The 1,100,000-nt window shown below is 44.0% G+C and overlaps 12 protein-coding genes, 2 long non-coding RNA genes, 1 other non-coding gene and 1 pseudogene across 27 annotated transcripts in view; 8 read left to right on the plus strand and 8 right to left on the minus strand.

Moving 5' to 3' along the window:
• LOC121552824 (major facilitator superfamily domain-containing protein 2B-like) overlaps window positions 1-1,198 on the minus strand; it is a 38,324-nt gene extending 37,126 nt beyond the window's left edge. The window contains 2 exon segments of the mRNA XM_041865884.2: window positions 217-509; window positions 1,082-1,198. Of these exon segments, the coding sequence (XP_041721818.2) occupies window positions 217-303 (87 nt within the window). The 5' untranslated portion in view covers window positions 304-509; window positions 1,082-1,198.
• A 30,772-nt stretch (window positions 1,199-31,970) lies between these two features.
• Window positions 31,971-72,201, minus strand: LOC123482692 (annotated as a pseudogene).
• Window positions 72,202-92,822: 20,621 nt separating this feature from the next.
• LOC121552256 (ATPase family AAA domain-containing protein 2B-like) lies at window positions 92,823-252,794 on the plus strand. Of its 3 annotated transcripts, none has more exons than XM_041865017.2 (28): window positions 92,823-93,011; window positions 125,702-125,856; window positions 126,017-126,048; window positions 126,191-126,323; window positions 126,572-126,668; window positions 126,859-126,976; window positions 127,111-127,254; window positions 127,498-127,573; window positions 127,706-127,807; window positions 128,042-128,269; window positions 128,496-128,670; window positions 133,131-133,219; window positions 133,361-133,520; window positions 134,922-135,012; window positions 135,130-135,241; window positions 135,483-135,673; window positions 137,899-138,046; window positions 140,339-140,525; window positions 140,632-140,817; window positions 155,808-155,943; window positions 162,265-162,461; window positions 162,732-162,891; window positions 188,178-188,300; window positions 189,219-189,350; window positions 231,503-232,384; window positions 233,488-233,621; window positions 246,192-246,320; window positions 251,354-252,794. In XM_041865017.2, the coding sequence occupies exons 1-28, from the start codon at window positions 92,910-92,912 to the stop codon at window positions 251,393-251,395; spliced, it is 4,461 nt and encodes a 1,486-aa protein (XP_041720951.2). In that variant the 5' UTR covers window positions 92,823-92,909; the 3' UTR covers window positions 251,396-252,794. The 3 variants fall into 3 exon arrangements, with proteins under 3 accessions (XP_041720951.2, XP_045067244.1, XP_045067245.1); XM_045211309.1 differs by having other exon boundaries at window positions 231,503-232,360; XM_045211310.1 differs by lacking the exon at window positions 92,823-93,011 and adding an exon at window positions 124,553-124,716.
• Window positions 146,814-146,887, plus strand: trnae-uuc. The gene has a single exon. It is a non-coding gene; the product is annotated as a tRNA-Glu (tRNA).
• Window positions 252,795-255,134: 2,340 nt separating the features above from the next.
• Window positions 255,135-612,944, minus strand: LOC121552257 (kelch-like protein 29). 2 transcript variants are annotated; one of them, XM_045211311.1, is made up of 15 exons: window positions 612,674-612,944; window positions 592,687-592,742; window positions 481,537-481,854; window positions 413,225-413,381; window positions 407,724-408,296; window positions 372,605-372,743; window positions 363,142-363,338; window positions 358,472-358,584; window positions 358,130-358,276; window positions 338,054-338,252; window positions 315,960-316,142; window positions 313,791-313,971; window positions 285,082-285,275; window positions 260,808-260,952; window positions 255,135-259,426 (listed from the first exon to the last, which is right to left on the minus strand). In XM_045211311.1, the coding sequence occupies exons 3-15, from the start codon at window positions 481,810-481,812 to the stop codon at window positions 259,243-259,245; spliced, it is 2,688 nt and encodes an 895-aa protein (XP_045067246.1). In that variant the 5' UTR covers window positions 481,813-481,854; window positions 592,687-592,742; window positions 612,674-612,944; the 3' UTR covers window positions 255,135-259,242. The 2 variants fall into 2 exon arrangements, with proteins under 2 accessions (XP_045067246.1, XP_045067247.1); XM_045211312.1 differs by having other exon boundaries at window positions 592,682-592,742.
• LOC121552258 lies at window positions 432,478-434,374 on the plus strand. Its single transcript, XR_005997179.2, has 3 exons — window positions 432,478-432,693; window positions 433,478-433,529; window positions 433,661-434,374. It is a non-coding gene; the product is annotated as an uncharacterized LOC121552258 (long non-coding RNA).
• A 57,017-nt stretch (window positions 612,945-669,961) lies between the features above and the next one.
• LOC121552071 (tribbles homolog 2-like) lies at window positions 669,962-678,531 on the minus strand. Of its 2 annotated transcripts, none has more exons than XM_041864761.2 (3): window positions 677,158-678,531; window positions 674,458-674,750; window positions 669,962-671,212 (listed from the first exon to the last, which is right to left on the minus strand). In XM_041864761.2, the coding sequence occupies exons 1-3, from the start codon at window positions 677,425-677,427 to the stop codon at window positions 670,738-670,740; spliced, it is 1,038 nt and encodes a 345-aa protein (XP_041720695.2). In that variant the 5' UTR covers window positions 677,428-678,531; the 3' UTR covers window positions 669,962-670,737. The 2 variants fall into 2 exon arrangements, with proteins under 2 accessions (XP_041720695.2, XP_045067248.1); XM_045211313.1 differs by having other exon boundaries at window positions 678,408-678,529.
• A 98,572-nt stretch (window positions 678,532-777,103) lies between these two features.
• LOC121552313 (GDNF-inducible zinc finger protein 1) lies at window positions 777,104-781,918 on the plus strand. Its single transcript, XM_041865121.2, has 8 exons — window positions 777,104-777,213; window positions 778,089-778,906; window positions 779,020-779,294; window positions 779,496-779,679; window positions 779,920-780,184; window positions 780,332-780,499; window positions 780,712-780,869; window positions 780,995-781,918. Exons 2-8 carry the CDS (start codon window positions 778,106-778,108, stop codon window positions 781,781-781,783), a joined length of 2,640 nt encoding a protein of 879 aa, XP_041721055.1. The 5' UTR covers window positions 777,104-777,213; window positions 778,089-778,105; the 3' UTR covers window positions 781,784-781,918.
• Window positions 781,919-786,915: 4,997 nt separating this feature from the next.
• Window positions 786,916-799,099, minus strand: LOC121552365 (beta-soluble NSF attachment protein). 2 transcript variants are annotated; one of them, XM_041865247.2, is made up of 10 exons: window positions 798,893-799,099; window positions 796,200-796,279; window positions 794,880-794,996; window positions 793,362-793,408; window positions 792,799-792,876; window positions 792,440-792,580; window positions 792,192-792,296; window positions 792,001-792,069; window positions 788,755-788,805; window positions 786,916-788,525 (listed from the first exon to the last, which is right to left on the minus strand). In XM_041865247.2, exons 1-10 carry the CDS (start codon window positions 798,988-798,990, stop codon window positions 788,424-788,426), a joined length of 888 nt encoding a protein of 295 aa, XP_041721181.1. In that variant the 5' UTR covers window positions 798,991-799,099; the 3' UTR covers window positions 786,916-788,423. The 2 variants fall into 2 exon arrangements, with proteins under 2 accessions (XP_041721181.1, XP_041721182.1); XM_041865248.2 differs by lacking the exons at window positions 793,362-793,408; window positions 798,893-799,099 and having other exon boundaries at window positions 796,200-796,273.
• Window positions 799,100-802,064: 2,965 nt separating this feature from the next.
• Window positions 802,065-820,835, minus strand: LOC121552493 (glycerophosphocholine phosphodiesterase GPCPD1). Of its 5 annotated transcripts, none has more exons than XM_041865436.2 (20): window positions 820,738-820,835; window positions 819,645-819,737; window positions 819,244-819,334; window positions 818,911-818,995; window positions 817,358-817,433; window positions 816,936-816,977; window positions 814,651-814,774; window positions 814,099-814,342; window positions 813,362-813,524; window positions 812,692-812,824; window positions 812,174-812,228; window positions 811,958-812,050; window positions 811,663-811,740; window positions 811,424-811,463; window positions 811,111-811,166; window positions 810,923-810,988; window positions 810,402-810,538; window positions 805,751-805,886; window positions 805,472-805,632; window positions 802,065-804,275 (listed from the first exon to the last, which is right to left on the minus strand). In XM_041865436.2, the coding sequence occupies exons 2-20, from the start codon at window positions 819,691-819,693 to the stop codon at window positions 804,089-804,091; spliced, it is 2,016 nt and encodes a 671-aa protein (XP_041721370.1). In that variant the 5' UTR covers window positions 819,694-819,737; window positions 820,738-820,835; the 3' UTR covers window positions 802,065-804,088. The 5 variants fall into 5 exon arrangements, with proteins under 5 accessions (XP_041721370.1, XP_041721371.1, XP_041721373.1 ...); XM_041865437.2 differs by having other exon boundaries at window positions 819,645-819,752; XM_041865438.2 differs by lacking the exon at window positions 802,065-804,275 and having other exon boundaries at window positions 805,478-805,624; window positions 819,645-820,835.
• A 24,470-nt stretch (window positions 820,836-845,305) lies between these two features.
• LOC121552445 (golgin subfamily A member 6-like protein 22) lies at window positions 845,306-852,405 on the plus strand. The gene is made up of 7 exons (XM_041865382.2): window positions 845,306-845,493; window positions 846,315-846,361; window positions 846,488-846,581; window positions 847,887-848,790; window positions 850,306-850,453; window positions 850,664-850,762; window positions 852,033-852,405. The coding sequence occupies exons 1-7, from the start codon at window positions 845,445-845,447 to the stop codon at window positions 852,114-852,116; spliced, it is 1,425 nt and encodes a 474-aa protein (XP_041721316.2). The 5' UTR covers window positions 845,306-845,444; the 3' UTR covers window positions 852,117-852,405.
• A 1,825-nt stretch (window positions 852,406-854,230) lies between these two features.
• Window positions 854,231-875,496, minus strand: LOC121552580 (tRNA (adenine(58)-N(1))-methyltransferase non-catalytic subunit TRM6-like). The gene is made up of 12 exons (XM_041865538.2): window positions 875,209-875,496; window positions 874,719-874,849; window positions 874,499-874,608; window positions 871,492-871,583; window positions 871,306-871,389; window positions 871,004-871,128; window positions 856,637-856,807; window positions 856,361-856,533; window positions 856,136-856,221; window positions 855,296-855,398; window positions 854,807-854,893; window positions 854,231-854,700 (listed from the first exon to the last, which is right to left on the minus strand). Exons 1-12 carry the CDS (start codon window positions 875,313-875,315, stop codon window positions 854,539-854,541), a joined length of 1,431 nt encoding a protein of 476 aa, XP_041721472.2. The 5' UTR covers window positions 875,316-875,496; the 3' UTR covers window positions 854,231-854,538.
• A 472-nt stretch (window positions 875,497-875,968) lies between these two features.
• Window positions 875,969-885,833, minus strand: LOC121552731 (fermitin family homolog 1-like). 2 transcript variants are annotated; one of them, XM_041865750.1, is made up of 15 exons: window positions 885,451-885,833; window positions 883,125-883,283; window positions 882,041-882,274; window positions 881,549-881,686; window positions 880,362-880,548; window positions 880,077-880,179; window positions 879,838-879,945; window positions 878,960-879,091; window positions 878,684-878,733; window positions 878,155-878,386; window positions 877,968-878,044; window positions 877,726-877,873; window positions 877,346-877,470; window positions 877,014-877,155; window positions 875,969-876,856 (listed from the first exon to the last, which is right to left on the minus strand). In XM_041865750.1, exons 2-15 carry the CDS (start codon window positions 883,273-883,275, stop codon window positions 876,683-876,685), a joined length of 2,001 nt encoding a protein of 666 aa, XP_041721684.1. In that variant the 5' UTR covers window positions 883,276-883,283; window positions 885,451-885,833; the 3' UTR covers window positions 875,969-876,682. The 2 variants fall into 2 exon arrangements, with proteins under 2 accessions (XP_041721684.1, XP_041721686.1); XM_041865752.2 differs by lacking the exon at window positions 885,451-885,833 and adding an exon at window positions 883,586-883,778.
• A 32,188-nt stretch (window positions 885,834-918,021) lies between these two features.
• LOC121552647 (bone morphogenetic protein 2) lies at window positions 918,022-925,237 on the plus strand. The gene is made up of 3 exons (XM_041865627.2): window positions 918,022-918,427; window positions 919,433-919,800; window positions 923,471-925,237. The coding sequence occupies exons 2-3, from the start codon at window positions 919,446-919,448 to the stop codon at window positions 924,394-924,396; spliced, it is 1,281 nt and encodes a 426-aa protein (XP_041721561.2). The 5' UTR covers window positions 918,022-918,427; window positions 919,433-919,445; the 3' UTR covers window positions 924,397-925,237.
• A 2,492-nt stretch (window positions 925,238-927,729) lies between these two features.
• LOC121552782 lies at window positions 927,730-929,576 on the plus strand. Its single transcript, XR_005997298.1, has 2 exons — window positions 927,730-928,630; window positions 929,254-929,576. It is a non-coding gene; the product is annotated as an uncharacterized LOC121552782 (long non-coding RNA).
• Window positions 929,577-985,013: 55,437 nt separating this feature from the next.
• Window positions 985,014-1,100,000, plus strand: part of LOC121552683 (1-phosphatidylinositol 4,5-bisphosphate phosphodiesterase beta-1-like) — a 187,688-nt gene continuing 72,701 nt past the window's right edge. For all 3 annotated transcript variants that reach the window (XM_041865690.2, XM_041865691.2, XM_041865692.2), the window contains exons 1-3: window positions 985,014-985,342; window positions 989,802-989,879; window positions 1,037,413-1,037,481. In XM_041865690.2, coding sequence (XP_041721624.2) covers window positions 985,244-985,342; window positions 989,802-989,879; window positions 1,037,413-1,037,481 — 246 coding nt within the window. In that variant the 5' untranslated portion in view covers window positions 985,014-985,243. The remainder of the gene's footprint in view (window positions 985,343-989,801; window positions 989,880-1,037,412; window positions 1,037,482-1,100,000) is intronic.

Genomic DNA, 1,100,000 nt, shown 5'->3' on the forward strand with positions numbered 1-1,100,000 from the left:
CCTCTATGTCTGGTCCTTAGCTGTAAGTAGTATTATCACAATCCAACTGATTTTCTATTTAATTAACTAACTCCCTGCCCTCAATCTCTCAGATATCCAGACGTGGCATAACAGCATGACAGAAACCCAAACCAAAGGAACATGAATGTCACTGAGATGTCAGACCAGGGGTAAATTAACCAACTGATTCACAAAATAAAAGCAGTGTTTCCTTACCTGGTTGGGGGGCTTGGTGAAGGCTGGCTCTCGGGGCTTGAGGAGTTTGCCTGCTAGGGTATGTGGTACCCTCTCTCCCTTCGCCATGGCTGGCTCCAAGTATTACTCAGAGTGCCTGAGTGTTTGTGCGTGAATGTGAGTGTATGTGTGTGTCTCTGAGTCTGAAAGTGTGTGCGACTCTAGGTGATGGCCGGGGACGAGCTGGTGTTCCTGTGTGTGTCGGGAGGACGTGAGGCTGCTCAGTTCTGCTGCCACTCACATGCTGCTCTGTGTTCAGTGCTCAGGGGCTGGAACTGCGCCAGAGAGGGAAGGGCACAGTTAGGCAGGCGGTCCCACACATAAACACACACATAATCATCCCCTTCACACTGGTTTCTGTCAGAGCTCTCCTGTGTTTTCCACCTTGATCTCTATTTCACATGTATTTATGTCAGCCAGCAACGCTGCATCACATGCAGACATCTAATTAAGAGATGTGATGTCTCTATGTATCATTATTCAAATAGGATAAAGAAAAAGTGATACCCTAGATTGGTAGGCAATTACATGGAAATATGCTTGCAACTATTCTGTGTTTTTGTTTATGAGTGAGGCTATCTCAGAATCAGAATCACCTTTATTCGCCAAATACATTTGCATGCACCAGGAATTTGACCTGGTGAAATGGTGCTGCCACAATGAACAGAATAAACTGAATCTAACTAACACATCTAACAAACAATCATTTCTTACTCTATCATAGCAGTTTTGTCATAAATGAACACATCCCTTCCGACCTCAAATCTCTATCATTGACTTAATCACATCCCATGTAAACAATAAGCAAGAACACAATAATAGAACGAGAAGTCAGTATTGGCTTTACCTGAGTGATGCTGAGAGAAGAGAAGAGGAGAGAAGAGTAGAGGTGCTCAGTGGATCGCATGCTCAGAGAGATACAGGGAGAGAGTCGCAGGCAGGCAGATTCCAGCGATAGAGCAGAAGGAGACTGCGGTGTTTGACAGACAGTGCTGTTCCACTTCACTCACCGCGCCTCACAGCGGGACATGCGCCTCCAGTGGTCAACAGTGGTAGAACAATCACTGGAGGTAATAATAGCATTGACATTGCAGTCATTACATGCTTATAATAACATAGGTAGGCATATATAATGAAGCAGATGTGGTTTGGACATATTTCTAATTATCAGCCACCTTGAAAAATTATGCTCTTAAGATGATCAATAAACATTATTTGACCTTGAGTTTTGAGGCAGTGAAACTTCAGCCTGCAGGTATGTTTAAAACAAGTTCTAATTTCAGTCTAAAGATTTGAGCAAAAATCAGTCTGCAGAAGTCACAATTATGAGATCTGAGAAAAAACTATGGTATCATCAAAGACGTTTTCTCATTCTCTCTCTCTTTCTCCCTCTCTCTCTGATAAGAGAGCAGCGCAGCCACTCAAACAGACACACTCACACACACACACACAAACTTTCCCCCACAGTGAATGTTAATATATTAAATATTCTTCCTCTTTGCCTCCGTGCTATGTGATGCTGGCACCTCACCAAACTCGAATGACACCAAACCCGAGTGAAAGTTCAGTGAAAGTTGGCTGGATGGGTTTCCCATGCAGGCCAGAAGCAGGTGGTGTTAGGCTAGAGGAATGCATAATATGCAGCCCGGTTGGATGTTTTAATGCGATGATCGATATGCCTATGTGGCTGAGATGTAGGTTTAAATTGCATTATAATCTGATTCACATGGGACAGGGACACACACACACACACACACAAACACACACACACACACCAGAGACCGTGACACACACACACTTTATACAGGTTATAGGTTATAGGCCTACGTCTGGGGACGTTTAATTATAAACTATGATGATTGTCACCAAATAGGATTGACAGGTGCATAGTTAGAACAATCCCATACCAACCAGTTTTAAAATGTTGTGTTCAAATATATCCCACGCTTTTTAGATTGTTAAAGGGTTAATCTCACTCACGAGTGTTTGTTCCAGCGATTCATTCAGAGCACAACCTGTCCCACAGAAGACCTGTCTTTTCTCTTCTCCTCTCTTCTGTTCGCAGCATCCCTTTTTTCACAACAAGGCGCCAAGCCGCTAACCGCGGAGCAGTCAACTGAAGCAGAGAACCCAGCCAAACCCTCAAGATTTCCTCACACATTCCAAACATTCAGTTCGCTCTTGCCAGCATCATTACTGCATTTAAAAAATATCACCATCGGGAAATCAAGCATATGAACGCATTACTCCGTATATGTTTCAGATCATGCTAAATAATGCGTGAAGAGGAATGCGCAAATGAAATTTCTGTGGCGGCTCAGGTAAAAAGGCCTTTTGGAAAATAAATGTGGGACTTAAAGTCAGGTAAAATGTGTCCCCTTTTACTGCAGGACCCCACTGCATAATAAACAAATCCCCATCAAAATCCATATTTTTAAACTACTTTTGTTTCAAAGGCTGCATCTCAATCCACCTCATCCATTCCACATCTGCAGTGGAAGGTGGCAGAGCTACAGGGGTGTTTGTCAGACCAGGAGACATCCCGAAAATCGGTCTTCTCATGAAAACCTCTGTAGTGTCCAAGCCGTTTGGGCGCCACAAGCGTCACAGGACTTGTCTGAGTTGGTACCACCAATGTGCCAACTTCTGTCTGTAGCTTCCGAATGGTTTGGGCTACACACTAATAGGCCTATGACCCATCTATGGAAAGATGAGACTCACAAACAGATAGTGTTCTCCATTTTGCTCTATGACCCCACAATTGGGACTCATCTGAAGGTAAACTGGTACTGGGACAAATAAATTATGTAAGTGCATAGAGCATTTTCACCTGAAAGGTAGATCTAGGGGATAATTCCACTGTATTTACAAATATATATATATACACAGAGTGTACAAAACATTAGGAATACCTTCCTAATATTGAGTTGTACCCCCTTTTACCCTCAGAACAGCCTCAATGCGTTGGGGCATGGACTCTACAAGGTGTGGAAAGCGTTCCACAGGGATGCTGGCCCATGTTGACTCCATGTCACGCCCTGGCTCTGGGGACTCTTAATTGTTGAGCCAGGGTGTGGATTTTCTATGTTTAGTTTTTATTGGTTTTTGTTCTAGATCGTTTAGTTTCTATGTTGGCCAGGGTGGTTCCCAATCAGAGACAGCTGTAGCTCGTTGTCTCTGATTGGGGTCCATACTTAGGCAGCCTTTTGGCATGTTAGGTTGTGGGATCTTGTTCCGTTAAGGTTTTGTGTTAACCTAGGACTTCACGTTTCGTTTGTTGTTTTGTTCGTGTTAAGTACTGAATAAAGTATGTACGTTTATCACGCTGCGCCTTGGTCCGTGTCTTCAGTCGACGAACGTGACAGAAGATCCCACCACCAGAGGACCAAGCAGCGTGCCCAGGAGGAGAAGAGGGCGATGGCTCAGGTGGGTGAATGGTGGTCATGGGAGGAGATATTCGCGGGCAGAGGGCCATGGGCAAAGGTGTATGCCCAGGCAGGAGAGGAGACTGTGGAGGCGCGCTACAGAGAGGAGCAGCTGCAACACAGAGGGTACCAGCCAAGGAGGAAGCCCGAGAGACAGCCCCAATATTTTTTTTTGGGGGGGCTAAAAGGGTGGTTGGCGGAGCCACGTACTGTGCCGCGAGTGTTCCGGCACAGTCCTGTACGTCCTGTGCTAGCACCACGCACGTGTCGTGCTAAGGTGGGCATGCAGCCAGGACGGAGTGTGCCGGCTCAACGCTCGTGGCCTCCAGTTTTCATTGGTTTTTGTTCTAGATCATTTAGTTTCTATGTTGGCCAGGTTGGTTCCCAATCAGAGACAGCTGTAGCTCGTTGTCTCTGATTGGGGACCATACTTAGGCAGCCTTTTGGCATGTTAGGTTGTGGGATCTTGTTCCGTTAAGGTTTTGTGTTAACCTAGGACTTCACGTTTCGTTTGTTGTTTTGTTTGTGTTAAGTACTGAATAAAGTATGTACGTTTATCACGCTGCGCCTTGGTCCGTGTCTTCAGTCGACGAACGTGACACTCCAATGCCTCCCACAGTTGTGTGAAGTTGGCTGGTAATGGATCTCTACTCTGAATAGCTCGTTCCATGTCATCCCATAGATGTAAAATTGGATGGAGATCATGTGACTGGGCAGGCCACTGCAGGAAGCTGAATTCACTGTTATGTTTGTGGAACCATTCCTGGACAATCCTAGCTTTGTGCAATGGGGCATTATCCTGCTGAAAAAATCAATTCGCAGATGGATACACTGCTGCCATGACGGGATGCACCTGATTGGCAATGATGTTCAGATATCCTGTGGCATTCAAACCTTGCTCCACTTTTATCAAGGGGCCCAATCAATGTGTGCCATGAAAACCCCCACACCATCACACCACCACCAGCCTACAATGTTGACACACAGCATTAATGGATGCGTGTACTCATGTGGTTTTCTCCATACCCTAGTCCTCCCATCAGCGTGAAACAGCAGGAACCGGGATTCATCAGACCAGGCAATGTTTTTCCAATTTTAGTTCCTTAGCCCACTGCAACTGCAGTTTCTTATTTTTTCCTGAAAGAAGTGGAACTCTGTAAGGTTGTCAGCTGCCATACCACATTTGTGTCTACATTTTTTATATATTTTTATGGGTCTTTGGGCAACAATGTTATACTGGACTGTCAGGTGACTGACTAACTGTAGCCCGTCTGTTGCTCTGCACAATTTGTGTCAGCCTCCTTTGTCCTCTTTCATCAATGACCCGTTTTCGACCACTAGCCTGCCGTTGGCTGGATGTCCTTTGGGTGGTGGAACATTTTGATTCACACAGAGAACTGTTGAGCTTGAAAAACCCAGCAGCGTTGCAGTTCTTGACACACGCAAACCAGTGCTCTTGGCACCTACTACAATACCTTGTTCATAGGTACATAAATATCCTGTCTTGCCCATTCACCCTCTGAATGCAACACATATACAATCCATGTCTCAATTGCCTCAAGGCTTAAAAATGATTATTTAACCTGTCTCCTCCCCTTCACCTACACTGATGGAAGTGGATTTAACAGGTGACATCAATAAGGGATCATAGCTTTCTGTCACGCCCTGGCTCTGGGGACTCTTGTATGTTGAGCCAGGGTGTTAGTTTCTTTGTGTAGTGTCTATGTTTCGTTTCCTATGTTCTGTTCTAGGTTATGTGGTTCTATGTTGGCCGGGGTGGTTCTCAATCAGAGGCAACGAGAATCAGCTGTTGCTTGTTGTCTCTGATTGGGAACCCTACTTAGGCAGCCTTTTGTGCACTTGTGATTCGTGGGATCTTGTTCCGTGTAGGTTTGTGTTATTGACCGAGGACTTCACCGTATCGTTTTGTTGTTTTTGTTGTATTTGAAAAGTACCAATTAAAGTATGTACTCATATCACGCTGCGCCTTGGTCCACTTTTCATGACGATCGTGACAGAAGATCCCACCAAAACAGGACCAAGCAGCGTGTCCAGGAGCAGACAGCCTGGACTTGGGAGGAGATCTTGGACGGGCAGGGGTCCTGGACTTGGGAGGAAATCCAGGCCGGAATGGATTGCCGTCCGTGGGAGGAGACGGTGGAGGCGCGCCATAGAGAGGAGCAGCGGCGCCAACCGGGTCGACGTCGGACACGCAAGAGGCAACCCCAATAATTTTTTTGGGGGGGGGGCACACGGCATGGACGACGGGGCTGCTGGAGGCAGCTACTGGGCGAGTTTGTGGATTAGGAGAGGAGGCCACCGGGTTTGGGGGGCTGGAAGGGAGGTTGGCGGAGCCTAGAGGTAGAGCAGAGCCAACTCCCCGTACTCAGGCTAGGCAGCGTGAGACTGGGCAGGTTCCGAGGTATGCGGAGCTGCGTACTGTGCCGCGAGTGGTCCGGCACAGTCCGGTACGTCCTGTGCGAGCACCACGCACGTGTCGTGCTAAGGTGGGCATGCAGCCAGGACGGAGTGTGCCGGCTCAACGCTCGTGGCTTCCAGTACCCCTCCTCGGTCCCGGATATCCTGCGCCAGTGTCACGTGCTGTAGTGCCAGTACGAGTACACAGCCCTGTATGTCTTGTGCTGATGCCTCACACAGAGTGTGTAAAAATAGGCATTCAGCCAGGATGGGTTGTGTCAGCTCTTCGCTCCAGACCTCCAGTCCGTCTCCACAGCCCGGTCCGGCCCATTCCTGCTCCCCGCACCAAGCCTGTGGTGTGCGTCGCCAGCCCGGTCCGGCCTGTTCCTGCCCCTCGCACCAAGCCTGTGATGCGCGTCGCCAGCCCGGCCCGGCCTGTTCCTGCACCCCGCACCAAGCCTGTGGTGCGCGTCAACAGCCCGGCCCGGCCCGTTCCTGCTCCCCGCAACAAGCCAATGGTGCGCGTCGCCAGCCCGGCCCGGCCTGTTCCTGCTCCCCGCACCAAGCCAGTGGTGCGCCCGTCAGCCCGGTCCGGCCCATTCCTGCTCCCCGCACCAAGCCATTGGTGCGCGTCGTCAGCCCGGCCCGGCCTGTTCCTGCTCCCCGCACCAAGCCTGTGGTGCGTGTCGCCAGCCCGGCCCAGCCTGTTCCTGCCCCTCGCACCAAGCCTGTGGTGCGCGTCGCCAGCCCGGCCCGGCCTGTCCCTGCCCCTCGCACCAAGCCTGTGGTGCGTGTCGCCAGCCCGGCCCGGCCTGTTCCTGCCCCTCGCACCAAGCCTGTGGTGCGCGTCGCCAGCCCGGCCCGGCCTGTCCCTGCCCCTCGCACCAAGCCTGTGGTGCGCGTAGCCAGCCCGGTCCGGCCTGTTCCTGCCCCTCGCACCAAGCCTGTGGTGCGCGTCGTCAGTCCGGCACAGCCCGTGCCTGTTTCACCGGTGCCTGGTCAGGTACCGGTCAGCTGCTCCACACCGGAGCCTAAGTAATCCGCTCCACCGATGTCCAGTCCAGCTCCAGCCAGCGGGACCAGACCAGGGGCGCTACGGGGGGGTTGTTAGAGGGTGGTGGTCACGCCCGGAGCCGGATCCGCTCCGAGGTGGAATGCCCACCCGGCTCTCCCCTGTTGGGTTTATGTTGGCGCGGTCGCAGTCCGCGCCTTTGGGGGGGGTACTGTCATGCCCTGGCTCTGGGGACTCTTGTATGTTGAGCCAGGGTGTTAGTTTCTTTGTGTAGTGTCTATGTTTCGTTTCCTATGTTCTGTTCTAGGTTATGTGGTTCTATGTTGGCCGGGGTGGTTCTCAATCAGAGGCAACGAGAATCAGCTGTTGCTTGTTGTCTCTGATTGGGAACCCTACTTAGGCAGCCTTTTGGGCACTTGTGATTCGTGGGATCTTGTTCCGTGTAGGTTTGTGTTATTGACCGAGGACTTCACGTATCGTTTTGTTGTTTTTGTTGTATTTGAAAAGTACCTATTAAAGTATGTACTCATATCACGCTGCGCCTTGGTCCACTTTTCATGACGATCGTGACACTTTCTCCTAGATTCACCTGGTCAGTCTATGGTCAGTCTATGTCCTAATGTTTTGTACACTCCAGAGATTTCTTATCTCTCAGATATAGGACAGACACTTCAAAACACGTCCTTTTGATAAATATTGATAGAGATCTGTTTACCATGTATGAATCTGTTATGCAATCCGTTTCTATGGGCTAATAGCAGTAAGACCAAAATATATTCACGTCACCAAATAATTGTTTAAAACACACTATTTTGAAATGAAGGTCTACAGTAGCCTCAACAGCACTCTGTAGGGTAGCACCATGGTGTAGCTGGAGGACAGCTAGCTTCCATCCTCCACTGGGTACATTGACTTCAATACAAAACCTAGCAGGCTCATGGTTCTCACCCCCTTCCATAGACTTACACAGTAATTATGATACATTCTGGAAAACATCCTCCAACCTATCATTTACATTACATTTACATTTTAGTCATTTAGCAGAGCTCTTGCAAAATGAACTGACATGTAATCCACCCAATCAAAGAATCAGAGAATGAATCTAGTACTGAAAGCATAAGCTACAGCTAGCTAGCACTGCAGTGCATGAAATGTGGTGAGTAGTTGACTCAAAGAGAGAGAAAGACAATGGTTGAACAGTTTTGAACAAATTAATTTCTTCAAAAATGAAGGAGAAGCAAGAGAGAGAGAGAGAGAGAGAGAGAGAGAGAGAGAGAGAGCAAGACAGAGAGCTGGCTATATTTTGTTTAAAAAAATCACTTTCACTTTCACTTACTTAGCTAGCAAATGCAGCTAGCTAGTTTAGCCTATTCAAACACCTGGCTCAAACAGAGGGATGCTATGTTAGCCAGCTGGCTATGCCAATGACTATCCAACACTGGAACTCTTCCAAGTCAAGGTAAGCTTTTGGTTTTACAAATGTATTGCCACCGGGGAAACTTCCAGAAGGACAACCATCTCTGCAGCACTCTACCAATCAGGCCTTTATGGTAGAGTGGCCAGACAGAAGCCACTCCTCAGTAAAAGGCACATGACAGCCCGCTTGGAGTTTGCCAAAAGGCACCTAAAGGACTCTCAGACCATGAGAAACAAGATTCTCTGGTCTGATGAAACCAGGACTGAACTCTTTGACCTGAATGCCAAGCGTCACGTCTGGAGGAAACCTGGCTCTATCCCTACGGTGAAGCATGGTGGTGGCAGCATCATTCTGTGGGGATGATTTTCAGTGGCATGGACTGGGAGACTAGTCAGGATCAAGGGAAAGATGAACAGAGCAAAGTACAGAGAGAGCCTTGATGAAAACCTGCTCCAGAGCGCTCAGGACCACAGACTGGGGCAAAGGTTCACCTTCCAACAGGACAACAACCCTAAGCACACAGCCAAGATAACGCAGGAGTGGCTTCGTGACAAGTCTCTGAATGTCCTTGAGTGGCCCAGCCAGAGCCCGGACTTGAATCCGATCGAACATTTCTGGAGAGACCTGAAAATAGCTGTGCAGCGATGCTCCCCATCCAACCTGACAGAGCTTGAGAGGATCTGTAGAGAAGAATGGGAGAAACTCCCCAAATACAGGTGTTCCAAGCTTGTAGCGTCATACCCAAGAAGACTGTAATTGCTGCCAAAGGTGTTTCAACAAAGTACTGAGTAAAGGGTCTGAATTCTTATGTAAATGTGACACAGCTGATGTGTTGTGCATTGAAGTCCACAAGCGAAGGGAAAAGGTGAGAGGAGGAGAGCTCGTAGATGAGAGAAGGAATACAAAGAGCTGTTTGTATGTGGCTATGAAAGTGAACTGTTTGCGTATTATCAGGGGTGTATTCATTCCACCGATTTTGTTGAAAAACATTTCTTAAACAGAAGCAAACGGAACGAAACGAGTATAAACACCTGAATTTGTTCGATAGAAACTCTCGTTTGCAACTGTTGGACTAATGATTACACCCTAGATCAGCTAGATGCAGGCAAGAGTGTGCAAGGCGGTATTGAATGTGTCACTGTCTATCACCTCAAATCTTTCTCTCGACCTGTGTGCACTTTAGTTGTAAACTTTCATTCATAGGCTAGGTTGTAGGATCCTCATGATGGGTATAGGGAAATTTCGAGTATCATATAGTAGCCTAAACCTATCGATGTTACATCGAACTGGGTGAAAAGAATATTAATGACAGTCATCCAATATACTGTTCTGTTCTATTACAGCATATTGGATGACTGTCAATCATATTCCATTCACCCAGTTCAATGTAACATCGATAGGTTTATGCTAATTCATGATACTAAAATTTTACCTATACCCTCATGAGGTTGCTACAACCTAGCCTATTAATGCAATTCGAGTATCATGTAGTAGCCTAAACCTATCGATGTTACATTGAACTGGGAGAATGGAATATGAATGACAGTCATCCAGTATGCTGTAATAGAAATAAGGCCATGCTCATGAAAAAATAATTGTCTTCCCTCATCTTAAACAGCACCGACCGCCATTGATGTATGGGTGTCTGAGCTGAATGTTATTATTATTATTTTTATTTTTATTTTTATTATCCCATCCACTTCGGAGGACGCATTTATTTTTTATTTATTTTTTTACAGCTTTTCTGCTTCATATACAGTTGAAGTCGGAAGCTTACATACACTTAGTTTGGAGTCATTAAAACTTGTTTTTCAACCACTCCACAAATTTCTTGTTAACAAACTATAGTTTTGGCAAGTCGGTTAGGACATCTACTTTGTGCATGACACAAGTAATTTTTCCAACAATTGTTTACAGACAGATTATTTCACTTATAATTCACTGTATCACAATTCCAGTTGGGTCAGAAGTTTGAATGCACTAAGTTGACTGTGACTTTAAACAGCTTGGAAAATTCCAGAAAATGATGTCATGGCTTTAGAAGCTTCTGATAGGCTAATTGACATCATTTGAGTCAATTGGAGGTGTACCTGTGGATGTATTTCAAGGCCTACCTTCAAACTCAGTGCCTCTTTGCTTGACATCATGGGAAAATCAAAATAAATCAGCCAAGACCTCAGATTATTTTTTTTGACTTGTCCACAAGTCCGGTTCATCCCTGGGAGCAATTTCCAAATGCCTGAAGGTACCACGTTCATCTGTACAAACAATAGTACGCAAGTATAAACACCATGGGACCACGCAGCCGTCATACCGCTCAGGAAGGAGACGCGTTCTGTCTCCTAGAGATGAACGTACTTTGGTGCGAAAAGTGCAAATCAATCCCAGAACAACAGCAAAGGACCTTGTGAAGATGCTGGAGGAAACAGGTACAAAAGTATCTATATCCACAGTAAAAGGAGTCCTATATCAACATAACCTGAAAGGCCGCTCAGCAAGGAAGAAGCCACTGCTCCAAAACAGCCATAAAAAAAGCCAGACTACGGTTTGCAACTGCACATGGGGGACCAATATCTTACTTTATGGAGAAATGTCCTCTGGTCTGATGAAACAAAAATAGAACTGTTTGGCCATAATGACCATCGTTATGTTTGGAGAAAAAAGGGGGTTGCTTGCAAGCCAAAGAACAACATCCCAACCGTGAAGCACGGGGGTGGCAGCATCATGCTGTGGGGGTGCTTTGCTGCAGGAGGGACTGGTGCACTTCACAAAATAGAAAATTATGTGGATATATTGAAGCAACATCTCAAGACATCAGTCAGGAAGTTCAAGCTTGGTCGCAAATGGGTCTTCCAAACGGAAGCATACTTCCAAAGTTGTGGCAAAATGGCTTAAGGACAATAAAGTCAAGGTATTGGAGTGGCCATCACAAAGCCCTGACCTCAATCCTATAGAACATTTGTGGGCAGAACTGAAAAGTGTGTGCGAGCAAGGAGGCCTACAAACCTGACTCAGTTACACCAGCTGTGTCAGTAGGAATGGGCCAAAATTCACCCAACTTATTGTGGGATGCTTGTGGAAGGCTGCCTGAAATGTTTGACCCAAGTTAAACAATTTAAAGGCAATGCTACCAATTACTAATTGAGTGTATGTAAACTTCTGACCCACTGGGAATGTGATGAATGAAATAAAAGCTGAAATAAATAATTCTCTCTACTATTATTCTGACATTTCACATTCTTAAAATAAAGTGCTGATCCTAACTGACCTAAGACAGGGAATTTTTACTAGGACTAAATGTCAGGAATTGTGAAAAACTGAGTTTAAATGTATTTGGCTAAGGTGTATGTAAACTTCCGACTTCAACTGTACATACATTTTACATATGCATTTTACATATACATTTTACATATACATTTTACATACATGGTACTTTTATATACAGCAATCACATACCAATAATACATTACTGAACATAAACTCCTTAATCCCACACCTCAGCCACTCTCAGCCCATCCCACCTACAGTGAGGGTGTCACGAATGCTGTAGGTGGGTGTAGTGGTGGAATCAAACGCAGGACACCGAAGTATAGTCCAAAAGACTTTAGTCAATTTCCAACAAGGAAAAATACGAACTGACTTGCCCGAAGGCGAAATTACGCACGAAGGCGAACAAAACAAAAGGCGCACTAAACAGGTGCGATAAACGCTCCAACGCAGTGGAGGGAAGCTCAACCGAGCGAAATAGCAAAATACAAGCCCAACACACGACAGACCTAAATCAATAACACACAACACTAGACAAACACAACGAGAAACTTATAGGACACTAATTACGCTAAACGAGAACAGGTGTCACAACAAACAGACAAAAGCAAACGAACATGAAACGTACAACGGTGGCAGCTAGTATTCGGAGACAACGAACGCCGAAGCCTGCCCGAACAAGGAAGAGAGGCAGCCTCGGCGAAACCGTGACAGTACCCCCCTTGACGCGCGGCTCCAGACGTGCGCCGACTCCGGCCTCGGGGACGACCCGGAGGACGCGGAGCAGGGTGCGTCGGGTGCCCACGATGGAATTCCGTCAGGAGAGACGGGTCCAAAATGTCTCTCCTCGGCACCCAGCACCGCTCCTCCCGGACCGTACCCCTCCCACTCCACTAGATATTGGAGACCCCCCATCCGACGTCTCGAATCCAAGATGGACCTCACGGAGTACGCCGGTGCCCCTCGATGTCCAATGGGGGCGGAGGAGTCTCCCTGATCTCACTTTCTTGGAGTGGGCCAGCTACCACCGGCCTGAGAAGGGACACATGGAACGAGGGGTTAATACTCTTATATTCAACAGGTAGTTGTAATTTGTAACACACCTCGTTCAACCTTCCCAGGACTTTAAATGGCCCTACAAACCGCCGACCCAGTTTCCGACAGGGCAGGCGGAGGGGCAGGTTTCTGGTAGAGAGCCAGACTCGATCACCAGGTGCGTACACCGGTCCCTCACTGCGGTGGAGATCGGCGCTCGCCTTATGATGTCGGAGGGCCCGCTGTAGGTGGACGTGTGCAGCGTTCCATGTCTCCTCCGAGTGCCGCGCCCACTCATCCACCGCAGGAGCCTCGATCTGGCTCTGCTGCCAAGGTGCCAGAACCGGCTGGTAACCTAACACACATTGGAAAGGGGTTAGGTTAGTGGAGGAATGGCGTAGGGAATTCTGGGCCATTTCGGCCCAGGGACGTACCTTGCCCACTCCTCCGGCCGGTCCTGGCAGTATGTTCTAGAAACCTACCCACATCCTGGTTCACACGTTCCACCTGCCCATTACTCTCCGGGTGGTAACCTGAGGTGAGGCTCACCGAGACCCCCAACCGCTCCATAAAAGCTCTCCAGACTCTGGAGGTAAATTGGGGGACCTCGATCAGACACAATATCCTCGGGTACCCGTAGTGCCGGAACACATGGGTGAATAGGGCTTCGGCAGTTTGCAAGGCGGTAGGAAGGCCCGGCATGGGGAGCAAACGACAGGCCTTAGAAAACCGGTCCACAACGACCAGTATAATGGTATTCCCCTGTGAAGGAGGAAGGTCAGTAAGGAAATCCACCGAGAGGTGGGACCATGGTCGTTGTGGAACGGGCAGGGGTAGTAACTTACCCCTAGGCAGATGTCTAGGCGCCTTACACTGGGCGCACACCGAGCAGGAGGAAACATAAACCCTCACATCCCTTGCCAACGTGGGCCACCAGTACTTGGCACTAAGACAGTGCACTGTCCGGCCGATACCCGGGTGTCCAGAGGAGGGTGACGTGTGAGCCCAATAGATCAATCGATCCCGAACCTCGGCGGACGTATTCCGACCCTCCGGGCATTGCGGTGGACTAGGTCGGTGCGTAACGCCCGCCGAGCTCAGCATCGACCTCCCACACTACCGGTGCCACCAGACACGACTCCGGCAGTATGGGCGTGGGCTCCCACGGACCTCTCCTCCGTGTCATACCGCCGAGACAGCGCATCTGCCTTACCGTTCTGTGACCCAGGGATGTACGTGATCTTAAATGTAAACCGGGTCAAAAACATATTCCATCTTGCCTGCCGAGGGTTTAGCCTCCTCGCTGCCGGATGTACTCCAGGTTACGGTGGTCCGTCAAAATAAGGAAAGGGTGTTGAGCCCCCTCAAGCCAGTGCCTCCACACCTTTAGGGCCTGTACCACGGCCAACAGCTCCCTGTCCCCCTACGTCATAGTTTCGCTCCGCCTGGACTGAGCTTCTTGGAATAAAAGGCACAGGGGCGGAGTTTGGGTGGCGCGCCTGACCGTTGTGAAAGCACGGCTCCTATACCGGCCTCAGACGCGTCCCACCTCTACCTGAAATGGTAAGAGGGATCCGGATGCGCCAGCACCGAGCCGAGGTAAACAGGTCCTTCAGCCTCCCAAACGCCCTGTCCGCCTCGGCAGACCACTGCAGACACACCGGACCCCCCTTCAAAAGAGACGTGATGGGAGCTGCCACCTGTCCAAAATCCCGGATAAACCTCCGGTAGTAATTCGCAAACCCCAAAAACTGCTGCACCTCCTTCACAGTGGTTGGTGTTTGCCAATTACACTACGGCTGACACCCGGTCTACCTCCATCTTCACCCCTGACGCAGACAACTGATACCCCAAAAAGGAGACCGACTCCTGGAAAAACAGACACTTCTCTGCCTTAACATACAGGTCGTGCTCCACCAGCCTCCGCAACACTCGCACCAGGGCCACATGCTCGACATGGGTAGGCGAGTACACGAGAATGTCATCTATGTACACAACGACCCCTGCCCCTGCATGTCCCTGAAGATCTCATCCACGAATGATTGGAAAACTGACGGAGCGTTCATCAACCCGTATGGCATGACAAGATACTCGTAATGGCCCGAGGTGGTACTAAAGGCTGTCTTCCATTCATCGCCCTCCCTGATGCGCACCAAGTTGTACGCGCTCCTGAGATCTAATTTAGTGAAGAAACGCGCCCCATGCAAGGACTCAGTCATGGTGCAATCAGCGGGAGTGGATAACTATACTTCACCGTGATCTGATTGAGACCACGGTAATCGATGCACGGGCGTAAACCACCATCCTTCTTCTTCACAAAAAGAAACTCGAGGATGCAGGGGAAGTGGAAGGCCGTATGTATCCTTGTCTCAGAGATTCGTCTATGTAAGTCTCCATAGCTTTCTTCTCCTCCTGAGACAGAGGATACACATGGCTCCGTGGGAGCGCAGCTCCTGCCTGGAGGTCTATCGCACAATCTCCCTGCCTATGGGGTGGCAACCGCGTCGCCCTCGACTTACTAAACGCGATAGCCAAATCCCCATACTCGGGGGAACGTGCAATGCGGGCACCTGGTTTGGACTCTCCACCGAGGTAGCCCCTACGGAAACGCCCAAACATCGACCCACACACTGGGCAGACCACTCCATCAGAGCCCTCTCCTGCCACGAAATAGATGGGTTATGGGTACTCAACCAGGGCATGCCCAGCACCACCGGATACGCAGGCGAGTCAATCAGAAATAGCTGAATCATCTCCTGATGACCCCCTGCGCACACATCCTAAGTGGCGCAGTGACTTCCCTGATCAAGCCCGCACCCAACGGACGGCTATCTAGGGCATGAACGGGGAAAGGGACATCAACAGGAAGAAGGGGAATCCCTAAGGCTAAACAAAACTTCTTATCAACAAAATTCCCAGCCGCGCCTGAATCTACCAGCGCCTTATGCTGGGAATGAGGTGCTACCTGTGGAAAACTCACAGGTATACAGAAATGTGCAACAGAGAGCTCTGGGTGAGTGGGGCGCCTACTCACCTGGAAGGAATCCCCCAGTGCGGGACCTGTCGTCCTCTCCCCTAGGAGGCCATCCCCAGCACCAGCCGCGGTGTGTCCCTCCCGACCACAGTTGGTGCAGGAGATGGACCCCCAGTAAGCCCGACCCCTCCTCTCTCTAGCGCCAGCGCCCCGAGCTCCATGGGGCACGGCTCGGAGGCGCTGGAGGGTGAAATGGACGGACCCCCCTCGGTACGTCCGTGGGTAGCTAGCAGGTTATCCAGCCTGATGGACATGTCGACCAACTGGTCGAACGAGAGGCTGGTGTCCCTACAGGCCAGCTCCCGACGGACGTCCTCTCGTAGACTACATCTGTAGTGATCGACGAGAGCCCGCTCATTCCACCCTGCATCTGCCGCTAGAGTCACGGAAGTCGAGGCGAACTCCTGGGCACTCCTCCTCCCCTGCCGGAGGAGAGACCAGACGCTCCCCGCTTTCCCCTCCGGGGATGGTCAAACACCGCCCTGAAGCGGCGGGAGAACTCGTCGTATGTGATGGTGTCCGCGTCGATCCTCCTCCACTCCGCGTTGGCCCATTCCAACGCCTTCCCGGAAAGGCAGGAGATCAGGGCGGACACGCTCTCATGTCCCGAGGGCGCCGGGTGCACGGTGGCCAGGTACAGCTCCACCTGGAGAAGGAATCCCTGGCACCCGGCCGCGGTCCCATCGTAGGCCCTCGGGAGCGAGAGTCGGACTCCTCGGGGTTCCGGTGCGGGAATGGGCTGACTGGCCGATGGTGCTGGCAGGGAGGATGGCGGTGGAGGCGTCCCCCAGCCTCGGATGGTGGTGATCACCTCCTGCATTGCGGTCCCCATCTGCAGGATCTGGTCACTTTGTTCCCGGACCTTGTCCTCCAGCGTCGCCTGGGCTGCTGCGGCTCCTGCTGATTCCATTCTTCAAGGTGTGTTATTCTGTCACGAATGCTGTAGGTGGGTGTAGTGGTGGAATCAAACGCAGGACACCGAAGTATAGTCCAAAATACTTTAGTCAATTTCCAACAAGGAAAATACGAACTGACTTGCCCGAGGCGAAATTACGCACGAAGGCGAACAAAACAAAAGGCGCACTAAACAGGTGCGATAAACGCTCCAACGCAGTGGAGGGAAGCTCAACCGAGCGAAATAGCAAAATACAAGCCCAACACACGACAGACCTAAATCAATAACACACAACACTAGACAAACACAACGAGAAACTTATAGGACACTAATTACGCTAAACGAGAACAGGTGTCACAACAAACAGACAAAAGCAAACGAACATGAAACATACAACGGTGGCAGCTAGTATTCCGGAGACAACGAACGCCGAAGCCTGCCCGAACAAGGAAGAGAGGCAGCCTCGGCCGAAACCGTGACAGAGGGAAAAAAGTATTTGATCCCCTGCTGATTTTGTACGTTTGCCCAATGACAAAGAAATGATCAGTCTATAATTTTAATGGTAGGTTTATTTGAACAGTGAGAGACAGAATAACAACAAAAAAATCCAGAAAAACGCATGTCAGAAATGTTATAAATTGATTTGCATTTTCATGAGGGAAATAAGAATTTGACCCCCTCTCAATTAGAAAAGATTTCTGGCTCCCAGGTGTCTTTTATACAGGTAACGAGCTGAGATTAGGAGCACACTCTTAAAGGTAGTGCTCCTAATCTCAGTTTGTTACCTCTATAAAAGACACCTGTCCACAGAAGCAATCAATCAATCAGATTCCAAACTCTCCACCATGGCCAAGACCAATGAGCTCTCCAAGGATGGCAGGGACACGATTGTAGACCTACACAAGGCTGGAATGGGCTACAAGACCATCGCCAAGCAGCTTGGTGAGAAGGTGACAACAGTTGGTGCGATTATTTGCAAATGGAAGAAACACAAAAGAACGTCAATCTCCCTCGGCCTGGGGCTCCATGCAAGATCTCACCTCATGGAGTTGCAATGATGAGGTGGTCCTCTGTAGCTCAATGTGGTCCTCTGTAGCTCAATTGGTAGAGCATGGCACTTGTAACGCCAGGGTAGTGGGTTCGATCCCCGGGACCACCCATACGTAAAAATGTATGCACACATGACTGTAAGTCGCTTTGGATAAAAGCATCTGCTAAATGGCATATTATTATTATTATTATTATTATTATTATCATGAGAACAGTGAGGAATCAGCCCAGAACTACACGGGAGGATCTTGTCAATGATCTCAAGGCAGCTGGGACCATAGTCACCAAGAAAACAATTGGTAACACACTACGCTGTGATGGACTGAAATCCTGCAGCGCCCACAAGGTCCCCCTGCTCAAGAAAGCACATATAGAGGCCCGTCTGAAGTTTGCCAATGAACATCTGAATGATTCGGAGGAGAACTGGGTGAAAGTGTTGTGGTCAGATGAGACCAAAATCGAGCTCTTTGGCATCAACTCAACTCGCCGTGGTTGGAGGATGAGGAATGCTGCCTATGACCCCCATGAACACCATCCCCACTGTCAAACATGGAGGTGGAAACGTTATGCTTTGGGGGTGTTTTTCTGCTAAGGGGACAGGACAACTTCACCGCATCAAAGGGACGATGGACGGCGCCATGTACCGTCAAATCTTGGGTGAGAACCTCCTTCCCTCAGCCAGGGCATTGAAAATGGGTCGTGGATGGGTATTGCAGCATGACAATGACCCAAAACACACGGCCAAGGCAACAAAGGAGTGGCTCAAGAAGAAGCACATTAAGGTCCTGGAGTGGCCTAGCCAGTCTCCAGACCTTAATCCCATAGAAAATATGTGGAGGGAGCTGAAGGTTCGAGTTGCCAAACGTCAGGCTCAAAACCTTAATGACTTGGAAAAGATCTGCAAAGAGGAGTGGGACAAAATCCCTCCTGAGATGTGTGCAAACCTGGTGGCCAACTACAAGAAACGTCTGACCTCTGTGATTGCCAACAAGGGTTTTGCCCTAAGTACTAAGTCATGTTTTGCAGAGGGGTCAAATACTTATTTCCCTCATTAAAATGCAAATCAATTTATAACATTTTTGACATGCGTTTTTTTTTTTTTTTTTTGTTATTCTGTCTCTCACTGTTCAAATAAACCTACCATTAAAATTATAGACTGATCATGGGCAAATGTACAAAATCAGCAGGGGATCAAATACTTTTTTCCCTCACTGTATAACCATAGACCACCCTCGTTTGGTTTTCATGTGCCATATATTTTTCAATTGTGCTGTGATGTTTTACATACATTTTGAACCTTTCTAATCGTATAGTATCCACAGAGATGAAAACCTTTCCTACAAGTATTATTACATTATTTATTGACTGACTAAGGCTTTCCAAATCGCCCCAACACTGCTATTGGTAAGGTTAATTTTAATTGAATGTTGTGATTTTTTAACCATTCCTGAACCTTTGACCAGAAACAAGCTTCATAATGTAAATACCTGAATAAATGATCGAGTGATTCTGTCTCTTCGCTGCAAAACCTACAGAGCTGAGGTTGTTGTATGCCCCATATGCAGTATATAGCATTCTGTTGGTGGCCAGAATTTTATATAATAATTTAAATTGGAAAACTCGAAGTGTTGAATCAAGTGTTGTTTTTTGCATCAGTTCATAAACCATGTGCCATGGAATCGGTACATCGAAAATCTCTTCCCATTTATTTTGCAATCTGCATGGCGCAGCTGTCAACATTTTTATCGTCAAATGAAACTGGTATGTTTTTCTATTTATGCCAATTCTTTTCAGCCAATTTGTATCTTTAATATATGGCAGACAAGCAAGTTCCCTACCTTCTCCCTCTTCCACTTGCCTCCTCCATTTCTGTGGTGATGCTGCAATCAGTTGGTTATAAATTTGGATTGAGCAGACAATACCATATATTTTCGATAGCTACGCATGTGACATAACTCCACCATTTCTATTCATAATATCATTATAAATATAATACAATTTTTAAACATTTCTTCCATAAAGAATGTAATTTTTTTATTAATCAGTAGATTTGAGTTTAATCATAATTTTTGTTGTAATATTTGTTCTTTCTTTTTTGGAGGATAAAACTGAAATTGTAACCAGCTTTGTATGGCTTGTTTAAGAAAGGGTGATACTTTAAACAACATTTCATTTTCAATTAGTCGGAAATGAGAAGTTGTCATCTGTATAAAGGCAAAAAGGCAATTTTTTAACAAAGGATGAGCCTTTCTTAATAATCTATTGGAGAACAATTTTTAGTGAGAGGTTTAAAGCTTTAACATTTAATCATTTTAGCCCCCCAAACTCATATTCATTATATAAATAGGCACGTTAATTTTTTTCTGGCTTAGCATTCCAAATAAAATTGAATATTTTTTTCTCATATAATTTCAAAAACTGTTCGCTAGGCGTAGGCAAGTAGGTAAACTGGGATATTACTAAAGAGTTAATCAGGGTGATTTTTCCACAAATAGACAGTATTTACCTTTCCATGGTAGCAAGATCTTATCTATTTTTGAAAAATGTCTATTAAAATTGATTGTGGTAAGTTCATTTATATTTTTTGAGATATGAATACCAAGTATATCTACTTCACCATCCGCCCATTTTATTGGTAAACTACAAGGTAGTGTAAACACTGTGTCTTTTAACGATCCAATTCGTAATATGGTACACTTGTCATAATTAGGTTTTAGTCCAGAGAGGCTAGAAAAGTGATCAAGATCTTCAATGAGACTGTGCAGGGATCCAGATTGTGGACTTAAGAAAAAAACTTGAGTTATCGGCATACGTTGACACTTTTGTTTTTATCCCCTGGATTTCTAACCCCTTGATGTTCTTGTTGGATATAATTTTAATAGCTAGCATTTCAATGGCCATAATAAATAGATATGGAGACAACGGACAGCCTTGTTTTACTCCTCTTAAAAGCTCAATACTTTATGAGAGGTAACCATTATTTACATTAATTACCATTTTACTACTATTTTACAGCAGAATGTTAATTGATTATGGAGACAATCTGGAATTTTCATTACAGTAATACTTCTCATAAAAACCAGAAGAGAAGCAGTTCATCTCCCGTCAACGCTCAACCAGGTAAGACTGGCATGCATGTTGATGATGTTAGTTCTGTATGTGCAGTTAAGGGCAAGGCGAGCTGCTCTGTTTTGAGCCAGCTGCAGCTTTGCTAGGTCTATCTTTGCGGCACTTGACAATATTACTGGACAGTAATCAAGATGGGACAAGACCAGAGCCTGAACAACTAGTACAGTAGATTTTCTGTGTAGAAAAACGCAGAACATCTTTTTATAACAGACATACCCCTCCCCATCTTCACAACAACTTTGTCAATATGACTTCACCATGATAATTGACCATCCAATGTTATACCTAGGAGTTTAGCTTCCTCAACTTGCTTAGGTCTTAGAGAATGTTTTGAACCAAATAAAATAATTTAAGATTTAGATGCATTTAAGACCAGTTTATTATTAATCACCCATTCAGATACTGACTGTATCTCCTTATTTAAAATTTGAGTGAGCTCACTGGCTTTGGGTGCTGACATGTAGAGTGTGGAATCATCCGCGTACACAGTCATTCTAGACCAGTGTAAAATTTTTTAAAAAATTTGATAAGAGTAACGACCCAAGGCAACTGCCCTGAGGGACACCGCACAGCACATACACTACATTACCAAAAGTATGTGGACACCTGCTCGTCGAACATCTCATTCCAAAATCATGGGCATTCACATGGAGTTGCTCCCCCCTTTACTGCTATAACAGCCTCCACTCTTCTGGGAAGGCTTTCCACTAGATGTTGGAACATTGCTGCAGGGACTTGATCCATTCAGCCACAAAAGCATTAGTGAGGTCGGGCACTGATGTTGGGCAATTAGGTCTGGCTCGCAGTCGGCATTCCAATTCATCCCAAAGGTGTTCGATGGGGTTAAGGTCAGGGATCTGTGCAAGCCAGTAAAGTTCTTCCACACCGATCTCGACAAACCATTTCTGTATGGACCTCGCTTTGTGCACAGGGCATTGTCATTCTGAAACAGGAAAGGGCCTTCCCCCAAACTGTTGCCACAAAGTTGGAAGCACAGAATCGTCTAGAATGTCATTGTATGCTGTAGCGGTAAGATTTCCCTTCACTGGAACTAAGGGGCCTAGCCCGAACCATGAAAAATAGCCCCAGACCATTATTCCTCCTCCACCAAACCTTACAGTTGGCACTATGCATTGGGGCAGGTAGCGTTCTCCTGGCATCCGCCAAACCCAGATTTGTCAGTCAGACTGCCAGATGGTGAAGCGTGATTCATAACTCCAGAGAACGCGTTTCCACTGCTCCAGAGTCCAATGTCGGCGAGCTTTACACCACTCCAGCCGACGCTTGGCATTGCACATGGTGATCTTAGACTTGTGTGCCGCTGCTCGGCCATGGAAACCCATTTCATGAAGCTCCCAACTAACAGTTTTGTGCTGACATTGCTTCCAGAGGCAGTTTGGAGTGTTGCAACCGAGGACAGAATATTTTTACACGCAACGTGCTTCAGCATTCGGCAGTCCCCTTTTGTGAGCTTGTGTGGCCTACCACATCGCGGCTGAGCCGTTGTTGCTCCTAGACTTTTCCACTTCACAATAACAGCACTTACAGTTGACCGGGGCAGCTTTAGCAGGGCAGAAATTTGACAAACTGACTTGGAAAGGTGGCGTCCTATGGCAGTGCCACGTTGAAAGTCACTGAGCTCTTCTGTAAGGCCATTCTACTGCCAATGTTTGTTTATGGAGATTGCATGGCTGTGTGCTTGATTTTATACACCGAATCCACTCATTTGAAGGGTTGTCCACATACTTTTGTATATACTGTATAGTGTATCTGATGTTAGAGAAGCTTCCATTAAAGAACACTCTCTGGGTTATATTGGATAAATAACTCCAACCATGTGATGGCAGGTGATGTAAAGCCATAGCAAGTGAGTTTCTTCAATAACAATTTATGATCAATAATGTCAACAGCTGCACTAAAATCTAACAATACAGCTCCAACTATCATCTTAATATCTATTTATTTTAACCAATCATGTCATCTGAGTCACAAGTTGAGTGCCCTTCTCTATATGCATGCTGAAAGTCAGTAGTTAACTCGTGCTCTGAAAAATAGCATAGTTTTTCCACCTCTCCCACAAGACCTTGACCAATTCAGAACTGCAATCCTTCTCTTTCATTATTAGATCTTTTATACAAAAATATGAAAATATGATGGTACCCTGTTAAATGTTTTCATTTCACTTCTGAAGTGAAATAGACATTGAAATGATTGGCAAGATCGGAAGGTTTTGTTATAAATTACCCATCAACTTCAATGAACGATGGAGATTAATTGGGTTTTCCACCTATGATATCATTTAAGGTACTAAGGTCTTTTTCTGGGTAATTTTTTATTCTTTTTGTTAAGTTCAGTCACAAAATTTCTCAATTTACAATATGTCAACCAATCAGCTGAGCAGCCTGACTTGTTCGCCACCTCTTTTGCATCATTTCTTTGAACAACACAATTTTTCAAATCATCATCAAACCAGAAAACTCTAACAGTTCTCACAGTTAATTTCTTAACAGGTGCATGCTTGCCAACAATGGGCATGAATCATTTTACATATACTTCCAGTGCTGCATCTGGATTCACTTCATCATACACATCAGACCAACATACATTTTTTACATCTTCAACAAGAGTCCTGAGAAAACATTTTGGCCCAAATTTTGGCACTTTGGCTTTCCTTGTTATTGCCACAATGTTATGGTCACTACAGCCAATGAGAACTGATATTGCTTTGAAGCAAAGCTCTGCAGCATTTGTGAAGATATGATCAATACAAGTGGATGTCACAGATCCAACACTATTGTTATGTACTATAGTTGGTTGAGAGATAACCTGGGTCATATTACAGGCATTAGTCACCGTTTAAAGCTTCCTCTTGAGAGGACAGCTATTTGCTAACCAGTCAATGTCCAGGTCACCCAGAAAATAGACCTCCCTGTTAACATCACACTCACTATCAAGCATTTCACCACATTATCTAGATACTGACTGTTAGACCTTGGTGGCCTATAGTAACACCCTAAAATAATAGGCTTTAGATGAGGCAGGTTAACCTACAACCACAACACTTCAATAACACTTAATATGAGAATGTGCAAATTGTCCAAACAGATCCGCAAGGTAGATGGATGATTTTAAATATGTTATTGGACCATAAACAGATATGGCTCATTAACCTTTACGGACCAAATAATGATGATCCACACTTCTTTGAAAATATAATAAATTATCAACCCTGCAAGCAATACAAGACTCTATTATTATGGTGGGAGATTATAATACTGTTTTAAACAGCTCAATGGACCATAAAGGAAATCACACCACAAACAATCACCCACATGCTCTTAAAGAAATCATGAATGTCATGGATATATTAGAACTAGTGGATATATGGAGGCTTAAATATCCTGACCTAGTGAGATATACATGGCGGAGACTCAATCAAGCTAGTTGTCTTGACTTCTTTCTTATGTAATTCTCATTGGCACCAAAAGTTTAAAAAGTGTTGATAGGGGACAGAATGCAGTCTTACCATCATATAATTGCCATATACACTACCGTTCAAAAGTTTGGGGTCACTTAGAAATGTCCTTGTTTTCGAAAGAAAATAAAAAAAATTGTCCATTAAAATAACATCAAATTGGTCAGAAATACAGTGTAGACATTGTTAATGTTGTAAATGGCTATTGTAGCTGGAAACGGCAGATTTTTTATGGAATATCTACATAGGCGTACAGAGGCCCATTATCAGCAACCATCAGTCCTGCATTCCAATGGCACGTTGTGTTTGCTAATCCAAGTTTATAATTTTAAAAGGCTAATTGATCATTAGAAAAAACTTTTGCAATTATGTTAGCACAGCTGAAAACTGTTGTGCTGATTAAAGAAACAATAAAACTGGCCTTCTTGAGACTAGTTGAGTATCTGGAGCATCAACAATTGTGGGTTCGATTACAGGATCAAAATGGCCAGAAACAAAGAACACTTCTGAAACTCGTCAGTCTATTCTTGTTCTGAGAAATGAAGGCTATTCCATGAGAGAAATTGCAAAGAAACTGAAGATCTCATACAACGCTGTGTACTACTCCCTTCACAAAACAGCGCAAACGGTCTCTAACCAGAATAGAAAGAGGAGTGGGAGGCCCCGGTGCACAACTGAGCAAGAGGACAAATACATTAGAGCAGGGGTGTCAAACTCATTTTAGCTCAGGGGCCACATGGAGGAAAATCTATTCCCAAGTGGGCCGGACCGGAAAAATCATGGTATATATAACTTAAAAACAACAACTTCAGATTGTTTTCTTTGTTTTAATACGATCAACATACAACATAAAGCTGGAGCCTGAGGACAGTGTGTCCAAAATAGTACAAGCACAACATCACTATTAATCATAAAACACGTCAAGTTTATTTGAAAATTCTAAAGAAAAAGAACACACAAACACACAATGCCTCAGTGATTAACAGAACTGTTTCACATATCACAGAACTATATCAGGTGTCATTTCTCAGGCAGAAATGTAGATAAAAATAATGAAATCCTGTTCCCCAAACAAGTGCAAGAACCACAGAGTCAAGAATAGGTTAAATATACAAATAAAATAAAATCAATTAAAAACAATAGCACATCAACATAAAAACATATAAACATAAATCTGAAAGCGTTGCTCAAACTCCCGTAACAGTCCCGTTATTTTATCTTTGAACCGCTTCATGTCTGCCACATGTTGGGTCGCGCACACATTTTTCAGACAGGGGAAGTGAGCTGCATCACCACCGACAAGTTGCGTCTCCCACAATGACAGCTTCAACTTGAAAGAACGTATGCTGTCATAATACTGCGTGACAACTTTGTTGCGCCCTTGCAGCTGTTTGTTCAAGTTATTCAGGTGCTCTGTAACATCCACCATAAATGCAAGGTCCGGCATCCATTCTGCGGAATGAAATTCTAACACTGGTTTGCCCTTTTCTTCCATGAACTGTTCAATTTCTTCTCGTAAATCAAAGAAACGCCTCAGCACAGCACCTCGGCTTAACCATCTTACCTCAGTGTGGTATGGCAGGCCATAGATGTGGTCTTTCTCTCTGAGAAGGCTGTCAAACTGACGGTGATTCAGGCTTCTGGATCGGATGAAATTAACAGTTTGGATGACCACCTTCATGACGTTATCCATCTTTAATGACTTGCAACACAAAGCCTCCTGGTGCAAAATACAGTGAAAAGTCAAAAAATCACGTCCTCCATTTGCAGATTGCACTTTCTCTCTGAACTTTGTCACAACGCCTGCTTTTTCCCGATCATTGAGGGCGCACCATCTGTAGCCAGGCTGACAGCGCGGGACCAGTCCACTCGACCCTGTCCAGCGCGCCGACGAGTGCGGTAAAAATATCAGCTGCTGTCGTTGTATCTGTCATCGGCACCAACTCCACGAACTCCTCGGTGACGGTCAATGTGTCATCAACTCCGCGGATGAAAAAAATGGCCAGTTGTGCAACATCTGTAATGTCCGTGCTTTCATCAATTGCAACCAAAACGCAATAAATGACTTTACTTTTTGCTTCAACTGGCTGTCCAAATCCACTGAAAGATCGGAAATCCTGTCTGCAACTGTGTTTCTTGTCAGGCTGATATTTGCAAAAGCCTGCCGCTTTTCAGGGCACACAATCTCCGCTGCCTTCATCATGCATGTTTTTACAAATTCACCCTCACTAAATGGCTTTGAAGCCACTGCGATTTCATTAGCAATGAGGTAGCTAGCTTTCACTGCAGCGTCACTGATGTCTCGGCTGTGAGTAAACACAGACTGCTGTTTCTTCAGACCCGCCAACAGTTCATTCACCTTCTCTCATCTCCGCTGTCCTTGAAAGTTGTCATATTTGTCGGCATGAAGACTCACATAGTGGCGACGAAGGTTATATTCTTTCAGCACTGCAACATGCTCTGAACACACCAAACATACAGCTTTCCCATTAAATTCCGTGATTAAATAGGATGACCATTTTTCTTGGAACACTCTGCACTCTGCGTCCACTTTTCTCTTTTTTGACAGAGACATATTGGGGCAATGAGGGTGCCAAAGCACATAATGTTAAAAGTAGAAGCCGTAATAAATATCGCGGGCAAAACAAAGTAGCTCATTGGCTGCACGTGCTTGACCTACTTGCTCTGCCCCGGTATAAACAGTTTGCTTGCTTAACACAATTGCTATTGCGCCATCCAGTGGACGCAATTGGAACAGCAGTTTATTTTATTGAAAAATTGCAGCGCATTTTTATACTTTACAATTTTTTTTATTATTTTTTAAATCATCTCGCGGGCCGGATTAAACCCGTTTGTGGGCCTGATCCGGCCCGCGGGCCGTACGTTTGACACCCCTGCATTAGAGTGTATAGTTTGAGAAACAGATGCCTCACAGGTCTTCAACTGGCAGCTTCATTAAATAGTACCCGCAAAACACCAGTCTCAATGACAACAGTGAAGAGGCGACTCCGGGATGCTGACAGAGGCAGAGTTGCAAAGAAAAAGCCACATCTCAGACTGGCCAATAAAAATAAAAGATTAAGATGGGAAAAAGAACACAGACACTGGACTTTTTCTTTGCAACTCTGCCTAGAAGGTCAGCATCCTGGAGTCACCTCTTCACTATTGACGTTGAGACTGGTGTTTTGCGGGTACTATTTAATGAAGCTGCCGGTTGAGGACCTGTGAGGCGTCTGTAGTTTTTTTTATCATATGAGAAAAAAAGATTCCATTTTATTTGGAACGGCAAGCCAGACAAAATTAAACGGGCATATTTATTTAATTAATATGAATTTGGAGGACAGAAATTGTTAACTATTAAAGCATTATACCTATCACTAAAGCTTCAGTCATACAAAAGTTATACTTAAATCCGAACTGGTTATCCAGCAAATGAGTAAGATTATCTCACCCCATGTTCAAGAATGGCCTTTTTCCCTTTATTCAGATTACAACCTCTCACTTTCAGTTATTTGAAAAGGAAATAATCTCCCAAATATCACTATTTCTAAAACAAGCCACAGAAAGTTGGTTGCAATCTCAATTTTATCTTCCAGAAACGACAGAACAAATAATGCAAGAAATATGGTGGTTAAACTAATTGATAAAAAAACATTATTCTTTGAAAAACTGTTTAAAAAAGGTATAATCTTTGTAAATGATATCATAGGACTGGTGGAGTTATGTCACACATGCAGCTAACAAAAATATATGGAAATGTCTGCTCTACCCAAAATTACAACCAAATAATTGCAGCATTACCGCAAAAATGAAAGAGGAAAGTGGAAGGGGGAAAAAGTAAGGAACTTGTCAGTCGGCCCTGCATTAAAGAAAATGATTGGTTAAAGAAAATTGTGATAAATAAAAAAGTATACCAGTTTCATTTAAGAACCAAATGATTGACAGCCATCTCATATAGATTGCAAAATAGTTGGGAAGAGATCTTTGACGTACCGATTCCATGGCACATGGTTTATGAACTGATACGCAAAACGACGCTGGATTCAAAACTTATAATTTTTCTATTTAAGTTATTATACAAAATTCTTGCTACCAATAGAATGTTATTTATATGGGGGATACAATCTTACCAGCTCTGCAGATAGTGCAGATAGCACTACTGGGTGATCTGAAAAGTCATAGTCAATCGATCAATAATATAATAATACTTTTAGCAAAAAAAATGTTTTTACATTTACAGTCTGTAGAAACAATGAGAATAGAAGGGTTCAGAACTTTTGTGAAACATAAAATATATGGCAAATAGAAATCCAATATGGATTGTGTTAAGAGATAGATGGGAGGGGTTGAATGGAGCTGAAGGTTGGGACTAATAACAACAAGATAACTAATGTAAAATATAGCTCAGTTGGTAGAGCATGGCGCTTGCAACGCCAGGGTTGTGGGTTCGTTTCCCACGGGGGGCCAGTATGAAAATGTATGCACTCACTAACTGTAAGTCGCTTTGGATAAGAGCGTCTGCTAAATGACTAAAATGTAAAATGTAAAACATACTGTGTCCATTATAGGTTATAGGTTGAGAGCTTTTGTGAAAGAGCACAGTTTTACATGCAAGAAAAGATATGGAATATAGAAGCAAACCGGATGGACATCATGAAAATGATTGGAGAGGTTGAGGGTAGAGGAAGTTCAGGAGTAAAAACAAACTAAATAGAACTATTGTAAAATTGACTGTGTCCATAAAATGTATATAGTATGTATAAACTGGAAGTAGAGACCTAAGCATTGTTGTTCACTAGTTTACTCCAATTAGGGGAGGGGTGGTGGGGTTGGAAAGTAATAAAGGATTTATTTATTTATTTTAAGGATATGTATATATATGTATGTATATTTATTTATATATATGTATGTATATGTATTTATATATGTATGCATGTATTTATATGTGTATGTACGCATGTATGTATTTATATATATATATATGTATGCATATATATATATTCGCAAAAAATATATATGGGGGATTTGAAGTGATGCAGACAATTACATTGATGCAATATTAAAGCTGATCTACCCCCTAAAAATACAATAACAAAAAATAACACTTGACATGAGATCTTCTCTAACCATTACAGGGATATACACTGAACATAAATATAAAAGCAACATGTAAAGTGTTGGTCCCATCTTTCATGAGCTGAAATAAAAAATCCCAGACATTTTCCATACGCACAAAAAGCTTATTTCTCTCAACATTTGTACATACATTTGTTTACATCCCTGTTAGTAAGCATTTCTCCTTTGCCAAGATAATCTATCCACCTGAACTTTGAAATTGTTGCATGTCCGTTTATATTTTTGTTCAGTATATATGGCTCTGAATATATACAAAAATACCTCCCCCACAGGCATTCCTGTCTCTTCTGTAAATCTTATATCCTTGTATTGCTACTGCTGTACAATCAAATAAATTATCTAAGTTTGTCTCAGAAATGGCCAATACGGTGTATTTGGAAAGTATTCAGACCCCTTGACTTTTTCCACAATTTGTTCCGTTACAGCCTTATTCTAAAATGGATTAAATCGCTTTTTTCCCTCATCAATCTACACACAATACCCCATAATGGCAAAGCAAAAAAAGGTTTTTATAAATTTTAGCAAATTTACAGCAAATAAAGCACTGAAAAATAACATTTACATAATTATTCAGACGCTTTACTCAGTATTTGTTGAAGCACCTTTGGCAGCGATAACAGCCTCGAGTCTTCTTGGGTATGACGCTACAAGCTTGGCACACCAGTATTTGGGTAGTTTCTCCCATTCTTCTCTACAGATCCTCTCAAGCTCTGTCAGGTTGGATGGGGAGCATCGCTGCACAGCTATTTTCAGGTCTCTCCAGAGATGTTCAATCGGGTTCAAGTCCGGGCTCTGGCTGGGCCACTCAAGGACATTCAGAGACTTGTCCCGAAGCCACTGCTACATTGTCTTGGCTGTGTGCTTAGGGTCGTTGTCCTGTTGGAAGGTGAACTTTTGCCCCAGTCTGTGGTCCTGAGCGCTCTGGAGCAGGTTTTCATCAAGGCTCTCTCTGTACTTTGCTCCGCTCATCTTTCCCTCCATCCTGACTAGTCTCCCAGTCCATGCCGCTGAAAAACATCCCCACAGAATGATGCTGCCACCACCATGCTTCACCGTAGGGATGGAGCCAGGTTTCTACCAGACGTGACGCTTGGCATTCAGGCCAAAGAGTTCAGTCTTGGTTTCATCAGACCAGAGAATCTTGTTTCTCATGGTCTGAGAGTCCTTTAGGTGCCTTTTGGCAAACTCCAAGTGGGCTGTCATGTGCCTTTTACTGAGGAGTGGCTTCCGTCTGGCCACTCTACCATAAAGGCCTGATTGGTGGAGTGCTGCAGAGATGGTTGTCCTTCTGGAAGTTTCTGCCATCTCCACAGAGAAACTCTTGAGCTCTGTCAGAGTGACCATCAGGTTCTTGGTCACCTCCCTGACCAAGGCCCTTTTCCCGCGATTACTCAGTTTTGCCAGGCGGCCAGCTCTAGGAAGAGTCTTGGTGATTCCAAACTTCTTCCATTTAAGAATGATGGAGGGCACTGTGTTCTTGGGGACCTTCAATGCTGCAAAATAAATGTTGGTACGATTCCCCAGATCTGTACCTCGACACAATCCTGTCTCTGAGCTCTACGGATAATTCCTTCAACCTCATGGCTTGGTTTTTGCTCTGACATGCACTGTCAACTGTGGGACCTTATATAGACTTGTGTGTGCCTTTCCAAATCATGTCCAATCAATTGAATTTACCACAGGGATGTTTCTGTTGGGAATCAAGTTGTAGAAACATCTCATGGATGATCAATGGAAACAGGATGCACCTGAGCTCAATTTCGAGTCTCATAGCAAAGGGTCTGAATACTTATGTTAATAAGGTATTTCTGTTTTTTATTTCTTAATAAATTTGCTAAAATTTCTAAAAACCTGTTTTTGTCATTATGGAGCATTGTGTGTAGATTGATGAGGAAAAAATGTAATTTAATCAATTTTAGAATAAGGCTGTAACGTAACAAAATGTTGAAAAAGTCAAGGGGTCTGAATATTTTCCGAATGCACTGTATATGAATGTTATTGATTTACCTTTATTTCTAAGGCTACATACTGTATATTAATATGTTAGTTTTTTTGCCCTTTCCTGGATAGCTTATCAGCGATAGACATAATATGGAAAATAACAAACAAAGTGTTGCTAGAGCTATGTAGTGGAGGAAGTTTGAGCCCTTTTGATGCTCAAGGAGTGATGTGAGACGTCAGCAGTTGAAGAGGGCAGGCGGGAGTAGAGGAGGCTTGGATGAATGTAATGGGGGCTGTGGGACTGGGAATGGGGACTGGGAGCAACGTCTCCACCCTGGACAGACTATAGAGGAACTACTGTACAGTATGTGAATACTGCCTTCACTTCAGGAGTGAACTAAGAGGGATGTTTCTGTTGGGAAAAGTGTCTATGTGAGTGTTACGATTGGTTAAGAGTGACCAATGGGTGGGATTTCAGGGTCTCTGTGAGTGTTCCTAATGGTCAGGAGTGTCTGAAGGGGGTCTGTGTTGAGGGGTCTCTGGACAATGACAGCGTTGGTTAGGTCTGCCTCCTCCAGACTTAGCCCCTCTTCCAGGAGCACTCAGAAAGGAAGTGAGGTGGTCAGGATGAAAGGCCTATCTTCTGACAGCACTGGACATAGTCGTGAATGTCACTGACCCTGAGGAGAACACAACACGTAGAGACAGAGATGAGCTCACACATACAGACACATACAGCGACTCATGCAGCCACACAAACATGCTCAAAAAATTTGCATTTACAAAGATTATTAGTAAATACTAATGATCACTTATTAGCATATTGTGCCTCTGAACCACATGACAGGAAAATAGTCAAGTATTTCCCCTACAAAACATTGGTCTCTTTATCATCTACACGCCATTGCTCCCTATACCAGTGGTTCCCAACCGGTGTGCCGCGGCACACTGGTGTGCCTTGGGAACGCTCAGGTGTGCCTCTAAACTTTTCCTAATCTTGATTTTTTTTATTTATTAACACTCACTTATAAACGTGACCTGTGGAATGCACATGGAAGTTTTACTTCAGAACACTAGTGCTGGTCAGATAATACATTAAATGGCACATGGTTACATCTGTATCATTGTTTCAAGTCCAGTGCACTCAGGCTGTTGTTACATTTGTATCATTTGAGGGGCGCGCAACACGAGCAAAGTCATTTGTATCATTTTACTTTGTCTGTGAAAATCATTAGCACAGGCAAGTCTGATTAGGCTTAGCCAGAGTGATTTATTTCTTATTATAAACTGGGTGGTTCAAGCCCTGAATGCTGATTGGCTAACAGTCGTGATATATCAGACCGTATACCACGGGTATGACAAAACATTTATTTTTACTGCTGTAATTACATTGGTAACCAGTTTATAATAGCAATAAGGCACCTCGGGGGTTTGTGGTATATGGCCAATATACCATGGCTAAAGGCTGTGTCCAGGCACTCCGCGTTGCGTCCTGCATAAGAACAGCCCTTAGCCTTGGTATATTGGCCATATATCACCGCCCCCCCCCCCAGGCCTTATTGCTTAAATATATGGCTCTGGGCTTAGCTATACCACAGCCTCTGCCATAGAAACAAACGGAGCATGTCTTTGTGTCCTTGGTTTTCTTTCTGGGCAGATTCACAGGACGCTTTTAAAGGGGTACACACAAATTAACCATCATGAGTAAGGAACTATGAAAATATTTCAAATAAATCCTATTTAATCCATAAAAAATGTTATTTGCAGTCTGGATCAGATACGATGGAGGTCATTACCACTAAATAAATCAGAATTTTATATCCCATCAAGGTGTGCCACAGTTCCAAAAAGGTTTGGAACCACTGCTCTATACCAACATAAATCAACATAATCTATTATTGATATGAAGCCCCATATACTCTATTCGAACATCATACAGGATGCTGAGCTCTGGGTTTTCTTCTCTCCCCTCTCTCTCAGCTAACCCTGTTACATAATAAACGCTGCATCGGAGTTATGCAATTTTATAGATTTACGATGTCACCAGACAGCGCTCACATCAGGTTTTCTGCATGTAGCAGGCCCCATGCAGCAGGAGATAGAACACATTAGCTCGAATTAGAATGTAAAGAATGGACATACCGGTATGCCTTCCCCTCACAACCATTATGGAACTTTGACTTGAATTGGAATGTCTGTTCTGGGAATTCTAATTATATTATATAACATGATGCCCCATGCTCGGGGATAACATGGCCCATGGTGCACTCTTAACCTTGGTAGGATGAAGAATCATTACATCATCTTCCACATTCATGTCTGCTTAATCGCTTAACATTATGGTCAGAAGGATAATCTTAAAAGCCCTGGCTTATTCCGTGTACTGGGTTTATAAGAATCATGGATGTAAGGATGAACTGCTTAGAGAGGGCACTCTGGGACAGACCCATTCCTGTACAGTAGGTTCCTATACAGTTAACAGTATATGAGGGGTTATAACAGTGTAATATCCACCTTTCTGATAGGTTGAACCTCTGCACCAGCCTCCTGCCGTCTGCAACCAGATCTGCAGAGAGGTGACAGGGAGGCTGTGGTCCAGTGATAGGGATTGGGGGGAACTCCCCCTCCTCGTGCACCGATGGAGAACGGACCACCACTCTGGGAGAAACACTGGACATACACGCACAAAAGACATTGCAATTTGGATGAGAGTGTCCGACAAAAAAATAAGGTATTTTTTCCCAATAGCTCTCAATCTATCCAAAGCTGGTCCCCAAAACTGTATGGGGTCCTAGTTCAACTCCTAATACAGCTACAGACTTAGAGCAACACTTAGTGGTATAATATGGTCCCCAACTACATCCAGACGCAGGCGGGCTGATTCTTTCTTGAGCAGATGGTCGGGGGGCCGGAACATGATTATAAATAATTTGTACACAAAAACATAATTTGATTAAATTGGGATACGATCCTGAATTAAAATCACTTTGAGCTGATTTCCTGGTGATTTTACTCTCTTTTATGCCCAACAATGAAATTTCATTTGTTTTTATAAAAAAACATTAATTTTTTTGTTCAGAAAACTTGCGGGGCCAAATAAAATCACTGCCAGTTGGGAAACCCTGCATTACATCAAGTAGATATACATCAACGAATAGATTGTACAGAGAGAATATAACAACGAAACGTGTAGATAAAAAGGGCAGGGAAAAGGGAGGGGGTGGAAGATCAGTATCAGGAAAAAAGCTAGAACAAGTATTCACCGGCAGGACATTTGATCAACTAACGTGGTATTATAAAGTGTGAATAGTTGCCATACCCTCGTTTGATGGCTTCCAGGAAATCCTGGTTCTCCTGTACAGAGTACCTCCTGAACTCCTAATTGTTCAGGGTGAAACTATCCTTCCACAGCCTCACAACAACCTCCATCTGGAACAACCACCACCATAGGCCAACCACAGGCATCAACAGGGTGAATCTTTATGAGTAGAAATGAAATCTAATTTTATTGGTAGCGTACACAGATTTCTAGCTCCAACAGTGCAGTAACACCTAGCAATAATAAATAAATAAAAATTAAACACGCACATAATCCAGAAGAAAAAAATATGAAATTAAGAAATATCAGAACGAGCAATGTCAGAGACCGGAATATAATTATATATAGATATAATGTACATAAATCTCTGTACCCCACACATACAATTATTTGTAAGGTCCCTCAGTTGAGCAGTGAATTTCAAACACAGATTGAACCACAAAGACCAGTGACATTGAATATCCCTTTGAGCATGGTGAAGTTATTAATTACACTTTGGATGGTGTATCAATATATCCAGTCAGTACAAAGCTACAGGTGTCTTTCCTGACTCAGTTGCCGGAGAGGAAGAAAACCGCTCAGGGATTTCACCACAGGAGGTTGGTGGCACCTGAATTGGGGAGGACGAGCATGTGGTAATGGCTGGAGCGGAATCAGTGGAATGGTATCAACTACTGACCCTATTACGGGGGCTGAGTCACCGGCTTACTAGTGCTCTTCCATGCTGTTCCTAGGAGGGGTGCGTCTCTTGAGTGGGTTGAGTCACAGACGTGATCTTCCTGTCCGGTTTTGCGCCCCCTCGGGCTCGTGTGGTGGAGGAGATCTTTGTGGGCTATACTCAGCCTTGTCTCAGGGTAGTAAGTTGGTGGTCTGTTGATATCCCTCTAGTGGTGTGGGGGCTGTGCTTTGGCAAAGTGGGTGGGGTTATATCCTGCCTGGTTGGCCCTGTCCGGGGGTATCGTCCGACGGGGCCACAGTGTCCCCGACCCACCCCTGTCTCAGTCTCCAGTATCTATGCTGCAATAGTCTATGTGCCAGGGGGCAAGGGTCAGTCTGTTATATCTGGTGTAATTCTCCTATCTTATCTGGTGTCCTGTGTGAATTTAAGTATGCTGCCTCTAATTCTCTCTCTCTCTCTCTCTCTCTCTCTCTCTCTCTCTCTCTCTCTCTCTCTCTCTCTCTCTCTCTCTCTCTCTCTCTTTCCCTCCCCTCCCAGAGGACCTGAGCCCTATAATCAGGACTATCTGGCCTGATGACTCCTGGCTGTCCCCAGTCCACCTGGTCGTGCTGCTGCTCCAGTTTCAACTGTTCTGCCTGCGGCTAGGGAACCCTGACCTGTTCACCGGACGTGCTACCTTGTCCCAGACCTGCTGCTTTCGACTCTCTCCCTCTCTACCGCACACCTGCTGACATTTACTCCTGAGGTACTGACCTGTTGCACCCTCTACAACCACTGTGATTATTATATTTACATTTTAGTCATTTAGCAGACGCTCTTATCCAGAGCTATAGTATAGTATCTTACTCCTATAACATCCTACTCCTATAACATCCTACTCCTATAACATCTTACTCCTATAACATCCTACTCCTATAGTATCTTACTCCTATAACATCCTACTCCTATAACATCCACAGATGCTATTCATTTTGTTTGCTCAACCAGACCTGCTGTCATGTGATGATATGAATTATTATATGAACGTTTGATCATCTTGAAGAACAATCTGGCCTTAAAATGGCCATGTACTCCTATAATCTCCACTCGGCACAGCCAGAAGAGGTTCCTCTCTGGGTTTCTTCCTAGGTTCCTGCCTTTCTAGGGAGTTTTTCCTAGCCACCGTGCTTCTACATCTGCATTGCTTGCTGTTTGAGTTTTTAGGCTGGGTTTCTGTATAGCACTTTGTGACATCTGCTGTTGTAAAAAAGGGCTTTATAAATACATTTGATTGATTGAACTACGTCAAACACATAGTTACCATGTGTTTGATGCCATTCCATTGGCTCCATTCCATCCATTATTATGAGCCGTCCTCCCCTCAGCAACCTCCACTAGATTTCACCATGAGGCCAATGGTGACTTTAAAATAGTTACAGAGTTTAATGGCTGTGATAAGAGAAAACCGAGGATGGATCAACAACATTGTAGTTACTTACAATATTAACCTAGTTGACAGAGTGAAATGAAGGAAGCCTGTACAAATAAAAATATTGCAAAACAAGGCACTAAAGTAATCCTGCCAAAAATGTGTCAAAGCAACTAACATTCTGTCCTGAATACAAAGCATTATGTTTGAGGCAAATCCAATACAACACATTACTGAGTACCACTCTCCATATTTTCAAGCATAGTGGTGGTTGCATCATGTTATGTGTATGCGTGTAATTGTTAAGGACTGGGGAGTTTTTTTAATTAATTTTTTTAGGGGGTAGATCAGCTTGAATATTGAAGATAGACTGTAACTTCCATCAATGTAATTCTCTGCATCACTTCTGTCAAGGTATCTGATGCGGATGTGGTGTGGAATCAAGTGCAGGACACAGGAGATAAGTCAAACCAGACTTTACTTGAAAAGACAAAATAACAAACGGGTCTAAACCAACCCGGAGGCGAACAATACGCAACAGTGCGTAAAACACCGAAACCGACTGTGCACGAAAACAACAGTGCGACGGTACACACTAGCGTCTGGCCAAAAATGAACAGCACCAACAGACAGGTGAAAACAATTACACACAACACATGACTAACAAATGGAACACTTATAGGGTACATAATTAACACTAACAGGGAACAGCTGTACGAAGAAAACAAAACCAAACAAACATCGAAAACATACAACGGTGGCAGCTAGTACTCCGGGGACGACGACCGCCGAAGCCTGCCCGAGCAAGGAGAATGAGCAGCCTCGGCCGAAACCGTGACAGTACCCCCCCCCCCCTTGACCCGGCCTCGGGGACGACCAGGAGGACGCGGAGCAGGGCGCGCGTGGTGACCCCGGTGGAACTCCGACAGGAGAGACGGGTCTAGGATGTCCCTCCGCGGCACCCAGCACCGTTCCTCCGGGCCGTACCCCTCCCACTCCACGAGATACTGGAGACCCCCCATCCGATGTCTCGAGTCCAAGATGGACCGCACGGTGTACGCCGGAGCCCCCTCGATGTCCAGTGGGGGCGGAGGAGTCTCTCCTATCTCACCTTCCTGGAGTGGACCAGCTACCACCGGCCTGAGAAGAGACACATGGAACGAGGGGTTAATGCGATAATCATTAGGCAGTTGTAACTTGTAACATACCCCGTTCAATCTCCTCAGGACTTTAAAAGGCCCCACAAGCCGCCGACCCAGCTTCCGGCAGGGCAGGCGGAGGGGCAGGTTTCTGGTCGAGAGCCAGACTCGATCTCCAGGTGCGTACACCGGCCTCTCACTGCGGTGGAGATCGGCGCTCACCTTGTGTCGACGGATGGCCCGCTGCAGATGGACGTGTGCAGCGTTCCACATCTCCTCCGAGCGCCTTACCCACTCATCCACCGCAGGGGCCTCGATCTGGCTCTGATGCCATGGTGCCAGAACCGGCTGGTACCCTAACACACATTGGAAAGGGGTTAGGTTGGTGGAGGAGTGGCGGAGAGAGTTTTGGGCCATCTCTGCCCAGGGAATATACCTAGCCCACTCCTCCGGCCGGCCCTGGCAATACGACCTCAGAAACCTACCCACATCCTGGTTCACTCGTTCTACCTGCCCATTGCTCTCCGGGTGGTACCCCGAGGTAAGGCTCACCGAGACCCCCAAGCGCTCCATAAACGCTCTCCAGACTCGGGAGGTAAACTGGGGACCTCGATCAGACACTATATCCTTGGGTACCCCGTAATGCCGGAAGACGTGGGTGAATAGTGCCTCAGCGGTCTGTAGGGCAGTAGGAAGACCCGACATTGGGAGGAGACGACAGGCCTTAGAGAACCGGTCCACAACGACCAGTATGGTGGTATTCCCCTGAGATGGGGGAAGGTCTGTAACAAAATCCACCGAGAGGTGGGACCAGGGTCGTTGTGGAACGGGCAGGGGTTGTAACTTACCCCTGGGCAAGTGTCTGGGCGCCTTACACTGGGCGCACACCGAGCAGGAGGAGACAAAAACCCTCACATCCCTGGCTAACGTTGGCCACCAGTACTTAGCGCTAAGACAATACACTGTCCGGCCAATACCCGGATGTCCAGAGGAGGGTGACGTGTGAGCCCAATAAATGAGTCGATCCCGAACCTCGAGCGGAACGTACGTCCGACCCACAGGACACTGTGGAGGGCTAGGGTCGGTACGCAACGCCCGCTCGATTTCAGCATTGACCTCCCACACAACCGGTGCCACTAGACAAGACTCCGGTAGTATGGGAGTGGGCTCAACGGACCTCTCCTCTGTGTCATACCGCCGGGACAGGGCGTCTGCCTTACCGTTCTGGGACCCAGTGATGTACGTGATTTTAAATACGAACCTGGCAAGAAACATGTTCCACCGAGCCTGGCGAGGGTTCAGTCTCCTAGCTGCCCGGATGTATTCCAGGTTCCGATGGTCAGTCAAAATGAGGAAAGGGTGTTGAGCCCCCTCAAGCCAATGCCTCCACACCTTTAGGGCCTGTACCACGGCTAACAGCTCCCTGTCCCCTACGTCATAATTTCGCTCCGCCGGGCTGAGCTTTTTAGAGTAAAAGGCACAGGGGCGGAGTTTAGGTGGCGTGCCGGACCGTTGAGATAGAACGGCCCCTATACCGGCCTCAGACGCGTCCACCTCTACCTGAAATGGTAAGGCGGGATCCGGATGCGCCAGCACCGGAGCCGAAGTAAACAGGCCCTTCAGTTTCCCAAAAGCCCTGTCCGCTGCAAGCGCACCGGACCCCCCTTCAGAAGAGACGTTATGGGAGCTGCCACCTGTCCAAAACCCCGGATAAACCTCCGGTAGTAATTCGCAAAGCCCAAGAACTGCTGCACCTCTTTAACAGTGGTTGGGGTTTGCCAATTACGCACGGCTGACACACGGTCCACCTCCATCTTCACCCCTGACGCGGACAACCGATAACCCAAAAAGGAGACCGACTCCTGGAAAAACAGACATTTCTCTGCCTTGACATACAGGTCGTGCTCCAACAGCCTCCTCAACACTCGACGCACCAGGGCTACATGCTCGGCTCGGGTAGAAGAGTACACCAGAATGTCATCAATGTACACGACCACACCTTGCCCCTGCATGTCCCGGAAGATCTCATCCACGAAGGATTGGAAGACTGAAGGAGCATTCATCAACCCGTATGGCATGACGAGATACTCGTAATGACCCGAGGTGGTACTAAATGCTGTTTTCCATTCATCGCCCTCCCTAATGCGCACCAAGTTATATGCGCTCCTGAGATCCAGTTTTGTGAAGAAACACGCTCCGTGCAATGACTCCGTCATAGTCGCAATCAGAGGGAGTGGATAACTGTATTTCACAGTAATCTGATTGAGACCACGGTAATCAATGCACGGGCGCAACCCTCCATCCTTTTTCTTCACAAAAAAGAAGCTCGAGGACGCAGGGGAAGTGGAGGGCCGTATGTATCCTTGTCTCAAAGATTCGGCTATGTAAGTCTCCATAGCCCTTTTCTCCTCTTGAGACAAAGGATACACGTGAAGCCCGCGGGAGCGCTGCTCCTGCCTGGAGGTCTACTCGCACAATCCCCCTGTCTGTGAGGGAGGCAACTGCGTCGCCCTCGGTTTACTGAACACAAGTGCCAAATCCCCATATTCAGGGGGAATGTGCATTGCGGGCACTTGGTTTGGACTTTCCACCGAGGTCGCCCCCACGGAAACACCCAGACATCGCCCCTCACACTGAGCAGACCACTCCTTGAGAGCCCTCTGTTGCCACGAAATGGAAGGGTTATGGGTACTTAACCAGGGAATTCCCAGCACCACCGGGTACGCAGGGGAGTCGATCAGATATAGCTGAATAGTCTCCTCATGACCCGTGGTCCCTAATCAACCCCGATCCCAACGGGCGGCTATCTAATGCATGAACGGGAAATGGAGCGTCAACAGGAAGGAGGGGAATCCCTAAATCTAAACAAAATTTCCAATCAACAAAATTCCCAGCTGCGCCTGAATCTACTAGCACCTTATGCTGGGAATGAGGTGCAACCTGTGGAAAACTTACAGGTATACAAAAATGCACAACAGAGAGCTCTGGGTAAGTGGGGCGTTGATAGATTAATTATTAATGACTAATTATTACACCCTGAAACTGTGTATAATGTGTTAGAAATGTGTGAATGTAGGACCAGTAAAGGCTATGGCATTGAGCCACTATTTAGCAATGTGAGTAAGAGTTAGGCCAGACAACAAAGACAACTGAGAAACTAAGATAAAGAGGCCTCCCAATTTAGGGAGGGGAGAAACTGTTATGAAAACATGGTGCAGAATATTGTGAGAACGGCAATAACTGAGTAAAGCAGGGAGTAGGATATGTGTGTGTGTGTGTATGTATGTGTGTATGCATGTGTGTATATGTGTGTGAACTGAAGGTCAGTAGAGCAGTTTTAGAGTGGAAAACTACAGCCCGCCTACAGAGGGAAGGGATTTATTTTTGTATGACGTATGAGTATAAAAGATGGACTCTGAAATTGTGATGGCAGAATTCTCAATGAATAAATATCTCTGACTATGCAGACCGGGACTCTGGCCGTTACTTAAATCCCAAAAGACTTACAACCTTTTGGGAGACGCACAGAGACACTAAAATAGTTTGTTAAATAATTCACATAACAGCTTGGTCCTTCTGAGCCGGACTCCAATACCCTGTTTCTGTCATTCCAGGTAACTCTGAAAACCGTTGACGGGCGAATGATACATTCGTAAATAGAAAGTCCTGCCCTTTGACATTAAGGGTTAAAACAGGCCAGAGGACACCTGATTAATGACAGAGACGGTGACGGAATCCAAACCTACATTGAATCTCGGCTGCAAGGATAAGGTCAGTAGTCTTTATTCATTAACTTTTTTTTTTTTTTTTTTTTTTTTTTTTTTGGGGGAATGGATCAGCTTAATATTGCAGATAGATTGTATCTTCTATCAATGTAATTGTCTGCATCACTTCCAATCCCCCATGTTTTTTTTTTTTTTTTTTTTTATATATATATTTTTTTTATATATATACTCCCCTTTATTACTTTTCAACCCCACCATCCTTTCCCTACTTGGAGTAAATTAGTGAACAACAATTCCCAGGCCTCTACTTCCGGTCTATACTTACTATCTACACCTTATGGACACAGTTAATTTTACAATAATTCTATTATATATATACATATATATATACATATACATACATACATACATACATACATACATATCATTATTATTATTATTATTATTATTTATTTATTTTTTGCTCCTGAACTACTTCTACTCTCAACCTCTCCGATCGTTTTCATGATGTCTATCCGGTTTGCTTCTATATGCCATATCTTTCTAACTGTGCTCTTTCCCAAAAGCTCCCAACATACAGCCTATATACTTATTATGGACACAGTATGCTTTACATTATTAGCTATCTTTGTTATTATTTGTTGTTATTTGTTATTAGTCCCATCCTTCAACTCTATTACAATACCTCCCATCTATCTCTTAACACCATCCATATCGGATTTCTATTTGCCATATATATTTCAACCGTACTGTGATGTTTTACAAAAGTTCTGAACCTTTCTATTCTCATTGCTTCTACAGATTGAGAGTTAAAAATAAACAGCTTTGCTAAAAGTATTATTATATTATTGATTGATTGACTATGGCTTTTCAGATCACCCAGTAATGCTATCTGCAAGGTTAGTTCCAGGTAAATATTGCAATCCTTTAGCCATTCTGGACCAGTGTCCAAAAACAAGCTACAAATGGACAGAACCAAAACAAATGGTCCAATGATTCCGTCTCTTCACAGCAAAATCTGCAGAGCTGGGAAGATTGTATCCCCCATATAAATAACATTCTATTGGTAGCAAGGATTTTATATAATAATTTAAATTGAAAGATTCTAATTTTTGAATCCGTGTCGTTTTGCGTGTCAGTTCATAAACACTATGCCATGGGATCGGTACATCAAAGATCTCTTCCCAACTATTTTGCAATCTATATGGGATCTATATTTTGCAATCTCAATTTCACCAAGTTTATTCATTAACTTGGTGAAATTGATTTGAGGACTTGCTAAAATATTGAAAAGTAGCAAATTGATCAATGCGTAGCCATTTTAAGTGAAATGTGGGGTTGACTGTCAGGAATTATCAAGATTACATTGTGAGGATAGACTCCTCCGTAGAGTAGGAGATAATTCTGGGGGACTAGTCAACCTGGTGGTGGGTCCGTAATGATTCACAGTAATAGGCCATTACCAAAAGAAACTACCCGGTGTTGAAATAGAAGGAACTATTAAAAGTACACCTATGGGATGTAACCTGTAAGAGATTATTGAACAGTCAACAAATAATCTGGGTTAAACAAATACAAAAAGTACACCAGAAGGAACTAAAGTAGCATGTGTGAGAAATAGAATATTAGTAAAGTCAAAAGTCACAAACAACTGTAGATTTTGCTGAAACTCTATCCGTTCTGGAGCCTTATAAACTCCAGGTTACCGATACAACACCAATAATCATGTAAGGTTGTATACGTGTGAGACCTAATGTTTGCTCAAAAGTCACATGAATAATTCCAGGTGGTTGTATAGAGGAGGGAGAACCCATTCCTGTTGTATGAGACTGTCAGGAATTATCAAGATTACATTGTGGGGATCAATCCCTCTGTAAAAGTATGAGATAATTCTGGGGGACTAGTCAATACTACATATACAGGGAGAGGTGGTTGTATAGAGGAGGGAGAACCCATTCCTGTTGTATGAGACTGTCAGGAATTATCAAGATTACATTGTGGGGATCAATCCCTCTGTAAAAGTATAAGATAATTCTGGGGGACTAGTCAAGATTACATATACAGGAAGGGGTGATTCAAGGTGTTGTTGTGTGAAGCTATTTTGAATTACTTGTTAAATTGACTTGTTATATAGAAGAGGTGGCTAAGGGATTTTTAACAGTACCAACCATGGGGGGCAAATCCTCACAAGAGGTCCCAGAATTTACTGGGGACGAGAAATGCTTGATGTAATTAAAATGGAATCCAGGGATAGAAGAAATCTCCATTATGTAACCAGGTGGAGGGAGAGGTATGGTTTTGAGGGACGTCTAGACGCAGATAAACTCGAATCCATGCTTAAACAGATACATAAGGTGTGTAAAGGAGAAATAAGCAGTGAGAGAGAGAGAGAGTAGGAGGGGGCCAGTACCCACTGATAGCCTTACCTAATCTATTGGCGGGGAATGAAAGGGGCCCCAGCAACCTTAGATGTATACAGTAATAATAATAATATGCCATTTAGCAGACAGGCCATGAACACAGAGGACGTGGCCAGAGCGGTAGAAGGAATGACCCACCCCGAAACAGGAATAGTAAGGTTTGGGCTGCCGTTAGAGGGCAGTGGGTTTCAGGGGATGCCCAGAGGACACTTTGCCATGGGCCGATCACGGAGAGTATGTTGGGAAAATAACTGAATTGTGTAATAGCCTCAGAGAGACATGCAATCCATCATGAGCAGAATAACAGACAGGACAGAGCCAAGAAAGAAGGCAGGAAGAAAAGAGAAGTGAGTGAGAGGGAAAGAGAAGTGAAGGTTGAGGTCTCCGTGCCTCCCCCAGAGCAGAGGGCAGAAAGGTTATATCCAAACTTGGCAGACCAGGCATGGAGAGAAAATCCAGATGATGAATACGTAGGGAGGAGAAGGAGAGTGCAGGGGAATAATGTTGCCCCCACCGGCCCCACCTCCCTATGAGGAAGAAGGGGCTGGAGGAGGAAGGGAAGATGAAGGTGAGGAAGAGCCAGAGGTAGAGGAGTACGGGACAAGGGCAGAGAAAGTCAGACAGGAGAGAAAAGAGAGAAAAGATAGAAGAGAGAGAGAGAGAAGTCCATCCCCCAGCTTTGAGCGTGAGGAAGAGGAAGATAAGGCGTGACTAGTCCTTGAGGGAGAAATAGTAGACTCTAGTGGGGGGAAGACTAAGGAACCCTTTGATCCAAATTGTGAGGTGTTTGAATGGGCTACTATTGACTTAGCACTTCAACAGGAACAGAAACCTTATTTGACATTGACAGTAATGGGTATAAAAATTAAATTCCTTTGTGATACGGGAGCCTGCAGTACAGCAACCTGTGCAACAGACAAGCCAGATGGAGTCAGGATTGATGGGGAGAAAATCATAGTGCGATCTGCCTCTGGTCATCAATTTATTGAAAGGTTATCAGCCCCAATAACCCTAAAACATGACCAATCAGGATGAGAGGCAACCATACCCATCCTGATATCTAAGCTGTGTCGGGTAAATTTACTAGGACGTGATGTAATGACTAAATTGAATGTGGCTGTCATTTCCGCTGAGAGGGGAATGAAAGTACACATAGTCAGAGATAATATGGTGGTCTGTGGGGAAGGGGAGCCATGTTATTGGTATAGGCAAGATTTGTTAAGGGGGGGAATAACTGATATTCCCCGAACCTTGATGGAACTTGCTGATGATGTAGTACCAGGCCCCACTAAAATGTCCCCCGATGACCTACACTGTACTCTCTGGTATAGCAAACACCCAGGTCCAGATGCAATCTATGAGGAAGCATTATTTAAAACCACAGAAAGGACTATAGCCTTGAAATGGTTTCACTATGACAACACCCACGCAGCAGTGGAGGTGGAACTAGGGCCCCAAAGTTCAGGGAAAGATGGAGCCCACATGTGTCCCTAGCAAAGGAGCCAGCAGAGTACTGGAAAGACATGGGCCAGTGGGTATCCAAGGGTAAGAGGATCACTGATTGGGTCAATATTGTGAGTGGCGATCAACACAGCCCATCCACAGATAGTACATTTAGATGAGAATGGCAGATGCTGAGGAGAGGAATACCTGTTGACAGAACAACAGGAGTCAGACTTAAAATAAGTTCCAGAGCATTTGTGGTCCCGGGGTCCAGCAGACGTAGGATTAATAAAAGGGGTAATTCCAGTACAGGTGATACCCAAATCTAATCATAGCCATATCAGAAGCAATACCCTATGAAATCAGAAGCAATAAAAGGTTTGCAGTTTACCAAGAGCAGATTGGGAGGGACCTTGAGGGAGGGCCAATTCCCGGGGAGATTGTGAGGCCAGAAACAAAGGTGCAGTGTCCTATAAATCACAGTCTGCTTTGTTTTTTTCAGTTCTGCTCGGAGTACATTTGATGATGGGGTTTTGTGTTGAATTAGAGACAGTGAGACTATTAGTCAATACCTAGGAGAGAAGAGAGGTTACGGTAGCAAAGACAGACAAGAAGGAAATGGTAATAGTGGAGACAGGAGTGAGTGGAAGTGTTACAATTGTGACAAAACGGGACATTTTGCTAGAGAATGTGAGGAACCGTGTAGTTACTGTGCAAGGAAAGGGCACCAGTTAAGAAACTGTAGGCAGAAGGGGAAGAGAGAAATCAGGAGTCCTCATGACCTGGCTGTTTGGTTGTTGTTTTTTAATTGGGGTTTTCAAATAAAAAACAACACACCTAGTATGATGTTTATAAAGCCTTGTTGTTTCAATTTTGGGGGGTTTTCAGCAGGTCAAGGGTGATAGGTCTTAGGCACACAGTGAATTTTATGGAGTTTTTTAGGTTTTGGCTGAGTTTGGGGTATATATGATTTCTTATGAGAATGAATGTCATGAGGATTAATGAACACTTGGGATAAGTAACATTTATTAAATATTTAGAATAATGGTAATGTTTGGTATACTATGGGATGGAATTTCAATTGCCTCTGAACTCTGTTTTAACTTTTTGGTGTTAATTAATCATCCACACTGGTAAATTCTAAAGGCATGAGAGGAGGACTTTAAGATAGTTTATTTTACCAATAAATAAAAATAAGGGATGGCAATTGGATGATAAATTACCAATATTACCTAAGTGATTGTTAGGTAGGTGATAATATTGACACATGGGCAGTGACATGTGTCAAAAGGAGGGATGGATGGTAGAACAGATTAGACAACACTTTGTTGCACATGGGATGACTAATTATAAAAAAAAGATGTGTTATCTGTGCTCAAAATAATCACCAGGGCAGACAAAGGGCACCTCAGGGTGAGTATCCTCCGGCTAAGTACCCTTTCCAGCAATTGGAAATGGATTTTATAGAGTTATCACGGAGTGAAGGGAAGAAATTTAGAGTAACCCCAGATGAAGATGGGTTATCCCCCTTTGAGAAAGTGTTTGGAAGACCTTACAGAATGCCACAGTTGGCAGGACCAGACAGGCAGACATAGAACTAGAGAGCACCCTAGCAGAACACGTGAGAAGGTAGTTTATTAACCACACCTGTATGTCAGAGGTTTTGTGCCCCACAGGTGAACTAAAGGAGAAGGTGACCCACTCTATCTAACCAGGATACTAGGTGTGGATCCAGTCCCTAAAGAAGAAAAACTGGAAGCAGGCCTGTTGGGAAGGGCCCTACCAAGTCCTATTAGATCCACCTGGGTGCATGTCACACACGGCAAAAAGGTAAACCCAGTTACACCTGACGAACAAACACAGAGTTAGGAGAAAGAACCGATCACCACTAGGGCTCGGGGTTTGGCTCTTAACGAAGATTCCCTTACCCTGTCTGATCATCCCTGTGTGAGTTCGATAGAAGGTGAAGCAATGGGTTGGCCTCTGGCGTCTGACATGTTCTCAGGGCGAGGGTGGGGATTCACAGGTCTCCCGACGGTAGGTAGCTGTCTGATTGTGGGGGCCATATTCCTAACACACACGGACCCTCCTGTTTCAGCCAGAAGTGGTAGTTAACCTAACACAAGTTGAAAAGGCATAGGAGACAGCTAGACGTAGGGAAAGGGAAAATACTAGGGACTTTAGGGAAGGACATCACCATATGTATGTCACCATGTACATCCTGGGACTATGTAGTTGCTTATACCAAGCGGGGGGGATATGTCAATCTCCATACACAGTTTAGGGACAGGTGTAGTATTGTGAAAGTAGGGAATTATCAGAAATGGCAGTGCGACCCATATGAGGGTAGGTACTGTCTGAAAGTCTGAATTATGCTAAAACAGATTACAGACCTGACAAGTGAGATATCTTCTTCAACTGGGGCACCCTATAGAGTAAACCTCTCTGAGGGAGGTAGTGAGACAGTGCAAACTATAGACCTGAAGGAAGTAGTACAGATGGAGACGGAGTAAATAGATTTTAACCTGTGGTTGGAATGGATTCAGTATACGGTCTAAAGAGGACTGTTATGCCTGTAGGACAGCCAAACCAAGGTTAACAACTACTCCGTTCCCCTTGACAGGCTTTAACTCTGTGTCAGGTTTATCCTCCATGCAAGCCACCTGGGAATGTGGTGAAAGAGTCTTGTAGTAACTTGCGCTTTCTGTATCCCCTGATAACAAAGTCACCCCGACCTAGGTTGCCTCCGTTTGAAGTCTCAGGGGATTCTTATTATTGTTTTTCTAGGACTAGTAAGGATAGGATACAGGGTAGGGCATCTTAGCTCCTGCTCCCACACAGAGAATGTCACACCTAAAGAGACCATGACTAATCTCTCCTCTTTGTTGCAGCCAGAGGATTTTAGGAACCAAAACCAGGCCCGTGCTGACATCTGATGGTTGTGTGGTGATAACAGATTGTGAACTCACCTACATATGCAAAAAATCAAACGTGTCAGAGACTGGTGAGTTGTCACGTAGAAAGTAGGACCTCCTCCTGGGATCCTTTGATGAAAGGATATATATTGATGGGATAGCAGTACCTCGAGGGTTCCAGAACAATTTAAAGCTAGGAATCAGATCGCAGCTGGGTTTGAATCAAGTATTTTCTGGTGGTCAACAATTAATAAAAACTTAGATTGGATGAATTATGTTTACTATAACCAGCAAAGATTTATAAACCACACTCGTGATGCAATAAAGGGATTAGCTGAGCAGACAGTGGCAACTAGCTTAATGACATGGCAGAATAGAATAGCTTTAGATATGCTTTTGGCTGAGCGGGACGGAGTTTGTGTTCTGTTTGGATCTATGTGCTGTACTTTCATCCCCAACAATACAGCACCGGACGGGTCCGTGACCAAAGCGCTTCAGGGACTCACCACGCTGGCGAACGAACTGGCTGAGAACTCTGGTATTGATAGCTCCATAAATGGTTGGTTTGATAACATATTTGGTAAATGGAAAACTATTGTTGTAACTATTCTGGGTGAAGTTATAGCTTCTATGGGTATACTTGTTCTTTGTGGATGTTGTCTTATTTCCTGTGTCTGAGGGTTGGTGAGAAAAGGAGATGGAGAAGGTGGTTTCCCAACAGATGGTGAGATACGGCCCAATACCAGACTCCGACCTAAGGAATTAAGGATATGACCTACCAGGCTTGGTGGAGGACGACGACGATCCAGATAGTTTGAGACTGGATGTTTTCCTAGAACTATAAATCTCTAGTTTAAAATATATTGTAATGATCTTTTGTGTATTAAAGTCTCGTTTTAAGTATGATGTACTAGTTACCATTGCTAAAAAGTAACGTTACGCTTTTAATCATGGGGTAACACTGATGAACCTGTAATGTTTTTATATGCAAACCATCTTATATACTTCAATGAGTGTGATTCATTTCTATAACAACATATATGTTGTATGTGTGTAATATTTAGTCAAAGGGTGGAATTGATAGATTAATTATTAATGACTAATTATTACACCCTGAAACTGTGTATAATGTGTTAGAAATGTGTGAGTGTAGGACCAGTAAAGGCTATGGCATTGAGCCACTATTTAGCAATGTGAGTAAGAGTTAGGCCAGACAACAAAGACAACTGAGAAACTAAGATAAAGAGGCCTCCCAATTTAGGGAGGGGAGAAACTGTTATGAAAACATGGTGCAGAATATTGTGAGAACGGCAATAACTGAGTAAAGCAGGGAGTAGGATATGTGTGTGTGTGTGTATGCATGTGTGTATATGTGTGTGTATGTGTGTGAACTGAAGGTCAGTAGAGCAGTTTTAGAGTGGAAAACTACAGCCCGCCTACAGAGGGAAGGGATTTATTTTTGTATGATGTATGAGTATAAAAGATGGACTCTGAAATTGTGATGGCAGAATTCTCAATGAATAAATATCTCTGACTATGCAGACCGGGACTCTGGCCGTTACTTAAATCCCAAAAGACTTACAACCTTTTGGGAGACGCACAGAGACACTAAAATAGTTTGTTAAATAATTCACTTAACAGGCGTCTACTCACCTGGGAAGGCTCCCCAGTGCGTGGCCTGTTGTCCCCTCCTCCTGGAGACCCTCCCCAGCACCTGGCCGCAGTGTGCCCTCCACGGCCACAATTGGTGCAGGGGACAGCCCCCCTCGGGCTCCTTCTCCTCCTCTCTCTAGCGCCAGCACCCCCGAGCTCCATAGGGCTCGGCTCGGAGGTGCTGGAGGATGGAATGGACGGACCCCACTCGGGACGTCCACGGGTGGCCAGCAGGGTGTCAAGACGGATGGACATGTCGACCAACTGGTCGAACGTGAGGTTGGTGTCCCTGCAAGCCAACTCACGTTGGACATCCTCCCGTAGACTACATCGAAAGTGATCGATGAGGGCCCGTTCATTCCACCCTGCATCTGCCGCTAGAGTCCGGAACTCCAGTACGAACTCCTGTGCGCTCCTCCTCCCCTGTCGGAGGTAGAATAGACGCTCCCCCGCCGCTTTCCCCTCAGGTGGATGGTCGAACACGGCCCTGAAGCGACGGGAGAACTCCGCATAGGAGATGGTGGTGGCGTCTATCCTCCTCCATTCTGCATTGGCCCATTCCAACGCCTTGCCCGTGAGACAGGAGATGAGGGCGGAAACGCTCTCGTGTCCCGAGGGCACCGGGTGTACAGTGGCCAGGTAGAGCTCCACCTGCACGGCAGCTGTGCCGTCATACGCCCTCGGGAGCGAGAGCCGAATCCCACTGGGTTCCGGACCTTGGACGGGCGGACCGACCGATGGTGGTGGTGAGGTAGGTGTGGGTGTGGGTACCCCTCTGGACTCCCATCGGTGTAAGGTGTTGATGACGTCCTGCAGAGCGGTCCCAAGTCGATGGATCTGATCATCCTGGCTGCGGACGCGCTCCTCCAACGACTCAGGCGCTGCTGTTGCTCCTGCTGATTCCATGGGAAGGTGTGTAATTCTGTCAAGGTATCTGATGCGGATGTGGTGTGGAATCAAGTGCAGGACACAGGAGCTAAGTCAAACCAGACTTTACTTGAAAAGACAAAATAACAAACGGGTCTAAACCAACCCGGAGGCGAACAATACGCAACAGTGCGTAAAACACCAAAACCGACTGCGCACGAAAACAACAGTGCGACGGTACACACTAGCGTCTGGCCAAAAATGAACAGCACCAACAGACAGGTGAAAACAATTACACACAACACATGACTAACAAATGGAACACTTATAGGGTACATAATTAACACTAACAGGGAACAGCTGTACGAAGAAGACAAAACCAAACAAACATCGAAAACATACAACGGTGGCAGCTAGTACTCCGGGGACGACGACCACCGAAGCCTGCCCGAGCAAGGAGAAGGACCAGCCTCGGCCGAAACCGTGACAACTTCCAATCCCCCATATGTTTTTCCTCTCACAAAAATACAAATATACATACACATACACATACATACACATAAATACATATACATACACATCTACATATCCTTTTTTTAAATACAGTGGGGGGAAAAAGTATTTAGTCAGTCACCAATTGTGCAAGTTCTCCCACTTAAAATGATGAGAGAGGCCTGTAATTTTCATCATCGGTACACGTCAACTATGACAGACAAATTGAGATTTTTTTTCTCCAGAAAATCACATTGTAGGATTTTTAATGAATTTATTTGCAAATTATGGTGGAAAATAAGTATTTGGTCACCTACAAACAAGCAAGATTTCTGGCTCTCACAGACCTGTAACTTCTTCTTTAAGAGGCTCCTCTGTACTCCACTCGTTACCTATATTAATGGCACCTGTTTGAACTTGTTATCATTATAAAAGACACCTGTCCACAACCTCAAACAGTCACACTCCAAACTCCACTATGGCCAAGACCAAAGAGCTGTCAAAGGACACCAGAAACAAAATTGTAGACCTGCACCAGGCTGGGAAGACTGAATCTGCAATAGGTAAGCAGCTTGGTTTGAAGAAATCAACTGTGGGAGCAATTATTATGAAATGGAAGACATACAAGACCACTGATAATCTCCCTCGATCTGGGGCTCCACGCAAGATCTCACCCCGTGGGGTCAAAATGATCACAAGAACGGTGAGCAAAAATCCCAGAACCACACGGGGGGACCTTGTGAATGACCTGCAGAGAGCTGGGACCAAAGTAACAAAGCCTACCATCAGTAACACACTACGCCGCCAGGGACTCAAATCCTGCTGTGCCAGACGTGTCCCCCTGCTTAAGCCAGTACATGTCCAGGCCCGTCTGAAGTTTGCTAGAGTGCATTTGGATGATCCAGAAGAGGATTGGGAGAATGCCATATGGTCAGATGAAACCAAAATATAACTTTTTGGTAAAAACTCAACTCGTCGTGTTTGGAGGACAAAGAATGCTGAGTTGCATCCAAAGAACACCATACCTAGTGTGAAGCATGGGGATGGAAACATCATGCTTTGGGGCTGTTTTTCTGCAAAGGGACCAGGACGACTGATCCGTGTAAAGGAAAGAATGAATGGGGCCATGTATTGTGAGATTTTGAGTGAAAACCTCCTTGCATCAGCAAGGGCATTGAAGATGAAACGTGGCTGGGTCTTTCAGCATGACAATGATCCCAAACACACCACCCGGGCAACGAAGGAGTGGCTTCGTAAGAAGCATTTCAAGGTCCTGGAGTGGCCTAGCCAGTCTCCAGATCTCAACCCCATAGAAAATCTTTGGAGGGAGTTGAAAGTCCGTGTTGCCCAGCGACAGCCCCAAAACATCACTGCTCTAGAGGAGATCTGCATGGAGGAATGGGCCAAAATACCAGCAACAGTGTGTGAAAACCTTGTGAAGACTTACAGAAAACGTTTGACCTGTGTCATTGCCAACAAAGGGTATATAACAAAGTATTGAGAAACTTTTGTTATTGACCAAATACTTATTTTCCACCATAATTTGCAAATAAATTCATTAAAAATCCTACAATGTGATTTTCTGGAAAACATTTCTCAATTTGTCTGTCATAGTTGACGTGTACCTCTGATGAAAATTACAGACCTCTCTCATCTTTTTAAGTGGGAGAACTTGCACAATTGGTGGCTGACTAAATACTTTTTTCCCCTACTGTATATTTCCCTTTATTACTTTCCAATCCCACCACCCCTTCCCTAATTGGAGTAAACTAGTGAACAACAATGCTTAGGCCTCTACTTACAGCTTATACATAATATATACATTTTATGGACACAGTCAATTTCATAATAATTATATTTTGTTTGTTTTTATTCCTGAACTTCCTCTACCCTCAACCTCCGATCATTTTCATGATGTCCATCCGGTTTGCTTCTATATGCCATATCTTTCTAACTGTGCTCTTTCACAAAAGCTCTCAACCTATAACCTATATACTTATTATGGACACAGTATGCTTTACATTAGTTATCTTGTTGTTATTAGTTGTTGTTAGTTGTTATTAGTCCCATCCTTCAACTCCATTCAACACCACCCATCTATCTCTTAACACCATCCATATTGTATTTCTATTTGCCATATATTTTTCAACTGTACTGTGATGTTTTACAAAAGTTCTGCACCTTTCTATTCTCATTGTTTCTACAGATTGTAAATTGAAAATAAATTTTTTTGCTAAAATCGATTGACTATGACTTTTCAGATCACCCAGTAGTGCTATCTGCAGGGTTAGCTCCAGGTAAATATTGCAATCCTTTAGCCATTCCTGGACCTGTGTCCAAAAACAAGCTACAAATGGACAGTACCAAAACAAATGATCTAATGATTCTGTCTCTTCGCAGCAAAATCTGCAGAGCTGGGAAGATTGTATCCCCCATATAAATAACATTATATTGTTAGCAAGTATCTTATATAATAATTTAAATTGAAAAATTCAAAGTTTTGAATCCAGCGTCGTTTTGCGTATCAGTTCATAAACACTATGCCATGGAATCGGTACGTCAAAAATCTCTTCCCAACTATTTTGCAATCTACAGTGTGGAGAACAAGTATTTGATACACTGCCGATTTTGCAGGTTTTCCTACTTACAAAGCATATAGAGGTCTGTAATTTGTATCATAGGTATATTTCAACTGTGAGAGACGGAATCTAAAACAAAAATCCAGAAAATCACATTGTATGATTTTTAAGTAATTCATTAGCATTTTATTGCATGACATAAGTATTTGATACATCAGAAAAGCAGAACTTAATATTTGGTACAGAAACCTTTGTTTGCAATTACAGAGATCATAAGTTTGCTGTAGGTCTTGACCAGTTTTGCACACATTGCAGCAGGGATTTTGGCCCACTCCTCCATACAGACCTTCTCCAGATCCTTCAGGTTTCAGGGCTGTCGCTGGGCAATACGGACTTTCAGCTCCCTCCAAAGATTTTCAATTGGGTTCAGGTCTGGAGACTGGCTAGGCCACTCCAGGACCTTGAGATGCTTCTTACGGAGCCACTCCTTAGTTGCCCTGGCTGTGTGTTTCGGGTCGTTGTCATGCTGGAAGACCCAGCCACGACCCATCTTCAATGCTCTTACTGAGGGAAGGAGGTTGTTGGCCAAGATCTCGCGATACATGGCCCCATCCATCCTCCCCTCAATACGGTGCAGTCGTCCTGTCCCCTTTGCAGAAAAGCATCCCCAAAGAATGATGTTTCCACCTCCATGCTTCACGGTTGGGATGGTTTTCTTGGGGTTGTACTCATCCTTCTTCTTCCTTCAAACATGGCGAGTGGAGTTTAGACCAAAAAGCTCAATTTTTGTCTCATCAGACCACATGATCTTCTCCCATTCCTCCTCTGGATCATCCAGATGGTCATTGGCAAACTTCAGACGGGCCTGGACATGCGCTGGCTTGAGCAGGGGGACCTTGCGTGCGCTGCAGGATTTTAATCCATGACGGCGTAGTGTGTTACTAATGGTTTTCTTTGAGACTGTGGTCCCAGCTCTCTTCAGGTCATTGACCAAGTCATGTTGTGTAGTTCTGGGCTGATCCCTCACCTTCCTCATGATAATTGATGCCCCACGAGGTGAGATCTTGCATGGAGCCCCAGACCGAGGGTGATTGACTGTCATCTTGAACTTCTTCCATTTTCTAATAATTGCGCCAACAGTTGTTGCCTTCTCACCAAGCTGCTTGCCTATTGTCCTGTAGCCCATCCCAGCCTTGTGCAGGTCTATAATTTTATCCCTGATGTCCTTACACAGCTCTCTGGTCTTGGCCATTGTGGAGAGGTTGGTGTCTTAAAAAAGAATTTGGTGCATTTTTCCCCATATTCCATCCAGTTTGCTTTATTTTTATAATATATCACACTTGATCTTTCTTAAATAAGTTTCTCCATTTCTTTTAGTTTTTCCTCTAATTTATTCTGAGCCTCTATGTTACATTTTTTATTGCTATCTATCTGTTCTGTAGACCTACTTCCTTTGTTAGTATGGTGTGATGAGTGTGATGGAAAGGAGTCAGGCGCAGGAGGGTAATCACCGAATACAGAGTTTATTCCTTCGTTACACAAAATACGCTGGAATAGCGACAAACGAAACAGGCACAAGGGAAACTATCTACCCTGGCAATACACTGTAACAGTATCTCCAACAATACATAGGCACTGGGGAAATATCTACCCTGGCAACAAAATATGAAAAAATGTATGCACACATGACTGTAAGTCGCTTTGGATAAAAGCGTCTGCTAAATGGCATATTATATATTATATTATTAAAATGGTACGAGTAGCTCCACCAAGCTACTACCAAGCTACTACTCTCACATACAAACAATCACCCACAAGGACAAGGGGGCAGAGGGAACACTTATACACGGACTAATGAGGGGATTAGAACCAGGTGTGTGTGATTGACAAGACAAGACAAATGTGATGATAATTGGGGCGGCAGTGGTTAGTAAGCCGGTGACGACGAACGCCGAAGCCTGCCCGAACAAGGAGGGGAGGCAGCCTCGGCGGAAGTTTTGACAGTAGCCACCCCTTGACGCGCAGCTCCAGCAGCGCGCCGACACCAGCCTCGGGGACAGCCAGAAGGACGCGGAGCAGGGCGAACCGGATGACGACGGTGGAAATCCCGCAACAGGGAGGGATCGAGGATATCCCTCACCGGGACCCAGCACCGCTCCTCCGGACCGTACCTCTCCCACTCCACGAGGTACTGAAGGCCCCCCACCCGACGCCTCGAATCCAGGATGGCACGGACAGAGTACGCCGGGGCCCCCTCAGACTCCTGGCACGGACCAACCACCACCGGCCTGAGGAGAGACACATGAAACGAGGGGTTAATACGGTAATCAGGGAGAAATAATAACCTATTCGTGACCTCGTTGATTCTCCTCAGGACTTTGAACGGCCCCACAAACCGCGGGCTCAGCTTCCGGCAGGGCAGGCGGAGGGGCAGATTCCGGGTCGAGAGCCAGACCGGATCCCCCGGTATGAAGACCGGGGCCTCACTGCGGTGACGGTCAGCGTTAGCCTTCTAACCGGTTGGTAACCTAAAACGCATTGGAATGGTGTTAGGTTAGTAGAGGAGTGGCAGAGAGAGTTCTGGGCATATTCTGCCCATGGCAAGAATACCGACCACTCCCCCGGCCGGTCCTGACAGTAGGACCGCAGGAACCTACCCACATCCTGATTCACCCGTTCCACCTGCCCATTTGACTCGGGGTGGAAACCAGAGGTCAGGCTGATGAGACCCCCAGACGTTCCATGAACGCCTTCCAAACCTTGGACGTGAACTGGGGACCTCGGTCGGACACTATATCCTCTGGCACCCCGTAGTGCCGGAAGACGTGAGTAAACAGGGCCCCCGCAGTCTGCAGGGCCGTGGGGAGACCGGGCAAAGGAAGGAGGCGGCAGGACTTGGAAAAGTGGTCCACAACGACCAGGATGGTAGTGTTACCTTGGGAGAGGGGAAGATCAGTCAAAAAATCTATACTAAGGTGAGACCATGGTCGTTGTGGAACTGGTAAAGGTTGTAACTTACCCGCTGGAAGGTGCCTAGGTGCCTTACTCTGGGCGCACACCGAGCAGGAGGAGACGTACACCCTCACGTCCTTAGCCAAGGTAGGCCACCAGTACTTTCCGATCAAGCAGTGCACTGTACGACCGATACCTGGGTGACCAGAGGAGGGTGACGTGTGTGCCCAGAAGATCAGACGATCACGGATAAGAGCAGGCACGTACCGCAGCCCAGCTGGACACTGAGGTGGAGATGGCTCTGTACGTAATGCCTGCTCTATAACTGCGTCCATCGCCCATACTACCGGCGCCACAATGCAGGAGGCCGGGAGTATGGGGGTGTTGTCTCTGGGCCTCTCCTCTGTGTCATACAGCCGGGACAGGACAGCGCCTATCCCTACCTCGGACGCATCCACCTCCACTACGAACGGTAGTGATGGATCGGGGTGGGCCAGTACCGGGGCTGAGTTGAACAGACCCCGCAGTCTCCTGAAGGCCAGGTCAGCCTCAGCAGACCAGCGGAGCCGGGATGGCCCACCCTTCAACAGGGATGTAATGGGAGCTGCGACCTTGCCAAAGCCCCGGATAAACCTCTGATAGTAGTTGGCAAAGCCAAGGAAGCGCTGCACCTCCTTTACCGTGGTTGGAGTCGGCCAATTACGCACGGCTGAAATGCGATCTCCCTCCATCTCCACACCTGAGGTGGTAATGTGGTATCCGAGGAAGGAGACGGACTGCTGGAAAAACATACACTTCTCTTCCTTGGCATAAAGGTAATTTTCCAACAGTCGGGCCAGCACTTTGCGAACCAGGAACACATGCTCGGCGCGCGTAGCAGAATACACCAGGATGTCATCGATGTAGACCACCACACCGCGACCAAGCATGTCCCGAAACACCTCGTTCACAAAGGACTGGAAGATGGATGGAGCATTCATCAAACCGTAGGGCATCACCAGGTATTCATAATGCCCCGTGATTGTGCTGAATGCTGTCTTCCACTCATCCCCTTCCCGAACACGCACCAGGTTGTATGCACTCCTGAGATCTAGCTTAGTGAAAAAGCGCGCCCCATGCATTGACTCAATCACTGAAGGAATGAGGGTAAGAGGATAACTAAATCTAATCGTCTCCTTCTTCAGGTGATCGATAATCAATGCACGGGCGCAGACCACCGTCTTTCTTCTTCACAAAGAAGGAACTTGAGGAGGCGGGTGAAGTGGAGGGACGTATAAACCCCTGGTGCAGGGACTCGGTGACGTATGTTTCCATAGCCTCTGTTTCAGCCTGCGACAGGGGATACACATGACTCCTGGGAGGTACAGCGTCTACCCGAAGGTTTATCGCGCAATCCCCCGCCCAATGAGGTGGTAATTTAGTCGCACACGCGTCTTGAAAAAAGTGTGCGCCAAATTGAGGTATTCGGGGGGAATGCGCACGGTGGAGGTACCGTCTGGACTTTCCACCGTGGTTGCACCAACGGAAACACCTAGACACCTATCCTGACACTCTCGCGACCACCCCGTGAGAGCCCTCTGCGGCCATGAGAAGGTGGGGTTGTGGAGTGCTAGCCAAGGGATACCTAATACCACAGGGAAAGCAGGAGACTCAATAATCGAATACAGAGTTTATTCCTTCGTTACACAAAATACGCTGGAATAGCGGCAAACAAAACAGGCACAGGGGAAATATCTACCCTGGCAACAAAATGGTACGAGTAGCTCTACCGAGCCACACTACTCTCACATACAAACAATCACCCACAAGGACAAGGGGGGCAGAGGGAACACTTATACACAGACTAATGAGAGGATTAGAACCAGGTGTGTGTGATTGACAAGACAAGACACATGTGATGATAATTGGGGCGGCAGTGGTTAGTAAGCCGGTGACGACGAACGCCGAAGCTTGCCCGAACAAGGAGGGGAGGCAGCCTCGGCGGAAGTCGTGACATATGGACTCTTTTGACCTATATTGCTTTTGTTTTCGAGATGAGTACTGAATTGCATGGCCTCTAAAGGCACATTTAAAGTTGTCCCATACAATAAGGGGATTTGCTGTGCCTATGTTATGTCGGAAAAAAACAGTTATAAATTCCTCTGTCCAAGTTAAAAACAGGTTATCATCCAATAGGCTTTGATTACATTTCCAATATCCTCGCCCACGTGGAATTTCAGTAAGAGTAATGCATATGCCAATTATATGATGGTCCGACCGCATTCTGTCCCCTATCAAGACTTTTTAAACTTTTGGTGCCAACGAGAATGACATAAGAAAGAAGTCAAGACGACTAGCTTGATTGAGTCTCCGCCATGTACAGTCGGGAAAAAAAGTATTTAGTCAGCCACCAATTGTGCAAGTTCTCCCACTTAAAAAGATGAGAGAGGCCTGTAATTTTCATCATAGGTACACGTCAACTATGACAGACAAATTGAGGAAAAAAAATCTAGAAAATCACATTGTAGGATTTTTAATGAATTTATTTGCAAATTATGGTGGAAAATAAGTATTTGGTCACCTACAAACAAGCAACATTTCTGTCTCTCACAGACCTGTAACTTCTTCTTTAAGAGGCTCCTCTGTCCTCCACTCGTTACCTGTATTAATGGCACCTGTTTGAACTTGTTATCAGTATAAAAGACACCTGTCCACAACCTCAAACAGTCACACTCCAAACTCCACTATGGCCAAGACCAAAGAGCTGTCAAAGGACACCAGAAACAAAATTGTAGACCTGCACAAGGCTGGGAAGACTGAATCTGCAATAGGTAAGCAGCTTGGTTTGAAGAAATCAACTGTGGGAGCAATTATTATGAAATGGAAGACATACAAGACCACTGATAATCTCCCTCGATCTGGGGCTCCACGCAAGATCTCACCCCGTGGGGTCAAAATGATCACAAGAACGGTGAGCAAAAATCCCAGAACCACACGGGGGGACCTAGTAAATGACCTGCAGAGAGCTGGGACCAAAGTAACAAAGCCTACCATCAGTAACACACTACGCCGCCAGGGACTCAAATCCTGCTGTGCCAGACGTGTCCCCCTGCTTAAGCCAGTACATGTCCAGGCCCGTCTGAAGTTTGCTAGAGTGCATTTGGATGATCCAGAAGAGGATTGGGGAGAATGTCATATGGTCAGATGAAACCAAAATATAACTTTTTGGTAAAAACTCAACTCGTCGTGTTTGGAGGACAAAGAATGCTGAGTTGCATCCAAAGAACACCATACCTACTGTGAAGCATGGGGGTGGAAACATCATGCTTTGGGGCTGTTTTTCTGCAAAGGGACCAGGACGACTGATCCGTGTAAAGGAAAGAATGAATGGGGCCATGTATCGTGAGATTTTGAGTGAAAACCTCCTTCCATCAGCAAGGGCATTGAAGATGAAACGTGCCTGGGTCCTTCAGCATGACAATGATCCCAAACACACCGCCCGGGCAACGAAGGAGTGGCTTCGTAAGAAGCATTTCCAGATCTCAACCCCATAGAAAATCTTTGGAGGGAGTTGAAAGTCCGTGTTCCCCAGCGACAGCCCCAAAACGTCACTGCTCTAGAGGAGATCTGCATGGAGGAATGGGCCAAAATACCAGCAACAGTGTGTGAAAACCTTGTGAAGACTTACAGAAAACATTTGACCTGTGTCGTTGCCAACAAAGGGTATATAACAAAGTATTGAGAAACTTTTGTTATTGACCAAATACTTATTTTCCACCATAATTTGCAAATAAATTCATTAAAAATCCTACAATGTGATTTTCTGGAAAAAAATTCTCATTTTGTCTGTCATAGTTGACGTGTACCTATGATGAAAATTACAGGCCTCTCTCATCTTTTTAAGTGGGAGAACTTGCACAATTGGTGGCTGACTAAATACTTTTTTCCCCACTGTATATCTCACTAGATCAGGATATTTAAGCCTCCATATATCTACTAGTTCTAATGTATCCATGACATTCACGATTTCCTTAAGAGCATGAGGGTGATAGTTTGTAGTGTGATTTCCTTTACGGTCCATTGAGCTATTTAAAACGGTATTATAATCTCCCACCATAATAACAGAGTCTTGAATTGCTTGCAGGGTTGATCATGTATTATATATATTGTCAAAGAAGTGTGGATCATCATTATTTGGTCCGGTAAAAGTTAATGAGCCATATCTGTTAATTGTCCAATACCACCTTCCGGAGACATTTGAAACCTCACCTCTTTAAGGAATACCTGGGATAGGATAAAGTAATCCTTCTACCCCCCCTTACCCCACCCTTACCCCAACCCACCCTCCACCCCCCCCAAAAAAAAATAAAAAAAATAACAAAACAAAAAAACATTGTAAAGTGGTTATCCCACTGGCTATAAGATGAATGCACCTATTTGTAAGTCGCTCTGGATAAGAGCGTCTGCTAAATGACGTAAATGTGGTTCAAAATTATTGTGGTTCATCCTATATTCTTCCTAACATCCTTACCCCCTTGCAACAGATGTGGGATAAACACACACGCACATACTAACACACTCAACCCCTTTCCTCCACAATCAACCATAAGATCAGATGCTCAACGGTTGTTACATCCCAGAGCCCAACTCAAGAAAGGACCTGATTTACGAATGCATACTGTATACAGTTACAGCTGTTTGAGAAAGCATGCAAGATTGAACAAAAATTGACAACAATGTGAGATTTGATTAATCTATGTCAAGTCCTAGGTGATGGAGAACAGATCCACCCTCTTCACCTGAGACACAAACACTCTGGTCCCCCGTTGTAACCATTTTCCCCAAGCATCTCCTTGGACTGGGGAGGTTTTCAAGATAAGAAATAAATGGAATGGAGCAAAGCACATTCAAAATCCTAGAGGAAAACCTGGTTCAGTCTGCTTTCCACCAGACACTGGGAGATGAATTCACCTTTCAGCAGGACAATAACGTAAAGCACAAGAAGACAGTGAATGATCCTGAGTGGCCGAGTTACAGTTTGGCTTAAATCTACTTGAAAATCTATGGCAAGACCTGAAAATGGTTGTCTAGCAATGATCAACAACCAATTGGAAAGAGCTTGAAGTATTTTGAAAATAATAAACGGGCAAATGTTGCACAATCCAGGTGTGGAAAGCTCTTAGAGATTTACCCAGAAAGACAGTTGTAATCGCTGCCAAAGGTGCTTCTACAAAGTATTGACTCAGGGGTGTGAAAACTTATGTAAAAGAGATATTACTGTATTTCATTTTCCATAAATTAGCAAAATTCTAAAAACATGTTTTCACTTTGTCATTATGGGTTATTGTTTGTAGATGGGTGAAAAAAGTAACTTTTTATCCATTTTGAATTCAGGCCGTAGCAAAACAAAATGTGGAATAAGTCAAGGGGTATGAATACTTTCTGAAGGCACTGTATATACATACATATAATGGTGTGTAAAGACAGTATATGAATAGAAAAGGTGTACATGTCACGTTCGTCTAATGATGGGTCAGACCAAGGCGCAGCGTGATATGCATACATGTTTATTTTCACTGAATAAACACCACGACAAAACAAGAAACGAAACGTGAAGTCCAAGGTAGCACACACAACATACCTTACACGGAACAAGATCCCACAACCCACTAGTGCCAATAGGCTGCCTAAGTATGATCCCAAATCAGAGACAACGAGCGACAGCTGCCTCTGATTGGGAACCACACCGGCCAACATAGAACTACACATACTAGAATACAAACATAGAAAACGCACAACAAAGAATATATACACCCTGACTCAACATTTAAGCGTCTCCTGAGTCAGGGCGTGACAGTACCCCCCCCCCCCAAAGGTGCGGACTCCGACCGCACAACATAAACATAACAGGGTAGGGGCCGGGTGGGCATTCCGCCTCGGAGGCGGATCCGGCTCGTGGCATGACGACCTCTCACTCTCCGTCTCCCTGTTGCGCCCCTGGTCTGGTCTGGACCTCGGTGCGCTGCTTCCCCTCTCCTTCCTCCCACGATACGCCAGGCCCTGTCTGGACCATGGTGTGGGAGACCCCGAACCTGGAGAGGGGCTGACGTCATGGTCTGGACTGGAGCCGCTGACCGGAGCTGGACTAGGCACCGGTGGAGCGGACTGCTCTGGCTCCGGAGTGGAGCCGCTGACCGGAACTGAATCAGGCACCGGTGGAATGACTGCTCTGGCTCCGGAGTGGAGCCGCTGACCGGAGCTGGACTGGACCCCGGTGGAGCGGACTGCTCTGGCTCCGGAGTGGCGCAGCTGACCGGAGCTGGATCAGGCACCGGTGGAGCGGGCACGGGCCATGCCGGACTGGAGACGCGCACCACTGGCTTGGTGCGAGGAGCAGGAACAGGCCGGGCCGGACTGGCGACGCGCACCACTGGCTTGGTACGAGGAGCAGGAACAGGCCGGGCCGGGCTGGCGACACGCACCACTGGCTTGGTGCGAGGAGCAGGAACAGGCCGGGCCGGGCTGGCGACGCGCACCACTGGCTTGGTGCGAGGTGCAGGAACAGGCCGGGCCGGACTGGCGACGCGCACCACTGGCTTGGTGCGAGGAGCAGGAACAGGCCGGGCTGGCGACGCGCACCACTGGCTTGGTGCGAGGAGCAGGAACAGGCCGGGCCGGACTGGCGACGCGCACCACTGGCTTGGTGCGAGGAGCAGGAACAGGCCGGGCCGGACTGGCGACGCGCACCACTGGCTTGGTGCCAGGAGCAGGAACAGGCCGGGCTGGCGACGCGCACCACTGGCTTGGTGCGAGGAGCAGGAACAGGCCGGGCCGGACTGGCGACGCGCACCACTGGCTTGGTGCGAGGAGCAGGAGCAGGCCGGGCCGGGCTGGCGACGCGCACCACTGGCTTGGTGCGAGGAGCAGGAACAGGCCGGGCCGGACTGGCGACGCGCACCACTGGCTTGGTGCGAGGAGCAGGAACAGGCCGGGCTGGCGACGCGCACCACTGGCTTGGTGCGAGGAGCAGTAACGGGTCGGGCCGTCCTGGGAACACGCACCACTGGCTTAGTGCGGGGAGCAGGAACGGGCCGGAACGGACTGGCGACACGCACCACTTGCTTGGTGCGAGGAGCAGGACTGGGTTCCTTTATTAACCCCCACTCCTTCTGCTGGCTAACCAGCTCCTCTCGCCGTGCCTCTACACTTTCCTTCTCCCTCTTAGCCTCCTGTAGCGCCTCCCTCTGACCGAATAACTCCTGCTCCCTCTGAACCAATAGCCCCCGTAACATGGTGGCCTCCTCTCCTAACCTGCAGACCCGCCCTTTAACAGCCTCCTGCTGCCTCGTCGTCCACACCGTGTGCACCCCCAACATTTTTTCTTGGGGTTGCCTCTCGGGTCTCCGTTTCACCTCTCCTGCCTGGGCTTCCTCCTTCGCCCAGGGTCCGCTATCGGCTAATCTCACCTCCTTCTTCCTCATCCCTTTCAGGGCCTCCATATGCTTGGCCAGATCCTCTCTTATCTCCTCCCAAGTCCATGATCTCTGCTCCACTACCTGTGTCCAGGGTGTCTGCTGCTCCTGGGCACGCTGCTTGGTCCGTGTTTGGTGGGATCTTCTGTCACGTTCGTCTAATGACAGGTCAGACCAAGGCGCAGCATCATATGCATACATGTTTATTTTCACTGAATAAACACCACGACAAAACAAGAAACGAAACATGAAGTCCAAGGTAGCACACACAACATACCTTCCACGGAACAAGATCCCACAACCCACTAGTGCCAATAGGCTGCCTAAGTATGATCCCCAATCAGAGACAACGAGCGACAGCTGCCTCTGATTGGGAACCACACCGGCCAACATAGAACTACACATACTAGAATACAAACATAGAAAACGCACAACAAAGAATATACACACCCTGACTCAACATTTAAGCGTCCCCTGAGTCAGGGCGTGACAGTACATCATAATACTAAAGTTTAAGATTGTTATGTGTAAAAGAACAAGCTCATATTCAGCAGAAATGTAAAGACATGGACTTCGGGTAAATTGGCCTGACCTTTGACCCTCCAGAGGCCACATTGCTGATCTTCTCCGCCTCATCCAGAAGATCCTCCACAGAGAAACTTCTTCTAATAGGGAGCTCCTCTTCCTCATTCTCTGTCCCATCACACCTGGAACAATTATGAAGGTAGCTGATAAAAGTGACTTGCAATGTGTAAGTCTTACAGAAAGTGTTTCAGGGGCGGTTGGTTGCTTAGCAGTTAAGAGCATTGGGCAGAAAGGTCGCTGGTTCGAATTCCCGAGCCGGCAAGGCAGTTAACCCTCCAACAAAAACTGCTCCCTGGGCATCGATGACATGGACATCGATTAAGGCAGCCCCACATTTTTATATTGGCGAGGAAATACTGTCACCTCCAGGTAGGTGTTTGTCCCCCCGTGTGCTGAGGATGTCAGGTTTGTGTCCATTTCTGGCTGTAATGAATACTAAGGGAAAAAAAGGTGTAGTTTCACGTGCAGAGCGCGGCAGGTGTTTATTTCGCCTTCGCAGAAGGCAGGAATCGTGGTCACAGGCAGGCAATGTTCATACACACTTCAAAAACAGGCAGGTGAATCAAAACTAGGACTGAAGGCTATAACTGGTTCTCACAAACGAGCTAGGAAAAGGCTTAGTAAAGTCCAAACGAACAATACCTCACAAGGCACAAACAGAATGAACTGAACTAAATAATGAGCTGATGAGACCAGGTGAGTAACCAACACAGATAAAATCAACCGGCAGGCTGGTTCGACAAGGTCGTGGACTGACCTGATGTTCTGCGTCGAGGCTGATGTCTAGTGGGTCTGTTCGGGGGTCGAACCCGAGGCTGGGGAGTGGGACGATCCGGACGGTTACGGTGGAATGCCTGAATCATCTCTGGGTCGAGGATGTCCTGGTCGGGGACCCAGGACCGGTCTTCAGGCCCATAACCTTCCCAATCCACTAGATAGTGGATGCGACCTCTCAGGCATTTGGAATCAAGGATGGCCTGAATGGCGTAGGCAGGTGCCCCTCTGACGTCCAACGGTGGGGGCGCACTGCGGGTTGAGACTGGAGGATGAAGAGGACTGTAGGTGACCGGTTTTAACAGAGACACATGGAAGGACGAGGAGATTTTATGGACCAATGAAGTGAGGACAGAACTTTTTGCAGGGGAGGCAGAGCCGGATGTCTCTGGTAGAGAGCCACACACGCTGTCCGGAGTGAAAGAGTGGAGTAGGTCGGCTGCGTCTGTCAGCAAAGCGTTTCTGGGTATTAGAGGCTTCCTGAAGATGCCGGTGAGTGGTCTCCCATACACGCTCACTATGCCGAAACCAGTCGTCAACAGCTGGGACAGTACCAGGTTCCGCCTCCCAGGGAAACATGGGGGGTTGGTAACCAAGTACACACTGAAACGGAGTAAGGCGGAGGGATGAATGCATGAATGAGTTCTGAGCGTATTCGGCACAGGCCATATACCGAATCCAGTCGTGTGGAGAGGCAGAACATTGTTGGCGGAGGTACTTCCCTATTTCTTGGTTCAGGCGTTCCGTCTGCCCGTTGGTCTGGGGATGGTACCCGGAGGAGAGGCTGAGGGCGACCCCCAGTCGGTCACAGAAGGCTCGCCACACCCGGGAGACAAACTGGGGCCCGCGGTCAGAGACGATGTCCTCTGGAATCCCATACAGACGGAACACCTGCTAGAACATACAGTGAGGGAAAAAAGTATTTGATCCCCTTCTGATTTTGTACGTTTGCCCACTGACAAAGACATGATCAGTCTTTAATTTTTAATGGTAGGTTTATTTGAACAGTGAGAGACAGAATAAGAACAAAAAAATCCAGAAAAACGCATGTCAAAAATGTTATAAATTGATTTGCATTTTAATGAGGGAAATAAGTATTTGACCCCTCTGCAAAACATGACTTAGTACTTGGTGGCAAAACCCTTGTTGGCAATCACAGAGGTCAGACGTTTCTTGTAGTTGGCCCCCAGGTTTGCACACATCTCAGGAGGGATTTTGTCCCACTCCTCTTTGCAGATCTTCTCCAAGTCATTAAGGTTTCGGGGCTGACGTTTGGCAACTCGAACCTTCAGCTCCCTCCACAGATTTTCAATGGGATTAAGGTCTGGAGACTGGCTAGGCCACTCCAGGACCTTAATGTGCTTCTTCTTGAGCCACTCCTTTGTTGCCTTGGCCGTGTGTTTTGGGTCATTGTCATGCTGGAATACCCATAGCAGAAAAACACCCCCAAGGCATAATGTTTCCACCTCCATGTTTGACGGTGGGGATGGTGTTCTTGGGGTCATAGGCAGCATTCCTCATCCTCCAAACACGGCGAGTTGAGTTGATGCCAAAGAGCTCGATTTTGGTCTCATCTGACCACAACACTTTCACCCAGTTCTCCTCTGAATCATTCAGATGTTCATTGGCAAACTTCAGACGGGCCTGTATATGTGCTTTCTTGAGCAGGTGGACCTTGCGGGCGCTGCAGGATTTCAGTCCTTCACAGCGTAGTGCGTTACCAATTGTTTTCTTGGTGACTATGGTCCCAGCTGCCTTGAGATCATTGACAAGATCCTCCCGTGTAGTTCTGGGCTGATTCCTCACCGTTCTCATGATCATTGCAACTCCACGAGGTGAGATCTTGCATGGAGCCCCAGGCTGAGAGAGATTGACAGTTATTTTGTGTTTCTTCCATTTGCGAATAATCGCACCAACTGTTGTCACCTTCTCACCAAGCTGCTTGGCGATGGTCTTGTAGCCCATTCCAGCCTTGTGTAGGTCTACAATCTTGTCCCTGACATCCTTGGAGAGCTCTTTGGTCTTGGCCATGGTGGAGAGTTTGGAATCTGATTGATTGATTGCTTCTGTGGACAGGTGTCTTTTATACAGGTAACAAGCTGAGATTAGGAGCACTCCCTTTAAGAGTGTGCTCCTAATCTCAGCTCGTTACCTGTATAAAAGACACCTGGGAGCCAGAAATCTTTCTGATTGAGAGGGGGTCAAATAATTATTTCCCTCATTAAAATGCAAATCAATTTATAACATTTTTGACATGTGTTTTTCTGGATTTTTTTGTTGATATTCTGTCTCACTGTTCAAATAAACCTATCATTAAAATTATAGACTGATCATTTCTTTGTCAGTGGGCAAACGTACAAAATCAGCAGGGGATCAAATACTTTTTTCCCTCACTGTACACTCAGCCAATTACATGGCGTTAGGTAAACAGCTGGTGCATAAAATCTAATACTAAGGAAGTCTCAAGGTTTTGCTCGCCGGAGCTAGAGTTCCTCATGATAAGCTGTAGACCACACTATTTACCAAGAAAGTTTTCATCTATATTTTTCGTAGCTGTCTATCTACCACCATAAACCGATGCTGGCACTAAGATCGCACTCAATGAGCTGTATAAGGCCATAAATAAACAGGAAAACACTCATCCAGAGGCAGCGCTCCTAGCGGCTGGGGACTTTAATGCAGGGAAACTTAAATAATAATAATACTAATAATAATAATATGCCATTTAGCAGACGCTTTTATCCAAAGCGACTAACAGTCATCCGTTCTACCTAATTTCTACCAGCATGTTAAATGTGCAACCAGAGGGAAAAAAAGTCTAGACCACCTTTACTCCACACACAGAAACGCATACAAAGCTCTCCCTCGCCCTCCATTTGGCAAATCTGACCATAACTCTATCCTCCTGATTCCTGCCTATAAGCAAAAACTAAAGCAGGAAGCACCAGTGACTCAGTTAATAAAAAAAGTGGTCAGATGACGCAGATGCTAAGCTACAGGACTGTTTTGCTAGTACAGACTGGAATATGTTACGGGATTCTTCCGATAGCATTGAGGAGTACACCACATGGCTTCATCAATAAGTGCATCGATGACGTCGTTCCCACACTGACCGTACGTACATACCCCAACCAGAAGCCATGGATTACAGGAAACATCCGCACTGAGCTAAAGGGTAGAGCTGCCGCTTTCAAGGAGCGGGACTCTAAACCATCAAACAGGCAAAGAGTCAATACAGGACTAAGATTGAATCATACTACACCGGCTCTGACACTTGTTGGATGTGGCAGGGCTTGAAAACTATTACAGACTACAAAGGGAAGCACAGCCGTGAGCTGCCCAGTGACACAAGCTTACCAGATGAGCTAAATCACTTCTATGCTCGCTTCGAGGCAAGCAACACTGAAGCATGCATGAGAGCATCAGCTGTTCCAGATGACTATGTGATCACGCTCTCCGTAGCCGATGTGAGTAAGTCTTTTAAGCAGGTCAACATTCACAAGGCCGCAGGGCCAGACGGATTACCAGGACGTGTACTCCGAGCATGCGCTGACCAACTGGCAAGTGTCTTCACTTACATTTTCAACATGTCCCTGACTGAGTCTGTAATACCAACATGTTTCAAGCAGACCACCATAGTCCCTGTGCCCAAGGACACTAAGATAACCTGCCTAAATGACTACTGACCCGTAGCACTCACGTCTGTAGCCATGAAGTGCTTTGAAAGGCTGGTCATGGCTCACATCAACACCATTATCCCAGAAACCCTAGACCCACTCCAATTTGCATACCGCCCCAACAGATCCACAGATGATGCAATCTCTATTGCACTCCACACTGCCCTTTCCCACCTGGACAAGAGGAACACCTACGTGAGAATGCTATTTATTGACTACAGCTCAGCGTTCCACACCATAGTGCCCTCAAAGCTCATTACTAAGCTAAGGACCCTGGGACTAAATATCTCCCTTTGCAACTGGATCCTGGACTTCCTGATGGGCCGCACCCAGGTGGTAAGGGTAGGTAACAACACATCTGCCACGCTGATCCTCAACACAGGGGCCCTCAGGGGTGCGTGCTCAGTCCCCACCTGTACTCCCTGTTCACCCATGACTGCATGGCCAGGCACGACTCCAACACCATCATTAAGTTCGCCGATGACACAACAGTGGTAGGCCTGATCACCGACAACGATGAGACAGCCTATAGGGAGGAGGTCAGAGACCTGGCCGTGTGGTGCCAGGATAACAACCTCTCCCTCAAAGTGATCAAGACAAAGGAGATGATTGTGGACTACAGGAAAAAAAAGTGGACTGAGCATGCCCCCATTCTCATCGACGTGGCTGTAGTGGAACAGGTTGAGAGCTTCAAGTTCCTTGGTTTCCACATCACCAACAAACTATCAATGTCCAAACACACCAAGACAGTCGTGAAGAGGGTACGATAAATCCTATTCCCCCTCAGGAGACTGAAAAGATTTGGCATGGGCCATCAGATCCTCAAAAAGTTATACAGCTGCACCATCGAGAGCATCCTGACTGGTTGCATTACCGCCTGGTATGGCAACTGCTTGGCCTCTGACCGCAAGGCACTACAGAGGGTAGTGCGTACGGTCCAGTACATCACTGGGGCCAAGCTTCCTGCCATCCAGGACCTCAATACCAGGCGGTGTCAGAGGAAGGCCCTAAAAATTGTCAAAGACTCCAGCCACCCTAGTCATAGACTGTTCTCTCTGCTACCGCATGGCAAGCGGTACCGGAGCTCCAAGTCTAGGTCCAAAAGGCTTCTCAACAGCTTCTACCCCCAAGCCATAAGACTCCTGAACAGCTAATCATGGCTACCCAGACTATTTGCACTGCCCCCCCACCCCACCCCACCCCCCTCTTTTACCTGCTGCTACTCTGTTTATTATTTATGCATAGTTACTTTAACTCTACCCACATGTACATATTACCTCAATTACCTCGACTAGCCTGTGCCCCCGCACATTGACTCTGTACCGGTACCCACTTGTATATAGCCTCCCTACTGTTATTTTATTTTACTGCTGCGCTTTAGTTATTTGCTTTTATTTCTTTACTCAACACTTACATTTTATTTGAGCTTTTCTTTAAAAAATTGCATTGTTGGTTAAGGGCTTGTACGTAAGCATTTCACTGTAATGTCTACAGCTGTTGTATTCGGCGCATGTGGCAAATCAAACTTGATTTGATTTGAAGAGGAACCAGACGACACATTTTTGGAAAATGGTCTACTATGACAAGGATGGTGGTGTTACCAGAGGATTCAAGAATGTCTGTGATGAAGTGAACAGCTATGTGGGACCAAGGTCTTTGAGGGATTGGGAAAGGTTGAAGCTTACCGGAAGGGAGATGACGAGGGCTTTTGGTTTGGGCGCAGACTGGACAGGAGAGTACGTAATCCCTTATGTCGGATGCCAGTGAGGACCACCAGAATTTACGGGCTAGAAGGTCGGTGGTTCGTGTAATGCCCGGATGTCCTGACCGCAAGGACGTGTGACACCATTGCATCAGTTGGGGTCTAACAGCTGCTGGTACGTAACTCTTCCCAGCTGGTGTCTCAGGAGGAGCTGGGTCTGAGGTTAGGGCTTCTTGTATGGTGAACCTCCCACTGTACCGGTCCCATAATGCAAGAGGAAGGAAAAATGGGTGTAGGGTCTGAGTTATTGGTCGGAAGGTCAAACTGGCAAGAGAGAGCATCAGCTTTTACGTTTTTCTTTCCAGGGATGTAAGTAACATGAAAATGGAAGCGTGTGAAGAAGAGAGCCCAGCGGGCTTGTCTGGAGTTTAACCTCATGGCCCCTCTGATATATTCCAGATTACGATGATCTGTTAGGATGAGAAAGGGATGTTGTGCGCCCTCCAACCAGTGGTGCCACTCCTTGTGGGCCAGCTTGATAGCGAGGAGTTCTCTGTTCCCAACATCATAATTCCTCTCAGCGGAGGATAACTTCCTGGAGAAGAAGGCACAGGGATGTGATTTTGGGGTGTTCCCACCCGCTTAGAGAGTATTGCTCCTACTCCTACTTTGGAGGCATTCACCTCCAGGGTGAAAGGAAGGGTCGGATCAGGTTGGCGAAGGATAGGAGCTGAGGTGAAGAGGCGTTTCAAGATGTTGAAAGAAGTCAGGACGGTATCAGTACATTGAAGGGTCTGGGTCTTTTGGCTGGTAAGGGCAGTGAGGGGAGCGGCGGTAGAACTGAAGTTCCGAATGAACCGGCGATAGTAGTTGGAGAACCCAATGAAACAGAGTTCCTTAACGGTGGTGTGTTTGGGCCAGTTATTGACAGCGGTGACTTTGTTCTCATCCATGCTGATCCCTCCAGGTGTCAGTACGAAACTGAGGAGGTTTACTGAGGTTACATGGAAGGTGATATTTTCAGTCTTCACATAAAGGTTATGGTCAAGGAGCCGTTGAAGAACCTTTTGTACATGCTGTATGTGTTAATCAAGGAAGTGGGAGTAAATCAGGATGTCATCAATGTAGACGATGAGAAAGCAGTTGATAAAGGTCGTCTTCCATTCGTCGCCTTCACGTATACGGACAATGTTATATGCACTTCTCAGGTCGAGTTTGTATAGATGTTGGCGCAGCCCACTTGTTCAAGGGTCGCTGGGATCAGAGGGAAACGGTTCTTGACCGTGATGTCATTCAGGGAACGGTAATCAATACATGGACGGAGACCACCGCCCGTTTTTCCAACAAAGAAGAAGATGGACGCAGCCGGGGAAGAAGTAGGACGAATGAAACCGTTTTTGAGTGCTTCATCAATGTAGTTCTCCATTGCCTAATTTTCCGGGATAGATAAGGGATAAACACGGCCCTTCGGTGGGGACACTCCAGGGAGTAAGTCAATAGTACAGTCCCCTGGGCGATGTGGTGGCAGAGTGGAGGCCTTGATTTTGCTGAAGACATTGCTGTACTGGGCGTATTCAGATGGTATGGTGGGTGGCACTGCAGAGGCATATTCCTCAATGGTGGTGGCTCTGCAGGGTAGGCTGAGACAACTGGTGAAGCGGGTAGAAGACCAGAACAGTAGTTCACCTTGTCGCCACGAGATGGTAGGGTCGTGGTGACAAAGCCAGGGGTGTCCGAGGATGAGTGGCTGTTTGGGGGATGAGAGTTCCATGAGTTGAATGGTTTCGGTGTGGAAGACTCCAATCTGGAGGGTGACGCTCTGTGTCAGGTGCGTAATGAAGCCCGTGCCCAATGGCTGCCCATCCAGGGTGTTCATCTTTAAGGGAGGGGTGACAGGTGTTAGATCAATGTCAAGCTCTTGTACTAGCTGGTGATCGATAAAATTACCTGCTGCTCCCGAATCCATCAAGCCCTCTACGTACTTAGTAACCCCCTTCACGGTTATCAATACTGGGATGGAGAATTGTTTCTGGGAGATATTTAGAAATACGGACACGCCTACCGGCCTGGCAGCGGAGGGACGCTTCTCATCTCTCCGTGGGGGGCGAACAGGGCAATGACTGAGTAGATGATCTTTCCCTCCACAGTTTAAGCCGAGCCCTTCATGGAGCCGCCTTTGACGTTCGATACACGGGAGAGGAGCATGGCCCAACTGCATGGGCTCTGGAAGAGTCGGACAGGATGACGGAATCATGGAAAGAGAAGGTTTCGGGTTCCTGGGTGGCAGAGTTCTTCGGCGGTCGATGGAGATAGACATACGAATGTATTGATTTAAATCCTGAAGGTCACCTCTACAGGTCATCTCCGCCTGAAGTTCTCTGTTGAGCCCTCTTCGGTAGACGGTAAGTAAAGCAGCCACACTCCATCCACTCCCTGCAGCCATGGTGCGGAACTCGAGGGCATACTCGGAAGCTGAATTGCGTCCTTGTTGAAGTTCTATGAGGAGGTCTCCTATAAGATGACCGGAAGGAGAGTGATTGAATACCTATTTGAAGAGGGTGTGGAAATGGGTCTTGGCTCCGAGTTCCGTGCTGTTGGCAGTCCATATGGCGATGGCCCAATCCAGGGCTTTGCCTGTGAGTAGAGACAACAAAATACACCCTGCTCTTGTCGGTGGCGAAGTTAGTGGGGTTGTGCTCAATGTACAGTGAGGGAAAAAAGTATTTAATCCCCTGCTGATTTTGTACGTTTTCCCACTGACAAAGACATGATCATCTATAATTTTAATGGTAGGTTTATTTGAACAGTGAGAGACAGAATAACAACAAAAAAATCCAGAAAAACGCATGTCAAAAATGTTATAAATTGATTTGCATTTTAATGAGGGAAATAAGTATTTGACCCCTCTGCAAAACATGACTTAGTACTTGGTGGCAAAACCATTGTTGGCAATCACAGAGGTCAGACGTTTCTTGTAGTTGACCACCAGGTTTGCACACATCTCAGGAGGGATTTTGTCCCACTCCTCTTTGCAGATCTCCAAGTCATTAAGGTTTCGAGGCTGACGTTTGGCAACTCGAACCTTCAGCTCCCTCCACAGATTTTCTATGGGATTAAGGTCTGGAGACTGGCTAGGCCACTCCAGGACCTTAATGTGCTTCTGCTTGAGCCACTCCTTTGTTGCCTTGGCTGTGTGTTTTGAATCATTGTCATGCTGGAATACCCATCCACGATCCATTTTCAATGCTCTGGCTGAGGGAGGGAGGTTCTCACCCAAGGTTTGACGGTACATGGCCCGTCCATTGTCCCTTTGATGCGGTGAAGTTGTCCTGTCCCCTTAGCAGAAAAACACCCCCAAAGCATAATGCTTCCACCTCCATGTTTGACGGTGGGGATGGTGTTCTTGTGGTCATAGGCAGCATTCCTCCTCCTCCAAACACGGCGAGTTGAGTTGATACCAAAGAGCTCCATTTTGGTCTCATCCGACCAAATCTGACTCACCTTCACCCAGTTCTCCTCTGAATCATTCAGATGTTCATTGGCAAACTTCAGACGGCCCTGTATATGTACTTTCTTGAGCAGGGGGACCTTGTGGGCGCTGCAGGATTTCAGTCCTTCACGGCGTAGTGTGTTACCAATTGTTTTCTTGGTGACTATGGTCCCAGCTGCCTTGAGATCATTGACAAGATCCTCCCGCGTAGTTCTGGACTGATTCCTCACCATTCTCATGATCATTGCAACTCCACGAGGTGAGATCTTGCATGGAGCCCCAGGCCGAGGGAGATTGACAGTTATTTTGTGTTTCTTCCATTTGCAAATAATCGCTTCAACTGTTGTCACCTTCTCACCAAGCTGCTTGGCGATGGTCTTGTAGCCCATTCCAGCCTTGTGTAGGTCTACAATCTTGTCCCTGACATCCTTGGAGAGCTCTTTGGTCTTGGCCATGGTGGAGAGTTTGGAATCTGATTGATTGCTTCTGTGGACAGGTGTATTTTATACAGGTAACAAGCTGAGATTAGGAGCACTCCCTTTAAGAGTGTGCTCCTAATCTCAGCTCGTTACCTGTATAAAAGACACCTGGGAGCCAGAAATCTTTCTGATTGAGAGGGGGTCAAATACTTATTTCCCTCATTAAAATGCAAATCAATTTCTAACATTTTTGACATGTGTTTTTCTGGATTTTTTTGTTGTTATACTGTCTCTCACTGTTCAAATAAACCTACCATTAAAAGTATAGACTGATCATTTCTTTGTCAGTGGGCAAACGTACAAAATCAGCTGGGGATCAAATACTTTTTTTTTCCTCACTGTATTTGCTGCATTGCATCAGAAATCCCTGACATTTCCCAGGTGAACCGTAATATTTTCCAGGCATGGATATGAATGAAGGAGGGCTATCGGTTACGATACCTGGCATTGGTGGAGTAGGGATAGACTGGCGGAGAAGATGGCAGATTTCCTCCATACGCTACTCTTGCTGGGTTAGGCGCCGCTGTAGCTCCGCTGAATCCATTCCGTTTTTAGGTGAGCTATTCTGTAATGAATACTCAGGGAGAAAAATGTGTAGATTCACACGCAGAGTGCAGCAGGTGTTTATTTCGCCTTCGCAGAAGGCAGGAATCATGGTCACAGGCAGGCAATGGTCATACACAGGTAGGCAAACAGGCAGGTGAATCAAAACTAGGACTGAAGGCTATAACTGGTTCTCGCAAACGAGCTAGGAAAAGCCTTAGTAGAGTCAAAACAAACAATACCTCACAAGGCACAAACAGAATGAACTGAACTAAATAAGGAGCTGATGAGACTAGGTGAGTAACCAACACAGGTCAAATCAATGAACAAAAATGAAAGACTGGGCTACGTTCAAGAACACAAAGAAACATGGCTACGTTCAAGAACACAAGGTGAACTAAGAAAATAAATACAGAACCTTACACTGGCGTTTAGGTTGCCACAGACTAGCACATGTCCCTGGGTCTGGAAATGATTGATCTCCCCATCTAGGATGGAGAAGCTGTCATCATTAAAGTATGGGGATTCTAGTGGGGGATATAGGTAGCACACAGGAGGACATTTTTCTCGGTTGAGGTTATTTCCTTATTTATTTCTAACCAAATGTAAAATGTTCCTGTTTTTATTCATTTAATAGAGTGGGTTAGGTCTGCTGTATACCAAATTAGCATACCCCCTGAGTCTCTTCCCTGTTTCATACCTAATTTATTGGTGGATGTGACTACCAGCTCGCTGTAACCTAGAGAGCAACCAGTGGGTCCATCTCCTCTATACCATGTTTCTTATAAGATGACAATGTCACGTTCGTTGACACATGATGAAGCGGACCAAGGCGCAGCGTTGAAGGTGAACATATTATTTATTTAGACTGATCACACGATCAAAACAACAACGATAACGTGACGTCTACGGTATAACACAAACCAAATCAGAACAAGATCCCACAAAGAATAGCTGAAAACAGCCTACCTAAGTATGGCTCCCAATCAGAGACAACGAGCAACAGCTGCCTCTGATTGGGAACCACCCTGACCAACATAGATCTATATGATCTAGAACAAAACCCAAAACATAGAAAACACAACATAGAAGCTACCCCGTGAAACTAAACATAGAAAATCCACACCCTGGCTCAACATTTCAGAGTCCCCAGAGCCAGGGCGTGACAGTACCCCCCCAAAGGCGCGGACTCCAACCGCGCCAACAGAACACCACAGGGGAGGGACCGGGTGGGCACTCCGCCTTGGCGGCGGATCCGGCTCTGGGCATGATCCCCACTCCCTCTCTAACCCCCCACAGTACCCCTGGTCCGGTCTGGCCCTGCTGGCCGGAGCTGGACTGAACACTGGTGGAGCGGATTGCTCTAGCTCCGACGTGAAGCATCTGACCGGTGCCGGACCAGCCACCGGTGGAACAGGCACGGGCCGTGCCGGACTGACGACGCACACCACTGGCTTGGTGTGGGGAGCAGGAGCGGGCCGAGCCGGGCTGTCGAAGCGCACCCCTGACTTGGTGCGGGGAACAGGCACGGGCCGTGCCGGACTGACGACGCACACCACTGGCTTGGTGTGGGGATCAGGAGCCGGGCGAGCCGGGCTGTCGGGCGCACCCCTGACTTGGTGCGGGGAACAGGCACGGGCCGTGCCGGACTGACGACGCACACCACTGGCTTGGTGTGGGGAGCAGGAGCGGGCCGAGCCGGGCTGTCGAAGCGCACCCCTGACTTGGTGCGGGGAACAGGCACGGGCCGTGCCGGACTGAACGACGCACACCACTGGCTTGGTGTGGGGAGCAGGAGCGGGCCGAGCCGGGCTGTCGAGCGCACCCCTGACTTGGTGCGGGGAACAGGCACGGGCCGTGCCGGACTGGCGACGCTACACCACTGGCTTGGTGTGGGGGAGCAGGAGCGGGCCGAGCCGGGCTGTCGAAGCGCACCCCTGACTTGGTGCGGGGAACAGGAATGGGCCGGACCGGGCTGACGAAGCGCACCACTGACTTGGTGCGGGGAGCAGGAACGGGCCGAGCCGGGCTGACGAAGCGCACCACTGACTTGGTGCGGGGAGCAGGAACGGGCGCGCCGGGCTGACGCAAACGCACCACTGACTTGGTGCGAGTGGCAGGAACAGGCCGGACCGTACTGGGAACACACACCACTGGCCCTACGTGGGGGATCAGGAACAGGCCGGACCGGACTGGCAACACACGCCAGTACCTCTCGCCGTGCCTCTACAACCTCCTTCCCCCTGGTGACCAGTGACTCCCGTAACCTGGCGTCCTCCTGCTGCCCCGTCGTCCACGGCGTTAGCCCCCCCCTAAAAAATGTATGGGCTTCACTCCTCCCCGTGGCCAAGGCCTCCATCCCTCTTGCCAGACTCGCACTCATCTCCTCCCACGTCCATCCTCTCTCCTCGTCACGCTGCTTGATCCAGTCGAGGTGGGATCTTCTGTCACGTTCGTTGACACATGATGAAGCGGACCAAGGCGCAGCGTTGAAGGTGAACATATTATTTATTTAGACTGATCACACGATCAAAACAACAACGATAACATGACGTCTACGGTATAACACAAACCAAATCAGAACAAGATCCCACAAAGAATAGCTGAAAACAGCCTACCTAAGTATGGCTCCCAATCAGAGACAACGAGCAACAGCTGCCTCTGATTGGGAACCACCCTGACCAACATAGATCTATATGATCTAGAACAAAACCCAAAACATAGAAAACACAACATAGAAGCTACCCCGTGAAACTAAACATAGAAAATCCACACCCTGGCTCAACATTTCAGAGTCCCCAGAGCCAGGGCGTGACAGACAATGTCTGTATTTCCGATTTCTTTGGTGAAGTCTTGGTTACTGCTCTTCAGTGGTGTAAAGTACTTAAGTAAAAATACTTTAAAGTATTTAAGTAGTTTTTTTGGGCATCTGTACTTTACTTTGCTATTTATATTTTTGACAACTTTTACTTCACTACATTCCTAAAGAAAATAATGTACATTTTACTCCATATATTTTCCCAAACACCCAAAAGTACTCGTTACATTTTGAATGCTTAGCAGGACAGAAAATGGTTCAATTCACACACTTATCAAGAGAACATCCCTGGTCATCCCTACGGCCTCTGATCTGGCGGACTCACTAAACACAAATGCTTTGTTTGTAAATTATGTCTGAGTGTTGGAGTGTGCCCCAGGCTATCCGTAAATTTAAAAAACAATAAATTGTGCTGTTTGGTTTGCTTAATATTAGGATTTGTTTTATTATTCGTACTTTTACTTTTACTTTTGATACTAAAGTATATTTTAGCAATTACATTTACTTTTGATACTTAAGTGTATTTTAAACTTGAGTCATTTTCTATTAAGGTATCTTTACTTTTACTCAAGTATGACAATTGGGAACTTTTTCCACCACTGTTGTTCTTTAGTCCAAATGCAGATGACCTCAGATCTTGTATATTCCAGGATGAGATAGTAAAAGCTTTGTGTTCCATAGTGTCCAGTGTTGTTATTTGTGTGGTTTAGGCTCGCACCATCAGCTGTGAGTAGAGCATGCTGAGCATGTTGTACATGCCTCTTAGGTTGCAGGATGGGGCTTGGTCAGGTGTATTAGTGGGGGTTGGGCCTTTTGCTCACGGCCTGGGCATACAGTATGTGTGGCTGTTATGTTGAGGTCCTTGCTGCAGAGGTGGGGGGCATGGGGGGGAGGGGGGGCAGAAGGGGCATAGGCCTGATCTGGGTGGGCCTAGGGTTTGTTTGGGGGGGGCGAGGGTCGACAGGTTGGGGTGGGGGGATTTTACTGGTGTTGCTGTGGTCGGGGTGTAGGTCCTCTTGTTGTGGATCAGTGGCGTGTATTCATGGATGCCAAGAAGCTAGGCTTCTCCAAAAAAATGACAAAAAAGAAATACATAATAATAATAATTTACCTCCCTGTGTTTTATAATTTTCCTTCAATTCGCAAGAGGATAAATGTATTTCACAGGAGAACGCAATCGAGCGAGCGAAACAGCGGCCCTCTGTCTCTCTACGTGTAAGCTATCTATCTGATGCTGTCTGGTCCAAACAAGTAGGACATTGTTGCTGCCCGTAGGATTGAAGGCAAGGGAAGCCAGCGAGCATCTTGCCTCCCATGACAAAAAAAGTATTAAAAATGTGCTAATCAGCATTGAGCTAAAACTGCTCAACTGTGAATGGTCCTGGCACACCAAAAAAAAGTGTCAAGGGAAGCCAGCTTGGATTTGGCGTCACTCCTATCAAATCCCATTGAGAGCATACATCATTGACAGAAAAACTTTAATTGTTGCATCTCGTTGTGTTGTTGTCCTCCGGTGGCTAGCTAGCCAGCTAGCTAAAATTGTCCCTTTCCTAAATTTGCCATGGATGGAGATAGGGATTTGGACTTCTGGTTTTACTTAATTCTCCGTACTGGCCAATGATTATAACGGCGATTCTGATCCAACCATTAGTTCATACATTGTTGTGTCCCTGTCACGGTTTACTAAGCCAGAACCCAGAAGCAGACCAGGACAAGGTAGGTTGAAACAAAGGTGAGTGTTTATTTAATAGATCCACGAGTGAGGCTGAATAATCCAGGGAACAGAGCGGGTGGCGTGGATGGGTTGTTGAGGGTGCAGTGGTAGGTCCAGTAATGGCTCGGCAGCCGCCGACCATCAGGCAGAGGTTGGGTGAAGGTTCCGGATGAGTGACTGCAGATGGAACAAAACGGAGGTAAGTACAAAACAAGCAAACAAGGTGCAAAACAACAAAACTAACGCTACATGCTCTAAGGCTGATCCACTGATAAACATACTGTTCATGGCTAACGATCCGGCAGGGAATGGATGTCAGGTCAGAGCTTATGAAGGTGATGATCAGGGCCAGGTGTGCAGATTGCTGATGGAATGCAGGTGTGGAAATCAGGAGAGCTCCCGCCTAGCAACGTAGCCCGGCAACCAGGCAGGGAGCGTTCCAGAACCCTCGGGAAACTGGAGATCCCGAGCAGAAAAACTAATACACAGACAGGAACCGACTCAGACTGCCGGAATCGTTACAGTACCCCCCCTCCGACGAACGCCACCGGGCGGACTCCCCGGAGCGCCAGGATGGAGGCGGTAGAAGTCACGAATGAGGTCAGCATCTAGGATCTGTCGCCGCGGAATCCAACTCCTCTCTTCAGGACCATACCCCTCCCAGTCCACGAGATACTGGAAACCCCGGCCCCGCCGTCTGGAATCCATGATGCGTCGCACCGTGTAGGCAGGACCACCTCCGATCATCCGAGGAGGAGGAGGAGGAGGCGGAGGAGGCAACAGAGGACTGAGGAAAACAGGCTTGAGGCAGGAGACATGAAAGGTGGGATGGACTCTGAGCGTCCTCGGTAGTTTGAGTCGAACTGCCACCGGATTGATCACCTTCTCCACCACAAACGGACCAATGAACTTCGGTAACAACTTCCTAGACTCAGTCCGTAAAGGAAGATCCCGTGTGGCCAACCAGACCCTATCTCCGATGGTATAGGTGGGAGCGGGGATCCGGCGACGATTCGCCTGGAGCTGATACCGGTCCGAAACTCTAAGGAGTGCCTTTCTGGCCCGATGCCAGGTCCGGTGGCAGCGCGAATATGGGCCTGAACAGAGGGCACTGAGAGCTCCTTCTCCTGAGAAGGGAACAAGGGAGGTTGGTAGCCATACAGGCACTGGAAGGGAGACATCCCAGTGGCAGATGTAGGGAGAGTATTGTGGGCATACTCAACCCAAGGCAACTGAGAGACCCAGGAGGTGGGGTTGGAGGAGACAAGGCAGCGTAGCGTGGATTCCATCTTCTGGTTGGCTCTCTCCGCCTGACCATTAGATTGGGGGTGAAAACCAGATGTGAGACTGACTGTAGCTCCAATGGCCAAACAGAAGGACTTCCAGACAGCAGAGGTAAACTGAGGGCCACGGTCGGAAAACGATATCACTGGGCAAACCGTGGACCCTGAAAACCTCCCTAACCAGGATCTCGGACGTCTCCGAGGCAGAGGGAAGCTTGGCAATTGGCACAAAGTGGGCGAACTTGCTGAATCTGTCCACGATAGTCAGAACGACCGTGTTCCCCTCAGAAGAGGGCAACCCAGTGACAAAGTCCAGGGCCAGATGCGACCATGGTCGCCGGGGAATAGGAAGGGGGTGAAGTAGTCCAGAGCTGGGCCGATTGGTACTCTTATTCTGCGCACACACTGGACAGGCAGCAACAAAACCCCGAGTATCCTCGGCCATGGCAGGCCACCAAAAACGTCTGCGAAGAAACGCCATCGTCCGAGCCACGCCAGGGTGACAAGCCATCTTGCTGGCGTGGGACCATTTGAGGACAGCAGGACGAACCGACTCAGGCACAAACAACCGACCGGGTGGACCGTTACCGGGACCGGGCTGCGTCCGAAGGGCCGCCATCACCTCCTCCTCAATCTTCCACATAACTGCTCCCACGACGCAGTTCCGGGGGAGAATTGTCTCGGTCTTGGACCCACTCTCTTCCGTCTTGGAGAACATCCGGGACAAGGCGTCCGCCTTGCCGTTCTTAGATCCAGGTCGGAACGTCAGGGAAAAATTGAATCGTCCGAAAAACAACGCCCACCTGGCCTGACGGGAGTTGAGGCGTCTAGCCCGATTGCACGTAAGCAAGATTCTTGTGGTCAGTCCAGACAATAAACGGTTGCTCCGCCCCTCCAACCAGTGGCGCCACTCCTCCAAGGCAAGTTTCACCGCGAGAAGCTCCCGGTTACCCACATCGTAGTTCCTCTCCGCAGGCGAAAGGCGACGAGAGTAGTAGGCGCAGGGATGGAGTTTACTGTCCGTGGAGCATCGCTGCGACAGGATGGCGCCAACTCCCACATCAGACGCGTCCACTTCAACGACGAACTGACGGGCCGTGTCCGGTTGAGAGAGAATCGGTGCGTTGGTGAATCGCCTCTTCAAATCCAGAAACGCTCGATCCGCCTCCGGATTCCACTTGAAGGTCCTGATACTGGAAGTCAAGGCAGTTAACGGAGCGGCCACACGGCTGTAATCCCGGATGAATCTGCGGTAGAAATTCGCAAACCCCAAAAATCTCTGGAGCTGCAATCTCGTACCGGGCTGGGCCCATTCCAGAACCGCTCTAACCTTCTCCTGGTCCATCCTAATCTCTCCCCTGGAGATGATGTACCCGAGGAAGGATGTCGTGTGGGCGTGAAACTCGCACTTCTCGGCCTTCACGAACAGGCGATTCTCCAACAATCGCTGCAGAACCTGCCGGACATGCTGGACGTGGTCGGAAGGTTCCTTCGAGAAGATCAGAATGTCATCCAGGTAAACAAACACAAAGAGACCGATCATATCTCTCAGGACGTCGTTCACCATACTCTGGAATACCGCTGGAGCATTGGTCAGTCCAAACGGCATCACCTGATACTCGAAGTGACCCATCGGTGTATTGAAACCCGTCAACCACTCGTCCCCTCTCTGATCCGGACCATGTGATACGCATTGCGTAGGTCTAGCTTGGTGAACACCGTAGCACCCTGTAAGGAGTCGAAGGCAGAACTCATCAAGGGCAGGGGATACTTGTTCTTGACCGTGATGTCATTCAACCCCCGATAATCAATACACGGTCGAAGAGAGCCATCCTTCTTACCCACAAAGAAGAATCCTGCCCCCAGGGGGTGATGACGAGGGACGAACGAGACCAGCAGCTAGGGACTCCTTGATGTAGGTCTCCAAAGCCTCACGTTCAGGTCGGGAGATACTGTATAACCTTCCCTTGGGGTAGACAGCTCCAGGGAACAGGTTGATGGCACAATCATATGGTCGGTGGGGAGGGAGTGACAGAGCCTTCTGCTTACTGAACACTTCCCCCAAATCGTGATATGTCTCGGGAACCAGGGACAAATCTGGGGGTTTAGCCTCAATCACCTGACTGGGAACCGAATGGGGACAGGCAGTCTTGAGACAGTTAGCATGACAATCAAGGCTCCAACTCGTTACCTTGCCCGTCACCCAATCGAACGTGGGATTGTGTTCCTTCAGCCAGGGGTATCCAAGGACCAGAGGAACATGGGAAGACGGCAGAATGAAGAATGAAATCATCTCAGAATGATTCCCCGACAACAGCATCTTAACCGGTTCAGTCCTCATCGTGATACGTGCCAGACTACTGCCGTCCAGAGTGGTAGCTTCAATGGCTTCCGGCAATTGCTCCTTGGAAAGCCCCAGCTGTTCCACCAACTCGGCATCAAGAAAGCTTCCATCGGCACCTGAATCGATAAAAGCGTTAATCGCTAAGCTCTGATTCCTGTTCATAAGGGTAGCCGGGAAACGGGGTCTGACAGAGGTATTGAGAGGTCGAAACTGGCTCGCTAAAAGTCCTCCCAACTTTAGCGAGCCGCGCAGTTTGAGCGACCGCCGGGAACAAGTGGCGAGGTAATGTCCCGAACCACCACAGTAGAGGCAACAGTTCGTCCTACGTCTGTGTTGGCGCTCCTCCTTGGTTAACCCGTGCCGCCCCACTTGCATGGGTTCAGAATCGGGAGACAGGACCTCTCCACTAATCCTGTGTGGTGGGACGATGATCGACGTATTCTGGTCCAATCCCGACCCGACTGGAACCTGAGAAGCTGATCGGTTGGACGGGACCCATTGCTTCTCCCTCCTTCGCTCTCGGACTCGATTATCCACCCGAATAGACAAGGCTACCAAGCTGTCCAGGTCACTAGGCTCCGGATAGGAGATCAACTCATCCTTGAGCTGCTCCGACAGACCCTGGTAAAAGGCCGCTTGCAGAGACTCCTCATTCCACCCACTCTCCACAGCCAACGTCTTGAACTCGATCACGAAGTCGGCCACGCTGCGAGTTCCTTGGCGAAGCGAAACAGGCGCCTAGCTGCGTCCCTCCCTCGGACGGAATGGTCGAAGAGCTTCCTCATCTCGGCCGTGAACCCCTGGTATGAAGCCATGCAGGGATCCTGTCGTTCCCAAACGGCTGAAGCCCACTCCAGCGCTCGACCACGCAGCAACTCAATCACAAAGGCTATCCTAGCCTTGTCTGTGGCATAAGAGTAGGGCTGTAGATCGAACACTAACCCACACTGCATAAGGAAGGAACGGCATCTTCCCAGCTCCCTCATATTTATCCGGCGTCGGAACCTTGGGCTCACGGAAGGACACAGCTCCAGAAGCGGCAGGCGAGATGGGTGAAACCGGTAGTGGATCCTCCACCGGAAACTTGCGCTGGTTCTGGACCTCCGTCAGACCGGTAGAAAGGTTCCGAACTGACACGCGATCTCCTGTAGTACCGTGCTATGATGGCCCAACATCTTCTCCTGATGGGTAATGGCATGGCGAACAGAGTCCAGGTCCGCTGGGTTCATTACTGGCCGGATCGTTCTGTCACGGTTTACTAAGCCAGAACCCAGAAGCAGACCAGGACAAGGTAGGTTGAAACAAAGGTGAGTGTTTATTTAATAGATCCACGAGTGAGGCTGAATAATCCAGGGAACAGAGCGGGTGGCGTGGATGGGTTGTTGAGGGTGCAGTGGTAGGTCCAGTAATGGCTCGGCAGCCGCCGACCATCAGGCAGAGGTTGGGTGAAGGTTCCGGATGAGTGACTGCAGATGGAACAAAACGGAGGTAAGTACAAAACAAGCAAACAAGGTGCAAAACAACAAAACTAACGCTACATGCTCTAAGGCTGATCCACTGATAAACATACTGTTCATGGCTAACGATCCGGCAGGGAATGGATGTCAGGTCAGAGCTTATGAAGGTGATGATCAGGGCCAGGTGTGCAGATTGCTGATGGAATGCAGGTGTGGAAATCAGGAGAGCTCCCGCCTAGCAACGTAGCCCGGCAACCAGGCAGGGAGCGTTCCAGAACCCTCGGGAAACTGGAGATCCCGAGCAGAAAAACTAATACACAGACAGGAACCGACTCAGACTGCCGGAATCGTTACAGTCCCTGGCTTAAGAGGATGGAAGTTCAATATTTAGCTAGGTGTAGAAGGCTAATGTTAACAAGCTAATGTTGCCCATTAATGGAAGTTAGGCTAGCGAGCAAGCATTTTAGCCAGGTAGCCTAGGACAACAAAAACTAAAAGCGTGTACTGTCTGAAAGAGGGATAGACTGTTTCATCAACATGAAAGAGAGGAGGATGGCATTGGCGTTTCTCTACAAGTAGGGTGAGTCAACATGTTTTTCTACTTGCACGATGCGCACACACGCACGCACGCACGCTCACACACACAAAGAAATCAGAACCATGGACAGCCACATCATATTTAGCTTAAGTTGATTTGACTAAATAGTTTTTGGTATCCTTTAGTTGTCACTGTATTAGACTAAGCAAAGGTGTCACGCCCTGGCTCGGGGGACTCTCGTATGTTGAGCCAGGGTGTTAGTTTCTATGTTTTGTTGTGGGTCTAGGTTATTGTATTTCTTTGTGTGAGTGACTCCCAATCAGAGGTAACGAGTGTCAGCTGTTGGCTCGTTGTCTCTGATTGGGAGCCATATTTAAACTGTCGGTTTTCACTTTGTGTTTTGTGGTTTCTTGTTCTCGTTGGGTTGTGGTCAACTGTAGACGTCACGTTTCGTTTGTTATTTTGATCGTATGATCATTTATCAATAAAGATGTTCACCTTCAACGCTCGTTGGTCTCATTAGACGATCGTGACAAAAGTGATTTAATGATGTTGAAGGTTGAAGTTTGGTGTGGAATAGTGGAGGCAGTTTTTGTGGAAACATAATCTTCACATCTGGTCAAACTGTCGACTGTACAATATTTTGTGACTACTCACAGAGGACTTCACTCACATTTATCTAATAAAAGATGTTCACCTTCAACGCTGCGCATTGGTCCTCATTAGACGATCGTGACAGAAGAAACCACCAAGATGTGACCAAGCAGCGTGTCCAGGAGCCATCGCCAGGAGATCCCTGACAGATCTCCTTCGCCTCCTGGACTGGGTCAAGCCGAGTGAGGAAGAGAAGGGCTTGACATTATGGCAGAAGGGGCGAAAGGCTGGCGAGGGACATGGAGACCTGGTCCACGGGTAGGAGAGACGCCCGAACATTTTTAGGGGGGCTCACGACGTCGGACCAGCAGGAGGCCGCGATAGAGCGGCCCAGTGGGTTGCCGGAGAAGGCCGCCGGGTTACGGGGGCCACTGGTCGAAGAGGGGATGGAGGAAGTAGAGGCACGGCGAGAGGTACTGGCGTGTGTTGCCAGTCCCGGTCCGGCCCGTTCCAGATCCCGGTGTAGGGCCAGTGGTGTGTGTCCCCAGTACAGTCCGGCCCATCCAAGCTTCCGCACCAAGCCAGTGGTGTGCGTCGTCCAGTCCGGCACGGCCCGTGCCTGCTCTCCGCATCAAGTCTATGGTGCGTCCTCGTCAGCCCGGCTCTGCCCGTTCCTGCTCCCCGCACCAGGTCTGTGGTGCGCGTCGCCAGCCCAGTCCGGCCCATTCCTGCTCCCCGCATCAAGCCTGTGGTGCGTCTCGTCAGCCCGGCTCTGCCCGTTCCTGCTCTCCGCACCAGGTCTGTGGTGCGCGTCGCCAGCCCAGTCCGGCCCATTCCTGCTCCCCGCATCAAGTCTGTGGTGCGTCTCGTCAGCCCGGCTCTGCCCGTTCCTGCTCTCCGCACCAGGTCTGTGGTGCGCGTCGCCAGCCCAGTCCGGCCCATTCCTGCTCCCCGCATCAAGTCTGTGGTGCGTCTCGTCAGCCCGGCTCTGCCCGTTCCTGCTCTCCGCACCAGGTCTGTGGTGCGCGTCGCCAGCCCAGTCCGGCCCACTCCTGCTCCCAGCACCAAGTCTGTGGGGCGTTTCGTCAGCCCTGTCCGGCCCGTGCCTGTTCCCCACACCAAGCCAGTGGTGTGCGTCGTCGGTTCGGCACGGCACGTGCCTGTTCCACTGGAGCCTGATCCGCCGCCTAGGCGGAGTGCCCACCCGGTCCCTCCCCTGTTGTGTTTCGTTGGCGCGGTCGGAGTCCGCGCCTTTAGGGGGGGGTACTGTCACGCCCTGGCTCGGGGGACTCTCGTATGTTGAGCCAGGGTGTTAGTTTCTATGTTTTGTTGTGGGTCTAGGTTATTGTATTTCTTTGTGTGAGTGACTCCCAATCAGAGGTAACGAGTGTCAGCTGTTGGCTCGTTGTCTCTGATTGGGAGCCATATTTAAACTGTCGGTTTTCACTTTGTGTTTTGTGGTTTCTTGTTCTCGTTGGGTTGTGGTCAACTGTAGACGTTTCGTTTGTTATTTTGATCGTATGATCATTTATCTAATAAAAGATGTTCACCTTCAACGCTGCGCATTGGTCCTCATTAGACGATCGTGACAAAAGGTGATTTAATGATGTTGAAGGTTGAAGTTTAAATGGTGCTGGAATAGTGGAGGCAGCTCCTGTTTTCTTTGCGACTTGCGGTAACTCTCTGTGGTTCTAAATCAATAGTTGTTTAGTGGTCCGAAAATGTCGGAAACATTAACTTGCTTCACCATGCTGTAGGTCATGTAACTGTCTGTTACTGTACATGCAATATGCTTTGTGGACTTCACTCACAGAGGTTGCTATCCAGTTTTGTGATAAAACAAAGGTATGGCTTGGCTTCCCCAGCGATTTTACCCACACACCGCTACTGGTGTGGATTAGGGTTGAATATTTTCCTGGTATTTTATAAATGTTCCATCCCAAGAATACATCACTTTTCTCCCGGGTACCCCGGTATTTCCCGCCAAAACCGGAAGTGTCATTCAAAAGCATTATAAACCATATAAACAGGCCTATGTCTGGATTTGTCACAACAATACTAGTAGCTACAAATGTCTTCTCTCATTGAACAAATGTGTTTACATCCCTGTTAGTGAGCATTTCTCCTTTGCCAAGATAATCCATCCACCTGACAGGTGTGGCATATCAAGAAGCTGATTAAACAGCATTTTAGAGAATTTGGCAGTACGTCCAACCGGCCTCAAAACCGCAGTCCACGTGCACCACACCAGCCCAGGACCTCCACATCCGGCTTCTTCACCTGCAGGATCGTCTGAGACCAGCCAACCGGACAGCTGATGAAACTGTGGGTTTGAACAACAGAAGAATTTCTGCACAAACGGTCAGAAACCGTCTCAGGGAAGCTCATTTGCGTGCTCGTCGTCCTCATCAGGGTCTTGACCTGACTGCAGTTCAGCATCGTAACCGACTTCAGTGGGCAAATGCTCACCTTCAATGGCCACTGGCATGCTGGAGAACTGTGCTCTTCACAGATTATTCCATGTTTCAACTCTACCGAGCAGATGGCAGACAGTATGTACACAGCGTGTATGGCGTTGTGTGGGCGAGCAGTTTGATGATGTCAACATTGTGAACAGAGTGCCCCATGGTGGCGGTGGGGTTATGGTATGGGCAGGCATAAACTACGGACAACGAACATAATTGCATTTTATCGATGGCAATTTGAATGCACAGAGATACTGTGATGAGTTCCTGAGGCCCATTGTCATGCCTTTCATCAGCATGTTTGGGATGCTCTGGATCGACGACTACGACTGCGTGTTCCAGTTCCCGCCAATATCCAGCAGCTTCGCACAGCCATTGAAGAGGATTGGGACAACATTCCACAGGCCCCTATCAACAGCCTGATTAACTCTATGCGAAGAAAATGTGTTGCGCTGCATGAGGCAAATGATGGTCACACCAGATACTGACTGGTTTTCTGATTCACACCCCTACTTTAAAAAAAAAGGTATCTGTGACCAACAGATGCATATCTGTATTCCCAGTCATATGAAATCCATAGATTAGGGCCTAATTTATTTCAATTGACTGATTTCCTTATATGAACTGTAACTCAGTAAAATCTTTGAAATTGTTGCATGTTGTGTTCATATTTTTGTTCAGTGTATATGATATAGGCTACTGCATATTATACAGGACAGAAAAACATCAATGCCCATAGGTGTAGCTAGCTATATGCTCTCTTGGGTAAATAAATGAAACTAGCTCAAGTAGGCTAATCTTTTTGAGTGTGAACTGTATTACTGTACTGTATTGTATTATACTGTATTATATGGACTGGAATTATGCATATTTTTCAAACCATGATAAAGCAGGGAGAGCACATGGGATTATGGTGCAGCACATGCAGCCTACAAAGTTACAAGTATAGGCTAGCGAATTTGATTTTAATTTTGGAATATAATAGGGCCTATTTGTATAATTAGTAGGCTGACGAATATACCTTTCATAATATTTCCCCTAATGTTATTAGCCTACCTCCTCATTCTCTCTCTATTGGTGCTTCATTCCTTCCTCGCTTTCAACAGTTAAATGAAATAAGTTTCGTTGTCCTTATCTTCATCATTCTAATGACATCCTTGAATAATATAGGACTAGAATTAGATGCAGAAGGCTTTCACTTCTCTTGACGAAGATTGAATCGTTATGTGTCTGAATAAATAACTGCTATAGCCTACCGCCATCGCGCGTTCGCTCTTCTTTCAAAATACCGGTGAGTTATATTAGCTGATGTATTTAACATTCAGGAAGCAAGAGCTTGCGTCCCTCTTCGAATAGCCTATTCGTATGAGAAATGAAAAAAAAAAAAGTCCAGCAAGCTATTCTAGTATAGCTTTTCCAAGAGCTAATGATAGTTTTTTAAGGAGAGGCCAGCGGAGCACAGGTGCGTGCATATTGCGCAAGACACAAATTATAAGCTTATTATGCATAACCCCATATTTAGCTAAATAATAGGCTAATACTGCATTGAATTTATTACCTGAAAGAGGTAGGCTAGGACATCTATATATAGGGCTATATATCAATTTAGAACAGGATTATCTATTTTGGATGCAATTTGAATGGAGTTGATGGAGAGAGAGAAAGACTGCGAGAGAGTGCTCACGCGTGCACTGATTTAAAGCAACGATATTCGAGTGATAGGCTGTTTTAAAACTCTGCAGCGGTAATAAAAAAAGACGAGCATTCTATTTTTATAGTACTGTAGCGTAGATCTTGCTGCAAATGCAGGCCTACCTGTCAAAAAAAGTGACCATGATGAGATGATACAGTAGGTCAACATGCATTGTGAACTGCGCTCCATGTTGAGATGGGCAGTCTGTCCCCACCCTGAGCGTTGATGATTCATCATGCAGAGGCCGTAGAGAAGCCAGATTTAGACATTGCATATAATTTAACAGTTCCATTTCATGACATGCTTTTCATATAAATAATGTATTATAATTTAACGGTTTCTCGCAGTTATTTATCCCTGGAAAAGGGAGTGGTTTTCGGCGGTAAATCCCGGTAACCAGGTTCCCGCAATTCAACCCTAGTGTGGATCCTATTGGTGCAGGTCTTCCGGGAGGGTGTCTCACAGTTCTGGGAGGGTGTCTCGCTGGTCTGGGCGGGTGTCCATTGCTCTGTTGCTCCTGTGTGAGGTGCTGGGGCTGCGGTTGAGGGTGATGTCCTTCAGGGTCCTGGCAAAGATGGGGACTGCTGCCTTGTAGAGGTGGACCTGGTCGTAAAGGCTGTTCAAGTCCATGATGGAGTGGTGGGCCTTGTAGATGTTAGGTTTTGAAGCACAATCCTGGGAAATGCTTGCATTCACCCCTGTATGGTGGCAGGGTGAACGTCTTTCCGTGGTAGCAGGGTGGAGATGACCCACTAGTGAGTTAGGGAATGAGGAAGAAGCTTTTTCAATCACTCCCTGGAGTGCTGTGGCCACCCTTTCCTGCTGCACCTTCAGCTAATTTGTGTCTGTGTGAATTATGATGGGGCTGGGGGACCCTAGTCGGTCCTCTGACAGCAGCTCCAGGGCACCTCAGGTGTTTGGACACCAGAGTTCAGCCACTGTAGTTTGGAAACAGTTTATCCTCATCAATGTAGTTCCCATTTGAGTCAATGAGGAGCACAATCTCTGACTTTTGTGTGTCCTCTGTGGGAGTGGGGGTGTTGTCAGGAGAGCTGTCTGGGGGGCTGACAGTGGGGGTGCCAGGAGGGAGAGTCTGCTGGGTTGGTCCAGGTTCTGTCTTGTCTGTCCTGCTGTGGTGTCAAAGCTGTGTGTTCGGGGTCTGAAGTGGGCTGTTCTGTTGGCTTCTCTCTCTCTCTCTCTCTCTCTCTCTCTCTCTCTCTCTCTCTCTCTCTCTCTCTCTCTCTCTCTCTCTCTCTCTCTCTCTCTCTCTCACAATGCATGGTAATGCTAAAGATTATGTTTTGTGGCCCCTAGGCTATATCAGAGAGGAAGAGGTGAAGTAGTATATATAATTATATATACTATTTTCATATATGCATAGTGAATCAGGGATTGACACTTTCAGAATTGTAGGAATAAGCTACATTAAAGTATAGAGGGACAAATGGTAGAACAGCCTATGATTTTTCACGGCAGCCGATTGGACTGCAGTCCAAAAATAAACATGTAGCTAGTTATAGGCTAAGCAATACGTTTGGTATAGAATTAGCTTTTTCTTTTATAAAATTCAGTACAGTACAGGCTATTACATGTTCATAATTTCCATCCTGTGTTGTGCTCTGGCTGCAATACAAACCAAAACAACAGCTGCACACGCTCACGTGCCTGGACTGCAAATTGCAGTCTGTGCACGTTTAGCTATCATCTTATTAAGTCAAATGTCACATTAGTCGAATTTAACTCCGTATTATCCTTTATTAATATTAAACGAGACCATTGAAGAGCCGCTGAAAATATACAAAGAAAACGTAAGTTATAACGTTAGCTAGCTAGTACACCAGTAATTGGTTTTACGTTTTTGGAAAACTGAAATACCGTGACAGTACAAACAGCACTAACGTTAGCAAGCCGCAAACTTAAAAACATTGTTTCGTGTGATAGCTATATAGCTACATTAAATTCGTTCAATTGAACATTTGATGTCTTCTATTAAAATTGCTAAATGTATTTTTTTGCTGTGTTGCAATTATGTGTGTATTGTGTAATTTTTGTATTTCTGATGCCTTGCCACACTGACAACTGCTAGTATTGCAAAGCGGAAATGGTCCGCGAGTGAATTTTGCGTAGTGAGTGACAGGAGAGCGAACTAAAGAGAAAGAGAAATGGCGCCTCAATGCGGTGCTTACTGAGGCAGTGTACAGACAGATAGACAGATTAAACAAGTGCAAATAAACGGACAAATCATGGTGAACACAAGAAAGAACTCTCGGCATGAGCAGAGCAGTCCCTTCATCTCGTCCAGGACCCGGTCTTCCGCGAGAAATCCCCCCAACTCCGAAGAACATGTAAGCCGGGTTATTTTATTCTCTGCCCGGCTAATGTAACGTTAGCTATAATATAGCTAATGTTATGCTAACTAGTTAGCTTTGGCCTCAAGCCGGTTCTCCGTGTTTTTGTTGTCATAAACCTGTCTACAATGTTTGACACCAACATAATTGATTTCACGAATAAATGTGGCTTTGTATGTTTGCCATAAGCACTGACGCCATTGCATGAACGTTAGCTTCCTAACTGACTGCCACATCCAAGTTGCCGGAGTTCCCTTTGTGTTGCGCCTGTGTTAATATGCCTACCGCCGGCTGCAGGAGATCATTAAGCCTGCTAGCTAGCCTGTTTTAGTGTGTCGCTCGACATCCCAAAACAGAGACACTGTGCAGTTGACGTGTTATCGATAAGCATGTTGTATTGCTAACCGTGTTTATATGTAAAGTCAATAAATTGCAGGCTAGTAGTGTTAGCTATGTGGTTGTGGGGGAAGGGAACTCGATGAACCCCTATGGTTCACAACAGTTGGCTGGCAAACGTCCTTAGCTATTTAGCTAACGTTAACTAGCTATAGTTAGCTTGAAGTTGAACTGGCTGAATTTTTGTGTTTGAAAGAAACTTGAAGTGTTAAGCTATACGGGATACTGTTGACACAATATTCAGGTTTAAATTGTCTGGTAAAGATATTCATTAACGTTAACTGCGTCAAGGGTTTCTCTAGGATTTGGAGCAGTAATGTTAAGTCACAACAATACTAGTAGCTACAAATGTAAACAATATGATGAGAGGTACATTAAGCTAGCAGGCTGTTGTGGATACAATTACACATCGCAAAATGAATAGGGACACAATTGTTATTTGGTTAGCTACCCTCTTGAGTGTATTAAATTGAAGCATTTGTGATTATATTGTCATTTTGCTAGCTACTTTGTCATGAATGATCATCATGCAAATATGGCATGAGTTGTGTAACAGGTAGTTAGTTAGGTGTTCAGTAAGTTCAAACTTTTCGGCACTTAGCAGGTTTAATTGGATACCTGAACAAATGTACTGTACATGTATTTGAAATGGAGGAGATGAGTCTTCAAGTTATTATTATTATATATTATATTCAAGTTAAATTCAGGTTTGTATCACCTCTTGCCATTTGTCAACAAAGCAGGACAGACCATCAGATCTGGAGCTAGCTGATGTAATCAAACGGCTCAGCAGTGATAGCCGTTGATAACGGTGATCTATTTAGCATAAGCAACACATTTTAAATAATCCTTTACATGGCGATACTTTCGTCATTCTCGACTTGAAAAACACCGGTATCTTCTAAACTCCCATCGCTAGTTGCAGGTGGAACGTTTGAATTTTGAAAATGCTCCGTTATTAAGTTTAATCAATTTTTGCTCCATCAAATAATTTGACGATGTATACGCCGCAATCTTAGAGTATCTTTGTCTTCTCTCATTGATCAAGACAGGTGAGTGTCATTCAAAGCTAAGCTTGATTTCTGAGTGGCACATATGATGTGCAGCACTTTGGGGTGGACACCCACCTGACCCGATCAATGAGAGAAAACAAAGATACTCAAACATGGCGGAGTATTAGGGCTGTCCCCGACTAAAAAAATATTGGTCGACCGAAAGTCGTCTGTTCTTTAGATGAAACGATTGGTCGACATTTTTTAACGTGTATATTTCCATATAGACATTTGGTATGTGTTTTTTAAAAAATCACTATAAGCATTGAGCTGGTCTGATGCTTACGGTTTGATGCCTCACGAGGGCGCCAGAGATCTAGATAACCAGATGAAAAATACCTTAACCTGCCCCCAACTTCTCCTCCCGCTCCTGTTGGCTTTCGCATATTCTGCCATTACTGTCCTGAAGTTGCCGGTAATAGGCTACACGAAGAGTCGGCAACCTTACTCATGTTGAATGCCTTCATACTCTTGCGCATTCATACTACTTGCGCTTCACGGAGCAGTGCAGAGCTGTTGTCAAGGAAGTGAGTTTGTGTTTATACAGGATGTACCGCCCCCACCTTCCGTCAACCAGTCATGTCAATGTGGAGCCCTCTCATTGTTACAAAATTTGGGAGGCGCATGGCGATGCGGTACAAAACTCAATTTTGCATCTGCATGCCTTGCGTCACACCCTCCATATGGCGCGTCCGACCACAAAGGCAGATCAAGCATAAATTGGCTCCGCAATGGATTAGTTCACTGAGATGGGCACAAATACAGTGCCTTCGGAAAGTATTCAGACCCCTTGACTTTTTCCACATTTTGTTGTGGTACAGCCTTATTCTAAAATGGATTAAATAAATACAAATCCTCAGCAATCTACACACAATACCCCATAATGACAAATTGAAAACAAGGTTTTTAGAAATGTTATTAAAAATAAAAACAGATACCTTATTTACATAAATATTCAGACCCTTTGCTATGAGACTCGAAATTGAGCTCAGGTGCATCCTGTTTCCATTGATCATCCTTGAGGTTTCTACAACTTGATTTGAGTCCACCTGTGGTAAATTCAATTGATTGGATATGATTTGGAAAGGCACAAACCTGTCTATATTAGGTCCCACAGTTGACAGCATGTCAGAGTAAAAACCAAGCCATGAGGTCAAAGGAATTGTCCTTAGAGCTCAGAGACTGTGTCGAGGCACAGATCTGGGGAAGGGTACCAAAAACATTCTGCAGCATCGAAGGTCCCTGTTACGAACCCCGTGGCTCTAAACGTCTAGGGTGGATGGACATGAGACCCGTAACATAAATTATGCAAATTATAAGTGTGACCTGGAACAGTGAGAACCAAAAATGACACAACAACCATGAACTACCGTCAAACATAAATGGTTTATTACTAAACACACGGTAAAGGTTTGGGAAAAAGGGGCTGAGCAGGACCCAAGAAATGAAACAATAGTGTAAAACCCCCTAAACTGATCTTGCCTGCCTCAAGAACCGCTAGGCTACTGCTACCATACAAAAAATACAGTGGGTGGTCCGCTCAGGTCTAACTGGTGTTTATAGACAGATTTCTTCCTACGGGTAATGTACGCCCAAGGGCATCTAGCTTAAACTCCCCTTTTCCCAGAAACACACCAAGCTACAAAACAGGGTAATCAGCAATAAAGTATGTACACAATACACAGGACACAACAGTATCCAAACTCACATAAAGAAATGGCTTCTAACAAAGTTACCAATAGGGTAACCAACAACTTAGTGAGTACACAACACACAGGACACCACCGTGTCCATACTCACATATGGCAAAAATCTCTCTCTAACCAACACACAAGTTTGGTTTTTATAACATGGGATGTGTGATTGAACAAACGAATAACAGGTGGTGCAATTAACAGGAATGTTCACTGATTGGTCCAATCAGCAGACACCTCAACGACCACCAATCAGGAACATACAGGACACCTGTGATTAGGGCAGAAGGAGAGAAAAACACAGGACACAGGATACCTGTATCCGTAACACTCCCCACCCTTAAAAGAGCAAACCACAATGGTTTGCGACACACGTACTATCACAACACCCAAATTCACAAATCATCCTGCGGGATAACAAAAAAAAACCTAGATCATTACACACGAGACAAAGCATCTGCCAACACATTATCCAACCCCTTTTTGTGGCGGATCTCCAAATTATAATTTTGCACGACAAGTGCCCAACAGCATAAGGCGTTGGTTCTGGTTGTACATCCGGTGGAGAAAAACTAAGGGGTTATAGTCAGTATACACTATTACTGGTAATGCACTGGAACCAACATAAACTTCAAAGTACTGCAGAGCTAACAACAAAGCTAGAGCTTCTTGTTCAATGGTGGAATAGTTTGTCTGACATTTGTTAAATTTCCGTGAAAAATAACAGACAGGATGGTCCACTCCACTCTGGTCTTGCTGCAGTAGAACAGCACCAGCACCTCTGGCACTTGCATCTACCTCCAGTTTAAACGGCCGTTCAAAATCTGGCGCAGCAAGAACAGGAGTACTACACAAGAGTGCTTTAGCAGTGTTGAAAGCAGTACAACAATCTTCAGACCATACAAATTTCCTCGCCGGACTGAGCAAATCCGTTAATGGAGCAACTACCGCAGAGAAATTTTTACAGAAACTACGGTAGTAGCCAACCATCCCTAAAAAAACGGCGTAGCTCTCTTCTGGTGGTAGGTGCGGGAAATGCGTTTATAGCTGAGACCTTGGCATCTACAGGGCGCACCTGACCATGGCCGACCTGTTTACCAAGATACGTAACAGTGGCCTTCCCAAACTCGCACTTTGCTAAGTTCAGGGTTAGAGAAGCGGTTGCTAGACGTTCACACACTACCCTTAGAGTGTTAACATGATCAGCCCACTCAGTTGAATAAATTACCAGATCATCAAGGTAAGCACTACAATTAGAACTCCAGCCAATACTGTGTTAACCAGGCGTTGGAAAGTGGCTGGTGCGTTCCGCATCCCAAATGCCATGACAGCATATTGTAGGAAGTGATCTGGGGTCACAAAGGCAGAGATGTCGGAGGCACGTGGGGTTAACGGCACCTGCCAGTAACCTTTTAGAAGATCTAATTTGGTTACATAAGTAGCAGCACCAACAGTATCAATACAGTCATCCAGTCTGGGTAACGGGAACAGTCGGGCACTGTGACAGCATTGACCTTCCGATAGTCCGTACATAATCTGGATGTCCCATCAGGTTTAGGAACCAGAATGCACGGAGAACTCCAAGGACTTGAACTTGGCATAGCCAGGTTATTCTCCAGCAAATAACCGACCTCACCCCCTCATTATCTTTCTCTTAGCGACGTTGACACGATAAGGATGTTGCTTGATAGGTGCAGCGTTTCCAACATTAATGTCATGTTCTAACACATTTGTACATGTAGGAACATCATTAAAAAGACACGGAAAACTGTGTAATAGTCTCACAATATCATCTGACTGTCTGTCCGTTAAATGAATCAGGCTTGACCGGGAGAGACAGCAGCATCTCTGAATTGGGCAATCTAGCACACTGCTGCTGAGTATTGCGCAACTCCAAACCATCTCCGTCCACATCATTAACATGACCTCCCACTACAGCCGTAGCAGCAACAGAGAAAGCCAACTCGGCCAGTTTCTCTGGACTGTCTACCTGAGTGGACGGGTCTGGTGTGGTATGTCTTCAACATGTTAACGTGGCACACACGAGATTGGCGTTTTCTATCAGGAGTCTGTATCACATAGTCAGTTTCAGTTAGTTTCTTTTCAATGACATAAGGACCAGAGAAACGTGCTGACAATGACGCTCCTGGCACAGGCAACAACACAAGAACTCGGTCACCTGGCTGCAGTGAACGAGAAACAGCCTGTGTGTCATAGTGTCGTTTCATCCGTTTCTGTGAGGAAGACAGTGCTTCCTTTGCTAGAGCACAGGCAGCATGTGAGGCGCTCACGAAAGCGACTAACGTAGTCCAACACATTTTCTTTCACACACAACTCTTGTGACAAAAACTGATCCTTAAGGACTTTCATAGGTCCTCTCATGGTGTGTCCAAACACCAGTTCAGCTGGGCTGAACCCTAGGGATTCCTGTACTGTCTCACGGACAGCAAACAACACTAGAGGAACTCCCTCATCCCAATCTTTCTCAGATTCCATGCAATATTTACGGAGCATAGACTTCAGTGTCTGATGCCAGCGTTCAGCGCACCCTGAGACTCTGGGTGATATGCGCTTGACACACGGTGTGTAACTGACAAGGATTTTAACACTTGTTTGAAAAGTGTAGAAAGGAAATTCGTACCCTGATCAGTTTGTATCACCTTAGGTAATCCAAAAGTTGAGAAGAATTTGATCAACGCTTTACTCACCACTGGAGCAGTAATCCTTCGCAGAGGAATGGCCTCTGGGTACCTGGTGGCCACACACATAATTGTCAACATAAACTGGTTACCAGATTTTGTTTTTGGTAATGGTCCAACACAATCAACCATCACATGTTCGAATGGTTCACCTATGGCCGGTATGGGACAAAGAGGCGCGGGGAAATAACCTGGTTCGGTTTCCCAACTACTTGACAGGTGTGGCAAGTCCGACAGAACTGAGCCACATCTTGCTTTAAGCCAGGCCAAAAGAAATGTCGCAAAACTCGATCATACGTCTTGGTGACTCCCAGATGTCCGGACCACTGGTGATCATGAGCGAGGGATAAAACATTTTGTCGAAAGGCTGTAGGAATCACTATTTGGTAAACAGCATTCCAATCTCCGCCAGCGTCAACATGGGATGTCCATTTACGCATGAGAGATTACCATCAATGAAGTATGCCATGTTTTTCTTCTTTAGCTCCTCCTCTGAGACAACACTAGAAAAACATTTAGCCAGGCTAATGTCAACCTGTTGGTTAGCGATCAGCTGCTCACGAGTAACTGGTAACTGTATTGCCTCAGCAACAAGTTCCACATCCTTCTTCCTTTCTCTGGGCTGTTGGTCAGACTGCACCAGCTTACCAGAGGTAGCACCCGAACTATCCTCTGGGTCACACTCTCTGAAAAGAATCGTGTCTGACAAATCTACCCACTTCACCCACTTGTCGTGCTTGAGCACGTGTGACAGCACAAGCGGGGAACACATCTGGATAACCCTGTGCCAGCTCCTCGGAGAGAGACTGGTCACTTTTATCCATTACCTCCAATACGGGTATTACCTTTCCTCCGGCAATATCGTTGCCCATTATAAATGTCACACCTTTTACTGGCAACATAGGACGTACGCCCACTCTGAACAATCCACTGACTAACTCAGAGTGTACGTTCACAAAGTGCAATGGCACTGGGACAAATCCCATTTCAATTCCTTGTACTAACACATTGGAACCACAATATGTATTATTAGACAAGGGCAACACATCAGCTAGTATGAACGACTGCGCCGCACCAGTATCTCTGAGGATTCTAACTGGACGCTGAGACGCTCGTCATCTGATATAGAAACAAACCCCTCAAAATGAACGGTTCATAACTGTGATCTGGGACAGGGACTTTCAAACCACATTCACTATGAGGCTTCTGTCTTGATTCCGGCCTGACAACGCGTCGAATCAGCCCAACACCCGTTGGCGGCCTGGCGTGCTGAGGTATCCCCGGTTTGCGTTTTAGCAGAAAGCAATCATTAACCATATGTCCCACCTTATGACAATAGAAACAGTGACGCACATCTTTTGGGCGTGCTGGATGTACTGCTGGTCGACTAGGACTAAAAGTTAGCAACTCCGCAGCCCTGCTCTCCGTACCGAGCCGAAAACACGCTCTTATGCGTCAACACAAACTCGTCTGCCAAAACAGACGCTTCCGACAGTGAGGATACTTTCTGTTCGTTCAGATAAACTACAATGCGTTCCGGTAAGCAATTTTTAAACTCTTCTAACAAGATTAACTCCCGTAGAGAGTTAAAATCAGTTACTTTACTAGCACTGTGCCATTTGTCAAACAGATTTCCTTTGTCTCTAGCAAACTCCACATAAGTCTGAGTAGGAGACTTTTTATGAGACCTAAATCTCTGTCGATATGCCTCAGGAACAAGCTCATAGGCCCGAAGAACAGTAGCTTTGACCACTTCATAATTCAAACTGTCTTCAAGAGGTAGCGCTGCCAGAACCTCTTGAGCTTTACCTGTTAGTTTACACTGAAGTAATAGGCACCATACCTCTTCGGGCCATTTCAATGCTACCGCTATACGTTCAAACACACTGAAATAGGAATCAACCTCTGACTCCCTGAACACAGGTACCAAGGTGATCTGCCTACTAATATCAAACGTAGCAGCCGACACAGCTGGTGAGGATGGCTCACTAGCAGGCATAGTATGAGCAGCGACTAACCTCGCTGTTTCTGCCTCCAGTTCCATTTTACGCACCCTCCAGTTCCATCTTACGCGTCTCCAGTTCTTGATCAAGCCTACGCGTCTCCAGTTCTTGATCAAGCCTCACGCGTCTCCAGTTCTACCTCTAGCTTACGCGTCTCCTGTTCTGCCTCTAGCTTACGCATCTCCAGCTTGTCTTGCCTGATTTGTGCCCGCTCTTCCGCCTCCATTTGGAGCCGTGTCGAGCGGACATCGATCCTGGCATCACTGTCAGTCAGTGGGGAGAGTGGGTCATAACGGGGCAATGTGGCTGGAGCCTTAGTCTCGTCCTCAGACACTGATGGGCTTACAGGCGTAGCAACCACATCCCCTACAGGAGCAGCAGACTCAGGCGGCGGTAACTCAAGCACTCGCTCGTTTAACAATATCGCTAGCACTACTTCCCTAACTTCTGCTTTCACTAAACCCCTCGGTATGGGTACAGAAAAGTGGTCAGCCAAAGCCTGTAGATCCACTCTACGGCAATTATCAAAAACCTCCCACGTAGGGTTTTCCAAAAATGCCTCCAACTCAAAAGTAGCCATCCTACTAGCAACACGAGCCGTCGACTACCGAACACACAAAAAAAACAGGTAGTACAGCTGCCAAGCTCAACACTGAACCAGACACTTGCTAATTTGCATGAGTAACACGGGATAGATCCCGGACGAACCCCCACTTTATGTTACGAACCCCGTGGCTCTAAACGTCTAGGGTGGATGGACATGAGACCCGTAACATAAATTATGCAAATTATAAGTGTGACCTGGAACAGTGAGAACCAAAAAATGACACAACAACCATGAACTACCGTCAAACATAAATGGTTTATTACTAAACACACGGTAAAGGTTTGGGAAAAAGGGCTGAGCAGGACCCAAGAAATGAAACAATAGTGTAAAACCCCTAAACTGATCTTGCCTGCCTCAAGAACCGCTAGGCTACTGCTACCATACAAAAATACAGTGGGTGGTCCGCTCAGGTCTAACTGGTGTTTATAGACAGATTTCTTCCTACGGGTAATGTACGCCCAAGGGCATCTAGCTTAAACTCCCCTTTTCCCAGAAACACACCAAGCTACAAAACAGGGTAATCAGCAATAAAGTATGTACACAATACACAGGACACAACAGTATCCAAACTCACATAAAGAAATGGCTTCTAACAAAGTTACCAATAGGGTAACCAACAACTTAGTGAGTACACAACACACAGGACACCACCGTGTCCATACTCACATATGGCAAAATCTCTCTCTAACCAACACACACAAGTTTGGTTTTTATAACATGGGATGTGTGATTGAACAACGAATAACAGGTGGTGCAATTAACAGGAATGTTCACTGATTGGTCCAATCAGCAGACACCTCAACGACCACCAATCAGGAACATACAGGACACCTGTGATTAGGGCAGAAGGAGAGAAAAACACAGGACACAGGATACCTGTATCCGTAACAGTCCCCAAGACACAGTGCCCTCCATCATTCTTAAATGGAAGAAGTTTGGAACCACCAAGTATCTTCCTAGAGCTGGCCGCCCTGCCAAATTGAGCAATCGGGGGAGACGGGCCTTGGTCAGGGAGGTGACCAAGAACCCGATGGTCACTCTCTGACAGAGCTCTACAGTTCCTCTGTGGAGATGGGATAACCTTCCAGAAGGACAACCATCTCTGCAGCACTCCACCAATCAGGCCTTTATGGTAGAGTGGCCAGACGGAAGCCACTCCTCAGTAAAAGGCACATGACAGCCCGCTTGGAGTTTTCCAAAGGGCACTTAAAGGACTCTCAGACCATGAGAAACAAGATTCTCTGGTCTGATGAAACCAAGATTGAACTCTTTGGCCTGAATGCCAAGCGTCACGTCTGGAGGAAACTTGGCACCGTCCCTACGGTGAAGCATGGTGGTGGCAGCATCATGCTGTGGGGATGTTTTTCACCAGCAGGGACTGGGAGACTAGTCAGGATCGAAGGAAAGATGAACGGAGCAAAGTACAGAGAGATCCTTGATGAAAACCTGCTCCAGAGCGCTCAGGACCTCAGACTGAGGTGAAGGTTCACCTTCCAACAGGACAACGACCCTAAGCACACAGCCAAGACAACACAGGAGTGCCTTCGGGACAAGTCTCTGAATGTCCTTGAGTGGCCCAACCAGAGCCCGGACTTGAACCCGATCGAACATCTCTGGAGAGACCTGAAAATAGCTGTGCAGTAACGCTCCCCATCCAACCTGACAGAGCTTGAGAGGATCTGCAGAGAAGAATGAGAGAGAATCCCAAAATACAGGTGTGCCAAGCTTGTGGCGTCATACCCAAGAAGACTCAATGCTGTAATCGCTGCCAAAGGTGCTTCAACAAAGTACTTTAAAGGGTCTGAATACAATTGACAAGTCGACTAATTGGGGTCAGCCCTACGGAGTATACATGTTTGGATTACTTCATGGAGCTAACATTTATTTAATTTAATAAATGAACATTTTCTCAATTCCAACGCCAAGTAAAGGTTAGTCTAAAAGATTCAGATGAAGGCTAAATAGCAGCTTGTAGCTCTGCCGCTGAGGTTCGTGTTTACAAGGGTAATCTGGATCAAGGATAGTGGTTCCAGTCCTTCATAGGTAAGGTGTTAGGGCTGGGAATTTCCAGGGACCTCATGATACGATATTATAAAGATACTTAGGTGCCGATAAGATACTTTTGTATATATCGCGTATGTGGACACCCCTTCAAATTAGTGTATTCGGCTATTTCAGCCACACCCCTTGCTGACAGATGTATAAAATCGCGCACACAGCCATGCAATCTCCATAGACAAACACTGGCAGTAGAATGGCATTACTAAAGAGCTCAGTGACTTTCAACGTGGCACTGTCATAGGATGCCACCTTTTCAACCCTATCAAACACCTTTGGGATGAATTGGAACTCAGACTCCGAGCCAGGCCTAATTGCCCAACCAGTGCCCGACCTCAAATGCTTTTGTGGCTGAATGGAAGCAAGTCCCCGCAGCAATGTTCCAACCTCTAGTGGAAAGCCTTCCCATAAGAGTGGAGGCTGTTATAGCAGCAAAGGGGGGACCAACTCCATATTAATGCCCATGATTTTGGAATGAGATGTTTGATGAGCTGGTATCCACATACTTTTGGTCATGTAGTGTGTGTATGTATTGCCATTCTCACAATTCTATATGCATTGTGATTTGATACTACGATTGGATGTTCCAAACATATTGCTCACTATATGTCTGCTGCAAAGAGACGAGAGCATGAGAACGCTTCAGTGGCTTGCGAAAGTATTCACCCCCCTTGGCATTTTTCCTATTTTGTTGCCTTACAACCTGGAATTAAAATGGATTTTTGGGGGGTTTGTATCATTTGATTTACACAACATGCCTACCACTTTGAAGATGCAAAATATTTTGTATTGTGAAACAAACAACAAATAAGTTAAAAAAAAAAACTTGAGCATGCATAACTATTTACCCCCCCCAAAGTCAATACTTTGTAGAGCCACCTTTTGCAGCAATTACAGCTGCAATTCTCTTTAGGTATGTCTCTATAAGCTTGGCACATCTAGCCACTGGGATTTTTGCCCATTCTTCAATGCAAAACTGCTCCAGCTCCTTCAAGTTGGATGGGTTCCGCTGGTGTACAGCAATCTTTAAGTCATACCACAGATTCTCAATTGGATTGAGGTCTGGGCCATTCCAAGACATTTAAATATTTCCCCTTAAACTACTCAAGTGTTGCTTTAGCAGTATGCTTAGGGTCATTGTCCTGCTGGAAGGTGAACCTCAGTCCCTGCTGACGAAAAACATCCCAACAGCATAATGCTGCCACCACCATGCTTTACTGTGGGGATGGTGTTCTCGGGGTGATGAGAGGTGTTGGATTTGCGCCAGACATAGCGTTTTCCTTGATGGCCAAAAAGCTCAATTTTAGTCTCATCTGACCAGAGTACCTTCTTCCATATGTTTGGGGAGTCTCCCACATGCCTTTTGGCGAACACCAAATGTGTTTGCTTATTTTTTTCTTTAAGCAATGGCTTTTTTCTGGCCACTCTTCTGTAAAGCCCAGCTCTGTGGAGTGTACGGCTTAACGTGGTCCTATGGACAGATACTCTAATCTCCGCTGTGGAGCTTTGCAGCTCCTTCAGGGTTATCTTTGGTCTCTTTGTTGCCTCTGGTTAATGCCCTCCTTGCCTGGTCTGTGAGTTTTGGTGGGCGGCCCTCTCTTGGCAGGTTTGTTGTGGTGCCATATTCTTTCCATTTTTTTATAATGGATTTATTGGTGCTCCGTGGGATGTTGAAAGTTTCTGGTATTTTTTAATAATCCAACCTTGATATGTACTTCTTCACAACTTTGTCCCTGACCTGTTTGGAGAGCTCCTTGGTCTTCATGGTGCTGCTTGCTTGGTGGCTTAGTGATGTTGCAGAATCTGGGGCCTTTCAGAACAGGTGTGTGTGTATGTATGTGTGTGTATATATATATATATATTTCCTACTTACAAAGCATGTAGAGGTCTGTAATTTTTATAGGTACACTTCAACTGTGAGAGACTGAATCTAAAACAAAAATCCAGAAAATCACATTGTATGATTTTTAAGTAATTAATTTGCTTTTTATTGCATGACATAAGTATTTGATACATCAGAAAAGCAGAACTTAATATTTGGTACAGAAACCTTTGTTTGCAATTACAGAGATCATACGTTTCCTGTAGGTCTTGACCAGGTTTGCACACACTGCAGCAGGGATTTTGGCCCACTCCTCCATACAGACCTTCTCCAGATCCTTCAGGTTTCGGGGCTGTCGCTGGGCAATACAGACTTTCAGCTCCCTCCAAAGATTTTCTATTGGGTTCAGGTCTGGAGACTGGCTAGGCCACTCCAGGACCTTGAGATGCTTCTTACGGAGCCACTCCTTAGTTGCCCTGGCTGTGTGTTTCGGGTCGTTGTCATGCTGGAAGACCCAGCCACGACCCATCTTCAATGCTCTTACTGAGGGAAGGAGGTTGTTGGCCAAGATCTCGCGATCCATGGCCCCATCCATCCTCCCCTAAATACGGTGCAGTCGTCCTGTCCCCTTTGCAGAAAAGCATCCCCAAAGAATGATGTTTCCACTGCCACGCTTCACGGTTGGGATGGTGTTCTTGGGGTTGTACTCATCCATCTTCTTCCTCCAAACACGGCGAGTGGAGTTTAGACCAAAAAGCTCATATTTTTGTCTCATCAGACCACATGACCTTCTCCCATTCCTCCTCTGGATCATCCAGATGGTCATTGGAAAACTTCAGACGGGCCTGGACATGCGCTGGCTTGAGCAGGGGGACCTTGCGTGCGCTGCAGGATTTTAATCCATGACGGCGTAGTGTGTTACTAATGGTTTTCTTTGAGACTGTGGTCCCAGCTCTCTTCAGGTCATTGACCAGGTCCTGCCGTGTAGTTCTGGGCTGATCCCTCACCTTCCTCATGATCATTGATGCCCCATGAGGTGAGATCTTGCATGGAGCCCCAGACCGAGCCCCAGACCGAGGGTGATTGACCGTCATCTTGAACTTCTTCCATTTTCTAATAATTGCGCCAACAGTTGTTGCCTTCTCACCAAGCTGCTTGCCTATTGTCCTGTAGCCCATCCCAGCCTTGTGCAGGCCTACAATTTTATCCCTGATGTCCTTACACAGCTCTCTGGTCTTGGCCATTGTGGAGAGTTTGGAGTCTGTTTGATTGAGTGTGTGGACAGGTGTCTTTTATACAGGTAACGAGTTCAAACAGGTGCAGTTAATACAGGTAATGAGTGGAGAACAGGAGGGCTTCTTAAATAAAAACGAACAGGTCTGTGAGAGCCGGAATTCTTACTGGTTGGTAGGTGATCAAATACTTATGTCATGCAATAAAATGCAAATTAATTACTTAAAAATCATACAATGTGATTTTCTGGATTTTTGTTTTAGATTCCGTCTCTCACCGTTGAAGTGTACCTATGATAAAAATTACAGACCTACATGCTTTGTAAGTAGGAAAACCTGCAAATTCGGCAGTAAATCAAATTCTTGTTCTCCCCACTGTGTGTGTGTGTGTAATATATATATATATATATATATATATATATATATATATATATACTGAGATCATGTGACACTTAGATTGCACACAGGTGGACTTTATTTCACTAATTATGTGATTTCTGAAGGTAATTGGTTGCACCAGATCTTATTTATGGGCTTCATAGCAAAGGGGGTGAATACATACAGTGAGGGGAAAAAAGTATTTGATCCCCTGCTGATTTTGTAAGTTTGCCCACTGACAAAGAAATTATCAGTCTATACTTTTAATGGTAGGTTTATTTGAACAGATGGTTTTTGCAACTGCACTTTAAGAAACTTTAAAAGTTCTCAATGTTCCGTATTGACTGACCTTCATGTCTTAAAGTAATCATGGACTGTTGTTTCTCTTTGCTTATTTGAGTTGTTCTTGCCATAATACGGACTTGGTCTTTTACCAAATAGGGCAATCTTCGGTATAAATCAAATCAAATCAAATTTTATTGGTCACATGCGCCGAATACAACAGGTGCAGACATTACAGTGAAATGCTTACTTACAGCCCTTAACCAACAGTGCATTTATTTTAAACAAAAAAGTAAAAATAAAACAACAACAAAAAAAGTGTCGAGAAAAAAAAGAGCAGAAGTAAAATAAAGTGACAGTAGGGAGGCTATATATACAGGGGGGTACCGTTTCAGAGTCAATGTGCGGGGGCACCGGCTAGTTGAGGTAATATGTACATGTGGGTAGAGTTAAAGTGACTATGCATAAATACTTAACAGAGTAGCAGCAGCGTAAAAAGGATGGGGTGGGGGGGGGCAGTGCAAATATACCACCCCTACCTTGTCACAACACAACTGATTGGCTCAAACGCATTAAGAAAATCAACAAATTAACTTTTAAGAAGGCACCCCTGTTAATTGAAATGCGTTCTAGGTGACAACGTCATGAAGCTGGTTGAGAGAATGCCAAGAGTGTGAAAGCTGTCATCAAGGCAAAGGGTGGCTATTTGAAGAATCTCAAATATATTTTGATTTGTTTAACACTTTTTTGGTTACTACATGATTCCATATGTTATTTCATAGTTTTGATGTCTTCACTATTATTCTATAATGTAGAAAATAGTACAAATAAAGAAAAACCCTTGAATGAGTAGGTGTTCTATAACTTTTGACCGGTACTGTATACAGTGGGGAGAACAAGTATTTGATACACTGCCGATTTTGCAGGTTTTCCTACTTACAAAGCATGTAGAGGTCTGTAATTTTTATCATAGGTACACTTCAACTGTGAGAGACGGAATCTAAAACAAAAATCCAGAAAATCACATTGTATGATTTTTAAGTAATTAATTTGCATTTTATTGCATGACATAAGTATTTGATCACCTACCAACCAGTAAGAATTCCGGCCCTCACAGACCTGTTAGTTTTTCTTTAAGAAGCCCTCCTGTTCTCCACTCATTACCTGTATTAACTGCACCTGTTTGAACTCGTTACTTGTATAAAAGACACCTGTCCACACACTCAATCAAACAGACTCCAAACTCTCCACAATGGCCAAGACCAGAGAGCTGTGTAAGGACATCAGGGATAAAATTGTAGACCTGCACAAGGCTGGGATGGGCTACAGGACAATAGGCAAGCAGCTTGGTGAGAAGGCAACAACTGTTGGCGCAATTATTAGAAAATGGAAGAAGTTCAAGATGACGGTCAATCACCCTCGGTCTGGGGCTCCATGCAAGATCTCACCTCGTGGGGCATCAATGATCATGAGGAAGGTAAGGGATCAGCCCATAACTACACGGCAGGACCTGGTCAATGACCTGAAGAGAACTGGGACCACAGTCTCAAAGAAAACCATTAGTAACACACTACGCCGTCATGGATTAAAATCCTGCAGCGCACGCAAGGTCCCCCTGCTCAAGCCAGTGCATGTCCAGGCCTGTCTGAAGTTTGCCAATGACCATCTGGATGATCCAGAGGAGGAATGGGAGAAGGTCATGTGGTCTGATGAGACAAAAATATAGCTTTTTGGTCTAAACTCCACTCGCTGTGTTTGGAGGAAGAAGAAGGATGAGTACAACCCCAAGAACACCATCCCAACCGTGAAGCATGGAGGTGGAAACATCATTCTTTGGGGATGCTTTTCTGCAAAGGGGACAGGATGACTGCACCGTATTGAGGGGAGGATGGATGGGGCCATGTATCGCGAGATATTGGCCAACAACCTCCTTCCCTCAGTAAGAGCATTGAAGATGGGTCGTGGCTGGGTCTTCCAGCATGACAACGACCTGAAACACACAGCCAGGGCAACTAAGGAGTGGCTCCGTAAGAAGCATCTCAAGGTCCTGGAGTGGCCTAGCCAGTCTCCAGACCTGAACCCAATAGAAAATCTTTGGAGGGAGCTGAAAGTCCGTATTGCCCAGCGACAGCCCCGAAACCTGAAGGATCTGGAGAAGGTCTGTATGGAGGAGTGGGCCAAAATCCCTGCTGCAGTGTGTGCAAACCTGGTCAAGACCTACAGGAAACGTATGATCTCTGTAATTACAAACAAATGTTTCTGTACCAAATATTAAGTTCTGCTTTTCTGATGTATCAAATACTTATGTCATGCAATAAAATGCAAATTAATTACTTAAAAATCATACAATGTGATTTTTTGTTTTTTTGTTTTAGATTCCGGCTCTCACAGTCGAAGTGTACCTATGATAAAAATCACAGACCTCTACATGCTTTGTAAGTAGGAAAACCTGCAAAATCGGCAGTGTATCAAATACTTGTTCTCCCCACTGTATATAAAAAAATAAGTAAACCGTTACTTGGAGGCGTCTGGATCGTCCAGAAATAATATTGTGATCTGTAACTATTGATCGACACCTAAGGACCGTGTTCTGTTCAGTCGTTGGTGTGTGGCCGATAGTCAGACTAGTCTCCCTGTAAGCTGCTAGCAGGATTCTATGGCAGCAGACAGGTTATTGTGTTGTATCAATAAGGAAGGAAGGCTTACAGACTGTGAAGGGCATACAAGTACCAAGGACATGCCATTGCTTTATAGTCCTTTGTGTTTTTATGGTACAGTCAGTGCGTTAAGGAGTCTCGCTATTTGTGTCCTTTCTTCCCGTCTCCATCGCTTTTCTCGCTCTCTCAATTCAATTCAATTCAAAGGGGCTTTGTTGGCGTGGGAAACATGTTTCCATTGCCAAAGCAAGCGAAATAAACAAAACAACAACAAAAACCGACTGCGAAATTAAACAACGATATTAATCAGACATTAACAGTATAAACATTACACAAACAAAGTTTCAAGAAAATAACCACTTTTAAATAATATATTAGCGGTTAAATGTAGTATAACATTTTAAAGTTTCATAAGCTGTGTACAGTGTTGTGACAAAGTGCAAATAGTAGAATGTACGACTGACGGGGAGGAAATGAATAGGCAGATAAATATAGGCTGTATTTGCATTGGTGTTTCTGACTCACTGGTTGACGTTTTCTTGTGGCATCGGTTCACAAATTCTGCTGCTGGGATTGCGCACTGCGGTATTTCGCCTAACATGTATATTGGAGTTTGTCAATTTGTGTTTGAATTCTTTGAGGTTTGTGAAATTTGAGGGAAATATGGCAGGAGGTTAGAAAGTACAGCTCTGTTTCCATCTCATTTTGTGGGCAGTGGCCACATATCCTGTCTTCTCTTGAGAGCCAGGTCTGCCTATGGCGACCCCTCTCTCAATAGCAAGGCTATGCTCACTGAGTCTGTACATAGTTAGTTTTTTGTTTTTTTTGTTTTGGGTCAGCCACAGCGGTCAGGTATTCTGCCACTGTGTAGTCTCTGTTTAGAGCCAAATAGCATTCCAATTTGCACTGTTTTTGGTTTATTCTTTCCAATGTGTCAAGTAGTTGTGACAATTTTTTTGTCACATATGTGAAATACAACAGCTGTAGACTTTACTATGAAATGCTTACTTACGAGCCCTTAACCAACAATGTAGAGTAAAAAATAAAATACCAAAAAAACAAATGTTAAATAAACTAAAGGAAAAATAGGAACACAATAAAATAACAATAATGACGCTATATACAATGGGTACTGGTACTGAGTCAATGTGCAGGGGTTAAGGTTAGTCGAGATAATTGAGGTAATATGTACGTGTAGGTAGGGGTAAAGCGACTATGTATAGATAATATACAGAGTAGCAGCAGTGTGTGTGAATGTGTGTGGCGTCAATATGCGTGTGTGTGTGTGAGGTTAGTCCAGTGAGTGTACATCAAGCCTGTGCAAGAGAGTCAGTGCAAAAATAATACATAATAATAAAATAAGGGGTCAATGCAAATAGTCCGGCTAGCCATTTGATAACTGTTCAGCAGTCTTATGACTTGGGGGTAGAAGCTGTTAAGGAATCTTTTGGTCCCAGGCTTGGCGCGCCGGTACCGCTTGCCGTACGGTAGCAGAGAGAACAGTCTATGACTTGGGTGTCTGGAGTCTTTGACAATGTTTAGGGCCTTCCTCTATACCAGGCGGTGTCAGTGGTCCTGGATGACAGGAAGCTCTGCCCCAGTGATGTGCTGGGACATTTGACCGGCAACATTTGACCGGACATTTGAGAAATCTGCCAGACCCATATGCATTGAGTGCGTAACCTGATTAGTGCGTCAACCCACGGAGCTCAGAATGACATAAATCACATTTAGATTATGGTAATTCATATTAACAGAACACGCAAGTCGAGGATGCAACTATGTGCGGTCCTTCTTACCAAATTCTGATGTGCACTTTGAAGATGTCCACATTTACTTTTCTTCAGCCAATAAGGCCAGTAATGAACAGCAAAATCCCTAGCCTATGTCAATCTACTATTCCCCATTAGCGTTGCACGGTATATACCGTTACCACGGTAATGTCACGGTACCAAAACTTAATGATGCAGTTTGCTGCACGCACAAAACAAATATTTGGTTGTGAATTGCATACTGTAAATAGATCAGCTAGTGCATGCTGCACGACAGTGAGTGACTCACAAGGCTCTGGTCGTTGTGTGCTTGTAAACAAACACCATGTGACAGGTGACTGGGGACTACCGTAAGAGCCAATTTATGCTTGATCTGAAAATGTGGTCGGAGGCGCGGTATGGATTGTCTTATGCAAATGCGGCACCTCCAGAGGCACGCAGAGGCCAAATTGAACTCCGGACCGCATCATTGTGCACCTCTCAAATTTTGTAACAATGCGGAGAGCTCCGTATAGCTCCACATTGACATGATTGGTTGACGGTAGGTGAGGGTGGGAGGTCCTGTATAAACACAAACTCACTTCCTTAACAAGTTCCGTCACAACAGCTCCGCGCTGCTCGGCGAAGCCCTGACATCTGCAGAGGCCATATCACCATAAATGCAGACGTCGGATTTACCATGCAGCACTTTTCCCCTGCTTCTCTCTGGCCGCTCTTCATGTGTATCTATTCCTCCAAATGTTTTTTAAACATATAATTTAGCAGTGATGGCAAGTGGGGATGCCAGACCCTGATGAGTCTTCTGTTGTTAGATTTGTACATTGGAGCAGCGCGGCAGCGAGCAATGTTGATACATTGTATCATTTAATCGCCTGTTGTAACCAAGAGCACGGATCAGTCTGAGTAGACTTTTCAAGTTCACTGACATGCAGCCGCTGAGTGTCAGAGAGGGAAAATTAAATTGAGCACCGCTCGCAACAGGCATGCTTGCAGCTTTACAGCAACGGCTTGTCTCTAGCTTAAACGGTTAAAAGAATATGACCCATATTACCAGAAATACCTTTTTTATTTCTAGCAGAATTCACACGCATTTTATATAATTTCACAAACCATGTCCTGGGCTGTTTTTAAACTAATCTCGGGTCGCTAATTATTGGTTTGTTTACAAACAACGGTCAGTCATGTTACCTATCTAGCTAACAACTTGTTAACTTGACAGTAGGTTTAGGCAAATTTGATTGGCACAGGAAGAAAGGATAAGGGTCTGCTACTCATGAGATGTGCTTCAAAGGTAGGATTCATATAAGCCTAATGTAATCCTAAACTATATCAAAAATCTATTTCTTTCTGGTGCTCCTTAAATTCTGTTTGGTGCCTAACCTTTGAAAAGTTGGGAGCAGTGTGTGTTTGTGGGAGAGAGCGAGAGAGTTGTGTGTGTTTATGAGAGTGAGGGAAACAGAGTGTGTGAGGGAGGGAGAGTGTGTGTCTGTGTTAACTGAAGAGTAAAGAAGGTTTAATGCAGTGTTTTCCCCTTACTGACACAATGACATGCAGATTATTATGCATGTTTATTCCTTCCTCCCATTCCTCCAGCCAAATCACAGGTAGGCCTTTGCAAATATGAGCAAATCAGCCATTCTATGCAGCATTCTATTATACACTGAACAGTGTAAAGTTAAATTAAATGTGTTGTATTGAAGAAGTTTAGAAAACGAGAAAGTGTCCGGCGAACGGGACGCTTGGCCACAGATTTTCTTCCACCGAAGTATTGCAATACTACTCGGTATCGTAATACTTGGCCTGGTACAGTGGGGGAAAAAAAGTATTTAGTCAGCCACCAATTGTGCAAGTTCTCCCACTTAAAAAGATGAGAGAGGCCTGTAATTTTCATCATAGGTACCACGTCAACTATGACAGACAAAATGAGAAAAAAAACTCCAGAAAATCACGTTGTAGGATTTTTAATTAATTTATTTGCAAATTATGGTGGAAAATAAGTATTTGGTCAATAACAAAAGTTTATCAATACTTTGTTATATACCCTTTGTTGGCAATGACACAGGTCAAACGTTTTCTGTAAGTCTTCACAAGGTTTTCACACACTGTTGCTGGTATTTTGGCCCATTCCTCCATGCAGATCTCCTCTACAGCAGTGATGTTTTGGGGCTGTCGCTGGGCAACACAGACTTTCAACTCCCTCCAAAGATTTTCTATGGGGTTGAGATCTGGAGACTGGCTAGGCCACTCCAGGACCTTGAAATGCTTCTTACGAAGCCACTCCTTCGTTGCCCGGGCGGTGTGTTTGGGATCATTGTCATGCTGAAAGACCCAGCCACGTTTCATCTTCAATGACCTTGCTGATGGAAGGAGGTTTTCACTCAAAATCTCACGATACATGGCCCCATTCATTCTTTCCTTTACACGGATCAGTCGTCCTGGTCCCTTTGCAGAAAAAACAGCCCCAAAGCATGATGTTTCCACCCCCATGCTTCACAGTAGGTATGGTGTTCTTTGGATGCAACTCAGCATTCTTTGTCCTCCAAACACGGCGAGTTGAGTTTTTACCAAAAAGTTCTATTTTGGTTTCATCTGACCATATGACATTCTCCCAATACTCTTCTGGATCATTCAAATGCACTCTAGCAAACTTCAGACGGGCCTGGACATGTACTGGCTTAAGCAGGGGGACACATCTGGCACTGCAGAATTTGAGTCCCTGGCGGCGTAGTGTGTTACTGATGGTAGGCTTTGTTACTTTGGTCCCAGCTCTCTGCAGGTCATTCACTAGGTCCCCCGTGTGGTTCTGGGATTTTTGCTCACCGTTCTTGTGATCATTTTGACCCCACGGGGTGAGATCTTGCGTGGAGCCCCAGATCGAGGGAGATTATCAGTGGTCTTGTATGTCTTCCATTTCATAATAATTGCTCCCACAGTTGATTTCTTCAAACCAAGCTGCTTACCTATTGCAGATTCAGTCTTCCCAGCCTGGTGCAGGTCTACAATTTTGTTTCTGGTGTCCTTTGATAGCTCTTTGGTCTTGGCCATAGTGGAGTTTGGAGTGTGACTGTTTGAGGTTGTGGACGGGTGTCTTTTATACTGATAACAAGTTCAAACAGGTGCCATTAATACAGGTAACGAAGTGGAGGACAGAGGAGCCTCTTAAAGAAGAAGTTACAGGTCTGTGAGAGCCAGAAATCTTGCTTGTTTGTAGGTGACCAAATACTTATTTTCCACCATAATTTGCAAATAAACTCATTAAAAATCCTACAATGTGATTTTCTGGATTTTTTTTTCTCAATTTGTCTGTCATAGTTGACGTGTACCTATGATGAAAATTACAGGCCTCTCTCATCTTTTTAAGTGGGAGAACTTGCACAATTGGTGGCTGACTAAATACTTTTTTTCCCCACTGTATCGTATCATTTGTAGAATGTTGGTATCGTGACATTATCCCCCATAGTAGAAAAGTTGACCTATTCTATTGGTCAGCTTGTCATTAAAGAAATATCCTATTCCAAACAGACTCTGGGACAGTTGTGGGAAGATAGATCCCAAATTCATACAACCAGTAGGCCTAGGCTACATTAAAAAAAAGTTAACTAAGGTCGATGTCTGCGCCTCAGCATAAATCTAATTAGCATAATACAAAATCCCCATAAAATTCTGTCACTTTAAGCTAGAGATCTGTTTTTTTTGCGTTGTCGCACTATCCCATCTGCGGTGAAAGGTGACAGAGCTAGAGCGATGTTTGTCAGACCATGAGACATCCCAAAAATCGGTCTTCTCACAAAATCGTCTAGCGTCGAACCGGTTTGGCCAACAAAACTATTATGACCACTCTATGGAAAGATGAGCCTTTCACGAACACGATAGTGTTCTCTGTTTTGCTCTACAAACCCCACAAGCGTATTGGGACTCGTCTGAAGTTGGTACAGCCGATCTGCCAACTTCTGTCTGTAGCGGCCGAACAGTTTGGAAAGGTGATACTCTCACGAACACATGTCAGTTGTTTTGATCTAGGACGCCCACAGGCCTCACAAGACTCGTCTGAAGGTCCCTCGGTACCAGTTGAAAAAATTAATGGAAGTACAGTATATATGGAGACTGATTAGTGCCAAAAACAAGGGGTTAAATGCCAAGAGTGTGCAAAGCTGTCATCAAGGCAAAGGGTGGCTATTTGAAGAATGTCAAATATATAAAATACATTTAGATTTGTTTAACACTGTTTTGGTTACGACATGATTCCGTGTGTTATTTCATAGTTTTGATGTCTTCACTATTATTCTACAATGTCGAAAATAGTAAAAATAAAGAAAAACGTTTGAATGAGTAGGCGTTCTAAAAGTTCTGACCGGTAGTGTAGCTTATTAGAACCCCTCCCCCCCGGTTTAGACAGGGTTTAGACCAGGCCTGGGCAATTCCAGTCCTCGGGGGCCTGATTGGTGTCACACTTTTGCCCCAGCTAACACACCTGACTCCAATAATCAACTGATCATGATCTTCAGTTAAAAATGCAATTAGTTTAAATCAGCTGTGTTTGCTAGGGATTGGGCAAAAGTGTGACACCAATCAGGCCCCCGAGGACTGGAATTGCCCAGGCCTGGTTTAGACTCTTATGGGTTAAAAAGCAATGAGTCTGATGCAACAGATCAGAACGTTTAGTTTAACCATTGTCTAAAGTGCACCGGACATGCAAGTGGTTTCAAAACTGGCCTTCTTGAGACTAGTTGAGTATCTGGAGCATCAGCAATTGTGGGTTCGATTACAGGCTCAAAATGGCCAGAAACAAATAACTTTATTCTGAAACTCATCAGTCTATTCTTGTTCTGAGAAATGTTGTTCTATTCCATGCGAGAAATTGCCAAGAAACTGAAGATCTCGTACAACACTGTGAACTACTCCCTTCGCAGAACAGCGCAATCTGTCTCTAACCAGAATAGAAAGAGGAGTGGGAGGCCCCGGTGCACAACTGAGCAAGAGGACAAATACATTTGAGTGTCTAGTTTGAGAAACAGATGCCTCACAGGTCCTCAACTGGCAGCTTCATTAAATAGTACCCGCAAAACACCAGTCTCAACATCAACAGTGAAGAAGGATGCTGACCTTCTAGGCAGAGTTGCAAAGAAACAGCCATATTTAAGACTGGTCAATAAAAAGTAAATATTAAGATGGGCAAAATAACACAGACACTGGACAGAGGAAGATTGAAAAAAAAGTGTTATGGACACACGGATCGAAGTTTGAGGTGTTCAGATCACAAAGAATAACTTTTGTGAGACGCAGACCAAATGAAAAGATGCTGGAGGAGTGCTTGATGCCATCTGTCAAGCATGGTGGAGGCAATGTGATGGTCTGGGGGTGCTTTGGTGGTGGTAAAGTGGGAGATTTGTACAGGGTAAAAGGATCTTGAAGAAGGAAGGCTATCACTCCATTTTGCAATGCCATACCCTGTGGACGGCGCTTGATTGGAGCCAATTTCCTCCTACAACAGGACAATGACCCAAAGCACAGCTCCCAACTATGCAATAACTATTTAGGGAAGAAGCAGTCAGCTGGTATTCTGTCTATAATGGAGTGGCCAGCACAGTCACCGGATCTCAACCCTATTGAGCTGTTGTGGGAGCAGCTTGACCGTATGGTACGTAAGAAGTGCCCATCAAGCCAATCCAATTTGTGGGAGGTGCTTCAGGAAGCATGGGGTGAAATCTCTTCAGATTACTAGAATGTCAAAGGTCTACAAAGCTGTAATTGCTGCAAATGGAGGATTCTTTGACGAAAGCAAAGTTTGAAGGACACTATTATTTCAATTAAAAATCATTATTTCTAAACTTGTCAATGACTACATTTCCTATTCATTTTGCTATATTTCCTATTCAAACTCATTTCATGTATGTTTTCATGGAAAACAACGAAATTTGTAAGTGACCCCGAACTTTTGAACGGTAATGTACATAAAGAATATACTGTAGCCTACACACGCGCCAAGTTAATTCCATCAAATTATGCAAATTAAGCTATAGACTTATAAGCATGACCAGTCAAATGTATTTCCATCAATGAATAGGCTAAAAAGCATTATTTTGTAATGGGATTTTTTCTTGTTCTCCCGGACAATTGGTCAGCGGCAATTCTATTTATCGTCTTTTCAAAAAGAAATATAGGCAAGAAGTTATAGGCTTCTGTAGCGCCTTGTGGTCAGATGCCGAGCAGTTGCCATACCAAGCGGTGATTTGGTTGGGTCTAATTGTGTTGCTGTTCTGGGGCTAGGGCTGTGACGGTCTTGGAATTTTAGGTTACGGTAATTGGCCAGGCTAATGTACATGGTCACCAACATAAATGTTCAGTAGGGAGGGTGGGGGGACGGTAGGGCTGTGGCGGTCATGACATTTTGTCAGCCGGTTATTGTCATGCAAAAGACTGCCGGTCTCACGGTAATTGACCGTAAACATAAACACGTTTAGCATCTCCAGGCCTCCGCACATACAAGCTGCTGATGTGCGTCTTTTGAACATCTACATAAAAAAAAGTCGTCTATATCAATTTAATATACACCATCACAATAAATCCATTATTTATTTTAGTCAGGTATAAACAAACATGATATGAAGAAAATGTATTTCAGAAGAACAGAATATTAGTTGGCCCTACTGTATGTTACCTGGCTATGCTCAAGGCCAAAGGCTGTAGGCTTGTTCATTTAGCTGACAAGCTATGCTTATACAGTGAGGGGAAAAAAGTATTTGATCCCCTGCTGATTTTGTACGTTTGCCCACTGACAAAGAAATGACCAGTCTATAATTTTAACGGTAGGTTTATTTGAACAGTGAGAGACAGAGTAACAAAAAATTTATCCAGAAAAACATATGTCAAAAATGTTATAAATTGATTTGCATTTTAATGAGGGAAATAAGTATTTGACCCCCTCTCAATCAGAAAGATTTCTGGCTCCCAGGTGTCTTTTATACAGGTAATGAGCTGAAATTAGGAGCACACTCTTAAAGGGAGTGCTCCTAATCTCAGTTTGTTACCTCTATAAAAGACAACTGTCCACAGAAGTAATCAATCAATCAGATTCCAAACTCTCCACCATGGCCAAGACCAAAGAGCTCTCCAAGGATGTGAGGGACCTACACAAGGCTGGAATGGGCGACAACAGTTGGTGCGATTATTCGCAAATGGAAGAAACACAAAAGAACTGTCAATCTCCCTCGGCCTGGGGCTCCATGCAAGATCTCACCTCGTGGAGTTGCAATGATCATGAGAACGGTGAGGAATCAGCCAGGAACTACACAGGAGGATCTTGTCAATGATCTCAAGGCAGCTGGGACCATAGTCACCAAGAAAATAATTGGTAACACACTACGCCGTGAAGGACTGAAATACTGCAGCGCCCACAAGGTCCCCCTGCTCAAGAAAGCACATATACAGGGCCGTCTGAAGTTTGCCAATGAACATCTGAATGGGGAGGGTTATTCAGAGGAGAACTGGGTGAAAGTGTTGTGGTCAGATGAGACCAAAATCGAGCTCTTTGGCGTCAACTCAAATCGCCGTGTTTGGAGGAGGAGGAATGCTGCCTATGACCACAAGAACACCATCCCCACCGTCAAACATGGAGGTGGAAACATTATGCTTTGGGGGTGTTTTTCTGCTAAGGGGACAGGACAACTTCACCGCATCAAAGGGACGATAGACGGGGCCATGTACCGTCAAATGTTGGGTGAGAACCTCCTTCCCTCAGCCAGGGCATTGAAAAAGGGTCGTGGATGGGTTTTCCAGCATGACAATGACCCAAAACACACGGCCAAGGCAACAAAGGAGTGGCTCAAGAAGAAGCACATTAAGGTCCTGGAGTGGCCTAGCCAGTCTCCAGACCTTAATCCCATAGAACATTTATGGAGGGAGCTGAAGGTTTGAGTTGCCAAACGTCAGCCTCGAAACCTTAATGACTTGGAGAAGATCTGCAAAGAGGAGTGGAACAAAATACCTCATGAGATGTGTGCAAACCTGGTGGCCAACTACAAGAAACGTCTGACCTCTTTGATTGCCAACAAGGGTTTTGCCACCAAGTACTAAGTCATGTTTTGCAGAGGGGTCAAATACTTATTTCCCTCATTAAAATGCAAATCAATTCATAACATTTTTGACATGCGTTTTTCTGGATTTATTTGTTGTTATTTTGTCTCTCACTGTTCAAATAAACCTACCATTTAAAATTATAGACTGATAATTTCTTTGTCAGTGGGCACACGTACAAAATCAGCAGGGGATCAAATACTTTTTTTCCCTCACTGTAAGTCCCGTGCCATTATTTTATTTTATATGATTTTATAGTAGGAAGAATATAATTGAACTAAACTGAAAAAAATATAAAGGATATTTTTCCCATTACGGAGCGAGTATTCAGACCCTTTATTCTAAAATGGATTAAATTGTTTTTTTCCCTAATCAATCTATACAATATCTGACAATGATAAACCAAAAGCAGTTTTTTTGAAATCTTTGCAAAAAAAAACATCTGAAATCACATTTACATAAGTATTCAGACCCTTTACTCAGTACTTTGTTGAAGCACCTTTGGCAGCGATTACAGCCTCAAGTCTTCATGGGTATGATGCTGCAAGCTTGGCACACCTGTATTTGGGGAGTTTCTCCCATTCTTCTCTGCAGATCCTCTCAAGCTCTGTCAGGTTGGATGGGGCGCGTTGCTGCACAGCTATTTTCAGGTCTCTCCAGAGATGTTCAATCGGGTTCAAGTCCGGGCTCTGGCTGGGCCACTAGATTTCATTCAGAGACTTGTCCTGAAGCCACTCCTGCGTTGTCTTGGCTGTGTGCTTAGGGTCGTTGTCCTGTTGGAAGGTGAACCTTCACCCCAGTCTAAGGTCCTGAGTGCTCTGGAGCAGGTTTTCATCAAGGATCTCTCTGTACTTTGCTCCTTTCATCTTTCCTTCGATCCTGACTAGTCTCCCAGTCCCTGCCACTGAAAGACATCCCTACAGCATGATTCTGCCACCACCAAGCTTCACTGCAGGGATGTTGCCAGGTTTCCTCCAGATGTGACACTTGGCATTCAGGCCAAAGAGTTCAATCTTGGTTTCATCAGACCAGAGCATTTTGTTGGTCTGAGGGTCCATTAGGTGCCTTTTGGCAAACTCCAAGTGGGCTGTCATGTGCCTTTTTTTACTGAGGAGTGGCTTCTGTCTGGTCACTCTACCATAAAGGCCTGATTTGGTAGAGTGCTGCAGAGATGGTTGTCCTTCTGGAATGTTCTCCCATCTCCACAGAGGAACTCTGGAGCTCTGTCAGTGACCATCGGGTTCTTGGTCACCTCCCTGACCAAGGCCCGTCTCCCCCGATTGCTCAGTTTTGCCGGGCGGCCAGCTCTAGGAAGAGTCTTGGTGGTTCCAAACTTCTTTCATTTAAGAATGATGGAGGCCACTGTGTTCTTGGGGACCTTCAATGCTGCAGAAATGTTTTGGTACCCGTCCCCATATCTGTGCCTCGACACAATCCTGTCTCGGAGCTCTACGGACAATTCCTTCGACCTCATGGCTTGGTTTTTCCAATGAAGTTTTAGAAACATCTCAAGGATGATCAATGAAAACAGGATGCACCTGAGCTCAATTTCGATTCTCATAGCAAAGGGTCTGAATACTTATGTAAAGTGGAAAAAATCAAGGGGTCTGAGTACTTTCTGAATGCACTGTATGACGTGGCTATATTGAGCGTAAAAGTAATCACTTGAAACAGGTCCTGTATGCTAGATTTATAGTTATTTGGCAACTTTAGTTGTGAATGATACAAACCTTAGAATGTCTTAGAAATCAAAGCATAGATGGTCTGCATGGTGCGACTATAGGCTATTGATGATTTGAGAAATAATTGTATTTATTTATTTAATTTTTTATTTAACCAGGTAAGCCAGTTGAGAACAAGTTCTCATTTACAACTGCGACCTGGCCAAGATAAAGCAAAGCAGTGTGATTAAAAACAACAACACAGAGTTACATATGGGGTAAAACAAAACACAAATTCAAAAATACAACAAAATATATATACAGTGTGTGCAAATGTAGCAAGTTATGGAGGTAAGGCAATAAATAGGCTATAGTGCAAAATAATTACAATTAGTATTAACACTGGAATGATAGATGTGCAAGAGATGATGTGCAAATAGAGATACTGGGGTACAAATGAGCAAAATAAATAACAATATAGGGATGAGGTAGTTGGGCGGGCTAATTTCAGATGGGCTGTGTACAGGTGCAGTGATCGGTAAGGTGCTCTGACAACTGATGCTTAAAGTTAGTGAGGGAGATAAGTGTCTCCAGCTTCAGAGATTTTTGCAATTTGTTCCAGTCATTGGCAGCAGAGAACTGGAAGGAATGGCGGCCAAAGGAGATGTTGGCTTTGGGGATGACCAGTGAGATATACCTGCTGGAGCGCACACTATGGGTGGGTGTTTCTATGGTGACCAATGAGCTAAGATAAGGCGGGGATTTGCCTAGCAGTAATTTTATAGATTGCCTGGAGCCAGTGGGTTTGGCGACGAATATGTAGTGAGGACCAGCCAACAAGAGCGTACAGGTCACAGTGGTGGGTAGTATATGGGGCTTTGGAGACAAAACTGATGGCACTGTGATAGACTACATCCAATTTGCTGAGTAGAGTGTTGGAGGCTATTTTGTAAATGACATCGCCGAAGTCAAGGATCGGTAGGATAGTCAGTTTTACGAGGGCATGTTTGGCAGCATGAGTGAAGGAGGCTTTGTTTGCGAAATAGGAAACCGATTCTAGATTTAACTTTGGATTGGAGATTCTTAATGTGAGTCTGGAAGGAGAGTTTACAGTCTAACCAGACACCTAGGTATTTGTAGTTGTCCACATACTCTAGGTCAGACCCGTCGAGAGTAGTGATTCTAGTCGGGTGGGCGGGTGCAAGCAGCGTTCGTTGAAGAGCATGCATTTAGTTTTACTAGTGTTTAAGAGCAGTTGGAGGCTACTGAAGGAGTGTTGTATGGCATTGAAGCTCGTTTGGAGGTTTGTTAACACAGTGTCCAATGAAGGGCCAGATGTATACAAAATGGTGTCGTCTGCGTAGAGGTGGATCTGAGAGTCACCAGCAGCAAGAGCGACATCATTGATATACACAGAGAAAAGAGTCGGCCCAAGAATTGAACCCTGTGGCACCCCCATAGAGACTGCCATAGGTCCAGACAACAGGCCCTCCGATTTGACACATTGAACTCTATCTGAGAAGTAGTTGGTGAACCAGGCGAGGCAGTCATTTGAGAAACCAAGGCTGTTTAGTCTGCCAATAAGAATGCGGTGGTTGACAGAGTCGAAAGCCTTGGCCTGGTCGATGAAGATGGCTGCACAGTACTGTCTTTTATCGATCGCGGTTATTATATCGTTTAGGACCTTGAGCGTGGCTGAGGTGCACCCATGACCAGCTCGGAAACCGGATTGCATAGCGGAGAAGGTACGGTGGGATTCGAAATGGTCGGTGATCTGTTTGTTAACTTGGCTTTCAAAAACTTTCGAAAGGCAGGGCAGGATGGATATGGGTCTGTAACAGTTTGGATCTAGAGTGTCACCCCCTTTGAAGAGGGGGATGACCGCGGCAGCTTTCCAATCTCTGGGGATCTCAGACGTTACGAAAGAGAGGTTGAACAGGCTAGTAATAGGGGTTGCGACAATTTCAGCGGCTAGTTTTAGAAAGAAAGGGTCCAGATTGTCTAGCCCAGATGATTTGTAGGGGTCCAGATTTTGCAGCTCTTTCAGAACATCAGCTGTCTGGATTTGTGTGAAGGAGAAGCGGGGGGGCATGGGCAAGTTGCAGCGGAGGGTGCAGAGCTGGTGGCCGGGGTAGTGGTAGCCAGGTGGAAAGCATGGCCAGCCGTAGCAAAATGCTTGTTGAAATTCTCGATTATTGTAGATTTATCGGTGGTGATAGTGTTTCCTAGCCTCAGTGCAGTGGGCAGCTGGGAGGAATTGCTCTTATTCTCCATGGCAACAAAGTTTGAGCTCTGTTCCTTGCCTCAGGCTGCACAGCTGTTCTCTCAACTGATTTTCACCCGTCAGACTATTCTCGACTTAATCTTGTCTTTACTAGTATGTCAAAATTAATTTCGATTTAGAAGGGGCAGGACATGTCATCTGTATGCGCTCGAATAGGGAATGGAGGCCGCGAGCTTTCCCGCCGGTCCATTTTCTAGGCTACAATGGTTTTATAGCCGAGCATAATATGAGCAGCTGAGAAATAAATACAAGAACACTTATTTCACTCCACGCATCAACCGTTGTTTGAGGAGTATGCTCTCGCTGCCCGACAGGTGATATTCCACCCAAACTCTGTATGCTCCAACCTTGTTCCTGCAGCTACCCAGTGCTTCATTTGGAAAAAGTGAAAATCTGTTCGGGAACATCGATAGTGACATGTTTTCGCAACGAAACACATTTCACTAAACTGTTGACATGCGTGCTCGAGAAAGGGATAGCGGATAAACTAGAAACGCATGGTGGTGAGATTCTGTATCGCTAAAGGTAATTCATTATGTAAATAAATAAAATCCCTATTACTAGGCTATTCAAAATCAAATACAAATTCACTGTTCACGTAGGCTAACTGTAAGCCGCCCTGCACAATCAATGAACCAACAGCATCGCCTAGGGCTATACGTTCTCTCCCAGATTCATGGATATACATTTTGGAACGTAGCATAAGGTAACCAGTCCATCCAGTATGCATAATAATACAGTCCACACTCAAAAGGCTAGACCAATTATGTATCAAATACATCTTAAATCAGTTTTGTTTTATGTTTTTCTGCCATGCATAATATGAGGTAGGCTATGTATTGTATAATGGCACAATCATCATTTTAATTCTGGTCATTTTTTCGGGCTTGTGCTCAGAAGTCTATGCATAAACTCTAAAATGTATATCGGTGTTTTGAATTAATTATCACCTTAGAAAGCGCTGTCCATTTTCGTTTACACTGTTTCAGCCTGCTGTTGAACTTCTTTCTTCAAATTGATCATCACAGTGAGGTGAGTTTTAAAAGTATGATGGCTGTTTTGATGGTGTTTGATGTGATTTTCGATTGTATTTGCACTGTTGTCAAAAGTGAGACAAATGTGATAATGCATGTAATGCTTTATTATAAAGGTGCTTTTCTATGGTGGAAATGATCTTCCCAAACTTGAAACTCACGAGCAGCCTATGTATGCCAGTTAGGCTCTACACTGGTTATAAAGTGGATTAATGTGCTTAATTTTAACAAGTTATTTGGCCACTTTAGTTGTGATACAAACCTTATCAAAACATATAGGTCTATGGGCTAGGCTACATCAGGTGTGTGACTATGATTTGAAAAAGTTGCAAAATATCTCAAATATAAAATATGTATTTTGATTTGTTAAAAACTTATTTGGTTACTACATGATTCCATATGTGTTATTTCATAGTTTTGATGTCTTCACTATTATTCTACAATGTAGAAAATAGTAAAAATAAAGTAAAACCCTTGAATTAGTAGATGTGTCCAATCTTTTGATGGGTAGTGTATGTGTTTCTAATAAGGAAGTGCTGCTCAGTTTCCACTTCATTTTATAGGCAGTGGGCACGTAGGCAGACCTGGCTCTCGAGAGAAGAAAGGCTATGGCGGCCTCTCTCAATAGCAAGGCTATGCTCACTGAGTCCTTACATAGCAAGGACTTTCTTAATTTTGGGTTTGTATACTTTCTGTTTAGGGCCAGTTAGCATTCCAGTTTGCTCTGTTTTTTGGTTGATTCTTTCCAGTGTGTTTTAAATAGTTATCTTTTTGTTTTCTCATAATTTGGTTGGGTCCAATTGTGTTGCTGTCCTGGGGCTCTGTGTGTTTGTGAACAGAGCCCCAGAACCAGTTGGCTGAGGGGACTCTTCTCTATGGTTAATCTCTCTGTAGGTGAGTGCTTTGTGGTGGAATGTGTGGGCATCTCTCGCACTCTCTCTCCCATCTCCATCTCTCTACAAACTCTCTCTCCTCCCCTCTAGAAGGATCCCAGTAGTGATGTGAGCAGTCCCAGCAGTCCTGGACTGTCCCCTCCCTCGAAGCGAACCCGTAGACAGACCAGCTCCAGCGACACCTCTCCCTCCCCCCAGGCCAAGGGCCAGAGGGTCTCCTGGGGCATGCCCACCTACCGCACCAGGTGAGCAGGCAAAATAACAGCCTCTTTGACAGACAGTTCTGGGTTCAATTCCTGTACTGGCCGCGTGTACTGGATTCAGACCCATCTGTTGACTGTGTCTGAGAATGGGGCAGTCTTTTCTTGCAATGTGTTTATATTTACACATCTCAATGTGTTTCAGGTTGTCATCTGGCGCCCTGCAAAATGGAAATGGTAACGTCGTTTTCGTTTCCAAAGCTTTCATTTGAGTTTTTTTAAGACATGTCAACATTGTTTGTGTGTAGGTACAGTATTAGTTGGAGTATTAGTTAGATGGGACCTCTTTGTTTTGACCTGTTACCTCTGACCCCTGCAGCCCATAAGGAGGAAGGGGCAGGAGACCACTCTCACATGAATGGCCATGTTGACAGAAAGAGGAGCTGCCAAGTGAGGAAGAGCCAGTTTGAACACCTCAACCAGAGCCTGCTGTTTGACCAGCTCGTCAACAGGTAACACACACACACACACACACACTTCCCTATAGGAAGTGGAGGCCTCAGACCTGGTGGTGCCGGGGTGGAGAGGGGTGATCTGTAAAATAGAAAGCGAAGACGTCAGAGGTAGGCGGTATGAATTGATACTGATGATGTGTGAATTGTTTGAAAATATATGCGCTCACTACTGTATGCACTCACTACTGTAAGTCGCTTTGGATAAGAGCGTCTGCTAAATGACTCAAATGTAACTGTATTGTCAGCACGGCGGAGGCAGTTCTTCAGGAGATGGACAACATCAGCAGCATCAGACAGAACAGGGAGGTGGAGAGACTCCGCATGTGGACCGACACTGAGGTGGTAAGTCTGTCAATCAGCCAGTCAATCTGTATTATGCCATATGAAAGTGGGTTGTTAGTAACTATCTCCAGTGGTAGACGTTATGATGGCAAGCCAGCTAGCTAAATATAACTGGCTGATGCAAGGAATTCGAGTTAGGTGTTAGCCAGACTAAGCTAAATGCGCATTCCTTCCACTCCTGATCTTCTAGGAAAACATGGACATGTATTCTCGTGTGAAGAGGAGGAAGGCACTGCACAGGAACACCTTTGTCATGCAGACACACCACAAAGCCATGAGCAAGACAGAAGAGGAAGAGGGGACTGAAGGTTTGTCTTAATTTGGATTGCTTGTAAAGCTGTACAGGGCCTTGGAGAGAACTGTAGTTTATATCGGTGTTGCTTGCGGTTCACAAGATAATATTTTCACAAGCATATCTTACTTTTTTACCTCCTTGTCTCAGAATCTCACGGTGAGGAAGAGGATGACGAAGCAGAGGATGATGATGATGAAAGAGACGAGGCAGAGGAGGCTGGAGAGGAGAACGACAGACCGTACAACCTGAGACAACGCAAGACCGTACAGAGATACGAGGCGCCACCTATTGGTAAAGACAAACATAGAGTATTGTGTGATTTTTCTGCAACACTAAGGGGAGTTTCCCGGACCCAGATTCACCATTGAGTGTGCCTTTTAGTTAAGGAGTAGTCTTAATGTAGGTCTGGGAAACTGGCCCTCTGCCTGAAACGTTCCTTTTCTTGCATAAAACCATTTCCTGATATTGTCTTTGTTTTATACCTCTTGAGTCCTTCTGCTTTTAACATCTTCTGTCTCTCTGAATGCATTCCAGAGCCCATCAACAGAAAACAAACCAACCCCTCCCTGTTTGACACCCACAGATCCCCAGCAAGGAGAAGCCATATACGGTGGGTGTTGTACCCCGCCTGAAAACACTGCTTACCTACATACGTTTTGAAGAAAACACTGCTTACCTACATTGACATGGTCTAATATGGAGTGATCTGTCTTTTGTTTTACTTCCCTCTCCTCTGGTCCAGAGTGAAGAAGCATGCCATCCACAGTAGTGACACCACGTCTTCGTCTGACGAGGACAGATTTGAGAGGAGGAAAAGCAAGAACATGACCCGGGCCAGGAACAGGTAAATACCTCTCCTCCTTTTTCTCTGTCACTCACCTAGTGGATTTTGATATAAGATACAGTTCATAAATGGCTTTTCTCTAGGTCAAACGACTTTCCATTCACCGTTCGTACTGTATAGCACAGTAGCTTCACTTCAAACCCGGTGATACGCGGCAGCTGTTATGCACCAGGAAGCTCACCACACATTGAGTGTCTGTCATCTCTATCACCTGTATTTCTGTTATTTGTAAAGATGTCTGCCTATGAACCTGAGAGCAGAGGACCTGGCCAGTGGGGTGCTGAGGGACAGGGCCAAGGTGGGAGCTAGCCTCGCTGATGTGGACCCCATGAATCTGGACAGCTCAGTGAAGTTTGACAGCGTAGGAGGGCTGTCCAACCACATCCAGTCTCTGAAGGAGATGGTGGTCTTCCCACTCCTCTACCCAGAGGTCTTCGAGAGGTTCAAGATACAGCCCCCAAGGTAAAGGGGGATTCATTCATGTTCAGACATATCAAGCATGTATCCTCTTTTGTTTGCAATTTAGAACTGTGTTATTTGATTACAACAAGACATATGAGGAAAAACAGAATTTTGCAGTTTTTGCATCATGGTCACAATGTAGTTCCAAGGTCAATAAAAAAAGGATTGTGTCTGCTTTAAACTTATTTACCTCTGGCTCTCTCTCTGCCCCCCTCCTCTCCTACAGAGGGTGTCTGTTCTACGGCCCACCAGGTACAGGGAAGACCCTAGTAGCGCGGGCTTTGGCTAACGAGTGTAGTCAAGGAGACAAGAAAGTGTCTTTCTTCATGAGGAAGGGAGCCGACTGCCTCAGCAAGTGGGTCGGCGAATCAGAACGACAGCTACGCCTGCTCTTTGACCAGGTGAGCATGAGTAGGGCTTGCGGTGACCGTGTTACCGCCACACCCGCAGTCATGAGGCATGACCAGGGCTGTTACGGTGACCTTATTACCGGCGGTCACGAGTCATGACCGCAGTCAAATGCCACGTGACCGTTTAGTCACGGTAACTAGGCTTCTCCAAGCGCTGATTCTGCTGATGGTCGTTAGTAGCCTACCAAACGTTCTAACTGCCTGGTACTCAGCACTCTATTGTCCCTCTAAACACTCTGACATCAATGCAAATGGTTTAGAATATAAAATCAAACGCTTCATGAGAGCCCATGAGCTCATGTTGCGCAACATTTCTATAGGCTGTGCAATTGTGTGAGAAAACAGAGTTTTGATGGCCTCTATTAAAAAGAGGATCCCATCAGCTTTCTATAGGCTAGGCCTACTATATTTATTTATCAACTTTCCTAATATTAAGCACATTGCTTTGCTTTACAACAGTAGTATAGCCTACCTGGCTGGCATGAAAATGAACCACGGGAAAAGCGTCCTCCATTCGCTATTTAAGTGAATAGATGACATGTATTATTTTTTTTATGCCCCTGTTCCGATACAGGGTCATGATAATGGTCCATTCTAAATCAAAACTAATTTCACACATACAGTACCAGTCAAAAGTTTGGACACACCTACTCATTCCAGGGTTTTTCTTTGTTTACTATTTTCTATATTGTAGAATAATAGTGAAGACATCAAAACTATGAAATAACACATATGGAATCATGTAGTAACCCAAAAAGTGTTAAACAAATCAAAATATATTTGAGATTCTTCAAAGTAGCCACCCTTTGCCTTGATGACAGCTTTGCACACTCTTGGCATTCTCTCAACCAGCTTCACCTGGAATGCCTTTCCAACAGCCTTGAAGGAGTTCCCACATATGCTGAGCACTTGTTGGCTGCTTTTCCGTCACTCTGCGGTCCAACTCATCCCAAACCATCTCAATTGGGTTGAGGTCGGGTGATTGTGGAGGTCAGGTAATCTGATGCAGCACTCCATCACTCTCCTTCTTGGTAAAATAGCCCTTACACAGCCTGGAAGTGTGTTGGGTCATTGTCCTGTTGAAAAACAAATGATAGTCCCAATAAGCCCAAACCAGATGGGATGGCGTATCGCTGCAGAATGCTGTGGTAGCCATGCTGGTTAAGTGTGCCTTGAATTCTAAATAAATCACAGACAGTGTCACCAGCAACACACACACACCATCACACCACCTCCTCCATGCTTCACGGTGGGAAGCACACATGCGGAGATCATCCGTTCACCTACTCTGCGTCTCACAAAGACACAGCGGTTGGAACCAAATATAAAAAATTTGGACTCATCAGACCAATGGACAGATTTCCACCGGTCTAATGTCCATTGCTCGTGTTTCTTGGCCCAAGCAGTCTCTTCTTCTTATTGGTGTCCTTTAGTAGTGGTTTCTTTGCAGCAAATTGACCATGAAGGCCTGATTCACACAGTCTCTTCTGAACATTTGATGTTGAGATGTGTCTGTGACTTGAACTCTCTGAAGCATTTATTTGGGCTGCAATTTCTAAGGCTGGTAACTCTAATTAACTTATCCTCTGCAGCAGAGGTAACTCTGGGTATTCCAATCCTGTGGCGGTCCTCATGAGAGCCAGTTTCATCATAGCGCTTGATGGTTTTTGCGACTGCACTTGAAGAAACTTCTTGAAATTTTCAGGATAGACTGACCTTCATGTCTTAAAGTAATGATGGACTGTTGTTTCTTTTTGCTTATTTTAGCTGTTCTTGCCATAATATAGACAAAATAGGGCTATATTCTGTATACCCCCCCCTACCTTGTCACAACACAACTGATTGGCTCAAATGCATTAAGAAGGAAAGAAATTCCACAAATTAAACTTTTAACAAGGCACACCTGTTAATTTGAATGCATTCCAGGTGACAACCTCATGAAGCTGGTTGAGAGAATGCCAAGAGTGTGCAAAGCTGTCATCAAGGCAAAGGGTGGCTACTTTGAAGAATCTCAAATATAAAATATATTTGTTTAACTGTTTGATGTTTAACTGTTTGTTTTGATGTCTTCACCATTATTTTACAATATAGAAAATAGTAAAAATAAAGACAAACCCTTGAATGAGTAGGTGTGTCCAAACTTTTGACTGGTACTGTATGTAAATGTAATATTTAAGTTTTCTTTTTTTAATATAAAAATTTGCTAACATTTCTAAAAACCTGTTTTTGCTTTGTCATTATGGGGTATTGTGTGTAGATTGATGAGGGAAAAAAACATTTGATCAATTTTAGAATAAGGCTGTAATGTAACAGTGGAAAAAGTCAAGGGGTTTGAATACTTTCCGAATGCACTGTATATGTTTTTGATTTCTAAGACATTCTAAGGTTTGTATCATTCACAACTTAAGTTGCCATTAACTCTAAATCTAGCGTATAGGACTTGTTTCAAATGATCACTTTTACGCTCAACATATCCACTTCATATGCGCACCCGCTCCGGAATGGAAAAAATATACTTTCTGTTTTATTCAGCTAAGTTCAGTTATATTCTTCTTACTATAGAATCGTGTAATATAAAATAATGGCACAGGATTTATAAGCATATCTTGTCTGCTAAATGAACAAGCCTATATGGCATGGCGCATAGCCAGATATCATACAGTAGGCCAACTCGTATTCTGTTCTTCTGAAATACATTTTCTTCATATCATAATGTTTCTTTAGACTGCCTAAAATAAATAATGGGTTTATTGTGAAGGTACAGTGCCTTGCGAAAGTATTCATCCCCCTTGGCGTTTTTCCTATTTTGTTGCATTACAACCTGTAATTTTAAATTGATTTTTATTTGGATTTCATGTAATGGACATTCACAAAATAGTCCAAATTGGGGAAGTGAAAAAAAAAAAAAAACTTGTTTCAAAAAATTCTACAAAATAAATAACGGAAAAGTGGTGCGTGCATATGTATTCACCACCTTTGCTATGAAGCCCCTAAATAAGATCTGGTGCAACCAATTACCTTCAGAAATCACATAATTAGTTAAATAAAGTCCACATGTGTGCAATCTAAGTGTCACATGATCTGTCACATGATCTCAGTGTATATATACACCTGTTCTGAAAGGCCCCAGAATCTGCAACGCTGCTAAGCATTGGACACCACCAAGCAAGCGACACCATGAAGACCAAGAAGCTCTCCAAACATGTCAGGGACAAAATTGTGGAGAAGTACAGATCAGGGTTGGGTTATAAAAAAATATCCAAAACTTTGAACATCCTGCGGAGCACCTTTAAATCCATTATTAAAAATGGAAAGAATATGGCATCACAACAAACCTGCGAAGAGAGGGCCGCCCTCCAAAACTCACGGACCAGGCAAGGAGGGCATTAATCAGAGAGGCAACAAAGAGACCAAAGAAAACCCTGAAGGAGCTGCAATGCTCCACAGCGGAGATTGGAGTATCTGTCCATAGGACCACGTCAAGCCGTATACTCCACAGAGCTGGGCTTTACGAAAGAGTGGCCAGAAAAAGCCATTGCTTAAAGAAAAAAATAAGCAAACATGTTTGGTGTTCCCCAAAAGGCATGTGGGAGACTCCCCAAACATATGGAAGAAGGTACTCTGATCAGATGAGACTAAAATTGAGCTTTTTGGCCATCAAGGAAAACGCTATATCTGGCACAAACCCAACAGCTCTCATCACCCCGAGAACACCATCCCCACAGTAAAGCATGGTGGTGGCAGCATCATGCTGTGGGGATGTTTTTCGTCAGCAGGGACTGAGAAACTGGTCAGAATTTAAGGAATGATGGATGGCGCTAAATACAGGGAAATTCTGTACACCAGCAGAACCCATCCAACTTGAAGGAGCTGGAGCAGTTTTGCCTTGAAGAATGGGCAAAATTCCCAGTGGCTAGATGTACCAAGCTTACAGAGACATACCCCAAGGGACTTGCAGCTGTAATTGCTGCAAAAGGTGGCTCTACAAAGTATTGATTTTTTTTGGGGGGGTGAATAGTTATGCACGCTCAAGTTCTGTTTTTTTGTCTTATTTCTTGTTTGTTTCACCCCCAAAAATATTTTGCATCTTCAAAGTGGTAGGCATGTTGTGTAAATCAAATGATACAAACCCCCCCAAAATCCATTTTAATTCCAGGTTGTAAGGCAACAAAATAGGAAAAGTCCTGGATATGCTAAATGTTTTTGTTAACGGTCAAGTACTGTGCGATAGGCAGTATTTTGCATGACAATCACCGGTTAACAAAATGTATTGACCGCCACAGCCCTTGGAATGAGCCAAGGCTTATCAGTTGGATAGCGTCAGGGAAGGTATTTAATAAATAATTCCTGATCTGTTTGTAGTGTGCTTACTTGGACCAGTTGCCATCCAGAACACTCTGTGTTCAGGCTAGCTCATGCACCTCTAGCCCAGACTTATGTTCTGCTTCTAGGCGTACCTGATGAGGCCCTCCATAATCTTCTTTGATGAAATAGACGGGCTGGCCCCAGTGCGCTCCAGCAGACAGGACCAGATACACAGGTACTATATGAAGCAGGAGGAGCTGTTAGACATCTCCATTTGATGATGGTCTCTGACAATCAATAATGAATGTGAGTGATCAGTTTTTAGTATGGTTTGACTCTCTCTCTCTCCCTATCCCTCTCTCCTTCCCTGCTTTAGCTCCATAGTGTCCACTCTGCTGGCGTTGATGGATGGTCTGGACAGCCGAGGTGAAATCGTGGTGATCGGTGCTACCAATAGACTGGACTCCATAGACCCTGCTCTACGGAGGCCTGGACGCTTTGACAGGGAGTTCCTCTTCAACCTGCCTGACAAGAAGGTGAGGGAGTGGGGGATTACCAACTTCAACACACCTGCCAATAGCAATCATGTATAGGATTATGGCACGATGAATACACTACGAAATACATTGTTAGTACTTGTTTTATACTGTGATCCCAATCATTTAAAAGTATGTCTGTGGCTGTCCTAGTATACTGAACAAAAATATAAACACAATGTGCAAGAATATCAAAGATTTTACTGAGTTACAGTTCATGGAAGGAAATCAGTCAATTGAAATAAATTAGGTAGGCCATCATTTATGGATTTCACATGACTGGGCAGGGGTGCAGCCGTTGGTGGGCCTGGGAGGGAATAGGCCCACCCACTGGGGAGCCAGGCCCAGTCAATCAGAATGGGTTTTTCCCCACAAAAGGGCTTTATTACAGACAAATACTCCTCAGATGGTCCCGCAGGTGAAGAAGCCAGATGTGGAGGTCCTGGGCTGGCGTGGTTACACGTGGTCTGCGGTTGTGAGGCCGGTTGGACATACTGCCAAATTCTCTAAAATGATGTCAGATGCGGCTTATGGTAGAAAAATGAACATGCAATATCTCTGGTGGACATTCCTGCAGTCAGCATGCCAATTGCACGCTCCCTCAACTTGTGGCATTGTGAACATTTTAGTGGCGTTTTTGTCCCCAGCACAAGGTGCACCTGTGTAATGATCATGCTGTTTAATCAGCTTCTTGATATGCCACACCTTTTAGGTGGATGGATTATCTTGGCAAATAAGAAATGCTCACTAACAGGGATGTAAACAAATGTGTGCACAAAATTGGAGAGAAATAAGCTTTTTGTGCGTATGGAACTTTTCAGTGATTTTTTTTATATCATCTCATGAAACATGGGACCATCACTTTACATGTTGTGTTTATAATTTAGTTCAGTATATGTTTTTGGAGTTTTATCCTTTCCGTGTGTGTTCCAACCACTCCTGTGTGTCTGGGTGAGCGTGTACGACACACATTAGTCCCAGCCTAGTGGTGAGTCTGCGTGTGTCTGTCCCAGCCCAGCTACGTGTGTAGTTCAACCCCAGTGGTGTGTGTGAGACTGTGCGCCAGTCCCAGCCCAGTGGTACATAGCAATCCCCTCTACCCGTCGAGCTGTCTAATTGGCTGACTCCTGTCGTTTGTCCTCACAGTGAGATTCTGGATAATCAAAGCCCAGTCTGTATGCTTCTGTCAGCTGACCTCAGCAGAGACACACAAATATAAAGACACACAGCCGGCAGTGCTCAGCAGAGAGAAACCTTGCTGATCAGAAACCCACTGTGGTGTGAGCAGGGTCGATAGTGACAGTTTTTTTTCTAAACATATTTTTCTCTCTTTCTCTCGCTCTTTGTCTGTCGGTGTCTGTCTGTCTCTCTTTCTCTTTGTCTTATTATCTCTGTCCCTAGGCCCGAAGACAAATCCTTGAGATCCACACGCGGGACTGGAATCCCAGACTGGCTGAACAGTTTGTAGATGAGCTGGCGGAGAAATGTGTCGGTAAGGGAGACAAACTTATATTTACTCACATTTATTAACATTTACAACTAGAACCTTTATGTTTAGTCTACTTCTTTTTCGGTTCATTCATTTAACCTCTCCACTCCCCTGTTCCAGGTTACTGTGGCGCAGACATCAAAGCACTTTGCACAGAGGCGGCCCTGGTGGCACTGCGGCGGCGCTATCCCCAGATCTACGGCAGCAGTGTGAAGCTGCAGCTGGACGTCAGGTAACCATGCAGAGGAGAAGGAAACTGAACGGATACAAGACCATAGTAATAGACTGGAATCAATTGTCTTGTCTGTATGGGGTGAATCCTAACTTCCATTTAAGTTACAATTAATGTAATCTCTCCCATTGGCATCAAAGCATGACTAAGTGAAAATTTAAACAATTACATTTCTATAATCTGTGGACACTAAATTTCAGTTTTGGATCAAGTATTGATCAATCTTACCTGTGTCTAACAGTACCATCGTGCTGGGGCCTGGGGACTTCAGCCACGCTCTGCGGACCATCGTCCCAGCCTCCCAGAGAGCCCAGGCTCCTCCAGGCCGAGCCCTGGCCCCCAACATGCGCCCCCTACTGGCAAACACACTGGCCACGGTGCTGGAGGTCCTGCTCCGAGTCTTCCCCCACGCAGAAACACAGAGTAGAGGAGGTACTCTGTTTATCTTTCTCTTTTTGCACCTCTCTCTTTTTCCTGATCGCTAGGGTCACAAATAGTAAAAATAAAATAAGATTTATTCTAACAGCGATGGGTATGCAAACCAGGTATTCAAAAAGTATTGGCAGAAACTTTGCTACGCGCAATTCAGTCATCATGCGCTGTTTGAATGAACATTTTACAAAAAAACTTCCAAATTAATTGTTGACTTCGATGTAGGCCTACCTGGCAGAATGATATCATGATGATTTGTATCAAGGGAAAGGGGGATACCTAGTCAGTTGCACAACTGAATGCATTCAAATGTGTTTTCCGCATCAGCGATGTGCGGGGGGCTGTGGGTTAACTGCCTCGCTCAGGGGCAGAACGACTGATTTTTACCTTGTCAGCTCGGGGATTCGATAAAGCAACCTTTCGGCCCAACGCTCCTACCCACCAGGCTACATGCCAACCTATCAATCACGGAGCATTTGTTTAGCAAACTCTGCCATCACATGTAGCCTACACTGTACATTGTACAGTACAAAAACACCGCTAGCCAAACACAACGGTCTCTTGCTAGGTGTGCAATTGAATTAAAGGGCAACTACACCCGCCACATATTTTTATTTATTCTTCCCAGACCTCAAAAGTGGGCTCCTGATGTGGTTGAAGCATTGTTGTGGACTTAGAACATCCCATTTGTGTAGTTTTTCTGTAAGGAAAGTGTGATTTTTGAGTGACAACCAGATATAGGGAGAAACAAAATGAGGAAGACATAATGTACCAGAAGATGGAACAGATTTATAGGGCCCTACAACTGTAGACTTACTGTTCCTAATCGCTAACAATGACACTCATTTTGAGATTGTGGCAATTAATGGAAATATGATATTGCCAAGTTAAAATGTAATTATTTTTGTATGGAGGGTTGGTCATTATCGGCTATAGCAGGGTTCCCAATAGGCATCCCATGGGCCAAATTGGGCCTGTGGGTGATTTTATTTGACCTGAAGTTTTCAGAGCAAAAATAAATAAATACTGGCCAACACCCATTATCTCTCTCTCTCTCTCTCTCTCTCTCTCGCTCTCTCGCTCTCTCGCTCTCTCGCTCTCAATTCGCTTTGCTTTATTGGCATGACGTAACAATGTACATATTGCCAAAGCTTACTTTGGATATTTACACTATTAAAATGATAATAATCAATATTGTCAACGGGACAACAATAACCAAGGGATAATTTTTTTAATAGTTTTCATTGTTGGACATAAGACTGCAAAATCACCAGGAAATCAGCTGATTTTAGTTTTGGAAATCTATTCCCAAGTATTCCCATGCATAAATAGAGGCATATGTAATCGCATCCCAATGTAGGCTAATCAAGGGTTGAAAAGATTTGGGATTATTGCGGTCAATTTGCAGTTTACAAACTATGTTCCGACCATTTGCTCAAGGAAAAATCGTCCCACAGATAATGTAATTGGGGACCCCTGGGCTATACGCATCTTGCGCAGTCCGCAAATTAAAGATGACATTTAAATTATGCGTGCATCATTCTCTTTCCTGGGCCAGTCATCTTTTCATTCAGGCCAGTAGCTTTCAGTTGGCACTGGCCTGGTGTGCCACTGGCAAATTTACCTGAATGTCAAGCCCTGCAATGGCATGCTAATTTAAGATGGTTAGTCATTATTAGCCTGGTTCTCTATGGAATGCAGGTATAGGTCCCGTGTAGCTCAGTTGGTAGAGCATGGCGTTTGCAACGGCAGGGTTGTGGGTTCGATTCCCACGGGGGGCCAGTATGAAAATGTATGTACTCACTAACTGTAAATCGCTGTGGATAAGAGCGTCTGCTAAATGACTAAAATGTGAATGTAAAATGTAAATATAATGGGACACAGGTCAGGTAATTATCAGTGTGTAGTGGCAAAACATTGGTGCCATCAACTGAAAAAGTTGGTCTAGAACCCTGTTAATTACTTCCATTTAGCACTACAACTTCCTCCCTATCTCTCTAATAAACCATGACGTCTCTGCTAATAAGACCAGAGCTTTCTCTAGCCTTTTTTCTTGCTGGAGCAATTTATGCTCAAAGGCCTGTTAATTAGGCCATGCCTAGGCCTATATGTATTTTGATTTATTACCTACCTATTTTTGTATGTCTCAACGTCATTTTATTACACACACACACACACCGTTTGTCTGACTCACAGTATTTCCTCCTGTCCTTTCTTCCTGCTAGACGTTGACGATCATCTGCTAGAGGAGGAGGTCAGTGAAGAGGAGACGGCTGGAGCAGCTCCCTCCATCTACAACCTCCAGCCAGGATCCCCAAAGACACACACACACCCCTCCTCTACGGCACACACACCCTTCCTACACTTCAGCATGTGAGTCTGACTACAGAACACACAGCTAGCCTCTACCCCGACACACCCCCCCCACTGTATCATGGTGTTTTAATGCCACCTTGTGGCCACAAGAAGAATGACAGGTGTCAAACCATCATTCAGACCTGTCATCAATACAGGACAGGGAAAGGAAATGTTCTCTATTTGACTCAAGTCGATCTAAGAGGCACTTTATCTGATATAGACTGCTAATATGGTCAAAGATGATTAGTGTAAAGCTTTGGTACTTTATCAATATTAGAACATGGAAAAGGTTCAGTACTAGAATCTTTGTTACTTTCGGTACTTCTGTCAAATGTGTCTCACGTCGAATACTGATTGAGAGGATAAAGTCTCTATCATTTTACATTTACATTTTAGTCATTTAGCAGACGGTCTTATCCAGAGCGACTTACAGTTAGTGAGTGCATACATTATTTAATTTTTTTCATACTGGGGAAACAAACCCACAACCCTGCTCTACCAACATCCCTGCCGGCCATTCCCTCCCCTACCCTGGACGACGCTGGGCCAATTGTGCGACGCTGGGCCAATTGTGCGCCGCCCCATGGGTCTATCAGCGCAGCTGGTGTCTTCTTAATAGCAGGAGCTCACCGTGCATGCGTATTGCCTGCTCCACTTACTTCAAAATGTGGTTGTTGATCAGCAGTTTTTCTCTTGTTATGTCAGTCACTGATAGTCACTCAATTAGCCCATGTCAGCTAAAATGTTTAGATTGGTCAATTAGTCTTGCGGCCAGCTATCTAAACTTGTAGTAATCATGGTCGAATTTCCGGTCGGGGGCCCCCGTACATTTTGTTAGTCAGTCCAACTCAGATATCATATTAAAAAAACTGCAAACATTTCTCCCCACCCTATAGCAAAATGTGTAGAATTGCAACAAATTAGCTGTGAAACAGCACATTTTCCTCCGCCTCATGCCAAAATATGTAGAATTGCACGAAATTAACTCTGACTGGGTACGCAGACCTGCGAGCAACTGTGGCCCCTCATGATGAGTTCAGATTTCTTGTGGCCCCCACCCCCATCAAAGTTGCCCATCCCTGCTCTAGACTGTCCTGGCTGCATCATGTTAGCTCCCCATTCATGCTGCACAGATGTTGACACACTTGAATAATGCAACACGGCATGTTGGAACTGTTAATTACTGTTCATACTACAGGCTGGAACACCTTACAATGCAAGAAGATACCGGTAGCTTCCAGCTTTGTAGGCTAACTTTCCTTGCTAGCTTACAGCTGAAGCTAACAACAATTCACTACCCTAGTACTTTGTGATAATATGCTAACCATAGCGCAAAATATGCTGTTTTCAAAGCTGAATGTTACCAAAAACATTATGAATTTCTCTCAGCAGTTGGATTTTTCTCACCAAACTGACACACACAGCATGTGCCTCGTGAATGAAATCATTACTGGGTCTTAAAGAGACTGCACACTTTTATAAAACAAGAAATTGCTACTTGTATGCATATGTTGTTGATCTGTACAATTAAATAAGTCCCAAATTGGAGGGAAACAGATTGTTACCTGTTGCCCCATGAAATCAGCCAAAACAAGCTCAATAACTCAATGCATGCACACACTCCTATTGAATATGCATTCACCTGTATTGTGAATAGGCTAAGGCTACATCTTGATTAACCTAGTTTATCAATAGAGATTCACCATTCAAAAAAGGATTACCGTTATGTAGTTAGATTGGTCAAAACAAAGTCAAATTGATTGTATGATTATATAATTAATTAATTAATGCATATACATTACTGTCTCTGAAAAATGTTGACGTCAAACATTTTCAAATGTAATTATGTTGAACTCATAGGATGCCCAACGATTGAACAGAGCAGTAGCTGAGTTTATCTGTCCCGTGTGGCTCAGTTGGTAGAGCATGGCACTTGCGACCCAGGTTTGTGGGTTTGTTTCCCACGGGGGACCAGTACGAAAAAGTACGGTAAATGTAATTACTATAAGTCGCTCGGGATAAGAGCGTCTGCTAAATTCCTTAAATGTAAATCTGTCTGGATCAAGTGCCATTCTGTGACTTTGTCTAATACAATTTTGTTTTTGTTACTGGTGTATTGTTTTGGTATCAAAGTCAAAATTATGGTATCGTGACAACACTAAAGATGATAAAATATGATTATGGAGATTATCGTCCTCTAACAGTTTTATCAAACAGCAATCAACTGGAGACTGATAACCTAATTGGTGACGTAAGGACACATTTAAAAGATAGAAGCTGATTCTCCTTCTCATCTCCTCCTTCCAGATCAGCCCTTCACCAGCCCACGTCATACCGGCCTCGACTGCTGCTGGCAGGTCCCCCCGGCTCGGGACAGAGTTCTCACCTGGCCCCTGCTGTGCTACACCACCTGGACAAGCTGTCTGTCCACCTCCTAGACCTGCCCACACTCTACTCTGTCAGCGCCAAGACACCCGAGGAGTCCTGCACTCAGGTAACACGCACGCCTGTACACACACACACACACGTATATCATCGCATCTGTTTTAGGCCAGATATACTCATTGCAAATGTATGATGTCTGGCTGTGTGTGTTCCAGGTGTTCCGTGAGGCGCGTCGGAGCGTGCCCAGTGTGGTGTTCATGCCCCACATCTGTGATTGGTGGGATTCGGTCAGCGACACGGTGAAGAACACCTTCTTCTCTCTGCTCCAGGACGTCCCCTCTTTCTCCCCCCTCCTCATCCTCGCCACCACAGAGACGTGCTACACACAGCTACCACAGGAGGTAGGCTAAACACACACACACACACACACAACACGTCCCTTCATCATATTTCCTCTCACTCCACCTCTCCCTTCTCTCGTTATCTCTCTCCTCTTCCCAGCTCTCCCTTAGTCTCTTCTCCCTCTCTGTCTCTCTCTCCCTACATCTATCAATCCCTTCTCCCACTATGCAGAGTACCAGCTCTGAGTTAGTCCACTCATCGGGGGTTAGAAGAGGAATAAAGAAAGAACGAAATGAGACAGAGAGTAAAGAGTGGTCTTCTAGCTCAGTGGTTCCCAAATGTTTTCACTGGGGGGGGGGCTTCCCTTCCCTTCCCTTTCCTTTCCCTTCCCTTTCCTTTCCCTTCCCTTCCCTTCCCCTTCCCCTTCCCTTCCCTTCCCTTCCCTTACATTTACATTTACATTTTAGTCATTTAGCAGACGCTCTTATCCAGAGCGACTTACAGGAGCAATTAGGGTTAAGTGCCTTGCTCAAGGGCACATTTACGTCATTTAGCAGACGCTCTAGTCCAGAGCGACTCACAAATTGATGCATTCACCCTATAGCCAGTGGGATAACCACTTTACAATTTTGGGGGGTAGAAGGATTACTTTATCCTATCCCAGGTATTCCTTAAAGAGGTGGGGGTTTCAAATGTCTCCGGAAGGTGGTGAGCGACTCCGCTGTCCTGGCGTCGTGAGGGAGCTTGTTCCACCATTGGGGTGCCAGAGCAGCGAACAGTTTTGACTGGGCTGAGCGGGAACTATGCTTCCGCAGAGGAAGGGGAGCCAGCAGGCCAGAGGTGGATGAACGCAATGCCCTCGTTTGGGTGTAGGGACTGATCAGAGCCCGAAGGTACAGAGGTGCCGTTCCCCTCGCTGCTCCAAAGGCAAGCACCATGGTCTTGTAACGGATGCGAGCTTCAACTGGAAGCCAGTGGAGTGTGCGGAGGAGGGGGGTGACGTGAGAGAACTTGGGAAGGTTGAACACCAGACGGGCTGCGGCATTCTGGATGAGTTGTAGGGGTTTAATGGCACATGCAGGGAGGCCAGCCAACAGCGAGTTGCAGTAATCCAGACGGGGAGATGACAAGTGCCTGGATTAGGACCTGTGCCGCTTCCTGTGTAAGGCAGGGTCGTACTCTCCGAATGTTGTAGAGCATGAACCTGCAGGAGCGGGTCACCGCCTTGATGTTAGCGGAGAACGACAGGGTGTTGTCCAGGGTCACGCCAAGGCTCTTCGCACTCTGGGAGGAGGACACAACGGAGTTGTCAACCGTGATGGCGAGATCATGGAACGGGCAGTCCTTCCCCGGGAGGAAGAGCAGCTCCGTCTTGCCAGGGTTCAGCTTGAGGTGGTGATCCGTCATCCATACTGATATGTCTGCCAGACATGCAGAGATGCGATTCGCCACCTGGTTATCAGAAGGGGGAAAGGAGAGGATTAGTTGTGTATCGTCAGCGTAGCAATGATAGGAGAGGCCGTGTGAGGATATGACAGAGCCAAGTGACTTGGTGTATAGGGGAGAAAAGGAGAGGGCCTAGAACTGAGCCCTGGGGGACACCAGTGGTGAGAGCACGTGGTGCGGAGACAGCTTCTCGCCACGCCACTTGGTAGGAGCGACCGGTCAGGTAGGGACGCAATCCAGGAGTGAGCCGCGCCGGAGATGCCCAGCTCGGAGAGGGTGGAGAGGAGGATCTGATGGTTCACAGTATCAAAGGCAGCAGACAGGTCTAGAAGGACAAGAGCAGAGGAGAGAGAGTTAGCTTTAGCAGTGCGGAGAGCCTCCGTGACACAGAGAAGAGCAGTCTCAGTTGAATGACCAGTCCTGAAACCTGATTGGTTTGGATCAAGAAGGTCATTCTGAGAGAGATAGCAAGAGAGTTGGCTAAAGACGGCACGCTCAATAGTTTTGGAAAGAAAAGAAAGAAGGGATACTGGTCTGTAGTTGTTGACATCAGTGGGGTCGAGTGTTGGTTTTTTGAGAAGGGGAGCAACTCTCGCTCTCTTGAAGACGGAAGGGACATGGCCAGCGGTCAAGGATGAGTTGATCAGCGAGGTGAGGTAGGGGAGAAGGTCACCGGAGATGGTCTGGAGAAGAGAGGAGGGGATGGGGTCAAGCGGGCAGGTTGTTGGGCGGCCTGCAGTCACAAGTCCCATCCCATCCCATCCCATCCCATCCATTCCCATCCCATCCATCATTGAATTAACTATCAAGAGTAAATTGAATGCCCGTGCCCCCCTGTCAACCCTTCGGCGCACCCCCCAGTTTGGGAACCACTGTTGTAGCTGGTCAAACAACAGAATGACTATAATTACATCTGGCTGTTCTGGTCCCCACAAGGATAGTAAAACCAACACACACTCTGGGCAGGGGGTCCGCTGTGTGGCTCCATTATAAAACAAAGAGAACTGTAGCAGAAAACAAAACCCCAGCCTTCTTCTGGACTTTATTATGCAGGTTTGCTGAGGTAGAGGAGTGGGGGGTTTGAGCTTGGAAATAGATACTTAGTCTCTCTTGTTCTCTCTCTCGCTCTCTTTTTCTCCTTCAATTCAATGGGGCTTTATTCGCATGGGAAACGTGTTTGCCTTGCCAAAGCAAGTGAAATAAACAGGTGGGAAGTCACAAAACATCAACAAAAAGCTATTAACAGTAAACATTGCACTTAAAATGATAGACCGGTCATGTTATATTATCAGCTATGTACAGTGTTTTAGCAGTGTGCAAATAGTTGTAGTACGAATAGTAGGGGAAGATACATAAACAGATACATATTGGTGGTATTTACAATGTTTGTGCTCAACTGGTTGCCCATTTCTCATGGCAACGGGCCACAAACCTTGCTGCTGTGATTGCACACTGCGGTATTTTGCGTAACAGATATGGGAGTTTATCAATGTTTGATTTGTTTTCAAATTTATTCTGTGGGAAATATGTTTCTCTAATATGGTCATAGCTTTGGCAGGAGGTAAGGAAGTGCAGCTCAGTTCCCACCTCATTTTGTGGGCAGTGGGCACATAGCCTGTCTTCTCTCGAGAGCCAGGTCTGCCTACGGTGGCCTCTCTCAATAGCAAGGCTATGCTCACTGAGTCTGTACATAGTCAAGGATTTTCTTAATTTTGGGTCAGTCACAGTGGTCAGTTATTCTGCCACTGTGTACTCTGTTTAGGGCTAGAGAGCGTTCCAATTTTCTCTCGCTTTCTCTGTCTCTCTCTCTCTCTGTGTCTCTCTCTCTCTCTCTCTGTGTCTCTCTCTCTCTCTCTCTCTCTCTCTCTGTGTCTCTCTCTCTCTCTGTGTCTCTCTCTCTCTCTCTCTCTGTGTCTCTCTCTCTCTCTCTCTGTGTCTCTCTCTCTCTCTCTGTGTCTCTCTCTCTCTCTGTCTCTCTCTCTCTCTCTGTCTCTGTCTCTCTCTCTCTCTCTGTGTCTCTCTCTCTGTGTGTGTCTCTCTCTCTCTGTGTGTGTCTCTCTCTCTGTGTGTCTCTCTCTCTCTGTGTGTCTCTCTCTCTGTGTGTCTCTCTCTCTGTGTGTGTCTCTCTCTCTCTGTGTGTCTCTCTCTCTCTCTGTGTGTCTCTCGCTCTCTGTGTGTCTCTCGCTCTCTGTGTGTCTCTCGCTCTCTGTGTGTCTCTCGCTCTCTCTGTGTCTCTCGCTCTCTGTGTGTCGCTGTCTCTGTGTGTCTCTCGCTGTCTCTCTGTGTGTCTCTCACTCTTTCTTTCTCTGTGTCTCTCACTCTTTCTCTCTGCCTCTCTCGCTCTCTCTCCCTCCTGCCTCTCTCCCTCCTGCCTCTCTCCCTCCTGCCTCTCTCCCTCCTGCCTCTCTCCCTCCTGCCTCTCTCTCGCTCTCTCACCCTCCTGCCTCTCTCTCAATTCAAAGGGCTTTATTGGCGTGGGAAACATGTTTACATTGCCAAAGCAAGTGAAATAGACAAGAAACAAAATAGAAATAAGGGAAATAAACAGTAAAAAAATGAACAGTAAACATTACGTTCACAAAAGTTGTAAAAGAGTATAGACATTGCAAATGTTATATTATTGGCAATGTACAGTGTTGTAACAATGTGCAAAATAGTTGAAGTATGAAAGGGAAAATAAATAAACAGATAAATATAGGTTGTATTTACAATGGTGTTTGTGCTCCACTGGTTGCCCTTGTGGCAACAGGTCACATATTTCTACTGTGGTGGCACACTGTGGTATTTCACCTAATGGATATGGGAGTTTATCAAGTTTGGATTTGTTTTCAAATCAAATATCTGTCTCTATGGTCATACAGTTGGCCAAAGGTAAGGAAGTGCATCTCGGGTTCCACCTCATTTTGTGGGCAGTTGGCACATAGCGTCTCTCTGTCTCTCTTTTTCTCTCTCCTGTCTCTCTCGCGCTCTCTCTTTCTCTGTCTGTCTCTCTCCCTCTCTGTGTCTCTCTCCTTCTGTCTCTCTCTCTCTCGTGCTGTCTCTCGCGCTCTCTGTCTGTTGGTGTCGCTCTCTCTCCTGTCTCTCACTCACTCTCTCTCTCTGTCTCTTTCTGTCTGTCTATCGGTCTACATAGGGGGTGTTCTGGCACTGGGTTTTGATGGTCTCTGAGTGTGTTGTGGTGTTCTGGCACACATAGGTGACAGCTGTCCTCTCAGCACCACTCCTTGACACAGGGTGTCGTCCCTACACAGCCAACACACCACCACCACTCTTACAGTACCAGCATGGGAGGGAAGAAGGAATAGAGAGGGATGGGCAGGGAAAGAGCGACGGATGGTGAGAGAGTGACAGAGAGAGGAGGAAGGCAGTTGGTCCCAGCTGCCAGTCTCCCAAGCACATAATAATAATAATTTATTACATTTCTATAGCAATTTTCATAATCTAATAGTGCTTCAAAAGCAAAAAACAAACAAGCAATACATCATCATGAGTAGCCTAGCTATAGTTATACCAACCAATAGAGGCCATGTCTTTGAGTGCATGCATCCTCCATGTCAGGGATCCATGCCCACATACACAACATCTGGGCTGGGCTGGAGCTAGGGTGGGTGAGCTGGAGGTAGAGTGATGGTAGTTGGGGAAATGGAGGTGGGGTGTGGTTAGTGGCTGGTAAGGGGTCTCTGAGGCTGATCACAATTCTTTCAAGCTGAGCAAGAGGTGGGTAGAAGTATGGAGGTTGGGGGTTAGAGGGGCCTGTAGGGGGTCTTTGTGCCCGATCAGAGTGACTCATAGCTGTGCTTCAGAGGCAGAGTGAGTCCCAGTGTGTGCTCTGGAGGTCTGCCAGTGTTGTCACACCTCTGTAGAATCATCCCTGTCTCTCACACACACACACGCACACTAATCCCCCACCCTTGGAGCTGGCAGAAGCATGTGGTGGTGGTGATGGCAGAAGTGTATTTTAAAACGCATCAACAGCAGGCACAGCCTCATCACTTAATCCATGCAATTCTATTCTCGAGATTGGAAAGCCAACAAAAGTATGGTGGTGAGACCATTGATTACTTCATCTCCGATCAATAAACCAGTCAATGAGCACTAGCTGCTTCTGAAGTACAGCATGTACAGTTGAAGTCGGAAATGTTCAGTTAGAATCCCCACTTTATTTTAAGAATGTGAAAAGTCAGAATAATAGTAGAGAGAGTGATTTATTTCAGCTTTTATTTCTTTAATCACATTCCCAGTGGGTCAGAAGTTTACATACATTAGTATTTGGTAGCATTGCCTTTAAATTGTTTAACTTGGGTGAAACGTTTCGGGTAGCCTTCCACAAGCTTCCCACAAGAAGTTGGGTGAATTTTGGCCCATTCCTCCTGACAGAGGTGGTGTAACTGAGTCAGGTTTGTAGGCCTCCTTGCTCGCACACGCTTTTTCAGTTCTGCCCACAAATGTTCTATAGGATTGAGGTCAGGGCTTTATGATGGCCACTCCAATACCTTGACTTTGTTGTCCTTAAGCCATTTTGCCACAACTTTGGAAGTATGCTTGTCCATTTGGAAGACCCATTTGCGACCAAGCTTTAACTTCCTGACTGATGTCTTGAGATGTTGTAGCCTCCTGTAGCTCAGTTGGTAGAGCATGGCGCTTTCAACGCCAGGGTTGTGGGTTCGATTCCCACGGGGGGCCAGTATGAAAAATGTATGCACTCATTTAACTGTAAGTCGCTCTGGATAAGAGCGTCTGCTAAATGACTAAAATTGAAATGTAATGTTGCTTCAATATATCCACATAATTTTCCTTCCTCATGATGCCATCTATTTTGTGAAGTGCACCAGTCCCTTCTGCAGCAAAGCACCCCCACAGCATGATGCTGCTACCCCCGTGCTTCACGTTTGGGATGGTGTTCTTTGGCTTGCAAGCAACCCCCTTTTTCCTCCAAACATAACGATGGTCATTATGGCCAAACAGTTCTATTTTTGTTTCATCAGACCAGAGGACATTTCTCAAAAAGTACGATCTTTGTCCCCCATGTGCAGTTGCAAACCGTAGTCTGGCTTTTTTATGGCGGTTTTGGAGCAGTGGCTTCTTCCTTGCTGAGCGGCCTTTCAGGTTATGTCGATATAGGACTCGTTTTACTGTGGATATAGATACTTTTGTACCTGTTTCCTCCAGCATCTTCACAAGGTCCTTTGCTGTTATTCTGGGATTGATTTGCACTTTTTGCACCAAAGTACATTCATCTCTAGGAGACAGAACGCGTCTCATTCCTGAGCTGTATGACTGCTGCGTGGTCCCATGGTGTTTATACTTGTGTACTTTTGTTTGTACAGATGAACGTGGTACCTTCAGGCGTTTGGAAATTGCTCCCAAGGCTGATTTCTTTTGATTTTCCCATGATGTCAAGCAAAGAGGCACTGAGTTTGAAGGTAGCTCTTGAGATACATCCACAGGTACACTTCCAATTGACTCAAATGATGTCAATTAGCCTATCAGAAGCTTCTAAAGCCATGACATCATTTTCTGGAATTTTCCAAGCTGTTTAAAGGCACAGTCAACTTAGTGTATGTAAACTTCTGACCCACTGGAATTGTTATACAGTGAATTATAAATGAAATAATCTGTCTGTAAACAATTTTTGGAAAAGTTACTTGTGTCAAGCACAAAGTAGATGTCCTAACTGACTTGCCAAAACTATAGTTTGTTAACAAGAAATGTGTGGAGTGGTTGAAAAACTATTTTTAATTACTCCAACCCCTAAGTGTATGTAAAGTTCCGACTTCAACTGTATATGTCTCTTGTAAAGTCCTGAGAGACACCATAGATCTCAGCTGTCATTGAAAACAATGGCAACAGACAGTGACACGCTATGTTTCAGTTTCTTTGTTTGAGTCCTTTAGTTAAAGTGTGAAATGAAGAGTCCATTTTGGGTTCTTAGAAAACAATGAATGCCTTCTCCAATCATGTCGACTGGATTGGAGAGAGGTGAAGGTAATTGCCGCCCTCTTTGTACTTCTGTTTTAGCTGACGCAGAGGCCCTATTCAAGCTGTAATTCAATGGAGCAATTGAGCACACCATACACAATCAACAATACTGAATCAACGTCTCTCTATTGTTCCTTTCTCTTTTCAACATTTGTTTATGGATCCATTCATATCAGTCTCTTTAAGTGGCAGCCCTCTCACTTGTTCAATAGAGGAAAGGAGGGAGTGAAGGAGCAAGAAGAGGGAGGGAGAGAAACGCAAGCAGGGAGAGGGCTGGGGAGACAGAGAAATACTTTTGTAATTTAGCAGACCAGAGGATTGGTTATTCTTCCAGAGCAGTAGAGGCTCCACTTGGCTTTACTGCTGTGCTCTACTGATCCTCAGCCAGAGAGCCCTCTCCTCCCTCCCTCCCTCACCTCTGTTCATCCCTCTCTCACTCCACCCATCCCTGCATACCCCACAACCTTGACCAGGCTGGAGTAAAATCATTAGCAGGTGTGTGCTGTGCTCTCTGCCTCCCACACTCCCTTTCTCCTTCCCTCGTTTTTTCCTTTCCTTCTCAAGGAATCTCTGGCCAAGAAAGACCGGAGAACAGAGGGGTGGAGAAAACAAACTTGTCAAAGAAAATGAACGAGGATCAATGTGTGGGACTGAGGAAGGCATGGTAGGAAGTGAACAGCAGGCTGTGGAATAGAAGCTGTGTGAGCCCACCCTCCTCAATGTATTCTGCACAGTGATAGGATGTCTAGGGTTGTCAGTTAACTATGCTTGCCGGATGAGTAACCTTTCCTGAGACCTGAAGACTTCTATTAGCTCCCAGTATTAACACCTAGGCTTTAGCTCAGTTTGCTAACGTGGTCTCTAGTCCTGTCACTGACTGGGGTTCAATACCAGGTTGGTAACTTGAGCTGACTCGGCTGTGACCTTTGAATGACCCCCCTGAAGTGTCATGACCTTTTGGCCCAGTAGTCTATCTTTACTGAGGTTGTTTGTCTTTTTGAGTCAGTATATTTACTTACCTAGGCCCTATAAACTCCGCATTGCGGGGAACGCAGACGGAATCCAGACATGAATACGGAATTCAATAATGTATTGAACTTATTAGAAAATGCATTAATTTACCCAAGTTAATCATAAGACATGAACAAAATGCGTCAGGTGATTCGTATCTTCCTTCAACTTTATGAAACGGCACAGGAGTGTGTGTGTGCATGTGCGCTTTGTGTAGCCTTTAGTGATGATGCTAATGATAACCTTCTACTTGTAGAGATGGAAACATAGCCACGGGAAGTAGGGGTGCTTCAAATCAGATAAAAATAAATAAAACAATTAATAAATGTTAATTTTTTTTATAGCGCACTGGGCCTTTTACTAGTCCTGTATTAGCTACTGATATAGCCATTTGCAGCGCTACTAACCTCCCCAAAACCACTTTGAATGCTAGTACAAACTACACTACATTACCAAAATTATGTGGACACCTGCTCGTCGAACATCTCATTCCTAAATCATGAGCATTAATATGGAGTTGGTCCACCCCTTTGCTGCTATAACAGCCTCCACTCTTCTGGGAAGGCTTTCCACGAGATGTTGGAACGTTGCTGCGGGGACTTGCTTCCATTTAGCCACAAGAGCATTAGTGAGGTCAGGCACTGATGTTGGGCGATTAGGCCTGGCTCGCAGTCCGCGTTCCAATTCATCCCAAAGGTGTTCGATGGGGTTGAGGTCAGGGATCTGTGCAGGCCAGTCAAGTTCTTCCACACCGATCTCGACAAATCATTTCTTTATCGACCTCGCTTTATGCATGCTGAAATAGGAAAGGGCCTTCCCCAAACTGTTGCCACAAAGTTGGAAGCACAGAATCGTCTAGAATGTCATTGAATGCTGTAGCATTAAGATTTCCCTTCACTGGAACTAAGGGGCCTAGCCCAATCCATGAAAACCAGCCCCAGACCATTATTCCTCCTCCACCAAACTTTACAGTTGGCACTATGCATTCGGGCAGATAGCGTTCTCCTGGCGTCCGCCAAACCCAGATTCGTCCGTCGGACTGACAGATGGTGAAGTGTGGTTCATCACTCCAGAGAACGCATTTCCACTGGCTCCAGAGTCCAATGGTGGTGAGCTTTACACCACTCTAGCACTCTAGACCCATGGAGCGGCGCACAATTGGCCCAGCGTCGTCCAGGGTAGGGGAGGGAATGGCTGGCAGGGATGTAGCTCAGTTGGTAGAGCATGGCGTTTGCAACGCCAGGGTTGTGGGTTCGATTCCCACGGGGGGCCAGTATGAAAAAATAAATACATTTAATTGTATGCACTCACTAACTGTAAGTCGCTCTGGATATCACTAACTGTAAGTCGCTCTGGATAAGAGCGTCTGCTAAATGACTAAAATGTAAATGTAAATGTAGCTGACGCTTAGCATTGCGCATGGTGATCTTAGGCTTGTGTGGGCTGCTCGGCTATGGAAACCCATTTCATGAAGCTCCTGACGAACAGTTCTTGTGCTGACGTTGCTTCCAGAGGCAGTTTGGAACTCGGGGGACAGACTATTGTGACGCGCTTCAGCACTCAGCGGTCCCGTTTTGTGAGCTTGTGTGGCCTACCACTTCGCGACTGAGCCGTTGTTGCTCCTAGGTGTTTCCACTTCAAAATAACAGCACTTACAGTTGACCGCGGCAGCTCTAGCAGGGCAGACATTTGACTAACTAATTGTTGGAAAGGTGGCATCCTATGACGGTGCCATGTTGGAAGTCACTGAGCTCTTCAGTAAGGCCATTGTACTGCCAATGTTTGTCTATGGAGATTGCATGGCTGAGTGCAGTATTTTATACACCTGTCAGCAATGGGTGTGGCTGAAATAGCCAAATCCACTAATTTGAAGGGCTGTCCACTTACTTTTGTACAGTGGGGGAAAAAAAGTATTTAGTCAGCCACCAATTGTGCAAGTTCTCCCACTTAAAAAGATGAGAGAGGCCTGTAATTTTCATCATAGGTACACGTCAACCATGACAGACAAAATGAGGGAAAAAAATCCAGAAAATCACATTGTAGGATTATGGAAAATAAGTATTTGGTCAATAACAAAAGTTTCTCAATACTTTGTTATATACCCTTTGTTGGCAATGACACAGGTCAAACGTTTTCTGTAAGTCTTCACAAGGTTTTCACACACTGTTGCTGGTATTTTGGCCCATTCCTCCATGCAGATCTCCTCTAGAGCAGTGATGTTTTGGGGCTGTCGCTGGGCAACACGGACTTTCAACTCCCTCCAAAGATTTTCTATGGGGTTGAGATCTGGAAACTGGCTAGGCCACTCCAGGACCTTGAAATGCTTCCTACAAAGCCACTCCTTCATTTCCCGGGCGGTGTGTTTGGGATCATTGTCATGCTGAAAGACCCAGCCACGTTTCATCTTCAATGCCCTTGCTGATGGAAGGAGGTTTTCACTCAAAATCTCACGATACATGGCCCCATTCATTCTTGCCTTTACACGGATCAGTCGTCCTGGTCCCTTTGCAGAAAAAACAGCCCCAAAGCATGATGTTTCCACCCCCATGCTTCACAGTAGGTATGGTGTTCTTTGGATGCAACTCAGCATTCTTTGTCCTCCAAACACGACGAGTTGAGTTTTTACCAAAAAGTTATATTTTGGTTTCATCTGACCATATGACATTCTCCTAATCCTCTTCTGGATCATCCAAATGCACTCTAGCAAACTTCAGACGGGCCTGGACATGTATTGGCTTAAGCAGGGGGACACGTCTGGCACTGCAGGATTTGAGTCCCTGGCGGCGTAGTGTGTTACTGATGGTAGGCTTTGTTACTTTGGTCCCAGCTCTCTGCAGGTCATTCACTAGGTGAACCAGGTGTGGTTCTGGGATTTTTGCTCACCGTTCTTGTGATCATTTTGACCCCACGGGGTGAGATCTTGCGTGGAGCCCCAGATCGAGGGAGATTATCAGTGGTCTTGTATGTCTTCCATTTCCTAATAATTGCTCCCACAGTTGATTTCTTCAAACCAAGCTGCTTACCTTTTGCAGATTCAGTCTTCCCAGCCTGGTGCAGGTCTACAATTTTGTTTCTGGTGTCCTTTGACAGCTCTTTGGTCTTGGTCATAGCGGAGTTTGGAGTGTGACTGTTTGAGGTTGTGGACAGGTGTCTTTTATACTGATAACAAGTTCAAACAGGTGCCATTAATACAGGTAACGAGTGGAGGACAGAGGAGCCTCTTAAAGAAGTTGTTACAGGTCTGTGGGAGCCAGAAATCTTGCTTGTTTGTAGGTGACCAAATACTTATTTTCCACCATAATTTGCAAATAAATTCATTAAAAATCCTACAATATGATTTTCTGGAAAAAAAATCTCAATTTGTCTGTCATAGTTGACGTGTACCTATGATGAAAATTACAGGCGTCTCTCATCTTTTTAAGTGGGAGAACTTGCACAATTGGTGGCTGACTAAATACTTTTTTCCCCCTCTGTATATATAGTGTATTTGATATTTCCAAAAGCCTTTGATCTCAACTCATGAATACTGCATTTATTCAAAGAACACACTGAGATACACACTCCAAAAGAGCTTGGATTGGGCTTCTGTCGCTCGCTTTCTCTTTCTGTCTTTTCTCAATTCTCAAAATGTAACTCCAGGCCACTGACAGAAAGTTGAAGTGACTAAAATGGACAAGTTTGGACAACCAGAATAAAACAACACACAGTTGTTTCCCAGGTGCCAGTTTGTTAATGTATTCAGCAACGCTCGACATCGACTTAAGCTTGCTTAAGCAGAACCTGACAAAAACCACTCATCAAAAGTTGTGTACAAGACAAATCTTAAAGCTTTTTTGGCTTGACTTGCCCGTGCGCGCGCGCACACACACACACACACACACACACACACACACACACACTTATCAGCAGTCTAGCTGTAGCAGCTAAACAGACTGAGAAGCTAACATGGACGGTCAATATATCCTCATGAAACACTGCTTTGTGTTTATCCTTTATCTGAAATACAGCATTTTACATTGTCTCAGAATATTGATATTTGATCTCTCTTGGCTTTGTGTAGCTCTGGTGGGAACCGCTAATGTAATCTCTGCGCTTAGGAAAGTAAAGTTATGGAAAGAGAATGACTCAACAGTAACAAGTCAACAGGTGTTGAATAAAGCAGGAGATTTAATTTTGTTTTACAGATAAATAGAAGAACCCACACACCACTTGGGCTCTAAATAAAACATTTTCATTGGTAGCACTGGTGCTCCTGATTTAGAAGAGTTAGGAGCACCAGAAATATATTTTTTGCATTGATTGAGATATAGCCTACATTGGCCTATATGACTTCTACTTACTTTTGGAAGCACATCTCCTGAATAAAATACCACTTTTCCTTTCTTTCTGTGCCACCAAATGGTTTCTTATACTGGTAAAGTTACCAGGCTGCACAATATTGGCCAAAACATGTAATGGCGACTTTTCAACCAAATAATGCAATTTGACTTAAGATATAGTTCAAAACACTTGGGTGAACTGTTGGAATCATTAGAAATAAAATGATTATTCTAATTCTATGGTTGGTGTTTGGCATGACAAAAAAAAAAAAAAAAAGCCAGGTAGGATTTATGACAGGTTAGAAACCAAAGTGTTAGCTAGTGTTTCCCAGGGGACCCTAATATCATTTGAATCGATTATCTATTTAGACAAAGATTTTAGAATAGGCTACCTGATTCAGAACATGTCACAGATGGAACATTTATTCGTTTTTTAAATCTTTATTTTAACGTGGGAGACATATTGAGAACTAGGTCTCTTTTTTCCAAATGCGCCCTGTATAATTCAATATAAATATACACATTATACACAAGTCCCCAATTAATACTTGAAATTGCTCGAACAGCACCAGAACATCAAGATTAAATGTATTTTCAATTTTGTTCCAGCAATACGGTGCATTGAAACTAAAAGCAAATTTACTTAGCTCGGTAGAGACCCTAGGAACCTGAAGTTAACCAATCCTGTGGTTGGTTAAATATGAATACACGTGACAGGTTAGGCAACTCGGGTGTCTATACTTCAACAGCAAAGTTGGATAAGACTAAAGTTATGAAGTATGGCCTTGTAAACTTAAAGGGAGTAACCTTTTGATACAGGATGCAGTGATGAGTTTCAAAATTGTTGCCTGTAACAAAATGAAGGGCACTATGGTAGATGACATCCAAAGGTTTAAGAGTAGTAGCAGCTGCACTTTGATAAATAATATCACCATAATAAAGAACAGATAAAAAGGTTGACTGAATAATCTGCTTCCTACTGCTTAGAGAAAGGAACGATCTGTTTCTGTACAAAAGCCTACTTTAAATTTCTTAACCAGCTCATCTATATGTCTTTTTAAACGTCAAATTCATATCAATCCAAATGCCTAAGTATTTCCAGTGCATTCGGAAAATATTCAGACCCCTTCCCTTTTTCCACATTTTGTTACGTTACAGCCTTATTCTAAAATGTATTAAATAAAAATTTTCCCTCATCAATATCCCATAATGGCAAAGCGAAAACAGGTTTTCAGAAATGTTTGCAAATGTATAAAAAAAAAATAAAAAAAAAGATACCTTACTTACATAAGTATTCAGACCCTTTGCTATGAGACTCGAAATTGAGCTCAGGTGCATCCTGTTTCCATTGATCATCCTTGAGATGTTTCTACAACTTAATTGGAGTCAACCTGTGGTAAATTCAATTGATTGGAAATGACTTGGAAAGGCACACACCTGTCTATATAAGGTCCCACAGTTGACAGTGCATGTCAGAGCAAAAACCAAGCCATGAGGTTGAAGGAATTGTCTGTAGAGCTCAGAGACAGGATTGTGTCGAGGCACAGATCTGGGGAAGGGTACCAAAACATTTCTGCAGCATTGAAGGTCCCCAAGAATACAGTGTCCTCCATCATTCTTAAATGGAAGAAGTTTGGAACCACCAAGACTCTTCCTAGAGCTGGCCGCCCGGCCAAACTGAGCAATCGGGGAAGAAGGGCCTTGGTCTGGGATATACACCTGCCAAAGGTGCTTCAACAAAGTACTGAGTAAAGGGTCTGAATACTTATGTATTTTTTAATTTTTTAATACATTTGCAAACATTTCAAAAAATCTGTTTTTGCTTTGTCATTATGAGGTATTATGTGTAGACTGATGAGGGAAAAATACAATTTAATCAATTTTAGAATAAGTCTGTAACGTAAAAACATATGGAAAAAGTAAATGGGTCTGAATACTTTCCGTATGCAGTGTATGTGAAAACACCCTTAGTCGCACTGGTGCTCCCAAAATTCAAAATATTTTGTTGCATATGCGACCAAATTAGAGCCCTGCACACTGCTATTTACAGTACATGCTCTCAAATTTCATTTGCGACAACGTGGGCGAACCTTTGTTTCAACATTCAACACCTGTCTGCTGCTACTTTCTTCTGAAAATTACAACAACAAAACTGTCAATATTACTTTGGCTTAGCTCTTCAAAAGATCAATATAAGTCTAGACAAATCCAAATGATTCCATACACCAGACAGAAAGCCATTGGCTATCGTGGTTTTACTGTTTTGTTCATATCGCTGTCATTGTCTCTCCAAGGTGAAGTTGATGTTCCAGAGGATGTACGGGGAGGTGGTCAGTCTGTCTTCACCTGGAGAGGAGGCCAGACGAAGGTTCTTCACTGACCTGCTACTGGTACAGGCTGCTAGAGCGCCGCCCCACAGGAGACACAAAGGTACTATGAATTCATACAAGCAATCACACAGACACACAGGATATTACACACACACACAAGTGTAATACTGTATCATATTCTAACCAAGCTTTTACAATGCCGTCCTGACACCGTTCTCAGTGGGGTGCTGAGAGAAAAGAGTACAAGTCATTTTCATCTTAGCTTCATCTCGTCTTTCTGTTTTCTCTCTCCTAACCTAAAGTAGCAGGCGTAAAAGAAACACCTGAGCGGCATTTCTTTCTTTCTGGTCCTGACGATGAAAAAATAAAAACTATCATGGGAGGTTCTCTTCTGCACTGTTGAACCAATCCAGTAAATGTGGAGGAGGAGTTAAGATGGAGTGTCGCCTTGTTAACGTCTAAAAGCTGAAGTCTCATCACAGGCTTTCTCCATTTCCCCTGAAAACCGGATGCATTCGGTTGTTAGCAACCCCGCAGATGGTGCCTCTCGCCTGACACACATATTGCTCAAACACAGTAACCACCATTGAATCATTGCTAGATTTTTGCTTCACTTGAAAAATATAAATTCCTAGATAATGAAATGTGGGTGGACTAGTAGGAACGGCACATCGTGACTTCCATAGCTTTTAGTAGAACTCCACGGCTCTCTCCCCAACTCTCTCCTCATCTCCCCCTACGATATTCTCCTTTTGAACTCTCTCTCCTCCACTCCCTCTTCCCCCCCCCATACTCTCCCCTCCATTTCCCCCTACCATTCACCTTCCTATTCTCTTCCCCAACCTCCCTTTCCATCTGTTCCTTCTCAGTGTGAGAGAGTGGTCCACCGGGGCTTCCATGATGGCACTCAGCTTTCAAATGGAAATACAGCAAGCAACGCCGTTTGCAGAATCCTCATTGATGCGAGGCAGGGGACCCACACATACACGCACGTATTCTGACACACACACACACGGCTAGTATAGTCTTATCGATGCGAGGCAGGGGTCCTCACTCTCTCCTCTCTTTGGGGGTTCGCCCTGAATAAAACAGCAGCCCTACTTCCATCAGGGGCTGTTTGTAGGAGTGGGGAGTTCAGGGGGAGGCTGGGGAGATGCATGTCGGAGAGAGGGAGCCCGCTATAAACCCAGCACTGTTACCTATGGTTACACTCACGGACGATGATGCTAATGTGAAGCAGGGCTAACAATGTTGGAAGGCACCTGGGGTTAGTGGGCCCAAAGAGGAGAAGCAAAGGGAGAGGAAGCACAGTATGTAACAAGTAGACTATGCTGACTCCCCAACTAGGGCTGTGGTGGTCATGACATTTTGTCAGTCAGTGATTGTCATGCAAATAACTGCAGGTCTCACGGTAATTGACTGTTAATTAACATAAACACGTTTAGCATCTTTGGCTTCCTGTAGATTTTATAGCCTTCACCTTCACAATAAATCCATTATTTATTTTAGACAGGTCTAAAGAAGCATGATATGAAGAAACTGTAGCCTATTTCAGAAGAACAGAATATTCTGAGTCATCCTTATGTTAGGCTTTGATCTGGCTATGCGGGCTACACTAGTTAATTTAGCAGACAAGATTTGCTTAGAATTCCGTGGCATTATTTTATAGTATGAAGAATACAATTGAACATAGCTGAATAAAATAGAAAGGATACTTTCTCCATACGATTTGAGGGAGTGAGTGGTAAACAAATAAACTGGTCCTCCTATATGCTTAATTTAGTTATTTATGCAACGTTAGTTGTGATACAAACGGTAGGCTATATATTTTGATTTCTAATACATTTTAAGGTTGCATGATGCGACTCTAATGATGATTTGAAAAAAGTTGTATCAAAGGCAAGCGCTCTGCTCTGTTTCTTGCGCAGGCTGCACACACTTCATCAGTCTCTCATTCACAATTTGACAAGTACTTGTTAATATTCTCACCCATCAGACTATTCTCAATTGAATCTGGTCTTTACATATAACCTACTAATATACAGTTGAAGTCTGAAGTTTACATACACCTTAGCGAAATACATTTAAACTCAGTTTTTCACAATTCCTGACATTTAATCCTAGTAAGAATTCCCTGTTTTAGGTCAGTTAGGATCACCACTTTATTTTAAGAATGTGAAATGTCCGAATAATTTTAGAGAATTATTTATTTCAGCTTTTTCTTTCTTTCATCACATTCCCAGTGGGTCAGAAGTTTACATACACTCAATTAGTATTTGGTAGCATTGCCTTTAAATTGTTTCACTTGGGTCAAAAAGTTTCGGGTAACTCTCCTTCCACAAGCTTCCCACAATAAGTTGGGTGAATTTTGTCCCATTCCTTCTGACAGAGCTGGTGTAACTGAGTCAGGTTTGTAGGCCTCCTTGCTCGCACACGCTTTTTCAGTTCTGCCCACAAATGTTCTATAGGATTGAGGTCAGGGCTTTGTGATGGCCACTCCAATACCTTGACTTTGTTGTCCTTAAGCCATTTTGCCACAACTTTGGAAGGATGCTTGGGGTCATTGTCCATTTGGAAGACCCATTTGTGACCAAGCTTTAACTTAATTTTCTGGAATTTTCCAAGCTGTTTAAAGGCACAGTCAACTTAGTGTATGTAAACTTCTGACCCACTGGAATTGTGATACAGTGAATTATAAGTGAAATAATCTGTCTGTAAACAATTGTTGGAAATTGTCCTAACCGACTTGCCAAAACTATAGTTTGTTAACAACAAATTTGTGGAGTGTTTAAAAAAACGAGTTTGAATGACTCCAACCTAAGTGTATGTAAACTTCCGACTTCAACTGTATTTGTGAAATTATTTTTGATTTAGAATGGCCAACAAAAAAACATGTCATCCATACCCTGCACTCGAATAGTGAATGGAGGTTACGTGTGGTTATGTTTTTAAAATTCCAGGTAGGCTATACCATTGTAAAGCGGATTAATGTGCTTAAATTTAAGAATTTAGCAATAAATGTAGCAGCACAAGAAAGCTGGGATCATCTTTTAAATAGTGGGCAGTCAAAATTCTGTTTTCACACGCTATTGCGCAATGACTGAGCTTATAAGAACACGTTTCACTAGGCTCTCTAGGCTATGGGCTCTCCAACCGTGTTCCAGAGGTCTTGGGCCACTTTAGTTAGTTGTGATACAAACCTTATCAAAACATATAGGCCTATGGGCGCTGTTTGTTGCTAGACTCCACACGCTGGGCATCATTCACAAGTGATAATATTATCACCGATCAGACTATTCTCAATGTAATTTTGTCTTTACATATACTAAATAATGTTTGTTAAATTAGTTTAGAATTTGCCATTATTCTGCACCTGTTAAATCAAAAGTAACAGTCAGTATCTGGTGTGGCCACCAGCTGCATTAAGTACTGCAGTGCATCTCCTCATGGAGGGTCATGTCAGGATGAGCCTGCAGGAAGGGTACCACATGAGGGAGGAGGATGTCTTCCCTGTAACGCACAGCGTTGTGATTGCCTGCAATGACAAGAAGCTCAGTCCGATGATGCTGTGACACACCGCCCCAGACCATGACGGACCCTCCACCTCCAAATCAATCCCGCTCCAGAGTACAGGCCTCGGTGTAACGCTCATTCCTTTGACGATAAACGCGAATCCAACCGTCACCCCTGGTGAAACAAAACCGCGACTCGTCAGTGAAGAGCACTTTTTGCCAGTCCTGTCTGGTCCAGCGATGGTGGGTTTGTGCCCATAGGTGACGTTGTTGCCAGTGATGTCTGGTGAGGACCTGCCTTACAACAGGCCTACAAGCCCTCAGTCCAGCCTCTCTCAGCCTATTGCGGACAGTCTGAGCACTGATGGAGGGATTGTGCGTTCTGGTGTAACTCGGGCAGTTGTTGCTGCCATCCTGTACCTGTCCCTCAGGTGTGATGTTCGGATGTACCGATCCTGTGCAGCTGTTGTTACACGTGGTCTGCCACTGCGAGGACGATCAGCTGTCCGTCCTGTCTCCCTGTAGCGCTGTCTTAGGCGTCTCACAGTATGGACATTGCAATTTATTGCCCTGGCCACATCTGCAGTCCTCATGCCTCCTTGCAGCATGCCTAAGGCATGTTCATGCAGGGACCCTGGGCATCTTTCTTTTGGTGTTTTTCAGAGTCAGTAGAAAGGCCTCTTTAGTGTCCTAAGTGTGACCTTAATTGCCTACCGTCTATAAGCTGTTAGTGTCTTAACGACCGTTCCACAGGTGCATGTTCATTATTTGTTTATGGTTCATTGAACAAGCATGGGAAACAGTGTATAAACCCTTTACGATTAAGATCTGTGAAGTTATTTGGATTTTTACTAATTATCTTTGAAAGACAGGGTCCTGAAAAAGGGACGTTTCTTTTTTTTGCTGAGTTTAGTACTCCTAGCCTACAGAAAGCTGTTGGTATCCTCCTATTTTTAATAGAGGCCATCAAAACTCTGTTTTCTCACGCAATTGCATAGCCAATAGCAGTGGTCACCAACCTTTTTGAGTCAAGATCACTGAGTCGAATGCAAGCCGAGATCTACCACTCAGATAAAAAAAAAAACATGACTTGAAAAATGTAAGCCTATGTAATATTAACCAATTAAAAACAGTTTTGTAGCATTGAGGTTTGTGCAGTAGGCTATAGGCCCAATACATTATCACTGCATTTGCCGATTTCTTATGCTTGAAATGCCCTGCCAATGTTCTTCTCAGACCATATTTCCAAATTTAAGGTATATGATGATCACACTGGTAATAGATCATCTGTTGTATTCCTTGTGAGGCACAATTGAGTGAGCTTAATAATTCATTAAAAAAATTGAATAATAATCCTGGCCTGCATCTGATGGTCAGTCTGAGGGGAGGGAGGGAGCAGCGGTGAGGCTGCCTCTCACCCGACTCACCGTCCCTCCTCTCTCCCTCCGCTGAGAAAAGGGGACAGTCTTCCAGCTGATGGACTCAAGTCGCACTGCATTAGTTCTGTTTCATATACCAAATCATGTTGTTACTCCTATGACCAGAGAAATTGAAATATTCCTTGATATTAAAAGAGACAAGCCGCTACAACGCAAGCTTATCGACGCTTTGCTGTACTCACATTGTATGGCTTATAAAAGTGTTGAACAAAGTGTTGACAGTGCTGAATAACTACTTAAACATGAACTTACTCATAAAAACAGCAGCTCTTTGCTGTGTTCGTTGAGTCTCTCTCTAGTCATGGTTTTAAAAGTTTTGACATCTCACAGTATCAACTTTGCTGTGCATTTGAGGCTTCTTTTTATAGTCTATGGCTCGAGGAAACTGTGCAGACAATGATCTGAGCTATCTGATTGGCCAGCGGTAGGCCTATAGGTGCACTTGATTTGCTCTCTGGGCCTGCCGGGTAGGTGGAGTTCTACCTTCAGACACATAAAATGGTTCAAAATGGGAACACTTGTCTTCCCGGCGCTAGGGCTGCTGAATCAAGTGCACCTACCGCCAACAGCGCAAAAAAATAATTAAAATAAATTAAAAGGAACGCAAGCCTTTATTGTTATTTTTTACAGAAATGTTTGGTGATTGACTATGAATGCCTTGGAGATCGACCAGTCAATCTTGATTGACCGGTTGGTGACCACTGGCCTATAGAAATGTTGCGCAACACTCATGTCACTCCATGCATCAACCAGCTATGAGGAGCTGTCTCTCGCTGGCAACCGGTGATCCGCTCAAACTCTAAATGCCAGGGCTCTCATGAAGTGTTTGATTTGATTTTTGATTGCATTTGCGAGTGATTAGAAGGACGATCGAGTACCAGCCATTAGCGACTGGCCGTTAGCAAGTTTGGTAGGCTACTAATGACCATCAGCGGCAGATCTAATTGTAGATCTAACTGGATAGGTATTTTAATTAAGCGAGAGGCTGGATCAAGTGTATTATATAAAGCAAATACAATATTGCTGTCCAATCCTTCTCCCTCTTCCTGTCCCAATAATTTCAGGTCGACAGGAGTGCCCAGGGGGTTAGGGGTTGATTTGGAATTCAGCAACCGCGTCACTCTCTTTAGGCCAGAGAGTGGGGGTTCAGGGTTTTTGTTCATGGGTTGATGATGTGTTTAGAAAGAAGTCTGCTGCGTTTTCCCCCCCCGCCTGAGTGGGTTGTCTCAAGGATCAACCTAGAGTAGAAGATTCTGAGGAGAACACACACTCTAACACACACACACACACACACACTCTCAACTGTTCTCACATCGCTTGCTTTTTGTAATGCTGAGGTCCTACCAGTAGTGGAGGCTTCAGGCCGCAGACCGCTCTTCCCTGAGAAGCAGTGTAGCCCAGAAGATCATGAGGAGAACGCTCTCAAACACATACACTCACCTACTCTATCCTATCCTCTTATCTCTCCAGCCCTGCGGAGTGAGGAGGTGCTTCCGGTAGTGGAGGTCCCTGGCCCCAGGATTCTCTCCCCCAAGGAACAGCATCGTCTGGCCGACCAGGAGGAGAACACTCTGAGAGAACTGCGTCTGTTCCTCAGGGACGTCACTAAGCGCCTCGCCATAGACAAACGCTTCAACATCTTCAGCAAACCTGTCAACATTGAGGAGGTGGGTAACAACACAGAGATTGCTCGATGATGTAGACACTAGATATCACAGTATACCTCCCTAGATACAGTAATGATAAAAAGGGAATGTAGTAACCTAGGAAGGGTGCGTCATGAATTTAGTCCTCCTGTCCCCTTGCCCTCTCACCTCTGTCTGAGTATTGATTCTAGTGAATTGACACTGCTGGACTGATTCCTCTTAACTGATTTTGATTTAAATGGAGTGAAGCGCACCAGTTTAATTTGACTTTCTCCCTCCCCTCCCTCTCAGGTGTCAGACTACCTGGAGGTGATTATTCAGCCTATGGATCTATCTACGGTCATGACCAAGATCGACACCCATAAATACCTGACGGCCAAGGACTTCCTGGTAGACATAGACCTCATCTGCAGCAATGCCCTGGAATACAACCCTGACAAGGAGCCCTCAGGTACACATGGAGGGACTTTTAGGAGGGGGGGTTCTACTAATAATAATAATAATATGCCATTTAGTAGACGCTTTTATCCAAAGCGACTTAGTCATGCGTGCATACATTTTTACGTATGGGTGGTCCCGGGGATCGAACCCACTACCTTGGCGTTACAAGCGCCATGCTCTACCAATTGAGCTACAGAGGACCACGTTACTAAGCTAACATATGGAATCGTGTTAAGATGGTCATACCAAGGATCATTTAGCTATTTGATTTTGAATTTTATGACCCCTTAAGGTATCTTTAAAATTATTTGATGAAACATTGAATTTGGTCTTAATGCTATTAGCCCATAGAAACGCATTGAATAACAGCTTCATACATGGACAAATGGATAGTCCCCCAAAAAATCAAAAGGAAGTTTGTTCTGAAGTGTCTGTCCTATATCTGAGAGATATAAGAAAGATCAGGAAACAATATATACTGAACAAAAATATAAATGCAACATGCAACAATTTCAACGATTTTACTGAGTTCCAGTCACTTGAATTAAATTAATTAGGCCCTAATCTATGGATTTCACATGCCTGGGCAGGAGCGTAGCAATGGGAGCGTAGCATTGGCAGCCAGGCCTACCCACTGGGGATCCAGGCCCAGCCAATCAGAATGAGTTTTTCCCCACAAAAGAGCTTTATTACAGACAGAAATACTTCTCAGTTTCATCAGCTGTCCGGGTGGCTGGTCTCAGACGATCCTGCAGGTGAAGAAGCCGGATGTGGCTGGCGTGGTTACACGTGGTCTGCGGTTGTGAGGCTGGTTGGATATACTGCCAAATTCTCTAAAATGACGTTGGAGGCAGCTTATGTTATAGAAATGAACATTACATTCTCTGGCAACAGCTCTGGTGGATATTCCTGCAGTCAGCATGCCAATTGCACGCTCCCTCAAAACTTGAGACATTGTGTGACACAACTGCACATTTTAGAGTGGCCTCTTATTGTCCCCAGCACAAGGGGCACCTGTGTAATGATCATGCTGTTTAATCAGCTTCTTGATATGCCACACCTGTCAGGTGGATGGATTATCTTGGCAAAGGAGAAATGTTCACTACCAGGGATGTAAAGAAATTTGTGCACAACATTTGAAATAAGCTTTTTGTGCGTATGGGAAAATTCTGGTATCTTTTATTTCAGCTCATGAAATATGGGACCAACACTTTACATGTTGCATTTATATTTTTGTTCAGTGTGTATGTATATGTGTGTGTGTATATATACAGTGCCTTGCAAAAGTATTCATCCCCCTTGGCGGTTATCCTATTTTGTTGCATTACAACCTGTAATTGAAATTGATTTTTATTTGGATTTCATGTAATTGACATACACAAAATAGTCAAGTGAAATGAAAAAAATAAGTTGTTTCAAAAAGTTCTAAAAAATAAATAACGTTAAAGTGGTGCGGCATATGTATTCACCCCCTTTGCTATGAATCCCCTAAATAAGATCTGGTGCAACCAATTACCTTCAGAAGTCACATAATTAGTTAGATTGCACACAGGTGGACTTTATTTAAGTGTCACATGATCTCAGTATATATACACCTGTTCTGAAAGGCCCCAGAGTCTGCAACACCACTAAGCAAGAGGCACCATGTAGACCAAGGAGCTCTCCAAACAGGTCAGGGACAAAGATGTGGAGAAGTACAGATCAGGGTTGGGTTATAAAAAAATATAAGAAACTTTGAACATCCCACGGAGCACCATTAAATCCATTATTAAAAAATTGAAAGAATATGGCACCACAACAAACCTGCGAAGAGAGGGCCGCCCACCAAAACTCACGGACCAGGCAAGGAGGGCATTAATCAGAGGCAACAAAGAGACCAAAGATAACCCTGAAGGAGCTGCAAAGCTCCACAGCGGAGATTGGAGTATCTGTCCATAGGACCACTTTAAGCCGTACACTCCACAGAGCTGGGCTTTACAGAAGAGTGGCCAGGAAAAAGCCATTGCTTAAAGCAAAAAATAAGCAAACACGTTTGGTATTCGCCAAAAGGCATGTGGGAGACTCCCCAAACATATGGAAGAAGGTACTCTGGTCAGATGAGACTAAAATTTAGCTTTTTGGCCATCAAGGAAAACTCTGACTGGCGCAAATCCAACACCTCTCATCACCCCGAGAACACCATCCTGTGGGGATATTTTTCATCAGCAGGGACTGGGAAACTGGTCAGAATTGAAGGAATGATGGATGGCGCTAAATATAGGGAAATTCTTGAGAGATTTGAGACTGGGATGGAGATTCACCTTCCAGCAGGACAATGACCCTAAGCATACTGCTATAGCGACACTCACATGGTTTAAGGGGAAACATTTAAATGTCAAAGCCCAAACCTCAATCCAATTGAGAATCTGTGGTATGACTTAAAGATTGCTGTACCCAGAACCCAGTAGTTTTGCCTTGAAGAATGGGCAAAAATCCCAGTGACACACACACACAGTACTAGTCAAATGTTTGGACACACCTACTCATTCCATGGTTTTTCTTTATTTTTACTATTTTCTACATTGTAGAATAATAGTGAAGACATCAAAACTATGAAATAACATATGGAATCATGTAGTAACCAAAGAAGTGTTAAACAAATCCAAATATATTTGAGATTCTTCAAATAGTCAAACTTTGCCTTGATGACAGCTTTGCACACTCTTGGCATTCTCTCATCCAGCTTCACCTGGAATGCTTTTCCAACAGTCTTGAAGGAGTTCCCACATATGCTGAGCACTTGTTGGCTGCTTTTCCTTCACTCTGCGGTCCGACTCATCCCAAACCATCTCAATTGGGTTGAGGTCGGGTGATTGTGGAGGTCAGGTAATCTGATGCAGCACTCCATCACTCTCCTTCTTGGTAAAATAGCCCTTACACAGCCTGGAAGTGTGTTGGGTCATTGTCCTGTTGAGAAACAAATAGTCCCACTAAGCCCAAACCAGATGGGATGGTGTATCGCTGCAGAATGCTGTGGTAGCCATGCTGGTTAAGTGTGCCTTGAATTCTAAATAAATCACAGACAGTGTCACCAGCCAAGCACCCCCACACCATAACACCTCCTCCTCCATGCTTTACGGTGGGAAATACGCATGCGGAGATCATCCGTTTACCCACACCGCGTCTCACAAAGCCACAGCGGTTGGAACCAAAAATCTCCAATTTGGACTCTAGACCAAAGGACAAATTTCTACCGGTCTAATGTCCATTGCTCGTGTTTCTTGGCACAAGCAAGTCTCCTCTTCTTATTGGTGTCCTTTAGTAGTGGTTTCTTTGCAGCAATTCAACCATGAAGGCCTGATTCACACAGTCTCCTCTGAACAGTTGATGTTTGGATGTGTCTGTTACTTCAACTCTGAGAAGCATTTATTTGGCTCAAATTAGCAAAATGAAACGACAGTCCATTACTTTAAGACATGAAGATCAGTCAATCTGGAAAATGTCAAGAACTTTGAATGTTTCTTCAAGTGCAGTCGCAAAAACCATCAATCGCTATGATGAAACTGGCTCTAATGAGGACCGCCACAAGAAGGGAAGACCCAGAGTTACTTCTGCTGCAGAGGATAAGTTAGAGCAATTAACTGCACCTCAGATTGCACCCCAAATAAATGCTTCACAGAGTTCAAGTAAATCAATTAAAGGAATCAGTAAGTTATAGTATGTTAACATCAATAAGTATATTCCCAGCTAGAATCCAACAGTCCCTCCTTTTTGAATTGTAACTCCATACTGTTCAACGTTATATAAACTTTGAAATTACTTATAAATGTACAGAAAAGAAAACATGATTCATATTCTCAGTTGATTTGTATGTTTACACTTCCGAGATGTATGGCCTCTGACTATGTAATATGCTTCCATGGCATAAGGACCTGGCCTCAAATGTATAGTCAAACTATGCGTGCTCTTACTCCCCCGAGTCCAGAACCTTTGGTACTCCTCCACACATCTCCCGGTCTTCTTGTCAGTAGGGAGTATACATTCTTGCAACTTGCCTCTGTCCATTGTTAATTACCCAGACTCGTACACAAACAGCTATTTGAGAATAACCGACCCATTCCTGCTCAAGTGAATATCATGATGCAAAACATAGAGAGAATACAATAATATAAATCAGTGAAGCTACAACATATTGAGAGAATATAATGATATAAAACAGTGAAGCTATAAGACAGTGTTATAGGGCAATAGTTCACAATCTATAGTATTAGCTCTATCATATGACTCCTAACTCACCCTTATGGAGATCATTCCATCTAACCCTTAACACGTTAATCACTACTGCTAGGCCACTTATATAGTTATAAACATACTAAAACGTGTTCAAGTCAATTAGACAGTTTCCAACATTCCCTCATCTCGAACAATAATCACTCACATGTTCCACACCACCTAGAATACATATTGACTTCAACAGGGAAGAGAGAGAATACATGTTTAATAATTTCACCACACCCTTGATGAGAATGAGATTGGGGCAAAGACCGTCCATCCGATCTGTTCAATGCCAATGGGATGCTAGATCTTCTCTGGGCTCCATGAAAATTAGTTTCCTGTTGGATATCACATTGAGTCACGGGACCTGATACCTTGTATTAAAAACGATACTGAAGCGTGTGCCAATTTACAACTGGAGAATACGTTAAACCTAATGTCTTTTATCAGTTTCACGCCTCAAATATCGCTGTTGTTGACAACACACGTTACTAGTATTGACAACCAACGTTCTTTATTGCTACACAATCGGTTTCTAAGAACTTCTTAATGCCACAGTTCTTCTACAGGCACCGGTCTGTCACGTATACATTTCCACCTACTGACAGTCTCATCCTTGACAGACACCACTGATAGAAATTAATATATCAGGTATTACCAAACGACAGAGACTTTCGGCATGGACCACTTTTCTACAACCAAACATACTAGTATATGGATGTGCCAACTTCTCCATATACCATATAGACAGTACAGACGCAAACAGACTCCAACCCCTAATCTAACCTATTAGGGGGGGCTAATTCCACCTAAGCACGTAGTGCCCTCATATCTCCAGTTTAACCTATTAGGGGGCTAAACCCTCCTGAACACGCTGTGCCCGCAATAAGTTATAGTATGGTAACATGAATAAGTATATTTCAAGGTAGAATCCAACAGCCTATATGATCAGGATTTTCTAAGTAAGGGAACCTTTTTTACATTAAACCGGTCTTCTCTTGAGATTAGTCATATTTACAGTTTTACTGCAAGATATGAATTGCCACAATGATGTTTGTTCTTTAAATTATGTGTTGTATTGACTATGCTGCTGTGGACGCTTAGGGTAAGGAAACAAATATGTAATTTGGGTGAACTGTCCTTTTAACAGTTTGGCCTGCCAATCAATCACTGTGGGTGGCATCGATATGAGTCGAAACATTTATTCTACTGTCAAAATTGACTACAAAGTGTAAATAGAATACTTTTGGTCATAAAGTCAGTCTGATCCAACGTTTTATGAGACTTGTGGTTGGGACTGCATCACAACAGCTTTGCTGATTGACCTCACATCAGCTGCACGCACTGTCAGTCAACAATTTGTGCCTACAGTTTGCCCTGGGTTATCCAAGGTAACATTCTTACTCAACCCCGCCTTTATGCCGAAGGTCAGCGGCAATTACAGTTGTCTTGCCTTAGCTTATGGCTTTCAACTTGCCTCCCTTCTACGGAAGAAGAGCTTCTCCACCATTTATGTCCAGTGTGCGCTTTGCGCATCTACTTGGATAGAACAAGAGCTTGGCATAAGAGTGACCAACTCTTTGTGTCTTGGGCGCCCCCCTGCGAAGGTGGGCCCCTCTCTCGTCAACGGCTATCCCATTGAATAGTGGAGGCTATTACAGTTGAAGTCGGAAGTTTACATACACTTAGGTTGGAGTGATTGTTTTTCAACCACTCCACACATTTCTTGTTAACAAACTATAGTTTTGGCAAGTCGGTTAGGACATCTACTTTGTGCATGACACAGGTAATTTTTCCAACAATTGTTTACAGACAGATTATGTCACTTATAATTCACTGTATCACAATTCCAGTGGGTCAAAAGTTTACATACACTAAGTTGACTGTGCCTTTAAACAGCTTGGAAAATTCCAGAAAATGATGTCATGGCTTTAGAAGCTTCTGATAAGCTAATTGACATAATTTGAGTCGATTGGAGGTGTACCTGTGGATGTATTTCAAGGCCTACCTTCAAACTCAGTGCCTCTTTGCTTGACATCATGGGAAAATCAAAATAAATCAGCCAAGACCGCATAAATAAAATTGTAGACCTCCACAAGTCTGGTTCATCCTTGGGAGCAATTTCCAAACGCCTAAAGGTACCACGTTCATCTATACAAACATTAGTACGCAAGTTCAAACACCATGGGACCATGCAGCCGTCATACCACTCAGGAAGGAGACGCGTTTTGTGTCCTAGAGATGAACGTACTTTGGTGCGAAAAGTGCAAATCAATCCCAGCACAGCAAAGGACCTTGTGAAGATGCTGGAGGAAACAGGTACAAAAGTATCTATATCCACAGTAAAACGAGTCCTATATCGACATAACCTGAAAGGCCGCTCAGCAAGGAAGAAGCCACTGCTCCAAAACCGCCATAAAAAAGCCAGACTACGGTTTGCAACTGCACATGGGGACAAAGATTGTACTTTTTTGAGAAATGTCCTCTGGTCTGATGAAACAAAAATAGAACTGTTTGGCCGTAATGACCATCGTTATGTTTGGAGGAAAAGGGAGGTTGCTTGCAAGCCGAAGAACACCATCCCAACTGTGAAGCACGGGGGTGGCAGCATCATGCTGTGAGGGTGCTTTGCTGCAGAAGGGACTTGTGCACTTCACAAAATAGATGGCATCATGAGGAAGGGAAATTATGTGGATATATTGAAGCAATATCTCAAGACATCAGTCAGGAAGTTAAAGCTTGGTCACAAATGGGTCTTCCAAATGGTCAATGACCCCAAGCATACTTCCAAAGTTGTGGCAAAATGGCTTAAGGACAACAAAGTCAAGGTATCGGAGTGGCCATCACAAAGCCCTGACCTCAATCCTATAGAAATGTTGTGTGCAGAACTGAAAAAGCGTGTGCAAGCAAGGAGGCCTACAAACCTGACTCAGGTAAACAGATCTGTCAGGAGGAATGGGCCAAAATTCACCCAACTTATTGTGGGAAGCTTGTGGAAGGCTACCCGAAACGTTTGACCCAAGTTAAACAATTTAAAGGCAATGCTGCCAAATACTAATTGAGTGTATGTAAACTTCTTACCCACTGGGAATGTGATGAAAGAAATAAAAGCTGAAATAAATAATTCTCTCTACTATTATTCTGACATTTCACATTCTTAAAATAAAGTGGTGATCCTAACTGACCTAAGACAGGGAATTTTTACTAGGATTAAATGTCAGGAATTGTGAAAAACTGAGTTTAAATGTATTTGGCTAAGGTGTATGTAAACTTCCGACTTCAACTGTATATTGGCTTATAATAGCAAGGGTTTACAGCCCCTGGCGGGCCTGACAACTCATTCCACCAGAGGTATGGCTACCTCTTGGGCACTGTTCAAAGGCATCTCTGTACAATGGGATAAGGGCTACCCCTTATACATTTGAGGTTTTACTGACTGGATTTCACTGCACCTTCATTGGTGCATACTGTCCTCAATGTCGGGGCCTCTGAGGGGTGACTCATTTGGGACTACCCTGACTTCGCAGAGCATTTCTGCGATACGGGAGTTGGCCATATCCCATTGTGAGACATCGATAGTATTTTAAAGGAAGAGAGGCATGCTTGAGACTGACCAGTGGGCGGGCGAGTGGCGCCTTAGGTGGAGAGGGGTCACCATTTTCACCACTCGACCTGTCTCCAATAGACGTGTGATTGGTTCTTCGAGCTGGCAGTGATCCGCTGAGGGAATCCCATTGTGAGACATCTCACTCATATTATCATAGAACCAGGGTTTACGCAAGTAACCTTAAGATATACAGGTAACTGCCAAAATATTGGTAACACTTGAGTAAATGAGGGATACTGAATAGTATATTGAATGCAGGTTCTTCCACACAGGTGTGGTTCCTGACTTAATTAAGCAATGAACATCCCATCATGCTTACAGTCATGTATAAAAATCCTGGGCAGGCCATTATTTTGGCTACCATGGCTATGCCCCCATAGGATGACAATGCCCCCATCCACAGGACATGAGTGGTCACTGAATGGTTGGAAGAGCATGAAAACGATGTAAACCATATGCCAGGGCAGTCTGTAACCAGATCTCAACCCAATTGAACACTTATGGGAGATTCTGGAGCAGCGCCTGAGACAGCGTTTTCCACCACCGTCAACAAAACACTAAATTATGGAATTTCTCGTGATCGAATGGTGTCGCATCCCTCCAATAGAGTTCCAGATACAATACTTGTAGAATCTATGCCAAGGTGCATTGAAGCTGTTCTGGCTCGTGGTGGCCCAACACCCTATTAAGACACTTTATGTTGGTGTTTCCTTTATTTTGGCACTTACCTGCATGTTGCCCTAAGAGTTGTGCAAGGTTGGTACAATCTTATAAAAAATTATTCACAGCTGTAATGGCTGCCAAAGGTGCTTCCACCAAGTATTAACGCTGGGGTGTGAAGACACATACGCAATCAATACATATTTAATTTTCATTTCATTTGATTAATTTGGACAATTTTCTAAAAATGTCTTACACTTTGAAAATGTGGAGTAGATTGGTAGGAAACAAATCCAATTTATTTCCTTTTTTTTGGATAAAATTAAGGCAGCAAAATGTGTTGTCATTCAGTCTTAGTTTCTCAGACTACATTAGCTATGCAACGCAGTGGCATGCAAGGCTTATCAAGTGAAGGCTAGCTCTGTCTTGTTTAAAACCTTGTTTTTAGTCACAGTCACACTCCAGCCATTATCAGTATGGTGTCTTCTATTTCTTTACAGTTGCATACACTTTACCCATATATGATGACACAGGAGTATTGGCATCCCAGGTGTCTGTCTGCTCAGCTATGCATCTGATACATTTGACTGTGTGATAAAACCAATTAGATCTAACAGTTATTCGAGTCTTATTCATTATGATTTATGAAAGTGCTCCAAGGCAGTGACACTACACAGAACTTGGAATTGGTTTTCTTTCTTCTATCAACTTAAAATTCAAATAAAATATACAGTGAGACAGAAACCCCTCAAAGCACCAGTGTAGCCAGATAAAAGCAAAAAGCACTTCACACACTACATTACTAGCACTATACTACATTACTACCCTTACACCCTGAGAATACCCTCACAGCAGGAGCCACACAGACATACTCACACAATCCCCAGTGTTTTCCCTAAGCGCCGACCGTCAGCTAAACAACCGATAAGACTCATTTGTTATCCAGCTACATTTTCAACTTCACATCAGACTTTTTTTCACTTAAGTTTCAATTCAGACAAGTCTGTATAGCCTTCTCCCGCTAGAATGAACTATATTAATATAATATAATATGCCATTTAGCAGACGCTTTTGTCCAAAGCGACTTACAGTCATGCGTGCATACATTTTTGTGTATGGGTGGTCCCGGGGATCGAACCCACTACCTTGGCGTTACAAGCGCCGTGCTCTACCAGCTGAGCTACATATTCATCTTCTAGTGATCTATTGATGGGACAGGCGCCTGTCAGTCACAAAGCAAGCGATGACAGGGAAACGCTGCTGGTTTGTCAGTCTGCTGTCTGTCCCACCTCTAAGTCACTGTTATTTTTGTGCGCTGTGGTTGGCTGCAGTCAAATTTATTTTCACGAAGGAGGGGAGGATGATGCTTCACTCTCCTGTGTTTGAATTTACACGTCCCATGTAATGTTAAGTGGTAACGATGAGTTGAAATCCACTTAATTGTTGTTTTGTATAACTTTTTTTCTCTCTTTTTTCATGTTTCAACTTTCATATAGCCAGCCACGGAGTCGGGCACATAGGCTATTTACTGTGCTTTGATTGACGGCCGAACAGCAAGTGTTGACTAGTTTATAAAAGGTGTACTCCTGAGTGGTGCAGTGGTCTAAGGCACTGCATCGCAGTGCTAACTGTGCCACTAGAGATCCTGGTTCGAATCCAGGCTCTGTCGCAGCCGGCCGCGACCGGGAGACTCATGGGCGGCGCACAATTGGCCCAGCGTCGTCCAGGGTAGGGGAGGGAATGGCCGGCAGGGATGTAGCTCAGTTGATAGAGCATGGCGTTTGCAACGCCAGGGTTGTGGGTTCGATTCCCACGGGGGGCCAGTATAAAAAAAAAAAAGATATATTCACTAACTGTAAGTCGTTCTGGATAAGAGCGTCTGCTAAATGACTAAAATGTAAATGTGTCGAAGTCAATCTCCTAAATCCCTTTGCTATTCATAAATCATGCAGTGTAGTTATACAGTATGTCCATGATATATCACCTGGACAAGTAAACCAAAGATCTTGTTTCTATTTCTCTAGGATTCGAAGCCCATGTCAAGACTTGCTAGTGACCGCTAAAGTGACTCGTCAGTGTAGCTTAGTGATGAGTTTTTTGCGAACTAACGGCTCTTTTTGAGCGGATCCTTTAGGTGTCAGGAACCGAATCGCATCGGTGATTGAGCCGTTCATTTGGCTCCCTATTTTGCATACTGGTAGACTACTGATTTTTGGTGATTATCTGCTGATAAATTATGAAATAATTCTATGAAGATGTTGAATCCTCATTGCAGGAACAATAGGCAGTGGAGAGCGCACCTCATTCTGGTCCAAAATATGAATAAATAAAACCGATTGCAGGTTATAAAAGCAAATGATAAACTCAGCAAAAAAGGAAACGTCCTCTCACTGTCAACTGCGTTTATTTTCAGCAAACTTAACATGTATAAATATTTGCATCAACATAACAAGATTCAACAACTGAGACATAAACTGAACAGTAGGGAATGGCCCTAGCCCTCACCCTCCTATCCAACAGGTCCAAGACGTGCTCAATGGGATTGAGATCCGGGCTCTTCGCTGGCCATGGCAGAACACTGACATTCCTGTCTTGCAGGAAATCACGCACAGAACGAGCAGTATGGCTGGTATGTCATGATGTTCAGATGTACCGATCCTGTGCAGGTGTTGTTACACGTGGTCTGCCACTGCGAGGACGATCAGCTGTCCATCCTGTATCCCCGTAGAGCTGTCTTAGGCGTCTCACAGTACGGACATTGCAATTTATTGCCCTGGCCACATCTGCAGTCCTCATGCCTCCTTGCAGCATGCCTAAGGCACGTTCACGCAGATGAGCAGGGACCCTGGGCATCTTTCTTTTGGTGTTTTTCAGAGTCAGTAGAAAGGCCTCTTTAGTGTCCTAAGTTTTCATAACTGTGACCTTAATTGCCTACCGTCTGTAAGCTGTTAGTGTCTTAACAACCGTTCCACAGGTGCATGTTCATTAATTGTTTATTGTTAATTGAACAAGCATGGGAAACAGTGTTTAAACCCTTTACAATGAAGATCTGTGAAGTTTCTTTTTTTGCTGATTTTATATGGTATTATTAAAGGTATCGATATAGGCCTACTGATTTGATTAAAGTGTAAAAAATGGAGTAGTCAGCTGCTGCTTTCTGTGTAGCAAAGCCCATGTTTAACACTTGCTTCATTCTTCAATCGTACCCGTAGGTCTATTCACGGGCGCCTGACTTTGTATAAAAGTGGCTGTACACAATCTGGCGGGGGTTACTCCCCCTGAACATTTTTGCATTTTTAAAACCCTTTTCTTGCAATTCTATATTGTTTCTCAACAGGGAATCAATCCATGTTTACTTGACAGAACATAATATTTTTTCTTATGTTTTTGCCACAATAAACTAACAAACATTGTGGCAATTCATATCTTGCAATAAAACTGTAAATTTGACTTTAATCTCAAGAGAAGACAGGTTTTAAGTTAAAAAAGGTTATCTTACTTAGTCCTGATTAGGGCAGTTACGGTGACCATATTACCGCCACACCGGCGGTCACGAGTCATGAAGGCAGTCAAATTCCACGTGACCGTGATCAAATAAAATAAAATGGTATTTGTCACATGCGCCGAATACAACAGTGAAATGCTTACTTACAAGCCCTTAACCAACAATGCAGTTTAAAAAAAAAATAAGTTAAAGTATTTACTCAAATAAACTGAAGTAAAAAATAGAAAAATAACAAATTAATTAAAAAGCAACAATAAAATAACAGTAGTGAGGCTATATACAGGGGGTACCGGTACAGAGTCAATGTGCGGGGGCACAGGTTAGTCGAGGTAATATGTACATGTAGGTAGAGGTAAAGTGACTATGCATAGATAATAAACAGAGTAGCAGCAGCGTAAAAATAAGTGGTGGGGGTGGGGGGTTGCAGCTGTTAAACCTTTTGAGGATCTGAGGACCCATGCCAAATCTTTTGTCTCCTGAGGGGGAATAGGCTTTGTCGTGCCCTCTTCACGACTGTCTTGGTGTGTTTGGACCATAATAGTTTGTTGGTGATGTGGACACCAAGGAACTTGAAGCTCTCAACCTGTTCCACTACAGCCCTGTTGATGAGAATGGGGGCGTGCTCAGTCCTCTTTTATTTCCGGTAGTCCACAATCATCTCCTTTGTCTTGATCACGTTGAGGGAGAGGTTGTTATCCTGGCACCACACGGCCAGGTCTCTGTCCTCCTCCCTATAGGCTGTCTCATCGTTGTCGGTGATCAGGCCTACCACTGTTGTGTCGTCGGCAAACTTAATGATGGTGTTGGAGTCGTGCCTGGCCATGCAGTCATGGGTGAACAGGGAGTACAGGAGGGGACTGAGCACGCACCCCTGAGGGGCCCCTGTGTTGTTACCTACCCTTACCACCTGGTGGCGGCCCGTCAGGAAGTCCAGGATCCAGTTGCTGTGGGAGGTGTTTAGTCCCAGGGTCCTTAGCTTAGTGATGAGCTTTGAGGGCACTATGGTGTTGAACGCTGAGCTGTAATCAATTAATATCATTCTCACGTAGGTGTTCCTTTTGTCCAGGTGGGAAAGGGCAGTGTGGAGTGCAATAGAGATTGCGTCATCTGTGGATCTGATGGGGCGATATGCAAATTGGAGTGGGTCTAGGGTTTCTGGGATAATGGTGTTGTGAGCCATGACCAGCCTTTCAAAGCACTTCATGGCTACAGACATGAGTTCTACGGGTCGGTAGTCATTTAGGCAGGTTATCTTAGTGCTCTTGGGCACAGGGACTATGGTGGTCTGCTTGAAACATGTTGGTATTACAGACTCAGTCAGGGACTGGTTGAAAAAATCAGTGAAGACACTTGCCAGTTGGTCAGCGCATGCTCGGAGTACACGTTCTGGTAATCTGCGGCCTTGTGACTGTTGACCTGTTTAAAGGTCTTACTCAAATCGGCTACGGAGAGCGTGATCACACAGTCGTCCGGAACAGCTGATGCTCTCATGCATGCTTCAGTGTTGCTTGCCTCAAAGCGAGCATAGAAGTAATTTAGCTCGTCTGGTAGGCTCATGTCACTGGGCAGCTCGCAGCTGTGCTTCCCTTTTGTAATCTGTAATAGTTTGCAAGCCCTGCCACATCCGACGAGCATCGGAGCCGGTGTAGTACGATTCAATCTTAGTCCTGTATTGACTCTTTGCCTGTTCATCGGAGGGCATAGTGGGATTTCTTATAAGCGTCCAGGTTAGAGTCCCGCTCCTTGAAAGCGGCAGCTCTACCCTTTAGGTCAGTGCGTATGTTGCCTGTAATCCATGGCTTCTGGTTGGGGTATGTACGTACGGTCACTGTGGGGACATTTTACATTACATTTTAGTCATTTAGCAGACGCTGTTATCCAGAGCGACTTACATTATTTTGTATTTTTCATACTGGCCCCCCGTGGGAATTGAACCCACAACCCTGGCGTTGCAAACGCCATGCTCAATCAACTGAGCTACAACATCAATGCACTTATTGATGAAGCCAGTGATTTATGTGGTGTACTTCTCAATGCCATCGAAAGAATCCCGGAACATATTCCAGTCTGCGCTTGCAAAACAGTTCTGTAGCTTAGCATCTGCGTCATCTGACCGCTTCCGTATTGAGCGAGTCAATGGTACTTCCTGCTTTTAGTTTTTGCTTGTAAGCAGGAATCGGGAGGATAGAATTATGGTCAGATTTGCCAAATGGAGGGCGAGGGAGAGCTTTGTACGCGTCTCTGTGTGTGGAGTAAAGGTGGTCTATAGTTTTTTTCCCCCTCTGGTTGCACATATAACATGCTGATAGAAATTAGGTTTGATGCTGCTGATGGTCGTTAGTAGCCTACCAAACTTGCTAACTGCCTGGTACTCAGCACTCTATTGTCCCTCTAATCACTCTGACATCAATGCAAATGTTTTCGAAAATCTAATCAAACACTTAATAATAATATGCCATTTAGCAGACGCTTTTATCCAAAGCGACTTACAGTCATGTGTGCATACATTTTTAGAGCCCATGAGCTCATATTGCACAACATTTCAATAGGTTATGCAATTGCGCAAGAAAATAGAGTGATGGCCTCTTTTTAAAAAGAGGAGGATCAGCTTTCTATAGGCTAGGCCTAATATATTTATTTTTCCAATTTCCTTAATGTTAAGCATATTGCTTATATTTACAGCAGGAGTATAGCCTACCTGGCTGGCATGAAAATAAACCACGGGGAAAGGCGTCCTCCATTCGCTATTTAAGTGCATAGATGACATGTATTTTTTCCCGTTGCCCCTGTTTTGATACAGGTGCATGATAATCGTCCATTCTAAATCAAAACAAATTTCACAAATATATGATTTAGTATATGTAAAGACAAGATTAAATCAAGAATAATCTGGGTGACAATATTAGCCTATCACTTGTGAATTATATATTATCAGTTGTGAATGATGCCCAGCATAACATTTACATTACATTTTAGTCATTTAGCAGACGCTCTTATCCAGAGCGACTTACAGGAGCAATTAGGGTTAAGTGCCTTGCTCAAGGGCACATTTACGTCATTTAGCAGACGCTCTTAACCAGAGCGACTACAAATTGGTGCATTCACCCTATAGCCAGTGGGATAACCACTTTACAATTATACTTTTTTTTTTTTTTTTTTTTGGGGTGGGGTAGAAGGATTACTTTATCCTATCCCAGGTGTTCTTAAAGAGGTGGGGTTTCAAATGTCTCCGGAAGGTGGTGAGTGACTCCCGCTGTCCTGGCGTCGTGAGGGAGCTTGTTCCACCATTGGGGTGCCAGAGCAGCGAACAGTTTTGACTGGGCTGAGCGGGAACTATGCTTCCGCAGAGGAAGGGAAGCCAGCAGGCCAGAGGTGGATGAACGCAATGCCCTCGTTTGGGTGTAGGGACTGATCAGAGCCTGAAGGTACGGAGTTGCCGTTCCCCTCACTGCTCCATAGGCAAGCACCATGGTCTTGTAACGGATGCGAGCTTCAACTGGAAGCCAGTGGAGTGTGCGGAGGAGGGGGGTGACGTGAGAGAACTTGGGAAGGTTGAACACCAGACGGGCTGCGGCATTCTGGATGAGTTGTAGGGGTTTAATGGCACAGGCAGGGAGCCCAGCCAACAGCGAGTTGCAGTAATCCAGACGGGGAGATGACAAGTGCCTGGATTAGGACCTGTGCCGCTTCCTGTGTAAGGCAGGGTCGTACTCTCCGAATGTTGTAGAGCATGAACCTGCAGGATCGGGTCACCGCCTTGATGTTAGCGGAGAACGACAGGGTGTTGTCCAGGGTCACGCCAAGGCTCTTCGGCGTTCTGGGAGGAGGACACAACGGAGTTGTCAACCGTGATGGCGAGATCATGGAACGGGCAGTCCTTCCCGGGAGGAAGAGCAGCTCCGTCTTGCCAGGGTTCAGCTTGAGGTGGTGATCCGTCATCCATGCTGATATGTCGGCCAGACATGCAGAGATGCGATTCGCCACCTGGTTATCAGAAGGGGGGAAAGGGAGAAGATTAGTTGTGTATCGTCAGCGTAGCAATGATAGGAGAGGCCATGTGAGGATATGACAGAGCCAAGTGACTTGGTGTATAGGGAGAAAAGGAGAGGGCCTAGAACTGAGCCCTGGGGGACACCAGTGGTGAGAGCACGTGGTGCGGAGACAGCTTCTCGCCACGCCACTTGGTAGGAGCGACCGGTCAGGTAGGACGCAATCCAGGGAGTGAGCCGCGCCGGAGATGCCCAGCTCGGAGAGGGTGGAGAGGAGGATCTGATGGTTCACTGTATCAAAGGCAGCAGACAGGTCTAGAAGGACAAGAGCAGAGGAGAGAGAGTTAGCTTTAGCAGTGCGGAGAGCCTCCGTGACACAGAGAAGAGCAGTCTCAGTTGAATGACCAGTTCTGAAACCTGACTGGTTTGGATCAAGAAGGTCATTCTGAGAGAGATAGCAAGAGAGTTGGCTAAAGACGGCACGCTCAATAGTTTTGGAAAGGAAAGAAAGAAGGGATACTGGTCTGTAGTTGTTGACATCAGTGGGATCGAGTGTTGGTTTTTTGAGAAGGGGTGCAACTCTCGCTCTCTTGAAGACGGAAGGGACATGGCCAGCGGTCAAGGATGAGTTGATGAGCGAGGTGAGGTAGGGGAGAAGGTCACCGGAGATGGTCTGGAGAAGAGAGGAGGGGATGGGGTCAAGCGGGCAGGTTGTTGGGCGGCCTGCAGTCACTAGTCGCAAGATTTTATCTGGAGAGAGAGGGGAGAAAGAAGTCAAAGCATAGGGTAGGGCAGTGTGAGCATTAGACTTAACAACAGTGTCATTAGACTTAACAAACGAGGATCGGATGTCGTCAACCTTCTTTTCAAAGTGGTTGACGAAGTCATCCACAGAGAGGGAGGAGGGGAGGGGGGGGGGAGGGTTCAGCAGTGAGGAGAATGTGGCAAAGAGCTTCCTAGGGTTAGAGGCAGATGCTTGGAATTTAGAGTGGTAGAGAGTGGCCTTAGCAGCAGAAACAGATGAAGAAAATGTAGAGAGGAGGGAGTGAAAAGATGCCAGGTCGGCAGGGAGTTTAGTTTTCTTCCATTTCCGCTCAGCTGCCCGGAGCTCTGTTCTGTGAGCTCGCAATGAGTCATCAAGCCACGGAGCTGGAGGGGAGGACCGAGCCGGCCGGGAGGATAGGGGGACACAGGGAGTCAAAGGATGCAGAAAGGGGAGGAGAGGAGGGTTGAGGAGGCAGAATCAGGAGATTGGAGGGAGAAGGATTGAGCAGAGGGAAGAGATGATAGGATGGAAGAGGAGAGAGTAGGGGGAGAGAGAGCGAAGGTTGCGGCGGCGCGTTACCATCTGTGTAGGGGCAGAGTGAGTAGTGTTGGAGGAGAGCGAGAGAGAAAAGGATACAAAGTAGTGGTCGGAGACATGGAGGGGAGTTGCAGTGAGATTAGTAGAAGAGCAACATCTAGTAAAGATGAAGTCAAGCGTATTGCCTGCCTTGTGAGTGGGGGGTGGTGAGAGGGTGAGGTCAAAAGAGGAGAGGAGTGGAAAGAAGGAGGCAGAGAGAAATGAGTCAAATGTAGACGTGGGGAGGTTGAAATCCCCCAAAACTGTGAAGGGTGAGCCATCCTCAGGAAAGGAACTTATCAAGGCGTCAAGCTCATTGATGAACTCTCCAAGGGAACCTGGAGGGCGATAGATGACAAGGATATTAAGCTTAAATGGGCTAGTGACTGTGACAGCGTGGAATTCAAATGAGGAGATAGACAGATGGGTTAGGGGAAAAATTGAGAATGACCACTTGGGAGAGATGAGGATTCCTGTGCCACCACCCCTCTGACCAGATGCTCTCGGGTATGCGAGAACACATGGTCAGACGAGGAGAGAGCAGTAGGAGTAGCAGTGTTTTCAGTGGTAATCCATGTTTCCGTCAGCGCCAGGAAGTCGAGGGACTGGAGGGTAGCATAGGCTGGGATGAAGTCAGCCTTGTTGGCGGCAGAACGGCAGTTCGAGGCTGCCTGAGACCTGGAACTCCAGGTGTGTGGTGCGTGCAGGGACCACCAGGTTAGAGAGGCAGCAGCCACGCGGTGTGAGGCGTTTGTATGGCCTGTGCGGAGAGGAGAGAACAGGGATAGGCAGAGGCATAGTTGACAGGCTGCAGCAGATGGCTACAATAATGCAGAGGAGATCGGAATGAAATGAACTAAACATCTGGGAAGGGAGAGAGCAGGCCTCCCTCACCAAAAAAATAAAATAAAAATATATATAACTCTCCCAACTTCCACCTCAGAAACTATAATTGTTTCACTGAACCACCCGAGTAAAACTCTCCCAACTTCCACTTTAGAAATTAGAATTGTTGTAAACTACAGCAGACTGTTATCAGTAGCTGTAATTAAGTACAGCAGCTACCAACCACCTAACGTTAATGCCTCGGATGAGGTTAGAAAAACAGCTGAATGGTAGCAGCTAGCTGGCTCAATCACAGGTACTCTTAAGCATGAAATAACATTGGAAACAATTAACCACAGTTGCAAAAAGTTACCAGTAGCTACCCGCTAGCTAGCTAGCTGCTAGTTTGTTGGTCCAAGTAGTGGGTAAGCTAGCCTCGTGCTTCGCCGGGGTCTGCCGAATACAATACTTACCTACAATAATTACCTACAATAACCTTCAATAACTACCTGAGTAAGCTACCTATAATACCAAACTACAATACCTACCTACAATCTAAATACATGGTTTAAGCTTAACTCAACACCATATAAGAAGCCAAGCTTACCTTTCATAACGCAGCAATGATTAAACGTTGGGTAGCTAGCACAAAGATATTGTATTTAGCTACCACAGTACAGCCAGTTGGTAGTGTTGGCTAGCTAGCAATGGCTGCTGTGTTGACTTTGTTTGAAAAACGGCGTCGCTGCGAACGAATGTAGCTGGCTAAAAGGATATTGTTTTTAGTTGCTACTGTTGCTAATAGCTACTCACCAGCTAATCCAGGAGGTGAGTTAGCTAGCTAGTGTCGTATCGGGTGAATGGTGGCAATTATTGCTGTCAACAAAGAGTCCGCTTATGCTGCACAATGATTAGAGGCTTTTATTAATATCACAAGGTTACAGCATAAGTTACAGACCCGCGGTGTCCGGAGAACGGCGTCCCAGATTGCCATGGCCGTTCAAGAAACAAAGCCTTTTTTTTTGCGACTTTCGAATCAATTTCACACACCTCATGTAGCCTAGCCCATAGGCCTATAGGTTTTACTAAGGTTTATATCACAACTAAAGTGGCCAAATAACTTCTTAAGATTAAGCACATTCATCCGCTTTGCAAGGGGTGTAGAGCCTAACTGGCATACATAAGCAGCACGTGAGTTTCAAGTTTGTGGAAGATAATTTCCACCACAGAAATGCACCTTTATAATAAAAGCATTACATGCATAATTGCATTTGCGGTCACTTTTGATAATGGTGTTTTCCGCTAATGGAACATTTGCGCTTATAGCTTACTACCATGTGCGCATTTCTGTGCTTATAATGTTAAGTAGCCTAATAATTTATCAACATTTTAAGCTAAACGTTCTGATCTGTTACGTCAGCAACATTGCGTAATAAAATAAATTCTAGTGGTTGTATTAATTTGGGATCTATCACATCCCACAACTGTCCCAGACTATGTTTGGAATATTTATTTCTCGCACAGAATAGAATATGTCAACCTTGGTACTATGGGGGATAGTAGATTGACATAGGCTAGTGCATTTGCTGTTCGTTAGACCTACTCATCTTGTTGGCTGACGAAAAGTAAATGTGGACAGTTCTTCCAATATCTTCAATATGCACCTCGGAATTGGATAAGGATGCGCACAGTTGCCTTCCCGATGTGTCTGTCTTCACTTGTAGCCTGTGAGAAAACCCGATCACGTGATTGAGCGCGCAGCACTCAGGGAGAATGGCACAACGGTCACAGGCCAGAAAAGGCATGGATATTTTTTAGGGTGCATTATGGGGTTGCCGCCGTGAAATTCTAGGCATTATCAAGTGCTTGTCAAATTGTGAATGAGTGACTGATGTAGTGTGTACAGCCTGTGCAAAAAAACTAAGCAGCGCTCATGCATTTCAAGCGACTTTTCTCAAATCATCATTAGTTGCATTATAATATATTAAAAATGAAAACATATAGCACAACATTTGTAGAACAACTAAAGTTACATTAATAACTCTAAATTAAGCATATAGGAATACATATTTATTTGTTTACCACTCAACACAGAATAGCCGCATGTGTGCACTCCCTCAAATCGTATTTTATTCAGCTTTGTTCAATTGTATTCTTCATTCTTCTAAGCAAATCTTGTCTGCTAAATGAATTTGTGTAGCCCACAGCCATTTGGCATAGCCAGATCAGGACCTAACATATGGACAACTCAGAGTATGCTATTCTGTACTTCTGAAATAGACTACGTTTTCTTCATATCATGCTTCTTTAGACCTGTCTAAAATAAAGAATGGATTTATTGTGAAGGTGAAGGCTATATTATTTTTTAGACTTTTTAAAATGTAGATGTTCCAAAGGTCTGCATCAGTGGCTTGTAGGCTATGTGTGGAAGCCAGGAGATGCTAAATGTGTTTATGTTAATTAACAGTCAATTACCGTGAGACCGACAGTTATTTGCTTGACAATCACTGGCTGACTAAATTTCGTGACCGCCACAGCCTTAGTCCTGATCATCTAGGCCTAGACGATATCCAAAACAACACACTGAATTCAAAAATCTTCTGTAATTTTAATTGTAAAGTCATGTCTTTCTACTCAATACCACAATTCGTTTGACCAACCTGAGAGGTAAAGTTGTTACAGTATTCAAAAATTTAGCTATGTGTTTCAGATGGAATCAAGGCATTGGAATGTACCAGAGGACAACCAAAATAGAGCTTGTTCTGCAACAACAGAATTTGGTGGTATGAATATAGCAGGGGTTGTTACTTGCGAAAAAGTGTTATCAAATCGATTAGAATAACATGCATTATTTAAACACGCAGGCTGTGTTGGTGTTTACATTAAAGTGAAGGTTGTATGTTTGGATTCAGGCTTATGAATCATTCATAAGCCATGGGAATTAATGTAGCGGGAAAAAGAACTCAAGTTCCCTCTGTATGCTGTGGCGTTAATTGAAAGCCATATAGATGGAAGCCTAGCGACCCGACAACCATTCAATTAAAATGGACGTTGTATTTCTCAGGGAGCCTCTTTGTCTCTATCTCCCTGGGATACTGTAAATATGTGGGCCAACTAAACTAAAGGATGTTTCTTTCTCACTGCTTGTTGCTCAGTTAAATAGTTAAGCAAATAGCTACCTGGACTATCTGCATTGACCCTTTTTTTTCACTCACTTTTTTTGTCTCATCATATACCCTCCTGCTACTGTTTATTATCGATCACTTTATTCCTAATTCTATATGTACTTATCTACCTCAATTACCTCGTACCCCTGCACATGGACTCTGTACCGGTACTCCATGTATATAGCCAAGTTATTGTTACTCGTGTATATATTATTTAACAACATTATTCTGTGTTTTACTTTTCTATTATTTCTCTATTTTCTTTCTTTCTGCATTGTTGGGAAGGGCCTGTACGTAAGCATTTCACTGTTAGTCTACAACTGTTTATGAAGCATGTGACGAATAACATTTGATTTGATTTAAATCAAATCTAATTGTATTTGTCACATACACATGTTTAGCAGATGTTATTGTGGGTGTAGAGAAATGCTTGTGCTTCTAGCTCCGACAGTGCAGTAATATCTAACAAGTAATATCTAGCAATTTCACAACATATACCCAATACACATATATCTAAGTAAGGAATGGAATTAAGAATATTTAAGCTATTTAACAGTCTGATGGCCTTGAGATAGAAGCTGTTTTTCATTCTCTCGGTCACAGCTTTGATGCACCTGTACTGACCTCGCCTTCTGGATGATAGCGGGGTGAACAGGCAGTGGCTCGGGTGGTAGATGTCCTTGATGATATTTTTGGCCTTCCTGTGACATCGGGTGCTGTAGGTGTCCTGGAGGGCGGGTAGTTTGCTCCCGGTAATGTGTTCGGCAGACCGCACCACCCTCTGGAGAGCCCTGCGGTTGCGGGCGGTGCAGTTGCCGTACCGGGCGTTGATACAGCCCGACAGTATGCTCTCAATTGTGCATCTGTAAAAGTTTGGGAGGGTTTTAGGTGCCAAGCCAAATTTATTCAGCCTCCTGAGGTTGAAGAGGCTATGTTGCGCCGCCTTCACCACACTGTCTGCGTGGGTGGACCATTTCAGTTTGTCAGTGATGTGTACGCCAAGGAACTTGAAGCTTTCCTCCTCCACTGCGGTCCCGTCAATGTGGATAGGGGGGTGCACCCTCTGCTGTTTCCTGAAGTCCACGGTCTTCTCCTTTGATTTGTTGATGTTGAGTGAGAGGTTATTTTCCTGGCACCACACTCCCAGAGCCCTCACCTCCTCCCTGTAGGCGGTCTCGTCATTGTTGGTAATCAAGCCTACTACTGTTGTGTCGTCTGCAAACTTGATGATTGAGTTGGAGGCGTGCTTGGCCACGCAGTCATGGGTGAACAGGGAGTACATGAGGGGGCTGAGCACACACCCCTGTGGGGCCCCAGTGTTGAGGATCAGCGAAGTGGAGATTTCCTACCTTCACCACCTGGGGGTGGCCCGTCAGGATGTCCAGGACCCAGTTGCACAGGGCGGGGTTAAGACACAGGGCCTCGAGCTTAATGATGAGCTTGGAGGGTACTCTGGTGTTGAATGCTGAGCTATAGTCAATGAACAGCATTCTTACATAGCTATTCCTCTTGTCCAGATGGGATAGGTCAGTGTGCAGTGTGATGGCGATTGCATCGTCTGTGGCTCTATTGGGGCGGTAAGCAAATTGAAGTGGATCCAGGGTGACAGGTAAGGTAGAGGTGATATGATCCTTAACTAGTCTCTCAAAGCACTTCATGATGACAGAGGTGAGTGCTACGGGGCGATAGTTATTTAGTTCAGTTACCTTTGCTTTCTTGGGTACAGGAACAATGGTGGCCATCTTGAAGCATGTGGGGACAGCAGACTGGGAAAGGGAGAGATTGAATATGTCCGTAAACACACCAGCCAGCTGGTCTGCGCATGCTCTGAGGACACGGCTAGGGATGCCGTCTGGGCCGGCAGCCTTGCGGGGGTTAACATAATTAAATGTGGGCGAAGAAGGTGTTTAGCTTGTCCGGAAGCAAGACGTCTGTGTCGTCGACGTGGCTGGTATTCCTTTTTTAGTCTGTGATTGTCTGTAGACCCTGCCACATATGTCTCGTGTCTGAGCCGTTGAATTGCGACTCCACTTTGTTTCTATACAGTTTAATTGCCTTGCGGAGTGAGTAGCTACACTGTTTGTATTCTGTCATGTTCCCAGTCACCTTGCCCTGATTTAAATGCAGTGGTTCGCGCTTTCGGTTTTGCACGAATGCTGCCATCTATCCACGGTTTCTGGTTTGGGTAGGTTTTAATAGTCACAGTTGGCACAACATCTCCTATACACTTCCTGATAAACTCAGTCACCGTTTCAGTGTATTCGTCAAAATTATTTTCGCAAGCTACCCAGAACATATCCCAGTCCGCGTGATCAAAACAATCTTGAAGCGTGGATTCCGATTGGTCAGACCAGCGTTGAATAGTCCTTATCACGGGTACTTCCTGTTTGAGTTTCTGCCTATAGGAAGGGAGGAGCAAAATTGAGTCGTGGTCAGATTTGCCAAAAGGAGGGAGGGGGAGGGCCTTATAACCATCCCGGAAATTTGAATAGCAATGGTCGAGGATTTTAGCAGCCCGAGTACAACAGTCGATATGTTGATAGAACTTAAATGCAGCTTTATACGCATGAGCTCACACACACCGATGAATAAATCATTTCTGTGGGTTTGCAGGCTGGCGGAGAGCCCGGGTCATTTATTTGAATGCAGTGGCCGCAAATGATGCACTAAATATATATTTTTTAAAATTAAGGACTTTAATAATGAAGCCCAGTACTGGACTCCAACTAGTGTCCCTGGGAATAGAGACTAGCCCAGCACCAATTACATTTGGTCATTTTGTAGTTTGCTCACCGACTCGATGGCTTTTTGAAACATGCCTATTTTGTTTTCTGTCCTCTTCCTTTGTCTTCCAAATAGTCCTCTTTCTTCTTCCCCCCTCTTCCTCTTCTACTTTCTTTCCTTTTCCTCTCATCTCTTCTCCCTCCTTTCCTCCACTCCTCTCTTCCATTTCTCCTCCACTCCTGTTTGCAGTAAACGCTGAGGCTGTACTCTGCAGTCTTGAAAGAAGGTCTTGTTCCCCTGTGTTTCCTCTCACTTCATTATATAAAAAAAAACAAATATATCCGCTCTACACAGTGTCAACCCTGCATTCACGAACAAACCCGCTCTAGAGGAAAACACCCAAACATTTTCAAACTCGCAGCAAACAAACACTGTTTACACACACCACTGAGTAGGCGGCGGAATGTCCTTGTCAGCTCTCGACAGAGGTGACACGGGTTTCGATAAGGGTACAGACCTCCACTCAACACTCGCCCTGAACCCTGTCGCCCCATACTCTGACAGACAGTACAGTACCGTACCACACACACACACACACACACACACACACACAGTCTTCCAATTAGTGGTTAGAAGCTGTCAGATGGCGACCTCTCTGGCCCTCTGTCTGAACCTGTTGGTTGTGTGGCGTAATGAGGAGGATGTCTGTTTACACACATACATGCATGCTCGTGCAACACACAACTCACTGACAACCACCTTTTAGGATAAATATTGTATGTGTTAGAGGGAAGTGTGTGTGTGTGTGTGTGTGTGTGTGTTAGATATGCAATATGTGTGTCTGTGTGAGAAGAGAGGATGAGATTGACTGTATGCCTGAGGTTTGTCTCCTAACATTCACCACCAAAGGAAGCTATGTTGGCTTCATCCAAACAGTGAGAGAACAGTTATCCCTTGTCCCAGCGTTGGAGGCCAGACAGGGACACATCCAGCAGTTTGTGTTGTGGCCAGCAGAGGGTGGGGTGTGAGAGGCTAGTGAAAGGCAGAGGTAGGGAGAGAACGATGGCAGGTCATAGACCTTGTAAGCCCGAATTAATATCTGTCATATTATGATTCTTCAGGCCTAGGTAATTGAATCTGTAGGAATAATGTATCTACAATGCCAATACAGAATTGAGTGCATGTGCGTGTATTAATGACAGCGTGTGTTCTCTCCCTCCCAGATAAGATCATCCGCCACAGAGCGTGTAGTCTGAAGGACACGGCGCACGCCATGCTGGCCTCGGAGCTCGACCCAGAGTTCAACCGCATGTGTGAGGAAATCAAGGAGTCACGCAGGAAGAGGGGTGAGGAACACACACACTTTCCTTTCCTAGCATGTAGGATTGCCAGGGAGTGTTGCTTTAGCCTAAGGTGCTGTACTATGCATTAACTCGTGATGTTACACTAGTGTACAGTATGTTCACTGCTCCAGGGTGATTGGTGAATACCTAGCTAGTCTCTAATGGGATCCAATGCTGATTTTATTCATATGTAAACTTGTATAGTCACAGAGAGAGATGATCATGCACAAACACACTTGTTAGTGTACATGCACAAGGAGGATGTAGGTATAGTATTGGTAGTAATAGGTACTTGGTTGTACAGTATGTTCATACTTATGCACGTACATTCCGCTTGATTCTATACACAGAATCACCCACACACATGCAATCACACACACACATGCAATCACACACACATGCAAACGCGCGCACGCACACACACGCACAGGATCATGTGCAAAAAGCTTTTTACAACCTTGTTATTGAAACTGCTAAGGCTTAGTCTCCTGTCTTTCTCAGAAAAACAGTCCCATCAACGACTAGGAGTTTTCTAGGGTCACACACATCACTGCTGATTTCTTCTGTTTCACTGCGATGTGCATGCACACTCAAAGCCTCCCCGCAAATGAATATTTTAGCAGCAGAAGTCAACTGGCTGAAAGAGAATACAGCAGTGAATATTTAATGTGCCAGTAGAGATGCTAAAGGTATCCATTTGTACTATTCGATTGCCTGGTGTTGGGTTGCGTCAGCAAAACCTAATCTTGGCTGATCTGGTTCTGCCCTGGAGTCGGGAGAAGTGTGTGCCGTGTGTGTGCCGCATGTGTCCGTTCGTGCTATGGCTGACCTTGTAAAACAACACATTTCACTGCGCCTATCTGGTGTATGTGACAATAGAAAACATTTTTATTTTTTATTGATCTTGTATGTTGTCTGCAGACCTCCAGACTCCGGATGTGCCTCCTGTCTCCATGGCTGCCGTGGTAACCACCAGGAAGCCGGTTGGAGAGGAGAACCCTGGGAGCAGCACTCAGGGAGAGCCCGTTGATAAGCAGCACTGCAGCAGCAGCAGTGAGTACCACACATACGCAAGCATGCTCATTTAACACACGCACTGGCAGGCACACACACACGCTCAGCTAGCACACACAACACGGTTGACTCACAACACGGTTGACTCACAACACGGTTGACTCACAACACGGTTGACTCACAACACGGTTGACTCACAACTCCGTTGCTAAAGTGAGACGTGTGACTCAGTTCTGTCTGTGTGTGTAAGGTGTAGAGAGATCTGGGTTCAGATCATTTAGGACAAGGCCATTTAGCTGATTACAGAACCACCATACCACAAAGCAGCAGCCTCACCGTGTTAGCGCAACACACACGCATGCAGTGGGCAGCCTCATTAGAGACTGTTGTCTTCTCTCCTGTCTCTGCGTCGTCCCAGCGCTGTGTGGCGCGTGACCAAGCCACAGAGCAATTACCTGCCGCCACTGCTAGGTGCACACGGGGAGCAGGGTGTGCCAGGGGAGGGTGGGGGGCAGACAGACAGACCAGGTCATTATCAAATCAAATCAAATTGTATTTGCCACATGCGCCGAATACAACAGGTGACCTTACAGTGAAATGCTTACTTACAAGCCCTTAATCAACAATGCAGTTTTCAGAAAAATAAGTGTTACGTAAAGAAATAGATTAGTAAAAAATATAATTAATAATTAAAGAGCAGCATTAAAATAAAACAACAGTAGGGAGGTTATATACAGGGGGTACTGGTACAGAGTCAATGTGTGGGGGCACAGGTTAGTCAAGGTAATTGAGGTAATATGTACATGTAGGTAGAGTTAAAGTGACTATGCATACATTTGTAATGGATAAGAGCGTCTGCTAAATGATGTACATATAAATAATAAACAGGGAGTAGCAGCAGTGTAAAAGAGGGGGTGGGGTGGGGGGACAATGCAAATAGTCCGGGTAGCCATGATTAGCTGTTCAGGAGTCTTATGGCTTGGGGGTAGAAGCTGTTAAGAAGCCTTTTTGACTTAGACTTGGCGCTCAGGTACCGCCTGCCATGCAGTAGCAGAGAGAACAGTCCATGACTAGGGTGGCTGGAGTATTTGATGATTTTTAGGGCCTTCCTCTGACACCACCTGGTATATAGGTCCTGCATGGCAGGAAGCTTGGCCCCAGTGACGTACTGGGCCGTACGCACTACCCTCTGTAGTGCCTTGCGGTCGGAGGCCGAGCAGTTGCCATACCAGGCAGTGATGCAACCAGTCAGGATGCTCTCGTGGTGCAGCTGTAGAACTTTTTGAGGATCTGAGGACCCATGCCAAATCTTTTCAGTCTCCTGAGGGGGAATAGGCTTTGTCGTGCCCTCTTCACGACTGTCTTGGTGTGTTTGGACCATGATAGTTTGTTGGTGATGTGGACACCAAGGAACTTGAAGCTCTCAACCTGTTCCACTACAGCACTGTCGATGAGAATGGGGGCGTACTCTGTCCTCTTTTTTCCCCTTGTAGACCACAATCCTCTGACCTCCTCCCTATAGGCTGTCTCATCGTTGTCGGCAATCAGGCCTACCACTGTTGTGTCGTCAGCAAACTTAATGATGGTGTTGGAGTCGTGCCTGGCCATGCAGTCATGGGTGAACAGGGAGTTCAGGAGTGGACTGATCACACACCCCTGAGGGGCCCCCGTGTTGAGGATCAGCATGGCAGATGTGTTGTTACCTACCCTTACCACCTGGGGGCGGCCCGTCAGGAAGTCCAGGATCCAGTTGCAGAGGGAGGTGTTTAGTCCCAGGGTCCTTAGCTTAGTGATGAGCTTTGAGGGCACTATGGTGTTGAAAAGCTGAGCTGTAATCAATTAATATAATTCTCACGTAGGTGTTCCTTTTGTCCAGGTGGGAAAGGGCAGTGTGGAGCGCAATAGAGATTGCGTCATCTGTGGATCTGTTGGGGGTGATATGCAAATTGGAGTGGGTCTAGGGTTTCTGGGATAATGGTGTTGATGTGAGCAATGACCAGCCTTTCAAAGCACTTCATGTGCTACGGGTCGGTAGTCATTTAGGCAGGTTATCTTAGTGTTCTTGGGCACAGGGACTATGGTGGTCTGCTTGAAACATGTTGGTATTACAGACTCAGTCAGGGACATGTTGAAAATGTAAGTGAAGACACTTATCGGTTGGTCAGCGCATGCTTGGAGTACTTGTCCTGGTAATCCGTCTGGCCCTGCGGCCTTGTGAATGTTGACCTGCTTAAAAGTCTTACTCACATCGGCTACGGAGAGCGTGATCACACAGTCATCTGTCACAGCTGATGCTCTCATGCATGCTTCAGTGTTGCTTGCCTCGAAGCGAGCATAAAAGTGATTTAGCTCGTCTGGTAGGCTCGTGTCACTGGCAGCTCGTGCCAGTGCTTCCCTTTGTAGTCTGTAATAGTTTGCAAGACCTGCCACATTCGACGAGCGTCGGAGCCAGTGTAGTACGATTAAATCTTAGTCCTGTATTGACTCTTTGCCTGATTGATGGTTCGTCTGGGGGCATAGCAGGATTTCTTAAAGCGTCCGGGTTAGAGTCCCACTCCTTGAAAGCGGCAGCTCTACGTTTTAGCTCAGTGCGGATGTTGCCTGTAATCCATGGCTTCTGGTTGGGGTACGTACGGTCACTGTGGGGACGACGTCATCGATGCACTTATTGATGAAGCCAGTGACTGATGTGGTGTACTCCTCAATGCCATCGGAAGAATCCCGGAACATATTCCAGTCTGTGCTTGCAAAACAGTCCTGTAGCTTAGCATTTGCGTCATCTGACCACATTTTTTTATTAACCGAGTCACTGGTGCTTCCTGCTTTAGTTTTTGCTTATAAGCAGGAATCAGGAGAATAGAATTATGGTCAGATTTGCCAAATGGAGGGCGAGGGAGAGCTTTGTACGCGTCTTTGTGTGTGGAGTAAAGGTGGTCTAGAGTTTTTTTCCTCTGGTTGCACATTTAACATGCTGGTAGAAATGAGGTAGAACTGATTTAAGTTTCCCTGCATTAAAGGCCCCGGCCACTAGGAGCGCCACCTCTGGATGAGCGTTTTCCTGTTTGCTTATGGCCCTATACAGTTCATTGAGTGCTGTCTTAGTGCCAGCATCGGTTTGAGGTGGTAAATAGACAGCTACGAAAAATATAGATGAAAACTCTCTTGGTAAATAGTGTGGTCTACAGCTTATTGTGAGATACTCTACCTCAGGCGAGCAAAACCTAGAGACTTCCTTAGTATTAGATTTCATGCACCAGCTGTTGTTTACAAATATACACAGACCACCACCCCTTGTCAGCCGTTCTATCCCGCCAGCTGTATGTTATCCATGTCGTCGTTCAGCCACGACTCGGTGAAACATAAGATATTACAGTTTTAATGTTCCGTTGGTAGGATATCCGTGATCGTAGGTAGTCTATTTTGTTTTCAAATTTTTGTACGTTTGCTAATAGGACTGATGGTAGAGGCAGAGTACTCACTCGCCTTCGGATCCTTACAAGGCACCCAACCTACATCCACAATATCTCTTTCTCATGTGAATGACAGGGATTTGGGCCTTGTCGGGGTCTGTAGAATATCCTTTGCGTCTGATTCGTCCAATACGAGGTGAGTAATCGCTGTCCTGATATCCAGAAGCTCTTTTTGGTCATAAGAGACGGTGACAGAAAAATTATGTACAGAATCAATTACAAATAATGCGAAAAAACAGACATAATAGCACAATTGGTTAGGGGGCCGTAAAACGGCAGCCATCTCCTCTGGCGCCATTATATTACCGGGATGTACCACTGACAACCAGGAGGGAGTGTGGGTGTTATTGGAGAATACCTGAGGTTGTTGCATGTACCACTGAGTTCGTATCTGTCTGAATGAAGAAGATTGATATTCAAAGTATATGTTTACTCTTCTGTGATGTTAAATCTGCTGCTATATTTGAAGCCTAGTTCAGCCTAGTTACCAATTGGTGTCCCCTCACAGCTTAGGCCTACTTGTAAAATGTGTCTAGAAATATTAGTTCAGAATCTGTTGGGTCACAATAACCACTAATAAAGCAAATAACAAATAAAGGCACGACACAATTACAGTATAGGCACTACTGGACTAGATCTTGCTGCACTGCAATACTCTGTTCTGCCACAGCTTGGCGCTTGCCTCTCAGGAGACCAGTAATTGGCCTCCTGCTGTGTGTGTAAACTAGAGTTTTGGCCCAGGGAGAAGTAGGCCTTGAGATGAGAGCCTATTTTCCAACAGTAATATTGTGTGTGTGTGTGTGTCTTAGCTTCTAGCTTGCTGTTAATTATCCATCAGGATGTAGGAGGCGAGAAGCAATGCAGGATTTCTTGTTTACAGTGTGGCCTTGGATTGATTGTTGAAGTCATTTTTCCTTTGCGTGTGACTTATAGGCCTAAGATTATAAACTATAAATACAGTACATAGTGTAAACACAACCAGCTTCAGTTACAATGGATCAATCTTCTTTGAACTCTGTCGAACATCTAGTATTGTTTGTCTTCACATTAGTTTCCAGTAATGTGAGGCCTTTCAAGTGATTGACTAATTGCATGCAGTAGTCAAGGAGATTGTTTTTCTTCCTTCTTAATCAAAACACTTCAAGCTCTCTTTTTATTCTGTGGGTGTATTCAACACAATCAGCTACAACCACATCTGACCTCAGTCAATCCTCTAACAATGTTTACATTGTGACATATGCTATTAGTAACCCGAGGGGTGTTAAGTGGTTGATTATGAATTGCATGTAGAAGTAGTCAAGTATTTTATGTTCCACTTCTGTTTACCCTGTCTGACCAAATCAAGGAGGTTAAATTGGCAAATAGCGTCTCCCCCTTTTATCTCAGGAGCCAAAGTGTTGCACATGTCAGTCACTAATTCACTGTGTCCCATAACTTATCACCACGCTCCAGAACTTAATTAATTAGCCCTGGTAATTCATTATTTTAGCTGAAGTCATCATCAGCAACCAATTCTCACTTGGAGCACTTTTGTGACATGTCCAATTAATTGATCGGGGGGGATCAATTAGGTGTTGAGATAGATATGACAGAATCTTGCACACACTGCCTCCCTTTGGGAAGAGAGAGACTGCTGCTGATGAAGTTGCCTCTAGATGCTGATCTAATCCTAACATTTACCATTAGGCTGAAAAACACAAAACTGGATCAGTGTCTAGGGGCGACTCCATCAGCAAAGGTTACGATTTGGTGAGGGTAAACCATAGAGGATTTGGGTAAACTTCTACCCAGGGCCATCAGTGAGCTCTATTCCCCATAGCACTGTGTGGCAGCCCCATGTGACTTTGGTCAAATGTAGTGCACTATTGAGGAATTTGGGGCCGAGCTCCATTCCAGAGCTATTAGGCTACCTGTTTAGTTTGTGCCAAATGGTGTACGAGGCTATATGGGGAATATGAAGTTATTTGAGCCCCAGCTCCAGGCCAGAGAGCCATCACCTGGCTGTTTAGGCTGTGCCCCTCCTGGGTTCATAGTGAGGGCACTGCCAGGAGGATATGGAGGAGAGTTCAACCACTGTACCTTCCCCTTATCCATAATTCACTATCCTGTGTTCCCATTCATACACCTCAAGTTTCTAGCAACCGTGTGAGCTGACTGTCTTTGACTTGGGAATACTTGGGGCTATTTATGTAGGTACCTTGTAAATCTTGCATGTTCATGTTAACACAATTATATGTAGCTCTGCTGCTCAGTTTGCCACTATAGTGTTCATGTAAAATGTCTTGCATTAGCTCTAGGCTTATATTTAGAGAGCTTTGTAAGTTGTTGCCCCCTCCCTCGACATTCAGCTTTTCATTCAGCTTTTTATGTTGACTGTCAATGTTAACCATGATTGGAGAGGAGAGCCCATCAGCTCTTTTTTTTTCCTTTGAGCAATATTCCAGGAACTCCCTGCATGATTCAAGGAGAACACTCTTCCGGCATGATTTAACGATGCTGTCACGATAAAGTTTAACATTTTAGTCATTTAGCAGATGCTCTTATCCAGAGCGACTTAAGTGCATTCATCTTAAGATAGCTAGGTAGGACAACCACATATCACAGGCATAGAAAGTCAATTTTTCCTCAATAACGTAGCTGTCGGTAGAGTCAGAGCTAGAAGGCGGGGTCGAGGTGAGGAGGAGGATTATTTAAGATACTGTTTGAAGAGGTAGGGTTTCAGATGTTTTCAGAAGATGGGCAAGGGACTCTGCTGTCCTAGCTTCAGGGGGAAGCTGGTTCCACAGAGAAGTTTTCACAATTCAGTTAAAGCTGTAGGTTGTAAAATTGCGTGCAATAAGGCCTGTATAGAGTTGTTCAAGCTAATGCATGTTTCCCTTGGGAGACCAGTACGAAAAAAGTATGAAAATGTAAGCACTCACTCACTACATACTGTAAGTCGCTCTGTATAGGAGCATCTGCTAAATTACTCAAATTTAAAAATGTATTCGCCAAGCAGCTTGGTGGGAAGGTGACAACAGTTGATGCGATTATTCACAAATGGAAGAAACACAAAAGAACTGTCAATCTCCCTCGGCCTGGGGCTCCATGCAAGATCTCACCTCGTGGAGTTGCAATGATCATGAGAACGGTGAGGATTCAGCCCAGAACTACGCGGGAGGAACTTGTCAATGATCTCAAGGCAGCTGGGACCATAGTCACCAAGAAAACAATTGGTAACACACTACGCCGTGAAGGACTGAAATCCTGCAGCGCCCGCAAGGTCCCCATGCTCAAGAAAGCACATTTACAGGCCCGTCTGAAGTTTGCCAATGAACATCTGAATGATTCAGGGAAGAACTGGGTGAAAGTGTTGTGGTCAGATGAGACCAAAATGGAGCTCTTTGGCATCAACTCAACTCACCATTTTTGGAGGAGGAGGAATGCTGCCTATGACCCCAAGAACACCATCCCCACCATCAAACATGGAGGTGGAAACATTATGCTTTGGGGGTGTTTTTCTGCTAAGGGGACAGGACAACTTCACCGCATCAACGGGACGATGGACGGGGCCATGTACTGTCAAATCTTGGGTGAGAACCTCCTTCCCTCAGCCAGGGCATTGAAAATGGGTCGTGGATGGGTATTCCAGCATGACAATGACCCAAAACACACGGCCAAGGCAGCAAAGAAGTGGCTCAAGAAGACGCACATTAAGGTCCTGGAGTGGCCTAGCCAGTCTCCAGACCTTAATCCCATTGAAAATCTGTGGAGGGAGCTGAAGGTTCGAGTTGCCAAACGTCAGCCTCGAAACCTTAATGACTTGAAGAAGATCTGCAAAGAGGAGTGGGACAAAATCCCTCCTGAGATGTGTGCAAACCTGGTGGCCAACTACAAGAAACGTCTGACCTCTGTGATTGCCAACAAGGGTTTTGCCACCAAGTACTAAGTCATGTTTTGTAGAGGGGTCAAATACTTATTTCCCTCATTAAAATGCAAATCAATGTATAAAATTTTTGACATGCGTTTTTCTGTATTTTGTTGTTGTTATTCTGTCTCTCACTGTTCAAATAAACCTACCATTAAAATTATAGACTGATCATGTCTTTATCAGTGGGAAAACGTACAAAATCAGCAGGGGATCAAATACTTTTTTCCCTCACTGTATGTCCTCCAGGTTTGTCAATATGGAGCCCAAAGCAACAGCCCACTGGAGGCTGAATGTCTTCCTGCCTATTCGCTCTATCACATTCTGCCTCAGTCTCCACTCACCTCAGTGGAGACAACCATCCTTTTCTCTCCTCTATCTCCAATCTTTCTCTCACTCTCCCCTGCCTGCCAATTCATCAGAAGTTCTTGATGAGAAGAGACATTTTTTTATTTAATTAAGTGAACACTTCTTTCCTTCTTGACGACATGGGTGGTTGAATAGACAATGACCTGGATATGTGCTATGGAACAACAGGGGAAGTAGATGCATGTACAGACATGATGTTTCTATTGTGTGTATTCAGAGATTCTTGAATACACATTAATTTCTGTTGAATGCCAAGGATTTGTCCTCTTGAAGCTGTTATAGTGTCACTGTCTGTACAAGCATTGAGCTGACTAAGTAAAGACTCCCATTGTTGGCGCTCAGGGTTGTGTTCTGTATGCATGCAACAGAAAACTACGTTTTTATATTGTGTGCCCTATTGAGCATAACCTAACATTTTAGAGATTTCCACAGATTGACCTATTTAGTCACCCGGCTGCTCTGGCGCAGGGAACAATACTTGTTGTACTCCTCATGGAAAACCAAATCACCATGGAAAACATATGCTTTACCTGGAAACCCATATGCTTTACCTATCAAATGTGGTTGACCTCGTATCCAGTGTGCATATGTTCCTAAAAATCATGATAATGGAAAACATGTGTTTTACCTGGTTGCCATGTGGCCTAGTGAAGGCAGACCAGTGAAGTCACCTCCTCACTTCACTGGAGAGCTGCAAGGCCTGTGTGTGTGGACACTGAGTTAGTGTGTATGCTCATCCAGGCATGCTGTACCCAAGCTGCTGCTACCTAAGAAACAAGACCAGCTGACCCACAAGCCCCTCATGGGGAACACATACACTGCATGGACTCATGTTAAGGAGCACACAATTCGTTTTTTTGTTTCTAAGGAGCAGTGTGTTTCCACTATAAACTTATTAGGATACAGGTAAAGTCATATGATAGCAACAATCAAACAATTCATTTCCAAGGTCAGTCCTAACTGTTCTCCTCCAGAAGAGTGTAAGCTTTGATTGGGTAAAGTACTGTAGCAAATTAGAGTGCATTCTTCTGTGGAACAAAGGAACAGTCCAGGACTAGTAGATAATGATCAGGCCCTTTCACATTCACAGTTTCCCCCTCAGTCAGTGGAAAATGCCAACTAGAATGTTTCATAGAGCAGAGAGGATGTTTCCAGCTCTACAGAACCATCAGGTAGAAGACTAGACACTATTAGCATAGCAACTGACAAAATCTTTTCAAACTGAAACTTTCAGTGCTTGTTAGTACAGCAATATTATGGTAGCAGACCGTAGCCGTGAAATTAGTTTTTAGAAACTAATACTAAAAACGTTACTTTCTGATGTCTGTGCTTTTTTACATGACTGTTATACCTAGTCTAACTAATAGTTTTTAGTTTAAAATACTTTGGGAAGAGTACTGAAGGGCCTTAACCCCTAAGAGTCTAAAGGTTGCTACAAGCTTCACGCCGTTGATCGACGTGCGTGCGTGTGCAAGTGCGGAGTCCGTTTTTTGGGGGCAGCACACACTTTTGTCCACATTGTCATTGCGTTTAACCCAGAGAGGAAGTCCACCTTGTGTAGTGTATATCCACTAGGGGGCTTGGGGAGCCAGCGTAGCTTACCAAGCAAGAGGATTCGAGGCACTAGCTAGCGATGGCATTTCAACTTCCGGATCCGGTGTTATATGCCTTTTGTTTAAAAAATACTTGCTAGCTGCATGTCTGGTGTTCGGTGCTTTTTAACTTTAACTCTAACTCTCTTTTTAGGGCGGCAGGTAGCTTAGTGGTTAAGAGCGTTGTGCCAGTAACCGAAAGGTCGCTGGTTCTAATCCCCGAGCCGACTAGGTGAAAAATCTGTCGATGTGCCCTTGAGCAAGGCACTTAACCCTAATTGCTCCTGTAAGTCGCTCTGGATAAGAGCGTCTGCTAAATGACAAAAATGTAAATGTAAATGTTTTTAAGGATTTAACTAGCCGCAGAAGCAAATATGTCTCTCTATGAATTGCAACTGCTACAGCTTGAACTGCTAGAGCTTGTTCTGCTAGAGCTTGTTCTGCTAGAGCTTGTTCTGCTAGAGCTTGTTCTGCTAGAGCTTGTTCTGCTAGAGCTTGTTCTGCTAGAGCTTGTTCTGCTACAGCTTGTTCTGCTAGAGCTTGTTCTGCTACAGCTTGTTCTGCTAGAGCTTGTTCTGCTAGAGCTTGTTCTGCTAGAGCTTGTTCTGCTACAGCTTGTTCTGCTACAGCTTGTTCTGCTAGAGCTTGTTCTGCTAGAGCTTGTTCTGCTAGAGCTTGTTCTGCTACAGCTTGTTCTGCTAGAGCTTGTTCTGCTAGAGCTTGTCTAGCTTGTTCTGCTAGAGCTTGTTCTGCTAGAGCTTGTTCTGCTAGAGCTTGTTCTGCTACAGCTTGTTCTGCTACAGCTTGTTCTGCTACAGCTTGTTCTGCTACAGCTTGTTCTGCTACAGCTTGTTCTGCTACAGCTTGTTCTGCTAGAGCTTGTTCTGCTAGAGCTTGTTCTGCTACAGCTTGTTCTGCTACAGCTTGTTCTGCTAGAGCTTGTTCTGCTAGAGCTTGTTCTGCTAGAGCTTGTTCTGCTAGAGCTTGTTCTGCTAGAGCTTGTTCTGCTAGAGCTTGTTCTGCTAGAGCTTGAACTGCTCTTACTACTCAGGAGAATGAAAAGAAAGACCACTGAACAGAGGGGACGATGGAGAATACATGTCTCATGTACAACAACCTATGCGAAGCATTAACGAGGAAAGACATTTTCAATACTTTTGGATGTCCCAAAGACTACCATAATGAGTTACTTCATCCTTGTAAATCTAATTAGCACACACACACCACAGTGTCTGTTTTCAGATGTTTGAACTAGCCCTGCTAATCATTAGAATAACAACACAGGCACAGGATATTTTCCACTCACAATTTCTCACATCCAGAAAAGAGCTGAATTAATATGTTCTATCTAGGTCTGCTAAACATTAGATCACAAACACACAGACTGTACAAAAGGATTCGGCTGCATGACGAGTACATACCGTATCTGGAATTTTGGTGTTTGTTGACGATGTTTCACGTAAACATGAAGCCAATCCAGTTGTCGGACAATCGGCTGGACACGCACACCGGCAGCAGCCCCACTCCTTGTCTCTCTCCCCCTTTTCAGATTGCGAACATACCGGCCCCGAATCTTTCTCCATGTTTCTTTGATGTCGGTGTTCACATTTCGCGATATCTTCCTCCAGCTGTTGTCTTCTGCGTGCTTGTCCGAATACAACAGCATCGAAGGGTTGTAGAGGTTCTCGTATTCTCACCAGCTCGAACAGACTCTCCTCAAAACTGGACATAGACGTAATTGCTCGTAGCAAATCTAAAAATAAAAGCACAAACAAAGGACGGTTGCAAGTAGTAGAAGCAAAGTAGCAGCACGTCCCCATTGTTTCTGTGTTTATACCACAAGGGATACCGGAAAATATGTGATGTAGACACGGGGGCGGGACTTCCATTGCAAAACTCACTCAATACTGCTCCTCAAGTCTCAATTTCCGGGTAGCAAAAAACCTTTCAAACACTGCGCTACGCTCCGTACCTTCCGTCTCCATAGTGTGTGAATTTACCTTAAGCCTTTGTAGGGGCCCTATAAAATGTGTTGCGGACGGAATCACAAAATCCAGACATGAAAACTGAATTCAAGATTGAGATGCAGCCCATGCAAAAACCAGAAGTCTCTAGCTTAAACAGACAGACTTTTAGTGATTATTGTATTATGCTCATTAGATTTATATGCAGGTGTGGACGCTGACACTGCATGTGGAGAAACTAGAAAAGGTTTCATCTGGATCTCCCCCAGGACCTAATATCCCTCTGATTTTATAAATAGAAAATGTAAGTCGCAAAAAGCATCTGGCCCCATCTGAAACTGCTACGAGTCTTCGTGTTATTATTAGTTATTAGAAGTGGACCTACAGATTCAGTCACAGCTCCCACCGGCCACACACACTCACACACACACACACACACACACCCTGTGGTGCTAGCTAATGAAATCTCCCCAAGCGATGTGCTCTCATCGTAAACTGTCATTTTGTGGGCACAGATGCCTGCTGGAACATTGTGGCACCAAGCAGGAAATGAATGTAAAATCCACCCTGATGCCTTTTCTCTTCCCGTTGTTTTAGGGTGCAGATGAGCTCTGACAAGTGTGAATAGATCTCTCTGAGGACTAGTCTCTCTCTCTCTCTCTCTCTCTCTCTCTCTGTTTTAATTCCGCTCACGCAGCCCTACTCGTTTGGGTTAAGTGTACACTTCCACTCTGCCAAAGTTGGTCGTTGTCCTCCAGAGTTAAATATCACCTATGTTATTGACATGCCATGCAGATAGCTGCAGATGGATATCAAAGTAAATGACTGACTACCCTTTATGTCAAACAGGCTTGGAGGAGTTGCATTTGGATGATTGTGCATCTCTGGTTGACGCCTGCTTGCATGTCAAATGAGTCAGACTGTACAGTGTTGTTGCCAGGGGAAGAGAGACACTGCAGGGAATGAGGGATGAGGGGTTTGAATGGAGCAATATAATGTGTACTTCTGATGGTTGGGCCATTTACATGACATTTTAGTCATCTAGCAGATGCTCCTATCCAGAGGGACTTCGAGTTGTGGATTGTGATTGGTTGAATGGCATATTTATTGTTTGGAGAGTGTTTGTGGGTTTAGGGAAATCTCAACCACCCCAAAATACATTCCAGGGCAGTCATGGTCGGCAGCAGACTGGCGGTGGGTTTTCAATAAGTATGTTTCTTCACTGCCATTCTAATTAAGGCAGATACAGAAGGGTAGCCTGCGATAAACAGGCGTTAAAGCAGACCTGAAGAGCAGCCTTACCTCTGATCATAAGCATAAATACACACACACACACACACACACACTGCTCTGGTCATGTACTTTCATTGTTTTCCTGTAATGCAGTCAGTTATGTCTGGCACAAGGGACATTCATCACAAACGTTTACTTACTTCTGTTCAAGAACCGTAAAAGATGTACTTAGGGACCTAGCCAGTTACCCAATTCCTGCAGACATCAGAAGATGGGCACCTGGACTAAGAAGGCTAATATGGTGAATCCCCTGTGCTGGTGTTGCTCTCATCACTGCTAATTGATCAGGATGGTTGCTCAGACATTATGTGCCAGACCAGGTGGAAAATGTATTTATTTTGACACTATGGCCAAAAGTATGTGGACACCTGCTTGTCAAACGTGTCATACCAAAATCATGGGCATTAATATGGAGTTGATCCCCCCTTTGCTGTTATAACAGCCTCCACTCTTCTGCTCGGCCATGGAAACCCGTTTCATTAAGCTCCCGACGAACAGTTCTTGTGCTGAGGTTGCTTCCAGAGGCAGTTTGGAACTCGGTAGTGAGTGTTGCAAGTGCCTACCACTTTGCGGCTGAGCCGTTGTTGCTCCTAGACGTTTCCACTTCACAATAACAGCACTTACAGTTGACCGGGGCAGCTCTAGCACGGCAGACATTTGACGTTGGAAAGGTGGCATCCTATGACGGTGCCACGTTGAAAGTCACTGAACTCTTCAGTAAGGCCATTCTACTGCCAATGTTTGTCTATGGAGATTGCATGGCGGTGTGCTCGATTTTATACACCTATCAGCAACGGGTGTGGCTGAAATAACCAAATCCACTAATTTGAAGGGCTGTCCACATACTTTTCTATATATAGTGTATTTTAACCAAATAGTGTTGGGAGTCTTTAGATGCAGAAGTTTCCCTCGGTTCGGCTTTGCCCACCAATTTGCTAATAATAATAATAATATGCCATTTAGCAGACGCTTTTATCCAAAGCGACTTACAGTCATAGATGATCCCAAGTGGTATGATGTCACCTCTTCATCAACTGATAAGTCTTCATGGCTTTGATCCATAAAAGCAGCTAAACACTGCCTGTCTCTAAAAGTGACTTCTTGAATCCGATCATCATCATATCTCCATCATCATCTGATCAGTAATGCCTGATTTGGTTATGATTCTTCTGGCTATGAAAGCAGCTAAAAAAAAACTTAACCACTACACACATGCTGCATTGTCATAACAGAGTTACCATTGAGTAAGAATATGAGAATATAAGTCTGATTGTTATTGATGCCGCAGAGTCTGGAATGTTTGTCCTCCATCTATTTTTCGCTGGCTTCCCCAGTCTGAATAATTAAATTAACTAGCTAATGTCTCCGCGTTCCTCCAAGCATATTCATTTTCCTAACCAGACACACACACACACACACACTAGGGGTGTGAACGTTTAAACTTTAAAACGTTTAAATGAAATTGAATCGTTAACGTTAAGAAAAAATCCTTAACCGAAAAACAATGGCCCCCCACAACATTTAAATCACAGTGCAGTTACCACAAAACTACCGCTAACGGGTCCCATCATCATCATCATCATAAACGGAAAGAAAATCTGCAAATAGGCCTACCTAATGCAACAATGCTGTAACGTTATTAAGAGGGGATATGCATCTTTCATATTATTTGCCAGATATATAAAGCGCTCCTCACGTCGTCTGATTACAGAAATGATTGCAGTTGATATGCAGCCATTTCAATGGCCTACTTGAGTTGTGAGGTAATTTGCTAAATGAAGGACTGCAAATACCATTTGAGCCGCAACTCGCGATACTGGAATAGGTGCGTCTTTCTCATCAATATCATTTGTCACAGTTTTCTCCCGTTTTAACAGGGTATTATTCCCTTTATAATGGGAGTTGAGACACACAGTTAACAGCATTAGAAAGCAAAAATTATTCCCATGTTAACCAGTAGATGCCCGCATTTGTCGTGTATTTTCCATTGCGAAGCGTTCGTCTTGTGAGCTTAAACTTTGTGGGCAGGCTTTTGTTAAACATGAAACAAAGTAAGCCCCTAGAGTTCAAATATTTCAACTTTTTCCATCTGCCGTAGCGTTGTTTTCTACCGGATGTTGATTTGCACTGGGGGGTTGTAGGACTGGACGATATCGAATTCATTCGATTAATTTGAATACATGTTTTGGGGGGGAGGGTGTTTGTAGGACTGGACTATATCGAATTATTTAGATTAATTTGAATACATGTTTTAGCGTGATGTTCTATATGCCTATATCGCAATAATCTATTCTAGGTAAAAGAAAGTCTAGAAAATTATGAGCATTTGTTTTTTTGGTCTCGTCTCCTTCGCTTCTTCTGTGCTGTGTGCACTGTGCACCTTCCCACTCGCACAGACTCCAAACCCCTCCCCCCTGCCACTCACAATAACAAAGACGAACGATCACTTCTTCCTCTCTGACAACAAGCTGTTTCAACTCGCTATTTGTGGTTTGGTCCAATCTGTCGATTCCCCTTCTAACAGTAAACTTTTTATGTCTCAACTCTCAAAATGTAGAACAGAGCACACCCTACTAAAACGAGAGTATCAATGAACATAATTGTGGAAAATTAATGCTCCGTTTCTGTCTCGCGCTATATTGTGGTACCACGTACTACTAGCAGCATTTTAGCCACATACTGTTATGTGCTAGCTGTCTAGTCTGTGTTTTATAAATGTGAAATGAGCATAAAAATATGCATTTATATAAGGAATTGGCAAATCGTTCTCATTCTGAGAAATAAGCATCTTACTATCCAGGTAGGCCACTTGATTTAAACATCTAAACAAAGTGAACAGGCTATGCTGTTCAAACAGTTGAAGACAGACAGGAGGGTGTATTCATAACAGTTCAACTGTTCTACCTTGTTAGCAAGCAAGTAGATCCAAGTTGGCTATTCTTTAAATATAAAGATTAGATGGCTACTCAACAGCATGTGGGCTTGTGCTTTAGTGATTGTTTATGAGACCTGTGTTAATTTTCTATAATTTCTGCTCCCCAGAAGTTGATCATTGTTAGTGGATGTGGATTGTGCATGGTTCTGGATACATTTGTAACAAAAAGGGCATTTTCATACACATATTTGAAAGCCAGATCAATGATTATAGCAAAAAAGGGTAAACTATTTTGATAAAATAATTACATTATTAGTGGGTCTTATGGTTTGGGAATTCATTAGATAGTGAAAAGAGAATGGAGAACAACTGATCACTTGGCTAGATTTCTTTTTTGTTGTGAGTCGCTAATGCATATAAAAAATGAAAGGAACACTAGAGGTAGAGGAAGCCCCTGACAGTTGTCAGACTCCAGCCACCCAAGTCAGACTGTTCTCTCTGCCACCGTACGGCAAGTGGTACCGATGCACCAAGTCTGGAACCAACAGGACCCTGAACAGCTTCTACTACCCAAGCCATAAGATTGCTAAATAGTTAACCAAATATCTACCAGGACTATCTGCATTGACCCTTTTTGCGCTAACTCTTTTGACTCATCACATACGCTGCTGCTACTGTTTATTATCTATCCTGTTGCCTAGTCACTTTACCCCTGCCTAGGAGGATGTCACGTGCCCAAACAGCCACAAAGCAGATTCCAGATGCCTAAGCCGACACTATGACTGCCGTAAAACTTAATTGCCCCCTAGCGGTCATACCACGCAATAGGATTTCACATGTAATTGTATATTTTTTTGTTTTAAAGGCAGATTTTCTTTTCACATCCCTAACACACACACCGTGGCTCCATGGCCGTTTGGATGAGCGCATTAAGGGACATGAGTCACATTAAGCCAGAGAAAGAACAGGAGAGCAGAGAGGCGCCTTTTAATTATATTAAATTACTGCTGGAGCCGCACTCAAGGCTACCCGCCGTATTTGCATCAGTGAGGAGGAAAGATGCATTTACTCAGACGCAGAAAACACTGCCCTCACCAGTCATTTGTAGTTCTAGAACAAACCAGACATGTAATTTACTGGTGTACCTGTCTCTGTCTTTCTCTGTCTCTCTTGCTGTGTGTGTGTGCGCGCGCGCCAATGTGTGGCTGCTCTGCATCTTCCCTGTAATGTTGTGTGACTGACGGCTCCTTGTTATAGCAGGGCAGAGTGTTCCTATGAGGAATAAGGCTGAGAGCGTTTTAATACTTTTATGAGAACACTCTGTCTTTGCTCCCAATAAGAACAGAAATATCACGCCACTCTGAGCGTTTTATCACAGACAAGTGGCTGGTAGTCTAGTGGTTAAGAGCGTTGGAACGGTAACCGAAAGGTTGCTGGTTCGAATCACCGAGCCAACTAGGTGAAAAATCTTGTCAATGTGCACTTAACAGTAATTGAGCGTCTGCTAAATGACTAAAATGTAAATGTAAAATGTAGAGTGTGTGAGCCCTGTTACACAAAATACACTTCACTCTTCAAGAGAGTAACCAATCCATAGCCTTCTATGTAAATTTACCCCATTGTCCTAAGAGAAATGAGAAACTGTATTTGCTCTGTGTGACCTCTCCTGCCACCTGTAGTATCTAGGCTACCAGTAGAGATTGGCTCTGGTAAATATGCACACTAGCATACCACTTAAAACGAATGTATCAAGCATGGCAGCATGCATTCTAAGTGGTATGCTACTCTGGGTATTGGCATGTAGCCAGTGAATAAAGGGTTGACCTAGTGTTTTATCTGTTATGGCATCTCTTAAAGTATGTTACATCTCAGTTATTCTAGATCAATCCAACAGAGATTTTACTTCGGTTGTAGTTGAATTAACATTTATATCGTTTTCCACCTACTGTTATCAAAGGAAAGACAGGTCTCGTCATCAGAAATGCTGCTTGATGATGAGTAGTGTTGTTGTGTGGGGACTTACTGTGAGACTACTTGATGCCGAATGAAAAAGAACAATTTCACCAGCTTTAGATCCTCATTAATCTTGGAAACCCAGAACAAAAATCTTGCATAATTGTAATCTTATCCCATACATTTGGGAGGAGATGTATGAGATGACATACTAATGAGACTAATGAGACCACTACTCCTGAGTGGCGCAGTGGTCTAAGGCACTGCATCGCAGTGCTAACTGTGCCACTAGAGATCCTGGTTTGAATCCAGGCTCTGTCGCAGCCGGCCGCGACCGGGAGACTCATGGGCGGTGCACAATTGGCCCAGCGTCGTCCAGGGTAGGGGAGGGAATGGCCGGCAGGGATGTAGCTCAGTTGATAGAGCATGGCATTTGCAATGCCAGGGTTGTGGGTTCAATTCCCACGGGGGGCCAGTATGAAAAATGTATGCACTCACTAACTGTAAGTCGCTCTGGATAAGAGCGTCTGCTAAATGACTAAAATGTAAAATGTAAATGTAGTGAAGTCTCCACCCCTCTAAATGGAAACTCTCAGCCAAAGCCCCTCCTCCCCTTCCAAAAACGTTCCGCTTGAAATAACTGCATGAAATCCCCGCCCCCACTTTAAGCATCACCACCTCCCAATCCTGATACGTCCAAATAACCAGTGACCGAAAACAAAAACACCAGAACTACTTTTGCTCGTTAGTCGTCACATCCCATAGTCTTTTGACAGACATTACGATACCATTTATGTTACGTAGTCTGTCCACGAGAGATTAGATCCTCATCAAGGTGGCTTTTGGTACTTAAATTGCATCTCTTCTCAGTCTATTTTGTTTGCTAAATGGCTTTTACCCATCTCACTTTGAAGTTTAAAAGTCTCTCCTTCGCCCTTCTACATCTTCTCACCTTCCAAAACAAAGCACAACCTGCCGGCTTTTCCGGAATCCGCATTTAGGAATTAGCGGGAAAACTTTCTGGGAATGTCATACTACAGTCTCTCATCCCGAGACACAATGGCTATAGTGAGCTGTTAGCTCTAGTCTCTGCTGTGGAAATCCCCATTTGTTCCACAGTATTTAACTCCCAGTTCCTCACTGCAGAGCCACACTGAGCACAACAGCTTTCTGAGGAGAATGGGAGCTCGTCGTGTTTGAGACGAACGGGATAAATGTAGGTGGCCCACACAGCGCACAGCAGCCTCTCCTATCATATACCCTCACTGAGCACGAAGAAGTGGAATGTTATTTCATGTAATGAAGTCCCTCCACATGACACAGCTGATTCATGCTGGTCTTTATACTTACAACTGTGATCATCTGATGTCCTTATGGCATTAATGTACTTCAAACAGGGTTAGAGATCTTCCCACGAAGGCACAAAAGTATATGGCTACATTGCAACAAAAGTAATCAGAAAACATAGTTTTCCTGGAGCATCAACAACCGAGCTGAGCTTGCTTACTTTTCGGCCTATAGAATCTTAATAGCCGTGTGTGTGTCTCCGCTGTGAGCCTCCCAGTGTATGATAGATAGCGCAATGATCAGGCAATCTAGCATCCAGCCTGATATCTATCAGTCCTATCACTCCTGTGCCTCATATTTCTGTTAGGGGGTAACACTGACCTCCTCCTTCAAGGGCATCCTGGGTGGCTAGAATTACTCAGACAGTGCTGTGTGTGTGTTAGGGCTGTCCCTGACAAAACATTTTTTTTCCTGATTGGTCAACATTTTTGAACATGTGTTTTTCCATATATAGACACACCCTATGTGTTTTCATAAAATCAACTATATATGCATTGAGCTTGTCTGATGCGTTAAGCACACTTTGTGATTAAATAAGACACAAATGACTTGAGGGAGCCAGAGATCAAGATAACCAGAAAAACAAAACCTTAACCTGACCCGACCATCCTCCTCACGTTCTTACTGGCTTTCGCAGATTCTGGTTTTACTCTCCTGAAGTTGCCAGTAATAGGCTACACAATCTGACTGCCAGTTATGGTTTTCATATGCACATTTTTGTGGAACAGTTTCATTTCATTTATAATAATGTCTTCGTATCTCAAAATCATAGTCATGTGGTTAATCAACATTCTATCCAAATCTAAATGAAAATCATACTAACCTAAAAAGTAACTTCTATTGCCATTGCCAACTAAAAATAGCCTATAAAGCCAACAACTAAAAACATTGCAGCCTGCAGGTAGAAAAAATCCTGATAAAAATAAATATCCTATAAATCACACTGGCTACGCATGGCCTTTCTGCAACGAACTTGAAACATTGTATCAACTATTAACTTGGGTCCAGCCTGAAGCTTCAGCTAGCAAACATGCAACATTATATAAAATATTCTTGGCCCTCAGTCTCCCGTGCCAGTGAGCTCGGGACAGACACAGCTGTAGGCTATTTGCGCAAGGGATAAGAATTAGGTAGGCCTATTTTATGATGTTTCCACTGGATCAGAGCATTACATTTTTCCCTTTCACGCTGAGTGGTTATCGAAAGGGAGAGCTGGAAATATTTTTCAAATACATCGAGGAACTATTGTCATTCTCAATGGATGCTTGCTGTTTGAGGTGAAGAAAACATTACTTTGAGAAGCTCCACAACTCATTAGCGGTGGTGCGTTAAGCCAATCAGAAATACTATCCGATTCCCAAATAGACATATTTATATGCCTACATTTGCGCGCAGGCCAGGTAGCCTATAGGCCTACTTCTATGCGTAATCAGGTGCGTGTCCTTACTCAACATTGACAGGAGCGCTCCAAACAAAAGACAATGACCAAATTGACAAAATTCAAAAATGTAATGAAGTAAACCAAAACTTGTTTCTCACAAGTGTAGCATAGGTTGTGCGCTCTCCAAACAACGTGTCCACTCTGACAATGACAACAGTAAAAGACTGGAATAATATGTTGAATTAATTAACAGAAATTACCATAACCAAATGAACATTGTAGATTAGAAATTATAGGAATTAATGGTGATACATGTAATGGGGAATTGATAGACACTAAATCAAATGCAAAAAAATCACACAATGAAGTTATGAAACAATGAATGTGCACAAATTGGCGTGAGAGAGCACATTGTGCATCTTAGCCACACTCCCCTTCTTATTGGACTGTGCCATCCCCGCTGCCTCCGCAATGGATTAGTCTCGGCCTCCGCAATGAATTAGTTCACCGAGATGGGTGCGAATAAGACCGGTGTCTCGTGTGCCATAAAAATAATATATATATACAGTACCAGTCAAAAGTTTGGACACACCTACTCATTCAAGGGTTTTTCTTTATTTTTACTATTTTCTACATTGTAGAATAATAGTGAAGACATCAAAACTGTGAAATAACATATATGGAATCATGTAGTAACCAGAAAAGTGTTAAACAAATGAATGAGTAGGTGTGTCCAAACGTTTGACTGGTACTATGTGTATAATAATATAATAATAATATGCCATTTAGCAGACGCTTTTATCCAAAGCGACTTACAGTCATGCGTGCATAAATTTTTTTTTGTGTATGGGTGGTCCCGGGGTTCGAACCCACTACCTTGGCGTTACAAGCGCCGTGCTCTACCAGCTGAGCTACACTGTATATACAGTGGGGAGAACAAGTATTTGATACACTGCCGATTTTGCAGGTTTTCCTACTTACAAAGCATGTAGATGTCTGTAATTTTTATCATAGGTACACTTCAACTGTGAGAGACAGAATCTAAAACAAAAATCCAGAAAATCACATTGTATGATTTTTAAGTAATTCATTTGCATTTTATTGCATGACGTAAGTATTTGATCACCTACCAACCAGTAAGAATTCCGGCTCTCACAGACCTGTTAGTTTTTCTTTAAGAAGCCCTCCTGTTCTCCACTCATTACCTGTATTAACTGCACCTGTTTGAACTCGTTACCTGTATAAAATATACCTGTCCACACACTCAATCAAACAGACTCCAACCTCTCCACAATGGCCAAGACCAGAGTGTTGTGTAAGGACATCAGGGTTAAAATTGTAGACCTGCACAAGGCTGGGATGAGCTACAGGACAATAGGCAAGCAGCTTGGTGAGAAGGCAACAACTGTTGGCGCAATTATTAGAAAATGGAAGAAGTTCAAGATGACGGTCAATCACCCTCGGTCTGGGGCTCCATGCAAGATCTCACCTCGTGGGGCATCAATGATCATGAGGAAGGTGAGGGATCAGCCCAGAACTACACGGCAGGACCTGGTCAATGACCTGGAGAGAGCTGGGACCACAGTCTCAAAGAAAACCATTAGTAACACACTACGCCGTCATGGATTAAAATCCTGCAGCGCACGCAAGGTCCCCCTGCTCAGCCAGCGCATGTCCAGGCCCGTCTGAAGTTTGCCAATGACCATCTGGATGATCCAGAGGAGGAATGGGAGAAGGTCATGTGGTCTGATGAGACAAAAATAGAGCTTTTTGGTCTAAACTCCACTCGCCGTGTTTGGAGGAAGAAGAAGGATGAGTACAACCCCAAGAACACCATCCCAACCGTGAAGCATGGAGGTGGAAAAATCATTCTTTGGGGATGCTTTTCTGCAAAGGGGACAGGACGACTGCACCGTATTGAGGGGAGGATGGATGTATCGCGAGATCTTGGCCAACAACCTCCTTCCCTCAGTAACAGCATTGAAGATGGGTCGTGACTGGGTCTTCCAGCATGACAACGACCCGAAACACACAGCCAGGGCAACTAAGGAGTGGCTCCGTAAGAAGCATCTCAAGGTCCTGGAGTGGCCTAGCCAGTCTCCAGACCTGAACCCAATAGAAAATCTTTGGAGGGAGCTGAAAGTCTGTATTGCCCAGCGACAGCCCCGAAACCTGAAGGATTTATGGAGGAGTGGGCCAAAATCCCTGCTGCAGTGTGTGCAAACCTGGTCAAGACCTACAGGAAACGTATGATCTCTGTAATTGCAAACAAAGGTTCCTGTACCAAATATTAAGTTCTGCTTTTCTGATGTATCAAATACTTATGTCATGCAATAAAATGCTAATTAATTACTTAAAAATCATACAATGTGATTTTCTGGATGTTTGTTTTAGATTCCGTCTCGCACAGTTGAAGTGTACCTATGATAAAAATTACAGACCTCTACATGCTTTGTAAGTAGGAAAACCTGCACAATCGGCAGTGTATAAAATACTTGTTCTCCCCACTGTGTGTGTGTGTGTGTGTGTGGATGTGTATATGGAAAAAAAATATATATATATATATATATATATATATATATATATATATATACTGTATTTGCTACAGCTCGACCGTGGTGTGTGACCTTGACATGGTCAGCAGTGTTGCCTGCTGGTCCCAGTGTCCTTTGCCTTGGGTGTTCTCCTCTGTGTCATCTTGGGTCATTTAAAGAGTATTTATTCCTTTGGGAGCTTGTGTTTGTAACCTAGGCCTACTGATTGAGTTGTGCCTTTGAGTTTGCTGTGTACTCTGTGAAGCCTGATGAGCTGTTGTGCCCAGAGAGGATTGCAGTGGTCAGCCAGTTATCTCCCAGTGGCAAGCGAGGCTGGCAGGAAGAGGAGCAGAGTGGCATCCTCCAGACCGGATGGATGGATCACTGAGGCTTCCTGCCGGCATCCTGTCATCATGTATCTCTGTGCCAGGGGCTTGGCTGGACCGGCCCTCTGAGCTTTACCCATGGGGGCAGGGTGCAGGAAAAGAGAGCAGGAGAAAATGAGTTTTGATCAGTCATGGTAATAAAAGTGCTGAAAACATGTTGACTCACTATTTTATTGAGAACAAGCTATAGGATGGCTCAGGTACAGCCGACTAGCGCTAGCTAATGATACCTAGCAAACATGTTGACTAATCAATACATGGAGTCAAAGTATCCTGTATAGTATTGTCCTAAACAATATTGCGATATGTAACTATACAAATTTTTCACGCATCACTAGTGCACACAGTGCGCACGAACACGGGCGAGAGTGTGTGAGAGAGCAACGTATCTTTCCAGGAGCAAGGATGGGATCATTTATTGATCGTCTCGTTTCATAAAGTGTCAGCGGCTGGTGGCACATAAGGTGACAAACTGCCGTCTGCCCCTCATCACTATGAGACCCTGGGGCTGCCTTCTCTCTCTCTTGTTCTCCCTGTTTTGTTCTTTTTTTTTCTAGTTTGTCCTCTCTCCCGCTCTCTTTCGTGATCTCCTCTCTCGCTGTCCCTCTTTTTCTCTTGTACCACCAGTAGAACTCGATAGGCAAAAATCCGGTGCCAGTCTTAAAGATGGTTGCCATGCAGGGCCCTGACCATTCTCCCCCTCTGTCAGAGGAGATGGAGAGAACACAGTGGATCAATAGTTCATTAATGTAACAAGATGGAGGCTGAGCTCCAGTCAATTCCAATGAAGCTGTCTGTCTTGGGCCTGCTGGGAATGTAGCTGGAAGGTGGGCTAGGTGTGTATGTGTAGCTCTAGCCGTTTTAATAACACTCTAAGCATGGGGCAGATGACTGGGTGTGTGTGATAGGTGGAGAGAGACTGTGTTTTTTTAGGCAAGAAATCACCTGTCCCTATACTGTAGATAAACTTGAATCTACAATGTCCCTCACCCTTAATTTTACTCACATGATCCATCTCATGCAGTCTCTCACACACACACACAAACACATTGTCTCTTCCTCCTGGCTCCAGCCGTTTAATAATATTCCCAGCATGGGGCAGGCGACGGCCCTCGCCCAAAGTCCTGTTAGCTACTTACAGACACCACGGCTTTAGAGCCGCAGATACTACCAGAAGGGAAACGTGTGTGACATGATTTACTTAAAATGTGATTCATTGTTAGGTAAGAATGGCTTGGGAGCTTAGTGACTGGTAGGGGGTCCGTGTGGAGTGTTTTTTTGCCAGCGGGAGGAGCAGGTGGAGTGTGTGAGGGGCGGAACGTAGGCAGGAAGCTAGAGCTCAGGTGTGTGTGTGTGTGTGTCAGCTTGCATACTGTGAGTGGAGAACGGACCAACTCTGTCCCCAACGATAAAAAATACAAAATGTGGTTGTTAAATAGCCGGGCAACCAGGTATCAGATGTTGGTAGTCCAATTGGAAAAGATGATTAGCAGCATATAGGAGATAGTGGGGCAACATGAGTTGTGCTGTGTGGAACCAACTGTCCTTAACAGGAGGGACGGTGTGGCGGTGCTTCCTAGGAATTAAACTGGATTTAATTTAGATTATATCTATGTATTTGATTTCGTCAATGTACAAATACTGAACAAAAATATAAACGCAACATGTAAAGTGTTGGTCCCATGTTTCATGTGCTGAAATAAAAGATCCCAGAAATGTTCCATAAAAATGTGTTTACATCCCTGTTAGTGAGCATTTCTCCTTTGCCAAGATAATCCATCCACCTGACAGGTGTGGCATATCAAGAAGCTTTTTTATACAGCGTGATCATTACTCAGGTGCAACTTGTGCTGGGGACAATAAAAGGCCACTCTAAAATGTGTAGTTTTGTCACAAAACACAATGCCACAGATGTCTCAAGTTTTGAAGGAGTGTGCAATTGGCATGCTGACTGTAGGAATGTCAACCAGAGCTGTTGCCAGAGAACAGTGAACACAATTGCATTTTATCTATGGCAATTTGAATGCACAGGTACCGTAACGAGATCCTAAGGCCCATTGTCGTGCCATTCAAGCGCCGCCATCACCTCATGTTTCAGCATGATAATGCACGCCCCCCTGTCACAAGGATCTGTACACAATTCCTGGAAGCTTAAAATGTCCCAGTTCTTCCATGGTCTGCATACTCACCAGACATGGGCATGTTTGGGATGCTCTGGATCTACTTGTACGACAGCGTGTTCCAGTTCCCGCCAATATTCAGCAACTTCACACAGCAATTGAAGAGGCCACAATCAACAGCCTGATCAAATCTATGCGAAGGAGATGTCGTGCTGCATGAGGCAAATGGTGGTCAAACCAGATACTGACTGGTTTTCTGATCCACGCCGCTATTTATTTTTTGGTATCTGTGACCAACAGATGCATATCTGTATTCCCAGTCATGTGAAATCCATAGATTACGGCCTAGTGAATTTATTTCAATTGTCTGATTTCCTTACATGAACTGTATCTCAGTCAAATATTTAATTGTTGCATGTTGCTTTGTATTTTTGTAGTAAAAGACTGTGCTCTTGTAAAAAATAAAGGTTATTAAATCTAATACACTTCTACATCGTATCAACCAATGTCCTTGAAGAGTGACAGGCTGAGGGTAGAAGGAAGATGTGTGCTTGTGATATTTTGTCAGGTATGTACAGACGGTAAGTAGCTCTAAATATTCCTGGCGCCACATGAATCATGCATGCGTTGGTGCTTTTAATTATTACAAAGTGCTGTGCTATTCAAAACAGAGGATCCCTCCAATCCATCCCTCCCTCTTTCTTCTACCGACCGTCTGTGGCTGAGCGTTCATGCTCCAACAATTCCCATGCATTATTTAAGAGCTGGAGATGACAACTCATTTGCTGCCATTCTGTCTCATATTTTCTATCATAGACACACTCGCACACACACCGTATGTCTGACCCTTTTCTCCCCTGGGAACTGGCTTCAAAGAGCTGACCTCCCCAAGACTCCAGCGCCCTTAACTGGTCCGGACCGCAATGGAGGGAGGGAGGGAGGGAGGGAGGGAGGGAGGGAGGGGTGTGTGTGTGTGTTGGTGTTTCATAATGCATGTGTTGGGAGGGGGAGGACAGGTGTGTGTGCGCGTGCGTTCGTGCATGCGTAAAGGTTATTGTACTATACTGGATGGAAATCCACAGCATGGCTATGACTAATAACTGTGCTAAGGTGACATTTATGAATGAAATCTAAATTCTGAAGGGCAAATACAAAACCGGTGATCAAAAACCAGCCGCATCGCTGGAAAACAGCTACGAGAGGGGGTTACGTACACGCCAGAAAATCCAGAATAGCACTGAGCTGCTCCTTCTGAGTTTTCTCTCTCCCTTTGCCACTCCCTCCTCTCACTTTTCTTTCTCTTTTCTCTCTCCATCTCCCCATCCATATCTCTCTTCCATATCTCTCTCTCTCTCTCTTTGTCGTCCATCTCTGGTCCCATGCCTCCAGCAGAGTAACAGTTGGTGCCATTCTCCAGTGAGGCATGAAGGAGAGAGTCTCGTCCCTCTGTATCCCACTACCCACTACTTTACCCTACCTCTACCCACTCCTTTGCAGGGGTAGGATTCTCCCTGTGTCGTCCTGATCACATCCATGCTCCGGTTGGCAGGAGGTATCAGTGCCAGTCGCACCCCGCCTCAAACTTATCACTGTGCCAGCGGTCACCCGCCCCCTGCTTGGTAAGGACCCAACATGGGCACCACAGGCCATACATACTGGTCACTGTGGCACGTCTGGCATACTGGTCTGGCATAGGACTCCACTTCACTCCTCCTCCCTCTTTTCTCTTGTTCTTCTCCCTTGTTCTTCCTTTCCCCCCTCCTCCCATCCTGAGTGGTGTGTAGCCTGGCAATGTGCTAGGTTGGTGGTGCCAGGTCTGGCATTGCGAGATAAGTGCTGATAGCCTTTGTACATACACACACACGTTGTGTTCCTGGCCTGGTAGACATTCCAGCCGGCAGGACTACAAAGTAATATTCTCCATGAGAAATGAATGAAATACCCTCTTGAGATAGCTCCTGTTTACTGTATAGGAGAAGAGGAACATTCTCTAGTTCTTCTATTCATTTTCAATAAGCATGTTCTGTATGCCTTTATGGTTACCTATAGTACTCACTTCACATTACAGAATGGTGTCTTATGCTTCTGTCGAAAAACATATTGAAATCAAATCAAATTTTATTGGTCACATCCGCCGAATACAACAGGTGCAGACATTACAGTGAAATGCTTACTTACAGCTCTTAACCAACAGTGCATTTATTTTTAACAAAAAAAGTAAAAATAAAACAACAACAAAAAAAGTGTTGAGAAAAAAAGAGCAGAAGTAAAATAAAATAACAGTAGGGAGGCTATATATACAGGGGGGTACCGGTGCAGAGTCAATGTGCGGGGGCACCGGCTAGTTGAGGTAGTTGAAGTAATATGTACATGTGGGTAGAGTTAAAGTGACTATGCATAAATAATTAACAGAGTAGCAGCAGCGTAAAAAGGATGGGGTGGGGAGGCAGTGCAAATAGTCTGGGTAGCCATGATTAGCTGTTCAGGAGTCTTATGGCTTGTGGGTAGAAGCTGTTGAGATGTCTTTTGGATCTAGACTTGGCACTCCGGTACCGCTTGCCGTGCGGTAGCAGAGAGAACAGTCTATGACTAGGGTGGCTGGAGTCTTTGACAATTTTGAGGGCCTTCCTCTGACACTGCCTGGTATAGAGGTCCTGGATGGCAGGAAGCTTGGCCCCAGTGATGTACTGGGCCGTACGCACTACCCTCTGTAGTGCCTTGCGGTCGGAGGCCAAGCAGTTGCCATACCAGGCGGTGATGCAACCAGTCAGGATGCTCTCGATGGTGCAGCTGTAGAGCTTTTTGAGGATCTGAGGACCCATGCCAAATCTTTTCAGTCTCCTGAGGGGGAATAGGCTTTGTCGTGCCCTCTTCACGACTGTCTTGGTGTGTTTGGACCATGATAGTTCGTTGGTGATGTGGACACCAAGGAACTTGAAGCTCTCAACCTGTTCCACTACAGCCCCGTCGATGAGAATGGGGGCATGCTCAGTCCTCTTTTTTTTCCTGTAGTCCACAATCATCTCCTTTGTCTTGGTCACGTTGAGGGAGAGGTTGTTGTCCTGGCACCACACGGCCAGGTCTCTGACCTCCTCCCTATAGGCTGTCTCATCGTTGTCGGTGATCAGGCCTACCACTGTTGTGTCATCGGCAAACTTAATGATGGTGTTGGAGTCGTGCCTGGCCATGCAGTCATGGGTGAACAGAGAGTACAGGAGGGGACTGAGCACGCACCCCTGAGGGGCCCCCATGTTGAGGATCAGTGTGGCAGATGTGTTGTTACCTACCCTTACCACCTGGGGGCGGCCCGTCAGGAAGTCCAGGATCCAGTTGCAGAGGGAGGTGTTTAGTCCCAGGATCCTTAGCTTAGTGATGAGCTTAGAGGGCACTATGGTGTTAAATGCTGAGCTGTAGTCAATGAATAGCATTCTCACGTAGGTGTTCCTCTTGTCCAGGTGGGAAAGGGCAGTGTGGAGTGCAATAGAGATTGCATCATCTGTGGATCTGTTGGGGCGGTATGCAAATTGGTGGTTTAGCTCGTCTGGTAGGCTTGTGTCACTGGGCAGCTCGCGGCTGTGCTTCCCTTTGTAGTCTGTAATAGTTTTCAAGCCCTGCCACATCCGACGAGCGTCAGAGCCAGTGTAGTACGATTCAATCTTAGTCCTGTATTGACTCTTTGCCTGTTTGATGGTTCGTCGGAGGGCATAGCGGGATTTCTTATAAGCGTCCGGGTTAGAGTCCCGTTCCTTGAAAGCGGCAGCTCTACCCTTTAGCTCAGTGCGGATGTTTCCTGTAATCCATGGCTTCTGGTTGGGGTATGTACGTACGGTCACTGTGGGGACGACATCATCGATGCACTTATTGATGAAGCCAGTGACTGATATGGTGTACTCCTCAATGCTGTCTGAAGAATCCCGGAACATGTTCCAGTCTGTGCTAGCAAAACAGTCCTGTAGCTTAGCATCTGCGTCATCTGACCACTTTTTTATTAACCGAGTCACTGGTGCTTCCTGCTTTAGTTTTTGCTTATAAGCAGGAATCAGGAGGATAGAGTTATGGTCAGATTTGCCAAATGGAGGGCGAGAGAGAGCCTTGTATGCGTCTCTGTGTGTGGAGTAAAGGTGGTCTAGAGTTTTTTTTTCCTCTGGTTGCACATTTAACATGCTGGTAGAAATTAGGTAGAACTGATTTAAGTTTCCCTGCATTAAAGTCCCCGGCCACTAGGAGCGCTGCATCTGGATGAGCGTTTTCCTGTTGATTTATGGCCTTGTACAACTCATTCAGTGCAATCTTAATGCCAGCATTGGTTTGTGGTGGTAAATAGACAGCTATGAAAAATATAGATGAAAACTCTCTTGGTAAATAGTGTGGTCTACAGCTTATCATAAGATACTCTACCTCAGGCGAGCAAAACCTCGAGACTTCCTTAGTATTTGATTTTGTGCACCAGCTGTTGTTTACAAATATACACAGACTGCCACCCCTTGTCTTACCGGAGTCAGCCGTTCTATCCTGCCGATGTAGCGTATAGCCTGCTAGCTGTATGTTATCCATGTCGTCGTTCAGCCACGACTCTGTGAAACATAAGATATTACAGTTTTTAATGTCCCGTTGGTAGGTTAACCGTAATCTTAGGTCATCCAATTTGTTATCCAATGATTGAAGATTGGCTAATAGGATTGATGGAAGAGGCAGTTTACTCGCTCGCCGTCGGATCCTTACAAGGCACCCCGATCTACGTCCACGATATCTCCGTCTCTTCCTCACGCGAATGACGGGGATTTGGGCCTTGTCGGGTGTCTGTATGATATCCTTCGCGGCCGCCTCGTTGAAGAAAAAATCTTCGTCCAATACGAGGTGAGTAATCGCTGTCCTGATATCCAGAAGCTCTTTTTGGTTATAAGAGACGATGGCAGAAACATTATGTACAAAATAAATTACAAATAACGCGGAAAAACACACATAATAGTACAATTGGTTAGAGGGCTGTAAAACGGCAGCCATCTTCTCCGGCGCTGCATGGAAGACATTTTTCAAAGACCAAGGTAGCTTGTCTTTGTGTTATCCAGATAGGCATACCTTATGTGAATAGTGAATTGTGATTGAGACCATATGGCGTCTGTGTGAAATGGTCTGAAATGTGTTGTTTATCCATACAGACAGACGGAGCAGTGCCCTAAAGGATGTCTGATATTTTTCCGGTGCTGGGCTGGCGCCTCTGTTACCTTGGTAGGCTGTGAAATACAAAGCGGAGTGTACCCGGCTGAGTTCTCTGATTAATTTAATTTATTCACTTTGTTGCATTTATTTGTTGTTTGTTGCCTCTTGCTCATTCCTACACCTCCCCTTCTATCTATGTTTTAACAGACAACACAAACACATCACATATTGACCCTATTCACTAGGACCTCATTAAAACACACTCCATTGGTTCCATGCCATTTTTGGATTGTTTACTTTCATTCATGTGATTTTGAACAACGGCAAACAAAGTCGTGACCAATCAATTTGTGTTCCAACCAATTCTTCCTGTTGTATTTCTCTGTCTTGAACATGCGTGCATGTTGACACACGCAGGCACACACACAGTGGCAGTAAGTGCATGGCATTAGCTGCCTGGCGATGAGGCAGAGTGTGAGGCCTTCAGGGAGGACAGCTCCAGTCAGTCTGGTCTCTTCTTAGGGCAGAGATGCATCAATAGTGTTTGCTGGCCGAGAGTACTTACCTCTGAACGTAATTTGCAAACCAAATGTGCACTGATTTTACATGTAGAATCGCATGAAAAATGATGTCTACAGCGGGTGGTCTCTAAAACAGTGTGCTGGACGATGGGCAGAAAAACGCTAGATCCACATTCGGTGTGATGTGTGCAAGCCTTTTGGTCACTAAAGAGGTGTGAAAACTCAACCCACTCAACACCCTCTAAAGAAATGGCCTGGAAATCCTGCTCTCTCATTTAGCTGAAAATTCTGCATCTAGTTGGGTTTTAAAGTGAGTCTTACATTTGTTTAAATCTTTTTCTTTCATTTGGGCAAACTAATTCTTTCATTTGGGATCTAATTAGGCTAGTGTCTTAGCATTTCCTCCAGTTGAAGTCTTCTCTCATTTGAGAAAAAAAACCCCACTTGATTCAGTCGGTATCTCAGCATCTTAGGGCTGACCCCGACAAAAACAAATCTTGGTCGAACGAGAGTCGTCCTGTTCTTTCGACCAATCGATTGGTGTTTAAACTTATTTTTCCATATATAAACATGGATAAAATCAACTACATATGCACTGAGCTTGTCTGATGCTTTAAGCACACTGTTTGATTAAATAATTAAGACACATGACTCAAGAAAGAGCCCGATGGTCACACTGTGTTACACAGGCACTCGCTGTCCTTTTTTTTTGACTGGTGCACGCTGTCTCACTCTCCTCCCTACTGCTGCTGAAAAGCACCACAGCACAGCAAGTGTTTATTGCGCTGTCCGTGCTGGAGCTGCAACATCATTTCAGCCATTTAGTTTCTTACTTTACTGGTTGTTTTTCCACCTCTCCAACACTAACTTTACCAAATTCAAAACAGTCTGACTTCTTTGTCACCTCTTGCATCATTTCTTTGAACCATTGTTTTATTTATCATCAACCCAGGGGGCTCTAAAAGTTCTCACAGTTAAATTCTTAAAAGGTGCATGCTTTTTTTTGAATTTGCATGAATAATTTTTTACAAATATTTCCAGTGCTGCATCTGGATTCACTTCCTCAAACACATCAGACCAACATACAGTGCATTCGGAAAGTATTCGGACCCCTTCACTTTTTCCCCATTTTGTTAAGTTACAGCCTTCTTCTAAAATGGATGACATAAAAAATTAATAAAAATCTATCTACACACAATATCCCATAATGACAAAGCGAAAACAGGTTTTTAGACATTTTTGCAATCGTATAAAAAAATAAAAAACGGATACCTTATTTACGTAAGTATTCAGACCATTTGCTATGAGACTCGATATTGAGCTCCGGTGCATCCTGTTTCCATTGATCATCCTTGATGTTTCTACGAATTGGAGTCCACCTGTGGTAAATTCAATTGATTAGACATGATTTGGAATGGCACACACCTGTCTATATAAGGTCCCACAGTTGACAGTGCATGTCAGAGCAAAAACCAAGCCATGAGGTCGAAGGAATTGACCTTTCTTAAATGGAAGAAGTTTGGAACCACCAAGACTCTTCCTAGAGCTAACCTCCTGGCCTAACTGAGCAATCGAGGGAGAAGGGCCTTGGTCAGGGAGGTGACCAAGAACCCGATGGTCACTGACAGAGCTCCAGAGTTCCTCTGTGGAGATGGGAGAACCTTCCAGAAGGACAACCATCTCTGCAGCACTCCACCAATCAGGCCTTTATGGTTGAGTGGCCAGACGGAAGCCACTCCACAATAAAAGGCACCTGACAGCCCGCTTGGAGTTTGCCAAAAGTCACCTAAAGGATTCTCAGACCATGAGAAACAAGATTTTCTGGTCTGATGAAACCAAGATTGAACTCTTTGGCCTGAATGCCAACCGTCACGTCTGGAGGAACCTGGCACCATCCCTACGGTGAAGCATAGTGGTGGCGGCATCATGCTGTGGGGATGTTTTTGCATTTTCTTTTAAAATAAAACCAGTTTTTGCCTTGTTATTTTGGGGTATTGTGTGTAGATTGATGAGGGGGAAAAAAACAATTTAATACATTTTAGAATAAGGCTATAACGTAACAAAATGTGTAAAAAGTCAAGGGGTCTGAATACTTTCCGAATGCAGTGTAAATTTTTTACATAAAAGAGTCCTGAGAGAACATTTTGTATGATGTCTTATAAATTACTTTAGGCACAACCTTTGGCACTTTGGCTTTCCTTCTTATTGCCACAATGTTATGGTCACTACATCCAATGGGAACTGATGTTGTTTTGGAGGAAAGCTCTGCATCATTGGTTAAGATTATGATCAATAGAAGTGGATGTCACAGATCCATCACTGTTGGTATGCGCTCTAGTTGGTTGAGTGATAACTTCGGTCATATTAAATGACGTTAATGTAATGTAATATTACAGGCATTAGTCACAGTTCGAAGCTTCCTCTTGAGAGGACCGCTATACTGAACAAAAATATAAATGCAACATGTAAAGTGTTGGTCCCATGTTTCTTGAGCTGAAATAAAAATCCCAGAAATTTTCCATTAGGACAAAAATATTATTTCCTTTAAATGTTGTGCACAAATTTGTTAACATCCCTGTTTGTGAGCATTACTCCTTTGCCAAGATAATCCTTATATGTGACATATAGAGAAGCTGATTTAAACGGCATGATCATTACGCAGGTGCACTTTGTGCTGGGGACAATGAGCTTGTCTTAGCGGATGTAAACAATGTCCCCACACTCTCTAGCAGCTTTCATAGCTGGGATAAGTTCTTTCCGCCTATGGCGCACAGCTTCAGAGCAGTCCTCATTGAGGAAGATGTTGGTTCCTCTCAAGTTCTTGGTTCTCTCCAGAACAGACAACTTTTCCTTGAACCTTATGAACTTTACTACTGGCCTGGGTATGTCACCTGGGCTGGTTATAGGTTTTCCAATCAAATGTTATTTGTCACATGCACCTAATACAACAGGTGTAGACCTTAACGTGAAATGCTTACTTACAAGCGGTTTTAAGAAAATATAGTTAAGAAAATAAAAATAAACTAAAGTAAAAAAAATACAATATAATAACAATAATGAGGCTATATACAGGAGGTACCGGTAACAAGGGGGGGGGGGGGGGTCAATGCAAATACTCCGGGTGGCCATTTTATTAATTGTTCAGCGGTCTTATGGCTTGGGGGTAGAAGCTGTTAAGGAGCCTTTTGGACCTAGACTTGGCGTTCCGGTACCGCTTGCCGTGCGGTAGCAGAAAGAACAGTCTATGACTTGGGTGACTGGAGTCTATGACAATTTGTTGGGCCTTCCTCTGACACCGCCTAGTATATAGGTCCTGGGGTGGCAGGAAGCTTGGCCCCAGTGATGTACTGGGACGCACGCACTACCCTCTGTAGCGCCTTACGGTTGGATGCCAAGCAGTTGCCATACCAGGCGGTGATGCAACCGGTCAGGATGCTCTCGGTGGTGCAGCTGTAGAACTTTTTGAGGATCTGGGGACCCATGCCAAATATTTTCAGTCTCTTGAGGGGGAAAAGGCATTGTCATGCCCTCTTCACGACTTTCTTGGTGTGTTTGGACCATGATAGTTTGGTGCTGATGTGGACACCAAGGAACTTGAAACTCTCGACCCCCTCCACTACAGCCCTGTGAATGGGTGTGTGTTCGGCCCTCTTTTTCCTGTAATTCACTATCATCTCCCTTGTCTTGCTCACGTTGAGGGAGAGGTTGTTGTCCTGGCACCACACTGCCAGGTCTCTGACCTCCTCCATATAGGCTGTCTCATCATTGTCGGTAATCAGGCCTACCACCGTTGTGTCGTCAGCAAACTTAATGATGGTGTTGGAGTCGTGCTTGGCCACACAGTCGTAGGTGAACAGGGAGTACAGGAGGGTACTAAGCACGCACCCCTGAGGGGCCCCCATGTTGGGGATCAGCGTGGCAGATGTGTTGTTGCATACCCTTACCACCTGGGTGCGGCCCGTCAGGAAGTCCAGGATCCAGTTGCAGAGGGAGGTGTTTAGTCCCAGGGTCATTAGCTAAGTGATGAGCTTTGTGGGCACTATGGTGTGGAACGCTGAGCTGTAGTCAATGAACAGCATTCTCACATAGGTGTTCCTTTTGTCCAGGTGGGAAAGGGCAGTGTGGAGTGCGATTGAGATTGCGATTGAGTATGCAAATTGAAGTGGGTCTAGGGTTTCCGGGTTGTGTGGGCGCGCTCCACTTCAATCTTCCTATGATCCATCTGCAGCTTTTCAGTGATCATTTTTCTCACTTTCTCCTCAGACTCCGACCAAGTCTCGTGGAGACTCTGGTATGCCATCCACAACAATGTTATTCCTCCTGGATTGTCCCTCTAGATAGTCTGTTTTCCCAGTCATCTGTAATAATGATTCACAGACAGTGCTGATGTAATCTTGTGTGTACTTTTGTTGTCATCTTGCTGCAAGTTTCTTTCAGGACATCCATCTCTCCCTGGAAGAACTGCAAACTTTTCTTAAGGTCTTAGACCTCTGAAACCCTACATCTTCAAACAGTATCTTAAATAATCCTCTTCCTCACCTCGACCCCACCCACCACCATTGTTGCTCTGACTCTACTGATAGCTATGTTATTGAGGAAAAATGTACTTTCTATGCCTGTTATATGTGGTTGTCCCATCTAGCTATCTTAAGATGAATGTACTAACTGTAAGTCGCTCTGGATAAGAGCGTCTGCTAAATGACTAAAATGTAAAATGGTCAGATCGTCCATTGTTTAGTTAGTTGAGTCCACCAGTATTTGGATAAGGCTCTTGAAGCTATTTTCCTGTTGCTGTAACATTTGCTTGTAGACATATTTTGGTTTATTTTAAAAGATCACGCACCTGTCATAGCGAAACACTGTCTTTTCCATTACTACAACCTTTTTTAACTTTAGGGGGCACGATGGTAGCAACGTAGGCTAACGCTGGTACTTCACTCAATTCCAGCCAGCACAGCTTGCAAGGCCAATGCAAACGGCAACAAACGGCCGGGATTAAACAGCCAGCCACAAGCCCGGGGCTATCCACGGTCCCAGCCACGTGGGCTAACTACGCCGCGGGCTGTGTTTAAACCAGAGGAGGCTGGAGGCGCTTACAATGAGCCCATCCTCCTATAGCTCCTCCCACCAGCCTCCTCTGGCTTAAACTGTCAAGGAAACCTGGCTAGCTTGATACCTAGCAGCTATGCTAGCCAAGCAGCAGCTCTTCAGACTTTAGGGCTTGGCAGTGTCCCGGGACAGATAGTAGCGGTCCCAGCAACTGAGGCTAACCGTTACGCGGGATCCAAATTAAACAGGTAAACATATATATTTTTTTCAATGAGAAATGTTTAAAACAAAGCGAGCTCTATCTCGTTCCGTGTCGCGCTCTGATGACGTCATGAGTGTTGTGCGTGTTATGAAAATTCCTAGGGAGCAGAATATTAATGGTTCAAAGGGGTTAATGCAGTATGGATCATGATTAATCAGTGGAGACACAGACAGCAGCCTTGGCCTGTGCGGTGATGTGGTCAGTGCATTTACAGTATAGCATTACAACAAAGCTCCTAACTCGGTGGCACTGAGGTACATACAGAGCATACGGAAAGTATTCAGACCCCTTGACTTTTTCCACATTTTGTTACGTTACAGCCTTATTTTAAAATGGATTAAATCGTTTTTCCCCTTTCAACAATCTACTCACAATACCCCATAATGACAAAGCATTACATTTACATAAGTATTCAGACCCTTCACTCAGTACTTTGTTGAAACACTTTTGGCAGCGATTACAGCCTCAATTCTTCTTGGATATGACGCTACAAGCTTGGCACACCTGTATTTGTGGAGTTTTTCCCATTCTTCTCTGCAGATCCTCTCAAGCTCTGTCAGGTTGGATGGGGAGCGTCGCTACACAGCTATATTCAAGTCTCTCCAGAGATGTTCAATCAAGTTCAAGTCTGGGCTCTGGCTGGGCCACTCAAGGACATTCAGAGACTTGTCCCGAAGCCACTCCTGCGTTGTCTTGGCTGTGTGCTTAGGGTCGTTGTCCTGTTGGAAGGTGAACCTTTGCCCCAGTCTGAGGTCCTGAGCGCTCTGGAGCCGGTTTTCATCAAGGATCTCTCTGTATTTTGCTCCATTCATCTTTCCCTCGATCCTGACTAGTCTCCCAGTCCCTGCCGCTGAAAAACATTCCCACAGCATGATGCTGCCACCACTATGCTTCACCGTAGGGATGGTGCCAGGTTTCCTCCAGACGTGACGCGTGGCATTCAGGCCAAATAGTTGATTCTTTGTTTCCAGACCAGAGAATCTTGTTTCTCATGGTCTGTCAGGTGCCTTTTACTGAGGAGTGGCTTCCGTCTGGCCACTCTACCATAAAGGCCTGATTGGTGGCGTGCTGCAGAGATAGTTGTCCTTCTGGAAGGTTCTACCATCTCCACAGAGGAACTCTGGAGCTCTGTCAGAGTGACCATCAGGCCCTTCTCCCCCGATTGCTCAGTTTGGCCGGGTGGCCAGCTCACGGAAGAGTCTTGGTGGTTCCAAATTTATTCCATTTAAGAATGACGGAGGCCAGTGTGACCTTCAATGCTGCAGAAATGTTTTGGTACCCTTCCCCAGATCTGTGCCTCAACACAATCCTGTTTTGGAGCTCTACGGACAATTCCTTCGACCGCATGGCTTGGTTTTTGCTCTGACATGCACTGTCAAATGTGGGACCTTATATAGACAGGTGTGTTTCTTTCCAAATCATGTCCAATCAATAGGCGATATGCACAGGCGAGCATGACGTATTTCCGGTTAAATCTCAGGATGGATGTAAACCTCCGGTTATCGTAGAATGCTGTGCTACCGTATGCTAGCATTGAATGCTTGTCGTCAAAAACATCCGAAACTGTTAATTTTCGTTGTTGTTGTTGTTTATCTTAATGTTTATGTTAATGTTTTTACTTGTAATACTTCGTATTGACTTATAACACGATGACGTGTAAATGTACGAAAGTACAGGAGGGACGACAGACATGCCACATTCAGAGTAATGGGCAGTCTGATATAGTAATGCAACCAAATGATTGCATATCCCACACCCAGCCACACAGGAACAGTAGCTTTTAACAAGCACAACTGGCTGTGAATCACGCAATGTCATCTGAAATACACAGAAGCATAATTAAATGGGTTTTGAAAGACGAGGGTCTACAGCAGCAGGAGTAGGAGCAAAACTTGTTCTTTCTACTTTTTACTGGTGGAAGCAACTTATCTACTGTCTCGTGTCACTTTTGTGCTTTCTGCATCACTTTCCTACTGTCTTGCACCACTTGGCTATACTGTCTCCCACCACTTACCTATTGTCTTGTGCCATTTACCTACCTTCAAACAGTATTGGCAGAGCAGTAGGTGAGTGGTGCAACATTGTAGCCTAGTACCAATAACAACAGTAGAGTGAAGGTTTTGCTCCTAATTCCTCTTGAAAAGTAGAAACATCAAATACAAAGGCAAGGAAGTTGGGCCATATGTTTATAAAGAAAGAAGTAAAGATGACAGGACAGTTTTGAGTAGAACAAATCAAATCAAATTGTATTGGTCACATGCGCCGAATACAACAGGTGCAGACATTACAGTGAAATGCTTACTTACAGCCCTTAACCAACAGTGCATTTATTTTAAACAAAAAAAGTAAGAATAAAACAACAACAAAAAAAGTGTTGAGAAAAAAAGAGCAGAAGTAAAATAAAGTGACAGTAGGGAGGCTATATATACAGGGGGTACCGTTGCAGAGTCAATGTGCGGGGGCACCGGCTAGTTGAGGTAGTTGAGGTAATATGTACATGTGGGTAGAGTTAAAGTGACTATGCATAAATACTTAACAGAGTAGCAGCAGCGTAAAAGGATGGGGTGGGGGGGCAGTGCAAATAGTCCGGGTAGCCATGATTAGCTGTTCAGGAGTCTTATGGCTTGGGGGTAGAAGCTGTTGAGAAGTCTTTTGGACCTAGACTTGGCACTCCGGTACCGCTTGCCGTGCGGTAGCAGAGAGAACAGTCTATGACTAGGGTGGCTGGAGTCTTTAACAATTTTGAGGGCCTTCCTCTGACACCGCCTGGTATAGAGGTCCTGGATGGCAGGAAGCTTTGCCCCAGTGATGTACTGGGCCGTACGCACTACCCTCTGTAGTGCCTTGCGGTCGGAGGCCAAGCAGTTGCCATACCAGGCGGTGATGCAACCAGTCAGGATGCTCTCGATGGTGCAGCTGTAGAATTTTTTGAGGATCTGAGGACCCATGCCAAATCTTTTTAGTCTCCTGAGGGGGAATAGGCTTTGTCGTGCCCTCTTCACGACTGTCTTGGTGTGTTTGGACCATGATAGTTCGTTGGTGATGTGGACACCAAGGAACTTGAAGCTCTCAACCTGTTCCACTACAGCCCCGTCGATGAGAATGGGGGCGTGCTCAGTCCTCTTTTTTTCCCCTTCATCAGCAGTTTGAAGAATAGCTGAGTGGAATATGTTACTGTCATTGCAGTCATCAAGTCAGGAAAAAGTAGTCATCTCATTATTGTTTACATTTCAAACCAAACTCCAATTTGTTTACAACAGACCCAACAACAAAGCATGGCAATTCCCACTCAGCTACCCTGGTCTGTATTAGGCTACCACTGTTCAGCTATCGTGAAAACCACTAAAGTTCTAAAGTGTTCTCTTAGCAATGGCAATCAAAGCTGTGGTAACATTAAACAAGTAAAACATGTGTTGAACGGAACCTTGAACAAGTTCAACAGAACTTTGAACGTGTCACTTAATCTAGTCCTACTCTCAGCTGGTGTGGTGGCTTTAGTTTCTTCATTGAGCGGTAGCAGTGGGCTCTAACAGAGATCTCATTTGTAGCCCTGTTTTTACCTGATACTTTCATAAAAGTACAAACACATGAAGTGAGAGGTATATACACATGATTAAACTGTATTTAAAGCATGATTAACCCGAAGCAGGACGGAGTCATGACTTAAAACACCAAAGCAAGGCTTCTAGCTCAGGCTAGCTAGCGTTAGCATATTACCTTCAAAGAAAAGAAGAAACGTAAAATGTGAAGCCTTTATCCAGTTTGCTACGTGGTGTCGTACTGGATGTCCGGACGACCCTCCGTATATCATTAACAGATACTTTAGGCAACTCCAGCAAACACCTTGTAAACTTCATCTCTGCCATCATAACGGTCTACTGTCACTGTCTGTTTTTTTCCGGTAACCGGAAATGCCCAAGCATCCTCACGCCAATGCGGAAGTGATGCGTGCATAGAGCCCATTGAATTTACCACAGGTGGACTCCAATCAAGTTGTAGAAACATCTCAAGGATGGTCAATGGAAACAGGATGCACCTCAGTTCAGTTTCGAGTCTCATAGCAAAGGGTCTGAATACTTATGAAATAGGAGAAACTCCCAAAATACAGGTGTGCCGAGCTTGTAGCGTCATTCTCGAAGACTCGAGGCTGTAATCGCTGCCAAAGGTGCTTCAACAAAGTACTGAGTAAAGGGTCTGAATACTTATGTAAATTTGATATTTCCTTTTTAATTTTGATAAATTTGCAAACATTTCTGAAAACTTGTTTTCGCTTTGTCATTACGGGGTATTGTGTGTAGATTGATGAGGGAGAAAAAAAAACAATTTAATCCATTTTAGAATAAGGCTGTAACGTAACAAAATGTGGAAAAGTTAAGGTATCTGAATACTTTCCGAATGCGCTGTACTTAATTTACAGCATTTCCCTCACTCAGACAACAAAAAATTAGCAAATGTTGCCCAATTTGCAGGAGAAATGGGGGTGACTTCTTGTCCTGTGCGGTGCTCAAGTTCAGAATATCTGTCATTCCAAACCTGTACAGCACTGAGCCTGAGCTCTTACGTCATTTATAGAATGTTGCTGTGCAGCCACTGTGTTCCAATTTAGGCTCTTATCAGTGCCCTAATCTGCCATTTTCAACCAGTATACATGTACGAGTGTAAAGGGTTAAGTGATGGTGTACAGTTCAGAGACTGAGAAGATGAATGTCTTCTTAACATTAGGATAGACAGATAATCATGAGGAAGCTAGCATGTGTCTGATGTGACTGTTGGAGGATCTCCCTCTATAAAGGCCTTTTGATGCCTTTGAGACCAAAAACTCACCATGGGTTTATGGGGGAGGCTTTGACTGAACTGACAGGCCCGGCCTATTCCACTCATGGCCAGGTTCAATCGCTTGTCTGGGCAGGGGGGCTGATACGTTACACACCCTCATCGCCATGCACACACATTGTTGGCCTGGCACACGCACCCTGTGGCTGTGGTTTGAAAGGGACAGCGTGTGGAATCTGACCCTGCTGAAGTTTCACTGCGTCAAGCACTCTTGCCAGCGCCCTGTGACACTTTTACTGCTCTTTTACAGATGGCAGACATTTTCTCTCTCTTTCTCCCCCTATCCCTCCATCAGTCATGTCCCTGCTGCAGGAGCCCTGCTCTCCTTTCCTCTCTTTCCTTTTCCCTTTCTGTTTCGCCTCATCTCTTCCTCTCTCTTCCAGTGCTCTCTGATTACAACCACAGAGAGAAATGCAGTCAACATCTCACACACTAGAAATACTGTAATTTCCACCAGGACCTCTGCACCATAGAGAGGGAGGGGTGGCAACTGCGTTATGCCAGACCTTTTGACTGGAGAGTAATAGGAAATCCCCCCCCCCCGCGAGAGGAAATGGTGGGCAAATCCAGTTTGGCTCTGAGATATGGGGCACATCTGGAACTGCTTTCAATTGTTTTCAATTAGAGGTTTGAGCTTTCTCTCGCTGTCTCTGTCTCTCTGTGTGTGTGTGTGTTCAGTAGCCTGCCTCATCCACCTAGCAATTACTCCCAGACAGCCTCCCTTTGTGGGGCCCACTAACCTCGCCTTCCTGTGCCGTGTGGAACACAGGCCACACACAGACCACCGCAATGGAGTGGACATCTGATGCCGCCCTAGCATTTAAGACCTGGCAGGGAGCATTAACAGGGCAACTCAATTGCTTGGTATTAGTTGGTCCACTGTCATGTCAGTCCAGTGAATTACCACTTATTGAAGGTCCATTCGTAAGGATTTTGTCTCTCCATGTCTTCACATCAACTAATCATGGTCTTCTATTTAGACCACTAATTGAATCAAGTGTGTTAGAGCAGGTCTGGAACAAAAGCCTGCACCCCCTGTAGCTCTCTTGTGTAGTTAAGACTGGTGTGTGCGAGCAGAACCTGTGTAGTAGAGTCTGGTGTGGTTGTACTAGCATAAGTTCTGTGTTCCATGTGACTGAACTAAACAAATTGGTTTTTTTCCTCTCTGCTTCCAGATCACATAAAGAGGAAAGCGCGTCGGCGTCCATCTTGGGGGCGGGGCATCATTAGGAAGAAGAAGAACTACAAGAAGGGAACGGAGGAAGAGGAGGAGGATGAAGGTGCGGAGCCTGAGCCGGAAATGGGGGTACCCAGCGACTCCTGTCTGACTCAGGATGAAGAGTCTTCCTGTGACACCATGGACCCTCAGCCCAACGGACACCACACAAACCCTCACACACACGGCATCTCCACGGAGGAGGAGAGCTCCAATGAGCCCCCCGAGACCCCTAGGGGCCAGAGGACCAAGACCCAAGGGGAAAGCAGCACAGGGACAGGGCCCAAGGAGGAAGAGACATCAGCTACAGACGACAAAGCCAATTCTACATCCACAGACCGAGACCTCCAGTCTAAAAGTGAGTCTTCCCCATGTAAAAGTGATGATTCTCATTGTAAAAACAAGGAGCCTCAATCCCAGGAGAAGGAGATCCAGTCTAAAGATGAGGGTTCCCAAGCCGAAAGCGAGAACCCCCAAGCCAAGCCTGATGATCCTAAGCCTAAGGAGGAAGGTTTCCAGCCCATGGATGTTGAGGAGGTCCAGCCTAAAGACGAGGAGTTCCAGTCCAAGGCTGAGCAGCAGTTGTCAGCCCCCACGCCAGCCACAGCACCCCCTGTCCCTCAGGAGGAGTGTGTGAACGGGAATGAGTCCATGGACAGCCTGGATTCCCAGGCCCTCAAGAGCTCTGAGAGAGAGGGGCCTACAGAGGTCAAAGGTGAAGGGTCAGAGGGGGAAGAAGACGTGTCGGCTTCTGCAGTGAGCAGAGGAACTCAGGAGCGCCGCCCTCAGGACGGGAGGACAGGAGACACGGAGACGGGTGAGGAGGAGCAGGACAGAGAAGGTACTGAGGGGGTTATCTGTGGCTAACTTTTACCTACTCCTAGTGCACCATAGCTGTCTTGGGGTAGAATCCTGACTTGATATATGCATGTCTAACTCAGACTTGCGTTTAAATAATGCATCATGTCAGTGGGTTAATTTGAGTTACTCTGAGTACAGATGGCAAGTTCTGATCTTTCCCCGAGAGCACCAGACGGACTAGAAACACGTCCACAGATTTGAACACGGTCAGCCTAACCTCGCATTACTTTTTCATTCACTGTAAAAGAACCGAAATATAATCATTTTGTTGATTGTCATCCAAGATATTTGATTTACACTGGGTTTGCTTGTAAAACGTCAGGGCGTGAATTATCCAAGACATATGGCATGTGAAATATGAAATACTATCAGACAGCATATTTCAATGAAACCCTCAAAAGTCTCTGAGGTCTTGTACCTTTGTAGACTATCCAAAACCACCCTTAAGATTTATTTCTTTCTCTCTCACATCATTTTTTCTTTGGTCTTGAACCGTTGGCCATTAATTTAGTGGCGTGTAGTGTCTGGGACAAGCCAATAGGTCTGTGAGTTTGTCAGCATGTGTGTGTGTGCACATGCATTTGTGGCTGTGCATGCATACGTACACAATACACCGTTACAGTACGTGTGTGTGTGTGTGTGTGTGTGTGTGGTGTCTGGGACAAGCCAAAAGGCCTGTGTGTGATTTAACGACTCAGGGCTGTGGATTATCAGGGGCCAGCTGGAAACCCGGCGCTACTGGGTGATTTGGAAGGACTGGGGTAGTAGAGGTGGCCGGGGGAGATTTCTGCTTCCTCTGTTGTGGCTTTTTTGGATCCTACAGACAGTGTATTACCACTAACGATGGTAGCAGTAAACTATAAGCCAACAGATCACAGGCTCTGAATGTAGCGGGCCAGCTGTTCTTCTCATCTTTGATTGTCAGGCTTTTGCTTCCATCCAAACAAGCCTTGGTGTATGGATATGCTATGGTTCAGTATGTTCTAATAACCTACCTGGAGAAATGATGGTGATAAACATATAGGTGAAAGGTGAGATTGTAGGTGGGCTGGATCATTGACCTGTTCTCTCTTCCTGTTCCAGGCTGGTCCAAGGGGAGGAAGTGCAGAATGAGCCAATCAGAGCAGTCGAAGGGATCAACTGACAGGACAGAGGAGCCTCCACAGATCCCTCCCCCTCCACCACCTGCACTAGTGGTCGATCAACAGAGACTCACGGTAAGTGATGGGGTGTGTGTGTGTGTATTACCTCCTAATTATTTTCTAAGTAATGCTGAACACATCCCCGAGTATGAAAGTAATGAGTTGTGTAATAGTGGTCGTGTGTTGTATTTTTAGCACAATGCCCTTCCACAGCTTACGGTCTTGTGAAAACGCCATTCATCCATTCATGTTATCTGCAATGAGACCATTTAAGCTGTGCCATCCCTCCAGTCATTTCCTAGCCACATTATAACTGGCAATGTCCCCTTCCTAATCCCAGCCACACTACACGCTGATCTCCAAGGCTTCCCTTTCTCCTTTCATCCCTTCATTCTGTCGCTCCCAAGCCCAGAGCCACATGAAATGGTAATACATTTTTACCGTTAAATCAACATTAGAGACTAATTCTGTCTCTCAGATGGGAGAAAATCACCAGTCATTTTAATGGGCCCTAGTCAATGCTGTTAAGCAGCTGATGAGGGAAGTGAGGTTTGGGCAGAGGAAAGGAGCATGAGGGGTGGATGGGGTGGGGTAGACTATGACATGGGGATTGAAGGAAGGAGAAAAAGTTATTGGGGGTGGATGGGGGACTGGCCCCTAATCCTCCCCAGGCTTGTCAGGTCTTCTCTGGGTCTGCTGGTGTCACTCTCCCCCTTTTCAGATGGATGCTCCTGATTTCCCAGCCTAATATAGTCTCCTCTTGTTCGTGCTCTGTTGGAGACCCGAGTCTGCCCTCACTCTGTGTGTGTGTGTGTGCGTGTGTGTTCGTGCGTGCGTGCGTGCAATGAGAGACACTTTACATCCTCATCATCCGAGAGGAAGGCTCCAATATTTGTGGCAGACAACAGGGCATCTCCACGTCTTCACTCAATCAACAGGTGTTGTTCCTTCCATACGGCCATTTTAAGAATGCAGCCAGGACATGACTCAAACATGAGATGCTCTCTCTGCGCTCTCTGCTCTCCACACTACCCGCTCCGTCAAGTTGGTCTCTGAATAAATAGATTGACAGAATAAAAAGTGAATATGTGAAATGATTCCCAGGCACTTTGCACGGTCACACTTAGGTTCCACCTAATACCCCGGGTGTAAATTGGAGCCGTGCTCTCTTTTCACTCCCTCTTATCCTAGGGACTCTTCTCTCTACCAACCGACCACCCAAACGACCCTGGTAAGAACAGGAAGATACAATATAGGTCTGATCTAATAGGTGTAAAGGAAGTGTTTCTGTGTCACGCGCTCCATCTCTCCGTTCTCTAGCCCTCCATCCCACTGCGACATCCCGACGATCCCCTGCTATCAAACCATTATCTCCCTGTGGTTAGCATCGCCACAGGGTGGCGGCAGAGATTGAGGGGTGCGCGGTTCCCGTCTCTCAAAGTGATTGACAGGTCTGATCCTTCCGTCTGGTCACAGACTGGTCGCGGTGGACCGACGCTTCCGATAAAGACTCAGAACCACGAGTCGCGGGTGGCTGACTCCACGAACTGTGGGAACACTCCCTCCCTGTGAACGCACACATCACTAATCTGGAGGCTTATTTGTTAGGCGGTGGAAAGAAGAGGAGATATCTTTAAGAAACAGATCGTGAAAAGAGGGCACTGTGACTAATTGCTTTTTCATCCACCTGGTTTACGGAACAAATTGAATTTCCGGTGAGCGGGGTGAGAGTCTGCGTTTAAGGCTGATATCTCCACAGTGGTCGGTAGGATTGGCTCGCTGCCTGATATTAGGAGAGGAATGGCGTGGAACGTTCCGCTACTCCTCTCATCTTCTCTTAAATTCATATTCATTGATTGGAGAAGTCTCATTACTTCTGACATTTAACTTGGATGGCAGGGCACCTGGAATCCCTTTTGGAATGAGCTAAAACTCTGCTAGTTTGTTCACAGTCCTCACACTGAGGTTCTTGAAATGGTTTGGCTCCAGCAGTGTTCTTCAACCCTGCTCCTGGAAAGTTACATAGTGTGCAGACTTTTGTTGCAGCCCAGCACCAACACACCTGATTCTACTTAATAGCCAACTTCGTGGTGGTTCGTTGAATCAGGCATGTTAATGCTGAGCTGGAAGAAAAATGTGCACATCCCCAGGACCAGGTTGAAAAAACTAGTGAAGCACTGGCTTCCTGCATTACTCCCAACCCCTCTGTTTCATTAATAATCGGCACTTGAACACAGACGGACAGAAAAAACCTTCATAAAGTATTCACACCCCTTGACTTTTTCCACATTTTGTTGTTACAAAGTGGGATTAAAATGTATTTAATTGTCATTTTTTGTAAATGATCTGCACAAAATACTTTAATGTCAAAGTGGAAGACAGATTCTAACATTTGTAAAAAAATAAATTATCATAATAATACAAATAAATTGTTTAATCTTTATTAGATAAGTATTCAACCCCCTTAGTCAATACATGTTAGAATCACCTTTGGCAGAGATTACAGCTGTGAGTCTTTCTGGGTAAGTCTCTAAGAGCTTTCCACACCTGGATTGGTCAACATTTGAATTAATGTTGAAAAGAGTATGCAAGCTCTGTCAAATTGGTGGTTTATCATTGCTAGACAACCATTTTCAGGTCTTGTCATAGATGTAAGTCAAAACTGTAACTCAGCCACATTCCCTGTCTTCTTGGTAAGCAACTCCAGTGTAGATTTGGCCTTGTTTTATGTTATTGTCCTGCTGAAAGATGAATTAATCTCCCAATGTCTGGTGGAAAGCAGACTGAACCAGGTTTTCCTCTAGGATTTTGCCTGTGCTTAGCTCCGTTCCGTTTCTTTTTTATCCCGAGAAACTCCCCAGTCCTTAAAGATAGATTACAAGCATACCCATAACATTAAAATATGGAGAGTGGTACTCCGTATTGGATTTGGCCCAAACATAACACTTTCTATTCAGGACAAAAAGTGAATTGCTTTGCCACATTATTTTGCAGTATTACTTTAGTGCTTTGTTACAAACAGGATGTATGATTTGGAATATTTTTCAGTCTTCCTTTCACTCTGTCAATTAGGTTAGTATTGTGTAGTAACTACAATGTTGTTGATCCATTGGCCGAATGGTGATAACCCTGAGAATCCTTTTTTTATGGGCCTAATAATAAAGACATAATTTAACGGTAAATATGTATTACTATTTAATGTGGCATGAACACAACCAGTCATGATGCTTTCATCTGATTGTCAAACAAATCACTTCAAAAAAAGTAGGCTACCTGTGCATGTTCGTCCACTCCAAAATAATCCAAACAGTGCAATGCATGTACTCTCGCGCTTGCATACTTCCCCCTCAGGAGACTGAAAAGATTTGGCATGGGTCCTCAGATCCTCAAAAAATTCTACAGCTGCACCATCGAGAGCATCCTGACTGGTTGCATCACCGCCTGGTATGGCAACTGCTTGGCCTCCGACCGCAAGGCACTACAGAGGGTAGTGCGTACGGCCCAGTACATCACTGGGGCCAAGCTTCCTGCCATCCAGGACCTCTATACCAGGCAGTGTCAGAGGAAGGCCCTCAAAATTGTCAAAGACTCCAGCCACCCTAGTCATAGACTGTTCTCTCTGCTACCGCACGGCATGCGGTACCGGAGTGCCAAGTCTAGGTCCAAAAGACTTCTCAACAGCTTCTACCCCCAAGCCATAAGACTCCTGAACAGCTAATCATGGCTACCCGGACTATTTGCACTGCCCCCCCACCTTTCTGAAAAAGGTGGGTAAACTGCATTTAGTTACGTTTACCCTCTACTAGGCCTATACTACTGCCAGTAGTCTACCCTCTCAGCCGAGGAAATGTTACACATATGAACACACGCAGAACAGGTAGCCTACATTCAATATAATACACAAGTTGAATCAAAACATGTTTTACACCCTAGTTCATGAGTTGTCCATAATTCATGAGTTGAATGCTTGGAGTCTTCACAGATCGTGTGACATAAAACACTACCTTTCTTTCCTTACATTAATGACATTTATGACAGAGTTATTTGTAATTATTAAGCATTTAACAATTGAATTAGAACATTGAACTTAAACCCAATACGATTCCTGGATTTTGGAGAAATTCACTGTAAGTGTACCTATGCCTAAGTAACATTTAATTATGTTTCGCCGTGAAAACAGTTCTCATGGGCACACAAATCCAAAATAATGTAGCCATTGCGAAATGGAATGCTTCTGACCGAAAGAGTCAACTATAGGCCTTCTGTCATTCATGTTGGATGGATTGGATGCTCATTGGTGTCTAGCTATAGGCTAGTTGTCTAGTGATATTGGCAACCATCATCAGCTGATCCAGGAAACAACAAATGTTGATAGAAAATAATCAAGCTAAATAATTGGTCTACTACTTCTGGCCACGGACGGCACGGAGAACACCGATAGGCTACCCGCGTGCACCTGAAAAACAAAGCAATGAGCGCTCTAAACAGCTGACTGTTAAAAGCAAACAATGATAAATCAATGAATAAATCTAAAGCATTGGAATAAAGGCTTTTTTTTTTTTTATCAAGGGCATATGGCAAACAAATGGCCAAAATGAGCAAGTACAAAGGAAAATCTATGCGTTTAAAGAAGCTCAGCACTACTGAGTGGACAGCGCCGTGGACAGGGAGAAGGTTTGCAGCTACGTAGAAATAAATGGTTTAAACCATGAGAGAGGGGGATGTTGGTTTCATTTGGATGTTTTTATTTTCATTTTTGCCACAATAAAACATATTTACCCCTGCATTTTAAACAAATAGGAGAATGGTTAAATTAGCATTGTTTAGATCCTCCCGAAGTTTGACTTTTGTTGCATTTAGGGGAGCTAATGTCTCATTCAGGGGAGCTGAGCCCCTCCTAGCGTCCCCATAATTCGCACACTGGGAAAAAGTAAAGGGTGTGAATACTTTCTGAAGGCACTGTAAGTACCCTAGATTGCAGCAGAATCATCATCTATCAGGGAATCAATTTTAGTCGTATTATTTCGATCCACCTCGCCAAAGAACACTCGGGCTGGGCTACAAGACTTGGCCGGGAAATTTTCCTTAGAATTGTTTTACGCAGCTGCAAATGCCCAGTGTGCATTCATTGGCTGTCACACTGAAGACTCCTCTCTCCCCTGTTGCCTGACTATTACGGCATGTCAAGACTTCCCAGAGCCGTCCGTCCACAGAAATGGCCCCATTTGCAGTTTGTTGTCTCTGCCCATTTCCAACACTAATAACAGCATGGCTCTATCCGGAGAGGGAGGGAGGCGGCCATTCTGAATGCCTGCTAGGGGAAGAAAACGGCTTAATGGCCGGTGCAAAGCGCTTTGATTGTCAATAGAAATAAATAACTTTTGGGGTGCTTCCTTTTCATTTGTACTCATTCCCACTGATGTCCTTGACAGAGAGGCCATTTGCATGTGATAACAGCTTTCCGTTTGGGGACCTGTCGTTTTGAAAAGGCTTCCATCCACATCGGCAACCAGCTACGCCACCACATCATGAAAACAAACATGTGTGCCGATATATATACACACACACACAGTCCAAAACCACTCTCTGTAAGTGACTAGCACACACACTGCAAATGTCCTGTCAGATTGGGCCTAACTGCCTGAGGCTGTTTGGTTTTGACAAAAGACTGGAGATGAGAGAAGAGTGGGAGGGGAAAAAATAGGGAGCGAAAGGAAGGAGATGAGAGAAAAGAGGGAGAGAAAAGCACAAGAGGAGAATAGACTGGAGTCCAAAGTTGTCCTAGATAAAAGATAGCTGTAGTCCAGGGATCGTCAACTAGATTGAGCTGCGGGTCGATTTCTTTCTTGAGCGGTGGTCAGGGGACTGCTAATTGACCGCAAGAAGCCCAAACGGATATAACATTTGACTATAACATAATAATTTCAAACCTTGCTTACATTTGTATATGATTACATATCTCTCTATTTTGCGTGGGAATACTTTCGAACAGATTTCTAAAATCTAAATCACTTGGAGCTGATTTGCTGGTGTTTTTACCGTCTTATGTCCAACATTAACACCCCAAAAAATCTAATAGAATCCTGCTATAGACACACTGCTATAGACAGGGCTAGGCCTAATTGCTGACCTCCACTTGTGAGTCTGTTACAGTTGGAGCTGAGAACAACTCCAGCAGTCAGTCAGTTACAGTTGGAGCTGAGAACAACTCCAGCAGTCAGTCAGTTACAGTTGGAGCTGAGAACAACTCCAGCAGTCAGTCAGTTACAGTTGGAGCTGAGAACAACTCCAGCAGTCAGTCAGTTACAGTTGGAGCTGAGAACAACTCCAGCAGTCAGTCTGTTACAGTTGGAGCTGAGAACAACTCCAGCAGTCAAGTCTGTTACAGTTGGAGCTGAGAACAACTCCAGCAGTCAGTCTGTTACAGTTGGAGCTGAGAACAACTCCAGCAGTCAAGTCTGTTACAGTTGGAGCTGAGAACAACTCCAGCAGTCAGTCTGTTACAGTTGGAGCTGAGAACAACTCCAGCAGTCAAGTCTGTTACAGTTGGAGCTGAGAACAACTCCAGCAGTCAGTCCCCCCACCAAAGCACTATGCTGTTGAGTACAATCTCACCAAGCACTACTGGAGTCAATGGAATAATTTGACCTCCAAGCTAGAGAGAGAAGCCGGTTTCACTTCTGTCTGAGACACAATGTGTTTTACTGCTCTGTACTTCTCTTTGAAACACCTGCAACAAGTTTATTTTTAGAGAAGAGGTGGTCTGTAGATGAAGGTTGCCAAAGGTGTCAACCATATTTTATTCCCCACACCATGCCCATGACACAGCAAAGCCCCCTCACCATGAGCCTAGCGTCCGTACCAGATTAACTTCTTAACACCTGTTGATCATGTCCAGATCACATCACCAGACCAACCACCTGCCCCACGCTCTATCACGTCTTTCCATCATAGCCTTTCATTTGCAGTGACTCTGGCACTGAGTTGGTAGCTAGTGACACCCGTTCATCACGTCCCTCATAACACCTGTCGGTCATGTCCAGACCACATCATCAGACCACCACCGTCACTTGGCCCACTTTCCATCACACCATCATCCTACCCCTTCAGTCCATCATGTTGAAGGTCTGACGATGGCCTTTAACTTGAAGTCACTTGGCTCATTTGCTTTGGATGCTAGCCTCGTGTGTCTGTCTGAGTCTGTAGAGAGTAGCGAGTGAGGGCGCTGCAGAATTTGATTCCTCCGTTACATTCACATTAGTCATGATACAGACCCTGGACCCCTCTGATGTGTCAGCCTTGTGATACTTTATATGTGCCACATGTTACGCAACTTTGTGTGTGTGTGTCCTCGCGCTCCCAGTCCGTGTGACTTGGCAGTGTCCCCCAGGCATTTCATTCCTTTCTGGAGATTGGAATTCGTGTTGCAGAAGTTGCAAATCACCCACTACACTCCTCCCTCCCTCCTTCCCTCCCTCTTTCCGTTCATTTTAAACTTTGTAGATTTGATCTCTTAAAGCGTGTATAATTTATATTTTATCCTAAGCACGGGTAAGAAAAGATTACATTAAAATTAAAAGGGGAAAGAGGGGGTGAATTGCTCTCTTTTTAAAGACTGATTGTGAAAGCCTAATAACATCACTGGTAGTGATGGATACAGTGGCGCATCCAGTTACTCTCTCTCTCCCCCCACTCTCTTTCTGCCTCTTGCTTTCTCTGCCCCCTGTCTCTCTCTCTCTCTATCCCTCTCTCTCTGCCTCTCTCTCTTTCTCCCCCTCTGCCACCCTCTCTCTCTCTGCACTTAAATCCCAGGGCTAGAGCGGCATGCTCATCTGTGTGTTGTCTACCAGCCTACACAGCCATCTGCAGCCTTCCTGACACCAATACAGCTCTTAACACCAATTAAGAGTAGTGTTCAGCATTGCTCCTGATGCTGCGATCAACACTGGCACACGGTCCTCCATATTAAACGCTACGAAAGGGCCTTGAATTGCACCAAGACCTGATAGAGACGGGCAAAACCAGATAGTCAATCACACTTAATATAGCTATCATAACATATGTCCAGTGATCTCATAATATCAGCACATGACCATGATGTTTTTGCTCCTTCCCTTTCATAAGCATTCTGAAGGTTTTGTGAGGTTAATACTTATCACACGTTTAGTGTGAAATGTCCTTTACCAGTAAGGGATCATCACTGATTAAGGGCTGGTGTTAAGTATCAACGCTAACATTTATACACAAAAACCACCTGCTGTGCAGGGTGAGACATTTATATGCCAATGTAACACTCACATAAATGTAAGTCATCAGTGCTCCAGTTCAAAGCATTCGCGCCCCATGCTGTGGCTATTTCTGTACCCCGTCATAAGCTGTGACCTGGTCTCCATTTCAGACATTCAAAGGGCTGGGCTCTAGGAGTACCGTGTGTGTGTTTTGATAGTTGGTAGGGTGTGTGTGTTCCAGGATAGAGATGTTGGTAATAACTGGGTCCTGTTCTCAGGTTCAGTCTTATATTCTTAGGATCATAGACAGCCTGTCAGTGGCCTTGTTAGCTGCCTTTAATGGGCTGAAACATGCAGGGAACGCAGCCGTGTTAACAGTGTATGTATTGAGTTGGCAGTGTGTGTTTACAGATGGGTGAGTGTGTGGAGATGGGTGTGTGTGTGCATAGCTTTAGGTGTGTGTATTGAATGTATGTATGTGTGTGTCTGCAATGTTGGTGTGTGTCTGCAGTGTTGGGTGTGTTTGTGGGGAGACGTGTGTGCATGTAGAGTTGGCGGTTTGTGTATGTATGTGTGTGTGCAGTTGGCACACTGATGGAGTCATTTGCCTGGCCGCATGCTGTGCCTGAGCTGATAGGACAGAGTTTAAAGCCGCGGCTATGACACTTTTTCTTCCCGTCGTCTCTTGTTTCGTTCACTCGCTTGCTCTTTCTTTCGCTCTCTCACTCATATTTTTTTCTTGCTTTCCCCCTCTCTCCCTCTCCTCTGTTCCTCCTCCTCCTTCTCTGTACCTTAGAGGGTGCATCAGCAAAATGAAAGAGGGTAGAGAGCGGGAGAAGAGGCTGAGAGAGGACAGGGGGATAGAGATGTGCTGTGATGGGAAGGATGGTGGAGGGGAGACGTGCCTTTAATGGTCCGTGTCACAGCCCCCTTTTAACAGGCTGGATTACTGCTCCTTTGTGTGCTGGGAGCTCACTACCTCAGGGGGTCCGCTAGCAACACACACACACACACACACACCACTTACCCCCGCTGTCACGATTGGCCTGGGCAACTGGACAAAGGCACAGCACTCTGATTAAATCAGCGGGCTAACAAGGGGAGAGGGCAGGAGAGGGAGGGGAGAGGGCGGGAGGGGGAGATGTTTAGAGAGAGACGAAAGGTAAGGGATTTTAGGACTAAAGGGGATGAGATTAGAAGCAGAGGCCTAGATGTGGAGAGACTGGTTGAAAAGGAGGAGGAACGTATACACTGAACAAAAATATAAACTCAACATGCAACAATTTCAAAGATTTTACTGAAATAAATTCATTAGGCCCTAATCTATGGATTTCACATGACTGGGAATACAGATATGCATCTGTTGGTCACAGATACAGTTGAAGTCGGAAGTTTACATGCACCTTAGCCAAATACATTTAAACTCAGTTTTGCACAATTCCTGACATTTAATCCTAGTAAAAATTCCCTGTCTTAGGTCAGTTAGGATCACCACTTTATTTTAACAATGTGAAATGTCAGAATAATAGTAGAGAGAGTGATTTATTTCAGCTTTTATTTCTTTCATCACATTCACAGTGGGTCAGAAGTTTACATACATTAGTATTTGGTAGCATTGCCTTGAAATTGTTCAACTTGGGTCAAACATTTCGGGTAGCCTTCCACAAGCTTCCCACAATAAGTTGGGTGAACTTTGGCCCATTCCTCCTGACAGAGCTGGTGTAACTGAGTCAGGTTTGTAGGCCTCCTTGCTCGCACACACTTTTTCAGTTCTGCCCACAAATGTTCTATAGGATTGAGGTCAGGGCTTTGTGATGGCCACCCCAATACCTTGACTTTATTGTCCTTAAGCCATTTTGCCACAACTTTGGAAGTATGCTTGGGGTCATTGTCCATTTGGAAGACCCATTTGCGACCAAGCTTTAACTTCCTGACCGATGTCTTGAGATGTTGCTTCAATATATCCACATAATTTTCCTTCCTCATGATGCCATCTATTTTGTGAGCGGTCTTTCAGGTTATGTCGATATAGGACTCGTTTTACTGTGATATAGATACTTTTGTACCTGTTTCCTCCAGCATCTTCACAAGGTCCTTTGCTGTTGTTCTGGGATTGATTTGCACTTTTTGCACCAAAGTACGCTCATCTCTAGGAGACAGAACGCGTCTCCTTCCTGAGCGGTATGACGGCTGCGTGGTCCCATGATGTTTGTACTAGCGTACTATTGTTTGTACAGATGAATGTGGTACCTTCAGGCATTTGGAAATTGCTCTCAAGGATGAACTAAACTTGTGGAGGTCTACACATTTTTTTCTGAGGTCTTGGCTGATTTATTTTGATTTTCCCATGATGTCAAGCAAAGAGGCACTGAGTTTGAAGGTAGGCCTTGAAATACATCCACAGGTATACCACCAATTGACTCAAATGATGTCAGTTAGCTTATCATAAGCTTCTAAAGCCATGACATCATTTTCTGGAATTTTCCAAGCTGTTTAAAGGCACAGTCAACTTAGTGTATTTAAACTTCTGACCCACTGAAATTGTGATACAGTGAATTATAAGTGAAATAATCTGTCTGTAAACAATTGTTGGAAAAATTACTTGCGTCATGCACAAAGTATATGTCCTAACCGACTTGCCAAAACTATGGTTTGTTAACAAGAAATTTGTGGAGTGGTTGAAAAATGTGTTTTAATGTCTCCAACCTAAGTGTATGTAATCTTCCGACTTCAACTGTACCTTTTTAAAAAAAAAAAGTAGGGGCGTGGAAACCAGTCAGTATCTGATGTGACCACCATTTCCCTCATGCAGTGTAACACATAGAGTTGATCAGGTTGTTGATTTGTGTCCTGTGGAATGTTGTCCCACTCCTCTTCAATGGTGGTGCGGAGTTGCTGGATATTGGCGGGAACTGGAACACGCTGTCGTACATGTCGATCCAGAGCATCCCAAACATGCTGAAACATGAGGTGATGGCGGCGGATGAATGGCACGACAATGGGCCTCAGGATCTTGTCACGGTATCTGTGCATTGAAATTTGCCATCAATAAATGTGCCAACGTTGTCCTTAGCTTATGCCTGCCCATACCATAACCCCACCGCCATTGTGGGGCACTCTGTTCACAATGTTGACATCAGAAAACCGCTCGCCCAAACGACGCATAAATGCTGTCTGCCATCTGCCAGGTACAGTTGAAACCTGGATTCTTCCGTGAAGAGCACACTTCTCCAGCATGCCAGCGGCCATCGAAGGTGAGCATTTGCCCACTGAAGACGGTTACGACGCCAAACTGCAGTCAGGTCAAGACCTTGCGCTCAGGTGAAGAAGCCGGATGTGGAGGTCCTGGGCTGGCGTGGTTACACGTGGTCTGCGGTTGTGAGGCCGGTTTACACGTACTGCCAAATTCTCTAAAAGACGTAGAGAAATTAACATTAAATTCTCTGGCAACAGCTATGGTGGACATTCCTGCAGTCAGCATGCCAATTGCACGATCCCTCAAAACTTGAGACATTTGTGGCATTGTGTTGTGTGACACAACTGCACATTTTAGAGTGGCCTTTTATTGTCCCCCGCACAAGGTGCACCTATGTAATGAACATGCTGTTTAATCAGCTTCTTGATATGCCACACCTGTCAGGTGGATGGATTGTCTTGGCAAAGGAGAAATGCGCACTAACATGGATGTAAACAAATTTGTGCACAAGATTCGAGAAATATGCTTTTTATGCATATGGAACATTTCTGGGATCTTTTGTATCATCTCATGAAACACGGGACCAACACTTTACATGTTGCATTTCTATTTTTGTTCAGTATAGATACAGTAGTGAGATAGATGGGTAAACGAGAGTCATACTTCTCTCCAAGTGTTCAGAGAGTCACTGTGTCATTATTTGCAGTTGAAAGAGAGACATCCCCTCACTTTAATAATCCTGAGGAGCCCACGCTTTGTTCTTCTGACACACCTCATTCCCCATCAGTTTCTTTTTTTCCTGCCGTCTAATGACTGTAAATCTAGTCGCTGTGTGATTGCTATTTCAGTCTGCATTTTGAAACACACACACACACACTGTGGCAAGCTGAGACTGATCGGGTCAATTGAAAGGGTCTTTGACTGTCCAAAGTGCTTAATTAAAGTAGCAGACAAATGTAAACACTGAGCTAATTATGATTAGCCTTAATTAGCTGTCCCTCTGATCTTAATTGCTTTTGAATAAAGCTGACCTCTCTGTGTGCGAGAGAGTTGCACACGTGATGTGAATGCAGGGTATGCGTTTATATTCCCTGTTGAATTAAATGCTATATTTGTGTTCTGCTTGTGTGTGTCTATGGCTTGAATGTGTCCTCTCTAGAGGGAGCTTGTTGTTTCTTGTGTATAATAACATTGTATAACGTGAGTGTTCTCCTCTCCCAGGCCCTCTTGGACACAGTGGTACAGAGGAGTGAAGGCTACAGCGTGGAGCGCTTGGAGAGACTCTTCTCTCTCCTCAGTCAGTGCATCTACCAACACCGCCTGGACTACGACAAGACACGGCTACAAGAGGTTAGACAGACACACACACTTAGCTACAGACACACACAGAAAAAAGCTTATTTGATCCTTCAAATGCTCGCCTGTGGTAGATGTGTGCTTGGTTCCTGAAAGCTAAAATGGAGTTTGAAGGTGTAAGAATATTCTAAGATAAATACACAGCACAGAGGACTAGAGGTCAAGAGGGAATTAACGATCAATGGAAATTGTTTTTCAGTTCAACATCTGTTTAGAATCGGTGTAGGGGTTCCAACCAGGGACTCATAGCTACATGTGGCAAGTCTCATTGGTCCAAATAGTCTATACATTGAGCCTGAAACGGGAGACTTGGTATTTGGCCGTTGGCCCAATTTTATTGCAAGGAATTCTAATTGGTCAACCACAGGCTTGGGTATAAACTACATCCTGTCTTTTTGTTCAGTGGCGTAACATTGAGGACAGGGAAGAATGAACATCTACCATCTACTTTCCAGCATAACAACTATGATTTGTTCTCTTTGAATAAATATATTTTTCTCCTCCTGATATGCTTTGGGGTCTGTGTTATTGAAGAATAACATCAACTGCTAACAAAGGCTATTACAGGTGTAAATGTAGTAATGACTGTAGCACACTGAGTGTGTCAGTGACAGAGGGAGTAGCCAGTGTTGTCGTATTAACTAGAGGCATATAGCGATGTCTCTGGCTAGTGCCGTCAGTGGAGAGCGGGGGTGCTTCTTTGGATACACTGGACAGACAGACAGGCTGGCTGGCCGCCCGCTGGAGAGAGGAGGGTTGTTTGTATGCCTGGTCAGTGTTGGTATTTCTCCTGTCCATGGAACGTGAGCGGAGTTGTATCTTTTAACACAGCAGCTTAACAGATCAGGCACGTCTACAGCACATCAACCCAGCCGGCTAGAGCACATACACTAGGGGTGTAACGGTTCATCAACCCCACGGTTCGGTACATATTGCTGTTTTGGGGTCACGGTTCTGTTTCGTACAGCGGGAAAATTAAATGCCACCAGTTACTTGTAGCTAATTTTGGTTTATTTAAGAAAATCCCAAGTGTTGGTAATCCTGACTCAATATATGATCATGAGTCATATAATGCCTGATGAGAGCACAATCAGGAATAACTTTCTTAAATGAAAACACACGATTACTCAACAACAACACAAAAAATAAAGTGCAATGTACGTGTGAAATCCATATGTAAACATAGCTCAGACATTGTATAGGCCTATGCTATAATGTTGTTGTTTTTTTACAAAGAGAAAGGGGGCGTGTCTGTAGCACGCTACTTCTCATTTCCTGTCACTGTTAAGTAGCTTTCTGTAGCCCTGGAGGTCCATCCATCTGTAGTAAGTGCAACACAGGGTGTATTTGCCAATCCATTGACAACTTTGGTTTTAGCCTGCTTCTATAGAGTCGGTACTACCGGTTTGCTGAAATGGGTGTGAGGGCGAAGTTCGTAACGTGACTCGAGCACTTTCACGAGGTGCTGAAACCCCTTATTCTATTCAACCACTGAGAATGGGCACATAGCCGTGGCTGTAAACATACCTATTGCTCTTCTTTGGCCCAGTCAAAATCAGCTGCGAAGGGTTGCTTGAATGCGGAGGGGAGATGAAGTTGTGTTGTTATTTTGTGATTCCATCTTTCTCCAGTGGTAGGAATACTGGGGTGATGGTGGCGTAAATGTATCAACATGTCTGAGGCATTGGCAGCTGCATAGGCTATTCTCGTTGAGCAGTGGCAACATACTTTCTCTGTCCATCACCGTTATAATCTTCTTTGAAGCCAAAATTTTAACAATGATGGAGAATCCTACTGGTTTATCGACACCACCACTCGCCATCGTACAGAAGTAGTTCCCGGCTGCGCCTCACAATAGTACAGTTTGAAATGCTGCAATTAAGATTAGAATTTTGATTACAACTTGCGCATAGGCTCTAGTTTTAAAGGAATAGCCTGAAATGTTTTTTCAGCTCAGATTTACCCGAGGCATACAACGCAGTGTATGCATAGCCTATAGGCCTAGTGTATTTATTTTTTGATATGTATTCATTCGGGTTCACAGATTGGGCCAAACCGAGATCCCCATACCGAACGGTTCGGTACGAATACGTGTACCGTCATACCCCTAACAGACACACACATGCAGACAGACACACTAGCCCTTTAGAATGCACTTAGTTACTTTCTGTTGGTAAGATATTTGTCTCTTGTTGTCGTCCATCATCTTGTATGTGCTTGGCAGGGCATGGGGAAATGGTACATGTTGTATAAGAGCTCTGTAGTCTCTTGCCGTGGTCTGACTACTACCTATTCCTAGACGGAATGTTCTCTGATGTTCTGGAGAGGTGAGGCGGGGGAGAAGAAAGGGGAGATGACAGTGCACACTGCGCATTGATGTCCAGCGTTAGTCTGCCTCAACTTATGACAGTGACGTGTGTGTGTGTGTCAGAGCTGGTGGTCATGGTTAGTGGCAAGCTGTGGGAGCGCACAGTTGTCTGTACGCCCATGGAATGTGTTTTGAGGTGTGTGTGTATCACAGTGATAGGGTGTGAACTTTAAGCCACATTCTGAGAGAAGCAGGGCGATGGAGCAGGGTGTCTTTCCGATACCTCAGGAATGGTGGGTGTTAAAAGCAGGTAACCCTGATGACACACACACAAGTAAGTGTTAAAAGCAGTTGTGTTCAAATCCATGTCGAAGTAAAGATTTCTGGAGGTTTTTCTTCTCAGATGCAGTGGGAATGGGTTGACTACACTGAGTATACCAGACATTAGGAACACCTTCCTAATATTGAGTTGCACCGCAGAACAGCCTCAGTTCATCGGGGCATGGACTCTACAAGGCGTTGAAAGCGTTCCACAGGGATGCTGGCCCATGTTGATTCCAATGCTTCCCACAGTTGTCAAGTTGGCTGGATGTCCTTTGGGTGGTGGACCGTTCTTGATACACACGGGAAACTGTTAAGCGTGAAAAACCCAGCAGCGTTGCAGTTCTTGACACAAACCGATGCGCCTGGCACCTACTACCATACCCCATTGAAAGGCACTTACATTATTTGTCTTGCCCATTCACCCTCTGAATGGCACACATATATACAATCCATGTCTCAATTGTATCTAAGCTTAAAAATCCTTCTTTAACCTGTCTCCTCCCCTTCATCTACACTGATTGAAGCGGATTTAACAGGTGACATCAATAAGGGATCATAGCTTTCACCTGGTCAATCTGTCATGGAAAGAGCAGGTGTTCTTAATGTTTTGTACACTCAGTTTATATTGCACTAGGCCTCAAAGGGCTTTAAAGTGTATAGGGGAAACTCCCCTCATCCACTTACAATTTCGTATTTTATTAGGATACTTCATGACATTGAGAATAACACCTCACTTCACCATGTGAGCGTATGCTTCTTTTGGAGTGCTTTAATTAATTGAAGACCTGTTAGCAAGTTTGTGTTTTCAGTGGTAATATTCAAGGTATAATTGTCTATACAGATGTAATGCATGTGCTACATAGACAGTATTTTTTATTTTATTTTATTTAGGGTGTAGATCAGCTTTAATATTGCAGATAGATTGTAACTTCCATCAATGTAATTGTCTGCATCACTTCCAATCCCCCATGTTTTTTTTCTCGCATATATATATATATATATATATATACACAGTGAGGGAAAAAAGTATTTGATCCCCTGCTGATTTTGTACGTTTGCCCACTGACAAAGACATGATCAGTCTATAATTTTAATGGTAGGTTTATTTGAACAGTGAGAGACAGAATAACAACAAAAAAATCCAGAAAAACGCATGTCAAAAATGTTATAAATTGATTTGCATTTTAATGAGGGAAATAAGAATTTGACCCTATTTGACAGCTTATACATACTATATACATTTTATGGACACAGTCAATTGTTTGTTTTTACTCCTGAACTTCCTCAACCTCTCCGATCATTTTCATGATGTCCATCCAGTTTGCTTCTATATGCCATATCTTTCTAACTGTGCTCTTTCACAAAAGCTCTCAACCTATAACCTATATACTTATTATGGACACAGTATGCTTTACATGAGTTATCTTGTTGTTGTTAGTTGTTGTTATTAGTCCCATCCTTCAGCTCCATTCAACACCTCCCATCTATCTCTTAACACCATCCATATTGGATTTCTATTTGCCATATATTTTTCAACTGTACTGTGCTGTTTTACAAAAGTTCAGAACCCTTCTATTCTCATTGTTTCTACAGATTGTAAATTGAAAATAAACATTTTTGCAAAAATATTATTATATTATTGATCGATTGACTATGACTTTTCAGATCACCCAGTAGTGCTATCTGCAGGGTTAGCTCCAGGTAAATATTGCAATCCTTTAGCTATTCCTGGACCTGTGTCCAAAAACAAGCTACAAATGGACAGTACCAAAACAAATGATCTAATGATTCTGTCTCTTCGCAGCAAAATCTGCAGAGCTAGGAAGATTGTATCCCCCATATAAATAACATTCTATTGGTAGCAAGAATTTTGTATAATAATTTAAATTGAAAAATTATACGTTTTGAATCCGGCGTCGTTTTGCGTATCAGTTCATTAACACTATGCCATGGAATCGGTACGTCAAAAATGTCTTCCCAACTATTTTGCAATATATATGGGATGGCTGTCAATCCTTTGGTCCTTAAATGAAACTGGTATACTTTTTTATTAATCACAATTTTCTTTAACCAATCATGTTCTTTAATGCAGGGCCGACAGACAAGTTCCTTGCTTTTTCCCCCTTCACTTTCCTCTTCCATTTTTGCGGTAATGCTGCAATTATTTGGTTGTAATTTTGGGTAGAGCAGACATTTCCATATGTTTTTGTTAGCTGCATCTGCAACATAACCCCACCAGTCCTACCTATGATATCATTTACGAAGATTATATATATATATATATATATATATATGTATGTATGTATGTATGTATGTTTTTTTTTTATCAATTAGTATCTTTGAGTTTAACCACAATATTTGTTGACCTGTTTGTTTTGATGCTTTTGTTTTTCAGGAGATGGAGAGGAAAGTCCAGAATTTCATTACATTCCTGTGAGACAGCCAGGTTGACCCTGAACACACACACACAAGCAGGACAGAGACCAGCCTTTGAGCCAAGTCCTTACACACAGAGCAAATATAGAGCCCTGGTCTTAACGTGAGCAACAGAACAGGGGGAAAAAGAGCGGAGAAGAAGAGGAGAGACTTTTCTATGGTGCTATAGTCTCAGGGACCCTGGTCAGACCCAGTCTACAACCAAACAGACTCCTGGACACGCACACACGAACGGTGAAACGGGCGTTCCTGGTGCTATCCTAATCCTTGCTGCTCTTGAGAGTATCTCGGAAACTAACCAACAAAACCGATTGGGTGATGTCATATCTTAACGACGGCCTACTTTTGAACTGGTCATACGCACATGAGCGCGCACACACGTAAACTACATATGTGCTTAGTTATACATGCACATACAGTAGTCACATGTACGTCTACACACACAGTAATCACATGCATAGATTGTCACCAGCAGTGCGAGTATGTGCAGTTAGCTTGGCGGTTGAGACAGTATCCGGTCTTGTTACCATTGTTGAGGCCATGTCATCTCTCAGTACAGTACTGAATCAAGATTATAGGCCAGTCATCTCATAGATACAACAGCTTACAGATCATACTTAGTCATTAAAACAGCTTGGTTTGATTAGCATCTGGATCTAATCAATCATTATGATTTATTTGTTTTTTTATTGTTATGGATCTAATAACCACCCTTCTCACTCCAAACATTGTCCAATGTCCATTAAATGTTTTTAACATGACCATACAGTAGGGTAAAGTTGAAACCGCTGGGTAGAATAAATTGCCATCATGTACATGGATTACAAAAACATCGAATCCCCCTTAATAAACGTGTTACTGAAATGCATCAACGGGAACTTGCCGTGAACATCAAACTAAGTCTTTATTTTTTTTCCACAGTCATAGCAAACAGATTGACATGTGCTGCTTGTGGTAGCTGAATCACAGCTCTGTCTGTAATTATGTGTAATTTCTTTATTCCACACAAGCTGTGCCCTGCTAATTTTTATTTCCTGTCAATCCACACCTAACTAACTGGAGTAACTGGAAGCAATTCATATTGAATTAGACACATTTTGTAGTTTGCACTGCCTAGCATGTGCCTTATTTAACCCCCAATTAACTTTCATATTTCTGAAAGAACAGCTGTTAAGGTTTTTATCAACTGCTCTGTTCCATGTAATGCAGTATAGTGAGTTGGATGTAGAAGTTCCCCTTAACTAACCACAGATCTACGATCAAATTACCAAACTCCTAATTTTAACGGTGGTGTAATATCTGACCCAGGACCAGTGGATAGAAGTTACTTTTACATTTTAGTCATTTAGCAGACGCTCTTATCCAGAGCGACTTACAGTTAGTGAGTGCATACATTTTCATACTGGCCCCCCGTGGGAATCGAACCCACAACCCTGGCATTGCAAACGCCATGCTCTACCAACTGAGCTACACGGGGGGCCAGTACCAAACTCTGCTTAGCCCACAGTAGGAAAGCAGATCTGCTGTTAGTCAGTATTTTCCTGCCCACATGAGTGAAAAAATTGATTTTGAGGACAGTAGGTTTTTTATTATTACTTTCATGTGGAAGGATGCCACAAATTAGTCACAGCAAACGTGGTGCCAATTTCCCCCCAAATAAATGTCCCTCAAATAGGTGCTGAGTTTGTGTGACTATTTTGAGTCGACATTCAAAGGAAAACAAATCTTAACTCTATAAATATTTAGATAAGCAACTTACAGTTACCTATGTATTATGTTGTGCATTTGATTTAAAAAGAACATGTTTTTGAATTTTATGATACGTTGGAAACGATGTTTGGATTGTTATTGCATTGATTGTGAAGCTTCTGACCATGAACAAGGCCATTTAAGGCAGTGCCCTGTTGTTGAGGTGTAAAACAGCATTATATTGTTTGTTTCTTAATTCATTTGTTGATGCTTTTGTTTTTTGATTGTCTACGTCTAATCCATGTTCACCTTGTGGTAAAGATAGGCATTTTTGCCTTTCAACTTTTTCTTGTCTTTCCTTTGGACATGGATGAGTCCATGTTTTGACGAGATATGGCCAGCATCAGTCTTTCACATCCACATCACTGTTAAAAGGTGGACTCCGCAATATGACATGGTTGCAGAAAGTAAACAGCATAATGGAACAATTTCCGCAACAACTAAGAGTGTTGAAGCGCGAGGCTCATCTTCTCCACTGTTTTGGTGCTCTGGCTACCAGCTGTGAAAAGTGAAGCGAACCCTTGCACATGTGCAGATACTGTGTAAGAGTGAAGTCTTGCATCTCGCTCATCTCAATATCTGCGGTGCTGCTCGTGGCAATGGAATTTCGCTGAGCCTACCTTTTAATGCCAGGGTTCTTCAGGTCCTGGAGAACTACTAGGTGTGCAGGCTTTTGTTCCAACCATATCAACTAACTAATCATGGTCTTCTTCAGTCTGGACCACAATTGGGCTGTAACAAAATCCTGCACACCTAGTACTTCTCCAGGATTGGAGAGTTGTAGAGCCCTGCTTTATGCTGATCCAAACTCCAACCTCTGGTGCTTTCCAGCCTAACTCCACGTCTGCCTTCTCTTGGATTGCCAGGTGAAGAAGTAACTATTGAAAATAAATAAAAATGAACATATGCAAACTAGCATTGGAATACTGCAGAGATAGAGAAACCAAGCTACCTCAGCTTAATTTATTTTAATGCTAATAAGACAAACTGTTTACTGGGCGCAAACAGTATTTTGCCATGTTCCAAACTATTGTCACAACACTCGTACAGCTACGGTACTGGATAATCAGCAGAAGTTCTGTGGCTGCCGCGGTTGTTTGGATGGATCACCTTTTCTGTTTTTGTTACTTGTCTATATTGCATTTGAGCCGAGACTAAACATACAGCATTTAATTTCAAGGAAATGTCAAACTGTATATTTCACTTCTGTAGACCGAGACGTCCTAAGTTAGTTTTTCTTTCAGATCGCAGTACTACACTTATTCGCTGGTCTTGTCCATCTAACCACAATCTCCTTTTTTGATTTGAGGGTGATTGTTTTTGCAGACTTGAATCTCTTTCTCGTGGTGTTAATTTTTTACATTTTATTTAATAACATTAGACATGTTTTTACGTCTAATATCCATTAAAACAGTATTTTTGTACATTAAAAAAGTATTGAAACAAATTGGCTAAAGTTGCTAGTCAGTTATGAGCTTAGTGCTGAAGTGAGGTAGCAGGTTTTGGGGAATAAAGAAGTTTACACGTGTCTCAGGTTTCTTCAGGCTCCACATGACCTTTCAACTTTCCTATTTATTCCATTGTGGTAATTGTTTCTTTAGTTTTTCTTTTAGTTTTGTGGTTATGGACTGTGGCATACTGGATGAGGCTGACATTGACTTATTGGAATTTTTACATCAAAAAACAATAGCGTGTTGGTAGTGTAGATCTTATTCTCGATGCTGACTCAATTTGGCAACCATCTTGTAAAATAACATCAGTCAAAGTTCGTCAGCATTTTTTTGTTCATGTCCCTTTGCCAACATTTGTTTGTTTTTAAGAATTGGGTTTTAAAATGTCATACATTTTTGTCATCCTCTCTTGTTATTTTTGTCAGTTTGGACAAACAACCAATTTTTGTCTGGTAGTTAAAGATGATTTAGTCCAGTATGTAGAAAGAACACAATTTTCCATCACAACTTAATTTAGTTTCTCATTTATACATTACTTACTGAGTTTGTCTTTCGTGTGGGATTTAGTAGGTTTTGTTTTCGTAGCATCGCCATGTTTAAGGATTTCTTCTTGAGGTTAAAGTTTATTGATCATCCTCTTCCCCATCAAGTGTTACTTTGGTGTAAGTTATATTTGAAATGAAAACTTTACTGTATTTCTGAAATAAACTGCTGTGATATACTTGAATAAAGGTGCAAATTGTACTTTGTCGAGTTTTCTTTCATTCCCTCAGTACTGGATGACCTTAATTGAGCTGTGCACCTGCCTGTCAAACGACTGAACATACTCATTTTGGCTTTGAAACTGATTCCTTTTAGAGGTTGAAAGAGGTTAGCTATACGCCTCAGAGTTGGATTGCCATGTTAAACATGAGTGATATTGCTAGGTTCAAAGAACCATTCACTCAACAAGGCTTTATTTATAAGACTGCATCAAGACCGTGGTTCTGCCATCCTTCTCTGGCATAATGGCTGGTTTCACTCAAATAAAAATTACGACAACAGTTATCATATTATGGTATATGTATTATGTTTCAATAACATTTGTTAATTTCTCCTTTTGTGGACAGATTTACAGACATACCTGGGCCAAACTTGCAAACATTAGAACAAGTTTTAAATTGAACCTGGACGTGATAGAACGCTACATTGTAACTGGTCCTATCAGATAATGCTATCCGGGATCCTTGGGAAGTCCCTACCCCATTGAAATGTTAAATGGTTATGGAACAGATAGCACAATGAGACCGATATTTCAGCGAATGTATAAATGTGAAGCATTGGGTTGCCGTTTCCGCTCACTACCAAATATGGTGATGAGAGGAAGCCGAGTGGCCGGCAGTGGGAGGAGATGGATTTTGGCCGACATTCTGCAAATTTTCTCATCGATGAAACACAGTTTTCTGTTTCAAAAAGTAGTCTGTAACAAACAGAGTGGACAGCGTTTTGTAGAATTTGCCAAAGTTTCAATTTTTGTTGTTTAGGAGTGCAAGGACGAATTGTTCTTGCACACGCACACTTCAGAGTAGGCGTTCCCTAATGGAAATTTGCATATAAATGCTAGAACGCGCTTGGCTGCCCACTATGATTAATTAGCTCTCATTGGAAACGACAGGCTCTGGTCTATCTTTGGTTATGGTTTAGGTATCCGGATAGCACTAACCATCACATAACCTGGCACACGTTAGCCCTATGCTTGCTAACCTCACCAAGTAGCAGTGGTTATTTCCTGTAACAAATTCTGCATCAGCCTATCAAAGCTCAAACTTTTTCTCCACAAACCAATGGCATTTCTTAAAATAGGTCAACCTGGCCACCAGAGGGATATATTTAAACCTCCAAAATCAAGGTTTACTTTTGTTTCCCTTCACTCGGTCTGTCTCAAGTGTATAGTGCCAATATTGCATGATCATCGCATCCTTGACAAGGCTGCAAACTCAATTTCGCATATATGACAAAATCCCACACCACACACGTGCTTTCACAGCAATAAAGATGCTATCACTAATTGGTGGCATGATGCACTAAGGCAGTAAACACAGAGACAGATATGGCTGCGAGTTCAAATCCCCCTTGAGGCAAGGTTTTTATTTGAGAAAAAAAGCTCCACTGTTGGTCCTTGAGTCAAATAATGCATATGAGACAAAGTAGATGATTATAAAAAAAGTATATAAAACATTGTACATGTAAGTGTAGCCTGCACGTCTATGTAATATTGTCCATAGAAGTTTAAATTATTTATGTATCGATGCCAGTAGTGTTGGTCTGCAAGAGAGACTTCAACAAGAAGCTCCTCATTAAATGTATATGTAAACTTCATTTACAAGGTTTTGGCTGCACTTCACTTCTCTTCAAAACACGATAAATGTAATTCAACAGTTCAAAGGAAAAAACTACATCTCAACTGGGATTCAAACTTGCCGCAAACGGCGAAAATCACCAAGTGCCAGGCTCACAACACTGAGCTAAACATCAAGTAAACATTTTTTACGTGTCTTAGTAACTTTGATTAGCAGATGGTGCTGTTTGACTGCTGTAAAGGACGCTCTCGTGGAAAAGTGTTCTATCAAGTCCAACTATGTCAACGACAGCGGAGGCTGCTGAGGGGAGGACGGCTCATAATAATGGCTGGAAAGGAGCTAATGGAATGGCGTCAAACAAATGGAACCCATGTGTTTGATACCATTCCACTCCATCCATTAACACGATCCTCCCCAATTAAAGGTGCCACCAACCTCCTGTGAACCGGATATAATCACGGCCACCTGGAGATGGGGGTGTATGCTAGTGGGTCTGGGCAGGTGTGATGTAATTGATGTTTGTATGATGTTGTCGTTTGTATGTGTATGTTTTGTATTGTTTATAAAATATCCAATAAAATCCTACCAATTTATTTTTAAATAATCACGGCCACCTGGTGAGGTTCGCATAGGGCTACATTTGCCAGGTTATGTAATTGTAACAGCAAACATGTAGCCTTTGATAACATGCAACTATGTCAACAAGTTTAAGCATCAGCCAATTAAAATCGAACTAAAACATCAGGCTCTATTCAATCTGTAAAGCTGAAGCGTTACAGATTCCGCGACAGAAATGTAAAAGGTAATTCCCGATTGAGCGACATATGAAGCGTGAATGCAGTCTCCGCTAAATCACGCTGTAAAGCTGAACTTCCGCGACGCGGATTGAATAAAGCCCTTAAACGTTTTCTAATATTCGCAAGTATGGCCCCACCATTTTTAGTCCAACCTATCAAGTTTTTTTTTCTAAAAACATTTATACAGAATCACCTTCAGGTTTTAAAATATACATTTTTCCTTCCCGTATTTACAGAATGTCCCCACAACCCTCATCCATACCCAACCCACCCAACAATGATATACAAATATAAAACAAAGGATGGAACAAAAATAAAGATGGAGGAAAAACAGAAATCTAGTGAAACATTTTGATCCTTGGAGCCACTGGTGGTTATTGTGCTTTGGCTGTGTGGAGGAGAAATGCCCCATTGGAGTGTCTTTCTCAGACTCTCTGGGATGTCATGATACAGGGATTCCCTCTCTGCCACTCCCAGGTAAGTCATCCCAGGTAAGTCATCTGACAACAGTGATGTTTCTGGCCCAAAAAGACACTGCAAGTATCCAACGTGTCCTTTTAAACCGAGGGGGAAACAACATCTAGACAAAAAACGAGGCTCCTCACTCACCAACTGTGGCTCTCTCTTGTCACAGAGTTTTGTTTCATGAATATGTTTCTAAAACCCTGTGGACTTCCTCATCCCTCCACTGTCCCTTTAAGCACTGAGACATCTGACCAATTCACCTGTCCTTCTAATGCCACTACTGAATGTCCTCATAAACCATGGGAATCCTCCAATTTGGAAAGAGAAGTTCCTCACTAACAGAAACCACTTGAGGAGTCAAAAAACAAAGACTGGGAAGGCTTTTAACATCATACTTGAGTCACGAACACATAACAGATAAGGGCCTTCAATTTCAATTGCGGCAATGGAACTAAATTAACTATTGGTATCAAACGGAAGAGAAGTTAGCAAGAAGCTGGGAACAACAAACCAAGTGGCCCTGTGCCTATATTATGAGGGGGTTAAGCTACACTATATGATACATACAGTAGCTTAGGCACCGGTACCTGACATGGCCGAGTGGTTCAAGATAAGATGCCTACATTCTGCACAGGGGGGTTGATGGGGGACTGGAGGGGTGGGGATAAAGACAACAACACTGGCATCAAGTCCCGGGGGGGTTTTAGTTGGATAGTCCAGTCCAGCGGTGCTGACTGATCGACCCCCAAAAGCTGCACACAGAGTGTCCTGTCCCAACCAGACCAAACCGGTCAGGGGGGAGTTTCCCGAAAGCTTCATAGCTAACACGGCACTTTGTTGCTCTCAACAACCCCAGCCCCACAGCAGAGAGAGAGTAACAGTAATTGTAAATGTTTGACAGTTCTGTGGGAAAAGTAAACGAAATTCGCCAAATGAAGCTGAAGCACTTTGCTGTTCTACAAGAGGCGTGGGTCTGGGTTGTCCAGAGAAATTAAAGCCACGTTGGCTACAAAGCATTCAGGAAACTCATTCATCCCTGAACCGATCTCAGCCACTCTGGATGTACTTCTTGATGACAACACAGCCGTGTCTGAAGAGAGGGCAGGGCAGCGACTGGAGGAGCGTCCAGTTGTTGGTGTGGGGGTCAAAGATCTCCATGTTGCCCAGCGCAGGACCCTCGCTGCTCACGATGCCCCCCGTTGCGTAGATCTTACCGTCCAGGATTACCGCACTGCAGAGAGAGAAACACATTTAAATATTACCATTTTTTAAATTTAGCAGACACTCTTATCCAGAGTGACTTACAGCAGAAATTAGGATGATGTGCCTTGCTCAAGGGCACATCAACCTAGTCAGCTTGGGGATTTCAACGCTGCCATACCAATGCGCCCATTTTTTGAGAGAGAGAGAGAGAGAGAGAGAGAGAGAGAGAGAGAGAGAGAGAGAGAGAGAGAGAGAGAGAGAAGCAGAGAGAGAGAGAGTGTGATCACTGAACTTGTCACATGCTCTCAACATGACAACATCGCTTTCCGAGAGAGATAATAATTAAAATGTGCCTTTGTGGAGGGAGAGAAAAGTTATGAAAAATATCTTTACAAATGTGCTCATTTGATGTGTGGAACAGAAACAGAGAAGTGTGTGGGGGGGGGGGGGAGGGAGGATTAACACATTAGCTGTAAACTGATTACAGTTTTGTAATCCCGCTGGGGGCTGGAGCAATCTCTATTTACATAAGGTATACACACACAGCTGAAAAATATACACACTCACAGCCCACAAAAACAAACATACCGACCACAAACCCACACATCACTGAGAGACACACACCATGAGATTATTACATAAAAGTAAATCCAGTCAGAAAAAAAAGCACAGCTGATCCAGATTGGACACAGTGCTGGCTAAAGCCCAACTTGGCTGTTAAAGATAAACAAGGACAATTCAGCCAGGGACTCAGCCACAAGGACACGAAAAAAGGAAAAATAGTATCCAGTTTAGTTTATAATGACTGCTGGTGCATAGGGCTGAGTGTGTGTGTGTGTAGTGTTTGTGCGTCTGTGTGTGCGTGATCATTTAGCTCCAGTCTTAGTCAGTCAGACCTAGCTAAAAGCTACATTTAGTGGAACAGCTGCTGGTGTGTGTGGGAATAGTTTAGCAATAATTCTGATAGCGTGATTTATGTTGTACATTTGCTACATAGACTTAGATCTCTGTCTGGAGCTCTGTCTTCCCAAATGTATTTCTGAGTATCTGTCTAGGGTGGATCCCTATGCACTGGGCCCCAGAGTTTGGCACTATACAGACTTGTGACTTGACTCGGAATCTACAGCATATGACTTCCGACTTGACTCAGACTCCTGCTTAATGACTCTTTGACAATGTTTTCTGAGACTGAATAAAACAATTCTAGCAGGATTCCTGTAGGAAGTTTGCATTCCTGTACTGACCCCTAACTTACAAACATTTATGGTGGTGGTTCATACTGCCCCCTACAGTGGTTCAAATTGGTTCATGTAAACCCTTTACCTGCAGAACTGCTGTGACTGGTTCATATTGGTTCTTACCTGCAGAACTGTCGTGAGTGGTTCATATTGGTTTGTATGAGTTCTTACCTGCAGAACTGTCGTGAGTGGTTCATGTTGGGTCCGGCTTTGATGTTTCCTTTGTCTGGGTCATAGATGGTGATGGCCCGGGCGTAGGCTCCTCCCAGAATAAAGATGTGCCCATTCAGAGTGACCGCTGGGGCATACTTATTATCTGGAGAACAAACACAGAAATACACAGAGAGATGCACGTTAGAAATACAGACAGAAGGGAGGTAGAAGATTGAAAACCGTATTTTCTTCTTTTGCAAATGTAAAGTCCCTTAGCCAAGTGATTGCTTCCGGTCCTGCTGTGTTGATGGTGAGTAGGCCTCCGCTGAGTTTGTAGATTAGACAGACTTCAAGAATGTGGTGCATGGTTTGCTCCACCCCACAGGCACATACTGTAGGGGGCTTACTTTAATGCCCCATCGGTGGAGGTTGGCAAGGCATGGGCTGCATATGTTTGCCAGGACAGGGAGCCAGGGAAGCGGGGTGGATCGCAGTATGCCAGTGATGATGTGCATGGTGGTGTTTAGCTGTATGTCGACTCTGTGTGTGTGATGACCTTGATCCAGACAGGTGCACATTACTCTGCTGCTGAGAATGAGAGCTCTAAAGCCGAGGTATGAAGGGTGGTGGTAGCGGCGCCCCTTGTTTGGAGATAAGGTTGTTCCTGGTTTTGACCTTGGCTGCTGTTGTCCTCAGGTGCTCCCAGAAGGTGAGTGACCTGTCCAGGGTCACCCCAAGGTATATGGGGGTGGGCTGGTGCTCTAGCTTGTGGTTGTACATCTGAGTGTTGAGCGCTATATTGGCTTTTGCGTTATGGAGGTGGAATATACTGGATACAGTTTTTGCTGGGCTTGGTTGGAGTCGCCATATGTTGCAGTATTGTTCCAGTTTGGCTGTATCATCATTTAGGGTTTGCTCCAGGGTGTCGAAGTTGGGAGCTTGCGTTGCCAGGCATATGTCATCAGAAGTATATGAATTTCTGGGAGGCCATTTGTGTAGAGGTTGAACAGAGACCAGCACTGAGCCTTGGGGGAGACTGTTGGTATGTCTCTTCCATGTGCTCTTTGCCTCTCTGAGTTAGACTCTGAAACATCTATTACTCAGTAGTGTGGTGATGATTTTGGTTTCCTAATGGGGGAGGGACCGTGACAGCTTCAGGAGGAAGCCAGTGCGCCAAATGGTATCATAGGCAGCTGTGAGGTCGAGAAAGACAACTTATTTTGAGGTTTTTCTGGAAGCCATTTTTGATGTAGGTGTTAAAGGAAAAATTCCACCCCAAAACTATCTTTTGGTATTAGTTTCATTAGTCCATTGTTGATATAGTCCCAAAATGTTTTGCATGTCAGCATTTTGCATCATACCGGCTGTATTTTTGTATTTTTAAAGTTATATATCTTGAAAACTTAATTGCTGACATGTAAAACATTTTGAGACTATATCAACAATGGACTAATGAAACAAATACCAAAAGATAGCTTTTGGGTGGAGTTTTCCTTTAAGGACCAGAGAGAGACTCACAGAGAGCATTTTAAATTAAAAACAGACACAGGTAGGTGGAAGTGTAATATCTACAAAGGGAGACATAGAACTGAACAGAGATACAAACAATCCAGAATGAGAAATACACTATATATTCAAAAGTATGTGGACAACACTTCAAATTAGTGGATTCGGCTATTTCAGTCGCACCCGTTCCTGACAAGTGTATACAGCCATGCAATCGAGCACACAGCCATGCAATCTCCATACACAAACATTGGCAGTAAAATGGCCTTACTGAAGAGCTCAGTGACTTTCAATATGGCACCATCATAGGATGCCACCTTTCCAACAAGTCAGTTCGTCAAATATCTGCCCTGCTAGAGCTGACCCGGCCAACTGTAAGTGCTGTTACTGTGAAGTGGAAACGTCTAGGAGCAACAAAGGCTCAGCCGCGAAGTGGTAGGCCACTCAAGCTCACAGAATGGGACCGCCGAGTGCTAAAGCACGTAGCACGTAAAAATAGTCTGTTCTCGGTTGCAACACTCCCTACCGAGTTCCAAACTGCCTCTGGAAGCAACGTCAGCACAAGAACTGTTAGTTGGGAGCTTCATGAAATGGGTTTCCATGGCCGAGCAGCCGCACACAAGCCTAAGATCACCATGCGCAATGCCAAGCATCGGCTGGAGTGGTGTAAAGCTCGCCGCCATTAGACTCTGGGGCAGTGGAAACACGTTCTCTGGAGTGATGAATCATGCTTCACCATCTGGCAGTCCGACGGATGAATCTGGGTTTGGCAGATGCCAGGAGAACGCTACCTGCCCGAATGCATAGTGCCAACTGTAAAGTTTGGTGGAGGAGGCTATTTTTCATGGTTCGGGCTAGGCCCCCTTAGTTACAGTGAAGTTCCAGTGAAGGAAAATCTTAACGCTACAGCATACAATGACATTCTAGACGATTCTGTGCTTCCAACTTTGTGGCAACAGTTTGGGGAAGGCCCTTTCCTGTTTCATCATGACAGTGCCCCGTGCACAAAGAGAGGTCCATACAGAAATGGTTTGTCGAGATCAGTTTGGAAGATCTTGACTGTCCTGCACAGAGCCCTGACCTCAACCACATCGAACACCTTTGCGATGAATTGGAACGCCGACTGCGGGCCAGGCCTAATCGCCCAACATCAGTGCCCAACCTCACTAATGCTCTTGTGGCTGAATGGAAGCAAGTCCCCGCAGCAATGTTCCAACATCTAGTGGAAAGCCTTCCCAGAAGAGTGGAGGCTGTTATAGCAGCAAAGGGGGGACCAACTCCTTATTAATGCCCATGATTTTGGAATGAGATGTTCGACAAGCAGTGTCCACATACTTTTGGTCATGTAGTGTAGAATTTTATAAGCCAGGGATAGCTAGAAGATGAAGACATAGATGAGATGAGCTAGAATGAAAACCAGAAAAGACCAGATAGAAGTTACTGCTTCAATTGTATTATCGTCACTGCAGAATCTCCCCGGCTATAATGTCATCATTTTGTTTAAAGCTGCATGCAAAATCACATCTACATTCCTCTTATCACTTCCTTGAGTTCGAGGCTCGAGATGAAAAACACTTTATCGTCTTGGGAAATGGGAATTTTACAGTGAACAGATAACAGTTGAAATAGAAGAATTCATGAATCAGCTTGACATTATTGTATTGTGCTCCAAATGTGTTTATACCTGGTTCCAATATAAAGGACTTCAGTCTCAATAATTTACTATTGAATTACACCCTATGGCAATCCTGTGTGTGTATGTATGTCTGTATGTATGTACAGTTGGAAGTCGGAAGTTTACATACACCTTAGCCAAATACATTTAAACTCAGTTTTTCACAATTCCTGACATTTAATCCTAGTAAAAATTCCCTGTCTTAGGTCAGTTAGGATCACCACTTTATTTTAAGAATGTGAAATGTCAGCATAATAGTAGAGAAAATGATTTAATTCAGCTTTTATTTCTTTCATCACATTTCCCAGTGGGTCAGAAGTTTACATACACTCAATTAGTATTTGGTAGCATTGCCTTTAAATTGTTTCACTTGGGTCAAACATTTTGGGTAGCCTTCCACAAGCTTCCCACAATAAGTTGGGTGAATTTTGGCACATTCCTCCTGAGAGAGCTGGTGTAACTGAGTCAGGTTTGTAGGTCTCCTTGCTCGCACACACTTTTTCAGTACTGCCCACAAATTTCCTATAGGATTGAGGTCAGGGCTTTGTAATGGCCACTCCAATACCTTGACTTTGTTGTCCTTAAGCCACTTTGCCACAACTTTGGAAGTATGCTTGAAGTCATTTACTGTGGATATAGATACTTTTGTACCTGTTTCCTCCAGCATCTTTACAAGGTCCTTTGCTGTTGTTCTGGGATTGATTTGCACTTTTCGCACCAAAGTATGTTCATCTCTAGGAGACAGAATGCATCTCCTTCCTGAGCGGTATGACGGCTGCGTGGTCCCATGGTGTTTATATTGTTTGTACAGATGAACGTGGTACCTTCAGGCGTTTGGAAATTGCTCCCAAGGATGAACCAGACTTGTGGAGGTCTACCATTTTTTTTCTAAAGTCTTGGCTGATTTCTTTTGATTCTTTTGATTTCTCATCATTTTCTGGAATTTTCCAAGGCACAGTCAACTTAGTGTATGTAAACTTCTGACACACTGGAATTGTGATACAGTGAATTATAAGTGAAATAATCTGTCTGTAAACAATTGTTGGAAAAATTACTTGTGTCATGCACAAAGTAGATGTCCTAACCGACTTGCCAAAACTATAGTTTGTTAACAAGAAATTTGTGGAGTGGTTGAAAAACGAGTTTTAAGGACTCCAACCTAAGTGTATGTAAACTTCCGACTTCAACTGTAATATATACGCTGCTCAAAAAAATTAAGAGAACACTAAAATAACACATCCTAGATCTGAATGAATGAAATAATCTTATTAAATACTTTTTTCTTTACATAGTTGAATGTGCTGACAACAAAATCACACAAAAATGATCAATGGAAATCAAATGTATCAACCCATGGAGGTCTGGATTTGGAGTCACCCTCAAAATTAAAGTGGAAAACCACACTACAGGCTGATCCAACTTTGATGTAATGTCCTTAAAACAAGTCAAAATGAGGCTCAGTAGTGTGTGTGGCCTCCACGTGCCTGTATGACCTCCCTACAACGCCTGGGCATGCTCCTGATGAGGTGGCGGATGGTCTCCTGAGGGATCTCCTCCCAGACCTGGACTAAAGCATCCGCCAACTCCAGGACAGTCTGTGGTGCAACGTGGCGTTGGTGGATGGAGCGAGACATGATGTCCCAGATGTGCTCAATTGGATTCAGGTCTGGGGAACGGGCGGGCCAGTCCATAGCATCAATGCCTTCCTCTTGCAAGAACTGCTGACACACTCCAGCCACATGAGGTCTAGCATTGTCTTGCATAAGGAGGAACCCAGGGCCAACCGCACCAGCATATGCTCTCACAAGGGGTCTGAGGATCTCATCTCGGTACCTAATGGCAGTCAGGCTACCTCTGGCGAGCACATGGAGGGCTGTGCGGCCCACCAAAGAAATGCCACCCCACACCATGACTGACCCACCGCCAAACCGGTCATGCTGGAGGATGTTGCAGGCAGCAGAACGTTCTCCACAGCTTCTCCAGACTCTGTCACGTGCTCAGTGTGAACCTGCTTTCATCTGTGAAGAGCACAGGGCGCCAGTGGCAAATTTGCAAATCTTGGTGTTCTCTGGCAAATGCCAAACGTCCTGCACGGTGTTGGGCTGTAAGCACAACCCCCACCTGTGGACGTCGGGCCCTCATACCACCCTCATGGAGTCTGTTTCTGACCGTTTGAGCAGACACATGCACATTTGTGGCCTGCTCCTCCTGGTCCTCCTTGCACAAAGGCGGAGGTAGCAGTCCTGCTGCTGGGTTGTTGCCCTCCTACGGCCTCCTCCACGTTTCCTGATGTACTAGCCTGTCTCCTGGTAGTGCCTCCATGCTCTGGACACTACGCTGACAGACACAGCAAACCTTCTTGCCACAGCTCGCATTGATGTGTAGACTCCGTCTCATGCTACCACTAGAGTGAAAGCACCGCCAGCATTCAAAAGTGACCAAAACATCAGCCAGGAAGCATAGGAACTGAGAAGTGTTCTGTGGTCACCATCTGCAAAACCAGTCCTTTATTGGGGGTGTCTTGCTAATTGCCTATAATTTCCACCTGTTGTCTATTCCATTTGCACAACAGCATGTGAAATTTATTGTCAATCAGTGTTGCTTCCTAAGTGGACAGTTTGCCAATCTTCAATCATTGGAGAACAAATTGGATGACCTAAGATTACGGTTATCCTACCAACGAGACATTAGAAACTGTAATATCTTATGTTTCACCGAGTCGTGGCTGAACGACGACATGGATAACATACAGCTAGCGGGCTATACGCTACATCGGCAGGATAGAACGGCTGACTCCGGTAAGACAAGGGGTGGCGGTCTGTGTATATTTGTAAACAACAGCTGGTGCACAAAATCAAATACTAAGGAAGTCTCGAGGTTTTGCTCGCCTGAGGTAGAGTATCTTATGATAAGCTTTAGACCACACTATTTACCAAGAGAGTTTTCATCTATATTTTTCATAGCTGTCTATTTACCACCACAAACCAATGCTGGCATTAAGATTGCATTGAATGAGCTGTATAAGGCAACAGGAAAACGCTCATCCAGATGCAGCGCTCCTAGTGGCCGGGGACTTTAATGCAGGGAAACTTAAATCCGTTCTACCTAATTTCTACCAGCATGTTAAATGTGCAACCAGAGGAAAAAAAACTCTAGACCACCTCTACTCCACACACAGAGACGCATACAAAGCTCTCCCTCGCCCTCCATTTGGCAAATCTGACCATAACTCTATCCTCCTGATTCCTGCTTATAAGCAAAAACTAAAGCAGGAAGCACCAGTGACTCGGTTAATAAAAAAGTGGTCAGATGACACAGATGCTAAGCTACAGGACTGTTTTGCTAGCACAGACTGGAACATGTTCCGGGATTCTTCAGATAGCATTGAGGAGTACACCACATCAGTCACTGGCTTCATCAATAAGTGCATCGATGATGTCGTCCCCACAGTGACCGTACGTACATACCCCAACCAGAAGCCATGGATTACAGGAAACATCCGCACTGAGCTAAAGGGTAGAGCTGCCACTTTCAAGGAGCGGGACTCTAACCCGGACGCTTATAAGAAATCCCGCTATGCCCTCCGACGAACCATCAAACAGGCAAAGAGTCAATACAGGACTAAGATTGAATCGTACTACACTGGCTCTGATGCTCGTCGGATGTGGCAGGGCTTGAAAACTATTACAGACTACAAAGGGAAGCACAGCCGCGAGCTGCCCAGTGACACAAGACTTCCAGACGAGCTAAACCACTTCTATGCTCGCTTCGAGGCAAGCAACACTGAAGCATGCATGAGAGCACCAGCTGTTCCGGATGACTATGTGATCACACTCTCCGTAGCCGATGTGAGTAAGACTTTTAAGCAGGTCAACATCCACAAGGCCGCAGGGCAAGACGGATTACCAGGACGTGTACTCTGAGCATGTGCTGACCAACTGGCAAGTGTCTTCACTGACATTTTCAACATGTCCCTGACTGAGTCTGTAATACCAACATGTTTCAAGCAGACCACCATAGTCCCCGTGCCCAAGGACTCTAAGATAACCTGCCTAAATGACTACCGACCCACTGACGTCTGTAGCCATGAAGTGCTTCGAAAGGCTGGTCATGGCTCACATCAACAGCATTATCCCAGAAACCCTAGACCCACTCCAATTTGCATACCGCCCCAACAGATCCACAGATGATGCAATCTCTATTGCACTCCACACTGCCCTTTCCCACCTGGACAAGAGGAACACCTACGTGAGAATGCTATTCATTGACTACAGCTCAGCATTCAACACCATAGTGCCCTCAAAGCTCATCACTAAGCTAAGGATCCTGGGACTAAACACCTCCCTCTGCAACTGGATCCTGGACTTCCTGACAGGCCGCCCCCAAGTGGTAAGGGTAGGTAACAACACATCTGCCACACTGATCCTCAACACGGGGGCCCCTCAGGGGTGCGTGCTCAGTCCCCTCCTGTACTCCCTGTTCACCCATGACTGCATGGCCAGGCACGACTCCAACACCATCATTAAGTTTGCCGAAGACACAACAGTGGTAGGCCTGATCACCGACAACGATGAGACAGCCTATAGGGAGGAGGCCAGAGACCTGGCCGTGTGGTGCCAGGACAACAACCTCTCCCTCAACGTGACCAAGACAAAGGAGATGATTGTGGACTACATGAAAAAAAAGAGGACTGAGCACGCCCCCATTCTCATCGACGGGGCTGTAGTGGAACAGGTTGAGAGCTTCAAGTTCCTTGGTGTCCACATCACCAACGAACTATCATGGTCCAAACACACCAAGACAGTCGTGAAGAGGGCACGACAAAGCCTATTCCCCCTCAGGAGATTGAAAAGATTTGGCATGGGTCCTCAGATCCTCAAAAAATTATACAGCTGCACCATCGAGAGCATCCTGACTGGTTGCATCACCGCCTGGTATGGCAACTGCTTGGTCTCCGACCGCAAGGCACTACAGAGGGTAGTGCGTACGGCCCAGTACATCACTGGGGGCAAGCTTCCTGCCATCCAGGACCTCTATACCAGGCGGTGTCAGAGGAAAGCCCTCAAAATTGTCAAAGACTCCAGCCACCCTAGTCATAGACTGTTCTCTCTGCTACCGCACGGCAAGCGGTACCGGAGTGCCAAGTCTAGGTCCAAAAGACTTCTCAACAGCTTCTACCCCCAAGCCATAAGACTCCTGAACAGCTAATCATGGCTACCCAGACTATTTGCACTGCCCCCCCACCCCATCCTTTTACGCTGCTGCTACTCTGTTAATTATTTATGCATAGTCACTTTAACTCTGCCCACATGTACATATTACTTCAATTATCTTGACTAGCCGGTGCCCCAGCACATTGACTCTGCACCGGCACCCCCCTGTATATATAGCCTCCCTACTGTTATTTTATTTTACTTCTGCTCTTTTTTTCTCAACGCTTTTTTTGTTGTTGTTTAATTTTTACTTTTTTGTTAAAAATAAATGCACTGTTGGTTAAGGGCTGTAAGTAAGCATTTCACTGTAATGTCTGCACCTGTTGTATTCGGCGCATGTGGCCAATAAAATTTGATTTGATTTGATTTCACAGAAGTGTGATTGACTTGGAGTTACATTGTGTTGTTTAAGTGTTCCCTTTATTGTTTTGAGCAGTGTGTTTATTTTTTAAGGAAAAAGCACTGTGCATGGATTGAAAATGTGAGGAATTAGTGGGGATATTGCATATGATGTAATCTGCTACTGCATGGAGAAAATGGGAAATAAAATGGGGACAGTCTTTTCTACAGTCTCACTGTGGAAACAAGCATACATATAATACATATAACCCCCTGAGTTTGGTAGGAATTTAATCAAACTCCCAATGCGGAAACCTTACACTGTGAATACATTTTCAAACAATGTAATTGTTGTGTATTAATGTCCCTTTGGACTGACCTCTACCTCGCTTCTGACCCCCCCTTTCCTCCTTACCTATATATATATATATATATATAGCACACACGTACGCACGCACACACTCTTGCTGAAGACCTATCAATGTACCTTACACTCTGACAGAGCAATCGTCTCCTAAACGATTACAGCTGGCCAATTTATGACATCATGAATAATGCAGACTCATCCCTGTGTAGCGTTTTGTTTTTCACCTCCATCCACACGCCACATCCCCTTCAGTGCCTATAAAGCAAGATGTGTTTAATTAAAATGCCATTTCACCAGGCGTGACTGACGACAGCCGTTCAGCCGTCCCGCTCTCTCCATCCCCCTCCCTCTCTGTGGCACTCAGAACCCTGGGCCTGTCACTATCAGTGACACAACATGGCTGCCATGTCTGTGTGTGTGACAGTGTGTGTGTGTGTGACAGTCACAGAAGGTTTTGTATCAACTGTCTCCAGAGACAGAATGCAAAGCTATTCCCTTGGGACTGCTGTTCTACTGTTCCTCTTTACCAATAGAAACACGTTTCCCTGCCTCATATGAGCCCCTCTTATGTGTGAATATTAAACTCACTGAGCAATATATTAAAAGCAGTGGCGGTCAGTGCCATTTAAGATGAGGGAGGACCATTTTTTTTTCATGAGCATGGCCTTATTTCTATTACAGCATATTGGATGACTCTCATTCATATTCCATTCACCCAGTTCAATGTAACAGCGATAGGTTTAGGCTACTACTTGAATTTTCCCTATACGCATCATGTGGTTGCTACAACGTAGCCTATGAATGAAAGTTTACAAAGTAGGTGCACACAGGTTGAGATTTGAGGTGACAGACAGTGACATTCAATACCGCCTTGCACACTCTTGCCTGCATCTAGCTGATATAGGGTGTAATCATTAGTCCAACAGTTGCAAACAAGAGTTTCTATTGGACAAATTCAGGTACGTTTATCCCTGTTTTGTTCTGTTTGCTTCCGTTTAAGAAAAAAAAAATCAACAGAATCGGTGTAATGAATACACCCCTGATCACGCATAAACAGAGTTCACTTTCATAGCAGCCACGTTGTATTCCTTCTCTTCCCTTCGCTTGTGGACTTCAATGCACAACACATCAGCTGTATGTGTCCAGGCAAAAAAAACTTTCCAAGCCAAACCGCTACACACAGCCTACATCATTGTCACCATATTAGCTAAAGTAACGTCATAGTCAGCATAGCTAATAGAACTAACGTGTTAGTAAACCCGCTACAATCATGCAGTAACGTTCGTTACACTGGCAGGCCATGGTGGCAATAAATTAGTAATACCAAAAGATGACCTTGACTTGGAAGAGTTCCAGTGTTGTGTTGGAAAGTCATAGCCAGCTAGCTAACATGGCATCCCTCTGTTTGAGGAGGGTGATTCAGCAGACTAAACTAGCTAGCTGCATTTGCTAGCTAAGTAATTCAAATCAAATCAAATGTTATTTGCCACATGCGCCAAATACAACAGGTGTAGACATTGCAGTGAAATGCTTACTTACAAGCCCTTAACCAACAATGCAGTTTTTAAGAAAATAAAAAGTTTTCAGTAAAAAATGGATAAGTAAAACATTTTTTTAATTTTTTTATAATAAAAATAATTAAAGAGCAGCAGTAAAATAAAATAACAGTAGGGAGGCTATATACAGGGGGTACCGGTACAGAGTCAATGTGCGGGGGCACCGGTTAGTCGAGGTAATTGAGGTAATATGTACATGTGAGTAGAGTTAAAGTGACAATGCATAAATAATAAACAAAGAAGCAGAAGCGTAAAAGAGGGGGTGGGGTGCGAGGGACAATGCAAATAGTCCGGGTAGCCATGATTAGCTGTTCAGGAGTCTTATGGCTTGGGGGTCGAAGCTGTTAAGAAGCCTTTTGGACCTAGACTTGGCGCTCCGGTACCGCTTGCCGTGCAGTAGCAGAGAGAATAGTCTATGACTAGGGTGGCCGGAGTCTTTGATAATTTTTAGGGCCTTCCTCTGACACCGCCTGGTATAGAGGTCCTGGATGGCAGGAAGCTTGGCCCCAGTGATGTACTGGGCCATACGCACAACCCTCTGTAGTGCCTTGCAGTCGGAGGCCGAGCAGTTGCCATACCAGGCGGTGATGCAACCAGTCAGGATGCTCTCGATGGTGCAGCTGTATAACTTTTTGAGGATCTGAGGACCCATGCCAAATCTTTTCAGTCTCCTGAGGGGGAATAGGCTTTGTCGTACCCTCTTCATGACTGTCTTGGTGTGTTTGGACCACGTTAGTTTGTTGGTGATGTGGACACCAAGGAACTTGAAGCTCTCAACCTGTTCCACTACAGCCCCGTCGATGAGAATAGGGGTGTGCTCAGTCCTCTTTTTTTTCCTGTAGTCCACAATCATCTCCTTTGTCTTGATCACGTTGAGGGAGAGGTTGTTATCCTGGCACCACACGGCCAGGTCTCTGACCTCCTCCCTATAGGCTGTCTCATCGTTGTCGGTGATCAGGCCTACCGCTGTTGTGTCGTCGGCAAACTAAATGATGGTGTTAGAGTCGTGCCTGGCCATGCAGTCATGGGTGAACAGGGAGTACAGGAGGGGACTGAGCACGCACCCCTGAGGGGCCCCCGTGTTGAGGATCAGCGTGGCAGATGTGTTGTTACTTACCCTTACCACCTGGGGGCAGCCCGTAAGGAAGTCCAGGATCCAGTTGCAGAGGGAGGTGTTTAGTCCCAGGGTCCTTAGCTTAGTGATGAGCTTTGAGGGCACTATGGTGTTAAGCGCTGAGCTGTAGTCAATGAATAGCATTTTCACGTAGGTGTTCCTCTTGTCCAGGTGGGAAAGGGCAGTGTGGAGTGGAATAGAGATTGCATCATCTGTGGATCTGTTGGGGCGGTATGCTAATTGGAGTGGGTCTAGGGTTTCTGGGATAATGGTGTTGATGTGAGCCATGACCAGCCTTTCAAAGCACTTCATGGCTACAGGTGTGAGTGCTACGGGTCGGTAGTCATTTAGGCAGGTTCTCTTATTGTTCTTGGGCACAGGGACTATGGTGGTCTGCTTGAAACATGTTGGTATTACAGACTCAGCCAGGGACATGTTGAAAATGTCAGTGAAGACACTTGCCAGTTGGTCAACGCATGCTCGGAGTACACGTCCTGATAATCCGTCTGGTAAGCTTGTGTCACTGAGCAGCTCACAGCTGTGCTTCCTTTTGTAGTCTGTAATAGTTTTCAAGCCCTGCCACATCCGACGAGCGTCGGAGCCGGTGTAGTACGACTCAATCTTTGTCCTGTATTGACTCTTTGCCTGTTTGATGGTTCGTCGGAGGGCATAGCGGGATTTCTTATAAGCTTCCGGGTTAGAGTCCCGCTCCTTGAAAGCGGAAGCTCTACCCTTTAGCTCAGTGCGGATGTTGCCTGTAATCCATGGTTTCTGGTTGGGGTATGTACGTACGGTCACCGTGGGGACGACGTCATCGATGCACTTATTGATGAAGCCAGTGACTGATGTGGTGGTGTACTCCTCAATGCCATCGGAAGAATCCCAGAACATATTCCAGTCTGTGCTAGCAAAACAGTCCTGTAGCTTTGCATCTACGTCATCTGACCACTTCCTTATTAACCGAGTCACTGGTGCTTCCTGCTTTAGTTTTTGCTTATAAGCAGGAATCAGGAGGATAGAGTTATGGTCAGATTAGCCAAATGGAGGGCAAGGGAGAGCTTTGTACACGTCTCTGTGTGTGGAGTAAAGGTGGTCTAGAGTTTTTTTTCCTCTGGTTGCACATTTAACATGCTGGTAGAAATTAGGTAGAACGGATGTAAGTTTCCCTGCATTAAAGTCCCCGGCCACTAGGAGCGCTGCCTCTGGATGAGTGTTTTCCTGTTTACTTATGGCCTTATACAGCTCATTCAATGCAATCTTAATGCCAGCATTAGGTTGTGGTGGTAAATAGACAGCTAAGAAAAATATAGATGAAAACTCTCTTGGTAAATAGTGTGGTCTACAGCTTATCATGAGATACTCTACCTCAGGCGAGCAAAACCTCGAGACTTCCTTAGTATTAGATTTTATGCACCAGCTGTCGTTTACAAATATACACAGACCGCCACCCCTTGTCTTACCGGAGTCAGCCGTTCTATCATGCCGATGTAGCGTATTTCCCACCAGCTGCATGTTATCCATGTCGTCGTTCAGCTACAACTCGGTGAAACATAAGATATTACAGTTTTTAATGTCCCGTTGGTAGGATAACCTTAATCTGAATGAAGGGGATTTGGGCCTTGTCGGGTGTCTGTAGGATATCCTTTGCGTCCAACTCGTTGAAGAAAAAATCTTCGTCCAATACGAGGTGAGTAATCGCTGTCCTGATATCCAGAAGCTCTTTTTGGTCATAAGAGACGGTGGCAGAAACATTAATAACGTGAAAAAACACACATAATAGTACAATTGGTTAGAGCACTGTAAAACAGCAGCCATCTTCTCCGGCTCCATTCTTTCACTTAGTGCAACTGAAAGTAAAAAGAAAAGACGAAATCTCTCTCTCTCTATTTCTCTCTTGCTGCTTCTTCATTCTGGAAGAAAATAATTTGTTCTTTCTCTCTCTTTGAGTCAACTACTCACCACATTTTATACATTGCAGTGCTAGCTAGCTGTAGCTTATGCTTTCAGTACTAGATTAATTCTCTGATCCTTTGATTGGGTGGACAGCATGTCAGTTCATGCTGCAAGAGCTCTGATAGGCTGAAGGACATCCTCCGTAAATTGTCATAATTACTGTGTAAGTTTATGGAAGGGGGTGAGAACCATGAGCCTCCTAGGATTTGTATTGAAGTCAATGTACCCAGAGGAGGATGGAAGCTAGCTGTCCTCCGGCTACACCATGATGCTACCATACAGAGTGCTGTTGAGGCTACTGTAGACCTTCTTTGCAAAATAGTGTGTTTTAATCAGTTATTTGGTGACGTGATTATATTTTGTATAGTTTTATCTAAAAAGGATAACTTTTTTAATGTTTTACAATTTTTTTAAATTCACTGAGGAGCCTCCACTGATTAAAAGTGCCTTATATACAATACATACCATTCTTATATACGTAGGAAAGCTCAAATGCAGATATCAGTAGTAGTGAAATCCCCTGAGTCATATAAAGCAGAAAGAGCTCATTTCTTCACTTCTTACAATTCCTTGTTTCACATCTGACCACAGGAGTCAACAGCTGTGTTTTTCACATGTAGGAAGTGAATATCTGTCTAACATGAAACCAGTATCTCATATCTGGTCCAACTCTAAACATTTTTGTTGTTTCCTCTCTTTAGTCCAACAGCAGCTGGAGTAAATGATGGTAAATGATGATACCAATCTTAGTCACTACCGGAGTGATCTCATACAGCACACGAACAAAGCCTGATAAGATTGGACTCTGATTAGACTACAAAGGACTGAGAAGCACAAAATAACTACAGTGTTAGTTTACTGGATGTAGATGTACAGACATAATCCATGCAGTCATTGACAGTGGTTCCACTACAGCACATGTGAACATTTAGACAAACACTAGTCTCTTCTTAGTGATTTAAGCCTATGATTTCATCCTGGCACTTCAGAATGACCACAGGGGAATGGGACAATGAATCTTCAGTCTACTCAGCCAAGAGACTAGATAAGATCCAATCACAGGAATGATCTGTTAACAAGGTTAATTATTCCCGTGTTGTTTCCTGTCATTGTTGCCTGACAACTGATCCTGAATTTAATTCAGCTGCTCTATCGATCGCTACATACATTCAGTCTGAATCTGCCATCCTAGAAGTCGTTTGTGCTGACGTCAAAATGAGGGGCGTTGTACAAAACATTTTCATCAGCAATTGGAGCACAGGAGGTTGGTGCCACCTTAATTGGGGAGGATGGGCTCGTGGTAATGTCTGGAGCGAAATTGGTGGAATGGTATCAAATACACCAAACACATGGTTTGATGCCATTTGCTCTGTTCCAGCCATTATTATGAGCCGTCCTCCCCTCAGCAGCCTCCACTTAACTGGAGGAAACTCATCGCAGAGAGGAAACAATAGTGGGCGTGACGTTTGGCCGGAGCAATGTGGATGGGTAGTCAGGCAACTGTTATTGTGTAACAAGAGGAAAATAGAAGTAGGTTGTAACTATGGTTTTGTTGTCAGGTAGATTATAATATACATCACCCGGAAATCATGATTGTTCAGAGGGCCTTCAAATCACTTTAAAAGGTCTCTATCTCTCTCTCTAATTGTTTTCATTAATTCACTGATGTCGCAATCTAGGGCCAATACACTCACTCTCTCTCTCTCTCCTCAGTCTCTCTCTCTCCTCAGTCTCTCTCTCTCCTCAGTCTCTCTCTCTCTCTCTCTCTCTCTCTCTCTCTCTCTCTCTCTCTCTCTCTCTTTCTCTCTCAGCATACATATGACAATACAAATTGTCCATTGAAATGAGACATTAGTTGCATTCAATTCAATTTAAGGGGGGCTTTATTGGCATGGGAAACATTTGTTTACATTGCCAAAGCAAGTCAAATAGATAATAAACCAAAGTGAAATAAACAATACAAAATTAACAGTAAACGTTACACTTACAAAGGTTACAAAAATAATAAAGACATTTCAAATGTCATTTATGTCTATATACAGTGTTGTAATGATGTGCAAATAGTTAAAGTACAAAAGGGAATATAGATCAACATAAATATAGGTTGTATTTACAATGGTGTTTGTTCTTCACTGGTTGCTCTTTTCTTGTGGCCACAGGTCACACATCTTGCTGCTGTGACGGCACACTGTGGTATTACACCCAATAGATATGGTGTAACGATCCCGGCAGTCTGAGTCGGGTCCTGTCTGTGGACTAGTTTTTCTGCTCGTGATCTCCAGTTTCCCGAGGGTTCTGGAACGCTCCGGGGAGCTCTCTTGATTTCCGCACCTGCATCCCATCAGCAATCTGCACACCTGGTCCTGATCATCACCCTTCTTAGGCTCTGGCCTAACATCCATTCCCTGCCGGATCGTTAGCCATGAACAGTAGGTTTACCAGAGTATCAGTCTTAGAGCTTCTAGCGTTAGTTTTGTTGTTTTGCACCTTGTTGGTTTGTTGTTTACTTACCTCCGTTTTGTTCCATCTGCAGTCACTCGTCCGGAACCTTCATCCAACCTCTGCCTGGTGGTCGGCGGCTGCCGAGCCATGATTGGATCAACCACTGCACCCCCAACAACTAATCAACGCCGCCCGCTCTGTTCCCTGGATTATTCAGCATCACTCTTGAATTTGTAATAAACACTCACCTTCGTTTCAACTTACCTTGTCCTGGTCTGCTTCTGGGTTCTGGCTTTGTAACTCGTGACAGAACGATCCGGCCAGTAATGAACCCAGCGGACCTGGACTCTGTTCGCCATGCCATTACCCATCAGGAGAAGATGTTGGGCCATCATAGCACGGAGCTACAGGAGATCGCGTTGGCAGTTCGGAACCTTTCTACCGGTCTGACGGAGGTCCAGAACCAGCGCAAGTTTCCGGTGGAGGATCCACTACCGGTTTCACCCATCTCGCCTGCCGCGTCTGGAGCGGTGTCCTTCCGTGAGCCCAAGGTTCCGACGCCGGATAAATATGAGGGGGAGCTGGGAAGATGCCGTTCTTTCCTTATGCAGTGTGGGTTAGTGTTCGATCTACAGCCCTACTCTTATGCCACAGACAAGGCTAGGATAGCCTTTGTGATTGAGTTGCTGCGTGGTCGAGCGCTGGAGTGGGCTTCAGCCGTTTGGGAACGACAAGACCCCTGCATGGCTTCATACCAGGGGTTCACGGCCGAGATGAGGAAGCTTTTCGACCATTCCGTCCGAGGGAGGGACGCAGCTAGGCGCCTGTTTTCGCTTCACCAAGGAACTCGCAGCGTGGCCGACTTCGTGATCGAGTTCAAGACGTTGGCTGTGGAGAGTGGGTGGAATGAGGAGTCTCTGCAAGCGGCCTTTTACCAGGGTCTGTCGGAGCAGCTCAAGGATGAGTTGATCTCCTATCCGGAGCCTAGTGACCTGGACAGCTTGGTAGCCTTGTCTATTCGGGTGGATAATCGAGTCCGAGAGCGAAGGAGGGAGAAGCAATGGGGTCCGTCCAATCGATCAGCTTCTCAGGTTCCAGTCGGGTCGGGGATTGGACCAGAATACGTCGATCATCGTCCACCACACAGGATTAGTGGAGAGGTCCTGTCTCCCGATTCGGAACCAATGCAAGTAGGGCGGCACGGGTTAACCAAGGAGGAACGCCAACTCAGACGTAGGACTAACTGTTGCCTCTACTGTGGTGGTTCGGGACATTACCTCGCCACCTGTTCCCGGCGGTCGTCAAACTGCGCGGCTCGCTAAAGTTGGGAGGACTTTTAGCGAGCCAGTTTCGACCTCTCAATACCTCTGTCAGACCCCGTTTCCCGGCTACCCTTGTGAACAGGAATCAGAGCTTAGCGATTAACGCTTTTATCGATTCAGGTGCCGATGGAAGCTTTCTTGATGCCGAGTTGGTGGAACAGCTGGGGCTTTCCAAGGAGCAATTGCCGGAAGCCATTGAAGCGACCACTCTGAACGGCAGTAGTCTGGCACGTATCACGATGAGGACTGAACCGGTTAAGATGCTGTTGTCGGGGAATCATTCGGAGATGATTTCATTCTTCATTCTGCCGTCTTCCCATGTTCCTCTGGTCCTTGGATACCCCTGGCTGAAGGAACACAATCCCACGTTCGATTGGGTGACGGGCAAGGTAACGAGTTGGAGCCTTGATTGTCATGCCAACTGTCTCAAGACTGCCTGTCCCCATTCGGTTCCCAGTCAGGTGATTGAGGCTAAACCCCCAGATTTGTCCCTGGTTCCCGAGACATATCACGATTTGGGGGAAGTGTTCAGTAAGCAGAAGGCTCTGTCACTCCCTCCCCACCGACCATATGATTGTGCCATCAACCTGTTCCCTGGAGCTGTCTACCCCAAGGGAAGGTTATACAGTATCTCCCGCCCTGAACGTGAGGCTTTGGAGACCTACATCAAGGAGTCCCTAGCTGCTGGTCTCGTTCGTCCCTCGTCATCACCCCCTGGGGGCAGGATTCTTCTTTGTGGGTAAGAAGGATGGCTCTCTTCGACCGTGTATTGATTATCGGGGGTTGAATGACATCACGGTCAAGAACAAGTATCCCCTGCCCTTGATGAGTTCTGCCTTCGACTCCTTACAGGGTGCTACGGTGTTCACCAAGCTAGACCTACGCAATGCGTATCACATGGTCCGGATCAGAGAGGGAGACGAGTGGTTGACGGGTTTCAATACACCGATGGGTCACTTGAGTATCAGGTGATGCCGTTTGGACTGACCAATGCTCCAGCGGTATTCCAGAGTATGGTGAACGGCGTCCTGAGAGATATGATCGGTCTCTTTGTGTTTGTTTATCTGGATGACATTCTGATCTTCTCGAAGGAACCTTCCGACCACGTCCAGCATGTCCGGCAGGTTCTGCAGCGATTGTTGGAGAATCGCCTGTTCGTGAAGGCCGAGAAGTGCGAGTTTCACGCCCACACGACATCCTTTCTCGGGTACATCATCTCCAGGGGAGAGATTAGGATGGACCAGGAGAAGGTTAGAGCGGTTCTGGAATGGGCCCAGCCCGGTACGAGATTGCAGCTCCAGAGATTTTTGGGGTTTGCGAATTTCTACCGCAGATTCATCCGGGGATTACAGCCGTGTGGCCGCTCCGTTAACTGCCTTGACTTCCAGTATCAGGAGCTTCAAGTGGAATCCGGAGGCGGATCGAGCGTTTCTGGATTTGAAGAGGCGATTCACCAACGCACCGATTCTCTCTCAACCGGACACGGCCCGTCAGTTCGTCGTTGAAGTGGACGCGTCTGATGTGGGAGTTGGCGCCATCCTGTCGCAGCGATGCTCCACGGACAGTAAACTCCATCCCTGCGCCTACTACTCTCGTCGCCTTTCGCCTGCGGAGAGGAATTACGATGTGGGTAACCGGGAGCTTCTCGCGGTGAAACTTGCCTTGGAGGAGTGGCGCCACTGGTTGGAGGGGGCGGAGCAACCGTTTATTGTCTGGACTGACCACAAGAATCTTGCTTACGTGCAATCGGCTAGACGTCTCAACTCCCGTCAGGCCAGGTGGTCGTTGTTTTTCGGACGATTCAATTTTTTCCCTGACGTTCCGACCTGGATCTAAGAACGGCAAGGTGGACGCCTTGTCTCGGATGTTCTCCAAGACGGAGGAGAGTGGGTCCAAGACCGAGACAATTCTCCCCGGAACTGCGTCGTGGGAGCTGTTAGGTGGAAGATTGAGGAGGAGGTGATGGCGGCCCTTCGGACGCAGCCCGGTCCCGTAACGGTCCACCCGGTCGGTTGTTTGTGCCTGAGTCGGTTCGTCCTGCGGTCCTCAAATGGTCCCACGCCAGCAAGATGGCTTGTCACCCTGGCGTGGCTCGGACGATGGCGTTTCTTCGCAGACGTTTTTGGTGGCCTGCCATGGCCGAGGATACTCGGGGTTATGTTGCTGCCTGTCCAGTGTGTGCGCAGAATAAGAGTACCAATCGGCCCAGCTCTGGACTACTTCACCCCCTTCCTATTCCCCGGCGACCATGGTCGCATCTGGCCCTGGACTTTGTCACTGGGTTGCCCGCTTCTGAGGGGAACACGGTCGTTCTGACTATCGTGGACAGATTCAGCAAGTTCGCCCACTTTGTGCCAATTGCCAAGCTTCCCTCTGCCTCGGAGACGTCCGAGATCCTGGTTAGGGAGGTTTTCAGGGTCCACGGGTTGCCCAGTGATATCGTTTCCGACCGTGGCCCTCAGTTTACCTCTGCTGTCTGGAAGTCCTTCTGTTTGGCCATTGGAGCTACAGTCAGTCTCACATCTGGTTTTCACCCCCAATCTAATGGTCAGGCGGAGAGAGCCAACCAGAAGATGGAATCCACGCTACGCTGCCTGGCCTCTTCCAACCCCACCTCCTGGGTCTCTCAGTTGCCTTGGGTTGAGTATGCCCACAATACTCTCCCTACATCTGCCACTGGGATGTCTCCCTTCCAGTGCCTGTATGGCTACCAACCTCCCTTGTTCCCTTCTCAGGAGAAGGAGCTCTCAGTGCCTTCTGTTCAGGCCCATATTCGTCGTTGCCACCGGACCTGGCATCGGGCCAGAAAGGCACTCCTTAGAGTTTCGGACCGGTATCAGCTCCAGGCGAATCGTCGCCGGATCCCCGCTCCCACCTATACCATCGGAGATAGGGTCTGGTTGGCCACACGGGATCTTCCTTTACGGACTGAGTCTAGGAAGTTGTTACCGAAGTTCATTGGTCCGTTTGTGGTGGAGAAGGTGATCAATCCGGTGGCAGTTCGACTCAAACTCCCGAGGACGCTCAGAGTCCATCCCACCTTTCATGTCTCCTGCCTCAAGCCTGTTTTCCTCAGTCCTCTGTTGCCTCCTCCGCCTCCTCCTCCTCCTCCTCGGATGATCGGAGGTGGTCCTGCCTACACGGTGCGACGCATCATGGATTCCAGACGGCGGGGCCGGGGTTTCCAGTATCTCGTGGACTGGGAGGGGTATGGTCCTGAAGAGAGGAGTTGGATTCCGCGGCGACAGATCCTAGATGCTGACCTCATCCGTGACTTCTACCGCCTCCATCCTGGCGCTCCGGGAGTCCGCCCGGTGGCGTTCGTCGGAGGGGGGGTACTGTAACGATCCCGGCAGTCTGAGTCGGGTCCTGTCTGTGGACTAGTTTTTCTGCTCGTGATCTCCAGTTTCCCGAGGGTTCTGGAACGCTCCGGGGAGCTCTCTTGATTTCCGCACCTGCATCCCATCAGCAATCTGCACACCTGGTCCTGATCATCACCCTTCTTAGGCTCTGGCCTAACATCCATTCCCTGCCGGATCGTTAGCCATGAACAGTAGGTTTACCAGAGTATCAGTCTTAGAGCTTCTAGCGTTAGTTTTGTTGTTTTGCACCTTGTTGGTTTGTTGTTTACTTACCTCCGTTTTGTTCCATCTGCAGTCACTCGTCCGGAACCTTCATCCAACCTCTGCCTGGTGGTCGGCGGCTGCCGAGCCATGATTGGATCAACCACTGCACCCCCAACAACTAATCAACGCCGCCCGCTCTGTTCCCTGGATTATTCAGCATCACTCTTGAATTTGTAATAAACACTCACCTTCGTTTCAACTTACCTTGTCCTGGTCTGCTTCTGGGTTCTGGCTTTGTAACTCGTGACATATGGGAGTTTATCAAGATTTGATTTGTTTTCAAATTCTTTGTGGGTCTGTGTAATCAGAGGGAAATATGTGTCTCTAATATGGTCATACATTTGGCAGGAAGTTAGGAAGTGCAGCTCAGTTTCCACCTCTTTTTGTTGGCAGTGTGCACATAGCCCATCTTCTCTTGAGAGCCAGGACTGCCTTCGGCAGCCTTTCTCAATAGCAAGCTCACTGAGTCTGTACAAAGATTTCCTTAATTTTGGGTCAGTCACAGTGGTCAGATATTCTGCCACTGTGTACTCTCTGTTTAGGGCCAAATAGCATTCTAGTTTTCTCAGTTTTTTTGTAAAGTCTTTCCAATGTGTCAAGTAATTATATTTTTGTTTCTCATGATTTGATTGGGTCTAACTGTGTTACTGTCCTGGGGCTCTGTGGGGTCTGTTTGTGTTTGTGAACAGAGCCCCAGGACCAGCTTGCTTAGGTGGCTCTTCTCCAGGTTTATTTCTCTGTAGGTGATGGCTTTGTTATGGAAGGTTTGGGAATTGCTTCCTTTTAGGTGGCTGTAGAATTTAACAGCTCTTTTCTGGATTTTGATAATTAGCGGGCATCGGCCTAATTCTGCTCTGCATGCATTACTTGGTGTTTTACGTTGTACAAGGAGGATATTTTTGCAGAATTCTGCATGCAGAGTCTCAATTTGGTATTTGTCCCATTTTGTGAATTCTTGGTTGGTGAGCAGACCTCAGACCTCACAACCATAAAACGGCAATGGGTTCTATAAGCCAGATCCTAATTGGTATGTCAACATTTATGTTCCTTTTGATGGCATAGAAGGCCCTTCTTGCCTTGTCTCTCAGATTGTTCACAGCTTTGTGGAAGTTACCTGTGGCGCTGATGTTTAGGCCGAGGTATGGATCGTTTTTTTGTGTGCTCTAGTGGAACGGTGTCTAGATAGAATTTGTATTCGTGGTCCTGGGAACTGGACCTTTTTTGGAACACCATTATTTTTGACTTACTGAGATTTACTGTCAGGGCCCAGGTCTGACAGAATCTGTGCAGAAGATCTAGGTGCTGCTGTAGGCCCTCCTTGGTTGGGGACAGAAGCAACAGATCATCAGCGAACAGTACACATTTGACTTCAGATTCTAGTAGGGTGAGGCCGGGTGCTGCAGACTGTTCTAGTGCCTTCGCCAATTCGTTGACATACACTACCGGTCAAAAGTTTTAGAACACCTACTCATTCAAGGGTCTTTCTTTATTTTTACTATTTTCTACATTGTGGAATAATAGTGAAGACATCAAAACTATGAAATAACACATATGGAATCATGTAGTAACCAATAAAGTGTTAAACCAATCAAAATATATTTTATATTTGAGATTCTTCAAATAGCCACCCTTTGCCTTGATGACAGCTTTTCACACTCTTGGCATTCTCTCAACCAGCTTCACCTGGAATGCTTTTCCAACAGTCTTGAAGTAGTTCCCACATATGATGAGCACGTGTTGGCTGCTTTTCCTTCATTCTCCGGTCCGACTCATCCCAAACCATCTCAATTTGGTTGAGGTCGGGGGATTGTGGAGGCCAGGTCATCTGATGCAGCACGGTAGTTATTGGGGTCAAATTTGTCTCCACTTTTGTGGATTGGGGTGATCAGTCCTTGGTTCCAAATATTGGGGAATATGCCAGAGCTGAGGATGATGTTAAAGAGTTTAAGTATAGCCAATTGGAATTTGTGGTCTGTATATTTTATCTTCATTTAGTGTTCAGATTTTCCCAGAAGTGGTTAGATTCAATGGATTCTTCAATACATAGGGCTGATTTCTGACGTGCTGTTCCTTCTTTTTCTTTCTGTATTGTTTCAGTGATTCATAGTGAAGGCTCAGGTTCTGGTTCTGGTTGGATAGGTTTCTCATTCTTCATCAAAACATTTGTCATTGCTGTTAATTTTCTTAGGCTGTCTGCTTGAAATGTTTAGATTTGATAGGGAAGCTGAAAGGTCAAATATACTGTTTAGGCTCACACACACACACACACACAACATACACACACACACACACACACACACACACACACACACACACACACACACACACACACAGGATTAGTGACTGCCTGAGATAACTTAACAGCTTGGGTATGAATGTGTGGCAGCGTCTGTCAGTCTAATAGTATGTGTGTTTATGTTCCAGCATGTGTGTGTGTGTGAAAGCAGGAAAGAGCCAGTTGATAAGTATTGGGAAAAGCCATTTGTAGCTCATGCTGGGGAGAGAATACTGAGAAAGGACACTCACATCATCTGGTTATACCCAGGGTATACAGGCTGCCATCAGGCTGCTATCCTCCCCTCTCTACGTCCTTCCTCTGCCCTGAGTCTCTGCTCCTGTCAGTAACAGATGCACCCCTCTATCCCCTGTCAGTAACAGTATACTTCTCTCTTCCCCCCTTTATCTATCCCTCCCTCCAAGTGTCTCTCTCCGTCTGTCTCGCTCTCTCTCTCCCTCCCCCATCCATCCATCTCTCTCTCGCTCTCTTTCTGCTGTGGATGTATTTCTGCTGCATGCCTAGGCCCGGGGGTACTGTGGGGTTGGATAAGGTGGTGTGTGTGTAAATGGAAGGGGGCGGTGAGGTAGTTAGAACTGTGCTCTCAACTCTCTCAACATTTCTGCCATTTCTGCCACTGTTCAGTTCAGTTGAGTTCATTACAGTTAGAGCAGAAGTTAGAGTACTCCCTTACGGAAAAACCACACACATTTCACGTGAATTGTTCCATAAACACATGTTTTCATGTGATCACGTGATCTTATGTGAAGTTAATGTGATAACATGTGGCAACATGTAAATCAACATTTGATAACATGAAACTACACGTGAAAACATTTGATCACATGTGAAGTGTTCCAAAAACACTTCACATGTGGGAATGGATGTTAGTATTGACTCTTACCTATCATGGGTGACTCTATGAAGCTCCAGGAGTTGGTCTGAGGGACGTATGACTGTAGTACTCCCGCCGATCGGCCCGCCTCGTTCACCCCTCCAAACAAATACACCTTCCCCCCACACACCGTGGCTGCTGCCGAGTGCACCGGCTTGGGGAGCGGAGACACAGTCTCCCACTGGTTGGTTATGGTGTCATACCTATAGAGAGGAGAGGGACAAGGAATGGTTAGTGATGGTTCATACCTCATGCCAACACACAGAGCAGGTGGAGTAGGGGAGAGTATTTACATGTTTTATTATTGTTATTTCATCTGCAAGGCATTTTTCAATACATTTGAAATGTGTATTTAGAAACTTCAGTATTACATAGCAATATGCTAGCTAGCTTTTGGCCCATGTTTCCTGCAATGTTCTTAGTGGTGCACACAGTACTACTGTGAATTAGGGAATAGCATACAGACATTGTATCATCAAGGATCAGTCAATACTGAGTCCAGGGAGCCAACCATGATGAAACGCACAAAACAATACAAGTTACAGACACCAAGTAACATACAGTATGTCCGGACATAAGGACGGACTGCGAAACAAACAGAACAGCTACTGATATTAAACCATAGTAACATATGTCACGAGTTATGAGCTATTAGTGTCTACTGGTCTACTGTTGTGTCGTGAGTCAACACAGTTTGGACATGACACAGAGTTCCCTGGCAACAACTTCAAGACCAAACCCATAACACCAAGATGACAAGGGTTGACACCATGACTGTTGGCCCTGTCTGTCGGCACAACATGTCCCTGTTTGTTTGTTTGTGTGTGTTTGCGTGTGTGTGAATGAAGTAAATTACAGACCAATTGGTTGGAGGAGTGAAATGCAATCGTGTCAGATAGCATAAGTGTGAAACCACATCAATCATGTGTTTAGTGTTGGTCAATACTGTGGCTGTTGGTGAGGAGGAGAGTCAAGGTCACTGGGGGAGCTATTTACAACACAGAGACCGAATCAGGTCTAAAACAAACATTTACTGCAAAAAATGTATTATTTTAAACTGAGGAGTATGTGTCAGATGAAACATGAGTTGGTTTATTTACTCTGAAGATTACACATTAAGTTAATCCTCTGATATCGTCAACGGAAAAACTGTTGAAGAGTTGATCTGGGGAGGCTAGCTGCCTGTCAAAACGATATTTGGTATGTGTGTGTGTGTGGATAAAGAGAGACATGGAGGTCTAGCTAACCCTAGTCTTAGCCTGCTCAAGAGGGCAAACACATTAAATACAGTATGTGAGTTGCCATCAAACACACTAATACTAACCATGACATTTTGACTGTTACTCAAATGATTCACAGTACAGACCCATAGGTTCTAATTACATCCATGAGAGAGAAAGAAAGAGAGAGAGAAGGGGTTGGGGGGGGATGTGCTGGGGATGTGCTGGGGAGAAAGGATGTCGGGAAGTAGAAGGTTATCAGTGCTATTCAGGTCTCCATCTCTTGTCTTCGTCTCTCGTACCCTGGAGGAGGAAGTGTTGGGCTGTTTGGAGGTCAGTGCCAGCAGAGTTACTGTCGCAGAGTGATTACATCACACACTGAACAACTGAGGCTGTGGTTAGGTTTGGGGTTAGGACTGAAGGTAGAGTTAGGGCTGGATCTGGATCTGAAGCTAGGGTCAGGGTAAGTCCAAGGTTAGGGTTTTATTTTATTTATTTTTTATTTCACCTTTATTTAACCAGGTAAACCAGTTGAGAACAAGTTCTCATTTACAACTGCGACCTGGCCAAGATAAAGCATAGCAGTGCGATAAAAACAAACACAGAGTTACATATGGGGTAAAACAAAACAAAGTCAAAAATACAACAGAAATACATATAATATACAGTGTGCAAATTTAGCAAGTTATGGAGGTAGGCAATAAAATAGGCTATAGTGCAAAATAATTACAATTAGTATTAACACTGGAATGATAGATGTGCAAGAGATGATGTGCAAATAGAGATACTGGGGTACAAATGAGCAAAATAGATAACAATATAGGGATGAGGTAGTTGGGCGGGCTAATTTCAGATGGGCTGTGTACAGGTGCAGTGATCGGTAAGGTGCTCTGACAACTGATGCTTAAAGTTAGTGAGGGAGATAAGTGTCTCCAGCTTCAGAGATTTTTGCAATTTGTTCCAGTCATTGGCAGCAGAGAACTGGAAGGAATTGCGGCCAAAGGAGGTGTTGGCTTTGGGGATGACCAGTGAGATATACCCGCTGGAGCGCAGACTACGGGTGGGTGTTGCTATGGTGACCAATGAGCTAAGATAAGGCGGGGATTTGCCTAGCAGTGATTTATAGATGGCCTGGAGCCAGTGGGTTTGGCGACGAATATGTAGTGAGGACCAGCCAACAAGAGCGTACAGGTCACAGTGGTGGGTATTATATGGGGCTTTGGAGACAAAACGGATGGCACTGTGATAGACTACATCCAATTTGCTGAGTAGAGTGTTGGAGGCTATTTTGTAAATGACATCGCCGAAGTCAAGGATCGGTAGGATAGTCAGTTTTACGAGGGCATGTTTGGCAGCATGAGTGAAGGAGGCTTTGTTGCGAAATAGGAAACTGATTCTAGATTTAACTTTGGATTGGAGATTCTTAATGTGAGTATGGAAGGAGAGTTTACAGTCTAACCAGACACCTAGGTATTTGTAGTTGTCCACATACTCTAGGTCAGACCCGTCGAGAGTAGTGATTCTAGTCGGGTGGACGGGTGCAAGCAGCGTTCGGTTGAAGAGCATGCATTTAGTTTTACTAGTGTTTAAGAGCAGTTGGAGGCTACTGAAGGAGTGTTGTATGGAATTGAAGCTCGTTTGGAGGTTTGTTAACACAGTGTCCAATGAAGGGCCAGATGTATACAAAAAGGGTTAAAGGGTTGGGGTTGGGGTTACCCACCTCTCTACAGTAAAACCCTATCTACTGTGAGGGAAAAAAGTATTTGATCCCCTGCTGATTTCATACGTTTGCCCACTGACAAAGACATGATCAGTCTATCATTTAATGGTAGGTTTATTTGAACAGTGAGAGACAGAATAACAACAAAAAAATCCAGAAAAACGCATGTCAAAAATGTTATAAATTGATTTGCATTTTAATGAGGGAAATAAGTATTTGACCCCTCTGCAAAACATGACTTAGTACTTGGTGGCAAAACCCTTGTTGGCAATCACAGTCAGACGTTTCTTGTAGTTGGCCACCAGGTTTGCACACATCTCAGGAGGGATTTTGTTCCACTCCTCTTTGCAGATCTTCTCCAAGTCATTAAGGTTTCGAGGCTGACGTTTGGCAACTCGAACCTTCAGCTCCCTCCACAGATTTTCTATGGGTTTAAGGTCTGGAGACTGGCTAGGTCACTTTAGGACCTTAATGTGCTTCTTCTTGAGCCACTCCTTTGTTGCCTTGGCCGTGTGTTTTGGGTCATTGTCATGCTGGAATACCCATCCACGACCCATTTTCAATGCCCTGGCTGAGGGAAGGAGGTTCTCACCCAAGATTTGACGGTACATGGCCCCGTCCATCATCTCTTTGATGCGGTGAAGTTGTCCTGTCCCCTTAGCAGAAAAACACCCCCAAAGCATAATGTTTCCACCTCCATGTTTGACGGTGGGGATGGTATTCTTGGGGTCATAGGCAGCATTCCTCCTCCTTCAAACACGGCGAGTTGAGTTGATGCAAAAGAGCTCGATTTTGGTCTCATCTGACCACAACACTATCACCCAGTTCTCCTCTGAATCATTCAGATGTTCATTGGCAAACTTCAGACGGCCCTGTATATGTGCTTTCTTGAGCAGGGGGACCTTGCGGGCGCTGCAGGATTTCAGTCCTTCACGGCGTAGTGTGTTACCAATTGTTTTCTTGGTGACTATGGTCCCAGCTGTGTAGTTCTGGGCTGATTCATCACCGTTCTCATGATCATTGCAACTCCACGAGGTGAGATCTTGCATGGAGCCCAAGGCCGAGGGAGATTGACAGTTATTTTGTGTTTCTTCCATTTGCAAATAATCGCACCAACTGTTGTCACCTTCTCACCAAGCTGCTTTGCGATGGTCTTGTAGCCCATTCCAGCCTTGTGTAGGTCTACAATCTTGTCCCTGACATCCTTGGAGAGCTCTTTGGTCTTGGCCATGGTGGAGAGTTTGGAATCTGATTGATTGATTGCTTCTGTGGACAGGTCTTTTATACAGGTAACAAGCTGAGATTAGGAGCACTCCCTTTAAGAGTGTGCTCCTAATCTCAGCTCGTTGCCTGTATAAAAGACACCTGGGAGCCAGAAATCTTTCTGATTGAGAGGGGGTCAATACTTATTTCCCTCATTAAAATGCAAATCAATTTATAACATTTTTGACATGCGTTTTTCTGGATTTTGTTGTTGTTATTCTGTCTCTCACTGTTCAAATAAACCTACCATTAAAATTATAGACTGATCATTTCTTTGTCAGTGGGCAAACGTACAAAATCAGCAGGGGATCAAATACTTTTTTCCCCTCACTGTAAATTGTTGCTGGTGTTAAGCCTTCTTCTGCAGGTAGTCTGTAGTTTATTCACCATAACAATAGCAGCCCAGACAGCCTAACTGAGAATAAATAAGGCCATGGTAAATGGGGTTTAATAGAGGTTAGCTTGCCAAGAATGGTGTGTATATGTTTGCGTGTGTGTGTGTGTGTGTGTGTGTGTGTGTGTGTGTGTGTGTGTGTGTGTGTGTGTGTGTTGTAGCACAGAGTGCTAAGCTCCAGATAATGACACACACTCTCTCCCAGTCTCAGTTACAGCAGAGATGACAAGATAATGTGTGATATGTCCTGAGGAAAAACAACACTGATCTGTACCTCGACTCAGACCTTCACTGTGTATTCACACAATGAAGGTCACTGACATAGGAAACATGAGACGGAAAGAGAGATGGAGGAGAGAGAATGGGGAGGAGAGAGTGTAGTGGAGAGAGAGTGAGGCATCTCAAAATTCTCTCTCCACACCTCCACTCCTGTGTTTCTCTCATGCTGAGGTAAAGTTAGAGGAGTAGTTGGCCCACTGTGATTTTACTATAAAGACACTTGATGCTGTGCTTGAGTGTGTGTTTGATACTGACAGCTTTTTCAATCACAATGTGCAGTCACCCCGTCATGCTAAATGAGAGTTTGTTTGTGTTTCTGTGTTCCATGGGTCAGAGATTGTGAATTGCCTCATCACTGTGTGAAGGTAGAATCCTACAGTCTCACTTTGGTGTCCAAGCAGGGCCACAGTGATTCTACTCTAGCCTTTTGGGGACCCTAAGCAAAACTTTGTTGGGGGGGCCCCCCACCTCGCACCAAAACATTTTAGTGGCCCCCCTCTTGACGGTTGAGAGAAAACATTTAGTTTTAAAGTTAATTTCCTGCAATTCTACACATTTTGCCATGGGCGTAGATACATTTCTTGCAATTCTACACATTTTGTAATGACTTTTGCCATGTTAAGATGAAATCTGAATGACTAACAAAATCAATGTGGTCCCCCTGGAGGTCAGGGACCCTGGGCACGTGCCATGTGTGCCAGATCAGTATTAACTACCAATCTAAAATAATTCACTGACATGGTTAACTGAGTGACTGTCAGTGACTGACATAAGAGAAAAACTGCTGACGCACAAACACATTTCGAAATTGCACCTTGTGTATTCTACTATTCTGACTCTCAATAGTAAGTTGAGACCCGGACTGAGTTCCTAGGGGTGCTAATGGGCCCTAAGGGACCGCTTCTGTCGCTTATGCTTGGAACTGGCCCAGTGTGTGTGAATGTGTGTGCGCGCACTGTAAAGGGGTTGCCGTGAATTTGACAGTAACTTACAGGCAGATCATTGGCAAGTAAGTTACTGTATTTCATACTACAGTATACCTACTGTAATATAAATACAGTATCAAAGCAAGTACTGTGTAATACAATACTGTACAATACTGTAGAATTTACTATTGTACTGTAAAAACGTAAATGCTACCATAATCGTAATGAATGGATGGAAGAATGAAATTCAATGAGGGAATTGGGGTTTGTATTTCACAATATTTTACTGTAATTACATGGAATTGTTGCAAGTAGGTTGGCTGCAAGGTTGGCTGCAATGTGTTTTCACATTACAGCATATCAATGAATATTTTGTGTTTTACACTGAGTTACAAAACATTAAAAACACCTGCTCTTTCCATGACATAGACTGACCAGGTGAATCTAAGTGAAAGCTATGATCCCTTATTGATGTCACTTGTTAAATACACTTCAATCAGTATAGATGAAGGAGAGGAGAGAGGTTAAATGATTTTTAAGCCTTGAGACATGGATTGTGTATGTACAGTGCCTTGCAAAAGTATTCATGCCCTTGTTTTTCCTATTTTGTTGCATTACAACCTGTAATTTAAATGGATTTTTATTTGGATTTCATGTAATGGACATAGACCAAATTGTTGAAGTAATATGAAAAAAAATAACTTGTTAAAATAAATTCAAAAAAAATACAAGTGGTGCGTGCATATGTATTCATCCCCTTTGCTATGAAGCCTTCAGAAGTCACATAATTAGTTAAATAAAGTCCACCTGTGTGCAATCTAAGTGTCACATGATCTCAGTATACAGCTCTGGAAAAAATTAAGAGTCCACTGCAAATTTTTCTTGAATCAGCATCTCTACATGTATGACAGCCATTCCATTCCAGTGTCTGTTGAATTCCAACACAGGCACACCTCATTCTACTGAATTAGGTACTGATTAGGTGATCACCTGAACCAAATCTTATTTAACAGGGAAAAGTATAAAGACCACTGATGTGGCCATCACTATCCTCTTGCAATAGGACCAGCTAGATGGCAAAAACAGTGCTAATAGTACCTCAAAAGTAATATTAATCAAAAAATAACTATTGACCATGCCAAAAGAGTTGAAAAGGAAAGTTTTGAGTGAGGAAAGAAGGGTTAAATTCTGGCTTTACTGGCTGAGGGACAAGGTCAAGCATCAGACATTGGGGACAACAAAGCTACAGACCGGCAGAGGGCGAAAACGACTCTCTACTGACCGGGATGACCGCCAACTCATTCGAATGTCACTCAACAACCGTGGGATGACATCAAGTGACCTACAAAAAGAATGGCAAACGGCCGCTGGGGTGAAGTGCACAGCGAGGACGGTTCGAAACAGGCTCCTAGGAGCAGGGCTGAAGTCGTGCAAAGCTAGAAAAAAGCCCTTCATCAATGAGAAGCAAAGAAGAGCCAGGCTGAGGTTTGCAAAAGACCATAAGGATTGGACCGTAGAGGACTGGAGTAAGGTCATCTTCTCTGATGAGTCCAATTTTTAGCTTTGCCCAACACCTGGCCGTCTAATGGTTAGACGGAGACCTGGAGAAGCCTACAAGCCACAGTGTCTCGCACCCACTGTGAAATTTGGTGGAGGATCGGTGATGATCTGGGGGTGCTTCAGCAAGGCAGGAATCGGGCAGATTTGTCTTTGTGAAGGACACATGAATCAAGCCACGTACAAGGTTGTCCTGGAAGAAAACTGGCTTCCTTTTGTTCTGACATTGCTCCCCAACTCTGAGGATTGGTTTTTCCAGCAGGACATTGCGCCATGCCACACAGTTAGGTCAATCAAGGTGTGGATGGAGGACCACCAGATCAAGACCCTGTCGTGGCCAGCCCAATCTCCAGACCTGAACCCCATTGAAAACTTCTGGAATGTGATCAAGAGGAAGATGGATGGTCACAAGCCATCAAACAAAGCTGACCTGCTTGAATTTTTGCTTCAGGAGAGGCATAAAGTCACCCAACATCAATGTGAAAGACTGGTGGAGAGCATGCCAAGACGCATGAAAGCTGTGATTGAAAATCAGGGTTATTCCACCAATATTGATTTCTGAACTCTTCCTAAGTTAAAACATTAGTATTGTGTTGTTTAAAAATGAACATGAACTTATTTTCTTTGCATTATTCAAGGTCTGACAACACTGCATCTTTTTTGTTATTTTGACCAGTTGTAATTTTCTGCAAATAAATGCTCTAAATGACAATATTTTTTGGGGGAATTTGGGATAAATGTTGTCAGTAGTTTATAGAATAAAACAAAAATGTTAATTTCACCCAAACACATACCTATAAATAGTAAAACCAGAGAAACGTATATTTTTGCAGTGGTCTCTTAATTTCTTCCAGAGCTGTATATACACCTGTTCTGAAAGGCCCCAGAGTCTGCAACACCACTAAGCAAGTGGCACCACCAAGCAAGCGGCACCATGAAGACCAAGGAGCTCTCCAAACAGATCAGAGACAAAGTTGTGGAGAAGTACAGATCAGGGTTGGGTTATAAAAAAATATCAGAAACTTTGAACATCCCACGGAGCACCATTAAATTCATTATAAAAAAATTGAAAGAATATGACACCATAACAAATCTACCAAGAGAGGGCCACCCACCAAAACTCACGGACCAGGCAAGGAGGGCATTAATCAGAGAGGCAACAAAGAGACCAAAGACAACCCTGAAGGAGCTGCAAAGCTCCACAGTGGAGATTGGAGTATCTATCCATAGGACCACTTTAAGCCATACACTCCACAGAGCTGGCCTTTACGGAAGAGTGGGCTGAAAAAAAGCCATTGCTTAAAGAAAAAAATAAGCAAACACGTTTGGTGTTCGCCAAAAGTCATGTGGGAGACTCCCCAAACATATGGAAGAAGGTACTCTGGTCAGATGAGACTAAAATTGAGCTTTTTGGCCATCAAGGAAAACACTATGTCTGGCGCAAACCCAACACCTCTCATCACCCCGAGAACACCATCCCCACAGTGAAGCGTGGTGGTGGCAGCATCATGCTGTGGGGATGTTTTTCATCGGCAGGGACTGGGAAACTGGTTAGAATTGGAGGAATGATGGATGGCACTAAACACAGGGAAATTCTTGAGGGAAACCTGTTTCAGTCTTCCAGATATTTGAGACTGGGACGGAGGTTCACCTTCCAGCAGGACAATGACCCTAAGCATAGTGCTAAAGCAACACTCGAGTGGTTTAAGGGGAAACATTTAAATGTCTTGGAATGGCCTAGTCAAAGCCCAGACCTCAATCCAATTGAGAATCTGTGGTATGACTTAAAGATTGCTGCACCAGCGGAACCCATCCAACATGAAGGAGCTGGAGCAGTGTTGCCTTGAAGAATGGGCAAAAATTCCGGTGGCTAGATGTGTCAAGCTTATAGAGACATACCCCAAGAGACTTGCAGATGTAATTGCTGCAAAAGGTGGCTCCACAAAGTATTGACTTTGGGTGGGTGAATAGTTATGCACGCTCAAATGTTTTTTTTGTTGTTGTCTTATTTCTTGTTTGTTTCAGAATAAAATATATTTTGCATCTTCAAAGCGGTAGACATGTTATGTAAATGAATGATACCAACCCCCAAAAAATCTATTTTAATTCCAGGTTGTAAGGCAATCAAATAGAAAAAATGCCAAGGGGGGTGAATACTTTCGCAAGCCACTGTATGTATGCCATTCTGAGGGTGAGACAAAATATTTAAGTGCCTTTGAACGGGGTATGGTATTAGGTGCCAGGCACACCAGTTTGAGTGTGTCAAGAACTGCAACACTGCTGGGTTTTTCATGCTCAACAGTTTCCCATGTGTATCAAGAATGGTCCACCACCCAAAGGACATCCAGCCAACTTGAAACAACTGTGGGAAGCATCCCCTTGGAATGCTTTCCAGGTGGAATGCAACTCAATATTAGGAAGGTGTTCCTAATGTTTGGTATACTCAGTGTATATCACTTCTACTTCTAGAGCCTTAACAAAGGCTTCCAAACAGGCAGTGACTACAAGGCATAACAGACAAAAAGGACATGCTAAAATAATTAAAGCAGAGGAGTCTGGTGGGAGGAGCTATAGGAGGACAGTCTCATTGTAATGGCTGGAATGGAATAAATGGAACAATGTCAAACATGTAGTTTCCATATGTTTGATATCGTTCCATTGATTCCATTCTAGCCATTACAATGAGCCTGTCCTCCTATAGCTCCTTCCACTAGCCTCAGCTGCATTAACGGTTTAAGACTTGCTGTCACTCCAATCTGTCCCCTATACACATTAAATTGATGGGGCATTACTACCACATACCAGTTAAATTGGTAAAGCACCATCACTAATGGGTGCAACAAATATAGCCTCTTACAAGGCACGCCTCAAAATATGTTAATGAGCCAGAAACAGCAATACCATGCACCCACTAGTGGTCCAAAGGTTTTTGGCACTCCAAAAATACAGTACTGTACTGTATTCTGTGGGATGGAATTACAGTACCATTTGTAATACAGAAAATATTTCCCCGCCCACAAACATTTCCCACAATGCACCATCATTTACAGTATGCTGCAGTAAAACATTTCACAGTATTTTACTGTTGATAATATAAACAATTACCATATAAATTAGTTTTCCGTTACTGTGTGTGTGTGTGTGCGTGCGTCTGTCCGTGCATGCGTGTGTGTGTATGTGCATCTGTGACTGTGTGTGTGACAGACTGATGTGTTTTGCTCTGTAAGAGACTTGTAAAGAAGTTGGTTTCGTGCTAAGTAGCATTCGGAACATCTCATAGGAGCAGGAACCTATATCCTGTTTCTGTAGCGTGAGGCAGCTTGATGTACAAGTACACCCCCTGGACAGGATGCTAGTCTATCGCAGGGCCTTACCACCAATCTATCTTAGTGCCAAGCAGAGACGCAGTCCGGGGATCGAACTCCTAACCTTCCAATATTAGTGCGGACACTAACCCCTAGGCTACTGAGTTGGTTTCCATCCATGCTACATGGATCACAATTTATATATAGTGACCTTGGTTTACTTTGACAATAAAATGCATTTTGCTCCGTAGCAGAAACGTGAGTCATGTATTCAAGGCCAACAGGATCAAAGAATGGCAGTAACCCTATTGCTGAGAGTCTTTTCAGTAGGTCATGTTTATTTCCAATACATCAGGCAGGGTGTCATATCACTATCTAGGATGTTTTTTCCCCTCCTCCTGTTCTTCTGATCAAGTCACTAAGATGAGTCAGAAACACGGTTAGTTAGCAATGTGTGTCTTCAGCTGAAGTTAGAGTCCTTGGACACAGGGCCGGTTCCAGGCATAAGCAACATAAACGACTTAGGGCCCCGCCCCCCTACATTTACTTTTCATTAAAATGTTTAGGAACTCAGTCGGGGTGTCAGCTTTCTATTGAGAGTCAGAATAGTAGAATACACCAGGTGCAATTTTGAAATGTGGTTGTGCGTCAGCAATTTTTATCTTGTTATGTCAGTCACTGATAGTCACTCAATTAGCCCATGTCAGCGACCAATTTTTTGATTGGTAGTCTAGCCAGCTATACACTGAGGGTACAAAACATTAGGAACAACTGCTCTTTCTATGACATAGACTGACCAGGTGAATCGAGGTGAAAGCTATGATCCCTTATTGATGTCACTTGTTAAATCCACTTCAAATCAGTGTAGATGAAGGGTAGGAGACAGGTTAAAGAAGGATTTTTAAGCCTTGAGACATGGATTGTGTACGTGTGCCATTCAGAGGGTGAATGGGCAAGACAAAATATTTAAGTGCCTTTGAACGGCGTATGGTAGTAGGTGCCAGGCGCACCGGTTTGAGTGTGTCAAGAACTTAAATGCTGCTTGGTTTTTCACACTCAACAGTTTCCCGTGTGTTTCAAGAATGGTCCACCACCCAAAGGATATCCAGCCAACTTGACACAACTGTAGGAAGCATTGGATTCAACATGGGCCAGCATCCCTCTTGAATGATTGACACCTTGTAGAGTCCATGCCCCAACGAATTGAGGCTGTTCTGAAGGCAAAAGGGGGAGATGCAACTCAATATTAGGAAGGTGTTCATAATGTTTTGTACACGGTGAAATTACGGTGAACATTTCTCTCCACTCTACGGCAAAATGGGTAGAATTGTAGGAAATGTGTTATAAAATTGCAACATTTTCTCTAAACCCCATGGCAAAATGTGTAGAATTGCAGGAAATGAACTTGTACCATGCAACAATTTTTACGATTTTACTGAGTTACAGTTCATATAAGGAAATCAGTCAATTGAAATAAATGCATTTGGCCCTAATCTATGGATTTCACATGACTGGGCTGGGGTGCAGCCATGGGTGGGGGAGCTGGGGATCCAGGCCCAACCAATCAGAATGAGTTTTTCCCCACAAAAGGGCTTTAATACAGAGCAAAATACTCCTCAGCACCCCCCTCCCAGACGATCCCACAGGTGAAGAAGCCAGATGTGGAGGTCCTGGGCTGGCGTGGTTACACATGGTCTGCGGTCGTGAGGCCGGTTGGACGTACTGCCAAATTCTCTAAAACGACGTTGGAGGCAGCTTATGGTAGAGAAATGAACATTCAATTCTCTGGCAACATCTCTGGTGGACATTACTGCAGTCAGCATGCCAATTGTACGCTCCCTCAAAACTTGAGACATCTGTGGCATTGTGTTGTGTGACAAAAGTGCACATTTTAAAAGTGGCCTTTTATTGTCCTCAGCACAATGTGCACCTGTGTAATGATCATGCTGTTTAATCAGCTTCTTGATATGCCACACTTGTCAGGTGGATGGATTATATTGTCAAAGGAGAAATATTCACTAAAAGGGATGTGAACAAATTTGTGCACAAAATGGAGAAATAAAAATGTCTGGGATTTTTTATTTCAGCTCATGAAACATGGGACCAACGCTTTACATGTTGCGTTAATATTTTTATTCAGTGTAAATGTTTCTCTCAACGGTCAAGAGGGGGGTCACTAAAATGTTTTTGCACGAGGTGGGGGGCCCCCCAACCAAATGTTGCTTAGGGCCCCCAAAAGGCTGGAGCCGGCCCTGCGCACACGCCCTGTCACCATTTTATGCCAGACCGTCTACACTGGCCCTCATAGATTTACCCATAATCCATGTGAATAAATTAATTTACAAGCTGCCCTGTACACTGCAGTCTGTCCATATCTGTGTGTGTGTGGGGGAGACAGCACACTCGAGACCCTTGCTGCTACTCTGGCATCCTCTGCCAATCATAACACTAATTTGAGACTGTTGAGAGGGCACCTTGAAACAGTCAAGAAAGGACTGGAGACAAAGTGTGTGTGTGTGTGTGTGTGTGTGTGTGTGTGTGTGTGTGTGTGTGTGTGTGAGAGGGAGCGAGAGAGAGAGAGAGACTGTATGCCAGTTTAATTGGATGGGGGCATCAAGTAGGACATGCAAAATCACTGTAGGTCACACACCAATTACTTATTCTCAATCCGCACGCACGCACGCACACACACACACACACACACACACACACACACACACACACACACACACACTAGACCAGAACACACACATACACGCACAAAATAAACTCCAAAACAGATTTACAGCAAAAGTTGACATTTATAAAAACTGAACTTGTGAGAATGTCCTTTGTGTGCACTCACATTTTCTAGTGGTTGAAGTCCTGTATTGCAAGCAGGCAAGTAAGTATTTTGTGCAAATGAGGCACATGATAACACGCTAACAAGATGCAGCTAGATGCATCACAATTACTGTATAATTTACGGTCATGGATGAAGACTGTCTTGAAAATAAAATAACCGTCAAATAAAAATAAAATAAAATATTTTTTGCGTGTGTAATGAACAGTTGACTGAAGATGGGACGGCTGGGCATTCGTGTGGTTGAGTCCTTTTCTGCTGTAAAACTGACTCTTAAGCCTTTAACTGGCAGCTCAACTAGGCAGTTGAGCTAATTTTGACAACCAATTTTTAATGAAATTATACATATACATTTTGTTTGGCATATTTTATCATCTCAATCAATGATCATGTGGTTTTCATTGTCGGACTCCTGTATTGTTTTTAAAAACACACATTCAAAGATGATTGAAAACCAGAAAGTGAACGTTAGCAAAACTGAACCTCATTAATCACACATTTTCAGCACTAATTGTGTATAAAATGGGAAATTATAAGACTGTAAAATGTTGTTGACCTCTAAAACATCATTTTGGAATGATGAAATTATAAAAAAGTAGTTGTTTCATAATTTGAGGAACTCTTGAAAAATATGCTCTATCAGGGGGCTGAGTTGCCCATTAAAGAAATACTATTTTGCCAAAGCTAACTATTGGATAAATATTTTTATGGGATTTTTTTGTCTGTGCAAATATTAACATATTTTCATATTCATATCAGTATTTGCTGTCTGCCTGTTATCTTCAATATGTTTCACAATATTATTCAGTACATGTCATTTTACAGGTATTATGAGCATATAAACAGTTTACACATTGGTTTACATATATTTGAATACTCATATTTTGACACACAAATGTATTTGACACTAATTTAACTAGTCCTGTCTTCCATTATAAGTAACTGAAGCAGACATAATGTTAATGTATAATGCAAATTCCAATACAAATTGAGTTAACCCTAATTGGGCTACTCAACCGGCTGGTTGAGATGTTTGCGATTCGGTATCTATCAAATTTTAAGTCATGCAAATACAAATTATTAATTTCTGGCCATTATTAAGGCTAAATACACATCGTTTTTAGAAAGATAATTGTTTGATATTTATTTATTGGTGTGCTAATTAAAGGGTTGACAACGTGATGAAACTTTGTTGCTTCTTGCTAAAACAAGCAAGCACATTAGAGGCTGCTGCTGCCTATTGAAATCACTGGCCACTTTAAGAAATGGAACACTAGTCACTTTAATAATGTTTACATATCTTGCACTACTCATCTCAAATGTATATACTGCATTCTATTCTATAATATTTTACTGTATCTTAGTCCATGCCGCTCGGTCATTGCTTGTCCATATATGTATATATTCTTAAATCCCATTCCTTACTAGTTTTGTGTGTATTGGGTATATGTTGTGAAATTGTTAGATATTACTTGTTAGATATTACTGCACTGTCGGAGCTAGAAGCACAAGCATTTCGCTACACCCGCTATAACATCTGCTAAACACGTGTATGTGACAAATAAAATTTGATTTGATTTGAGTCAGTCTTTTTTTTGCTATTTGAACGGTGACCGCGGTCATTCTGCTGCCCAATTACTGTCATCCAAAATTCCATGACCGTCACAGCCCTAGATGCAGCCATTTGCCGTTAGTGAGAAGAGCGAAAATCGATGTATTTCATTTTTGGAATCTAAAATAATTGGACATAGGAATCTATGGGTTCATATTCCTGAAGTAGCCATACAACAAATTACCATGTGCATCTCTCATTTAACTGGGCCTATACTAGCCTAGTAAATAGATAATCTATGTATTTCAGGTTTTGCAGTATGCAAACCAGTTTATAGCCTTCAGGTGAAGAAGACAGTTGATCCCCGGGACCACCCATACGTAAAAATGTATGCACACATGACTGTAAGTCGCTTTGGATAAAAGCGTCTGCTAAATGGCATATTATTGATGTATTTATATTTTACTTTGAAGTATGTATGCAACTACTGTATGTAACCTACTGTCATTTAAAAATGTTTTGAGTAGGCTAGACAACGTTTCAGAATTCACGGGCAGACCAGCATATTAGGTTGGGAGAAAAGTCAACGCAAAACATTGTTGAATTCAAACGTTCTGCTGACAGGTGCACAATCATTTGGCTTTGTTTTCTCTTACAGAAACTGTCACAGTCCTTTGCCAAATACAGCATCAATTACTGAAAAAGATTAAACCATTCTTCCAACACAGTAAATAGACTGGTAGCTCATGTAAAATATTTGAGAGTATGGGTAGGCTACAGTATTGCTGTGCAATAGGAGCGCGACATCATAGCCTATTTAATCTCAGAGCCTATACCAAGGCAGGAGATAGAAACACAATCTATTGATGAACAAAATATTGAACAACAATTTGTCTTTAGCATAGAAGTGTGAGCTGTAGCACTTTACTTTTAAATTGTTTTGAATATACAATCAATCAAGGGTTTGGCACTCGCTATAGGCAGCATGCATGTTTAGTTAGAAAAGTCACTGTAAAATATCTGACAAATTCTGCCCATAGCATAAATTTGATCAAATTTGCCATTGCTCTTTCTTTTAGAAACTGCCATTCCAATAGTTCCAAACTATACAGAAAATAAAGGGCATTATTGTCACCATAAAAGGTGAATGGAGGGCATTTTCTTGATGGAGATATAATGCTTGTTCACGCACGCACAGTTTTACGACAAGTCTGATTTATAATGGGAAACATGCCTATTTATGGCATTTGCCAAGTTTATAATTCTCAATCTTTTTTGACGTACATATTCTTTTCAGAAATGGTGCACACAGATATTTAGTGTGACATTTACGCAACGGTTATAAAATGAGGCCCCAGGTACCTGGATGCTCTCAGCAGCTATCACACTACCCAGTACTTTCTTTACAGCCCTGAGATGTTTCTAATTATCTGTAGAATGCTAGGAGGATAGGAGAGAGGATGGTTGGTAGAGGGAGGGGAGAGAGACAGAGAAATGATTAGCCTGCTGGTAAAACCTGGAAATCACCCAAAACCGTCAGCTAGTCATTTATTAGCCTGACAAAACGCACGCATGCGCATGCGCACGCACACACACACACAAACACACACACACACACACACACACACACACACACACACACACACACACACACACACACACACACACACACACACACACACACACACACACACACACACACACACACACACACACACACACACACACACACACACACACACACACACACACACACACACACACAAACACACACACACACACACACACACACACAATGCCTCCATCTTCACACCCATTCCCTCCCTGTCTCCTCTCACCCTCTCCCCTCCACTAACACTCTCCCCAGGCCGAGGCCTAACCCACCCATCTCAGCCCTGCCTGTTTCTCTGGATGTCGCCTGGAACCCCACGAGGAACGGTGCAGGCCTCCCCATACATCCCCATTTTATCATCCTCTCCTACACAAACCTCAGGCCCTCACACACATACAACCTTGCGTGCGCACACACACACGTACGTTCCATCATACTCTTCATCTTCCTCACACACACACACCTCAGGCCCTCCCTGTGACAGAGGATGAAGCTGGTGTGTCAGGGATAACTCAGATGATCTGCCTTTAATATAGCCATCAGCTATACTACAACAGCTCAATACTATATAAGAGAGGGAGAGGGGCGAGAGAGGTAAAAATATAAATGGAAAGATGGAGAGAGAGAGAGAGAGAGAGAGAGAGAGAGAGAGAGAGAGAGAGAGAGAGAGAGAGAGAGAGAGAGAGAGAGAGAGAGAGAGAGAGAGAGAGAGAGAGAGAGAGAGAGAGAGAGAGAGAGAGAGAGATGAAGGAAGAGATGAGGAGAGAAAGAAAGATGATTCTTTGACTTTTTTGGACGTTCTTCCTCCCTCCCAGCGCCGGAGACTAAATCAGAGAATCATATAGCCACCCCGCAGAGCTGGCTAAGCACAGCCTAAGGTCAAACACTTACGCACACATGCACGCGCACACACACACACAGCCTACGGTCACAAACACACACACAACCATCCGTCCGTGGTAGAGGGGAAACACAGATAGAGAGAGGAGAGGTTGATAATTAGTGAAGGATGAAGGGGTGTTCGGCTGATTTGGCCTTCAAGAAAGTAGACAGAGAGAAAGGGGCTGATTGGGAAAGAGGAGTGTAAAATGTAGGGGAGAGGGTAGAAAGAAATGGGGGTGGGGGGGGAGTTAGCAGGAAGGAGGTAAGGCGGAGTCTTGACAGCACAGTAGGGGACAGGGTTGTGAAGTTGTTAATCCTGGGGAGTTGAGGATTAGCTCTGTAGGGGGGGACCTCGACAGCAGGGGGTCTGGAGCTAACTTTACCTCATCACGGAGCTCTGCCGTGGGGCTACAGAGGCCCGCACAACCCCCTCTCCTCTCCCAGCACCAAGCCGAAACACAGGCACAGGCAAACAGCTCATCAACATGCCACATTAGGAAAAGGAGACAGGGGAAAGAGGCTGGAGGGGTTTGGTTTGCAGTGCAGCAGTTTTTCTCAGTGCTGCATGGGTACTGTCAGCAAAGGAGGGTGTGTATCCATGCCAGTGTATGAACGGTGTATGTGTGTCCATGTATGAGTGTTTAAATGGGAGAGTGTGTGTGTGTCTGTGAGTGAATGTATCGTGCATACTTGTATATGTACTGCGTGTGTGTGTGTGTGTGTGTGTGTTTGTGTGTGTGTGTGTGTGTTTGCAGGGCAAAGGTGGGTCTAGAGGTGAATGGGAGCCTGTGTGTGTGTAGAACGGGATGAATAAGTAGGGGCGTATCTCCCACGGTGGCTTGACAGCTTCCTCTAGCAGGCAGACAATGGAGCCGATTACTGTCACAACCACTCTATCCAGCCAGGCTGAGTAGAGCTTCTATACAACCACTATCCAGCCACGCTGAGTAGAGCTTCTATACAACCACACTGAGTGGAGACTGGGCCTTCTATAGAGGAGAGACAGAGGAGGAGAGAGGGACAGGCGTGAACAGCCTAACACGCTTTCCCTCAATGGACCATAGGGAGCAAACACACACAACTCAAGGATGGACTCACACAAGAATGTAAGCACACACACCTCCACACACAAACACGCGCACAGACACGCACACACGCACAATGTCCTTTCTCTCTATCTGACTGGTGGCTGAATGCCCTGAATACCTTTACCAACCAGTAGTTAGTCCCACCTTCAGCTGTGTGTGTGTGTGTGTGTGTGTGTCTAGCTGAATGTGTGAGTATCTCACTGAGTTTGACACACATTGTAGAGACACGATAAAGCTATAGACTCTACTGCACTGTACTCTCTGGAATAGAGAGTGGGTGGAGGATTGAAGAGGGAGAGAAAGAGGTGAAAAGGAAGAGAGAAAATCGGTGCAATTTACATTTACTATTTTAACATTTAAGTCATTTAGCAGACGCTCTTATCCACGACGTACAAACTTGTGCATTCAACTTAGGATAGCAAGTGGGACAACCACCCCTTTTTTTTATGGGGGGGGTATTCCTTAAAGAGGTATACAAAGGTTGATTATTACGCTCCACGCTTTTGGCCAATGCTGGAGACTGGCCTGAAAAGAAGCACCTACTGTAGAAGTTTACTACAACCGTTTTTCTGAGAAGAAAAGTTATATATTTTTATTGTGACAAAGAAAGACAGAAGGCCAGAGCGGTGCAAGGTCGACCACTCCACAACATGTACCACAACCACTTCATAACGTATTGGAGAAGGCTGACAATGCCATGGCTGTGTGTAAGAACAAAGGCAACTTACACAATGGCACAGCTCCCTAGCCTGGAGGTCTACAACAATTACACCTTTACACAATTATAAGTCAGCATGGTCAACAACAACAAAACTTGCTCACATACAGTGCCTTCAGAAAGTATTCACACATCTTGAAATTTTCCACATTTTGTTGAGTTACAGCCTGGATTTTAAATTGATTAAATTGAGATTTTGTTTATAACTGGCCTACACACAGTACCCTATAATGTCAAAGTGGGATTCTGTTTTTCAAAAAAATAAATATATAATAATAATAATAATAATAATAATAAAAGAAAACATTGTTATGGCAAGCCTAAATAAGCTCAGGAGTATACATTTGCTTAACAAGTCACATAATAAGCTGCATGGACTCACTCTGTGTGCAGTAATAGTGTTTAACATGATTTTTGAATGACTACCTCATCTCTGTACCCCACACATACAATTATCTGTAAGGTCTGTCAGTTGAGCAGTACATTTCAAACACAGATTCAACCACAAAGACCAAGGAGGCTTTCCAATGCTTTGCAAAGAAGGGCACCTATTGGTAGATGGGTAAAAATAAAAAAGCAGACACTGAATATCCCTTTGAGCATGGTGAAGTTATTAATTACACTTTGGATGGTCTATCAATACACCCAGTCACTACAAAGATACAGGCGACCTCAGGGCCGGTCCTTGCTGTTTAAAAAATGCTTGCCCTGCAAAACTAGAATAGTCCCAGTAACGATGTTAAAAAGACGTCTAAAATACGAATTTTCCAGACGTTGAAGTTAGGTTCAAATTAGGTTCTGAATGAAAGGTGAAAATACGTAATTTCCGTGCGTTTAAAATACATATTTTCCAGGATGTTGAAAAGGTGTATTTTCCGGATGTTGAAAATACATATTTTCTAGACTTTTAAAATACATATTTTATGGATGTTGAAATCAGGCTCTTTTTCGTTCTGAATGAAAGTTGAAAATACAATTTATAGACGTCTATGTTTGGGCCAAAGCAAGGATGGTCCAGACCGGACAAAATATGAATTTTATGAATGCCCAAACAGGCTTTATTAGTCCTGATTCCTGTGACTAATCATTCTGGCTATTTAAGCTCTGAATATAAGCTATACAACTTTATCAGGAGTTATGGTGAGCCTATTTGCAATGTGTTTGCACAGCAGGAAATCCAGAAGTATTTTCTTTTTCGCTATGATCAGCTTGTCAAACATGGACGGATACAAACTTGAAACCACGGATCATGACAATGGAGTGAAACTCCTGGACACAGCTGTGATTGCCCATTCCATATTGTTCATTTGACTTTGACTTGTCCTGTTTTTAGGATATGTTGCTTGTTAACATGACAGCACATTTTTTATTTGATTAGGAGCCATTTAGGTTAGAAATTGAATAATAAAAAAATAAAAAAATAATGTTGCACAATCCAGGTGTGGAAAGCTCAGAGACTTAATCAGAAAGACTCACAGCTGTAATTGCTGCCAAAGGTGCATCTACAAAGTATTGACGCAGGGGTGTGAATACTTATGTAAATGAGATATTTTGGTATTTCATTTTCAATACATTTGAAACAAAATCTAAAAACATGTTTTCACTTTGTCATTATGGGGTATTGAGTGTAGATGGGTAATTTTTTAAAATATTTAATCCATTTTGAAATAAGGCTGTAACAACAAAATGTGGCATAAGTCAAGGGGTAAGTCAAGGGGTAAGTCAAAGTCGGACTGAAATGGCGCCGGAGGGGATGGCTGCCGTTTTATGGACTCTTAACCACATTGTTTGTAACTTATTTTGTACATAATGTTGCTGCTACTGTCTCTTCTGACCGAAAAGAGCTTCTGGACATCAGAACAACGATTACTCACCTTGAACTGGACAAAACATTTTTCTTAATGAGTCGGACGAGAGGGATTTGCTCCAGACACCCGACAGGGCCCTCATCCCCGTCATTCGCAGTAGAAACAAAGAAGATAACGCGGAAGGAGATCGGGGTGCCTGGTAAGGAGCCGGCGACGTGTGGCTAATCTGCTTTTGCCATCGATACTATTGGCCAACCTACAATCGCTTTATAATAAAGTGGAAGAACTAGAAGCATGTATATCCTACCAATGGGACATTAAAAACTGTAATATCTTATGTTTCACCGAGTCGTGGCTGAACGACGACATGAATAACATACAGCTGGCGGGTTATACACTGTATCGACAGGATAGAACAGCAGCCTCTGGTAAGACAAGGGGTGGCGGTCTATGTATATTTGTAAAGAACAGCTGGTGCACGATATCTAAGGAAGTCTCGAGGTTTTGCTTGCCTGAGGTAGAGTATCTCATGATTAGCTGTAGACCACACTATCTACCAAGAGAGTTTTCATCTATATTCTTCGTAGCTGTCCATTTACCACCACAAACCGATGCTGGCACTAAGACCACTCTCAATGAACTGTATACGGCCATAAGCAAACAGGAAAACACTCATCCAGAGGCGGCACTCCTAGTGGCCGGGGACTTTAATGCAGGGAAACTTAAATCTGTTTTACCTCATTTCTATGTGCAACCAGAGGGGTTGCATCACTGCCTGGTATGGCTGCCTGGTATGGCAACTGCTCGGCCTTTGAAGGCAAAGGCAATACAGAGGGTAGTGCATACGGCCCAGTACATCACTGGGGCCAAGCTTCCTGCCATCCAGGACCTCTATACCAGGCGGTGTCAGAGGAAGGCCCTAAAAATTGTCAAAGACTCCAGCCACCCTAGTCATAGACCGTTCTCTCTGCTACCGCACGGCAAGCGGTACCGGAGCGCCAAGTCTAGGTCCAAGAGGCTTCTAAACAGCTTCTACCCCCAAGCCATAAGACTCCTGAACATCTAATCAAATGGCTACCCAGAATATTTACATTGCCCCTCCCTCTTTTATGCTGCTGCTACTCTCTGTTTATTATCTATGCATAGTCACTTTAACTCTACCTACATGTACCTATTACCTCGACTAACCGGTGCACATTGACTCGGTACCAGTGCCCCCTGTATATACAGTGAGGGAAAAAAGTATTTGATACCCTGCTGATTTTGTACGTTTGTCCACTGACAAAGAAATTGTCAGTCTATAATTTTAATGGTAGGTTTATTTGAACAGTGAGAGACAGAATAACAACAACAAAAATCCAGAAAAACGCCTGTCAAAAATGTTATAAATTCATTTGCATTTTAATGAGGGAAATAAGTATTTGACCCCCTCTCAATCAAAAAGATTTCTGGCTCCCAGGTGTCTTTTATACAGGTAACGAGCTGAGATTAGGAGCACACTCTTAAAGGGAGTGCTCCTAATCTCAGTTTGTTACCTGTATAAAAGACACCTGTCCACAGAAGCAATCAATCAATCAGATTCCAAACTCTCCACCATGGCCAAGACCAAAGAGCTCTCCGAGGATGTCAGGGACAAGATTGTAGACCTACACAAGGCTGGAATGGGCTACAAGACCATCGCCAAGCAGCTTGGTGAGAAGGTGACAACAGTTGGTGCGATTATTCGCAAATGCAAGAAACACAAAATAACTGTCATTCTCCCTCGGCCTGGGGCTCCATGCAAGATCTCACCTCGTGGAGTTGCAATGATCATGAGAACGGTGAGGAATCAGCCCAGAACTACACGGGAGGATCTTGTCAATGATCTCAAGGCAGCTGGGACCATAGTCACCAAGAAAACAATTGGTAACACACTACGCCGTGAAGGACTGAAATCCTGCAGCACCCGCAAGGTCCCCCTGCTCAAGAAAGCACATATACAGGGCCGTCTGAAGTTTGCCAATGAACATCTGAATGATTCAGAGGAGAACTGGGTGAAAGTGTTGTGGTCAGATGAGACCAAAATGGAGCTCTTTGGCATCAACTCAACTCGCCGTGTTTGGAGGAGGAGGAATGCTGCCTATGACCCCAAGAACACCATCCCCACCGTCAAACATAGAGGTGGAAACATTATGCTTTGAGGATGTTTTTCTGCTAAGGGGACAGGACAACTTCACCGCATCAAAGGGACGATGGACGGGGCCATGTACCGTCAAATCTTGGGTGAGAACCTCCATCCCTCAGCCAGGGCATTGAAAATGGGTCGTGGATGTGTATTCCAGCATGACAATGACCCAAAACACACAGCCAAGGCAACAAAGGAGTGGCTCAAGAAGAAGCACATTAAGGTCCTGGAGTGGCCTAGCCAGACCTTAATCCCATAGAAAATCTGTGGAGGGAGCTGAAGGTTCGAGTTGCCAAACGTCAGCCTCGAAACCTTAATGACTTGGAGAAGATCTGCAAAGAGGAATGGAACAAAATCCCTCCTGAGATGTGTGCAAACCTGGTGGCCAACTACAAGAAACGTCTGACCTCTGTGATTGCCAACAAGGGTTTTGCCACCAAGTCCTAAATCATGTTTTGCAGAGGGGTCAAATACTTATTTCCCTCATTAAAATGCAAATCAATTTATAACATTTTGGACATGTGTTTTTCTGGATTTTTTTGTTGTTATTCTGTCTCTCACTGTTCAAATAAACCTACCATTAAAATTATAGACTGATCATGTCTTTGTCAGTAGGCAAACGTACAAAATCAGCAGGGGATCAAATACTTTTTTCCCTCACTGTAGCCTCACTATTTACTTTTTCTCTTTAATTATTTGTTACTTTTATTTCTTATTATTTGTTTATTTATTTTATATATTTTTGGGTATTATTTCTTAAAATTGCATTGTTGGTTAAGGGCTCGTAAGTAAGCATTTCACTGTAAGGTCTACACCTGTTGTATTCGGCGCATGTGACAAATACAATTTGATTTGATTTGAATATGAAATGTTGTGAAAAGACACATTTAACATTTACTCAAGGCCTATACCTCTGTGAAGGCCAAGACTGAGACAGGCTTAACCTTCACACACACACACTCAAAAAACCGAGAAGGTGAAATTCACCTCATCAGAATGGAATAGAAACTCACTGGGCAGCACAGCAATGGAACAAAACACACACAAAAAAACCATTCCAACACTTTACAGGGAAGAGACTAGAGCCTAGGTCTCTCCCAAAGTAATAACAAGACCATATCCACTTCTTTACTAAACCACCAGTCCCTCAGGGATGTTGCACAGAGTTGTTCTAGATAGAACACCTGATTCAACTCATCAAAAACAATGAGGATCAGTTGACAAGTTGAATAGAACAAACATGTGGAATGACTGGACTGGTGGTCCCTGAGGATTAGATTGGAAAACCCTGTACCAGAGTCTAGACTAGAGGATACTAGGCTTCTTAAACTAATCACCATATCACTTTATTAAGTACTGCTAGACATGTTGCTAGCTAATAATCTTCATGCAATATAAACTGGTAATGGAACGTGCCTAGCACAAAGTGCCTGTCTGTCTGTCTGCCCGTACATAGTGCTCGATTAATACAACTAAACCATCTGTGATTGACACTTCATTCAATCATGATTATTCAAATGTAGCAATAAAGTTGGCTAGCAGCTCAAAGTGTTGGTACACTACATAGATACCTGATTGTGAGTTACAACAGCACTTAGGTTATACTATGTACTGAATACTTTGTCATTCATCTTATAGGGATAGGGATCTGCCTTGACTATGTGAAAAATAAAGTTGCCCACTATAACACTCCCAGATATTGAATGTGATAATTTATTTTGTTTCTCAAGATTATTATCCGTTGCTGTCTTCAGCTCCTACTGACTACCGTCATTCCTATTCTATTGAGAGGGGTGTGTAGAATATATATGATGTGAGTGACGCAGATACAGTAGACTGTTGCTGTGGTTTCCTGTTGAGCTGGTATAGAAAGGTAGCAGCCCTGAGACAGACTGATTGAGGACATCATTGTGAATGTAGGAGAATTTCACGGTTAGGAGCCATGAAACCAAGAGCAAAATGGATGCCCGGGCCACATATTAGGAGGCAGGGCGGGGTGGAGGTGCCGAGGTTGGGGCTAAGGCCTTGACTGACAAATTAGATGGGTAGAGACACACACACGCATGCACAGACACACACACGCATGCACACACACACACACTGGGAGACAGGCCTGTAAACAAACCTCAATCAGGCATGCCAATCAGTGTTTGAGTAGAGCAAATCAACTCTGGCTGCAGAGCATCAGGGGCCCAGTTAGTCTGCTGCTAGGGCTGCTAGAGCATACTGCATACTAAACCAGCCACTCGCATACACCACTATATCAAATCACATGACACTACATCAAACAACAGATAGACAGATACAGTAGATAGACAAGACAGACCACTGACGACAACTCAACAAAACTGCACAAAACGGCATCATACAAAATAATGCTGTGAAGAACCAAAATATGGTCAATGGATGGAGAGCAGTACTTGCAAAGTACAGTACAGTATGTGCATTTTGCAAACAGATCCAGGGTTGGGGTTAATTCCATTTCAATTCCAGTCAATTCAGGAAAGTAAACCAAATTCAAATTCAAAATTTTCCTCTTTGAAAAGTTTTGAATATAATTGGAATGTCAGTGTACTTCCTGAATTGACTGGAATTGAAATGGAATTGACCCCAACTCTGGAGCTGTTTGCAAAATGCACATACTGTACTTTGCAAGCGCAGCATGTGGCAGTTTCTATTCATTTTAATGACGGATGGCCACCAACAGACAGACCTACTATACTACCATATGTTCATATGCTAGATAGCAAATGAGAGACCCGAGTGGCGCAGCGGTCTAAGGCACTGCATCTCAGTGCTTGAGGCGTCACTACAGACCCCCTGGTTCGATTCCAGGCTGTATCACAACCGGCCGTGATTGGGAGTCCCATAGGGCGGTGCACAATTGGCCCAGCGTCGTCCGGGTTTGGCCGGTGTAGGCCGTCATTGTAAATAAGAATGTGTTCTTAACTGACTTGCCTAGTTAAATAAAGGTAAAATAAAAAGACCAACTGGGAGACGGTATTGAGAAGTCTTTAGAGAGCAAAGGTTCAAGTCCTGTCATGTTTTAATGCTGTTTTGATGAGAAATCCATGTGCTTAGCTGGCCCAGCCATACTGGAAGGAACTGACTATAAATGGCTTAACGACACTGGGTGTGTAAATGGCTGAGTGTGTGTGTGTGTATGTGACGCCAAGAGTATAAATATCCCTCAGACGAGGAGCTCTCGGCCACCTGGGGAGCAATTACAACCAGTAAGCCATGCAGCATGTACTCTCACGCACACCCGCACACACACTTCAACCACTCAGATAAGACACAGCACTGAAGTAACTTTTAGTCTGTTCCTCAACCCTGTGACATTATGCTCAGATTGAGTCTCCTGCTGTTTCTGTCGGTCCATTAGTAGTTCACACCCCTCTGTTCAGCCCCTTAAACTTAGTCGCCTCTCCACTACTGCCTTCTCGATTCATCTGAGTTCCCCGGTAACAAACAACAGATCTTTTTGACCGTTTCAGGCTGACAGAAAATTGTTGATAATTGAGACTGGCTGAGGGTCTCTGAGCATCATCATTAAAACACGTACGCACGCGCACACATCGCGGTTTTGTATGGCTGTAAATGCCTAGATGCACTGCTAGGTCCGCAATAATCTCGCCCACAAACCGGCACTCTCTCTGTCGAGACGTCAGGTTTCAGAGTGCCTCAGAACGGCCGAAACAACCGCTGATTTTAATTGTCTGATCTCTCAGTCCATCACCATTTAGCACAAACCTTAGATCCTCCCCCTAAGTGTGCTGCATCCGGGGGGGCCAATTATGTTTTTGTGTTCGTGTGCAACAAAGTGAACTGGGTTAGCTCGTGCAACATGGACATTCCAGAGTCTGCTAACGGCATTCAGAGACAACACGGGCTCTTTCTCAAAATAATCTGCCCTTTCACGCCAATTCACAGCTGCTTTTGTAGTATCTTCTACAAACTGCCAGTGGCAAGCCATCTCCCACAGAGATGGGTCTAATAATCTCCTCCAGTGCTTTACAGTAGCTGCAGCATTCTGCATCATTGCCATTGGGGCGGAAAAAGACTGTGCTTGTACTTTTTAATGGGATAGTGCTCTGCACAACCACAACATACATTATCAACTGCCTTTGACGGCGTGTCTTAACTTTACGCTCGCTACCGATTAGCATGAACGGCAATATGTTCCTACTACCTCGGGTTCTAGGGAATTATTTCTGTGGTGCAACATAAACACTTTTCTGCCAAGATTTGGAGCAACGTTTCATAGTCGTGTGATTCGCTCAGAATTTGAATTGATTATCATGTCACTCAGTAAATCCACACCCCCTAAGTCCCAAACAGTCCCACTCTGTTACCAGGCTCTACGTGCCAGCAATTCGACCCTGGGGACGATGTTAGGTCTGCAATTACTAGCTGCGACTCGAGGCAGAGGAATCAAATGTGTTTCCATTACAGGGTTCAATATTCCAGCCAGACACAGTCTTAATGACACAGCATGGCAGTGTTATGGGGACATATCAAATTAGATGATTCCATTTGGGGGACCAATGTTACACGGAGAGAGAACAGCTTCAGTGTGTGTTTTTGTGTGTTGTCTCGTGTGTGTGTGTTTTGTCACATTGAGAGAGAGGCTTGGGAGAGCCACTCCGTTCTGTAATGAGCAGCGGTGGCCTGTTCTAATACATTCTGTTATGTTCTTTTGATTGCTCAGTTTAATCTTCCCAGCCTGGCTGAGAGCAGAAAAATATGAAGACATTCTACCCCAGTTGTGTGTGTGTGTGTGTGTGTGTGTGTGTGTGTGTGTGTGGGCAACTGTGTTGAGAGCAGCAGAAGATGAAGCCATTTTACCACTGCCATTCATATCACCTTATAGGCTTCCTGTCTCATTGTTAGACTGCCGTGAAAGGAAGAGTTTATTTCTGTTCAGAAATTGATTTTAACCACTAACTAATAAAAAAGTTTGACATTAAGTGTCCTTCAAGGGGAACGTTTTTCTACAGCTCAAGACAGTTGCACACACAGGGACTTACATACAATCCCCATCCTTCTTCCCAAGGACATCGATACATAAGGAGCACTATTGAAAAAGTAAAAGTTGATGTGACCTCGTAACATAAAAGACACTAAAATAACTTCAGTATAAGTATAGCCTACATACAATGTCCTACATAAATGGAATAGTACTTTATTGTCTATGTGTCACAATGGTATTCCTATTTTCACTCTGCTCCCAACGCAGAGCACCTACAAACGTGTTTCGTTAGCATACCATAGCTTCCTTTACTGCTACACTAGCAGCATTACAAGCTCAAGCCACAGTTGTTTCCACTCCATAGGCACATGTAGTAGCATATACTGTACAAGTGTCCAAGTTTGTCAGTCTCTTACCTCTCTACATGGTTCAGGTTTCCTGACACGCCCAGCCCTCCAATGGTATAGAGTTTCCCATCATACACCAGACTGTTGTGTCTGCAGCGAGGCACCGTCATACGAGACACCAGGTTCCAGTTGTCCAATAGAGACATGTAGCACCACACGTCAGTTACTGTCACACCCGACTCTGTCCCACCTTAAACACACACACATAATACACAAGTCAGCCACCATCATATCAGACCCTAGCAAAAAATGTAATATACATTTTAAAAATATCGAATTGAAGATATTACTTATTAGAAACCAGTAAAAACTTACTGAATCGTTGTGAGCTGGGGGCAAATATAACAAGGTACCACCAACATACCATCCCCCACACCCACCCTTATTTCAACCCCTTATTGTTACAAGCAAAAGTATGTGGGCACCTGCTCATCGAACATCTCATTCCAAAATCATGGGCATTAATATGGAGTTGGTACATGGAGTTGGTATATGGAGTTGAGTTTCTGTACAGCACTTCGAGATATTAGCTGATGTAAGAAGGGCTATATAAAATAAAATTGATTGATTGATTGGTTGGTCCCCCCTTTGCTGCTAAAACAGCCTCCACTAGATGTTGGAACATTGCTTCGGGGACTTGCTTCCATTCAGCCACAAGAGCATTAGTGAGGTCAGTCACTGATGTTAGGCGATTAGGCCTGGCTCGCAGTCGGCGTTCCAATTCATCCCAAAGGTGTTTGATGGGATTGAGTTCAGGGCTCTGTGCAGGCCAGTCAAGTTCTTCCACACCGATCTTGACAAACCATTTCTGTATGGAGTTCGCTTTGTGCACGGGGGCATTGTCATGCTGAAACAGGAAAGGGCCTTCCCCAAACTGTTGCCACAAAGTTGGAAGCACAGAATCGTCTAGAATGTCACTGTATGCTGTAGCATTAAGATTTCCCTTCACTGGAACTAAGGGGCCTAGCCCGAACCATGAAAAACAGTCCCAGACCCTTATTCCTCCTCCACCAAACTTTACATTTGGTCCTCTGTAGCTCAATTGGTAGAGCATGGCGCTTGTAACGCCAGGGTAGTGGGTTCGATCCCCGGGACCACCCATACGTAGAAATGTATGCACACATGACTGTAAATCGCTTTGGATAAAAGCGTCTGCTAAATGGCATATTATATTATTATATTATATTACTATGCATTCAGGCAGGTAGCGTTCTCCTGGCATCCACCAAACCCAGATTTGTCTGTCGGACTGCCATATGGTGAAGCGTGATTCATCACTCCAGAGAACGCATTTCCACTGCTCCATAGTCCAATGGCGGCGAGCTTTACACCACTCCAGCCGACGCTTGGCATTGCGAATGGTGATCTTAGGCTTGTGTGGGCTACTCGGCCATGGAAACCCATTTCATGGAGCCCCCGAAGAACAGTTCTTGTGCAGACGTTGCTTCCAGAGGCAGTTTGGAACTCCGTAGTGAGTGTTGCGAGCGAGGACAGACGATTTTTACACGCTACAGCACTCGGTGGTCCCGTTCTGTGAGCTTGCGTGGCCTACCACTTCGCACCTGAGCCGTTGTTGCTCCTAGATATTTGCACTTCCCAATAACAGCACTTACAGTTGACCGGGGCAGCTCTAGCAGGGCAGAAATTTGACGAACTGACTTGTTGGAAAGGTGGCATCCTATGACGGTGCCACGTTGAAAGTCACTGAGCTCTTCAGTACGGGCCATTCTACTGCCAATGTTTGTCTATGTAGTGTAGCTTGGTTTGAAAGCAGCAAACTGAGTGGACATTTCATCCATTCTCTGCAGGGACACACACAGTTCTCAGCCATGGTTAGTACTACTGTACACTGCTGATTTCCCCACTGACTGCCTGCCTCCCCACAGACACATAGGCTAGGTCCACCGGCCCAACACACATTTACATTTATATGAAATGAGGTAGAGGGGAACATGCAGCAGGACGAATCCTAGTAGTGCTGTTTCACAGTCCAATGTCAAGGTCTAACTCTGTGTAGGAGTGTGGAAGAGAGAACAGACAGAAATCTGGAGGAATATAGTTCTAAAATAATAGGAAGAATATTAATGTTAACACTATGTAAGAATGTGTGTGTGTGTGTGTGTGTGTGTCCATGCATGCATATGTGTGTGTTTGTGGCAGTCCCCATCATTAGCCTACCTGACAGGTAGATGTTGTCCCCTGCTGAGATGACGCTGAATAACTCTCTGTCGTAGAAGGGCAGGCTGGCCAGTGGGTACCACTTACTGTTCTGAGGGTTAAAACATGTCACCGCCGTCAGAGACCGCTGGTTCATACCGATGGCCTGGCGACCACCTATTAACACTATTACCTCCGCCACACCTAGGGGGGTGAGGGGGAGAGAGAAGAGAGGAAGGGAGGCGTGAGGTGTGGGAGGGAGAGGGAGAGGGAGAGGGAGAGGGAGAGGGAGAGGGAGAGGGAGAGGGAGAGGGAGAGGGAGAGGGAGAGGGAGGGGGGGGGAGGGAGGGGGAGAGGGAGAGGGAGAGGGAGAGGGAGAGGGAAGGGAAGGGAGGGGAGGGGAGGGGAAGGGAAGGGAGAGGGAGAGGGAGAGGGAGAGGGAGGGGAAATGAGAGGGAGAGAGGAGACAAAGAGAAACTTGTTAAACATGTGTTTGCAGTACCATATGGTGAGAATATTTATTTTGTGAGTGAGTTTCTGTTAAGATAGAGGACCCCAGCAATCTATTTAGTTGGTTTGGAGTCGGAAGTTCATGTGCAAAAACATATGCTATTTATTTACAGTGCAATTTATATAGTGATAGGATAGTTAGGTTCAAGCAATGTTTGTAACAAACAATTAGTCCATTTGTGTCAGGAAAATTGGAGGGAATGTCCCACATGACAGCTCAGAGGCACATCGTTTCTCAAATGGGTTATGGCTGCCTCAAAAGCCCAGGCTTCTCACGTAAACCAGGTGGACACTACACATCTTTCAAAATCCTAACATCGCTGAGACTCTCACATTAAACGACCATCTTTCCTGTAGTTTTTTTGTGTGTTGCCAACGTAGTGGTGCGCACACTAAACGATGTGACACAGACACACTACAAGATTCTTCACTTGGTCTTGAGGTTCTCGATACCATTCTGTCTCGCGAAAACAATGTGATTCGATTTAATGTATTAGCTACGAGCTGTGGCTCATACCTGCCTTAATAAACGTTAAGTCAGACGTTCACGCTTTCCATACATAGTTAAACAATCTAGCCAACATTTTGAATTGAATAACATTGCTTGTGAACATCAGAGCTGTACCGATTTGACGCTTTGGTTTAAGGCAAGTACAAATTCATACCAGTAGCAGTCATCGCCCCTGCTCGAGAGTCTACACATTCTGGGAAACAGGTCGTCTCACTGGCGAGCTCTCATTGGCTATTGCTGATCACCGTTCCCAAAACTTTTCGTCGCACATCTCACACTAGAAGAGTGTTGCAGATTTTGTGTCGATAAAATCGAACCTGTTTGAAAATATCGAGACAGCAAGGTAGCCCTCAGATTGCGCCTTTGACCCGCTCACATTAAACGACCGTCAATGACGGCCGCGCGCCCCAAGTAGGCAACGACATGGGGATTTTGTCTCAGATCTCAAAAACGTGTCTGGGACAGCTAAATTGTTGCCAACATCGGCATAAGAGACAGGATTTTGGAAGGCTGGACACGTGAGGCTCGCCTCTCTTTCTCCCTCTTTCCATTTCCACAGATAACACCCCTATCTCCATCCATCCCTCCCTCCCTCCCTCCCTCCCTCTTTCTCTCTCTCTCCCCCCTCCCTCCCTCCCTCCCTCCCCCTCCCTCCCTCCCCACAGATAACACCTCTCTCTCTCCACACTTTTATTTCTCCAGTTTGCGCTCTCTCTCCTCTCTGGCCTCCTCTCTTCTCCATTCCCACAGATAGCACATCACTTCTCTCTAGGTGCTAGTGAAACTCACAGCATGCCCTCAATCCCTTACTAAATCAATATGCTAAATCAATGTGTGGGTATTCAAGAACAGCAGCACTATAAAACACAGCATTTGAATTCTGGGTCTCATCTCAAGGAGTGGGCATTCAGCGCAGCACATCCATTAACCTGTGTGTGTGTTTGTGTGTGTGTGTATTTTTATCAGTGAGATCTCTGTGAGTATAAGTATAAGTATTCTCTTCATGTTCAGTGCTCAACCATGTGTTCAGGACACTACCAGCATCTCATCTCCACACACACACACACACACACACACACACACACACACACACACACACACACACACACACACACACACACACACACACACACACACACACACACACACACACACACACACACACACACACACTACTGTTGGCAGAAGATACTAGTGATGTGTAGTTTGTGTGTGTGCGGGTGTCTCGTCATAAGCTGTACAAAAACACCACGTGTTTCTCCAGGCCTCTTAGCCCTCAACAGCAATGTGCAGTGGCGACCCATCATTCAGGGCAGGTGAGAGCCCCACCTGTTTTGAGCCCCACATTTTTAGCAAAACAATCACCGCCATGTCTAAGTCCTTAGTAAGCGTAGACATCGAAAATGTACGCCGTTTGGGTCCTGACATAGAGTTACATTAGAAGTGTAGGCCCCGTGTAGCTCAGTTGGTAGAGCATGGCGTTTGCAACGCCAGGGTTGTGGGTTCGATTCCCACAGGGGGCTAGTATGAAAAATGTATGCACTCACTAACTAAGTCGCTCTGGATAAGAGTGTCTGCTAAATGACTAAAATTTAAAAATTTAAAATGTAAGTGCTCTTCCAAGAAGGCTCAAGGTCATTGTCCACAGATAAAATGATGTCAAATCATCTTACATTTGTCTCTTATATGTACAGTAACTTTGATTGGACTGATCATGTCAACAGCTTACTTTCAAAGTCTTAGCTAGCAGTCATCATCATGAATCAAATCGACAATCTACTGGCTAATCCTTGTCATATGAAGAGAAATAATGAAGAGACATTATAGATAAAACGTATCGGTGCTCATCGGCCATCGGACATAAACATTAAACAACAAGTTGGAAATCGCAAATTCAACAATAACTGGTTTGGAAGGAATCAGTGGCTAACTGCAAGCATTGCAAAGCAATCACTAGCCTGCTATTCCCACCATAAATCCAGAGAATGACAAAGTTTGATGACAAAATTTGCCCACAATGGACCGCCGCGCCACCTTCCTGTTTAAGTGAGCACAGCTCAACAAGGTGAGTCCAAAAATGTATTGTATGCTGCTGCATAAATGATGTAATATGCAAGGGAGATATGTATACTGTAGCTAAGAAAGTGGCGCAGTGGTCTAAGGCACTGCATCGCAGTGCTAACTGTGCCACTAGAGATCCTGGTTCGAATCCAGGCTCTGTCGCAGCCGGCCACGACCGGGAGACTCATGGGCGGCGCACAATTGGCCCAGCGTCGTCCAGGGTAGGGGAGGGAATGGCCGGCAGGGATGTAGCTCAGTTGGTAGAGCATGGCGTTTGCAACGGCAGGGTTGTGGGTTCGATTCCCACAGGGGGACAGTATAAAAAAATTATAATGTATGCACTCACTAACTCTAAGTCGCTCTGGATAAGAGCGTCTGCTAAATGACTAAAATGTAAATGTAAAATGTAATAACACGCTAACTAGTTATATGTATTCACTAACTGTAAGTCGCTCTGGATAAGAGTGTCTGCTAAATGACTAAAAAATAAATTAAAATTAAAATTAAATTAGAAAAAAAAGGAAAAAAAATCCATTAAAAAAATAACAAAAAAAGGGTATGCTGTTAGTAGCCCATGTGCCTCACCCTAATAATTTGGTCTATTTTCACCAACGCGGTATTGTAAACACATAATTCGTGGCTGGTGTGTGCTTGTTTGCAGACTTTTTTTTGCACAGCTTTGACAGTGCTACTGATAGTAGTGGTGGCGCTTGGCTTGTACGTGCAAATTCAGCACACAGAACATTGTGTTATTTGACGTGTCAAATTAAAAGCTTATTTAACGTGTCAAATAGTGTTATTTGACATGTATCTTTCTTGACACGCAAAGACCCGTTCAATGTTCCTCACCCTAATAATTTGGTCTATTTTCACCTTTTAATTTCGCCTACTGTTCTAACTTGGTGGTGCACATGTAGCCTATAACCTGTTTTAGAGAAATGTAATCATCGAATATTGTAAGAGCTTTCATTGTCTGCTTATATGCCCCCTTTATTTATCCTACGGTTCTGACGTGGCACTGTAAGAACGGCCCATGTTCTGAATTCTGTTGCTGTACATTTAAAAAGTGCTGAACAAATAGTTATATTGACTATGTCCGTCGTAGCGCGCACATTTATGTCTTAATCGAAATTACGGATTGCCTCTTATCTGCTTGTCGTCCCGTTATGCCGTAGTTTGTACATCTCAAATGTCAGTAGAAACCACATTTGTTTAAGCAAGTCAGCCATATAAGCTATGTTTTTTTAAAGACAGTAAATGAGCCTGAATGAATTGTTTCGCTGCCAGACAAGGCTCCGCTGATAGCCAGGTGTAGCAGTGGTAAGGTGTTGGGACTAGCTGTTGGGACTCTGCTGTTGGGACAGCTTTATGTAGGCCCTAACAGTTTGTGAGCACCGTTTGTCACCGTTATAGTGCAATTCATGTATTGTTTAGTGTTGTGGCTTTTTTTGCCCCACCAAGATTCACATGCTAAAATCGCCACTGACAATGTGTGTGAGAGAGAGGGGAAGGGAGAGAGAGACAGAGAGTGCAAGGGAGAGAGAAGGAGAGCCAGAGAGAAACAAAGAGCGAGAGAAGGAAATAGATATATCCCTCAGAAATTCCAGAGCTAGGATTCTAACCGCTGGCTCATCTTCTTGGATCAATACTCCAAACCTTCTCCTCTCCTCCCTTGTTCCCCTGACGACCTCTGTCCACCCCTCCTTTCCATCCTTTACCATCTTTCCCGCCCTGTCATCTTTTTTTCTAAAACTGCTTTCTCTTTATTTCCTTTTCTCTTTACCCGTCTAAAAACGAGAGGAGGAAAAAGCTAAAGCAGCACAGAAGGCTTTAGTGGGATGAGGAGATGTAAATGCTGGCTCATGTATCATACAGTGAGGGAAAAAAGTATTTGAGCCCCTGCTGATTTTGTACGTTTGCCCACTGACAAAGAAATGATCAGTCTATAATTTTAATGGTAGGTTTATTTGAACAGTGAGAGACAGAATAACAACAAAAAAACGCATGTCAAAGATGTTATAAATTGATTTGCATTTTAATGAGGGAAATAAGTATTTGACCCCCTCTCAATCAGAAAGATTTCTGGCTCCCAGGTGTCTTTTATACAGGTAACGAGCTGAGATTAGGAGCACACTATTAAAGGGAGTGCTCCTAATCTCAGCTTGTTACCTGTATAAAAGACACCTGTCCACAGAAGCAATCAATCAATCAGATTCCAAACTCTCCAACATGGCCAAGACCAAAGAGCTCTCCAAGGATGTCAGGGACAAGATTGTAGACCTACACAAGGCTGGAATGGGCTACAAGACCATCGCCAAGCAGCTTGGTGAGAAGGTGACAACAGTTGGTGCGATTATTCGCAAATGGAAGAAACACAAAATAACTGTCAATCTCCCTCGGCCTGGGACTCCATGCAAGATCTCACCTCGTGGAGTTGCAATGATCATGAGAACGGTGAGGAATCAGCCCAGAACTACACGGGATGATCTTGTCAATGATCTCAAGGCAGCTGGGACCATAGTCACCAAGAAAACAATTGGTAACACACTACACCGTGAAGGACTGAAATCCTGCAGAGCCTGCAAGGTCCCAATTTATAACATTTTTGACATGCGTTTTTCTGGCTTTTTTTGTTGTTATTCTGTCTCTCACTGTTCAAATAAACCTACCATTAAAATATAGACTGATCATGTCTTTGTCAGTGGGCAAACATACAAAATCAGCAGGGGATCAAATACTTTTTTCCCTCACTGTATATCTATGACATACTACTTAAACTGGGATAGGATGGCTGGGAAAATGCACTGCTTCTTCTTTCAAGGATTAAGAGGGCAGTTGAATTGCAAATGGGCCCATATTTACCAGAGCTTTACCGAATAATATGAATATGTGATGCCATTGTAACTACAAAAAAGATATGGGCGAACGAACACTGACTGATTATTAACACAGGGAAATAGTGACAACATGTATATTTTGTGTAGGAGGATGAGATAAGAGCAGTGTAAAAATAGATTTAATGCTGAGTGCAATTCTGAGGTATTCAGAGTGGCAACAGCACAACCACCAGGTACTATTTGCAGGCATATATCCAACTGATATAGTGTTTTTACAGTATTGCTGAATGTGTGATTCTTAGTCCTGAGTTAAATGCCAAACATGTATGTCTACAGTACATGTAATATATGGAGTGAACATGTGTTTAGATCATACATTCAGCTGATATATAGTACTGCTGATGGTATAGTTCTCTGCTCTTAGGTAAATGCCAACCATCTTGACACATAATGGGACAGACATCATGTATTGGTTGAACATACACTACCATTCAAAAGTTTTAGAACACCTACTCATTCAAGGGTTTTTCTTTATTTTTACTATTTTCTACATTGTAGAATACTAGTGAAGACATCAAAACTATGAAATAACACGTATGGAATCATGTAGTAACCAAAAAAGTGTTAAACAAATCAAAATATATTTTATAATTGAGATTCTTCAAATATCCACCCTTTGCTTTGATGACAGCTTTGCAAACTCTTGGCGTTCCCTCAACCAGCTTCATGAGGTAGTCACCTGGAATGCATTTCAATTAACAGGTGTGACTTCTTAAAAGTGAATTTGTGGAATTTCTTTCCTTCTTCATGCGTTTGAGCCAATCAGTTGTGTTGTGACAAGGTAGGGTAAAAGACCAAGTCCATATTATGGCAAGAACAGCTCAAATAAGCAAAGAGAAAAGACAGTCCATCATTACTTTAAGACATGAAGGTCAGTCAATACGGAAAATTTCAACTTTGAACGTTTCTTCAAGTGCAGTCACAAAAACCATCAAGCACTATGATGAAACTGGCTCTCATGAGGACCGCCACAGGAATGGAAGACCCAGAGTTCCCTCTGCTGCAGAGGATAAGTTCATTAGAGTTACCAGCCTCAGAAATTGCAGCCCAAATAAATGCTTCACAGAGTTCAAGTAACAGACACATCTCAACATCAACTGTTCAGAGGAGACTGTGTGAATAAGGCCTTCATGGTTGAATTGCTGCAAAGAAACCACTACTAAAGGAAACCAATAAGAAGAAGAGACTTGCTTGGGCCAAGAAACACGAGCAATGGACATTAGACCGGTGGAAATGTGTCCTTTGGTCTGGAGTCCAAATTGGAGATTTTTGGTTCAATCCGCCGTGGCTTTGTGAGACGCGGTGTGGGTGAACGGATGATCTCCGCATGTGTATTTCCCACCGTAAAGCATGGACGGGGTGCTTTGCTGGTGACACTGTCTGTGATTTATTTAGAATTCAAGGTACACTTAACCAGCATGGCTACCACAGCATTCTGCAGCGATACGCCATCCCATCTGGTTTGGGCTTAGTGGGACTATCATTTGTTTTTCAACAGGACAATGACCCAACACACCTCCAAGCTATTTTACCAAGAAGGAGAGTGATGGAGTGCTGCATCAGATGACCTGGCCTCCACAATCCCCCGACCTCAACCAAATTGAGATGGTTTGGGATGAGTCGGACCGCAGAGTGAAGGAAAAGCAGCCAACAAGTGCTCAGCATATGTGGGAACTCCTTCAAGACTGTTGGAAAAGCATTCCAGATGAAGCTGGTTGAGAGAATGCCAAGAGTGTGCAAAGCTGTCATCAAGGTAAAGGGTGGCTATTTGAGGAATCTCAAATATAAAATATATTTTGATTTGTTTAACACTTTTTTGGTTACTACAGTGAGGGAAAAAAGTATTTGATCCCCTGCTGATTTTGTACGTTTGCCCACTGACAAAGAAATGATCAGTCTATAATTTTAATGGTAGGTTTATTTGAACAGTGAGAGACAGAATAACAACAAAATAACCCAGAAAAACGCATGTCAAAAATGTTATAAATTGATTTGCATTTTAATTAGGTAAATAAGTATTTGACCCCCTCTCAATCAGAAAGATTTCTGGCTCCCAGGTGTCTTTTATACAGGTAACAAGATGAGATTAGGAGCACACTCTTAAAGGGAGTGCTCTTAATCTCAGTTTGTTACCTGTATAAAAGACACCTGTCCACAGAAGCAATCAATCAATCAACTCTCCACCATGGCCAAGACCAAAGAGCTCTCCAAGGATGTCAGGGACAAGATTGTAGACCTACACAAGGCTGGAATGGGCTACAAGACCATCGCCAAGCAGCTTGGTGAGAAGGTGACAACAGTTGGTGCGATTATTCGCAAATGGACGAAACACAAAATAACTGTCAATCTCCCTCTGCCTGGGGCTCCATGCAAGATCTCACCTTGTGGAGTTGCAATGATCATGAGAACGGTGAGGAATCAGCCCAGAATTACACGGGAGGATCTTGTCAATGATCTCAAGGCAGATGGGACCATAGTCACCAAGAAAACAATTGGTAACACACTACGCCGTGAAGGACTTAAATCCTGCAGCGCCCGCAAGGTCCCCCTGCTCAAGAAAGCACATATACAGGCCCGTCTCAAGTTTGCCAATGAACATCTGAATGATTCAGAGGAGAACTGGGTGAAAGTGTTGTGGTCAGATGAGACCAAAATGGAGCTCTTTGGCATCAACTCAACTCGCCGTGTTTGGAGGAGGAGGAATGCTGCCTATGACCCCAAGACCACCATCCCCACCGTCAAACATAGAGGTGGAAACATTATGCTTTGGGGGTGTTTTTCTGCTAAGGGGACAGGACAACTTCACTGTATCAAAGGGACGATGGACGGGGCCATGTACCGTCAAATCTTGGGTGAGAACCTCCTTCCCTCAGCCAGGGCATTGAAAATGGGTCATGGATGGGTATTCCAGCATGACAATGACCCAAAACACACGGCCAAGGCAACAAAGGAGTGACTCAAGAAGAAGCACATTAAGGTCCTGGAGTGGCCTAGCCAGTCTCCAGACCTTAATCCCATAGAAAATCTGTGGAGGGAGCTGAAGGTTCGAGTTGCCAAATGTCAGCCTGGAAACCATAATGACTTGGAGGAGATCTGCAAAGAGGAGTGGGACAAAATCCCCCCTGAGATGTGTGCAAACCTGGTGGCCAATTACAAGAAACGTCTGACCTCTGTGATTGCCAACAAGGGTTTTGCCACCAAGTACTAAGTCATGTTTTGCAGAGGGGTCAAATACTTATTTCCCTCATTAAAATGCAAATCAATTTATAAAAAATTTTACATGCGTTTTTCTGGATTTTTTTGTTGTTATTCTGTCTCTCACTGTTCAAATAAACCTACCATAAAAATTATAGACTGATCATTTCTTTGTCAGTGGGCAAACGTATAAAATCAGCAGGGGATCAAATACTTTTTACCCTCACTGTACATGATTCCATATGTGTTATTTCATAGTTTTGATGTCTTCACTAGTATTCTACAATGTAGAAAATAGTAAAAAATTAAGAAAAACCCTTGAATGAGTAGGTATTCTAAAACCTTTGACCGGTAGTGTATATGTTTAGATCCTTGTTCTCTTTACAACATTATAAAAACCTGAAGGTTCATGCATACACCAGGGACAGGGGAGTAACTGCCAAGACAAGCAACTCTCATTTTAGTTTTTCCCATTGCAGAATGTTTTTGCTAGTGAACATGACATCTGGACGGTAGCCTCTTGACCCCTGCTCCCTGAGGTCAAGCTGAGAGACGCTTCTCAGCTCGTTAGGGAGGTGAAAAAATATCTCGCTCCCTCTCTCTCCATCTCTCTATCAATCTATGTGTGGCTAAAATGTCCTCTGAGGGGTTGTGAGACAGTACACTCTCCTTGACAACAGACCCACACAGGGGCGGCTGTCAGTCAGCTGCTGAAACGACAGTGGGGGAGAAGGGTGGATGGAGGGAGGGATGGAAAGATGGAGGGGAGGATGGAGGGATAACTGAAATGCTGACAGCTTGTGGTTTATTTCCCGTGTCGTGACCATGAGAGTAAAGGGAGAGGCGGGGGGGCGGGAACTCTGCGAGGTGAGCTGCCCACCTGCTGAGCATAGCATCGGTAGAACACACACACACAACCAACCACACCGCTCGTCTCTTTGCTCCAACCTATGGCTGAAAGCTACCCGTAATTGACCAAAGTTATCGGAATCTTTTGTAATTACGGTAATCTCTGGCATTCTATCATATTAAACACCAATGGTATTCACTTAGTTTATGATTTATATTTATGATAATGTTTTACAGCTTTGTCATTCTGTTTTTTATGTTAAAATATTTTACATATGATAAGGCCACACAGAGGGCCAGCGATAATTACAGACACCTGTGATAATCGGAAATACCCAAAAAGGCCACTAGATATCATCTGGTAAAATTACAATTACAATTATTCCTTGAAAGTTCCCAAAATTCTTTGCAACCCTACTCCAGGCCCCCAGTGTCCGGTCTGGAGCGTGAAGTCATGAGCTTTGTTGGTCGGCTACTGCGTAGCAACCTAGCGGCGCCAAAAGCCCTGGTCTGCCCTAGAAAGCCTATTTACAGTGCATTCGGAAAGTATTCAGACCCCTTCACGTTTTCCAAATTTTGTTACGTTACAGCCTTATTCTAAAATGGATTAAATTACATTTTTCCATCAATCTACACACAATACCCCATAATGACAAAGTGAAAACAGGTTTTTATATATTTTAGCAAATGTATTAAAAAAAAAAAACAGATACCTTATTTACATAAGTATTCAGACCCTTTGCTATGAGACTCGGAATTGAGCCCTTCTCCCCCTATTGCTCAGTTTTGCCAGGTGGCCATCTCTAGGAAGAGTCTTGGTGGTTCCAAACTTCTTCCATTTAAGAATGATGGAGGCCACTGTGTTCTTGGGGACCTTCAATGTTGCAGAAATGTTTTGGTACCCTTCCCAAGATCTGTGCCTCGACACAATCCTGTCTCTGAGCTCTACGGACAATTCCTTCAACCTCATGGCTTGGTTTTTGCTCTGACATGCTGTCAACTGTGGGACCTAATATAGACAGGTGTGTTCCTTTCCAAATCATGTCAAATCAATTGAATTTACCACAGGTGGACTCCAATCAAGTTGTAGAAACATCTCAAGGATGATCAATGGAAACAGGATGCACCTGAGCTCAATTTTGAGTCTCATAGCAAAGGGTCTGAATACTTATGTAAATAAGGTATTTCTGTTTAAAAAACAAACATTTATTGACTTTGTCATTATGGGGTGTTGTGTGTAGATTAATGAGGAAAAAAAGGTATTTAATCAATTTTAGAATAAGGCTGTAAAGTAACAACATGTGGAAAAAAGGACGGAGTCTGAATACTTTCCGAATGCACTGTAAGTATATTTTAGCAATTACATTTACTTTTGATACTTAAGTATATTTAAAAACAAATACTTTTTTTACTGTAGTAGTATTTTACTGGGTGACTTTCACTTTTACTTGAGTAATTTCCTATTAAGGTACTGTATCTTTACTTTAACTCAAGTATGACAACTGGGTACTTTTCCCCACCACTGCACACACACACTTTGCCTCCTCGGTCTCTCCTTGTTCTCCTCCATGCTGTGCCCCTGCTATCTCCTCTTTCCCCCCCGACGGCTAAACCCTTCTCAGGCCTGCTTCCTCTGTTTTTTATTATCTCCTCCTGCTCTTATCTTTATCTCTTCTCCTATTTATTCCACAGTTCAACCTTGCTCTCTCTATCCATTCTCTGTATATCTCACCTTGATCTCTCCCATTGCCCTGTCCTCTTCCTCTTTGACCCTCATTCTTTCCCCTCAATCCCTCTCATATCTCACTAAGCCCCACTCTCCCTTTTTCTCTCTGCCCTCTCACTCCCTCCCTCTCCTCCTCCTTTCTCCTAACCTTATGCTCTTTCTCCCAGGAAGGTAATTTGGTATGGTGAGGATCAGGAGGCCAGGGGCCTCAGATACAGTGTGTATGTGTGTGTGTGTGTGTGTGTGTGTGTGTGTGTGTGTGTGTGTGTGTGGCCCCTACTGTGAGGGTATTCTGGCAAAGAATCAGGGAGTGTGTTTCAGTCTAAGTAAGTGTGTGCTCTAAGGGTATTCTCAGGGTGTGTATGTGTGTGGGTGTGTGTGTATTAGTGTGTGTATGTGTGTAGTAGCATGTGGGTGTGTGTTAGTGTGTGCATTTGTGGCCTGCTGTGAGGGGACTCTAGCCAGGCCCTGAAAGACCGGCACAATGGGACAGGGACTCAGCACTAGCAGGCACTCTGCCAGCACACACACACACACACACACACACACACACACAAAATGTGACCGTTTAACCTACCTAAGACTCTACAGCCTCATACAATATTCATCACAATCATCCAGCCTGGTTATGTGAAAACCATTGCATGTGTGGATTTGGTGTTTGTGTGTGTGTTCAGTACACTGCATAATCTAGAGCTCTTGGAAGAAACTGAGCCAAATCAGCCAGCCAGTACTTGATCCTCTGGTCAGTGGTCAGAAAGCTGTGTCGTCATGCCAACAGCCAGGGGGTTGATATTCACTGCACTGGATATACTAGCTACGGTACCATTTAAATGTATAATCTGAAAATGATGTATTTGTTCAAACTTTCACCAATAAGACCCAGGGGCCCCGTGTAGCTCAGTTGGTAGAGCATGGCGCTTGCAACGCCAGGGTTGTGGGTTCGATTCCCACGGGGGGCCAGTATGAAAAAAAAATAATGAACAAAAAATGTATGCACTTACTAACTGTAAGTCGCTCTGGATAAGAGTGTCTGCTAAATGACTAAAACAAAACAAACAAACAAAACAACATCAACGTCTCCACCGTTATCTTCTATTCTACTCTCTCCTACATCTTTCGACATTGCAAGAGATTAGATATTATCATGATATGCTGAAGGCATTTCCGAAGCTTCGGCTTCATAGTGTGTGTGTCTCAGCCATTCTCAAGCGGTGCGGACCGTCCCGCTTTTCTCTTTAGACCGTAGCACAGAGTAATATCACGCTACATTGGCTCTTTAAAACAAACCAGCATGAATAATCACTCAAACCAGGAGCTGGACACTAGCACGTACACAAATACCCATGCATATGCTCGCAACTACCCAAAATAACAAACCCTATAATTGCCTTCCAAATTCACACATTTCAAGTCCTATCTCTCAAGTGAAATGAGAAATAAATTAAATTATTGGCTGAAACAGGGCTCTAGTCAGAGCTAGGCGACGTAAATGCGAAGTCGGTGTGTGAATTCGGTCGGTGCTTCAGTCGAAAGGCGACAGACAGAACCGAATAGTATGATATATCATCTTATGATCTTCTCTGTGCTCCTGTGTAGTTGTGCGTCTAGTGTGAGTCAGTTGTGTGTGTGTGTAGTTCTCATTTCTGTCTCAGTCGTGCCTCTGTCTCAGTGGGGCTTGTGTCTTTTCCCCAGAGGGCCGAGGGGGACAAGAAGTGTGAATAAGATGATGATGTCACCACTCCAAATGTAGGACTTCAAGAGTGTGTGTGTGTGTGTGTGTGTGTGTGTGTGTGTGTGCGTGTGTGTTAAAGTCAGAGTCTGACTTTAACATCTTAATATAGTCTTCCCAATATCTTCAGTTTCCTAGGTCTGCAGGCCACTCTATTGATTGTATTTTACATAATGACTATTACTGTTTTAAGGTTACCCTCCTCCTGGACAGCTACTGGGTCTGCAGGCGTTTGATGCAGCCCTGCTCAGCAGCTGATAAACTGAATCAGGTGTGTTAGAGCAGGGCTGGAGCAAAAGCCTGCAGGCCCAATAGCTCTCCAGGCGGAGGGTTGGACATCCTTGGTTTATATTCACCAATTCAGTTCATTTCATTATATTCATTTGAAGATGACTGTATTTGACTACAGAGTCTTCTATGAAAGTTGATTGCTCACCTGTCTACCACAGTTCAAAGCAGCCGCTGGCCTCTCCAACCAAACACAGCATTAGACTGCATACCCATGACTGGAGCTACTGTATGTGAGACTAAACCATGATAAAAGTCAGTGCTTAACCAGTTCAGACCTGCTACAATGCGGTTTGTGTGCGCTCTCCTCTCTCGCAGGTGCTGTGTGTGCGTGTGTATCTGTGTGTGGTTTAATCATTTCCTGTGTAGATGCTGGGCTTGTGGCTCGTGAATGTTATATTAGTGTACAGAAAGTGCAAATGGTCACAGAGATCTCATTTCAGACCTTCCCCCTGCTCTAGCCGGTATATGTTAAAGTAAATGTGTGGTGAGCATATAGCTGGGCCCAAGCACTGTATGTGTAGAATGTGACTCTGTGTGTGTGTGTGTGTGTGTGTGTGTGTGTGTGTGTGTGTGTGTGTGTGTGTGTGTGTGTGTGTGTGTATAGAGTGGGAGTAAACGTCCCCCAGTCATTACAGCTCATTTGTCTGAGTGCTAGTACACTTGGCTGAGCTAAGTTAACGGTTTGGCCTTGCTCTAGATTGTCCTTTCTGGGGCTGCACTGAGCATGGCTGCTGTGAGGAAGAGGCTTGACATGTGTGCGTGACCGAACCAACCTCAAAAAGCACTAATCACTCAGCACTACTGTTAATTGATGTAAAAAACTGACTGTGGTTTACGTCTTGTCTCAGTAACAGATCCTTATTAACAAGCAGGAGACAGAGGGATCAGAAAATAAGACTAAATACAGTGCCTTCAGAAAGTATTCAGACCCTTTGGCTTTTTCCACATTTGGAAACATTACAGCCTTATTCTAAAATGGATTAAATAAATAAAAATCCTCAGCAATCTACACACAATACCCCATATTGACAAAGTGAAAACAGGTTTTTAGAAATTCTTGCAAATGTATATAAAAATATAAAACCTAAAATACCTTATTTACATAAGTATTCAGACCCTTTGCTATGAGACTCAAAATGGAGCTAAGGTGCATCCTGTTTCCAATGATCATCCATGAGATGTTTCTACAACTTGATTGGAGTCCACCTGTGGTAAATTGAATTGATTGGACTTGATTTGGAAAGGCACACACCTGTCTGTATTAGGTCCCACAGCAAAAACCAAGCCATGAGGTCAAAGGAATTGTCCGTAGAGCTCCGAGACAGGATTGTGTCGAGGCACAGATCTTGGGAAGGGTACTAAAACATTTCTGCAGCATTGAAGGTCCCTAAGAACACAGTGGCCTCCATCATTCTTAAATGGAAGAAGTTTGGAACCACCAATACTCTTCCTAGAGCTGGCCGCCCGGCCAAACTGAGCAATCGGGGGAGAAGGGCCTTGGTCAGGGAGGTGACCAAGAACCCGATGGTCACTCTGACAGAGCTCAAGAGTTCCTCTGTGGAGATAGGAGAACCTTCCAGAAGGACAACCATCTCTGCAGCACTCCACCAATCAGACCTTTATGGTAGAGTGGCCAGACGGAAGCCACTCCTCAGTAAAAGGCACATGACAGCCTGCTTGGAATTTGCCAAAAGGCACCCAAAGACTCTCAGACCATGAGAAACAAGATTCTCTGTTCTGATGAAACCAAAATCGAACTCTTTGGCCTGAATGCCAAGCGTCACGTCTGGAGGTCCCGTGTAGCTCAGTTGGTAGAGCATGGCATTTGCCACGCCAGGGTTGTGGGTTCGATTCCCACGGGGGGCCAGTATGAAAAAGTATGAAAATGTATGTACTCACTAACTGTAAGTCGCTCTGGATAAGAGCGTCTGCTAAATGACTCAAATGTAAATATTTTCCAATTTGACGAAAATGTAAATGTAAATGGAGGAAACTTCATCCCTACGGTGAAGCATGGTGGCGGCAGCATCATGCTGTGGCGATGTTCTTCAGCAGCAGGGACTGCGAGACTAGTCAGGATCGAGGGAAAGATGATCGGAGCAAAGTACAGAGAGATCCTTGATGAAAACCTGCTTCATAGCGCTCAGTACCTCAGACTAGGGCGAAGGTTCACCTTCCAACAGGACAACGACCCTAAGCACACAGCCAAGACAACGCAGGAGTGGCTTCGGGACAAGTCTCTGAAGGTCCTTGAGTGGCCCAGCCAGAGCCCGGACTTGAACCCGATCTAACATCTCTGGAGAGACCTGAAAATAGCTGTGCAGCAACGCTCCCCATCCAACCTGATAGAGCTTGAGAGGATCTGCAGAGAAGAATGGGAAAAACTCCCCAAATACAGGTGTGCCAAGCTTGTAGCGTCATACCCAAGAAGACTTGATGCTGTAATCGCTGTAATGTTGTAATCACTGCCAAAGGTGCTTCAACAAAGTACTGAGTAAAAGGTCTGAATACTTATGTAAATGTGATATTTCCGGGTTTAAAAAATATATATAAATTAGCAAAAAACTGTTTTTGCTTTGTCATTATGGGGTATTGTGTGTAGATTGCTGAGGATTTTTATTTATTTAATCAATTTTAGAATAAGGCTGTACATTTGGAAAAAGTCAAGGGGTCTGAATACTTTCCGAAGGCACTGTACATCTCTGGATGTAAACTTCACAAATTCACAATGTAATCCCTGAGTTCCTCATAATACCTAATGACAGATAATCACTTGCATACAGTATACTGTCTCTAATTAGCCAATTAGTAGCTAGGAGAGTCACCGGAGTGACGTGTGAATGGTTCATAATGAGTCTAACGCTTTGAACACACCGACTGCATCATTGCGTTTTGGTACACCAGAAGTACATTCATTTCCAATGGAACTCTGCGCTTGCCTTGCAGCATTGCGTTGCAGAAGCAGCTGCGGTGTGTTCTGTGTGATACATACGTTGGATTTATCGAACGTATGCGTCAAACTGTATGTGTAAACGGGTTGACAGAAATGGTAGCAGAAGGTAAATGTTGAACTTTTGTTGCACACATATCTAGATGATGCTGCATACGTTTTTGTGCAACAACGCAGTCAGTGTGTTAAAAGCGTTAGGCTGTGTTTCCACAGCCACCCTAAGAACCCAAATCTGATTTTCTTTCTATATCAAATCATTTTTCCTGACTATCCACACTCATCCACACTGTGTGCTACTCTGAAGTAGCACACAGATACCATGCTCATTTCCTGTCAGTGTTCCTTAACATTTTGGAGTGGTTGTCATAGTAAGGGCATGTCATGTGAAAAAAATAAAAACACATCAGAGCAAAAATACCCAGATCTGAGTATCCAGACAGAGGCTGCATATGGAGGGTCGGGATTGAGATCCACTTACAGTAGGCTGCATTTAGATAAGCAGCCCAATTCTGATATTTTTTTCATTAGTTGGTATTTTGACCAACTAGCTCTCAGTCTCACATAAGAATTAGACATTCATCCATGTTTAAGTTGTTCCAAACGTCAAATTTCAAAGTGTTTAAGGTTAAGTTTAGGCATTAACCCCGACATTTTTAGGTTAGGTATTAACTCCGAATGGTTATGATAAGGGTTAAGGTTTGGGATATGCTTAAAACTAAAATCTCAAAAACAACTTTTTATTGCTGGATTCGAACATGCAACCTTTGGCACCAGAGGCAGATGCTCCCTGTCCACAACGCCCCATCAAATCCGAAACCTACTTCAAGGTAACAGCACTCACTGTTGCCCCTAGTGGCTGGTTTCCACGCCATCTCCCGACGTCCTGGATGGACGTCGAATACTGACTTGTATCAGAGATGACCTGGCTGCTTTTGACCAATCAGATCAGCTTTGAAAAAAATCTGATGTGAAAAGATCTGATGTGATTGGTCAAAAGGACAATTAGTGGAAAAAAAGAATTGGGCTGCATGTTGAAACGCAGCCATTATGGAGGTGGTATAAATCGGAACTGAAAAGATCAGAAACATGTGTTTTTTTGTTGTTGTTGCTGTTTACACATTAGGGGAAAGAAAGGCATCAGATATGCAAATAATTGGCAAAAGATCTGAATTGGGCTGCGTGTGTAACCACAGTCTTGTACGCAACACTGTACTAAACACTCTCCCATATGGATACATAGGAGGCTTAGGCATTCGTATACAGTACAGTATAAAAGTATTCCAGGCAGGTCACACCAGATCCACTTCAGTATTCAACATTTGTCCAGCTCCCCAGGACGTCGGGAGATGCCTTCAATACCATCCACTAGGACAGTGCCAATGAATCACGAAAGCCAGCTAGCTGTCTACTGGTAAGTAAAACTAGTTAGCCAGTTTTCGCACTACAGATATCGGCGCTATCGTTGCACCTCAGTATTGTTGTCTAGCTATGTAAATTACAATTACATTTCACTACTGTAACGTTCATAGCTGACACAACTTGAAAATTGTTCTTTTTTATAATACAGGAGCCTACATGCTTGTTTAAACTAGAATACTGGCTGAAATGGATCAAAGGGTGGCTGGCCCAGTGTCAGTTTGAGAACTCTCAGACAGCCTAGCACGCTATGGTGTCTTGCATGGGATTGTTTACAAAAAAGTAGAACTGCCGGCCCGACAAAACAAATGAATGAAGAAACCAACTGACGTAGCTGATTTTGAACTTGGACTTACTGAGTGTGGCTTTAACTAGTCCGAATTAATGCGTAAACTTAACCCCCACTCCCGGACAACTTTTGAATACTCAAGTCAGACCGTGAAATCTTGTTGTCTGTAGCAGGTGGTGAGAAATCTTCACCGGGATAGGATACTGATGTGTCCTGATGTGGACAAGAGAGCGACGGGAGGAGGAGAGAGAGGAGGAGATGGAAGAGGATGATCAAAAAGTGGTTGAAGAGGTAGAGGAGGAGAAGTAACAGGGGGAGTAGAGGAAGAGGATATGAAGGAGAAGGATGAGGTAGAGTAGGGGAGTATGTTGTTCTGGTGAACTGTGTCTCCTGCTGTGACACCAGAGATCGCTGGCAGGGAGATAGGTCTACGGACACACACACACTTTTTTTTTCAACGCTTGAGAGACTTATCTTCCAAGCTCAGGTGGTGCCCCATCTTTCAGGCTCACACACACACACACACACACACACACACACACACACACACACACACACACACACTGCATTCCCTCAATTCCTACTATTCTGTCTATTTCTCTCTCGTCCACCCTCAACTTCTCTTTCTCTCCCTCCTTCTCTCTCCCCCATCCACTATCTCATCCTCCCTCCTCCTGACACAGGTCACTGCTGGTCACCATTAGGATTAACTGAACTTTCTTTAGGAGCAGCCTCCATGTCCCTCTGACTCAGCCCCGCTGTGCATCTCAGAGCCAAGTCAGCCAGAGGACCAGATGGCCAGGCTAACACCACACTCAATCAGTCACACACTAACCAGGGGCCAAGCCTGACTAGAACCCTGAATAGAGAGATGTTTGACCTCAGATGAGAGAGAGAGAGCGAGAGAGAATAAAACCCTTAAATTGAATTGAATTGAGAGAGAGAGAGAGAACCTTGTTATCATAATGAATTATACACAAGTATTGTTTTTGGAACGTCTTTTCGAGAGTCTTCCCCCCTTCCATAAAACTAAAACCACTACCCCACTCTGCAATTTAAACAATTAAACACACAAACCATTAAACTACCACCATTTACTCTGATTGTTTACCAATGAGAGAGAGAGAGAGTGTGTGTGCGCGTTCACCTTGAGCAGAACAGAAAAGGCAGGTTCATAAACTGTCCACACCATAAAGTGACATTTGTTTAGCAATTACCTTCATTCTACCAAGCAGAAAATGTGTTATGTTCGTGCTAGGCGCTAATAAGTTTCGTGCACACACACACACACACACTAATTAGACAGCTCTTTATTGAGGGGGGACCAGAAAAAAGACTTGGCCGAGTGGCAGGAAAATCTAACGAACAAAAGCACTTTGTCTGTCCAGGGCTACTTATTCCCATAAATATCTGCTTTAATGATGTAAACAAACTGAATGGGACAGCCTGAATGGTTGGAGAGTGAATGGCTGGTTGGAAGTTAACTTCTTGTTATAGAATAATAATAGGAATAAGATACTGTAAATGCCTGGACTGTTCTGTGCTGAAAGCAGCTGGTGTTTAGGAGGTACTAGGAGATGTTTATGTATTGGGCCTACTGTAAAAGCACCCCGAGTTCCTCAGCACAGACATCCCAGGGACACTGTTATGGTTGGCCATCCAAAGCTTTCATAGTAACAGGGCTCACACACAACCCAAACTCTTATTTTGTTTCATTTTGACATTACTGGAAAACTACTGATGGTTTTGGACACCAATATTGTTTGTTAATGCGATCCAAAGTATTTCATCGGATGTAAATGGCATACTTTTGTTATTTCTTTCTTCTCCTGCTCCAAATATGAATTTCAGTCATTGCTTCATTGTGCCTTCTACATTGCATATTTACATTTTAGTCATTTAGCAGACGCTCTTATCCAGAGCGACTTACAGTTAGTGAGTGCATACATTTTATTTTAAGTTTTTCATACTGGCCCCCCGTGGGAATCGAACCCACAACCCTGGCGTTGCAAAAGCCATGCTCTACCAACTGAGCTATATCCTGGCATGCATGTGACAGCCCATGTGTGTGTGTGACTGTGTGTGTGTGTTAGGGTTAGGCGATGTCAACCTTTGTCCTATCTAGATGATGTACCCATAAAACATTGTAATATACGATGGTATCGCCCCCTATTGGCCAACCAAAAATAAATAAAAACTCACCTAAAACGACCATTGGGCTATAGCACAAAATGGAATGCTACAACCGGACGAATCATGACAAAAGATAATGTTGTTGAAAGCCTGGGCAGAGGCTAAGTGTAGGCAAATCTTTTCTAATATTCCTTTCTGATAGAGTATCTTCAGTATGGAACAGGTGTGTGTGTGTGTGTCTGTGTGTGTGTGTGTGTGTGTCTGTGTGGCGAATGTCTGATGACGAACAGTCTTACCCTAGAGAGTTAGGCTATACTTAATGGGCTGGATAGAAACTGACTGTCCCCCGTTTTCAGAACGGGATAATAATAGCTTTATTTGTCTCATAACATAGTAAATAAATACTATTGTTTGTTCTATCTCTCATAAAGCTGTGATTGAGAATAACCTAGGCTTAGGCTATAGACTTTCATTCTTGTTATTATTGAAAGCAGCAACTATAGGAGAACACCTTCTTAGGCTAGATTATTTGGGGAAAAAGCTACTGTTCATAACTTTAACTTGTCTTAAAGATTTTATGATAGGCTTTTATGATAGGTTATTGACCATTTGGTTTAATTTCAACCTCGCATGGAGGGATTTTCCCGGCCTGTATGGATAATTTCTTTCTAAATAAGCTTTGATTGAACTTGTCGTTAAATGTTTCTATAGGCTATTGAATGTTCTCTTTCATTATTAGTCCCCTGGCTACGTTAAGTTTTTAGGCTATTCAAATAACTTTTTGAGATGGAACTCCGTTACATTCATTGTTTGATCCGGAGAAAGCCATGCATAAAATGATGAAAGTGTAGCCTATAGCCCAAAGTCATATTCATAGCCTATCAAATGGAGCGAGAGAAGGTAATACAGGCTACGTTTTTTTAATCAGCTAGACACAAGATAGTGAAGGAGTGTCTGTTACAAAAAAAATGAATAGGTTTAGGCTATAGCCTAAGGCTCATGCAGCCGAGAGAGAGAGAAAAAGAGAGTTTCAGTTTTAAAGCAAGTTTGCTGCAATTCTACACATTTTGCCATGGGGCGGGGAGAATATTTAGCAATTTTATAACTCATTTCATGCAATTCTACTCATTTTGCCATAGGGTGGAGAGAAATGTTGAACGTTTTTAATATGATATCTAAGTGAAACTAACAAAATCAATGGGGGCCCCTCGGCTGGTAATTCAACCATGATTACTAAGTTTAGATAGCTAACTGCGAGGCTAATTTACCAATCGATTTTTTGTTTTTTGCTGACATGGGCTAATTGAGTGACTAATCAGTGACAGACATAAGATAAAACTGCTGATACACAACCAAATTTCGAAATTGCACCTTGTGTATTCTACTATTCTAACTTGCAACAGTACGTTGAGACCCCAACTGAGCCCCCCCCCCTCAAAAAATTAAGAAAGATATAATATAATTTATTTGATAATTATTGATCCGAGGGGCCTTCAAAAGAGGGGCCCCGAGCCGCATGCGGCCCGTCAGTTGCCAATCCCTGGTGTACACCTACCTGCAGATAGCCGTGGTCGTGTCCTAGGAGTCTGCATCTCCTGTCTGGCGTGAGGTAACATGTGATATCTCTTGGCCTCGTTGACCAGGTCTCGACACGCCTCCGACGTCTTTATTAACTCCTCGTTGTCCACAACGTTCAGCAGGTAGGACGGGTGGATGAACGGAAGACGCACCACTGCTAATAACTCTGATACATGCTGCAGGAGAAAGAGGGGGGAGAGGAGAGATGGGGGGAGGGGGAGAGGAGGGTGCAGGGAGGGAGGGAGATGGGCCAGGAGAAAGGGGAATGGAGTATAAAGCAGAGGGAAGGAGATAGAGAAAGACATGTCAATTGACTATGTGTAGGCTACACAAATTAATCTACAGCAGTAAAGCTGTAGAATTCCTGGAAGCCTCAACGAAGCGTTAGATTAGCAACAAATAAACAAACGCAGATATGAGAGCAAATCACACAGACTGTGCTGCCACAGACAACTCCTTTCATGTCTGTCTCAGACAACACCACAGTGGCAAATAAACACACACGACTCATTATAAACCGTCTTTACTGTGCAAATCATGTCATATCTAAAGGAATGGGGAAAGAAAATATCTAATTTGAAGGAAGGAAGGAAGAAACTTGCCAGTAAACTTTGGGATCAGCTGTGTCAGGGTAAGGTTAGAGAGAGAAAGAGAGAGGTTGATGACAGAAGTCTCTACAGCTGGCTCTAAGTCAGAACACGTGTGTGTGTGTGTGTGTGTGTGTGTGTGTCTGTATGCTTATGTGTGCGCATTTGGTGGTGGAGACAGGTGGTCTGCTCTGACATAGGTTGTCATAGTGACCAGAGTGTGCAATGTGTGAGTGTGTGAGACGTCCAGAACCCCCGCGGGACTCTTGTCTCTGTCAGAGCTAAACGTTGTAAACAACCGAGACGACGATGTCCGTGGACATCACAGTACAAAGAATTTGACCTATTGATCTCTAGCTCAGCATTATGACCACTCTGGAAGGATCATACAGCCTACCTTAGCAGCTCTCTGACACCTGGCTCTATTGTCCTCAACTGATCTTACCAGAGAGGAGAGGAGAGGAACGGAAAGAGGAGAGGAGTATGTAGGAGAGGAGTAGGAGGAGGAGGAGAGGAGGGGAGGAGGAGGAGGAGAGGAGGAGGAGAAGAGGAGTAGGGGAGGAGGAGTAGGAGAGGAGGAGGAGAAGAGGAGGAGGAGAGGAGAGGAGAGCGTGTTGTTGACATTTGGTTTGTGTGCCTGCAGTTAAAACACAGTATACAGATGGGACTATGGGTTTCTCTCCCCCACAAACACAAAACACACAGTTTACTCTTTACTTGATCAAACAAACAAGTCTCTCCATCTCTCTCTGCCCCTCTCTCTCTTTCTCATGAATATATATATACAGTGGGGAAAAAAAGTATTTAGTCAGCCACCAATTGTGCAAGTTCTCCCACTTAAAAAGATGAGAGAGGCCTGTAATTTTCATCATAGGTACACGTCAACTATGACAGACAAAATGAGAAAAAAAAATCCAGAAAATCACATTGTAGGATTTTTAATGAATTTATTTGCAAATTATGGTGGAAAATAAGTATTTGGTCAATAACAAAAGTTTCTCAATACTTTGTTATATATCCTTTGTTGGCAATGACACAGGTCAAACGTTTTCTGTAAGTCTTCACAAGGTTTTCACACACTGTTGCTGGTATTTTGGCCCATTCCTCCATGCAGATCTCCTCTAGAGCAGTGATGTTTTGGGGCTGTCGCTGGGCAACACGGACTTTCAACTCCCTCCAAAGATTTTCTATGGGGTTGAGATCTGGAAACTGGCTAGACCACTCCAGGACCTTGAAATGCTTCCTACAAAGCCACTCCTTCATTTCCCGGGCGGTGTGTTTGGGATCATTGTCATGCTGAAAGACCCAGCCACGTTTCATCTTCAATGCCCTTGCTGATGGAAGGAGGTTTTCACTCAAAATCTCACGATACATGGCCCCATTCATTCTTGCCTTTACACGGATCAGTCGTCCTGGTCCCTTTGCAGAAAAACAGCCCCAAAGCATGATGTTTCCACCCCCATGCTTCACAGTAGGTATGGTGTTCTTTGGATGCAACTCAGCATTCTTTGTCCTCCAAACACGACGAGTTGAGTTTTTACCAAAAAGTTATATTTTGGTTTCATCTGACCATATGACATTCTCCCAATCCTCTTCTGGATCATCCAAATGCACTCTAGCAAACTTCAGACGGGCCTGGACATGTACTGGCTTAAGCAGGAGGACACGTCTGGCACTGCAGGATTTGAGTCCCTGGCGGCGTAATGTGTTACTGATGGTAGGCTTTGTTACCTTGGTCCCAGCTCTCTGCAGGTCATTCACTAGGTCCCCCTGTGTGTTTCTGGGATTTTTGCTCACCGTTCTTGTGATCATTTTGACCCCACGGGGTGAGATCATGCATGGAGCCCCTGATCGAGGGAGATTATCAGTGGTCTTGTATGTCTTCCATTTCCTAATAATTGCTCCCACAGTTGATTTCTTCAAACCAAGCTGCTTACCTATTGCAGATTCAGTCTTCCCAGCCTGTTGCAGGTCTACAATTTTGTTTCTGGTGTCCTTTGACAGCTCTTTGGTCTTGGCCATAGTGGAGTTTGGAGTGTGACTGTTTGAGGTTGTGGACAGGTGTCTTTTATACTGATAACAAGTTCAAACAGGTGCCATTAATACAGGTAACGAGTGGAGGACAGAGGAGCCTCTTAAAGAAGAAGTTACAGGTCTGTGAGAGCCAGAAATCTTGCTTGTTTGTAGGTGACCAAATACTTATTTTCCACCATAATTTGCAAATAAATTCATTAAAAATCCTACAATGTGATTTTCTGGATTTTTTTTTTCTCAATTTGTCTGTCATAGTTGACGTGTACATATGATGAAAATTACAGGCCTCTCTCATCTTTTTAAGTGGGAGAACTTGCACAATTGGTGGCTGACTAAATACTTTTTTTCCCCACTGTATGTACATGAGTATCATACTTCTAGCTACACATTTCAAGCCACACAAGACGTATTATATTATGTATTAATACCCCTTATAGATCATCCCTCCCTCCCTCCATCCTGTGTCTGGCCTCTCTATGTGTTTGGCTGTCTCTCTCTGTCTAAGTGCAGCCTGAGTACAGTGTCTAAGTGCAGAGTGATGTGTGACAGACGTGTATTCAATCATCTAAGTGACTCACAGCATGGCTGAGTGGCTATGGAACAGCTGTGAACAAGAGGGGTCTCTCTCTCTCTCTCTCTCTCTCTCTCTCTCTCTCTCTCTCTCTCTCTCTCTCTCTCTCTCTCTCTCTCTCTCTCTCTCTCTCTCTCTCTCTCTCTCTCTCTCTCTCTCTCTCTCTCTCTCTCTCTCTCTCTCTCTCTCTCTCTCTCACACACACACACGAGCAGAGGCACTCGTTAAACGTGGAAAGCCACACGCCAATGCATTCCATACCGTACCCACATACATCTGAACAATATCATATTCTGTATCTAAAGACAATATGTATATCACACACACACACAGTCAGTCAGTCCCTTTGGTCCCACTGACAGTAGCAGAGAGGGACATTATTCATCTGTGTGTGGGTGTCTCGTCCTCCAGGCTAGCTCTCACCTGTAGTCTGACAGATCTTAGACACACAATACTAGAAAGATTATCCCTGCCTCAGCCAAAACGCAACCCATTTACATCTTACAACTGTGTGTGGCACCATGCTGTTTTTATATACAAATGATACCTGCATGCTCATCTTTATTCACTGTCCTTCACTGAAAAGACAGAACAGCACTCAGTGAAAAATGGACCGCAGAATGTGACTGAGGCACACACATTCACACAAATACAGCAATCCCCCTAAAGAAAGAACCGAAGGAAGAGATGGATGAACAAAGTGCATGTGTGTAGACCAGTGGAGGCTGTTGAGGGGAGGATGGCTCATAATAATGTCCGGAACGGAGAAAATGTAATGGCATCAAACACCTGGAAACCATGTGTTTGAAGTATTTGATACCATTCCACTAATTCCACTCCAGCCTTTACCACGAGCCTGTCCTCCACAATTAAGGTGCCACCGATCTCCTGTGCTGTAGGCTGTGGGGTTGGAGTTTACTAGAGCGCGTAGCCATGCTTAGCCTCAGAGCGCTAACAAACTCACTCACCTGGACCAACTAACATTTATAGGGCTAGGCTCACGCAATGGTGTATGTGTGTTGTGTTCCCCCTCAGGTTAGTGATGTGTGTGCGGGATGAAGACAGGAGAGGCGGTGGGATAGAGCATATGGATAGAGGCAGGCTGCTGCTGTGCTCAGCAGTTGAGACGCCGAGGACACGACCACGGCTATCTACAGGTAGGTGTACACACACACAGATGCAGCTGTTTTGCTCTGAGGGGCAGTTCCAGCATGACTTCACTCCTGAGTGGCGCAGTGGTCTAAGGCACTGCATTGCAGTGCTAGCTTTGCCACTAGAGATCCTGGTTCGAATCCAGGCTCTGTCGTAGCCGGCCGCGACCGGGAGACCCATGGGGCGGCGCACAATTGGCCCAGCGTCGTCCAGGGTAGGGGAGGGAATGGCCGGCAGGGATGTAGCTCAGTTGGTAGAGCATGGCGTTTGCAACGGCAGGGTTGTGGGTTCGATTCCCACAGGGGGACAGTATAAAAAAATAATAATGTATGCACTCACTAACTGTAAGTCGCTCTGGATAAGAGCGTCTGCTAAATGACTAAAATGTAAATGTAAAATGTAATAACACGCTAACTAGTTCACCCCTCCCAAATCAGCCTTTTTAAAGACTATAGAAATCAGCCTTTTTCCTGTTAATCCATGTAGACAGAGGACTTCCGGGTGTGTTCTGTGTTGATCTGGCTTTGTAAGGAGAGTTCTTTGTTAAAGCACGATGTATGTTTGGTGAACACAATACTATTGCACACACTACACACGGTTGCTAAACCGCAAGGAGAGAGTCTGTCTAAACTTATTTTGTGGTGGACAGTCTTTTGTGCTCCAATGTTTATATAAAATGCAGTATCTTAGAAAGCAGATGGGGATAATCAATATTTTTGGTTCTTCTCTATACTTGCTTAAAACACATTTTAAAGACCTTCACTAAGAGAAATATACTCTAACACTATTAATATAACATCTAATAACTTTCCCTCCATTCATTTGTGGGTTCTGAAATGGCAAAGGTCAGATGCCCATTGTTATTTTTTGATGTGTGAACTCTTAGGTCTTTTCCCATAGTGTAGTGAATGACTGGCTCTTTATATCTACCAACACCACCGTTAAATGTCACATTAGGGGTCTCTGTCTCCATGTCTCCCTCTCTCTCCCTCTCTGTCTGCCTGTCTCTCTGTCAGCCTGTCTCTCTGTCAGCCTGTCTCTCTGTCAACCTGTCTCTCTGTCTGTCTCGCCTTCTGTCTCGCCGTCTGTCTCTCCGTCGGTCTCTTTGTCTCTTCTGTCTGTCTGTCTCTTCTGTCTGTCTGTCTCTCGGTCTGTCTGTCAGTCAGTCTCTTGGTCTCTCGGTCGTTCCGTCTGTCTGTCTGTCTGTCTGTCTGTCTCATTTGTCTATGTCTGTCTGTCTGTCTGTCTGTCTGTCTCTTTGTCTGTCGGTCTCTTGGTCTCTTTGTCTGTCGGTCTCTTGGTCTCTTTGTCTGTCAGTCTCTCGGTCTCTTCTGTCTGTCTATTCTGTCTGTCTCTCTGTCGGTCTGTCTCTTCTGCCTGTCTGTCTCTTGGTCTCTTGGTCTGTCTGTCTGTCTCTCTGTCTGTTGGTCTCTCTGTCTGCCTGTCTCTCTGTCTGTCTGTCTCTCTCTCTCTCTGTCTGTCTGTCTCGCCGTAGGTATCGCCGTCTGTCTCTTTGTCTCTTCTGTCTGTCTGTCTGTCTGTCTCTCGGTCTGTCTGTCAGTCAGTCTCTTGGTCTCTCCGTCGGTCTCTCTGTCTGTCTATGTGTCTGTCTGTGTCTGTCTGTGGATCACTCTGTCTGTCTGTCTCGTCTGTCTCTGTCTGTCTGTCTCTGTCTGTCTGTCTCTTCTGTCTCTTTGTCTGTCGGTCTCTGTTTGTCTGTCGGACTCTTCTGTCTGTCCCTCTGTCTGTCTCGCCGTCTGTCTCTCCATCAGTCTCTTTGTCTCTTCTGCCGGCCTCTTCTTTCGGGCTCTTCTGTCAGTCTGTCTCTATGTCTCTGTCGGTCTCTGTCGGTCTGTCTCTTCTGTCTGTCTCATCTGTCTGTCTCGTATGTCTGTCTTGTCCATCTGTCTCTCGGTCTCTTCTGTCTGTCTCTTCGTCTGTCCCTCGGTCTGTCTCTGTTTGTCTTTCAGTCTGTCCCTCTGTCTGTCTGTCTGTCTGTCTGTCTGTCTGTCTGTCTGTCTGTCTGTCTGTCTGTCTCTTCTGTCTGTCTGTCTCTTCTGTCTGTCTGTCTCTTCTGTCTGTCTGTCTCATCTGTCTGTCTCTTCTGTCTGTCTGTCTGTCTCTTCTGTCTGTCTTGTCTCTTGGCCTCTCGGTCTGTGTGTCTGTCTCTCGGTCTCTCCGTCGGTCTCTCCGTCGGTCTCTCCTTCAGTCTCTCCGTTGGTCTCAGTCGGTCTCGCGTCGGACTCTCCGTCTGTGTGTCTGTCTGTGTATGTCTGTCTCTTCTGTCTCTCCCGTTTGTCTGTCTGTATGTCTGCCTGCCTGTGTCTGTCTGTCGATCACTCTGTCTGTCAGTCCCGTCTGTCAATCTCGTCTGTCGGTCTCTCTGTCGGTCGGTCTGTCCGTCTTTTCTGTCTCTTCTGTCTGTCTGTCTCGTCTGTCTGTCTCTCGGTCAGTCTGTTGGTCTGTCTGTCGGTCTGTCTCTTCTGTCTGTCTGTCTCTTGGTCTGTCTCTCGGTCTGTCTGTCTCTTCTGTCTGTCTGTCTGTCTCTCTGTCTGTCTCGGTTTGTCTGTCAGTCAGTCTCTTGGTCTCTCGGTCTCTCTGTCTGGCTCTCTGTCTGTCTGGCTCTCTGTCTGTCTGTCGGTCTCTTCTGTCGGTCTCTTCTGTCGGTCTCTTCTGTCTGTCTGTTTCTTCTGTCTGTCTGTCTCTTCTGTCTGTCTCTTTGTCTGTCGGTCTCTCTGTCTCTTTGTCTGTCGGTCTCTCGGTCTCTGTCTGTCTGTCTGTCTGTCTGTCTGTCTCTTCTGTCTGTCTCTTCTGTCTGTCTGTCTCTTGGTCTCTCGGTCTGTCTGTCTCTCTGTCTGTCTGGCCGTCTGTCTCTCCGTCGGTCTCTTTGTCTCTTCTGCCGGCCTCTTCTTTTGGTCTCTTCTGTCAGTCTGTGTCTATGTCTCTGTCGGTCTCTGTCGGTCTGTCTCTTCTGTCTGTCTCGTCTGTATGTCTCGTATGTCTGTCTTGTCCATCTGTCTCTCGGTCTCTTCTGTCTGTCTCTTCGTCTGTCCCTCAGTCTGTCTCTGTTTGTCTTTCAGTCTGTCCCTCTGTCTGTCTGTCTCTTTTGTCTGTCTGTCTCTTTTGTCTGTCTGTCTCTTTTGTCTGTCTGTCTCTTTTGTCTGTCTGTCGGTCTCTTCTGTCTGTCTTGTCTCTTGGCCTCTCGGTCTGTGTGTCTGTCTCTCGGTCTCTCCGTCAGTCTCTTCGTCGGTCTCTCCTTCAGTCTCTCCGTTGGTCTCAGTCGGTCTCGCCGTCGGACTCTCCGTCTGTGTGTCTGTCTGTGTCTGTCTGTCTCTGTCTGTCTGTCTCTTCTGTCTCTTTGTCTGTCGGTCTCTGTTTGTCTGTCGGACTCTTCTGTCTGTCCCTCTGTCTGTCTCGCCGTCTGTCTCTCCATCAGTCTCTTTGTCTCTTCTGCCGGCCTCTTCTTTCGGGCTCTTCTGTCAGTCTGTCTCTATGTCTCTGTCGGTCTCTGTCGGTCTGTCTCTTCTGTCTGTCTCATCTGTCTGTCTCGTATGTCTGTCTTGTCCATATGTCTCTCGGTCTCTTCTGTCTGTCTCTTCGTCTGTCCCTCGGTCTGTCTCTGTTTGTCTTTCAGTCTGTCCCTCTGTCCCTCTGTCTGTCTGTCTGTCTGTCTGTCTGTCTGTCTGTCTGTCTCTTCTGTCTGTCTGTCTCTTCTGTCTGTCTGTCTCTTCTGTCTGTCTGTCTCATCTGTCTGTCTCTTCTGTCTGTCTGTCTGTCTCTTCTGTCTGTCTTGTCTCTTGGCCTCTCGGTCTGTGTGTCTGTCTCTCGGTCTCTCCGTCGGTCTCTCCGTCGGTCTCTCCTTCAGTCTCTCCGTTGGTCTCAGTCGGTCTCGCGTCGGACTCTCCGTCTGTGTGTCTGTCTGTGTATGTCTGTCTCTTCTGTCTCTCCCGTTTGTCTGTCTGTATGTCTGCCTGCCTGTGTCTGTCTGTCGATCACTCTGTCTGTCAGTCCCGTCTGTCAATCTCGTCTGTCGGTCTCTCTGTCGGTCGGTCTGTCCGTCTTTTCTGTCTCTTCTGTCTGTCTGTCTCGTCTGTCTGTCTCTCGGTCAGTCTGTTGGTCTGTCTGTCGGTCTGTCTCTTCTGTCTGTCTGTCTCTTGGTCTGTCTCTCGGTCTGTCTGTCTCTTCTGTCTGTCTGTCTGTCTCTCTGTCTGTCTCGGTTTGTCTGTCAGTCAGTCTCTTGGTCTCTCGGTCTCTCTGTCTGGCTCTCTGTCTGTCTGGCTCTCTGTCTGTCTGTCGGTCTCTTCTGTCGGTCTCTTCTGTCGGTCTCTTCTGTCTGTCTGTTTCTTCTGTCTGTCTGTCTCTTCTGTCTGTCTCTTTGTCTGTCGGTCTCTCTGTCTCTTTGTCTGTCGGTCTCTCGGTCTCTGTCTGTCTGTCTGTCTGTCTGTCTGTCTGTCTGTCTCTTCTGTCTGTCTCTTCTGTCTGTCTGTCTCTTGGTCTCTCGGTCTGTCTGTCTCTCTGTCTGTCTGGCCGTCTGTCTCTCCGTCGGTCTCTTTGTCTCTTCTGCCGGCCTCTTCTTTTGGTCTCTTCTGTCAGTCTGTGTCTATGTCTCTGTCGGTCTCTGTCGGTCTGTCTCGTCTGTATGTCTCGTATGTCTGTCTTGTCCATCTGTCTCTCGGTCTCTTCTGTCTGTCTCTTCGTCTGTCCCTCAGTCTGTCTCTGTTTGTCTTTCAGTCTGTCCCTCTGTCTGTCTGTCTGTCTGTCTCTTTTGTCTGTCTGTCTCTTTTGTCTGTCTGTCTCTTTTGTCTGTCTGTCTCTTCTGTCTGTCTGTCGGTCTCTTCTGTCTGTCTTGTCTCTTGGCCTCTCGGTCTGTGTGTCTGTCTCTCGGTCTCTCCGTCAGTCTCTTCGTCGGTCTCTCCTTCAGTCTCTCCGTTGGTCTCAGTCGGTCTCGCCGTCGGACTCTCCGTCTGTGTGTCTGTCTGTGTCTGTCTGTCTCTTCTGTCTGTCTCTTCTGTCTGTCCCGTTTGTCTGTCTGTATGTCTGCCTGCCTGTGTCTGTCTGTCGGTCACTCTGTCTGTCAGTCCCGTCTGTCAATCTCGTCTGTCGGTCAGTCTGTCCGTCTTTTCTGTCTTTTCTGTCTGTCTGTCTCGTCTGTATGTCTCTCGGTCAGTCTGTTGGTCTGTCTGTCGGTCTGCCTCTTCTGTCTGTCTGTCTCTTGGTCTGTCTCTCGGTCTGTCTGTCTCTTCTGTCTGTCTGTTTCTTCTGTCTGTCTGTCTCTTCTGTCTATCTGTCTGTCTGTCTGTCTGTATGTCTGTCTGTCTGTCTGTCTGTCTGTCTGTCTGTCTGTCTGTCTGTCTGTCTCGGTTTGTCTGTCAGTCAGTCTCTTGGTCTCTCGGTCTCTCTGTCTGGCTCTCTGTCTGTCTGGCTCTCTGTCTGTATGGCTCTCTGTCTGTCTGGCTCTCTGTCTGTCGGTCTCTTCTGTCGGTCTCTTCTGTCTGTCACTTCTGCCTGTCTGTCTCTTCTGTCTGTCTCGTCTGTCTCTGTCTGTCGGTCTCTCTGTCTCTTTGTCTGTCGGTCTCTCTGTCTCTTTGTCTGTCGGTCTCTCGGTCTCTTTGTCTGTCGGTCTCTGTCTGTCTGTCTGTCTCTTTGTCTCTCTGTCTGTCTGTCTGTCTGTCTGTCTCGCCGTCTGTCTCTCCGTTGGTCTCTTTGTCTCTCCTGTCGGCCTCTTCTGTTGGTATCTTCTGTCTGTCGGTATCTTCTGTCTGTCTGTCTCTTCTGTCTGTATCTCCGTCTGTCCCTCAGTCTGTCTGTCGGTCTGTCTCTTCTGTCTGTCTGTCTCTTGGCCTCTCGGTCTGTGTGTCTGTCTCTCGGACCGTCTGTCTGTCTCTCGGTCTCTCCGTTGGTCTCTCAGTCAGTCTCGCCGTCTGTGCGTCTGTCTGTCTGTCTCGTCTGTCTGTCTGCCCTTGTCTGTCTGTCGGTCACTCTGTCTGTCGGTCTTGTCTGTCGATCTCGTCTGTCGGTCGGTCTGTCCGTCTCTTCTGTCTGTCTGTCTCTTCTGTCTGTCTCTTGGTCTGTCTGTCGGTCTGTCTGTCTCTTCTGTCTGTCTCGTCTGTCTGTGTCTCTTCTGTCTGTCTGTCTCCCGGTCTGTCAGTCAGTCTCTTGGTCTCTCGATCTCTCGGTCTGTCTCTCTGTCTGTCTCTCTGTGGGTCACTCTGTGTCTGTCTCGTCTGTTGGTCTCGTCTGTCGGTCTCGTCTGTCGGTCGGTTTCTCTGTCGGTCGGTCTGTCTGTCTCACGGTCACTTCTGTCTGTCTGTCTCTTTTGTCTGTCTGTCTCATATGTCTGTCTGTCTCTTCTGTCTGTCTCTTCTGTCTGTCTGTGTCTGTCTCTTCTGTCTGTGTGTGTGTGTGTGTGTGATGATATTGTAAACAGATGATGGTGTTGTCAGAACAGCATGAAGTCCTGATGAACCAGGTTAGATCACAGTGGGGGCTATATGGCACTCCCACAACAAACCAAGCCAGGTAATACTGTACACTACAGTAGAGTACCCATAAACACTGAATGAATATATTGAAAATGGACCAGTACAAATTCAACCACTGCTTTTACCTTTTAGCGACAGAAGTGCCGTTTTACGCAGAAGGGGCAGGCATACTGATGAAACTACATTGGCGCGCAAATAAACCGCCCCTACCCTCCGTTCTTTTGGCGAATGTACAGTCACTGGAGAAGAAACTGGAAGAGCTCTGTTCGAGACTATCCTATCAACGGGACCTGAAGAACTTTAATATCCTATGTTTCTCTGAGTCATGGCTGAACAAGGACATGGATAATATACATCTAGCTGGTTTTACTATGCATCGTCAAGACCGTACGGCAGTGTCAGGTAAGTTTAGGGGGGAGGGGTGTGTCTCTTTGTTAACAACAGCTGGTGTGCGATCTCTAATGTTAAGGAAGTGTCAAGATTTTGCTCGCCTGAGTTAGAATACTTAACGATAAGCTGCAGACCACACTACTAACCAAGAGAGGTTTCATCTATATTTTTTGTAGCTGTCTATTTATCACCACAAACTGATGTTGGCATTAAGACCACACTCAACAAGCGGTCTGTCTCGTCTGTCGGTCTCTCTGTCGGTCGGTCTCTCGGTCTGTCTGTCTCTCTGTCTGTCTGTATGTCTGTCTCGTCTGTCGGTCTCTCTGTCGGTCGGTCTCTCTGTCGGTCGGTCTATCGGTCAGTCTGTCTCTCGGTCTCTTCTGTCGGTCTGTCTCTTGTCTGTCTGTCACTTTTGTCTGTCTCTTCTGTCTGTCTCTTCTGTCTGTCTGTCTCTTCTGTCTCTTTGTATGTCGGTCTCTCGGTCTCTGTCTGTCTCTTCTGTTGGTCTGTCTCTTCTGTCTGTCTCTTGGTCTGTCTGTTTCTCGGTCTGTTGGTCTGTCTGTCAATCTGTCTGTCTCTTCTGTCTCTCTTCTGTCTGTCTGTCTCTTCTGTCTCTTTGTATGTCGGTCTCTCGGTCTCTGTCTGTCTCTTCTGTTGGTCTGTCTCTTCTGTCTGTCTCTTGGTCTGTTTGTTTCTCGGTCTGTTGGTCTGTCTGTCAATCTGTCTGTCTCTTCTGTCTGTCTGTCTCTTCTGTCTCTTTGTATGTCGGTCTCTCGGTCTCTGTCTGTCTCTTCTGTTGGTCTGTCTCTTCTGTCTGTCTCTTGGTCTCGCGGTCTGTCTGTTTCTCGGTCTGTTGGTCTGTCTGTCAATCTGTCTGTCTCTTCTGTCTGTCTGTCTCTTCTGTCTGTCTGTCTCTTCTGTCTGTCTCGTCTGTCTGTCTGTCTCTTGGTCTCTCTGTCTGTCGGTCTCTCCGTCGGTCTTTCCGTCGGTCTCTCCATCGGTCTCTCTGTCTGTGTGTGTCTGTCGGTCTCTTCTGTCTGTCTCTTCTGTCGGTCTCTCTGTCTGTCTCGTCTGTCGGTCTCTCTCTCTGTCTGTCGGTTACTCTGTCTGTATGTCGCTCACTATGTCTGTCTGTCACTATGTCTGTCTCTTCTGTCTGTCTCATATGTCTCTTCTGTCTCTCTCTCTCTCTCGCTCTCTCTGTCGGTCAGTCTGTATGTCGGTCTGTCTGTCTATCTCTTCTGTCTGTCTCTCCGTCGGTCTCTCAATATGTCTGTCTGTCTGTCTGTCTGTCTGTCTCTCCGTCGATCTCTCAATCTGTCTGTCTGTCTGTCTGTCTTTCTGTCTCTCTCTCTCTCTCTCTCTCTCTCTCTCAGTCTGTATGTCGGTCTGTCTGTCTCTTCTGTCTGTCTATCTCTTCTGTCTGTCTATCTCTTCTGTCTGTCTCTCGGTCTGTCTGTCTCTCGGTCTGGCTCTCCGTCGGTCTCTCAATATGTCTGTGTCTGTCGGTCACTCTGTCTGTCTGTCTGTCTGTCTGTCTGTCTGTCTGTCTGTCTGTCTGTCTGTCTGTCTGTTCTGTCTCTTCTGTCTGTCTGTCTGTCTGTCTGTCTGTCTGTCTCTGTCTGTCTCTTCTGTCTCGCTCTCTCTCTGTCTCGCTCTCTCTCTCTCGTATGTGTCTTACACAAACCCATTATTAACGTTCAAACACTCTCTATCTTAGCTCTCTGGTTCTAAGCGATGTCCAGCCCCCTGTTTCTGTTTCCTCACTCCAGAAGGAAAAGTGCATATTATTTACTCAGCTCCCGTCAACATGCCAGTGCTGTGTGCGCACATTGTGCACACACACACACACACACACACACACACACACACACACACACACACACACACACACACAACCCCTCCCACCAGCGTTTGACAATCGGCCCTGATGTGTCATTAAAAAATATCACAGGTTCCGGGGGAGCAATTTCCACTGCACTCTTTTTCCAAATGGCAGGAGAGAGGGAGGGAGGGAGAGAGGAAAGGTGAAAATTAGCTTGTGGTGAGCAGAGCTTGTCAACTCAAACGCTGGGGTCAGTTTCTCTTGTGGAAAGAATCTCTCTCTCCTCCTTCACGCCCTCTCCTCTACTCCCTAATCTCTCATTCCCTCCTCTCCTCTTCACTCCTCTCCTCCCCTTCACTCCTCTCCCCTCCTTCACTCCTCTCCTCTCCCCTCCACTCCTCTCCTCTCCCCTCCTTCACTCCTCTCCTCTCCTTCACTCCACTCCACTCCTCTCCTCTCCTTCTCTCCTCTCCTCTCCTCTTCTCTCTCTAGCAGCAGTAGTCTCAGTGTGTCTATCTGTCACACATGGCCCAGAGATTTGAGACTGGCCCTGAGCTCCATCACAGCTCCACTCCTATAATGTCATGGCACACAGAAGAGAGAGCACCACTGAATATCTGATTCCTACTGAGCACAGGGTCACTGGGGCCCCTCTCCTCTCTGCCCTCTCCTTTCACTGTCTCGCTCTCCTTCTCCCTCTCTCGGTCTCTTTAAATGTCACCTTTGGGAATGTGTTATTGTAAGTAAACAAAACCAGAGACCCAAGTCTAAAGCTGTGACCCAAAAGGAATCAGCCGCAAATAGGAAGGAGCAGCAACTCACCAATGGGTCCTGACCCTCCATTTGAGAAACCGCTGACTGCTATAAGGTATTAGTTTTATCTCTGACTTAGCAACAAGGATGCAGAGAAGAAGGGAGGAAAGGAGGAATAGGAGAGGACTGCAGGTGAAATGTCTGTCCATTTCTCTTTCCCCTCGTTTCCCTGCCATGCTCTGATTCGCTGTTCTCTCCTGTCCAATAGGCTGTGAGATTAATGCTGAGCTGAGCTGAACGGAAGTGAACTGGTCAAAGCCTTTCTGACTGACTTTGATCGTCAGAAGAACAGAGGTCCTTGTGTGTGTGTGTGTGAAACTGTCTCAAACACACACCAAAACCATTACCCCCTACAGTACGTCCTAGTTTCATTATTGTGCTGATCACATCCCTGTATCCGTTATTCTACACCAGAATCCCTCATATCTTTGACAAAAGCTCAGAAAAGGACAAAATAAGTTGAAAGCTAGTGCTGTGTAGAGACAGAAACACTCAGTTGTGTATGTTCCCAGGAAAGTCCTACCATCATCCTCTAGTCCATTTGAAGTCCCTTTAGCTATTTTTATAACCACACTACCTCCGCTAGACATTAAAAAGCTGCTAAATACTGTCACTTCTCTGCCCTGCACCTGAAAAACGAGGCACCTGTAAAATGAGGGAGACTCGTACTTAGGTTTTTATTTAAAGAAATAGGGTACTGATCATGTCCAATGATGACAATATCCGCAAGAGGGAATCAGCTTGCTGTCGGTAGGTTTAATTTACAATCAATACCTGTGATACAGTGTGAACATTCTTAGTGAACCCACTGTGCAGGCAGCTTCCCTTTATCTGCAGTTGATTGAATTGGGGTTTTGGTCTGTCTTTAAAGGAAATTATAATTCAATCAGATCATGTCTTAGCCCTGAGATATGTATTGTCCACTTAGTCTGGGTACCAGTCTTCTTAGCTAACATTCCACTCCTTCCCTCTCCTGAGTGGAATGTTAGCTAAGAAGACTAGCAGAACAGAGACGGCAAACAGGCTTGTGTCCACTAGGTCACACTCAGTGTTAGAGAGTAGTGAACTACATGTAATTCAACTAGTAATTAACTACATTTTGCAGTAGCTTGGTGGTAGCTGAACTCAATTCAAATATTGGTAGTGTTTTCAGTAGTTCATTACTTTTTTGCCATGTAGTGGTGTACAGCACACTACTTTTTAATTTTTTATTCAATTCCTTTGCTTTTTCGGCATCAGACCTGCCTAATGCTCACTAATTTTTGTGTTGAATATGATACATTACACATGTCTGTTAACATATGACTACAGAGTGATCTGTTTTTTCAATTTGTATTCTATAACAATTCAGATTTAGATATATTTTTTTCACTAAGTAGTTTGGACGTAGTGAACTACTTTTTCAAAGTAACTTTACTTAAGTAAAATATATACTGTATTTCTTAAGGGTAGCTTTAGTGTAGCTTAAATTCTTCCAGTGTGAAGTAATTGCTATCTTGGTAAACTATATTTTCAGAGTAGCTTCCCCAACACTGGTCACTCTTCAACAAATAAGACTTGTGGTCGATACGTCTCAGGGTCAGTACATCACATCAATGAATATGGAAGAAGAGAACATGGATTGGAGAGCTCACCGCAGGATACAAACCTTTATGGATCCAATACTAACTCTGAAACCCAAATCTATGTGTAGCAGAAACATTGCACAAGATTAATGTGAGTGTGAGTCCTGATTTAAGGTTTGAGCTGCTGTGTGTGTGAGCTTGTATCTTTCTGTGTGTGTGATGATATTGTAAACAGATGATGGTGTTGTCAGAACAGCATGAAGTCCTGATGAACCAGGTTAGATCACAGTGGGGGCTATATGGCACTCCCACAACAAACCAAGCCAGGTAATACTGTACACTACAGTAGAGTACCCATAAACACTGAATGAACATGTTGAAAATGGACCAGTACAAATTCAACCACTGCTTTTACCTTTTAGCGACAGAAGTGCCGTTTTACGCAGAAGGGGCAGGCATACTGATGAAACTACATTGGCGCGCAAATAAACCGCCCCTACCCTCCGTTCTTTTGGCGAATGTACAGTCACTGGAGAAGAAACTGGAAGAGCTCTGTTCGAGACTATCCTATCAACGGGACCTGAAGAACTTTAATATCCTATGTTTCTCTGAGTCATGGCTGAACAAGGACATGGATAATATACATCTAGCTGGTTTTACTATGCATCGTCAAGACCGTACGGCAGTGTCAGGTAGGTTTAGGGGGGAGGGGTGTGTCTCTTTGTTAACAACAGCTGGTGTGCGATCTCTAACGTTAAGGAAGTGTCAAGGTTTTGCTCGCCTGAGTTAGAATACTTAATGATAAGCTGCAGACCACACTACTTACAAAGAGAGTTTTCATCTATATTTTTTGTAGCTGTCTATTTATCACCACAAACTGATGCTGGCATTAAGACTACACTCAACGAGCTGTAGAGGGTCATAAGCAAACAAGAAAAGACACATCCAGAGGCAGCGCTCCTAGTGGCTGGTGATTTTAATGAAGTGAAACTGAAATCTGTTTTACAGACTTTTTACCAGCATGTCACCTGTGCAACCAGAGGCGACAAAACTCCAGACCACACACAAACACATACAAAGCTCTTCCCCGCCCTCCCTTTGGCAAATCTGACCATAACGTTATCCTCCTAATTCCTGCTTACAAGCAAAAACTCAAACAGGAAGTACCAGTGAAGTGCTCAATACGGAAGTGGTCCGATGAAGCGGAAGCTAAGCTACAGGACTGTTTCGCTAGCACAGATTGGAATATGTTCTGGGATTCATCTGATGGCATTGAGTTTACCACATCAGTCACCGGCTTCATTAATAAGTGCATCGACAACGTCGTCCCCACTGTGACCGTATGTACATATCCCAACCAGAAGCCATGGATTACAGGCAATATCTGCACTGAGCTAAAGGCTAGAGCTGCCGCTTTCAAGGAGAGAGACACTATTCCGGACGCTTATAAGAAATCCCGCTACGACCTCCGACGAGCCATCAAACAGGCAAAGCGTCAATACAGGACTAAGATCGAATCCTACTCTGACGCTGGTCGGATGTGGCAGGGCTTGCAAACTATCGCAGATTACAAAGGGAAACCCAGCCGTGAGCTACCAGACGAGCTAAACACCTTCTATGCTTGCTTTGAGGCAAGCAACACTGAACCATGCATCTTTTTTTATTTAACCTTTCTTTAACTAGGCAAGTCAGTTAAGAACAAATTCTTATTTACAATGACGGCCTACCAAGAGACAAAAGGCCTCCAGCGGGAACGGGGGCTGGGATTAAAAATAAATATATAGGACAAAACACGCATCACGACAAGAGAGACACCACAACACTACATAAAGAGAGACCTAAGACAACAACATAGCATGGCAGCAACACATGACAACACAACATGGCAGCAGCACAACATGGTAGCAGCACAAAACATGGTACAAACATTATTGGGCACAGACAACAGCACAAAGGCAAGATGGTAGAGACAACAATACATCACGCGAAGCAGCCACAACTGTCAGTAAGAGTGTCCATGATTGAGTCTTTGAATTAAGAGATGGAGATAAAACTGTCCAGTTTGAGTGTTTTTTTGCAGCTCGTTCCAGTCGCTAGCTGCAGCGAACTGAACAGAGGAGCGACCCAAGCATGTGTGTGCTTTGGGGTCCTTTAACAGAATGTGACTGGCAGAACGGATGTTGTATGTGGAGGATGAGGGCTGCAGTAGGTATCTCAGATATGGGGGATTGAGGCCTAAGAGGGTTTTATAAATAAGCATCAAACAGTGGGTCTTGCGACGGGTATACAGAGATGACCAGTTTACAGAGGACTATAGAGTGTAGTGATGTGTCCTATAAAGAGCATTGGTGGCAAATCTTATGGCCAAATGGTAAAGAACATCTAGCCGCTCGAGAGCACCCTTACCTGCCGATCTATAAATTACGTCTCCGTAATCTAGCATGGGTAGAATGGTCATCTGAATCAGGGTTAGTTTGGCAGCTGGGGTGAAAGAGGAGCGATTATGATACAGGAAACCAAGTCTAGATTTAACCTTAGCCTGCAGCTTTGATATGTGCTGAGAGAAGGACAGTGTACCATCTAGCCATACTCCCAAGTACTTGTATGAGGTGACTACCTCAAGCACTAAACCCTCAGAGGTAGTAATCACACCGATGGGGAGAGGGGCATTCTTCTTACCAAACCACATTACCTTTGTTTTGGAGGTGTTCAGAACAAGGAGAAAGCTTGTTGGACACTAAGAAAGCTTTGTTGTAGAGCGTTTAACACAAAATCCAATATGAGAGCACCAGCTGTTCCGGACGACTGTGTGATCTCACTCTCCGTAGGCGATGTGAGCAAGACCTTTAAACAGGTTAACATTCATAAGGCTGTGGGGCCAGACGGATTACCAGGAAGCGTACTCAGAGCATGCGCTGACCAGCTGGCAAGTGTCTTCACTGACATTTTCAACCTCTCCCTGGTCCAGTCTAATACCTACATGCTTCAAGCAAACCACCATAGTCACTGTGCCCAAGAACACCAAGGTAACTTGTCTAAATAAATATTGCGCCCTAGCACTCACATCTGTAGCCATGAAATGCTTTGAAAGGCTGGTCATGGCTCACATCAACACCATCATCCCAGACACCCTAGACCCACTCCAATTCGCATACCGCCACAACAGATCCACAGATGACGCTCTCTATTGCACTCCACACTGCCCTCTCCCATCTGGATAATAGGAACATGTATGTGAGAATGCTGTTCATTGACTACAGCTCAGCGTTCAACACCATAGTGCCCCCCAAGCTCAGGACCCTGGGACTAAACACTTCTCTCTGCAACTGGACCCTGGACTTCCTGGCGGGCCCAGGTCTTGAGGGTATCAACACATCCGCCACGCTGACCCTCAACACAGGGGCCCCTCAGAGGTGCGTGCTTAGTACCTTCCTGTACTCCCTGTTCACCCACTACTGCGTGGCCACGCACAACTCCAACATAATCATTACGTTTGCTGATGACACGACGGTGGTAGGCCTGATCACAGATGATGATGAGACAGCCTATAGGGAGGAGGTCAGTGACCTGGCAGTGTGGTGCCAGGACAAAAACCTCTTCCTCAACGTCAGCAAGACAAAGGAGCTGATTGTGGACTACAGGAAATGGAGCACCGAGCACCCCCCCATCCACATCGATGGGGCTGTAGTAAAGCGGATCGAGAGCTTCAAGTTCCTCTGTGTCCACACACACCAACAAAGTCGTGAAGATGGCACGACAATGCCTCTTCCCCCTCAGGAGGCTGAAAAGATTTGACATGGGCCCTCAGATCCTCAAAGTTCTACAGCTGCACCATTGAGAGCATATTGACTGGCTGCATCACCGCTTGGTATGGCAACTGCTTAGCACCTGACCGCAAGGCGCTACAGATGGTGGTGCGGACAGCCCAGTACATAACTGGGGCTGAGCTCCCTGCCATCCAGAAACTCTATACCAGGCGGTGTCAGAGCAAGGACAAGAAAAAAAGACCCCAGCCACCCAAGCCATAGACCACGGATCATCAACTAGATTCAGCCGCGGACCGATATTTTCTTGAACGGATAGACTGCAAATTGACTGCAAGAAGCCCCAACAGATATAACGTTGAACTAAAACATAATCATTTCAAACCTTGCTTACATTTGTATACGATCACATATCTCTCTCTTATGTGTGGGAATTCTTTGTAACAGATTTCCAAATTAAAATCACTTGGAGCTGATTTGCTGGTGTTTTTGCAGTCCAACAATAAAAATAATGCCACACACACTTTCACAATCTTCACATATGCTGCTGCTACTCTGTTTATTATCTATCCTGATTGCCTTGTCACTTTTACCCCTACCAACATGTCCCTATTGCCTCAACTACCTCGTACCCCTGTACATTGACTCGGTACTAGTACTCCTCGTTATTAGTATTTATTGTGTTACTATTTAAAAATGTTATTTGCTAATTTTCTTACTTTTTAACTCTGCATCGTTGGGAAAGATCTCGTAAGTAAGCATTTCACGCTAAAGTCTACACCTGTTGTATTCGGCGCATGTGAGAAATAACATTTGATTTGAACCACTCCCTCCCTCCTCCCTCCCACCTCTCTCCCCTCCCTGCCTTACCTGTACTCTGGAGGTGGGGTCTCGTTTGATCCACTTGATGGCGGTCTCGTAGACCAGTTCCTCAGTCTTGGTATTGAGGCTGTCATTAGACAAGTAGGCCACCAGGTCCTCCTTAGATACATTCAGAATCTCCTCCTGACCGGCTGCCTAGAGCACAAAGGGTTGAAACTTGATTGGGATAAACATCCTGGGGTACATGCACTGTTTTTATCATATGTGGTATTTTTTATGAACATCTTATAAATTCATTCATGCATGTATGCATTTATTCATGCATGTATTCATTAATGCAGTTATCCATCCACCCATCCATCGATCTGTTCATTCAGTACATTCACCTACCTCAGGGAAGTTCTGGAGTGCAAAGGCTTTGGCCATGTTGTGGAGCTCTGTACATCTCATCGCCTCAGCCATGCCCAGCACACCTAGACAGTTCCCTGCCGTTAGCTGTTTCTCTGCAGAGAGAGAGGAGAGAGAGAGAGAGAAAAGGTGGGGAAAGCAGCGGGGAGAGAGAGAGGAGAGGGTGAGAGAAAGAGAGAGAGGAGAGGGGGAGAGAGAGAGGAAAAACGGGGAGAGATGGAGAGAGAGATTGTCATTCATACATCCATTAAAAAGTAAGGGGGGGGGGGGGGAGAGCTGTGGTCTATCTGTGTGTATATCTGGGGCTGGGGAGAGAGTGTAATAACTCTAACAGCTCCAGGGACAAACAACAAGGGGAATCGATCGCTAGGAGCCCACTGAGCAGGGCCAGGAGACTGGGAAGGCATAGCAGGGATTAGTACAGCAGGTAAATACCTTTCACACACACACACACACACACACACACACACACACACACACACACACACACACACACACACACACACACACAGAAACACATAAACACGCACACACAAAGCCCTGAGCTGGGGCCCACAGTGAGAGGCCTGATCAAATGAGACATTGGTACTGACCACCACCAGATCTCCCATCTATAAGCACAGAGCAGTATGTAGGTATGTGTGTGTGTGTATGCCACTTCATTAAAGCCATTAGATGCAGTTTCTCATTGCGAACTGACCTTTATTACAGGCGACAATTTTAGTACTCATCACTGCATTCTCTACCAGAAAGTTTGTTGGTCCTCTTTGATGTCACGTAGGTTGATACATTGCTAAGTTTTCATTTATAAAGCCCTTTTACAAAAAGTCCTACTGTACTGAACGTCATTACTAAGCTTTAGACATACAAGTTACCACACCCAGTCTCAGGGATGACTAACTCTTGAAATTCCTTTGGTCATTACTGAATTAGGTAAATCAGCTTTTAGTTTTCTTGCACCTTATTTGTGGAACAATCTTCAAAATGTTCTTAAATGTGATGTTCTGGTGCCTCTAGGGCAATTCAGAAAGCTGATTGAGGACCTTATTACTGATGAGAAAAAAAATGTATGCACTCAATAACTGTAAGTCGCTCTGGATAAGATTCTTATTTGGTTTGATCTTAATTGATTCCACAGGTACCATTCATTCAGGTTCATTTGTGTGGGTGTGAGGAGAGTCTGTGCAGTATCCATCTGTTATTATATGGTGTGTGTGTGTGTGTGTGTGTGTGTGTGTGTGTGTGTGTGTGTGTGTGTGTGTGTGTGTGTGTTGCATGGTGTGCTATATCTCAGATACTCAGTGGAGCAGATTGCAGACATGGTGAATAAAGGAGTTTTATTCCAGGCTCTGGAAGGTTCCATAGCCGCCGGCTGTAAATCCTCCCACTTGTTTCATTTCTTGTGACTTGATGTTGTTCTAATATGATGGACAAAATAATATGTTATAAGTCACCCGGGTGTATTGAGGTGTGTTTTGTCACACTAAAAAATCTGATAAACTCAATGCACCATGGCCAAACTAGGCCAAGTTAATTTCTTCCACATCTCTTCAGTACATTTGTTACGAACTTCAATATCTCTGACATTATATAAATGTCTTTGTTCCAAGGTTATACACTGCACCAGTATTATATGTCTCTATTCTAACATGCTCAAATGTCATGAATCATGTTCAGGCAGAATAGACTGACATTCTGATGAAGTCTCTGACTACACTACAAATGGTTTCCCTGTTTTTCACAAGTCCATATCGCCGGACTGGGGCCACAGTGAGAGGCCTGATCAAATGAAACATTGGTACCAACCACCACCAGATCTCCCATCTTCTCACCCATCTACACACAATACCCCATAATGACAAATTGCTAGACAACCATTTTCAGTTCTTGTCATAGGTTTTCAAGTAGATTTAAGTCAAAACTGTAATGCGGTCACTCAGGAACATTCACTGTCTTCTTGGTAAGCAATTCCAGTGTAGATTTGGTCTGGTGTTTTAGGTTATTGTCCTGCTGAAAGGTGAATTCATCTCCCAGTGCCTGGTGGAAAGCAGACTGAACCAAGTTTTCCTCTAGGATTTTGCCTGTGCTTAGTTCCATTCCATTTCTTTTTTATCCTGAAAAACTGCCCAGTCCTTAACAATGACAAGCGTACCCATAATATGATACAGCCACCACTAAATTGAACATATGGAGAGTGGTACTCAGTCATGTGTTGTATTGGATTTGCCCCAAACAGAACACCTTGTATTCAGGATAAATGTTTTATTGTTTTGCAGTATTACTTTAGAGCCTTGTTGAAAAACAGGATGCATGTTTTGGAATATTTTTATTCTGTACAGGCTTCCTTTTTTTCACTCTGTCAATTAGGTTAGTATTGTGGAGTAACTGCAATGTTGTTGATCCATCCTCAATTTTCTCTTATCACAGACATTAAACTCTGTAACTGTTTTAAATTCACCATTGGCTTCATGGTGAAATCTGAGGGGTTTCCTTCCTCTCCGGAAACTGAGTTAGGAAGGATGCCTGTATCTTTGTAGTGAGTAGGTGTATTGATACACCATCCAAAGTGTAATTAATAACTTCACCCTGCTCAAAGGGATATTTAAAGTCAGATTTTTTTTTACCCATCTACCAATAGGTACCCTTCTTTATGAGGCATTGGAAAACCTCCCTGGTCTTTGTGGTTGAATCTGTGTTTGAAATTCACCGCTCGACTGAGGGACCTTACTGATAATTGTATGTGTGGGGTATAGAGATGAGGTAGTCATTCCAAAATCATGTTAAACACTATTATTGCACACAGAGTGAGTCCATGCAACTTATTATGTGACTTGTTAAGCTAAGTTTTACTCCTGAACTTATTTAGGCTTGCCTTAATAAAGGGGTTGAATACTTATTGACTCAAGCCATTTCAGCTTTTCATTTGTTATACATTTGTAAAATAAAATAAAAATGGTATTGTGTGCAGGTCAGTGACAACATATCTAAATGTAATCCATTTTAAATTCAGGCTGTAACACAACAAAATGCAGAAAAAGTAAAGGTGTGTGAATACTTTCTGAAGGCAATGTGTGTGTGTGTGTGTGAGTGTGTGTGTGTGTACCTGCTGCCTATACAAATATCACCAGGAAAGGTGTCTGTTAAAGTCTAAAGTTAACTCAGTGTGTTGAAACTGAATAGGAAAACAAAGCCTTCTGAAACTAATATAACTGTAGTCTGTTAATGTGGAGTTTGATTGAGCAGATGTGTTTTTACTGTTTCTGAGAGAGAGAGGTCTCAAGGGGTGTGAGAATGTGTACTAATAACTAGAGCTAGACCAATCAATACCTTTACAGAGATGTCTCTATATCTAATCAATATTAAACAAGGTTGAAATGTGTTTGGTATTCTTATTTGGTTTGACCTTAATTGATTCCACAGGTACTATTCATTCAGGTTCATTTTCATGGGTGTGAGGAGTCTGTGCAGTAACCATCTGTTATTATATGGTGTGTGTGTGTGTGTGTGTGTGTGTGTGTGTGTGTGTGTGTGTGTGTGTGTGTGTGTGTGTGTGTGTGGTTGCATGGTGTGCTATATCTCAGAAACTCAGTGGAGCAGATTGCAGACATGGTGAATAAAGGAGTTTTATTCCAGGCTCTGGAAGGTTCCATAGCCGCCGGCTGTAAATCCTCCCACGTTTTATTTATTGTGACTTGATGTTGTTCTAATATGATGGACAAAATAATATGTTATTAGTCACCCGGGTGTATTGAGGTGTGTTTTTGTCACAATAAAACATCTGATAAACTCAATGCACCATGGCCAAACTAGGCCAAGTTAATTTCTTCCACATCTTTTAGTTTGTTAAGAACTTCAATATCCCTGACATTAGATAAATTTCTTTGTTCCAAGGTTATACACTGCACCAGTATTATATGTCTCTATTCTAACATGCTCAAATGTCATGAATCATGTTCAGGCAGAATAGACTGACATTCTGATGGTGATAACGTCTTTGACTACACTACAAATGGTTTCCCTGTTATTCACAAGTCCATATCGTCGGATGAAACATGAAAAACAAATCAATATTTATTTTCACTGTCTTCCCCTCCTTTTACTGCTCTGACCTTTTTCATCCCAGAGCCAGACATCATATCCTTGCCTTACAGCTCTCTCCACATCTCTCCAACCATCTCTATTAAATGGTAGGTATAATCTGACATTTACTGTCTCCCAGTCCCTTGACCTCCTAAATCCATGACTACACATTTGCTCCTCAGTTGACCCCTGGGACTATCTGTGGGTTCTATCATAGCTTGCGCCGGAGGATTTGACATATAAGTGACAATTGTTCCCTGACCTTTTGTCCTGGTGCCTCCCAACTCCTGAGGGCAGAGAGGAGAGAGAGACAGAGACAGACCGAGAGACAGACTGAGAGGCAGAGACAGACAGAGAGAGACAAAGAGAGGTGCTGAGCCAAGCGCTGGGTGTTAGGGAGCAAAATGATGTTTCTCTCTTTTACTCCGGGAGGAACTCACGCTAAATTTGGACAACTATCAGAAAGGGTGCGAGGGACAATGTGCCAAAGACAGAAGCTTAGGCTTAATGTGATGAGACACCTACTTACCCACATCCCCCCACACCCCACACCCTATGTCATAGGTACATACCTAGGAAGGACACACCGACTTTGCAGAAGGTGTTGAATTGGAACTTGTTGGCGGCCTCTAGCAGTGTCTTGGCGTTAGCTGAGTCTATGACCAGAGAGCCCGTGTAGACAAACTCCAGCAGCAGCTCCAACACATCAGCTCCAATATTGCTCATCTGCAGCTCTAGCTTCTCCCCACTCCTCATCTCCCCTGACGACCTGACCAACCACAGTAGAGACAGGAGTTAGACACCGAAGAGACGCACACACACACATACACACCCCTAGGACTAGAGCTACACACAGATACACACACATACGCTCGCACACGCACGCACACAACCTGGGTCTTTACAAAACAAGGGAAAAATAGCAGAATCAATACAATAGAATACAAAAGTAAAGTAGAAAGGTAGATCATTTCTTTTTGGGCTCTATTGTTTTTACAGTAAGCAACTAGGGTTTGTAACAGTACACAGTTATGGTTGTTTGTGCTCCATCTGAAACAAAACAGTTCTCTCAAAACAAGGATTAGGAAAGCACAAGTAATTTGTTTGTCTTTATCATGGCAAATTAATATCCAAAAGGCATGCTTTGACATGTGTGTTCTCATGTATGCATAGATATTCAAGAAGATGCATACATGATAATGGCAGACAGATGACAGAGAGAGGGGAGGGGGTGATAAAGCCACACATGCACTGACAGATTGGAAGAACACTAGGTATGTTAGCTGTCTGATATCTCAATGTTATTGTAATGGAGGACCTCAAGCTATGTTAGCTGTGGTATGTCTGAATGCTAGCCTACTGTTGCGCCCCATATACAATCTTGAAGCCAACCTCCCAAGAATCTGCCAGATAATTTGATTTGTTTTTGTGTTTGTTTTTTAAAGCGACTTTGAGATTCTGTTTTGAAAATGAAAAGCCCTATATAAAATAAATATATTATTATTATTAATACTGTATGACTATCATGTGTGCTGTATAGCAATGCTACAAATCAGATTCATATAGCCATATACTGTTGTGCTGGGTGAGATATCTCTAGCTAATGTAGTCCTCCCAGCCTCATGGCAATTGGTTGCGTTAGAGTCCGCCTGCATTATGACATCATCAGGATCAGTAATTAGTTGAAGTGTTCTAACTCTACGCCTTAATGTCCCATGTGACATAACATAATCTAGTCAAGGGCAAAATAAACAGAATCAATGCCCCAGAATGCAGTGTGAGATACTGTGTCCTTCCCCCGAGGGCTGTGGACATAAACAATATGAAAACTACCAAGGATTGAGATGGATGGGATGTATTCTCCTTCTGTTGCTCATATCGACTGGCTACACTGCATAATGCTCAGTGTCTGTCTGTTTCAAATGTTACTGTCTCCTACTGGGTTGGTGTGAGATTCAATTAAATAGCTTTTACAGAGCATACAGTCAGACACAGTTTTGATGCAGGATGCAGACAGACGGACACAGACAGACAGACAGACATATGGACAGGATGGTTAGAGTGAAGACAAAGGAGGGGGAGAGAGAGTGAGAGAGAGAGGGGGGACGAGAGGAAGAGGGTTGGTTCATCCACAGGGACCAGCAGCCATCTTTCAGAGGGGAGTTGGGGGGATTAGGTGGGGTTGGGGGGGTGTTCCATGTTCCATGACTGTTCCTGGGTCTTTCAAATAAGAGACCCCCCCCTGCCCCCCACCACACCTAAACCCAAAGCCCCCAAGCCTCTGCCCCCAGCTTGCTGCCACATTCACCAGTAGCCTGTATATGAACGTAGTTGACATTAGTGGTCATTGAGCCATCTTAGGAGGTGAGAGAAGGGGAGGAGAAGGACAACGCAAAAATAAATAGACAATGGGGATCTGTCTCTGCATAGATGGACATAGGGAGGCTGGAAAGACCAAGACAGTTATTATTTTCCTCCTGCAAAGCAAAAAGCCATAGAGTTGTTATGTTATTGCCTTCCCGCCCTATGCTGTGGCGGTACTAAAGCTAGATAAAAAGGGGGAGGAGGAGGGGGAAGGTTGGGGGTGTAGTCCAGGGTTAAGCGATGGTGGGGAAGGGAGGAAGAAGAAGAAAAAGGAAATAAAAGAAAAATATAAAACAAGAGCATGCTCATCAACCAGGTCAATTAGTGCAATGGGAATCGGCTCGAGTGACAATTTGTTTTGCCTGAGTGTTTTTGTTATGGAAATGGTCTTTCCACCTCTTCTCACAGAGGTGGCTGTTTATACTGCTGCATCTGATTGCAGACTTGTTTTTGTTTTTTTATGTAAAAGAGGGATAGAAAGGGAGAGAGCAAGGAGAGTAAAACAAGAGGGAGAAATTGAGAGAGGAATCTGTTTATGAAAAACGCACCACTCTTTTCCGGGGAAAGAGTATTTCATTCAGCATAGACTGTCAGAAAGGGGGAGCAGAAAAAGGGGTTGTGTCATACATGGGTTTCTAATGTGTCCTTCTGTAAAAGGACTATCTTCTTCACCATGTTTTCTCACATTTCAGCTGGAGAAATGCCCTGATTCCCGCAGACATTTTACTCTGTGTGCTCAAAGGAATCCAAGCTCATCCAAAATATACACTTTTGTGTGAGACTAAATGTTACTTGTTTGCTTATTCTGTCACCAACAAAAATGATGTAATTAGAGTTTAGTTTGTGCTTGTTTGTTTGTATTGGAGGCTTTTTGAGGCTACATTCATGACTAAGGGTGAGGTGGGTTAGCTATTGTGTCTTTATTGAGACACGTCCAGGTGTGCAGAGTGACAGCAATGGGTCCATGGCTGCATCTCAATAGTCAAAAGTGGCTTCCTCTCCAAGCAAATACCTGGGCATCCACTACATTGCTATCCCCTGTCCAACAATATGTTTTCAGATGATTGCAGATGAAGGAAATGAGATGAGAAGAGTCCACTTCAGACACCCCCCCTGAAGTTAACAAGTACAGTAACAAGCCTGAGCCACACAAGGAGACCCAGCACGTACACTGGTATCATGAGTGTGTTTTGAGCGGCCGCAGAGTGACACAGCTAGTAGTTAGGTTAATTAACCCATGACATTGTGGGCACTGTGGTTCAGAATCATATCCTGAGCTGGACAGATTACTCTAAATGTAATCCATTAAAGTTATTAATTACCTGTCCAAAATTGTAATCAGTAACGTAATCGGACTACTCTCTTATTTTTGGATTACTTTCCCCTTAAGAGGCATTAGAAGAAGACCAAAAGGATCCATCTTCATAGTGGGTCTTCATAGTGGGTCTTCATAGTGGGTCTTCATAGTGGTCTCTGACTTGTGGTCAGTCTCGCTCAGGTGGAACAAACTTAAACCTTTTTTAATGCTGAATTTGAATGTTATTGAGAAAACAGAAAGGTGTCAATGAATTTTTTTGCAAACATCCTTTCTGAATTTAAATGTAATCCAAGAAGTAATCATTTAGATTTGTAAAAGTATCTGTAATCTGATTACAATATTTTAGCCGGTAACATAACTGATTATAGTGTTTTTGCAATCAGATTACTAATCCGGTACTCTCCAACCCTGTGGACACACTGCTGTTTTTGGTCTTAAGCGCAAAGCATTGAGGGGAGTAAATGCTATATGAAAGAATAAAAGTGAAAAATATTTTTTAAAGCCAGTTGCTTTGGACAAATGCAAAGTAGTATGAAAATGTATGCACTCACTAACTGTAAGTCGCTCTGGATAAGATCGTCTGCTAAATGACTAACATTTAAATGTATTATGATTTTGGACTATTATCATTATTATGGCTAGTGCTTCTATAGAGACAGAGGTTGGGAAGGATAGAAGTCTTGTTCAGACTTGTCGACACTCATCTGAGGATCTTTCAGAACAGAGTCTAGGTTTGTTTATGCTATCCACTGCTGTGACTATATATATGGCTTACAGTACAGTGATTCAGACCCAGCCGGCAAAGCTGGTTGAAATGACGTAATTCTGCTTGTAAACTGGTTGTAATTATGTTATTTCAATGTATTTCAGTTTTGCCTGCTGGGTAGATGGTAATGCATACTGTCTAACTGACAGGACAGTAGTAGGGGAACAGTAAGAGCTAGCTGGAATCTCAGCTGGAGGATTCTACCACCCAGAGAGCACATGTTGACAATCAAGACTAAAAGCTTTAGTATCACTTTCTCCTCTCCTATTCATAACAGACTATGCCTGGGCTCAGTCAGATTTAGGGCCGGGACGATACGAGTATCGCGATACAAAACACAAAGCGGATTACATTTCTTTAGGAAAACAGCTCTAATGTTGGAGTCACATTTACACTGAACAAAAATACCAACGCAACATGTAAAGTGTTGGTCCCATGTTTTATGAGCTGAAATAAAAGATCCCAGAAATGTTCCATTCACACAAAAAGCTTATCTCAAATGTTGTGCACAAATTTGTTTACATCCCTGTTAGTGAGCATTTTAGCCTTTGTCAAGATAATCCATCCACCTGACAGGTTTGGCATATCAAGAAGCTGATTACATTGATCATTACACAGGTGCACCTTGTGCTGGGGAGAATAAAAGGCCACTCTAAAATGTGCAGTTTTGACACACAACACAATGCCACAGATGTTTCAAGTTTTGAGGGAGCTGCAATTACATTTACATTACATTTTAATCATTTAGCAGACGCTCTTATCCAGAGCGACTTACAGTTAGTGCATACATTATTTGATCGAACCCACAACCCTGGCGTTGCAAACGCCATGCTCTACCAACTGAGCTACATCCCCTGCCGGCCATTCCCTCCCCTACCCTGGACGACGCTGGGCCAATTGTGCGCGCCGCCCCATGGGTCTCCCGGTCGGGGCCGGCTACGACAGAGCCTGGATTCGAACCAGGATCTCTGGTGGCACAGCTAGCACTGCGATGCAGTGCCTTAGACCACTGCGCCACTCGGGAGTTTGTCATGATGGCTGCAGGAATGTCCACCAGAGCTGTTGCCAGAGAATTCAATGTTTATTTCTCTACCATAAGCCACCTCCAACGTCATTTTAGAGAATTTGGCAGTACGTCCAACCGGCCTCACAACCGCAGACCATGTGTAACCACGCCAGCCCAGGACCTACACATCCAGCTTCTTCACCTGCAGGATCGTCTGAGGGGCTGGGGGGTGGGGTTCAGAGGAGTATTTATGTCTGTAATAAAGCCCTTTTGTGGGAAAAACAACAACATTCTGATTGGCTGGGCCTGGCTCCCCATTGGGTGGGCCTGGCTCCCAAGTGGGTAGGCCTATGCCCCCCCCCAGGCCGACCCATGGCTGTGCCCCTGCCCAGTCATGTGAAATCAATAGATTAGGGCCTAATGAATTTATTTAAATTGACTGATTTCCTTATATGAACTGTAACTCAGAAAAATCTTTGAAATTGTTGCATGTTTGCGTTTATATTTTTGTTCAGTATATTTATTTTCCAAGCTATAGCACACAATACCTTACATACAGAAGGTTTTTATGGGACCAAAGAGTTAGGTCTGCTTCATGTTTTCTTTTTTTGGCATGGAAAAAATATTGTGATAATGGTATTGTCACAGCTTTAGTCAGAATCATATGAAAACAGAAAGAGAGAGAGAGAAAAAAAGGCAAGAAATTGAACAAAGTTCTAGTGTGTCAAGACTGCTCAGTGTGTGCCTTTACATTAGGCCCTGCCATTGAGCTGCACCAGATGCACTGTGCCCATAAATTAAGGGGGTGCAGAGCATACTTATTGAAACTCCAGAGGGGGAAAATGGAATTACTGGGGGTGACCGTTGGTCTGTGTGTGTGTGTGTGTGTGTGTGTGTGTGTGTGTGGTCTTTCTGGGCTGAGCAGCAGCAGCCTTTAAAGGGGGAGGTAATAGGTTTTTGGTGGGTGAGTGCCGGGTGTGTTACATCCTTCAGGTAGCAGGGTCGCGACGACTGGAAATGTTTGACAAGTTTAATGCGAAAGAGGAGGGAGATACATCAACTCTGCAGGCTTGTACTTCAGGCTTGTACTTTACACAGAGAGCGAGGGAGGGAGGATATAGAGTTTCTTTAAGATTTTATCGAAATACAATACTATAGTCTACAAGGATGGGAAATTTAACAAAGAAGGCAGATTTTTATGATTTACATAAAATTGATGAGATTGCGGATATATATCAGCAGTTAAACTGCATGGACATTTTTAACATCTGTCGTGGTTTAATCTTTACCGCCATTAGTGATCATTTTGCACAATCATTAATTGCTACTCATCTATCATAATCTAATTTTACTGATCCTTTCAGCAAACTGACTATAAATTAGCTTTTTATAACATACATCAAATATCGACACCAATTTAAATATTATGAATATTTTAAAATGCTGCTAACCGGAAATAGCTAGGCCTACATCCTGGGTATGATACAGAAAACGGTCACATTTTATTTGGATCGTCCGGATTTTCCATCTGTAGGTAAGGTTAGGGTTAGGTTTAAAATAAGGGTTAGGGTAAGGGTTAAGTTTAGGGTCATGTTAAAGGTTAAGGTTAGGGTTCGAGCCTGGGTTAGGGTTAGTAGATTGTCTGAAGAGCATCTATCCAAATAAAGTGTTACCCAGAAACCCAATCTCACTCAAACTCACATACTGTAGCTTTAATGATTAAAATATAATCATTAAAAAAATTATATTTCAAAACCATTTTCTAACGAGATGGTGCCTTAATGTTCTGCAATTTACTTAACTACTGCTTAAAAGTAAACACCATAACCTACTAAATGAAAATGACTTTCCTGAATGTAAACAAGAATTTAATCATTACTTAGCCACTTCACGGAGCGCCAGCTGGACATATGTTCCAATTTAGACTTTCATTTATTGTGTGTGTGTGTGTGTGTGTGTGTGTGTGTGTGTGTGTGTGTGTGTGTGGAGATCAGCACAAATATGCAGCGGCGCTCAACCTCTGTTCCATCTCTACTCTCTCTCTGAGTGAACGCTGGCTGTCTGGATAACACCGGAGAGTTATAGGCCTGCGCCTCCCGCTCACCCCCCACACACACACACACACACACACACACGGACACACACGGACACGGACACGGACACACGCAAATGCACGTGCATATGCACACACACACACACACACACGCTGTGGTAGTTTATGAGGCACTGACAGGGAGTCCCGACAGCAGTGAGTACCTCGATGGCATGGGGGTAGTGGGCAGCACAGGGAGAGCGTGAAGAGTGCGTTTCTCTCTTTCATTCGACCTCATAAAAATCTGGACACGGTGTGGGGCCATGTGTGGCATCAGCATAATTCCACAGGCGCTGGAGAGTGACCTGAATGGCACAGAGAGGCCGTAACTCAATGACAGGACCCTTGGCTGGGACCTTCTCTTCTCTCTCTCTCTCTCTCTCTCTCTCTCTCTCTCTCTCTCTCTCTCTCTCTCTCTCTCTGTCACTGTCTCTCTCTGGTTTCTCTCTGTCTCTTTAACCAACTCAGTGACACCCTACCTGACTGCACAACACCTAAGAGAGCCAAGGCAAAAATGGCACAGCTTTTTCTCAGTCTCCCGCCCTCCCTCTCGCTCTCTCAGTGTTGTGTTTGACAGTAAACACGCCAATAAAACCGGAGAGGTGCCACGTGCCTTATAAAGTCAAGAGCATTTATTGTTCTATTTATACTGTACTGTACATGCCGTGATGAATTATAACAACTTTATCATGTCAAAAAGGTTGACAACTTATACGATTAATAATTATAAGATTATGCAATTTATACAATTACTGATTAGTATAACATACATATTCATGGATATACCACTAACTGTACGGTTAAATTAGAAATTCTATTTTAGATTTAATCTAGATGAGAAAGGCCCACGTTAGGATGATAAATTAAGGTCGTTTTACAATTAATTATACACTTAATGAGAATTTTCTCTATCAAGCAGCCAAATTAAGCAAGTACAATATCAGAATGTATGCAGGCAGGCAGTCAGATGAACGTAACCATTTTTACATTTTCGTCATTTAACAGACGCTGTTATCTAGAGCGACTTACAGTTAGTGAGTGCATACATTTGTAACCAGACACAAATTATTTCCATTCCTATGGGGACTTTGTGTCTTTCTGGGGACCTTGTTTCTAATCAGAACCTACCTCTATTCTCTATGCAGAACCTAACTCACTCCAGTATTTCTCTCTGTGCAGGATCTAACTCTCTATGCAGCAAACTAACTCTGGCTCAGATAAGGGAGAGAAACAGGGGAATCCTATCGACAGCTCCACCAACACAAGTCTGTCTGTAGCAAACTGAAAGTTGTGTGCCGTGTGGATGTGATGTACTATATGTGTGAATATGAGTGGGGTGTGGTTGGGAGAGGGCTGGTGCTCACTATTATCTCAATACGCGTCCCCATTCAGCAAGAACAATTGTGTGTGTGTGTATGTGAGAGAGTGTGTTCTTCTGGCCTGTGTGTTGGGCATGCTCGTGTGAGTGACACACACAAAGCATCTCCTGGCTGGCTCGTCTCTATGTCTGATAAGCAGCGTGGCGCCCTCTGATGATCTCACAATAGAGCCAGCATGGCTGCAGGGCAACTAGCAGGCAGCCTCCCCCAGACTTTAGACTAGAGCTTCCTATTGTAATGTACAGTCTTCTCTCTCTCTCTTTCTCTCTCTCTACAGTCTTTGTCGGTCTGTCTGTGCGCGGTGTACAGGAGAACAAACACACATGTCAAGGAGACGAGAGAACATTGGTTCTGGGACACCTGCAAGAATCTGAAGTCAGGGTGAGGACGCTAGGCTCAGCTTGAAGAAAATAAACACACACCTACTCACTCACACAAACACATTTTGCAAACACAACAACCAAGGAACACATACTAGCACTGGCAGGTAAACTGCCAATCACATCATCATACACACACTCACTTGCACGCACGCACCCACACAATATAGAACCAAAACAGCCCAGAGACATGTGAGGGATAGAGTAATGGGGAATACTCAGATCCACTATCAAATGAAAACATTAATGGAGAATGGCGTTAACCTGTGAAAATAGTGGTTGGGTAAAGAGTAGCATGGTGGTGAGAGATGTGCCTCTGTTTGTTTTGTGCTTTGTTTGCAACTCTGAAGCTTCCCCATCTTTTTAATGCACTAACGGTAACCTATGTTCAGTTGGTTTAAAGCCCCTACAGTTAAGTCATTAAAACATCCCCCAATCATTGAACGTTTTCTCTGCTCATCAAAATGTAATTGTAGTTATTTGTCTCTAGATGGCGAGGAAAAGGTAAAGACTAGGGTGATCTTTTCTGTCCCATGGTTTTAGAGATACATTCATTTGGAGCGGGAGGAGAAGGAGGCTGCTGGCCCTGTGATAGGAACCAAAGTCTTCACACACCTGCAAGAGAGAAAAGGGGGGAGGGAAAAAAAAGCCACACAAATGCACCCTATGAAAAGAACAGATTGGATCAAAAGCTGGTGAGGGAGGGGAGGGGAGGGGAGGGAAGGCAAACCTTTTCACCAGGTCCTTGAAATAAAGGCTGCAGGAAGCTAGAACATTTTGGTGGACTTCAAACTCTTTGCCTTCAACAATTATTTTCAGGTCTGTAAAGTCTTTCGCTCTGCGTTGTTGGTTCAACTCCTTCAACATCTCTGTAGAATAAAGAAGAAACAAGACAATGCCATGTTCCGCTTTAGAATGAAAATTCTCTCTCTTTTTTATAGAAATATGATCATAGAAATATATCAATTAGAAGTAGAGAGGCAACAATAGAAATGTGCTGATTATAAAAACATTATTACTGGCCAGGCTTAATAGCTTTCATTACATTGCAGAAAAGAGAAAATACATACAGTTTCATCAACATGTCAGTATTATAGGCAGGGAAAGTGTGTATATATAATAAAATAAGCAAGCTCAGAAATTCTACAGTTCTGTACTGAGGAGTTAGTGGAGTGATTATAAGCAGAACCGTCTAGAATGTATAAGAATATTCCAAGCGCATGCAGCTGATATCAAAGGTTAGGATTCATATGAAAGACACTTGTTTGACTACATGTGGCTTGTGTACATTTGCATACTACTATGAATTCAACTAAAGGAACTGAATAAAATGTAGAATCAATTAAAATAAATGTGCGTTGAAAACAAGATACATTTTTCATCGTTAGTCATATTTCTTTGGCATTTTACCAGGAGCAACCTCCATCGTACCTTGGGCACGTTAACTCATTGAACCTCGCTGAATTAAACAACACTGTCCAAGCCAGAAAAACAAAAGAAAAAACAACATCTACACATTTGTCATCCTCTCTAAAAAAGAAAATCTCATAAATATCGCTCGGCAACATGAAGAAGCAATCTAGTAAATATATGCATGGAGCAAACCAGGCCTATAGTTGAGATCTATGGTGAAGTCAGTGAGAGGACTAGGCCTGCTGTAGAGATGGAGTTAGGAGTTTTTTTTTTTCTTCTTCTATTGTTTTAATGAGGCATCATGAGGCGACACTGAGTGTATGAGACAGCAGGGGACCAGCATTTAATCTGTAACAGTGTATAGAGAGGGCAATCTATATTACTGTACCTTTAATACACTATACAGTAGGAAACCATCAACAGCACTGTACCTTTAATACACTATACAGTAGGAAACCATCAACAGCACTGTACCTTTAATACGCTATACAGTAGGAAACCATCAACAGCACTGTACTTTAATAGTGTATAAGCGGGACCCTGGTCGGTCCAACTGTTTCTGCCTAGCAACAGATGTCAAATCTGAGAGGGAGAGACCCTGGGAATAGGTAGAAATTAACCCCTTACAACTGATACAGGGTCAGATATTTTTGTATCCTTTTAACAGTGAAGACGCTCCTTGTACCCCTGTAAAAGATGAGACGTTCTTGGGGGCCTGCAGAGTGGCGCAGCGGTCTAAGGCACTGCATCGCAGTGCTTGAGGCGTCACTACAAACCCGGGTTCGATCCCAGGCTGTGTCACAGCCGGCAGTGACCGGGAGACCCATGAGGCAGCTCACAATTGGCCCAGCGTCGTCCGGGTTAGGGGAGGGTTTGGCCGGCTGGGATTTGCTTGTTCCATTGTGCTCTAGTGACTCCTTGTGGTGGGCCGGGTGCCTGCATGCTGACTTCGGTCGCCAGCTGGACGGTGTTTCCTCCGACACATTGGTGTGGCTGGCTTCCGGGTTAAAAAGCAGTGTGTCAAGAAGCGGTGCGGCTTGGCAGGGTCGCGTTTCAGAGGACGCATGGCGAGTTGCAGTGATGGGACAAGACTGTAACTACCAATTGGGGAGAAAAAAGGGTAAAAGTAAAAAATAAATTGAAGAAACGATACAACGGTCTTGTAAAACGTATTAGCGGTTTGGGTTATCTGATCATAGATATGTGGTTAAGGGCAATATCTACATAGAGCCTCATCCTTCAGTTGACTGTAAAAAGCTTTTAACACAGCTTTTCTCCAACTCTCTGCACAGCTCAGGCAATGTCTCAGCTGTGGACGGCCGTAATGGACCGATGGACCATCAAAGATCTGCAGACATGTACTATGAATTAAACTGAACTCTGCCCTGACACACCCAGCCAACATCCAAATGATCCCAGCTTAGCCATGGACCAATGGGCTGCTACTGTACAATTCTAACTCGTTATTGGTCTCAAATGTGCTGTAAAACAGGGGAGGTGTGTGTGTGTGTGTGCGCACGTGCGTGTCTGTAATTGCATGCATGTGTGCACGTCTTACATAACCCCTGTCTACTCATTTATGCGTGACTAATCAGATGAGCAATTGGATCCACTGTAATATAAACGTAAAGCATTTTAGTTTGTGTAATAGTCATGAAACGCTCAGTCAGTCTACCTACCGTAAGCTCACCTCAGACTCAAACACCCAAGATTCAATTAACCTGCTCTGACATTAGCCATACTATTTGGCTGGAAATATTCCCTCATTTAGCTTCCACTTTCTCTTGACTGACACTAGCAGCTCACTGGCAAATTAATTTAGCAAACTAAATTATACAGTATTAAAGCCGCATGACAAATAAGAGCAATTCAAGACGGAGTCGTTCGGTGGCTGCATGTGCAAAACCCTCTCTAAGCAGAGGATCCTTGTCAGATATATCACATCAAGGAATTAACTGACTGTAAGGGCCCGTTTCTGACCATTAACCACACTGAATGCAATGCTAGAATGAAAAAATGAAATGAATGAATAAATAAATATGCCTATTATTTGGCAAAAGACCGAGGGATATGAACTGCCTTGGCATCATTAGGGTGAACAACAATATGAAATCAAGTCTACATTACTCCGAGCCTCCTGTAATGAGTGGAGAGAGAAAGATTGCTTTTGGCAATGTTAACATACGTTTCCCATGCCAATAAAGCCCTTAAATTGAATTGAATTGAATTGAGAAAGACCGAGACAGAGAGACAGAGAGAGATACTCGGCTAAGAGATAAGAGCAAAATCATGTAATGCACTGCAAAAAGAGTCAAACAGCCACTTCATTTCGTCTCCTATCGTAAATGCACCACATACAAAAACGTAACATTAGCCTCGCCCTTCAACATTCTCTGCCACTCTCATACACGGCGCTCCAGGCCCTTGGCGGTTGGGCAGATATCTGATTACTGTGCTGCCTGCGCGGCGTGGCTCGGCCACTGTGAATAGTGAATACATGGTAATTGGAGTTCGCATTGTGCGTCTCCAGCGACCGATATGGCTCTCACCTTAAATTTAGCACAGCGCACGGCACCCATTTACCCCAACACTCAGATTCTGTCAAAAGGAAGGAGAATGAGAGTGAATCAGAACGAGAACTATAGTTTTCAGCAAACAATTGCCCCCTCCCCCCTCCCCTGAGTGCAGGACGGACACACCTGAATGGCTGATGGAAAAGGTAATAATGGTGTATTTGTGTGGGCCGATGATCACCCCGCGCACCCCTAGAACAACCCATCATGTCTGGGAGCGTGAAACAGCACACAGCGTCTCCTTTCTCCTCTCTGTTGACAGGGAGTGTGGAGGAGGAGAGTCGGACTCAATATGGACCACGGAGATCTATAAAGATCACCACACTGTTGCACTACACTGGTGGAGAATGGGACTTGTGATGCTGTTTGGGTTCTGCTGTTACCCAAAGACCAAATCAGAGTAGTGTATGCACATCTAGCCGTTTTTCTACACATACGTATATACTGAAGACAATGTTGAAAAGGAAGGAGAAAACCTGTGCACTATTCCTGTTGAATTCCATTGAACAGTTTAAGGTAACAAAGAGATCTCAAAGACCGATCAGACCGATATTACAGGTGTAGTACATGTACAATACAATGTGAGAGGAAAAGAGAATATCCACACACTCTTTACATCATTCCAGAGGTTGCTGAAACATGTGTGCCAGTTCTACTGCTCACCCTAGTAACCCTACACTACCATAACATTGCCCCAGGTAAACCAGCCAATGCCGTGCGCCCATGTCCCTTCACAGTAGCCAATTAGAGCACTCTGTGTATTGTGTACTGTAGACAGATATAGACACAGGCATCATTATTCATCGTTGTGTGATTGGCTACTGGGAAGATATGGCAGATCATGCCATTGGCTGCCAAAACTAGGAGCCATTTTATGGTTGTATCTTTGGTCGTATGGGTCTCTGAAAGACAGCCATTTTGTAGGGATTTTATGTACTTTCTACATCTGGAGCGAAAAAAGTAAGTCACAGTTGGTAATTCACATATTAATGTGATTCATAATAACCGAACCATCGGAGAACCAAAACAAAAGGACCATTACATAGAGTCAATCTAAGGGTAAGGGTAACCGGGCCACTGAAACCGTTACATTTCGACTCAAGACATACCCCATCCACCAAAGATGTTTAGCAGCAGCACCCACCAGTGTGAAGCACGGCAGCCATTTTGTACCAGAACGCTCACCACACATCGGCTATCATAGCCAAAGCTTCCCGTTATACTGGTATTTCCTTTGGTTAACTGGCGCACAAATTAGTCATGCATTTAGAGAAAATAATCCTAAGTGTTTACTACAGACGGAAGTCATTGAACTTTGTGACAGTTGACACTTGCCTTTACTGTGCCAGGCAGATATGTACGTTTTGAGTTAATTAGCTAAAATACTCTCTGACCTGCATCCCTGACTCTAATTCAGTTATCAATTCTAGTCACTCCTCACATAACACATCAATTAACATTAATTGTGTTCTCAACATGAAAAACTAAATCAAAACTACATCTCTGGCATGATATAAAGGGTAAATTAAGAGAAAGATAATCATATGAATCTAGCAAGTAATGATGTGACCAAAACAACAATGAAGTAGCCGTTCCTGGAATAAAATAAATAAATAAATAGTCTAGTGGATAGTCAGTTTCTGAATTTACCAGGCTTCAAAGTTATTGATTCCCATGAGATAAATTAACATCTACAAATACTGCAACAAAGTACATCTAAAAAAATCTTTATGTACTGTACAAATTAATACGGTAAGTTACCAGCATGTGGTTTTAAATAATACAAATTATGAAAATATTGAAAAATTGTGAAGCATATCCCAAGCATATATTATACATATATTTTACATGACATCTATTTTTCATTATGCGTTTTGTAATATAAATAAATAATATGTATTTTTATAGACTTTAGAATGTACTTTTTATATATTTCAGACTCCTTTTCTGTTCATTGCAGTCCAAAATAGTATTAAAGACATCCCTGGAGCAAGATGATGATATTTCACATAACAAGTCAAGAAGTGTTGCTCTAGTGGAATGGACATGCACATTCTGACCCTTTGGTTCCTGACTGTTTTCTTTCACACTATTTATTATCAATCCTTTCACCACTCTTTGGGTAATTAGCTTGAAATAACTGTTTTAGCTAGTCAATAACTCAACATCCAACTCAATAACTCAATACTGACCCCAGTACTAGCCGCTTTTGTAGCTACTATAATATATGCTGTTAATGCTGTTAAATCTGAAGAGATCATGGCTCACTCTGTATCTCCTTCTTGTCTATGGACAATGTATCTAAATGTTATTGGCTGGACTCCATTTAGTTGTAAAACAACACAACAAAAAAACATTAGTTCTCTTTGAGTTGAGCCTGCATAGATGAACAAATGTTTTTAATATTTGTTTTCTTTAAATATATAAGTATTTAATTCCTAGAAAATGCAGAATTATATAAATTGGATCGAAAATACTATGGAAATAAAATAACAAAGTTACTGCTAAATTAACTGAAGGGATGTTGTTGGTTTACTGTTAATGGGTCACAACGTTTGTTACATTCCATATTCAAAATGAGAGTCTTAACAACTGTATTTTCACCCCTACAAAAAAATGCATTTTAAGACAAGAATTTTTGTAAAATCCAGAATTGACCAAATTTATTTAACGACTAAGGGAATAATGATGTCAAGGTCACGTCAGTGGCACTTTAAAGCTGAAATACATTACAAATAAATATAACGGACGGTCAATTAATACATTATCTTTAAAATTGCAATTGTAATATATTTTGAACATTATTATATTATAATAATTATTATAAGTCTCCAACGGGCATAAAGGTGCCCCTTTATGTAAAGAAATATAGACATTTGAAATTAATTTATGATGAGTATACTAAACTTAAATCTGTATAACGGATTTATTTTTAAATTGGCTAATCAATGAATGATAGCGACACTATATTTGATTGTGAAATTCATATGTAGTTCAAAGTAGAAACAACTATGAAACATAATGACAATAAATACACACTCATTATATGGATTTTCATCAGTATTGAGTAAATCATTTAATGTCTACGACTAGGCTGGACTCAAGTAGTGCTTGCTGGATTTGCATCTCGTAAAGTTGGCGAAGGAGGCTGGGTCCTACCAGCGTGATTCAAGCTAATTCTCTCTCATCCTCAGGCATCCATTTTGCTCCAGTTCTACCAGTGAAGATGCTTCCTTTCCAAAGACCAATTAGCCAAATCTGGCAACTTCATTTACTTGGAATCTCTGTTGGCTGACATGTTATTCAAATAAATAAAATGTGCATTATTATCAACATTTATTAACTGGGACAAAATTATTATTATAATTAATAAAAAAAGTATTTAAATAATGTTGTTCACATCATAAGACAATAATAATATGTTTAACTATAATAATATAGATATTGATAATAATATGTATTTAAAACAACAGGACTTTAGCCATTTGCTGAGTTTTGGTCAAATGAGAATGGTCTGGAGGACAAATTGACCACATCAATACTTCTTCCAGCCAAATGGGGAAAAACACAATAACAGGAGTACCTTTAATATATTTAGAGAAACTGACAGAGAGAGCCGAACAAAAGACCTGTCAAAATGGCTATTTTCTGGCACAAAAGCCTTGTGAGAAATGTATCAATAGACAGGCCAATCTGAAATAAGTTCTCAAAGAAGAACTCTCAGCAGGGTGGGGAGAGAGAGAGAGGTCACTGTAAATGCACACAAAGACCTTTCACACCACACAAAGCTTTCCCAATCTGGGCCTCATCCAAAAGCTCTTTGTGTATGCAGAAAATATAGAAAAGGCTCTGGCGTACAGAGAGTGGATTTAACTGAGAGCACAATGGCCAAAATCTGGGGAAAATATGGACATTTGAAAGAAAAGTCAGTGGGTATTGAACTATTTTTCAAAAACAGATCAGCCACAAAAAATATATATTCAAGGATTTAGCTAGCTAACAGTAGAATAACTTACTAATTCAGCCCCATGAAAACAACAGACAAACCATGGATATAATAAAAATAGCGTCTTGACTGGTGGTTGAACGTGACAACCCATGCCATCACCTTGTGACAGTAGTGGACCGATCCATTAAGTATTAAAACAGGGGGGTTTGAAGACATGCCAACAATAGGCGTTCAGACAGCTTCTATACTGCACTGTACGTGCCAGCGTTTCTAAGTGTGACACACCATATCCAATCGACTGCTATGAAGCTGGTGGGTATTTCACGAAGCAGAATACACAACACCATAGTTCTTCATTCATAAAGACAAGATCAATCGGCCCTGGCTGAAAGGTGAGTGAGTCCAAACGACAGACAGCTGCACCCCCTGGCTGTCACACAGCAGCCCTGATGGAACTGACTCAAATCCACCAACTTGGGAAAAACCTCGCCTACCTCGCCATGTAATGAGGGCGGAACAACAGTAGTAGCAGACATGGCAGCTTAACAGCCTAGCCCATGTCAGAAACAGTCGTACTTTATATTAGACTGTTGTTCTATAACTGCACAACTATGTAGGCCTACACGTATGCAAAAATGCCCTTGGAAAGCAGGAGTCTTGGGTGATTGAGAGCCTATTTGTATTCTAACTAAGCACAACAGCCCAGGTGATCCTTTCAGCTGGTGAATGAACATTAATAGGTCTCTCTCATTCGGGCACATGCCAACATCCATTTAGGCTGATCCAGCACACTAATATAAAACTTGTGTGAAGTCAAGGTAGCGAAAACATTGTTACTCTGAATACATATTCTTTCTAGTACAAAACACCTTTCATAATCTTTTGTACATTCCTTTCTAGACATCATGTCAGTTGATACATACCCATTCAAGTCAAATAATCCAGTGCTAGGGCAGAAATCCTTGAAGACCCTGGAATCCATGCTTGTGCTGATTCCAGTGGTACCATTGCCTTAGAGAATAGTCCATGATGAGGACGTTTTATTCCCGGCTCTGCTCTGCCAAGGCTAGCCGCTCATTCTCAGTGGGCCTGTCCCTGTCCCGACGAGAGAGAGAGAGAGAACCCTGTCCCCTGGGAGCCATGAAATGGGACCTGGTGTGGGCCATTGTTCCCTTCACCAATAGACAGACACACAGAGATAGAGAGGGATCCAAATAAAATGTGTATATTATAGTATACTGCACCACACGCAACTAGTCGACTAATCATCAAACCGCTGGCCACTACCCTGTCCTGTCTTCTACCATACCATTGGGGCCCAGGGCCAGACCTAACCGGTATTATACAACAGGTGGGTCTAATCCTGAATGCTTTTTGGCTAAAACCGCATTCCAGCCGGTGTCTATTCCACAAGTTACCACCGGCTAAATCTATGATGTTAAAATGCCTATTTTTCACATTTCTTTTAGACTAACATTTTGTTTTCAACAGCGGAGATTTGTATAAACCTTGCTGTTTGACTTTCTGACATTTGCAACATTGTTTCAATATTCAAATTCGATCTCCAGCTTTTGCATAGTAATGAACGTGTCGGGAGTCGGGATGAGACAGACAGGCAGGCAGCTTTTCTCAGCCAGTCGAAATCAGGAATCAGCATCATTTTTATGTATATATACAAAGAAATATCAATAGAAAACATGTAAAACGAAACAAAGTGCATCTATTTCCAGCTTCAGTTTGAAGTGATTTTGTTAGCTATGTTGTTGGCTAGCTCCTCTGAACAACAGTGTTCTGATGAGAAAGCACATTTTCTATGCCAGTGGAAATCACACATCATTAGCTCATTGTTATGGATGTATCCAAATAAATGTGAATAGAAAACAGCTTAAACAGATGCAAATGCAGCTACTCTGTTGTTATTCTGGCTGCACTGTTTGACGTGACTGTCAGTTAGCCGTAGTTGGCTAGCTAGCAAGCAAGGGACAAGAACGTTGCCAGCCAGTATGGCAATAGAACATTTTGAACAAACGACTGAGTCGCGTCCATAGATACAGAACAAAAAAACGTAATGACTGGGTCGCATCTCTGGCAACCGAACCGATAGAACGAACGACCAGCCGGCTTCGGTAGCAACCCTAGATTTTTTCGTCGCGACTATATCTTGTGGAAGACTAAAAATATGTAAATCATTATTTAAATATGTTGGTAACCCGTTGTATAAAAGTGATAATGCCCTCGAAGCCAGTGTTTGGAGGATATCTTGGCATGGTTTGCTAACAACACCCGTGCCAATATATCCTCCAAACACCAGCTTCTCTGGCATTATCACTTAACTGTATGCAGACAAACAAAAGAATAGTCTGAGAACACACAAGGACACAAACAGAGCCGTGGGAGCGGTAGGGAGCGGTAGGGCTGCTGTGACAGCATGGCAGGATGTCATTGGCCCTGTTGTTGTGTTAGGGGGCCTGGGAGAGAGGGGTGTCATGAACGGCGATCCCGATGACTAGTGTGTGTGTGTCCAACCGGTCGCCATGTTCCAGTCTCCTGATGCTCATTAGCAGGACTGAGGGACAGTAAGGGCCAGTAAGGGAAGAGGAGCAGTAACAGAACTGGAACTTTCGGACAGAGAGAGAGAGAGGGAGCGAGAGAGAGAGAGAGAGCAAACTATCCAGGGTTTCAAACAGGCTCCCTGTCCTCTCCCTCACTTAAAAACAAAACACAATTTTGAAACCAAGGACGATTCAGTAGGAGGGAATGGACAGGCACCCACAACAGATTATTAAGTGTTATTCAAGGTAATGTTATTGTCCACCGCTCTGGGGGCGAGTGAGTCACATTCTACAATGTCATACACGCATTGTCATACACGCACACACGCGATAAATCCCTAACAATGGTGCTATAATGAGGAAGTGCTGGCCAGTGCAGATAACCCATGTTTGGAGGAGAGGTTGACTAGAATAGTGGGTTTACAACAGTACTCATTCTCTGGTTTAATTAAAACGCTAACTTACTGTTTTACACTAATTACCACATGGTACACAAAGCTCCCTCTAACCCCAAACATATGTCCATACTGTAGTGCCACAGAGGTGAATGGCAGAATGCATGAAGAAGAAAAAAATACAGCACATGCAATTAATTAACACAATTCATTGAGCTTGATCATTTCATTTCAGAGTCTGTTAGCATTTGGATAACGGTGTGAAGGTTCTATTAAAAATACTGTACACCTTTGTAAAGACATAGATTAATAGAGAGTCAAAGATAGATTAATACCTTCATTCATAATAATGAGTAATGTTTCTTTAATTAGGCCTATTCTCTGAAAATGGCTTTAACCCTGGCGAGTGCCAACATTTTCTTACTAACTTCCATACATACACAGTGTGATCTTATTTCTCTGTAAGTAATACTATATGTTTTTCCACCAAATATCATGGGATACAACAACAGCATGTCTTGGTATTTGAGTCATGATTATAACCTTCTCCACACTGGCATTTTACATTAAACACTATTTATTTCCATGTGAGTGGACAGTAAAGCTATGGTAGGTTTTGTAATCCCTGACTGGACATGCCAACACCTGCAGTGAGTGAGTGAGTGAGTGAGTGAGTGAGTGAGTGAGTGAGTGAGTGAGTGAATCAGTCAGTCACACTCACTCACTCAGATAGAAAGGCCAGCGTGTGAGAATGTGAATACGCCTCCAGCCAGTTAACTCACACTCTAACCTGTTTACGAGTGTGTCTATGACTATGAGACTCTTAACAGGCTAGCACCTAGGTACTGAAATCTGCTTATATTGCCGTTTTTGAGGCAAGCATATTGAAAGGTGACCCTAAGAGCGTGATAAATAAGATCCACACAGAGACAGAGGCAACAGCCTCTCTCGCTCACTCACTCACTCACTCTCTCTCACACACACACCCCCTGCGCTGCTGCAGATAAATGTTACCTCTCTCTGCTTGTGGACGAGGTGCATGATGTGTTTACTGACTAACTCTGTAGAAAGTCACAGCTAAAAGTCAGTGCAAGCAGAAAGGCCAGTGTGCATGTGTGTCCAAGCGTGTGTGTGTGTCCAAGCAGAAAGGTCAGTGTTGGGGTCTGGCTATGTGGGTTGTCTGCCTGGTCCTCACTGGACCGTACAGACTGTAGATGAAATATCTTGGACCCTGCAGAGCCAATATGTGTGCCTGGTTAATCCTCATCTTCCAATAACCACAGACGCAGCATACTCTCACCACAGGTTAAAGAGGGATTATGGAGGTGACTGAACTGCTTCTAAAATGGACTGACTGTCTGACAACTTTTAAAATGGCACTTTAAGAGTATATTCAGCTGGAAATGTGTATCTGTTTGTTCCTCTCAAGGTAGTAAGTTACTGCCCAATTCAACCCAAGGGTCTTCTTACCCCTTTAGTATTGAGTATTCTATTAGTAAAAGTGTAGGTTACTTTCTAGAGCTTAAGGCATGAGGAAGAAAACACTCTGTGGAATTACAACAGTCCTATAAACACAGTTATAGTTAGCCTAAGATCACACAAATAGCACTGTGCCTCATCAAGAATTCTCTTCAGTTTGGCACTTATCTAAAACATAATGCCATCATCAACTCTCACTCACGGTGACAATTTTTAGTGAAGAAAGGGAATAATGACAATCTACTGCAGTGGTCACCATTCCGAGTCGATCACCAAACATTTCTATAGAAAAGCCAACGATAAAGACTTGCGCTCATTTCTTCTGTTTTATTCGGACCGCAGAGTGAAAGAAAAGCAGCCAACAAGTGCTCAGCATATGTGGGAACTCCTTCAAGACTGTTGGAAAAGCATTCCAGGTGAAGCTGGTTGAGAGAATGCCAAAAGTGTGCAAAGCTGTCATCAAGGCAAAGGCAAATTTGAAGAATCTCACATATAAAATATATTTAACACTTTTTTGGTTACTACATGATTCCATATGTGTTATTTCATAGTTTTGATGTCTTCACTATTATTCTACAATGTAGAAAACCCTTGAATGAGTAGGTGTTCTAAAACCTTTGACCGGTAGTGTATAACGTGCTTTTCCGTAATTCCACTCACACTGCAGCGGCAATGAATGAATAGCCAAGTTTATCGATAGCCCTGCGTTTTTATTATTATTAGCAGTTTGTCCTGTCTATTTTAATATAGAGGAATATTTCACTGGTCATAGGAACAACATGAACTTGTCTCTAGCCAGTCTCACCAGATGAAAGGAAGGTGAAAGCGGGGACCGTGAGAGGCGGACCCTCTGCTGCTCTCTCCCTCCCTCGGCAGAGACTAATACCGTGTTCAGAACAACTGTGAACTCGGAAATCTCTGACTTCCGACTTCAGTACGTTCAAGACAACGAGATTCCTACCTGAAAATCACTGACGTAATGATTTGACCCTGTTTATTTTATTTTTGGAGTTCCCAGTTGTCTTGAATGCATGACCATCAGATGCAGGTACCATACCATCAGTCCAGTAAAATATAAAAGCTAATTATTTCAATTTATGATCTGCAGTGCCTGATATTTTAATTTTTTTATCAAAGCTTGAGTTTTGAAATATAATATGGTCTGAGAATAACAATATTGGCAGGCCAGGCATATAGCCAATATGCTGTGATGATGTATTAGGCCTACTGCCCAAACCTCATTCGTACAGACCTGTTTTTATTAGGTTAATGTTCCATTTCTGAGCGGTAGATCTCGTCTTGCTTCTTGACTGCGAAAGTGATCTTGACTCAGAAAGGGTTGGTGTCAACTGATCTACTGTATTAAAATAATAATTTATTCATTCAAAGCTCTTCGTCCTACTGCAACTAAAAGCATGCTGAACGTTTTTTTTTGTAGAAGATAAGGGAACATTACGGTCATCAGCATATGAAATATCACTCATGTGGAGAAGGCTTAAAAACAATATCAGCTCCCCACAAAGACGACTGATTACAATAAATCAATAAGTCCTTAACACTTTCTCACTAAGACACAGGAGACAATCTAATACTTATTAGAGTATGGGGGGATGGTAAACTCATGCAGTAAACACTTATGAAGATAATCCACTCATCAATACAATACTTTATTTGAACTTTGAGCAAGGTCAAAGAGCCACATAAGGATTGCGAGACGTGGTCTGAGTATGAACTAAATTAGTATTGTTTAACTAAGTAACAACTATCAACTAGATCCCAGAGTCAAGGGATTGATGCTTAGTAGACTAGTTGAATCAGGTGTACTTATCCAAGATAACAACAAAAATGTGTACTGTTGGGGATACTTGAGGATGAGAGTTGAGAAACACTGAGGTAGACTGTTCCTGCCTCAGAATAATAAAGAGAGAGAATAATGAGTGCAGAGAGAGGAGTCTGTTCCTATTAATGTCTAGTCCAATTAAAGTCTATAGTCTAGTCTCACCATTAGTATTTATGAGACAACCTCTATGCATTAATAGATTTAAAAAAAAAAAATTTAAACCAATTTTCCATCCAGTAACGCTTATTACCGAGCTTTTGGACTTGTCAAAGGTATTTCCACTTGGTTAAAATGTAATATAACTGGCACTGAGATTTCTCTCCCTTTTCTCGCAGTGTTGTTCTTACATCCTGTTGCTGTTTAGTCTGGTCTAGTTTCCACTCAGTTTTAATCACCCTGACTTGTCATTAGGAGTTAAACATCAGCTATTGACTGTGCGCCTGGCTCTGGCAGTTTCTCTCTGCAGCCTCCTTGTCTCGAACACCGGCAAGCTTCCTTCATAGATAATGCATTACTGCCTATTTCACGGCTGATGAGCAATAGAACACATCGACATCTGACTTCTGGCAATTAATCTCGTCACATCAAAATGGTTCTGACACCAACGGCCGCCGCTTCTGAGATCCAAGTCGCATTTTAACTCCCTTTGACTTCACTCTAGCCTCGTGGAGAACCAAATTCCCTAATCGGAAAGGCTGGTGAAGTCAATGGCTGAAAGTAGCTACAAAGGTGTGGAAACCCAGTTTAAATCAGTGACGCCTCGCAACAAATCAAATGCCTTGCTAGGGCGGAGAGTGATCAAGCAGAGGAGTTGTAATGCCTTCGAGAGGTCTTCACGGATCCACCTGTACTCAAATACCCGAGACCCGACCCGGGACCCGAGCGATCTCTTTCGGGTATGTGTAATTTTAACTGACTTGTCCGGAAGGATCCATACAGATCCGAACCCAACTGCTGCAGTAGAGCGAGAGAGAGAAATTATATAATTTATGATGCTGCTCGAGAGTGGCGCGTGTAAGCTTGATGTTGGCTAATCATAAGTCATCAAATCGACAATAGGCTACAGTCATAGAGCCCCCATGTGGGGCAAATATTTTCTAATCAATGGAAGATGTTATGGAATTAAAAGTTAATGGAGAAGGACAGGCTACAATGACCAAGAGCCAACAGGTAGGCTGCTACTTTATATTCTGAATGGAGCGGTTGTTGTTTGTAACTGTGTAGAATGAGAAAGTGCATGCAGATTCAATTAGCCTACAGTAGCTAGCTAGCTAAGCTCAATTAGCTTCTCCCGGTTTGATGCAGTCAAGTCAGGTACTACATAATCATATCGGATGATAAATAACCTAGCTATGGCAGCTTTTAGTCTACTATAGTGCGAGTCAGCTTGGTTGGTTGCTGTCTCTCCCCCCTTTCTCCCTGCTCCTCGTGTCACTCCCTCACACTCACAGTAGCCAACACACACAGCTTGGCCCTGCTAGAGCGTCACCTCCTCTCTACTAGGGGTGTGCCAATCTTGTCATACTCGCATTGGTAATCGTATCCGTTTTATCACACTTGATACTCATAATTGGATTTTCTCGTGATCGGAAAACCCGGAAGTGCGCTTTAAATGCCGGTAAAGCCTATACCTCAAGTGTGCATTACTGAGCTATAACTCAGATCCAGGGCTTAAAATTAACACCCGCAAAATGCGGGTTGATTTTGGCATTGGCAGGTAAGATGTCTATTTCACCAGCCACGTTGGCGGGTGGTCAGGGCTCCACAGTATGATCACATTTATAGCAAAATAAATGCTGCAGTAGCTCTTTTCAAAGTATTTCTGCCATTTTCTGTTTCATAGCTGGTAAATTAATCAGACAAAGTCAAAGAACTACGAAACCTACAATAGCTTATCCCACCTCGAGCTGCAACACTACCTGGCTTGGGCTGTGCACACCTGAAGAGCTGAGTGAAAGATTCATTTTTAGAAGTGCTGCTCACAGGTACATTGAGGGAAAAAAGTATTTGATCCCCTGCTGATTTTGTACGTTTGCCCACTGACAAAGAAATGATCAGTCTATAATTTTAATGGTATGTTTATTTGAAAAGTGAGAGACAGAATAACAACAACAGAAATCCAGAAAAAACGCATGTCAATAATGTTATAAATTGATTTGCATTTTAATGAGGGAAATAAGTATTTGACCCCTCTGCAAAACATGACTTAGTACTTGGTGGCAAAACCCTTGTTGGCAATCACAGAGGTCAGACGTTTCTTGTAGTTGGCCACCAGGTTTGCACACATCTCAGGAGGGATTTTGTCCCACTCCTCTTTGCAGATTTTCTCCAAGTCATTAATGTTTCGAGCCTGACGTTTGGCAACTCGAACCTTCAGCTCCCTCCACAGATTTTCTATGGGATTAAGGTCTGGAGACTGGCTAGGCCACTCCAGGACCTTAATGTGCTTCTTCTTGAGCCACTTCTTTGTTGCCTTGGCCGTGTGTTTTGGGTCATTGTCATGCTGGAATACCCATCCACGACCCATTTTCAATGCCCTGGCTGAGGGAAGGAGGTTCTCACCCAAGATTTGACGGTACATGGCCCCGTCCATCATCCCTTTGATGCGGTGAAGTTGTCCTGTACACTTAGCAGAAAAACACCCCCAAAGCATAATGTTTCCACCTCCATGTTTGACGGTGGGGATGGTGTTCTTGGGGTCATAGGCAGCATTCCTCCTCCTCCAAACACGGCGAGTTGAGTTGATGCCAAAGAGCTCCATTTTGGTCTCATCTCACCACAACACTTTCACCCAGTTCTCCTCTGAATCGTTCAGATGTTCATTGGCAAACTTCAGACGGGCATGTATATGTGCTTTCTTGAGCAGGGGGACCTTGCGGGCGCTGCCGGATTTCAGTCCTTCACGGCGTAGTGTGTTATCAATTGTTTTCTTGGTGACTATGGTCCCAGCTTCCTTGATATCATTGACAAGATCCTCCCGTGTAGTTCTGGGCTGATTCCTCACCGTTCTCATGATCAATGCAACTCCACGAGGTGAGATCTTGCATGGAGCCCCAGGCCGAGGGAGACTGACAGTTATTTTGTGTTTCTTCCATTTGCGAATAATCACACCAACTGTTGTCACCTTCTCACCAAGCTGCTTGGCGATGGTCTTGTAGCCCATTCCAGCCTTGTGTAGGTCTACAATCTTTTCCCTGACATCCTTGGAGAGCTCTTTGGTCTTGGCCATGGTGGAGAGTTTGGAATCTGATTGATTGATTGCTTCTGTGGACAGGTGTCTTTTATACAGGTAACAAGCTGAGATTAGGAGCACTCCCTTTAAGAGTGTGCTCCCAATCTCAGCTCGTTACCTGTATAAAAGACACCTGGGAGCCAGAAATCTTTCTGATTGAGAGGGGGTCAAATACTTATTTCCCTCATTAAAATGCAAATCAATTTATAACATTTTTTACATGCGTTTTTCTGGACTTTTTGGTTGTTATTCTGTCTCTCACTGTTCAAATAAACCTACCATTAAAATTATAGACTGATCATTTCTTTGTCAGTGGGCAAACGTACAAAATCAGCAGGGGATCAAATTCTTTTTTCCCTCACTGTATAAACATTTGTCTAATTTACTTGAAACGAAAGTCTACTGAAGTGAGACTTTGTCCTTGTGTTTCTTGGCTATTTACATTGTTTTGTTCACAAGCTAGGTTGTTTTTCAATGTTTGAGTTTCAACTGTTAGGGAAGAGAAGACAATGCAGCTACTAGTCAGACTCAATCTCACAGGCACAAACATGACTGGTGTCGCATTCCCAAGGTAACCTCCCGCCCTTAAAGGGGAAGGTGAAATGTTTTGTCTCATCTGTGATCTTTTGGTTAAAAGACTCAGGTCACAAAAATTGAAATTAAACAATATACCACATTGCTTCTTACTACATAGTAATACATTTATTGTTTTAGCAATATTACAAAGCATGTTCATAATTTTTTTGTGTTTTGTTAGTGTAAGTTTAGGGAAAAAAATCTACCTGCCACAGTGGCTGGTGGACCAAAAAGTTAATTTTAGGCCCTGCTCAGATCGCATCTCAGAGCGTATGGTTATGTTCCTTCAGTCATTTACACACATTCTTCAAAGGTAAACAACACAGACAGATGAAAATGCACATTAGGGCTATTTACTTACTTAGTCCTATTCAATTATCAATGAAATGGGTTAATAAACACACTAATGCATGGCTGGCTACTACTTCTTGCATTTATTCCAGACACAGATTTAGAGGCTAATTCGCTTGCCCCATATATTGTTTCACTTTCGAGAGTAACAAAACTTTTCTCTCCCAAAACTTTGCCACAACATTTGCACAATTAAAATAAATCTATCTACATTTGTAATTTTATTTTCGAATGATCTGTCGCTCGGTAAACATGCCTGGGCGAGAAGAAATAATAATAACAAGAAGCCTGGGCTTGGATCACGACATAATGACAGCAATGGAATAATTATACGGAGAGACAAATTAGGCCTACTAAAAAAAAACAAGTAGACAGACAAAAACAACCATACGGCCTCAGCAAAGTCTACAGAAAATAACTTTAACAAAAATGACTAGCTACAGATTCTGATTCATACATGATGTTTGGAGAAGGGGAGACTTGTGCCCTGAGACGAGTGACTGAGTGAAACAGCCGCGCGTGTGTCAGTCTGGGGAAATGAGAGCAGATGGAGAGCGGCTTGTTCTATACCAAATCGTTGCAGCAGGCTCAATTGATACCCCGCCCGTTTCTTTACAGACAGAAGAACTAGCCAATAGTTGTTTGGAGCACACAGCGCTTCCCACTGTTTGAGTGAAAGAGAGATTACGTGCTTGCAGCTGAAAATAACTTTTTTCCGACCACGGATATTTACATCCGACCATATCCGTTACTCGTTTTGTCCGAGTACTTGGCACACCCCCACCCCCTCTCCCTTCCTTTTCTGCTGCTTCCCTCACTCGGATTGGACCGGGTCTGGATCCGACCAGGTCTATATATACGGAAGGGAGAGGGGGTCCGTTCAGAACGGGTCTCATATATTTAAACTTTATGGACCCGTGAAGGCCTCTAATACCTTCATCGATTCTATTTTGTGTATAGAACACACTTCTGGCAAAACAGAATTCAGGTTTTCTTCCATTTTCTGCAATGTTGCAAACTAGTATACACAACAACTCTCTGCAAAATGTGTCATACAGTGGGGAAAAAAAGTATTTAGTCAGCCACCAATTGTGCAAGTTCTCCCACTTAAAAAGATGAGAGAGGCCTGTAATTTTCATCATAGGTACACGTCAACTATGACAGACAAATTGAGAGTTTTTTTCTCCAGAAAATCACATTGTAGGATTTTTAATGAATTTATTTGCAAATTATGGTGGAAAATAAGTATTTGGTCACCTACAAACAAGCAAGATTTCTGGCTCTCACAGACCTGTACCTTCTTCTTTAAGAGGCTCCTCTGTCCTCCACTAGTTACCTGTATTAATGGCACCTGTTTGAACTTGTTATCAGTATAAAAGACACCTGTCCACAACCTCAAACAGTCACACTCCAAACTCCACTATGGCCAAGACCAAAGAGCTGTCAAAGGACACCAGAAACAAAATTGTAGACCTGCACCAGGCTGGGAAGACTGAATCTGCAAAAGGTAAGCAGCTTGGTTTGAAGAAATCAACTGTGGGAGCAATTATTAGGAAATGGAAGACATACAAGACCACTGATAATCTCCCTCGATCTGGGGCTCCACGCAAGATCTCACCCTTTGGGGTCAAAATGATCACAAGAACGGTGAGCAAAAATCCCAGAACCACACGGGGGGACCTAGTGAATGACCTGCAGAGAGCTGGGACCAAAGTAACAAAGCCTACCATCAGTAACACACTACGCCGCCAGGGACTCAAATCCTGCAGTGCCAGACGTGTCCCCCTGCTTAAGCCAGTACATGTCCAGGCCCATCTGAAGTTTGCTAGAGTGCATTTGGATGATCCAGAAGAGGATTGGGAGAATGTCATATGGTCAGATGAAACCAAAATAGAACTTTTTGGTAAAAACTCAACTCGTCGTGTTTGGAGGACAAAGAATACTGAGTTGCATACAAAGAACACCATACCTACTGTGAAGCATGGGGGTGGAAACATCATGCTTTGGGGCTGTTTTTCTGCAAAGGGACCAGGACGACTGATCCGTGTAGAGGAAAGAATGAATGGGGCCATGTATCATGAGATTTTGAGTGAAAACCTCCTTCCATCAGCAAGGGCATAGAATATGAAACGTGGCTGGGTCTTTCAGCATGACAATGATCCCAAACACACCGTCCGGGCAACGAAGGAGTGGCTTCGTAAGAAGCATTTCAAGGTCCTGGAGTGGCCTAGCCAGTCTCCAGATCTCAACCCCATAGAAAATCTTTGGAGGGAGTTGAAAGTCTGTGTTGCCCAGCGACAGCCCCAAAACATCACTGCTCTAGAGGAGATCTGCATGGAGGAATGGGCCAAAATACCAGCAACAGTGTGTGAAAACCTTGTGAAGACTTACAGAAAACGTTTGACCTGTGTCATTGCCAACAAAGGGTATATAACAAAGTATTGAGAAACTTTTCTTATTGACCAAATACTTATTTTCCACCATAATTTGCAAATAAATTCATTAAAAATCCTACAATGTGATTTTTTGGAATTTCTTTCTCTCATTTTGTCTGTCATAGTTGACGTGTACCTATGATGAAAATTACAGGCCTCTCTCATCTTTTTAAGTGGGAGAACTTGCACAATTGGTGGCTGACTAAATAAATTTTTTCATACTGTATATCTGGTTGGAAAACAGTGATAAACATGCAGCAACCCTTCTACAGGTATGTGGAGTGTGTTTGAAATTCTTGAAAAATGTCACCTCTGGAAGCCAATGGGCCATTCTAGCCATTTCATCTAATAAAAAATTATCCAGTCCTCTAAAGGAGGCTTGACAACAACGTGATTTTGATCTATGGCTAATGTGGATTTTAATTAAATTGACATTTTTCAGTGGTTGTTACATTTTTTGTTAAAAATAAATTCTGTCTGAAATTCCCAAGTGGAAATTACAAACTTCAGAAGCCTTTTACTGCATTTCAGGAAAGTTCTCCTGCAACAGTGTGATCAAATGAAGATCCTGCTGGGGACAGTGCCAGTGAATGGACGTTTCATGTGGGTAAATGGTGGTGTTACATTCTCTAAATACCCAATGCACAGCATCAACACTGCATGGCTGAGTGAGTCGGGATAAGGCCGCACTTTACCCTGTAACTGTATCATCACACCCCACAGCACAGCTGATGGGAGGAGTGATGGTAAGAATTGTGTGTGGGGGTCTGTCTCTTTCTCTCTCTGTGTGTGTGCATCTGAGATGTGTGTGTTTGTGTGTGAACCTTGCAGCCTCGAACACGCGGTCGTAACAGAAATCACACACTACGTTTGACTTGCGCTTTGGCTTGAAAGGGAGCAATTCATCTTGGGCCTACATCAGCGACACGCCAACAAGTGTGTGATGATTCACACACGAGCAGAGCAGCTTTGCTACCGCTTATTTCTTCCCCCCCAGAAACATCCCTCTCTCCTCTCATCCAGCCCTCCTCTCCTTTCCAGAGGCAGGCCTGTCTGTCCCTAGGCATTGATTTGGTGGTTCAGAATTATTTACTTACTTAGTCCTATTCAATTATCAACTAAATAAGCTAATACATACCCTATTACTGCCTGCATTTATTCCATACACAGAGTTAGATGAAGATAGGCTAATTCGCTTGCCCCATTTACTGTATATTTTCACTTTCGAGAGTAGCAAAACTTTTCTTGCGCGACACTTATTCCACAACATAACGATCTACATTTGTAATTTTATTTTCTAATGATCTGTTGCTTGGTAAACATGCCGGGGCGAGAATAAATAATAATCAACTCCCCCCCCTCCCCTCCACATCCCTCTCTCCTCTCCTCCAGCCCTTCCTCTCCCAAGGCAAGCCTGAATGATGGACGCTCCTCTCTTCACAATGTGCGTGTGTCCTCTCTCCACAACAGTCCTTTTCAAGAGTTCAAAATAAGTGTACATTCGGGGACATGGAAACATAATAATGAAAGAATGCCATGGAAATAGGGAAACAGACCTTACAGATCTTGTTGAGGAAGATCATAGTCAGTCAGTGTGTTTTGATAGAGCCATTCAAATGGATGGATAGGTACCTTGATGAATATGAACCTATCCATGATGCTGAAACACTTCTCAGCAGGGACATCTCTCTGATGGTGAGGCGAGGTATTATTTAAAGAGGATCCTGCTAGTCTAATTGCACAATCGATACAGAGACCATGACGCTCCATTTCCTAAACCCTAAATCCTCACAACCGGGCCAATTTAGAAAACTCAGCTGTTCCACTGAAAGACAAGTCCCCCCCCGTTGGTTTGGAAATGATTTTTTTTATATTGCTTTTCAAGCTTATGTTTTTCAGGCTTTTGAAAACAGATTGTGGCTGAGAGAGGACAGGAGCTGCAGGAGATACACTGTAGAGGTGTTTGTTTTCTTGTCAAATCCCTTAGTTGTAACAGTCATGAAATTAAGTATCCTTAGAAGAGACACACACACAGCCCCTGCTCAGATGCCTAAGCTCAGATACCGTGTCACAGTCCTGTCCTACGCCACCTGCTGCCCCAGACTGAGCACGTGCTACATACTACTGTCTCTCTGCTCCACTCTCCTATCCTCTCATGCCAAACACCAGCTTAACGCTTCTGTCCGCTCCACTGGCCTCAACTGCCCCCCCCGCCCCACCTCCGCCCTGCCTAGGAAGGTCATCTTCCAGTCAGCTCACATCAGTCGTCGTCTGGGGACCCTGAGCTCCAGAGCTGGTAGTGTCTGCAATTAAGATGCATGGCTGAGTTAAGACCTTAGTGTTTTACTAGGCTACGCTATGACCAGCCAGGGCCGGCCTCACCTCTAATACTGCTCCACACGACTCTCTCTCCTTCTTTCCTCTCCCTTCTCCTCCATCCTTTCGTTTTCTCCTCTAACCCTCCTCTCCCTCCTAACACATTTCTCCTCTCCTCTGCTGATTTCATCAGTGCTGTCATCATTTTTCAAACAGTGTTCTTATAACATTTTAATAAGATGCTAATTGCATATTTATTTACATAGGACAGAAGGTGTTGACTTTGCGGTAATGTTGTTTTACTTTTTGGGGGTTTACTTATTATCTTTGTATGTCTGACAAGGAATAAGACAGTCAATGTTTACATGAACAAGTCATGTTTGCTAGTGTTGGTTATTATTTAAAGGGAATGGGAGACCCCTTTTTCGCCTCTTGTTAAAAGGTCCGGAGGACTGGAGGTGCTCTCTTAAAGGGATGGTCTACCCTTAAAATCAAAGTTTGTGAGATTTGTTAGCTTCAGATGGTTCCTATCCATTTATTTGGGATAAAGGTCCCCCAGATTTCACCTAAAAATACAGTTTCTCAGGTGCTACACAACAGACAGTGTGGAATATTGACCACCTTTTGAGATATATATATATAAAGTCAGAAACGTTATTTTGTGGGGTGAACTATGCCTTTAAGAGATGGCTTCCCAGAGCCCATCAGTAGCAGTTTACCTCCTGAGCTCAAAGATGAGTAAACAACAGTTAGTTTGTGATTCCACCACAGCAGCTTTACTGGCACGCAGGATGACAGGCTGTCCAAGTCGCTCATTAAAACACACACACACACTGGCTTGAAGTACTAGGAGCATTTGGCTTTGGCTTGGGTGGGAGTTTCTCTTTTTTATGTAAATGTTTTAACTGGCTGAGTTGATCAACATCTGTGGAATAAGCAGAAGTGGAAAAGGCCAAATTAATAAAAATGGCTGTGGTGTTTAGGTACATGGGGGATTTCATTTTAGGGAAAAAACCTAGTTGATGGTATGAAATAAGCACAAAAAAGACTCAATAAAAAAAGTATGTCCTTGAACCTGGTTGACCAGAGTTGTCAGGAGTCAAAGGTCAACAATGTCAAAGGTCAGAAAATGTGAATGCCCTTGAAGAACAATTGCTTGCCCATCTATCATATATAACTCCATTACCTTGGTGCATGTAGTAGGTAGGCACGGTGGGGTCTAGATAGTCAGCTAGTTACACAAGCATATTGTCCTGTACAGGCAGCAAATTATACACCACCCATGTCCTAGAAAACCCAATTATGTTCACCAACTACCTCTGTCAAATGAATAATACGCCTTTGTGATAATAAGGTAGAGATTTCTGGAGCACATTGGTACATGAACTCACACAGCGGGCATATATTCATGATATTGACTCAAACGGCTCATTTAGGATCCCATGCGGGAGGCACTACTGAGCCTGTGGTGTGATGACTAGCTCTTCCCTACATCCCTTCCCCCTACCTCTCTAACTTTACTGATGATGGCCGCCATTGACTTTTCTGCTGTTTATACAGTATGCAACGCTCCTTCTCTCTCCAGGGTGAAGAAGAGGGGCGAGGGATGAGAGGGAGACAGAAAGGAGGGGTTCTATCCCCCCCCTCTCTCTCTCTCTCCCTCCTTGTTTGTTCTTTCTCTCCCTCGCTATCATATTTTAAAGGAGTCCCACACATTATCCCTTCATACAGTTCATATAGAGCCGGGTCATAGGTCATTAAGTAAAATACTTGGTCGTCTGCCTCCTCCTCCTCCATGCACAGCAACGCTGAACAGCATTCATTAATCACACACACGCCTTTCAAGATAACGCTCAGCGGCAGCAGCATAGTCACATGGCCAGTCTTACGGAGTAGGATGAAGGGGGAGAGAGAGAGCGAGAGATGGACGGAGGGAGAGAAGGAGACGGAGAGACAGAGAGGGAAAGTAGCACAGACAGTCACACGGCCAGTCTGACAGAGTGGGGTGGAGGGGGAGAGAGAGAGAGGGATGGAGGGAGGGATACCGAGACAGGGGGAGAGGGGCACAGTCACACGGCAGTGTGACAAAGTGGGAGAGACAGAGACACAGAGCGAGAGAGAGACAGAGACAGAGACACACACAGAGAGAGAGAGAGAGAGAGAGAGAGAGAGAGAGAGAGAGAGAGAGAGAGAGAGAGAGAGAGAGAGAGATACAGAGACAGAGACAGAGACAGAGACAGAGAGACACAGATACACAGAGACAGAGAGAGAGAGAGAGAGAGAGACAGAGAGACACAGAGACAGAGACACAGAGACAGAGACACAGAGACAGAGAGAGAGAGACACACAGAGAGAGAGACAGAGACAGAGAGAGAGAGAGACAGAGAGAGACAGACAGAGACACAGAGACAGAGACACAGAGAGAGAGAGAGAGAGAGAGAGAGAGAGAGAGAGAGAGAGAGAGAGAGAGAGAGAGAGAGAGAGATGGAGGGAGGGAGGGATACCGAGACAGGGGGAGAGGGGCACAGTCACACGGCAGTGTGACAAAGTGGGAGAGACAGAGACACAGAGCGAGAGAGAGACAGAGACAGAGACACATAAAAAAGAGAGAGAGAGAGAGAGAGAGAGAGAGAGAGAGAGAGAGAGAGAGAGAGAGAGACAGAGACAGAGACAGAGACAGAGACAGAGACAGAGACAAAGGCAGAGACAGAGAGACAGAGCCGTAGAGACAGAGACAGAGACACAGAGACAGAGACAGAGAGAGAGCGAGAGAGAGAGAGAGAGACAGAGACACAGAGAGAGAGAGACAGAGACACAGAGAGAGAGACAGAGACACAGAGAAAGAGAGTGACACACAGAGAGAGAGAGAGAGAGAGAGAGAGTGGAGGAAGAGACAGAGAGCGAGAGACAGAGAGGCAGGGGCAGGGCTAGTCTGACTGAATAAAAAGACACAACACAACGCTACCCTACAGCTAGAGAAGCCACTAGACCTGGCTCTCCTCCTCATTCTCCTCTATCTCCTTTACCTTTCTCCATTCCTCTTCCACTTCCCGCTATGCTGTAGGCCACTGTACTCTTCCACCCCTCCCTATCCTACTCTCTTCTTCCCCTCCTCTCCAGCCCACTGGGCTATACCTGCTACAGTCCTGCATGGGGTCGGATACCCACGGTTCAGCTGGTGGATGGAATGAAACAAATTATTTCAACCTGTGGGTCGGCTCGCGGTTCAAACAATTATATTGCTGGTCGGAAACGTTTTAAATCAAGATCCCAGGCCCTTGTTGTGTTGCATTGTGTTGCGAATTCCATTCTGTGAGAGGTAATGGAGACATAGTAGGCTACCAGCCACACAGAGAGAGAGTGTTGAGCAGGGAACTGTCCATTATATGTGTGAGGAAAATAGGTTATGATGGTGGAATACACCATCATGGAAACAGGTGCTGCACGAGTGAAATCCCCGGTTTTGGAGTGGAGAAGGACATCAAGGATAGGCTACACAGTCTGCAAAAAGTGCCAGCAGGTATTTGTTTACGGCAGTAGGAAGACAGGCACTTCTTCCATTATCAAAGTAAGCTTATTTGCTGGCTAATTCAGGCTTTCGTTCAAGTGATAAATTGACTTTTTTAGATAATTACATTGGCCTAGGTCTTTATTGTTTAAGTAGGCCTATTTGTCCGTTCATTCAGGCTTTCGTTCATTTAGACCATACGCAGACCCAAAAAAGTTTAAATCGGTGCGGCTGGTAAAAGTTTGAGTATAGCTGTCACACCCTGGCTATGGGACTCTAGTTGTTGAGCCAGGGTGTGTTTGTTCTATGTGGTGTGTTTCTATGTTGGGGGTTCTAGTTCGTCTATTTCTATGTTTTGCCTGAGTGACTCCCAATCAGAGGCAACGAGTGTCAGCTGTTGGCTGGTTGTCTCTGATTGGGAGCCATATTTAAACTGTATGTTTTCCCTTTGTGTTTGTGGGTTTTTGTTCCGTGTTCGGTCATTGTCACCGTGGACGTTACGAGTCGTTTGTTGTTTTGTTCGTGCTTTATTTAATAAAGTAAACATGTTCGTTCAACACGCTGCGCATTGGTCTACTTCTCTCCCTGACGATCGTGACAGAAAAACCCACCAAAACTGGACCAAGCAGCGTGAAGAGGAGAGAGGAAGGACTTGGGATCGATGGAGTAGGGGTCTCGACTGGGCTAAGCCGAGTGAAGAGCAGAGAGGGTGGACTTGGGAACAGTGGAGGAAGAGTCTCGACTGGGTCAAGCCTAATGAAGAGCAGAATGGCTGGAGTTGGAGGCAGAAGAGCGAGAGTTGGGCGAAAACTATAGAGGCCTGGCCCACGGGGAGGAGAGACCCCCAGACATTTTTTAGGGGGGGCTCACGACGTCGGGGCAGCAGGAGGCCGCGATAGAGCGGTCCAGCGGGTTGGCAGAGGAGGCCGCCATGTTAAGGGGGCCACTGGTCACTAAGGGGAAGGAAAGTGTGGAGGCACGGCGAGAGGTACTGGGGTGTGTTACCAGTCCGGTCCGGCCCGTTCCTGATACCCGCGTAGGGCCAGGGGTATGTGTCCCCAGTGCGGTCCGGTCTGTTCCTGTTCCTCGCATCGAGCCTGTGGTGCGCGTCGCCAGCCCGGTCCGGCCTGTTCCTGCTCCCCGCATCGAGCCTGTGGTACGCTTCGCCAGCCCGGTCCGGTCCGTTCCTGCTCCCCGCACCAAGCCTACGGTGTGCGTCGCCAGCCCGGCCCGGCCTGTTCCTGCCCCTCGCACCAAGCCTACGGTGCGCATCGCCAGCCCGGTAAGGCCCGTTGCTGCTCCACGCACCAAGCCTACGGTGCGCGTCGCCAGCCCGGCCCGGCCTGTTCCTGCCACTCGCACCAAGTCTACGGTGCGCGTCGCCAGCCCGGCCCGGCCTGTTCCTGCCACTCGCACCAAGTCTACGGTGCGAGTCGTCAGCCTGGTCCAGCCCGTGCCTGCCACTCGCACCAAGCCAGGGGTGCGAGTCGTCAGCCTGGTCCAGCCCGTTCCTGCCACTCGCACCAAGCCAGGGGTGCGAGTCGTCAGCCTGGTCCAGCCCGTTCCGGCCACTCGCACCAAGCCAGGGGTGCGAGTCGTCAGTCCAGTGAGGCCCGTTGCTGCTCCACGCACCAAGCCAGGGGTGCGTATCGTCAGCCAGGTCCGGTCCTTTCCTGCCTCACGCACCAAGCCAGGGGTGCGCGTCGTCTGTCCGGCACAACCCGTGCCTGGATCACCGGTGCCTAACCAGGTACCGGTCAACGGCTCCACTACGGAGTTGAAGCTAACCGCTCCTGCTACGTCCAGTCCAGCTCTAGCCAGCGGGGCCAGACCGGACCAGGGGCGCTACGGGGGGTTTGTTGGAGGGTGGTGGGCAAGCCCGGAGCCAGAACCGCCGCCGAGGAGGTATGCCCACCCAGCCCTCCCCTGTTTTGCTCTTTTTGAGGCGCGGTCGCAGTCCGCGCCTTTAGGGGGGGGTACTGTCACACCCTGGCTATGGGACTCTAGTTGTTGAGCCAGGGTGTGTTTGTTCTATGTGGTGTGTTTCTATGTTGGGGGTTCTAGTTCGTCTATTTCTATGTTTTGCCTGAGTGACTCCCAATCAGAGGCAACGAGTGTCAGCTGTTGGCTGGTTGTCTCTGATTGGGAGCCATATTTAAACTGTATGTTTTCCCTTTGTGTTTGTGGGTTTTTGTTCCGTGTTCGGTCATTGTCACCGTGGACGTTACGAGTCGTTTGTTGTTTTGTTCGTGCTTTATTTAATAAAGTAAACATGTTCGTTCAACACGCTGCGCATTGGTCTACTTCTCTCCCTGACGATCGTGACAATAGCCTACTAAATAAATGCAGCAGCCTATTTTCAATTCTGGGAATTGTTTATTTTAGTTTCCATTAAACTATTTGATTATCTAAACAATATTGAATGTAATATTGAATGTCTTGTTTTGTTATGTCGGCTATAGGCTTTCATTAGGTAAGAAGGCTTTTTTTCAAAGCAATTTGAGTTGTCAATGTGCCGCATTGTAAAGATGAAAATACATTGTTGTTAACTCATGGCATGGTTTCCTTTAATCCAAATGTTGCATAGACATGCAGACTAATTAATAACTGCAGGGACGGGGAATAATAGCCTACTACTCTTGAGTCTTAAAAACAATGAAATCATTTAATCTACCTGTGGCTATGGAACCCTGTCCCCAGTCCACCCAGCCGTGCTGATCTAGTTTCTGCTGTTCTGCCTGCGGCTATGGAACCCTTATCTGTTCACTGGACGTGCTACCTTGTACCAAGCCTGCTGTTGGACCCGCTCTCTGCTGTCTCGACCTCTGAATGGTCGGCTATTAAAAGCCAACATTTACTCCTGAGGTGCTGAACTATTGCATCCTCTATAACCACTGATTATCTGACCCTGCTGGTCATCTAGGAACGTTTGAACATCTTGTTGAACGATCTGGCCTTAATGGCCATGTGCTGGTCATCTAGGAACGTTTGAACGTCTTGAAGAACGATCATAATCTCCACCTGGCACAGCCAGAAGAGGTGTCACGATCGTTACATGAAGCAGACCAAGGCGCAGCGTGATATGCGTACATCTTTTAAAGAGTACTTATATAACAATTAACAAAACAACAAAACGAAACGTGAAGTCCTCGGTCATAAACACAAACCTACACGGAACAAGATCCCACAAATGACAAGTGCACAAAAGGCTGCCTAAGTATGGTTCCCAATCAGAGACAACGAGCCACAGCTGTCTCTAATTGGGAACCACCCCGGCCAACATAGAAACACATAAACTAGAACAAGAACATAGAAAACGAAACATAGAACTACACATCGAAACTAACACCCTGGCTCAACATATAAGAGTCCCTAGAGCCAGGGCGTGACAAGAGGACTGGTTTTCCCTAGCCACTGTGCATCTACATCTGCATTGCTTGCTGTTTGGGGTTTTAGGCTGGGTTTCTGTATAAGCACTTTGTGACAACTGCTAATGTAAAAAGGGCTTTATAAAATACATTTGATTGATTGATCTTATTTGGTGGGTAACGGTTCGGCTCTCAGAACAATTCTATGCGGGTGGGTCGGGTTGCAGAGAAAAATCGGTCCTGATGTCCGGTATCGGGTGGGGCTCGGAATTGATGTGGCCGGTGCTGGGCGGGTGCGGCTCCAAAAAACTGACCCGTGCAGGACTCCAATACCTGCTACATCCTCTCTTCTCCTCCCTCCTCCTTTCCTCTCCTCCTCAAGCTAGTACTATGCTTCTCTATCTGTCACCCACCCCCCCTTCTCTTTTTCCTCCCTCACTGTACTACAGTACACCTGTCACCAGCTCTCCTCCTCTCCTCCATCCCTCCCTCCTCTCCTCCATCCCTCCCTCCTCTCCTCCATCCCTCCCTCCTCTCCTCCGCTGAGGCCAGCGGTGTAAGTCAGTCTTTTAATGGCCTGTTTTCCAACTGGGAACGCCACGATTAGGAGAGTGACAGGGGAAATCTAAAGGAAGAATCGATTAGTGGGAGAGAGAGAGAACGAGAAAGAGACGGAGAGAGTGAAAGAGGGGGACTTAAGTCCAGATTGCTTGTTTGCATGAGACAGCTGGATTGAATATAAAAGTGCACCGTCTCAGTCTGTACCATCCAAACAAACGTCTGCTCAGCCGTATTATCTTTTATATATATATATATAAAGCACAGTGTGTGTGCCTGTGCTACAGTGTGTACTAGTGTGTATGTATGTGTGTGTGTGTGTGTGTGTGTGTGTGTGTGTGTGTGTGTGTGTGCGCACGTGTGTGAGTCCGCGCGCTAGCTACAGTATTTGCTCAGTGGTAGCCTCCTAAGTGTGCGTGCTTAGTATTTAATCTGAAATCCATAGCTGTCTGTATAGCTGTGTCTGTGGGGGATCGGAGAGGATCTCACCTCTATTTGCCATTCAGACCTGTCATGGTGGGGTTAATACATACACAGGAGGATGACAGCTAGATAACACCCCAGTCATCAGTTTATACCCTCTACAACCATCACTCATCCTGGAGAACCCAGACAGACCAGGAGGATTTGGGTAAAGATGTTACCATCTCTCTTTCTGTCTCCCTTTCTGTTTCTGTCTCCCTTTCTCTCTCTCTCCCTGTGTGTCTCTTTTAATCCCTCTCTGTATGTGTCTCTTGTTCTTACTTTCTCCCCCCTCTCCAGCTTTTTCTCTCCCCCTCTCTCTCTTTCACTCGTTCTCTCCCTCTCTCCATCAGACTGAAAAATAATGAGTGAAACAAAGATGGACAATTAAGCCTAGGCTGCTGACAGTTGATGAGAAGGCCACTGAAAGGTCATACGGTTTCATATAGGGCAATGATAGGCATTAACAGAGCTTACTGTATGTCTCACACACACGCACGCATGCACACACAGGCACACACGCACACACACAGGGCTCAACACACTGGGCTCCTAATCACACCAACACTTAAAGTGGCTAGATCCTACTGAGAGCCATTCAAATCAGCTTATTCTTTTTATAGTGAATTTGAAGCACTCTGACATAATGTAAAAATCCATCCTCAGAGCTGGTGGAAAACTATCATAAAAGAAACCCGTTACAAAGACTGCCTCTCAATATCCAAGCCCACCAAGACCGTGCCAAAGTGGGTGCTAAAATAGAACCAAGCAGATAATTCAGATTTTTGTTTAAGCAAGGACATCCATATCTGTCAGTCAAGTGAAACACAGTGTGTGTTTGTGCATGTGAGCGCGTGCATGTTAGGAGTGGTAAAAGTCCCCCCTAACCACAGATCTAAGACCAGATTACCTTCCCCCAATCCTAACATTAACTATTATGGGATGAAAAATAACCCTGGACCATTGCTTAGAGAAAACTTATACCATCTGGCTTCTGAGCCCAGCCCAGCCCAGCCTAGCCCACTCCCCAATGTTAGAGGAGTAACCTTGCCACAGCACTACACATCACTACAGTGGACTTCAGGAGGAACCAGGCTGGGCACGCCCCCATCCTCATCAACGGGGCCGCCGTGGAGATGGTCAAAAACGTCAAGTTCCTCGGCATACACATCTGAGGAGCTGAAATGGTCAAACCACACAGACACCGCGGTGAAGAAGGCACAACAGCGACTCTTCAACCTCAGGAGGCTGTAGAAATTCGGCCTGTCACAGTGTTCTACAGGAGCACCATCGAGAGCATACTGTCGGGCTGCATCCCTAGCTATATGTACATATCTACCTCAATTACCTCGTACCCCTGCACATCGACTAGGTACAGTTACCCTGTGTATATAGCCAAGTTATCGTCCCTCATTGTGTATTTATTCCTCGTGTTATTATTTTTCTGTTTTTCTCTCTGCATTGTTGGGAAGGGCCCAAAAGTAAGCATTGTTTACAAAGCATGTGACATATAACATTTGATTAATTTGAGCAAGGTACGGCAACTGCACCGCCGCTGACCGCAAGGCGCTACAGAGGGTGGTACGCTCAGCCGAATGCACCTTTGGGTGCACACTGCCTTTACTCCAGGACACCTACAACACCAGATATCGCAGGAAGTCCAAGAAGATCGTCAGGGACCTCAGCCACCCGAGCCACAGCCTGTTCTCCCCGCTTCCATCACTCAGACGTGGGCAGGGCAGGAGCATCCTGGCAGAAACTAACAGACTGGCCAATAGCTTCTACCCCCAGACCATCAGGCTGCTGAATAGCGACCACTAGTCAGCTACCTGCTCCCCCTGTACCCCTCCTGTCCCCCCCACCCTCCCCATCACTTCCTGATGGCCACTGATGTTTAGTGACCTGAGGGGATATCTGTTCCTTGAGAGTGAGAGAGAGAGAGAGAGAGAGAGAGAGAGAGAGAGAGAGAGAGAGAGAGAGAGAGAGAGAGAGAGAGAGAGAGAGAGAGCACGAGAAAGAGACTGAGCACAGCAGGAGACCAAGAGAAAGAGAGAAAAAAAGAGGTAGAGAGAGGGTAGAGACCACAATGCGAATGAGCAAGAGAAAGAGAGAGTACAGCAGGTGGTGCAGTAAAAATGTTATGAAGACAGGCCCTGCACGACAGGCTGGTTTGTGGTGGCTGACTGGCTGACTGGCTGGCTATCACGGCAGCAAGGTTAAGTGTTCTTATAGTCTGGAAGGTGTCTCTCTCCGCTCCGCTACGCACTGAGAGGACAAAAGCAGGTTGCTGAGACGGCAGCAGCATGTGAACACGACGGCTGGCTAATTCTCTCACGGAAAAACCCTCTCAGGGTCGTACAGCAGTCTATTATCCAGGCTATGACCTTACTGGCATTCATCTATGAAAATAGTCAGAGGTAAGAGTGAAGGGAATCTAGACAATGTAGTCATATGAGCACCAAAAGTGTTCACTCGACCCTGTGCGCAAACAAGGTTTTCAAGAACCCTCTGCTCCGATTTGACACCTGCTCCTGTGCTGCTGCTGCTGCTGCTCTGAATGGCACTCTGCTATTCCTGTGCCTTTACTACTGCAGTGAGATCTGTGTGCTCATTTCTACCGCTGAATATTTCATAGTGGTACTCCATCTCGTCACGTCTCAAGATTCTAAGCAGAACCCCCATGCATTTATGAAGTAGAATATTTACTGGTAGTAGTACTTTTGGAAAGAAAGCTCTGGTTTTGTGTAGTTGCAAACAATTCGGATTAGCTTTGGCTATTGGACTGAATACGACAGTATATAGATTGTGAAACACACAATGTATGAATTAAAAAACACACAACACCGTAGCTATTCGACCAAATACCATAAATTACAGCTTAGCAACAATGTGTCCATTACAAAACCCAGCCAGTATCTAAGCAAACAGGAGATGCAACAGATATTTACTGCTGGACTTCAGTTCAATGCGTCCTCACTCTAACTGTCTGTGTGTTTCCATTCCACCTGCTGTCTCATTTAAATGTGTATCAGGTACCTCCCGCTCCGACTGCCACAATTGCTTTCTACATCAATCTGGAAACTAATTTGCACACGTTCTATTGATCTACAAAAAAAGATATATATAAAAATGAGTTTGGGGGGAAAAAGGGCCAATCTAAACTCTAGATTAAAAGCTTAATTAAATGTGAAAATTGGTCAGGGAATATAGAACATCTGTCTCTGGCGCTGCATCACAAACTCCAAGGTTAACAAACAGCAATTTACGGCTTTGAGACGCAGCCGAGGCCGAGGCCGCTTGCCATACCGCGCCGCTCGCAGTCTTCACAAAGACAACAAGAGTTTGCCAGGCTTAAAAGAAGCTTAAAAGTGACTGTAGGTGTGTCTGGATAATTTAAAACAATGGAATAAAGTGTGTGTGTGTGCATGTGTACGCTGTGACCTTGGTGCAGCTTTGTAGAGATTTGGCACCAGTTCCAGGTATTGTTTTAACTGCCTCCTGTTTAGATGTGTTTGTAGTGTTGTTTATGGAGTGCTGGCAACACAAACTACCCAGAGAAGGTGTTCCCTGTACAAACCACACTTTACACAGAGAAGGTGTTCCCTGTACAAACCACACTTTACCCAGAGAAGCTGTTCCCTGTACAAACCACACTTTACCCAGAGAAGCTGTTCCCTGTACAAACCACACTCTACCCAGAGAAGGTGTTCCCTGTACAAACCACACTTTACCCAGAGAAGCTGTTCCCTGTACAAACCACACTTTACCCAGAGAAGCTGTTCCCTGTACAAACCACACTTTACCCAGAGAAGCTGTTCCCTGTACAAACCACACTCTACCCAGAGAAGCTGTTCCCTGTACAAACCACACTTTACCCAGAGAAGCTGTCCCCTGTACAAACCACACTCTACCCAGAGAAGCTGTTCCCTGTACAAACCACACTCTACCCAGAGAAGCTGTCCCCTGTACAAACCACACTCTACCCAGATAAGCTGTTCCCTGTACAAACCACACTCTACCCAGAGAAGCTGTTCCCTGTACAAACCACACTTTACACAGAGAAGCTGTTCCCTGTACAAACCACACTCTACCCAGAGAAGCTGTTCCCTGTACAAACCACACTTTACCCAGAGAAGCTGTTCCCTGTACAAACCACACTTTACCCAGAGAAGCTGTTCCCTGTACAAACCACACTTTACCCAGAGAGGCTGTTCCCTGTACAAACCACACTTTACCCAGAGAAGCTGTTCCCTGTACAAACCACACTCTACCCAGATAAGCTGTTCCCTGTACAAACCACACTCTACCCAGAGAAGCTGTTCCCTGTACAAACCACACTCTACCCAGAGAAGCTGTTCCCTGTACAAACCACACTCTACCCAGAGAAGCTGTTCCCTGTACAAACCACACTTTACTCAGAGAAGCTGTTCCCTGTACAAACCACACTCTACCCAGATAAGCTGTTCCCTGTACAAACCACACTCTACCCAGAGAAGCTGTTCCCTGTACAAACCACACTCTACCCAGAGAAGCTGTTCCCTGTACAAACCACACTTTACCCAGAGAAGCTGTTCCCTGTACAAACCACACATTACCCAGATAAGCTGTTCCCTGTACAAACCACACTCTACCCAGAGAAGCTGTTCCCTGTACAAACCACACTCTACCCAGAGAAGCTGTTCCCTGTACAAACCACACATTACCCAGAGAAAATATGAGTTATAGCTGAGAAAACCTACTCAGTAAAAAACAAAATAAGTGGAGAATACAGTTGTAGCGGGCCTGTCTTACATTTGGTGTATGTGACTTCAGACTTGCCCAGTCAGAGTGGGTCTGTCTTACCTTTAGGATGTCCTGGGTCTGTGAACTCGTACTTTCCCATCCCCACCGTCCTCAGCATCTGCAGCCCATTGGGCCCTGTAGGACCATCCTGATTGGCTACTGAAGATGGCGAAACTAGCCGCGCCAACTGCCCATTGGTCAGAGGCAGGGCGGGGGGCTGTATGAGAGGGTGAGTTGGGTGAGACTGGTGAGGAGGGGGGTGCGGCGTCAGATGACCGTTCCCCATCACTCTGTGGTTGTGTTGGTTGGGGTGCGCTCCCCTGGGACCACCTGAGGGGGTGGAGAGGGGCGAGGAGAAGACAGGGGGCTGGGCCAAGGGGTAGGGTGGCTGGTAGGGCATTCTGAGCACCATGGAGGGGGGTTGGTGGGCGGTGGAGTGCGGGGGTAGCTGGAAGTGGGCTGTCATGAGCGGGTGGGGGTGGAGGGGCATGGGTGACTGGATGGAGGGGGTCAGACCTATGATAGGGCACTGGACAGTGACACTGTGGCTGAAGGAGGGGGGCTGGAGGGGATAGGAGTGGGGCAGGAGACTGGACTTGGTCACTGCTGCTACTGAAGGTACCCATGGAGGACCTGGAGAAAGAGAGAGACAGGGAGGGAGGGAGAGAGAGAGAGAAGGAAGGTGAGAGAGGGACAGAGCGTGAAGGAGGGAGAGAGAGGGGGAAGGAGGGAGAGAGAGAGAGAGTTTTGCTTATTATTACAATAAATCCTTGTCTACTTGATCCTTTTAGATAGCTGAACAAATTGCACAAATGACTGTACATATATAGGGGGCCTACAGTTAACACATTGAACATATACACTGAGTGTACGAAACATTAAGAACACCTGCTCTTTCCATGACGTAGACTGACCAGGTGAATCCAGGTGAAAGCTATGATCCCTTATTTATGTCACTTGTTAAATCCATTTCAATCAGTGTAGATGAAGGGGAGGAGACAGGTTAAGGAAGGATTTTTTTTTTAAACCTTGAGACATGGATTGCATATATGTGTGCCATTCAGAGGTTGAATGGGCATGACAAAATATTTAATTGCCTTTGAACGGGGTATGGTAGTAGGTGCAAGGTGCACTGGTTTGTGTCAAGAACTGCAACGCTGCTGGGTTTTTCATGCTCAGCAGTTTCCCATGTGTATCAAGAATGGTCCACCAGCCAAAGGACATCCAACCAACTTGACACAACTGTGGGAAGCATTGGAGTCAACATGGGCCAGCATCCCTGTGGACGCTTTACGACACTTTATAGAGTCCATGCCCAGACGAATTGAGGCTGTTCTGAGGGCAAAAGGGTGCAACTCAATATATTATTAGGAATGTGTCCTTAACGATTTGTATACTCAGTGTATATACACAGTATGCCTACAGGGAACACGTTCAGTCCATGGTCTCAGTGATGAGAGCTGTTTACCATGTAGCTAGCTTAGTGTATGTATTAACAGTATGTTCTACTCTGGCGAGAGAGAGAGAGAGAGAGAGAGAGAGAGAGAGAGAGAGAGAGAGAGGATGTGCTAGACTGGGAGAAGAGAGCATCTCAGTGCATAATGGTCATCCATCCTCAGGCTAACTATCTCAGCACTATACCACTTCATTCCTACTAAACTTGATTAAAACCAGTGATGAGAGAGAAATCCAATATAATATTATTATTTTGTCCTGATTAGTAGGATTTCAACGAGGTGCCAGAATTGATTACAAGTTGATATGTATCTCTCCTCCCTGTTCTCCATCTTGAGTTCCTGTACATTTTCTGAACTACAATCAGTCTTTGGACTAAAATATACAATGAAGTAACAAGACGGAACTCATTAGCGATGGCTAACATGCACTCACATTTGCGAGTCGTCTTGCAGCAAAGCTAATGAAAGGTTTAAGAAGGGAAAAGTAATTGCATTAACATTAAATGGAACCCTTCTCCTGATTGCTCTCTTGTACCCCATCATTTAAATGTGTGAGGATTAAATATTGGTTGTTTCGTAAGTGCTCCTTGGTCCTTTTATAAGAATTCTATTCAATTTGGTGAATTGCTCAATCAACCTCTAATTGTTAACATACCGACTGAGGCAACGCTTCAGAAATCAAAGCCTTTAATCATTCTCATAAGCGAAAAGTTAACTTTTCCGGACAGAAACGTATTGATAACAACCAACTGCGGAGAAGTTCCTATTTAAACCATTGATTCATTCTGGCAGAGTTGGAGGGGAAGTTTCTTGCAACTCAGTTCAGCGAAGTGCAGAGCTGGTTTCATTGCGGATGCCAGACGTTTTCACACACACACACACACACACACACACACACACACACACACACACACACACACACACACACACACACACACACACACACACACACATATTAATATGCAACACTATGCTTGGATTGAGTGTCATATGCAGCAGCATTCTGCATGGGTGACATCTCACTCCGTGGTTGAGGCTGGTGTGTGTTTGTTTCTTCCGCCACCAGGCGGTGTGTGTGTGTGTGTGTGTGTGTGTGTGTGTGTGTGTGTGTGTGTGTGTGTGTGTGTGTGTGTGTCAGTCCGTGCTTGTAGGCAAAGCCTCAGTCGTCTGGCCACATTACTAATACCACAGGGCTTCATGGACAATTCAGCCACCTCTATACCCCACACAGCAGGGTCCCTGAGGACTGTGTGTGTGTGTGTGTATCTCTTTGTGTGTGTGTGTGTGTGTGTGTGTGCGCCCCTCTATACCCTCCCAGCAGGGTCCTTAGAGAACATACCAGGGGACAGAGAGCACTGCTCTGACCCCCAACCTCCAGAAGAAGAACACGATAGGAACAGTGTCCTCAGTGAGAAGTTGGAGAAACTAGCCAAAGCTTTTGGTCAAAGCCATTTAGTGGTGGCAAAGACTCTCGAACAGACAAGAGCAGAGAGGACTTATTTTAATTGGAGAAGTATTAGTTATGCGTTTGAGAAACTAGATATTTAGAAGTGGTGGAGGCGTATCTCAAATAGACAACAGCACAAAACGTATTTCCATTTGATAGGTCTTAGTGATTTTTTTTGAGAAACTAGATATTTAGTAGTAGCAAAGCCTGTACTGGCAGTCTCAGCTGACAAGAGCTAAAATACTTATTTTCCATGAAAAAGGTATTATTTCTCTGCGTCTACATAATCAGTGTCTTAGCTGTGACATGTTAATTATTGAAATCTTTATTGACACTGCTTCAATTACAGTTAGCAGATAATATGTCGAGTTAGTAATGTAGAGCTACAGTATGATGGACATGGAATACTGACTACTCAAGAAGTATACAGTATTCATGGATTAATTGCTATAATACCATACAATACATATTGTACTTTATGTTGATGTATACACAGTATTGTATACAGGTAAAAGTCAGTAAATTAGAATATTTTGAAAAACTTGATTTATTTCAGTAATTGCATTCAAAAGGTGTAACTTGTACATTATATTTATTCATTGCACACAGACTGATGCATTCAAATGTTTATTTCATTTAATTTTGATGATTTGAAGTGGCAACAAATGAAAATCCAAAATTCCGTGTGTCACAAAATTAGAATATTGTGTAAGGGTTACATTTTGAAGACACCTGGTGCCACAAACTAATCAGCTGATTAACTCAAAACACCTGCAAAAGGGCTTTAAATGGTCTCTCAGTCCAGTTCTGAAGCCTACACAAACATGGGGAAGACTTCAGATTTGACAGCTGTCCAAAAGGCGACCATCGACACATTGCACAAGGAGGGAAAGACACAAAAAGGTTATTGCAGAAGAGGCTGGCTGTTCTCAGAGCTCTGTGTCCAAACACATTAATAGAGAGGCAAAGGGAAGGAAAAACTGTGGTCAGAAAAAGTGTACAAGCGATAGGGATCACCGCGCCCCTGAGTCAAGATTGTGAAAAAAAACCCATTCAAAAATGTGGGGAGATTCACAAGGAGTGGACAGCTGCTGGAGTCAGGGCTTCAAGATCCACCACCAAGAGACGCTTGAAAGACATGGGTTTCAACTGCCGCATACCTCGTGTCAAGCCACTGTTGACCAAGAAACAGCGCGAAAAGCGTCTCACCTGGGCTAAGGAAAAAAAGAGCTGGACTGCTGCTGAGTGGTCTAAAGTCGAGTTTTCTGACGAAATCGAGGTCCCAGAGTCTGGAGGAAGACAGGAGAGGCACAGGATCCACGTTGCCTGAAGTCTAGTGTAAAGTTTCCACCATCAGTGATGGTTTGGGGTGCCATGTCATCTGCTGGTGTCGGTCCACTCTGTTTCCTGAGATCCAGGGTCAACGCAGCCGTCTACCAGCAAGTTTTAGAGCACTTCATGCTTCCTGCTGCTGACCTGCTCTATGGAGATGGAGATTTCAGGTTCCAACAGGACTTGGCGCCTGCACACAGCGCAAAATCTACCGTGCCTGGTTTACGGACCATGGTATTTCTGTTCTAAATTGGCCAGCCAACTCCCTGACCTTAGCCCCATAGAAAATCTGTGGGGTATTGTGAAAAAAGGAAGATGCAGAATGCCAGACCCAACAACGCAGAAGAGTTGAAGGCCACTATCAGAGCAACCTGGGCTCTCATAACACCTGAGCAGTGCCAGAAACTCATCGACTCCATGCCACGCCGCATTAATGCAGTAATTGAGGCAAAAGGAGCTCCAACCAAGTATTGAGTATTGTACATGCTCATATTTTTCATTTTCATACTTTTCAGTTGGCCAACATTTCTAAAAAATCCCTTTTTTGTATTAGCCTTAAGTAATATTCTAATTTTGTGACACACGGAATTTTGGATTTTCATTTGTTGCCACTTCAAATCATCAAAATTAAATGAAATAAACATTTGAATGCATCAGTCTGTGTGCAATGAATAAATATAATGTACAAGTTACACCTTTTGAATGCAATTACTGAAATAAATCAAGTTTTTCAAAATATTCTAATTTACTGACTTTTACCTGTATAATGAGTATTGCTTGAATATACAGTATTCATTGTATTGCTCGCTACAGTATTAGGAATGTGGAAATGGGATATTTGTTATGGAAGTATACAATATTCATTGCGTTTCTTGAATACATCATTCGATACCGTATTCATAGTGTCTATAGTATGATAGTATATTAATAGTAGAGGTTCCAATGGAGCAAGTGCAGTGGCTGTATCATTGTGTACTGTTCTTAAATTAGACCCATTCTCCATGAGTGAGAGGCAGAGGCCAGCAGAGCAGCGTAACAGAGGGAAATTGACTGCTGCAGGGCACAGCCATTCTGGGTTCACTTCATTACTATAGGATCTCAACATCTACAGCTCCTAAACTTAAACCATTATTGTCATTCTCATTTATACTCATGAAATATCCACCTCAAATAGATGATTTGTTTAAATCTGAAAATATTACAATAATACAGACTATGATTGCTATAACTAGTATTGCGTGCAGGTGTGTGTGTTTGTGTGGTGTATGCATGTGTGTCGCGTATTGTGTGAGTTTGTGTGCGTGTATACATGTGTGTGCCAGTACCTGTGGGTTCACAGTCTCTGTGCTGCTGTTTGGCAGGGGGTTCATCAGTCTCCCAGGGTGTGAGCTGGTTGATGGGTGTCTGTCCCCACCTCACCCCTGGAGCTAACAGCAGACCTGGAGCCTGGCTCTCCCTCTCCCCTGGAGACACACCTGACACCTGGGAGAGAGAGGAGAGAGAACAACACATTAGAAAAACAGCAGGACCAAACCAGTTCTGACACCTAGGTATCAGTGAGAGAGAGAGAGAGAGGGGGGGGGGAGCGAGAGAGGGGAGAGAGAGAGATGAACACATCAGTTTATCTGCCTTCAACTGACACAGGAGATAAACAACAGCTTAGAAAACCAGACAAATAAACATCAGGCCTGATACACAGACAAGAGATACAGAGAAAATATGATAGGTATGAAAATCATTTTACTTTTAAGAAAAGGTTGACTTGTTTGTCAGCAAGCTTTGCAAATATAGATGATCAGGAGAGCGACTGCACTAACTGGTGACTGATGCAGATTATAGTCTTATTATGGCAGATATCAAAATCCACATCCTAGTTACTTTCTATAGGGCCCTTACTCTTTTTGTGCGAGACCACACACCTATTCAACTATTCATTAAACCATTCAATTATACCTTGCAGTGTGCAATCAAAAGGCAATTAAACGTTTGTATGGTTTAGAATTTCTCCGGATCAAGACATGGGTGCTTATTAAAATTGTGTCTAGCTGTTACTAATCATGAAGCATAATTGACTGTAAATATGGTCGATTAGAATGAAATGTGGAGGGGGGGGACATTCCACTTCGTGTGGGGGGGGGGATATTAATGACTAGGACTGGATTATATCCATCTTCAACAAACAAAACATTGAGCCACTTCAGTCTGATGTGTACATACACAACAAATACAATACAATACCACAGTGAGACATGTTATCAGAGCAGCACAGCCTGATGGACACACTGGGTCAACACCATCGGACCATACAGCAACACATGCGCGTGCACACACACACACACACGTATTGGCCCTCTATATCTCCAGTTGGATGTGGAGGTTTAAGAGCGAGGCTAGAGTACACCCTGATTCTCCAGCTCACCACAGCCTGGCTTTTAAGTTAAAGAGATTCTTCTGTACTTTTATATAGTTTTTTACCTGTAGTTCTGAAAGTAGCACTCATGAGCAAAAAGTGGTCCTCGCAAACTGCATACTACGTCACATAGTCCACCACAGTGGACGTGTCATAATACCCATAAAACCTAGCGGTCAAACACAGAAATGGTTCCAATCGTTTTTCCACCATTCATTTTTCACATAGTGAATTTTACAAACACTGCAAATTAAGTATTTGTTTGGTGTAGGCTTACCTTGGCGTGACGTTTTGATAACCGTGTAATTCTCTTTCGGACAAGGTGAGTTTTATCAATATATTCACCTCAATTTACTCTCAAAAATCTGAAATGCTAATTAGCAACAGAGAAGACCTCCAGCACCTCATCTCTAGCCGACACTAGCCGATCCATTTGCTGTATTGAAATGAATTGAATAAAGTGTTGAACTTCTTCCGTCCCCTTTCTCTGTCTTAGCTAGCCAATGACTACACTTTAGCTAGCTAGTTAGCAGAGCAGTAGATCAAACAAGTATTTTGTTTTACTTAGCCTAGATAATTGTTTGTACAGGATGTCGACTTGGGTGTCTGTTTCAGACCTTATGGCATTTTTCAAGGATGAGCATTAAAAGGGGAGAAGACCTCTATAAGTCTGGCCATGTGGAGAAGTGCAGCTATAGTGAGGGGCAACTTACTGGTTTGGTCAGGGCCAGCATGAGGGATAAAGTTAATCCTGTGTCAGTGAGTGTAGCTATTAAGTTAAGTTTGAGCATCATAGCAATACAATGTGTTCTATACAGCTGTCAACATTCTACAAGGAAAGAGCCACTTAATCAATTATATAATCAATAACCAGATTACCCCGGATACCAGACTTAGATGAGTGACAACTCAGTTCTAGAATGTTGTCATTGAGAATGAATCTAAAAATCTATTGACATTCAGAATTTACTTTGTTTAGACATCCAGCCTTTATTGTAGTTTCATGACCAGAGACAAATCTTCAAAGGCACAGTACTTATTTATTCGGAGTGGTACATGCATTCACACAGTCTTGATTTATAGGATCCTTCCCACTATATGATTGATATGTCAAGTGATAAAAATGCCAAGTTATCAATTAAAAGTTTATGGAAAAACTACAATTATTAAATATTCTATAGCTGTAATGTTATCAATCAAATCAAACTTTATTTACAGTATATAGCACATTTCTTACAACAAATGCATTTCAAGGTGTTCAAAGTCATGCATTGAAAGCCATGTGACACTTAACATCCTTCCTCTTGGCAGGTCTCTATAGGTGACCAGGGGATTCTCTCTACCACATGTGAATGCCTCCGTGGAGCTCATACGTGTAGCCATGCAGCCTATTTTGGCGGTTCACAATATCCGCCGTACGGATGTGGAATGCGAGTGGAGGAAGCCAGCCGTGCCCAACCAGGTGCAGTCAGTCAGTGGAGGACCTGTACCCGGCTGAAGACTACAACCCTCTGTCCCGAGAGCGCACAAAGGAGGATCTTCTGTGGCTAAGGAACTGTTGCAGGCATCCTGGCCGGCAGGCAACAGTTGGACACCACACCAACCGGCACACCGTGAGAAGAGGAAGGTTGACGGCCAGCAATTATGGCGCAGTGGTTAAGGCCAAGCGCATTCCTCGGTAGCTGATAAAAGGGTCCTCAGATCACAGTCGTTGGATGGGGTGTTGTCTGTAAAGTGGGGCACAGGTAATGAAGAGGAGGACATCAAGGCATTCTAAATGGCTACAGCAGGGTTTTTGCCCGAGCACTACACAGCGGATTCAAATAATCAACTAATCATCAAGCTTTGATGATTTTAATCAGCTGTGTAGTGCTAGGGCAAAAAACTAAACGTGCACCCCTTGGGGTCCCCAGGACCGAGTTTGGGAAACACTTGGTTAAAGGGATGGATGTGCAGGAGTCAGGGCTTTGGGTCACATGGTCTGGGATCCTGGGTGCCTCACCGGATGGTCTGGTGGGTACAACAGCAGTGGTGGAGGTCAAGTGTCCCTATGGTGCAAGGGTCCTTACCATTGAAGAGGCAGTGAAGTAAAAGGATTTCTATATCAAGGAGGGAGGGTCTTACTGCCTTGGTGAATATCATCCTTACTGGCACTAGGTCCAAGATCAGCTCCACATCACTGGAAAGGACACCTGCTTCTTGGTTGTGTGGCCCACCAAAGCCTCCATCCCCATCCCCATCCAGCGTGACGACCTCTGGCAGACTCATATTCTTCCTCCTGTCAGTACCTGTTTTCAGGGGGAAATATTTCACATAGTTCAAACACACACACTAGTCTCCCAGAATAGGTTATATTACATACACGTTTTGCTCAAAGCAGCCAACTAAAGTAATGTAATTAACTTTACCATGGACACAGTGGGTATTTATATCTGTGATGTTCAAATGATTTCTTATCCTGTGTCTTACTTGCTGAAGGCCCCAGTCATCCCTGTCTATACCTGACGTTGTTGAACAACAAGTCAACAATGAATAAAGATCATACACAAACAATAGGGTCCTAGAATAGGTTATATTACATTCAAGTTTTGCTCAAAGCAACCAACTAAAGTAATGTACTTAACGTAAGTTAAATCACAAAGGCTGGTCTTAGTGCATCTCCTCACAGTTTCATTCAGTAATACAACACAATTCACATTGCATTTTATCATGGGCACAGTGGGAATTTATATCTGTGATGTTTAAATGATGTCTTACCCCCAGAGTGAGAGAGTACATAACTTCCAGCTGATCACCTTGTTGAGGGTGGCATTGATCATGCACTGCTTCTCGTGGGGTGAGCCTGATGTTCCACATGTAACGTCTAAAACGTGGGGAGAAGGGGAGCTAAAGTCAAAATTTCGATGCATCTACAAATTCAATGTTTTACACAATATTGTATCATATTTGATGAGTTACTGACCTGTCTGTCCACAGGCTCGATGGGCTGTATTCTCCACAACTGGATGCTCGCGCTCAGATCACACTGGCACAGGATGTCCAGGCACCGGATGGCCTGAGGGATGCACTCCTGTTGTACTGGAAAACAAAGAGATGGTTGGTCAGTGGTGGGTCTTTTTCAATGCTGTATCAACATCTTTATCTGGACAGAAAATGCATTGTTTATCATAAGACAAACCCACCTTGGACAATGTGACAAGTGGTCCCTCAACAGTCTGAATCTTCCTCTTCTGCCATGGTGGATGATCTACCTTTTCTGGTAAATACAGGGCCATTTCTCTTTCCCAACAGAAAATGGCAGCTGCAGACCCGAGTACATTTTACTAGCTAGCTAGGTTGATTACTAAAATAGTAACATTTATTTAAATGGAGGAATCATCTGGAATAATCAAATCAAACCAAATCAAATCAATTCCATCATCTAGAATACTCAACTAGATGATGAGGACAGTCTAGGGTACTATTTGCCCAAAGAGCTGAAGTATTGCAATGAGCTATTCTAATTCTCAAGAGAAATGTTAAAACCCTCAGCCGTGAGGTCACTGAGGAGGACCGACAGTGGTAAGGGGATCGTCTGAAAGGAACTGACATGCAGGGATGGAACATAAGGATTTTGGGCACTGGCCAACAGACCAAGATTTCTACTAGCCGGGGTAACATTCAGATCCTAAATCTGTGGCATGAGATGTTTGTAAAGGCACATTTTCACTGCTGTGTCAGGCTAGTTTGGCACATTTTCTACTAGCCCAGTCTGAAAAGTACTAGACTCGGGCTAGCTTAATTTCTATCCCTGCTGACATGTCTGGTCATTTGATTAGTCATGTACAAGAGATGTACTCGTGGAACAAAACAGTTTCTGTTTTGAGCCCACAAGTCCTTTGTGAGCTAGCTAACTTTAGCTAATGTGGTGGTGGCTGCGTCATGTTATGGGCATGCTTGTCATCGGCAAGGACTATGGAGTTTTTTAGGATAAAAAGAAACGGAATAGAGCTAAGCACAGGCAAAATCCTAGAGCAAAACCTGGTTCAGTCTGCTTCCCAACAGACACTGGGAGACAAATTCACCTTTCAGCAGGACAATAACCTAAAACACAAGGCCAAATATACAGTTGCTTACCAAGACAACATTGAATGTTCCTGAGTGGCCTAGTTATAGTTTTGACTTAAATCGGCTTGAAAATCTATGGCAAGACTTGAAAATGGCTGTCGAGCAATGATCAACAACCAACTTGACAGAGCTTGAAGGATTAAAAAAAAATATATATCATATTGTACAATCCACGTGTGCAAAGCTCTTAGAGACTTACCCAGAAAGACTCACAGCTGTAATCGCTGCCAAAGGCGATTCTAACGTATTGATTCAGGGGTGTGAATATTTATGTAGATATTTCTATTTCATTTTCAATAAATGTGAAGATTTTTTTTAAACTTTGTCATTATGGGGTATTGTGTGTAGATAGGTGAAAATAAAAAATATTTAATCAATTTTTAATTCAAGCTGTAATACAACAAAATGTGGAATAAGTCAAGCGGTATGAATACTTTCTGAAGGCACTGTAGTACTGGGTCGGACCTACCCTTTGCCTCCAGAACAGACTGAATTCTTTGGGGCATGGAAACGTTGCTCAATTGGTATCAAGGGACCTAATGTGTGCCAGGAAAACATTCCTCACACCATTACACCACCGCCGATGTGGTTGTCTGCTGCAATACCCCATCCGTGACAAGGACCGACGAGTTGTGGGTTCCGAGATTCCGTTTTGCACATCACTGTTGTACTGCGGCATTATTTGCCTGTTTGTGGCCCGCCTGTTAGCTTGCACGATTCTTGCCATTCTCCTTCGACCTCTCATCAACCAGCTGTTTTCGCCCACCAGACTGCCGCTGACTGGATGTTTTTTGTTTGTTGCACCATTCTCTGTAAACCTTAGAAACCATTTCTGAGATACTAGAACCGGTGTGGCTGGCACCGACGATCAAAGTTGCTTAGGTCACTTGTTTGGCCCCTTCTAACGTTCAATCGAACAGTAACTGGATGCCTGTCTGCTTTACAGTGCCTTGCAAAACTATTCATCCCCCTTGTCATTTTTCCTATTTTGTTGCATTACAACTGTAATGTCTCCTCCCGTTGCTCCCCTCCGGCGCTCTGATTCGCCGGTCTACTGAGCCACCGGTCTGAGCGCACCACCTCGGCAAACACAGGAATGGAAACCCAACGCACCCTAATCACCTCCAGCGCACCTGCACCTCATCATCATCACTATATAGCCCTGGACTGTTCGTTCATTGTTGTGTGTAATTGTTAGTGCCGTGTCGTTTACGCGCTCTTTGTTATTCTCTTTCTCATTGTTAAGTAAACCGTTACCCTGTTAATTAAAGCATCTGCATCCTGCCTCTTCGTATCCTCAGTACTCGTCACAACAACCTGTAATTTATATTGATTTTTATTTGGATTTCATGTAATGGACATCCACAAAATAGTCAAAATTGGTGAAGTGAAATGAAAAAAATAACTTGTTTCAAAAAATTCTACAAAATAAATAACGGAAAAGTGGTGCGTGCATATGTATTCACCCCCTTTGCTATGATGCCCCTAAATAAGATCTGGTGCAACCAGTTACCTTCAGAAGTCACATAATTAGTTAAATAAAGTCCACCTGTGTGTAATCGAAGTGTCACATGATCTCAGTATATATACACCTGTTCTGAAAGGCCCCAGAGTCTGCAACACCACTAAGCAAGGGGCACCACCAAGCAAGCGGCAACATGAAGAACAACGAGCTCTCCAAACAGGTCAGGGACGAAGTTGTGGAGAAGTACAGATCAGATTGGGTTATAAAAAAATATCAGAAACTTTGAACATCCCACGGAGCACCATTAAATCCATTATTAAAAAATTGAAAGAATATGGCACCACAACAAACCTGCCAAGAGAGGGCCGCCCACCAAAACTCACGGACCAGGCAAGGAGGGCATTAATCAGAGAGGCAACAAAGAGACCAAAGATAACCCTGAAGGAGCTGCAAAGCTCCACAGCGGAGATTGGAGTATCTGTCCATAGGACCACTTTAAGCCGTACACTCCACAGAGCAGGGCTTTACGGAAGAGTGGCCAGAAAAAAGCCATTGCTTAAAGAGAAAGATATGCAAACACGTTTGGTGTTCGCCAACAGGCATGTGGGAGACTCCCCAAACATATGGAAGAATGTACTCTGGTCAGATGAGACTAAAATTGAGCTTTTTGGCCATCAAGGAAAACGCTATGTCTGGGGCAAACCCAACACCTCTCATCACCCCGAGAACACCATCCCCACAGTGAAGCATGGTAGTGGCAGCATCATGCTGTGGGGATGTTTTTCATCGGCAGGGACTGGGAAACTGGTCAGAATATAAGAAATGATGGATGGTGCTAAATACAGGGAAATTCTTGAGGGAAACCTGTTTCAGTCTTCCAGAGATTTGAGACTGGGACGGAGGTTCATCTTCCAGCAGGACAATGACCCTAAGCATACTGCTAAAGCAACACTTGAGTGGTTTAAGGGGAAATATTTAAATGTCTTGGAATGGCCTAGTTTTTATGCTGCATAGTTTCCCTTACAAAAATTAATTTGTTGCTGCAAACTTCCTGCAAGTTTGTGGCAAATTTGCTGCAAACTAAATAGTTTGCCACAAAATGTTGCCAGAAGTTTGCCACTAGTGGTGAATCTGCAGCAAACCTTTGGCAACAATAATATTTATTGACAGTAGTTACAAACAGTTTACCAGAAGCCGTTTCTGGTGAACACATGAGTTCCAACACCATTAACCGTTGATGACCAATCAAGGATTTTAGAAACATCTGTTGGAAAATCTAACTAGCTACAGTACCTACCAAATCTGTCCGGTGAGTGTCTAACTTATTAATTAAACTTCCTAATAAACTTTAACATTTTATTAGCTAAATTATGTCTAGTTAGCAATGTCTATATACATGGGACATCAGCGTTGGCTGTGTGTGTGTGCGCGTGTGTTTGTGAGTATGGGTTTATGCGTGTGCATGAGTGGGGCGGCAGGTAGCTTAGTGGTTAAGAGCGTTGTGCCAGTAACCGAAAGGTCGCTGGTTCTAATCCCCGAGCCGACTAGGTGAAAAATCTGTCGATGTGCCCTTGAGCAAGGCACTTAACCCTAATTGCTCCTGTAAGTCGCTCTGGATAAGAGCGTCTGCTAAATGACAAAAATGTAAAATGTAATGTAAATGTATACATGTGAGTACAGGAGTTTGCTTGTGTGTGAGCTTGTGTGTTTTGATGTGAGTGAGTCCATCTTTGTCTCTTACATGAGGAGATGGCGTGATGGCTGTTCAACCGTCTGATGGCCTGTTGATAGAAGCTGTTTTTCAGTCTTTCGGTCCCATCTTCGATGCACCTGTACAGTCTCTGTCTGCTAGATGGTAACAGAGTGAACAGACCTTGACTCGGGTGGCTGAGGTCCTTGATGATGTTTTTGGCCTTCCTTTGACACAGAGTGCTGTAAATGTCCTGGAGGGCAGGCATTGTGCCCCTGCTGATGTGCTGGGTTGACCGCACCACCCTCTGGAGAGCCATTCAGTTGAAGGCGGTGCAGTTGCCGTACCAGGCTGTAGAGTTTGTGAGAGTCTTAGGGGCCATGCCGAATTTCTTCAGCCACCTGAGGTTGTCCTTTCAGGTCCTCAGTGATGTGCACGCCAAGGAACTTGAGCTTTTGACCCTCTCCACTGCAGCCCTGTCGATGTGGATGGGGGCATGCTCCCTCTTCTGTCTCCTGTAGTCAACGATCAGGTTTATTTTTTATGTTGAGGGAGAGTTTATTTTCCTGGCACCACTCTGGCAGGGCTCTAACCTCCTCCCTGTTGGCTGTCTCATCATTACTGGTAATCAGGCCTACCACGGTTGTGTTGTCAGCAAACTTGATGATTATGTTGGAGTTGTGCATTGCCATACAGTCATGGGTGAACAGGGAGTACAGGAGAGGGCACGGCACACACCCCTGTGGGTCCCTGTGTTGAGGATCAGTGTGGCAGAGGTGTTGTTGCCTACCCTCACCACCTGGGGTTGGCCTGTCAGTAAGTCTAGGACCCAGTTCCACAGGGAAGGGGTCAGACCCAGGGCCCTGAGCTTAGTGACACGCTTAGAGGGCACTATGGTGTTGAAAGCAGAGCTGTAGTCTATGCAAGCACATGCACACATAGGGTTCTTCACCCCCCAGCCCTACCCTGTCCGTTGATCTGCCCTGTACGTAGCTTGCATGTTATCCAAACATGCATGGCTTGAGATGCCATCACCGGTTGAGTGTGTGTAGTAAGCTCCCTAGTTTAAATAGCAACAGTACTTCCACAGTAGTATAACATTTGATTAACACTGATAACACTTGATTTACATCATCACTAATATTGGGTCTGGTTGGCTGATACAGGCAGCAGAGAGAGGGAGAAAGACAGAGGAGCGGCTGCATCAACAACACAGCTAGTCTGGACTAGCTAACCACCATATACTAAAATATCCACACAAGCCACCCATATATTCTAGTCATTTAGCAGTTGCTCTTATCCAGAGCAACTTACAGGAGCAATCAGGGTTAAATGCCTTGCTCAAGGGTGCATCAACAGATCTTTCACCTAGTCGGCTCAGGGATTCGAACCAGCAACCTTTTGGTTACTGGCCCAACTCTCAGAGAGTTGGGCCAGTAACCAAAAGGTTGCTGGTTCGAATGCGTATTAATACACACTCACTACAAATGCAAGCACCCACCAAATTATTTTTATTTATTTATCTTGAGTTAGAAGATTATGAATATTATAAAGTTATTATTGAAGAGCATTGAAGATATATCACAATCAGTAAAAAAAACAGATATAGGTAAGTAGCAGATTTACAACAATCAGCTGATAGCCCACCCTCTTTTCCCAATGTCAATCATGTCTTTAGTAACTAGCTTGCTTACAATTTGTGACGAGTGAGCGTGTTGTTGCAGAAATAAATGAGCCTACACTCAAAAATAAAATGTTTTGCTAGAGGCAGTTGGTATGTTATGAATTTAGAGATCTGAATTATGAACGTTTCTCTATGTTCGCTACATACTTCAGTCTGAGACCGCCATCATTGAAGTCATTTGTGGTGACGTCACAATGAGGGGTGTTGTACAAAACAAAGTCATTAGCGATTGGATCATCTCTAACCAGAGGATTGTAGTGGGTGTAGGGTGTCAGGCAAGGTGGAAGTGATATGGCCCTTGACTAGTCTTTCAAAGCACTTCATGATGACAGAAGTGAGTGCTAGAGGGATATAGTGATTTAGTTTAGTTACCTTAGCTTGCTTGGGTACAGGCACAATGGTGGAACTCTATAAAACAAGTGGGGACAACAGACTGGGATAGGGAGAGGTAGCTCAGCTGGTAGAGCACGGCGCTTGTAACGCCAGGGTAGTGGGTTCGATCCCCGGGACCACCCATACACAAAAATGTATGCACACATGACTGTAAGTCACTTTGGATAAAAGTGTCTGCTAAATGGCATATTATTATTATACTATTATGCATTCTGCTGCCTCATTGACACTCCTGCTCTCCCGTTGACAGGGCTTTATTTCCGCCAGACTCCAACCCCATCTGCTGCCGCCACTACACTACACTACACACACAATCGAAACATCTGGTTCAATATGACTTAATGTGCAGTTTTACATATCTGATCGATTCCATCTCACACATATTTCCTCCTTGCTTAAAGATGGCTATCACCCACCACTCTTCACAAGAGGTGTCAAAGTGTGTGTGTTTGTGCCTATGTGGAAATGCTAGATGCTGCCAAAGCACTACTGATAGCATTGATGCGTCAGTACGTTAACAGAAGACAGCTTCAATAAAGACTCAAACACTTGATCAATTCATAGTCAAAATCTGACAGGCCTGATATGAGTCAGAACAGAAGGCAATGAGATGTCAGATTGTTATCAGATGTCTGCAAGTCTAACACAAGAAGACTTAAGAAAATAAGTGAAATGCATAATGACACACAGGGGACCATGGATTGACAAGTTTGGTCAGATGAACTCTAAGCCTGTCCGGTTAAGACAGAGGAAAGTGAGATAGTTTAGAAAGAAACAAATCAGTAGAGCTGATTTTGGACTAGGACAAACTCAGAGGTCAAGAATTGACAATTTCTCGTAGAGAAGAGAGAGCGAGAGAGAGAGAGTGATCATAGTTTACTTTTTGTCATCATCATCACAACATATCAATCACAGGAAGATGGTCTAAGATGACAACCAACTGACGCAAAGGGCGAGATGCAATACACAAAAACACACACTCAGTTTATTAAGATGGCATAATGCAGTGGGCAGACAAACAGGTTGGTATCGAAACACTCTGTGTTTTCTCTCTTTTTCAGTTTGTCTCCGGTTTGCCGGTCCTCTCCTCCCTAGCGACCCATTATCGCAGGTGGCAGATGGTTCTAGTCTGACTCAGAAAACAAGAGAGATGTTTCTCTGACTCAACACTAGGGTTGCAAAGCTACCAGTAATTTACTAAAGTTACCAGAATCTTCTGTAATTTTGGTAATTAACAGAAAATCTATGTAAATCTATTGTTATGTTATGTTATGTTATCTATCTGTGGTCCTCTGTAGCTCAGCTGGTAGAGCACGGCGCTTGTAACGCTAAGGTAGTGGGTTCGATCCCCGGGACCACCCATACACAAAAAAAAAATGTATGCACGCATGACTGTAAGTCGCTTTGGATAAAAGCGTCTGCTAAATGGCATATTATATTATTATTATTATTATTATGGTAACTTTGGTAATTTATACTTTAATAAAAAATTCAAAAATCATATATAGTATAAAAAATATATATATCTGTGTCCATATTGTCCATGTGTTTCTAGTGGATAGACCATATGGCCAAGAGAAAATAGCCTAATTAATGAAACTTCAATGAACTCTGCAACTCTTCCAACTATTTAAATTTTTTCATGCCGAAACATTGACAACAAATATATAGTAAAATAAATACTTGTAAAAATAAATATAAAGGATATTTCAAACAGAAACCCTCATATTAAAACACCAATGGTATTGACTAAGTTGATGGTTTGTATTTAGGATAATGTTTTACAGCTTGGTCATTCTATTTTTTACTTCTTTAAACATCTTATTTAATTATTTCATAGAGAGCCAGAGAAATACAGACACCTGTGATAATCTGAAGAACCCAAAAAGGCCACTAAATGTTTGATAAAATTCCAAATAAACCTTGAAAGTTACAAAAAATTTGGTAGTTTACTGGTAAACTTAGAGGTATATACCCTACCTTTGCAATTCTACTCAACACAAAATGAGCTTCAGTCAGCAGGCAGGGGGGATGATAAAAGAGGGAACGAGTGATGGGGGGAAGAGTGAAGGAAGGATAGAAGAGAGGAGCAGAGAAACAGTGCAGGCAAAACAATTTTTTGGGGTGGCAAGCTGCTGTGTATAGGATGAAATTGTGTTTGTTGTTTGGCTGGCTGGGGATTTTCCCCTAGCAAAGCCTTTGTACATGGAAGGCCCCAGCACACATCACAGAACAGACGTGTGTGCATGCACACACACTGAAACCACATAAACACCACACTCTCCCAAAACACTCTGCCTTACTCTGAAATGACAGTTTTGTTTAGTATCATCCGCACAAACAGATGCACACATAGACACACAGAACATTAGGACATTTCTGGTCAAACCACCTAAAGCATCCTTTGACAGGTTTCAACCCTGACTGTCTGTGAAACAACCCAGTCATGTTCTGCATTGTAGGAGAACCAACCTGATGAAACTGAAGCCAAATGCATTGTTCATTTCAATTTGTATGAACAGTTTAGCAATAGAAAGACTAAAAAGTATCAAGGTTTGTTCCGTATTCACTAAACCACTGGGTCTCTGTGCTTGTCAATAAAAGGTCCACTGTTGCCCTCAGCCTGATGAGAACTATACAGCAGAATGTAAAACAGAACAGCTACCATAGGGTTCCACTGAACGTGACATAAGAACAAAACACACCATGAAGATACTGAAAGTTTGGTATGGAGGTTCTAATGAATTTGTTATTTCCTAAATATGTGTAGGCTACATGTTCATGGCAGACCAATACACAGACACAAACATGCACCCACACACACTATTGTCCTCAGTGTGTTCTCTCAGGATGGTATGTATGTGTGTGCTAAAGAGGCGTGGCAAACTAAAATACATGTTGCTATGGTTACCCATCTCCCTCCGAGCCGGGCTGTTGCGCCTCACTCTGACTCCATTAGCTGTTTGGCTTGTTCTTTTTCACACACGCACGCGCGCACACGCACAACTGAATCCATTGTCTAGTTCTATAAAGCTGCAATCCATAGCGGTGAAACTGCCATATCCTTTTTGTGAAATTACAGCAACAAAGATGTTACTTCAAACAACAATGTTTTTTTTCCCTCTGACATCATTGCGTGTGAGCTAGAACAGCAGAGTATGTACCATGATTTTTTTTGCTGGATGCTCATTTCCTCAAAACAAAAACAATAACAAATGCGCCTGGGGGCGACCAGTGGCGCGGTTTCACCCATCGCGGATTTCAGCTTTAATGAATCTATTCATCAGTTGTCCTTCCTCTCAATAATGTTTGAGTGGCAATCACACAAACATAACTGAACATTCTGTCCAATGGAGAAAATCCCAACACACACTCACATACAGTGCTTATCAAACTGTAAGTATTCAACCCCTTTGATTTCTTCGGATTTCATTGTGTTACAAAGTGTGATTAAAATTGATTTAAAATTGACATTTTTGGCCAACGATCTACACAAAGTACTCTAATGTCACAGTGGAAGAAAAATGTGAACGTTTTATCAAATTATTGGCACCCTTGATAAAGATGAGCAAAAAAGTCTATAAAATAAATTATACAAATACTGAGCTATATTGTATGCTCCAAAACATTTGAACATTATAATATTTTATACTAATACAATTGCTCAGAGAAAGTGATTTTGTTTAACAAGTAATATTTTTTTTCTCCAAAAGATAGGTGTCAAAATTATTGCCACCCCTGTATTCAATACTTTGTGCCCTCTCCCCTTGCAAGGATAATGGCACTTAGCCTTTTTCTATAATGTTTTATGAGATTGGAGAACACATTGTGAGGGACCTTAGACCATTCCTCCATACAGAATCTTTCCAGATCCTTGATATCCTTCGACTGCCCTCTTCAATTCAAACAACAGGTTCTCAATGGGGTTCAAGTTCGGAGACTGAGATGGCCATTGAAAAAAAGTTCAATGGAACTCGATCAAAACAATGGATATGCCATTGAAATGCGTGGGGGAAAGATGCCTTGCGGGAAAGATCCCGAATCTCCTCATTGCCCCCAAGCAAAATTAGCCAACATTTAGGTTATTGTTTATACTGTATGTATATATGTATCGGAGTATAATGCTTGTATGGATGTCAACCCCCAATACATGTTCATGTCATTGTCACCAATCAACTGCACTACAGTTAAAAATAACTGACTACCACCACTGATTTCTGTATGCTAGCTATGCTACCAGCTTATATGAACTGGAGTTAACATTTAGCAGTCACTTATTCTAAACTTGAAATGGGACAACCTCTAAACGTTATGCAGCGAAAACAGCCAAATATATCCAAATTGGACTTTAGTAACCACATTGTGAGCCTGTTACAATACATCAATCATGACAGATTTGACGAATATCCACTTTGTTAGATCAGATTTGTTGAATGTGAGCCAATCCGGCATCCTTCTTCTATCCCCCACGGTCTGTGTTCCATTGACCTCTTTACCGCATCGATTGCAAAATGTTGATTTTGTGGTCAATTAACCATTTCTTTGTGGATTTTGATGTGTGCTTAGGGTCATTATCTTCCTAGAAAAAATCCACTTATGGCAGAGTTTCAGCCTCCTGGCAGAAGCAACCAGGTTTCTGGCTAAAATGTCCTGTTACTGGGTAAAGTTCATGATGCCGTTGACCTTAACAAGGGCCCCAGGACCAGTGGAAGCAAAACAGCCCCATAGGGCGGCAGGTAGCCTAGCAATTAGAGAGGCGAAGTGAGCTGGCAACCGGAAAGTTGCTGGTATCAAATCCTAGATGCCATTGCCTGCCGTTGTGCCCTTGAGGAAGGCACTTAACCCCCCACAACAACAGCTCCCCGGACACCCAGTGTGGCAACTCCCTGCATCTCTCCAAAAACCTGTATATGTACAGTGGGGAGAACAAGTATTTGATACACTGCCGATTTTGCAGGTTTTCCTACTTACAAAGCATGTAGAGGTCTGTAATTTTTATCATAGGTACACTTCAACTGTGAGAGACGGAATCTAAAACAAAAATCCAGAAAATCACATTGTATGATTTTTAAGTAATTAATTTGCATTTTATTGCATGACATAAGTATTTGATCACCTTCCAACCAGTAAGAATTCCTGCTCTCACAGACCTGTTAGTTTTTCTTTAAGATGCCCTCCTGTTCTCCACTCGCCGTGTTTGGAGGAAATAGAAGGATGAGTACAACCCCAAGAACACCATCCCAACCGTGAAGCATGGAGGTGGAAACATCATTCTTTGGGGATGCTTTTCTGCAAAGGGGACAGGACGACTGCACCGTATTGAGGGGAGGATGGATGGGGCCATGTATCGCGAGATCTTGGCCAACAACCTCCTTCCCTCAGTAAGAGCATTGAAGATGGGTCGTGGCTGGGTCTTCCAGCATGACAACGACCCGAAACACACAGCCAGGGCAACTAAGGAGTGGCTCCGTAAGAAGCATCTCAAGGTCCTGGAGTGGCCTAGCCAGTCTCCAAAGCTGAACCCAATAGAACATCTTTGGAGGGAGCTGAAAGTCTGTATTGCCCAGCGACAGCCCCGAAACCTGAAGGATCTGGAGAAGGTCTGTATGGAGGAGTGGGCCAAAATCCCTGCTGCAGTGTGTGCAAACCTGGTCAAGACCTACAGGAAACGTATGATCTCTGTAATTGCAAACAAAGGTTTCTGTACCAAATATTAAGTTCTGCTTTTCTGATGTATCACATACTTATGTCATGCAATAAAATACAAATTAATTACTTAAAAATCATACAATGTGATTTTCTGGATTTTCCGTCTCTCACAGTTGAAGTGTACCTATGACAAAAATTACAGACCTCTATATGCTTTGTAAGTAGGAAAATCGGCATGCCCCGTGTAGCTCAGTTGGTAGAGCATGGCGCTTGCAACGCCAGGGTTGTGGGTTCGATTCCCACGGGGGGCCAGTATGAAAAAAAAAAATGTATGCACTCACTAACTGTAAGTCGCTCTGGATAAGAGCGTCTGCTAAATGACTAAAATGTAAAATGTAAAAAATATGTATCAAATAATTGTTCTCCCCACTGTATGTGTGTCTTTTGGAGCGGTTGGGTTAAAAGTGGAAGTCTTAACATCAAAGATCCACCATACTACTGCACTGTTGGAGCTAGGACCACAAGCATTTCGCTACACCCGCAATAACATCTGCTAAATATGTATATGTGACCAATAAAATTAGATTTGATTTGACCATATTTTACAGTAGGTATGAGGTTATTTATCTTTCTTTCGACGCCAAACCCACCACTGGTGTGCGTGGCCAAAGACCTCTATTTTCGTCATATCTGACCAAAGCACCCAGTTCCAATCCTTCAGGCATTTACATTTGTTGGTTACTCTCAATAAAGTTATTTTTCTTCTGGTAACCCCTCCAAAGAGCCTATTGGCATGGAGGTGGCGTTTAATTTGAGATTTGGTAACCCCAAGATGCGACCAAGTTCTGTAATTCTCCAACTGTGGCCATTGGACTTTTCTTTCCCTCCAGAATCATCTTCCTCAATGTGCGTGGGGACAAGGTACACATGCGTCCTCTACCAGGGAAGTTTAATAGTGGAAAGTGGTATATTTCATTTTTTAGGTATTGTTTTGTACCCAATGCCCGATTTATGAAGCTCAACAACCACTTGTCTCTTTTCGTTTGTGAGTTCTTTGCCTTTCCCCATGGTGATGGATTTTACATGCGTGTTCCCTCAATTTTATACCCCAGTGAAACAGGAAACCATGGAAGGCCACAATACAGTTCCTTAAGCAGAGATTAATTTAAAAAAGTAGAATGTTAATGCAGATTTTATTTTGTTTGATTTGTAATCTCCTTCTCTGAGCCGTTGTATTGGCATAAAATAATATAGTTTCCCAATTTGTTTGAGCTCAGTATTTGTAATATTTATTTTATATAGTCTTTTTTTTCACCCCCCTGAGTCAATACATGTTAGAAACACCTTTGCCAGCAATTACAGCTGTGAGTCCTTTTGGGTATGTCTCTAAGAGCTTTGCACACCTAGATTAGGCAATATTGGCCCATTATTATTTTCAAAATTCTTCAAGATCTGTCAATATGGTTGTTGATCATTGCGAAACAGCCATTTTCAAGTCTCGCCATATATTTTCAGGCAGATTAAAGTCAAAACTGTAACTAGGCCACTCAGGAACATTCACTGTCTTCTTGGTAAGCAACTCCAGTGTATATTTGGCCAGTTTTTGTCTTGCTGAAAAGTGATGTCTCCCTGTGTCTGGTGAAAAGCAGACTAAACCAGGTTTTCCTCTAGGATTTTGCCTGTGCTTAGCTCCATTCCTTTTTCTTTTTATCCTGAAAAACACTGCTTGAAAATATGGAGAGTGCTACTTAGTGATGTGTTGGATTTTCCCCAAAAATAAAGCTTTATATTCAGGACAAAATGTTAATTTATTTGCCACATTTTTTGCAGTATTACTTTAGTTCCTTGTTGCAAACCGGATGCATGTTTTTGAATATTTATATTCTGTCCAGGCTTCCTTCTTTTCACTCTGTCATTTAGGTTAGAATTGTGGAGTAACTATAATGTTGATCCATCCTCAGTTTTCTCCCATCACAGCCATTAAACTGTTTTAAAATCTCTATTGGCCTCATGGAGTAATCCCTAAGCGTTTTCCTTCCATTTCAGCAACTCAGATAGGAAGGATGCCTGTATCTTTGTAGTGACTGGGTGTATTGATACACCAGTCAAAGTGTAATTAATAACTTCACCATACTCAAAGGGATATTCAAAGTCTTTTTTTCTTTTGTTCTACCAATCCGTGCCCTTATTTGCGAAACTATGGAAAAGCTCCCTGGTCTTTGTAGTTAAATCCTTATTATGTGATTTGTTAAGCATATTTTTACTCCTGAACGTATTTAGGCTTGTCATAATAAAGGGGGTGAATACTTATAGAACCAATACATTTTAGTTATAAATGTGTTAACATTTATTGAATTTTCTTTGCACATTGACATTATGGAGTATTGTGTAGATCAGTGACAAATACATTCACAATTATATCCATTTCAATCCCACTTTGTAACCCCACATGAAAGTGAAAATATCCAAGGGGATGAATACTTATGATAGGCACTGTACTCTCCTCTAGACACATTGACCACACACTGACACTACTCCATAGGAGAAGATCTAATAATCATCCTGACACACCGTCCTATTCTCCCTGACATGGCCCAGCCAACACCAACAGCTGTCACTGTGAGTGTGTGTTTGTGTCTAGCAATAGCAGACAGCGTTACTGTCTGTACCAAAGAACATCTACCATGTTATTGGTTGCCTTCCCCCAGAGGTAAGACATGGGAAGGGCCAATACTGACAGCTGTCTGTCACTGTGTGTGTGTTATTGTCGACCAATAATACACAGCGTCACTGTGTGTGTATCAAACACCCATGCATGTCATTGGCTTCCTTCTCCTAGAGGTCCATGGAGAAGGGTCTGGTTGGTGAACATAAGGCTGTGATTGGCTGGTCTGGTCTCCTCATACATCCAAACAAGCTGGGTTTTCTCCTGACTACGTGTTTGCACCCAGTCCCTTGTCTGTCTCAGAGATATGGCTCCTGTTCAATCTACTAATACAACAGACAGAATAAGAAAAGAGCGATACACATATGAAGCAGGAACACACATATACAAAAGGCTTAACTATAGGGTAGGCTAGCATATACCTTAGCTATTGTATCGTGGGATGGGCTCTGAGAAATTAGTTCATAACTAGTCAGACAGAACGATCAGGAGGAGGAGGAGAGAGAGGAGGAGGAGAGAGTGGTCCATGTCTATAACAGTCTGTCCCTCTGGTGCCGCAACTTTACAGCACACACTGATCACGTCAACAAACTGCTGGGAGATTTAATAACAGGTCTGCGGGAAATGAGAAAGAAAGGAAGAAAGCCCGAGAGAGAGAGGGGAGGACTGAAGCGGAGAAAAATTGAGAATGTGCCACACCCGCACATGGGCACCCAGGCACACACGCACAGGTCAGAAACAATGACATTGTAAGAGGCTAATCAGAAGGAATGTCAGAGGATCTGCCAGACACAGTGAGATAACAGCCTCCTTCTACAGCCCTTATTACATTCTGCCTTGACTTTGTGTGTGTGTGTCTCTTATCTCTGTGTGTTTGTGTGTGTGTGTGTGTGTGTGTGTGTGTGTGTGTGTGTGTGTGTGTGTTCGGTTGGTGACACTTCATAGGCAGAAAGGAAATAACTGTCCACAGGCGTGAAGGCGAGAGGCAGGTTGATCTCTGTGTAATATTGTTTGGCATTGATCTCTGTGTAATATCGTTTGGCTGTATGGTAATGAAGCCTTGCCATTGATATGGTTTCTTTATTAATGTATTTATTTTGACAGGGTTATAAATTAATGAACGGCCAAGCAGACAAAACATGTCACAACCGGGGTTGTGGTGACCATTATTGTTCAGTTTAAATGCATCTGAGGAATGCTCCTTTGTGTGCATTTGTGTGTATGTGTGTGTGTATGTGCGCATGTGTGTGTGTGAGTGACACCCACATAATCAGGCCACATCTCTGGAGAGATATGTGTACACAAATGTAATCATAATCAAAACTTTAAAAACAGTAACAACCGTTGCTATGCCTGGTCATAATATTGTACACTGCAAAATAATAACACATTGTAATTCCACACCATAAACAAATCACGGCGTGTGTGTCTGTGAGTGTGTAGCTCAGGCAGGGAAATGCAATTCAACAGCAGTAGAATGGCTCACACACACACTTTTTTCTTCCCTATGGCCAGAAAGAGAGAAAGAGATGGAGAGAATATGGCTGGAATGTGGAGAGTGATGGAGGTAAGTCTGTGTCAGGGGAGAAAGAGCGAGGGCGAGAGAAAGAGAGAGGGAGAGAGAGATTGAGCGACAGAGGTAGAAAGACCCATACATCATGCAGGCTCATAACATTTCCTTTAACATGTCATTTTCAGTTGCTCGAAGAGAAGAAGAAGAAGAAAAAAGATGTTCCTGGTTGCCTGACCAAAAGCGTGGACCATCCATCCATATAGAACTCTGACCCAAAACAGCGAAGACAAATGCAGTAAAGAAGAAAAACCTGTCTAGACTTTTTTAACCTTTCCTTAACGCTTCCTTTCTGCTTGACATTATTCACCTAAACAGCTGTCTCCAGTCTATGTGAAAAACAATGTTGTGACACTGCAATGTGTGGTGGATTTGTTCTGGATTGTTCACACCCTGATGGTGAATGAATGGATGAAGCCTAGGCTTGGTGATGCTGTGTCCAATCTATTATGACACTGTAGCAGAACAGAACAACTCACCAGTAAACAAAGAGAGGATTCTTCCATCTTGGAAGCCATTTTAAAATGCAGGGGTGCTTGGCATGGTGAACAGCGCTATAGTTCAGTTTGGACAGGCAGGGTATTCCATATGACAGCTACATGGTAGATAGTGGACGGAATCCGTTTTTTTCCTTATCAACTACTGTATGACCTACGACAATGCGGATTACAACGAAGGTCTGCACGCAGATGCAATTCTAACATGAATATAAGAAGGGTAGCACTCACTTTTCTCATGTCGTAGATACAATACCAGCATAGAAGCAGGTGAATATTGACCAACTATTTGAAGTGAAATGGTGATCATGTCTTCAGATAAGGCTCTCTAAAAATACATAAATGTTTAAGAAACAACAATGCAAATTCAGTAATTAAATAAATGAACAGTTTATGCCATAATCTCATTAAGAGCTCTGGAAATTCAATTACTTGCTAATTACCCCTCTCATGTTACAGTACAATCAGCACCCAAGTGTTAACAGGTATTTCAGGAGAATAAACTCCAGTATGAAAAATGTATGCACTCACTAACTGTAAGTCGCTCTGGATAAGAGTGTCTGCTAAATGACTAAAATGTCAATGTAAATGTATATGTGGGTAATTCAACTATGCTACAGTAGCCTAGATAATATCTGATGTGGTTTGGACCCATTTTCATGTAACCATTGGGATTTACAGTTGGACTAATGAAAACAACCTGAAGTTGGGTCTCTATAGTACGTAAATGTATTGTTTTGTTCATGGTCTGCCAAGCCTCTGTTAATGTTAGTTGATAATTGAGAGTGATGTCAACCCCTGGCTATTGTTAGCCCAGCACAACCAGCCTCTGTAAACCAACACTTAACACTGACCCACAGCTGCCAACCGGGAGACGACTTGACAGACACAATAAATATAAAAACAGTCTGAAACAAAGATCTGACGGAGGGAGGGAGATATTTTAGGCTAGGGGCACCATGCGTCGAGGGCCTCCAAACACACACTCTTAATTCTCAGCCCCAGGCAAACGACTGAAGGGGAACGGACTTCCATTGAAATTCCGGGGCTAAGACATTCCGACAGCTCGGAGCTCCCGGCTCGACGCACAAGTTCCGGAAAACAGGCACGTGGTCGTGGGGCGAGGCCGACAGGCTTCAGCGGGAAGGAAGGCGAGCCTAATATCCCATGAGTGCCCAGAGGAACTTGAGCTTGTCCTCACACCTAGCAGACACTTGCTTTCTTCTCCACCACCCTCTCCAACCTCCTCACCAACTTTATTTACCTCTGCCACTGCTTCAACATCTGGTATGTTATAAACCTGAATAAGCCTTTATCTCCTAACATTGATTAGAGAAAAAGTCCCTTTCTTTAGTCTTTCTCTGTGAAAAGATTGGCTTGTTATTGTGAAAAATTAAGGTCCTGTAAAGTAGCAATAAAGTTCACAGTGACTGAAGTTGCTGATAGGCTACAAATGTGGCCAACCACTAACCGAGGCAGCTGGTAGGCTAGCGGTGTGACCAACCATTCACTCTGACTGAGGGAGACAACAGCAGCAGCAGCCATAGTAGCAGTAGTAGTAGTAGTAGTGTTGGTTGTGGTTCCCTGGAGTGTGATCTGTGATTGGACAGAGGGGCTCAGGAGACATCCCTGTGTCATAAGGACACGTCCCTGAGGACAGCTGAGGGGGACATGTGTCCTGCCTCGTCCCCTCGCTGGGCCAGAGAGAGACACAGTGGCACCGCACAACCGTCTGGTCGCGACCTCGGCTGATGTGTAGCGAGCGGTTTGGGAACAAAATGTCTGCCGCCTGTCACTGCTGTAGCCACTGGGACTCAGTGGCCACTCTGTATTTCTGCTTCCAGACACTGGGGCAGGTATGGACCTGTGTGTCTGTGTGTTTTCAACTACACATCGCTTTCACTAAGAGGGGGGACGGACATTTTACTGAAATGGTCACCATGAATACTGAAGCGAGTCTGGCCCACAAAGTGTGTGTGCGCAAGTGACTGTATGTATGTACACTACCGGTCAAAAGTTTTAGAACACCTACTCATTCAAGGGTTTTTCTTTATTTTTAATATTTTCTACATTGTAGAATAATAGTTAAGACATCAAAACTATGAAATAACACATATGGAATTATGTAGTAACCAAAAAAGTGTTAAACAAATCAAAATATATTTTATATCTATATAGCCACCCTTTGCCTTGATGACAGCTTTGCACACTCTTGGCATTCTCTCAACCAGCTTCACCTGGAATGCTTTTCCAACAGTCTTGAAGGAGTTCCCACATATGCTGAGCACTTGTTGGCTGCATTTCCTTCACTCTGCGGTCCGTCTCATCCCAAACCATCTCAATTTGGATGAGGTCGGGGGATTGTGGAGGCCAGATGGGATGGTGTATCGCTGCAGAATGCTGTGGTAGCCATGCTGGTTAAGTGTGCCTTGAATTCTAAATAAATCACAGAAGGCTAGGGGCACCATGCGTCGAGGGCCTCGAAACACACACTCTTAATTCTCAGCCCCAGGCAAACGACTGAAGGGGAATGGACTTCCATTGAAATTCCGGGGCTAAGACATTTCGACAGCTCGGAGCCAGCAAAGCACCCCCACAACATAACACCTCCTCCTCCATGCTTTACGATGAGAAATACACATGCTGAGATCATCCGTTCACCCACACCGCGTCTCACAAAGACACGGCCGTTGGAACCAAAAATCTCAAATTTGGACTCCAGACCAAAGGACAAATTTCCACCAGTCTAATGTCCATTGCTCGTGTTTCTTGGCCCAAGCAAGTCTCTTCTTATTATTGGTGTCCATTAGTAGTGGTTTCTTTGCAGCAATTCGACCATGAAGGCCTGATTCACACGGTCTCCTCTGAACAGTTGATGTTGAGATGTGTCTGTTACTTGAACTCTGTGAAGCATTTATTTGGGCTGCAATTATTGAGGCTGGTAACTCTAATGTACTTATCCTGTGGCGGTCTTCATGAGAAACAGTTTCATCATAGCGCTTGATGGTTTTTGCGACCGCACTTGAAGAAACTTTCAAAGTTCTTGAAATTGACTGACCTGCTTATTTGAGCTGTTCTTGCCATAATATGGACTTGGTCTTTTACCAAATAGGGCTATCTTCTGTATACCCCCCCCTACCTTGTTACAACACAACTGATTGGTTCAAATGCATTAAGAAGGAAAGAAATTCCACAAATTAACTTTTGAGAAGGCATACCTGTTAATTGAAATATGTTTTGATTTGTTTAACACTTTTTTGGTTACTACATGATTCTATATGTGTTATGTCATAGTTTTGATGTCTTCACTATTATTCTACAATGTAGAAAATAGTAAAAATAAAGTAAAACCCTTAAAACTTTTGACCGGTAGTGTATGTGTGTGTCAGATACATACAGTACAATTTTCTTTGAGGTCTGAGCCACTGGCCGTTCTAAAAATGGCTTTAGAACAGTCGATTTAGCTGCCATTTAAAGCACTCTTCCTTTATGGATGGGTGGGTAGGTATTATCTTAATTGAGTAATTAGTCGGGTAGCTTTTAATCAGTCAGTATGATATTAATTTCAATAACTAATTTGATGGCATTAAGAACAATGGGGGGCTTAAAATGACTTTCCAGTGGGTGACGTTACAGTTTTAAATCGCATTCAATCTACACGCCATTTCAAACAATTTCTAACACGTCCCACCCTGTTAAAAAAAACTGGACGCAGCTGGTGGTGACAATACAAGGTCCCTCAGCCACTGACAATATAGAGACTATTCATTATGGAAAGTTTAATCAAGCAAATAAATTGTGGGGAGTCGTGAGTGAGTCACAGATTATGAATCAGTTTGTACAAATAAGCATGCAGATTACTTGGGTACAAGACAAAAATTAACCCTGTTAAAACCATGAGTATTTTCTCTGTCTTCCTTTATATTGTACAGCGAGAGAGAGAGAGAGAGAGAGAGAGAGAGAGAGAGAGAGAGAGAGAGAGAGAGAGAGAGAGAGAGAGAGAGAGAGAGAGAGAGAGAGAGAGAGAGAGAGAGAGAGAGAGAGAGAGAGAGAGAGAGAGAGAGACCTGTAGGACTGAGAAGCTGGAAGCAGTGGACAGACACAGGAAACAAGCCAATGCTCGGAATGGTGATGTCATATTCCCGACAAACCAGCCAATGAAAAGGTCTGTATGTTTCATCCAATTAAGTCTGTAACTGAAAAAGCTACATGCCGTCCTTTTTCTTGCGTACGTCAATAAGATTGAGTCAGGTGAAATTAACAGGCAATTAAATGGAAAGATAAGAACCCCAATATCTTATGTCAGGCATTTGTCAATACTAGTATACAAGTACGCCAGAGATAATTATCAGCTAATTCCATCTGAGAATATAAGGCTCAGTATCTTATATCAGGTAGTACATCTCTAACATCTCACTGTCTACACACCAAGCCCTTTTCCCAGAGAGGAAGATACCATCCAGATATACAGTAATGATCCAGTATTCTCATACAGCGTCGAAAAAGAACAGACTTATAGAACAGCACTGTCAAATCAAACTCCTCAGGGACTATATAGTAGTGGAAGTAGCTATGCTGCCTTTCACTGAAGGGCAAAAACTAAATCCAACACAATTTTGCTTGCTGTTCATTTGATACAATCCAAACTATTCCGTCTTGCTGACCAAAACAGACCGCATCAACGAGAGTGGAGACAGTCCTCAGATTCAGATCGTTTACTAGTCACATGTACAGGGTTGCAGGTGTGATTGTAGGGTACAGTGAAAATCTTAGGCTCCGAGCTCCAACATGTGAAATAAAATAATGAAAATGGTAATAAAAAAAACAACAATGGAAATAGAAATAGCACTATATACATCATGACTGTAGCAGTGATGAATTAATAAATGTCCATTGGGGTGGAGGCAAAGTAAAGACTGTTGAGGGAATGGGGTGGAATGACCATTGGGGGAGCAGCAGCATGACCATTGAGTGAAATAAAAATACAAATTGTAATAAAAAGACACATATTAACAACTGCAACAGTGTTGAATGTCAGCTTGTGTGTCTGTATTCTGAGATATTTGTGATTTCTGAATGGCTCAGTCTGAGTTAATCAGCAAAAGAGAGAAATACACACACTGAAATATACTGTGTATTCCCGAATGTGTTTCTTTTGACAACGCTTCGACCCATCTTCATCAGTGTGTGTGTGTTTTCTGCTCCCCAGGGCGTGTGTGTGTGAGGGGGCAGAGATGAAGTGGTCCCAGAAGATGAAGTGGTCAGTCAACAGTCCAGCGAAGGGAGTGTCAGACATACATCTGTACAGCCAGGCTGGCTAGCACAGAGACACACACAGAGGGAGTATCCACACCCAGCACACACCCTACACACACAGCCAGGGGTAGAGTATACTGGAGGAATAAGCCGCATCATTAAACCCCCCAACACTCAACTGAAACACAGTCCTTGGTTTGAAGGTATACATGAGGTAAAAACAGACCTTGGGTTTATTTGAGGAGACATTTTAACAGACAACCAAGGAAGATCTTTTTTTTTTTTGTGCGTCTTTCATTTGCCCCTGAATGTGCTTCTGCTGCTTAGGCCCAGCGTTTCTCTTTTTCAAATGCTAATTCAGTTTTATCCAGATGGTAAAACTCATTTCAGGCTTCATGTACTGTATGGAGAGTGGCTATTGACAGGTAAAATAAAGACATTTTCCCCCAGCTTTTTTATAATGTAATGTGCCCCATTTACTTTGACCTAAAGAAAACACCTTTGTATGTTGCATCCTGTGAAACGTACAAAAAAAGTATCTGCAGGAAAGCAGGCTGAATTATGTGTGGCCTTTATTTCTGCTGAAAGGGCCTCAGGACAATGCAGACAAAAATTGCAAACACAGATTTTTTTGCTCACTACACTGGTGATTTTCTCATTCCGCAAATTACTTTACGATTTGCTTGACTCAGCTAATATTCCTTTTATCATTATTTATTTATCTGTTTTCGATGGTCGCCATTTTCCTGCCTGTGCAACTTATTCCTTTAGTGAATATGCCTAATATCAGCAGAACTCAATATGGGAATCGTACGACAAAGAAAGAAATCCATAAATATCAATTCCTCAAGACGACTTGCAGCGGACAGAATAGTCACAGGGTTGATATCTTGATACAATCATGGAGAAACCCTGAAAAGGTATTGTTACTAGACCTTGAACACAGATCGATACGAAGGTGGTAAATCAATGTCATGTGTCTATACAGTAAAAGCCTGTGAGTTTTCACACACTTCCTCTTCCTTTGTTTGTCAGCCATCTTGCTACCCCAACCATCTATTCGTCAGTCTGGGGTGATTCGGCTTTGGAGCAACAACAGCCAAGAGTTGTGTAGTGAAGTATGAAATACACTAAAGAAGACATTTGCAGAAACACTTCCTTTGTCCTACAGTAGCAAGAGTTGCTGACTATCTTCTCTGATTATATCTAGTGAGGTCTGATTAGAGGCATGGCATGGGAATCAAACTGCAATGTGTTTCCTGTTTGCTGGCATCCGTTTGTTTTTTCCCATTAATCTACAAGCTGGAGGAAATCACAGATCTGTCCTATTTACCTCCCACCTTGCCTTGTGCCAGCAATCAACACTCTGCCTAAACTCTATGGTTCACTGACAGAGACTTGGCTTTGGCACAGATACAAACAATTGATACTTCAATCTTTCCCTTTAGTTAGGTCTTCATAAATAGAACTTTAGAACACTGAAAAACATCACGTCGTCCTTGATTTTATAATTTACCTCAAAAACACAGACGACTGCTAATTGTTTTCGGAGCTCAATCATGCATAATTAGATTTCTACTTAAGAATAAGAGGAAACAATCAGTCTGAAAGGTAAACAGAAGGTAACAACAGCACTCTGAGGCTAAATCTACACCCCTTTGAAATATCTTCCTTAGGGAAATTTACGTAATTGTTACCCGGAGGAAAATGGGGAAAGGTCATGCTTTTTCAATTTCAGTCAGGGGGAGGGTTTAGTATTTATTTTTGACCAGGGGAGGGCCATGTGATTTGTAATCGATTAAATGTCCATATTTGTCAGCATTTTAGAATTTACGTATTGAATTCAATATGTGTAACTAAGGCTCTCTCTCAGCATTTCACTATTACTTTTCCTTTGGCTGTTCGATCAGTCAATCTTTGTGCTTGGCGTATCCAGAACGTGGACGTGTAGAGTATCTGGCGAATAAAATAGCGCTTGTAGTGATGACATGGGGCGCTACTGCGCAACAAGAACAGAGGTAGAAATGCCACATTCAAAACAACTGGGAACTCGGAAATCTCTGCATCGTTGGGATCGGCTAGTAACCAAGCATTTCAGGGTAAAGTCTACACCAGTTGTATTCGGCGCATTTTATAAATACAATTTGATTTGATGTTATGTAGTTATTTCGGCATGAAGCATTCAACAGGACTGTTATTGCGGTTATTGTCTTGCTCTTTACTGTAATCAGAGGGCTAATATTAGTACTATGCATGCTAGTCTCTCTTGGTAAAGGAGAGACTGACTGCATCACTTTGTTTTTAGAAGAAGCATTAAGTGCATGTGTTGAAATTCCAAATTGCTTGCATATTCAACTTACACACAGCAGACACATGCACTTACCCCACCAGCTATGTGTGACGTTTTAAATGCATTTAGTTATGTCCTTAAGCAGTACTTGTCTATTAATGTTCTGTATTATGTCATGTTTCATGTTTTGTGTGGACCCCAGGAAGAATAGCTGCTGCAATCGCCACAGCTAATTGGGATCCTAATAAAATGTACACAAAACAAATGTTCAAATTAGCCTACATCACTGCAGTTTACAGCCCTAGCCAATAATTGTGTACTAACTTGATAACAACAATACATTCCTCATTGCACTGTGTTGTTATAGGCTAGGTAGAATAAAAACGTAGGCCTAGCTTCTTCGGCTACACAACTCTAGACTCTCTCTTCCAGCTATTCCCGTGCGCAATAGGCTATAGGCTACGGACGCAAGCCTCTCCGCTATTCCTCTTCTCATGAAATCTCAGGAAAAACTAAGCTACAAAAGCTATATGAGATTATTTTTGTTGCATTTTTTATACTAGGCCTAATAGCCTTTTCGTGGAGCTTGCTCTTGCTAATTGCTGAATATAAAATAGGCCAAATGAACTGTCGGGGAAAGCACATGACAGACAGTGATGAGCACAGTGAAAAAGATCCAAACGAATTGACATCCATTAGAAAAATGGAAATCACTTGCAAACCACTTGAGCAACGAGGCAGGGAATTACATGATGTAAGAGATGAACATGCAAAACATTGTTTGTTGTTGAATTTCTACATTTATTTTAAATACGAGTTTCTATATAATATTTTTCATTAGGCTACATGTAGCGTACATTGAAGGATTATTTGCAGTTGTCACGATGATAATGAACACACCCTGAAGCACTGATGAATGGTCTGTGTTACCACCTTATTAATAGTGCAGTAGGATGCTTTGATCAGTTGATTGACAGGCTGTAGAACGATACACTTTCCTCTAGTGCGGATGCTTGCCAACATTTTATAGTTACGCATCATTTATCGTTATAGTTGGTGTGGACGGCCCTTAACGCTTAAATTGGTCAATGCCATCTTCTAGTGGATTACATGAAGATGGTATGAATACAGCAGTGGTTCTCAACCACGGGTTGATTTGATAGAAATCACGGCTGCAACAATGATAGCCTACTAAAAAGGGATTTCATATTCGCTGCTATTTTGCTTTAATTGTAATTTTGGAAGGGGAGGGTTACATGTTTTTTGTCCAAACGCTCGGGGAGGGCCAGGTAAAAATATATTTTCTTCAGGGGAAGGGCCATCCGTTTTAATTTTAAAGAGGTCCGAATACCTCCAGGTATCCCTCAATCAAAAATAACGATCATACCCTTAGTGAGAGAGTAATACATTAAAAAAAATCTCAGAATGTCTTTACAAATCAAATCAAATACTGGATAATCATTTTATATTGTTACAGACATTGGTACTTTCTTTCACATTAATAACTTATTACCACTTTATAACCTCTAGTAATAGTTCAGGTGCTCTGAGCGATATAGCTGAAAATGTTACAGCTTTGAAAGGGCTGCTCATCATAAATAATGTTGGGCTAATCAAAAATACGACAGAAAAATACTGTTGCAGTGATATTTTGCACTGGGCACTCTGAAATGTCCCTCGTCCTTACTGTCCTTACGTCTACTCCCTTTCTCCTAGCCCTCGGTTCGTCACGCTTCTCTTGCCTCTAGCATCCTCCATTCCTCTCTCATTCCCCCTCTACTCTTTTAGATGACCCTCTTCTCATCCTTCTGCTGCCTCTCACTTTTACTTTCTCACACACACACACACACACAAACACACACACGTGATAGATAAGGGCATGACATCAATAAAACATGATGCAGTGACATATCCTAGAATATATAATTCAATGGAGCACAAATACAGGTACAGTACCAGTCAAAAGTTTTAGAACACCTACTCATTCAAGGGTTTTTCTTTATTTTTTACTATTTTCTACATTGTAGAATAATAGTGAAGACATCAAAACTATGAAATAACACATATGGAATCATGTAGTAACCCAAAAAGTGTTAAACAAATCAAAATATATTTGATATTTTAGATTCTTCAAAGTAGCCACCCTTTGCCTTGATGACAGCTTTGCACACTCTTGGGATTCTCTCAACCAGCTTAATGAGCAATGCTTTTCCAACAGTCTTGAAGGAGTTCCCACATATGCTGAGCACTTGTTGGCTGCTTTTCCTTCACTCTGCGGTCCAACTCATCCCAAACCATCTCAATTGGGTTGAGGTCAGGTGATTGTGGAGGCCAGGTCATCAGATGCAGCACTCCATCACTCTCCTTCTTGGTCAAATAGCCCTTACACAGCCTGGAGGTGTGTTTTGGGTCATTGTCCTGTTGAAACACAAATGATAGTCCCACTAAGCGCAGACCAGATGGGATGGCGTATCGCTGCTGAATGCTGTGGTAGCCATGCTGGTTAAGTGTGCCTTGAATTCTAAATATATTACAGACAGTGTCACCAGCAAAGCACCCCCACACCATCACACCATCTCCCCCATGCTTCACGGTGGGAACCACACATGCGGAGATCATCCGTTCACCTACTCTGCGTTTCACAAAGACACGGCGGTTGGAACCATCAGACCAAAGGACAGATTTTCATCGGTCTAATGTCCATTGCTCGTGTTTCTTGGCCCAAGCAAGTCTCTTCTTCTTATTGGTGTCCTTTAGTAGTGGTTTCTTTGCAGCAATTCGACCATGAAGGCCTGATTCATGCGGTCTCCTCTGAACAGTTGATGTTGAGATGTGTCTGTTACTTGAACTCTGTGAAGCATTTATTTGGGCTGCAATCTGAGGTGCATTTAACTCTAATGAATTTATCCTCTGCAGCAGAGGTAACTCCGGATTGACTGACCTTCATGTCTTAAAGTAATGATGGACTGTCGTTTCTCTTTGCTTATTTGAGCTGTTCTTGCCATAATATGGACTTGGTCTTTTACCAAATAGGTCTATCTTCTGTATACTACCCCTACCTTGTCACAACACAACTGATTGGCTCAAACGCATTAAGAAGGAAAGAAATTCCACAAATTAACTTTGAACAAGGCACACCTGTTAATTGAAATGCATTCCAGGTGACTACCTCATGAAGCTGGTTGAGGGAATGCCAAGAGTGTGCAAAGCTGTCATCAAGGCAAAGTTGGCTACTTTGAAAAATCTCAATTTGTTTAACACTTTTTTGGTTATTACATGATTTCATATGTGTTATTTCATAGTTTTGATGTCTGCACTATTATTCTACAATGTAGAAAATAGTAAAAATAAAGAAAGACCCTGGAATGAGTAGGTGTGTCCAAACCTTTGACTGGTACTGTAGGTAACTGCCAAAATAAAGGAAACATCAACATAATGTAGGGTGTTGGGCCAGAACAGCTTCAGTGCGCCTTGGCATAGATTCTACGTGTCTGGAACTCTATCAGAGGGATTCCAAAAGAAATTCCATAATTTTGTGTTTTGTTGATGGTGGTCTCAGGCCCTGCTCCATAATCTCCCATAAGTGTTCAATTGGGTTGAGATCAGGTGACTGAGACGGCCATGGCATATTGTTTACATCGTTTTCCTGCTTATCAAACCATTCAGTGACCACTCGTGCACTGTGGATGGAGGCAATGCCATCCTATGGGGGCATAGCCATGGTAGCCAAAAGAATGGCCTGCCCAGCATTTTTATACATGACCGTAAGCATGATGGGATGTTAACGGCTTAATTAACTCAGGAACCACACCTGGGTGAAGCACCTGCTTTCAATATACACTACATGACTAAAAGTATGTTGACACCTGCTCGTCGAACATATAATTCCAAAATCATGGGCATTAATATGGAGTTGGTCCCACTCTTTTATTTTTAATTTTTTTTTAGTCATTTAGCAGACGCTCTTATCCAGAGCGACTTACATGAGTGCATAATAATTAATTTTTTTCATACTGGTCCCCCGTGGGAAACGAACCCACAACCCTGGCAATGCAAACGGAACTACACAGGACTCTTCTGGGAAGGCTTTCCACTAGATGATGGAACATTGCTGCGGGGACTTGCTTCCATTCAGCCACAAGAGCATTACTGAGGTCTGGCACTGATGTTGGGCGATTAGGCCTGGCTCGCAGTCGGCATTCCAATTCATCCCAAAGGTGTTCGATGTGGTTGAGGTCAGGGCTCTATGCAGGACAGTCAAGATCTTCCAAACTGATCTCGACAAACCATTTCTGTATGGACCTCGCTTTGTGCACAGGGACATTGTCATGCTGAAACAGGAAAGGGCTTTCCCCAAACTGTTGCCACAAAGTTGGAAGAGCAGAATCATCTAGAATGTCATTGTATGCTGTAGTGTTAAGAGTTCCCTTCACTGGAACTAAGGGGCCTAGCCCAAACCATAAAAAATAGCCCCAGACTATTATTCCTCCTCCATCAAACTTTACAGTTGGCACTATGCATTCGGCCAGGTAGCATTCTCCTGGCATCCGCCAAACCCAGATTAGTCCGTCAGACTGCCAGATGGTGAAGCATGATTCATCACTCCAGAGAACGCGTTTCCACTGCTCCAGAGTCCAATGGCAGTGAGCTTTACACCACTCCAGCCGACGCTTGTGTGGCTGCTCGGCCATAGAAATCAATTTCATGAAGCTCCCGACGAACAGTTCTTGTGCTGACGATGCTTCCAGAGGCAGTTTGGAACTCGGTAGTGAGGGTAGCAACCGAGGACAGACTATTTTTATGCGCTACGCGCTTCAGCACTCGGCAGTCCCGTTCTGTGAGCTTGTGTGGCCTATCACTTTGCGGCTGAGCTGTTGTTGCTCCTAGACGTTTCCACTTCACAATAACAGCACTTACAGTTGACCGGGGCAGCTCTAGCAGGGCAGAAATGTGATGAACTGACTGGTTGCAAAGGTGGCATCCTGTGACGGTGCCACGTTGAAAGTCACTGAGCTCTTCAGTAAGGCCATTCTACTGCCAATGTCTGTCTATGGAGATTCCATGGCTGTGTGCTCGATTTTATACACCCATCAGCAACGGGTGTGGCAGAAATAGCCGAATCCACTAATTTGAAGGGATGTCCACATACTTTTGTATATATACTGTACTTTGTATCCCTCATATACTCAAGTGTTTCCATTATTTTGGCAGTTACCTGTACACTGACATTATTGAATATCATTATTCCACATGCATGACTATTTGAAGTACTAAACTCCAATAATAAATAAGAGATTGGTAAGTAAGGGCCTGCTATTAAAATGGACACATTCACAATCACGCACAAGAAATGCTGCCATTCAAAGACCCAGTGCGAGCACTCGCACACACACATTTCCATGACCTTACCCTCCCTGTATACCAGGGGTAGGCAACCCTGGTCCTGGAGTGCCCGCAGGCACGTCATGTTTTTGATTTAACCGACCTGGAAGACCAGGCGTGTTGAATTTAGGCCATCACTGAACTGATCAATTAGTCAGGTGTGGTGCCTAGTTGGAACAAAATCCTGCAGTACTTGCGACACTCCAGGAACAGGGTTGCCTACTCCTGCTGTATATACACTTGTTGACAACGGCATGTAATCTGAGGCTGGCCTGGTACAGCTGCTAAGTCCCTTGTAGAAATGTGATGTTGTAACAGAGAGAGGAGGGAATATCCTCCTACCTAAGCTTATTGAGCTGTCAACTTTGTGTCCCTATCAGAGCCCATTGATTTCCTGTCACATATGTGCTGCTTCTTACATCCTACTTTTACAAGCAGGCTTCCTGTAACGGCAGGCCAACTGTAACCATTAGTAACGACGACATCAGGAAGACTGTGTCCAGGTATTGACTTATATTAACGCGGCAGGGAATTGTTCTGTATTTAAATTGATCCTTGGTTGGTCCTTTAGGTTGCAGGTGCCAAGTCCATGTGCTGGGGTTTCATCCTGTCGTCTAAGGGGGGACTACTTGCACACTCAATGGTGTCATCGGGTGACAGAGGGAGCCGGTTAATGGCACAGGAATGGTCCTATTATATCTGATTGTGTGAGAATAAATGGAAGTGCTGCTTTTCTAAGTCCCGACGCACTGTGTAGACTTTTTTATGAACTGACTGTCAAATGGATTTCAGCCGTAGCATTTCCCTGACCTTTCAGTCAGTCAGGTCTGAGGTCTAGAACATTGCCGCAGGGAGCAGAGTACAGAGACATTATTGATTTGACGAGAGAAATATTATGAAATTGATAAATGGCAATTAAGGTAGAACATTCACGACATATCACTTCTGAAAAGGATACAAAAAGCGTGCTGAGAGTATATTCAGTATATTGTGACATCTTACCCAAAAAATATATTTCATAACTTATGACAATATATATTCTTGGAAAAAACCCTCAGAATGTAATACTGCTAATGCCAGCCAAGATGTCTAGGTTACACCACAGAAGCTATTAATCTGCAGAGTTGCTAGAACAATAAATAGGTTGTTTTCTCCTTGGAGACTAGCTCTCATAATGGAGATGTACAATAAGAATGCAGAGGACATTGCTAGTGAGAATAGCCCCAATATTGCGGCTACGCCCGGACATTAGGAAGAGTCATTAGGCCTGTTTAAATGAGGTTTTAAGCTGATGAAATGAGGCCGTATATATGAGTGTGGAAACAAAGGCAGGAGTCCATGCCATTCCTCATTGTTAGCTAGGCAGTGTGTGTGTGTGTGTGTGTGTGTGTGTGTGTGTGTGTGTGTGTGTGTGTGTGTGTGTGTGTGTGTGTGTGTGTGTGTGAAAGACTCTTCTGAGTGAAGTGTGTCATAACTCTGGCTGAGGAGTTTAAGAGCCTGAGAGGCAGTTTGGAGGGGCAAAAGTCAACTGAGTAAAAGACTTCACGATAATATCTATCTCTGTCGTATAAAAACATTCATATTTGGCAATAACCTCCACAACAATTTAATTGCATTCTAATATTTGCATGCAAGATAATAAAGCCCTGAACACCCAGTAATTGGGCTGCAGTAGTTATTCCCCCTCAAGCTGATGTTAGTTAATCTAAACTGAAGTGAATCAGGAGAGGGTGAGTAGAGAAAGCCCCTTGTCACCAACAGCTATACTGTAGTTCCCCACCAACCAGAGACGTTCTATAACCAAAGCTACGGCATCTTCCAGCTGAAGCCTAAAGCTGCACTTCATTCTCAGTCCACAAAGCTAAACCCCACTGTCACACAGCTACAGATGTAGGATCTTAATTTGATCACCCTGTTGCAGGTGAACTTTCCTGCAATGCAGGATGTTTATATTTGTATTTCAGGTTATAAAAAAAGGCTTCTGAAGTCTGTAATTTCCACTTTGAAATGTCAGACTTGATTTTCCCTTACTAAAAAAGTAAATTAATTATAATCCACATATTAATTCACATTTCCTGTTGCTGCAGGATCATGTTGCTGGTGTAGCGAACTGGCTCAAATAAAGATCCTACACCTGTATGTCCAACACAACTCTCAAAGCTATTCTGCCCTTCAACCAGAGTTGTCCTTAACATATTGTACATCACAAAACTCTTCCAAACGACCCAACAATTTTCAAGTGCTGCCAATTAACACATTCCTATTGCCACATAAACAACACAAGGACATCACTCAGTTGTCTGTCTCATATGGGAGGAAAAACATGGATAACTAATGTCAGAGAAGCAGAGAAAGAGTTGAGTGTGACGTGATGGGATTCGGGCGTGAGAAAAGAGCGGCTATAGAAATAGAAAGATCATCTTAATCTGATCTAAGCACAGTGAATAATAAACTGTTAGGCTGTCACGTTCGTTTACAGACGGGACGGACCAAGGCGCAGCGTGATATGCGTACATGTTTATTAAATATCAAACACAACGACAAAATAACAAACCAAACGAAACGTGACGTCCAAGGCAGCACAACACAACATACCTTAACACGGAACAAGATCCCACAACCCACTAGTGCCAATAGGCTACCTAAGTATGGTCCCCAATCAGAGACAACGAGCTACAGCTGCCTCTGATTGGGAACCACACCGGCCAACATAGATCTACACATAATAGAATATCAACATAGAAATACACAACATAGAACATACACCCTGACTCCACATATACGAGTCCCCAGAGTCAGGGCGTGACATAGGCTTAGACAGAGAGAGAGAGAGAGAGAGAGAGAGAGAGAGAGAGAGAGAGAGAGAGAGAGAGGGAGAAAAAGCACAATTCTGCAGTGCATTACTAAACACACACTGTACTTGTGTGTTGGGTGGCATTTTGTTGTGACTATATGCATATGTGTCAGTGGTAGAAACAGCAAGCAAGTTTGAGAAAGGGAGAGAGAAATACTCCCAAATAAGAGAATATTTTTTCAAGAAAATATCTCAATCAATTCCCAACCTCTGTGCATTTACTAATGACAAAGCTGGGAATTATTCTGGGTGAGGGAGAAACCGCAAATATTACTGCCAGATATGTATATGATTGCCATATCCTGACCGAAGATTACGCAATACAACAGCAGTAATGTATACATGATTATATGTACTATTATTATTATTATTCCTACTAAAAGTAACTGTATTTCATTATCCTCATTACATTGTACTGTATTTACTGAAATGCTGTACCACTATACTGCTTTGGTAATATCTACAAATTGTATTTCATGCCAGTAAAGCAATCTGAATTTCAATTTGACAGAAAGAGGGAGATGGAGCTCACACACATCATTACTGATGCTGAATATGGTGAAAAATTACAACACTTTCTCTCTCTTTCTCTCAGAGAGGGGGTACAGCTCAGTGGTAGAGCATTTGACTGCAGATCAAGTGGTCCCAGGTTAACTGCATTTGGGGCAGCAGGTAGCCTAGCGGTAAGAGCGTTGGGCCAGTAACCGAAAGGTGTCTCATGGGGGAATGGGATATGCAAAAAAAAAAAAAATTCACACATAATACACACAAATGTAAGCACCCACCTAATCTCTCTCTCTCTCTCTCTCTCTGTGTGTGTGTGTGTTTAGAGACATATCATATTGTAATGCCTGATTAAACAACACTCTCATTCTACAGTTTAAAGGATCTGCCAGAGCTGATATAGGCTAGGCAGTGTGTGGGTGTTTCTCAATATGCATACTACTGTGCTCCGAGCACGCAATTTAGAGCAATTAAATTATGTGAAACGGAGAGCATGAATCGATGCAAGCTTCAGTGGAAAGTATGTACAGAAATATGACGCAACCACGTAAGAAAACTAAGCAACATTTCTAAAAATCAATGCCGGTCATTATTTGAGCTGAAGCGAGAGAGAATATATTCACACTTCGGAATTAAATGTTGCCTGACAACAATATTGTATCTTGATACGTTAATAAATACATACTGTGTTAATTTTGGCATGTTTACTTGCCTACAATACCCACTGTAGAATGCGTAGATCGCAAGCCCATAGTAAATCAATAGAGCTAACTGGCTAGCTACTACTGTTAGCTAGCTAGATAGCCATGAAGAATTGCTTGCTAGCTACCCACAAAGAATTGACATCTAACTTGCATAACATTAATTTTAGGTAATTTTTGCCTGATAAACTTGCTGGCTAGCTAGTTTATTATGATTCACATATAGCTAGCTGATAATTATGAAGTAAAACGGTTGCTTTTTTTATATCTTGTTTTGTCACTATTGCCATTGTCCTGGCTGGAAGAAGGTTCAGTGAATGGGGAGGTGAAGCGTGAGGTAATACAGTAGGGGGAGTGCGAGTGCTTCTCAAATGTAATGTTTTATGTGTTCTCCACACTCTTGTTCTCACAAGAACATACCCAAGAGAACGTCTTCAGGGAATGCACTCGGAGCATGAGAGTGTGGAGAACGGTAGTATGCATATTGAGAAACACCCTCTGTGTGTGTGTGTGTGCATGTGTGTGTGTATTTACAGTGGCTTGCGAAAGTATTCACCCCCCTTGGCATTTTTCCTATTTTGTTGCCTTACAACCTGGAATTAAAATGGATTTTTGGGGGGTTTATATCATTTGATTTACACAACATGCCTACCACTTCGAAGTGGCAAAATATTTTTTCTTGTGAAACAAACAAGAAATAAGAAGAAGAAAAAAAACTTGAGCGTGCATAACTATCAATACTTTGTAGAGCCACCTTTTACAGCAATTACAGCTGCAAGTCTCTTGGGGTATGTCTCTATAAGCTTGGCACATCTAGCCACTGGGATTTTTGCCCATTCTTCAAGGCAAAACTGTTCCAGCTCCTTCAAGTTGGATGGGTTCCGCTTGTGTACAGCAATCTTTAAGTCATACCACAGATTCTCAATTGGATTGAGGTCTGGGCTTTAACTAGGGCATTCCAAGACATTTAAATGTTTCCCCTTAAACCACTCGAGTGTTGCTTTAGCAGTATGCTTAGGGTCATTGTCCTGCTGGAAGGTGAACCTCCATCCCAGTCTGAAATCTCTGGAAGACTGAAACAGGTTTCCCTCAAGAATGTCCCTGTATTTAGCGCCATCCATCATTCCTTCAATTCTGACCAGTTTCCCAGTCCCTGCTGATGAAAAACATCCCCACAGCATGATGCTGCCACCACCACGCTTCACTGTGGGGATGGTGTTCTTGGGGTGATGAGAGGTGTTGGGTTTGTGCCAGATGTAGCGTTTTCCTTGAAAAGCTCAATTTTAGTCTCATCTGACCAGAGTACCTTCTTCCATATGTTTGGGGAGTCTCCCATATGCCTTTTGGCGAACACCAAACGTGTTTGCTTATTTTTTTCTTTAAGCACTTGCTTTTTTCTGCCCACTCTTCCGTAAAGCCCAGCTCTGTGGAGTGTACGGCTTATAGTGGTCCTATGGACAGATACTCCAATCTCCGCTGTGGAGTTTTGCAGCTCCTTCAGGGTTATCTTTGGTCTCTTTGTTGCCTCTCTGATTAATGCCCTCCTTGCCTGGTCCGTGAGTTTTGGTGGGTGGCCCTCTCTTGGCAGGTTTGTTGTGGTGCCATATTCTTTCAATATTTTAATAATGGATTTAATGGTGCTCCGTGGGATGTTCAAAGTTTCGGATATTTTTTTATAACCCAATCTGATCTGTACTTCTCCACAAATTTGTCCCTGACCTGTTTGGAGAGCTCCTTGGTCTTCATGGTGCCGCTTGCTTGGTGGTGCCCCTTGCTTAGTGGTGTTGCAGAACAGGTGTATATATACTGAGATCATGTGACAGATCATGTGACACTTAGATTGCACACAGGTGGACTTTATTTAACTAATTATGTGACTTCTGAAGGTAGTTGGTTGCACCAGATCTTATTTAGGGGCTTCACAGCAAAGGGGGTGAATACATATGCACGCACCACTTTTCCGTTATTTATTTGTATAATTTTTTTTAACAAGTAATTTTTTTCATTTCAATTCACCAATTTTGACTATTTTGTGTATGTCCATTACATGAAATCCAAACAAAAATCCATTTACATTATAGGTTGTAATGCAACAAAATAGGAAAAATGCCAACGTGGATGAATACTTTTGCAAGGTACTGTATTTATGATACTGCACTGCATTCCTTAGATTGTGAAAAATAAATGCGGTGGATTCCAAAGTTTAAATGATGATTTATTACTAATCATAGTATTATCTCAACCTTAGTACATAAATAATTAAGGTGTTCATTTGTGAGTTCTACCCTGTTTTAATTGAGTTAAAGATTATTTTGGTCCAGTTTTACTACATTTCTCTAGTAAGCAAGCAGTGATCCTACTTAACGGCTGGCAAGCATATGGTAAAAAGGCTCTTGAATTAGGTTCCCTGGTCCTCTAAGTTGATTATCTGTGATGATCGGAACAGTGTGTGTGTGTGTGTGTGTTCTGCTTGAACAGATCCATTCTACCCCCTGGCACGTCATTAACCATGTCTCATTGAACAGGGAAATATGCAGGTCACACATCCACAGATTTCTGGTCACATTTTCTACCTAGCATTAATACACATTTAAATTATTTGAATAAAAACGGCTAAATGTCTTTCTCTTTCTCCTTCTGTTTCCATGTAATACATATTCATGTATTTTTCTTTGAAATAAGAATAAATCAAAAGTCAGTTGCCTTAAAGCGAGGAGAAAGGAAAATATTAAGATGTAGTGATAGCTCAACACAGATGTATGAAGGGCACCTGAGAGACAGAAACACAGAGAAAAAGAGAGAGAGAGACTGCTACCAGGAACTATAAAACTACAGCACAAAGTATGATTTACAATGGTTGGTAAAAGTCTGGTTGTCATAGTGACAATTTTAAGTGGATATGAAATGTTTTATAATCCTTAGTCCTATAAATGTCAAAATGTCACAGTAGATGATCACCATAGGTCCTAGAATATGATTAATTTTAAAAAGCATCTTTCACTTGCTCAACAAAAAGGTATACCAACTGATATTTTTTAGGCCGCTTTCTCTGCTTGTGGGGAAAAACTTTCTAATGAACAAAGAACAACTTTAGTTTAACTAAACTCTCTGTTAGTCTGTCTTGACAGTGGAGAAGGTTCACAGACATTAGGTTCAAATCAGAGCCAATTATTTAGAGAGTTGGGCCAATGCGGTTTCTGCATTATGATGCATTTACATGACACTTCAACATTCTATGGCAGCTATAGTGCCTTCAGAAATTATTCACACTCCTCGACTTTTTCCATATTTTGTTGTGTTACAAGGTGTGATTAAAATGAATTTAATTGTCATTTTTTGCCAATGATCTACACAAAATACTCTAATGTCAAAGTGAAAGAAAAATTTTAACATTAGTAAAAAACAATATGAAACAGAAAACACCAATATGTCTTGATTAGCTAAGTATTCAACCCCCTGAGTCAATACCAGTGCTTAATTTGTATATCTTGAGGTGCCGGAACAAAAAGTGAGCCCGAGAGTGAGGTCACCTATGGGAGCTCTTAGGTACCGGAACATATGAGCATTTTTTTAAATAATCGCTTGCATATCATGGCATTTGCGTAGCGGCATAGAGCTACGCAAATGCCATGAGAGGCACTTACAGAAGTTGCAGACATGGGGAAAATTTTTAGTAGCCTAGGGTCTGGGAAAGATGTGGCCTTTTATAAACGCATTTCATGCAATTCGACGTAATTTTACACGACTGGAGACTTTGACAGAATGTTTTTATAAAAACCGCACAAATGATCGTAATGACAGGCTACTTTGACACTGACACACTGAGATCAATAAAAATGACCTTGTCTTGAATCCAACAATAGCCTAGGCCTAGGTGTCTGGAGACATACAGTGGCTTGTGAAAGTATTCACCCCAGGGAACCTGTGATGATCGGAACAGTGATCCATGGAAACAGGACACACCTGAGCTCAATTTCGAGTCTCATAGCAAAGGGTCTAAATACTTATGTAAATAAGGTATTTCTGTTTTTCTAAAAACCTGTTTTCACTTTGTCATTATGGGGTATTGTGTGTAGATTTCTTTCCGGAGGCACTTTAGGTTACAATATTGGGCAAACCATAAGAATATCAGGCCCGGGCTGAAAATCTACTTTTTCAATTAATGAAGAGGTAATTCAAATGAACTTTGTCTCTGTTTGTAACATCTTATATTATAACTTTTACATTGCAAAAAGTGACAATTATTTTTTATGCCATGAGAGGTACCGGATCCGGCCAAATAGGTTACGGAACAAAACAGTCCGAAACAGAGAGGAGATGGATCCTGTTCCGGCAGGATCCGGCTCAAATTAAGCACTGGTCAATACCATGTTAGAATCACCTTTGGCATTGATTACAGCTATGAGTCTTTCTGGGTAAGTCTCAGAGCTTCCACACTTGGATTGTACAATATTTGCACATTATTATTTTTTAAATTCTTCAAGCTTTCTCAAGTTGGTTGTTGATCATTGCTAGACAGCCATTTTCAAGTCTTGCCATAGATGTCTCCCAGTGTCTTTTGGAAAGCAGGCTGAACCAGGTTTTCCTCCAGGACTTTGCCTGTGCTTAGCCCTATTCCCTAGTCCTTGCCGATGACAACCATACCCATAACATGATGCAGCCACCACCATGCTTGAAAATATGAAGAGTGGTACTCAGTGATGTGTTGTGTTGGATTTGCCCCAAACATAACGCTTTGTATTCAGGACATAAAGTTAATTTCTTAGCCACATTTTTTGCAGTTTTACTTTAGTGCCTTATTGCAAACGGGATGGATGTTTTGGAATATTTTTATTCCGTTCAGGCTTCCTTCTTTTCACTGTCATTTAGTTTAGTATTGTGGAGTAACTACAATGTTGTTGATCCATCCTCAGTTTTCTCCTATCACAGCCATTAAACTCTGTAACTGTTTTAAAGTCACCATTGGCCTCATGGTGAAATCCCTGAGCAATTTCCTTCCTCTCCGGCAACTGAGTTAGGAAGGACGCCTGTATCTTTGTAGTGACTGGGTGTATTGATACACTATCCAACGTGTAATTAACAACTTCACCATACTCAAAGGGATATTCAATTTCTGCTTTTTAAATTTTTTAACCAATAGGTGCCCTTCTTTGCGAGGCATTGGAAAACCTTCCTGGTCTTTGTGGTTGAATCTGTGCTTGAAATTCACTGCTCGACTGAGGGACCTTACAGATAATTGTATGTGTGGGGTACAGAGATGAGGTAGTCATTCAAAAATCATGTTAAACACTATTATTGCACACAGAGTGAGTCCAGGCAACTTATTATGTGACTTGTTAAGCACATTTTATTTAGGTTTGCCATAAGAAAAGGGTTGAATACTTATTGACTCAAGACATTTCATTTCTTTAATTAGTAAACATTTCTAAAAACACAATTCTACTTTGACATTATGGGTTATTGTGTGTACTGTCTGAAGGCACTGTATGTTAGCTCCCCATTAACATTACATGGGGAATATTTAAAAAATATATGCCTACTATAAAACTGAATGGCTAGAATGAGCACTATGATATATTTACATGACACCACAAAATTATATGTCAGCCATGTTAGCTCCCCATTAACATTACATGGGGAATATTTACTCTCTCTGTCTTTCTCTCGGACTCTCACTATGGCTCTCGTTTTGTCCATCTCCATTTCATCTCTAGTCCCTCTGTCTGCTTCACTCTCTCACCATGGCCACAAGACTTTGAAAGTGTCCGTCTATTGTCAAGTGTGAATCTTCCTGGTGAAGAGCCATGTTACCTCTGTTACCGCAGAGCGCTGGCCATAGTAGTCACAGTGCAGATTTGATCACAATCAAGGACGCATTCTTGTAAAATAAAAAAAGCGAATTTTACACTCACTCCGGCAATATGGCGTCAAAAACCCAATTCAGTGTGTCGGCTCAGCTAGTAATTCCTTTATCATGAGCGGCTAACAGACCTGCCAGCAGCGCCCACTGTCCTTCATCTGAACAATACATTCGAATTTCTATTGCTGCCTTCTTAACCCCTAGTTACTGGCCCTTTTTAGCCTTAACAAATGCCACGCAAATACATTTTACCACCACATTCTTTTCTTATGATGACTGAAATGCCAACGAAGCAGCCAGGCAGCCCAATGTGTGAGGTCTGGAGCTTGGTGGAGTTGCGTAGATCAAATTCACACCTCACTGGAGAGGGTTAGGCAATATATCTGTGACATAACATTTAAACACCACCATCACACTGCAAAGAGAAAAATAAAGTTTGCAATAAATCGTGGACCTAAAAATAACACATGCGGGTGTGTGAATACTGATTGTGCTCCGGTCATGTTTGACAATATTTATTGCCCCCCCCCCCTCTATCACACATGCACTCCCCATCATCACTATGTCTCCTCATGATGAAATGGTTCCAATTTCACTCTGACCTTGAAAGTGTTCTCTTCAGTCCCGATGACAATGCCTCATAAAGAGACAGGCGAGATGGGCAACAGCGGATAATGTCACCACAAATCACAATGTTCTCTCTTTAAAAGCTACAGCTCAACACACATAATAATCATTGCTGTCAATGTATGGTTACATGTATGACTGAGATAATGAATATCCGAAATAGGACTACTTAGATTTTATTTTTTTAACTAATTGGAGTAATTGCAAATTGCAGCATATTAATACCACTTACTAATCAAGATATAATAACACTAAGACCCATTCTAAATACACTGAGTGTACAAAACATTAGAAACACCTTCCTAATATTGAGTTGCACCCCCTTTTGCCCTCAGAACAGCCTCAATTTGTCGGGGCATGGACTCTACAAGGTGTCGAAAGCGTTCCACAGGGATGCTGGCCCATGTTGACACCAATGATTCCTACAGTTGTGTCAAGTTGTCTGGATGTCCTTTGGGTGGTGTACCATTCTTGATACACATGGGAAACTGTTGATTGTGAAAAACCCAGCAGCGTTGCAGTTCTTGACACACTCAAACCGGTGCGCCTGGCATCTCCTATCATACCCCGTTCAAAGGCACTTACACTGAACAAAAATAAACGCTCATATAAGGAAATCAGTCCATTGAAATAAATAAATTAGGCCATAATCTATAGATGTCACATGACTGGGAATACAGATATGCATCTGTTGGTCACAGATACCTTAAAAAAGAGGTAGGGGCGTGGATCAGAAAACCAGTCAGTATCTGGTGTGACCACCATTTACCTCATGCAGCGCGACACATCTCCTTTGCATAGAGTTGATCAGGCTGTTGATTGTGGCCTGTGGAATGTTGTCCCACTCCCACTTCAATGGCTGTGCGAAGTTGCTGGATATTGGCCGGAACTGGAACACGCTGTTGTACACGTCGATCCAGAGCATCCCAAACATGCTCAATGGGTGACATGTCTGGTGAGTAAACACGCCATGGAAGAACTGGGACATTTTCAGTTTTCAAGAATTGTGTTCAGATCCTTGCGACATGGGGCCATGCATTATCATGCTGAAGCATGAGGTGATGGCGGTGGATGAATGCACGACAATGGGCCTCAGGATCTCGTCACAGTATCTCTGTGCATTCAAATTGCCATAGATAAAATGCAATTGTGTTCGTTGTCCATAGCTTATGCCTGCCCATACCATAACCCCACCACCAACATGGGGCACTCTGTTCACAACGTTGACGTCAGCAAACCGCATGTCCACATGATGCAATACATGCTGTCTGCCATCTGCCCAGTACAGTTGAAACTGGGATTTATCCGTGAAGAGCACATTTCTCCAGCGTGTCAGTGGGCATCGAAAGTGAGCATTTTCCCACTGAGGTCGGTTACGATGCCAAACTGCAGTCAGGTCAAGACCCTGGTGAGGAAGACAAGCATGCAGATGAGCTTCCCTGAGACGGTTTCTGACAGTTTGTGCAGAAATTCTTCGGTTGTGCAAACCCACAGTTTCTTCAGAAGAGACAGAAATACTCCTCAGCACCTCCCCTCCACCTCCTCAGATGATCCCGCAGGTGAAGAAGCCGGATGTGGAGGTCCTGGGCTGGCGTGGTTACACGGGGTCTGTGGATGTGAGGCCAGTTGGACGTACTGCCAAATTCCCTAAAACAACGTTGCAGGCGGCTTATGGTAGAGAAATTAACATTAAATTAACTGGCAACAGCTCTGGTGGACATTCCTGCAGTCAGCATGCCAATTGCACGCTCCCTCAAAGCTTGAGACATATATGACATTGTGTTGTGTGACAAAACTGCAAAAACATTATATTGTCCCCAGCACAAGGTGCATCTGGGTAATGATCATGCTGTTTAATCAGCTTCTTGATATGCCACACCTGTCAGGTGGATGGATTATCTTGGAAAGCAGAAATGCTCACTAACAGGGATGTAAACAAATTTGTGCACAACATTTTAGAGGAATACGTTTTTTGTGCGTATGGAACATTTTACATGTTGAGTTTAACTCTTTTGTTTTGTCCATTCACCCTCTGAATGGCACACATACACAATCCATGTCTCAATTGTCTCAAGGCTTAAAAATCCTTCTTTAACCTGTCTCCTCCCCTTCATCTACACTGATTAAAGTGAATTTAACAGGTGACATCAATAAGGGATCATAGCATTCACCTGGATTCACCTGGCCAGTCTATGTCATGGAAAGAGTAGATGTTCCTAGTGTTTTGTGCACTTAGTGTATACCAAACTGAAACATGAAAATACAGGGTCACTTTATTATTAATATACAGTATGTTAACGTGCAACAGTAACATTTATTTAAGGAGTGTATACAGCGGTTTAGGCAGTGGAGTGTTGGGCTGGGCAGGGCTGTATAGCGGTCGGTTCGTGATGCTACCGTAGTGCTCATAATGAGAAACATCTAGCGCTCAGTAATTTGTTAGCCGGAGTTAAGGTCAAACTGTAAAGTGCAGGATGATTGAGTCACTCCCAACGTCTCCATTAGAATTTGCATTTAAAAATATATAATTTATTTATGTGCGTATTATTCAAATGACAGGCGGGCAGGGAGATTCCCCTGAGCACAATGTACAGGTAGAGCAGAGTTGGGCAGACTCACAGCGGAAAGAGAGACTGAGAGAGAGAGAGAAGAAAAGAAAAACAATTGTCTAAACTCACAGGAAATGCCCAACACTTTGGGCAGGTAGGAGCTCCAACTCTACATAACCTTCTGTAATAGTAGTTTATTCTACATTGAAACACTACATTCACCATAATCCCATTCCAAGGGCAGTGGCAGACAGTGTAACCACATATGGGAAGGTAAACAAATTAACAGCCCAATTATTTGCAACCCACTGTAAATCAAATAACATGAGAATGTCTAATCACCCAACACAGCATAGCATAAGTGGCCTTTCTATTCTATTCATCATGGGGATTATAAACCAGTCCCCCATAACCATGAATCTATGGTTACCCACACACCACACGCAGCTACCCATGCAGCTGTTTCCTTAACACTGTTTTAATTATGTCAATGTAATAACACCAGTATCACATCCATCATTCCACAGTCCTAACACTGGTTAACCTTGGAACACCTCCTGTTCTACTGCTCTGTTCTGTTGCAACATGTTCTGTATACCATGTTCCGCGTATTCCATGTTCTGTGTGTCCAATGTTCTGTTCTGCATGGGAAAGCATGGGTCCAAGCTGATGAAACACAGCCCCCAGTCCATCCCAGAGGTTTGAACCCCTTCCTGTGGAACTGGGTCCTAGACTTCTTGACGGGCCAACACCAGGTGGTGAAGGTAGGCAACAACACTTCTGCCACTCTGATACTCAACACATGGGCCCCATAGAGGTGCGTGCTCAGCCCCCTCCTGTACTCCCTGTTCACCCAATCCTCAAGTTTGCTGATGACACAACAATGGTAGGCCTGATTACCAACAACGACAAGTCAGCCTACAGGAAGGAGGTGGTGCCAGGAAAATAACCTCTCCCTCAACATCAACGAAACGCAGGAGCTGATCTTGGACTACAGGAGTCAGCAGAGAGAACACGCCCCCATCCATATCGAGAGGGTCAAAATCTTCAAGTTCCTCTGTGTGCACATCACTGAGGACCTGAAATGGTCCCTTCACACCGACAGCGTGGTGAAGAAGGCGCAACAGTGCCTCTTCAACCTCAGGACGTTGAAGAAATTCGGCTTCGCCTCTAAGACCCTCACAAACTTCTACATATGCACCATCGAGAGCATTCTGTCGGGCTGTATCACCGCCTGGTATGGCAACTGCACCGCCTGCAACCGCAGGGCTCTCGAGAAGGTGGTGCGGTCAGCCCAACGCATGATCGGGGGCACACTGCCTGCCCTCCACATCTACAGCACCTGGTGTCACAGGAAGATTGCATTTGGATTACTGTAACAGTGCTATTTGGGTTAATTGGATTCGTTCCAACATTTCAAGATTTCTTTTACATTTTTGTTTTTGTGAGACATTTCACTGCATCGTTAGGAGCTAGTAACATAAGCATTTCACTGCAGGCGCTATTACCTCTGCTAAACTGTTTATCTAAACTGCTAATCTGCTAAACAACCAATAAACTTTGATTTGATAGCAGATCAACAAGATCTCACGGTTTTACCAATTTGATTTCAGATTCTGATGTTTATCCACGTTTCTCCAAATGTCAAATTTGGAAGTTGCTCCAAACATAACATTTCTAACTTAAGGGTTAAGGTTTTGAAAAGGGTTAAAACATTAGGTTTATGCATTCATTCCGAATGGTTACGTCACAGGGTTAAGGTTTGGGATAGGGTTAATAAAAAATAAAAAGAGAGAGTCATAGGATAGTCATGGGATAACGTCCATCCACCGCCCCTGTCCACAACACCCTAGCAAAACCCAAGCCTACTTGATGGTAATAGCGCTCAGTTTAGTGGCCAGTTTTGAAGGCATTTCTCGATGTCCTCAGGACATGGACAGGCGTCCGATTTTGAAGTCAATCTTGAGCAATCTCAGATACCAGCTCAGGGGGAGAAAAGACCACACAGTCAATTGGATATCGATTCTGTCTCCCGGAATTTGAACAAAGAAACTTCTCTGAAGCTTTGGGTGACGTCTATTTTGTGCGCTCGCTCGGAAACGCGGCCAAGTCCACCAAAAATGTTTCAAAGGAACGCGAGGCCTTGGTGGTTATATTCAATCCAAGAGAGTGCAGGCTATTTCACTCACCCTCTCCCCTTTTTCCAGGAAAATGAAAGGGTCAGTTGTTTTTGGTGTTGTTGCCAGGAGTCAGGAGTCACCCTTAGGCATCCACAGTGACTCAGGCTCTATAATTGCTTGTTCAGTTGGCATAATCATTCACACGAATCTAGTTGAGGAAACATAAAAGCCAACAACAGCAAAACAAATTAGCCCAATTGTTGTGTAAAACAGATGCTCCGAGAACCCATAGAGCACCATGTCAAAAGTGTGAGACATCTTGAAACAAAATGGGGGAGACACTACCACGATCAATCGTACCAGTGCATACTTCAGACTAGTCAAATCAGAGTTCTGGGAAATGGTATCTAAATGCTATTTTCTAGCAACATGACTGATGTTTTCTGTGCATTCGCAATCAGCTTTCGGTCAGACAAACTTAAAGGGATAGTTCACCCAAATGACAAAAATGACATATTGGTTCCTTAGCCTGTTTGACAGCAATCCATACTTTGCTTTAGTTTCTCTGGTACTCTTTCCACATTTCTTGGAAACCAATATGTCATTTTGTAATTTGGGTGAACTATCCCTTTAAAAAAAGGAGGTGCTCTGAATGTCAACCCTTTCCACGCAGACCTTTCTAAATGCCACCGTTCTCTAGTCTGCCCCCATGGAATAGGCGAGACAAAGAGGGAGGGAAGCTAGCAGAGGAGGGTGGAACGGGGTGACAAATAGGGCAAGAGAGAGAGATGGAGGTGGAGAGGGGTGACAGATAAGAGAGCAGAGAGCTTTCCCCAGCCTGAGAAACCAAATGACATGCAGTCAGCTGGACTGAGCTTGGCGCCGCGGGAGTTCATTTTACACTTGAAGGGGGATAGCCTTGAAGGGCCTGAGAGCTGAGCCGCTCATTTGCTGATCCGCTCAATTACATAGATGAATGAATGGCAGACGAGATAGACGGTTGGTTGGGAGAGGGAGTCTGGTTACAGTGGTTATACTGAGATAGAACCGACTGCAGAGTAGAATTGGCCTCTAATAATTACAAGAGAATCAATCAATTAATCAATAAAATGTGTTTTATATAGTGCTTTTGACAGAAACTTGAGAACATTTTCATTCTCATTTTTAGAAGAAAAATTGAGGTAGACAGAGAGTAAGAATAACTTACTCCTCTTTACTCTTTACTTTACCCTACCTTACGCTCCTTTCCCTACCTAATAGTTATGGAGTAACAGAATAAGTGCCCCTAACCACTGGTTCAGCATCCGACATTTCTTGATCCTCCTAATAGTTAAAGCTATGATTCGGGCGAGAGTAATCTGATCCTAGATCTGTGGCTAACTTAGTACATAATGGTTAAGGTTATGATTAGGGGTAGAAATCAGATTCTGGATCTGTGGTTAAAGGGCAAGTGTCCTTGGTTTCACAAAGACAGAATAGACTGCTGAGAAAATCTGAGCTCCGTCATCAACAACTAGAGCCAGATACGCTGACTAGACGTAAAGAATAAAGAACGAAAGGAATAATTACTTTTACAAACCCCTTTTCAAAGTCCCATTAAGAGAACACATTTTTCAAGTCAGACGTAATGCATTCAATAGGCCTATGCTCTCGAACCGGACTTACAGTTGAAGTCGGAAGTTTACATAGACCTTAGCCAAATACATTTAAACTCCGTTTTTCACAATTCCTGACATTTAATCCTAGTAAAAATGCCCTGTTTTAGGTCAGTTAGGATCACCACTTTATTTTAAGAATGTGAAATGTCAGAATAATAGTAGAGAACATGATTTATTTCAGCTTGTATTTCTTTCATCACATTCCCAGTAGGTCAGAAGTTTACATACATTCAATTAGTATTTGGTAGCATTGCCTTTAAATTGTTTAACTTGGGTCAAACATTTCGGGTAGCCTTCCACAAGCTTCCCATTCCTCCTGACAGAGCTGGTGTAACTGAATCAGGTTTGTAGGCCTCCTTGCTCGCACATGCTTTTTCAGTTCTGCCCACAAATGTTCTATAGGATTGAGGTCAGGGCTTTGTATTGGCCACTCCAATACCTTGACTTTGTTGTCCTTAAGCCATTTTGCCACAACTTTGGAAGTATGCTTGGGGTCATTGTCCATTTGGAAGACCCATTTGCGACCAAGCTTTAAGTTCCTGACTGATGTCTTGAGATGTTGCTTCAATATATCCACATAATTTTCCTTCCTCATGATGCCATCTATTTTGTGAAGTACACCAGTCCCTCCTGCAGCAAAGCACCCCCACAGCATGATGCTGCCACGGTTGGGATGGTGTTCTTCGGCTTGCAAGCCACCCCCCTTTTCCTCCAAAAATAACGATGGTCATTATGGCCAAACAGTTCTATTTCAGACCAGAGGACATTTCTCCAAAAAGTACGATCTTTGTCCCATGTGCAGTTGCAAACCGTAGTCTGGCTTTTTTATGGTGGTTTTGGAGCAGTGGCTTCTTCCTTGCTGAGCAGCCTTTCAGGTTATGTTGATATAGGACTCGTTTTACTGTGGATATAGATACATTTGTACATGTTTCCTCCAGCATCTTCACACGGTCCTTTGCTGTTGTTCTGGGATTGATTTGCACTTTTCGCACCAAAGTACATTCATTTCTAGGAGACAGAACGCGTCTCCTTCCTGAGCGGTATGACGGCTGCATGGTCCCATGGTGTTTATACTTGCGTACTATTGTTTGTACAGATGAACGTGGTACTTTCAGGTGTTTGGAAATTGCTCCCAAGGATGAACCAGACTTGTGGAGGTCTACAATGTTTTTTCTGAGGTCTTGGCTGATTTTTTGATTTTCCCATGATGTCAAGCAAAGAGGCACTGATTTTGAAGGTATGCCTTGAAATACATCCACAGGTACACCTCCAATTGACTCAAATTATGTCAATTAGCCTATCAGAAGCTTCTCAAGCCATGACATCATTTTCTGGAATTTTCCAAGCTGTTTAAAGGCACAGTCAACTTAGTGTATGTAAACTTCTGACGCACTGGAATTGTGATACAGTGAATTATAAGTGAAATAATCTGTCTGTAAACAATTGTTGGAAAAATTACTTGTGTCATGCAAGAAATTTGTGGAGTGGTTGAAAAACTAGTTTTAATGACTCCAACCTAAGTGTATGTAAACTTCCGACTTCAACTGTATGTAGAGTCACCCACACAAGCCATATGTTGCAGTTCCTGCTTGATCAATGGTGTGTTTATTGATGGCAGAAGCGTTAACTGATCTGTGAAGGGCAGCGGGTCAAGTGGAGGGGTTAAAGGGTCATGTTTAGACTAGAGGCTCTCACTTCTGGCCCTGACTCCTGAACCTATGATGGTGAGGAAGTGATGAGGGGATACTTAGCTGTATAGTATTGACAAGGTCTAGGTCTCCAATTACACAATATTCCGAATAGTCCTAGCAGCCTATATGGGCTTTTATCAAAAGTAGTACACTACATAGGGAATAAGGTGTGTGTGTGTGCTCTGGTTAAAATTAGTGCAGTGCCTTATACAGGGAATACCAGGATACCATCATTTTTCAAAGTTTGAGAATTGCCGTAACAATTTGTTGATCCTCATTTGAGATTTGAGCCCAATGTGTTCCCAGTCTGAGGAAACGACTAGAGGAACTCAAGCGTTGTTGTCTGTGATCCCCCAGTGAGACAGCGTCCTACATCCCGGCTGTCTCTCCGCCGTCACAGCTTCGCCACCCCCGCTGCTCTCCGTCACCGCCACGCTATCCCATATTACATCTCTGCCACTCAGCACTAACAGATCAGCAATCCAATTTCACACACACCGCACACACACATAAACAGGGATGCTATGAAGATGACACAGAGACAAGGATCTACACTACGATAGGAAACATTTTTGAAGTGTAGAGGAGAGAGGGAAAGAAACAGAGAGATAGTGGAACAGGGGAATAAGAGAAGTGGTTTCTATCATTGCATTACAGTAAAGGAAATGACTGTACCCTTATAGTGATGAAGGGGAGTAAACACACACAGCTATGTCTTACTTTACTTGTGAGGACTTTTCTAAAGGACCAACAATTGATTCCCATTCAAAATCTTATTTTCCCTAACCTTTACCTTAAACCCTAAGCCTAAAATATACTTTTTACAAGTGAGGACCGGCTAAATTTCCTCACTTCTCCGAATGTTAGTTGGTTTACTATTGTTGTGAAGACTTCTGGTACTCACAAGTATAGTAAAACATGTACACACACACTCACACATATCCTGGACCTCTCAAGTCCTTCTTTCAACACAATCTACAGGCCATATGATTGAAATGCACAAGAGAAAGAACGAAAGAGAGTTAAAGCAAGAGAGCAAAAGAGACAACACTTGTCTGATGCTGTCTTTGCCTTGTAAATACACCTTTTGTTTACCCAGTGACATCATATCATCTGTGTTGGTCTCCATTCAGCCAGAGCCTCAGCAACAAAGGTCCTTCTATTGTACAGGGAGAGCCCATGTACAGTATTGAATTACATCATTTTGTCTGCCCTTTCAATACCACAGACAGAAAACGCATTGTGCCTTTCAATGCCACCGACAAAACAATGGCCAGTAATTATGTGCATAGAATAGAGATTTCAATGTGATATCATATGACTGGTTATTAGAGCCGACCACTAAACCTCCCCTCCCCCTCTTTTTCCTCTCCCTTTTCTTCTCTCATCGTCTTCCCTCCTCTCACCTTCTGTCCTGGTCTGCCATCTTCATCTCCCCATCTTTCCTCTCCTCTCCATGCCAACACCATAACACACAGCCCTTAGAAAACACTACAGAAGCCAGACCAACCACACCAAACTACACCGCCAGAACCCTGACTGGGTTTTATTTGAGGATAAAATAGTTTCCGCTTATAGAAAGAGAACATAGAACGGATTAAAAACTGACTGTTTACTGCAGTAATCTGAACACAGACAGCGGAGAGGAGGACTTGGCTGTGGTGGATGGAGCAGAGTAGACAGACGGCTAGACACAAACAGGGGGAGAGATGGAAAGAGAGACAGACAGACAGACAGACAGACAGACAGACAGACAGACAGACAAACAAACAAACATTTGTCTTTGGTACAGAAGGGCAGCTAGGATAAGACCATATTTACAGACAGGAATACAGGAACATCATGCATCCAGGGAGAGGGATTTGGAATTGGTTGGACGAAGGCCATGGAGAACTCTGTCATGAGGAGATTGACTGGAGAGACCAAGATGGCAGATGTCTTCATCGTGACCTTGACCTAACACTGTTTTCAATCAAAGCATTCCCCCCCCCCCCCTTTTCATAATCTGTTTCCATTTTGCAAGGTCAGCAAGTTGGATTAAACCCACATAAGATATCATAATAATAAAACAATTAAATTCAATCGGTAATTGTTGGTATTGTACTGTAACTTCTTCAATCAAACACATCAGACAGCCTGACAGTGGGCAGCACTATGTGTCCGAGATGTGTGCTTGAAGTAGTAGTAGTAATAATACGTTGCATTGGTTTCTCGCAGTCAGACTGAATTGTACACCAATTTAAAATCATAATAATTATCAAATAGTACAATTCAAAACTAGCAAAACACTTTCAATATAATACAATGTTAAAATCTGCAATATACACAGTGCATTCGAAGTATTCAGACCCCTTGACTTTTTCCACATTTTGTTACGTTACAGCCTTATTCTAAAATGTATTAATTATTTTTTTCCCCTCATTAATCTATACACAATACCCCATAATTACAAAGCAAAAACAGATATGTAGATATATTTTGAACATTTATTAAAAACAAAAAACAGAAATATCACATTTACATAAGTATTCAGACCCTTTATTCAGTACTTTGTTGAAGCACCTTCGGCAGCGATTACAGCCTCGAGTCTTCTTGGGTATGACACTACAAGCTTGGCACACCTGTATTTGGGGAGTTTCTCCCATTCTTCTCTGCAGATCCTCTCAAGCTCTGTCAGGTTGGATGGGGAGCGTCGCTGCACAGCTATTTTCAGGTGTCTCTAGAGATGTTCGATCGGGTTCAAGTCCGGGCTCTGGCTGGGCCACTCAAGGACATTCAGAGACTAGTCCCAAAGCCACTCCTCCATTGTCTTGGCTGTGTGCTTAAGGTCATTGTCCTGTTGGAAGGTGAACCGTCGCCCCAGTCTGAGGTCCTGAGCGCTCTGGAGCAGGTTTTCATCAAGGATCTCTCTGTACTTTGCTCTGTTAATCTGTCCCTCGATCCTGACTAGTCTCCCAGTCCCTGGCGCTGAAAAACACCCCCTCAGCATGATGTTGCCAACACCATGCTTCACCGTAGGGATGGTTCCAGGTTTCCTCCAGACGTGACGCTTGGCATTCAGGCCAAAGAGTTCAATCTTGGTTTCATCAGACCAGAGAATCTTGTTTCTAATGGTCTGAGAGTCTTTTAGGGGCCTTTGGGCAAACTCCAAGCGGACTGTCATGCCTTTTACTGAGGAGTGTCTTAGTGGTTCCAAACTTCTTCCATTTAAGTATGATGGAGGCCACTGTGTTCTTGGGGACCTTCAATGCTGCAGACATTTTTTAGTACCCTTCCCCAGATCTGTGCCTCGACACAATCCTGTCTCGGAGCTCTACGGACAATTTGGTTTTTGCTCTGACAAGCACTGTCAACTGTTGGACCTTATATAGACAGGTGTGTGCCTTTCCAAATCATGTCCAATCAATTGAATTTACCACAGGTGGACTCCAATCAAGTTGTAGAAAACATCTCAAGGATGATCAATGGAAACACAATGCACCGGAGCTCAATTTCATGTCTCATAGCAAAGTGTCTGAATAATTATGTAAATAAGACATTTCTGTTTTAAATGTTTTGATAAATTAGCAAACATTTATAAAAAGCTGTTTTCTCTTCGTCATTATGGGGTGTTGTGTGTATATTGATGAGGATTTGTATTTATTTAATCAATTTTAGAATTAGGCTGTAAAGTCAAGGGGTCTGAATACTTTCCGAATGCACTGCATATAAAACAACAATACTAGAACGACAAGGTTTGGGTGGCAGCTTTAGAAAACACATCAGTTTAGTGAAGTCTGGAATGGGAGAGTTCTGATAGAGGCCTGTTCGTGTCATGGGAGTATTCAGTTTGTGGCTGTTGCGGGTTACTAATGGCTAATTGCTAAAAAGGAACCATGTTCCATTCAGATCTAGTCATCATGGACGGTCTGGTTTGAATGGAGAATCCTAATGCTGTCCACATGCTGCAGCGAATGGAGGCCTCCACATTTCATACACCCTGGGGCTATCGACCAGAGTAAACACAGCCATCACTGGTCCTCCTCAACAATCAACTCTTTCCATGTGTCATCCTAACCAACATCTCGATTCAATCAACTAAAGACCCTGGAGATCTTATTGTCCTGTTCTGGTGCCTGGGAGAGGATATCGGAGGATAAACATTTATGATGATTGTGTTTCTGAAAGATTATGGCGGCTCTACTGCATTTTAGTCATTTTAGTCATTTAGCAGACGCTCTTATCCAGAGCAACTTACAGTTAGTGAGTGCATACATTTTTCATACTGGCCCCCCCTGGGAATCGAACCCACAACCCTGGCGTTGCAAGCGCCATGCTCTACCAACTGAGCTACAGGAGGCTACTGCATGGCAAATTGAGAGGAAATATTTGGGGGTCAATGAGGAAATGTTATAGTCAGGCCAACCCCTATCATATTCATAAGCAAGTTACCCCAAGAAACAAAAAGGTACACAATCGGCAGGAGAAAATATGGTTTACGATAGCCTACAACAAAAATTCATTGAAACGTCAGACATAATCCTTTAAGTTTATTGCCATACAATGACTGTCTAACATGCAAATAAAAATTATTGCTCCAAAACGTTAGTTGTTATATAAAGGATGGATTGAAGAAAAAACGTCTAATATGAGGGGGTTGCCAAGCTATTTCTCCAGGGACTGGAATAGAGATCCCTGCGTATTCTGTACTCTGAAGGTTGTCTTCATTCAAACTGACACACATTGATCAGCCGGACAGCATCAAGAGAGAGAAGTGTTCTGCTCCGCTCCACAACAGTGGGAGATCCATCGGCCTATCATGCAATTCATGGATAATGCATCTCCCACAAACAAAACTTTGGTGAGGAGCTTCTCCATGTCTATGGATTTTGCCATCGTTCGTGTAGAAATTGAAATGTAAAACTGCGAGAGAAAAGTGAGGTAGATGTAGAGAGACGGAGGGGAAACACAGGGGAGCCCAGACTCTGACCGTCGAAAATACTTTCAGGTTCAACGTAATCAACATATGAATAGTAAATTAAGCTTCAAGGCTACAGCGTTAAAATGGGGGAATAGGATTCCTCTCCAACCATTAATATTTATAGAATAAGAGGCTGTAAATTTCCTCCAGAAATGGCCATGCTGTGTCCTGTGAAGTACATTACTATCAATTCAATTCAAGATATTTTACTGGTATGAAAAAGGTAAGAACTTCAATTGCCAAAGCAAACTGTGACTGCAACAGGACCTGTAAAATGATAGCATCAACAGCAACAGGAATATGAAGACTATAGCCTATTCACACACTGTACATTTAGCGGTTTAGTCAAATACAGACATCTCTGATACATCATGCTTTCAACATGCGTTGATTCAGCTAGTTTGTGTTTACTGCTGTAGTTTATTTCAAGCCAGGAAAAGCTTTGCCCGAGATAAGAAATTAATCCACCATAAATATTTCCAAATGTCATTAACAGTTTACCATTTGGTTTTGGAAAAGCACCTGTACAGTTTCTATCCAGGTGGATATAATATTGAGCCATAATGAGAGACAGGTTTCCCCAATTGAAACACAAACACTTTCAATAAAAAAAAATCTGTTTTTAAACAAAGGACAAATAAATATAAGGAATCTGTTTGTCTAGGTCAAGACTAATAGTACAGTGTCTTTCACAATGATAAATCCACAGTGAATCAGAATAAGACAAACTAATATCTAATTACTATTCAAACATCCAACACAACAAGAAAAACAGTGTGATATTAAAAACAGTGTGATATTAAATATATAATTTATCAAAGCTGCATGTGAGAGAGGCAGGAGCTGTATAATAATATTTATGCAAGCCATGAATCAATATATCTTCCTCATTTGAATGGCTGTTCAGCTCGTGGCAGTTTCCATAGGGGAGCTGGTGTCTCTTTAACCACCTCATGGTGAGCCTGTGTGCTTTAGAAATGAAAAGTTTCATCTTATCTGAGCTAGAACTATTGTAGTGGATTTCCTTTTTTATCTGAGCCTAATTCAGAAGCTATTCTCACCCACCATCCATGTCTCTCTGCCTCTTTTTCCTCTACTCTCTTTCTCTCCACCAGTTTCCCTGGTGGGAGTATCTTTAAACTTTAATCATCTCACTTTCAATACCTTTCACTGCAACCTCGCAGTAAGGTTATCACATTTTTCAACAAAAACATTTTTATCTCCCTGCTCTCGCCGTAGCCTCAATAAAGAAGCTGAGATTTCATCATTCATATCTTCTTATTGGCCGGTTCTATTCTGTGTTTTTCCTACATCGGTATTGAGACACAGGAAGGGTTTATATTATAAAATACACCTGCCAGCCACAGTCAAGGATGTGTCCGTGCAAGGAGATGCTAGAAAATTTACTTTCAGCTACTAGTACTGTATTGAATAGGGAGTGGCTCTTGATCTGTGACCAGATTTTTTTCTTCTGAAGCTCCATATCCGTAAGTCCGCAAATGCTCACAGTATCTCCTGAACTGGGTTAACTGAATAGTTAAATAACAAAAAGAAGAAAGTAGCAATGTCACTAAGCAAAAACAAACAAACAAAACAATAGCCAGTACAAATGTAATTTTTAAAAATTATTTGTGTGCTTTTGCAGCACTACACCACGAGAAGCAACAGCTCATGTTGTCATTATAAGCTAGCTAGCTCATTAGTGACGCTTACTAGCAAATTAGCAAGCTAAAGTTATATAGCTGGCTAGCTAGCAGGCCTAAGTAGACTATTTAATCTCCCTAGCCAACAAGTTTGATCAGTCTCAGGCATTGGACTAAGTTTGCTAGGGGCTACTTAGCTAGCTAGCTAACGTAATTCACTAGCTAGCTAGCTAATGACAATGACAGCTGTTGCTAGTTGTGGGGTACTGCAAACTGCAAAACCACGTAAGTAAATGACGTTTTTTGACATTTGTAATGGCTGTTGTTGTTGTTGTTTTGTTTGTTTTTGCTTCGTGACATTGCTCATTTATTCTTTTTGGCATTTAACTATGCAGTTAACCTGGTCCAGGTTCTGAAAATTAACCTGTCTCAAGTTTCCACGAGATACTGCGAGAATTTGCAGACTCACTCCCCATTTTAATATATCCTGTATCATATGATGGCATTACCTTTTCTGCCTTCCAAATCGCCCTGTCCATGTCTCTACTAGGATAGTATAGATTTGAACCCTGTTTGTTGACTTATTTTCAGTGTTGCTAACACTACAAGTTCTCATGCTTTTTAAACAGTACAGTTTCTTCCAGGGAGGTAGCCTATTTTAGGCCTACTACAGTGGACGTCTTAACACGGCCACAGAGTCATTACAGTGGAGAATGAATCGGTTATTGTGAACTTTCTCTCCTTGTTGACGAGCGGTGTCAGAGAGAGGCAGTAGACTCCTGCTGTGTTGTAGATAGCATGTTGCGTAACAACCAGGAGGGGGGGGTCTGCTGCTCCCAGCACTGAAGTACCCAACCTGCCCTGCCGCCAATCAATGATAGACAAGGGGAGTTAGCACAGCACTGCTCTGCCACTGTGTGAGGAGGAGCCAAGGACGCTAGGCCAATTAGGGGACAAACATTGCCATAGGTATACTGTAGCTGTTTGGCATTCTATTCATGTTGCTTTTACTGAAAATTAAACCTTTACACATTTTGACATTTAGCTGGTTAGTCTACATTAAATATCACCTTTATATAAACCAGGATGTTCTGTTAAGATTTAAAATCTATTTTTAAAAAGGAGACCTGCCAATACTGCAAGATTATATACAGTGCCTTCAGAAAGTATTCGCACCACTTTACTTTTTCCACATTTTGTGGTGTTACAGCCTGAATTTAAAAGGGATTCAATTGAGATGTTATGTCACTGGCCTACACACATTACCCCATAATGTCAAAATGGAATTATGTTTTTAGAAATGTTTATACATTAAAAAAAATATGTAACATAATGTGGAATAAGTCAAAGGGTATGAATACTTTCTGCACTGTACTGTGTGTTTGTCTCAGATACAGTGAGCTCCAAAAGTATTGGGACAGTAACTTTTTGTTGTTGTTTTGGCTCTGTACTCCAGCACTTTGGATTTATAATATAATAATATAATAATAATAATAATAATATGCCATTTAGCAGACGCTTTTATCCAAAGCGACTTACAGTCATGCGTGCATACATTTTTGTGTATGGGTGGTCCCGGGGATCGAACCCACTATTGAGTACAGGGACCACAGAGGACTATTAGGTGAAAGTGCAGACTGTCAGCATTCATTTGTGGGTATTTTCATCCATATCGGGTGAACCGTTTAGATATTACAACACTTTTTGTACATAGTCCCCCATTTTAGGGGACCAAAAGAATTGGGACAAATTCACTTATGTGTATTAAAGTAGTAAAAAGGTAAGGATTTGGTCCCATATTCATAGCACACAATGACTACATAAAGCTTGTGACTCTACACATTTGTTGGATACATTTGCTGTTTGTTTTGGTTGTGTTTCAGATTATTTTGTGCGTCTATAGTTTTCTCACTCATCATTATTATTCACGATTCATTCAGGATTATCCGTAATCATGGTAGCATCCACATTAATGTAGAAGCGTTTAGAAACATATTGCATTCTTATTTAAAATAAAATGACTCCAAAATGACACAATACATAATTTACCATTCATTTCTACTGGGTACAAAATAATCTGAAACACAACCAAAACAAACAGAAAATGCATCCAACTAATTTGTAGAGTCACAAGCTTGATGTAGTCATTGTGTGCTATGAATATGGGACCCAATACTTTTTACTACACATACAGTACCAGTCAAAAGTTTGGACACACCTACTTATTCAAGGGTTTTTCTTTATTTTTACTATTTTCTACATTGTAGAATAATAGTGAAGACATCAAAACTATGAAATAACACATATGGAATCATGTAGTAACCAAAAAAGTGTTAAACAAATCAAAATATATTTTATATTTGAGACTTCAAATATCCACCCTTTGACTGGTAGTGTATATGTGAATTTATACTAACTACCACTAATTGCATAGTGTACACTTGACTGTGAGAGAGGATTGATTTTCTATGTGTGGGTTGGTGCTGTATATTACAAAATCAATAATAGGACTATTAATACTACAACAATAATACCACAGCCCTTATTGCCGCTTTCTAACGGTCTTTGTGAACAGAAAAATCTGTAAGAAATGGAACACAAATCTAGTAGAAATAGAACATAAAAACCAGTAGAAATGCAATAGAGAACCATACAAAAATACGAGAAAACCAGTAAAAATGTAGGTTTTATATTGTGGTGCTGAAGAGGTTAAAAGTATTAATCAGGGAACAGGGATTGGTCTGTGAAACTAGGGCACTAGAGCTCTAGATCCTGAAATACGCAGCATGTAACAATGGGTGATCCAACCAACCCTGGGAAAGAGATTTCTCTGGAACATTCATTTTAGCGTCGACATATTAAAATGATCCATTCAACATGGCCTGGCTTTAAACCTGATAACACCCTCACAAATACCAAATAATATTCTGATAAAAAATACCAAATAAACATTCTGAAACAAAATACCAAATAACACTGAAATAAAATACCAAATATCATTCTGAAAATAAAAACACCCAATAACATTCTATAAAAAAATCTGTACATTAATATTACCTCTAGCTAAAGGCCAATACCTCTTCTACAAAGCAGGTTAGACTGTTCATCTTTCCTGTTGTGGGTAATTAGGCCTACTTGATGAATCTATGTAAGTGAATGGCCTGTGTTAGTCAGTCCCTGACCCAAATAAACCCTGATTGCCGCGCTGCTTTTTCTTTGACAAAAACCAAAACGACCCAGCGAGGCTTACATGCTATTCATCACCTGAAAACAGATATAGTGTTGTGGTGTCAACAGCCAAGGATGCATCTGTATAAGAAGATCCAGGTGCTGGAAACAAAGTGAAAATACATACAAATTAATAAATAAAATAAACATGCTTGGATAAATAAGGTAGATCATTTAGAAGTGCTCTCCTAGCCTAAGTATAGTGTTGTGTTCCACGTGGCTAGCTGTACATCATGATGGACGTTGTGGCCAGATGGTACTCTTCCAGTCTCAGCACACAGCGCTTCATCACGCCTTAGTAACGCACAGACAGACGTGCAAACCAAGGAAGCCGACACATGCTTTTATTTCATAGCTGACTAAAGATGATACACACAGGCCCGCAAATACCAAATACACACATGCAAGCACTCATACTGTCTAAATATCCATCTCTCAAAAATCTGTGATTGAGAATAGCCTATGCCTAAGCTTAGGCTATGAACTTTCATAATTTTTATTTTTGAAAGTGGGAACTTTAGGACAACACCTTCTTAGGCTAGAATATAACTTTAACTTGTCTTAAAGCTTTTATGATATGCCTAGTAGGAGGATAGGTTATTGGCCCTTTGGTTTTTACTGGCCCACATGGATCACTTCTTTCTTAATAAGCTTAAACTACATTTTTCTATAGGCTATTGTAACCTGGTCTCAGAGCATTTCATATTATTCTGTATGTAAATTCGAGATTCTCCATTTAGTATGATATGTTTTGTTTGGTATGGCTAAATAAGACAAACGCAAAAACAAAAGGAGGGTGGTTGGTTGTGGTGGATGGGTGGGCATATAACGCGAAAGTCTAGCAACCCAAAGGTTGCGAGTTTAAATCTCATCATGGACAACTTTACATAGTCCCCCTAATTAGCGAAATTTCAACTACTTACTACTTTTTAGCTACTTTACAACTACCTACATGTTAGCTAACCCTTCCCCTAACACGTCACCTAACCCCTAACCCTTTTAGCTAATCCTTCTCCAAACCCTAACCTTAACCCTTTAACCTAACTCCTATACTTAACCCTAACCCTAACCATAATCCCTAGCCTAGCTAACGTTAGCAAACTAGCTAACATTAGCCACCTAGCTAGAATTCATAACATAACACGTTTTGTAAATTCCTAACATATTGTACAATTGGCAATTCGTAACATATTTTACGTTTTGCAAATTCGTAACATATTATACGAATTGTAATTTGTAACATATCACACAAAATTGGTGATGGACATCCACAAATTAATACCATATGAAACGTATCATACTAAATGGAGTGTTCGGATTTACGTACAGAATAATACGAAATCCTCTAAGACCAGGTTGGCTATTGATATTGTTTGTTATCTCTCATTATTAGTCCCCTGGCCACCTTAAGTTTTTAGGCTATTCAAACAACTTTTTGAGATGGAACTCTGTTACATTTATTGTTTGATTGGGAGAAAGTGTAGACTATAACCCAAAGTCATATTCATAGCCTATCGAATGGAGAGAGAAGGTAATACAGGCTACTTTTTTTTAAACAGCTAGACACAAGATAGTTAAGGAGTGTCCGTAATAAAAAAAAAATTAAAAAAAGTTTAGGCTATAGTCCAGGGATCATCAACTAGATTCAGCCGCGGGCCGATTTTTTCTTGAGCGTTTTGTAGGGGGGCCGAAACATAATTACAAATAACTTGTAGATGGCAGATACAGTATAATGTTTGACTAAAACATAATAATTTCAAACCTTGCTTATATGATCACGTTTCTCTCTATTATGCGTGGGAATACTTGGGAACAGATTTATTAAATTAAAATCACTTGGAGCTGATTTCCTGGTGTTTTAAGTCTATTATGTCCAGCAATAAAAATAAAAAAAATTAATAAAAAGTTTTTTTCTCAGAAAGCTTGGGGTCCAAATAAAACCAGTTGGGGAACCCTGCTATAGTCTAAGGCCCATGCATCAGAGAGAAAGTGAGCGAGAGAGCGAGAATATCTTCTGACTGGACATTTTGCACTGTTTTGGTGGACTTCTCCACTGTCTGACCTACATTCCTCTTTTGTGTTCTGTATATAACATATTTATTGAAATAGGCTATAGCAAATAAGAATAGGCAAATTACTCAGAATGTCACTTGTGTGCTACCCTGCTATGTGCTGCGAGACTGAAGCCCCTTATCTACTTCTCCAGAGCATGCACGCTGTTCCAGTCATGGCGCTAACGCTAGTTAGCAATTGCGCTAACGCAAGTTAGCAACTTCCTTCAAACGGCATGCAGAGACATAAAAATGGTATCCATGAGTTCATCTGACTCTGGGGAAGTAGATAAATGGCTTGATTGGCAACCCTTTAAGTGAGCAACAGGCTAGCGCCAGGACACAGAGAACCAACAGCATCCCTCTGTCTGACAAACACGCAGGCATGCACGCACGTACACAGGCAAGCTCACATACATGCACAAACAAACTGCTGGACAGACACACTGAGAGATAGAGCAGAGCTGCTTTGATGGCAGATGACAGCGAGAGAGAGGTGGCTCTAAGGCCTGTGGATGTCCAGTGTGTGTGTCTGTGTTCCATTAGGCCATTATTAAACGACAGTTCCGGGTGTTTCCTGTTTAAAGACATGCTCCGGATGGCGACTAGTAAGTCTTTTTTTTTAACCTCCCGCTTTGGGCTGAATGTGTCAATGTGTAGTTCATACATGCATAATCTATGATCAGTATTACTGTCTTACCCCAATTAGCCACAAATTTCCTAGTTTGAAAGCGACTGTTTACTAGAAACTGTACATTTTCCCCCACGTGGGCTAGCCCCCTAGCAATTTGAGTTCCAAGCCAATGTGGTTCAGCCTCTCGCCATGAGTGACAGCTAGAAAGATGCACACACAGCACAGAGAGAGAGAGAGAGAGAGAGAGAGAGAGAGAGAGAGAGAGAGAGAGAGAGAGAGAGAGAGAGAGAGAGAGAGAGAGAGAGAGAGAGAGAGAGAGAGAGAGAGAGAGAGAGAGAGAGAGAGAGAGCGAGAGCGAGAGAGAGAGAGAGAGAGAGAGAGAGAGAGAGAGAGAGAGAGAGAGAGAGAGAGAGAGAGAGAGAGAGAGAGAGAGAGAGAGAGAGAAGTGGTGCACATACAGTGGATATAAAAAGTCTATACACCCCTGTTAAAATGCCAGGTTTTTGTGATGTAAAAGAATGAGACAAAGATAAATCATGTCAGAACTTTTTCCACTGTTAATGTGACCTATAATGTGAACAATTCAATTGAAAAACAAACGGAAATCTTCGAGGGGGAAAAATGAAAAATAAAAACCTTACAATAACCTGGTTGCATAAGTGTGCACACCCTCTTATAACTGGGGATGTGGCTGTGTTCAGAATTAACCAATCACATTCAAACTCATGTTAAATAGAAGTCATTACACACCTGCCATCATTTAAAGTGACTGATTAATCACAAATAAAGTTCAGCTGTTCTAGTAGGATTTTCCTGACATTTTCTTAGTTGCATCTCAGAGCAAAATCCATGGTCCGCAGAGAGCTTCCAAGGCATCAGAGGGATCTCATTGTTGAAAGATATCAGTCAGGAGAAGGGTACAAAATAATTTCCAAAGCATTACATATACCATGGAACACAGTGAAGACAGTCATCATCAAGTGGAGAAAATATGGCACAACAGAGACATGTATGAAAAGACGAGAAGAAAACTGGTCAGGGAGGCTTCCAAGAGGCCTACAGCAACATTAAAGGAACTGCAGGAATATCTGGCAAGTACTGGCTGTGTGCTACATGTGACAACAATCTCCCGTATTCTTCATATGAATGGGCTATGGGGTAGGGTGGCAAGACACGGAAGCCTTTTCTTACAAAGAAAAACATCCAAGCCTGGCTGAAGTTTGCAAAAACAAAACATCAAGTCCCCCAAAAGCACGTGGGAAAATCAATAATTCCAAAAGGTATGTTTGGCACAAAAACAACACTGCACATCCCCCAAAGAACACCATACCCACAGTGAAGCATGGTGGTGTCAGAATCATGCTTTGGGGCTGTTTTTCTTCAGCTGGAACCGGGGCCTTAGTCAGGGTGGAGGGAATTATGAACAGTTCCAAATACCAGACAATTTTGGCACAAAACCTTCAGGCGTCCGTTAGAAAGCTGAAGATGAAGAGGAAGTTCACCTTTCAGCACGACAACGACCCAAAGCACACATCCAAATCCACAAAAGCATGGCTTCACCAGAAGAAGATTAACGTTTTGGAATGGCCCAGCCAGAGCTCAGACCTGAATCCAATTGAACATCTCTGGGGTAATCTGAAGAGGGCTGTGCACAGGAGATGTCCTCGCAATCTGACAGATTTGGAGCGCTTTTGCAAAGAAGAGTGGGCAAATATTGCCACGTCAAGATGTGCCATGCTAATAGACTACTACCCCAAAAGACTGAGTGCTGTAATAAAATCAAAAGGTGCTTCAACAAAGTATTAGTTTAAGGGTGTGCACACTTATGCAACCAGGTTATTGTGAGTTTTTTATTTTTCCCCCTCAAAGATTTCAGTTTGTTTTTCAATTGAATTGTTCACGTTATAGGTCACATTAAAGGTGGAAAAAGTTCTGACATGATTTATCTTTGTCTCATTCTTTTACATCATAAAAACCTGGCATTTTAACAGGGGTGTATAGACTTTTTATATCCACTGTAGCTGCACATATGCGACATAGCAATATTCGGGGACCACAAATGTACGGGATAATCTTTTTAATGCTGCTATTCTATATACTGCTATAAAAAGGTTTCAAAAAGTGTCGAAGACAACACACAGGAGAGAGGTAAACCCTTGACTAAACACTAGCAGACAGGCCAGCATCTGGTGAAGGATCACTCACACACACACACACACACACACACACTCCTCCCACACACACTGCATATCAACCATCCATGTATCTGACACACATCTCAGACCAGCCGAGCTACTGAAGCTATATGCTATATGTATGGCAGCCATATTGAGTGGTCCTAACCACACTGGCAGCCATTGACTGATGACAATAGCCATGGTGGGAGACGGTGACTGCTGAGAGTTCTGTTCAGCAGACAAAAAGAGGCTGACTGGCTGCCGGAGGAGATTTAACATGTACAATTTCTGTGGTCAGAGAGTTCTCTCAACCACCTAATGATGCTCACTTAGCAGCCGCATTACTGCAGCCTTGTTTACCACTACTGCTTGGCAGAGGAGAGAGAGGAGAGAGACAGAGAGAGAAATAGAAAGTGAGAGTGTAGGGCAGAGAGAGATTTATGAGAAAGATGTGGGGGGGGAAGAAAGAAGGAGAAACAAACCCCATTTAATGGTGACGGGGTGAATGTGGGGGTGAGAGAGGTGGAGAGAAGCTCAGGGCCTGTAGAGTTAAATGAAAGAAAAGTGATGTGATATTGCAGAGAAGAGTTAGAGGAAGATGAATGGTGGTCGAACTAGCAGAGCCAGGAGAAGGGATGAGGCTTGGTTTTCTAACTTTATTTGGTGAAGCTGCCTCTCTCAGAATATCTAGATAACTCCTTGGGCTACAGGAGAGAAGAGAAAACTCCCAGTGAACTCACTGCTTAAAAGTAAACTTAAGAGCTCAAATCTCAAAGTGGTACTAGGGCGTAGAACTTTTCAGATTCCCAGTTTTGAATAAGGGTTGGTGAATACAATGAAAAAGAGCTAGCAGCAAAACGGCCATCGGGAAAAAACTAAAAACTACAGGAGCTTTTTTAGTTTATCCAATGAAGTTCATCATAGTGTAAGTTTATAATAAGTATTCCATATATGGGAAAGCACCTGCCTGTAAATGCTGTCCAAGCTTAGAGCTCCGTAAGCACCTACAGCTTGGCCACATCTCAACTGCTGTCTCAGGCAATTTACATAATGAGAGGAGAAAATTAGCGAGGAGGAGAAAAGAGGGAACAAGCCAGCGATTTGGCAGAGAGAGAGGGGGATGAGAGAGAGAGAGGGAGAGAGAAGACGGGGCTAAACGGCTTGGCGGCTTGGAGAGTGGAGGGAGAGAGGGAGGGAGAAAGAGATTTACGTGGAGAGAATGGTATGAGTTGGAGAGTGGAGACGGAGTGTATAATGAGGAGGGAGGTAAACGGTTTTGGCGTGGATGGAGAGAGAGAGAAAGAGGACCCGTGTGTTCTTACCTTGGCAGCACTAGCGGCCGGGACTGTGACCCCTCCTTGACGCTTGACAACCATGTCACCGCCACTCGACGTCGTCACGGCAACTGTAACCGGAGTTGGCAGGAGGGAGGGGATGACGGGCAGTGGGAGGAGTCCCGGGCGGTTGTTACCGTTGACGGCGGGGCAGCTGTTATTGACTCCCGATCCGTTGAGGAGGCCAGCCGGACGGATGATGTCCCGCCTCTCCCACGGCATCCCCCGGTACTCCCTCTCGAAGCGGTTGTGGTGACGTGACATCACTTCCTCTTCCTTTCAGAGGAGACGATGACGGGGGCACGCCTGGAGAAGAGAGGAGGGGGGAGAGAGAGAGAGGGGGAATTGTTATTATCAATATTATTATTAATTCAAGTAATAATGCAGCAATTTCAGCTGATCAGTCTGTTACCAATATTCTGTCCTGATGTTGTACAGCTATAAATCTGAGTCACAATAACACGCCATTTCAGAGAGTGGTGTCATGTACGTGTGAATGATCCTGCAGTAACATCTGTTCCCAGTCAACTGACTGACAGGAAAAACCCACTGCGTCTCATAACATACACTCCTGTTTAAAACGCACTGTGGCTCGTTAGCTGAATCTAACAGCCGCTCTCCCAGGTCTTAATGAGACGATAACATGCAGAACAGAAATGAGCACCGCCATAACAGGATCTAAAAAAAAGTGGAAAAACACACTTTTAATGGACTAATTGGGTTCAGTTAAATAAATGTCAAACAATATGGCAATTGGCCACAGCCAGACAATACATTATTATTTTCATATTGTCTTGAGGATAGCTATGGTTATAGCCTGACCTGGAGGTCATTCTGTAGTGTAAAGTACTTTAAAGTACCACTTACGTAAGTAGTTGCTTGGGGTATCTGTACTTTACTTTACACCACTGGATATTTTTGACAACTTTTACTTTTTCTCCACAACATTCCACTACATTCCAAAAGTACTCGTTACATTTCGAATGCTTAGCAGGGCAGGATAATGGTCAAATTCACACACTTATCAAGAGAACATCTCTGGTCATCCGTACTGCCTCTGATCTGGCAGACTCACTAAACACAAATGCTTTCGTATTTAAATAATTGTTGAAGTGTGCCCATGGCTATCCTTAAATAAAAAACAAGTAGTATAAGGAATTTGTAATGATTTATACTTTTACTTTTGATACTTAAGATTATTTTAGCAATTACATTTACTTGTTATACTTAAGTATATTTGTAACCAAATACTTTTGGACTTTACTCATATAGTATTTTACTGGGTGACTTTCACTTTTACTTGAGTGATTTTCTATTAAGGTATCTTTACTTTAACTCAAGTATGACAATTGGGTACTTTTTCCACCACTGAGGTCATCACTGAATTGTCTTGTGGCTTAATAACTTCACTACTACTCACTTACCTCTCTATGTAACTACTGTAATAGCCAGCTAACTCAATAGTATACCATTGAATTACATGACTAGTTTCCTCTTTTATAATGACAGAGCGTGATGGATAGGGCAGGGCTGCTGTAGGCTGGAATGACATTGGTGAGGGAGTAAAAGCCTATTCTGTACCATAAGCTGGTATGTGACTTTATAGGATATCATAAATCAAAAGGGTATCTGGCCTGTGTAGTAAAAGGCATCACGGAGGGGTGTGTTGTACTCCTCACCAAAGGAATGATGTGCCTTTTTGGACCTTGATAAGAACAGTTAAATTCTCTCTCTCTCTCTCTCTCTCTCTCTCTCTCTCTCTCTCTCTCTCTCTCTCTCTCTCTCTCTCTCTCTCTCTCTCTCTCTCTCTCTCTCTCTCTCTCTCTCTCTCTCTCTCTCTCTCCTCAGTCTCTCTCTCCTCAGTCTCTCTCTTCCATGAAAATCCCTGGTCTAAGAGAATCACAGCGAATGATAAGTCTTTCTTCTGCACACTGGTCTCTGTCACACCTCTCATAGAGGAAGGAACTCCTTGAAGTGTGTGTGATGTAAACAGGGCCAGTGGGGGACCACTGCATTATCAGTCTGCTGTGACCATCCATTTAGCAACAGGGACTTCACTGTCCTTCTCTAGGTCTAAACACACACACACATTCTGTACAAACACAAAGCAGAGGAGACAATAGTCTACTAACTACATAATTTTTACAGCTTCCCTGCAGTTAGCTCTTTCCCGATGTCAACATAAGCATTGCATATTATCTCACACACATAAGCAGTTATTCCAACAGCACACTGGTGTGGCTGAGTAATGGTACTTGTAATATCCTCTGTCAGTTCCAAACCGCACCCCATTTGACTAATAGCCAACAGATCTCTATATACACAACAGATCTGTATACAACAGAGATATTTAGTATTGGTATGAGAAAAGACGTGTCAAGTTACCAGGCATTTGGTGAATCAGTGAACACAGGTTGATAGCATTAAGCCCCAACCCAAGACTTGAGTGTTGATTGTCTCTAGGTACTCCAATCAGGTCTCAGCTAATGTCACTGTGGCATCACACTCAGTCTCTATCTCAGCACCGGTGGTGTGTGTGTGCAGCTCCATGACAGCATGACTGGAGCAACAGAGCGATGTGTGTCACATCTGATGTGGAGAGAAGATAATGAAAGAGACATTGGAGGTTTCTGCCTCCTGTCCTAGGGTGCTGAAAACTACACACACGTGTGGACCGGAACAAACTAGTAACACCCACACACTAGCTCTAAAATGATACCCTATCCCCCTTATATTGTACTATTGGCTCAAAAGCAGTGTACTATAAAGGAAATCCATTGGTTATTATTTCAGACTTGATCATACATTTTATGTTTTAGTCATTTAGCAGACGCTCTTATCCAGAACGACTTACAGTTAGTGAGTGCATACATTCTCATACTCGCCCCCCGTGGGAAATGAACCCACAACCCTGGTGTTTCAAGCGCCATGCTCTACCAACTGAGCTACACGGGACTAGTACGTCTTAACTCTTACTGTACTCTGTATACTAAGCAATAATAATTCAATACAGCTACAGATGACTGTTTGCTAAAACACTTCCTTGATTAGTCAAGCTAAATAATAGCTTTAACATTTTTATTCCAAAATGACTACCTTGACAGTGTCTTAGGTTTTCAACCAAGGATGCAAGTTATACTAAATTCAAGATACAAGCTATTCCATTCCTCTGGGTGTCCAAATCACTAAGGACTTAAAATGGTCCACTCACACTCACTGTCATGAAGGAGGCGCAGCAGGAAGTTGAAAAGGTTTGGCATGGCCCCTCAAATCCTCAAAATGTTATACAGCTGCACCATTGAGAGCATCTTGACTGGCTGCATCACTGCTTGGTATGGCAACAACACCGCCCTTGACTGCATGGCGCTACAGAGGAAATCCCAGTACATCACTGGGGCAGAGCTCCCTGCCATCCAGGACCTCTATATCAGGTGGTGGGAAAGGAAGACCCGGAAAATCGTTAAAGACTCCAGCCACCGAAGCCATAGACTGTTCTATCTGCTTCCCCACGGCAAGCGGTACTGGAGCAACAAATCTGACACCAACAGGCTCCTGAACTACTTCTATCCCCAAGCCATAAGACTGCTAATTGCTAACAAATGGCTACACGGACTATCTGCATTGACCCTTCTATTTTATTTAGCACTGTCTCTATGCACACTCACTTACACACTGACACTACAACACACACTTAATTTGCTCACACACAAACCACACACACTCTCATACTGACTCTACACACACACTCACATACAAATCATATAAGCTGCTGCTACTCTGTTTATCACATATCCTGATGCCTAGTCACCTTACCCCTATACATATCTACCCCTACCACTCCAGTATCCATGCACATTGTAAATATGATATTGGCACTGACCCTGGAACTGACCCTGTATATAGGTTACTTACTTTCTCCTGTTCTTATTTCTATTTCTTGTGTGTTTTGGTTGTACTTGACTGTTTTATAGTACTACTGATATTGATTACTGCATTGTCGGGAAAGCGTAAGCAAGAAAGGCATTTCACTGTACTTGTGCACATGACCTTTTGGGGAGAGAGAGAGAGAGAGAGACTACCCATGAACGCACTGACTGACTGACTGCAGCAAGCCATGTGGTGACATTAAAAAGAGTAGGGACAGGTAGAAACCAGCCTGTTGGGCGTTTCTGACTCCGTTGGTTCGGAAAAGCTAATCTCGCGTTGCTGATGTGATACAATCGTAATTGCACCCGGGTAACCGGTGTGCATTTGAAAGAGAGAGGGGTGTGTGTCGAGACAACTGGAGTGAGAGGTGAGTGGCAGGAGTGTGATTAGTTGAAATACAAGTTCTCCCTCAGGTACAGATGTAAGACAGACCACCCTCCCAACTGCAGAGTCTGTCACTATGAAGCAGAGGAGTGTATGTGTGCGTGTGTGTGTTCGAGTAGAGTTAGCCAAGCCGTAAGGGAATACAGAGCCGTAGATAGACGTGCGGAAAGACAAAGCACAGCAGATGGACTGAATATTGGAGAGACAGAAAGAGAGAGAGGCATGTGAGTGTGTAATACTGCAGTACTGGGGTGGGATGTTTACTGTCTCAGCACAACGAGACATCATCTAGGCACACACACAGTTGGTCTATAGATCCCTCCCCTGAGAAGAGGCTCCATTTCCAATGTGTGGCAGTGTGTTACTGCTATCGACCCACAGAGAGACCAGGCCAGACAGGCAGCAGCACAGTCCCAGTCACAACAAACCAACTCTTCTCTACAACCGACCCTCAGTGTTATTACTGTCATTACACTACACTGCATGGGCCTCTCACTATTAGGCAGCAAACTACTAACTGAAGGATTCAATCAATTGCAGATAAGGGATTTCTGGATAGTCCTTTGTGAAGCGTGTTTGATTTTGACAGCAGTGTCTCTCCCGGGTGGAGGGAGTAGATATCGGATTTAGAAATGGTCAGTCTGGTATCTTTAAAAATACTTTACTGGAAGTGAGGCCTTCTGAAGGAAATAGTAAATTGTGCACACACGCAAACGTTCAGAAAGAAGACACAGTAGTAAATGTGCTGACAGTTCCTCCAGGACAACAGAGAGGTATTCAAACAGATTTAAATAACGTCAGAGACTGTTCATACAGAAAATAGCCCAGGGCTACACACAAACACACTCAAAAGTATTGGTTTTAATTTGTCTTCACTGAGCTTGGTTACACACAAAGAAAGATCTACTGATAAAAGTTGTTGATTGGATGGCTGATACCCACGCCTACACACACACACAACCTCTGCCAGGTCACACAGGACTGGAGGCTGGTGAGTTATATTTAGCGATCCCTCTAAAGGCCAGGAGATAGAAGAAACGTAATTGATGTGCCAGAAGAAAAATACATACAAGACAAGACAGCAGAGGGGAGGCTGGCACTACAGAGTTGAAAAACAGAGATCAATGGCAATATGGACAGATGGAGGAGGAGGGGAAAGAAGAGAAGAGCCTATATCTCCAGTGGCCTTTAGCAGAGACGAATGGAGACCTGCTACCGTGATGACCAGCCACAGTGTTTCCCCTATATGCATTTAGCAGCGTCGCCCCGTGTCACGCCCTGGCTCTGGGGACACTTGTATGTTGAGCCAGGGTGTGAGTTTCATTTGTTTTTCTAGTAGTTGTATTTCTAGGTTGGCCAGAGTGGTTCCCAATCAGAGGCAACGAGTGTCAGCTGTTGCTGGTTGTCTCTGATTGGGAACCATATTTAGACAGGCTGTTTTCCCACAGTGGTTGTGGGATCTTGTTCCAGTGTGGTTTGTGTTTAGACCGTGGACGTCACGTTATCGTTTTTGTTAGGTTATTCACTAATAAAGAGTATGTTTGCCTTCAACGCTGCGCCTTGGTCCTCCTCTGTTCCCGACGATCGTGACAGAAGATCCCACCAGAACTGGACCAAGCAGCGGGTCCAGGAGCCATCGCCAGGAAAATCTCTGGCGGATATCCAGCGCCTCCTCGACTGGGTCAAGCCGGGTGAGCAAGAGAGGGGCTTGACGTGGAAGCAGAAGGGCGAAAGGCTGGCGAAAAGTATGGAGACCTGGTCCACGGGTAGGAGAGAAGCCCAGAAATTTTTTAGGGGGGGGCTAACGCCGTGGACGACGGGGCAGCAGGAGACCGCGATAGAGCGGCCCAGCGGGTTGGCAGAGGAGGCCGCCAGGTTACGGGGGCCACTGGTCAAAGAGGGGAAGGAAGGTGTAGAGGCACGGCGAGAGGTACTGGGGTGTGTTACCAGTCCGGTCCGGCCCGTTCCAGATCCCTGCGTAGGGCCAGTGGTGTTTGTCCCCAGTACGGTCCGGTCTGTTCATGCTCCCCGCACCAAGCCAATGGTGCGCGTCGCCAGCCCGGCCCGTCCTGTTCCTGCTCCCCGCACCAAGCCAATGGTGCGCGTCGCCAGCTCGGCCCGGCCTGTTCCTGCTCCCCGCACCAAGCCTATGGTGCGCGTCGCCAGCCCGGCCCGGCCTGTTCCTGGTCCCCGCACCAGGCCAATGGTGCGCGTCGCCAGCCTGGTCCGGCCCGCTCCTGCCCCCCGCACCAAGCCTATGGTGCGCGTCGCCAGCCCGGCCCGGCCTGTTCCTGCTCCCCGCACCAGGCCAATGGTATGGCGCGTCGCCAGCCCGGCACAGTGGTGTGCGTCGTCAGTCCGGCACGGCCCGTGCCTGTTCCACCGGTGCCTGGTCCGGCACCGGTCAGCTGCTTCACGCCGGAGCTAGAGCAATCCGCTCCACCAGTGTGCAGTCCAGCTCCGGCCAGCGGGGCCAGACCGGACCAGGGGTACTTTGGGGGTTGGAGAGGAGTGGGGATCAGGCCCGAGCCGGATCCGCCGCCAAGGCGGAGTGCCCACCCTGTCCCTCCCCTGTGGTATTTAGTTGGCGCGGTCGGAGTCCGCGCCTTTAGGGGGGGGTACTGTCACGTCCTGGCTCTGGGGACACTTGTATGTTGAGCCAGGGTGTGAGTTTCATTTGTTTTTCTAGTAGTTGTATTTCTAGGTTGGCCAGAGTGGTTCCCAATCAGAGGCAACGAGTGTCAGCTGTTGCTGGTTGTCTCTGATTGGGAACCATATTTAGACAGGCTGTTTTCCCACAGTGGTTGTGGGATCTTGTTCCAGTGTGGTTTGTGTTTAGACCGTGGACGTCACGTTATCGTTTTTGTTGTTTTGTTCGGTTATTCACTAATAAAGAGTATGTTTGCCTTCAACGCTGCGCCTTGGTCCTCCTCTGTTCCCGACGATCGTGACACCCCGCTGGGAAAAACGATCTCAATCGACATTGAAATGACTCAAAACAAATCAAAACTGTAGAAATATGAATGAACCTAAATTTATAGTCTCTTCACTCTGTCCAGCTTGGTAACAGTCATCGAAATGAAGCTAGAGAGTCAGGGAGCATCAAAAATGCCAAAAGCGATGGATATTTTGAGGGCAAGTAAACACTGAACAAAAATATAAAAACGCAACATGCAACAATTTCAACGATTTTACTGAGTTACTGGTCATATTAGGAAATCAGTCAATTTAAATAAATAAATTAAGCCCTAATCTATGGATTTCACGACTGGGAATACAAATATGCATCTGGTGGTCACAGGCACCTTAAAAAAAAGCTGGGGTGTGGATCAGAAAGCCAGTCAGTATCTGGTGAGACCACCATTTGCCACATGCAGCGCGACATCTCCTTCGCATTGAGTTGATCAGGCTGTTGATTGTGGCCTGTGGAATGTTGTCCTCAGACAACAGCTCTGGTGGACATTCCTGCAGTCAGCACACCAATATCACGCTCCCTCAAAACTTGAGACATCTGTGGCATTGTGTTGTGTCACAAAACTGCACATTTTAGAGTGGCCTTTTATTGTCCCCAGCACAAGGTGCATCTGTGTAATGATCATGCTGTTTAATCAGCTTCTTGATATGCCAACCTGTCAGGTGGATGGATCATCTTGGCTAAGGAGAAATGCTGACTAACAGGGATGTAAACAAATTTGTGCACATCATTTGAGAGAAATAAGCTTTTTGTGTATATGGAACATTTCTGGGATCTTTTACTTCAGCTCATGAAACATCAGACCAACATGTTGCGTTTATATTTTTGCGTTAAAATGTGTTTGACACCCCTGGGGTCGAGCAAAAGCAGGGTGAAGAGAGAGAGGAGAGAGGAGCAGCAAAGCATACTTTTATTTTCTCTACTCCAGAAGTGACCTTCTCACAGTCGTTCTACAAAAAAAATATCCCCTCTTTTCTATTCACATGAGGGTCTGATATAGACCGTGAAAACCTACTTCCTTGTGCCGTCTTCCTGGCAAATCAATGGCCTTATCTGAAAAATGTTGAGCAGAAAGATATACAGTGAGGGAAAAAAGTATTTGATCCCCTGCTGATTTTGTACGTTTGCCCACTGACAAGGATATGATCAGTCTATAATTTTAATGGTAGGTTTATTTGAACAGTGAGAGACAGAATAACAACAATAAAATCCAGAAAAAACGCATGTCAAAAATGTTATAAATTGATTTGCATTTTAATGAGGGAAATAAGTATTTGACCCCCTCTCAATCAGAAAGATTTCTGGCTCCCAGGTGTCTTTTATACAGGTAACGAGCTGAGATTAGGAGCACACTCTTAAAGGGAGTGCTCCTAATCTCAGGTTGTTACCTGTATAAAAGACACCTGTCCACAGAAGCAATCAATCAATCAGATTCCAAACTCTCCACCATGGCCAAGACCAAAGAGCTCTCCAAGGATGTCAGGGACAAGATTGTAGACCTACATAAGGCTGGAATGGGCTACAAGACCATCGCCAAGCAGCTTGGTGAGAAGGTGACAACAGTTGGTGCGATTATTCGCAAATGGAAGAAACACAAAATAACTGTCAATCTCCCTCGGCCTGGGGCTCCATGCAAGATCTCACCTCATGGAGTTGCAATGATCAGCACAGAACAACATGGGAGGATTCTGTCAATGATCTAAAGGCAGCTGGGACCATAGTCACCAAGAAAACAATTGGTAACACACTACGCCATGAAGGACTGAAATCCTGCAGCGCCCGCAAGGTCCCCCTGCTCAAGAAAGCACATATACAGAGCCGTCTGAAGTTTGCCAATGAACATCTGAATGATTCAGAGGAGAACTGGGTGAAAGTGTTGTGGTCAGATGAGACCAAAATCGAGCTCTTTGGCATCAACTCAACTCGCTGTGATCGGAGGAGGAGGAATGCTGCCTATGACCCCAAGAACACCATCCCCACCGTCAAACATGGAGGTGGAAACATTATGCTTTGGGGGTGTTTTTCTGCTAAGGGGACAGGACAACTTCACCGCATCAAAGGGACGATGGACGGGACCATGTACCGAGAACCTCCTTCCCTCAGCCAGGGCATTGAAAATGGGTCGTGGATGGGTATTCCAGCATGACAATGACCCAAAACACACGGCCAAGGCAACAAAGGAGTGGCTCAAGAAGAAGCACATTAAGGTCCTGGAGTGGCCTAGCCAGTCTCCAGACCTTAATCCCATAGAAAATCTGTGGAGGGAGCTGAAGGTTCGAGTTGCCAAACGTCAGCCTCGAAACGTTAATGACTTGGAGAAGATCTGCAAAGAGGAGTGGAACAAAATCCCTCCTGAGATGTGTGCAAACCTGGTGGCCAACTACAAGAAACGTCTGACCTCTGTGATTGCCAACAAGGTTTTTGCCACCAAGTAGTAAATCATGTTTTGCAGAGGGGTCAAGTACTTATTTCCCTCGTTAAAATGCGAATCAATTTATAACATTTTTGACATGCGTTTTTCTGGATTTTTTTGTTGTTATTCTGTCTCTCACTGTTCAATTAAACCTACCATTAAAATGATAGACTGATCATGTCTTTGTCAGTGGGCAAACGTGCAAAATCAGCAGGGGATCAAATACTTTTTTCCCTCACTGTATTGGTGCCCTGTCTAAAGTTTAGAGCTCACCCCATTCATCCCCAGCCCATTCCTTGAATGCGTCCCAAATGGCACCCTATTCCCTATGCACTGCACTTCTTTTGACCAGGACCCATGCAATATATAGGGAATAGGGTGCCATTTGGGTCAGAGCCCTTATCTGTTCTGTCCTGTGATTTCCATAGTGGGAGGAAAGGAGATGTGTGGTGACACATATGATAGTTAATACATTATTACCTTTACACAATGATGACATCATGATGGGATGTGACATTAGTCAATGACACACAGACAGACAGAGTCGTACTGCAAGAGACTTCCTGATCATCTGTTCTGATAAGGAGAGCAAGGAAAGGCCAAATCACTCAGCTCACAATAAAGAGGGGATGAAAGAGTGAGAAAGAGTGAGAGAGAGAGAGAGAGAGAGAGAGAGAGAGAGATAAAGAAAGAGAGAGAAATAAAGAGATTATCTGACAGTGTCAGGAAAGAGGGACAGGTGGAAGAAAGCCTGGAGAGAGAGAGGGAAGGATTTCAGGGGTTTAGAGAGGGATAGAAAGAGGGGTGGAGCGAGGGATGAAGAGGCTGAGAACCACAGGCAGGGGATGATTCCCACTCCAGCTACTGTATGTTAATTAAAACACAGTTTCAACAAAACAACAAGACACTAGGATGTGGAGATGTCCTGCGGGCACTAGCTACTGTAGGTTACTTTCTCCTGCCTTCTGTTTTTAGTGAGCGAGAGTAGCAGATTTCCACAGACCAATCAAAGGGAGTGTGTGTGTATTCTCCCTCTCGCTCTCTCTCTAAACCAACAACATCAAAACAAATGTTTGTCGCTGGGGGTTATCTACTTCATTATCTAAAAGGTACGCCAAGACTCATCTGTCACAGCTTTACTGCACAGCCAGAGGGGAGGAAGAAGGAGAGAGAAGAGTCAAAGAGAGGTTGACGGAGGAGCGTCAGGGAGGAGAAAGGGAGAAGGTCAAAGGAAGGGATAAAGAGTGGGAGGAGGTAGAGAAGGAGAGCAAGAGAGAACGATAAAGACAGGGAGGTAGGAAGAGAAATAAGTAACAATAAGTAATATGTAACCCTGAGTGTTTGCATACTCAGGCGAGTGCCAGTGCCATCATTACCATGGAGATACTGTGTGTGTGTGATATTACCATAGCGATGCCCCAGGCAGTAAGATGCCCTGACCCCTCAACAACAAAGAGCTCCATTTAGCTGCTTTCTGCCTTAAAGATGAAACACTTTGACCTGCTCTGACTAAACAATTCTATTACCTAATGGAGGAGCTCCCTCAAATACCGGGCTTTAGTACAGGAGACCAAAACACACAGGTGCACACACACATAGGCAGGCAGTCACACACACACACACGCACATACACACCTGAGTACAGGGCTCATTCTCTGATTAGAAAGGCCATCTGTGTTGGCCTCCCCTCCCCCAGATGGACGTTCCCTAGACCTGCCACTCTATGAACGGAACTGCTACGCCGCCGCAAAACACACACGCGCACCCTCACGCTAGGGCTGTGACGGTGATGGAATTTTGGATGACGGTTATTGGTCCGCCAAATGACCTCGGTCACCGTTCTAACTGTTTGAATAGACACACATTCTCTTCATTCGTCCACTCGACTGCATGTTCTGTAGTCAAGAGCAGAACAAGATGAATAGAATGGGCATCCCCAAATAGCCAGGGTTAGGTTCCAAGCCCGTTTTATTCGTTCTATTTATTTCTGTGTACTGTTGCTGCAGGGAGGGAGGCGTTGCCTAGGCAAATAAAGAGTTGTTTGCTACAACACCGTGCTTGTAGTTTCATCACATAAAGAGTCCATGCTACCGCAGAAACTGACTCAAACGCACGAATGCCCGGCCGTCAGCTGTTCGTTTTTTTTTTTTTTACAGTTATGGCAGTTATTTTATTTTCATGACGGTCTTCATCCATAGCCGTCGGTTACACGTTTATAAAGTAATTGTGCCAGCCCATCCGCACGCACACACACACACACCATGGTCGGCCAGGAGATCTCTCTGGTTAGGAAACTGTACAATAGAGAGGCAATTGACATGTAGAAAAAGGATGAGTGGAGGAGAGAAAAAGATTGTCCTCTGGGCTGTATGAAAGGCTGAGACTGGTAGAATCTGAGCTGTCATACTAGGAGAAAGGCCTTTGGAAATGCCAGACAGACAGTGTGTGTGTGTGCACAACCACGTGCCTCAATGCATGCGTGACTGTAAGAGAAAGAGAAAGAGAGAGGGGAGTACAGTGACAGGCAGAGTAAATGAGAAAGAGCAGAGAGATGGAGAGAAAGGGACAGAAACCCTTGTTCTCTTTAATCAATATGGTGGAAATGTGTCTGCTGTAGAGGTAAATCACTTCCCTGGCAATAATACAGCCAGCGAGCATCTCCCACTTTAACAATAGATCCGCTGGGCCTCGATGGACCCCCCTTTAAGCTAATGAGCAGTCATTCTGACTGCAACATTCTAACAGTTTAATATTTCAGATATGCTATTGCAAAAACAATAATTTGGTTGTGTTTATGAAGGCTTTGGGAAACAGAATAATATGTTTTATTTTATTTCAAATAACACAATAGCCTTTTCATTAGTTTATGTTAATGTCGGCTATATGTAAAAACACAAAAAACGCATAAATTCAAGTGTTCAATCAATTTTATTTGTCGAGTGCCTTTGTTACAACTATGAAACAGAAAGCATATGTGTTGGAACACGATAACAGCTTATTTTTATAACGACAAAATACATTTTTTAAAAAAAACTACCAATAAGAGGTACGGTCAAAAGACGCGCAGACAAATTATGAAAATCTCAGTAGTCTAAACATCATCATAAGCGCCAAGTGGCCTTGATAAATAGTGAAACTCGGCACAAAAGCACTAATGGCATCATAATGAATATAAGTATCGATGTGACAGCAGTCAAACATAGTCAATAGTCAGCTCGCGCTTATATTGTATGAATCTTCACGCAATTTCTTAAGTTGGATTTCATTTAGCTGTTATCCCTTGTCCTAACAGTTGACACAATTTGTAACTTTCACTTGCGTGACACACTTTGACATACACTGTATATACACACAAAAGTATGTGGACACCCCTTCAAATTAGTGGATTCGGCTATTTCAGCCACACCCGTTGCTGACAGGTGTATAAAATCGAGCACACCGCCATGCAATCTCCATAGACAAACCTTGGCAGCGGAATGGCCTTACTGAAGAGCTCAGTGACTTTCAACGTGGCACCGTCATAGGATGCCACCTTCCCAATAAGTCAGTTTGTCAAATTTCTGCCCTGCTAGAGCTGCCCCGGTCAACTGTAAGTGTTGTTATTGTGAAGTGGAAACGTCTAGGAGCAACAACGGCTCAGCCGCGAAGTGGTAGGCCACACAAGCTCACAGAACGGGACTGCCGAGTGCTGAAGCGCATAAAAACCGTCTGTCCTCGGGTGCAACAATCACTACCGAGTTCCAAACTGCCTCTGGAAGCAACAGCAGCACAATAACAGTTTGTCGGGAGCTTCATGAAATGGGTTTCCATGGCTGAGCAGCCACACACAAACAAGCCTAAGATAACCATGCGCCATGCCAAGCGTCGGCTGGAGTGGTGTAAAGCTCGCTGCCATTGGACTCTGGAGCAGTGGAAACGCGTTCTCTGTAGTGATGAATCATGCTTCACCATCTGGCAGACCGACGGTCGAATCTGGGTTTGGCGGATGCCAGGAGAACTCAACCTTCCCCAATGCATAGTGCCAACTGTAAAGTTTGGTAGAGGAGGAATAATGGTCTGGGGCTGTTTTTCATGGTTCGGGCTAGGCCCCTTAGTTCCAGTGAAGGGAAATCTTAACGCTACACCATACAATGTCATTATAGACGATTCTGTCCTTCCAACTTTGTGGCAACAGTTTGGGGAAGGCCCTTTCCTGTTTCAGCATGACAATGCCCCCATGCACAAAGCGAGGTCCATACAGAAATGGTTTGTCGAGATCGGTGTGGAAGAACTTGACTGGCCTGCACAGAGCCCTGACCTCAACCCCATCGAACACCTTTGGGATGAATTGGAACACCGACTGCGAGCCAGGCCTAATCGCCCAACATCAATGCCCGAGCTCTTGTTGCTGAATGGAAGCAAGTCCCTGCAGCAATGTTCCAACATTTAGTGGAAAGCCTTCCCAGAAGAGTGGAGGCTGTTATAGCAGCACAGGGGGGACCAACTCCATATTAATGCCCATGATTTTAGAACGAGATGTTTGACAAGCAGGTACTTTTGGTAACGTAGTGTACCTTTGGTTGTAGTGCTTAATAGCCTCCTGTTTTCTGTTTATTGTGTTCCCGTTGTCTTGTCATTCTTCAGCACCGTTGTGGAGTACAACGGCTGTGCAGGTGCCTTATTTTGCTCAGAGGGAAGGAGCTCCTGTCTCACATTGTTCATGGGGCCGGCCATACTTGTTTTCTTCGCAAGCAAGTTGTTCGCCAATGACAGTGAAGTGAAGAAATTGTCCATGGTGACTTTTCTCCCCTTGCTAACATAAGGTTCCACAAGCCTCAACACCACATTCTCCGACACTCATTTACCTGCTGCCCGATGTGGATATTTTCCCAGAAATTGAAAGCCGTTCAGCGTGTACAATTACGCACACTCTCACTGTGTAGCCTACTCCAAGTAGGCCAGAGTAGACTGATAAGACTGCTTTGATTCGGTGGGCTGATATAGGGTACATACCATTTTAAAGATTATAATTAGAATGGATCAATACAACAGAATGGCCCGCCCTGTTTTTCATTCACAATTGGTAATTACATAATTATGCACTGTTTGCTTCTCCTTCCTCATCAACTCACCCATTCTCCCCATCATACTTTACTTAAGTTATTTAATCTGTTGTTATATGTGTGAAATTAATTTTGGTATAGTTTAGGTTCAATTTAGAGGCAATTATCTGGGTGATTATCAGCAGGGCACTGCACTTTCAACTGTCTGAAAAAGGAGCGGAGCAGGCCCTCCTGTCAGGAGAAATGACATGCCCTCCTAAAACTGGTTTTAACTCCAGTTCTGTTTGTGAAACTAAGAGCCTAACATCGGAAGTGTGCTATATAGACTTATTTAGGAAAAGTCAAGGACGAGGGGGTCATGACTTAAAGAATGGCAGAGTAAAAATAAATAAATAAAGAGCATTTAAAATGACTGCTTTAGTGGTTAAAGAGTGCTAATACACTGGCCAGAGGGACAAAGGGACATATAGACAAAGAGGGAGAGACAGTGTGAGATGGGGAACGTGAGAGAGCAGAGTGGCAGACGCATAGAGTGGAGTGAGTCACACACAGTACATTAAGACAGGCAGTACAGGTGGGTACCTGTATGTGTGTGTGTGTGTGTGTGTGTGTGTGTGTGTGTGTGTGTGTGTGTGTGGTGATGTATAGGCCTGGACAGCGGTCTGTTCTCCTGTAGGAAGAGGGGAATCCTAATGCAAAAGTGGGTCCACAGCTGGGTCCACACACACACACACACACACTCACCCTGGCCAGCCCTCTCTCTCCCTGTTCCTATGATGTGTCTACTCTCATGTTCACTCAATGTATCAAAACCTGCCTCCGCTGCCCTCCTCACATCAGAGATTGGCTATAATATAAGAGGGGACAGAAAGCTCATTCCAGGGTAAAAACGATGGCTCTCTGTGTGTGTGTGTGTGTGTGTGTGTGTGTGTGTGTGTGAGTGTCCTCTAGTCACCACAGTGATTTAGGGGATACTGAAGGAAAGGGAGGTGAGGATCAGTCATGGTGCCTGAAGATAGGAAGAGAGGAGGATAGGGAGGAGGATAGAGAGGAGGATAGGGAGGAGGATAGGGAGGAGGATAGGGAGGAGGATATGGATGAGGATAGGGAGGAGGATAGGGAGGAGGATAGAGAGGAGGATAGGGAGGAGGATAGAGAGGAGGATAGGGAGGAGGATATGGAGGATAGGGAGGAGGATAGGGAGGAGGATAGAGAGGAGGATAGAGAGGAGGATAGAGAGGAGGATAGAGAGGAGGATAGGGAGGAGGATAGGGAGGAGGATAGAGAGGAGGATAGGGAGGAGGATAGGGAGGAGGATAGAGAGGAGGATAGGGAGGAGGATAGGGAGGAGGATAGGGAGGAGGATAGTGAGGAGGATAGAGAGGAGGATAGAGAGGAGGATAGAGAGGAGGATAGAGAGGAGGATAGGGAGGAGGATAGGGAGGAGGATAGAGAGGAGGATAGGGAGGATGATAGAGAGGAGGATAGGGAGGAGGATAGAGAGGAGGATAGGGAGGAGGATAGGGAGGAGGATAGGGAGGAGGATAGAGAGGAGGATAGGGAGGAGGATAGAGAGGAGGATAGAGAGGAGGATAGGGAGGAGGATAGAGAGGAGGATAGGGAGGAGGATAGGGAGGAGGATAGAGAGGAGGATAGAGAGGAGGATAGAGAGGAGGATAGGGAGGAGGATAGAGAGGAGGATAGAGAGGAGGATAGGGAGGAGGATAGGGAGGAGGATAGAGAGGAGGATAGAGAGGAGGATAGGGAGGAGTGGGGACAGATTAAATGTGACGCTATTACCACGACCTTAACTTACTCTGGCTAGAGATCACCTCAGGTAATCACCATGTCTGGCTGTTGACCTGACCAAGTCCAGAGGGTTGAAACATTGTTCTAATAAACACACTTTTGAAGGTGTATGTCAACTGTGTTGGCCACTTTAAATCGGAGGATGGACTAATTGTAATGGTTGGAATGGAATGAATGGAACTGTATCAAACACATAGAGTTGATACCGATCCATGTATTTCATTTTGGGCATTACTATGAGCCATCCTCCCCTCACCAGCCTCCTCTGATGTATAATACTGGTTTTATCAGTATTATATAGTACATGACTGCTGTCACTATTGACACAGGCCTGATGAGCCATTCACAAAAGGCACAGAGAGAGCAGTCATGTACTATATAACCTTGGTAACCTATTCTAAGGCTGTGGTGGGAGTGAGCCGTTTTCTGTACACTGTACAGTAGGTACCAGGCCTGGGTTCAAATATTATATGAACTCTTTCAAATACTTTAAGCATTTGCTTTAGCCTGCCTGGAAGGCCAAGTGGGTGGGGTTTATACTTTCAATACTTTTCTAGTGGTTCCATTGCAACAGGCAAGCTCAATCAAACACTGATAGAGTATCTGAAATTATTCTGAATAGCATTTGAACCCAGGTCTAGTATGTAGCATATAGGTAGTGTTTGTCTGATCTTTCGATTCACTAATAGTCACGGCAGGGATGTGACAGACAGCTTTAATGTCTTCTCTGTTCGCTCTGATCCATTGAACGCCTCTCAACCTCCCACTCACAAACACACGCACACACTAGAAACGATTGGGATCACTACTCTATTAGTCTTGATTACTCAACCACAGAACATCCACGCACGCACGCACTTACGCACGCACTCACGCACACACACGCGATCTCCCCACCACTGTAAACAACCTCTAAACCATGACCGTTTGCATGGCTCTTCTGAGAACGTCATTCATCTCCATGTTGACGTGTTTGTAATGTTGAGTATTTCTCCACGGGGATCAATCAAGTATGATTAAATTCTATAACAAAGCTTTCATCACAGAGGGATTTCATCTGACACAGTCGGAGTCTAAACAGGCTTTGTACAGCCACCAGCGTCTCATCTCTACTGTGTAAAAAGCCTAATGTGTGAACTGGGCATTTACATATTATACATTAACAATGTCACCTAGTGATATGCTCCTTCTCCACAGAGCCACAACCATGCGCTTAAATCAAATGGACACACTGTGGGTGCTTTGTAACAGTTGAGATAATTGATGTCTCCATGGTCCTGCTACACGTGGTTCATAAATAAAAGAAGGCTAGGGTTGGTCTCCTATTAAATATTCCGTTGGACAGAATATAAAATCAATGCTAATGGAACAGAAAGAGACAGGCGGGATGCTACTATGACCTTCTGACCTCTGTGTGTGTGTACGCACCTGCGTGTGTGTGTGTGTGTGTGTGTGTGTGTGCGTGCCACTGAAAGAGATAGCTGTAACACACAGGTATAATATTCCCTCCACTCAGCAGAGCTGGGGTAAAAAGCTGTGAAATTGAGAATTTGATAGGGTTTATGGGTCAGAGATGTATTCACCGAGAACAACGGAAGTGCAGGTTGCCAGGATATTGACTGATTTGTAAATTAGAGAATGTTTTTGCTTCGGTGTGTTAGGAATAGCAAGCACACCAGCATTCATAAATGTGTCCGAGTTATTGCAATGAAAGTATCTGTATGTATGAGCTGAACAACATAATGTAGTGTTGACTGTTACTGTATAAACATGCTATAAACATGTTGATCGCAAAACAGGGCGAACAAAACCGTATCTAGCGGACTGTGTGTGAGAGGCATCAGTGGTCTTAGATTAGTATGACGTGCTACACCACTAAGTTTGGGGCCAGGAGAGAGGGATGGAGGGAGAAAGGTGGAGAGAGAGAAAGGGGAGCGAGAAAGAGGTAGAGAGAGGTGGAGCGAGAGAGAGGTAGAGAGAGAGAGAGAGGTGGAGAGAAAGAGGTAGAGAGAGAGGTGGAGAGAGAGAGAGGTAGAGAGAGAGAGAGGTGGAGAGAAAGAGGTAGAGAGAGAGGTGGAGAGAGAGAGAGGTGGAGAGAAAGAGGTAGAGAGAGGTGGAGAGAGAGAGCGAGATGGAGGGAGAGAGAGGTGGAGAGAGAGAGCAATTTATATAGGGATGGAGAGAGAGCGATGGATAGAGTGCCAAGAGAGGAAAGTGCTGTGCGAGGGGCTTGATAGCGAGAGGATAAATTACCAGAGTGTAAAAACGGAGCCAGACGGTTAAACACAAAGTCCCCTCTAGAGAACCACAGCTTTTACAGGTTTCACAAGATATTCCTCCCTTCACAGGATGGAACCGTTTGTCAAATGGCCCCACAATGCACCTCAACTAGAACAGGGCACTGTCTGTGAAACCTATTTGCCTAATTGCCCATTAAAGTTCAGTATGTATGGCAATAGGGGAATATGTTTGTACTGGACATTTTTGTTCTGCAAATACTGTCTGTAGGTAACCTTGTATGGTAACAATGTAATAAACGCAAACAAAATGTAGAAACCGTAAGCAGTGACAGGCCACTGGATTACCAGGATGTGTGCTCTGAGCATGTGCTGACCAACTGGCAAGTGTCTTCACCAACATTTTCAACATGTCCCTGACTGAGTCTGTAATACCAACATGTTTCAAGCAGACCACCATAGTCCCCATGCCCAAGGACACTAAGATAACCTGCCTAAATGACTACCGACCCGTAGCACTGACGTCAGTAGCCATGAAGTGCTTTGAAAGGCTGGTCATGGCTCATATCAACACCATTATCCCAGAAACCTTAGACCCTCTCAAATTTGCATACCGCCCCAACAGATCCACAGATGATGCAATCTCTATTGCACTCCACACTGCCCTTTCCCACCTGGACAAGAGGAACACCTACGTGAGAATGCTATTCATTGACTACAGCTCAGCGTTCAACACCATAGTGCCCTCAAAGCTCATCACTAAGCTAAGGATCCTGGGACTAAACACCTCCCTCTGCAACTGGATCCTGGACTTCCTGATGGGCCGCCCCCAGGTGGTAAGGGTAGGTAACAACACATCTGCCACGCTGATCCTCAACACGGGGGCCCATCAGGGGTGCGTGCTCAGTCCCCTCCTGTACTCCCTGTTCACCCATGACTGCATGGCCAGGCATGACTCCAACACCATCATTAAGTTTGCCGACGACACAACAGTGGTAGGCCAGATCACCGACAACGATGAAACAGCCTACAGGGAGGAGGTCAGAGACCTGGGCGTGTGGTGCCAGGATAACAACCTCTCCCTCAACGTGACAAAGACAAAGGAGATGATTGTGGACTACAGGAAAAAAAAGAGGACTAAGCACGCCCCCATTGTCATCGACGGGGCTGTAGTGGAACAGGTTGAGAGCTTCAAGTTCCTTGGTGTCCACATCACCAACGAACTATCATGGTCCAAACACACCAAGACAGTCGTGAAGAGGGTAGCCTATTCTCCCTCAGGAGACTGAAAAGATTTGGCATGGGTCCTCAGATCCTCAAAACGTTCTACAGCTGCACCATCGAGAGCATCCTGACTGGTTGCATCATCGCCTGGTATGGCAACTGCTCGGCATCCGACCACAAGGCACTACAGAGGGTAGTGCATACGGCCCAGTACATCACTGGGGCCAAGCTTCCTGCCATCCAGGACCTATATACCAGGCGGTGTCAGAGGAAGGCCCTCAAAATTGTCAAAGACTCCAGCCACCCTAGTCATAGACTGTTCTCTCTGCTACCGCACGGCAAGCGGTACCGGAGCGCCAAGTCTAGGTCCAAAAGGCTTCTCAACAGCTTCTACCCCCAAGCCATAAGACTCCTGAACAGCTAATCATGGCTACCCAGACTATTTGCACTGCCCCCCCACCCCATCTTTTTACGCTGCTGCTACTCTGTTAATTATTTATGCATAGTCACTTTAACTCTACCCACATGTACATATTACCTCAACTACCTCAACTAGCCGGTGCCCCCGCACATTGACTCTGCACCGGTACCCCCCTGTATATAGCCTCCCTACTGTTATTTTTTTTTTCTCAACACTTTTTTGTTGTTGTTGTTTTATTTTACTTTTTTATTAAAAAATAAATGCATTGTTGGTTAAGGGCTGTAAGTAAGCATTTCACGGTAATGTCTACACCTGTTGTGTTCGGTGCATGTGGCAAATAACATTTGATTTGATTTGATTTGAAAGCTCTTCAAACTGAAAGCTCTTCAAACTGATATAGCTTTGTCAACTATTTCTCTGACTCTGACACTACATAACTCATAAACTCATAAACATAAAGTGTAAATATCTTAACTAAAACATTATCCTACTGTATACACTAACTCCTGTCTGTTTTAGCCCAATCTGTTCCTATAGCCCCCGTCTGCTTTGCCAAGCTAAGCCTGCTCCAGAGCTGGAGAACACAACAATGAGTTAAGGGTTGTCATTCATGCTTCCCCCCAGGGCCATGTCACTTTGATAAGGTTGCATACCTTCAGGCCTTCTTCCACCTTTCCCTCGCTCTTCAGACAATCTCTCTCTCTCTCCTGACAATCTCTCTCTCTCTCTTCTAAAAATCTCCCTCCCTCCCTTCTAAAAATCTCCCACCCTCCCTGCTTTCTTCCACCTTTCCCTTTCTCTCTCCTGACACTTTTCAGCCAATCTGGCAACCCTGTCCCTCTCAGCACAACCCTCCCTCCGGCGTTCCTGCTTTACGGAGCGTGACACGCCGCCGCGGACGACTAACCCCGTAGAGACGGAACGACATTAGGAAAACTGGGAGCGCCGAAATCCTGAAAGAGGCTCAAACACATACCCTCCGTCTCCCCCCGTCCTTCTCCTCCCTCTATTTCACCTGTATCACGTCTCTTTATTAGCAGAGAGAAACGAACGCAGGCAGGAAGAAAATGTGTAACTCTGCTCTCCTCCATTCCTTTACTTTACTGCTTATCCACAGTGAAAGCCATGACGAAGTCCTCTGTGCCCTTCAACAATAGAGCTTAACCTACATTATAATAAGACACAGGCAGGGGAGAGGGAGGGAGAGGAGATATGGAGCGAGGGAGGGAGAAAACAGAGTGGCGAGAGAGGACGGAGAGGGAGGGGGAGACGGAGGAGGCAGGAGGGAGGAAGCAAGAGAAGGGAGGTGTGGTGGCAGGTTGTGTTGATTCTCTGGAGCCCTGTGGTGAAGGTAGTAACAGCAGCCTAGCTTAGAACTAATCATGCTGAAGGCACCAGGAGAGTATGTGTGTCAGAGTAGCTACGAGGTTAATGTAACACCTGCATGCACACAGTCATGGGGGCTCAGGAGGCCGGAGCATGACAGGGGCTTGGGAGGTGTGTGTGTGTCAATAGGAGCACCACTGGAGCGCGCTAGGAGCCTCAGCTGTACAAAGGAAGCTGTCCATCTCAGTGAGATGCCTCAGAACTCAGCTAGCCTGCTACTGCTCACATCAGTCATCCACACACATGCGCGCGCGCACACACACACATAATTATCAGGCTGTTAGTTGTCTAACTGAGCTAATGCAGATTAAGGAGTTGCGTTCTGATTTCATTATCTCTTCTGAAAGGAAGAACGACAGGGAGAGAGAGAGCGGAAGAGGGAGAGAGAGATAGGAAGAGAGGGAGGAAGAGGGAGAGAGAGATAGGAAGAGAGAGAGGAAGAGGGGGAGAGAGAGAGAGAGAGAGAGAGAGTGAGAGGAAGAGAGAGCGAGGAAGAGGGAGAGAGAGATAGGAAGAGGGAGAGAGAGATAGGAAGAGAGAGAGCGGAAGAGGGAGAGAGATAGGAAGAGAGAGAGCGGAAGAGGGAGAGAGAGATAGGAAGAGAGAGAGAGGAAGAGGGAGAGAGAGATAGGAAGAGAGAGAGAGGAAGAGGGAGAGAGAGATAGGGAGAGAGAAAGAGGGAGAGAGATAGGAAGTGAGAGAGCGGAAGAGGGATAGAAAGAGGGAGAGCTGGAGTGAGGAGACGCATGTGAAAACGTGGATCTCCATTCAAAATTATCAGCACCAACTATCAAATTAGGAAAATGGGGATAAGCTAAGGAAAGGCTAAAAGAGGAAGTGCAGACTTCATTACAGACAGAGTGAAAAGATTGCGAGAAAGGAGAGGAGGAAGACAAGGCAAGGTAATAAAAATGGCAGTGGGTCTCAAGAGCATTTTAATAATCGATAGAGCGTAAAGTAAAGAGAGAAGGATGTCATAGCTGATTAGTTAGAGCAGTGACAACACACTGTTACTGGATCTAAATCAGTGGAGAAATGATAGTAGTTCCAGTGTATCTGTGTGTGTGTGTGTGTGTGTGTGTGTGTGTGTGTGTGCGTCTCCCATCGTGTGTGCCTGTCAGAAGCGTGGCCCAAAACTCTCAGTCAGACAGATCAGTTGAGGATGAAGTTCACTTCAGCCATCTTTCGTCTCAGTCTGCCAATGGGTTTGTGTGTGTGTGTATGTTAATCTGTGCCGCTGCAGTATACCAAGCGCCCTGACATACTTACAACAATCATGTCTATTGTCTATTTCTATAATGACACAGCGTGCTGATTGAGCTTTGTTTGACTTAGCCAGGGTTTATACTTGCGCGTGTGGGAGTGTGTGTGCATGTGTATACTGGTGTGTGTTACTCAGGGTTTGGCTTGGGTAGTTTGTCACCTGCGTTGGTGGCTCCAGCGCTGTCTGATGAGGGAACCAGAGGAGATCTGTGTCCCTCCCCAATGACGGTGTTCCTGTTGCACTCTACCTGACCACACACACACACACACACACACATTCCCAGACACAGTGCATTATAGAGTCCCGTGATGTTGAGTGTCTCTGGCTGTATGGCACATAGTCTGTGCTACTGCTACGCTTGGCTGTTGATGGAGATATTTATGTAGACTAGTGGGTGTATGAGTGTATCCACTCCACAGTACCTGTCACATCCAGTAGTGAGTTTTACCCAGCCTAACGCACATACCCACATACAGAATGCAGCACTTCACACTCACAAATCTGCACAGCTCTCAGCCCTTCCTGGTATGGCTTACTGCTATGTAAGGAGGGGATCAGGGGTTCAAGCTTACATGTGTGTGAGTGTGTGCATGCGTGTGTGTGTGTGTTTGTGTGTGCGTGCATTCGACGTGTGTGCGTGTTCCTGCCATGCCTGGCTTGCACTCTGTGAGAAAGTATTTTTCTGTTCCACTCAAACCTCCTATTCAGGCCAAACTAGAGCACAGACTGCTGATGGACCCCTCACTGGCCAATAACTAGATATGCCAGGAATCTCTCTCTCTCTTTCGCTCTCTCTCCTCCTATCTCACCCCTCTCTTTCTCCCTCAACCCATAATATAGATTTTCCAGGGTTAGTGGGCACACGCCTCAGAAATGATTCCATTAATGGTTTTACAGTTCAAGGTAAGACTGTGCGGTAAGTATTTAAGAAAAAAGACAGAAAGGAATTATTCTCCAGTGAAAGGTGAAGTTGTTGTTTTTGTCCTCCTGATAGTTAAAGTAGTGCGCTGTGGGACTAAAACAGTTGGCCCTTAAATGTTTAAATCTCAATGGAGCATGTTAATAAGAAAATGTTGGATTCAGCGTTTTGGTTTTCCTTCTACCTACAGGAAATGGACAGAGTCAGTCTGGATAATTCCAACGGAATCAGCAGCTTTCAAATCACTCCACGCCACAAAGAAATGAACATTAATTTACATAAAAACATTGAAAGCTTTATCTCATATTCTGATTCAGTAAATTTGTATGAAAAGCCCGGTACAATCATGGAAATATGTGTCAAAATATTAAAATATGCAACACATAAACTGATTGGAATGACAAGGGCTTGCTCACGAGCCATCCTCAATTACAGAGTTAGCAAGACACACACACAAACAGAAGTGAGTCAGGAACTGTTTCTTCTCAAAATTAGTGTCTGTCGACTCTGACTCTTAACTCTCTATATGGCTCCAACTAATTTCCTTTCCTTTAGAAGATTCAGTCATTTTGTCTATGAACACACAAAACATTAACAACATCTGCTCTTTCCATGACATAGACTGACCAGGTGAATCCAGGTGAAAGCTATGATCCCTTATTGTTGTCACTTGTTAAATCCACTTCAATCAGTGTAGATGGAGAGGAGACAGGTTAAAGAAGGATTATTAAGCCTTGAGACAATTGAGACATGGATTGTGTATGTGTGCCATTCAGAGGGTGAATGGGCAAGACAAAAAAGTGCCTTTGAACGGGGTATGGTAGTAGGTGCCAGGCGTACCAGTTTGTGTGAAGAATAGCAACGCTGCTGGGTTTTCACGCTTAACAGTTTCCCGTGTGTATCAAGAACGGTCCACCACCCAAAGGACATCCAGCCAACTTGACACAACTGTGGGAAGCATTGGAGCCAACATGGCCCAGCATCCCTGTGGAACGCTTTCAACACCTTGTAGAATATATGCCCTGACGAATTGAGGCTGTTCTGAGGGCGAAAGGGGGGGAGTAACTCAATATTAGGAAGGTGTTCCTAATGTTTGTTATACTCAGTGTATAACTGATATGACTTCTGGCTGAACGCTCTAAAAGATCAGGTTTAGCTCCATAGATGAGCTGGTTTAATTACTAGAGATATTTGTTATGGCTTGACCCATTTAATTCCTCCCTAGCACACGTCTGTGTTTGTCCCCTGCCTTGCCATCATCAATGCCACACAATCTGTATGTGGTCATGACATTGTGCTAATGTAGCCATGATAAGACTCAGTGGGGTTTTAATGTGGTTCCACTGTACATTTTGCTTATCAAAGCCACAACATGCCTACCAAACGTCCATTGATGTTACAGGACTGTAGTAAAGGTTAAAAATTACAATTAAAAATAATAATACTAATGTCTACAAAATTACATAAATGCATACCTAATAAATACATGCTGTGTAAAAATCTTTGGGATGGAGGCACAACATTCTAAATTGGTCAATATTAACTGTAACTCTATATCTTCTAATCTATAAATGGTGACAAAAAAATCTACATGTAGCCTATTTGAGTTTGAGTTTTCCCTGGAGGCTGATTCTGTGCTCCATCTGTTAGGGTTTTAGACCACAGTTCAACCCGACCGTATCCGGTCCTAGCAGAGCCAGTTGACGGTCATGTCAAACCAGAACCAGCTGTCATGATGACTGGTGGACAGCCTTGACCATGACCACGCTGTAACTGTGTGTCTGGAATTTTGCTATGACCATGGTCCCTGAGTGTGTTGTCATTACAAAGCTGATCTCCTAACTTCATGCAGGTGGGTGCTGCACATTGATGCTACACATCTGTGCTATACATTGCTAACAGATGAGGTGGGATACCCACTTACAATGTAAAGGGCTTCGAGACTTAGGCCTACAGTAGAAAAAACATCTTTATAAATCAATTCAATACATTAATACTATTTTTAGGCACCAGATGCCTGTCCAACACCTTCCACCTAAAGTTTTATCGTCCATATCCATCATACAGTAGCATTCTGTAACATAGCAATGAAGTCCTATGGTATAGGAGTCAACACAGCTATCACTGACATCAAGAACACGGTCTGTGTGATTTCATGGTGTTACAATTTAGACTAAACAATGCACCATTTCATTCCATGTTCTTACCTCCTCATACTCGTGGAGTTATTTTTATTTACACAACGGGTGGATCTAATCCTGAATGCTGATTGGTTAAACCCGCATCCCAGCAGGTGTCTATTCCACAAATTACCACCAGCTAAATCTATGACATTAAAATGCCTATTTACTCTGTTCCATCTGACTGCGCAATCCACTGTCTCATCAGCCCAGCCAGGCAATTTATAAACTTGATCTCCACTATAAAAAGCATCTAGACATTATCGCACATTTCTTTTAGACTAACATTTAGTTTTCAACAGCGGAGATTTGTATAAACCTTGCTGTCTCTCTCCGACATTTGCAACATTGTTTCAATATTCAATTTCGATTTCCAACTGTCCCATCGTAATGAACGTGTTGGGAGTCTGGATGAGACAGACGGGCAGGCAGCTTTTCTCAGCCAGTCAAAATTATGAATCAGCATAATTGTTATGGATATATACAAATAACTATCAATAGAAAACAGGTCAAACGAAACAAAAGTGCAGCTAGTTTGCTGACTTTCCAGCTTCTGTTTGAAGGGATTGTGTTAGCTGTGTTGTTGGCTAACTCCTCTGAACAACAGTGTCCTGATGAGAGAGCACATTTTGATGAGACAGACTTGCAGGCAGCTTTCCTCAGCCAGTCGAAATCGTGCATCATTAGCTCATTGTTATGGATGTATCCAAATAAATGTCACTAGAAAACAGCTTAAACAAACGCAAATGCAGCTACTTTGCTGTTATTCTGGCTGCACAGTTTGACGTGACTATAAGTTAGCCGAAGTTGGCTAGCTAGCAAGCAAGGGATAAGAATGTTGCCTGCCAGTATGGCAATTGAACATTTAGAATGAACAACTGGGTCCATAGATACAGAACAAAAAGACTGAACGACTGTGTCGCGTCTCTGGCAACCGAACCAATAGAACGAACGACCAGCCGGCTTGGGTAGCAACCCTACATTTGTGACGGGACTATATCCTGTGGAAGGATGAAATAATTAATAAAATTAATAAAAATAAAATGTTTAATGAAAATATGTAAATCATTATTTGAATATGTTGGTAACCCGTTGTATAAAAGGGATAATGCCCGAGAAGCCGGTGTTTGGAGGATATATTGGCATGGTTTAACCAGCCCTCGATGAAACACCCGTGCCAATATATCCTCCAAAACACCAGCTTCTCGGGCATTATCACTTAATTAAAAGGCAGTATTGTTGTGGAAATGGCAGGCTGGAAAGCATTGATTAGACAGCCACAACAGTGCAGCGTTGTTGAAGCCCCTTCAGCTAGTTGGCCCTCTCCAGTAGCCATTGTTGTGTTCAGGAGGCTGAATATAAGGCTTAATTAAACAAAGACCAGGTCTGGCTTTGATTCCACATTAGAGGAAGATAAATAAGAGGATAGTTTGATTAAAGCTGTTACAGGTTAACTAAAACCAGCACTACTAAAACCTGTGACAAACAAATGGTTCCAAATAGTTTTGTGGCTCATTGGTATGTTATCTATACCTTCAGCAAAACATTTTAGTTGAATAATTTCATTGATTTAACACACCAGAGAGCAGGAAGGTGAAATATTCAAATCTGCATTTTAATATTGCAGAAGGACTGAGTGAGATGTGACAGATTTAGGTCGTGACCTGCTGGTTGTTTTCATATAATGAAATATAAACTATGAGCGCCAGAGGCTAGATTTCATTTACAGTGGTAATACATTTACAAAAAGGTAAAGAAGCGAGACGGAAGGGTGGTCATTCTATGTTGTATGATGATGTATTTTGTTTCACTAATCGTAAAAAGAAAAAAAAGAGAAAAAAAACTTGAGTCACAAAAAAGTATTCGACAATACAGATTGAATTAAATCTGCAGCCCGGAAATATTCCATAGGTGGATAGTCTCTCCCACTTGGAAATGACAGTTCCGCCTTTGCACAAGAGCCAAACTCTCTATGACACTGTGGAGATTGCTCTGTCGAAAATGCAATCAACCAAAGCTGCCTCAAGTGCTGATAAATTACAGTGTCTTAGAGGAAGAGAATGACTTGTCAGATTTGAGCAGACTGGGTCTGTGATGGCGAGCGGCAGTGAGCGGGTGGCATATAGGGACCTGTGGAAGTCCCATCATAAAGACAGACCGACACACACATGATTTCATTTGTTCGTTCGTTCACTTCCAACATCAGCTGTGAGTTGAAAAAACATTTACATTTAAATTTTCAAGCAGGAAGGAAACATTTTAGTCATTTAGCAGACGCTCTTATCTAGAGTGGCTTACAGTTCATGCATTTTTAGAAAGGTTGGAAATGAGTAAAGTCTACACAACTTGGTGTACTCTGTTCGTAAACAGAAAACTATATAGAGATTTATAGAACCCCAATGCTATATGTACAGGATGCACCCACCGTGTGACAGTGACCTCCCATTTTACGGATCACCAGGTGGAAGTCACACACCAAACGGGAGAGTCAGGTGTGGGGGCGTTATCCCCACCACCACCACCACCTATTGTAACCACTTACAGGGCCATCAGAAAGTATTCATACCCATTGACTTATTTCACATTTTGTTGTGTTACAGCCTGAATTCAAAATTGATTAAATTGAGATTTTGTGTCACTGGCCTACACACAATACCCCATAACGTCAAAGTGGAATTATGTTTTTAGAAATTTTTTCAAATTAATTAAAAATGAAAAAATGAAATATCTCGAGTTAATAAGTATTCAACCCCTTTATTATGGCAAGCCTTAATAAGTTCAGGAGTAAAAATGTGCTTAACAAGTCACATAATAAGTTGCATGGACTCACTGTGTACAATAATAGTGTGTAACATGATTTTTGAATGGCTAGCTCATCTCTGTACCCGATACAATTATCTGTAAGGTCCCTCAGTCGAGCAATGAATTTCCAACACAGATTCAACCACAAAGACCAGGGAGTTTTTCCAATGCCTTGTAAAGGGCACCTATTGGTAGATGGGTAAAAAAATAAAGAAGCAGATATTGAATATCCCTTTGAGCATGGTGAAGTTATTAATTACACTTTGGATGGTGTATCACTACACACAGTCACTACAAAGATACAGGCGTCCTTCCTAACTCAGTTGCCGAAGAGGAAGGAAACTGCTCAGGGATTTCACCATGAGGCCAAGTTTAATGGCTGTTAGAAAACTGAGTAGTTACTCCACAATGCTAACCTAAATGACAGAGTGAAAAGAAGGAAGCCTGTACAGAATAAAAATATTTCAAAACATGCATCCTGTTTGCAATAAGGCACTAAAGTAAAACTGCCAAAAAATGTGGCAAAGAAATGAACTTTATGTCCTGAATACAAAGCATTACGTTTGGGGCAAATCCAAAACAACACATCACTGAGTACCACTCTTCATATTTTCAAGCATGGTGGTGGCTGCGTCATGTTATGGGCATGCTTTTCATCGGCAAGAACTAGGTTGTTTTTTAGGATAAAAAGAAACGGAATAGAGCTAAGCACAGGCAAGAATCCTAGAGGAAAACCTGGTTCAGTCTGCTTTCCAACAGTCACTGGGAGACAAATGTACCTTTCAGCAGGACAATAACCTAAAACACAAGGCCAAATATACACTAGAGTTGCTTACCAAGACGACATTGAATGTTCCTGAGAGGCCTAGCTACAGTCTTGACTTAAATCGGCTTGAAAATCTATGGCAAGACTTGAAAATGGCTTTCTAGCTATGATCAACAACCAACTTGACAGAGCTTGAAGAATATTGTGCAAATATTGTACAATCCAGGTGTGCAAAGCTCTTAGAGACTTACCCAGAAAGACTCACATCTGTAATCGCTGCCAAAGGTGATTCTAACATGTATTGACTCAGGGGTGTGAATACTTATGTAAATTGAATATTTATGTATTTCATTTTCACTAAATTTGCCAATATTTCTAAAAACATGTTTTCACTTTGTCATTGTGTGTAGGTGGGTGAAGAAAAAAAAATATTGAATCCATTTAAAATTCAGGCTGTAACAAAAAAATATGGAATAAGTCAAGGGGTATGAATACTTTCTGAAGGCCCTCTATCTATCTATTTCCGGACCAGGACCGTAGATCCACCCTCTTTGAGCTATATAAAATGAATCTCTCTACTCTCTATCCTGTGAAAGTGGCTGAATGTTAGGAGAAAGGAGAGGTCCCAGAGGCCAACTGCTGTCGGTCATGTCCCTTCTGTACTACACTGGTGGGAAGGGGCTGCATACGGCTCAGGGTCGCACCTTGTGCTCATTGTCACAGTGGGTCAGGGAAAGTGCAACGTGTGTGTGTGTGTCAGTGTGTGTGAGTGCGTGTAAGGGGGTTCAGGGAAAGTGCAAGGTACTCCTCTAGGTTACTGGACCAGTTCACTGTCAGTGCAAGTCAACCTCACCCAAAACACACCCATATGGACACATGCATGCTCGCTAATACACACACACACACACACCTTAGATACAAACAAACACTTCAGACACACACACACCGACGTATCTCCCACCGGCCTCTGAGGACCATTCTCAAATCACGGTCACTGAGGGTTTGAGTGTCAAAAGCAAAAACGGTCTCTTCTGCCTTTTGAAAACATGCCTGCCATTTCTTTGTATGTGTCTGTCTGCGAGCACGCAAGCATGTGTGTGTGTGTGTGTGTGTGTGTGTGTGTGAGACGGGCAGCATGAAGGTCAGTGAGCGTTGGGACATAAAGGGATGACCCCTCTCTTGCGCTCTCAGTTCTGACCTCTTGGTGGGGTGGACGAGTGTTTCTGTTTGTGGTCAGTAAAAGCATAGTATGGTCACAGCCTGGGAGAGGGGAGAGAAAGGACAACAGGAGAGAGAGTAGAGAGAGAAAGGATATTTGTTATGGGAACACTTGACTGGTGGCTGTATTGACTAGTGGATAACCCAGTAAAACCCCTAAAGAGTAAGCAGAGGTGCCGGTTGGATGAAGAAACTCCCTTGGTAAGAAGAGGCCTTGAGAGAACCCCCAGACGGTTGCTGTTTAGTTCAAAGAAATTATGCCATCCAACACCTTGATGGAGGACTGGGTTAGTATGCCTGGCTGGTGACAGACATATTCGCTCACTAATCCCCAGAAACAGCCACCATTCCTATTCTGCAGTGACAACATCTACCTTCCATAGCACATGATCCTCACAATCCTCATTTCCTAGCACTGCTTTCAGCACCAACCAACTATACTTCCCTTCCCCCAGACAGACAGACAGACAGACAGGCAGGCAGACAGGCAGGCAACACATAGGCTAGTCCCCTAGAAGACTGAATCAGTGGAGTGATGAATGAGCTGAACACAATGTGGACTCAGCGAATGTTAAATATTCTCATTAGGCGGTTGAGAGATCACACACACCACTCATCTGAGCCCTGAGAAGAGGAGGGAGACTTCTCCTCCCCTCCATCAGCACGCGGAGGGGCAGGGGGATGGAGGTAGGGATGGGTGATAGGTAATGTGACACCAGACAGTGAGCTGTCATACACGTCTCTGTCATAGCAGACGCAGCAGACCGTCTGGGGTAGTGGGATACCTGATAGCCGATCCACTGCCCGCTGCCCTTTCACTCACTCACGCGCATGCACGCAAACACACACACACACACACATACGCAGTACCTACAGGCGCACACTCACACAACTTTCAGATCCCCTCCGTACTTCCGTCTGGGTCCGGGTGACACCAGAGAAGGAGTGGCGGGGGGCATGGCTATGGGTGCGGTTGGCCTGTCGGCGCTCTGAATTCGGTAGGGCCTCCATCTTGGCGGCAGAGTGAAAACTTTGCTGTTTTAAAGCTATTATCTTGCAATTCTACACATTTTTCCATGGAGCTGAGAGACATTTGGGCAGTTTTAAAGCTAATTCCGAACAATTTGACGCAATTTTCCATGGAGCTGAGAGATAATTTTTCAGTTTTAAAGCAGATTTCCTGCAATTCTACACATTTTGCCATGGCTAATGCTGTGTTCTTATGCTTAAACATTTAACAAACCAATGTACAGTTGAAGTTGGAAGTTTACATACACTTAGGTTAGAGTCATTTTTCAACCACTCCACAAATTACTTGTTAACAAACTATAGTATCTACTTTGTGCATTACACAAGTAATTTTTCCAACAATTGTTAACAGACAGATTATTTCACTTATAATTCACTGTATCACAATTCCAATGGGTCAGAAGTTTACATACACTAAATTAAGTGTGCCTTTAAACAGCTTGGAAAATTCCAGAAAATTATGTCATAGCTTTAGAAGCTTCTGATAGGCTAATTGACATCATTTGAGTCAATTGGAGGTGTACCTGTGGATGTATTTCAAGGCCTACCTTCAAAGTCAGTGCCACTTTGCTTGACATCATGGGATAACGAAAAGACATTAGCCAAGACCTCCTAAAAAAAATGTTTGACCTCCACAAGTCTGGTTCATCCTTGGGAGCAATTTACAAAAGCATGAAGGTACCACGTTCATCTGTACAAACAATAGTACGCAAGTATAAACACCATGGGACCACGCAGCCGTCATACCGCTCAGGAAGGAGACACGTTCTGTCTCCTAGAGATGAACGTACTTTGGTGTGAAAAGTGCAAATCAATCCCAGAACAACAGCAAAGGACCTTGTGAAGATGCTGGAGGAAACAGGTACAAAAGTATCTATATCCACAGTAAAACGAGTCCTACATCGACATAACCTGAAAGGCCTCTCAGCAAGGAAGAAGCCACTGCTCCAAAACTGCCATAAAAAAGCCAGACTACGGTTTGCAACTGCACATTGGGAAAAATATTGTACTTCATACTTCCAAAGTTGTGGAAAATGGCTTAAGGACAACAAAGTCAAGGTATTGGAGTGGCCATCACAAAGCCCTGACCTCAATCCTATAGAAAATGTGTGGGCAGAACTGAAAAGGCGTGTGCGAGCAAGGAGGCCTACAAACTCAGTTACACCAGTTCTGTCAGGAAGAATGGGCCAAAATTCACCCAACTTATTGTGGGAAGCTTGTAGAAGGCTACCCAAAACGTTTGACCCAATTTAAACAATTTAAAGGCAATGCTACCAAATACTAATTGAGTGTATGTAAACTTCTGACCCACTGGGAATGTGATGAAAGAAATAAAAGCTGAAAGAAATCTTTCTCTCTACTATTAATCTGACATTTCACATTCTTAAAATAAAGTGGTGATCCTAACTGACCTAAGACAGAGAATGTTTACTAGGATTAAATGTCAGGAATTGTGAAAAACTGAGTTTAAATGTATTTGGCTAAGGTGTACGTAAGCTTCCGACTTCAACTGTAGGCACCTGGACATGTTCCCCACTAGTCCGCTCGATAATAAGGCCATGCCAAAAATACCCCAGAATTCATTGTTTTTTGAATTTTCGATTCTCCCTGACTGTCTAGCTTTTATTTTGGTGTATAATAAATAAATACAATAAATATATATTATCTGTTCTACATACTTTCTATCTGGTTTTAGTCATTTATATTTACATTGAAAGTGTTTTTGCATCCCGAAAATAATTGTTCTATGAAGAAAAAAATACTGATCACGCACAAACACACAATTACACTATGCAGGCACGCACACACATATTCAGCAATTAAAGTCTACAGTGGGGAAAAAAAGTATTTAGTCAGCCACTATTTGTGCAAGTTCTCCCACTTAAAAAGATGAGAGAGGCCTGTAATTTTCATCATAGGTACACGTCAACTATGAAAGACAAATTGAGGAAAAAAAATCCAGAAAATCACATTGTAGGATTTTTTATGAATTTATTAGCAAATTATGGTGGAAAATAAGTATTTGGTCACCTACAAACAAGCAAGATTTCTGGCTCTCACAGACCTGTAACTTCTTCTTTAAGAGGCTCCTCTGTCCTCCACTCGTTACCTGTATTAATGGCATCTGTTTGAACGTGTTATCAGTATAAAAGACACCTGTCCACAAACTCAAACAGTCACACTCCAAACTCCACTATGGCCAAGACCAAAGAGCTGACAAAGGACACCAGAAACAAAATTGTAGACCTGCACCAGGCTGGGAAGACTGAATCTGCAATAGGTAAGCAGCTTGGTTTGAAGAAATCAACTGTGGGAGCAATTATTAGGAAATGGAAGACATACAAGACCACTGATAATCTCCCTCGATCTGGGGCTCCACGAAAGATCTCCCCCGTAGGGTCAAAATGATCACAAGAACGGTGAGCAAAAATCCCAGAACCACACGGGGGGACCTAGTGAATGACCTGCAGAGAGCTGGGACCAAAGTAACAAAGCCTACCATCAGTAACACACTACGCCGCCAGGGACTCAAATCCTGCAGTGCAAGACGTGTCCGCCTGCTTAAGCCAGTACATGTCCAGGCCTGTCTGAAGTTTGCTAGAGTGCATTTGGATGATCCAGAAGAGGATTGGGAGAATGTCATATGGTCAGATGAAACCAAAATAGAACTTTTTGGTAAAAACTCAACTCGTCGTGTTTGGAGGACAAAGAATGCTGAGTTGCATCCAAAGAACACCATACCTACTGTGAAGTATGGGGGTGGAAACATCATGCTTTGGGGCTGTTTTTCTGCAAAGGGACCAGGACGACTGATCCCGTAATGTAGAACGAATGAATGGGGCCATGTATCGTGAGATTTTGAGTGAAAACCTCCTTCCATCAGCAAGGGCATTGAAGATGAAACGTGGCTGGGTCTTTCAGCATGACAATGATCCCAAACACACCGCCCGGGCAATGAAGGAGTGGCTTCGTAAGAAGCATTTCAAGGTCCTGGAGTGGCCTAGCCAGTCTCCTGATCTCAACCCCATAGAAAATCTTTGGAGAGGGAGTTGAAAGTCTGTGTTGCTCAGCGACAGCCCCAAAACCTCACTGCTCTAGAGGAGATCTGCATGGAGGAATGGGCCAAAATACCAGCAACAGTGTGTGAAAACCTTGTGAAGACTTACAGAAAACGTTTGACCTGTGTCATTGCCAACAAAGGGTATATAACAAAGTATTGAGAAACTTTTGTTATTGACCAAATACTTATTTTCCACCATAATTTGCAAATAAATTCATAAAAAATACTACAATGTGATTTTCTGGAATTTTTTTTCTCATTTTGTCTGTCATAGTTGACGTGTACCTATGATGAAAATTACAGGCCTCTCTCATCTTTTTAAGTGGGAGAACTTGCACAATTGGTGGCTGACTAAATACTTTTTTTCCCCACTGTATGTGGCTGTGTGGTGTCTGTGTGTTCGATAATGCTTGTTTTGTTAGTGCCATCGGGATGGTGGGCAGTCGTGTGTGTGTGTGTGTGTGTGTGTGTGTGTGTGTGTGTCCATCTTTGGTTTCATGATTCAGAGTGCTGACAGGTCGGAGTCCCAGGGATCAGGCCCCTGGGCGTAACTACGGATACATGGAGAGTCATCACTCATCCACAGCAAGACTACAGACAGATAGAAGATGGGAAAACAGTGATGTGTGTGTATATTCAGACAACAGACAGGTAATGTGAAAGCAGCACTGCTGCCCCACTGGGCCTCAGGTCTATTGAGATATTATGTGATTTTATTGCGATTTGATGTTCCAAATATATTGCTCACTACACAGTGTACAAAACATTAGGAACACCTGCTCTTTCCATGACAGACTGACCAGGTGAAAGCTATGATCCCTTATTGATGTCACTTGTTAAATCCACTTCAATCAATGTAGATGAAGGGGAGGAGACAGGTTGAGACATGGCTTGTGTATGTGTGCCATTCAGAGGGTGAATGGGCAAGACAAAAAAGTGCCTTTGAACGGGGTATGGTAGTAGGTGCCAGGCGTACCAGTTTGTGTGAAGAATAGCAACGCTGCTGGGTTTTCACGCTTAACAGTTTCCCGTGTGTATCAAGAACGGTCCACCACCCAAAGGACATCCAGCCAACTTGACACAACTGTGGGAAGCATTGGAGCCAACATGGCCCAGCATCCCTGTGGAATGCTTTCAACACCTTGTAGAATATATGCCCTGACGAATTGAGGCTGTTCTGAGGGCGAAAGGGGGGGTGTAACTCAATATTAGGAAGGTGTTCCTAATGTTTGTTATACTCAGTGTATAACTGATATGACTTCTGGCCATGCCCCAACGAATTGAGGCAATATTAAGAAAGTATTCCTAATGTTTTGTACACTCAGTGTATATGTCTGCAGCAAAGAGACAAGAGAGAGAAGGATAACATTTGTTCTGATCAGTAATGGAAATAAAAGTGAATGGACATTTCCAGAGTTTTGGTGCAGGTAGCCTACTAGCGTTAGCTAACGCTACATACCTTTTACAAATCAATACTTGGACTCAAAGTATCGATATAATATCGTCCAAAATTATATAGCAATATGTAACTATCAATTTTCTCCCCCATCACTAGCAAAAATGGAGGAATACTAAACTTCCGGACAACCTATCATCCTTCCACCCCCTCCTCTCTTCCTCTGTATCCGCTGCTAAAGCCGCTTTCTATCACTCTAAATTTCTAGCTTCTGCCTCTAACCCTAGAAAACCTTTCCACCTTCTCCTCCCTCCTTAATCATCCACTTCCTTCCTCAATTTGAAAAAAGGTCAACAACATCCACTCCCCATTCACTCAACCTATTGAGTCCACTGGTCCCATTCACACAGAACTACCCTACGCCTTGACCTCTTTCTCCCCTCCCTCTCCAGATGAAAGCCTGCGACTGATGTCCAGCCGCCCGACAACCTGCCCACTACTAGTCTGTTTGATTAATTATTCAGCAGTCTTATGGCTTGGGGGTCGAAGCTGTTAAGGAGCCTTTTGGACCTAGACCTATAGACCTGCATGAACATGCAATCAAACAATACAGTTCTAAAAATGTCATATGTTTTGGTGTATAAATTGGTGGTTTTTCGTCTTATCATGATCGCTGGCTGGAGTTTACCCACCTTTTTTTTACCACTACATAACTGGTCGTACCAGTATGTTAGATTAGCTCAATTTCCAATTTCTCAGCCTCTGAGTATCACAGAAAAAACGTCACGTCTACTCCCGCTCCTCCCCTCCGGCGTTCGACGTCACTGGTCTACTAACCACCGGTCCTGGCAACCCATCTTTACGCTCACCTGGCAACCACCATTACGCACACCTGCGTCTCATCAGTCACACCTGGACCTCATTACTCCCTGATTACTTACCCTTCTTATAGAACTCTTCTGTTAGTAGTCGTCAGGTAGTATTGTTTGTGTTTCCATGTCAGACGCTGCTCTTCTTTTGTATCGTTAATTGTTATTACACTCACTAAATGCACCTTCTTCCTGACTCCCTGCGTCTACGTTACAGAATACTGCCTCACCAAATGGAAGCAGCAGTTAAGCAGGACATCTCCCAGATGGTCAGCGAACAGAGACACCTACTTCACCAACACCACGACCAGCTGGCACAACTGGGGACGGCTATGGAAGAGGTCCTCCTCGTTCTTCAATGTCTCGACATTCCCAGAGGGGCTTCACCTCCAACAAGCGGAGGATTCTCCACCACAAGTTGAGCCAGCACCCCAGCCCATCCAACAGTCTGCCCAGGTCAGGGATGCCTGTTTGCCCCTCCCGGACAAATATGACAGGTCTCCATCCAAATGCAGTGGCTTCCTACTCCAGTGCTCCGTCTATTTCACTCATCAGATGGGAGCCCCCACCACGAGAGGTCCAAGGTTGCCACGGTTATTTCCCTGCTGACCGGACAGGCGTTGGAGTGGGCTACAGGCGTTGGAGTGGGCTATGGCCGTCTGGGAGAGAGGAGAGGAGGAGCTGGCTTCCTATGAGAGGTTCATGGCTCTGTTCAGGAGGGTCTTCGACCATCCGCCGGAGGGCAGAGAGGGGGGTGAGCACCTACTCCAACTACGGCAGGATGGCTAGACCATGGCGGAGTAGGCGCTCAACTTTCGAGAATGAGCCGGCGCTCTGCACCCTATTCAGAAGAGGGTTGCGCGAAGAGGTCCAGACGGAGTTGGCATGCCGAGATGACAATTTAACCTTGGACTCACTCATCACGATGGCCATCCGTCTAGATAAACTTATTCGGGAGCATCAGTACCCCCATCGCCTCTCTCCCTCCTTTGTTGACCATTCTGAATCAGCACCTGAACCCAGGGAGGTGGGGGCCACACACCTCTCCGCGGCAGAGCGGCGTCGCCAGAGACAACTGGGGCTCTGTCCCTATTGCGGCCAAGAGAGGCACCAGCTTCAGTGGTGTCCGGTACACCCTAACCCGGGGTCCACTAGAGCAGAGGGGCGGCCCCGTGACCTTCCTTAACCCAGGGTAGGCGTGAGTATCCCATTTTCATTATTTTCCACCAAACCCTTTACGGTTCCCATTTAGCTGGCTGTCCCTCAAGTGTTGTCTCTACAGCTCTAGTGGACTCCGATGCTGCTGGGAACTTCTTCGACCAGGCCCTCGCCTCCTCCCTGAACTTAACCTCATACCCGCTCTCCTCTCCTATTCCTATCCAAGCTCTGGACACACGACCATTGGGATCCGACACAGTGACGCACATCACCGCACCACTCACCCTCACCATGGGACCCATGCACCAGGAAAGCCTTCCCTTCTTCATCACCTCCGCACCTGTACACAAAGTAATCCTCGGCCTTCCATGGCTCCAACGTCACAATCCCACCATCACATGGTTGAGTAGGAAAATTACCGCTTGGGGACCAGGATGACGGATGACCTGCTTTCCCGTACCCTGTGGTTCCACGCCAGTTGAGGGCCCTGTGAGTGTCCACCAGCCCATCAATCGGTCCTGCCGTATCGTTGGCCCCATGTGTTGGGACGTAGATGTGGACATCCGCCTGGCTCTGGAGCGGGAACCCGCTCCTGCCATCTGCCCTCCAGAGCACATCTACATTCCCACAGGGGTGAGAGATCAGCTGTTGACCTGGGCACACACATCCCTCGCCGCTGGACACCCAGGTATCACCAGCACTATCCAATCCCTTTCTGATAAATACTGGTGGCCCACTTTGGCACAGGACCTTGCCCACTATGTCAATTGATGTTCGGTTTGTGTTCAATCCAAATCCTCTCCCAATGTTCCAGCAGGGAAACTCCTTCCCCTTCCCGTGCCTCAGCGTCCCTGGTCTCATCTGTCCATTGACTTTGTCACTGATCTCCCCTCTTCTGATGGTTTTACCACAATTTTGGTGATAGTCGACAGATTCTCTAAATCATGCCGTTTCATTCCTCTCTCTGGGCTCCCTACCGCTCTCCAGGTCGCTGAGGCACTGCTCCAGCAGGTCTTCCTGCACTATGACCTTCTGGAGGATATCGTCTCTAACCGTGGCCAGGAGTCACTGCCAGGACCGGCAGGGAGAGTGGGCCCGATTCCTTCCTTGGGCGTGAAAACGCCCAGAATTCGTTGCGCCATTCCTCCACCGGGCTGACTCCCTTCCAGTGTGTTCTGGGTTACCAGCCAGCCCTGGCCCCATGGACTCCGAGCCAGACCGAAGCTCCTGCGGTGAACGAGTGGTTTAGGTGTGCAGAAGAGCTGTGGAACAATGCTCACGTGAAGATCCAGCACGTCATCTGCCGTCAGAAGGAGCAGGTCGGTTTGTGGAGTCCCCGGTTTGTGGGGCCGTTCAAGATCCTCCGGGGTGGGGGGTCAACAAGGTAACATATAGATTATAACTCCCCTCTAACTACCGGATCTCACCCTCTTTTCATGTTTCCCTCCTCAGGTCGGTGGTTCCTGGTCCCCTGGCTGATGCCGTCCCCCACAACACCCCTCCACGTCCCCTGGACATCGAGGGAAGCCCCGCTTATGCCGTCAGATCCCTCCTGGACTCCGGATGTCATGGGGGTCGGCTCCAGTACCTGCTGGACTGGGAGGGGTATGGTCCAGAGGACCGGTGTTGGGTTCCAGTGGACGACATTCTGGATCCCAACATCATCTGAGATTTCCACCTTCGCCATCCGGACCGGCCCACTCCTCCCCCTGGCCGGCGTCTTCCTGTGGCTGGAGCCGCGCATCGGGGGGGGGGGGGGGTGTACTGTCACGTCTACTCCCGCTCCTCCCCTCCGGCATTCAACATCGCTGGTCTACTAACCACTGGTCCTGGCAACCCATCTTCATGCACACCTGGCAACCACCATTACGCACACCTGCGTCTCATCAGTCACACCTGGACCTCATTACTCCCTGATTACTTACCCTTCTTATAGCACTCTTCTGTTAGTAGTCGTCAGGTAGTATTGTTTGTGTTTCCATGTCAGATGCTTCTCTGCTTTTGTATCGTTCCATGTTCATTGTTATTAAACTCACTAACTTCACCTGCGTCTACGTTACAAACACTTTGAATGAATAACAGAAATGTTCATAACAAGTGGCTGTGGATGAAATTGATCAAAATATCTGTTAAAAACATGAACATACAAAAACGATATATTTTGAAAACTGTTACTATAAATGTGTAAAAATGTAGATATACAGTGGGGGGAAAAAAGTATTTGATCCCCTGCTGATTTTGTATGTTTGCCCACTGACAAAGAAATGATCAGTCTATAATTTTAATGGTAGGTTTATTTGAACAGTGAGAGACAGAATAACAACAACAAAATCCAGAAAAACGCATGTAAAAAATGTTATAAATTGATTTGCATTTTAATGAGGGAAATAAGTATTTGACCCCCTCTCAATCAGAAAGATTTCTGGCTCCCAGGTGTCTGTCTTTTATACAGGTAACGAGCTGAGATTAGGAGCACACTCTTAAAGGGAGTGCTCCTAATCTCAGCTTGTTACCTATATAAAAGACACCTGTCCACAGAAGCAATCAATCAATCAGATTCCAAACTCTCCACCATGGCCAAGAGCAAAGAGCTCTCCAAGGATGTCGGGGACAAGATTGTAGACCTACACAAGGCTGGAATGGGCTACAAGACCATCGCCAAGCAGCTTGAGGAGAAGGTGACAACAGTTTGTGCGAATATTCGCGAATGGAAGAAACACAAAATAACAAAATAATCTCCCTCGGCCTGGGGTTCCATGCAAGATCTCACCTCGTGGAGTTGCAATGATCATGAGAACGGTGAGGAATCAGCCCAGAACTACACGGGAGGATCTTGTCAATGATCTCAAGGCAGCTGGGACCATATTCACCAAGAAAACAATTGGTAACACACTATGCCGTGAAGGACTGAAATCCTGCAGCGCCCGCAAGGTCCCCCTGCTCAAGAAAGCACATATACAGTGGGGACAACAAGTATTTGATACACTGCCGATTTTGCAGGTTTTCCTACTTACAAAGCATGTAGAGGTCTGTAATTTTTATCATAGGTACACTTCAACTGAGAGACGGAATCTAAAACAAAAATCCAGAAAATCACATTGTATGATTTTTAAGTAATTAATTTGCATTTTATTGCATGACATAAGTATTTGATACATCAGAAAAGCAGAACTTAATATTTGGTACAGAAACCTTTGTTTGTAATTACAGAGATCATACGTTTCCTGTAGGTCTTGACCAGGTTTGCACACACTGCAGCAGGGATTTTGGCCCACTCCTCTATACAGACCTTCTCCAGATCCTTCAGGTTTCGGGGCTGTCGCTGGGCAATACAGACTTTCAGCTCCCTCCAAAGATTTTCTATTGGGTTCAGGTCTGGAGACTGGCTAGGCCACTCCAGGACCTTGAGATGCTTCTTACGGAGCCACTCCTTAGTTGCCCTGGCTGTGCGTTTCTTGTCGTTGTCATGCTGGAAGACCAGCCACGACCCATCTTCAATGCTCTTACTGAGGGAAGGAGGTTGTTGGCCAAGATCTCGCGATACATGGCCCCATCCATCCTCCCATCAATACGGTGCAGTCGTCCTGTCCCCTTTGCAGAAAAGCATCCCCAAAGAATGATGTTTCCACCTCCATGCTTCACGGTTGGGATGGTGTTCTTGGGGTTGTACTCATCCTTCTTCTTCCTCCAAACACGGCGAGTGGAGTTTAGACCAAAAAGCTCTATTTTTGTCTCATCAGACCACATGACCTTCTCCCATTCCTCCTCTGGATCATCCAGATGGTCACTGGCAAACTTCAGACGGGCCTGGACATGCGCTGGTTTGAGCAGGGGGACCTTGCGTGCGCTGCAGGATTTTAATCCATGACGGCGTAGTGTGTTACTAATGGTTTTCTTTGAGGCTGTGGTCCCAGCTCTCTTCAGGTCATTGACCAGGTCCTGCCGTGTAGTTCTGGGCTGATCCCTCACCTTCCTCATGATCATTGATGCCCCACGAGGTGAGATCTTGCATGGAGCTTCCATTTTCTAATAATTGCGCCAACAGTTGTTGCCTTCTCACCAAGCTGCTTGCCTATTGTGCTGTAGCCCATCCCAGCCTTGTGCAGGTCTACAATTTTATCCCTGATGTCCTTACACAGCTCTCTGGTCTTGGCCATTGTGGAGAGGTTGGAGTCTGTTTGATTGAGTGTGTGGACAGGTGTCTTTTATACAGGTAACAAGTTCAAACAGGTGCAGTTAATACAGGTAATGAGTGGAGAACAGGAGGGCTTCTTAAAGAAAAACGAACAGGTCTGTGAGAGCCGGAATTCTTACTGGTTGGTAGGTGATCAAATACTTATGTCATGCAATAAAATGCAAATGAATTACTTAAAAATCATACGTGATTTTCTGGATTTTTGTTCTAGATTCCGTCTCTCACAGTTGAAGTGTACCTATGATAAAAATTACAGACCTCTACATGCTTTGTAAGTAGGAAAACCTGCAAAATCGGCAGTGTATCAAATACTTGTTCTCCCCACTGTACATGCCCGTCTGAAGTTTGCCAATGAACATCTGAATGATTCAGAGGAGAACTGGGTGAAAGTGTTGTGGTCAGATGAGACCAAAATGGAGCTCTTTGACATCAACTCAACTCACCGTGTTTGGAGGAGGAGGAATGCTGCCTATGACCCCAAGAATACCATCCCAACCGTCAAACATGGAGGTGGAAACATTATGCTTAGGGGGTGTTTTTCTGCTAAGGGGACAGGACAACTTCACCGCATCAAAGGGACGATGGACGGGGCCATGTACCGTCAAATCTTGGGTGAGAACCTCCTTCCCTCAGCCAGGGCATTGAAAATGGGTCGTGGATGGGTATTCCAGCATGACAATGACCCAAAACACACGGCCAAGGCAACAAAGGAGTGGCTCAAGAAGAAGCACATTAAGGTCCTGGGGTGGCCTAGCCAGTCTCCAGACCTTAATCCCATAGAAAATATGTGGTGGGAGCTGAAGGTTCGAGTTGCCAAAAATCAGCCTCGAAACCTTAATGACTTGGAGAAGATCTGCAAAGAGGAGTGGGACAAAATCCCTCCTGAGATGTGTGCAAACCTGGTGGCCAACTACAAGAAATGTCTGACCTCTGTGATTGCCAACAAGGGTTTTGCCACCAAGTACTAAGTCATGTTTTGCAGAGGGGTCAAATACTTATATCCCTCATTAAAATGCAAATCAATTGACAACATTTTTGACATGCGTTTTTCAGGATGTTTTTGTTGTTATTCTGTCTCTCACTGTTCAAATAAACCTACCATTAAAATTATAGACTGATCATGTCTTTGTCAGTGGGCAAACGTACAAAAAAGCAGGGGATCAAATACTTTTTCCCCCTCACTGTATGCTTATTTTGGGGCATTTAAACCATTTGCGCTTTTAGGGTTAAGATGACTGCACTAATTGTAAGTCGCTCTGGATAAGAGCATCTGCTAAATTACTCAAATGTAATGTAACATTTCATTACACTACTCAGACACACAAAAACATCTAATGTGGCTGTCTGTTCATTAATGCTTGTGTTTTGTTAGTGCCATTGGGGAAGTTGGGCGAAAAAGGGCAGCCTGGTGTGTGTGTCCATCTCTGGTTTCAGGATTCAGAGAGTGCTGACAGGTCGGAGTCCCAGGGATCAGGGCCCCCGGGTGTAACCATGGATACATAGAAACATGGAGAGCCGTCACTCAGAGCTAGACTACAGACAGATAGGAGATGGGGAAAGCAGCAGTGTGTGTGTGTGTGTATATTTGAACAGGCAATGTGAAAGCACTACTGCAGGGCCCCCACTGGGCCTCAGGTCTATTGAGATATCATCAGTTATTCTCAGGCCACCAGAAGGCTAGTACACACACTGGAATCTTTTGGGTAAGTTTTGAAGAACTCAGGGCTTACAGGAGCACAGAGAGCAGGAGATGGTGGTGAAATGCCAGCTCATGAATTTTGCAGCTGGTTAAATCTCCTTGACATTTCCATGCGAGCATGGTCTGCTTTTGGCATGCACTGCCATGTTCTCTGTTCAGACTGATAAACAGTGTGAATTAGGTTGAGTTATAGTGATGGGAAGGAGGAGTGGGTGCAGCTCTTGAATAACTAAAATGAGTTGAACATAAGGTCAAACAACAGAACTGCACATCAGTGGTGGTTAATAAAACAGTCAACCGAACTGATGCTTCATTTTTTTCAAAGTGTCAAATTTGTTTAAGCATCAAGGTTCTCTATTTGTCCTCCACATACAGTGCCTTCAGAAAGTATTCATACCCCTTGACTTATTCCACATTTTGTTTTGTTACAGCCTGAATTCAAAATTGATTACAAAGATTTTCTCTCACCCATCTACACACAATATCCAATAAAGACAAAGTGAAAACATGTTTTTAGAAATTTTAGCAAATTAATTGAAAATGAAATACAGAAATCTCACCCCTGAGCGAATACATGTTAAAATCACCTTTGGCAGTGATTACAGCTGTGAATCTAGCTGGGTAAAATAAGCTCTGTCAAGTTGGTTGTTGAACATTGCTAGACAGGCAATTTGTGGCATAGATTTTCAAGCCGATTTAAGTCAAAACTGTAGGCCACTTAGGAACATTCAATGTTGTCGTCTTGGTCTTGGCCTTGGCCTTGTGTTTTAGGTTATTGTCCTGAAAGGTGAATTTGTCTCCCAGTGTCTGTTGGAAAGCAGACTGAACCAGGTTCTTCAAGGCATTCCTAGTCGATCGCCAAACATTGCTGTATTTTTTTATTAGTCTCACGCTGTTGGCGGTACGTGCACCTGACTCAGCTACCCTACACGCCGGGAAGGCGACGTGTTCCCATTTTTAACCAGGTACAAACTATGCCTTCCCGGCAGAACAAATCAAGTGCACTATAGGCCTACCACTGGCCAATCGGATGGCTCAGATTACAGTGTCCGCAGTAACATATCAGGCGTAAAAGAAAGCTACAGCAAAGTTGATACTGTGACTTTAAAACCATGACTAGAGAGAGACTGTCAACTAATACAGCAAAGAGCAGCTGTTTTTATGAGTAAGTTCATGTTTAAGTTTTTACTCAGCACTGTCAACATTTTCTATTCATAAGCCATAAAATGCACGTTCTCCCTACTTCCACTCGCGCTACAACCAGCACTGCAGCTGCAATGAATGAGAAGGAAAGTGAATCGATAGGCTTGCATTATTTTTAGCGGCTTGGGTCTATTTTAATAGAGGAATATTTAACTTTCTCTGGTCATAGGAGTAACAACATGAATTTGTGCATGAGGCAGAAATAATGCGATGCGACTCAAGTTCCGCCATCAGCTGGAAGAATGTGTCCCTTTTTGGTCAGTGTCAGTGGAGGAAAGGGAGAGCGGAGGGACGTTGAGAGGTGGACCCTCTGTCTGCTGCCCTCTCCCTCCGCTGAGACTAACCATCAGATGCAGGCTCCATCAGCCCAGTAAAATAAAAAAAGGAAATTATTTAATTGTATGCTCACTCAGCTGTGCCTTGCAAGTAATACAACTGATCTATTACCGGTGTGATCATATGTTGAAGTATAATTTTTTTTAATGGTCTGTGAAGAACAACAATGCATTGGCAGGGCAATTCAAGCAACGCCAATATGAGGTGATAATGTTTTGGGCCTATAGCCTACTGCACAAACCTCATTATTACAGTACTATTTTTAATAGATTAATGTTGCATAGGCTTACGTTTTTTAAGTCATGTAGATCTCGGCATTTTGACTCAGAAAGTGATCCAGACTAAAAAAAGGTTGGTGACCACTGCTCTAGGATTTTGCCTGTGCTTACTTAGCTATATTCCGTTTCTTTTCATCATAAAAAACTCCCTAGTCCTTGCCAATGACTAGCATACCCATAACATGATGCTGCCACCACCATGCTTGAAAATATGAAGAGTGGTACTCAGTGATGTGTTATGTTAGATTTGCCCCAAACGTAACGTATTCAGCTTATTATTCCCAGGCGGTCTCCCATCCAAGCACTAACCAGGCCTGACCCTGCTTAGCTACTGGGATCAGGCGTGTTCAAGGTGGTATGGCCACAAGCGTATTTTCTCCCCGAATTATGACCTCGGCTCATCGCTGCAACTCCCCAATGGGCTCGGGAGAGGCAAAGGTCGAGTCATGCGTCCTCTGAAACATGACCCATCTGGCCGCGCTACTTCTTATCACACTGCTCGCTTAACCCGGAAGTCAGCCACACCAATGTGTCGGAAGAAACACTGTTCGACTGACGACGGAAGTCAGCTTACATGCGCTAGAGCGTTGCCACAAGGAGTCAGTAGAGCGCGATGAGCCAAGGAAAGTCCCCCGGCCAAACCCTCCCCTACCCCGGACGGCTCTGGGCCAATTGTGCACCGTCTTATGGGGCTCCCGATCGAACCCCAGGTTGTAGTGGAGCCTCAGCACTGCGATGCAGTGCTTTTGACTGCGACGCCACTCAGGACCCCTTCAAGTTAATTTTTGTCACATTTTTTGCAGTTTTACTTTAGTGCCTTATTGCAAACAGGATGCATGTTTTGGAATATTTTTTATTCTGTACAAGCTTCCTTCTATTCACACTAACTACAATGTTGTTGATCCATCCTCAGTTTTCTCCTATCACAGCCATTCAACTCTGTAACTGTTTTAAAGTCCCCATTGGCCACATGGTGAAATCCCTGAGTGGTTTCCTTTCTCTCCGGCAACTGAGTTAGGAAGGACGCCTGTATCTTTGTAGTGACTGGGTGTATTGATACACCATCCAAAGTGTAATTAATAACTTCACCATGCTCAAAGGGTTGTTCAATGTTTTTTTACCCATCTACCAATAGGTGCCCTTCTTTGCGAGGCATTGGAAAACCTCCCTGGTCTTTGTGGTTGAATCTGTGTTGGAAATTCACTGCTCGACTGAGGGACCTTACAGATAATTGTATGTGTGGGGTACAGAGATTAGATAGTCATTCAAAAATCATGTTAAACACTATTATTGCACACAGAGTGAGTCCATGCAACTTGTGACTTGTTAAGCAAATCCTTACTCCTGAACTTATTTAGGCTTGCCATAACAAAGGGGTTGAATACTTATTGACGCAAGACATTTCAGCTTTTTATTTGTATCTAATTTGTAAAACATAAAAAATAAAATAAACATAATTCCACTTTGACATTATGGGGTATTGTGTGTAGGCCAGTGACACAAAATCTCAATTTAATCAATTTTAAATTCAGGCTGTAACACAACAAAATGTGGAAAAAGGGGTGTGAATACTTTATGAAGGCACTGTAGGCATTGGTTCCCCTCAGTGCAGTGTGTGTCTGCAGCCCCTTGGTTAGACACACATTATATGTAGATAAATGATTCTAAGGCTCTGGAGTTTGATCCAAATTAAGCAATGATGTGGCTCACTGGCCTGCACCCCTATTGAAGTCAAGGTGTGTGTGTGTGTGTGTGTGTGTGTGTGTGTGTGTGTGTGTGTGTGTGTGTGTGTGTGTGCATCCCTGTGTGAGTGTAAGAGAGTGCTATGTCTGTGTGCACACATGCCTGTGTGTATTTGTGTCAGTGTGTGTGTGTGTGTGTGTACTTCTCTGTAGCCATGGTAGCAAACCTCCCTGATATTGGTAAGTTCAGCTCTATTGCACAGCGGTAGCCAGCCCGTAATTACAGAAGAAAATACTCCTAATGAACTTCGATCGGCAGAGGAAATATGAAGCGTGACGCGAACAACGACTTTTAATTGAGTCATTTTTCCTGGAAATTCTCAAATGATGTCTCATGAGACACTGAACTGCTGCTTGCAGGGCTTGTAGTCTTGTATTTTCAGACACTAGTGAACAAAGAGGATGTTACTCTAATAGAGTAGATGGAGCTGGATGCATTTATAGGTAGGGTGCACGCATGCGCATTCAGCTGTTCTTTTATCAAACTGTTCATTGATATTGAAACCACACTGTCCACATTTATACTATGACAGATGTAGGGTTGTGCTAGATGCACAATGGCATTTGTGTGTAGGCCTAGATTTTCAGTTCATTCAATTTCAATCAAGATCTGTGCTGCGCAGTGCCTGGCTGTGTTAGAACGTGCCAAAGAGGTTTGGAAACATTTCCCTGTTACAAACGGAGCAAATCAATAAGGTCTCGCTTGAGGGAGTCACTCTCCATACACAGAGCTGACTCTGCTGTCCTGGTAGCCAGGGGGAGACGGGGGAAATGGGAAGAAGCAGGGGGAAAGGAGGAGATGATTGCATTTAGAGATGTAAACTGCATGGCTGTGCTCGTATGGAAGGTAGTACACACAAGTACATAAAGGTATTCCCCATGTGGCCAGAGCGAATGGGAGTACACGTGAACACAGACCAAACTGCATGCACACACCTAACAACTTCTCCACCCACCCTCCATTACCTACCCACCCCTCACACACATACACACACATACACACACGCGCGCGCACACACACTATGGTGGCATGCTGCCAGGTTCTCATTTAGCTTACTAAGTTAGTCTGGGGCTCTACAGAGCAGAGAAGAGCACTAGGACAGGACCAGCGCTCTTCTCCATGGTCACAGAAGCCTTCTATCTATCTAGCCCATCCACTGTTGGTCATTTGGTTTCTGTCTGTCTGATTCTCTAGACATCATCGTTGTGATAAGGGAGACCTTGGGCTAATTAGAGGTGATAAGGAAAGCACGGTGCAGTGCGGAGGGGATGAGGGGCTGGAGAGTGTGTGTGTGTGTGTGTGTGTGTGTGTGTGTGTGTGTGTGTGTGTGTGTGTGTGTGTGTGTGTGTAAAAAGCTCTTAGCAGCAAGGGTAGTAGATCTATGTTCTTAATCAACCCTGTAGATGTGTAGTGTAATAAAACAATGAATTTTCACACATATGCTTTGAAAGTGTGAAAGTACTGGCACATATCCTATATACTATAAGTAGTAAGTACACAATGTGATCAAACATAAACCAAGCATCACTAGATTCTACTGTGATAAAATCATGCAGTCACGGAGTGGTGACAATGTGAGAATACTTGGAGAACATATTCTTTATGGCAGCTGTCTGGGCCTGGGATGTCTAGATGAGCCCGTCCGGTGAATATATGGCTATAACTGACTGTGAGCAACTCTGTGAGTGTCTCAAATGCCATCTTTGAGTGCTGAATGTCACACGAGATGCCACAGGAAGTGTGTGTGTGTGTCTCTCTGTGCGTGTGTGTGTGTGTGCGCAAGGGCATGTGTAGGTGTGCATTTCCACGCACATGTGTATGTGTGTTTTTGTGCGTGTGTGCGTGCTTGAGTGTGTACTCGTGCAGGTGTAGTCAACTGCCACCACATTTAGCTACCTCTTATAAGTGGCTACCATTTCAAAATATAACCCGCAGACATGGACCTTAATGAAAATCATCATTAGACTTTGCCACCCCAAAGTGGCCAAATGTGTGAAATTTAGACACAAAGTACAGCACAGTACAGCAGAGTAGAGTACAGTAGAGTTCAGTACATTTAACATTTTAGACATTTAGCAGACGTGCTTATTATACAGAGCGACTTACAGGCGCAATAAGGTTAAAGATCCACAGATTTTTCACATAGTCAGCTTGGGGAATCGAACCAACCAACCGTTCGGTTACTGGTCCAACGCTCTTAACCGCTAGGCTACCTGCCGCCCAGTACAGTAGAGTACAGTAGAGTATTGTTCAGTTCAGTACAATACATTAGTGTACGCAACTCTAGTGTACTGTACTGAACTCTACTGCACTGTCCAAACTTGTGAGCCAAACTGTGACTGATTTCCCATTGTAGCACATTCAATTGCAGAAATTCCGCTACCAATTTTTCAGAAATTCCATTCTGTTTGAGCTTTAATCACTTAATAATTCAGAAACAAAATTTATATCAGTAAAAACACTATAAGTAATTGATTAACTAACTAATTAATTACCTTTACTTCTGTGAACTTTCATTATCCATTATTATTATTCAAATATTTGAAAGATATGGGTTTTTGGTAACAGACTTTCAAGGCAATGTTTTTTAAACTTATAGGCAGAAACATTTCTCCAAAACTAAATATAAAAGTGTTAATATTAGTTGGCAGGGATCTTTACTTCAAAATTGTGTTTTGATGTATTTCTAATACCTTTTAAGACTTTTTCTGGTAGATGTTTTCTAAGACCCCTTTTTCATCTCTTTGACAAGCAATCAAAGTCTTAGCTTATTCCTAATTTTAGGATGGAAAATGGTTGACAAATGTATATACAGTTGAAGTCGGAAGTTTACATTCACTTAGGTTGGAGTCATTAAAACTCGTTTTTCAACCACTCCACAAATTTCTTGTTAACAAACTATAGTTTTGGCAAGTCGGTTAGGACATCTACTTTGTGCATGACACAAGTCATTTTTTCCAACAATTATTTACAGACAGATTATTTCACTTATAATTCACTGTATCACAATTCCAGTGGGTCAGAGGTTTACATACACTAAGTTGAGTGTGCCTTTAAACAGCTTGGAAAATTCTGGAAAATGATGTCATGGCTTTAGAAGCTTCTGATAAGCTAATTGACATCATTTGAGTCAATTGGAGGTGTACCTGTGGATGTAATTCAAGGCCTACCTTCAAACTCAGTGCCTCTTTGCTTGACATTATGGGAAAATCAAAAGAAATCAGCCAAGACCTCAGAAAAACAATTGTAGACCTCCACAAGTCTGGTTCATCCTTGGGAGCAATTTCCAAACACCTGAAAGTACCACGTTCATCTGTACAAACAATAGTACACAAGTATAAACACCATGGGACCACACAGCCGTCATACCGCTCAGGAAGGAGACGCGTTCTGTCTCCTAGAGATGAGATGAGATTTGGTGCAAAAAGTGCAAATCAATCCCAGAACAACAGCAAAGGACCTTGTGAAGATGCTGGAGGAAACAGGTACAAAAGTATCTATATCCACAGTAAAACAAGTCCTATATTGACATAACCTGAAAGGCCGCTCAGCAAGGAAGAAGCCACTGCTCCAAAACCGCCATAAAAAAGCCAGACTACGGTTTGCAACTGCACATGGGGACAAAGATCGTACTTTTTGGAGAAATGTCCTCTGGTCTGATGAAACAAAAATAGAACTGTTTGGCCATAATGACCATCGTCATGTTTGGAGGAAAAAGGGGGTTGCTTGCAAGCCGAAGAACACCATCCCAACCGTGAAGCACGGGGGTGGCAGCATCATGCTGTGGGGGTGCTTTGCTGCAGGAGGGACTGGTGCACTTCACAAAATAGATGTCATCATGAGGAAAGAAAATTAGGTGGATATATTGAAGTAACATCTCAAGACATCAGTCAGGAAGTTAAAGCTTGGTCGCAAATGGGTCTTCCAAATGGACAATGACCCCAAGCATACTTCCAAAGTTAAGGACAACAAAGTCAAGGTATTGGAGTGGCCATCACAAAGCCCTGACCTCAATCCTATAGAAAATGTGTGGGTAGAACTGAAAAAACATGTGCGAGCAAGGAGGCCTACAAACCTGACTCAGTTACACCAGCTCTGTCAGGAGGAATGGGCCAAAATTCACCAAACTTATTGTGGGAAGCTTGTGGAAGGCTACCCGAAACATTTTACCCAAGTTAAACAATTTAAAGGCAAATACTACTTGAGTGTATGTAAACTTCTGACCCACTGGGAATGTGATGAAAGAAATAAAAGCTGAAAAAAAATCACTCTCTACTATTATCCTGACATTTCACATTCTTAAAATAAAGTGGTGATCCTAACTGACCTAAAACAGGGAATTTTTACTAAGATTAAATGTCAGGAATTGTGAAAAACAGAGTTTTTAGCTGTCATTTAACACCCAATTTGACATGCTCCTATGAACTTCACGTTGGTGCTCATGGGTCCTTTTACATGGAAATGGCTCCCTCAGGCCCATGGACTACATGACTGTCTGCTTCCACGAGGCTCAATGACATCCATCTACATTCCCAATCATACAGACCCTAATCCTAGACCAGTTATGATCATTAGATTAAATTGCAGACGGGTATGACTGAGCGAAATAAACATCAATAAGATTCACTAACAAAGAATGTGAGCGTATCTTATGACTGTTGACTATCTGCTGATGTGTGGTTCTATTCTGGGCGTGTGTTGACTGCGTTCAGATGGCATTAAATGGGAGTGAGTGTTTAATAGGCAGCCGAGTGGCGAGACACACTATTTTTCAACCAACGAGAGGCTTTCCTTTAGAATTGCGGTCATTCACATTAATTTTCTCCCTCAGAACCAATCACAGATCACATTAGTGTGTGTGTGTGGGGGGGCGCAGCTCATTACAGTAAACAAACACGTTAAGAACCATTAGAGTGGGAGCTGTCCGGTGACGGTGAGATTATTGAACCATCAGAGGGCGGCCATTTTGATGTGTGAACCTCTCAGGCTGCTGGTCAACTCTCTCGGGCTCTACGATGTGTTCAGACAACAAAACAATTTTTAAAAAGACGTGTGTAGCTCGAGCACATCTCACGCTCCCCCTCTCACGCTCTGATTAGGTGTTCAGAGAAAAATAGAACGCGACAAACGATTGATAGCTCTAACATCTCTCTCTCTCCCTCTCTGTTTATCTCTTTCACGATCTCGCTCTATCTTCCCTTCTCTGTTTCTCTCTTTCACGGTCTCGCTCTCCCTCTCATTTTATGTCTCTTTTGCTCTTTCTCTTAGTCTCGGTCTTTCTCCCTCTCTCACTATCTATCTTATTGGATGTGTTCAGAGAACGAAAGAACAAAGCAAATTCAATTTAGCTCTAGCACATCTCTAGTCTATCTCTCTCTATCCTAGCTTCTGCAGTACAGTCATTAGTGGTATGTATGTGTGAGATGACAGCATGGAGAGGATCCTGATTGTTTCCTATGCTACGCTCTTTGGATAGTAGAAAGATGGATCTCACAGCTCCATGGTCAATCTACTTGGGATATCTACAGTTGAAGTCAGAAGTTTACACACACCTTAGCCAAATAAATTTAAACTCAGTTTTTCACAATTCCTGACATTTAATCCTTGTAAAAATTCCCTGTCTTAGGTCAGTTAGGATCACCCCTTTATTTTAAGAATGTGAAATGTCAGAATAATAGTAGAGAGAATTATTTCTTTCAGCTTTTATTTCTTTCATCACATTCCCAGTGGGTCAGAAGTTTACATACACTCAATTAGTATTTGGTAGCATTGCCTTTCAATTGTTTAACTTGGGTCAAACGTTTCGGGTAGCCTTCCACAAGCTTCCCACAATAAGTTGGGTGAATTTTGGCCCATTCCTCCTGACAGAGCTGGTGTAACTGACTCAGGTTTGTAGGCCTCCTTGCTCGCACACGCTTTTTCAGTTCTGCCCACAAATGTTCTATAGGATTGAGGTCAGGGCTTTGTGATGGCCACTCCAATACCTTGACTTTGTTGTCCTTAAGCCATTTTGCCACAACTTTGGAAGTATGCTTGGGGTCATTGTCCATTTGGAAGACCATTTGCGACCAAGCTATAACTTCCTGACTGATGTCTTGAGATGTTGCTTCAATATATCCACCTAATTTTCCTTCCTCATGATGACATCTATTTTGTGAAGTGCACCAGTCCCTCCTGCAGCAAAGCACCCCCACAGCATGATGCTGCCACCCCCGTGCTTCACGGTTGGGATGGTGTTCTTCGGCTTGCAAGCATTCAGCTTTTTCCTCCAAACATAACGATGGTTATTATGGCCAAACAGTTCTATTTTTGTTTCATCAGATCAGAGGACATTTCTCCAAAAAGTACGATCTTTGTCCCCATGTGCAGTTGCAAACCGTAGTCTGGCTTTTTTATGGCGGTTTTGGAGCAGTGGCTTCTTCCTTGCTGAGCGTCCTTTCAGGTTATGTCGATATAGGAGTCGTTTTACTGTGGATATAGATACTTTTGTACCTGTTTCCTCCAGCATCTTCACAAGGTCCTTTGCTGTTGTTCTGGGATGGATTTGCACTTTTTGCACCAAAGTACGTTCATCTCTAGGAGACAGAACGCGTCTCCTTCCTGAGCGGTATGACGGCTAAGTGGTCCCATGGTGTTTATACTTGCGTACTATTGTTTGTACAGATGAACGTGGTACCTTCAGGTGTTTGGAAATTGCTCCCAAGGATGAACCAGACTTGTGGAGGTCTACCATTTCTTTTCTGAGGTCTTGGCTGATTTCTTTTGATTTTCCCATGATGTCAAGCAAAGAGGCACTGAGTTTGAAGGTAGGCCTTGAAATACTTCCACAGGTACACCTCCAATTGACTCAAATTATGTAAATTAGCCTATCAGAAGCTTCTAAAGCCATGACATCATTTTCCAGAATTTTCCAAGCTGTTTAAAGGCACACTCAACTTAGTGTATGTAAACTTCGGACTCACTGGAATTGTGATACAGCGAATTATAAGTGAAATAATCTCTCTGTAAACAATTGTTGGAAGAATAACTTGTGTCATGCACAAAGTAGATGTCCTAACTGACTTGCCAAAACTATAGTTTGTTAACAATACATTTGTGGAGTGGTTGAAAAACGAGTTTTAATGACTCCAACATAAGTGTATGTAAACTTCCGACTTCAACTGTATTCTTCCTTATCATCATCATCATCATCATCATCATCATCATCATCCCATCCTTTCGCTCAATAACTATGGGACTGCTATCACGTCTGCCTGCCTGCCACTTCATTTATTCTGAGAGTCAAGAGCTTATATCAATGTTTTGGAGATGCTGTAAGGCAGGAGTGTCAGTTGGCTATACCCTAGCTCAAGACCAAACAGTTTAAGTAGGCTAAAACAAAGTACCGTAAAACCGGGTGTTTATTTGCGTAAATCACTGAACACTCCCAGTGCTTATTAGAGGCAGGCTTCTATTTGAGCCAGGCATCTATTTCCTATGTCGTATATTTGATATAGGACACCAGCTTTTCAGTGAAGTGCCTCGCATCTTTTTGGGCAACAGTAGTGCGCCGTCTGACTGAAAACCGATTGCACTATAGGAATTTGTTAAGCCAGCCTGCCCTAACAGCGAAGTCAGAGGCCCCACTGTCACTCACGGTGGCGTAGATCTCCTTTGCTTTACCCCTGGTCATCTGGCGGGACACCCAGAGATGCCTGGCCTGCATGCACATCACACATCTTCACCTCCAGCTCCTCGCTAACCTTTTTCCTTCCCCCACCTTGCAGTCTCGCCCTCTTCTGATCCACCTCAGACAAATGTTTAAGTTTGACTTTACCATTCTCTCACTCGTTTTGGATCAATTCCAAATTGCCTGGCTGTTGCCTCACCTGAACTCTGCTCTGTGAATTTGATCACTGCTAGCTTGAATTTAATGTTGTGTTTTTTTTTTGTGGTACCATGGCTAGCAATGGTGACAGATGTTTATTAGGCAAATAAGAAATTATCCACAAGACCATGGGAATATCAGAGCTGTGTCCATGGTAACCTCGTAAACAATTCATTTAGACACGGCGTTTATTTGAAACAGGCGTTTATTTGCTGAAATGTGTGCTGATGCCTGGCTATTAAAATGACTAAAATCCTTCCAATCCCAATTAAAATAAAATGGCTGTTTAGCTTATTGGTTGGCTGGATTTAGGACCATGCGGAGCATCGCTCGGAGAGCAGCTGCCAGCCTGCAACCTTTTCCCTCACTTTTAGAAAGCAGAGTGCAGAAACCTTGCCAGTTTGCTTTGCTGGTCAGCCATTTAGGCAGTGCGCCGATTGCTTTGAATTTGATGTCGGCATTTGAACTCTGCCTTGTAAGCTTTTTTTGTAATCTGATAGCCAGGGGTTAATTGAATGGGGGAGTGGGGGAGTCCTCCCTTGGGTGACCGTTCGAAACCAAAAACTATTTTATTGCTATTAAAATATAGGTTGTGATAGTTGTAGGCCTAATTGATATTTATATTTAATTCGCCCAGTAGGCTAGTGCACTTTTGGTTTCATGTATTGGTATGAAAATAAACAACTGGACAACTTGCTACACAAGTATGTGGACACCTGCCCGTCAGAAATCTCATTCCAAAATCATGGGCATTATATGGAGTTGCTCCACCTTTGCTCTGTGTTCCACCTACACAAATAATGTATAGTCTAAAGAGAAAGGACTTGATCATGATAGGTTGTTTATTCTCATTTTCTTCCATGTGAATACCAGGCTGCTGTGGTATGGGCCTATGGGTGTCTTTCTATCAACTTCCAGCAACACCAGAAATGTGAGCCAAGCTTTAAAATATCACATCAGGAGGTAAGACAGACATACACCACATGAACAAAAGTATGTGGACACCTGCTCGTCGAACATCTCATTCCAAAATCATGGGCATTTATATTGGTTGGTCCCAATATTTTGGTTGGTCCCCCCATTGCTGCTATAACAGCCTCCACTCTTCTGGGAAGGCTTTTCACTAGATGTTGGAACATTGCTGCGGGGACTTGCTTCCATTTCGGGCACTGATGTTGGGTGATTAGGCCTGGCTCGCAGTCGGCGTTCCAATTCATTCCAAAGGTGTTCGATGAGGTTGAGGTCAGGGCTATGTGCAGGCCAGTCAAGTTCTTCCACACCGATCTCGACAAACTATTTCTGTATGGACCTCGCTTTGTGCACGGGGGAATTGTCATGCCAAAACAGGAAAACGGCTTTCCCCAAACTGTTGCCACAAAGTTGGAAGTACAGAATCATCTAGAATGTAATTGTATGCTGTAGCATTAAGATTTCCCTTCACTGGAACTAAGGGGCCTAGCCCGAACCATGAAAAACAGCCCCAGACCATTAATCCTCCTCCACCAAACTTTACAGTTGGCACTATGCATTCGGGCAGGTAGCATTCTCCGGGCATCCGCCAAACCCAGATTTGTCCGTCGGACTGCCAGATGGTGAAGCGTGATTCATCACTCCAGAGAACACATTTCTACTGCTCCAGAGTTCAATGGTGGCGAGCTTTACACCACCCCTGCCGATGCTTTGCATTCTGCATGGTGATCTTAGGCTTGTGTGCGGCTGCTCGGCCATGGAAACCCATTTCATGAAGCTCCCAACAAACAGTTATTGTGCTGACGTTACTTCCAGAGGCAGTTTGGAACTCTGTAGTGAGCGTTGCAACCGAGGATAGACAATGTTTACGCGCTACGTGCTTCAGCACTTGGCGGTCCCGTTCTGTGAGCTTGTGTGGCCTACCACTTCGCAGCTGAGCCGTTGTTGCTCCTAGACGTTTCCAATTCACAATAACATGACTTACAGTTGACCGAGGTAGCTCTAGCAGGGCAGAAATTTGACGAACTGACTTGTTGGAAAGGTGGCATCCTATGATGGTAACATGTTGAAAGTCACTGAGCTCTTCAGTAAGGCCATTCTACTTCCAATGTTGATCTATGGCGATTGCATGGCTGTGTGCTCGATTTTATACACCTGTCAGCAATGGGTGTGGTTGAAATAGCCAAATCCACTAATTTGAAGTGGTGTCCACATACTCCTGTATATACAGTGTATAGTGTATTTAGAGCAATTCAAAATACATGTCCTGTTTTTGGCTTCGAAGACTATAACAATTGTAGGCTATAACAAATGTGCATTGTCATGCAGTGACAGAATGTTAATTGAGATAATGCAAATCATTCATGATTAGTTAGTTGGGCTAACGTCTTACTGTAGGCCCTTACTTCATCATCATCATCTTCTGCCTGCATCCCTAATCCCTACCTGCCTCTGGTATAATGCATTTCCACCTCTCACTCTGTCAGTCTTGCTTGGCCATCTTCCTGAATTAAACAGATAAATATTGCTGTCATTAAATATTGCTAAGTCATTTAGATATAGTGTGGCTGTAGGGCTGTTTAAAAAATATATACACAACCAGTCAAAAGTTTGGACACACCTACTCATTAAAGGGTTTTTCTTTATTTTTAAAAATTTTTACGTTGTAGAATAATAGTGAAGACATCAAAATGATGAAATAACACATATGGAATCATATAGTAACCAAAAAGTATTAAACAAATCAAAATATATTTTATATTTGAGATTCTTCAAAAAGCCACCCTTTGCTTTGATAACAGCTTTGCACTCTCTTGGCATTCTCTCAACCAGCTTCATGAGGTAGTCACCTGGAATTCATTTCAATTAACAGGTGTGCCTTATTAAAAGTTAATTTGTGGAATTTCTTTCTTTCTTAATGCGTTTGAGCCAATCAGTTGTGTTGTGACAAGGTAGGGGGGGATATACAGAAGATAGCCCTGTTTGGTAAAATACCAAGTCCATATTATGGCAAGAACAGCTCAAATAAGCAAAGAGAAACGACAGTCCATCATTACTTTAAGACATGAAGGTCAGTCAATACGGAACATTTCAAGAACTTTGAAAGTTTCTTCAAGTGCAGTCGCAAAAAACATCAAGGAATGCAAGACCCAGAGTTACCGCTGCTGCAGAGGATAAGTTCATTAGAGTTACCAGCCTCAGAAATTGCAGCCCAAATAAATGCTTAATAGAGTTCAACATCAATTGTTCAGAGGGGACTGTGTGAATCAGGCCTTCATGGTCGAATTGCTGCAAAGAAACCACTTCTAAAGGACACCAATAAGAAGAAGAGACCTGCTTGGGCCAAGAAACATGAGCAATGGACATTAGACCGGTCCAAATTGGAGATTTTTGGTTCCAACCGCCGTGTCTTTGTGAGATGCGGTGTGGGTGAATGGATGATCTCCGCATGTGTAGTTCCTTACGTAAAGCATGGAGTAGGAAGTGTGATGGTGTGGAGGTGCTTTGCTGGTGAAACTGTCTGTGATTTATTTAACCAGAATGGCTACCACAACATTCTGCAGCGATACGCCATCCCATCTTGTTTGGGCTTAGTGGGACTATCATTTGTTTTTCAACAGGACAATGACCCAACACACCTCCAGGCGGTGTAAGGGCTATTTTACCAAGAAGGAGAGTGATGGAGTGCTGCATCAGATGACCTTGCCTCCACAATCCCCCGACCTCAGCCCAATTGAGATGGTTTGGGATGAGTCGGACGGCAGAGTGAAGGAAAAGCAGTATGTGGGAACTCCTTCAAGACTGTTGGAAAATAATTCCAGGTGAAGCTGGTTGAGAGAATGCCAAGAGTGTGCAAAGCTGTCATCAAGGCAAAGGGTGGCTATTTGAAGAAGTAAATGAGCTTTAACTTCCATTAAATCCTCCCCCCCACCCCACTTTGCCATACCCTAGGTTTAGCTAAACTGGCGCCACTGCTGTAAGGCATAAGCCTATGTGTTGTTTGAGGTAGAACGTGACATTTGTGCATGATTAGAATGCAACATTATAATAACGGGACAATGACTATGTTGCCAATAACGGGACTATGACCACTACTGTGCTACCACTTAACACTGATAATATTAGCTTTCACTATCAAAATGCATTGTATGAGTCTCTTCAGGCTTGACATTACTTTCCTCCAAAGAAGACCTACCAGTACAAACAAAGGACCCCAAAAATGTCTCGGTAATAATGATTGATGGTGAGAGACAGATGGTGAGAGAGATCTTAGATCATTAGAGAGTGTTAGACATAAGACAGGCCTGAAACGTTAGACAGGGCATATTATATGGAAGTTAAAATACTGGGTGACCCTGTCTGACCTTTTCAAGGTAAGAAAGGTGTGTGTGTGCACGTGTGTGTTTGTGTGTGTGAGCATGTGTTTTTTTTTATTTTATTTTTTATTTCACCTTTATTTAACCAGGTAAACCAGTTGAGAACAAGTTCTCATTTACAACTGCGACCTGGCCAAGATAAAGCAAAGCAGTGCGATAAAAACACAACACAGAGTTACATATGGGGTAAAACAAAACAAAGTCAAAAATACAACAGAAATACATATAATATACAGTGTGCAAATTTAGCAAGTTATGGAGGTAAGGCAATAAAATAGGCTATAGTGCAAAATAATTACAATTAGTATTAACACTGGAATGATAGATGTGCAAGAGATGATGTGCAAATAGAGATACTGGGGTACAAATGAGCAAAATAAATAACAATATAGGGATGAGGTAGTTGGGCGGGCTAATTTCAGATGGGCTGTGTGCAGGTGCAGTGATCGGTAAGGTGCTCTGACAACTGATGCTTAAAGTTAGTGAGGGAGATAAGTGTCTCCAGCTTCAGAGATTTTTGCAATTTGTTCCAGTGTATGCACTGTATGTATGCGTGTGGGCCAGGCATGGTCTGAGAGTCTGGGGACTTATTAATCTCAGACAGTTTATCTGAGTCACAGACAGTCGCCCACACAGACAGACACGTACTACACTTTCCCCTGACAGGATTACTGCTTCAAAACACTCAACCCACACACACAGGATGTATACACACTGATCATATACATTCATCATCTACGGTCATGTTGCTATGGCATCATCTAAATTTATATTTTTACATTTTAGTCATTTAGCAGACGCTCTTATCCAGAGCGACTTACAGTTAGTGAGTGCATACATTTTCATACTGGCCCCCTGTGGGAAACGAACCCACAATAAGAGGTATTTGATTAATCTATGTATATGCTTGAGAATTAGTCATTTTCTTTTATAATAATAACCTGATTGGTCAAGAGGTCAACAGTTGAAAATATGAACTGACATTGATCAATTGACATTGATCAGTTTGTGATTACTGTCAGTGAATAAATTGATTATTTATCCTGTATATATTAGGTATATCACCCCCACTATAATTAGGTGCTGTATAAGTCTGTGTGGGTCATCATAGCTCCATCCGTCAAAGTCCACCCTCCCCCGAAATATGGAATACCCTCTAGCACAGTGGAGCCCAAGTACCAGAGAACAAGGAAATATTTTCTTATGTTGAAATATCAACCTCTTTGTTCCTTCATTAAAAGTTTGGTTCATGAAATAATTAAAAGACTGATGCAATTCTAATGGCAGAGAACAGAAAAGAGTTCAACTCGTTGCCCAGAGAAAGTTAGTCCCCAAGACCTACATCAGCCAGCCTCAATCTTTCAGGGGAAATTGGGTTTGGCCCTCATAGGCTGACCCCTAGCTTTCCTCTCGCGCACACATTCGCACATGCACACACACGCTCGAGGTACAAGTTGCCCTTCACCATAGATCTAGAATCAGATTACCCAACCCCAATCTCTTGATCTGTTTGACTCAGTCATGGAATTTGGCACACATGCTCAACGATGTGAGTCTAGCTAACCTGTAGAGTATGGTTCTGTTTGGCCTAATAGTGGCGCTGTTGGACAGGAAAAAACATTAATGCAAGCTCATTGGCTTATAACGGCCATGTTGTTTGAACTAAAGACTTGGAAAATATTGAGTTTAAAGACAGGGGTAGATGCTGGTGCCGATCGGCCAAGCGGTTCTGGAGTAGAAGACGTTTAAAGTAGTCAACATCATAAAAAACGGTCCAAAATCCATCAAAAGCATATGGCATGATCTGTTTGATTTTTAGTTCTGATATTTGGCAAACGTGGTAAGAAGTAGGGCTGTTACGGTGACCGTATTACCGCCACACCGGCAGTCATGAGTCATGACCGCAGTCAAATTCCACGTGACCGTTTAGTCACGGTAACTAGGCTTCTCCAAAACTGCGCTCAGATGCCGCTGATGGTCATTAGTAGCCTACCAAACTTGCTAACGGCCAGTCGCTAATGGCCTGGTACTCAGCGCTAAATTGTCCCTCTAATCACTTTGATATCAACGCAAATGCATTCGAAAATCAAGTCAAACACTTCATGAGAGCCCTGGGATTCAGAGTTTGAGCGCGATCATCTGTTGCGCAGCGAGAGCCAGCTCCTCATAGCTGGTTGATGCATGGAAAGAAATAAGTGTTCCTGTTGCGCAACATTTCTATAGGCTATGCATGTGCGTGAGAAAACAGAGTTTTGATGGCCCTATTAAAAAGAGGATGATCCATCAGCTTTCTATAGGCTAGGCCTACTATATATATTTCTCAACACTCCTAATATTAAGCACATTGCTTCGCTTTAAAACCAGAGTAGCCTACCTGGCTGGCATGAAAATGAACCGCGGGAAAAGCATCCTCCATTCGCTATTCAAGCGCATACGGATGACATGTATTTTTTCCCCTGCCCTTGATCCAACAGGTGCATGATGATGGCCCATTCTAAATCAAAACTAATTCCACACATATATTTGTAGGCTATATGTAAAGACAAGATTACATTGAGAATAGTCTGATGGGTGAGAATAATAACAAGTGCTTGCCAAATTGTGAATGAGTGGCTTGTAGGCTATGCATGAAAGCCTGGAGATGCTAAACATGTTAATGTTAATTAGAATTGTCAATTACCGTGAGACCAGTAGTTACTTGCATGAGAGTTAGTGGCTGACAAAACGTCATGACCACCATAGCCCTAGTAACAAGTACATAAAGTAGCTCATCCAAGGGCGATGTGTTCAATTTGTCCTGATGGTGGCGCTGTGGGGCCAACGCTTGAACCCTGGCATGGCTGCTTACAGCTATATTTATATTTATTATCGGCATAAAATATCCGCCATCGGCCTCCTTGACCCCTTAACATCGGTATTGGCCCTTAAAAACCCAGATTGGTCGTTCTCTAGGCAGTAACTTGAATGTACTCCCCTTCCTCCTCCCCATATAGCAAGCCCTATATCAAACCATCAGCTTATCACTGCAACAGTGCACAAGACGCATACACACATACACGAGAGAGACACACACACACACACGAGAGAGAGACACATGATACATTTCCATACAGGATTTACCCTAAAAAGGCTCAGACTTTTCTGTTTCCATCTACACAGGCCGGCACCTATGTCCCACTGGGCCATGGCGCCGGCGGAGCTGCTCTCACTTAGGGCCAAAGCCAGGCCACTGGTACTTTTCAGCTAGCATTTACATAACAATGGCTAACTGAACTTTAACCTTCTCACAAAGCAACTGTTTTGATAATGCAGAAGTTGTTGATTCTGCTCTTCACAGATCCTCACTGTCAGCCCTAGATATGGAAACACAATTTCCCTAGTATTACATATACACTAGTGTAACATTGGCGTTACAGTCGAAAAGCAGCAATGGAGTACTACATTAAAACTGACCATCGCCTCTGTCCATCTCTGATTCACACACCCGTCTTGACTTAATCATTTCAGGGACTGACTGGACACAGCAGTAATAAACACTACATTGCTTAGTGAATCATATCTTCACAGAGAGACGATAATTGATGTCTAAAAACAAATAAAGCTGATATACTTGTTGAAGTATTGCATTTGGGTAAACTACTGCACCTTAGACTTCCTCCAATTGTATTTCACAGTCCTTACAAAAGCCTTTACAAACCAAAAAGTAAGTCGATTAGGTCCTTGCACGCTGACTTATGACTAAAATGGGAAGCTACAGACCTCCTTGTCCAAAGGCAGAAATGTAATTCTCCTAGTATTCTGGCCATCTTTATAAAGCATGCCACAGAGACTTTGAAAACTAACTTAATATGGAGCTTGTTTTGTCTGCGGATGAGAGAGGGGGAATTAGGTTATGGTGAGGAGGACTGGAGGACTTAAGTAATGAAGGATGGATGGAGCTGAAGCCTCTCGTCATGTCCTTACAAAAGCGTTTTATGTCTTGTCCTTATACACAACGTGACTCATCATGACTGTCCTCAGCTCAGAGGGAACCATAAAATGGACTACTGAGTGAATGCCAGAGTCATAGAACAAGGCTAATCACTGGTCACTCCAATTAGACCAATCATAAAACATAGTTTAAGAGCCCCTATCAAACTTGACCTCAAAGTTGAGGAGTTAAACCGTCTGAAACTTTGGTGCTACTACTTTAGGTTGAACTAAATTAACTCTGAGGGTATTCACTTAAAGGCCCAATGCAGCTGTTTTTATCTCAATATAAAATCATGTCTGGGTAACAATTTAGTACATTACTTTAATAATTATACATTAGAAATAGTCAAAAATAAACAAAAATAGATTTTTACCCCAAAAAATATTCTCAAGCCAAATTTAGCAGGACTGTCTGGGAGTGGTCTGAGTGGGGAGGGAAAAACGGAAACCTATTTTTTATTGGCAGAGAGGTTTGGAACTCTTTGTTATTGGTCTATTAAAAATTATACCGCCTGGTGATGTCACCAGGCAAGCCAAAACTTCACCCATGCAAAACCTACTGATTAGAAGGTCCTGTGTAGATAGTATTTTCAACCAGCAACTATCAGGAAATAAAACAGATGTATAGATAGAATGGGAAATCATACAATTCTGTCAGTATTTCAAACAGAGCCACCTGACATCTTTTCAAATGGTCTCTATAATCAATTAGCGATAATAAAATATCACCTTTCAAGTTGTTAAATTCTTCAACATTAATCCAGTTGAAGTTTTATAACAGTCCAATAGTCCAGGAAAGACATGTCATCAGTGTAATTAACGTGATCAGTGCAGAGGACGTTCTGTAGAATCCATTTGCTCCGGACTCTGAGGACGTTCTGTAGAATCCATTTGCTCCGGACTCTGACCCAGAACACCGTGAACAGCCGTTAAACGCTCAGCTAGTTTTGATCTCAATGAAATCTCCCCGACGTGTCCATTATCATCTGGTAAAATACCATCTCACCTCAGCTAGGTTTCATATTGGCTGAATCTGTAATGGCACCCTATTATATATAGGCCTAGCGCACAACTGTGGCCCAAAGTAGTGCACTGCACTATAGAGGGAATGCCATTTAGGACTCATATACAATTCCATGAATATTATCATAATTCTAGGAGGATTACACCTCACAAAGCTTTGCCGGCTGCTAAACAACCTCTGAACTTATTATTTCATAACAATAAAGAGCTGAGACAGAAAAGTAAAGTGCTGATGTTTTTATACCGTTATGTATTTTGGACTGCTTTGTTCGAGCTGTTCTGTTCTTCCCCGCAGGCCAACATCACAGAATGATTAAAGATTGATTCTAACAATTTCATTGTGCCTCACATCAAGGATTTGCAAGGCTAACACAGTGGGAAACGCTAGTTTGATAAAATCCGGGGGAATGTTCAAAATTGCTTCAAAGGAGGTACAAATCTCAAATGCCGCGCCTCGTTGCCTTTTCTCGGAATGCTGTGCCTCTATTTTTTTCCCTTCCAGTTTCTAAGCAGAACCAACCACCACTGTCCAGCCCACTGTCTAACTGATTGACTCAAAATGGCCATTGTCAGAAGAGGGCATACACCAACAATGGCATACAGCTGTACACACAAATATAAAATACCAACATCCAAATGCACACATGAATATAAATGAAGCTATTTCAGAAGGCGGTGAAAAGATCATCCTAATTGAAGACTTGTCATCATCTCAGTCGCCGTCCAATACATCTCCTCTCTTCCTCCCTCCCCAAACAGGAGCGAGACCATGGCCCTTGTCGCGAGGTGAAAAGGAACCACTCGACAAATTCATCTTCAAAATCTGTTTACCAGCAAGCCAGAATATCAGAGGGGGGAATTTGACTCGCAAATGCGACCTCCGGGTGTACATGTCAATGCCTCCCCATCTGATTGCTTTGGCATTCACGTCTGAATAGGATCTGGAGAGCAAGGCAAACAGTGTGAGAGAGCGGCGCAGATGGTGCTCTGACCGACATTAAAGTGACTGGAGAGAATTCAGCCACCAGACACGCTGTGGCTAATCAGCGAGCGACCGAGAGGTTGTGGATGTGGGTGTGTGTGTGTGTATGTGGCGCGAGACAGGGACACTAAAGGAAGATTTCTTAAATTGGTTTCTTGGAGTCATTTGGATATAATCAGCAGTTCAGCAAAACAATTAAAAATCAGGGTGAGAGAAATTCAAAGAGAAATTCCTCTATTTCTTGGGGAACTGTGAATTACAAAAATAAATGACAGACAATAGTGAGAGAACCAAATGTAGTTTTTTTAACCAAGATGTACAGTGAGAGTCTGGGCCGAGTTCCCATGACAAAGAGTTCAAAAACAACTCAGCCCGGCGGCTGAGCTACCCACAACGCTTTGCTTCTGTTCAGCCCCCAGAATCCCAGAATCCAGCAAAGCAAACACGTTGTCGGGGCTACAGCTGGGCTTTCACTTTCCACCATCAAAAGGAGCTTTGCTCGGATTGTCTTTGGAATCTGCGAGATACACCAAAAGACACAAGATTAGGGTTCACCAGCGAGATGGTGGGGGAAATGGGTGAAATCCTCTGCCCTGGTCTCTTAGGCAAGGCTGGGATGAAGCTAAATGGGATGAGGGCCAAACCAAGCCAAGCCAAGCAGAGCTGTACTGGGCTGGCAAATAAAATATCAGAACCAGCACAGTACGGTTTGGGTCAGCCCTATAGTGTGAATCCTGAGGTTGCTAACGTTCCTCCAGGCAACAGTCCTGGAGGTGTGAAAAATAATATTAGGCCTACATCTGGGCATCCATTAGGGCTGTATGATGTGAGCTTTTACATCTGAATACGGTACTCCATCATAACACACCTTGGGGGGCGAACTGTGATGGTGGTGAGGCGGGGCTTGTGTCATTTTATGGCCATGAAAGGAAAGTCTTTATTTTGTGGGTAGGGAGAGGAAGTGCATGTGGAGGGCAGAAAGGCAGAGAGTCTGGAACAGCAGTGACATGCAGAAAGCCTCTTTACTTTAATGGCTTGTCCAGCTGCTCTACCTTGGCCTCATTATTCCACTATGCCTATCGTGGGAAGGAAGGACAGAGGCCATTTTGACTCTACAACCAGGACCAGGGCAGAAGCAAGTACACCTTGGCCCTCTGCACGGTCCATTAAACAAGGAGCAGGGGAAAGAATGAAGCCTTGACGGTTCTTGGCCTGAACCCTGCCACCGCTGCCTTCGACAGGACAACTAGCCTCTTGTCCCTCGTCTACGCTTAGGCTAGGTTTTTCAAGTGTCTGCCTGTAGCTATTAAGGAATGTTCCTTCAGAACGAAGACAGTGTACACACATCCAACAAACCTCCACAGGTTCGGGGTATAGAAATACCATGGTAGAACAGGATAAATACCTGCACATTATTAAGATGCTCTAGTAGTTTATTAGCAACATGTTTGATTTTCTTTTTTTAAAGTCTGCACAGGTATTTTCTTATTCTTGAGTCTTGACAGTTCCTTGCCATTGGGCCTAAGACGGACAGCGCTACTAACCCCTCGTCTACACTGAGACTAGGTTATTTAAAATGGCCGCCTGCAGCCAAGCTGAGAACAAAAACAACAGGGAAAACTGCAGCTCCAAGGACTTGGGCTTCATAAAAACAGACATACGGTATTTAAGAAGGCAGGTTGTAATTTTGTTGGCAAAATTTTACAACCTAACTTTCTTGCAAATCAAATGCATTTGGATAGGAAAAGTGAAGGTAAAAAAGTTTCACCAAGTCATCAATCCTTTTCGACAACATCGCTGAACAGGACTTTCCGAACAACCAGTTAACAGCACATGGGAGGACAGAAACAACAGGCTGGAACTGCACCCTTTACTTTGTTTCCACAAAACTTTAGGTTCCGTCTTAGGCTCAGTATTTGTCCAATTACAGCCTAAGGCTGAGAGACGCACCTGAATTTTGTTTGACCACATTAAAGTACACAGCAATTCTCTCCAAACACTTATGTGCTCTACTGAATCAAAACCAGTTTTCTGACTACTGTAATATTTTGGGGGGGAATTCTTCTTTCTCATCGAAAACCTTGTTTTACTGATTCAAAGCCAAGTGTCGCCCCAGCACGAGAATAATGTTTTTTGTTTTGAATGTTTTGAATGTTTCCATTTTAATTGAGTAAAGCCAAGGATAATAAGTAGGCCTATGGCCCAAAATAACAAATAGGGTCCCATAGTAAAATAACTAGATAGAGCGTAGAGGGACAGTATTATATCCAGGCCTGCTCCAACAAGTCTTTGCTGACCCAGTTCCAGTCAGTCAGAGTAGTGGATGAGATTAGCAAAGCAATTTAGTGAGATGACAGCCGTCAGGCAGGGCAGGCCGTTAGGCGCAGTGCCAGACCTGAGAGGGATAGCACAGTCTCTCTACCCTGTAATGGCTATTGATTTCTACTGCCAAAACAAGAGCCAGAAGTGGCCGCAACCGAATTGGTATAAGGAGAAAAAGTTTTGAAATGAAAGAATGAACGAGATGTGAAGCGGGAGACAGACGTGGTGTGGATGAGATTTGCCATGGTCTGGGGGTTTGGCCGGAATGGCAGGGTAGAAGGGTAGTGACCCTGCCGCATCACTCCAGGGGATAATCTTTCTGATATGCTCAGAGCAGAGGATGAACACTGAGGAAGAGGACATGGGAGAAAGGCTCTTTATGGCAGAATTCATTTTATTTTTGCGGTGGTTGTTTTCTTTCTGAACAAAATGTGTGGGAAGTATAAAAGACTCAAAAAAACAATACAAGTGAAAGAACATCGAGCTGCAGCGTCTTCCACGGTTTCAGACTCAGCTTCACTAATTAAATGAATTAAAATGAGATATGGGTGATCTGCAAGGCAAATTGGCATTGAAACACAAAATAATTATTTTTATGAAAACTGCATTAGCCAACAATAATAGCACGCCACCTAAATATGTAACCCCCGGTTACTTATTTTTTTGTTGTTGCCCGGACTGTATTATTTACCCTGTGCTGACATTATTGCATGTGGGACATATTTTGGGGATGGACAGGTTTCTAGGCAACAACAGTCCACCCGAGTGTGTTAAGGAGAACACCGGCGACCATTGGAGTCAACTTATTACTAGCTCATCTATACTGAACAAAATTATAAACGCAACATGTAAAGTGTTGGTCCTATGTTTAATGAACTGAATTAAAAGATCCCAGAATGTTCCATATGCACAAAAATATTATGTTTCTCAAATTTTGTGCATTCATTTGTTTACATCCCTGTTAGTGAGCATTTCCCCTTTGCCAATATAATCCATCCACCTCACAGGTGTGGCATATCAAGAAGCTGATTAAACAGCAAGGTCATTACACAGGTGCACCTTGTACTGGGGACAATAAAAGGCCACACAACACAATGCCCCAGATGTCTGAAGTTGAAGGAGTGTGCAACTGGCATGCTGACTGCAGGAATGTCCACCAGAGCTGTTGCCAGAGAATGTAATGTTAATTTCTCTACCATAAGCCGCCTCCAACGTCATCTTTGAGAATTTGGCAGTACATTCAACCGCCGTCACAACTGCAGACCACGTGAATGGCGTCGTGTGGGCGAGTGGTTTGCTGATGTCAACGTTGTGAACAGAGTGCATCATGGTGGTGGTGGGGTTATGGTATGGACAGACATAAGCTACCGACAACAAACACAGTTGCATTTTATCGATGGCAATTTGAATGCACAGAAATACCGTGATGAGATCCTGAGGCCCATTTTCTTTTTAAAGGTATCTGAGACCAACAGACGCATATCTGTATTCCCAGTCATGTGACATCCATAGATTAGGGACTCATTCAGTTATTTCAATTGACTGATTTCCTCATATGAACTGAAATTGTTGCATGTTGTATTTATATATTTTTCCAGTATATATTGACAAGTTATACAAACTACAGGCCTAAACTAGATGAGCTAGTTATTAGATTGCAATGTTCTAAGTTGGCTCCAATGATCGCAGGTGTTCTCAACACACTCTCGTCGGACTGTTGCCTGGCAACCCGTCCGTCCCCCAAATATGTCCCACATGCAACAATGTCAGTACACAGTAAATAATACATTCAGTGTTTAAAAACAACAAGGTAACCAGGCAGTTACACATACAAACAGCACATACATTAATTCAGTAATTAATTTATTGATAAAATCAAGTCTAATACCACCCCACATAAACTCATGTTTTGCAAATAAATGAGGACCATATTCTAAGCCTTTTTTGTTTGTTAGTTGATTTATTTTGTTCGTTTAATTTTCTTGAAAGTCTGGTTTTCATATTCCTCATGGCATTGGGAGTATGTATGCACGCAAGTGACAGGGCGGGACAGTGCAGGATTGTGGCGTGCTATCTGGATATAATCCTCTCCTTAAAGACATGACAACCACCTTCACTCTCAATTGAAATGGAACGGACCAGGGATGGAATGACAGATGTGCAACAGCAATCAGAAAGCAAACAAGATTACGGGCAAAATCTCTTAAAAGCATATTACAGTATGTCTGAGTTATAATAGGCCATGAATCGTAGGGCCAAATCTGATTTCAAGCAATTCTAAGAGAACACTTCGCTTCAATCATCATCCCAGTCACACTGCACACACAGAGCATGTGTCGTCTGTTCAATCCCAGGATGCATTGCTCCAGGGGGTTAGGTCCTGATGGAACACTGCGGTCCAGCTGGTGTTCTGTTTGGCCTGTCTGATGTCTTCTGATTTGATTTGATCAAATGGGATTGAGTGATTCACACATGACTGAAGGACAACTGGTGATTTTTGAAGCAGAAACTCAATGTTCACGTTTTGAAACAAGCACCTGTGAATGCCTATTATTATATGTGCATAAAATGTTAACAGTATTTGAATAGCACTGTCAACATGACCCTTAAGTCTAACATAAAAGCCACCACAGCAAACATCAAGAGAGGTTCGGGTATTTCATGTATCGTCTGTTCGTCTGTTCTCTCTGTGTGATCCTTACTGTTTTCCTTTCATCCTCCTGACAGTTGAAGGGAATGCCAGGGTATCTGCCCATTTAAGTGTTGCTTTTTATAACTGTTGTCTGTCTTCCCTGGAAAGCCGAGTGCACCTGCTACCTGCCGATATCTGAGGGATACTCAATGTAACATGAACTCTGTTCTGATCTCTATACTAGACTATCACACACTGTTCTGTACATCTGACTGCTCACTAGTTTATAAATGGCTGCTGAAAATAATAATAATATCAAAGCTTCAAGCTGAAAAACTACTTTACAAGCCATGTTTAAATTTTCCAGTTTACTACTACTACTAGCCAACACTGTAGAATAGTATCACTACTTCATTGTAATGGTTTTGCAAAAAATATATAAACTAAAGCTTTGCCTCAAATCGCAAAAGCACAAGCAGCAATTTCTTCATCAACATTGTCCTACAAAACAACAGCCTATTAGTTTTGTGTTATGCCCTTTAAATCCGCCTGATGGAAAAACAAAAAAGCCTGCTGGAAAAACAAAAAACTTTACAAGCCACGCTGTCATTCTTCAGTTTACTACTTGGAGAGAAAGAGAGACGGTCAGGCGAGTCGTTCATACAGCTGTGTCCGTCTATAAAATCTCAATCTCATGCCAGGAGCGGATGGGGTTAAAACTAACAGAGGATTTGTTGTGGTTGACTGCTCTGAAAACATGCTGGTTAGGAAAAAAGTTTGGGGGCACAATTACGTGAAATGTCATACTGTGGTAGGAATGCACCTCGCCAGGTCTCCTGTCATCGGGGCACCCCTTTTTCCCCCTATAATGTTGGCTTGACATCTGTACGGCACATGTTTCCTGTCCATAAATCTGTGTGCGGATCTGTTTAAATGGTTCTACACAGGCAGCACATGGACAGCTGTGGATCTAGAAGAGTGATTACTGACTGAGGTATGCCCTTTACCTCCCTACTGTATCAATATGACCAGATTCACTTTTATAAAAAACTAAAAAACGATTTATGATTGGTTTGATTGATGGAATTAAATTAATTCCATGGACAACCCATGGATCTAGAGAGGAGTGATCGTCTGCGTATCTACACTACCGGTCAAAAGTTTTAGAACACCTACTCATTCAAGAGTTGTGGGGGGGTATACAGAAGATAGCCCTATTTGGTAAAATACCAAGTCCACATAATGGCAAGAACAGCTCAAATAAGCAAAGAGAAACAACAGTCCATCATTACTTTAAGACATGAATGTCAGTCAATACGGAACATTTCAAGAACTTTGAAAGTTTCTTCAAGTGCAGTGGCAAAAACCATCAAGTGCTATGATGAAACTGGCTCTCATGAGGACCGCCACAGGAATGGAAGACCCAGAGTTACCTCTGCTGCAGAGGATCAGTTCATTAGAGTTAGCAGCCTCAGAAATGTAAGCCTAAATAATTGCTTCACAGAGTTCAAGTAACAGACACATCTCAACATCAACTGTTCAGAGGAGACTGTGTGAATCAGGCCTTTATGGTCAGATTGGTGGAAATAAATCACTACTAAAGGACACCAATAATAAGAAGAGACTTGCTTGGGCCAAGAAACACGAGCAATGGACATTAGACCGGTGGAAATGTGTCCTTTGGTCTGGAGTCCAAATTGGAGATTTTTGGTTCCAAACGCCATGTCTTTGTGAGACGCGGTGTGGGTGAACGGATGATCTCCGCGTGGGTATTTCCCACCGTAAAGCATGGAGGAGGAGGTGTTATGGTGTGGGGGTGCTTGGCTGGTGACACTGTCTGTGATTTATTTAGAATTCAAGGCACACTTAACCAGCATGGCTACCACAGCATTCTGCAGCAATACGCCATCCCATCTGGTTTGGGCTTAGTGGGACTATCATTTGTTTTTCAACAGGACAATGACCCAACAAATTTCCAGGCTGTGTAAGGGCTATTTTATCAAGAAGGAGAGTGATGGAGTGCTGCATCAGATGACCTGGCCTCCACAATCCCCCGACCTCAACCAAATTGAGATGGTTTGGGATGAGTCGGTCCGCAGAGTGAAGGAAAAGAAGCCAACAAGAGCATATGTGCCTTCAAGACTGTTGGAAAAGCATTCCAGGTGAAGCTGGTTGAGAGAATGCCAAGAGTGTGCAAAGCTGTCATCAAGGCAAAGGGTGGCTATTTGAAGAAACTCAAATATAAAATATATTTTGATTTGTTTAACACTTTTTTCGTTACTACATGATTCCATATGTGTTATTTCATTGTTTTGATGTCTTCACTATTATTCTACAATGTAGAAAATAGTAGAAATAAAGAAAACCCCTTGAATGAGTAGGTGTTCTAAAACTTTTGACCGGTAGTGTATATCAATAAAATTGTTTGCTTGAATTTGAATTAATTCAATTTCTTTCAAATAGTCTCCTGGGATGAGAAGACCTAACCTTATGAGCCCTTTGGGAATCTGTTAGTTTTGTCAAAAGCCCATCAAAATAAGCATTTGATCTACTGGAAAGTCATAAAGACACTATGGAAAAAGCTAGAAAGCTACAGTACTGCCAGATATGTCTGTACAAAATAATGTCTGTGAACTAGCTCTGTTTTGTGAGGAAGCAGCACAGTTATAATTCTCTTCACGCCTCCAGCAGACCAGAGCCCTAAACAACCAATCTCCCGGTCATCTGCCTCCCTTACTCCATTACTGCCTTAGTCATGCTGCTGAACATACCATAAAACATCACAGACCTTCCTCTACATATGTAGGCTATAGATATGTGCTCGGTAATGAGTTGTACTCCGCAGCTGGACATTAAAACCTATGTCAACATAAGGAGATATGCAAAATCACTTTGGCGAACCAACAATTATTTCATATAACATTTTCACTCAGTAGGCCAGTTGACTGTGAATGATAAAACAGAATATTTGAATTATTTTTCGATAAGCGGTCCCATTAATTTCATCTGGAGGACACTGGGTAGTTAGAGGAGAGAGATGTAATGAACATTTTAGCAGGAGGACTGTTCAGAGCCGGGAAATCACTCCTTCCTTACCAGTGGGTCTTCCCTGCACTGCTCAGAGACACAGTCAGAATAATACTGCCTCATTCAGAGGTAACATAACAATGAATGGGCCAACCTGTTTTCTGAGATATGTATTCAGAGGCTAGTATTAGAATAGAAGAGTCCACTGTCCTCCCAGGATGAAATTCATTCCACGGTCTGGTATCACGCTGCTGCTGCCTCTGCTTTCTATCTAGACTGAGGCTCGATATCACAACCCATGTCAAATCAAATCAAATTGTATTTGTCACATGCGCCGAATACAACAGTGAAATGCTTACTTACAAGCCCTTAACCAACAATGCAGTTTTAAGAAAGAATACCAAAAAAAAATATATATATATATATATATATATATAAAATAATATGAAATAAAAGTAACAAATAATTAAAGAGCAGCAGTAAAAATAACAATAGCGAGACTATATACAGGGGGTACCAGTACCGAGTCAATGTGAAGGGGCACCGGTTAGTCGAGGTAATTGAGATAATATGTACATTTGGTAGAGTTATTAAAGTGACTACGCATAGGTAATAAACAGAGTAGAAGCAGCGTAAAATATGGGGGGGGGGCTACCCAGACTATATGCAAATAGTCTGGGTAGCCATTTGATTAGATGTTCAGGAGACTTATGGCTTGGGGGTAGAAGCTGTTTAGAAGCCTCTTGGACCTAGACTTGGTGCTCCGGTACCGCTTGCCATGTGGTAGCAGAGAGAACAGTCTATGACTAGGGTGGCTGGAGTCTAGGGCCTTCCTCTGACACCGCCTGGTATAGAGGTCCTGGATGGCAGGAAGCTTGGTCCCAGTGATGTACTGGGCTGTACGCACTACCCTCTGTAGTGCCTTGTGGTTGGATGCCGAGCAGTTGCCATACCAGGCAGTGATGCAACCAGTCAGGATGGTCTCGATGGTGCAACTGTAGATGTGTTTGGACCATGATAGTTCGTTGGTGATGTGGACACCAAGGAACTTGAAGCTCTTAACCTGCTCCACTACAGCCCCGTCGATAAGAATGGGGACGTGCTCGGTCCTCTTATTTTTCCTGTAGTCCACAATCATCTCTTTTGTCTTGATCACATTGAGGGAGAGGTTGTTGTCCTGGCACCACACGGCCAGGTCTCTGACCTCCTCCCTATAGGCTGTCTCGTCGTTGTCGGTGATCAGGCCTACCACTGTTGTGTCATCGGCAAAATTAATGATGGTGTTGGAGTCTTGCCTGGCCATGCAGTCATGAGTGAACAGGGACTACAGGAGGGGACTAAGCACGCACCCCTGAGGGGCCTCCGTGTTGAGGATCAGCGTGACGGATGTGTTGTTACCTACCCTTACCACCTGGGGGCGGCCCGTCAGGAAGTCCAGGATCCAGTTGCAGAGGGAGGTGTTCAGTCCCAGGGTCCTTAGCTTAGTGATGAGCTTTGAGGGCACTATGGTGTTGAACGCTGAGCTGTAGTCAATGAATAGCATTCTCACATAGGTGTTCCTTTTGTCCAGGTGTGAAAGGGCAGTGTGGAGCGCAATAGAGATTGCATCATCTGTGGATCTGTTGGGGCGGTATGCTAATTGGAGTGGGTCTAGGGTTTCTGGGATAATGGTGTTGATATGAGCCTTGACCAGCCTTTCAAAGCACTTCATGGCTACAGATGTGAGTGCTATGGGTCGGTAGTCATTTAGGCAGGTTACCTTAGTGTTCTTGGGCACAGGGACTATGGTGGTCTGCTTGAAACATGTTGGTATTACAGACTCAGACAGGGAGAGGTTGAAAATGTCAGTGAAGACACTTGCCAGTTGGTCAGCGCATGCACGGAGTACACGTCCTGGTAATCCGTCTGGCCCTGTGCCCTTGTGAATGTTGACCTGTTTAAAGGTCTTACAAGCATCGGCTACGGAGAGCGTGATCACACAGTGGTCCGGAACAGCTTATGCTCTCATGCATGTTGCAGTGTTACTTGCCTCGAAGCGAGCATATAAGTAATTTAGCTTGTCTGGTAGGCTCGTGTCACTGGGCAGCTCGCGGCTGTGATTCCCTTTGTAGTCTGTAATAGTTTGCAAGCCCTGCCACATCCGACGAGCGTTGGAGCCGGTGTAGTACGATTCGATCTTAGTCCTGTATTGACACTTTGCCTGTTTGATGGTTCATCGGAGGGCATAGCAGGATTTCTTATAAGCTTCCGGGTTAGAGTCCCGCTCCTTGAAAGCAGCGGCATATTCCAGTCTGTGCTAGCAAAACAGTCCCGTAGCTTAACAGCTGCTTCATCTGAACACTTTTTTATTGACTGAGTCACTGGTGCTTCCTGCTTTAGTTTTAGCTTGTTAGCAGGAATCAGGAGGATAGAATTATGGTCATATTTGCCAAATGGAGGGCGAGGGAGAGCTTTGTACGTGTCTCTGTGTGTGGAGTAAAGGTGGTCTAGAGTTTCTCCCTCTGGTTGCACATTTAACATGCTGGTAGAAATGAGGTAAAACGGATTTAAGTTTCCCTGCATTAAAGTCCCCGGCCACTAGGAGCGCCGCCTCTGGATGAGCGTTTTCCTGTTTGCTTATGGCTGTATACAGTTCATTGAGTGCGGTCTTAGTGCCAGCACCGGTTTGTGGTGGTAAATAGACAGCTACGAAGAATATAAATGAAAACTCTCTTGGTAGATAGAGTATCTCATGATAAGCTGTAGACCACACTACCTCAGGCGAGCAAAACCTTGAGACTTCCTTAGATATCGTGCACGAGCTGTTGTTTACAAATATACATAGACCGCCACCCCTTGTCTTACCAGAGGCTGCTGTTCTATCCTGCCGATACAGTGTATAACCCGCCAGCTGTATGTTATTCATGTCTTCGTTCAGCCACGACTCTGTGAAACATAAGATATTACCGTTTTTAATGTCCCGTTGGTAGGATATTCATGCCTGTAGTTCGTCCACTTTATTATCAAGCGATTGTAAGTTGGCCAATAGTATCAATGGCAAAGGCATATTAGCCACTCGTCGCCGGCTCCTTACCAAGCACCCCGATCTCCTTCCGTGATATCTCCTTTTCTTTCTACTGCGAATGACGGGGATGAGGGCCCTGTCTGGTGTCTGGAGCAAATCCCTCTCGTCCGACTCATTAAAGAAAAATTATTAGTCCAGTTCTAGGTGAATAATCGCTGTTCTGATGTCCAGAAGCTCCTTTTGGTTATAAGAGACGGTAGCAGCAACATTATGTACAAAATATGTGGCTAACAATGCGAAAAAACACACAAAATAGCACGGTTGGTTAAGAGTCCATAAAACAGCAGCCATCCCCTCCGGCGCCATCAGTATATGACGCAAAGTAAAACCATATGCAATATCTACATTGATAGTAATCTAACAATATCTGGGATTTACTGTAGGCTACTCATGCATTCCAAGCATACACTGTGAAATATGAAATATGAACCATACAGTGTAATCTTAATGCTTCTCCATAGAGACAGAAGCAAGATGCAAGATCCTGTTCTAGAAAATCCATACAGCATCAGGATGCATATGGAGAAGATCATGTGTTGAGCTGACATGACTGACATACATGAAAGGCACGCTACTGGATATCAGGGATGCTACGCTTTATATATATATATTTTTTATATATGATATATTCACTGAAGGATACTTGTCTAAAAAGGACTCAAGCAAACACTGGATGACAGCGTGGACGGATGGATGGGTGGATGTGGATCCCCAACAGGTTGAATGGCAGCCAAGGGTTTTCTGAGGTGTGTGTGTGTACAGTGTGTGTGTGTGTGTGTATGTATGTGTATGTGTATGTGTATGTGTATGTGTATGTGTGTGTGTAATGCTAGCTGTCAGCAAAAGCAGAGAAAGCTAGTCCTCACAGGAGGCTCTCAGCCAATAACACTGGGATGACAGAGCCACCCTTTGTCACCGTATACAGAGAAAATCTATGGATTCATCTGAAATAACACCCTATTTCCTACATAGTGCACTAATTTTGACCAGAGCTATAACCTATTTCCTGTATAGTGCACTTTGTCCAGAGCCCATAGCTTTTGCAATAGTCAACGACACTATGGCTTTGCAGTACTCAACAGACAGTTTTTCTCTCTCTCGTAATTGTTCTTGAGGTGAATTAACAGCTACATCAACATGACTTCTTGGGGTGGTTGGTGATTTAAGTGCTCAATTAAACTACTACAGGACTGATATACAGTGTCTTGCAAAGGTATTCATCCCCCTTGGCGTTTTTCCTATTTTGTTGTATTACAACCTATAATTTAAAATGATTTTTATTTGGATTTCATGTAATGGACATACACAAAATAGTCCAAATTGGTGAAGTGAAATGAAAAAATTACTTGTTTAAAAAAATTATAAAAAATAAATAACGGAAAAGTGGTGCGTGCATATGTATTCACCCCCTTTGCTATGAAGCCCCTAAATAAGATCTGGTGCAACCAATTACCTTCAGAAGTCACATAATTAGTTAAATAAAGTCCACCTGTGTGCAATCTAAGTGTCACATGATCTCAGTATATATACACCTGTTCTGAAAGGCCCCAGAGTCTGCAACACCCATAAGCAAGGGGCACCACCAAGCAAGCGGCACCATGAAGACCAAGGAGCTCTCCAAACAGGTCAGGGACAAAGTTGTGTAGAAGTACAGATCAGGGTTGGGTTATAAAAAATATCAGAAACTTTGAACATCCCACGGAGCACCATTAAATCCATTATTAAAAAACTGAAAGAATATGGCACCACAACAAACCTGCCAAGAGAGGGCATTAATCCGAGAGGCAACAAAGAGACCAAAGATAACCCTGAAGGAGCTGCAAAGCTCCACAGCGGAGATTGGAGTATCTGTCCATAGGATCACTTTAAGCCGTACACTCCACAGAGCTGGGCTTTATGGAAGAGTGGCCAGAAAAAAGCCATTACTTAAAGAAAAAAATAAGCAAACACATTTGGTTTTCGCCAAAATGCATGTGGGAGACTCCCCAAACATTTGGAAGAAGGTACTCTGGTCAGATGGGACTAAAATCTAGCTTTTTGGCCATCAAGGAAAACGCTATGTCTGGCGCAAACCCAACACCTCTCATCACCCCGAGAACATCATGCCCACAATGAAGCATGGTGGTGGCAGCATCATGCTGTGGCGATGTTTTTCATCGGCAGGGACTGGGAAACTGGTCAGAAGTGAAGGAATGATGGATGGTGCTAAATACAGGGAAATTCTTGAGAGAAACCTGTTTCAGTCTTCCAGGGATTTGAGACTGGGACGGAGGTTCACCTTCCAGCAGGGCAGTGACCCTAAGCATACTACTAAAGCAACACTTGAGTGGTTTAAAGGGAAACATTTAAATGTCTTGGAATGGCCTAGTCAAAGCCCAGACCTCAATCTAATTGAGAATCTGTGGTATGACTTAAAGATTGCTGTACACCAGCAGAACCCATCCAACTTGAAGGAGCTGGAGCAGTTTTGCCTTGAAGAATGGGCAAAAATCCCAATGGCTAGATGTGCCAAGCTTATAGAGACATTCCCCAAGAGACTTGCAGCTGTAATTGCTGCAAAAGGTGGCTCTACAAAGTATTGACTTTGGGGGGGTGTATAGTTATGCACACTCAAGTTTTCAGTTTTTTTATCTTATTTCTTGTTTGTTTCACAATAAAACATAGTTTGCATCTTCAAAGTGGTAGGCATGTTGTGTAAATCAAATGATACAACCCCCCCCAAAAATTATTTTAATTACAGGTTGTAAATCAATTCAAATCAAATTTTATTTGTCACCTACATGTGTTTAGCAGATGTTATAGCGGGTGTAGCGAAATGCTTGTGCTTCTAGCTCCGACAGTGCAGTAATATCTAACAATTTCACAACATATACCCAATACACACAAAACTGGTAAGGAATGGGATTTAAGAATATATACATATGGACAAGCAATGACAGAGCGGCATGGACTAAGATACAGTAGAATATTATAGAATAGAATGCAGTATATACATATGAGATGAGTAGTGCAAGATATGTGAACATTATTAAAGTGACTGAGTGTTCCATTTCTTAAGTGGCCAGTGATTTCAATAGGCAGCAGCAGCCTATAATGTGCTAGTGATGGCTATTTAACAGTCTGATGGCCTTAAGATAAAAGCTGTTTTTCATTTTCTCGGTCCCAACTTTGATGCACCTGTACTGACCTCGCCTTCTGGATGATAGCGGGGTGAACAGGCAGTGGCTCGGGTGGTTGATGTCCTTGATGATCTTTTTGGCCTTCCTGTGACATCGGGTGTTGTATGTGTCTTGGAGGGCGGGTAGTTTGCCCCCGTAAATGCGTTCGGCAGACCGCACCACCCTCTGGAGAGCCCTGCAGTTCTGGGTGGTGCAGTTGCCGTACCAGGCGGTGATACAGCCCGACAGGATGCTCTCAATTGTGCATCTGTAAAAGTTTGTGAGGGTTTTAGGTGCTAAGCCGAATTTCTTCAGCCTCCTGAGGTTGAAGAGGCTCTGTTGCGCCTTCTTCACCACACTGTCTGCATGGGTGGACCATTTCAGTTTGTCAGTGATGTGTACGCCAAGGAACTTGAAGCTTTCCACCTTCTCCACTGCGGCCCCGTCGATGTGGATAGGGGGGTGCACCCTCTGCTGTTTCCTGAAGTCCACGATCATCTCCTTTGTTTTGTTGATATTGAGAGGTTATTTTCCTGGCACCACACTCCCTGATCCCTCACCTCCTCCCTGTAGGCGGTCTCGTCATTGTTGGTAATCAAGCCTACTACTGTTGTGTCGTCTGCAAACTTCATGATTGAGTTGGAGGCGTGCTTGGCCACGCAGTGATGGGTGAACAGGGAGTACAGGAGGGGGCTGAGCACGCACCCTTGTGGGGCCCCAGTGTTGAGGATCAGTGAAGTGGAGATGTTATTTCCTACCTTCACCACCTGGGGGGCGGCCCGTCAGGAAGTCCAGGACCCAGTTGCACAGGGTGGGGTTCAGACCCAGGGCCTCGAGCTTAATGATGAGCTTGGAGGGTACTATGGTGTTGGATGCTGAGTTATAGTCAATGAACAGCATTCTTACATAGGTATTCCTCTTGTCCAGATGGGATAGGACAATGTGCAGTGTGATGGCGATTGCATCGTCTGTGGATCTATTGGGGCGGTAAGGAAATTGAAGTGGGTCTAGGGTGACAGGTAAGGTAGAGGTGACATGATCCTTGACTAGTCTCTCAAAGCACTACAGGGTGATAGTCATTTAGTTCAGTTACCTTTGCTTTCTTGGGTACAGGAACAATGGTGGCCATCTTGAAGCATGTGGTAACAGCAGACTGGGAAAGGGAGAGATTGAATATGTCCATAAACACACCAGCCAGCTGGTCTGCGCATGCTCTGAGGACGCGGCTAGGGATGCCGTCTGGGCCGGCAGCCTTGCGGGGGTTAACATGCTTAAATGTCTTAATCACGTCGGCCATGGAGAAGGAGAGTCCACAGTCCTTGGTAGTGGGCCTCGTCAGTGGCACTGTGTTAACCTCAAAGCAGGCGAAGAAGGTGTTTAGCTTGTCTGGAAGCGAGACGTCGGTGTCGGCGACGTGGCTTGTTTTCTTTTTGTAGTCCGTGATTGTCTGTAGACCCTGCCACATACGTCTCGTGTCTGAGCCGTTGAATTGCGACTCCACTTTGTCTCTATACTGATGTTTTGCCAGTTTAATTGCCTTGCGGAGTGAGTAGCTACACTGTTTGTATTCTGCCATATTCCCAGTCACCTTGCCATGGTTGAATGCGGTGGTTCGCGCTTTTAGATTTGCGCGAATGCTGCCATCTATCCACGGTTTCTGGTTAGTGTAGGTTTTAATAGTCACAGTGGGCACAACATCTCCTATACACTTCCTGATAAACTCAGTCACTGTTTCAGTGTATTCCTCTAAATTATTTTCAGAAGCTATCCGGAACATATCCTAGTCTGAGTTATCAAAACAATCTTGAAGCGTGGATTCCGATTGGTCAGACCAGTGTTGAATAGTCCTTAGCACGGGTTCTTCCTGTTTGAGTTTCTGCCTAAAGGAAGGGAGAAGCAAAATGGAGTCGTGGTCAGATTTGCCGAAAGGAGGGCGGGGGAGGGCCTTATAACCATCCCGGAAGTTTGAATAGCAATGGTCGAGGATTTTAGCAGCGCGAGTACAACAGTCGATATGTTGATAGAACTTCAGCAGCCTAGTCCTCAAATTTGCTTTGTTAAAATCCCCGGCTACAATAAATGCAGCCTGAGGATATGTGGTTTCCAGTTTGCATAAAGTCCAGTGAAGTTCTTTGAGGGCCGTCGTGGTATCGGCTTGAGGGTGGATATACACGGCCGTGACTATAACCGAAGAACATTTTATTAGGAGATAATACGGTCGGCATTTGATTGTGAGATATTCTAGGTCGGTTGAACAGAAGGACTCGAGTTCCTGTATGTTACTAAAATTACACCATGAGTCGTTAATCATGAAACACACACCTCCGCCCTTCTGCTTCCCAGAGATATATTTATTCCTGTCTGCGTGATGAACTGAGAACACATCTGGCTGGACCGATTTCGACAGAATATCCCAAGAGCGTTTCCGTGAAACAGAGTATGTTACAGGCCTTGATGTCTCTCTGGAAAGAAATCCTTGCCCGTAGTTCGTCGACTTTGTTAACCAAAGATTGAACATTAGCGAGTAGGATCATTGGAAGCGGTGGGTGGTGTGCGCGCCTCCTAAGCCGAACCACCAGTTTTGGGTCAGCCACTGGAATCAGTTCAGTTGCCCTGGGGAGAGCAAACAAAGGATCTGCTTCGGGAAAGTCGTATTCCTGGTCGTAATGCTGGTGAGTTACCGCCGCTCTGATATCCAATAGTTTTTCCCGGCTGTATGTAATGATGCAAAACACTTTCTGAGCTAATAATGTAAAAAATAATACATAAAAAAATAAAATACTGCAAAGTTTCCTAAGAGCTAGTCGCGAGGCCGCCGTCTTCGTTTGTTGCCTATTAAGGGCAACAAAATAGGAAAAATGCCAAGTACAAAGCAGGCAATCACACAAGGTACTGCTCGGTTAGGCACACAGTATTTTATTTGATCTCCTTCCCTCACAGCCACTTCCTTTTGAGCCCCCACCATTTTAGAGCCACAGTAGAAGAGGTCTGACAGCATATCCCCCTACCCACCACTGCAACTGGACACAGAAACAGACAAAGGAAATGGTTTTATGTTCACAATGTCCCCTTAAGGCCTACTGGAGAAGAGGACACATTAGAGTAAAAGTGGCAGGGGTAGTTATTCAATGAAACAATATCTGTGCCTGTAATGCTCTCAGAAGATCTGGGGACTTATTTTATTACCAGTATAAAGAATTATATGGTGTAATAGTGTATCACAACAGCAATAACGCTATTTAAAATATGAAATGTGTCAAAATAGTTTGAGCACTTCATAATTCACTTCCTTTTATATAGTTTTTATGGAACTCTGTATTGGCAATGTGCGTTATAATAGCATGTTCCTTTTCTCCTTCACACAGTCACTGGAGAGAGAGAGAGACACACAGACAGAGAGAGAAAGAGAGAGACATAGAAACAGACAGAGAGAGACAGAGAAAGAGACAGACAGAAACAGAGAGACAGAGAAAGAGAGAGAGAGAGTGAAAGACAGTGAGAAAGAGACAGAGAGAGAGAGAAAGAAAACAGAAAGATCCTGACCAAATACAGGCTCAGTGACCAATTGGCTATAGAAAAATGGAGACACAAAAAGACACGGCTACCCAAAGAAGAGCATCTATGTGGTCACTGCACGACAGGGCAGGTAGAGACAGATATGCACTTTTTCCTCTGTGAGAAATACTCCCAAATAAGATAATGTTTTTTCAAGAAAATGTCTCAATCAATTCCCAACTTCTGTGCATTTACTAATGACAAAGCTGGGAATTATTCTGACTGAGAGAAAACCCGCAAATATTACTGCCAGATAGATAGATAGAGACATATATACACAAACATATATACACATACATATATATATATATACACAGTGAGGGAAAACAGTAGTTGATCCCCTGCTGATTTTGTACGTTTGCCCACTGACAAAGAAATTATCAGTCTAAAATTTTAATGGTTGGTTTATTTGAACAGTGAGAGATAGAATAACAACAAAATAATCCATAAAAACGCATGTCAAAAATGTTATAAATTGATTTGCAATTTAAATGAGGGAAATAAGTATTTGACCCCCTCTCAATCAGAAAGATTTCTGGCTCCCAGGTGTATTTTATACAGGTAACGAGCTAAGATTAGGAGCACACTCTTAAAGGGAGTGCTCCTAATCTCAGCTTGTTACCTGTATAAAAAGACACCTGTCCAAAGAAGCAATCAATCAGATTCCAAACTCTCCACCATGGCAAAGACCAAAGAACTCTCCAAGGATGTCAGGGACAAGATTGTAGACCTTCACAAGGCTGGAATGGGCTACAAGCCCATCGCCAAGCAGCTTGGTGAGAAGGTGACAACAGTTGGTGCGATTATTCGCAAATGGAAGAAACACATAAGACCTGTAAATCTCCCTCGGCCTGGGGCTCCATGCAATATCTCACCTCGTGGAGTTGCAATGATCATGAGAACGGTGAGAAATCAGCCCAGAACTACACGAGAGCATCTTGTCAATGATCTCAAGGCAGCTGGGACCATAGTCACCAAGAAAATAATTGGTAACACACTACGCCGTGAAGGACTGAAATCCTGCAGCGCCCGCAAGGTCCCCCTGCTCAAGAAAGCACATATACATGCCCGTCTGAAGTTTGCCAATGAACATCTGAATGATTCAGAGGAGAACTGGGTGAAAGTGTTGTGGTCAGATGAGACCAAAATGGAGCTCTTTGGCATCAACTCAACGTGTTTGGAGGAGGAGGAATGCTGCCTATGACCCCAAGAACACCATCCCCACCGTCAAACATGGAGGTGGAAACATTATGCTTTGGGGGTGTTTTTCTGCTAAGGGGACAGGACAACTTCACCGCATCAAAGGGACGATGGACGGGGCCATGTACCGTCAAACTTGGGTGAGAACCTCCTTCCCTCAGCCAGGGCATTGAAAATGGGTCATGGATGGGTATTCCAGCATGACAATGACCAAAAACACACGGCCAAGGCAACAAAGGAGTGGCTCAAGAAGAAGCACATTAAGGTCCTGGAGTGGCCTAGCCAGTCTCCAGACCTTAATCCCATAGAAAATCTGTGGAGGGAGCTGAAAGTTCGAGTTGCCAAACGTCAGCCTCGAAACCTTAATGACTTGGAGAAGATCTGCAAAGAGGAGTGGGACAAAATCCCTCCTGAGATGTGTGCAAACCTGGTGGCCAACCTCAAGAAACGTCTGACCTCTGTAATTGCCAACAAGGGTTTTGCCACCAAGTACTAAGTAATGTTTTGCAGAGGGGTCAAATACTGTGGTAGCCATGCTGGTTAAGTGTGCCTTGAATTCTAAATAAATCACAGACAGTGTCACCAGCAAAGCACCCCCACACCATAACTCCTCCATACTTTACAGTGGGAAATACACATGCGGAGATAATCCGTTCACCCACACCAAATATCACAAAGACACAGAAGTTGGAACCAAAAATCTCCAATTTGGACTCCAGACCAAAGGACAAATTTCCACGGTCTAATGTCCATTGCTCGTGTTTCTTGGCCCAAACAGGTCTCTTCTTCTTATTGGTGTCCTTTAGTAGTGGTTTCTTTGCAGCAATTCGACCATGAAGGCCTGATTCACACAGTCCCCTCTGAACAGTTGATATTGAGATGTGTCTGTTACTTGAACTCCTTGAAGCATTTATTTGGGCTGCAATTTCTGAGGCTGGTAACTCTAATGAACTGATCCTCTGCAGCAGAGGTAACTCTGCTTCCATTCCTGTGGTGGTCCTCATGAGAGCCAGTTTCAGCATAGCGCTTGTTGGTTTTTACGACTGCACTTGAAGAAACTTTAAAAGTTCTTGAAATTTCCCGGATTGACCCACCTTCATGTCTTAAAGTTATGATGGACTGTCGTTTCTCTTTGTTTATTTGACTGGTTCTTGACATTATATGGACTTGGTCTTTTACAAAATATGGCTATCTTCTGTATACCCCCTACCTTGTCACAACACAACTGATTGGCTCAGAAACATTAAGAAGGAAAGAAATTCCACAAATTAACTTTTAAGAAGTTTGATTGAAATGCATTCCAGGTGACTACCTCATGAAGCTGGTTGAGAGAATGCCAAGAGTGTACAAAGCTGTCATCATGGCAAAGGGTGGATATTTGAAGAATCTCAAATATAAAATATATTTAGATTTGTATAACACTTTTTTGGTTACTACATGATTCCATATGTGTTGTTTCATCGTTTTGATGTCTTCACTATTATTATACAATGTAGAAAATTTTAAAAATAAAGAAAAACCCTGGAATGAGTAGGTGTGTCCAAACATTTGACTGGTAAGTCGGAGGTTTACGTACACCTTAGCCAAATACATTTAAACTCAGTTTTTCACAATTCCTGACATTTAATCATACTAAACATTCCCTGTCTTAGGTCAGTTAGGATCACCACTTTATTTTAAGAATGTGAAATGTCAGAATAATAGTAGAGAGAATTATTTCTTTCAGCTTTTATTTCTTTCTTTCATCACATTCCCAGTGGGTCAGAAGATTACATACACTCAACTAGTATTTGGTAGCATTGCCTTTAAATTGTTTAACTTGGGTCAAATGTTTCAGGTAGCCTTCCACAAGCTTTCCACAATAGGTTGGGTGAATTTAGTCCTATTCCTCCTGACAGAGCTGGTTTAACTGAGTCAGGTTTGTAGGCCTCCTTGCTCGCACATGCTTTTTCAGTTCTGCCCACAAATGTTCTATAGGATTGAGGTCAGGGCTTTGTGATGGCCACTCCAATACCTTGACTTTGTTGTCCTTAAGCCATTTTGCCACAACTTTGGAATTATGCTTGGGGTCATTGTCCATTTGGATGACCCATTTGCGACCAAGCTTTAACTTCCTGACTGATGTCTTGAGATGTTGCTTCAATATATCCACATAATTTTCCTTCCTCATGATGACATCTATTTTGTGAAGTGCACCAGTCCCTCCTGCAGCAAAGCACCCCCACAGCATGATGCTGCCACCCCCGTGCTTCACGGTTGGGATGGTGTTCTTCGGCTTGCAAGCATTCCCCTTTTTCCTCCAAACATAACGATGGTCATTATGGCCAAACAGTTCTATTTTTGTTTCATCAGACCAGAGGAAATTTCTCCAAAAAGTACGATCTTTGTTCCCATGTGCAGTTGCAAACAGTAGTCTGGCTTTTTTATGGCGGTTTTGGAGCAGTGGCTTCTTCCTTGCTGAGCGGCCTTTCAGGTTATGTCGATATAGGACTCGTTTTACTGTGGATATAGATACTTTTGTACCGGTTTCCTCCAGCATCTTCACAAGGTCCTTTGCTGTTGTTCTGGGATTGATTTGCACTTTTCGCACCAAAGTACGTTCATCTCTAGGAGACAGAACGCATCTCCTTCCTGAGCGATATGACGGCTGCGTGGTCCCATGGTGTTTATACTTGCGTACTATTGTTTGTACAGATGAACGTGGTACCTTCAGGCATTTGGAAATTGCTCCCAAGGATGAACCAGACTTGTGGAGGTCTACAATTGTTTTTCTGAGGTCTTGGCTGATTTCTTTTGATTTTCCCATGATGTCAAGCAAAGAGGCACTGAGTTTGAAGGTAGGCCTTGAAATACATCCACAGGTACACCCCCAATTGACTCAAATGATGTCAATTAGCCTATCAGAAGCTTCTAAAGCCATGACATCATTTTCTGGAACTTTCCAAGATGTTTAAAGGCACAGTCAACATAGTGTATGTGAACTTCTGACCCACTGGAATTGTGATACAGTGAATTATAAGTGAAATAATCTGTCTGTAAACAATTGTTGGAAAAATGACTTGTGTCATGCACAAAGTAGATGTCCTAACCGACTTGCCAAAACTATAGTTTGTTAACAAGAAATGTGTGGAGTGGTTGAAAAACAAGTTTTAATGACTCCAATCTAAGTGTATGTAAACTTCCGACTTCAACTGTATATGTCTCTATCTAATTGCCATAGCTTGAGGGTCATCCCGTGACCATTAATACCCTGAAATATTTACATTTTATATACAGTGCCTTCGGAAAGTATTCAGACCCCTTGACTTTTTCCACATTGTTACGTTATAGCCTTATTCTAAAATGGATTAAATGAAATAAAGATCTTAGCAATCTACACACAATAACCCATAATGACAAAGCGAAAACAGGTTTTTAGAAATACTTTATTTACATAAGTATTCAGACCCTTCGCTATGAGACTCGAAATTGAGCTCAGATGTATCCTTGAGATGTTTCTACAACTTGATTGGAGTCCACCTGTGATAAATTCAATTGATTGGAAATTATTTGGAAAGGCACACACCGGTCTATACACAGTGAGGGAAAAAAGTATTTGATACCCTGCTGATTTTGTACGTTTGCCCACTGACAAATAAATTATCAGTCTATAATTTTTATGGTAGGTTTATTTGAACAGTGAGAGACAGAATAACAACAAAACAATCCAGAAAAACACATGTCAAAAATGTTATAGACTGATTTGCATTTTTCGTTCAAATATTTTTTATTGAACACACACAAGAATGGTGTATAGGTATGAAAGACATGTGTACAGTTCTTATCTAAACATAAGAGAACAGACATGAACAACAAGACCCAGAGTTCTGGGCACAAAACAAATATTACAAAACAAGACATACAGAACAGGGACAGGTAGAAAGAAAAAGGGTAGATGTAACCCCCCCACTTATACCCCCCTTTATCCCTCCCGACTGCTCGGGTGGCGGGGCCAGCACACGCTGCCCAAAGGTAGATTACAATATGACAATTGAGAGTGCGTTAAAAAGTACAAATTCACAGCGCCGACTGGTCTAAGTAAGAGAGGAAAGGCTGCCAGATTTGATCAAATGTTGATAATTTATTGTTCAGAATATATCTAATTATTTCTAAGTGTATAGTGTTTGCCAATTCGCTGAGCCATAATTTGGTAGAGGGCGCTTCCCTCCTTTTCCAAAACAACAAGATTAATTTTTTTGCCGAAATGAGACTGTAAGAGATTAGTTGTTTTTGGGAGTTGGTTAATCCGTTTTGCGAATCGGACACTCCCAGGATTATCAGAAGCGGGTCTGGGTCTATTGAAGTCTCCAGAACCTCAGAGAGGACCCCAAAAATTCCACATCAATAACCATACAGGCTAGAGCATAGGGCATAGCAGTGGAGTAGTGTACCCTGCTCAGCCTGACATTTATCACACATAGGGGATGTATCAGGAAATATCCTATGCAGTTTAGTTTTGGAATAGTGTAATCTGTGTAATACCTTAAATTGTATGAGACGATGTCTGGAGTTAATGGAGCAGGTGTGGATATACTACAAGCTATCCTCCCAGTCTGCCACCGAAATATCAGTCCCTAGTTCTTCCTCCCATTTTGCCTTGATGGCATCAGTAGAGGGTGTGCTAACAGATTGAAAAGCGTCATATAGACGAGATATCAGTTTGTCTGAGGTGGGGCATATTTTTATGCATCTGTCAAACATGGAAGGTTTAGCATTCCCAAATGTTGGGAGGTATCTGAAAAAGTTACTTCTGGGAAGGTTATAAGTTTCCCTCAGCGATTCAAAGGAAGCAAAGGTCCCTCCTATATATAAATCCCCTATGGTACTTATCCCCAACTCTCCCCATCGCTCAAAGGTGTTATCAAGGTTAGAGGGGGCAAAGGAGGGATTCCTGGCAACAATGATATTGGTCTAAGCTCAAAGTGGACTTTAATTTGCTTCCAGATTCGGACTGTGCTATGTATAATAGGATTGTTACGGTAAAGTGACATCTCCTGATTGACAGGTGACAAAATCACAGCGCCAATAGAGAAGGGGTGACACTCCTCACGCTCCATACTAAGCCAGCTGGATGGCGGGGATGCGTCATCCAGAAAAAACGTAACAGCGCGGAGGTTAGCGGCCCAATAGTAAAATATACAATTTGGGAGAGACAATCCTCCTTCCATCTTGGATTTACATAGGTGTTTTTTACCTATCCTGTGTGTTTTATAATCCCAGATGAAAGGATTGATCATAGAGTCCAGTTGTTTATGAAAGGATTTAGGTATGAATACTGGGATGTTCTGGTATAGGTAGAGCAGTTGTGGGAGGAAGACCATTTTAATGGCATTAATTCTTCCGAGCAGAGAAATTGGGAGAGTTCTCCAAAATTGTATGTTTGCCTTGAGATTTTGCATCAGAGAGGGGAAATTCTCTTTAAATAGTAAGGAGTATTGTTTGGTAACTACAATTCCAAGGTAGATACATTTTTCTGAAGATAACTTAACTGGAAGATGTTCTAGCCAGGAGGTGTTTTGCAACCGTATGGGCATTAATTCACTCTTGTTCCAATTTATTCTGTATCCCGAGAAAGTACCAAACAAATTAATCACCTCAAGAATAGCTGGAATACTCGCTTGGGGTTCTGTTACATAGAGGAGAATATCATCTGCGTATAGGGAAATCTTATTTAGAGTATCTTTAGTATTATAGCCGTGTATTGCTGAATGAGATCTGATCGCTTGAGCGAGAGGTTCAATGATTAGGGCGAAGAGCATAGGCGACAGCGCACAACCCTGCCTTGTCCCTCTGTAAAGGTTAAATCAGGGCGACAGTGATTGGTTAGTGAGTATTCTCGCACAGGGGTTCCTGTATAAAAGCTGGATCCAATTTATGAACCCATCTCCAATATTACATTTCTGTAGGACCTTGAATAGATAGGGCCACTCAACTTGGTCAAAGGCCTTTTCGGCGTCAAGAGATATAACGGCAAGGTCCACGTTAGGTAACCTCTGAGAATACATAATGTTGAAGAGGTGGGATATTGGTCTGTATGACCCTACCTCTTCCGGATCTTTACCCTTCTTATGTATAACTGTAATAAATGCCTCATCCAAAGTAGATGGGAGAGCTCCATCCTCATTGACCCGAACCAACATGTTGTGCAGGTAGGGAGAGAGCATGTTGCTGAATGTTTTATAGAATTCACCAGGGTATCCATCTGGGCCTGGGTCTTGCCACTCTTTAGAGATTTAATTGTTTCTCTAATTTCTTCAAGAGATATTTCCTTATTCAGGAAGTTAGAGTCTTCCTGGTTCAGGGCAGGAAGATTACAGTTCTCCAAAAAGTTTTGCTAATTAAGGGGTTAGGATCCGCTTTAGATGTATATAGAGTCTCATAAAACTGACGGAATCTGTCATTGATGTCTTTGGGGGAGGAGAGTAATTCCCCAGATGCAGATTAAACTTTGTGAATCATTCGGTCACTAAAAATTTTTCGAAGTTGTCTGGCGAGTAATTTGTGTGGTTTGTCACCAAACTCAAAATATTTTTGCTTGGCATAGAGAAAAGATTTAGCAATTTTAGCTGAGAGGATCTGATTGTATTTAAATTTTAAAGACATAATTTTTTTTATGTTTCTCCATAGATGGATGTCTAGCATTCTCCCTATCCATTAAGTGAATTTGTCCCTCCAGTTCTACCAATTTTCTTCTGTTTTGCCTACTCCTGGCAGTCTGAAAGGAGATGATACAGCCTCTCAAATAAGCCTTCAGCGTTTCCCACAATAATGCTGGGGAAGTCTCTGTGTTGTCGTTGGTATCAAAGAAAAATGTAATTTGGTCTTTAAGATGTTCACAGAATGTTGGTTCTGTGAGGAGCTGGGGATTCAACCTCCAGACCCTCTCGTTTGGTACGATGTCACCCAATCTCAGGGAGAAGGTGAGTGGACTGTGGTCAGAGATTATAATATAATGATATCTCACATTACAGGTATAGGGGAGTAGTTTAGCATCAACCAAAAAGTAGTCAATTCGAGTATATACATTGTGAACATGAGAGTAAAAGGAGTATTCCCTACCCGTAGGGTTAGAGATTCTCCATATATCAAATAAGTTTGAATTTTTTATGTAGGTATTCAAGAATTCGCTTGAATAGGAGGTAGGGGTTCGCCGGGTAGAGGATCTATCCAAATATTGGTCTAGTACACAGTTAAGGTCCCCTCCAATGACCAGATTAGTATGGGAGATATCTGGAATCAGGGCAAGGACTCTTTTGAAAAAAGAGGGGTTATCAATGTTTGGCCCATAGATATTTAGTAGAGTTACAGAAGTAGAGTGGATCTCTCCTATTACGATCACATAACGGCCCTCTTTATCCACAATAGTGGTTTTATGTAGAAAGGGAATTCCTTTCCGTACCAGAATCGCTGTGCCTCTTGTTTTGGCAGAGAAGTTAGAGTGATACACTTGCCCCACCCACTTACATTTAAGTCTGTTATGAGAATTGTTTTTCAGATAGGTTTCTTGCAAAAATATAATATCAGACGAAAGTGCTTTCAAGTGGGCTAGGACCTTGCCTCTCTTAATTGGTTCGTTTAAACCCTTGACATTCCAGGAAGTGAATGTAAGCCCCTCCCTCCCTCCTCTCATTTGTAGTTCCTTTGGTGGCCTGCATTACATGTAACTCACTAAAAAGGTAAGAAATTGCACCAAACCATCACGATCAGCATATGTAGCACCTACACCCGAGCAGTATCCAACCCACCCCTCCCCCCGCAAGCACCTTCACTCTCCACCCTGTTCCCCTACTTTCCCCAACCTTTACCCCCCCGTCATCAACCCACATTTAACAGGCATAAACAAATAGGACAGAAAAAAATATGAAAATAAAAATAACAAACACATTGTCCGGCCGATGCCAAAAAAGCACGGCGCGACCTCGAACAAGAGGTAAAACAAAAATAAAATCCCAACTATATGTTCACCTCTCACTATCCTAGAACTTCTACTAACATATGAACTGAGGAGGCTCCCGCGCTTAAAGTGTTCAATTAGCATCTAATAAACCTAAACAGAATAAGTTGCAACTTAAACATATTGCACACTTAAGATTCATCTTGGGTCAATCCCTGAGATAAGTAAGATGTATCATCACAAGATTCTATTTCTAAGCAATGCCGGTCTAAACATAAACCATCAGTAACCGACATAGACAGCAGTACAGTTACATATTGTGGGTTAGGAGATGGGAACAAGGATTTTGATAATTCGAATGTACCCCCCAATCAAAAAAATACAAAAGTAAAAAATAAATAAATAATAAATAATTTTAAAAAATAGTGATTTATATACAGTGGGGAGAACAAGTATTTGATACACTGCCGATTTTGAAGGTTTTCCTACTTACAAAGCATGTAGAGGTCTGTAATTTTTATCATAGGTACACTTCAGGACCTTGAGATGCTTCTTACGGAGCCACTCCTTAGTTGCCCTGGCTGTGTGTTTCGGGTCATTGTCATGCTGGAAGACCCAGCCACGACCCATCTTCAATGCTCTTACTGATGGAAGGAGGTTGTTGGCCAAGATCTTGCGATACATGGCCCCATCCATCCTCCCCTCAATACGGTGCAGTCGTCCTGTCCCCTTTGCAGAAAAGCATCCCCAAGGAATGATGTTTCCACCTCCATGCTTCATGGTTGGGATGGTGTTCTTGGGGTTGTACTCATCCTTCTTCTTGCTCCAAACACGGCGAGTGGAGTTTAGACCAAAAAGCTCTATTTTTGTCTCATCAGACCACATGACCTTCTCCCATTCCTCCTCTGGATCATCCAGATGGTCATTGGCAAACTTCAGACGGGCCTGGACATGCGCTGGCTTGAGCAGTGGGACCTTGCGTGCGCTGCAGGATTTTAATCCATGACGGCGTAGTGTGTTACTAATGGTTTTCTTTGAGACTGTAGTCCCAGCTCTCTTCAGGTCATTGACCAGGTCCTGCCGTGTAGTTCTGGGCTGATCCCTCACCTTCCTCATGATCATTGATGCCCCATGAGGTGAGATCTTGCATGGAGCCCCAGACCGAGGGTGATTGACCATCATCTTGAACTTCTTCCATTTTCTAATAATTGCGCCAACAGTTGTTGCCTTCTCACCAAGCTGCTTGCCTATTGTCCTGTAGTCCATCCCAGCCTTGTGCAGGTTTACAATTTTATCCCTGATGTCCTTACACAGCTCTCTGGTCTTGGCCATTGTGGAGAGGTTGGAGTCTGTTTGATTGAGTGTGTGGACAGGTGTCTTTTGTACAGGTAACGAGTTCAAACAGGTGCAGTTAATACAGGTAATGAGTGGAGAACAGGAGGGCTTCTTAAAGAAAAACGAACAGGTCTGTGAGAGCCGGAATTCCTACTGGTTGGTAGGTGATCAAATACTTATGTCATGCAATAAAATGCAAATTAATTACTTAAAAATCATACAATGTGATTTTCTGGATTTTTTTTAAAGATTCAGTCTCTCACAGTTGAAGTGTATCTATGATAAAAATTACAGACCTCTACATGCTTTGTAAGTAGGAAAACCTGCAAAATCGGCAGTGTATCAAATACTTGTTCTCCCCACTGTATACATATGTACACATATACACATCCACACACACACACATATATACATACATGTGCATACCTACATACATACACACATGCGTATATATATATACATGTATATGCACACACACACACGTGCACCGACACACATACACACATATATACATACACACACACACATACATACATATACAAACACATGTATACATACACATACAAAAAAAATATACATATAAAATAAATATTCTTAAATATATACAGATACATACACACGCATACACATACATACAATCATACACACACATCTACATACACAAACATTCATACCCCAGAATAATAATCTATACTAATTTAAAATATACACATACATAATACTAAAATGATAAGAGAAAATAATAATAAAGTACAAATAATTATTATTATATGTACGCACACCTACACAGACACAAGCACCACGGAGGGCTGGTGGGAATCAAATCGTGAGAGCGGGCCAGTGGTCTAAGGCACTGTATCGCAGTGCTAACTGTGCCACTAGAGATCCTGGTTCGAATCCAGGCTCTGTCGCAGCCGGCCGCGACCGGGAGACTCATGGGCGGCGCACTATTGGCCCAGCGTCGTCCAGGGTAGGGGAGGGAATGGCCGGCAGGAATGTAGCTCAGTTGATAGAGCATGGCGTTTGCAACGCCAGGGTTGTGGGTTAGATTCCCACGGGGGCAGGTATAAAAATATATATGTATTCACTAACTGTAAGTCGCTCTGGATAAGAGCGTCTGCTAAATGACTAAAATGTAAATGTAAAAAGCATCAACTTGCTATCCAAGTGTCTGCGTCTGCCCCTTCCCAACCATCACCCCCAGACCCCTGCAAGCAATAAATACATGGTATGGTAATAGGAATAATGTAAGAATTGAAAAATAAATAACGAAACAAAACAAAAATGGGGGAATATAAGTATATCCATCCGAAAGTGTCAATGATCCGACCTGGAAGGCCTCCCAAACAGGCATCGCTCTAAACCCAGTCGGAATGAAAGTGAAATTAACGTTAAATGAGAGCTCTGACCGCCCTCCCTTGGTCAGCTCAGCGTATTACATGTTCGGTAGCCCTTGCTGAGACCGTTTAATACAGTTTCACCTGTTATGGTGTAGTATGGATTCAAGTCCATGAGCAGACCCTAACACACAATGACAAGGCACTCTAACCTGTACGGGGGATTGGCGTATATTCCCGGATAAACTTCTCTGCGTCCAAAACCGAGGAGAGCCAAATCTTCTTCCCGGAAGGCGGGGTAATTCTTAGTCTTGCAGGGAAGAGCAAGGCTGGGCGAAGATGGAGTTTGTAGAGTTTGGTCATAACATCTCTGTAGCCAGCGTGGTGCTTTGCCACATCGGGCGCATAATCCTCATAGACATGAAAGGGGTGCCCTTTATGTAACAGGTTGCCCCTCATTCGAGCCTCGCACAGGATAAGATCCTTGGTCTTGAAACTGTGACAACAGATGATTACTGGGCGAGGACGCTGGCCCGGTCCAGGCACTGGGACAAGGGCGCGATGTGCACGGTCCAGTAGGGGATCCGAAGCCAAAACATCCGGTCCCATTGCATCCTTCAGTAGCTTGGCGAAGAAGTCGGTGGGGCGAGAGCCCGCCTCCACCCCTTCTGCCAGACCCACAACACGAAGGTTATGACGCCTGGATCTGCCCTCCAGGTCGACCACTTTCACAGAAAGCCTCTGGACACTATCCTGCAATGACGTGCATATCTTCTCTAACTCGTCGATCCTACCAGCGTTTAATTCAGAAGCTTTCTCAAGGTCCACAATACTCTGGCCCTGCGAAGCGACCGTTCGAATGGTGCTCTCGATCTTAGTGTCCAGTTCAGCAATAGTAGCCTTAAGATCCTCTGCTATAGCAACACGTAGTTCTCCCAAAGCCTGGGTAAGTTCTGTAAGTGTCACGTTGTTACCTGTGCCTTCCGCCATGTCTGTCTCATTGTTTGGTGGGGAGTAGGCCTCCGATGTGGATTTATTGTCCTTTGGTCGCTTATTACTCTGCATTTTCACATAGAAAGTTACAATATTGTATTAGAAAGAAACGTTTGTTGTAAGAAGTGCCATAAAGTAAGTTAGGTTAGATTATTTCGCAAAAAGGTTGCATGAGCCTCTCACACACAGCCGTTCACTCCAACATGCTAGCTCCGCCTCCCGAATTGATTTTTACATTTTAATGAGGGAAATAAGTATTTGACCCCTCTGCAAGACATGACTTAGTACTTGGTGGCAAAACCCTTGTTGGCAAGGTCAGACGTTTCTTGTAGATGGCCACCAGGTTTGAACACACATCTCAGGAGGGATTTTGTCCCACTCCTCTTTGCAGATCTTCTCCAAGTCATTAAGGTTTTGAGGCTGACGTTTGGCAACTCGAACCTTCAGCTCCCTCCACATATTTTCTATGGAATTAAGGTCTGGAGACTGGCTAGGCCACTCCAGGACCGTAATGTGCTTCTTCTTGAGCCACTCCCTTGTTGCCTTGGCCGTGTGTTTTGGGTCATTGTCATGCTGGAATACCCATCCACGACCCATTTTCAATGCCCCGGCAGAGGGAAGGAGGTTCTCACCCAAGATTTGACGGTACATGGCCCCGTCCATCGTCCCTTTGATGCGGTGAAGTTGTCCTGTCTCCTTAGAAGAAAAACACCCCCAAAGCATAATGTTTCCACCTCCATGTTTGACGGTGGGGATGGTGTTCTTGGGGTCATAGGCAGCATTCCTCCTCCTCCAAACACGGCGAGTTGAGTTGATGCCAAAGAGCTCCATTTTGGTCTCATCTGACCACAACACTTTCACCCAGTTCTCCTCTGAATCATTCAGATGTTCAATGGCAAACTTCAGACGGGCATGTATATGTGCTTTCTTGAGCAGGGGGACCTTGCGGGCGCTGCAGGATTTCAGTACTTCACGGCGTAGTGTGTTACCAATTGTTTTCTTGGTGACTATGGTCCCAGCTGCCTTGAGATCATTGACAAGAGCCTCCCGTGTAGTTCTGGGCTGATTCCTCACCGTTCTCATGATCATTGCAACTCCACGAGGTGAGATCTTGCATGGAGCCCCAGGCCGAGGGAGATTGACAGTTATTTTGTGTTTCTTCCATTTGCAAATAATCCCACCAACTGTTGTCACCTTCTCACCAAGCTGCTTGGCGATGGTCTTGTAGCCCATTCCAGCCTTGTGTAGGTCTACAATCTTGTCCCTGACATCCTTGGAGCGCTCTTTGGTCTTGGCCATGGTGGAGAGTTTGGAATCTGATTGATTGATTGCTTCTGTGGACAGGTGTCTTTTATACAGGTAACAAGCTGAGATTAGGAGCACTCCCTTTAAGAGTGTGCTCCTAATCTCAGCTCGTTACCTGTATAAAAGACACCTGGGAGCCAGAAATCTTTCTGATTGAGAGGGGGTCAAATACTTATTTCCCTCATTAAAATGCAAATCAATTAATAACATTTTTGATATGCGTTTTTTCTGGATTCTTTTGTTGTTATTCGGTCTCTCACTGTTCAAATAAACCTACCATTAAAATTATAGACTGATCATGTCTTTGTCAGTGGGCAAACGTACAAAATCAGCAGGGGATCAAATACTTTTTTCCCCTCACTGTATTTCCCTCATTAAAATGCAAATCAATATATAACATTTTTGACATGCGTTTTTCTGGATTTTTTTGTTGTTATTCTGTCTCTCACTGTTCAAATAAACCTACCATTAAAATTATAGACTGATCATTTCTTTGTCAGTGTGCAAACGTACAAAATCAGCAGGGGATCAAATACTTTTTTCCCCTCACTGTAAGGTCCCACAGTTGACAGTGCATGTCAGATAAAAAAATAAAATAAAAACAATTAAGTGGTCTGAATACTTTCCGAAAGCAAGGTCCCACAGTTGACAGTGCATGTCAGAGCAAAAACCAAGCCATGAGGTCGAAGGAATTGTCCGTAGAGCTCCGAGACAGGATTGTGTCGAGGCATAGAAGGTCCCCAAGAACACAGTGGCCTCCATCATTCTTAAATGCAAGAAGTTTGGAACCACCACGACTCTTCCTAGAGCTGGCCGCCTGGCCAAACAGAGCAATCGGGGGAGATGAGTCTTTTTCAGGGAGGTGACTAAGAACCCGATGGTCACTCTGACAGAGCTCTAGAGTTCCTCTGTGGAGATAGGAGAACCTTCCAGAAGGACAACCATCTCTGCAGCACTCTACCAATCAGGCCTTCAAGGTACAGTGGCCAGACGGAAGCCACTCCTCAGTAAAAGGCACATGACAGCCCGCTTGGAGCTTGCCAAAAGGCACCTAAAGACTCTCAGACCATGAGAAACAAGATTCTCTGGTCTGATGAAAAAAGATTCAACTATTTGGCCTGAATGCCAAGCGTCACGTCTGGAGGAAACCTGGCACCATCCCTACGGTGAAGCATGGTGGTGGCAGCATCATAATGTTGGGATGTTTTTCAGTGGCAGGGACTGGGAGACTAGTCAGGATCGAGGCAAAGCTTAACAGAGCAAAGTACAGAGAGATCCTTGATGAAAACCTGCTCCAGAGCACTCAGGACCTCAGATTGGGGTGAAGGTTCACCTTCCAACAGGACAGCGACCCTAAGCACACAGCCAAGACAATGCAGGAGTGGCTTCGGGACAAGTCTTTGAATGTCCTCGAGTGGCCCGGACTTGAACCCGATCTAACATTTCTGGAGAGACCTGAAAATAGCTGTGCAGCAACGCAGAGAAGAATGGGAGAAACTCCCCAAATACAGGTGTGCCAAACTTGTAGCGTCATACCCAAGAATACTTGAGGCTGTAATCACTGCCAAAGGTGCTTCAACAAAGTACTGAGTAAATGGTCTGAATACTTATGTCAATGTGATTTTCAGTTTTTTATAAATTAGCAAAAATGTCTAAAAATCTGTTTTTGCTTTAACTCTATGGGGTATTGTGTGTAGATTGATGAGGGAAAAAAACGATTTAATCAATTTTAGAATAAGGCTGTAACCTAACAAAATGTGGAAAAGTCTGAATACTTTCATCTATGTACTTTGTTGTTTATTTATTAGCCATTTTTTTATAATCATATTTTTATTTAATTAAATGTATCAACTGAAGATTACACAATACAACAGCAGTAGTGTATACATGATTATATGTACTATTATTACTACTGAAATTAACTGTATTTCAGTATCCCCCATTGCATTGTACTGTATTTACTGAAATGATGTACCACTATACTGCTTTGGCAATATCTACAAATTGTATTTCATGCAAATAAAGCAATCTGAAAGAGAGAGAGAGAGAGAGAGAGAGAGAGAGAGAGAGAGAGAGAGAGAGAGAGAGAGAGAGAGAGAGAGAGAGAGAGAGAGAGAGAGAGAGAGAGAGAGAGAGAGAGAATACCAGTGTACAATTACAGCAGCAAGATTTGTGACCTGTTGCCAGAAGAAAAGGGCAACCATTGAAGAACAAACACCTTTGTTAATACAACCCATATTTATGTTTATTTGTTTCCTTTTGTACTTTAACTATTTGCACATCGTTACAACACTGTACATAGCCATTTTATATGACATTTGAAATGTCTCTATTCCTTTTAAACGTTTGTGTATTATCTATTTCACTTGCTTTGGTAATGTAAACATATGTTTCCCATGCCAATAAAGCCCTTTGAATTGAATTGAGAGAGACAGACACAGAGAGAGGCTATAGGGATCCACTCAGCAATAGCTCTTAACACGCCACAGCTACATACATTCACACACACAGGTGTCAAGTGGGTTGAAGTTTCTCCATTTCAGTTTTTCCCTGCATTATATAACCCACCGCTATGATACACATTCTCTCACGGCAACCACCTACTGAAGTGCACAAAAATAAAACGCAGCAGGCAACGTTGTAATGCAAACGTATAGAGTTAATAATTCTGGATAGTGTTGTGGGTTTAGTTTATTTTCCCTTTAGATGGTGTTAATGCTAAACCATGGTCCCTAATGGATGGTAAACAGGCTGACGCTGATTGTTTGTGTGCGTGTGCCTCAGCAGCTCCTTCACAGATATTAGGCTCAATGGCCCGGGTGAGATGTCATGTTGTGACCCCTGTGTGGTGCAGCCCTGGAGGTCTGGGGGGGTGAGGGAGTGTGTGTGTGTTGTCATGTGACCCCTGCTGTGTGTTCTGTCCTCAGGGTTCTCCACTCCACACAGCACCACCCGACACCCCACTGGGCGCAATGTCTTAATCACTCGGCTGCGAGACAATGCTTCAATGTTAATGTCTGCGTGTGCATGTGTGTGTTGCGGTCTGTGTACAGTGTGTGAGTGCGAGGTCAGGCTTCAAATTAGTGGAAAGTCTCCGCTTTATTATGACAATGGATGTGCAGGCAGGGAGAGAGGCAGTTTTACTACTAATGACCAAGGGCTGGTAGAAAACATGACCTTGCTGTTCACACACACCTTGCTGTTATAAGCACATACCATATCACACATGCACCTCATGGTTTCCATGTCAGAGGTCATATCATTACAATCATTACAGTTTCTGCTTAGCAGACACCTTTACAACAGAAAACCCTCGTGATTTTCTGTCTATACAGCTAAGTACCTCACTAAGCTGAATTAAGCTAAATGCACTTTACAAGGGTACAGCAGACGTTTTCACCTTCTTCAGCAGGTGAGGGGAGCCTACAGTGGGGAGAACAAGTATTTGATACACTGCCGATTTTGCAGGTTTTCCTACTTACAAAGCATGTAGAGGTCTGTAATTTTTATCATAGGTACACTTCAACTGTGAGAGACGGAATCTAAAACAAAAATCCAGAAAATCACATTGTATGATTTTTACGTAATTAATTTGCATTTTATTGCATGACATAAGTATTTGATCACCTACCAACCAGTAAGAATTCCGGCTCTCACAGACCTGTTAGTTTTTCTTTAAGAAGCCCTCCTGTTCTCCACTAATTACCTGTATTAACTGCACCTGTTTGAACTCGTTACCTGTTTAAAAGACACCGGTCCACACACTCAATCAAACAGACTCCAACCTCTCCACAATGACCAAGACCAGAGAGCTGCGTAAGGACATCAGGGATAAAATTGTAGACCTGCACAAGGCTGGGATGGGCTACAGGACAATAGGCAAGCAGCTTGGTGAGAAGGCAACAACTTTTGGCGCAATTATTAGAAAATGGAAGAAGTTCAAGATGACGGTCAATCACCCTCGGTCTGGGGCTCCATGCAAGATCTCACCTCGTGGGGCATCAATGATCATGAGGAAGGTGAGGGATCAGCCCAGAACTACACGGCAGGACCTGGTCAATGACCTGAAGAGAGCTCGGACCACAGTCTCAAAGAAAACCATTAGTAACACACTACGCCGTCATGGATTAAAATCTTGCAGCGCACGCAAGGTCCCCCTGCTCAAGCCAGCGCATGTCCAGGCCCGTCTGAAGTTTGCCAATGACCATCTGGATGATCCAGAGGAGGAATGGGAGAAGGTCATGTGGTCTGATGAGACAAAAATAGAGCTTTTTGGTCTAAACTCCACTCGCCGTGTTTGGAGGAAGAAGAAGGATGAGTACAACCCCAAGAACACCATCCCAACCGTGAAGCATGGAGGTGGAAACATCATTCTTTGGGGATGCTTTTCTGCAAAGGGGGACAGGACGACTGCACCGTATTGAGGGGAGGATGGATGGGGCCATGTATCGCGAGATCTTGGCCACCAACCTCCTTCCCTCAGTAAGAGCATTTAAGATGGGTCGTGGCTGGGTCTTCCAGCATGACAACGACCCGAAACACACAGCCAGGGCAACTAAGGAGTGGCTCCGTAAGAAGCATCTCAAGGTCCTGGAGTGGCCTAGCCAGTCTCCAGACCTGAACCCAATAGAAAATCTTTGGAGGGAGCTGAAAGTCCGTATTGCCCAGCGACAGCCCCGAAACCTGAAGGATCTGGAGAAGGTCTGTATGGAGGAGTGGGCCAAAATCCCTGCTGCAGTGTGTGCAAACCTGGTCAAGACCTACAGGAAACGTATGATCTCTGTAATTGCAAACAAAGGTTTCTGTACCATATATTAAGTTCTGCTTTTCTGATGTATCAAATACTTATGTCATGCAATAAAATGCAAATTAATTACTTAAAAATCATACAATGTGATTTTCTGGATTTTTGTTTTAGATTCCGTCTCTCACAGTTGAAGTGTACCTATGATAAAAAAATTACAGACCTCTACATGCTTTGTAAGTAGGAAAACCTGCTAAATCAGCAGTGTATCAAATACTTGTTCTCCCCACTGTACCCCAGTGCCCCTAACTATCCGGAGTATGCCGAAACCAGTGGCCCTAACTAACCGGAATATGCAGAAACCAGTGGCCCTAGCTAACCGGAGTATGCAGAAACCAGTGGCCCTAGCTAACCGGAGTATGCATAACGCAAACACACCACAACGCAAACAGAAACAGTGAGGAGGATTACGGCAAAAGGAGCATTGTACAACTCCAACCTTACTGTATTGTCTTGGTTTAGTTTGATTTAATATAGCTACCTCTATCTCTTATTTTACTTTCCATCTCAAAAGACAAACATTACTGTATTTTATTTTATTTTGTTTATCTTCAACACATCTACTTCTATTTGTAGTATTTCAGACAAAAATATATTCTGAGATGTTTACAGTCAAAGATGCATTGTCACGGATTCAGCCGAGTTCGGGCAGCCTTCGGCGTTCGTCGTCGCCGGAGTACTAGCTGCTACCGATCTATGTTTCTGTGTTCTACTTGTTTTGTCTTTATTGTTCACACCTGGTTCCCATTATTTATTGATTTCTTCCCTATTTAACCCTCTGGCTCCCACTGTGTTTTGTGCTTGTTTGTTCATGGTTTGGTTGTCGTCTGGTGAGCGGGTTTGTTCCTCCCTGCGTGGAGGTTATGTTATTTACGTTACCTACGAGTAAAGTACGTTTTCGATTAGCTCTGTGTCCTGCGCCTGACTTCGTCCTACCGCATCACACTGACCCCCTGACAGAAACACGCACCTTAAATGGAGTCAGCAGGTACATTCATTTCGTCCGGATCAATGGAGGAACGTGTCCAACAGCAGGCGACCATGATCCAGACTCTCGGCACCGCAATGGAGCGCGTGTTGAACACCATGGAGCGATGGGTGAGAGGTGGTTATCCTACACCTCCTCCAACTACACAACCACCCACACCGCTGTCCACCCCTTCGTCACCTGGGTCCAGTGGGATTCGGCTCTCGCTCCCGAGGGCATACGATGGTACAGCTGCCGGGTGCCAGGGTTTTCTGCTCCAGGTAGAGCTCTACCTGGCTACCATCCACCCGGCTCCCTCGGGATACAAGAGCGTGTACGCCCTCATCTCCTGTTTGTCGGGGAGAGCGCTCGAGTGGGCCAACGCCGAGGGAGGAGGAATAGACGCAGTGTCAGTACGCTATGAGGATTTCACCCGCCGCTTTCGGGCGGTTCGATCATCCACCGGAGGGGAGAGTGGCAGGGGAACGTCTATTCCACCTCAGACAGGGGAAGAGGAACACACAGGACTTTGCACTGGACTTTAGGACTCTGGCTGCCAGCGCAGGATGGAATGAGAGGGCCCTGATCGATCACTACCGATGCAGCCTACGGGAGGACGTTCGTCTGGAACTGGCCTGCAGGGATACCACCCTTAACCTGGACCAACTGGTGGATATGTCGATAAGGCTGGATAACCTGTTGGCAACCCGCGGACGTCCGGATCAGGGGCCGTCCATTCCATCCCCCAGCACCTCCGACCCTACCCCTATGGAGCTCGGCGGTGCTGCGCTTAGGGAGACCGGAAGAAGGGCCGTCTCCTGCACCAACTGTGGCCGCAGAGGACACACTGCTGGTCGGTGCTGGGGAGGGTCTTTAGGGAGTCGAGGCAGTAGGCAGAGCACTGGTGGACCGTCTCAAGTAGGCACCCGACTCACCCAGAGCTCCCTGTTGCGCATATTATTATTATATGTGTATTGATATCGTATTTCCAGAGTTTTCCCCTCATTCCCAGCATAACGCGCTCGTAGATTCAGGCACAGCTGGGAACTTTATTGATCGTCAGTTTTCCCGTAGATTAGGGATTCCTATTGTTCCTGTTGATGTGCCCTTCCCTGTACATGCCTTAGATAGTCGCCCTTTAGGGTCAGGCCTGATTAGGGAGGTCACAGCTCCACTCTGGATGAAGACGCAGGAGGATCATGAGGAGAAAATTAGTCTCTATCTGATTGATTCTCCTGCGTTTCCAGTGGTGTTGGGGCTTCCCTGGTTAACTTCTCATGACCCCACGATTTCATGGCAACAGACGGCTCTCAAGGGATGGTCAAGTCAGTGCTCAGGGAGGTGTGTAGGCGTTTCCATAGGGGCAACTACGGTGGAAAGTCCAAACCCGGTCTCCACCATGCACATTCCCCCCGAATATGCCGATTTTGCTCTTGCTTTCTGCAAAAAGAAGGCGACTCAATTACCACCCCATCGACAGGGGGATTGTGCGATAAATCTCCAGGTAGACGCTGCACTTCCCCGGAGTCACGTGTATCCCCTGTCACAGGAAGAGACAGCGGCTATGGAAACATATGTCTCCGAATCTCTGGGGCAGGGATATATTCGGCCATCCACTTCACCTGTCTCCTCAAGTTTCTTTTTTGTGAAGAAGAAGGATATAGGTTTACGCCCGTGCATTGACTACCGGGGTCTCAATCAGATCACTGTCAAGTACAGTTATCCACTACCGCTCATTGCTAGTATGACGAGGTCATTGCACGGGGCGCGCTTCTTCACAAAATTGGAACTCAGGAGCGCGTACAACCTGGTGCGTATCCAGGAGGGAGATGAGTGGAAGACGGCATTTAGTAGATCCTTTGTAGATCATATTTTCAGGGACCTACACGGACAGGGTGTAGTGGTGTATATAGATGATATTCTCATATACTCCGCTACACGAGCTGAGCATGTGTCCCTGGTGCGCAAGGTGCTTGGTCGACTGTTGGAACATGACCTGTACGTCAAGGCGGAGAAATGTATGTTCTTTCAAAAGTCTGTCTCCTTCCTAGGGCACCGCCTGTCCGCGTCAGGGGTGGAGATGGAGATTGACCTCATTTCGGCCGTGCGTAATTGGCTGACTCCAACCACGGCTAAGGAGGTGCAGCGATTCTTAGGGTTTGCCAACTACTACAGGAGGTTTATCCGGGGCTTTGGTCAGGTAGCGGCTCCCATTACCTCCTTGCTGAGGGGGGGACCGGTGCGACTGCAGGGGTCAGCCGAGGCGGACAGGGCGTTTGGTCACCTGAAGGACCTGTTTAACTCGGCTCCAGTGCTGGCTCATCCGGATCCCTCCTTAGCATTCACAGTAGAGGTGGACGCATCCGAGGCTGGGATAGGAGCTGTACTGTCTCAGCGCTCGGGTACGCCACCGAAACTCTGCCCCTGTGCTTTCTTTTTGAAGAAGCTCAGCCCGGCATAGCGCAACTATGATGTGGGGGACCGGGAGCTGTTAGCTGTGGTTAAAGCTCTGAAAGTGTGGAGGCATTGGCTTGAGGGGGCTAAACACCCTTTTCTCATTTTGACTGACCACCGCAATCTGGAGTACATCCGGGCGGCGAGGAGATTGAACCCTCGCCAGGCAAGGTGGGCCATGTTTTTCACTCGTTTTGTGTTCACCCTTTCTTACAGACCAGGTTCCCAGAACGCTAAGGCAGACGCCCTGTCCCGACTGTATGACACAGAGGAGAGGTCCATTGAGCCCACTCCCATACTTCCGGCGTCGTGTCTGGTGGCACCGGTGGTGTGGGAGGTTGACGCGGACATCGAGCGGGCGTTACGTACAGAGCCTACTCCCCCCCAGTGTCCGGAGGGTCGTATGTACATGCCGTTAGAGGTCCGCGATCGATTGATCTATTGGGCTCACACGTCACCCTCCTCTGGTTATCCTGGCATCGGTCGGACAGTGCACTGTCTTAGTGGGAAATACTGGTGGCCCACTTTAGCCAAAGACGTGAGGGTTTATGTTTCCTCCTGCTCGGTGTGCGCTCAGTGTAAGGCACCTAGACACCTGCCCAGAGGGTAATTACAACCCCTACCCGTTCCACAACGGCCGTGGTCCCACCTATCGGTGGATTTTGTTACGGACCTTCCCCCGTCACAAGGGAACACCACGATCCTGGTCGTTGTGGATTGGTTTTCTAAGTCCTGCCATCTCATTCCGATGCCCGGTCTCCCTACGGCCCTACAGACTGCGGAGACCCTATTTACACACGTCTTCCGGCACTACGGGGTACCTGAGGATATTGTATCTGATCGGGGTCCCCAGTTCACCTCAAGGGTCTGGAGGGCGTTCATGGAACGTCTGGGGATCTCGGTCAGCCTGACCTCAGGTTTTCACCCAGAGAATAATGGGCAGGTGGAGAGAGTGAACCAGGATGTGGGTAGGTTTCTGCGGTCCTATTGCCAGGACCGGCCGGGGGAGTGGTGGGGTTTTATCCCCTGGGCAGAGATGGCCCAAAACTCCCTCCGCCACTCTTCCACCAACCTTTCTCCATTTCAGTGTGTGTTAGGTTATCAGCCGGTCCTGGCACCTTGGCATCAGAGCCAGAACCAGGCACCTGCGGTGGAGGAGTGGTTTCGGCGCTCGGAAGAGACCTGGAACGCTGCCCATGTACGCCTGCAACGGGCCATTAGGCGACAGAAGGCAAGCACTGACCGCCACCGCAGTGAGGCTCCGGTGTATGCACCGGGGGCCCGGGTCTGGCTCTCGACCCGAAACCTGCCCCTTCGCCTGCCCTGCCGAAAGCTGGGTCGGCAGTTTGTGGGGCCATTTAAAGTCCTGAGGAGATTGAACAAGGTTTGTTATAGGTTACAGCTTCCTCCTGAGTATCGTATTAACCCCTCGTTCCATGTGTCTCTCCTCAGGCCGGTGGTAGCTGGTCCACTCCAGGAGTCTGAGGTACGGGAGGTTCCTCCGCCCCCACTGGACATCGAGGGAGCACCGGCGTACTCGGTCCGTTCCATCCTGGATTCGAGGCGTCGGGTGGGGGGCCTGCAGTATCTCGTGGAGTGGAAGGGGTAAGGTCCGGAGGAACGGTGCTGGGTCCTGTCACGGATTCAGCCCGAGGCTGCTCCTCCTCCTTGCTCGGGCAAGCTTCGGCGTTCGTCGTCACCGGAGTACTAGCTGCTACCGATCTATGTTTCTGTGTTCTACTTGTTTTGTCTTTATTGTTCACACCTGGTTCCCATTATGTATTGATTTCTTCCCTATTTAACCCTCTGGCTCCCACTGTGTTTTGTGCTTGTTTGTTCATGTTTGGTTGTCGTCTGGTGAGCGGGTTTGTTCCTCCCTGCGTGGAGGTTATGTTATGTACGTTACCTAAGAGTAAAGTACGTTTTCGATTAGCTCTGTGTCCTGCGCCTGACTTCGTCCTACCACATCACACTGACCCCCTGACATGCTTCGCAAAGTCAAACATTAACTGTATTTTGTTTCTGTTTGGTTTAACATATTTCTACTTGACAATGTTATATTTGGAGTCACCCATCTCTGATCTACAGCTGCAGTACCCATTGACCGGAAACCAGTCAACCATTTGTGCACCTGAGAGGTTCAGCCCCCCAGTGAGGTTGTTGGGTTGGGAGGTGGACCCCAGCACACATAATGAGTAGTGTTAAATCAGGGGTGCACTGCCCCAAGCCAAGCACACAGCCGAGTGACACCTGATAAAATAAAATTAAAATAATCACACACACCCTCCTCCCCCCTATCCCCCTTCACCCCACCCTCCATGTCCCTTGGGGGGCCAGCCTGGATCAAAGGCGTGTGTGTCGTTTTAATCAGGCAGCGCAGTGGGCAGCCCTATTAATTCAATTCCATTTCATCGGCGGTGAGTCGGGCCACCAGAGGGGACGACACATTCCTGGGGTCCTCCGGCCCAGCAGTAATCCTATCTCTTAATGACCCGAGACCGGACACTAAACCCATAATTGCTTGGTGCCTGGCTGCAGTTTTTTGCTTGCTGACGGAATTCCAAGATCTTGGCAAGTAGGAATAGACAAAGACAGACCTAGGTCACCCTCCCCTCCCCTCCCTCCCTCCTTCCCCTCATTTGGAAGGAGAGAAGTCAAGCAGAATTAATGAAGCTGTGAATCAAGTAATTCAAGTAATTTGACCCCCCACTAATTAAACAAATCGCATAGATGTGTACACATAAAATCACACACTACACACCATAGTACATGATCAAGGGGTGTAATTCAAGTCTAATTACCAAACTCACAAATATTTAGAGCCTAACTCGTTACGCTTTTTCTTGCTGTTCCAATACCAAGAGACATGAAACTAAAGTCTGCTCAAATATTATACGCAGAAGATACAGCACTAGGTATTTGTTTGTCATTTTGAATGCATCTGACCCCAAACGAATGACTTCAACCATATAAACCTCAACGGCTCGCAAAAGGCTCATAAATACGTAATAAACAATAATTGGATCAGTTTTTCCAACAATCCTCAAACAATCCTCAAACGCCAAAAGAGAGCTATCCTATGAAATTACCATCAGTCATTGAGACAGTTTCAGAGAAATCAACATTCATATTTCAATGTTTGCTTGAAAATGGTATGCTCGACTGTATCAGATTACCTAGTCATTTGGTATATACAGTATCTCACAAAAGTGAGTACACCCCTCACATTTCTGTAAATATTTGAGTATATCTTTTCATGTGACAACACTGAAGAAATGACACTTTGCTACAATGTAAAGTAGTGAGTGTACAGCTTGTATAACAGTGTACATTTGGTGTCCCCTCAAAATAACTCAACACACAGCCATTAATGTCTAAACTGCTGGCAACAAAAGTGAGTACACCCCTAAGTGAAAATGTCCACATTGAGCCCAATTAGCCATTTTCCCTCCCCGGTGTCATGTGACTCGTTAGTGTTACAAGGTCTCAGGTGTGAATGGGGAGCAGGTGTGTTAAATTTGGTGTCATCGCTCTCACACTCCCTCATACTGGTCACTGGAAGTTCAACATGGCACCTCATGGCAAAGAACTCTCTGAGGATCTGAAAAAAAGAAAGAAATGTTGCTCTACATAAAGATGGCCTGGGCTATAAGAAGATTGCCAAGACCCTGAAACTGAGCTGCAGCACGGTGGCCAAGACCATACAGCGGTTTAACAGGACAGGTTCCACTCAGAACAGGCCTCGCCATTGGTCGACCAAAGAAGTTGAGTGCACGTGCTCAGCGTCATATCCAGAGGTTGTCTTTGGGAAATAGACGTATGAGTGCTGCCAGCATTGCTGTAGAGGTTGAAGGGGTGGGGGGTCAGCCTGTCAGTGCTCAGACCATACGCCGCACACTGCATCAAATTGGTCTGCATGGCTGTCGTCCCAGAAGGAAGCCTCTTCTAAAGATGATGCACAAGAAAGCCTGCAAACAGTTTGCTGAAGACAAGCAGACTAAGGACATGGATTACTGGAACCATGTCCTGTGGTCTGATGAGACCAAGATAAACATATTTGGTTCAGATGGTGTCAAGCGTGTGTGGCGGCAACCAGGTGAGGAGTACAAAGACAAGTGTGTCTTGCCTACAGTCAAGCATGGTGGTGGGAGTGTCATGGTCTGGGGCTGCATGAGTGCTGCCGGCACTGGGGAGCTACAGTTCATTGAGAGAACCATGAATGCCAACATGTACTGTGACATACTGAAGCAGAGCATGATCCCCTCCCTTCGGAGACTGGGCCGCAGGGCAGTATTCCAACATGATAACGACCCCAAACACACCTCCAAGACGACCACTGCATTGCTAAAGAAGCTGAGGGTAAAGGTGATGGACTGGCCAAGCATGTCTCCAGACCTAAACCCTATTGAGCATCTGTGGGGCATCCTCAAACGGAAGGTGGAGGAGTGCAAGGTCTCTAACATCCACCAGCTCCGTGATGTCGTCATGGAGGAGTGGAAGAGGACTCCAGTGGCAACCTGTGAGGCTCTGGTGAACTCCATGCCCAAGAGGGTTAAGGCAGTGCTGGAAAATGATGGTAGCCACACAAAATATTGACACTTTGGGCCCAATTTGGACATTTTCACTTAGGGGTGTAATCACTTTTGTTGCCAGCGGTTTAGACATTAATGGCTGTGTGTTGTGTTATTTTGAGGGGACAGCAAATGTACACTGTTATACAAGCTGTACACTCACTACTTTACATTGTAGCAACGTGTCATTTCTTCAGTGTTGTCACATGAAAAGATATACTCAAATATTTACAAAAAAGTGAGGGGTGTACTCACTTTTGTGAGATACTGTATATATTCATGATTGGTGGTTTTTCTCCAGGCATGATTAATTGTTTATTGGTAGATGAGATAATGAGCGTTTGATATCTTACCGTACCTTAGGTCTCTGGTGGATGGCGATTCTCATCACAGACAAATGAGATCTTTTGATACCTGCAGAAACAATAACACCACAGCATATTGGTGAGAAAAAGGAAAAACACTCATACTGATAATTAGCATCAGTCTCATGCCCCCATCATCTATCCAAAATAGCAGGTTTTACTTCAAATCAGACATCAGTTCACTCACAAACCAAACCAATTGGACCGTATGGAAAATTCAATCAAAAACATGTTTGTTTGTGGTAATCTTTATTGAGTGCAGACAAATTACAACCCAACCATGGTGTGTGATACACTACAGCTAAACCTGACAGATATTAACTGATAAAGCATTCTCTCTCTCCTCGCCTCTCCTCTCCCCCCCTCCTCTCTCAATTCAATTTAAGGGCTTTATTGGCATGGGAAACGTATGTTAACATTGCCAAAGCAAGTGAAGTAGATAGTAAACAAAAGTGAAATAAACAATAAAATATTAACAGTAAACATTACACTCAGAAGTTCCAAAAGAATAAAGACATTTCAAATGTCATATTATGTATATATACAGTGTTGTAACAATGTGCAAATAGTTAAAGTACAAATGGGAAAATAAATAAACATAAATATGGGTTGTATTTACAATGGTGTTTGTTCTTCAATGGGTTTGTTTTCAAATTCTTTGTGGATCTCTGTAATCTGAGGGAAATATGTGTCTCTAATAGGGTCATACATTTGGCAGGAGCTTAGGAAGTGCAGCTCAGTTTCCACCTCATTTTGTGGGCAGTGTGCACATAGCCTGTCTTCTCGAGAGCCAGGTCTGCCTACGGCGGCCTTTCTCAATAGCAAGGCTATGCTCTCTGAGTCTGTACATAGTCAAAGCTTTCCTTAAGTTTGGGTCAGTCACAGTGGTCAGGTATTCTGCCACTGTGTACTCTCTGTGTAGGGCCAAATAGCATTCTAGTTTGCTCAGTTTTCTTGTTAATTCTTTCCAATGTGTCAAGTAATTTCTCATGATTTGGTTGGGTCTAATTGTGTTGTTGTTGTTGTCCTGGGGCTCTGTGGGGTCTGTTTGTGTTTGTGAACAGAGCCCCAGGACTCTTCTCTAAGTTAATCTCTCTGTAGGTGATGGCTTTGTTATGGAAGGTTTGGGAATTGCTTCCTTTTAAGTGGTTATAGAATTTAACGGCTCTTTTCTGGATTTTGATAATTAGCGGGTATCGGCCTAATTCTGCTCTGCATGCATTATTTGGTGTTTTTTGTTGTACACAGAGGATATTTTTGCAGAATTCTGCATGCAGAGTCTCAATTTGGTGTTTGTCCCATTTTGTGAATTCTTGGCTGGTGAGCGGACCCCAGACCTCACAACCATAAAGGGCAATGGGTTCTATAACTGAATCAAGTATTTTTAGCCAGATCCTTATTGGTATGTCGAATTTTATGTTCCTTTTGATGGCATAGAAGGCCCTTCTTGCCTTGTCTCTCAGATCGTTCACAGCTTTGTGGAAGTTACCTATGGCGCTGATGTTTAGGCCGAGGTATGTATAGTTTTTTGTGTGCTCTAGGGCAACGGTGTCTAGATGGAATTTGTATTTGTGGTCCTGGCAACTGGACCTTTTTTGGAAAACCATTATTTTTGTCTTACTGACATTTACTGCCAGGGCCCAGGTCTGACAGAATCTGTGCAGAAGATGTAGGTGCTGCCGTAGGCCCTCCTTGGTTGGTGACAGAAGCAGCAGATCATCAGCAAACAGTAGACATTTGACTTCAGATTCTAGTAGGGTGAGGCCGGGTGCTGCAGACTGTTCTAGTGCCTTCGTTGATATTTTCTCTCTTTCTCCCTCTCTCTCTCTCTCTGCATGCGCTGTGAATGTGTGTATACACGTTTAGAGGTCAATGTTAGACCAGACAGAGAGGTAAAGGTCAGATTGGAAGCATGGCTGGACTTTAACATGATCCCAGGGAGTAGAAGGAGCAAACGATACAGGTCAGAGGTGTTACACACAGAAACACCATCCAACAATATTACATTTACAACTAAATGACCTGTCTTTCATATTACATGTAGAGCTGAATGACCAGTCTTTTATGTTGCATTTAGAACTGAACGACCTGTCTTTTATGTTACATTTAGAACTGAATGACCTGTCTTTTATGTTGCATTTTGAACTGAAAGCTTGTCTTTAATCAGCTGAAAACAAAGCCAGCATTCTGTATTGGTGATGGCACTTCAAAGGTCTCTGTTGTGGAACGAACGTAAACAACGCTTTGTTGTTTCGTAAACAAGGCCGTTTTTGACTGGTCCATGGTGGCAGTGTTTGGAAGTCACCACAACGTGATCTATGATTTTATGATCTCATATCATGATGCCATCCATCCCAGAGAGACTGGGAGATGGTAACCAGAGGCTGGTAATGGTTGGAAACCAGGGTTTTTCTCTATGGCTCAATAACAATTGCATACACTCCAACCCAACAATAACAGCATCACAGAAAGAAATGCTATTTTTAATACTTTAACCTAAAGCATGTTTAGTTTCGCCTAATATTTGCCTTCAATAACGCCAACAATCCCACTACCTAAATGGTCATTTACCTAAATACGAGGACATCATTGTACTCATTGATTGTCTTATCATGTCTCCATCCGTGTTTGAGAGGTTAGTGGTTGTTCAGCCAAGCTAAAGGTGTTGATGTTGGAGATCTGGCAAGTAAACAATAAGAAGAAATTACCCAGAGAAACAATCCAATTCTTCTCTAAGGGGCCTTTTTTTCATGCAACTGTTAGAGAAAGAAATGGAGAACATTTATACATGTTTCTTTTCCCCTCAAAGCCCTGGCTGTATGATTTCCATTATGATTATTGTGCAACATTTGAAATACCTCTCAAAATGCTGCACATTTTACCTTAGTGAATAGTAAAAACAGTGGCTCGATCGCTAGTGTGAATAGACTCATGTTATTAATATTTTGCCATGTTGTCTGCAGTTGCACATACAGTGGGGAGAACAAGTATTTGATACACTGCCGATTTTGCAGGTTTTCCTACTTACAAAGCATGTAGAGGTCTGTAATTTTTATCATAGGTACACTTATTTACTTCAACTGTGAGAGACGGAATCTAAAACAAAAATCCAGAAAATCACATTGTATGATTTTTAAGTAATTAATTTGCATTTTATTGCATGACATAAGTATTTGATCACCTACCAACCAGTAAGAATTCCGGCTCTCACAGACCTGTTAGTTTTTCTTTAAGAAGCCCTCCTGTTCTCCACATATTACCTGTATTAACTCGTTACCTGTATAAAAGACACCTGTCCACACACTCAAACAGACTCCAACCTCTCCACAATCGCCAAGACCAGAGAGCTGTGTAAGGACATCAGGGATACAATTGTAGACCTGCACAAGGCTGGGATGGGCTACAGGACAATAGGCAAGCAGCTTGGTGAGAAGGCAACAACTGTTGGCGCAATTATTAGAAAATGGAAGAAGTTCAAGATGACGGTCAATCACCCTCGGTCTGGGGCTCCATGCAAGATCTCACCTTGTGGGGCATCAATGATCATGAGGAAGGTGAGGGATCAGCCCAGAACTACACGGCAGGACCTGGTCAATGACCTGAAGAGAGCTGGGACCACAGTCTCGAAGAAAACCATTAGTAACACACTACGCCGTCATGGATCAAAATCCTGCAGCGCACGCAAGGTCCCCCTGCTCAAGCCAGCGCATGTCCAGGCCCGTCTGAAGTTTGCCAATGATCATCTGGATGATCCAGAGGAGGAATGGGAGAAGGTCATGTGGTCTAATGAGACAAAAATATAGCTTTTTGGTCTAAACTCCACTCGCCGTGTTTGAAGGAAGAAGAAGGATGAGTACAACCCCAAGAACACCATCCCAACCGTGAAGCATGGAGGTGGAAACATCATTCTTTGGGGATGCTTTTCTGCAAAGGGGACAGGACGACTGCACCATATTGGGGGAGGATGGATGGGGCCATGTATCGCGAGATCTTGGCCAACAACCTCCTTCCCTCAGTAAGAGCATTGACGATGGGTCGTGGCTGGGTCTTCCAGCATGACAACGACCCAAAACACACAGCCAGGGCAACTAAGTAGTGGCTCCGTAAGAAGCATCTCAAGGTCCTGGAGTGGCCTAGCCAGTCTCCAGACCTGAACCCAATAGAACATCTTTGCAGGGAGCTGAAAGTCTGTATTGCCCAGCGACAGCCCCGAAACCTAAAGGATCTGGAGAAGGTCTGTATGGAGGAGTGGGCCAAAATCCCTGCTGCAGTGTGTGCAAACCTGGTCAAGACCTACAGGAAACGTATGATCTCTGTAATTGCGTAAGTAAGCATTTCACAGTAGTCTACACCTGTTGTGAACTTGAATGATCCTCCCTCCTTATGAGGGAGAGACATTTTAAAATATCTTAAAGTGTAAGATATTATTATATATTAAGGGTTGGGGTGAGGTGTGACCCAGGTGCGGTGCAGGATATACAGTAGGCAGTAACGATGAAACAAGGATATTTACTGGTGGTCCCGAAGCCAAAATACAAAATAACTGACTTATCACGATAAATGGAGGAGCAAATAAGTCTCCAAAAACCGGCTGTGAACCAAAATACGAAATACTACCTATGACTGAAACAAATACCTGTTCATAGGTCTCCGATCAGACTGACTAGTACTGCTGGACATAGAGAAACTAGCAGAGAAAACTGAGCAAGTGAGGGCATAAATACACAGGTGAACCGATAGACACAGGTGACACCAATAGGATGATGATTAGTCCTGACTGTGAGTGAGGAGGTGCCTAAGGTTGTCGGAGGATGACACCTAGTGGATCGCTGCGGAACTGCGACCCCCTCCTGTAACAAAAAAGATACGTGGGTTTTTGGTAATGGAATTACAAGGCAATGTTTATTAAACTTACAGAAGGCAAATCATTTCTCTAAAACTAAATATGAAAGTTGATATTAGTTGGCAGGGGTTTTTACTTCAACATTATTGGTGTTTTTTTGTTATATTTCTAATAACATTTAAGACTTTCTGGTAGATGTTGTCCAAGACCCCTTTTCCATCTGTTTGACCAGAAATCAAAGCCTTTGCTTATTCCACATTTTTAGGATGGAAACGGTAACAGAAAAAATGATATATGTACAAATATTGTTTTAAAATTATTATTTTTATATTGACTCTTAGCTTTCATTTGACACTCAAATTGACATTCTACACGTCTGGTACTTATGGGTCCTTTTACATGGAATTGCCCACTTACATAGAGGTTCCTCTCGCACCGAGCATACATTAGCATTTCCTTAATGGTTAAGACACACTGTGTGAAAAGTCACCCATGGATGACATGAATAAAGTCAAAAACATACTCACAGATTGTGGGTGAATATTACAGATACATATAAACTAGGATAGACTGGCTATCATTGACAAATGGATGTGATTTAGGCCTAAGTTTAACTGAGACACAGAATATATACAGCATACTCATCTTTGAGTTAACAAATGCTAAAACTAGCCATGATGCATTGCTCTATGAAATAAATGAGTAAAAAGTAATATCGTCCTCCCAACTTTATTTTGCACAATATATCACTTCGATGTCATTCAAACAGCACAGCACAAAACTTGCCATGTAACCAATTATTGTGAAGCTGTCAACAGGAACTCAAGCAATAAATTGTGTGTAATTATCAATTGATTAAAATAGCTATCTGACTGAGAAACAGACCTGCAGGCATAATACATCAATTTTTAATGGCATTTCTTAATCAGAATGGTTCGCTATCACCAGAGACCAATTAGAGTTTGAGAGATGGAGACTCACCATTAATAATCTAACTTGGCCAGCACCACTGACTCCATTTGAGACAAGCTGCCGGGGTTGATTTAAGTGTTTCAACTGTTAATAATCTACAAAAGTTCCTAGGCCTACTCACTCAAATTCAAACAGGGAACAGTTTGAGAGCTGACACAGAATTGTAAGCGCTTTCTTTTTCTGGAAAAGCAAATAAATTGATCTTGATTCTTACCCAGAAGGCTATAGCATTACACACCAAAGGCCTACAGGCGTCAGAGAAACAACAAGAGATAGCTTTGGCTATAATCAGACTACTTCTATTAAAACCAGGGTCAGTTCTATGATTGCAGTATTTCTGTTTTCCTTTGAAGAACTTGACTAGGGGTTACACATACACGGAACTGAATATACGGCACACCACAAACCTAGCAGTCGCACTAGCCTTAATAGGCTTCCATAGAGGTGACTATTTCCTAGATATGATTTCTGGTGTTCATTTCTTTGGCTTCAGATGCAAGCAACAATTACCCGCCTTTCAAGTCCGCTACATCATGCTACACGTTGGCCTGTGAAGGCTGGTGAAGTAACTATTGTTCCACTTGAGTTGTAGTGTGTGTGTCAGAGGTTCTAGAACATTCAAGGCTCAACCCTGCTGACTGGGGGGTGGGTTAGGACTAGGGTTAGGGTTAGAGGGGTGAGGTGGGGGCGTTGGATTTTTTTTAAATCACCTATAATAAAGCATTGCATGCATTTATCATTGTATTTGTGGGTCTGATTTAAAAAATAATTTTATGCAATTCTACATGACTGGAGACATTAAAATAATATTTTCTAATACCACACAAATGACAGGCTACTCTGACACTGACATATCCTACTGAGATCAATAAAAACAAACCTGTCTTAAACGCAACCAATAGCATAGGCCAATGAAAAGAGTGGAGCCACAGATAATATGGACAATATGGAGAAAATTATAGCCACAAACTTTACAGTGGCACGGACTCATACAAACTATTTTTCCTGCAATTGTATTTTGAAATATTACGAACGGCCATTTAGCTGCTGTCAGCTGTTTTGATAGCCAAAACTGAATCAGCTGTTTGATATTTGCGGCGTGCTGCCCAATTGCTTCCAGACTGTAGGCTTAAACGCGCTGGTGAAGTGATAAAACACAATCCATAGCTATTTTGCGGCTAAATTATACTCTCTGGTGTAATATTTATGATTTCATTTATTGCTATACAGATAGTAATTATATAATTTGGCAAATGTATTTAAAATATATCTGCAGCACCTCCGGCACCCGTTCCTGTGGCTGTTTTCTTCCATGCGCTGTGCTTTCCCCAAGGCCAAATAATCAACACTTCCAATTATTAAATCAATGGATTGTGGTCAGTAACCCTAAGGAATAAGAGGCTATTGCATAGGTAGGCCTACTGTTACAATTATATTTAAAATAATCTAAAAGTACAGTCGTGGTCAAAAGTTTTGAGAATGACACAAGTATTGGTCTTCACAAAGTTCACTGCTTCAGTGTTATGAGATATTTTTGTCAGATGATACTATGGTATACTGAAGTATAATTACAAGCATTCCATAAGTGTCAAAGGCTTTTATTGACAATTACATTAAGTTTATGCAAAGACTCAATATTTGCAGTGTTGACCCTTCTTTTTCAAGACCTCTGCAATCCGCCCTGGCATGCTGTCAATTAACTTCTGGGCCACATCCTGACTGATGGCAGCCCATTCTTGCATAATCAATGCTTGGAGTTTGTCTGAATTTGTGGGGTTTTGTTTGTCCACCCGCCTCTTGAGGATCGACCACAAGTTCTCAATGGGATTAAGGTCTGGGGAGTTTCCTGGCCATGGACCCAAAATGTCGATGTTTTGTTCCCCGAGCCACTTAGTTATCACTTTTGCCTTATGGCAAGGTGCTCCATCATGCTGGAAAAGGCATTGGTCGTCACCAAACTGTTCTTGGATGGTTGGGAGAAGTTGCTCTCGGAGGATGTGTTGGTACCATTCTTTATTCATGGCTGTGTTCTTAGGGAAAATTGTGAGTGAGCCCACTCCCTTGGCTGAGAAGCAACCCCACACAGGAATGGTCTCAGGATGCTTTACTGTTGGCATGACACAGGACTGATGGTAGCGCTCACCTTGTCTTCTCTGGACAAGGTGTTTTCCGGATGCCCCAAACAATCGGAAAGGGGATTCATCAGAGAAAATGACTTTACCCCAGTCCTCAGCAGTCCAATCCCTGTACCTTTTGCAGAATATCAGTCTGTCCCTGATGTTTTTCCTGGAGAGAAGTGGCTTCCTCGCTGCCCTTCTTGACACTATGGCCATCCTCAAAAAGTATTTGCCTCACTGTGCGTGCAGATGCTATCACACCTGCCTGCTGCCATTCCTGAGCAAGCTCTGCACTGGTGGTGCCCTGATCCCGCAGCTGAATCAACTTTAGGAGACGGTCCTGGCGCTTGCTGGACCTTCTTGGGCGCCCTGAAGCCTTCTTCACAACAATTGAACCTCTCTCCTTGAAGTTCTTGATGATCCGATAAATGGTTGATTTAGGTGCACCACCATCCTTTTAAAGCTTCCAGTCTGTTATTCTAACTCAATCAGCATGACAGAGTGATCTCCAGCCTTGTCCTCGTCAACACTCTCACCTGTGTTAATGGGAGAATCACTGACATGATGGCAGCTGGTCCTTTTGTGGCGGGGCTGAAATGCAGTGGAAATGTTTTTGGGGGATTAAGTTCATTTTCATGGCAAAGAGGGACTTTGCAATTAATTGCAATTCATCTGATCACTCTTCATGACATTCTGGAGTATATGCAAATTGCCATCATCAAAACTGAGGCAGCAGACTTTGTGAAAATTAGTATTTGTATCATTCTCAAAACTTTTGACCACGACTGTACAATTACAAGTGAATAATTTCAGTAAGTCAATGAACAAGTATGTTTCAATATCTAATCACTTATTTTTCCTGTTTAGCCAAGTGGTTTTAACTATATTGTTATAAAAACGATGTAGACCTAATGGCCTTTTTAATCATTATAGCACATAAACTGCACCAAGTTTCTATGTTCATAAGACTAATAAGAAAATATGTCAAATGACTTGAATAGCCTATGGGAAAGGTGTAAAAATGCGTATTTGCAGCAGTAGCCTAAATGACTGAAATGCATCAGAAAAGTATTGGAAAGTTCAGGAAAACATCGGGGAAGCTCATCAAGTAACAATTGTGTGTGTGTGTGTGTGTGTGTGTGTGTAAAGACGATCTGCATTGCTTTCAATTGTGGTTGTCACAGTCCCTTCTAACGTCTCCTACACGGCTGGGGTGCATTATAGAGGGAAACCGACATTCATGAGAGTCTTACCTTTCAGGAATGGGGTCATAATAGCCACATTTGTAGGAAGAAAACAGAAATCGCTTTGTCGCAACCGCTAATATGGCGGACATCCATGGCACTATGAACTAAGCGGTGCATATAGTTGCTAAAGCCCCGAAAGCCATGTCCTGGTGATGTCCGTGTGTGTGTTTGCGTTCGTGCATGAGTGCGTGTGTTAGTGCCATTCAGAAGTATTTCACACCCCTAAACTTTTTCCACATTTTGTTGTGTCACTGGCCTACATACAATACTCCATAATGTCAAAGTGGAATTATGTTTTTAGACATTTTTACAAATTAATACAAAATGAAAAGCTGAAATGTCTTGAGTCAATAAGTATTCAACCCCTTTGTTATGGCAAGCATAAATAAGTTCAGGAGTAAGAATTTGCTTAATAAGTCACATAATAAGCTGAATGGACTCTCTCTGTGTGCAATAGTGTTTATCATGATTTTGGAATGACTACCTCATCTCTATACCCCACACATACAATTATCTGTAAGGTCCTTCAGTCGAGCAGTGAATTTCAAACACAGATTCAACCACAAAGACCAGGGAGGTTTTCTAATGCTTCGCAAAGGGCGGAACCTATTGGTAGATGGGGAAAAAATACAAAAAATGAGATAATGTCCCTTTGAGCATGGTGAAGTTATTAATTACACTTCAGATGGTGTATCAATACACCTAGTCACTACAAAGATACAGGCGTCCTTCCTAACTCAGTTGCTAAATAGTAAGGAAACCGCTCAGAGATTTCACCATGAGGCCAATGGTGACTTTAAAACAGTTTAATGGCTGTAATCGAAGAAAACTGAGGATAGATCAACAACACTACTAAACTAAATGACAGAGTGAAAAGAAGGAAGCATGTACAGAGTAAAAATATTCCAAAACATGCATCCTGTTTCCAATAAGTCACTAAATGTCACAATCGTTGAGAGACGGGTCAGACCAAGGTGCAGCATGATATGCGTACATATTTATTAATACGAATAAACACTTGACAAAATAACAAAACAACGAAAATGTGAAGTCCTATGGGCTATACACACAACAAGCCAAACAGGAACACAAACCAGATCCCACAACTAAGGTAGGCAACATGGCTACCTTAGTATGATCCCCAATCAGAGACAACGATCGACAGCTGCCTCTGATTGGGAACCACACCCGGCCAACATAGAAATACAATGACATAGAATGTCCACATAGAAATTCCCACACATAGATATTCACACCCTGACTCACCAACTAGCCAACTCTATGTCAGGGCGTGACACTAAAGTAAAACTGAAATTTTTTTTGCAAAGAAATTAACTATGCCCTGAATACAAAGCGTTATATTTGGGGCAAATCCAACACAACACATCACTGAGTACCACTCTTCATATTTTCAAGCATGGTGATGGGTGCATCAAGTTATGGGTATGCTTGTCATCGGCAAGGACTACGAAGTTTTTTAGGATGAAAAGAAACTGAATAGAGCTAAGCACAGGCAAAATCCTAGAGGAAAACCTGGTTGAGTCTGCTTTCCAACAGACACCGGGAGACAAATTCAACTTTCAGCAGGACAATAGCTGAAAAAACAAGGCCAAATATCCACTGGAGTTGCTTACAAAGATGACATTTTTTTCAGCTATTGTTTTTCAACAGGACAATGACCCAACACACCTCCAGGCTGTGTAAGGGCTATTTTACCAAGAAGGAGAGTGATGGAGTGCTGCATCAGATGACCTGGCCTCCACAATCCCCCGACCTCAACCAAATTGAGATGGTTTGGGATGAGTCAGATGGCAGAGTGAAGGAAAAGCAGCCAACATGTGCTCAGCATATGTGGGAACTCCTTCAAGAGTGTTGGAAAACATTCCAGGTGAAGCTGGTTGAGAGAATGCCAAGAGTGTGCAAAGCTGTCATCAAGGCAAAGGATGGCTATTTGAAGAATCTCAAATATAAAATATATTTTGATTTGTTTAACACTTTTTTGATTACTACATGATTCCATTTGTGTTATTTCATAGTTTTGATGTCTTCACTATTATTCTACAATGTAGAAAATAGTAAAAATAAAGAAAAACCCTTGAATGTGTAGGTGTTCTAAAACTTTTGACCGGTAGTGTATGTAAATGAGATATTTCTGTATTTCATTTTCAATAAATGTTAAAACATTTCTGAAAACATGTTTACACTTTGTGATTATGGGATATTGTGTGTAGATGGGTGTGATCATAATTTTTGTAAAATCCATTTTGAATTCAGGCTGTAACAACACATTTGGAAAAAGTCAAGGGGTATGAATACTTTCTGAAGGCATGTTTGGAAACTGCAACTTCATGTCACCAATAAAAAATAAAAAAAATGTGTTCCATTTTCACATTCATAATTGTGCATCCTTCCGGCTACATGATTTAAATGAATGTGGCAACATACACTATGAACAGTACAGCGGAGAAAGTAGTATCAATGACACACACAGCTACTATGGACTCACCTGAGCAGCCAGCACGCAATTCAGTAAAAACTACACTGGCGTTGTGTGGGCAAGCGGTTTGCCAATGTCAACGTTGAAAACAGAGTGCCTGATAGTGACGGTGGGGTTACGGTATGGGCAGGCATAAGCTACGGACAACAACAATTTTATCGAAGGCAATTTGAATGCACAGAAATACCGTGACGAGATCCTGAGACCCATTGTGAGGCCAATTTTTTTAAAGGCATCTGTGACCAACAGATGCATATCTGTATTCCCAGTCGTGAAATCCATAGATTAGGGCCTAATGAATTTATTTCAATTGACTGATTTCCTCACATGAACTGTAACTCAGTAAAATCTTTGAAATTGTTGCATGTTGCATTCATATTTTTGTTCAGTATAAATACTTTTTCCTAACATTGTCCATCTGTATACATTGCCAGATGTTGTATACATTAATTAGACAGAAAAATTCATGAACATGGTCATTGTTCATTAAATAGTGGATGTTGCCTACCCAGCATTAGCAGGTGCACATAAATCACAAATGAAAAACGCATGCATCCACTACGGCCAATTGATATACCATTTTAATCCATTGCTAAAGTACATAGTCTACAATACAAACGTGATGCAAACACATAGTATTAGCGATTCAGATCACACACCACCCATGGACCCATGATTTATTTATCCTGTTTTAACTCAAGAGCCACCTTTCAACTCCTACGCATGGGTATGGAAATGAGGTATTGCTGCAAGTCAATTTTATGTATACTTCCATTAGCTGTAAACTAGTTACGAATTCATTTACCTATAGAGTTTGTAGTTTCATGGAAGACTGTCATTTCTATGTACAAAAGCCCCATGAGCACTAACGTGAAATTCATGGGAGCACATCAAATTTGGTGTCAAATGGAAGTCTATATATTTTTAAAAGTTAAGGCATATACAGTATAGATGTTTCAACCATTTTCCATCAAAAAAAAATTGGAATAAGCAAAGGCTTTGACTTCTGGTCAAACACATGGAAAAAGGGGGCTTGGAAAACATCTAGCAGAAAAAGGATGAAAAAGGTATTGGAAATACATCAGAACAACAATGTTGAAGTAAAAGACCCCTGCCAACTAATATCAACATTTATAGTTGATACAGGTTTAAGCTGCCCACCGCTTACACCTGCAGGGGACTGGAGGGGACTGCTTATACAGGCCCAGTTCCAAACCAAACCCTTAGTTCCTCACCCCCTAGCCCTACGCCCCTAGGCTCCTAATGGAGGTCTGAAAGGTTTTGATTAGCCAAATGACTGCATTAGCCTGGTCCCAGATCTATATGTGTGAACCAATCAACTGTTCTTCTACTAAAGGAAATCACAGTCAAATTGGACTGCCTCAAGTACTGTCTAGTCATCAGAACACTAGCTTCAAGTACTGTCTAGTCATCAGAACACTAGCCTCAAGTACTGTCTAGTCATCAGAACACTAGCCTCAAGTACTGTTTATTCATGTAGGGATGATTAATGAGTCTGGGGAGTGCGAATTTGAATTGAAATGAGTTTCAGTGACTTGTTCCGGGGACTGGTAAGGATGTGTGATGGTGGCGACCGGGGTAATATCAGGTCAAGTCTGCCTGCAGGAAGGAGAGGAGGCTGGTATGAGAATGACATTCCACCTCAGGATTGATTTGCTAGGCCTCTCTCCATTCCCTCTTCCACAGATTCAATTATTCAATTTTAGATCAATTATTACATAATACTGCCACACCCCTCCTAAGGGCCAGCCAGCATTCTCTCCCTCTCCTCTTTCGACTCTCAAACAACGTCTGACATCTTTTCCGCTCTCTTAAAACCCATAGAGCACACATTACACAGGAATAGATTTTAATATTTTATTATGGACAATGTTTATTCCGAAGCAGTGACAACCTAATAAAACACACCTTATTAAAGAGAAGGTGTGTTCTATAAATGAGATAGATACCAGGGGAGCAGCACTGTCAAAGTCACAGGCTAACAGTAATCAACACAGCAAGACAGCTGAAAGCCACACTCTGATATACCCTCAAAGGAGTGAGCCACCACCATTATTTTTTACAATGGAGCCAATACATCCCATAACATTTTTACATGCCAATTTCTTGATTTCTACAATAAGGTAAGACAGTTGTACAAAATCTCCTAAAAAGTAAGTAAAATTCATTAGTTTTAAAATCACTGTGGGAATCTTTCAGACTGTGGCTTTAAAAGGAGAAAACACATCACACGAGTTACGGTCTGCCATTCGTCTGCCGTTGGTTCGGCGCTGTGTGTTATAGGAACCACCTGCCAGTAGGCGTCTGACTGCTGACTTTTTCGCCCGTTTCGACATGTAGAATCCATTTGCACTCGGTTTGCAAATGACAGCCGGCACTCTGTTCAGAGGTGCTAAGTATTCTCGGCCGGTAAACGCTACCGGTGTGTCCGTGCCTTAACGCAACTCTTTATACATAAACCAAGGTTTGCCAGGAGGAGCCACAACGTAACGGTAGATTTCAGATTTTCCATGTCCACGAGGCAGTGTCCCAGGCCCCCAGCTCTCCCTCCTGTGTGAAGCTAGTCTGCTGTGTCATCATGTGAAGCTAACAGGTTTAAGCTGCCCACCGCTTACACCTGCAGGGGACTGGAGGGGACTGCTTATACAGGCCCAGTTCCAAACCAAACCCTTAGTTCCTCACCCCCTAGCCCCATGTCCCTAGGCTCCTAATGGAGGTCTGAAAGGTTTTGATTAGCCTGGTCCCAGATCTGTTGGCCTATGCGCTTTAGCTAACTCCTCTGACTATCGTTGTCATACTATTTGTGGATATAACTGAATAGAAAGGTTTGGATTGGAATTAGCAATAATAGCATGAAGCTTCACCTTGCCCTCTGATGGTCTCTACATGGAATGTTTGCCATTTTGCTTAGATAACACCAATCACATCCTTTCAAATCTATATACATGTGAAGAGGCTAGGGGGAAGGAGCCAGGGGTTGGTTTGGAATTGGTTGATAGTCTAATCAGTGTAGCCTTTGGCCCTGGCCCCCAGGGTGCCAGCCTGTTAACTCAGAGGCTAATGAAACCGCAGCATATTGATGGGAAGGGTAGCATTGGTGCTAGTTTCTGGAGGGGATCCCACACAACCCATGATAGCTATATGAAATAGCCCACAGTGACAATGCCTTTTCAACAATGGCACACACCAAGGCAAAGCTTCAAAATGTGTAGAGGCTGGCTAGAGCCGGTATGGATAGAAATAAGCTGTTTCGCTTAGCATCCATTGCATTGTTCCTGTCATATAAATCATAGAATACAGAAAATAGGCTAAATCCATTCAAGGCCATCAGCTTCCGACTGAATATATTAATATGCTTTAAAGGTAAAAAGGTCAAAATGTGGTTAGCTTTTTTTTATGTTTAATAAATACAGAATATTTCCTCTGTCACTTCATATCATTGGAAATTGATGGGCTCGATTTTGCTGCACATGAAAGCAAACCCTCTTTACCCATTTTGCATTACCATGTTATGTAGCCTAACGAATCCTGAATTGTCACTTGAATATCCCCCCAAAATACCTAAAAAAATCTAAATGTATGAGCTTAGTACAGTGGCATTAGCCTATATTGTTTGTAGCCTATATTATCAAAACAATATACAGAATATAAAAAATGCTGGTAGAAATCTACATCTTTAAAATAATGTTATGCGTTTTTGACACAAAGATCAACTGTACTAGTTGTTCAAGCGTCGATCTTGTCCCATTGTGATTACTGTTCGGTAATATGGTGTAGCAAAGAAAGATCTAGCAAACCTGCAGCCGATTCAAAACAAAGCACCACGCCTTGCCCTTAACTGCACACACAGAACTACTAACATGGTCTTTCATGGTTGAGGAGAAATTGACTACTTCTCTTCTAGTCTTTTTAAGAAACATCTGTGTGTTGAAAATGCCTAACCACTTGTATCATCTATTTGCATACACTTCAAATAGACATACCTACCCCACCAGACACGCCACTATGGGTTTTTCTACCCAAACCAAAGACAGATTTAATGCATCGCTCAGTTATGTATCGAGCCATATCATTGTGGAATGTTCTGCCACCAGAAGCTACCCAGGCAAAAAGCAAGTTTTGCTTTAAAAAACATCCTGCCTTTCCTCTTTCTAAATAACTAATTTAACTGTACTATATATAAGAATATGAAGTGTGTAAATAGTATTTTTGTTCTCTTGGTGTCTTTCCAATATATAACTCTTATTTATTTTGAATTTAATGTAATATTCTGTTCTTGGTCATGTATTTGTATGTTTTATGTGGACCCCAGGAAGAGTAGCTGCTGCATGTCCACGTAGCAAATGGGGATCCTAATAAACTAAGCCTTCCTAGAGATCGAGGCACTGACATCCACATAAGTGCTGCCTTTTTCTTTATGTTAAAGGAGGTTTGCCACTTTTTGCCCAGGCAAAAAACAGCATGGGCTGCATCCTTGCAGCAGAGCGAGTACTTCTGACTCAGTCTGTATGGTTGTTGGGCGTTCAGAGTTGTGTGTCGCTATGAGACCATTCTAGTCAGTCAAACCGCAGGCTTTTAGTGCTATGATACCACAGCCACAACCCCCGGCGCTCCTGTGTAGGAGAAGACAAGAGACAGCCTTTCATAGTTCACTGGTCTCTAAAGAGGCTTGGGAAACCGTGCAGCTAGCTCGTGGCCGTTCACCCCATCTACATTAGCAAGTATATTATCCTTTTGCAATAGCCTCCATCCCTACCTAAATATTCTGCATACTGATCCACATATATCACCAGAGCTGAATGAGGAAGATAAGGGATGAATGCGAAAGATCTGGGGATAAAAACATTCTAAAATTCATCCATTTTTTTTCCAAAGAGAGAAAGATTGTAGCCCGTTGCTCTAACACCCGTCCGTACTCTCTCCTTTAAGCACTGGCAGCCATATAAAGCCTCAGAGCTTCCCCAACTTGTTTATCTGTGTAGTTACAGCATTAGCATCCTCTTGGTTTGTTAGACCATACAGCCTAAGCCTGGCATGGCTACTGGACTACACAGTCCTAAAACAGCAGTGTGTATTCTTCTCACCGCCGCAGGGCAAAGACAAAAGGATTCAAATAAAAAAGACAGCGGGATCAGGATTCAGGACACTGTCATGGGAAGGGATTCTTCTAGTCCTGCTATTTCAAAATCTAAATCAATGTTTATAACCAATGACTATGTTTACATGCAACTGATTATGGCAGTAGGCCGAGTATGGCATTAGTCATGTGAACACCTTACTCTGCTCATCTTAAAATCGGCGTAAGGTCATATTTGAACTTGATTTCTGACCAATCTTAAATCAGAGTTCCAGCAGTGCATTTGACTTGTGCATGTGCTAGCACCAGCAGTGTGTGTTCGAAAAAACAAAGTGTGCATCGTAGAGATCAATCCGAACTCAGAATCAAATAGGCTTCCCTGGTCACTGTGGTAGAATGTTTATTTTGATTGCCGATTTTCTGCATTTATCCCAGTAGGTGGCCTGATTTCTGATGTGTCCATGTAAAGATGATTATTAGGGAAATCATTCTTCTTGAAAAGCATGTAAACTTTATCGAAAAACCCACAATAATAAACAAGTGATTTAGCTGATCTTACGTTGCCACCAGACTGCTGTATTCCCGTCCCCAATGAAAGCGTCGTAAACCGTAAGGCTGATTAATGTAAAATACTTACGAATATAAGAGTAATAGGCCTACACTTCGTTCAAACGTTTCATCTTAAATGGCAAAATAATGTGTGCCATTTGACATTACTTTATTATACTACATTTTCATTTGATAAAGATTATATAACTCAAGATTGACTTGATTAAGTTACACATTTCAAATATGGACAGTGCAGGGATACTTCCCCCCAGTCTTGATAAGAAATGACTATACTCTTTAAAGACAAATTGTAATGAATGGATTACATAAATTGGAAGAGGCTGCATCAACATGAGTTTTCCATTCATACAACATGTAGTGTAAATTACCCCAGTAGATTTGACGAGGTAAATAAGGAAATACTTTATTTCAGTTGTATGGAAATGATTGTCAAATAGATAAAATTGCCCTTAGTCTGTTCAAAAAGTAGGGTTAATTTGTTCATAATACCCACCAAAGGGCGAAATAGTCAAAAAATTTTGGCAGCAATCGGGACTAAAAGATAACCTTGACATTCGCTCTAGGGAGGGGTAAATTGGTGGCCAATGATGGTTGCAATTGAAATCATCTGTGCGGGTGATTTTAGCGAGTATTGATGGTTTAACAAAAGATTACCTTGTGTTAGGCTGGCAGTTGCTTTTTGCAATAGGCCCCAAGTGTATTAGAGTGTAACAAACTGCATAAACATACACATTGATTGCCTGCCTGCCTATGCTTCCTCCGAGTTCCTACAGAAGTTCACCCAGCCCAGCTCTGCCACAGACAGAGCTAACTAACACAGAGCTGAGCTCTCTGCCTGAGAGATCATACATCTAAACTAAGCATTCCCCACTGCTCACTTTAATAATTCCCTGATGGTGATGCATGGTCTGCATGTTTATCACTGCAGAGGCAAATACACACTCAATTGTGCTCTTACTGTAGCATCCTTGTACGACTCCAATAACAACACATATGCGAACACAGGCACACAAACGCTCGTATGTACACACACTCTTTCACAAACACATGCACATGCTCGCAGCCTCCCTTACTTTGCCGCCACCACAGCCTTATCCCTCTACAATGACTAGTAATGGTAAACATGCAGTGCCAATCATGCCCGTATAAAGCTGTGGTGAGAAGCCCCTGTTAAATGAGCCCAGCTCTGAGACAAACGCATCGTCTCTCCTCATCGACTACAGATGCCTGCTACCAAAGTCCTTAATCCCAGGCTTGATTCACACTACCTGCTAGCTTTATCAATGTAATGTTGGCCATGGAAGTGTCCCGCTCCGCATCGTACCTTAATACCCACCATATTGTATCTTAATAAACACTTGGGCAGTGGCAAATGTATTTGTTTATCTTTAAGTCATGGAGAACTTTACTAACGATGGTGGTTTACCAACAGTATTTCCCCCTTATGGCAACCATCCTCCTAACGACTGTAGGCTAACAGTAGGTTACAGTGGGCAAGTGAAAGTAAATTAGACTATAGCCTATTGGCATTATACTGTAGGCCTATAGGCCTATCCAACGGCTTGTGAGACGAGTGAAGCAAGGACTTTACGCAAACGTCTCTGGACCACTCCTGCAAAGCAGCATTTAGGTGCTGTTTGAATATATTCATGGATGAATTATCCCTTTCTTGAAATAATAATTGATTTAAATATATAGGCTATATTAGCTCCAAGTGATTTTAATTTTGGAAATCTGTTCCAAAGTATTCCCACGCATAATAGAGAGATATGTGAATGTATACAAAATGGAAGCATGATTTGAAATGATTCTATCTGTGTTTGGGCCTCTTGCGGTCAATTTGCAGTCTACAAATTATTTGTAATTATGTTCTGGCCCCCTGACCAGCCGCTCAAGAAAAATAAATAAAACATTAAAAAATATATTTATAAAATCGGCCTGCGGCTGAATCTAGTTGATGATCCCTGGTGTAGAGGCTAATGTCTAGATCTGTAATAGGTTATAATAATGGACTGTAAAATTGCTGTCTCAGATGGGGCTTTACCCAAACCCATTCCCTGTGGCTATGCAAACATTAATTTACCACTTTATTGTATAGCGTATGCAAGGCTAATCTCCCCCCGCTCTGAAATGGTAGCGTCCACTTGAAGTACAGATTTAGAAATGATCCCGTTTTCCCAGCCACTATTTCAAACCAATAAATCTAAATTTGATAGGGTAGAAAATGTGGACATTGAAACATCTAAAAACAGTGTTCTATTATTCAATTTAAAGAGTGTATCAGAAAAAAAAATGTACTTAAGAAATTAGAAACTATTATTTTAACGATTGTATTGGATCATTAGACTGATAAGCTTTACACGGACACTATAAACCTAGCGCGAATATTTCTTTCTCTTCACCTAGCAGAGGCGCTTGCGCACAACATGAGAGCCGCACACCCCATTTGGTTATTATGGTGCTCGGCAAGGGGTGACACAGATGAACCTGACTCCTGCTTCTGACACACATTCAGGCAAAGCACGGGATAATCATAATGAGAGGTCCTCGCATAAAGCGTAAACTTAGGCTGACACGGAGCACATAAAAAATGCATAAAGTAGTTTCTCGTGTGCTGACACGCAGTTTCTCCTTACCTCCCTAGTCGCAGCTGAGCTTCAGCACCCGCGTTCGTCTTTATGTGTGAATGCTGTCTTTATCCAGCAAAGACTGTTGTTGCTTTTTACAGCTAAATGTATTATGTTGTCTGTAGCTTTAGGCCTTCTGTTGCTGCCTGTCAGGTGTCCGCTGTATCTGTCTAGGCTACCGTCTCTCCGATGCCAATAGTAAGCGGAGTGGTCGGGAGTTGGCAGATGCCACAGAACGCTTCTCCATCCGCTCGCTGCTCAGCGTCGGTTGGTTCTCAGATGCGAGCGCATGCCTGGTCACACAATCATACAGACAGACCGTGTGGCTACTTTACTCTCCGATACCGCTCCTCCCCTTTTACATTCTACGGAGCACTACAGCGCCTCTCACTTGTCTGTGGATGGAACTGCATAAACTTGGCTACATCTTGGAAAGGCTCTCTGTCTGTACAGTCGTGGTCAAAAGTTTTGAGAATGACAAGTATTGGTCTTCACAAAGTTTGCTGCTTCAGTGTTTTTAGATATTTTTGTCAGATGTTACTATGGTATACTGAAGTATAATTACAAGCATTCCATAAGTGTCAAAGGCTTTTATTGACAATTACATTAAGTTATGCTCCTGTAAGTCGCTCTGGATAAGAGCGTCTGCTAAATGACTAAAATGTAAATGTTTATGCAAAGAGTCAATATTTGCAGTGTTGACCCTTCTTTTTCAAGACCTCTGCAATCCGCCCTGGCATGCTGTCAATTAACTTATGGGCCACATCCTGACTGATGGCAGCCCATTCTTACATAATCAATGCTTGGAGTTTGTCAGAATTTGTGGGTTTTTGTTTGTCCACCTGCCTCTTGAGGATTGACCACAAGTTCTCAATGGGATTAAGGTCTGGGGAGTTTCCTGGCCATGGACCCAAAATGTCGATGTTTTGTTCCCCGAGCCACTTAGTTATCACTTTTGCCTTACGGCAAGGTGCTCCATCATGCTGGAAAAGGCATTGTTCGTCACCAAACTTTTCTTGGATGGTTGGGAGAAGTTGCTCTCGGAGGATGTGTTGGTACCATTCTTTATTCATGGCTGTGTTCTTAGGCACAATTGTGAGTGAGCCCACTCCCTTGGCTGAGAAGCAACCCCACACATGAATGGTCTCAGGATGCTTTACTGTTGGCATGACACAGGACCGATGGTAGCACTCACCTTGTCTTCTCCGGACAAGCTTTTTTCTGGATGCCCCAAACAATCGGAAAGGGGATTCATCAGAGAAAATTACTTTATCTTTTATCCTCCCTTTATCCTCCAAAAGTATTCGCCTCACTGTGCGTGCAGATGCACTCACACCTGCCTGCTGCCATTCCTGAGCAAGCTCTGCACTGGTGGTGCCCTGATCCCGCAGCTGAATCAACTTTAGGAGACGGTCCTGGCGCTTGCTGGACCTTCTTGGGCGCCCTGAAGCCTTCTTCACAACAATTGAACCTCTCTCCTTGAAGTTCTTGATGATCCGATAAATGGTTGATTTAGGTGCACCACCATCCTTTTAATGCTTCCAGTCTGTTATTCTAACTCAATCAGCATGACAGAGTGCTCTCCAGCCTTGTCCTCATCAACACTCTCACCTGTGTTAACGAGAGAATCACTGACATGATGTCAGCTGGTCCTTTTGTGGCAGGGCTGAAATGCAGTGGAAATATTTTTGGAGATTAAGTTCATTTTCATGGCAAAGAGGGACTTTGCAATTTATTGAAATTCATCTGATCACTCTTCATAACATTCTGGAGTATATGCAAATTGCCATCATAAAAACTGAGGCAGCAGACTTTGTGAAAATTAATATGTGTCATTCTCAAAACTTTTGACCACGACTGTACAGTCAGAGATACTGGATATAATGACGAGATGCTTGTGTCCCCGCTCTTAGAATGGGATTCGTTGTCCGCAGCGCAGAACGGCGGGCTGTCAAGCTCCCGGTTAGTCCACTCTTTGGATTTGTGGATGGGGCCTAAATCTCATTATTCAAATAGTTTTTTTGAATATTCCATGAGGGGTGTTGACGTCAACCACGGCCTGTATTCAATGGAGAGTGAGATCCTATGCTAGCCCCATGAGTATGCATAGACTCAAATGTCAACAAGGACAATTCCAATTTAAAGTGTTTTTTCTCAAAGTTCCCGGGATGTCTAATGCATCCATCACACTTATATCAGTACACCAGCCAGCCAGCACACTCATTCATAACAACCTAAGAATTATGAAACTTCTAGTAGATCAAATAAGCCTCACATCAAAATAGCAATTAATTTTTACCTTGACTAAATTTGTCACTCATTGCCCCCCATACAAAAACGCCTAACTTGCTTAAAGCTGCAATATGTAGGCTAACTTTTTGGGGGACCGGACCAAATTCACATAGAAATACGAGTTATAGATGTCATTCTCATTGAACGCAAGTCTAACACGTGGTATATCTGTTCTATGTTCACTATTTCTATGCTTTCCCTTAAGTTTCATTTTTGTGTCTTTTACTTTCGGTTTTGTACACAAGCTTCAAACAGCTGAAAATATAATATTTTGTCTTAGGCTATGTAACATATATTTCACAGCGGTTTATATGGTACAATGATTCTCTACACAATGACTGCAGTAGCCTATTATTTGCTGCAGTGTTCACTAAAGCAGAAACAATATTTGCCTGAGACGTGGAGTCAACCCACCTGAGGTCAGGTGTCCAAACCTCTGATATTAACAACGTAGATAAGCATTTTTGTTTTTATTTCCCCCAAACATTTGAACATAAGCCTATTAAGAATATATTTTTCTATAATTAATTTCTAAATCAATAAAAAAATATTTGTGTGATATTATGGGCATGAGAAATAGGCTCCCATTGGCCTTTAACATTCCTCTCAAATTTGATTTAAAAAATAAATAAAAGGAATCCCCTGTAGCGATAATCAATAATGGAAGAAGACAACAGTCTGTCACAATAAAAAAACATAGGACTGCAACACATTTTAGAATGTATTTGTTGTTTTCCAGCTCTAGACCAGCAATATATGGATCGCCGCAGGGCCCCAGTTGCACTACACTTCATTCCGTTGGGCTTCAACCGACCTGAACGTGTTTCTTACATCTGACCCACAATGATGTCCAGGGGCCTCAACAGGTAGCTAAGTCTGCATGCATACAAATATATTGTGTCGACTCCGGCACAAAAAGAGTGCTACATACATTTCTCAAGCTTCTGCTGAATGGCAAACAGTACTATTTTGCAGAAAAAATGATGAGAAAAACGTTGAAGATATTACATGTTTAAATTATTTAGATTATTTGTGGCATGTAGCAGTTTGTGCTAGAGGGGCCTACTGTACCTTACTAGTTATCAGTCAAGTATAAGTCTTGAAATCATATAGGCCCAATTCTCTGTTCGAATTCTTTCTTCTTTTTTTCCCAATGGAAAACAATAGTATATTTTTTATGTTACCATTTATAATATTTGAAAATACCATGAGAAGTGCAATCTCTTAAAAAAAAAAAATAGTAATGAAACATCATTATTACAATATGTGTGTTCTCTTTGCACACTAGAATAAAAAAATTAGGACATTTATTTTTCATAAAAAATAAATAATCAGTGTTGGCCTATGTGCCAATGATTTTCAAGTCATAATCCGATTTAACAATTTAGTAAATATAATTGAGAGTACAATATATGTACTGAAAAGAAAATAGGTCTATCAGACCTTATTTGTTCATAGCCAAAAAGAGGATACGCACAGACTGTTTCCAGATTAAAACTGCTGACCTCATGCATTCTATGAAGGAAACAGAATCTCCAGGCGATGAACAGAAGTAATTGGGCCCAGGGGGGAGGGAAGTAACCCACCACCTCATCTATAAGTGTAGCCATCTTTGTTTATCCTCTTGTTGCTGATCCATTGCCACCTCAATATATCCTCAGAGGTATATTGTATTTTAAATAGCTAAGAGACAGGAGGATGTGTCCCCAATAACCTATCTGGCTAAGTAAAGGTAAAACATTTGTTTTATCAAGACAAAAAAGAAAGAACCCAAAAAAGAACCCAAATAAACAATACAAAAGGGAAAATTGGTCTGTACGGACTGCTGAGTAAATCGTAGTGGTAGTAGTGATCTTGAATAAAGATCTCTGCTATATAAAAGAAAGCAATCCAATACTGTGGTACTGTAGAATCACCATCATGATCATTTGGAGCAGCAAACAACTACTGTATATGACAGGTGTTTGTATGTTTAAGAGTTCAGTTATTGTCTCTTATGCCATTATATTCAATAGGCAAAAACATTAAACTAAAGTTGTTCTGCAAAGATGATATAGAATAATAGAGAGGATGATATTATTTTCACCCCCGTTTCACCGTTAGTGACATTACAGGAGCCTAACATTAGTCCTTAGTCCAAGGACCTATGGGATGGATTGAAATTTACATGATGGGTACCTGAAGGAAAATGGGGGAGGGTTTAGTATTTTTTAAATCTAGTCCAGGGGAGGGTCATGTAATTTGTAATTGATGAAATGTCAATATTTCTCAGTATTTTATAATAAATAAACATTACTTCAAAAACCTGCCAAAAATCTGGTGTTTACATGTGAAATAGTTTTGTTATTTTTCAGTCTTTTGTGATGTAAATAAAGTGTAATATTGGGATACAAAAATTGAATACATTTAAACTCTATATCTGACATGGTACAGGTGTCTTCTTTTTTAAGCCGATAACCATGTGTGTGAGGTGTATACTTTTGTTTCAAAGTAGATTTGTTTAAGACTACCAATAAACACCCTGTGTGACCCTGATTTAGCCCACTGCAGTAATAATAATATGCCATTTAGCAGACGCTTTTATCCAAAGCGACTTAGTCATGTGTGCATACATTTTTACGTATGGGGGGTCCCAGGGATCGAACCCACTACCCTGGCGTTACAAGCGCCATGCTCTACCAATTGAGCTACAGAGGACCACAGTAAAAGGTTAGGCTATATATCGATGTGTTCCCGATTCCGCCCCTCATCCTGATTCTCAGCTGGGAGAGCAATATAAAATGAGCCTATAGGCTATTTAGTATGGTGTCAATGAAATGATCCATAGCCTATAGGCTAAATGTCTATGAAGTGCATGCTCGGAGAAGCACAGAGCAAAGTTACATTTTTAAGATACTGTAGCTGCTGGGATGGTGTAAATAAAACTAGGCTGCATTACACACTGCAATGGATATTCCAACCCTGAGCCCTGCTCTTGCTGATCAAAACCTTTTTTGTGCGCTGGCTAACCAATGGCTGTGCTGTGTAGGGCTACAGTGGCCGTTCAGGAAGAGACTCAAAGGCTTCTTCCGAAAATAATTGTTGATGTTCTGTTCAGTTTGAGAAGGAGAGCTCGAAGAAAAGGAGGACTGGAGTCAACTTTGATAGCTTGCTACAACTATAATTTATTTTATTAAAAACAATATGTTTCTTGCCCATGATGTAGGCCTATTTATTAGAGTTATTGACCTCACAATAAGCCAGAATCGAGTAACTTACATGTACATTGTGGTGCTGAAACTTGAAGCAGCAGCCAAGGCACAATCAATCGGAAATGGACAGCTCATTGTGCTGAAAGTAGACAAATTCGAGTAGGCATAATTTAAATTACACTTTACTAACAACAAGAGGGCATAAGAAATAAGAGGTAGGCCTACCTGTTTGACAGACGAAATTAGGCTATAGGCTGCTATATCCATAGATTTGTCGGCCAATTCCTCCACCCACCTCTTTAAATAACAGCCCTTCATTGACAAGGAGGTAGGCTAAGTTAAATTAAAACCAAGACTCGAATTGAGGGGGTATGAGAGGGCATGCCATAGGCCTACTTTTTATTAATGAAAATGGGAAAAAGCACAGGCCTACCCCTTGTTAGCTTAAGATTTAGAAGAAAATAAATCGGATCTGATTAGCCTTTATGAAGTGATCTGTAACAGCGCTTTGTTCAGTGATGCTTTATGCTAGAATCAAGCTAAAATACCTGGGAAAGACGTGACTCCGATGCATATGGGGATATCATTGTTTAGTTTCTTTGACATTGAGGCTGAGCTACAACCTTCTATAGCCGAGGAGACAAAACAATTGACGTTGCTTGGGAAGTAATCTAATTCTGTCACTATCAATTGATTAAGATATTCACTTTCTGTACAATAGAAGATGTTTATTAAACCCAGACATCTTTTAGGGAAACACTTGTGACCTTGTCTCATTGGGTTAAGCCACGGAAGGTAGCTTAGTTGTTAAGAGCGTTGTGCCAGTAACCGAAAGGCCGCTGGTTCTAATCCCCAAGCAGACTAGGTAAAAAAATTAAATAAAATCTGTCGATGTGCCCTTGAGTAAGGCACTTAACCCTAATTGCTCCTGTAAGTCGCTCTGGATAAGAGTGTCTGCTAAATGACTAAAATGTAAGAGTAGCCAGCAGTTAAAGCTTACATTTTTCTGCATCGGTAGGCCTACTCTGTCTGGGGTGGAAAGGTAGGCCTAACTTTTTAAAGTACCATTCTCAGATTCCCAATGAAGTCTCAGATTTAATTATTTGCAAACAGGGACAGTTTCGTTGCAAACAAGACTGACTGATTTGGCATTGGACAAATATCATAAGATGAACCTGTGAATACAATGATTGAATGAATCTATGATTTTCCTATAAATTATATCTTTCCACCCCTACTCTTGTCCATGGTGGTCTGCAAACCCACAACCTTCTGGCCCACAGACCTCTGCATTATCAAAATTCCTGCATTGCCATGTAATGCTTACAGGACGAAGAACAGTTTCTAAAACTGCATATTTAAGGCTCTGGTCTGTCCAGAACATGAGGGTAAACGGTAGACATGTTCTCTGCTATCCACTTTGTTTTAATTATTATTTTGCATATAGCGGAGGGTCACTTGTTATTTTTTCAAGCATTCAGGGAGTGTTTAGGTCAAATATATTTTGCTGAAGGGAGGGCCATCCATTTTCATTTTAAAGAGATCCGATTTTCTCCATGTAACCCTTATTATAAATAATGTTCACTCCCTTACATGTTCTGTTTAAAGGGAGAATTGGCTTTGGAAGCCAAAACAGCCAAATACTCCATCTAGACGTGAATCGATTCTCAATTGTGGTAAGGTTCTAGAAATATAAAGCCCTTTACTTTCATATCACATCAAAATTATTTCACAAATGCAAAATACACACTTACTGTACACTGTTTTAACCGATTTTACACAGTTGCAGCCGGCAGCATTTTTCAGTGACAACACGTTTGTGACACCGGTCTTCGGTTTACACACAGGTGTTCGGAGACGGAGATAGCTAATTAGCACAGGTAGTCCACTCTGTCTTCCGTCTGTTTTCCGTAAACAAGCGATTTAACATGGAAATATGGCCGTGTGGGAACCTTCACTGTCACGTCTACTCCCGCTCGCCCCCTCTGGTGCTCGACGCCACCGGTGTACTAACCACCGGTCCTGGCAACCATTATTACGCACACCTGCACCCCATCATCAGTCACACGTGGACTTCATTACTACCTTGATTCCTTACCATTTATCTAGCACTCTGTTGTTTCAGTCATCAGGTAGTATTGTTTATGTTTTCCTTGTTAGACACTTCTCCTGTTTTGTGTTAGTTTTCATTAAACTCACACTGCACTTGCTTCCAGACTCCCTGTGTCTACGTTACAGAATACTACCAAAAAAATATGGAAGCAGCAGAAGAGCGATATATATATATACCAGACGGTTGGCGAACAGGGACACCTACTCCACCAACGACACCACCCGAGAGGATTCACTTTCAAATAGCAGAGGGCCTCCTACCACGAGTCGTCCCAGCGAGCCAGTCCCCCAGCCTACCCAGCAGTCCGCCCAGGTCAGCGATGCCCTACTGTCCCTCCCGGGAAAATATGACGGGACTCCATCCAAATGCTGTGGCTTCCTACTCCAGTGCTCCCTCTATTTCACTCATCAGACGGGAGCCCCCACCACGAGAGGTCCAAGGTTGCCACGGTTATTTCCCTGCTGACCGGGCGGGCGTTGTAGAGGAAGTGAGTTCAATCATGCTGAAAACTACAGTCAAATCAAATCGTATAAGTAAAAAATTAAATGACGACCTCCCTATAGGTTGTCTTATTGTTGTCGGTGATCAGGCCACTGTTGTGTCGTCAGCAAACTTAATGATGGTGTTGGAGTCGTGCTTGGCCACGCAGTTTTGGGTAAACAGGGAGTACAGGAGGGACTAAGCACACACCTGAGGGGCCCCCGTGTTGAGGATCAGCGTGGCAGATGTGTTGTTGCCTACCCTTACCACCTGGGGGCGGCCCGTCAGGAAGTCCAGGATCCAGTTGCAGAGGGAGATGTTTAGTCCCAGGGTCCTTAGCTTAGTGATGAGCTTTGTGGGCACTATGGTGTTGAATGCTGAGCTGTAGTCAATGAACAGCATTCTCACATAGGTGTTCCTTTTGTCCAGGTAAGATAGGGCAGTGTGGAGTGCGATTGAGATTGCGTCATCTGTGGATCTGTTGGGGCGGTACGCAAATTGGAATGGGTCTAGGGTTTCCGGGATGATGGTGTTGATGTGAGCCATGACCAGCCTTTCAAAGCACTTCATGGCTACCAATATGAGTGCTACGGTGCGGTAGTCATTTAGGCAGGTTACCTTCGCTTTCTTGGCCACAGGGACTATGGTGGTCTGCTTGAAACATGTAGGTATTACAGACTGGTAATCCATCTGGCCCCGCGCCCTTGTGAATGTTGACCTGTTTAAAGGTCTTGCTCACATCGGCTACGGAGAGCGTGATCAGACAGTCGTCCGGAACAGCTGGTGCTCTCGTGCATGCTTCAGTGTTGCTTGCCTCGAAGCGAGCATAAAAGGCATTTAGCTCGTCTCGTTGGCTTGCGTCACTGGGCAGCTTGCGGCTGTGATTCCCTTTGTAGTCCGTAATAGTTTGCAAGCCCAGCCTCATCCGACAAGCGTCAGAGCCTGTGTAATAGGATTCAATCTTGGTCCTGTATAGACGCTTTGCCTGTTTGATGGTTCGGCTGAGCGTCCGGATTAGTGTCCCACTCCTTGAAAGCAGAAGCTCTAGCTTTTAGCTTGGTGCAAATGTTGCCTGTAATCGATGGCTTCTGGTTGGGATACGTACGTACGGTCACTGTGGGGACTACGTCGTCGATGCACTTATTGATGAAGCCGGTATACTCCTCAATGCCTTTGGATGAATCCCGGAACAGTCCTAGCTAAACAGTCCTGTAGCGTAGCATCCGTGTCATCAGACCACTTCCATATTGAGCGAGGGAGAGCTTTATATGCGTCTCTGTGTGTGGAGTAAAGGTGGTCTAGAGTTTTTTTTCCCTCTGGTTGCACATGTGACATGCTGGTAGAAATTAGGTAAAACGGATTTAAGTTTGCCTGCGTTAAAGTCCCCGGCCACTAGGAGCGCCGCTTCTGGATGAGCATTTTCTTGTTTGCTTATGGCTTATACAGCTCGTTGAGTGCGGTCTTAGTGCCAGCATCGGTTTGTGGTGGTAAATAGACGGCTACGAAAAGTAGATAGTGTGGTAGATAGTGTGGTCTACAGTTTATCATGAGGTACTCTACCTCAGGCGAGCAATACCTCGAGATTTCCTTAATATTAGACATTGCGCACCAGCTGTTATTGACAAATAGACACACACCTCCACCCCTCGTCTTACCAGACGTAGCTGTTCTGTCCTGCCGATGCATGAAAAAGCTAGCCAATGTATATTATCCGTGTCGTCGTTCAGCCACGACTCGGTGAAACATAAGATATTACCGTTTTTAATGTCCCGTTGGTAGGATAGTCTCGAATGGAGATCATCCAGTTTATTTTCCAGTGATTGCACGTTGGCCAATAGAACAGATGGTAGAGGCGGCTTACACACTCGCCGACGAATTCTAACAATGCACCCCGATCTCTGCCCCCTGTATTTCCGTCTTTTCTTCATGCGAATGACGGGGATTTGGGCCTGGTCTCGGAGAAGCAGTATATCCTTTGCTTCAGACTCATTAAAGAAAAAAATTTGAAAAAAAAATTGTCCAGTTCGAAGTGAGTAATCGCTGTTCTGATATCCAGAAGCTCTTTTCGGTCATAAGAGACGGTAGCAGCAACATTATATACAAAATAATTTACAAACAATGCGAAAAAACACACAAAATAGCAGAGTTGGTTAGGAGCCCGTAAAACGGCAGCCATCCCCTCCAGCGCCATTGTATTGGCAATGGAAGCTAGGAGGGGGAAAAACTAGAAGGACAATGACATTTACTTACCCCTTGAGATGGTGGAAATATTTCCTGCCTGTGTCCTTCTGGTTGTAAACGGTTTGTAATGCAAAAATATTCCTCCTTTCAAACCCCTGTGCCTTTTTTTCCTCCATCTTGCCAGTTTGTGCCATTCCACGTATGTGGTTAGTGAAGCACAGGCCTGTTTAAATAGCCTTAATTTCTCATACAGCTGTGATTGAAATTGATTTTCAAATGAGTCAAATTTGGAAATGAATATTCAGTTGAAATGCATGCAGAAAATGTATGTTTTGTTTCCCAGAATACAAGTGGGTGGAAATTGATTTCCCACCTTGTGGAAACCGAGGACACACACAAAAAAAACAGGTCAGTTCCCCAATGAGGTGATCACTAACTCACACCCCGGATAAAGTCACAGGTGCCTCAGCCTCTCAGCCAATTAACATCTGTAATTAAGTAATTAAACCGCTGGGCTGGACCAGAAACGACACGCCTGTATGAACTTTTATAATGACAATCAACAGGGCCAGTGTGAATTGTGCAGCTGGCTTAAGTTTATTTCAGGGATGTGCAACTCCAGTCTTTGGGTGCTGGAGTGGTGTCACACTTTTCCCCCATCCTTAGCAAACACAGCTGATTAAACTAATTTCATTCTAAACTGAAGATCATGATAAGTTGATTATTGGAGTCAGGTGTGTTAGCTGGGGCTGGGGCAAAAGTGTTACACCAATCAGGCTTCTAGTGAGAACTTTCCTTTTACGCCATTAGATTAGGAGAATAATGGATGTGAAAAATAGCTGTTAAGAGCTTTCTGGAACACATGGTACTGCTCTCACGGTACCGCTCATAAATGCCATATAAGAACAGGTTTTATCCAGTATGTTTCTCACAAATCAAAGACTACACAAAAACCTACACAAGGCAACAAATGAGGATGAAGTGTATGTCGTTAAGGGGAAGATAAACTGTACGGAAGCCCATTCAGAACAACAATACAAAGTTAGATGAATAGGGGTTATTAGCTATGTAACAAATACGATAAGCAAGCCTAAAATAACACTAGCGGGTAATTAACACAAACATCTCCATCTCTCCAGATTCAATGCCTAAACTCTTCCTTAAGGGCTTTTCAGAGAGCTGTGTATACTTATAACATAATTACTGCAGGTGGTTCAGCCCTCAGCCATGACCAACAATCAACACATGATCCTGTATGCCTGCTACATTCCTACAAAAGTGACAAATTACAAACAACATGGCCACCAACCAACTGCAGCCACAGTCCACTCAGTCATCACTACATGGAATCCTGAGACACTAGTCAATCGTCAACTAACACACATTAGAGCAGGAGTGTCAAAATCATTCCATGGAAGGCTAAGTGTCTGCTGGTTTATCCTTTCAATTAAGACCTAGACAACCAGGTTAGGGGAGTTCCTTACTAATTAGTGACCTTAATTCATCAATCCAGTACTAGGGAGGAGCGAAAACCCGCAGACACTCGGCCCTCCGTGGAATGAGTTTGACACATGCGCATTAGAGGAAGACAACAAGACAATCAAGCCAATAGCGCACAACCCTTTAAAATAGCTTGAAACCCATTTCAAAACACCTTATAATCAGGCAACCTGCAATCCTCTCTGTCTCTCTCTCTCCTGTTCCACTCCACCTTGCCCACGCACTGACCGTATGAAGACTCTAATGTTTGATCAATGCTTCAAGTGACTCCGGATTGCTGCAATTAGAAAACAATGCCTCAGAAAGCTATTTTAGGGCCTCTGCTATCAGGGAAGTGCAACAGAGAGGATAATTGGGTATTGACAAAAGAAAAGAAGGGAAAGTCGGAACGGCCTACCTCTCTCCAATTTACTTTGTCATCTTGAGGCTCTGGTTACGCTGTGTACTGACCAGATAATTGGCCAATCCTTAACAAAAATAACACTTACATTATTCGATGAAGCGTCAAACAGAGACACGCGCATTGCATAACATAATTAAACATTCATTTTCATGTATCTCCTTTTGTACGCGGTTAGTGTTACAAGAACAAGCTCGGGTGGATGGATGCGGTTGTTGAACACTGGCATGTTGGGGTTCAGTGGGTTATTATCCAGTGGCCTGTGTGGTTTTAAAACATATATTAATGTACATCTCGCTCTCTCTCTCTGGCCTGTAAACCGATACTCAAATGCTAGTTTAGCTTTAAATACCAGCCAGAAGCCCTCAGGGTCTGTCTTAATGCCTGTCAGATTAAGTTATTTATCATGTTTATCTCCAGCTTTCACTGTATTTTATGTTTTTCAAGGGACTAGGCCTATTCCATATTTTAAAAACAACAACCTTAGAATCCGATACTTTAGCTCTTTATAGCTTCATCACCCTGCATTTTTCACTCATACTGCTGAACATGCAGGTATATTTTGTTTCACATTGAGAAATAAAGAAAATACCACTCCACCTCTACTGGGACATGTATTCTGTTTGAAATCAGTTGCCTAACTCTTTTGGCCTACAGTACAGGCATGAGTTTAGGCAGCAGGTAGCCTAGTGGTTAAGAGTGTTGGGCCAGTAACCGAAAGATTGCTGGTTGAAATCCCTGAACTGACTAGGTGAAAAATGTAATCACTTACCATAATTGCTCCTGTAAGTTGTTCTAGATAAGAGTGTCTGCTAAAATGTATATTTGGCTCAAGAGGGCATTTTTTTGTCAGTCATGGAAACAGACTCGAGGTCCTCTCCTGTCATAGCCATTATATACCCAATTTCTGTTAGAGATTGCCATCTAGTGTATGATGAATGTGCTACAACTGGAAATTCAACAACTTTGCCATTGGTATGCCGTTAAACCCCAGGAGAAGCAGGAGTTATTATGCCTCTTTCTGGTCATATGTTTTCCCTGTAACTCATAATGTTGTCATGAAAGTGCATACACTAAACTGAGGGATTGGGAAAATGTGGAGAGTAACTGTGTGAAGTAATGTATTAGAGAGATTGAAGTTAAAGAAGTTGGGGAAATCTTCTGTATCCTGCAGTTTCTTTTAAATCTTGCCAATGTGTTTGCACATAAACATCCATCATTAACAGACCATAAACCTGTAACAAATATCTGCAGGGCTGTATGTCTGCACACAAAATATGAGTGGATGTTCCAATCTCTCTCTCTCAGCAGGCCTGTACTCAGAGCCAGCTTCAGCTCCACGGATGGGAGGAACACAACAGAGACCATCTGTTGCCGTTGTGTTTGCCTTGGTGCCCTGCCACAAGGAGCTCCGCCAGTGGATCAACGGGGGCCTACACATGGAGCTGCGCAAGGGGACCCACACACAGAAGCACCTCATGCCTGTTGCATCGTTTGGGGGATTTCCGTGTTCCACCGACCAGAAGCAGCAATTATAAAGCTGTGTAGGGAAAGAATCTCATTATGTGAGGGGAGCAACATTGGTTGTAAGCTACCGACGTTAATTGGACCGACTTGGTGAAATACAACAACTTCCACTGTACAGAATACATAGTTGTTCCCTCATGCCAAGCAAAACTGAACTGAAGCTCTAAGAGTTAATTGAATTGCATAGTAGGACGTACCCTTGTGGAAATTATGAGGAAACAGATTGAAAATAAGGAGTGAGAGAGAGAAATTGAGAGAGGGGGAGAGAGAGAGGGAACGCACAGAATGCTGTTTAACTTGGGGTCTCTAGATGAGAGGAGAAAAAAAATATTGTTATTGTTGGGCTGTCTCCTAAGCCAGTTATGGTCAGTTCTTTTCCAGGAATTACAAGTAGAGAAATGAAAATAGACAGTGAGAGACAGTGACAGCCCAGATCTGTCGACCATAATGGCAGGCTTAGACTAGGGAGTTGACCTGACCGTGAAACCAGATGTTACAGTGTGCTGACTTAGTGCTTTGCTTCACCCAAGAGAAGCCTTTACTGTAGAGACATCTTGAAACCTTTTCTAAGACATCATCAGAAAACCACCAATTCAATCATGCTGTAGCATAATATACTGTAATATTTCATTTGGAGCATGTATAATTGCACATTAAGTAGCAGATTGCTTAAGCTGGGGATAAATGTTTATATTTATGTAATTACTAACTTCGTTAATATACATGAGTAATAATAAACAATGATTTAAAAAACTTGATTTAAATATCCGATTGGTCGTTCCCAATAAATCTAAATCAAATCCAAAACTAGGCCTTTAGGAAACAGGTCCATGCTATGTGTGGAATCCACACGGGTACTTTCCCCATTAGAGTTTACAGAGCACACTGCAGGCCTTAATGCTCAAATCAGTTTTGTTTTTCAAACCCGTTTTGGAATACTGACTGTTCAAACAGCAAGTTAGAATTGACCAAATCGGATTTGTGTGTGTTCAGACCAATTATTTATATATACACTAGACTAGATGACTGATAGGGCCGCTGTGTTGAAGCCACTGTGCAAGACAACATTTCCAAATCTCTATCATATACTGTAATAGTTAGCTAGCTGGTTTAGCTTGATATGATACATTCAAAATGTTCTGATTGGTGTTAGATTGTATTCTATTAATATCTTTGGCATGATAAATGTTATTAGTTGTAATATTATGGAGAAAGGTTTACCAAACTAGTTTGATCAAACTGTACCACAATTTGGCACAATGTATTTTAGGCAGGAGTATAGAGATCAGCTGGTTCCACAATTAGAGAGGCTGGTTTCAAGCTACTTCTAGAATTGTGAAAATCTAGTCAGTGACACTCCCCTTGTGGCCCTATGTTCCCCACTGCATCCACACCACACCTTGAAATAAGAGATCTGCCTTATGGATTCCTCAGGCAATAAGGATGGCAAAACTGCAGTTTCCTCTATTCACTTATTCCTCTGCTCTTTTCAAGAAAGAGGACTGGCAAGCACAGACCACAGTAAGGATGACCAAGTTTGCTCTGTGTGTTCCTACTCAAATAATGTATAGTCTAAAGGGAAAGGACTTGATCACATGATAGGTTGTTTATTCTCATTTTCTTCCATGTGAATACCAGGCTTCTGTGGTATGGGCCTATGGGTGTTTTTCTATCAACTTCCAGCAACACCAGAAATGTGAGCCAAGCTTTAAAATATCACATCAGGAGGTAAGACAGACATACACCACTTGACCAAAAGTATGTGGACACCTGCTCGTCGAACATCTCATTCCAAAATCATGGGCATTTATATTGGTTGGTCCCAATATTTTGGTTGGTCCCCCCTTGCTGCTATAACAGCCTCCACTCTTCTGGGAAGGCTTTCCACTAAATGTTGGAACATTGCTGCGGGGACTTGCTTCCATTCAACCACAAGAGCATTTGTGAGGTTGGGCACTGATGTTGGGGCAGTTTGGAACTCGGTAGTGAGTGTTGCAACCGAGGACAGATGATTTTTACATGCCACGTGCTTCAGCACTCGGCAGTCCCGTTCTGTGAGCTTGTGTGGCCTACCACTTCGCAGCTGAGCCGTTGTTGCTCCCAGATGTTTCCACTTCACAATAACAACACTTACAGTTGACCGGGTCAGCTCTAGCAGGGCAGAAATTTGACAAACTGACTTGAGATTGCATGGCTGTGTGCTCGATTTTATACACCTGTCAGCAACGTGTGTGGCTGACATAGCCGAATCCACTAAGTTGAAGGGGTGTCCACATACTTTTGTATATGTAGTGTATTTTCATGTTTACATTGTGCCATTGATTATCTTATTTTTGATTAGCAGATGCCTCAATCAAAACCAGGATGTTGCCATTCTTTTTTAACACCATTAAAGATCCATTCCACTGGAATTCCTGAAATCACTGCGGTAAATGCAACTCCAGTCAGTCAGTAAACGGTGAGTGACAAACAAACAAACATGGGGAACATCCTAATAGTCTGTGCCTACGCCTCCTTGTCTTTCTCTTAATCAAGATAGAGCGTAGACTGCTAAATGTGAACTGATAAATGTGTGCATGTAATCTGTACTAAAGTAAAATCTAAGAAAACATTCAGTGTAGATGATGGAGTCATTGTCCATTGTACTGTACTTATTTATGCTAACAATATCTTGAATATGACTTTGTTAATAATAATAACGTGCCATATAGCAGACGCTTTTATCCAAAGCGACTTACAGTCATGCGTGCATACATTTTTGTGTATAGGTGGTCCCGGGGATCGAACCCACTACCCTGGCGTTACAAGTGCCGTGCTCTACCAGCTGAGCTACAGAGGACCGCATGATAACTTGTCAGATTTGGCATACAACAAGATGAAAAGTCAAGTAGTCTACAGACGAGGCAGTGACCACCAACAGGAGGAAAGTCAGCAAGAAAGTGGCGAGTGAATACTGCCCTTTCCCACCTGGACCTACGTGAGAATGCTATTAATTGACTACAGCTCAGCGTTCAACACCATAGTGCCCGCAAAGCTCATCACTAAGCTAAGGACCCTTGGACTAAACACCTCCCTCTGCAACTGGATCCTGGACTTCCTGACGGGCTGCCCCAGGTGGTAAGGGTAGGTAACAACACATCTGCCACGCTGATCCTCAACACGGGGGCCCCTCAGGGGTGCGTGCTCAGTCCCCTCCTGTACTCCCTGTTCACCCATGACTGCATGGCCAAGCACGACTCCAACACCATCATTATGTTTGCTGACGACACAACAGTGGTAGGCCTGATCACCGACAACGATGAGACATCCTATAGGGAGGAGGTCAGAGACCTGGCCGTGTGGTGCCAGGATAACAACCTCTCCCTCAATGTGACCAAGATAAAGGAGATGATTGTGGACTACAGGAAAAGGAGGACCGAGCACACCCCCATTTTCATCGACAGGGCTGTAGTGGAGCAGGTTGAGAGCTTCAAGTTCCTTGGTGTCCACATCACCAACTAACTATCATGGTCCAAACACACCAAGACAGTCATGAAGAGGGCACGACAAAGCCTATACCCCTCAGGAGACTGAAAAGATTTAGCATGGGTCCTCAGATCCTCAAAAAGTTATACAGCTGCACCATCGAGAGCATCCTGACTGGTTGCATCACCGCCTGTTATGGCAACTGCTCGGCCTCCGACCTCAAGACACTACAGAGGGTAGTGCGTACGGCCCAGTACATCACTGGGGCCAAGCTTTCTGCCATCCAGGACCTCTATACCAGACGGTGTCAGAGGAAGGCCCTAAAAATTGCAAACGACTCCAGCCACCCTAGTCATAGACTGTTCTCTCTGCTACCGCACAGCAAGCGGTACCGGAGCGCCAAGTCTAGGTCCAATAGGCATCAAAAGGCAGCCCCTTTTTAGGCTGCTGCTACTCTCTGTTTATTATCTATGCATAGTCACTTTACCGCTACCCACATGTACATATTACCTCAATTACATGTGCCCCCACACATTGACTCTGTACCGGTACCCCCTGTATATAGCCTCGCTACTGTTATTTTACTGCTGCTCTTTAATTATTTGTTATTTTTCGATTTTTTATTTAACACTTATTTTTCTTAAAACTGCATTGTTGGTTAAGGGCTTGTAAGTAAGCATTTCACTGTAAGGTCTACACCTGTTATATTCGGCACATGTGACAAATACAATTTGATTTGATTTGATTTGAATACCATTTCAAACTCAACACACATTTACTTATGCTTTTATGTTGATTCAGTTGAAGTCCAAGGTTACGTATTGTGAATGTAATATTCAGAGTAGCATCACCTGATATATGAGTGAGTGGATGCATATGTTTATGTATTGATACTTTACTGGGACTCAGCAATATGACATGACACAACAAGCACCAAAGATATTGCAGAGCGAGCGCAAGTTGCTGCACTCATCAGCACTCACACAGATACTGGCAAGCATCTGTGCTTGTGCACAGGAGTTTGCTTCACTCTCTTGTATCATGAAGGTTGAGTGACAACAAATGCTGACGAGCTTAGCCTCTCGATTCACTCTACGTTTGTTGCAGAAGTCGCCCCACTGCTCATGGTAATGTCACATTGCTGAATCTACCTTTAACTTGTGTGGGGAACTATTTTCTTATAACTGGATGTGATGCCTAGCTTAGAAAGAATGCATTAATGATTAAACATAATAGGTTTGTACTGTACTGATATAAATTGTTTCACATAACAAGCTGTGATTCATGTGAGGAACGTTAGGGGGTAGGATGAGATAAGAACTTGTGTCTCACATACACGAACACTGCCTCTTTGTTAAACCGCGCTCAAGGACATGTGTACTGCAAAAGTGCTGACTTTCTGGACCAGCTGCAGATAACAACTTATGCCTGGCAACAGTGTGCAACAGTGAAGCGCCATGGGGCTGGGACCAGCCTGTGCGCCAACGATAGGCTGAGTAAGTCTAAACCACGCTCAGACTCTACTCTGATAGGCCAGCAGGGAGCGGGAACTATCTCTGTCAGAGTATTTAAAGAAGAACTTATAACAATGGCTTAGTTCTCTGAGTGCCCTGTGTGGTATTTCAGTGGACCCGTATATACGAACATCATATTTACTATTGAAGTGGTTTGCATTAATTAAAATACTAGTCTATTTTAGAAGACGTGTATTGACCTCTTTTGTTCCTAATACCAGATTTGAATTGACGCAACTTAACAATTGTAATGGCCATTGTATAATATTATAATTTATTTCCATTCTATTCAGTTGCTTACATTTATTTATCATGTCACCCAGTCATGTTTATTACCTAAGTATATTGGCGTGACTGTGTGATTGGAAAGATGAGTAATTATGTGATGGTGTTATTTCCTGATTACATTGCTGACGTTGCATTGCATCAACCAATGGTTGTGTGCCACGTCATCGACTGCACAGTCAAGCATCAGATTGCTATATCATATGATGTGGTTAGTTGATATGTTTAACACCTACCCAGGGGTGAGATCTGGCATGGATATGCAATGTAGTCAGGCAGGAATGCCACCAGTGTGTGGCCCTTCGTCAATTGCTTGCATCCTCTCTCCTCACCAACTCAAAATGCATTGGAGGAGAAAGGTTGAAGGGAGCGACCCATTTGAAAAGGGGAGAACGTGAGGAATCGAGGTAACTCAAATTGAGAAAGAGCCTATCTCTGAATCCCAAATCAACCCCTAGCCCCTACACCCTATGCATTGGTTAGACATGAGAGTGTTGGATGGAGGAAAGCAATATGGTGACAATTCCACCTGGCCTATCAGAGGGCCAGATGGAGCTACTGTAGCACAGTGCATGTGAGTGTACTACTGCCTCAGAGGACCAGGCTTTTCTTGTTGCCTCTGCACTGCAGACCCCTGTTCAGGTGTTCTCACTCCTGTTCACGTGGTGCCTGTGCGTGACAACGCTTTCATCGAGAGGTGGATTACTGTAGCGCGGCATATGTGAGTCTTAATACTGCCTCTTATACCGTAGGCCTTGCATCTTAGACCTCGCATTGCTCCTGCCAATGTATTGAGAGAGTGGTATCAACTGAAGGGAAGCAAGATCCTATGATACTGCAGTGCAGAGGGGTGCACTCTACTCCATGCACAACAAAATCCCGGTCCTCGAAGGCAGTAGTACACTTGCATACACCGGGCTATAGCTTCCAATCCTCTCAGATCTACAGTGCCTAGGAGAGTGTCTAGGCCTAGGTGTTGATTTGGGATAAAGGGTATGCATGTCTGTGTCCTCCTCTTCTCTCATCTCATTTCAGGTGATGTACTGCACTTGTCTGGGGGAAAAAGATTGGGTGTGCACTTTTTTTTGGGGTGGGACACCCGATTCTTGCGCGGGTGAGCAATTTCATCCATTTGCACCCAGCATATACACTGAAGGACCTACTAAAAAAAGACAGCAATGCCGGCTACGAGGGGTGGAGTTAAACAAAATAACAATGAAATGCATGTGGTGAAGATAAACTAACTTCTAATCATTGATAAACAAACATTTTAACAGCCAACAGGCAAACGTGACAGTGTTGTTGCTGCCTGTCATTAGTTTAAAAAAACTATTCTTGTTTTTTTCAGTAGATGTTGTGTTTTAGTTACTGACGAGCCCCTGGCTCTCCAGCACTCTATTACAACAGCAAACTCCCCTCAATCCCAAATAGACCCATAGACCCTATGCACTTGGGGAGATCTGAGATAATTTAAAATAAATATGTTAATAGCTCCACCTTTCCCTCTGATAGACTAGGTGGAAGGTTCACCATATCACTTATAACAATCAAATTCTCTCATATCTCCACAAGTGCATTGGGCACAGGGTCTAGGTTTGATTTGCAATTGGTCCCAGGAGGACCTTTCCATTAGTGTCACCAGTACCTCCTAGAATCCATGTTGTTTCTTTCAATGCCTACATGTTTTAAGATAATTGTGAGTAAAGTCTACATTCTGGCATAATGTCGGATCCAGAGTACAGTCCAGGCAAAGAAAGGCCAGAGCTACCAAACGCCCAGGCAGACATGCCTTGTTTAGTTTTTTTATATTTTGTTGTATTGTTTTTAATATAGAGTGTGTTGTGATTTTAATTGCACTGTAAATAAAGTATGATTTAATGATCCCCTACATGTTGCTTGCTGCACCACAAAGAAACAGGGTTTTGGAGGCATCTAACGAAGGCAAGAACACAAGTTGGCCCTCTCTGTGTGTCATGACTGCCTCCGAAGCTGCCTCCTCTCCTTGTTCGGGCAGGCTTCGGCGTTAGTCGTCACCGGCCTTCTAGACACTGCCGCTCCTCATCTCATCATTCCATTTGTTTTGTCTTGTTTATCACACACACCTGGTTCATATCCCCTCATTATACCTGTATCAGTGTTCCCTCTGCCCCCCTGTCTTGGTGTGTGATTAGTTATTGTGGAGGGGATTCTAGCTCGGTGGAGCTACATTGTATTTTGTATCGCCGGGATATTCACCTGTGTGCCTTGTTTTTCTCCAGTGCGCCGTATTTACCGCACTGGGGTGTTTTACGCATTGCTGCGTACCTCTGTGTTCTGGAATAAACCATATATTCTGTGATTTACCCTCCTTCGCCTGACTCCGTCCAAAATCACCCGCTACAGAATCACATACCTATATCATGGAGTCAGCAGGAGCGGAGAACATGCCTAGAGTTGTGGAGCCGATCCGGGAGCACTCCAACATGATAGCCAGCTTGGGAGAAGCAATGGATCAGGTTCTCCAGGTCGTCCAACGCCTGGAGAGGAGAGGACCCGACCCTTCGGGACCAGCTGAGCGACCGGATCCAGCCACCCACACTCCAGCGCCCAGAGGGATTGACCTATCACGACCGAGGGAGTACGACAGGACAGCGGCCCGTTGCCAGGGATTCCTCTTGCAGCTGGACATCTATTTTTCGACCATCAGCCCGGCTCCATTGGAGAGGAAGAAGGTGTCCGCCCTTGTCTCCTGCCTCTCGGGGAAAGCCCTGGAGTGTGCCAACCCGGTCTGGAGTGAAGGAGGAGACGCGTTGGACAACTACGGGGTGTTCGTCGCCTCTTCCGGGCAGTCTTCGATCACCCCCCCGAAGGAAGAGATGCAGGCGAGCGGTTGGTCCACCTGAGGCAGGGGATGAGGACCGCGCAGGACTTCGCCCTGGAGTTTAGAACTCTAGCGGCTGGGTCCGGGTGGAACGAGCGGGCCCTCATCGACCACTTCCGGTGCAGCCTGCGAGAGGACCTCCGAAGGGAGCTAGCCTGCCGGGATACCATGTTGACTTTCGACCAGCTGGTGGACATGGCCATCCGGTTGGACAACTTGCTAGCTTCAAGAGGACGTCCTGGAAGGGGCCTACCTGTTTCACCCCCCTTCAACCTGGATTCCGTTCCGATAGAGCTGGGTGGTACAGCGATCCGGGAGAATGGAGGACGACAGCTCCAGTGTCACTCTTGTGGCAGGAGAGGACATTCTGCTGCACGCTGTCGTCAGGGTTCTTCCGGGTCTGGAGGCGGCAGGCAGGGCACTCTCGCGTCATCCCAGGTAGCGCAAACCCACACTTGTTCAGAGCCCTCTGCTACGCACTGCACCATACACGTCTACTTCCCTGATTACCCGGTAGTTCCCCAGTGTAAGGCGGTGGTTGTTTCAGGCGCAGCTGGGAACTTTATGGACAGAGCTCTAGCTAATAGTCTCTGTATTACATTGGTTCTCCTACCCATTCCATTCCCATCAAAGCACTTGACCATCAGGGTTACAGCACCAGTCACAATGATCATGCAGGAGACCCATAGGGAGCAAGTCACCTTCTATATTATTGAGTCCCCTGATTTCTCTGTTGTGTTGGGTCTTCCCTGGCTTGCACTACACAACCCCACCTTTTCATGGCCGCAGAGGGTTCTCACGGGGTGGTCGCGAGAGTGTCAGGGTAGGTGTCTAGCTGTTTCTGTTGGTGCAACCACGGTGCAAAGTCCAGACACTACCTCCACCATGCGTATTCCCCCCGAATACCTTGATTTGGCGCACGCGTTCTCCAAAACGCAGGCGACCAAATTACCACCCCATCGGGGTAGACGCTGTGCCTCCCAGGAGTCATGTATATCCCCTGTCTCAGGCTAAAACAGAGGCTATGGAGACATACGTCTCCGAGTCCCTGCGCCAGGGGTTCATACGTCCCTCCACTTTGTCCGCCTCCTCAAGTTTATTTTTCGTGAAGAAGAAAGACTGCGCCCTTGCATTGATTACCGGGCACTTAATCAAACCACCATTCGCTATAGCTACCCTATACCCCTCATAGCCTCTTCATCTGTTTCTGCTGCTAAGGCCACTTTCTACCACTCTAAATTCCAAGCATCTGCCTCTAACCCTAGGAAGCTCTTTGCCACATTTTCCTCCCTGCTGAATCCTCCCCCCCCTCCTCTCTCTCTGTGGATGACTTCGTCAACCACTTTGAAAAGAAGGTTGACGACATCCGATCCTCGTTTGTTAAGTCTAATGACACTGCTGGTCCTACTCACACTGCCCTACCCTATGCTTTGACTTCTTTCTCCCCTCTCTCCAGATAAAATCCTGCGACTTGTGACTGCAGGCCGCCCAACAACCTGCCCGCTTGACCCCATCCCCTCCTCTCTTCTCCAGACCATCTCCGGTGACCTCCTCCCCTACCTCACCTCGCTGATCAACTCATCCTTGACCGCTGGCCATGTCCCTTCCGTCTTCAAGAGAGCGAGAGTTGCACCCCTTCTCAAAAAAACAACACTCGATCTCACTGATGTCAACAACTACAGACCAGTATCCCTTCTTTCTTTTCTTTCCAAAACTATTGAGCGTGCCGTCTTTAGCCAACTCTCTTGCTATCTCTCTCAGAATGACCTTCTTGATCCAAACCAGTCAGGTTTCAGGACTGGTCATTCAACTGAGACTGCTCTTCTCTGTGTCACGGAGGCTCTCCGCACTGCTAAAGCTAACTCTCTCTCCTCTGCTCTTGTCCTTCTAGACCTGTCTGCTGCCTTTGATACTGTGAACCATCAGATCCTCCTCTCCACCCTCTCCGAGCTGGGCATCTCCGGCGCGGCTCACTCCTGGATTGCGTCCTACCTGACCGGTCGCTCCTACCAAGTGGCGTGGCGAGAAGCTGTCTCCGCACCACGTGCTCTCACCACTGGTGTCCCCCAGGGCTCAGTTCTAGGCCCTCTCCTATTCTCCCTATACACCAAGTCACTTGGCTCTGTCATATCCTCACATGGCCTCTCCTATCATTGCTACGCTGACGATACACAACTAATCTTCTCCTTTCCCCCTTCTGATAACCAGGTGGCGAATCGCATCTCTGCATGTCTGGCAGACATATCAGTATGGATGACGGATCACCACCTCAAGCTGAACCCTGGTAAGACGGAGCTGCTCTTCCTCCCGGGGAAGGACTGCCCGTTCCATGATCTCGCCATCACGGTTGACAACTCCGTTGTGTCCTCCTCCCAGAGTGCGAAGAGCCTTGGCGTGACCCTGGACAACACCCTGTCGTTCTCCGCTAACATCAAGGCGGTGACCCGATCCTGCAGGTTCATGCTCTACAACATTCGGAGAGTACGACCCTGCCTTACACAGGAAGCGGCACAGGTCCTAATCCAGGCACTTGTCATCTCCCCGTCTGGATTACTGCAACTCGCTGTTGGCTGGCCTCCCTGCCTGTGCCATTAAACCCCTACAACTCATCCAGAATGCCGCAGCCCGTCTGGTGTTCAACCTTCCCAAGTTCTCTCACGTCACCCCCTCCTCCGCACACTCCACTGGCTTCCAGTTGAAGCTCGCATCCGTTACAAGACCATGGTGCTTGCCTATGGAGCAGTGAGGGGAACGGCACCTCCGTACCTTCGGGCTCTGATCAGTCCCTACACCCAAACGAGGGCATTGCGTTCATCCACCTCTGGCCTGCTGGCTCCCTTCCTCTGCGGAAGCATAGTTCCCGCTCAGCCCAGTCAAAACTGTTCGCTGCTCTGGCACCCCAATGGTGGAACAAGCTCCCTCACGACGCCAGGACAGCGGAGTCACTCACCACCTTCCGGAGACATTTGAAACCCCACCTCTTTAAGGAATACCTGGGATAGGATAAAGTAATCCTTCAACCCCCCAAAAAAAAAAAAAAAAAAATGTAAAGTGCTTTTCCCACTGGCTATAGGGTGAATGCACCAATTTGTAAGTCGCTCTGGATAAGAGCGTCTGCTAAATGACGTAAATGTGCCCTTGAGCAAGGCACTTAACCCTAATTGCTCCTGTAAGTCGCTCTGGATAAGAGCGTCTGCTAAATGACTAAAATGTAAATGTAAAATGTTATCGAATCAATTCTTCAAGAAATTAGATCTCCGGAGTGCGTACAACCTGGTGCGTGTTCGGGAAGGGGATGAGTGGAAGACAGCATTCAGTACAACCACGGGGCATTATGAATACCTGGTGATGCTGTACGGGTTGATGAATGCTCCATCCGTCTTCCAGTCCTTTGTGAACGAGGTGTTTCGGGACATGCTGGGTCGCAGTCTGGTGGTCTACATCGATAACATTCTGGTGTAGTCCCTGGTTCGCAAAGTGCTGGGCCGACTGTTGGAGAATGAACTATATGCCAAGGCAGAAAAGTGTCTGTTCTTCCAACAGTCCGTCTCCTTCCTCGGATACCACATCACCACCTCAGCTGTGGAGATGGAGGGAGACCGCATTTCAGCCGTGTGTAATTGGCCCACTCCAACCACGGTAAAGGAGGTGCAGCGCTTTATTGGCTTTGCCAACTACTATCTGAGATTTATCCGGGGCTTTGGCAAGGTCGCAGGCCCCATCACCTCCCTGTTGAAGGGTGGGCCATCCCGGCTCCACTGGTCTGCTGAGGCTGACAGGGTTTTCAATAACCTGAGGGCTCTGATCACCTCAGCCCTGGTACTGGCCAATCCCGATCCATCATAACCGTTCATAGTGGAGGTGGATGCGTCCAAGGTAGGGATAGGCGCTGTCCTTTCCCAACGCTCGGGCACGCCACCCAAGCTCCGCCCCTGTGCCTTCTTTTCGAAGAAGCTCAGCCCGGCGGAGCAGAACTACGACGTTGGTGATCTGGAGCTGTTTGCTGTGGTCAGAGCCCAGACCGCGTGGACGCACTGGCTTGAGGGGGCGAAATACCCTTTCCTCATCTGGACTGACCACCGTAACCTGGAGTACATCCGGGCAGCAAGGAGACTGAACCCTCGCCAGGCCATGTGGGCCTTGTTCTTCACCCGGTTTGATTTCACGCTGTCATACATACCACGTACGACACAGAGGAGAGACCCATAGATAACACCCCCATACTCCCGGCCTCCTGCATTGTGGCGCTGGTAGTGTGGGCGTTGGACGCGGACATAGAGCGGGTGTTACGCACAGAGCCATCTCCACCTCAGTGCCCAGCTGGGCTGCGGTACGTGTCGTCTCTTGTCCGTGATCGTCTTAGCTATTGGGCACACACATCCCCCTCCTCTGGTCACCCAGGTATTGGCCGTACAGTGCGCTGCCTGATCGGGAAGTACTGGTGGCCTACCTTGGCTAAGGACATGAGGGTATATGTCTCCTCCTGCTCGGTGAGCACCCAGAGTAAGGCACCTAGGCACCTCCCAATGGATGTTACATCCCTTGCCAGTTCCACAACCACCATGGTCCCACTTATCAATTGACTTCCTCAAGGATCTTCCCCTCTCTCAGGGTAACACCATCATCCTGGTCGTTGTGGACCACTTTTCTAAAGCCTGCCGCCTCCTTCCTCTGGCCGGTCTCCCCACGGCCCTGCAAACTGCGGAAGCCCTGTTTACTCACGTCTTCCGGCAGTACGGGGTGCCAGAGGACATAGTGTCTGACCAGGGTCCCCAGTTTACATCCAGGGTCTGGAAGGCGTTCATGGAACATCTGGTGGTCTCGGTCAGCCTGACTTCTGGGTTCCATCCTGAGTCTAATGGGCAGGTGGAACAGGTGAATCAGGATGTGGGTAGGTTCCTACGGTCCTACTGCCAGGACCGGCCGGGGGAGTGGTTGGCGTTCTTGCCATGGGCCGAATATGCCCAGAACTCTCTCCGCCACTAACCTATCTCCCTTTCAATGTGTTTTAGGTTATCAGCCGGTCCTGGCACCGCGGCATCAGAGCCAGACTAAAGCTCCTGCGGTGGATGACTGGTTTCGGCGCGCAGAGGAGACGTGGAACGCTGCCCACGTCCACCTCCAGCGCGTCATGCGTCGCCAGAAGGCCAACGCTGACCGCCACCGCAGTGAGGCCCCGGTCTTTGTTCCGGGTGATTGGGTCTGGCTCTCGACCCGGAACCTGCCCCTCCGCCTGCCCTGCCTGAAGCTGAGCCCGTGGTTTGTGGGGCCGTTCAAAGTCCTGAGGAGAATAAACAAGGTCACATATAGGTTACTACTCCCTCCTGATTACCATATTAACCCCTCGTTTCATGTGTCTCTCCTCAAGCCGATGGTGGCTGGTCCACTCCAGGAGTCTGAGGTGCGGGAGGTCCCTCCACCCCCTCTGGACATCGAGGGGGCCCCGGTGTACTCCGTCCATTCCATCCTGGATTCGAGGCGTCGGGTGGGGGGCCTTCAGTACCTCGTGGAGTGGGAGGGGTACGGTCCGGAGGAGCGGTGCTGGGTCCCGGTGAGGGATGTCCTCGATTCCTCCCTGTTGCGGGATTTCCACCATCACCATCCGGCTCGCCCTGCTCCGCGTCCTCCTGGCCGTCCCCGAAGCCGGTGTCGGCGCGCTGCTGGAGCTGCGCGTCAAGGGGGGGTTACAGTCACGACTGCCTCTGAAGCTGCCTCCTCTCCTTGTTCGGGCAGGCTTCGGCGTTCGTCGTCACCGGCCTTCTAGACACTGCCGCTCCTCATCTCATCATTCCATTTGTTTTGTCTTGTTTATTACACACACCTGGTTCATATCCCCTCATTAGTACCTGTATAAGTGTTCCCTCTGCCCCCTTGTCTTTGTGTGTGATTAGTTCTTGTGGAGGTGACTCTAGCTCGGTGGAGCTACTTTGTATTTTGTATCGCCGGGATATTCACCCATGTGCCTTGTTTTTCTCCAGTGTGCCGTATTTACCGCATTGGGGTGTTTTACGCATTGCTGCGTACCTCTGTGTTCCGGAATAAACCATATATTCTGTGATTTACCCTCCTGCGCCTGACGCCTGAATACTTTTCATCAATATCAGTGTGATGGTCGTAATATTTGTTATATTGTTTGTAAATGTTCTCTTCTCTTTTTGATCTGATTGAATAGCTATAATCTACTGGTGGGTTTCTCCTATTGTTTTTATAGTATGCATGCATCAAAATGTATTGTATCCGTCCCTTGTGAAAGTAGTGAAAACTGCTGCACTTTTTTCAGGGCTAATAGAAGTCAGTGGTATGTGTCCGTCAGATCTACACAGGCAGCAGTGGGAGTTGAGGCTCTAGAACTGTAACTGGAGCAGAATGGGCTCTACGGAGAAGCTAGTCTACAGGGAAGAGTGATAATGAGTTCGAATTGCCAGTCATTTCTTAGTGTCACACACACACGATAAGTCCCAGTCTCTCTGGTACTGTGTCAGAAATCAGGATACCCTGTATAGGTTGTCTGTTTGCATCTGACATGTGGTCCTCTGTAGCTCAATTGGTAGAGCATGGCGCTTGTAACGCCAGGGTAGTGGGTTCGATCCCCGGGACCACCCATACGTAAAAAATTTATGCACACATGACTGTAAGTCGCTTTGGATAAAAGCGTCTGCTAAATGGCATATTATTATTCATTAAGGGGTGTGGGCTGTACATCTGGCTACATAATTGACCAAAATGATGATTTCATCCTTGTGCTTTCCAATGCTTTTGTGAACCTGTGATTCTAACAACTGAAGTGGGAGACATCATGCAAAAAAGAATCTGTATAATGGTCACAGATATTACATTGAAATTCACGAAAAAGATACGTGTAAAACAGACAAAAACTGCACACAGGCGCGACCAATTTGAGTGAAGTTTCTGTGCTAGTTTGTTTGACTCGGCACAAATGCAGTTGATCTGTTTTGCTAGATAATTACCGGTATCCATAATTGGTGTGCAAGCTAGGCGTCAGTAATGAACAGTTACCACACATGAATTATGTTTGTACTTTATCTAACAATTATGCGCAGAATTAAAAGCAGGCAAATAACTTGTGACTTCTATGGCATTTTCGCCTGTCTTTAGACAACACGTGCCTGAAAATCCTATATGATTCCAATACAATAAATCAAATAGAAAATCGTATCATATTTTGGAACCTATCCTATAGGATTTTATAGGAGTCGAATAGAACTGATTCCAAATTCTGATAGGATTTTTCTATTGGATTCTTGTATTGGAATCCCATATGAGTCCAATAGGACTGGTTCCAAAATCTGATAGGACTTTTCTATTGGATTCTTGTATTGGATTCCTATAGGATCACATAGGATAAAATCCTATAGGGTAGAAGCCTATAGGAGTCTAATAGGACTGGTTCCAAAATCTGATAGGATTTTTCTACTAGGGATCTACCAGAAATCATGAAAACGGGATTGACTTGCCTATAATAAGGCACATATATTTAGCATTAACAAACAAGAAAAAACATTTACCATCTGCTATAACAATACAGTGACTCAAAAACGACATACAAATGGCTACAATTTAGCTAGCTAGCTACAGTGGGGAAAAAAAGTATTTAGTCAGCCACCAATTGTGCAAGTTCTCCCACTTAAAAAGATGAGAGATGCCTGTAATTTTCATCATAGGTACACGTCAACTATGACAGACAAATTGAGAAAAAAAATTCCAGAAAATCACATTGTAGGATTTTTAATGAATTTATTTGCAAATTATGGTGGAAAATAAGTATTTGGTCACCTACAAACAAGCAAGATTTCTGGCTCTCACAGACCTGTAACTTCTTCTTTAAGAGGCTCCTCTGTCCTCCTCTCGTTTCCTGTATTAATGGCACCTGTTTGAACTTGTTATCAGTATAAAATACACCTGTCCACAACCTCAAACAGTCACACTCCAAACTCCACTATTGCCAAGACCAAAGAGCTGTCAAAGGACACCAGAAACAAAATTGTAGACCTGCACCAGGCTGGGAAGACTGAATCTGCAATAGGTAAGCAGCTTGGTTTGAAGAAATCAACTGTGGGAGCAATTATTAGGAAATGGAAGACATACAACACCACTGATAATCTCCCTCGATCTGGGGGCTCCACGCAAGATCTCACCCCGTGGGGTCAAAATGATCACAAGAACGGTGAGCAAAAATCCCAGAACCACACGGGGGGACCTAGTGAATGACCTGCAGAGAGCTGGGACCAAAGTAACAAAGCCTACCATCAGTAACACACTACGCCGCCAGGGACTCAAATCCTGCTGTGTCCCCCTGCTTAAGCCAGTACATGTCCAGGCCCGTCTGAAGTTTGCTAGAGTGCATTTGGATGATCCAGAAGAGGATTGGGAGAATGTCATATGGTCAGATGAAACCAAAATATAACTTTTTGGTAAAAACTCAACTCGTCGTGTTTGGAGTACAAAGAATGCTGAGTTGCATCCAAAGAACACCATACCTACTGTGAAGCATGGGGGTGGAAACATCATGCTTTGGGGCTGTTTTTCTGCAAAGGGACCAGGACGACTGATCCGTGTAAAGGAAAGAATGAATGGGGCCATGTATCGTGAGATTTTGAGTGAAAACCTCCTTCCATCAGCAAGGGCATTGAAGATGAAACGTGGCTGGGTCTTTCAGCATGACAATGATCCCAAACACACCGCCCGGGCAACGAAGGAGTGGCTTCGTAAGAAGCATTTCAAGGTCCTGGAGTGGCCTAGCCAGTCTCCAGATCTCAACACCATAGAAAATCTTTGGAGGGAGTTGAAAATCCGTGTTGCCCAGCGACAGCCCCAAAACATCACTGCTCTAGAGGAGATCTGCATGGAGGAATGGGCCAAAATACCAGCAACAGTGTGTGAAAACCTTGTGAAGACTTACAGAAAACGTTTGACCTGTGTCATTGCCAACAAAGGGTATATAACAAAGTATTGAGAAACTTTTTTGTTATTGACCAAATACTTATTTTCCACCATAATTTGCAAATAAATTCATTAAAAATCCTACAATGTGATTTTCTGGAATTTCTTTTCTCATTTTGTCTGTCATAGTTGACGTGTACCTATGATGAAAATTACAGGCCTCTCTCATCTTTTTAAGTGGGAGAACTTGCACAATTGGTGGCTGACTAAATACTTTTTTTCCCCACTGTAGCTAGTCAGCTGACAGGCAAAATGTGGCTAACAGTAGTTTCTTAGCTAGCATAAAAACGAGTGCATAAAATGCTGCACAATGACGGAAATATGATTAAAACATTGACAACTTCGTCAGGAAGGAAACAAATACTGAACTCACAGTTCTTGCATTCACGCATAATGAGAGATAAAACAGTTAGAATAAAAATGTTAGAAAACCAGATATTCTCTGCATAGTCACAGGTTGCGAGCTGAAGTTAGGCTAATTAACATTGCGAGCTCGCGCTAGCTGTGATGTCATCAGTCACTCTTAAAGAGACAGGCATTTTTACAGGGGAATAAAACACAAATTAATATAGAACTGTTGTTTCCCATCAATGAAAATGTTGTAATTAATGTTGTTGTATTGTACTGGAACCAATGACAACAAACTATAATTGAATGGGTTCAATTAAGAAAAAAAGTTCTAATAGGATTCTGATTGGGGTGATGAAATCCTACAAGATTGATCAAAAACCTATAGGATAAATCTATTTTTAATCCGTCTGTCTGCATATTTCAAGACATGGCATATGAGGGTGCAGTGAGAAACCCGATGGGTTGGACGATACTTTTCTTGTCAATCATCTTGAAAAAACATACTTAAAAACTGGAAATCAACCAATCCTCCATCGTTAACACAATGTAAAGGTCGAATGCTTTGATATCTAAATGTTGAAAGTGCGTGGGCGACGGAGAGAAACAAAATGGTGGAGTTTGAGGCCATGTGGTAGAGAGTGATACGGGCGCTGGAGGTGGGGGTGTGAGCAGGTGGGTCTGGGCAGAGGTGATGTTGTTGATGTTTGTGGGCATCTGTATGTTGTCGTTTGTATGTGCATGTTTTGTATTGTTGAAGAAAAAAAATCCTAAATAAATCAATAATAATACCTATATAATCCAATCAGATTACTTTTGATTTCCAATTGGAAAAAAAGTAGTCCAATAGGATTATGATAGAGGTGATACAAAATCCTATAGGATTACGAGAATCATATAGGGTCCAATAGGATAACTTTTTGTTTCCAATAGGAAAAAAGTAGTCCAATAGGATTCCAATAGGATTCTGATAGAGGTGACACAAAATCCTATTGGATTGTGAGAATCCTATAGGATTCTTTGACTTCTATCACTCAGAAGTTATATAGCAAGCTAAGGTGACAACAATGCCTGCCATGGATGTTTCCCAGTTGCTTTGAATGTTCAAAATCATAGTATAAGAACACTTTTAAAGCCTCAAAGGATAAGATGATCGAACTTTCAAAACAAGTTGCTTTTGACTAGCCACAGCAGTCAATTAGCTTGCTACCTTTTTGTAAGGGTTGATACATTTTTTGTTAGGGCAAATCAAGTCTAACATTTTAAAGAGGAAATTACAAAGTTTAGAAGGCTTCTTGAACCTCAAAACACTACAAGTTTGCGTTTCCTGTAGTGCAGGACATTTCCTGCAACAACAGGGTGATCAAATTAAGATCCAACACCTGTATACATTCAGAGAATTAGGCCAATTGTCGCAGCAATAGTTGTGTTCACAACTGAAGAGTATAGCCTACGTCTGCCTTTCAGTGAGCAGGAAAGGATGTTGGTGAAGTATGCCCAGACCAATAAAAATTAATATTTTAACTTACTGTATTGGCTGATGTAACTACATGAAGTTCATGATGATCAGCTGAGATGACAAGTGATCGGAAAAGGTCAAAAAGGTTGCGGACTGGTCAATGTTCATCTCTAGTCAATAATGGCACCAAATCACCTGTCTGGATTCTTAAATTCAACACGTTTTGTCCAATATCTAAAGATAGGGTGGTCATATTATTATAACATTTTCAGGGATGATGTAGAACACAGAGATGATTCAAATAAAAGTAAAATGTATGAAATAAAAATGCAATATTATGCAAATGTGGCACTTCATATGCAAATTAGGCAGTAAGGAATATATAATTACAGTAACTTAAGACCAATATTTAAGATAGGGTGGTCATATTATTAACAAATCTTCATGCTTTATGCAAAACCGAGAGTTTGTAACAAGTTGAAACAATTTATGAAAATAGAATGCAACTTTTTATACTACTTAATATGCTAAATGGTATGTATGGAATTTTACAAATACAGCATGTTAAGCCTATTCATTTAAAGTAAGGCGGTCATATTGTTAACGTACACTCAATGGCCAGTTTCACAAAAATGGTTTGCTCCTACAGACAGTGAGTCACATTGCCGTGGCTTGATATATAAAGCAGGCAGACAGGCATCGAGTCATTCAGTTACTATTCAACTGAACGTTAGAATGGGCAAAACAAGTGACATAAGTGACTTTGAGCATGGTATGATCGTCGGTGCCAGGCAAGTCAGTTCCAGTATCTCAGAAATGGCCGACCTCCTGAGCTTTTCACGCACGACAGTGTCTAAGGTTTACAGAGAATGGTGCGACAAACAAAAAAACATCCAGTCATCAGCAGTCCTGTGGGCAAAAACAGCTCATTGATGAGAGGTTGAAGGAGAATGGCAAGAATCATGCAAGCTAACAGGCGGGCCACAAACAGCAAATAATGGCGCAGTACAACAGTGGTGTGCAGAACGGCATCTCAGAATGCATAACTCGTTGGTCCTTATCACGGATGAGCTATTGCAGCAGATTACCACACCAGGTTCCACTCCTATCAGCTAAAAACAAGAATAAACGGCACGCGATCACCAACACTGGACAATTGTGGAGTGGAAAAACATAGCCTGGTCTGACGAATCCCGGTTCCTATTGCGTCATGCTGATGGCAGAGTCAGGATTTGGCGTAAGAAGCATGAGTCCATGGTCCCATCCTGCCTGGTGTCAACGGTATAGGCTGTTGGCGGTGTTGTAATGGTGTGGGAAATGTTAGGTCCCTTGATACCTATTGAGCAATGTTTCCATGCCCCAAAGAATACAGGCTGTTCTGGAGCAAAGGGAGGTCTGACCCGGTACTAGATGGGTGTACCTAAAAAACTGGCCACTGAGTGTATATTTATATTTTATGCAGAACTGGGAGGTTGTAAAAAGGGGATGAGATTACAATAAAACATTATTAGGTCTATATTCTAAAATGCGGTGGTAGGTAGTTGACTGAACTTTATGAACAAATATGAATATTTATCATTTATTAGAATTACAATTATTATTAACAATCAAACAATGTATTTTTTATTTTTATTTTTTATTTCACCTTTATTTAACCAGGTAAGCCAGTTGAGAACAGGTTCTCATTTACAACTGCGACCTGGCCAAGATAAAGCAAAGTAGTGCAATAAAAACAACACAGAGTTACATATGGGGTAAAAAAAAAACATAAAGTCAGAAATACAACAGAAAATATATATACAGTGTGTGCAAATGTAGCAAGTTATGGAGGTAAGGCAATAAATAGGCTATAGTGCAGAATAATTACAATAGTATTAACACTGGAATGCTAGATGTGCAAGAGATTATGTGCAAATAGAGATACTGGGGTGCAAAAGAGCAAAATAAATAACAATATAGGGATGAGGTAGTTGGGTGGGCTAATTTCAGATGGGCTGTGTACAGGTGCAGTGATCGGTAAGGTGCTCTGACAACTGATGCTTAAAGTTATTGAGGGAGATAAGAGTCTCCAGCTTCAGAGATTTTTGCAATTCATTCCAGTCATTGGCAGCAGAGAACTGGAAGGAATGGCGGCCAAAGGAGGTGTTGGCTTTGGGAATGACCAGAGAGATATACCTGCTGGAGCGCAGACTACGGGTGGGTGCTGCTATGGTGACCAATGAGCTAAGATAAGGCGGGGATTTGCCTAGCAGTGATTTATAGATGGCCTGGAGCCAGTGGGTTTGACGACGAACATGTAGTGAGGACCAGCCAACAAGAGCGTACAGGTCACAGTGGTGGGTAGTGTATGGGGCTTTGGAGACAAAACGGATGGCACTGTGATAGACTACATCCAATTTGCTGAGTAGAGTGTTGGAGGCTATTTTGTAAATGACATCGCCGAAGTCAAGGATCGGTAGGATAGTCAGTTTTACGAGGGCATGTTTGGCAGCATGAGTGAAGGAGGCTTTGTTGCGAAATAGGAAGCCGATTCTAGATTTAACTTTGGATTGGAGATTCTTTATGTGAGTCTGGAAGTTGAGTTTACAGTCTAACCAGACACCTAGATATTTGTAGTTGTCCACATACTCTAGGTCAGTATCACATTTTAAATAGTCAATTATGAGCCAGTGACCTAGTTACACAATACCCTCACATCTGGCCTATGCCTATATCTCTTTCATATCTCTTTCACTCTCTATGTAAATGAAAATAGGACAGACAGACTCACTCACCAAACCTCTCATTTTCTCCCATGGGCATTAACACTCTGCCAGCCAGTCAAGCGGATCTCTCTCTCTCTCTCTCTCTCTCTCTTTCTCTCGACGGGCACAGTAACAGTTCAAAAATGGGCTTGGAATACAGCAGTTCGCAATACTTCCTATAACACTAAATGTGCTGTTACCGTAATATCTGCATATACAGTTCCTTCAGAAAGTATTCATACACCATGACTTATTCCACATTTTGTTGTGTTACAGCCTGAATTCAAAATGGATTAAATATATATTTATTCTCAGCCATCTACACACAATACCCCATAATGACAAAGTGAAAACACTTTTTTTTTGCAAATGTATTGAAAATGAAATACAGAAAAATCTAATTTACATGCACTACCGGTCAAAAGTTTTAGAACACCTACTCATTCAAGGGTTTTTCTTTATTTTTACTATTTTCTACATTGTAGAATAATAGTGAAGACATCAAAACTATGAAATAACACATATGGAATGATGTAGTAACCAAAAACGTGTTAAACAAATCAAAATATATTTTATATTTGAGATTATTCAAATAGCCACCCTTTGCCTTGATGACAGCTTTGAACACTCTTGGCATAAAAAAAACATAATTTCACTTTGACATTATGGGGTATTGTGTTTAGGCCAGTGACAAAACATCTTAATTGAATACATTTTAAATTCAGTAACACCACAAAATGTGGAAAAAGTCAAGGGGTTTGAATACTTTCTAAAGGCAATGTATAGCCTAATCGCCACCTTCTCAAAGACATTAGGAAGTTAACATCCCACTAGCAGATTTGCATGTTTTTTGTAAGGGCATTAAGACCAGAAAAATATTGCCCCCACCACACACACATACACACTCTCTCAAATGAAATATCAGTACAGGTGTAGGATCTTCATTTGAGCCAGTTTACTACAGCAGGAAAATGATCCTGCAGCAACAGGAAATGTGAATTATAAGGTGATATTTTTTGTAGGGGTTAATACATTTTTTGTTACGGCAAATCAAGTCTGACATTTTAAAGTGGAAATTACAAACTTTAAAAGCCTTGTTAAACCTACAAGTTTGCATTTCCTAATATGGTACTCAGTGCAGCAAGGGTGACTTATATGGTCGTAAGTGTACAGCAACAATACAAACATGACGAGCAGTAGCAGTATTGGTAACAGGTTATATACAGTGCTGTGAAAAAGTATTTGCCCCCTTTCTAATTTTCTCTACTTTTGCATATTTTTGATACTGAATGTTATCAGATCTTCAACCAAAATCTAATATTAGATTAAGGGAACCTGAGTGAACAAATAAAACAACAATTTTCATTTATTTCATAAACAAAGTTATGCAACACCCAATGCCCCTGTGGGAAAAGTAATTGCCCAATCACACTCAATAACTGGTTATGCCACCTTTAGCTGCAATGATTCCAACCAAACGCTTCCTGTAGTTGTTGATCAGCCGCTCACGTCACTATGGGGGCAAATACTTTTTCACGGGAGAATAAAGAAGAAAATAAAATACATAAAGTGTACAGTGCATGCACACGCACACACACCAGGGGTGATAACAGAGTACATATATTTGGGATTACATAATCATGAAAAAAAAGCAGGGTAACCTCCAATTAGTAACAGTTAGGCTATACACTGAGTGTACAAAACATTAGGAACACCTTCCTAATATTGAGTTACACCCCCTTTTGCCCTCAGACCAGCATCAGTTCGTCGGGGCATGGACTCTACAAGGTGTCAAAAGCGTTCCACAGAGATGCTGGCCCATGTTGACTCCAATGCTTCCCACAGTGTCAAGTTGTCTGGATGTCTTTTGGGTGGTGGACCATTCTTGGTACACACGGGAAACTGTTGAGCATGAAAAACCCAGCAGCGTTTCAGTTCTTGACACACTCAAACTCACCCTCTGAACGGTACACATACGCAATGCATGTCTCAATTGTCTCAAGGCTTAAAAATCCTTCTTTAACCTGTCTCCTCCCCTTCATCTACACTGATTGAAGTGGATTTAACAGGTGACATCAATAAGAGCTCATAGCTTTCACCTGGATTCACCGGGTCAGTCTATGTCATGGAAATGTTTGTCTGTTTGTATACTCAGTGTATACCAAAGTTATGTTGTATTCAGTAGCCTAACTGATTAGGCCTAGAGTGCCAAATAATAATATGCTCAAACCTATGGCCGTGCCACCTGCATACACACACACCCAGGGGTGAAAGTAGATTTATTCTCGGTACGGGACCTCCTATGTGTGTATGGGCCTAATTATAGAATTACATATAGAATCCCTACTACTTCAATAGGATCTCAGTGGGCCTAGTCGTAAAGATTTCATTTAACTTTTAACATGTACAGTGGGGGAAAAAAGTATTTAGTCAGCCACCAATTGTGCAAGTTCTCCCACTTAAAAAGATGAGAGAGGCCTGTAATTTTCATCATAGGTACAGGTCAACTATGACAGACAAAATGAGAAAAAAAAAATCCAGAAAATCACATTGTAGGATTTTTAATGAATTTATTTGCAAATTATGGTGGAAAATAAGTATTTGGTCACCTACAAACAAGCAAGATTTCTGGCTCTCACAGAACTGTAACTTCTTCTTTAAGAGGCTCCTCTCTCCTCCACTCGTTACCTGTATTAATGGCACCTGTTTGAACTTGTTATCAGTATAAAAGACACCTGTCCACAACCTCAAACAGTCACACTCCAAACTCCACTATGGCCAAGACGAAAGAGCTGTCAAAGGACACCAGAAACAAAATTCAGACTCACTAAGTCTGAACTGTAATACAGAAGGCTTCACTACTAATCTAATAACATAGCTTACATCTAAGGTAGGCCAATACCTGAGTTGGGCTACATTGTAATGTTATGTTTGGTGTTGATGAGTTACTCTAGTGATGTGAGGATAAACTGCACTGTTTCCAGCAAATAATTAGATTAGGCTGAGACAGAGTGAGCTGCCTGCTAGCCACCTGCACAACAAGATTGATGGGACACATTTTCAATTCACTGATATTTAGCTATGTTTTATCGAATGGGCTGTAGCCACTGAATTCTGGTAGTTTACACTTGAAATAATAAAGCGTTACCTCAGCGAACGACATCAAGCTAACTAACACTCCCTCACACAGCTAGTTAGCATCTCGTCATGAAAACAGTTGGTGACACATGAATTTGAAACAATCTCTGACAACCCATACACCAAAATGTAGCTAAGAAGCTCTACTTTGTAATCTGCTATGTTTTTTTTTCATGTCTCTGAAAACATCTGAATGACAGAAGCAAAAGAAAATGTTTTACTTCATATTTCAGTCCAAGGACGTCTGATGACCGTAAAACACCCTCAGGACTTTCCCATACTTGTTGGCAATACAATGTCACTTCGATCTTACTCTGGTAGAGTGAGGAATACCCATCACAAATTGCAAATATGAACACACCGACTTTGCGGGTTTCATAAAAAAGGCTGTCCCACATAATTGAACGTTCTAAGCACAGAACTTACTTTACATTTGGGGTCATATCGCGTAAATATCAAAATGTACAGTTTTGGGATTTTCAGACATGGTTAACAACTTCCACATTCATGTCTTGAAATTATTTATTATGTATTTTGATGACCACATTATTTACATTTAGTGAAAATTTATTTTATCAATGCTGTTTTTTGTAAAATTCTCACATAGAGTTCATTGTTTGTTGCGTCACCAAACGCCCTACTATTGGGATGCTAACTTCATAATAAGATCTGCATCTTAGCTAACCAGAGTATTTGTATCTTCCTGTCACACTCACACAGTCTAATCCTTTCTTTGTGCTGCCATGAAAGGTCGCTGGTTCTAATCCCCGAGCCGACTAGGTGAAAAATCTGGCGATGTGCCCTTGAGCAAGGCACTTAACCCTAATTGCTCCTGTAATTCGCTCTGGATAAGAGCGTCTGCTAAATGAAAAAAAAAAAAAAAAAAAAACATAGGCTGTAAACACCCGCCCCTAAGCGCTGTGAATATTATATGAGGGGGCGTGTACTTCCCGTATGAAAAAAAGGAAAATCTGAAAATGTAATACATTTTGTTGTTATTTGTTTTCCGTTATTCCATGTCCAATTTTGATACAATAATTGAGAAAACAAGTAGATTTCCAATTTTTGTTTTTCAAATCCAGAAACGAAAAACTAAGAAGAGCTGTTTTCCATTTTTCCACTCTCCGTTTTGACTTGGAAATCTTCACAGACCTAGCTGTTTAGCTTTCTAGCACATTCACACTTTTTGGGGTAAACAATGAACATGCTAGTTAGCTACCACTTGTTCTTCTCAACCTGTCAACAAAGTAGCTAGCAAGCAACAAGATATGCCAAATAACAATCTAAAAACCACTTGAGGGAAAATAAATCGGATTTCACCGTTCAGACACAAGTTGCAGGAATCAGATTTGCATCTCAATTTCAAACCACCTATGAAGGTGGTTTGCAATGTGGCTTGAAATATCAGATTCCATATGCTTTTTGGCTGATCAGACTGCAGGAAAAATAACATATTCGAATCAGATATAAAATTGGATTTGAGTCACTTCAAACTGCCAATGTGAACAAGGCTTTAGTTCATTGACTTCCATTGAAACAGAAAAAATTTGGGAGTGGGATGTCTCTCTTCCTCTTCCATCTCTGGAAATACCTTAAGCCACTCACTATGCAAAACCATTGCCTCAATAAGCAGGGGTGCACATTGCCAATTAACTGGTTGAAACCTTCTTTCCATTAGTTACCACAGCCACATAGTCCAAATTGGCTATATTGTTAAAATTCATAAAAACAAAATTGTAAGGTTAGGGTTAGGTATAAGGTTAGCAGTGTGGTTAAGATTAGGTTTCAAATCACATTGTAAGAAGAGAAATTGTAGAAATAGGCGGAGTTTATGACTTTGCGGCTCTGGTAACTAGTAACAACCAGGCACAACTCCGATAGAAAGTGTTTTTTCTCAAAGTTTCCGGGATGTCACGTGTCCTACTTATATCAGCACACTCCTAACAAACTAATCATCACTAAACTTCTATTATATCAAATAAGCCACACGAAGCAAATAAGACATAACATTTTTTATTAACCAAATTCGACACTCTTTCATTGACCTCCTTACAAAAACTCTTTGCTTGGTTTGCGGAAAAAAAAAATGAAAAAACGCCACCTGCTGGAGAAGACAGATTTTGGGACCAGTTATCCCTCTCGCTTCGCCTCTTCCTCTCTTCCGTAGGTAAACGCACACGTTCGCGGGCGCGCCTCGAGTACAGATGTAGGATCTTAGTTTGAGCCAGTTTGCTGCATCAGGAAAATAATCCTGCAGCAACAGGAAATGTGAATTATTATGTGGATTATAATTAATGGACATTTTTGTAGGGTTGATACATTTTTCGTAAGAGAAAATCAAGTCTGAAATTTCAAAGTGGAAATTACAAACTTAAAAAGCCCTGTAGCTCAGTTGGTAGAGCATGGTGCTTGCAACGCCAGGGTTGTGGGTTCGTTTCCCACGGGGGGCCAGTATGAAAATGTATGCACTCACTAAGTCGCTCTGGATAAGAGCGTCTGCTAAATGACTAAAATGTAAACCTCAAAAACACTACAAGTTTTAAACTTCCTGCAACAGGGGGATCAAATTAAGACTTTCATTCCAAAACGCTGCTCAAGAAAGCACATATACAGGCCCGTCTGAAGTTTGCCAATGAACATCTGAATGATTCAGAGGAGAACTGGGTGAAAGTCTTGTGGTCAGATGAGACCAAAATCGAGGTCTTTGGCATCAGCTCAACTCGCCGTGTTTGGAGGAGGAGGAATTCTGCCTATGACCCCAAGAACACCATCCCCACCGTCAAACATGGAGGTGGAAACATTATGCTTAGGGGTTTTTTTCTGCTAAGGGGACAGGACAACTTCAAAGGGACGATGGACGGGGCCATGTACCGTCAAATCTTGGGTGAGAACCTCCTTCCCTCAGCCAGGGCATTGAAAATGGGTCGTGGATGGGTATTCCAGCATGACGATGACTCAAAACACACGGCCAAGGCAACAAAGGAGTGGCTCAAGAAGAAGCACATTAAGGTCCTGGAGTGGCCTACCCAGTCTCCAGACCTTAATCCCATAGAAAATCTGTGGAGGGAGCTGAAGGTTCGAGTTGCCAAACGTCAGCCTCAAAACCTTAATGACTTGGAGAAGATCTGCAAAGAGGAGTGGGACAAAATCCCTCCTGAGGTGTGCAAACCTGGTGGCCAACTACAAGAAATGTCTGACCTCTGTGATTGCCAACAAGGGTTTTGCCACCAAGTACTAAGTCATGTTTTGCAGAGGGGTCAAATACTTATTTCCCTCATTAAAATGCAAATCAATTGATAACATTTTTGACGTGCGTTTTTCTGGATTTATTTGTTGTTATTCTGTCTCACTGTTCAAATTAACCTACCATTAAAATTCTAGACTGATCATGTCTTTGTCAGTGGGAAAACGTACAAAATCAGCAGGGGATCAAATACTTTTTTCCCTCACTGTAAGACTGAAACAAATAACGAAACAGGGAGAACACTTCTCAAGTACCTGTTCATAGGTTTCCGATCAGACACTGCGAAGTACTGCTGGACATAGAGAAACTAGCAGAGAAAACTGAGCAAGGGAAGACAGTGAAGTGAGGGCATAAATACACAAGTGAACAGGTAGACACAGGTGACACCAATAAGATAATGATTAGTCCAGACTGTGAGTGAGGAGGTGCCTAAGGTTGTCGGAGGATGACACCTAGTGGGTCTCTCCGGAACTGCGACCCCCTCCTGTAACAATTTTTAAAACTCATTCTCCTAAAACAATTTTAAGTAATTACAGTGGTCTGGAAATATTCTAAGATCATGTTGTGGGTTGTCTATAATAATTCATAATTCCCTTAATGTTTTTAAATATCAGAAAAAAATACATTTCCCAGAATGCATTAGATCAAACACTGCAGTATGGAAGGGACCAATGTAACACTTCATGCCAAATAAAAATATTGTTTGACATCTTTGAGTTATAATCAAATTAATATTTGAAATGGTATGTGTATTCTTTGCGTTAATAAATGGCATAACATTTTGATAAATGATTTGTCAAAGAAAATTAGACTTTCATGTTTCACATCTCAGTTGAATTGCTTTGAATTCCATTCTACTTTCTTTATATTCAAATTCAATTCAAATTATGCTTCCTGTGGGTTGTGGCCAATTCAAATTCATTGTTTGAATTGAATACAATTCAGAAATTCAGAATTGACCCCAACCCTGGTAGCAAAGCTGGGGAACTTTAGAACTTAGTTGAACTTGGGTACGACTGTGATGCACACAGGCACACCTGTCACCATCACACTGAGGGAGTTCTATTAATGCCCCAGGTTAAGCGGGTTAGCATTGATTGCATTCGTTTTGGAACCGGGCTGCCTCCCGGGCGTGAGTCAGGTGCCACGCATTGGCCGACGACAAAGTCGGCTCAAAACAAACGTGACGTAGGCTAATCACGTAGAGTAATGAGTAGGATTCTGTGTTTTTACAGGCAAAAGTGATTGCTTTTTTAAAAACGCTTTATCTGCCTTCCCAATGAAAAGCTGCCTTGTTGACAGCATGACCGAGTGGTGCAGATTACTGTTTGATTTGAGAAGGGCTCTCCTCCCTCACTTCTTTCGCCCTTCAAGTCATGGGCTATAGCCCGGTGCACCGGGGGTCAACTTAATCACACTCCCTCAATGTGTGTGTTTGTTTCTTTGCGTTTGTGTGTATTGCCTCTCACTCTTAATCCTGCAACCAATTCCTTCCTATCTGGGATCATCTAGATATAGACTGCTGAGAGTCCAACCAACAATGTGTAGGTTATGGCAGTTTTTTATCGTTGTTTATGTAACTACTGTTGGGAAGCTGGAAGAATCTATATGTGAGGTGAGTCTACCCACCGGGCACAGACGTCAGTTGAACGTCTAGTTTTCATTTACATTTGGTTGAGTTGTCAGCAAATGTGAATTCAACGTGAAATCAAGAAATGTCACCATGTCATTGGATTTAGGTTAAAAGTTCCCTTACGTTGATGTCTTTTTTCAAATTCAATCAGTTTTCCATGTTGATTCATCGAACATGAATTCTTTAGTTGAAATAACTTAGAAACATTGTTGATTCAACCAGTTTTTGTCAGGTGGGTAGCTGCTACTTTCTCCAACAATTAAACACAGGTTTGGTTCAACACAAAACCCATAGATGATAGTTATTTACAGTCACCACCAGAGGGCAGAGTAGCACAGTTCCGCTTTACCCATGTGCTAGTGGCACTTCACTGTGCAGCCTGGAGAGAAATGTCCCTGAACATTCTCATGATTTGTAGCTTTCTGCTTTTCTAGATATACACTACCGTTCAAAAGTTTGGGGTCACTTAGACATTTCCTTGTTTTCGAAAGAAAAGCAATTTTTTTGGCCATTAAAATAACATCAAATTGATCAGAAATACAGTGTAGACATGGTTAATGTTGTAAATGGCTATTGTAGCTGGAAATTGGTAATTTTTTAATGGAATATCTACATAGGCGTACAGAGGCCCATTATCAGCAACCATCAGTTCTGTGTTCCAATGGCACGTTGTGTTTGCTAATCAAAGTTTATCATTTTAAAAGGCTAATTGATCATTAGAAAACCCTTTTGCAATTATGTTAGCACAGCTGAAAACTGCTGTGCTGATTAAAGAAGCAATAAAACTGGCCTTCTTGAGACTAGTTGAGTATCTGGAGCATCCGCAATTGTGGGTTCGATTACAGGCTCAAAATGGCCAGAAACAAATAACTTTCTTCTGAAACTCGTCAGTCAAATCAAATCAAATAAAATAAAATTTTATTGGTCACATGCGCCGAATACAACAGGTGCAGACATTACAGTCAGTCTATTCTTGTTCTGAGAAATGAAGGCTATTCCATGCGAGAAATTACCAAGAAACTGAAGATCTCGTACAACGCTGTGTACTACTCCCTTCACAACGTAAAACTGTCTCTAACCAGAATAGAAAGAGGAGTGGGAGGCCCCGGTGCACAACTGAGCAAGAGGACAAATACATTAGAGTGTCTAGTTTGAGAAACAGATGCCTCACAGGTCCTCAACTGGCAGCTTCATTAAATAGTACAAATAGTACAAATAGTACAATTCTGTGGAATTGTGTTGTGTGACAAAACTGCAGATTTTAGAGTGGCCTTTTATTGTCCCCAGCACAAGGTGCCCCTATGTAATGATCATGCTGTTTAATCAGCTTCTTGATATGCCATACCTGTCAGGTGGATGGATTATCTTGGCAAATGTGAAATGCTCACTAACAGGGATGTAAACAAATTTGTGCACACAATTTGAGAGAAATACGTTTTTTTTGCGTATCTTTTATTTCAGCTCATGAAACATGGCACCAACACTTTACATGTTGCATTTATATTTTTGTCCAGTCTATTTTATTCGGATCTCCATTAGCTGTTGCTGAAGCAGCAGCTACTCTTCCTGGGGTCCACAAAAAACATAGAACATGACATAATACAGAACATCAATAGACAAGAACAAGGACTGTACTACACAAATGTAAAATAAGAACAAATGTTGACAATGGAAAAAAGCTATTTTCTAGATAAAGAAATGATGGTCATAAAATGATGCTGAGGCAAGTGAATGAGAGGCTATCAGCATTCCCTATCAGTAATATGTTTGTGTATGTATAATCTGGACAGGCATCCTGTATCTGCAGCCTATAACACAGCAGCTGCCTCCCTTTCCCTTATCTGATGGACATAACCTTAATCTGGATTACTCTGCACAAACATGACAGGTGCAACACCAACAACACACGCACACACACACCAGATGATGTTCACTATTGGAGGGACAAATGAGATGTGAAGTCCTTTCCTGTAGTGGGATTCAATGACAGAAGAAGGTCAGTCCGAGGAGCGAGGAAAGGTCAGGTGGCCTATCAAAAACATTGAAAATACATTGGCATGGCAAAATTGACATAACATATATTTTGGGCACGCTTGTGAGAGTAGAGAACTACCAGGAATTGGTTTGTGAAGAGCTTTTCACATGATTGTTTGATTGTTATTTGAATGTCTGCAAGGTTGAGAGGAGAGGTGGTGAAGAGATGAAAGTGAAAATCCTTTCTGTCTTCTTTCTCACACAAGAGAGAGTCGCGATCTTTTCATAATCCATGCATATCTGATAACGCGGTTAAATGGATCGTTTTGTTGAGGTAACAATGTCAAAAGCACACTTTTCTAAAGAGACTTTCGAATGGCACTGCCTGGCAGAAGCAGCTTAATATCGCACATCTCCTGTCTATCAGTTAATGGGCACAGCAGCCATGGTTGTAATGTTATTCAGGGATAAGTAGTTTCTGTCCTTCAGGTCCTTTTCTGCTCTCAGATCCCAACTAAATTAGCCTTTAAATCTATATCTGTTGGATTATCCGACAGTGAGCTTCCGCCAAATTTAGCGGCCTCAGTAATTGTGCCTTTGGTCTGTGCTGCAGGACTCTGGGAAGAGAGAACATTTTATAAATGTCTAGTATGTCTGTTTGACAGGCTGAGATAATTCACTGCTTTAGAGGACAGTGGTTATGTTTGTTAGGTATAAATGTCTCCTGAGAGAGAGGGTATATGAGGACAGGTTTGTGTGTCAGACCTGGGATAACTATAGTTTTAACTATGCTTTGTGGAAAGTAACTATTTTTCCAGGGGAACAAATAGTTACTTTGGAGGTGACTACAACTATTTGAATACAGATCCCAAAAAATGACAACTTTTAAAAACTATTTGAATACAGATCTCTGGAAGTTACTACTTTTCTGAAACTATTGGATTGGCTGCCTTCAACTAATGGCAGAGCTAGGGCTGTTGCGGTGACCTATTACCGCCACATCGACAGTCATGAGTCATGACTGCAGTCAAATTCCACGTGACCATTGAGTCAAGTTAATCTAATTTTGTGCACTCTGGACATGCATTGAGTACCCAACTTGCTAACGACTGTCAAGTTACTAATGACCTGGTACTCACCACTCTATTGTCCCTCTAACCACTCCGACATCAATGCAAATGCAATCGAAAATCACATCAAACACTTATCATCAAAACAGTATCATGCTTTTAAAACTCACCTCACTGTGATTGATTCATTTGAAGAAAGAAGTACAACAACAGGTTGAAACTGAGTGGAAAACATGGTCGTTGTGTATGTTGTTTCAAGTCAAACAGCGCTTTCTAAGGTGATTAATTCAAAACACCCATAAGCATATTAGAGCTTATGCATATCCATAAACCTATTTTCGAGCCCAAGCCCGAAAAAATCCCTGAATTAAAATAATTATTGTGCCATTAGAGCCTGCAATACATAGCCTAATAACATATTACGCACGGCAGAAAAACATAAAAAAATATATATAGATTCAAGATGTCTTGGTCTAGCCTATACTCCAAAATTAAACAAATTCTAGTAATCGCCTTTGAGTGTCGACTGTATTATTATGCATACTGGATGGACTGGTTACCTTATGCTACTCTTCAAACGTTTTATCCATGAGTCTGGGAGAGAATGTATAGGCCTAGGCGATGCTCTTGGTTCATTGATTGTGCACGGCAGCTTTGAGTTAGCCTACAATTATAGTGAATTTGTATTCGATTTTGAATAGCCTAGTAATAGGGCATTTTTTATATTTTCATGATGATTAGGCTAATACATTACCTTTAGCTATAGAACATCTCACCACCGTGCATTTCCATCTCTTCCTCTCTCTCTTCTCCTTCATTCCTTTCTCGAGCACGCAGATAGAGGGACTGTCGACAGTTTAATGAAATATGTTTCCTTGTGAAAACATGTTGCTATTGATGTTCCTGAACATATTTCACTTTGTTTCCCAAATTAAGCACTGGGTAGCTGCAGCAACAGGGTTGGAGAGCCCATGGCATACAGAGTTGGGGCGGAATATCACCTGTTGCCCAGCGAGAGGCTGCATGCTCCTCAAACAGTGGTTGATGCATGGAGTGAAATAAGCCCAGACATTTCTATATGCAATCATGTGTGAAAGCAGAGTTTTGATGGTTGCTACTATATATTTCTCAGCTGTTGACCACATGCTCCGCTATAAAACGGGAGTAGCCTACTTGGCATGATTGAAAAACGAACTGCGGGAAAGCGTCTTCCATTCACTATTGGAGTGCGTACGGATGACATGTATTTTTTCCCCTGCCCCTTTGATCATGGGCCATTCTAAATCAAAATATATTTTACATATTAGTAAAGACAAGATTAAATTGAGAATAGTCTGATGGGTGAAAATATGATCACTTCATGAGAGAACAGCGTGTGCAGCCTGAGGCAAGGAACAGAGTGCAAGCTTTTATTGAAACATTTTCCCAATCATCAATATCCTATAGTTGCATCATGCAGCCCATACAGTGAGGGGGAAAAAGTATTTGATCCCCTGCTGATTTTGTACGTTTGCCCACTGACAAAGACATGATCAGTCTATAATTTTAATGGTAGGTTAATTTGAAGAGTGAGACAGAATAACAACAAAAAAATCCAGAAAAACGCATGTCAAAAATGTTATCAATTGATTTGCATTTTAATGAGGGAAATAAGTATTTGACCCCTTTGCAAAACATTACTTAGTAATTGGTGGCAAAACCCTTGTTGGCAATCACAGAGGTCAGACGTTTCTTGTAGATGGCCACCAGGTTTGCACACATCTCAGGAGGGATTTTGTCCCACACCTCTTTGCAGATCTTCTCCAAGTCATTAAGGTTTCGAGGCTGACGTTTGGCAACTCGAACCTTCAGCTCCCTCCACAGATTTTCTATGGGATTAAGGTCTGGAGACTGGCTAGGCCACTCCAGGACCTTAATGTACTTCTTCTTGAGCCACTCCTTTGTTGCCTTGGCCGTGTGTTTTGGGTCATTGTCATGCTGGAATACCCATCCACGACCCAATTTCAATGCCCTGGCTGAGGGAAGGAGGTTCTCACCCAAGATTTGACGGTACATTGCCCCGTCCATCGTCCCTTTGATGCGGTGAAGTTGTCCTGTCCCCTTAGCAGAAAAACACACCCAAAGCATAATGTTTCCACCTCCATGTTTGACGGTGGGGATGGTGTTCTTGGGGTCATAGGCAGCATTCCTCCTCCTCCAAACACGGCAAGTTGAGTTGATTCCAAAGAGCTCGATTTTGGTCTCATCTGACCAACACTTTCACGCAGTTCTCCTCTGAATCATTCAGATGTTCATTGGCAAACTTCAGACGGCCCTGTATATGTGCTTTCTTGAGCAGGGGGACCTTGCAGGCGCTGCAGGATTTCAGTTCTTCACGGCGTAATGCGTTACCAATTGTTTTCTTGGTGACTATGGTCCCAGCTGCCTTGAGATCATTGACAAGATCCTCCCGTGTAGTTCTGGGCTGATTCCTCACCATTCTCATGATCATTGCAACTCCACGAGGTGAGATCTTGCATGGAACCCCAGGCCGAGGGAGATTGACAGTTATTTTGTGTTTCTTCCATTTACGAATAATCGCACCAACTGTTGTCACCTTCTCACCAAGCTGCTTGGCGTTGGTCTTGTAGCCCATTCCAGCCTTGTGTAGGTCTACAATCTTGTCCCTGACATCCTTGGAGAGCTCTTTGGTCTTGGCCACCATGGTGGAGAGTTTGGAATCTGATTGATTGATTGCTTCTGTGGACAGGTGTCTTTTATACAGGTAACAAGCTGAGATTAGGAGCACTCCCTTTAAGAGTGTGCTCATAATCTCAGCTCGTTACCTGTATAAAAGACACCTGGGAGCCAGAAATCTTTCTGATTGAGAGGGGGTCAAATACTTATTTCCCTCATTAAAATGCAAATCAATTTATAAAATTTTTAAAATGCGTTTTTCTGGATTTTTGTTGTTATTCTGTCTCTCACTGTTCAAATAAACCTACCATTAAAATTATAGACTGATAATTTCTTTGTCAGTGGGCAAACGTACAAAATCAGCAGGGGATCAAATACTTTTTTCCCTCACTGTATATGTTTTGATTTCTTAGACATTCTAAGGTTTGTATCATTCACAACTAACGTTGCCAAATAACTCTAAATTTAGCAAAAGGACCTGTTTCAAATGATCACTTTTACACTCAACATAGCCACTTCATATGTGCACTTGCTCTGGAATGTGAAAAATATCCTTTCTATTTTATTCAGCTAAGTTAAATGATATTCTTCTTACTATAAAATTATATAAAAGAATGGCACAGGATTTATAAGCATATCTTGTCAGCTAAATTAACTAGCCTACAGCCTATGGCCTGGAGCGTAGCCAGATAACATACAGTAGGCCAACTCATATTCTGTTGTTCTGAAATACATTTTCTTCATATCATAATGTTTCTTTAGACCTGCCCAAAATAAATAATAATGTAATTATTGTGATGGTATATATTAAATTGATTTATTAGATTTTTTAATGTAGATGTTCCAAAGGCATGCATCAGCGGCTTGTATGTGTGGAGGCCTGGAGATGCTAAACGTGTTTATGTTAATTAATGGTCAATTACCGTGAGACTGGCATCATTTGCATGACAATAACCGGCTGACAAAATGTCGTGATCACCACTGCCATAGGCAGGGCTGTATCTGGAACTGCATGTTGAAGATAGACATAGAATGAACAGGGGTCACACAATCTCCTATACTATTCCAATCTATCTGACAGTCATATTGGATCTACACAGCACATTTCTATCTGAACGTTTAGTAAATATCCATTCTCCTGAATATCCATTGCCCCAGGTGTACATCAAGTCAAACCAATTAACCAATGATATCTTGTACAGATAAGTATAAATAAGTTGTGACACTCCACTACTCTATGACTCTTTCAACATGCCACTGAAAAGGTTGAAAGCTGCAATTAATGTTATGATTCCTAAAAATACTGCAGAGTAATTCAAAGCCATTTGCAAACATTTCAAACAGCAAGTTGGATGCTTAGCAAAAACCATTTCAAACCTATTTGTCCATCTGAGGGTGTGTTCTTGTTTCAAACACACAGAATACAAACTAACATTATTTTACACCCTCCTTGGCTGTTGTTGATTCAAGAAGACAGTTTTGGAATATTTAGTTTCCTTTGGACACTTAATAGTCATATTGTGTTACTGTTGGCATTGTCAGAAACACTTAACATTAAACAGTTTATGTGCCTGTGTAACAATAATCACAAAGTTACTACACATGTATAATAACTTGATGTCAAGTGTTACTGTATTACCTTATGTCTCACTCATTATGAAAATATGCTAATGATCATATATTTAGACTAATTCAATTAAATATTGTAGTTTTTGGTTCATCAAATATTTGGCAACCATCAAATACATATTTATTTGTTTTCAACTAACTTAATAATATATTCAAATACCTTCAAATATTATTTGGTTTTCTGAGAGATACAGAGCATTCGGAATGTATTCAGACACCTTGACTTTTTCCACATTTTGTTATGTTACAACCTTATTCTGAAAATTGATTAAATAAAAATAAATCCTCAGCTATCTACACACAATACCCCATAAAGACAAAGCGAAAACAGGGTTTTAGAAATATTTGCAAATGTATTTGCTATGAGACTTGAAATTGAGCTCAGGTGCATCCTGTTTCCATTGATCATCCTTGAGATGTTTCTAAAACTTGATTGGAGTCCACCTGTGATAAATTCAATTGATTTGACATGATTTGGAAAGGCACACACCTGTCTAAATAAGGTCCCACAGTTGACAGTGCATGTCAGAGCAAAAACCAAGCCATGAGGTCAAAGGAATTGTCCATAGAGCACCAAGACAGGATTGTGTCGAGGCACAGATCTGGGGAAGGGTACCAAAACATTTCTGCAGCACTGAAGGTCCCCAAGAACACAGTGGCCTCCAGCATTCTTAAATGGAAGAAGTTTGGAACCACCAAGACTCTTCCAAGAGCTGGCCGCCCGGCCAAACTGAGCAATCGGGGGAGAAGGGCCTTGGACAGGGAGGTAACCAAGAGCCCGATGGTCACTCTGACAGAGCTCTAGAGTTCCTCTGTGGAGATGGGAGAACCTTCCAGAAGGACAACCATCTCTGTAGCGCTCCACCAATCAGGCCTTTATGGTAGAGTGGCCAGACGGAAGCCACTCCTCAGTAAAAGGCACATGACAGCCCGCTTGGAGTTTGCCAAAAGGCAACTAAAGACTCTCAGACCACGAGAAACAAGATTCTCTGGTCTGATGAAACCAAGATTGAACTCTTTGGCCTGAATGCCAAGCGTCACGTCTGGAGGAATCTTGGCACCATCCCTACGGTGAAGCATGGTGGTGGCAATATCATGTTGTGGGGATGTTTTTCAGCGGCAGGGACTGGGAGACTAGTCAGGATCGAGGGAAAGATTAACGGAGCAAAGTACAGAGAGATCCTTGATGAAAACCTGCTCCAGAGCGCTCAGGACCTCAGACTGGGGCGAAGGTTCACCTTCCAACAGGACAACGACCCTAAGCACACAGCCAAGACAATGCAGGAGTGGCTTCGGGGCAAGTCTCTGAATGTTGTTGAGTGGCCCAGCCAGAGCCCAGACTTGTAAGGATCCGACGGCGAACGAGTAAACTGCCTCTCCCATCAATCCTATTAGCCAATGTTCAATCTTTTGAGAATAAAATTGACGATTTAAGATTACGGTTATCCTACCAACGGGACATTAAAAACTGTAATATCTTATGTTTCACGGAGTCGTGGCTGAACGACAACAATGACAACATTCAGCTAGCGGGCTATACGCTACATCGACAGGACAGAACTGCAGACTCTGGTAAGACAAAGGGTGGCGGTCTGTGTATATTTGTAAACAACAGCTGGTGCACAAAATCAAATACTAAGGAAGTCTCGAGGTTTTGCTCGCCTGAGGTAGAGTATCTTATGATAAGCTGTAGACCACACTATTTACCAAGAGAGTTTTCATCTATATTTTTCATAGCTGTCTATTTACCACCACAAACCAATGCTGGCATTAAGATTGCACTGAATGAGTTGTACAAGGCCATTAATCAACAGGAAAACGCTCATCCAGATGCAGCGCTCCTAGTAGCCGGGGACTTTAATGCAGGGAAACTTAAATCCGTTCTACCTCATTTCTACCAGCATGTTAAATGTGCAACCAGAGGGGAAAAAACTCTAGACCACCTTTACTCCACACACAAAGACGCATACAAAGCTCTCCCTCGCCCTCCATTTGGCAAATCTGACCATAACTCTATCCTCCTGATTCCTGCTTATAAGCAAAAACTGAAGCAGGAAGCACCAGTGATTCGGCTAATAAAAAAGTGGTCAGATGACGCAGATGCTAAGCTACAGGACTGTTTTGCTAGCACAGACTGGAACATGTTCCGGGATTCTTCAGACAGCATTGAGGAGTACACCACATCAGTCACTGGCTTCATCAATAAGTGCATCGATGATGTCGTCCCCACAGTGACCGTACGTACATACCCCAACCAGAAGCCATGGATTACAGGAAACATCCGCACTGAGCTAAAGGGTAGAGCTGCCGCTTTCAAGGAACGGGACTCTAACCCGGACGCTTATAAGAAATCCCGCTATGACCTCCGACGAACCATCAAACAGGCAAAGAGTCAATACAGGTCTAAGATTGAATCATACTACACTGGCTCTGACGCTCGTCGGATGTGGCAGGGCTTGAAAACTATTACAGACTACAAAGGGAAGCACAGCCGCGAGCTGCCCAGTGACACAAGCCTACCAGACGAGCTAAACCACTTCTATGCTCGCTCGAGGCAAGCAACACTGAAGCATGCACGAGAGCACCAGCTGTTCCGGACGACTATGTGATCACGCTCTCCGTAGCCGATGTGAGTAAGACTTTTAAGCAGGTCAACATTCACAAGGCCGCAGGGCCAGACGGATTACCAGGACGTGTACTCCGAGCATGTGCTGACCAACTGGCAAGTGTCTTCACTGACATTTTCAACATGTCCCTGACTGAGTCTGTAATACCAACATGTTTCAAGCAGACCACCATAGTCCCCGTGCCCAAGAACTCTAAGATAACCTGCCTAAATGACTACCGACCCGTAGCACTGACGTCTGTAGCCATGAAGTGCTTTGAAAGACTGGTCATGGCTCACATCAACAGCATAATCCCAGAAACCCTAGACCCACTCCAATTTGCATACCGCCCCAACAGATCCACAGATGATGCAATCTCTATCGCACTCCACACTGCCCTTTCCCACCTGGACAAGAGGAACACCTACGTGAGAATGCTATTCATTGACTACAGCTCAGCATTCAACACCATAGTGCCCTCTAAGCTCATCACTAAGCTAAGGATCCTGGGACTAAACACCTCCCTCTGCAACTGGATCCTGGACTTCCTGACGGGCCGCCCCCAGGTGGTAAGGGGTAGGTAACAACACATCTGCCACACTGATCCTCAACACGGGGGCCCCTCAGGGGTGCGTGCTCAGTCCCCCTCCTGTACTCTCTGTTCACCCATGACTGCATGGCCAGGCACGACTCCAACACCATCATTAAGTTTGCCGACGACACAACAGTGGTAGGCCTGATCACCGACAACGATGAGACAGCCTATAGGGAGGAGGTCAGAGATCTGGCCGTGTGGTGCCAGGACAACAACCTCTCCCTCAACGTGACCAAGACAAAGGAGATGATTGTGGACTACAGGAAAAAAAGAGGACTGAGCACGCCCCCATTCTCATCGACGGGGCTGTAGTGGAACAGGTTGAGAGCTTCAAGTTCCTTGGTGTCCACATCACCAACGAACTATCATGGTCCAAACACACCAAGACAGTCGTGAAGAGGGCACGACAAAGCCTATTCCCCCTCAGGAGACTAAAAAGATTTGGCATGGGTCCTCAGATCCTCAAAAAAATTCTACAGCTGCACCATCGAGAGCATCCTGACTGGTTGCATCACCGCCTGGTATGGCAACTGCTTGGCCTCTGACCGCAAGGCACTACAGAGGGTAGTGCGTACGGCCCAGTACATCACTGGGGCAAAGCTCCCCTGCCATCCAGGACCTCTATACCAGGCGGTGTCAGAGGAAGGCCCTCAAAATTGTCAAAGACTCCAGCCACCCTAGTCATAGACTGTTCTCTCTGCTACCGCACGGCAAGCGGTACCGGAGTGCCAAGTCTAGGTCCAAAAGACTTCTCAACAGCTTCTACCCCCAAGCCATAAGACTCCTGAACAGCTAATCATGGCTACCCGGACTATTTGCACTGCCCCCCCACCCCATCCTTTTTACGCTGCTGCTACTCTGTTAAGTATTTATGCATAGTCACTTTAACTCTACCCACATGTACATATTACCTCAACTACCTCAACTAGCCGGTGCCCCCGCACATTGACTATGCAACGGTACCCCCTGTATATATAGCCTCCCTACTGTCACTTTATTTTACTGTATATATAGCCTCCCTACTGTCACTTTATTTTACTTCTGCTCTTTTTTCTCAACACTTTTTTTGTTGTTGTTTTATTCTTACTTTTTTGTTTAAAATAAATGCACTGTTGGTTAAGGGCTGTAAGTAAGCATTTCACTGTAATGTCTGCACCTGTTGTATTCGGCGCATGTGACCAATAAAATTTGATTTGATTTGATTTGATTTGACTTGAACCTGATCTAACATCTCTGGAGAGACCTGAAAATAGCTGTGCAGCGATGCTCCCCATCCAACCTGACAGAGCTTGAGAGGATCTGCAGAGAAGAATGGGAGAAACTCCCCAAATACAGGTCTGCCAAGCTTGTAGCGTCATACCCAAGAAGACTCAAGGCTGAAATTGCTGCCAAAGGTACTTCAACAAAGTACTGAGTAAAGGGTCTGAATACTTATGTAAATGTAATATTTGAAAACATTTCTAAAAACCTGTTTTTGCTTTGTCATTATGGGGTATTGTGTGTAGATTGATGAGGGGAAAAACTGTTTAATCAATTTTAGAATAAGGCTGTAACGTAACAAAATATGGAAAAAGTAAAAGGGTCTGAATACTTTCCGAATGCACTGTATTCAAAATACTTTCAATATCATTTGTTTTTCTGAGACCTGTATTTGAATATCAAAGAAAATAGTTGCCTTTTAGTTGAAACTCTATATAAACTATATTCGACTACATTGAGTATTTGAAAAGTTGGTATTTTCAAATAAACTACAAAATACTACTATTTTCTGCCCAAGTCTGTTGTGTGTAACAGATGGATACTATCTGCATTAGCAGAGTATCTGAAGTGAACTAGCCTAATGTATAGTCTAAAATGCGGAAAATCTCAACATCGTGTGTGGTCAAATACACTATGCTTAATTGGGGTACTATTATATCAGTTTATTTAACACTGTGAGCTCAGCACTTAAGCATTGAGACATTCTTTAATGTGTTTAGGTGCTCCTCACTCAAAGATGTCTAAAGTGGTCATACTGTAATGTACTCCAGGAAAATGCAGCGATTACATCACTGCGGCCTGAGCTAATGTTTAGACATGACGCAATCCCTGATATAAAGCACTTTGTAATAAACATCAGAGGGCTTGAGTAATAACATACAGAGGCCTAATGTTATAAAGATACAATATCTATGATGTGCTAAGAGAAGAATCAAACCCAATGTGCAGTTCACAATTTATTTACTGAATAAATTTGGACAAAACACCTAAATCTGTTACATTTTACAATCAGAACATCTGAGGCAGAATTCCCACCATGCATCACTCCCCTCCAAAACAAAAAGACTCCTTGAACATTAGCACCAAACCAGCACTAACGCAAATATGGGCAGCTCATTCTATTAAACAAAATAAAAGCAATAGTCAGTTTTAAAAGCAACTCAAAATAGAACATTTCTGATCAAATGTTTTTACTTTAATAAAAAAACAAGCTTGTTTTGTTTCACCCTGCTAGGCAGGTGATAGCATTCATAGGGCACATGCCGAGGACTAGTTAATAAAAACACAAATTCAAGTAACATTGAGATACGACAAAACATGTCCACTGGTACCCATTCAGAACAGGACAGTTTCACAGGACCTACACAGGCAGAAGAAAATCAACATGGGCTACTGCAGAACATGTTACTGTAATAGTATCTTTTAATAATTGGTGTCAAGTTCAAAATAAAATATATTAAGGGTGACTGAAGTTGGCATGGGTGGTGCGGGCACAGAAATACTGGCATAAAAGTTTAATAGTTTTTTCTAAAAACTTCGGACAGCCTTTTTCCCATCGCAACTGTCCTGTGTCCAAAATATTGCCTACAATACATACATGAAAAAGGAATCTCTGAAAAAGAAAAACCCTGCAATGTTTTTTTAAATATATATATATTTATATTTATATAGTTGTTGTTACAATTTAAATAAAACGTAACGTTTTCCGTTCCTACAAATGAAAAGCTAAACTTAAATAGAGAAAGTGAGTCTAGAGAGGTGATAACGATTGTTCACTGAACCTAAACAAATCAAGCGCATTATGCCACGTGGTGAAGGCTTAACGAGAGAGAGAGAGAGGTTACAAATTAAGGTTAAGGAGAAGATATCAAAGCAGCAGTAACAATTTAATGGAATAGCTTAATACAACAAGGTGATATCAAGGCCCCGTGTAGCTCAGTTGGTAGAGCATGGCGTTTGCAACGCCAGGGTTGTGGGTTCGATTCCCACGGGGGGCCAGTATGAAAATGTATGCACTCACTAACTGTAAGTCGCTCTGGATAAGAGCGTCTGCTAAATGACTAAAATGTAAATGTAATATCAGACTTAAAACCTAGCCTTATAAATGAATGGTGGTGGAACATTGTTTTTTAAAAGAAATGCACACAATAAGTGGGGGAGGAATAAGGCTATACAGAAAAAGATGATGAAGCACACAGGTTTCTGAAGACGGGTACGTGCAATAATTGAGTGAGTATCCGTCTTCTATGTCAGTAAGAGCTTTATAACCTAGGGTCAAAGGTCATGTTAGGTAATGAGAGACAAACACTGAGTGAGAAAATAAAAATGAGGTCATCTGTCCTGATGATTGTTAGAACAGATTAGGTAGAAGTTGTCCCTAATCACTGGTCCAGGGTCAGATATTGTTTTAATCCTCCTAATAATGGTTCAGTTTAGGATTGAGGGTTGGGTTATCTGATCCTAGATCTGTGGTTAGCGGGCAATTTATACCTGGTCATGTGAAAACTCATAGAGGAGTGTAGTAGCAGTTTGACTGACTGACATGTGTCTTGTTCTCCTTGGCTGTGGTCTTGTGTCCCTTCGTGCTTTCTGTAGCGTCACAACATGTCGTATGTATCTACTTTTAAATGCACCCCCCCCCAAAAAAATAATTATGTTTGCTACATTGTTTGCGACTTGCATGTCTAGTGGCGGCAAACTCCTCTTAACAGAAGTCCTGCCCCTGTGATGTTTGTACGCCATTCACCACTTGGCTCCGCCTCGAGGTTGGTTTTCCATGGAATGGAAAGGAAAAAAAGATGGAAACACCTTTTCTGTGAGTGACAATGTTTCACCTGCTAAACAACTAATCTACCGTTAGGCTCTTTCCGAGCGTGTCACATTTGTTCCGCGTTGTGGCGTAGTCCTCCCTTTGTGCTTCATGTCTGCTCAGCTGAAGAACTGATCCAGCTCCTCCTCCATGTTCACCTCGGGCACAGTCTGCTCCTGCTCCCTCTCCCCTCTCCCCTGGACCACAGCACCACCTGCTGCCCCGGAGGATAAGAACCAGGGGTGCTCCAGGATCTCCCGGGACGTAAGGCGCTCTGCAGGCTCCCGGCGGAGGATACTCCGGATCAGACACTTGGCCTTGGGCGTCAGGGTCTCTGGGATGCTGAAGTGGCCCCGGCGGATCTTACTGAACAGGGAGCCGGGTTCTACATCGTGGAAGGGGTAGCGGCCCACCAGGATGGTGTAGAGCATGACGCCCAGGGACCAGACGTCGGCCGCCTTGCCCGAGTAGCTGCCGCTGGCGTTGAGGATCTCGGGGCTGACGTAGGCAGGGCAGCCATGTTTGTCTGACAGAGAGTCGTCATGGCCCTCCAGGATGTAAGTGTCTTCTAGGCTCTCCAGCTTCACAAGGCTCCTGGAGGGAGACAAGAACAGACAACAAACAAATATTAATACCCAGAGTCCTCTTTCCACAGGAGGATGAATACAAAATCCATTCTGATAAGAATCATATCTGACCTTTATATAACCGATGGACAATGACGCATTTTCTAATTTAAAATGTAATTGGGCCATAAAATCAAAAGTACATTGTGAGTATAGAAACGCTTCTGCCGCACAGTTCTTGATCACTGTAGGCAGTTGCCCTCTTCTAGTGGGAGCACAATGTAATTCACTGTGATGGACATCATCCGCATGTTTTCGATCCATAGCTTTGGACATTAAATTACGTAGAGCACATAATGCCGGGGGCTTACATCTGACATTTCCATTCACAGAGATAAGAGTAGCGCACCCAGCATGCATCAGCCTATTTATAGCCCAGCTGATTCAATAGACCACTCCAGCCCAACAAAGAACCACCATTATGGACGACTTCAGTTCAGGGGCCTTGAGTCAGCATGCGGTAAGAAGAGTTTCAAAACGGAAATCAAGCCTCAAAAGGGTTATCATCATCAGTGTATTTTTTTAAAAAGAGACCCATTAAGCCTTGTCTCTTTTCAAAGCAGACCTTCACAGCCATGTTTCTCTGAGAGCTGCTGATCATAATGATGGGTTGTTCAGAGGCACCATGACTGATGAGGGCTCTGGAGTGGCTCACGGTATACAGACCCTATACACAGATGAGAAAGGGACACTTGTGAGGCTCCACCTAAAGTGTCTCCATCTGTTTATGTGGGAGGGGCTCTTAGTGACACACACACACATATTCTGGGAGAACTGAACACTTCATCCACTGTAGCCCTTTCCTGCAGTTAAATGACCTATTATTAATATTTTTCATAATTTCATAATAAACATATATTTTTTTAACGCAGAAAATCCAGTGTTTCTATGTCAAACAGGTATTTCTTTATTTTGTCTTCTGTGATGTATATAAAGTGTAATATTGGGATGCAAACTCAAAATTGAATACATTTCAACTCTATATCTGACATGGTACAGGTGTCTCCTTTTTTTAAACCCCATATTTTATTTTTATTTTATTTCACCTTTATTTAACTAGGCAAGTCAGTTAAGAACAAATTCTTATTTACAATGACGGCCTACACTGGCCAAACCCGGACGACGCTGGGCCAATTGTGCGCCGCCCTATGGGACTCCCAATCACGGCCGGTTGTGACACAGCCTGGAATCGAACCAGGGGGTCTGTAGTGATGCCTCAAGGACTAAGATGTGTGTGAGGTGTATACTTTTGTTACAAAGTAGATTTGTTTAAGATGACCAAGAAACACTCTGTGTGACAGTGATTTAGCCCACTGCAGTAAAAGGTTAATTAAGGAGAAGAGCAGAGCTGCAGCCAGCAGTGGCTAATGCATATTCAGAAAATGTCTTCCTATTGTCTGTGACACGCGCACCCACTCATGTGCACAAGTGCGCAAACACACACCTCCACTGATTTGTGCTTAGGCTTGACTTTATGTTAATTGTGGGATTTTGTACCGTCCGCTTCACTTGTTCAGATTTATTGTGTTCTAGGAGCTTGATTTCAGGTAGTTGAGAGTATGCAATCAATGCATTACCTCAATTGCCTTTATAAGCAGCCCATTTAGAAATGTCACTAACAGAGCTACCTACAACATACATACCAGCAAACACTCTATGTAGCCAATAGAATAGAGAGGTTGGCATATTTCTTACTACTGCTGACATAGCATCTCATGTTAAGTATGACCCCATAAAGACGTTAAAAATACATTAAAACACGTTGCTGGGTTAAAAGGTCACTGTCTGGTACATTAAGGACAATGCTTGTAGGTTGGGTTCTAGACCTATAACCTTTCCTGGGGGACAGTGAGAGGTCAATTCAACCATGATGACATAAGCAGGTTTCCCACACACTGCAAATACTGTAACTGCTGTGGCCATATCAACTTACTGGGTCACCTATCTCTCTCTCTCCCTATCTCCCTTCTCTGGCCTGCCACTAAAGCTCTGGGACTTGGCTTTTGGCCAGGGTGACTCTGAATAGTCTGAAGTGGCTTCCTCTCCAGTCTCCTCATCTCCTTTCCTTCATCTGCACTGATTTGAAAGAGCTGGATAGGCGAAAGCAGATTCCCAGTAGCCTGCCACTGTACTGCTGCGATTTAAAAAAATAAAATGTTTTCATCTCGTGCTAGCTTGTTTTTTCCGATCAGTCCAGATGTAGGAGAGGATACAAGGATAGGAGCAGAGGAAGGAAGACACTTAGAATTAGATGCACCCCCAGTCCCCACCCCACAGTGTCTCTCTTCACCCCCCTTGAACCAAGCTCTGCCCCCATCAATCATTCAGCTGTCACATCCCAACCTGGTTGGCCCTGTCATGGCAGCCAAGGTCGTTAAGAGTGCTATTAAATGAGCGTGGTAGTCGGCTCAGCTTCCCTTTTCAATGAGCAGAGCCAGAGGGTGACGCAGCCATACATTCACATAGATAAAGGGCATCTACTCCACTGCCAGGTTGGAGCAGAATGAGGTCCTGAACAGATCTAGGATCAGCTTACCCTTCGCCCAATGTAACCTTAACCATTGGAGGAGAAAACACAAAGCTGACTTGAGCTCAGTGTGTGTCTGGGCAGGGGCATTCAGATAGAGGGCATCCAGTCAGTGCCAGGAACAGCACATGCTTGCTTTGACAGTCAGTTAAAAAAGCAGCATTAGAATATGTTTTTTATCACTGTTCTCCTGGATCACTATAATGATAAATATGGACAGCCCACCACCAGGGGTCAGTATATACTACAGCCTGCACTAGCTGATGTCGGTGTAGAACCGATTCATTACTCTGTGCCACAGCCTTACATGGTAAATCCCAACGTAATTGAACATCTGTCAGACAAAGCAACTCCTGGCATCTCTGCTACACTGTCCACCAGTTTAACAGCAGTTCAGCTAGCTGGTCTGTATCCAGGAGTCACCCTGCTTGTCCCCAAGCCACATACATGTGTGTGTACTCCTAGTTATATTGCATACCTCCAATATGGCGACCTCTGATCTAAATAGAAACTGCTCAACTTCATTATTATGTTACGACAACATTGTTACTGTAGTAATTACAGTGTTAATAAAAGGTGGAACTTCATGTAAAGAGCAGGGTTATTTACATTCATATCAATTTACAATGAGCATAAGGTGAGAGACTCGTTCATCCCCCCTCCCCCTCCCCCACCCCCTTTCTCACCTGTCCTCGTTCCTAAAGACAAACTTCCTCAGCTTGAGGTCCCGGAGGACCACGCCGTTATCATGGCAATGCGCCACGGCCGAGGCTATCTGACGGAAGAGCCTGGCGGCCTCGTCCTCGCGCAGCTTCTTGCAGGTGCGGACGAAGGAGTGCATGTCTCCGTGGCTCCTCTCGAAGAAGACATAGGCCCGCTGCTCCCCGAGCAGGATCTCCACCACCTGGTTGATGTGCTCATGTCTGCCCAGGGCGAAGTAGGCCGCCAGGGACTCCTGGTAACGGCCTATCTCAAACACCTGGAGAGGGGGAGGGAGCAGGGAAAGGGGGTGGGTGGGGAGAAAGGAGGGGGAAGGAGTTTAGTATCCAATGGAGTTGATAGTCATTGTTCAGCACATTGTGTAGACTAGAGCAGATGTGATTGCCTATCATCGTGTAGAATAGAGAACCGGGCAAGCTCTATATTTCTCCAAGTTCTGAATGTTTCACCTTACTGAATAGTCCTCCACCCCCAGTGCTCCAGAACCTTCAGACCAAGGTTTATTCCATGGGGTGCAACATTTAGAATGCTGCTGTAGATAGAAAGGTAATAGACCTGCAGGGTGACCATTCCATATTCTGCATGCATACATTTCTATCTGAATGTGAACATTCTGTAACATTGTCGCTGTCACCCTCCTGCATATGCTACAGGCTGCCCCGGTTTTCCATAGTAACCCCTCTCCCTCAGTTCTCCACCTTGACTTTCAGCAAGTGAAGCCCAGGTGAACGAGCCTCTCGACTACAAGTCAATAAAAACAGTAGGCTCTGGCTCACCCCGCAGTGAGTGTGTACTTCTCAAGGTCTACAGTTGTAGCTGGGGTCTACTAATACACCTAGGCAGTAAACTGTCAATTCTGACATTACAAATTGATCTTTGATGTTGCTTGGCAACATTCAGTAGAAATGGAGGTCAGATGTATAAATATAGCTCGCTGGCAGTGGCAGTTACAGTGCCAAAGGCCGTTCTCTTACCACTGGAACACAGTTTAGGGCCTTAGCCTATTCTAGGACTGTGCTCCTATGGGGCCTGTGTGCTTTTAGCCTAACATTTGTTCTATTAATCAGGCCAATTTTATGACCCTGTTTAGGGTTAATCATTTGAATGTACCCAAGGGTACATGTATCCAATGCGCCAATAATCATAATATAGAGTTAAGTCAATACTGTACTGTCCAGTGGTGGACACAAAGGCCAAAAGGTTGCCCTATGAACAAATTGAAGTCCTATCCAATAAGTCAACCACATATCGGATCTTTTAGGCCCTCTGGTGATGTGTGTGCTATGAGAAAAACAACAACATGCAAAGTTGGAGATTTAACTACAATGAAATGTATTATATTCATATTGCACTAGAAAAACTGAAACATTATTATTTTATACATCCATTTACCTTGTGGGATATGGTGGGTCATTTTGGTAGTAATGAAAACCTGAGCACATGTGCTATGCACCAACCTGGTCTCAGAGCGTTTTGTATTATTCTGTACGTAAATAGTTCAACTCCATTTAGTATGATACTGTATGCTACGTTTCGTATGGTATGCATTCATTTGTGGATCTCCATCACCCGTTTCGTATGATATGTTATGAATTACAATTCGTACTATATGTTATGAATTTGCTAAACTTATGATATGTTACAAATTCTAGCTAGGTGGCTAACATTAGGGTTAGCTAACAGGGTTAATGTTAGAGTTAGCTACATACTAATTAGTTGCAAAGTATCTAAAAAGTAGTAAGTAGTTGCAAAGTTGCTAATTAGCTAAAAGGCTAAAGTTGTCACTGATGAGATACAAACTCGCAACCTTTGGGTTGCTAGACGTTCGCGTTATACGCCCGACCAACCACCCTACTTTAGTTTTGCCTTAAGTAACCATCTGTCTTATGTAATCATACCAAACTTAACATATCATCCTATATTCAGTGTCCCGGATTTACGTTTACTATATTACGTCTAGTATATGAGACCATGCTGCATGAGCAGGAGAATGAGGAAAACCTCATATTCATTTTTAAACAATGAGGAACAAAGGACTGGGTAGTGCTACACGGGCTATTAGTTTGGGAGAGCGGTTATTCACTCCTTTGTCGACGTTACATCATGCAACCAGACCCACATAGCTCTCGAGACACGCGCGAGCTGAGCAGCCTGCTTGTCTGCCTGCTATGCACTTCATTCACTTTTCCATTACTCGTTCGGTCGTCTCTATTTCCAATTCATGCATAAAATATCAGGAGACAAATTTCGCGGCAACACCGGGTATTTATCTATACAGTGCATTGTTTAGTTGTGCATGCCCTATTGGACAGTCCGTGGGTAATTTGCATTTTAAAAGGCAACCAGATAGGCCTGCCCTACAGCTATAAACATGTAACTACTGTATATGTAACTAATGTCTATCTAAAATAGATGGCTTTATTGTGAGCAAATTCAGGTTTATTATAGTGCTATAATTATATTCTACAGTCAACTTGCAACTTGACCCTGGTGGATTGACCAAATATGGTGCTTTATGGTTAGGCTAGTGTGATCTCCTCGAGATGATTGGAATTTGCATGACGTTCGCTACAATGTAGGCCCATATCTGCTGCATTCTCTCTATTGCTAATGCAACCGTCAATCAACCCAAGGGCCCATAAAACTCTTATAGCTCGAGGACCCACCTTACATACGAGCTCTTCCCCGGTGTGCAGGTGGGCGGCCCTGAAAACGTGGTCCCCCTCCAAGGGCTCGAGGAGCAGGTAGTTCCCGATGCAGGAGATACAGTGGGAGGAATCTGGTGTTTCAGGGGGGCTAGGGGATCCTAGGTTAGGGCTGAAACTCTGGCTGGATTCTGTAGTCCTCAGGCAAGATAACTCCTCAAAATCGGTCGCTTTGTGCCGTGATCTCCCATAACGCGAGATGTTGATGGGATTTGATCTCTGTATGTTCATCAGGATTCCGAAATACTTCCAAACTATCGGGGTCTTCTTCTATTCGAAGGCAGGGATGTGTAGCAGCACTTCTTTGGGTTGTAAACTTTAGTCGATAGATTGGTTTTTGTGGCCCAATACTTTGTAGCTGCCGTTTAAAAAATATATCTAGATGATGTTTTGCGCTATCCTTGCAAGTGCACCTATTACACTGTAATACGTAGGCTAGGCTATGTCAACCTTTATCTGTACAGCTGGAGGGCTCATATGCAATACATGCAAAGAAAGATGCAATTCTAAGATAATGTTTGCAATATGTGGTCTTTATCTACCCAGCTGTAGGACTAAAACAAAATCATTGTTCACTGCACCATAACGCACGGCAGCCCTTTGCAGAAGAGATAGTGCTGCATTTGAGCATAAACGCTTTTCCAGAGTGCTAGAGACAGCAATGCCGATTTGCTATAAAAGAAACACTCAAAACCTACCGAATGTCAGCTTTGTAATGACGACTGGACTGCTAGATTAAAGATTTAGCATAAAGCTAGCCCGCAGATTAATTTAATTACATTACACGTTTTAGAAAATAGAAACAATGTATCCGTCTAATAGCTTGCAGACTGAGACCATACAAAGTAACCGCGGTTAAAATCGCACCGACGTTGCAAGCTACGGTAGGCTATATTTAAATCAACATTAATTATTGATAGCAAAAGCAATGCTATTGCTTCATAGCTACCAGGTCAGTGTCAGATGGGCCTTGTTCGTTCCACAAATGCAGCGAGCTTCGGGATTTGCCATCGACCAAATATGGAGAGAAAACCATCCAGAATTCGTAGCCCTTTGTTGTGTTCGGAAGTGGATGTCCTTTGCGACTAATTTTAAAAACCGAAGTAACTGTCGTCGACTGTTTCAGCTGCTGGAATTAAGGGATGGCCGACTTTCCCAGGCCTTTCCCTTGATTCAGCAAGACATTCTTTCCGGCGGTGGTGTGTACTTACGTGGCTGGGAAAAATCTAGTCCATTCAATGCGAGATCAGCCGCGCAACACACCGTGCCTCAGTGCAGGAGCCGACTGCCTGGCGGATAGGCTTCCACACACACTCTTTCGCTCACACACATACACACAGACTTGCCTCCGACCCGCCTCCCTTACGTCACATACACACACATACAGAGAGGAAACCCATTGGTTTTCCTGCCGATCTTGACACAATTAACGTCTACAGTAATATGCAGCAGTCATGTGAGCTGCATGTACACCCTAGGAATCTAAATGTAGCCTACCCACGGCTGGTATCAGAGGGGAATGGGGGGAATGGGGGTGTGGTAAGGCAGGCTACTGTAGCCTACCACCAGCCTAGAAATGCCATCCATAGAAATACACAATATATACAAAAGTATGTGGACACCAATTCAAATGAGTGGATTTGGCTATTTCAGCCACACTCGTTGCTGATAGGTGTATAAAATCGAGCACACAGCCATGCAATCTCCATAGACAAACATTGGCAGTAAAATGCCCTTACTGAAGAGCTCAGTGACTTTCAACGTTGCACTGTCATAGGATGCCACCTTTCCAACAAGTCAGTTTGTCAAATTTCTGCCCTGCTAGAGCTGCCCCGGTCAACTGTAAGTGATGTTATTGTGAAGTGGAAACGGCTAGGAGCAACAATGGCTCAGCCACGAAGTGGTAGACCACACAAGAACGGGACCGCCGAGTGCTGAAGCGCGTAGCGCATAAAAATAGTCTGTCCTCGGTTACAACACTCACTACCAAGTTCCAAACTGCCGCTGGAAGCAACGTCAGCCCAATAACTGTTCATCGGGAGCTTCATGAAATGGGTTTCCATGGCCTACCAGCCACACACAAGCCTAAGATCACCATGCACAATGCCAAGCGTCGGCTGGAGTGATGAATCACGCTTCACCATCTGGCAGTCCGACAGATGAATCTGTGTTTAACGGATGCCAGGAGAACGCTACCTGCCCCAATGCATAGTGCCAACTGTAAAGTTTGGTGGAGGAGGAATAATGGTCTGGGGCTGTTTTTCATGGTTCGGGCTAGGCCCCTTAGTTCCAGTGAAGGGAAATCTTAATGGTACAGCATACATTCTAGACGATTCTGTGCTTCCAACTTTGTGGCAACAGTTTTGGGAAGGCCCTTTCCTGTTTCAGTATGACAATGCCCCCGTGCACAAAGCGAGGTCCATACAAAAATGGTTTGTCGAGATCGGTGTGGAAGAACTTGACTGGCCTGCACAGAGCTCTGACCTCAACCCCATCAAACACCTTTGGGATGAATTGGAACGCAGACTGCGAGTCAGGCCTAATCGCCAAACATCAGTGCCCGACCTCACTAATGCTCTTGTAGCTGAATGGAAGCAAGTCCCCGCAGCAATGTTCCAACATCTAGTGGAAAGCCTTCCCAGAAGAGAGGCAAAGGGGGGACCAACTCCATATTGATGCCTATGATTTTGGAATAAGCTGTTTGACGAGCAGGTGTCCACATACTTTTGGTCATGTAGTATATATGGAAACATTATTGTTTAACCAGTGCGGCAGGTTACAGAATACCACAGTGGCAACCTATTAGATGATTTGAGATATACTGTAGGCTGACTGTCTGATAATGCATTACATTCAGAAATAATGAATGTTGTAATTTGATGCTTATAACATGTAATAAAGCATTACTGATGATCTGTCTATAATAGCATATATGGTGGTGAGACCTGTGCTTGACATCGGTAGGCCTATGTGTGACCTGAGCCCCATACTGATAGAAAGAGCAAGGAAGGAGGTGTGAGAGCAAGATTGAGCAATTACATGTCGGAATGTGGGGCGTTTAAAGGAAATGCCTGCAGCTGCATGGGAGGGAGACACAGACTGAAGTGTTCATTTTGCCCCAGTCTTCCCATACATGGTGGCAGCTATAGAACTGCAGTAGGATTCCACACAATATTCTGATCTCACAGCCATGCCTGACTAAACCCACACTACATGGTAATGAATTTCTCACACAGAGACAGGTCTCCCCTATATCAGTGGTGGTGGTTAACAGCTGCTGAATGCAATGCACCGACACACTATCATATAATATGGTCTCTGTGTGTGTGTTTGTGTGTATGCACTGCTCCACTATCCACTGCATGCCACAGCTCCCACCTACCCAGGTTCTTTCTTTGTATCATTTCCTACACAGAGCTTCTGTTGCAATCAAAGGCTTTGTTTGTCCTTTACAGACATCAAAGAGACCATATTACCATATAATGAATTTAGATCATGTAAATATGTACATTTTGGTTTTAGTTATCACTGGGAGTTAATGTTATCACTAACCAAATGCTCTTGGAATTTACATGCCCACCCACTCTAACTTCAAACATCCGAGCTATAGCCCAACATACACACATCCTGCTGGATTTCACCACAGATTCTGTTAATCCATGACAACAGAGCAGCTGTGCATGAAATAGAAAAATAATCCCCAAACACTTTGACCCATTCCCTGATGGTTTGATCCATTCCTAGAGGAAAGGAGAAGAGAGGAGTAGAGATATGAAAAACCACAACATTGAAACACATTAGCTCTCTAAACACGTTTGTACTGAGGAGAAATGGCAGGCCTACCCAGCGCCTCGGAGCATGTGTGTATGAGAGATCTTTCCTCGAAGACTGCAAATGTCAGTGAGGATGACTCCTGTCTGAATCAATTCCCTGGAGTGTCCTTACTCACTACTCAGTCACCACACTAGGAATAGGAGGAAGTTGCCCCTAAGAATTAGACCAGTTTTCCACCCTAAGACATCCTCCAGTGATTTTTTAACTTTTCCTGTTGGAAAGTGATATCCCAAGTGTAAATACAGTAAAGTACACACACTAAAGGATAAAAAAAAATATGTTTTGAGCAAAATAGTGTTTTTTAGACACAACTGAAAACTTCAAGGAGTAGGGCATTCAAGGAGTTGGTTTGATGGGAAGTCGTGATGTCATCAGCCTCACTCTTGCTAGAGGAACAATGGAGGAGCAGTAGAAAACAAAAGAGGAAAGGCCCAACCCCCCTTGTGCTATGTCATGACTTACCTGGACAACCTATTGAGATGTACCTTTTGTAAAGTAAAGCAGGTGTTAAATGAGGTGAAAAGGAGACTGGAGCGCCACTTTAAGATGAGGATTTGGGGAAGGTAAGCTCAAATCAAATCAAATTTTATTTTTTTCACATGCGCCGAATACAAAAGGTGTAGACCTTACACTGAAATGCTTACAAGCCCTTAACCAACAGTCTATGACTAGGGTGGCTGGAGTCTTTGAGGGCCTTCCTCTGACACTGCCTGGTATAGAGGTCCTGGATGGCAGGAAGCTTGGCCCCAGTGATGTACTGGGCCGTACGCACTACCCTCTGTAGTGCCTTGCGGTCGTGCCCTCTTCACGACTGTCTTGGTGTGTTTGGACCATGATAGTTTGTTGGTGATGTGGACACCAAGGAACCTGAAGCTCTCAACCTGCTCCACTACAGCCCCGTCGATGAGGGGCCCCCGTGTTGAGGATCAGTGTGGCAGATGTGTTGGTACCTACCCTTACCACCTGGTGGCGGCCCGTCAGGAAGTCCAAGATCCAGTTGCAGAGGGAGGTGTTTAGTCCCAGGGTCCGTAGCTTAGTGATGAGCTTTGAGGACACTATGGTGTTGAACGCTGAGCTGTAGTCAATTAATAGCATTCTCACATAGGTCTTCCTTTTGTCCAGGGGGAAAGGGCAGTGTGGAGTGCAATAGATATTGCATCATCTGTGGATCTGTTGGGGCAGTATGCAAATTGGATTGGGTCTAGGATTTCTGGGATAATGGTGTTGATGTGAGCCAGCCTTTCAAAGCAGTTCATGGCTACAGATGTGAGTGCTATGGGTCGGTAGTAATTTAGGCAGGTTACCTTAGTGTTCTTGGGCACAGGGTCTGCTTGAAACATGTTGATATTGCAGACTCAGTCAGGGACAGGTTGAAAATGTCAGTGAAGACACTTGCCAGATGGTAAGCGCATGCTCAGAGTACACGTCCTGGTAATCCGTCTGGCCCTGCGGCCTTGTGAATGTTGACCTGTTTAAAGGTCTTACTCACATCGGCTATGGAGAGCGTGATCACACAGTCATCCAGAACAGCTGATGCTCTCATGCATGCTTCAGTGTTGCTTGCCTCGAAACGAGCATAGAAGTAATTTAGCTCATGTGGTAGGCTCGTGTCACTGGGCAGCTCGCGGCTGTGCTTCCCTTTGTAGTCTGTAATAGTTTGCAAGCCCTGCCACATCCGATGAGCATCGGAGCCGGTGTAGTACAATTCAATCTTAGTCCTGTATTGTCGCTTTGTCTGTTTGATGATTCGTCGGAGGGCATAGTGGGATTTCTTATAAGCGTCCGGGTTAGAGTCCCGCTCCTTGAAAGCGGCAGCTCTACCCTTTAGCTCAGTGCGGATGTTGCCTGTAATCCATGGCTTCGGATTGGGGTATGTAGCTACGGTCACTGTGGGGACGACGTCATCGATGCACTTATTGATGAAGCCAGTGACGGATGTGGTGTACTCCTCAATGCCATCAGAAATAATCCCGGAACATATTCCAGTTTGTGCTAGCAAAACAGTCCTGTAGCTTAGCATCTGCGTCATCTGACCACTTCTTTATTGACCGAGTCACTGGTGCTTCCTGCTTTAGTTTTTGCTTGTAAGCAGGAATCAGGAGGATAGAGTTATGGTCAGATATGCCAAATAGAGGGCGAGGGAGAGCTTTGTACGCACCTCTGTGTGTGGAGTAAAGGTGGTCTAGAGTTTATTTTCCTCTGGTTGCACATTTAACATGCTGGTAGAAATGAGGTAAAACGGATTTAAGTTTCCCTGCATTAAAGTCCCCAGACACTAGGGGCACCGCCTCTGGATGAGCATTTTCCTGTTTGCTTATGGCCTTATACAGCTCATTGAGTGCGGTTTTAGTGCCAGCATCGGTTTGTGGTGGTAAATAGACAGCAACGAAAAATATGGATGAAAACTCTCTTGATAAATAGTGTGGTCTACAGCTTATCATGAGATACTCTACCTCAGGCGAGCAAAACCTAGACCCTTCCTTAATATTAGATTTTGTGCACCAGCTGTTGTTTACAAATATACAAAGACCGCCACCCCTTGTCTTACCAGAGGCAGCTGTTCTGTCTTGCCGATGCAGCGTATATCCCGCCAGCTGTATGTTACCCATGTTGTCGTTCAGCCACGACTCGGTGAAACATAAGATATTACAGTTTTTAATGTCCCGTTGGTAGGATATCCGTGATCTTAGTTAGTCTATTTTGTTATCCAATGATTGTACATTAGCTAATAGGACTGATGGTAGAGGTAGATTACGCACTCGCCGTCGGATCCTTACAAGGCACCGTAAAACGGCAGCCATCTCCTTTTGCACAATTCTGAATGAGCTGACCCTAGATCTGTGCCATGGCTGCCCATAAGACCATGGAGGGAGAGGGGAAGAGAGGGTCCGGAGAACTGAGACTCAATGCCCTGCTCTGGCTCACTGACCTGCTCTCTAGACTAGAGAGAGAGAGAGAGAGAGAGAGAGAGAGAGAGAGAGAGAGAGAGAGAGAGAGAGAGAGAGAGAGAGAGAGAGAGAGAGAGAGAGAGAGAGAGAGAGAGAGAGAGAGAGAGAGAGAGAGAGAGAGAGAGAGAGAGAGAAGATGTCAGCATGCTTCAGTTCAGCTGGTGCCTCGCCGAACTCAGTTAGCCGAACTGAACGAGTGTACTCACATACTCTCTTAAAATACCTTTGCTTGAAAAACGAGAAAAAGTGACAATAGTACTGTTTGTCCATTTTGAGAATATTCCGATTTAATCTAAGATAACTCAAGAAATCTGACATTAATTTTGATGTTCCCGCCGAGGAGATCTTAGTCTCACAATTTTACATCTAACTAAGATGTTTGGTGCAGTATTTCTCAATGAAAGAATGTGCATGAAAACGAGTCGTCTATCGTTGAATGACAACAAAGACTATTGAAGAATCCCTACTGTTGACCAACCACCGACGAAGGGGCGTAGACTTTGGCTCCGAACATCGGCTTGCCTCCAAATTTTTTTGGGAAAAAACCCTCACCGAAGTCCAAAACCAACAAAAACGTCACAAAATGTAGTCGGAATATATGCACAAACTCTTCCGAACTGTTTCGTCTGGGAAGTATGCGGACGCCTTAAGGCTGTCAGCCAGCCAGCCACCATCTAAAAAGACATGGAGGCATTTAGCATTCAAGGTATTACTTCCTCGTCATTAAGAAAGGAGATCAAAGAAAGATAAACATTCAGCATGTTTCATCATTCTGCAAAAGAGTAGTTGGTGTGAAACCTAAAACGGTCAGTCCATCAAGGGTTTTTCTGAAGTCTGCTCTTTGTAACAATGTAAAGCATTCTAATATGGATATATTCAGCAGGACTTATTTATCAATACTACATCAAAACTTTTCACCCACATATAACAAGCCATATTGTGTACTTCTATCACTTTTTCAATTCACACCTTGTCATAAGCATTCTCACTTGGCGTTTCGACTGTGTCAAATGTTTTACTTTCTCACTCCGCCCCATCCCCCATGCACCTCTTACACCTTGCACAACTCCGTCTCCCCTTCCATGAAATCCACCCTCAGAAGTCATCCATGGGTTTATTTTGATATCTAGAACACCAATGATTCAGACCTTGCTGTCTGTTTTAGCTGACTTTTCCCAGAAGTGAATCAGTCTATTGGGTAGAGCAGCTGCAATGGCTCTCAATTTCAACTGAGTGTAAAATAGGTTATTTTGGGGATGGGTAAGTACGTGTGCCACATTCTGGCCCAGGCCTCATACCTTCGCAAGCCTGCTTTCACCTGAGAGCGGGAGGGAGAGAGAGCGAGAGAGAGAGACAGCTGGCTCCCCTACCTCTGCTGAAGCACAGTTCCCGCTCAGCCCAGTCAAAACTGTTCGCTGCTCTGGCACCCCAATGGTGGAACAAGCTCCCTCACGACGCCAGGACAGCGGAGTCACTCACCACCTTCCGGAGACATTTGAAACCCCACCTCTTTAAGGAACACCTGGGATAGGATAAAGTAATCCTTCTAACCCCCCCTTACCCCCCCCCCCAAAAAAAAAGTCCCACTGGCTATAAGGTGAATGCACCAATTTGTAAGTCGCTCTGGATAAGAGCGTCTGCTAAATGACGTAAATGTAAATGTAAATGTGAGGATGATGTTACAGTGATGAAATGACTATGCTCATATTTCCCTCCATTTCTTTCCTCTGTGACCTGTTTGTGACAGAGGCTGGTCACATTAAATTACAACACAACAATGACACTTAAACAAAGTCGACACAAATGACAGCTGTATTAGGCCATAGGATAGGCCTATCAATGTGTAATCAGATCTGTGCCTGTAGACCATGGACAAGGTCTTTCATGTCAGTAACAATCTACTAATTGAGAACATGCAGAGCAGTTATTCTATTTCTGAACTCCTTGCTATGGTTCGCTCTAGGACAGTGTTTCTTTATTGTCATAGCAGGAAGAGACAAGCGACATCCTTCCTATTCGAAGCACCACTTTCATTAATACTGACACTTAAGAGCAGACCATCTGAGAGACTTGGTCAGCAACATGTCAGGGACCACTGCTTAGAACCACAGCACTAGGCTTACAGGCCTACACAGTACATACCTTTTCAGATCTTGAGCATGGCAGTAAACATGTGTCTCCCTGTCTGTCAAGTAGATGGACTGAGGATTCAACGCAAACAAACTAGTACTTGAGAGCAAACCATCTGACAACATCCCAGGGATCAGTGTTAAGAGGCACAGCTCTATACTTACTTGTAGTCCCATACCCCCAGATCTTAAACTTGGCAGTACAGTAAGCATTTGTCTCCCTGGCTGTCACAACAGAAGATGGAGTGAGGGTTGTTAGGGTTCAACAGTGTGAAGAGAAACACCAGAGGCAGATTCTAACCTTATTTCTGTGTCTGACACTAACACGACAAAAGGCTGTTCCACTGCATGTCTCATGGGTGACTTAGGCCAATAATGTCAGTGCAGTTTATATCATCTAAATATCGAAGAACGGGAGAGAGGGAACCCTGATGCTTGATATTATGGCTGCATCATCTTTATTTAGTGCTTATATGAATGTCTTATGAATGCTTTGTGTGTCACGTACTGTCCCCAGACAATATGACCCAACTCAGAAAGCAACATTCTAATGTGATTGAGATATGAAAAAGTGAGCACTTTATTAGGAAACTGCACACTGTTATGATGATCCAAGAGTTTATTATAGCAACATATCGACCATAAACACTGTCTGGGAGCATCTAAACCAACAGTGTGCAGTTTTTGTCCTATCTCAGCACTTTGTAAGTTTATAACTTCATAAGCATCTTATATACTTAGAACAGCACAGGGAAATGTTTGGGGTTGAAAATGATGAGGCCTTTGCTGAAGTCGGGTGGAAACCAACCAGTCAGCATTGGGGTGAAGAAACCCCGCAGGACAACTTCTCTAATCAAATAAACACTGGCATTTCCATTGACCCTAATTTGACATGTTGGACTCAGCCCAAAATCCCTTTATGACTCAACAATAGAACATGAATCAAAATGTAAATGTGGTTTTGTTCAAAGTATTCACAAGTTTGGGATGTAAATGTCTAAGTAGGTACGTCATTGTGTTTTGAGTTGTATTTTTTGTAAGGTTGCGGGCTGCACGGTGATTGTGTTTGTGTCTGTGTGTGTCTGTGTGGATGATTGTAATAATATACAGTGGTTGGTTCCATGGAGGAGATGTTCTGTGGAGACAGTCATTGCGCTTAGCTTGGGGGAGCCATCATCCTAGGCGTCAGTGGCTTGGATCTCTCCCTCATCTCATCGAGCCAGACAGCAGAAACAGGCCTTGTGGCAGCTCTGTCATCTCACTGAATGACTCACTCATAGGTCGAGAGAGATTAACGATAGTAATGCAGAAAAGCCGAACAAATGAAAATATACAGCAGTGGCTGGAGGCTTAAGCCTTCCAAATGGACCGACTACAAAGAGGAGGTAGCATATTTGATTAAGTAGGAGTGAAATGACTGAATGTGTCACGCATTAACTTACCATCAAATCCTAAGAGCATACTGTTTAGAATAGGTTGCAGTATACAGTCTAAGTGTGAAAGTGCAGTAGGGCTATTCCACTTTGTGTGTTTCAGTAGCTTGTGTTTGCTTTTTACATTTGATTCTGGGGGGAACAATGGAACTATTTGGGTGACCACAAACCCAGCAAAATGAATAATAAGCCCTGTAATATTTTCTCTCTACTCTGTCCCATCACTACCAATAGATGTCATAGCCCCCTTTAATTAACCATTGTGTGTGTGCGTGTCTGTGTGTGTGTGCCTCTGCGTGTGTGAGTATGTATGTGTGTCCTTGTGTCCCATTAGTAAGTCTGTATTTAGCGACACGACTCTAGGCCAGCAAGTCAGTATTCGACAGTCACAGACAAGCCCATGTGATCCAACAGGCCATTGAGAACCAGGCAGTTTATGAGGAGTGGTGTGAGTTGATCCACAGAGACAGGTTTGTCTGTGACAAGGCTTGACTGGAGATGACAGGGAAGGCCCACAGTCTTTCAGGAGTTTGTCTATCTGGTATTAGCTAATCTTAGGAGGAGTAAGAGCTGCCAACAAGCTCTGGAGGGCCACAAGAACTCACTGTTTGGCAAGAGTTGTTATATTTTCAATACACTGCCAGTTTTGTCCAATGATTGTAGGGAACATGAACCTGGTCAAGCAGACATGAGATCAGGCTAAGGGAAAATAGTTTTCTACTAAATCACTGTCAGTCTGTGTTTTGATGCAAAAGGGTTAACCAGGGTTAACAAGGCTCAAAGGTTATGTTTATGGTAATGTAATACATGTAATGTAATTGGTTGACAAGTGCTGGTTGACCTCTAGGCACATTGTCCTTGTCTGGCACCAGCCACAAACATGAATACGCATGCATGCACGCACACACACGCACGCACGCACGCACGCACGCACGCACGCACGCACGCACGCACACACACACACACACACACACACACACACACACACACACACACACACACACACACACACACACACACACACACTGCTGTGTACATTGAAGCTGCTACCATGGCAACCCTGTCTCCATCCCCTAGGGAACACACCATGCAGGACCGTCAACACACACACACACAAATAATTCCCCTGGGTAATAACATTCTTCGCTCCATTTATAAACACTGTCATGTTTCAAAAAGGACATTATGTGTCCTGTGCTTTCTGATGAAAATGAATAAGCTAACTGAGTGCATTTATGATGCACCATTCGTATTCATTTAGATCTCAAAGTGCTCACCTCATCTACCACCAATGTGTAGCACCATTTTGCAACCAAACACTCACTTCACATCTACGATCATAGTGGAGAGATGAGGAGCAACATTGATCAATACTAAACACCAGGATTCTGCATTATTTCCAGTTTCTTAGTTATGAGAAGTCATCATAGCATTATTAGCTATATGTTGATATGCTGATTGGGGTACCCATCACTTATCCATTATTATGAATTACTATGAAAAATTGTGAAATTGTCTCCATATTATAACTATCCGATGACACAAACAATGTATCCCCAAGGGGACAATTAAGTCAGTGAAGAAATGTATGAGAGACCTGTTTTAATTTGTCAATGCACCAATAACTAGCGCATCTACAGCAGCAGTATCTATCTACCTTTGAAGTCTCACCACGGTGGCATCATCGGTTATGACATCGCAGGTGGCAGGCCCCATCGGCTCGACTGTAGCGTAGGAGCATGATCTGAGCAGCAGATGCACAGTTCAAAGAAATCAAACTACTCCGTTTGGATGTTGGTTTAAGCATGCATCAAACAAGTAGACGTCTTCCGCTGCACTGCGGGGCGCGGCGCTGAGAAGTTTGTAAAAGAAGTAGGTGTCGTGTTTGGGTTTCCTTGCTCACTGATCTTGTTGTTCAGAAGAGAATCTAGTCCAGGGATGATCAACGAGATTCATAGAATGCAAATTGACCACAAGAAGCCCAAACAGATATAATATTGGGTCAAGACATCAACATTCAACCCTCACGCTGATGTGTACCAGCCTGTAAGAAAAACAGAAGTTTGAGCAGGTTTCAAAAGACAAGTGCAGATCTCCCTCATCCTCAACAGAGCACAACGCCCCCTGAAGGCCCTATGTATGGATGAAGAGTCTAAGGTTCCCCACAAAACTGTAGTAGGCATACTCCACCTTCAGTCTTGCTGCCACTAACCCCTTGAGCATGCCCACGACCAGTGTTGGAGTCATCACTTAAAAAAAGTAATATAAGCCTATTACTCGTTACTTCTTTCAACAATAACAAATTACTTTACTTATTACTCCCTGGGAAAAGTAATTGGTTACATTTATATTACTTTTGCATTACACCCCAAAACATTGCACGTCCTCACTCAATGTAAACAATGTCAATGTTACACTACGTAGGCCTATATACTAACACAAGTAGCCTAATAATGACAGATTATACCGTGGATGAGGGCAGCCTTTCCTCTACTACATACCTAGCTACTAGCTTGTTCAGCTCTCCCTGGGTTACAGCCTGTCCTCCTGAACGACTCAAATCAAGCCTTGGTTGTTTGGATGAGGCAGGCCAACAGTCATCTTCAGCAGCAGTGGTCAGGTCTCGGGGGTCTTTCACTAAGAGTTTTGTGTTGGCGTGTTGCCTTTGCAGGTGCTTCAAGAGATTGGAAGTCGTGTTTATAGCAGTGGAGAGGTGTTTCTCGCCTGAGCACAGTTTACATTTTACAGATATATTCTTGTCATTTTGTCCTACCAAATCAAAGTAATGGGAGTACTTCCACAGTGAGAAAGTCAATGTTTCTGCCATGTTTCACCTCCCTAACTAAAGCTGTTAGCAGTAGTGTGTGTGTGTGTAAACAGGAACTTGGTGAGAGGACGAAAACAATTAGATTCTGGGGCAGAGGGATTTTTTTTATATTGCGCCAACAGAGACAGAATAATAAATACAAATATGTATTTGGATCAATAATTTTAATAGAAAGAGAATGATAACAAAAGTAACAACCTATTTATTTGATCAGAAACTGTAATATTATTACTCAAATTGGAACAGTAACTTTGTTATATTAGTTGTTACAGCAAAAAGTCATGTTATTACTGTAATCCCCAACACTGCCCACCACAGTCACAGACTCCTGTACTGTATACAGTTCTTCCTGGTCTTCCAGATGGTCAGCTTAGCTACTCCTGACAGAAGGTTTAGCAGGACTACCGCTCCTGTGCCTGAAACTGTACTTCAGTCCTAGAATGAACAGCCTGGAAGAGAACACCTCCGCCAAGAAACAGCTGGTGAGCAGAGTAAACATCCTTACCAGTCTTGGACACTGTACAAAGAGATAAGCTAGCGTACAAAACGGACAACCCTCCCCAACGCTTGCGACAGCCAGCAGCCTTTTGGGGAAATGTCTGGACCAAACAACTCGGCCCACCTCATTGACTTCACCTTCACCAGAGAACGTGCATTCGACAGACACCTTCACACTTGTTGTGTACATCACCTTCTTTCCAACTGCCTTAAACTCCCCCAGTTCTGGGGTCAGCAGCAGCAGCCCCTCCTCCTGCACCACCCCCCACAGCAGCAGCAGTGACATTCATGGTGGGGAGGACGTATTCTTGGCCGTCAGTCCACTGGTCAGAATGTGTGTTGTTGAACACAAAATAATGCTTGATGGACTCACAGACATCCGTTACAATCTGCTTCAGCAGGCGGAATGACCGGATCCCCTATCTCTCTCCCAGCTCCTCCACTTTGCACACCCTGCAGTCAGCAGGCTTGAGTTACTGTATTACTGGTGACAGTAATGATGTATTGCTACTATAACCAGCTAACAGAAGACAACATGTTGTACAAAACAGGCCTGGGGTGTACAGTACAGGTCATGAGGTCCCAGCAGTTAGCATTCCATCACATCTCAAATGACTGGAATGTTAGCTACCGCAGGCAAGCCAACATGAACGGAAACCTCTGTGTGTCTCTGTCTCTGTTTCCCATGAATAAGAGATCATGGTTTATAGAAATGGATATGGATGTTGTGGCTAGAGTGGAGAACATATATCCTGGAGCCATATCCTGTCTAAGGGCACGTGTGTGTGTGTTAAGGACATTTTCATATTTTTTTTATTATTTCACCTTTATTTAACCAGGTAAGCCAGTTGAGAACAAGTTCTCATTTACAACTGCAACCTGGCCAAGATAAAGCAAAGCAGTGCGATAAAAACAACAACACAGAGTTACATATGGAATAAACAAAAACGTACAGTCAATAACACAATAGAAAATAGAAAATCTATATACAGTGTGTGCAAATGTAGTAAGTTATGGAGGTAAGGTAATAAATAGGCCATAGTGCAAAATAATTACAATTTAGTATTAAAACTGGAGTGATAGATGTGCAGAAGATGATGTGCAAATAGAGATACTGGGGTGCAAATGAGCAAAATAAATAACAATATAAATAACAATATGGGGATGAGGTAGTTGGGTGGGCTAATTACAGATGGGCTGTGTACAGGTACAGTGATCGGTAAGCTGCTCTGACAACTGATGCTTAAAGTTAATGAGGGAGATAAGTGTCTCCAGCTTCAGAGATTTTTGTAGTTCGTTCCAGTCATTTGCAGCAGAGAACTGGAAGGAATGGCGGCCAAAGGAGGTGTTGGATTTGGGGATGACCAGTGAGAGATATACCTGCTGGAACGCATACTACGGGTGGTTGTAGCTATGGTGACCAATGAGCTAAGATAGGGCGGGGATTTGCCTAGAAGTGATTTATAGATGACCTGGAGCCAGTGGGTTTGGCGACGAATATGTAGTGAGGGCCAGCCAACGAGAGCGTACAGGTCACAATGGTGGGTAGTATATGGGGCTTTGGTGACAAAACGGATGGCACTGTGATATCAGGCCTCCTGTAGCTCAGTTGGTAGAGCATGGCGCTTGCAACGCCAGGGTTGTGGGTTGAGTGTTGGAAGCTATTTTGAAAATGACATCGCCAAAGTCAAGGATCGGTAGGATAGTCAGTTTTACGAGGTCATGTTTAGCAGCATGAGTGAAGGAGGCTTTGTTGCGAAACAGGAAGCAGATTCTAGATTTAACTTTGGATTGGAGATGCTTAATGTGAGTCTGGAAGGAGAGTTTACGGTCTAACCAGACACCTAGGTATTTGTAGTTGTCCACATATTCTAAGTCAGACCCGCCGAGAGTAGTGATTCTAGTCGGGCGGGCGGGTGCAAGCAGCATTCGATTGAAGAGCATGCATTTAGTTTTACTAGCATTTAAGAGCAGTTGGGGGCCACGGAAGGAGTGTTGTATGGCATTGAAGCTTGTTTGGAGGTTTGTTAACACAGTGTCTAATGAAGGGCCAGATGTATACAAAATGGTGTCATCTGCGTAGAGGTGGATCTGAGAGTCACCAGCAGCAATAGCGACATCATTGATATACACAGAGAATAGAGTCGGCCCAAGAATTGAACCCTGTGGCACCCCCATAGAGACTCCCAGAGGTCCAGACAACAGGCCCTCCGATTTGACACATTGAACTCTATCTGAAAAGTAGTTGGTGAACCAGGCGAGGCAGTCAGTTGAGAAACCAAGGCTATTTAGTCTGGCAATAAGAATGCGGTGATTGACAGAGTCAAAAGCCTTGCCCAGGTCGATGAAGACGGCTGCACAGTACTGTCTTTTATCAATCGCGGTTATTATATCGTTTAGGACCTTGAGCGTGGCTGAGGTGCACCCATGACCAGCTCGGAAACCAGATTGCATAGCGGAGAAGGTACGGTGGGATTCGAAGTGGTCGGTGATCTGTTTGTTAACTTGGCTTTCAAATACTTTCGAAAGGCAGGGTAGGATGGATATAGGTCTGTAACAGTTTGGATCTAGAGTGTCACCCCCTTTGAAGAGGGGGATGACCGCGGCAGCTTTCCAATCTCTGGGGATCAGGAACAGATCAGGAACAGGCTAGTAATAGGGGTTGCGACAATTTCGGCTGCTAATTTTAGAAAGAAAGGGTCCAGATTGTCTAGCCCAGCTGGTTTGTAGGGGTCCAGATTTTGCAGCTCTTTCAGGACATCAGCTATCTGAATTTGGGTGCGAGTGGGGCATGGGCAAGTTGCAGCGGAGGGTGCAGAGCTGGTGGTGTCACGATCGTCAGGAACAGATGTGGACCAAGGCGCAGCGTTGCAGGCAAACATACTCTTTATTGAGCGAAACACGATCAAAACAACAAAGACGGTAACGTGACAGTTCACGGTCAAACACAACCAACTTGAAACAAGAACCCACAAAAACAAAGGAAAAACCGACAGTTTAAATATGGCTCCCAATCAGAGACAACCAGCAAACAGCTGACACTCGTTGCCTCTGATTGGGAGTCACTCAGGCCAACATAGAAATAGAGTACATAGATCTACACACCCTGGCTCAACATAACAGTGTCCCCAGAGCCAGGGCGTGACAGTACCCCCCCCTAAAGGCGCGGACTCCGACCGCGCCAACTAAATACCACAGGGGAGGGACCGGGTGGGCACTCCGCCTTGGCGGCGGATCCGGCTCCGGGCCTGATCCCCACTCCCTCTCCAACCCCCCAAAGTACCCCTGGTCCGGTCTGGCCCCGCTGGCCGGAGCCGGACTGACGACACGCACCCCTGGCTTGGTGCGTGGAGCAGGAACGGACCGGACCGGGCTGACGATGCGCACCCCTGGCTTGGTGCGTGGAGTAGCAACTGGCCGGACCGGGCTGACGATACACACCCCTGGCTTGGTGCGTGGAGCAGGAATGGACCGGACCGGGCTGACGATGCGCACCCCTGGCTTGGTGCGTGGAGTAGCAACTGGCCGGACCGGGCTGACGATACGCACCCCTGGCTTGGTGCGTGGAGCAGGAATGGACCGGACCGGGCTGACGATGCGCACCCCTGGCTTGGTGCGTGGAGTAGCAACTGGCCGGACCGGGCTGACGATACGCACCCCTGGCTTGGTGCGTGGAGCAGGAATGGACCGGACCGGGCTGACGACGCGCACCGTAGACTTGGTGCGAGTGGCAGGAACAGGCCGGGCCGGGCTGGCGACGCGCACCGTAGACTTGGTGCGTGGAGCAGGAACAGGCCGGACTGGGCTGGCGACGCACACCGTAGGCTTGGTGCGTGGAGCAGGGACAGGCCGGACTGGGCTGGCGACGCACACCGTAGGCTTGGTGCGTGGAGCAGGAACAGGCCGGACCGGGCTGGCGACGCATACCGTAGGCTTGGTGCGAGGAGCAGGGACAGGCCGGACCGGGCTGGCGACGCGCACCGTACACTTGGTGCGAGGGGCCGGAACAGGCCGGACCGTACTGGGGACACACACCACTGGCTCTACCTCGGGATCTGGAATGGGCCGGACCGGACTGGTTACACACCCCAGTACCTCTCGCCGTGCCTCTACACTTTCCTTCCCCTTTAACACCAGTGGCCCCCGTAACCTGGCGGCCTCCTCTGCCGACCCGCTGGACCGCTCTATCGCGGCCTCCTGCTGCCCCGACGTCCACGTCGTGAGCCCCCCCCCTAAAAAAATTCTGGGCGGCTCTCCTCTTGGACCAGGCCTCCATGTCTCTAGCCAGACACTCACTCCACTGCTTCAAAGTCCAACCTTTCTGCTCCTCACTTGGCTTGGCCCAGTCGAGACTCTTACTCCACTGCTCCATAGACCAACCTCTTTGCTCTTCACGCTGCTTGGTCCTGTCTTGGTGGGTTCTTCTGTCACGATCGTCAGGAACAGATGTGGACCAAGGCGCAGCGTTGCAGGCAAACATACTCTTTATTGAGCGAAACACGATCAAAACAACAAAGACGGTAACGTGACAGTTCACGGTCAAACACAACCAACTTGAAACAAGAACCCACAAAAACAAAGGAAAAACCGACAGTTTAAATATGGCTCCCAATCAGAGACAACCAGCAAACAGCTGACACTCGTTGCCTCTGATTGGGAGTCACTCAGGCCAACATAGAAATAGAGTACATAGATCTACACACCCTGGCTCAACATAACAGTGTCCCCAGAGCCAGGGCGTGACAGGTGGCCGGGGTAGGGGTAGCCATGTGGAAAGCATGGCCAGCCGTAGCAAAATGCTTATTGAAATTCTAGATTATCGTAGATTTATCGGTGGTGACAGTGTTTCCTAGCCTCAGTGCAGTGGGTAGCTGGGAGGAGGTGCTTTTGTTCTCCATGGACTTTACAGTGTCCCAAAACTTTTTGGAGTTAGTGCTACAGGATGCAAATTTCTGTTTGAAAAAGCTAGCCTTTGCTTTCCTAACTGATTGTGTATATTGGTTCCTGACTTCCCTGAAAAGTTCCATATTGCGGGGGCTGTTCGATGCTAATGCAGTATGCCACAGGATGTTTTTGTGCTGGCCAAGGGCAGTCAAGTCTGGGGTGAACCAGGGGCTATATCTGTTCTTAGTTCTGAATTTTTTGAATGGGGCATGCTTATTTAAGATGGAGAGGAAAGCACTTTTGAAGAACATCCAGGCATCCTCTACTGACGGAATGAGGTCAATATCCATCCAGGATACCCGGGCCAGGTCAATTAGAAAGGCCTGCTCGCTAAAGTGTTTTAGGGAGCGTTTGACAGTGATGAGGGGTGGTCGTTTGACCGCGGACCCATTACGGACGCAGGCAATGAGGCAGTGATCGCTGAGATCCTGGTTGAAGACAGCGGAGGTGTATTTAGAGGGTAAATTAGTCAGGATGATATCTATGAGGGTGCCCATGTTTACGGAATTAGGGTTGTACCTGGTAGGTTCCTTGATAATTTGTGTGAGATTGAGGGCATCTAGTTTAGATTGTAGGACGGCCGGGGTGTTAAGCATATCCCAGTTTAGGTCACCAAGCAGTACAAACTCTGAGGATAGCAATTCACATATGGTGTCAAGGGCACAACTGGGGGCTGAGGGGGGTCTGCAGCAAGCAGCAACAGTGAGAGACTTACTTCTGGAAAGGTGGATTTTTAGAAGTAGAAGCTCAAACTGTTTGGGAACAGACCTGGATAGTATGATAGAGCTCTGCAGGCTATCTCTACAGTAGATTGCAATTCCGCCCCCTTTGGCAGTTCTATCTAGACAGAAAATGTTGTAGTTGGGGATGGACATTTCTGAATTTTTGGTGGCCTTCCTAAGCCAGGATTCAGACACTGCTAGAACTTCAGGGTTGGCAGAGTGTGCTAACGCAGTGAATAACTCAAACTTGGGTAGGAGGCTTCTGATGTTAACATGCAAGAAACCAAGGCTTTTACGGTGTCACGATCGTCTTGAAGCGAAGTAGACCAATGCGCAGCGTGTTGAGCGAACATGATACTTTATTATATTAAAGCACAAAACCAAAACAATAAACGACTCGTGAAGTCCACGGTGACAAAGACCGACAAGGAACAAAAACCCACAAACACAAAGTGAAACACAGACAGTTAAATATGGCTCCCAATCAGAGACAACCAGCACACAGCTGACACTCGTTGCCTCTGATTGGGAGTCACTCAGTCAAACATAGAAAATGACGAACTAGAAACACCCAACATAGAAACAGAACACATAGAATGAACACACCCTGGCTCAAATTTATAGAGTCCCAGAGCCAGGGTGTGACAGTACCCCCCCCTAAAGGCGCGGCTGCGACCGCGCCTAAATACGAGCAAAACAGGGGAGGGCTGGGTGGGCATTCCTCCTCGGCGGTGGCTCCGGCTCCGGGCTTGCCCACCACCCTCCAACAAACCCCCCATAGCGCCCCTGGTCCGGTCTGGCCCCGCTGGCTGGAGCTGGACTGGACGTAGCAGGAGCGGTAGGCTTCAGCTCCTTAGTGGAGCAGTTGAGCGGTACCTGAATTGGTACCGATGACCCAGGCACGGGTTGTGCCGGACTGACGACTCGCACCCCTGGCTTGGTGAGAGTGGCAGGAACGGGCCGGGCCGGGCTGGCGACGCGCACCGTAGACTTGGTGCGAGTGGCAGGAACAGGCCGGACCGGGCTGGCGACGCGCACCGTAGACTTGGTGCGTGGAGCAGGGACAGGCCGGGCTGGGCTGGCGACGCACACCGTAGGCTTGGTGCGTGGAGCAGCAACTGGCCGGACTGGGCTGGCGACGCACACCGTAGGCTTGGTGCGTGGAGCAGGAACAGGCCGGGCTGGGCTGGCGACGCACACCGTAGGCTTGGTGCGTGGAGCAGGGACAGGCCGGGCCGGGCTGGTGACGCACCCCGTAGGCTTGGTGCGTGGAGCAGGGACAGGCCGGGCTGGGCTGGCGACGCACACCGTAGGCTTGGTGCGTGGAGCAGCAACTGGCCGGACTGGGCTGGCGACGCACACCGTAGGCTTGGTGCGTGGAGCAGGAACAGGCCGGGCTGGGCTGGCGACGCACACCGTAGGCTTGGTGCGTGGAGCAGGGACAGGCCGGGCCGGGCTGGCGACGCACCCCGTAGGCTTGGTGCGTGGAGCAGGGACAGGCCGGGCTGGGCTGGCGACGCACACCGTAGGCTTGGTGCGTGGAGCAGCAACTGGCCGGACTGGGCTGGCGACGCACACCGTAGGCTTGGTGCGTGGAGCAGGGACAGGCCGGACTGGGCTGGCGACGCACACCGTAGGCTTGGTGCGTGGAGCAGCAACTGGCCGGACTGGGCTGGCGACGCACACCGTAGGCTTGGTGCGTGGAGCAGGGACAGGCCGGGCTGGGCTGGCGACGCACACCGTAGGCTTGGTGCGTGGAGCAGGGACAGGCCGGGCTGGGCTGGCGACGCACACCGTAGGCTTGGTGCGAGGAGCAGTAACGGGTTGGACCAGGCTGACGACTCGCAGCGTAGGCTTGGTGCGAGGGGCAGGAACATGCCGGGCTGGGCTGGTGGCGTGCACCTTACACTTAGTGCGGGAAGCAGGAACGGGCCGGACCGGACTGGTGACGCACACCACTTGCTTGGTGTGAGGAGCGGGACTGGGTTTCGTCATAACCCCCCGCTCCCTCAGCTGCCTACCGAGTTCCTCTCGCCGTGCCTCCTTTCTCACCCTTTCCCTTATCGCCTCCAAATGCTCCATCCTCTGCAACACTACCTCCTGCTCCCTCGTTGCCCCTGCCGTGTGCCCCCCCCTAAAAATTTTTTGGGGTTGCCTCTCGCCTGTCCGACGTTGACCCTGCTGACGCCGCTGCTCCTCTCTCCGTCGCCTCTCCACCGTCTCAATCCATGGCCGGCGATCCATCCCGGCCAGGATCTCCCCCCAGGTCCAGGACCCTTTCCCGTCTAATATCTCCTCCCATGACCAGGCTGCCTGCTCCTGGACACGCTGCTTGGTCCTGGTATGGTGGGTTTTTCTGTCACGATCGTCTTGAAGCGAAGTAGACCAATGCGCAGCGTGTTGAGCGAACATGATACTTTATTATATTAAAGCACAAAACCAAAACAATAAACGACTCGTGAAGTCCACGGTGACAAAGACCGACAAGGAACAAAAACCCACAAACACAAAGTGAAACACAGACAGTTAAATATGGCTCCCAATCAGAGACAACCAGCACACAGCTGACACTCGTTGCCTCTGATTGGGAGTCACTCAGTCAAACATAGAAAATGACGAACTAGAAACACCCAACATAGAAACAGAACACATAGAATGAACACACCCTGGCTCAACATAAAGAGTCCCAGAGCCAGGGTGTGACATACGGTTACAGTAGTCAACAAATGATAGCGTCTGGGGAGTAGGAGTGATACTGGGGGCTACAGGGCCTGGGTTAACCTCTACATCACCAGAGGAACAGAGGGGGAATAGAATAAGTATACGGCTAAAGGCTTTAAGAACTGGTCTTCTAGTGCGTTGGGTACAGAGAATAAATGGGGCAGATTTTCGGGCGTTGTAGAATAGATTCAGGGCATTAAGTACAGACAAGGATATGGAAGGATATGAGTACAGTGGAGGTACACCTAAGCATTGGGTAACGATGAAAGAGATAGCATCACTGGAGGTACCGATTGAGCCGGTCTCCGCGTGTATGGGGGGTGGGACAAATAAGTTATCTGAGGCAGGTTGAGCGGGACTGGGGGCTTGACAGTGAAATAGTACAATAACAACTAACCCAAACAGCAATAGGCTAGGCATATTGACATGGGAGAGAGGCATAACGCAATCACAGGTGTTATTCAAGAGGGCTAAGACAACAACTGGTAATGGCGACAAAAGTTTGGGCTGAGGCTAAACAGATAAACAGGATGGGGTACCGTGTAAAGGAACAGTCCAGCGGGCATCAGATGTGTAGCTGAGTGATCAAAGGTCCAGTGAACAGCACTAAGTAAGTCCGGGAGCAGATCGTAGGCTGCTAAAGCACAGGCGAGCAGGAGGCATGGCTGTTGATTGCGCGTGCTAGCGGGCCGGGGCTAGCAGATGAATCTTCGTGGTCGTCGCAACGGGAAGGCTGTTGAAACCACATCAGACGATTACGTCGGCAGACCAGTCGTGATGGATCGGCGGGGCTCCGTGTCGACACTAGGAGGTCCCGTCCGGTTGACAGAGAGGTGGATAGCCGGGAGATGGGCCTGGCTCGAGGCTAGCTCAAGGCTAACTGGTGCTAGCTTCGGGACAAGTGGTGATTAGTGGTGATTAGCCAACAACAACATCCATTCGGTTGCAGCTAGCTAGTTGAGATGATCCAGTGTTAAGGTCCAGTGATTCCGGCAGAAAATCCTAAATGCTCTGGGTCGATAGCACGCTGTGCAGACTGGCCAATAATTGTCCAGGCTAGAGATGGCTGGTAGGTAGTGCAGGCCACGGACAGTGGTGAAGACCGCTAACGGTGGCTAATAGCAATAGCTAATAGCAAGTAGCTAGTTAGCTGGCTAGCTGGCTAGTTTCAGCCGTGGGTTCTTGATAAAAGGTATGAAGAAATAATAGAATCCGTTCCACATTGGGTGAGGCGGGTTGCAGGAAAGTATATTTAGTTAAGGATGGAAAGTGAGATAGACAAAAAAAACAAAAAAACTGTCTATTTACACAAGGACACAACATAATATACGACCACACTGCTATGCCATCTTGGATTAGACATGGCTGTTACTGACTCGAAATCAGATAAACTGTGACTGTATCAGATAGATAATGCCTATAACTGATTTGAGGTCAGGAGAGTCTCGCTGTAGAAGATCAGAGAGAAACAGCTAGCTGAGTGTGTATGGTACATTCTACTGTAGGTAGAGAGGTTTGTATGATCTCTGCTTTATGACAAGAATAACTTGACTACTGTAAGTCTGTTGAATGCACGTTACTATACATCAGATGTTTGTAAGATCCCTGCTTTGTGATAAGAACTCAGTGATCACACCTTTCATGTTTTGTCCTGTAAGTAGGGCACCCCCAGAGCACTTCTCAGACAGTTGTGAAGACATGCAGAGATGAGACAAGGCTGAGAATACCCTGTATTCTATGTTAATTCTCATGGTCTCAACCCAGCCTGCTCAACCAACCATTTCTGCTGACTTGTACAGCATCCTGTGTGATTGGGGAACAGTTGAAGTTGTTGTCCTGTAATGTGGTGACTGAGCTGTGTGTGTATAGTCAACAATCATGTCAGTGTGTGAAGTGTGTGTGTGTGTGTATCACTTGTGTACTGTGTCAGCTAGCAGTAACGATGACCCCTAGTTAGTGACAGTTCACTATCTGCCACTGAGCTTACATTCTGTCAACATAAACAAAACTGTAATCTATCGTGCTGTCAGGTAAGGTCACGTTGCTGGTCTCACCTCTCCATTCCACTTCTCTCTTTTGAAATGGATGGTGTCGTGTTTTAGTCCAAATGGTACCACCATGAAATCATACAGACCGTGTTCATTTTTGTCAATGGATTCATCATCATTTATGCAAAACGCATACTTCAAAAGACTGAGATCTTATCACTGTTTCAACTTCTCTGGAGATACAATCCCTTTAAAAGACAACTGCATAAATCACTCAGATTATGTCATCATTCTAACCTTGTGTTCTGTTATTTTCTAATGGGCCCTGTCACACATACATCAACATGCACACACACGCACACACACACACACACGCACACACCTGGTCCTAGAGTAGTGTTAGTGCCATGCCAGCCAAGAAAATAACATAGCAGCTCCTTCACAGTGTTCAGGAGCAGACTAAACAGCCATGCCCAGTGCACATTCCACAGCCACTACTCACCTCACCTGGCAACTGGACTACTGAGAGAACACTGCACAAAGAGACAGTACTAGTCTAAACACTGACAATAACCTGGGTAACACTTGAACTGTAGTGTCCCATGGGATCGAATAACTACTGAACTAAGTCTGGAACTTGGCTGAACATCTCATCCCAAAGACCTACTTATCTCAAAGACACTGGGAAAGTTTAGTCAATTTCTTTAAAGATTTAGCAAGATGTATCTTGTAATGGAATATACCATTAGCGTTTGCTACAGGTGAGATGTTGGTTTTTATTGTGTGAGAGATATCTGCTGTGTACAGTAAAACACATTGGTGCTGTAGTGTGAAGGACATACGTTCTGTGTTATTACTTTGTGAAGTAGCTTCTGAGAGCTAGCGGCAGTACAAGGTCTACAGTGAGAAACCTAACAGATGGTTTCTAGAATACTCCGTTTGTGCAATATGGTGCTGAGCTGACCCTCTGACTGCTGATGTAATAACAGAGAGAGGAATGAGTGAGACACTCTCAGAACCAATCTCACAGATGCGGTGATATAATCACTATGTGGAGGAACAAATGCAAGATAAAAGGCTATAAACTGAAAGGAAATATCAGCAGTTGATATCAATGTTATAGCTTTATAACAGTTCTCAATTGACACAAGGCCATACGTGAGTCTTTCACAAGACACCATCACTTGCCATAGTTATATATAAAATGTAATAGCATAACACAACAGATAAGATAAAATGGAATGACATTCTCACTCACGGTTGCACAAAAAGAGCTGTGCGCAAACTCCGCCCCAAAATATTGGAATGAGCCGCCACCCCTTTATTTTAATTATCACTAAAAGAGGGAAGAATCATTTTCTGACCTGCAAAGAACCATTGAAGGCCTCCAACGGTTATTTGAGTCATTATGGTTCCACATAGAACCATCACCCTTAGCAAGGAACCCTTGAGGAACCCTCTTTCTTAGTGTGCATAGTATACAGGTATTTTGTCTTTCCTCACACTTTGATTGAAGAAGAGGATCTGGGGATAATGCTTGCAGTAGTAGCAGACAGACTAGGATGGTCACATTTAAACTAGAGATGTCAACTAGAGATGTCAACTAGAGATGTCAAACTAGAGATGTCAACTAGAGATGTCAACTAGAGATGTCAAACTAGAGATGTCAACTAGAGATGTCATTATTTAGCCCTTTCTATGTGACACAACCCCTCTCTACTATTAATGTGCCTCACTCAGTCCCAGTCTTCTAGCAGAATGAATGGCAGCCTGCCTATTATGTAACAGTCTACGGAGAGAGCCTGTTCACCTGGCCCTGCGCCAAGCCTCTAATTTAAGCTTTAGGCCTGCTGGAGGCTGCATGACAGGGGAGAGGGGGAGAGGAGAGGAAGCCCAGCCCAGGCAGGAGGGCCGTGTGTGGGGGAAAGGAGAGCTCTGTGCTGCCTGGGCCTGGTTCCCTGAGGTGGAATAGATGGCTGTGCTGCTCATCAATGGAGGATGAGTCATCTGAGGCAGCCAGCAACTCCATTCTAACAGTTCTGTTCTGCTATAGTGGATGGGAGCCAAGACACTGACTCTGGCTGGCAGACTGGCTGGCTGCTGCTGGTTCTATTCAGAATAGACAAATTCAAACAAAATACTTTCTAGCAAACTGTTGGAGCTGTACAATATGGGTGTATTTCATAATACAGTGCAGTATGGATGTATTTCCTAGTTTCATAATGCATTTCAGATGTTATGGTGTCAGTTAAAATGCAGGGTTAGGGTTAGGTATGGTATATCATCTACTGTAACAATAAGCGTACACGGGGAGTGTTTTTAAAACAGTATCCTTTGATATCAGTTAGTATCCCTAAAAGGTCGGATGGTGTTTGTGAGAATGCAGTAGGCTGACTGTCGTTGGCTGAACACTCATCTGACTCCACTAGGGCTGGTTTCAGTATCTCTATCTCCCCCACCTACCTGTCTGTCTGTCTGTCTGTCTGTCTCAGACTCACTCCTACTCCTGTCAGTGCTGTCACACCACAACACAAGCTACATTTTAAATAGATCTACTTTACATCTAGCTAGAATCTGTAAAAACAGAATAGCGTTTGACTATTTCCAGCCCAACCTGCCACTGGTGACCGGTGTGTACGGCTATCTTTAAATCCTGTTGCGGATGTGTTACCACTGCTGTTAGCGGGCTGCCAAAGTCTCCCTGATAGAATCTGAGGTGCCATATCACAGAGAAACACAGCCAGGACCAGAGACGTAATGTACCGCTCCTTATCTCCATGTATTTACATGTAGGGCTAGGGCACTGCTTATCACACCACTGCAACCACACACACAGGCCATTATGTGTGTGTGCGTTTATGTGTGCGTGCGTGCGTGTGTGTGTAAACACACCAGGAATGCTTAAAAGGTCTTATCTGTATGGAAAATGTGTGACGAGTCGACCAACGTCAGTGACATTTTGACCCTGTTTGTGTTCAGCAAAATACATGAAAGGTTCAGACTGAATGACTGAATGGGTGGAGATAAAACAAGCAGCAGGTACTGTATGTTTATCTCTGAGAGGAATGCTCTCTGTAAGTCTGAGAAGGTCTGCAGCACTAATTTAGTCTTCTATGTGTTACAACAGTGTGACAACAAGAGGAAGGCAGAACCACTCTCTTTGTCAAGGAAGAAGAAGAAGAGCATTCGTATTGATTGTGGCAACAGGGCAATTCATGAATTACAGGGTTTACTTTTTTCCGTCACTTGATTGTAAACTATTGTTATGGATGTTTTGAGGCGTTTCCACAGTTCCCATAGAGATTCACCTTTAAGTGAATGAATAAAGGTGCTGCCTCCACCTCCCATCCTCTGCTGTGGCTTCACTGTTTGAGAGAAGAAATCCCCCGAGCTTCTACTTCAAGCTTCCCTGACTGCCCGCTGCCTTAACTTTGAGATGGCCTGCTGCCCACGCCTCAGTTAAACTGGGTAGTCTGTTAACACTTCTCTTCTCTTCTTCTTTATCTCATGAAGTTTTTATTTTATTTTTCTTTTATTCTCTTCTGTTCTGTTTTATCTCATCTCAGTAAGGACGAACAGAGCAGAGGGAAAGAGAGGAAAGAACAGATGAATAATATACACCCAGACTCCCACACGACAGGGAGGGAGGGAGAGAGGGAGGGAGGGAGGGGGAGGAAGGAGGGAGGGAGGGAGAAGCTATGGTTTCAATTCTACCTCCTCATGGAGAGAGGATTTCCCCTTCACGCTGTGCCTACCCTGTGCTTTATTGGGTAAATGATGTGTGACACACAGGCCGGAAGGCAGGCATGCACATATAGGTATGTATGCATGCATGCACAAACACACATACACATCCAAAGATAAACACACAAGCATACAAACCCACGCAAGCAAGCAAGCACATTGCGCAAGCAAGCAAGTGCGTGCACACGTGCATGTGCTCTTACTAATGGAAACATTCTGGTACAATATGCATGTACACACTCAGGAAAAAGGCACGCATGCACGCATGTGCACGCGCACAAAGACACACACATACACAGAAAGGCCTGTGGTGACTCAATGCTAAATTGATTTAGGTTCAGAGTGGCAGCAGAGAGCATATGACTCACAGTTTCCATTGTGACCCCTTGACTCCCAGGTTGTGTGTGTGTGTGAGTGTGTGCGTGCGTGTAGCGACAGATTAACAGAGCAGGTTGTGGCTGCTGCTGTTTGGACGGCCGCAATGAGTTGTACATGAGTTGCTATGTGTGTGGCTATGGGGTGTTTGGGTACAAACTCACAGAGAACATCAGAGAAAAAAACAATAGGCTGGGCAGCACCTCCTATTGGAGAGTTGATCTATCTACAGCTATTCTTTTGGTCTACCATCCAGGGTTTTAACCAAGGAGCCCAGCCCTGCTTAGCTTTGATATTTTTCACTGACTACTACCAATGTGCTGTTGTGAGAAGGATTTTTTTTATATAACTAAATATATACACTGTTGCTATCCAAATCATTCCAATGGGTAAGTTTAACAGAGCAAATGAAATGTAACCATACTCTATAAGTCATATATCATCAATGATACTATTTAGGCCTATATACTGTAACATTTGCAAAGTCATCAACAGCTATTGTTTCAATTTAAACTAGGCTTCAACTGAAAATAGACAATACATATACGTGAATCCAACATATCAATTATCAATTTGTAGACAAACGGGAATTAAAGCCAGACTATGTCAGTGGCAAAGTTGGAACTATCCAAGCAGAAGATACAACTCCTTCAAATGTTTATATTTGGTTGCGTTGACAACCAAACACAATTCAATATCCAGTTTGTCTACAAATTAATAATTGATATGTTGGATTCACGTCTCCATCTCAACCAAAGATCAAAGTTAAAGAATAGGAAAGGAAAGGGGGATACCTAGTCAGTTGTACAACTGAATGCATTCAACTGAAATGTGTCTTCTGCATTTAACCCAACCCCTCTGAATCAGAGAGGTGCGGGAGGCTGCCTTAATCGACATCCACGTCATCGGTGCCCGGGGAACAGTGGGTTAACTGCCTTGCTCAGGGGCAGAACGACAGATTTTTACCTTGTCAGCTCGGGGATTCGATCCAGCGGACTAAACCTAATCAAACTTTGATTTGATTTACTCTTATTCTTTAACTTTGATGTTTGTTTGAGATGGAGAAGTGAATCCAACATTTTAATTATTAATTTGTAGAAAAACTGGAATTAAAACCAGACTAAGTCAGTGGCACAAAAGATACCTCCTTCAAATTATGATATTTGGTTGCATTGACAACCAAACACAATTCAATATCACTTATGCAATACAGTAAATAGCCTATTAACTTGTTGACAAGTTAACAAATTATATATTGGATTCATGTCTCCAATTAAACGTTAAAGAATAGGATTAAGCCAGTGGCACAGATGAAACAATCTGTGCATTGATAACCAAACACAATTCAATAATACTTTTGTAATACAAACTAATGTAACAGTATTTATTCAACTTTAAAATGAGTAACACATCCATGGCCACATTTTGAGGTTAGCCTACAGTAACTATAAATGTCTTCTTATGTAATCATAGAAAGCGTGCATGTTCAATATAGCATGCAAAGGTTGCAGGTATGTGGAGATCTTCAAAATTGCTATAATAATCTGTGCAGAATCTTGAACAGCATTATCACTGGCACTATGTACTTTTAATGTAATCTAAACTGCAATACAGGTCATTTGGTTGTGCTATTAGATGAAGCACAGTGATAACACATTAGGTTGTTATAGATACAAAATATCCGACATTGTATTCCCATTTGAACTTTGTTGTGCTTTTAAATGGTTGAAAGCACAGTGAGAACACGTTTAGATGACAACTAAACCAACAATCAGACATTGTTTTTCCATTGGAATTTGGTTGTGCTTTTAGATGGTTGAAAGCATAGTGATAACACATTGGGAATTCAACAAACCTCTGGCTGATTTTTTGAGTGGGGGAATAAAGGTTGATCAACATCTCTACCAAATATTACCAACATTTCCACGTTGAAATTACTTGTTGTGCCCAGTGGGCAGACAGCTTTAGAGATGCAGGGATATGAAAGAGAAACATCTATCTATGCTATGAGTCACTGGGGTTTAAGTCCAAACTGCAGAAGGCTACTGATACAGACAGACAGAATAATATAACTATCATACTAAGTGATGAACTCACATATGTTTGTGTGCTTACGTGCTTATTTGTGTGTCTGTGTGCAAATGTGTGTGTGTGTGGGTGAGTGTCACATGGTTTCCTACCAGCCAATTCATGCGGTATTGGTTGCTCCTTACGGGAACACAGGAAGCACCAGTCTGGTCTGGGCCGGGCGTCTCACATGGCTGACCTGCCTCTGAAGATGAAGATGCTTCATTCATAATGCATTAATGGACAGGGCCATTGGAAATCCTGTCTGGGGAAAGATAGGGTGTGACAGAATAGGAGCACTCCACTCCACCAGGCCTGGACTCTCTTCTCTGGATGTTATGATATATACTTTATGTGCTTACATTGGAAATCAAGCCATCTTAGGTCTGTAAATAGATAGATCAAAGGCACTTTAACAAACAAGTACGGTAGCACTGCAGCCTTGTTGTTGTTGTTGTGGTTGTGATTGTGTTACTAATCAAGACATGATGCAAGTCCAGGCTCTATGTATGAAACAGCTTGAAACAGCCTGGCTGAATTCCAAATCAATCTGTAATCACCATCACCTTCTTTCCTGTGGAACTAAAAGGAATCTACCACACACCTGGCGTAGGAAGATGTGACACTGGACTGTAGATGGTAGTCAATTACATTTCTAATTCAGTTTTGCATCAACTCTAGGTGTGTGGACTCTGGAGACTCTTTGATCATCTTTTCAATGTGCTTCAGTCTTGTAGCCACCATCTTTCCTGTGATCCATTTTTAACTGGCAGCCATGTTAATCATCATCCTTCCTGTCACATTACTCTGCTTCCTCTTGACACTGGCTAAATGACACCCTGGGTGGAAATTCCAACCTTCACTCTGGGTTCTTTGGTCTGGGTGGCTTTACCGCATGGCTGCTCTCTGATCCTGTCTTCTCCCAATCCTCCAAGGCCATATCACATTAATTCCTCATAGCTAGGAAGCCCGGAACGTAGTGCGTGTGTGTCTTGTGAGTGTGAATGTGAGTTGGTGTGTGTGTTTGTTTGTGTGTGTGTGTGTGTGTGTGTGCGCCTGTGTATGTGTGTGCGTGTGTAAGCAGGATGTGACCTCGCTGTCTTCCACTTCAGAAGGAAGAAGCTAAGCTGATTACATCTTACATCTAATTAAATCACGATGGGGGGTTGGCACTTGGGGGGGGGGGAGAGAGATGTTGTGCTTCTGCATTAACACATCACTGATGATGGGTTTTCCATCAGGTGCACGTGTAAACATTAACATTGCCTCTTGTCATCTCATAAGATAAAAGACCATCATAATCACTGTATTTTTCTGTAATAAAACTATGAACGGTGCACATTCATGGTAGTATGGTCAAGCCCTGCTTTGATCAACTCTGTAAGGAAGATATTAAACAAAACTTGTACAAAGGAAACCACTGTAGGCCATTGACTTGCAGTGACATGAAACTTCAAACCCCAAACGACACCAACGCTCCAACTCAATGTATATCAAAGTGAGCTTTGAAAATCTTTTCAACTTTCCACTGTATGATCTTTTTGTACATTTCAGATAATTACAACAGTATCTCTTTTCTAAAAATACCTGCTTTGCATATCTGAGAGCGAGAGAGAGCGAGAGAGAGAGCTGGATTGGAGGGCTGACGACACGCAATCTCTACTCCCTAACGAGATAGTCGTCAACTCAACACTTCCCAGAATCCTCCTCTGTCTGACGATGTGTCCATTTTACCAAACTGCAGCGAACCCCGAGAAATAATGTAACTTTTATTACAAGGATGCCTTTATGAACATTTCATTAAAACATAAAATAATTCTTAAATGTTAAGATGTTTAAGATGTAGACTAGATTCAGAAGGTGTTCTTCGTGGCTATAATTATAGTACATAGGCAGTAAGAGGGGCTTGATTCCTGACTCTGCCTTATGGGTCTATGTATTACAGGATTATCCTTCAATGTCAAACGATGCAAATGTATGTAAACCGTATGCAAACTGGTCTGAGGTGACACACACCTGTTAATATTTGGCAGCGACAGATACAGAGGGAGATTCTAACCAATGTAATTGGGAGACATTTTGCCGATCATGCCGATCGTACAAACAGATTTCACCACTCTCTCTCTCTCGCTCTGTTCCCTCTGTGATGTTCTCGGTTTCCTGATGTAAAGTTAGCAGCGTGTGTGTTTGTGTGGGTAATTACCGGGCCTGGGTTACCTTGGCCGTGTTCTGTTCTCTCGGTGGAACACGATCTCTCTGTTGCTAAGAGAAGAGTTTAGAACACCCACTGACTCTCTCACCCACCGCATCACGCCACATACTGAGAAAATGGCTGTTTATTCCCTCTCTTTCTATCTATCACCATCCCCTTCCCCTCTCTGCCTGCCCCCCCCACACTCCACTCCACGTCTCTTCTCTCTTTCTGTTTCTGAGTGATAGATTGTGTGTGGTGTGTTCAGGGATAGACAATGTTTTGTTGCGTTTACGGTGTTCATGGAACTACAGGGAAAAGAACAGAATGGCCCGTCTGTCTATCAACCAGGGATGACTCAGATAGAGAGAGAGAGCGAGAGCGGGAGCGAGAGAGGAATGGATGGAAAGAGGGAGAGAGAGAGAGGGAGAAAGAACGACGTAGAATGAGGCAATGAATCACTTTTTATTTAACATGAATGATACCTACAGAGAGCCGTTGTCACCGATGAAGAGGACGAGTCAAGAGCTGCTGCAGAAACATCATAGATTACAGCATTGCAATTAGACTTAGTATCGGCCCCATCAGCAGCCTTCATCATTGGCATCATCTTATCAGCAGAACGTAAGAGCTAATGTAAAAAGCAGATTTCTAAGGTCCCACGGCAACTACAGAGATAGGCAATGTACAATTAAGGTTCTTTATTACAAGTTCAGATTTGACAATAGTGACAATATCTTAAAAAGCATTTGTTGATTCATTCTCTTTTTAAAAAGGTACTACTGTCTAAACATGTGTTCCAGTGGCCCAGTTAGAAACGTATAGGGAGGCTAAGAGTTAGGACTATAAGTATCACTATGAGCCCAGGGGCAAAACCGACAGCATTAGTTCGTTCACTCACAGAGCGGTGGTTGACGTTTGTTCGTTAATTTGTCTCCTCCCAAGCAGAGTTCGTTCATCTCTTACCGAGCAGGGTCGTCCTCTGTACGTGGTTTCGTGAGCATTGTACTAGTCCCCTCTCCCTCGGTAGTCTGACTCAATAGTCGATGGCTGGTTCTGTAGTTGTTGGCTAGCTCGGTAGTCGATGGCTGGCTGCTGGGCTCTCCCTCACTCCAAGCCGATAGCCTCTTGCAGCTGCGTTGGGAATGCCCCCCCGTGTCTGTAGTAGCAGGGGACAACAAACATACAATTAGAGCATGTACTGATCACCAACTTGGAATCACACTTGAACGTTAGGTAAAAGCACTTTCCTTTAGTAGTGCTTTAGCAAGCGTTGTATGGGTTTCCTTCTCGGTAGCCAGGCTCGGTAGCTGATGGCTGTTTGGATGCCGGCTGCCCCTCTCTCAGTGCTGGGCCTGCTGGGCTTTAGGTCTCAGGGGACAACAAACAAAAGATTAGAGCAGGGATAGGCAAATGACGACCCGCAGATCCACTTTTGTGGGCCCACAGATCAATTTCCAAAAACAAACAAAAAAACTGAACTTACTGTTGAGAGTTAGAATAGTAGAATACACAAGGTGCAATTTCGAAATGTGTTTGTGCATCAGCAGTTTTTCTCTTGTTATGTCAGTCACTGATAGTCACTCAATTAGCCCATGTCAGCTAGCATTTTGAATTGCCAAAACTTCTAGTAATCCTGGTCGAATTACAGACAGGGTGGCCCCATTGATTTTGTTAGTCACTCTCACTCAGATTTCATATTAAAAACGGCAAACATTTCTCTTCGCCCCATGGCAAAATGAGTAGAATTGCAGCAAACGTGCTTTAAACTGCAACATTTTCTCTACGCCACATGGCAAAATGTGTAGAATTATAGGAAATTAACTCAAAAATCCCACCCCATCAAAGTTATTTGTGAACCCCACCCCCATCAAAGTTGCCCATCCCTGGATTAGACTCAGCAACAATTGGTTTCACACTCACAAGTTAGAAATAAGCACTTTAGTAATGCTATAGACAGCAATGTAATGGAGTTTTTTTCCCACAGGCGATCAGCAGAGAGGGACAACGGTCGAGGAGCAGCGAGGATTCAGACGTCCGTCAGAACGGCATGTAGAAAGTAAGTGTCAATTTCCTTTTGTGTCTAGTTCGAGGACGTGTTTGGCAATTAATTTGGGGAGGGAGGAGATGATTGGGATTAGGAACATCTGTCTCATAGTCAGGATTGGGTAGGTTACATTGTAAATGTAATCTGTTACAGTTACTAGTTACCTGTCAAAAATGTTAATCAGTAACGTAACTTTTGGATTATCCAAACTCAGTAATGTAATCGGATTACTTTCAGTTACTTTTGGATTACTTTCCCCTTAAGAGGCATTAGAAGAAGACAAAAAGGATCCATCAAGCGCATTTGGTGTGTCATCATAGTGGTCTCTGACTTGGAAGAAAGTTAAACTTGCGCCTTTTTTCAATGTCATAGAGAAAAAAGAAAGGTGTCATAATCTTTTTTTTTTTTTTGTCGCAAACATTGTTTCTGAATTTAAAAGTAATCCAAGAAGTAATCATCTAGTTTTTCTAAAGTATCTGTAATCTGATTACAATATTTTTTCGCTGGTAACGTAACTGATTACAGTTCTTTAAAAATAATAATCTGATTACATGTAATCAGTTACTCCCCAACCATGCTCATAGTTAACATAGTCCATGCCAATCTGTAGAAGCCCAGCACACCATGTAAAGAAAGCAAATAGTTCATGCAATTCAATAACATTTAACACGTGAGAATGTAAGGAATTAAGTGAAAGCAATCGTTGTAAATAACACAGCACACATGAGTGAAAGGCACTCTTAAAATAAGGGATGGTAGCAAAATAATAAGACATGATGATAAGTAATATAATAAAAATGCTTATTATATACAGTGCCTTCAGAAAGTATATACTCCTTGACTTATTCCACATTTTGTTGTTACAACCTGAATTCAAAATTGATTAAATATATGTTTTTTTCTCACCCATCTACACACAATACCCCATAATGACAAAGTGAAAATATGTTTTACAATTTTCTTAGCAAATGTATTGAAAATAAAAAACTGAAATACCTTATTTACATAAGTATTCAGGCCCTTGCAATGAGACTCTAAATTGAGCTCAGGTGCATTCTGTTTCCATTGATCATCCTTGAGATGTTTCTACAACTTGATTGGAGTCCACCTGCGGTAAATTCAATTGATTTCACATTATTTGGAAAGGCACACACCTGTCTATATAAGGTCCCACAGTTGACAGTGCATGTCAGAGCAATAACCAAGCCATGAGGCCGAAGGAATTGTCCGTAGAGCTCCGAGACAGGATTGTGTCGAGGCACAGATTTGGGGAAGGGTACCAAAACATTTCTGCATCATTGAAGGTCCCCAAGAACACAATGGCCTCCATCATTCTTAAATGGAAGAAGTTTGGATCCACCAAAGAGCTGGCCGCCCAGGCCAAACTGAGCAATCGGGGGAGAAGGGCATTGGTCAGGAGGTGACCAAGAACCCGATGGTCACTCTGACAGAGCTCCAGAGATCCTCTGTGGAGATGGGAGAACCTTCCAGAAGGACAACCATTTCTGCAGCACTCCACCAATCAGGCCTTTATGGTACAGTGGCCAGACGAAAGCCACTCCTCAGTAAAAGGCACATGACAGTCCGCTTGGAGTTTGCCAAAAGGCACCTAAAGGACTCTCAGACCATGAGAAACAAGATTCTCTGGTCTGATGAAACCAAAGATTGAACTCTTTGGCCTGAATGTCAAGCGTCACGCCTGGAGGAAACCTGGCACCATCCCTATGGTGAAGGATGGTGGTGGCAGCATCATACAGTGGGGATGTTTTTCAGTGGCAGGGACTGGGAGACTAGTCAGGATCGAGGGAAAGATGAACGGAGCAAAGTACAGACAGATCCTTGATGAAAACCTACTCCAGAGCGCTCAGGACCTCAGACTGGGGTGAAGGTTCACCTTCCAATAGGACAATGACCCTAAACACACAGCCAAGACAATGCAGGAGTGGCTTCGGGACAAGTCTCTGAATGTCCTTGAGTGGCCCAGCCAGAGCCCGGACTTGAACCTGATCGAACATCTCTGGAGAGACCTGAAAATAGCTGTGCAGCTTGAGAGGATCTGAAAAGAAGAATGTGAGAAACTCCCCAAATACAGGTGTGCCAAGCTTGTAGATTCATACCCAAGAAGACTCGAGGCTGTAATCGCTGCCAAAGGTTCTTCAACAAAGTACTGAGTAAATGTCTGAATACTTATGTAAATGTTATTATTTCAGTTTATATTTTATATTTTATTTGCTAACATTTCTAAAAACCTGTTTTTGCTTTGTCATTATGGGGTATTGTGTGTAGATTGATGAGAAAAAAATACAATTTAATCCATTTTAGAATAAGGCTGTAAAGTAACAAAATGTGGAAAACGTCAAGTGGTCTGAATACTTTCTGAATGCACTGTAAGTATTCACATCCCTGATTCAAGACGTGTTAGAATCACCTTTGGCAGCGATTACAGCTGTGAGACTTTCTGGGTAAGTCTGTAAGAGCTTTGCACACCTGAATTGTACAATATATATTTTTTAATTCTTCAAGCTCTGTCAAGTTGGTTGTTGATCATTGCTAGACAGGCATTTTCAAGTCTTGTAATAGAATTTCAAGCTGATTTAAGTCAAAACTGTAACTAGACACCACTTAAGAACATTCAATGTCGTCTTGGTAAGCAACTCCAGTGCATATTTGGCCAGGTGTTTTAGGTTATTGTCCTGCTGAAAGGTGAAGCATTGCAAATCTTTTTTGTTCTTTTTTTGTTTGTATTTTATATAATGATATCCAATTGCAATCCAATTACGATTTTGTTTCATCGCTGCAACTCCCCAACGGGCTCAGAAGAGGTGAAGGTCGAGTCATGCGTCCTCCGAAACATGACACAACAAACCTCGCTCCTTAACACCCGCCCGCTTCACCCGGAAGCCAGCCGCACCAATGTGATGGAGGAAACACCGTTCAACTGACAACTGAAGTCAGCCTGCAGGCGCCCGGCCTGCCACAAGGAGTCGCTAGAACGTGAGAAGCAAAGTAAAGCCCCCCCCCGACCAAACCCTCCTCTAACCCGGACGACGCTGGGCCAATTGTGCGCCGCCCTGGTCACGGCCGGTTGTGACACAGCCTGGGATCGAACCCGGGTCTGTAGTGACGCCTCAAGTGCCTTAGGGACGCCCAGTGCCTTAGGGTAGGCAACAACACAAGGGTAGGCAACAACACATCTGACACGCTGATCCTCAACACTGGGGGCCCCTCAGGTGTGTGCTTAGTCCCTCCTGTACTCCCTGTTCACCCAAAACTGCGTGGCCAAGCACGACTCCAACACCATCATTAAGTTTGCTGACGAAACAACAGTGGTAGGCCTGATCACTGACAACGATGAGACAGCCTATAGGATGGAGGTCAGAGACCTAGCAGTGTGATGCCAGGACAACAACCTCTCCCTCAATGTGAGCAAGACAAAGGAGCTGATCGTGGACTACAGGAAAAGGAGGGCCAAACAGGCCGACATTAACATTGATGGGGCTGTAGTGGAGCGGGTCGAGAGTTTCAAGTTCCTTGGTGTCCACATCACCAACAAACTATCATGGTCCAAACACACCAAGACAGTCGTGAAGAGGGCATGACAACGCCTTTTCCCCCTCAGGAGACTGAAAAGATTTGGCATGTGTCCCCAGATCCTCAAAAAGTTATACAGCTGCACCACCGAGAGCATCCTGACCGTTTGCATCACCACCTGGTATGACAACTGCTCGGCATCCGACCGTAAGGTGCTACAAAGGGTAGTGCGTATGGCCCAGTACATCACTGGGGACAAGCTTCCTGCCATCCAGGACCTATATACTAGGCGGTGTCAGAGGAAGGCCCAGAAAATTGTCAAAGACTCCAGTCACCCAAGTCATAGACTGTTCTCTCTGCTACTGCACGGCAAGCGGTACCGGAGCGCCAAGTCTGGGTCCAAAAGGCTCCTCAACAGCTTCTACCCCCAAGCCATAAGACTGCTGAACAATTAATAAAATGGCCACCCAAACTATTTACATTCACCTCCCCCTACCTACATGTACAAATTACCTCGACTAACCTGTTAATAGCCTCGTTATTGTTATTTTATTGTGTTACTTTTTATTGTATTTTATACTTTAGTTATTTTAGTAAATATTTTCTCAACTCTATTTCTTGAACTGCATTGTTGGTTAAGGGCTTGTAATTAAGCATTTCACGGTAAGGTCTACTACACCTGTTGTATTCGGCAAATGTGACAAATAATATGTGATTTGATTAGACCGTTGCACCACTCGGGAGGCCCAGCATTGCAGTTCTTGACACAAACCGGTGCGCCTGGCACCTACTACAATACCCGTTCAAAGGCACTTAAATCTTTTGTCTTGCCCATTCTCCCTGTGAATGGCACACATACACAATCTATGTCTCAATTGTGTCAAGGATAAAAAAATCATTCTTTAACCTGTCTCTTCCCCTTCATCTAAACTGATTGAAGTGAATTTAACAAGTGACATCAATATAGGATCATAGCTTTCACCTGGTCAGCCTATGTCATGGAAAGAGCAGGTGTTCTTAATGTTTTGTATACTCAGCAGTGGAGGCTGCTGAGGGGAGAACGGCTCATAATAATGGCTGGAACGGAGCAAATGGAATGGCATCAAACACATGGAAATCATGTGTTTGATGTATTTGATACCATTCCACCAATCTGCTCCAGCCATTAACACGAGCCCTTCCTCCTCAATTAAGGTGCCACCAACCTCCTGTGATAGTCAGTGTATAAAGAGTGGTACTCAGTGATGTGTTGTGTTAGATTTGCCCCAAACATAAAGCTTTGTATTCAGGACATAAAGTTCATTTCTTGCCACATTTTCTGCAGTTGTACCTTATTGCAAACAGGAAGCATGTTTTGGATATTTTTATTCTGTACATTAATCCTTCTTTTCAGTCTGTCATTTAGGTTAGTATTGTGGAGTAAATACAATATTGTTGATCCTTCCTCAGTTTTTGCCTACCGCAGCCATTACACTCTGTAACTGTTTTAAAGTCAACATTGGCCTCATGGTAAAATCCCTGAGCAGTGTCCTTCCTCTCTGGCAACTAAGTTAGGATGGACGCCTGTATCTTTGCAGTGAATGGGTGTATTGATACACCATCCAAAGTGTAATTAATAACTTCACCATGCTCAAAGGGATATTCAACGTCTGCTTTTTTTTACACACTTACCAATAGGTGCCTTTTGCGAGGTATTGGAAAACCTCCCTGTTCTTTGTGGTTGAATCTGTGTTTGAAATTCACTACTCAACTGAGGAAACTTACAAATAATTGTATGTGTGGGGTACAGAGATGAGGTAGTTATTCAAAATCATGATAGTAAGAGCTCTGTAACTACATTTCTATGTGAATTTGGTCAGGTCGCCCCAAAAAGTTACATATTGCAGCTTTAAGCACTAGTATTGTCCATACAACTTATTATATGACTTGTTAAGATTTTTTTTAAACTCCTGAACTTATTTAGGCTTGCCATAACAAAGGGGTTGAGTACTTATTGACTCAAGACATTTCAGCTTTTCATTTTTTATTAATTTGTAAAAATGTCTAAAAACGTCATTCCACTTTGACATTATGGGGTATTGTGTGTAGGCCAGCGACACAAAATCTCAATTCAATCCATTTTGAATTCAGGCTGTAACACAACAAAATGTGGAAAAAGTCCAGGGACGTGAATACTTTCTGAAAGAGCTGTAAATATAAGGCAGAATGTCAGTCTGTAGTTTATCAAGAGTCACGTGTGACACTAACAGCCGAGTTAGGAGCTGGACAGGGTATTTTCCATACTGCTCTAGGAGTAAATATCCAGATTTCATGGCTTGGTCTGTGTTTTGCATATGACCTGCATGTTGTGCATGTGGGCCACATTATTGTCACCTCGCTGAATCACATTAAAGAGAATGAGAGGAGTAGAGAGAGCCCCAGAAAGTATTTCACTGAATCCCAAATCAACCCCTCGTCCCTTGTAGATCTGAGAGGATCGGATAGGCCTACGCATTATTGGTGGTAGCTACATGGGCCAGCTGAAATTGTTGTGTTATTGCAGACACCTATCCAATCCTTTCAGATCAAGGTGACTAACAATCTGGATGTGCATGTAAGAGATGTTTAGCCACTCTGGGAGGACAATGGAAACTGTGGAGTAGAAAATGTATCTTCTTAATTATTGAAAACAATGTGTTTAGGCATTACAGCTTACCTCAGAATGAGGTGAACTATGCTGAGGAGATGTTAAGGTGAGCGTTCACATTCCCAGCCACTTGCTATAGTCTCTATTTTCTAACATGACATATCTAGATCCACTCTGAGAGTCTGGAGAATTCTCCTCAGCTGGCCTAGGTTGAAATATTAAAGACCTTTCACAACAACGGCCATGTGCTGAAGATGCTATGGTTTCCCAATGGAGGGGGAGCTGCAAAGGCACACCACAAGGTGTTGGGTACACAATGTTGCATTAAAAGTGGTATATGCTTTGAAATGTCTAATGTTCTGTGGCAAACCTTGCAGTAATCAAAGAACCTTGGTCGTGGAGTCTCTGTAGGGATGGACATCAGCGTCAGTGTGTGTGTGTGTGTGTTTGTGTGTCAGGTCACATGATATGGCTTCAGAAGGGTCAGTCGGAAGTGAAAGAGGCCACATATGCTGCGGCAGATTGTCACCGTGGAAACGTCAGCGAGGGTGGACATCCTGAAACCCGGCAACCATAGGCTTGTCCTGTCCCTATGGAGAGGCAGGTGTGGTCAGATGACTATAACAGAGTGTTAGATAACAGGCTATAACTGACTATATTCAGAGTCACTGACAGATAGGTAACTATCTCACTCAGATGTAAATAGCTCTCTTATCAGCACAAACACAATTTCAGAGGTCCATTTCTTTAGAAACAACTAAGTATGACCACGTAGCCTGTGAAAGGAGGAAGGGCAAAAGTGTGAAAGGTCTAAACGTCCAAAAAAGGACCCAAACGTGCATGTTACAGTCAGACTGCGTAAAATTCATATTCCTGTAGTGAAAAACAACATCAACAAAGCAGAAACCAACCCACACACGTGACAGCCAACAGCTTGCTCCCTTGAAGGGGAAACATTGGAACAAAAGTAGCAGTGGTGACAATACTGTACCTTTACGGTAGAGAGAGTTGAAAGGGACAGCTCCAGCTTCAAAAAGACTGTAGAATCCTGCTGCGTTCACACACACACACACACACACACACACACACACACACACACACACACACACACACACACTAGAGCTGTGATAAACAGTCTCAGCTGGAGTTATTGATTTAATAAACTTTGGAACAGCTGCCATTCTATTTGAGTGTGATGATTATACACCACCAATGTGAACGTGGCAGAGAAGAGGGGAAATAGATGCTCTGTGGACCGTGGCGGTGAAATATGGAGAATACTGTGACTGCTTTCAACTTGTAAGTTAATGCAGGCAATATTGCTTGCTGTTGTGTGCTTGTCTCTACCCAGTGTTTGAATTCAATGTGTTTAGAAGTTAGAAGAGCATATTCCATGAGAAATGGTCTCGTAGACTAGACTAGACATAACAAAGTAAACGTAACATATCTTACTAATTGATGTGTCCCGGATTTACATTTACTATGTAATGTCTACCCCTGAGTCCAGGTTGAACTATTAGGTACTATTAGGTAACAGTTGTAGTAAGTGTAAGCATCCCAAAGGGCTTGGATGACACATATCGTTGAGTTTCAAGTATACAGAATATATACAAACAAACATGCAAAAAGTAACTACTATTCATGGCCAAGGACATAAGTTAACTATTCATAACAGCCTTGGCACTGTGTGTATTGTTGAATTATGAATACAGAATCCAAACAAAGCAACCACAGAGAGAACGTGTGGAGCTCTCTGATTGGTTATATAAGGCAAGCAGGCAGAGAGCACATAGACACACACAAGCACACACACACACGCAGGGCCCTAGAGGCGAGTGTTTGCGTTTCCTGTAATCTGAGCTTCCGTTCTCTAAAGGATGATGTAACTAGATGCCAGCCTTAAACGAAGCTCAGTTAGACCCACTGGAACATCCATCTGTAGTGTGTGTGTGTGTGTGTGTGGTGTGAGTGCGTGTGCACATCTGTGTGTATGCATCTGAGTGTGTAGCTGTGTGCAACTGCATATGAACCTGTCTCTAAGTGTGTGTGTGTGTACAGTCCTTGCTCCCATTCATTGGTGGCTATACATTTCACATGGGGATAAATGTAATGGGGGGAGGGTATGTCTGTCTCTTTACTAACTATGGATGTGACAATACAGTAAACATTGCATCACCCTCCCCTGCAGATAGCTTTACAAGGTCACCAAGACGTTGCACTCTAATAAGACACATACTGTAACTCCATACCTCTCAATTTCAGACCGGTCACCATAGCCAAGAACATTGTGTGAGTGAGACAACAGACAGGTTCTTAGAATGAGCCAAGCTGATTTCCTAGAGAATAAAACAACCACCAAGATTAGCCTTTGTTATGAATCACATCAAACCTGAAAGTCTGACCCTGTCTTCCTCTCCTCTCCTCTCCTCTCCTCTCCTCTCCTCTCCTCTCCTCTCCTCTCCTCTCCTCTCCTCTCCTCTCCTCTCCTCTCCTCTCCTCTCCTCTCCTCTCCTCTCCTCCATTACAACATCATGTAATTCAATGACAGCATGTTCTCATAAAGTAGATTCTATTTTATCGCAATGAGAATAACCCAGATAAAAAAAGATTGAACAAGATTTTGAACAACCAGGGTAATACTATGTTGTGGTGACTGTATGTTCTCTGTGTCTGTGAGTTAATGAGGCTTCTTTTTAATTCCTTGGTCGTGGATCAACGGTGAATATAGCCAGACCACAGCATGTCTGTGTCTTGGCCCAACAGATGACTAGCCTCCTTCCCAATGCCAAAACTGTTTCAGTGCGCGAGTGTGACGTGCGTGTGTGTGTGTGTGTGTGTGTGTGAAGTGAGTGCGTGTGTGTGTGTGTGCGTGTGTGTGTGTGTATGTGTGTGTGTGTGTGTGTGTGTGTGTGTGGGGGTGATGACTCATTGAGAAGGGGTTGTCCTGGAACAGGAGTGGAAACACACCGTGATATGCTCCATTGAGCAGGAAGGAACTTCACAGAGATGAATAAAAACGTTACTATAAACATTATAAATGTTCTAGATGTTACTCCAGACACTTGACCTTTCTCTCTGCTTCCTGGACGGATGTCTCGTTTCCGTTCTAGCATCCATTTTAGATATCATTTATACATGTCTTAAAAGGGAACCCTTCCTAACTTTAAATGGGGACTTCTATAAACGCAGAGAAATGTGTGTGTCTTGTGTCCTGGGAATGGGATGTAGGTGTTCAGTGTTCCTTGTCTTGTGGATTGGTGGCCATCTGGTTTAGGAAAGTACCCCAACCCTGAAAGGAATTCTAAATAAGATATCATCATATGATTAATGTTGTTTTGGGGAGATCTAAACCGTAACAGTTAAGCAGATTCCCATGGGATTTCAGTGCTGTGCTGTACATTTGTAATAATATGCTCCTACCATGGGAATTGAGGGTCTATATTATGCTACAGTGTGTTTTTGTGTGTCTCCCAGACTGAGTGTGTGTCGTTCTCCCTGTGACCCATTTGCCTATCGAACAGTGTTCCCCCACTCAGCTCGAGTTTCCATGCCAACGCAGGCAGTGGCGAGACGCAAGTAGAGGATCCAGTTCTCTCCTGAGCTTTACACAAGAGACAGCAGTGTGTGTGTTTGTGTGTGTGGTGTGTGTGTGTGTGTTTGTGTGTATGCACATGCACACATGCATATGCAGCTCTCCAACAAGCCTGACGTGACAGATGTAATTAAAGGAGTCTAGGGATTGAGGAGGGAGATATACTTGAATTGTGTTGGTAATGGCATTTATCATTCATTAATAATCATTGTATGATGTTGGGTTAAAGGGATAGTTCACCCAAATTACAAATGGCACATTGCCTATAAGATGACAGCAATCCATGCTTTGGTTTCCCTGGCACTGTTTCCAAATGCTAAAGTTTTGGGATTTTACACATCCCATTCAAGTTATGGTACCAATATTAGCATTTTTCTTGCATCATGTCCAATCATCCGAAAGTATCTAAAATTGATTGTGAAGCTCTACAAAGTCATTTATAGATGCGCTAAAAATGCTAATATTGGTACCATGACTTGAATGGGATTGGTGCCACAAATGCTTAAACGTTAGCATTTGGAAACAATGCCAGGGAAACTAAACCTGTCATACACTCTAAAAATTAGGGGTTCAACAAGGGTTCTTCTAAGATCCTCAAAGTTCATAGAGGAACCTCCTTAGTTGGTGGGGGTTCTTGCAGGAACCTAACTGCCCAACTGAAACATTTGTATGATCTAAATTGATATTGTTTTATGATGATACCATCTATCTTTTCATATTTGTGCAAATCTTTCTAAAACAGAAAATGAACACAATTCAATTGATATCAATCCATAAAGAGGTAAGAATATGTATGCTATAAGATTATGTTGAAGGCTAGCTGTTTTGGGTGCAGATGACTGAACTGCTCACTTTTGTGCCTGTGTCTGCAGGTATGCATACAAAGGTATGTCTATTGGTATGTTATGTGCCATCCTCCTCCCTTACCTCTTCAGTGAATATCCCATAGGCCTCTACATTATGGACAAGGTATGTGTATGAAAACCTTTATCAAAACAGTTTATTTCATTCACATTTACCACAAATACCAAGGTATGAATACTGTCGTCTGCATGTTTTGTTAATCATCTATATAATTACTATTTTTTGGATTCACAGACGTCACCCTCCCTACACCTCTGAATATAACAGGAAACCTGTTAGATCACCATGCACTGCAAACTCATTCTGGCTATGGATACGGAGAACATCAACACATTAACATCAACACGCCAGAGGATATGGACTTGGGGCTCTGCTTTGAGTTGACCTCATATTTAGATTTTTTACTTCTGCTTTGCCACTAAAATCATAATAAACACTGAGAACTAAAATATTGTGTTATTGTTGTTATTGTTATGCGTATTATCATTGTTATTATTAATAATAACAATAATAGGGGGGGGGGTAAACAATTTACCCAAAAGGTTCTTCAAAAGGTTCTTTGAGGATCCATTAAAAGGGGTTCTTTGAAGAACCCGTTTAAAGGGTTATTCGAAGAACTTATAGGGGTTCCCCCACAGTTTCAATTTGAAGAACCCCTAAAGGATACTCCAGGAACCTTTCCTTTTTAGAGTGTACCTTGTCCATAGACTGCTTACAGGGTAAGGAAACCAATTTGCCATTTTGTAATTTGGGTGAACTATCCTTTTAACTGACTGAGTGAGACAGGAAGACAGACAGACAGATAGACAGGCAGACGTATGGACATTGATATAAATATAGTAAAGTATCCATACTGTGGTTGTGTTACAAGTGAATGTAACCAAGCAACAATGAAGGCATAGACAAGAGTAGTGGAGAGTAGGGTAAGTTGAGCCATTTTTTTTACATTCAGCATCACTACACCAAGGAAAATATAGTATTATTTCTAACAAAGATATCTACATATATATTTCAGGATGTTGTGTATGCCGGGTATGGGGTAAATTGAGCATAGGGACAGGGTAAGTTGAGCCGCCTTGGGGTAAGTCAGTCTGGTCTCATAGACTAGAGGTAACCTAGTAAACGTAAATCCAGGACACTCTAATTAGTATCATATGTTACATTTGGTATGGACAGAAGCTTACTTAATTGAGGCAAAAACGCAAGTAGGGTGGTTGGACGGGGTCGATGGTTAGGCATATAACACGAACGTCTAGCAAACTAAAGGTTGCGTGTTCAAATCTCATCAGGGACAATGTTAGCATTTTGCAAATGCTTAGCATGTTAGCTAACCCTTCCCCTAACCCTAACCTTAACCCTTTAACCTAACTCCTAACCTTAACCCTAACCTTAACCACTAATCCTAACCACTAGCCTAGCTAACATTAGCCACCTAGCTAACGTTAGCATTAGCCAACTAGCCACCTAGCTAACGTTAGCCACAACAAATTGGAATTCATAACATATTGTACGAATTGCAATTCGCAACCAATTATAAGATTTGCAATTAGTAATGTATCATACAAATTGTAATTCGTAACATATCATACAAAATGGATGATGGACGTCCACAAATTATACTAATATCATACTAATTGTGTGTTTCCGGATTTACATTTACTATGTTACGTCTACCCCTGAGTCCAGGTTAGGTAAGTGGGTGATGGTGTCCTGTGACAGTTGGTAGGTCAAAGTTTAATTCATGGAATGGAGGTGTGGTATATTGTATACAGTGCCTTCGGAAAGTATTCAGACCCCTTTACTTTTTCCACATTTTGTTATGTTACAGCCTTATTCTAAAATTGATTTTTTTTAAAAATTCCCTCATCAATCTACACACAATACCCCTTAATGACAAAGCGAAAACAAGTTTTTATAAATTTTTGCACATTTATAAAAAAACAAAAACAGAAATACCTTATTTACATAAGTATTCAGACCCTTTTCTATGATACTCAAAATTGAGCTCAGGTCCATCCTGTTTCCATTGATCATCCTTGAGATGTTTCTACAACTTGATTGGAGTCCACCTGTGGTAAATTCAATTGATTGGACATGATTTTGAAAATCACACACCTGTCTATATAAGGTCCCACAGTTGACAGTGCATGTCAGAGCAAAAACCAAGCCATGAGGTCGAAGGAATTGTCCGTAGAGCTCCGAGACAGGATTGTGTCGAGGCACAGATCTGGGGAAGGGTACCAAAAAATTTCTGCAGCATTGAAGGTCCCCAAGAACACAGTGGCCTCCATCATTCTTAAATGGAAGAATTTTGGAACCACCAAAGAGCTGGCCGCCCGGCCAAACTGAGCAATCGGGGGAGAAGGGCCTTGGTCAGGGAGGTGACCAAGAACCCGATGGTCACTCTGACAGAGCTCCAGAGTTCCTCTGTGGAGATGGGAGAGCCTTCCAGAAAGTGACAGCCCGCTTGGAGTTTGCCAAAAGGCACCTAAAGACCAAAATTCTCTGGTCTGATGAAACCAAGATTGAACGCCTTGGCCTGAATGCAAAGTGTCACGTCTGGAGGAAACATGGCACCATCTCTACGGTGAAGCATGTTGGTGACAGCATCATGCTGTGGATATGTTTTTCAGCAGCAGGGACTGGGAGACTAGTCAGGATCCAGGGAAAGATGAACGGAGCAAAGTACAGAGAGATCCTTGATGAAAACCTGCTCTAGAGCGCTCAGAATCTCAGACTGTGGCGAAGGTTCACCTTCCAACAGGACAAAGACACTAAGCACACAGACAATGCAGGAGTGGCTTCGGGACAAGTCTCTGAATGTCCTTGAGTGGCCCAGCCAGAGCTCGGACTTGAACCCGATCGAACATCTCTAGAGAGACCTGAAAATAGCTGTGCAGCGACGCTCCCCATCCAACCTGACAGAGCATGAGAGGATCTGCAGAGAAGAATGGGAGAAACTCCCCAAATACAGGTGTGCCAAGCTTGTAGCGTCATACCCAAGAAGAATTGGGGCTGTAATCGCTGCCAAAGGTGCTTCAACAAAGTACTGAGCACAGGGTCTGAATACTTATGTAAATGTCATATTTCCGTTCTGAAAACCTATTTTTGCTTTGTCATTATGGGGTATTGTGTTTAGATTGATGAGGGAAAAAATATTTTAATCAATTTTAGAATATGGCTGTAACGTAACAAAATGTGGAAAAAGTCAAGAGGTCTGAATACTGTACATGGATGGTTGCATTCATATATACAGACCTCTCTGTTCAATATCACTTACCCATCATTTTGTTGCATTTGAGGCTACTAAGCCCATGAAACTGGTCCGTGAGATCGTTCATACAGTATGTTTCGCAAGCTCAGACTCCATGTCATCAGATAAGACCTTGTGTGCCTCTTCTACTCTATCATAGACTCTCTTTTGCACAGGTACATGTTCGTTTTCTTTCTTGTCAATGCCTCTTCAGTGTCATTCAGTCAATTTTTTCATCCTTTGCTGCTGCTCGAATGGACTTCTTCCCTTCTCTCACTTTTAAAAACCTGATGGGGGGGCTAGACTTGTGTTTGTATACACAGGGGATGATAATGTCTGATCTGTAACAATAAAAAATAACTATCTTGAGTTCATATGCATGACACGTTGCAAAATACTATGCATATTATGCATAAAACTGACAAAATGTTATCATCATTTGTATGGGGTATTGTGGCCAAACCTCAACTTACCCCAAGGCAAATATAGTGGCTTGCGAAAGTATTCACCCCCCTTGGAATTTTTTGTTGCCTTACAACCTGGAATTAAAATAGATTTTTTGGGGGTTTGTATCATTTGATTTACACAACATGCCTACCACTTTGAAGATGCAAAATATTTTTTTTTTGTGAAACAAACAAGAAATAAGACAAAAAAACAGAAAACTTGAGCGTGCATAACTATTCACCCCCCCAAAGTCAATACTTTGTAGAGCCTCCTTTTGAAGCAATTACAGCTGCAAGTCTCTTGGGGTATGTCTCTATAAGCTTGGCACATCTAGCCAATGGGATTTTTCAAGGCAGAACTGCTCCAGCTCCTTCAAGTAGGATGGGTTCCGATGGTGTACAGCAACCTTTAAGTCATACCACAGATTCACAATTGGATTGAGGTCTGGGCTTAGATTAGGCCATTCCAAGACATTTAAATGTTTCCCCTTAAACCACTCAAGTGTTGCTTTAGCAGTATGCTTAGGTTCATTGTCCTGCTGGAAGGTGAACATCCGTCCCAGTCTGAAATCTCTGGAAGACTGAAACAGGTTTCCCTCAGGAATTTCCCTGTATTTAGCGCCATCCATTATTCCTTCAATTCTGACCAGTTTCCCAGTCCCTGCCGATGAAAAACATCATGATGCTGCCACCACCATGCTTCACTGTGGGGATGGTGTTTTCGGGGTGATGAGAGGTGTTGGGTTTGCGCCAGACATAGCATTTTCCTTGATGGCCACTAACTGTAAGTCGCTCTGGATAAGAGCGTCTGCTAAATGACTAAAATGTAAAATGTAAAATGTAATGGCCAAAAAGCTCGATTTTAGTCTCATCTGATCAGAATACCCTTCTTCCATAAGTCTCCCACATGGCTTTTGGCGAACACCAAACATGTTTGCTTATTTTTTTCTTGAAGCAATTGCTTTTTTCTGCCCACTCTTCCGTAAAGCCCAGCTCTGTGGATTGTACGACTTAAAGTGGTCCTATGGACAGATACTCCAATCTCCGCTGTGGAGCTTTGCAGCTCCTTCAGGGTTATCTTTGGTCTCTTTGTTGCCTCTCTGATTAATGCCCTCCTTGCCTGGTCTGTAAGTTTTAATGGGCGGCCCTCTCTTGGCAGGTTTGTTGTGGTGCCATATTCTTTCCCTTTATTAATAATGGATTTAATGGTGCTCCGTGGGCTGTTCAAAGTTTCTGATATTTTTTTATAACCCAACCCTGATCTGTACTTCTCCACAACTTTGTCCCTGACCTGTTTGGAGAGCTCCTTGGTCTTCATGGTGCCGCTTGCTTGGTGGTGTTGCAGACTCTGGGGCCTTTCAGAACAGGTGTATATATACTGAGATCATGTGACAGATCATGTGACACTTAGATTGCACACAGGTGGACTTTATTTAACTAATTATGTGACTTCTGAAGGTAATTGGTTGCACCAGATCTTATTTAGTGGCTTCATAGCAAAGGGGGTGAATACATATTGTTACAGACTGTTACAGACCCATATCCATCCTGCCCTGCCTTTCAAAAGTTTTTGAAAGCCAAGTTAACAAACAGATTACCGACCATTTCAAATCCCACCGTACCTTCTCCGCTATGCAATCCGGTTTCCGAGCTGGTCATGGGTGCACTTCAGCCACGCTCAAGGTCCTAAACGATATTATAACCGCGATCGATAATAGACAGTACTGTGCAGCCGTTTTCATTGACCTGGCCAAGGCTTTCGACTCTGTCAACCACCGCATTCTTATTGGCAGACTAAATAGCCTTGGTTTCTCAAATGACTGCCTCGCCTGGTTCACCAACTACTTCTCAGATAGAGTTAAATGTGTCAAATCGGAGGGCCTGTTGTCTGGACCTATGGCAGTCTCTATGGGGGTGCCACAGGGTTCAATTCTTGGGCCGACTCTTTTCTCTGTGTATATCAATGACGTCGCTCTTGCTGCTGGTGACTCTCAGATCCACCTCTACGCAGACGACACCATTTTGTATACATCTGGCTCTTCATTGGACACTGTGTTAACAAACCTCCAAACGAGCTTCAATGCCATACAACACTCCTTCAGTAGCCTCCAACTGCTCTTAAACACTAGTAAAACTAAATGCATGCTCTTCAACCGAACGCTGCTTGCACCCTCCCACCCGACTAGAATCACTACTCTCGACGGGTCTGACCTAGAGTATGTGGACAACTACAAATACCTAGGTGTCTGGTTAGACTGTAAACTCTCCTTCCAGACTCACATTAAGAATCTCCAATCCAAAGTCAAATCTAGAATCGGTTTCCTATTTCGCAACAAAGCCTCCTTCACTCATGCTGCCAAACATGCCCTCGTAAAACTGACTATCCTACCGATCCTTGACTTCGGCGATGTCATTTACAAAATAGCCTCCAACACTCTACTCAGCAAATTGGATGTAGTCTATCACAGTGCCATCCGTTTTGTCTCCAAAGCCCCATATACTACCCACCACTGTGACCTGTACGCTCTTGTTGGCTGGTCCTCACTACATATTCGTCGCCAAACCCACTGGCTCCAGGCCATCTATAAATCACTGCTAGGCAAATCCCCGCCTTATCTTAGCTCATTGGTCACCATAGCAACACCCACCCGTAGTATGCGCTCCAGCAGGTATATCTCACTGGTCATCCCCAAAGCCAACACCTCCTTTGGCCGCCATTCCTTCCAGTTCTCTGCTGCCAATGACTGGAACAAATTGCAAAAATCTCTGAAGCTAGAGACACTTATCTCCCTCACTAACTTTAAGCATCAGTTGTCAGAGCACCTTACCGATCACTGCACCTGTACACAGCCCATCTGAAATTAGCCCGCCCAACTACCTCATCCCTATATTGTTATTTATTTTGCTCATTTGTACCCCAGTATCTCTATTTGCACATCATCTCTTGCACATCTATCATTCCAGTGTTAATACTAATTGTAATTATTTTGCACTATAGCCTATTTATTGCCTTACCTCCATAACTTGCTACATTTGCACACACTGTATATATATTTATTTCTGTTGTATTTTTGACTTTGTTTTGTTTTACCCCATATGTAACTCTGTGTTGTTGTTTTTATCGCACTGCTTTGCTTTATCTTGGCCAGGTCGCAGTTGTAAATGAGAACTTGTTCTCAACTGGTTTACCTGGTTAAATAAAGGTGAAAAAAATATATATATAAATAAATAAATAAATATGCACACACCACTTAATTTTTGGACACCTAACTTGCTTAAGGAGTGAATGTTATTTATAATAAGGGTTACATGGAGAAAATCTGACCTCTCTGAAATGAATATGGATGGCCCTCCCTTCAGCAAAATATATTTGACCTAAACCCTCCCTGAACGCAAAAAAATTATGAGTGACTCTCCCCTATGACCAAAATAATAATCAATACATAAAGTGGATAGCAGAGAACATCCTTACCGTCTACCCTCACTTCTTAGACAGACCAGTTTTAGAAACTGTTCTTCGTCCTGTAAGCATTACATGGCAACACAGGAATTTTAATAGCGCACAGACCAACGTGGACAAGAGTAGGGGTGTAAAGATCTTCTTCATAGTAAAAGCATTGCATGAATCTATCATCATTTTTGCAGGTCCGAGAAAAAATTGCCTTTTATAAATATTTCATGCAATTCTACATAATTGTACAAATTATTTATACCACACAAATTACCGAAATTACAGGCTAAGAATGGACAGAGAGATAGGCCTATGTGTTCATCTTATCATATTTCTCCAATGCCAAATCAGTGTGTCATGTTTGCAACTACATTTTCCCTGTTCTTTTTTAATTTATTTTAATTTTTTTTTTTTTTAATTCATTTATTTTTTTATTTTTTTTAGGGGGAATAGATCAGCTTAATATTGCAGATAGATTGTATCTTCTATCAATGTAATTGTCTGCATCACTTCCAATCCCCCATGTTTTCTTTTTCTTTTTCTTTTTTTATATATATACTACCCTTTATTACTTTTTACCACCATCCTTTCCCTACTTGGAGTAAATTAGTGAACAACAATGCCCAGGCCTCTACTTCCGGTCTATACTTACTATCTACACCTTATGGACAGAGTTAATTTTACAATAATTCTATTATATATATATATATATATATATATATATATATATATATATATATATATATATTTTCCCTGTTTGCAAATAATTAAATCTGAGACTTCATTAGGAATCTGACTATGGTACTTTCAAAAGTTAGGCCTACCTTTCCACCCCAGACAGTAGGCCTACCAACACAGAAATATGTAATGTTATAGAAGGTTGTAGCTCAGCCTCTGAATGTCAATGAAATGAAACAATGATATCCCCATATGCATCGGAGTCACGTCTTTCTCTGGTATTTTACATCTTATTTCTAGCATAAAGCATGGCGGACCAAAGTGCTGTTATAGATCACTTTATATAATCAGATGTTTAAAAAAATTCAAAATCTTAAACTAACAAGGGGTAGGCCTGTGCTTTTGCCATTTTCTTTAATAAAAGGTAGACCTATGGCATACCCTCTCATACCCCCTAAATTCGAGTCCTGGTTTTAACTTGACAGCCCTTCACTGACATGGAGGTAAGCTATTTAAAGAGTGCATGGTGGGTGGAGGAATTGCCAGACAAATCTATGGATATAGCAGCCTATAGCCTAATTTTGGCTGTCAAACGGGTTGGCCTACCTCTTATTTCTTAAATAGGAAGACATAGGCACCAACAAAATGCCCTTTTGTTGTTAATAAAGTCTAATAGAAATTAAGACGTTTAAATAAATTATGCCTATTTGAATTTGCCTACTTTCAGCACCATGAGCTGACCATTTCCGATTGATTGTGTTGCGACTGCTTCTTCAAGTTTCAGCACCACAATGTAAATTACTAGAATCTGGCTTATTGTGAGGTCAATAACTCGGATAAATACATCATAAATACATCAAGAAGCATATTGTTTTTAATCAAATCAGTTATAGTAGTAGCAAGCTATCAAAGTTGACCTCCGGTCCTCCTTCTCATCTTCGCGCTCTCCTTCTCAAACTAAACAGAACATAGGCTAATGGCTAGTCCACACGCAAGAGAGTGCATTTTTTTTGTCGGGCACGGTGGCGCGTGTTTGTAATTCAAGCGTCTGGGAGACTTACGCTGAAGGTCTCTCCTCCTGAACTGCCACTGTAGGCCTGCACAGCACAGCATTGGTTAGGCAGCACAAAAAAAGGTTTTGATCAGCAAGAGCAGAGCAGGCCGGGGCTCAGGGTTGGAATATCCATTGAAGTGTGTATTGCAGCCTAGTTTTATTTACACCATCCCAGCAGCTATCTTTGAAAAATATAACTTTGCTCTGTACTTCTCAGAGCATGCACTTCGTAGCCTATAGTCTATGGATCATTAAATTGAGACCACACTAAATAGCCTATAGGCTCACATGATTGTCACGATCGTCATCTACAGAGAAGGACCAAGGCGCAGCGTTGAATGCGAACATTTTATTAAATTTGAATGAACACACGAACAAAACAACAAAATGAAAAACGTGACGTCCCTGGTTACATACACGAACCAACACGGAACAAGAAACCACAAATAATTAATGCCTAACGGCTACCTAAGTATGACTCCCAATCAGAGACAACGAGCTACAGCCGTCTCTGATTGGGAGCCACCCTGGCCAACATAGATATACAACAACTAGAACATAAACAAATGAAAACTCACACCCTGGCTCAACATACTAGAGTCCCCAGAGCCAGGGCGTGACAGTACCCCCCCCTAAAGGCGCGGACTCCGACCGCGCCAACCAAATACCACAGGGGAGGGACCGGGTGGGCACTCCGCCTTGGCGGCGGATCCGGCTCCGGGCATGATCCCCACTCGCTCTCTAACCCCCCAAAGTACCCCTGGTCCGGACTGGCCCTGCTGACCGGAGCTGGACTGCACACTGGTGGAGCGGATTGCTCTAGCTCCGGCGTGAAGCAGCTGACCCGTGCTGAACCAGGCACCAGTGGAACAGGCACGGGCTGTGCCGGACTGACGACGCACACCACTGGCTTGGTGTGGGGAGCAGGAACGGCCCGAGCCGGGCTGACGAAACGCACCCCTGACTTGGTGCGGGGAGCAGGAACGGGCCGAACCGGGCTGACGAAGCGCACCACTGACTTGGTGCGGGGAGCAGGAGCGGGCTGAACCGGGCTGACGAAACGCACCACTGACTTGGTGCGGGGAGCAGGAACGGGCCGAGCCGGGCTGACGGGCGCACCACTGACTTGGTGCGGGGAGCAGGAACGGGCCGACCCGGGCTGACAAAGCGCACCACTGACTTGGTGCAGGGGAGCAGGAACGGGCCGAGCCGGGCTGACGAAGCGCACCACTGACTTGGTGCGGGGAGCAGGAACGGGCCGAGCCGGGCTGACGAGCGCACCACTGACTTGGTGCGGGAGCAGGAACGGGCCGAGCCGGGCTGACGAGCGCACCACTGACTTGGTGCGGGGAGCAGGAACGGGCCGAGCCGGGCTGACGAAGCACACCACTGACTTGGTGCGGGGAGCAGGAACAGGCCGGACCGTACTGGGGACACACACCACTGGTCCTACGCAGGGATCTGGAATGGGCCGGACCGGACTGGTAACACACCCCAGTACCTCTCGCCGTGCCTCTACACCTTCCGTCCCCTCTTCGACCAGTGGCCCCCGTAACCTGGCGGCCTCCTCTGCCAATCCGCTGGGCCGCTCTGCCGCGGTCTCCTGCTGGCCCGTCGTCCACGGCGTTAGCCCCCCCTAAAAATGTTCTGGGCGTCTCTCCTACCCGTGGACCAGGTCTCCATGTCCCTCGCCAGCCTTTCGCCCTTCTGCCACAATGTCAAGCCCTTCTCTTCCTCACTCGGCTTGACCCAGTCGAGGAGGCGAAGGAGATCTGCTAGAGATCTCCCTGGCGATGGCTCCTGGACACGCTGCTTGGTCAAATCTTGGTGGTTTCTTCTGTCACGATCGTCATCTACAGAGGAGGACCAAGGCGCAGCGTTGAATGCGAACATTTTATTAAATTTGAATGAACACACGAACAAAACAACAAAACGAAAAACGTGACGTCCCTGGTTACATACACGAACCAACACGGAACAAGAAACCACAAATAATGAATGCCTAACGGCTACCTAAGTATGACTCCCAATCAGAGACAACGAGCTACAGCCGTCTCTGATTGGGAGCCACCCTGGCCAACATAGATATACAACAACTAGAACATAAACAAATGAAAACTCACACCCTGGCTCAACATACTAGAGTCCCCAGAGCCAGGGCGTGACAATGATATTGCACGCCCAGTGGAGAATCAGAGATGAGGGGTGGCATCAGGAACCCATCGATATATAGCCTAATAAGCAACTAGTTCTAAAACACTGGTACATATTGACATTTCATAAATTACAAATTACATGACCCTCCCCTAGACTAGAATTAAAAAATACTAAACCTTCCCCTTGACTGAAATTGAAAAAGCATGACCCTTTCCCATTTCCCTCCAGGTACCGATTCTGTAAATTTCGATCCATCCCTTACCACTTTTTCCATGTGGTTTCTTCCTTCACAGACTCCATGAAATTATGACCTCTTCCTAAATATTTGTTCACATTATTAATTTTCTGTATGTCTTCCTGTATGTCTTCCTGGAAAGGGGAGGCTCAACTAACCCTTTGTCTCAATTTACCCCACTCCCCCCTACTGACTCACACTAGTTAGACAAACGTGTAGATGCCATAAATTATCTATCATCCCTTCTGGTAGCACCTGTCTTTTCTGCATCAAAACGATGTAAAGAACCTAGCTAATATCTCCCCTAGTAGACAAGGAAGATATGGATTACATACACAGTGTATTGTCACTGCAGCTGTTAGTGTACAATCAGTAATCCCTTCTATACATCCAATATAATCTCTCTTTGACTGTTATGTGGAACCCGTTTCTCACACACTCATTGAAGCAGACCATCAGACACATTAATGGCAGTGAAAAGCTAAAGTAATGCATTCATATAAACTGTGAGGTAAGTCAGGCATTAGGGAGTAAGGCAGTATAAGAATAACTGGTGGTTAAAAGAGGAACTTTACTTAACACGCTGTAGTGTGGGGAAAAAAACAAGTGCAGCTGTGCATGGTGATATGGTAATACAACTTTCGACTACAGACATCGGCTAGGAGAGAGAGAGTGGAGGGAGAGTGGGGAGAGAGAAAGAGGGAGCGAGAGAGAAAGATATGGGGGAGGGGGGAAGGGAGAGAGAGAGAGGGGGCGAGAGGGAGGGAATGTGTGGGGGGGAGAGAGAGAGGGAGTGAGAGAGAGAGTAAGAGAGAATGTGTAAAAAGGAAAGAGAGAGGAGAGAGGAGTTGAAAGGAATGTGGTAGATTCCCAAACAGATGCAGTGTGTGTGTGACTTATTTGGCAGCAATGAGAATTTGTGCGGCTCAAGGTGACCCCCGGGATCTCAGATCTGTGTGTGTGTGTATGTGTGTGTGTTCAGTAGTGTGTTTATACGTAAGTCTGAAATCTGGGTGGCTTTCTGCTTGGTTAAACCAATATGGAGAATGCCTATAGGGAATTTGTTTTCATCACCTTTCACATCAGTTCATATGAAGAGGAGAGAAGGAGAGGATGTGACTTTAGACTATTGAGATGCAGCTGAGGTATATTCCTCTCTCGAGGTGTAATCTACACTGCACACACACACACCCACACACACACGTTCTAATCACAATGGTGATTAATGGGGTTAGTTAGTGCTCTCGCAGGTAATGACATTATCAACACAGCGAGGTGCCACTCTGATCAATAACAGGCTGACACACTTATCAATCACACACTAAACACACTGGTGAGAAAATAGACACAGGCTGTTCCTTATTTCACGTTTAGTGAAGTACTTTTGAATAGAGCCTTATAAATAATAATAATAAATAATATGCCATTTAGCAGACGCTTTTATCCAAAGCGACTTACAGTCATGTGTGCATACATTTTTACATATGGGTGGTCCCGGGGATCGAACCCACTACCCTGGCGTTACAAGCACCATGCTCTACCAATTGAGCTACAGAGAACCACCCTTATACAGGGTCTGCAATGAGAACTCATCAGGACAAGGCCAGTGCAGGTTCTTAGTAAGCAAAAGCTCCATTTGCTAATAAAGTGAAACCTGCAGAATGAGGGGCATGTGGGATTTTAATATGCGCTGTTCCTCTTTTTATCAGGCTCCAGTAGAATCTCTAATAACCTCTAACATCTTTAATGTCTCTTCTTTCTGCTGCAGAACCTTGTACTCACCAAGTCTCCAGTTTTGAAGGGTAATCACTATGCTAGAAGAGTCTACAGTCCTTTTGCTCCTTGTCAGAGCCCACTCCATGTATAATGTTGCTAAGGAGCAGAGCAAGTTGTTTATTTACTTCGCAGTGTGTTTTTCTGATGCCTTCTGATATACAGTGCCTTCGGAAAGTATTCAGACCCCTTGACTTTTTCCACATTTTGTTAGGTTACAGCCTTATTTTAAAATTGATTAAAATGTTTTTTCTTTTGTAATTTTTTTGCTAATTTATCAAAAATACATATACATACAAATACATTTACATAAGTATTCAGACCCTTTACTCAGTACTTTGTTGAAGCACCTTTGGCAGCAATTACAGCCTCAAGTCTTCTTGAATTATTATTAATGAACTGTAGAGTTTAATGGACTATGAGGTAGAACTGGGTTAATCGAGAGCATAAAGTTAGAATTCTTTGTTACTGGGCCAGGAATTGTATTGGGTCATTTAATTTCACTGTGTGGATGAGTAGAGAGGGAATCTGCCCTAGGGTCTTATCATATCAAAGACTGAAACTGGCTTGTGCCGTTTGTTTTTGTCTTCAAACACAGTGAAAAGAGCCAGGGTTGAACAGAGTTTAAACTAAACATGAGTGTTTTTGCAAGATAAGAATTGATTGATTGTAGTACTCTGAACTTAATGAAAGTTGAGTTTAGCCGCTCTCAGAGACAAAGGAAGTGGGCGGAGCAATAAAAGAGCGGGAAAACTGAAGAGGACTATATAAGATGGAGGGAGACCGTAAGGGGGTGTGCCACGCTGCAGACTGGTATCGGCTTTGTTGAAAACTTTAATAAAGTCATTTCTTGATGCAACAAAAACTCTGTAAGACCTTATTTGTAATAAAGTGTAGTGTTATGTTCCACAACTGACGCTACAAGCTTGGCACACATGTATTTGGGGAGTTTCTCCCATTCTTTTCTGCAGATCCTCTCAAGCTCTGTCAGGTTGGATGGGGAGCATTGCTGCCCAGCTATTTTCAGGTCTCTCCAGAGATGTTCGATCAGGTTCAAGTCTGGGCTCTAGCTGGGCCACTCAATGACATTCAGAGACTTGTCCCGAAGCCACTCCTGCGTTGTCTTGGCTGTGTGCCCCAGTCTGAGGTCTGGAGCAGGTTTTCATTAAGGATCTCTCTGTACTTTGCTCTGTTAATCTTTGCCTCAATCCTGACTATTCTCCCAGTCCCTGCCGTTGAAAAACATCCCCACAGCATGATGCTGCCACCACCATGCTTCACCGTAGGGATTGTGCCAGGTTTCCTCCAGACGTGACGCTTGGCATTTAAGCCAAAGAGTTCAATCTTGGTTTCATCAGACCAGAGAATCTTGTTTCTCATGGTCTGAGAGTCTTTAGGTGCCTTTTGGCAAACTCCAAGCGGGCTGTCATGTGCCTTTTACTGAGGAGTGGCTTCTGTCTGGCCACTCCACCATAAAGGCCTGATTGCTGGAGTGCTGCGGAGATGGTTGTCCTTCTGGAAGGTTCTCACATCTCCACAGAGGAACTCTAGAGCTCTGTCAGCGTGACCATTGGGTTCATGGTCACCTCCCTGACCAAGGCCCTTCTCCCCTGATTGCTCAGTTTGGCCGGGTGGCCAGCTCTAGGAAGAGTCTTGGTGGTTCCAGACTTCTTGCATTTAATAATGATGGAGGCCACTGTGTTCTTGGGGACCTTCAATGCTGCAGATATTTTTTGGTACCCTTCCCCAGATCTGTGCCTCGACACAATCCTGTCTCGGAGCTCTACGGACAATTCCTTCGACCTCATGGCTTGGTTTTTGCTCTGACATGCACTGTCAACTGTGGGACCTAATATAGACAGGTGTGTTCCTTTACAAATCATGTCCAATCAATTGAATTTACCACAGGGGCACTCAAGTTGTAGAAACATCTAAAGGATAATCAATGGAAACAGGATGCACCTGTTCGAGTCTCATAGCAAAGGGTCTGAATACTTATGTAAATAAGGTATTTCTATTTTTTTATACATTTGCAGAAAATCCATTTTAGAATAAGGCTGTAACATAACAAAATGTGGAAAATACTTTCCGAAGGCACTGTACAGTACTTTAGGCTACACATACTCACACTCACAGAGCATGTCCAGAGAACACACAAATTCAGTTGAAGTCGGAAGTTTACATACACCTTAGCCAAATACATTTAAACTCAGTTTTTCACAATTCCTGACATTTAATCCTAGTAAACATTCCCTGTCTTAGGTCAGTTAGGATCACCACTTTATTTTAAGAATGTGAAATGTCAGAATAATAGTAGAGAGACTGATTTATTTCAGCTTATATTTCTTTCATCACATTCCCAGTGGGTCAGAAGTTTACATATATTCAATTAGTATTTGGTAGCATTGCCTTTAAATTGTTTAACTTGGGTCAAACGTTTCGGGTAGCCTTCCACAAGCTTCCCACAATTAGTTGGGTGAATTTTGGCCCATTCCTCCTGACAGAGCTGGTGTAACTGAGTCAGGTTTGTAGGCCTCCTTGCTCGCACATGCTTTTTCAGTTCTGCCCCCAAATGTTCTATAGGATTGTGGTCAGGGCTTTGTGATGGCCACTCCAATACATTTACATTTTAGTCATTTAGCAGACACTCTTATCCAGAGCGACTTACAGTTAGTGAATGCATACATTATTTTTTTTATTTTTCATACCCCCCCGTGGGAATCGAACCCACAACCCTGGCATTGCAAACGCCATGCTCTACCAACTGAGCTACATCCCTGTCAATACTTTGTTGTCCTTATGCTTTTTTGCCACAACTTTGGACGTATGCTTGGGGTCACTGTCCATTTGGAAGACCCATTTGCGACCAAGCTTTAACTTCCTGACTGATGTCTTGAGAAGTTGCTTCAATATATCCACATAATTTTCCTTCCTCATGATGCCATCTATTTTGTGAAGTGCACCAGTCCCTCCTGTAGCAAAGCACCCCCACAGCGTGATGCTGCCACCCCTGTGCATCACGGTTGGGATGGTGTTCTTCGGCTTGCAAGTCACCCCCTTTTTCCTCCAAACATAACGATGGTCATTATGGCCAAACAGTTATATTTCTGTTTCATCACACCAGAGGACATTTCTCCAAAAAGTACGATCTTTGTCCCCATGTGCAGTTGCTTTTCTATGGCGTTTTTTTTTGCAGTGGCTTCTCCTTGCTGAGCAGCCTTTCAGGGTATGTCGATATAGGACTCGTTTTACTGTGGATATAGATACTTTTGTACCTGTTTCCTCCAGCATCTTCACAAGGTCCTTTGCTGTTGTTCTGGGATTGATTTGCACTTTTCGCACCAAAGTACGTTAATCTCTAGGAGACAAAATGCGTCTCCGTCCTGAGTGGTATGACGGCTGCATGGTCCCATGGTGTTTATACTTGCGTACTATTGTTTGTACAGATGAACGTGGTACCTTCATGCATTTGGAAATTGCTCCCAAGGATGAACCAGACTTGTAGAGTTTCTTGGCTGATTTATTTTGATTTTCCCATGATGTCAAGCAAAGAGGCACTGAGTTTGAAGGTAGGCCTTGAAATACATCCACAGGTACACCTCCAATTGACTCAAATTATGTCAATTAGCCTATCAGAAGCTTCTAAAGCCATGACATCATTTTCTGGAATTTTCCAAGCTGTTTAAAGGCACAGTCAACTTAGTGTATGTAAACTTCTGACCCACTGGAATTGTGATGTAGTGAATTATAAGTGAAATAATCTGTCTGTAAACAATTGTTGGAAAAATGACTTGTGTCATGCACAAAGTAGATGTCCTAACCGACTTGCCAAAACTATAGTTTGTTTACAAGAAATTTGTGGAGTGGTTGAAAAACTAGTTTTAATGACTCCAACCTAAGTGTATGTAAACTTCCGACTTCAACTGTACACACTCAACCCACAGCACAAACACACACACACACACACACACACACACACACACACACACACACACCAGTGGAGGCTCCTTAGAGGAAGAAGGGGAGCACCATCCTCCTCAGTGAATTTCATACAAATAAAAATAGTGAAACATTACAAAAGTTATTCTTTTTTGATAAAACTATACTAAATATATTAACATAACACCAAATAATTGATTAAAGCACACTGTTTTGCAACGAAGGTCTACAGGAGCCTCAACAGCACTCTGTAGGGTAGCACCATGTTGTAGCCGGAGGACAGCTAGTTTCCATCCTTCTCTGGGTACACTGACTTCAATACAAAACCTACAGTGGGGAAAAAAAGTATTTAGTCAGCCACCAATTGTGCAAGTTCTCCCACTTAAAAAGATGAGAGAGGCCTGTAATTTTCATCATAGGTACACGTCAACTATGACAGACAAAATGAGAAAAAAAAAATCCAGAAAATCACATTGTAGGATTTTTAATGAATTTATTTGCAAATTATGGTGGAAAATAAGTATTTGGTCAATAACAAAAGTTTCTCAGTACTTTGTTATATACCCTTTGTTGGCAATGACACAGGTCAAACGTTTTCTGTAAGTCTTCACAAGGTTTTCACACACTGTTGCTGGTATTTTGGCCCATTCCTCCATGCAGATCTCCTCTAGAGCAGTGATGTTTTGGGGCTGTCGCTGGGCAACACGGACTTTCAACTCCCTCCATAGATTTTCTATGGTGTTGAGATCTGGAGACTGACTAGGCCACTCCAGGACCTTGAAATGCTTCTTATGAAGCCACTCCTTCCCTGTTTGGGATCATTGTCATGCTGAAAGACCCAGCCACGTTTCATCTTCAATGCCCTTGCTGATGGAAGGAGGTTTTCACTCAAAATCTCACGATACATGGCCCCATTCATTCTTTCCTTTACACGGATCAGTCGTCCTGGTCCCTTTGCAGAAAAACAGCCCCGAAGCATGATGTTTCCACCCCCATGCTTCACAGTAGGTATGGTGTTCTTTGGATGCAACTCAGCATTCTTTGTCCTCCAAACACGACGAGTTGAGTTTTTACCAAAAAGTTCTATTTTGGTTTCATCTGACCATATGACATTCTCCCAATCCTCTTCTGGATTATCCAAATGCACTCTAGCAAACTTCAGACGGGCCTGGACATGTACTGGCTTAAGCAGGGGAACACGTCTGGTACTGCAGGATTTGAGTCCCTGGCGGCGTAGTGTGTTACTGATGGTAGGCTTTGTTACTTTGGTCCCAGCTCTCTGCAGGTCATTCACTAGGTCCCCCTGTGTGATTCTGGGATTTTTGCTCACCGTTCTTGTTATCATTTTGACCCCACAGGGTGAGATCTTGCGTGGAGCTCCAGATCGAGGGAGATTATCAGTGGTCTTGTCCGTCTTCCATTTCCTAATAATTGCTCCCACAGTTGATTTCTTCAAACCAAGCTGCTTACCTATTGCAGATTCAGTCTTCCCAGCCTGGTGCAGGTCTACAATTTTGTTTCTGGTGTCCTTTGACAGCTCTTTGGTCTTGGCCATAGTGGAGTTTGGAGTGTGACTGTTTGAGGTTGTGGACAGGTGTCTTTTCTACTGATAACAAGTTCAAACAGGTGCCATTAATACAGGTAACGAGTGGAGGACAGAGGAGCCTCTTAAAGAAGAAGTTACAGGTCTGTGAGAGCCAGAAATCTTGCTTGTTTGTAGGTGACCAAATACTTATTTTCCACCATAATTTGCAAATAAATTCATAAAAAATCCTACAATGTGATTTTCTGGATTTTTTTTTCTCAATTTGTCTGTCATAGTTGACGTGTACCTATGATGAAAATTACAGGCCTCTCTCATCTTTTTAAGTGGGAGAACTTGCACAATTGGTGGCTGACTAAATACTTTTTTCCCCCACTGTAGTAGGCATTTGGTTCTCACCCCTTTCCATAGATATACACAGTAATTATGACAACTTCTGGAGGACGTCCTCTAACCTATCAGAGCTCTTGTAGCATGAACTGACATTTTGTCCACCCAATCAAAGTATCAGAGAATTAATATAGTAGTGAAAGCATAAGCTACAGATAGCTAGCACAGCAGTGCATTAAATGTGGTAAGTAGTTGAACAGTTTTGAACAAATTAATTTCTTCAAAAATGAAGGAGAAGCAAGAGAGAGAGGGAGAGAGACAGAGAGCTAGCTATATTTCGTAGTATATTTTTTTCACTTTCACTTACTTAGCTAGCGAATGCAGCTAGCTAGTTTAGCCTACTCAAACACCCGGCTCAAACACAGAGGGGTGCTATGTTAGCTAGCTGGCTATGGCTATCCAACACTCTTCCAAGTAAAGGTAAGCTTTTGGTTTTATTCATTTATTGACACTGGGGCCCGCCGGTGTAACTGATAAACTGCTTGCTGACTGTACACTGTACAGATTTTATTTGTCACATACACGTGTTTAGCAGATGTTAGAGCGGGTGTAGCGAAATGCTTGTGCTTCTAGCTCCGACAGTACAGTAATATCTAACAATTACAAATCATATACCCAATACACACAAAATAGTAAGGAATGGGATTTAAGAATATATACATATATGGACAAGCAATGACAGAGCGGCATGGACTAAGATACAGAAGAATATTATAGAATAGAATGCAGTATATACATATGAGATGAGTAGTGCAAGATATGTAAACATTATTAAAGTGACTAGTGTTCCATTTCTGGCCAGTGATTTCAATAGGCAGCAGCAGCCTCTAATGTGCTAGTGATGGCTATTTAACAGTCTGATGGCCTTGAGATAGAAGCTGTTTTTCATTCTCTCGGTCCCAGCTTTGATGCACCTGTACTGACCTCGCCTTCTGGATGATAGCGGGGTGAACAGGCAGTGGCTCGGGTGGTTGATGTCCTTGATGATCTTTTTGGCCTTCCTGTGACATCGGGTGCTGTATGTGTCTTGGAGGGCGGGTAGTTTGCCCCCGGTAATGCGTTCGGCAGACCACACCACCCTCTGGAGAGCCCTGCGGTTGTGGGCGGTGCAGTTGCCGTACCAGGCGGTGATACAGCCCAACAGGATGCTCTCAATTGTGCATCTGTAAAAGTTTGTGAGGGTTTTAGATGATAAGCCAAATTTCTTCAGCCTCCTGAGGATGATGAGGCTCTGTTGCGCCTTCTTCACCACACTGTCAGCGTGGGTGGACCATTTTGTCGGTGATGTGTACGCCAAGGAACTTGAAGCTTTTCACTTTCTCCACTGCGGTCCCGTCGATGTGGATAGGGGGGTGCACCCTCTGCTGTTTCCTGAAGTCCACAATCATCTCCTTTGTTTTGTGTAGCTATGTAGTTCTAGTAGCTATGCTGACTATGACGTTAGCTAATATGGTGACAACGATGTAGGCTGTGTATAGCGGTTAGCGGTTATGATATGAAGGTTTGGCTTGGAAAGCTTTTTTTTCACCTGGTCACTGACAGCTGATGTGTTGTGCACTGAAACACAAAAGCGAAGGGAAAAGGTGAGAGGAGGAGTGCGCGTAGTTGTGAGAAGGAATTATACAATGATCAAAGAGATCATGCTGTTTGTATGTGGCTGCTATGAAAGTGAACTGTGTTTGCGTGTGAGGTCGCCAGCTGGACAGTGTTTCCTCCGACACATTGGTGCGGCTGGCTTCCGGGTTAAGCGAGCAGTGTGTCAAGAAGCAGTGCGGCTTGGCAGGGTCGTGTTTCGGAGGACGCATGGCTCTCGACCTTCGCCTCTCCCGAGTTCGTAGGGGAGTTGCAGCGATGGGACAAGACTGTAACTACCAATTGGGGAGAAAAAGGGGTACGTTGTAAACTTTCATTCATAGGCTAGGTTGTAGCAACCTCATGATGGGTATAGGGAAAATTTGAGTATCATGTAGTAGCCTAAACCTATCGATGTAACATTGAGCTGGGTGAATGGAATATGAATGACAGTCATCCAATATGCTGTAACAGAAATACGGCCATGCTCATTAAAACAGCACTGACACACACACGCACGCACACACACACACACACTCAACACACACACACACTGCAGCAGGGTGAATCACCACCTCACCCTCCTTGGGGTCTCCTCAGGGATGAGTCACACTCTTCAAACGGCAACCCTCTAAGAGCCAGCCACAACCAGCCCCAGACACACACAACCTCATACCCGCACACACACGCGTATGATGACATATGATGGGGTAGGATGAGTCATAGCCAGGTCTGTCAGGGAGTGGCTTTGAGGATTGTTATTAGGGCAGCCAGATCCAGCTAGTATGGGGGCAAGAGTGAGCACAACTGATATGGATGTAATGTATAGTGTGGGGTTCTATTTTCTAATAATTGGATCTGTATGTGATGAATAGCTTAGAAGGAATGCATTAATGATAAGCATAGGTTTGTACTGATATAAATTGTTTCACATAACAGGCTGTGATTCATGTAAGGAACGTTAGGGGGTAGGACAGATAAGACTTGTATTTCTTACAGATACGAACACTGCCTCTTTGTTGTCTGTGAACCGTCCTTGAACTAGGTACTCACAGTACAGTACAGTGGAATGGTGTCTTTTGGGTGCTAACTCCACAGGTTGTGATGAAAACAACTAGACACCTGGCAACAGGGATGCGCCAAGGGTCTGGGACCAGCCGGTGCGCCAACGGATAGGCTGAGTAAGTCTAAACCACGCTCAGTCTCTACTCTGATTGGCCAGCAGAGAGTGGGAACTATCTCTGTCAGAGTATTTGAAGAAGAACCTGTAACAATGGATTAGTTCTCTGAGTGCCCTGCGAGGTATTTCAGTGGACCCATATATACGAACCTTCATACTTATCATACATACATTTTGCATATAATAAATTTAGCTTGGATTGAAGATCTCTTGATTCTTATTCCAATACCAGATTTGAATTACGCAATTTCTAACAATAGGCCTCAATTCACACCAAAGCAAAGCTCTAAAATGGAATGTCACAATGTCAAAGATGATAACTTAGGAGTAACCCAAAGTTACTTAGAAGTAACCCAACTTCATTTTCTGCATCTCTCCATGTCCTCAATATTATACAAAATCATAACAATGAGGCAGTCACCATTGCCTAGATCTTTCCATATATTGTACATGGTATGAGACTGATGGGGTGATTTACAATTTTATTCAGTGGTATTTACACAATTGCACACATTGCATTACTCTTCAAAGTATGATATATTTGGGTTTGAAGTGACAAATCCAAAATTATTTTCAGACTACGTAGCGTTTTATTTGTACGTTACCACCCACCAGCATGGCATTGTTTATCAATCAGAAGCAGCTGCAAAGTTATTCCTCTTAGTGACTGAGATGAGCCAAACAGCCTTGAGTCGACTGAGACATTGAGCAAATAAAATTAGGGGGCGCAAACCTATGTTTTTGCACCTCCACCATTGGTTAATTGGTAAATGTTCACTTCTTTTTTAGCTAGTCTGTGTATATATTATATATATATGATATATATATATATATATATATATATATATATATATATATATATATATGCAGTATATTACCATTTTATAAATGGTATAATTGTGTGATATGATATCATTTTGCAAACCTGCTCCCCCCGTAGCCCCATGATGAATGGTTTTGACCACTAAAGTTTTGTTTCACTACACTCTCCACTGCTTTGATCAAATCAAATCAAATTGTATTCGTCACACGCATCATAAACAACAGGTGTGTACTAACAGTGAAATGCTTACTTACTGGCCCTTCCCAACAATGCAGAGAAAAAGAAAAAAGAAAAATGATAGAAAAATAAAACACGTAATAATAAAAGTAATAATAGATACACAATGAGTAACGATAACTTGACTATTTACAAGAGGTACCAGTACCGAGTCGATGTGCAGGGGTACGAGGTAATTGAGGTAGATATGTACATAGAACTAGAAATAAAGTGACAGATAGCAGCTGCGTATGTGATGAGTCAAAAAAGTTAGTGCAAAAAGGGTCAATGCAGACAGTCCGGGTATCTATTTGGTTAGCTATTTGGTTAAGTATTTAACTAACTATTTAGCAGTCTTATGGCTTAGGGGTAGAAGCTGTTCAGGGTCCTGTTGGTTCCAGACTTGCCGTGTGGTAGCAGAGAGAACAGTCTATGACTTGGATGGCTGGAGTCTTTGAAAATGTTAAGGGCCTTCCTCTGACACCACCCTGTATATAGGTCCTGGATGGCAGGGAGCTTGGCCTCAGTGATGTACTAGGCTGTACGCACTACCCTCTGTAGCGCCTTGCGGTCAAATGCCAAGCAGTTGCCATACCAAGCGGTGATGCAGCCATCCAAGATGCTCTCAATGGTGTAGCTGTATAACTTTTTGAGGATCTGAGGACCCATGCCAAATCTTTTCAGCCTCCTCATCTTATTCTTTCTAATTCTTTCTATGGTGGATTCGCGGACGCAATTTATGCAGTGGTTTTCATCTGTGACAATGTTTTCCCTAAATCAATGCTTATGACAAATCCAGCTCCAGAACCAGCCTCAGAGCCAGCTGGCTAATCTTTTGAATAAGGTGTAGTAAAAAAGAAAACTGCAACAACAGATAACATTAGCTAGCAAGATAAGGTTAGCAAGATAGCCAACTTGCTAGCTAGCTAAATAATGTTAGCATGCTAGCTAGATACACTGACAGCTGTCAGTGCCCTATTTGTTGATGTTTATAAACTGCACGTGGAAATTCCCACACCCAATTCGTGAATATGTTTAAGTAACCTCCGTCATTCTTCGGAGGTGGAACCTACAGTCGTGGTCAAAGGTTTTGAGAATGACACAAGTATTGGTCTTCACAAAGTTTGCTGCTTCAGTGTTTTTAGATATTTTTGTCAGATGTTACTATGGTATACTGAAGTATAATTACAAGCATTCCATAAGTGTCAAAGGCTTTTATTGAGTTTATGCAAAGAGTCAATATTTGCAGTGTTGACCCTTCTTTTTCAAGACCTCTACAATCCGCCCTGGCATGCTGTCAATTAACTTCTGGGCAACATCCTGACTGATGGCAGCCCATTCTTGCATAATCAATGCTTGGAGTTTGTCAGAATTTGTGGGTTTTTGTTTGTCCACCCGCCTCTTGAGGATTGTCCACAAGTTCTCAATGGGATTAAGGTCTGGGGAGTTTCCTGGCCATGGACCCAAAATGTTGATGTTTTGTTCCCCGAGACACTTATCACTTTTGCCTTATGGCAAGGTGCTCCATCATGCTTGAAAAGGCATTGTTCATCACCAAACTGTTCTTGGATGGTTGGGAGAAGTTGCTCTCGGAGGATGTGTTGGTACCATTCTTTATTCATGGCTGTGTTCTTAGGGAAAATTGTGAGTGAGCCCACTCCCTTGGCTGAGAAGCAACCCCACACATGAATGGTCTCAGGATGCTTTACTGTTGGCATGACACAGGACTGATGGTAGTGCTCACCTTGTCTTCTCCAGACAGGCTTTTTTCCGGATGCCCCAAACAATCGGAAAGGGGATTCATCAGAGAAAATTACTTTACCCCAGTCCTCAGCAGTCCAATCCCTGTACCTTTTGCAGAATATCAGTCTGTCCCTGATGTTTTTCCTGGAGAGAAGTGGCTTCCTCGCTGCCCTTCTTGACACCAGGCCATCCTCCAAAAGTCTTCGCCTCACTGTGCGTGCAGATGCACTCACACCTGCCTGCTGCCATTCCTGAGCAAGCTCTGCACTGGTGGTGCCTCGATCCCGCAGCTGAATCAACTTTAGGAGACGGTCCTGGCGCTTGCTGGACTTTCTTGGGCGCCCTGAAGCCTTCTTCACAACAATTGAACCTCTCTCCTTGAAGTTTTTGATGATCCGATAAATGGTTGATTTAGGTGCAATCTTACTAGCAGCAATATCCTTGCCTGTGAAGCCCTTTTTGTGCAAAGCAATCATGACGGCACGTTTTTCCTTGCAGGTAACCATGGTTAACAGAGAAAGAACAATGATTTCAAGCACCACCCTCCTTTTAAAGCTTCCAGTCTGTTATTCTAACTCAATCAGCATGACAGAGTGATCTCCAGCCTTGTCCTCGTCAACACTCTCACTTGTGTTAACGAGAGAATCACTGACATGATGTCAACTGGTCCTTTTGTGGCAGGGCTGAAATGCAGTGGAAATGTTTTTGGGGGATTAAGTTCATTTTCATGGCAAAGAGGGACTTTGCAATTAATTGCAATTCATCTGATCACTCTTCATAACATTCTGGAGTATATGCAAATTGCCATCATAAAAACTGAGGCAGCAGACTTTGTGAAAATTTATATTTGTGTCATTCTCAAAACTTTTGACCACGACTGTAAACGTGCATTTCATCTCTAGGACAGGAAATTACGGCGAAATAGTGGCGTCAACTTCCTCTGGGGGGATCCTATACACACAAAAAAAATGTATGCACGCATGACTGTAAGTCGCTTTGGATAAAAGCGTCTGCTAAATGGCATATTATATTATTATTATTATCCTTTAACGTGGCATAAGTCTTGGCAAAATGGATAGAATTGCAGGAAAAGTGCTTTAAAACAATCTTTTTATCTCTGCCCTATGGCAAAATTAGTATAATTACATGACATTTGTTATAAAATTGCTAAACTTCTCTCCGCCCCATGGCAAAATGTGTAGAATTGCAGAAAGCTTGCTTTAAAACTGCAAAATGTTCTCTACTCCCCATGGCAAAATCTGCAGAATTGCAGGAAATTAACTTTCAAACTAAAAATGTTCTAATCAGAGATTTAACCAGCCTCTTTCACACATCACTGCCTAATTTAATCACTTATGCATTCAGCAGAGTGAATGTGAGTTAAGGACTATAGGGAGAGGAGAGTGTCAGGATGGGGAGATTAGCCTTATGATGCATTATGATTACAGATGAAGAAAATGATTATTAGTGGGTTGCCATGTAAAAAATATCTGGTTCACTCTGGTTTCAATAATAAATAAATATTAATTTATGTGCGTGTGTGTGTGTGTGTGTGCATGCATTGCGCTTGCGTGTGTGCGTGTGTGTGGCAGTGTGACCTGAGTCCCGGGATGAGTGTTTGGTGAGTGTATGGAGCCCCCAAGGGAGACTGAAGAGGAGAGCTGGACCAAACTGTAGGGGGTCTGAGTCTCAGAGAATCTTTTGAAAGTCTGGAGAATCACCAGGATTATTAGACATATCTGGTGGGAGTTTGTCTGAGACGCTCTCAGATTAAGATAATAGACATCTTCTATTCAAAACAATCCATTCTCAACCATGAATCACTGCATGTTATTCTTGTCTAGAATGGAACCCCACACTCTTAGAAAACCAAAAAGGATTGTATCGTTTGCTTCCTATATGGAACCCCTAAAAGTTCTATATAGAACCCTTTTATAGGGTTCTTTGATCAGAACTCCAAGGGTTCTTCTTCACTGAACGAAAATTGGTTCCATATATAGAACCATGTGTCGTGCCATTTATGAATTATGGCTACTATCAGTGTTGTAGTACTTGAGACCGGTCTCAACACATATTTGAGTGTCTAGGTCTTGTCTCGGTGTCAGATACATTTTTACTCGGCCTTCACTCAGTCTCGGACAGTGAGGACTCCTCATTTCTTCCCGAGACCAGCCGAGACCAGCAGAGTAAAAAAATCATAATTATCAGCTTCCATTCAGTCAGCACATAAAAGACTTCGACAGGCCGAATATATACACTCCTTTCTTGAAACATGAATATCACCTATTGAAACCTGGGATTCCTACTTTACACTTAACATTACTGTCCTTTTCTTTCATTGAAACATATCCTCAAACTTTGTCTGAATTTCCTTGACTAGCTGGTAGGGAAGAGTGGGGGAAATTGTTGGGAAGGTGTGCGCTCACTATTAGTAAGGGGAGACAGGGGAAAGTTGTAACAGTCTTTATATCCATTATAGACATGTTTTTTTGCAGTGGCAAACTTATTGGACCTTCAGTGTGTGACAGGCTCGTGATGCTGAAAGGACAGCAATCATAATACCACCGCACTTATGTAGGAGAGTGCACTTCCTGTAAGTTGCTCTGGATAAGAGCGTCTGCTAAATGACTAAAATGTAAATGTATATGCCCTATACCCACTTTTTTTCAGTGGGCATTGCCTATACTCACTTCTTAATCCCTTCTGTTGCAACTTATTAATTATGTAGTACAATAGAGAAATAATGCACAAAGTAGCCTACACAATCGCAAAGCACGTGAAATTAATTCACATGTGCGCAGCACACATAGCCTATTTTCAGCGGAATATCATCTGCAGGCAGCAAGAGCACGCAGCTCTCAACTGGTTGTTGCATGGAGCAGCTCACAGAAGAATGGCATCAGTAGCCGATAGGTAGGTAAGACGTTTCAACTTATGTTATCTACCAGTAAATGCTAACTAAGCCAACAATGGGTATGCAGCCAGGTATTAAAAAAGTTTGGTCCTTAGTCTTGGTTTGCCTTCATCATGCTCTGTTTGCATGAACATTTCCCCAAAAACCTTCCCAATTAAATGTAGCTGACAGGTGTATAAAATCGAGCACACAGCCATGCAATCTCCATAGACAAACATTGGCAGTAGAATGGCCTTACTGAAGAGCTCAGTGACTTCCAACATGGCACCGTCATAGGATGCCACCTTTCCAACAAGTCAGTTTGTCAAATTTCTGCCCTGCTAGAGCTGCCCTGGTCAACTGTAAGTGCTGTTATTGTGAAGTGGAAACTTCTAGGAGCAACGGCTCAGCCGCTAAGTGGTAGGCTACACAAGCTCACAAAATGAGACCACCGAGTGCTGAAGCGCGTAGCACGTAAAAATCATCTGTCCCTTGATTGCAACACTCACTACCGAGTTCCAAACTGTCAGCACAAGAACTGTTTATCGGGAGGTTTTTATGAAATGGGTTTCCAAGGCCGAGCAGCCGCACACAAGCCTAAGATCACCATGCGCAATGCCAAGCGTCGGCTGGAGTGGTGTAAAGCTCGCCGTCATTGGACGCTGGAGCAGTGGAAACGCATTCTCTGGAGTGATGAATCAAGCTTCACCATCTGGCAGTCCGACGGACGAATCTGGGTTTGGCGGATGCCAAGAGAACGCTACCTGCCCGAATGCATAGTGCCAACTGTAAAGTCTGGTGGAGTAGGAATAATGGTCTGGGGCTGTTTTTCATGCTTCGGGCTAGGCCCCTTAGTTCCAGTGAAGGGAAATCTTAACGCTACAGCATACAATGACATTCTAGATGATTCTGTGCTTCCAACTTTGTGGCAACAGTTTGGGGAAGGCCCTTTCCTGTTTCAGCATGACAATGCCCCCGTGCATAAAGCGAGGTCCATACAGAAATGGTTTGTCAAGATCGGTGTGGAAGAACTTGACTGGCCTGCACAGAGCCCTGACCTCAACCCCATCGAACACCTTTGGGATGAATTGGAACGCCGACTGTGAGCCAGGCTTAATCGGCCATCATCAGTGCCCGACCTCACTAATGCTCTTGTGGAATGGAAGCAAGTCCCCACAACAATGTTCCAACATCTAGTGGAAAGCCTTCCCAGAAGAGTGGAGGCTGTTATAGCAGCAAAGGGGAGACCAACTCCATATTAATGCCTATGATTTTGAAATGAGATGTTCGACGAGCAGGTGTCCACATACTTTTGGTCATGTAGTATAAGTTATTTTGAAAGAGATGGCTAACAACAGCATGCGAGCTGCAATAAAAAACACAGTTCCACTCATCAGATGATGATAATTTGAAACGTAACTTCTTGTTGACAGTTATTCTTGAAAAGGGAGAAGCTAACAAATTAGCAACAACATCCTCTTCGATAACACCTGCTGCAGCTTCTGCAAACTAGCCCATAACAAAAGCTAGCTAGCTAGACCGTGGGAAAACTACTGCTCGCTATTGCACAGTGACCTGTTGGCCTTCGAGAAGGCAGAAGCTTCCATACGTTTTTGTAAAAATGGTCCCACTCATTACAAGTCAATGTGATTGGTTTATTCCACTTTCACAAATCTCTTTGCTTGAATGATGGACCACGTCAATTTCGGTACCTGACTGACTTCTTTATGGGTTAATCTGCCAAATGGAGACAAAAATGCTATGCAGACCAGAGCATGTGAGCAGAGTTAAGCGGTTGGAAATCCAGCGATGAGCACCACTCAGGAGCTCCATGTCCTTTCCAACCCCTTGTGCTCACAGGAACATAAAGTGCCACTCCAAATTCGCTCCATTCATTAAAATCACAATTTAACCAACACCCATCTATTTTTGTGAATACCTGGACCTACCATTTGGTTTTGAAGTATTGAAACCAAATCACATGGATTTGAATGAAAAGTATTTGAATAAACATGAAAAGGTGCCTTGCAAAAGTATTCATCCCCCTTGGCGTTTTTCCTATTTTGTTGCATTACAACCTTTAATTTAAACGAATTTTTATTTGGATTTCATGTAATGGACGTACACAAAATACTCCAAATTGGTGAAGTGAAATGAAAAAAAAAAACTTATTTCAAAGAATTCTAAAAAATAAATAATGGAAAAGTGGTGCGTGCATTTGTATTCACCCCCTTTGCTATGAAGCCACTAGATAAGATCTGGTGCAACCAATTACCTTCAGAAGTCACATAATTAGTTAAATAAAGTCCACCTGTGTGCAATCTAAGTGTCACATGATTTGTCACATGATCTCAGTATATATACACCTGTTCTGAAAGGCCCCAGAGTCTGCAACACCACTAAGCAAGTGGCACCACCAAGCAAGCGGCACCATGAAGACCAAGGAGCTCTCCAAACAGGTCAGGGACAAAGTTATGGAGAAGTACAGATCAGGGTTGGGTTATAAAAAAATATCAGAAACTTTTAACATCCCACGGAGCACCATTAAATCCATTATAAAATAATGGAAAGAATATGGCACCACAACAAACCTGCCAAGAGAGGGCCGCCCACCAAAACTTACAGACCAGGCAAGGAGAGCATTAATCAGAGAGGCAACAAAGAGACCAAAGATAACCCTGAAGGAGCTGCAAAGCTCCACAGCGGAGATTGGAGTATCTGTCCATAGGACCACTTTAAGCCGTACACTCCACAGAGCTGGGCTTTACAGAAGAGTGGCCAGAAAAAAAACATTGCTTAAAGAAAAAAATAAGCAAACACCAAAAGTGTTCGCCAAAAAGCCATGTGGGAGACTCCCCAAACATATGGAAGAAGGTACTCTGGTCAGATGAGACAAAAATTGAGCTTTTTGGCCATCAAGGGAAATGCTATGTCTGGCGCAAACCCAACACCTCTCATCACCCCGAGAACACCATCCCCACAGTGAAGCATGGTGGTGGCAGCATCATGCTGTGAGGATGTTTTTCATCGGCAGGGACTGGGAAACTGGTCAGAATTGAAGGAATAATGGATGGCGCTAAATACAGGGAAATTCTTGAGGGAAACCTGTTTCAGTCTTCCAGAGATTTGAGACTGGGATGGAGGTTCAGCTTCCAGCAGGACAATGACCCTAAGCATACTGCTTAAGCAACACTTGAGTGGTTTAAGGGGAAACATTTAAATGTCTTGGAATGGCCTAGTCAAAGCCCAGACCTCAATCCAATTGAGAATCTGTGGTATGACTTAAAAATTGCTGTACACCAACGGAACCCATCCAACTTGAAGGAGCTGGAACAGTTTTGCCTTGAAGAATGGGCAAAAATCCCAGTGGCTAGATGTGCCAAGCTTATAAAGACATACCCCAAGAGACTTGCAGCTGTAATTGCTGCAAAAGGTGGCTCTACAAAGTATTGCCTTTGGGGGGGGTATTTATTGTTTCTTGTTTGTTTCACCCAACAAAAATGATTTTGCATCTTCAAAGTGGTAGGCATGTTGTGTAAATCAAATGATACAAACCCCCCAAAAATCCATTTTAATTCCAGGTTGTAAGGCAACAAAATAGGGAAAATGCCAAGGGGGGTGAGTCAAATAGGCTACATGTCATATTAAACAGCATATAAACACTCTAAATAGGTCAGGAGCAAGACAGGGCGCCTAAGAAGGAATGAAAATTATTTATTTAGGCTATATTATTTCAATTATTTCAAGGCTATAGCCTACAAAGAAATACATTATGACGCATTTATGAGTGCAACACAATAGGCTGGTAGGGACATAAACCATTCAGCATTTAAACAACATTTCGTTGTATTAAATCATTATAGTCTATAAATTGAGCATATAGACTGTGACTTACTTAGAATTAAATACACATTAAACGAAAAAGTATTAAATATTAGACTTATTAGTGCCTTTAAATTAATTTTTTGAATTAATTTTTTGAAAACGTCTGTGGCTTCAGGCTCATGCGATTGGGCCTGGAGAGCAGGCCAGCCACGGAGAATATCCTCTCCACACTTGCAGAGCCACTGGGGATGCTAAACACCCTTTTGGCCACTCTTGCCAGGCTGGGAAGAGATGCAGAGTTGTTTATTTTTTATTTTTTAATAGGTAGGCCTTAAGGTTTTTAGTCAAAATAACCCGATGAAAACGGAAAGCTTTTTGAACGTGGGAATATGCTAGGCCTTTTGGGCCAAAATCAATTATGGCGTTTTGTATCGATAATAGAACAAAAATGAACGAAAAGTTTAAGAGATCAGATGTTTAGTTTATAAATACGTTGCTACAATGACACACTTCGTTATACATTTACATTTGTCATTTAGCAGACGCTCTTATCCAGAGCGACTTACATACATTTTCATACTAATCTCTTCAAATTCAATACAATAGTCAGGGTCTCGCGAATGACCTGCTTAGTTTGATACACCGACCACACGGTTAACAGCTATAGGCAGTAACCTGCCCTTCAGGGTCTGGAGAACATGTTGGGAGTAGGTCAGCAACCTGATTCTGCACCGCAACACGTCAAGAGAAAACACAGGATGGGCAGCCATTATGGTGGGAAGCCCCTCCACCTCTCTATGGAACCTGAAACAGAAGAACACTTAAGGGGTCCGCGTAGATCCTAAACCTCACCTAGGATACAGTTTGACAGTCGACTACAGTAACACCTATATACAGTTATCTACCCACCTCGTTCCTTTCTTTTAGCATTAAGTACACCATCATGCTTTCGGGATATGTGTCTTTTCAGATTCCACAATGATTATTTAGTTGTGGTCACTACATCATCACACTCCCTCTCTTGCTCTTGGTCCTCATCTTTGTAAGTCACCTTGATTTAGCACCTGTGTGTTCTATCAGTTTCTTTATGAAAATATTTAGCGAAATCCGTTGACAGTAGCTAAAGCAAGGAGCTATAGCAGCACACAAGTAGACTACAAATGCATGGTCTGAGCGAAATTGGTGCGGGCGAGAAGGCCGACGCTCCAGCCTTTGGAAATCTTGCTCCGTGCGCCAGTCAAATTGGGCACGCTTCGCTCCTCGCTCCTCGCTCTGCTCCAGCTCCGCTCATACCCTGATCCAGACATATAATTATTGTGATTTAGAAGAACAACTTACATGCAGTGATTGTCAGCAGCAGCCGAAAGAGAGCTCCTCTGCCTGGGTTACTGCCAGAATGGCAGGTTGACTATTATTGTCATGAATCTTGCCCTGGAGGCAGAACTGAGAGATTTCTGCTAGATGGGCCAGCTGCAAAGTCAAAAATGACTATATCATAGAAATTTATGAAACTAAAATTAGCTTTTTGGTCTTCATTTAAGGTTAGGGTTAGGCATTAGTGCTAGCAGTGTGGTTAAGGTTAGGATTAAGGTTAGGGTTAGGTTTTAATATGGTGAAACTATTCCTTTTAAAATTCAAAATAAACATTGAACATATAATAGTCAGATCATAGAGTAAAAGCAGATGAGCTTGTTCTACTCTTTTTGCAATTTTCTGGTGTTTTGTGGTTTAATGGATGGTTTAATGGATGGTTTCATAAATGTCCTTCAATTCGCAAGAGGCTGAATGTGTCTCACCGGAGAAAGCATCCGAGCGAATGAAACAGCACCCCTCTGTCTCAGGATGTGTAGCCCACCTATCTGATACTATCTGGTCAAAAAGAGTATGACATTGTTGCCGCCTGTATCATTGAATGCAAGGGAAGCCAGCGAGCATTTGGCCTCCCTTGATAAAAAAATATAAAATAATAGCCAAGCAGTGTTGAGCTAAACAGAGTGAGCTCAGCTGTGAATGGTCCTGGCGCACCAAAAAACAAGTGTCAAGGGAAGCCAGATTGGATTTGGTTTTACACCAATCACATCACATCAGAAGCCAAATGTCATTGAATTGTTGTATCTCGTTGTGTTGTTGTCCTCCGGTGGCTAGCTAGCTAGCTAAAATTGTCCCTTTCCTAAATTAGCCATGGATGGAGATAGGGATTTGGACTTAATTCTCCGTTTTGGCCAATGATTATAAAGGTGATTCTGATCCAACCATGAATTCATACATCTTGCCCCTGGCCTGAGAGGATGGAAGTTCAATATGTAGCTAGATGTAGTAGGCTAATGTTAACAAGCTGGCCTGGCGCATCGTTGTCCATTGTCACGACTTCCTCCGAAGCTGCCTCCTCTCCTTGTTCGGGCAGGCTTCGGCGTTCGTCGTCACCGGCCTTCTAGCCACTGCCGCTCCTCATCTCATCATTCCATTTGTTTTGTCTTGTCTATTACACACACCTGGTTCATATCCCCTCATTAGTACGTGTATAAGTGTTCCCTTTGCCTCCTTGTCCTTGTGGGTGATTGTTTAATGTGAGGAGAGGGTAGCTCGGTTGACCTACGTGTATTTTGCATTGCCGGGGTATATTTTCCCCGTGTGCCTGTTTTGTGCACTGGACTGTTTGACGCTATCCTGCGTACTCTGTATTCCGGAATAAACTCTGTATTATGTGATTTACCCTCCTGCGCCTGACTCCTTCAAATCACCCATCACACCCATGAAGGAAGTTAGGCTAGCGAGCAAGCATTTTAGCGAGGTAGCCTATGACAACAAAAACTTAAAGCATGTACTGTATGACAGAGTCATAGACATTTTAGGTCAAATGAAAGAGGCGTTTCTCTGCAAATAGGGTGAGTCAACATGTTTTTTCTACACAGAAATCAGTACCATGGACAGCCACATCATATTTAGCTTATGTTTATTGGACTAAATTGTTTTTGGTATCTTTTAGTTGTCACTGTATTAGACTAAGCATAGGCGATTAGATTATGTTGAAATGGTGCTGGAATAGTGGAGGCAGCTCCTGTTTTCTTTGGGACTTGTGGTAACTCTCTGTGGTTCTAAATCAATAGTTGTTTAGTATTCCGAAAATGTTGGAAACATTAACTTGCTTGACCATGCTGTAGGTCATGTAACTGTTTGTTACATGCAATATATTTTGTGGACTTCACCAGACAGATGTTGCTCTCCGGGATTGTGATGGAACAAAGGGGTGGTTAAATTTATTCTGCCACTGTGTCTTCTTATTGTCTCGGCCTTAGGCCTATATATCACGGTGTCAAGGCATATGATTGAACTAACAGGTTGTAGAGCAAATAACACAATTATCACAACACATAGGTTGTAATATGGCTTTTTTTCTGGCTTGGCTTCCCAGGTGATTTTACCGATGGACAACTACTGCACAAAACCAAAACATTCCTGGTGGCTCAGAAACCTGTTGTGGTTGTTTCATCTGTAAAGACTGACTTATGTCCTCCAGGGAAAACATGATGAGTTTTAGCATATCTGGAGCCCTGTAGTTCGGTTTATAGGAGAGGAGTGTGCGAATATACTGTTGAAGGGGATTGCGAACCCAAAACCCACCAAGCATTTGGGTGTTGCTCTTAGTACCATTTGCAATTAATTAATTATAACAATTTGTTTTGGCGGGAAGGGAAATATTCGTATTTATCATGGAAGAAAAATTGTCAAAGAGACATGTTGGAAGCAGTGACATTGATTTATTTGCCTATTCGATCTTGTTTTATTCTTGGAAGACATGGACATTGATTTATATACGTACAGTATATACAGTATATATATACTGTATATATATATATATATATATATATATACAGTACCAGTCAAAAGTTTGGACACACCTACTCATTCAATGGTTTTTCTTTATTTTTACTATTTTCCACATTGTAAAATAATAGTGAAGACATCAAAACTATGAAATAACACATACAGTGAGGGAAAAAAGTATTTGATCCCCTGCTGATTTTGTACGTTTGCCCACTGACAAAGAAATGATCAGTCTATAATTTTAATGGTAGGTTTATTTGAACAGTGAGAGACAGAATAACAACAAAATAATCAAGAAAAACGCATGTCAAAAATATTATACATTGATTTGTTTTTTCATGAGGGAAATAAGTATTTGACCCCATCTCAGTCAGAAAGATTTCTGGCTCCCAGGTGTCTTTTATACAGGTAACGAGCTGAGATTAGGAGCACACTCTTAAAGGGAGTGCTCCTAATCTCAGTTTGTTACCTGTATAAAAGACACCTGTCCACAGAAGCAATCAATCAATCAGATTCCAAACTCTCCACCATGGCCAAGACCAACGAGCTCTCCAAGGATGTCAAGGACAAGATTGTAGACCTACACAAGGCTGGAATGGGCTACAAGACCATCGCCAAGCAGCTTGGTGAGAAGGTGACAACAGTTGGTGCGACTATTCGCAAATGGAAAAAGCCCAAAAGAACTGTCAATCTCCCTCGGCCTGGGGCTCCATGCAAGATCTCACCTCGTGGAGTTGCAATGATCATGAGAATGGTGAGGAATCAGCCCAGAACTACACGGGAGGATCTTGTCAATGATCTCAAGGCAGCTGGGACCAAAGTCACCAAGAAAACAATTGGTAACACACTACGCTGTGAAAGACTGAAATTCTGCAGCGCCCGCAAGGTCCCCCTGCTCAAAAAAGCATATATACATGCCCGTCTGAAGTTTGCCAATGAACATCTGAATGATTCAGAGGAGAACTGGGTGAAAGTGTTGTGGTCAGATGAGACCAAAATGGAGCTCTTTGGCATCAACTCAACTCGCCGTGTTTGGAGGAGGAGGAATGCTGCCTATGACCCCAAGAACACCATCCCCACCGTCAAACATGGAGGTGGAAACATTATGCTTTGGGGGTGTTTTTCTGCTAAGGGGACAGGACAACTTCACCGCATCAAAGGGACGATGGACGGGGCCATGTACCGTCAAATCTTGGGTGAGAACTTCCTTCCCTCAGCCAGGGCATTGAAAATGGGTCGTGGATGGGTATTCCAGCATGACAATGACCCAAAACACACGACCAAGGCAACAAAGGAGTGGCTCAAGAAGAAGCACATTAAGGTCCTGGAGTGGCCTAGCCAGTCTCCAGACCTTAATCCCATAGAAAATCTGTGGAGGGAGCTGAAGGTTCGAGTTGCCAAACGTCAGCCTCGAAACCTTAATGACTTGGAGAAGATCTGCAAAGAGGAGTGGGACAAAATCCCTCCTGAGATGTGTGCAAACCTGGTGGCCAACTACAAGAAACGTCTGACCTCTGTGATTGCCAACAAGGGTTTTGCCACCAAGTACTAAGTCATGTTTTGCAGAGGGGTCAAATACTTATTTCCCTCATTAAAATGCAAATCAATTTATAACATTTTTTACATGCGTTTTTCTGGATTTTTTTGTTGTTATTCTGTCTCTCACTGTTCAAATAAACCTACCATTAAATTGATAGACTGATCATTTCTTTGTCAGTGGGAAAACTTACAAAATCAGTAGGGGATCAAATACTTTTTTCCCTCACTGTATGGAATCATGTAGTATGAAAATGTATGCACTCACTAACTGTAAGTCGCTCTAGATAAGAGTGTCTGCTAAATGACTAAAATGTAAAATGTAAAATGTAGTAACCAAAAAAGTGTTAAACAAATCAAAATATATTTTAGATTTTAGATTCTTCAAAGTAGCCACCCTTTGCCTTGATGACAGCTTTGCACACTCTTGGCATTCTCTCAACCAGCTTCACCTGGAATGCTTTTCCAACAGTCTTGAAGGAGTTCCCACATATGCTGAGCACTTGTTGACTGCTTTTCCTTCACTCTGCGGTCCAACTCATCCCAAACCATCTCAATTGGGTTGAGGTCGGGTGATTGTGGAGGCCAGGTCATCCATCACTCTCCTTGGTCAAATAGCCCTTATTCAGCCTGGAGGTGTGTTGGGTCATTGTCCTGTTGAAAAACAAATGATAGTCCCACTAAGCGCAAACCATATGGGATGGTGTATCGCTGCAGAATGCTGTGGTAGCCATGCTGGTTAAGTGTGCCTTGAATTCTAAATAGATCACTGACAGTGTCACCAGCAAACACCCCCACACCATCACACCTCCTCCTCCATGCTTCACGGTGGGAATCACACATGCAGAGATCATTCGTTCACCTACTCTGCGTCTCACAAAGACACGGCGGTTGGAACCAAAAATCTCAAATTTGGACTCATCAGACCAAAGGACAGATTTCCACAGACACACACACACACACAAACACACACACACACACACACAGGGTGCTGGACATCTGGTGTGTGTGATAAGCAGGAAACACAGTAAGTATTAAAGGGTCAGAGAGATCTGTAAGACAAGAAGAGAGACGATTAAATAACCTCTGATGACAGAGAACTACAGATAGCAAAAGTCTGACTAGAGATAAAGCTCCCTTCATGTACGCTATACAGTCAAATGCAACATAATCTATTTCCATGCTGCTGGTTATTATAGCAGCAAAGATATTCAATAGATAAGGAATGGGTAACCTGGGGTAGATGGATTCAAACACGTCAAAGACAATATTATACAGGTGACTCTGTCCTGGGCTGAGTTTACGAATGAAGAGCTATCTTCGCCTAGACTTTCTATCGTCGTTTGAACTTCTAACGCGGTAGGGATAATAAGGAAAGTAGTGGTTTGTGACACACCATAGTTACCCCTCCAACATCGCCAAAACATCCGCTATGCAGATGTCTGTCAATGCGGGTTAACGTTCGAACTGATTGAAACGAGACCCTAGTATGAATATGTGCATGCTGTAGAGGAAAGTAATCGTCTTTTCAGACCCATAATCAACTGATAATCAGATAAGAAGACGGCCTGTTGCTAAATGTGGCAGGACACAACACAATCTCGCATTAGATGATACATTCTGAGTATGGGTGAGCCTCGTATGTCAATATTTGATGCTTACTAAAAGTATGTTCTAAATAGTATGTAGTACAATAAGTACACAGTAGCCACTGGGCCCAGACGTCAATTAAAAGTCTATTCCACGTTGGTTCTACGTCATTTAATTGAAATGACGTGGAAACAACTTTGATTCCAGTTTATGTCGTTTTAGTAAATAGAAGGCAAGACATATTTCGGACACGGCGTGGGTGTCATCCCCGCAGCGTAGCATGTCACAGTAACCTGAGTCTTTGTGCTGAAAGGAGACAAATACACACACACACACACACACACTCACAGACACGCAGGCACACACGCATGCGGAATCCCACTGAAAACAACTGTGACGATACAGCAGTGTCACCATGGCAACTCGGCTCTGGCTGGAACCATAGGGAACATAGGGCTTTTTCTTAATGAATGAAAACAGGTTGGTTTCACCATCTCTAACAGGCTACACCCACCCCACACACACACACACACACACACACACACACACACACACTACTCAATAGTCACAATAAATGTCTGCACATGGATACAGCACTCCCGCTGCTAGCTTCACAAGTAGTGTAATCTCGGAAACCCAGAAATAAAATATTGCGTAATTACGTCAGCTGCTCGATTCAATTCTGGGGGAGATGTGATAGAAAAGATACTAGCATAAGGAGCGGAAGGAAGTAAGGCAGTAGCTCCACCCTCCTCTCTCTGCAGGTTATGGATCAAATGTCCCCTCCCCTTCCGAAATGTGAAAGATGCGAACACCTGCAGAATTGTGATTTGTTCAAATGATCAGTGACGAAAAACCTGTACACTGGAACAAAGTCCTTCATTAGTTCCTTGTTAGTCGTCGCATCCCACAGTCTGTTGATAGATGCAACGATACCATTTATTTTACGTGTCTGTCCATGAGAGATGATGCATACTCCCCTGCCTCTATTAAACACACAGTTATGGTATAGAATATTATATTGGCATATGTTACATCGTATTGATAGAGCCTGTTTCACTATTCACAGAGGTGGTAGGATAGAGGAGCTACTTAGTTGGTCTATGTATATCCATATGTGGATATCAAAGTGCCTGTGTATAGCTGTAATAAGGGGGATATTGTGCAGGTTTGACACCTCTGTGACCGTGACTCTCATTCCTCTTAGTGAGCTCAGATGGGATTTGGGCTGTGTTGGTTTGAGCACTGCAGCAAAGCATACCTGCCAGCTTTATAGAGCTGATTTGATATGGGGCTCAGCAAGCTAATGTGGAAAAGATTGCCATCTAACACCACCGGTGCCACATTCTCAGGGTGACCCCTAGTAGCACAGGTATTACTGCCGTTCACACATGCACGCACCACTCACACATGCACGTACATAGGCCTGTTGTGCCTCTTTATACTGAATGTGGATTGTGTTATCCATAATCTCACAGCCCAAACCCACATGAGTGGTCCACATACTGAATAGAAAAACAATTGGACAGATAATTTATCATACCAGATAAAATGTCAGGTTGTAGATTGATGAGATTACTGCCTCTCTGTTCTGACGGTAATGTCTGTCTGTGCATATAATCATGTATAAATGGGGTTTGATATGTCTTAGTCACAGAGGTGGAATCCTATTTGATAAGTGTGTTCCTGTAAGTGTGTCTCTGGATCAAATGGAATTAAGGTTCAGCTTGCTGTCTCGCCACTGTCCTCTTTACTGACAGTCAAATAGCCTACCTGCTGGTGTGTTTTAGCATACATCCAGTAGATACAAATTATATTTATTTATTTATTTATTTATTTATTTTTCTTTCTTTCTTTCTTTCTTTCTTTCTTTCTTTCTTTCTTTCTTTCTTTCTTTCTTTCTTTCTTTCTTTCTTTCTTTCTTTCTTTCTTTCTTTCTTTCTCTCTCGCTCTCTCTCCATATTTGGTCTCCATCATGAGGTAAATCAAGGGATAACAGGTTTAATCGGACAGCTCATCCAAGATGGCGCCAGGGGGAAAAGTATTGTTTCTCCAGTATTAGAAGGTTTTAGCTGTGATCAGCCGAGTACAGAGGAATGTTCTGTAGGTTAGCACTCTGTCCTCAACCTGCCTCAGGGTTAAAAAACCTGGAACTGTAAATAATGGCTTCCTCTGTTCACACACAGGGAGATACCTGCATGGGCTGTGTTTCATTCCAAAACATTGTCCCCTTCTCTACCCACTGGGCGCAGACGTCAATTCAACATCTATTCCACGTTGGTTCAACGTAATTTCATTGAAATGACGTGGAAACAATATTGATTCAACCAGTGTGTGCCCAGTGGGTATGGCTTCATTCATTCCCCTATTCAGTCAGCAAAACTCAGGAACAAGGACCCTTATAGGCAATGAATGCTATAAAATAAAATGCAGCTATACACAGGTAGTTTGTGTTTCCTCTGCCTTGTTCACTCACCTTTACAAATCCAATTGTTATGGATAGGTGAAAGAAATATGGCAGAATTAATTGGTTGGAACAATTGATACACATTTTCTGTCATGGGCCTCTCACTCCACCGGGTTACCACCTTAATTTTCTTCCACTCTGCTCACCACTCTCTCTACTCAGCCTAACTAGCTCCACCTGTCCCTGCTCTGCTCTGCTCTAATTACTCTGCCAGCTGCGCTGCATTACCCACTACCTCTCCCAGTATTTAAGGCCCTGTCTTTCAGCTCTCCGGTGTCAGATCGTCTGCAAAGCTCACACCCGGAACCTGTTTGCTCGCGCTTCTGGCTCACACTGGTTTTGTGACCCCGGACCTGCCTGTTTTTGGATACTCTTCTGCCTCAGGAGATCCAGACCTGCTTCTGCCATTACGACTCCTGACTACTCTTCAATCCCGGTAACTCTGACCAGCCTTCTGCCTTGCTACTACGTATTTTGGATTTCCCTTGAACTGTACTGCTGCCTGGTTTCATTCCGCCCTGTTGTGTCTGTGTCTCCCCCCAGGACTTCTGGACCACCCACCACCGGCTTCATAGGGACGCATCGCTGCCACTGGGGGGCACAGACCCAGCGCATTGGACGGGATCCCTGTTACCCCTGGAGCCTTCATTCACTCCCTACTTCCCTTTTCCCTTAAGTTTAATAAACTTTCTGGTGTGACGCAATTGTGGTCCTCTGGTCGTCTGTCTGAACCGTGACAGTACGATCTGACCATTATGGACTCAGCGCACACTTTCCCCGACCTGGAAACCGATGAGCATGAGCCGCAGTTCCAGCAGCAGCAACAACAACTCGCCATGATCATTCAACTCCTCACCAACCTTACCCCAGCCAGTCTGCCCACCAGCCCAGCCCCCCGAGTTACCTGCCCCGGTCATTGCAGCCGCTGCTCGGAACCCAAGATTGGAAACCCCCGAGCGGTTCAACGGCGATTCAACCCAGGTCCGGCCATTCCTGACTAGCTGCCGACTTCAGTTCTCCTTGCAGCCAAGGACCTTCGCCACGGAGGGGCTAAAGTTGGGTATGCCATCACTCACCTGACGGGCCGAGCTCGACTCTGGGGAACAGCAGAGTTCGAACGTCAAACCCCCGCATGTGCAACCTTCGACCTGTTTGCTGAGGAGATGCTGAAGGTGTTTGACCTGGACTCACCCACCGCAGAGGCGTCTCGTGAACTGTTCAGTATTCGACAAGGCAGACGTACAGTCGCAGACCATTCCATCGACTTCCGAACCCTGGCTAGACGAAGTTCTTGGAACACACCATCGTTGGTGGACGCGTTCTTCCATAGTTTGGCTGACTATATCAAGGACGAGTTGGTCTCCCATGAACTGCCTTCCACTCTTGATGAAGCCATCGCACTGACTGTCAGGATCGACAGAGGGATACAGACCCGTCGTCGTGAGAGGGGGCGCCAAGGTCCACCTACTACCGGCATTCGGAGAGATCCGACTGGGCTCCTGTCATCTACTGCCACTCACCCAGGTCAGCTTGATCAGTCTGAGCCTATGGAGATTGGGCGAGCCTCCCTCACTCCTGCAGAGCGCCAGCGCCGCTTCCACCTCAAACCTCTGCCTCTATTGTGGAGGTGATGGACATCGTGTGGTAACCTGCCCTTTAAAGGGCCGAAGCTCACCGGGCGTAGGGGGAGTCCGGTTGAGTTCAATGACCATCCAGTCCTCCGACCGCAAACCCCTGCTGCAAGTTCACCTCCGCCTCTCTGACTCTACTCACACCCTGGCTGCTCTGGTGGATTCTGGCGCCGAAGCCAACATAATGGACATCAAGCTGGCACGCCAACTGGGACTGGAGAACCTCCGTTTGACACCTCCTATTCCTGCCCGGGCACTGGACGGACACTTACTCGGATCGGTCACTCATGTCACGGCCCCGGTCTCGATGGGTCTGTCCGGAAACCATCAAGAAACTATCCAGTTTCACCTGCTCCCCCTCTCCAGGCCAACCCCTCATCCTGGGTTACCCATGGCTCCGCCCGGCACAACCCTCAGCTCGACTGGGTGACCGGGTGATCAGGGAGTGGGGAGAGGACTGCCACCGAACCTGCCTGCTTGCTGCCGCACTACCCCCTCGGCCAGTACCTACTAACTCCGCTCCTGACCTCTCCAATGTCCCAGAATGCTACCATGGTCTCAGAGAGGTGTTTAACAAAGCAAGAGCCACATCTCTGCCCCCTCACCGACCGTGACGACTGTGCCATCGACCTCCTCCCTGGAACAGCTCCTCCAAGGGGTCGTCTTTATTCGTTGTCTGCTCCTGAAAGAAAGTCCATGGAGGACTACATCAATGGCTCTCTGTCCGCAGGATTAATCCGTTCATCTTCATCTCCTGCTGGTGCTGGCTTCTTCTTTGTGGGGAAGAAGGACGGATCTCTTCGCCCCTGCATCGACTACAGGGGACTCAACGACATCACAGTGAAAAACCGTTACCCTCTGCCTCTGCTCACCTCTGCTTTTGAGTTGCTCCAGGGAGCCACTGTTTTTACCAAGTTGGATCTCAGAAACGCTTACCACCTAGTGCGGATCCGGGAGGGAGATGAATGGAAAACCGCATTCAATACACCAACAGGCCACTACGAGTATCTGGTTATGCCTTTTGGCCTCACCAATGCTCCTGCTGTGTTCCAGGCTCTAGTGAATGATGTACTGCGGGACATGTTAAACAAGTTTGTCTTCGTTTACCTGGATGACATCTTAATTTACTCCAGAAACCTGTCTGAACACACCCGCCATGTCCAGCAAGTCCTTCATCGTCTTCTGGAGAATTCCCTCTACGCCAAGGCAGAGAAATGTGAGTTTCACGTCAAGACAGTGGCCTTCCTGGGGTACATAGTGGCAGAGGGAAGTATCCAAATGGATCCTGCCAAAGTATCAGCAGTCACTTCATGGCCAGTTCCGGAGAACAGAAAGAAGCTGCAACAGTTTCTGGGGTTTGCTAACTTCTATAGGAAGTTTATCCGGAACTACAGTACCGTTGCTGCCCCTCTCACTGCTCTAACCAGCACCAAGCAACCCTTCACCTGGACCCCAGCAGCCGACAAAGCCTTCCAGTACCCTCAAGGTGAGGTTCACCTCCGCTCCCATCCTCCAGATGCCTGATGTGGACCGGCAATTCATTGTGGAGGTGGACGCCTCGGATGTGGGAGTTGGTGCTGTGATTTCTCAGTGGGCTGCGGAGGATAGGAAGCTCCATCCCTGTGCCTTTTTCTCACGTCGGTTGTCCCCCTCTGAGTGCAATTACGACATAGGGAACCGTGAGCTGCTGGCTGTGAAGCTTGCCTTGGAGGAGTGGCGTCACTGGCTGGAGGGTCCACCATTCCATTTCTCGTTTGGACCGATCATAAGAACTTGGAGTACATCCGCACGTGCCAAACGGTTGAACTCCAGGCAGTCCCGCTGGGCCCTGTTCTTCACCAGGTTTAATTTCACTCTGTCATACCGGCCTGGATCACGCAACACCAAGCCAGACGCCCTCTCCCGTCAATTCCAGAAGGATGACACCCCCTCCAAGGACCCTGTGTCGATCCTGCCAAGTCCCTGCATCGTTGCAGCTCTGACCTGGGCTGTTGAGGAACAGGTGCTGGAGGCTCTCCGTAACCAGCCAGGTCCCAGCACTTGCCCAGCTGACCGCCTTTTTGTCCCCGAAGACCTGAGGTCCCAGGTCATTCAGTGGGGACATGACTCCCGCCTAGCTTGTCACCCTGGCTCCACCCGCACTTACAACCTGCTCGCCCAGAGGTTCTGGTGGCCCTCTCTGAGGAAGGATGTACGGGAATTCGTCCAAGCCTGCCCCATCTGCAACCAACACAAGTCGTCCTGCCAGCCCCCCAGCCGGATTGCTGCAGCCCCTGCCTGTGCCCAGACGTCCCTGGTCTCACATCGCCCTTGACTTTGTCACGGGCTGCCCCCTTCAAGTGGCATGACCGTCATTCTCACCATCGTTGACCGTTTCAGCAAGATGGCACACTTCATTCCCCTCCCCAAGCTCCCAACCGCCAAGGAGACCGCCAGGTGGTCCTGGAACACGTCTTCCGGATCCACGGACTGCCCCTAAGGATGTAGTTTCTGACCGTGGTCCACAATTCTCCTCCGCTTTTTGGAAGGAGTTCTGTCACCTGCTGGGAGCCACAGTCAGTCTGACTTCCGGATTCCATCCCCAATCCAATGGGCAGTCAGAGCGGGCTAATCAGGAGCTCGAGAAGGCACTGCGATGCATGACTTCACGCAACCCCCACTCCTGGTCGCAGCAATTGACATGGGTGGAGTACGCACACAATTCTCTGACCTGCTCTGCCATCGGTATGTCCCCTTTCCAATGTGTTTATGGATACCAGCCTCCTCTATTTGCCAGCCAGGAGGAGGAGGTTACTTGCCCATCTGCACTTGCTTTTGCCCGTCGATGTCGCCGCACCTGGTCACAAGCCCGAGCCACACTCCTCAGGTCCGTTGCCAGCTACACTACCGGGGCCAACCGGCCGGAGAATTCCTGCTCCCACCTACCATGTTGGTCAAAGGGTGTGGTTGTCATCGAAGAACCTGCCACTCAGGGTGGAGTCGCAGAAGCTGGCACCTCGGTTCATTGGCCCATTCCTATCATAAGAGTGATTAGCCCAACTGCTGTCCGGCTCCAACTGCCTAATTCCCTGAGGGTGCACCCCACTTTCCATGTGTCCAAGATTAAGCCCATCCAGCAGAGTCCGCTGGTCCCTGCTGCGCCTGGTCCTCCTCCTCCACGGCTCGTCGATGGTGGTCTGGTTTACACCGTCCGCCGCCTGCTTCGGTCCAGACGGAGGGGTAGGGGTCTCCAGTACCTCATTGACTGGGAGGGGCTATGGACCTGAGGAAAGGACCTGGGTGCCAGCTAGTCGGATTGTGGATAGGACTCTCATCACCGCTTTCCACCAACGGCATCCTGATCAACCTGCAATCCGTAGGGGCCGCCCCAGAGGGTCCCTAACCGTCCGGCCCGCTCGGCTTCCTGTCCTGTGCCTGATCCTGTCTCGGGACCTGTCCCATCTCCCCGACCACGGCCCTCCGGCTTCCTCCGAGGATGAGGGCGTTCACTGGACCGTTCGGAGGAGTTCTAGCCCTCCTCCGGCTCCCCTCCTCCCGCCCGGCGTGGTGTTGCTCTTGGGACTTCTGGGGCCGTCCCTTGGGGGTTCTGTCATGGGCCTCTCACTCCACCGGGTTACCACCTTAATTTTCTTCCACTCTGCTCACCACTCTCTCTACTCAGCCTAACTAGCTCCACCTGTCCCTGCTCTGCTCTGCTCTAATTACTCTGCCAGCTGCGCTGCATTACCCACTACCTCTCCCAGTATTTAAGGCCCTGTCTTTCAGCTCTCCGGTGTCAGATCGTCTGCAAAGCTCACACCCGGAACCTGTTTGCTCGCGCTTCTGGCTCACCCTGGTTTTTGTGACCCCGGACCTGCCTGTTTTTGGATACTCTTCTGCCTCAGGAGATCCAGACCTGCTTCTGCCATTACGACTCCTGACTACTCTTCAATCCCGGTAACTCTGACCAGCCTTCTGCCTTGCTACTACGTATTTTGGATTTCCCTTGAACTGTACTGCTGCCTGGTTTCATTCCGCCCTGTTGTGTCTGTGTCTCCCCCCAGGACTTCTGGACCACCCACCACCGGCTTCATGGACGCATCGCTGCCACTGGGGGGGCACAGACCCCAGCGCATTGGACGGGATCCCTGTTACCCTGGAGCCTTCATTCACTCCCTACTTCCTTTTCCCTTAAGTTTAATAAACTTTCTGGTGTGACGCAATTGTGGTCCTCTGGTCGTCTGTCTGAACCGTGACATTTTCTGTCTCTACGTGACTCTTTATTTGAGAAGTGGTTGTATATTTGAAAGCCAGTCCATCTGAGCTGTTGTGTCAACAACCAGAATGGAGCGGTGCGGTCTGGTGTTGCCAAAATACATAATTTTTGTTTGGGGCGAGTCTTTTATTTTTTGTCAAGAACCCAGTGAACGGATGAAAGGATGAACCACTGTTAATTCACCCGGCTGGTTATACAAGAGTTGGACTGCTGCCACGTTATACAACTCTAGGATGGGGTGAACCGAACAGCGGGGTTAACCAGAGCCCGTAACACCCCTCTGTGTGAATCTGCCACACAGGAGTTATGAAATTCAAGATTCGGTTCCAAATTCAAGTAAAAGATTGGGCCCTGGTGATACTGGGAACCTTTGAAGAGGCAGAATGGTCTTACAAGTGTGTGTGTGTGTGTGTGTGTGTGTGTGTGTGTGTGTGTGTGTGTGTGTGTGTGTGTGTGTGTGTGTGTGTGTGTGTGTGTTCTATGTGAAGGCATATCCGGAGGGATCAAACCTAAACCACAAGATATTTCTGACTTTGGGTGCAGGGAAGGAGAGAGGGAGGAGGGAGGAAAAGAATGAGGGAATTAAGATGATAAGTCTGGGGCTGATGTGGAGAAGTTAGGAGAGAGAGAGAGAGAGGTAAAGAAAGAGGGATGAGGGTGAGTCTAGAGGGAAATAGAGAGCGGTAGAGAGGGAGAAGCATATCTGCGGGAAGATGTTTGGGGGGGTGCGCAGGAAGAAACAAAAATTGCCCGCGCTACAGACGGCTGTATCGGTCCGCTAATACAGGACTAGTAAAGGCCCAGTGCACTACTTTTGTGAAAAAATAAAATGTAGTTATATGCTGCAGCACCCTCAGCACCCCTACTTCCTGCGGAGGGAGACAGAGAGAGAGAGAGGTTGAGTCTGCGTAGAGTAGCTGGCCAGCTTCCAGAACTCTGGTCTCTAACCAGCCATGAAATTCCTGCTGCCCCATGAAACCAACGCCAGGAGGAAGCCTCACACCCCACAATGGGGAAGGGTGTGTGTGTGTGTGTGACCACAGAGGCCCAAGTGGAGGAGGCCTGGAGACAGACGAGTGATGCGATCTACGGAAGAGAGGGAGAGGATGTGAGGTCGGGAGGAAGGAAGAGGGAGGAACGGAGGGAGAGGTACTCATTAAGTTTTAACTCTCTAGGAATGTGCTTACGGTTGTGTCCCAATCAGATAGTAGAACTGCATGCCGGGAAAGTGTAAGGAGGTGACACCCCCTGCTGCTGTGTTTATACTCACATCAAACCAGGAAACGCTTGCTATCTGTCAACATCTGCGGAAGGACTTCATGACAAAAAGGAACATGATGGACCCAAATGCCAATTTACAAATGTATCCCTTGCCCCTAGCTTTAAACACCTGGGTAGAACTAAAATAATTGGATAGTCTTTCATCCATTTTCACATTTCATTGGAGGTCACCTTTTCATTTTCCTTTTTCTAGAAAGGAGTTGACATAATCCACCTACACATATCATCAATTACAATGTCCATGTATTTCTGTCACAACATAATGTCATAACCACGCAATGTCTCCTCCGACCTCCCACACATGCTCAGTGGTTCAGGTGATTGGTATGTCATGCACTGACAAAGGTGCTATTTCTGAGCAGCACAGTCACAGTGTGGGTGCTTGTCCTTGAGTGTGGCGTGTCTGTCTCTCGTGAGGTGCTAAGGGCTGTGTACAGTTACACTATAGAGCCACACAAGGACAGCTCAAGGAGAGACGGAGGGAGGAGAGCACTGTTGAAGAGCCATTGAGTCAAAGGACATTCTGAAAGTAATTGAATCTCTGAATGCCGTTCTATCATTTCATCAATTAAATTAAAGTTATTTCTGACTCAGGGGAATGAAGGGCCAGATCTGTCTGAATAATCCTGACTGTTTATATATTCTATCTATTACAGTTTTTTCCAACTGCTTACACACAAAATCTTTTCATGTCACACGATTTTTGAAACCTCTCACTCAAAGTGCAAAACTACACACCAAATCTCCAAAACCATAAGCTATTTCTCAGCCTTTGACTCAGTTGTCAATTGCATAAAACACTTTTTTTTTTTAACTACACACAATTCTCTACCTAAAACACAAAAATCTAACAGGAAGTGACTTGCTTTCCTTTTCCAAACACATCCAATCAAAATGCTACACTTATTCACCAGGTCACACACACACTCCTCACATGTGCAAACACTAATTGCTTAACTTATCACTAACCAATCACTGCTTTACTGTAGTATAGGCCTATAAATAGGTCAAAGGTCAGATTACCTGTTTTGAACAATGGATGCCAACAATGGACAGAGAGCAAGAGGAGTAGGAGGGAGAGGCAGGGGACAATTACGAGGAAAAATTCAAAGACGAAGAGTTGGAGGAGTAGGAGGAAGAGGAAGAGGAAGAGGAGGACGAGGACGAGGACGAGGGCAAAGAAGGAAGGAGAGCCATCTCTGATGAGATTAGGGCAACACTTGTTGATCATGTGATCATCCATGGTTTGACCATGAGAGAGGCTGGACTGAGAGTCCAGCCCAACTTGAGTCGATTTACAGTGGCGTCCATAATTCAAACCTTCAGAAATCAGAACAGGTATGCAACTATCTAATGACTATTTTAGCATTACAGTAATGTACTGTAAAATATGTATGACTGCATAGTATTGCATAAACATTTAACTCTAAGCCATTCATTTACTGCACTGCATTGAATGAATGAGGTTGGTTATCATGCTGTAGTACATTTTAGTACATTGTTTACAGTTCCTATGCTGAACACACTGTGTTTTGAATTCTGTACAGAGTGGAAAGGCAAAGACATCATGGAGGACGCTTGTTTACAGATGTACAAGAGACTGCAATTATAAATATGGTTTTGGCCAACAATGCAATTAGGATTCGAGAGAGAAGAGGGCATATCTTGAATAATGACACCATATTTAACAGCATCAATGCTGTAAGCCTGTCGACCATACAACGCATCCTCCAACGGCACCAAGTGACGATGAAACAACTTTACTAGGTGCCATTTGAGAGAAACTCTGTCAGAGTCAAGAATCTGCGACATGACTTTGTAGAGGTATGTATGCAACACTACTTCCAGTACTTCAGACATACCATATTTACTATTCTGTATATCCTTTTGTCTGTTACAGAGAGTATTGGAGATGGATGCCCATGTAATTCGCCATTAATTTATTTATGTGGATGAGGTTGGCTCATGTAATAGGACAGAGGGCAATTACCAATGTCCCTGGACAGTGTGGGGGTAATATAACCGTGTGCTGCTATCACTCAAAACGGGGTCCTCCATCACAATGCCACACTGGGTCCGTACAACACCGGCCATATGCTTACTTTTCTGGATGCAATTTACACAATGCTTGTCCCTGATCCAGATCAGGAGCCTGCTAGATTTGTGGTTATATGGGACAATGTTAGTTTTCACCGGGCTGTTCTGGTCCAAAACTGGTTTGCCACCCATCCACAATTTGTAGTTTTGTACCTACCCCCATATTCACCTTTTCTAAATCCCATAGAGGAGTTCTTCTCAGCCTGGCGCTGGAAAGTGTATGATCACCAACCCTATGCCCGCATGCCCCTTCTCCAGGCAATGGAGGATGCATGTGGGGACATAGAGGTTGCCTCTGTCCAAGGTTGGATACGCCATGCTAGGAGATACTTCCCTCGCTGTTTGGCAAGAGAAAACGTATCTTGTGACGTGGACAAAGTATTGTGGCCAGACCCAGCCCGGAGAAGAGATGAAGCTTAGCACAGGTGACTGCCCCCACCCCCATACCAATTCCTGGACTGCCCCCCCCTCCTGGGACCCCACACACACACACAACTGTATTCTAAAGAATATACTTTTGGTTTACATATGTTTATGGTTTTGTTGTATGCTAATGTATACAACAGTCATATTTGGCCTAATAAATATTTTCTGTTTCTACATTGCATTGGTGTTTACAGTGTACTTGTTACCCCTCTCAGCAGATTACTTTCACTGTAGAACATTGTATTGAAATGTAGATATAAGCCTATGAAAGACCAAAGAGCTTTAGATTTAGAACAGTGTTTACATGGTATATCCAAAAATGTACTATTATGAAAGTGTTTGCCATTTGATGCAAATGCTTCATTCTGACATGTGTTTATGGCATTTTGAATGCAGCGTTACATTTTGAAGGAGATTTTGCATTTTGTGTGTAGAGTTTTGAAAAAAGGAGACAGTTTTTTCCCAACTGCTTACACATGTTTTCAAAACTAATGTCCCCACTCCTGTGTCACTCTCCAAACCAACTTTATCTGCACTCAGAGCTTAAACTTAATAGAAGTTGCAGTATATCGCAGACATATTTTCCACAAAAAAGTATCTTAATGCTGTATGTAAATTGCTCCTGACTGCTTTGTATTTCTTGCAATAACCAAAAAGAGGAGAAAAATGGAAGACACATTCTCCAACAGTCTAACCTCTGAATAATTGGGTTTATACAGTGGGGGGAAAGTATTTAGTCAGCCACCAATTGTGCAAGTTCTCCCACTTAAAAAGATGAGAGGCCTGTAATTTTCATCATAGTTACACAAAATGAGAAATAAATCCAGAAAATCACATTGTAGGATTTTTTATGAATTTATTTGCAAATTATGGTGGAAAATAAGTATTTGGTCAATAACAAAAGTTTCTCAATACTTTGTTATATACCCTTTGTTGGCAATGACACAGGTCAAACGTTTTCTGTAAGTCTTCACAAGGTTTTCACACACTGTTGCTGGTATTTTGGCCCATTCCTCCATGCAGATCTCCTCTAGAGCAGTGATGTTTTGGGGCTGTCGCTGGGCAACACGGACTTTCAACTCCCTCCAAAGATTTTCTATGGGGTTGAGATCTGGAGACTGGCTAGGCCACTCCAGGACCTTGAAATGCTTCTTACGAAGCCACTCCTTCGTTGCCCGGGTGGTGTGTTTGGGATCAGTGTCATGCTGAAAGACCCAGCCACGTTTCATCTTCAATGCCCTTGCTGATGGAAGGAGGTTTTCACTCAAAATCTCACGATACATGGCCCCATTCATTCTTTCCTTTACACGGATCAGTCGTCCTGGTCCCTTTGCAGAAAAACAGCCCCAAAGCATGATGTTTCCACCCCCATGCTTCACAGTAGGTATGGTGTTCTTTGGATGCAACTCAGCATTCTTTGTCCTCCAAACACAACGAGTTGAGTTTTTACCAAAAAGTTATATTTTGGTTTCATCTGACCATCCTCCCAATCCTCTTCTGGATCATCCAAATGCACTCTAGCAAACTTCAGACGGGCCTGGACATGTACTGGCTTAAGCAGGGGGACACGTCTGGCACTGCAGGATTTGAGTCCCTGGCGGCGTAGTGCGTTACTGATGGTAGGCTTTGTTACTTTGGTTCCAGCTCTCTGCAGGTCATTCACTAGGTCCCCCCATGTGGTTCTGGGATTTTTGCTCACCGTTCTTGTGATCATTTTGACCCCACGGGGTGAGATCTTGCGTGGAGCCCCAGATCGAGGGAGATTATCAGTGGTCTTGTATGTCTTCCATTTCCTAATAATTGCTCCCACAGTTGATTTCTTCAAACCAAGCTGCTTACCTATTGCAGATTCAGTCTTCCCAGCCTGGTGCAGGTCTACAATTTTGTTTCTGGTGTCCTTTGACAGCTCTTTGGTCTTGGCCATAGTGGAGTTTGGAGTGGACAGGTGTCTTTTATACTAATAACAAGTTCAAACAGGTGCCATTAATACTGGTAACGAGTGGAGGACAGAGGAGCCTCTTAAAGAAGAAGTTACAGGTCTGTGAGAGACAGAAATCTTGCTTGTTTGTAGGTGACCAAATACTTATTTTCCACCATAATTTGCAAATACATTCATAAAAAATCCTACAATGTGATTTTCTGGATTTTTTTTTCTCAATTTGTCTGTCATAGTTGACGTGTACCTATGATGAAAATTACAGGCCTCTCTCATCTTTTTAAGTGGGAGAACCTGCACAATTGGTGGCTGACTAAATACTTTTTTCCCCCACTGTACATCCTGATAGTACTTAGAGGGTTAGTGAGTTGCAGCTATATTCTGGACAGCCTGTCTGTGGTTTGGAACCTAGCCACTAAAGAAAAAAGGGAATGATTGAGATCGTAAGAGCAGCTACCTGTGACAGGTCTGGATGGCCTGTGGTGTGTGTGTGTGTGTGTGTAGGCATATGTGCGTGACAGACCTGGAATGGCCTGTGTGTATCCTGGCAGTGTTAAGGCGTATCAGGAAGTTGGCACCTTAGCCTTGACAGAGCTACATAAACACACAGTGTACAGTCAGTTTCTCACCTGGCCCCAGTTCCATTGCTTACATACTGTAATTATGGGTGGAGATTCATATTCATTGACAAAAACAACTATATGCCTCCCCCACATCTCCACAGGTTAAACAAAGACAGACTATCCCAAGGACAGAACAGGGAGGCTTATATTAAGAACAACAACCGTGAAAACAGCATTTATATGTCCACCATGTTCCGCACTTGAAGAGTTACACAAAGACTATTTGCACAGAATTACTGCAGGCTATTCAAGAGCCTTCATGAAGAACAAAAACATGCTTTTTACTGAGTACACTTCTCTCAATGAGATGAAAGTGAGAGTCACCACAGAATGAATACTGAGTTGGACAGAGTCTGGTCGGTCTGGCATTAGCCCTGTGGTTGAATGGAAAGAGAGAGAGAGAGAAACACTGTGGTTATTTTGCTCAGCCAGGCCAGTAGCCACAGCTTTATGTAATGTTCTGGTGTTACAGTCAGCCTTTCAGTTCATCATCTGCTTAGATTATGACTCGTAGGCTACCAGGCAACTATGGAGAGGTCTTACAAGGACACGCTCTCACCCCCACTACATCCAAATCCACATCAAAGCTGACAAACCCTGACAGAACTCCCCTTTAGCCATTGAATATCCGAGTGTTTATGAGAATGTCCTCTAAAACCCCAATCAGAAAAATATGTATTTTCAGGATTTGGGGGTTTGTTTTCTCTTCTCACACAGTCAATGTTTTGTCCCGTTGTTTGTGTACCACTCGACGTAAGCAGTGATATTTTTCTTGTGTGGAGACGTCTCGCCCTGTGGCAGAGAAAACATGTCCCAACGCGGAGGAGATTGTTTGCTGAGCTCATCACCTTTTACTAAGCATTTGCATCACATAGGGTTCTGGTCAGAACACAAGTAGAGCACTACATGGGGAATAGGGAATCATTTAGATGCAGTCGGTGTGTGTGCGCATTCTTGCTTGTGTGCATCTGTGTGTGTGTGGGTCTGAGTGTGTGTGTGTGTGTTTGCGTGCATGAATGTGTGCCTGCAAGTATGTGTGCGAGTGAGTGTGTGTGTGTGTGTGTGTGTGCGTGCGTGCGTGTGTGTGTGTGTGACTGTGCGTCGAGGCACGATAGACAGGCAGACGTGGTAGCTAGCCTCCAGGCCAGAGCTGAAAACCACAGCCTCCTGTCCTCAGTAGAGCACTAGCAGGGTGACTCACCACCACCGGAAGAGGCTGAACGCTTGCAGAAGTCATTAAGGGAAATGTAAGATATATGGATTTCCTCTGTCAATAAAAATCCACTGCCAGCTGCACAGGCCCCCAGTGATTCCTCCTAAAGTATCTTAGCGTACAGCCTTGGAATGACAGACTACAGTCTGGAAAACATGGGGCTGATTTGTGTGTTGGATGGAGTTCAAGTGGAATCAACCCTAAAGGCTTCTGTTTTATTGCTCCTCTCAGTCAAAATGTCTAAATTTGACAAGAAGTTCAGAAATGCGAATACCAGGGATCCAATTACTGGGTGGGCAGGCTTTTGTTCCAGCCCAGCTCTAACACCCCTGAAATAATCAAGACCCAGACTAAAGACAATAAGTACAGTTTGCACTTATCTATTCTCTGCAGAGGCAAGACTACGGCTTCAGTTCTGATCGCACAATATTGAAATACAATGAAATGGCACCACCATGTGGATACTGTGATTTACAAAATGCATCATAATCTATTATCTCTGAATTCAAAACTGGCAATGCAATTGACATGCGTCTCAAAATGTTTGTTTTTTTCTTCTACATATGACAAATAAAATGTTTAACATTTGAAAAGGTATCGCGACACCATGAGTTGAATACCCTAATAATTATTTATTTAATGTTGATGTGTAGTTATTTATATAAAAATGTTCAATTATCCTAAGAACTGATCCAGAGTCGTTTTGATCAACTTGTGAACATTTGAAACAGGTACTAAGAACGTATCCCACATCATCTGAAGCGGACCGAATCTATCCAATATGGCCGCAGTGAAAACGGATCTCTCGATTTCGGGTGCAGATTTTACAGGAAATACTTTCGTTGTGCTGCATTTGTGAAGGGCTGCCATTTTACCGAGCTTACGGTAAGAGAGAGTTGGTTGTGATGCGTACACGTTCATTGCACATATTCCACTGTTGCTTGTTGATCATAACAGAAACACTGCAAAATAAAGTGTTTCATGGAAAAACATGACTTTGATTAGCTAGCTTTGGTGTGGCTCAGTCTAGCAAGCTTAACGTTAGCTTGATGCTAACTTGCTTGTGTGCTAACGTTACACCGTTTTGACCGCTAGCCAGTCAAAACATGAGCAGCTGATTGAGTCAAACTCGTTTTTGAGCTTGCCTAGCCAGCTTGTTTTTCCATCTAGCCAACTAGCCAGCCACCTGACGTTAGCTATGGTATGCTAGCCCCAAGCATAGGCCTTAACCATAACGTTATATAGCTAGCTAAGTGAATATATCTAGCTAGCTAACGTTACTGTATCAAATCAAATCAAATGTTATTTGTCACATACACGTGTTTAGCATATGTTATAGCGGGTGTAGCGAAATGTTTGTGCTTCTAGCTCCGACAGTGCAGTAATATCTAACAAGTAATATCTAACAATTTCACAACATATACCTAATACACACAAAACTATTACGGAATGGAATTTAAGAAAATATATATAAATATGGATAAGCAATGACAATGACAGAGCAGCATGGACTAAGAAACAGTAGAATATTATAGAATAGAATGCAGTATATATACATATGAGATGAGTAGTGCAAGATATGTAAACGCCATCAAAGTGACTGTAAACATTATTAAAGTGACTAGTGTTCCATTTCTTAAGTCATATGGTCTCAATTATTGAGAAATCCACATGGTCACTATAAAACAAAAGAGTTAACTTTAGCCAGGAATGGATTGCTTTTCAACTATTGATAAATTTTTATAACATTTGTCTATCAGTATCTACAGTATGAAACATGAGTGACCAAGTGGTCCAGCTCTCCTCAGCCTTCCACCATGAGGACATGCTTCAGTCTCTGCACCAGCTCCGACTGCATGGCCACCTGTGTGATGTCACAGTCCAGGTGGACTTCCAGGGTGAGCTGGAAGAGTTCGAGGCTCACCAGGTGGTCCTAGCTGCCTCCAGCGGCTACTTCAAGAACATCCTACTGGCCCCGGACCCACCCAAGAAACTATTCCTGGGGAACGTTCGAACCACTGATTTCACCAGGTTCTTGGAATATGTATACACTGGCAAACTGGAGGTGGATAAAGAGTTTGCTAAAGACAAGATTGGTGTAATACATGAAGTGGCGACACTTTTGGAGTGTAAGAGCCTTGTCCAGGCTTGCTGCTCGGTTCTCGATGAAGGCAGCTTGAGTCCGCACAGGGCTGAAACATCCATGTCACAAGACAAGGAGGCTGATTTGGATGATGTAGAAGAGGAGGAGGGGGCGCTGGGGGTCGAAGTAAACAAAGTTCCCAAAATAGCCTCCACCAAAAGGCTGACCTCTCCAACAAAACCAGAGAGAGGGGAGAGGAGTTTGAAAAGGGCAAAGGTCACGGTCACAGCCGAGGAGGAGAGGTCAGAGGTGAATAAAGACACTGAGGTCTCTGGGAGAAGGAGTAACAGGCTGGCAGGGCGCAGAGTCTTCGTTGACATTCCTAAGAAGAAGTACGTGAGGAAGATGAAGGACCAGACCAAGATGCAGATGGAAGATCTGCATGACAACAACACTCAGACAACCAGTCAGGAGGAGAACACTGACAACACACAGGTATGTGCTATGTTGACATGCTTTGATAGTGGATGAGGCGTGTAAAGCATTTTGAACATCTAGATAAATGTGCTGTATAAATCCAATTGATCTTGATTATTGTTATTACACAGGAGGCAGAAGAGGCCCTTCCAGAGCTGCTGCCTGAAAAAGAGGGGGCGGGACTGGAATCAACAGACGTTGATGATGAAGATGAGGTGGAAGAGGGAGATATACCACAGGATTGTCCAGATGACTCCCTCTTCTTCCCCAGCAAGGAAGAGGAGGGCGAGGAGGAAGGAGAGGAACGTGCCACCAACAGATCATCCAGACGTATTGACACCCAATACAAGTGTGACAAATGTCAACGGACCTTCCACTATGAGAAGAGCTACCTGAAGCACATCAAGTAGGTGGAGTTGGACATTACACATTAGTTAGACATTCGTTGGATCATGAATAGGTGGGTTTGAAAATGAGCCAAATGTAGACATACACTGCACTGTACAATGTAAAGTGCTTTGAGCACTTAGGAAACCTACAATCTCAACTATTGTCATTGTTGTTCTGATCACATCTCGAATAACTACATTGTTACCATGACCACCAGGACGAGCCACAGTGTGCAGGGGGAGGTGACTTACCGTTGTGACACCTGCCAGCAAACCTTCGCCAACCGCTGCAACCTGAAGATCCATCAGAGACACGTCCACAGTGACGAGAGACTGTTCCCCTGTGATGTCTGCACCAAGACTTTCAAACGCAAGAAGGACGTGACACGCCACCGACGACAGGTTAGGATGGGTCTGAGTCAGAGGATTTGGGACTGCTTTTGTAACACTTTTATGTAGTATTCTCTCGATTGACGCCCTGTTCCCATGTAGTGCACAACTTTTGAACAGAACTGTAGGTGGTTAACCCATGTGACTCTGGTCAAATGAAGTGCACTAGATGAAAATGGTATATCCTTTTCAATTTGCTGCAAGACTAATCATTAATTGAGACAATAAATATCCACTATTTTCTACGGCTAGGTGCATGAGGGAGGTGGTGAGCGGCACACCTGTCTTGTGTGTAACAAGGCTTTGAGCTCTAAGACAGCGTTGACGCTACATGAGAGAACACACACAGGAGACAAGCCCTACTCCTGCACTGACTGTGAAGCCAAGTTCTCCCAGAGCTCAGCCCTCAAGACACACCGCAGGACTCACACAGGAGAGAAGCCTTTCGCCTGTGACCAGTGTGATGCGAGGTTCACCCAGAACCACATGTTGTCCTATCACAAAAGGGCCCACACAGGTAAGACTTTCACTTCTTACACGGATACATTGTATATATTTTTTAAAGCTGTAAGGTTTGGCTTTTCCTGATTAATCAGGATTTTTATACTGTTTCTTAGATCTACACAAACCAGCCTAAACCCATCTGTTTTGTTTGGCCTACCAGGAGAGAAGCCTTTTATGTGCGAGAGCTGTGGGAAAAGCTTTGCCTCTAAAGAATACCTGAAACACCACTCCAGAATCCACACAGGCTCCAGGCCTTACAAGTGTGAACAATGTGGTCGGGCCTTCGCCCAGAGAAACTCCCTCCACCAGCATATGAAGATACACACAGGTAACCACTGCAATATTAAACCTAATATAGCCATTTTATTTTCATGCTGAATGCATCGAATGTTACGGTTAGTAATCACAAGACACATTGCTACTACCGTTAGTAGTTTGGTATCTTCCATTCATAGTGAATCATTACCCTTTGAAAATATGTCTGCCTCTGCTGACCATTGACCTTTAACCCCTGTCTGACCTCTGTATGTCCTGTCTCAGGTGAGCGCCCGTACCACTGTACAGATTGTGATAAGCAGTTCACCCAGCTGAATGCCCTCCAGAGGCACCAGAGGATTCATACAGGGGAGAAGCCCTACATGTGTGGCCTCTGCAACCGTACCTTCACTGACAAGTCCACTGTACGAAGACACACCATGGTGCGTTACTACACTACTGAAACTACACTTGTTTTCATTCTAAAATGTGTGTAATAAGTCATGTTGGAGACATTGATTTGTGCTGCAAAAGCCTGTTATTTGAAGATGTGCACTTTATTCCACAGACTCATGACCAAAACACTCCATGGAAGAACTACCTGGTGGTCCTCAAGGACAACGTTGAGGAAAAGACTAAGAAACCCAGAGGCCTTGGTAGAAAGGTTAAAATGGAGACGGTGGTTCAGGAGGTGGAAGGGGATAGTGGAGCTGGAGGTAGGCTCCAGGAGGGGACCATATTGGTTCCTGGTGAGCCCATCACACTCTCAGCCAACTGGGGCGACCCAGGGACCATCGCCCTGGTTAGCCACACCACCCTGGGTGGGTTCACGGTCATCCAGACAGAAATGCCGGCAGGGACCCAGCTACCCATCGTCACCACAGACGGCACCGGGGCCAGTGTCATCTCTCTGGATGGATCCACTGTCTCTGTCCCCTTTACTATCCCTGTCTCTATGTCCTCCATCCCTGTGACCTCGTCCTCCTCTGGTCCCCTCCCTGTCCAGACTGTGTCTCTCTCTGTCCCCGTCACTGTCTCAGGGGCCATATTTGCCCCAGTTTCAGTTTCGGAGACCACTCTTTCAACTTCATCCGTGCTGGAAACTGCGGTGTCGCAGACCATCTTGGCTCCAGATTTGGAAGCTGGGCCTGGTTCAGATATGACGGCCATTATGGATCCTGAGGAGGCAGTTTCAGAGTGTGCCCCTATCTCTGAGGAGTGTGTTACAGTGCAGACATCAGAACTGGAGACTGAGACACAGACAGCTGCTGTCTCTAATGAGGAACAACACAGTGTACCAGAGGACATAGGTACTGTGGAAGACATTGAGGTGTCCACTGAAGATACTGTGGTGTAGGTTGGCATGTATTTCAATGTACAAACCCTTCCATATGTATTTGGGCATTGAGGATAATTTACACTATACTCCAGCATTTTGGATTTGAGATCAAATGTTTCATATGAGGTGACAGTACAGAACACCACCTTTTTTTTTTTGGGGGGGGGGGTATTTTCATACAGTGCCTTGCAAAAGTATTCATCCCCCTTGGGGTTTTTCCTATTTTGTTGCATTACCATTTTTATTTGGATTTCATGTAATGGACATACACAAAGTAGTCCAAATTGGTGAAGTGAAATGAAAAAAACATGTTTCAAAAAATTATACAAAATAAATAACAGAAAAGTGGTGCGTGCATATGTATTCACCCCCTTTGCTATGAAGCCCCTAAATAAGATCTGGTGCAACCAATTACCTTCAGAAGTCACATAATTAGTTGAGGTTGACTTTATTTAAGTGTCACATGATCTGTCACATGATCTCAGTATATATACACCTGTTCTGAAAGGCTCCAGAGTCTGCAACACCACTAAGCAAGGGGCACCATCAAGCAAGTGGAACCATGAAGACCAAGGAGCTCTCCAAACAGGTCAGGGACAAAGTTGTGGAGAAGTACAGATCAGGGTTGGGTTCTAAAAAAATATCAGAAACTTTGAACATCCCACGGAGCACCATTAAATCCATTATTAAATAATGGAAATAATATGGCACCACAACAAACCTGCCAAGAGAGGGCCGCCCACCAAAACGTACAGACCAGGCAAGGAGGGCATTAATCAGAGAGGCAACAAAGAGACCAAAGATAACCCTGAAGGAGCTGCAAAGCTCCACAGCGGAGATTGGAGTATCTGTCCATAGGACCACTTTAAGCCGTACACTCCACAGAGCTGGGCTTTTACGGAAGAGTGGGCAGAAAAAAACCATTGCTTAAAGAAAAAAATAAGCAAACACCAAAAGTGTTCGCCAAAAAGCCATGTGGGAGACTCCCCAAACATATGGAAGAAGGTACTCTGGTCAGATGAGACAAAAATTGAGGTTTTTGGCCTTCAAGGAAAATGCTATGTCTGAGGCAAACCCAACACCTCTCATCACCCCGAGACCACCATCCTGGTGGTGGTGGCAGCATCGTGCTGTGGGGATGTTTTTCATCGGCAGGGACTGGGAAACTGGACAGAATTGAAGGAATGATGGATGGCGCTAAATACAGGGAAATTCTTGAGGGAAACCTGTTTCAGTCTTCCAGAGATTTGAGACTGGGACGGAGGTTCACCTTCCAGCAGGACAATGACCCTAAGCATACTGCTGAAGCAACACTTGAGTGGTTTAAGGGGAAACATTTAAATGTCTTGGAATGGCCTAGTCAAAGCCCAGACCTCAATCCAATTGAGAATCTGTGGTATGACTTAAAGATTGCTATACACCAGCGGAACCCATCCAACTTGAAGGAGCTGGAGCAGTTTTGCCTTGAAGAATGGGCAAAAATCCCAGTGGCTAGATGTGCCAAGCTTATAGAGACAAACCCCAAGAGACTTGCAGCTGTAATTGCTGCAAAAGGTGGCTCTACAAAGTATTGACTTTGGGGGGGTGAATAATTATAGCTCAAGTTTTCTGTTTTTTTGTCTTATTTCTTGTTTGTTTCACAATTAAAATATATTTTGCATCTTCAAAGTGGTAGGCATGTTGTGTAAATCAAATGATACAAACTGCCAAGGGGGGTGAATACTTTCGCAAGCCACTGTAACTTTTTTCAATTTACAAAATGAAATGACTATCAAAATCAAATCAAATGTATTTGTCACATACACAGTTTGCAGCAGGTATAAAAGTTGCAGTGAAATGTTTTTTCCTAGCTCCCTCAATAATGCAGTACATTAATCAACAATAACAGTGAAAAGAGTCAAATAAAAAATAACAAGTAGTAGAAGAGGTAGTATGCATAGTAATAATGGACTGGATTTACACTATTTACAAATATAAAGTGGGTTGTGGAATCAATAGTATAAATTAGAACAGCAGCATTGACTGTAAGTGTGTGAGCTCAGTGCTTGTTTGTGTGTAAGGGTTGGATATGTGTGTAGTTGGTGCAGATCATTTCTAAGGTGCATAATGCAAATAGTCTCTAAGGTGCAGATCTGTGCAGGGAGACCGCTATGTTTAGCTTTTTAGCAGTCTGATGGCCTGGTGGTAGAAGCTGTCTCGGAGCCTGTTGGTCCAAGACCCAATACTCAGATACCACTTGCCAGATGGTAACAGAGTCAACAGTCCATGGCTCGGGTGACTGGAGTCCTTGAAGATCTTTTTGGCCTTCCTAAGACACCGGCTGGTGTAGATGTCCTGGAGGGCAAGGAGCTCGCCCTCAGTTATTCATTAGGCCGTCCGCACCACCCTCAGTAGGGCCTTCCGGTTGAGGGCAGTGCAGTTGCCGTACCAGGCGGTGATGCTGCCGTTCAAGAGGCTCTCGATTGTTCAACTTCTTTAGGATCCGAGTGCCCATGCCGAATTTCTTCAGGCGCCTGAAGTTGAAGAGACACTGCTGCTTCACCACGGTGGTGGTGTGATTGGAACATGTCAGGTTCTCTGTGATGTGCACGCCGAGGAACTTGAAGCTTTTTACCCTCTCCACTGCAGCCCGTTGATGACAATAGTGGCGTGCTCCTCCCCTTGTTTCCTGTAGTCCATAATCAGCTCCTTGGTTTTGCTGACATTGAGGGAGAGTGAATATGTCTAGCGCACAGGTGTCAAACTCATTCCACAGAGGGCCGAGTTGGCTGTGGGTTTTGCTCCTCCCTTGTACTTGATTGATTAATTAAGGACCCTAATTAGTAAGGAACTCCCCACACCTTAATGGCTTAATTAAAGGAAAAACCTGCAGACACTAGGCCCTCCATGGAATGAGTTTGACAACCCTGGTCTAGTGCAAGGGTATTCAACTCTTAAAGGCTCTGCATGGTTCATCTGACGTCTGCAGTGGAAGTACAGCATTTACTGCGATGCGGCCTCCGCAGAGGTCCGAGCATTCATACTTCTTCACGGAGCAGAGCTGTTGTGAAGGAAGTTGTCAAGGAAGTGAGTTTCTGTTGATACAAGACCTCCCGCCCCCACCTACTGTCAACCAATCATGTCAATGCGGAGCTTTACAGAGCTATAAGGAGCCCCTTTACAGAGCTATAAGGAGCCCCCAGCGATGCAATATGGAGCTCGATTTGGACTCCGCAAGCCTCCGGAGGCTCCGCAATTGCGTAACACCCTCCGGACCACATTTCGGATCAAGCATTAATTGGCTTTACTCTACCAGGTCCGGAGCCTGCTGGTTTCTGTTCTACCTGATAATGAATTGCACACACCTGGTGTCCCAGGTCTAAATCAGTCCCAGATTAGAGGGGAATAATTACAAAAAAGCAATGGAACTGGCTTTGAGGTTCAGAGTTGAGTTTGAGGGGTATAGCGAGTCCAACAGTTGTGGTTTCATCGCGCTGTGATATTCTCAGCTGGATTTAGAGCTTTCAACATAAAAAAATACTAAGTAATTTCATAGAATTGAAGCAAGCATTTTCTCTTGGTCACAGACGGACAAATTGACTTTGCGCTTAAAGTTGAAGTTGTAACGAGTCTGCATACATTTGTCTCTGCACCACTCAGTGGACTTTTAGGAGAAAAGTCTGTCGTCAGTTATATGAAATAGGTACCAATATTGTACTGTCATTAAACCATTGAATCAATTTCCGCGGCCCTGTGGAAATTTAATTAGCATAAAGACATCTCCATAAAAATCGGTCTGTTTAATAAGCTAGAGATATCTACATGGGCGGCGTCTCAATCTACCGATATGAAAAATGTATGCACTCACTAACTGTAAGTCGCTCTGGATAAGAGCGTCTGCTAAATGACTAAAATGTAAAAATAGGCCTTCCACATCTGTGGTGAAAGGTGGCAGAGCTACAGCAGTGTTTGTCAGACCAGGAGACATCCCCTAAAATCGGTCTTTTCACGTCTGAACAGTTTGGGCTACACACTAATATGACCCCTCTATGGAAAGGTGAGTCTCTTACTTATGTAAATGTTATATTTCAGTTGTATATTTTTAATACATTTGCTAAAATTGCAAACAATTGTTTTTGCTTTGGCATTGATGAGGGATTTTATTTTATTTTTAAAAACCTTTTTACAATAAGGCTGTAACGTAACAAAATGTGGAAAAAATCAAGTGGTCTGAATACTTTCCGAATGCACTGTATATATGGAAGTAGTTTAGCGGCTAATAAAAGGGTTTAAATGTGTCCAAAAAATAAATAAAAAATGTGTTTCCTGATCTTATATCTCTCAGATATAGGACAGAAACCTCAAAACAAACTTCCTTTAGATAGTAAAAAAATATATATGTTTTTCCATGAATCTGTTATTCAATGTGTTTTGGATAGGCTAATAGCAGTAAGGCCAAATTCAATATATCATCAAATAATGTTATATTTCTTTATATATATATACTTAAAGGGGACCTAAAATTCAAAATCTAATAGCTAAATGATCCTTGGTATTACCATCTTAAAACAATTACATATGTTAGCTTAGTAGAAAGGTGAAATATTATAGTAAGTTGTTTATTTGATTGATACTATATTTAGAAAACATTTGTCATTTTAAGCCCCACTTTTATTGAATAGGCAAAAAGCATGTATTTTCATAATATTTGTACTATGTACTTGAGCTTGTGTCCTCAAGTGGGTACACCTCAGCAATGTATAACCATTTTTACCAGAAAGGTGAGTTCCAGACCTTTCTAAAACTATGCAACGTTACCAGTTATTGTTTATGGCCATCTTGTGAAAAATTATTATGTTTGGATATGTCTATTCAAGTGGAAATCAAAATGTTGAATCATTCAAGGCAATGATTCCGCAGAGATCCCATTCAGGGTCGATGCTGCATATGTTGGCTCAATCGGAAATTGCCTTTAAAAGCTGCAATGCCTATAACCTGCAATCATATAGAATCCCTGCCTAAGTATGCTTAATTTGTTTTATTTTGTGTAACATGTTTTGACATTTGCTCCTGGTTCCTCCTAACATTGTCATCACTAATACAAATTAAAATATAGACTAAGTCTTCAGATGTTTTTGTGTTTTCGACAAACAGCAATATCAGTAGAGACCCACAGGGAATAATGTTTTTTATTTTTTGTTAATTTTCAGACACACAGACCAAATAAAAAGAAAACGGCACCATTCCATCTGAAAGAAGCTTGATATGCAGGCTGACTGCCCCCTACGTTGTGGGGCGCTCAGTACTACAAGGAAATGTTGCACAACGCTATTACCGACGCACACAGACATGCAGCGCTGCTAGTGACCAGCAAGAGGATGCACTAGTATACACCAGCATGGTTACAACTTCACGACACATAGTACATCAACATGAGTGACAATGAGAACAAACTGGAGTTTAGAAGTGAAACTGCTCTTACAAGAGGGCAAGGGATTTTCTTAGCTTTCTCCTTTTTCTTAGCTATGCATAAAAAACAACTTTGCAAGCAGAATTAGGAAGTCGCCTCACATTGGCAGATAACCCAAAAATGTGTAAAGATGGTATTTGTAGATAACCTCATAAATAATACAGAATAAGAAATATGGAAAAAATACAAACTAAGCAAACTGAATACAACATCTCCAATATGCTTTCTGGCCATGTCTTGTAAGTAAATTGTATTTGTATCAATTGTCCTTTTCAAAAATAAGAATACCAAAAAATTCCTGGGTGTTTTTTATATGAAACAATTAATTGTGTCACCTCAGGCTGGAATACCTTCGTTTACAAGAACCATTTATGATATAAGTAATCAACATTTCCTTTCTAAATCCCTTCTAAGACATTTTTCAAGTTGGAAGCCAAGCAAGGACAATGGAAAAGCAAAAAATGTAATCTTTAAATATATATCTACTGAACCTATAGAATAATGAATTACAACTGTACAAATCATGCAGTGTTTGTGCGCTCAATACTAACATCAGTGATCAATGCCTTAGTATTAGAACGCCTCTCTACCCTTCTCAGAAGTTTACTCACCACTAAACAGGAAATGTATCGCATCTATCCTCCAGAAAGAGGTGTGACTGGATCCACATCCTAACTAGAGTTTGGCGAGAATAAGAGAGATCTGATATAATAGATTTCAACAGAGTATACATACTCTTTTACAGATTCTTTAGAAAGGCCTGCACCAGAGGTAGGCAACTAGATTCAGTCGCAGGACGATTTCTGTAGGAGCGGATGGTTGGGGGGCCGGAACATAATTATAATAATTTGTACACTGCAAATTTACCACAACTAAGCCCAAAAATAGATTGTATTTGAAAATAATCATTTCATTGAGACACGATCACATATCCCTTTTTTTATTTGTGGGAATACTTGGGAACAGATTTACTCAATTAAACTTATTTTTAGCTGACCAAAACCTCAAATCCCTCCCCCAAAATCTCAGACCCCTGGCCTAGACATTGCAGCAGTTTTAAATAACTGGACATTTTGTATGTAAGAACCTGGACTGAGTCATTGCACAAAAACAATATGGGATGAGTGAGTAAGGGGAGGGGTGAAGTAGTGGGGAGGGGTGGCATGCCATGTTTGCGCCCCGCGGTGATGTGTTCCCCCTGGCATGGTCTCACTTCAGGTCTCCCTCGTCCCCCTGGATGGTCTTCTTGATACGCAGCAGCATGGTGGTCTGCCATTGGTCCAGACGAGAGATAGAGTCAAACTCTTTAATCTGAGGGAGAGAGAAAGGGAATAAGATTAAATCTAAGTTCAAATACTAAAGGAATCCATGCTCTTTCATTCAATAATTACTGATCTGACATGACTGTATTCGTGAAAGCCATGTACTGGAGTCCATAGCTTTCACCAATCCAATTATAAGTAACGATATCAGAGACCTACATTTTTTCAAAAACGAAAAAGAAGCCCGCCTGGTGAATCAATGAGACATTTAGACTTACTGCTTCTGTGAAAGCTTCACAGTTCTGTTCCTCATGAGCATCCAGGAGTTTCTGTAAAACAACAGTGATTTACAGTAGGTTGTCAGATTGCTTCTGCAAAATGGCTGTTGTGCATTACAGGTACAGTTGAAGTCGGACATTTACATACACCTTAGCCAAATACATTTAAACTCAGTTTTTCACAATTCCTGACATTTAATCCTAGTAAAAATTACCTGTCTTAGGTCAGTTAGGATCACCACTTTATTTTAAGAATGTGAAATGTCAGAATAATAGTAGAGAGAATGATTTATTTAAGCTTTTATTTCTTTCATCACATTCCCAGTGGGTCAGAAGTTTACATACACTCAATTAGTATTTGGTAGCATTGCCTTTCAATTGTTTAACTTGGGTTAAACGTTTCGGGGTAGCCTTCCACAAGCGTCCCACAATATGTTGGGTGAATTTTGGCCCATTCCTCCTGACAGAGCTGGTGTAACTGAGTCAGGTTTGTAGGCCTCCTTGCTTGCATATGCTTTTTCAGTTCTGCCCACACATTTTCTATAGGATTGAGGACAGGGCTTTGTGATGGCCACTCCAATACCTTGACTTTGTTGTCCTTAAGCCATTTTGCCACAACTTTGGAAGTATGCTTGGGGTCATTGATACTTTTGTACCTGTTTCCTCCAGCATCTTCACAAGGTCCTTTGCTGTTGTTCTGGGATTGATTTGCACTTTTCGCATCAAAGTACGTTCATCTCTAGGAGACAGAACACGTCTCCTTCCTGAGCGGTATGACGGCTGCGTGGTTCCATGGTGTTTATACTTGCGTACTATTGTTTGTACAGATGAACGTGGTACCTTCAGGCGTTTGGAAATTGCTCCCAAGGATGAACCAGACTTGTGGAGGTCTACAAATTTCTTTCTGAGGTCTTGGCTGATTTATTTTGATTTTCCCATGATGTCAAGCAAGGAGGCACTGAGTTTGAAGGTAGGCCTTGAAATACATCCACAGGTACACCTCCAGTTGACTCAAATGATGTCAATTAGCCTATCAGAAGCTTCTAAAGCCAAGACATCATTTTCTGGAATTTTCCAAGCTGTTTAAAAGGCACAGTCAACTTAGTGTATGTAAACTTCTGACCCACTGGAATTGTGATACGGTGAATTATAAGTGAAATAATCTGTCTGTAAACAATTGTTGGAAGAATTACTTGTGTCATGCACAAAGTAGATGTCCTAACCGACTTGCCAAAACTATAGTTTGTTAACAAGAAATTTGTGGAGTGGTTGAAAAACGAGTTTTAATGACTCCAACCTAAGTGTATGTAAACTTCCGACTTCAACTGTAGGTGCTACACATTAGTAGTGGATGACATACCCCATACTATGTAAGCGCTCTGAGATCTAGTGAACTTTGCACAATATACAGTGAGGGAAAAAAGTATTTGATCCCCTGCTGATTTTGTACGCTTGCCCACTGACAAAGAAATGATCAGTCTATAATTTTATTGGTAGGTTTATTTGAACAGTGAGAGACAGAATAACAACAAAAAAAGCCAGAAAAACGCATGTCAAAAATGTTATAAATTGATTTGCATTTTAATGAGGGAAATAAATATGTGACCCCCTCTCAATCTGAAAGATTTCTGGCTCCCAGGTGTCATTTATACAGGTAACGAGCTGAGATTATGAGCACACTCTTAAAGGGAGTGCTCCTAATCTCAGCTTGTTACCTGTATAAAAAGACACCTGTCCACAGAAGCAATCAATCAGATTCCAAACTCTCCACCATGGCCAAGACCAAAGAGCTCTCCATGGATGTCAGCGACAAGATTGTAGACCTACACAAGGCTGGAATGGGCTACAAGACCATCGCCAAGCAGCTTGGTGAGAAGGTGACAACAGTTGGTGCGATTATTTGCAAATGGAAGAAACACAAAAGACCTGTCAATCTCCCTCGGCCTGGGGCTCCATGCAAGATCTCACCTCGTGGAGTTGCAATGATCATGAGAACGGTGAGGAATCAGCCCAGAACTACACGGGAGGATCTTGTCAATGATCTCAAGGCAGCTGGGACCATAGTCACCAAGAAAACAATTGGTAACACACTACGCCGTGAAGGACTGAAATCCTGCAGCGCCCGCAAGGTCCTCCTGCTCAAGAAAGCACATATACATGCCCGTCTGAAGTTTGCCAATGAACATCTGAATGATTCAGAGGAGAACTGGGTGAAAGTGTTGTGGTCAGATGAGACCAAAATCGAGCTCTTTGGCATCAACTCAACTCGCCGTGTTTGGAGGAGGAGGAATGCTGCCTATGACCCCAAGAACACATTTACATTACATTTTTGTCATTTAGCAGATGCTCTTATCCAGAGCGACTTATAGGTGCAATTAGGGTTAAGTGCCTTGCTCAAGGGCACAGACAGATTTTTCACCTAGTCGGCTCAGGGATTAGAACCAGCGACCTTTCGGTTACTGGCACAACGCTCTTAACCACTAAGCTCCCTGCCGCCCACCATCAAACATGGAGGTGGAAACATTATGCTTTGGGGTGTTTTTCTGCTAAGGGGACAGGACAACTTCACCGCATCAAAGGGACGATGGACGGGGCCATGTACTGTCAAATCTTGGGTGAGAACCTCCTTCCCTCAGCCAGGGCATTGAAAATGGGTCGTAGATGGGTATTCCAGCATGACAATGACCCAAAACACACGGCCAAGGCAACAAAGGAGTGGCTCAAGAAGGCCTAGCCAGTCTCCAGACCTTAATCCCATAAAAAAATCTGTGGAGGGAGCTGAAGGTTCGAGTTGCCAAACGTCAGCCTCGAAACCTTAATGACTTGGAGAAGATCTGCAACGAGTGGGACAAAATCCCTCCTGAGATGTGTGCAAACCTGATGGCCAACTACAAGAAACGTCTGACCTCTGTGATTGCCAACAAGGGTTTTGCCACCAAGTACTAAGTCATGTTTTGCAAAGGGGTCAAATACTTATTTCCCTCATTAAAATGCAAATCAATTCATAAAATTTTTGACATGTGTTTTTCTGGATTTTTTTGTTGATATTCTGTCTCTCAATGTTCAAATAAACCTACCATTAAAATTATAGACTGATCATTTCTTTGTCAGTGGGCAAACGTACAAAATCAGCAGGGGATCAAATACTTTTTTCCCCTCACTGTAACTTTAAACCATTACCATGATCAACACCATAAAGGGATACAATTAACAAATAGAAGGGTTTAGATGGAGTCACTGACATACCTTCAACAGCTTGCACTCTCTCGAGTCAGAGAAAGCTGGGAACATCTCTTCGTACTTCTCGACAGCAAGCTGCAGAAATAAATTACAATTCAGTTTTCCTTCATATAAAGCACTAAGTCAGTACTGCTTCATACAAAATCAGAACAGGACTGAACCCATATGGTCTAGGTGACATGATGCTGCTAACTGACTTTAGCGTTAAGTTCATCCACGATGAAGTGACACAGAGAGGCTTTGAAGAAGTACTCTTTGGCGCTGTATTTCAGCAAGGGGTTATCCATGGTGCTGGATCCAACCTGGTAACACACACACACGAACATTGTCAATTCACTGTGTTCATCAATTTCATTGGGAAACCATTGATATACAAATCAGTTTCTGTTCAGTCACACATGCACCCACAAGCATGCTGAGGTGACACACACACACAGACACACACCTGTTCGTAGATCTCGATGGCCTTTGCGTACTGTTCCAACTGAGCGGCATAGGCCCCCACCTTCAGTAGACACTTGTTTGCAGAACTGTTGGACTCCTCTCCTTTGTAGTAGTCTGCTGCCTGCTCATAGTGGGCGATGGCCTATACCAGGACCAGGGGGAATGGGACCCAAAACACAGTGTGAGTAGAGGTCCAGAAAATGCAAAATAATGGAATTTTCTTTCTAATGTAAACCAATAAGGAAATGAGACGGTGAGAAATTGGTAAGCTATTCCAAATATTCCATGTCTTCAGACACCTTACTAGTCCAATGACTCCATATACGACGACGCATACACACAAACATATTCAAAACGCACCTTCTCTATATCCACCAGTTCTGATTCGTAGATCTCTGCGATGGTGATGTGGTGTTTGGCTGCAATGGTGAACCTTCCCTGGACGAGCCAAACACAGGACAGGAATCAATACTGGGGCCGGGAGTTTTACCTTACTACGTGACCAGACCAGGAAATACTTTGGACCCTGATCGTTACTAAGTGGCTTTAGACAGAGGAGAGAAATCATTACTAACTGGCTTTACAGAGAAGCATAGTACTTTAACTTAACCTGCATCACAATACAAATGTTGTAGTTGAAATGGCCTTCGTAAGCCACTCCACTCAATACTACTAATACAATGAATCACCCTCTTTTGAAACAGAGAGGAGCATCTTCAAGAGGGCTAGGCTATACTATAGGGAGGGTGCCATTGAGAGAATAGCATTGGAACAAAATAGTAGAACCTGCATTATCAGAACAGTTTTACAACTATGGCCAAAAGGAAAATAATCTGTCTTTCATGAAGACTGGTGATGATGAACCATGACAATGTATTATATTGTTCTGGCCATGCATGTCCCCGCCTGAGCATCTGTCTTACCATGTCTGTGTATATATCAACAGCTGCGTTTAAGCACTTGATAGCCTCTATTGGCAGCATTAAAGGAAGAAGAGGGGAGAGTTAGACTGACAGAGACAGTATTAGGTTAGGTTAGATACATACATACGTCAGAAGGTACACATCCAAAAGGAGAGTTCTGAAAACTGGAAAGAAGTGAAAGAAACAGTGCATGCATTTGCATTACGATTCTTTCGTCACCACTGAGCATCCATTTCCCTTTCTTAGTTTAGGTTATCTGAAAACATCAAATCCTATATAGTAATATTCATTTTATTGTAATCCAGGGTTAGATCAAGGGTGCATAACATTACATTTACATCATTTAGCAGACGCTCTTATCCAGAGCGACTTACAAATTGGTGCATTCAACTTATGATAGCCAGTGGGACAACCACCTTTTTTTATGGGGGGTGGGGGAAGAAGGATTACTTTATACTATTCCAGGTATTCCTTAAAGAGGTAGGGTTTCAAGTGTCTCCGGAAGGTGGTCAGTGACTCCGCTGTCCTGGGGTCGTGGGGGAGCTTGTTCCACCATTGGGGTGCCAGAGCAGTGAATAGCTTTGACTGGGCTGGGCGGGAACTGTGCTTCCGTAGAGGTAGGGGAGCTAGCAGGGCAGAGGTGGATGAACGTAGTGCCCATTAAATCTTATTTTTCCTTGGCTGGGTATTTAATCTACAGTAGGTTATACTTATATCACCACCACCACTGGGGGGTGGGTTTATTATTAAATCCAGACAAACCTCAATAATAACCATCCCAGGGTTGGTACTCCAGCACCACCGCTCTACAGTATTAATCATACCAAAGGTAAAGAGGAGAGCTACTCAATTCTACTCAGTAGATATTTATTGTACGGTACTCAAGGGCAATTTGTTTGCAATATGGTTAGAGTTTGTAATATAGTCAGTAATATAGCATGGCTCTCTCCCCTCTGACCCTGGAGTAGATGGTTGGCCCACAAATAATAATAATAATAATAATAATAATGCCATTTAGCAGACGCTTTTATCCAAAGCGACTTACAGTCATGTGTGCATACATTTTTTACTTATGGGTGGTCCCGGGGATCGAACCCACTACCCTGGCGTTACAAGCGCCGTGCTCTACCAATTGAGCTACAGAGGACCACATGTCAGATGCAAACAGACATCCTATACAGGGTAGCCTGATTTCTGACACAGTACCAGAGAGACTGGGACTTATCGTGTGTGTGACACTAAGAAATGACTGGCAATTCTAACTCATTATCACTCTTCCCTGTAGACTAGCTTCTCCGTAGAGCCCATTCTGCTCCAGTTACAGTTCTAGAGCCCACTGCTGCCTGTGTAGATCTGACGGACACATACCACCGACTTCTACTAGCCCTGAAAAAAAGTGCAGCAGTTTTCGCTACTTTCACAAGGGACAGAAATGTAAAGTAAAGTTAAAGCAGGCTGTTTGAGGTCAATTACTGTAGCCTAAATGCCCAGTTTGGCCTTTGGTGTGTGGTATCTCACCGTTAGGGTCTGCCTTTTTGAAGGCATTTCCTGCATCGATGAAGCTGGTGGCCGAGTCGTGTTTGTTCTGGAGCTGCATGTGGATCCGGGCCGCCTGGCAGAACGCATTACCAGCAGCTGGAGAGAGACACACACAAATGTAACCTCAACATACAGCAAATTCATTGCACCTTGTTCCTCGAGGCCCTCCAAGAATAGTGCTGTGCAATTACAGATGGAATCACACAGCTAAAATGACTTTGCATATTTCTGACACTGAATGTTATCAGATCTTCAACCAAAATCGAATATTAGATAAATGGAACCCGAGTGAACAAATAACAGTGATAATTATTTCATTTATTGAATTAAAGTTATGCAACACCCAATGCCACCGTGTGAAAAAGTAATTGCCCCCTTACACTCAATAACTGGTTGTGACACCTTTAGCTGCAATGATTGCAACCAAATGCTTCCTGTAGTTGATCAGTCTCACATCTCTGTGGATGAATTTTGGCCCACTCTTCCATGCAGAACTGCTTTAATTCAGCGACATTTGTGGGTTTTTGAGCATTAACTGCTATCTTCAGGTCGTGCCACAACATCTTAAAATCGGGTTTAGGTCTAGACTTTGACTAGGTCATTCCAGAACTTAAAATGTGTTGCTTTTCAGCCATTCTGATGTAGACTTGCTTGTGTGTTTTGGATAACTTTCTTGCTGCATGACCCAGCTGCGCTTCAGCTTCAGCTCACGGACGGCCTGACATTCTGCTTTAGAATTCTCTGATACAGAGCAGAATTCATGGTTCCTTCAATGATGGCAAGTCGTCCAGGTCCTGAGGCAGCAAAGGATCCCCAAACCATCACACTTCCACCACGCTTGACCGTTGGTATGAGGTTCTTACTGTGGAATGCAGAGTTCGGTTTTCGCCAGATATAACAGGACCCAAGTCATCCAAAGGGTCGACTCAAGTTTGCCAAAAAGCACCTGGATGATCTACAAGACTCCTGGAAGAATGTTCTATGGACAGAATCCGTTTATCTAATATTAGGTTTTGGTTACAGATCTGATAACATTCAGTGTCCAGAATAAGAAACATTTAGAAATCAGAAAGGGGGCAAATACCTTTTCACAGCATTGTATAGTCAACTGGAAAAATAACAATTGCTACTTCCGAAACTGACAGCGTTTAAATAACACTTTAGTTTTAATTACTACCTTCGTCAGAGATGCACGTGCACACACACCTCGGCTCTGACACAATGTGCAACCACTAGTGGGCTAATCATTCAATCAAGGTCAACCATGTTTAGTATGAAATAGACCACACAGAAGTGTACCGTTCCAGTTCTTGGCCATCTTGAACATGTTGGCTGCTCTGCAGTACATTTCACAAGCCTCCTCAACTTTATGAGGTCCACTGTAGAGAGAAGAGAGCAAAATACATAGGATTTACACACAAGACACAAACCTATGCCACTTAAATCATACAGTTTTAGATGTGGGTGAAGTTGCTCATATAGGGAACGACTGCAATGCAGTGCTTTCATCAACCAAGCACTTATTATTGACCAGACCCCTTATGCTTAGAGTGAAGACATTAGTCAGCCGACCATGTTGGACGGTGGTGCTGGTATAGATATCTCTCGGTCTCTCTCTCCCTGACCCTGTGGGTATTTCCTCCAACTCTAGACCAATGATGCTCTAGCCATCCAAACAGCCACTAACCAGGTTTCCATCCAACCTTTTTTATGCGAGTAAAGTACATTGTAGAAAAATGTTTTGCGACAGGCCTGATTGAAACAGCAAATTCGTATGGAAACTTTCCGACAAAACAAAATACGCTAGACAAGGTGGATCTTTTTGCGTCTGTAAAATGTCTTATGCGAGAAATGGTGGTGGAAACCCCTTTATGTGCAAATATTGATATAATAACCATCATATTGAAGTAAACTTGGAGTCACGCGATGATATTGTGTGGTCCTCCCACTACGACTCGGAAATGCATGCAGTTTATTAGGCTACAGATGAAATAAGATACGATGAACTTCACAGGGTGGTGAAAGTTCATGGTGATGAGCTTGATGCTCCTTTCCAATAAAAATGTAAGGTCTTATTCTAGTGATATCATGATCGATGCTTGGCTGTCGTTTGACAACTAAAAATAATCTTGCTCTTATCCATAATAATCTCATCATGCAGTATCTTGTATGTCTGTAAGTTAACAATGAAGTACGGTACGGCGGAAATGTATGCAGGAGGGATTTATAAACAAAAAGAGTGCAATGCATCGATCTACCCGACTTCAAAGAGGGCCAGCCTACTTTCATATACAGAATGCAGTGATGTGTACTGAACCAATCGCCCGTAATAAAGCGAAGTGCGCTATGATAAACTGCATCCAATGGCTTCAATACAGTGGCACCTGCATTCATATAGACAATATAGCCATAGTCTATAATTGGTACGAAAGTCGACTGAATAATTTGTTTTCTGCCATTTAATGAAAGGCTATAGGCCTACCTCAATCTGATATGATCCTCATACAGCATGTTAATAGTTGTCCACCGGTATAGTACAGTAGAAAGGCTGTGCCCAAAGCCAGACATATAGGGAGGCTTTTCTCTAACGATGGAGAGTTAGTGTCAGATTTAGACCTCTCCATTGCGTTCACCTTAGTGGCGCATTTGAGAGCCATTTCATTTCTTTAAGAAGACTATTGGATTGGCTGCCAGGAACTGAATGCAGTGAATCTTAGTGTGTGTATACCAAATGTATTCTATGCAACCTATTTCTTCTCTTCACTGATACGGTATGATTAGGGCCCTGTGTTTTGGGCAAACAAGTCACATAGTAAGATTGTATCTGGTATTGTAAGCCTTGAGATGAGAATTACAACCAAAAATGTAAGCAATTGTCAAAGGGGACAATTTGATGAAAAAGTTGTAAATAAAATCCAGGCACATCACTTGATTGCGCAAAAGACAGGACCCTAGGTAGGGTACAGACTGAGACAGGCAACGATAGTTAGATACTACTGCACTGTTGGAGCTAGGAACACAAGCATTTCGCTACACCCGCAATAACTTCTGCTAAATATGTGTATGTGACCAATACAACTTGATAGGCTGCCAAATAGACATCATCGGAAGTCTGGCTGGTTAGATACACCAGTGACTGTAACCTGACTGACCTGCATTGCAGTGGCCTTAGAACTGGCAGACATACCTTCTCCTAGGTCCTACTATTGGAATACATTACTGGCAAATGCATTCATAAATACAGCACACACAAAGGTGGCATATAGGATGACAATTTATAGAAAGGGTTAAAGAAGTCAAGACCGAATTGGTGTGCTGTGTCAGATGGCCCGATGTGTGCGTAGGCATTTAAAAAAGGCTAAATAACAATAAAATGTATGCATGCAGAGTAACAGCCTGCCTTTGGGATTTTAGCTAGCCTTCACGGCACAGGCCCAAGAGTCGTGACCTGCTTCTAGGTTGTTTACATACACTTGAAGGGAATAATTTAGCTGGTTTGTGGCACAGTAGTAAGTCACTTACTAAGTGTACAGGGTGTGCACAAATCATTCAAAGATGGTTAGTTAGCTATTTAGCATCAGAGCCACTGCCCAAATGACAGATTGCCATTATCTGCATATTTCAAGGCTTAGATTAGCTGACTACCTAGCTAATTAGAAGGCGCAATGCTAGCTAGCTGGTTAAACTTAAGACTGTCTGCAGAAGCATGTATGAGGATGTAGCTAGGTTCTAGCTAGTTATTTTAATGACAAATGTTTAATATGGCATGCTTAGAGGATGTCCCTTGAATGTCCATTGTCACATAATGACATATTGTAGCATTATATAGCTAACTACATGCCATGGCCTGGTGCCAATGAGTCATCTCTAATGGTAAACAACTCTGTGATAATACCCAGAGACTTTGAGTTAGCATGCTATTAGCATGCGGAGTGATGATAAGCTAGCTAAAGTTAGCTTTATTGACATCGTTCTTGCTGAAGCATTCTTACCCAAACATGCCTCCCAGGAACGAGCCAGACGTTTTCACTTTCTTGTCAGCATCAGCCATCAGCTGAATCGCTTCCTTTTCTTTCCCAGAGTTGTCCATTCTCTGATTATAACCGCACAAATACTAACGTTAACTTGCAGTCAGAAAGAGACTACCCGCATCGGATTCTAGTAATGAAGGATTACCGTCGATGGTTTTATTTAGCGTATGCGTGCCCTTGCAGTAGACAAGAGAATCATGGGACTTTGAGTTTCCGTCTAGGCAAAAAAGAAAAGACCTTATGTGCAGTTGAACTACAACTCCCATCTGAAAAACAAATACATTATAGCCCCTGTTACGTAATGTTTCACACACTTTAGTTAGGTCATGTTGAAAATATACTCATGCTTTGACACCTTTCTGATCTTAGAACAAAACAAATTCTGGGAAGCAAAATAGCTCCTATCATCGCAAAGAGAAATAAATAAAAATATTTTGAGTCTGTTTACATCATTGAGCACCTGATGGCGCTTAACCCACGGCTAAAACCCTAGACCACATACAAACCACCCCAGTAAAGATGTGATGGACATGCATAGAACTAAAGTGAAATACAGGCACCCCATTCCCTCCATCTGCATTCTTTCAAACATTTTAATTTACATTTTCCATACATCACAGACAAAAACAACACAAAGCATTGCACTCCACACTGCCCTCTCCCACCTGAATAAGAGGAACACCTATGTGAGAATGTTGTTCATTGACTACAGCTCATCGCTAAGCTCAGGACCCTGGGACTGAACACCTCCCTCTGCAACTGGATCCTGGACTTCCTGACGGGACGCCCCCAGGTGGTGAGGATAGGCATTAACACATCCGCCACGCTGACCATCAACACAGGGACCCCTCAGGTGTGCGTGCTTAGTCCCCCTCCTGTACTCCCTGTTCACCCACGACTGCGTGGCTGCGCACGACACCAACACAATCATTAAGTTTGCTGACGAGGACGACAGTGGTAAGCCTGATCACCGACAACGATGAGACAGCCCGTAGGGAGGTCAGTGACCTGGCAGTGTGGTGCCAAGACAACAAACTTTCCCTCAAAGTCAGCAAGACAAAGGAGCCGATTGTGGACTACAGGAAACGGAGGGCCGAGCATGCCCCCGCAATGGAGCGGGTCGTGAGCTTCAAGTTCCTCAGTGCACACATCACTGAGAAATTTGAGAGCATCTGACTGGCTGCATTACCGCTTGGTATGGCAACTGCTTGGCGTCCGACCGCAAGGCACTACCGCAAGTGTGTACGGCCCAGCACATCACTGGGGCCGAGCTCCCTGCCATCCAGGACCTCTATACCAGGCAGTGTCAGAGGAAGCCCCTAAAAGTTGTCAAAGAATCCAGCCACCCAAGTCATACTGTTCTCTCTGCTACCGTATGGCAAGCGGTACCGATGCACCAAGTCTGGAACCAACAGGACCCTGAACAGCTTCTACCCCTAAGCCATAAGACTGCTAAATAGTTAACAAAATAGCTACCCGGACTATCTACATCGACCGTCCTTTGCACTAACTCTTTTGACTCATCACATACGCTGCTGCTGCTGCTTTTTATCTATCCTGTTGCCTAGTAACTTTACCCCTACCTACATGTCACAGGAGGCTGCTGAGGGGAGGACGGCTCATAAGAATGGCTGGAATGGAATGAAACACATGGAAACCATGTGTTTGATACGTTCCATTAATTCCATTCCAGACATTACTATGAGCCCGTCCTCCCCGTTTAATGTGCCACCGGCCGCCTGTGCTACATGGACATATCTACCTCAATTACCTCACATCGACTCAGTACTGGATGCCCGTGCATATAGCCAAGTTATCTTTGCTCATTGTGTAATTATTCCTCGTGTTATCTTTCTATTCTTTTTCAATTTTTCTCTCTGCATTGTTAGAAAGGGCCTGTAAGTTAGCGTATCACTGTTAGTCTACACCTGTTGTTTACGAAGCATTGATTGCAAACATTTATTTCATTCAACATTTGCACAAAACACATACAAAAAAAAAAACGCCGATGTCCAAGTCTCACAAAAATAAAATGTTAGAATATGATGAATTAGAAAATAATTTCAAGTCATTACTCAACTAATTTTTTAGTTCTCTTTTTGACAATTGTTCTTCCATGATAAAAAATAAAGCATATTTCAACTTCATAAAATATTTTTGTTGACATGTATCCCTTTCCCAACCCTCTCCCTAGTCCCCTTCCACACAAATTATTGTAAGTATTTCATTTCATTTAGAGGGATCTTTTTACAGTTCTCTTATACATTTCCCTCAAATCCTCCAAGAGCCAGTCTGCTAGCACCAGGGGCCGGTCTCCCGGACCAAAAATTATTCCTAATAGAGACCATACATTTAAAAAAACAGCCCCGGGAGAGCAAACCTGTTAGGAATCTGGAATCTAGGAATGTGATTTTAATAATATATTTAAAATAAAAATCATATTACATCCACCACATTCTGCAGTGTTGTCTCTACAGGGTTACAAAACAGTGGTTTTCAAACCTGGTACAAACAACAACAACCAGATGCTCGGTGGGTTATGGGTTGGCAAACCCCTTCAACAATATTTGCACTCATCTCCTATAAACCGAACTACAGGTCTCCAGATGTGCAAAAACGTACTCTGCATTCCGAAAGAACTGGATTGATGAGTGCCAAATGCCAATGTTGGCAGTAGTGCAGAGAAAGGGAAGAAAAGAAGCCAAATTAGACACCCAGGATTTGCTCAAATGTATGCCTCCGATTGCGTGTTACTCTGGGAGTGTCAGAATAAAGTTGACATGATAATAATAGTTCCAACTGGACTTGTGTGGTGACATAACTGCTCTACCCTGTCCACTAGACTAGTACAGGTCCTGTACAGCTCCTGGAAACAGCACTTCAGTGGCAACACAAAAACAAGGCGACTTGCTAAGGCAGAGGGAGTCAGTCAAAGTACACCAAAGACAAAGTGACAGTTGGTGAGAATGTTTAAGGCAAAACTAAAAAGGTCTCTAGTGGTTGTAAATTCATAAAATCCCAACATTATTTCTCTAATAAAATCACTCATCATACTGTGCTCTACTCTTAAATACTAGTACCTACCGGTATGTCCGTCGCAATGTATAAAAGACTGAAACTCCTACAAAATAAGTATGTTTTTAAATATTTTTATTCATTTATTTAATCCCAGTTAGCATAGTTTTGTCCAGACAGCGTATCAAGGGTGTGACATGAGTGACCCTCAATTCCAGTCACCCAGTCCACCACAGCACTCTGAAGGGCATGCATTATGACTCCAAAAGTAGTCCATACATACAGTACGAGTCTCAAAAGTTTTTTTAACCTTTACTTACAGAACTTAGACAGACGGACAGTGCTTACTTCTATGTTTTCAGGGAATGGTTTACATGTCATATCATCATGGTACACAATTTAGGAAAGATACAATTACATCTTCAATGTGCATTTAAACAAAAAAAATAAGATTGTACAACAAAATACATCCAGTAGGAAAAATGTGTGCCAATGTAGCAGGGAAACTGTGCCATGTGAAACAATCTTGGTCTTCTATTGCATTAAGTGATCAGAGCGAGGTATGAAGAGATTCAAACAAGTGGCAGTCAGACTAGTTAATTCATACAACTTCCCCATCAAGGCTTTCTGATGATGTGTAGAGCAAGCAGAGCTCCTATGAAAACCCTTCCCTTCAAATGAGCTAGGGAGTCAGTTATGTAGATTAGATCTAGCCATTACAAAGGGCTACCTATATAACCCTCCCTAATGGTGAACATTGAGCTCACACTCACCCATACATTTTAAGGTTATGCTGAAAGCAAAAACAAACTATGTGTATTCAACAGGTCATTAAAGCAATATGAAATGAATCTGTTTGGATTTAGGCACCCATAACAACACTTCATAATCTGGTCATCCAATAATGACACTTAATTAACAGCATAGCTCAGGGCAGTCCTAACACAAATCAGATTGCATGAGTTTGAGTTCAAATGCACCATTGAATAAATAAATGTAAACAAAAAAATTATAAAGGAAATCACCTGAGCGAGAGAGTTTGTCACTGTCCCAAATGATCTTGTTCTATTGAAAATCTATTATGAATTGTAGCCACTGCCATTCAAAATTATATTAGTAATGTGACAAAAATAACACTGCTATTGTCAAATGCTGGCTTATTTCATATGCGGACAACCATAATGCAGATGCAAAAATGAAAGAATCTAGTGTTGCAAATCATTAGCCACATAAAACTACATATACTTACATTAAACCAGCAAGCTGAAGGCAAACTGTGATCAGTCATGAACTGTAATACGTGTACACAGTTATCACCAATAAGAAAAGCTAAATCTGGAAAAGCTAATATACAGTATAGTTTACCTCTGATTTGTATTTAGCAAATCAGCATAATAAAATAGAAACTTCAAAATAAATTCCTTGAGTATGCATTCATTTCTAAGTGAAGACATATGAATGTGAATTCCTCTATAATTGTGACTGAGGTGCATATCCCAGTCAATTCAACTTTAGTCCTAATAACAAATACCAGATGCCTCGTTTGGCAAAACACCCTCCTCCTTACAGTTTAAACAAACAGCTGCAAGAACACACATCTGGACACAGCTTGTGTATTGCGTCAGTTGACATCAGTTCAGGAAGGGTTGTCACTATCTGGCCATGCTAGAAAGGACAGAATAACTTTTTAAATCACCAATGTGTTTCCAATCACAAAACCTAATCCCTAACGTAGGAGCAACACCGGACGAGTAATGTTCGCAGAGCGTGATACGCTTCTATTAATTGAAATGAAACCAGGCGTAAGCGCAGCAGTTATGTGAGAGGCTTGGTTCCATTTTCAAGATTGTTCTCCAGTGTGAGCTGCAATTGGATAAAGTGGCTCACGTTGGCAAAAAAAAAGTTACTCTTCCAATGTAGCAGGTAAAAAATAAAAAAAGGACTGTTTTCATGGCGTCTAGTGTAGCTCCTATGTAACTCACACTAAATTAAAAAAAACGAATAGTGTACACTTGCTCATCAAGTCTGCCTATATTCATTGCCGCGTCGGTCCTCTCTAGCATGTCTATCTAGTGACTACCCTCCCAGTCTGTCCTCTCTAGCATGTCTATCTAGAGACAACCTTCGGAGGCAGATAGTTGTTCAGGAGGAGCTGAGGCCTGAGTCGGACTCTGTACTGTGCACCTTGGAGGAGGTGGAGGAGGCGCAGACAGGCGCCTGGCAGGGGATGGAGTAGCAGGAGCACACAAAGCTCTTGAGAGTCTCCTGCAGCGTGTGCTGCGCCTCTACTTTGAAGATGTCGGGCTGGTCAACCTGGTCGTCACAGATCCTGTAGAGAAAGACAGAAAGGAGCACAAAAGAGGAAGAAGGCGGACAAAACAAACATCTGTTATAGGAGCCAAAGATAAAGTCAAGACAGAACTACTGCCGCAGGTTCTATTCCAATAGATACAGCTGGAAGAAATACTGACCTCCGAAAACCAGGAATGCACTGAATGATTTAATCCAAACATGTAGGCCATAGTTCAACTGTGTGTCATTTCCGTAAAAGATAGTGCTATAGCGCTGAGGCAGTAGAAAACCAGTTCTTTCTGAGGTCAGGTCACATGACATGTCCGTTCATTGAATGAAGCCCCTCTCTGACCCAGCAATCTCTACTTTACAGAATGTAACAAACTAATTTATTTTCTTCTGATTTCATAGTTCCTAATTAAACAACTATTACTTTCATTAGCTACAGTGGCTGAACTCCAAGTAATTCAATAATAGCCTACTGTTTGGTTTTAGGTTATGTAACCTCATATGATGATACATTGATTGATTGTGTTTACGCTACACTGACTGAAGCGCTGATGTGTGTGTGTGTGTGTGTGTGTGTGTGTGTGTGTCAGTGAGATTGTGAGTAATAAAACAATGCTGACAGATGTCCAATCAAGAACTTTGAGCAACAGTCAACAGTATGAGAGACAGTGTAATTTACAGGCTGTTGATAGGTGTGATAAGAATAAACAGAACTCAAAAAGGTGCTCACAAAGACACTAGTGTACATGTCCTGTGTGGCTCAGTTGGTAGAGCATGGGGCTTGCAACGCCAGGGTTGTGGGTTCGATTCCCACAGGGGACCAGCACGAAAATGTATGCACTCACTACTGCAAGTCACTCTGGATAAGAGCGTCTGCTAAATGACAAAAATGTAAATAACTACTACATGAGAACAGGGTGTACCTGCCTGAGGGACAGAAACTGTTGAGTCCAAACAAAACATGTTATTACAGCTAACCTTTGGCTAGGCCTCTTAGGAACTAAAAACAGCATATGGATCAAGATGTTTGATAACACAATAGGCTAAAATTACCTTTTGAATAGATGGCTGCTACTGTTGTTATACAGAATGGGCTGATTTCCATTAAACCTAGATCAAATCTCTATTGAAAGTGCTTTTTATTCTAGGAGTAGACTTAATCTGTGTCTGGGAAACCGCCCCTATATGAGCCAAACGGATTGACCTGTTCAGCCTGATGTTTACCTGTCATAGATGAGTCCGTCGATGCCCTGCTCCCGTAGTGTGGTCCTGTTGTCGTGGTAGTTGTTGAGGTCTCCCCAGCAGAACACCACCAGGCCTTTAGACTGGGCCTCTCGGATGTGTTCCAGGTTCTGAAGCAGCTCCTCTGTGTGGGCACTGATACCCTAGACAGACAGACAGACGTCAGAGAGTATCGACTGATCCCCTTCACTGATCACCTACATTAGCACAGAGACTTAGCCAATTAACAATCGAAAGCTATATCCCAGTTCCACCACTCACCAGGATGTTTTCGCTCTGTGCGAAGCTCATGGCAATCTGTGTGGTCTGACAGCGGATGTCCATGAGCTCAGGATAGGTCTCAGAGATTCCTTGGGTCAGGAACAGGATAGGGTACTTGTTCTGCTTCTGACGAACCCTAGGGGAGAATACAACATTTATGGTTACACTTACGCTTCACTGCAGCACCCCCCTTATATATATATATATATGCATTCATAAAACAGCTACACATTTGTCATAGGCAGTCAAACATTCAAATTACAGTGCCTTGCAAAAGTATTCATCCCTCTTGGCGTTTTTCCTATTTTGTTGCATTACAACCTGTAATTTAAAATTGATTTGTATTTCATGAAATGGACACACAAATTATTGCAAATTGGTGAAGTGAAATGAAAAAAAGTACTTGTTTCAAAAAAATAACAACGGAAAAGTGGTGCGTGTATGTATTTACCCCATTTGCAATGAAGCCCCTAAATAAGATCTGGTGCAACCAGTTACCTTCAGAAGTCACATAATGTGTGTGTGTGTGTAATATATACAGTGGGGGAAAAAAGTATTTAGTCAGCCACCAATTGTGCAAGTTCTCCCACTTAAAAAGATGAGAGAGGCCTGTAATTTTCATCATAGGTACACGTCAACTATGACAGACAAATTGAGAAAACCCCCCCAAGAAAATCACATTGTAGGATTTTTAATGAATTGATTTGCAAATTATGGTGGAAAATAAGTATTTGGTCACCTACAAACAAGCAAGATGTCTGGCTCTCACAGACCTGTAACTTCTTCTTTAAGAGGCTCCTCTGTCCTCCACTCGTTACCTGTATTAATGGCACCTGTTTGAACTTATCAGTATATAAAAGACACCTGTCCACAACCTCAAACAGTCACACTCCAAACTCCACTATGGCCAAGACCAAAGAGCTGTCAAAGGACACCAGAAACAAAATTGTAGACCTGCACCAGGCTGGGAAGACTGAATCTGCAATAGGTAAGCAGCTTGGTTTGAAGAAATCAACTGTGGGAGCAATTATTAGGAAATGGAAGACATACAAGACCACTGATAATCTCCCTCGATCTGGGGCTCCACGCAAGAGCTCACCCCGTGGGGTCAAAATGATCACAAGAACGGTGAGCAAAAATCCCAGAACCACACGGGGGGACCTAGTGAATGATCTGCAGAGAGCTGGGACCAAAGTAACAAAGCCTACCATCAGTAACACACTACGCCGCCAGGGACTCAAATCCTGCAGTGCCAGACGTGTCCCCCTGCTTAAGCCAGTACATGTCCAGGCCCGTCTGAAGTTTGCTAGAGTGCATTTGGATGATCCAGAAGAGGATTGGGAGAATGTCATATGGTCAGATGACACCAAAATAGAACTTTCTGGTAAAAACTCAACTCGTTGTGTTTGGAGGACAAAGAATGCTGAGTTGCATCCAAAGAACACCATACCTACTGTGAAGCATGGGGGTGGAAACATCATGCTTTGGGGAAAGTTTTTCTGCAAAGGGACCAGGACGACTGATCCGTGTAAAGGAAAGAAAGGGGCCATGTATCGTGAGATTTTGAGTGAAAACCTCCTTCCATCAGCAAGGGCATTGAAGATGAAACGTGGCTGGGTCTTTCAGCATGACAATGATCCCAAACACACCGCCCGGGCAACGAAGGAGTGGCTTCGTAAGAAGCATTTCAAGGTCTTTGGAGGGAGTTGAAAGTCCGTGTTGCCCAGCGACAGCCCCAAAACATCACTGCTCTAGAGGAGATCTGCATGGAGGAATGGGCCAAAATACCAGCAACAGTGTGTGAAAACCTTGTGAAGACTTACAGAAAACGTTTGACTTGTGTCAAAGGGTATATAACAAAGTATTGAGAAACTTTTGTTATTGACCAAATACTTATTTTCCACCATAATTTGCAAATAAATTCATTAAAAATCCTACAATGTGATTTTCTGGAAAAATTTCTCATTTTGTCTGTCATAGTTGACGTGTACCTATGATGAAAATTACAGGCCTCTCTCATCTTTTTAAGTGGGAGAACTTGCACATGGTGGCTGACTAAACTTTTTTCCCCACTGTATGTATATATATATATATATATATATACATACACACACACACACACGTTCTGAAAGGCCCCAGAGTCTGCAACACCACTAAGCAAGGGGCACCACCAAGCAAGCGGCTCCATGAAGACCAAGGAGCTCTCCAAACAGGTCAGGGACAAAGTTGTAGAGAAGTAAAAAAAAGGTGGTTGTCCCACTGGCTATCATAAGTTGAATGCACCAATTTGTAAGTCGCTCTGGATAAGAGCGTCTGCTAAATGATGTAAATGTAAAAGTACAGATCAGGGTTGGATTATTAAAAAAATATCAGAAACTTTGAACATCCCACGGAGCACCATTAAATCCATTATTTAAAAAATGGAAAGAATATGGCACCACAACAAACCTGCCAAGAGAGGGCCACCCACCAAAACTCACAGACCAGGCAAGGAGGGCATTAATCAGAGGCAACAGAGACCAAAGATAACCCTGAAGGAGCTGCAAAGCTCCACAGCAGAGATTGGAGTATCTGTCCATAGGACCACTTTAAGCCATACACTCCACAGAGCTGGGCTTTACGGAAGAGTGGCCAGAAAAAAAGCCATTGCTTAAAGAAAAAAATAAGCAAACACGTTTGGTGTTCGCCAAAAGGCATGTGGGAGACTCCCCAAACATATGGAAGAAGGTATTCTGGTCAGATGAGACTAAAACTGAGCTTTTTGGCCATCAAGGAAAACGCTATGTCTGGCGCAAACCTAACACCTCTCATCACCCCAAAAACACCATCCCCACAGTGAAGCATGGTGGTGGCAGCATCGTGCTGTGGGGATGTTTTTCATTGGCAGGGACTGGGAAACTGGTCAGAATTGAAGGAATGATGGATGGCGCTAAATACAGGGAAATTCTTGAGGGAAACCTGTTTCAGTCTTCCAGAGATTTGAGATTGGGACGGAGGTTCACCTTCCAGCAGGACAATGACCCAATGAAACATTTAAATGTCTTGGAATGGCCTAGTCAAAGGCCAGACCTCAATCCAATTGAGAATTTGTGGTATGACTTAAAGATTGCTGTACACCAGTGGAACCCATCCAACTTGAAGGAGCTGGAGCAGTTTTGCCTTGAAGAATGGGCAAAAATTCCAGTGGCTAGATGTGCCAAGCTTATAGGAGACATACCAAGAGACTTGCAGCTGTAATTGCTGCAAATGGTGGCTCTACAAAGTATTGACTTTGTAGAGCTCAAGTTCTGTTTGTCTTATTTCTTGTTTGTTTCACATTGCATCTTCAAAGTGGTAGGCATGTTGTGTAAATCAAAATGATACAAACCCCCCAAAAATCAATTTTAATTCCAGGTTGTAAGGCAACAGAATATGAAAAATGCCAACGGGGGTGAATACTTTTGCAAGCCACTGTACAACTGTGCAAACTAGGCTTCAGTTCAGCAGGCTAACACAGTCTTCAGTCTCACCAATGACTGTTGGATAACGAAGGTAGTGTTAGGTAAATGTATTTGTTCTAGAATATAAATCGAAATCAATAAATCATAGCAAGTTTTTGGTCTCATTCAGTAATTTACCTGATGAAGTACAATCCTGTTAAATTTATTTTGTTTAAGTACTATTTATATTCCTAAAACAAGTTGAAAATGATACTGTTGCTGCTTCCGGTTGTCTTGGATTTTTGCCCAGTGTCAAAACAATATGCTGAAAGAGTTAGTTATATTTAAGACCTAAACATAAAAACACACGTGTAGAGTATCACACGTGTTCAGGTAACTTGTATTTTGCTAAATTAGTACCCTAAACGGCACACGCAGAAACATTTTACAAGCGTCCACTCGAGCTAAAATTGATTAGCTTGTTCTAACTGTAATCAATAGTGCCAGCCTGCGACTTTTATACAGAGAGCTCCGCAAATTTTCCATGCCATTTTAGTTTCTAACTGCACATTCTACCTGGATTCCTGAATCAAGACGTCCTATTTTTTGCAACCATGAATTTGTTAAACAGTAAAGTGCATTATCCTCATGATTCCTCTAATAAAAAAGTGAGCCTCTTCCAACCCCCCACCCCCCCACCCCACCCCCACCCCCACCCTTTGGCAGCAACTAGTTTTCCGTATAGAGGGTCTCCACTTTCTTTATTTGAGCCCTATTTTGACAGTAAAATAAAAAAAATGTAATGGCCTTGCCGTCAAAATACAAAAAATATTTTGAATCATGCATTCCTGCTTGGACATGTTAGATGTAACAACTTACTTACTGAATACCATCTCAGTAGTCTATTACACTTGTTAACAAAGCATTGTGAATTACTTTAACAAAAAAAATTGGGGGGTGCCACCAACTGAAAAAGTCAGTGGCACCAGTGGAGCCCTGCAGACACTTGTAGAATCTATGCCAATGCGCATTGAAGCTGTTGTGATGGGTTGCCAAACGCCCTATTAAGACACTGTTGGTGTTCCCTTTTATTTTGGAATTTACCTGTATGTTGCCCACTCTCACTACTTTAACCTTTTATCTCAATGACAATTTAACTGGGCATTCAAAACTAGAGCTTCCATAGTGACTGTGCAGCAGGCTGAAAGTCCGACGCCCCTAGTAGTGCTTACATGGTGCAGACGTCAGGGTCGAAGCAGGAGAAGACGATGCGTCTCTTGCCGGCTCTCTGCAGCGCACAGCTCAGTATGATGTCCAGGAACAGGTTCATGTTGAAGTAGGAAGACAGGTTTCCTTCCCACGAACCATCCTGTTGAAGACAATACCACAACATTCCAATGTGAGAAGGGTTGTTACCATCTGACCATGTTAGGAATGACAGATTACAAAGCTTTCCTGTTTGACTTGAACCACAAGCCCCCTACCCTAAAAGAACAAATAGCAGTCTGAGATCGCAATTCGTTTAGACAAATTTGTCAAAGTCATCGCATATTGCCTTGTAAAAATGTCAGAATTGCTGCAGCAAAATCAAGCAATTTTGTCTGCAAATATCCCAAATTCCCTGTGAAATCCAGGAGGTACTGAAATAGGTCATAGGTCGGTTCAGACAATACAGTTACTTTTGCACTTTCTAGAATGGCCATCTAATGACTTAATCTTCTCATTACCAGTATCACTGACTTGCTGTACATACCTTCATCTGACAAATCCACTTCAGTTCGATGTTGAACCCCACATTTTCAGGCACTGCATGGAAGATCTGGAACATGACATGAAATAGGGAAGCAGTTATAATTGGACACAGAACCTCAAGGGTGGGCTAGGTTAGTTCATACTTTTGGTAACCTCGAAAGCAGTGACGCCGACTAGGAGGGTATTTACCTGTGAGAATGAAGGGAAGGGTTGATGCTCGTCAACCTCTTCCTCATCGTCGTCATCTAAGAAACAAAGCCATCACACACATAAGCCAATACAAAGCACCTGCTGGGTTGGTTCACGTTCAACTGCTTTAAACAATGATGCAAGCAGAGGACATAGGTTTGTTCTTCACAATACCAATTGGAATTATTGCCAATTAAACTTTGAAAACTATGGCTTTGCACAAGTAGGAGGACAAGAGCACTGTTTGCAATAACGATAAATAATATATGTGGTGGGTATTGCAGTGAATGAAATGGAAGAAAATATACTATACCTTTGTGGTCGTTCACCTTCAAGGCTGAAGCATGACCCAGCTGTGGAGCAAACACAAAACCAAGTCATCTTTCACACCATGGCCTATTCCTAAATAGTGACAAACCATAGCCTACATAAGACTAAAACCAAATCAAGACATCCACATACTGTCTTCAAAGGACTCTTCATATTAACATAGTTCAACAACTGGATTCTGAGCATATTCACTAGTAAAGGAGAAGCCAGCAGAGCTTTTACCTTGAGCTGTTGTAGCTGGTCGTATGTGAGATCTTTGACAGGAACTTCAAACAGCTCCAGAGAGTGCTTGTCTCCTTTCTGACAGGTGGAAGAGAGGAAAAAGAAAAGCAAGGATGCAGTATTTTTAAAAAAGTACAACAAAATATAAAATAATCAAAGCTCGAATAATGAGTTAGTTATTTGAATGAGCTGTGTAGTGCTAGGGCAAAAACCAAAACGTGCACCCGGGGGGCATCAAATGGTATTGTTGAAACAGAAAACAAACTGGATTTGTTCTGTTGTCGTTGAGGTTTACCTTCTTAGTGGAGATGCAACAGGTGAGATCGTGGTACACAATGGGGACACAGTCCTTGGAGAGATGGACGTCAAACTCCACATAGGCAGCCCCCTGCAGAAACATACAACACACATGCAGTCAACTGATGCGACAACAGATTAGAGACATTTAGAGGGTCAAGAGGAAAATTGGTTTCTTTTTCTGTTTTTTTTTTCTCCATGTGGGAATACTCACATGGTTGGCAGCACTTTTGAACGAAGCAATGGTGTTCTCCCTGACTTTAGTATGTCTGACAAACAAAACCAGAAATGTTTAGGCCAAAACCAAAGACATACAAATCACAATGTACAGTATAACACAGATACAAATGTAATTTTGTTGAATATGAAGTGTATGGTCAGACTACTAGTTAATGACCTGCACGCTAACACACAACTCCTGGATGAGATTCAGAGGCACCTTTTTCCCAGTACAGTGACATAAAAACAGAAAGAACGTCTTTGTTGTTCGTTGACTTCCTCTGTTGATGTCCTAACCTTCACTGCAACTTTGAAGCCATACCGGACAGAACAATTCCATTCAAACATTCAATAAACTAAGTATGAAAGGGTCTTTGTGTTCTTAGGAACTTGGCCCTTCCTAGAGTCCTGCTTCAACACACGCACAAAGACCATTTAAGAATTCCTCTTAGGTACATCCACACCTAATAATCTATTATGTAACGCTTGTGTGTGTGTGTGTGTGTGTCTCACTTGGCTGCGTGTGTGCTGCCGGCCCCTCTGTGGCCTACGTCCAGGGGTACACTCCTCTTCCTCCAGTACTTGGTGAAGGAGGAGCTCATGTCACACTGTAGTCCCTCGATAGGACGGATCACCAGGTAGTCCACTGGAATAGAAAAATACATTGTTTTAAAAAAGGTGAATTGTACTCATTTACTTTAATCTAAGCTTTTTATTTTTTTTACCAGGGAAACATCTTAGCTAACACTCTGGCCCCAAGTCAGCCAACCCTTTATTTATATTCTAGTTCCTGTTTTGACCGTTTTCCCATGCTGTTTGACAGTTACATGCTAAGGGGAAAGTTGATTGTTCACATCGGAAAATCGTCTGCTGGAGGAACTATATGTGCTGACTTCCAGTACTCTAGTTCCACTTCTGGTAAAAATTCAAAGACCTGTCAGCCAATACAGGCTGCATCTTAGTGCTAGAGGATGTACTAAACATAATCAGTCACTCTTAGGGAAATATAGAAGTTCAATAAGTCCCGTATCCTAACCAAGTTTTGTGGAAATCCCCCATTGATATCAATACCTGATTTACAAAGAAGTTAGAGTTACATGGGTGTATCTCAAGCAACTTAATTGAAATTATTTTCTATGCTTTTACCAGACTACTTGTTGCCGGAGGGGGTAGGGTTGCTCACCTCTGACTTTGCCCAGGGTCTGTCTGGAGTTGCGTTTCATGATGGGCAGAGTGACCACACCTGTGTCCTTGCCACTCTCCACGAAGAATGAGGAGAGGAGGCAGGCCGTACCCACCGTCCCCGGGTGGGCATCCCCTGGCATCACATGCTCACCCATATCCTCCTGTAGAGGGGAGGAAAGGGTTAATAAACTCACTATTGTACACATTCAGGGCCGGACACTCACTTTTTGGTACAATAGTGGTTTGGGAGTACACCTACAAATCAAAACATATTGGTTGTTTACACAGATTTGCAAATATTATCGCAGGTGCAACGAAATACTTGTGTTTCGAGCTCCAACAGTGCAGTAATAATAATACCTACACATAATCCAAAAAGTAAAAATAAATCAATAAAGAAACATCAGAACGAGCGATAGATCTACATTTTTTTAAATGTTATTTGTAAACTCTGGTTCCCTTTATCTAATATTAGGTTTTGGTTGAGATCTGATAACATTCAGCATCAAAAATAGAGAAAATCAGAAAGGTGGCAAAAACTTTCACGGTACTGTAAATGATACTGCTCAACAAAAAAATGTTATACAATCTCGGTCGACCAAACAATCGACTAATTGGGGTCAGCCTAAATATATATATATAAACAGTATGTAAACATTACAACACGAAGCAGTTGTTTCCATAGTGTTCATAATAATCAACTGCCGAATATATTGATCCTGCTGTGAACTGTACCTCAAAGAAGTCGAAGGTGAGTTCCAGGTTGTCGGGATCCATGGTGTGGATGATGTACTCGGTCCACTGTGAGGCCTCCAGGGCGTAGCCACACTCAGGCTGGGAGTGGCGGGACTTGTACCCATCTCCACTGATCATACTGATCTCCAGCGTGGTGGTCATCTTGTGCCGCGACGCTGCACTCTGCTCTGGCTCTTCATCGTCATCCTCCTCCTCCTCTACACCCTCAAGCGTCAGCTTGATCCTGGGGTCAGAGGGGAAAGGTCACACAGGTCAAAAGGGGGAGAGGACCTGAAAAAGCCTGACTAGTAAGTCATGACTATGACCAGATAAGACTAGTGTTTTTACAGCAGCATATTTCATCCATAAAGCTGTAGCTATTTATCTTAAGAGCAATATTTGGTTTGATTCCATAAGTTATTTTGGGATCAATTCTATGGGCATTTACAGAAATTCTGTCCCCACAGATTCCCTCTGACCCAAGCCACAGCCTGTTTGATATCTCTCAGGCAGCAAACTGTGTTGAATAGGAGCCATGTCTCTTGCTCTCACCTGAAGCGAGACTTCTTGTATTTCTTCTTGGTGATGGATACGGGAGACGTCTTAGAGAAGTGCAGACGTAGACGGATCTCTGTCTGGCATGTCAGCCACCCAGAGTCCATACACTCTGAGCCGTCTGCAAAGAGGAGTTGCAGGGAAACATGTGGTAAGCATTCTGGCACAAAATGGCTGCCGTTGTATCACCAAGGTGAGTAACAGTACAGATTGGTGGTGGATGAGGTTAGCTATCCGCAAACAATGCAAAGCACTTTGAGTTTAAGAAAAGAGCTATGGGAATAAAATTAATTGTTCAAACACACTGAGTCAACTGTAGGATGGTGAGACTCAGTCAAATTCATGTCAGTCAGTATGTTCTACTACCAGATAACTAACCTCAAATCTTAGCAGTCTAATGGGGAAGTGTTTTACATGTAATCTGTTGAGAGTTAAGTTCCACCAGAAGATTGACTCATACATCAGGTACTTAGTATAGGCTCCTACAGTATGTGCTTTAAGTACTTAGTGATTAGCAGTTTATGAGCCATTAGTTAATCTTCATCTTGTAATAGGGCCCGATCCCGACATAGGAATTTATGACTTTCCTACGCACTTCTCAGTATTTGGTATTCAGACTTACCTTATTTAGTCACATAACGCGCTCCGCAGGTGTGGCTACCTTGCGCACTCTGAATACATTTCATTCAACCGCTGAAAACCCTCCCACTTGCAGGCCAACAGATTCTCATGGAGTTTTCATTCAATGGGGTTTTCAGTACATTTATCTTAAGCCATCCCTTTAAATACGGTGCACCTTTAATTTAGAATTTTGTCATCACACTCAATAGAAAACGTAGAGAGAACGGGTTCAGAATATTGGGATTAATGAAAGAAATCCATAATGCATATTCATCTCCATTTCAGCACCAACTGGTAGATGTTTGTTGTTGTAGAAATCCGCTTATTTTGTAGATTATTTATGCACATTTTTGGGTTAGGAGCGCATGTATGAATCATAAAAATAAGTTATCCAAACCGTTACACACGTAATACTGTATTTTGATGAATAAAAAAAAAGTGGTTTGATTCATCATGAAAGTTGTCCTATTCAAGTTCAATCCATTAAATATTGGAAGGTGGAAAAAGTATATAATAGGGGTTGAACAATAATCCTATAAATCTACCCTAATTCTCTCTAATCATGGACCTGTATGACAGAGGTCCAGTCCGTTCAAACACTCCGTGACCCGTGCGCCAGGATCCAGGTTTAACTTGCTACGTGTGGTCTGAGTTCCATAATGATTCAAATAGGCTACATGTCCTAAATTATTGCACAACGTTAGCCTAATATGATCCACTAATACTAGCAACCCTCAGGAACAATTTACAAGGAAGTGACAGAGGAAATAAAAAAGGTCAACGGAATTGAATGATGCAAAAACACAAATGTATGTGGGTATTACTGACGGTGGCGCCAGATAGTGATACAAATTGTAAAATAAAACAGCCCGGGCATATAATCAAAACATTCTAAAGTGCATACATCAACTCGGCAGGTTCAGCCCTACAGAAAAAGCCTATAACTCTAGTTATGTTATAAGGGAACATAACTAGAATTCTGAATAACAGCACAGCTATTAATATCCTATTTCACCACGCAATACATGTAATGTTGATATGATTTTCAGTTCGCATCCATATGGCTGGAATTCACAGTCTCGAAAGTGGTCTGTTCTTCGACCAATCTTCGAAAAATATTCTAAAACAATTGCTATGTGCATTTACAATCCCCTTCTCCAAACAGATTACTAATTTACAGTGCATGTTGAATGGTGTTATTTCTATCGGAAAAGAAATAAGTAGACGCTTTCCCCACTTGGTAGGTTCGCTCTACCTTATTCATGGTTTCCTTGCGAGTAAAGGTGGTGGAATTAGAGAATTAAGTCAAGGGTCAGTATATGACGCATCCGTAGACACCTCCGCACACCTTCATTTTTTTGAGCGCCACCTCAAACAAAGTGGGTGAATAGCATGCTATTCTCATGCTTAAGTTCAAGGTCAGAATACGAATAGAGAGAAAAGCGTATAAAAAGGAAATCATGTTTTACACGCGCTTAACTCTGGTCGGCATCTGGGCCTTAGTGCATAACAAAGGACTACCCTGAGGTAGTTAACATGTGCAATGGGGTGAAGCGGAGATGGCAATTCTATATTATGTATTTTCCATACAATAGCAAGACATATCAATGCTAATTTCCCAAAATGGATTAATCAAGACGTGATATATTTAGTTGACTTACTGTGGAATCCAAATTGGCCATCGTCAATATCAAGGTGTGATTCTGCAAGACAATAAACTGGCATAAGGCCTTTTTTTTTTATACAAACAAACCATTTCTATCATTTCAAGCATGTGACATAACATACCACACTTCCAACTTCAGTACAAAAAGGTTTTATGTTTTAAACATTATTGCCCAAAAAGTGTCAGGTGGAAGGATTTAGGGAAAAACTATGGTTTATTCAATTGTTTACTATTAAGCTTATTTTGAATGAGCTTTGTCTGAGCTTTGTCTGAGTTTGAGAGGCCACATCCACTAGAGTTTCCTCCGCTCTAGAACATTCTAGTTACAACAATGTGGCCTCCAACCCACTTGCCTCAGCAAAGCATAGATACTGTACATTCCCCAAACCAAGCAGGGCATCGTTCTGGTGTATATACCTGTGGGGCTCATCAGGCGTGGTTGCTGATGGGTCTCCCACTTAGTGACTATCACCTGACAGGGACCACCTGCACTCTGCAATGCCAATGTTTAGTACAGCATTAAGACTTTTCAAATACAGTCAATGTTCACTTTGGTCTCAAAAGGTGTAGTCACCAATCAGCAAGCCACTATTGGTTGAAATCTGAAAAAGGGATTCATTAGTCGGTAGGTGGAAGAACGTGAGCATCAACTCTTCATCTATGCTAAAGTATTTAGCCATCTTCTCAGAAAGATTAATGTTTTATTTTTGTACAAAGTTGATCTGCTACAGTATTGGCATTAATGGTTAGATCTGCCATTAATGGTGCAAAGTAAACAATGCCTTTAAATGACAAACTGTAAAAACACAATCGAAACTGAATGTGGTCATGGTTTTAGGTTTCTGACCACAGAGACGTAAAAAATGTGTTGTCATTACAGCTGGCCCATCTGAATGTGTGGGTTCCAACCATGAGTCAAGACTGTACGCTCTTTGACGAGTTAGTAATGCTGCTTGTCCTCTGGCAGTGGTTCAGAGCAGGCAGAGACAGCACAGTTCAAATGAGTTTGTTTTGCCTCGATTCCACTCCGCATCACAGGTGTGATAGTGTTGCTTCATATGCTGCTGTCTGTAGGACATATAACTCTCTAGCTGTTTCTCTCTGTAAGAGGAAAAGCTTTTTTGTTTTTATTGTGTAATTTGAACCTCCAAGTTGGACGTATAGAGAACGTTACATACTGACATTAATAATTGGAGTGGTGAAGAACATGCTGTGTGTTCCAACTTCCAAGTCTAGCCTAGTGCAGCATTAAATAACATGGGGGAAGAGGCTCACGTCACGTGCCCAAATGCAAGCTCAGTTATAGCCAGCTGGCAGAGCTCCAGGCATGGCTGCTCTCCTATCTGAGCATTATGGAAGAACTGCACTGAAGTGAGCTAGAGGGGATCAACACAGATGTGGGGAAAGTGAGCCAAATAACCCATGAATGATCTTAAACTGCTGTAGCGTAGCTAATCTAATGCTTTCTAATGTTCACCCAAATCATATACTTCCTCAGACTCATTTGGTCGCACTTGGATGACAGTGACTCCATAGAAGACTAACTGTGTAGAAATTAAAACTCCCTGTAAACAGTTGTGTGAAATACTAGTATTAGTTCTGTGGTGGTACTTTTGATTACATTTCATAAAACAGATAAACAGATTAGCTGTGAAAACATCAGCAGCCTCCAGAACTGAAATGGGGATAGAAATGTTGATAACACCACATGCATTCATCGCCATCATCAAAAGGAAGGTTTAACAGCACAACACAACACCTAGTCAAGCTCTAGCCTGCTGTTAACACAATACGGTCAATCATTTGTCAACTGTCACTCAATGGCCAACATGGATTACCACTAAAGCAACTACTTATGTAACTGGATTAAGGTACTAGAATTTGAATAGGCCAAACACAATCACATAGGTCATTTGTTTAATATGTCTGATTACTTCATATGCTGACAGCACATAAGATTATGAGCTCACCTTTGACTCCAGGAAGTGGCCTTTGAAGTAGCGATAGGTTGGCACAGCACCTCTGGGCACACTGATGGTCCTCTTCCACAATGTCCTGGGGAAGGTACATAATATTTAAATGTTAGTAATTTAGCAAACGCTCTTATCCAGAGTGACTTACAGTAGTGAGCGCACACATTTTCATACTTTCTTTCCATACTGGTCCACCGTGGGAATCGAACCCACAACCCTGGTGTTGCAAGCACCATGCTCTTACTAACTGAGCTACACAATATGTTGAATTACTTCAACACACAGAAATCATTCAGATCATAGCATATTCAAAAGATAAGTGATATTTACCCATCGTGTTCAACCAGTTGTAGGGTCACAGCTCTTTGATGGCACCAGTCTCCTAAAGCTTCACAGCTACCAACCACGGCTATCACCTCACCTAGTCATACACCATATTATTACATTCAATTAATGAGCCATAACTGCACACACACACACACACTCTCTCATTAGGCTCTAATGATGAAGTGCATTTCAGCTAAACTCTTGTGGACAGACTACGTAATCGAGCATCTGACCAAATAACTCAAGATTTTAGTTCCGGGATAGCTAATTGAGATTTGCTAAAAGCTGACATTCCTGACTGACTGTTTGGTTCGGTGTCAATCTTTCTGTCTAACGTTGTCTTGAATTGAATAGTCTTCTTGTTTCGGATTAGTCTGCTGCCCTGCAGTAGGGGTTGGTCTTACCTGGGGATGTGTCTCCCCTAACTGCCAAAGTCACTTGAGTTGTCTCCATAGTTGACACAGGCACAAACAAGGACAATTGCAGGCGCAATCAAGCTGGAAAACCAGGAACTTAATGGTAAAACAGGCATAGATTTAGGCATAGATTTAGTGGATCAACAAAGCCATTCTGGGTACTAGCTAGTCACATCTATGACTGAACCAGAATATGGCCTTGGATATTCAACGTATCCTGTAAAACCAGATTCTGGTTCAATCTATGACTAAAAAGTGACCACATCAACACAACCACTCGGGCTATCTAGTTAGCTACTAAGATAACAGATCAAAAGCTAGTATTACATCATCCCCAAGACTGATGTATCTATAGAGCCTGCCAGTTTGTAGTCCTAAAATCCGGGAAATGAGTTAGTTAGCCTCATGGCTTGTTGGTGCAGGGGAAATAAATGGGGGTTTCAGATAAACGCAGAAAATAAGGTCGGAGGTTAACACAGGTTTAGTAGATTTTATACTATGATATAATAACCAGTAAGTTCACATTACCTTTATGAATTATGAAGCCTTTATGTGCTTGTTTTGATTTCATAAATGGTTAAAAATGTGCTAATGATAATTATCTCAAAGAACAAAACGTATAAGATTTCCTAAACCTGTGTTTACCGCAGACCTTATTTTCGGCGTTTATACAAAAACCCATTAATTTCCCCATAGGCTTGACCAATATCCAAATCATTGGCTTTGACCAACGTCGAGCCTTGGCAGAGTTAGTGAACACAAAAAGACGCCACTACTGTTACTATTGCTCTGTCCGGTTTCAATTCAGACCGCCCAATTCCGGATTTGTGAACAAAACAGACACTACTGTAGCTAGCCATGCAAACCAGCTGTTTACTGTAAATTACTTAGCTAGTTACTCCATTTGCGCTAACCCGGGAAGACAGCCAGCACGCTAACGGCGGCAGTTACGTTAGCTAGCTACTACTCACGCTAGCCATCGTAGCCACAACAGCGTTTTTAATTTTTCTAGCTACAAAACTTAAATAACCATTGTAACTGAACAATATCGTCGCGTAAATCACAGACGGTATCAATTTACCTTAATCCATCAGCAGACCGATCTTGCTCGATGTGGTAGATTTGGCATATTTATTGACAACGTCTGTAGCTACTGCGACGCAGTCTTCTTGTCGCCAGTGTGACATGAGCAGCATTAGCGATGAGCAACAACCGTGGAATAGCCTTCAAAATAAAAGTTTGACAAACGGATCCAAATATTGGAATCACGCCATAATTGGACTAGGGCTGTTCAATGTCGGAACTGGAGGGCCGAAACACTTCTGGTTCTGGTTCTTCTTCTTGTAAGTTACTAATTCAGACCTGGGACACCAGGTGAGGGCTATTAACTACCAGGTAGAAACAAAAACCAGAAGTGTTTAGGCCCTCCAGGACCAACATTGAACAGCCCATGACTAGATCAGGGTTTCACGAACTCGATCCTGGGGCCCACCTTGGGTGCACGCTACCCTAGCACTACACAGCTGATTCAAAGAATCAACTCATCATCAAACTTTGATTATTTGAATCGGCTGTGTAGTGCTAAGGCAAAAAACTGTTGGGGATACCCTGGACTAGATAATGCTAAACAAGGTTGGAATGTTGTTTCATAAAATCAACAAAATACAATATTAATTTGACATAAACAGTAAACAGTAAAAATCCTAACCAGAGGTTTTACTGAGTAGAATAGACCCCACTTTTACTGGGACATAATGTACAGAAAATGGTATACAGTGCAATATGTATGTACTACACACATATCAGAGTCAGAATCTGACCGATTGTCAAAGTTAAACAATAAGAGCTACGACGATGTTATGTGTGTGTGTATATGTATAAATGCTGCTGAGGGGAGAACGGCTCATAATAATGGAATAGCATCAAACAAAAACAAAATGGAGCAAATGGAATGGCATCAAACACCTGGAAGCCTTGTGTTTGATGTATATGATACCATTCCACCGATTCCGCTCCAGTCATTACCACAAGCCCGTTCTCCCCAATTAAGGTGCCACCAACCTCCTGTGGTTTTGTATATATATATATCTTCATAATTGTGTTCTGTGGGTGTTGCTGAGTAGGCTGATATCCAATTTCATGGACCAAAGATGTATAGGTAATCCTGTACAGTGCATATAAGTACTGTATGTCCCTATGCAATTATGCAGTCCAGTACATCCAGAGTGAGATTTCAACACATTTTCAATGTTTTTGTGTCAAATTAATTAATTATTATATTTTGTTGAATTTATGAAATAACTTTCCAACTTCGTTTAACATTATCTAGTCCAATTATGGCATGATTCCACTATTTGTGTCCTATGTAGCTCAGTTGGTAGAGCATGGAGCTTGCAACACTGCTAAACATAATATATTATAATTTATAAACTGGGTGGTTTGATCCCTGAATGCTGATTGGTTAGGTATATGAGAGGCACAGGAGGTTGGTGGCACCTTAATTGGGGAGAATGGGCTCTTGGTAATGACTGCAGTGGAATCAGTAGAATGGTATTAAATACATCAAACACATGATTTCCAAGTGTTTGATGCCATTCCATTTGCTCCGTTCCGGCCATTATTATGAGCCGTTCTCCCCTCAGCAGCCTCCACTGATGAGACGGTATACCACGGGTATGACAAAAAAATTATTTTTACTGTTCAAATTACATTTGTAATCAGTTTATAATCGCAATAAGGCACCTCGGGGGTTTGTGGTATATGGCCAATATACCACAGCTAAGGGCTGTATCTAGGCACTCTGCGTTGCGTCGTGCTTAAGAACAGCCTTTCGCCATGGTATATTGGCCATATACCACACCCCCTCGAGCGTTGTTGCTTAAATATATTACTATTTGTATCCGTATGCGGGACTTTAATTTTGAAGGCAAAATCGCTGATTCCACTATTGTTGCTCATCGCTAATGCTGCTCATTTCACTGGTCTCCTCGTCGATGATACTCGTCAACCCACCGGTCATGGCCAGATGGGCTACACCCGATGACTTATATAAACCGTTTATTGCTGATGCTTAGGTATTGGTCTTTGAAGCCACCGGTCGGCCATATTGGCACTCCCTAGTAGGAGCAGTCCTCCATAGGAATTAATGGAATTCTGCAGTATTTCAATTAAATGTTTCAAGGACAAAATTATATGTATTTAAGTATTTTTGTTGTTGTAGTGGGGACAGTCACATTAGTACTCTCTAAAAAAAAAAAAACGTTAAGGATTTGTTTCTGTATTTAGCTCACATAATATAATTTAGAATTATGCATTAAAGTGTCTGTAATAGAATAAACGTGTCAAAAACGAATGTAGACATTAATAAATGCATTTCTATTGCTTCCAAAATATGTTTTACAATTGAGGAGGAGTGCCAAGATGGCTGCGCGGTGGCTGCCTGGTCACATCACGGACCATAGCCTAGTGGTCCTCGGTTCAGCCAAATCGAACTCGTCCATTTGTCCTGCTATAATGATCAGACAGAGATCAATAAAACAAAGATATCATATGCTTGCTTTGCTTGAGTTTCCATTTGATTTCAGCTATCATTCAAATGCGAAAGCAGGAAATACTAAATAAAGATTAAATGAAGACATGCTTTACTTGGGCCACTCAATATATTACTGATAGGTATTACTGATCAGTATCGCTCAAATGTTGCCCAATGGGTATATCAAATGTCCTAGTGAATAGCTATGAGGCAGTTATTTATTTACAGTCCCACTAATAAAAGTGTGCCTGTCTCTGCCTGAAGGAGAGAGGGATCAGGTGCTTCAGCTATAACCTATCTACAGCCTATGGGCTCAAGTGTCTGTTTACTCTGATTATTACAGGATCACCAAAACAAGCATCTCATGTTCACTAAAATGTCCTGTACTGTGCTACCTGTTGTTATGTTTGTCCATTTAGATTGTAAGTGGGTAAATGACTGTACAGCACTATGTCATGTCAGAAAAATAATGTACCAGTACCAGCCATATGAGTTCATATAATGCTTGTTTAAGTAAAACATTCAGCATGTTTTCTAAATTGAGTGTAGCCTAAGGATGTTATGGAAACTTGACTTGACTTGCCTAGTGTAGTGCATTAGCATTTCAGTTCCTGCATTGCTGGAATACAAAACAGCTATTTATGGTTCAAAGTCAAAATACAGTACATGACCAAAAGTATGTGGACACCTGCTCATCGAACATCTAATTCCAAATTCATGGGCATTAACATGGAGTTGGTCCCCCCCTGCAGCAATATTCCAACATCTAGTGGAAAGCCTTCCACTAGATGTTGGAATATTGCTGCAGGGACTTGCTTCCATTCAGCCACAAGAGCATTAGTGAGGTCGGGCACTGATGTTGGGCAATTAGGCCTGGCTTGCAGTCGGCGTTCCTATTTATCCCAAAGGTGTTCGATGGGGTTAAGGTTAGGGCTCTGTGCAGGCCAGTCAAGTTCTTCCACACCGATCTCGACAAACCATTTCTGTATGGACCTCACTTTGTGCACGGGGGCAGTGTCATTCTGAAACAGGAAAGGGCCTTCCCCAAACTGTCGCCACAAAGTTGGAAGCACAGAATCGTCTAGAATGTAATTGTATACTGTTGCGTTAAGATTTCCCTTCACTGGAACTAAGGGGCCTAGCCCGAACCATGAAAAACAGCCCCAGACCATTATTCCTCCTCCACCAAACATTACAGTTGGCACTATGCATTGGGGCAGGTAGCGTTCTCCTGGCATCTGCAAACCCAGATTAGTCATTCGGACTGCCAGATGGTGAAGCGTGATTCATCACTCCAGAGAACGCGTTTCCACTGCTCCAGAGTCCAATGGCGGCAAGCTTTACACCACTCCAGGCGACGCTTGTCATTGCGCATGGTGATCTTAGGCTTGTGTGCAGCTGCTCGGCCTTAGAAACCCATTTCATGAAGATCCCTACAAACCATTCTTGTGCTGACGTTGCTTCCAGAGGCAGTTTGGAACTTTGAGTGAGTGTTGCAACAGAGAACAGACTATTATTACGCGTTACGCGCTTCAGTACTCGACGGTCCCCTACCACTTCACTGTTGAGCCGTGCTCCTAGATGTTTCCACTTCACAATAACAGCACTTACAGTTGACCGGGTCAGCTCTGGTAGGGCAGAAATTTGACGAACTGACTTGTTGGAATGGTGGCATCCTGTGACGGTGCCATGTTGAAAGTCATGAGCTCTTCAGTAAGGTCATTCTACTGCCAATGTTTGTCTATGGAGATTGCATGGCGGTGTGCTCGATTTTATACACCTGTCAGCAACGGGTGTCGTTGAAATAGTATAATCCACTAAATTGAAGGGGTGTCCACATACTTTAGTATATATAGTGGATATGAATATACTGATATGTATAGACCTACTGCATAGTTCAGCACACCTGCTAACCATCAATCAATTGCCTGTGTTTCTGACCTCGTAAGGTCTCTTTCTGTTTATGAGGTTGAACAAGGATCTTGGCCTACAGCGACACATGGACAGGCAGAAAATGACTGCAGACAATGACCTTCTAGAGTTACATAACCCTTGACCCTATTTCTCAACAGAAGCCAAGAGAAAGACTCAACCTAAAAACCACAGTGGACTACGGCATCATGTGTCATAGGCCTACTGGGGTTCCTACTTACACACTATAGAAAGGTTTGGGGTCATACGCACATCCTTAAAAACTTAGGTGCTGGGTTAATAAAAATTCAATTCACTTTTGCTCATAGTCTATCATACTTAATCACAGAGGTAAATATGGTCATAAAGAATTACAGTGCATTCGGAAAGTATTCAGACCCCTTCCCTATTTCCACATTTTGTTACGTTACATCCTTATTCTAAAATGGATTCAATTAAATGTTTTCCTCATCAATGTACACACAATACCCCACAGGGGCGGTGTGTTCAATAGGGCGATATGGGCGACGCACTGCCAAACGGGAAAAGGAAGGGATTTTTTTTCTAATCAATTATATCACGGCAACAGTAGTTATCAGTGTTGTAATCTAGACGTCTGATCTGCCACAGTGCCACTAAATGTCCAATCAGGCTAAAGTCGTGCTTCAAATGCCCCCCTTTTGGGGCGATTTCAGTCAGGTTGAAAATCGCCCAGAAGTCTGTCATAGACTCCCATGTAAAATCTATTTTTTCAAATATCAGAGCTTTCAATACAATCTCTATGGGTTTCTGAGGGCTTGCACTTACGCGCTTTCGTCATACGTAACATATAACCATGAACGTAACTAAGAAAAGAGCGGGTAGCAGCGTCAATCAATTCACTACTTCTATCAAAATGGCTAGGCTTCAGTGCAACTTCGATTGTGTCTTTGAAAGAAGTTCCTTTTTGTCGGCCGAACAAATGAAGATAAATTGGCAACGAAACAATTAGGACCTCCCCAGACCAAATTTAATAATTCAACAGGTTTCTACTAAAGGGGGGAAGTCCTACACCCGAGGATTTTCCAAAAATTGGTACTGAACGAAAAAACCTGGCTAGCAGGCTGCGATGTAGCTAATGCAGTCTTCTGCTACCCCCTGCTTACTCTTTCACCCTGAAGGCGGCACGGCAGACAGCACCGCTTGGACAGCGACTGGTGTGTAACGGACATGCACCATCTTTCAGGAAAGATTAAGAAACATGAGCTGTCAAAGACCCACATGGATAGCTGTTTGAGATTGTCTGCTTTGGGGAGAGTGAACATTCCCACTCAACTGGATGAGGGATACAGGCTAGCTGTCCGCCGCCACAACGATGAGGTTAGTGTTGATAATCACAAGTTTACTGGAGAACTGAAACTGACAAGGCTGACAAGATAGGACCCTTTTGTCCATTGTTATTGGATAGGAACAGAACTTATAACCAGCTCCTGACCTAAATAGATCTTAGCACAACATTTTACTCAACATATCATATTCCATATTCACTATAACAAATATATTTACTACGACATTAGCAAGAACCGCCACATCCTCAGCCGGCTAATCCAGTGTGTGAAGTTTTGCGGAGTGTTTGAGTTAGCTTTGCGAGGCAAAGATGAAACTGAGGGCTCCACCAACCCTGGTAAGCCAACACTTTTGAGATAAGTCAATAAATGCTTCTGGTATTGACTTATATGCTGCCCCTGTCTTCATGTTGTTGCTGGACATATCTTTTTTAAAATGTGTGTAGGTCACCTAAATCATCAGAAAAATTGCCCCCCCTGAGAATTTTTTCAGGAGCCGCCACTGATACCCCATAAAGACAAAGCAAAATCAGGGTTTTTGAAATTGTAGCAAATGTATAAAAAAACAAAACAGAAATAGTATTCAGACCCTTTGCTATGAGACTTGAAATTGAGCTCAGGTGCATCCTGTTTCCATTGACCATCCTTGAGATGTTTCTACAACTTGATTGGAGTTGATTTGAAAAGGCACACACCTGTCTATATAAGGTCCCACAGTTGACAGTGCATGTCAGAGCAAAAACAAAGCCATGAGGTCGAAGGAATTGTCCGTAGAACTCCGAGACAGGATTGTGTCGAGGCACAGATATGGGGAAGGGTACCAAAACATTTCTGCAGAATTGAAGGTCCCCAAGAATACAGTGTCCTCCATCATTCTTAAATGGAAGAAGTTTGGAACCACCAAGACTCTTCCTAGAGCTGGCCGCCCGGCCAAACTGAGCAATCGGGGGAGAAGGGCCCTGGTCAGGGAGGTGACCAAGAACCCAATGGTCACTCTGACAGAGCTCTAGAGTTCTTCTGAGGAGATGGGAGAACCTTCCAGAAGGACAACCATCTCTGCTGCACTCCACCAATCAGGCCAGACGGAAGCCCCTCCTCAGTAAAAGGCACATGACAGCCTTGGAGTTTGCCAAAAGGCACCTAAAGACTCTCAGTCCATGAGAAACAAGATTCTGTGGTCTGATGAAACCAAGATTGAACTCTTTGGCCTGAATGACAAGCGCCACGTCTGGAGGAAACCTGGCACCATCCCTACAGTGAAGCATGGTGGTGGCAACATCATGCTGTAGGGATGTTTTTCAGCAGCAGGGACTGGGAGTCTAGTCAGGATCGAGGGAAAGATGAACGTAGCAAACTACAGAGAGCTCCTTGATGAAAACCTGCTCCAGAGCACTCAGGACCTCAGACTGGGGCAAAGGTTCACCTTCCAACAGGACAACGACCCTAAGCACACAGCCAAGACATTCAGGAGCCCTGACTTGAACCCGATCTAACATCTCTGGAGAGACCAGAAAATAGTTGTGCAGCGATGCTCCCCATCCAACCTGACAGAGCTTGAGAGGATCTGCAGAGATGAATTGGATAAACTCCCCAAATACAGGTGTGCCAAGCTCATTTTGGGGTATTGTGTTTAGATTGATGAGGGGAAAAAACTATTAAATCAATTTTAGAATAAGGCTGTAACGTAACAAAATGTGGAAAAAGTCAAGGGGTCTGAATACTTTCTGAATGCACTGTATATACATACAAATGGATCCAAGTTAAAACCTAGGCAACAGTAAAAAAAAAAAAAAAAAAAAAAAGATTACTTTGGAAACGGTTGGAATACCCACCTATATGGCCATTACGCGCAGGACGCGCAGTGGCGTAGATATAATTACAGTGACCTAAAACAACTTGTGTACCTCTAATAATTTTATATCAATGAGATGGGCACATATAGTAGTTACAGAAAATGTAATATATATGTACAAAATGACCAAGTTCCTACTTACACAACCATGACTGATTAGGGAGTAACAGAGTATAGGCCTAACCCTAACCCTTGACCTGTTTTTAATTATTGGAAAAGCCTTGGGTCAGCACTGAAGCACCATGTCCAAGTTAAGTATACTGTGGCAACCATATTTTGCTGTAGCTACATTTATTAGTTTGTGTTGTCATATGACAACATAAATGTGTGGTATTCATATGATATGATGACAAATACATACACCAGACAAGTGTGATTTTACAATGTAGACATATGTAAAAATGTAATGGTACTATAGCCCCTTCAAGTGTTCACAAAGTGTATTGCATGTTGCATAGCAGGCGGTATCCCCCTGGACTGTGTTCCTCCTTGCCTGTATAATGAGTCATGGTACGGTCCTGGGGAGACAGAGGCAGATTCATTTTCAGGACAAAGATAATTCTATGCCAGTGGCATTATGTTGAATAGCATTTCTGCTGCAATTGCAAACGTTCGTTGTTGGTGTTACGTGTGAAGAATATACTGAAGACTTCAGGGAGAGAGAAGAGAGAGAGAGAGGAGGGATTGCGTCTTCACAGCGAGGTCTTGCTACACAACACCGCATCTGGCAGAGGCTGCTACTGCAGGGGGTGAGAGAGAAAGGAGGGAGAGATTGAAAATGATGAAGGGAGAAACTGCAGCATTATAAATATTTAACACTCCCTGAGCAAAGAGTGTTTCTCTCCTCCTCTCTGAGACAACTCACTGCCGCAGACTCAAGCAATAAAACACTGCTCATGCTGATGTGATGAAGAGTAATTGTATTGATACGCACACACAGCAATATGACAATCATTGGTAAATGACACTTTATTGACAATCATGGGAACTGACAGATTATTGACAATCATGGTAACTGACACATTATTGACAATCATGGTAACTGACACTTAGAGTTTCAAGTATACTCCAAGTATTTCTGGGGAATATGCACATTGTGTCGATGTACTGTAGGCATGAGTGAACAGATTTCTTTGGTTGAGTGATTCTGTATAATGTTGTCATTCTAGTTTAGTTTGTAGCCCAGACTCATTTAGCAGTGCTGAGGTTCTTAATGGCCACCATATCAGGGCTCGCCTCACAGGTCATCATTACCATAAACTCTCATAATATATGCCACACTGTATGGATTATGACTGATATGCATTTGTAACAATTAAGGAACAGGAAAAATATAGCAATGCTAATGATAGGCCTAACGGTCTTCTGGTAGATGGAAAGGCTTTCCCAAAAACCTTCTCAATTAAATGTTAACTAGCTACAAAGTAGCCTTCCTGGCAGAATGATATTACGATTATTTGTATCAATCCTGTGGCCATTTGTTTTGCAAACTCCATCTCATGTGCCACAGAAACACCCTTAACCAAACAACAGTGCTATGTGCCTGCACACTTTAATTAAAGGGTAACTACACTCAAAAATCTAAATGTCTTAGATTTTTCCCAGACCTCAAAAGTGGTCTCCTGATGTGGTTTAAGCATTGTCGTGGACTTAGAACATCCAATGTTGTTTTTTTCTATTTAAGAAAAGTGTCTTTGAGAGCAAAAAACTGAAAAAACTGGGAGAAATCTGACTCAGTTGACAGCCTCATTTATCTGTTTCAATTGTAGGCCTACTATTATCCTACTTGTACAGTACAGTTTGGGTTGGCCTAACTGTGAAAGGCCAATATGGGATTTATCATTTGAGGTCATTCAGAGTGTATGTCACTGTTTCTCATAGAATTGCTCCTTTGCCGGGTGGCCATTTGGGAAATTTTGGCCCAAACTTCTCCAGGCACCACTACACCACTGCACAGCCCCATCTAGTGGCCTGGGCTGGGACACACTGGGCAGCCACCCTCTAATGGAAAATAAATGGTAGGTATTTGAGCAGGCATTACAGAGGGAAGATATCACCCAGGTCTCTACTGACCGATTGTCTGATCTGATGGTGATCTGACTGGCCTGCCTGGGGACCTCCACTGACCAGAGGACCATGTAATATCCCACCTGCCTGTCAGAGTTGGTTACAGACAGGAGATGAAAGAGAGGGAGGAGGAGGGGTAAGGAAAGAGGTTAAGGAAGGGGGGATGAGAGAGAAAATTGAGGAGGAGGAGGAGGAGGAGGAGGAGGAGGAAAGAAATTAGGGGAGGAGGTGGAGAAATGTTGTGTTTCACCCAAAATGCTCAGAATTTTCGGTTTCCATCTACACGGGCCGGCAAACCGTGTCTCGCTGTGCCATGGCTCTGGCGGACCTGCTCTCACTTGGGGCCAAAGCCAGGCCAGTGGTACTTTTCAGCTGACATTTAGATAACAATGGCTAACTGAACTTTAACACTTCACAAAGCAACTGTTTTGATTAATTATGCAGAGGTTGTTGATTCTGCTCTTCACAAGTCCTCACTGTCAGCCCTAGATATGGAAACACAATTTCCATAGTATAACATAAGGTGTATACACTAGTGTAACACTGGTGTTACAGTCAAAAAGCAGCAAAGACATTGAGCAGGAGGAGACGAGGGCTTGTGAGAGCTTCTCTCAGACAGGTGAGAGGATATTGATTGACTTGCCCCCAGGATAAACTAGCTATTTTTTCAGAGATCCATCTTCATCCAGCGTGTATCCTGCCTGAAGTCCTGCATCAGAGGACTAGCTGGAAAACAAATCCATGTCAACTTCAATCTGTTCCAAAGGTTAGTGAGGGTGGAAAATAACTGGATTATTCCTGGAAATTGCCATTGACCTGACTCCAGTGGTTAGTGTCAATCTCTGAGTTGTAAGACAGTCACCAAGCCTATTACTAAGACACATGGGTGAATAATTATTACAGTTGGGTTAGGCCTAATAATCAAATTGCCTATTATTGGCAACATATAATGAAGATGCCCATAACGGCTGATCTAAGGTCAGGTTAAAGTCAGGTTTTACGTCATAATGTCCTAATTGTTTAGGTCAGGAAGGTTGAGCTGTGTGCTGTCTCTACCTCCATCCGCAGCCTCTACCTCCATCCGCATTAATATCTACAGCCTGGGGGGAGAAGATTCTAAACAAAACAATATCATTTACTTCTCTCTCTCTCTCTCTCTCTCTCTCTCTCTCTCTCTCTCTCTCTCTCTCTCTCTCTCTCTCTCTCTCTCTCTCTCTCTCTCTCTCTCTCTCTCTCTCCCTCTCCCTCTCCCTCTCTCTCTCTCTCTCTCTCTCTCTCTCTCTCTCTCTCTCTCTCTCTCTCTCTCTCTCTCTCTCTCTCTCTCTCTCTCTCTCTCTCTCTCTCTCTCTCTCTCTCTCTCGCTCCCCCCTCACTCGCTCCCCCCTCACTCGCTTTCAATCACCCTCTCCGGGTCACAGACACAGGTCTGCTGTCTTTCCTGTCTCTTCACCTCTCCACCAGCCCCAGAGAAAAGAAAACAAGAATCATTCAATTTAACCCAATGTGCTGAAAGGTCGCTGCCAGTGGTATGGGCAGATTAAAAAAGCATCTGTTATTGTTAATGTTCCTCGAACAGAGAAGGGCGAACGACAGTGCCAATATCAATCAGTCATCAGTTACAAGGTATTGTTTTTTGTGAATTTGTTTTTATATCAAATCATAACATAATCGGAGAACTGTCAACAGTATCAAATGACAATCCAGGATCAACACGAGATAAATTACGATCTAGGATCAATAGTCTTATGTGCAAGCAGCCCAAACTGCTGTCTTTTATTTTATGAAGGTAAGGTAAGGTAAACTGAGATATGTAAGGTAAGGTAAACTGAGATATTCCCCCATGGTCACATAGAGAAACCTGCTCTGGGCCAAACAAACAACAGCCATTGCAGTAATTGCCTGTAAATTAAGGACATAGCTCTCATGTGTTTGGATAGCGGTACGGTACCATTTCTTCATTAGCAATTAGTGCTGCAATAACAATATTACGAGGAGAGTCTGGGGTCATTTTATATTACCAGCTTGTGCTTCTGGTAAACAAGTGTATCAAGTAAGCTTACATGGGTGGCAGGTAGCCTAGCGGTTAAGAGCGTTGGGCCAGTAATTGAAAGGCTGCTGGTTTGAATCCCAAAGGTGGAAAATTCTGCCTCTCTGCTCTTGATGCAAGTCAGTTAATCCCCAACAACAACTTCTTTGGATGTTGATTAAGGCAGCCCCTGCACCGTTCTGATTCAGAGGGCTTGGTTTAAATGCAGAAGACACATTTCGGTTTGTGTCTTCCACATTTAAGGTAGGATTCAGATATTCTACTAGTTTTAAGAAAGAGAGGCATTCCTTTTCCGACGACCCACTAAAGTACCAGAGGAACAAAGTTTCTCTGTGTCTTTACTGTGAAAATGTGGTACAGTGAAAGCACAGGGAATCTGCTTCTCTATCTCCAAAACCAACCATACGTAAGATCAATATCGGATAAAACGCAAGCCTATGAGGTTATAACTGTCCTTTTCACTAAGCTAATTGTGGCCCTGCTTCAGTTGTTGATAAACCAATCAGGGGACAGTTAAATTGGCTGTGGATATTGATTCCTGCTGGCCAGATGGTCTTCTTCCAGCAGCCAGCATTGTGTTCATAAGGCTGCTACAGTATATTGCATTAACACTTTGAGATCAATGCTGATGTTAGTGTTATGAAAGCCCAGGGGAGGAGAGCATGTTTGGATGTAACACGGCTACACATTCCCCATTAATGTTTATTAGGCTTTCACACCACACATGCTCAGTTCACAGGGCGAATGTCTATATGGACTGGGTGAATGAATGAACTCCCTCTTATGATAAATTCTGTTGTCCTAAAGGCACTATCGTATGCTATTTTCTTCTCTTTTTTACTACAACGGAGAGACTCTCTCTATTCTGATTGTCTGCTGATGAGTCCAGCCATATTGGGCCAGCATAATAGTAATAATGCTGCCTTAGGAAAATGATATGTCGCTGTAATTACAGTAAATGACAGTATACAGTACAGTATGTCTTGAAGAGGTGGAGCCACAGATAGATATAGATAAGTGGAAATAGAAATATAATTGTGTAGAGTAGACTTGCTGTATTTGATGTGAAGAATTTATAAAAAATAATTACTGTAAGCTCCGACAAAGACAACAACGGAAAGTATTCAGACCACTTGACCTTTTCCACATTTTGTTACGTTACATCATTATTATAAAATTTATTGTTTTTTCCCCTCATCAATCTACACATAATACCCCATAATGACAAAGCAAAAAATGGTTTTTAGAAATTTTAGCAAATTTATAAATAAAAAAAACAACGGAAATATCAGATTTACATAAGTATTCAGACCCTTTACTCAGTACTTTGTTGAAGCACCTTTGGCAGTGATTACAGCCTCAAGTCTTGTTGGGTATGACGCTACAAGCTTGGCAAACCTGTATTTGGGGTGTTTCTGTCACGACTTCCGCCGAGGCTGCCTCCCCACCTTGTTCGGGCAGGCTTCGGCGCTCGTTGTCACCGGCTTACTAACCACTGCCGCTCCTATATTCATCATTCCATTTGTCTTGTCTTGTCATTACACACACCTGGTTCTTATCCCCTCGTTAGTCAGTGTATAAGTGTTCCCTCTGCCCCCTTGTCCTTGTGGGTGATTGTTTAATTGTGAGAGTAGTGTAGCTTGGTGGAGCTACTCGTACCATTTTGTTGCCAGGGTAGATATTTCCCCTGTGCCTATGTATTGTTGGATCTACCGTTACAGTGTATTGCCAGGGATGATTGTTTTCCCTGTGCCTGTTTCGTTTGTCGCTATTCCAGCGCATTTGTGTGTAAAGACGGAATAAACTCTGTATTCGGTGATTACCTTCCATCACACTCATCACAGTTTCTCCCATTCTTCTCCGCAGATCCTCTCAAACTCTGTCAGGTTGGATGGGGAGCGTTGCTTCACAGCTATTTTCAGGTCTCTCCAGAGATGTTTGATCGGGTTCAAGTCCGGGCTCTGCCTGGGCCACTCAAGGACATTCAGAGACTTGTCCCGAAGCCACTCCTGCGTTGTCTTGGCCGTGTGCTTAGGGTCGTTGTCCTGTTGGAAGGTGAACCTTCGCCCAAGTCGGAGGTCCTGAGAACTCTGGAGCAGGTTTTCATCAAGGATCTCTCTGTACTTTGCTGCGTTCATCTTTGCCTCGAACCTGACTAGTCTCCCAGTCCCTGCCGCTGAAAAACATCCCCACAGCATGATGCTGCCACCACCATGCTTCACCATAGGGATGGTGCCAGGTTTCCTACAGACATGACGCTTGGCATTCAGGCCAAAGAGTTCAATCTTGGTTTCATCAGACCAGAGAATCTTGTTTCTCATGGTCTGAGAGTCTTTAGGTGCCTTTTGGTGGCTTCAATTAGGCCACTCTACCATAAAGGCCTGATTGGTGGAGTTCTGCAGAGATGGTTGTCCTTCTGGAAGGTTCTCCTGCAGTGCCTTGCAAAAGTATTCATCCCCCTTGGCGTTTTTCCTATTATGTTGCATTACAACCTGTAATTTAAATGGATTTTTATTTGGATTTCATGTAATGGACATACACAAAATAGTCCAAATTGGTGAAATGAAAAAAATTACCTGTTTCACAAAATTCAAAAAAATTAATAATGGAAAAGTGGTGCGTGCATTTGTATTGACCCACGTTGCTATGAAGCCCCTAAATAAGATCTGGTGCAACCAATTACATTCAGAAGCCACATAATTAGTTAAATAAAGTCCACCTGTGTGCAATCTAAGTGTCACATGATCTGTCACATGATCTCAGTATATATACACCTGTTCTGAAAGGCCCCAGAGTCTGCAACACCACTAAGCAAGGGGCACCACCAAGCAAGCGGCACCATGAAGACCAAGGAGCTCTCCAAACAGGTCAGGGACAAAGTTGTGGAGAAGTACAGATCAGGGTAGTGTTTAACAAAATATCAGAAACTTTGAACATCCCACGGAGCACCATTAAATCCATTATTAAAAAATGGAAAGAATATGGCACCACAACAAACCTGCCAAGAGAGGGCCGCCCACCAAAACCCATGGACCAGGCAAGGAGGGCATTAATCAGAGAGGCAACATAGAGACCAAATATAATCCTGAAGGAGCTGCAAAGCTCCACAGCGGAGATTGGAGTATCTGTCCATAGGACCACTTTAAGCCGTACACTCCACAGAGCTGGGCTTTACGGAAGAGTGGCCAGAAAAAAGCCATTGCTTAAAGAAAAAAATAAGCAAACACGTTTGGTGTTTGCCAAAAGGCATGTGGGAGACTCCCCAAACATATGGAAGAAGGTACTATGAACGCTATGTCTGCCGCACACCCAACACCTCTCATCACCCTGAGAACACCATCCCCACAGTGAAGTATGGTGGTGGCAGCATCATGTTGTTGGGATGTTTTTCATCGCCAGGGACTGGGAAACTGGTCAGAATTGAAGGAATGATGGATGGCGCTAAATACAGGGAAATTCTTGAGGGAAACCTGTTTCAGTCTTCCAGAGATTTGAGACTGGGACAGAGGTTCAGCTTCCAGCAGGACAATGACCCTAAGCATACTGCTAAAGCAACACTTGAGTGGTTTAAGGGGAAACATTTAAATGTCTTGGAATGGCCTAGTCAAAGCCCAGACCTCAATTCAATTGAGAATCTGTGGTATGACTTAAAGATTGCTGTACACCAGCGGAACCCATCCAACTTGAAGGAGCTGGAGCAGTTTTGCCTTGAGGAATGGGCAAAAATCCCAGTGGCTAGATGTGCCAAGCTTACAGAGAGTGCCAAGCTTACCCCAAGAGACTTGAAGCTGTAATTGCTGCAAAAGGTGGCTCTACAAAGTATTGACTTTGGGGGGGGGGTGGGGTGAATAGTTATGCACACTCAAGTTTTCTGTTTTTTTGTCTTATTTCTTGTTTGTTTCACAATAAAAAATGTTTTGCATCTTCAAAGTGATAGGCATGTTGTGTAAATCAAATGATACAAACCCCCAAAAAATCAATTTTAAATCCAGGTTGTAAGGCATCAAAATAGGAAAAATGCCAAGGGGGTGAATACTTTCGCAAGCCACTGTATCTCCACAGAGGAACTCTATAGCTCTGTCAGAGTGACCTTCGGGTTCTTGGTCACCACCCTGACCAAGGCCCTTCTCCCCCGATTGCTCAGTTTGGCCGGGCGGCCAGCTCTAGGAAGATTCTTGGTGGTTCCAAAATTCTTCCATTTAAGAATGATGGAGGCCACAGTGTTCTTGGAACCTTCAATTCTGCAGAAATGTTTTGGTACCCTTTCCCAGACCTGTGCCTCGACGCAATCCTGTCTCGGAGCTCCAAGAACAATTCCTTTGACCTCATGGCATGGTTTTTGCTCTGACATGCACTGTCAACTGTGGGACCTTATATAGACAGGTGTGTGCCTTTCCAAATCATGTCCAATCAATTGAATTTACCACAGGCTGACTCCAATCAAGTTGTAGAAACATCTCAAGGATGATCAATGGAAATAGGATGCACCTGAGCTCAATTTCGAGTCTCATAGCAAAGGGTCTGAATACTTATGTAAAAATTGTATTTCTGTTTTTTTGTTTTTAATAAATTCCCAAAAATTTCCAAAAACCTGTTTTCGCATTGTCATTATGGGGTACTGTGTGTAGATTGCTGAGGAAATTGTTTTATTTAATCCAATCTAGAATAAGGCTGTAACGTAACAAAATGTGGAAAAGGTCAAGGGGTCTGAATACTTTCCGAAGGCACTTTACAGTACATTATAGAAATAGGATACATCATCTCCTGGAAAGTATGAAGCAATTCACTTCCTTTGATATTTGTCCTAGTTATGTCACTCTATTATATTATCATTTCAACTCTTTTCAAGTATTAATTAGTATCTCCATCTAAAACCCTCTCACAAAGACCTTAAAGGGGGAACTTTGCTACATCCATTTGAGGACTTCTAAATGACTGATACAATTCAATTGAGTACAGGCTTAACTGAATGACAACAGAGACAGAATGCAACATGGATTTTTATTGAATAGTTGGGTCTCCAAGGAGCCAGATGCTGATGACAGGCTGCCCTATGGCCCTTGGTTCTTTATGAATATACCTTATAAATGCCTCATGAGTTTAGTTCAACTGTCTTTTTAATACTTAATGTATAAATACAAAAAATATATATTTTAATCAGTTTTACAAACAGACAGATAATAACAGCAAACAATACAACAATAACACCCCCAAAAAAACCAGAAAAAAACATAGTTCAACTGTCTACCCAATCAGAACCCCAAATATAACCTTGTTTTACTCCTTTGTTTGTAAACAATGTAATTATAAACAAACACTGTATAGCCTCAAAACATGGTTAAAGCTATAATTGTTATATCATGGATGGTCAGTCCTTGCATCCATAGCTCTTGTGGTTACATTTCTCCAGTCCCATACAAAACAGTTGTCAAGGTCTGATGTGGATGCGGTGGTGGAGTCAAGCGCAGGACACAGAGGAATAGTCAAGATGACTTTACTAATACCTCTCAAGGTACACACAAATAAACAGCCTCCAAAAACACAAGAGGCGTAACAAAATACGCGAGTGCGTAAAACCCACAAAAGCCAAGGTCACAGAACCTATACATACATGACAGGCGACAATAACACACAAAATGCAAACCTAACACAGGGGAACTTATAGGAGACATAATCAAGACAGAATACGAGACAGGTGCACCAACTAGACATAACCAAACAAACATCAAAAACATCAAGCGGTAGTAGCTAGTACTCCGGGGACGACGAACGCCGAAGCCTGCCCGAGCAAGGAGGAGGAGCAGCCTCGGCGGTCTCCGTGACAGTACCCCCCCCTTGATCCGCGGCTCCAGCCGTGCGCCGACCCCGGCCTCGGGGACGGCCAGGAGGACGCCGGGAGCAGGGACGCGTGAGGATGACTCGGTGGAACTCCGTCAGGAGGGAGGGATCTAAAATGTCCCTCCTAGGCACCCAGCACCGTTCCTCCGGTCCGTACCCTCCCACTCCACGAGATACTGCAGACCCCCCATCCGACGTCTCGAATCCACGATGGACCGGACTGAGTACGCCGGAGCCCCCTCGATGTCCAGTGGGGGCGGAGGAGTCTCCCGTATCTCACTGTCCTGGAGTGGACCAGCTACCACCGGCCTGAGGAGAGACACATGGAACGAGGGGTTAATGCGATAATCATTAGGCAGTTGTAACCTGTAACAAACCTCGTTCAATCTCCTCAGGACTTTAAATGGCCCCACAAACCGCCGACCCAGCTTCCGGCAGGGCAGGCGAAGGGGCAGGTTTCGAGTCGAGAGCCAGACCCGGTCTCCTGGTGCATACACCGGAGCCTCACTGCGGTGGCGATCGGCGCTCGCCTTTTGCCACCTGATGGCACGCTGCAAATGAACGTGCGCAGCATTCCACGTCTCCTCCGAGCGCCGGAACCACTCGTCCACCGCAGGGGCCTCGATCTTGCTCTGATGCCAAGGTGCAAGAACCGGCTGGTAACCTAACACACACTGGAAAGGTGTCAGGTTAGTAGATGAATGACGGAGGGAGTTCTGGGCTATCTCTGCCCAGGGAATATATCCCGACCACTCCCCCTGCCGGTCCTGGCAATATGATCTCAGAAACCTACACACATCCTGGTTCACTCTCTCCACCTGCCCATTACTCTCAGGGTGGAAACCCGAGGTAAGGCTAACCGAGACCCCCAAGCATTCCATGAATGCCCTCCAGACTCTAGAGGTGAATTGGGGACCCCGATCAGACACTATATCCTCGGGTACCCCGTAGTGCCGGAAGAAGTGGGTAAACAAAGCCTCAGCAGTCTGTAGGGCAGTAGGGAGACCTGGCATTGGGATGAGACGACAGGCCTTAGAGAACCGATCCACAACGACCAGAATAGTGGTATTCCCCTGGGAGGGGGGAAGGTCCGTGACAAAGTCTACCGAGAGGTGAGACCACGGCCGTTGTGGAACAGGTAGGGGTTGTAACTTCCCCCTGGGCAGGTGTCTAGGCGCCTTACACTGAGCGCACACAGAGCAGGAGGAGACATAAACCCTCACGTCCTTAGCCAATGTTGGCCACCAGTACTTGTCACTAAGGCAGTGCACTGTCCGGCCGATACCAGGGTGTCCAGAGGAGGGTGACGTATGAGCCCAATATATGAGACGATCACGAATCTCGAGCGGAACGTACGTCCGCCCCACCGGACAATCTGGAGGAGTAGGGTCGGTGCGCAACGCCCGCTCGATCTCCGCATCGACCTCCCACACCACCGGTGCCACCAGACAAGACTCCGGCAGTATGGGCGTGGGCTCAATGGACCTCTCCTCTGCATCATATCTCCGGGACAGGGCGTCTGCCTTACCTTTCTGGGACCCTGGGATGTAAGTGAGCTTAAACGCAAACCGGGCCAGAAACATGGTCCACCTAGCCTGACGAGGGTTCAGTCTCCTAGCTGCCCGGATGTACTCCAGGTTACGATGGTCAGTCAGAATGAGAAAAGGGTGTTGAGCCCCCTCAAGCCAATGCCTCCACACCTTTAGGGCTTGAACCACGGCAAGCAGCTCCCTGTCCCCCACGTCATAATTACGTTCCGCCGGGCTGAGCTTCTTAGAGTAAAAAGCGCAGGGCCGGAGTTTAGGGGAGGGTGCCTGAGCGTTGAGACAGTACAGCACCAATACCGGCCTCTGACGCGTCCACCTCCACCTGGAACGCTAAAGCGGGATCCGGATGCGCCAGCACCGGAGCAGAGGTGAACAGGTCCTTCAGTTTACCAAACGCCCTGTCCGCCTCAGCTGACAACTGCAAACGCACCGGGCCCCCCTTCAGCAGGGAGGTGATGGGAGCTGCCACCTGTCCAAAACCCCGGATAAACCTCCGGTAGTAATTGGCAAAACCCAAAAACCGCTGCACCACTTCCTTAACCGTGGTTGGAGTCGGCCAATTACGCATGGCTGAAACGCGGTCAATCTCCATCTCCACCCCTGACGCAGACAATCGATGGCCCAGGAAGGAGATGGACTCCTGGAAAAACAGACATTTCTCTGCCTTGACATACAAGTCATGCTCCAACAGCCTACCCAACACTCGACGCACCAGGGCTACATGCTCGGCTCGTGTAGAAGAGTAAACTAGTATGTCATCAATATACACTACTACACCCTGCCCATGCAAATCCTGGAAGATCTCGTCCACAAAGGAAAGACTGAAGGAGCATTCATTAACCCGTATGGCATGACGAGATACTCGTAGTGACCCGAGGTGGTACTAAATGCTGTCTTCCATTCATCTCCCTCCCTAATGCGCACCAAATTGTAGGCGCTCCTGAGATCCAGTTTTGTGAAGAAACGCGCTCCGTGTAATGATTCCGTCATACTCGCAATCAGAGGGAGTGGATAACTGTATTTCACAGTGATCTGATTGAGACTACGGTAATCAATACACGGGCGCAACCCTCCATCCTTCTTCTTCACAAAAAATAAACTTGAGGACGCAGGGGAAGTGGAGGGCCGTATGTATCCCTGTCTCAGAGATTCGGCTATGTATGTCTCCATAGCCACCTTCTCCTCTTGAGACAGAGGATACACATGACTACGCGGAAGTGCAGCACCTGCCTGGAGGTCTATCGCACAATCCCCCTGTCTATGAGGTGGCAATCGCGTCGCCCTAGTCTTGCTAAACACTAGTGCCAAATCATCATACTCAGGAGGAATGTGCAGTGCGGGCAATTGGTTCGGACTCTCCACCGTGGTCGCCTTACGGAAACACCTAGACATCGCCCAACACACTGGGCAGACCACTCCTTGAGAGCCCTCTGTTGCCACGAAATGGTGGGGTCTTGGGCGATTAACCAAGGAAGCCCCAGCACCACGGGATACGCAGGAGAGTCGATCAGATATAACTGAATGATCTCCTCATGACCCTCCTGCGCCTTCATCCTTAGTGGCGCTGTGACCTCCCTAATCAACCCAGATCCCAACGGACGGCTATCTAAGGCATGAATCGGGAAAGGCACATCTACTGGTCGGAGGGGAATCCCTAACTTAACACAAAAATTACGATCAATAAAATTCCCAGCTGCGCCTGAATCGACTAGCGCCTTATGCTGGGAATGAGATGCAACCTGGGGGAATACTACATGTGACCAACAGAGAGCTCTGGGTGAGTTGGGCGCCTACTCACCTGGAATGACTCCCCAGTGCGTGACCTGTTGCCTCGATCCCCTGGAGACCCTCCCCAGCACCGAACCGCAGTGTGTCCTCTACGGCCACAGTTGGTGCAGGGGACGGCCTCCCTCCAGATTTCTCTCCTCCTCTCTCTAGCGCCAGCACCCCCGAGCTCCATAGGGCTCGGCTCGGAGGTGCTGGGGGATGGAATGGACGGCCCCAACTCCAGACGTCCGCGGGTAGCCAGCAGGGTATGCAGACGGATTGACATGTCCACCAACTGGTCGAAGGTTAAATTGGTGTCCCTGCAGGCCAACTCTCGTCGAACGTCCTCTCGCAGGCTGCACCGATAGTGGTCGATGAGGGCCCTCTCATTCCACCCCGCATCTGCCGCTAGAGTCCGGAAGTCCAGGGCGAACTCCTGTGCGCTCCTCTTCCCCTGTCGGAGGTGGAACAGACGCTCCCCCGCCGCTTTACCCTCTGGAGGATGATCGAAAACAGCCCTGAAGCGGCGGGAGAACTCCGCGTAGCTGATGGTGGCGGCGTCTATTCCCCTCCATTCGGCATTGGCAAGCCTTGCCGGAGAGACAGGAGATGAGGGCGGAAACGCTCTCGTATCCCGAGGGCGCCAGGTGTATGGTTGCCAGGTAGAGCTCCACCTGAAGGAGGAACCCCTGACACCCGGCTGCGGTGCCATCATATGCCCTCGGGAGCGAGAGCCGAATCCCACTGGACTCCGGAGCTGGTATGATGGGGCTGGCCGATGGTGGTGGTACGGTAGGAGGAGGTGAGGGCAAGCCTCCTCTCTCCAATCGGCGCAGGGTGTTCATGACTTCTTGCATGGCGGTGCCGAGTCGGTGGATCATGGCGTCCTGGCTGCTGACCCGCTCCTCCAGTAACTCGGTCACCGCCGCTGCTGCTCCTGCTGACTCCATAGGTGGTGTGTTATTCTGTCAAGGTCTGATGTGGATGTGGTGGTGGAGTCAAGCGCAGGACACAGAGGAATAGTCAAGACGACTTTACTAATACCTCTCAAGGTACACACAAATAAACAGCCTCCAAAAACACAAGAGGCGTAACAAAATACGCGAGTGCGTAAAACCCACAAAAGCCAAGGTCACAGAACCTATACATACACGACAGGCGACAATAACACACAAAATGCAAACCTAACACAGGGGAACTTATAGGAGACATAATCAAGACAGAATACGAGACAGGTGCACCAACTAGACATAACCAAACAAACATCAAAAACATCAAGCGGTAGTAGCTAGTACTCCGGGGACGACGAACGCCGAAGCCTGCCCGAGCAAGGAGGAGGAGCAGCCTCGGCGGTCTCCGTGACAACAGTGGCGGGGTGTCGCTTTGTTATTGTTTGAACTGCAGATTGCCCCTTTAAAGATGAACCCCATTTCACCAGCTAACAGGGAGACAAATTATGTTTTTAGTCTTATGACTATTGCAATCATGTCATAAGTTTAAAAAATACAGCATATGAGAGAGACAAGGTATATAACATTATTAGGAGAATGCAACCAAATATGTTATTATGTGTTGTATCTACTGTGTATTTCCTACATTATTTTACCTTTTTAACATTTTCTATTTGTTATTCACCCAGAAAAGACTTTCAGGACTGCAGGGAACTCTTACCCTCTTGTGTTCTGTTAATTTGATATTCTGATATTTCTTCCCCCACATTCTCATCTCCCTAAAGAAGATGAGTTTCTTCAGTTGGCTCTCATGATTCTTGCCAAGACCCGGGCTTTCTGACTAAGCTGCTGTGCATTAAATCACCCCTGTCAATGAGTGATGAAGCATATTCACTCACCATGCCCACTTCTCACTTTCTCTGGTACACACAGACCTATAGGACTGTGTGTCACAGAGTACATATAATTTTCCAATAGTTCTTTTATTTAGAGAAAGAGAGCATGTGAGCATGAAAAATGGGACCAGGTTTCTGCAGTCTCATTTCTATGAGTCATTCACCTCTGTGTCTGTCCATAATATATTAAATGGGAATGAGAGTAATGCTAAATTCTCATTAGCAGAACTGAATGACACTGAGATGAGATGGATGCATCCGCCAGTAGTTAAAAGAAAATATTGTAATCAGGCATTGGATAGTCTAATCTACATATTTATTGAGCATTACCCAACGGCTTTACAATGGTACTTCTCTGAAGCTTCTCCCTGAGGTAACTGTAGGCCATGTTGGTCCCTGCTGATGGCCACTGCCCATTGGTAGCATACAGACAGGTCCTTGTGTGGAGTATATTGATAAGGCATCCTAAATTACAATGGTGATTCTAGAAGCGTGGGGATTGTAGTCATCTGTTGTGAGAGTGAAGAGACAATAGCGGTGAGCACTACAAAGACGCAAAGACAAAGCAGCCTGATCCAGTCGTCTGTTTCCTGAATGCATAAGTAATCAGAGAGCTTTGAAATCACAGCTGCACAGGTCATAATGACCCTACTTCCAATGTGTCTCCTCCTCCCACATCCCTCTCTAGCAACTGTCAATTCAACTGTATCTGAGAAGAGATCCTAGTTTAAAAGAGGGATTAATTATAGGTTATCTAAGTACTCATTTGATCAGAGTACTAATTAAAGTTTCACCCCCTCGCAGGCACAATGTGGTGCTTCTATGGTTACTTCCAGATAAATGGAGATGTGCTTGTATAGTAGCTGTATCCCTCTTGAGTCGGGGAGTCGTCGGTCAAAGCTCCAACCTGTTGCTTTTTGTTCTTGCATGTTAATGCCTGACTGGGATGAAAGGCCAGCGTTGGTTGCCATACACAGGGATGGTTTAGAAGCTTGTTCACAATACCTGTCTGAATGCTTTGGGGGATCATGTCCCAATCCCCCTCCACAGCCTCCACTCTTTATGGATCTATTCAATATTAATGAGGGCTTGAGCACTGGGAGCACACGCACACACGGAACGGATGCATGTACACATGCACATACGCACACACACACACACTCACGTTCCCACACCTTTGGGGAGAATGCCTTTATAATTCATCGCATCTGAGCTTTTAAGATTCCCTTGTGGGAACCTCCAGAGGCATAGCAATAGGCTTCATTCACACTCTTACACAGTACATCTCCCTCATTATTATACATCTCCCCTTTCTCCCCCCACCCGCTCTCTCGCTCTATCTATCTCTCAATCCCTAGATATCCCCGAAAGATATTAAGACAGATATGCTATTTTTCGGCAGGGGGCTGCGATGGTTATGTTAAAATAATGAAACATTCCCTAAGCAAAAGAGAGATCATAGAAGTATTGCATAACTGTTCTCAGAGACTGATGAAAACAACGGTAACTGGGGGACTCAAAGGAGAAATATATATTAGATGAAGGGTTCTGGAGAGATGACATATTTTCTTTAATCCCTGGACTGAACTTTGATCTATCAAAATGAAACGTCTTGTTTTGCACCCAATTCTCTGTTACTGACCCCTAGTCTGATGTAAACACACTGACACAGCTTAGAATTTTGGTGCCAGTTGTTGCATTCCTCAAACAAATGTATTCAAAAGACTGTTGACATCTTGCTGTAGGTTATTGTCTCATGTGATATTAATTTGGATGGACCCAGGACACATGCTGATTAGGATCTAATCTAATGATGACGCAGGTGTCGTCCACAGCCCTCCTACGCCTCTTCCACACCATATATGGTGTGCCTTCCCCTACTTCTCAGACAAGAAGCGTCCAGCTACTGCAGAAGAACCCACACAACCATTCCAATACACACAGAGGGAGAACGGGAGCTGGGGAGCTGGCTTGGCAGTGCTGTCTTTAGAGTTTTTGCTTCTAGTTATCAGCTCTTTTCTATGTTGTTTCCACAGGGAGATAATCTAATTCTTCCATGATGAAACTTGTGCTTGTTTTTGCTTTGGTTGCGTCTTTCTTTGCAGGTAAGCTATGGGTGAATTCGGTTTGTTTTCAATTGTGCATGTAGCATAGTAGCCGTATTCCAGCACCATGGAGAGCGCCTCTGCGTGAGAGTGTTGCATGCCTTTTTTGCATTGTATGGCGGATTTTCTCTACTTGACTGTTTATCTTGAGTAAAGTTTTTATAATTGCTAATCTACACTGAGTATACCAAACATTAAGAACACCTTCCCCCCTCTTTTTGCACTCAGAAAAGTCTCAATTCGTAGGGGCATGGACTCTAAAAGGTTTCGAAAGCGTTCCACAGGGATGCTGTCCCATGTTGACTCCAATGCTTCCCACAGTTGTGTTAAGTTGGCTGGATGTCCTTTGGGTGGTGGACCATTCTTGATACACACAGGACACTGTTGAGTGTGAAAAACCCAGCAGGGTTGCAGTTGTTGACACAAACCGGTGCGCCTGGCACCTACTACCATACTCCGTTCAAAGGCACTTAAATCGTTTGTTTTGCCCATTCACTCTCTGAACGGCACATATACACAATCCATGTCTCAATTGTCTTAAGGCTTAAAAATCCTTCTTGAACCTGTCTCCTCCCCTTCATCTACACTGATTGAAGTGGATTTAACAAGTGACATCAATAAGGGATCATAGCTTTCAACTGGATTCACCTGGTCAGACTATGCAATGGAAAGAGGAGGTGTTCTTAATGTTTTGTATACTCTGTGTATATCACACGTTCATTTAGCAAAACAAAATGGAACCTCATATACGATTGTTTTGGAGAAGTAAGTTATTTTCAACACAGAACCACATTCTGACCCATTTTCTTACGAATTTACAGAAAATCTATTACTTCCCGTTGGAAAAGAACGACAGAGAGAAGATGTGGTAAGGAACATGTTTTTCATCTCTGGACAACTCAGATTGCAAAGAAATAGCATTTTTATACAACGGAAATTACACTCTATGCTTTAATGAGAAAATCGTGACAGGTTGCTTGTTACTGTATTTTAGGTAACACGGTGCTTGGTTGAGGTCCTGTCCAAGGCACTCACCAAACCTCACTCTTACCCTCTGGATCAGGAATGCAAAGATATTCTCAAAGCAGGCAAGTACTCTTTACATCATCAGTTGTTGTATTTCAAAAGCAGCACATAAAAAAAGCTAGCATCATATTGAGAGAAATAAATCTTGACAAATATTGTAGGAGAAAAGTGCTCTTTATTGTAGAGTTGAATCTAAGGTGCATTTCATTAGTGTACAGTGTGGCTTCCCCAGCTGTGAAAGCAATATGATGTCAGTGCTTGTTTATAAGACTGGGGTTAATGAACCTTGTTTGTCTGCCATGATGTGTGATGCTACCAAGAAATCCCTTTTGCGTGTCTTGCTCTGTCATGTCAGTAGAAATCCCTTCTAATTAAAAGTACAATTTGTAAGTCGCTCTGGATAAGAGCGTCTGCTAAATGATGTAAATGTAAATGTAAAAGTGCAGTAACTGCAATCGACTGTGGTATTTTGGACGCAGTAATTGCAGGTATACTGCACTGTAACTGCAGTTACACTGCAAAATGATTGCAGTAAAAATAAACAGTGTTATTTTGGACGCAGTATTTGCAGCTAACTGCAGTTATACTGCATTCAGACTGCAACCTTTTTTTCATAAGGGACATTAAGGAAAGGAGAAGAGCAGAGGAAGCCGCTTTAGACTATTGACTGGAGGCAGAGATGGTGAAAGAACTGTTCCTGCTGGAGGACGGCACCGTTTGTTGCTGATGCAGACAGTAATGTTAAACAGAGTTCTTACTGTAGGTCATAGGGACTCAGTGGGCTTCTGCTACCACAGAGACCAGAAATATGGAGCTGCAACCTGGCAACCAGCTGAGGAGATGTGAATAGAGCAACCTAGATTTGCTTCTGTATTTATGGTCAATTCTACTTAGCTGAATTTATATATGCCACTATGGGAGACAGATACTGAGCTTTCTCCAAACACTGTTGAGTGCCATTTCGCAATGGTCACCAAAATTCACTAATCAAAGTGAGAGCTTGGGAACATAAGGTTCTATCTGTAAAAAGACGATTCGGAGAGAATTGGCTTTAAAGTTCCAAACCCTTATTGGTTTGAATAATGTCAGCAATTTTTATATGGTATTATTTTGAACTTAACAACATGAATTGGGGTATTTAGAGGTAGAGAACATTGAACAGAACAAGGCTATGTCAATAACTCAATTCTGACAAAAATGCAGATAGAACCTTATAGTCATAAGCTCTCGAAGGGTCTATGTTTTGATTGATGGGGAACTTGCAGAGCGGGGCTTGAATCGGACAATATGAGACAATGACAGAATAGTAGATACTGTGGATATTGAATGCCCTTTGAATGTCCCTTCTCCTTCCACCTCCTCTACAGGTGCCCAACATGCTGCTCCTGTGGAGAAGAAAAGTGATGAGGAGGTGCTGACCCATGAAGAGGAGGTCAAAGGTCATGGACCTGAGCCTGAGGTTCCAGGGGCTGACTTGAAGGACATCGAGGCCCGCCTGAAGTCTGAGGAGGAGAAGAGAGAGACACCGGAGGACGAAGAGCGCAGCCAGGTGTCATGGGACCTCAAAGACGAGAAGGAGAAGAGGATTTGGAAACCAACGCACAGGTATCATCATAAGGAGGTTTCTGAGGAAAAGAGAGAAGAGCCAGACGAAGAACATAGTCAGGAATCCTGGAGCCTGGGTGATGAGAAGGAGAAGAGATATAGGCCTACCTATCGGTACACCCCAAAGAAACACCACAAACGAGATGAAGAGGGTTTAGATGAGGAGAGAGAAGAGCCAGAAGAGGAACGCAGCCAAGAGTCCTGGAGCGTGGGCGATGAGAAGGAGAAGAGATATAGGCCTACCTATCGGTACACCCCAAAGAAATTACACAAACGAGATGACAAAAATGAAGATTGCAGTCAGGAGTCCTGGGATCTGAATGATGAGAAGGAAAAGAGAGAGGAGGAAGAGAAGGAAAGAGAGAAGAGAATTTGGAAACCCACACACAGATATCACCACAAGAAACACCACAAACGAGGTGCTGACTCATCAGACGAGGAATCGGAGGAAAATAGATCAGATGAGTCAGAAGAAGAGGAGAATAGAGAGAAGAGAATCTGGAAACCAACAAACAGATACCATCACAACAAGCATCACCAACGCAGTGGGGATTCCTCAGAGGAGGAAGAAGAGGAACGAAGGAGTGATTCTGACGAACAAGAACAGGAGAAGAGGCATGGAGATGCCGAGGAGGAGAGAGCGAGAGAGAGGCAAGGGGCTCTGAGGTATTTATCTGTCTATTCATCTTATTTTCTTTCAGAAACTGTTTTTCAGGAGTGTATCATGGGTAGTCAACTAGATTCAGCCACAGGACGATTTTTGTTTTCTGAGCAAAAAACAAAACAAGCAAAAAAAAAATAATAATAATAATTCATTGCTGGACATAATAGACTTAAAACACCAGCAAATCAGCTCCAAGTGATTTTAATTTAAGAAATCTGTTCCCAAGTATTCCCACGCATATATCGTATACAAATGTAAGCAAGGTTTGAAATTATTATGTTTTAGTCAAATATTATATCTGCTTGGGTTTCTTGCGGTTAATTTATTTGCAGTCTACAAATTATTTGTAATTATGTTGCGGCCCGCTGACCATCTGCTCAACAAAAAATCGGCCCGTGGCTGAATCTAGTTTATGGTCCCTGCTGTAAATTGACCACAACTAAGCCCAAAAAGAAATTGTATTGGAAAATAACAATAATATCATAGCTTGATTACATTGAGACACGATCGCATGTCTCTTTTTTTATTCGTGGGAATACTTGGGGGGGGAAATCCTACATTAAACTCATTTTTAGCTGAATTCCTCGTAATTTTACTGTATTTTTAAAATAAAAACTAAAATCGCGGGCTGCCTGATATAAATCTTCACCCATAAAAATTTTACAAAAGGACATCACATGCATCTACAAAATGTATTATGCGAGAAATGTAGATGGAAACGCTTTTATGAGCAAATATTGATATAATAACCATCATATCAAAGTAAGCTTGGAGTCACGCGATGACATGTTGTGTGATCCTCCCACTACTACTCGTCCGGAAAGCATGCAGATGAAATAAATTATATGATGAACTTTACAGGGTGGTGAAAGTGCAAGGTGATGAGTTTGATGCTCCTTTCCAGATTGCCTACAGCAGTGGTTCGCGGTGGTCCCCCACCGACATTTCTCGAATAATTCATTTTACAGACAAAAAAAAAAGATACCGATGTTCTGTTTCAATCAGGCCTGTCATGACAGTTTTTATCCGACATGCATTTCACTAGCATAAAAAGGTTGTATGGAAACCTGGTTTATGTCAGCACGCCCAGGACCCAGTTTAGGAAACCCTGGGCTAGAGCGCATTTGCCAATTCCAGAGTGGGTACACTTGCTATATAATGCAAACATTTTTGTGAGAAAACCATCAGTAGAGTTGAAAATGCAATGCATGGGAATTTAACCGCAAAAGTTACTTTTATGTGCATTTTTATGTCATCACGCACAGCCTTGTATCTGCAACCAGTCAATTTGATGGAAACATATCTGGTGGGAAAATGTGCATATTGTTTTTATGTGGATTTTAGAATATTTACATGAAAACCTGTCTCCAATAGTTAATGTCTCAAATGCCACTATGTCTATGTGGCTGTAGTCATATCAGACACAGCCAAATACATGCTTTTTAGTCAAGAACTAGGCTTAATCTGTGTCCGGGAAACAACCCTGAGTATAGGTTCTGCTGGTGTTTCTGTGACAGGTACCTGGCGGAGAAGAGGAGTGAGGGGGAGAGTCGTCTCCTGGGGGAGGGGGAGATATATGAGAAACGTTCTCCCTGGGCGTACAGAGGATACTACCACCCCACCTGGTGGAAGAGAAGCATAGAGCCACTCACACCATCACATAAGGTTTCTATGTACCACCTATCTTGTTAGACTGGCCTATGGTCAAATATTTTAATGCTTTTTTAGTTTGTATGATTGTATTGATTTTATTTGCAATGTTTCTAAACACTTTGGTTTCTTGTATTTCCTTCAACTGTTTCTATTTTGATTGTTTATCGTACAGATATGTTTTAATGCACTAAAGTTTGATTTGATGTGATTTGATTGGCTAAGATGGAGGAACTGGCAAAGCTGCTGAAGAGGCACCAGCTGGCCAGCCAATCAGAGCCAGAAGAGGAGAGGAAGAAGAGCGTACCTCTAACCCCAGAGGAGGTAACATTGAACAACATCACAAAATACCTTTACGTAACATGACACAGAACATTCACCTTTATGAATGGAGAATTACTAGGCTTTATCATAAGCATCATCTTGAACTTCTCAGATAAGATCTCTTGAAAGATAACTGAAATGAAATATCAGGTTTTGGATGTTTTATGCTCTTATACACAGACATCAAAATCCAGTTTTTATATTGAAGTGAGAAAACACATTGCAAGCCATGAAAATGATGAATGTCCAATATTGGATGTTTCCCTCTCTGTAGTCTGCTGTGGGAAGAGACTGCCCTCTCTGCTGGATAGCAGAAACCATATGCTTATCTCTAGGAGACCTGGCTCAGGTTGAGGCTTCACAACTCAAAATGAGCCTCGATATTCTAGAACGGAAAAAGCCTGTGTGTGAGTGAGCGTAGGTACAAACACATGCAGAGAAAGGCCCCCTTTGACTCCAAGCATGTCCTCCTAGATAGTGGTTGTGGCTCACTAAGCAAATTAATAAGGTTATTAATATATTCCTCTGCAACTCATTGTTCTTTGGCACCGACAGGCTTCAAAAGGATCAGAAGGAGTAGGCTAAACAAGAGATGTGTGTCCCTGAAATGAATGGTGTCCTCTGCACTGTGGAAGTCATCTGCAAGCAATAAAACCATAGGCTATGACTGTGCTTCTAGCTGTAGAGAAAAGTGCATCTCTTTTTCCCCTCTCTCTCTTGACCTGCGGTTTTTATGGCTGCAGTAGCGATTGCACCAAAACCTCCGTAATTACAGAACATCCCCTCTCCCTCACGACCCGCCGTGCCAAACCACCCCTATTACAGCTGATAGTGGTGCGGCCCGGGTATAAATCTTACCGCCTGAGATGGAGCGATGTAATACAATGTGGAGGGGAGAGAATGGATGACTCCAGGCTACTCTTTTTCATCCTGACAGTCTTCAGACTACACTGCAGTAGCGTCCTCTACACTGGGACTCCTGCAGTGGGAATATCTACACTATTGACTGTATTAGGATCCAGGGAAAGTAGTGGCTAATTAAGGGGAGAGTCAGATTCCAGGAGCAGCGGTTACATGGTGTGAAATATGGCCATTTAAAATGAGTTTTATTGAAGGGATTGCGCTGTTCCAGAAGGGATCAATGCACACAATAAATGCAGTTTTGTGAGGTTTCACATTGTTATCAGTGCTCTTTCTGCCTTGGATAGTAGCCAAAATGAAGCTATGTAATTAAGCAATAATAACACTGTGTGTGTGTGTGTTTTTTCAGGAGAAGGAGCTGCAAAACCTAGCAGCTATGGACATGGAGCTACAGCAAATTGCTGAGAAGATGCATGAAAACAGGAGCAATTAGATAGTGGACAGGCAGAGGCAGACAGACAGGGATGCTAAGCTACTAGCTCAGTGTGCTAACCTTGTATAAGAAAATACTAAAGAGAGAGATTTAGAGGTGGGAGAACAAAATCTAAGAGACTTGCCACACATTCTGCTGTAATAACTTTTGTACCTGTGAAATGTTGATGTTATCAAAAGAATCAGCATGGAGACCGTTTAGTTTATTATAGATAATATAAGTATAATATAAAGATAAACAGATGCTTTGCTTATTTGTCCAGATTTATATATATATATATATATATATATATATATATATATATATACACACACACTACCGGTCAAAAGTTTTAGAACACCTACTCATTCAAGGGTTTTTCTCTATTTTTACTATTTTCTACATTGTAGAATAATAGTGAAGACATCAAAACTATGAAATAACACATATGGAATCATGTAGTAACCAAAATAGTGTTAAACAAATCAAAATATATTTTATATTTGAGATTCTTCAAATAGCCACCCTTTGCCTTGATGACAGCTTTGCACACTCTTGGCATTCTCTCAATCAGCTTCCCCTGGAATGCTTTTTCAACAGTCTTGAAGGAGTTCCCACATATGCTGAGCACTTGTTGGCTGCTTTTCCTTCACTCTGCGGTCTGACTTATCCCAAACCATCTCAATTTGGTTGAGGTCGCGAGATTGTGGAGGCCAGGTCATCTGATGCAGCACTCCATCACGCTCCTTCTTAGTAAAATAGCCCTTACACAGCCTAGAGGTGTGTTGGGTCATTGTCCTGTTGAAAAACAAATGATAGTCCCACTAAGCCCAAACCAGATGGGATGGCGTATCGCTGCAGAATGCTGTGATAGCCATGCTGGTTAAGTGTGCCTTGAATTCTAAATAAATCACAGACAGTGTCACCAGCAAAGCACCACCACACCATAACACCTCCTCCTCCATGCTTTACGGTGGAAAATACACATGCGGAGATCATCCATTCACCCACACCGCATCTCACAAAGACATGGTGGTTGGAACCAAAAATCTCCAATTTGCACTCCAGACCAAAGGACACATTTCCACCGGTCCATTGCTCGTGTTTCTTGGCCCAAGCAAGTCTCTTCTTCTTATTGGTGTCCTTTAGTAGTGGTTTCTTGGCAGCAATTCGACAATGAAGGCCTGATTCACGCAGTCTCCTCTGAACAGTTGATGTTGAGATGTGTATGTTACTTGAACTCGGTGAAGCATTTATTTGGGCAGCAATTTCTGAGGCTGGTAACTCTAATGAACTTATCCTCTGCAGCAGAGGTAACTCTGGGTCTTCCATTCCTGTGGCGGTCCTCATGAGAGCCAGTTTCATCATAGCGCTTGATGGTTTTTGCGACTGCACTTGAATAAACTTTCTAAGTTCTTGAAATGTTCCGGATTGACTGCCCTTCATGTCCTAAAGTAATGATGGACTGTCGTTTCTCTTTGCTTATTTGAGCTGTTCTTGCCATAATATGGACTTGGTCTTTTCCAAATAGGGCTATCTTCTGTATACCTTGTCACAACAGAACTGATTGTCTCAAACGCATTAAGAAGGAAATAAATTCCACAAATTAACTTTTAACAAGGCACACCTGTTAATTGAAATGCATTCCAGGTGACTACCTCATGAAGCTGGTTGAGAGAATGCCAAGAGTGTGCAAAGCTGTCATCAAGGCAAAGGGTGGCTATTTGAAGAATCTCAAATATAAAATATATTTTGATTTGTTTAACACTTCTTTGGTTACTTCATGATTCCATATGTTATTTCATAGTTTTGATGTCTTCACTATTATTCTACAATGTAGAAAATAGTAAAAATAAAGAAAACCCCTTGAATGAGTAGGTGTTCTAAAACCTTTGACCGGTAGAGTGTGTGTATATATATATATATATATATATATATATATATTTAAAGTATGCGTTGCAGTTTTATTCAAACTTTTCATTGGCTGTTTGTTCTTGACTGTTTGTTTCTTCAGTCTGCATTTAATAAAATTAATTATTCTGGGACCAAACCTAACATCTCAGGATTTTTCCTTCTTCAAAACAATTATACAAAGAACTTTAATACCGCATGAACACAGGGCTTATCAACAGTAATAGTATCTTTACAGCACTGTATTTTATTGAAATTCATATACACAGATGCAGTACAGTATGAGGCTGCGATAGCAAATGGCTGCTTTACTGCATGGCACGTTCTGCATGTTTTTAAAATGAAAACAAAATGCTGGAAAATCAAGCTTAGAGCTTTGGAGAGCAGCTCCAGGGTCAATAACAGCCAACATATTCTATAACTGGTCTCAGGAGGAGTGGGAGATAATCCTTCTATCCCACAAGTACAGTTAAATGATGTCATCAATGATATATATTACACAAACAACGGGTGACCTCAATAGCTTTAAGTGTTATCCCTCTGTGGTCTCTGTGAGTTTCAGTCTCTTTGCGGCCGGCTCCTCTCCTCTCGTTGAGCCAGTCTTCGGCGTATCTGTAGCAACGGTCGTCCCGGAGAGGAGGTAGCCCCCGCTCCCACTCATCAGCAGCATGGGGTGCGTCCTGTTAGGCAACACCTACATACACAGAGACAGGAAGTGAGGTCAGAGGTAAAAGCTAGTGCTGGTACTACAAACATGGATGATTTTCCAGAGATACAGTTCAGTTTTAATATGACTATACCTGGTAATGTCTGATCCAGGATTCGGTGAGTCGCAGGCTGACTGCTCCACCTTGTTCCCTGAGCTTTGTATAGCACTCTATCAGAGGCTGTAGGAGAGAGAGAGATTTAATAACATGACAGGGGTGATAACGCCTAACACAGACTAGATTACAGACTGTTATATCAGTGGTTTTGATAGGAGAGATTTCCCACTGGAGAAAGACAATAAATGTACCTCTGTATAATGGCAGTACACTAGGGTCTGTAATACACACATTTTGGGTTGTAATAAAGTAACAAGCGCATTAAATACACTACATTATTAAGTACACTACACACACTAGAAAGTAGGGCCTGGACGATACCAGTATCGCAATACTCGTTAGTATCGTGGCAAGAAAACAAAACACGAAGCAGATGTTTTCATTTTTGCCATTGAAAAAATATTGCAATACTGGTATCGTCACAGCCCTACTAGGAAGCATACTAGAGAACACTCAGAATCATACCTCTTTGTATTGAGAGTACACTACAAAGGGTCTGGAGGGGGCGAGGAACTTGATAAGGCCCAGTAGAACTGGACAGGGGTGGAACCGACTGGCAATCACCAACCTGAGGAGGAGAACCAGAGATATAAACACATATTTTACTACCAGTGTGGGGCCCTGTTCAAACACTATGAACATGTGTTCTTCTTTCCATTGTCCCTCCCGGTGAAAACTGAGCTGACAAAACTTGACAGACGAAAGCCCTTGCCTAACCAATTGGGTAAGATTAGTGAGTACTTCAAAAAAGGGAGGATGGAATGAAGAAGGCCTGTTTAAAGTATTGGAACGGGGCCCCTGTGGCACTAAGGTGTGCTTTGTCCAGACTAGCGATGTGTTCAAGGTGACCTGGACAAACACAAGCTTCCCCAACAAACTAAATCAATAAAAAACAGGATGAGATGACGTGCTGTAAGCCCAAACATCAATCATTTTTAACTAGACATGTCACACCTCTCTCACTTCTGATCAAGATAACTGCTGAGCAATCCTCTTTTGTTCGTCTTGTGCGGACACAAAGATGTTAACATGGACATGTTTTACTGATTTCAGACAGTGCAAGACAACACCAAAATGCCGACAGAGCAGAAACTGTCACGGTGACTATTTACACAGCTCAACTCACGTGTCAGGGAGGTGTAAACTTAGTGCCACAGAGCTGTTATACTCGTTATTAGTGCTCATACATGTTTATTACCTCTTATTAATGATTTATAAACAGGTCTAGAGTTCACTCTGTTGCCCAGTGTTACTAAAACAGAAAAATGGCGGAGGGGGGTGAGCGAGATCAGAGATCAGACTGACCCGTCAGCGTTCCTCCCCTCCAGCACGGCGGCAGCAGCAGCTAGTTTCTTCCTCTTCGCCTCCATCTTCACCTTCTTCTCCTGGCCCTAAAACACAACATACAGTTGCTCTTCAATTTGTGCACCGTTGATCGGACTAAGTCGAACAAATCTTTGGAACACACAAGCACGAACAGGTGTGAAAAATAACAGTGACTAATGGCTGCTTTACTATGCGTTGTCATACTCTGATCTCTCTAAGTTTCTCCCTCTCCTCTCTCTCCTTGTCCTCGGCAGGGTCTGTACTGGTACTAGTCTCCATGCTCTGGTCCTCTTTGTCTGGGCTGCCCTCCTTGCTTTCTGCCTTCCCTGGGTCAGTCTGGGTCAGGTTGGACTTGTCCCCATTGGCCTGTCCGGCATCTGCAGTTGTGACAATAAATCAATCAATTCAATAGATAAGACAGTATGGCATTTGTTGGTCTATTAAATGATTACATTCCCAGTATAAAACACAAACGCACACCTGCGTCTATGTCTTTGGCCTCCGTGTCCAGTGCCCCCGCCAGCAGTGCGTTGACGTGACAGATGGGGAACTCATGGAGCGTGTCGTGGAAGTGGGAGGGGAACCCAAAGCTCTCCACCCCCGCTCTCACAGATCCTCCTCCTGGGTACATCTGCACCACTGACCCATAGCCTGGATGAGAGAGGAGAGAGACAGAATATGAAGATCCCAGTGCAAAGAAACTTGGCGTGACCCTGGACAACACCCTGTCATTTTCTGCTAACATCAAAGCAGTGACTCGTTTCTGCAGGTTCATGCACTAGAACATCCGTTATGTACGACCTTTCTTCACACGTGAAGCGGCACAGGTCCTAATCCATAGAGTACCGCACAGGAATACATTTTAAGCCGAGTCCTACCCATGCCCGCAACGTTCAGGCCCTACCCTACCCCGATTGTGTCTGTCAAATTTAAGGCCCTGCCCGAAAGCCGAAATCAGAAAAAACGTCCTCCTTAGTAAATCTATTAGCTGCTCCTTTCTGTCAGCCACTCGCTCCCTGCGCGCAGCTCACTCTGAACGCGCTCTGCTCATTGCGGTGTGAGTATCCATAGCAACGGCTCCGCTTGGGCTGCTCTCTGCTCAATGAAGAGACACGAGAAAGCGGTTAGCTACTTTGTCAATCTAAACTTCGACAAATCTCAAGGAACTAGAGAATGACCGATATGGATTTTCCTAGGGCAGATGCAGATTTTTGGGGGTCAAGGAAGCCGATGGTCAATATTTTAGGCCGATATTCAATATTATTAAATTAGAACATTTTTATGACAACATTTCAGAGAGACAGCCATGTATGCATTAATGCAGGGTTCCCCAACTGGCAGCCCGCGGGTGGTTTTATTTAGGCCCCCAAGTTCTGAGCAAAAACATATTACATTTGTTTGAATTTTCATTATTGGACATAAGACTGTAAAAGCTCCAGTAAATCAGTTCCAAGTGATTTTAATCTAAGAAATCTGTTCCAAGTATTCCCACGCATAACATAGAGACACGTGATCGTATACAAATGTAAGCAAGGTTTGAAATTATTATGTTTTAGTCAAACATATCTGTTCGGGCTTCTTGCGGTCAATTTGCAGTCTACAAATTACTTGTAATTATGTTCCGGCCCCCTGACCATCATCTCAAGACAAAATCGGCTTGCAGCTGAATCTAGTTGATGATCCCTGCATTAATGCATAAATTTAAAAAATCTAACAATACATTTGACTTTGTTTTTACCAATCTAACTACATAACAATAATGGTAATAATTTTATTTAAATGGTAAATCTCTTGATAAACTGGGTAAATCAAGATGTAGCATAGGCCTATCCACAATACAGGTGAATGCATATTCAATAGCAGTGTGTGCATACATTGAGTTATTGAGCTTGTTTTGGCTGATCAGTGGAGTCTGATGACAAACAAACAATCAGTTTGCCTTCCATTTGGGACTTATATTAGCCTACTGATCAACAACATTTGCATATAAGCATCACTCCAGCACGTCACGCCCGTATGGAAGGACATCATATAGTCACTGCTGTTTGAGAATTTAAAAGAAAATCTATTCAATCCAAATGGGCTCAACATAACGTCATGATTTGTGATCACGGATGCTTATGAAACTAGTATTAGTCAATTTCCGTGATCTGCTGTCAAGACGCATCACTAAACAACTCAGCTGCCAGGACGAAACTCTAAACAACTCAATTGGGTAGTTCAACTATCTGTCAAGAAATAGGCAGGCTGTGACTTGATCCTTCTGCTACGCCTGAATAGAGTGAGGCTGTAAAGGCGTCAGCATGCTTCAGTCGGCTGGCGCCTAGCCAGTCGGCTAGCTGAACGAGTGTGCTCGCATCCTCCCTTTAAAGACCTTCACTTGAAAATCGAGAAAAAAGCAGCAATATTACGGTTTGTCCATTTTGAGACGCCGTAGCCAGTAGTCACAATTAATCTAAGATAACTAAAGAAATCTGTCATTAATTTTGACGTTTTAGCCGAGGAGAGTTTAGTCATGCAAATGTACATCTAACTAAGATGTGCAGTATTTCTCAATGAAAACATGTGCATGAAAATGAGTCGTCTCTCGTTGAATGACAGCAAAGACTTTATTGAAGAATCCCTACTGTTGACCATTCACCAATGAAGGGGCGTAGACTTTGGCTCCGAACTTCGGCTTGCCTACAGAATAAATGTTTGCCCAAACAGCCGGAAAAAACCCTCACCGAATTCCAAAACGTCACAAAATGTCGTCATAATATATGCACAAACTCTTCCAACTGTTGGGAAGCGTGCGTATGCCTTAACTCCTCTCCCTTTCACATCTCCCTCCATCGCTCATTTCACTTGGTGCATGTTCAAAAGGATAACCAGCTAACGTTAGCTAGCTACGTTGGCTAATAGCTTCTATCTGATATCTTAGCACCATGTTTATCGAACCAGCTAATATAGCTAGCTAGCCAACACCACAGATGAAAAGGGTTAGTTATCGTAATCGTTCCGAACAGGTCACATAGCTATCTGCTTCGCTAGCAAGCTTGCTTATTGCATGCATGTCTGGCCACGTCGACACAAGCCTTATTATTAGTGAATTAACTCAACTAATATTTGTAACAGGAGTTCGATTTTGGTCACGGTCTCAATTCATCCATCAATACTGCACCTTTCTGTTGAAGAAAGAGCTAGCTTGCTGTCTGCTGATTTTCCCAGATAGAAATTCCTTAGCAATGTGCAGTGCTCGTGGCTCAGGCGGTAAGTGGCAGTTTGCATCAGTGTTGCCAACTCCTCAGTAAGGAAAGTAGCTATTGGCTGTCCTAAAAGTCACTAGAAGTCACCTAATTTGCATAATTTGCCATGTGCATGTAATTGTGATGTACGCTGTAGGAGAGAGGAATAATGTCGTGGGAGAGACAAAAAAGTGAGTAAAAAAACACCCTCCATTTACATTCCGCCCTGAATGTAAGCCAGGGCGGGATCAGCCAGCGGCGGCTTCCCGCATGCGCGATTCATTTGTAGTCTGGACGCGGAGGTGTGAACATCTCCTGCTCTGACTGCAGCTGGGAGGGACTGATGCGCGAGGACTGGGCCGCCTGTGAGTGCTTTGGGACGGGGGTGGGGCCCACGGCAGCACCCGCTGCTCGTTGAGAAGAGTAAGAACGATACGTGCTTTCACGTCAGAGTCTCCAAAAGTCTCCAATAACACCAGAAAAAGTCGCTAGATTTGTCGCTACTCTCTTTTTTGAAAATGTGTCGCTAGAGGGGTATGAAAACTCGCTAAATATAGCGACAAAGTCGCTAAGTTGGCAACACTGGTTGGCATAGCAGCTGTTTTGATATGTAGACTCATATAAGGACTATTGGCAAAGCCGATAGAGAAGGGCCGATAGACTAAAAAAGGCCAATATCGGCCCGATATGTCGTTCTCTACCAGGAACATTATTATTTTCTGTGAAATAATCTCTCCTGTCTTATATTTGATCAGGTTGAAGCACTTTTGACACCATGTTATGATCTTAGTCAGATATGACTGTACTGTGCAGCAATGGTTGAACCAGCATCCCCCTGAAGCTAGGACAGCAGAGTCCCTGCCATCTTCCGAAAACATCTTCAAAGAGTATCTTAAACAATCCCACAGCCCCCCTCCACAAAAAAAGAATGCCTTTCATGAACTAACACTCGCACTTGACTTTCTCCCCCCTTACTAGCTCTGACTTTGCTGATAGCTACTTTGAGGGAAAATGTACTTACTATGACAGTGATACAGTGCATTCTGAAAGTATTCAGACCCCTTGACTTTCTCCACATTTTGTTACGTTATAGCCTTATTCTGAAATGGATTAAATAGTTTTTTCCACATCTACACACAATAACCCATAATGACAAAGCAAAAACTGAAATATTACATTTACATAAGTATTCAGACCCTTTACTCAGTACTTTGTTGAAGCACCTTTGGCAGCGATTACAGCCTCAAGTCTTCTTGGGTATGACGCTACAAGCTTGGCACACCTGTATTTGGGGAGTTTCTCCCATTCTTCTTTGCAGATCCTCTCAAGCTCTGTCAGGTTGGATGTGGAGCGTCGCTGCACAGCTATTTTCAGGTCTCTCCAGAGATGTTCAAATCGGGTTCAAGTCCGGGCTCTGGCTGGGCCACTCAAGGACATTGAAAGACTTGTCCCGAAGCCACTCCTGCGTTCTCCTGGATGTGTGCTTAGAGTCGTTGTCCTGTTGGAAGGTGAACCTTTGCCCCAGTCTGAGGTCCTGAGCAGGTTTTCATCAAGGATCTCTCTGTACTTTGCTCCGTTCATCTTTCCCTCGATCCTGACTAGTCTCCCAGTCCATGCCACTGAAAAACATCCCCACAGCATGATGCTGCAACCACCATGCTTCACCGTAGGGATGGTGCCAGGTTTCCTCCAAATGTGACACTTGGCATTCAGGTCAAAGAGTTCGATCTTGGTTTCATCAGACCAGAGAATCTTGTTTCTCATGGTCTGAGTCATTTAGGTGCCTTTTGGCAAACTCCAAGCGGGCTGTCATGTGCCTTTTACTGAGGAGTGGCTTCCATCTGGCCACTATCATAAAGGCCTGATTGGCAGAGTGCTGCAGAGATGGTTGTCCTTCTGGAAGGTTCTCCCATCTCCACAGAGCTCTATCAGAGTGACCATCAGGTTCTTGGTCACCTCCCTGACCAAGGCCCTTCTCCCCGATTGCTCAGTTTGGCCGGGCGGCCAGCTCTAGGAAGAGTCTTGGTGGTTCCAAACTTCTTCCATTTAAGAATGATGGAGGACACAGTGTTCTTGGAGACCTTAAATGCTGCAGACATTTTTTTGGTACCCTACCCCTGATCGGTGCCTCGACACTATCCTGTCTCGGCGCTCTATGGACAATTCCTTTGACCTCATTGCTAGGGCTGTGGTCTCACGGTAATTGGCTGTTAATTAATATAAACACATTTAGCGTCTCCTGGCTTCCACACAGTCTACATTTAAAAAAGTCTAATAAATCCATGTAATATAGCCTACACCACATTAAATCCATTATTTATTTTAGACAGGTCTAAAGAAGCATGATATGAAGAAAATGTAGTCTATTTCAGAAGAACAGAATAGCATACTCTGAGTTGTCCTTATGTTAGGTACTGTTCTGGCTATGCCAAATGGCTGTGGGCTACACTAGTTCATTTAGCAGACAAGATTTGCTTAGAATTCCGTGGCATTATTTTATAGTATGAATAATACAATTGAACAAAGCTGAATAGAATACAAAGGATATTTTCTCCAAATGATTTGAGGGAGTGCGCACATGCGGCTATTCTGTGTTGAGCGGTTAACAAAGAAATAGGTATTCCTATATGCTTAATTTAGAGTTGTTAATGTAACTTTAGTTGTTCTACAAATGTTGGGCTATGTTTTGATTTTTAATACATTGTAAGGCTGCATGATGCGACTAATGATGATTTGAAAAGTCGCTTGAAAGGCATGAGCTCTGCTTTGTTTTTTGCGCAGGCTGTACACACTACATCAGTCACTCATTCACAACTTGACATGCACTTGATAATGCATATCATTTCAAGGCGGCATCCCCTTTGTGTGGCCGTAATGCACCCTAAAAAAATCCATGCCTTTTGCGGCCAGTGGCCGTTGTGCCCTTTTTCCTGAGTGCAGCGTGCTCCATCACGTGATCGGGTCTTTCTCACAGGCTACAAGTGAAGACAGACATCAGGGACGTAACTGTGCGCGTCCTTATCCAATTCGAGGTGCATGTTGAAGATATTGGAAGAACTGTCCACAAGATGAGTAGGCCTAAAGAACACTAGCCTATGTCAATCTACTATCCCCCATAGTACCAAGGTTGACCTATTCTATTCTGTGCGAGAAATAAATGTGTGAGTGTAGGACCAGTAAAGGCTATGGCATTGAGCCACTATTTAGCAATGTGAGTCAGAGTTAGGCCAGACAACAAAGACAACTGAGAAACTAAGATAAAGAGGCCTCCCAATTTAGGGAGGGGAGAAACTGTTATGAAAACATGGTGCAGAATATTGTGAGAACGGCAATAACTGAGTAAAGCAGGGAGTAGGATATGTGTGTGTGTGTGTGTGTGTATATATGTGTGTGTATATATATGTGTGTGTGTGTGTGTGTGTGTGTGTGTGTGTGTGTGTGTGTGAACTGAAGGTCAGTAGAGCAGTTTTAGAGTGGAAAACTACAGCCCACCTACAGAGGGGAGGGATTTCTTTTTGTATGACGTATGAGTATAAAAGATGGACTCTGAAATTGTGATGGCAGAATTCTCAATGAATAAATATCTCTGACTATGCAGACCGGGACTCTGGCCGTTACTTAAATCCCAAAAGACTTACAACCTTTTGGGAGACGCACAGAGAAACTGAAATAGTTTGTTAAATAATTCACATAACAGGTGTGTGACTATGATTCGAAAAAGTAGCCAAAAACAGGCCTTGTTTTTTATGCTGGGCATCATTCACAAGTGATAGGCTAATATTGTATTTACATATACTAAATAATGTGTGAAATTTGTTTTGATTTAGAATGGACCATTATCATGCACCTGTATCAAAACAGGGGCAGCGGGAAAAAATACGTCATCTATGCACTTAAATAGCGAATGGACGACGCTTTTCCCCGTGGTTTATTTTCATGCCAGCCAGGTAGGCTATACTCCTGCTGTAAATATAAGCAATGTGCTTAATATTAGGAAAGTTGAGAAATAAATATAGTAGGCCTAGCCTATAGAAAGCTGATCCTCCTCTTTTTACTTTTTACCACTGGGGTGGGGGGGTAGAAGAATTACTTTTATACTATCCCAGGTATTCCTTAAAGAGGTAGGGTTTCAAGTGTCTCCGGAAGGTGGTCAGTGACTCTGCTGTCCTGGCGTCATGAGGGAGCTTGTTCCACCATTGGGGTGCCAGAGCAGCGAACAGTTTTGACTGGGCTGAGTGGGAACTGTGCTTCCGCAGAGGTAGGGGGACTAGCAGGCCAGAGGTGGAAGAACGCAATGCCCTCGTTTGGGTGTAGGGACTGATCAGAGCCTGAAGGTAAGGAGGTGCCGTTCCCCTCACAGCTCCGTGTGGAAAAAGTAAAGGGGTCTGAATACTTTCCAAATGCACTGTATTTGGTTGTCCTACCTAGGGCTGTGGCGGTCATGAAATCTTGTCAGCTGGTTATTGTCATGCAAAAGACTGCCGGTCTCACGGTAATTTACCGTTAATTAACATAACCACTTTTAGCATCTCCAGGCCTCCATGCATACAAGCCGCTGATGCCTTGGGAAAATATCACAAGAAATCCATTATTTATTTTAGGCAGGTCTAAAGAAATGTCAGAAGAACAGAATATGAGTTGGCCTACTGTATGATATCTGGCTATGCCATAGGCTGTAGCCTTGTTCATTTAGAAGACAAGATACGCTTACAAGTACAGTACCATTATTTTATATTATATGATTTTATAGTAAGAAGAATATCATTTAACTTAGCTGAATAAAATAGAAAGGATATTTTTCCCATTCCTCAGCGAGTGTGCATATGAAGTGGATATGTTGAGCATAAAAGTGATCATTTGAAACAAGTCCTATACGCTAGATTTAGAGTTATTTGGCAACTGAAGTTGTGAATGATACAAACCTTAGAATGTCGTAGAAATCAAAACATATGGGCTGCACGATGCGACTATAATGGGACCCATGTCGTCCAAAAAGTTATACTTTTGAATCATCTGTCCATAGAACATTCTTCCAAGATCCTTGATGATCATCCAGGTGCTTCCAGGTGTTTTTTGGCAAACTTGAGTCAACGTTTTGGACGACAAGGGTCCCATTATGCCTGGCGAAAACCAAACACTGCATTTTATAGTAAGAACCTCATACCAACAGTCAAGCATGTTGGTAGCAGTGTGATGGTTTGGGGGTGCTTTGCTGCCTCAGGACCTGGATGACTTGCCTTAGAAGGAACCATGAATTCTGCTCTGTATCAGAGAATTCTACAGGACAATGTCAGGCCATCCGTCTGTGAGCTGAAGCTGAAGCGCAGCTAGGTCATGCAGCAAGACAATGATCCAAAACACACAGAAAAAGCAACACATTTGAAGTTTTGGGATGGCCTAGTCAAAGTCCAGACCTAATCCCAATTGAGATGTGGCAGGACTTGAAACGAGCAGTTCATGCTTGAAAACCCACAAATGTCACTGAGTTAAAGCAGTTCTGCATGCAAGAGTGCGCCAAAATTCCTCCACAGTGACGTCAGAGACTGATCAACAACTACAGGAAGCATTTGGTTGCAGTCATTGCAGCTAAAGGTGACACAACCAGTTATTGAGTGTAAGGGAGCAATTACTTTTTCACACAGGGGAATTGGGTATTGTATAACTTCGTTAATTAAATAAAATAAGTATCAAATTGTTTTGTCATTTGTAAACTCAGGTTCCCTTTATCTAATATTGGGTTTTGGTTGAAGATCAGAAAAAAACATGCAAAAATAGAGAAAATCAGAAAGGGGGCAAATACTTTTTCACGGCACTGTATTTCACTCCATGCATCAACCACTGTTTGAGGAGTATATTCTCGCTGCGCGACAAATGATATTCCGCCCAAACTCTGTATGCCATGGGCTCTCCAACCCTGTTCCTGCAGCTACCCAATGCTTAATTTGGGAAACCAAGTGAAATCTATTCGGGAACATCAATAGTAACACGTTTTCACAACTAAACATATTTCATTAAACTGTTGACAGCTCCTCTGCGCCACATGAGGTTGGTGGCACCTTAATTGGGGAGAACGGGCTTGTGGTAATGACTGGAGTGGAATCAGTGGAATGGTATCAAATAAATCAAACACATGGTTTCCAGGTGTTTGATGCCATTCCATTTGCTCTATTCCGGACATTATTATGAGCCGCAGCAGCCTCCACTGCTCTGAGCGCTCGAGAAAGGAATGAAGGAGAGAGAGGAGATGGAAAAGCACGGTGGTAAGATATTCTGTATAGCTAAACATAATGTGTCAGCCTATTAATTATGAAAATATAACAAATGCCCTATTACTAGGCCTTTCAAAATCAAATTCACTATAATTGTAGGCCAACTGTAAGCCACCCTGCACATTCAATGAACCAACTGCATCGCCTAGGGCTATAATTTCCCTCCCAGACTCGTGGATAGAAAAGTTTGGAGCGTAGCATAAGGTAACCAGTCCATCCAGTAGCCTTTGCATAATACAGTCCACACTTAAAGGCGATTATTAGAATTAGTTTAATTTTGGAGTATAGACCAATTATGGACCAAAGACATCTGAAATCAGTTTTGTTTGAGGTTTTTATGCTGTGCGTAATATGCAGTAGGCTCAACCATTATTTAAAATCAGGTTAATAATTATTTTAATTCAGGTATTTTTTTCAGCCTTGGGCTCATTTACAGTACCAGTCAAAAGTTTGGACATTCAAAGATTTTTCTTTGTAGAACAGTAGTTAAGACATCAAAACTATGAAATAACACATATGGAATCATGTACAGTCGTGGTCAAAAGTTTTGAGAATGACACAAGTATTAGTCTTCACAAAGTTTGCTGCTTCAGTGTTTTTAGATATTTTTGTCAGATGTTACTATGGTATACTGAAGTATAATTACAAGCATTCCATAAGTGTCAAAGGCTTCTATTGACAATTACATTAAGTTTGTGCAAATAGTCAATATTTGCTGTGTTGACCCTTATTTTTCAAGACCTCTGCAATCCGTCCTGGCATGCTGTCAATTAAGTTCTGGCCCACATCCTGACTGATTGCAGCCCATTCTTGCATAATCAATGCTTGGAGTTTGTCAGAATCTGTGGGTTTTTGTTTGTCCACCTGCCTCTTGAGGATTGACCACAAGTTCTCAATGGGATTAAGGTCTGGGGAGTTTCCTGGCCATGGACCCAAAATGTTGATGTTTTGTTCCCCGAGCCACTTAGTTATCACTTTTGCCTTATGGCAAGGTGCTCCATCATGCTGGAAAAGGCATTGTTCGTCACCAAACTGTTCTTGGATGGTTGGGAGAAGTTGCTCTCTGAGGATGTGTTGGTACCATTCTTTATTCATGGCTGTGTTCTTAAGCAAAATTGTGAGTGAGCCCACTCCATTGGCTGAGAAGCAACCCCACACATGAATGGTCTCAGGATGCTTTACTGTTGGCATGACACAGGACTGATGGTAGCGCTCACTTTGTCTTCTCCGGACAAGCTTTTTTCCGGATGCCCTAAACAATCGGAAAGGGGATTCATCAGAGAAAATGACTTTACCCCAGTCCTCAGCAGTCCAATCCCTGTACCTTTTGCAGAATATCAGTCTGTCCCTGATGTTTTTCCTGGAGAGAAGTGGCTTCCTTGCTGCCCTTCTTGACACCAGGCCATCCTCCAAAAGTCTTCGCATCACTGTGCATGCAGATGCACTCACACCTGCCTGCTGCCATTCCTGAGCAAGCTCTGCACTGGTGGTGCCCCGATCCCGCAGCTGAATCAACTTTAGGAGACGGTCCTGGCGCTTGCTGGACTTTCTTGGGCGTTCTGAAGCCTTCTTCACAACAATTGAACCTCTCTCCTTGAAGTTCTTGATGATCCGATAAATGGTTGATTTAGGTGCAATCTTACTAGCAGCAATATCCTTGCCTGTGAAGCCCTTTTTTGTGCAAAGCAATGATGCCAGCACGTGTTTCCTTGCAGGTAACCATGGTTAACAGAGGAAGAACAATGATTTCAAGCACCACCCTCCTTTTAAAGCTTCCAGTCTGTTATTCTAACTCAATCAGCATGACATAGTGATCTCCAGCCTTGTCCTCGTCAACACTCTCATCTGTGTTAACGAGAGAATCACTGACATGATGTCAGCTGGTCCTTTAGTGGCAGGGCTGAAATGCAGTGGAAATGTTTTGGGGGGATTAAGTTCATTTTCATGGCAAAGAGGGACTTTGCAATTAATTGTAATTCATCTGATCACTTCATAACATTCTGGAGTATATGCAAATTGCCATTATAAAAACTGAGGCAACAGACTTTGTGAAAATTTATATTTGTGTCATTCTCAAAAAACTTTTGACCACGACTGTAGTAACAAAGAAAGTGTTAAAACAAATCAAAATATATTTTATATTTGAGTTTCTTCAAAGTAGCCACCCTTTGCCTTGATGACAGCTTTGCACACTCTTGGCATTCTCTCAACCAGCTTCATGAGGTAGTCATTTGTGTGTGTGCCTTCTTAATTTGTGGAATTTTAGGGGTGGTATACAGAAGAAAGCCCTATTTGGTAAAAGACCAAGTCCATACTATGGCAAGAACACCTCAAATAAGCAAAGAGAAATGACAGTCCATTACTTTAAGACATGAAGGTCAGTCAATACAGAAAAGTTCAAGAACTTTGAAAGTTTCTTCAAGTGCAGTCGCAGAAACCATCAAGCGCTATGATGAAACTGGCTCTCATGAGGACCGGCACAGGAAAGGAAGACCCAGAGTTACCTCTGCTGCAGAGGATAAGTTCATTAGAGTTACCAGCCTCAGAAATTGCAGCCCAAATAAATGCTTACACAAGTAACGAATCTCAATTCGAGACTGCGGAATCAGCCCGGTCAATGCTGCAAAGAAACCACTACTAACGGACACCAATAATAAGAAGAGACTTGCTTGGGCCAAGAAACACAAGCAATGCACATTAGACCGGTGGAAATCTGTCCTTTGGTCTGGAGTCCAAATTTGAGATTTTTGGTTCCAACCACCGTGTCTTTGTGAGATGCAGAGTAGGTTAATGGATGATCTCTGCATGTGTAGTTCCCACCATGAAGCAGGTGTGATGGTGTGGGGGTGCTTTGCTGGTGACACTGTCTGTGATTTATTTAGAATTCAAGGCACACTTAACCAGCATGGCTAACACAGCATTCTGCAGGAATACGCCATCCCATCTGGTTTGGGCTTAGTGGGACAATCATTTATTTTTCAACAAGACAATGACCCAACAGCCTCCAGGCTGTGTAAGGGCTATTTTACCAAGGAGAGTGATGGAGTGCTGCATCAGATGACCTGGCTTCCACAATCACCTGACCTCTAACCAATTCAGATAGTTTGGGATGAGTTGGACAGCAGAGTGAAGGAAAAGCAGCCAACAAGTGCTCAGCATATGTGGGAACTCCTTCAAAACTGTTGAAAAAATTATTCCAGGTGAAGCTGGTTGAGAGAATGCCAAGAGTGTGCAAATCTGTCATCATGGCAAAGGGTGGCTACTTTAAAAAATCTATATATTTTAGATTCTTCAAACACTTTTTTGGTTACTACATGATTCCATATATGTTATTTCATTGTTTTGATGTCTTCACTATTATTCCACAAGGTAGAAAATAGTAAAAAATAAAGAAAAACCCTTGAATGAATAGGTGTGTCCAAACTTTTGACTGGTACTGTATAGTCCAATGCGTATGCATAAGCTCTAATATGTGTATGGGTGTTTTGAATTAATCATCACCTTAGAAAGCATTAAACAAAAACAAAAAAAGGGCGTCTGCTAAATGACAAAAATGTAAAAAATGAAAGCGCTGTCCATTTCGTTGTGTTAGGCTTTGAGACACCATCTACAACAAACATGTTTTCCACTCAGTTTCAACCCGTTGAACTTCTTTCTTCAAATTGATCATCACAGTGAGGTGAGTTTTAAAAGCATGATACTGTTTTGATGATAAGTGTTTGATGTGATTTTCAATAGCATTTGCATTGATTGTTAGAGTGGTTAGAGGGACAATAGAGCGCTGAGTACCAGGTCATTAGTGACCTGATGATCGTTAGCGAGTTGGGTACCATCAACATGTTCAGAGCAATGTTCCCTCAAAAAAATGTTGGCACTGAGCAAATTTCAGGTCTGCTGAGCGCAAACTTGAACATTGTGAAAATTCTGTGCAACTTCCAGTGCGAGTGCACTGTGAACACGGAGGCTGTACCCACTTTAAGTTACAGTTTTAACAGTGGCTTGACATTAACCTGTTTCTCCACTTGTCCTTCAGACAAGGAGGTGACTGAAAATGTTGTTGTGTTGTTTGATGGAAGAAACCACTTTACAAAATAAAAAGGAATAATTATTCCCATACCATTATTACAGAGAATCAGACAAATTATGCTACCCTCTGCCTATTGGCCACTCACCTTATTCAAGCCTGCTTCAAAATACAACACTGCCCCTTTAAGACAAAAAAAAGCTATTTACCTGACTTGCTTTTCACACATTGTGTGTTCTTGTAGGAAGCAACCACTTCCCTATTGCTGACTACAAATTATCTATACCTGGACTAATAACTCACTAACTAGCAAAGGATATGAACAAAATGTGCACACATGGCTACATGCAGCTCTTGCTTTGATCTCAACACAAGCGCATCTACTCACGACCACAGCTGTGTAAACATTTACGTGATTTAGCAGACGCTCTTATCCAGAGCGACTTACAGTTAGTGAGTGCATAAATTTTCATACTTGCCACCCGTGGGAATCGAACCCACAACCCTGGCGTTGCAAGCGCCATGCTCTACCAACTGAGCTACACGGGGCCAGTTCAATGTAAACAGTCCAGTTCAAAGTAAATATATATGGCAATGGTCTATTTGCATGTAGGCCTACTGCAGCTCTGATTGGTCTGTGTAGAGTACGGGCTAAGTAGAATCCTACTCTGATGCGTTCTGCCTACAACAACATTTCTTGCATAGTTCGTTTTGTTATGTTGCATTGAAAGTGGCTAATATTGCGTTGATTCGATCACAATTGCCACAGTAAAGGGAAACGTTGATAGTGTTAACTAACAGGGAAAACTCTTGAGTTGAGTGAAGTTCAATCTCGTGCTTCTCTCAGTGGGCTAATATTTCTTCTGCATTTTACTGCGGTCATGACTCATGACTGCCGGTGTGGCATTCGGTCACCACAACAGTTCTAGTCCCACCTAGCTATCTTAAGATGAATGCACTAACTGTAAGTTGCTCTGGATAAGAGCGTCTGCTAAATGACTAAAATGTAATGTAAATGTCATTCGTTACAGGACGTTGCGATTGAAATGTACTACATAAAATGTTGAATGCTGACATGGCAGTCAGAGCATGATAAACATGGACAGGGAACAGACCGGCTTGCCACAGAGCAGACATGATTCATAAATCAAGCAGAACTAAGCCATCATGTGTGCGTCCGAAATGGCACCATATTCCCTATATAGTCCACTACCTTTGAGGCTCTGTTCAAACCTACTACACTATATAGGGAATATGGTGCCATTTTAGATGCAGGTCATGCCAGGTCTATCCATGATACTTCCAGACATTTCTATAGTCCAGTTACCTCCCATCCTCTCCATGACGGCCCCCAGCACCAGTCCAGCGCAGGTCTCAAACACCAGCACCTTGCTGCCTGCATGGATGTTCCCCAGAGTCAACATCTGGGCCAGGGTGTCATACCGCATGTGACTGGAGGAGGGAGGCAGAGACAAAGTCTTGGTTACAACAACAACATACAATACAGTGAGGAACTTATCTCAATAAAAACTTAATTTGGTCCCAGAGGTTTTTCTGACCACCAGGAAAAACACCAGGCCCTACAAATAGGCCTAGGTTTGACTTAGCTGGCACGGTGGCTACACTCACCATATCTTCCCTGGTTCTCTGCTGTGGTACATCATAGCCAAGACACGACAGGAGGGCTTTAGAACCATCACACTGTTCTCATACCTGGAGGGAACAGAACACAAGAAATTCAGAACTCACCAAGACTATTTCATTCATCACTAACCCTGGTCCTGGAGTGTGCAGGCCTATATTCCGCTGACTCACTTTTTCTTTTTTTTCTTAATGTATTTCTCCTGTGCAAACTCAGTCTTATCCCTGAATGTTGTACTGTTCTCTATCAGCTGCTGGACTATTTCCTAGGGAGAGGAGAGATGGGAAAGTGAAGTCAGTGGAGCATCTTCAACATAAACAAAGCCAATTAAAACTTTCACAATAACTTCAACTTATACTGAACAAAAATATAAATGCAACATGTCAAGTGTTGGTCCCATGTTTCATTAGCTGAAATAAAAGACCACAGAAATTGTCCATATGCACAAAAAGCTTATTTCGCTCAAATTCTGTGCACACAAATTTGTTTATATCCCTGTTAGTGAGCATTTCTCCTTTGCCAAGATAATCCATCCACCTGACAGGTGTGGCATATTAAGAAGCTGATTAAACGGCATGATCATTACACAGGTGCACCTTGTGCTGGGGACAATAAAAGGCCATTCTAAAATGTGCAGTTTTGTCACACAACACAATGCCACAGATGTCTCAAGTTGAGGGAGCGTGCAATTGGCATGCTGACTGCAGGAATGTCCACCAGAGCTGTTGCCAGATAATTGAATGTTCATTTCTCTACCAACGTCGTTTTAGAGAATTTGGCAGTATGTCCAACCGGCCTCACAACCGCAGACCACGTGTAACCACGCCAGCCCAGGATCTCCACTTCCGGCTTCTTCACCTGCGGGATCGTCTGAGACCAGTCACCCAGACAGCTGATGAAACTGAGGAGTATTTCTGTCTGTAATAAAGCCCTTTTGTGGGGGAAAAACTCATTCTGATTGGCTGGGCCTGGCTCCCCAGCACCCCTGCCCAGTCATGTGAAATCCATTGATTAGGGACTAATGAATTTATTTCCACTGACGTATTTCTTTATATGAACTGTAACTCAGTAAAATCATTAAAATTGTTGCATTTATATTTTTGTTCAGTATAATTGACTGTCTGTACTGTTGTGGTTTTGTGTACAACAATTGTAAGCAAACCATTTACACAGCACAGTACACATATAGCGGTGTCGTTTACATTGGATTTATATAAATTATTGATCACGAGGGAGAAATGACAACTAATCCATACAGTACGAGTCAAAAGTTTGGACACGCCTACTCATTCCAGGGTTTTTCATTATTTTTACTATTTTCTACATTGTAGAAGAATAGTGAAGACATCAACACTATGAAATAACACATATGGAATCATGTAGTAACCAAAAAAAAGTGTTCAACAAATCAGTTTGGAGCGTAACATAAGGTAACCAGTCCATCCAGTAGCCTTTTCATAATACAGTCCACACTTAAAGGCGATTATTATAATTAGTTAGTATAGGCTAGACCAATTATGTACCAAAGACATCTGAAATCAGTTTTGTTTGAGGTTTTTCTGCCGTGCGTAATATGTGGTAGGCTCAATCATTATTTAAATTCAGGGTTATAATTATTTTAATTCAGGTATTGTTTCAGCCTTGGGCTCATACAGTACCAGTCAAAAGTTTGGACACACCTACTCATCCAAAGGTTTTTTTGTTTTGTTTTGTACATTGTAGAACAGTAGTGAAGACATCAAAACTATTAAATAACACATATGGAATCATGTAGTAACCACAAAAGTGTTAAACAAATCAAAATATATTTTATATTTGAGTTTCTTCAAAGTAGCCACCCTTTGCCTTGATAACAGCTTTGCACTCTTGGCATTCTCTCAACCAGCTTCATGAGGTAGTCACCTGGAATGCATTTCAATTAACAGGTGTGCCTTGTTAAAAGTTAATTTGTGGAATTTATTTCCTTCTTAATGCGTTTGAGCCAATCAGTTATGTTGTGACAAGGTAGGGGTGGTATGCAGAAGATAGCCCTATTTGGTAAAAGACCAGGTCCATATTATGACAAGAACAGCTCAAATAAGCAAAGAGCAACGACAGTCCATCATTACTTTAAGACATGAAGGTCAGTCAATACGGAACATTTCAAGAACTTTGAAAGTTTCTTCAAGTGCAGTCGCAAAAACCATCAAGCGCTATTATGAAACTGGCTCTCATGAGGACCGCCACAGGAAAGGAAGACCCAGAGTTACCTCTGCTGCAGAGGATAAGTTGATTAGACTGCACTTCAATTTGCAGCCCAAATAAATGCTTCACAGAGTTCAAGAAACAGACATCTCAACATCAACTGTTCAGAGGAGACTGCGTGAATCAGGCCTTCATGGTCGAATTGCTGCAAAGAATCCACTACTAAAAAACACCAATAAGAAGAAGAGACTTGCTTGGGCCAAGAAACACAAGCAATGGACATTAGACCGGTGGAAATCTGTCCTTTGGTCTGATGAGTCCAAATTTGTGAGACGCAGAGTAGGTGAACGGATGATCTCCGCATGTGTGCTTCCCACCGTGAAGCATGGAGGAGGTGGTGTGATGGTGTGGGTGTGCTTTGCTGGTGACACTGTCTGTGATTTATTTAGAATTCAAGGCACACTTAACCAGCATGGCTACCACAGCATTCTGCAGCGATACGCCATCCCATCTCATTTGCGCTTAGTGGGACTATCATTTGTTTTTCAACAGGACAATGACCCAAAAACACATCCAGGCTGTGTAAGGGCTCTTTGACCAAGAAGGAGAGTGATGGAGTGCTGCATCAGATGACCTGGCCTCCACAATCACCCGACCTCAACCAAATTGAGATGGAAAAGCAGCCAACAAGTGCTCAGCATATGTGGGAACTCCTTCAAGGCTGTTGGAAAAGCATTCCTCATGAAGCTGGTTGAGAGAATGCCAAGAGTGTGCAAAGCTGTCAAAGGCAAAGGGTGGCTACTTTTAAGAATCTAAAATATATTTGATTTGTTTAACACTTTTTTGGTTACTACATGATTCCATATGTGTTATTTCATAGCTGATGTCTTCACTATTATTCCACAATGTAGAAAATAGTATAACATTAAGAAAAACCCTTGAATGAGTACGTGTCCAAACTTTTGACTGGTACTGTATATCTAGAGGTGCATGTACCTGTCCCTTCAAGCCTTGCTCTTTGAGGGTCTCAATATCGTCTCTGGTGAGTTTCTGTGATTTCCCATCATCCAGAATGTTCCTGTTGTCTGTTCCTGCTTCCTTGGCATCTATAGACACACACAGAAACAATACACAGACATCAACTCTGCACCTGGACAACTGAATCCATACCTGAATTAGAGAATAATGGAGATTGTTGTTGTTGGTATGTAGCTACCTGCAGAGCTCTCAACATGTTTAGGTTTCCGTGGCTGCAGTGTCCCACCAGTAACAACTTCAAAGGTGGTCCCGTAAAACTCCCCCACTGCATTGTCCAGGAAGAACCACTGCTTTTCAAATACCGTTTTCCTGGGGTTGGGAAGAAGACATCAGATCATCTCAATAAACGAACAATGTCCACTATGATACACAATACTGACTACACAACTGCAGTACTGCCAATATGTGATCCAGCTTGAAGTTGGCAACATTCCATTCTCTTCTACAAATGTCAAAATGAATGTTCAAGTTACCTGGCTGAGTATCCTACTTCTAGTTAGCTAGCTAGCTAGAAAGCAACGATGGCAATTGGACAATGCTAATGAACAAAGCATAGCTTGCAAACTAGTAACAATAGTACAGGCAAAGGTTTGACCTGACTGTGAAGCATTGTTAGGTAACGCAAATCAACAGATAATGTGATTGTGCACAGTTATGTAAGGACTCACTTTTTCTTTTGAATCTGCACAGCTTTGTAGATGTCTCCCCGTTTCAGTACTACGTAGTCACCTTCATTCACTCTGTGCTGAGAGTCATTATCTCCATTATCCGCCATTAGAAAGCGTAATAGCCAGTTTAGTAGTACAGTCGACTTTTCTCCCACTAGAATATGAGTTTTAAATCACCAAAGAGAATAGTAATGTACTGAAATCAAGTATTTTTGGGAGAGATCGCCTATTGAATTTACCCACGTGCTAGCCTGCATTTCCTTAGCATTCAGGACGATTTGTCGATGCTGTAGCACGCTCTCACCGTACTCGACTCTGATTGGCTCATTTCTGTTCGTAGAGCGTATCCTCCAATGGTAGAGGAGTACGAGGTTTTTCTAGCTTCCGATAGGTTGTCGAGAAAACATTGCGAAAATCGACTTCAGAAATATCGATAGGTGTCTTGTTCGTGACTTGATGGAATATAGCTACTAGCGGAAGTGTGGCTTTCATGGCAGATTAGGAGATCATTTTCCCTAACCTTAACCTCATTCTCCTAACCTGCTACGAAAAAGTCGTAGCTGTATTTCACCTAGTCAGAACCATCAATTCTAGAATAATATGGAGGCTCATTCCCGCCACGAATTTAAATAAAAATGTCGATACTATCTACAAATGTCGAGATACTAACTAAACATTCCAAGAAACTAACTTGACTTTTCAAGAGACTAACTCAAAATTTCGAGATACTAACTTGACAATGCAAGATACAAAACATGTTTCTCAAGTTTATTTCAATGCAGTTCAGTCAAGAGAAATTCCAGTGTAAACAAATGTTTCGTTCAACGTGATAATAACCCACCACCAGAAATATCTTAGAAATTCTGTTGGACTTGGACAAATGTTACATTATAAAACATCATAAAAGTAATATGTATAAAATAGGGCAATGAACAGCCCGATAGAGTGATTGTGAAAGTAGCATACAACATTGAATTCAAAGACTTGGTGTTGATAAAACTACCTAAATACTCCTCTTCAACCACTGTCTGCTGGTTGTCACTGAGATTTGTTTTGGGCTACACCAAGGTAAACAGGTGACAAGATGTACAGCCCATGTGCCGAATGAATTGCAGTCTCTGCAGATGGACCAATACACTACACATCCAAAGCAGTAGGCCAGGCCTAACCATCAGACAAATAAGCCTTGTAGAGATTGTCCACACATTTTGTAGAGATGGTCTCAGAATCAAATGTAGTGTAGTGTGACCAAGACGTCTACTTGTCTCTGCATTTACAATACGAACATATAATTTATGTAACATACAAAACCATATCGACAATAAATGTAAATTCTTTCTTGACACTGGATTGGCTCTTACAGGCCTTCAGTACATGAATGATTGACTGCATTGGACTGCATGGATAGTCTCAGCTTGTAACAAATCCTCATGTTTGACCGCCACGACACTAAATGAAAGCTGATGTCCCGGGTTCATTCCTGCCCTCCAGTAAGTTTGTGGAAGAGTTCCTCGTCCAGTGTCTCATTCTGGTCTTTGGAGCGTGTTGAGAGGAAGATGTATCCTCCGATGTACTCATGGACCACCTTACAGTCACAGCTCACACAGGAGAAGGCTATCGACACATTCTGGTCAAACTCTATGGCCACCTGGAGACATGAAACGACATGGATTATTACTGATTTCAGGAGAAGCTGGTTTCTCTTATTACAAAGGCAACTATTATCCTTTACTTTCCAATCTGTAAAAAGTAATCAATCAATTAAATTAATCAATGAACCAATCAATCAATCTAGAGCCATTTACCTGTTTGATCTCCCAGTTGACATTCCACTGTCTCATGTTGGCGAACCTCCAGGTGGTGACAGGCAGGCCAGTGGACATGTCAATACGGATCAGACGGTTATAGGAGATACCCATCAGCTCATCCTTCTTACTGCCTCGGAACCTGGAACACACAAACACAGACATTCATAGTGTCTTTATGTAACCATGGTGGTTTTGTGAACCATGATTGTGTGATGAGTAACTTTGCCTGGGACCTGAAGACTTGCATTACCTCCCTGAGCTAACTCCTAGGCTTTATCTCGCGAACACAGTCTTGAGCTGTTTGAACCTGGCCGGTCACATTTACGTACCTGACAATGTAGTATTTGATACCAAACTCAGGCAGGGACTGCCAAGCCTGGATAAAGCGCATTTTAGCTTCATTGAGGGAGAGCCTGGCGATGTTCTGATGGGCCTCTAGGATCCTCGCTGTCAGCTGGACAGGAGACAGGAGACAGAAAAGGGACATTTAGGCTACTTTACACAGACATTATGTCAGTCATCTAACAAATACTGAAAGGGTGAGTGAATGGAATAGAATGGTTTGGGTGTCAACAGATACGTATTATTGTGTCACTTGAGTCCTGTCAGAGATCATAAACTCTTTCTCTGGAGAGCTCTGGTGACATCCTCTCTCTGTCACAAACACTGAATCATGATTGATCCCTCTATATTGCAGATAGACACCCACCTGTTTGGTCTTGTACTTCTTGGCGTATCTTGGGGAGACAAAGCACTCAGCGTTCATCTCCATGGCATCCAAGTCTGGAGCAGCCTGACCAGGAGGGGGCGCCAGACTTTTCATCTGCAGGAACGACTGGATGTTCTTCACCTCCGACCTGGACCAATCACAGTTTCTCCTGGTCAGTTTACAGTCACAACCCTACTAATGTGGTCCAAGGCATGTGAAGTATTAGGTAAAACAAGTCTGACCTGTAGGAGCTGTAAGCCATGGTCTTGCCCTTGGAGGCCAGGGTACAGGCTGCCTTCCACTTGGAATACTGCGTCTCCTGGATAAAAACAAAAATGTTAATACAATATGTAGCGGGAACAACTGAGTCATGTTGGTGGTGCCCCAACTTTAATAAACTAAAAGATTAAATAAGAAATAGCATCTTACGTTGTCACAACGGATGTAGACCTCGTTCATCCCATCAGCCACTGGGAGCAACAGTTTGATTCCAAACTTCTTGTCCATCACGTTGACGTCAGGGACCACCTCACATCCTCGGAGATGCAACTGTTCTATGGGCTCTCCACTAGCTGTCTCTTTGTTCTTGTAGTAGGAGATAGTGGTATCTTTAAACACGAACCAGTACTCCTTATACGGACGCAACGTCAGTCTTTTAGGCCTGGTTACAAAAAAATAATAAGCTCTGTGAGGAAAAACATATACAGGTTGTGTCCCCACACAGTCACACTGTTGCACATTCAATGTTGCTGTGTGAACTCTCTGTGCCATGGACTCCAGGCTATATACAGTGTAGGGCATGAACCTTTCCTTATCGAAAGTGAAATGGCATTTTATTTCTACTACTTATCATTCAAGGTCTCTTTGACTTATGTTTCCATCTGTTACACAGATATAGAGGTACAGTATACAATACATTGTGTGTTTCTGGGCGAATACAGGGGCCCTCAGGATTTACCTGAACAGCTTGAGGGAGTCTGCCAGTTTCGGAACGTCTGTGATGTCTTCCTGGGGGGCGGGAACAAACAACTGTCAATTATCCTGTGACTTAGTGACATCATCATGTTGAAACATGCAATCTAAGCAGACTACCCATCAACCCCTGCTTAAATACAGTTGTTGAACCCTCTGAAACTGTTGAAAACAAACTGTAGAAAACAAATTACATACACACTTCTTTATCATTTATATGTAAAGAATATGAATCCTTTATATGTATAAAAACTACACTTACCAGTATTCTGTCTGCATTTCCTCCTTCAAGTGTGACCTCTAGATTGGATAGGGCAGCCTCTACTTCATCCATCTCTGGTTCATTGGAGAAGTCCAGAGGTTCCGTGGACATGGTCATCTTGCATATGTGATACTGAAACAATATTGACATAATCATTAATAATAATCAGTGAATGATGGGAATTGGGGGATATATCATACTAAGAGCAACAGGAGATTTTACAATACACAATAGATAAGAAGGGTACAAAACTAACAGACCACTTTGAAAACCTAAATATACCCAGCCTTTAGCTGTTTAAATTGCAGGTATGAACCCTAAAACAGATTTTAGTTCAACACTTGAGGCCAGATGATGACACAAGACTGGGAGGAGACAGAGAGAGCCATGTGATTCCAGTAATTATGCAGGTGAGAGCAATAACCATCTCAGGGATTTCACAACAGTTTTTATAGATCAGCTTAGAATATGGAGAAAAGAAACGTATGAAAATGTATGCACTCACTACTGTAAGTCGCTCTGGATAAGAGCGTCTGCTAAATGACTAAAATGTAAAACATTTTTAAATGATTTCAAAGTCAGAGATGAAGAACATTTGAAATGTAAGTAGTCATAAGTTTTTCGCTTCATCGTTCTTTGTTATTTATATTTTCTCATATTTTCTCACCCAGAGGAGTTCAGGCCCCTCCTTTCCTCACTCTCTCCTATGGGATTGTCCTCCTGTCCCAACATGCCTCCTCTGGGAATGAGACACCAAACTGGTTCTCCCAGATGGATAACAGTGTGTGAGTGTGTGTGTGTGTGTGTTTGAATGTGCGACGTGCGTGTGGGCAGATGTGAGCTTGTATGTGTGTGAGTGTGTGCATGTGTTTGTCTACCTGTAAGGAGGCGAACATTAGCATCTCCTCCTCAGTGCAGTCGATCTCCTCCAGTAGGATGGACCAGCGAGCCTGCTCATACAGCTGGGTTATCCTCACAGCATCATACTGAAACACACACAAATCAGTCAATGTTAGGGTTAGGCGTGGGGTTATGGTTACAGTTTGTCTCACCACAGGGTTGAGGTTCAGTGGTATTCAAACTCCCACTTAGGGTTAGGGTCAGGGGTTAGAGTAACCTTAGGGTTGAGGTCGAAGAAGCAGTGGTATTTGAAGCGTAGCTGCAGTCTGTCATCTTCTCCGATGCCCTGTTCCATCAAGGAGCGGGAGGAGTCCAGCCACCTGTCAATCACATCAGCAGCATGTCACAGTTAACCAGGAAGTTATGTGCTCAGGGGAGAGACAGAGTACTGCCCTCCAGCGTAGCAACAACTAGCATATTTTCTACCTGTCCAGCCATAGAGTCTGGTTCCTCTCAAGGTTTCTTCCTTCCAATGGAGTTTTTGTTTCTGAATAACTCTCACCCTGCATTAATGATGGCTTTATCCACCATGGACAGCTGCTGGTACATCTTGGCCAGCTCCGCAGGGGGCAGGTTGGGCTGGCTGGAGGTCAGGGGGTTGTCCCCAAACCACAGGCTGGTGGCCGAGGCAGGAGTCCCGTTCTCTGGGTCGTAGGTGGGCACCATGGTCTTACTGTACAGGGGACTGCCTGGAGGGGTCAGGTGGAGGAGGAGATACAACTCAGGGCCCATATTCATCAAGGCTCTGAGTGAGAACGCTGATCTGGAATCCGTTTAGCCTTTTAGACCATAATGAATAAGATGACATCAGTGGGACCTGATCCTAGACCAGCACTCCTACTCTGACACACTTTCTGAACAAATACGGCCCCATGAGTGAGGCCTCATGGGAAATGAGAGGATTATGGGCGAAATGGCCCTGTCTTCATTTGTTTAAAAGCAGCAGAGCCTTCAACTCAGAAATAATTCATTTGAAACGGTTCAGAGCAACTGTCAAAATGAGGCTGGTTTTATGAGTTGGTGTGGAATCCTCAGCTGCCCTATACTGTAGCTACTGTACACTCACACAGACTCAGAAAGTGTGTGTGTCTGCATTTCAAAGTATGCGTTAATGAAAGCCTTGAGAACATAGCAGCGCACTATAGCTACTATTCTTTCAGATTTCCTTAATGATTGCTGTATTCTTTTAGATCTTCAGAAGCACTATAGAATTCTCCATTCTCCATTCCTTCTTCGATTGTTTCAGAAGTCTACAGAAGCCACCATGTGGGCGGAATCTGGTAGTGGTGTCAGTAACTAGCCACATTGAATTAGCCAGAGGTTTGAAACCTTGACTGTGTTGCCATGGTGATATATTAAATCCCTTCACAGCGTGATTGAAGCTGACCATCGCAATATGAGTAGAGTTCGAGCCAGGCTAACTTCTCAATGAGGATAACTTAGCCTGAGCGCCTGATGGTTTCTATGATTCAACAAAGCTATATTGACAGAGAGACGACAACAAAGGGGTTGGCTAAAGAAGAAACAGGCTGTCACCAGGATATGGCTAACTGGCTAACTTAATTGAAAAATCGTCACATGAAAACAGATTGGAAGAATCTGACCATTGAAGATACAGTATATCTAATAACACATCATTAACATTGTATTAATATGCTTATAACACGCTAATAACACTGTGACTCTCACCTGTTCCCCCAGAGCCTCCGCTGATGATGTCCATGTCTAAGATGTCGTCCAGTGCTGGGTTCTTGTCTTTCTTCTTCTTCTTCTTGGACGGGTCATCTGGAGGCTTCAGCAGGGACAGCTCCTCTGGCCTCCTGATGTCTGGAGGAGAGTGAGGACATCAAGGAGAGATCCTACCACTAGACTCTACACCCTAACCCCTACCCTCTCCTATGGCCTCCTGATGCCTGGAAAAAGGAAGACCAGGTCAAGGAGAGGCACTGCACCCTATCTGACTCCTAGATCCTAGACCTCTATATCCTTATATCTAGATTTAAACCCCCACCCCATAGGTCCTTTCCCCTAGCCCCTAACCCCCTCAGCCCTGGTGAAGATGTGAGAGGACTGGAGAAGTATGAACAATATGGCGAACATTTCCCGTATTGGGAACTTCACCATATTAGACACTGATCTAATCCTTTCAGATCTGCACTATTGCCCGGGTAGGGTACTCACTGAGCGCTCTGCAGATCTCAGCGACGGTCTTGAAGACGACGGCAGAGTAGCTGACAGTGAGTTTGACCGTTTTCATGTTGGGCAGTTGCAGGCACAGGGGTTTGTGCTGGGGGGTGTAGCTCAGGTCAGCATCTGCCTGGACACCATACTTGTCCAGGGTCCAGTGGGTCTTCAGCAGCCAACAGCTCCTCTGCTCCCACCACAGAGCATGGTCTGACCAGTCCTGAGGGGCCTCTGGCGGAGAGAGGGAGAGGAGGGAAAGAAAGAGAAAGAGAGGTTGGATAAAAGGACAGAATTTTCTCAAAGTACAAACATTGCCATTAAACATGTATCATGTTATCTTTCATCCACAATTAAAATTGATATTCAACTGTCTAAGAACTTGACAATTTCAGCATGGAGCATGTGTAGGTTTCTGACTATATGAGAAAGCTTCTAGCCCATAAGTTCTCTCCAAACAAACCACCTGCAGCAGGCATAAAAAGTCCCCACAGGAAGCAGATGGGTGTGGCGTGATTCTGTAAGATATCATGTTGTGGCGTTATGGCTAAACCCAGACCACTGTTAGTCCAATCTGATGACTGGCCACTGAGTCATATATGGCTTATTTATATACATGTAGTCATACGGTTACTTAACTCTGCTGTAACAAACACAACACACCTTGCCACTTTCATGCTGTCTTCCATTGGGGAAGTCCCTAATGTCTAATCCTCCTGGATGAACACAGGCTGTGTCTTTAATCACACCATATTCCCCATAGAGTGCACTCATTTTGTAAACATAATAACTGTCAAAGGTAGTGCAATACACAGGGAATAGGGTCTTTGGAGATTCCTCCCAGGTGAATAAATATGAGATAAAGTGGTGAACTTCAGCCTTTCAGGCTGTGGTGCTGGAGCATTGTGTGAAAATAATACTACTCAGCAGTCTAGAGGAATGTAGGGAAACCAGGGTGTGTTCTCCAGTCTAGTATTGTGGCTGAGAGAGAGAGAGAGAGAGAGAGAGAGAGAGAGAGAGAGAGAGAGAGAGAGAGAGAGAGAGAGAGAGAGAGAGAGAGAGAGCGAGAGAGAGAGAGACTCACTGATCTTCTCCACCAGTTTGAGCATGAGTCCTCCGATGTGCAGGTCTCCCTTGACTCTGAGTTTAAACCTCATGCCCTCATCTCCATCTCTCTGGTTCACCTGGACTGACAGCTCCCACGACGTTTTGCCATACTCCGCCGTGGATAACATGGCCCTGCCTGGAGAGGAGGGGAGAGAGGGAGGTTAGGAGAGAGATAAAGGACTTCATAGCAAATGTATTGGTGAAAAGTGCTGAATGAATGAAAATATGATTGAGCGACTGATCCTGCTGTGGCTTCCCCAAAACACTGACTGAAGACAGGTCAGTGAATGAAAGGACATGTCATCTGCTGTACTGGCTGACTGAAAGCAGTGTCTGAGGTGGTTCTACATTTATGAATAAAACATCCATTCACACATAGATCCATGTGTAGAAACCATTCGGCTACTGCCAGAGGTAAAGCAAAACAGCGTTACGTACAGTAAAACACTTTGGTTTCCTAGTAGAATGTCTGCCACAGCTGGTCTGGAGGGAAAAAAACACTACTGCACTACATGTAATTAAAGTTGTTCTGAAGGGCTTCTGCAAACAGATGAGATCAAAGAGGAAGAAAGAAAGAGAGGAGGTTAGAGAGAGAGGGATAGAGCAAAATACACTTCTTGGACAGAGAGTAATGAAGAAAGAGAGGCGGGAGAGAGAGACTCTGCAAGTTAGACGTTTTCTAAGACTAAAGTAAGCCACCCCCCATCCACACACACATATCTCCCACTCCATGAACGAGTGGTAGAGAGGAACCAAGGGAGAAGAAGAGGAGATAGGGAAGGAGGGAGGACTATGGGTTCCATCCATGGAATGTGTGACGAGCAGGGACACGAATCTGGCGCAGGAGAGAGCATGCAAAATAACCACACAACCTAGATCCGTCCCTCTCTCTCTCTCTCTCTCTCTCTCTCTCTCTCTCTCTCTCTCTCTCATCCCTGTCTTAATTCCTGGTAAACAATGGGACACACACACAGAGAACAATGGCAGAAACATACCGAGCCGCTCAGATTCTCAGTCAGATTATGTCGCCCAGGGCTAAGTAGAAATACCTGTCCCATTATTTATCTTTAGATGGTATGAATACCTAAAGTATGCCGGCTTGACAGCTATAGAGAGGGACTTTTGCTAAGTGTTTTGAAAAATGTATTTAAAGTTTAAAAATAGCCTATGGTTTTATGGTTGATACTTGTTAAAGCGTTGATACTACAAAAGTTATTGTGGATATGTATTATAGAGTTAATAGTGTTCACAATGTGTCATCGGGATCCTCTCACCCACTTCACATAGATGTGGGGTCTGAACCTGTCAATACTAGTGTCTGCAGGGTACAGAGAGGGTGTGGTGTAAATTCATACCCTTACAGAGAGACAGCCATCATAGGCCTACTGTGCAGCACGCATTAATAAATAGACCACCAGGACAAAAATATGGAGCATAAACACAGAGCAAAGCGTCATGGAAAAACACTGTTTGCATTTATAGCCAGGACTTGGGAAAGTCAATCAATAGTTTTTTATTTATTTATTAACATCATTTAGCAGACGCTCTAGGCTACAGTATCCTACAGTATTCAAAACACCGAATGAGATACAGTGTAGACTACTTCACACATGAAAACACAAATCAAGGGCAGTAGAGAACCAAGATTCCATGTTTGTTTTTGCTGCTATAAATTATTATTATTTTTATTCACATGAGGAAATCTGGAAGAAAATAACCATCTCTAGCTCTCATAAAAATGTTCTGAGACTCCTCTATGGTGAAATATTAATTAAAAAAAACATGACTATAATATAGATTTATAAGTTAGAGGAGAGTGAGGTAAGTTGAACCAAAGGGGTAAATTGAGCCACCCTTGTTTCTAGGAAACCATACATCAAATTTTAATTTGACCAAATATTTAGGAAGAGGTCATCATTTCATGGAAAAAGTTGTCAACAAGTTAGGTCCAAAAAAAAGATTTTTACCAAGTCAAATTTCCCTTGAGGGAGTGATGCTGAATGTAAAAATGTCTCAAATTACCCCACTTTTTAGACCATAATGAGAGCCCCCTAGTAGATTAGCATATGCCATAGCAAATGTGTTATGTAGAGCTACAGTATTGACTGTATACTAGCCCACTGCATGTAGGCCTACAAAGCTACAACTTTACCAACTGCAAATAGAGCCGCAACCCATCGCGGATAAAACCCGAACCTCAGCCAGGTGTATAGGCTACAATTTCTATTCTCACGCTTTCATCGCAGGTAGCACGCTAAACCCATATTGACTTTAACAGAACACATGTAAGATAGAAAACTCACCTTGATCAAAGTATTTTTATTAATATTCCTTCTCTGAAATCGAGTTTCTTTTTTCTTCTTCTTCTGTTGTGTGTGGTGCGGTCTGCTGTCCCGTTCGCTCAGGTACCCGCCCCGTTCACACAGGTAAGGAAATAGCTTTGTCCAGTCCACGTTCACAAAATAACCCTACTTATTAACGGCAACTGAAGTTTCAGCCTTGCCTTGTAAAATGTCTCAGTAGCATGAAGTTCTCCTGCCTGTATTAGCCTACTCACGAAACTATCATGTGGTGTAGACTGTACACGTATTTTATAGTCTTGTTTACTTATAGAAGGCTAACTATAATTTGGAATGGGTGTGAGGGAGAAGAACAGGTAACCTTCCTATTTAGGCTAGTCTTGAGTTTTATGAACCAGTCAGTCAGCGCACCTTCCTTACTTTAATTATAACACCGTCATACCCACAAACATCCTGTCTCCATGTGTAAGTCCGTATGAATCATAACACTGATTCAATGTGTAGTCACGAAAGTTGCACTTATGTAATGTGGCCTATTTTTGTATTTATTGATGTAGTGGCATTACACATGCATTCATAAAACTAAAGATCAAATATAATTTGAGTTACTTTTCAACATGTTAGGCTACATAGGAAATTAAACATTTAGAAACTCCATTAATTGAAACACAGAATAGTAATTGAATATAGACCTACAGAGGCAACAATGACTCAAGCCTGCCACCCACTGGATACTAGTGGTGGACAGAGCATATAAGAGTTCAGTCTGAGACTGCCATCATTTAAGTATTGTGGTGATGTCAAAATGCCTTGTAAACAACAGTGAACTGCTTAGGCTACTTATGGGTCATTTTCCAACAATGCAGAGTTAAAGATAAAGATAAAAAATACAATAAAAAATAGAAATAGTGACAAGAGGAATAAATACACAGAAATAACGAATAACCATAACAAGTAAATATAGCATGGCTATATACAGGGAGTACCAGTACCGAGTCGATGTGCAGGGGTATGAGGTAATTGAGGTAGCTATGTACATATAGGTAGGGGTAAAGTGACTAGGCAAATGAGAGGTGTTGTACAAAACAAAGTCCTCAGCGATTGGATCATCTCTAACCAATCAGAGTATTGAGGCATTTTCAAAACGCCACTTTAACCACGCGTGTTCTGGCTCTGGCCAAACCCATCGGTTTCTGGAACCAATCAGAACCGTTAGAATGTGTTTGTGTTCTAGAAATCGTCAGGGAAGTACTCAGATCCCAACTCATTGCAGAGAAGAACTCCCAAGTGGTGCAGTGATCTAAGGCACTGCATCGCAGTGCCACAAGAGATCCTGGTTCGAGTCCAGGCTCTGTCGCAGCCGGCCGCGACTGGGAGACCCATGGGCAGTGCACAATTGGTCCAGCGTCGTCCAAGGTAGGGGAGGGTTTGGCCGGCAGGGATGTGGGTTCGTTTCCCACGGGGGGCCAGTATGAAAAAAAAACAAAAAACAAAAACATGTATGCATTCACTAACTGTAAGTCGCTCTGGATAAGAGTGTCTGCTAAATGACTAAAATGTAAAATGTAAGAAACAAATGTCAGTGGGCGTAGCGTTTGGCCGGAGCAAGGAGTTTGGGTAGCCAGGCAAGGCCAACCCTCCTCCTACAGAACTAATGGGGAATGCATGCTTTTGCTCCAGCCATGCTCCGCTGCAACTTGCCCATGCCCCCCAAAAAAAAAATCTGGACCCCTACAAATCAGCTGGGCTAGACAATCTGGACCCTTTCTTTCTAAAATTAGCCGCCAAAATTGTCGCAAGCCCTATCCCCAGAGATTGGAAAGCTGCCGCGGTCATCCCCCTCTTCAAAGGGGGTGACACTCTAGATCCAAACTGTTACAGACCTATATCCATCCTGCCCTGCCTTTCGAAAGTATTTGAAAGCCAAGTTAACAAACAGATCACCGACCATTTAGAATCCCACCGTACCTTCTTTGGTTTCCGAGCTGGTCATGGGTGTACCTCAGCCACGCTCAAGGTCCTAAACAATATAATAACCGCGATCGATAAAAGACAGTACTGTGCAGCCGTCTTCATTGACCTGGCCAAGGCTTTTGACTCTGTCAATCACCGCATTCTTATTGGCAGACTAAATAGCCTTGGTTTCTCAAATAACTGCCTCGCCTGGTTCACCAACTACTTCTCAGATAGAGTTCAATGTGTCAAATCGGAGGGCCTGTTGTCTGGACCTCTAGCCGTCTCTATGGGGGTGCCACTGGGTTCAATTCTCGGGCCGACTCTATTCTCTGTGTATATCAATGATGTTGCTCTTGCTGCTGGTGACTCTCAGATCCACCTCTACGCAGACGACACCATTTTGTATACATCTTGCCCTTCATTGGACACTGTGTTAACAAACCTCCAAACGAGCTTCAATGTCATACATCACTCCTTCCGTGGCCTCCAACTGCTCTTAAACGCTAGTAAAACTAAATGCATGCTCTTCAATCGAACGCTGCTTGCACCCGCCTGCCCGACTAGAATCACTACTCTCGGCGGCTCTGATTTAGAATATGTGGACAACTACAAATACCTAGGTGTCTCTCCTTCCAGACTCACATTAAGCATCTCCAATCCAAAGTTAAATCTAGAATCGGCTTCCTATTTCGCAACAAAGCCTCCTTCACTCATGCTGCCAAACATGCCCTCGTAAAACTGACTATCCTACCGATCCTTGACTTCGGCGATGTCATTTACAAATTAGCTTCCAACACTCTACTCAGCAAATTGGATGTAGTCTATCACAGTGCCATCCGTTTTGTCACCAAAGCCCCATATACTACCCACCATTGTGACCAGTACCCTCTCATTGGCTGGCCCTCACTACATATTTGTCGCCAAACCCACTGGCTCCAGGTAATCTATAAATCCCTTCTAGGCAAATCCCCGCCCTAAATGGCATATTATTATTATTATTATTATTATTATTATTATCTTAGCTCATTGGTCACCATAGCAACACCCACCCGTAGTATGCGTTCCAGCAGGTATATCTCACTGGTCATCCCCAAAGCCAACACCTCCTTTGGTCGCCATTCCTTCCAGTTCTCTGCTGCAAATGACTGGAACGAACTGCAAAAATCTCTGAAGCTGGAGACACTTATCTCCCTCACTATCTTTAAGCATCAGTTGTCAGAGCAGCTTATCGATCACTGCACCTGTACACAGCCCATCTGTAATTAGCCCACCCAACTACCTCATCCCCATATTGTTATTTACATTGTTATTTATTTTGCTCATTTGCACCCCAGTATCTCTATTTGCACATCATCTTCTGCACATCTATCACTCCAGTGTTAATACTAAATTATAATTGTAATTATTTTGCACTATGGCCTATTTATTGCCTTACCTCCATAACTTACTACATTTGCACACACTGTATATAGATTTTCTATTGTGTTATTGTGTTGACTGTACGTTTTGTTTATCCCATGTGTAACTCTGTGTTGTTGTTGTTGTTTATCGCACTGCTTTGCTTTATCTTGGCCAGGTCGCAGTTGTAAATGAGAACTGGTTCTCAACTGGCTTACCTGGTTAAATAAAGGTTAAATAAAATAAAAATAAAAATACACCTGATACTTCTTATGATTGCACATCTAGACCGTGATTAGCTGAGTCAAGTGTGTTAGAGCAGGGCTGGAGCAAAAGCCTGTTCACCCAGGTGGAGAATCTACAGTCACTCAGATGGAATCCATGTACTAGTTACTACTGTATTATAAAGCCGTCAGTGTGTCGGAGGATCCTCAATGGGTGTGGATCAAAGAGTTTCTCTCCCCCTCATACATATAAAGAAGTGAGTCAGTCAGTCAATCAGTCTGTCAACCCGGGTAGGGCCAGGCCGGGCAGGCCCGGGTAGGCCAAACTACTACTTAGTGAATATGTGCAGTTCAAAGCCATGAGGGATGTGGTTGAGCCTATAAAAAGAACAAGGCTTTCAAGTGAGGAGTTCCGTGTCTTGTCATGTGTGTGACAATGTGGTGGTGGAACCAGCAGAGGGAGCTATTGTATCACTCTGAAACAAACTGGGAAAGCCCCCTGCTTAATATTATGCCTCATCTCTCTCTTTCTTTCTTTCTTCCTCTTTTTCTTTCTCTCTCTCAGTTCAATAACTTCATTGTCCATTCACTCCACATTCCTCCACAGTGACTAGCATAACATGGAACATGTGCACTTGAAAACGATATGTCGAAAACTTAACAGCTTGCAGAGCTGCAACCAACCCGCCACAGTTCAAGTGAAATTATGAGTTCGAGGCAAATGCTGAAACTTTTCAGGCCCCCAATTCTGCTGGCATGAAAGACTGAATGTTTTTGTAGCGTTTTTCGCACCTGGAGTGTGGAGGCGACCTTTTTCACACCTGGAGTGCGGAGGCGACCGTAGAGGTTTTACAGTGTCTGGATCCCTGCTGTGCCTCTGTAACAAGACACCTCTACAGATCCTATTGTCTTATCTCGGATTTACAGAGAAAAAAACAGGCAGGTGTTCTTACCTTCAGGCTATAGACTTCAGAACAGAAGAAAATAGGGGATGTGAGAAGGAATGAAAGGGAACACATGGAGAACACACACATACACACACACACAGGTCTCATTCAGTCAGTCCATGCTGTTACAGGCCGTATAAACAGAGGGAGATGTGTGAGGGTGTGTATTATTAGTAGTCATTAAGAGGGCCTGAACACCACTTTGAGAGAGAGAAAACAAACAATCCTACAGCGTAGTGGAAGGAAGGCAGAGGGCCGATCCCTATATTTCAAGTTCCATAACTGACCTCTGACCTGTGACTAACTCAGGTTACACTGCTCAGCTCATAGGTACAGGGAGCTGGGACTGTTACTGTTCAACTCTATGAGGGACCAATCCAAGCTGAAATCTGGGTGTGTAATTTCAATAGAATGTTAGGGCATAAAGTAAATCATGCATTCAAGTAATCAAGTATTTAGGCTTTTGGGGGGGCATACTCACAGTATTCAACTTCCTGCTATCTTACACATGCACATTTTCACACATCTTAGCAGCTGTAAGATCTTCAATTGACTTCAATGAGTAAATAATTTGCCCTGAAGTCCCAAGATACGCACATGTATCTAAAGATAGGAAGTGCCCCTGAGGTAGTGAAACTCTCAGATCACACAGAGGTCTTTCACAGCTACATCCTGACGCAAACAGACAGACCTCTAGCCAGAGTACGATACAGTACACACCTGTCCTGGAGACACTCTCCTGGCCTGGGACAGCCGCAGCTGTGGGAGTTTCACTCTCTGCTTTCTGACGTAATCAACAATCTCATAATAGGAGAATAAAACAGCGCCACTTACTTATTTCACTTTACAAATAGTAGCATAGAATTGTAACCTAGAATAATGTGTCTGGTTGTTGTGTGGAGGACTTTATTCATGCAGATTGGTTTCGTTCCTCTACGTACAGGGTAAATCTGAGATTGGTACACCCATTTTGTTATTGTTTGAATCCCAGATTGCCCTTTACGTCAGAGAGGACCCAGTTAGCCACATGGTTATGGGTTGTATTTTCCCCTTAGGCCAGTGGAAGGAAGGCTTATATGTGGCCTAATTGGCTGGCTGGCTGGCTGCTTGATTGGCTGGTTGGCTGGCTGGCTGGCTGCTTCATTGGCTGGTTGGCTGGCTGGCTGGCTGGCTGCTTCATTGGCTGGTTGGCTGGCTGGCTGGCTGCTTGGTTGGTTGTTTGGCTCAGTTGGTTGGCTGGCTGCTTGGTTGGTTGGTTGGTTGGTTAGTTGGTTAGTTAGTTGTTTGGCTGGCTGCTTGGTTGGATTGGATTGGTTGGTTGTGGCCCAGTTCCATGCCAAGTCTATATATGCATCCCATGCTGTGTAAGCACCAGGGTTGGGGTCAATTCCATTTCAATTCCAGTCAATTCAGGAAGTACACTGACATTCCAATTCCAATTCTCTTCCATGCTTTTCAATTAGGAAAATGTGGTTTAGTGTCTGAATTAACTGGAATTGAAATGATATTGACCCCAACCCTGGTTAGCACAACTATGGTGACGTCGCGTGGCTCACGGAAATGGTGCTCTGCTGCTCTGCTGCATGATGCCTCTCAATAAACACATTCTGCTCTGGTTTAAAACAGTTGATCCTACACATTGATCTAAGGTCAGTTTGTTGTTTCCTTACCTTATGGTTTCAGGTTAGATTTCTGGATCATGACCTAATCCTAGATCTGTGCTTAAGTCCAGCCTCTACCCGGTAGTGTGTAGTACAACAGTTGATGGGGCTAAACTAGAGGTCTTCATGGGTCCAAAAAGTTGGACCCGGACGGACCCAAGAATAATCAGACCTGACCCGAATGGACCAGAGTGACCTACAAATTATGTTTATCAGCCATGTTGCTCTTCTGATTAATGTTTAAGAATGTATCTGTTGGCTAGGCCTTCAATTAGTAAATAAATTCACCTTATTAGTGTAAAATAAATATGCTATAGGCTATAAAGAGCCGTGGTCGGGTCCATTTGGGTCCACTCGTATCTATCAGCTGTAGTTACATAGACCTGAGACCCGATGACAATCAAACAGGACCAGACCCAGACCCAGGGACAGGTTAGAATTTCAGACCTCAACGCAATCGGGCCCGTGTTGCGTCTCAGATATATCGGGTTCAGCCGGACCGTGAAAACCTGTAGCTGAAGGTCCATAGCAGTATACCAGCAGCCTGGCTGCCAGTCTATGTCCTGGGCTTTCTCATAGTGCAACAAGTCCCTACGGACACAATGTTTATGGTTTGGTAAACCTAACACGGAGCGATCGGGGAGTTGACCAACATATCAAGTGTCAGGGCCTTGTCAGAAAATAACTATATCTGCATCATCACTAACCCTCCCAAGACGACTAGGGTCTGTATGTCTGGTTGGTTCAAATCATGTCAACAGGATCATTGTTCAGTACGGCACAATGTAGCAAAATGTTTTCCAAAGGAAAACAAAAAATATGATTTTTTATTGGACAAGATCAGGTAATACCTCCCCGTTTCACACTGCTTAATTTTTTATTTAGCTGTTTAGTGCCTATTGAATACCCTGAAGGATCCCGGACCCACTGGAGCCAAAGTTCCATGGTCATTACAACAATACTGACAATCATCTAACTTTTACCAGGTGGTAAATGTAAAAGAGAACTTGTTCTCAATGATTTATCTGACTAAATTAAGGATTAATCAACTGTTACAGAGTTGTAACTTGCTTGTACAACACTAAACCCTGTTTTAAACTCAAACAACATCTACTTTAAATTCTGAAAACCGACAGCTCGACATGAAGCCAAAAAAACTTTCAGTTGGAACTGAGAGCCTTTTTCTTTAACCCCCACATTGACTTAACCCTTAGTGTGTTTGTTATGATCAGATAGTCCAATCAGGAAGTCACAAAGGCTCTATTGTCCACTCCCTGCCATGGCCCTGTTCCAGAGAGGGTGTTAACCCATAAGAGTCTAAGCCCCTGTCTATGCCGGGGGAGGGGGGAGGGGTGGGGGGATGGGGTACTACTAAGCTATATGGAATTGTTTTAAGAAGGTCATACCAAGGATAATTTAGCTATTGAAGTATCAACAAAATATATTTAAAAAAGATTTGATGAAAAATGATTTTTGGCCTTACTGCTATTAGCCCTTACAAACACATGGAACAACAGATAGTCCCCCCCAAAAAAATCTAAAGGAAGTTTGTTCTAAACTGTCTATCTTATATCTCAGAGATATACAAAAGATTAGGGGAAAATATTTATTTAATTTTTTACATGTATTTAACCTCTTATTTTTGGCACTAAACAGTCTAAGCCCTGTCTAAGCTGGGGGAGGGGGATGGGGTACTACTAAGCTATATGGAATTGTTTTAAGAAGATCATACCAAGGATCATTTAGCTATTTGATTTTACATTTTAAGACCCCTTGAAGTATAAAAAAATAATAGTAATAATAATTTGATGAAAATATAATGTTGGGTCTTACTGCCATTAGCCCATACAAACGCATTGAATAACAGATTCACTACATGGAACAACAGATAGTCCCCCCCCAAAAAAATCTAAAGGAAGTTTGTCCTGAAGTGTCAATCCTATATCTGAGAGATATACGAAAGATTAGGAAACATTTTTTATTTATTTTTTACATGTATTTAACCCCTTATTTTTTGTCACTAAACAGTCTCCACATACTGTATACTTCCATTAACCTCTACGGGATCGGTGTCCCTTATACGGGACAGTTGTTGCTCAATATGCTATATGTGACTAGAATGGGGTTGTAAACAACAGCCAACTTGTCTTATATGGGCAGAAAGCTTACATTCTTGTTAATCTAACTGCAGTGCCCAATTTACAGTAGCTATTACAGCTAAAAAATACCATGCTATTGCACAACAACAAAACACTTTTATCACGACAACTGGTTTGGTACATTCACCTTTGAAGGTAAATAATGTACTTACATTCAGTAATCTTGCTCTGATTTGTCATCCTGAGGGTCCCAGAGATAAAATGTAGTGTAGTTTGAAAAATAAAAGTCAGTTTGACCTGACTTAAAATTAAAATTAACAAAACAAATAATAGAAAACGCATGTTTTTTTGTTTGTATTATCTTTTACCAGATCTAATGTGTTATATTCTCCTACATTAATTTCACATTTCCACAAACTTCGAAGTGTTTCCTTTCAAATGATATCAAGAATATGCATATCCTTGCTTCAGGTCCTGAGCTACAGGCAGTTAGATTTGGGTATGTCATTTTTTGGCGAAAATAGAAAAAAAGTGTCCGATCCTTAAGAGGTTTTAATCTTTTCGACTGATACCAGGGGACCTTCAGACGAGTCCTGTGAGGCCTGTGGGCGTCCTAGAGCAAAACCGACATGTACGTGTTCGTGAGAGTCTCACCTTTAGTGTGTAGTCCAAACTGTTCGGATGCTACAGACAGAAGTTGGCAGATCGGCTGTACCGACTTCCGACGAGTCCCAAGACGCTTGTGGGGGTTGTGGAGCAAAACAGAGAACATCATTATGTTTGTAGGCCATTATAGTTTGTAGGCCAAACCGTTTGGACGCTACAGACGATTTTGTGAGAAGACCGATTTTGGTCTGACAAACATCGCTCTAGCTCTGTCACCTGTCACCACAGATGTGCAAGTGTTACATAGGCGGATGCGGTGGATTGAGACGATCAATGATATCTCTAGCTTAAACTGACAGATTTTTATGGGGATTTTATTATTATGCTAATTTGATTTCCACGGGGGCACGGACATCGACCATAGGGTTTTTTAAACCCTGACTGTTCTGATAGCCATCTCAGGGTAAAGTCCCTCTCCAAATCCCTACATGCACAGCCAACCGCCCATGGAGTATAGGATGAAGCTGTCCCTAAATGCTGGTTTATGGTCAGTTTGGCGTTTTACACCCTAATGGTTAAGGTTAGGACTTAGAAAGGGTATAAGCTGATTCTAGATCTGTGCCTCAGGGCAACTTTTAGCCATTGGATCAGGCTTTCTACTGCTGTAGGGCCTTTCCTTTCAAGAGGCCTAAATCCATTTAAGAAAGAAAATGTTGATGTTTACATCCTGGCGGTGACCCCTCCTGGCCTCTCCTCTCAGCATTCCTCCCATAGCTGTGACATCTAAACACCAGGACATGCAGAGGACAGGGAAAACATTCTTAATCACAGCCATAGGGCCCGGACAGCAGAAACAAAACAACCTCTTAACCCCCCAAGGAGTGTGTGTGGTGTGTGTATGCGTGCCTGCGTGTGTGCCTGCGTGTGTATAATAATCCCTCTTAACCCCTTGGTTAAGGGTCCAACACACCTTAACCCATGTGGGAGTCCAGCACTCGTTTGATTTTCTCGTCCTTGAATGCATGGCTCAGTCCGGACGAATCCCTTACAGTTTTAATCCACCAATCTGAAAACCTACAGGTTATTCCTAGAAAATTTATTTTTTATGTATTTTACAGTTTCTAAGCCAAGAAACGTTTCTTATACAAGGATTGTAATAGCCACAGACTGTAGGGCCAGGTCAAGTTTTGACCTGGCCCTACAGGTCACTACAACATTTAGATTACATTTCAGCCAAATCTACACAGATGGAGATTTTGTGGTTAATGTTGTTTTGAATCTTGGTCCGGGCAGAGAGGGCTGAGGCTGACCAGAGAGGTCACAGAAGACATTTCCTGTCAATCCACAGGCTTTTCCTTCACAGTCTGACAACATCTACACACCCTGTAGATGAGAAAGGTGTGCTCAGCCTCCAACCCACTACTAAATTCCTATCATAAGATGTTTGGGAATTCTTTCATTATTTGCACCTACATCAGTTTGACCTGACTTAAAATTTAAATAATGTATTACTATTACTATTATTGACACATTCTGGTAACTTTCAAGGCCATTTTGTGTGTCAAAATACAAACATTATTACACATCAATAAAATAAAATGTGCATTTAATGTAATTGTGTGTAAATTAGAAGGAGCTACGGTTGTGTCATAGGGGTAAGTTACCAAACAGCGAGCGTTTGGCTGTGTTAAGCCGTGCAGTGTTTGAAGTTGCCTCCCTGCCATAATTCCTCCTACCTATCTGCCTCAATTACCTGTCACCTGCAACACAAAGGACACTCTATTTCTTATGCACACACACACTGGCATCATACAATTGTTCTTATGGTTGCTAGGTGCTGTTGTAACTTATGGCTGGATAGGGTTGCAGGCTTAGCACCAGGCCAGTGTTTTAGGGCCAGGTAAAGAAACGGTGAAGGGCTTCAGACTCTATGGTTGATCTCGGAGTAGACACAAGCCCCACTACACACAACAGTCACTAGTACAATGACAATAACTTCTGAAAACGATCACATAATGAAACCAATCGGTAGCTAAAACTTTAATTGTGTCCACATACAAGGAACTGCTTATCAGTTGCTAACAATAAACACTTCCTTCAATTATGTATGTAATGTATTTGTGGCATTTTTAAGAGATAAGGTAACACTCAAAAGAAAAGTTAAACAATGCCATTAAAAAAAATAATTAAAACAATTATATTGGGATGAGGCAGTCACTAGCTGGAACAGCCACAAAGTCATCAAATCGGATTTTAAACCTAACCCTAACCTTAACCACACTGCTAACCCTAATGCCTAACCCTAACCTAAAATTAAGACCAGAAAGCAATTTTTTGTTGATATGAATTTTTACGATATAGCCAATTTTGACTTTGCAGCTGGCCAATCTAGTCGAAACCGCTCAGTTCTGCCTCCAGGGCAAGATTCATGACAATAAACTTCAACCTGCTTAAAATTGATGAAATTATGTGTGCGTGTGTGTCACTATGTATGTATGTGTGTGTGTATGTGTGTGCATGCGTGCGTGTGAGTGAGTGTGTGTACATGTGTATGCGTGTGTATATGTGTGGACCCACCCACGCCCACCCATGCAGCAGAGATTTTCGATCACATGAAAGCCAACGGGGTGGTATGCATGCAGGGTGAGCTACTTCCATCTGCCCTGTCCATTTCAATTGGTGGGGCCTCGCATCCAGCAGCATCTGGTTCAAATATGGAGACCGGCGGAAGGGTGGAAAATACAGCCTGCTGTACCTTTAAATAGCCCAGGGGAGGTTGGGACGGAAGCTGGCCCATATCGGCCTATCCCAAGACTCTCAGTATCTGGCCCTAGCGCTTCTCTTCTTCTTCTCCTGTTTGAAAAGACGACAAAATGTACAATTAGAAAGGAATGCCTGCAATGCTGTTTTTGAGCATGTCGTTGGTCTGTACAGAAGCTTGTGCAATATGGTGAGAGAACGGTGAGAGGGCTAGTAGTAACCTTCTTTTTACCTCACACACACATTAATGCACGCAAACAAGCGCACACATGCGCACACACACAGACACACACACTTATGCATGCCTACAAGCATGCTCAAGCACACACACACACTGTCGAGACCAACCATTGCCAGGCGGAGGTTCTTTGGTTCAGACACGTGTTTGGGTCAGCTATCTTCTCTCAGAGTCAAATTGGATGTAATTTCCTCCTTTTTTGTGTTGTTTCTGAGCGTTTGTTGAATATAAATGTGTGGCACAAGGCTATAGACCTTTCTCTTTCTCTCTCTCGCTCTCCCTCTCTCTCGCTCCCTCCTCCCACGGACAAGCGTCCCTGCAGCTCACCCATAATTCCACCGTTTCTATCTCAACCATAACTCATACACTGCTCGGCACTAACTAAAGGGGCTGTCTGTAGCGAGGCTGATTGCATGTTTGTCCACCAAATTGTCGGTGCAGCAGATAGACTGCAGAGAGGAAGAGAGTAGAGGCAGAAACACGAAGGTGACACGGTAACACAGGACAAACATACAGAGCAGTCCTATCTCTCTCAGTCATATAAATCACCTAGTGACACCAAGCCAAACACACAGAGACACAGAAAATAAAGCCTGGACTGTAGATACACACAGACACAGCCTGGGCATGCCAGGAGCCAGTAGTGTTGCTGAGGCCTGAGTGGGTGGTTGGTTATAGTTAGTTACAGCTGTGGGGAAGGGGGGTGGGGGTCGGGACACACACACACACACACACACACACACTGTAACGTCCTACAGTTGAGGCAGGCAGTTTAGAACCCACTTCTAATCACATGGTGCATGAAGGACTCATCTCCTGGCCCACAGAGATGGTCTAGGCCACAGTGTAACAGTAGTTTTAACATTAGAGCATTCAAAACCTATAAAATGAAGGATGTACTAAGGCTTTTCGCATTATGTATTATGTATAACAATATGGTCTATTAAGGGAAGTTAGGCTACCATTGAGAAAATATTTGTATGTTCTGTACTCGGAACAGCAGGTGTAAAACATGAAGCCATCTGGTGAAAAGCTGCACATTTTCACAATTCAAACTGTTTTAATACATACTTTACATTTCCCATGCTTAACCATTTCCCAAGAGGACAGATTCCATTTTTCAATTCGCTTCAATGGAAGTGGAGGAGGAGGGGCGAAGAGGAGCAGGAGGATGGAGAGGAGGAAGCCATTGAGGAGGTGGAGGAGGAGGAGGGGCGAAGAGGAGCAGGAGGATGGAGAGGAGGAAGCCATTGAGGAGGTGGAGGAGGAGCAGGGTGAAGAGCAAGAGGGAGTGGAGGAGGTGAGGAGGAGGAGCAGGAGGAGGTGAGGAGGAGGAGGAGGGCATGGAGGGAAGTAGAAATGCAGCAGGATCAGATAAGGTGGATGACAAGGCGGAGGGATCGACGACAAACCTCCTGACAGGTTTGGCTGGTCTCTTCAGACCCAGGCTGGCTGCTGACATGTAGATCGCTCACACAGCCCCTTCTCTCAGATACCCCTGTAATGTGGGACAGAGATAACCATAGCCGCTAGCAGACAGTGCCAAGCCATTCAGCCTGCCTTTGTCAGATGTTACAGACATACCTCTGTAAATGCTCAGGAGGTTTGATTCCAACATGGCTGTTTGTTTGCTTAGTGCTGGAAAATGTGTGCGGGGTTAAGCACACTGTATACTGAGAGTAATAAGTGTTTGAAAGTTAGAGTAATGGCTGCTTATGTTGGAACGGTTGTAGATGCTTGAGCTTTTGCATTCAACTAATTGACTGTGTCATAGTATTATTTATGCTTACATATATGATCGTTTTATATGTGTTTAGCTGTTGATTTCAATGCCAACGTAATAGTATAAGTTGTGTTTGCCGGTGAAGTTAACTGTCAGTGTTTCAGTGTCAGTTCAAACCTATTGAGTGTATGTGTGCCAATGCTTACAACCTTTGATTCAGCCATGAAGTGGCTCGGGTTGAAATATTTACTGCATACATTTGAGCATTAAAATACAAACGCACTGCTTAGGTCACATCACTGCATTTGTTAAAACTAACCACCTGTCCACTGCTCTTAGACCGGGTGAGTTGGAGTAGCCTACCAAAAGGTTACACAGTGAGGTTACCAAAGGACAGAATAAAACAAAAACAAGGATGCAGACTAACAGAAGGTCTTTCTATCACAAATACTGAAGATAAAAACACAACAAATCTGTACATGCAAGTTTTTAACTGCAAAAGGCCACACTTTATTTGGATAGTCCGGATAGTTCATCTGTAGATGCTTTACAGATGGTCATTCTATCAACAAACTATCTGTTGATAAGCAACTGCTTGCTAAGGTTAGGGTTAGGGTTAATAAGGGATAGGGTAAGGGTTAAGTTTAGGGTTAGGATAAGGGTTAAAGTTAGGTTTAGGGTTAGTAGATAGTTAGTTGAAATGTTACTGATAGTGTGTAGATAGTCTGTAGAGCATCTACAAATGGAATATCCAAATAAAGGGTTACCCTGCAGAATATTGAGCCATTTATGCTCTGTTGGGTTCACTGTTGAGACAAACACTCATCAAAGTCAGAATCTTTTGATCATCTTTGTGACACTAATTCATTAGCTTGGTCGTAAACGGTTGCAGTCAAAGTAACAACAGCTTCTCTACAACAGAGACCCCTGCTGACCCCTGACCTATGAGGTCGTTGTATTAAGTTGTCACTTCCTGTCACTCCTCCCTTACGTCCAGGGGTCAGGGTACAAGAGGATCTGTCGATGGTGACACAGGAGATTATAGGAACAGGCATTCCATTGGCAGTCATTACCTTCAGTTAGTCAATGCAAAGGGATCTACTCTCTCTCTATTTATCTGTCTGTCTGTCTCTCTCGCTCTCTCTCTCTTTCACTCTCTCTCTGTTTCTCTCTGTCTCTCATTATCTCTTCATTCCTCTTTCTCTCTTTCTCTGTCTCCTTCTCTTTCTCTCTCTCCCTCTCTCCGTCTATTCCTCTCTCTCCAGCATCAAGGAGCAATTACTGTCTTATTACTGATAAGCAGAGCCTGTTACTCATCTGCTGCACCAAACGGCTGCTCATCTTTCTTATGAGGCTTCCTCTTCCATGGCCAGATAGGTAGCTATAGCTGTTGGACTGTTCTTGCAGCCCTCCAAATCCTATTGAGCAGAAACAAACAGGACAGAAAACAGGAGAAACTGAGGATGAAACAGAATGAGGTCCTGGTGGGACTCCGGTGTTGAGGTTGGAGTCCCAGCAGCTCGGTAGGATTCCTGACATTCCTGTAGGAGCTGTTAAGTACTGTAGCATGGTAATGAATCTGGCAGACCAGCTGGGCTGGTGCGTTGTAGCCCGTCTTCGTCCTACCATAATGCAGGACTTTTGTTCTCCTCTTGCTTCACTTTTTCTACCATGCTCCACTGTTCTCCCTTTACACAACTAGCTGAGAACAGCCCCAGGTACAGGCCCACCCTGCCTCTCTCCCTCCCTGTCCCCAAAACCAGGCCTGAATATCCTCCTGTCTTTTTGTCATCTGTAAGTTTCACTGGCTAATGTAACTGTAAAGTGATAGTGGGAGTTTACATCATGGCAGGAACAAGGGAAGGGTGTTTTGACAGTAATGCAAGGGACTCTTGTTTATCTAACTCCGTGGGCCGCCTTGCAGTTCAGCACGGAATGAATGACTTCATTTTTAAGGGCTTAAATTAAAGGGTTCCTCCTCTCTTGAACTTAAAACGGGCAGATTTGTAGGCTGCAGTCCTTTGAGTGAATATGCACACATAGCTACAGTTTATGTGCATTTCATAGCTGTAAAACCAAATCACGAAATTGAAAGATTATGGTGTCTATTTGCCAACAATTTGGAATGTATCAGACATTATAATAAAGTATAATACCTCAATAATGCAACATACTAATCTGAGATGCACTGCATGACCAAAAGTATGTAGTAACCTGCTCGTCGAACATCTCATTCCAAAATCAAGGACATTAATTTGCATTTGAGTTATTTAGCAGACGCTCTTATCCGGAGCGACTTACAGTCAGTGAGTGCATACATTTTCATACTGGCCCCTCGTGGGAAACGAACCGACAAACCTGGTGTTGCAAGTGCCATGCTCTACCAACTGAGCTACAGGGGCCGACATTAATATGGAGTTGGACCCCCCTTTGCTGCTATAACAGCCTCCACTCTTCTGGGAAGGATTTCCACTAGATGTTGGAACATTGCTGCTGGAACTTCCATTCAGCCACAAGAGCATTAGTGATGTAGGGCACTGATGTTGGGCGATTAGGCCTGGCTCGCAGTCGGTGTTCCAAAGTTGGTCGATAGGCATTAGGTCAGGGCTCTGTGCAGGCCAGTCAAGTTCCTCCACACCGATCTCGACAAACCAGTTCTGTATGGACCTTGCTTTGTGCACGTAGGCATTGTCGTGCTGAAACAGGAAAGGGCCTTCCCCAAAATGTTGCCACAAAGATGGAAGCACAGTATCGTCTAGAATGTAATTGAATGCTGTAGCGTTAATATTTCCCTTCACTGGAACTATGGGGCTTAGCCCGATCCATGAAAAGCAGCCCCAGAACATTATTCCTCCTCCACCAAACTTTACAGTTGGCACTATGCATTCGGGCAGGTAATGTTCTCCTGGCATCCTCCAAACCCAGATTTGTCCGTTGGACTGCCAGATGGTGAAGTGTGATTCATCACTCCAGAGAACGCGTTTCCACTGCTCTAGAGTCCATTAGCGGCGAGCTTTACACCACTCCAGCCGACGCTTGGCATTGCGAATGGTGATCTTAGGCTTGTGTTCAGCTGCTTGGCCATGGAAACCCATTTCATGAAGCTCCCGGTGAACAGTTATTGTGCTGACATTGCTTCCAGAGGCAGTTTGGAACTCAGTAGTGAGTGTTGCAACCGAGGACAGACCATTTTTACGCGCTACACGCTTCAGCACTCGCCGGTCCCATTCTGTGAGCTTGTGTGGCCTACCACTTCGCGGCTGAGCCGTTGTTGCTCCTAGACATTTCCACTTCACAATAACAGCACTTACAGTTGACCGAGGCAGCTCTAGCAGGGCAGAAATTTGACGAACTGACTTGTTGGAAAGGTGGCATCCTCTGACGGTGCCACATTGAAAGTCACTGAGCTCTTCAGTATGGGTCATTCTACTGCCAATGTTTGTCTATGGAGATTAAATGGCTGTGTGCTCAATTATAAACACCTGTCAGCAACGGGTGTGGCTGAAATAGCTGAATCCACTAATTTGAAGGGATGTCCACATACTTTTGTATATATAATGTATCTCTTTGATTTACTCTGACACTGTGTCAGTTTCTTCAACAGTTATTGGGCTATACCATATTTTGGGGGAAATTGCTACCTTATGCCACTTTTTAAAAAGCCACAGGGTTCTGAATGGGACCTTTAAAAAGGGGGTAGTGTTTCATTTGGAGTTGGTGGTAATTCTGGCAACGTGATTTTACCGCTGGGGAGCCTTGGAACCATTTACACTCACACATGGCTTCAAGGCCTGCGAGCTGTGCTGTGCTGCGGTGATGATCACGTAGTCTTCAGATGCCCGGACACCCTGAGAAATTAGAGCCCATCTCTTCCCTTCTACACCCACCAGCCAATGTTGGTTAGAGCTAGGACGACCCCCCTCTCTTCTCCTCTCTCCTCTCCTCTTCTTTCTGGCCTTCATGCCGCTCGTTCCTTTGTTCGTCAAAGAGAAATTGATTAAAGGCAGTTTAAATGACTTCCTCTTTAGGGCTATTATTTCCCAATAACCAGAGGAGGCTAGATTGAGATCGGAAGTCTAATCTGTTGTTTCCCGCTGCGCTCACTCCGCTCCGTCCTGTTGGTGTTTTTGTTAGAAGCCGGGCGAAGGGAGCTCACCCCATTTTTCCTGTCAGTCGTCGGGTTGTAATACTGGAGCTCCTAGACGTAACTTTAGACCGCCTCAGTCACCCTCCAAAACCCTTTGACAAATAGCCCACACCACAAAGAGCCTGTAACTCTGCCGCTATGGGGAAAATGCTTTGAAGCTGAAGTAGAGAAGAGGGTTTCTTCAGTACATGGATAGACCTGGGGACTCTGGATGACAATGACACAGGGTTACCTATCCACAGAGTCCAGGGGAACTCTGACTAAGGTCAGGAGTGGGTGACTCTACATCTGGAGATTAGAGGCTCAGGAAAAGGCACGGGTAGATGTCATTTTTTGAAAAAGATGATTGACAAAAAATGTGGTTTGGATTGCTGGAAAATAATATGATGTAAATAAGTTGGGAAAGATGTTATTTTGTTGTCACCAGTAGTCATAAAAGGCAAAGGAAATACGTTTGGAATGGCAATATGTCAAGGTTCTCTGGTGCCAAATTGAGTTGAAAGACGAGTACAGCTATAAGGAGGATGAAGGAGGGACAAGGTTTCATTCTGTTCTACAGTAGCACCAACACACTGTGTCTTCCTTGACCTCCAATCTGAACACTCCATCTCTCTTCTTTACCTTCAAACACTCCTTCAATCTCCCTCCTTTACCTTCAAACACAAGCTTTTATCTCTGTCCACATCAGTGTTGGGAAATATTTACCATTCTTGTTCATTTGTGTACAGACAAGACCTCCACTCCACTAGGCTAGCTACAACCTCTGCCTGCCCAGTCAGTCAGTCAGTCGTTTCTTCTGTAGCAACACGTCGTCACATCTCCCCCTCTGTAGATGAAGAAGCCAGTAAAGATGAAAAGCCTCTGAAGGAGGGGGAAAGCCCATTGTAAAAAAAATAAAAGAAAGAAAGCATTCTACAGGTGAGCAACGTGCGGTTTGGCAAACAAAAGTTACATTCATCTAGGTGGTCCCAGACACCTTATCCAAACAGAGCCTTTTCTGGCTTCGATCTAGTGGCGGCAAGATGATTGTGTAAAAACATGAAGGTGTTGTGAGCGATATCGCTCTTTAATGATTAATCTGATCAAGGCCCAACTTTCAACTGAAGACACCCTGTTGTTCTGGGAACAACACTGAGTTGTCAACTAGACAGGTAATAACCGGAGCTGTTGTGTCTCAGTGCTTCTACAATCAAACTTTATAATCAATCAAGGACAATGAAAGGGCCAATCAGAGACAGTGGGCCTGAGTGACACCTTAGATCACTACAATGGTTGGCTCTAAGTCTCTGAACTCTTAATAGTCATTGAATGAAGCTATATAGTACTTGTTATGTGGTGATTTTCATCAAAGAAAAAACATTTTGGTTTAACGGAAGCTAAATCTCACATGTGCGCCATTACACTGTCATACTCTACCAACGTCTGATACATAGGGTGTCGTATCACACCCAAAGTACTTACAGTAGCCACATCCATAACTCACACAAACTTCTGCATTGTGGCTTAGCTTGAAGGCTTAGCATTTACTTTACACTGCGTCCTTGCTGTACTCTTTGAGCATGCTCTCTACTCCTTCAGTTTAGCCTGTTCCTCACTACCCCGGCTCTGTCATGCCCCAATGGCTACGAAAGTCACCGACTGATCCAAACGACCAAATGTAAACGTAAACCTTTTTGCCCCCCAGTGCCACTGAGGCGCGAGATGTGACTTTCCTCCCAGAAACGGAGCATTCAACATGGATCAGAGCGTCAAAGTGCCAGCGTGGTTTAATGAGCAAGGAGCCACAGATTACTTTTCTAACGGAGGGGGGAACAAAGCTGGCTTTATACATCGGTTCTGGGAGGCAACTCTGCTCTTGTCATGTCCATGTGAAATTAATTAGGAGGAAATACTAAAACACTTGGGTGGAAATTGCTTTTCACCAGATGTTCCGCATATGAGGATCAATTTAGTATTCTTAGCATAGCAAAATGACTATATGTTCATTGGCTGGGTACTTTGATGAAAGCCAATCTGTCAGTCAAGGTACATAAAAAGAAGCCAGGGTCTCTATGCTACTGTTTGTTCCACTTTATAGAGCCTTAGGTAATGTGATTATTTAACCAGGTTAGGAAAATAACATGTTTCATTCTTGGGTAAAATCTGAACGTACTGACAAGGGACCCAGTGTTTCTCAATGATCCATGCATAAACTGAGCGAGTGGTCTTTTCCTCGTCCCCTAACCACGCACATAGTAAGTATTTTAAACTAGCTAGCCAATGACTCCTTATGTGCCTGTGTATGCATGTTTTTGTGTGTTTTGGAAGAGCACCAACTCACAGACAAGTCTATTTGTAGTGCCGAGGCAAGTTAAGCCTCCACGATATGCAATGGGTGGTTTGATTTAAAAAGATCAAAAGTGCAGTTGTGGAATGACAAGGCGTGTAGTGAGATGCATCCAGAGATCTGAGAGTTTCAGTAGTTCTTACCCGTAGTTTACAATAGCTGCTCTGCTGAACACTGTGAAAGACATGCAAAGAACAAGGAAACTACTGCGGTACAACATTCTTTATTGTTAGCCTGTCCAATTCAAACAACTCTACGTGACGCAAAGCAGAACCAACACAACCTTTACAATATGACTGCTACATTTCTTTTTACACAGTCACCTATTAGTGTAGACTATGGTGAATGTAATTGATAAAACACATACAGCATGTTACTTCAATACTAAAACCTTTAAAGTAATCATAGTCTTTACAATGTAGTTTCCACTGCCTGGTTCAACTTTATGAGAATGGAGCGGTTTTGTGTCTGCCTTAAAAAAACATCCAGAGAATGGTTGCCGACCCCTACTCCACTAGGACTACATCAGGGCCATGTTAAAAAATTTTTTTTAAAGATGACTTTATTGCTCAACTGAAATTTAACATCAGCTTTTAAACCAACCCCTCCGAAAGACACACATATTTTTTTAAAGAGGTGGAGGGGGCTGCCACACTGGGCACTGTTGTTGTGGGGGGTTATGTGCCTTTCGGACCCAGAATTCGAACTGGCTACCCTCTGGTCGCTGGCTCGCCTCTCTAACTGCTAGGCTATCCGCCGCCCCCATGGTCTCCTTCTGTGTTAATCATGGCAGTGCTCTCGTGCCTCCAGTGCCTCCACATTGCTGCTGTTCCACTTTGCATTTTGTTTTTTGTATTACAAATGGCACATAATGTTAATCTGGCATGTGATGAGAGAACGTTGAATTACAGACATGGGGCTTACAATGAGTATTGACCTTTATTGGATTTCCTTAAAGTCACTCATTTTAATTGAAGGCCACGTTCATTTTATCCACCTGATTATTCATTACACTAAGCACACCCCTTAACCATGTTAAATAGGATAAACAAAGGAAACCGCCAATTAAATGGCATTCCAGACCAGATTGGGGGGGCTTACAGTATACAGAACTGTTAGTTTAGTGACATAAATATTTACCCGAACTGCCACGAATGAATACAAACGGTTAAAGGAAACGTCTTGTATTGTGAGGAACTATTATTAACGAAGTTTCTATGACTTTATTGGCTGTTGAAAGGCCCTGTACTTATTGCTGTTGGTATGGTATATTGTACAATTTGTATTATCCTTTGCTGGCAGCAGGTCAATGCCATAAACGTATCTGTTGACGAAACAAGTTTGTTTCATAAAAGTTAAAAATAGTGCAGAGGTAATGTCATAATTTCACAACAACATTATAGGGAAGATTTTTACATTTATGTTGTGGAGAAAGTAACAAAAATACGAGAGGAAATATGTGCACAGAGATGTATCAGATAGTACATAGTGTAGCTAAAGTTAAAGTTACATAATGCATTCCCATTCATTTTAAGTCAAATGTTTAGAGAGCTGCTGTGAAGATGATTATTTTCGTAAAACCACACAGCTTTAATGTCGCTGCTGTGTGGATGCCAAGACACAATCTCGTCACATAAGACTGAACTTTTCAATGTGATAATGAATTGTGATAATAAATGTGTGTTACTCCTGACTGTGAAGCTGTACAATCTGATGTTTATATTTGTTAACCAAGAGATGCCTTGAATAAATGAAGTCAATTTGTCTTTTTTGTTGGAATTGACCCAGCAAACCAAAATTGGTTCTGTGAATGTTCCCAGAACATTCATTAGGTTGCCCCAAAAGTTCTAATAACACAAAAACTGACCAGTTGTGCTGATGATTATACAATGTTTTTATAAAACATTCGCCTGATGTTGCAAGAACGTTCCCAGAACAAATGTAGTTATTACATTACCTGGAAACCTAATAAGAACCCTAGGGGAATGTTATGTGGTGGTTGTTACAGATGCACAACAGTTTAGTGAACGTTAAAGGTGCTGCATGGTCAATCCAACATCTGCATTGGCCGTGCAGCATTTAAGGTGATACGACCTCTGCAGAAGTCAGGGCATTCAGACTTCTTGCGCTTCGCGGAGCACCGCAGTTGAGCAGAGCTGTTGTGAAGGAAGTTGTCAAGGAAGTGAGTTTGTGTTGATACAGGACCTCCAGCCCCCACCTACCATCAACCAATCATGTCAATGCGGAGCTATACAGAGATATAAAGAGCCCTCCGCATTGTTACACAATTTGGGAGGTGCAGAGCCCAATTTGGCCTCTGCATGCCTCCGAAGGCTCCGCAATTGCGTCACACCCTCCATACAGAGCCGCCGACCACATTTTCGGATCAAGCATAAATAGGCTTTTAGAAGAACATTCCAAGAATATCTAACATTAAAACCCTTACTAGAACTTAATGGGAATACTAGCTAATACTAGGCAAAATATACACTACCGTTCAAAAGTTTGGGGTCACATAGAAATGTCCTTGTTTTCCATGAAAACATACATGAACTGAGTTTGAATAGGAAATATAGCAAAATGAATAGGAAATGTAATCATTGACAAGGTTAGAAACAATGATTTTTAATATAAATAATAATTGTGTCCTTCAAACTTTGCTTTCGTCAAAGAATCCTCCATTTGCAGCAATTACAGCCTTGTAGACCTTTGGCATTCTAGTTGTCAATTTGTTGAGGTAATCTGAAGAGATTTCACCCCATTGGCTTGATGGGCACTTCTTACGTACCATACGGTCAAGCTGCTCCCACAACAGCTCAATAGGGTTGAGATCCGGTGACTGTGCTGACCACTCCATTATAGACAGAATACCAGCTGACTGCTTCTTCCCTAAATAGTTATTGCATAGTTTGGAGCTGTGCTTTGGGTCATTGTCCTGTTGTAGGAGGAAATTGGCTCCAATCAAGCGCCGTCCACAGGGTATGGCATGGCGTTGCAAAATAGAGTGATAGCCTTCCTTCTTCAAGATCCTTTTACCCTGTACAAATCTCCCACTTTACCACCACCAAAGCACCCCCAGACCATCACATTGCCTCCACCATGCTTGACAGATGGCATCAAGTACTCCTCCAGCATCTTTTCATTTGGTCTGCGTCTAACAAATGTTCTTCTTTGTGATCCGAACACCTCAAACTTTGATTTGTCTGTCCATAACACTTTTTTTCCAATCTTCCTCTGTCCAGTGTCTGTGTTATTTTGCCCATCTTAATCTTTTCTTTTATTGGCCAGTCTGAGATATGGCTTTTTCTTTGCAACTCTGCCTAGAAGGTCAGCATCCCCGAGTCACCTCTTCACTGTTGACGTTGAGACTGGTGTTTTGCAGGTACTATTTAATGAAGCTGCCAGTTGAAGACCTTTGAGGCGTCTGTTTCTCAAACTAGACACTCTAATGTATTTGTCCTCTTGCTCAGTTGTGCACCAGGGCCTCCCACTCCTCTTTCTATTCTGGTTAGAGACAGTTTGCACTGTTCTGTGAAGGGAGTAGTACACAGCGTTGTACGAGATCTTCAGTGTCTTGGCAATTTCTCGCATGGAATAGCCTTCATTTCTCAGAACAAGAATAGACTGACGAGTTTCAGAAGAAAGTTCTTTGTTTCTGGCCATTTTGAGCCTGTAATTGAACCCACAATTGCTGATGCTCCAGATACTCAATTAGTATCTGAAGGCCAGTTTTATTTCTTCTTTAAACAGCACAACAGTTTTCAGCTGTGCTAACATAATTGCAAAAGGGTTTTCTAATGATCAATTAGCCTTTTAAAATGATAAACTTGGATTAGCAAACACAACGTGCCGTTGGAACACAGGACTGATGGTTGCTGATAATGGGCCTCTGTACGCCTATGTAGATATTCCATTAAAAATCAGCAATTTCCAGCTACAATAGCCATTTATAACATTACAATGTCTACACTGTATTTCTGATCAATTTGTTGTTATTTTAATGGACAAAAAAATTGCTTTTCTATCGAAAACAAGGAAATTGGTAAGTGACCGCAAACTTTTGAACAGTAGTGTATATACAAAATTCAGTGAACACCCTTGATGTATTTATGAGTGCAGGGAGCTAACATGTCATTATCTATCTGTTCCTTATTTGGTAAGCAGGGAATATTCTCCTGAAACACCATAAATGGTGTATATTTTATCTTTAAACAACACTACCTCTCGACATGAATTAGCCCCAGTCTGTTTGACATGTGATCTTTAGCGTTGTGTATCCTCTCTGCTCTACACTTGAGATCAACCTTTGTGAGCAGCACGTCTACAGAGCGAGAGAGTCCACCATCAATTGTGTCATCCTCATACCCTCCCGTAAGGACACAATCCAATTTAGTGGGGTTGAAATGGTTTTTGTCAACTTTTGTTTGTTTATTTGTTTATTTGTATCCCCATTAGCTTTTGCAGAAGCAGCAGCTATTCTTCCTGGGGTCCACAAGAAACACAAAACATGACAAGTAACAAAACACTTATACACTGATAGACAAGGAAAGTCACACAAAGGTAAAATACAACGATATACAAACAATACAACAAAAAAATTATACAAAGTCACACAAACATTCAATGCTGTTATTTATTTTTGCAGCTAATGTCAGGGAAAATGAGAGATATGAAATCCCCGTATCTTGATCAGAGGGAGATTGAAAATGCTGTCTGTGAAGGTCAGAACACTTCTAAATGTAATCAGACATTTCTTTAAAAAAACGTCAACTCTGACTGAAGTTCTTTCAAGTAAACCTTCATAACGCCTTCATAAACACTAAGATGCTGACCAAACCTGCTCCGCGCGTGCGTCCGCATGTTGATTTTGTCTATCCCCACCAGACGAGGTCATGACACGCATGTTAAAATACCAAAACCAACTGTGAACCAACTATATTAATTTGGGGACAGGTCGAAACACATATGAAACATTCATGGACATTTAGCTAACTTGCTGTTGCTAGCTAATTTGTCCTGGGAGATTTGGTTGTTATTTTACCTGAAATGCATATGTTCCTTTTTTTTGCTGGATCTTTGTAGAATTATTACCCATTTTGAGTCACACAGAATCATGTGTTCTCTACTCCGACAATTAATCCACCGATAAAAGGGGAAACCTAGTTAGTTCATTGTTTTCTTTGGTTAATCTCTCCTCCTTCATTCTTCTTCTATAGATTTGATATGGCGGTTGGCAACTAACTTTAAGATGCATTACCGACACCAACTGGACTGGAGTGTGGATATCGTTCATCTTTCAATCACCCACGTGGGTATATGCTTGTAAAAACCAATGAGTAGATGGGAGAGGCGGGACTTGCAGTGCGTCAAGCGTCTAAAATAGCAGACGCCCGTTGACGCGCACGAGCAATTCGGATGAAATGATTGAATAACATGTATGTGTAAATGTATTTTGCACCGCTCGCGCACGCAACGCAGGCGGTTTGGTCAGCATGTAAAAGATAGATGATCATCAAATTATCATATAGATTAACTGACATTACCATATTCTGTCATTAATGAACGTGCCTCACTACTAACAGATTTTAGCTAGTATATAGACCCCATTAAAATCCAGTTGATCGGTAGCTATGTTTAACTCTACAAGGCATTTAACTTCACATTAAATACCATTAATCTAGAAGCAACCCGTTCTGGAGGTTGACGGTTTAAAAGCTGTGCCTCCCCATGTTATGTATAGATAGATAGCTAAGTGTTTTCCTTCCTTCAGGCCTCAGCGTCTATAAGCAGCTGCTTGTGATTAAGCGGTAAAATGTCAATCTTGATGCTGGCTGTTTATGTAGCCCCAGCTCTCTAATCATGCAGAGGTATAATTCCGTGTATAATTCAGTGACGCGTTGTGCTTAAGAGTGAAGTTTGATTCAAAGGGCAGGTCCCTCTCTCTCCATCTCTCTCGCTCTCTTTCTCTCTCTCTGTCTCTCTATCTCCATCTCTCTGTCTCTCTCTCTCTCTCTCTCTCTCTCTCTCTCTCTCTCTCTCTCTCTCTCTCTCTCTCTCTCTCTCTCTCTCTATCTCTGCTGTCTTTCCATCACTCTCTCTCTCTCTTTCTCTCTCTCGCTCTCTCTAAAATGGAAGTGGTTGTCTGTCTCTCATCTCAGCTCCTGGACTAAATGAAGCGTGTGTTTACACCATCTGCCATTATTGTTGCTAAAGTTTGAGATATGCACTATAGATAAATGGTTTATTGTGTACTTTCAGCTTAAATTGTATAGACTTCCAGGTCTTATTGATGGCAACTGGGGTTCAATGGACCATTCAAAGCGTTTTATCCCCGGCTTTCTCAACGAGCATGCGTATGAATTACAGTTACTTGGAAGTGCTGTTAGCATCTCAATTTGAAGCACCCAGGCACGTTTCCCTTCCTGTGATCTCTGAGTGGCCGTATAATCTGGAGGTAGACTTGTTGCCCTAATTAGTGGGTAGAGGAGCGTGCCACATGTTCACTATCCATAAATATTGACTCTGGTTTTCAGGCTGGCCGGCTCTGACCTTGGTGGCTTTCCTTTCTGGGACCAACCTATAGGAAATGGGTCCCGTTTCCCCCACAAGCCCTTTCATGCACCATGTGCACTCATTCGCGATGTGCAGGCCAGCAGCAGTGTCCTTGTCAAGCAAACGTCTATCGATAAGGTTTTGCTGTATTGAAACTTATGTTGTTATAACAAAGCAGCAAAGCACATCACATCACATTGCTCAACCTTGAACCAAATGAATGCCACTAATAATCTGGGAAATGAATATTGTAATGAATGCATTATGCCCCTTATATCCCTTTCATATACAGAACAAAATTCCACTATTTTACCATGCCTGCTTTCTTATACCAGCTTTTTTCTATTTCTGAAAGGGGTAGGTGGTAAAAACAAGAAGAAAAAAAGACCTAGTCATGATTCCGGCATGTTCACGGACCCTGTAACCAAAATACAGGAATTGGGTCTTTGTGAATGGTTCTTCCATTGTTTAACACCTCCCTAATTTGAAACCCATGGTTTAACAACACCCCCCCTGCCCCCACCTCTCCCAATTTGCCAGTTACTCACTGATATGTATAAAAGGGGTATACCTGCAAGAAAGTGGTAAATACATTAGCAAATGAGACCTAGGTCTCAATGTGTTTTTCCCTGGTTAAATAAACATAAAAAAAAAATATATATATATATATATACAAAAACTAATAAGGGGCTGTTTGAAAGGGGGTCATATAAATATTGCCTGTTCTTTTTTTTACCGGTAATATACCACATCTTCTGTCTGAAATGGGTATTATAGTCAATATAAATTATTGTTCTCAGACACACCCATCCCTATTTTGCGAAACAAGCCTCTAGCTGTGTTATCTCCTGGTATCCATGTTAGCGTGTGTTAAGGCTACATCTCTGTCTACACAGTGGAATGTGGGCCCTGTGTCCAGCCAAGGGGCTGTTAACAGCAGGTGAAGGGCTAATGGCTGGATCTGCCGTGTCATCTCAGGGCTTTAGTTCCTCCTGACCGCTGGAATGTACTGATGACAAGAGAGAGGAGAGGATTAGCCAAATGCTGAGGGGGTTTCAATAATGATATGTGTACAATACCTTTGTACAGCACAATACAAGGTTAGGGTTTATGATGTTTTTCAAACGTAATCAAACGCTACTGAAGAATATACATTTTGTCTAGCATACCTGTCCCGCTATGAAAGATGGAGCACCAAACTATAGATAAACATGACGTCCACCACCGGTCTTAAATCAACTCGATACTGGTACCCCTTGTATATAGGCAAGTTATCTTTACTCATTGTGTATTTATTATTACTTTTATTATTACGTGTTTTACTTTTCTATTATTTCTCTATTTTCTTTATCTCTGCATTGTTGGTAAGGGCCCGTAAGTAAGCATTCACTGTTAGTCTACACCTGTTGTTTACGAAGCTTGTGAAGAATAACATTTGATTTGATTTAAAAGTGGACAATTGACCTAAGTTCACGTCAACCATCACCAAATGTCACGGCTGACGTGATCTCAGGTCAGTGTGAGTTTGGTGTGACGACAATATGACCCCGAGCATGAAGTTGGTCTGCGACAAAGCTGAACTAGCCCCCTGTGTGTGTCCTCTCTCAATGCTCACCATGATCACACAGGCAGAATTATTTCAAATGGCATGGGTCAGTACATCATAGAGAGACCGACAGGTCAGGTCACGGTTGGTAGAGGACAGGTCCAACAGACTGAGAAACTAAATATGTGCCTTTAGATATGTCCTGTAGATATGACCCTCTCTGCCAGTATCAAAACCAAAATGTGAGAGATTAACCCCAACACTTAGGACACTCATGCCAAGGGCTGTCATTTTTATTTATACCCTTATTTTTCCAGGTAAGTTGACTGAGAACACAATCTCATTTACAACAACAGCCTGGGGAATAGTTACAGGGAGAGGAGGGGGATGAATGAGACAGTTGGAAGCTGGGGATGATTAAGCGGCCATGACGGCCAGATTGGGAATTTAGCCAGGAAACAGGGGTTAACACAACTGCTCTCAAGATAAGTGCCATGGGATCATTAATGACCACAGAGAGTCAGGACATCCGTTTAACATCGCATCCAAAAGACAGCACCCTACACAGGGCAATGTCCCAATTCACTGCCCTGGGGAATTGGGGAATTTTTTTAGACTAGAGGAAACAGTGCCTCCTACTGGCCCTCCAACACCACTTCCAGCTGCATCTGGTCTCCCATCCAGGGACTGATCAGGACCAGACCTGCTTAGCTTTGAAGACAAGCCAGCAGTGGGATGCAGGGTGGTAGCTACTGTGGGGTCATAACATACATTTATGACTTCCAAAACCCCTATTCTTGAATTCGGCAAGCGTTTCATAGCCAGGGTCTGTAATTGGTTAACCTCTGGGCCTGATCACCAGTGGGTCGATCATTTAAGCATGTTGATATGTTATCTCCCAACCAGCCTTGTGGAGTTTACTGTTAAATGTTATTTACAATCAACAAAATAATTGGATCATCTACTTATTCTAGATAACCCCAGTAGAAGAATACTTTCTTCGCAGATAATGATATCAGTAAATGAAGGTCAGAGTGACTCCAGAACCCAGAGATCCATGTGGTCTGCTGGACTGAGAGGAGGGGACAGCACTGATCACGTCCCTCAGGGGAGCCTGCTGGGGTGATGGCCACATTCCTCTCTACCTGTCACAAGCTGTGCCAACACAAACACACACACACACAAACACAGGTATGTACACAGAAAGCAGGGATCAGATAAATCCTCTCTTTCTCCCCTTCTAATCTTCTCATTGGGTAATTAAAGATATAGTCATAGGTCACCACCTTATCCTTCCATCTAAAGCAGGGATGGGCAACTGGTGGCATGCGGCCCACGGCCCCCCTTTGGCCCCCATACAGTATGTCAGCTAAAATGTTTTTGATTGTTAAGTTAGTTTAGAGGCCAGCTATCTAAACTTGTTATCATGGTCGAATTACCGGCCAGGGGACCCCCATTTATTTTGAAAGTCAGTCTCACTCAGATATCATATTAAAAACTGCTAACATTTCTCTCTGCCCCATGGTAAAATGGGTAGAATTGCATGATTTGAGTTATAAAATAGCAAAATCTTCTCTACGCCCCATGCTAAAATGTGTCGAATTGCAGCAAACTTGCTTTAAAACTGCAATATTTTCTCTAGGTTTTTTGTGACCCTCCCCTATCAAAGTTACCCATCCCTGATCTAAAGCATCTGAATACTAGCAGCTTTTGCCTGGCAGTTTAGAGCACCACAGAGTGCTGTTTTGGCAACGGTAGGGACCCAACTGTGGCACTCAGGGGAACAATTTTTTTTAGAAAATGTAGTTTGTTTTAGATCACTTATATTATAAATAAAGAATTTGTCATTTAGCAGACGCTCTTATCCAGAGAGACTTACAGGAGCAATTAGGGTTAAGTGCCTTGCTCAAGGGCACATCGACAGATTTTTCACCAAGTCAGCTCAGGGATTAGAACCAGCGACCTTTCGGTTACTGGCACAACGCTCTTAACCACTAAACTACCTGCCACCTTATTAGGTGTGTTATGACATATCCAGGTGGTGTGTTCTTGTGAGTGAATTAATGTATGAATGACTGAATTAATGTTGGAATTAATGAATGAATTAATTAATGTGTTAGTCCCCAAATGAAAAAATGTGCTTTGCCGGCAGTGTCCGATGTGAATGTTTGTATACAGAACAAAAATATAAACGCAACATGTAAAGTGTTAGTCCCATTTTTCATGAGCTGAAATAAAAGATCCCATACATTTTCCATACGCACAAAAAGCTTATTTCTCTCAAATTTTGTGCACATTACATCCTTGTTAGTGAGCATTTCTAATTTGCCAAGATAATCCATCCACCTGACAGGTGTGGCATGTCAAGAAGCTGATTAAACAGCATGATCATTACACATTGTGCTGGGCACAATAAAAGGCCAATCGAAAAAGTGCAGTTTTGTCACAAAACACAATGCCAGAGATGTCTCATGTTTTGAGGGAGCATGCAATTGGCATGCTGACTACAGGAATGTCCAACAGAGCTGTTGCCAGAGAATTGAATGTTCATTTCTCTACCATAAGCCGCCTCCAATGTCGTTTTAGAGAATTTGGAAGTTATGTATGCTCCCTCAGCCCCTACTGTATTTTAATTGCTAAGTAGATGATTTAGGCGGATTATCCCTTATAAAATGTTATTGTCCTAGAAGATATCTTCTGATCTCAATGGGGTTTAATCTTTTGCTATCTCAGCAAACAAAACAGCCCGTTGCTTTGGTCACAACACAACCCTCTGCCCTACCATCATCACTTAATGGAAATAACTAGCTGTAATCAATGAGGGGTTTTCATATGGAGATGTCTCTAACATCAGAGCTGTTGAGTAAAGCCTATAGGCTTGTGTATAGCCAACAAAACCTATCAACAATGGACCCCAGCTTCTCTTCCCCCTAGCTGTACTATGCTCCTGGAGGCTGTTAACTGACAATATCCACTCTCTGAGAAATGGAGGAGCTTCTTGGAACACGTGATGGGAGAAACAACTACTCAGAAATTAAGTAGTGAAAACTTGTGTAAAGAATCAATAAACACAGTGTTTCGAGATTCAACCTGAGCTTGACTGGACTAGACTAAAACACAGCTACAGTTTGTTTTCTCAGGCAATCAATTAATATTTTCAAACTGACTGGGTTCAGCCTGGAGAAGACTATGGACTTGGTCAATATTTGTCTTGACCCTTTTCCCAGGACAAAGGATAGGACAGGAGGGACACCAGTTAGGGGTGAAGTTCAGAGGTCAGCGCTGAGAGGGGAGGATAGGACAGTCACTACAGCCCCTAATCTCCCTAATCTACCTAAAACAACACATTTGCCAGCTCATTGTCAATTTGTTTTAATCCAATAGTAAAACATGCTTAATCCAGGAATGAACACATCTTGATCAATCACCCACAGGGATCTAAGACACACACTGTATTTATAATTGAGTACAGTAGGCCTACATGGGCAGTTTAAACAAATGTGCACTTGGGTAGTACTGGGCCAATTTAAAACATACAATTATATTATATTTTTCCCTATGCTGCTGAGCAAGGTTTAAAATGTTTGATGTTTGATGTGTGTGTGTGTGTGTGTGTGTGTGTGTGTGTGTGTGTGTGTGTGTGTGTGTGTGTGTGTGTGTGTGTGTTAGTGTGTTTGTTTTTACTATCCTTGTGGGGGCAAGGAGTCCTCACAAGGATAGTAAAACAGGGTAAATTCGTGGGGACATTTTGTTGGTCCCCACAAGGATAGTAAAACAAACGTGTGTGTGTGTGTGTGTGTGTTTGTGTGTTTGTGTGTGTGTGTGTGTGTGTGTGTGTGTGTGTGTGTGTGTGTGTGTGTGTGTGTGTGTGTGTGTGTGTGTGTGTGTTGGATTGAGATAGTCTATCCACACGGCGCAATCGCTCTCATTAGTTTTGAAACTGTTGCTGAAACTGAAACTGTTGAGAAAAAAAAATTGTTAAAAAAATGTTGCAGTTTATTACAATTCTAAAAATTGGATTTTTTATGATCAACAATGACATACTTGTAAAAATGTTGTCTGGCTCTGCATAAATTGAGAAAGAACACGAGAAGAATGCAGAACAATTAGTATTTTAAACCTAAAGTTATATATGTTGATGCTTTCAAAATTAACAATGTTATATCACACAAACGAATAAAAGTATATTGTCAAAGAAAGTCTCATATTTTAGTCATTTTGTAACAGCCAAAACATAGCGCGAGTTTGAGCAGGCTACTGTTGGTGACTGGTTGAAAAGGCACAGGAGGTGCTTTGGAATCGACATGAATGACAGCTCTGCGTTGGTGACATCACTAGACGACAAAAAGCCTCGTCCAGGGAAGAGAAGGCACCAATCAATTGGACTGCTACAGTGTGCTGCGCACAGGAGAGAGAGGTGACGCTCCCCAACCCACAGACACAGAGTACAAGGAGCGACGGACAGAGTACAGTTTAATCTTCTACACCCGCTCTCTGCTAAACTTGATCCTAAAGTTAGCATTTGAAGATGTTTAATGGCGTATCTTTATACTTACTTAGATGGGTCCTGCCTACACAAGTCCGCTTAGATAGAACGTAGGCAACAACAAAAAAATCTATTGACCAAGAAGTCTCCAGATTCCCAGCAGCGGAGATATGTGCGAGAGGAGGCGATCAGAGCAGTGCACGAGTTGTCTTTCGTCCGCAGAGGGAAAGCGTGGAATAAACACGAATTAATGTGGAATTTATTGGAGCCCAAAGCTGGAAGGACGACTGGACACAGCGCTTCCTTATCAGGTAAAAACAAGTCAGGTACTCATTATTGAAGTCAATGACAACTTTAATATTTAGGGCAAAGTTGCACAACGCTCATGGACTAGGCTACATATATCCACTGAGTATTCTGGATTTAATATCCGTCTCGAGATTTCCCAATTCTATTCAAGAAAACACACTTAGTTAACAATAACTGGTGTCACATAAGATGCTCTTTTTTTCCATTTTGTAGGCCTGTATTTTGGGGTGAAAGTTAACACAAATTCCAGAACATACACACTAAAATTAATATCTACTGGTAGTATTCTAAGGACATGTACTTTTTGATTTAGATTTAGGTGTTTTTGATGTTTTTGTCTGCGCTGTGGAGTATGCCTGGCCAGTATACGCACGTCAGATCTCACACCTGCGAACCCGTTGAAGTAACTCTATATAGCAGTCAAAGCCTCACCAAATAGACTCTTGTAGCGCTGCAACGACTGTCTCTATTAACCTTTTTGATGATTACATTCTTTCATACTTTGTGTATTCTTAGGGCTTTGTTGTATTTCTTTTATAAACATCCACCAAACACATCCTCTTATTGCTTCTGTAATAGCAGACTTTTTGTCTGCCGTCTTCTCTCTCTCTTCTTCTTCTAGTTTCTTTGATTTTCTCCTTTCCTGTACCTGCCCCCTTTTTGTTAGACAATTCTCTTTAATAACTTCATCACCTTGATATTCTGGTGTTTTAGTTTTGCCTCTATAATGTTAAAAGATCAATCTCCCATTTCACTTAGCATAGTCTGCAGGGATGTTATTCACAACCTTTCTGTTCTTTACTTTATAGTGACGTGTCATTACTTTTAACCTCATTTGCCTTTAATAATCGTTCCTATTGTATGGAAGAAGAAACAGTTTATCGCATCTGAGCTGGGGGTCATTTTACAGTAATCCGCTGATGTCTCGACTGTCGATAGCTGCCTGTGTGCTCTGTTTCGGCGACGGCGCCTGTGTATTGACAGAAGCTGCTCTCCTCTCCTCACAGGGACTGACTGACCATGGTCGCCGTGTTTCGTTCTCTCATGGTACTGCTGCTGGCTCAGGTGTTGCTAGGAGGCGCGGCGGGACTTATCCCCGAGGTCGGCCGGAGGAAGTACAGCGAGTCCGGGAAGCAGAGCCCGGAGCAGTCTGAGAACTTTCTTAACGAGTTCGAGTTGCGGCTCCTCAATATGTTCGGACTTAAACGGAGGCCAAACCCGAGCAGGCAGGCTGTGGTGCCCCAGTACATGGTGGACCTGTACCATATGCACTCGGTGAACGGAGACCACAGCACTAAACGGCCCCGGAGCATGGGGAGACACGCAGAGAGAGCCGCCAGCAAGGCCAACACGATTAGAAGCTTTCACCATGAAGGTACGTATTAGTGGCATATTTCACCTGGCGAGGTAGAGCACCTCTGCTCCCTCAGACATGTCAAACCTGTATTTAAACATGACTCAGGGTGTGAGGAGGATTTTCAGAGCAATTACACTTTTTATGACAGGCCCACTCATATCCTAACAGTGTGACACGCGTCAGGGACACATCCCTGTTATAAGTAGATCATTTTATAATAGCAAGTGTAATTTAACAATTTAACGAGTTAAACTCATTGTCAGGGTTCGACAGAGAAGTGGTTGATGTGTAACGTTGAAATGCAAAGTAATCCCTCAAATATGAGTTGATGCAACCCGTTACCCGGAACATTCCATTGACTGTGATATAACAGGCATCAAAACATCAAGGTTGGTGGTATCCCAAGGGTCATTTGTTTCTTAATAATTTATGGTGTTTTCATGGGCCCTGAAAACAGTTTTTCCAGACACGTAACGCAGCGGAGGCATAAAGGAAGTGTGCGTGCGCAGGTGATAGTCATCGCCCTGCTGCTACTTCAATAACACATGACATTACACTACAGTGTCTACACACGCATTATGATAGAGGCCACTGCGGCAGATTGAGCTCCGTCTCATTTTTAGACAGGACTGAAAAGTCAGTCAGTTAGTCATTCTGGTTTTGGGAGTGCACTTTATCCTTTTCCAATCGCTCTTTATGCGTAAATATGCACGTTCCAATAATAGAACCCCATAATTACATACTTATTATATAGCTACATATGCGTCGCTGACTGCGAGATTTCACATCAAAACCATGCATTTATATACCTCAGAAACGCATGCCAACCAGATGATTATTTCAGTAAGGGCCAATTGGTCTAAATGCAAAAATATAATATGAGATACTTGATCCAAGAGTTGAACTGGAGGCACAAAGGGACATTTGCTTTAGGTGTCATGATGTTCAAGGAACTTTGGCAATATTTTTTGATTTGGTGTTGTGTATGTCTGAATGTACCTGTACTATAGTGTAAAGTAACAGTGGGTAGAGAGGTATGCATGTGCTGACAGTATGTCTAACCCTCTAGTCTGGGCATTTCATTTACAGTGCTGCAACAAAACAGACCAAAACAGTAAATATAGAAACATGTAAACCTTAGTCTCTCATTGCTTGAAAACCATCGCCCCTCATGCATCTGTACTGTCTATCTGATAGTACCTGTCTTGAGAATGAATACGGCCTATAATTTAGTTTGCGCTACCTCCAGTACTGTACAGTACATGCCCAATGCATCCGTGGATGGCCTTTTACACAGACTCCTGAGTGTTTGACTGCATGGGAAGTTTCCACACAGTGAATGACTCGTTGGGGTGGTTGAGTCATGATGGGTGGTTGATTGGGTGTTCTCCTCTCCTGAGGCCTGGTAGGGATGACACCCAGTGGACACACTGACAAACTACAAACGCCACTGACACACTACAAACACCACTGACACACTACAAACACCACAGACACACTACAAACACCACAGACACCCTACAAACACCACTGACACACTACAAACACCACGGACACCCTACAAACACCACTGACACACTACAAACACTACAGACGCCGTACAAACACCATTGACACACTACAAACACCACAGACACACTAAAACACCACACTGGCTGGCATGGTGACTAGGACTGAGACTACTCACTCCACAACTGTAAACTGCCGCTTGACTCCGCACCTTCAGTTTCGCAGTTTGGAATACATTTCAGCCATGTTTAGTTGTTTATCCCCCTTGCCTCCTCTTGTCTTTTCATCATGTGTGCCAGCGTAGCATGGTTCTGGATATTTAAATTGTTCCTATGGTAGAAGTGGGAAGAGTGGGGGTCATATACGTGTAATAGACATGTAGCTACACACGTAAAACATCATGTCAAATCCTGAAGCCCTATCGATGCATCACATCTGTTCCTTGATATTAATTTCAGAGGGATAATTCATTTTTGTGATATTGGTTTTCAAAAATAACTATTTTCTTTGCCAAAAATAACATTTCCAGGCCAAGCACAGGCACCGGCTGCCAGAGACAGGCAGAGATGAATGACCTAACATTAGCCGTTATCTTTTGTTTTGGCACACAGCAAGAAAATAAATTAGGAATGTTGATACACTCATATCTGTGGTTCACAACTCTTGGACAAGCCATGACATGTTGTTCACACACAGCCCAGCACCTCCTTCACTCACAGAGCAGGGATCTGGAGAGAGAAAGATAGAGAGAGAGAGAGGGAGGAGGAGGGGGGGGGGGCAGAAGAGAGAGAGAGATTTGGGGCTAAAGAGAGAGAGGGGAGCAAGGCATTTTGGAGTGAGTGGACCAAAAGAGAGAAGGAGAGAGGGATTTGAATGAGAGAAGTAGACAGAAGGGGTTTTCCCACATCAATAAGGAGTGATAGGCCTAATTGAGGTCTTTGTGCTTCTGCAGGGAGATTTAGGATGAGAGGGTGGAATTTCCTAAATGCCTCCTTTGAAAAAGCCCTGAGTTCAAAGTTGGTGTTTATTTTACCACTCCAAACAGATAACAAGCTTGTCTTTGTACCATCTGTAAAACACATAAAGGTAAATGTACAAAGTTTGACTACGATCAAGAAAATAAAAGTGTTGACATTGACATGTATCTGACATTGTTTTACATTCTAATGTAATAATGCATTCTCAATCAAGCCAAATATGCACAGAGGAAAAACATGTTTAGCTATAGACTGCTACAAAAAAGGTGTGAAAAACATTAAGGGTGAGCAGTTCTCTCATTTGTGTCTGGAAGTAGCTAGCAAGCTAGCCAACGTTAGCCAGTTAGCTTGGGTGCTTGACTGCCATTGTGAGGTCAGAACGATCGGATCAACCCTACTCCTCGGGCCAGAGCGTCCAGTGGGCGCTCTGAACGCTCCGAGAGTGAAACGCTCTCAATTTACGAACGGACAATCTGACAACACTCTGAATTTACGAACGCCCAGAGCGCACTCTGAGCGTACTCTGGCACTTCAGATTGAATTTACGAACACACCCTAAGATAAATGAGATATACTTCCCAATGGCCTTTCATTATGTCATAATAATCTAGCTTTGATGATTCCATGATGGACGACAATGGCTTTTTCCACACATCCAATAATAACAGGACTCCATCGTGGCAACCAAATCCTAAAGGGCAGAACATTCTCTATGGCATTTAGTGGCCTTGCATGCATAATGGTTAGAGGCTATCACTGCTTCCTGCTAGATCTTATCAATACATGGGAACGCCACTGCTTTGATGTCATGACATTTACTCTGGTGAAATATGTGAACCTGGCAATATAGCAGCTGGAGGGTCATAACTGTAAGCAGGTCCCTTTACGTTGACTCATGCTCTTGGAGTTAGTGAGTGTGTGTATGATGACATGTACGACGACAACGATCTATACCCACACACAGCTAGTCGTGGAAGACTGGGAGGGAAGGATGTTTTTTTTCTTGTGTGTGTGTTCTAGTGAGCTATGGAAAGAAAACCCGTTTGTTAGGACTGTACATCTTGGTCAATCATGGAGTTACTCCACAACCTTTACCAACACAACCTTTATAGTAAAAAAAAACAGTCCTGAGCTTAGCCATGAATTTCTATGTCAATATCATCCACTGACCCTTACTCTCTTCTTCTCCTTCTCAATTATAGAGTCCATGGAAGCTCTGGCAAGTCTGAAGGGCAGGACCACCCAGCAGTTCTTCTTCAATCTCACCTCTATCCCTGGAGAAGAGCTCATCACCTCTGCAGAGCTCCGGGTCTACAGGGACCAGGTCCTGGGGGCCACAGCAGCTCCCACCAGTAACACCAGTTACAACAGAAGTAACAGCTCAAGTACCAAGACCAGTACCAGTGCTGGTGGCATCCATCGTATCAACGTGTACGAGGTGTTTGGAGCCCCTGCATCTCCCCGTGGGGAACCCCTGACGCGCCTCCTGGACACTCGGCTGGTGCAGGACTCTCTGAGCCGCTGGGAAAGCTTCGACGTCAGCCCCGCCGTGTCCCAGTGGGCCTCTGGGGGGCGCCACAACCACGGCTTCATGGTGGAGGTGTTCCACCCATACACCCAGGGGGGCGAGGAGGCCCAGAGACAGAGCAGGCACATCAGGGTGAGCCGCTCCCTCCACGAGGACCAGGACTCATGGCCCCAGGCTCGACCCCTGCTGGTGACCTACAGTCATGACGGGCGGGGGAACGCGGTGCTGCACAGGGACAAGAGACAGGCAGCAGGCCACAGGAAACAGAGGAGGAAGCATCAACACAAGGCCAACTGCCGCAGACACGAACTCGACGTGGACTTCAGCGAAGTGGGCTGGAACGAGTGGATTGTGGCGCCCCCTGGCTACCACGCCTTCTACTGCCACGGGGTATGCCCCTTCCCATTGGCCGACCACCTCAACTCTACCAACCACGCCATCGTTCAGACTTTGGTCAACTCTGTGAACTCCAACATCCCCCGGGCGTGCTGCGTGCCCACAGAGCTCAGCCCCATATCTTTGCTCTATCTGGATGAGTATGAGAAGGTAATCCTCAAAAACTACCAGGATATGGTGGTGGAGGGATGTGGCTGCCGTTGAGACACACAGAGAGAGAGAGAGCGAGAGAGAGAGAGGGATGGGATGACGGGATGGTGACTGAGAAAGACAGAGAGTGTGAGGTTATATGGACACCCAGTTTCCCAATGAAGATGTTTTATTTATATGAAAGAAAAGACACAAACAGAGCTATTTTGGGAGAAGAAGAAATAACAACTATATATGAATATATTTATGTCTACTTAAAGTTGGGAAAAATACATATTTTACTTGGAGGAATAATCCTTTACTGGTTTTGAAATTGTATTTCTGATGTACATTTCGAATTGGGTGCAATACCACATGAAGTATAATGCTCAGATGTTTATTTTGTATTTATTTCTATTATAACCACTTTATTTGTAAATAAATTATGTGTATTTATCGTGAGAAAACACTTTGGTTGTTCCAATTATCCAACACTTGTCCAGCTGACTTCACAATGTGTGCTTAAAAACATTCAAATCACACTAAGGATGTCAAGGTGTCAAAAAGTAGCAGAGCTACAAACTTCTCCCACATAAATTAGCTGCAAAAAACAAACATGACTAGGTTAAAAGCTAACTCTCTAACACTGAATGCCTAGATGAAGCATTTACACCTACTATGATAAACATAACTGGAGCCTGGCAATGTGTTTTGAAAGGGTCAGTGTAAGTGTGGTGTAATGGCCTGCAATGGTGTATAGAATCACAGCAGGGTCCAGGGTAGTTACATCTATACAGATGTTATAAGGTCTCTGGGGAGGACTAGGAAAACACAGCAAGATGTTTTCCTCCAGTACATGGCGTTGCACAGATCCCTGGGAATGAAGGCTGAGGTAAAAGTTAACCCCTGGGAATAGTTCGTTTAAAAGAGAGAGAGAGAAAGAGAGAGTGGGTGGATAAGTAGAGAGGGGGGGGGGGACAGAAAGAGAAAGAAAACTAACAACCTGAGTTGTGTGTCGGTGTGTGAGGGATTTGAAGAGTGTCTGTGCTGTGAGTTTGTTTACTGTGCGATTTGAGACATGACAGCCTGCGAGCTAGCAGACAGACACGCCAATTGGCCATCAGCGAGACACGAGGTCTACAGCTGCTTTAATTAATAAAGATAAATAAACACACATACACACCGGTTACATATTGCACATGTTCAGACACATTATCCCCCTGTGTCTTTTTGGCTACCTTCCTTTGTCATCTCTGACTCATATTCTTCTTCTGTTGTGTTTTAGGCACCACTGGGAAAACCCTCACTGGAATAGTTCTGTTAGAGAAATGAATGAACACTAACACAAACAACACTGTCAGTGACAAACAGGGGATTATTGCTCATATTTAATTCATAGGGACAGATAATGGCAGGATGCGATGGCAAAAACCAAACATATCGTATGTCCAAGACAGCACGGGCATGAAGGTTAGAATTAATATCTTAATACTTGTATTGTTCTTGGAAAAGTAGTGCAGTCACTAAGCCTAAAAGGAGTGACTTGGAATAGTTTGAAAAGAGACAGATGATATAAATACTGTAGCCACACTGGTGGAGTAGATAATGAGAGAGAGAGGAAAGAGAAAGAGAAAGAGAGAGAGAGAGAGAGAGAGAGAGAGAGAGAGAGAGAGAGAGAGAGAGAGAGAGGGAGGAAAGAGAAAGAGAGAGGGAGGAAAGAGAAAGAGAAAGAGAAAGAGAGAGGGAGGAAAGAGAAAGAGAGAGGGAGGAAAGAGAAAGAGAGAGGGAGAAAAGAGAAAGAGAAAGAGAGAGGGAGGAAAGAGAAAGAGAGAGGGGGGAAAGAGATAGAGAGAGGGGGGAAAAAGAGAGAGAGGAAAGAGAGAGAGAGGAAAGAGAGAGAGGAAAGAGAAAGAGAGAGGGAGGAAAGAGAAAGAGAGAGAGAGGAAAGAGAGAGGGAGGAAAGAGAAAGAGAGAGAGAGGAAAGAGAAAGAGAGAGGGAGGAAATAGAAAGAGAGAGGGAGGAAAGAGAAAGAGAGAGAGAGGAAAGGTTGTGGAGTTGCACAAACTGTGTTTGCATTAGACAGGGTTTGGAACGGAACACAAGTCATCTCAAGCTCTAAATATAATGTTTTTTATACGAGCGCAGATTGGAACCATGGAATGTTGGTTTCAAACTCAGACACGCTTGCAGAGAGCAACCCAACATGGTTGTGTTTTTAGTCAGCTATAGAAATACTTTTCTGGAAGGCTTTTACTTTTTCTTGGGGGGGGGGGGGACGTACATTTTAACAAATATATGCTTTAAACTCACGTACATCTATCGTTTAATAGTACAGGAGTTACATTTCCAAAGCGCTGACAGTAGAAATGGTGAAATTTCTTATCCCTAAGTCCTAAGATAATGACTTTCACTCATTTCCCGATATTTTGCCATTGTGTCTATTGACTTATTGTGCAACAGATAGAAAGATGACCTAATACCTACTATTACCCAGCACCCACCTGGGTGATGCAATAGGCAGTAATTTTTTTTGCCAGAGCAGTCCCCGTCCACACATCAGTTTCAATCCCCTGGCCTACACGTGTTATTTTATTTTACCTTCCATCCGTTCCCCCCAGAGTTCCCATCTGGTTTCCATTTCTGTAATGTAGACCCCAACTACAGAACTCAGCTCAGCACATGGTCTCCTATAGCCCTACCAGTAGCACCACCCGCCTGCCTCCCTGCCTTTCTGCCTGCCTGCCTCCCTGCCTCCCTGCCTCCCTGCCTCCCTGCCTCCCTGCCTTTCTGCCTGCCTTCCCACCCTTCCCACCCTTCCTGCCCCCCCCCCAATCCCCCCTCCCCCCTCTGCCTTCCTCTCAGCGCACCATTTTAATGGACTTCAGAAGGGAGTCACTTCACTGGCACAGTTAATGAACATTTGATGAAAATCAACTAAACATTAAACAGTAAAACCTTACCCCCCCATCACTGCCAACACTGTTAGGTCAGAAGAGAGGGAGGAGGAGAGAGGGAGAGGGGGTTGGAAGAAAACGCCTATGTTAAAACAGTGTTAGATTTAGTGGTTTGCCTTTATAGCTGCAGTCTATAAACCTTTCATTGGGTTGGGTGGAAATACTGCTCCCAGGGTGGGGGACACATGGGGCGTGCTCCTGAATGTTGCCTCCCACCTTGCTCCCCGATCCAACTCCACTTGGTTCCGGTACTCTGAGTCAGCCAGTGTTTCTCACCCCACAGGGGCTCGCTTTAGGGCCAAGTTAGTATCAGACCCTCTCTCTAGGGACCACTTCTAAACAACCCCCACCCCCTCCCAACCCCGCCTCCTCTCCTTCCGTTCCTAGGGGACCAAGGTTAGAGGTCATAGTTGTAATGATCTACTATGACTCACTTTATCGCACAACTCTGACTAGCAGACACGTCACTTTGCCATAAGCTGTTGATGACAATATAGAGTGAAACCCCTGTTATATTAGGACAGACTAAATGAGCACTTTACACTGTCAGCTAAGGCTGTGTGTGTAGGTTTCTGTTATGTCCATGTAATATGGTTTAGATAAAACCAACAAGAGAAATGTATAATATTCTTGGTTAAAGCGGCCCTCATTCACTGCTACACAGGCTTCGAACAAAACCACTCTGCAAAGATAAAGCTGGTTGTTTTTTCCCCCTTCCTGAGCATCTGGTAAATAAGTTAAAGGTGTGCATCTTTCTTTTTGTTTACACACAAACACACAACAGAACGGCCACAGCACTGATGAGCATTCCATTGAGAGAGGGAGAGAAGGACACTCTCTCTAACTGGCGTGACAGGCCCATTCGTTTAGCTGGGTGCAATCCACACCAAAAGTATCTGCAGCTCCAGCAACCAAAATCATGAGGGTTATAAAATCAGATTTCCAGATTTCTGGCAGTGCTGTATTTGGAAAGTATGTGGCGTGCCGTGCACCTTTGATGCAGCGAAGTGCTCTGTCCGTCGCTATGGGAGATCTCTGCCCTGGCCTCGTGCCAGGCAGGGCGGGACGCTAAAATGCAGAGATGCGGGGAGGAATGGTGGTCACTTGTGAGTCTTTCTTTCTTTTCGTTTCTTTCCTTCTTCATGTGCCGCACTCTAATTTTAGAGGTGGTGCACTGCACATGGTGTTTTTTCTGTTTTCCGAGAAGCGTCAGTGAGATGACGTCCAACATAGCTGAAACTGTGGCATCTGTGCTGCAGCTCTGAGCACATCAAACAGGCCAGCATTCGTCCACACAGTCAAGAGAAGACAAAATATGGAAATGGCTTTTCCAGAATCACCGGGAGAGAGGATAGTACGTATTCTTATGTAGTCTTTTATTTCATTGTGTGTGTGTGTGTAAGTGTGCGTGTGTGTATGAGGCTAATAGGAAATGACTCAGTGGTGTTGCTAAAAGCTATCTCTAAGTTGTTCCTAAAATATGCTCTGCTACTGCCATTACCGTAAGTGCTAAATCATCCGTACAATCACAGTGGAGCAGACTGGAGTGGCATGCTGGAGCCATTACCTCTGGCTGAGGGGGAGGAGATTGAGTGTTAGGGGCTTCTCATGGTAGTGGTGCTACGTCACAATGTATGGCCAAGGGCCTACTCATGGGTAGAACACTGCTAAGCTATTGTAGGCTACATTGTACATTGTAGGCTACATACTTCCCCTCAAGGCAACATGGACGGACATCAGTCCATTCCAGGCAGCCAGTGTATGATGGACTCACGCTCTGGATAAGAGCGTCTGCTAAATGACTAAAATGTAAACTGATAGGGAGCAATGTGTCATAGTTTTATGTCATGACTGTCTAACTTGGGGGATGTGGGTTAGGTGACCAATTTATCCACCAGCTAAAGATCACATTACAGGAGTCTTCACTTCAAAATTAAGTCTCGTCAGTTTCTCATGTTTGGATCTGTCTCTCTCCAGGTCCCAACTGGTCCCAACTGGATCTGGCATCAACAGAGTGAGAAAACAGAAAGTTTAGAAAAGAAAAAAAACTGACATCATGTGCCATTAACTATTCATAATATTATATACATTTATAAATATTGAGTATTTATTTATTCAACATGTATTTAGGAAGATAAGTCATTGAGGGCTAATTCTCTTTTACAATAATGACCGTATTATAAAGCATGACGAAATACACGAGTGTAGAAAAACACATAAAATCACATATGATCATGAAGCTATATATTCAGTAACTTATAAATTATTAAAATGTTTTAATAAAGCTGTTGAAAACTGTGCATCAGACTATGCCTTTCATTCTCAACCACAAGTATGTACAAGATTTCCTCAAGGCTTTGAATTTGAATCTGTAACTTTGTAGTCTCTGTCTGTCTGTCTGTCTGTCAGTCTGTGAACCCAGTCAGAGAATGATAGAGGGAAAGAGAGAGAGTTAAGAGAGGGGGGAGAGAGAGAGAGAGAGAGAGAGAGAGAGAGAGAGGGAGAGGGAGCAAGAGAGAGAGAGAGAGAGAGAGAGAGAGAGAGGGAAAAATAAAGAGAGGGAGGGAAAGAGGTAGAAATAGAGAGAGGAGAGAGAGAGAGAGAGAGAGAGAGAGAGAGAGAGAGAGAGAGAGAGAGAGAAAGGAATGGAAAGAGTGAGAAATAAAGATAGGGTGAGTTAGAAGGAGAAAAAGAGTCGAAAGAGAGAGAAATAAAGAGAGAAAGAGAGAAAAATAAATAAAGAGACAAAGAGAGAGGGAGAGAGAGAAATAAAGAGAGAGCGAGGGAGGCAGGCAGGAATTAGATCCATATGGAGGACATATGGAGGGTTTTGAAAAAGTGGAGTATGTGTGGTTATGGGTAGCGTTCTCCATCTTAGTAGCAGGAAGCTGAGAGATCAGTCAGAATGACTACATGACAAGCCCAGCATGCCACGTTGATAAATTATAATCTACTGAACTGTAAATTTCATTATGACACATGATATACTGTGTACAGTAGCTGTTCTCATTCAGTATATCACACGTTTCAGGTCTTATCGAAGACAGCCTTAGGTTGAAAAGACCAAGGCTGAAAAGACCAAGGCTGAAAAGACCAAGGCTGAAAAGACCAATGCTGAATAGGAGTGATTGGGGTAACATGTCTCACGGTCGTAACAGGAGGCAAAGCTCAAGTTGCAAAATAAGGTGTATGCTTATTAAATAATAGGTGCTACAAAATTAAGGCTGCCAAAATATTGTACTTTTTTTTAACAAAAAGACTGTCAAAACAAACAAAACACTGAAAGGTTACTAAATCAAAAGGACTAGGGCTAGGCCTTTCTTGCATTTCTGTCAACTCAGTCTGCCCATGTGCAATCCACTACTGGCAAACAGCACCAGCTGGGCCTGCTAAGTGGCGCAGTGGTCTAGCTGTGCCACTAGAGATCCTGGTTTGAGTCCAGGCTCTTTCGCAGCTGGCCGCGACCCGGAAGACCAATGGGGCGGCGCACAATTCCGTCCAGGGTAGGGGAGGGTTTGGCCGGCAAGGATGTTCTTGTCCCATCGCACACTAGCGACCCCTGTAGTGGGCCGGGCGCAGTGCATGCTGACTCGGTCGCCAGGTGTACAGTGTTTCCTCATGGCACATTGGTGCGGCTGGCTTCCGGGTTAAGCGGGCACTGTGTCAAGAAGCCGTGCAGCTCAGTTGGGTTGTGTTTCGAAGGACGCACGACTCTCAACCTTCGCCTCTCCTGTGTCCGTACGGGAGTTGCAGCAACTACCAATTGGATACCATTAAATTGGGGAGAGCCCCAGCTGCTACACACAGGTATACAGTATAAAGGACCTCCCCCATGGCCACACCATCCCCTTGGAGCATACCATGACCCACTATATAGGGGGGAGAACGTGTAATTACCCTCAGTAAAAAGCACATTAAATACCATAATACACACATCTCATAATCATATGTCTAAAGAAGAAAATATACTGGGTAAACACCCTCTCAACATACAGTACACACAAGTGGAGGCTGGTGGGAGGAGCTATAGGAGGATGGGCTCATTGGAATGGTTGGAATGGAATTAATGGAATGGAGTCAAACGTGGTTTCCATGTGTTTGATAGCATTCCATTTATTCCATTCCAGTCATTACAATGAGCCTGCCCTCCTATAGATCCTCCCACCAGCCTCCACTGGTACATACATTGGAGTACTTCTATCAAAAGTTTATTCACTAATTCACATAGGCCAAATTCCAAACCAAAACACGAATGTGGCGTGCCCCTGTGCCCACGCCCTTGTGCCCCCAAATAGGGTCCTTGCTATATGGGATTATTACAAAAAAAACTAAATTACTAGGATGTTTGCGGAAAAATACATTATGACGCCTTTCTGTTTTCTCAGTGACATTAAATTCAGCATTGAAAATATGTGCAAGCTTAAGTTTGCTCCACCTGAGCGAGTCTGACCACAAGTCAGAGACCACTATGATGACACACCAAATGCGCTTGATGGATCCTTTTTGTCTTCTTCTAAAGTAATCCAAAACTAATTGAATGTAATCAGATTACGTCACTGAGTTTGGGTAATCCAAAAATAACGTTACTGATTACAATTTTGGACAGGTAACTAGTAACTGTAACGTATAACATTTAGAAAGCAACCTACCCAACCCTGCTTGGGACATCCCTATCGCATTGAAGTTTAAAAGTAAAATGGTTAAGGTAAGGGTTAAGATTAGGGTTAGGGTTAGGTAAGGGTTAGGTAAGGTTTATGGTTATGGTTATGGTTAAGGTTAAGGTTAGGGTTAGGGTTAGGGTTAGGGTTAGGTTAAGGGTAAGGGTAAGGGTAAGGGCAGGGTTAAGGTTAGGGTTTGGGGTAGGGACGTCCCAAGAATGCTGTATAGTACTAACCCCCCCAAATACACGCATTCATGCGCGCTCTGGGATGAACAACTGAGCGCATGCGCAGGACTGGCTGTTTAAGTGCGCAAACACAAACGAAAGAAACAGCGTTATGAAAATGAAATGTAATTAAATGAAAGAGAAAAAAAACACCTGGTAGGTGTTTGAAAATGTTCAAGAAATACCACACTCATTCAGAGGATCAAACAGCAGACAATATGACATGAAAGAAACAAATGTTTGCATGACAAAATAAACTCTCAATATTATCGACGAACCAAAACCATTCTCTTGTGATGAGTACACAGATTGTAAATATGAGGCCTTTATCATCAGGCTTTAGCCAGTAGATGGCAACAACTAATCTGTTACAATAATGTGACCTAGAGTATCATCCACTGAGAGATAGTTAGTCTGAGCTGAGAATGATCAAGTCATGATTTGCATTTGTATAGTACCTTTCTCCAATTCAAAGTGCTCTACGTTGAAAAGTGGTAACTCACAGTGGGGTTTAGTCTTTTACTGGGGAGCAGGGTTTTCAAAGGGACAAGAGCATTAGTCAAGTTCACTAAGATACAGTATGTTCCATGGCACCAAAACATTCATGATGACAATAATATTCCTCACTTCTCTTCTGACTCAATTGAAGATGGTGATTAAGGACTGTGGCTTGGAAAGTCATCCCCAAAAAAGGCTGAGGATCGGCAGCAGTGGCGCTCTTTTGTGGAAGGCTGGGAACGAAAAGGAGTTATTAAGTAAGTCATTCTGACTAGAATATCAGTCTTGAAACGTGCCATCTTGCTATCTCAAACCCCTTAGCCAAACTGTCTATCTGTGCACGGCTCTGAAAGGGACCTGTTGTGAACGGAGGTTTAGGGTCCTCAGTTGGTGGTCCATGAGAAAAACCTGGTCCTGGCCGGCGTGTCTTAGAGCAGTTTACCACGGGGTCCAGACCAGATGTGGAGTGCAGAGGACTGGCTTGTTTTATCCTGGGTGGTATTGGAGGAATCCACTCCCCACACTCTTCTCATTAACATAATATGCTTTGTATAAACGGCCAGGCGGCTGCGGTCGAGGACACACCATCGCATTCCTCTCCCCCTCCCCATCCTTCTCCACAGATAACCCAGCTCATAAAGTTATACAAGTATCTCAAAAGGCTACTTACAGTTTGCTGCATGTAGAAAACAAATATTAGCTGTAACCAAGAAGCCACTTAGCTAGCAAGTTAGCAAACCAAATGCATAGCTGGAGCCCTGAGCCCTTTGATAGTTAATTTATAGTTAGTTAGAAGCTGTGGAGTAGCACGCAGCCCGAGCTTTAGAAGAAAAATCATATTTTCGACATTATTGAAAATCATTCTGAGGGTATTTAAAATACCCCGCTATTCGGTATGAAATACCGCCCAAGCCTATTTTACAGTGTGTGCATATAAGAGAAACATGACATAAAAGCCAGTATATCACAAGCAAAACTATGCTTTTAATAAGTAGTACTTTAGGTACTAACTAACCCAATGTACAGTAAGTTGTAGCTTTAACACTTGAGCTCAGAGCTGGTTGTGAGTGGTAACCCTGGTTGTGGAAGGAGATGAGAGGCTGCTGTTTATGTAAGAACCAAGTTCCAGGGCCCCCAGGCCAAGCTGCTCCCCCCAGGCCAAGCTGCTCCCCCCAGGCCAAGCTGCTCCCCCAGGCCAAGCTGCTCCCCCAGGCCAAGCTGCTCCCCCCAGGCCAAGCTGCTCCCCCAGGCCAAGCTGCTCCCCCAGGCCAAGCTGCTCCCCCCAGGCCAAGCTGCTCCCCCAGGCCAAGCTGCTCCCCCAGGCCAAGCTGCTCCCCCCAGGCCAAGCTGCTCCCCCAGGCCAAGCTGCTCCCCCAGGCCAAGCTGCTCCCCCCAGGCCAAGCTGCTCCCCCCAGGCCAAGCTGCTCCCCCCAGGCCAAGCTGCTCCCCCAGGCCAAGCTGCTCCCTCACTCCTTCACCCCTTCCTTCACACTCTCTCTCCTACACCCTGCCTGTCAGTGGCACGGCAAAGTCTCCCTCACCACACACACACGGCGCGCAGCAAAGTCTGCCTCACTGCACTTCCTGTGAGTCACTTCCTCTCCTGTCCCGGCCCTGCACCTGCTGTCCCCTGGGTGATGTCATGGCAGGTTTTCCTCCTGGAGTCGCACAAAGCACACTCCCCGTCTGGCCCAGCGTGTGTGTGTGTGTGTGTGTGTTTGTGTTTCTGCATCAGTGCGTTTGGCCCAGACATCAGTCGGTAGACCCTGTGTGAATGCAGCCCTTCATGGCTTTAGTGATGACCTCTTACATCAGGCAGGACAGGAGAGAGGGAGGAGAGGAGAGAGAGAGGGATGAGAGGAGAGAGAGAGGGAGGAGAGGAGAGAGAAAAAGATCAAGCAGGGAGGAGGACAGAAAGGTGGAGTGCTCTTTCTCTCTCTCTTTCTCTCTCTATCTCTCTCTCTCTCCACGGATACAATGTGAATGAGAGAAATGAACATTAGTTTCAATGTGTGTATGTTCAATTGTAGTGGAAAAGTGTGATAATCTCTCTGTGGTTCACTGACCTTCACCTGTTAACAACATGATCTTTAAGAGAAAGGCTTCTCTTCTTTCAGGTAGCTACAGGAGAGAGGGGAATTCTCCACTAAACCTCCTCAATATCTGCAGGAATAATTACGCTAGGGTTTTCTACCGTTCGAGACCGCAGTGAAAATGATAGATTGAGGGAAACGTACTCCTTGGACGGACCCATGAGCAAATGGAAATATTGTATGAGAATGAGAACATACTTTTTTCCCTGATCCTGGCCTATGAGAGACAGGTCGTTTTTTCCCCCTCACAACCAGCTTTTTTAACATTTTCTATTTTTCTCCAAATGGACAGAGTATGTTGGTACGTGAGCTGACAGGAAATGCCTTAGCGAACCCGTCAGCAGAAGAGAAAGCTGGTAAAGGTCAGAGGTCAAGAGAATAGGACAGCGGGCATATATCAATATTAATTTCCTTTTCTGGTCCGTTCACACAGAGATCTCTGGGCTGGTCGGTGGTCTCTGTTCCAGTCCTCCTGTCTCTCTCTCTCAATGGGTTCTGGCTCCTGCTAGCCGCCTGTTAACAGGGTTAGCAGCACTAATGGTCTTCTGTGGGAAAGTTAGCGCTCTGTCGGTGTGTGTGTCGCACACGGCGTCCGAGAGACAGTGCTCTCCACATCCCTCCATCCATCCATCCATCCATCCAGCAGAGCTGCTGAGAGATGGCTCAGCCCACAGATAGAGCAATGAGAGAGGAGCAGAGGAGAGGTTAGATCCCATGCGGACTGAAACATGCTCTCTTCCACAATGGAATTAGGGCTTCAGTGTTTGGCATTTTAATGGAAATACTGTGCATTCTACACCTGTTGATTACGAAGCACAGGACGAATAAAATTGGATTTGATTAGATTCCTATTCGTTTTAGATAGCGTGGGAACTCACCTCATCCTCTACTAATGTGTAATACTACATGGATGTGTGAGACTGGATTTTAATTTATAAAGTTTGTTTACACCATTCTACAATCTACTCTAGTACTAATGAGGGAATCTCTGCTGAGACATGCCAGAGATAGATACTGGACAGATACACCACATGACAGATCACTCACAACCAACTATGGCCTTGAGTCGTTCCATGTCATTTCAGCAAGCCATGACACCCACCATCACAGATTGTTCTGAAATCATTTCTGTAGTTAGAAACCGATAAGATTAGCATTCCTGCAACATTATTTTGTTGAAATTTAATTTGAACTCTGAGAAATTAAGCTAATTGATTGCACCCAAATTGGCCATTTTAATTGATAGGATTCACATAATGTTCAATAAATATAGTATCCAGCATCCGATTTGAACCGAACTGTTTCCTACCATTGAGTAAGACCTGAGAAATCCAATGAAATGGTAAAAAGACACCCATGGATCCCCACACCCCACACCAATCCTACCCCAACAACCAGTATACAGTATCAGTTCTCTATTACTGACGAGTAGTATGGAGCTGCGGTTTGGAGTATTGCTTTTTCATCCTATGTAATGTATTCCCTGTGAATCTGGTGATGTTTTACCCCCCTGTTCAGAGAAATGATCCATTAAAGTCGCTTGCATTATTCATGACTTGTGGAAGTACCAGGTTTTGACCACTAGATGCTGCTGTTCTTACTACTGCCACACCCTTTGATCAATTTTGCAGGTCTCTTGTATTTATTAAATAGATCACAACATTTATTATGCAACTTTGGGTAGAAAACCAATAGCTTTTGCTCATGATGAAAATAAATGATGTAGTCATCCTCACAAGCCAAGCCAGTCCTCCGTGAAAGCAATTCAGTTTGTCCTTCTCTTAGCAACCTAATGCTTCAACACAACTCTCCTTGAATAGTCCAACAAATGGCAGGTCTCAGAGGGCTATCCCTATGGTGCAATTGTCATATGAGTACTTTTCCTACAATCACAAAACTTTGATGGAGAAATGGGCTAGTGTTGTGAAAACGCTAATAAAATCATACAATTATCGTATGCAGTCGTATGCTTTTCAGAAAAATTATTTGAAAATATCTCTATATGTAGTGTGATTAATGACATTAAACCCAACCTAACCCCACACCATTACCATAGCAAAACACTATACAGTGTGTGTTTAGAGACCATAACATTGAAGCCATTACAACTGCTGTAGCCTAATGGTTGGCTTGTTCACCAGGAATGGTCTAACTAATCCAAACCTTTTTTGAAGGGAATAAACCACACACAGAGGGGGCATTTCCTGGACACAGATTAAGCCTAAGAGAAGAACAAACTGAATTGATTTCATGGAGGATCAAACCATTTATTTTATCATGAGCAAAAACGATTGGTTTTCTGCCCAAAGTTGACAAGGAAAATGCTTTGAGACATTTAAAGTCTCACTGCCTCCTTCTCACAAATGATACCAAAAATATAAAAATTAAATAAAGTTGGTTCAACACAGTGGCGGGTCATTTTGACCCTAGGACAACGGGAGGGTTAATAAATACAAGAGAACAGCAAAAACGCTTGTAGAAGAGTAGCAGGAACAGCTGTATCTAGTGGGAAAAACCTAATACTTTCACACAAATGTATGGTAAGTAATGCAAACATTACCAGATTTACAGGGAATGCATTACAAAGGATGAAGAGGCAATACTCCAAGCCGCAGCTCCATACTACTTATCTGACATAGAGAACTGTCTGGTTGTTGGAGTGGGATTGGCGTGGGGTGTAGGGCGTCCATGGGTGGCTTTTGATGATTTTATTGGATTCCTCATGTCTTTATTCATTGTTGAATTATTGTTGAAATCGGATGTTCGGTACTATATTTATTTAAGATTATATGAATCCTATAGGTTAAAATGGCCCATTTTTATTTCTCAGAGATCAAATTATATTTAAACAAACTTATGTTTCAGGAAGGCTAATCTTATCAGTTTCTAACTACAGAAACGATTTCAGCACAATCTGAGATGCTGGGTGTGTCACGGTTTCGGCCGAGGCGGCCCCTCCTCCTTGTTCGGGCAGGTTTCGGCGGTCGTCGTCTCCGGAGTACTAGCTGCCACCGTTCTATGTTTCTTGTTTGATTGGTTTTGTCTGTTTGTCACACCTGTTTTGTGTTATGTCTCATTAAGCACCCTATTTAGTTCCTTGTTGTTAGTTTAGGTGTTGTGTGTAATTGTTCCCTGTCGTGTTGCTGCGCTACCTGTTTTGGTGCGCTATTTTGTAGCTTACCTCCTTGTTTGTTTTAAGGAGAAGATTACGCACATGTTTAGTGCGCCCGTTTGTTTACGCCTGTGCGCGCTTTTCTCGCCTCCGGGCTGTTTTTGGATTATATTTTGTGTGATCTACTAAAGTCTTTGTTGGACTTAACTTCTGCGTCCTGCGCCTGATTCCACACCACACCTACCTACAGCAACTCTTGACAGGGTGTCAATCCACTTTCTTGTGCTTTTTGATGTGGAACGACCCCTGTGTGTCTCAAGAGACAATTCTTTGGGTCGTTAGAGGTCAACTGCTTGCTTGTTGTGCAGTGCCTTGGGTGGCTGACTAGGCCAATGTTTGAGTGTCAATCTTTGTCACAGCCAATTGAAATGGCCCATCTAGTGTCATGGTCAGACATACTAAATAGAAACGGGCAAAGATGCCTTGACCACAAATGGTAAGCTAAAGTTTTCCAATTAAATGTGAAGTCTATAGAGGCATTGACGAAAGCATTCCATCTCACCATCTGATCCATATCCTTATCCTGCATCCACATTCTTGTGGCTTGTGATGACACAACCATATATCAATACACTACTTCATAATTTTTCTAAACCGACTTTGGCAAAGATTCCAGCACAAACAAACAGAATATCCTTCAGAAACCCTTCCCCATTACTAAGAGAAGCATTTAGTCCCAGTTTACCAACATTTCAACTGAGAGTTGACTTTGGAACTGAACATCTCTGTGCTGTCACTGTGCAAACGGCGTTGGGCCGGTTGTTCTGTTGACTGGGATGTATGAAATAGTGTTGTTGGGTTTTGGGTTCCACAGAGGGATCAGGCCTGCAGTATATTGAGTCCATGTGGGGAGTGCGTTTTTAATCGGCGCCTTCACCCACAGCCCTTCCTGTTTCTAATTTGGCTCTGTGGCGGTTTTGTCCTCGGGCCAAGCGCCTCTCCTCTCCACTCAACTGCCTGGCTCTTCACACACTGTCTGTTTCCTCTAAAGTGAATAGTAGCAGGTGTGCTGGCCCACGATCGCATGGAGGAGGGCGCACATGAATTGCCCACATCTCTCTCTCCTCTCTCTCTCACTCGCGCTCTTACTCTCTCTCTCTCTCTCTCTCTTTGGTTCCTTCTTTCTTTCCTTCTTTTTGACTCACATTATTTCTGGCTTCCATTCCTTTGTCTTTATTTTCCTCTTTCTTTGAGTCTCACATTCTTTATTTTCTTTGTTTGCTTCTACGCCTTCATCTTTCTGTTTCATCCTTTCCTTTATTTCTTCTCTTTCTTTCCATTTTTGCTCTTTCAAGTTCACGGACATATCAAACTCATGAGACATCTGTAAAACTAGTTGCACATTTCAATGAAACCATAAAACTTAATGATTGGGACAAGGACAACCTGACCATCAGTCAGTCAATAACAGACAGACATCAAAGGCACAGTCAACAGAATTAGGTGTATATTGTTTCTGTTGTGACAGACATAATAAAACGTCTCCATGTGCACAATTTCTCCTCATCTCCCAGCAAGGGTAAGGAAAGAGGCAGTAAACCCATACGCTCACACACATCCGCATACACACTTTTACGCAAGTGAGTGTGAGTGCGTGCCAGTGTGTGTGTGTGCATGTGTGCATGTATGTGTGTGTGTATGTGCGTGAATGTGTGTGTGTATGTGTGCATGTGTGTGAATATGTGCGTATGTGTGCGTGCGTGCAAGTCTGTGAGTATGCGTGTGTGCGTGAATGCGTGTGTGTGTGTGTGCTTACGTGTGTGTGAATCAATCTGCCACACTCTGTCATCAGGCCTGAGGACTCATCTAATCTGGGAGCGGAGGAGAGACACTGTCACCCCACTCCACGGAGATGACAGGATTGGAATTAACCCCGCGTGACCCCACCATCTCCTCCACACACACACGCACGCACGCACGCACGCACGCACGCACACACACACACACACACACACACACACACACACACACACACACACACACACACACACACACACACACACACACACACACACACACACACACACACACACACACACTCCTAGACCCCTCCACACCCCCCTCCCCAGAACACACTCCCCTAATGAGGGTCTCTGTGAGGACCACAGGATGTCCTTCTGCTGGGATGGAGGAGACAGATCTCATCAGCATCAGGGAAAAAGTAATATTCTCACTTACAGCTCTCTGCGTGCACCAAAAAAAACTGTCATTATTGTGTGTGTGAGGCAATTGATTTGCCACCTGTTGTTGTTTAGAGTGTTGAGTGCAGTTAATCAGAGTCAAGGAATGTTCTTTACCTAGATGTTCTATAGCTCTCAGAGATGTCAACTTCTAATGATGCGTGTGTTTGTTTACTTTGGTTTGCCTGTGTACTGTCCGTTTGTTCCAGAATGGGTGGACGTAAAAGCAAGATGGAGGTTACCAAAGTTGTTCTTCTGTCTTAGTCTCAGAGCTGTTCGATGACTCCAAACTCTGCAGGAGTGTGATGAAGTATTAATAATAAGCGCTTTACTTTTAATGGGGGGGCTAGCTCACCCCAATCCCTTCTCCCCTCTCGTGACCTTCCATGTCACCCACCATCATCATCCTCCTCTCCATCACCCTCCTTGACGGAGTAGGAAGTCACCTTTGAACCCTGGGTAACAATGGGAAGTCCTCCAGAGCCTGTCACAACCGCCTTCTCCCGCCCACCTCGTCTGATTCGCTGCCAAAGTCAACCGCGGGCATTTATGTTCCCCGGGCCCAACCGCGCTCATTTCCGGCATCTGCACACGCTGTTGTTTACACAGGAAGTTCAAACTCTATGCAGATTAAACAAATCCAATTTGGGGAACGCGGAGTTCAATCACCTCCTTATTTCAACACGAAGAGCATAAAGCTGGCAGCCAGACTCTGGGGAGCTTTTCCAAGTGAACATGCCTTTTCTCTGAGGCTGGGACTGGGTGAGGGGTGTTGGGCTGTAGGGTGTGGGGGAGGAGTGATTGTGTGTCTGTGTGTGTGTGTGTACACCAGTAATTGGGAGAAGTATTTCGAGAGCATTTATATGTGGATAGATTGTCCCACAGCCTTGCATGTGTTTGGGTTTATGCAGTTCTGCTGTGGCAGGAGTGTTTTTCTTTAAAAACATCTCAAGCGCTCTCTGGCAGAGCATTCTGGGTAGTTTGGTTATTTTCCCACAGTGGTGGTGAATGAAGGTTTGGTTGTGTGTGTCACATGCCCCGACCAGGTACACACGTAGAGAGATGTAATCCAGTGAAGACATCATTTTGGGGATATAGAGAGATAGATTCCTTCCAGGTCTGGCTGAGGCTGGTGTGTCTCCTGCTGTGTCTGGTTCTTTATGAGGCCCTCCCTCCCTCTGCTCTCAGACTGAGAATGGGAAAACCCACAGCACCTGGGTCCTCTTCGTTAGTGGGAGGGGCGTTGTTTGCCCTTCCCCTCGCACCTTTTTGGCGAGCATTCCGGCCGTCCATCTGGTCCTGACTGATCTGATCAGCCACATCAGAGAGGTCCTATTAACCTCTGACCCTAGGCTGGTGTGTGTGGACAGGGTCGCTCCTAGTCATTCCTCACACCCAGCCCTGGGCCGATTAACACGTTGCCCAACGACAGAAAAACTATTTTGACGGGCGGTAATTGGCGCTAAATGACGGCGGACAAAGGGCCCTCTGTGAGTGCCTCCCCTCCTCAGCCGGACTACCGTTAGGGTGGTAGTGACTGACCTCTCTCTCTCTCTCTCTCTCTCTCTCTCTCTCTCTCTCTCTCTCTCTCTCTCTCTCTCTCTCTCTCTCTCTCTCTCTCTCTCTCTGTGTCTCTCTCTCTCTCTCTCTCTCTCTCTCTCTCTCTCTCTCTCTCTCTCTCTCTCTCTCTCTCTCTCTCTCTGTGTCTCTCTCTCTCTCTCTCTCTCTCTCTCTCTCTCTCTCTCTCTCTCTCTCTCTCTCTCTCTCTCTCTCTCTCTCTCTCTCTCTCTCTCTCTCTCTCTCTCTCTCTCTCTCTCTCTCTCTCTCTCTCTCTCTGTCTCTCTCTGTCTCTCTCTCTCTCTCTCTCTCTCTCTCTCTCTCTCTCTCTCTCTCTCTCTCTCTCTCTCTCTCTCTCTCTCTCTCTCTCTCTCTCTCTCTCTCTCTCTCTCTCTCTCTCTCTCTCTCTCTCTCTCGGCTAAAGTTTGCCTCGGTGTGAGAGGCGAGCAGAGGAGAAGAACAGACACATCACCCATCCATCCCTCCATCCCATCTCTTCTTCACGGCCGGCGCTCCTCTCTTTTGAAAATGTGAGATAATGAGGCAGTATTGGAATGACATGCTCCAGATGGGTGTTGCTCGCCGTGACTGCTTGACATTTACAAACAGAAGTCCCCCATCCACATATGTGTGTCCTCAAATGATGCTTGACATAGTTCACTCTCTGTTGCACAAAATTGCATGTCAATGAACTCGTTAGTGAACTAACTCAATATATGTTACTACAATCGTGGTCAAAAGTTTTGAGAATGACACAAATATTAATTTTCACAAAGTCTGCTGCCTCAGTTTTTATGATGGCAATTTGCATATACTACAGAATGTTATGAAGAGTGATAAGATTAATTGCAATTAATTGCAAAGTCCCTCTTTGCCATGACAATGAACTTATTCCCCAAAAAACTTTTCCACTGGATTTCAGCGCTGCCACAAAAGGACCAGCTGACATCATGTCAGTGATTCTCTCGTTAACACAAGTGAGAGTGTTGACAAGGACAAGGCTGGAGATCACTCTGTCATGCTGATTGAGTTAAAATAACAGACTGGAAGCTTTAAAAGGTGGTGCTTGAAATCATTGTTCTTCCTCTGTTAACCATGGTTACCTTCAAGAAACCCGTGCCGTCATTATTGCTTGTCACAAAAAGAGCTTCACAGGCAAGGATATTGCTGCTAGTAAGATTGCACCTAAATCAACCATTTATCGGATCATCAAGAACTTCAAGGAGAGAGGTTCAATTGTTGTGAAGAAGGCTTCAGGGCGCCCAAGAAAGTCCAGCAAGCGCCAGGACCGTCTCCTAAAGTTGATTCAGCTGCGGGATCGGGGCACCACGAGTGCAAAGCTTGCTCAGGAATGGCAGCAGGCAGGTGTGAGTGCATCTGCACGCACAGTGAGGCAAAGACTTTGGAGGATGGCCTGGTGTCAAGAAGGGCAGCGAGGAAGCCACTTCTCTCCAGGAAAAACATCAGGGACAGACTGATATGCTGCAAAAGGTACAGGGATTGGACTGCTGAGGACTGGGGTAAAGTCATTTTCTCTGATGAATCCCCTTTCCGATTGTTCGGGGCATCCGGAAAAAAGCTTGTCCGGAGAAGACAAGGTGAGCGCTACCATCAGTCCTGTGTCATGCCAACAGTAAAGCATCCTGAGACCATTCATGTGTGGGGTTGCTTCTCAGCCAAGGGAGTGGGCTCACTCACAATTTTGCCTAAGAACACAGCCATGAATAAAGAATGGTACCAGCACATCCTCCGAGAGCAACTTCTCCCAACCATCCAAGAACAGTTTGGTGACGAACAATGCCTTTTTCAGCATCATGGAGCACCTTGCCATAAGGCAAAAGTGATAACTAAGTGGCTCGGGGAACAAAACATCAACATTTTGGGTCCATGGCCAGGAAACTCCCCAGACCTTAATCCCATTGAGAACTTGTGGTCAATCCTCAAGAGGCGGGTGGACAAACAAAAACCCACAAATTCTGACAAACTCCAAGCATTGATTATGCAAGAATGGGCTGCCATCAGTCAGGATGTGGCCCAGAAGTTAATTGACAGCAAGCCAGGGCAGATTGCAGAGGTCTTGAAAAATAAGGGTCAACACTGCAAATATTGACTCTTTGCATAAACTTAATGTAATTGTCAATAAAAGCCTTTGACACTTATGGAATGCTTGTAATTATACTTCAGTATACCATAGTAACATCTGACAATAATATCTAAAAACACTGAAGCAGCAAACTTTGTGAAGACCAATATTGTGTCATTCTCAAAACTTTTGACCACGATTCTACATTTGTCATAAAATAACTTGGGGAACCCCCTTATTGTATTGCAGCCATTCGAGTGTATGGAGTAGTGGTAGTAGTTAGGGATCTGCTCCAGGGACCGGACAGACTCATGGGTAGGCCTAAATCCTCAACATTCACACAACCTCTATCCTACACCCAGGAAGCCCTCCTGGCAAACACTGCTGCCATATAACCATTAGACCTATTAAATCAAGAACCATTCTTGAATATGGCAGCTATAAGCCCTTTAATGACTGACAATAATCTCTCGTGATGATATCCTTGTATGCATCTGGTCTCTGTGACAACTGCAGCCACGGTTATTCCACATAGAGCTGTACATTACAGACAGGACTACCTTCCTCTTCCACATACAAAATGAGTATTATAGACAGACACATTGAGCTGTATGTTACAGACATGCTCACAGAGCTATATATTAGACAGGCACATAGAGGTGTAGATGACAGACAGGTCCCTTACGTTGACCCGTTATGCCATGCTCTCATCCCTATATTTAACAGGCTGACGTCAGCAAGCCAGGAGCAGAGGAAAGGAAGGAAGAAATGGAGGGAGTGAGCAGAGGAATGGAGACTTTAATACTAAATCTCTCCCCCTGTCATTACCCTGGCCCGTGACCACCTATCAGAGGGCTGTGAGTGATGTGGGAAACGCTGGGTTCTGTCCTCCCAAACCCCGGTAGGCCAGGCAGGGCCAAGAGCACCGGCAGCAGCCTGGTTCAAACCAAACTACCACACTACAGGACGGGCCAGGACCCAGGGTAGGGCTGGAGGCCTGGAGCCTGCTGACATCACCCACCTAGTGGCTGCTTTATGCCCACTCTGCGGTTGGGACTGGAAATGAATCTCTCCTTCTCTTTTCACTCTCTCTCCCTCTTTCTCTCTCCTTCTTGCTCTCCATACCTCCCTCCTCGCCTCTCTCTATTTCTGAAGAAGTGACTTCTCTCTCTCTCTCTCTCTCTCTCTCTCTCTCTCTCTCTCTCTCTCTCTCTCTCTCTCTCTCTCTCTCTCTCTCTCTCTCTCTCTCTCTCTCTCTCTCTCTCTCTCTCTCTCTCTCTCTCTCTCTCTCTCTCTCTCTCTCTCTCTCACTCTCTCTCACTCTCTCTCACTCTCTCTCTCTCAATCTCTCTCTGTTTTTCTGAGGAAGTCATATTTCTGGGTTTTCTTTCCTACTACAGTTAAATCAAACCCAGGCTGCCATCGTTCTCTTTGATAGCCTCCCCATTGGAGGAAATATGTTCTCACACACACTGCTGTTCTGGAACTTTAAAGGAAATGAAGTATCCAGCAGGCCAGGCCAGGGTTTAGGGTGATGGATCGTACCTGCGGTTCAAGTTGAGGTCTAGGTTGTTTTTAATGTTAATTCTATTCATTTTCTGATGGCCTGTAATGTTTTGCTTAAACCCGGTTAAGTCGGCCACACATTGACAATAACTCTCTTCAGTGGCCTGAAACCAAGTTCAACCTCCTCAGATTGACCCACATGATATATAGCTAAATGATAGTGCTGGGAATTTCCAGGGACCTCACGATACAATATCATCACGATACTTTGGTGCCGATACGATATGTATTGCGATTCGATGTTCCAAACATATTGCTCACCATATGTCTGCTGTAGAGGGACCAGAAAGAGCCATGAGAAAACAAGTTTTGATCAGTCATGAAAATAAAAGTGCTGAAAACAAATTGGCTCCCTATCTAATTTAGAAGATGGAGAATAAGCTATGAAGGAAAAATACTGGAATTTTGGTGCGTGTACAGCCAACTAGCACAAACATTATGTTGTGATATTGTCAAAACAATACGATACGATATATCGTCAAAATGTATATCCCGATATGTAATTATTGATTTTTTCCCCCATCACTACTAAAAGATAAATGGCCAAATTCTGTACATTCAAGATGTTGATGATATATTTAATATTTAAAATACTGCAGTGACCTTAGTACAACACCTTGCGGCTTAGTCAAGAGGTTTGGACCTCTTGGTTTAACAGTTAAGATGTTGGACAGACAGTTACAGTGGCCTGGGTTCGACTCCCGGTCGGACTACCCCCCAAATTCGCTACATTACTATTAACATTGTTTGATTGGATTTATCAACAGGTTTCCCATCTCATTCTCAGACATGGAGTAAATAGTGATCCAAACATCTACATTGCACCATCTTGCTCTTGTATATTCAGAAACACACCAACCTCAGCACTCAAAACACCCAATTCATCCCTCCCTCCCACCCTCCCTCCCACCCACCTTCTTTCTCCCAATTTCTCTCTCTCTCTCTCAGTCCATGTGATGTGGTGCTGTATGGCAGGGACACCTGTGGTTCACAATGGCCCGCTCCTAGGGACAGAGGGATGTGGCTCTTATAGGGAAAGAGAGATCTGAAGTAGCCGGCTAGCTAAAACTGGCAAAATTGCAGTAATGTTGATTAATGTGCACTGTCAATATAAAACTAAATGAAATAAAGTAAAGGACATACTGTATTTGTTTTTGTATTTGTATTGTACTGTAGGTAGGTAGGATTCAAAGGGACGGAGTGCTAGAGACAGACGTGATAGGGGGCTAGACAGGCCCAGGTTTGTCCCAGCAGGCTCCTGCTATCACACCAGTCCACCAGTCCCCGGCTGCTCATGGCCTTGCTAACTGTTCCGTGAAATGGGCCGGGGGAACAGTGCGGCCCTCCCAGAAACAGGACACTCACTGTTTGCCAACAGTGCTGCCTTTGTGTCAAATTGTCAAAGCTGGCCCTTTTCTCTCTCTCTGCTGGACCCTCTTTTCTTTCTCTTTTGAGCCTCAGCTGTGAGCAAACAATGCTGGCTTGAAGTTTGCACGCCAGGTTAAGCTAGCTAGCTGGCTAGCCGCGTTAGCGTCCATTTCAATGGGAGCAATGAGGGTTTGTGCTGCTCTGTGTTTTGCAGGTGTGGCTTCAATACAGCCCTAATGAGAAGTCACTGTCAATGGTCTCACTGATAGGACACTTCTAAAACTCACATGGCAAACATTAATGCTGGCAGTAGGGATGGGGGTGGGAGCATGCGGATCTGGGCAGATGAGATGTAGTCATTGTTTGTCTGCGTCTGTAAGTTGATGTTTGTATGTGTAGGTTTGTATCTGCTGTAAAAATAAATAAAAGGAGACTACACAGTTTACATAGCTGGGTGGAAAATAGCTAATTTAAGGATCCCTATCGGCTAAGTCGTGTGTTACACAGTCGTCAGAGAAAAAAAGCTAATATGAATTCCTCTTATGATTATTTGTTTACTTTACACATTCAAAGCAAGGCAGTGAGTATAACAGAAATATTATAGCCTGCTGCGACCATTGACCACAGTTTAGATTTCCTGTAATTCAAAAAGCGAAATCAAAAGTGAAATAGAAATTGTGTTTATTGCCCCCACAGCAATGTTAAGTACAGGGGAGAGAAATAATGACTGTAACATATGAATACATTCTCCTTTATTGATTTCATAAGAGACACTGACAGTCTGTATAGTTATCTAAAGGATATTTATTGTGTAGTCAGAGCGTAATAGCTGGAACAGAAGAATGCCAATTATAAAGTTCCTTTTGGTTGTGAGGGTTGATATGCAGCTGTAACGGACCATCAACTCACCACAGCCTACAAACACACACACACGCATGCACACACACACAGTCCCCTGGGAGACATGGGCGGCTGACACCAAACAATAAAACCTAAATGGACTCTACAGCAACTAAAGTTCAATTTCTCAGGAGCGTGAAACACCAATAAGGCATACAACACATTAGAAATAAGATCCAGCTAGCTTGCCAAGGCAAAGATAAATGCTTAAACATATTTATTTAGGCATATTTGGTTTTTGCTACTGGAGTTTGTCCTTTTTTCAGTGGAAATGAAAACCAGTAGCACTTGGTTTAACCGCTTTCACTTTTCATAATTGTTCCCAAGGTTGCTGTTTTTTATTTCCAGGCTTTCTGCGCCAATATAATTCAATTTCTGTGGCCAAGCCAAATATTTGCAGCGTGGCCTCCACTTCTAAACTGGGCTGTAGTTTTGGGCAGAAGGAGGTTCCAGTTGCCACCACTGTTCCTCGGTCTGTCTGTCTGAAAACACATTCTCTCATCAACAGAAAACAACACTGATGTCTGACCACATCCATTTTCATGTCACAAGTCCCATACTGTGCATTACAGTGACTGAAGAGAGTCAAGGCTGTTGCACTGGTGCAAAGATACTATGTTCCAATGTCGTAATATTATATATCATTACTCTATGGAACTTCAGTAGTTTCTGATTGGTTAAAATAACAGTCCATAACTTCCTCAGAATCTATGAGACAGACTTGAGCGATTCACAGTCATTTACAGTTAGTTAACTTGTGTGTGTGTGTGTGTGTCTGTGTCTGTGTCTGTGTGTGTGTGTGTGTGTGTGAATGTGTGTTTGTGTGTGTGTGTGTGTGTGTGTGTGTGTGTGTGCGTGCGTGTGTGTGTGTGTGTGTGTGTGTGTGTGTGTGTGTGTGTGTGTGTGTGTGTGTGTGTGTGTGTGTGTGTGTGTGTGTGTGCCTGTGTGTGTGAGCCTGTGTGTGTGTCCTGTGAGTGGTCTGGTAAATGCACCTTCCGTATTCCATCCTGCTGGGAAGTATTTGCGATGGTTTCCACAGCGAACTAGGTCACTTAGTTCTCCCTCCCTCTGTGGTACAGGTGAGTTGGCCAGACATTTTTTCGCCTACAGTCACAGGTGAGTTGGAGCTCTGCTTTATTTGCTGTTGGTCACTGGCTGTCCTTTCCTTCCACAGGGCTGCAGGGACACCAGCACTTCAAACAGAACAGCCTCTGACACAACAAGATACACTTTTGTCCTTAGCTTAGCGAGCGCTGCTGTTACACCACTAAGCTGACTGCCTGACTGCGGCCAACGCTTCACAATCGTCTCTCTAGGCAGAGCCCTGAGTCCCCCAGGGCAGTGAAGCCTGCTGATTAAAGTAGCAGTCAATGGGAAGGACTCTCTGGAGAGGGAAAAGGTTGAAACAGTAAGGCAGCCGTGTCTCTGCACTCCGATGAAAACTACAGCCTCTCACAGAGAAGAGTGTGTTTTGGCTGAGAAGACTGTAATCATAGAAGATTAGCCCTGAGGACTCAATTCTGACCGTATTCCTTATTTCCTGTCACTCTCTGTCCAAAATTATATTTACCTAGCAATCTACCACTCTTACTCTGCCTAGAGACATGGCGTTAAAGTTGATTGATGGATGCCAATCATTGACATAATTTATAGTGAATAAAATATAAATTATGTTTTTCTCCAGAATGAGATTTTATGAGATATTTTGAACATTTAGCCCATCAAGAAATTGGCTTTTCGTTATCTATAGAAAACATATTTATTTCTTATTTGAAGTTTACAGTTTCTGCCTTTTAACAGGTTAATGAATGTGACACACTTTAGAATTGTTGTCATCTGCGGCTGGAGATCTCCCCACAACAGGTGCACACAGAGTTCAATTTTTCCCTCATCCTCCTCCCCCTCCTCCTTCTTCCTCCTGCCCAGATTGTTACAGACCCATATGTATATATTTTTTCCTACCTCTATGTCTGGAAAAACATCTACATAGGTGGTCGCTCTCGCTCTGTGGTGCTTCTCTCTCTTTTTCTCTCTCTCTCTCCCCCTCTCACACACTCTCTCTCCTCTCTCTTTCTCTCTTCTCTCTCTCCATCCCTTTCCCTCTTTCTGAGGGAGAGAAGGTGCTGATAGTAAATATGGAGAAGCCTCAGTCAGTTTGTGCCAGCAGAGATGGCCTGCCTGGGCTGGCTGTGAATGTATTTCTGGAGCAGAAGCAGAGGAGGTTTACCGAGATGTATTTTTATCGTGAAAAGCCAACATGGAATGGCCTGCCTGCACAACGGTTGCTCTAATTTGTTCTAAGCATCTACAAATAGGATGGCCCACATAGGCCACAAAAAGTGAGTGGAGGTTTTGCTCCACACAGCACTTTTGTCTGACCAGAGGGACAGGGATGCCTTCCAACAGACAAACAGATCATGAAGAGACACACACAATCACAATGGCTTGAGACAGCAGAGTTTGCCAGAAGAAGGACAGGAGATTAGATGCAACAGTGCTTCTACACCTGCATTACTAGCTGTTTGGGGTTTTAGGCTGGGTTTCTGTACAGCACTTCGAGATATTAGCTGATGTAAGAAGGGCTATATAAAATAAAATTGATTGAAATTGATTGATGAGGCAGAAAACTTTGAATCAGTTTGTATGTGAGTATATGGAGTAATCATGAGACAATATCCACATTGATCAAATGTTGGGTCTTTTCTATACGGTAGAGCTGTTGGGATTTTTTAGGTGTTCTTTTCTGGATGTTAAACATGGCCTGTTAGTGAACAAATGATGAAGTGCAATATTCCTGTTTTATGATAATGCAATAAACAGTATATTGCAAGACATAAATGTATAATAGTTAGATCTCCAACAGCAATCATTTCAACTTGGCCAAGATGTTTGGAATATGGAATATTTGGTTGGTTTTGTGTTTCTTCTATATTTCGAACTGGACATATTGTGAGTTTTCATCTTTCTATTTTCCCACCTGTTCATCGTCTTAGCTCTCTAATATACTGCTCCTTCAGTAGACTCAAGGTCGCTGGCTACCACAACTTATATTTCAGACCCATATGTATATATTTTTTCCTACCTTCAGAAACCTTACCAATGTCTCCCCTGTTCTCTCCCCATACGTTTTATTGCACCATGGAAAGTTTTATTTGCTTTTGAGCAATTTGCTCTGGAAACCCCCTGTGGCAGACTACACCCCCCCACACACACACACACACACTACATCCCCCACATATCCACACCCATACGCACACCACACCACACCACACACACACCCACATACACACTACATCCCCCCACATACCCACACACATACACACACCACACACATACACACACACATACACAAGATTCCCCCCCTCCACACACACCACACACACTACATCCCCTCACACACACCCCCACACACACACACACACAACTGCACACACCACTACACTCACTGGGCTGGGGTTCCCCTCTAGAGAGCGGATAAATTGCAGTCTTCAAACATCGAACTAGGTGCTAATGAACAGGGTCCTGACCGGATCAGACCCAGCCCACAATGCCTCCATTCACTGCGTCTCAGCCATGGAAAGTGTTGGGAAAGCCACCCCGCAAGAGTTTGCGCGACCTTTTTAAACTCTCAGTACATCTTTCTTCCCACAGGCCTTTCAGACCTTGCCAACGATAACACTAACATGCATCAGCTGATACTAGCAGCTGCTGCGGCAATTTGCATGTTTCAAAATGGCTCTAATTCATTCATGGAAACTTGATGTGGGGAAGGAAACTAACACAACAGGAAGACCCAGAGTTACCTATGCTGCAGAGGATAAGTTCATTAGAGTTACCAGCCTCAGAAATTGCAGCCCAAACAAACGCTTCACAGAGTCACAGACACATCTCAACATCAACTGTTCAGAGGAGACTGCGTGAATCAGGCCTTCATGGTCAAATTCCTGCAAAGAAACCACTACTAAAGGACACCAATAAGAAGAAGACACTTGCTTGGGCCAAGAAACATGAGCAACTGACATTAGACTGGTGGAAATCTGTCCTTTGGTCTGATGAGTCAACATTTTTGATTTCTGGTTCCAACCACTGTGTCTTTGTGAGACGCAGAGTAGGTGAACGGATGATCTCTGCATGTGTGGTTCCCACCGTTATGCATGGAGGAGGAGGTGTGATGGTGTAGGGGTGCTTTGCTGGTGACACTGTCTGTGATTTATTTAGAATTCAAGGCACACTTAACCGGCATGGTACCACAGCATTCTGCAGTGATACGCCATCCCATCTGGTTTGCGCTTAATGGGACTATCATTTGTTTTCAACGGGACAATGACCCAACACACCTCCAGGCTGTGTAAAGGCTATTTTACCAAGAAGGAGAGTGATGGAGTGCTGCATCAGATGACCTGGCCTCCACAATCACCCGACCTCAACCCAATTGAGATGGTATGGGATGAGTTGGACCACAGAGTGAAGGAAAAGCAGCCAACAAGTGCTCAGCATATGTGGGAACTCCTGTTGGAAAAGCATCAAGGCAGAGGGTGGCTATTTGAAGAATCTCAAATATAAAACATATTTTGATTTGTTTAACACTTTTTTGGTTACTACATGATTCCATATGTGTTATTTCATAGTTTTGATGTCTTCACTATTATTCTACAATGTAGAAAATAGTAAAAAATAAAGAAAAACCCTTGAATGAGTAGGTGTGTCCAAACCTTTGACTGGTAGTGTACTACCATACCCTGTTCAAAGGCACCTAAATATTTTGTCTTGCCCATTCACCCTCTGAATGGCACACATACACAATCCATGAATCAAATGTCTCAAGGCTTGAAAATCCTTCTTTAACCTGTCTCCTCCCCTTCATCTATATTGATTGAAGTGGATTAACAAGTGACATCAGTAAGGGATCATAGCTTTCACCTGGATTCACCTGGTCAGTCAAAATAAAGGAAACACCAACATAAAGTGTCTCAATAGGGCGTTGGGCCACCACGAGCCAGAACAGCTTCAATGCACCTTGGCATAGATTCTACAAGTGTCTGGAACTCTATTGGAGGGATGCGACACCATTCTTTCACTAGAAATTCCATCATTTGGTGTTTTGTTGATTGTGGGGGAAAACGAACGCTGTCTCAGGCACCGCTCCAGAATCTCCCATAAGAATTTAATTGAGATCTGGTGATTGAGACGGCCATGACATATGGTTTACATCGTTTTCATGCTCATCAAACCATTAATTGACCACTCGTGTCCTGTGGATGGGGGCATTGTCATCCTATTGGGATGATAGCCATGGTAGCCAAAATAATGGCCTGTCCAGCATTTTTATACACGACCAGATCGCATGACATGGTCAGTTAAAACTCTGGGTCGTATTTGTAGGCTATGACAGGGTCTAACTGTAACTTTTTGGCCAAAAAGTCTACTGTCCCAATCAGAAATTCTACAGGCCCGTCCATGGTGTAGTTTTTAAATGCATTGGGGTCATGCAGGGCCTACAGCAGGGGTTCACAAACATTCTTGCGACCCCAACCATGTGACAAACATTGTGTAAATAACAGCCATTGTTAACTTTTTTTTTTGGGGCTATGGCAGTCAATTGAAAAACATTTGAACAGTATTTCTGATTGTCTTCTCAACTCACCATCACATACTTTTAATGTGGGGCTATGAAAGTCAATTGCAAATTAGTCTGACATAATGTATCTTTTCTCACCACCATAAATGAGATGGGTGTGCTTGATGCATGTCGCGTCTGAGCTTCTCAAAGTCAGAGGGTGTGATCGACAGTGCGCACCTCATCTCTGCTGTCACATCCAATCTGGATCGATATTTGGTTTTAATGCAGATGAGAGCACTGAATCCAGCTTCACACCGATATGAGCTGGCGAAGGGTACCATGAGTTTTATGGTGCTTTCAGGACAACTGTCGGAGCTAGTATTTTTCAGAGTTCCCAGTTGTTTTGAACGTGGCATTAATGCTCAGAGGGAGACGGCAGGGCATTCCATTTGAGTCAGGAACCAAAACTCCTCCGTAGTGACCCATGAATGCATTCGGTCACATGACAGCTCGATCAGCTGTTTCGATCAGTTGATTTCATTTACCAGCATGTCAACTGAGCCAGGATTGAGAAGTAGGTCCCAAAGTGCCCTTCCAAGCTTTGGAGGTGAGCAGTCATCACTCATGTGGGACACTTACTGATCCTGTTTTCTGTTAGTGTAACGTAGGTAGTCAGGAAGCAGGTGTAGAAGGTGAGTTTAATAATAATAAACATGAAGATAATACAAAACAGGAGAACCAAAACCAATACTGCCTGATGACAGAGGCTACTGAGGGCTTTATGAAGGGAGAGTAATCAGGGAGGTGATGGAGTCCAGGTGTGCGTAATGATGGGGAGCAGGTGTGCGCAATGTGGGTTGCCAGGACCGGCGGTTAGTAGACCGGCGACTTTGAGCGCCGGAGGGAGGGCGCAGGAGTAGGCGTGACAGTACCGCCCCCGACTCGTGGCTCCAGCCGCAGGACGACGCCAGCCAGGAGGACAGCGCCGAGGGCGAGGAGCGGGCCGGTCCGGACGGCGGAGATGGAAATCCCGGATGATGTTAGGGTCCAGGATGTCCGCCACCGGGACCCAAGAGCGCTTCTCAGGACCATACCCCTCCCAGTCGTTGGGAGTCCAGGAGGGACCTAACAGCATAGGCGGGGTCCCCTCGATGTCCATGGGAGGCGGAGGGGTGTCTTGGGGGACTGTATCAGCCAGGGGACCAGGAAACATCTGCCTGAGGAGGGAAACATTAAAGGAGGGTGAGATTCGGTAGTTAGTGGGGAGTTGTAATCTGTAGGTTACCTCGTTGACCCTCCGGAGGACTTTGAAGGGCCCCACAAAGCTTCCTACATGGCAGGTGGAGTAAGAGGTTCCTGGTGGAGAGCCAGACGCGATCACCAGGATGAAACACAAGAGCCTCACTGCGGTGGTTGTCCGCCTGCTTCTTCTGACGGCGGACGGCGCGCTGGAGCCGGGGAGATTTAGTTTGGGCACATACGGACCAGGAGTTGACATAGCGAGCGACATCCTGCGTCAAGGTGGTCCACCAGTACTTTCCGGAGATAGATTTAATAGTGCGGGTGATACCTGGGTGTCCAGCGACAAGATATGTGTAGGCCCAGGTCAACAGCTGATCCCTTACCTCCGTGGGAACGTACAGTGCCTTGCAAAAGTATTCATCCTCCTTGGCGTTTTTCCTATTTTGTTGCATTACAACCTGTAATTACATTTATTTTTATTTGGATTTCATGTAATGGACATACACAAAATAGTCAAAATTGGTGAAGTGAAATGAAAAAAATAACTTGTTTAAAAAAATTCAAAATAATAAATAACGGAAAAGTAGTGCATGCATATGTATTCACCCCCTTTGCCATGAAGCCCCTAAATAAGATCTGGTGCAACCAATTCCCTTCAGAAGTCACATAATTAGTTAAATAAAGTCCACCTGTGTGCAATCTAAGTGTCACATGATCTGTCACATGATCTCAGTATATATACACCTGTTCTGAATGGCCCCAGAGTCTGCAACACCACTAAGCAAGGGACACCACCAAGCAAGCGGCACCATGAAGACCAAGGAGCTCTCCAAACAGGTCAGGGACAAAGTTGTGGAGAAGTACATATCAGGGTTGGGTTATAAAAAATATCCTAAACTTTGAACATCCGACAGAGCACCATTAAATCCATTATTTAAAAATGGAAAGAATATGGCACCACAACAAACCTGCCAAGAGAGGGCCGCCCACCAAAACTCACAGACCAGGCAAGGAGGGCATTAGTCAGAGAGGCAACAAAGAGACCAAGATAACCCTGAAGGAGCTGCAAAGCTCCACAGCGGAGATTTGAGTATCTGTCCATAGGACCACTTTAAGCCGTACACTCCACAGAGCTGGGCTTTACGGGAAGAGTGGGCAGAAAAAAGCCATTGCTTAAAGAAAAAAATAAGAAAACACACCAAAAGCCATGTGGGAGACTCCCCAAACATATGGAAGAATTGAGCCATCAAGGAAAACGCTATGTCTGGCACAAATCCAACACCTCTCATCACCCCGAGAACACCATCCCCACAGTGAAGCATGGTGGTGGCAACATCATGCTGTGGGGATGTTTTAAATCGGCAGGGACTGGGAAACTGGTCAGAATTGAAGGAATGATGGATGGCGCTAAATACAGGGAAATTCTTGAGGGAAACCTGTTTCAGTCTTCCAGAGATTTGAGACTGGGATGGAGGTTCACCTTCCAGCAGGACAATGACCCTAAGCATACAGCTAAAGCAACACTTGAGTGGTTTAAGGGGAAACATTTAAATGTCTTGGAATGGCCTAGTCAAAGCCCAGACCTCAATCCAATTGAGAATCTGTGGTATGACTTAAAGATGCAGTACACCAGTGGAACCCATCCAACTTGAAGGAGCTGGAGCAGTTTTGCCTTGAAGAATGGGCACCAATCCCAGTGGCTAGATGTGCCAAACTTATAGAGACATACCCCAAGAGACTTGCAGCTGTAATTGCTGCAAAAGGTGGCTCTACAACGTATTGACTTTGAGGGGGGGGGGGGGGGGGTGAATAGTTATGCACCCTCAAGTTTTCCGTTTTGTATTTGTTTCACAATAAAAAATATTTTGCATCTTCAAAGTGGTAGGCATGTTGTGTAAATCAAATGATAAAAAAATTAAAAAATCCATTTTAATTCCAGGTTGTAAGGCAACAAAATAGGAAAAATGCCAAGGGGGGTGAATACTTTCGCAAGTCAGTGTGGATGCACTCCAAAGGGCAGGTAGCAGGCGTGGCTTCCCTCTCCCGAGCCTGGCAGATCTCCACGTCTACATCGCAAAGCACGGGGGCAACGATTCGGGAGGGCAGTATGATGGGTGCTCTCAAGACAGGAACCTCTCCCGAATCATGGAGACGGGACAGGGCATCGGCTTTGATGTTCTTTGAACCTGGGCAGTCGCCTCGCTGTCCGTATGTAATCCAGGTTCCGATGATCGGTGAGGATGAGAAACGGGTCCTTGGCGCCCTCCAGCCAGTGTCTCCACTCCTCTAGTGCCAATTTCACATCCAGGAGCTCCCGGTCGCCGACGTCATAGTTCCTTTCTGCAGGAGACAGTTTTTTAGAGTAATACACATGGATACAATTTTTGTGGATTACCTTGACGTTGTGAGAGGACTGTCCCCACGCCCACTTCTGAGGCGTCCACCTCCACCATAATAATAATAATAATAATATGCCATTTAGCAGACGCTTTTATCCAAAGCGACTTACAGTCATGCGTGCATACATTTTTGTGTATGGGTGGTCCCGGGGATCGAACCCACTACCTTGACGTTACAAGCGCCGTGCTCTACCAGCTGAGCTGGGACTGTGCTACCAGCTGAGCTACAGAGGACCACCACCATGAAGGGCAGCGTAGAATCTGGGTGTTTCAGCAACGGGGCGGAGGTGAAACGCCCCTTCAGTAGGCGGAAGGCCTCATCGGCTACAGGACTCCACACCAACTTGCAGGGACCACCTTTGAGGAGATAGGTGAGAGGAGAGGCGATGGAGCTGAAGTTTTTTATGAAGCGGCTGTAGAAGTTGGCTAACCCCAAAAACCTTTGTAGTCCCTTTATGGTGGTTGGGACTGGCCATGACCTGACTGCATCGACTTTCCTCTCCCCCATAACCACTCCCTGTGGGCTGATCTGATATCCCAAGAAGGAGACAGCAGCCTGAAGGAACTGGCACTTCTCCGCTTTGACGTACAGATGGTTCTCCAGGAGGCGTCCCAGGACTACACGGACATGGGCGATGTGATCCTCCAAGGTGGCCGAGTAGATCAGGATCTCGTCTATATACACGACCACCTGATGCCCCTGAACACCTCGTTCATGAATGCCTGGAACAGCGACGGAGCATTGGCTAATCCATTAGGCATCACCAAGTAGTCGTAGTGCCCAGACATTGTGCTGAAGGCCGTTTTGTATTCATCCCCCTCCTGGATGCGGATGAGATTATAGGCACTCCGCAGGTTTAGTTTAGTAAAAAAACGGGCTGGAATTGAGACCTCTGTAGTCGACATACGGACGTAGACCTCCCTCCTTCTTGGCCACGAAGAAGAAGCCAGCCGAGCAGGGGAGGTGGATGGGAGGATGAAACCCTGTTGGAGAGCCTCCTGGATGTACTCCTCCATGGCCTTGGTTTCAGCCACCGACAGGGGGTAGAAGCGGCTGCGCAGAGGCGCAGAGTCTGCTAGCAGGTTGATGGCACAGTCCCAGGGGCGATAAGGAGGGAGACAGGTGGTGCGGGTCTTGGAGAAAACCTCCAGGAGATCCTGGTAAACCTCTGGGATGTTGGGCTGGAGGGCAACCGCAGGACTCTCAACCGACGTGGAACCACAGTTTAAGGGAAAGCAGATCTTCCGACATCCGGGTGCCCAGCCAGTGAGCTCCATCCTCAAAAGGAGATGATGGGGTCGTGATGGTAGGCCTAGGATGACTTTACGTACGTGTGCCTCGTGATGAGGAATGGAAGGCTTTCTTGGTGCAGGGGTCCCACGGTGATGGTGTGTGGTGCTGTGATGTGCGTGATAGTGCCGGATCCCAGTGGTCGATTATCCAAAGCTTGGACCGGAAAAAGAGAGGAGAGTGGGTACGAGGTGATGTTCAGGGAGGAGGCGAGGGCCTGGTCGATGAAATTCCCTGTGGCTCCGGTGTCCACTATAGCTGTGGAGACAATACATGAGGGACAGCCAGCCAGGAAATGGAAACCAGGAAGGGTTTGGCGGAAAGCGATGATGATGAAATACTCACGCCTACCCCGGGAGATGGATGATCACGGGGCCGTCCTTCTGTCCCTGTGGACCCCGGGTTGGAACGCACAGGATACCACTGAAGCTGGTGCCCCTCCTGGCCACAATAGGAAACACAGCCCCAGCCGTCTCCGGCAACGCCGCTCTGCCGTGGAGAGGTGTGTGGCCCCTACCTCCATGGGTTCAGGCTCTCTTTCAGGACGGCAAAAGGAGGAAGGCGAGAGACGAGGAGGGTGCCAGCGCTCTCAAATAACTTTATCCAGATGAATGGCCATCGCTATGAGTGCGCCCAAGGAAAGGTTGTCGTACCGACACGCCAACTCCGTCTTGACCTCTTCACGCAGTCCTCTACGGAATAAGGTGTGGACCGTCTGCTCATTCCATCCGCTGGAGGCTGCCACAGCCCAGAAGGTGAGGGCGTACTCCGCAGCAGTCTGGGCTCCTGTCTGATGGGTGAAATAAAGAGAGCAATGGAGTAGGAAGCCACGGCATTTCAATGGAGTCCCGTCATATTTGTCCGGGAGGGACTATAGGACATCACTGACCTGAGAAGACTGCTGAATGGGCTGGGGGACTGGCTCGCTGGGATGAATCATGGTAGAGGGTCCTCCTCTAGTTGGAGATGAATCCTCCTGGGTGTTGTCGAGGTGGTGGAGAACGTGGAGGACCTCATCCATTACCGTACCCAGTTGAGCCAGCTGGTCATGGTGTTGACGGAGTAGGTGTTCCTGTTCGTCGACCATCTGGGAGATAACCTTAACTTCTGCTGCGTCCATATTTTCGAGAGGCAGTATTCTGTAATATATAAGCAGGGAGTCAGGAAGCAGGTGCAGAAGGTGAGTTTAATAATAATAAACATGAAGATTATACAAAACAGGAGACGCGTACTGAACATAACCAAAACCAATACTGCCTGACAACAGAAGCTACTGAGGGCTTTACGAAGGGAGAGTAATCAGGGTGGTGATGAAGTCCAGGTGTGCGTAACGATGGGGAACAGGTGTGTGCAATGATGGTTGCCAGGTGTGCGCAATGTGGGTTGCCAGGACCGGTGGTTAGTAGACAGGCGACGTCGAGCACCGGAGGGAGGGAGCAGGAGTAGGCATGACAGTTAGAAACATGCAAAGCTGAGGGAAGGGGGCATGGTTCGCTGTTGAAAGACTCTCTCCCATAAGAATAATTTCTTCTGAATTCACTGATTCGGTCACTCATCTGTAGAATGGTTTTGTATTTCCCCTGCATGCTTGCGTTCAGTTCATTCAGTTTCCCAAATATGTCTGTTACATAGGTAGACAAGGAGACACATTTTATTTTCATTGCACAGAAAGTCGTTTTTTTTGCATTCATTGTGAATGACAACAGTTCCTCTCTCAATGCGAAATATCTTTCCAACACTCCCCCTAGATAACCACCAAGCCTCTATGTGAAATAGAACATTGTCATTCTCTGATCCCATATCTCCACATAGTTTTGCGAACAGGCGTGCACACGTGGATGTGGTTGGATGTAGTTTACAATCGAAGTTACCTGCTGCAGTATATCTCTGAGTTCTGTACTCAGCTCTTTTGCCGCCAGTTGCTCTCGGTGTATCATACAATGCCTCCATATGGCAGAGGGAGACACATTCATAACTAGAGTGCAGAGGCCTGCCCGCCGTCCCGCCATTGATGAAGCCACATCTGTGCAAAAGCCCACCATTCGATCCCATGGAATCGTTTTTTCGTCAATATAGCCACGCAGCACACTGAACATCCCCTGTGCCGTTTCATCCTCGGGAATCAGGAGACAGAATAATATGTCCTCGTAAATAGCATTCCCAAACATTTATAGGGAACAAAAGTCAATACATGGGCATCTCAAACCTCACAGATAACGTCCATTTGGAGAGCATGAGATGGGGAGTTTTTGAGTCGTTCAGACAGTTTCCTCTTGATTGCCAGCCATAGCATTAATTATTTGTTTAACAGTGTTATCTGAGAAAGGTATCGATGTGAGTTTCTGTGCCTCCCCACACATGTTTTCACCATATTAATTGCGGCCGGTAATATCAAAGTCTCTGCAATAGTGTGTGATTTCATAGAAATTGTGGGTGGGAAATAGTCAGTGCTTGTGTTATCATAATGATAGCAGGGCTAGTTCAAACATCAGAAAACAGACAGTGTGTTGTGTGTGTTAATTAGATTGAGATATTTATCAAATCAGTTATTTTGGGTAAACATTTCAACTCAAAGGAGCCCATGGAGATGTTTTAAGATTGATTGCATTGTTTTCTGATGTATTCGCCAACTGCTTGTAGGTGTTGGAGGGGGTGGTGTTTTGGACAGTCCAGAGATTATGCTGAGCCCTGAGGGCCCATATCCAGGTGGTTCATCGCATCTTGATTAATCATCTCCTCAGCCTGGTTCATTACCCTTCTCACCAACACCCAACCCACTGTCCAGGCGCACCCGTGCTCTCTGCCCTGCAACTCCATCAACCTCCACCCGATCTCCCCGACCCAACTCCAATGGCCGGGAAGAGGAAGACAGCTGAGGATACTTATTTCCTCATTCACATGTTACTGGTGTTTACTTAGTTTTTTCTCTTATTTCCCCTTTCATCACACTTTTTACCTGTGTACTATATTGTTTTACATTGCACTATATTCCTCTTGTGATAGTAAATAAATATCTAAAAGGTCTGTAAATGTATTTGTCTGGTTATTTGTACTTGTGGCAGAAAATATTACTGTTTTGAGTCAGTCACTCAGTAAACTTGTACTCATTCGTACATGAGCTATGATTTGTACATGAGCTATGTAAACAACGTTAATGTCTTGGGGGGGTCTGTCCTTATTGTCTGCAGTGGGACACTCATCCATGTACCAAACCCGGAAGGTCTCCATTGAAAGGCCACTACACATGGCCATGTGCAACCTTGTGTTATGGAAATGAGGCTTATTTCTCGAGGCCTTATTGTCTACAGCTGGACAGCCATTTGCTATAGCAGGAAAGTTTTTATTGAAAGGCCACTACACAACACAAGGTTAGATACATTTCATGAGGGTCTAACCTCCCCAAAAATATGAAAAACTAAAACAAGGATGAAGTGACTGTCATTATTTTACTTTTTATTTATGATTTGTAAAGTGTGAATAAGAAAAACAGCAAAACCAAGTGTGTAGCTCACAACATGACACAAACAGTAATCAACCAGAAGAAGAGAATGTATGTGTGCACATGTTTTCCAAACCACACTCCAACATTTACTGTAGGGTGCCACGTGTGATAGCAGCATCCTGGAAAGACACTTGACCTGCTGGTGTGAGGAAGTAGTCCTTGAGGTTGTTGTACACGTCCATAGCAACTCTGGTTGCCCTGTCTGCCGACATGTTTCTTGGGTCCAGGAAGCTGGTGTCCCCTTGTACCACCTGTCTCCACTCTCCTGGAAGCAGGTCCCCAGTAAGTGTTGAGTGGTCAACAAACGTGGGGTGGATGTACCGTGTTGATAACTCTGTGTTGTCAGTGTCTGTGGTGCAAAGGTAGTTGTGGAGGGCCAAGTAGGCCTCCACAATGATCTCAGCTTTCTCTGGGGCAACCTCAAGGGCTCGTCCTAGGATCCTCCATCTTGCAGCAAGGAAACCAAAGCAGTTCTCTGAAATTCTTCTGGCTCTTGAGTGGCGGTAGTTGTAGATCTTCTTGGTGTCATCAAGACCAGAAGAACCTTTGACTAAAATAAGTGTTTCCATTAGTATTGAACAGGAACATGAAGGCTATACAATGTGTACTGTAACAACTGTGTAGCCCATGCTTTGGACATAGGCCCCATCCTCTTATTGGGATGCCAGATCACTTTTATGTGAGGCATATCATTACAATGTCTATACTAGCATAATTTTCACATCATGTGAATATAGTCACATGTATTTAGTGTGTCTTACCTGGATATGGTCGGTACTTTGCATCGCAGACTGCCATCAGGACCATTGAGAAAAAGCCATTCTAGTTGTAGTAATCGCTGTCCGAATTTTCCGGATCTCGGCTCCGAAACATGTTTTCTATCAATTGCTCCTGCACAAAACAGATAATTCCAACGATCCCCAAAATCTCTGGCGATTTCTGCCCATTGTGCCACGGAGGGATAAGTAACAAAATCCTCCTTCAGGATATGCCAGATAGCCTGGCATACTTCTGTGACAATTGCACAAACTCTCGAGATTCCTAGCTTATAAATTATAACTCGCAGCGATACTTTGCTGTGTGATGCCACTCGCCAAAAACCGAAGGGTCACAGCCTTTCTGCAGCACTTACAGGCAAGCTGTGAGTTATCTCGTGCGAGATGTGAGGGGCAAGCCGCTGAAGCAAGTCGTCAAATCTTGCAACCGACATCCGAAAGTATTGAACGTCTTTCCTCGTCAATGCTTCGCATAGGTTGGACAAGAGACTTGTATTCTCCATCGTCCCCTCTTGTAGTGTTCAGTGGAAGAGGAAGGATCTGGTTTTTACATATTGTGTATATTTATTTCTTCTGAACACATTTCCGTTTGTTGGCAATGTCAATTCTTGCACATTTTTTTAAAATACTAACATTTATGTTCGCTAGCTGGACAAGCAAACGCTGCTGAGTAGTAAACTGTAAACCAATCAAAACTTGTGTACTATCCATGGTACTATCTCTGCTGACATGTCTGCCAATCAAGTTATCCCTATCTAAGGTACAGTTGAAGTCGGAAGTTTACATACACTTAGGTTGGAGTCCACAAATTTCTAGTTAACAAACTATAGTTTTGGCAAGTCGGTTAGGACATCTACTTTGTGCATGACACAAGTAATCTTTCCAACAATTGTTTACAGACAGATTATTTAATTTATAATTCACTGTATCACAATTCCAGTGGGTCAGAAGTTTACATACTAAGTTGACTGTGCCTTTAAACAGCTTGGAAAATTCCAGAAAATGATGTCATGGCTCCCAGGTATTCCTTAAAGAGGTGGGGTTTCAAATGTCTCCGGAAGGTGGTGAGTGACTCCGCTGTCCTGGCGTCGTGAGGGAGCTTGTTCCACCATTGGGGTGCCAGAGCAGCGAACAGTTTTGACTGGGCTGAGCGGGAACTATGCTTCCGCAGAGGAAGGGGAGCCAGCAGGCCAGAGGTGGATGAACGCAATGCCCTCGTTTGGGTGTAGGGACTGATCAGAGCCTGAAGGTACAGAGGTGCCGATCCCCTCACAGCTCCATAGGCAAGCACCATGGTCTTGTAACAGATGCGAGCTTCAACTGGAAGCCAGTGGAGTTGAACACCAGACGGGCTGCGGCATTCTGGATGAGTTGTAGGGGTTTAATGGCACAGGCAGGGAGCCCAGCCAACAGCGAGTTGCAGTAATCCAGACGGGAGATGACAAGTGCCTGGATTAGGACCTGTGCCGCTTCCTGTGTAAGGCAGGGTCGTACTCTACGAATGTTGTAGAGCATGAACCTGCAGGATCGGGTCACCGCCTTGATGTTAGCGGAGAACGACAGGGTGTTGTCCAGGGTCACGCCAAGGCTCTTCGCACTCTGGGAGGAGGACACAACGGAGTTGTCAACCGTGATGGCAAGATCATGGAACGGGCAGTCCTTCCCCGGGAGGAAGAACAGCTCCGTCTTGCCAGGGTTCAGCTTGAGGTGGTGATCCGTCATCCATACTGATATGTCTGCCAGACATGCAGAGATGCGATTCGCCACCTGGTTATCAGAATGTGGAAAGGAGAAGATTAGTTGTGTATCGTCAGCGTAGCAATGATAGGAGAGGCCATGTGAGGATATGACAGAGCCAAGTGACTTGGTGTATAGGGAGAATAGGAGAGGGCCTAGAACTGAGCCCTGGGGGACACCAGTGGTGAGAGCACGTGGTGCGGAGACAGCTTCTCGCCACGCCACTTGGTAGGAGCGACCGGTCAGGTAGGACACAATCCAGGAGTGAGCCGCGCCGGAGATGCCCAGCTCGGAGAGGGTGGAGAGGAGGATCTGATGGTTCACAGTATCAAAGGCAGCAGACAGGTCTAGAAGGACAAGAGCAGAGGAGAGAGAGTTAGCTTTAGCAGTGCGGAGAGCCTCCGTGATACAGAGAAGAGCAGTCTCAGTTGAATGACCAGTCCTGAAACCTGACTGGTTTGGATCAAGAAGGTCATTCTGAGAGAGATAGCAAGAGAGTTGGCTAAAGACGGCACGCTCAATAGTTTTGGAAAGAAAAGAAAGAAGGGATACTGGTCTGTAGTTGTTGATCAGTGGGATCGAGTGTTGGTTTTTTGAGAAGGGGTGCAACTCTCGCTCTCTTGAAGACGGAAGGGACATAGCCAGCGGTCAAGGATGAGTTGATCAGCGAGGTAAGGTAGGGGAGAAGGTCACCGGAGATGGTCTGGAGAAGAGAGGAGGGGATGGGGTCAAGCGGGCAGGTTGTTGGGTGGCCTGCAGTCACAAGTCGCAGGATTTTATCTGGAGAGAGAGGGGAGAAAGAAGTCAAAGCATAGGGTAGGGCAGTGTGAGTAGGACCAGCAGTGTCATTAGACTTAACAAACGAGGATCGGATGTCGTCAACCTTCTTTTCAAAGTGGTTGACGAAGTCATCCACAGAGAGAGAGGGGGGGGAGATTCAGCAGGGAGGAGAATGTGGCAAAGAGCTTCCTAGGGTTAGAGGCAGATGCTTGGAATTTAGAGTGGTAGAAAGTGGCCTTAGCAGCAGAAACAGATGAAGAAAATGTAGAGAGGAGGGAGTGAAAAGATGCCAGGTCGGCAGGGAGTTTAGTTTTCTTCCATTTCCGCTCCGCTGCCCGGAGCTCTGTTCTGTGAGCTCGCAATGAGTCATCAAGCCACGGAGCTGGAGGGGAGGACCGAGCCGGCCGGGAGGATAGGGGACACAGAGAGTCAAAGGATGCAGAAAGGGAGGAGAGGAGGGTTGAGGAGGCAGAATCAGGAGATTGGAGGGAGAAGGATTGAGCAGAGGGAAGAGATGATAGGATGGAAGAGGAGAGAGTAGTGGGAGAGAGAGAGCGAAGGTTGCGGCGGCGCATTACCATCTGTGTAGGGGCAGAGTGAGTAGTGTTGGAGGAGAGCGAGAGAGAAAAGGAAACAAAGTAGTGGTCGGAGACATGGAGGGGAGTTGCAGTGAGATTAGTAGAAGAGCAGCATCTAGTAAAGATGAGGTCAAGCATATTGCCTGCCTTGTGAGTAGGGGGGGACGGTGAGAGGGTGAGGTCAAAAGAGGAGAGGAGTGGAAAGAAGGAGGCAGAGAGAAATGAGTCAAATGTAGACGTAGGGAGGTTGAAATCCCCCAAAACTGTGAGGGGTGAGCCATCCTCAGGAAAGGAACTTATCAAGGCGTCAAGCTCATTGATGAACTCTCCAAGGGAACCTGGAGGGCGATAGATGACAAGGATATTAAGTTTAAATGGGCTAGTGACTGTGACAGCATGGAATTCAAATGAGGAGATAGACAGATGGGTTAGGGGAAAAATTGAGAATGTCCACTTGGGAGAGATGAGGATTCCTGTGCCACCACCCCTCTGACCAGATGCTCTCGGGGTATGCGAGAACACATGGTCAGACGAGGAGAGAGCAGTAGGAGTAGCAGTGTTTTCAGTGGTAATCCATGTTTCCGTCAGCGCCAGGAAGTCGAGGGACTGGAGGTTAGCATAGGCTGGGATGAAGTCAGCTTTGTTGGCAGCAGAACAGCAGTTCCAGAGGCTGCCTGAGACCTGGAACTCCAGGTGTGGGGTGCGTGCAGGGACCACCAGGTTAGAGAGGCAGCAGCCACGCGGTGTGAGGCGTTTGTGTAGCCTGTGCGGAGAGGAGAGAACAGGGATAGGCAGAGGCATAGTTGACAGGCTGTAGCAAATGGCTACAATAATGCAGAGGATATCGGAATGAAATGAACTAAACATCTGGGAAAGGAGAGAGTAGTGTCACGATCGTCTTGAAGCGAAGTAGACCAAGGCGCAGCGTGTGAAACAAACATGACTTTAATTAGTTAAAGTATACCAAACAAAACACGACTCGTGAAGTCCACGGTAAACAAATACCGACACGGAACAAAAACCCACAACACCCAAGGGAAAACATACAGTTTAAATATGGCTCCCAATCAGAGACAACCAGCCGACAGCTGACACTCGTTGCCTCTGATTGGGAGTCACACAGGCAAACATAGAAACAGACAACCTAGAACACCCAAACAAAGAAACAGAACACATAGAATGAACACACCCTGGCTCAACATATAGAGTCCCAGAGCCAGGGTGTGACAGTACCCCCCCCTAAAGGCGCGGACTGCGACCGCGCCTCAACTAAAGCAAAACAGGGGGGGGGCGGGGCGGGCATACCTCCTCGGCGGCGGTTCTGCCTCCGGCCTTGACCACCACCCTCCAATGAACCCCCCCATAGCGCCCCTGGTCCAGTCTGGCTCCGCTGGCTGGAGCTGACCTGGACGTAGCAGGAGCGGCTAGCTTCAGCTCCGTTGGGGGAGCAATAAAGCGGTACCTGATCTGGCACCGATGACCCAGGCACGGGTTGTGCCGGACTGACGACTCGCACCCCTGGCTTGGTGCGAGTGGCAGGAACGAGCCGGGCCGGGCTGGCGACGCGCACCGTAGACTTGGTGCGAGTGGCAGGAACAGGCCGGACCGGGCTGGCGACGCGCACCGTAGACTTGGTGCGTGGAGCAGGGACAGGCCGGGCCGGGCTGGCGACGCACCCCGTAGGCTTGGTGCGTGGAGCAGGGACAGGCCGGGCTGGGCTGACGACGCACACCGTAGGCTTGGTGCGTGGAGCAGGGACAGGCCGGACAGGGCTGGCGACGCACCCCGTAGGCTTGGTGCGTGGAGCAGGGACAGGCCGGGCTGGGCTGACGACGCACACCGTAGGCTTGGTGCGTGGAGCAGGGACAGGCCGGACAGGGCTGGCGACGCACACCGTAGGCTTGGTGCGTGGAGCAGGAACAGGCCGGGCTGGGCTGGCGACGCACACCGTAGGCTTGGTGCGTGGAGCAGGAACAGGCCGGGCTGGGCTGTCGACGCACACCGTAGGCTTGGTGCGTGGAGCAGGGACAGGCCGGACAGGGCTGGCGACGCACCCCGTAGGCTTGGTGCGTGGAGCAGGGACAGGCCGGACAGGGCTGGCGACGCACACCGCAGGCTTGGTGCGTGGAGCAGGGACAGGCCGGGCAGGGCTGGCGACGCACACCGTAGGCTTGGTGCGTGGAGCAGGGACAGGCCGGACAGGGCTGGCGACGCACCCCGTAGGCTTGGTGCGTGGAGCAGGGACAGGCCGGGCTGGGCTGACGACGCACACCGTAGGCTTGGTGCGTGGAGCAGGGACAGGCCGGACAGGGCTGGCGACGCACACCGTAGGCTTGGTGCGTGGAGCAGGAACAGGCCGGGCTGGGCTGGCGACGCACACCGTAGGCTTGGTGCGTGGAGCAGGAACAGGCCGGGCTGGGCTGTCGACGCACACCGTAGGCTTGGTGCGTGGAGCAGGGACAGGCCGGACAGGGCTGGCGACGCACCCCGTAGGCTTGGTGCGTGGAGCAGGGACAGGCCGGACAGGGCTGGCGACGCACACCGCAGGCTTGGTGCGTGGAGCAGGGACAGGCCGGGCAGGGGCTGGCGACGCACACCGTAGGCTTGGTGCATGGAGCAGGAACAGGCCGGGCTGGGCTGGCGACGCACACCGTAGGTTTGGTGCGTGGAGCAGGGACAGGCCGGGCTGGGCTGTCGACGCACACCGTAGGCTTGGTGCGTGGAGCAGGGACAGGCCGGACTGGGCTGGCGACGCACACCGTAGGCTTGGTGCGTGGAGCAGGAACAGGCCGGGCTGGGCTGGCGACGCACACCGTAGGCTTGGTGCGTGGAGCAGGGACAGGCCGGGCTGGGCTGGCGACGCACACCGTAGGCTTGGTGCGTGGAGCAGGGACAGGCCGGGCTGGGCTGTCGACGCACACCGTAGGCTTGGTGCGTGGAGCAGGGACAGGCCGGACTGGGCTGGCGACGCACACCGTAGGCTTGGTGCGTGGAGCAGGAACAGGTCGGACCGTACTGGGAACACACACCACTGGCCTTAAACGGGGATCAGGAACGGGCCAGACCGGACTGGCAATACACCTCAGTACCTCTCGCCGTGCCTCTACAACTTCCTTCCCTCCTCTCGCCAATGGCTCCCGTAACCCGGTGGCCTTCTCTCCTCGTCTCCCATTTCGCCCTGTGGCAGCCTCCTGCTGCCCAGTCGCCCATGCCGTGTGCCCCCCCCTAAAAAATTATTGGGGGTGCCTCTCGTCCGTCCGACGATGGCACTGCTGACGCCGCTGCTCCTCTCTCGCCAGGGCCTTAATCCTACCCCAAGGTCCCTTGCCCCCGAGCATGTCCTCCCAGGACCACGATTTGCCCACCTGGGCCATCGCCAGCCTCTCCATCTCCTTTCCTGGCGCTTCCTCCCATGTCCAGTCTGCCTGCTCCTGGACACGCTGCTTGGTCCTTTTATGGTGGGTTTTTCTGTCACGATCGTCTTGAAGCGAAGTAGACCAAGGCGCAGCGTGTGAAACAAACATTACTTTAATTAGTTAAAGTATACCAAACAAAACACGACTCGTGAAGTCCACGGTAAACAAATACCGACACGGAACAAAAACCCACAACACCCAAGGGAAAACATACAGTTTAAATATGGCTCCCAATCAGAGACAACCAGCCGACAGCTGACACTCGTTGCCTCTGATTGGGAGTCACACAGGCAAACATAGAAACAGACAACCTAGAACACCCAAACAAAGAAACAGAACACATAGAATGAACACACCCTGGCTCAACATATAGAGTCCCAGAGCCAGGGTGTGACAAGTAGGGCCTCCCTCACCAAAACTTCCACCTCAGAAACTATAATTGTTTCACTGAACCACCCGAACAAAAACTCTCCCAACTTCCACTTTAGAAATTAGAATTGTTGTGAACTACAGCGGTTCAATGTTTCAAGGAATAGACTCAACTTACTTTATTCAGCTAGCTAACTATGACACCATAGCTAACTAGCATGCTAGCATCCAATAACACACAGTTTAGCACCAATACTTGGTTACAACAAACTACCAATAGTGTGTTAACACACTAAGCAGATAATTCGTGTCCGTGTCTAGTTCCTTTCATAACGCAGCAATAATTAAACGTTGGCTAGCTAGCACAAATATATTGTATTTAGCTGCTACAGTACAGTTAGCTGGTCGTGTTGGCTAGCTAGCAATGGCTACTGTGTTGACTTTGTTTGAAAAACGGCTAGCTAGCTAGCTTCGTGCTACACCCGGCACCGCCGAAAACAATGCTCACCTACAATAACTACCCACAACAGCCCACGATGCCTAACTATGACGCCATAGCTAACTAGCATGCTAGCATCCAATAACACACAGTTTAGCACCAATACTTGGTTACAACAAACTACCAATAGTGTGTTAGCACACTAAACAGATAATTCGTGTCCGTGTCTAGTTCCTTTCATAACGCAGCAAAAATTTAACGTTGGCTAGCTAGCACAAATATATTGTATTTAGCTGCTACAGTACAGTTAGCTGGTCGTGTTGGCTAGCTAGCAATGGCTACTGTGTTGACTTTGTTTGAAAAACGGCTAGCTAGCTAGCTTCGTGCTACACCCGGGACCGCCGAATACAATGCTAACATACAATAACTACCCACAACAGCCCACGATGCCTAACTATGACGCCATAGCTAACTAGCATGCTAGCATCCAATAACACACAGTTTAGCACCAATACTTGGTTACAACAAACTACCAATAGTGTGTTAACACACTAAACAGATAATTCGTGTCCGTGTCTAGTCCCTATCATAACGCAGCAATAATTAAACGTTGGCTAGCTAGCACAAATATATTGTATTTAGCTGCTACAGTACAGTTAGCTGGTCGTGTTGGCTAGCTAGCAATGGCTACTGTGTTGACTTTGTTTGAAAAACGGCTAGCTAGCTAGCTAGCTTCGTGCTGCGGGCCTACCTACAATACCTAACTACAATCTAAATACATAATTAAGCCTTACTCGACAAAGCCCAAGCTATGTATAAAGCCAAACTTACCCGACGCCAGCTGACATTTGTCTTCTGCAATCAGTAGGTGTAATTAAGTACAGCAGCTACTAACTACCTAACGTTGATGCCTCAGATAATGAGGTTAGAAAAACGGCTGAATGGTAGGTAGCTAGCTGGCTTAATTACAGGTACTCTTAAGCGTGAAATAACATTGGAAACAACTATCCACCGTTGCTAAACGCTACCAGTAGCTACCCGCTAGCTAGCTAGCCTCGTGCTTCGCCGGGCTCCGCCGTATACAATACTTACCTACAATAATTACCTACAGAAACCTACAATAACTACCTAAATAACTACCTAAATAAACTACCTACAATACCTAACTACAACTACCTACCTACAATCTAAATACATGGTTTAAGCTTTACTCAACACCATATAAGAAGCCAAGCTTACCTCCTGCTAGAGAAAACACAACCTCTCCCGACCACAGCTCCCGATAATACTCAAGACATCAGTCAGGAAGTTAAAGCTTGGTCGCAAATGGGTCTTCCAAATGGACAATGACCCCAAGCATACTTCCAAAGTTGTGGCAAAATGGCTTAAGGACAACAAAGTCAAGGTATTGGAGTGGCCATCACAAAGCCCTGACCTCAATCCTATAGAACATTTGTGGGCAGAACTGAAAAAGCGTGTGCGAGCAAGGAGGCCTACAGACCTGACTCAGTTACACCAGCTCTGTCAGGAGGAATGGGCCAAAATTCACCCAACTTATTGTTGGAAGCTTGTGGAAGGCTACCCGAAATGTTTGACCCAAGTTAAACAATTTAAAGGCAATGCTACCAAATACTAATTGAGTGTATGTAAACTTCTGACCCACTGGGAATGTGATGAAATAAATAAAAGCAGAAAATAAATCATTCTCTCTACTATTATTCTGACATTTTGCATTCTTAAAATAAAGTGGTGATCCTAACTGACCTAAGACAGGTAATTTTTACTAGGATTAAATGTCAAGAATTGTGAAAAATTGATTTTAAATGTATTTGGCTAAGGTGTATGTAAACTTCCGTCTTCAAGTGTATATACACAGGTGGAGAATGTGACTAGGTTCCAGTTGAGAATGTGCCTAGGTTCCTGGGGAAAGCCCGGGCCAGGGTGGATGAATGATCTCCATCTAATCATATTGCTCTGTTCATCCATATCTTTTATGCCTCTGGGCTGTAAGGAGATGAAATACTGCCGATGGCAGGTAAAGCCTTATGGAAGTTGTTTTACAGTAGCCACTATAAAACAACTTCCAAGAAAAACTATGAGCAATATTTAAACATGTGATATCCCCTTCCAAACCGCACGTCTGGAGGGCCTGGGGCAGCTCGGCCAGGATGGCTGGGGAGGAAAGACTGGATGTGATAGGAGGAGAGGCTGGCCGAGTCTGACGGGTGTATTTAAGGCCATATCTGACCTTAAATAAAAGAGAGAACGGGGGGAAGTGAATGGGAGGAGGTGGAATGAGAGTGACAGGCAGGTAGAAAGCGAGAGAGAGGAGATATCGGATAAGGGATATTAGATTTGGCCATTTCAGTTGGAATGTTCAGATCTATGGGTGAACAGAGAGATATTTGAAAATGCATGCCTCGCTGTACGTTTTTTTTTACACTCTTTTTTTCAAAAACATTTTTGTAGCCGGACACTGGCATGGTAACATTTTTATAAGCTTCGATGGAAACATCCACCAGCAGAGACATGGGTCACCTTTTTAACGAAGCACCTACAGTATGCTTCCACCCACATAAATAAACAATTCATTTTTGAAATAGAGGAGTCTTTATCCTGGCCCATAGGCCAGGCCATGGACTGTACAGGCTATTTGAGGAACTGCCTGTCACCCTGATGTAAATACACAGACTTTTATTAACATGTGGAAGCATACATTTAGTCAATCATTCTGCTGTAACACAGCTCCTCTCTTGACCGTCCCTCATGAAAAAGTACTACGGAATTACTACTCATCAGTACTACACAAGATCTACACAAAACCTACTGTGTAATAAACCGTTTTACGACTGGTGAACACTCAAATCACTACAAAATTCTCCCTTAATAACTACTGTGTAACTACTGAGCTTTTGGGTATCTACTACTTCAAGCCTACACATACAGTTGAAGTCGGAAGTTTACATACACCTTAGCCAAATACATTTAAACTCAGTTTTTCACAATTCTTCACATTTAATCCTAGTACAAATTACCTGTCTTAGGTCAGTTAGGATCACCACTTCATTTTAAGAATGTGAAATGTCAAAATAATAGTAGAGAGAATGATTTATTTTCTGCTTTTATTTATTTCATCACATTCCCAGTGGGTCAGAAGTTTACATACGCTCAATTAGTATTTGGTACCATTGCCTTTAAATTGTTTAACTTGGGTCAAACGTTTCGGGTAGCCTTCCACAAGCTTCCCACAATAAGTTGGGTGAATTTTGGCCCATTCCTCCTGACAGAGCTGGTGTAACTGAGTCAGGTTTGTAGGCCTCCTTGCTCGCACACGCTTTTTCAGTTCTGCCCACAAATGTTCTATAGGATTGAGGTCAGGGCTTTGTGATGGCCACTCCAATACCTTGACTTTGTTGTCCTTAAGCCATTTTGCCACAACTTTGGAAGTATGCTTGGGGTCATTGTCCATTTGGAAGACCCATTTACGACCAAGCTTTAACTTCCTGAATGATGTCTTGAGATGTTTCTTCAATATATCCACATAATTTTCCTTCCTCATGATGCCATCTATTTTGTGAAGTGCACCAGTCCCTCCTGCAGCAAAGCACCCCCACAGCATGATGCTGCCACCCCCATGCTTCACGGTTGGGATGGTGTTCTTTGGCTTGCAAGCAACCCCCTTTTTCCTCCAAACATAACAATGGTAATTATGGCCAAACATTTCTATTTTTGTTTCATCAGACCAGAGGACATTTCTCCATGTGCAGTTGCAAACCGTAGTCTGTCTTTTTTATGGCGGTTTTGGAGCAGTGGCTTCTTCCTTGCTGAGCGGCCTTTCAGGTTATGTAGATATAGGACTCGTTTCACTGTGGATATAGACAGTCTTGTACCTGTTTCCTCCAGCATCTTCACAAGGTCCTTTGCTGTTGTTCTGGGATTGATTTGCGCACCAAAATACGTCCATCTCTAGGAGACAAAACGCGTCTCCTTCCTGAGCGGTATGACGGCTGCGTGGTCCCTTGGTGTTTATACTTGCGTACTATTGTTTGTACAGATGAACGTGGTACCTTCAGGCGTTTGGAAATTGCTCCCAAGGATGAGGTCTTGGCTGATTTCTTTTGATTTTCCCATGATGTCAAGCAAAGAGGCACTGAGTTTGAAGGTAGGCCTTGAAATACATCCACAGGTACACCTCCAATGTCAATTAGCCTATCAGATGCTTCTAAAGCCATGACATCATTTTCTGGAATTTTCCAAGCTGTTTAAAGGCACAGTCAACTTAGTGTATGTAAACTTCTGACCCACTGGAATTGTGATACAGTGAATTATAAGTGAAATAATCTGTCTGTAAAAAATGGTTGGAAAAATTACTTGTGTCATGCACAAAGTAGATGTCCTAACCGACTTGCCAAAACTATAGTTTGTTAACAAGAAATTTGTGGAGTGGTTGAAAAACGAGTTTTAATGACTCCAACCTAAGTGTATGTAAACTTCTGACTTCGACTGTAGCTACACAATTCCTAAATTGGGTGTCACGTTTTGTTGAGTCATCACTTGCCATAGACTACAATGCATTATGGAAATGTGTCTAAAGCATGTTATAAAACGCTCCAAAACACTCCAAACCAACTAATGTTACATCAGAATCTCATTCTTGATAATGTCTCTGCACCCAAAAACTTTTAAACTGTGCCATACATCCATATTTGAATGATGCTGTTTACAATAACAACAAAAATATGCAAATATGGATTTATGGGACAGTGGAACATGAAAAAATAAATTGTGCAGAGACATTATCCAGAATGAGATTCTGGTTGGTTTGGAGTGTTTTGGAGCGTTTTGTAACATGTTTAGACACATTTTCATAATGCATTGTAGTCTATGGCAAGTTATGACTCTAACGAAACAAAATATATTTAAAAAAATCAACTACAAGCACAGATCAACTACAAGCACAGAATGAGTGAAAATAAGATCACATGTAAAACATTTAAGTCAAAGCTGAATGAAGACAAGGACTCAAAGGGATTAACAAAAAAGTGTAAATATGTAATTTAATATGTGATTAATTTGTTTGTATAAGCTTATTATTTTTTGTTTGATGATATAACTACAGTTAGAAACACAGTAGTGAAACAAGAAGATGTCAATAGGGATTTTGAATAGTCAAACAGTAGTAAATGTTTTCAGTAGTAATACAAAAGGGTTTATGTAGGAAATTAAAAAGGATCAGGAGCAATTCAGTATTGACACAACACTGCACACACAGATGGCACTGGCAGTAGTCATACAGCAGTGATATGTAGGCATTGTGTAGTAATTCAATCATTAACATGTAGGAATTGTGTAGGTACAGTATGTGTAGGTTTTAAGTAGTAGATACCCAAAAGCTCAGTAGTTACACAGTAGTGATTTGAGTAGGAAATACGTAGTGTTCACCAGTCGTAAAACGTCCAAATATATCACTCATTGCTATTTAAATTACTACATATATCACTACTGGTTTACAACACATCTCAATAGCAATCAAGTAGTAGTACCAGTAGGTTTTGTGTAGATCTTGTTTAGTAATGATGAGTAGTATTTCAGTAGTAGTTTTTCATGAGGGGAAGATGATTACAACAACCAACTAATTCCTGTTGTGTCTTCTGCGGTCATGAAATGCCAGTGTAGTCTGGCTGTAGTGTTGTGATACTTATTTACTACCAACATCAAGTAGTAAAAACTCTACCTGATTACTATTGAAAAGCCTGTGGCATAAAGCTGTAGTGTTGTGATACTTATTTACTACCAACATCAAGTAGTAAAAACTCTACCTGATTACTATTGAAAAGCCTGTGGCATAAAGCTGTAGTGTTGTGATACTTATTTACTACCAACATCAAGTAGTAAAAACTCTACCTGATTACTATTGAAAAGCCTGTGGCATAAAGCTGTAGTGTTGTGATACTTATTTACTACCAACATCAAGTAGTAAAGATCTCTACCTTATTACTACCGTAAACTACTGCTATCCTACTAAACACTACAAAACTCTACTTGTGTATCTTGAGTAGTGCATAAACTACACATTCACTACACAATCCCTACAAGTCTCTACATAGTCACTACCGTACAAACAGGTTTTGTGTAGTAATTCAGTAGTACCTTTTCATGAGGGGTCACACTTGGCTCTCTTTAACTATGTCTGATACTCTATTTACATTCCCTTCTGTATTTTTACACATTCTGGTATTCTACATTTATGAAATGAATAATATCTTCTCATATGGGCCTATTGTAACGTGACAGAATAAAGATCAATTGGAACACAACCACCATCTTAAATGGTGTATTATAGCTTTATTTCACGGTTGGGTCAGCAGTACAAAATGTGGTAGTCTTGAATAATACTTGTTAATCATATGAGGTCATTTCATGTACAAAAGAGAGAGAAAGAAAAAGAGAGAGAGAGAAGAGGGCTGTTAGGAAGCAGGAGAGCCTCTGTAGGCCAAAGGGCAGCTGAGCTTTGATCAGGTGTTTCCCTAGTGCCCAGAGCTGTCAGGAAACTCTCCTCTGGTGCTCCTTCTCTCAGCCCTCCAGTCACTACCCCCAGCCTCCGGGGTCTCTGAGCCCCAGCCCCACAGCCTGGTCACTGCATCAAACCAGTGGTTGGTTGTGTTGGGTGGAGGTGGGAGGCTGGGAGGCTGGGAGGGGATGTGTGGGGTTGAGGAGGTGAGGGGTGGTGTATAACCTTATAAAAACATCTCCTTTGAACACTGTTTACCTCTGGGTCCGTATTGAGTCATGAATCAGGGGCCTGAGATTGACACGTCAAAGCGGAGGGTGAGGTAAGTCAGGTTCTTGTTTCATTCATTACCTCTCTGACTAAAACCCCCATGCAGCATGGGTCTCTCTCTGTGCAGTATGAATGGGGCATTGTGATGCGTCTCCGTCACCACGGTGAATATTTTCTCTTCTATTTGATCCGTTGGCGAAGCCTGCTAATTGGCTAAGCGTGTTCCCAGGTCACGGCAAGGCAAGGTTCCTCTTTCCATAAATACAGAGAGGGAGGGCTTCTACAGATGTTGCTTCCCATCGGCTAGCCTTCCAACTAGGTTCAGGCCAGTTTTAGATACTAGGTGTAATTTATGAGTCTAAGACTCACGTCCAAGTATTTTCAGCTCCTCTCTTTCTCTCCCTCCCCAAAAGCATTATATATTTCTCTTATCATGCCCTGTGTTAGGGTTCAATTGATAGTTGTGTTATTTTAAGCCTGCTGTGTGTGTGTGTGTGTGTCTGTTCGTGTATGTGTGTATGGGTGTGTGTTGCCTTTTAAGCCACAGGTGTCATGATGACATGTGCTTACTGACTGTACTACTCCCTCCTGTCTGTCTGACTGTACTACTCCCTCCTGTCTGTCTGACTGTACTACTCCCTCCTGTCTGTCTGACTGTACTACTCCCTCCTGTCTGTCTGACTGTACTACTCCCTCCTGTCTGTCTGACTGTACTACTCCCTCCTGTCTGTCTGACTGTACTACTCCCCCCTGTCTGTCTGACTGTACTACTCCCTCCTGTCTGTCTGACTGTACTACTCCCTCCTGTCTGTCTAAGTGTACTACTCCCTCCTGTCTGTCTAAGTGTACTACTCCCTCCTGTCTGTCTGACTGTACTACTCCCTCCTGTCTGTCTGACTGTACTACTCCCTCCTGTCTGTCTTAGTGTACTACTCCCTCCTGTCTGTCTAAGTGTACTACTCCCTCCTGTCTGTCTGACTGTACTACTCCCTACTGTCTGTCTGACTGTACTACTCCCTCCTGTCTGTCTGACTGTACTACTCCCTCCTGTCTGTCTGACTGTACTACTCCCTCCTGTCTGTCTGACTGTACTACTCCCTCCTGTCTGTCTAAGTGTACTACTCCCTCCTGTCTGTCTAAGTGTACTACTTCCTCCTGTCTGTCTGTCTGAGTGTACTACTCCCTACTGTCTGTCTGACTGTACTACTCCCTCCTGTCTGTCTGGCTGTACTACTCCCTCCTGTCTGTCTGACTGTACTACTCCCTCCTGTCTGTCTGACTGTACTACTCCCTCCTGTCTGACTGTACTACTCCCTCCTGTCTGTCTGGCTGTCCTACTCCCTCCTGTCTGTCTGACTGTACTACTCCCTCCTGTCTGTCTAAGTGTACTACTCCCTCCTGTCTGTCTGACTGTACTACTCCCTCCTGTCTGTCTGACTGTACTACTCCCTCCTGTCTGTCTGACTGTACTACTCCCTCCTGTCTGTCTGACTGTACTACTCCCTCCTGTCTGTCTGACTGTATTACTCCCTCCTGTCTGTCTGACTGTACTACTCCCTCCTGTCTGTCTGACTGTACTACTCCCTCCTGTCTGTCTGACTGTACTACTCCCTCCTGTCTGTCTAAGTGTACTACTCCCTCCTGTCTGTCTGACTGTACTACTCCCTCCTGTCTGTCTGACTGTACTACTCCCTCCTGTCCATCTGAGTGTACTACTCCCTCCTGTCTGTCTAAGTGTACTACTCCCTCCTGTCTGTCTGACTGTATTACTCCCTCATGTCTGTCTGTCTGTACTACTCCCTCCTGTCTGTCTGACTGTACTACTCCCTCCTGTCTGTCTGACTGTACTACTCCCTCCTGTCTGTCTGACTGTACTACTCCCTCCTGTCTGTCTGACTGTACTACTCCCTACTGTCTGTCTGGCTGTACTACTCTCTCCTGTCTGTCTGACTGTACTACTCCCTCCTGTCTGTCTGACTGTACTACTCCCTCCTGTCTGACTGTACTACTCCCTCCTGTCTGTCTGACTGTATTACTCCCTTCTGTCTGTCTGACTGTACTACTCCCTCCTGTCTGTCTAAGTGTACTACTCCCTCCTGTCTGTCTAAGTGTACTACTCCCTCCTGTCTGTCTGACTGTACTACTCCCTACTGTCTGTCTGACTGTACTACTCCCTCCTGTCTGTCTGACTGTACTACTCCCTCCTGTCTGTCTGACTGTACTACTCCCTCCTGTCTGTTTGACTGTACTACTCCCTCCTGTCTGTCTAAGTGTACTACTCCCTCCTGTCTGTCTAAGTGTACTACTTCCTCCTGTCTGTCTGTCTGAGTGTACTACTCCCTACTGTCTGTCTGACTGTACTACTCCCTCCTGTCTGTCTGGCTGTACTACTCCCTCCTGTCTGTCTGACTGTACTACTCCCTCCTGTCTGTCTGACTGTACTACTCCCTCCTGTCTGACTGTACTACTCCCTCCTGTCTGTCTGGCTGTCCTACTCCCTCCTGTCTGTCTGACTGTACTACTCCCTCCTGTCTGTCTAAGTGTACTACTCCCTCCTGTCTGTCTGACTGTACTACTCCCTCCTGTCTGTCTGACTGTACTACTCCCTCCTGTCTGTCTGACTGTACTACTCCCTCCTGTCTGTCTGACTGTACTACTCCCTCCTGTCTGTCTGACTGTATTACTCCCTCCTGTCTGTCTGACTGTACTACTCCCTCCTGTCTGTCTGACTGTACTACTCCCTCCTGTCTGTCTGACTGTACTACTCCCTCCTGTCTGTCTAAGTGTACTACTCCCTCCTGTCTGTCTGACTGTACTACTCCCTCCTGTCTGTCTGACTGTACTACTCCCTCCTGTCCATCTGAGTGTACTACTCCCTCCTGTCTGTCTAAGTGTACTACTCCCTCCTGTCTGTCTGACTGTATTACTCCCTCATGTCTGTCTGTCTGTACTACTCCCTCCTGTCTGTCTGACTGTACTACTCCCTCCTGACTGTCTGACTGTACTACTCCCTCCTGTCTGTCTGACTGTACTACTCCCTCCTGTCTGTCTGACTGTACTACTCCCTACTGTCTGTCTGGCTGTACTACTCTCTCCTGTCTGTCTGACTGTACTACTCCCTCCTGTCTGTCTGACTGTACTACTCCCTCCTGTCTGACTGTACTACTCCCTCCTGTCTGTCTGACTGTATTACTCCCTTCTGTCTGTCTGACTGTACTACTCCCTCCTGTCTGTCTAAGTGTACTACTCCCTCCTGTCTGTCTAAGTGTACTACTCCCTCCTGTCTGTCTGACTGTACTACTCCCTCCTGTCTGTCTGACTGTACTACTCCCTCCTGTCTGTCTGACTGTACTACTCCCTCCTGTCTGTCTGACTGTACTACTCCCTCCTGTCTGTCTAAGTGTACTACTCCCTCCTGTCTGTCTGACTGTACTACTCCCTCCTGTCTGTCTGACTGTACTACTCCGTCCTGTCTGTCTGACTGTACTACTCCCTCCTGTCTGTCTAACTGTACTACTCCCTCCTGTCTGTCTAAGTGTACTACTCCGTCCTGTCTGTCTGACTGTACTACTCCCTCCTGTCTGTCTGACTGTACTACTCCCTCCTGTCTGTCTGACTGTACTACTCCCTCCTGTCTGTCTGACTGTACTACTCCCTCCTGTCTGTCTGACTGTACTACTCCCTCCTGTCTGTCTAAGTGTACTACTCCCTCCTGTCTGTCTAAGTGTACTACTCCCTCCTGTCTGTCTGACTGTACTACTCCCTCCTGTCTGTCTGACTGTACTACTCCCTCCTGTCTGTCTGACTGTACTACTCCCTCCTGTCTGTCTGACTGTACTACTCCCTCCTGTCTGTCTAAGTGTACTACTCCCTCCTGTCTGTCTAAGTGTACTACTCCCTCCTGTCTGTCTGACTGTACTACTCCCTACTGTCTGTCTGACTGTACTACTCCCTCCTGTCTGTCTGACTGTACTACTCCCTCCTGTCTGTCTGACTGTACTACTCCCTCCTGTCTGTCTAAGTGTACTACTCCCTCCTGTCTGTCTAAGTGTACTACTCCCTCCTGTCTGTCTGACTGTACTACTCCCTCCTGTCTGTCTGACTGTACTACTCCCCTCCTGTCTGTCTGACTGTACTACTCCCTCCTGTCTGTCTAAGTGTACTACTCCCTCCTGTCTGTCTAAGTGTACTACTCCCTCCTGTCTGTCTAAGTGTACTACTCCCTCCTGTCTGTCTGACTGTACTACTCCCTCCTGTCTGTCTGACTGTACTACTCCCTCCTGTCTGTCTAAGTGTACTACTCCCTCCTGTCTGTCTAAGTGTACTACTCCCTCCTGTCTGTCTGACTGTACTACTCCCTCCTGTCTGTCTGACTGTACTACTCCCTCCTGTCTGTCTGACTGTACTACTCCCTCCTGTCTGTCTAAGTGTACTACTCCCTCCTGTCTGTCTAAGTGTACTACTCCCTCCTGTCTGTCTAAGTGTACTACTCCCTCCTGTCTGTCTGACTGTACTACTCCCTCCTGTCTGTCTGACTGTACTACTCCCTCCTGTCTGTCTAAGTGTACTACTCCCTCCTGTCTGTCTAAGTGTACTACTCCCTCCTGTCTGTCTGACTGTACTACTCCCTCCTGTCTGTCTGACTGTACTACTCCCTCTTGTCTGTCTGACTGTACTACTCCCTCCTGTCTGTCTAAGTGTACTACTCCCTCCTGTCTGTCTAAGTGTACTACTCCCTCCTGTCTGTCTGACTGTACTACTCCCTCCTGTCTGTCTGACTGTACTACTCCCTCCTGTCTGTCTGACTGTACTACTCCCTCCTGCCTGTCTAAGTGTACTACTTCCTCCTGTCTGTCTGTCTGACTGTACTACTCCCTCCTGTCTGTCTGACTGTACTACTCCCTCCTGTCTGTATGACTGTACTACTCCCTCCTGTCTGTCTGACTGTACTACTCCCTCCTGTCTGTCTGACTGTACTACTCCCTCCTGTCTGTCTGACTCTACTACTCCCTCCTGTCTGTCTGACTGTACTACTCCCTCCTGTCTGTCTAAGTGTACTACTCCCTCCTGTCTGTCTAAGTGTACTACTCCCTCCTGTCTGTCTGACTGTACTACTCCCTCCTGTCTGTCTGACTGTACTACTCCCTCCTGTCTGTCTGACTGTATTACTCCCTCCTGTCTGTCTAAGTGTACTACTCCCTCCTGTCTGTCTGACTGTACTACTCCCTCCTGTCTGTCTGACTGTACTACTCCCTCCTGTCTGTCTGACTGTACTACTCCCTCCTGTCTGTCTGACTGTATTACTCCCTCCTGTCTGTCTGACTGTACTACTCCCTCCCTCCTGTCTGACTGTACTACTCCCTCCTGTCTGTCTGACTGTACTACTCCCTCCTGTCTGTCTGACTGTATTACTCCCTCCTGTCTGTCTGACTGTACTACTCCCTCCCTCCTGTCTGACTGTACTACTCCCTCCTGTCTGTCTGACTGTACTACTCCCTCCTGTCTGTCTGACTGTACTACTCCCTCCTGTCTGTCTGACTGTACTACTCCCTCCCTCCTGTCTGACTGTACTACTCCCTCCTGTCTGTCTGACTGTACTACTCCCTCCTGTCTGTCTGACTGTACTACTCCCTCCTCTCTGTTTGAGTCCAGGCCAGGGCCAGGCAGGTTCCGTTCAGATGATGTTATGTTTCCATGTCACTGTCCACCGATGACACAATTTATGAGGCTGAGGGCTGCCTTGTTTGTTTTTGTAATGGAATTTAAATCACTTCAACAGGGACTGAGAACTGACGACTGCTTCATAAGCCAGCACTAAATTATTTGAGCAGAGTGCCAGGTATCCTCCTACGATACCCCTGTTCCCTTCACACTATCTACTGTAGATCTTTCCTCCAAGCCCACGATCCCACCTGTCATTAACTGTTCGTGGAGAGAGGCAGGGTAACAACTTCAGATCTAACAAAAAGACAAAGTGTGACAGTCTTAGCAGTGCTGGCAGTAAAAAACTATACGGAAATGGTCTGAATGCTACAAGAGCCAGTGCTGGCTGTTTCATATGCCTCTGATGGCCGTGGTCTTATGGCGCTTCCATGTGGTAGGAATACAGAACTGACAATTCCTTGAGGCGAAAGTGACCACCCAGGCTGTATTGGCAGCTGAGAAACAGCAGGTGGCGCCATAGTTACTCTCTATAGCACTAGCAGGGTTCAAATACGGGACAATGCAGTTTACAGCTAGTCCTTTCAGCTGATCTAAAGGCAGCTCTGGTGAAACACAACGAAATTACTCATAACTCTGGTGGCTATAATTATATGATATAACATTTATAATATGCCCATATGTGTATCATATATTTAACACATGATTTATAACACACATATTCCATAATAATACATAATATAAATGGCTTTAATGTTTGATACCTCATTTCAAGAGTTTGGAATTTGGCTCCAACTGAGGTGGATCTATTAAGCATTGACTTAGATCTAGACACTATAACATTAGTCTCTAGTGAGAGACTGCATATAACACAAGATTTGGTTCTGGTTTTTGAGATTACTATAACATAGAAGCTAAAGCAGGACTACATTATACATTTACTGTAATAAACCACATAAGGTTATGCTGGTTGTGTTCATATCACAGCTACTGGCCTGTAGCATAGAGACTTTCAAGTCTGGGCTGGATGTCCTTAACCGGCTGTAGAGCGTGGACTGACCAGTTGGTCCAGTGCATACGGACTTGGCACAATGTGGCTTGGCAGCTCCCAAAATTCACTAGACTATCATACTGTAGTATGGTATGCCCTGGGGTTGGAGTGTACTGTGCCATTCAGAGAAATGTTACCGCAGTGTTTTTGTGTTTGTTAGGTAGCTTATACCTAAGGAGTGCAATATGAGGTGTACTACATGAGAACATATTGCATTGGTCTTAAAATAATTGCATCCTCCCTTGGCAATATGATCTTCTAACAGATTTTCTCTTAAAAGTAAAATGCATACAATAATAGAAAGCTTTCTCTATATGGTTTCTCTATATGGTCGATTATTATAGTAGCTCTGTATTTTTTTATAAGCTGAGTGCACTGTAGTTTGCTTGTCTGGTCTGTAAAGCTTCACATCAAACATGACATGAGGCTGTGGGTTATTCAAATGACCTAACACACAACTGACTTCAAACCCATATTTGTTTGCCCCCAGTACTACTGTTTTAAAAATAGCTCTTTGAAAGACTGACTGAAGCAACATGTCTCTCTTCTCTGGGCTGCCATGTTTGTGTGTGTGTGGGGGGGTATGTGCGCGTGTGTCAGGATTAATCAATCATTATTGACATGGGACAAGAAGCCTACACTGCTTCCATTTCAGACGGCTGGACTGTCCACTGACCACCAAGAGGAAAATGTCTGAAGCAGATTTAATATTGTTACATCCCGTTTTGGAGATTTTAGGAAGCGGTGTAGGCTTTGTGACCCTACTTTTGCCCTCAAGGCTCTGCGACTATGACGACTTTGACTGACACAGACTGTGTCTAGCCTTCTCAGAAGTTGTTTTCTTCTCTACAGTTCTCTTATAAAGTACTTGGAGCATGAGTGGGTAAAGTCATTGATCGTCACCATCAGAGAGATGGGAAATGTATTCTCCAATCAAATAAAGGAACGAAGGGACAAAGACAAAACTTAAAGCTATAAATAATTATATAGAATTGGAGATCATTTTTGTCTGAGTTGTCTGAAGTTGTGATCAGTTGTGTGCTGATGATATAGCAACGATACATCTTCTATGAGAGAGAACACATTCTTCATCTGAAACAATCACTATCCTTGTTTCCTATGGAAAAGCATGCATGGTCCATTACGTTGTATGTTCAGTAAGGCTCAGTCAGGTGACAGTGAAACTAAAGGGCGTCCAACACCATGTCCATAAAAGCTTTCATGGGTAAAAACATCTGTTACATATTGTTTACAAGAATTACCCTTCCATTACAACTGTCAGTCAACAATATCACACATCCAAGAGCCCTTGTGTTCAATCTGGCCACCTGTCTCATGTAACAGTGCTCTCGCTCTCTCTTACTCTGTGTGTGTGTGGATTGGTTTTACTATCCTTGTGGGACCAGAAGTCCTCGATAGTAAAACAAGAAACATTTTTGGTACCAATCACCAGTCCCCACAAGGAAAAATGTTTTTTAGGCTTAGGGGTTAGGTTTAGGGTTACAATTAGTGTTAGGAGTTAGGGTTAGGTTTAGTTTTAGAGTTAGGGTTTTGGGGTTAGGGTTAGGGTTAGGTTAAGGGTTAGGTTTGAATTGGAATGAATTGTTTGGTCCCCACAAGGATAGTAAAACAAACCTCTGTGTGTGCGTGTGCGTGTGCGTGTGTGTGGGTGTGTGTGTAGGCCTACTATCCACATTGCCTTGAGCGCAGGGAGGCGCTAGATCACAGAGAGCCACTGAACTCGATCCCCGCATTGACTGTTTTTAAATGGGAGTGCAGACACTCACTCATTTAAAGTCCCCCCCGCCCCCTCTTCTGAAACTGCATCAGCCGTCACAAGCCGACATCACCCAGTCCCTCTGCTGAGCCTGCTTTCGCGTCCAACTCGCGTCAGGGAGCTTCAAAGCTGAGACCCGAAAACCCATGCTGGAATGAGATACTGCCAACACTAGTGGGGCTTCCATCAGCCTACCGTTCCTCAGCAGAAGGGTCGTTTCGTTTAGCAAAGAAAAGGAGAAAGGGAGAGAAAGAAGACATAAAATCGTTTATTTTGCTGTGTCGGTTGAGGAGAGTAGATGAGTCAATGGCCGGGGCTCAGCCAGGAGTTCACGCGCTGCAGCTCAAGCCCGTGTCCGTGAGCGAGAGCCTGAGAAAGGGCAACAAATTTATGAAATGGGATGATGTAAGTTTTATTTAATTTTTTTAAGGGGATGGGTTTATCACTGTCTTTTATGTAGCCAATGTTTCTTACACATTTACCACTGCACTGTAACACATGTCTTATACATTTTCCACAGTGCAACAGTCTCCACTGCCTGCTTCAGCGAATGTCGTTTCACCTCTGTTACTTTTGGCTACAGAAAGCGCTACAGTTGTGGGTGACAATGTCAAACGCATTCGAATTTTTGGTTTAAATGTCATCGTGAGCGTGCGTGTGTGTTTCTGTGTGTATGTGTGCACAACCCGCGTGCGTGCCTTTTCAGATTTAGAATGAAAGGTCATTGCCTTGAATTAACCGCGTTACACAGAAAGCTGACACAATAGTGTGACATTTCATCAAACTCGTCTATAAACTTATACAACTCCACCTGAATCTCTGTAAGGCTATACCACTGAACGCTATAAACCTCGTTGAATGAGTGGTATATTGGTATCATCAGTCACTCTCGCCAGCATGTAGCAGATAAATGACCTTGATTAAAATGTATTGCTCACCGCGGTCAAGCACAGCTCTGCTACAACATATCGTCTCTGGGGAAGATTAGCCTACAGGAAAAGGCTACTTCTCATAGTCATTTCTAATAGGTACAACAACGTGTTTTATTTTAACACAGCATGAACATGTGGAAAGAAATTGCAAATGTGCGACTTTCTGTCAGTTTCTTTGTCATCTTCGTAGCAGGCTAGGCTAGTATTTTTATGGATAGCCTAACGTTTAATGTTTTATTTCATTGACTTTTTAAAATATATTGTTGCCTTATAGACAGCCTGTGCCGCTTAAATAACAAGTAGGCTAGGCAAAATATGTGTGGGTCTACATTTTAAAACTCGTTTATAAATGTTATTCTGTTTTAAGCTCATGATGAGTCATAATTAGCAATTAAACAAATGATCTCTCTTTCTCTTTGCATGGGGCGGTATGTTGTGAGAAGGGGTGTGAGGTGTGTGTGTGCTAGCCAGGTTTTTGTGGTGTGCAGATGAGGGTGGGGACCACTTCCATTACCTCTCTCCAGACCCCATAGACTACCAGGTCTTTCCTGACACACACACACACACAGCGCAATCTCACAGTTTTCACATGCACTCCTTCCTTCCTCCCTTCCTCCCCGTTTCCATCAGTGGAAAGAGTGAAACACGAAAGAGGGCAGGGAGAGAGATATAATTCAGACAGACATAGATCATTGAGTATGTTCTTAATCAAAACCTTTCCCCTGGTGCAGCTGTATGTCAGAAGAGAAGTGACATGGTAGTCATGGGAAACCATGACCAACCAGTGGAGCGAGGAAAGTGCAATATTGTGACGAGATGGAGCCCAAATCCTCTCAGCAGGGTGGAGACGGCATGGAGTGGCCAGAATACAGTTACTGTGATACACTGTCTCTGAGACAAGTGTTGTAGAGCAAGGAGAGAGGGAGAAGGAGAGAGAAGGAAGAGAGGGAGAGAAAATACAGAATGAGAGATGGAAAAAAATCATTTCTGGGGGTTTGAAAATACATTGCCTCCGTAGACGCCTTCTGTCTGTAATGCTAACCACCCAGACATTGTTAGAAAACTGAAGCTAAACAATTGGAACTCAACCCCTTTAGGCCCCATCCCCCTTTCTAGGCAATGGCTAATGGTACCACCCTTACATCTTCATCAGCAGTAATGGGACTAAACACTACTGTGACGGGTGAATTCCCAAGGCCACGGAGGCTGTCGCCACTCAGTCAGCCTGCTTCCCTCTGTCCCGTCACTCAAAGGAGAGCTGAGACAAAACCTGTTAACGATCACAATTACTCCTAAATGGGAAAAACTCCTTTAATTATGACAATTTCCTTCCCTAGTGTAAGATTTTGTCCAGAGGTAATTGAGAAAACCTTTTACCTCTTAACAGCCTATACTCTGAGATTGTGTGTGAATTCAGACCCAGGAGTAAGAGTCTCTGAGAATGCCATAATGACTTAATGTGTTTGTAGCTGTGGCCAGGGAGAGTTGTGTCATTCCGAACTTTATCCGCAACGTTATATTCAATTTTGTCAGATTCAAGCGGTTTCTCCTATTAATCTGTAATACTTCTCTGTGTAGCCTGCACATGTATGGCTCGAGTTGCACAAAATGGAACATAACGTTGCAGCTAAAGTTTGGAATGACAATTTAATGTGTACAACATCTAAAGACCTGCATCACTATACTGAGAGTGTTGCCGTTTCTAAAAGGACGTATTTGGGTGTTTTTGGAGCTTTTGTTCATCAGGTTTTATTTAGAGCCCGACCAATATGTCATTTTTGGGACCGATACCGATGTTAGGGAGGCAAACGCCACTGATTACCAATATATCAGCCGATATATTATTTTTTAGAGGTGGAATGACATTTTTTTTACACAAATTGTGCTCAAAGGATTAACAGATACTTTAAATTATGATTTCTTAACTGCATATTAAAATTAACATTATTTGAGAACATTTTATTTGTGGTTTACATGATAACCAACAAAAAGCAACTATATCCTCTATAAATACAAAAGTAAATACAAAACACTTTTTTAGTTTACCTTCTCAGGTACAAATATTGCTGTGAAAGGTTAATATCGGTAAACCGATGTATCGGTCGTGCTCTAGTTTTATTCACGCCTGGACACTGCAGAACGAGCATGAGGAAGTCTATCGCTGGTTGGTGAAAGTTTCTCAAAACCAAGTGAAATCGACAAAAACGTGTATGGACTCTTATATAACATTCCATTTACATCACAAATAGAGATTTGGTTGAAAAATATGAACTTAACCTTTAAGGGGAGGAGAATCTGATGAAAATTGTTGTTTTCACATCGTTACGCAGATTGTCACTGGCGACCAGCCATCTTTAGATCTCTCAGCCCGATGTTACAACATCATCCATCAATTCTCGGTGAAGCTTAGGACTAAAGACAAACACTTAGCCATGCCCAGACTTAATTTGTGTCGTTATTGTCATCGTAATGCCAGTACTCGATATAGTGCATCTTTCATCTGAGTTGTCATGAGTCATAGCTATTTTACTCTCTCTCTCTCTCTCTCTCTCTCTCTCTCTCTCTCTCTCTCTCTCTCTCTCTCTCTCTCTCTCTCTCTCTCTCTCTATATACCCTGAACAAAAATATAAACGCAACATTCCATGTGGAGGTGTCGATAGCTCGGTGGAGCATTATGTACTTTATCGCCAGGATATTCACCTGTGTGTTTTGTTTTCCCCAGTTCGCCATTAAGTCGCACTGTAGTTGTTTTACGCATCGCTGCGAACCGCTGTATTGGTCGAATAAACCATTATTCTGTGATTCACACCTCCTGCACCTGACTCCTTCCAAATCACCAACTACAGCTTGCTTGGTGGTGCCCCTTGCTTAGTGGTGTTGCAGACTCTGGGGCCTTTCAGAATAGGTGTATATATACTGAGATCATGTGACAGATCATGTGACAGATTGCACACAGGTGGACTTTATTTAACTAATTATGTGACTTCTGAAGGTAATTGATTGCACCAGATCTTATTTAGGGGCTTCATATCAAATGGGGTGAATACATATGCACACACCACTTTTCCGTTATTTTTATTTTTTTATTTTTTTCATTTCACTTCACCAATTTGGACTATTGTGTATGTCCATTAGATGAAATCCAAATAAAAATCCATTTAAATTACAGGTTGTAATGCAACAAAATAGGAAAAACGCCAAGGGGGATGAATACTTTTGCAAGGCACTGTACAGTAGTAGAGCTATACCATTTTTAAAAGGTGGCTGTGGGCTCTGGTCAAAAGTAGTGCACTATACAGGGAATAGGGTGCCATTTGGGAAGCAGCCCTTGTCTTAGACACTTTTTTCAGAAACCATAATGTCTGGTTCTCTAATGCAGCATGGCGATATCTGGGAATCCTTTTGAAGAGTCCCAGCTTCACAGTGTGTCCAATTGTACAGTATGTATTACTGTATGATTCATCAGGCCAAGGAAGGGCAGACAGGAAGACAATCAGTCAGTGTGTTCAGCTGAGTTCTGCGCTGCGCTGGCAACTACGGACAGAAATGCCACAGCTTTTTATAGAAGCAGCCAATAATATCTGCCTTTGCTACTGTATGTAAAGATGGCCCTTGGCTAGGACTGTCACTGTGTGTGTGCATGTGTGGTGACATAATGCCTTGGTGTTGTCCTTTTCTAGGATGGTGTCTGTCACAGACAATAACATACGCGGCAGCTTTCTCCTGTTTCAATCACACACACACACACACGGCAGCTCTCTCCTGTTTTCATTCAGAGCCCTCTGTTTCGAGCACAGCGGAACGGAAGCAGCTCTCTGTCGCATTCAATCACGCAACAAACTGATACACACACTTTAACAACATATGCTCTGTTCAGCACATACACATACATTTACATCTCTCACAAATGATACACTTTTTTCTCTCAACAGGACTCCACTACGGTGACCCCTGTGACCTTACGAGTCGACCCCCAGGGCTACTTCCTGTACTGGACTGACCAGAACAAGGTAAGAACAAAGATATTACACAGAAGAATATAATAACAAAGATATTACACAGAATGAAGATAATAACCAACGGTTACACTTTCGGTGACATCACATTTCCTTTTCAGAGGTCAAGAGAACTTTGGTTGAACCAAGAAACAGTTGATTATTTGTAAAGGCAGAGATGTTAGAGATACTCTTTAGATGGAAATACCTTTAGAAGGAATTGGGTTGTCCATATTGTAGCACTGAGAGACAATGTTGCTCTATGGTACTGTAGACACAGCATTCCAGCACCACTCCTAAAATACTATCCTAAGCAGGTGAGGCAGGACATACTTACGGGTCAGTGGTCACTGTCCTGTCATGGGTAACTGCCTGCTCAGTGTGGGTCTTGCTGGGATACAACTGGGGTTGACAGCTACCTCCTGTCCCCACTTTCTCCTCATAATCAATAACAACAACAACAACACACAAGTCATGAGCAGTATGTTGTTTGAGTGGCTGTTGGCAGTCGGTGCTAGACTCATATACTAGCTTTACCTTCTTACTACAATCCTATGTGTGACGTGATCTGAGCTGAATCAGTGACATTTAAACTGGCAGTTATTCCTAGAAACCACCAGGGTCACATCTTTCCTTACTACCACAGCCAGTCAGAGGAGAGGGGAAAATATATAGCCACTATCCCCTAAGAGCAGAGGCGATTAGTAAAGAGAGCAGGAAAAGATCAGAGGTGTGTTTGTGTGTGTGTGTGTATGGGTGCATGGGTGCGTGCGTGCGTGGGTGTGGGTGCGTGTGTGGGCTGAGGAGGTGGTGTCTCAGTCAGCAGTCCTGTCCCTGCCCAGGTCTGGTGGGATAGTGAAATACCTCCGTCTGTTCCAACACAAAATCAATGGCTCTAACTCTGACTGGTTCTACTGAGGCACACACACACACACACACACACACACACACACACACACACACACACACACACACACACACACACCTCCAGACACATACACACACACACCTCCAGACACATAGGTAATATAAAGCCAGCAAGTCATCACTTCTGCCCTCTGCAGTATATAAATACAGACAGCTGCTACTGGCCCTGATTTACACCACACACATAATTACCTTTGGTTCTAAGTACATTATTGTACCCTTCCAATTTGTACCTTAAAAAAGACAATAGTGTACCTTAGGGGACAAGATGGTACAGGTACAAAAGCGTACCTTTGGAAAAGGTACACATTTGCCTTTGTAGGGTACCACCACAGTGACAAAGCAGCTTGTTCCTTTTAAGTGGCAAAAATGTAACTCTAAAAAGGTTTTTGGGTGTAGTTTAACACTGTAGGGTGTAAAGCCTTATTTGCATATTTCCCAGGGTGCCTTTCAAGGGAATTTTAGTTACCAGTACCACCCATGACTGTGTTTGCTAGTGACAAAGACATGGTTGTTGCATTCAAAGGCCTTCAGTCCTGTAGCCTTCACCAAGTGAGTGAGTGTCTAAGTGAATATTTTATAATTGAAATTAAACTCTTTATGACAATACATTACATACTGTATGTCATAAGGCCATACTTTGACAGCCTAGTTTAACCTCAACACAGTGGTCTGAAACTCCTGGCTTGCAGGCCACATTGGGCAAATCACGTTATGCTGGCTTGCAAAGTGATATGTAATTCATATTGGAACCCAGCCAGAGTTAGGATTTCCAAAAATTTTAATCACCTGCAACCTGCATTTAGATGTAAGTTATTTATCTGAAAATGGATGTTATTTATCTTTGTGTAGCATAAAATCAATCAATCAATGTGCATGCAAAAACACACATTGGAACAAACTATTCTACAAATCAACCTGCAGTAGAGCATACTGGGAAGTATGATAATGATGGGTGTGGTTTTTGAGTGTGTGATGACTGTACCTTCATATTCAGAAATGTACCATTATACTAGATTATCTGCATGTACCTTAAAAGGTACCGAACAGTACCACGTGAGATTATATGTGTACCTCTTTATATTTTTGTATCCTCTGCAATAATACTGTACCCTAACCGTACCATTGTTTCTGAGAGTGTACTATCAACAAACTATATTTCTCCCTAACACACTGTGTCAGAGCATCTACCTGTAGGAACACAGAGGTGTGTGTCTGGAAGAGGATGTGTATTTGCACAGTATGTGTGTGTACATGCCTGCACATCCTGTATATGCAGTGTTAACGTACTGTTACAATGTGTATTTGTGAGGTATGGATGGGGGGGGGAATCGATACAGTAGAGTATCGTGATGCAATATTATTTTGATTATCGATTCTATCGATTTCTTATTAAAATCTGTGTTTCTCCTCTTATACTTTGGCCTCCATCTTCTTTTTAAATGGTGAGGCAACATGTTTTCAGCACTTTTATTTCCATGACTTACTCGTTTTTATTAAGGCTCTCTCTTCTTCCTCTGCAGCAGTATAGTGCAATATGTCTGGAACAGCGAATCACAATACAATAGCCGTATCGAATTGCAATCGTGATACATATAAAATCGCAATACATATCGTATAGACACCTAAGGATCGTGATAGTATCCGATGTGAAGTCTCTGCCTTATTTTGAAGGTGTGTGCTTTACGTGTTATTTTGCAGACCGTTATAAACGTACTGTTACAAGCTGTTGCACTAGCAGTAGTCCACATCCTTACACATGTGCACTGGCCTGTCCACTGTTTTTGTGTGTGTGACATCCTGGTGGCCTGCAGAGCTAGAGCAGAGGAGAGAAGCAGTGGACAGATCGTAACTCTATAGCTCTTAGACACACACACACACACACACAGACACACACACACACAGAGAGTTACTCAGCAGACCATGTGTGTGGGGGAGCATGCGTGCGCACGTACATATTTAAAAAAATAATAAAAGCCTCAGTGAAGGATTCATTTACAGTGTAGCTGTCTCACAAGCACAGTCACGATTGCCTCTATTTGTGTCACTTACGTCAGGTAGTTTAATTTAAAGGGGCTTATGTTTTTCAGTGGTGGTAGTTGTCCAGGGGTTTGTATGTGGTTGAGTGGGATCGAGACATCTGGCTGGAATTATTCAATGCTATGTTTCGTGCAAAACTAAAGAACGTGCCCAAATCCTTAAACTGCTCAGTGAGAGAGATCTTGGCACTGAGTCGTGGCACTGTGTGCCTGCTGTGTGTGTGTGTGTGTGTGTGTGTGTGTGTGAGTGAATGCATGTGTGTAAATGAGTCCAGCATCCCAGCATCTGTGTCTCTCTGCCATGTTGTATTCTTAAACAGGTATGTCAACTCATGCGGTCATAATTCTGAGATGTTAGTGTGTGTGTCTCCAAGTCCATTGTCTCTTGTTTCATGTCCCCATGTGTACTCCCTCAACCCAACCAGACCTAATCCGCACACACACACACACAGAAAACCAACAACACCAGGCCAACAGTTCAGTCATCACTCATCACCGATATTGTCTAACAGAGGATTAACATGACACACACCTCTCTACGCTACGGCCGCTGTTGTTGGCTAGTTTACATATTCCTGTCGTTCAATGGGCAGTGTCATGGCAACTAGAGAACAGCCTATCGCAGTCGTTATCAGCACACAGCACATTTGACTATAGAGTTTACATATCATATACACACACATTCCTTCACTGCCCAACAAGCAACAGGTGCCTGTGAAGGGTATAAATAAAGTATTCTCCCATTGGTGGAGAGCGCTTCTCAGGAAAGTGTTGCGTAATCTGGAGTGTTTGATGGACCTCACCAAATTAACAGCCATTTGGTCTAGTTGCCATGGTAGCCTTGAAATGCCAGGTGCAGTCGTCTCTTATTCCTTCTTCAGATTTGATATGAGCTGCTTTTGTTATCGATCTCATCTGATGTTTGCCTTCCACTCAGGGTATTTGAGCTGTGTGTGTCCGTGCGTATGTACATGCATTCGTGTGTGTGCACGTGCGCATGCATGCATGTTTGTGCGTGTGCGTGCGTGCGTGCATGCGCGTGTGTGTGTGTTGTGAAGGAAGGTAAGGTCAGGGAGAAGGGTGAAAGGTTTCTCTAGGGACACTCCAGTTTCAGATCTCAGCCTCTCTCACTAAATTACATGTCTCTCAGTTACAGTTGGGGGTGGGGCAAAGATTGTTTTGTGCATAGTATAGTTGCACTACATAGATTAGAATATAATTTTATAGAATAGAATTAAATAGAATAGAAAATGTGTGAATTAATTACTCTTCAGTTTATTGTAATATTTGCAGCTGTGCTCAGCTGTAGCCTGGGAAGACAGCTAATCTCTGCAAAAGTAGCCTTTTTGCCTTTTAATAAGTGTTGCTGTTGGTATAGTCTAGCTAGGGTAGTTAAGTGCTACCCGTCTATGTAGTTTCCTACTTTATCATTGCTTTGAACTGCTGAATGCTCAGTACTTGTGGCTGTGAAGTGTTGGAACATTGACTTGGACTGGTTTCAGGTCAATTTGTGACAACTTCTGTTGGAGGGGCTATATTTCTTCACCTCTGCTAGGTAATCAGCAATTATAGGGCCCTAGAAACCTGTTTATCTCAAAATTACATTTTTGTAATAGAAAAGCAACTACATTTGACGTTTTAAGTCCACAACAACGCTTAAACCACATCAGGAGACCACTTCTGAGGTGCAACTACCAGAATATTTTTTGTTAGCATCATCGCTAACGGCTACACAAAGTGTATCGCACACCGCACATGTACAGACGGAGAATTCTCTTTGCCTCTTCAGAAGGTTGGAGGAAATACGAATCACTGGTGCATTCTGTTCATATCTTATGATAAACTAGGGGAAATTAATACATGTTCAATACATTTAGTTGATTCCCTACTAAGTTCAATAAATGTTTTGATATTGTAGAATTCCGTTTTAATGTCTGGATTCCGTGATTCCGTCCGCGTTCTCCGCATCGCGGATTTGATAGGGTCATACAATTAGTAGTAGTACTTCAGTCTCCCCCAGTTTTTCAGCTGCTACTGTAAGCGGTGGTCTTGTCAAGCAGTGGTGTTGTCGGCCAAAACGAAGACTGTCGCCAAAACAAAGACGTTCTGCAGAATTGTTCTGCGATGTTACTCGAGGAAAGAAAGAGCGGAAGGCTTCACACCACTCTCTCACTTGAGTATGCTACCTAGTTATTTTCAGATGATCTAATTTTGCTCTTTTGTAGCTTTGTCAAGTATGTGTGTGATTTATATCCCTGTTTACTCCTGTCACTGTGGGTTTTAAAGACACTCCCCACCCTGTGGTTGCAACCCTTCTAATCTAGTGTACCCTGCGCACACAACCCATGTGGACTTCCTAGCCTTCGGCAGCCTATGGAACTGCCTATCTGTGGTCAAGAAGGCAGCTATGTCGCCCTTCAGTCCCTATACCTTTTGGGTAGACATGGATTACCCCAGAGAACCCCAGAGAACACTGCTACTCCAGCTGCTCTCTTGTTATCTGACTATGTGTTATCCCATAGTCCTAGAGCATCTGGTCATCATGGTGGTGGCACAGGGCTACTAATTTCTCCTAAATTTAGATTTTCTCTTTTCCTCCTCTCTCATCTGTCCATCTCCTCATGTCACATGTCCACTCTAGCTTAACATTGTTGTTATCTATCACCCACCAGGTGCCCTTGGAGAATTCCTCAATGAGATTGACACCTTGATAAGCTAATTTCCAGACGATGGCTCACCACTCATCATACTGGGCAACGTCAACCTCCAAACGCCTGAATTCGAATTTCTTTCCACCTCTTTCTTTCCCCTCCTTGCCTCTTTTGACCTCACCCTTTTCCAGTCCCCTCCCACTCACACGTCAGGCAATATGCTTAATCTCATATTTACTAGAGGCTGGTCGCCTACTGATCTCATTGCAACCCCCATCCAGATCTCTGATCACTACTTTTTTCATTTTCTCTCCCTCTCTCCTCCAACCCTACCCACTCAAGCCCTACCCAGATGTACATACGCCATCACAATTTTTGCGCTCTCTCTTCCACTACTCTCGCCTCTTCTATCCTATAATCTCTTCCTTCTGCTAAATCCTTCTCCCTCCTGTCTCCTGACTCTGCCTCTTCGACCTTACTCTCCTCCCTTTCTGCCTCCTTTGACTCCCACTGTCCCCTTTCCTCCTAGCCGGCTCGACCCTCCCCTCCTGCTCCATGGCTGAGTGCCTCACTGTGTGCTCACAGAACAGGAGAAAATGTATAAAAAACTTCCGGATGACCTATCATCTTTCCACTCCAGATCCTCCTCTCCACCCTCTCAGGTCTGGGCGTCTCAGGCTTTGCACACTCCTGGATTGCATCCTACCTGGCAGGTCACTCCTACCAGGTGACATGGAGAGGCTCTGTGTCTGCACCACTCGCTCTCACTACTGGTGTCCCCCAGGGCTCGGTTCTAGGCCATTTCCTTGTTTCTCTATACACCAAGTCACTTGGCTCCGTCATATCCTCTCATGGTCTCTCCTATCATTGCTATGCGGATGACACTCAACTAGTTTTCTCACTCAACTATTCCCCCTTCTGACAACCAGGTGGCGACACGCATCTCTGCGTGCCTGACAGATATCTCAGCTTGGATGTCGGCCCACCACCTCAAGCTCAACCTCGAAAAGACGGAGCTGCTCTTCCCCCGGGGAAGGCTTGCCCGCTCCAAGACCTCTCCATCACGGTCGACAACTCCACGGTGTCCCCTTCCCAGAGTGCAAAGAACCTTGGCGTGACCCAGGACAACACCCTGTCATTCTCTGTAAACATCATAGCAGTGACTCGCTCCTGCAGGTTCGTGCTCAACAACATCCGTAGAGTACAACCTTTCCTCAGACAGGAAACGGCGCAGGTCCTAATCCAGTCACTCGTCATATCCCATCTGGACCACTGAAATTCTCTGTTGGCTGGGCTCCCACCTGCAACTTATCCAGATAGCCGTAACCAGTCTGGTGTTCAACCTTCCCTAGTTCTCTCATGTCATCCCGCTCCTCCATACACTCCACCGGCTTCCAGTAGAAGCTCGCATCTACTACAAGATCATGGTGCTTGCCTACGGAGCAGCTATGGGAACTGCCCCTCCCTACCTTCAGGCTATGCTCAAACCCTACATCCCAAGCCAAGCACTCTGTTCTCCCACCTCTGGTCTCTTGGCCATCCCACCCCTACGGGAGATCAGCTCCCGCTTTAGCCAAGTCAAAGCTCTTCTCTGTCCTGGCACCCCAATGGTTGAACCAGCTTCCCCCTGAAGCTAGGACAGCAGAGTCCTTGCCCATCTTCCGAAAATGTCTGAAACACTACATCTTCAAAAGGTATCTTAAATAAGACATCTCAGTCTTATAACCCCCACCCCCCAAAGAAATGCCCTTGTCTTTTCATACTAGCACTGACTTTGCTGATAACTTCTGTATTGAGAAAAAATGTACTTACGACTGTGATATGTGGTTGTCTCACCTAGCGATCTTAAGATGAATGCACTAACTGTAAGTCGCTCTGGATAAGAGCGTCTGCTAAATGACAAAAATGTCAATGTAATAGTTGTGGTTGGTCGTACAATAGTAATAACATACGTTTTAGTTTCAGTATCAGAGTAATGGACTTTAACCAACAATACATCCACAAGTTGAATCCCCCACACACACACACTTACACACACACACTTACACACACACACTTACACACACACGCCTACACACACACCTCGTCTTGCCTCCATCGTAACAGAGTTCCCCGACGGTGCAGTTCTGTGGGATTGCTTAGCTGAAGCTGCTCCTTTAGTCAGCACTATGGGACAGAGACGGATGTACATCTACAGCCAATACACCCACAGAAAACTGTTATAGACCAGAGAGAGGGAAATAGGGAGAGATATGGGTAGGGGGTACTGGTGGAGGGAGAGGGATGGAGGGAATATGATGGAGAAAGAGCGGGATGGCAAGTTATAGGAAAATGGTGATGGAGAACGATGGAGAGAGAGGCAGGCAGACAGAGAGCTGGAGGGAGAGATACAGAGAGTTGATGAAGAGTGCACAAGAGAGATAGAGAGGGGTGAGGCAGGAGAAAACCTAGAGGGCTGGCCGGTAGATTTAGGACGGTTGGTTATGAGAGCAAAAGAGAGAAATGTATGAGTTTGCTTTCCTGGAAACATTCCTCCCTCTTCTCCCTCGTTCGCTCTATCACGTCAGCCATGGCATGGTGTCACGCCATTTGTCTAATGAGACTATTTCACGGGACATTATCATTTTCAGACATGATTGAGTGTGACAGTTTATTTTGATAGCTTTTTGGGGATTGCGGACCTTTCCTGCTGTATAATTACTGTGATTATCTGTCGTTGTTAGCCGAGCGACTCAGTCGTTTCTCTCCACACAGTCTGCCTTGTGTTCAGCCAGTTGGACGTAACACTGTGTGTGTGTGTGTGTGTGTCTGGTGTGTGTGTGTGTGTGTGGAGGACTGGATGACTCATACACTTCATAAACATGACGCAGAAATCGAAGACAGTATAGACAAGGACAGGGCGATATTGATATGTCTTGACATTGCAATGACTCCATCTCTCCCAGGATATTATTTATCAGTTTTCAGGGCTGGACTGAAGCAGGTGTCATCTAAGTCCCAGAGGCTCTCCACTCTCCATCGCTCTGACAGTTTAATCAATCAGTCATTCTGCTGTTATTTGGAAACAGCGCCTTCCACAATAAGGTGTGTCACCAACTTTCTCTGCTGTCGTATTTCCTTGATGAGTTGTCACAATTTCTCTACTCTACTTTCACAATAGGACGTGTCACGGAGTGTCTCTCTTGGTATTTCTTCCATGGGATTTCCTGCAGGTGATGTGACAGTTTGAGACATGGACACTGACAGTCTCTCCCTGGTTTAAATGCCAAGCACACTCCTGTGCTGGTGCCTCCACACTAGTTTGTATTTTCTAACAGGCTTAAGATGGGAAAACAAGCGAAAAAAAAGTGAAAGGGAAAGTGGAAAATGTTGACCTGCCAGACATGCCTGTATGGTAGACTGGGACCTTAGACATTGGAACAAAATAAAATGTTCTATGTATTGCCAGGCTTCCTCTGATGAAGGTGACACACTTTATGAGCGTAAACAGTGAAAGAGGGCTGAAAAGAAAACCACTGCCAAACTCTGATGGCTTTACGTAGGTTGGATGCCTTGTAAAACTATTTGTTTGGTTAGCCCTGTTGGCCCTGCTTCTCTTTGTGAATTCTGATTAGGATTGCTTATTTTCCACTGCTACAGGCTACGGCGCACACACACACACACACAGTGGCACAGATCTCTGCTCATTTCCTCTCTAAGCTGTTGGACCTCATTCACAAAGAGTCAAAGAGTCAGAAAGAAGGGACGCTTCCTACACTCACGAACACAAATGTGACAAAGCCAACTTCACTGCCAGTCTCTCTCTCTCTCTCTCTCTCTCTCTCTCTCTCTCTCTCTCTCTCTCTCTCTCTCTCTCTCTCTCTCTCTCTCTCTCTCTCTCTCTCTCTCTCTCTCTCTCTCATCACACATCCTGTATTCTTGTTTGAACTCACATGTAACAAAAGCCAAAAGCTGCCCTATGATACAACTCCGAACGTGTAGCCTAGCGGAGATAGTTTCACAGTATACATGAGGTGAGACAGTAGAGAGCATGATGAAGCTTTTCCTTCTCTCCGAGGTGACGGTATTTATAAAGTTTATGTTGGCCTATTTCTGCATGCACCCATTATTCAAAACCCACCCTGACACTGTTCATTCAAATCACCTGACACGGTTCACACACACAGAGAATACTGCACAACAAATTGAATAACTGCTACTCCCTCAGGATGTCAGTGGAAGAAAGCAAAGGGAAAGGCCCAACAACAGGGATGAAAAAACACTCTACACACCAACAGTATATTATACACTACAACTGTTTTGTACTGTACAAGTATCTGTTTCCACACATTCCAACAATGACAAAATATCTCCTCATATCTCCCGTTGTGTTATTTACCTGTCATTGTTGAGAAGCTTTGAATGAACGAACGGTGCACACGGAGTGTTGTATGTGTGAAATATTTATGTTAGTGTTTTCCTGTGCTAGAGGCTCTGTTCAATGAAAGTTTGATGTAGACTAGAGCATTCTACAGACGGCTGATGGTGGAACAGACAGACAGTCTTTATCTCCACAGAACAGAACAGACCAGACTGCAGCACAGCTCTCTCTCTCTCTCTCTCTCTCTCTCTCTCTCTCTCTCTCTCTCTCTCTCTCTCTCTCTCTCTCTCTCTCTCTCTCTCTCTCTCTCTCTCTCTCTCTCTCTCTCTCTCTCTCTCTCTCTGGTTTATCTCTGTCTGACTCAGACACATGCAGACGCTCTTTATCCTACCTTCACAGCTCTTCCCTTAGTTAGATATCATGCATTGTTTTCTACATTGATAATGAGATATTGTGAAAACCATTGATTAGAATATGTGATTTGTTTGTTTGAATATTCAACTGACAGCTAGCGAGATGTTAGTTTTGTTTGAACATCTGACAGTAAGATAATATGATAACGGCTATTAAAAACTCTGATCCAGCAAGTGATTTGTTTGTTCAAAGGATTAATTTATTTTACGGTTTACGGTTTATTTTTCTATACCAATCTATTTGTAAATTGGATTGTGTTTTCCACTCATATGCCAAGAAATATGCCAAAATATCTTTGTTGTTCCCCGTGCAGTTAAGTTATTAATGTGCTTGAGGTCTGTGGCTGTCAACCGTTGTCAAAAATTGATTACGTCTGTATCGAGTGAATAGAAAATGCAAATAGAAGACTCATCAGACAGTCAACATTGGTCTTGGTAATGTAAGACATCTTTTGAATAGATTACAGCGGCCAGCCACGGTCCTTTAACCTCATTTCAAACAGCCAGTGGAATATCACAGAGTTCCCTGTTGAGGACACCACTTGGCCCTCTAGTCAAAGCGGCTAGTGCCTTCACACACAAGGGTGACAGCCGCCAGTGACCATAGCAATGAAATAAACAAACATTATAGACGTGCTTAAACACCATAAGCATGCATAAAAACGTAGTTACATGCAACATAAATTATTAATCCAAAAATGAATTACAAAACAATCATTTTTATTGTTCAACATGACTAAACTGATAGTGTTAGCCAGCTAGCTAGCTAGAGTAGGCAAATTATGTTTTCTACTGTGATTGGTCAACAACGACAGCACAGCTTGAAAAATAGAGCAGAATCCCGTCTAGGCTTCATTGAAAATTAATGGGTCTGTTAACGCCTTTACTGTCTGTTAGAGATTTTCAAGTCAGGCCATGACGACCAAGTTTACTGTTGGTAAAATATAGCTGCTCTCACTTCCTTGTTTATATAGCATATGACGTCAAACTCCCAGAGACCTGAAGTACTATCAACCTGGATCTAGAAATGCCTTGGCTTATATGGGTTAATGGTATGGACAGTGCTTTGTGTAGTGTGTTGTGTTTTTGGGGATGCTGGTTCTTATCCTGGGTCCACCACAGTATGGATGGACCAATTTACACTATCAGAAAGACTTGTTGTCAAAAGCTACCCTTAAGAAAAATATAGTTTACTTAACTAAAGTTACTTTGAAAAAGTAGTTCACTACATCCAAACTACTTTGTGATATACTATCATATCTAAATCTGAAATGTCATAGACTGCAAATAGCAAGAACAGATCACTCTGGAGTTATAGGTTAACAGAATGTGTAATTTAGCCTACTAAACATAAGTGAGAATCAGGCAGATCTGATGCTGAAAAATAAAGGAAATTCTTGCCTACTTGGCCCATATATTCTGTTATTTTGGGGGAAAAATCTAGTGTGTAGTTCCAGTAGTTAGCTACACCACTACATGGCATTTTTTTAAAATTAACTACTAAAAACACTATAGAGGTTTGAATATAGTTCAGCTCCCACCAAGCTACAGCAAAATGTAGTTAAATTACTAGTTGAAATACATGTAGTAGTTCAACCCAACACTGCTCATTAGACTGCTATATACCGTAAAACTTCAAACTTCAATTAAACTCAGTCTCAAATAGCCGCCTGTCCCTTTTAATAGCCGGGCAACGGCACACATTTCAAATAAACGGCAGGTCTAAACAAATTGTTTACGAGGTTACCATGAATTACCATGAATTGTTTACGTGGTTTAATGTTTGATTTGTTACTTTAAATAATGATTAGTTTTTATCGCCAGTAAGAAACCGCTGGCTGCTACAGTGCCTTGCAAAAGTATTCATCCCTCTTGGCATTTTTCCTATTTTGTTGCATTACAACCTGTAATTTAAATTGATTTTTATTTGGATTTCAGGTAATGGACATACACAAAATAGTCCAAATTGGTGAAGTGAAATAAAAAAATAAAAAAAATAAAAATAACGGAAAATTGGTCCGTGCAATTGTATTCACCCCATTTGCTATGAAGCCCCTAAATAAGATCTGGTGCAACCAATTACCTTCAGAAGTCACATAATTAGTTAAATAAAGTCCACCTGTGTGCAATCTAAGTGTCACATGATCTGACACATGATCTCAGTATATATACACCTGTTCTGAAAGGCCCCAGAGTCTGCAACACCACTAAGCAAGGGGCACCACCAAGCAAGCGGCACCATGAAGACCAAGGTGCTCTCCAAACAGGTCAGGGACAAAGTTGTGGAGAAGTACAGATCAGTGTTGGGTTATAAAAAATATCCTAAACTTTGAACATCCCATGGAGCACCATTAAATCCATTATTTAAAAATTGAAAGAATATGGCACCACAACAAACCTGCCAAGAGAGGGCCGCCCACCAAAACTCACAGACCAGGCAAGGAGGGCATTAATAAGAGAGGCAACAAAGAGACCAAAGATAACCCTGAAGGAGCTGCAAAGCTCCACAGCGGAGATTGGAGTATCTGTCCATAGGACCACTTTAAGCCGTATACTCCACAGAGCTGGGCTTTACGGAAGAGTGGGCAGAAAAAAGCCATTGCTTGAAGAAAAAAATAAGCAAACACGTTTGGTGTTCGCCAAAAGCCATGTGGGAGACTCCCCAAACATATGGAAGAAGGTACTCTGGTCAGATGAGACTAAAGTTTAGCTTTTTGGCCATGAAGGAAAACGCTATGTCTGGTGCAAACCCAACACCTCTCATCACCCCGAGAACACCATTCCCACAGTGAAGCATGGTGGTCGCAGCATCATGCTGTGGGGATGTTTTTAATCGGCAGGTACTGGGAAACTGGTCAGAATTGAAGGAACGACGGATGGCGCTAAATACAGAGAAATTCTTAAGGGAAACCTGTTTCTGTCTTCCAGAGATTTGAGACTGGGATGGAGGTTCACCTTCCAGCAGGACAATGACCCTAAGCATACTGCAAAAGCAACACTCAAGTGGTTTAAGGGGAAACATTTAAATGTCTTGGAATGGCCTAGACAAAGCCCAGACCTCAATCCAATTGAGAATATGTGGTATGACTTAAAGATTGCTGTACACCAGTGGAACCCATCCAACTTGAAGGAGCTGGAGCAGTTTTGCCTTGAAGAATGGGAAAAATCCCAGTGGCTAGATATGCCAAGCTTATAAAGACATACCCCAAGAGACTTGCAGCTGTTAGTTATGCACGCTCAAGTTTTCAGTTTTTTTGGTCTTATTTCTTGTTTGTTTCACAATAAAAAATATGTTGCATCTTCAAAGTGGTAGGCATGTTATATAAATCAAATGATACAAACCCCCCAAAAATCAATTTTAATTCCAGATTGTAAGTCAACAAAATAGGAAAATGCCAAGGGGGATGAATACTTTTGCAAGCCAATGTAAGACCTGAGAACTGCTAGCTAACCATAGACATGTAGTTAACTGGCAAGCACAAAAACAGTCAACAACTTCAGGAGTACAGACGCCCGGGCTATTAAATGAAGTTTTACGGTATGAGGTATCAACAGTCCCCAGGGTCTCCTTAAAAACAAGCCTAACTGGCCTTTCACTATTCAATATTCAACCACATTGAAGTCTGGATGATATATCGACTGCTGTGATCAATAAACACCCAAATATTGAGACCATCCCGCTCTTGCAGCAGTGCATTTTTAAGTAAATGAATCGAGATTGGCTCCTCTTGGTTGGTTTGATAGAGGGGATTGGGTGTGACATCAGTGACCTCAGGGTGAGGGTAAGATGCTACACTCTTAGACATGTTTTTTCCAAAAGGGTTCTTCGGCTGTCCCCATAGGAGAACCCTTTTTGGTTCCAGGTAGAAGTAGAACCCTTTTGGGTTCCATGTAGAACCCTTTGTAGAAAGGGTACATGGAATCCAAAAGGGTTCTAGCTGGAACCAAAACGTTTCTACCTGCAACCAAAAAAGGGTTCTCCTATGAGGACAGTCATAGAACCCTTTAAGGTTCTAGACAGCACCTTTTTTTCTAAGAGTGTAAGGGTCATGATAGAGTTTAGTATGACAATACAGCGATCCACAGCGCATTAGGTCCGTTGTCGTTTTGATGTGGTTGTGTACTCAAAGACTTTAAGCATCCAGTGCTGTGATTTGACTAGGTGGATTCTTTCTCTATAGAGACGCCTTCAAACTCAGACATCTAACCTGGGGTCTTTGATGTCTCAGAGAGATAGAGATATAGGGTTTAATAGATCAGTATAGGAGGTAGAGCAGCCCTGGCTGCATCTCAATAGTCTAAAGTAGCTTCCTCTCACCTTGCCTCCGCTGGATCATTCTCTTTTCCTCTCTCTCCCTCACACAAATGTCCATCTTGTGCTCTCTATCTCACTGACTATCTCACTGACTATCTCACTGACTATCTCACTGACTATCTCACTGACTATCTCACTGACTATCTCACTGACTATCTCACTGACTATCTCACTGACTATCTCACTGACTATCTCTCTCTCTCTCTCTCTCTCTCTCTCTCTCTCTCTCTCTCTCTCTCTCTCTCTCTCTCTCTCTCTCTCTCTCTCTCTCTCTCTCTCTCTCTCTCTCTCTCTCTCTCTCTCTCTCTCTCTCTCTCTCTCTCTCTCTCTCTCTCTCTCTCTCTCTCTCTCTCTCTCTCTCTCTCTCTCTCTCTCTCTCTCTCTCTCTCTCTCTCTCGCGCGCGCGCTCTCATACACACACACACACTCAAAAATGTTCCAAAATGACACAGATTCTTAATCATTACAGACCTCATTTCATTTAATGTATTTTTTTACATTTACATTTTAGTCATTTAGCAGACACTCTTATCCAGAGTGACTTACAGTTAGTGAGTGCATACACATTTTTTTTTTTCACTCGAGGAATCTGGAATGACAGATTAAAGCAGCAGTTATATTTTAAAGATACAGTATGTACAGTGGCAGTTTGTTCTGTAAATGAATGACTGAGAGAGTGAACACATTAATCAATGAATGAGTGAACCAACGACAGGAGACATATAGTTCCTGAATTAGCATTAGCGTGTCTATGGGATACTGAGTGGAGATTAGCATTAGGCTAATGAGCGGTGACTCCATTTGGGCTAATGAATCATGAACCACCCTTTGAAACCAACCCCTCTCTTTCAGTCCTTACTAGCAACCAGAAGCCCTACTATTCACTTCACTTACTAATTTAGCTGTCTTTCTAAGTCAGGGCGACTTGTGCATGTCACAGTGCACTTTGCATCCAATTTCCCTGATAGACAGTAATAGAGGCATCGGATGGGGAGGATGAGATATCCATTGCTTTCCCCTGCTGCCTCCCAGTCATTTTTCCTGGTATTTCCATTAGTGAGAGGTTACACAATATTGCTGTGTCCGTCTCTTCCCTATGACTAATAACACCATTAGTTGGTGTTGTAATTATCTAGCTGTGGTCCATCTCTTAGAGGTACAGTAATGTGAAACCTAATACCCTCATTAACACACAGTGGACACACAGCCACCCAGTGTCATAGTCATTATACAGCCAGACTAATCTCACACAGATGTTTATAGACACACACGCGAACGCACACACACACACACTTCAAACCATAGATCTACCCAAGCAGGGTAACCCCCCCCCCCCCCCAGCCGACATCTCATACTCTGACAATACCTTAATGTCTGGAAGGAGACGTTTGGGAGTGATAAACAACAATCTACATTTAAATTCAATTTGGTCAACTCTATTTGCCCCCAAATGGCAATTGTAGCTGCGTCTGCAATGTGACAATGCAGACAACAAAGAAACAACAGACATCAAATGAATACATAATGAACATCATATAAATTAACAAGACCCTTCAAAAACAAATTGAAACTGACAAGCTCTTAGCCACTGGACTTGAGGAAAGTTTGGAAAAGCTTTCCCATTTGATGAGGTCGGACGAGGAGATTGGATTGTCCATCTCCAAACTTCTCCTGGATTCTCCCTCTGTCTCCCTCTGTCCCCCTCTCATCTCTTCTCCTCGCTCCTCTGTCCCATTTGAGCTGCAGAGCTCCGGAGCCTAACTGTGCCAGTAATGTGGGTCAGAAGCCTCTCTTCTCCTCAGCCTGTCGATTCAATTTGGTGCGATGATAAGGAGGTCTCAAATTGAACCAGCTCAGAGGTACTGTGGTGCTGTGGGGAGCGCAGGGAGCCGGCAGACTGACGTACTTAAAATACGACTGGCCTCAGAGAACGTTCCTCGAGAGAGGAGAAGATGGAGAGAAAGAGAGAGAATGAAAGAGTAAGAGGAAGACGGGAGAAGACAGACAGAGAAAGTAAGAGGAGAAGAGAAAGAGGGGGGAGAGAAGACCAACAGAGAGAGAGAGAGAGAGAGAGAGAGAGAGAGAGAGAGAGAGAGAGAGAGAGAGAGAGAGAGAGAGAGAGAGAGAGAGAGAGAGAGAGAGAGAGAGAGAGAGAGAGAGAGAGAGAGAGAGAGAGAGAGAGAGAGAGAGAGAGAGAAAGGAGTAGACAGAGGACCAGCAGTTAGCCCGTCAGAGAGGGAGAGTAAGAGAGAGAGAGAGAGAGAGTGAGCACATGAGAACAGTGACATCGGCAGACAAGCGAGAAGAGAAACAGAGGAGCTGAAGCGTTTCAGTCTTGTCTTGTTAGGCTGGTTTTAAAGGTGATGCAGTTAGCATTGCCTTGGTGCTTGTGTTTTTACTCAGATAATTCGTTTTTATGACTTGTCTCTATTTAACAGTTCTTAAAGATGCTTGTTGTGATGGTAAAACCAATATTCTTTTTATTGTCTTCGGAAATGACTCACATTCTCTTTCCTGCCAGAGGGGTATAATGCAAAGCAGGATCAAATAGTTAAATATTCTGAAAGAACGTTGTATTTTTTTTAAAGATAAGCTTGAAATTGGCATAGTCTAAGAGAGGCAGCCCTATTCTGATATTTGTTTCACTAATTGGTCTTTTGACCAATCAGATCAACTCTGAAAAAGATCTGATGTGATTGGGGAAAATATCGGAATTGGGCTGCCTGTGTAAACGCAGCCTCATTGACTCAACAACCAAAAACACATATCTAAGTTCAGCTTTCTTAATGAACCAGAAAATCAATAGTTATTTCTGGTTGTTTATCAAAGTTAGCTGGCTAACTCATTGATTCTACTTTGTAGTATATCCCTCTGCTCTGAGGGAAGGGATTTGGCTGGGACGCTCTAGTGACAATAGATTGTCATGGTTGACTGACAACATATGTTTTTACATGCTGTTGGCGTAGTATAGGGATGTGTGCCCTTTGTTGTTGCTGAATATACAGTGAGGGAAAACAGTATTTGATCCCCTGCTGATTTTGTACGTTTGCCCACTGACAAAGACATGATCAGTCTATAATTTTAATGGTAGGTTTATTTGAACAGTGAGAGACAGAATAACAACAAAAGAATCCAGAAAAACGCATGTCAAAAATGTTATACATTGATTTGCATTTTAATGAGGGAAATAAGTATTTGACCCCTCTGCAAAACATGACTTAGTACTTGGTGGCAAAACCCTTGTTGGCAATCACAGAGGTCAGACGTTTCTTGTAGTTGGCCACCAGGTTTGCACACATATCAGGAGGGATTTTGCCCCACTCCTCTTTGCAGATCTTCTCCAAGTCATTAAGGTTTCGAGGCTGACGTTTGGCAACTCAAACCTTCAGCTCCCTCCACAGATTTTCTATGGGATTAAGGTCTGGAGACTGGCTAGGCCACTCCAGGACCTTAATGTGCCTCTTCTTGAGCCACTCCTTTGTTGCCTTGGCCATGTGTTTTGGGTCATTGTCATGCTGGAATACCCATCCACGACCCATTTTCAATGCCCTGGCTGAGGGAAGGAGGTTCTCACCCATGATTTGACGGTACATGGCCCTGTCCATCGTCCCTTTGATGCGGTGAAGTTGTCCTGTCCCCTTAGCAGAAAAACACCCCCAAAGCATAATGTTTCCACCTCCATGTTTGACGTGGGGATGGTGTTCTTGGGGTCATAGGCAGCATTCCTCCTCCTCCAAACACGGCGATTTGAGTTGATGCCAAAGAGCTCGATTTTGGTCTCATCTGACCACAACACTTTCACCCAGTTCTCCTCTGAATCATTCAGATGTTCATTGGCAAACTTCAGACGGGCCTGTATATGTGCTTTCTTGAGCAGGGGGCTGCAGGATTTCAGTCCTTCACGGCGTAGTTTGTTACCAATTGTTTTCTTGGTGACTATGGTCCCAGCTGCCTTGAGATCATTGACAAGATCCTCCCGTGTAGTTCTGGGCTGATTCCTCACCGTTCTCATGATCATTGCAACTCCACGAGGTGAGATCTTGCATGGAGCCCCAGGCCGAGGGAGATTGACAGTTCTTTTGTGTTTCTTCCATTTGCGAATAATCGCACCAACAGTTGTCACCTTCTCACCAAGCTGCTTGTCGATGGTCTTGTAGCCCATTCCAGCCTTGTGTAGGTCTACAATCTTGTCCCTGACATCCTTGGAGAGCTCTTTGGTCTTGGCCATGGTGGAGTTTGGAATCTGATTGATTGATTGCTTCTGCGGACAGGTGTCTTTTATACAGGTAACAAACTGAGATTAGGAGCACTCCCTTTAAGAGTGTGCTCCTAATCTCAGCTCGTTACCTGTATAAAAGACACCTGGGAGCCAGAAATCTTTCTGATTGAGAGGGGGTCAAATACTTATTTCCCTAATTAAAATGCAAATCAATTTATAACATTTTTGACATGCGTTTTTCTGGATTTTTTTGTTGTTATTCTGTCTCTCACTGTTCAAATAAACCTACCATTAAAATTATAGACTGATCATTTCTTTGTCAGTGGGCAAACGTACAAAATCAGCAGGGGATCAAATACTTTTTTCCCTCACTGTAGGTGTGATCATGTTGTTACTAAAGTAATCACACAGTTATTACACAGATAGCTATAACAATAATGGCATTTTTTTTAGCTCTCCCTCTGTCTGCTAGTTAACACATGCACGCATTCTCACCCGGGGAGAGAGTAGTATTGTTCTCCCCTGGTGTCATCTCTCTGGATTATTTGTGAACATTTCAAACCCGCCACACACACACACACACACACACACACACACACACACACACACACACACACACACACACACACTCAGAATCAAATGGACTAGAGAGAGCGAGAGAGAGAGGAAGAGAGAGAAAGAGGTAGGCATACCAGTTGCTTGGTGTCCAGAGGGAAAATGAAAAATGTATTTCCATTCGCCTGCTTTGTTCAGACTTCAAAGGGCTTCTCTGACAGTGAGGTGGAGGTGTTTAAATGAGCTGATGTATGAGATGAGAGCCCACGTTTCAACTGCCGCCGCCGGCACTCACACACACACACACACACAAACCACATGGCTCAACTTCAACACAACCATTCACCGTTCACACAAACACAGAGCTCAAACACTCAGCTCCAACCTCTACCCAGCCTATTCACTTCAATAAAGGTGACTCAACAAGAGAAGCTGCTTAAATCCTGCCGATTCTTCAATGAGACAGCTTAACCTGGAATAGCTCTGTGTGAAACACTCATTCACAATGAGATCTGTAGGGATATGTCATGTGTGGTGGTGTGTGTAAGACAACTGTACCTCAGGAATCTATGAAAGGGTACATGATAGGGACAAAAAGGATAGACACACACAGAAGAGGTGGAGTGTGTGTGCGCGCGTGGCTGTGTGTGTGTGTGTGTGTGTTTGTGCTTGCATGCCTATGTGTGTATGGAGCGATTTCAGTGCCAAAATAAACTGTATTTGAATTCAATATTTTTGTGTTATGTAACTTTTATAAAGGCTTTATGAATGCATGCATAAGGACACCTACAGTAAAGTGTTACCAAATATAGAATTTGAATATAGAATTGAATTCAATTTTAATTTTAAAACTGAATGCAATACTCATAATAATATGAAATTGCAAGTTCAGTTTATGAATTCAATGATTGTGCATTACCAATGCAAAAATATTGAATTCAAATTCAATATTTAAATACAAATTCAAAAATATGGAATTCAAATACAGTATCTGTTGCCACTGAAATTGCCACACATTGCCTGTGTGTATGCGTACGTTTGTGTTGTTTAGGGTTCTGAAGCTTCGTACACCAGGAAGAGGAGATAAGAGAGGCCAGCAGTCTGCCTGAAGGAAGCTGCAGAGATAGAAGAGAAGACTTAAATGGTTTGGAGAGGGAGAGAGGGGGGGAGGGAGAGAGGAGAGTGAAAGCAGAGCCTAGAGCTGTCATCTTCAGACAGGAGGCCTGCTGTTGTAGAGAGGGAGTGAAGGATTGAGAGAGTGGAGAAGGGAGAGAGAAGAAGCAGAATTCCAAAGAGAGGGATTACAGCCAAAGTAAGTCAGGTAGCGAGGGATGGAAGGAAGAAGGAGGCAGATTTCCAAAATAAGAGAAGGAGAGCGAAGAAGGGAATGAGAGAGAGAGCCAGGCAGAGAACCAACCCTCCAATGACAGAGATGAGAGAGACAGGGAGGGATGGGAGAGAGAGAGAGCCAGGCAGAGAACCAACCCTCCAATGACAGAGATGAGAGAGAGAGGGATGGGAGAGAGAGAAGGAGCCTAGAGACTGCAGGGGAGGATGAAGGGCTGAGGGAAGCAGATTTTCTCTGTCGTTCCTCTCAGCTCTGCTATCTGTGAAAAGCAGCGTGAGCATGATTGTGTAAAACAAAGCTCCCTCAGGTCTTTCTCGTAGATTTGATGTGTGTGTGCCCTCACCGTTCTCCCTCAACTTCCTTACCTCCTCTGCCGCCCTCATCAGTCTCCCCCATACTCCCTTCCCTCATTCCTCTCCTTCCTTAACTAGCACTCCCCCTTTCTCCACTGTCCCCTACAATCTTCTCCCTCCCCCTCTTTCCCCTTTCTCCCTCATCTACATTCATGCTCCCCCATCAGACCCACCCATCCCTCTCCTCTCCTGATGTCCCTGGACAGCAGTGAGGGGACAAATCTGAGCTGCCTCTTTCTCTCTAGTTTGAAGCAGAGAGAGAGAGAATTCTGCAACAACAAGTAATGCATGCAGAGCAGAATTAGGACAATACCCGCTAATTATCAAAATCCAGAAAAGAGCCGTTAAATTCTACGACCACCTAAAAGGAAGCCATTCCCAAACCTTCCATAACAAAGCCATCACCTACAGAGAGATTAACCTAGAGAGGAGTCCCCTCAGCCAGCTGGTCCTGGGGCTCTGTGGCTCTGTGGGGTCTGATTGTGTTTGTGAACAGAGCCCCAGGACTGCAACACAATTAGACCCAAATCATGAGAAAACTAAAAGATAATTACTTGACACATTGGAAAGAATTAACCAAAAACAAAGCAAACTGTAATGCTATTTGGCCCTAAACAGAGAGTACACAGTGGTAGAATACCTGACCACTGTGACTGACAAATTTAAGGAACGCTTTGACTATGTACAGACTCAGTGAGCATAGCCTTGGTCGTGCTGCTGCTCCAGATTCAACTGTTCTGCCTGCGGCTAGGGAACCCTGACCTGTTCACCGGACGTGCTACCTTGTCTCGGACCTGCTGCTTTCGACTCTCTCCCTCTCTATCGCACCTGCTGTCTCGACCTCTGAATGCTCGGCTATGAAAAGCCAACTGACATTTACTCCTGAGGTACTGACCTGTTGCAACCTCTACAACCACTGTTATTATTATTTGACCCTGCTGGTTATCTATGAATGTTTGAACATCTTGAAGAACAATCTGGCCTTAAATGGCCATGTACTCTTAGAGTCTCCACCTGGCACAGCCAGAAGTGGACTGGCCCCCCCTCAGGGCCTGGTTCCTCTCTAGGTTTCTTCCTAGGTTCCTGCCTTTCTAGGGAGTTTTTCCTAGCCACCGTGCTTCTACATCTGCATTGCTTGCTGTTTTGGGTTTTAGGCTGGGTTTCTGTATAGCACTTTGTGACATCTGCTGGTGTAAAAAGGGCTTTATAAATACATTTGATTGATTGATTGATTGATTGATTGATTGATTGATTGATTGATTGATTGATTGAGAAAATGTATAACCATATTAGAGACACATATTTCCCTCAGATTACACAGACCCACAAATAATTCTAATCTTTGGGGGGCTTTTTTGATAAACTGCCATATCTGTTAAGTGAAATACCATCACAGAAGCAGGATTTGTGACCTGTTGCCACAAGAAAAGGACAACCAGTGAAGAACAAACACCATTGTAAATACAACCCATATTTATGTTCCCTTTTGTACTTCAACTATTTGCACATTGTTACAACAATGTAGCCATAATATAACATTTGAAATGTATATTCTTTTGAAACTCTTGTGAGTGTAATGTTTAATGTTCATTTCCGATTATTTATTTTACTTTTGTTTATTTTCTATTTCACTTGCTTTGGCAATGTAAACGTATGTTTCCCATGCCAATAAAGGCCATTTAACTAGAGAGAGAGAGCGAGAGAGAGAGAGAGAGAGAGCGAGAGAGAGAGAGAGAGAGAGAGAGAGAGAGAGAGAGAGAGAGAGAGAGAGAGAGAGAGAGAGAGAGAGAGAGAGAGAGAGAGAGAGAGAGAGAGAGAGAGAGAGAGAGAGAGAGAGAGAGAGAGAGAGAGATCCCTGCGGTTGCGGGCAGTGCAGTTGCCATACCAGGATGCTCTCAATTGTGCATCTGTAAAAGTTTGTGAGGGTCTTATTCATTATGATGTAAAAGGAGAAACTGATCCTAGTTCAGCACTCCTACTCTGAGACACTGTGAATACGGGCCCTGGTTTGTTTTACAGATCATAAAATGGTAGTAGTAACACTGCATATTGATAGAATCTGGTTTGAGAGTGTAGGGAGAATTTACAGAGGGATAACAAAGTTAGCAGTACGTGAGCTTTCTCAGGTCCGTATTGGTGCAGTGAGTATTGGTTCCATTCTCAGGTCCGTATTGGTGCAGTGAGTATTGGTTCCATTCTCAGGTCAGTATTGGTGCAGGGAGTATTGGTTCTTTTCTCAGCGAGGGGACTTTCCACTGGCTGCCCCTCTAGTTTGGAGACTGTCCCAGAATACATCTTGTCCAGACAGTTGTAGCTTTAGAGCCCAATATAGACCCTGTTATTTAATACTGCATGGAGCTAGCATGTCAGCCTAGCCTGTCAGCGCTGAGGAAAGCCCTATCTGGCTGCCTGGGTGATTTAAGAGTCACATGGTGAAATGGAAACTATTGGAATTGACAACACTCTATGGGCTAACATTCCGTCATCTGTCCTGTCTTAATGAAACTAAAGTATTATTCTTCCAAACCCTTAAGAGCTGAATCCATCTCCACTATCTACTCTGCAGTAAATCAGAAGAAATTGTTATCGTTCCTCCTCTTTCCCTGTAAAGCAATCATTAATTCCCCCTATCTTCCTCACTCTCACTCTCCCCTACCCTCAAACTCTCCCCCATCCCACCACCCCATGGCTCTCACTCAATCCCCATTTCCCTACCCCAAGCACACACCCTCCCTCCCCCAGTAGGAACCCTGCGGAGCACACATCGGTTTGTAACCTGGGAGCTGTCAACCATGCTGCTAGCTACCCCTGTGGCTGTCAGCAACGCTTCCCTCACTCACTTGTTTACCTTTCTTCCACTCCCCCACCCTCTCTCCCTTTCCATCCTCTATTTTTTGTCTCTTCCTCCATCCCTGGCTTGCTTGATCACCTCTCTCTCATCTCTCACTCCTATCTCTCACTTCTATCTCTCACTCCTATCTCTCAATTGTATTCCAGGTGAAGCTAGTTGAGGGAATGCCAAGAGTGTGCAAAGCTGTCATCAAGGCAAAGGGTGGCTATTTGAAGAATCTCAAATATAAAATATATTTTGATTTGTTTAACACTTTTCTGGTTACTACATGATTCCATATGTGTTATAGCATAGTTTTGATGTCTTCACTATTATTCTACAATGTAAAAAATAGTAAAAATAAAGAAAAACCCTTGAATGACTAGGTGTGTCCAAACGTTTGACTGGTAGTGTGTGTATATCTATAACAGAGTCTGATCTTGATTGCGCTGCAGAACATTATTGTGCACATGTACACATATGTTACTCATACAATTCATAAATGATCACTGGCCTTCTTATTGAGAAATACAGAGACACACACCCAGGGAAGCAGGGAGACAAAGTGAGATGCTGTCACGACTTCCTCCGAAGCTGCCTCCTCACCTTGTTCGGGCAGGCTTTGGCGTTCGTCGTCACCGGCCTTCTAGCCACTGCCGCTCCTCATCTCATCATTCCATTTGTTTTGTCTTGTTTTCCACACACTTGGTTCATATTCCCTCATCAGTATCTGTATAGGTGTTCCCTCTGCCCCCCCTTGTCTTTGTGTGTGTATTTCTTTTTTTGTTGTTTTGTTTTTCTATGGGGTAGATCAGCTATAATATTGCAGATAGATTGTAACTTCCATCAATGTAATTGTCTGCATCACTTCCAATCCCCCATATGTTTTTTTTCTTTTTCTCGCATATACAGTGGGGAGAAAAAGTATTTGATACACTGCCGATTTTGCAGGTTTTCCTACTTACAAAGCATGTAGAGGTCTGTAATTGTTATCATAGGTACACTTCAACTGTGAGAGACGGAATCTAAAACAAAAATCCAGAAAATCACATCGTATGATTTTTAAGTAATTAATTTGCATTTTATTGCATGACATAAGTATTTGATACATCAGAAAAGCAGAACTTAATATTTGGGACAGAAACCTTTGTTTGCAATTACAGAGATCAAACGTTTCCTGTAGGTCTTGACCAGGTTTGCACACACTGCAGCAGGGATTTTGGCCCACTCCTCCATACAGACCTTCTGCAGGATTTTAATCCATGACGGCGTAGTGTGTTACTAATGGTTTTCTTTGAGACTGTGGTCCCAGCTCTCTTCAGGTCATTGACCAGGTCCTGCCGTGTAGTTCTGGGCTGATCCCTCACCTTCCTCATGATCATTGATGCCCCACGAGCCACCTCCATGCTTCACGGTTGGGATGGTGTTCTTGGGGTTGTACTCATCCTTCTTCTTCCTCCAAACACGGCGAGTGGAGTTTAGACCAAAAAGCTCTATTTTTGTCTGATCAGACCACATGATCTTCTCCCATTCCTCCTCTGGATCATCCAGATGGTCATTGGCAAACTTCAGACGGGCCTGGACATGCGCTGGCTTGAGCAGGGGGACCTTGCGTGCGCTGCAGGATTTTAATCCATGACGGCGTAGTGTGTTACTAATGGTTTTCTTTGAGACTGTGGTCCCAGCTCTCTTCAGGTCATTAACCAGGTCCTGCTGTGTAGTTCTGGGCTGATCCCTCACCTTCCTCATGATCATTGATGCCCCACGAGGTGAGATCTTGCATGGAGCCCCAGACCGAGGGTGAATGACCGTCATCTTGAACTTCTTCCATTTTCTAATAATTGTGCCAACAGTTGTTGCCTTCTCACCAAGCTGCTTGCCTGTTGTCCTGTAGCCCATCCCAGTCTTGTGCAGGTCTACAATTTTATCCCTGATGTCCTTACACAGCTCTCTGGTCTTGGCCATTGTGGAGAGGTTGGAGTCTGTTTGATTGAGTGTGTGGACAGGTGTCTTTTATACAGGTAACGAGTTCAAACAGGTGCAGTTAATACAGGTAATGAGTGGAGAACAGGAGGGCTTCTTAAAGAAAAACGAACAGGTCTGTGAGAGCCGGAATTCTTACTGGTTGGTAGGTGATCAAATACTTATGTCATGCAATAAAATGCAAATTAATTACTTAAAAATCATACAATGTGATTTTCTGGATTTTTGTTTTAGATTCCGTCTCTCACAGTTGAAGTGTACCTATGATAAAAATTACAGACGTCTACATGCTTTGTAAGTAGGAAAACCTGCAAAATCGGCAGTGTATCAAATACTTGTTCTCCCCACTGTATATATATATACACACATACATACACATACATACAGTGGGGAAAAAAAGTATTTAGTCAGCCACCAATTGTGCAAGTTCTCCCACTTAAAAAGATGAGAGAGGCCTGTAATTTTCATCATAGGTACACGTCAACTATGACAGACAAATTGAGGAAAAAAAATCCAGAAAATCACATTGTAGGATTTTTTATGAATTTATTAGCAAATGATGGTGGAAAATAAGTATTTGGTCACCTACAAACAAGCAAGATTTCTGGCTCTCACAGACCTGTAACTTCTTCTTTAAGAGGCTCCTCTGTCCTCCACTCGTTTCCTGTATTAATGGCACCTGTTTGAACTTGTTATCAGTATAAAAGACACCTGTCCACAACCTCAAACAGTCACACTCCAAACTCCACTATGGCCAAGACCAAAGAGCTGTCAAAGGACACCAGAAACAAACTTGTAGACCTGCACCAGGCTGGGAAGACTGAATCTGCAATAGGTAAGCAGCTTGGTTTGAAGAAATCAACTGTGGGAGAAATTATTAGGAAATGGAAGACATACAAGACCACTGATAATCTCCCTCGATCTGGGGCTCCACGCAAGATCTCATCCCGTGGGGTCAAAATGATCACAAGAACAGTGAGCAAAAATCCCAGAACCACACGGGGGACCTAGTGAATGACCTGCAGAGAGCTGGGACCAAAGTAACAAAGCCTACCATCAGTAACACACTACGCCGCCAGGGACTCAAATCCTGCAGTGCCAGACGTGTCCCCCCTGCTTAAGCCAGTACATGGCCAGGCCCGTCTGAAGTTTGCTAGAGTGCATTTGGATGATCCAGAAGAATGTCAGATGAAACCAAAATAGAAGTTTTTGGTAAAAACTCAACTCGTCGTGTTTGGAGGACAAAGAATGCTGAGTTGCATCCAAAGAACACCATACCTACTGTGAAGCATGGGGGTGGAAACAACATGCTTTGGGGCTGTTTTTCTGCAAAGGGACCAGGACGACTGATCTGTGTAAAGTAAAGAATGAATGGGGCCATGTATCGTGAGATTTTGAGTGAAAACCTCCTTCCATCAGCAAGGGCATTGAAGATGAAACGTGGCTGGGTCTTTCAGCATGACAATGATCCCAAACACACCGCCCGGGCAACGAAGGAGTGGCTTCGTAAGAAGCATTTCAAGGTCCTGGAGTGGCCTAGCCAGTCTCCAGATCTCAACCCCATAGAAAATCTTTGGAGGGAGTTGAAAGTCCGTGTTGCCCAGCGACAGCCCCAAAACATCACTGCTCTAGAGGAGATCTGCATGGAGGAATGGGCCAAAATACCAGCAACAGTGTGTGAAAACCTTGTGAAGACTTACAGAAAACGTTTGACCTGTGTCATTGCCAACAAAGGGTATATAACAAAGTATTGAGAAACTTTTGTTATTGACCAAATACTTATTTTCCACCATAATTTGCAAATAAATTCATTAAAAATCCTACAATGTGATTTTCTGGAAAAATTTTCATATTTTGTCTGTCATAGTTGACGTGTACCTATGATGAAAATTACAGGCCTCTCTCATCTTTTTAAGTGGGAGAACCTGCACAATTGGTGGCTGACTAAATACTTTTTTTCCCACTGTACATATTCCTTTAAAAATATATATATTTCCCTTTATTACTTTCCAACCCCACCATCCCTTCCCTAATTGGAGTAAACTAGTGAACAATAATGCTTAGGCCTCTACTTCATGCTTATACATACTATATACATTTTATGGACACAGTCAATAATTATATTTTGTTTGTTTTTACTCCTGAACCTCTTCCGATCATTTTCATGATGTCCATCTGGTATGCTTCTATATGCCATATCTTTCTAACTGTGCTCTTTCACAAAAGCTCACAATATATAACCTATATACTTATTATGGACACAGCATGTCTTACACTAGTTATCTTGTTGTTATTAGTTGTTGTTATTAGTCCCATCCTTCAGCTCCATTCAACACCTCCCATCTATCTCTTAACACCATCCATATTGGATTTCTATTTGCCATATATTTTTCAACTGTACTGTGATGTTTTACAAAAGTTCTGAACCTTTCTATTCTCATTGTTTCTACAGTTTGTGAATTGAAAATAAACAATTTTGCTAAAAGTATTATTATATTATTGATCGATTGACTATGACTTTTCAGATCACCCAGTAGGGTCAGCGCCATGCAAATATTGCAATCCTTCAGCCATTCCTGGACCTGTGTCCAGAAACAAGCTACAAATGGACAGTACCAAAACAAATGATATAATGATTCTGTCTCTTCACAGCAAAATCTGCAGAGCTGGGAAGATTGTATCCCCCATACAAATAATATTCTATTGGTAGCAAGAATTTTATATAATAATTTATATTGAAAAATTCTAAGTTTCGAATCCAGCGTCGTTTTGCGTATCAGTTCATAAACACTATGCCATGGAATCGGTACGTCAAAAATCTCTTCCCAACTATTTTGCAATCTATATGGGACGGGTGTCAATCTTTTGGTCCTGAAATGAAACTGGTAAACTTTTTTATTTATCACAATTTTCTTTAACCAATTATGTTCTTTAATGCAAGGCCGACAGACAAGTTCCTTACTTTTTCCTCCTTCCACTTTCCTCTTCCATTTTTGCGGTAATGCTGCAATTATTTGGTTGTAATTTGGGGTAGAGCAGACATTTCCATATGTTTTTGTTAGCTGCATGTGCGACATAACTCCACCATTCCTACCGATAATATAATTTACGAAGATTATACCTTTTTTAAACATTTTCTCAAAAAAGAACGTTTTTTTTTATCAAGTAGTATATTTGAGTTTAACCACAATATTTGTTGCAATATTTGTTCTGTCATTTCTGGAGGATTAATTTGAAATTGCAACCAACTTTCTATGGCTTGTTTTAGAAATAGTGATATTTGGGAGATGATTTCCTTTTCAAATACCTGAAAGTGAGGGGTTGTAATCTGAATAAAGGGAAAAAGTCCCTTCTTGAACATTGGGTTAGGCAATCTTACTAATTTGCTAGAGAACCAGTTCGGATTTAAGTATAATTTTTGTATGAGTGAAGCTTTTAGTGATAGGTCTAATGCTTTAATATTTAATAATTTCTGTCCTCCTAATTCATATTCATTATATAAATAGGCCCGTTTAATTTTGTCTGGCTTGCCGTTCCAAATAAAATGGAAAAATTTTTTTAGGTAAACTGGGATAATACTAAAGAGTTAATCAGGGTGATTTTTCCACAAATTGACAGGTATTTACCTTTCCATGGTAGCAAGATCTTATCTATTTTTGCTAACTTTCTATTAACATTTTTCAGAGTGAGATCATTTATTTCATTTGGGATATGTATTCCGAGTATATCCACATCACCATCAGACCATTTTATTGGTAAACTACATGGTAATGTAAAAATTGTATTTTTAGTGATCCAATACGTAATATAGTACATTTATCATAATTTGGTTGTAATCCAGAGAGGTTAGAAAATGTATTTAGATCCTCTATGAGGCTGTGGAGGGATTCAAGTTGTGGATTTAAAAGAAAACATAAATCATCAGCGTACAATGACACCTTTGTTTTTAAGCCCTGGTTTTCTAATCCCTTGATATTATTGTTGGATCTGATTTTAATAGGTAACATCTCGATGGCAATAATAAATAGATATGCCGATAGTGGACAACCTTGTTTCACTCCTCTTGACAGTTTAAAACTTTCTGAGAAATAGCCATTATTTACTATTTTACACCTAGGGTTACTATACATGATTTTAACCCAGTTTATAAGAGATTGCCAAAATTGAAATGCTCCAGGCATTTATATATAAACCCCAGTCGTACTTTATCAAATGCCTTTTCGAAGTCTGCTATGAATAGTAGGCCTGGTTTCCCAGATTTTTCATAGTGTTCTATTGTTTCCAGTACTTGCCTTATATTATCTCCAATGTATCGCCCACGTAAAAAACCTGTCTGATTAGAATAAATAATGTCCGTCAATAACTTTTAAATTCTATGCGCTATACATTTTGCTAGAATTTTTGCATCACAACACTTAAGTGTAAGGGGCTGCCAATTTTTTTAATGGACTGGATCTTTATATTTTTCAGTAATAATGAAATCAGACCTTCTTCTTGAGTGTCTGATAATCTACCATTTACATAGGAGTGGTTAAAACATGCTAATAACGGTCCTCTGTGTATATCAAAAAAGGTTTGGTATACCTCGACTGGTATGCCATCCAACCCTGGAGTTTTCCCGGACTTAAAGTCTTTAATTGCATCCAGAAGTTCCTCCTCTGTAATTTCACCTTCACATGAGTCTTTCTGTATGGCTGTTAATTTTACATTATCAATAGAAAAAAATATCTACAATTTGCTTCAGTTAGAGGAGATGGAGGCGACTGGAACGAAAACATATGCTTAAAGTACTTTGTTTCCTCCTTCAAAATATAATTTGGTGAATCATGGGTGACTCCGTCATTTGTAACCAGTTTCAATAAATTATTTTTGGTAGCATTCCTATGTTGAAGATTAAAAAAAGAATTTGGTGCATTTTTCCCCATATTCCATCCAGTTTGCTTTATTTTTTATAATATATTACACTTGATCTTTCTTGAATAAGTTTCTCAATTTCTTTTTGTTTTTCCTCTAATTTATTCTGAGCCTCTATGTTACAGTTTTTATTGCTATCTATCTGTTCTGTTAGACCTTCTATTTCCTTTGTTAGTGTGGACTCTTTTGACCTAAATTGCTTTTGTTTTCGAGATGAGTACTGAATTGCATGGCCTCTAAAGGCACATAACCTATGTTATGTCGGAAAAAATCAGTTATAAATTCCTCTTATATCATCTTATCCTTTTATAAAATAGTATACATGTTCTTTAATATTACAATCCCTATCATGGCTAGTATTGGGTGTTCCATTATTCGATTCCTCTATTAGAACTTTCAGAATAGCCATGGAGTAATCTTTGTGTCTCTGAACATTTGGTTGTCAATATACAGTTTATCGACCACGAGTGCAACACATTTCCCTTTTAATATATTTTCCTTGAAGATTGGGTACAGAACTTTACGCCGTTCTGCAATCTCCCTCGGAAACGGATCATTCATGCCTATTTTCGTGCGAGCAAGTATTTTACCTAGGCTTTTAACCATTGCTTTATCCTTAAAAAAAGCAAATTTGGCAACGATTGGACGCCTGTATTTCTGTCCTCTTTGTCCGAAACGGTGTACACGTTCGAGTTGGATTTTATCGACAGCCTCGAGTGGGATTTGAAGCACTGTAAGAAAAATGTCCTTCACAATATTCTCAGTTACTTCTCCCTCTTTTTCCTGAATACCCGTAAGTACTAGATTTTCTCTCATTGATCTAGTTTGGATGTCTAGTAAGGCTTCTCTCAGAAGGTTGTTCTCCTTTTTAAGTTCCCTAACATCCGTTTCCATCTTAGTGACTGTCACTTTTAATTTTTTGGTTTCTTTCTCCATTATTGCAGCTTTTTCGTCACTCATTTCAAGACTAGCTTTCAACTCCTTTACATCCTTACTGACCAACTCTAGTATGCCCAGTTTGTCATTTATCGATTTCAACAGGTCGCTTTCCACACTTACCAGACCCAGTGGTGAAAAGCATATATCATCTGTATCAGTCGACGAGTCGTGTTTTCTCTTGGAGATTGGTTCTCCTGGTTTATCTTCCGACATGTTTGGGTGTTGCGTGTTGTTGTAATATTTGTCGACATATTTCTCTAGCCTTATGATTTGTTTTGTGTTATTATCCAGATTGAATTTTATTAACTGCGAATATATGAAATGCTAATATTTAGTCTAACTTGCTGATTTTGAATATTATGTTTTTATCTGGAGGTGATTTGTACCGCTGTCTATTCAATACGCCATCTTGTCTACGTGCGTTCCTAATGTTGTGTGTGATTGTTACTTTGTGGAGGTACCGCTAGCTCGGTTGAGCATTATGTTATTTTATCGCCGGGAATATTTAACTATGTATGTTTGGTTCCCAGTACACATTTAAGTCGCACTGGGATCGTGTTTACGCATTGCTGCGGACTTCCTTATTGGGCTTATTAAAGCATATTCCTTCTTAACACTACTGCGCCTGACTCCGTCCTTCCCCTCACCCACAGATGCAGGGAGACACAGAGAGACAGAGGGACACAGACAGACAGGGAACCACAGGGAGTGTTACCCTCAGGGCAGTGCAGGTTAAGCATGTTCATTAATTTCTCCTTGTTCTCTGGCTGGCCCTGCTGGCTTCCTGAACGTGATGGGTATTCTAATAGGCTCTTCTGGCTGTGTTGTTGCATAAACGACTATCCTCAGAGACAAACATTTTATTCTCGTAAAATCAGTGTACAAGTTGCACCAACCAGCTGAATTGCCATTGTAGTTTACGAAAAGAATGTTATAAAAGTTCAACATTAATCCACAGAGTGGAGAGCCCTGTGTTGCAGTAGTGCCCGAGGGCACTGGGCCCCACAGTGGAGCTTCATCCTGGGGACCTGCTGTTCCACGAGGCCCTCCTGTGGAGCTCCGTCCTTTTAAAGACACTTCAAAGGCAGGTTTTTACAGGCAGGATGGGAAGTTGAACTCTGACCCCCGTAAACACACGCTAATTGATCTGATCTGAGGGAGAGGAGGGGGGAGAGAATGCGTGATAAGAAAGAGGAAATGTAAGAGAAGGGGGAGAGAGAACGGGGGAGAAGGATGGAGAAAGGGGGAGGAGGAGGGAGAAAAAAGGCTAGTGAATGTCTCCATCACCTCCATGGAAGGAAACGCATGTTGTTAAAGGAGTGTAGAGTAAAGTGCTCCAGTAGTGATCCTCATATGGAGATGTGCGTCACATAAGCAAAGCAGGTTTAGCATGTTTATTCCCTCAGCGTACAGTTTATTAGGTAAACCCATCTAGTACCGGATCGGACCCCCCCTTTGCCTCCAGAACAGCCAGAATTTTTGAGGGTGTTGCATTCAATCATTGCTCAATTTGTATCAAGGGACCTAACGTGTGCCAGGAAACATTCCCCACACCAGTACACCACTGCCAACAGCCTGTACCGTTGACATCAGGCAGGATGGACCAAATCCTGATTCTGCCATCAGCATGACACAAGAGGAAGCAGGATTTGTCAGACCAGGCAATGTTTTTCCACTCCTCAATTGTCCAGTTTCTTCTTGTTTTTAGCTGATAGGAGTGGAACCCGGTGTGGTCCTTTGTGACAAGGACCGACTAGTTGTGTGTTCCGAGATGCCGTTCTGCACACCACTGTTGTACTGACCATTATTTGTCTGTTTGTGGCCCGCCTGTTAGCTTGTACGATTCTTGCCATTCTCCTTTGACCTCTCTCATCAACTAGCTGTTTTCGCCCACAAGACTGCCGCTGACTGGATTTTTTTTGTTTGTCGCACCATTCTTGGTAAACCTCAGAGCCCAGGAGGGCGGCCGTTTCTGAGAGACTGGATCTGGCGCGCCTGGCACTGATGATCATACCACGCTCAAAGTCGCTTAGGTCACTCATTTTGCCCATTCTAGCGTTCAATTGAACAATAACTGAACTGAACAATAAGCCTGTCTTTCTGCTTTATATAGCAAGCTACGGCCACGTGACTCACTGTCTGTAGGAGCGATCCATTTTGGTGAACGGGCCACTGAGTGTATATGGTTGGTCATTTCTGCATGTTGTAAGTCATTTGTTTATGCCTATGGACCCTGATCAAAAGTAGTGCACTATAGGGAATAGGTTGCCAATTGGGATGCAATCATCCTTGTCGCAGCAAGTCAGTTCACCGCTTAGCCAGGTTCATTTTCCACTTCACGGCCTCAATCTCACACAGCAAAATTGAGAGAGAGCGAGCGAGAGGGAGCGAGAGGGAGCGAGAGAGAGCGAGAGAGGTGGATGGATGGATAGGAAGAGAGAATGTAGGAGAAAGAAAGAGATGAGAGAAATAGTCATTGCACATTCTTTGAGAGTGAAAGAGAGACCCTGTGGATCACCAGCCGGATGTAAGGTTGACTGCTATGAGCGGAGGTCCAGACTCCACAAACATAGGCTGAGTCCCAAATGGCACCCTATTCCCTACAAATGTACACTACTTTTGACCATAGAGTGGAGGGCTCTGGTCAAAAGTAGTGCACTACGTAGGGAATAGTGTGCTATTTGGGACGCAAACAGGGTTTCCTTCTGGTTAGAGCAGGGAGTTCAGTTAACACATAATCATATTACAGCTCGTCTCAAAGACAACATTTTAGCAAATTAGCGTAAAATAGGATGATAGAAAGATTGGCTCTCTCTCCCTTAACATTTGACTTGGCAGTGGCTTGCTGCAGAGAGGCCAAATTCGAGGCTACTTAGACTCTGTGGCGGCTGCGTCTCATTCTTGTGACGTTGGTCGGTGATAAAAAATGACTTGTGATGCTTCTGTCCCCTGCTTTCCACCAATCACAGTTGTCATTTCTAGCCCCAAAGAAATGTCTCCACGCTTATTTGTAGTTTGAAGGAATACATGATTAGATTTTATGTGATTTCATTTCATTTCAATTGGTGGTTGCTTTACTTTCCTTGAATGCACTTATTGTAAATCACTTTGCATAAGAACATCTTCTAAGTCACTAAAATTTCAATTTAATTGTATGGGTACATGTTATTTTAATCCCATTGACCGAGCAGTAGAACACTTGCCCATGTCAGCCTGCCTCCAATGCCTCTACAGTATGTACTGTGAATATTTCAGTGCCCCCATTTTGAGTAACATCCCAATGCTTTCAGACTAGCTAAGACTGTGTGGTCTTCTCTCTGGTGCCTCCATGGAACATGGAACTAAAATGGAACATGGAACTCTGAAAGGGCCTCGTCTGACTCTCCTGTATCAATAATGGATCGTAAGTGCGGTCTAGACCTCCATTTGGAACGGTGGTGCAGTGGTATTTAAGATGTGGTTAGTGAGAGCCCTGGTGGAGAGAGGCATATTTAAATCATAATGTGGTTCCTTTCTCATGTCCTCCTTTCATTAACAAGGCTTGAGAGGGGAGGGGAGAGAGAGGCAGAGAAATGGAGAGAGAGCAGAGATAGAGAGAGAGAGATATATGTTGTTGAGAGTAAGGCTTGGGTATAACTCTGTAATGGTCTGCTCCATTGACCTCCAGTCATCCAGCTGAGCCCAGCCAGTGTGCTAACATACGCAAACATGTGCACTCGCATACACATAGGCACTGTAGGATGCCAACACACACTGTATGGCACAATGTCATTAGCACAACACTGTCCAACAGGACAGATGACACATGGAGAAGACAACGGGATGATTTAAAAATATAATATAAGCCATTTAGCAGACGCTTTTATCCAAAGCGACTTAGAGACATGCATACATGCTACATATGGGTGGTCTCGGGAATCAAACCCATGGCATAACTCTGAAATGCCATGCTCTACCAACTGAGCTACACAGGACCACATTTGATTTGATTTGATTTGATTTGTCATCAACATTAGAAAGAGATTAGACAAAGCGAGAGAGAGAAATAGCACATTCTTTGTGAGAGTGAAAAAGAGACCGTGTGTGTGTGTGTGTGTGTGTGTGTGTGTGTGTGTGTGTGTGTGTGTGTGTGTGTGTGTGTGTGTGTGGTGTGTGTGTGTGTGAGAGAGAGACAGACTGGGCAGCCTACATTATTTAGTTGGTTTTAGAACAGCAACAGTTCAGACAGAGTCAGAGGTCAGGTGCAACAACAGGTGGTGTTTATAACCGTGCTGGTGATGAGAAGACTGGCTCCAGGGTTGTTTACAAAAATGTAAAAACTTCAAAGATAGTTTGAGTGCTATAACATGTTACCTGCATGAACAGCCCTCCTAGAATTAGGAGCACTGGCATTACCTGGCACAAACCATTAACACCTTTAAAGGACAAATTCACTTTATTTTACCCCCAAAAGATGACGTTATAAAAGTGTCCAGACACTTTTTTTGCGATTTCACTTGGTTTTGAGAAACTTACCCCACTTATCCTCATGCTCATTCAGCAGTTGCAGGGGCGCAGATAAAACATGAACACAGGATCCAAAAACACCCAAATATGTCCTTTTAGAAATGGCAACGCTCTCAGTTTAGATGTTGTTCACATTAAATTGTGTCATTTCGAAATGTATCCACAACGTTCCGTGTGCGAGCATGGGCAGGCTTTATGTCACCACAATGGGAATAAGAAAGCACGTGCATGCTCGCACACAGAGAAGTATCGTTTTCACACACAGAGAAGTATCGTTTTCGCACACAGAGAAGTATTGTTTGAGTCTAACAAAATGGAATATAATATTGCTTAAAATTACACCATTTCAATTTCTGAACACTTCTATAACATTTAATTTACATAAAAAATGTGGTTACAAATAGTTTAACTTGTCCTTTAAGCAGGTAGCCTATAATATAATATATTTTGTATTTAAACAGTGATAACATGTTTGAAAGTCAATACTATTGCTCAATTTACACAACAATGGCCAACAATTAACACGTTTATCAAAACAAATACATAATTTGCATATTAACATTAGCGTTTCTAATAAACAATGAAAACACCCCCGAAATGGGAGAAGTCAAATAACCAGAGGCGGGAAACCTGTGGATAAAGTCGTGAACTTGACTGGCGCGTGTTCCCCTCATAGTGTATTCATTCTGCCAATTCTGTTGCAAAACGTTTCTTCAACGGAAGCAAACAGAACGAAACGGGGAGGGACGTACTTGAATTTGTCCAATAGAAAATGTTTGCGACTGTTTGGCGGAATGAATACACCCCAGCTCTGAGTGTTGGTGAAAGACAGGTTGGTGTTACCAACGGAAGAGAAGCAAATAGTAAAAATGTATTTCTAAATACAGTAGGCCTAAGTGATAGGCTACTATTACCAGACTTGCGTTTGGTCTTTTCACGATACAAAGCACAATGTTTACAATTGTGAAAAATACAAAATACAAAGCAAGCAATGTTTGTAACAAAACATAGTCTGTTTGTGTGAGGAGAGAAGGAGGCAAATAGCCGTTGAGTCGATAGCTCACAGGTACATCTTCACTGTGTGTGTCTGTGCGTGAATGAGTTTGTGTGTGTCTGTGTGAGTGTGTGAATCCGCTTTTTGGCAGGACATCAGTCCACTTGGGGATATTTGTAGCCTACTTGTGGCCTAATTGCACACGTGAGTGTATTGTAAGACGGGGAGTGTTAGTGTCTCTAACCTGGGTGACACGCATACATCATCATCCTCTACAAATGAATCCCCATGCAATAGGCTAATGTGTTTCCTAACCACTACCCTACACACACACACACACACACACACACACACACACACATACACACACTGTTCTGTTGTTATTTGTTATCTGTTTCATGTCCCTGTAAACTAGGGTTGGGCGATATATTATGATAGCATCGTCTATCGACGATGATTGACAGCCATCGTCAATGGTGACGACATCGTGATGTGAAAGATGATGGTTTAGCCCAGAGCCATATACACTGAGTGTACAAAACATTAGGAACACCTTCCTAATATTGAGTTGCACACCCTTTTGCCCTCCGAACAGCCTCAATTGGACTCTACAAGGTGGCATGGACTCTAGGCGTCGAAAGCGTTCCAAAGGGATGCTGGCCCATGTTGACTCCAATGCTTCCCACAGTTGTGTCAAGTTGGCTGAATGTCCTTTGGGTGGTGGACCATTCTTGAAACACACGGGAAACTGTTGAGTGTGAAAAACCCATCAGCGTTGCAGTTCTTGACACACTCAAACCGCTGCGCCTTGCACCTACTGTACTACCATACCCCGCTTAAAGGCACTTCAATATTTTGTCTTGCCCATTCACCCTCTGAATGGCACACATACACAATCTATATCTCAATTGTATCAAGCCTTAAAAATCCTTCTTTAACCTGTCTCTTCCCCTTCATCTACACTGATTGAAGTGGATTTAACAGGTGACATCAATAAGGGATCATAGAATTCATCTGGATTCACCTGGTCAGTCTATGTCATGGAAAGAGCAGTAATGTTTTGTACACTCAGGGTATATAAAGGGTTAGGCCAGGTTTTAGAACGTCAGCTATGTTAGCGCCCATATAGAACTTTATTTTTGAAATGTTGGTGATGCGCGCCTCCGACAGTTCCCTATGAATTTAACTGAAGTTTTTATTGATTAGCATTCGCAATACTGGGTATCCAAGTCTTGCATACCTTCTTCATAGGTATTGAAAACTATCATAAATAAACAGCACAATGCGGAAGCGTCAATTATCACTTAGCAACGGCTATGGAGGAGAAAGTGGCACTCTGAATCTTCAACATCATTGGCCTAACTCTCTCTAAATATGGTTCTGGTTTAGCCTATTTGAACTTGACTGGCGCCGTGCTGAACAGAGTTTCGCAGCACACAGCAGGGCAGCACACAAGTGACATTCCGAGTAATTTTCCGATTCCTATTTTGCTATAGCCTATGTTATATACAGAACGCAAAAGAGGAATGTAGTCTAGACAGAGTGGAGAACTCCACCAAAACAGTGCAAAATGTCCAGTCAGAAAACATTGTTTCTCTCTCTCGCTCTGTCAGATGCATGGGCCTTAAGGGTTCCACACAGTCTATCTGACGGAGCTTTGTTGGCGTAGCTCTCTATGTAGTTTGTGCGGCTGAATTTGTGGAACGCGACGCAAATGGAGCTCCGTAGCTCCTTATGTGTAGACTGTGAAATCACTGTGGAGAGCCCTTTAGGCCCAGTGGTGAGGTGGGGGATATACCCACTTTTTTTTCAGTGGGCATTGCGTATGCTCTGATCTTCAGCCCCACTGATGCGCACTGTATCAAAGTAGTGTAGTGGAGGTATCAATTATGTAGTACAATAGAGAAATCATGCACAAATTAGCCTACACAATCGCAAAGCACGTGAAATATATTCACATGCGTGCCTTGAGTGGAATATCGCAGCAAGAGTGCGCAGCTCTCAACTGGTTGTCGCATGGAGCAGCTCACAGAATAACGACATCGGTAGCCAGTAGTGTAGGTAGGAAAGACATTTCAACTCATGATATCTACCAATAAATGCTGACTAAGGCAATAAAGGGTATGCAAACCAGGTATTGAAAAAGTTTGATCCGAAGTCTTGGGTGAATCTTAGCAATGTTTAATTCAGTCAATTCATTTCTAAAGGCTTTCCCCAAAAACCTTCCCAATTAAATGTTGACTGCAAGGTAGGCCTACCTGGCAGAGTGATATCATGATGATATGTATCAATTGTGAGGGCATTTGTTTTGCAAACTCTGCCATCACATGTACACTGTAGGCCTACGTTGTACAGTACAGAAACACGGCTAGCCAAATGTACTCTTGCTAGGGGCCAAATTGAATTAAAGGGCAACTACTCTCCCTACAAAATGTGTTTAGATTTTTCCCAGACCTCAGAAATGGTCTCCTGATGTGCTTTAATGATTCTTGTGGACTTAGAACATCTGACTTTTGTTGTTTTTCTATAAAAAAAAAAGGGGGTTTTGAGAGTGAAACCTGAAAAAACTATAGGAAATAGGGTGCCTTTCCTGTTTGGGAAATTTTGGGCAATAATCTGAGTATACCCACTTCTCCAGGCACCACTACACCACTGCTCTAGCCTAAACCTATAAAAAAAATGTTTATAACAGACGCTCGTTAACTATCTTGTGTCTAGCTGTTTAAAAAAACGTAGACTATGTTCCCTTCTCTCTCCATTCAATAGGCTATGAATATGACGCTAACGCTTTACTTGACACCCAGTCTCATAACACGTTATGACACGGTCATAACAATGTCATAATATGTCATAACAGCTGACATAACTTGTCATAACCTGTCATAATATGGTCATAACACTGGCATGACACATACATTTAGACCTGTTGTGACATATATTGCATTATTTTATTATTTTTAGTGTCAAAACCCACAAAACCTACCACACAAGGCAAAACTTTTCATTACACCATAGCCTACTTGTCAACAGCATGTTAATGTTATATAACATTTTCTGAACTTGACCATATTAGATTGTCATTTTAATTGCGCACAAATAGATGTCAGATGCACCTACCCCAATGCTCTGTTTGCTGATGACTGGGATGAATGCAGGAGCAGATTTCAGGAACAGAACAAGACACCCTCTTTTTGACTGATGACTGACATAAGGGCATGTACGTGATATGCCTATCTAGCTTATATGATTACGATGGTCATAATGCTTCTTGACAGTGTTATAAAGTGTATTTTCTTAGCCCAAGTAAAGTGACATAGGATGGTCATAATGCTTCTTGACAGTGTTATAAAGTGTATTTTCTTAGCCCAAGTAAAGTGACATAGGATGGTCATAATGCTTCTTGACAGTGTTATAAAGTGTATTTTCTTAGCCCAAGTAAAGTGACACAGGATGGTTGTAATACTTCATGACAGTGTTATAAAGTGTATTTTCTTAGCCCAAGTAAAGTGACACAGGATGGTCATAATGCTTCTTGACAGTGTTATAAAGTGTATTTTCTTAGCCCAAGTAAAGTGACACAGGATGGTTGTAATACTTCATGACAGTGTTATAAAGTGTATTTTCTTAGCCCAAGTAAAGTGACACAGAATGGTTGTAATACTTCATGACAGTGTCATAAAGTGTATTTTCTGCTAGTTATTTAAAAAGGATGAAAAAAAACATGACTGTAAAGAAGTCATTACAACAACAACAAAGGACTTAAGAAACAAACTTTCAAACGGAAGGAAACTTCTTGGCAGGGAAAAAAATCATTTGAATAAATGTGGGTTTTGACACTCTTATGTAGGTTTCATAACCAGCCATATAATAATGCAATATATGTCACAACATGTGTAAATATATGGGTCATGACAGTGTTATGACATATTATGACATGGTCATGACCATGTCATAACGTGTTATGACGCTGGGTGTCAAGTAACGTGTTACCAATATGACTTTGGGCTATAGGCTACGCTTTCATCGTTTTATGCAAGGCTTTCTCCCAATCAAACAATGAATCTAACAGAGTTCCATCTCAAAGTCATTTGAATAACCTAAAAACGTGAGGTAGCCAGGGGACTAATAATGAGAGAGAACAAACAATATCAATAGCCTATAGAAACATTTAATTCTCATTTTTTATAAAGTATATGTGTATTAAGAAATACATTACCCATGCGGGCCGGGAAAACCATCCATGCGAGGTTGAAAACCAAATAGCCAATAACCTGTCCTCCTACTGGCCTATCATAAAATCTTTAAGAGAAGTTAAAGTTATGAACAGTAGCTTTTTTCCCAAATATTCTAGCCTAAGAAGGTGTTGTCCTAAAGTTGCCGCTTTCAAAATTAACAAGACTGAAAGTCTATAGCCTAAGCCTAGGTTATTCTCAATCACAGCTTTATGAGAGATATAGCAAACATGTTGATTTATTTACTATGTTATGAGACAAATAAAGCTATTATTATCCCGTTCTGAAAACGGGAGACAGTCAGTTTCTCTCCAGCCCATTAAGTATAACCTAACTCACTACTGTTCCTCATCAGACTTTTACTGCTTCATCAATGTTGCGCCACACACACACACACACACACACACACACACACACACACACACACACACACACACACACACACACACACACACACACACACACACACACACACACACACACACACACACACACACACACACACACACACACACACAAACCTGTTCCATGCTGAAGCTCCTCTACTAGAAAGGAATATTAGAAAATATATTTTTTATTTTATTTTTTTCACCTTTATTTAACTAGCTAAGCCAGTTGAGAACAAGTTCTCATTTACAACTGCGACCTGGCCAAGATAAAGCAAAGCAGTGCGATAAAAACAACAATACAGTTACATATGGGGTAAACAAAACATAAAGTCAAAAATACAACAGAAAATATATATACAGTGTGTGCGAATTTAGTAAGTTATGGAGGTAAGGCAATAAATAGGCCATAGTGCAAAAATTGTTACAATTTCGTAATTAACACTGGAATGATAGATGTGCAAAAGATGATGTGCAAATAGAGATACTGGGGTGCAAATTAGCAAAATAAATAACAATATGAGGATGAGGTAGTTGGGTGGGCTAATTTCAGAATGGCTGTGTACAGGTGCAGTGATCGGTAAGCTGCTCTGACAACTGACACTTAAAGTTAGTGAGGAGATAAGAGTCTCCAGCTTCAGAGATTTTTGCAGTTCGTTCCAGTCATTGGCAGCAGAGAACTGGAAGGAATAGCGGCCAAAGGAGGTGTTGGCTTTGGGGATGACCAGTGAGATATACCTGCTGGAGCGCAGACTACGGGTGGGTGTTGCTATGGTGACCAGTGAGCTAAGATAAGACGGGGATTTGCATAGCAGTGATTTATAGATGACCTGGAGCCAGTGGGTTTGGCGATGAATATGTAGTGAGGGCCAGCCAACAAGAGCGTACAAGTCACAATGGTGGGTAGTATATGGGGCTTTGGTGACAAAACAAGACTACATCCAATTTGCTGAGTAGAGTGTTGGAGGCTATTTTGTAAATGACATCGCCGAAGTCAAGGATCGGTAGGATAGTCAGTTTTACGAGGGCATGTTTGGCAGCATGAGTGAAGGAGGCTTTGTTGCGAAATAGGAAGCCGATTCTAGATCTAACTTTTGATTGGAGATGCTTAATGTGAGTCTGGAAGGAGAGTTTACAGTCTAACCAGACACCTAGGTATTTGTAGTTGTCCACATACTCTAGGTCAGACCCGCCGAGAGTAGTGATTCTAGTCGGGTGGGCGGGTGCAAGCAGCGTTCAGTTGGAGAGCATGGATTTAGTTTTACTAGTGTTTAAGAGCAGTTGGAGGCTACGGAAGGAGTGTTGTATGGCGTTGAAGCTCGTTTGGAGGTTTGTTAACACAGTGTCCAATGAAGGGCCAGATGTATACAAAATGGTGTCGTCCGCATAGAGGTGGATCCGAGCGTCACCAGCAGCTAGAGCGACATCATTGATATACACAGAAAATAGAGTCGGCCCGAGAATTGAACCCTGTGGCACCCCCATAGAGACTGCCAGAGGTCCAGACAACAGGCCCTCCAATTTGACACATTGAACTTTATCTGAGAAGTAATTGGTGAACCAGGCGAGGCAGTCATTTGAGAAGCCAAGGCTATTTAGTCTGCCAATAAGAATGCGGTGGTTGACAGAGTCGAAAGCCTTGGCCAGGTTGATGAAGACGGCTGCGCAGTACTGTCTTTTATCGATCGCGGTTATAATATCGTTTAGGACCTTGAGCGTGGCTGACGTGCACCCATGACCAGCTCGGAAACCGGATTGCATAGCAGAGAAGGTACGGTGGGATTCGAAATGGTCGGTTATGTCACACCCTGGCTCTGGGGACTCTATATGTTGAGCCAGGGTGTGTAGATTCTATGTGTTTATGTTCTGTGTGGGAGTTCTAGTTGTTGTATTTCTATGTTGGCCAGAGTGGCTCCCAATCAGAGGCAACGAGTGTCAGCTGTTGCTGGTTGTCTCTGATTGGGAGCCATATTTAAACAGTCTGTTTCCCTTAGTGTTTGTGGGATCTTGTTTCCGTTTGGTTTGTTTCCGTGTTGGTTGTGTTAACCGTAGGACTGCACGTTTCGTTTGTTGTTTTGTTGTTCATATTATCACTAAAGATAATAAAGTTTAAGTATGTTTGCAACTAACGCTGCGCATTGGTCTACTCCGTCTAACGATCGTGACAGGTTAACTTGGCTTTCAAATACTTTCGAAAGGCAGGGCAGGATGGATATAGGTCTGTAACAGTTTGGATCTAGAGTGTCACCCCCTTTGAAGAGGGGGATGACCGCGGCAGCTTTCCAATCTCTGGGGATCGTTAAGAAAGAGATGTTGAACAGGCTAGTAAAAGGGGTTGCGACAATTTCGGCGGCTAATTTTAGAAAGAAAGGGTCCAGATTGTCTAGCCCAGCTGATTTGTAGGGGTCCAGATTTTTCAGCTCTTTCAGAAAATCAGCTGTCTGAATTTGTGTGAAGGAGAAGCGGGGGGGCATGGGCAAGTTGCAGCGGAGGTTGCAGAGCTGGTGGCCGGGGTAGTGGTAGCCAGGTGGAAAGCATGGCCAGCCGTAGCAAAATGCTTGTTGAAATTCTCGATTATTGTAGATGTATCGGTGGTGACAGTGTTTCCTAGCCTCAGTGCAGTGGGCAGTTGGGAGGAGGTGCTCTTATTCTCCATGGATTTTACAGTGTCCCAAAACTTTTTGGAGTTAGTGCTCAGGATGCAAATTTATGTTTGAAAAAGCTAGCCTTTGCTTTCCTAACTGATTGTGTATATTGGTTCCTGACTTCCCTGAAAAGTTGCATATCGCGGGGGCTGTTCGATGCTAATGCAGTACGCCACAGGATGTTTTTGTGCTGGTCAAGGGCAGTCAAGTCTGAGGAGAACCAGGGGCTATATCTGTTCTTAGTTCTGAATTTTTTGAATGGGGCATGCTTATTTAAGATTGAGAGGAAATAACTTTTAAAGAACAACCAGGCATCCTCAACTGACGGAATGAGGTCAATATCCATCCAGGATACCCGGGCCAGGTCAATTAGAAAGGCCTGCTCGCTAAAGTGTTTTAGGGACCGTTTGACAGTGATGAGGAGTGGTCGTTTGACCGCGGACCCATTACAGACGCAGGCAATAAGGCAGTGATCGCTGAGATCCTGGTTGAAGACAGCGGAGGTGTATTTAGAGGGTACATTTGTCAGGATGATATCTATGAGGGTACCCATGTTTACAGATTTAGGGTTGTACCTGGTAGGTTCGTTGATAATTTGTGTGAGATTGAGGGCCTCTAGTTTAGATTGTAGGTTGGCCGGGGTGTTAAGCATATCCCAGTTTAGGTCACCAAGCAGTACGAACTCTGAGGATAGATGGGGGGCAATCAGTTCACATATGGTGTCCAGGGCACAGCTCGGGGCTGAGGGGGGTCTGTAGCAAGCGGCAACAGTGAGAGACTTATTTCTGGAAAGGTGGATTTTTAGAAGTAGAAGCTCAAACTGTTTGGGCACAGACCTGGATAGTATGATAGAGCTCTGCAGGCTATCTCTACAGTAGATTGCAACCCCACCCCCTTTGGCAGTTCTATCGAGACGGAAAATGTTGTAGTTGGGGATGGAAATGTCTGAATTTTTGGTGGCCTTCCTAAGCCAGGATTCAGACACTGCTAGAATATCAGGGTTGGCGGAGTGTGCTAACGCAGTGAATAACTCAAACTTAGGGAGGAGGCTTCTGATGTTAACGTGCAAGAAACCAATGCTTTTACGGTTACAGAAGTCAACAAATGATAACGCCTCGGGAGTATGAGTGATACTGGGGGCTACAGGGCCTGGGTTAACCTCTACATCACCAGAGGAACAGAGGAGGAGTAGAATAAGGATACGGCTAAAGGCTTTAAGAACTGGTCTTCTAGTGCGTTGGGTACAGAGAAAAAAAGGGGCAGATTTCCGGGCGTTGTAGAATAGATTCAGGGCATTATGTACAGACAAGGATATGGAACGATATGAGTACAGTGGAGATAAACCTAAGCGTTGAGTAACGATGAAAGAGATAGCATCACTGGAGGCACTGATTGAGTCAGTCTCCACGTGTATGGGGGGTGGGACAAAGGAGCTATCTAAGGCAGGTTGAGCTGGACTGGGGGCATTACAGTGAAATAGTACAATAAGAAATAACCGAAACATCAATAAGCAAGGCATATTGACATGGGAGAGAGGCATAAAGCAATCACAGGTGTTATTCGAGAGAGCTAAGACAACAGGTGGTAATGGCGACAAAGTTTGGGCTGAGGCTAAACATAAACAGGATGCGGTACCATATAAAGGAACAGTCCAGCAGGCATCAGCTGTATAGCTGAGTTATCATAAGGTCCAGTGAACAGCAATAGGAGAGTTCGGAGGTAGTTCGGGGCTGCTACAGCACTGGCGAGCAAAGAGGCACGGCTTGTGTGTGCTAGTGGGCCGGGGCTAGCAGATGGATCTTCGTGGTCGACGTCGTAACGGGAAGCCTGTTGAAACCACATCAGACGATTTCGTCGGCAGACCAGTCGTGTTGGAACGGCGGGGCTCCGCGTCAACACTAGGAGGTCCCGTCCGGTTGACAGAGAGGTAGATAGCCGGGAGATGGGCCTGGCTCGAGGCTAGCTCAAGGCTAACTGGTGCTTGCTAAGGGGCAATGGTAATTAGCCAACGACAACAGCCATTCGGTTGCAGCTAGCTAGTTGCGATGATCCGGCGCTAGGGTCCAGTGATTCCGGCAGAAAATCCGATATGCTCTGGGTCGATAGCACGCTGTGCAGACTGGCCGACAAATTGTCCAGGCTAGAGCTAGAGCTGGCTGGTGGGTAGTGCAGGCCACGGACAATGGTTTAGACCGCTAATGGTGGCTAATAGCAAGTAGCTAGCTAGCTGGCTACAACAGCCATTCGGTTGCAGCTAGCTAGTTGCGATGATCCGGCGCTAGGGTCCAGTGATTCCAGCAGAAAATCTGATATGCTCTGGGTCGATAGCACGCTGTGCAGACTGGCCGACAAATTGTCCAGGCTAGAGCTAGTGCTGGCTGGTGGGTAGTGCAGGCCGCGGACAATGGTGAAGACGCTAACGGTGGCTAATAGCAAGTAGCTAGCTAGCTGGCTACCACAGCCATTCGGTTGCAGCTAGACTAGTTTCAGCACAAGGTTCTTGATAAAAGTTATAAAGAAATAATAGAATATTTTCCACGTTGGGTGAGGCGGGTTGCAGGAAAGTATATTTAGTTAAAGAATGAAAAGTAAAATTGAGAAATATATACAAAATAGACAAAAAACTAAAAAAAACTGGCTATTTACACAAGGACACTACAGAAAACACGAACACACTGCTACGCCATCTTGGATTCACCTGCACTTAGCCTCTGTCATGATTCGTCCAGTTGTATTATTCAATTTCACGCTATAGCCCAAAGGTCGTTTTAGCTGTTTAAACAATATATACAAATACAATTTATTTAGTTTTTTGGGTGGCTATTAAGGGCCGATACCTTTGTATATCACAAAGTTTTATCAGTACATAATCAACCATACAGTCAGTAAACCCACATGTGACAGAAACTTACTGTTCTATTTCTGTTGGTTTTGTACAGGACACTGATCTCCTGGACATCGCCTATATCAAGGACGCCAGGAACGGAAAATGCACCAAAACGCCAAAGGTAAGTCAGTCAGACCAGTGATTTCCGCTCAGTCCACGATTCAAATGGATTCAGATGTACTGTTATCTGTGTATCTTATTGTCATTACTCCAAAAGCTCAAAGCTCCATTCCAAACTCTATAACAGGGCTTTATGAGAAACCCTGGAAGAGAGACAAGCTAATTGGATGATATTGTAGTTTTATGGAGGCTATATCGGTACAGGAATAGGAGACAGAAGTGGAAGAGGAAGAGAGAGACAGAGACACAGCTCTGTGTGCTGTAGGGATCAGACAGGGACATTTGAATAGATCTGCATATGGATACAGAACTGGACATCACTACACAGTGGTGTGTGTGTGTGTGTGGAGCTTATGTTAGGCATTATGTTGTCTGTAATTACAGTGCTATATGACTGGTGTCTCTAAGCTAGTGCTCTGACGGTCATGGAATTTTGGATAACGGTAATTGGCCAACCAAATGACTGCGGTCTCTGTAATAACCGTTCGAATAGCAACAACAACAAAAAAATGATGGAATGAATAGAACGGGTATCCCCGTTCAAGTCAATGACGGCATAATGACTGGCGGCCATACTAAGAGTCGATATTCACGTAGTAATAAGGAATTCCCCTCCATCACGTCCACAAATTGGGTTAAACAAACATTCTTTCCAATTGACCCGCATTATAAAAGAAATAACAAAACATGCCGAAAGGCTGCTGTGTTGTTCAATGTACAGTTGAAGTCGTAAGTTTACATACACTTAGGTTGCAGTCATTAAAACTAGTTTTTCAACCACGCCACAAATTTCTTGTTAACAAACTATAGTTTTGGCTAGTCAGGTAGGACATCTACTTTGTGCATGACACAAGTAATTTTTCCAACACTTGTTTACAGACAGATTATTTCACTTATAATTCACTGTATCACAATTCCAGTGGGTCAGAAGTTTACATACACTAAGTTGACTGTGCCTTTAAACAGCTTGGAAAGTTCCAGAAAATGATGTCATGGCTTTAGAAGCTTCTGATAGGCTAATTGACATCATTTGAGTCAATTGGAGGTGTACCTGTGGATGTATTTCAAGGCCTACCTTCAAACTCAGTGCCTCTTTGCTTGACATCATGGGAAAATCAAAAGAAATCAGCCAAGACTTCAGAAAAAAATGGTAGACCTCCACAAGTCTGGTTCATCCTTGGGAGCAATTTCCAAATGCCGGAAGGTACCACGTTCATCTGTACAAACAATAGTACGCAAGTATAAACACCATGGGACCACGCAGCCGTCATATCGCTCAGGAAGGAGACGCGTTCTGTCTCCTAGAGATGAACGTACTTTGGTGCGAAAAGTGCAAATCAATCCCAGAACAACAGCAAAGGACCTTGTGAAGATACTGGAGGAAACAGGTACAAAAGTATCTATATCCACAGTAAAACGAGTCCTATATCGACATAACCTGAAAGGCCGCTCAGCAATAAGAAAGCCAGACTACAGTTTGCAACTGCACATGGGGACAAAGATCGTACTTTTTGGAGAAATGTCCTCTGGTCTGATGAAACAAAAATAGAACTGTTTGGCCACAATGACCATTGTTATGTTTGGAGGAAAAAGGGGGTAACTTGCAAGCCAAAGAACACCATCCCAACAGTAAAGCACAGGGTGGCAGCATCATGCTGTGGAGGTTCTTTGCTGCAGGAGGGACTGGTGCACTTCACAAAATAGATGGCATCATGAGGAAGGAAAATTATGTGGATATATTGAAGCAACATCTCAAGACATCAGTCGGGAAGTTAAAGCTTGGACGTAAATGGGTCTTCCAAATAGACAATGACCCCAAGCATACTTCCAAAGTTGTGGCAAAATGGCTTAAGGACAACAAAGTTAAGGTATTGGAGTGACCATCACAAAGCCCTGACCTCAATCCTATAGAAAATGTGTGGGCAGAACTGAAAAAGCGTGTGCGAGCAAGGAGGCCTACAAACCTGACTCAGTTACACCAGCTCTGTCAGGAGGAATGGGCCAAAATTCATCCAACTTATTGTAGGAAGCTTGTGGAATTCTACCCACAATGTTTGACCCAAGTTAAACAATGTAAAGGCAATGCTACCAAATACTAATTGAGTGTATGTAAACCTTTGACCCACTGGGAATGTGATGAAAGAAATAAAAGCTGAAATAAATCATTCTCTCTACTATATTCTGACATTTCACATTCTTAAAATAAAGTGGTGATCCTAACAGTTTTTTACTAGGACTAAATGTCAGGAATTGTGAAAAACATAAATGTATTTGGCTAAGGTGTATTTAAACTTCCGACTTCAACTGTAGCTATGTGTGTGGAGAACATTTTATCACTGGTAAGACATTTATACTGAACAAAAATATAAACGCAACATGTAAAGTGTTGGTCCCATGTTTCATGAGCTGAAATAATAGATCCCATAAATGTTTTTTCAAATTTTGTGCACACCTTTGTTTACATCCGTGTTAGTGAGCATTTCTCCTTTGCCAAGATAATCCATCCACCTGACAGGTGTGGAATATACAAAAACAGATTAAACAGCATGATCATTGCACAGGTGCACGTTGTGCTGGGGACAATAAAAGGCCACTCCAAAATGTGCAGTTTTGTCACACAATACAATGCCACAAATGTCTCAAGTTTTGAGGGAGCGTGCAAATGGCATGCTGACTGCAGGAATGTCCACCAGAGCTGTTGCCAGAGAATTGAATGTTCATTTCTCTATCATAAGCCACCTCCAATGTTGTTTTAGAGAATTTGGCAGTACGTCCAACCGGCCTCACAACCGCAGACCACGTGTAACTACGCCAGCCCAGGACCTCCACATCTGGCTGCTTCACCTGCGGGATTATCACAGACCAGCCATCCGGACAGCTGATGAAACTGTGGGTTTTCACAACCGAAGAATTTCTGCACAGACTTTCAGAAACGTCTAAGGGAAGCTCATCTGCGTGCTCGTCATCCTCACCAGGGTCTTGATCTGACTGCAGTTCGGCGTCGTTACTGACTTTAGTGGGCAAATGTTCACGTTCTATGGCCACTGGCACGCTAGAGAAGTGTGCTCTCGGGAATCCCGGTTTCAACTGTACCGGGCAAATGGCAGACAGCCTGTGTGGGCGAGCGGTTTGCTGATGTCAACATGCTGGCGGTGTGGTTATGGTATGGGCAGGCATAAGCTTAGGACAACGAACGCATTTTGTCGATGGCATTTTGAATGCACAGAGATAACGTGACGAGATCCTGAGGCCCATTGTCGTGCCATCCGCCGCCATCTCCTCATGTTTCAGCATGATAATGCACAGCCCCATGTCGCAAGGATCTGTACACAATTCCTGGGAGCTGAAAATGTCCCAGTTCTTCCATGGCCTGCATATTCACCAGACATGTCACACATAAGTATGTTTGGGAGGCTCTGGCTCGACGTGTACGGCAGCATGTTCCAGTTCCTGCCAATATCCAGCAACTTCGCACAGCCATTGAAGAGTGGGGCATTAGGGAGGCCCTACAATATTACGTTTTTCTAAGTAGTGACAACGCTAGGGAGCAGGCAATGTTGAAAAGTCATCTTTAGACATGTTGAACTTTTCTTAGATGTGGTTTTGTAATTGATTAAAACAAGCAGACAAAAAGGAAATTGCGTTTGAAAAAGGTGACGTTTTTTCTGTCAGCTAATAGAGTAACCTCGTTAACCACAGGTTGTTTTCCCCACAGGCGGGCGGGGCCGCAACGTTCTATCTAATACCGACTTGGGAAATTGCGAGTGCACCCATATTGTTACAGAGGGGGTCGCAGTTCCGGAGCGACCCACTAGGTGTCATCCTCCGACAACCTTAGGCACCTCCTCACTCACAGTCTGGACTAATCATTATCCTATTGGTGTCACCTGTGTCTACCTGTTCACCTGTGTTTTTATGCCCTCACTTCCCTGTGTTCCCTTGCTCTGTTTTCTGTGCTAGTTTGTCAATGCCAAACAGTACTACTCAGTGTCTGATCGCGAGACGTATGTACAGGTACTTGAGAAGTGTTCTCCCTGTTTCATTGTTGTTTTCAGTCGTAGTTAGTATTTCGTATAATATAATAAATAATATGCCATTTAGCAGACACTTTTATCCAAAGCGACTTACAGTCATGTGTGCATACATTTTTACGTATGGGTGGTCCCGGGGATCGAACCCACTACCCTGGCGTTACAAGCGCCATGCTCTACCAATTGAGCTACAGAGGACCACATATGTTTGCTGTCAGCCTGTTGTTGCAGACCAATTTGCTCCTCCTTTATTTTTTTGTGACAAGTCCGTTATTTTGTATCCTGGTTTTGGGACCACCAGTAAAGATCCTTGTTTCACCATCTCTGCCTACTGCCTACTGTCTATCCTGCACCGCACCTGGGTCACACCTCCCTTACACATATAGGAGCAAATCAGGATGTTAAAGCAGGAAGTCTACCCATCAATATGTGCTGTGATTTGTTGATTCAACTCAACTGACATTACAAAAAATGCATACCATTGCATGAGCCACATCAGTTAACATCATTTGAATGAAAATTCTACATTACCGTGGAAATTATTGCATCACAATACCAGGCAGCCATTGCGAGTGAAGCCATGAGTTTACCAGTCAAATTGCCAGGGTTAGAGGTTCCAAGCCCATTCTATTCATCGCTATCTGTTTTCTACAACACCTTGCTTGTATCAGCAAGAGTCAACAAAGTTTCATCACATTGTTAAGAGTCCATGTTATCGCAGAAACTGACTCAACCACACGAATGCCCGGCCACCCCGTCTTCAGTCAGCTGTTCGTTCCCTAATAAAAAATATATATGTTGTTTTTAAACGGTTATGACGGTTATTTCATTTCCATGACGGTCTTCATCCATAATTGTGCCAGCCCTACTCTAAGCACACATAATGTTACATATTAATATGCACACAGAAATACCCCCAGATTTGTTAGATCTGCCAGAGACTGGCATAGGGAATAGTATAGAACAGAATATAATAGTTATTGTCTTGTCATCTTTACAAAGGAAATTCCTTTGCTATGCTCCAATCCCCTCGACACATAAACAGAGACAAAACATAAATAAACGCTACTTCAAACGATGCACAGCCTAGTGTTGTGGTCAATGTCACGACCTTGGTCTGTCTGTGTGTTGCATTCTGGCTACAGCTGCTACAAAAGGAGATCGTTGGAACAATTCACTTCAATAATTGCTATGGTAAACAACAGCATATTCAATTGTAGTATTTGGGTGGAATGTACACAAGGTCCACCCAAAACTTAACTTCCTATTTATCCCAACCCCTCCGAAAGACACACATACATATACAGGTTGGAGAGGTTGCTCGTGGAGCAGTTGTTGTGGTGGGTTAAGTGTCTTGCTCAAGGACACCGGCAGGCAACAGCATCTGATACCAGCTCACTTTTTTTCCACGTCAGACCTGGGATTTGAACTGGCTCGCCGCTCTAACCGCTAAGCTACCTGCCATTTTAGCCGTTTAAAGGCTAATGGTGACTGCCCCTCTGTGATGCTCTTCTTCTAAGCGCAGATGAAATTAGAAGACAGACTGCTAACGATAAATACCAACACACTGGCAACTGTTGCTTTTGACGCTTAACTAAATTGTAGTTTTGTCCGATCTCATAGGAATGTGTACACTCAGTTGGAAAACTATCTGCAACTGCCAAAGAATCTGTTGGGCATATTTGTGCACAATTCCAAGCCAAATATGGAATTCTCCATGGCTCTCTGGTCATTCATATCTCACTTTAATTGTATTACTACAAAACTGCCCGAATTCTGGTGTACTTTGCCTTTAAATTCCCTGACCAATGGCTAAATTGCTTCAATTCGTCTGCTTGGAAATTCTCCTGCAAATGACTTCTAAAACACATGTATTCCTTTGCTGAAAAACTGTTGTAATATCAGTGGAAATGGCTTCACACTGTCACCTCGGTCATCTCATTCAAATCAAATCAAATTTGATTTGCCACATGCTTCGTAAACAACAGGTCTAGACTAACAGTGAAATATTTACTTACGGACCCTTCCCAATAATTCAGAGAAAAATATAATAACACAAGTAATAAATACACAATGAGAAACGATAACTTGGTACAGGGTATATAGTCGATGTACAGGGGTACGAGGTAATTGAGGTAGATAGGTACATATAGTTAAAGTGAGTAAGCAACAATTCTTCTCCTCCTCAGAGAGAGAGAGAGATAAGTACAGAATGAGGGTCAGATCCCATTGTTACATCTCTGGAGTGAAACAGTTAATGGAACTCCACTGAGAGGAGTTATGCACTCTAAACAACTCAGAGGAGAGAGGCCATACCTCCTGAGGATGGATTCTAAACTGCCTACATCAGAGGCTGCACCTCTAGAGGATATTACCATGGGAAGGGTCAGATGGCTACCAGGAGAAAGCCATTACCGGCAGGACAGAGAGAGCAGGGAGGAAAGAGAGAGAGAGAGAAACATACGTTTCCCATTCCAATAAAGCCCTTAAATTGAAAATTGAAATTGAATTGAATTGAGAGAGGGAGAGGGAGAGAGAGAGAGAGAGAGAGAGAGAAGGGGGGGGTGGCGAGAAGGAGGGTGGACAGAGAGGAGAAGGAATAAGAGGATTAAGGGAGGGAGCTGAAGGAGATGGAGGAAGGAGATGAGGGAGAGAGGAAAGGAGATGAGGGAGAGAGGAAAGGAGATGAGGGAGAAGGGGAAAGGAGAGAAAGGAACTACAAGCAATAATCACAGTTAGTACTTGATGCATTGCACTTACCTGTAGGGCCATGGTTTGAATCTAAATTCTCTCTTTCAGATTATCAAGGATTTTTGTGAAATCTCTTTATGGATTTGTAAGGATTTGTTGGAGTATGTCATTGCCTGCAGGGGCAAAATAGGATTTGTACAATTAAGTTATTATAATGAAGATGAAGAAACAAGGGTGTGTACTGTTTGTGTGTGCCTGCCTGCGTGCGTGTGTGTGTGTGTTTTCGTGTGTGTGTGCCTGCTGGCGTGTGTGTGTATTGGTGTGCTTGTGTGAGTGCATGTGTGTGTGTGTGTGTCGGTGTGTGTCGTTTTGTGAGGCCCCCAGGAACGAGCAGTTGTTGCCAAGGTAACAAGTATAGTAGGATCAGAATATATGTGTCTATAAACTGACTTTAAGCCTTTCCCTAAAATCAATGACAACCCTCTGTGGCCTGTGGGTCAAACAGTCCCCCGGCTTTCAGTCTGGGTGGGGTAGGTTGAACAGCACTACAGGGGGAGAAAGGAGGGGTTTATTTGTATGTCTGTCATTCACTTTTTGCATAACAATTTCACAAGGGAACAGTACAATTGTAAAATGAATAAGAGTTCTGGGCAGCTTATGAGAGGATGCCGAGCAATTATTATTCCTTGTTTGTCATAAAAACTAAGATTCAATGGTGGTTATTGGTGAGAGTGTAGAGGGGCTCTATTCGAGGGATTGGGATGGGGTGGCTGGGAGAACATCAGACACTTCTCTGAAGTATGTGTGGGGCCTCTACTCATCCCACTTCAGTCTCTCGGTGGACCGACTCTCCCAAAGTAGACACCCACCAGACACTATACTTTAATTTAATTTACAAGGTAATACAAACTGACCCCAGTACTTAAGTGGCAGTCTTCCTACGATGTATGTACAATGACACAATCCACCGTCTTTTGGTGCATTAGTAGAGGAGTTGGAGCTCCTCAAAGTACAAAGAAGAACTTTGCTTTATGTTTTTTGTGTGTTCTCTGTTAAATGTCTGCTCAGCCCACATAATCAATATACCTTCATATACAGTACAGTCCCTTCAGAAAGTATTTAAAATTGATTAAATGTAGATTTTTTTGTCACTGGCCTACACACAATACCCTATAATGTCAAAGTGGAATTATGTTTTTCTAAATTGTTTCTAATTAATTAAAAATGAAAAGCTGAAATGTCTTGAGTCAATAAGTATTCAACCCCTTTGTTATGGCAAGCCTAAATAAGTTCAGGAGTAAAAATGTGCTTAACAAGTCACATAAGTTGCATGGATTTTTGAATGACTACCTCATCTCTGTACCCCACACATACAATTATCTGTAAGGTCCCTCAGTCGAGCTATCACGGCTCAGGCTAAGACCCAGATGCAGACACAGGAGGCGGATAGTACGAGTCTCAGAGATTATTACATTTAAAAAAAACATTTTAGTCATTTAGCAGACACTCTTATCCAGAGCGACTTACAGTTAGTGAGTGCATACATTTTCATACTGGCCCCCCGTGGGAATTGAACCCACAACCGGGTCAGGACAGGCAGAAAGCTCTGAACTGGGAAGACTAGAAAAAGCAAAAACTAGAGCACAGGAAACACAGGAACATGCTGGTAGGACTTGACGGGACAAGACGAACTGGCAACAGACAAACAGAGAACGCAGGTATAAATACACATGTGGTAATGAGAGACACCTGGTGGGGGTTGGAGACAATCACAAGACAGGTGAAACAGATCAGGGTGTGACAGGCTGTGATATGGGTTTAATTCTAGATACATGGAAGGTGGGATGTATACGGAGGGTGCAGGGCATCAGAAGGCGAACAGCAGAGGGGCTAAGGACCTTAGAGATGGGGAAAGGGCTGATAAAACGGGGGTAAGTTTGCCGGACTTCACCCAGAGGGGCAGATCCCAAGTGGAAAGCCATACCTTCTGTCCAAGACGGTAGCGGGGAGCAGGGGTCCGGTGGCGGTCCGCCTGTCGCCGATACCTGGAGGTGGTCTTGAGAAGAGCGGCCCGGGCTCTCTTCCAGGTACGGCAACAGCAACAGACAAACATCTGGGCAGAAGGTATGCTGACCTCTTCCTCTTGCTCTGGGAAGAGCGGGGGCTGATATCCAAGGGAACACTCAAAAGGCGAGAGACCAGTAGCAGAACAGGGAACGGTGTTGCGGGCATATTCCGGCCACATGAGTTGCTGGCTCCAGGTGGTGGGATTGGTGGAGACGAGGCAACAAAGAGTCGTGCCCAGGTCCTGATCGGCTCGCTCCGACTGGCAGTTAGACTGAAGATGAAAACCAGAGGAAAGTCTGGCCGACGACCCAATGAGGGTGCAGAACGCCTTCCAGAACTGGGATGAGAACTGAGGACTGCGATTGGAGTCCATGGATCCGGAAGACGTGCTGCACCATGAGCTGGGCCGTCTCCTTAGCTGAGGGCAACTTAGGAAGGGGGATAAAATGGGCGACTTTGGAAAACCTATCCCTACCGTAAGGATGGTGGTGTTGCCCTCTGATGGAGGGAGACCTGTGACAAAGTCCAAGGATATGGGACCAGGGGCGGTGAGGAACAGGGAGTGGTTGAAGGAGGCCAGCTGGAGCTTGCCATGGAGTTTTGTTCTGCACACACACAGTGCAGGCAGCAACGAATGCGGAGACGTCAGGAACCATGGTGGGCCACCAAAAACGTTGTCGGACGAAAGCCAAGGTCTGACGGGAGCGAGGATGACAGGTGAGTCTTGAGGACTGTGCCCATTCCAGGACCGGAGCACAGGTAGAGTCCGGGACAAACATCCGGTTAGCCGGCAATTTGCATATACTCCAGAATGTTATGAAGAGTGATCAGATGAATTGCAATTAATTGCAAAGTCCCTCTTTGCCATGAAAATTAACTTAATCCCCCAAAACATTTCCACTGCATTTCAGCCCTGCTACAAAAGGACCAGCTGACATCATGTCAGTGATTCTCTCGTTAACACAGGTGAGAGTGTTGACGAGGACAAGGCTGGAGATCACTCTGTCATGCTGATTGAGTTAGAATAACAGACTGGAAGCTTTAAAAGGAGGGTGGTGCTTGAAATCATTGTTCTTCCTCTGTTAACTATGGTTACCTGCAAGGAAACACGTGCCGTCATCATTGCTTTGTACAAAAAGGGCTTCACAGGCAAGGATATTGCTGCTAGTAAGATGGCACATAAATCAACCATTTATCAGATCTTCAAGAACTTCAAGGAGAGAGGTTCAATTGTTGTGAAGAAGGCTTCAGGGCGCCCAAGAAAGTCCAGCAAGCGCCAGGACCGTCTCCTAAAGTTGATTCAGCTGCGGGATCAGGGCACCACCAGTGCAGAGCTTGCTCAGGAATGGCAGCAGGCAGATGTGAGTGCATCTGCACGCACAGTGAGGCGAAGACTTTTGGAGGATGGCCTGGTGTCAAGAAGGGCAGTGAGGAAGCCACTTCTCTCCAGGAAAAACATCAGGGACAGACTGATATTCTGCAAATGGTACAGGGATTGGACTGCTGAGGACTGGGGTAAAGTCATTTTCTCTGAATCCCCTTTCCAATTGTTTAGGGCATCTGAAAAAAAGCTTGTCCGGAGAAGACAAGGTGAGCGCTACCATCAGTCCTGTGTCATGCCAACAGTAAAGTATCCTGAGACCATTCATGTGTGGGGTTGCTTCTCAGCCAAGGGAGTGGGCTCACTCACAATTCTGCCTAACACAGCCATGAATAAAGAATGGTACCAACACATCCTCCGAGAGCAACTTCTCCCAACCATCCAAGAACAGTTTGGTGACGAACAATGCCTTTTCCAGCATGATGGAGCACCTTGCCATACGGCAAAAGTGATAACTAAGTGGCTCGGGGAACAAAACATAGACATTTTGGGTCCATGGCCAGGAAACTCCCCAGACCTTAATCCCATTGAGAACTTGTGGTCAATCCTCAAGAGGCGGGTGGACAAACAAAAACCCACAAATTCTGACAAACTCCAAGCATTAATTATGCAAGAATGGGCTGCCATCAGTCAGGATGTGGCCCAGAAGTTAATTGACACTGGGAGATTAATTCACCTTTCAGCAGGACAATAACCTAAAATATAAGGCCAAATCTAGTTGCTTACCAAGAAGATAGTGAATGTTCCTGAGTGGCCGAGTTACAGTTTTGACTTAAATCTGCTTGAAAATCTATGGCAGGACCTGAAAATGGTTGTCTAGCAATGGTCAACAACCAATTTGACAGAGCTTGAATAATTTTCAATCCAGGTGTGGAAAGCACTTAGAGACTTACCCAGAAAGACTCACAGCTGTAATCGCTGCCAAAGGTGCTTCTACAAAGTATTGACTGAGGGGTGTGAATACTTATGTAAATTTGATATTTCTGTATTTTATTTTCAATATATTAGCAAACATTTTCACTTTGTCATCATGGGGTATTGTGTGTAGATGGGTGAGACAAAAAAAATAATTTCATTCATTTTGATTTCAGGCTGTAACACAACAAAATGTGGAATAAGTCAAGGGGTATGAATACTTTCTGAAGGCACTGTATGTAATGTAAATTATATAATAACTATGTATTCATCAGTGGTGTGTATTCATGGATGCCAAGGGAAACCAGGCTTCCCCAAAACATAACAAAAATAAATAACATAAAATAATATATCTTTCATCTCTCTGTGTTTCATAATTTTCCTTCAATTCACAAGAGGCTGAATGTATTTCCCGGAGAAAGCATACGAGCAAGCAAAACAACACCCCTATGTCTCTGTATGTGTAGGCAATCTATCTGGTGCTGTCTGGTCCAAAAGAGTATGACATTGTTGCCGCCCGTAGCATTGAATGCAAGGGAAGCCAGTGAGCATCTGGCCTCCCTTGATATAAAAAGTATAAAATAATAGCCAATCAGCATTGAGCTGAACTGAGTGAGCTCAACTATGAATGGTCCTGGCGCACCAAATAAAAGTGTTGAAGGAAGCCAGTTTGGATTTGGCGTCACTCCTTTTAAATCGCATTGAGAGCATACGTCATTGACAGAAACAACTTGAATTGTTGCATCTCATTGTTTGTTGTCGTCCGGTGGCTAGCTAGCTAGCTAAAACTGGCCCTTTCCTAAATTAGCCATGGATGCAGATAGGGATTTGGACTTGTGGTTTTACTTAATTCTCCGTACTGGCCAATGATTATAACGGCTATTCTGATCCAACAATTAATTTATACATTGTGCCCCTGGCCTGAGAGGATGGAGGTTCAATATGTAGCTAGATGTAGAAGGCTAATGTTAACTACCTAATGTTGCCCATGAAAGGAATAATAATAATAATATTATAATAATATGCCATTTAGCAGACGTTAAATGGAAGTTAGGATAGCGAGCAAGTATTTTAGCCAAGTAGTCTAGGACAACAAAAACTAAAAGTGTGTACTATATGATAGAGTGATAGACCATTTCATGAAAGAGAGGAGGTTGGCATTGGCATTTCTCTACAAGTAGAGTGAGTCAACATGTTTGTTCTACTTGCATGAATGCGTACACACACACACACACACACACACATACACACACAAACACACACACACACGCACACAGAAATCAGAACCATGCCACATCATATTTAGCTGACATTGATTGGACCAAATTGGTCCAATCAATGTCATAGACTAAACATAGGTGATTTGATGATGTTGAAATGTTGAAGTTGAAATGGTGCTGGAATAGTGGAGGCAGCTCCTGTTTTATTTGCAACTTGCGGTAACTCTCCGTGGTTCTAAATCAATAGTTGTTTAGTGGTCTGAATATGTCTGAAACATTAAGTTGCTTGACCAAGCTGTATGTCAGGGTTCTTCAATTCCGGTCTTGGAGGGCCGAGACACCTCTGTTTTTCATCCTCTCCTTCTAATCAGGGGCTAAGGGACACCAGGTGAGTGCAATTAACTACCAGGTAGAAATAAAAAACAGATGTGTTTCGGCCCTCCAGGACCGGAATTGAAGAACCCTGCTGTAGGTCATGTAACTGTTTGTTACATGCAATATGCTTTGTGGACTTTACCGGACAGAGGTTGCTCTCTGGTTTTGTGATGAAACAAAGGTGTGGTTGAATTTACTGTGTCTTCTTATTGTCTCGGCCTTTAGGCCTATGTATCATTGTCGCATGGGAAATGAACTAACAGGTTATAGAGCAAACAGCGCAATTATCACACATCATAGATTGTTAAATGGCTTTTATGGTTCTTGAACACTTAAAGACTATGACTACCTTGGAAGTGAGGGATCTAACATTAAGTAGTTATATTTTGAGATGTGAGATATTATCACAATCTCTTTCAATAATGACAGGAATGGAGGAGGTCTTTATTCCAGTGAAATTGCTAAGGCGAACACCGCCATGTTTAGTTTTGCCTGACCTAGATCGAGGCACAGCCACGGTCTCAATGGGGAAAGCTGGGCTGACTACACTGACTGTGCTAGTGGCAGACTCCACTAAGCTGGCAGGCTTGCTAACTGCCTGCTGTCTAACAGCCTGCTGCCTGGCCTGCACCCTACCTCATTGTGGAGCTGGAGGAGTTAGAGCCCTGTCTATGTTGATAGATAAGATGAGAGCACCCCTCCAGCTTGGATAGAGTCTGTCACTCCTCAGCATGCCAGGCTTGGTCCTGTTTGTGGGGAAGTCCCAGAAAGAGGTCCAGTTATTTACAAATTGTATCTTTTGGGAGGGGCAGAAAACAGTTTTCAACCAGCGATTGAGTTGTGTGAGTCTGCTGTAGAGCTCATCACTCCCCCTAATTGGGAGGGGGCCAGAGACAATTACTCGATGCCAACACATCTTTCTAGATAAGTTACACACTGAAGTTATGTTGCGCTTGGTGACCTCTGACTTTTTCATCCTAACATCGTTGGTGCCAACATGGATAACAATATCCCTCTACCATCTACACTTGCCAGTTTTAGCCTCAGCCAGCACCATCTTCAGATTAGCCTTTACGTCGGTAGCCCTGCCCCCTGATAAACAATTTATGATCGCTGGATGATTATTTTGAAGTCTAATATTGCGGGTAATGGAGTCGCCAATGACTAGGATTTTCAATTTGTCAGAGCTAATGGTGGGAGGCTTCGGCGGCTCAGACCCCATAATGGGTAGAGGAGAGACCTGAGAAGGCTCGGGCTCTGACTCCGACTCGTTGCTTAGTGGGGAAAACCGGTTAAAACTTTCTATCGGCTGAATGAGCGACACTGGTTGAGCATGCTGACAGCATTTCTTTCGAGAAGCCATGAGAAAATTGTCCGGCCGCGGGGACTGTGCAGGGGGATTAACACTACTACCTGTATTTACTGGTGGCACAGACGCTGTATCATCCTTTCCTACACTTAAATTGCCCTTGCCTGACGATTGTGTCTGAAGCCGAGCTTGCAACTCGGCTATCCTCACATTAAGGCGATAGTTCTCCTGTATATTATGAGTACATTGACTGCAATGAGAAGGCATAATGTTACTTAGCTTTCTTCGGCCGGAGGAGGTCCTGCAGATAAAGCGTCCTGGGTGAAAAGTTGAATTAAAAAAGACGTTGTAAACTTGTTAAATACAGAGTTTGATTACATAGTTATTAAGAGTAAAAAGGGAAAACATTTGGCAAGTAGCCAAGTAGCAACAAACAGTATAGCAGTACAGAGACAACGTGGAAGTATGTTGTGTCACCAGTCATTTGAGTAACTGGCTATCCCCACTCTGGTTGCATTGCAATAGGAATTACACATCACTTTGCAAGCCAACACAATGTGACTTGCAGGCCTGATTTGGCCTGTAAAGTTATACCATGAGTTTCAGGCCGCTGTATTAGGGTACATTTTTTTATTGGATTGTCTTGAATAATAACATTTTAATGACAACATATTCACTTAGGATCTCACTTGGTGAAGGACACAGGACTGAAAATGAAGGAATGCAACAACCATGTATCTGTACCTAGCAAACACAGTTATGGGTGGTAAGGGTAACTCTAAAATGTACTCGAAAGGCACCCTGGGAAATATGCAAATAATCTCAACACCTTATTTGGATAAAATGTCTTCAGAAAATCTAAAATGGTTCCCTTATGCCAGGGATGGGCAACGCCAGTCCTCTTCGGCCGGAGTGGTGTCACACTTTTGCCCAAGCCCCAGCTAACACACCTGACACCAATAATCAACTAATCATGATCTTCAGTTTAGAATGCAATTAGTTAAATCAGCTGTGTTTGCTATGGATGGGGGAAAAGTGTGACACCACTCAGAACCCCGAGGGCTGGAGTTGCCCATCCCTGCACTATGCCATCGCTCTGAAGAACCTTATTTGGTTCCAACTGGTACCTTTATTTTTAAGAGTGTATAATTCACTACTTTGCATCTTTATCTAATTGGATGTCACGCTCGTTGATAGACGGATCGGACCAAGGTGCAGCGTGGTATGCATACATAGTCCTTCCTTATTCACTGAATACAGATCAAAACAAAATACAAACGAACGTGAAGTTCAACAGGCTGCACAACCACAAGCCAAAACAGGAACAAGATCCCACAACTAAGGTAGGCAAAATGGCTGCCTAAGTATGATCCCCAATCAGAGACAACGATAGACAGCTGCCTCTGATTGGGAACCACACCTGGCCAACATAGAAATAGAACATCTAGAATTCCCACCCTGACCAAACCAACTAGAGAAAAACAGGGCTCTCAAGGTCAGGGCGTGACATTGGAACACTATCACCTTTGGAACAGACTGGGTTTTAATGTGGTCCATATGGTTCTGTGTTTGGAGCATGGTCCCGGTCAAACCAAGGTTGTTGGTTCACAGCCCACATGTGCCACATACAACGAATACACATTTTATCCGTACAACACATTTTGAATAGTGAAAGATTAATCGACCTTCTGTTAGCATCCAAACTATGTGATGTAGTGTTAGAATCCATTAGAATTCTAAGTGTGTCCTGGCGTTCCGAGTCGCGTGGCATCACACTGTGTGGGCTATCTGTCTGGCCCCATTTGATCCTGTCTCAACCTGCCCACGGCTCCAGCCTCGCTCTCCCTACAGCCCAGTCTATGATTAATACACCCGGGCTCACACACACACACACACACACACACACACACACACACACACACACTGGTGATGACTGGTGGTAGGGTAATTAATGTGATGTATGTCCTCCCCCTCATGATTCACCCTGATTAGATCTGCCGGTACCTCTACCTTAGCCTCTATCTCAGCCTCCACCCAAGCCTCTACCTCACTCTCCATCTCAGCCTCTACCTTAGCCTCCACCTCATCCTCTACCCCAGGCGCTACCTCACTCTCCATCTCAGTCTCCACCTCATCCTCTACCCCAGCCTCTACCTCACTCTCCATCTCATTTCTACCTCAGCCTCTACATCAGACTCAACATCAGGCTCAGGTTCATATGAGGCAAAGCTCCTCTGTTTGGTCCTGAAATAATTCCACCCCTCCTGGCTCCGTGGTAAACAAAACAATGGCCTCATTATATTAATCATCCTTTTATACTAAAGGACAGCAAAGAGCCTGCTCCCATTATGGAAGGACAGAGGACACATAAACAGACATATTTGCATATTTGGCCTCCATTCTATTTTTGTGTATATTATATTCAACAAGGCCAGTCCCATTGAGATAGAGAGAGCCCTGGCCAAGAGGCGACATCACAAGCACCCAAACAAATGATTGTTTTTTAAGTTATAACTAGGTTATTATGTAGCTTTGTGGGTTAATATAATTTTTCATGTTGATTTAAGCTAGAGATGTAACCGACAGACAGACAGACAGACAGACAGACAGACAGACAGACAGACAGACAGACAGACAGACAGAGACAGACAGACAGACAGACAGAGTGTTGATGTGAGATGGGCTGTAGTGTAGTTAGTGACGGTCAGATGTGTCTAAACAGGCTTGTCAGGGATTTCACGGCTGTCTGTGTTGTCTACGTCTGGGATCTGTCTCTCACAGACACACGCCTGGCTGGTCAGTATTGATGGAAATGCCAGGGGTGTTGAAACATAGATCTGACGATTCCATATTCTTCATGATTGGGAGCGATGTATGTTGTATAACAAATGGCTGGGGTAGGAACGCCAGGTGCTTATTCAACTCAACAAGGTACAACATAATGTAGTGACCCTCTATCATGTGGGGGACAGTGAAAAAGTTAAAAAAGTGAGTTTTGGGAGGAGGGGATAACATCTCCTCTGAGTTGAACCAATTTATACATTGAGTCAGACACGTTTATTGTTTTGGGCAAGCCTGAATTTTTAGGGCATTAAAACCCGGTTTGCCGGTTCAACTTGAGTTTAAGTCTCCTCGTTCTTCTAGTTAGTTAGCTAGCTAAGGGTGGACCCGCTAACGCCACACTGGTGCTCGGAAATGGGATTAGCCAAGCCACCGTCCCCCTCACGCCAGCTAGCTAGCTACTGGAGAGAAGACGACGGGACAGATACAATCGAAAAAACTATGGATCACTTTACTACCTTTACTCTTCCGGAGATGCCAAATAAGTGGTCATCAGATGAAGCTCCAGTCATGAGAAAAAAGGAGATCAGAGGATTTCCACAGACACCCACAGCTACTCTGCTAACCGAGTTACCTCAGGTTATGATGAAAGCGCCATTCCAGTTCGCCCCACCCGCGCGGATGAGTCTCGTGGAGAAGCCGACGCACCAAAACAAACAATATGGCGTCTCCCATGTTATCCATGGTGGCCAAGGCAGAGAAAAGGATGCAAACCAAGAGTTAGCCATGCTAGAAAACCCGAATGCACATTTCCTTATGAAAGAGAGGCTTATCACAGTAGCCAGGCCACTGGAGTTAGCTATGCTAATGTTGATCTCAGCCAAGAGAGTTATTCTAACCCGCGTTGCTGTCCCACTATGTTTAGCTATACTCTCTACCCCGGATGCACAGATGAAGATGCTGTTAGTTATGCTGTGCCTCAAGCTCCAGTTAGCCAGCGTTGTAGGGAGAGGCTAGGAAAGCTCTTCTAGATGTGATGATGGCCGACCTGAATAACCCCCAAGCAATAGTCAGCGCCTTGGAGAGGCGCTTTGGGAACTCCACACCCACTGCAGTGATGCAACAGAGGTTCAATGCAAGACACAGAGCCCCTGGATAGAAGCTGGGTGTGTTTGCAGCCAAACTACACTACCTGGCACAAAGATGTTACCCTGAGTTTGATAAAGCTACCAGATCAGTGTTAACCAGAAATGCGTTCCGCTGTGGCCTACTTCCCATGCTCCTACGCCAACAGGTTTGGCTCAATAACCCTCAGACACTGGAGGCAGCTTTAAAGTGGGTGCAGGAAGTGGAAGACATACTCATCGAAGGCTTTGGATGCTCCCCTAACCAAGTGATGACTTGCTCCAACTTCCTTCGGCACGGCTCCAGTGTGTCCACCTTCCTTCAACTTGATATCTCCAGAGGACCAACGACAACAGATCTGCTACTAGTGTCGCCAGAGAGGCCACAAATTGCATTATTGTCCAGCCCCTGACTCCACCCTTGTGGCCCCTACTTCGGGAAATTAATTTTTAGATAAAACTATTCTAAATATATTCACGTTACCAAATAACTGATTAATTCACACTGTTATGCAATGAAGGTCTACAGTAGCCTCAACAGCACCCTCTAGGGTAGCACTATGGTGTAGCTGGAGGGCAGTTATTTTACGGCCTCCTCTGGGTACATTGACTTCAATAGAAACCCTAGGAGGCTTATGGTTCTCAACCCCTTCCGTAGACACAGTAATTATGACGACTTCTGGAGGACGTCCTCCAACCTATCAGATCTCTTGCAGTATGATCTGACATGCTGTCCATTCAATCAAAGGATCAGAGAATGAATCTAGTAGTGAAAGCATAAGCTACAGCAAGCTAGCACTGCAGTGCATAAAGTGTGGTGAGTATTTGACTCAAAGAGAGAGAAAGACAATAGAAACAGTTTTTGAAGAAATGAATTTCTTCAACATTTAAGGAGAAGCAGCAGAAAGAGAGAGCTAGCTATATTTCATTGTATTTTTTCTTCTTCTTAGCTTACCTTTCATTTACTTAGCTAATGCAGCTAATTTAGCCTACTCAACAACCTGACTCAAACAGAGAGGAATGCTATTTATGTTAGCTAGCTGGCTAAGGCAATCCAACACTGCAACTCTTCCAAGTCAAGGTAAGCTTTCTGTACTGCGTGATTGTACACATGGATTGGATTGTGGGTTTACTAACGTGTTAGTTCTAGTTTGTTAACTATAACGTTAATATGGTGACAACGATGTAAACTGTGTAGCGGTTAGCGGTTATGGTATGAAGGTTTGGATTGGATAGGTTTTGTGCCTGGTCACAGACAGCTGTTGTGTTGTTCACTAATGTCCACAAGCGAAGGAAAGAGGTGAGAGGAGGAGAGCATGTAGATGTGAGAAGGAATTCTACAACGAGCAAAGTGATGATGCTATATTTGGCTGCTATGAAAGTGAACTGTGCGTTCGGGTGATCAGGGGTGTAATTAGCTAAGGAGTGGACCCGCTAACGCCACACTGGTGCATAAAACGAAACTGGAAGGGAACTACCTGAAATTGTCCAATAGAAACTCTCATTTTAGTTGCAAAATGTTATGCAACTGTTTGGACTAATGATTAGACACACCAGATTAGCTAGATGCAGGCAAGAGTGTGCAAAGCGATATTGAATGTGTCATTGTCTGTCACCTTGATTACTCCAATTTGTCTCTCGACCTTTGTACCTAAATTATAAACTTTTGTTTGTACGGTATAGGGAACATTTTTGTATTAAGTAATAACCTTTAACCTATCGATGTTACATTAAGCTGGGTAAATGGAATATGAATAACAGTCATCCACTATGCTGTAATAGAAATAAGGCCATGCTCGTGAAATATTTTTCCTCCTTAATCTTAAACGGCACCGACCACCACTGCTTCCTGTCTACAGTGTATTCGGAAAGTATTCAGACCCCTTGACTTTTTCCACGTTATTGTTAAGTTAAAGCCTTATTCTAAAATTGATTCAATAATTGTTTTACCTCATCAATCTACACACAATACCCCATAATGACAAAGCGAAAACAGGTTTTTAGAAATGTTTAGAAATGTATACAAAATAAAATACAGAAATACCTTATTTACATAAGGATTCAGACCTTTTGCAATGAGACTCGAAATTGAGCTCAGGTGCATCCTGTTTCCATTGATCATCCTTGAGATGTTTCTACAACTTGATTGGAGTCCACCTGTGGTAAAATAAATTGATTGGACGATTTGGAAAGGCACACACCTGTCTATGCAACGTTTCATAGTTGACAGTGCATGTCAGAGCAAAAACCAAGCCATGAGGTTGAAGGAATTGTCCGTAGAGCTCAGAGACAGGATTGTGTCGAAGCACAGATCTGGGGAAGTGTACCAAAACATTTATGCAGCATTGAAGGTCCCCAAGAACACAGTGGCCTCCATCATTCTTAAATGGAAGAAGTTTGGAACCACCAAGACTCTTCCTAGAGCTGGCCGCCCAGCCAAACTGATCAATCGGGGGAGAAGGACCTTGGTCAGGGAGGTGACCAAGAACCCGATGGTCACTCTGACAGAGCTCCAGAGTTCCTCTGTGGCGATGGGAGAAACTTCCAGAAGGACAACCATCTCTGCAGCACTCCACCAATGAGGCCTTTATGGTAGAGCGGCCAGACGGAAGCCATTCCTCAGTTAAAGGCACATGACAGCCCGCTTGGAGTTTGCCAAAAGGCACCTAAAGGACTCTCAGACCATGAGAAACAAGATTCTCTCGTCTGATGAAAGCAAGATTGAACTCTTTGGCCTGAATGCCAAGCGTCACGTCTGGAGGAAACCTGGCACCATCCCTACGGTGAAGCATGGTGGTGGCAGCATCATGCTGTGGGGATGTTTTTCAGTGGCAGGATCGAGGGAAAGATTAATGGAGCAAAGTACAGAGAGATCCTTGATGAAAACCTGCTCCAGAGCGCTCAGGACCTCAGACTGGGGTGAAGGTTCACCTTCCAACAGGACAACGGCCCTAAGCCCACAGCCAAGACAACACAGGACTGGCTTCGGGACAAGTCTCTGAATGTCCTTGAGTGGCCCAGCCAAAGCCCGTACTTGAATCTCTGGAGAGACCTGAAAATAGCTGTGCAGCGACGCTCCCCATCCAACCTGACAGAGCTTGAGAGGATCAGGAGAGAAGAATGGGAGAAACTCCCCAAATACAGGTGTACCAAGCTTGTAGCGTCATACCCAAGAAGACTTGACACTGTAATGGCTGCCATAGGTGCTTCAACAAAGTACTGAGTAAAAGGCCTGAATACTTATGTAAATGTGATATTTCCGTTTTTTTATTTTTAATAAATGTGCAAACATTTCTAGAAACCTGTTTTTGCTTTGTCATTATAGGGTATTGTATGTAGATTGATGAGGGGCAACAATTATTTAATCAATTTTAGAATAAGGCTGTAATGTAACAAAATGTGGACTAAGTCAAATGGTCTGAATACTTTCAGAATGCACTGTATACACCTACTTTGTTTACAGAGAAGTAGCATTGTATTTGGTCAAACACCATTTTTGCTAAGAGCTGGCAGCAAGCTGATAGGTCTGCTGTTAGAACCAGTAAAGGCCGCTTTACCATTCTTGGGTAGCGGAATGACTTTGGCTTCCCTCCAGGCCTGAGGACAAAGACTTTCCTCTAGGCTCAGATTAAAGATATGACAGATAGGAATGGCTATAGACTCAGCTACCATCCTCAATAGCTTTCCATCTACACTGAACAAAAATATAAATGCAACATGTAAAGTGTTGGTTCCATCTTTCATGAGCTGAAATAAAACAACCCAGAAATGTTCCCTATGCACAAAAAGCTTATTTCTCTCAAATGTTGTGCACAATTTGGTTTACATCCTTGTTAGTTAGCATTTTTCCTTTGCCAAGATAATCCATCCACCTGACAGGTGTGGCACATCAAGAAGCTGATTAAACAGCATGATCATTACACAGGTGCACCTTGTGCTGGGGTCAAAGAAGACCACTCTAAAATGTGTTTTTTTGTCGCATAACACAATAATTGAAAGAAGCAATTTCATAAATTAATCAACGGCAGCATCTGGATGCTCCTTATTAATCACATAAGACCAACAGATATGTTTTACATCATCCACATAAGAGTCACAGCTAAATCTTTTTTATGATCTCTTATACACTATTTTAGGCCCAGCTTTGATGTCACCCCTAATGATGTAGGTCGAATCCACTTGGTGCAGCACACCATTGACACAGGCAATGCACGCCCCATCCACCCACGCCACAGATGGATGCCCTACGCCCACCAAGCCAAAGCGGATGACCTCATAAAACAGATGGCGTCTACCGACACCATCGAACCGTCTGATAGTCTGTGCTCACTATCGGTAACTCAACTACAAGACGGTAACGCTGCCTCAGATAGACAAGTGCCTCGATTATGTCGCTGGCTCAGCGTGGTTCTCTTCCCTAGATCTACGGAGCGGATACTGGCAGGTAACTCTGGCCCCTGAAGACAAAGCGAAGACTGCCTTCACCAAAGGACAAGGCAATTTACCTCTATGCCATTCGGCTTGTGCAATGCCCCTGCCACCTTCGAGAGGCTTATGAAGAAGGTTCTTAAAGGTGTGCCCCAGGAACAATGTGTGGTGTACTTCGATGACCTACTGGTCCATGCGACAAGCCTTGAGTCTGCATTTGAAAACTTGAAGGAAGTTCTGGGCCGAATCCAAAGAGCTGGGTTTAAGCTTCACCCAGAAATGTGCAGTTTCATGCAGAAAGAGATTAGCTTCCTCGTACACAGAGTCAGCCAAGCAGGAATTATGACGATGCCGGATAAAGTCGCTGCTGGGAATGGCTTACACCCAACAACATACACCATCTATGGTCTTTCTTAGGGCTAGTCTCCTATTACAGATGCTTCATTGCTGGGTTTGCCACTGTGGCCACCCCCTTGTACCACCTGTTGCGGAAGGATACCCCTTTTGAGCGGGGGCCAGACCAAGGTCACTGCGACAGATGTTCTACTGGGGTCAGCGAAGACGGGATGTTGAAGACTACTTCCCATAAAGGTCCCCAGAATCAATCCTGTGCTCCCTTGCAGTCATCGCAGGTAGGGGCACCCATGGACAGAGTATCTGTTGATGTGTTGGGGCCATTACCATGGACCTGCAGAGAAAAACCGGTTTGTGCTAGTTGCCATCGACTACATCAAGAAGTGGCCGGAAGGGTACCCCATACCTGACCAAGAGGCAACAACTGTGGCTGAGGCCTTGGTGCAAGTGATGTTCCGCCACTTTGGGACGCCATCGGTACTCCATTCTGATCAAGGCAGGAACTTTGATTCATGAGTATTTGCTGGAATGTGTGACCGGCTGGGTATCAGGAAGATGCAGACTACCCCCTTGCATCCGCAAAGTGATGGACTAGTCGTAAGATTCATGCAGACTTTAGGTGCCCAACTAGCCCTCGAGATTGCCCCGGACCAGAGCCTCAAAATTCCCTTCATTGTCATTGCCTGTCGAAGTGCGGCTCAGGAGTCAATGGGCTGCACTGTTGATGCTGGGGAGAGAACTGAGGACCCCACCGGAATTTGCGTACAGGTGGTTGCCTGACGCAACAGCTGCCACAGCAGGTCCTGAGTATTCCCGTCAGATGCAGGACCGCTTGGAGGTGACCGATAACTTTGCTCAGCAGCAGATGGAACTGGCAGGCATCTGGCAGAAGTGAGGCTACGATGCACATGTCAATGGTCAAGACTTCCAGGCTGTTGATTTCGTGTGAGTGAATGGCCTTAAGAGGGTAAAAGGCTGCAATGTGATGAAAAGAGTTGGAGAAGTTGTCTACAGTGTTAAGATGGCCCCCAAAGGCCAGACTTGGTGCTGCACAGGGACGGCTCCCTATAAAGGGAACAAGCAATCAGCCTTCGCGAGGACACCCACCAGAGCACTACCCAGGTCTCCTCATCGCTGCAGCGCCACATGTAGCCATTGTACCCCGCAATGTAGCACCTTCCACGCAATGTAGCACTGCCATGGAGAAGAAGTGAAGCACCCCGCAATGTAGCCCGGACATCACCAGTGCCACGATCAGAGACCCACATACTCTTCCTAGGTAACTATAGGGGGAGGAGTTGACCCTAGTTCATATAGCTGATAGGCCACTAGTTTTGGGGGTTGAGGGGGATCTGAGACAGACCAAGACTGAATCGATCACAATAACATCTCCTCTGAGTTCCACCAAGTTATACAGTGAGCCAGACAAGTTTATTGTTTTGGACAACTCTTCTAACCCTCTGTTAGCCGGTATTTCGAGGGCATTAGAACCTGTTTCGCCGGTTCAACTTGAGCTATTCTCCTCGTTCTTCTAGTTAGTTAGCTAGCTAAGCAGTGGACCCACTAACACCACAATACATAGCATTATATATAGAAAAGTGAAACATAGTGCTGACGATTCCATATTCTTTATGACCGATAACTACTTCTGTTCTAAACATTATTTGGTATATCTCTAGCTATCTGAATGTCTTGTAACATTGTACTCATCTGAATAAGCTGATGGTCAGTGTGTCTAACCGTTATTCCCCAGAGGCCTGGTCAATGTGGCAGGAGCACTCTCTCAGCTCCACATCTTTAGCTCGATGGGATGTTATTAGCACAGTCAGATTACAGCTGAGAGGGAACTGGCGGTTCCTGTCCTCGCCACACAACAAATCATCTCTCATAGTGTGATCCTTCTAACTTGATCATCATAGCTTGATCTTCATTACTTGATCCTCAATACTTGATCTTCATAACTTGATCCTCCTAACTTAATCCTGATTTCCCAATTCTTATAACTTGATATTCATAACTTTATCTATCTACCTCCATCCTCATTACTTCTCCAACTCCATATTTAGTCAATGTTCTTCCTCTATGAGTCACATTTAGGGCGGTTACGATGACTGTTTTACTGCCACACCGGCAGTCACGAGTCATGACCGTAGTCAAATTCCACGTGACCGCTTAGTCACGGTTACTAGGCTTCTCCAAGCTCTGATGCTGCTGATGGTCATTATTAGCCTACCAAACTCGCTAACTGCCTGGTATTCAGCACTCTATTGTCCCTATAATCACACTGACATCGATGCTAATGTTATCGAAAATCAAATCAAACACTTCATGAGAGCCCATGAGCTGGTGTTGCGCAACATTTCTATAGGCTATGCAATTGCGTGAGAAAACAGAGTTTTGATGGCCTCTATTCAAAAGAGAAGGATCCCATCAGCTAGGCCTACTTTTATATTTATAGCCAGATCAGGACCTAATATAAGGACAACTCAGAATATGCTATTCTGTTCTTCTGAAATAGATTACATTTTCTTCATATCATGTTTCTTTAGACCTGTCTAAAATATATAATATATTTAGTGTGATTGTGTAGAGTATATTAAATTGATTTATTAGAGTTTTTAAAATGTAGATGTTCCAAAAGTCTGCATCAGTGGCTTGTAGGCTATATGTGGAAGCAATTACCGTGAGACTGGCAGTTATTTGCTTGACAATCACCGGCTGACAAAATGTCATGACTGCCACATCCCTAGTCACATTCATTATTTCCCTTCCATGGGGGGAATTATTCGCACCGCTCCCAGGGATCCATACAGACACTACAGGAAGATTAAAAGACAGCAGCCACCATCGAGTCCAAGAGGGCTTTGACTTTCATGGACAGGAATTGTTCTTTCTCAGAAAAAGCATCGGCAGGAGAAAAGCAATCAGTCTCTCAGTCGGGCACTGTGAGTCCGCTGGGCAGAATGACAGGTTTACTCATTCTCCATGTTTCTACTCAGGAAACCCAAACCACTTCTGCATGTGTCATCTCATTTACACTCATAGAAATATAATCTAATTGTATATTTGATATCTTTGAAGTACTCTTTCAAGATCGTCTTGTTATAAAGCTAACCTCACCTCACCTACTTGTGTAGCTAACTCGGCAGCGGTGCCTGGCTGTGTGTATGTGTGTGTGTTTACATGTGTGTAGTAGTGTGTGCGTGTCTGTACCCATAATGTACTCACTGTGTGTTCATCCATTCAGACTGAGCAGTGAGATGCAGTGAAGTGATGTGATCTGTAATAATGTGATGTTTCTCTTGCCTGGTAATGTGCTGCTGAGCTGGGCTCTGTCCTATCATATCTACATGCTCTGTGTGTCAGAGATTGAGTCTGTCTGACTGGCTGTGCAAATCCATTCGCATTTTATTTGTCACGTGCGCCGAACACAACAGGTGTAGACCTTACTGTGAAATGCTTACTTACAGTCTGACTGGCTGTGCATGGTGCGCTAGTCCACAGAGGAGCATGCGATGCTTAGCCTGTCACTGTCCTCTATCAGGCTATGGGAGAGCGGTCGGTGCAGAGAATACACATAAAAACGCACACGTGTGTAGGTAGGCTACACACGCATGCATGCTCTTACGCACACACGAGGTGCACGCTGGATGCACACAGACGCATGCTGTCATGGCATTGGGACATAAGCACATAACAGCTGATTTTCAAGAACGACGACGTCGGTGCGTATTACACAAGCAAGCACTCACATACGCACACACTCTCTCACACTTACACACAAGCGTGTGCTCACACACACACACACACACACATACATCTACGTCAACAGGTTCATCTAGATCAAGTGAGGGGGGTGCAGATAGGCTTCTGGAGTCATTTCATTGAGAAACGTCTACAAAGGCGGTCGACCCGCTCGCTCTGCCCTGAAAGAACCTCTGTTATCTGTAGAGAAAACACATGGAGCCAGATTCTATGGAATAATGTGGTCAGTAAAACAATACCGCGTAGCAACCACAACCACAGACACAAAACAATCACCACAGAAACAGAACTATAGCCACAGACACACATGAGTACGGAGAGGGCTGTTGAGGCCTGTTGGTTGACCTTGTGGTTCTGTCTACCATACACAGCTAGCCTGAGTTAAGAAAATACACTAGGGACACTTGTTGTACTGCAGGACTTTTTGTAAAAATGTGATGGTACACAGGATAACATTTAAATTGTAACCAGCTTTGTATGACTTGTTTAAGAAAGGGTGATACTTTGAACAAGGTTTAATTTTCAATTAACCGAAAATTAGAAATTGTATTCTGTATAAAGGAAACAAGTCAACTTTTGAACAATGATTGAGGCTTTCTTAGTAATCTACTAGAGAACCAGTTCAGGTTTAAGTATAATTTATGTATGAGTAAAGCTTTTATTGAGAGGTTTAATGCTTTAATATTTAATAATTTCAGCCCCTCAAACTCATATTCATTATATAAACAGGCACGTTTAATTTTGTCTGGCTTAGCGTTCCAAATAAAGTGAAATATTGTTTGCTCATATGATTTTAAAAACGATTCGTCTGGAGTAGGCAGCGCCATAATTAAATAAGTAAATTGTGATATGACTAAAGAGTTAATCAGTGTGATTTTTCCATAAATACACAGGTACAGTACCACTCAGGGCCGGGCCAGAGAGAAAGGAAAGGAAAGTGCTTGTGTTTACACACAGTTCCAGTGACATCTGTTTACAGTGTTAGTTTACAGCAGGGCTCTGGCCAACTAGCCGGTTCAGTGTCTGTCTGTCTGTCGGTCCTCTGCAGCTCTAACAGGAGCCATGGGAGAGTTAGGGTACAGCAACTATGTGGTGGTAATCACTACAGCTCTGTTGCTCTGTCTGTGGAACAGAGATAACGTTAAGCTCTCTCTGTCTCACAGGTAGCCAAACCAACCAGCTCTCCTTGACTTTTACAGCTTTCTTTTCCTTCGACGAACGCTAACGCTGAAACATTGGTTGCACTGCTCTATACATTTATTAATGTTGTATTAACTATGCGTATTGCTATTTTTGCATGTACACCCTGTCTCATAAGCTACTAACGTGAACTAAACTGTAAGGACTTTAATACCAAATACTCACTTCTGCTCATCTCCTGATACTGTTTACATTGAGAGTATGTTTATGTTGCGATATCCCTACTAGCATACCACTTAAAATGCATGGCCAATACATCGCTTCATTCTATGTGGTATATGTCAGTGTTATTGAATATTAAAGCAGAGCTTATGTGTTGTAATGGAAGTTAAGGGCCTCTCTGGTATAACAGGTAATAGACTTGCGTATTTCCTGTCATCTGTCACATCTCTGGTAGATGAAAGATGAGGTCACTGCGGGTGGTTCAGACGTATTTATCCCAGAGTGACAGACAGGCAGACAGACAGACAGACAGACACAGGGTCAGGGTCCATTGGGTCCCGTGGAACCCTGGTCCTACACTACAGAGCACATCATACACAATACGCTACATCATACAGTACAGAGCACATCATACACAATACGCTACATCATACAGTACAGAGCACATCATACACAATACGCTACATCATACAGTACAGAGCACACACTGGATACACAGTGACAGTGATTACACACTAACTTATTCCCTATATAGTACACTACTTTAGTTTGTACAGTATAGGAATAGGGTATCATTTGGGATGCACCCACTCTACTTACTGTATAAAACATGATGATGGGATTGATACTCTCTGCTATACATAAACAGTAGCTATAGCCCTACACGTTCTAATCCATATTTAAACAGTTGATGATGTTAGTTATGGGCAATTCCACAGTAACGTAATTACTTAGATGCTCAGATTTTTCACTTTAATATGTATGCCAAACAAAAAGCAATGATTCCAAAATTCAACAAACCATACAACTCTATGCACAAGGACGACAAAAACACATTTACTTGAAGAACAGTGCAGATGCAAAGTTTGGTAACAGAAGGCACATACCACACGAACCGTAATTCTGTTACCAAACTTTGCATCTGCACTGTTCTTTAAGTAAATGCGTTTTTGTCGTTTTTTCAGTTGACATTTTAAAAAGTAGCCCTTGTGCATAGACATTTATGGTTTGTTTAACTTTGCAATCATTGGTTGTTGTTTGGCATACATTTTAAAGTGAAAAATCTGAGTCGCAGCGTAATTCTGTTCACTTTGAATTGCCCTTATGTAAGTATACAGTACATCAATTGATACTGAACGGTGCAGTGAGAATATTTTATTACTCACTTACTCAGTCTACTTGAGTAAAACAGAGTCGTGGCTTGATAATAATGACATGAATCTTAAGACCTGTGATTGTTTATGTGAGTGGCTGCTGAGTTGTACTACTGTCTGTCTGTAATGAGAGATCTATACTGCCTGCCCATATGGGAGATGGGTCTGAATAAATATTCTGAATGCCTATACAGTAAGTGGACAGTGTGAGTCTGGGGATAAACGCTGTAGGGGGAGGTGGGCTGGTGAGTGGATTGGTATTGACCATTATTGATTTTTAGAAAGAAATAGCTGCACCAGTACTCATCAATCAAAGACAAGCAAGCTATTAATGTCACGCATGAATGTAGTCTCACTGGAGCGATGGAGGAGAGAGAGGGAGAGAGGAAGGGCGAGAGAGAGGGCGAGAAATAGAGAGAGATGGAGAGAGAACAAGAGAGGGGAGCATAACGAAATAGAGATGGAGAAAGACCTCTATCAAATACAGAGTTCAATTCTTTTCTATCAATTACTTGATAATACGGTCATACGATGAATTCCCTAGGGAGGGAACCAGATCATCTCATTTAGGCTCATGGAGAAATCGAAGGCCAGCGATCCGACACTAGACCACCTTAAAGTGCCTTGTCCCCTCGTCTTTAGCTAAATAAAGATTGAGTTGCTCTCTCTGAGGTTTCTTGAAAAGAATGAGAGGATGAATGAAAGAAAGAGAAGATGGATGGATGAAATGAGGACTGTGGTGATAAACAGTGGAGCCAGTGTAGTGTACAGTGTGTCAGAGGAGATGGTGTGTCATCGGAGAGGAGAACACCTTGAGATGGTTATCACAGTGAGAATGAGACGACCTGCTGAAATACATAGAGCCCCTGTACAGGTGGAATACTTACCTGATCTGGCCCCCTACCTGGAATGTTGACGTGCCCGCATGCACACACACACACACACACACACACGTGCACCCACACACATACTTGCAAGCACGCACACACGCAGACAGGCACGTGCACATACACACAAATGCACATGTGCGCGTGCACACACACACCACCACACACACACCTGTAGAGTATGTTAGCCCTATGGAAGATTAAGCACATTCAATTTGTTTTTACAGTAGTATTGTAAGGTTGTGGTTAGAAACATTAGAAAAGTGGATCAATCTGAAAACTTCCTTGACCATTTGGGGAGAGTATTTTGGATCACCCCATAACACAGAACATGCCCATTGTTCTTCTGGATCTTGATTTTGTACCAGGCCTTAGTTGCAAGACAAACACACAAGAAAAATGAGGTCAAACACGGTCCTACAAGCAGTGGAACAGTTAATTCAATGAAATTTGATCATCTAAGCTCTGGTGTATCAGAAGAGGAATGCATATGATAATGTCTATATTACAAGATTATTAGATAAACCAATTATGAACACTGGTAAGTACAGTGTTACACAAGTTCTCAAACAACAACAAGATCCAGACACAACGAGAGGGTCAAGAACATTACAGTAGCCGTATTGAAAAATACTATTTTATTAAATGTCTTCAGGTGTTCATTTAATAACGTCCCAAAACTCAATGTAGTCAAGAAAACATAAACAACTCAATAAAACTGATAATAAAGTTTTACATGCAAACAAGTTTTTAAAAAACAGCATTAAACCAAGAAGACATTTAAAATGTGCCCAGAATAACGCTAATTCAATTTTCCTATCTAGCCACTTAAAGTGTCTTCTAATGTTCTCTAATGTTATCCCAAAGCCTGTGAAGGAGAGACCCATGGTTCAGTCACTTGTGTGTGGTTTTGTTCTCCCTCTCATCTCGGGGTCGTTGGTAGGCTAGCTAGCTTACCACATATCTGAGTCACTTGATTTCTGTAATGAAATCAGATGTGACATTTGGTTCGCCGACCAAAGGTTGTGTTAGCTGGGGCAGGGCTTGTCAAATTCAGCCTCTGTCAAATATAGCCTCTCTCAGACCACAGAGAGAATAGCAGCCTTACTGCAGATTCCACAGCCATAGAACAGATCTAAGAGCAGTCAAATACAGTATTGTAGAATACAGAGCAGTGTGATAGCAGTCACATACAGCCTAGGTCAGACCACAAAGAGAGTATCAATATCTCAAATGACAGCCTATTCCCCATTTAATGCACTACATTTGGCCAGGCTTATTATATGGGAACCCTTTTCCCCATGTAGTGCACAACTTTTAGCCAGGCTCACTACTGGATATGGATACTCAATTCCCCATTTAGTGCACTACTATTGGCCACCTCACTATATGGGGAATTGGGTGTCATTTGATACAAAGCCTCAATCTTGCCACCTACGCCTAAGTCTTAAAATAGGACTCCCAACTGCTCCTGGAGACCCATACTGCGTTGTGTTGTTCAGGCAAAGGGTTTAGGTTTGATAGAGCACCTTTCATCCCATGACTCATTGTGACTGCGGTGTACTGTGCAGTATTCAGGTGACTTACTGTAAGTCTACAGTCAGTGATCAGTTAGTTGTTTAATCAATCCTGCCCTGGGGACTAGATTTACGACTTCCTACGTTACGTCACCGGGTCTTTGTCAATAAATCGAACGACCATGTGGCCATTTTCCAGCTCTGGCAAGATGAAGCCCAGTCACTATAGTAGATTTGTTGTGTTCCTTGTTGATAAGAAAGAGCTGGACAGATCCTACACTTCTAGGAGAATTCAGACATTGTATAAGAGTAGGATGTCGTTGCCTTTACACGCTATTCTTAGATCAGTTTTGTGCTTTCCCCCTAATTGATACAATTATAATTTGGAAATGTTAGCTGATCCTAGATCTGTGCCAATTGGGAAACATCTTTCCGGCATATATTTTATGATCTGAACAGCTTGTAGAGAACCTCTCTCTCTATGCAGATGAGTCATTATTGCCCCCTGTCTCCATACTTAAACACCTGGTGAAGAAAGACTGAGGACCAGGTGGATGGCTTCTTGAATAGAGGAGTTCAGAGCCTCCTACACACACACACACACACACACACACACACACACACACACTGATAGACAGACACACACAAGCACACACACAGGTGAGTGGGAGTGAGGATGGCAACAAGGGCTTTCTACATCCAGGGTTACCATAGAAATGTTGAGAAGGAGAGGAAGTTGGTGTTGAGCTAACAAGGTAAAAGAAGGACCTTGGAACAAACACACATGGACACATGGACACACACACACATCCTCTGACAGGAACATGGGAAACGCACTTTTAATTCACTCTCTATATCTGGTCCACTGCACACTGTTATACTGGTCACACTGAGCAAGACTCCTCTCCTCCTCTTCCCCTCTTCTCCTTCCCACCCTCTCCTCCTCCCCTCCTCCCCTCCTCTCCTCTCCTCTCCTCTCCTCTGTGTGGCTTATGCTGCCTGATGTCGTCGGGTTCGGGAAAGTTAGAATGACACCACTAATTGGAGCAACATTTGCTCTGCTCCGTTAACTGTTCCAGACCTGTTGTTTCAGACCAGAGCTAGAAGAGACTGAAAAAGTTACCAGTGTTGAATGTCGCTGATGAGTAAGGCTTGGCTGGATTCGGCTCGTTTGGCTTGTTCTAGGTTCATCAAGTTTATAAGTCATAACGACTAAAAAACAAGCTGAAGCTAGCGTAAACTTCTTCTTTTTAATAGGATGTGATACAGGTTTTGCCTCGCGGCATGGTTATTCATTTGTTTAATCTTTTGCTACATACAGCGTATCCGTGGAAGAATATATGAAGTATGAAAGGTATCATTGTCAGGGTATTCAAATGTTAACCCTAACCATATTTCCATACTATTTGTAACCTGTTGCTCATTTGACTTATTAGCGTGGTCAGTCAATAGGTGTTTTTTGTTAAGTCTTGGTCTCTCTCCTGTTTCCTGTTTTATACGCTTCATCGTTGCAGAGCGCTGAATAATGCAGAGTCACCCCCATATCGAACCTAGCCAATCGCACTGGCACACAGATGCACACACACACACACACACACACACACCGGTAGGGCAGGGGTCTAATGGGTTTTCGATAGTAAATCTCACGAGAGTCATTCAGGGGAGCGCCTGAAAGAACAGAGCTGATGAAAGGTTCAGAGATCCCTTGTTTTGCACTCCTTTTTTTCTCCCGCCTGGCCTGAATGATGGGGGAGACAAAACTAAGCTAGGGTTGTGCTTTGTCTTCAGTTCTCTCTCTTTTATTCTCATTTTTTCCTCTCAGGAAGGCCGTTTTTTACTCCGGAAGTCTCTGAGTGGTAGAAAGCTCTCCTCCATCCAAACTGTCTTGTGTTTAGCCGGAAACCCCACATGGCTTTACAGTTGACGCACAGCAGAGGCTGTTAGGAAATTCTAACACTCACCAGAGATGCTGTCAACACGTTCCTCAAACACCTGAGTTGAGCTGCGTGCCGATACTATTTCACCTCAATGGGACTTCCTTGTTTAAATAATGGTTTCATAAAGGAATATAAAATATTACGTTCATTTTGAATGCAGACCTGATCCCTTCTCAAGGCAGAATATTGAATGAACTCAGTTGAATGAATCTTGAATGATATGTCAGGCTTTATAGGCTTTATATAAAAGACTGATTGAACCCCAGAGGGGGGTTGTGTGTGGAGATGACGGTGCATGTGTGTGTGTGCAGCTACCCTGTGGCAGTTTTTTTGTATTGCTCCAGTGCTTTAGAAACTGAAGAAACTGAGAGAGGGGGGAGAGTAAAAGAGAGTGAAACAGAGAAAGAGTGAAAGAGTTTGAGAGAATGATACGGGGGGGGGGGGCAGCTGTGATGACAGCCATGTCTTCAGCAGAGAGGTGACTCAACCGAAGATTATGCCATGACTGTCTGTCATAATGTGCCTAGGGCGACAACCAGCACCAGACTTCTCTACACAACCATTACTACTGGATTAAAGATCACAGAGTGAGAGAGGGAGGGAGAGAGATGGGGGAGGATAAGAAGAGAGAGGGCTAGACAAGGAGAGAGAGAGTTGGGAGATAGGGAGAGAGAGAGAAAGAGAGAGGAAGGGAGAAAATAGACAGAGAGAGAAAGATGGAGATTGTTAATGAGGTATGGAGCTGCTCAGGTGCGTCGAGTTTCAATTGGGTTTCCATCTCACCACAGACTATACAGACATTGTAGACTGACTGAGTCAATGGTGAGCAAATCTGTTATTTTTAGCTCATACATACAGTACATCCGACGATCAATCTTACATCCAGGCAAAGCCCTGGGTGCGTTCCAGGATGGGACAGAGATTGTTGACATGATGCTAATGCAATGCTCTACAATTATAGACATGCTGATGTAATTTAAAACACAATGACCAGAGTAACTAGAATAAACCGTTCAGTTCTCTGAGTCTGCTGTAAGCCACGTTCAGCTATTGGCAGTCCTATAAGGTATGTCTTTGGCAGTCCTATATTTCTGAGTTCAAATGCTGAAGCAACTAATCAAGCACAAAACAATGATGTAGTGTTGTAGCCAGTGACGTAGCAGGACTATGTAATGCTATTGGCAGTATAATTTGAACAGGCCTGTAGCCCCTATGCCAGGAGAAGCTCTGGCTTACAGCAATACTGCCACAGGGTAGACTGCACACACACACACACACACACACACACACACACACACACACACACACACACACACACACACACACACACACACACACACACACACACACACACAGGAGAATAAGTTCTGGCTGGCAGACAGGAGCTGTGGCACTCAGTGCTACACAGTCTCTCCCTCAGCTGTTCCCTACTGCCCATGGCCACTATAGCAGGCCTCACAGATGCTACTGGAGGGGAGCTATTGGTCGCCAGTTGGAGAGGTGCTCTGACTTGGACTGTTGATCTGGCAAGGCTAGAAACCAAGCAGAATGTTGCCTGAAACCAGGGGAAATAGGCAACTAGGCTATTTCAAACTGCATCATCTACAACAGGGTTGTGATAAAACTATTTATTATTTACATTATTATTATGATGATGATGATGATGATGATGATTATTATTATGATTGGATTGATACAGTTTGAGAGATTGACTAGCGCCTACAGTTGCGGTCTTGCTTTAAAATCATCTGAATGCAGCTTATAGTTTCTATCACCACCCTGGTTTGTTCTCTTTGTCCTCATCAGTTTGACATGAAACTTGTGGATGTAAAATGTATTTCAGGAAGTGTCTGAGGTTACATGATTATGCTGATTCTCAGGCTTATTTGCTCAGATTCACATCTGCTGTCAGCCCACTGATCTCCTTCACAAGGACAGACTGTAGTGAGATGCAGTGACAGTGCCTGCATGACAAATCTGCATCACAAATGGCACCCTATTCCCTATATAGTGCAATACTTTTTGCAATACACCCATATAGGGCTCTGGTCAAAAATTGTGGACTATATAGGGAATAGGGTACCATTTTGGACACAAACAGTGACTTACGGAGAAAAGCCGACATTATCACACACACCTCAATGACACCCTATTCCCTACTCCCTATATAGTGCACTACTTTTGACCAGAGCCCTATGTTGGCTATATTCACTACTGTGAATAGAATGCTTATGTTAATCCGGTCAAATACAGTGCACCATGGGGAATAGGGTGTCATTTGAGAAAGATCCTGATTCTGCTGATGTTGTTTGTGTTGTTAATCTTGCGTGGAGCCCCAGATCGAGGGAGATTATCAGTGGTTTTGTATGTCTTCCATTTCCTAATAATTGCTCCCACAGTTGATTTCTTCAAACCAAGCTGCTTACCTATTGCAGATTCAGTCTTCCCAGCCTGGTGCAGGTCTACAATTTTGTTTCTGGTGTCCTTTGACAGCTCTTTGGTCTTGGCCATATTGGAGTTTGGAGTGTGACTGTTTGAGGTTGTGGACAGGTGTCTTTTTTATACTGATAACAAGTTCAAACAGGTGCCATTAATACAGGTAACGAGTGGAGGACAGAGGAGCCTCTTAAAGAAGAAGTTGCAGGTCTGTGAGAGCCAGAAATCGTGCTTGTTTGTAGGTGACCAAATACTTATTTTCCACCATAATTTGCAAATAAATTCATTAAAAATCCTACAATGTGATTTTCTGGATTTTTTTTCTCTCAATTTGTCTGTCATAGTTGACGTGTACCTATGATGAAAATGACAGGCCTCTCTCATCTTTTTAAGTGGGAGAACTTGCACAATTGGTAGCTGACTAAATACTTTTTTCCCCCACTGTGTGTATATATATATATATATATATATATAAACATGGGGGATTGGAAGTGATGCAGACAATTACATTGATGGAAGTTACAATCTATCTGCAATATTAAGCTGATCTACTCCCCCCCAAAAAAAAAAGACTGAATTATTTCTAATGAGAGCGTCACGCAGATCAAAGACAATCAGATATGGACGCCTGTTGTTAAGCAGGTTGCTAGTTATATTATCATCAGGGTTATTAGCCATCAGTCTTTAGATAAACTAGGCCTGGCTACGCATCAGACTTTGAATGAAGAATGGCCAAGAACCAGATCTTATGTATGTATTCCATGTATAGTTTTTTTTTCTTTTTTTCTTTTTTCTTGGGGGTAGATCAGCTTTAATATTTCAGATACAGTGAGGGAAAAAAGTATTTGATCTCCTGCTGATTTTGTACATTTGCCCACTGACAAAGAAATGATCAGTCTATAATTTTAATGGTAGGTTTATTTGAACAGTGAGAGACAGAATAACAACAAAAAAATCCAGAAAAACGCATGTCAAAAATGTTATAAATTGATTTGCATTTTAATGAGGGAAATAAGTATTTGACCCCCTCTCAATCAGAAAGATTTCTGGCTCCCAGGTGTCTTTTATACAGGTAACGAGCTGAGATTAGGAGCACACTCTTAAAGGGAGTGCTCCTAATCTCATTTTGTTACCTGTATAAAAGACACCTGTCCACAGAAGCAATCAATCAATCAGATTCCAAACTCTCCACCATGGCCAAGACCAAGGAGCGCCCGCAAGGTCCCCCTGCTCAAGAAAGCACATATACAGGCCCGTCTGAAGTTTGCCAATGAACATCTGAATGATTCAGAGGAGAACTGGGTGAAAGTGTTGTGGTCAGATGAGACCAGAATCGAGCTCTTTGGCATCAACTCAACTCACCGTGTTTGGAGGAGGAGGAATGCTGCCTATGACCCCAAGAACACCATCCCCACCGTCAAACATGGAGGTGGAAACATTATGCTTTGGGGGTGTTTTTCTGCTAAGGGGACAGGACAACTTCACCGCATCAAAGGGACGATGGACAGGGCCATGTACCGTCAAATCTTGGGTGAGAACCTCCTTCCCTCAGCCAGGGTATTGAAAATGGGTCGTGGATGGGTATTCCAGCATGACAATGACCCAAAACACACGGCCAAGGCAACAAAGGAGTGGCTCAAAGAAGAAGCACATTAAGGTCCTGGAGTGGCCTAGCCAGTCTCCAGATCTTAATCCCATAGAAAATCTGTGGAGGGAGCTGAAGGTTCGAGTTGCCAAACGTCAGCCTCGAAACCTTAATCTGTCTCTCACTGTTCAAATAAACCTACCATTAAAATTACAGACTGATAATGTCTTTGTCAGTGGGCAAACATACAAAATCAGCAGGGGATCAAATAGTTTTTTCCCTCACTGTAGATTGTAACTTCCATCAATGTAATTGTCTGCATCACTTCCAAACTTCGCAAATATATATATACATACATACATATATACATACATACATACATACACACATATATATATACACATATATATATATATATATATATATATATATATATATATATATATATATATATATATATCACGACCTGCCGAGGCTGCCTCCCCTCCTTGTTCGGGCAGGTTTCGGCGTTTGTCATCACCGGCTTACTAGCTGCTGCCGATCCATTTATCATCACTCCGCTTGTCTTGTCTAATTAATCACACACACCTGGTCCTTATCCCCAATTAGTCAATGTATAAGTGTTCCCTCTGCTTCCTTGTCTGTTGTGAGCTGTGTATAGCTCGGTTGAGCTACCCTTACCTCATTGTTGCCAGGGTAGATATTTCCCCTGTGCCTGAGTTTTGTTGTCGCATGCTTGCGCAACTGTTTATCGACGGAATAAACTTTTTGGATGCGTATTACTCTCCTGCGCCTGACTCCTTCTATCACACGCATCACAAATATATATATATATATATATATATATATATATATATATGTACACACACACACAAACACATATATACATACAGTGGGGAGAACAAGTATTTGATACACTGCCGATTTTGCAGGTTTTCCTACTTACAAAGCATGTAGAGGTCTATAATTTTTATCATAGGTAATAATATGCCATTTAGCAGACGCTTTTATCCAAAGCGACTTACAGTCATGTGTGCATACATTTTTTGTGTATGGGTGGTCCCGGGGATCGAACCCACTACCTTGGCGTTACAAGCACCGTGCTCTACCAGCTGAGCTACAGAGGACCACAAATTGAAGGTACACTTCAACTGTGAGAGACGGAATCTAAAACAAAAATCCAGAAAATCACATTGTATGATTTTTAAGTAATTAATTTGCAGTTTATTGTATGACATAAGTATTTGATACATCAGAAAAGCAGAACTTAATATTTGGTACAGAAACCTTTGTTTGCAATTACAGAGATCATACGTTTCCTGTAGGTCTTGACCAGGTTTGCACACACTGCAGCAGGGATTTTGGCCCACTCCTCCATACAGACCTTCTCCAGATCCTTCAGGTTTCAGGGCTGTCGCTGGGCAATACGGACTTTCAGCTCCCTCCAAAGATTTTCTATTGGGTTCAGGTCTGGAGACTGGCTAGGCCACTCCAGGACCTTGAGATGCTTCTTACGGAGCCACTCCTTAGTTGCCCTGGCTGTGTGTTTTGGGTCGATGTCATGCTGGAAGACCCAGCCATGACCCATCTTCAATGCTCTTACCGTGGGAAGGAGGTTGTTGGCCAAGATCTCGCGATACATGGCCCCATCCATCCTCCCCTCAATACGGTGCAGTCGTCCTGTCCCCTTTGCAGAAAAGCATCCCGAAAGAATTATGTTTCCACCTCCATGCTTCACGGTTGGGATGGTGTTCTTGGGGTTGTACTCATCCTTCTTCTTCCTCCAAACACGGCGAGTGGAGTTTAGACCAAAAAGCTCTATTTTTGTCTCATCAGACCACATGACCTTCTCCCATTCCTCCTCTGGATCATCCAGATGGTCATTGGCAAACTTCAGATGGGCCTGGACATGCGCTGGCTTGAGCAGGGGTCCTTGCGTGCGCTGCAGGATTTTAATCCATGACGGCGTAGTGTGTTACTAATGGTTTTCTTTGAGACTGTGGTCCCAGCTCTCTTCAGGTCATTGACCAGGTCCTGCCGTGTAGTTCTGGGCTGATCCCTCACCTTCCTCATGATCATTGATGTCCCACGAGGTGAGATCTTGCATGGAGCCCCAGACCGAGGGTGATTGACCGTCATCTTGAACTTCTTCCATTTTCTAATAATTGCGCCAACAGTTGTTGCCTTCTCACCAAGCTGCTTGCCTATTGTCCTGTAGCCCATCCCAGCCTTGTGCAGGTCTACAATGTTATCCCTGATGTCCTTACACAGCTCTCTGGTCTTGGCCATTGTGGAGAGGTTGGAGTCTGTTTGATTGAGTGTGTGGACAGGTGTCTTTTATACAGGTAACGAGTTCAAACAGGTGCAGTTAATACAGGTAATGAGTGGAGAACAGGAGGACTTCTTAAAGAAAAACTAACACGTCTGTGAGAGCCGGAATTCTTACTGGCTGGTAGGTGATCAAATAATTATGTCATGCAATAAAATGCAAATTAATTACTTAAAAATCATACAATGTGATTTTCTGGATTTTTGTTTTAGATTCCGTCTCTCACAGTTGAAGTATACCTATGATAAAAATTACAGACCTCAACATGCTTTGTAAGTAGGAAAACCTGCAAAATCGGCAGTGTATCAAATACTTGTTCTCCCCACTGTACATCCATACACACATATCCTTTTTAAAATTATATTTCCCTTCATTACTTTCCAACCCCACCACCCCTTCCCTAATTGGAGTAAACTAGTGAACCACAATGCTTAGGCCTCTACTTCCAGCCCATACATACTATATACATTTTATGAACACAGTCAAATTCTACAATAATTATATTTTGTTTGTTTTTACTCCTGAACTTCCTCCGATCATTTTCATGATGTCCATTTGGTTTGCTTCTATATGCCATATTTTTCTAACTGTGCTCTTTCACAAAAGCTCTCAACCTATAACCTACAGTGGGGGGAAAAAGTATTTAGTCAGCCACCAATTGTGCAAGTTCTCCCACTTAAAAAGATGAGAGAGGCCTGTAATTTTCATCATAGGTACACGTCAACTATGACAGACAAATTGAGAAAAAAAAATCCAGAAAATCACATTGTAGGATTTTTAATGAATTTATTTGCAAATTATGGTGGAAAATAATTATTTGGTCACCTACAAACAAGCACGATTTCTGGCTCTCACAGACCTGTAACTTATTCTTTAAGAGGCTCCTCTGTCCTCCACTCGTTACCTGTATTAATGGCACCTGTTTGAACTTGTTATCAGTATAAAAGACACCTGTCCACAACCTCAAACAGTCACACTCCAAACTCCACTATGGCCAAGACCAAAGAGCTGTCAAAGGACACTAGAAACAAAATTGTAGACCTGCACCAGGCTGGGAAGACTGAATCTGCAATAGGTAAGCAGCTTGGTTTGAAGAAATCAACTGTGGGAGCAATTATTAGGAAATGGAAGACATACAAGACCACTGATAATCTCCCTCGATCTGGGGCTCCACGCAAGATCTCACCCCGTGGGTGGACCTAGTGAATGACCTGCAGAGAGCTGGGACCAAAGTAACAAAGCCTACCATCAGTAACACACTACGTCGCCAGGGACTCAAATCCTGCAGTGCCAGACGTGTCCCCCTGCTTAAGCCAGTACATGTCCAGGCCCGTCTGAAGTTTGCTAGAGTGCATTTGGATGATCCAGAAGAGGATTGGGAGAATGTCATATGGTCAGATGAAACCAAAATAGAACTTTTTGGTAAAAACTCAACTCGTCGTGTTTGGAGGACAAAGAATGCTGAGTTGCAGCCAAAGAACACCATACCTACTGTGAAGCATGGGGGTGGAAACATCATGCTTTGGGGCTGTTTTTCTGCAAAGGGACCAGGACGACTGATCCGTGTAAAGGAAAGAATGAATGGGGCCATGTATCGTGAGATTTTGAGTGAAAACCTCCTTCCATCAGCAAGGGCATTGAAGATGAAACGTGGCTGGGTCTTTCAGCATGACAATGATCCCAAACACACCGCCCGGGCAACGAAGGAGTGGCTTCGTAAGAAGCATTTCAAGGTCCTGGAGTGGCCTAGCCAGTCTCCAGATCTCAACCCCATAGAAAATCTTTGGAGGGGAGTTGAAAGTCCGTGTTGCCCAGCGACAGCCCCAAAACATCACTGCTCTAGAGGAGATCTGCATGGAGGAATGGGCCAAAATACCAGCAACAGTGTGTGAAAACCTTGTGAAGACTTACAGAAAACGTTTGACCTGTGTCATTGCCAACAAAGGGTATATAACAAAGTATTGAGAAACTTTTGTTATTGACCAAATACTTATTTTCCACCATAATTTGCAAATAAATTCATAAAAAATCCTACAATGTGATTTTCTGGATTTTCTTTTCTCATTTTGTCTGTTATAGTTGACGTGTACCTATGATGAAAATTACAGGCCTCTCTCATCTTTTTAAGTGGGAGAACTTGCACAATTGGTGGCTGACTAAATACTTTTTTTCCCCACTGTATATACTTATTATGGACACAGAATGCTTTACATTAGTTATCTTGTTGTTATTAATTGTTGTTATTAGTCCCATCCTTCAGCTCCATTCAACACCTCCCATCTATCTCGTAACACCATCCACATTGGTTTTCTATTTGCCATATATTTTTCAACTGTACTGTGATGTTTTACGAAAGTTCTGAACCTTTCTATTCTCATTGTTTCTACAGATCGTAAATTGAATATAAACATTTTTGCTAAAATTATTATTATATTATTGATATTATTGATCGATTGACTATGACTTTTCAGATCACCCAGTAGTGCAATCTGCAGGGTTAGCTCCAGGTAAATATTGCAATCCTTTAGCCATTCCTGGACCTGTGTCCAAAAACAAGCTACAAATGGACAGTACCAAAACAAATGATCTAATGATTCTGTCTCTTCGCAGCAAAATCTGCAGAGCTGGGAAGATTGTATCCCCCATATAAATAACATTCTATTGGTAGCAAGAATTTTATATAATAATTTAAATTGAAAAATTCTAAGTTTTGAATCCGGCGTCGTTTTGCGTATCAGTTCATAAACACTATGCCATGGAATCGGTACGTCAAAAATCTCTTCCCAACTATTTTGCAATCTATATGGGACGGCTGTCAATCCTTTGCTCCTTAAATGAAACTGGTATACTTTTTTATTTATCACAATTTTCTTTAACCAATTATGTTCTTTAATGCAAGGCCGACTGACAAGTTCCTTACTTTTTCCCCCTTCCACTTTCCTTTTCCATTTTTGCGGTAATGCTGCAATTATTTGGTTATAATTTTGGGTAGAGCAGACATTTCCATATGTTTTTGTTAGCTGCATGTGCGACAACTCCACCAGTTCTACCGATAATATCATTTACGAAGATTATACCTTTTTAAAACATTTTGTAAAAAAGTTTTTTTATCAATTAGTATATTTGAGTTTAACCACAATATTTGTTGCATTATTTGTTCTGTCGTTTTTGGAGGATTCAATTGAAATTGCAACCAACTTTCTATGGCTTGTTTTAGAAATAGTGATATTTGGGAGATTATTTCCTTTTCAAATAACTTAAAGTGAGAGGTTGTAATCTGAATAAAGGGAAAAAGGCCATTCTTGAACATTGGGTGAGACAATCTTATTAATTTGCTAGAGAACCAGTTCGGATTTAAGTATAACTTTAGTATGACTGAAGCTTTTAGTGATAGGTCTAATGCTTTAATATTTAATAATTTCTGTGCTCCGAATTCATATTCATTATATAAATAGGCCCGTTTAATTTTGTCTGGCTTGCCGTTCCAAATTAAATGGAATATTTTTTTCTCATATAATTAAAAAAACTGTTCGCTAGGCGTAGGCAAGACCATAAGCAAATAGGTAAACTGGGATAATACTAAAGAGGGTAATCTTAATCAATTTAATCAGGGTGATCTTTCCACAAATTGACAGGCACCCACCTTTCCATGGTATCAAGATCTTATCTATTTTTGCTAACTTTCTATTAAAATGTATTGGAGTGAGATCAATTATTTCATTTGGGATATGTATTCCGAGTATATCCACATCACCATCAGACCATTTTATTGGTAAAAATGTGTAAAGATTGTATTTTTTAGTGATCCAATACGTAATATAGTACATTTATCATAATTTTAGGATTAACAGTAAATAAGAATTTGTTGCATTGCATCCAAACAGTGTTTAAACATGAATTCATCCTCTCTCCAATTGCAGATTATAAGAGCAGGCAGATGTCTTCCCAAAAGTCTGAGAGTTTGATGGTTTTAGATCTCTCACCGTGTGTGTATGTGTGTGTGCGCACGTGTGTGCATGTTTATGTGCCTACGTGTGTGCCTGTGTGTGCATGTGTGCGATCGTGCATGCCAATGTGTGTGTTTTGCGTAGGGCTGGTGGAGTTTGGCAGGGCCTGGGCTGAGCAGATGGGCTGAGTGTGCCAGGACAGCAGGGCTGGGCTGTTTAAGCTAAACTAATGATAGTAAAAGGCTAAATGATGACTACATTAATGAGCTAACTCATAATTTTCCCCTTATGAGGATTACCAAAGGATGCTTCACATGATTACTCTGGGTTTTAGGGACCAATTTTTGTTGTTTATGTGGATAGTTTTGCATCACTCCTGTGATTTTGGCTTCTCTTAGAGAAAGAGATGGATGGAGAGGGAGGGAGGGAGGGAGGGATGAAGAGAAAGAGAGAGACAGAAGGAGAGAGAGAGAGGGAGGGATGGATAGAAGGGACTTTAGTGTATCTGACAGCGACAGAGTGATTCAGAAGTACTGTTATTTTATCCTCCAGACTTTGCAGTTATTCTCATAATTACTCAATGGACTATTTTCTATTGTGACTCGTTCCTCCTGAGTGTCTGTTGTATTACTGTCATCGTAGGTCATCGTCTCTGTTCCAAAATGACCTGGTGAAAAAGGAGTGACCACATCCATTTGGACAGAATGGACCTCAATGTGAAGAACGTTCCGTTTCAACCAAGGTCTATTAGGAATCATAGGAATCGTCAATTTATGTCAAAATGTACAGAAGTAGTTGACTGATCCACTGTTTTTAATTAATATTTGAACAGTAGATTGTAACCTGGAGAGTTGGCAATGACAGCCAGTCATCACTAGGAGTATTTGGTGTCAGTCTAAATGAGTCTAGGGTCGTCCCACCATCTCAGATGGTTCTGAAATAATGTACGTTGTTAGAAACTGATAAGATAAGCATTCCTGCTAAATTAGTTTGTTGAAATATAATTTGATCTCTTGAGAAATTAACCTAATTGATTGCACCCAAATTGGCAATTTTAATTGATAGGATTCATATAGTATTCAATAAATATACACTCCCGGTCAAAAGTTTTAGAACACCTACTCATTCAAGGGTTTTTCTTTATTTTGACTATTTTCTACATGGTATAATAAAAGTGAAGACATCAAAACTACGAAATAACACATATGGAATCATGTAGTAGCCAAAAAAGTGTTAAACAAATCAAAATATATTTTATATTTGAGATTCTTCAAATAGCCACCCTTTGCCTTGATGACAGTTTTGCACACTCTTTTGAGATTCTTTTGAAATAGTCAAAATAAAGTAAAACCTTTGAATGAGTAGGTGTTCTAAAACTTTTGACCTTTAACCGGTGGTGCGTTACATAACATCAGATTTGGACCAAATTTTTTCTAACAATGAGTTAGACATGAGGAATCCCCCCCCCCACACACACACACACACCCAACACCAATCCCACTCCAACAAGGAGTATTAAGTATCAGTTCTCTATGTTTGACAAGTAGTATGGCGCTGCGGCTCTGAGTATTGTTTCTTCATCATATGTAATGTATTCTCAGTGAATTTGGTGATGGGTTTTTTCCCCTGTTCAGATAAATTATTCATTCAAATTGTTAGGTACTATAATTATTAAATATTATATAAATCCTATAAATTAAAATGGCCAATTTGCAACCAATTAGCTTAATTTGTCAGAGATCAAATTATATTTCAACAAAATAATGTTTCCAGAATGCTTATCTTATCTGTTTCTAACTACAGAAATGATTTCAGAGTAATATGCGATGGTGGGTATCATGGCTTGCTGAAATGACATGGAACGACCATCTACAGGACAGACAGGAGCTATATTGGGACACCCCCAGGCCCCAGTCCCAGTGATGTTACTGTTGGGGTGTTAGCACTGGTGCTAGACACTGAAGTTGGGTCAGTTTCGCATTTCCCCCACCAATTGTTAAGGTTAGGATTGGGGAGGGGAAGCTGATCCTAGATCTGTAACTAGGTGAAACTTCGTCCCTTTCTACTACAGCTGTAAAACATCAGATACATCTAAAAAAAATAGACAAGATACCCCTAAACATAGATGGGATACTCCTCTGTCGGTGTGGTCTCTTTTTACACTGTAGTAGCCAATGAATTGTTAATCATCAACTTATACAGTCCTCATAGCTTACCATACGTGTTGTAAACCAAAGCTTCAATTCAAATGATTCACCATAAGATGTGTTGCCAATGTTATGTTTGCTGTATTGTTATTTACAACCCCCTAATTTATGTGTTTGTTAATCTCTCATGGACAGACTACATAAACATAACTGGTACCGTAGATATGTCAAGATACAATGGGATGTTGGAGAGAAGGAGCAGCATTAGTTCCAGTGCTTTGGACAAATCACTTATTTCGTAGGTGAGAGCATGTTTGGAATTCCGGAAGGGGAGGGGACATTCGGCCCATTACTTGCAAAGAGAGAAGGTAGAGGTCTTCGTTCTGGTTCTGATCCTTGTTTTATGTCTTCTCTTAACACAGTGCTATTCAAAGAATGTGGGAACTGCAGTGGGGTCACCAAAATTAAAACAAAAAATCAAACATTGTTGTGACTTTTCATTTTGATAAGAGATGAAAGTGCAATGAATTGAAGGTTATTTGTTGATGTAAAAATCTATCTTTACTGATTTTAAGGTTGTGTCATTAGATTTGGGGTGGGGTAGGGTCGAGAGAAATTGTTGGGGAAAAAATGGGGTCCCCGCTGAAAAAGTTTGAATACCACTGTCTTAACACATATGGACCCAGAACTTAATCAGATTTGGTTCTGGGTTAACATAGATTATGTGTTTGCAAGTGCTCATTTAATAAAACAGGCCTTTTCATGCCGTATGCTGTTAGACGGCTAGACTGGCCATGTTTTGCATGGTTGCATTACCCAGCGAGCCATGTAAGATGTATTAGAATACAAAGGACAAACCCTGCAGTCTGTGTAGAATTAGGTCATTTCCATGTAAAAGGACCCATGAGCACCAACATGTGAAGTTCATAGGAGCTTGTCAAATTAGGTATCAAATTAAAGCTAAGAGTCTATATTTTTGAGAAATGAAGGCATATATACATTTTTCAACCATTTTCTGTCCTACAAATTAGGGATAAGCAAAGGCTTTGATTTATTGTCAAACAGATGGAAAAGGGGTCTTAGAAAACATCTACCAGAAAAAGTGGGAAGTTTACATACACTTAGATTGGAGTCATTAAAACTTGTTTTTCAACCACTCCACACATTTCTTGTTAACAAACTATAGTTTTGGCAAGTCGGTTAGGACATCTACTTTGTGCATGACACAAGTAATTTTTCCAACAATTGTTTACAGACAGATTATTTCACTTATAATTCACTGTATCACAATTCCAGTGGGTCAGAAGTTTACATACACTAAGTTGACTGTGCCTTTAAACAGCATGGAAAATTCCAGAAAATGATGTCATGGCTTTAGAAGCTTCTGATAGGCTAATTGACATCATTTGAGTCAATTGGAGGTGTACCTGTGGATGTATTTCAAGGCCTACCTTCAAACTCAGTGCCTCTTTGCTTGACATCATTGGAAAATCTAAAGAAATCAGCCAAGACCTCAGAAAACAAATGGTAGACCTCCACAAGTCTGGTTCATCCTTGGGAGCAATTTCCAAACGCCTGAAGGTACCACGTTGTACAAACAATAGTACGCAAGTATAAACACCATGGGACCACGCAGCCGTCATACCGCTCATGAAGGAGACGCGTTCTGTCTCCTAGAGATGAACGTACTTTGGTGCGAAAAGTGCAACTCAATCCCAGAACAACAGCAAAGTACTTTGTGAAGATGCTGGAGGAAACAGGTACAAAAGTATCTATATCCACAGTAAAACGAGTCCTATATCGACATAACCTGAAAGGCCGCTCAGCAAGGAAGAAGCCACTGCTCCAAAACCGCCATAAAAAAACCAGACTATGGTTTGCAACTGCACATGGGGACTTTTTGGAGAAATGTCCTCTGGTCTGATGAAACAAAAATAGAACTGTTTGGCCATAATGACCATCGTTATGTTTGGAGGAAAGGGGTGGGCTTGCAAACCGAAGAACACCATCCCAACCGTGAAGCACGGGGGTGGCAGCATCATGCTGTGGGGGTGCTTTGCTGCAGGAGGGACTGGTGCACTTCACAATATAGATGGCATCATGAGGAAGCAAAAGTATGTGGATATATTGAAGCAACATCTCAAGACATCAGTCAGGAAGTTAAAGCTTGGTCGCAAATGGGTCTTCCAAATGGACAATGACCCCAAGCATACTTCCAAAGTTGTGGCAAAATGGCTTAAGGACAATAAAGTCAAGGTATTGGGGTGGCCATCACAAAGCCCTGACCTCAATCCTATAGAAAATGTGTAGGCAGAACTGAAAAAGCGTGTGCGAGCAAGGAGGCCTACAAACCTGACTCAGTTACACCAGCTCTGTCAGGGGGAATGGGCCAAAATTCACCTAACTTATTTTAGGATCATTTTTTCTGCCTTCTGTAAGTTTAAGAAACATTGCCTTGTGCCTTGAAATTCCGTTAACAAAAACCCACATATCTTTAAGATATTTTCTCTAATTTCTCTCCCTCATGAGACGGGAAGATAATGAAAGTTCACAGAAGTAACAAGTAAAGGTAGACCTATCAATTAGTTATATTGTCTTTACTGATATCAATGTTGTTTATGGTAACAGAAAATTGGTAACAGAATTTCATAACAATTGGTAACGGAATTTCTGCAATTGAATTGGCTACAATGGGAAATCAAAGTAGTCACAAACCACATTGATATCAGTAAAAACAATATAACTAATTGTTAGGTCTACCTTTGCTTGTTACTTCTGTGAACTTTCTTAATTGCGTCACCTGCTACTGTCCTCCCTTCCACTGGCATACTATTATGTTCAGCTGATAACTGTTTTCTTCCTTTTTTGTCCTCTGGTTTGTTAAAGCAAGAGTGTGAAAAGTCTGGACAACCCCTCCCTCTCTCTCTCTCTCTCTTTATTCTCTCTCTCTCTTACTGACACCTACCCATGAGCCCCCTCTCTTTCCATTTACTGTAACCAGCATCCTCACCCACTGAGAACCAACTGATATCGGACGTTCATGGAAGTTGGAAAGTAGTTTAAATTTGGTCAGTCCGCCCAGGCCTTGATTTCATCCGGTCAAGATCAATCTTGATTTCAACACCACAGATGTCTGGACCGGCCTTCATTTGGCCCAAACATAGACATCAATGATTGGTTCAGATTTGGTCCGGATCAGACTAAATCTTTACCAATCATAGACGTTTATGTTTCACAAGTTTGTTCAAATCAAATCAAATGTTATTTGTCACATGCTTCGTAAACAACAGGTGTAGACTAACAGTGAAATGCTTACTTACGGGCCATTCCCAATGATGCAGAGAAAAAAAACAAATAATAGAAAAAATAATAACACAATAAATAAATACACAATGAGTAACGATATATACACAGGGTACCAGTACCGAGTCGATATGCAGGGGTACGAGGTAATTGAGGGAGACATGTACATATAGGTAGGGATAAAGTGACAACAACAGTCAATGAAAAAAAAGGGTCAATGCAGGTAGTCCGGGTTAGCTATTGGTTAACTATTTAATTAACTATTTAGCAGTCTTATGGCTTGGGGGTAGAAGTTTGTTCAGGGTGCGGTTGGTTCCAGACTTGGTGCATCAGCACCGCTTGCCGTGCAGTAGCAGAGAGAACAGTCTATGACTTGGGTGGCTGGAGTCTTTGAAAATCTTTAGAGCCTGCCTCTGACACTGCCTGGTATATAAGTCTTGAATGGCAGGAAGCTCAGCCGCAGGGATGTACTGGGCCGTACGCACTACCTTTTGTAGTGCCTTGCAGTCGGATGCCAAGCAGTTGCCATACCAAGCGGTAAAGCAGCCAGTCAAGATGCTCTCGATGGTGCAGCTGTAGAACTTTTTGAGGATATGAGGGCCCATGCCAAATCTTTTCAGCCTCCTGAGGGGGAAGAGGCATTGTAATGCCTTCTTCACGACTGTGTTGGTGTGTGTGGACCATGACAACGTAGTGATGTGGACACCAAGGAACTTGAAGCTCTCGACCCGCTCCACTACAGCCCCGTCGATGTGGATGGGGGCGTGCTCGCCCCTCCATTTCCTGTGGTCCACGGTCAGCTCCTTTGTCTTGCTGACGTTGAGGGAGAGGTTGTTGTCCTGCCAACACACTGCCAAGTCACTGACCTCCTCCCTATACGCTGGCTCATCGTCGTCGGTGATCACCTTCATGATGTCAGCAAACTTAATTATGGTGCTGGAGTTGTGCGCGGCCACGCAGTCGTAGGTGAACAGGAAGTACAGGAGGGGACTAAGTACGCACCCCTGAGGGGCCCCCGTGTTACGGATCAGCGTGGCGGATGTGTTGTTGCCTTCCCTCACCACCTGGGGGTGGCCCGTCAGAATGTCCAGGATCCAGTTGCAGAGGGAGGTGTTCAGTCCCAGGGTCCTGAGCTTAGTGATGAGCTTGGAGGGCACTATGGTGATAAACGCTGAGCTATAGTCAGTGAAGAGCATTCTTACATAGGTATAGCTCTTGTCCAGGTGGAAGTGGGCGGTGTGGATTGCAATAGCGATTGCATCATCTGTGGATCTGTTGGGGTGGTATGCAAATTGAAGTGGGTCCAGTGTGTCTGGGATGAGGATGTTGATCATTTCATGGCTACAGATGTGAGTGCTACGGGACAATAGTCATTTAGACAGGTTACCTTGGCGTTCTTGGGCACAGGAACTATGGTGGTCTGCTTGAAACATGTAGGTATTACAGACTAGGTCAGGGAGAGGTTGAAAATGTCAGTGAAGACACTTGCCAGCTGGTCAGCTCATGCTCTGATTACACGTCCTGGTAATCCGTCTGGCACCACGGCCTTGTGAATGTTAACCTGTTTAAAGGTCTTACTCACATCGGCTACGGAGAGCGAGAGCCTGCATCGGTTTGTGTTGGTAAATAGACAGCTACAAAAAATATAGATTAAAACTCTCTTGGTAAATAGTATGGTCTGCAGCTTATCATGAGGTATTCAATGAGGTAGTCACATGCACCAAATACAACAAGTGTAGACTTTACCGGTGTAGACTTTACCGTGAAACGCTTACTTACAAGCCCTTTCCCAACAATACAGAGTAAAAAAAATACAATAACGAGGCTATATACAAGGAGTACCAGTATCGAGTCAATGTGCAGGGGTACGAGGTAATGGAGGTAATATGCACATGTAAGTAGGGGTAAAAGTGACTAGGCAATCAGCATAGATAATAAACACATTAGCAGTAGTGTATGTGAAGAGTGTGAAAGTATGTCAATGTGTGAGTGTGTGTGTGTGTGGCATCAATATGTATGTGTGTGTTTGTTTTGTGTGTGTGAGTGAGTGTATGTAGTGTATGTAGTGTCTGCTTGTGTGCGTGTGCGTGTGTGTGTGTGTATGTGTTTGTTGGAGTGTCAGCGGAGTATGTGTGAGTGTGTGAGTCCAGTGGGTGTGCATAGAGCCAGTGCAAGAATAAAATGGTGGTCAATGCAAGTAGTCTAACTCAAGCGGGCAAAACCTTGAGACTTGAGAGATCGCTCACCAGCTATTGTAAAGAGACACACACCTCCCCCCTTAACCTTACCCATGACTCAGAGAAACATAGGATATTACAGTTCTTCAGGTTCCGTTGATAGGATAGTCTTGAACGGAGCTCGTCCAATTTGTTCTCTAGTGATTGAACGTTCGCCAATAGAACGGAGGGTAGAGGCGGTTTATTTTTTCGCCCACTTAGTCTCGTCAAGGAGCCCCTTATTTGCCTCTCTTGCAAAGTTTATTTCATTTTTTTTTTCATGCCTTTTCCTCTTTTGAGTCCCAGGGATTAGGTTCTTGTTCGGAATGAGCAGTACATCCACAGCTGCCGACTCGTTGAATTAGTAAATCTTCATCCAAATCAAGGTTAGTGATCGCTGTTCAAGATGTCCAGAGGATGTTTTCGGTCATAGGAAATGATGGCGGAAATATCACATACAAAAAAAGTTAAGATCAGCATAGAAAATCATTGCAGTGCCATCTTGCGTTTAGATTTGGTCATTTGACTGCAGGAAAGGGCTACATGGGTTTCCATCGCATTTTCAACTCTACTGGTGGTTTTCTCACAAACAAATATAGCGAGTGTGCCCACTCTGGTATTGGCACTTGTTCTCTAGCCAACCGCTCGCAGATACAGTGTGAGTATAAGCCTACATTATGAGGTTATTATGGACAAAAGAGCGAGATTCTTTTTATTTGTCAAACGGCAGCCAAGCATCGATGATCATGTCACCAGAATAAGACCCTTGATATTTATTGGAAAGGAGAATCAAGCTCATCACCTTGCACTTCCACTACCCTGTGAAGATCACCATAACTGATTTCATCTGTAGCCTAATAAACGGCATGCTTTCCCGACGAATCGTACTGGGAGGGTCACACAACACGTCATCGCGTGACTCCAAGTTTAGTTCGATATGATGGTTATTATATCAATATTTGTGCAATAAAGCGCTTCCACATACATCTCTAGTCTAGGGTCTTTTGTTTTGTCGACATTTGGAAAGTTTACCGACAGTTTCCATCAGGCCTGTCGTGACATTTTTTATATGACATGTACTTTACTCACATAAAAAGGTTGGATGGAAGCCTGGTTAGTGTGCAGAATAATATCCAAATATACAAAGCAGGATATTGCACATGTCTACCTTTGTGTACCTTTTTAGGATACATCATCATGAAGAGCATGGCATTCATATACATAATTATGTATTTCTGTGTAGTACATCAGGGACCCATGATGAAATTCCATTACCGCAATTCTGTTACTGGGTGTAAACCCACTTCACTTACTGTAGTTCAACAACCAAAACTCAAGGTATAAAGTCATACATAGCCTGTTGGTTCCATTGCAACAGGCCAGCTCAATCAGGCACAGATGCAGTACTTGAAATTAATTGTAAAAGTATTTCAACCCTGGTCTGTGTCTCTTTCTATCTGCCACTACGATATGTTGATTTTCTCTATTGTTATACAATGTTATTTAACCTTTGAGTCTTGGAGGAATTTCCTCTAATAAACCTAATAAACCGGATCGGTTCTGGTTAGAATTATTAGGTATGTCATCTGGGCTGGAATCTGCACTGTGTCGCGCTGTGTTCTACTGACGCGTGTGAGTACATGGGTCTGTTTTGGAAGCTGGTCTATGTTGCTCTGTATTGAATGTATGGGTTATTGGGTTTGCTTTATTTTTGGACAGAGAAGGGTCTGATATCTGCACTATGTCAGCATGTTTTGAGTACTCTTACATACACATTTTTAGTAATTTAGCAGACACTCTTATCCAGAGCGATTAACAGCAAGTAGGCTACAGAAGAGAACAGTTAATGTTGTCTTATGTAGTTGTTTTCAATGCAGAGGAGGGATTGAAGCTATGGAAATGGTTGGGAGGTATATGGTCCTTTCTTGTTCCAAGGCCCATTCAGGATTGTTAGGTAGGTGGTATGGAAACAACTCCAGGGGGGACATATGTCTCTCAGCACCCCAGAGAGGAGCTACACAGCCTGGGGCTTCTGTAGGGAACAGGGCCCCTGATAAATGATTTACCCATGGTCCCTAACACAGGCCTAATGTAATTGCTATCAGATCCCCACAGGGACACACACTATAGCTCCCCCCAGAGGCTCTGGCAAGCATCCAGGACAAAGCTCAACTCAACACTCACTCCCAGGCCGGGGCTCACTCCACAAAGATGCTCCCTTGTTGCCTTCATTCCCCATCCTTCACTGGGTAGGTGTAAACCAGTTGTGGCCAATATTCTTCATGGAGATCTACTGGGTAGCTTATACAGGCTTTCCCTGCTGGTCAGAGCACATGCTTATAGGAAAAAAACTCCTGGCCTTTACAATAGGTTGGTGAGTTTCTCTAAACCTGATAGACAATGGACATAAATCACGATGATCCTATATCCTACTGCTACGAACGTTCTAGGGAAGAGTAGGCTCTGTTACTGCAGATATAATGAGTGTAGAAGATGTACCTGCCAAGTTCATGTCTCTCTGTAATTGACAGCTTTAGCTAGACAAGGGCCACCAGTCCTTCTAATGAAGGACTGTATGGGGATGAGTCAGAGTCACAGAGATGTAGGAGGACGAAAGAGAGGAGGGGACACAATACATGTAGAACACATGGCACACAGGAAGTGATCCAAATAACACAGTGCGAAAGACCAAATATTGTCAAATGAAAACATTTTAAGTCAGGAAAAACCCTGCACACTTGAGGCTAAGGGTAGATGGTCAGTTGACCTCAATGGTCCGCAGTGGAAAAGGAGAAGGTCAATTTCAGACATGGTCCTTGTCGTATTCCCCTTATGGAAATATGTACCACTCTTTGGATCATCAGTGTTCTCACTTTCAGTTTGTGTCTATGTGAATGCTAAGTAAACGTGAATCTCAGTTTGTTGTTTTGTCACTAAAGTACTAAGAGGGTCATTGATCTCTCTGAGACATGCTGTCTGTGTGAGTCTCTGTGGTTGATTATTGACCAGGGTGTGGTCAGGCAGAAGAGAGGGAACTGGAGGCCACAACATGAGTTCACTTAGTACATTTGAGGTCAGCTCAACATGCTGTGCTCTTCACTCTGGTTCTCTAACTATCTATCTCTCTGTCTCACTCTCACACAGAATGTTTTCTGCCTTCCTCTCTCTCTACTTTCTCTTTTTCTAACCTCATTTCCCTCCTCTCTCTCTCTCTCTCTCTCTCTCTCTCTCTCTCTCTCTCTCTCTCTCTATCTCTCTCTCTATCTCTCTCTCTTCTCTCTCTCTCTCTCTCTCTCTCTTACTTTGATCTCTTTCTCGCTTTCTCTCTCTCTCTCTCTCTCTCTCTCTCTCTCTCTCTCTCTCTCTCTCTCTCTCTCTCTCTCTCTCTCTCTCTCTCTCTCTTTCTTCTCTCCCTCTCTGCTCTCTGTCTGACCGATGTGGACATTGCCAGAGAGAATAATGCGTGCCGGGGTAGACTCCTTCCACCTCATCAAATCCGTTGGCTGCCCTTTCTGTCTTCCCTTCTCTATTACGCTGCCACACACACACACACACACACACACACACACACACACACACACACACACACACACAAACACACGACGTGCTGTGTCTGTGCCGATGGAGAAAAGGGAGACTTTGATGACACCAACATGCCGCCTCGCCAAGATTCATAAGTCATTTAGACTCTGTGCACGTGTGTATGTGCGTACGCATGTGTGTGCCGCGTAAGGATGTGTGTGTAAACCCTGTCTACAGTCATGTCCAGAAGCTGTGCAGCATCTAAGGTGTGTGTGTGTGTGTGTGTGTGTGTGTGTGTGTGTCAGAAAGATTGCAGCCTAGCTAAAGCTCTAAGTCCCCATGTTCTCTCCTCTAAGTCTCTGTGTTCTCTGCTGAGTCATTCTGGCAGCCTGCCTCCAGCACCGGCTCCCGTGTGTGTGTGTGTGTGTGTGTGTGTGTGTGTGTGTGTGTGTGTGTGTGTGTGTGTGTGTGTGTGTGTAGTGCCTCTGGTTGCCTCTGCTAGAATCTGTTCAGTATTCTCTGTCACTGCGTTCAAATGTTTATTCTAGTATCATATTCTACTGTGGCGTCTGGGTGTTGTGTGAAGAGTTCTCTGTCTTAGCTTGCTGGGGTACTATCTGAACCATGAAGGCATGTCAATTTAACATTTTGTAGTATTTGTTAATGGATCATATTCTAGTTTCATATTGGAGTGTTGTCTGAAGGGATCAGTGGCTTAGCTTGTGGGGAAGCACAAATATACACAGAGTGAACAAAACATTGCTCTTTCCATGACACAGACTGACCAGGTGAATCCAGGTGAAAGCTATGATTCCTTATTGATGTCACTTGTTAAATCTACTTCAATCCGTGTAGATGAATGGGAGGAGACAGGTTAAAGAAGGACTTTTAAGCCTTGAGACAGTTGAGACATGGATTGTATATATGTGCCATTCAGAGGGTGAATGGGCAAGACAAAATATTTAAGTGCCTTTGAACGGAGTATGGTAGTAGGTGCCAGGCGCACCGGTTTGTGTCAAGAACTGCAACGCTGCTGGGTTTTTCACACTCAACAGTTTCCCGTTTGTATCAAGAATGGTCCACCACCCAAAGGACATACAGCCAACTTGACACGACTGTGGGAAGCATTGAAGTCAACATGGACCAGCATCCCTGTGGAATGCTTTTGACACCTTGTAGAGTCCATCTGGAAGTAACCTATCTCTTTTTAAGTGCCAAACTTTCCTAGGGTGTATCTCTCTTGAGATATCAGTTACTCCCAAAGTCTTTATTGTGTCTGAAATTTACAACACTATCCTGCTGCTAAAAAACAATAAAAAAACGTTTTAATCCAAGATGGAGGAGTTTTATGTCCGCCTACAGGAGTTGAAGACAGGAGTTGAAGACGTTTGTCTTTAAAGCAATATAATTCAACTTTATTTCCATCTGGATGTCCGTGTCAGTGTGTCTGTGCCTGCTGGAAGTGAGGCTGACACAGAGGTATTTCAGTTGTCTTTTATAGTGAACGGTTAAATATGGAGGCGTCTCAAAACAATTGCCTCCATCTCATCTCTGTGTCACAGACAGACAAATATAAAACAGATTTGTCATCCACAACGTTCAATTTCCTCCTCCTTTTTCAAACTGTCATATCTGGACGCCCATCACTTGTATAGGTTGTATTCTATTATAAGACCTACAATTATTCTTAGAGACTGACTAAACCAGTCTGCTCATAGGAGAATGTTCTAGTGTTTCCTGAGGACCTGAAAAGAAATACACCTGCAAATCTATAATGAGTGTCTTGCAGGTGCAGAATAGACAAAGTTCTGATAATGCTTGGTGAACTGAAACGTTAGCAGCATTTTAATTACAGTCAAAAAGTGAAACTTCCGAAAAAAGACGGGCACCTCTCCCCCTGGGTGATGTTTCCTGAGGACACCGACACCTTAACACTCCCGTCAAACCCCCGCCATTCCTCCCTACTGGCAGCCCCGGGGAACAATCCATCAAAACTTTGCAAGTAAGCATTGTTCAGGAACTTCCTTTCTTGTCTAATATTTCGTCAGGGGACGTTTGCGTCAAATCCCTCTTCCACAAACCCCACTGGGCACCCCCTTCCCGCCGGTACCCCACAGCCCTAAGACGAGTCATCAAAAAGATGGGAGATATTCGGTCAGACCATCTCTGTGTTCTGCCTGGGGAACGTGTTTCTCTCCGATGACACATACGGCACCCTAAATGAGATGTCTGTGGTATTTTATGTCGGAGACTCAAGACGCGAGGCAGCCTGAATTATGGGGCTTCGCTCGCTGCTCTGGGCTGTGGCCCCTAGACACAGGACACCCACTCATCACTGAGAAAGGGGGAATGGGGGGAGGGTGGAGAGAAAGATATAGAGAGAAGTGATTGAATTGAGTTTGTGTAACAAAGAGGGATGCTGATCTAAGATCAGGTTTGTACTATTCCCTAATGCTTTTTATAAGAAACTGATCCTAGCTCTGTGCCTATGAACAATCTCTACCTGGTTCTTTATAGACATCTCACCTCAACAGATCCTTTTGGCCGTGTAATGTATCATCAGTCTGGTCTCCTGCCATGTAAAACCACAACATGTATTCCCAGAACTACACAGGAGGATCTTGTCAATGATCTCAAGGCAGCTGGGACCATAGTCACCAAGAAAACAATTGGTAACACACTACGCCGTGAAGGACTGAAATCCTGCAGCGCCCGCAAGGTCCCCCTGCTCAAGAAAGCACATATACAGGGCTGTCTGAAGTTTGGCAATGAACATCTGAATGATTCAGAGGAGAACTGGGTGAAAGTGTTGTGGTCAGATGAGACCAAAATCGAGCACTTTGGCATCAACTCAACTCGCCGTGTTTGGAGGAGGAGGAATGCTGCCTATGACCCCAAGAACACCATCCCCACCGTCAAACATGGAGGTGGAAACATTATGCTTTGGGGGTGTTTTTCTGCTAAGGGGACAGGACAACTTCACCGCATCAAAGGGACGATGGATGGGGCCATGTACCGTCAAATCTTGGGTGCCCTCAGCCAGGGCATTGGAAATGGGTCATGGATGGGTATTCCAGCATGACAATGACCCAAAACACACGGCCAAGGCAACAAAGGAGTGGCTCAAGAAGAAGCACATTAAGGTCCTGGAGTGGCCTAGCCAGTCTCCAGACCTTAATCCCATAGAAAATCTGTGGAGGGAGCTGAAGGTTTGAGTTGCCAAACGTCAGGCTCGAAACCTTAATGACTTGGAGAAGATCTGCAAAGAGGAGTGGGACAAAATCCCTCCTGAGATGTGTGCAAACCTGGTGGCCAACTACAAGAAATGTCTGATCTCTGTGATTGCCAACAAGGGTTTTGCCACCAAGTACTAAGTCATGTTTTGCAGAGGGGTCAAATACTTATTTCTCTCATTAAAATGCAAATCAATTTATAACATTTTTTACATGCGTTTTTCTTAATTTTGTTGTTGTTATTCTGTCTCTCACTGTTCAAATAAACCTACCATTAAAATTATAGACTGATCATGTCTTTGTCAGTGGGCAAACGTACAAAATCAGCAGGGGATCAAATACTTTTTTCCCTCACTGTACACACACTCCATCTCTCGCTGCTCTGGGGTTAATCAAAAGCCGTAATTTAAGATTTTGAAAAGCCCACATAAGCTCCATAACACACACATACAGTGGGGAGAACAAGTATTTGATACACTGCCGATTTTGCAGGTTTTCCTACTTACAAAGCATGTAGAGGTCCAAAGCACATAGGTACACTTCAACTGTGAGAGACCGATTCTAAAACAAAAATCCAGAAAATCACATTGTAAGATTTTTAAGTAATTAATTTGCATTTTATTGCATGACATAAGTATTTGATACATCAGAAAAGCCGAACTTAATATTTGGTACTGAAACCTTTGTTTGCAATTACAGAGATCATATGTTTCCTGTAGGACTTGACCAGGTTTGCACACACTGCAGCAGGGATTTTGGCCCACTCCTCCATACACACCTTCTCCAGATCCTTCAGGTTTCGGGGCTGTTGCTGGGCAATACGGACTTTCAGCTCCCTCCAAAGATTTTCTATTGGGTTCAGGTCTGGAGACTGGCTAGGCCACTCCAGGACCTTGAGATGCTTCTTACGGAGCCACTCCTTAGTTGCCCTGGCTGTGTGTTTCGGGTCGTTGTCATGCTGGAAGACCCAGCCATGACCCATCTTCAATGCTCTTACTGAGGGAAGGAGGTTGTTGGCCAAGATCTTGCGATACATGGCCCCATCCATCCTCCCCGCAATACGGTGCAGTCGTCCTGTCCCCTTTGCAGAAAAGCATCCCCAAAGAATGATGTTTCCACCTCCATGCTTCACGGTTGGGATGGTGTTCTTGGGGTTCTACTCATCCTTCTTCTTCCTCCAAACACGGCGAGTGGAGTTTAGACCAAAAAGCTCTATTTTTGTCTCATCAGACCACATGACCTTCTCCCATTCCTCCTCTGGATCATCCAGATGGTCATTGGCAAACTTCAGATGGGCCTGGACATGCGCTGGCTTGAGCAGGGGGACCTTGCGTGCGCTGCAGGATTTTAATCCATGACGGCGTAGTGTCTTACTAATGGTTTTCTTTGAGACTGTGGTCCCAGCTCTCTTCAGGTTATTGACCAGGTCCTGCCGTGTAGTTCTGGGCTGATCCCTCACCTTCCTCATGATCATTGATGCCCCACGAGGTGAGATCTTGCATGGAGCCCCAGACCGAGGGTGATTGACCGTCATCTTGGACTTCTTCCATTTTCTAATAATTGCGGCAACAGTTGTTGCCTTCTCACCAAGCTGCTTGCCTATTGTCCTATAGCCCATCCCAGCCTTGTGCAGGTCTACAATTTTATCCCTGATGTCCTTACACAGCTCTCTGGTCTTGGCCATTGTGGAGAGGTTGGAGTCTGTTTGATTGAGTGTGTGGACAGGTGTCTTTTATACAGGTAACGAGTTCAAACAGGTGCAGTTAATACAGGTAATGAGTGGAGAACAGGAGGGCTTCTTAAAGAAAAACTAACAGGTCTGTGAGAGCCGGAATTCTTACTGGTTGGTAGGTGATCAAATACTTATGTCATGCAATAAAATGCAAATTAATTACTTTAAAATAATACAATGTGATTTTCTGGATTTTTGTTTTAAATTCTGTCTCTCACAGTTGAAGTGTACCTATGATAAAAATTACAGACCTCTACATGCTTTGTAAGTAGGAAAACCTGCAATATCGGCAGTGTATCAAATACTTGTTCTCCCCACTGTACATGCACGCACGCACACACTGTGGTCAGTGACTCGTCAGCTGACAGATGAACAATTAAAATCTGACCTTTTCCTCTGGGCCTTACGGGTCAATCTATGCTTCGTGAAACAGCACCACCGAAGCAGTGAACTGAGTTATGACCAGAGAGAGAAAGAGGAGAGGAGAGAGATTCAGCGGTGTCATTATGGCCAACAGCCTCAACTCCACAGTATCAGGGGTCTCTCTCACCCTCTCTCTCTCTCTCTCTCTCTCTCTCTCTCTCTCTCTCTCTCTCTGTCTCTTCCCATCTCTATCTGTCAGACTTGTCCTCTGCTATAGTTCCACTATACCCAGTCGGCTGTGAAAATGTCTTCTTAGTTAACTGCAGCTGAGCCAGACGTACACTAACATCATTAGAGCCGCCATCACCATTCCTACTAATCACCCATGATATGAGGCATCTTACGGAGAGACGGATCTGAAGTTTCTCAGTGTGGCTCAGCTGAGGAGGTGCTGTGAGGGGAACTGCAGAGCCAGAGCCGGAATGGAAGGAGACAGGGGCTGTGGGTATTAGGGGTGACAGCAAACAGCCTGTTTGATCAGCTTACAGCTTTAAAGATATGTCAGTTTGGAGTGTGTGTTGCAAAACTGTGTGTGTTGCAGATGTGTGTGAGTGTGTGGAGTGTGTGTGTGGTTTGAGTTGGAGAGTCTGTAGAGAGGTTTTGAGGGTTTGAGAATAAAGCATTAAAGGAGCAATCTGTAGTTGCTACATCAATTTTTTTACTTATAAATTAATGATACAGTTGAAGTTGGAAGTTTACATACACCTTAGCCAAATACATTTAAACTCAGTTTTTCACATCTCCTGACATTTAATCCTAGTAAAAATTCCCTGTTTTAGGTCAGTTAGGATCACCACTTTATTTTAAGAATGTGAAATGTCAGAATAATAGTAGAGAGAATGATTTATTTCAGCTTTTATTTCTTTCATCACATTCCCAGTGGGTCAGAAGTTTACATACATTAAAATAGTATTTGGTAGCATTGCCTTTAAATTGTTTAACTTGGGTCAAACGTTTCGGGTAGCTTTCCACAAGCTTCCCACAATTAGTTGGGTGAATTTTGGCCCATTCCTCCTGACAGAACTGGTGTAACTGAGTCAGGTTTGTAGGCCTCCTTACTCGCACATGCTTTTTCAGTTCTGCCCACACATTTTCTACATGATTGAGGTCAGGGCTTTGTGATGGCCACTCCAATACCTTGACTTTGTTGTCCTTATGCCATCACAACTTTGGACGTATGCTTGGGGTCATTGTCCATTTGGAAGACCCATTTGCGACCAAGCTTTAACTTCCTTACTGATGTCTTGAGATGTTGCTTCAATATATCCACATACTTTTCCTTCCTCATGATGCCATCTATTTTGTGAAGTGCACCAGTCCCTCCTGCAGCAAAGCAACCCCACAGCATGATGCTGCCACCCCCGTGCTTGTGTTGGGGTGGTGTTCTTCGGCTTGCAAGTCACCTCCTTTTTCCTCCAAATAACGATGGTCATTATGGCCAAACAGTTCTATTTTTGTTTCATCAGACCAGAGGACATTTCTCCAAAAAGTACAATCTTTGTCCCCATGTGCATTTGCAAACCGTAGTCAGTCTTTTTTATGGCGGTTTTGGAGCAGTGGCTTCTTCCTTGCTGAGCGGCCTTTCAGGTTATATCGATATAGGACTTGTTTTACTGTGGATATAGATACATTTGTACCTGTTTCCTCCAGCATCTTCACAAGGTCCTTTGCTGTTGTTCTAGGATTGTTTGCACCAAAGTACGTTCATCTCTAGGAGACAGAACGCGTCTCCTTCCTGAGCGGTATGACAGCTGCGTGGTCCCATGGTGTTTATACTTGCGTACTATTGTTTGTACAGATAAACGGGGTACCTTCAGGCATTTGGAAATTGCTCCCAAGGATGAACCAGACTTGTGGAGGTCTACAATTTTATTTCTGATGTCTTAGCTGATTTCTTTTGATTTGCCCATGATGTCAAGCAAAGAGGCACTGAGTTTGAAGGTAGGCCTTGAAATACATCCACATGTACACTTCCAATTAGCCTATGGAAACTGTGTTGCAGGAGGCTAGTGTGTGGTGCGGGAATAATGACAAGCCAACTTGGGGAGCTTTGCGTTCACATTGCCCTAAAAAAGGAATTCAAGCAAACCGAACTCAGACAACCTCTTGAGATGGTCTCAGTTCTGTTCGCATTGGGGGCTCTTTTGAGGGGTCTGAGTTCCTTTGGAAAAAAAATACAATGAAGCGAACCACACTGAGTTCACAAAAATTGGCTGAAAGGAACCAAGTATGAAAACACTCTAAGAGTTTAACTTGAAATCTTAGTGGATAGTGTGTAGCTTTAAAGTTGTGAGCTGGAGAGTATGTAAAGAGTGTGTGTGAGTTGGAGAATATCTAGCTTTAAAGCTG

The sequence above is a fragment of the Coregonus clupeaformis genome, chromosome 36 (assembly GCF_020615455.1).
Source record: "Coregonus clupeaformis isolate EN_2021a chromosome 36, ASM2061545v1, whole genome shotgun sequence".
In the NCBI taxonomy this organism is placed as follows: domain Eukaryota; kingdom Metazoa; phylum Chordata; class Actinopteri; order Salmoniformes; family Salmonidae; genus Coregonus; species Coregonus clupeaformis.

What these genes read in the sequence shown, in the direction of transcription:
- LOC121552256 (XM_041865017.2), top strand. Translation starts at nt 92,910, where the DNA reads ATGGTGAACACAAGAAAGAACTCTCGGCATGAGCAGAGCAGTCCCTTC. An exon ending in AGAGGAAGAGGGGACTGAAG is followed by an intron (nt 126,977 to 127,110) that starts GTTTGTCTTAAT and finishes TCCTTGTCTCAG; the next exon opens with AATCTCACGGTGAGGAAGAG. An exon ending in ATGACCCGGGCCAGGAACAG is followed by an intron (nt 127,808 to 128,041) that starts GTAAATACCTCT and finishes TTATTTGTAAAG; the next exon opens with ATGTCTGCCTATGAACCTGA.
- LOC121552257 (XM_045211311.1), bottom strand. Translation starts at nt 481,812, where the DNA reads ATGTCACGTCACCACAACCGCTTCGAGAGGGAGTACCGGGGGATGCCG. An exon ending in CAGAGACTGTGAACCCACAG is followed by an intron (nt 408,297 to 413,224) that starts GTACTGGCACAC and finishes CTCTTTCTCCAG; the next exon opens with GTCCTCCATGGGTACCTTCA. An exon ending in CACTCCAGAACTTCCCTGAG is followed by an intron (nt 358,277 to 358,471) that starts GTAGGTGAATGT and finishes TTTGTGCTCTAG; the next exon opens with GCAGCCGGTCAGGAGGAGAT.
- LOC121552071 (XM_041864761.2), bottom strand. Translation starts at nt 677,427, where the DNA reads ATGAACATACAGAGATCAAATCCCATCAACATCTCGCGTTATGGGAGA. An exon ending in GGGAAGAGCTCGTATGTAAG is followed by an intron (nt 674,751 to 677,157) that starts GTGGGTCCTCGA and finishes CCCCCTCTCCAG; the next exon opens with GTGTTTGAGATAGGCCGTTA. An exon ending in GTCTTTAGGAACGAGGACAG is followed by an intron (nt 671,213 to 674,457) that starts GTGAGAAAGGGG and finishes GTCTCCCTCCAG; the next exon opens with GAGCCTTGTGAAGCTGGAGA.
- LOC121552313 (XM_041865121.2), top strand. Translation starts at nt 778,106, where the DNA reads ATGAGTGACCAAGTGGTCCAGCTCTCCTCAGCCTTCCACCATGAGGAC. An exon ending in TGACACGCCACCGACGACAG is followed by an intron (nt 779,680 to 779,919) that starts GTTAGGATGGGT and finishes TTCTACGGCTAG; the next exon opens with GTGCATGAGGGAGGTGGTGA. An exon ending in TCACAAAAGGGCCCACACAG is followed by an intron (nt 780,185 to 780,331) that starts GTAAGACTTTCA and finishes TTGGCCTACCAG; the next exon opens with GAGAGAAGCCTTTTATGTGC.
- LOC121552365 (XM_041865247.2), bottom strand. Translation starts at nt 798,990, where the DNA reads ATGGACAACTCTGGGAAAGAAAAGGAAGCGATTCAGCTGATGGCTGAT. An exon ending in CAAAAAGGCAGACCCTAACG is followed by an intron (nt 793,409 to 794,879) that starts GTGAGATACCAC and finishes TGCTGCCAATAG; the next exon opens with AGGCTATCAAGTGCTTAAAC. An exon ending in TTGATATATACACAGACATG is followed by an intron (nt 792,877 to 793,361) that starts GTAAGACAGATG and finishes TGGCTCGTCCAG; the next exon opens with GGAAGGTTCACCATTGCAGC.
- LOC121552493 (XM_041865436.2), bottom strand. Translation starts at nt 819,693, where the DNA reads ATGGAGACAACTCAAGTGACTTTGGCAGTTAGGGGAGACACATCCCCA. An exon ending in TCACCTTCGACTTCTTTGAG is followed by an intron (nt 813,525 to 814,098) that starts GTACAGTTCACA and finishes TCCCCTCTACAG; the next exon opens with GAGGATATGGGTGAGCATGT. An exon ending in TCAAAAGTGCTGCCAACCAT is followed by an intron (nt 812,051 to 812,173) that starts GTGAGTATTCCC and finishes ATGTTTCTGCAG; the next exon opens with GGGGCTGCCTATGTGGAGTT.
- LOC121552445 (XM_041865382.2), top strand. Translation starts at nt 845,445, where the DNA reads ATGATGAAACTTGTGCTTGTTTTTGCTTTGGTTGCGTCTTTCTTTGCA. An exon ending in AACGACAGAGAGAAGATGTG is followed by an intron (nt 846,362 to 846,487) that starts GTAAGGAACATG and finishes ACTGTATTTTAG; the next exon opens with GTAACACGGTGCTTGGTTGA. An exon ending in TACCTCTAACCCCAGAGGAG is followed by an intron (nt 850,763 to 852,032) that starts GTAACATTGAAC and finishes GTGTTTTTTCAG; the next exon opens with GAGAAGGAGCTGCAAAACCT.
- LOC121552580 (XM_041865538.2), bottom strand. Translation starts at nt 875,315, where the DNA reads ATGGCGGATAATGGAGATAATGACTCTCAGCACAGAGTGAATGAAGGT. An exon ending in AGCAAGGCTTGAAGGGACAG is followed by an intron (nt 871,584 to 874,498) that starts GTACATGCACCT and finishes TCCTCTCCCTAG; the next exon opens with GAAATAGTCCAGCAGCTGAT. An exon ending in AGAAACTTAGAGAGATCAGA is followed by an intron (nt 856,222 to 856,360) that starts GTATGACAACGC and finishes GTTGTGTTTTAG; the next exon opens with GGCCAGGAGAAGAAGGTGAA.
- LOC121552731 (XM_041865750.1), bottom strand. Translation starts at nt 883,275, where the DNA reads ATGTTATCCACGGCGGAGTATGGCAAAACGTCGTGGGAGCTGTCAGTC. An exon ending in GAAATGCAGACAGAATACTG is followed by an intron (nt 878,734 to 878,959) that starts GTAAGTGTAGTT and finishes CCCGCCCCCCAG; the next exon opens with GAAGACATCACAGACGTTCC. An exon ending in ATGGCTTACAGCTCCTACAG is followed by an intron (nt 877,874 to 877,967) that starts GTCAGACTTGTT and finishes TGATTGGTCCAG; the next exon opens with GTCGGAGGTGAAGAACATCC.
- LOC121552647 (XM_041865627.2), top strand. Translation starts at nt 919,446, where the DNA reads ATGGTCGCCGTGTTTCGTTCTCTCATGGTACTGCTGCTGGCTCAGGTG. An exon ending in TAGAAGCTTTCACCATGAAG is followed by an intron (nt 919,801 to 923,470) that starts GTACGTATTAGT and finishes TCTCAATTATAG; the next exon opens with AGTCCATGGAAGCTCTGGCA.